This window comes from Anabrus simplex, chromosome 1 (assembly GCF_040414725.1).
Source record: "Anabrus simplex isolate iqAnaSimp1 chromosome 1, ASM4041472v1, whole genome shotgun sequence".
NCBI classification, from domain to species: Eukaryota; Metazoa; Arthropoda; class Insecta; order Orthoptera; family Tettigoniidae; genus Anabrus; species Anabrus simplex.
The window spans coordinates 1,498,210,050-1,499,054,929 of NC_090265.1; the positions used below are offsets into that span (position 1 = coordinate 1,498,210,050).

The 844,880-nt window shown below is 38.5% G+C and overlaps 3 protein-coding genes across 5 annotated transcripts; all 3 read right to left on the minus strand.

Annotated features, from left to right (window-relative positions):
- Positions 1-146,017: 146,017 nt before the first annotated feature.
- On the minus strand, positions 146,018-561,882 carry LOC136858445 (titin homolog). Of its 3 annotated transcripts, XM_067137992.2 has the most exons (13): positions 561,063-561,882; positions 542,274-542,368; positions 541,775-541,899; positions 461,299-461,436; positions 429,391-429,510; positions 323,251-323,339; positions 286,365-286,428; positions 274,318-274,375; positions 228,618-230,120; positions 216,967-217,028; positions 183,308-183,468; positions 147,971-148,146; positions 146,018-147,541 (listed from the first exon to the last, which is right to left on the minus strand). In XM_067137992.2, the coding sequence occupies exons 1-13, from the start codon at positions 561,699-561,701 to the stop codon at positions 147,280-147,282; spliced, it is 3,492 nt and encodes a 1,163-aa protein (XP_066994093.2). In that variant the 5' UTR covers positions 561,702-561,882; the 3' UTR covers positions 146,018-147,279. The 3 variants fall into 3 exon arrangements, with proteins under 3 accessions (XP_066994093.2, XP_066994094.2, XP_068081657.1); XM_067137993.2 differs by lacking the exon at positions 429,391-429,510; XM_068225556.1 differs by lacking the exons at positions 146,018-147,541; positions 147,971-148,146; positions 183,308-183,468 and adding an exon at positions 183,775-183,905.
- LOC136879761 (PRL-1 phosphatase-like) lies at positions 266,673-268,305 on the minus strand. The gene has a single exon (XM_067153255.2). It carries the CDS (start codon positions 267,937-267,939, stop codon positions 267,400-267,402), a length of 540 nt encoding a protein of 179 aa, XP_067009356.2. The 5' UTR covers positions 267,940-268,305; the 3' UTR covers positions 266,673-267,399.
- Positions 561,883-561,888: 6 nt separating the features above from the next.
- Positions 561,889-828,642, minus strand: LOC136861351 (uncharacterized). The gene is made up of 8 exons (XM_068226128.1): positions 828,549-828,642; positions 774,996-775,110; positions 696,352-696,488; positions 659,531-659,625; positions 647,994-648,097; positions 595,338-595,430; positions 562,082-562,669; positions 561,889-561,896 (listed from the first exon to the last, which is right to left on the minus strand). The coding sequence occupies exons 2-8, from the start codon at positions 775,096-775,098 to the stop codon at positions 561,889-561,891; spliced, it is 1,128 nt and encodes a 375-aa protein (XP_068082229.1). The 5' UTR covers positions 775,099-775,110; positions 828,549-828,642.
- Between the last annotated feature and the right edge of the window lie 16,238 nt (positions 828,643-844,880).

The window sequence follows — 844,880 nt, forward strand, 5'->3', positions numbered from 1 at the left end:
CTCATCTACTAAGACGCATGGCTAGTGCATGTAATGGAGGCCGCTGCACAGGCTACTTGGAGCCTCAGGCAGCACCAGTGCACTATGAGAGACTTTGTCTCTTTTACAAAAATTGATGCCTGCTAAGCCATCAGATAAATAACATCTCAACTGCAATAGAAAAAAACATCAACATTATCCACGTAATTTTCAAGACCATACACTACCCCCCCCCCCCCTCCTCCCTCTTTTTTCAATCTCAATGTCATATCAACCAACACTCCCAACATATTACAAGCTCGCCCCTCCACTCTACCTCCCACCTTTCCATGAACTCTCCTCTGCGCATGAACTTCGCCCATGCTCCACCCCTCCCAAATGCTCCCCCCCCCCCCTACGCCAAACACACTAACACATGCGCGGAATACCGGCTGAGCTTCCTTCATAGTAAGTCAACACTTACGAACAACTAGCTTTTCAGTGGCACATCAGGCATGTAACACTAACATTTACTCTTCTGTACTTACCTAGATCTTATCTTTAAACACCAATTTAATAATATCTCGATTACAGATAACTTCCACTCCATCCACCACAGCTTTTAACAACACGCTAGAATCCAGCACGCACAGACACCAACATGGTGTGCCACTACAGCTCCACTTCACAAACAGAAATGAAGATGTCTCATCCTAGCCATGACGCTCCGACTCTGTAGTAGTGTACTTTCTCATTTAATCCCTCCACTGGATTGTGCCAAAAACAACTCCATCTATTTCACTAGGCCAGCATCAAAAAAAAACAAAAACTTCGTCCTGACGTTCTTCATGTTTTCATGTACGACAATACCTCCGTTTAGAGTCTCAACAACCATTCTCACGCTGGTATTTTTCACATAGCATTCATAGTTATCAAGAAGTTAACAAAATTCATTAAGTGAAGGATTCTAACACTGCAACATGTTCCCTGAAAACACAATTATCAACAAATAACTGCCGTCATTGTTGCCATTCGCAATGCACCGTGTATTCACAATTAAGTATTTATTTTCCACCTAGTCGATACAATGATTGCTTAAGGCAATTTTTAATGGTCAAAAGTGGTACATGTTTCGTATATTATCAACATCTTCAGCCACATAACACTGTTTAGATTAATCTTGTCAATCTTATGTTAATTTTAAGGACACTTCCTCTAAAGCATTACTTTGTCAATTTTATACATTTTTCATCTAAACAGTGTTATGTGGCTGAAGATGTTGATAATATACGAAACATGTACCACTTTTGACCATTAAAAATTGCCTTAAGCAATCATTGTATCGACTAGGTGGAAAATAAATACTTAATTGTGAATCTATTGAAGTGCGATACGGACCATGAAGCTGATTTTATGTAATGCACCGTGTACTTGACGACCTTTCACTTCGACTACACCAAAATTATGCCTAAACATTACGACACCTAAACAGTTTCCTTCCACGCCAACCAAATTCACCGTTGCTTATGGAGCCACATTCACGAACCCGGGAATTCAACCAGACAGCTTCCAGTATGACTATCACCTAATAGAACCTCATTTGGCAATCTTGAAAAACGTTGGAATATTTTTCCTAGCATCCCAATAGTTATGAACTGAGGTCAAACCACACTGCATATTTTTGTATAGTTGCCTTATCAATACTGCAATCATCAACCAGCGGCAGAAATAATGTGAGGCATATTGGTGCCAGACATTTTGTATCCTTTCTCCCCAAACTACTCCCTTGTAAATATGTATTATAAACTTGTAATTTCCTAAGTGTTCAATAGAATAACATCAATATTACTGTGTAGTTGCCCTGTCAAACTGTGGTTGTCAACCAACGGCAGTAATCATTGTTATGAACATTGGTGCCAGATACTTTGTCCCTTTCTCCCCAAACTGCTTCCATGTAAATATATATTGCACCCTACGGGTCAGGGTAACCACAGTAATTCCCAACTAGTCAGTTATATATATCTCAGGGTATTCATGCTCTACCGAAAAATGGTTAATTTTTCTATGTTTGGTTTAACGTGTGTTCGAAGAGAAAGTAACGGTATCATACGCGGTTCAGAATTACGTAATTCAACGCTCAGTAGTAGTTCTTGTGAACGTGAACTTCAGTCAACCTTTAAAAAAAATATATCCGCACAACAAGAACCTTACTCACTAAGTACAACTATTAATTACCAGTATGAATGAAAACTCATTGCATAATATATAAAACTAATCAAGAAACACATTTATTAAATTGTCAAGATTCGCAAAAGAAATGGTTAATGTCAAATATGGCTCATAAGCTTTCAATTATCAATCTAATAAATAAATATTTTAATTACTGAATTAAATATTTAAGGTCAGCGCTGCCTAATTCGTAAACTAAGTTTACATCTTAATATTCTAGGTTACGTATTCCTGAAATGAATTATCTTCCCATTAAAATTTACATCTGGTCACTTAAGTGTATTACATCACAGTCTTCAGACCACAATCAAAATTCGGTTTATCAATAAATTATTCCATCACTCACGGTGTTAATTATATACCTTCATCGAAAAATACAATCATAACACTGTTCAAGTTACCGCGGGAATGACCTGAATTTGAATAATGTGTCCTGAATATAAATATCAGTGACCTAATTTACATTGAAAATTATCTGAGTTCGTTGGTGGAGACTACAGTGAAGTAAATGAAATATTGAATGACGCACTAAGTTCCTCGGTCCGATTGCCATTTAAATTACGGCTCCTAACTAAGTATTCGCTCTAATAATATTTCATATTAACAAAACATCGATGATATCCTACGAAAGTGTTAAATAATTTCTTATGTATCGTATTCCAGCTCAATATACATGTAGCCAGTAAGCATTTTTCATATATAGGTGTGCTAATGCCTATACAAAGATATTTCAACACTACATTATCAAACTACTTGCATACAAGCTTGTTCTTCCATGCAATAACCAATCATTCAGAATATGATATAATCATGTATTCATTTACCCATCACCGGTTGTTATTATTGTCAAACCACTTTCACACTTCATTAAAATATGCGTAATTTTATTGTCCATACCTTGCTATGGTTCCTCCCTGGGGCATACTTATATTCTGTAGTCACTTTACATGTGCTCCAAGATCGCACATAAAATATATCATATATGTTTTACTTCCTGTTAATCTGCGCAATATATCAATTAAAATACTATATACACTTCCATTATCTCATTATTATCCTTCAATTCAACCCATATTTAATTCATTTAACATTCACAACTACCGCGTTTAACCTCCAATATTAATTAATCACAACGATACGTATCTCATCAATAGCGCAGAATTCGTTCCTCAAAACGCATTTTGTTATACAATTCCATATATAACCCCAAATTCAGTATCTATCCTTTCAATATTGTCATACAGCAAAGAGTATGGTAACTTAACCAATTCAACATGCGTCCCTCTGTGACGTAACTGGGTTTGACTAGTACTACATCACTCATGGATCTTTCTAACTAACCGGAATTCTTTGAAAACAGCTGTTACACTATGTCGCATTTCTAACTCGTATACCTTCATCCTTGGATAAAATAATGTAGTAAATACGTTACCATTCTGTAACAAGGTATCGTCTTAAATATTTCATACTGCACTTTCTTATATTCACAGCACACTTAATTATCTCACGCTTAGGCTATTCAGATCTATTGTATATACTGGTAATACTCTACATAAGAAATTATACTACTTAATACTATTACTTAGCTCGCCATTCAATATCTCGGGCCTTAGTTGCTCCTCGGTCTGGTCGTAGTCCTTGGATCGGGAACGGGGCAGGATCTCCACCACTGGTATTTCAGGTAGAGTGACCTCCTCCACACGGGTAGGGTGGTTTTAACGGCCAGGATGACATCTCTCTCCAGGTTGGCCTATGCCGATTTAGCAAGCCATCATCTGTTCAGCAACACAGTAGACAATATACGTTGATTCTGGAAAATATAAATTCGTCATGGTTCTGCGTAGAATATTTATATTTTATGGTGATTGCTTCTTATTTTAGGTTTTCCTTGCGATTATTTTCACTAAATGTGGCTCAATCTCGAGCTCTCACGTCTCAATCAAGTTCTAGTTTTCAAACGACTTTGCGTCTAAATATCTGGACGTATTTTTCAAAGCTTCAGGATTTTATTCCTTCTTTACAGTATTTCGACGTTTATCTATTCGACTCGCTCAATATTTTCGTCCTCTCAGCTTAATACTTCTCGCTAAATATTGCCAATCTCGCTTATTTTTGAGAGCGATGTTCGGAACGTCTTGTCCTCACCACGTCAATTTTTTAAGTCCGTTTTTATAATAATCTGTTTGATCCTTCTTATTTTTTAAAAACAATTCTATCGATTCTACACCATTGTACACCGCCTTCATAGTGGTAGGTTTAAGTTAGTCATGGCCTTCTAGCATGCATCAATATCGATATCCTATTATACATTTCTTTGCCTTGGCTGGCCTCTACCTTCCGTAGGCGCCATTTTTAATACGTCCAGTAAATGCATCGGGTACAATATATAATTTATAATTTCCTAAGATTTTCTAATAGAGTAGCATCAATGATTCTTCGGACCACCACTGCTGGACACTGCTAAAATACCCTGTGCTTTTACGCATTGGTGCCGACTACTGTATCTGTAAGTAAGTTAATATAAGTCCTTTTAACTCCATATATTAATGAAAATAGTTTTCTCAATGAACATTGTTTCTTAATGAAATTTTAGTAACAGTTAACAACATTTCTGATAATGTAACATCAATACTTCAAACGGACCACTGCTGCTGGACACTGTCAAATACCCTGTGGTCTTACCTATTAGTGCAGTCACGTATCTTTCCCTTAGACTGCCCCATGTTAATATGTTAAGTCATTATATGTAGGACATAACCTAACATTTTGACGCTGTTATCCTTCACAACTGGTAATTTACAGCCAACGGCTTATATATTGGTATCCATATCATCAATGAACATTGTTTTTCTCTTGACTATCCCTACTGTAATATGTCAATATTATATCTTAATATTTACAATTTAATTACAAATTAGGTACCTGATTTATGCCTTGAGGTAGTACTATGACTGAAGATGCCTTCAAAGAAGGGCGAAACATGTCTCATATGGAAATAAAGATAAATTCCTAAATGTTTAAAATTTCTAATGAATTGAATAGGTGACATAACTATTTTATCCTACATATAGTATCTTCAATACAGATCAATAATGATATTTATCACTTGCTATTGCCAACAAAGTCGCTCACCATTAAGGGACAAAAGTGTGTCGCGGATAAAAGGTCTAAGGAATGACTTTACAGTGCCTTTAGAAATGCACTCTTAAAATTATTCCATTTCTGTTCAACATGACTAATATCTGTCCCTGGTATCAGTTTTTTTTGTAATTCTGTCCTAAACTCTTTCTGAAGCTCCTTTTCCTTCAGTCTACAGACCTTAATTTTTTTTTCTTTTTTCTTGTAGTTTTGTAACTTTGCTTACTTTCAACTTTGCTATCACGGCTCTTTGGTCACCCCCAAAGGTATCCTCAAGCATAGCTGTGACACCCATAAGATCTTTCCGATGCCTTTTTCCACTAATATGTAATCAGTCAACGTTTTCATTCTTCCGTACATGTACATGCAGTGTTGTGAAATTGTGTAATATAGTGTTGTTATAATGTCAGAATGATATACTATGTATCATACTGCATGTAATAATGAAGTACAGTAATAATAATAATAATAATAATTAACATATCAGTGTACAACAGTACTATGTGTATCAGTCTGAATAGCCGAGCTTCATGTGTAGGCAGATACAGGTAAGCTCTAAATAATATTAAAAAATACTGTATATCATTGGTATTTTAAGTCACAAAAACCACAGTGTTTTGTGTATTGTGGAATCTTGCCTAATTTGGAAAAAAAATGGTCCCTTGCGATTCCACTTTGAGCAAGTTTTACTGTATTATATTGCCAGTGAATATCTGAAACCTGTAGGAGTTGCTGAGATAAAGTAAGGGGATAGGGGCCGATGGCCTTAGATTTTAGGCCCCTTTAAACAACAAGCATCATCATCATCATCAAAGTAAGGGGAGCTTATCCATTGAGTTCTTGATTCAAAAACTTGTAATGGAATTGTTGAATGACAACCTTGAATCTGAATCATAGTTTATCACAGTGACACCATCTTTAATGACATTATGAAGCATGAAATATATGCTCCAGAAACTTTAAATAAAGGAATTATTCAAGGAATTATTCTGTACTCTCTTCTTCCGTCTCACCATTCATACCACGTAATCTTCTGGCTACTTTTCTTTCTGAACCATGTTTTTCCTATTATTAACTGGTTCCTCTGGCAAAAGTCCATTATCACTTGCCTTTCTTGACTCTTGTTGCCATATCCACATGGCCCTAGAACCTCTTCTCTTCCCAGTCTCTCTCTTTCCACTTGTGTTCAGATTTCCCATTATTATATTCAGTGGTGTGCACTGAACCCCATCTAGCGCAGCCGAAGAAAATTTTGGAAATATTCACCCGGGAAGTAAAGGAAGATTTGAACTGTGAATAATACGAGTATTATTGTTTGGAATTAGGTATAAGAAATAGCAGGAATGAAACAGTGGACATAGGATTTGTGAGGAATTAAGGAGTAGTACTGAAGAAACCAGAAGAGGTAATGAACAGATGGAAAGAATATTTCAGTGAACTGCTGAACATGAGAACCCAGACATGTGCAGAAGGTATCCAGGCAGTGGGAATAGAAGAAGAAACAGGGAAAGAATTGGGCATTACAATGACAGTGGTGGTATGGGCAGTTAAAAAGATGAAGATAAAAAGAAAGCTGTGGGAATAGATGAAGTAGCCATAGAAATTATTAAGGCTGCAGGCCAGCGCTCCAGGGGATTTAAAGAATAATGAAGTGGGAATGGAGAGAGGAAAAAGTGCCCAAGGATTGGGAAAAGGGAATTATAATACTGATATTCAAGAAAGGAGATATGCAGTAACTACAGAGGAATCGCCATCCTCTCCCATGTTGCCATGATAATGGAAAGGATATTGGAAAGAAGCATTAGAAACAAGGTAGAAAGTCGGTTACAAGAGGAACAATTTGGATTCAGAAGTGGAAGGTCAACAGTGGAACCCATTTTCACTCTGAGACAGATCATGGGAAAAAAGCTGGGAATATGGGAAGGATATAGTAATGACTTTTATAGACTTAGAAAAGGCATATGACAGCATCTCCAGGACAAAAGTTTGGGAAAGCCTGACACACACAGTAGCACTTGCAAGGAGCTAATATCAATGATAAAAGCAATAATATAATAACTGTTGCAGCTGAGTAAAGACAACACTGGGTAGATCAGAATGGTTTGGAATTGACAATGGACTAAAACTAGGGAGTGTGCTGTCACTTTTACTGTTCATAATGTTGATGGATGACATCGTAAAGGCAGCAAGGGAAGATTATAGAGGGGAAGAATGAATGTAATGATGTTTGCTGATGGTGTGATCTGAGGAATAGATCAGGAGGAAGTACAACAGCTGAATTTCTGAATAGGAGGATTGAACAATGGGGATTTCAGATAAACGTGGAGTAGAGCAAGACAATGATAAGTAGAGGAAGTAAAAAAAGAAAAGAGGCCATCAGAATTGGAGACAAGGAACCGGAAATGGTAGAACACTTCAAATACTTGGGAAGTGAAATGATAGTAAATGGAAGAATGGATATGGAAATTAGTAGAAGGATACAACTGGGGAGTGCCTTTTACTGCCACCTACACAGTGGCTCAGAGAGATGAGGGTAGAGTACAGGCAGCTGAAATGAAATTCCTAAGGAGCATGATACAGAAGATAGGGTGAGAAATGAAGACATACAAAAAGAGCTAAATGTGCAAAAACTAAATGATAAACTGGAACAGAACAGATTGAAGTGGTTTGGATATGTCGGGCAGATGAAAGGCAACAGACTGCCAAGACAAACACGTGAAAGACCGGGACAAAGTGGAGAGGAGTCCGACTTGGCTGAATGGTCAGCGTTTTGGCCTTCGGTTCAGAGGGTCCCGGGTTCGATTCCTGGCCGAGACGGGGATTTTAACCTTAATTGGTTAATTCCAATGGCCCGGGGGCTGGGTGTTTGTTCTGTTCCCAACATGCCTGCAACTCACACACCGCACATAACACTATCCTCCACCACAATAACACGCAGTTACCTACAAATGGCAGATGCCGCCCACCCTCATCAGAGGGTCTGCCTTACAAGGGCTGCACTCGGCTAGAAATAGCCACACGAAATTAAAAATTAAGTGGAGAGGAACTATATTTGCACCCACTCTGTGTTTGCTGGAAAAGGGGAAATGATGAAGCACGCTAGAACTTTCACAGGCTGGAATATTTCAACTGACCAAGTTGGCCGTGTGGTTAGGGGCACATAGCTGTGAGCTTGCATTTGGGAGATAGTGGGTTCAAACCCCAGTGACAACAGCCCTGAAGATGGTTTTCTATGATTTTCCATTTTCACACCAGGCAAATGCTGGGGCTGAATCATAATTAAGGCCATAGCTGATTCATTTCACTCCTAGACCTTTGCTATCCCAACATCGCCAAAAGACCTGTCTGTGTCGGTGTGACTTAAAAGTAACTCTCATCCCTGATGAACAATATACTCAGAATGGTTACATTTCCCTTTTTTCATTTTTTTCATGGTCTTACAGTAACTCTTGACCAGAAAGAATCTTCAGCATTGTTAGAAAAAACAAACTAATATTATTTTCAGGCTTTTCTGGACATGAACTCACTTCCATTCCTCTTTTTACACAAAGTGAAGAGCACTTTAATATAGGGTTGTGTTCATTACAAAAATATTCTCTGGTAAATCGCTACAAGATGCGAAGCATGCTCTCAAACAATGTACATCTTAACAAGATTGGTATAGGTCATTGTGCAAATGAATCATTAATATTTCGATACATTTTAAAACAGCGGATAGATTATTTCCTGGTTAAACAACACAGCAGGAATTAAAGGAAGAAATGCATGGTACATGCTGAGGCCGATGTAAACACAGACCACATTCTTTTGAAAATGCAAATGTGGGTCAGATGGAATATACAAAAAAATCCACTAGAACATCAAAGCAGTATGTTTGAGCACTGAAAAAAAAAGAGAGAGAGGATTTTAGAGAAGCAGTACACAGAAGAATCATTGAATAAGCCCCATGGCACTACAGTCCTTGAAGGGCCTTGGCCTACCAAGCGACCGCTGCTCAGCCCGAAGGCCTGCAGATTACGGGGTGTCATGTAGGACGATGAATCCTCTCGGCCGTTATTCTTGGCTTTCTAGACCAGGGCCGCTATCTCACCGTAAGATAGCTCCTCAATTATAATCACGTAGGCTAAGTGGACCTCGAACCAGCCCTCAGGTCCAGGTAAAAATCCCTGACCTGGCCGGGAATCGAACCCGGGGCCTCCGGGTAAGAGGCAGGCACGCTACCCCTACACCACGGGGCCGGCTAACTGAACAAGCACAGATGAAAATACCCCAAATAACAAATCTATAATATATATATATAAACCAGAATGTATGTCTGTTCTGTATATAAATCCATACCATCCATTTTATGTTTACAATTGGCTTTACGTCCTAGTGGTGGCTGTCTCTTCTCAGCAGGGGAAGAGGCCCCGTCGTGGTGACCGTGGGGTAGTGAGTGACCCTGCTGCAGTGCCGGTTTCTCCCTCCTCCTGGTTGGTGGCAGTGGCGTTGGTTGTTGCTGACATCTTAGTGCATTTCCTGCGCTGTGGGGCGCAGAGAGTGATTTCAGGCGCTAGCAGGCCGGGTCTGTGTAACAGCCTCTGAACACCCGGGGGCCTCCGTCTTCATGCCGTGTTCCTCTGTCTGGGGCGCCTTTCTGATATTGATAGTAGACGAATCATATCGTCCCTGCTCTAGCAAACTAATGAATCTGCAAATTGTCAAAAGACTGGGAGAACTGAAAGAAGTTGTGATTACTCATGTCAAATCAATTTTTATATTTAATGATTGGTTTTATGTGTTAGCCATACAAAATGAGCTGCAGATGAGAGAATTTGTCAAAAAGTAGACATTATATAAATAATAAAATCTAGACCAAAACTTTAGAACTACAGGTTCCCTAGTTTGTCACTTTCGCTATTTTGCCATAGTGGGGATGATATTAGAGAGGGAATCTAACATACAAAGATACATTGCATCATTGCAAGCTGAGCTCATCATTTGATTCATGCAAAAAATCACTGCACATGACGATAGCTTGTAAAATTAAGTAATTGGGTTAATCAAATAATCTATACTGATCTGCATTTAGGGCAGTCGCCCAGCTGGCAGATTCCCTATCTGTTGTTTTCCTAGCCTTTTCTTAAATGTTTTCTTAGAAATTGGAAATATATTGAACATCTCCCTTGGTAAGTTATTACAATCCCTAACTCCCCTTCCTGTAAATGAATATTTGCCCCAATTTGTCCACTTAAATTCCAACTTTATCTTCATATTGTGATCTTTCCTACTTTTAAAGACGCCACTCAGCCTTATTCGTCTACTAATGTCATTCCACGCCATCCCTCCACTGACAGCTCGGAACATACCATTTAAAGTCAAATAAATATGAAAGTTTATTTGTTCCACCTTTTCAATAAATAAAAAGAATTTTAAAAAAAGAATTAAAACTGTAGGGACATGTTTCACTCTTTAATTAAGAGCATCATCAGCCTATATCTCAAGCTGAAAGGTAAATAATCAGGTACCTGATTGTCATTAAATATAAATATGAAGATGATGTTACAAATGGTGAGCGAAATGGTTGACAATAGTTTAAAGATTAAAATATGGATAGTCGTAAAATTTATACACCCTCCTGAAAGTCCTTGTTTAAATATAGCAAATAGGTGTCCTGTGGAGGTTGAGGGCGTAATGGAAAACCAATAGATCCTAAACAGATTGATTAACACATTAATGAATAAAATGTAGCTGACAATTCCAAATGGTGCATTAATACATTGCTCACTTCAAGTGAGGTCTAAGGTAAATTGCTAAGTTGAAACAAGAAGAGTAGTAGAGAAAATTTATCAGTGTTAAATATTTTGAACGTTGGGAATAAATCAGAGTGGAGTTCAGATCCAATTCTTAAAATTTATAGCATAGAGACGCTTCTGTGGTCCATTTTAAGTGAGGTTTATAATATTATATGGAGAATTAAAATTTTAGTCCTCCAGAAGTCCGAGAGAAGAAGGGTGCTTGATGGTAAGTGGCTTGTCAAATGGTAGTTGGAAGGAGTAACTTTCTCTTCAACTCTTCTTTAAGCCAACCTATTTCAACATTACTAAAAAAACTTCAATCCTAATTTCTCTTTCAGGCATCTATTTTTGGAAATGAGACAAAGCTCTCATAGCGCATTGGCACTGCTGGTGGCTTCAAATAGCCTATGCAATGGCCTCCATGGTATGCACTAGCCTTGCGTCTTGGGTGGTGTGCTAAGTCCCAACTGATGAGCCTAACTTAGCACACGAGGGCGAAACGCAGGCAACCAAGAATGAGTTAGCTGGAAAATTTATAATGTCCAATAATGGACCATTATATTGGTATTATAAATTTATTCATTCAAGACAAATATTTTAGGTTCCCTATGGGAATCAACATCTACATCAAACTACTTCTGATTTGTACCATCACGTGCGGAACACCATGGGTCGCTTTTACTTGCGAATAGTACCATTCTGTTAGGTACTAAATAGTTTTGTGATTCATAGCACTCAAGCAGGGTTCAGTGTGGTTTTCCAGTACCCGTGAGTCGTATCCATGTGAGCAACACCACGGGTCTGGGCGTTGCCTGTGAGTTGTACCACTATATGAGCGACACCGTGGGTCTGCGTTGCCAGTGATTAGTACCCACTATGTGAGGAACACCACGGGAATGCCGGCGCCTGTGATTAGTACACCTAGGTGAGGAACCTCATCGGTTTGCGTTGGCTATGAGTGGCGCCATTGTGTGAGAAACACCATAGGTCTGCGTTACCTTTACGACGTACAATACTTGTGAGTAGTACCTTAAATTTTGGAACACCGTGAGTTTACGCTACCTTTGATTAGTACCGCAGCTTGAGAAATATCATGGTTCTACTTTACTCGCGACATGTACCATACTGAGGGGCCTTAGACCTGGTTTTTGGACCCCTTTAGACATCAAGCATAATCGATTCAGGACTGTGCTTTATAAGTGGTCCTTTGGTCAGTAATACTATTATTTATGACCGTTTTTGAGTCGGATCCACTGTTTTTTTGTTTGTTTGCTTGTTTCTTTTTTGTTTTTTTGGGTTCATGTCCATCCATTCATTTTTCATGACATTTTTATTTATTTTGGTCAGTGGATTTTTTTAACTTTTTGTTGTCATTTCATTTCGTACCATTTGGGGCCGATGACCTCAATGTTAGGCCCCTTTAAATAACAAGCATCATCATCACCAAACTATTGTCAACCATTTCGCTCACCATTTGTAACATCATTTTCACATTTATATTTAATTTAATTACAATCAGGTACCTGATTATTTACCTTTCAGTTTGAGATATAGGCTGATGATGCTCTTAATTAAAGAGCAAAAATGTCCCTACAGTTTTAATTATTTTTTAAAATTCTTTTTATGTATTGAAAAGGTGGAACAAATAAACTTTCATATTTATTTGACATTATTGTACATTTCAATATGGACCAAAATATGAGAATCATAACATGTAACATACCATTTAGTCGAGCAGCTCGTCTTCTTTCTCCAAATTCTTCCCAGCTCGAACTTTGCAACATTTTTGTAACGCTACTCTTTTTTCGGAAATCACCCAGAACAAATTGAGCTGCTTTTCTTTGGATTTTTTCCAGTTCTTGAATCAGGTAATTGTGGTAAGGGTCCCATACACTGGAACCATACACTAGTTGGGGTCTTACCAGGGACTTATATGCCCTCTCCCTTACATCCTTACTACAACCCCTAAACACCCTCATAACCATGTGCAGAGATCTGTACCCTTTATTTACAATACCATTTATGTGATTACCCCAATGAAGATCTTTCATATTAACACCTAGATACTTACAATGATCCCCAAAAGGACTTTCACCTCATCAACGCAGTAATTAAAACTGAGAGGACTTTTCCTATTTGTGAAATTCATAACCTAACTTTTAACCCCGTTTATCAAGGTCACGTTGCAGTTGCTCACAATCTTGTAACTTATTTATTACTCTATACAGAATAACATCATCTGCATAAAGCCTTACCTCCGATTCCACTCCTTTACATATATCATTTATATATATAAGAAAATATAAAGGTCTGATAATACTGCCTTGAGGAATTCCCCTCTTAATTATTACAGGGTCAGATAAAGCTTCACCTACTCTAATTCTCTGAGATCTATTTTCTAGAAATATAGCAACCCATTCAGTCACACTTTTGTCTAATCCAATTGCACTCATTTTGGCCAGTAGTCTCCCATGATCCACCCTATCAAATGCTTTAGACAGGTCAATCGTGATACAGTCCATTTGACCTCCTGAATCCAAGATATCTGCTATATCTTGCTGGAATCCTACAAGTTGAGCTTCAGTGGAATAACTTTTCCTAAAACCGAAATGCCTTCTATCGAACCAGTTATTAATTTCACAAACATGTCTAATATAATCAGAAAGAATGCCTTCCCAAAGCTTACATGCAACGCATGTCAAACTTACTGGCCTGTAATTTTCAGCTTCATGTCTATCACCCTTTCCTTTATACACAGGGACTACTATAGCAACTCGCCATTCATTTGGTATAGCTCCTTCAAGCAAACAATAATCAAATAAGTACTTCAGATATGGTACTATATCCCAAACCATTGTTTTTAGTATATCCCCAGAAATCTTATCAATTCCAGCCACTTTTCTAGTTTTCAACTTCTGTATCTTATTGTAAATATCATTGTTATCATATGTAAATTTTAATACTTTTTGAGCATTAGTCTCCTCTATCTGGACATTATCCTTGTAACCAACAATCTTTGCATACTGCTGACTGAATACTTCTGCCATTTGAAGATCCTCACATATACACTTCCCTTGTTCATTAATTATTCCTGGAATGTCCTTCTTGGAACCTGTTTCTGCCTTAAAATACCTATACATACCCTTCCATTTTTCACTAAAATTTGTATGACTGCCTATTATGTTTGCCACCATGTTATTCTTAGCTGCCTTCTTTGCTAGATTCAATTTCCTTGTAAGTTCCTTCAATTTCTCCTTACTTCCACAGCCATTTCTGAATCTTTCTTTCCAATCTGCACCTCCTTCTTAGTCTCTTTATTTTTTTATTATAATAAGGTGGGTCTTTACCATTTCTTAGCACCTTTAAAGGTACAAACCTGTTTTCACATTCCTCAACAATTGCTTTAAACCCACGCCAGAGACTGTGTACATTTTTATTTACCGTTTTCCACCAATCATAGTTACTTTTTAAAAACTGCCTCATGCCTGCATTATCAGCCATATGGTACTGCCAAGTAGTCCTACTTTTAAGACCTTCCTTTCTAACACATTTATTTTTAACTACGACAAAAACAGCTTCATGATCACTAATGCTATCTATTACTTCGGTTTCTCTATAGAGCTCATCAGGTTTATCAGCACCACGTCCAGGATATTTTTCGCATCAGTTGGTTCCATCACTGTCTGAATTAGCTTTCCTTCCCATATTAGCTTATTTACCATTTGTTGGTCATGCTTCCTGTCGTTTGCATTTCCTTCCCAACTGACATTTGGTAAATTCAGATCCCCCGCTACAATCACATTCCTTTCCATGTCGTTTCCCACATACCTGATTATCTTATCAAATAATTCTGAATCCGTTTCAGCGCTACCCTTTCCCGATCTGTACACTCCAAAGACATCAAGTTACCCATTACCTTTAGAAATGAGCCTTACACCTAGAATTTCATGTTCTCATCTTTAACTTTTTCATAGCTTACAAATTCTTCTTTCACCAGAATGAATACTCCCCCTCCCACCATTCCTATCCTGTCTCTACGATACACTCTCCAGTTCCGTGAGAAAATTTCTGCATCCATTATATCATTTCTCAGCCGTGATTCAACTCCTATTACAATATCTGGTAAATATATATCTATTAAATTACTTAATTCTATTCCTTTCTTTACAATACTTCTACAGTTCAACACTAACATTTTTATGTCATCCTTGACTTCCAGATCTCTGCACCCTTATCACCGCTCCCTAGACAACCCCATTTCCCTAAATGTACCCCCCTATTACCATTATAAGCAAGTCGGTCTGGAGCAATGTACATATAAATATTTAAAAATGAAAATAAACGTGAATTAATGAGGCACTTCCAGAAATTTGAAACTTGGTACGAGAGAAGCTGATGACTTCAGGATCCGTAGAAAAATTGAAAATTCTCAAATTCCCTGAAGGGGGCACGCTGGGAGCCCGAATTTTGGGCTCAGCATAAGAACACAGTCGTATAATTTATCCAAAGCGACTACCTATAGAATTCGTGAGGATAAAAAATTTTCAGGAATTTCCTAATTTTTATCTTCCGTCGTCCCAAATCAAGATGGTGGCACAACCTGCCAGACGAGGTAGAAAATTGAAATTTGACGAAATCATAGCTTTTAGCCTGTAACCGACGAAAAAATTCCAAGATGTTCAAATTTTTCACTTTTTACCCCCCCCCCCCCCCCTCCAAAAAAGTATCGAAATATGGAGGCAATTTTAATGAATGCCCAGACATTCTTTTTAAGGTATTTGTTGGCTAAACGGTAAGTCGTATCACAAAACAGATGGCACAATCTGCATTCAATTTGGCGTGATCTACAACCTTGGTCCTATTAATTTTTGTCGTATCTCTCTCCCTTATACGTTAGATTTGGCCGTTTTTCTGGATTGTTCGTAAATTTGGTGATTTTTACAAGTATATTTCATTGTTTGACACACTTATAGGAAAGATAAGATCATAAAGTTTTTGTGCTCACATTGGCACGCTCAAAGGCCGTATGTGGACCAAATTTCATGATTCTAGTTTATGTATAAGTATGCAAAAAATAATGTGAGGCGTTAAAAATCTAACCAAATTTCACCCTATTCATTTATTCAAACTCAATTTCCCCCCTAAATATGGGAGATACGAGGAAGTACTGTAGAAACAAACATGTAGAGCGATAAAAGAGGCGTTTGATAGCGCAAACCATCATGTACCATTTAGGAGTATTGAATCTCGAAGTGGAGGTCTGCACTTTTAAACGTGCTCATGCTTATCCATAATCTATATAAATAAAGTCGTAGGGGGTCCGCTGTCTGTAATTTCATATGTTTTGCCAATTTTTTAGATATTTATCCGTTTTAGGTCAACTCAAGACCGAATCGGTGTTTTTTTGTGTGTGTGTGTGTGTGTCTGTCTGTCTGTCCACCATCACGGGGGTACGGCTGGATATATCTCAACCAAACTTCATATTTAGAGTACACTCATCCTAAGGAGGGTTTCGATATGCATATCATTTTAAAATCTTTCTATAGACGGGGTGGTTCATAGAAAAACTTATACTATTGATTTTTCTGTAAATTCCGTGGACCGTATGTGAAACGTCTCTTCATTATAAACAACTTTCGTTATGTTCATAATTTACCTTACTCTTCAAATGACAGAGAAATTTAATATTTTCTGCGGGTATCATGCTCTGCATTGAGTGACGGACAGACGACAACGAACCTACAGGTTACCATGGCAACGTCTCTGACTGCTTGCTAGCAGGGAAGTAACGTAACGTATTGCCATTTTCCTCATCATTCCTTTAAATTCGTGGTTGTTCCTTGGGTTGAAAGCGGGATATTGGCGGAATATCGTTGGAGGTTATAACCGTCCTCGAATAGCTTAAGCAAATACTTTAATACTATACAAATGTTTAACTTGGCCCCGGAAAATATCGAAATATGGATGCAATTTTAACGACAGTGCAAACCTTCGTTTCGGGATAATTGGTGGTAATCGGTAAGTCGTATCACGAATCAGAAAGCACAATCGCCTTTCATTTTGGAGAGATCTACAAGTTTGGTCCTATGACTTTTTGTCGTATTTCTATCCCTTATACGTTATAGAGTTGTATTTCAGATTTCAAGTTAATTTTGTACTTTTACACGTATATGTTATCATTTGGCACACTTAGGAAAGATAGAATCATGACATTCAGCACGCACTTGACATGACCAGTGGCCATGTGATAGCCAAATTGTATGATTCTAGTTGTCACATGAGTATCAAAAATATAAAGTAGTGTGTGAAAACAGTAGAAACTTCACCCCATTCAATGACTCTTACTCAATCTAACCCATACATATAGGAGATACTAGAGGATGCCATAGGGTCAACCATGTAGAGCACTGAACAAGGCGTCTGATGGTGAAGTCCGTTTGTAGATATGTCATACAGTTTCAAAGTAGTTACTCTCGAAATAAAGGTCTGCACTTCTAGAGTGTGTCTGTACATTGATTATTTTGGCGAAATTTCCGTACAGTTATCCGTTTCAGTTGTAATAATGACCATCTGTATATTTTTAGCTTTGGTGTCTGTTTGTCTATAACTTGGAAACTACTAGATATATTTCCACCTAACTTCATATTTATAATCGACCTGTCCTTGGGTAGGTTTTAGGGCAAATATTGTTTCTAAATCCCTGAACTGACTGGGGGTTTATACGAAACCGTGATTTTGCACTCCCACAAAATATACACAATCAAACTTAATGGAAATCTACCTGCCTTAATGGAAATTAATTTCTAACCTTTTTTTCTTGTGTGCATTATTTCGTTACGAGGATTAATAAGGGAGATATCATTAACGGACCGTTTTTCGTTACAAGTCCAACCGGACTGTAAGAGCGGGTGCGTATAAAGCGTATTTTATACAACTTGACATCTTCTGAAGATATTTGAACCAAACTTTATATTTAGCACCCACCTGTCCAAAGGTAGGTTTTAAAGGTCAATAACATTTCATGTTCCCGTAATGGACTGGCGGTTTATAGGGAATCGAAATGGTGATTTTACTCTTCCACAATATATACAGTACAAGACCAACCTAATTGGAAATCGGCCAGACTTAATGGAAATCCATTTCTAAAACTTTTTTTTTCATGTGCATTCTTTCGACAGGAGGATTAATAAGGGAGATATCATGAACGGTCGGTTTTGCAGGTTAAGTCCAGCGGACATAACCCAAAAGGTGTGGCACATGGAGCAGATTCCTTATCTATCTAAATAAATAAAATCGTAACGACTGTGTGCCTGTACATTGACTATTTTGGCAAAATTTTCGTACAACTACTCATTTAAGGGGTAATAATGATTATTTGCATATTTTTTTGGTTTATTTTCCCGAAAGTCCTAATTTTTACCCTCCTTGCCTAAAATCCAGATTCGGCATAATCTGCCAGACGAGCAAGAAAATTGAAAATGGCAAAATTATACGTTTTAGCCTGTAATGGACGGAAAATTTCCAAGATTGTTAAATTTTCACTTTTTATCCCCCAGGAATATCGAAATATGGAGGTAATTTTAATGATGCTGCAGACCTTCGGGAAGTCTTATCACATGACGGATGGCACAATCTCCGTTCAATTTTGAATGATCTACAACCTTGGTCTTATGACATTTGGTCATATCTGTATCCCCTTTACGTTTGATTTTTCTCTATTTCTCGATGTTAAGTCAATTTGGAGTTTTCACATGCATAATTCATACTTTCAATCACTTATAGGAAAGATAGAATCATCAAACTCTACACGAAAATTGGCCCACCCAGTAGCCATACGTGAGCCAAATGCTGTGTATGTAGCTGTCACATATTTATCCGAAAAGTAATGCAATGCGAGATAATCTTAAACAAATTTTACCCTATTCAACGTTTCTAACTCAATCTAACCCATGAATAAATATCATAGGACCAGCCATTTAGGCCGCTAAATCCGGCGCTTTATGGTACAATCCTTTGTCGATGTGACGTACCGTTTAGCAGTAGTTAATTTGTAAATGAAGGTCTGCAATATTTTAAACATGCATATACTTTCTTATGTCGATCTATATATATTCACTGATGTCGATTTGTAGCGATCGAGAAAAGGTGTGTCTGCTATTGTAATCAGTACTCTCCACACCGACTTTGACTGGCAGTAGGAATGGGGTCCCTCTCCAACTCCTGTGTAACTGGCATTAGTAAGGAAAGCCTACCATTGCAATGAATAATTCACTTCTTGAACTGACTTGCAGAAGGCAAGGGAGCATGCAATGTTGTTCAAAACTCCCCTACCCGATTGTGTTTGGCTGTAGGTAAGGGTGTTCGCCATTATAAACAACTGTACCCATCTAAAATGTGACTAGCATTAGGCATAGTGGCCTGCTATTTTGATGGAAACTCTGTGTGACTGACAGTAAGCTGGCTGGCAGACGAAAAAGGCCTTGTCATTATAATGATAACTGTACAACTAATTTTGACTGGTCGTAGGGAAGTTGCCTGCCATTGTAATAAAAACTCCTCAACAGTTATCTGTCTGGAAGTAGAAAAGGGGGCCTGCCATTGTAACGAAAACTCCCCAAATCGATTTTGACCGCACAGTAGGCAATGGGGCCTGCATTATAGTGTAAACTTCCCAACTCGATTATGAATGGCAGTAGGCAAGTTAGCTTGCCGTTATCATCACAAATTACATTGGAAACAACGTATGGGGACCTCCCAATGCTGTTTCTCGGATAACGCTAAGAGACATGCAATTTTTTTAAACAATCTTATTTAATGCATGTACAGCATTTACTTCGATATTCGAATACAATGTAGAATACCATAGCGAAGCACGGGTACATTTGCTAGTAATGAATAATTACCGAGCTCGATAGCTGCAGTCGCTTAAGTGCGGTTAGTATCCAGTATTCGGGAGATAGCAGGTTCGAACCCCACTGTCGGCAGCCCTGGTTTTCCGTGGTTTCCCATTTTCACACCAGGCAAATGCTAGGGCTGTACCTTAATTAAGGCCACGGCCGCTTCCTTCCCACTCCTAGCCCTTTCCTGTCCCATCGTCGCCATAAGACCTATCTGTGTCGGTGCGACGTAAAGCAACTAGCAAAAAAAAGTAATGAATAATTACTTCAATAACTTTTACACTTGGCATGGGTAGTATACAATAAAAAGGATGCCACCACATTGGCATGGATTAATGTGTGGGATTTTCTTTAACCTGCAATATTTAAGCATTAGGTACCATTCCTGATAATGTGTAAACTGACTCCCATCTACTTTAACCAATTAATTGTCACTGTTTTCTTGTCGCCCCTCTTTTACCTGAGCCGATCGTTGATATCATAGCACGACTACGACTGCACGTGCCACTCACTCCATTCTCCTCCTTCCTTAGATAAGTCAGAGTTGCACAAGTAGAGGTGGGAACGGAGCGAGTAATACCGATGAGTAATCCGGTTGTAACGGTAGAACGCACCACCAATCCCCTCTGCTTACAACTGCAAGTACTCGCGGAGGACCAGAGCATAGTGTAGCGCACGGCACGTGTTTAACAAGGAGAGACCACGACGTTGAGATCACGGATCATCTTCAAATTTTGTACACCTTTAGTAGTCTATTAGGACAAGATAATGTGCAAATAGTAAGGCGTTTTCAAGAAAATCGCAAGAGAATTTTCGCGTCGAATGTGTACCGGTGCGTTGCGGTCATGAGCACGAGGTGGCGACGGTAGAGTGGTTAGCGTTCAAGCTCCAAAATCACTGGATCGAGTCTCGCTTTTCACTTTTTGTTTTTCAACACTGGTCATATTCTTTCATATATATTGCAGGTCAGAGCGTCCAGGTGCAAAGCAGTTCCGGGTACCTTACTCGATTTCACTGTCGGGTATGAGGGATTTCACAAATCACGACAGGCATACATTTTTAGTAATACTTTATACATTGTCCAACGGCCGTAGCCGTGTTGAAACACCGGATCACATGAAATCTCCGAAGTTAAGCAACATTGGGCGTGGTCAGGAGTTGGATGGGTTGCCACGCGCTGTTTGTGGGGGTAAGGGAATGGAGGAGCGGAAATGAACTGGCCACCCTACCGCACGTAAACTCCGGCTCAGGACACCTCTGCGGAGGTTCGGACCTGCCTTCGGGCAGAATAACCCTTACCTTACCTTATGCATTGGGCCGTTTACTTGTTGATAATTATAAATGATACATTTTTTGTAGTCCACCTCTGTCGTGGAATGGTTAGTGTGATTGGCTGCCACCCCCAGATGCCCGAGTTTGATTCCCGGCTCTGCCACGGAATTTGAAAAGTGGTACAAGGGCAGGAACGGGGTCCACTCAGCCTCGGGAGGTCGACTGAGTAGATGGGGGTTCGATTCCCTCCTCAGCCATCCTCGAAGTACACCTTTGTACACCTTTAGTAGTCTATTAGGACAAGATAATGTGCAAATAGTAAGGCGTTTTCAAGAAAATCGCAAGAGAATTCCCATTTCTTTCTCCTCCGGGTAAATGCCGGGATGTAGGCCCGTACCTAATGTAAGGTCACGGCCACTTCCTTCCCTCTTCCTTTCCTGTCCCTTCCAATCTTCCCATCTCTCCACAAGGCTCCTGTTCAGCATAGCAGTGAGGTCACCTGGGCGAGGTACTGGTCATCCTACCCAGTTGTATACCCGACTCAAACTCTCACGCTCAAGGACACCGCCCTTGAGGCGGTAGAGGTGGGATTCCTCGCTGAGTCCGAGGGAAAAACCGACCCTGGAGGGTAAACAGATTAAGAAAGAAAGATATTTTTGTAATGATAAACATTAGTAAAGAGCCAAATAACATTGGAAAACAAATAAAAGTCCATGCAAATATACCATTTTTCACTATATTACCTTTGAATTGTAATGTTCATGAAAGAATTTGACCAGTGTTGAAAAACAAAACGACGAGCGGGACTCGATCCAGCGAGCCAGCGATTACGGAGCTTGAATGCTAACCATTCGACCACCACCGTTTTGCGCTAATGATCGCAACGCATCGGTACATATTCGACGCGAAAACTTCTCTTGAGATTTTCTCGAGAACGCCTCAGTAGTACACCTTACTACTTGCACAGTATCTTGTCCTTATGGACTACTAAATGTGTACAAAGTTTGAAGGCACTCCGTGATCCGAACGTCGTGGCCTCCCCTTGTAAGAGTATTATGCCTGTATTCAGTCTGTGTTTCTTAATTTGCGCCCGCCTATATTTCCTCCGCTTGTTGTGTTTTGTAGATAATGCAAAGCATAGTAGATAATCATTGTGACATTAGTTTGATATTTAATCCCATTTTGAGATGCTATTCATGTTTTAGAAAATTTAAGGAATTGCATAAATTTTTACAGAAATTTGTACCACAAATGCCACGAAAACCGTCGGATGCATGGCAGTTCTTTGAAATTACTGGTGATAAAAATAAGCCAAATGCAAATTTTGCGGCCGCATTTACGCGACGGGTGGTGGCGTATCAAATTTTGTGGGATTATATCGAGGCATCACAAGGATGAAATGAGCAGGTCGGCTTCTCCAGTAGAAAGCAACATTGATGTATTCAGCAAAAAGATTATGTTGTGAGAAAAGGGTATTGAATTTACGTTGCCATACCAATAACGTATATAAACGTGCCGCCACATTACATTCACTCGGTAGTTTACTCGGTACTACCGGGTGATGACGTCACAACAACTGCTCCGCTCCGTCCCCTACACTATGCACAAGTGTCGCCGAGGCTGGTAGGACAGTCAGATAGTGAGTTGACTAGTACAAACGCACCCGCACTGAGCATGCATGGACTTGCTAGCCAGCAGCAATATCGCTTGCGTAGCATTCAGTTTGTTGATGAGTTGTTTTTTTTTTTTTTTTTTTTTTTTTTTTTTGCTAGGGGCTTTACGTCGCGCCGACACAGATAGGTCTTATGGCGACGATGGGATAGGAAAGGCCTAAGAGTTGGAAGAAAGCGGCCGTGGCCTTAATTAAGGTACAGCCCCAGCATTTGCCTGGTGTGAAAATGGGAAACCACGGAAAACCATCTTCAGGGCTGCCGATAGTGGGATTCGAACCTACTATCTCCCGGATGCAAGCTCACAGTCGCGCGCCTCTACGCGCACGGCCAACTCGCCCGGTTTGATGAGTTGTAGGGCGATTGTTGATGTCACTGATTACACTTGTTTTATAGTTTTGTTTCACATCATTTCATGTATAAGCTGAAATTGCTTTGGTTGTCAGTTGTTGTCATTGCAGGTGTTAGTGATTATTCCTTCTTTTTTTAAAAAAAACTGGAGTCTATCAAACATGATGAGCGGTGTGAAGAAGTTAAGTGATGCACAAAATAGAAAATAATCTATTGAATGAAAAACGGAAGGGTGCAGATCATGCTAAAAGGTTAGGCAAATCATTTTCAAAACGTGAACATGCAAATTTGAACTATCTCAATAATGGCAGTATCACTAATAGTCAACACACCAGGCAAATGCTGGGGCTGTACCTTAATTAAGGCCATGGCCGCTTCCTTCCAACTCCTAGGCCTTTCCTATCCCATCGTCGCCATAAGACCTATCTGTGTCGGTGCGACGTAAAGCCCCTAGCAAGAAAAAACTAATAGTCAAGGTGAAATTTTAACATTTGGTGTGGCTGTGAAAGCAGTGATGGGTGGTGAAAAGTGTGGCAACAGTGGTGATGGGGTTGGGAGTGAAAGTGACACTATTGTTGGTCTTGATGCTGAAGAAGAATTAAAAACAGGGACTTGGGTGGTAGCACGGAGCTTCCAACATTACGAAATGAGGACATACAAGAGGGTGGTTCCGGCTACAATAAAAGTCGAGAAAAGAGTGAGGAGCAGTGGCGGCTCGTGGATATCAGCAGTGGGGGGCGCACCTTAGTTTCATAATTCCACAAATATCTCAAGTTCTTCAAAACATGTTATCAAGATACACAATTCGAACACTATACGGTGCAATGAATACGCAATTGTTTTGATTATTATTATTATTATTATTATTATTATTTATTATTATTATTATTATTATTATTATTATTATTATTATTATTATTATTATTATTATTATTATTATTATTATATGTCTTTACTGGCAGGACCTAGTGTTTACAGTGCACTATGTCTTCTGGTATGGGCTAGAGCAATTTTGTTACTTTCATTGATCTGTCTCTGTCATATCCTTGGCTTTGACAATATGAAAGTGACTGAGGTATGAGCGATGCTAGTAATTCCATTCCTTCTGCAGCCAGTCCCTGCTATGAATGGTGTGAAAATGTTGCTCATAGGGTCGGTTGGTGCGTGCATTTCAGTGGGCTTCGCAGACTGATATGTAACAGCAACTTCTGGCTCAGTGAGGAAAGCAACGGGAAACTACCTCACTCCTCATTTCCCTAGTATGCCTCTTCAGTGATGCCTAGGCCATCTATGACAGCTGATGGCAGAGCTGTTGAGGATCCAACCAGCCTTAGGGCTGAAGACTGAACATACATAATAATAATAATAATAATAATAATAATAATAATAATAATAATAATAATAATAATAATATTTGCCTGTTCTTGTCCACCATCGAGTTATGTTTACGAATAGTTTCATTGTAGTGATCACTTACACAAGACACGACATTGACTTCACCAAGCATTTCAAAGTCCATGGTACTATTGATATCACCCCTGTGGTGATCCATTTATCTCCTTTCCTAGAACGGGAGAATAGCGGGCAAGGAAAGCAGTAAAAGGTTTCTGAGATATCACTTCCACATATCCGCGAGTTCTTGTTATATACGTCAGGAGAACTAATTTGTCTTTGGAAAGCCCTATTTTCATTTTTCTTTGTCTCCGGTTTTTTTCAACAAGAAGTCTGGTGTCGGCCTAAAACACTCCTTCAGTTCGACTTTCTTCTCGGTAGAAAGAGAAGAAAACGTTAGTTCTTTAATATGTTCGACGGTAATCATACTGTACGAAGTGCATACATAACACTACGCCTACATATAAATCACAACCTTTCTCCTAATTTCACCTTGTCACAGTCACATCACGGTCATTCACCAACACAAAGTTAAACATCGCGCTCTCCAGTGAGTATGGCCAACATGAGTCAAGTGCGAGGAGCCAGTAGTTACAGTCGTTACTCGTTTCGTTAGTTAATAATCCTAAAAATTACAAGACTATTTTAAATGTATACCGGCACATTTAACTCAGGTAAGTGCCTCATTAAAATAGTTCCTAGTTTTAGGAGAGAAATGGCATAAACTGACCCCTGTTAAATAGAAATCAGATCACCAATGTTTCGGGTAGGTTGGTTGCAACGATGGGCCGCGGCAGAAACGCGCCGGAATATCCGTAGAACAGCACATCTCTACTGCGCCTCTGATTGGCTCCCTCAAGGCCAGTCAAGCGAGACTCGGGAGTATTTGGTCCGCTGTGAGAGAGCGCCCTCCTGCGTAGGGCCAGCAGCGCATCGCGCCGCAGCACAGTACAACTCGCGCCCTTGATAATAATCTTATAGTAAAATATTTCCCTTGTTAACATATAAGATTAAAATTCCCGAATTTAATGGAACCTCGTGGGGGGCGCGCGCCTTAGCGCCTCCCAAACGAGCCGCCACTGGTGAGGAGGAAAAGGAACAAATGACGTATGCATTTGTGTGTTATAAAGATGTGTACAATGAGAACTGAACATTCAAATGACCTGGCAAATAGGATTAATGACCCGGCAAATTGAACTGTTAATAATAATGCTACCCAAAAGTTTATTGCTGCCCACGGTGCTGGGCAAAACATCAATTGTGATATTTGGGAAATCAAAACGAGAATATTCAGACCGCATTTTCCACTTATCAAAAACTATTGTACCATCTACCGCAAACTAGGAAATGGGGGAGAGAAGCTGAGACAATGATATGTAAGTAAAACAAAGCCTTTTAATATTATTTAGAAAACTATTATTTATTTGTTTCAGCCTTAATATGGCCTTTTCCTCTTTTCTCCACACTATATTATAAACTTTGCCATCTCTTTTTCACTATGAAATAAAAATGTGTTTAGTTTATATTATCTTTGAATATGTGATTATATTGACATTTTCTTATTTATTTTTTGAAAGGAATTCCACTTTCTGAGAAAATGTTTATGGCGTCAGGAAAAATGCTGCATAATGTTTTGCTGAGTGCAGAAGTTTGGTACAACACAGAAATGCTGTGAGGGGCACAATGAAGGTCCAAGATGGCAGAGTGGATTGACAACAAACTGCAGGAAGAGCTTGAGAAGGAAAAACAGTATTTGTGGGATATCCTTAAGCACATTGTCACTGTGGTCAAGTCATTGGATTGTTGCAGTTTACTGTTGCAAGGTTCTATTGAACATTTCGGTCCATCTTGTGGGGCCTTTGTAAGTTCGCTGGAGCTCATAGCAAAATTCGATCTCTACATTTCCAAGCACACACAGCTGTACAGGTCGAATGGAAGTGGTGGTACATAGTATTTATCAACTAAAATATGTAAGGAGTTTATTTTCATTATCACTGATCGAGTACAAAAGGAGATTGTAAAGGAAATCAAGAGTACAAAGTATTTTTCTATAACCTTTGATTTTATGATAGGAATCAGTCGAGGGATGTTCCACCATTCAATACTTTATATAATGTGTAGTGTTTGTACTGTACCTTATCCTGTCTGCTGTGGGATCCGGCTAGACAGCTGTAAGATTGCTGTTTGTTTGGTAATAAAAATGGGTTCCAAAAATATAATTGGCAGGACAGGGATCAAAGTACATAACTGTGAATAAGAACTCAGCGAAATAAAGTTCGGGAAATTTAATGAGAAAAACATAAAATCTGGAATAAATTTCCTCTAAAAGCTGTACAAAATACTGTACATAAAACTCTAGCACATAATTATATGAGTGATGGGTTCACTGCCCATATTAATTACATCATCGTCTTTATTTTGTTGATACGTGACATAGCTTCTTGTTCATGAAAATTTTATGATTGTTTTAGTCTGAACAGATGGATATTAACACATAATGAGCATCTATGTAACATTGGAAAAGCTAGATAGGTTTGCATATTCACATTCATTAACATTTAAAACACATACACAATACCATTTGTCCAGGACCACCCTAAACACCTCCAAAATAATCACCGACTGCAGATATGGACATGCTTCCATATTTCAATTGGACGAGCACAGAAGCTCACTTCCCTTTGTAACCTTATGAGCTCATTCCCAGTAATATCAAGGAGAAAACAATAAAATGACACTAAACACTGTACAAAAATTAAAGAAAACACTCACAAATAAATATCTCTGCACCTGAAACAAAATTAGATACAGGCAATATATTCATCATGGGGGTTAGCGTATAGTAAATCTCGTGGCTAGAGGCAATCCCAGGTCATCACCTTGGAGCTAGCAAAAACTGAGACACTGTTGTTTAGGCTGCTCCCCTTTTCTATGTAGCACGTGCCTTTAAATACTCACAATAAACAACCTTCTCCGAGGCAAAATGGGAGGAACATAGCACAGACAGATATGTGTTCCATGGCCTTCAACACTCTTTCAAAGGATAGTCTAGACGCTATTGACATTCATTTCTCGCCTTGTGATCATTCATTCTTTCTCTTCAAATTTACCCTTGTTCATAAACCATCATTTTTATCGTATGCTTCCTATATCATGGGCCTTGGTTCATATATCTCTTAATATTTCCTATCTCAGAACTCTTGTTTCATATTTCTCGTAGCATTCTCATCGTAGAACCCTTGGTTCATATTTTGCATATTATTTATTATCTCAGAACCCTTGTTTCATGTTTCTGGTAGTATATCTTATCTTAGAGCGCTTAGTTCATATTCCTTGCATGGATTTTAACACAATGTTCCCTAGATCACATCTCTCGTCGTAATATTTCTTATTTAGTTGACCCTTGTCCATGTCTGTCATGCTACAATGAGTCACCCTTGTCCGAATATCTTTGAGGACTCTACTTTGTCAATGTTATGAAGAGACTTTTAATTTTTGTAAATGTCATTCATTAATTGAAGTTGGCACTTTCCAAGCCTATTTCCGATTGGTCGGATGATTTTGTATTGTTGGAAATGGTAACGCATGCAACATTCATGTCCGTAATCAAGTTGTGATATCGCATCATTAAGACTTATCAAATGCAATAAAGTATTGAAGGCACCAAGTTCCTTTACTTCAAAATCAAAAACAAACATTGGCGCCCAACAGCATGGCTCTCAATAACCTGAGATGTTCAATACAAGCAAGATCATGAAAAGTGAAATGCAGAAGTGAAAACAATGCGTCGCAATTATGGTTAAGCAACGGAGTAAAAATACAACACATCTCGAATTCGCAGAATCATTAATGGATATTGCATTCTCGTTCATAACGAATATCAGACCGCTCAGGCCAACTACTTCAACGGAGTGCAGCATAAATCAGTAATCAGCAAGTACGATTCGATGTTACGTACATACAAAGAAGTAAAGACAAGATTTCAAGATTTACATTCTTCTCACCGCTCAATGCAAGACTCTCCGTGGGACCTTGAATCTCTTTGACATATACACCATCCTTGCTATACGTACGGTACTCTTAGGACTCTGAGATTCTAGACTCTTTCCCTTAGCGCGTTTTTGTAACATAAACAGGCATAATAATAAGAAGAAGAAAATAATAATTGAAGTCCATTGATCCTCCTGTTGTTATAAATATAAAGATCCAATTTCCTTTGTCACATAACCTCAATTCAGTAAAAAGATTCCTTTGAACTTTTACATAACCATCACGCAATCACTTCGAACTTTCACAGCATAACCTTAATTTTAATATGTCGCAACTAACGAAATTGAAACAATCGCGTGGTCGAGTAAAAGGCACGTTAACAAGAATAATAAAGTCAATTAGAGCTGACATGTCAAAATCAGAGGCGAAGGTTAGAATTAAAAAATGTGAAGAGCTATGGAATGATTTTGAATAAGTACAAATTAAAATAGAGGAAACAAAGATCACTGATGAAATAGCTGCACTACAGTTTGAAGAGGAATGTGAGGGAGAGCGAGAGCTATTTGAATCTCTTTATTTCAGAGCAGTTGCACAACTACAAACGACAATAGATGAAGCAGAGGTTGTTCAAAATAATTTGCTAGCTGAAATGAACACGGCAGTATGCAACGCCATTCATCAACAGGAAGTTCCACAAAATCATAACAGAAGAATACAGAAATTAAATTACCGGAATTTAACGGCGAATTCACAAAATGTTTGCTTTTTAGGAATAGTTTTGAGTCAACCATTCATAATGATACTCAACTAAGAAATATTAAAAAATATCAGTATCTGATCGGTCTTCTGCAGGGCGAGGCACGCAAAATAACTCAAGGTTTTACCATTTCAGAAGAAAACTACACAAGTGCTTGGAACTTGCTTGTAGATACATATGCTAATCAAATGATGATAATCGAGACACATCTAGATCTTTTCAAGTTTCCTGCAGTTTTTAAAGAGAACAAATCTGTATCACTCAGGCAAATACAATTTCATATTCAAACTCACGTGGCTTCATTAAAACCAATGAAGCAACCAGTACAATATTGGGATACATTGGTTATTCATCTAGCAAAGAAGCAGCTGGATTTCATTGAGCAAAGAGAATGGCAGGAAAGGGTGAAAGGCAACACTCCAGAAAAGATGCCAACATTGGTTGATTTCTTGAAATTTTTAACTGAGCGTTCCCAATCATATATGCTATTACATCACAACAAAACCAAGCCATTGAACATGAAGGAAAATGAAGGACAAACAACCTAGCAAGAAAGTTGTTATGACGACAACTCAGGCAAGCTGTAATATGTGTGGTGGAAGTCACCCCATTTTTACATTGAAGAATTAATTAAGCGATCAGTTGAAGACAGAAGAAGACTGTTCCGAGAAAAAGGAATGTGTCATAACTGTTTGAAACCAGGACATATGTAACAAAGGCTTTTCAGTCTGTCAAACACACAGCAAATACAATGTAAATTAAAACACTATAAACATATCTGTAAAACACACACTCACATACAAAGAATGACATGTTTCGTTCTACAAGAACATCCTCAGATTCTATCACATCACTTAAAAACAAGCTTATATATGTACAGTATTGTTTACGTAGCGTAAACTTGTCAATGATAGAGAAATTAGTGATAACATGAAACAGTAATGACAAAAAATAAAATATATACAATTATTAATATAATGACAAACTTACGTATTTATCTAGACTGCCGATGTTAAGTCCGCTGTCACCAAACACTATTTCAGGACTGTGGCCATGGAAAGTTTGTGGTGATCCACGCTGCTCGTGGAGAGGAGAGGGCAAGAAAGGGAGGGGCCTTGTAGAGCGATGTGGATCTCTCCTATTGGATGATTAAATCGAGTCGACTATAGAGTGGAGAGGGGAGGGAGATGTAGGGCGGAGCGGCTGGAGCGCTGTGGAACCTTCCATCAACATTGGAGAGGGGAAAGATGTTATTGACCTATTTCATGTTAATTGTACCTTTATATAATATGGATGAATGCAAATTAGTAATTTTTTATAGGTGAATAAAGTAAGGAACGGACGGTATTATTATTATTATTATTATTATTATTATTATTATTATTATTAAAAAATCAATTTACCTTCCATCAACATTGGAGAGGGGTGAGATGTTATTGACCTTTTCCATGTTAAATGTACCTTTATGTAATATGGATGGAAGCAAATAATAATTTTTAGGTGATTAAAGTAAGGGACGTTATTATTATTATTATTATTATTATTATTATTATTATTATTATTATTATTATTATTATTATTACGATAGAAGCAATTTAATGAGTAGGTGTTGTCAGATATTATGTGAGTAGAGCGAATATGGGGGAATTATTTAAATGTGTATGCTCATTCAGGTTACTGGCATTAGCATTTTTTGCGACATAAATTTCTATTGCTTCTTTTATATTCAAAGATTTACTTTTATTTTCGAAGTGTAAAATTTTTAGATCAGTGTTGATGTCTGTGAAATGGTGTGAACAGTCGTAGATGTGCTCCCCGAAGGCTGAATGCCGATTAAATCTGATCGCGTTTTTGTGTTCTTTGTATCTTGTATGGAAATTACGTTTTGTTTGACCTATGTATGTGGCATTGCAGTTAGGTTCTTGGCACTTGATTTCATACACTCCTGACTTTGAGAAAGGGTCCGTTTTGTTTAGGTTACATGTGCTGAAGTGTCTCTGTAGTGTGTTATTCGTTCGAAAAGCTACTTTTAAACCTTGTTTCTTAAAAATGTTAGCTACTTTGTATGTGTTATTGTTAACATAGTTGAGAACCACGTAGTTTTCTTTGTCGTGTGTGGTGCTTTCCCGGCGAATTTTCTTATGCTTATTTAATAGTTTATCCACTGTGCCTGGAGGATGGTTGAAGTGTCTGAAGTGCTTTTGTTACCATCCTACAGTTCCGGAGGTACGCATGGCAGATTTACCAAAAGAAAGGGTTAGGTTAGTTGTTCGGCCCGTTGTTACCACAGGAATGGACTATGCAGGTCCAATATCTGTAAGAGAAAGCCACAGAAGAGGCCGCATTCATACTTACAAGGGTTACGTAGCTGTATTTACATGCTTCATTACCAAGGCAGTGCATTTGGAGTTGGTGTCGGAGCTAACGACCGAAGCTTTCTTAGCTGGCCTGCATCGCTTTACGCCGAGAAGAGGTTTGTGCAAGCAGCTTTTCTCTGATAATGGGAAGAATTTCATTGAGTAGCCAACGCACTACAAGATATCCAGACCTTTTTTGGAAAAGGGGTCAACGACCATTACCTCCCCACACTCTCAGCAGCAGATACAGTAGAGTTTAATTCCTCCCCGGTCACCCCACTTTGGGGATTGTGGGAAGCAGCTGTAAAGATGATGAAAAGACATTTGCCGACTGAAACATAGGGACGCATGCTAACTTTGGAAGAAACCTACACTATTCTTTGCGATATAGAGGTTATATTAAATTCACGTCCCCTTACTCCTTTGCCAAATGATCCAAATGATTTAGAAGTCCTAACACCAGCGCATTTTCTTCTAAGTGACTCGATCGTGCAACCTGTGCACAGGGATTTGTTGAGAGAACCCGATAACCGCTTGTCACGTTGGCAGCATTTGCAGAAAATTCGGCAGCGGTTGTGGCAGGGATGGCAGCGAGAATACTTGCAGGAATTGCAAAAACGCGTCAAGTGGCATGATACCAATTGACGTATTGATGTTGATTCTTTGGTGCTATTAATTGAGGATAACATCCCTCCTCCAGAGTGGCCCAGAGCTGGATAATTCAAGTTCACCCTGGACGAGATGGTGAGGTGAGGGTTGTCACCGTTCGGAGGCTGATGGAACTTTCACCCGAAGCATCAAGAAAATATGCCCTCTTCCCATTGAGGGGGATGACAAGGAGAACTGAATGAAAGATTTCCTGTGATATTTCTAACTTTGTATTATTTTTCATCAAAGATATAATTTCAATATTATTTTCTTTTAATAAAAAATATGATGTATAGAGTTTTGTATTAATGCAAATGTTAATAATAAGTATTTTCACAATAGGCATAAGATTACAATAGTTAGTTGAATGAACTCCTTTCAAGGAGGCAAGATGTTATGAAGAGACTTTTAACTTTTGTAAATGTATTTCATTAATTGAAGTTGGCACTTTCCGATTAGTCGGATGATTTTATATTGTTGGAAATGGTAACGCATGCAACAGTCATGTCCGTTATCAAGTTGTGATATCGCATCATTAAGACATATCAAATGCAAAAAAGTATTGAAGGCGCCAAGTTCCTTTACTTCAAAATCAAAAACAAACAGTCAACTTTGGTCCGTCCTGCTCTCCTATCTCTTTAAAGCACTGTAAATTTATGCACATAGTATAATTCATGCAATTTCTATCGTTAGGTTGTCTATGCCTCATATTTATCTATTTCCAGATACTAATAGCTACAAGGTTCTCTTGTCCTTGGTCTGTTTAAGGACCCTAACTCTCATATCTCATGTCACTAAACATGATACAACTAACCAGTGAACAAACTACAAACATGCAAACTAGTCTAAAACATTTCCCTCAAAACCAATAACCTAATCACACATACAAAACTATACACACCACTAAGACATGCTTTGGTCCTAAACCTGCCTAATTTACTATTCATTTGCCTTGAAGCTTAATTAAACAATTATTTACAAACAAATAAGCGAACCCTACTAGTCTAACCCATGCTAATATCTGTTCAGACTTAACTTATTCATGTGACGTCCGGTTCAATCGCTTTTGATCTTGGCGATACTTAGCGCATCATTGCACCCTGGGAGTCCATGGTTCGAATCTCTCTGGTACGTTCTCCACTGCAATCCATGGCAATGTCATCTGCTCGGCCGGAAAGAAGTTGAATGGATTCGTTTTTCTCAGTCGATGCTGCTATCACTCGTACACCACATTCAACTCGTTCTCCCGGTTCAAATAGTTCTAATGATTGATCACTGTATTTTTTTGCTATTTGCTTTACGTCGCTCCGACACAGGTCTTATGGCGAGAATGGAATAGGAAAGGCCTAGGGATGGGAAGGAAGTGGCCGTGGCCTTAATTAAAGTACAACCCCAGCATTTACATGGTGTGCAAATGGGAAACCACGGAAAACCATCTTCAGGGCTGCCGTCAGTGGGGTTCGAACCCACTATCTCCCGGATGCAAGCTCACACCTGCGCGCCCCTAACCATGCGGCCAACTTGCCCGGTGTCATTGTAATCAGCCTAGAAGCATTTGCTGTCACCTGGGCGTTATGATACTGTCATTGACTTCACTATCACATAATAAGTCCCTGTTATTGTAATCGAACTAGCCCCTCTTTTGTCCTCTAATACATAGTTTATAGGTTCTCTCCCAATTCATTTTTATGCCCCGTGCCACCAGTACTAATGTCTTTGAATCTATTCCTTCAATTCTAAAATTATTCTGGATTCTCACAGTCTTTTCAGAAAGCCTAAATGATTTTTTCCCACTCGAGCGCACTACCTTACACTTTAATTGTCTCTTGATTCACGTACTTTTATATAGATACAACCACTCTCTTCCTCAACTACTTCAGAATGCTATCGCGTCTCTTGGTTTTCTAACCTTATATAAACCTCTGGGAAGACGCGGTACTCTGGGGAATCACCACCAAACACACGCTAACTCTTTGTGTCGAGTCCGCGATGTATTTGTAATTATGGACGAAAAGTCAATTAACGCTTCCACCATCCTCCTAAGATTCAACAGTATTGATCCTCATATCAAATTCACACTAGAAACTGAAATCAAATCAAAAAATTAACTTTCTAGATTTAACTATTACTAGACACTCAGATTCTTTAAGTTATAAAATGTTCAGGAAACCTACTCAAACAGATTCCACCATTCGCCAAGGTTCAATGCATCACCAGTCCCACAAACGAGCTACATACAATAACCCAGTTCATCGAGCTTTCAGCATATCTATGAACAAGAAGGATCCCACGAATTAACTAAACACAATCCGCGGAATTGCAAAATCCAACGGCTTCAGCAATCATTTTGGAGCAAGGTTAATCAATAAACACAAACATCGCCCTAAAACTACCATCAAAAAAGAAAAAGCTAAACCTCTAACATTTTCCACTTTCGTGTTCAACAATGATATTTACAAGATAACAACTATCTTTAAGAAACAAGGCATAAAAATAGCTTTCAAAACCAACAATAAGAACATGAACATTTTATACAATACGTCACATATCAACAGATCAGCAGCTTTTAAAAATCAGGAGTTATATAGTATCAAATCTAATACCTGTGACAAGTCGTACAACGGACAGACCAGAAGAAACTTCAATATAAGATACCACGAGCACACTAATGAAATAAAATATAAGAAGTTTTCAGCTATCGGCCAACACATGCAAGATTACAACCATCGTTTCACCAATATCAAACAAGATATGGACATTCCTGAATTAGCAAATAAGGGTCCTTTACTTAATGGAAAATTACTACATGCACCTAGACCAATATTTTAACGCCAGTTACAATCTTAATGAAATCTCAGAGAAACCCAACAGCCTTTTTGATTAATTTATCACTTTTCTCAGATACAAAATTCAGCCAACCAGAATTCGATCCTAAGTTTAATTAAAGGTACTTTTCCGAAACAATTACTCTTTCTCCCACACCCTTCAGCTCCGCCTCAAATTCCCCCTCCTCCCCCATCCCCTCCCAAGCCAGTACCGCTCTGCCAGCCCACATGCGCCTGCCCCTCACCTTCCTCCCCTCCCATATATCTCCTTCCGCCACCAGTCGTACACTACCAGCTAAGCTGCACATACTGCCGCGCAAGGTGAGTGTCCATTCGCTTTTTGTTATTTGTTCTTCTTTCCGCGTACTTTGCGTTTCTACTGGCTTTTTTTATCAATTTCAATAGGTCCCATGTGTTTCCGCTATGAATTGAGAGTTTGGCCCATTCATATCACCACGCGCAGTGTCTGCTTACAACTCCAGAAGAATTATAAAACTTCATATTCTGTCTGCACGGTTCCAACAATCAACCCCGCAGTCATATCAACATATCCTGGTTACCTAATACACCAAGTATCAAAATTTCTGCTTAAGCTGACTTCACACTCTTCCCAGAAGTGCAGATGAAACTGAAAGGGCGGCGTTTTGCATCCGACGAGGAGCTTCTGGCAGCATAGGATCAAGTGTGTGAAAATGTAACCGAAGAAAGGTTGCAGAGTTGGTTCAGTGACTAGTTTCGACGTGTGGAGAAGTGTATTGAGTGTGGTGAAAATCATTTTGAAAAAGTCTAAAGCGTTCACTCGCATTGCAAATCTTTCCTAGTGACCTTTGTATTTCCGTTCCACCACTGTATGTTCCCGCCTATTGTGGTGGAGTGGTGGCAACTCGATGACTCGTTAGACTAAACTGTAGTTTCCAGCAAAATGCTGGGGTCCTGCATGTCGTGGGTGGGCCGCCATCGTGTATCGTGTTGCTGTCTAGCTCTCCTAACTTCAATCCCTAGCGCTAATAATTTATGGGTGGCATGCATCATCTTGGAGTAAATTACTACGGAAGTAGCGTTTACTAAAGAAGTCCATACTACAGAAGTAAATTACTACGGGAGTTACTTACTCCGGAAATAACGTCGGAGAGTTGAAGTACAATTTACACTTTTAGTTACTGCTACAGAAGTAGCGTTCGCTACTCGCGGAGTAGTGCTGTGTTCGTGTATCTTCTTTAAAGAAATCTAAATAGATAAGGTTATGTGCGATAGGAAACGGGGAAAAATGTAAGCGAAAAAGATAAATGCTTGTTAATAGAGATAATGACGATCTATGCAAAGGATATAAGGTGTAAGAAACACAACATAAACATGCTGGATAAGAAAATAAATTCATGGAAAGTCGTGACGAAAGAATCCAATGCTTCGAGTGACGGAAAACACAGTGAAAAGCAAGTTAAGATTCTGTAGAAGGACTTAAAAGTGAAGACGGAAGCAAAGCAGAAAGTCATGGGCACGCGGGAAAAATTAAAACTGATGGCGGTTTCTTCATACAGATGGCCTACGTCCACAGCGAAATTTTCCCATTTTCACACCAGGCAAATGCTGGGTCTGTAGACCCTACCTTAAGGCCACGGCCGCTTCCCAATCCCTATTCCTTTCCTGCCCTATCGTTGCCATAAGACCTATCTGTGCCGGTGCGACGTTAAGCAAATTGAAAAAAATACCTCTTCCGATTTCTGAAAAGTTCACCGTTGTCACCGAGAGGGCAATAAATGGGAATATGCGCGCAGTCACAGTCAGTCGTACCCACGATGTGTGGAAACCTGCCAACGTGAAGAATATCCTTTTATTTTCCGAACGATCATCATCACTTGCAGGCGTACCTCCCACTTAGCCACAACTAATGCTTTATCCACGCGATGAAAGATACGGCTAGCAGTTGTGCGGTAAACGTTAATTAGATCACCGGCAACTGCACTGAGATGTTCCGGTACGAAACACTCGTAGGGCATACAGCAACTGTAATTTGAGAGATACAAGAAAATTAAGACAAGAATTCAACTGTAAGTGATCTCCAAGTAGATTTAGAAGGAAAGTAAAGGATTCCTTCCTAAGAACAAAAACGTTCCTGAAACTCGCCGTGTTAACATTACAGGGCTCTCGCCTTTCACGCACTGTAGGCCTACGCACTATTACATTTCCCATCGTTTTCTGCGTCGAAATCGTCAATATAATCTAAGCAATCCATAAACACGTTTGAAACGTCTTTGCTCTCATATACGGCACGATATTATCATTAGTCAACAAGTCTAAGCTTACTCCATACACTACGTGAGAGTAAATTCTAACAAATATTCGTACGTTATTTACTTCTTTAGTAATATACTACAAGATGGTGCTCTTCAACATTTTACTCTTCTAGTAATTTAGTCCAGGAGTATCTGAAAGGACTAAAATACTTCGGAAGTAGTTTACTCTCGTATGGAAGTCGCCGAATGCTGACTTCAAGAGTACTTTACTACAGAAGTAGAACTTACTCTTGGTTGGTGCACGCCACCCTATGAGTAAGTTTTTTTTTTTGCTAGGGGCTTTACGTCGCACCGACTCAGATAGGTCTTATGGCGACGATGGGATAGGAAAGGCCTAGGAGTTGGAAGGAAGCGGCCGTGGCCTTAATTAAGGTACAGCCCCAGCATTTGCCTGGTGTGAAAATGGGAAACCACGGAAAACCATTTTCAGGGCTGCCGATAGCGGGATTCGAACCTATTATCTCCCGGATGCAAGCTCACAGCCGCGCGCCTCTACGCGCACGGCCAACTCGCCCGGTCCTATGAGTAAGAGGCGTTCATAAATAATAGTATCTTCCTATCATATAAGTCAAGCATCAACACGGAAATGAAAGTTATAAATTATGATATGTTGATTTTTCGGTGGATGTATCCTACGTGAACCAATTAGCTCGTATGATTAAGTATATTTCACAGGAGAATTAAAATATCTCCCCCCGTAGAGCAATTTCTTCGGTTTCTGCCAAACACTGGCCACAAAACCTTCGAAATTGATATTGTCAATTGCAGAGGACAGCTGAACGACAATGCATCTAAATATATTAGGAAAGAATACAGGACTACAAGCTATAATTAAGGGAATCAATCCTTTGGCTGAGTGGATACCATGTTCCGGATATTCCCTAAATCTTGTTAGCAAAAATACTGAAAACAGGTCTGTTTATCAGTGTGTTTATTTATTTTAAATTCACATTACTATTTATTTGTAATGTCACTTTCTTGGAAGACAAGATTGCTGTTTTGCTGTGCTCGTAGACTGTTCGGTGATGGTACGTAAGTTCAAAAATACTTAAATAAAACAAAGACTTCAAACATTCCAGCAGGCAGTTTTTGTTTTCCATGTCTCTGCAAGCGCTCTGAATTTTTTCTTCAAGTACTGAATGGTGGAAATATGTGAGAGAAAGCTTGAACTAGGACAGGGATAGAGGGAATACTGTCGTTAAGAGTTTGTCAGCAACGAGATAGTCACCTTGTCACAAATATAGTCATGCTCTTCAGTATTCCTGGTAACCAATAAAAGCAGCTCCTACTGCATTTTAAGAAGATGTTTGCCAAAATCCAATGGGAAAATATGAAGGTATCTCTCTGTTGAGCAAGCTGGAGCAACTGGAAACATGGATTATGACTGCGCTTTGGTCCAAAATTCTTTGAAAATTTCACTCTGGTAATATTCTTTAAATCACTGTTACAATGATTTATTGTTGAACAGTATCCTCCTCATTCAATACATAATGGTTAATGTGAATTTAAAAACTTAAATTTCACATTTGTCACATCTATCAATTTTTTTATCCTAATTGGATCATCTTCAGTAGATTCCGAAATTGACATTACATTTTGTAGTTAAAAACATTTGAAACTGAAGCAACCTGCATATCGGTTTGAAATAAACATCAATTATTCGTCCGTGCCGTCTCTGTTTTTTCCCCAACTTTCATCCCTTTCGAACCACTCCTTCTTGGTGTTGCATTTGCTCTGTCAGTCAGTGTATATTCAAGTTCAGTTTTAAAACTCCTGTTTGCAAATGTTGTAACAGTTGATTTGCTTCCATTAACCTTCATATTATTTTCTTCCATCCATTTTTGGATACTCTCAAGGGCCCTTTGTAATTCTGAACAACCCTTAATGTTATTTATTTCCCTATAAACAATTATATCATCTGCATACAATCTTATTTTTATATTATAGTGTTCCCTAAATCATATGTGTATATTAAGAAAGTAACGGACCGATTATACTACCCTGCACAATTCGCTTCCAAACTTTCTCTTCCTGTGATATATTATTTCCTACTTTGACTTTCTGAACCCTTAAATTTAGAAATGTGCTTATCCAATGTATAACCCTTAAGTCCAATCCTATTCCCTCCTATTTTTAAAATAATATTCCATGTTCCACTCTATCAAAGTCTTTGGAAAGATCTATGGCTATGCAATCTAACTGGCCTCCTGAATCCAACTGATCTGATATGTCCTGCTGAAATCCCACCAGTTGTGCCTCACAAGAATATTTCTTTCTAAATCCATACTGTCTCCTCATGAACCAATTTTTATCGTCACATATCCCTCTGACGTACTTTGCTATTAAACTCTCCAGTATTTTACAAACTATACTGGTCAGGCTGATTGGTCTGTAGTTCACTGGCTTCTTTTTATCACACTTTCCCTTATAAATTGGTATTATTATAGATTCTTTCCATTCTTTTGGTGTTACACTATTAATTATGACATAGTCAAAGAGAAATTTTAAATAAGGCACTGTGTACCACCCCATTGTCTTTAATACCTCCCCAGTAATTTGATCACTTCCTGCTGCTTTTCCTTGCTGAAGCAGTTGGATTTCTCTGAAAATATCTTAATTTGTGAATGAGATGCTTCTTGTTTCCCTATGTGTCTCTCCCTCTCTCCCTTCTGTTACTGTTTCCAACTCCTGACAATCTTCTACTGAATCTCTGAATTCCCTACTAAATAGATTTGCTTTCTCAGTATCTGTTAAATAGTGTTCAACCCCTTATCCCACCATTGTAGGAATTTGGATTCCTTTTCCTTTTTGATTCCTAATATATGAATACAGCTTTTTCCATTTCCCTTTGTGGTCACTACCCTCTTGAAGTATGCCATTCGTATATTTCTCTTTTGCTTCCTTTTTCACTCTATTCAGTTCCCTCATTAGCTGTTTTCTAGTTTTTCTATTCTCCCTACCCTCTTTGATTTTCCTGTTTACTATTCTACTTTTTCTTTTTAATTTTCTTATTTTCTTTGTATATTAAACAGGGTCTGAGGTCATTTTACCCTTCTTAACAGGTACAAATCTCTTCTCTCCTTCCAAAATGATTCCTTTAAATTTAGTCCAAGTATATCCACATTACTCCCTTCACTTATCCAACAACTGAATTGTGATTTAAGGTAAGTCCAAATTCATCAATTTTAGTTTTTCTGTATAATTTCTTGTCTTGTGTAGCCCTCGTATTGAGCATTTTTGGTACGAGCCCTACATCCATTATTACAGCCTTATGGTCACCTATTCCTTCTATTACCTCATTTTTGTCAACAATTTCCCATGATTTAACCAATAATACATCCAGCAAGTTATTGAGACGAGTCGGTTCTTGTACTACTTGTGTAAATCCTCCGTCTGAAATTAACTTATTTGCCAGTTTCTGTTCACGGGCCTCACTTGCAGCTCCATTCCATTCAACCCCACGGAAGTTTAGATCTCCCCCAATTATTACCATATCATCTTTATTGTTTTTATGAGTATAATCTATTATTTTCTCAAATATTTCCATGTCCATTTACTCTCGTCCAGGCCTATATGTTCCTATAATTCTCATCACCTTCATATTATCACAAACTAATTTTATCCCTAATATTTCATCCCTTTCATCGGTAAACCATTCATGTGAACAATAAGTTTCCTTCACCAGAATAAACACCCCCCTCCCTTTTTATCTCCTCGGTCTCTACGATAGACAGTATATCCTTCTGGAAATACTTCTCTATTACTCACCCCTTCTCTCAACCACGATTACACTCCTATCACCACATCAGTCTCATAAGATTCCATCAATGTACCGAATTTTAATTGTTTTAATTGCTGACAGTTTACCAAGAGCAATCTCAGACCTCCTTCCAGCACAAAACTTGACTGTTGCAATTGGATAACATTCGACTCATTAGTTGAGAACGTTCCTGGAACCCAGATCTTTGTACATAGATCTTGATTTAAGGATCTGTGTTTTCTGGCAAGTTTCCCTGTATATGCCAATTTAGTGGTATGGGTTTTCTTAAGTACAGATTAGTTTGCAAATCTCTATTGATAATAGTAGCAATTTGTCTACAGAGATTTGCTTTTCCATTACCATTCAGATGTAACCCATGCCTAGTGAACATTTGCCTGACAAGACCTAAAGTATCTACTACATAGACATTTCTAAATCTCTTAAATAATCTCTTGATTTTTATATTTACATCATGTACAGCTTTGTTCACACACGAGTCCTCTATAAGGTCATATCTGGGTGGCACAGTAACTACAATTACTTTTGAGTCAGCAATTTGGAAATCTTACACCTGAGGGTCGTAATTAGTTCCTCACCTTCATTTGCAGCAATGTCATTTTTTCCACTCACAATCACCACATAATTGTCATTCTCTAACATAGGATCACAACTTGAAAGGACGTCTTCAGTTTTGGCACCTGGTTTTATTAGTCCTCAAACCTCAGTTTCTGGACTATGCAGCTCATCCTTGACCCCACCCTTGACTGTCTGCGTAGAGATGAATTTTTGGCGATATTGACTTTCGGTTGGTTTTTTTCTTCTGTAGGTTATCTCCACTGGATTTACAAATTATTCGGAAAACTTGATGTGTCTTCTTCTGGAACTTGTTGCAATGACTGAAATCTATTTTTGCACTGCAAATAGTTTTTTCCCGGTTTTAAGTTGTACGTAGTTTCTCCCATAGGTTTATCATTAAGGTAAGGTAAGGGTGTATTCTGCCCGAAGGCAGGTCCGAACCTCTGAAGATGTGCTCCTGAGCCGGAGTTTACGTGCGGTAGGGTGGCCAGTTCCTTTCCGCACCTCCATTCCCTTACCCCCACCAACAGCGCGTGGCAACCCATCCAATTCCTGATCACGTCCAATGTTGCTTAACTTCGGAGATCTCACGGGATCCGGTGTTTCAACACGGCTACGGCCGTTGGCTGTTTAACATTAGGCCTAAAACTGCTACGCGCCACTTCCGTCCACGGCGATCTTTCTTCTCTACTGTCTTCTTTATCTTCCAGTTTTTTTATTCTGTCCTTTAAGCTTTCATTTTCAAGTTTCAGAGCACATAAGTCTTCTTGTAGCACTCCTAAAATATTAAGCATAGATTCGTCTCTCTTTCTTGTTGTTGTGCCTTACTATCAGTTTGTTTACACTCGGGACACAGCCACACACTGTCTTCAATATCAGTCCTATTTACAATATTTGCACAACGAAAATTGTACCATTCACCACACTTACGACACAGAATCCCATTTTTAACTACTCTTCTGTATTTGCCACATTTTTCACTGCATCTTACACCATTATCCACCACGGATATCACAGATTCACACACAGTAGTCGCCATCTTGTCCATTCCCTATTTTCGTTGGAAGGCGGTACTTCTAAATATAAAAAGTCAATAAATAATGAATATGACGTTTAGGCTTACATATAAAGTAAATATAGTCAGATTTAGTTATTCATATCATATCACTCTTTCATCTCATTATTCCTCTGATTAAGTTGATGTCAGGAAGGGCATACGGTCGTAAAACTCGCTATGATGATTAGGCTCGCTTCATACTCGACCCCGTAGAGAAAAAGGATAAGGGTATCGTATTATCATATTATGAAATAGTGACACAAAATAGCATAATGGCGAGTCATTTGTCTCTATCAGTTGAGCAGTAGACCTATCACACAGTAAACTTGAGTAAACGTAACGTATCCACACAAACACGTACAGGATGCTGTCAGTTGCTACAATGTATTTTATTCACATATATTCACAAATTATACACTCCCATAACCTTAATCACAGTATCACAGAACAGAAAAACACATCACTTGTAGAATATCTTCTTCTTGTTGTTAATATTTGATTGGGCTCGGTATTTAACTAACACCCAGTTCCAATACTGTATGAATGAAACACTTCACTACACTCAGAAACATATATTTATGATTAGTAATAGACACTTTATCTCACAGATTTTATAGCTGTTAACAATGGAAACTTCTTGGTTATTACCATTTAGGGATCGTACCTTAGTATGTGCAAGTAATGCAGCTATTCAGAAAGTACTTTAGGACAATGATCACTAGCAGGATTGAAAATCTACATCATGTTGTTGTAAGGGGAATAGACCTAGGAGTAAGCACGAGGACACAAAGTACCATATCTTCACGCCGAAGTGACTCATCTTGCCGTCTTGCTACTTTGACATACTGGAACGGGTCTACAATTGGGAAGGAGATAGAATATAACTCAACTACTAAAGGATTTAGTATTGAGGATGGGATAACACAAATCGGAGGGTTTAATATAGATATTGCTCAATGTGTATGTGAAAAGTAACAAGAACGTGTGCTATTACTAACGACGTGTTACCCTAAACCTCACCTACTGAATCTGGATCTTTCTAGCAAGGGAACAACGCACCATGACACATGTGAGTCGACAAATGACAGTAGCAGTGCGAACAAGGGTCACAATATCTGTTGGAGTTGTATATTAAACAAAACCGAATCAAATCGTAACTAGGCATAGTCAGCAGTGTGCAGTACGACTTTTTAAAATGACACAACTATTAATGAAAACGTTAACCGGATAGAATTTCTTATAGTATGATTTTCGTATCATCTAAAGTCATTTTACAATGTATATTACCTCCGGTGTCGGATTGTAAACAAGACAATCGACACTTGTTGGAAGCGGTAGTCGTAAACGTATTAGACTTGTAAGTAACCGTGTTCGAGGCTGAATATATAACGGACACTGTAGGATGAGGTGATTTTCATCCGCCTCATTAGAACCACACGGACAAATCGGTTGGTTGACAATGTTGAAACGATACTTATACATGGGCGTAAGCGAATGGTTGAAACGTAGCCTAATAATATCTATTATATGACGCCGTGTGTAGGTTGTTCGTTGATACCAGTGTTGGATTGGCAGAGAGGGTTGGATTGTGTGATAAAATTTCTCTCTTATTCTTGCAGTTTCATTCGAGAACTGTTGCCATGTGTTTTTTGTTTCTTTAGTATTGGAATTAGATCAGTTACTGGAGTCATGAACGTCATTGGAGGGGTGTTGAGCAGTGATGCTTCTTTGGCAGCTTTATTCTTACCGGGAATATTTTTATGCGCTGTAATCCATATAATCGTAATCTGTATACCAGTATTATTTAGGTCATATTGTGGCTGCTTAACATTATATACATACCAGTTAAGCGCAAATTTAGAGGACCTGATCGATTGTAATGCTGATAGTTAATCTGTGAAGATATTGGCGTTCGGAATCGATTCGTTTTTTATATCCAGGAGTGCTTGTCTTATCGCTATAAGTTCTGCTGTGAATATAGAGAAACCGGGTGAAGTTTACATAGTTCAATGTGTTGTATTCTTTCATAATAAAACGCTGCGCCTACTCCTCAGGAATTCTTAGATCCATCGGTATAGAAATTATGACCAATATTAGAGTATGATAAACGAAGTTTTTTCGAGGATGATGAAAACGTAGAGGTTTTATACTGCATCAATGTAAAACTAGCAGATGTAGCTTTTAAGTATCTGGGTAGTATTGGACTACTTCATACGATACCGTATAATGGGGGAGTTTTGCGCTCCTTATGATATTGGTTTTTAATATCGATACATGTTGGAATACGCTTATTATAGCAGGGGTTCTTTTATCTCTTATATTATACGAATTGTATCTTTCATACAGTAGTTGGAGTTTCGGTTGTTACGATTTTATGTTTTTAGCATAGATCAGTTCTAAAACACGTTTTCTCAAATCAAACGACAGAGCACAATGTTTACGTGTCAGGCCAAGCAGAGTAACTGGAAACGTGCACGAGGCAGTGCGCAGTTAGTCGCGCAGAACACAAATCAATGCCCTTCCCCAGAGGTATTCCGTAGTAGGAGCATAGGAATGAAAAGGGGACACCAAACAAATAATAAGCCCAAGGGATCAGGTTTTAAGAATCATGACATATATTGTAACAACATCAAAAGAAAGCTTATAAACACGATACATAGCAATTAAAACTCATAATTTTTGGTATAGGTCAGGTACTGGAATAGAAGACATGTTAGAAGATTAAGTTAAGAAAATAATGCGTATGTACAAGTGCTTTGTGAGAATTATAAACAGATGACAAGATTCAAATAGTTACAATGGTGTCAATATCGTAGCAAGGACGTACCCTGAATATACTTCAAAAAATATTACTAGTAGAATGATACATTCAGTAAACATTGGGATAGCAATGCGAAGAAACCACCGCATCGATATTTCACAATATTTAATCCCCCGAAAACGAATTTCATTTATCTAGAAGAACAAGTTGATATTAATTTTAAAACCATTAAATAGGAGAACAGTTATGAAAATTCGCATACCATTACTAATCTTTTAGTGCATTATTAATTTCTCATAGAAGAAGAAGAATAGAAAGCAACAAGGGCATACACCGGTAGAAGGAGAGGTAGGGAAAATGGATAAAGTAAAAACAAACACAGGTAAGTTCATTAAGGGAACAGGCAGGGATCAGGATGCAAAACCCCGTTGAAGGTTAAGTTCATTTCAACACACGATGTAAGTTTCGAGCTGGCTTATTGGTCCGCCAAGGAAAACTCCCCAATCACAGTTGTCAATGTTCACAGAAATGAAGGAAGTGTTCCATAGTGTAAGTAAAGTCCAAAAGGGACCGAAATTTTAAAAGCTTGATATTTGTAAAAACGTCTGTGAGGAGCTAGAAAGAATAATCAACATGAATATGTAAAATAAAACATGAGTCTGCTCACCCAGCGAGACGTAGAAGGTTCCCACACAGGTTAAATAAGTCAGCACGGACCAGCCGCGGACGATAGAAAACTCCCACTGTGCTTACAATAGCATAATGCACACACCTGATCGTCGATCAAGGCGAAACGGCAAGTTTATATAGGCCGGAGAGCCAGGCGTGGAATGTGCGGGAACAATGATGACGTCAGGGTGTGGCGGGGAGAGGAAAGCGAGCACACACACAGTCGTTAGGTAGACAAGGCAACAGATGGATGGTAAACGTAGCAGTCCAATGTCACTAGCGATGCATATGCACGAGGTAAGAAAACATATATATCGGGAGCACGTTACACGGTACAATATGATTAGACACTGTCACTAAACGTCGTAGTAGGTACTTGGAAGCAAGGTACTGCCGGCGAATATGGAGTGGTGTTTCTCCCGTTTCCACTTGCAAAGCATTCGTCGGTGTAGATTTTAATGCACCAAAACAAATACGTAATGCTTGGTGTTGTACAGTATTTAGCTTATTCAGTGTTGCAGGATTAGCGATATCAATGATATGTGCGCAATAATCTAATCTTGAACGAATTGTAGCGCAGTACACTGACTTGTCTGTTGTAGGGTCTGTCCCCCATGATCGTCTCGTTATAGCTTTGAGGAGTTTTATATAATTAGCCGCCATATTTCTAAGGTAGTGGACATGTCTAGCAAAATTTAGTTTGTTATCTAGGATGATGCCTAGATATTTATGATGTGTATTTATCGGTATCTCAAACGAAGCCACTGTTAGTGGTTCAGTGTTGTAGATCCGTTTCTGCGTAAAATGAGTGTTGAACACTTAGCGGGAGATAGTGATAAACCATGGGCACGTAGCCAGTTCTGTACTTCAAGCATTACTTTAGTAATAGTATTAGGGGCACTATCAATATCTCTCTCTGATGTGTAAATGACTATATCATCTGCATAGAGTAAGATACAGGAATATTGTAGTACAAGTTGTTCTATGTTTGATAGGTACAAGGCAAATAATATGCCACTAAAATATCGCCCTGTGAAATTCCATCCGTAGCCTGACGTGAAATAGGTGGAGAATCAGGGTGTTTTATTATAAGCGTTCTATGTGTAAGGAGGTTTCGGAGTAGTGTGATGAACGAAGTAGGAATGCCTTTGGATGATAATGAGGCCCACGACATATGCAATGGGACGGAATCAAACGCCCCCCGTACATCCAGAAAGATTGCAATTGTGTGGTATTTGCGTGTTTTAGAAAGCAATATATCAGTTATTAGTATATTAATGGCGTCTTGTGAACTGCGACCATTAAAATATGCATATTGGTATTTGGGAATTCATCATAATCCAAGTACCATAAAACGTTGTAGTATTACTTTTAAAAATGTTTTGCGTATACAAGATGCTAATCCTATTCCACGAATATTCTTGTGATCATTCAACGGTAGCCGTGATTTGGGAATAGGTATTAAGAAAAATTTATGCCAGTCGTCTGGAGGTGTAGAGGTTTGTAGGTTTTGGTTGTAGTGATTAACAAATGCTTGTAAGGCCTGATTGGGGAGTGCTTTTATCACCGTGTAATTAATGTAATCCGGACCAGGTGTGGATGTTTTACATTTTTGTAACGTAGCTGTAAGTACACGTAGGATGATGGTCTGTAACAAAACTGAAGATGATCGTGTAGAATCGTTGTTTTAGGGATAAGCTGTAGGACTACCATATTTGGAGTTAATGAGTAAAGGAACTGATCCAATATATCGGGCTGAATTAAATGTCTAGTAATTTGCGTGGAGACACGAGTCAGTGCTCTGAGCGCGTTCCATAAACAAGTTACTGATATATATTTATGGAAAGAATTGATAAATCTTTGCCAAGCTTTGCGTCTTTTTTGGTGGAATATGTGGCGTAGTGTAGCAGTATGGTGTTGCAGCCGAATAGAATTTGCTAAGTTTAATGTTTTCCGATAGATTTTAAAAAGGCGTTTCCGTTTAAAAATTAAGTGGTGGCATTCATCATCCCACCATCTGAGGCCACAAATATTGAGGGAGTGTGCGTTATGTGTTGGTTTAAACGGGTGATATCATTCCATATATTGATATTTTTCGTATAATTTGCTAGAGAGTATTGTAATTAAACTCATCGTCTGTATGTTTTTCAATCCGTTTGAGTATAAATATCGTGAACGCCTCGGGATCAAACTTATGTAAAGATCGTGTTGTACTCGTTACTTTATGGGACCATGGGGGTTTTACTATTGATCCGGAACCATGAGTGATAAATATTGGAAAGTGATCACTGCTATGGGTATCACTTAATGTACGCCAGGTAGCTGTGGATGCTATATTATAACTGCATATCGAAATATCCACTGCACTGGGAGGTGCTCCAGGGAGCGAGGTTTATTCTGGTCGGTGACCCATCATTGAGAATTACTAGGTTACTTTGATGTAGTGCATTCAAGAAGTTAATTCCCCTAGGTGTATCTAATTGGGAACCCCATTGAGTATGGTGAATATTCATGTCCCCTACAGTAAGTAGCTGGTTGGTGTCGGGGAATTGCTGAAAAAATTGCTGCCATTGCATATATGATATATATTGTTCAGGTGGGCAATATATATTTATGACATGTATATTGTTAGATATTATACCAAGTACATACGTGTTAGATATTTGGTATTGGGGATGAAATAGCTGATATGTGAATGACTGATGTATTAGAAAAGCTACTCCATCATACCCCGGGCCGTCTTTGCGTTCAATTTGGAAAGAAGGTATAGAAAAAACATTATCGGGCGCAAGCCAAGATTCTTGGGGTACTACTATAGCCGGTGTTGTTTCTTTTATCAATATTCGCAATTCATGATATTTATTCCGAATACTTCTAGCATTCCATTGAATTATTTTTATTGTCTTGATTGAATAGGAGCTGGAGGCTGTCGCAGAATTGTCCAATCATGGATAACATATTAGGTTGATCCTTAAGTAATGGTGGTAGTAGCAACATGAGCGTCTGTAGGCAATGTAGGACTTGGTCCTTTTGCGTATCACGTTGAAAGGGCAAAGCAGCTGGGTTTACCGCTTGCTGTGATAAGTGTTGTCTCGAAGTAGATGGGATCGGCTGAGGATGTCAAGGGTGGTTTTGCTGAGCCGGCATTGATGCGCGCCGAAGAAGTTGATAGTGTTGCAGAATTTGCATGTGCCCCATACGATCATATCCGGGAGTTGGTTTGGGTGGCAAATCTTGAAAAATAACCTGTGTAAACTTACGCTTACGCGGAGCTTCAACTACAGTTGGAGTCGCATGAGTATGTATGGGGGGGGGAATTTTGAAGAATATCATGTGGAGCTATTGTCTGTGGGTATAGACGCGAAGCATCCTCAGAAAAGGATACATTCTGTAGGCACATCAAGTTTTTATTTCGACTTGGCGTTTGTGTACCTCACATTCAGTCGATCCCGATACGTGTTGCTTATTACAATGCAAACATTGTATTACGCAAGGGCGGTGCGTGGTACTGTTGCACGGTTGCACAACTCCCAATAATTTTGCACTTCATTTGTAGCCTTTTCTTCTAATGTTTTAATTTAATAACCTAACATGTATTCGGAAATATGTTAAAATCAACCATCTTCGGTTGTTCGCTGTACTAATGCTTCGTAATGGACCAACAAAGGCTGCTGGCTTTGAATCAAACTCAGGGGGTTTGCTTTCCTATGGCAACTCCCTAGCGGACAGCGCGGCGCAATGTACCTCAGCAAGGACGAGCCTAAGCCTGCATAGCATCAGGTAGCATGCTCGCAAGTATCGGTCTCAGGGAGTTGCACGAGACTAGCAAGTCCCCTACCGACAAACAGTTCCAAATATTTCCATTAGATTGCGCCACTCTGCGGAGATTAATTCATTCCTACAATCCTCTCACAAAGGTAATCCATTTCCATTTTTTAAATTTACAGATTTCATTTACTTTGCACCGACGCAGATAGGTCTTACAGCGACGATGGAATAAGAAATGGCTAGGAGTTGGAAGGAAACGACCGTGGATGTAATTAAGGCACAGCCACAGCATTTTCCTGGTGTAAAAATGGGAAACCGCGGAAAACCATCTTCAGGGCTTCCGACAGTGGTGTTCGAACCCACTATACCCCTAATTCAAGCTCAGAGCTACGCGACCATAACGGCAACTTGATGGGTAGTTTCTTTTCCACGCCATACCAGATCACCCACAATATTACCAACATCTTGCTTCAATGAAAAACAGGACGGCAAATGTTCAATTCAAGTGAGGCAAAAGTAACTGCGCCAGGCTCAGACGGTTGAGGCGCTGGCCCGCTGACCCCAATGTGGCAGATTCGACCCTGGCTCAGTCCGGTAGTATTTGAAGGTGCTGAAATACATCAGCCTCGTGTCGGTAGATTTACTGGCATGTAAAAGAACTCCGGCACCTCGGCGTCTCCGAAAACCGTATAAAGTCGTTAGTGGGACGTAAAGCCAACAACATTATTATTTAGAGTAACTGTAGTTACAGTGTATAATTAGCCTCTTATTTCCTAGGTTGTAATTGCCAGATATATTTCAGTTTTAGTAGGAATGTAGATCATTAATTAACGAAAATAGAGTTTCTTGCTATTTCTGTAAGCTATAAAAATGTGACGCTGAAAATGTTTGTCCAACACCCAGCTTCAGATACCACCAGCCGCCACTGGTATTACGTTAGATAGACAATCAGCTGTCGCGTGATTTAATGCGCAATTCCTGCATCTAAAGGTGGAAGATTGACAATTTCGTAGAGTGTGGCCATATCTTTGGCATTTCGCACAAATAATTGGATAAAAAATAAATGGATAACTTCTAACACAACTTGAAAAATAGATACATATTTGGGAAGATGTTTCGCACAAAAGACAACTTTGACTGAGCCAGTCGGTACATATAGTTCCTTCCCCTCTTCTATAGTCTTACGATTTAGCCTTTGTACAGAATGTATCTTTACATCACTTTTAATTAAGGCTAATATGTCATATTCTGTAAAAATTTTATCAACCCCTGTAATTATACCAATCTGAAATAGGTTTGAATGTGGAATAAATGCATGTAAATTGTGTGAGGCAAGAAAATTAATCTGTAAAAATGAGTTAGCATGTAAGGCAGATAGAAAAGTGATCTGAATCCTGTTCCTCCATTTTGTTTGAATGGAGTGAACATGGAAAATATTTTCATGTAGAAGTCTTCCGATTGCCATTGGGTACAGGATGCCAATGTTATTCGTAATTTTACCGGACACAAATACGGTATATGGTCCTTGGTGATTAGTTGGACAGCTGTATGAAGCAAACTTATTGTTAGTGGTTTTAGTAGGTGAATCATGAGCATTATTAGGCGTAGGAATATTCGTCACAGAGATATTCTTAAAGTTATTTGCTGAATTTTGATTCGTCTTCACTATTTCTTCATGATCTACATTGTCGTTAGCTGAAGGATCAGGTTCTTCACCTCCGCCACTGTCACTATCCATGTTGTCCCACTCTGTACACTCTACCACTCTTCAAGCACTAAGTAGAAAAATCTAGAACCGACTCGATACCACCGCACGCGCTATACAACCGCACCACTCAAAAGAGTGAACGAGACTGATTGTAGAATATCAACAAAGCCACCACCATTAAAATAGTTGACAACTGACATCGAATACCACAGAGGTTACACTTTGAAACACAGTTGAAAACAGATGACTACCAATCAATTCAACATGGAGACTGTCGTAACTCGGCATGTCAGCCACTCTCTTCCAATAACTTCCAAAACACAACTTCAGTAACTCAACAGTAACTCATTCCACAACTCACTCGTAGCCGTCATGATCGCCTCCTTTTATATGTGCCTGGCCAGGCGTCTAGAAAGCTACCATACAAAAAATACGACCTTCTTGAATATTCCAGAGTTTCCAATACATAGAATATAATGTGCAGAGTATTCTCAATTGTTCTAGTGTCTATACCATTCTGGAAGTTACAGTGTGTTTCACAATTATGGACTACAATTTATATATACAGGTAAGAATAAATTACAATATTAATTTACATTAACTGAACTGATATAAATGTCTATGTACATGACATAACCTCACGCACAATACGATTATCATAATAATACAAATACTTTCATGATGTAACACTTCACAACCATACATACAAGTAATAATAATAATAATAATAATAATAATAATAATAATAATAATAATAATAATAATAATAATAATAATTGTACCGGTTGGTACAACTCTACGCCGCACATTTGAATTTTCCGCCTTAAAGTACCTCTCTACTGGAGAAACCCTACACTTTAACAACTGAACTAATTCCACTGTTTATCAGAAAATGTAACTGTGTGTTTTTGATTTGCTTAATGCGCTCTGGTGTGAAGGAATGAACTTTCTTGGAGAAATTTTGTTTTCATAAGTTCTGTCTTTACTAAATTTTGTTCTGTCATTTGTGAGTTGGCAATATTAATCCTTTATTTCCGCCTGTTTTGAATGTAGCCAATCAGGAATTTCTGTAATTAATTTTCGGCCAATCGGGGCTTTCTTCTTCAATTTTGTGTGTAACTGTGTACTGTAGCCAATAAAAGTTTGAGGGCGGGTTGTTATCATTCATGAAAGGTCTCGAACTTTCCACGAGGGTATAAAAACTGCTGATTTTCTTGTCTCCGGGCCATTCGTGTAACATCTTTCTCAGTGTGTGAATATGTAGCAGAGGGCGGGAAGCGCCTCGTTCTTCAGGGAGCAGCTCTTCAACAAGGTAATGGCCTTTTAACATCTTTATTTCTTGCTAGCTCAGCAGTTTAACTCGCGGGGAAGGTTCGAAACCTTTAATATGTAACCTATATCTTTAAATATGTAAGACTTTTCAATCCTTGTAAAAACTTCACATAACTTGAACTGTAATTCGGGGATAGAGAGTGCTTTACCCTCTCGAGCTCCCCTTCATTTTGAAATTGAGGTGACTACGTTTTCGTGACCGTTTCTACTCCTCCTTAATGTGTTAAAGTTTTCTCATACGAGTCACCTCCCTAGCTTGGGATTAGCCCCTGTGTAATCGGCCTAGCGCCACTTAGGTTTTAAAGGTGTCTTTAGGAGTGCATGTAAACGCCTCCAGTCCTTACTGTATTTTGGACCAGAAACTTAACCTGTTGTTTTCCTTCATGCGAAGGCCCTGTAGGTTGGGTACATGATACCCCTGTTTCTTTGTAAGTGTGCCTTGAGGGCAGTTAGAAGTAAAGTTTGTTGTGGCCTTTGATAGGCTTGTAAAATCGAGAGCGGGTCTGCTCTTTCTTGTATTTTGATGGGGCCTCTAGGAGGCTTAACATGGTAATTAGGAGCAAGTGATCCTTGGTATGATGGGGTTTTCTGCCCTTAAATCAAATGATTTCCTTGGCAAGGCTGGGCTGGTAGCTCAAGGAATGTAAAGTGGGGCTTGGAGCCCAGGGCTTGTAACGAATATTGAACTTGTTCTTTCATTTGTAAAATTATTCTTGTACCTGATTTTTCCATTGTTATTTCATCTAGTGAAAATGTTAAATTGCCTCTAAATCTTGTTAAGTTTTGATATTTTTGAAAATATAACCTTGATTGAAATTTTAGCTTAATCTTTTGGCCTTATAGTTAGACCCATTCCAACCCGCACCTTCTTTCACCTCTGCTGTTCCACAGATACCTCGGAACAAGTGGTAGCAGAGCGTGGTTGAATGGGTCTTATTTAAGCCCCTTTTGATGGCTGAACCTTGCTTTTGTTTTGAACTCTAACAATTTTCTCAGTCGCTGGAATTTTTTGACTTTTCTAAATTTTTCTGTCATCTTGTCAGGCCCTCGCGACGTCCTCCGTCCCGGCTATTTGCGCAAGGAGGAACTGATCTATCAATTAACGATTAGAAATGTTCAATCTGGAGGCACGGTTGCGGTAGACACCAATAAGCTTAAAGATTCCCTTGTTTTGCCTATTACCATCCCAACTTTGGGAGAGAAAGAGATTGTCGACGCTCTCTCCACGATCACTCTCAATACTACTGAGCTAGCATCCGTAGTTAGTTTTTTGAAGGAGGGGATCCATCCCCAAATCGACTCAAAAGAGTACAGGCCAGATTGTACCATTTTCTGATAGAGTTAACGATCTATTGCCTCTAAAGTTGAATGACATTCAGGGGAAGGAGGCTAGTGCTATTCTCGAAAACCTTTCTAAACTGTCCAGTAAGGTTAGCCTATTGTTAACTGGAGCAGTACCCCCCAAAACCGACCAACCCCCTCTGGTAAACGTAGTTAGCGAGGAAGGGTCTTCTAAAAGAGAAGAAAATAGGAAATCTGTAGGATCTCAACAAACTTCTGCCCCATTAGACAATGAATCTGAACGTCGTACCTCCTTGAATAATACACCTTCTGAATCTGCTTCTCCGCCACTTAGGCCTCTACCTACTATGTCACCTGGCTTCAGCAGTTTGCCCCATCCTTTAGCAATGTTGCTCAGAGGTATTTCTAAATTCTCAGTCAATTCCACCAGTGATGTTATTGCCTTTCTAAGATTTTTCGTTGAATTTCAGGATCATGCTCTTGTTTTTCTCTTTCTCCGTGTCAAATCCTTCAAATTATTTACCCTTATTCCATTGGTGTCCTCTCAGACGAAATAGTAAGAGCCATTGCTGACCAATAATGTATAGAAAACTTCCACGCCCATTTATTAGCAAACTTCATTCCGGCTAGGGCAAGGTCATCTCTAATACAGAAGTACTATTACCGTGTACAGGGTCTGGATGAAAACCTTGCCGACTTCATCCAAGATATTAAATTCTACACTAGGGTGTTTGCTCTTCACTTCCCTGAAGATCAGATTGTACAGGCCAATGTGAAAGGCATTTCCCCATCGTACTGACTAACAGAGCAAATGCAACACCAAGAAAGAGTGGTCAGAACTTTATGCCAATTGCAGGGTAGACGGACGTCACTGAGGTATGCTCATGATGTGAAATGCGCCGCTGTGCTGCGCACGTAGCGAATGATAAATGGGACACGGCGTTGGCGAATGCCCCACTTCGTACCGTGATTTCTCAGCCGACAGTCATTGTAGAACGTGTTGTCGTGTTTATCAGGACACGTGTATAGCTCAGAATGCCAGGCCGCCGTCAACGGAGGCATTTCCAGCAGACAGACGACTTTACGAGGGGTATGGTGATCGGGCTGAGAAAGGCAGGTTGGTCGCTTCGTCAAATCGCAGCCGATACCCATAGGGATGTGTCCACGGTGCAGCGCCTGTGGCGAAGATGGTTGGCGCAGGGACATGTGGCACGTGAGAGGGGTCCAGGCGCAGCCCGAGTGACGTCAGCACGCGAGGATCGGCGCATCCGCCGCCAAGCGGTGGCAGCCCCGCACGCCACGTCAACCGCCATTTTTCAGCATGTGCAAGACACCCTGGCTGTTCCAATATCGACCAGAACAATTTCCCGTCGATTGGTTGAAGGAGGCCTGCACTCCCGGCGTCCGCTCAGAAGACTACCATTGACTCCACAGCATAGACGTGCACGCCTGGCATGGTGCCGGGCTAGAGCGACTTGGATGAGGGAATGGCGGAACGTCGTGTTCTCCGATGAGTCACGCTTCTGTTCTGTCAGTGATAGTCACCGCAGACGAGTGTGGCGTCGGCGTGGACAAAGGTCAAATCCGGCAGTAACTGTGGAGCGCCCTACCGCTAGACATCGCGGCATCATGGTTTGGGGCGCTATTGCGTATGATTCCACGTCACCTCTAGTGCGTATTCAAGGCACGTTAAATGCCCACCACTACGTGCAGCATGTGCTGCGGCCGGTGGCACTCCCGTACCTTCAGGGGCTGCCCAATGCTCTGTTTCAGCAGGATAATGCCCGCCCACACACTGCTCGCATCTCCCAACAGGCTCTACGAGGTGTACAGATGCTTCCGTGGCCAGCGTACTCTCCGGATCTCTCACCAATCGAACACGTGTGGGATCTCATTGGACGCCGTTTGTAAACTCTGCCCCAGCCTCGTATGGACGACCAACTGTGGCAAATGGTTGACAGAGAATGGAGAACCATCCCTCAGGACACCATCCGCACTCTTATTGACTCTGTACCTCGACGTGTTTCTGCGTGCATCGCCGCTCGCGGTGGTTCTACATCCTACTGAGTCGATGCCGTGCGCATTGTGTAACCTGCATATCGGTTTGAAATAAACATCAATTATTCGTCCGTGCCGTCTCTGTTTTTCCCCAACTTTCATCCCTTTCGAACCACTCCTTCTTGGTGTTGCATTTGCTCTGTCAGTCAGTGTATGTGCTTTGCGTCGCGTCCTCAAACTTTTGCCGAATTAGAGGCTATGGCTGTCTCAGCGGAAGGAGTTAGATACGCCGACACCTTACGTGTCGCGAAAGATCCCTCTCCATCCTCTAGTAATTTTCGGCCTTCACCTCGCCGAACCGTCACACCCCGCAAATGTTATGCTTGTGGGTCACCTGACCATCTTCGGAACAAGTGCCCCTTGATTAAATCCAATGAGACCAGGACTGGAGCAGGGTCATCCCAAGGTTGTTTTAAATGCGGCTCTTTTTCCCGTATTGCCAAGAATTGCCCGAATTCTAATAGCACTCCCTCCTGCTCAACTTCGGTTGTAACTTCCACCCATACTCAAAAGTGACTAGTGGCGTCGGCTGAGACGGCTAACTCATCTTTCCGAGGCTCAGCCCCAAGCAAACCAGCCGAAATCTCAGGCTCGGAACATGGTATAAAGTCTTCCAAACCCACATTTGAATGTCCCAAAGAATGTCTTAGGATTGCGGTGGATACCCGCGCACCTGTACCTGTTCTCAAAATTGAACTGAATAATGAGCCTGTAACTGCTCTATTAAATTCTGACAGTGTGTGTTCCATTATTTCGGCCGAGTGGTACTCCAAATTAAAGTCCGCTTGTAAACTTGCTGGTTTTTGTTCGACTTCGGTTCAATATGTTTCGGCTAACTCATCTCCATTAGAAATTTTAGGTTTTCTATATGCCAAAATTAGACTTGCTAAATTTACTTGGAAAATTAAACTGTTGGTGGCTAAGCACTTGTCTTGCCCCATTATATTGGGAGCGGACTTCATGTCTCACACTGGTCTAGTGCTCGACATTCAGAGCAAGTCGTGCACTTTCAAGTTTGCTAGTAATTTCAAAATCCCCTTGTTAAAATGTAATTCTGTGTCATGTTCATCTGTTTCGCCTACCCAGGATGAGATGTTGTTAGACCTTAGACATCTACCTGAGGACCAGGCTGAATGTATTCGTAAGTTGTGTCAGTCGTTTCCGGATGTTTTCTCCAATACTCTTGGTGTTACTGGCCTTATAGAATACAAGATTGAGGTTACGGATTCGATTCCAGTCCGTTTTCCACCTTATAGGCTATCTCCACCTAAAATGAAAGCTCTGAAGGAGATTGTCGATCAGATGTTGAAGGATGGTATAATTCGACCCTCTAAGTCGGCGTATTCCTCGCCTATTTTTCTAGTTCCAAAACCCCAAGGTGGCTTCAGGCCTGTGATTGACTACCGGGCTTTAAATCGGAAGGTGGTGTTACAATCTGTGCCCCTTCCCGACCTTCACTCTTGTTTTTCATGGTTTTGTAAAGCCAAGTTCTTCACCATCTTAGATCTTAATCAGGCTTATAATCTGATACGGCTACCAGAGGAATCTAAACACCTGACAACGTTTGCCACGGATTGGAACTTGTACGAATACAACCGCGTGCCTTTCGTGCTCCCCACAGGAGCAGCTGTGCTTACGAGACTGTTGGATAGGGTCTTCTCCGACATCAAATTCGAGTACTTATATCATTATCTGGATGATGTAGTCGTATTTTCGGAGACCTTTGAAGAACATCTAGATCATCTGAAAGAGGTCCTGAGTCGCCTTCGTAAGGCAGGGTTAACGGTGAAGTTGTCCACGGTTGCCTTCGCTGAGCCTTCCATGTCATTTCTAGGGCATATTGTGTCGCCCGACCGTGACGCTGTAGATCATTCTAGAACACAGGCCATCCGTGATTGCAAAGCTCCTAAGGGCATCAAATGTATTGCCAGATTCATTGGCATGGTGAACTTCTTCAGGAAATTTATTCCAAATTTCGCTAGTAGAGCGGCGCCCTTGAACTTAGTCCGCAGGAAAGGCGTCAAATTTGAGTGGGGGCCTTCTCAACAAGCCGCTTTCGAAGACCTCGAATTAGCCCTTTGTAATGCCCCTGTCCTAGCTATGCCCGATTTCACTAAGAAATTCATCGTCCAAACCGACGCGTCGTCGTCGGCGGTAGCTGCAGTCCCTCTTCAAGAGACTGAACTAGGGAGGCGACGCATCGCCTATGCCTCTAGGACATTATCGGCCTAAGAATCCAAGTATTCCATCTATGAACTTGAGGGTTTGGCTGTCTTATTTGCGTTAGAAAAGTTCCGCCTCTATCTGGAACATGTCACAAGTTCGACTTGGAAACGGATAACCAAGCCTTAAGCTGGGTCTTAGCTAGGCCGCGTCGTACTGGTGGCATAGCCCGCTGGGCCATCAGAATTTCTGCCTTCCTATTTGATGTCAGGCATATAAGAGGAACGGAAAATGTTGTGGCAGATGGACTAAGCCGTATGTTTGCCAACGTCGTAGAGACCCCTGAACAGGTTGATAGTTCTTCACCTCCCTAGTCCATACTACCTGGTTAATGCCATTCTAACTGATGCTCCCATGCTCTTTAGGGATATTGAAAAATATCAACGTGAAGATCCGACGCTGGCTTCGATCATGGAAACCCTTTCTTCTGGGGAACAGGTAGTCCCTTATGCATTGAGGAATGGTGTTTTATGTTGCCCGTCGGGGCATGATAAGATGATGAAAGTAGTGGTTCCAGCTGTTCTTGTGCCTATGATCTTCAATTACTATCATGAGACCCCATTAGGGGGGCATTTAGGCAACTTCAAAACTCGAGAAAAGATGTTCATTTGGAAGGGTATGGACGGAGACATCCGTGTATTCGTAAAGGCTTGTAAATCTTGTTGGCTTAGTAAACCCACAATGTCCAATAATCTAGGTCTATTGTCTTCTCACCAAGCGTCGCGCCCCATGGAACGTCTTTACATCGACTACGTAGGACCCTTCCCCCTATCCAAGGGGAACGCCAATAAATTCGTTTTTGTGTGTGTAGATGGTTTCACACGATTTTCCTGGTTATTTCCGACTAAGCTGGCTACGCTCAGTCCACCATTTCTTGTTTAAATTCCATCTTGCTTCTTTTGGTCCTTGTCAATACATTGTGTCTGATAATGCTAAAGTTTTACCTCCAATCTCTTCCGTAAATTCTGTTTTGATCTGTCCATCTCTCATGTGACTACTTCTGCATACTATCCTCAACCATCTCTAGCTGAAAGGGTCAATCGTAATCTGAGGTCGGCTCTAATTACCTATCATCATGAAGATCATTCTAGGTGAGACACGTCCTTGCATTGGTTAGCCTTTGCTTTGAATTCGGCGGTTCATGAATCTCATAAGTTCACTCCAGCTTCCTTGATGTTTAAGTTTGTACCCAACACGCCGCTCTCTAATCTCTGGTCTCTTAGTGATATTCTACCAGAGACAATAGATCCAGACAATATTAAAGATCTTTGGAAGAAGGCTAAGGCCAATCTTAAAGTTTCTCATGAAAAGGTTAGAGAAAGATATGATCGTGGACGGAGGCCCACCAATCTAAAAATAGGAGACCAGGTGATGGTCAAGAACTTTGCTCCCGCTGGCAAGCTTGCCCCCAGATTTTATGAGCCGTGCACAATTTTGGATTTCCTAACCCCAGTAACATTGTTAGTAAGCAATCCAGCCACCGAGAGGATCTTTAGGGTTCACCTGTCTCAGGTGAAACCTGTGTAAATTACTTGCTCATTGGATCTTTAACTCCTTGTAAGGACTCCAAAGGTTATATTTTTGGGTTTTATTTTTAAGGCCTTCTGCCCCGTGTTTGTCCATCTACCTTGTATAACTATGTAAAACTTTCCCCACGGTTACTCTGCTGTCCTTGCCCAACGGCCATTACCACGCTCCCGTCTCCTGCTAAACCACACCATTGGCATTAAAAATAAAATACAAATTTCCACGCCGCTGGCCCCTTAGCCTCACCACCAAGACAGTACCCTAAAACATTAATTTCCAACAAAAATTCTGCCGCCGAGATCTTACTGTTGCAGTGAAACCGCAGCCGTGCAGCGCCGTACCGCCTCTGAGGTGGGGTACGGGCCCACTCCACACCAGTGATGTCAACTGGTGTACGGCGCGCCGGAGCCCTCCTTCTGGCCAAGGCTGATGTGTGGCGCACCAACCGCAAGCTACTCCAGGACTGTAAACAAACTTCGCATCTGCGGCGAGCTTCACTACAACTACCCCTCTCATAGTAGCGGGAGAGGTGTATCTCAGCGTACGTGAGGGGTCCGGGCGACCTCGGCTGGACACTGGCAGCGGCGGATGGTCTGGCAGTCAGAATTACCACCGTGTACATTGCTGGTTACGGCAACAAATGAACCCTGAAGTTGGTGTTTAAATAATTTCTACAAATCTACTTAAAAAAACTGTGAAAATTTTCCTTTTGGTAACGTCTCCAAAATTCTTCTGCAAATCAATTTCAAGCATTAATACTTCTTCCAAAAACTTTTAACAAAGCTATTGGCAAGGAATTGGGGAATGTTGATTAATTCTTGATCAAACACAAAAGACCTGAAATTTTTTTCTTCTTCAAAATTCATCTGCTATTAAAAAAAACCTTTTCATCGATTAATGTGCCGTCAATATTTTTTTTCACACATCTAATTGCAAGGAAGCTGGAATCCAATTGATTTCTCAATCACTAAATATAAAAAAAGTTTTTTAACCTTGTTAAAGAACTTCTTCTGTGTCACCTCTTGGAAGGACTTTTGGGGGATAGGTCTGTACCGGTTGGTACACCTCTACGCCGCACATTTGTATTTTCCGCCTTAAAGTACCTCTCTACTGGAGAAACCCTGAACTTTAACAACTGAACTAACTCCACTGTTTATCAGAAGATGTCACTGTGTGTTTTGATTCTCTTTTGTTTTTCATTGATCAAGGAGTGTGGGCATTCTCTAACAGATGTCTCTACCAAAAACTATGAAAATGCGCTCTGGTGTGAAGGAATGAACTCTCTTGGAGAAATTTTGTATTCATAAGTTTTTCTTTACTAAATTTTGTTCTGTCATTTGTGGGTTGGCAATATTAATCCTTTATTTCCGCCTGTTTTGAATGTAGCCAATCAGGAATTTCTGTAATTAATTTTCGGCCAATCGGGGCTTTCTTCTTCAATTTTGTGTGTAACTGTGTACTGTAGCCAATAAAAGTTTGAGGGCGGGTTGTTATCATTCATGAAAGGTCTCGAACTTTCCACGAGGGTATAAAAACTGCTGATTTTCTGTCTGCGGGCCATCCGTTAACATCTTTCTCAGTGTGTGAATATGTAGCAGGGGGCGGGAAGCTCCTCGTTCTTCAGGCAGCAGCTCTTCAACAAGGTAATGGCCTTTTAACATCTTTATTTCTTGCTAGCTCAGCAGTTTAACTCGCGGGGAAGGTTCGAAACCTTTAATATGTAACCTATATCTTTAAATATGTAAGACTTTTCAATCCTTGTAAAAACTTCACATAACTTGAACTGTAATTCGGGGATAGAGAGTGCTTTACCCTCTCGAGCTCCCCTTCATTTTGAAATTGAGGTGACTACGTTTTCGTGACCGTTTCTACTCCTCCTTAATGTGTTAAAGTTTTCTCATACGAGTCACCTCCCTAGCTTGGGATTAGCCCCTGTGTAATCGGCCTAGCGCCACTTAGGTTTTAAAGGTGTCTTTAGGAGTGCATGTAAACGCCTCCAGTCCTTACTGTATTTTGGGCCAGTAACTTAACCTGTTGTTTTCCTTCATGCGAAGGCCCTGTAGGTTGGGTACATGATACCCCTGTTTCTTTGTAAGTGTGCCTTGAGGGCAGTTAGAAGTAAAGTTTGTTGTGGCCTTTGATAGGCTTGTAAAATCGAGAGCGGGTCTGCTCTTTCTTGTATTTTAATGGGGCCTCTAGGAGGCTTAACATAGTAATTAGGAGCAAGTGCTCCTTGGTATGAAGGGGTTTTCTGCCCTTAAATCAAATGATTTCCTTGGCAAGGCTGGACTGGTAGCTCAAGGAATGTAAAGTGGGGCTTGGAGCCCAGGGCTTGTAACGAATATTGAACTTGTTCTTTCATTTGTAAAATTATTCTTGTACCTGATTTTTCCATTGTTATTTCACCTAGTGAAAAATGTTAAATTGCCTCTAAATCTTGTTAAGTTTTGATATTTTTGAAAATATAACCTTGATTGAAATTTTAGGTTAATCTTTTGAACTTGTAATTAGACCCATTCCAACCCGCACCTTCTTTCACCTCTGCTGTTCCACAGATACCTCGGAACAACAACAACAACAACAACAACAACAACAACAACAATAATAATAATAATAATAATAATAATAATAATAATAATAATAATAATAATAATAATAATAATAATTATCGAATAATAATGATATTCGAGCTCGATATCTACATTAGTCACCTATGGGTGACAGAACATTGTTTTCAAGTTATACCTATTATCGCACTTGCGTCTATATCCCCCCTATAACTTGAAACAATTTCCACACTGAGTCACACTCTTCGACTTTGCCTTTGTCCTCACTATTTAACCACACACAGGCTACCTCACTCACACAGCCCTCCTGTTGGTGTTGTCGAAGTCCACAGTTCGCAGTCCGGCGGTTCCATCGGGGACCACCACTTTCCGATGGTGGATCCGATGGGTACGGTCGACGGTGTCTTCGTTCCTGTTGATCCGCAGGTCCTCGTGTGGCATTCGAAGCCCCACTGGCTTTCCCCTCGTTCGTACCTTGGTCTTCTGTCAGGCGGCACCTTAGTTTGGTGTTTGTCGGTTCGGACCCCCTTAGTTCTTCGCCTTGTAGAGGTGGTTCCACTGGCTGTGTTCTTGCCATCGCTGCCTCCATCTGCTGGGACATCGTCTGTGCCTCCCCATGGTTCTGCTCCACGCTGAACATCCTCCCTGGACAGTTCACGGTGCTATGAGCTTACTGCGGCTGTCGAGCGCCTTGCTCTTGGTTTCATGCTGGTACGGCCCGTTCACCGTCGCGTCGTCTGTTTGTTTGATCTCAGCGTCGATCACCCACGGCGCTCCATCGATGCGCTTCGTCCCCTCCCGCAGCCGGGCTTGGCAGTCGGCTCCCGGCCGTTGGACATCGCCTCGCCCGCCGAAGTCTCCCACAGCTTCTTCGCAGGTCGAACAAGACTGCGGGCTGCGTCGTACTTCCATCTCCTGCCCAGTGATCGGGTATTTGGCTCCCTCTTCTGATGTCAATCCGGTCTTGAACTGGGCCCCGATTTTCTCCTCGAGTTTTCCCAACTGGGCCCCGACATCCTTCTCGAGTTTTCCGATATTATTCTCGAGTTCTCCCAACTGGGCCCCGATGTCCTTAGCCTGGCATGAATGAAGGAAAATAACTGTTTGAGCATCACCACGGTCCGCTGGTTATTCAGTTTCGAGTCCAATAGATTCAATAGTCCTGCCCACGGTCGCCAGTTCACGTATCCACACAGGTACACACAAGATGCTGTCAGTTGGTACAATGAATTTTATTCACATATATTCACAAATTACAGACTCACATAACCTTAATCACAGTATCGCAGAACAAAAACACTTCACTTGTAGAATATCCACAAAGCCGCCATCATTAAAACAGTTGACAACTGACATCGAATACCACAGAGGTTACACTTTGAAACACAGTTTAAAACAGATGACTACCAATCAATTCAACATGGAGACTGCCTTAACTCGGCATGTCAGCCACTCTCTTCCAATAACTTCCAAACCACAACTTCAGTAATTCAACAGTAACTCGTTCCACAACTCACTCCTCGCCGTCAAGTTCGCCTCCTTATATATGTGCCTGGCCAGGCGTCTAGAAAGTTACCTTACAAAAAATACCACCTTTTTGAATATTCCAGAGTGTGCAATACAGAGAATAATTTCAATTGTTCTAGTGTCTCTACCATTCTGGGAGTTACAGTGTGTTTCATAATTATGGATTACAATTTATATATACGGGTAAGAATAAATTATAATATTAATGTACAGGTATTTACATTAACTGAACTGATATAAAAGACTATATATACATGACAGAACCTCATGCACAATACTAAACCGTTTGTTGAGGAAATATTTTCCTTGCGCCATGTTGGGCGACCAACTTTATGTCCCTGTAGCTACTGTTTTTTCTCTAGCCCGACCTAAAATATTCTCACGCCGACATGCTTCTGACTGGAGTGTCAGTCTTCTTCGCAAGCCCCACAGTTGGATAATTTAAGCTTATTCGAGAAATCTTTCCAAAACAAGCACGTTTTCTTTGCGTGTTAATTTCCTCATACAATTTCGTCTTGATACTCAACGTAATATTCGATTGTTTGCCTTGCTGGTTTTAACAATTAAGGCCCGGTTTCATCAACACATGTTAGTACTTATCAAGGTGTTAAATCATTTTAACATACGATTTAAGAAAATTTGCGTTTCATCAACAAATGTTAACATTAACAAATGTTAAACTGCGTATTAAAGTTAACATCAGCCATTTCCAATGTTAAATGGCTAACATTAGCATTTAGCAACCTGTTCCAAAATGGCTGCTGTGAATCTCGCTTTCGAGGCGGAATTGCTCTATTTAGATCTTTTACAAAACAGTCCTGATCGAAGAAGAGTTCAGCGACGTAATGACTTTGAAATTTTGACGGATCCGAAATTTCTTCATAGATACAGGTTATCGAAAACAGTCGTTGCTAAGGTTGTTGACGAAATTCAAGTGAGGTTAGAATATCCTACGAAGAGAAACCTACCTCTTTCTCCAATGTTGCAGGTACTGATAATATTACGAGTTTTTGCTACTGGTTATTTTCACATAATGGCCGGAGACAATGCTGGAATTTCTAAAGACACTGTTAATAGAGTTGTTTGTCGTGTGTCTGCAGCCATAGCATCCATGAGAAGGAGGTATATAACATTCCCTTCAGTAGAAGAGCGTCAGTAAATTATCCGCGACTTCTATGAAATAAGAAGTTTTCCTGGTGTTTGTTCTACATCCAATAGATTGCACACATGTAAGAATCCAATCACCTGGACGCAATTGGGCCGAAATATATCGTAATCGAAAGGGATATTTCTCTGTTAATGTTAATGTTCAGGCGATTAGTGAGCCTAACCTCCAAATCAGGGATATACTTGCTAGGTAGTCTGGTTCTGCACACGACAATACAATATTTAATAACTCCCATATCGGAGCACAGTTTGAAGTGGGACAATTAACGAATTGATTTTGTTAGGTGACAGCGGATACCCGCTAAAAAAGTATCTGTTTACCCCATTGAAAACCTCGCGGACTTTTCCCGCGCCTCGTCCTTTTCTTTTATCGTCAAGCCATATGTGCGCTTGCACTCAATAACTTATATATATATTTACTAACTAATTCAATTAACAACTCTTCTTCGAAGGAGGAAAAATTAGAACTACGATTCCGTTTCACTTCACGCGCCATATTTTACAGCTGTGCTCAAACAAAAGCGCATCGGAGCGCGCTGTAAAACAGCATGTTCGTACCACTGCCTCCATGATTCGCACCAGTTCGCAATATTAGGAGAGTTAACAGTCGATTAGTTAACATTTCACAAGAAAAGTTTGATGAAACGCAAGAAACCTAACAAGATGTTAAATTTCTAACTCCGTATTAACTAACTACTTGTTAGTATATATTTAACATGTGTTGATGAAACCGGGCCTAAAAGTTCTGCATTTATCTTAATCACGGCCATTTGGATTTCTTTGGTCTGAACATTCTTACTTCCTGTTCATGGCCTATTTGATTCGACATGTCTGTACTTCCTTTCAACATATTCACGGCCTATGTAATTCTATATGTCTGTATTTTCTTGTAACATATTCACAGCGTATTTAATTCCACTTGTCTGTATTTTCTTGTAACATATTTTACTGCTGCATGATTTCTGACATTTTATCGCAATTCACGGCAAAAGTTAAGATTCTAACACCTCGTTTCGCCGTAATCAGGGTACAATACGATCGTATCGTAATAATAATACAAGTACTTTCATGATGTAACACTTCACAACCATACATACAAGTAATAATAGCAATAATAATAATAATCATAAAATAATATAATAATAATAACTGAAAAATAATATTATTCGAGCTCGATATCTACATTAGTATCCATGGGTGAGAGAACATTGTTTTAAAGTTATACCTATTATCACACTTGCGTCAAACCTAATCACTGCTTTCATTTGAATTATCGTCTTATGGTGCCAACTTCTCTGCTACCGGAATGTCGTCATTCCAAATGACGTCATATTCACTGCCATCTTGTCAGCCACGCATCAAGAGCATTCGAGGACCAGTCTTTTTTTGGAACTTTTAAAATTAGTTTGGTTCCCGACTATAGAATCTAAACAGTGAGAATCTATTCCCAAATTGTTTTTGAAGATCTGGAGATGGTCTCTGATATTCCCAATTGGTATATGTGTAGCAGAAGCCACTCCTTATGAATGAAGCCGTTCTATAGGAAACATGCCAAACCACCAGCTGATAACTAGCGCATGTTACGAGTTGTAATTTAGAATATAATACATAGTGACTGGAAGTGTTCTTTGGATAACTGCAGCTATTCAAAGCCAAACCCTTACTTTTAAATATATTTCATGCTTGGTATCCACATTTATCACATCAGGATTTACCTCAACATCTGCAAACAAGATAAGAGAGTCCACACTGTTTAGGTTAGATATGCTATCAAGAAGTTTCATGATGGGAAGATTAAAAATAAATAACAGGAAAGTTTGTCGCCTTTATGGATATCAACAGGTGTGGCGGTAATGCGTTTTATCATCATAATGTTTAATTTCGCATGATCATTGTCTCCATTCTTTTATCAACAAATAGTATGTTTGTTTGGCGTCTACAAAAATCGTAAATTGGGATGTAAAATTATTATTATTATTATTTGTGAGTTACCTGTAATATGTTGGCGAGTAAAACAATCGTTATGATTGGAATGTTTTTATCATGTTTTAAATTTACGTCTTTTAAAAAACCTATATTATCCCGGGTTACGAGATATTAAACGATCACTTTGTTAACGATCTCACCTGCTATATTAATAGCAACAACCATGAATATTTCTTAACTGAAGTAATCTCGTTTCTTCATCCCGAGTTGGTGTAGCTCTTTTTAGACAGGCCTCTTGTGGAAGGGAGTGCCATGTACCATTTTTACCGCATATCAACATTCCTGCCATTCGTGTATTTCTGGCAGTACGATGCCGGGAATCGTACTCAAGCTCCCGAGAACGACAGCTAATTGTGCTAACCATTACGCCGGCGGACATTCTTAAATAAAAAACGCAGACATATATACGTAGCTGATGCGTGCTTGCGAGGCGCGGGTCGGACACAAAACTATTCACAGGTTTCTGCGACGTCATCAGAGCTGCAGTAGGCCTACGCTACGGAGGCGGACATTTATTAACTATGAAACACAGATGTACCACATGACTAGGACGTGTTTTCATTGTATGGGTCATATGGACGAAACTGTTCACAAATTTGTGTGATGTCATCAGAGCTGCAGTAAGGCTTGTACCCGCTTCGAAGCGGAATCATTGTTTTTCTCTGACGAATTACGTTGGGGGGACTCTTGTATGTGTGATTTATTTTTTCATTTTCTTCGCCTCGAAAAGCCAGGGGGGTCTAATGCATGAGTAAATACGGTATGTATGTTATCAAGGGGATATCACGACAAGTGCATAACAGTGCACACTGAAGATTTTAACATGACCTTACAAGAGCATGAACTTTTCCTTAATAACATTTAAACATTCATAACATCATTCTTGCTTCAATTTTTAATGTTTTAACTAGAATATGTAATGTGAATTTTAGCAATCAACTGACCCTAATCCAATAGGGATGTAGGCAGAGAAAGTTCGCACCAGATAGCGCTCGTGTATTACCGGGTAAGCGCAAGGCGATCGTCTTTTCTCCCAGTCAGCTGCGAGAAATGTAGAGATTGTGACCGAGTTTTCTAAGCTAAAGCCTATTATATATTCTCTAATTTTACTCCAAGGCTGTATTAATTAATCGTACAGGTATATCCCCTAGTATATAATGGACGATTTTCAGCCCTTAAACGTTAAACGGCTGAAAAATGAGCTACGGACCAGAGGCGCTAAAACTAGCGGGAGGAAGGAAGAATTAGTACAGCGGTAATTACAAAATTCTAACACGCTTTATTATCTAAATAATCAATAGGAGTCAGCACGCCTTTTGCTAAAGATTGTAATTACTTGATTATTGTATAGTGAGAAATATATAAATATACTTCCACAAGGCTTAAATCATAAAAAGATTTAAATACGCACTTGCTCTACTTGGTTATAGACTTCAATTCACGTACTTTTTTAGGTTGATGGCTTACATGAAACTGCAGATACAGCCTTGTCCACCACCAAAGGCATGTGAATTTCTTGAGTTTCCTAGTAGCCTATCGGTTCCTTTGAAGAACTGACCATCAACCATAAGGTGAAGATCATTATCACAAATGTGCATTTGATCGATTATTTTGTATTTAGAAAATCGGAAATAGATGGAGCACCTGTTTCCAACTACAAATCATTGTGTGATGCTGGATACAGACTTTTCAGTGAAAAGTTTGTTTTGTTTATAAAATGTTTATTTCAATCGGTTGAAATTCTAATATGCAGTGCAGTGAAATCCGAGTACACAAAACATAAGACCTATAATGTGAAGCTTATTTTAGGAGTACCTGGTGACATTATAGGAGGGGAATGTGAATGTGTTGCTGGAGCAGGCCACAAGGCATGTTGTAAGCATATTGCTGCTGTAAGCTATGCATTAGAGCACTTCTCCAAAACTGATATTATTCAGTGTTCAGAAACATGCAACCAAAATTTACAAACTTTTCACCACCCCCCTTCGAAACGGTTGAGGCCAGTTAGCCCTATGAAAGTGGAATGTTTGCCCTTCAAACAAGTTTTCCAGGAACCCTGCCATTATGTTAGGCCATTGTCAGGAGTTAATCAGCTTGGATATCAGCAATTTGTTGAAGGTATTGTGAAGAGTTCCCAACATAATCTTGCTTTTTCTTTTGCTCTAAAAAAGAACAGGCCAGCTGCTTTGATGTCATTCATGACCACCATTATGGTGTGGATCCATGTGTGACACAAGCTGAAAATCTTGTAAGAGTCAATGATGAGGAAAGGAGGGAAATTGAGGAAAATACTAGACAACAATCCCAGCAAAGTCTATGGTTCAAAGAGAGGAAATATCGTTTGACAGCAAGTAATTTTGTGGAAATCTGTCACTCAAAAACTCCTAAAGCCCTAGCAAAATCCTTATTCAAGGGAAGTTTGTTTTCCTCCAGTTATATGAAATGGGGACTTCAAATGGAAGACTCTGCAAGAGACAGATATTCTCAGCTAACAGGCCATGTATTCGAAAAGTGTGGCCTCATTATTCATCCTACCAGACATTATCTGGCAGCATCTTTTGATGGATTAATTGGACAGTATACAGTCTTGGAACTTAAAGGGTTGGCAAGTAATAAGAATGAAGCTATTTCAATCAAATGTGTTCCATACTTGGGAGAGAGCAGTGGTGCAGTGATACTCAAGAAAAATAACAACCATTACCTCCAAGTGCAAGGCCAGCTGTTTGTTACAGGCAGACAAAATTGTAGCTTTGTTGTGTACACTGCTGTTGACATGCTAGTGTTGGAAATAGAGAGAGATGACATTTTCATTCATGAAATGGTGGCAAAATTAGACAAGTTTTACCATGAATATTTTGTTCCAGTCATCCTATCCAGACATAATGGTTTTCCTGAAATTGCATAATATAAAACATACAAATATTATCCTCCCTGAAAGACGAATTTTTCTGACATGCAATTTTGATTGCAGTATTTTGTATGTTTTAGCAAGTCCTATAGCCCGTTCTATGTGTATTCTTTTAGAGGCTATCCTCCTTGTTTCAATGTTTTCTGATGGAGTAAACTGCATTTTGCCTTTCAGAAATGGTGGGATATTTAATGTTACAACTGTAATGCATAACAGATCCTGAATGTTGAACCCCCTATCTGCCATAACTGAATCTCCTTCTTCCAAGAGATCCAACATTCCTGATCTGATAAATAACTGCCTATCTGATATTGCCCCACCATATGCATCAGATATGAAACTTATGAAACCAGATGGATTTATATCTATTAATACCTTTGTTGTGTTTGCATTTTTGTATGTAGAAAATGTAACCTGCTGTGCTGCAGGGTTCTTAGGTTTTGCTATTATAATCTCAGTTGCATCAATTATTACTCTAGTAAGGGATATTTCTGTCTAAATGCAAGGGGGCTGTTTTCAAGGACAGTTTCTAGACACCGACCATATGTTCAACAAACCCCGTATAAAGCAATACGGCATCAGGATTATTCATTATTTGTTCAACAACCAGATTACCTGTAGTATTTGTCTGAGTACTGATGTCTTTGAAAATGGGAGTCATAGATGTTACACTCACTTCTTCGGGTATATTCACGATTTCTTCCCGTACTTCAATGGGGATGATTTTTGCAGATTCCAATATTGTAGGATTATCGTGGTAATTCGGCAGTTTTCTGGTGTATGGCCTCTTCCTTCTTTTTGTTGTGTTCGTGGTCCACAGACAAAGCGATGGAACAGCGCCCGGTTTTAATCTTGCTCTCTCACCTTTAAAATAATACAAACACATAAATTCTGTGGTTGTTATCGAAATGCCTAATCACTTTATAGGTAGAAAATGCGAATTATTTCCGTTCGTAAGTCACACTTACCCAACAAAGTTTTCGTCAAGTCTCCGGGTTGAAAATGATGGGAACACACTTTAATATTTTCAGTCAGATTCTTCTCACCGAAATGTTTCCTTCTAATAGCATGGAACCATTTCTTCCTCATTTCTTTATTTTGTGGAAACTGATTGCTTCCCTGATTTTTACAATGAGGAACACTGCAATAGCTCGGCATAGTCACGAAAATAACAATTTAAACAACTTAAATTCGTGAATATTAGCGGCATGAGTACACAGGAGTCAAATGAAGAGCGCCTTGCGCTTACCCAGTACAACAGCAGTGCGCTCTATCGGTACTAGTTCTATACATCCCTATTAGGATCAAAACATGTGTACATGTGACAAATGTGAAATTTAAGTTCTTAAATTCACATTAACCATAATGTACTGAATAAGGAAGATACTGTTTAACAACAAATCATTGTAATAGTGATTTAAAGCACATCAGTTTAGGTGTCTATACGAAAACATTAAATTTATATTTTGTGGTATTTCACTCTGTTTCAAAGCTCATTCAATCAGTCAACATTTCCCTTGAGACTATCATGGAAACTTTTCGCTCACTGTATTCTGTGCAAGACACGTGTGTATGTGTGTGTACTTACTACTATAGTAAATGCGAATAGATTTAACTACACACATTAGTTATTGAATGAAACGTATGTAAAAGAAAAGGTAACATTGTAAGTCAAAATTAATATTGAGCTTCATTCTGTTAAAATACAGCATGGAATACAGAATAACTTTCCTCATATCTTTTCACAGATTTGACTTCTATGAGAAAACTGGAATTGAGTTGACTGGCCACATTGAGTACCACAATGCTGTCGCTTGTGAGAGGTGTAGAAAGATCTCAAGAGCGTTGTCTGTGCATATTTTTTTAAAAATCTGCTTTATGTCGCACCAACACAGATAGGTCTTATTGCGATGATGGGATAGGAAAAGGCTAGGAGTGGGAAGGAAGCGGCCGTGGCTTTAATTAACGTACACAAAAATTGTAAACCACAGAAAATCATCTTCAGTGCTGCTAACAGTGTGGTTCGAATCCACTATCTCCCAAATACAAGCTCATAGCTCAGGATGCATCTTGTCGTAAGCCTTCTTCTAGACGGAGTTGAATATTACAGCCAAGTATGCAAGTAGTCAACCGTGGGCCTTCTCCATTCTGTAAATATGTGGCTATGCGTGACTATTGTTGGATTCAAAGTTATGTAAGACCAGGGTTTAAATCTTTATAAATAGGGCCGACCTTAAAATTATACCAAAATTTATCTCCTTTTCTCCTACATTAGGAGTGGTTAAGAATACGTTTTCTTACTTTTAATGCTTCAGATATTTTGACAGGATTGGAAAAAGAACATGTTTTTTGACCATCTATGGAGGAACCTCCAATTTAAAAACACATACAATAAAAAATGTCACCCAACTGTAATAAATTTTTAACCCAATATAACCTTTTTGTTAAAATATAGGGGTCAGTTAAGTAAAGAAATGTTTTATCAATACAGAGGTCTCGGATTAAGTCATAACATGAGCACCAATTAGTGTTTTCTATACAGCGAAATCTTGGACCGATGCATTGATTTTATATTTATTGATTATTTAGTGCATGACACTACACAATGAAGAAAAACACCTATACATACAAACTCATGTAAGTACAAATAATAAAATATAAACATATATAACTGATATAAACTAATAATAAACAAATAATAATCAATGGAATGACACAAAACAAAATAATGTGAGAGACTAACGTCCAGTCTAGCGATCCACTCAAGGCTCATTTATGTAACACTGGTAGAGTCCCTTGGATCACCTGTTTAGGCGTTCAAATTTCACTCCTCATTGATATCCTGGATGGTTTGGTATGGTACTCCATAATCACAGGTTGGGATTGACTGCTTACCCCACTTGTGTAGGTTGTACGCACATATTTCGTGCTGTATGAATGCGGTTGAGGCTTTTCCACATATATTCTGGAAGTTCGAAACCCTTGGCTTTTTGTATGGAGTCGATGAGTTCACATACTCTCAGTCCAGATGTCATGCCACTTACATGAATGTTGAAGTTACTATCAGAAAGCAGTTGGGCTAGTCATAGGGGTAGATTTCTGGAGCAAAGCCGGTTTATTGTCAAATGTGGAATGTCATCTTCGGAAGTTTGGGATTGTTAATTATTTTCAAATATTCCTTTAGTAGTACGCCTTGTATTCTTAATGCAGATGGGGCTATATGGCTGAGTGTTCGGAGCCAACGTAATGGAGTATTTCTTATGCAACCAGAGATGGTTTTCATTGCTATATTGAGCTGAGTGTCGATCTTCTTCATGTGAGAGTTATTCATCCACATTGGAGCACAATTTTCAGCTGCAGAGAACACTAAACTGATCACAGAAATTCGAAATGTAACTGCTGTTGCTCGCTAGTTAGTGCTGCATGTAATTGATCAGTCTCACAGTGGTTCGGCAAGGGATGACTATGAACAATGTACACAGAAGCCCTTCTTCCCATACTATATTGTAAGCAGTGGTCAGGTCGATGAAAACTACAGATATCTTTACTTGTCTTTGAAACCCTGATTCAATGTGTATAGTTAGACTTAACACCTATTCTGTACAGTTCCTCTTAGGCCTGAAACCAGCCTTTTCTACTGGGACGTTTTACAGGATTCTTGGGCCTATCCTATTCAATCGAAGTCTTTCCAGAAGTTTATAGCAGCGATTGAGTAATGCTATTGGACGATAACTCTCTACTGTACTTTATCTGGAGGCTTGTTTATTTGATAGATAAAGCTTGCTGTTTCTAGCGAAGATGCAGTATTCCATAATCTATAAGGGATACCATACACATTATAGCAGTGTTTGCTGTGGTAATACTCTTATTCAAGGCTTCCCCGTAAACTAGTGATTTACGCCTTAAAACGCTTGGGCTATAGACATCGTAGATACTAATTACGTTATGACTAAAGCCTGTGTTTGGTGTATGTACAGTATCTGTGATTTGATTGTATTTAAAACTGTGCATGGTACTTAGTTTGGCTCAGTTTGGCCTCAGTTCTTTTTATGGGTTCATTGATGCCGCAAAATAGGACATAAACAAGGCACTTCGTGAAGTACTGTACATAACAATATTAACAATGTAATGGTAAAAAACAGCCGTTCTCAAATGTTTGTTGATTCCTTTTTCTGAAACTTTTACATGAAGAGATGGTAGAGAATTTGTTTGGTTCGTCGCCATAAGACTTATCTGCGTCGGTGCGACGTTAAGCAAAATAGCAAAAAAAATGTTTGGTTTAGATGTTTTGTTTCAAGTAACATATCCAGGTACTGGTACTCTATTTTACATGTTTTGTTATATTTAGTCAGCAGTTATAAATATTTTTCATGGTTGTATATCACTGAATAACTACTCAGGACTCAGGCAGTATGTTCTTGACAACATTTATCGGCATACACATTTTTATGGCGTTTCCATACGAGGATGTTATTTCATGCAATAACCGCTTATGATATATCAACCACCAAGGTTTGGGCATCGCCTACACTCTTAGTTACTGGGATGTCACACAAATTGCAACACAGGGAAATCATTTTCGAGAACTTCTTGAAACCATGTAATTTGTCTTGAGCAAGATATTTGCTCATCCCTACATTACATGAGGTCTCTTAGAGGTATAATAAATTATTTTTCCGTGCTGAAAAGAAAGAAAGAAAGAAAGAAAGAAAGAAAGAAAGAAAGAAAGAAAGAAAGAAAGAAAGAAAGAAAGAAAGAAAGAATGATTACAGAAAAAGGAACATCTTGAAGAAGTATGGAAATGTCAACAAAATTAAAAAAAAGATTTCAACCAAGATCGAGTATTATGAGAGATAAGTCTGGAAATGTAATTGCTGATCAGGACAAATTATTAAATTATTGTAAGGAATACTTTGATTTCTTGCTGAATTGTGCAGATCTAGGAATCTATATTGGTAAACCATCTAGTTCCCCACCAGAAGAACAAATATCACAGCTATCATATCAAGAGGTATTACGAAGTGTAATTAGTTTAAAAACAAATAAAGCTTCAGGCAGTGACAACATTCCTGCTGAGCTTATTAAATATGGTGGAGAAAGATTACATAAATACATATATAAGATCATTCTAACGATGCGGCATGATGAAATTATTCCAAAAAATGGCAGGAGTCATTTATTGTCCCATTTCATAAAAGAAGGGAAAAGGAGGAACTTCAAAATGATCGTGGTATGTGTCTCGTAAACACAGTCTACAAAATACTGTCTCATATTCTTTTACAGTGTTTAAAACCATTTGCTGAAAATGTTATTGGGGACTATCGGAACGGTTTTCATTGTAACAGATCCACTACAGACAATAGATTTGCAAATAAGACTGTTAGGTAAATTTAATCCCTATAGTAGACTTCGTCTTGTAGGTTGGCAGCTGTATAAAATGTGTACATTATTAAAAATACAAGATGTCGGAAAGCTTATTTCACATTATTTCATGGTCCTCACAGCCCGGATGAACTTGCCTCAAACTCCTACAATCCACCGTCCTATATAAGGTAATTAACGCAATCATTGGATTACAGTCACTTAAGTATAAAAATTCATGATTCTGATCGAATTCAAACGAATATTATATGTTTGAGCAATTTAACCTAGTCACAACTTCTCAAGGAACTCACAGCTAGGTTATGGTACAACTAACGCTACCTTTTGCCCAAAGTCATAACTTCTTGCAAGGTACACAACCGTCCACTGCTACAACTACCCTGGCCAGTACCATTTACTGACAAATTCACGAACTTTATAAAATCTAGTTATTAGTTCCCACTTACTCTTCCGTTCATCCAGAAAGTTACGTGTTTCCTCAGAATAATTATTATCCAAATATTATTCATTTTATAGCACCACGATATTCTAAAATATGGAAGAGTCCAACAAACGAACATTAACCTTGAAGGCTTGTGTAACTCGCATTCAACACTTCGTTGAGTCGGAAATAAATTCTGCCGATATCAATCTCATTCAGGTTAAATTAAAGAGATTGCTCTCCACCAACGAAGAATTCAACAAATTCAAAGCCAACTAGAGTCGTATGAAGAAAAGGAGGAATCTAACACGATCTACCGAGAAGAATTCGAAGACACAATCGACTTGCTGGAGGCTAAATTAAGGAAGGCCATCAATCTACAAAACATGTCAGGTAATGTTGAAGTGTTCACTCAGTCATCACATTACACCTAGAAATATCAAATTACCGAAAATAAATCTCCCTACCTTTGGTGGGTCTCTAATTACTTGGCTGCATTTCAAAGACACGTTTGAAGGCCTGGTGGTCAACAATAATGACCTATTAAACATAGAGAAGTTCCACTATTTGCTCTCCTCTCTGAAAGGCGAAGCCAAGGACACCATAAGAAATATTAGCATTTCTGACGCCAACTTTCAAGTAGCCTACAACATTCTGGTCAATCGTTATCATTCACCCAAATTAATTGCAGCTGAACATGTTAGGAAAATTACGGAAACTTCACATAAAATAGGTTCAACGGAGAGTGAAATACGCAAGGTGGTCAATATATTCAAGGGCAGTATAGAGATGCTCTTAATGCCCTAAACGCTCAACCAAGTACACTAGATTTACTTCTTAATAAACTCCTCCTCTCTCGACTAAACAAAAAACCAAGGTTAGAATTTGAAAAGGAGCATTCTCTTTCCGTTGCAGTTAAATTCAAGGAGCTCATTAGCTTCTTGGAGAGACGCTGTCAGACACTACAACTCTGCTCTTCTACCCACCTGCAGTCAGTCTTAACAATTATCCAAATTCAGCGCCACGCTTGATAACACAACAACAATCATACATCTCGACAGCAGAGAGATGTTACATCTGCTCAGAAGAGCACAGGCTGTATAAATGCCCTGATTTCCTCAATTTGAGTTCTGATGAAAGGTTCAAATTGATCAAAGATGGCAAGCACTGCAGTAACTGCCCTAGTCCATCACACACTTGGAAAGCATGCAGATCCAGTACCGCATGTAAGGTATGCAAGAAATACCACCACACGTTACTACACCAAAACGATCAGAATGAGGAAAAAATAACATAAACAACACAATGGCACAAAGCCCACAGGGTAACGACACACATCAATCGTCGTATCAATCTCTCAGAAGTACTCCAAACACTCAGGTTCTTCTAAGCATAGTCATGGTTAAAATCAAGGACTCAAACGGAAGATATCATCGCATGCGAGGCGTATTAGATAGCGGCTCCCAAAGCAACTTCATATCCGAGCAGGCAGTACAACAACTTAAACTTAAGAAGAAAAGAACGACCGTTAAATCCCTGAAAGCATTCGGTGAACTGACATCCGAAGCTGACTCATCAGTAAACGTAGAAGTGCACTCGACGATCAGTGACTTTCATTTCAATATGGAATGTATATGATCCAGATTTCCACCTCCCTCAGGGTACTCACTTACTAATCGGAGCTCAGTTCTTTTTGCATCTCATGAAGGAAGGGAGGACATTTCGCTCAGGATATCCAACACTGCAGAACACTCAGTTAGGATGTATTCTAAGCGGGGAGTATCCACAGCAAATGAATGAAGGAAAAGACAATGGGCAAAGATATAATTCATCCTTCATTAGGTCTGACCTCAGTCTTAAAAATCAAATACAACGATTCTGGTCCATAGAGGAAATAAGTCGTGAAATTCATTCACCAGAGCATGCGGAGTGTGAGAAAAAATTAATCGATACTACCTTAAGGGATGAGCGTGGAAGATATGTAGTAGAACTACCCACGAGAAAGGAAATTAACCTAGGAAGTTCAAAGGAGATTGCAAGACAACGCTTTCATTTCCTGGAAAGAAAATTGCAAGTGCAGAGCGACCTTCGTCAAGATTATATCCAGTTCATGAGAGAATATGAAGCACTTGGACACATGGTCGAACTGCAATCAAATTCCTCACTAAGGCAAACAGAATATTACATTCCTCATCACGCGGTTCACAAGTATTCGAGCAGTACTACCAGGACAAGGGTGGTTTTTGATGCCTCTACAAGAACCGACAATGGCGTGGCACTAAATGACATTTTAATGGTAGGACCAACAGTACAAGACGACTTATGCTCGTTGGTTATGAGGTTTCGTATGCATAGAGTAGCCTTTACAGCTGACGTAGGTAAAATATACCGACAAGTAAGAGTGCATCCAAAACATCAACCCCTGCAATGCGTATTATGGCGAAAAAGCCCTCAGGACGAACTAAAATCCTACGCCATCACTACCGTCACATACGGCACATCATCAGCAGCTTACTTAGCTACAACATGCCTGGTACAGCTGGCTACGGATGAAGCAACCAGATTCCCTCGAGCGGCTTCAGTCCTCCACCACGATTTTTATGTGGATGATTGCATCTCAGGAACAGAGACTTTGTATGATGCTCTAAGACTGCGAATCGAACTTCAAGACCTTCTTCAGCTCGGAGGATTTCCGCTGAGAAAGTGGTGCACAAATAACCCAGAACTCCTTGAATCAATCCCAGAGAACTTACGAGAATATAAACATTCATTGACTGACGGTGAGAGCAGCGTAGTAAAAACGTTGGGTTTAACTTGGCACCCTTCAACGGACCAATTTCAAATCAACTGTAGCCTGAAGCCACATCAATCGATCTCAAGGGAATCCAAGTGCTCAAAACGTATGGTGCTGCCCATAATATCATTAATATTCGACCCACTATAGCTGATAACTCCCGTAGTTGTTCTCTTCAAAGTCTTCATGCAACGCCTGTGGCAAGAAGGTTCAGGATGGGATGATAAACTGCTCGGGAATTTGCTCGATACCTGGACTGACCTATGTCAACAAATATCACTGGCCCTCAGTGTAGGAATAGGGAAGAATATCGAGATACATGGCTTCTGCGATGCTTCAAAGACTGATTACGGAGCTGCCGTATACATAAGATCTGTCAACCACAAAGCCGAGATTCTCACGAGACTTCTTTGTGCAAAATCAAGGGTTACACCTCTAAAACAGATTTCAATCCCCCGTCTCGAATTATGTGGTGCCTTAATTTTAGCTCGCCTCGTCAAGAAAACGCTTGAAACTCTACGCACTACCCCCGATGGTGTACTACTTTGGACTGATTCAGCAATCGTATTAGCTTGGCTACACGCATCTCCTACAAAATGGAAAACATTCGTGGCAAACAGGCTGGCAGAAATTCAAGACACTGTACCAGCCTCCCATTGGCGTCATGTTGGATCGCTGGACAATCCTGCAGATCTTGCATCACGAGGAGTACAGCCACTGCTTCTTCAAGACAGTGCACTATGGTGGGAAGGCTCCAGCTGGCTGCGTCTAGATCCTGCATCATGGCCGTCACAATCAGGATGCGACACCTCGAAGATCCCTGACCAAAGAATTATAACATCACTTCTTGTCATACAACACGATGATATATTCCTGAATACATTTTCATCCTTAAACAGATTACTCAGAACAGTTGGTCAGTGTCTCAGATTCTCTTCCAACTGCAAGAAAACTCGCAGTGAGCGCGATACACCACCACTGAAACCACAAGAGGTAAATAAGGCCTTTAGGGTCTGTACCAAAATCGTACAATCGGTCTCTTACCAAAGAGAAATACACTGCCTCAAACAATATAAAGCTGTTGATACGTTCTATCAACAAGTTGTGTATATTACCAGAAACGAGCTGGGACTGATCATCAAACTACAAAACGGTTGAACATTATCAACGTTATAAAAATCGTGTTTGCCCTATTTTTGACTAGTGCATTTTTGTGTGTATATGTTGCATTTTATTATTTTTCTGCAAAAGGCCAATGCCTTTTGGTGGGGCGGTATGTTAGGTAAATTTAATCCCTATAGTAGACTTTGTCTTGTAGGTTGGCAGCTGTATAAAATGTGTACATTATTAAAAATACAAGATGTCGGAAAGCTTAGTTCACATTTATTTCAAAGACTATTAATGATAAGTTGTGGGAACACAAGCAGTTGGTCCATTATCTCTTTATAGATTTCTTCAAGAAAAAAGGCATATGATTCAATCCATAGAGAAGGGCTATGGAACATCATGATGGAGTTTGGCTTTCCCATAAAATGTTAATTAACATGTGGATGGTAATGTTAGCTGTGTTTTGCTCAAGGTTAGAAAATCAAGTTCATTCCAGAATAAAACTGGATTGAGACAAGGGGATGCACTATTTCCTCTTCTATTCAACATTGCACGGGAGAAGATTATCAGAAAATTAGCTCTTGCACCTGCTGGCATCATATTTTGGAGACAACATAGTCTTGCATATGCAGATGGTATTGTTCTTACTGGCTGCAATGAATTAGAAATTAGGCAGTTATTTGTGGAACTAGACGAAATGGCAGCAAAGATTCGCTCACGGGTGAATGATAAAAAGACACTTTACATGGTTGTACAGAGACCGACTCACGAGGAGGTTGACACATTGCCTTTGAAGATTGGGAAATACATATTTAAAAGAGTAGAGGAGTTTAAATTCCTTGGTGTATTAATCGATGAGCAAAACTGAAGGCAACAGGAAAACCAAGCTAGAATTAAGAATGCGAATGAGGCATTTTACTCTATGAACCCTATATTAGGCTCCAAGTTTTTAACAAGGAATGCAAAGTTATTATCTACAGTACAATCATTCGACCCGTAATTCTGTATGGTTCTGAGACATGGAGTATAACCAAGAAAGAGCAGCAGCAGTAAAGTCTTTGAGAATAAAGGTTATAGAAAAAATGGGCCAATGGTTCGATCCTCTCTCTCAAAGCTGGCAGAAAAGATCTAATTATGAGATTTACACGCTCTCGCAAAAACAAACTATAATGGATGTGATAGAATTCAACCGACTGCGCTGGGCTGGACATATACTGAAGATGCAGGATAACACAGCACCAGTAGATCTATACAAGGGATCTCTTAATGGGACTGAGTGTGACTGACTGGCTACGAATTCGGCCTTGGGGCGGGGGTTTGCGAGTTAGGTATTTTTATTACAACAGCTAGCCCCAATCGTTCTGCAGGTAGAAAGAAATGCAGCTTCTTCTTCTTCTACTGTCACGTACAAAGTACCATTACAGCAACTGGTACAGTCCCGATATTTAATGTAGGCGCATCCACGGAATTCACAAACTTTATTTTGAGTATATACAGTTTGCCTTTATACATCAGAAATGAATGCGAGTTATGTGCGGGGAAATTCTTCCTGCAATTTTAAATGTTAAAAATGGGGTGCGAGTTATACGTGGTGGCATGTTATAAGCGGTATATTTCATTATTTGATTGAATGTCAGCCTTGTTAAGCCTTGGCAAAATAAATATTCATCTCCGAATCACAGTGGATAGAAAATATCAGCCCGCCCCACCGGTTCAGCACATAACCTACATTTATATAGCAGAATTTTGTTAATTCAAGCATTCATCTGACTGAGTGTATGTACAACATTCAGCATTGTTTGCCTCAATGCTTGCAACAATGGCCAGTTTAGAAGAAATGAAACAATTATTGTTTGATTCAATATGTATACAGTCTTGTGTACAGAGGATAGTTTTCCAATGAGAATAGTGAATTAGAACGTGTTGGGAATGACAAAAGTGGAGAGGAAAGAGAAGAAGATGATAATTTTATGAGGAGGCCATGGAAGAAGTGGACCACGCAGGTGCTTTTGATGAGACTGACTTTGATCCTGACTAACACGATGGTGAAACTGAAAATGAGACTGAGTCTACAGAAGGCAGTGATGAAGATCTGTCTGTTGAAGTGAGGTCTGTGAAATATACATCCAAAATCTAACACAGTCATTGATGAAATGCTTTCATTTTTCTGCGGTAGATGTCCATTTAAGGTGTTTATTAAGGAAAAGCCTGGGAAATGTGGAATACTTATTAGCCTTTTGTATGATTGGTAGAGGCTATATTTTCTGAACATGGAAGTGTATAGACAAGAAATATGTTCCACCGATCAATACTTATTTATTGTAAATGGATTTACATTAGTACCGGTTTCGGCCTTTCATGGCCATCAGCTAGTACATAATTATATTATAGCCATTAGACAAAATCACTAAGATGTTGTTATGTTAGATCATCCGGATGTCTAATGGGGATGGAAATAAAATATATTGCAGTAGTGTGAGGTTAAAATATCTGTGATCAAAAGTGGTAGTGATGGTTACAATAAACTAAAATCTATTGAATGTACATTGGACATGAGTACATTAAACATTAAAATACATAGGCCGCAGTATAAAACACTTAAAAACTTAAACACATTAAAATATGGTATACATATATGAGGCGTCTAGTATCAAAACCGGCCAAGTCACTCAAGGCATATTTTTCAATATGGACGAAAAACCTGTAGAGACACAGCAATGATGGTCAGAAAATATTTTTTTCACAGTTATATCCTTAATGGTTTCATATTTAAGTTCCGCTGTTTTGAGAAATCTAACTCATAATTAACCCATCTTTTTGTTAATTTAAATGTTGACTTGGCCGTTTTTGTTGCAATTTTGTACAACTTTACAAGGTATGGAAGTAAATCTTTCAGTTCACCACTCGGAACAATATCCACGTTACAGCACACAATAATGACCAAATACGAGCACACCGGAAATAGGATTGCTTTGGCGCCAATGACGGTAAGAAGCCCGCGAATACGTAAATCAGTGTTGCAAACGAACAAAAACAAAATATTATGACTTCAAAGAATATACATTACAAGGAACGATTTTGCCTACTGATATTATCACATTGTTGCTTAATGTAACAACACAAGATTCCAGACAATAACGCTGCATCATAAAGATTGTCGCCTGTTCCTTGACTTGGCCGGTTTTGAATTCACTGGCTGCATGACTTGGCCGATTCTGTTGCACGACCGAGAATTTAGTGCTCTATAACATGAAGACATGGACGATTTTAAAGCATATTCTTATTTCACCTGATAGTACTATACTTCTACTTCAAATTGATAACCTTAACTCATTTTCGTAAATTTTGTGACTTGGCCGGTTTTTATACTAGACGCCTCATATGTTAAAAAACTAATTAAAATTTGAGTTCGTGCTGCGTGGATTTCATTCTTCAATCTTTTTTGTGGTTCTTGTGCTTCTGTATCATGTTGATTTAGTGTGCGTATGAAGGTGTGCCCGTTGTATGTATGGAAATGAAAAGAGTACTTACTATTGTTGTTGTGGAGGTCGTGTATCGATATGTTTGGAGGCTTGCTGTGTACTACTACGAGTGCGTCTGGGTGGAGGGGATGGAGTGACTATTGTGGAGGTAGGGGCGGGGTCAGGCTTGTGATTCGTCGGTTATTGGGGCGTGTGTTTACTATTTTGAGATAGTCATTCTTTTAATCCAGGAATGGCTTTATCAAAGATGGAAGCTGGTTTTCTCTGTAATGTCGTTAATGTTATGGTTGGGATTAAGGTATTGGTGCAGAGAAATAAAGAAATCTTCGGTATGTTGAGCAGGGGGCCCTTGGAGTTTATGTTTCATATCGTCATATCGTTATTGATGTCTGTGAAACTATGCTTAGATTCTTCTATATGTTGGCCTATTGATGATAAATGGTTGTGTTTTACTGCATTTGTATGTTTATTGTAGCGCATGGTGAAGTTTCTGCCTGTACGTCCAATATAACGTGTGTCACAATTGTTACATTTGATATGGTAGACACTTGATTGGTTATATTTATTGTTAATGTTGGCTGTTTTGGTGTTGTGTATAGTGTTGGTACTGTTGTGTGTGGTTTAGAATGCTATTTTCAGGTTGCGCTTCTTGAAAATATTAGTTATAGTGTAGATATGGGTGTTGAAGGTGAATAGGGCATAATCTTTTTAGGGTTTGGCTGTTTTAGTTAATTTGGTTTTAGGTTGGGATTTTATTTTGTGAATGATTTTGTCGAACATTTCTTTGCTATATCCGTTATGTTTGGCTATGTCGTGGATGAATTTCAATTAATTATTTCGATCTTCAATTGTCATTGGGATATTAAAAGCTCTATATATCATGCTATAATAGGCTGCTCTTTTGTGTGTGTTAGGATGAATGGAGTCATTTTTATCGTATTTAAGGTGTGTGTGGGTTTCCTGTAGATCTTGTGAGATAAGAGGTTATCGTGTCTGGTTATTGTTAAGTCTAAGTAATTTAAGATACGGTTATTTTCGGTTTCTTTAGTGAATTTAATTTGGGGGTCTAAAGTGTTAAATTTGTCTAGTGTAGTATTTGCGTCAGTGGATCTATTATCTATAATTACGAAGATGTCGTCAACAAATCTGCACCAAAATATATATTATCTATTTTATTGATTGACGTGTGTTCTAAGTGGTCTATATATATTTCAGCTAATATTCCGGAGACAGGAGATCCCATAGATTGCTGATATATGGTATCACGAAATCTGAAGTAGTTATTGCTTATGGCGAATTCAAGTAGATTCATGAATTCATCTATTTCTAAGGTGCTCAGTTGCTGTGTTTCTTTAAATTAGATTCTATTATTTTGATTGTTTGTTTAATAGGAACATTAGGGTACATGTTTGTTATGTCAAACGAAGCAAGGGTACGGTAACGTTCGATCTTTAGTTCTTTGGTTCTGTTGCAAAAATCTATTGAGTTTTTTATTGTTTGCTAAAAGTGAATAATGCTTTTTATTGTTATAAGTTTAGGAGATTCTGTTTCGGTGAGAAGAAAGTGTGGGTTCTTGAGTAGATTTTTAGATTCCTCTGTATGTTATTGGTTGGATCTCGGCGTTTAATTGAAAAAGTGTTGTCTCGGAAACATTCTTTAGTCTTTGTTATGTGTTCATTCTTATCCATAATGACCGTAGTGTTGCATTTGTCGGCTTTTGTTATTAGTAGATTGTTCTGTTTTATTTTGTTTTTGAGTTTGTTTATGTTTGATTTATTGGTGGTATTCATGTTTAAGTTATTATTGTGAATGTTATTGATGTATTGCGGGATCTTTCTACCGATTTCGTGTCTAACTTCGTATCGTATATCGTATGGGGTTTTCTGTGAAGCGAGTTCTGTTTCGGTAACGGGAGTTATGATATTCTGATAGGATGATGCATTACCCCAGTTATGTTCGGGTGCCTTGCTCAACATAGCCGTCTCTACATCGTCAAATGCGGTTGGTGTGAGATTTTGTATGGGTGGGTGGAATTTATGTCGGGAATTCGTTAGGATAAGAAGGATCTTTGTTTTGGATTATGGTTGGTGGTTTTGGTTTGCTTTGTTGTTTAGTGTGTTTTGTTTCTTTATGGCTAAATCTTCTATTTTATCTTTAGAAATTTGTTGAAAGTAATTCCAATAGCTATGCGGGAGTTCATGGGATGATTTGAGATGTGTTGAATAAAGTTCATTATTGAGGTGTTCTTTCTTGCGATATAGGAATTTTATTTCTTCTTTGAACCAAATTTCATTAGTCCTGTTTTGTGTTTTGCGTGTCGGAGCAGTTCGTCTATGTTTCTTATTGTATTTCTGGAGAAATTTCGGTGTTAAGTTGTTCGAAGGCATTCCTTCAAAAAGGCAATGCTTTTGGTTGCGTTCATTAGTTCAATTTTCAGGTTTTGGTATTTGAATGCGTTACGTTTGGCCTGATTGGCTTCCGAAATATGTTATCTGGCCATTACCTTGTTGATGTACTGGTGCTTGATGAAAGAGGCCGCCTGCCACCTGCTTTGACACACACTTAGTAAGATGACGATCAATTGGCCCAGAAGCAAGAAAATCCGCAGTTTATAAACCCTCGGGGAAAATTCGAGACCATTCAAGATTAAATTAGCCACACCCTCTCACGATTATTGGTCAATTTAAAAGTTACACTCAAAATCGAAGAAGAAGAAGACAGTGATTGGTAGGAAATTCATTACAGAAATTAGGGATTGGCTAGATTCAAAACTGGCGGAAATAAAAAGGAAATATTGCCAACCCAAAATAAATGAACATCAATCAGTAAAACTTATGAATACAAAGCTTCTTTGAATTATAAGTCCTTATACCTCGCACCTGGTTGTATGATCATAGTTTTTAGTAGTGACATCTGTGGAAGAATGTCCAAACTTCCTGATGGATAGCAAACAAAACTAGTAGAAATACAGTCAGTTCAGGAAAGTTCACAATAACAAAATTACATCATATTTTAGTGGTGACATCTTCTGAGTAAATTTCTAAGTTGGTGTAGTTTCAGCTTCACTGTTTCACGAATAGAGGAGTTCATTTAGGCGCTAGATTTAAATGCGCGGCGTTGGGGTGTACTTCCCGGTACAAAAATCAATAGTAATTCGTAACATTCTACATTTAAGTCAGCGCTGGCGTACTAACAAAATAATATGATATAATGAATTCACTCTTTCTGAAATGAACTCAAGTTTCAATATTCATAATCATCTTTGAAAAATTAAGTCAATCATTCACATCTATCACTGTATCACAATTACATCGTAGTTAAAAAAATTGGAATTCCTCCTTATAATTTATAAAGTCTGAAATCATGAAATCTGAATTCGTTAATGCAATATATCATTGGCGAAGAAATGTATTATGTTGACTGACGTGCTAAAGTTTCCATCCCTTTTGCCTCTTAAATCACGGCTCCTAATTTACCATCTTCTCATTTTAAATTATAACATGAATTATAAATCAACACTCAAAATATAAAATAATCTATTTCACTATTCTATCTAAATAATTCTTAATTTACTGCTATACGGCTCAATAAGCATCCATTCGTTAAAATTATCTTTAATATATCATATTTGTAAGTAATTCAACAAGTATCTACGTTATGATATCTCGGTACTATTTATATGCGTCGCTTCTACTATCTATATTGGCTTAACACACCTTCCACTTCACATATGTTATGAGAATACGTCATAAGATACCTCCTTCATAAAAATGCAATTACTAAGACGTAACATTCTTCTTTACTTAAATACTCCTTTAAATAGATCAATGCTCTTCCAAAATTACGATGCTTAACCTTAAATATTGCGTTCGTGCATTGAACATTACTTAACAAGGAATAACTCGACTATATCTTTCACTTCCTCTCATGCGATCCACCTGTGACGTAATTGTTGACTGAATGGTTTCGCAAGATCCGTAGATATTATTCACCATATGATAATCTTTGCATTCAGCTGTTAGATAACTTTTCTTCCCACTCGTATTCTCAATTGCCTTGATAATTCACTTATTTCATACACAGCCATACTCCACGAGATTTCAATCTAATTATACACTAATTTAATATAGTATTAGGAACTTAAATGTAACGCACTTCACTTCATTGTTTCACTTGCACTCTTAAATATTTCACACTTAGAATACTCTATTCTAATGCATATGCCTAGCTAAATTAAGAATTATAATACTTATGGCAAACATTTAGCTCGTCTTTCATCATATCAGCCATCAGTTGCTCTCCTCCTGCTCGTCACATCGCTGGTTCATTGGCCATGGTTCGAGGTTCGGTTGGATTCCTCATTTCATCTTAGGTAGGTTCAGCTGGTCATGATTCGAGGTTCGGTTGGATTCCTCATCTCGTCTTAGGTAGGTTCAGCTGGTTGGATGATATCTCCCTCCAGGTTGGTCCATCTGGATGCCTAGCAAGTCATCTTCTCGGAATAACTGCCAATATAATCAAATAATATCGACAAGTAAATGTTCATTTTAAGTTTTTCTTAGAGTAATATTTCTTTTTAAATTATTCTATTAGTCTTCCCTTGTGTTCTAGTTAACCAGTTCTCTAAACCTGCGTAAGATCTTCCGTCTTGTCTTACGAAAATTTTCAATTTTAATATTATTTGTTCTCTAAAAGTATTATTCCTTCCTTAATTCTTTTTCTGACGGAATAATCCTCTGCTATCCTTTTCTTTTCTCACGGCTTCCAATTAATAGAACGTAGAACATTTATTGAACATAACAGGCGACTTCGCCCCTATACATGTCCGCATACAGAGTAAAATAAATAATAGAGAATAATAAAGTGAAGCAATACAAATTTAGCTGACTGCTGCTATCGTCCGACCGTGTCATCCCCCTGGTGAGAAGAAGGCCGCCTTCCCCATGATGACACGGCCTGCCCTAACTGTGGGGCCCTAAGGAAAATCTCAACCATCCTACCAGATGACAGTGTGTTTTCTTCTCACCATTCCATTACGACAGTCCACATCTAACTGGATCCTCTCTCCTCCCCTATCCAACCTATCGTATTCTTCCCTTCCTTCGCTTATTTGGAGTGGGCCTTACCCACCCCGTCTTTCTGACTTGCCCATCCTCCCTTACTCCCCCTAATATGCATGAATGGTGAGAAAAAGCACCTGCCCTAATATAATAATAATAATAATAATAATAATAATAATAATAACATAATGGACAACTCATATCACAAAAAAGGGTAAGGAAAGAAATTACCGCATCCCTTGAGGTTCGTTGGATACTCCGGAAATGTAAAACCCCCAAAATAGAGTCATCACAGCAGTCATCCTCAGAACCTCGTGCCATGCCCCTCATTCCGTTGAATTAAAACCCCAGAATCAAGAGATAAATAATGATAAAGATAATAATAATAATATATATATGATCGTATTATTCCTAGCAGTCATTAGCTGTAGCAGTCACTTCCTCAATGTTCAAACATGCTCATCAAGTGTCCTTATTGCGCTCTGCACTTGCGTCACATTATTGTTCCTGACCTACACCTATTCAATACTCCAAACAACAACACTCAGCATTTCAGCACTTGCATTCCAACCAACACTAACACAAACAGAAAGACCTTGCCTTCATGCAATCCCATATCATTACCAAACTCCACATACTTAACTAAGTACTCGACTCCTATATTCTCTAACCCATTCGAATTTTATCATACTATCCCCTTCCCTTATATACACAATCTTCCCATATACATACATAACTATTCCACCCCCCTACCCCCTTGTCCACCCTCTAACTCACCCTCCTTCATTTTACTCTCGCAGGCCTTTTTTGCCGCACATAAATACCTGTTCAATTCATCCCCCTTTTCCCACTGTTTAATAATCCATCTCTAGATTGCTTTCTCATACCCTCTCCCCAATATTTTTCGATGCTCGGCACTCAATAATCCATGTCTTAACTCCCTCGTTTCCTCACAGTCTCTTAGCAAATGAAATTCATCATTCACAGCTCCACAAAGTATACACCTTGTCTTATCCTTCCCCTGCAGCCACCCTGTATTCCTTTGCAATCCTAACAGCCACCACATCATCCCATACCGTTTTGACCCATCAACGTATCAAATATTCAACCCTGCTTTCTCCTCTATTTTCGTCAAAACATTCAGCGAGTTTCTCAGTCTGCTTTCCCCCAATAATTTCTGCCTATGGATATCTCTAATTCTCCTTTCAAGTATCTTCATCCCTCTCACTTCTGTCTTCGACCAGAACTCCCCCACAGGTGTCCTAATCCTATCCTCTCCAAATATCCCTTTATTTTTTCTAGCCATCCACCCCTATACATGCTCTTACATTGCTGTTCATACGCTGCCTGTAATACCCTCCCACCTTCCTGTCTTTTTAAATTCATCCAGTATCTAACTATTCTTTTCACACCCTCTGATTCCAAATCCTCCCCACACATTAATTCCGCCCCTGCATTTGCTGTGCACCTCGGTAAGCCCATTACTAACTTAGCAAAACTACTAACAATCCTTCTTAGTTCCTCTCTTTTCTCATCCAGCCCCCAAACTTCTCTGCGCCGTACAATACCCTCCCAAAAATTACCGACCTTAACAGAAGCCTCAGTGTTTTATAACTGATACCCGGGCATTTGGCTAGCAAATTTCTTACTGAGGCTAGGGCTGCCAATCCTCTGTTTATCACCCTTTTGATCTGGTCGTTCCACGTTCCTTTATCATTAAAAATAACTCCTAGATATTCCAACTTCCTTACCTGTTCCAATCTTTCTCCCTGAATTACCCATTTACTTTCTATCTTTCTTCTTTTGTCAACCTGGACTACTAATATTTTAGACTTATTTCCATTAATTCTCAATCCCCATTTCCTCGCAAATAGCGTCACTGAATTTAACGCTCTATTCATCCCCCCTGAAGTTAGCGTCATCAATAACACATCATCCGCAAATTTCAATTCTAGTACCTCTAAACCATTAATTACCGGCACAGCCCGATTTTCTGCCGCAAACCCCTCTAAAATATCGTTCATAAATAAAATAAACAGTATTGGCGATAACTTGCACCCTTGTTTTAAACCCACCTTGGACTCTAAGGGTCCACTCAGTCTCCTTTCTCCCAATTTTACACAAAACCTGACAACCCTATATATTCCTTCCACTGCCCTCAACATCTTTTACGAAATCCCTAGTCTGCCTAATTTCTCTAATAGGGCCTCTCTATTCACCTTGTCAAGAGCTTTCTCAAAATCTATTGCTGCTACATAAACTGTACTTCTAGCCACACTCTTATACTTTTCTAGAACAGCCTTTACTATCATTATATTTTCCACTGTTTTCTTTTTCCTAAATCCCCCTTGGTAATCTGGCAAAATTTCATTTTCTTCCGCCCACTCGCTTATTCTGTTCGCTAACACCCCAGTGTATATTTTACTCAAGGAATCCAACAGATATACCTCTATAACTGTTCACACTGTTCCTACTACCCTTCCCTTTGTATATAGGGCATATAATTCCTGTTTCCCATTCCTTCGGGTACTTACCTCCCTCAAATATCTTATTGAATAGTTTAACTATGCCCTCTATCATTATCTCATTTTTGCTAATTTCCTTCCAAAACTTGTTATTTATACCATTACATCCCCCGGCCGACTTCGCTCTGACTCTGCTTATCACTCGCAGGATTTCCTCCCTTGTGATTTCTTTATCCAGATCATAAATTGCCACTCTCCTATTCCTCCAAATTACCTCTTTCCCCATCCCTCTCCATCCTTCTTCCCCCTTTTCCCCTAGTAATTCATCAAAGTGTCTCACCCATTGCACTTCCACAATACTCGTTTTCTCTATATTCCTCCCACCCTTAATAATTTTATTAATCTTGTCCCAAACTCTCTCAAAATTATTTGTCTTGCAATCATTATTTATGGCTTCAATTTGTTCCTCTAACCACGCCTTTTTTGTCTCACAAATTTTCTTTTTATACTCCTTGCTCAATTTACAGAAAATCTCCCTTTGTTGGCCCCCCCCTTCCTTCTATATTCTCCTAACGCGTCCATCACTTTCCTCCGCATTCCTTCACACTCCCTATTAAACCATTCTTCTCCCTCTTTCTTTCTCTTTCTAGCTTTCGCCTTCTGCGCTATTATCTTTATTGGATGTAGCAGCAATTCCAAGGCTTTATCAGTATTATTCTCTTCTAACGCCCCTTCCCACCCATATTTCATAAGTTGTAACTCCTCTTTTACTACCCTATTCCAACCCCGGCCCACCTTCTCTGACCATTTATACTTATTATATCCACTCCCTCGTTTATCATTCGTCTCATCCTCCTTCCTTGTACACTTCTCTTCCCTCTTTTCAGCATAACCCTCACCGGGAAATGGTGTGATTCAATCCAGTCTCCTATTTCCATCCTTACAATCCTCAATCACCCCTTCCGAACTTAAAACCATATCTATCACACTACCACCCTTCTCAGTAACATACGTCAATTTCCCCATCCTGTCACCCTCTATCCACCCATCCAGAATATACAAATTTCCCACAGCACACATCTCTAGGAGCTTCTCTCCATAACTGTTTATAATTTTGTCCTCACTCCTTCTACTTTTCAACATACACATTCCATCCTCCCTACTATATACTGGGCTGTTCCCCCATTCTCGCGTTCGAATCCCCGAATAACAACATATCCTCTTCCCCTGGAAACATTCCTCTTATCCTACCAATAACTCTTCAAAAAATATTTATTTGCATATGCTGAATTACTAGGATGGCAGTAAACAAAGGCTAGATTTATTTTCTTCCTCCTTCCCTCAACCCCTCCCATATTCAATCTCAACCATATGGTTTCTTTCATATCGGTCTCTATATCCTCTACCATTTCACTAATTTCTTCTCTTATTAGAACTATCATCCCTCCTGGTGCGCGACCCCTAATCCTCTCTTTTCTTCTATATTTATATTTTATCCCAAACCCCTTCCTTGCGATCTCCTTCCCTGTTTCTAGCCACGTCTCCAAGAGTGCCACCACATCGAAACTTTCAATTTCTTCCCGCACTTTCTTATTTCCTAATTTGTTCATTAATCCCTCTATATTTACACATCCTATTTTCCAATATAATTATAACTTTCCCTCACTCCCTTGTGAGTCTCCCCCCTCTGATCTTGCTCCTAGTCGTTATCGACCTCTCATCCCTTGTCTCCCTTCCGTCTCTTTTAACCGATCTATTCCTTTCCCCATCCTCCCTATCCTTCCCATTCCGACTTTTTCCCCATATGTCTTTCAAACTGATACTTCTTTTTTTACTCATAATTGCTTTACCTTCCTGTTGATTCGTCTTCCCTTGTTCTTTCTTGCTCACTGCAACACTACACTCTGCTCTCACAGTTCCTTGCTGCTCACTCTCCACTTCACTATCTTGATCTTCTGTATCCCGACTGCACTTCTGAGATGATCTCCTCTCCTTCCACGTCTCTCCTCTTCTCCTTTTCATCTTTCTTCTTCCCATCTTGCCTTGTCATCTCACCACCCTCAACACTCTCGTTTTCGTCCATCTCCTTTAGCTTCGCCACTGAGTGCACTCTAACCCATCGCCCGTTTGTCACCTCCAACCTCAGACCTCTTATTCGGGCCTTTAGCCCCTGGTTCCTCGCTCTCCATAGGTGCCTATTCAAGATCCTCATATTTTCACTTCCTTCTCTTCCCATGTCTCTTTTCACCCTTATTATCTGTCCCTGTACATTATTACTGTTACATAACACAATTTCTGCCATTAAGGTTGAGAAAAATTTTACCCTAATTGGCCCCCGACCTTTAGTTTTACCAACTCTCTCTACATCGTCTATGTCTACCTGACTAAAGTTTATCTTCATTGTATCACGTATGACTTCGACCACCTTGGCTATCAGTTCAATCTTGCCCTCCCTCAACTCCATATATAAATATGGCTTTCTTCAATCTCTCCTGCTTGTACTCCTCCGCTTCTTTCTTCATCATCTCCTCTATCAGATGTTTCACTTCCCCTCTCAATAACTCGATTTCTTTCTCATTATTATCCACTCTCTTGCTCGATTCCTCCGTCCTCGTTTCCAGCCATTTCTTCATGTTCCCTATCTCCTTTCTCTGCTCCTCCATCATGTCCTTTATTTCCTGCACCTTCTCCCACTGGCATTTTTCCTGCATTACTTCACTCACAACCACCCTGAGTGCGGCCAAATCCTCCGTGCTATATTTTCCACTGGTATTTGGGCCTGGGTTTAATTCCACCCCCCCCCCCCAATAACCAGTAGCACCGCTTCACTCATTTTTAATCCGTCCTTACTTATCACTAATCCATTCCTGTTCTCCTTCTTCTGCTTCGCGTATATCCCGCTGTATCTATATTTTCCACAGTGTTTCTGCAGGTATTTTGCCGTCTTCTCTTAAATTATAATAGTTATTCTTCTTAAACTTCTGCCGTAATTTTTACAATTTTCTTTCTTCAACGCAGCAACAGCAATTTACTTCCTCTCTTCTAGAGTTCAATTTTTCAAGTAAGTTTTTTCAATAATCTCTAATATTTTACTTGTTTCTTTGAAACAATTCCCCTGACATTGCTCTGTTCTGCACCGCCTTTGAAAGGCAGTCGTTCCAAGTTAATCATGGCCTCGTATTGCATTCAGATGTCCAGACTTTCTTGTATATTCTCTTGGGTCTGAATGGTCTATACCTTTCTTAGGCACCATTTTGGAACTTGTCCGAAAATGCAACGGGCACACATGTAATTGACACAACCTAACCTCTTCTTGATGTCGTCCAAATACTTCATCCTAGGTCTTCCTCTGTCTTTCGTTCCCAGCACTTTCCCTTCAAGTATGTTAATGATGAAAGTATTGTGTCTGATGACATGTCCAATAAATTTTAATTTCTTGTTTTCCATTTCGTTTAAAAATCTTCTCTCTTCTTTAACTTCCCTTAAGACTTCCACGTTGGTTTTTCTTTCCGTCCAGATCGTTCTGGCCATTTTCCGCCATATCCACATTTCAGCAGCTTCAAGTCGATTCCTTTCTAGTTTACCCAGAGTCCAACTCTCACTTCCATACTGAAGTATACTCCATACAAATGATTTTGCAAAGGATTTTCTGACATCTATATTCATATGTGTGCTGGTTAAAATGTTTTTCTTGCTCATAAATGCCTGTTTTGCCAATGTTATTCTTCTCTTTACTTCCAGGAAGCATCTATTATCCTCTGTTATCATACAACCAAGATAACAGAATTGTTTGACCTGATCAATTCTGACGTCATCAATTTTGATATTGGTTTTAATTTCTTCCATATTTTTCCGTACTACCATTAGTTTCGTTTTCCGTTTGTTTACTTTTAATTTCCATAGTTTAAGAGTGCCTGAGAGGACTTTCAGCATTCTATTAATCTCTTTTTCTGAGTCACCAATTAATACGATGTCATCTGCAAATCTGATACAATGTATCCTTTCACCATTGATATTTATTCCATGCCTTCTCCTTCATGATCTGAATAGCTTCCTCAATGAACATTTTACCGGTAAATAAATACTGTGATAGGAGAAAACCTTGTCTAACTCATTTCCTAATCCTGCCTTTTCTTCTACCTGACTGATGATTATTTTTGTGCTTTGGTTCAGATACAGTTGATTAATCATTCTTCTATTCTTCCAGTCCAGTCATATTTTCCTCATAGTTCTAAACAGTAGCAAATAGCTTAATATGATAATAGTGGAAACTCCCGCGAGAAACTCGCGACACCGCTTCTGCGTGCCATCTAGCGGTTCGAGAGGCTAACTACTCTTGCTACTGCTGTCAGCTGTGTATGCCAGAAGTGTCTTATTCGTATTTCAGATAGTTTTGTGCTTGTTATGTATCACGATTTTGGAAATGCATAGAGGAGTTATTTTTGTTATGTATGGGTGTTTTAATTACAGAAGACAAAGTGATCGCAAGTCATTTTACAGATTTCCTAACAACAAATTGCTGCGAGTATAGGCCTACCTGTTAATGGTTTTACGTGTCTGTATTTTTTTTTTCTATTTATGAGAACATACTTTCTTTAAAGTATTGTTATGATTAAATCTATGCATTTAATCGATTTTTAGGTGTACTCAGTGGGTTGTGAAGAGCAGAAGAGCAGATTTAGACGAAATTCTGAGGACCAAAGGACCAGAACATTTAAATAAAAGCTACCGGTATGTAGTGTGCTCGGACCACTTCTCAGAAAAGTATTTCAGAAACAAAAATCTCTTAAGCCAAGGGTAGGTATATAATATTATATTTTCTTCTGGTTTTGCGTATGAACTTACTTGAAGTACAAACATTGCATTTTTCCATCATTATAACTTTTATCACTAGTGAATGCCTGATTATTAAATCTTTATGTTTGTTACAGAATCTGGCCACATGCAGTGCTATCACTGTTATGCCACAGTGTCAAACAGGCAAACCTGCGGAGTAGCCCGAAGAAAAGGAAACGAGAGCTTGAATCTAACCCAGACATTTCAGATGAGTTACCGGTACCAACAGAAAGTGCAGTCCAGGAAGATGATAAAATGCCCGCAGAAGAGAGACTGGGTAAATGCTGTTCAAACTTAATGTTAAAATATAGGAATTCTCAGAAGTTGCTATCCAAGTACAGATCAGTGAATACAAGTTTGAGAAGAAAATTGTGTGTGATGCAGAAAAATCAGTCAAAGTGTAACTGTGAGAAAAGTGTTGTGGATAACAGTGTTGCTCAGAAGTTTATAAATTTTCAACTAAATCAAGGGAACCGTAATGCTCAGGGTCGAAGATATTCGAGTACTGCCAAAAGTTTTGCCTTAGTTTTGCATTACTGTTCACCAATGTCATACAAGTTCATGCAAAAGCATTTTTCTTTGCCAAGTACCAGGTCATTACGAAGCTGGTTACAAAATGCTCAAGTGGAACCTGGAGTAAATAAAATGGTTCTAAGCTTGCTGGAAATAAAAACTAAGAAAATGAGAAGGGCGGAGAGGGTTATTTCACTGGTATTTGATGAAATTTCCATCAAGTCGTCACTGTTATATGATCCTCAGAAGGATCAGCTGGAGGGCTATGAAGATTTTGGTGTTGATACTCCTGTACAGCCAATCACTGCTCCCATGCGCCAACAATGTAACCAGGCTATGGTATTCATGATTAAAGGTTTGTACCTCAATTACAAGCAAATAATTGGGTACTTGCTAACAAACAATGCTATGGCAGGACACTACATCAAAGAGCTGGTGCTTCAGGCAATAGGGTTGGTCCCTAAAGCAGTTGTGTTGTGTTCAAGGGAGTAATAATATGAATGTGAGGAAACTGTTAGGTGTTACTGCAGATAAGCCATTCATTGAGGTAAATGATGAGAAAATTAATTTTTTTCATGATCCACCTCACTTAATCAAGTCAGTGAGAAACAATCTGAAAAAAGTATGACTTTGTTTCTAGTGGTAAAATATGTAGTTGGTCTCACATAAGAGAATTTTACAACAAGGACTCAAAAATGATTCCAAGGTTAGCCCCAAAGTTAACAAAGAAATGTATCACACTTCCCCCCCTTTTCAAATATGAGGGTATGTTTAGCCACCACAGTCCTCAGCCATTCTGTAGCTTCTGGAATGCTAGTTCATGTGTCATTCAATTTTTTTGCAATCAAGTGCTGCAAACACTGCAGAGTTTATAGAAATGTGTGATACTTTGTCTGAAAGTCTCAGTAGCCCCAAAGAGAACAGAAGACCCTTAAGCAATGACTCGGGGCATATGAAAAAGCTGGATGAAATTTGTGATTGTCTAAAACAACTCAAAGTTTTGAATAACCGCAAAGGCAACCCTCTCTGTATTCAGGGTTGGATAGACAATATTTCTGCACTGAAACTATTGTGGTCTGAATTATATAGTGATTGTGGTTTTCATTATTTGCTAACAAGGAGGCTCACACAGGACTGCATTGAAAACATTTTTTTCATCATCAGAGCAAGAGGAGGTAACAATGTAACCCCAGATGCAACAAAATTTTGCAGTGCCATAAGGAGTGTTATGATAAATCAATTGCTCTGTGCTTATGATGACAGCAATTGTGAATCTGATGGTGCAGACTTTCTACTGACTCATAATGATGTGATGAAGTGCAATTTTGATGCTAATGTCACTCAACAGTGTGAGTTAAGTGATCAGGTAACTGATTATGACCATGATATAGGCCTAATACAGGAAAATGCAGACCATTATGTCATGGGCTGGGCATCTAGCAAATTTCCCCATGCTGAGTGTAGGGATGTACTGTCATCTTATGATAATGATTATAGCATGGGAAACTTGCACATAGAAATGAAAAAGTATGACAATTTTAAAATGATGTTTCCGAATATTTGTGGGGGAAAATTAGCTGCTAAAATATCAAGAGCATTTGAAGATAGTTTTTGTAAGTTTTTGTTAGAAAGCACAGATGGATTAGAAGAAAATTAACTGACACGTTTTTGTCATTGAATGAATGTAGTGTAGGCATATGTGAATAGAACCAATGACTCAACAGTGAAAAATATGCCTGTAAAAATACCAAGTTTAAAAAGATAATGCATATGAAATTTGCTCTTGAAGACTGTAGGCCCTAGTCATAACATGACGATCTAATGTTTTAATTTGATAATACATTTGTTTTATTCTTATCACTGGTTCATTCAGATCAACATCAACCTTTTTCCTTCCCCATATTATGTTACAAGAACGACGCAAACGTCTTAAAATCTGTATTTCGTTGGGTTGGAAGTCGAAATGTGTAGTGCTTGAATAGCGCGTTATGTTAGTGTTCCCTGCGAGCCGCTAGATGGCAGCACTATGTGCTGTCGCCGCTGCTCTGCGTGCTAAGTGAGGAGAGTTTCCACTATTATCATATTAAGCTATTTGACAGTAGTTCCCAGTTCACATTGTCAACAGCTTTTTCTAAGTCAATGAAGATAAGATAAGTCGTTCTATTCATTTCATCCTTCTCTCCAATAACATGTATAAGGCCAGAATTGCTTCTCTTGTTCCTCTGCCTTCTCTAAATCCAAATTGGTCTTTTCCAACATAGTTATCTACTTTTCCTTTTATTCTGTTCTTAACTATGTTAAGGAGTATCTTGGAGGCATGTGTTAATATTGATAGTGTTCTATAATTGCTGCACTCAACTGCCCTTCCTATTTTACGTATGGTAATGGTTCTGCATTGTATGAAGTCTTCTGGCACGATTCCTCTTTCGTAGCATTCTTTTTTTACTCTGAATAACTGGTCTTTCATGTTGATACCTACATTTTTCAGTAATTCTGCTGGGATGTCATCTACACCGATTGCTTTTCCTTCTTTCAGACTCTGAAGGGCATGTTCAAATTCATGTCTCATGATTGGAGGACCTTGAATTTCTCTTCCACACTCATTGATGTCTTCAATTAGCTTATTGTCATTCTTGAAGTCCTTATCATCGTACAGCTCTTCCATGTATTCTTTCCATCGAGCACATACTTATCATTGTGTATCAGTGACATTCCTTCTTTGTTTTTTACTACTGCATATTTGGTTCTATTTTTGTACTGAAGGGAACTGATTTTCTTATAAACTTGATCCTGTTTTCCCTTTTTTATATCTTGTTCTATCTCTTCAGCAATGCTTTTGGTCCATTTCTCTTTTTCTTCTCTGCATTTGGTTGTGATCTGATTTTTAATCCTTTTGTAGTCATCTACATTGTTTTCCTTCCTGAGCTTATTCCTTTCTTGAATTAGGTTTAGTATTTCTTCTGTCATCCAAAGTTTTCTGGGCTCCAGTTTCCTTTTTCCTAAAAGTTCATTTGTTGCTTCAATTATCCTTATCTTGATGTTATTCCACTGCATTGGCTCATCACTTCCATTATCTACTTTATTGGTTTGTTCTTCAAAAGCCACCTTTGTTGCTGCTTCTTTCAGTCCTTCTAGTCTCCACTTTGATAGATCTTTTGGTTCTTTTATATCTAATGTTGCACTTGGCTAATACAAGTATATGGTCACTATCTATATCAGGACCTGGGTAGCTGTGGCATGATTTTATCTGATTCCTGTATCTTTGCTTCATTAGTATATAATCTAACTGAAGTCGTCTTTTGTCTGGAGCCTCCCACGTGTACCTTCTTCTAAGAGGAACTTCAAATAATGTGTTTGTAATAACCATATCATTTTGACTGCAGAAATCTACCAAAGTTTCACCTCTTTCATTTGTTTCCCCCAGACCAAAATTTCCTACTGTCTTATTGCCTCCATGGGATCCCACTATTGCATTAAAATCGCCCATTATTGCGACATTATCTTTTTCTTTAGTTAGTTTTAATAGTTCTTCAATATTTTCATACATAGTCTCCACTTCTTCCAAGTCATGAGCCGATGTTGGGAAATATGTCTGAATTATTACTAAGTCCACAGGTGTAATATTAATTTTCACCATCTTTAACCGGTCGCTGACATGGTAGGTACTGCAAACATTATTTGACCATTTTCCTCTTATTATAACTGCCACTCCATGCTTTCCTCTTTTCCCTCCACCACTATAAATTACTCTAAACTCATCACTGTAGAAGTCTCCATTTCCTTCCCATCTTGTCTCACACATACCTAATATATCTCTCTCATTCTTCATCTGGTCTTTCACTTCATCCAGTTTTCCCACTTTCAATAGCGTTCGTACATTCCATGTTCCCATCTTCATGGTGGTTTTAGAGGGATTTTGCTTGCTAATGACCTGAGAAGCCCTCTTACCTCTCCTACCAGATCTTGGGTTCCGAAATCCATGATCAGTAATTAACGTTTCCTCATTAATATCAGCTTCCATGGTTGCATTCTACTTGGGATATCCTTAGGATCTTTAATGGAGTGGCTTCCCGTTGCCTTCTCCATTCTATGCCGTTGACTAATATGTATAGGTTTATCCGCCTTTAGGGGCAATTTCTCACCCCAAGGACAAGAGAGTGCCCTGACCTCAATTCGTTCATCCACCCTCGGAGGAGGCTGTTGACGACATTGAGGGGGGCCACTTATACCGGTGGCCATTCAGTCCCCTTTAAGTCGTCTTTTACGACAGGCAGAGGTTACCGTGGGTGAATTCTAACCCGCAGCCCACACCTTCCAAAAATGAACTGTAGAGTAGACACAATCAATAAAATATTCTACAATATGTATTTTTGATGAGTAGAATCACTTCATGTGAGATGACAATTAAAATTCCTTGAAATTATGTTTAATACTGATTACAAGAGATGGAACTTTATAATTCAGGGATTTATCCAGGACCCAAAGAGCAATATAAGCGAAAAGCACTAGACTTCTCCAGCAGTCCTCAGTATTATCTTAAATGCAACGCTCTATTAGGTGACATAAATTTTTGGCGACGAAATACCTGGCACATCTGGGAATACGACGTAACATATGTATATTATTCTTACATGAAGCCAGTTCCTCATAAAAAGAATTCCGTGATGTCGTTGTCGTACCATCTCCTTTAATAGGCTTATCGGAATGATTTTGGGACCAATGAATACAAAGACCTCTCGTACCTTTAATAAATTTATCGTAGAAGTCAGTTTCATTAACTCAGTGCCAACTTCGGAAGAAGGTAGTAAGATGAGAATAAGTAAGCCAACTGATTTTAATCACTCAAATCATCACATCCTGGCATGTCCATAAAATTTTCATTTTAGTTGCATGTAGCTTGAGGATGGACAATTCCCTTTCTGTCATCTTGTATTTTCAGGACTTTTTTTTATCAACGCAGGCATGCATTCTATGTCTCCCATATCAGTATAAAAATACAGTAAAAATTATTTACATGGCTACTGATATCGTGATCACTGTTATGGCATCTTCAGTTTTACATGGAATTGAACAACGGCAATGTGACTTTTTATTAAAAAATCCTACATGCATTGGTCAGTCAGGATTTGAAGTATGATTGCCTCGAACAGAAGCCAGCGGCAATGTCACTCACCTATCATGCCTTTCCATTTATTGACAAATTTGTTTTACTATGTTTTGTATTTCATTGAAAAAGTATGTGGTTGATGGTACCAACTTCATTACCACATGGCAGTGGCAAATATAGAATATTTTTTTTTTTTTGGGGGGGGGGGGGAAGATTAATGTAAGGTTAGGTTAAGTAATTTTAAGAGATCAGACGATTTCAAACACTTTTGAAAGGAAAAAGGAAACATTGATTTGGGCTGATTCATACATACATACAGTACACCAATGGTTACAAAACGAAGTCCAGGTTTCTTGGTACACTTGCAAACTTATCAAGAACTTCCTCATCACTAACTATAATGTCTCTGTAGATAGAGGGTTAAGCAAGCCCGTTAAGCCTACATTCAGATGTGCTGTTCCTTAAGTAAGTCTTCAGTCTCCTTAGGCTAAAGGAAGTTCTTTCTACGGTTGCGATAGAAACAGGAAGAACTGCGAGTAATTTGAGAAGGGTATAAATGTTGGGGAAGAAATTCTTGTCACATTTTTCTAGAGAACTTAACAGCCGTTTTTGGAAGATTTGAAGGATTTTCCTGAATCGACTTTTCTTTCTACAACATAAACTCACTTTGCACAATCTCTTTATGTAACAGATCTTCGTAGAAGCTAAAAGCAGCCTCCAGTGAACCGAAATCTGTTATGATACACAATTGCGGAAGGATGTTTTGTAAGGATGCAACTGTTTGCTTGTAAGATTAAAAGCGTTCTTTTAGTGAGTTACAAAAATCGTCCAGGTATGGCACATAAACAGCTACTCAATAGTATTCTTCTTTTGTGGTGTAAGGGACATTTCTACGTGCTGTTTGAAGGAAGCAAATTCTTGGAATTTCTCTAATGTCAAATTTGGCAGCGAATTACTTTGCTTGATTATACAAGGCTTTAAATGAGTCATCAGCATTTGCCCTCTCCTTCGACAGAAGGTGGAAGACACCCATGACATTAGTCAAGGCCTGTGGAAGATCTATATTTTTGTTTTGAAACTGCTCAGATAAGTTATGCATGGTTGATAGCATCCAGCTCAAAACAAAAAGATTACTAAGAAATGCAAATTGACTAATAGCACTATTTAGAGTGTGAGCCTTAGATGCTGAATCACTTAATTCCTCTTCTATATTGCAAAGGGAGAGAAAGATAGGCTCCAAAAAGTCTTTAAATAAAATTACTGAGTCGTGCCTTTCTACCCATTGGGTTTCGCACAATGAAATAAGTTTCTGTTTCTTTTGTTTGATATATGAAAGAATCCACAGACTTCTTTTATGACACCCATACAGGTTCTTATTGGGGGTACTTTTTTCGCATCTGACAAAAATAAATTTAGAGTGTGTGACGAACAATGTATATACAGGGCCAACGGTAGCTTTTCTCTGATGGAAGCTTGTACACCTCTGAATTGCCCACTCATCGTGGCAGCACCATCGTACCCTTGGCCTCTTATTTTGTTTAGGTCAAACCCTAATGTTGACAAGGTGTCCAATATTGTGTTGGCCAAACCTGTTCCAGTGACATCATACACAGGGACGAATGTCAGAAAATCTTCTCTGATTTTGAAAGTTTGGTCCCCTACATAACGTACACAGAGAGAAAAACTGTTTGATTTGGGTGATGTCAGTGGTTTCATCTGTTAAATCGAATAAAAAACAGACTTTCTGACATTTTCTACAATTTTTGATTGCATTAAGTGACCGAATGTGTTAATAAGTTCATTTTGAATGAAAGAACTTGTGTACATCGTCTTCCCACCACTGGTCGTTAATTGGTCTTTAAGAATATTATCTCCACTGTTGGCTCGGTATCTCAACAACGATCGAAAATTCCCATCATTTTGGTCCGGTTCTTCAAGGCTTATTCATTATTTCGGAGGGGGGGGGGCAGGCCCCCTTTGCCCCCCACCCTTATATATGCCCCTGCCACATGGACATACGTTGTTTTCTGTTATATTAAACCTAAATAAGTGGTCAAGTGTACAAGCGTGATCATTATTTTTACCTTGGATTAGTTAGGTCCGGCTAGTGAGAAGACCGTTGGGGTAGGGTAAAGAAACGTTAGAGATGCAAAGCGGCCCACAGACATCTAATATCGTGTGATAAAAAGCAACACAACACAAAAGTTATATAAAAAAAAAATGAAAAACCTATGGCACAACAGCCCCGAAGGGCCTTGGCCTACCAAGCGACCGCTGGTCAGCCCGAAGGTATCCATATTATGAGGTGTCATGTGAGCAGCACGACGAGTTATCTTGGCCATCATTTTTGGCTTTTTAGACCGGGGCCGCCATCTCACCGTCAGATAGTTCCTCAATGGTAATCACGTAGGTTGAGGAAACTTCGAACCAGCCTTCAGAATCAGGTAAAAATTCCTGACCTGGCCGGGAATCGAAACCTGGGCCTCCGGGTAAGAGGCAGGCATGCTTCCCCTACACCGCGAGGCCGACTTGCAAAGGTTATAAAAAGTGACGGAATGTAATCATGTTGTGGATAGAGCACTTGCATCCCACATGCCATAATTTCCAAATTCGTGGCTCTCTTACTTTTACCAAATGTGGCAGGACTGTGCTTGGGCATGATGCGAGCTCTGTTGGAGACAATATGAAACTTGCCTGGCCAAAGAGGAACATAGTAAATGGTCGCATTACTGTTGAACTGATCAGCTGAGTCAGAAGACAAAGCTGGTACTGGAAATATTGGCAGAAGGAGGTAGTGAATAGGAAAGAGGAGAAGATGTACTTTGCTTACAATGGTTCTAGTACAAATGATCTAGTTTTTTATATACAAAATGGGATCATCGTACAGAAGCAGGAAGACCTCTGGACCTCAGGTGCAGCAACAATCAGGAAACACATTCCAGTGGCATTTGATATGATGATAACCCAACCAACATTCAGCTCAAAGTATTCAAGCAGAGGAAGAAAAATTTCTACAAGGATGCAATCAGCAAAAATCCAGAAAAAAAAGAAACAATTAAAAATGTTGATTGACTTACACATGAAGGACAAATAAATGAAGCAATTAGAATGGTTACAGATTGGTAAAGGGAACCAACCATGGTTTGATAAAGAGTGCTACTTTACTCCATTGTTGCTACACAAGGCGAGCAACCTGGGTAGAGACAGGAATTTACGAGAATACGCCAAACACAAAAGCGAGTCCCGTCTAAATCTCATCATCATCATCATTTCCCTTTATCCAGCTGTAGCCGGGTAGGGGCAAATATGGTTCCCCTCCACTTCCTTCGGTCTTTCCACCACTCCTCCTTCAACACTGTGTCCCAGTCCAGGTTTCTTTCTATAATGCTGCGTTGGATGGTATCCTCCCATCTCAATCGTGGTCGTCCACGGCCTCTCCTTCCTTGAATTTGCATTTCCATCACCTTTTTTGGCATTCTTTCGTCGCTCATTCGCTTTATGTGTCCAAACCATCTTAGTCGGCTCTTCTCTATTCTATCATTCATTTTTTCCACTCCAATTTCTTCCCGGATTTTCTCATTCCTTATTTTGTCTCTTCTACTCTTCTGTAGCATACTCCTCAAGAACTTCCTTTCGGCTGCCTGTATTCGACTCTCATCCTTCTTTGTCATCGACCAAGTTTCTGCTCTGTAAGTTGTTATGGGTACGTAATACATCTTGTACATAGTATCCTTTGCTTCCATTGGCACATCTTTGTCCCATAACATGTTTCTTACACTATGATAGAAACAACTTCCAGCTTGAATCCTTTTACTAATCTCAGCATCCAGTCGAGCATTCTCCATTAATTCACTCCCCAGGTATTTAAACGTTTCCACTACTTCCAGGGGCTTGTCTGCAAGTCTAATCTGACCTTTCCCTTCTTTCTCCCCTCTAGTCATAACAAGAGTTTTACTCTTTTCTATACTTATTTTCAATCCACATTCTTCGATCTTCCCATTCACCACATTCAATTGTTCTTGAACCTTCCTGTCGTCTTCTCCACAAATCACAATATCATCTGCAAATAACATCATGTTCATTTCTCCTTCTCCATATGCTGCTTTTGCTGTTCTCATGATGTCATCCATTACAGCCATACCATGTTGAATACACTGGTTCTCGTCCATCTAAATCTATAAATATAAAATAAGACTTTTGTCTGTACATTGCTCAGAATTTTAAAAGATTGATATTTCTATATTGGTCATGAGCACAGTAACAAGGAAATGCACCTTTTAATTTTCCGTATTTTCTGTGTGCCTGTCTGTCTGTAGGCAAGTATGTAGATACGCGCATCATGAGAAAACGGTTGAAGAGAATTTAATGAAAATCGGTATATAAAGTCGAGGAATAAGTCACTATAATCTAGGGCATAAATAATTTTATTCATGTTCTGTGAAATGGTAGTTTAGAGGAAGGCCTAAAATATATTTCTCAAATATATATGTTATTATTGGTCCTATCGATAAATACTACATGAAGTTATATAGTATTAAATTTCCGATCATTTATGTGTTATACATTTTTACTGTACCGGCTATGATAGCAGAGATATTTATGAATTTGGATTGTTATTGCTAAGTCCATTTCAGCATCGAGCCATGAGAAACTGGGTAAACAGAATTTAATGAAAATCGGTATGTAAAGTCGGGGAATAAGGAACTACAGTCTATGCTATAAATAATTTTATTCGCCCTGGTTGAAAAGGTAGTTTAGGGGAAGGTGCCTAGAATGTAATTTTTAATCACCTAATAATTAATTTAATTACATAATTTAATTTACCTAATTTTATTACATACTAAAAAGTACTACATAACAAAAGTTATAGAGAATACAATTTCCGATCATTTCTTATACAGTTTTACCGTACCGACTATAATAAGATTGGTGGTGATGGTGATTAAATTGTAAAGATGATTATAAAAATGAGAAAAAAGTCATGAAGGAACGATCAATTGAATAATATTACAAGAGGGAGTCATGAAAGAAAAGTGGTCACACTTTACATTAGATGCCCTAATATCACAGAGTCTGAAGAAAACTGAATGTGAAGGCCTACAATATAGAGAGTTCATAAAATAGATCAACAATAACATTACATTGAGCATTGTTTGTTGTGATGTGCTTTGTGTCTTCTGCTGCCATTCATCTCTGATAGATGAGATTACTGTTGCATACAGAGTATAACAGCCTGCTGAATATTGGCAGGAAGTAGCTGGGGAGTTAGATCTCTCTCCTTTAGCATGCCATTCCTCTGATTAATACATTTTCTTATACTACTGGAACGTAACACCCTGGTTCATAGTATTCCAGCTATTCGATCCCTACTCTGAGGCACTGATTGGAATGAGTAGTGTGAACATTTAATGGAATTATGGCAGAGGAGTGTTCTACTACTACGGCTACTTTGAAATTAGTTGAGGATTGTTCGTGGCTGTCTGCGGCCTGTTAGATTGCTAGATCAGTTGCGTAATACTGATACAGACGTTGATTCCCATGGGGAACCTGGAATATTCATTCCGAATGAGTAAATTTATAATACCACTATAGTTGGTCCGTTATTGGACATTATAAATATTCCACCTAACTCATTCCTGGTTGCCAGCATTTCGCCCCAGTGTGGTAAGTTGGGCTCATCAGTTGGTAAATAGCATACCTACCAAGACGCATGGCTAGTGCATACCATGGAGGCAGGCTACTTGGGGCCACAGGCAGTGCCAATGCACTATGAGAGACTTTGTCCCTTTTTCAAAAATTGATGCCTGCCTGGCCATCAGATGATACAAATGTTGATTCACATGGTGAACCTGAAATATTTGTTCCGAATGAGTAAATGTATAATACCAATATACTTGATCTGTTATTGGACATTATAATTATTCCAGCTAACTCATTCCTGGTTGCCAGCGTTTTACCCCAGTGTGCGAAGTTGGGCTCATCAGTTGGTAAATAGTACACCTACCAAGACGCATGGCTAGTACATACCGTGGAGGCCAATGTGCACGCTACTTGGAGCCATAGGCAGTGCCAATGCACTATGAAAGACTTTGTCCCATTTTCAAAAATTGATGCCTGCCTGGTCATGCTTCTTGGTAGGTGTGCTATTTACCAACTGATGAGCCCAACTTCACAAACTGGGGCGAGACACTGGCAATCAGGAATGAGTTAGCTGGAAAATTTATAATGCCCAATAATGGACCAACTATATTGGTATTATAAATTGACTCATTCGGGACAAATATTTCAAGTTCCCTATGGGAATCAACATCTGTATCATCTGATGGCCTGGCAGGCATCAATTTTTGAAAATGAGACAAAGTCTCTCATAGTACATTGGCACTGTCTGTGGCTCCAAGTAGCCTGCCTCCACGGTATGCACTAGCCATGCATCTTGGTAGGTGTGCTATATACCAACTGATGAGCCCAGCTTAGCACACTGGGGTAAAACGCTGGCATCCAGGAATGAGTTAGCTGGAGTATTTATAATGTCCAATTACGGACCAACTATATTGGTATTATATTAGCATAATACTGTTCATTAAAAATGAGTATGTGTGTTTTTTCATTTGATAGAGTACTTCATATGATAGCATTGCTTTTTATCATGACATTCCTACTGACGTCATTATAATGACCTATATTAAATTCATTCAAGGTTATGAATTTCAGTATTGGTTCCGTATTGAATTAAGATTACATACAGTTTTACAAAGTTTATTCCACCTACTCAATACTGTACAATAATTGCAATGTCTATAAATACATTACAATGTTAACAAGTAATAAGGGACAAGTTTCGACCCTATGTGAGTCATGATCAGCCTAAATAAGATACTCTTTTGATTTGCCGATGTCCTAAAACAAAATTTACATTGTGGAAATAAAAAAATTAAAAGAGTGAACTGTGTATGTGATGCGGTAATATACACATGAAATGGTTGAGTGGATGAAATGTTGATAGATACAATTATGTTGTTCTGATCAATGACAAATAAAATTTCAAGTTTACATATGTTGCAATTAGACTGTAAGAGTAGTATCACAACAATTTTCTATGATGATGATTAAAATATTGCCCCCCTTTTTTTTTAGTGAACACTCTAAAATTGCACATTAAAAGTATAAAAAGCTGGTCTGAATATAAAGTCCAGATGCTTCTATATTTAAAGTGAATCTTCAGGTAGAAAATTGAATGTTGAACATTGGCACAGAGGGTGTCTGTCTTGCTTAAGGTCCAATATTTCTGATACAGAAGTTAAATGTAGGCAAAACCATCCGACTTCTTATAATATAATGGATTCTTCCTGTGATATGAGGAGAATTCCCAATCCAAGTTCGAACCAATAGAACCTTGCATGCAAAGTGAACGACTTGACTGGTAGTGTGCAACTAGAGACACCAACTTGGATTGGGAATTCTCCTCATATCACAGGAAGAATCCATTATATTATAAGAAATTGCATGGTTTTGCCTACATTTAATTTCTGTATCAGAAATATTGGATCTTAAGCAAGGCAGACACCCTCTGCACCAATGTTCAACATTCAATATTCTACCTGAAGATGCACTTTAAATATAGAACTCAATAGAAGCATCTGGACTTTGTATTCAGACCGGCTTCTTATACTTTTAATGTGCAATTTTAGAATATTAACTAGAAAAAAGGGCAATATTTTAATCATCATTGTAGAAAATCGTTGTGATACTACTCTTACAGTCTAAATGCAACATATGTAAACTTGAAATTTTATTTGTCATTGATCAGTGCAACATAATTTTATCTATCAACATTTCATCCACTCCACCATTTCATATGTATATTAGCGCGTCACATACACAGTTCACTCTTTTAATTTTTATTTCCATAATGTAAATTTTGTTTTAGGACATCGGCAAATCAAAAGTATATCTTATTTAGGCTGATGATGACCCACATAGGGTCGAAACTAGTCCCTTGTTAACATATTGTAATGTATTTATAGTCATTGCAATTATTGTACAGTATTGAGTAGGTAGAATAAATTTTGTAAAATTATATGCTATATTAAATTCAGTTGGGAAAAACCATAGACAGTTTTTCTGAGAATTCCGTAGTGAAGCATGGGTACATCAGCTAGTCTTATATAAACCCTGTATTTAAAAAATAGCTTAGTTACAACATTGCTTATTATGACATATCGTACAAAACTATGTACACAGTAGAAGTCCGCTAAAGCGAGTATGGTATATAACGAGAACCCCACTATAATGACAGTTTTTGTCTGTCCCTTCAAAATTAAACTGTGTATTATATTTCAGTTACAGCGAGAGCCGTATCACTGGCGAATCTGTTATTACGAGCGATTAAGTGTGCACGAATTTTTCCGTTACTGATATTTATGCACCCCAGCGATTAGGATGCATGTGATCGATCATCTTCAGTATCGTTTCCTCGCCATGTCCACTAGCAAGCTTTCTCGTCGACATTCAAAGGCTATGTCAGAGTCAAATAGTAATACCCATCGACTGCTGTTCAATAAAGAAAATTAGAAATGAAAGAGGAGAACACGTTTTCATAATAGATGTGTAAATAACGTGTCCGATAGCAGTTATTAACTAGTTAAAAATAAAGGCTAAATAAACAATTGCTTAATTTTAATGCTAAATTCTGCAGTTAAGTAAGAATGGGATACACCTCAAAATATGGCAGAGTTACATCAATGATTTCAAAGAGGTTAGTTTATATTTTCTCGTGTCTGGTTAAATTTCAGCAAGGTTATTATCATGTAAATTTACAATGAGAAGGTCATCATTTATCTACTGGTGCTTGAAGAATGTTTTCATCATACTTATACTACGGTTAAGTTAGGTTAGGCGACACTGTTTGAATAAGAAAACTGAAACGCTTGCCACAAAATACTATCGAACATCTTTGGTATCGTTTTCTCGCTATGTACACTTGCGAGCTCCCTCATTGACATTCAAAGGCGATGTTGGATTCAATCAGTAATACCCGTTGACTGCTTTTCTTTAAAGAAAATATGAAATGAAAGAGGATAACACGTTTTTGTAATACTGTATTTAGAATTGATTATCTTCACCATGTTGGTTAATCCTGTCCGTATTGACTTATATTCAAATTTCTATAGAACACTTCCCCGCCTTGTCAATACTTTACATATTTTATTATACTTCAAATCAAATCAAATCAAATCAAATCAAATCAAATCAAAATCTCTTTATTTGCAAATGAGGTGTCTACCTCGGTGGCAAATGGTACACTAAAATACATTATTGTCAAGCACTAAATATTAAATTAACAAGAGAAGAAAATTTTTCCTATAATACAATATTATACAATTTACGCTAACAATGTTTTCTATTAAACACACAGCTCATCCTTAATAAATTTATATTGTTTACAAAATTCTACTTATAATATCTCCTGTACTACTTACAAATATAATCAACTGATATACAGTATGTGGAATTACTTCAAATGATACTATACAACTGGTATAACATTAATATTTACATTGCATTTATTTATTTACATTTTTTTTTTTTACCCGTTCTGGATCCTAAGTAGCATAACGACATGCTGCGTCTTAACCAGAGCCCCTTTTGCCACCACTTTTCAGAGTTCCTGAAGGGCCTTCACAGCTATCGTAGCGGTCCCAGGGCCCTCGAAGTCCCCACTGTACTTCACCCCTACAGGCAGTCCCCTACTTTGGCTGTCCAAACTCCTTAGACCAGGGGATGGAATTAATTTATTCACACACATTTTTTTATTTACAATAACCTGCACTGGTCGAATGCCCTCTAACACTTCATTTATTTTCTCTGTTGCTGTTTGTTCTCTTCTTGAATATCTGTACAGATTTTGGAAAAGGATCAAACACTACCCCTGGTAAACTGTTCCACTCCTTCACACCCTTCCCAATGAATGAAAATTTACCCCAATCGCTTCTGCTAAAATTCCTTCTAATTTTATATTTGTGGTCAGTCCTGCCGATATAATTATTTTCCAACTGAAGCCTCTCACGGATATCTCCCCATGCTTCTTCTCCTGTATAGGCTCTATATAATCCTGTAAGTCTAGTTTTCTCCCTTCTCTTACTTAAAGTTTCCCACCCAAGTTCCTTTAACATTTCTGATACACTACTCTTTCTCCTGAAATCCCCTGTTACAAATCTTGCTGCTTTCCTCTGCACACTATCTATTTCTTTTATTAGGTATTCTTGGTGAGGATCCCAAACACTGTTTGCATATTCCAATAATGGACGAACCATACTCAAGTAACTTTTTTCTTTTAATTCTTTGTTGCATCCTTTAAGTAGCCTCATTATGACATGTAATGATCTGTATGCTTTCCCAACAATGTCATCAATATGACCTTTCCAGTGCAAATTACTTTCAAATCTAACACCTAAGTATTTGCACTTGCCATCTTTTGGGATAACTACCTCATCCAAAGTATATTCAAATTCAGTTTTAAAGCTCCTGTTTGTAAAAGTTGTAACAGTTGATTTGCCTCCATTAACCTTCATATTATTTTTTTCAGCCCATTGTTGGATACTTTCAAGGTCCCTTTGTAATTCTGAACAATCCTTAATGTTGATTATTTCTCTATAAACAATTATGTCATCTGCATACAATCTTATTTTTGATGTTATATTGTTCCCTAAATCATTTGCGTATATTAAGAAAAGTAACGGACCGATTATACTACCCTGTGCAATTCCCTTCCAAACTTTCTCTTCCTGAGATACATTATTTCCTACTTTGACTTTCTGAACCCTTGAATTTAGAAATGTTTTTATCCAACGTGTAACCCTTACGTCCAATCCTATTCCCTCCAATTTCTTTAATAATATTCCATGTTCCACTCTATCAAAGGCTTTGGAAAGATCTATGGCTATGCAATCTAACTGACCTCCTGAATCCAACTGATCTGCTATGTCCTGCTGAAATCCCACCAGTTGTGCCTCACAAGAAAATTTCTTTCTAAATCCATACTGGCTCCTCATGAACCAATTTTTATCATCACATATCCCTCTGATGTACTTTGATATTAAACTCTCCAGAATTTTACAAACTATACTGGTCAGGCTGATTGGTCTGTAGTTCTCTGGTTTCCTTTTATCACCCTTTCCTTTATAAATTGGTATTATTATAGATTCCTTCCATTCCTTTGGTATTACACTATTATTTATGACATAGTCAAAGAGAAATTTTAAATAAGGCACTATGTACCACCCCATTGTCTTTAATACCTCCCCAGTAATTTGATCACTTCCTGCTGCTTTTCCTTGCTGAAGCAGTTGGATTTCTCTGAAAATATCTTTGTTTGTGAATGAGAAGCTTCTTGTTTCCCTCTGTCTCTCCCCCTCTCTATCTTCTGTTTCGGTTTCCAACTCTTGCCAATCATCTACTGAATCTCTAAATTCCCTACTAAATAGGTTTGCTTTCTCAGTATCTGTTAAATAGTGTTCACCCCCTTCTCCCACCATTGTAGGAATTTGGATTCCTTTTCCTTTTTGATTCCTGATATATGAATACAGCTTTTTCCATTTCCCTTTGTGGTCATTACCCTCTTGAAGTATGCCATTCATATAATTCTCTTTTGCTTCCTTTTTCACTCTATTCAGTTCCCTCATTAGCTGTTTTCTAGTTTCTCTACTCTCCCTACCCTCTTTGATTTTCCTGTTTACTATTCTACATTTTCTTTTTAATTTTCTTATTTCCCTTGTATAATAAACAGGGTCTGAGGTCATTTTACCCTTCTTAACAGGTACAAATCTCTTCTCTCCTTCCCAAATAATTCCTTTAAATTTAGCCCAAAGTGTATCCACGTTACTTCCTTCACTTATCCAACAACTGAATTGTGATTTAAGGTAAGTCCCAAATTCATCAACTTTAGTTTTTCTGTACAATTTCTTGTCTTGTGTAGCCCTCTTATTAAGCCTTTTTGGTACGAGTCCTACATCCATTATTACAGCCTTATGGTCTCCTATTCCTTCAATTACCTCAGTTTTATCAACAATTTCCCATGGTTTAACCAAGAATACATCTAGTAAGTTATTGAGACGAGTCGGTTCTTGTACTACTTGTGTAAATCCTCCCTCCCAAATTAACTTACTTGCCAGTTTCTGTTCATGGGCTTCACTTGCAGCTCCTTTCCATTCAACTTCAGGCAAATTTAGATCTCCCCCAATTATTACCATATCATTATTATTGTTTTTACGAGTATAATCTATTATTTTTTCAAAGATTTCCATGTCTCTTTCCTCTCTTCCAGGCCTGTATGTTCCTATAATTCCCACCTCCTTCATATTATCACAAACTAATTTTATCCCTAATATTTCATCCCTTTCATCGGTAAACCATTCATGTGAACAGTAAGTTTCCTTCACCAGAATAAACACCCCCCCTCCCTTTTTATCTCCTCGGTCTCTACGATAGACTGTGTACCCTTCTGGAAATACTTCACTATTACCCACCCCTTCTTTCAACCACGATTCCACTCCTATCACCACATCAGTCTCATAAGATTCCATCAATGTACCGAATTTTAATTGTTTATTTACTACACTTTGACAGTTTACCAAGAGCAATCTCAGACCCCCTTCCTCCCTAAAACTTGACTGTTGCAATTGGGTAACTTGAAATTCCTTACTATCCTGAGTTTCTTTTTCTAGTTGACGGAGCCAGCTTGAAGTACAGCTGGCTCTTTCTACTAGTTTTCCTGGTCAGTATTATAACTCAAGGGAGTTGCCTGTTTTACAGTACATATCTTAAGATTAATAAAATCTAGAACAATATTTGCTATCTTTCGTTTACCTGAATTGTTTAGATGGAGGCCATGTTTTGTATAACAGTATCTCTCAAAACTGCTGCATTCAATAACCTGAGTATTCCGAAAATGTTTACAAATTTTAACAATATCTGTATTGACCTTGTCCACTTCAATGTTCACACACGAGTCTCTACTCAAATCATGCCTGTGGGGCACGTTCACTACAAAAACGTTAGTGTGGGTCAGCTTCCCTAGTGTATGTTTAAGTTGTGATCTTACATTCCTGGCGTCGTCGCGAGCTACGTCGTTCGTCCCACCGATGATAAGCACTGCATCGCCGCTCCCGAAGTTACTAGTTGCTGCTTCTACGTTTTCCACAACACTGCTGATAGAAGCTCCTGGATATATTTCTCCGGTTGCTGCTATATTCTCGTCGTTAATCAATCCCGCAATTCCCCTTCCTTGGCTATCACCAAACACAGCTACCTTCGCTGATTTAGGCCTAACTGGGTCTTGAATCTGAATGCTAGGCCTAAATTTTAAACTCGGCACGGCAACGGATCGCGATGATTTGGTTTCACGCGCGCGATCACTTTCTTCCAGGATTAAATTATTTAGGGCAGAAAACCTATTTCTAATGTTTATTTCCGGAAATTCAGTTGTAGATTTCTTCTTAGCCGGCCATCCACGAACTACTTGACACCACGTGCTCGAGTTTGTTACTTGTACCGGTATATCACTCGAAGAATGGTCAGTCCCAAATTCTAGCGATCGCAGTCTTTCTTTTAATTCTTGATTTTCAACTTTAAGAGTCTCATTGTCCTTTTTTAGAATGTTTATAATTTCTAATGCACTTTTATATTCCTCATCGACTGTTTTCGGTGCTTCGTCAACGCCGTCCCCAAACAACAACATTCCGAACACACTGCTCACAAATCCAGTCAACATTTTCATTAGTTTTTACGTCTCTAGGGCAATTTCCGCATTTATAATGCCACCATCGATCACATGAATCACACAACATTCCATTTTTCACTAATTTTCGACATTTTCCGCACTTTTCGTCACATTTTACGGTTAATTTACTCGGAGAATAAAACACTACGTCGTCATTACCGGGCGCCATTTTGAAAAAAAATTACCGTACATGTTTCGAGAGCTAACTACTCTCTTCCTCAGCGGTGCCAAAACATCAATAATCTTTGGACTTGGTACATATATACTTATCAACAGAACAATTATATACAAGTCTTGAAATTGTTTAAATATTCCTTTGTGTTTAAACTTTTACTTACTTTGTCATTTATTACAGACTATAAAATAGAAATTTTCAAATCATAAATGAATAAAATCTATTAAATTAGACACTATGCTAAAATTTTAAATATGCTCCATCTAAAAAGAAATAAAATGTTTCTTTATGTCTAAATTTACATTTAATAAAAAACTTGAAATAGAATAATTTTCAATTCGTAAATAAATAAATAACACCTATTAAGTTAGTCACTATGTTGAACTTAAAATATATTCTGTTCTCTTCTAGAAAATTTTCTCCCTTCTTTAAATCCTAAAAAAAAGAAGAACATTATACTGTATTTAAATTTGTAATCTGTAATTCCATTACCTTATTTATTCCAATAATTGTCCCTTAACTTACTACTATATTTCTGAGACCTCTCATATAAAGAATTTCCTCCTGTTTTAACTGTTCAATTACTTTAAAATAACCAACCAACAAGCCAACTTTAGAGACATTTTTTGCGAAAAAGACAACAATTTAGATGACTGGAGAATTTTATTTTACTTACTGTACTTCAGTTTCAACTAAATTTATCCACAAATTCAAATGACATAACACTGGTTTGAACCAAACAATATGTCCTCACTTGCTGTCAATGACCTTACGGGGTGAGCTGCTACTATGCTGCCGGTTACGTAATGACCTTGCTAGTCCTCAATTCCTTTAAATAAACAAACAACAAACCAACTTTAGCGACTTATTTTACGAAAGGACAACATCTCAGTTGATTAGAGAAATTTATTTACTTACTTCAGTTTCAACTGGTTACCAAATTTATCCACGACCAAAATATTATTACACTAGTCTGAATCAAACAAACATGTTCTTGCTCTTTGCTTGCTGTCAATGGCCTTACGAGACGTGCTGCTACTTGTCGCTGTGCTGCCGGTCACGTAATGTAGGGGAGGGAGAGGGAGCGTGTCAACGACCGGAACTATTTCTTTCGCTCTCTCTTTTCCTCCTTCCTTTTATGATTGTATGCTAATCTGTATATCGCATTTTCTTCATTCAGTGGTTCATTTAAATTATTTTCATTATTGCTTCTCTGTCAGTATATATACTTATTTTCTCTAGAGCGTCCATTAATTTTCCTTTCGCTGTCGTGTGCAGTATTTCCTTATCTTTATCTATTTCTGTAAAATTATGATTGTATTCTTCCATGTGTTCACCCATTGCTGAAAACCTTTTGTGTCTTAGTGCATTCACGTGCTCCTTGTATCTCGTCTCCAAACTCCTCCCTGATTGTCCAATATATTTCTTTCCAGAACTTTGGCACTTGATGCAATGTACTCCTCATTTATTGAACCTACTAGACCTATTTACCTTATGTGAATGGAATAAAATTCTCTTATTGTTGTTTGTCTTAAACACAATGTCAATGCCCTTTTTTTAAAGATCTTTTTTATTCCGTATGAGTGTCTGTTGTGGAATGTTATTACCGCTACATTCTTCCTTTCATTTCTTTTTCCAAAGTTGATCTCTGTTTATTTATTAACTTGCTCTTTATTTTATCTACATATTTCTTTGTATATCCATTTCTCTTCGCTATCATATATAGTAATCATCTCTTTTTTGAAAGCTTGTCCTTTTAAGGGAAATTTAAGGGCCCTACTGATCATACTGTAAAATGTTGCTTTCTTAGGCTGCCCTGGATGGTTGGAGTCCTTCCTAATAATAGTGCTAGTGGTCGTTTCTTTTCTAAAAATCTGGTACTCTAATTCCCTACCATTTCTCGTTATTTTAATGTCTAAGTAGTTCAGCGATCCTCCTTCCTCTGACTCCATTGTAAATTTGACATCTTTGCGTATTTTGTTCACCCTTCTTAATACTTTTACTGGACCTATTTCTTTTTCATCTATAATAATGAAAACTTCGTCCACATATTTTAACCATTTGGTTTGATAGTTTGATAGAAGGCAGTTTGGGTTTAGGAAAGGTTATTCCACTAAAGCTCAACTTGTAGGATTCCAGCAAGATATAGCAGATATCCTGGATTCAGGAGGTCAGTTGGACTGTATTGCGATTGACTTATCTAAGGCATTTGATAGGGTAGATCATGGGAAACTACTGGCCAAAATGAGTGCAATTGGACTTGACAAAAGAGTGACTGAATGGGTGGCTCTTTTTCTAGAAAATAGAACTCAGAGAATTAGAGTAGGTGAAGCTTTATCTGACCCTGTAATAATTAAGAGGGGAATTCCTCAAGGCAGTATTATTGGACCTTTATGTTTTATTATATATATCAGTGATATGTGTAAAGAAGTGGAATCAGAGATAAGGCTTTTCGCAGATGATGTTATTCTGTACAGAGTAATAAATAAGTTACAAGATTGTGAGCAACTGCAAAATGACCTCGATAATGTTGCGAGATGGACAGTAGGCAATGGTATGATGATAAATGGGAATAAAAGTCAGGTTGTGAGTTTCACAAATAGGAAAAGTCCTCTCAGTTTTAATTACTGCGTTGATGGGGTGAAAGTTCCCTTTGGGGATCATTGTAAATGCCTAGGTATAAATATAAGGAAAGATCTTCATTGGGGTAATCACATAAATATGATTGTAAATAACAAAAGAGTAGCATTATAAAAATATTGCAAAATTCTGGCTGGGAAGACATGGGAGAAAGGAGACGAGCTGCTCGACTAAGTAGTATGTTATAATATGCTTACAATTTTGTATTTTATATTTTTTATTCCACCTTTTCAATACAATTAATAATAATATAAAGACACAAAAGGTTCTCAGAATGGGTGAACACATGGGAGAATACAATCATAATTTTACGGAAAAAAATAAAGATATGGAAATACTGCACACGACAACGACAGGAAAATTTATGTACGCTCTAGAGAAAAATTGTATTGAAAAGGTGGAATAAAACATATAAAATACAAAATTGTAAGCATATTATAGCAAATTTCAATACTGGTCTAAACATGAGATTAGTTACATGTAAGTGGTATGATCCGAGCTGTCAGTGATGAGATGGCATGGAATGACATCAGTAGACAAATAAGTTTGAGTGCTGTCTTTAAAAGTAGGAAAGATCACAATATGAAGATAAAGTTGGAATTCAAGAGGATAAATTGGGGCAAATATTCGTTTATAGGCAGGGGAGTTAGGAATTGGAATAACCTACCAAGGGAGATGTTCAATAAATTACCAATTTCTTTGCATTCATTTAAGAAAAGGCTAGGAAAACAACAGATAGAGAATCTGCCATCTGGGCGACTGCCCTAAATGCAGATCAATAGTGGTTGGTTGATTGATTGGATTAATCCTTTAATTTTCTCAATCATTTTATTTGATTCCAAGTAGTCCATGTAAATATTCGCCAGAATACCCAGCGCCAGGGAACCCATAGCCAACCCCTTTTCCTGTTTGTATATTTTGTTGTTAAATCCGAAATAATTGTTCTCTAACATGTATGCTAACAACTTGGTAAATTTTTCAATCTCTATTTTACTTAAACCACTATGAAGTGTGTAAATTTCTTTCCTTTCAATACACCTTGTTCTATTACAGAAATTGCTTGTATTGCTGACTATTGTCTCCGTTGTGAATTTAAAATGCTTTCTTAAGAATACCTGTATAAATTTTGCTAACCTGTACGACGGACTATTTCTGTAGTTTACTATCGGTCATGTGGAAAGAAATATATTAGACAATCAGGGAGGAGTTTGGAGACGAGATACAAGGAGCATGTGAATGCACTAAGCACCAAGACACAAAAGGTTCTCAGCAATGGGTGAATACATGGAAGAATACAATCATAATTTTACAGAAATAGATAAAGATAAGGAAATACTACACACGACAGCGAAAGGAAAATTAATGGATGCTCTAGAGAAAATAAGTATATATACTGACAGAGAAGCAATAATGAAAATAATTTAAATGAACCACTGAATGAAGAAAATGCGATGTACAGATTAGCAATCAATCATAAAAGGAAGGAGAGAAAGAGAGAGCGAAAGAAATAGTTCCGGTCGTTGACACGCTCCCACTCTCTCCCCTACATTACGTAACCGGCAGCATAGCGACAAGTAGCAGCGCACCTCGTTAGGTCATTGACAGCAAGCAAAGAGCAAGAACATGTTTGTTTGATTCAGACTAGTGTAATAATATTTCGTTCGTGGATAAATTTCGTAACCAGTTAAAACTGAAGCAAGTAAATAAATTTCTCTAATGATCTGAGATGTCATCCTTTTGTAATATAAGTCGCTAAAGTTGGTTTGTTGTTTGTTTATTTAAAGGACTTTGAGGGCTAGCAAGGTAATTACATAACCGGCAGCATAGTAGTAGCTCGCCCTGTAAGGTCATTGACAGCAAGCGAGGACATATTGTTTGGTTCAGACCAGTGTTATGCCATTTGAATTTGTGGATAAATTTATTTGAAACTGAACTAAAATTCTCCAGTAAACAGAGTTGTCGCCTTTTTCGCAAAAAAAGTCTCTAAAGTTGGTTTGTTGGTTGGTTATTTTAAAGGAATTGGACGGTTAAAATGGCTAGCATGGTTGGATGGGATTAAGAGGAGGAAATTCCGAGTTATATGAGAGGTCTCAGAAATATAGCAGTAAGTTAAGGGACAATAATTGGAATAAATAAGGTAATGGAATCACAGATTAGATATTTAAATATATTTTTCTTTTTTTAAGACTTAAGGAATGGAGAAAATTTTTCATTTTAAGTTCAAAGTAGTGACTAACTTAATAGGCATAGAAATTTAAGAATGGCAGGAGGGCTGGTATGTGATTGAAATGGTACATGCAGCTCACCTCCAATGGGGGTGTGCCTGAAAAGAGCTGCACTACCTCGGGATGAGGACACGTGTTTTTTTTACTTAATAGGCATTATTTATTTATTTATTTACAAATTGAAAATTATTCTATTTTAAGTGTTTTATTAAATGACAAAGTAAATGTAAATTGAGACACAAAGAAACATTTTATTTCTTTTTAGATGGAAATAAGGATGTGAGTTCCAAAAGCAGAGCAGATTTAAAATTTTAGCATACGAGTGAGTGAGTGAGTGAGTGAGTGAGTAAAAGTTGAAAAACAAAGAAATATTTTAACAATTTCAGGATTTGTATATAATTGTTCTGTTGATAAGTATATATGTACCAATGTACCAAGTCCAAAGATTATTGATGTATTGGCACTGCTGAAGAAGAAAGTAGTTAGCTCTCAATACATGTACAGTAATTAAGTATAATAAAATATGTAAAAGTATTGACAAGGCGGGAAAGTGTTCACTAGAAATTTGGATACCGTATTTAGTCGGGTATTAGACACAGACCCCACCCCCCTGCCCCCTTGGCTTTTCGAGATGAAGAGAATGAAAAAATAATAATCTTGATATATGTTTTCATGGTACATATATGATTAAGTTAGGTTCTATGATGCTGTTTGAATAAGAAAACTGAAGCGTTTGCCACAATATGTGACCTTTAGTATAGTTTTTTTTTTTTGCGCTATGTGCACTTGCGAACTCTCTCGTCGACATTCAAAGGCGATCATAGATAATAAATTCCACATTATTCCGCATTGAAGAGCAATATAATGAAAAACGAGAGCTAAAAAGTTTCCACCTATTCAATACTATTTACTGTAACATAAAAATAAATCACATATATTTGAAACTAGTTAAAGTTAAGGCAAGACATGAATTATAACAGATAAAATTTAAAATTTATGAAACAAGTGTGTGTTGACGATATTCGGTGCGATGTCGGAGACGATTAGTAATAACCATGAACTGCTGTTTAGTAAAGAAAATTAGAAATGAAAGAGGAGACCATGTTTGTAAATAACGTGGTTGCTAGCAGATGTCAACTTGTTAGAAATCAAGGTTAAGTAAACAATATCTTAATTTTAATACTATACACTGAAATTAAGTAAAAATGTGATACACCTCAAGATATGGCAGAGGTTGGTTTATATTTTCTCGCGTCTGGTTAAATTTTGGAAAGGCTAATCCCATGTAAATTTATATTGAGAAGCGTTTTTGTAATACCGTATTTACTCGTGTATCACACACAGCCCCCCCTTGGCATTTTGAGACGAAGAAAATGAAAAAAATAATTCTCGCATACAAGACCATCCAGTGTAATTCGTCGGAGAAGAACAAAGATTCCACTTTGAAGCAGGTACAAGCCTTACTGCAGCTTTGATGACATCACACTACTTTGTGAATAGTTTCATCCGTACGACCCGCGCATTGAAAGCGTGTCAAAGTCCTGCGGTACATCTGTGTTTCGTAGTTAAGAAATGTCCGCCTCTGTAGTGTAGGCCTACGGCAGCTCTGATGACGTTGCACAAATAGGTGAATAGTTTCGTGTCCGACCTGCGCGACCTGACACGACCAAGCCTATTTCATTGTATATGGTCAATGGCAAATAAAGATTCTTGATTTCTGATTAGTCATGCTATATGTCTGTTTTGTAGTTAAGAATGTCCATCAGCGCAATGGTTAGTGCAATTAGCTGCTGTTCTTTGGAGCGTGAGTTCGATTCCCGGTACCATACTGCCAGACATTTAAGAATGGCAGGAAGGATGATATGCAGTAAAATTGGTACATGCAACTCCCCTCCACTGAGGGCGTGTCCAAAAAGAGCTGCAATACCTCGGGGTGAAGAAATGAGTTTACTTTAATTAAGAAATATTCACAGTTGTTGCTATTAATATAGAAGGTGAGATCATTAACAAAGTGATAGTTTAATATCTAGTAACTTGTGTTAATATTACTTTTTTGGAGAGAAGCAGGTTTAACACATAATAAAAACAATCCAATCATAACGACTGTTTTACTTGCCAACGTACCTAACAAATAATAATTCCAATTTTACGTCTGCACTTACTTTAAATGATTTTCGGAGACCCCAAACAAAACATATTATGTGTTAATAGAAAATGGAGACAACGAAAGTATGAAATTACACATTATGATAATAAAATTAATTACCGTCACACCTGAAGTTATCCATACAAGCTGCTAAATTTTCCTGTTATTTATTTTTAATCTTTACATCATGGAACTACTGGCACTATCCGGGCACTTGATAGCATACGTAACCTAAACAATGCGGTCTCTCTTATCACAATTACAGCTGTTTAGGTAAATCCTGATGTGATATATGTAGGTAACAAGCATGAAACTTACTTAAAAATAAGGGTCTGACTTTCAACAGCCACAGTTATCCAAAGAATGCTTCCAGTCACTATGTTTTACATTCGGAAGTACAACTCGTAACATACACTAATAGTTATCAGCTGGTGGTTTGGCACGCTTTCTACAGCATGGCTTTATTTGGAAAGGGTGGCTTCTGCTACACAAACATCAACTAGTAATATCAGAGACCATCTCCAGAAACTATTTGGGAATAGATTTTCACTGTTTGAACTCTATAGCCGGGAACAAAACTATTTTAAAAAGTTTCAAAAACACAGGACATTGAATGCTCTCAATTGCAGTGCATGGCTGACGAGATGGCAGTGAGAATGATGTAATTTGAAATGACAACATGCCGGTAGCAGGAAAGTTGGCGGCACAAGACAACAATTTAAATGAAAGCAGCGATCAGGTTTATTCAGGTTTAGTGTGTGGTAGGCCTACTGCTCAAATGACAGAGGCAAATGACTGGCCATTAACTTCTTTTGTATTAATATTGCATAAAATGATAATACCATATCCATATCCCTTTTCTTTATGGGGTCGAGTATGAAGCGAGACGAATCTTCATAGTGAGGTTTTACGACTGTATGCCCTTCCTGACGTCAACCTCATCAGAGGAATTAATGAGATGAAACGAGTGACGTGATAGGAGTAACTAAAACTGACTATATTTACCTTATATGTAAGCCTAAAAGTCGTGTTAAACATTTATCGTCATTTTACATTTTGAAGTACTGTCCGGCTCCATGGCTAAATGGTTAGCGTGCTGGCCTTTGGTCACAGGGGTCCTGGGTTCGATTCCTGGCAGGGTCAGGAATTTTAACCATCATTCGTTAAGCACACAAGTATGAAGGATGAGTTCTCCACCTAATCAATACTTTATTTTACATAGGGTCAATATTATTTACATAAAAGGACAGTACCAGTTTCGACCTGTAAATAGGTCATCTTCGTCTGTTGAAGAACCTGCTTAATAGTGACTGTACAGAATAAATACTACTAAAATTTAAACACGAATGCAATTAAAATAAACATGAATGCCACTATCCTAAAAAATACTTAAGTTTAAGATATATACATATGGTACAGTTTTGGGAGTTTAGAGGACTTTTTGCCTGGCCCCATGATTTCTACATATTTCAAAAATTATACTTGCTGAGGTTGGATACAATTTTAAGGGTTTATCAAGAATCGCTTGCTGCTTGTTGTTTTAAGGGGCCTAACATTGAAGGTCATCGGCCCATTTTCAAGAATCACCGACATTCTGGTGTCAAGTTCGAATATCTATGTTAAATGCAAATACTATGTCCAGCGGTTTTATGAGATGTTTCAAGGTGCATTGTTGGGCAGCAAATATGCGGGGATGTCGTATTCATTAGAATAAGACGTTCAGTAACCTGTTTACAGATACATACCTTATTCTCAGTTTATATCAATGCTGAAAAACATGCTAGTTCATGCCACTACACTAAAAATACTTAACGTTAAGATATATACATATGGTACAGTTTTGGGGGTTAAAGGGCTTTTATCCTGACCCCATGATTTCTACATATTTCAAAAATTATATTTGTTGAGGTTGAAATTTGATACGATTCTTAGAGTTTATGAAGGATCACTGACATTTTTTTTTTTTGCTTTACGTCGCACCGACACAGATAGGTCTTATGGCGAAGATCACTGACATTCTGATGTCAGGCTCGGATATCTAATGTTAAATTCCAATACTATGTCCAACGGTTTTATGAGATGATTCAAAGTGCATTGTTGGGCCGCAAATATGCGGGGACATCATGTTTTTGTAGTATTTATTCTGTACAGTCGCTACTAAACAGGTTCTTCAACAGCTGAAGATGACCTATTTACAGGTCGAAACCGGTACTGTTCTTTTATGTAAATAATATTGACACTATGTAAAATAAAGTATTGATTAGGTGGAGAACTCATCCTTCATACTTGTGTGCTTGAACTATCAATACGGACTATAAAGCTAATAGATTATAGTATCATTGGTTAAATTCCCTGGCATGGGGGCTGGGTGTATGTGTTGTCTTCATCATCATTTCATCATCACGATGTGCAGGTCGCCTACGGGTGTCAAATCAAAAGACCTGCACCTGGCGAGCCGAACTCATCCTGGGATCTCCTGGCACTAAAAGCCATACACCATTTCATTTCATTTCATTTCATTTAGAAATACTGCCTTCCAATGAAAATAGCCAGTATAACTCAAATACATTCATAAGTTCAAGAATAATGTACAATATTTATATGTACAATTTATAGCCTAGATGTCATGTGTTCACTGCACAAAATTTGAGGTTATTGCATATTGCATCCCCTCCCCCCCTACTTTTCTTTGGATGTAAAAGTGAAGGAAAAAAAAAGCGGGGTCTAATACACGAGTAAATACGGTAAATGCATAAATAATGTGGCAGATAGCAGTTGCTAGCTCATTAGAAATAATAGCTGAAGTAAACGATCACTTAATTTTTATGTTATCTACTGAAATGAAGTAACAATGTAATACTTCTCAAGATATAGCAGAGTACATCACTGATTTCAGAGGATAGTTTATATTTTCTCACATCTAGTTACAATTTGGAAAGGCTATTCAATATAAATTTATAGCGAGTATGTTATCAGTTCTCAACATGCGTTTGAAATATGTTTTAATGATACATATACACAGGGCTGGAACTAGCAGATTTGTCAGGGGGGGGGGGGAGGGGCAAAGATCAGTTTGCTGCCCCCCATCCCCCTCCCCCCTATCTCTGAAATATAATATCTTCGTAAGCTATTTTTTTAGATGTGGCCGTTGAAAGTACACACCATATGTATACTATTAAGAAGTTTTATTTATGAAAAACTCATTAATACACTTATACATATTAATACATACATTACACTTGTATTGAAAACACTTATATTAATACACTTACACGACATGACTAATACAAATAAATTGTTTGTAGTGTAACTCAGTTGTAACTACGCAAACATTTCTTATGTATTGTACCTCAAAATTGAATTCTTCAAGCTTTCTTAGCTGCAAATGTACTGATGATGTCTTCAAAGTTGATAAGGATGCTTGTTTGTGTTCAGTTGATATTATACTTAGATTAGACAATCTCTCCTGTCCCATTGTACTTCTCATGTAGTTTTTGATGATTTTGAGTTTGCTAAAACTTTGTTCTCCAGATGACACTGTAACTGGCAACATGAGAAACATTCTCAGTGCAGTTGTAACGTTAGGGTAGCCTTCCTCTAGTTTATTTTTATAAATAAAACTTAACATTTCTCTTGATGTGGTTCCTTTAAATTTTCGTCAAATGATAAAGCGTGGTGCTTGAAACTTTCTATTTCAAATTTAAATTCTCAATGTTGAGATCAGCAGTGTAGATATTTTCCAATTCTTTTGCTTTCATTTCTTAAATTCGAACTCCATTCAAAAATCCAAACTTGCTGTTCATGTTGTACAAAGCCTTAAACCTGTCACTGAGTTACATAATCATCTGGACAATAACCTCTAATATACCTAATTGGTACACATTCTCAGTACTTGTAGGAGCTTCATCGCCACACAGTTCATCGGACATTTTTCTTTTTTCTTTGTCTTTTTTCTGAGAACTCTGATGGTAGATCACTCATGCTTGCTAAGAATTTACCCTCAGTAATGGCCTCAGATGGAGCAAACTCTCTGCAAGACTTCAAGAGCGTTAAAAGAACTTGAAGTTTCCGGGCCACCAAATCTACTGTTACATCTTTTCTTTGCAAAAACTCATTGACATGATTGATCTTTTTGAATAAAGCATGCCAAAAACATGTGAAAACGATGAATTCAATTTTCCCAATATTTTTCAAAAGGGGCTGGCCTCACTCTAAGTTTGAGGTGTTGAGAGCATGGTTTTTAAGATCCTCTAGAGCCTGCACAACTTTACCGTAATGTTTATACACAGCTTCGACCGCATTTAATCTTGCAGACCATCTTGTATTGCTTTCAGGTTTCAATGTCAGTGGCACATATTTTCGGAAAACTTCCCTTGGTTAGCTTTGTCATTATAAGTAAAGAACTTCATTTTCCCGTATTGAACTGAGATTCACAATTAGAATTAAAAAGGTTCAACGTATTCAATACAAAATGTGTTGTACAAGGCGTTCACAACATATTATTTATTATTACTAGTACCGGTTTCGACGCTTCATGGCGTCATCATCAGCTAGAAATCACAAAGTGGGCAGAGTACATGTCATAAAAGTTGTTGAATAAGGTTGATTTTTAAGGCTGTCTCAGCTCAACGTGGGTGGTGAAGCTTAAAAGGAAGAAAAAACTAAGTTAATGAAATGGATAGCTAAAAATGGGATCGCGGCCGAGTATGATAGGATATGAGACTCACCTTGTTTAGCGTGCTGGTTGTATGTTGTGAGAAGAGTTGTGGACGAGTGAGATGGGTGTGAGTAAGTTGAGTGAGTGTGAAGGTAGGGTGGGAGGAGCGGGAAGAGGAGGGGGAGGGGGACAAGGAGAGAGGAATGGAATGGAAAGGATGGGAAGGCGGAGTTCAAGGTGGGTCAGGGGGGCGGAGTGGCGGTGGTGTAGGACATAGAAGAGTGTTTTGGAGAGTGTAAAAGATCGATTTCTTCTCCGTGATTTTAATACCTCTAAAGATTTCGATTAGAAAATCGAAAAGGATATTAGGTTTTTCTGAAATTCCATTAAGGTTTAGATTAGGATTGAAAAATTGATCTAAGTGAATAAAACAGTTTTCCGTAACATCGAGTAAAGGGCCTTTGTTATGTTTTTGAGAATTTCTAGGTCTTGTTCTATGGTAGTGAAATTATGCTTTGAGTCATGTATGTGTTGGCCTATTGCAGAAAACCTATTATACTTAATGGCATTGACATGTTCTAAGTATCTAACTTTGAAGCTTCTCCCGGTCTGTCCAATGTATGAGGAAAAACAGTTATTGCATTGGAAACGGTAAACACCTGATTTTGCGTGAATGTCGGATTTGTTTATTTACTTGGTATTGTGAACTATATCCATATTTCTATTGTTGGTTCTGTACGATATTTTAATATTATGTTTCTTGAAGATGTTAGTTACACAGTGTATGTTTTCATTAAAAGTGAAGGTGGCGTATAGGGCAGGGTTAAATCTTTCTTTGGTTAATGTTGTCTTTAGTCTATGTTTACATTTGTTGATAATGCGTTCTATGAATGAAGAATTATAACCGTTATATTTAGCGATGGCACGTATGGTATTCAGTTCTTTCTTTAGGTTTTCCTTGGATAACGGTATTTTTAGTGCACGGTCTACCATTCTATAGTAAGTGGCGCACTTGTGTGCGTGTGGGTGTGTGGAGCCTTTTCTGATAGTTGTCGCCGTTTGTGTTGGTTTTCTGTAGATATTATATTCTAGTGAAGGTCTAAAATATTAATTGAGTTATTGGTCTCGGATTCCAATGTAAATTTTATATTAGGATCTATCTTGTTTAAATTGTTAAGGGTGATAGCTGCATTAACCAGAGTGTCATCGACAAATCTGGACCAGAAAAGTATGTTTGAGAAAATATTATTGCTATTAATTGCCGTGTCTTCTAGGAAATCTATGTATATCTCCGCCAAAATTCCTGAGGCCGGCGACCCCATAGCCAGTCCATCTTGTTGTATATACATTTGTTAAATGTGAAATAGTTGTTGTGTATCACTCTTATTCTCATTCATCAGACCAATTTTATTGTACAATACTCACCTGCCTCATTAGACTGTAACGCCTCTATGTGTTATATTATATCACCATATTTTACACATCATTCTTCTAGCTTTTAATGAGAAAACAGCCTATCATTTGTACTTTGCAATGTATGTATTATCTATACAACTTTTATGACATGTATTCTGCACACTTTGTGATTTCTAGCTGATGATGACGCCATGAAGTGTCGAAACCGGTACTAGTAATAATACATAATAAGTTGTGAACACCTTGTACAACACATTTTGTATTGAATACGTTGAACCTTTTAAATTCTAATTGTGGAAAACTTCCCAGCGTGAAGTGAAGTTCCGAAAACAATTCTGAGCCTCAATAGTAGCACTGGCCGCATTAGCACCAACTAAATTGAGGGAGTGAGCAGCACGTGGGACAAAATATGCTAGCTCGTTCTCCCGAAGTAGTCTGGACTGAACTCCTTTATACTTCCCGGCCATATTTGCCCCATTGCCGTAGGATTGGCCTCTAGAGTTATCTAAGTTTAGTCTATCTTTGTCTAATTTTTTTAGGATTTCTTGGCTGAGACCTTCATCTGGGAAAAAATCAATAAAACTTTCTTCTACCTCGGATGTATTTGTTTTGACGTAACAAACTACTATGCTCACTGTGGCTGATATTCGGAGTGCAGTCAAATATTAAGGAATAATATTTCGCATCCAAAATGTCTTGTATTAGCTTTTGCCTTATATTATTGGCAATAATTTCTGGGAATTCATCTTGTATTTTATGTGAGAAATACGAGATTTGCCCTTTCTTATGCCGCTCAATATGTTGTAGAAGAGGGACATTGTAATGAAGTTCTACTGTGTTCAAGAACTTTCCACTGGATGGGTCGCTGAAATCACAGTCTTTTTTTAGTTCCTTGGAATGGACTCCCTTGCTTTGCTAGGAATAGAATAGCATCGATAATGCAGCGCAATACCGCCTTCCAGTGAGACTCTTCTTGATGGATCTGGTTTTGGAGTTCGGCATCAATACCTCCCTTTCATAAACAAGATTCTAAAGCTTTCCACGAACAAAAGCAAAGTTTGTGGTTGGATGAATTTTCATGTTCAGGCAATTTTTCACTGAGTTTTCTCCAATTAGTAAGTCCTTTTTCTTTAGTTAAGAAAGGCACTTGATTTGATGCCAAGTGTGAAAACAGCCTGCAGGGAACACAATGTAACGGTTCAAATCCTGTTACAAGATGATATCTGTATTTTTATTATTGTATGATTTTATCTGTATTTTATTATTATTATTATTATTATTATTATTATTATTATTATTATGTCAGTATTATTATTATTATGTTATCTGTGATATTGTACTATTATTGTAATTATCCGTTTTATTCAATTTTGCAATTGCCTGTTGCTTGCAAGATTGCACTTAGATGTATACATATATACGTATGTGTAGTATAACACTCAATACCTGTACAGTGAGAATTGTTGTATATATCAGAGATCGGATGTGACGTTGGTGCATTGTGCAATATTGTTGGCGATTCTGCCAAGTCATCGCCACTCCATGGCTATGTCATCGTATTTATTTAGATATGCGCGCACGGAGTCGATCGCCGCGGGGCTATTTCACCACTGTGTGTAATATCTGTCGCGTAGGTGGGAGTATGTCATTGTTATTTCTGGAGATTACGTAGTTGTGTCAACCAACGCCTATATAAGGTAGCTCCATATTGTAGCGTCAGTCATTACTTATACGGATGCAGTACAGTGAAGTAGTCTACTAGATCAAGAGGCCAGAACCAGTGTGAACGAGAGATGGTGAAGACTCAGTGAGCCATTATTGGTCATTGAGAGAGTGAGACCAAATGGTTGGTCCGTCACTTAGTGGAAGACGCGGACGCAAGGCTTACCAAGGAGTCAGAGAGGGCAACCCTGGACCTACCAAGAGGTCATACCATATTGACTTACAAAGAAGTCAGATGATATGGAGAAGAAGCAGTCTCAAGGATGTATCACCACGTTAGGCGTGACACATCTACAGTAAACACCAGAGCAATGGATTACGTCGTAATTACACTCAAAGTGTTAAAGGTACAGTCAAGTGAATCAGTGAGGGAAATATTTCGTATAAATTGTTAAATGTCCGGTCAAGAAGAATTCAAATTCATGCCTAGTTTCTTTCAGTTGCAATGTCATAATTTCATATTTTCATCTGTTTTATCGCAACAAGACTCACTATTTTTTGATATATTATTTAAAGAATATATATTGTTCTATCAAACGAATTTATAGTTTCATTTCATTGACAGTAAAATATCTTAACCTCAAAATTAATGGGGAAACCGAACGCCAATCTCCTTTTCCCAGAACTTATATGGTATGTTGTCAAAAGTAAGCTTATTACCCCACACCCTAGAGATGGTCAAGAGTCTCATTCTATTATTGCTGTACTGAGTGACAGCTGGCGCCCTTCAAATAACGTATGTGTAAGTAAGCAGGTAACAAGTAAGTGTGAGTACAAGGTTCGACGAGTGTGTAATTTATATAGTGAATATTAATTTTCATAATTTTCATGTTAAACGCAGATATTCAGATTTTCAAGTAAAATCCAGTTTTATATATGTTTGTAAATTTATTAAGAGAGTTAGGAAGTTCTCAATGTGTCGACGCAACGTGGGACTCGAATAAATTCAGAATTTGTTCTGAATGACAGCATATCATAGGTTCATTTTGGGAGGAGTGTGCGCATTTAAGCCAACGGAAATTATTACCGGTAAATTTCAGGACTATAATTTTGTGATATTTATTTGTATTTTGGGGATATGTCAAGGGATTTGAAGAGGGAAATTAATTTGAGATCGCGTACTATCACTAGTGAACCAAAGATGGACAAGGAAGACAATAACAAGTCATGTGACGACGAGATCATTTTTTCTGCGGACATCCAAGGTGAAATTCAGAGTAGGGAGCAGGTGAATACGATGGAACCTTCTGAGGAAATTCAGGAAAGTGCAGAAATTGAGAAGCACACTGAAACTCAAAAAGAAATCGCGGGGGGAATGAACCAAGATATTCTAAGTTTGCTGCTGGCCAGATTTACAGCGATGGAAGAAAAGATTGATACTAATAGTGGAAATATTCAGAAACGAATGGAGGAAAAGATTGATACTAGTAGTGAAAATAATAATAAAGAGATGAAAGAAATGATTAAGAGTAGTATCGAAAATAGGAATAGACAGATGGAAGAATTAATTGGCAGTTATAAAGAAAATTTTAATGTGACCATTAACAAAATAGATTCTAAGATATTAGAGATAAACAATCAAACATCTAAGTCAGAATATAAGTTAGAAAGTAAGTCAAATGAAGAGAGTGTTGAAATGGGAGATAAAATGATGTTGAATCGGAGCAATATTCATATTCAGATTGAGCATGTCAAAGGAGCATTTACAGAGAATATCGTAGAATTAAGTGATAAAAGTTCTAGTAATCGGGAAGAAATTCATGAGGTAGTCGAGAAGAGATTGGACAGGATTTGCAATGCAGTTGGGGAAGATACGAGGGAACAGATTAGTAGAATTGAACAAATTGAAAGCAAACTTGTGGAAGTCAGTGAACTACGGAACGGACAGGAAATGCTATCACAGCAGGTGAGAGAGAGAGAGAGGAAGAATTGCAGGAAGACGTGAGAATAGTGGAAGAGAATTCTGAGAAAGCAGCGGAAGAAGAAGAAGAAGAAGAAGTTGTGAACTGCCAGGGATTGATTCGGCAGGAATTTGAATTTGCAGGTGAGATGACGGGAGAAATGATAGTGGTGAGTGGTTTGTTCAGTAGGGATCGTGATTTAACCAGGTTTTCTGGAAAACAGTTTAATTCTATAGAATTTGTAAAAGTAGTTGAGAAAAGATTTGCAAGTAAGTTGAGGAATAATGTTATTGAATGGGAATACGTACTGGAAATCTTGTCGAATGTTTTTATCGGTGAAAGTAGAATATGGTTTCGAGTGTACTGGGATAATATGTCTAATTTAGGAGAATTGAAAGACAAGTTCATTGATAGGATGTGGAAGGAATGTGTGCAAGGGCGCGCGCGAGAGAGAGAGCGCATGATGTCTAGGGAAAGTAATATAGTAGAGAGAGGGGGAAAAATGTTAGCCGTGTATCAGAGAAGAGGTAGTGATCATGATCCGCAGAGGATTAATAGTTGTGTTGATGGTGATAGTGGTCAGAAGGGTAACGAGAGAGAATCGGAAGATGGGAGGCGTATGAATTTAAGTCATGAGAGAGAGGGTCAGAGGAGTAACAAGAGTGAATCGGAAGATGGGAGGCGTATGTGTTTGAGTAATGAGAGAGAAGGTCAGAAGAGTAATCAGAGAGAATCGGAAGATGGGAGGCGTACGGATTTGAGTTATCAGAGGGATTATAATAGTCATAATATGAAGGTTATCAAGGTGTCGTTATCGAGCCAGAGTATTTCAGATTCACAGGGAATCGGGTAAGTTAAGTGGACAGGCCGAAGGTAGAAGATGAACTGGTATTTATTATAAGTAGTTATGTAGTGAAAGTAAATTTAAGAGTAGTGTGATTGTGACCTAAGTAATGTTAAGTGAGGTATTTAAGTAATGACGTAGTCGTAGATAATGATGTAATTAATGGTAGCAGTAAGTTAGACGTAAGAAGTGTTCTGGTAAGTGATGTAAGTACTTGTAATGCCGAGAATGTGATGTAAGTAGTGAGGGAATAACTCCGATGATGGAAATTGTGATATGAAGAAGGTAAGTGAAGGTACTACCAGATCTTATAACAGCCGTTGGGTAAGTCACAGTGAGTAAATAAGATGATAGCGGTACCAGTTAATTGAAGATAATTGTAAGTTTCAGCCACGCCTTGTTGTACCAGATCTTGTGTATTCAGTTGTTATGGGAGCTGACTTGGTTGCAAATCATGGAAGTAGAGTAGACTTTAATTTAGGTAGTGTGTGTTTGTTCTGGGAGAAAAACTAGCAAAGAAGTACGTGTTAATTATAATGGTCTGAGGTAAGTGTGTTGGTGACGTGTGTTCTTTGAAATAGGTGAGAGGTAAGTGAAGTTGTTCCTAGTGAGAGGAAATGTTTTGTTGGGTGTGTTACGTGCCTGTACGACCAGTATCCGAGGGATAGTCGGTATGAGGCAGTGACGTGAGGTAATTTGAGTGAATTACCGGAGGAGTAATTTTGTTCGATGTTAGGTAAGCATCGAGATGTATTTAGTGGTAAGTGAGGAAGAACACGTATATGAACATAACTTTGTAGTATATGACCATTCATTATTTGTGGGAGGTAAGTACCCTATTCAACTTAAAAATGCTAGTGAAGTCTAAGAACAAATAAACATTATGCTGGATTACGGAATAATTGAACCATCTTGTAGCCATAGTGTTGATTCTTTAATTATTGTTGCCAAGGAGGATGTGATCTATTGAAAGATGTAAGTTAATGAGGGCAAAATTGATTCAGTTTGCGTGACAGAGTGCTACTCAGAGTTCCATTTCATCATCTGCAGAGGCGGGAAATATGTTGAAGTTATTATTTTGTATCAGGGGTATTTCACTATTGTGAACCGTATCGGGAAGTGTGCATATTCCTTAAAAGATCAGGAAGGGGATATTGTCGGTATTTGTAGTATTATATATGTAAAGGAGTATTTCACGTGAGATTTGTTGAAATAAGAGTAAGATGATTAAATTTTTGTAAGAAACTGGCAAAATAAAATTAACATACATGAATTAGCGTGTGAACCAAGTGTCGTATTGGTGCATTGGAAGAATAAGTGCTACATTGTCATGTTCTGTGTGACAAAACTGAGAACAGGACATTGGACAGTTATCTGCGATAACCATATGCGAGAAAAGTTCTCATATAAGTGATATTTCACAAAATATTTTGATATGTTAAAAAAAAAAAAAAAGGAGAAGAATGTTGTATATTGATTGAAAATTATTTGTGTGTGTTAAATCAAGTGCTATACTCTTGTGATTTGTATGAGAGAAAGAGAGAGAATGGGACACTGGACAGTTATCTACGATGGCAATGTGCGAGAAGAATTCTCATATTTGTGATATTTTATAAAATGTATGGATGTTGAAAAAGAAAATTATTGTTGTATACTCATTTAAAGTGTTTATCTGTGTCAGTGTTATATATATAATTTTGTTCATAAATCAATCGATTCTTTGTTCTTCGATTTATTTATGAGGGAGGCGAATTGTAACGGTTCAAATCCCGTTACAAGATGATATCTGTATTTTTATTATTGTATGATTTTATCTGTATTTTATTATTATTATTATTATTATTATTATTATTATTATTATTATGTCAGTATTATTATTATGTTATCTGTGATATTGTACTATTATTGTAATTATCCGTTTTATTCAATTTTGCAATTGCCTGTTGCTTGCAAGATTGCACTTAGATGTATACATATATACGTATGTGTAGTATAACACTCAATACCTGTACAGTGAGAATTGTTGTATATATCAGAGATCGGATGTGACGTTGGTGCATTGTGCAATATTGTTGGCGATTCTGCCAAGTCATCGCCACTCCATGGCTATGTCATCGTATTTATTTAGATATGCGCGCACGGAGTCGATCGCCGCGGGGCTATTTCACCACTGTGTGTAATATCTGTCGCGTAGGTGGGAGTATGTCATTGTTATTTCTGGAGATTACGTACTTGTGTCAACCAACGTCTATATAAGGTAGCTTCATATTATAGCGTCAGTCATTACTTATACGGATGCAGTACAGTGAAGTAGTCTACTAGATCAAGAGGCCAGAACCAGTGTGAACGAGAGATGGTGAAGACTCAGTGAGCCATTATTGGTCATTGAGAGAGTGAGACCAAATGGTTGGTCCGTCACTTAGTGGAAGACGCGGACGCAAGGCTTACCAAGGAGTCAGAGAGGGCAACCCTGGACCTACCAAGAGGTCATACCATATTGACTTACAAAGAAGTCAGATGATATGGAGAAGAAGCAGTCTCAAGGATGTATCACCACGTTAGGCGTGACACATCTACAGTAAACACCAGAGCAATGGATTACGTCGTAATTACACTCAAAGTGTTAAAGGTACAGTCAAGTGAATCAGTGAGGGAAATATTTCGTATAAATTGTTAAATGTCCGGTCAAGAAGAATTCAAATTCATGCCTAGTTTCTTTCAGTTGCAATGTCATAATTTCATATTTTCATCTGTTTTATCGCAACAAGACTCACTATTTTTTGATATATTATTTAAAGAATATATATTGTTCTATCAAACGAATTTATAGTTTCATTTCATTGACAGTAAAATATCTTAACCTCAAAATTAATGGGGAAACCGAACGCCAATCTCCTTTTCCCAGAATTTATATGGTATGTTGTCAAAAGTAAGCTTATTACCCCACACCCTAGAGATGGTCAAGAGTCTCATTCTATTATTACTGTACTGAGTGACAGCTGGCGCCCTTCAAATAACGTATGTGTAAGTAAGCAGGTAACAAGTAAGTGTGAGTACAAGGTTCGACGAGTGTGTATTTTATATAGTGAATATTAATTTTCATAATTTTCATGTTAAACGCAGATATTCAGATTTTCAAGTAAAATCCAGTTTTATATATGTTTGTAAATTTATTAAGAGAGTTAGGAAGTTCTCAACAATATAGAGCTTTCTTACTTTCACTATAGCCTAACCATGATCTCTTTACTTTTTCTCAATTTTTGAGAACTTTATAAAACCAATCTTTGGTTAAGTTACACCCTTCTCTGCTTCTATTACTTAAATTTGGTTCGATCCGATTTTCAAAGCTCATTTTTGTTATGTAACACCTTTCAGAATCTGAAAAACTCTGTGGCCATGAACCAAGATCCCTAAAATCAAAGGAAAACTCGGACGTTTCTTGAAGACCAGTTGTAGGTCTGGACGAGATAATAATTAATCTTCATTCGCTTCATCAGTAGGACTGAGTTTCTTGCAAATTTCGACATGTTGCGTGCCTTCCTCTCCAGCTTCAACGTCATCTAAAATATTAAAAGCCGGGATTAAAATTCAATCATTAATATGATATACTATAAAATGAAGTATTAAAATATTGTCGTAAAGTCCTATAAGGTACAATTAATTCATCTCTTCCCTAATGTGCTATAATTTAATTATTGATATAAAAATATTTACTTACCTGATTTTTCTTTTGAGCCTTCATCTTCATTAACATTAGGTTTTCAAGAAATGCTACTAATTTTGGTGTTTGTGACAGCACATCGCTTTCTTTCTTCCTTTTCTCTTTGGCAAGTTTTCTATAATACCAATATAAATGGTCCGTTATTGGACATTATAAATTTTCCAGCTAACTCATTCCTGGTTGCCAGCGTTTCGCCCCCGTGTGCCAGGCTGGGCTCATCAGTTGGTACCTAGCACACCTACCAAGACGCATGGCTAGTGCATACGTTAGCTGGAAAATTTATAATGTCCAATAACGGACCATTTATATTGGTATTATAAATTTACTCATTCGGAACAAGTATTACAAATTCCCTATGGGAATCAACATCCGTATCACATGATGGCCAAGCAGGCATCAATTTTTAGTAGTGAGACACACTCTCATAGTGCATTGGCACTGCTGGTGGCTACAATTAGCCTACACAGTGGCCTCCACGGTATGCATTAGCCATGCGTCTTGGTAGGTGTGCTAGGTACCAACTGATGAGCCCAGCCTGGCACACGGGGGCGAAACGCTGGCAACCAGGAATTTATTCATTTATTCATTCAGAACAAATATTACAAATTCCCTATGGGAATCAACATCTGTATCACAAGTTTTCTATACTCTGCTCCACTGAGTCGTTTCCTGCCATCCATAATTTGAAAACTGATAAAAACGAAGCTCAGAGTATACTAAACAATTCCGTTTTCCAAACACTGATAAAGGGTAACACGAATAACTAACCAAAACTCCGAACACTAATAACTAAATACTAAATGCAAATAAAATAAAACATCTGTCGGTTCGTATCAACACACGCAGACAACAGTGTACGCAGGCTACATGTGTAGCCGTCGATAACGACAACGACAACGATGACTGCAGGTGTCTGTTTAGTTTACTGTTTATTGGAAGCAGAAAGGGGGTGAGATAGATGAGATGCTCGTGCATCTCGTCTAGGTCAGACTGTTTTCGAACCCGACCCCGCTGTCGAGCACTCAGGCTACTAATTATTCATATTAGTAGTAGGCATAACAGTATAAGACTCACTACAGACCCATGAATTACGTTAATTCTTGTGTCGTGTCTTACAATGAAGAAAATAACTTGGTATACAGTCTCAGTGTAATAAAGTTGATGAATTGGGCAACAAAATTAAAAAAAATTAAACAATGTTAATTGTGCTATTATTATTTTGAAAAAATTAAATACTTTACTATTATTTTTTAATAAACTTTTCAAATTTTGCCGCCCCCTGAAATCTGCCGCCCTGGGCACGTGCTCCCCCCTGCCCCGCCCTAGTTCCGGGCCTGCATATACAGTACTGTAACCGTACAAAATTGTAACCCCACGTCAAGTGAGTTTTTGTATTTACGGCAATATTTACACCAAGTTATAGGTTAGGTATTTATTTTGTACTGTAGAAATACCATATGTATTTATTGATGTATAATAATCATTATTTATGCATTGTAAGAACTCTGTAATGAATTGGTGGCATTCTGGAGCTGAAAGTGGGAAAACTTGGTTAAGCAAGAAAACTAAGTATAGACGAAGTTGTGCAAGAAGTTAGTTTGCCCAACATGACGTGTGTCTCCCAACAGTTTTCTAGGCGTCAGTACGCCAATGTTGAGCGTTACAATTTCAAAAACGGTGTGCCACTTGTAACAGATATGGAAGATTGTGATTAGCTAGGACAGAGAAAATCATGCAACTTGAAGAAGTTTATTTTATGGCTGGTATGGCAGAAGGTTGGTCTTCTTGGTGTTGAGTAGTGGAAATGTGGTGATTGGATGGTTGTCCTACTTGAAGTGTGCGACGTTTAGTCCTACTGAATGCTGCTTGTGTCTGTCTCTTGGAGATTTGTCTTGTTGATGGATGTCTGGTTGGGACACACTACAGGGTTAGAGATAATCATATCTTATATACACTAGAAGTCTGCTCTGAAGTGCTAAGCCAATGCACTTGGCTGAATATAACGAGAGTATGGTTTCAATATAAAATAATAAACCATGAACTTGTCACCAAAGTTATAGGTGAGATTGGTGAGGTATGGTGGCATCAACTTTCAACTTCAATCAATCAACCAGTACAAATCAATTCGAGATGGTGCAGTGGGTTATACAGCTGAAGTTCATGATCCCGTTATTTAGATTAACCAGATTACATATAAATTCAAGCTAAGAAGGTTTTGTATTTATAGGTACAGTTGAGTTTAGCCTGTGGGAAAAGGGCGGAGAAAGTCCGAATATGTTTGATAGCAAGGTCGTCGTACAAAGGTAATTTATTAAATCTGTTATGACATGTAAATTCAGTGCAGATTGTGAATAAGAAGATATAAACAGTGTATTTCTGATGTAATTTGTGTTATGTGTTCTGGAGGTGGTATGCTATACATGTATCAATGTGGTCAAATTTTTAGTATTAATTTCTTGCATTGTCGTTTTGTCATCTTTTGTGAAGAATATTGAGGTGGTTAAGTTTGGAAGTATATTTATATATTTTAATGGATAGTGTGTCATTTCACAAAAGAATATAACCTAGCAAGTATATCCTAATGCCGTTTTCAGTTCAACAAGTCATCAGGTTAGGTAAGCAAGTTGGGATATCGTCAGCCTATGATCCCACTCTGGATAATAATTTATAATAATAGTAAATTTTATTGCGCACAATGTGCAAAACTGATTCAGAGAGACTGTTCTCTTCTTACACTTCATAACGTGATATGTATCACACTGTTCATTGCACAATACACATACACACTCCTGGCTGGCCCGGTGGTAGGACTTCTTGGCACAGATGCAGTGGTGAAAGCCGTGTATTGCAAAGCGTGTCACGAAATGTCTCAACTCGTATTCCTCTTTCATCCAATCCTTATTTATCAGTGCGTCTGTACTGTAAAAGCTTTCCTTGATCGAGTCCCTTTTCTCTCGTAGTGCTCGTAATAGTTCCTCGTATGCCGGAGTTTGCTGTAGAGGCATTTGTAGTCTTAAATCCTCTATCAAGAAGGTTTCCTGGGCTAAAACATATACGTACCGGGATCGGGAAAATTTAGATACCCCTAGGACCCTCTTAAGGTATCTCGGTTTCATGCTTTCAAGTTCTCGTAGCTGTTTACGTGATAGGTACTCCCATATTACTTCTAATCCGTATGTGAGCGTTGGTAGCACTTTGACTTGGAAAAGTTTCATGGCCGTCTCCAGTGACATTCTTTGAAGATGTTCGATTTCACTTATGCTTCTAACTGCAGCAGCTAGTCTCTTCTTTATGTGTACTGAGAAGGTTATTCTCATGCTTATATCATATCGTGTATCATCAAGTACACCGGCGCCCAATCAGTTTCCTTCTGTTAGATAATAATAATAATAATAATAATAATAATAATAATAATAATAATAATAATAATAATAATAATAATAATGTGGTTCATGTTTGTGGGTTACTGTAGTCACGTCCTAGTTCGTGAACCATGGGCAACGGCTGAGTGACCTAGTAAGTAGTCCTGAGAGTCGGGATACAAGTTGCTATGGAATGGGAGTAGGCATCTCAGACATATCCCGAGTCATGGCCCTCCTTGTGCTCAAGCAGCAAGGACTATACAATTCAACGGTGGTCCATAACCCGTTAGAGGAGACATCCTCACTTGGACTAAGTGCAAGTAGGGTAGCATCCTGCTTCATGAATTTACCAAGCTCAGAACATTTTAAGGAAGCCTCGGACCTATGGGAGTAATGGAGTCCCACTCCCATTTGACAGGCGAGGGACTCCTTGGAAACAATGTGGTGAACGAAATTGAATTTGATGGGGAGCTATCAATATTAATGGGGCTTATGGAAGAAAGAATGTAGAATTGGCTGAGTCAGCAAAGAGGATGCATCTGGACATGCTAGGAATAAGTGATATTCGGGTAAAGAGAGATGAGGAAGAGATAGGAGATTATAAAGTGTACTTGACGGGTGTTAGAAAGGGAAGGGCAGAGTCTGCAGTAGGGCTCTTTATCAGGAATACCATTGCACGCAACACAGTTTCTGTTAGGCATGTAAATGAGTGAATGATGTGGATAGATTTGTCAGTTGGAGGAATTAGGACAAGAATTGTGTCCGTGCACTCACCATGTGAGGGTGCAGATGAGGATGAAGTTGACAAGTTTTATGGTCAGGGTCAACAGCAAGGATAGAATACTGCTAATGGGCGATTTCAATGCGAGAGTTGGAATAGAACTGAAGGATACGAAAGGGTGGTTGGTAAATGTGGGGAAGATATGGAAGCTAATGGGAATGGGAAGCGTTTACTGGACTTCTGTGCTAGTATGGGTTTAGCTATTACGAACACATTCTTCAAGCATAAGGCTAGTCACCGCTACACATGAGAGGCTAGGGGTACCAGATCCATAATAGACTATATCTTAAAAGACTTCGAATTCAGGAAATCTGTTAGGAATGTATGAGTTTTTCGCGGATTATTCGATGATAGAGACCACTATCTGATCGGTAGTGAGCTAAGATTCTCTAGGCCTAGGGTAGAGAAAGTGAAAACTGTCTGCAAATGTATAAAGATAGAAAATCTCCAGGACGAGGAAATTAGACAGAAGTACATGGATATGATTAGTGAGAAGTTTCGAACACTAGACAGTAAGCAGGTTCAGGATATAGAAAGTGAATGGGTGGCATACAGGGATGCTGTAGTAGAAACAGCAAGGGAATGCCTAGGAACAACTGTGTGTAAAGATGGGAAAAGGCGAACAGCTTGGTGGAATGATGAAGTGAGAGCAGCCTGTAAACGTAAAAGGAAGGCTTATCAGAAATGGCTCCAAACAAGGGCCGAGGCAGACAGGGATTTGCACGTAGATGAAAGAAACAGAGTGAAACAAATAGTTGTTGAATCCAAAAAGAAGTCATGGGAAGATTTTGGTAATAACTTGGAAAGGCTAGGTCAAGCAGCAGGGAAACCTTTCTGGACAGTAATAAAGAATCTTAGGAAGGAAGGGAAAAAGGAAATGAACAGTGTTTTGAGTAATTCAGGTGAACTCATAGGAAGTTGGATGAAAACCAGTGTGGTTTCAGACCACAGAGAGGCTGTCAGGATCAGATTTTCAGTATGCGCCAGGTAATTGAAAAATGCAACGAGAGGAATAGGCAGTTGTGTTTATGTTTTGTAGATCTAGAGAAAGCATATGACAGCGTACCAAGGGAAAAGATGTTCACTATACTGGGGGACTATGGAATTAAAGGTAGATTATTAAAATCAATCAAAGGCATTTATGCAGACAATTGGGCTTCAGTGAGAATTGATGGTAGAATGAGTTCTTGGTTCAGGGTACTTACAGGGGTTAGACAAGGCTGTAATCTTTCACCTTTGCTGTTCGTAGTTTACATGGATCATCTGCTGAAAGGTATAAAATGGCAGGGAGGGATTCATTTAGGTGGAAATGGAGTAAGCAGTTTGGCCTATGCTGACGACTTGGTCTTAATGGCAGACTGTGCCGAAAGCCTGCAGTCTAATATCTTAGAACTTGAAAATAGGTGCAGTGAGTATAGCATGAAAATTAGCCTCTCTAAGACTAAACTGATATCAGTAGGTAAGAAATTCAACAGAATTAAATGTCAGATTGTGATACAAAGCTAGAACAGGTCGATAATTTCAAGTATTTAGGTTGTGTGTTCTCCATGGATGGTAATATAGTAAGTGAGATTGAATCAAGGTGTAGTAAAGCTAATGCAGTGAGCTTGCAGTTGCGATCAGCAGTATTCTGTAAGAAGGAAGTCAGCTCCCAGACAAAATTATCTGTACATCGGTCTGTTTTCAGACCAACTTTGTTTTACGGGAGCGAAAGCTGGGTGGACTCAGGATATCTTATTCATAAGTTAGAAGTAACAGACATGAAAGTAGGAAGAATGATTGCTGGTACAAACAGGTGGGAACAATGGCAGGAGGGTACTCGGAATGAGGAGATAAAGGCTAATTTAGGAATGAACTCGATGGATGAAGCTGTACGCATAAACCAGCTTCGGTAGTGGGGTCATGTGAGGCAAATGGAGGAGGATAGGTTACCTAGGAGAATAATGGACTCTTATGGAGAGTAAGAGAAGTAGAGGTAGACCATGACAATGATGGTTAGACTCTGTTTCTAATGATTTATAATAAGAGGTATAGAACTAAATGAGGCCAGAACACTAGTTGCAAATTGAGGATTGTGGCGACGTTTAGTAAATTCTCAGAGGCTTGCAGACTGAAAGCTGAAAGGCATAACAGCCTATAATGATAATGTATGTATAATAATAATAATAATAATAATAATAATAATAATAATAATAATAATAATAATGGCGGTATGTATGAGGATTACTCTGTGTAGTGCAGGGTTAAAAGTGAACGTTATCAGTTTGAGTTCTAGTAAGCTTGTGATCACACTGTGGTGCTTGTGTTTAGTTGGTTCCAGCGCAATGCGGTTAGGTTAAGCGACGCCATTTGAAGAAGAAAACTGAAACGTTTGCCTATAATTTCTACAGAATGAAATTAAACATACACTTTCATGTAGTGTCAGATTTTGGAAAATAACATCAAGTAAGCCATAGTGTGGATATCATCTACAAAACGCAAGTTTTGAACAAATTGATTGGTGTTTCATACTGATTTTAATGAGAATGGGATTTTTCCCAACTTTTAAGAAAAATCAGATATAAGGGCAATCCGCTTTAGCGAGTACATTTTTCGCCGTTATGAATTCTCGCTATAACAGATTTCTAATGTATTTTTATCGCACTTTTGAAGAAATGTGTCGACTATAACATCCAATGATATTTTTATTACATATTTGGGGATTGCTGACAACAACGCAACGCTTATTACTGTAGATTTCCAGTAAGTCTGAGTGTTAAATAGTCAAGGCAAACATCGCTGTGAAGATGTCGCAAAATGTAAGTGTTTAATATTGAATAAAATTCATACATAATTTGGTGACTGGAAAATGGAGAAACAAACTGTAACCGTACAAGAGTAGAATTCCTGATTTTAGGTTAGGAAATTTTCGTATAATAATTTGTAATATAAAGTAGTGTATATCATGTGAGTTTGTTGAATTAAGATGTAAGAACATAATATTGTAAGAACAATTTGTAGTTAGGGAATATTGCATATGTGCATCATTATATTTAGTATAAATTTCTGTTCGGGTAAGAGCCTGTGTACATGGTCTAGCAGTGAAGATTCTGGAAAACAGTGACTATATCGGGAAAGGCGGTTGAAGTTGATTAAAAGTGCTGCAGCAAGTGATTCAGAAACCTGGGGTACGGCTGGGAAGTGTATGCTGAAGATGGTAATTCATCAATGTGGATGAACATGCAAGATCGCTATTTGCGGATTGGCAGCTCAGTAACCAATCTGGAAGCTTTGAGTTTGAACGAGCTTGCGTTGACCGAAAGATGCTTGAAGATGTGGCAGTTGCGAGCGTTGCTTTCAGTGGACTTTGGCCGACACTACGCCACATGTAGCAAGCGTATATACATGTGTGCGCGTGTGATGGGGGTATTATTTATTATGGAGTGCTGGAGGAAGCACTTGTATGTGCATGTGCAACGAGTTGATTACTATTACTGTTCATAACCATTGCGGTTGCTGTTCATGATGAATACAATTATAAAGTCTATGCTGTACAAGTTTTTTACAGTTGCATTACTGTACCATTACTGAGTGAAGACGAGTGCATTATTCTGTAATTACAAGTTCCTGGTGAGCAGTCGGTGGAAGATGCTACATAATGTTCTTTTGTAAGTCAGACTCTGGATTATTCCTCTTCGAGGAAATGCACACTGTGAGGTAGTTTATATGTGTAATTTGGAGGTAATGTGTTGTGCACAGAACTGATTGTGGCTAGACGAAACAGTAGGCCAAGTTTTTATTACTTGTTCATTCTTTGAATAATACAACATGGTTGTCATTATTTATTAATCCCACAGCAGTCATTTTACATTGTAGATGTGTATGGCTTAATTAACAGAGTATAGTGATATGATTGGATTTCTTTTTGTGTACAGTTATAACACATGATATTTGATTCTATGGTGATGGTGCTAATTTTGTTCAAATAAATGAGGTTAAGTATGGACAGACGTCTTACTTGTATGAAATAATCAATTTGAAGCATGGCCTTCAAAACTATGTATAGTTGTATTGCTTGTTCATAGGTGTAAAGCTTGTACATGTTGTTTGTGGATGTTTATACTGGTCTCATCATGCTCCAGACAGTCAATTATTCCTGTATATCTTTTGCAGGTGACACCCAATTTTGTTATTTATATTTTATTCTGGTTACCATTTATCCATTCTGGGTTTCTATTGACCTAAATTCTTAGAAAATATCAATATTGCAAAGGAATTGGGTGTATCACATTGAATGATTTCTACAATTTGGAAGAACAGAGAGAAAATACAGTCTCTTTTCTTAATATTTTTTTTAAAAAATCAAGAGGGCCAGATAATCTGAGCACAAAGATAGTAAAGAATCTTTACTTAGATCATTTAAGCAGCAAAGAACAAAGAATGTGCCGATCAATGGAGTTCTTCTTCAAGTGAAAGCCAATGAAATTCTTCTCAGTACCAATCCACAAATACTGTACTGTAAATGCAGCACTTATTTGTAATTTTAAACTAAACATTACGTTAATTAACCATGTAAGTGTACAGCCTAAAAATTACGGACATTGCATTTTTAGCAACAAAAGAATAAAACCGGTTTGTGCGACTATATCGGCTATAAGAAATTCTTTCAAGAATAAAATTTACTGTATCCACCTATTCAATACAATTCACAGTTTATAGTGACTGAATTTTACATGAATATCGGCTATAACGACCGCTGACTGGTGGTCCCTTCAGTCGTTATTACAGAATTCGACTGTATCTACTTGACAGCTTTTGATTATCAAGACCATACTCCTCAAAACTTTGGTCATTACTGATGCAACTCCAAACTCTGGAAGGAAGTACTCCAGTATGAGTCAAGTCCAGAAGTTATTTACCCATTTTACTTACAAGAACCTGCTCCATGACTGATGGAAAAAATGAACAATGAAGAAAAGTTGCTTCCAAATTGGAGGCAGCCTTTGCTCATACCACTAAGACTAAATACTCCAGAACATGTAACAGAAAGTGATTAATTTATAAGTGATTAATTTATTTCATTCATATGATCCATGATTTAAATATAAAACCTTATGATAACAAAACGTAAAGAGAATACACTGAAATATATTCTTGAAGATAATCTGAATAAAAGCAATGTACAAGCTTAGATTGTTTTTCGGCATGTTAAACCGTACAGACAACTTCCCTCTCTTGTATTATTGTTTGGCCTGCTCAGTGAGCCTCAGAGCATTCAAACTTCTGTCATCTGGCAGCGAGTAATGGTTTCCAAAACTCTGCTAATCTGTAGGCCCTCTTTTCCTCTTCAAACAATTGTCATGCTTCATTATCTCTGCACTTCTCGATAAATCCATAATCACTGGGGTGGTATGGAAGGAATGCCTTTCTCTCATGTGCTTCTTCTTGTTTCTCCTCAGATCATGGAGAAGACTCAACAGTCCACTTCGTCTCAGTTTTGCTGTTTCCATTAGCTTGTAAAGCTGAGAAGAGATACTCTGTCTCCCAATGATTATGGATAGAACTGGCAAAGCTTTAAAGTGTCATAATATCAGGACCACCTTTACAACCATAAAGAAGATATCTCGGTAGTTATGCTCAGTTAAGGACCTTTGGATCCCTCTCTCCAGTGTAGACATGTACTGCATTCCCTGTTCATGCAGGAAAGTTTAAATTGGTACTGCCAAACACAGCATTAACACCAGACTAAATGAACATAAGCTTCATTGTCATTTCATTCAACCTGAAAAATCTGCAGCGGAGGAGCAGTTCTCTCTTTCCCTGATCATGAGGAAAAATTTGAAGACTCTGCGGTTATGACTACCGCCTGTCACGAAAATTCTCGTTTTTACCAAGAAACTGTGGGGATAATGTAGCATTACAACTGTTTCAACAGTGAAGGAGAGGGCCCACAGATTAATAGAATTTGGAGACTGTAACTCGCTGCCATATGACAGAAGTCTGAACACACTGCACAGCTTTAGTAACAATGATACAAGAAAGAGGGAAGTCAATTTTGGAACCACAGTCTTACTTTCATAGTTATAAACCATGGGTACACACCAGCCTGTGTCATTTTGAGGGGCTACCACAGTGTAGCTTCAACATTGACACTTTTAAAATGTCCACACGCCCGAACATTCCGAAAAACTATCTAAACCTGTGAACTGTCATCAGCCATGAAAGCTAGCCCTAGTATAATAACAATGTGATTACATTCTTGATAGAGAGTACAATGGATGTTTGATTTTTTGTTACTTAAAGGAAATAGTCTTATTATGGCCCAGAATAATGGCTCTCATTGAATGATGAGCTTCTGTCGTCATATTCATCGTCATCATCATCTGAAACATTTTCATTCGTATAACTAACTTTAATATCATATCCTGGTATAATATATTCTTTCCTCTTTTTCTTCTCCATGTCCATTCTTAACTGCATATTATCTTCACATGGCTGCTGATATGTCTTCACTTCCATTTGATATGTTTTCATGGGAGCTTGAACCTGCTGTTGAATACGGCTAAGCACATCTTTTCTGTAAAAGCAAATTTTACAATTAAATCTTTATATAATATTAGTTTACTTCTAAAACTAAGCAAACATTATTCAATACTGATTTCTATAATTATATTTTGTTTCTAGAATGGAGCTGCAACTGCCAGTATTGAGAAAAGATAAACGGTAAACAAGATCTCCATCAAAGCATATGAAAACTGTTCTGGACACACCTCATATTTTCTTGATGATCCCTGCTTCCATTCCAATATTGTCCCATTATTACTGACTTTAAAACTTTTGTACAAATATAGCTATGATTCAAATATATCACTTGAAAAATTATTTTTAAGATATAAATTACAGATACAATTAAATGCTTATCTCAGACTAATAAACAACAAAATAACAAACCATCACATAGGTTCCACATGGCATAATCAAATAGGTGATGCATTTCAAAACATACCTATTGTAAATAGGTGGCTCGATGGGAGGACTCCGACATGGAGTCAAAGGAACAGCATGATGCAAGATTTTCTCATAATACTTTGCAGGTGGAGTTATTGCACTGCAAGAACTTGCATTACTTTTGTCACATCTGTCCCTCTTAGCTTCATTAAGTATGTCAGTATAGGAGAGGATCTGCAACAAAATTCCATTACATTACTATCCACCTAATTTAAACTAAAATCTATTAGGTAGGTAAAAAGCAGTTTCAGACAGTATTGTTAAGACAAAGACTGGTTTGGTTGTCCAGTTGTAGAGGAAGGTAATTCTTATCATTTGAACCTTTATTTCCTTTGAATATATATTTCACTGTGATCTTTAAATTGCTTCATAATATTACATACAAGTATTTGGAGTATACGTAGTAGGAGTCTGATGAAAATCTTGATTTAACAGTCTTTTCCATTTCTTAAAGAGGGTTATTACAAATGATTCATTGGATTTACTTGTACTAAAACTCCAAAAGTAAGAGTTGCAATTGTTTGTGCAAATCACATAATGAAACAGCACATTGCAAATATCACGACAATGATTATGACAGAAACCATCCATTTACAGGTCGTTATAGTGTTACATCTCATGTTTTCGACAAACTGAAAAACTAGAATGTTTATATTGTTCTCCCACCTATCACGTGTAAACTGAAAAACTGTACCGTCTACTACTGCTGCTGCAAGAAATATGATGGGGGCAAGGTAAAGTGGTATGAATTTTGGAAGTAATGCATCAGAAGGGGTCATCCCCACTATGGTAATGGAGTAGACTGTACAGGCAGTTACTCGGTGCCAAGTGTTGAGCGGCAGTACATTAACAAGGAGCCAACGGCTTTGGGCGGCTGAGCCCCCTTAGGTGATGGTCCCTTGCGTGGATGAAATGCCATTAGAACCTATCACTCAGCATCTGTTCTCCATGTTAGGGACAGCTGCAAAAGCTGCCTTGTTCTCCATGTCAGAAGTGCCTCAGCTTAACCCTAAGCAGTGTATGCGGCGCAACGGTGCGCTCACTGGTCTGCTATGATTACAGTGTTACACCGTGACATTTGAAATACCCATTATGTGAATTTCGTAATAGCTATTTGCTTTATTGTAAGGCGTTAGGAAGAGGCAATTTTCGGCTATACTCCGAGCTATCTACTATGGCCAAAAGATGTAGCATATCTTCAAAGTCATTAATTTAAAAAAATAATGACTGCAGTTAACTCTGCACGCATTTCACGTTTGTTTGCAAACATGGCGGGTTCTGGCAGAGTTGTTGTTGATGAAGAAATAGTTAATTTTCTTGTTAATGATGGCAGTTAAAATAATTCAAGAGTGTGGAAATAATACAAGAACTGATGATGTAATTCATGATAATATGCCAAGAAATGCAAATCCATGGAGTGACTAATACATGTAGTCCCAGTATTGACATGCAGCTGTCCAGGGATAATCAGGTCAGTATATGTTAATATGTTATTGTGCATATTTTGATCATATTTTGCCTGCCCATTTGGAAATTAAAGCAAAATTCATACGATACTGCAATCAGCCTTAGGACTACACTAGAAATAAAGCTTGCTGCGAGTGCAGCTCAGAGTTTTACAATGTCACGCTTGAAGGGTAGTAGGTATAAAATGGCTTTGCGAGTGGTGACCCCATTCTAATCTGGTCCTGTCTCGGAAAATGTTAGATGTCCGCTGTAAGTGGCCATGTAGTACTATAGGTGCTGAGAAAGTGGACTACCAGCACCAAACTATGAGTATATGAAAATTGGAACTGTTAATATCGTAAGATTGATAGGTAAAAGACCACAGAATAGGTCAATTTTATGAAAGATATAGCAGTCCAAGGATTGTGTGAGAGGACATCGAACGATGGACACAACTGTTACAGCGGAGAAAAGGAAGTGAGAAATGGTGTTGGATGGATTGCAAAATGATATGTTCAAGAATATGAGGAAGGAATGAACTGTATAAGTGACACAAATATGCCAGTGAGAGTGCATTTTAAGAATGGAACAAAGGATTTATTTCACTTGTATGCCTCCACAAACTGGAAATAAGGAAGTTAACACAGAGGAATTCCTACAGGAAGTGGAAAAACATATCAGGGAGAAAGAAATAATATTGATGGGGGATCTGAATGCAGAAGTGGGAAGAGACACACAAGGGGGAGAAGAGATCCTGGAACCTTATGGATATGGCTGTAAGAATCATGAAGGGGATATTTTAATTAAATTCTATGAGAGAAACCAGTTGATAATAAGAAAAATTTGGTTTAAGAAAAACAACCAGAAGATTACAAGATATGGACAGAGAGAGAGAGAGAGAGAACAACAAAGAACTTAACTGATTATTAAGGCCCGGATTCGTATGCACTAAAAATAAAACAAAATACACTTACCAAAGGCATTATTCAATTTTAACTCAGTGTTAAATTGATAAAAATGTTTCATTCCTTGCAAAATGATGCATGGCGGTAGGTTATCGACAGTTTTCAATGTTTTCAGGGGTCAGTGCCTTTCTGTTGTGAGACAGAATTAATTCATATGCCGAAAATGATCGTTCTACGTCGACGAACATAACTGGGCAATACTTGTACACTGGCACTGACTGGTTAGAAAATTCTTCTGGCAAAGACTACCTGATTCTACTTATGTAGTTGCTTATGGATTGAATGTCAGAAAGAAGAAAATAGTTGTTGTGAAAAGAGTCATTATCCACCTGCGACACTGAAAGCATTTTCCTTGACCAGGGAAGGCTTCTCGTGTTGCCAAGGGATGTATAATATATAGAGTTCATTACATTTTTCATTTTGTTCAGAAATCTTTGATAATCGATCACGCTTCTTCTTCTTCCACCGCTTTTTCTAGATTGTGGGTTCGTGGGTGCAAACTGTGTTGCACATGTGGATTTGGCACTGTTTTAAGCTGGATGCCCTTCCTGATGCCAACCCTATATGGAGGGATTAACTACTGCGTGTTTCTGTGGTGGTTGGTAGTGTAGTGTGTTGTCTGAATATGAAGAGACGAGTATTGGGACAAACACAAACACCCAGTCCCCAAGCCAGAAGAATTAATCATACGTGATTAAAATCCCCAACCCGGCCGGGAACTGAACCTGCGACCCTCTGAACCGAAGGCCTCAATGCTGACCATTCAGCCAATGAGTAGGACCGATCCCACATCATAAGAGAAAAATATATATATGCACTAATGTTAAAAATATGCGCTATCGTTCAAAATATGCGTTTGAATATTCATTTTTTTTTTTAAATCCGGGCCCTGTTGGTTATATATTGATAGAGAAAGAATACTGTAGAAACCTGGTAGATGTGGCAACTATGCTTGAGGAAGCCTTTGGAGAAGATCATAGAGCAGAGATAATAAAACTGAGAGCTGCCACAATTGCACAGCCCCAAGGAAAAAGAGAAGAATAGAAAGTATGGAAACTGAAAGACAAGCAGGCGCAAAAGAAGTTTATGGAGTAATTAAAACCACTAGTATCCAGGTCAAAAGTGAGGAATGCTGAAGAAGAATGGAACTTTTTTTTTAGATTGCATTGGTTCACACTGCAGAAAAAGTATGTGGTAAAACAACTGAAGAGTTTAGAGAAAAGGAGGCCTACTGGTGGAATGAGAATGAGAGAAATAGTAGAGGAAAAGAAGAAAACATGGAAAGAATGGAGAATACCTAAGACCAAAGAAAGTAGAATAGGGTTTGTAGAAGCAAATACAGCATCCACAAGGGTCATAAATGAAGAAGAAAAGAAGGGCGCACATGAGTTCACTGTGGAACTAAAGTATGGGAGGTTCAGGAGAATAACTGTTATATGGAGTGTTATGAATAGCAAACCCCAACTTGGCAGGTTCGATCCTGGCTCAGTCCGGTGGTATTTGAAGGTGCTCAAATACGTCAGCCTCGTGTCGGTAGATTTACTGGCACATAAAAGAACTCCTGCGGGACTAAATTCTGGCACCTCGGCATCTCCAAAAACCGTAAAAGTAGTTAGTGGGACGTAAAGCAAATAACATTATTAAGAATGGCAAAAAGGAGTCATAATACCAATATTCAAAGAAGGGGAGAGGTCTGAATTAACTATAGAGGAATCACAATTATGTCTCAGGGTTGCCACAATCATGGGAAGGATAGGAAAAGGAAAGTTTAGAGAAAAAAATACAGTCCCAAATTCCAAAGGAATAATTCTGATTTAGATTCAGAAGATGAACAATAGAACCAATGTTTATCGCGAGATAAATTAAGGAAAAGAACTGAGAATATGGGGTAGGATCTGGTGATGACTTTCACTGATGAAGAAAAGACTATGATAGTGTACCAAGACAAAAGGGTTGGCAAACCTTGATACAGAAAAATATGGGTACAGATATAACAGATATGATTAGAGCACTGTATTAAAAATGTTGGAGGTGTGAGAAAATGAAAACTAGAAAATAAGGTAGTTTAAACCAGAAACAGGGCTGATACAAGGAAGTGTTCTGACACCACTGCTATTTGTATTGGTAAAGGATAAGATTATGAAGGAAAAAATAAAAGCTGTGTAGAAATGAAAACGAATTTAATGCTGTTTACAGTTGATACTGTGATCTGGGAAACAGTAGAGTCTGCAGTGTAGGAATAGATGGACATCATAAGAGGAAATATTGAACAATGGGGAATGAAGAACAGCAAGGAGAAGAGTAAAACCATGGTAATGATAAGACGAGGGAAGGAAGAGGAGGAATAAAACTTGGAATAGTAGAACACTTTAAGTACTTAAGAAGTGTCATTGGCCCTTGACAAGAATAGATGAAAGCCATATGCAGGCAGCTGAGATTAAGTTACTGAGCAGATTGTTCAAAAGATAAAAAACCTGAGTTAAAAATGAGGACATTGGGAATGCTGTTAAAGTGAAGAAGTATGAAGGTATTTAGAGGCTGTAGTATGGATGTAAAAGGGAGTCCGACTCATTGGCTGAATGGTCAGGGTACTGGCCTTCGGTTCAGAGGGTTCCAGGTTTGATTCCTGGCCAAGTCGGGGATTTTAATCGCTTCTGATTCTTCTGGCTCGGGAACTGGGTGTTTGTGTCCGCCCCAACACTCTTCTCTTCATACTCATGCAACACACTACACTACCAACCAGCACAGAAACACGCAATAGTGATTACATCCCTCCATATAAGGTTGGCGTCAGGAAGGCAGATCCTGTGCAAACTGATTATTCACACACAGAAAATTCTCATACCTCTCCATCGGCCCTACAAACTGCATCAATCCCGACTTGAACCCGTAAAATACAAAATAAGTCTCGACCGCAATCCTCACTGCTCTTTATGTGCTTTAACTGTCTACAGCTGAACTACTCTGCTGCAGACTGTACAAACCCTACTCGCTGTAACCGATGTGGTGACCATCACCACCACTCCACCTGCCCAGTCCCCCGAGACCAACCCAAGTGTGCAAACTCCAATTGCAAACATGCCACATCTTATCCAGGCTGTACATTCTTCAAAAAACCAACCAACCAACCAACCAACCAACCAACCAACCAACCAACCAACCAACCAACCTACATATTCCCCCCTACTGGATCTCAACCACAAACCCCTCCTACGCACAACCTGGGACGCACATTACAAACCATCCCCACTACAGAACTTCTCAGAAATCTCCTCTTTCCACTCCCCAGCACCACCTAACCCAAGCAACCCCTCCCCTCCCTGCCAACCCAAGACCTTCCCCACCCAAAAACACTGCATGCCCCAACACCCCACATTGCCTCCCTCATCGTTAGCATGTTCCTAAGAGAAAACAAGTCTCCTTATCTAAGTCGCAAACTATTGCCACCGCCACCACATTTCAACTGCTCCACTTTAGTCATATACTACCCTTCTGAAATACTGGAATTTAAATATCAAAATTAAACCAACAGTCAATGCTCTTACGAGCCCCATGTCAAGCTGAGGTAAAAGACCAAATGAGGTCGGCAATGTTAATCAAATCCACAGCTGCCGCTTGCGCTCCGCGAGGCTCAGGCTCAAGGCATCCGGCTGTAAAACAGGGCCAAATCCACATGTGCGACGCAGTTCGCACCCGCGATCCCACAGGTGGCGGAAAAGTGGTAGGAAAAGAAGAAGAAGAGTACGGATGTAAAGGGGAGGACATATAAATGACTGGTAAGAGCCCCATTAGAGTGAGGTTATAGTGTATGTGACTCTCACCAGGATTACTGGATTCAAGAACTAAGCAAAAGCACAGGAAAGCAGCACGGTTGGTTCAGAGCGATTTATGGCAAAAAGGGTAGTGTTATTAAAATGCTGCAAACTCTGGGCTGGGAAGACTTACAAGTAAGGAGATGAGCTCGATTCTGAACTGTCAGGGGAGATGTGTCAAGTAATGACATAAGTAGACCAATAAGCTTCAATGAAGATTTAAGAGTATGAAAAATCACAATACGAAGATAAAACAGAAAATTTAAAGAAATTGATAAACATAAGATTTAAACAAATAGACAAATGACATACCGTACAATGAAAAGTGTGTTTACAGATGAGGAACGACAGAAAAGATCAGAATAAATGAAAAGCTATTGGGCAATTTGGAAAGTAAACCTATCTAAGATGATGACAAGAAAATGATTAACTGGAGTGGTCCAACAAGGCAATAAAATAATAATAAAAATAATAAAAACAGGATAAAGTTGGAACACAAGAGAACAAATTGGGAAAATCAAGATGGCAGGAAACACACCAGTTGTTACAAGTGTTCTCCTTACTTTAATAAATACAGTAGAACCTTGATAATTAGAAATCGGTTGATTCAAAATCCCACCTAATTTGAAGAAGCTCTCGTTTCCGGAAACATGAGATACGGTTTTGCATGCTATTTAAATTGTTTAATTCGAAATACGGATAATTCGTAATTCGAAGTACATTGTCGGCCCCATTACCGAAATTAAGACTTTTAATTCAAAACTGCCTTTACATTTTTAAACAATAGTATGTTACAGAGTAATTTAAATTCAAAATTTATCCGCCTCATGATAGAACGTGTGTTCCGGAACGTGGAGGGGTAGCTTTCCGCACTTACACTCACTTCGGTGTGTCCTTTTCTTTTTGGTCTACAATGTGCTTCATAATTGCTAAGTTGAACGAAATCGGAATTCTGTTGTATTCAACCTTTTAAGGAACGCCGTAATATCACGCAGCAGGCAGTGTGCGGAAAAACAGAATCTGCAAACACTGACGATGCCGACAGTTGAGGAAAAAGCATGGCTCATGTAATCAATTCGCAGGCACCGAACAATATTGTCATTGCCGATGAAACTGCATTGCTTTCTTTTAATGCTGAGCCCAAAAGGTCTTATGGTTTTAAAGGAGAAGTGCCAGCTGGGGAATCGTACAAGGGTGGGGCTCATTGTACTGTGTTGCAATGCACACGGAAGTGAGAAACTTTATCCCCTCGTCATAGGAAAGCCACAAGTTTTAAGGTCGTCTGGCACTTTCCGTATAAGTACGAGGAATCTGAAAATGCAAACATTACAGTGATCCAATAAATACTGCATTTGCACAGGGGAACCAGCGTAATTTATCCTCGTCTTTGAGTTGTATGTTCTTTTCATGGCATTTGAAAGGTTTAAACTGTGAATCAAGGTTAACTGCATGCAGTAACGGGCCTTAGAACATTTTGTAACGCGGCAAGGGTTGGCACTTTTGAATTTCGAATTGGCGGTTAATTCAAAATCACGTAATTTGAAGTCCGATTTTTGAGTCCCAACAGCTTCGAATTAACGAGGTTTTACTGTAATAGTTTCTTCCGTACAATGTGTAGTGGCGTTCTCGAAAGACATAACAGTTCATTCGGATAAGTCTGCTGATGAGAAACTCCTGGAGAAACTCTTGGTAAGTATGAAATGTTCTGTTAAGTGTCTCACTTGATGAGGCAGGGAGTCTCGGGCTGCTGGCAGCCACACCGCATTGTGGAGTGCAGGGTTGTTAGACTGACAATCGCTGGGCAGCCACTGTGGTGCTTAACTCTTGCATGAATTGGAAACAATGAACTGAACCTGGGCCTTAGCAGTGTTCAATATGTGAAAGCTGTAGATGTTATAACCAACTATTTGTAAACTGTAGCAGTTGTTTGTCAATTAGTCATAGAATACATGCAAAAATTTCAACTTCTAAGTACAGGAAATTAAAGAAAGGGGGACACAAACATGGACTATTTGGCATTGTGAAATGCTGCCATTACCTAACTTTCTTCTCCACAGCAACTCTGTAAATAGCTACAAATGTAAATATGCTAATATCAATCAGACTCATTTTGCATTTAATGCATGCAGCATTTAGTGCCCAGGCAGAAAAGAAAATATCCTCACTTTTCTTGCAAGCATCAATCCTGCTATAGTGTGTATCAGTGAAAGACGGCTGTAAGACACCCTCGGAAGTGCTACCATTCTCCTTGCTGCAAAACCAGAGTGTAATCCGACAAGGTGCCCCGACCTGGAAAGGACCACCAAAATTCTGTGGGTAGAAATTACGAGTGGTAGCAATAAATTCCTCATCGGGTCAGTGTATCGTGCACCGAAGTCTCACAGGTAATGAACGATGCCTTGCTCTCCTCTCTGGATCATGCGCAACAAGTACAGCAAAATTATGACATAATTAATATTGCTGGAAACTTCAACCTTGAAATTACATGGTCGAGCAATGCCCCCTCAGTGCCAAATAATCCACTTTCTGACAGCTTTCTCACCACTTTCTGGGACATTTTTCTCCACTAGCTGGTGTTTGAAGCTACCCACATTACTCAAAATTTCTGTTCTTCACTAGACCTGTTCCTTACTTTCCTTACTAACTTCACATAATCTGTTAAGTTCCTAGACGAAATTCCTGGATTTTGTGATCGAGCTATTTTACACCTATGATCTACAGAAAACCCTCCCCAAAATTACACTCTGGAACAATATATAATTTCATTTTTCCCGTACGAACTGGGACAATCTTTCCTCACTTCTATTACTGAAACATCTTTCTGTTCCCTTCATCTCCTTCACCAGCAATTTAAAATATCAATGAGATCTGGCAAAATTGGGGAAAAAAATAAATAAATTTGAATGTGTTGATCAAGTGGTGCTGAAAGTTTCCATCTTTAATAAACAAAAAACGCAATGGGTGACGAGAGATCATATGGTGTCCAAAAGAGGAATAATTTATACAGAAAATGGAAGGGAAATCCAAGTGACAGAAAGTTGGAGAATAAAACCACATCACTAATCTGTGATGCCTGCAGTTCATATATCCAATGACTTGGTTCCAATACTAGAGAGCTATGGGCTTTCATCATTTAAAAAATGGCAAGTGTCCCACTTGTCTTCAGGTACAATGATCTCAGTTTTCTTTTCTCAAGAAATAGCTAACACATTTAACTGTAAATTTAAAAATAACTTTAGTATAGCTGACAAGGATGAAGACATACTTATTATAACGACACCCCTTCCTCTCACTCCCTTAATCAGGCTCTACTTTACAACCAATGAGGTCCGAGAAACGCTTTGGAGAATGAGATTCCATGCAGCGAAAAGCCCTATTAACGTGCCAGAAAAAATCCTCCACTGCTGTGGAGATGCATTGGTACCTTCCTTTCGTGCAATATTTAACATCTCAATGAACAATAGGACTATTTCAGATGAATGGAAGAAAGCTAATGTCGTTCCCGTATTCAAAGATAGTGATAGGGAAAATGCAGACAACTACTGCCCGGGCTCTATAACATCTGGTATAGTATGAAGAGATAGAAGATTTAATACAATATGTAAAAGGTGATGAGAATCTAATTATGATGTGAGACTGGAATGCAGTGGTAGGCCAAGGAAGAGAAGGTAATACAGTAGGAGAATTTGGATTGGGACAAAGGAACGAAAGAGGAAGTCGGCTGGTTGAATTCTGCACTGATCATAATTTAGTCCTTGCCAATATTTGGTTCAAACACCACAAATGATGGCTTTATACGTGGAGGAGACCTAGAGACACTGGAAGGTATCAAATAGACTTCATTATGATTAGGCAGAAATTCAGAAACCCAGTGTTGGATTGCAAAACTTTCCCAGGAGCAGACGTGGACTCTGACCACAACTTGTCGGTCATGAAATGCCATCTGAAGTTGAAGAAATTGAAGAAAGGAAAGAATGCAAACAGATGGGATCTAGACAAGTTCAAAGAAAAGAGTGTGAGGGATTGTTTCAAGGAACATGTTGCAAAAGGACTAAATGAAAAGGCTGAAGGAAACACAATAGAGGAAGAGTGGATAGTCATGAAAAATGAAGTCAGCAGGGCTGCTGAAGAAATGTTAGGAAAGAAGAAAAGATAAACTAAGAATCAGTGGATAACTCAGCAGATACTAGACCTGATTGATGAACGACAAAAATACAAGAATGCTAGAAATGAAGAGGGCAGAAAAGAATACAAGCGATTAAAGAATGAAATGGACAGAAAGTGCAAGGTAGCTAAGGAAGACTGGCTGAAGGAGAAGTGCAAGGATGTCGAAGGTTGTATGGTCCTAGGAAAGGTAGATGCTGCATACAGGAAAATCAAGGAAACCTTTGGAGAAAGGAAATCTAGGTGTATGAACATTAAGAGCTCAGAAGGAAAGCCACTTCTAGGGAAAGAAGACAAAGCAGAAAGATGGCAGGAACATATCCAACAGTTGTATCAAGGTGAAGATGTAGATAATTTGGTTCTGGAACAAGAAGAGGCTGTTGATGCTGATGAAATGGGAGACCCAATTTTGAGGTCAGAGTTTGACAGAGCTGTGAGCGACATAAATAGGAACAAGGCACCTGGAATTGATGATATTCCCTCTGAATTACTGACTGCCTTAGGAGAAACCAGCTTGGCAAGGTTATTCCATTTAGTGTGTAAGATGTATGAGACAGGAGAAGTCCCATCCGATTTTCGGCAGAATGTTTTTTTTTTGTATTAAGATAATTTAGAGTCACTTTAACCCTAAGGTCTTATCGTGACTTCTAACTGCAGAATTTACATTAAATTACAGTAGGGTGAAGAATGAAAAAAATATAAAAGTGGTATTTTAGACTGAACAGTTAAATTTTTGAATACATACCAGTGTCTTTGAAAAACTTGATAATTTGTTTGCACAGTGAAGGAGATGAGTGTGTCCCCTTAATATCCTTAGGTATACAGTGGTACTGGTGCCATTTGTCATACAGTGAACAGTCTGTTATGATGTGCTTCACAGTCAACATACTATTGCATGTTGTACAGATGGGAGGCAGTTTCTTCTCAAGGAGGTAGCTGTGACTTATCTTGGAGTGGCCAATCCGTATTCTAGTTATTAGGACTTGATCTTGCCTGTGAAGATTGTGAAGATAGTGTTGTACTGTGGATTCCGTTGTTACTTCGTGGAGTTTGCTGTTCGAAGTTTGCAGCCATTTTATCTTCCACTGTTGGTATAATTTTGTTTTAGCATAGGCAATAATGTCAGTGTGAGGGGTAGCTATTGTTAGATCGCCTAGCGGGAGGTAAGTAGCGTCTTTAGCTGCCTGATCAGCAGATTCATTGCCTTGAATACCTCTATGAGAAGGTATCCACACAAGGATGACTTGTTTGCCTTCTTTCATGATGTTGTTAAACAACAGTTGTATTTCTTGTACAAGGATGTGTTTCGATGATGGACTTTCTATTGCGTTTAATGCACTTTTTGAATCAGAAAAAATGATGGAGTTATTACAGGTGCTGGTTTTCAAAATATATAGCATAGCCTGCTTTATTGCGTACAGCTCATTAGAGAAGACTGTATAGTAGTCAGGCAATCGGTATAGCATGGTACGTTCAGGATATATAATCCCACATCCATTTCTTTCCTCACATTTTGATCCATCAGTATAGATTGCAGTGTGCCTTGGGTATTTATTAGAAATTTCAAGAAATAACTGATGGTAGTGAGATCTGTCAGTTTCATCTTTGACACTGTAATTTATTTCAAAGTTAATTTTTGGAAGGGTAACAGTCCATGGTGGGACATTAAGAGACTTGTCTGTGAGGAGTATTTGAGGGATATTTAAATTTAGTTCTTCAAGAAACTTGGCTATTCTGACATTGAAAGGCTGTGGTTGTGATCCTGATTTAATGAGTGTACTTTGATGCTTGTTAGGAAAAGCATACAACTTAATTCTTGATTCACTCATAGTTGCTACCTTGAGCGCGTAAGTCAAACTGAGTTGTCTACGTCTAATTGTGAGTGGTGGTTCATTTGCTTCTATTTGAATGCTGGCTACTGGACTGGTACGGAAGGCTCCTAGAGCAATTCGAAGAGCTGAGGACTGGATGGAATCGAGGATTTTGAGTGAAGACATTCTTGCGGAATTGTATACAATGCTGCCATAGTCTAATTTAGCCCTAATAATGGCTTTGTACGTGTTCATTAGCACCTGGTAGTCTGCCCCCCAGTTCTTTGCTGCCAGGATCTTCATTATGTTCAGCCTTCGCAAGCAGTCATCTTTAAGGTTTTTCAGCTGAGGTATCCAACTTAACGTAGTATCAAATAAAACTCCTAAGATTTTCATAGTTGTTACTGTTTCAATTTTGTGATTGTCCATGTACAGCTCAGGGTCTTGTACAGTATGTTTACATTTGGAGAAGAGCATGCATTTGGTTTTAGTTTTGGAAAACTTGAACCCTGTAACTTTAGCCCATTTTTGGATATTATCAATTGATTCTTGAAGTAACTGTTGAGTAGTTAATTTATTTCTTGCACTTAGTATAGTCAAATCATCGGCAAAAAGACAAGCCTTTACTGGTAGGTGAATGTTGGAGACAATGCCATTTATTGCAACGAGGAATAATGTGACACTGATGACTGATCCTTGGGGAACTCCATTGTCAATGGTTACTTCATGTGAAAGAGTTCCATTTGTCCTGACTTGAATTCGGCGATCTTTAAGGAAATTATAAATGAAGTGAAGCATGTTTCCTGAAATATTATGTTTCATCAGTGTTTCAATTAGATAGTCTTTCCACACCATGTCATATGCCTTCTCAATGTCTAAACTAACAGCTATGAGGTGCTGATTATTTAGGAAAGTTTCTCGGATTTCTGATTCTAAACATATCAGAGTATCTGTTGTTGAACGTGCTTGAAGAAAACCATTTTGTGCATCACTAAAAAAGTGTATATGTTCCAAATACCAGCGTAATCTCTTGTTAACAATTTTCTCCAGTAGCTTACACATTGTATTTGTCAAGGCGATGGGACGATAATTATCTGGGATCAAAATGTCCTTTCCTGGTTTGAGTATAGGCACTACAATAGCACAACGCCATTGATCTGGAAATAGTTTGGAACTCCATATATAGTTGAAAATAGCAAGTAGATAATTGAGTGCACTATGTGGAAGCTGTTTTAAAAATGCATATGGAATGGTGTCTGGGCCAGGACTAGATCTGCCGCATTTGTTGAGTTCTGTAACCATTTCTTGTAACTGTAAAGTATCATTATAAGCATAGTTCGGTGAAGGTACAGTTTCACTTAAGTCTATTGGATCTCGAGTTGTTTTCATGCGAAGAAATTCAGGTTCATAATTGTTATCGCTAGAGATTTTTGAAAATGATTTAGCCAGTTGATCAGCTATTTGTTGAGGTTTATTTACAATTGACCCAGCGACTGGATCTCTTAGAGAGGTAATACAGAATTTATTGTATTTGCCACTTATTCTTTGGATTTTATTCCACATAACTTTTTGTGAAGTTTGGCAGGTTAAGGAGGAGACGAATGTTAACCAGGAGGTTTTCTTACTTAATTTTATTTTATTTCGTGCTATTGCTCGGTGTTTTTGAAAATTGATTTTATTTTCAGGCGTAGGATTTCTTTTGTATAGGTAGTAAGCACGGTTTTTATTTTTGATAGCCTCTTTACAGGAGTCATTCCACCAGGGAACCGTTTTCTTGAAGGGCATAGGAGCTGTTTTTGGGATGCTCTGGTCAGCAGATTTAATTATTACTTCAGTGAAGTCTTGAACAATATCATTGATGTGCTTAGAAGGAAATTTATTTGTTGGAGTTAGATCATTTAAATACTTATTTACAATCTTTCTAAATGATTGCCAATTTGCCTTATTTAAATTCCATTTACAGTATTGGAGTTTTGATGTGTTGTCTGGAGAATTTTGATCATCATTAATTATGATGGGGAAGTGGTCACTTCCTTGTAGAGTTGAATAAATGGACCAGTTAAATAGTGCAGCTATGTCTGGTGTGCATATAGTTAAATCTATGCTACTGTATGTTCCATGTGCTATATCAAAACGAGTTGGAGCAGTTGAGTTCAATAATACTAGAGTAAATTCATCCAGTATCTTCTCTATTTCTTTCCCCCTTGCATCAGTATTGCGACTACCCCATAAACTGTTGTGGCTATTAAAATCACCCATCAAAATGAAGGGTTTGGGGAGTTGGTGTATTAGGTTCCTTAAATCATCAGCGTGAGATGTACTATTCGTAGGAAAATAAACATTACATACACATATAGCTTGTGGTAGGTATAATAAAACTGCGACTGCTTCTAAATCAGTAGTTAAAGGAACCTACTGATGGTGTAAATTATTTTTAACATAGGTGGCTACGCCTCCACTTGCATGATTTGGATTAATTCGGTTTTTATAATGTACGTTGAACTGTCTTAAATGGGAAACAAAGTTGTCTCTAAAGTTAGTTTATTGTACACAGACAACTGAAGGCTGATGTTTATTTAGTAGAAGTTGTAAATACTCTTGCTGTGATCGAAAACTGTTGAGGTTCCATTGAAGTAATGATATAGTCATAAGAATGACAAAAAAGTGTAGAGGGAATTTTATCATCATTATGTGACGGAAGTAGAGTCATCGCTGGAGTAATCTGGAACTAAACTGTTAATTGCTTCACCTCGGTTTTCACTGCTAGCCTTAAGCAGTTTCTTGACTATTCGAGTACTCCTGTTCTTAATGGATTTTTCAGTGTAGTATGGATATAGTTTTTGAAGGGCTTGGGCTAAACCCTCTAGATCTTGGGTGTAATTGGAAGCTATTGCTGCAATGTCATAAACTCCAATACTGTTTTCAAAAAAGGATTGAGGGGAAAGGACTGAGGGTTGGCTTCTAGAACTTGTTTAATTGGCTTAAGCATAACACTAATAGTTGTGCTTTCTTTTTCTGTCTTTGGTTTCTTGTAAGTTTGTTTTGTCTTGTGTTTCCCTGTCTGTTCACTTGTCTTAGGTTCAGTTGTTAGGGGAGGTTCCTTAAAATCAAGGTCTTTTCTGTCTGTAGTTTCACTGCTAGATAGTGATATTGGTCTCTTCGATCCAGCAAGATGAACACATGAGGGGTTTTGAGGGCATTCCAAATGAGAGGTTAGAGTCGTTTCGACTGAGGGTAAAGGCCCACAGTTTTGATTTTGAGAACACTGAAGAGATGTAGATGTAGCAGTTGTCTGAACAGTAGTTTGTGAGGGAGTACAGGTAATATTTTCTTGAGAGTTTGTTTTAATTTTTTGCGTATCCTCTACTAGTTGGGGAAAATCTGTTAGATTGATCTTGCCACGAGAATGACTGTTTTGATTAAATGAGGAGCCTTCATTTATTATTTCATCATTATCAGGACAGTTTCTAGCTAAGTGCCCCTCAGTTTTACAAAGAAAGAAGGTGGGTGTGTCAGAGGATAAATAAATCCAGTAATTGGTACCCTCATATTCGATTTGGAGTGAGTCTGGAAGTTTGTTAAAGTCTTCATTTTGAATATAAATCTGTCTCCGAAAACTGAGAATGTGAGAAAATCCGGGGATTGTTAAACCTGCTCTAATAGGTGATATCTTTGACATTGGTTTAATGCCGAGTTTGAGAAATTCTTCTTCAATAACAATATTAGGAATCACAGGGCAAACATTGGATAGAATAACTCGTTTGTTTTTAGTTAGGAGAGGTCTTATTTCCAAGGAGACATTATTTATGAGAATCTTAGGATGTTTTGAAATTAATTCTTCAACACACTTTTGACTTGCAAGGAAGATACATATTCTTCCATTAGATACCCGTGAGACAAATCGGATGTTACTAGGGCTAGTGACTTTTCCAATTGCTAGTATATAATCTCGGATACTAATACCATCGCAAGATTCAATAACAATAGCTTGATCTTTGGTAGGGTAGGATTGCATTGCTGCAGAGTAACTTAACCTTGGATTGTTAGGAGATTGATTAAGTGTGTTAGGAACAGTAATAGAGGTTGTCATGGGGTTACCTGGTTCACCGGTACGGGTGGGAATTATGCTTTCTTTATTCTGTCGATTCATGAGGTTACTTGAGACTTGCTGATTTTCATTATTTAGATTCAGTGAGTTAGAAAAAACTTGCTGACCTCCATCAACAGAGGCGGCCATTATCGGTTAGCTAACAAGATGAGGTTATAGGTATGAGATTGATCCTTTAATGAACACTAATCTCCACGACGCAGATTTAAAACCACACTCACTACAAAAGTACTTAGCAGCTTCACTCTGGTGCTTCAGACGGTAAATTTTAGCTTAGAATGACCGATTATTCAATAGTTCCAAGCAACAATATTACATGCGAACATCATGTAAGTCACTGCCATCTTGACTGGCAAAATGTTGTTATACCTATTCCCAAGAAAGCCGGTGCTGACAGGTGTGAAAACTATTGCACCATTAGTTTAGTATCTCATGTCTGCAAACTTTTAACACGTATTGTTTACAGAAGAATGGAAAAACAATTTGATGCTGAGTTGGGAGAAGATCAGTTTGGCTTCAGAAGATATGTAGGAACACGTGAAGCAATCCTGGCTTTACGTCTGATATTACAGGATCGAATCAAGGACAAGCCCACATACATGGCATTCATAGATCTAGAAAAGGCATTCGATAATGTCGATTGGACCAAGCTATTTAAGATTCTGAAGGTGATTGGGATCAGATACCGAGAACGAAGAATTATCTACAATCTGTATAAAAATCAGTCTGCATTGATAAGAATTGAGGGCTTTGAAAAAGAAGCAGCAATCCAGAAAGGAGTGAGACAAGACTGCAGTTTGTCCCCCCTCCTTTTCAACGTTTACATAGAACAGGCAGTAAAGGAAATCAAAGAGAAATTTGGAAAGGGAATCACAATCCAAGGAGAGGAAATCAAAACCTTGCAATTTGCCAATGATATTGTTATTTTACCCGAGACTGCAGAAGATCTCGATAAGCTGCTAAATGATATAGATGTTGAATCCCATAGGGAATCTGAAATATTTGTTCCGAATGAGTAAATTTATAATACCAATATAAATGGTCCGTTATTGGACATTATAAATTTTCCAGCTAACTCATTCCTGGTTGCCAGCGTTTCGCCCTCGTGTGCTAGGCTGGGCTCATCAGTTGGTACCTAGCACACCTACCAAGACGCTGGCTAGTGCATACCGTGGAGGCCACTACGTAGGCTAATTGTAGCCACCGGCAGTGCCAGTGCACTATGAGACACTTTGTCCCATTATCAAAAATTGATGCCTACCTGGCCATCAGATGATATAGATGTTGAATCCCATAGGGAATCTGAAATATTTGTTCCGAATGAGTAAATTTATAATACCAATATAAATGGTCCGTTATTGGACATTATAAATTTTCCAGCTAACTCATTCCTGGTTGCCAGCGTTTCGCCCTCGTGTGCTAGGCTGGGCTCATCAGTTGGTACCTAGCACACCTACCAAGACGCTGGCTAGTGGCCTCCACGGTATGCACTAGCCAGCGTCTTGGTAGGTGTGCTAGGTACCAACTGATGAGCCCAGCCTAGCACACGAGGGCGAAACGCTGGCAACCAGGAATGAGTTAGCTGGAAAATTTATAATGTCCAATAACGGACCATTTATATTGGTATTATAAATTTACTCATTCGGAACAAATATTTCAGATTCCCTATGGGATTCAACATCTATATCATCTGATGGCCAGGCAGGCATCAATTTTTGATAATGGGACAAAGTGTCTCATAGTGCACTGGCACTGCCGGTGGCTACAATTAGCCTACGTAGTGGCCTCCACGGTATGCACTAGCCAGCGTCTTGGTAGGTGTGCTAGGTACCAACTGATGAGCCCAGCCTAGCACACGAGGGCGAAACGCTGGCAACCAGGAATGAGTTAGCTGGAAAATTTATAATGTCCAATAACGGACCATTTATATTGGTATTATAAATTTACTCATTCGGAACAAATATTTCAGATTCCCTATGGGATTCAACATCTATATCATCTGATGGCCAGGCAGGCATCAATTTTTGATAATGGGACAAAGTGTCTTATAGTGCACTGGCACTGCCGGTGGCTACAATTAGCCTACGTAGTGGCCTCCACGGTATGCACTAGCCAGCGTCTTGGTAGGTGTGCTAGGTACCAACTGATGAGCCCAGCCTAGCACACGAGGGCGAAACGCTGGCAACCAGGAATGAGTTAGCTGGAAAATTTATAATGTCCAATAACGGACCATTTATATTGGTATTATAAATTTACTCATTCGGAACAAATATTTCAGATTCCCTATGGGATTCAACATCTATATCATCTGATGGCCAGGCAGGCATCAATTTTTGATAATGGGACAAAGTGTCTCATAGTGCACTGGCACTGCCGGTGGCTACAATTAGCCTACGTAGTGGCCTCCACGGTATGCACTAGCCAGCGTCTTGGTAGGTGTGCTAGGTACCAACTGATGAGCCCAGCCTAGCACACGAGGGCGAAACGCTGGCAACCAGGAATGAGTTAGCTGGAAAATTTATGTCCAATAACGGACCATTTATATTGGTATTATAAATTTACTCATTCGGAACAAATATTTCAGATTCCCTATGGGATTCAACATCTATATCATCTGATGGCCAGGCAGGCATCAATTTTTGATAATGGGACAAAGTGTCTCATAGTGCACTGGCACTGCCGGTGGCTACAATTAGCCTACGTAGTGGCCTCCACGGTATGCACTAGCCAGCGTCTTGGTAGGTGTGCTAGGTACCAACTGATGAGCCCAGCCTAGCACACGAGGGCGAAACGCTGGCAACCAGGAATGAGTTAGCTGGAAAATTTATAATGTCCAATAACGGACCATTTATATTGGTATTATAAATTTACTCATTCGGAACAAATATTTCAGATTCCCTATGGGATTCAACATCTATATCATCTGATGGCCAGGCAGGCATCAATTTTTGATAATGGGACAAAGTGTCTCATAGTGCACTGGCACTGCCGGTGGCTACAATTAGCCTACGTAGTGGCCTCCACGGTATGCACTAGCCAGCGTCTTGGTAGGTGTGCTAGGTACCAACTGATGAGCCCAGCCTAGCACACGAGGGCGAAACGCTGGCAACCAGGAATGAGTTAGCTGAAAAAAAAAAATTTATAATGTCCAATAACGGACCATTTATATTGGTATTATAAGCTGCTAAATGGTATGGATGAAGTCTTGGGTAAGGAGTACAAGATGAAAATAAATAAGTCCAAAACAAAAGTAATGGAGTGCAGTCGAACGAATGCAGGTGATGCAGGAAATATTAAGTTAGAAGGTGAAGTCTTAAGGGAAGTAGATGAATATTGTTACTTGGGTAGTAAAATAACTAACGATGACAGAAGTAAGGAGGACATAAAATGCAGATTAGCACAAGCAAGGAAGAGCTTTCTTAAGAAAAGAAATTTGCTCACTTCAAACATTGATATAGGAATTAGAAAGATGTTTTTGAAGACTTTCGTGTGGAGCGTGGCATTGTATGGAAGTGAAACATGGACGATAACTAGCTCAGAAAGAAAGAGAATAGAAGGTTTTGAAATGTGGTGTTACAGAAGAATGCTGAAGGTGAGATGGATAGATCGGATCACAAATGAAGAGATAATGAATCGAAGAAGAGAGAGAATGATAGGACACATCTTAAGACACCCAGGACTTGTTCAGTTGGTTTTTGAAGGAAGTGTAGGTGGTAAGAACGGTAGGGGTAGACCACGGTATGAATATGACAAGCAGATTAGAGCAGATGTAAGATGCAGTCGTTACGTAGAAATGAAAAGGTTAGCACAGTATAGGGTGGCATGGAAAGCTGCATCAAATCAGTCTATGGACTGATGACTGAAATAACAACATAGTATCTCTAAACTGTATGAGGCACAGAACTGGTGAACAAGTGCTGGCTTTTCTTACTGAGTGAGACATGTTAAATAACCAATATGGATTCCTCCCTGGAAAATCCTGTATTAACTGAACTAACTGATGAGTCGCAGCATTCCTTGGACCAAACTAGTATCACCCAAGTGGACTGTGTAGCTCTCAACTGGGTAAGGCCTTTGACCAAATACCTCATCAATGACTATTGTTAAAACTTAGCAAGTATGGCATTCAAGGCAAGCTGGTTGAGATCATTCCTGGTAGGTCAAATGAATGTGTTGTATTCAGCGGGGCCAGGTCAAATCAAACTTTGGGCACTTTGGGTGTGATTCAGGGTCGTATGACAGGGCCACTTCTGTTTACGATTTTTATGCTGGATCTAACAGGTTGTGCATTGTCTGCTATGGTGCAATATATTGGTGACACGATCATTTATAGAGCCATTAGAAATGAGAACGATGTGGATAGGTTTCTGTGGTGAAGTGTAAATACTGTAACCATCTAAAATGGTCTTAATTAATTGGGAATAATCATTATTTTATTTCACTACGTGAGAACTGACCTACATCAGTAAAAACTAGGTTAAACAGCTAAGGCAATAACCTTCAGCCAGGAGCAGCGAACAGCACGTGTGAAAGTTTGAAGGAGGACTTAATTCTCTATTTGGTTTACAGCCAGTGCAAGTCACCAAAGTTAACCACGTGATGACAGAAGGCAACACTCCATGTGCACCCTGCTATATTAAGAACAGGAACTCCATAAATTTCCATAGCGAGGAGATTTGAACAAATGGATGTCTAGAAGTGATATACTAGCCAATAAGAACTGGAAATAAATTTACACATCTACCATGTGCAGTTTATATGAGCTATGTAAAATACTGTACAAACACTGTTCTTCTTTTCTTCATTTTTCTCAGATACAGCTACTTCTACATTTACTGTTATGAGTAACATTATTGTACTGCTATATTCTGAACAGTTCAACGAAGTACAAGTATTATATATTTCCGCTACATTTCCTCTTTCAGTATGTTAAGGAAAGGCTAGTTGGCTAAAATTGAATAGTGGGAACCAAGTTATGTTTAACTCGTAAGCCGCAGCGAGGATAGCAAGGCAGGGAACATTGCAGAGAAGCAATTCGTTCTTTACTTTAGAATAGGAAATTAAAAGTTTTAGTTTAACAGTTCCACCTTTCAATACAATATTTTTGCAATGAGGTTTACATTACAAATGAAACATTTATTTGGTACTAGTTTTGACCTAAGGTCAAGGTCATCACCAGCCAATAACACAAATTGCACAAAATATGAAAGTCATTGTATAGCAGTTTATTATATAAGAGAGTACAGATGGAGCATTTCTTGTGGGAACATAGCAGCAGTATCATTATGAAAATTCCAGAGACTCATAAAAGGAATTTATTACTTCTTTATTAATAGTGTTGGACGCGCACCACTTCATGAATCTCGCGGGCTGAGTGTGCTTTGGAGGGAAGAAGAAATTAATTTAATATCTCTGGCTACAGAAGAGATGCACTGGATTTGATAAGAGAATTGCAACCTGCATAATTTCCGGTAAGTTTTGATATGCGACACGGCTATAATTATAAGTGCATACGTTAAGTGAGGTACTTGTCACTCTTTGTGCGGGAGAAGCTTCCAGTCGCGGGCGCGGGTTATACAGACCTCCCGCATACAAGCGTGGTAACGCCATCACCAGCCTGATTATAAATACACGACTGCTGAGCGCGTCAGATTCATTCATTGACTGTACGGCTGCTAGAACGAGGTCGTCACGCTGCGAGTCGGCATACAGAAGAGCGTCTTTATCTTCGAGCTGCATACACCTAGCACGATTGAATCTGGGGAAAGGTACGTAATCAACATTGATAATTAAGCTGAATTATTGCTATTACATGTGCTGATCTGCTGTCATGAGAGGATGTGCTGCTAATAATTAGACTGTTTGACTGGTAGCTTCATGTTACTTGAGGTCCACAATGTAACAAACGTAATACACTGATTAGTGTAGGCTCAGGTTATCTATTGTGTCAGGAAGTTCGGTCAGTGTGATAGTCTAACATGAAACTGTTATCATGTCTTGTAAAGAGAACGTTTATGTATCAAGTCTATACTCTGAAAGTGACTTGGTCAAACAACCGCATGAGGTATGGTGGTGGTGGGAATAGGCAGGCATCGAATACGGACTGTGTGTAATAGATATTTCTTTACAGTTTTCCATACATCAACCCAGTACGAGATACTGCCCATTTATATTGAGGAAGCGGTAATGGGAGATGAAGAAGACAAGGAGTCCTCACGGCATCGGGAGTCGACCCAGGAACATCAGGCGCACCTGCTCATCACGACACCGAATGGGACATCCTCTAACCACCTGAGAAGCTGCAGGAAATGTTCTCGCCAGCCAGAATGTCTCCAGTCATCAGCCCGTATATGCCACCAGTAATACCAATATAAATGGTCCGTTATTGGACATTATAAATTTTCCAGCTAACTCATTCTTGGTTGCCTGCGTTTCGCCCTCGTGTGCTAAGTTAGGCTCGTCAGTTGGGACTTAGCACACCACCCAAGACGCAAGGCTAGTGCATACCGTAGAGGCCACTGCATAGGCTACTTGAAGCCACCAGCAGTGCCAATGCACTATGAGAGCTATGTTTCATTTTCAAAAATTGATGCCTGCCTGGCTATCAAATGATGTTGATGTTGATTCCCATAGGGAACCTAAAATATTTGTCCCGAATGAGTAAATTTATAATACCAATATAAATGGTCGTTTACTGGACATTATAAATTTTTCAGCTAACTCATTCTTGGTTGCCTGCGTTTTGCCCTCGTGTGCTAAGTTAGGCTCGTCAGTTGGGACTTAGCACACCACCCAAGACGCAAGGCTAGTGCATACCGTGGAGGCCACTGCATAGGCTACTTGAAGCCACCAGCAGTGCCAATGCACTATGAGAGCTATGTCTCATTTTCAAAAATTCCCTGTGGGAATCAACATCTACATCATTTGATAGCCAGGCAGGCATCAATTTTTGAAAATGAGACATAGCTCTCATAGTGCATTGGCACTGCTGGTGGCTTCAAGTAGCCTATGCAGTGGCCTCCACGGTATGCACTAGCCTTGCGTCTTGGGTGGTGTGCTAAGTCCCAACTGACGAGCCTAACTTAGCACACGAGGGCGAAACGCAGGCAACCAAGAATGAGTTAGCTGGAAAATTTATAATGTCCAATAACGGACCATTTATATTGGTATTATAAATTTACTCATTCGGGACAAATATTTTAGGTTCCCTATGGGAATCAACATCTACATCATATGCCACCAGTGTCGAAGCCTGTCATGATGTAGTAACTCCATCTGTCCAATGAGGGGCCGTTCCGATATGTCCACCGATCATTTCAGGTCTGAGCTTTCCAATTTGTAAGAAGCATGCAATGTTAAACTCCACAGGATAGGAACAAGGTTGGCCGTCAGCCAACATGTGAATTACGTTAGGGTAGATCGTTGTGCACAGTATAGCTATGCCCAGGACTCAAACTCAGTTAATTTAATTGTAGGTTGCATGTCGTTTATTCCTTGTTTGTGTGATAACTTTTCCATTTGGTATTATTATGATTGAGTACTTGTGGTCTCCACTTCTCATATCGGACCATTATGGTCATGACGGCGGTATCAAGCAGACAGATATGGTTGATAGAGCAGCGTCAGGTACATATCTTTGAGGTCTTATGTAATTTATTGGAGATCGTGACCTATCCCTTAAACTTACTCAGGCTAACGTGTCAGGGGGTGTGTGTGATCATGTTTGAGATACATGAGCATTATGTAATTAGCTGACTGTGCAAAGTGAAGTAGAGAAAGCCTTAGTGCAGATTAATAATGTGTTATATGAGTTTGATATGCCTGGTAATGGCCAAGTAATGATAGCGCAGTGGATTGCGCCTTTGTACAATGGATAAGCCCATTGGAGGCAGCAGCGAGATTATGTTATTGATAATGAAATAGATACGATTGCATGTAGCCCATGCATGATTATGAGAGCGCTATGTGGGCCAGTTTCCGAGAGGGACAGTGAAAGTAAAATTCACCCTGCAGTCAGTTTCCCAGTCGTCAGCTGGAGGCTATTTATAGAAATAAAGTATGGCCGGCTCCTATCACGTGCTGAGTGGGAGTGAGGGAAGGAAGGTGTGTGACGTCACGACACAGGAATGCGGCAGTAAAAGCAGACTGCTGTCTGTCCAGTGTTTTAGGGAGACAACGACCTTATTGTTATGGTACTAGTAGAGATTTCATTTCCATTTGTATTTGTCATTTTATACGACTAGCCCTTTATGTGGTGAGCATAGGATGATGTAGTTGAGTTCCTGTTATTTTAATGTTTATGTTAGGTGCCTTGCTCTTAGCTGGCCTAGGGATCGATGCACTGTATAATGTATGTTTATATTAGTCAGGTGTAGAGTTCTGAGTACTGTGGCATAGAATAGAGATGAGTAGGATGATGCTGTTAGACTAGTATTTGTACAGATATCCGTTAAATACTCCATTACTTACCCTATTGTTACATGCTTGTTACAGCAATGAGGTTTCGTGAAGGTGTTTTCTCGACCGCTAAGTTGAACTGGCTATCGACGGCTCCATATTTTATTAATCCCATGTATATTTGGACAGCTCTTATATTTGTATTTCATCAATATTGATTTTACTGTAATAAACCCCTTATTGTAAAACTTTGAATGCAGCAAAGTTTTCAGTTATTTTTAGTAGGATCTATTCTTACCTTGCACTTTTTGGTATCCTCTTTATTTATCTAATTAGGCCTTTGTTTATACCCTGATCCCCTGAATCATGCACTCCTGAGCTGCTGAGAGTGGATACGCATCGCAAGGTAAGCTATGTGCCAAGCATACCCACTTTGGTGGACGTATTGATCACTATGATGCACTTGGTTCGATCTTGGCGTTTGCCTGATGGGAACCAATGCATTATAGGGCACAATATGGTAGCAGTGGCATTTAGAAATTAAGTTATGCACATGCAGTGAATAATGTAGAAACATGTTACATTGATGCCGTTGAATGAGCTTCTGGTTTGATGTCCTTAAAAACTGAAGGCGAAAGTTGCTCATGAAGGTCAAATAATTTCTATCAAGTAAGTGGTGAAGATTTGCAGTTCAATGTGGAAATAAGTGGACCGATAAATAATAATTGGAAAAAGAAGCCAAATTAGTACAAGGGCTGTTGAAAAAGGGGGCCGATCAAAAAGCAAAAAGTAATAAAAAATGTGATTTAAAATATAATATGTGACTCACCTTGTGCCGTGGTGTGTTGGACGTATTGCGTAACTGATACAAAGGGAAGCATGAGTAGGTAAGGGAGCGGAAGAACGGGGTAGGGTAGATCGGAGAGAATGGGGAAGGGAAGAGGGACTATTTTTTGGCGGGGCTGAGGGGTGTGGGAATAGGGGTAATTGCTGCAGAAAGGTACCATGAATTGAATGAAAAATCGATTTATGATTTGTTAAATTAACATTTCTAAAAGTAATAATGAGAAGATCAAATAGAATATTGGATTTCTCCAAAATGTCATTAAGGTTGTAGTTTGAATTGAAATACTTATCTAAATGTATAAAACAGCTTTCTGTTATATCATGTAGGGGGCCTTTGTTTAATATCTTAAGGATTTCCATATCTTACTCTATGTCGGTAAAATTATGATTGTAATCTTGCATGTGCTGACCTACTGCGGAGAATTTGTAATATCTTAGGGCATTAATATGTTCTGAATATCTTGTGTTGAAACTCCTCCCAGTCTGTGCAACATACAAAAAATTGCAATTATTACACTTGAATCTGTAAACTCCTGATTTTCAGGAACTATTAATCCTGTTAACTCATGTGGAACTATATAGAATATCTGCATTTTTATTGTTAGTTTTAAAGGCTATTTTTACATTGTGTTTCTTAAAAATGGTTAGTGATTTTATAGATCTCTTTATTAAACGTGAAGGTAGAAATTAAGGGGACATTGGGTTTATCTTTCTTTAATGTGGTCAAAGGATGATGTCTGTATTTGTTTGTTATTCTTTCAATTAAAAAATTATTGTAACCGTTGGATTTAGTGATACCTTAAATGGTGTTCAGTTTGTTTTTTTAGATCTATTTTAGACATGGTTACATTAAAGGCTTGGTGAACTAAGCTATTGTAAGTTACTCGTTTTTGAGTGTGTGGATGTATTGAGTCTTGGCAGATTGTGAAGCAGTTTGAGTGGGTTTTCTGAATATTTTATAATTTAAAAAGGTAAACTGGTGATGGTTAAAGATACATAGGCTAGTTTATTTTTTTATTATTTTTGGATTCAGGTGTGAATTTAATGTGTGAATCAACGTTATTAAGACTGAGAAGAGTGGTAGCAGCGTCGACTGCTTTTTCATCCATAATTACTAAGATATCGTCTACATATCTAGCCCAAAGGAGATTATTGTCCAAGTTTTTGTAGTTGTCAATTTTAGTATGTTCTAGAAAATCGAGGTAGATTTCTGCTAAGATACCTGAGGCAGCCGAGCCCATTGCCAAACCTTCCTGTTGACAGATGATATCAAAAGTGAAGAAATTGTTATATATAACTAACTTTAAAATGGACATGAAATTCTGGATTTCTAATTTACTTAAATGACTGTATTTAAATTATGTTCGATAATAATTTTGATACTTGTATGCTGGGATACGTATTCAGGATATCAAAAGAATGGAGTGAAGGGGTTGGATATTAGTTCTGTAGTGTTCTTAATGGATTTTTTGGAGATAGTTTAAGTTGGTAATTGCTCCTCAAAAACTTTTGGATAAACTGAGATATTCTGTATAAAGGGCTTTTGCAGTGGGAAGACCTTGATTCTTGATTATTAATTTTGTTTTTTCTTGATCTGTAAATAGGTATCGGGTGTTTTTTAGGGTGTGTTTGAGTAATCGTTGATTTCTCTATGTGGGGTCCTTTTTAACTATGGAAAATGAACTTTCCGTAAAGAATTTCTTTGTTTTGCTAATGTACTCATTTTCGTCCAATACAACGGTTGTATTACCCTTGTCGGCTTTAGTGACGATAAGATCGTCGTCGCTGATCTTTTTAAGTGCATATAAGCGTTTTTGTTGGGCAATTATATCCTCCTTATTGTTATAATTAGTGGGGTTGATCGAATTATTTGGAAAGAAAATGTTGTTCAGTTTTCTTTTCTATACAGATTCTTAATTCATCTTGTTTATCTATTGGCATTTTGTTAATGGTCAGCTCAGATTCTGTGATCATGGTAGTGGCTGTGTTAAGTGCGTTAAGGTTAAGGTTAGGCCAATTATATTTGAGGCCTTTAGCTAAAATCAAATTTTTGTCTTCATTCAAAGGCACCCCAGATAAATTCATAACTGGTGGATGAAATTGTTCAGTCCCGTTGATGGTTATTCTGGTTACTTTAAACTGGTTGTTGTAAGGATTAGAGTTTTTTAGTGTATCCAATTTTTTCTCTAAGATTCGCTTTCTTAGTTAACTTGGTAAATAATTTATTATTGACTTGGGTCTGAAAAAGATTCCAATGAGCACCTGAGAGTAACTTAGCGGCTACAAGGTGAATCTCGTATAACCTATGATTTAAGAAGGATTTTTTCTTATATAAGAATCTGATTTCTTAACCAAATTTTATTAGTTTTATTGTGATTTTTAATGGTTTGAGGCGAAAAACGATGTTTCTTAATACTGCCTTTGAGGAAATTAGGTGTTAAATTCAGCAAGATACACTGTTTAAGGAATTCAATATCCTTGCCCAATTGGGCTATTTTGATTCTTAAGCGTAAGTATAGAAAGGCTTTTAGTTTTGCCTGGTAGGCTGTATCATTAAGAGATATAAATTTCATTACAGATCACTCAACATGAAATTCGGTCTAGACAACAAAACAAACCTCATCAGGGAAACTCTCACTAATACATTTTCCAAAGTCAAATTTATGGGAGAATTATTTCCTCCTTTTGAGATCAAAACTGGTGTCCGACATGGTGACGGACTGTCCCCCATACTGTTCATTTGTGCCTTGGAGAAGGTAGTCAGAGAATGGGACAAGACAACTAGTGGTGGAATTTGATTGGGATCGGTAAACAAGGGTATCAAGATAAAATGTTCAGCTTTCGCAGACGACATGGCCTTACTATGATATAGATGTTGATTCCCATAGGGAACCTAAAATATTTGTCCTGAATGAGTAAATTTTTAATACCAATATAATGGTCCGTTATTGGACATTATAAATTTTCCAGCTAACTCATTCTTGGTTGCCTGCGTTTCGCCCTCGTGTGCTAAGTTAGGCTCGTCAGTTGGGGCTTAGCACACCACCCAAGACACAAGGCTAGTGCATACCGTGGAGGCCACTGCATAGGCTATTTGAAGCCACCAGCAGTGCCAATGCACTATGAGAGCTATGTCTCATTTCCAAAAATAGATGCCTGCCTGGCCATCAAATGATATAGATGTTGATTCCCATAGGGAACCTAAAATATTTGTCCTGAATGAGTAAATTTATAATACCAATATAATGGTCCTTTATTGGACATTATAAATTTTCCAGCTAACTCATTCTTGGTTGCCTGCGTTTCGCCCTCGTGTGCGAAGTTAGGCTCGTCAGTTGGGGCTTAGCACACCACCCAAGACGCAAGGCTAGTGCATACCGTGGAGGCCACTGCATAGGCTATTTGAAGCCACCACCAGTGCCAATGCACTATGAGAGCTATGTCTCATTTCCAAAAATAGATGCCTGCCTGGCCATCAAATGATATAGATGTTGATTCCCTAACTTAGCACACGAGGGCAAAACGCAGGCAACCAAGAATGAGTTAGCTGGAAAATTTATAATGTCCAATAACGGACCATTATATTGGTATTATAAATTTACTCATTCAGGACAAATATTTTAGGTTCCCTATGGGAATCAACATCTATATCATTTGATGGCCAGGCAGGCATCTATTTTTGGAAATGAGACATAGCTCTCATAGTGCATTGGCACTGGTGGTGGCTTCAAATAGCCTATGCAGTGGCCTCCACGGTATGCACTAGCCTTGCGTCTTGGGTGGTGTGCTAAGCCCCAACTGACGAGCCTAACTTAGCACACGAGGGCGAAACGCAGGCAACCAAGAATGAGTTAGCTGGAAAATTTATAATGTCCAATAACGGACCATTATATTGGTATTATGGCCTTACTAGCCGAGATGTGGGAGGAAGCCAAGGAGCAGTTCTTTGAACTGCTGAAGAGCAGAGAAGATAGGTCTCAAAATCGCCTTTGGAAAGACCAAAATAATAAGCAACATTAAGAATCCTCCACAACATTTGAAAGGGGTAGGGGGGGGGGGGGAGGAAACAAAAAATAGATATCATCACGGATTTCAAATACCATGGTGAATGGATCAGATGGAATGGTCTTGAGAAGAAAGCAACGGAATCTCGACGAACCAAAATAGAAACAGCCATCCAGCTTACAAAAGACACCTATAACAAAAAATCCCTCTCCTGAAATTCCAAGATCCGACATTATAATACAGTAGTCAAGCCTGAAGCCCTTCATGTTGCAGAAATACTGTCTATAACTACATATGGTCCAATGGAAAAGTTGGAGATATAGGAAAGGAAAATACTACGAAAAATTCTGGGCCCCCAATTCCATAATAACGAACTTTCACACATCAGCAATGAACTCCTGTATAGGAAAACAGAAAGGATTTCTTACACAATAAGGAAAAGAAGAATTGACTTGGACCCGAAAAGGATAACTAAAAGAAACTTAGACTACTTCCGCAATAAGAAAACCAAGCCGAACTGGTTTAAGGAAACTGAGAAGGACCTACGAGAGCTCCAAATTACAGAAGAGATGCTCGTAGATGGATCCGCGAAGAAAATAACCAAAGATAAAATAAAGAGGTTTCAGAACAGGGTGAAGCCCAAATGACAATACAGAATTTCTGAAGAAGAGAGGAAGGCAAGATCTGAAAGGATGAAAAAGTACTGGGAAGACAGGAAAAGACAACTCACTAACCAATGATTGATCTATCATACCCCAAAGTGGGTGAAACGGACTAGAGAGAGAGAGAGAGAGAGAGAGAGAAAGAGAGAATGAGAGAGAATAATAATAATAATAATAATAATAATAATAATAATAATAATAATAATAATAATAATAAACATGATATAGGCTTTTTGGGCTTATACCGTGTCAAAAAAAAAATCTCAAGATTTTCTTCTGAAGACGCGAGGAAAAGTTCTCTGCGAAACGTAAAGAATTTCACCTTATTTTCTTGACATGGCATAAGCCCTATAAAGCCTATATCATGTTTATAAGTACGGGCCATGAAAGCATTAGGGCCTAATGGTAACAACAACAATAATAATATTACTTGATTTTATGTCCCACTAACTGTGGTTTTCAGAGATGCTGCAGTGCTGGAACTTAGTCCCATGGGAGTTCTTTCACGTACCAGTAAATCTACCAACACAAGGCTGACGTATTTGAGCACCTTCAAATACCACTGGACTGAGCCAGAATCAAACCCGCCAAGTTGGGGTAAGAAGACTAGTGCCTCAACCGTCTGAGCCACTCAGCCCGGCAATAAATTCTAACTTCTTTGCAGTTATTTAAGACTAGGTAAACAATTGATAGGGAATATGCCAACTGGGTGAGAACCCTAAATGCAGATCAGTTGTAACTGATTCATTGATTGACTGATTAATGACTGAATGATAAGAGAGGAACAGGTTGAGATGCTTCAGACACACCAAATGAACGAGCAGTGAAATGATGACAAAACTGAATTTGGAACTGCAGCTGGAGGGGAAGAGAGGTCGAGAAAGACCAAGAATGAGATCAGTCAATTTATTGAAGAAGAGCCTTAGAAAACACAAAGTGATTAGACCGCAGTAGTGAATGAGGAGTGAAGGAACGACTGAGAAAAGTAGACAGGAACCCCATTAGCTTCAAAATGGAATGAACCGGGCAAGGGGAAAATGATGATGAATGCAGGATGCATTGGAAGGCAACAATTTTGCCACCCATTTGATGTTCACTGATGAAGCAAGATACTGTTTAAATGGAAAGGTGAATCACCACAATGTCTGGATATGGGGAAAGGAAAATCCTCATGCTGTAGTGGAACATGAACAGGATTCCCCCAAACTGAAGGTCTTCTGTGAAATCCCAAAAATGACGGTGTATGGACCGGTTTTTTAATCTTACTGTTAGTGATTTTTTCCTTCGGGGAGGAGGGTGGCATGTTAAATATACAGTTTATGTACAACCATAGCCAACAACATTGGATGAGCTTCAGGACTGCACTGCTGCTTCAATGGACATAGGGTATGCTACAGCCAGTGTGGACCGAACTGGAGTACCAGATTGATGTGTCATGTGGCAACAGGAGGACATGCTGAACATTTGTAATTTTTGGACTAGAACTCTGTGAATTATCATATATCGATCATTATTTTAAGTACAATACTTTGTGAGATTCAGGTTTTTAAAACCCAATGAATAATCTGTAATAACCCTGTAGAGCAAATCAGAACACCAAAGCACAAAATTTAATTGCTTGTAAAATAATATAAACATTTAGCAATGATTGATACAAATAGATGTTAGAAATTTGAAGCAACCACAACACTGGATCACAAGAAATTTCAGAAACAGTTTCTTGAACTCTAACAATACTTCAAGAATTATTTTCAGCCTTCATAAAATATAATTACAAGGGTAAATCAAAAAGTAAGCTCCCTAATGTTAATTTTCAATGAATGGGAAAAGACAGGTCAGAACACTGCTTTGTTTTAGCATCACTCCTTTATTTTTCAACATAATCACCAAAGTTGGCATAGCCTAAAAATGAGGGGGTTTTTCTTTGACAATAATGACATACTGTTTGACATCTCTAATTACGCATTACCCATTTTCAGGGTATTGAAGAGGTGTTGCCTTGCAGGTGGGAGGGGACTACCACAGGTAAAGGGATCCAACCCCAAAAGAAAATCCTCTTTTGTGATAGGCCTAGCAAGTCAACAGAAGAGTAATAGGAAATTGCTTTCAAAACAAAAAAGAGTCTCGGAAAGAAAAGAATGATAAATGCAGACCCTACTTCCAGTGCCCCCCAAACATAATGACAACTTTCAGAGTCTGATGCTAGTCCAGCATACACAGGAAGAACACTCAAAGTTAGACAGAATAAAATCAAGAACAATAAGGTAAGAATTGGTACCCTGAATATATTAACTCTGACCAGGAAGTGTATTGAAATAACTGATATGATGAAGAGGCATATAGAAATCTTGGGCCAAAGTGAGACAAAATGGAAAGGATGCCACAGCAAAGATGGCTATAAACTGTACTGGAGTGGAACAAGTGAGAAGCTGAAAATGGAGTTGGATTAGTCCTCCACAGAGATGTTGACAGCATTTCAGATGTTATTACCTTCATCAATGACAGGATAATTAAGAAATGATCCACCTGAAAGGAGAAGACATTACAGTTATACAGGTTTATGCTGCTCAACGAGGTTGTAATGATAAAGAGAAGCAGAGCTTCCTTACAAGAACAAGACAATAGGTTTGATGAGGAGAACATCCTGATATTAGGTGACTGCAGTGCTCAGGTGGGAATGGAAAGAGCAAGTTATGAAGAAATCGTTGGAGCTTTTGGCTATGGAAATATGAACGTGGAAGGAGAATGCTTACTTGATTTACACATGCAACATTAGCTCTTCTTAATAAAAGATGCATTGTTCAAAAAAAAAAAAAAAAAGTTGGATGGCCAATTCAAGTCTTTAATCGTCTACATAATAACCAACACAGTATGTGGAGATAAGGTACATGATGTAAATACAATGCTAGGTGAAGATCGAAGTCCAAGAAGTGTGGTCTAAGTAGGTCCATTCAAAAGAAGAGTAAGAAGAAGGAAAGCGTGATCTCAGCTACAGTGTTGCAGACAATTTTATACCGGGTGTCTCACATAAGAATCGTCAAGCACCTTTTCTATTGTGTTTTAGAAGATATTTTCAATTTTGTTTTTGTAGGAAAGATCTTAACATGACGATAAAGATGGAATTAAAGAGAGGACAAATTGCAACAAATGTTCTTTTATAAGATGAGGAATAAGGGATTGGAATAATTTATCAAGGGGAATGTTTTGATAAATTTCTAGTTCTTTTAAAACATTTAAGAAGAGGCTACGTAAACAATTAATAGTTCTTAGTGACTTAGTGACTAGTTCTTTTAAAACATTTCAGACATTTAAAACATTTAAGAAGAGGCTAAGTAAAATATTAATAGGGAATCTGCGACCTGGGTGACAGCCCAAAATGAAAATCATTGATGACTGATTGATTGACTAACTGATGAAGATGACAACATAACCTTAGCTGACTACACAGAATGTGACAACAGTGTCGTGGATTGGCACACATCTGAGACGCTGCAAAAGGAAAGTGATGATAGAGAGGATGAAATGGGACCTACACACGTGCCCATCCTGAAAAATGCCACAGAAGCAACAGATGCTGTTTGACTATTTGTGTTGAGCTCTGTTGTTGGTAATGATATAAATGTATTAAAAAAGACAGATTTAGTCATATGTAAGTTGTGACAAAAAATAAACAGCGGTCCTCTCTATATTTGTATTTCAATCTGAAGTGTAGTTACACTTGTGAATGTTTTCTTAAAAATCACATTGCCAGCCTAAACTCACAAGAAATAGTAAATTTTGCTTTTTTCACTAGTATGTTTTCTATTTTTATGACTTATGTAGTCCCTTCAACAATGAACTAACAAGATTCCATTGTATTATATACCATTTTAATATTCCCTGTACAAATACCACAGGCAAAAAGATACTGCAGATTGCAGCTAAGTAAACCACCATTTCAGAAGTTGATTCTATGGGTCGCTATCTCATCCGCAAACAGGTTGATGCTGCACAAGTAAACAAAATAATGTAAGCACTGAGGCAGAATATATCCATGTCATGATTACAGTACTTTATAATTTGTCCTCACAGGGTAGATGAGCCGCACAGAGCTGAGACGTGACATCTGTGACCATAACCCAACTTAAAAAAATACAGTCTGATAAAAAATATCCATATACCCCTCAGTACACATAAACTAAAGCCTGGATGTCACTGAGACCGTAGCTGCTGCTATTAAAAGCAGCTGAGGGCTTGATATTGTTGAGTGCTATGAGATATTGGCAGAATGGGTGGAGCAAGGCAGCTTAGTGACTTTGAATGTGGAATAGTTATTGATTACCTATGTTAGTAAGCAATTAGTCAGAAATATTTCTATCCTTCTCAAGATGCCAAATCGACTGATAAGGCGTGTGGGACGTGGACATGGAAAGACACCACCAGAATAAAACTATGATGGGGTAGGCTACTTGTGTTGACCAGCAGGGACTGCTGAGCATTGAAGAAGGTAGAACAGGAAAAAGCGTATGATATTGTGTGATATCATTACTTATGCGTTCTGCATAGCCACTAATTGTGCAGCTAGCATAATGTATGTGTGATGGGAGGTATGAGGACTGGGATTCAAGGCTGAAGATAACCACCTATAAACTGCATATTTTACTGTTGAATGCCAAGGACTGCATTAGGTAAGATCGTGTTAAGAGTACTGCCACAAGTTAATGGATGATTAGAGAAGTGTGATTTGGAGTGATGAATCATGTTTTACCATGAAGCAGTCAGATGGGAGGGTTTGGATGTGGCAAATGCCACTTATAACACTGCTTCTGACAATCCAGAGCTTAGTTACCTAAATAATCTATGCTCACAGCCGTGGAGAGATTTGTAACACATATCTCATTTTAGTAGCCAACAGCTATGTTCATGTGTTACCTAGTGTGAATGAATGGCTACAGCGCAAAAGACGAATCAATTATGCAGTCACTGGGAGAGTGACTTCTTGTCTAGTAACAATTGAGATGAAAAAGCTGCCAACCTAGTAAATTAAAACCTTAGGACCATGTGCTATATTAATACGAATCTTGTCCTATTATGCAGTATTACAAAATGATCAAATAATATTACATCCATCTAAACTTACCTTCCCATTACTATCTTCTCCAATATTGTAAGGACACTCGGGATCACCAAAATAGTCAGTGTTAACAGCAACAGCTTTCTGCATTTTTAAAAGCTTGTCATTAGCCAACTGCCGTTGCTTCATAGTACGAAGTGGTTTTACCTCGAATGGCAATTCAAATACTAAAAATAAAATAAAAAACTAAATAAGTATTTTAAAATTCTTCAGGTTTTAATAGTAATGATGATGTTTCCTAATATGTCAACATGTTAAAATGGATGCACAACTATTTTAAATGTTATAAATGGAAATGAATAAGCAAGTAACAAATTAAGTCATGAATAGAAAGGAAAATGAATAGGAACCCGTAATAAGATAAACACGACAAGTCTGCATCAGAAGATGGGGCAATTAAAAAGGAAAAAGGGAAAAATATAAAAACACAAAAGGACAAGGATAATCACCACATCTTCATACACTATTTTCTCCAAAGAGACAGACTCTCCCCACATCAAACCAAGTTCTTCTACATCCATTTAATCTCAGTCCCCAATGAGCTCATTTTTGCTTCCCAGTTTCATCAGGAGGGCAGGCTTCAACATTTTGTCAGATCTTCAACCTTGAAATACCAAGGAAAAAAAAAAAAAAAAGTTACAATTGACTTTATGTCGCACTGACACAGATAGGTCTTATTGTGATGATGGGATAGTAAAGGACTGGGAGCGGGAAGGAAATGGCAGTGGCCTTAATTAAGGTACAGCCCCAGCATTTGCCAGGTGTGAAAATAGCAAACCATGGAAAACCATCTTCCGTACTGCCGAGAGTGGGGTTTGAACCCACTATCTTCCGAATGCAAGGTCACAGCTGAGCCCCACCTAATCGCATGGCCAACTTGCTCGGTAAGTACCAAGTGTGGGGTAAAAAGAATACAGAATAAACACAGGAAAATGGCAGAGAGAAAAGAGAGTGTCTTCATCCTCTTGTGTTTTCATGTTGATGTAATTCTGTATTGCTCCCTATTGTGATGATAACCTACCATATTTATTCTATTGCATGTTCCTGTTTTTCTATACTTGGTTGTTTTTTTCCCTTTTTACTATTTGCTTTACGTTGCACCAACACAGATACGTCTTATGGCGACGATGGAATAGGAAAGGTCTAGGAGTGGGAAGGAAGCGGCCGTACTGCAGGTTTATCAGTTCCGCTCTGGATCTGCCTTGGCCTCTCTTTCCTTTCATCTGGAACTCCATTCCTTAGGCAATGTTTCTTCATACTTCTCTTTAATAAGGTACAAATATCTTCATTTCATCACTCAACCATTCTACATTTATTTCCACATATGTGCAGAGATATGCCAATTACTATAGATTTTACATCGTTTCTACGGGTTTTTCACATATACTACATCAATACGAAGGCAGCACTGATTATTACAGATTTTACGAATTCAAAATGCTCTTTATAAATTCTCTATTTCTTCTAAAAACGGGGAAAAAACAGTCCCATATGTTGTAGATTCACTGTTAGAATATAGTTCTCGAAAGGTTATGAGATAGTGACGTTTTTCTACTAATTTTGACCTTGAGTGCAGCATTCTTTGCTGAATAAAAATTCCCAGTATATGTGCTAAATTTCTGTTCTGTTACCTCTGATTTAATGAGTTGCTCCCAGTGATTTTTACTTCCGCTGTCTGCTTTTGTTGTGAATTGATGCCAGGCAGTGCAAGAGCTTACTTCAGTGAAGTGAACAATGACATTAAAATGACAAGAAACCAGGTGAGTTGGCCATGTGGTCAGAAGAGTGCAGCTGTGATCTCGCATCCGGGAGATAGTGGGTACGAACCCCACTGTTGGCAGTCCTGAGGATGGTTTTCCATGGTTTCCCATTTTCACACCAGGCAAATGCTGGGGCTGTACCTTAATTAAGGCCACGGCCACTTCCTTCCCATTCCTAGGCCTTTCCTGTCCCATTGTCGCCATAAGACCTATCTGTGTCGGTGCAACGTAAAGCAAATAGCAAAAATGACAAGAAGATATAAAGCAATGTACAGGAGAGTTTTCATGCCTAAGACTATCGAAAATTTCACATGCAAGCGTCATTTTCAGTTAAACATGGAGGACGCAATGTCTAGCATCACCATGTGGGAAAAACCCTCCCATGAAGAGTATGGATGCATTAACAGGCAATATTAGACACTCTTGTCTTTTCTTTACTACAAGAGTGATTATCCTAGTGCTACACAGTCTGAATATTATTTCACACATTGTTTCATTGCATATATCCTTCCCTCATTGATAGCGGGCCATGCCACTATGAAAATCTCTGTGTGCATTCACTTTTTACTCTTATCATTATCCTCTGTCATTATCGAGTAGCCTAGTTACAAACATGGCCAACTCCATTTTTTAAAAAATCGGGGTTATTGCTGATTCATACAGTAAAGAATATGGGGAATCTCATTACGAGATTATTTAGTATCAAAATCGGCCATAACAGTGTTAATTAAGCATTATAAAATCAACCTAAGTTACATAAACGTCCAACTCCTTAAGGCATTGGTAACAAAATCGACCAATTCCACGTCGACCAATCATAAGTCTCAATTTAATCATGTGACTGGCACAGATTTTTGTGGGAACTGGAAGTAAACAGTGGTTGTTGATATTGTGTGATATGAATGATTGCTGTACTAGAAATTTTTAGCTGTTGTTAATAGTTTTATTGTACCGTAAAAGAAATTAGGTAATTATACATCAAAAGGCTACTTTGTGATATGGAGAAAAATATCACTGGCCATTCTTACATGCCGAGCGATAGAGTTTTCGGAACAATTGTAAGAGATTTAAAGAAAGTGGGTACAATAGTTCAACTAGAAGACTACCACGATGTTTTTAGGAAACATGGAATGGTAAAGCTCCTGAAAACCCACTGGAATAATCTTGATTGGAAAGCTGAAGCTAAAACGTGTGTGAAAGATTCTGGAGCACTTCACTTTAAAATTTCACAAATTAAAAGACTTGTGCTTACAAGGATGTCAAACTTGATTACTGTTAGTGGGGAACTCAACTATAATTTTGAGATTGCGCAGTCTTTGTCAGTTACGAAAAAAGATAAACGGTAAAGGTAAAAGGTAAACGACCGAAAGATATAAATCCTACAGAACTAGTTCCTGGCATCAGAGTAAAGCCATTGAAGATACAAGATGTGAGAAATTTGCTTCAGAAACACTATGGAGAGGAGTGGAACAAACATGAGAAACTGAAATGGTTTCAAAAGATTATTGACGAAAATGACACCAAGCCAGAGGTACCTGCAGAGGCTGATTGTTGTGAATGTCTCATTTTGAAGTTGTTGAAGTGATTGTGAAGTTTCAAAAAACTGAAAACTATCATAAAATGTATGAAAGATCAACTTTCTTATATTTGTCTCATTTATAAAATAATCGCATTTTCTTCATTCAAATTGACAATTTTACATATTACATGTTTGTTGAATGCATCTGTCATAAATTTTAGAATTACTGACCATTTTACTATGTTAAATCAGTGCATTAGGCGTGGAGTTCAGTTACAAAGGTGGCCAGCTCCATTCGTTACTTACAAACTTAGCCAACTCCATATTTCAACAGTGATTTTCTACTTAACTATGGAATATCGTATACAAATATTTATGTAAATATGTTTCTGATATTGCTGAGAATCTGCATTCAAAAAATTAACTCAAAAGGTAAGTAGGAAATGTATTAAACAGTTTTTTGCCTCTCCTGAAAAATTTTAAGAAATGGAGGTGGCCATGTTTGTAACTGGACTACTCCATCAGAAATCTAATTTCTGCTGTTTGAATTAAATTTTCAACCTTGTTTGCCACCGGCTAGATTTAAAGTTGCGTTATTTCATAATAAGCATGTAATATTACTCCTACATTATTTCTTTAGTTCTCATCAGTAAAAATTTATTACAAATTAGATTCTATACTCTGCGATGAAACACACAAAATTATATCCTTAAGCTGATAATAGCCATTCTCTAATTCATCAATATTAATTTCCTCCCTAATACTTCAAATTTCAATATCTTTATCTCTGATTTCTTGTGACACTCTCCTCTTATTCCCTCGATTCTTCTGCTTTTCACCACACTATACAGACAAAGACGCCAACCTTCAAAAGGGGTAATCAGTAGTGTGAATCTCAGGAGAGACAGTAGGGAATGCAACATCTTGGCACAATTATATATACAATTTCAAACAATATCAAAATGTTTTTCTATTCCTACAAATTAAGAAACAAAAGAATTATTGTACATATGCAAACATAGCTAACAAGGAAACTCTTCCATGAGTAAGTCTCCAATCTGATTGAGATCTGATATGGAGACTTTACTAGGAATGTTTTATTCAGTTATATCACAATTAGATGCCCAATGATATATTTAGCACCTGTTTTGGGGTGTTAACATTTGCTCACTTGAGCACCACATAGACAGGAGTGACCCAGTGAAAAGCAGGTAGAGGCGGTGCAGTCAGCCAGTTCATCTGCCATACTCTCACTCTTTCTCTCCCTCGCATACATATTACTTTCCCATCCTTGGCGAAACAAACAGGACTGTGTGGCCCTCAATGCAAAATTTTGCAGTATTAGTGGAAATACTCCTTCTTTATGACTGTGTGACGTGAACTGGATGTGTTAAATGGCAATGAGTGGTAGAATGTTATATGTATGTTATATATGCAATGTATACGTGAATAATTACATGCTGTTACTATTCACTAGTGAGCTCTTATAGTTGTTTTTAATTATGAACAGATAACACAACAAATTACTGCACCCTGCTATCTATTAATCACTGGAATGTTGTTCAAAGCCTAATGGAATTATTTGCTGAAGAAGACCGTCAAGAAACTGCAATAAACAAAGAGGAGGTTGAGCTGGCTTTTGAAATATATAGTAGGTTATGAGTGCGTATTCCTTTAACAAAAACAACTGCATGTTAATTAATTAATTTATTGTTTTTATTTGTTATCAGGACTTATACAACATGCTAAGGACAACGTGGCTGTTGATAAAATTACAGAGGATTCTTTACAACTTTTTGATCCTGATCGTACTACTGATGATGACACCAGATATGAAAGTGATTTTCTAAATGCTGCAGGGAGTGATGGTGATGATGTTAAAGACAGTATGACTAAAAATAAAAATAAATTGAATTCTATGGTGGTAAACAGAGAAATCTGAAGTCTGTTATGCATACTTATCGATGGCTAAAACATCCATCAGATATTTATAGATGGGAAAAACAGGTGCAGGAAGAAGGGAAAAAATGTGACAAAATTAATGTTAAAATGGCAGCAGATGGAGTTTAATGTGGTCTGTGGCAAAAATGTGAAAACGATAGATAAAGATGTACCTTGTGATGATGATTGTGACAGATGGTTCCACAATCTCTGCACCAAAGTTGCAAATAACCAATTTGAAAAGTTATAATTCTGATGTAAAATGGTTGTGTAAATCAGCAGACTATAAACAAAAAGTTAACCTAAAAAACATCATTGACGAATTGAAAGACAACGTTTGCAAGCAGGTGAGTGAAGTTAAAGAACCTTTATTGAGTGAGGTGCAGAAAGTGCGCGAGTCAGCTGATTTCATGAATGAACACTTTGAATGTTTTAAGAAAATAAGAGAAGAAATCCAATCTGAAATGGCTAGCCAGCTTAGTGAAATCACTTGCAGGTTGTAAACAAGTCAATAATATTCTGGATAACGAAATTGAAGATCTTCAATCTTATTCGATGAGAAATAATATTGAAGTCAATGGCATTCCAGAAATAGATGGGCAAGATGTATACAAAATTCTGGAAAATTTCCTTAGGGAACTCTGAGTTGAAGTGTGCAACCAGTAAGTAGATATTGCACCTTCTCGTCATGCTGACATGCCCAAACTTATAATGGTTTGGTTTATAAACAGATGGAAGAGGGATGAGATTAATGCAAGCTAAGAAGGTTAGAAGAGATCTTAACTCCTCAACGTCGGGTTTGCGTCCATCTTGTCCTGTCTTCACTAATGAACATCTGACACTCAGGGCTAAGAATCTCTTCAAGAGAACAAGAGATATGAGGAATCAAGGCTAGATTCGCTTGGGCAAAGGAGGGCAAGAATTTTACTAGGAAATCTGAGTCCGATCCAGTAATAAGAATTAATAACACTGATGATATCCTTGAGCTTGAAAGGAGAAACTAAGATAAGTTAGAATTTTGAAATTTAAGTTAGATCTAAAATAGAATTTAAGTTTAAGAATGGAAAGTCTGTTATTGCAGAAGACTGACACTAAATTAAACAGTATTAGTGATTTTGTTAATTGCAATTTGGCAAATATCAGATTACCTAAATGCTAAGAGTATCACAAATAAATTGAGTGACAATGCCATTCTTAATCAAATCATTCCTGATGTAGATATATTAGTATGCTCCAAGTCTCGGTTTAAGAAGAATGATGATAAATTTTCTAATCTGAATGAATATACACTACAAATAATAATAATAATAATAATAATAATAATAATAATAATAATAATAATAATCATATGGCCTCAGCTATAGTGTGCAGACATTTTACTTTGACGCCATCTGGCTGTCTGCTCATCAGTGTTGATGTTCCATTTTACTCTAGGCCTACTAGATGGTAAAATAAACTGAATCCCTCTCGGGCGTCTATGGCTGCGTTTTAACACATTGATGTTGAAGACTGTAAGCTATAAAGGCTGTGTCATTTATTGCGGAGAATGAAAAACTTTGGTTTTCATTGTTGTTACTATCAAACAAACATACTATGTGCGTTGATCAGTACTGTAGTACAAGATTTGATTCATATAGTTCTCAAAAAATATATATAGATGGCAGCAAACTATAGTTCTTCTTCTTTTCAAATCATGTCAGAGCTGTGTCAACTGGGTAGCAGTGTGCATATAATGGCGGCGGCGTGTGAGCATAGACTGAACGAGAGTAATTTATACCAACTGAACAGACCAAACAGATCATACATTGTGTTTATACAGTATACTAATAATTATGTAGATATATCTCTTGTACAATCAGTTCTGAACAGCCTGAAAACAAAATAAACTCAATACCAGCCATATTTTATTAGTCAAGGGTAGACCCTATACATTAAAAAATAAATAAATGAGAAACCTAGTAAATACAATCCACTATTTCCATGGTAAGGGATCTGTCAATTGTATTACAGTTCTTACAAATATGAAGTAGAAAGTATAAACTCAAATATATAGTGAATTAAAAAAACATCTAAGTACAAAACTATTTAATTTAAAAATTCAAAATTAGTGAAACATGGCAAGTCCGGAGGATTAAAATGTATGAAAGTTTTTTACTTATTTATTTGTCTTTAATAGCGGTGAAGTTAGGACTTATAGTCCTCTCTTACACTTAACCACGTCACTGTACAGAAAAAACGGTGGAGAATATTAAATATTTTACAAGAAACTAATTTGTATCATAAATTCAAAATAAATACATCATCATAATTATACCAATTTAAAGAAAAATCAACTAAATTATACACACATCCATACACCACCATTCACTCACCAAGATTCACACCATGGGCTTATGCATCTAAGAGATAACAATCAATCAATCAATCAATACTGATCTGCATTTAGGGCAGTCGCCCAGGTGGCAGATTCCCTATCTGTTGCTTTCCTAGCCTTTTCCGAAATGATTTCAAAGAAATTGGAAATTTATTGAACATCTCCCTTGGTAAGTTATTCCAATCCCTAACTCCCCTTCCTATAAATGAATATTTGCCCCAGTTTGTCCTCTTGAATTCCAACTTTATCTTCATATTGTGATCTTTCCTACTTTTATAGATGCCATTCAAACCTATTCGTCTACTAATGTCATTCCACGCCATCTCTCCGCTGACAGCTCGGAACATACCACTTAGTCGAGCAGCTCTTCTTCTTTCTCTCAATTCTTCCCAACCCAAACATTGCAACATTTTTGTAACGCTACTCTTTTGTCGGAAATCACCCAGAACAAATCGAGCTGCTTTTCTTTGGATTTTTTCCAGTTCTTGAATCAGGTAATCCTGGTGAGGGTCCCATACACTGGAACCATACTCTAGTTGGGGTCTTACCAGAGACTTATATGCACTCTCCTTTACATCCTTACTACATCCTTACTACAACCCCTAAACACCCTCATAACCATGTGCAGAGATCGGTACCCTTTATTTACAATCCCATTTATGTGATTACCCCAGTGAAGATCTTTCCTTATATTAACACCTAGAGGAACTTTCACCCCATCAACGCAGTAATTAAAACTGAGAGGACTTTTCCTATTTGTGAAACTCACAACCTGACTTTTAGCCCCGTTTATCAACATACCATTGCCTGCTGTCCATCTCACAATATTTTCGAGGTCGCGTTGCAGTTGCTCACAATCTTGTAACTTACTTATCACTCTATAGAGAATAACATCATCCGCAAAAAGCCTTACCTCCGATTCCACTCCTTTACTCATATCATTTATACATATAAGAAAACATAAAGGTCCGATAACACTGCCTTGAGGAACTCCCCTCTCAATTATTACAGGGTCAGACAAAGCTTCACCTACTCTAACTCTCTGAGATCTATTTTCTAGAAATATAGCAACCCATTCAGTCACTCTTTTGTCTAGTCCAATTTCACTCATTTTTGCCAGTAGTCTCCCATGATCCACCCTATCAAATGCTTTAGACATGTCAATCGCGATACAGTCCATTTGACCTCCAGAATCCAAGATATCTGCTATATCTTGCTGGAATCCTACAAGTTGAGCTTCAGTGGAATAACCTTTCCTAAAACCGAATTGCCTTCTATCGAACCAGTTATTAATTTCACAAACATGTCTAATGTAATCAGAAAGAATGCTTTCCCAAAGCTTACATACAATGCATGTCAAACTTACTGGCCTGTAATTTTCAGCTTTATGTCTATCACCCTTTCCTTTATACACAGGGGCTACTATAGCAACTCTCTATTCATCTGGTATAGCTCCTTCGGCCAAACAATAATCAAATAAGTACTTCAGATATGGTACTATATCCCAACCCATTGTCTTTAGTATATCCCCAGAAATCTGATCAATTCCAGCCTCTTTTCTAGTTTTCAACTTTTGTATCTTATTGTAAATGTCATTGTTATTATATGTAAATTTTATTACTTCTTTGGCCTTAGTCTCTTCCTCTATCTCGACATTATCCTTGTAACCAACAATCTTTACATACTGCTGACTGAATACTTCTGCCTTTTGAAGATCCTCACATACACACTCCCCTTGTTCATTAATTATTCCTGGAATGTCCTTCTTGGAACCTGTTTCTGCCTTAAAATACCTATACATACCCTTCCATTTTTCACTAAAATTTGTATGACTGCCAATTATGCTTGCCATCATGTTATCCTTAGCTGCCTTCTTTGCTAGATTCAATTTTCTAGTAAGTTCCTTCAATTTCTCCTTACTTCCACAGCCATTTCTAACTCTATTTCTTTCCAGTCTGCACCTCCTTCTTAATCTCTTTATTTCTCTATTATAATAAGGTGGGTCTTTACCATTTCTTACCACCCTTAAAGGTACAAACCTGTTTTCGCATTCCTCAACAATTTCTTTAAACCCATCCCAGAGTCTGTTTACATTTTTATTTACCGTTTTCCACCGATCATAGTTACTTTTTAGAAACTGCCTCATACCTGCTTTATCAGCCATATGGTACTGCCTAACAGTCCTACTTTTAAGACCTTCCTTTCTATCACATTTATTTTTAACTACCACAAAAACAGCTTCATGATCACTAATACCATCTATTACTTCAGTTTCCCTATAGAGCTCATCTGGTTTTATCAGCACCACATCCAAAATATTTTTCCCTCTGGTTGGTTCCATCACTTTCTGAATCAGCTGTCCTTCCCATATTAACTTATTTGCCATTTGTTGGTCATGCTTCCTGTCGTTCGCATTTCCTTCCCAATTGACATCCGGCAAATTCAGATCTCCCGCTACAATCACATTTTTTTCCATGTCGTTTCCCACATAGCTGACTATCCTATCAAATAATTCCGAATCCGCATCAGTGCTACCCTTTCCCGATCTGTACACTCCAAATATATCAAGTTGCCTATTATCTTTAGAAATGAGCCTTACACCTAGAATTGCATGTGTCTCATCTTTAACTTTTTCGTAGCTTACAAATTCTTCTTTCACCAGAATGAAAACTCCCCCTCCCACCTTTCCTATCCTATCTCAACGATACACACTCCAGTGCCGTGAGAAAATTTCTGCATCCATTATATCATTTCTCAGCCATGATTCAACTCCTATTACAATATCTGGTAAATATATATCTATTAAATTACTTAATTCTATTCCTTTCTTTACAATACTTCTACAGTTCAACACTAACAATTTTATGTCATCCCTACTTGATTTCCAGTTCCCTGTACCCTTATCACCGCTCCCTAGGCCATCCTGTAGGAAGACTTGAAAGACTCTAGCGAGTTATTACTTCGGATGTTATTTAGAACAGAGTTCCATAATCTACTTTCTGTCACAATAAATGAGCGATTATAGGCAGATGACCTTCTAAAAGAGAATGGCAAGTGTAGTAACAGAGCGTGTATTATGCTGGTGAAAAGAGGAAAGGTATGTAAGGTACAGGGGAGTTCTCTCAGTTAGTGATCTGAGCACCAACAGGGCTACACAAAGATTTCTGAGTTCTTCAATTTTCGGGAGGGAAAGTTGCTTGTAATAAGGCGTGACATGGGTGTCGTAGCATAACAAAAACATAAATCTGATGCAGGAATTCAGGGTGCTTTGTATTTTTCTAATTTGTTCTTTCGGTGCATCTATGAATACAGCATCACAATAGTAAAATAAAGGGAGAACTAATGTTTTTATAAGCCTGACTTTCATATTTAACGGTAAAATATTAAGGTGGTATTTCAGAGGATGGAGTGGGGCATGTACCCTGTTACAGATATGGGTGACGTGTTCATTCCAATTTAGGTTTTCATTTATAACAACACCTAGATTATTTACCGAGCTTTCATATGGAATTTTGGTGCCAGATAGTGTGAGTGAAGGGATGTCTAAAGACTTTGTCATGTTTATTAATTTCGATTGTCCAACTATAATAGCTTTTGTCTTGGAGGGGTTTATTAATAGAGTTTTTACAAGCATATGATGATATATTTTGTAAGTCAGCATTCATTCTATCAGTTGCTAGACAAATATCTCCCAAATCTGTGTGATAATATATTTGGAAGTCATCCATATATATATGATAATTACAATATTTCAGTCGAGATGCTCTGTTATTTATGGATAAAATAAAAAGCAATGACCGACTATTGAACGGATGCACAAAGACTATATATTGGAGAACCTTATTTTATTCTTTGAATAGTGAGAGACTATATGCTTACTTCAATGTTTCACTGCGCCAGATTTAATTATTATGCCGTTGCTCTTCTGTTATGGCGATTATCTTAACACATGGCGTGAATGGACAGTTATAGTTTTTTAATGAACATAGTTTTGATTATTATGTCCTTGCTTATATATTTGTGATTCATTTTATGGCTGATGATGACATTATATATGTCGAAACCGGTCCCCAGGTTGAATAAAAGGTATCTGTAACGTCAACACGTAATTAGTAGTGAAAAGGTTGAACCTAATAGATATCTTATCGTTGATCTCAGTTCAATACGGAAACATTAATGAAGTTCATATCTTTGAACATACCATCATGCCTATGGAGTACCCACATACGTCCGGAATGATATAGGAAATGCCCATCTGCTATGAAGTTCTATGAATGACAATATTCACTCAGTGACAATCAAAATTGGGGAACTAATCATATGTAATATCTACAAACTACCAAGATCCCCTTGGCCAATTCACGTTCTTCAGACGTACCAACATCCTGCAGTCTTTGTAGGGGACTTTAACAGTCACAACACGCAATGACAATATAGAATATCTGATACCAATGGTGAGGCCTTAGTAAACTGGGCAGATGAAAATAATATCCATCTTATTTTTGATGCTAAAGACCATAGTTCCTTCTGGTCAGGACGTTGGAAACAGGAATATGACCCAGACTTATGCTTTGTCACAGCTGATGATAAACATCACCTAGTCAGAACTATTATTACAAGTAATGAAAATCAATTAGATATGCAGAACATTTCAATGCCCAAAAAAACAATAAACACTTAGCCATGAGCATCCATATGAAAAACAACGGACATAGTTTTACCACAATCGAACAGGACCTCCAAATTTTAAAATGACTAGATAAAGGCAGGCTCATGACAGAGTTCGAAAATTTATACATTTTTTTGTACCAAAAATATAATAATAAAAATTTAAATGATCCAATAGACAACCGAAGCCCTCTTTACGAACAATTAATATTTTTGCTCAATAGTTTAAATCTGAAAGACAAAAGACTTGTTAACGTCCTCAAAACAAGCTCTCCTAACACCCCCACTAAGCTGCTCAACTCATCACGCCCCTATTCTCCCTCCAATACACACAACTCCTCCCCAAGCGCCAATCACATACCCACAGCTTCTCACGAGGAGCAGGACATCAGCGATAGCCAGTGCTTCACAAACCTCCTAGCATTAGGTAACAGCTCAACAGCTTTCAAGGTAAGCTTTAACTTTCACATTTTCATTTCTCAATGATTTCCCCCCTTTTCATCTCTTTTTTCTGTCATTTCACTTAACTAATTAAGACAAATCCTCCATTTTCAGATTCTCTCATACGTAGGACAGCTCAAACACTGATTGCACTGCACAACATTTTCGACCGTTGCCCATTCAACCAACAACTGACTTTTCCACACTTCAACAACAAAAATATACGCAAACCTCTAATCAACTAGGAAGAATCTAATTGATATTTTAACTGTCTTCATTTGAAGCCAGTGTTGTTTTTAATTCTGTCTTAGCACAGCCTCATTTTATAATCAACAAAAGCTGTTCACTTGCACTGTGCACTCCATTCATATAGAGAGTGACCAACGTAGTTGACTACCTCATGAAACCTAGGGCGAATTATTTTGGTTAGAGTCAAAATCACAAAGAGACAAAAATTGGAATGTTTCACCTCATCAATTTTAACAATTATAAATAAGTGTACAGTAATTGTAAATTGTATTTTACTTTGCCAACATTTGTATATACTGCGTAGAACTACGTTCGAACTCAATATCAGATAGACTTTAATTACTTTCATTATTATACTGTACATATGATGGCCTTATTTTAATATTAAGAAAGCACTAGCGTATTTTACTAATGTGTAACTAGTCTATTGTTATTTCGTCTAAGATAGGACCTTGTAAGTGTTTCTTAATGTACTCTTTCTTACATATTATTATGTTCATAATTTCCAACCAGACGTCTGGTTTAACCCTTTCCGGCCCTTAGCGCCCGGCTGCATTATCTGCATTTGTCTGCGATCTGTGCGATAGTTTTTTATTTTTCTCATCAGTGAAGTGTTTATATGGCATTTATGAACACGCAGTGCAATATACAAGACTTAGGAAATAAAGGAAGAGAGATAATCTGTCTTGACGTTGCCTAGGCAACGATCTTGAACTTCCGCAAGCGCGGGTCAGCTGTTTCGTTGGTAAACATGGCGGGATTGAATATCGGGTATATTGAAACTGAGCTGAATATGGGCGAAAAAAGTGACACAGAATCCTTGAGTAGGGGTGCAGGAGAATTTTTAAGAGTGAATAATATATCAACGAAGATAATTTTAGTGATAACAGTGGTATGAATGAAAACGAATATCGATAAATCGGACCTGATGGCAATGCCACGGCAATTCAGGTAACACAAATATTACGTTTCGTGACTCCGAATGATTAAATGGATGATGCTGAACCTGCGCATAATTCGGAAAGAGTATTAGGGGAAAGAGATTATTTTTTACGTATGTTAGGAGGAGAAAAATTATTCAGTGACAGCCTATTGCGCATATAACAATGCAGCCTTCAAACAGTCGCATTCCGGTAAGATAAAAACAGAATGGGAAGACACTTGCCCGGATGAAATAAAATCTTATATACATGGGCATCATTCCACTTCCAAAATCACGTTATTATTGGTTTTGAGGGATTCAGACAACATGGGAATGTGACAAATGCAGACTGTCTCTGTGTCGAGTATCGCGAGGAAGGGAGGGGGTGGGGGTGAAAAACACATTATGACTCAATAAACAGAGAAATGGATGTGATGGTATATTTTCTAATGTTATTGAAAATTTGAATTCATTGCGATCAATAGTTTTTCCGTATTTTTCTGAAACAATACGGTCTGTTTCAGTTTTTGCTAAATAACAGGTTGAAACCTGGGGATAAGCGGAGTGAAAATGCGGGCGGGAAAGGGTTAATTTTGAGGTGCTTTGATATGACTGATGATGCCTCACATGGGGGGCGAAACATGTCTCCATTTTCACGATGTTTAACTAAAAATGTTAACATCCTGTAATGTATTGAATAGGTTGAAGTCCAATAAATTCTCTTATATTATTATTGAGATTCTTTCAATATGGAAAATAAAATGATTTTCATTACTTGTAATGATAAGGCCAACCAGGCTAATAAAAATAAAAATAGATATCAAAACCTCAAAATCAAAATCAGTAAAATTTCGAAAGATATTTTATTCTTAAAAGAATGTTTAAGATTAGGTCTGGTACCTAATTTCTTAAAATCAACTCAAAGGAAAAACATTCCAACACTCAAATCTAAAGACGTCCAAAATAAAGTCAACACCATCTGGCTCAAAAATGAAATTAAACTAATGTATAGAAAAAAATCCCTACTAAACCTGCAGCTTTACCGGGAACATTTGATCACTGCTCAAACATTATCACCTCTCGAATGGAGCTCATACCAAAGACACATTGCACACAAATTGCAGAACATATTAGACAAAAAGCAAAAAACCTTAGACCACAAGTTGACATGTCTATTAGAAGAGAAAGCTAAATCCTTAAACCAAAACAAAAATAGAAAAACTTTCACCCCCTCATGGAAAAACACTCCAACCACTATCAACTTATCTAACACCACATTTTTGGACAATGAAATTCATTTGTTTGACCAAGGCCTAAAATATAATTGGCCTAGTCCACATAAAGCCGAGGACATAATTACCACAATAGCCAAAGTTGAATCCAACATAAATAAACAAATTCCCTTCGACAGACAAAATGACGTGAGATATGAGATAAAAAAAATAAATTACCCACCCTTGTAAAAGAAGTTTCCAACATCAATAATTTCACCGTACTCAAACAAACCCACGAATTAAGAAAAAAGGTAGACACCAATAATGTTATAGTAACGAAAGTCGACAAAGGCAATACCGTAGTCCTAATGAATAAACATGACTACATCCAAAAAATGGAGGATTTCTTTTCTGACAATTCTTACTCAATAATTTCAAAAGATCCTATCTTAAAAACTCAGCGTAATTTAAAAACACTCCTAAAAAATTCACCCTTTTTATTTAATGAACACGAACATCAAAAACTCATCAACATGAATCCCAAATTACCCACCGTCAGATCACTGCCAAAAATACATAAAAATGACGTTCCCATTCGACCCATCATAAATATTACATAAAATCAGTTTCATGGTCCGTATCGCACTTCAATAGATTCAGAATTAAGTATTTATTACTTTCCACCTAGTCGATACAATGATTGCTTAAGGCAATTTAATGGTTAAAAGTGGAACATGTTCGTATTTTATCAACATCTTCAGCCACATAACACTGTTTAGATGAAAAATATATAAAATTGACAAAGTAATGCTTAAGAGGAAGTGTCCTTAAAATTAACATAAGATTGTCAATCTTACGCTGTGGCTGAAGATGTTGATAAAATACGAAACATGTTCCACTTTTAACCATTAAATTGCCTTAAGCAATCATTGTATCGACTAGGTGGAAAATAATAAATACTTAATTCTAAACCATCATAAATAGCCGAAACAGCCCAACGTACAAAACTTCACAGTTCCTCCAAAAATTCAAGAAACATTTTACATTTCACAATAAACACCCTATAAAAAACTCAAGAGAAATATGCGAAACTTTAAATAAATTTAATTTGCAGCCTAACCACATAATGTGCTCATTTGACATTACCAACATGTTCTCGAACATTCCCGCTAAGAAAACTATTGAAATTATACGAACTAATCTTTCTAAACAGAGCACCTTAAGTCGGTTAGAAATAGAAGAATGCTTAAAATTACTAACCTTCGTCCTTCATAACAATTATTTTACGTTCAATAATAAGATATACAAACAAGAAGGTCTAGCCATGGGTGATCCCATTTCGGGAATACTCGCCGAAATTTATATGGACAACCTCAAAAATAGTAAAATAACAAACAGCATTGCACCCGCTCATGCAGCGGTCAGTGCCAAGTTATCCCGGTAGCTCTTGATTTCATCTCAGGGTATTCCATTTTCCGCTCATAAAATCTGTGATTTTATATATAATTATTTTACGTGGTTTCGAATGAGAATTTTGTCCGCTGGAATACGCACCACGGGAGTATCTACACGCACAAGTACGAACCTGTGACCAATAACTTCAAAGGGATCTCTTTTCGCTTGTAGAGCTAATCAATTGCTTATTTCTATGAAACTTATTAACTAACTTAAAACTAGACGTTACCCGAACAGAAATTAAAACACAGTCACTTACTAAGAAAAAAAATATAAGATTATTTATTGACTAAATAATGTTCGATATTAGATGAAGTGAAATCTGGGTAGTATAAATTGAGTAATATTTAATCATTGAAAGACTAGAGTCAGCGCTGGCTTAAAAAAAAAAAAAAAAAGCTTAAAATGTTTACATTCTCTCATAATTAATGTTCAAATTCATATTAATACAAGTCTCAATATTCGTAGCCATGTTCCGAAAAGTATTACATTTCCACCAATTATATTCGAGATCACTGAGCAAACATGGAATCAAATAAAAATACACATTGCGAATACTGTCCCGTTAATTATTAAAATTATCCTCACAACATATAAGTCGTCATGCAGAGATAAAATGAATGATTTGTTAACTTGAAAACGTAATAAAATTACATGGGAAACAGTTAGATTGTAAACGCAAATCTGCTCATATTTTCACGTAATTATTTCCCAAATATACTCTTGTGTGAGTATTAAATTGTAAAAGTGTTCTCCAACTTTCCATTCATAAATTATAATCATTCATAGATCTGAACTCTGATTATTTGGTCACATATTTCGAGTACGCACAAGTAACAAACTTACGGGCTAAGACAATACCCCCCTAAAGCCTACGACATATGGCTCCTAACTAACCGTTATAATATTCTTCATATTTAAAATACTTGAATCGAAATCATTATTGCATGAAGAGAAAGAAACATCTAACTAACTATTCAAGTAGTTTCAAATCCACACACTCCTCTATTAATGGCTCAATGTGCTCTAGCATTCTGCTCTATCTCAATATTTCATATGTATACGAGCTACTCAACTTGTATGAATAGTATAGAATGAAATTATTGCGTATTATCCTGTAACGTCACTGCACCACGAAATATTAGATGTATACTAAGTCATGAGTCTAGTGAACTGTACATTAAAGTACTCTCTTATTCACAGTACCTGTTATTTACCAATGTCAGACATAAATATAACTGTCACGATACACAATTCTACCTTAATACATGTCTATCTTACCTTAAAATGGTCATCTGCGCGATGTTCTCTCCTTGTCATATACTTTCAAATATGGCACAGAAACTCACCTTGTAATTCTAATATAACGTTATCTCGTCGAATGGCAATTCTTACACTTCCCGTAGAACATAAGCAAACCTCTATACCTTAATTATTCATCAATATACTCCATTAAATAATCACATTTCAACACTATTCCAAAGACACTTTAACGTAACACTGGCTTTCATATAGCCGTATGCATATAGCCATTACTCCCAAAACTATATGCTAAATACTCTAGAATTGCCTTGCAAAATATGCAGTTAATAACCTTTATCTTAACAACAGTAGTACGAGTTCAATGCCCTCTTTCTATGAAGAAAGGAATACTTAATTTGACAATAATCATCGTATCGCGCAGGTACTTCGTGACGTAATCTATATTCAGGTAAGCGAGATTAATCGAAATTTCACTAGTAAATTAGACTCATTGCTACTAGGTCTTCACAAGTAACACTTCTATCTTTTATCCAAACTAGTTTCCACTGTAAGTATTCAAGTGCGGTAACCTGTATATGTCATATTAGCATTCTAATTCTACACTTCCATCTTATCTTAAAGCCTTAGATATCTCACACTTCACTTTATATTACTCACGCGTTCTTAAATACTTCAAAAATATCACCAAATATTCAGCACATGCCGAGTTAGATTGAGGGTGCAGATTACAAGAAACTACTCTACTAAAGAAATGTATGGACTTAGCTCGTCAGTTGCTACGTTTGGTCTGGTTGATGCTCCATCCCTCGGTTGCAGCTAGACCCTCCGATCGGATCTGGATCTCTGGTTGGATTGCACGTTCATGGTCATCAGCTGGTCACATGGCTCGCCGGTCCACTCCTTATCGTCCGGTCTTTTGGCTGGCCGGTGCTCATCCACGTCATCATGTCCACTGGTTGGCCGGTCCAATCATCCACAGCTGGTCCTCTGGCTCGACGGCGCATATCCCCAGTTCAGTCCATCTTGTTAATTTAGCAGACAGTCATCATTTTGAATCTGTAGACAACGAAGATAATTCCATTTCCGCAGTAATTAGTCATGATATATTCCATATTTCAATTATTTATAGTAATCGTCGAAGCTTTTCTTTGCTCTGAAAATTTCTCCGTAAATAGTTATTAGGTTTACTGCTACGGTAGTTACTATCTTCTCGTATGAAGTTATCAATATTGTAAAATGGTGAATTCCTATTCCTTCGATCGTAGAGTGACTGTTCACTAATCCAAGTCAATCATATATCACCAAAAATTATTTATTTATATAATTTTTTCGCTTCTCTTTTTAGCATACACCGATGAATAATTTAATCGTATGCTATCGCCGATTATAAATAGTTAATATTCTCCACAGTAGCCAAGAATATTCTTCAAATCTGTTGCTCCGCTCGTTTCTGCGTCTTGCTTCTACGAATGTTATTTCTTGAGTTTTTTTCTTAAACAATCCTTCCGCTGCTATATTTTTTTAAAACAATTCAAAATGAACCTCTACTGTTCTGCAGTGACTTCGAAAATTATCCGTTCCGTGACGTACATAGCCTCCTATACGCTGCATGAATATGAAGTTCATTGCCTTAGTAGATCGCATGGGCCATACCTTCCTACGCCGCCATTTTGTAGTTGGTCTTCGAGATGCGAACGGGCACAGCATTAATGGTCTGTGTCTTTGGCTACGCTATGTCGATGACACATTAGCAATAATAGACAAAAGCTACAACAATAGTGACGACATACTAACTTACTTAAACAGCCTTGATAATTGCATCAAGTTTACTAAAGAAGATGAGGACAATAATTTCATCAATTTTTTAGCCATTACAATCACCAGGACTTTAAACAATTTCGATTTCCAGATTCACAGAAAACCTTCATTCACTCCCACAACCAAAAAACAAAATTCTCTTCACCCACAAGCGCACAAACAAGCCTCGTTTTACAGTTTAGTGTACAGAGCGTTAAAAATTCCCATGTCAACCATCAATTTAAAAAAAGAAATAAATACCATAAAAGAAATAGCTGTTTTCAATGGATACAATCCCTCAATCATACAGAAAATAATCAATAAAGTGAAACTGAAATTGGCCACGAACCTCTCCCCAATAAAAATAAATAAGCCTAAATACGCATCTTTCACCTACATTAACCCCATCATACATCAAAACGCTACCCCTTAAAAAAAAAAAACATGATATTAAGATAGCCTATAAGACCCGTAACTCTAATCAAAAGCTATTCTTCAACCACAATAAGATAAACTCGGACAACAATAAATTTTCGGGCTCTGGCATTTATAGACTGAAATGTGCTGAATGTAATAGTTCATATATCGGTCAAACTGGCAGAAGCTTTGCAATTAGATATGCAGAACATTTCAATGCCCAAAAGCACAATAAACACTCAGCCATGAGCATCCATATGAAAGACACCGGACATAGTTCTACCACAATCGAACAGGACCTCCAAATTTTAAAAAGACTAGATAAAGGCAGGCTCATGACTGAGTTTGAAAATTTATACATTTTTTTGGACCAAAAATATAATAAGAATAAATATTTAACAGATCCAATAGACAACCGAAGCCCTCTTTACGAACAATTAATATTTTCGCTCAATAGTTTAAATCTGAAAGACAAAAGACTTGTTAACATCCTTAAAACAAGCTCTCCAAACACCCCCACTAAGCCGCTCAACTCATCGCGCCCCTATCCTCCCTCCAATACACACAACTCCTCCCCAAGCGCCAATCACATACCCACAGCTCCGCCTTCTCAAATCCACTCCCCTCCTCTAAGACGTCACACGTACAACATGAGGAGCAGGACATCAGCGGTAGCCAATGCTTCACAAACCTCCTAGCAATTAGGTAACAGCTCAACAGCTTTTAAGGTAAGCTTTAACTTTCACATTTTCATTTCTCAATGATTTCCCCCCTTTTCATCTCTTTTTTCCGTCATTTCACTTAACTAATTAAGACAAATCCTCCATTTTCAGATTCTCTCATACGTAGGACAGCCCAAACACCGATTGCACTGCACAACATTTTCGACCGTTGCCCATTCAACCAACAACTGACTTTTCCACACTTCAACAACAGAAATATATGCAAACCTCTAGTCAACTAGGAAGAATCTAATTGATATTTTAACTGTCTTCATTTGAAGCCAGTGTTGTTTTTAATTCTGTCTTAGGACAGCCTCATTTTATAATCAACAAAAGCTATTCACTTGCACTGTGCCCTCCATTCATATAGAGAGTGACCAACGTAGTTGACTACCTCATGAATCCTAGGGCGAATTATTTTGGCTAGAGCCAAAATCACAAATAGACAAAAATTGGAATGTTTCACCTCATCAATTTTAACAATTATAAATTGTATTTTACTTTGCCAACATTTGTATATACTGCGTAGAACTACCTTCGAACTCAATATCAGATAGACTTTAATTACTTTCATTATTATACTGTACATATGATGGCCTCATTTTAATATTAAGAAACCACTAGCGTATTTTACTATGTGTAACTAGTCTATTGTTATTTCGTCTAAGATAGGACCTTATAAGTGTTTCTTAATGTACTCTCCCTTCTTACATATTATGTTCATAATTTCCAACCAGACGTCTGGTTTAATTTTGAGGTGCTTTGATATGACTGATGATGCCCCACAGGGGGGGGGGGGGCGAAACATATCTCCATTTTAACGATGTTTAACTAAAAATGTTAATATCCTGTAATGTATTGAATAGGTTGGAGTCCAATAAATTCTCTTATATTATTAGTCAGAACTACCCACAAAATTCTACCAGATTTCCCTCATAGCCAACACTGCCAAGCTATAGTAGAAATTGGTACAAATATCCCATTGATAACCCCAATCCCTCGACCCAGATGGAATTTACAGAAAGCTGATTGGAACGCCTTCTCTGAAAACTTCGATAAATGTCTGGGCTGGATCCCACCATCTGTTGATGATCATAACAGATTTGTTGAAGCCGTTATCAGTACAGCAAAAAAGCATATACCCAGAGGATATCGTAAAGAATATATTCCAGGCAGGGGCGAGAAATGCGAAGAATTCTATAACGATTTTCAAAGTAGTGGTGACGGAGAAATAGCAGATGAACTGATACATCATCGTGTGACTACAACCAATATTAAACAGGAATTCAAAAAGCTAAAAGCAACAGCTGGCTCTATGGCAGAATATTCACACGACATCACCCCCAAAGAGGTTGCAGCAGCAATAAAGGATATAAAACCTGGTAAAGCTCCTGGCATTGATGGCATACTGCCCGAGTTTCTCATCAAATCTGGAAAATATATGAGGACATGGTTAGCAAAGTTCTTCACCTCAATGCTAAAAACAGCATATATACCTCAAGAGTGAAACACGCCATTTAATTGCTCTATTTAAACCCGGAAAACGTGCAGATCTTGTGCAAAGCTACCGTCCAATTGCATTGCTTAGTGTGATATATAAACTCTTGGAATGAGTATTGTTTAATAGGACTGGCCAAACAATACTTTTGGTGATCCCTGTAGAACAAGCTGGCTTTTGTCCCAATCGAATTTGCGCAGATCAAGTTTTGGCACTCACGTCACATACTGAAGCAGGTTTTCAGAAGAAGATGCAAACAACTGTGGCTTTCATTGATTTATCAGCAGCCTATGACACCGTCTGGCAGCAAGGCCTACTCTACAAGCTGATGAAGATCATTCCATGCCAACAAGTTACAAAGTTTACTGATAATATGATTGGAAACAGAGGATTTCAGGTCATTATGGGAAACAAAACCAGTAGCCAGAAATTCCTCCAAAATGGCCTCCCTCAAGGTTCTGTTCTAGCCCCACTGCTCTTCAGCCTTTACATTGCTGATATGCCAGAAACTGTCAGCAGAAAATTTTCACTTTGAACCCATGGAAGAAACTCTTAACATCTGATTTGTCTGTGCTTGCAGAGTATTTTAAAAAATGGAGGTCAAATTCATCAAAAACAGAGGTGACTTGCTTCTATCTCAACAACAGACAATCCAATAGGACTCTGGAAGTCTACATTGATGGTCCACAACTTACCCACAGTAAGGAACCGACACATCTGGGAGTCACACTAGACAGGACCCTGTTGTTTAAATCTCACCTCACAAAAACTGCTGCGAAACTGAGAACAAGAAACAACATCATACAAAAGCTTTGTGGAACCACATGAGGATCATCCACCACAACTCTGCGGACCTTTGCGTTGAGCTTGGTATACTGTGCACCAGTATGGTTGAACAGCGCCCATACTAACAAAGTTGATGTCCAACTTAATAGTACTATGAGCATTATTACAGGAACAATCAGGTCTACTCCCACCATCTGGCTGCCTGTCCTAAGTAACATACCACCCCCTAACCTGCGAAGGAAAGTAGCTTTGATCAGAGAATACAACAAGATCCTAGTGAAATCTGGACTACCGGTACACTCTGAAATCTCAGACCTCAGAATCAACCGACTCCGTTCGAGACATCCACCTCTTGCAACTGACGTCAATCACATTGGGTTCAACATCACCGATTCCTGGAGGGGAGAATGGATGCAAAATGCTCCACCTACATGCCAGGCAATGCCATGCATCAATAAGATAGTTCCAGGGTATAATCAACCTCGCAAGGTATGGTCAATGCTCAACGGCCTCAGGACGGGAAACGGGAGATGTGGGGATTCACTTTTTAAATGGCGAATGCTGTCCTCACTGGTATGCGACTGTGGTGCACCGCGACAAACTATTGAACACATTAGGGAGGACTGCAGCATCAGAGCAGATTTCTTGTTAGCAATCCCAAAATGTATTGAGTACATACACGGTCTAGATGTTTGTTTGTAGTTTAATTCATTGATTATTGTTGTTCATTTTTAATAACATACGTCATACGCTAAATAAATAAATAAATAAATATACAACCAACAGTTACGACTGCTACAAATAATGTTACTCCAGTAAAAAGTAAAAGTTGATCACTCAGGGAAAATTCACGCGGCTAAACTTTCAGCCACTGACCTATAAAGGGTTAAAAGTGCATTTATTCTATATCACTATATAGTTTTTACCCCAAGAGATAATTTAATTTACATTCTGTCTATTATACAAGAATAAAAATACATAGTATATATATTTCAACAATTGCAACAGCAAGCAAAATATAAGAAATTGAATTACATAAACAGAAGGAACATAATTTACTATTTTATTTCGTTGTACAGAGTTCTAATTCATATATATTTTATCCGAATGTATTGATTAAAATGACAATTATATTTAAAGTTGTTTACAAGATAAAAATTACCAATTTAATTTTCACTGATTCAGTGTCTGTAATACGAAGATGGCACTGGCAATAAATTATAAGTAATAAAAAGACAAGTCAGGGCAAACGTAAATGGTACGGCATTATTTTATCGTTTTCTAATAAAATTTCAAATGATTGCCTGTTGTTTCCAGTGATTCTCCTTCTCGCGAGCATAGTTCGCTCATCAACATAGTTCCAAGTGCTCTCCGCTCGGGGGGGGGGGGGAAACCCGCTCGAGTCAAGAACCTTCGAACGAATACGAGCGAGTGAAAAATATAAATTGCAGTGCTCTATTCCATTCTAAAATGCTAGCCAGATAACTTTGATCCACTATGAACGCCGTGCCAAACATAAACGGTTGTTTGTTTACCTTGAATCCTGGTCTCCATTTTAGTATCACATACCCTTCTGATTCCGATGTACTCTCATCCCTGAATCTCGTTTTCTGTAATGCCAGTATGCCGATGTTATATTCTTTCATGGCATCTAGAACTTGCTGTTTTGTTTAGCCACTTTGACCAGGGTCTGTATGTTAATGGTGCCCAATTTTTGGTTTGATCTTTTGTGACTAAATTATTATGGATGTTGAGGTATTGGAGAGCTCCGCCTCTCCCTTCGCACATGTTGCAGGCTCCCCAAAACCCGACAGCTTGCTTGCGTCAACCAAAGTCAATGGGGGATCTGCTTCCTGGGGTATAGTAGTGATTAACACATACTCCATGGTTACTTCACAAGCTGAAGTACTGCGTTGGGTTACTGCACTGCCAGTAGCGGGATTACAACTGAGGCAGTGAGCCCCACAGGATATATTTAGACCACCCCACTCGGATCAGACACCTTTTGCAGCTGCTCCGCTGGAGTACAGATGCTGCAGTTGTGCCTTTTCCAATACCTGCGCTGTACCGAAGCCCATCTTCTCCGCCGTAATGCCACTGAGGTCTTCTATTCAGTTTATGTGTCATTCCCTATACAAACGTTTCAACGGACCTCCTAAGAGAGAATTCGTCTGCCTGCAGGCATTGGTTCTCCCTTAATATGTTGAGTTTGGTACTGGCCGCCCAACACTCAGCCAGCCAGTCGCAGGCAGTACCGTGTACTGTCACATAAGGTAGCAGGATATCCCTAACCAGACTAACTTCTTAATACCATTAATCAATTCAAAATATAAAAAAGTGTGATTTGACAGAATCTGATGATGCTCGTTCCAGAACATATCATTCTATTTTAATTAAGTTGTTTCTTTTTTAGGTATAATCCATTGTGAAATATTTTATTTCTCATGTATTTTCTGAAGTTTATTAAATCCTCAATTAATTTTGACAGAGTGAAGAATGTAACAGTTATAGATTATATTCCTGATGACATTTAACAGGTTTATCATGATTTTTCATCACTTCTCAACTCTGTGATGCAAGTGAAAATGTGATACAGGAAATGGCAAACATAATATCGGACTAGCATTTGGTGACTGTAATGATAAAATAGATTATTTTTGTTGCTGTAGTACACAAGATATGATCAGAAATGTATATACATTTTAATTTAGTACTAAAAAGCAATTTGCAAAACATCATCATCTTCTTCTAAGCATTTATCCTAGTAGTGTCGGGTCTATTTGATGGATCAAGGAATGTTATTTCCCATGATTGGAATCATCATTACACTGTACTGTACTGTACGTGGAGTGGAGCCGGCGTTAATAATTGTTTTGGCCTTCCAATTGGTCAAGTTCTACTGACTTTAAGGTGGTAGGCAGTATTGGAGATGGTGTGAGGTGCTGCGTGCATGATGTGGCATTATCACATTTTCTCATTTATTGGGGGGATGCCAATATTCCTCAGAATAGTGATGTTTGTAATGTGGTCATGGCAAGAGATTTTCTCAATTTCCTGTCTTATTATTACTCTTTATTTCCATTACTGTCCTTATAACCAGATCCAGATTTCTTCAATACCATATTAAATATAGTTTCTATTAGATAAACATTAGACCGACTCAGATTTTTAGAGTTTGTCACACTTTCTCTTCCATTTTTTCTCTTTATATGCATTTATATTAATTTCCTGTCAATAAAACAACAAATTTATGAAAATTATTTTAATATCATACACTGACATACTCCTAAAGTACCGGTATTCTTGTTTACAAGAATTAAAACGTAGACAGCATAAAACTCAAATTTGCCACCATTTTCTGTGTTGATATACACTAGATAGGGTTGCCAACTTCGTTGAAAATAAGAGAAAATCGTGCAGTGTGCCAGATGTGTTTTGATTAGTCACAGGGTGATTAATTGCATTGCACCTTGTGGAGTGCGAGGGATGCTAGAGGCCTGTTGACTGCTTTGCTGCCCTCTGCCCGTAGGCTCATTACAAGCCGGGCCTAACCAAGCCAGACCAATAATCTTTTCTCAAAGCCTAGTTCTGTAACTAGTTAGCTTCGCACAAGCCACTGTGACATCGTTCGAGACGCTCCACGTTGAATTTCTAACCTATTGTTCACAAAGGGTCTACAGAATCTTTTCCTAAATACAGGTTATCGCCTTGATATCCAAGTATTACTTTAATTTGCAATAAAAGAACTGAATTTAAAGGTTTTCAATTACGAGGGCTATGCCGAAACTTTTTAGCAGAGTGTGAGAAAAACATTTTATTTGTGAAACAACAATTACAACTTTTCAAAATACTCTCCATTAGCACATATACATTTTTCTATTCTCTGAAAACACTTAGAAAACATTTCAGTTCAAGCTTCTTTCGGGGTGTCACTTAGTGCACTCTCGTATGCTGCAATGGCCTCTTCATCTGACGAAAACCGCTGCCCACGTATTTCTTCCTTGGTCTTAGGGAACAGAAAGAGGTCACATGGGGCCAGGTCAGGTGAATACGGGGGATGAGGTAACACTTGCACTTTTTCCCTTTCCAAAACGTCCATTGTTCTGGCAGCCCTGTGTGCAGATCCATTGTCGTGATGCAGCAGAAGGTGCCCACTCTTGCATTTTGGGTGCTGTGACCTCCAAGTGGTGAGGAATTTGGGAAGACAGTCATTCACATACCATTCAGCATTGACTGTACGACGTGTGTCCAAGGTCACAGAGGCGAGATGGCCAATTTTCTTAAAAAAAAAAAAAAAAAAAAAAAAAAAAAGCCACCATCTTCTTTCCAGAGTTCCGACTTCGTCGAACTTATGTGGGTGGTTCCTCCCCTGGAAAGCACCACACAGAAGACTGTCTCTTTGTTTCAGGGTCATAATGGTAGACCCATGTTTCATCACCTGTGACGATCTTGTAGGTGTCTTCGGACTGCCCTCCAGTGAATTTTTCTAGCATGAAATGACACCAGTCCACTCTCTCCTCCTTTTGGCTTTCTGTCAGGGAATGTGGCACCCAACGGCCACATCTCTTGGTAAGGCCTAAATAATCGTGAACGATGGTCTGCGCAGCTCTTGACCCAATATTTAACGTCCCTTCAATGTCACAAAATGCAAGATGTGGATCTGCTTTGATCATTTCCCTCACAGCATCAATGTTTTCTTGAGTCACAGCTGTTGCTGGGCGACTGGGATGAGGTTCATATTCAAGTGATTGCAGACCCCTTGAAAACTCGCGAAACCAATTTCCAACTGTGGCTCTAGAAGGGGCAGCCTCACCAAAAACGCGCAGCAAAGAATAATGGCATTCTTTGGCACTTAATTTCTTTTTATAATCATAAAAAATCCTTGCTTGAAAATCGCGGCGCGACAGATCCATCTTGCACAGTGCCTGAATCAGCACTACCTGTGCCTTCTTCTCCCGCTGTGGAGAAACTACCGCTAGGAGGGGTTGCGTGCGCATGTTCCAAGGTCACAAAACATCGCTCTTTCAAATGAAAATAATCCCATTGTCCTCAGAATTACGGTTTACGCGCTGCTAAAAACTTTTGGCATAACCTTCGTATTACGAAATGTGAAATGAAACGGCGTAAAAGTCAAATTTTTATTTTCATCTCGTAACCCTACAGCATGGTTGCAACATTTTAATACCGGTATGTATTGTATGAGCTACTGTATATGGTTAGCACGTGCTGGCCTTTGGTTCAAGGGGTCTCGATTGGGTCGAGGATTTTAAATTTCTTTGGTTAATTCCAATGGTTCGGGAGCTGTCTGCCGAATTAAACATTCCAATTCATCTTAGGTAGGGCCGCATTTTCAAATGCGCATAGATCGCCTATCACACGTCAACTCGAAAGATCAGCAACCTCCTCCGGAAGCAATGCGCCATTATTGTTTTTATAATAATAATAATAATAATAATAATAATAATAATAATAATAATAATAATAATAATAATAATAAAATATGGCAAAATAAATCGGGTCCAGCAATTCAAATATCTCGGTGAAATAATTCAGGAAAATGGAATAGAAACAAAAGCCAACGAAGTTAGATGCCAAAAAATGGAAACTGCATATAGACTCACCCAAAATATCTATAACAAAAAGTGTCTCTCCAAGCATGCAAAACTAAGACACTATAATACAGTAATAAAACCAGAATGCCTCTATGGATCAGAGACACTAATTTTGAACAGGAAAACTGATCTAGAAAATATTCAGAAAAAGGAACGCAAGATCATTAGAAAAATTTTAGGCCCAAAACTCGTAGATGAACAGTACCGCCTTAAGAGGGAAACAGGAAATCAAACAATTTTCTAACATTCACAGTGACATCAGAAAACGCAGATTAAGATTCTTTGGACATATAAAAAGGATGAACCCAGATAGACTTACCAAGCAAATAGTTGAATTTTATGAAAACCGAAGTAAAGCCAAAACGGACACAATAAAATGGATTGGCGAAATTAAAACAGATCTCAAACTGGCAGGAATTACACCTGAAGACATCCAAAGCCGGGTTATCTTCAGAGCCAAAGTTCATAAGTGGCAAGTTGACCAAGAGGAGGAACCAAGGAAGAAAACCGGAACAACATGGTCTCAAGAGAGAAAAGAAGCACACAGCAAACGAATGAAGGAAGTGTGGGCACAAAGAAAGGCAAATGCCTGTCTCTAAGTACTTTGCGTAGTCCTAATGGGCTCATTCACAAATAATAATAATAATAATAATAATAATAATAATAATAATAATAATAATAATAATAATAATAATAATAATAATATTTACATAACAAAAAAAACGTTCCAATACAGTACCCGTATTTTATTATTTTGCTTTCCCCCTATTTTTTATGTTGCCCGCATTTAGTTTTCCCGCATCCGTTGTCATTTCCCCCCTGCCCCCTGAAAAACGATACATCAAGGTTTTACTGTATATGTTATGATCACCCCTGAAATTAAATACACAAAGTTACATCTTGATGAGTGCTCATTTTTTTCACTTAACAATGGGAACACTTTTCGTGATTGTATAAAATAAGGAATTTAAGCAGAATATGCCTCCCGAAAAGACTGATAATATAGTTTCTTAGTTGAAATCATTACGAACACCACAATTCCACGAGTTTCAGAACTACCGCCAATGTTACACACACACACAAACAAAGCCTTTCAGCTGCTACGAAGCATGACGCAGTTACTAAAGTTGTTTTATATAAATTCACAGCCTGCTACTTTTCACGGATTTTTGTTCAAAATCGCGGCCTGCTACATGTTTGGGAACATCTCACTGAATGAAGTAGCAGTTGAGGTAGAATAGATGACAAAAGCATGGTGATAATCGATAATGTGATTATCGATACATTTACCGGTCGAATTTCAAACACTGCATCTCGTCAACATCAACTACAATCAGAAAGTGAAACCAAGCGCGGATATTCAAAATCCGTACAATAATGTTGTTCATCCGTACAACTGCAAAACACACTCAAAATCTGTACATTTCATGGAAAAACCGGAATACTTGATAGTGATGCCATCCGTTTAATAAGCCATGGCATACCTAACTTGTTCGTATCGATTGTGTTGCAGCTATACCAAACTGAGGATACATGACTGGAATTTCATTGTTATTTGTGAGAATTGTTGTGTTTGTTTATAGGTTGCATTACATTATTATTACTATTATTATTTTACTAGTGGCTTTACGTCGCACCGACACAGATAAGTCTTGTGACAACGATGGAAGAGGAAAGGCCTAGGAGTTGGAAGGAAGCGGCCGTGGCCTTAATTAAGGTACAGCCCCAGCATTTGCCTGATGTGAAAATGGGAAACCACAGAAAACCATATTCAGGGCTGCCAACGCTGGAATTCGAACCCACTATATCCCGGATGCAAGCTCACAGCCGTGCGTCCCTAACCGCCCGGTGGTACATTACATTAAAAACAATGTTGACTCGGACTGTGATGTGAGCAATGGTGAATATATGGACTAGCTTGGGTCACTAAAGTTAAATTCCTTTCATGAATCTATATCTGTGATATGCTCAATAATCAGATCTGTCAGATTTCAATCACTGCTAAAGGAGGTGTGCTAAGAAGGAGTACTTGAGCAATAGCAAAATCACTCCCAGAAATAAGTCACTGTAGCTTTTCCAGACATATTAGGAAGTAAAGTATCTTCAAATAGAATATTTTGAGTGTTGCAATTGATGCTTTCACGGCCCATACTTATAGACATGATACTATATAGGCTTTTGTGCTTGTGCCGTGTCAAGAAAATAAGGTGCTTAGGAAGTCTTTCTCGTGGACAGTCGAGATTTCCTTCTGATGACGCAGAGCACAGTTCTCTGCGAAACGTAAAGAATTTCACCTTATTTTCTTGATACGGCATAAGCCCAAAAGCCTATACATTATCATGTCTAGAATATTTTGAGCTTTGCATAGGCAAATATTAGTTCTCTTTGCTATCCTGATTTTACATTATTCTATACTAATGTTCAGCAAAAACAAAATTACTTTTGAAAAGTAAGAGGATCTAATGAGTCATAACCAGGGACTGGAAAAATGAGCATTTAATAAAAATACATCAAAATAAGCACTTATAGCATTTTTTATTCTAAAATTTAAGATTTAAGGACATGACACAATACTACTCAAATCTACAAGAAAATTAACTGTTCAAGTGATCTCTCTTCGAAAACTCTGTAACTCTTGGTTTTTGAGCTTTTCCAATTGGACGTTTGCTTTTGCAAATACTTCAATTGTTCTTTATGAGGAGTGGTCTTTGGAAATTTTCTAGCATTTGCAGCTGTCCAATCGTTCCATAACAGAAGTCCATTTTGTTTGAGATTGACTTGGACCAGTGCCAGCGGTAGAATTTTCGCATTGCTTCGTCACGTGCTTCTGAATCTTAAAGCAGGTTTTGCAATACTGTCCTCCTTTTCCCACGCAGCTCTATAATTACAAAATTTGCAAAACACATCAATGAATCTGTGGCATGTAATCTTTCATCTGAATGATGCAGAGCCCTCTCACGGGCATTTATAGCCATGTGCCCCATAACCTCAGCATTTAATGTACATTTATTTGTTTCATTTTGCACACGATGAAGTTCAAACAGGAATGAAGGGAAAAGGAAACAAACATTTTGCGTCTTGCCTCATGTAGACCTTGTTTACAGAAATAATCAATAAAAATATGTGTATGAAAACAGAAATGAAGGAACTTCTTCCTAGCACACCTCCTGAGGAAGTGATTGAAATCTGACAGAACTGATTATTGAGCATATCACAAATATAGAGAGCTGTTTTCATAGAAGACTTTGCAGAAACTTCATGAAAGGAATTTAACTTTAGTGACCTAAGCTAATCCTTATACTCACCATCACTCGTATCACAGCTAGAGTCAACATTGTTTTTAATGTAATGTACCTGTGAACAAATACAACAATTCTCACAAATAACAATAAAATTCCAGTCATGTATCCTCAGCTTGGTATAACTGCAACACAACTGATACAAACAAGTAAGACATGTCATGGCTTATTAATGGATGGTATAATATGTGTGTGATCATTGCAGGATAGCATGCTAATTGTAGCAATGTAAATTAATACAATGCATGACTTTAACTAAAATAGATATCACAGAAACTGATGAAGATAAAGACAGGTGACTGGTTAAACTTTGGTGAGAATATGAATTAGCTCAGCAATCTCCAGAAATTTACTTACGTTGCAAGAGGCTGTGTGATTTTACCGTGCACTTGCGTTTTGATATTCTGATGGAACAACATCATTAATTTTTAGGGCAAGTTAAATGGTTCATTGGGTAAAGGAATGTCAGTGTATGATATTTAAATACACTTCATAAAAATTATCTTGTTTTATTGACAGGAAATTAATAAACACATATCAAGAGGAAAAAAATGGAACAGAAAGTGCACCAAACTCTAAAAATCTGAGTCAGTCTAATGTTTATCTAATAGAAACTAAATTTAATATGGTATTGAAGAAATCTGGATCTGGTCATAAGGACAGTAATGGAAATAAAGAGTAATAATAAAAGTAACCCCATTTCAGGACCTATTTTTTTAAGATAAAGCCCTCAAATTCTGTGAGGAATTTCAAGAAGGGAAGCCTGGATTTAATGCTAGTGTTGGCTGGCTTGACAGGTGGAAGACGCGCTATGGAATCAGTTCTTAAAATATTTACGGCAAAAAAACAAAAAAAAAAAAAAAACAAAAAAAACTATCTGCTGATTTGAAAATGTTAATAAATTCAACAAAAATTTCCACAGAATAATTGAAAAGGAGGGTCTATCTAAGGATCAAGTTTACAACTAGGATGAATCTGGTCTGAATTTTGGAATGCTGCCTTCCAAAATGTTTGCATCCAGGGAAAAAAAAATTGGCCCCAGGCTGTAAAAGAAATACAGAGACAGTTACAATTTTGGCATGCAGCAATGCAACCATAAGCTCAAACCAGCGCCCGTTGGCAAATCGAAAAATCCTCAAGCATTTTAAAAACATTAAAAAAGTTGACTAATGGGATCGACACCTTTTATGACCTGCCTGTTGGTACAGGAATTAGTCAAATGCACGGATGAATGGAGCTATTTTTAAGGACTGGCTTTATAAGGGGTTTGTTCTTTCAGTAGAAAAGTTTCTAAAAGAGAAAAACCCTACCAAGAAAAGCACTTTTCATTCTCGACAATACCTTGTCCCATCCTGATGCAGAAAAGTTACGAACCAAAGATACAAGAGCCATGTTTTCTCCTCCTAATGAGACATTGGTGTGTTCATTAGAGTAATATGCAGTAAAATATTATGAGTTGTGAATAGCCAAAAAACTCAACATTCTCTAAGTGTACATTAGGTGGAGTTTTCGGGACTCTACTGTAGATGCTAAATTCACATTCTGATTCAAAATTTGCATGTTGTCACATTTTTATTTTAGTGACAGAGTTTCTCCACACCTTACAACTACATATATATATATTTTAAAAAAACTGCAGTTATCACAAATGCTAAATTATCCCGTCCCTAGTCATGCCTAAACCTTAAATGATAAATTAACAATATTTTCACATGTGAATATACATACAGGCCTTTTTAGTTGGTTTATTCTTCTGAGATGCGTCAGGAGTAGAAAGTACAGTCCTCTGTCTGAAATGGACAGTAATATAAGACATTACATTTTTACAGAATACATTTAGAGAAAAATATGAGTGATTTCTTCCAATTTGATATGATTTAGCCAATAAAGTGGAATAACATAAGAGATCACATAAAAATAATATATATTTATATATAGTAGAACACATGCATGAGAGGAATGTTCAAATGATTATATTCTAAAGTTTGAAAAAAAAAAAAACAATTAACATTTCCCTTTTCAATGTTTAATCACCATTATTTCATTTGTTTTACCAGTTTCAAAGGCACAGGGTATTAGTTGTTGTCCTTTTATTAATAAGATAGACTGAAGCGAGGAGGGAACAGCATAGGATTCGAATGCAGGAATACTGGGCGAAAGTTAAAGCTCAAGCACAAGGAAAAGGACAGCTGAAAAAACATGGTCTGTAGATGGCTGAAACAACAGCAAGAAGAAGAAGAAGAAGACGACATATTCGAGTCCAGTTGAGGTCACTGGCTCTTGAGAGCCTCTGAATGGGGCAACTCCATTTTTTTTTCCTATTGGTTTTACATCACACCGACACAGAGAGGTCTTATGGCGACAATGGGACAGGAAAGGCCTAGGAATGGGAAGGAAGCGGCCATAGCCTTAATTAAGGTACAGCCCCAGCATTTGCCTGGTGTGAAAATGGGAAACCACGGAAAACCATTTTCAGAGCTGCCGACAGTAGGGTTCGAACCCACTATCTCCCGGATGCAAGCTCACAGCTGCGCGCTCCTAACCGCACAGCCAACTCGCCCGGTACTCCATTTGTTGGCTTCCAGCACCTTACAGATTTCCTGAAGGACAAAATTACAATAACTCAGTGTGTCTTTAAAATCTATAGCAATTGAATGTATGTAAAATATATATACAGTAGAACCCCGCTCAACCGAAACCCGGCTTAACAAAAATGCTCTGGCAAAATTGTATTTTAATATTTTGTTTTTACCCTCTCGTTCTTAGCCGTCAATACTAGTAATTCTCTTGCTATATGTGCTGAGAGCTACTTGGCAAACCGTATTTTTATATTATGACTTATGCCAGAATGCACGTGTAGCATAAAACAAAACAGTTTCTTACCCTCTAGTTAGTTCCATAATACATTTTTCTTGAACAAGCAGGAATTATTATTACTGTATTATTATAATAATAATATTACTGTATTATTAGTCATGAAGATTATGCAGACGACTCCGACCTTGACAATAGCATGTCTGAGAATTGAGTTACAGCAGATGATTGCAGATAAGATTGATTTTGAATTTTTATTAAAATACAGTACCACATGCTTTAATTACAGTACTGTAATAAAATTACTCTATACAGTATTCAGTTCAGTAGTAACAAAAAAAATGTTTAATTATTTCAGGTTGCTTTGCGCTTTGTTGAACAAAGTAATGAATCTACACCAGCTGATGTATTGTTGATTAAACGGTGGCGCGACAGTGCTGCACCAAGAAAATTCAGAAAAAAATCGCTGATTTTATACAATGAGTAACATTATGAAAATATTTTAATGTTAATGTACAGTATGTACCTTTGTTTAACAGAGTTTATACATTTTTATTTCAATATTTAACTTCCGAAAATATTTACCACGTGTCATCTGAAAAAACGCGTCAACCAAAGTGGCTCCGCCCCCTTTATTTAGGATAAACGGGGTTTTACTGTATATATACACACATTTTGTCATTAAAAAAATTATATCATTAAGCTTTCATTCTTTTTCATCATCATTAGCGATAGCCAATTCATTAAGTTGGTTACTTTTGAAAAAAAAAGTTATTAAGAGGTTAATGTAAAAAAAATGGAGTTCAATGGAGTTCACAAAGAGGTACAGTAACTGAAGAACTCAGCACTCACAGTGAAATCGACTTGTTTCTCAGGACTTTCTGATTAGAACTTTCAGTTAACCCGTCGGGTGCCATGTGCCACCATATGCTGTCACGCTGGTCTTCAAATTTGAGACGGCGACATCATATGGCGGCACACAGGTCTTGAAATCAGAGTTGGCATGATGCCACATGGCGGCACAGCAGAGTTTCAGCGATGCGCTATAGAAAATAAGCTGCGACATCTATGCGCGTAAAATTAGTACCAATATAAATGGTCCGTTATTGGACATTACAAATTTTCCAGCTAACTGAAGCGAGGAGGGAACAGCATAGGATTTGAATGTGGGAATACTGGGCAAAAGTTAAAGCTCAAGCACAAGGTAAAGGAAAAGGACAGCTGAAAAAACGTGGTCTGTAGATGGCCGAAAAGACAGCAAGAAGGAGAAGAAGAAGAAGAAGAAGGCAGATTCAAGTCTAGCTGAGGTCACTGGCTCTTGAGAGCCTTTGAATGGGACAACTATATTTGTTGGCTTCCAACACCTTATTAATAAAGTTGCTTAGTTTCAAAAAATGGTTATTAAGAGGTTATTAAAACTTTAATGAAAAAAAAAAAAAAAAAAAAGTGATGTTCAATGGAGGTCACAAAGAGGTACGGTAGCTGAAGAACTCAACACTCACAGCTAACTGGAAAATTTATAATGTCCAATAACGGACCATTTATATTGGTATTATAAATTTACTCATTCGGGACAAATGTTTCAGGTTTCCTATGGGAATCAACATCTGTATCATAAAATTAGTACTACGAGAAGAGTGAACTACAGGGTCTATTCCAGTTGTGTATTGCTACTGTGTGCCACTGTATGGAGCCACAGTATTCTTCCAAAATCATTGACTGGCCAGTGGTCATTCTCACAAGTGAAAGCGCGCCAGGCATTGTTTATTCCTCATTTACGTGCAAATTATCATTCAGTTTGTATAGTTGTGCAAAAATATAAAGAAATGGAAGATATTGGTAATATTCTTGTTGGAAATGGTACGCGACTTACCAAGAAGAGAATTAGTGAAGTGGATAATTGTGAATTACTGATGGAATCTGATGGAGAGGGAGATGCAAGTGTTGATGACAGTGAATATAACGCTAGTGATGATGAGTGCAGTGGCAGCATGACGGATGTATCGAGTGATGCAGAATACGATATCTATTAGCTTGATCATGATGGCACTAATGGTCCGTATTGACTTAATTACAATGCAATAATTACTATATATGCATTTGATGGTTAGTATATCCTGTATACTAGATTTTGAATTGTACTGACAAGGCGGTCCCTGACGTAATTAATAACAGCGGAAGATGATGGTGGTACTGATAGTGATATTATATGTATTTGCTGGTGCAAATGGTGTACACAATCATGTGAATAATGTTGACTGGGGTCCTTGTGTAGGGGCACACAAAGGTATTCCATTTACAAGCCAGGAGCATCTAAAACTTCAAACTGATACTTCTTCAGCCACACTGTATGAATTTTACTGATTGTTTCCTAACAGATGGAATTCTTGATTTGATGGTACTACAAACCAATCTCAATGAAAATAAAACACTAGTATCTATGCATATTAAAGCGGTCTAGTCATTTCAAAGAGTGGGCCGATACTACAAAGGAGGAAAATAAAGTTTTTATAGGTTTGAGATTGTGGATGGGTCACGTAAGAATGCTTTCATTATCATATTAATGGAGCCAGTTTTGTGTATTAGCAATTAGCGTAGCCAGTAAGGCAATGCCAAGAAATTATTTTCAGTTACTTCTTCGATTCTGCCACTTTGCTCCTAACGAAGCTTTACCCAGGTGTTGATTTTAAAAAAGATTGTCATTGGGAAAATCACAGTAATGATGTTGTAAATAAAGGTTACAGATCTCTTCATATGGTTATGTGGGTATTTATGGGTTGAAGTAAGGATGTAAGCCGGCCCCGTGTTGTAGGGGTAGCGTGCCTGCCTCTTTCTTACCCGCAGGCCCCGGGTTCGATTCCCAGCCAGGTCAGGGATTTTTACCTGGATGAGGGTTGGTTCGAGGTCCACTCAGCCTACGTGATTAGAATTGAGGAGCTATCTGATGGTGAGATAGTGGCCCCGGAGTAGAAAGCCAAGAATAACGGCCAAGAGGATTCATTGTGCTGACCACACGGCACCTCGTAATTTGCAGACCTTCGGGCTGAGCAGTGGTTGCTTGGTAGGCCAAGGCCCTTTAGAGCTGTAGTGCTATGGGGTTAGGTTCGTGAGAATGTAAAGAGGAGGACATACAGGGTGCGGCAGAAATACTTGACAAATTTCAAATGTAAATAACTCGGCAACGCAACAAGCCATTCAAAGATTTATTGCACAGTTGGAAAGAGTAGTGCTTGCAATTTGCGTCACAAACACACTAGGTTTTGAAAATAATGTCATCTAAATGCCGACCGTCTTGTTCAATGCACCTCTGAAGCCTCTCCTTGAAGTTCCGCATGACTCGCTTGTTCATTTCTTTTGGTATTGCCTCAATTTCTTCACAGATGGCAGCTTTCAGGTCATGTAGTGTTCGTGGCTTACATCGGAAGACGCGATCCTTCAAATATCTCCAGAGATAGAAATCGCACGGGGTGAGGTCAGGGGAACGGGGTGGACATGGAATGTCACCCCGTAAGGAGATGAGACGTCCTGGAAACATTTCTCGGAGGAGACCCATCGGCGCCCTGGCTGTGTGTGAAGTGGCATCATCTTGTTGAAACCACACAGCAGGATTCCCTAAGTCAGTGAGTGTCGGCTGCAGGAAGTTGCGTAACACTCGAACCACTTTTTCTCAAACAGTTCACCCATAACAGAATGGTGTTCCTGCTAGGAACTTTCTCATGTCGACCTAAGCCAAAGTGTCTGCAAAACAAATCTCAATCACGAAACCTCGGTGTTCACCACTCCACACCATGCTAACGACTGGCTGGCTGACTGCCTAGCCTGGACAAGACGATGTATGTGTTCTCCAAGGCCGAGGCCAAGACCGCGCGCACCATGACAATAACACCCATTTGAAAGCTGTGGTCAGTACAACCTTTAGTTCGCTCCAATCTACTGTATGTGACATAAATGGCAAACCCTGCTCTTTTAAACTGCGCAACAAGATTATGAATGGCTTATTGCATTGCTGAGTTATGTCCGAAATTTGTCAGGTATTTCTGCCACACCCTGTATAAATCACCGGTAAGACCCCAACAGTATGGTTTCAGTGTATGGGGCCCTCATCAGGATTACTTGATTCAAGAACAAGAAGAGAGCAACGGAAAAGTGCACGGTTTATTCTGGGTGATTTCTGACAAAAATAGTAAAGTGTTGCAAACTTTGGGTTGGGGTGTCTTAGGAGTAAGGAAACAAGCTGTTCGAATGAGCAGTATATTCTGAGCTGTAGGTGGAGAGATGTTGGGAAATGGCAGTAGACAAACTGTCTCAGACTGGGCCTCAAGATGAATATGGCAGCTCATGTGGTGTCCCCAGGAAGTACATCTATCATCGTAAATTTCTCAGGTGCTATGAACAAGCAATTCTAAGTACATAACTGCACTGGAGCTGTACACATCACTTCACTGCATGCATATTCATTCATACACACATACATCAATGAATTGCAGGTGTAATGATCAATTCACTGCAGTCTTGAGATGTACGCATGAGTGATGTGTAAGAAGCAATTCTAAGTACATCACTGTACTGCCACTGTACACATAACTTCACTGTGGCTTCCAGAATACTTATGCGTGACGCACAAGAAACAATTCTAAGTACATCATTGCAGCTTCGGAAAGTTTGCATGCTATAAGTTGTATAAAGAAGTTCTACATACAAGAAAAGAAACTTTTCACACTGGAAAATATTGTAATGTATGTTAGCAAAGACCTAAATCGTTGATCATTAAATACTACCTGAGCTACAAACATAAAATTTTCAACTTCATATTTTTATTTTTGAAATAGGATATTATTTTGACATCATAAGTATTCGGGGCCCTACCAATAACCAGTAGTAAAGGATATTTGTACTTATCTCCCAAACACCCTGCATTACAGGAAACAAGGTGTCATTAAATAATAACAGGTCATTTCTTCAACCTACCTTCATGCAAGGAGATAGATATCCATAAATTTTATACTTTGAAACAGCAACATTAGAGTAAAACGGCCCTTAACAGACACGAATAGTAGACACTTCTTAACAGCGGACAGTATTCAAATCCCCAGCAGAATAACCTGGACTCTTATTGGGAAAATAACTTCCTATCGGACATTCCCAAGAACGGACGCAGACACCTGTTAAATGTCACTAAATAAAAATGTAACAGCTTTAAAAGTGTGAACAGTGCTTAGAAGCTTACAACAGCGAAACAAATAATCTACTGGACAGCCCCCTGAGAGTGTGCTATAAGTAATCACGTGGCTGCCTGCCTTTCCCCAGGCCACCATGCGTCAATTGTCTGCCTGGCAGAGATAAGATTTCTTATTGCTACTGTACTGGCGAATGAGTACCTACAGTGAGTGCATTGTTATTTTTGTCTTTACTGCACTTTGTACTGCAGTAAATTGCAAAAGATGTTTCAAAACTGCAAGTGCCTGAAAATCCAGGAAAAGTGTAGTACAGGTCCATAAACAAGAAAAATTAAGTGTTCGTTACCTAGCAGCCAAGTTCAATGTGGGGAAAACCCAAATCGGGGACATTATTAAAGGTACGAAGGATATCTTCAAGGCTTGGATGGATTACGATTGCATTTCCGGTAGTAAGCAACATACATACATACATACATACATACATACATACATACATACATACATACATACATACATACATACATACATATTCATTATAGACTCTTACGCCTTTCAGCGTTCAACCTGAAGTGTTTCCAAAAACGGAAGGCCTTGTTATTGATAGTCTGACCTACAGTTGGTTTAGTCATGCTATGGTCAACAACACTTCAATGTCTAGGCCTCTAATAAGGGAAGAGGCACTCTAAATAGTTAAGGAGTAGGTGTAACTAACTTTAAAACTTCTGTGGGATGGTTAGACAAGTTCCGTGCGAGACATAGCATTTCATACAAAACTGTATGTGACAAAGCTGGTGCGCTAGACAAAGTTGTAGTTGACGGTCAGAAAGGAAAACTGAGTGACATGGGTGGGAGCTATCTCGAAAAAGATGTTTTCAATAATTGTGACAAGTCAGGAATCTTTTTTCATGCGCTACCGGATTTTTAATTGTCAGGCTGAATGGCTCAGACGGTTGAGGCGCTGGCCTTCTGACTCCAACTTGGCAGGTTTGATCCCGATTCTGGTGGTATTTGAAGGTACTCAAATACGTCAGCCTCGTGTCAGTAGATTTACATAAAAGAACTCCTGTGGGACTAAATTCCTGTACCTCGGCATCTCCAAGAACCATAAAAGTAGTTAGTGGGAAGTGAAGCAAATAAAATTATTATTCGATTTTAAATTTTTCCTTTTACAATTTGCTTTACGTCACACCGACACAGATATGTCTTATGGCGATAAACTTGTGCCCTCATACCGAGGTGGTGCAGGTCTTATCAGGCACACCCCAATGGATGTGAGCAGCGTGTACCATTTGAACCATGTACCAGCCATCCTGCCATTCTTAAACGCCTGGCAATATTGGGAATCGAACCCGGGTCCTCGAGGACAGCAGCTAATAACATTAACCATTATGCTACTCTAATGGCAATGATGGGATAGAGAAGAGCTAGGAGGGAAGCGGCAATGGCCTTCGTTAAGATACAGCATCAGCATTTGCCTGGTGTGAAAATGGGAAACCATGGAAAACAATGTTTGGTACTGCAGACAGTGGGATATGAACCCACCATCTCCCAAATGCAAGTTCACAGCTAAGCGACCCTAACCGCATGGCCAACTCACTTGTTGCACTACCAGATAAGACAATGTGTTAATGAGAAAGAAATGTACGTGAGGGAAAATATGGAAAGAAAGACTGACAGGTTTATTGTGTGTTAATATGTTAGATGAGTTTGACAATCTCTTCATTATCACGAAGGGGAAGCAGCCATACAGCTTTAAGGGAATAGACATAAATTCACTTGGCATTGTGTGGCGGGCAAATCAGCATGCCTAGATATCATGACTGGCCGCCTTGTCAATTTTAACATCAAAATGCACAAGCAGAAGAGGAATGTGATTTTGTTTGTGGATAATCTAGCTTCACACCCAGATATCAAACTGGCGAACATTAATGCGCTTTTTCTCGCAATGAACACGACCTCAGCCGGACAACCACAGGAACAGGGCATAATTACTAACTTTAAGATGCTGTACAGGAGGAAGATTCTTAGGCACATTCTATCCAAAATGAATGATGCAGGACTGGCAGGTGAGCTGGCAAAAACAATTAGTGTGCTGGATACAGTGATGTAAGCAAAATCATCACTGAGGCACATCACGCCACAAACAGTGCGACACGGTTTTATGAAAGCCAAAGTTACACCGGGAGTAGATTTCGTTGTCAAAGTCACAAGTGATGATGGTGGGGAAGGGCTATTCGCTCAATTCGTGATAATGATTTGGCAGTCTGCACCGCGACTATGCACTCATTGATGAAATGTTGCAAACCAAAGACCCATCAACTAAAGTATGAGACCTCGTTGCTGCCACATTTGAGGAGAGGAAACTGTGGCAGGTGATGAAATAGGGCCCGGATTTTTAGGTTTTAACCTATTTTTTTCCTCGCTATTTAATTCACAGATTTTGATATATTTGTTCATTTCACACTTTCTGGAGCAGAATACGTGAATTTCATTGCACCTAAAAAAACCTAAATGAGGGGATGACACCTAAAATAACCTAAATAGCTGTTTTACCTTGTTCAAATAAAGAATGTTATTTTCACTGCATTGTAAAATCATTCCCACCGCAATTACAAGCAGTAGGACGGAGGTAGTTCATGTTACTACCCTTAAGTGCAGGACATCCCATGCTTCCCACTACATATGTGACATGTGGTGGCTCCTTGATGCATCTGATAGGTCAGGAGGAAAGTAAACAGTTTCGCCTCAAGTCGTCCATAGAGTACTGCTGGCAGAGTGTGTGCTGCCTGGTTCTTGCAGTATTTCTAACTGTAATTGCTGTATAGCGAAACAATGCCTAAATCACAGTTATTGAGAAAATGGATTGCTACAGATTGACACTTCACTACAGACGGTCGAGTAGTCTTCTGTCAGGTATGCTCCAAAGAAGTAAGTTTCCCGTAACTGATCTAAAACCTGCATTGCAATACCCTAGCTCGCTTACTGAAGAGTACTTAGGATTTGGATTCTTCATTTCAGGTTAAATGTGAGCAGAAATCCCATCTTGAGCAGCATAAATCTGCAGCTGCTCACATGGCTAGTGTCGCGAGGAGAAATAAGTCCAGCAACAACAGTAAGCAAATGTTTATTTCTTCCACAGTTGGCAAGCCTGAAGATACTTTAACTTTCGCCTATGTCAGGCGTTGGTGTCAGCAAACGTCCCATGGAATGTGCTAAGTAACCTGACCATGAAAACATTCTTAGGAGACATCGGCGGCCGCAGTATACCTAATGAATCCACTTTAAGGAAGAATTATTTGCATCCTGTTTACCAGAAGACATTAGATTAAATAAGAGAACATATAGGCAATCACTATATTTGGTGTTCTGTCGATGAAACATCTGACAGTTGCGGTCGCTTCATTGTGAATGTGGTAGTAGGTAAACTGGATCAAAATGAACCAGGTAACATTCATCTAATTCTTTGTAAAGAAATAAAACAAACTAACAACAGCACAATAGCCTGCACTGTGAGGGATGCTTTACGCATATTGTGGCCAGCAGAGAATCAAGATAGTAAGTTCGTTTTGTTAGTGACAGACAGTGCTGCCTACATGTTGAAGGCAGGGCAGGTTCTACAGTCCTTCTACCCGAGCATGCTACACGTTATGTGCTTGGCCCACGGCCTGCACCGCCTTGCGGAGGAGATTAGAAGCAACTTCTGTGACGTCAACAGCGTGGTTTCTTCAGGCAAGAAAGTTTTCCTCAAAGCCCCAACATGTATACAGGTGTTCAAAGAGAAACTACCAACAACACCTCTTCCACCTGAGCCGATACTTACCCGCTGGGGAACTTGGCTGTCTGCTGCCATTTGCTATGCTGAGCACCAAGAAGAAATTAAAAATGTTGTCAATGACTTGGATGAAAGAGAAGCTTCCTGCATCACAAAGGCCAAGAAATCGCTCGAGTGCCCGACCCTCGTCGCTTCCCTAGCATATATTAAGATACATTTTTGTTTTATACCAGAAGCTATTCTCCAGTTGGATGGTGCAACCTTACCACTCAAAGATTCCCTGGATATCACTGGCAGTGTTTTCAGAAGAGAAATACCTGGGCCATTGGGAGTAGCATGTTCTTCGAAGCTGCAGAAGATTCTTCAACGCAATCCTGGTTTTGAAGATATGAAAGTCATCAATTCAGTATTACAGGGTGAAAAGTATTCAGGAAAATTACCCCTACAACCTAACTCATTAGCATCTATGTACTACGCTCCAATGACGTCATGTCCTGTTGAAAGAAATTTTTCGTTATATAAGAATGTGTTGCGTGACAACAGGAAATAATTTACGCCAGACAATTTGGGTATGTACGTTGTTATTTACTGCAATGCCAAAAAATAACTTACAAAGGAAACAGTACAGTGTATTTTTATGAATATGACAATGTAAACTTTTGTGAAATAAGTACATAAATAAATTTTACAGAACTACGAAAACCAAAAAAACCTAAAATAACCTATTTTAAGAATTCAAAAAACCTAAAGTGAATGTTTATGCCACCTAAAAATCCGGGCCCTAGTGATGATATCAAAGATATTGGCAATCCCAAAGATGCAGAACAACAAACGACGAGACAGCCCCGGCATTTCAAAATGAGAAACAAGCTACTGAAAGAGTAAGAGATCTGAAGCGCTATATTTTGAATGAAGGTGATGCAGATGGATTACGAATTTCAAATGACCTTGAAATGAACACGTAGAAAGTAATTAAAATTGTCAGTGTCCAACACACCAAAACTGGAAAATTTCTTAAGTTAGCCTAGAGATTTTTATGGACATTATTTACTGTACTGCACATATTTGCACTATTGCAGAAGGCCTAGTGTTATAGTGAAATTTCCCTGTTTTGTATGTATGAACATTTAAAATAAGTGAGTGTAAATCCTGTGCAGTAAGTGGCTGTCAGCCTGCCCTCCCATTCCTGATCTGATAACATAAAAGAAAGCCATGCGAGTTGAAGCTGATTATGTGACTAGGTGGATTCAGGTCCAAAAACATTTTTGACTACAGGACTTTTTTTGGGGGAGGGAAGACTTCCAAAAATTTGAATTTTTCTTAATGACAGACACTTCTAAAAATGGACACCTTTTTGTCCACAAAGCCATTGGGAAGTTTGTTGTACATGCCACATGAGCAATTCTACAGTTTCCACCAAGATCCTGTACCTGTACACAAAGTGATGTTCATGCAGTAATAGATTTACAGACAGGTTGGTAATTCTCCAGCCATATCATCTAAGTGTTTGTAGAAAATATATACAGTAAGACATACAATGGTTGTAAGAACAAGTTCAGGATAAATTCTGAAAGACACTGTGATAGGCTTACAATAAGTGGTAAGTAATAACTTACCTCTTTTCATCTGAAGTTTTCTCATCCTCAAATTCCTCAGCATTCAAATGTCTACTTTTTGCAGTTTTTGCTGGTTTCTCTCTGGAAGAACATTTCTGTTTCTGTTTAAGATTTTCTTGGCTGCTGTCCAACCTTATTTGTGCACCACCTTCTTTATAATGTGTTGTATGGTTCTGCACCTTGTGATTTTGTATATCTTTTTCCTGAGTACTCACATTTTTCTCTTTACATATTGAGCTTTTTGTACTTTTGTCTCTCTTTCCAAGTAACTCTCCAGATTCACTTAACTTGTTTATAGATCGGCTTCTACTTCGAAGTCGTTCTTGAAGTTTTTCACAATGATCATCATCTTTACGAACAGAACTTTCTCCATGCTCAAAATTCTTATTCTGTGCTACAAACGTTTTTTGAGAATGGCTCCTGCTACTCAAGATTTTCTCATAATGCTGATTTTTCGCTTTTAGAACTAAGCTTTTTCTGCTTTCATGTCTCTTTCTACAACACTTCTGCTCATACTGTGAGCGACTTTCATTACGTTCCGTTCCTTCAACATTCTCCTGGCTCAACTCTATATCATCAGAATCCAAACTTTTACTATGCTCTTGTTCAGAAATCTGACCTTGCTTCGCCAAACTGCTGTTAGAATTACTTCTATTTCTAATGCTTTTCTCATAACCTTGCTTTATCTTTTTAGTTGTATTGGAATTTTCAGACGGCTCTTCATCCAATTTCATCTTTTGTTGTGAACGACTTCGACTCCTACACCTTATTTTAGAACTGTTATCAATTGGTTCCATGTTTTCATACCCTGAGCTTTTGCCAACATCCGTATCCATACTCTTCCCACTAACTTTTCTACGAGAACTGTTCATGATTTCAGAATTTTCCACAGCTCTTTCAGTATGTTGTACCACATTTGAGTTCTTCAAACTCTTATGAGCCTTGTCAGATTGTTTTTCTCCCTCTTTTGATTTACTTTCTGAATGGGTTCTACTTCTGTTTCTTCTTTCAGATTTTTTGACACCCACTTCCCTATCTGTACGACTTACATTTCTTTTGATTCTTTGGTCAGAACTATCTGCTCTACTTTCTTGTTTTCCTTCCCCGCTTAAATTTTCCCCCCTAGAATTTTCAACTACCTGTTCCATTTTTTCACTCATTGAGTTGGTCTTACTTTTACACTTTTCTTGTTCAGAATTGTCTCCCTCCAACTGTCTCTGTAAGATCTTTCCACTCTTTTTTCTTCTTTCTACATTTCTACTAGGCCCTTCCTTTTCTTTAGATACAATCCCCTTCCTATTTTCTTGAGTTGAAGTTTCTGAAATGCTTCTTGTCTTGTTAAGAGTCAACTTTTGCTTGGTATGTTCTTTGCTAGCAGATATGTCCAGAAGTTTCTTTGAGATTTCATCTCTGGCAGCACCCATAGATCTAGTAACTGGAAAAGTATTTTGACTTTCATTTGGTACACCTTTGTCTTCTTCATGGCCCTTGACTCCAACCTTCCTGAAAATAAAAAAAAAATAATTAAAAAATCCTATTAGAAATTCAGTTTTCTTATAGTGCTTTATGCTATTATCAAGACTAAGAGCAAACAAACTATATTTTAATAATGTATAGGATTTATTCTTGAGAGGAATGGGGAGATGTTCTGCCGATAGATGGGTAGTAGTCTGGTTCGGCAAACATTAATTCCTTCTTTAAAAGGAGATACAGTATGTGGTACAGACGAGACAAACAGCAAGAGGAGCAAATGGTGAGATGATACCTACTGTATATGTAACGTCAGCTTCTTTCTCAATTCTAGCCAAAACTAATTATCATATACCGAGACAAAGGTACAGAAATCAGGTAAAAAAAGTGCCTAGCATTTCCTGGAGCAAATGTAGCATCAGATCACTCGCTGGTTGCAATGTGTGCCAGAGTAAAATTTAAAAGGCCTCTCAGAGGGAAGTAAGTTAAGAAATGGAATCTAACAGCACTTTGTGAAGAGAAGACTAAGAAGGCATTTGAACTGGCAACTGACAGGGAAATAATTCCAAATGAGACTAAATAACTGTGGACAATGACTAAGATTGCCATGTAAAAGGCTGCAAAAGAAGTCGTTGGATAAGCATGAAAGGTTACCCATAAGCCATGGATTACTGAAGAAGTACTTCAAAAAATGAATGAAAGGAGGTTCAAGAATGATACATCAGAATAGGGAACAAAGAGATATCGGGTAATGAATCGACAGATTACATAGAGAATTGAGAACAAAGTGGTGGAACTTGGAAGTGTCAAGAAATAGAGCAGCTTCAACAGGTGGTAAGATTAGATATAGCCTACAAACAAATCAAAGAACCCTCAAAGAAATAAAATGGATTTCACACAAAATTGATGAGGCATAAACACGACACAGTGTTACTGGATAAGAAAGAATTTTGGGAGAAGTATGTGGAAGATTTGAACAGTGTAAACTGTTCCATTTTCTTGGGTACCATCAGAACTCTGGGGAGGTGGGATAACCAGGGAAAAATTTGAAGATGCCCTTTAACACGAGCAGGACCATAAGATGCCAAGTGGTGAAAACATTCCTGCTGAGCTTACCAACAACAGTGGTGAGATGACTAAGGAGGGGATCTTTAAGCTCACTACAATTTATTTTAACAAGGTGATTGGCTAGAAATATTCTAGGCCTACTCTTCAATCATTGTACTGATCTAAAAGAATAGAAATCCTGTAGGATGTAAAGAATTCCAGACAATAAGAATAATCACTCGCATATCTAAGATCCTCCCGCACATTCTAAATTGGTAAGCTATACTGAACAGTATTTAGATGACACACAGTTTGGTTTCTGTGGAAATATGCCTATATGCAATGCAATTGTTACACTGCACTGTTTGGGGGAAAGGATGGTTAGTTGTGGCAGAGACCTGTATGTTTGCTTTACTGATTATGAGAGAGCATCATTTCCTGGCAATAGTTGTTCCCACTTCTTAAGGACGTTGAACACAGCATGTGATACATTTGACTTACAATTTATACAAACACCATGTACAGTTATCAGGTTTGGCAATAAAGTAACATCCCCAGTGAATACACACAAAGGAGTAAGAAAGGCTGCTTGCTCTCACCAGTGCTGTTTTAAGTCCTTGAGGAACGGAATGTTAACAAATCCCTAACTAACTAACACCTAACAACTAAAGTGGATTAAAGTCGCAAGAAGTCAGGTCACACTATCAAAAATGCTGTCACAGATAAAGAACATAAGGGAATATAGGATGAAAATTAACACTGGAGATGTTAAGCAGGAATCTATGTCCACTGCATATGAAAGTAGATGATAAGCCAATCCAATAAGTAGCTTGATTTTAATATCTCTACCAAAGCATAATGGAATATCTCCAATGAGCAGGAATCTAAAATCTAGGCGGCTATGGCAAAGCAAGTCTTTTGTGATTAACAGGCCCTGTTATGTCAAAGTACTTTGTTCCTCAGCTTCAGGAAAGGAATTTTGAAATCAAATATTTGATATGTTGCTTTGTACTGTGCCGAGACCTGGACACTAAACAAGAGGCATTGTGAACTTGGAAGCTTTTCGGGATATGGTGTTGGTGTAGAAAGCAGAGAATAAGAAGGGTAAAGAAGAAAACCAGTACTAATGTATTACACGATGTGCAAGAAAAGGGAAATTTGCTCCGCTAAATCAGGATGATACAATTTGCATGGATGGGTCACAGATTCAGGAGTTGATTATACACTGTATCAGCTTAAGCAGATACTCCTCACAGATTCTTCTAAAGAGGATCTCAAACATTAGTACATACTTGTATAATTTTATTATATGTGTCACATTATATTGTCCAGTCTTAGTACCACAGCACTCGGTCCACAACCGTAATATATTACCTGTTGATGATGATGCTTGTTGTTTAAAGGGGCCTAACATCGAGGTCATCGGCCCCTAATGGTACGAAATGGAAGAACAAAAATGTCAAATTCATCCACTGACCAAATAAAATAATAATGTCATGAAGAATGAATGGATGGACATGAACCCAACAAAAAAAGAAAAAAAAAGAAAAAGAAAAAGGAAACAAACAAAATACAGTGGATCAGACTCAAACAAAGATAATACATAATTGATTACTGACCAAGGGACCACTCATAAAGCACGATGATGCTTGATGTTTAAAGGGGTGCAAAATCCATGTCTAAGGCCCCACAGAATGGTACATGTCGCGAGTAAAGTAGAACCATGGTATTTGTCATGTTGGGGTACTAATCAAAAGTAGCAAAACTCACGGTGTTCCACACAAGACGCTACTACTCACAAGTATTGTACTTCGTACAGGTAACGCAGACCTATGGTGTTTCTCACACAATGGCACCACTCATAGCCAATGCAAACCAATGAGTTTCCTCACCTAGGTGTACTAGGCACGGATGCCGGTCCCACGGGCTCCGTGGTGTTCCTCACATAGTGGATACTAGTCAAAGGCAACGCAGACCCATAGTGTCGCTCATATAGTGGTACAACTCACAGGCTACACCCAGACCCACGGTGGTGCTCACATGGGTACGATGCACGGATACTGGAAACCCCTAGGCCAAGCTCATGAGTACTACTAAACACAAACCCATTTCGTACCGAACATAGTGGTACAACTCACAAGTACAGGCAACCCATGATGTTCCCCGCGTGATGGTACGAATCAAAAGTAGGTTCATGGTTCTAATTCAATCATCCCTTGGTCGCCCCTTTTAGTCGCCTCTCACGACAGGCAGGGGATACCATGGGTGTATTATTCGTGAGCCTCCCCCACCCACAGAGGGTGTGTGTTTGGTCCGCGAGAGGTATTTTATTTCCCTCAAGTCCGCCGCAAGCCGGTTAGGACCCCCCTATCCGCCACCTGGGACACGCCAAGTGGGAGTATCACCTCTCCCCCTGCTACGCTAACGTAGCAGGTTCGTGGAATATATTACCAGGACCTACTGAATTCTATCTGAAACACCATGTGTCTAAAATTTTACTCAAGTTAATCTACAACATAGAACATCTATACCCAGATTTTTCAACGTTTTTAGTGTACTTTGAATTATATATTGCTCACCTACGTCACTCGTAATATTTCACTTTCATTTGCAACATTCTGAGCAAAATAGCACTTTGCCTAATTCAACCACACATCATAGTGTTAATTACATATTCATAATGTTCTTACTGCTTAGAAATATGTTTTAGGATTTCATCAAATATTCTGTATTGATCATGTTTGTGGGTTACGGTAGTCACGTCCTAGTTCGTGAACTATGAGCAATGGCTGAGTGACCTAGTAAGTGGTCCTGAGAGTCGGGATACCAGTTGGTATGGAATGGGAGTGGGCATCTTGGACATATTCATTGAACCATGGGCAATGGCTGAGTGACCTAGTAAGTGGTCCTGAGAGTCGGGATACCAGTTGGTATGGAATGGGAGTGGGCATCTTGGACATATTCAGAGTCATGGCCCTCCTTGTGCTCAGGCGGCTAGGACTATACAATTCACCGGTGGTCCATAACCCGTTAGAGGAGAGATCCTCACTTGGACTATGTGCAAGTAGGGTAGCATCCTGCTTCATGAATTTACCGAGCTCAGAACATTTCAAGCAAGCCTCGAACCTATGGGAGTAGTGGAGTCCCACTCCCATTTGACAGGCGAGGGACTCCTTGGAAACAACTTGGCGAACGAAATGGAATTTGATGGGGAGCTATCAATATTAATGGGGCTTATGGAAGAAAGAAGGTAGAACTGGCTGAGTCAGCAAAGAGGATGCATCTGGATGTGCTAGGAGTAAGTGATATTCGGGTAAGAGGAGATAATGAGGAAGAGATAGGAGATTATAAAGTGCACTTGATGGGTGTTAGAAAGGGAAGGGCAGAGTCTGCGGTAGGGCTTTTTATCAGGAATACCATTGCACGCAACAAAGTTTCTGTTAGGCATGTAAATGAGCGAATGATGTGGGTAGATTGGTCAGTTGGAAGAATTAGGACAAGAATTGTGTCCGTATATTCACCATGTGAGGGTGCAGATGAGGATGAAGTTGACAAGTTTTATGAAGCATTGAGTGACATCCTGGTCAGGGTCAATGACAAGGATATAATAGTGCTAATGGGCGATTCCAATGCGAGAGTCGGGAATAGAACTGAAGGATACGAAAGGGTGATTGATAAATGTGGGGAAGATATGGAAGCTAATGGGAATGGGAATGAGAAGCGTTTGCTGGACTTCTGTGCTAGTATGGGTTTAGCTGTTACGAATACATTCTTCACGCATAAGGCTATTCACCGCTACACATATAATAGACTATATCTTAACAGATTTTGAATTCAGGAAATCTGTTAGGAATGTACGAGCTTTTCGCAGATTTTTCGATGATACAGACCACTATCTGATCTGTAGTGAACTAAGTATCTCTAGGCCTAGGGTAGAGAAAGTGAAATCTGTCTGCAAACGAATAAGGGTAGAAAATCTCCAGGACGAGGAAATTAGAAGTACATGGATTTGATTAGTGAGAAGTTTCGAACAGTAGACAGTAAGCAGGTTCGGGATATAGAAAGTGAATGGGTGGCATACAGGGATGCTGTAGTAGAAACAGCAAGGGAATGCCTAGGAACAACTGTGTGTAAAGATGGGAAAAGGCGAACATCTTGGTGGAATGATGAAGTGAGAGCAGCCTGTAAACGTAAAAAGAAGGCTTATCAGAAATGGCTCCAAACAATGGCCGAGGCAGGCAGAGATTAGTACGTAGATGAAAGAAACAGAGCAAAACAAATAGTTGTTGAATCCAAAACGAAGTCATGGGTAGATTTTGGTAATAACCTGGAAAGGCTAGGTCAAGCAGCAGGGAAACCTTTCTGGATAGTAATAAAGAATCTTAGGAAGGGAGGGAAAAAGGAAATGAACAGTGTTTTGAGTAATACAGATGAACTCATAATAGATCCCAGGGAATCACTGGAGAGGTGGAGGGAATATTTTGAACGTCTTGGTGGTGTTGCAAACAGCGAAGCTCATGGGGAGGAGGAAAATGATGTTGGTGAAATTATGCTTGAGGAAGTGGAATGGATTGTCATAAGGCAGCAGGAATAGATGAAATTAGACCTGAAATGGTGAAATATAGTGGGAAGTCAGGGATGAAATAGCTTCATAGAGTAGTAAAATTAGTGTGGAGTATTGGTAAGGTACCTTCAGATTGGACAAAAGCAGTAATTGCACCTATCTATAAGCAAGGGAACAGGAAGGATTGCAACAACTATCAAGGTATCTCATTGATTAGTATACCAGGCAAAGTATTCACTGGTATCTTGGAAGGGAGGGTGCGATCAGTCGTTGAGAGGAAATGGATGAAAACCAATGTGGTTTCAGACCACAGAGAGGCTGTCAGGATCAGATTTTCAGTATGCGCCAGGTAATTGAAAAATGCTACGAGAGGAATAGGCAGTTGTGTTTATGTTTCGTAGATCTAGACAAAGCATATGACAGGGTACCGAGGGAAAAGATGTTCACTATACTGGGGGACTATGGAATTACAAGTAGATTATTAAAATCAATCAAAGGCATTTATGTTGACAATAGGGCTTCAGTGAGAATTGATGGTAGAATGAGTTTTTGGTTCAGGGTACTTACAGGGGTTAGACAAGGCTGTAATCTTTCACCTTTGCTGTTCGTAGTTTACATGGATCATCTGCTGAAAGGTATAAAATGGCAGGGAGGGATTCAGTTAGATGGAAATGTAGTAAGCAGTTTGGTCTATGCCAAGCGATTCCAACTGAGGTGCTCCCATGGCCCCGGCAGCAGCCGCGGTGCTGTGCTATTGCACCGTTGAGGTGGTGGGGGAAGGAGGAGAAGTGACAGAGTCAGAACCACAGGTCGTCAAGTCAGCGTGCAGCTTATGAAAACAATATTATTTATGACAGTTCTGTGAACACATAAACACACAATTAATTCTGTACATACATTGCGTTTGCCTTAATGTATTTTAGCGTTTAAGTCGATTGCTGACATCGTTTTGCGGCAACTATTTTCCAATAATGGGTACAATCGATTTGGCAGTAGAAATTCCAAGTACAGAATCTTAAGTCCGCATCAGACAGAGAAGTCCTAGTTCTCCATTTATTTAAATTCAGAATTGAAAACATCTGTTTTTTGCAATTTTTCAGAGCAACAATAGCCCATAACGTGCTCGAACTGCGCCTTCTAAAGTACTGGGTTCAAGTATCTACGGGACAGGGAGATAAAATAATTAAAATAATTATCTTTGTGGGTTCTTTTTTTGCAATAGGTCTTATGGCGATGATGGGATAGGAAAAGGCTATGAATGGGAAGGAAGCGGCCGTAGCCTCAATTAAGGAACAGCTTCAGCATTTTCTTGCTTTGAAAATGGGAAACCACGGAAAATCATCTTCAGCGCTGCTGACAGTGGGGTTCGAACCCACTATCTCCCAGATGCAAGCTCACAGCTGAACGCCCCTAACCGCACCGCCAACTCGCCCAATTTTTTTTCTTAGCAGCACATCTAAGTCTAATTCTAAACAGTTCTTAATAATACAAAACCAAAAAGAAATCTCCTAAATTGCATGTAAAACGATTACGTATCACTGAAGAACTTAGCAATTCCGATTTTAACTTAGCAATTTGTTAGTTCTTGCTGCGCCAACAATGTTATCATAGGTGGAAACATGTTTATTGTGGTAGTGTCGTCGCACGGTTGAAGACTTTACGCTTAAAATGGCATGAAAAATTAAACACTGAGCTTTCCCTTCGGTATTGAGAACAAAATATGAATCCACCCATGAAGGATTAAACAACATGTTTAACGAAGGAGAAACAAACTGCTCCACTGTCTGTTCTATCGAATAGATTCTACTGAGAATGAAACACACACACCGAGAGAATGAGAATGAATGTACTGTCTTTTACGCACACATGCACCGACCACTACGCGGGGTAGGTGGGGAAGTCGGGGAACGGTGCTGCTGAGTGCAGCGCTGGTGCATCCCAGCACTAAGTGCTCGAGTTGGAAAGGCCTGGTCTATGCTGACGACTTGGTGTTAATGGCGGACTGTGCCGGAAGCCTGCAGTCTAATATCTTGGAACTTGAAAATAGGTGCGAATAGTATGGTATGAAAATTAGCCTCTCGAAGACTAAATTGATGTCAGTAGGTAAGAAATTCAACAGAAATGAATGTCAGATTGGTGATACAAAGCTAGAACAGGTCGATAATTTCAAGTATTTAGGTTGTGTGTTCTCCCAAGATGGTAATATACAGTAGTGAGATTGAATCAAGGTGTAGTAAAGCTAATGCAGTGAGCTCGCAGTTGCGATCAGCAGTATTCTGTAAGAAGGAAGTCAGCTTCCAGATGAAACTATCTTTACATCGGTCTGTTTTCAGACTAACTTTGCTTTACGGGAGCGCAAGCTGGGTGGACTCAGGATATCTTATTCATAAGTTAGAAGTAACAGACATGAAAGTAGCAAGAATGATTGCTGGTACAAACAGGTGGGAACAATGGCAGGAGGGTATTCGGAATGAGGAGATAAAGGCTAATTTAGGAATGAACTCGACGGATGAAGCTGTACGCATAAACTGGCTTCGGTAGTGGGGTCATGTAAGGCAAATGGAGGAGGATAGGTTACCTAGGAGGATAATGGACTCTGCTATGCAGAGTAAGATAAGTAGAGGGAGACCAAGACGACGATGGTTAGGCTCAGTTTCGAACGATTTAAGGATAAGAGGTATAGTACTAAATGAGGCCACAACACTAGTTGCAAATCGAGGATTGTGGCAACGTATAGTAAATTCTCACAGGCTTGCAGACTGAACGCTGAACGGCATAACAGTCTACAATGATAATGTATGTATGTATGTATGTATGTATGTATGTATGTATGTATGTATGTATGTATGTATGTATGTATGTATGTATGTATGCTGTATTGTTTAAATATGGCTGATGATGATCCCGAGTAGGGTTGAAACTAGTCCCATGTAATGTAAATACATGCATTGTAAATATAATTATGTACTGAACAGGTGGAAAACTTTTCTGTTTATAATTTATATGTAACCTCAGTTCAATACGGACCAACAACATGAAGTTCATAACCCTTGATCAGGATTCACAAGCCGACGTAGACAGAAGTGTACAACTAAGGTTTTCGCCGCTGAAAACTGAAAATTATGTTGTAGAGCCCATCTGTCGACTCGGTTAATAGCTTGCTGTAGCTGTCTCTCAGCAAACGCCACCCTTCCGGAACTGTAATGTAGAGCCAAGTCGTCTACATACAGCGAGGAACGACTGCGGGTCCAGCAGCGGCAACTACGCTGTTGATGGCGATTGCGAACAGCATGACACTCAGTACAGATCCCTGAAGTACTCCATTTTCCTGAACATAATATTGAGAAAATGCATTCCCTACTTGGACTCGAAAGAGCCGGAGGGACATGAAGTTCTCAATCAATGTTGGCAAATTTCCCCAAAATCCCCACTGGTGTAGATTGGAGAGAATTCCACATCGTCAGGTAGTCAGCTTTCTCCAGGTCAAAAAAACACGGCGACTAATTGTTCCTTCTGGAGAAAGGCCTCCAGAATGGTGCTCTGCAGTCTCACCAGATGTCCAGCGGCAGACCGATGAGAGCAGAAACCACACTGGTAGTTAAACAAGAGACCTTCCTCTTCCATGGCCCACAGAAGATGCCAGTTAACCATCCTTTCAAACAGCTGACAAAGGCCATTTGTAAGGCATATTGGCCTATAACTATCCAGGAGTTTTGGATCTTTACCTGGCCTGGGAATTGGTATCACAATTCCCTCATGCCACTGAGATGGAAACACTCCCTCACACCATATTCTGTTAAATAGGGTGAGGATATCCTTCAGACCCCTGTCACTCAAATGCTTAAGCATTTGATTATGGATTTTGTCTGGTCCAGAAGCTGTATCTCTGCATAGCGCGAAACTCCCACTCCATGAAAGGCACGTGGTAGAGATGTGAAGTACTAGAGGCAAAAGAGAGATGGTGTACCTCTGCTTCGCACTTAACGGGTAGAAATGCAGGGTCGTATCTCCCAGAGCTGGACATATCTGCGAAATGTGACGTGATGTGGTCTGCAATGACTGAAAGAATCGTAACAATATGTCCATTAATGGAGATAACGGGGACTGAGGGCATATTCTGTACTCCGACAGTACAGCGGAGTTTTATCCACACTTGTGATGACGGAGTATGTGCCATCATGGAAGACACATTCTTTTCTCACGTAGCTTTCTTACTTTCTCGAATAAAAAAACGGGCCTTCGCGCGCAGACGCTTAAATGTGATATGATTGGCCATCGTAGGATTCTGACGATAGTGCTTCAAAGCCTGTCGGCGATCACGTATGGCTGCTGCAGTTTTGTCCGTCCACCATGGGACCTGCTTCCGGCGATGAATACCGGACGAGGAAGGAATTGTTTCCTCTGAAGCAGCCAAAATTCCAGTAGTAATGGAAGAAACGTGGTCGTCAAGAGACTCCACCACATCATCGGCCATCACTGCGCATTTGCAAAATTCTGGCCAATTTGCCCGCCAAAGTAACCAGCGCTTGGGTACTTTAGACTGTCTTTGATTCAAGATAGATAGAATTATCGGGAAGTTATCACTATCACAGAGGTCGTCGTGTACTTGCCACCGTAGCAGGGGAACTAGCGCACTGCTGCACAAAGTGACATCCAGGTGTGAGAATATGCCATGTGCGCTGCTGAAATGTATCGGTTCCCCTGTATTAAGCACGCAAAGATCAAACAGGTTTATCAATCGCCCGAGCATCCTCCCCCTACCACAGGAAGACAGAGAACCTCAACATGTGTGACAGACGTTCACGTCTCCCAGCATGAGGGAAGGAGGAGGTAACTGAGCGATCAAATCTTGTACTGCACACATTTCAATGTCGTAGTCCGGTGGAATGTACACGTTGCACACCATTGTCATTACTGGCAATGGACTGGAAACTGCAACTGCATCTAGCTGAGTACGGAGTGGAAGTTCGTCGCTAAAGATGTCGGAGCGAACTAGGGTACAAAGGCCCCCAGTAGCCGCGCCATCCACAGCTACTCTGTCTTTAGAATAAAGATGATATCCTCTCATGGCCGTGTTGTGTCCGGGTCTCAAACGAGATTCCTGTAGACAGACTATGGAGGCCGCATAGATGGATATAAATTGACATAACTCAGCTAGGCGACAGTGATGACTACTGCAGTTCCACTGTAATAATGTCACTGTGTGGATTGGTAGTGTTGCAAAATTAGGACAATTGCTTGCCCTTCTTTCGGTCAGCTATCTGCCAGTTTCCGCCGTTCTTGTCAGTATTGTCGTCATTGTCCACGATAATGAGTGGTTCAGTCTCCTTAGTTTCCTTAGAAGAGGAAGACGCGGTGGCTGGCCACTTCGCAGACGGTGATCTCATTGATCGCGAGCAGTGGACCTTCTTCCTGGGAGAGCTTCGTTCCCCAGAAAGTGATCAAGTAGAGGGACATCGTGTTCCCTAACTCCTGCCCACCATTTCCGAACACTTTAGAGGAGAGCTGGCAGATGACTTGCCAGGCTTTTTTGGGGATCCCGGGACCCCCAGTCTTGTTGGAGAAGGTTCTTCTTCCAACGTGTAGGGGAGCGTTTAAGCTTCCCTTTCTCCTCCTTTTTCGGGCCAGTTGAAGGATGGCTGGAAGGTGATTTTCCAGCCTTTGTTGAGGAAGTCTTTTCCCCGCCCTTGTGAGGGAGGACTTCCCAGCCGAATGTGTCTGGGAAGAGTTCTTCCCGGACGTCTTCAGTAATGACGTGCTTGCTGACGTTTGAACCTGCGGTTTGATGATTACTTGCTGGGAACTTTATGTTTGCGGAGTTGATGGTGGGACAGATGGTACACGGGAGATATGCGTACACTGGCGGCCTTCTCTGCAAAGGAGTCAGAGAATTCTGGAGGAGCCATTGATTTATACTTCTTCCGTGCCTCTGGATAAGAAAGTTTATCCAGAGTCTTAACCTCCTGGATCTTTTTCTTCTGTTTAAATGTAGGGCATTCTTTGGACCAAGGGGTGTGCACCCCAGTGCAGTTAACACACACTGGTGGTGGTATTTATCTCTGCAAAGGAGACGGAGCACCTCATAGCAAAAGGGAAATATGGCCAAAAAGTAAGTGTGTACATGGATACCTTAATATGTTCCAGCATTTTCTCAAGATTGAAAGTTAAGATGTAAGCCCCCATGTCGTAGAGGTTGTGACCAACACGCCTCTTACGACGTTTAACGTCTGACACACCTCTAAGAGCAAGGCCCCGGATAAAGTCATCATCGGAGGCCTTAATCAAGACCCTATGAAAGATAACTCCTTTGCAGGAGTTAAGGGAGTTGCGGCTCTCAATCTTAACCTCTCAAGCTGGGAGCATGTGAATGTCACGCGCGCGGTAGTCATATCTATCGGCGGATGCATGTGACATTCACGCTGAGCGCATCACTTGTTCCAAAACATTGTTCCAAAACAGTCTCGTTTTGCCATCCCTTGACATTTCTCTGTACTACACGACATATGAAACCTTGAGACTCGGTTCTCCCCCCTTATGTGTTTTCTTTAGCCTAGAACTGTAACTTTGTAATAAAATACGTCTTGGTTTCACGTTGCCAACTGCTGTGGTTTAGGTGAAAGCATGGCAGGTCCGAGTACATCGTATAATCTCACATCTGAACAAATTGTAGAATGTTTAGATGAACCAAGTGATAGTGATATTATAGTATTTAATAATGGTAGTGAGTTTGACAGTGATGAAAGCGATCAAGATTTTTTGCCAGAAAAAAGCTGTGAAATAACGATATAAGTGTACACTGTGATGACGATAGTGATGGTGAAAATGAAAGTGTCTTGCCAGTGAAGCGTCTATGTACACAAGAAGACTGGAAATGGGACAAAGTGGATGATTCATACACCCCACAAAAAATTCCTTTTACTGAAACAGTAATGTAAACCAGGTACAATGCGTTTCAGAAGCATATAAACTAGGTACAATGCGTTTCAGAAACATTTAAACTATTTTTCGATAATGATATATTGTGTATAATTAAGGACGAGATAAATCGCTATGAAAATGACTTTTTGAATTCTAAGAAAGATGAGTTCATGACTGGAAAAACATGGATATTGATGAATTGTATGCAAAAAAACTGGAAAGCGGAAGGAAACACCATTCTGGTGAGAGGTATGCGAAGTTGGGCTCTGCGCAGATGGGTGTTTCAAAGTTAATCACACTGAAGCCAACTTTTAGGCGAGTTAAAATTCTTTTTTAAATATTTTTGTAATAATAATAATAATAATAATAATAATAATAATAATAATAATAATAATAATAATGTTATTTGCTTTACGTCCCACTAACTACTTTTTAAGGTCTTCGGAGACGCCGAGGTGCCAGAATTTAGTCCCGCAGGAGTTCTTTAACGTGCCAGTAAATCTACCGACACGGGGCTGTCGTATTTGAGCACCTTCAAATACCACCGGACTGAGCCAGGATCGAACCTGCCAAGTTGGGGTTAAAAGGCCAGCTCCTTAACCGTCTGAGCCACTCAGCCCGGCTAATATTTTTGTTACGAAGTGTCTATTGTGGTATGTATCTCCTCAAAATTTGGGTAATTGTATACAAACGTTGTTGAGTTATAAATGTTTATCTGAAGTACTGTAACATAGCTGCTACTTGGCCATTTAAATTACCGCCAGTAGGCTCCGGCGAGAGAAGTTTATTCCTGGCTCGAGGGGTTAACTGGCACTGGTCTGAACATTGTGGCTTCCAATAACTTCTTACTCTGCATGAGCGTACTAGTCTTAACGAGTACGCTACCATACCGCAATTTCCTCACTTCAACTACTTCACCAAAAGAACTTCGACAGCATTGCTTATTAGGAACGGGTTCTCTTGAAGAAAGCTCTGTCCATCGATTCTGGTCGCAACTAGAAATCGTGGCAGACGCTCTTCAGAAACTTCCTTACTAGACAGGTTAACACGATTGAAACACTTGCATTTCCTAACTGAACAATTAAAGGCCGCAGTTTTAAGGCCACCAGCCTTCGATGAATCAAAACCAAACTCTAAAACCATGCATAGTGCCATGAGTACCCAGGACATAAAAATTCAACCTTCGGCAGAGACCTGACGTACTAAAGACAAGGCTATATACTACAGAGGGCGCCCGGTATGTGGAGGGAGCAGGCTAAGAACTACTCTCCCAGAAGCCATGCATCACCTCGCCACGACCCGAAACTTGCGGTTGGGGGAGATAAAACCTCCGTACTAACCTAATCTACCCAAGGCAGAGAGGGTGGCTAGAAGAAGCTGAGAACAGAAGGGCAGAAATAGTTATGAAAAACAAAGAGCACAGACACCTCTCAGGCAACTCGGGGGACACCTTGTTAGTCCGGCCCTACACCGAGGCCAATCCAGCATGAGTAACCCTGAGCTGGCACAGCCCTCGGGATCAACAAGCACACAGCCCCCACACGGACGTCAAGGTCTTCGTGTCCCTAGAGGGGTGTTAAGAGGATGTCAGCTTCTTAGTATGTAATAGCATTTCTACCTCTTACTCGGAGGCCTTGGGTTACTTCTGTTATTCATAATTAATATGCTAAAAGTGTTGTTGTTGTTGTCGTTTGAGTCATCAGTCCATAGACTGGTTTGATGCAGCTCTCCATGCCACCCTATCCTGTGCTAATCTTTTCATTTCTACGTAACTATTGCATCCTACACCTGCTCTAATCTGCCTGTCATATTCATACCTTGGTCTACCCCTACCGTTCTTACACCTACACTTCCTTCAAAAACCAAAAGTCCTGGGTGTCTTAAGAAGTGTCCTATCATTCTATCTCTTCTTCTCATCAAATTTAGCCAAATCGATCTCCTCTCGCCAATTCGATTCAGTATCTCTTCATTCGTGATCCGATCTATCCATCCGACCTTCAGCATTCTTCTGTAACACCACATTTCAAAAGCTTCTATTCTCTTTCTTTCTAAGCTACTTATCGTCCATGTTTCACTTCCATACAATGCCACGCTCCACACAAAAGTCTTCTAAAATATCTTTCTAATTCCTGTATCAATGTTTGAAGAGGGCAAATTTTTCTTACAAAAGTTCTTCCTTGCTTGTGCTAATCTGCATTTTATGTCCTCCTTACTTCTGCCATCGTTAGTTATTTTACTACCCAAGTAACAATATTCATTTACTTCCTTTACGACTTCATTTCCTTGGAAGGATACCATCCAACGTAGCATTATAGAAAGAAACCTGGACTGGGACACAGTGTTGGAGGAGGAGTGGTGGAAAGACCGAAGAAAAAGGAGAGGAACCATATTTGCCCCTACCCGGCTACAGCTGGATAAAGGGAAATGATGATGATGATGATGATGATGATGATGAAGGCTTCATTTCCTAATTTAATATTTCCTGCATCACCTGCCTTCATGTGACTGCACTCCGTTACTTTTGTTTTGGACTTATTTATTTTCATCTTGTACTCCTTACCCAAGACGTCATCCATACCATTTAGCAGCTTCTTGAGATCTTCTGCAGTCTCAGATAAAATAACAATATCATCGGCAAATTTCAAGGTCTTGATTTCCTCTCCTTGGATTGTGATTCCCTTTCCAAATTTCTCTTTGATTTCCTTCACTGCCTGTTCTATGTAAACAATGAAAAGGAGGGGGGGACAAACTGCAGCTTTGCCTTCTGTATTACTGCTTCTTTTTCAAAGCCCTCGATTCTTATTACTGCAGACTGATTTTTACACAGATTGTAGATAATTCTTTGTTCTTGGTATCTGATCCCAGTCACCTTCAGAATCTTAAATAGCTTGGTCCAATCAACATTATCGAATGCCTTTTCTAAATCTACGAATGCCATGTACGTGGGCTTGTCCTTCTTGGTTTGATCCTCTAAGATCAGACATAAAGTCAAGATTGCTTCACGTGTCCCTGCATTTCTTCTGCAGCCAAATTGATCTCCCAACTCAGCTTCAACTTGCCTTTCCATTCTTCTGTAAATAATACGTGTTAACATTTTGCAGGCATGAGATACTAAACTAATGGTGCGGTAGTTTTTACACCTGTCAACACCGGCTTTCTTGGGAATAGGTATAACAACATTCTGCCGAAAATCGGATGGGACTTCTCCTGCCTCATACATCTTACACACTAAATGGAATGACCTTGCCATGCTGGTTTCTCCTAAGGAAGTCCGTAATTCAGAGGGAATGTCATCAATTCAAGGTGCTTTGTTCCTATTGAGGTCACTCACAGCTCTGTCAAACTCTGACCTCAAACTTAGGTCTCCCATTTCATCAGCATCAACAGCCTCTTCTTGTTCCAGAACCAAATTATCTACATCTTTACCTTGATACAACTGTTGGATATGTTTCTGCCATCTTTCTGCTTTGTGTTCTTTCCCTAGAAGTGGCTTTCCATCTGAGCTCTTAATATTCAAACACCTAGAATTCCTTTCTCCAAAGGTTTCCTTGATTTTCCTGTATGCAGCATCTACCTTTCCTAGAACCATACAACCTTCGACATCCTTGCACTTCTCCTTCAGCCATTCTTCCTTAGCTACCTTTCTGCCCTCTTTATTTCTAGCATTCTTGTATTTTCATCATTCATCAATCAGGTCTAGTATCATCTGATTTATCCACTGATTCTTAGTTGATCTTTTCTTTCTTCCTAACATTTCTTCAGCAGCCCAACTGACTTCATTTTTCATGACTATCCACTCTTCCTCTATTGTATTTCCTTCAGCCTTTTTAGTCTTGTGTAACATGTTCCTTGAAACAATCCCTCACACTCTTTACTTTCAACTTGTCTAGATCCCATCTTTTTGCATTCTTTCCTTTCTTTAATTTCTTCACTTTCAGATGACATTTCATGACCAACAAGTTGTGGACAGAGTCCACGTCTGCTCCTGGGAAAGTTTTGCAATCCAACACCTGGTTTCTGAATCTTTGCCTAATCATAATGAAGTCTATTTGATACCTTCCAGTGTCTCCAGGTCTCCTCCACGTATACAGCCGTCATTTGTGGTGTTTGAACCAAGTATTGTCCATTTCATGACCGTATCGATGTTTAATCAAGAAGTAAGTATAAATAACCACCTAATCGATACTTTATTAATGCCTCAGGCAAAATTGAATAAAATTAAAACTTATTACAAGTTGTCCATTTCATGACCGTATCGATGTTTAATCAAGAAGTAAGTATAAATAACCACCTAATCGATACTTTATTAATGCCTTGTATTTTCATCATTCATCAATCAGGTCTAGTATCATCTGATTTATCCACTGATTCTTAGTTGATCTTTTCTTTCTTCCTAACATTTCTTCAGCAGCCCAACTGACTTCATTTTTCATGACTATCCACTCTTCCAATAAACAACTGTTTTAATTTTATTCAATTTTGCCTGAGGCATTAATAAAGTATCGATTAGGTGGTTATTTATACTTACTTCTTGATTAAACATCGATACGGTCATGAAATGGACAACTTGTAATAAGTTTTAATTTTATTCAATTTTGCCTGAGGCATTAATAAAGTATCGATTAGGTGGTTATTTATACTTACTTCTTGAACCAAGTATTGGCAAGGACTAAATTATGATCAGTGCAGAATTCAACCAGCCGTCTTCCTCTTTTGTTCCTTTGTCCCAATCCGAATTCTCCTACTGTATTACCTTCTCTTCCTTGGCCTACCACTGCATTCCAGTCTCCCATCACAATTAGATTCTCGTCACCATTTACATATTGTATTAAATCTTCTATCTCTTAATCTTTCGACTTCCTCATCATCCGCTCAGCTAGTAGGCATATAGACCTGCACTACTGTGGTGGGCATTGGTTTGGTGTCTATCTTGACGACAATAATTCTTTCACTATGCTGGTTGTAGTAGCTTACTTGCTGCCCTATTTTCTTATTCATTATTAAACCAACTCCTGCATTTCCCCTGTTTGATTTTGTGTTGATAATTTGGTAGTCGCCTGACCAAAAATCCTGTTCTTCCTGCCAACGTACAGTACTTCACTTATACCAACTACATCTAACTTTAGTCTATCCATCTCCCTTTGCAGATTCTCTAATCTACCACAACGATTAAACTTCTAACATTCCACGCTCCGACTCGCAGGATGTCAGCATCCATCTTCCTGAAGATCACCCCCTCTCGTGTAGTCCCCACCCGGAGATCCGAATGGGGGACTGGTTTACCTCCGGAATATTTTACTCGGGAGGAAGCCATCATCAGCACATCATTTTACAAAGAGAGCTGCATGTCCTCGGAAGTTAGTTACGGCTGTAGTTTCCCCGTTGCTTTCAGCCGTGTAGAACTATCAACACAGCTAAGCCATTCTGAGTATTATTACAAGGCCATATCAGTCAATCATCTAGGCTGCCGCCCTTGCAACTTCCGAAAGGCTGCTACCCACCTTTCGATGAACCATTCGTTAGTCTGGTCTCTCAACAGATACCCATCCAATATGGTTGCAGCTGCGGCTCGGCTATCTGCTTCATTGGGACGCGCAAGTCTCCCCACCGTGGCAAGGTCACATGGTTCGCAGGGTATAAGTACAATCTAAATAATATTGGTTCCGATTTTGCTGTTGCTTCACATAAAGAGCTTGGGGCACTGCTAACATCAGTCCCATTTACTGTATTTTTATTCACTGAAAGAGAAGGCTATAGGATAGTTTAAAACTGTGTAACAAAATCAGACAGATTAGCTCAGAAAGCAGAGTGCTGTCTTTCAAGCTCAAGTTGGCAGGCTCGATCCCAGCTCAGTTTGGCAGTATTTCAAGGTGCGCAAATATATCACCCTCATGTCAATAGGTTTACCAGCATGAAAAAGAATTTCCAAAGGACAAAATTTGGGCACCTCAGTATTTCCAACAACTATATTAGTAGTACATGGTACGTAAATTATTTAAAGAAACTTGTACGGCATATAATGCAAGGCATACAGTTTAGTAAATGCTGTCAATTTTTAGATGGTAAGAAGTATTAGAAACTTAAAGCACAGTGAACATCAAACAATACTACCTTTGATAAGACAATTTCTAACTTGGATCCCAAAATCACATGTCAAACCCAGCAGAGTTAGTCAAATTTCTGAAGAACAGAAAAGTCCGTTTGGCACTCCATGTCATATATCGGCATGAAAAAGATCTCTGGTGACATATATGATGTTTACCTGACAAAATTAATTACCCAAAATTAGCCATTAGTCACCCAAAGGAGTTACAATTTCTCTGCCATCGGGTAGAGAACAATAGAAGATCAAAATTCACACACAGGCAGTCTAAATGGAATCAATCACAATGCCTGCATATGGAAGCTGAGGCTGCTCCTCCTTGTTTCAAGCAGTTATGAACCACACCATTCAAACTGTTTTATTCCCCAAGCTTAATATTTCCTCAGTAGTGGCACATTCATTCTCGACATTGTTACTTCCTTTTGTCAATACAATTTGTTACAATTATTATCATATTCAAATTGAAGAGTTTAAAATTATTTCATATTTTAACACTATACTAGCAGCCAATGTTGTATTATCAGATGAAGCAGAAAAAAAGTATTTTCCTTCCAATGGACAATGTTAAGAGGATATTTTAGCAGGCTTATTAGTTTCTTTGAGTAAAATGTTGGACATTCATTATATTTATTATTATTATTGTACTGGAAGGTATACCCAGCCCGTACATTTAAATGAAGCGCCTTGGAGAACACTATCTACTATCTAAAATTCACAACAATTAATACAAGAAGTTTTGACATTTCCTATAGATGTCTCTACTACAAGTTTATGTTATGCCCTCTGGTGTGAAGATTGACTACTAAAATTATGAAGTAATTTTGTATTCCAAGGTTGAGTAAACTAAGTTGATTATTCTTTGTTTTTGGTGTGTTAAAGTTTATAACACTTATATCTCTTCCTGCCAGCTTAGGATGATGGCCAATAGAAAATTTCGTATATTTATTCTTCAGGCAATCAAACTTTGTCTAGTATTTATTTAATTACCCACTCAAAACTAAGGGTGTGTTGGACCTTAGAACAAAGTTTTCTGGAACTCTCCTCCCAGGTATAAAAGCTGGCACATTTTGGACCAGATGGTCTTATTCATCGCTCCAGTCTAGTGTATGTGTTTGTGGAGGGAGGTGGAGGTGCTTCGTCCATCGTCGAGTAGTCCATCAGCTCAAGGTAATGGCAGTCCCGATTTAACTAAATGATAGTCTTTGAAAGCTAGCTCGAGGGGAAGGTTTCCAATTTTTAATCATGTAATTTTAATTTTCAAAAATGTAAATTTAAACTTCTAATGTAAATTTCAAACAAGCCACAGGAACTGTAATCAGGAAATAGAGAGCGAGTGACCCTCTTGTGTTCCCTATCAACTTAATTTTGAGGTGACTATGATTTTGTAGCCCTTTTCACTTTGTAATCTTTGTAACCCAAATAGGGTTTTATACTTCAATTTTCAAGGAGCGCAAGTGCCCACCTCCTCACCTCTTTGATTTTTGGGCCTGTAACTTTAACCTGTTGTTTTTCACAAAGGCCTAGTAGAATGGGTATTCGATACCCTGTGAAATACTGTTTCATTCCTTTTATGTAAAGATGTTAGACTGTTGAGCATATTGCATGAATTTGTAAAATGTAGATTGTGCCTTTGATAGGGCTGGAAATTCCTGGAAATGGATGCCTAAGTATCAATTTTATAGAGCAATGTAATGGTGCCTTTGGAAAGCTGTAATGTCACAAGGTTCGGGGAGTAGTCTCCTAGATAAACTTGTAGAACAAAGATGCTCTCACTATGGTGTACAAGAAATTGGGAGATCCGTCTCCTTGATTATGGAGTGAATGGAGCAGTAGTGCTCAAGTCACATTTGTAAATTGGGAGCTTTAAGCTGAGATTGTTAATAGGCAATTTGTTGATTATTCTGATTTTTCCTACATTGTACCTAAACTAACGATCCCACCGAGCTCGATAGCTACAGTCGCTTAAGTGCGGCCAGTATCCAGTATTCGGGAGATAGTAGGTTCGAACCCCACTGTCGGCAGCCCTGAAAATGGTTTTCCGTGGTTTCCCATCTTCACACCAGGCAAATACTGGGGCTGTACTTTAATTAAGGCCACGGCCGCTTCCTTCCCACTCCTAGCCCTTTCTTGTCCCATCGTGGCCATAAGACCTATCTGTGTCGGTGCGACGTAAAGCAAAAAACACTAACGATCTAGTTCTGTACTTGAAAGCTCCAAATTGTTTGTTCAAATTTAATATCTGAAAAGAAACCAAAAAATAGCAGATAAAGAAATATAGCTCTAATTTTAAAGTTTTAAATTAATCTTCTAATTGTCTTATATTGACCCTTTCATGCCCATACCTTCTTTCACCTCTTCACTCCATGAAAACACGGTAGCAATTATTATTATTAGCCTATTATTATTATTTGACATTTCCATCACCACAAAATTTTTGGTTCAGACCCATTTTTCAGACTCTAAAGTCCATTATCAGTGATTTAAAGTTATTTAAAGTTAATCCACTTAGGTGTGTCATAGAGATAAAATGCGGCCAAGATGAAATAAACTGTAAAATAAATAAAAGAAATGAATGGCGGAGACTAAGAATCAAATGGCTGACTTAAACATTCGTATTATGATGTAACACAAGAGAAGGGCTGGCTATGTCACTTAAGTTTCAAGCTGGAGTGTGCTAGTAGCATGTGATATTACATCATGTCAAGGCTGAAACCAATATTCTGTATTACTAATAGCGGTTTTATTAAAAACTCTTTATCAAGTTCTTTCTTCTTCGCCAGTAATATTTCACTCTTTTCAAGGGTATTTAATTCTAAACCGCAAATAGTCCGGCCCCGCGGTGTAGGGGCCAACATGACCGCCTGTCACCCGGTGGCCCCGGGTTCGATTCCTAGCTGGGTCAGGGTTTTTTCAATTATTAATATCCCTGGCCTGGGGACTGGGTTTTTGTGTCATCCTTAACATTCCTTTCCTCACATTTAACACTCTACACTTCCGCAATTACACTCACATGCAGGTTCCTATCATATGGTGAAAGTAGTGGCACGAACAAATATCATTAAAAAAAAATTATATATTTTTTTAAAAACAACGTAGATACCTTTAAAAATCAACGTAATTTTATTTTTTTTTACCTTAAAAATAATGACTGTTATTGCAAACATGTTCTGCAATATCTGTTGCAGCTGTTGTATAGTATAGCCTTAAAGTGTTCTTGGTATCTTTGTATTAGTGTTGTAATGTGATTAAGCCTAGTCTCATTACACTCCCACCTTATTTATTATTTTTGAGTTGCTTTTAAGCATAATTTGAAATTCATGTCACCATTTAATTATTTAATTAACTAAATATTCACCTAATGACATTTTGTAGCTTTCCCAATGATATTGTAATTAGCGATACATGCGAGAGTTAACTTGGTTATTTAAGTCCCTACTGATCGCTCTTGCGTCATACAATTTATTTTCTTTACTGTACGCTGGTGCGCTCTGCTGTTGGTCATAGTACAATCATGGCTGGGAGTTATGTGACATATTATTGTGGAGAATGTAATAATTAGTCGACCGCCACTTGAGACTGGCTCATCTTACGAGCAAGATGTCTCGTTATCTTGTCGAGGGGGAAGTTTCCATAATGAAGAGAATGACGGAATGGGCAACTAATTTTGACCCTGGATAGGAGGACAGTTGTACGATCTGTGTATCAGGTCAGCAGTTCAAGCGTTTCTTAAATATTTTGGTGTTTATTTATTACATCAAGTTCACGATGCATTCTGGAGGTAATACATGTTTATCTAATTACTAGTTCACTGGCTATCTTCGAGGCCTACTACGTACTCAGAAAGTGATCATTTCCTTTTTTAAAAATGTTGTTAATGACAGCATTTTCAAATTCCTCGAGTATGAACATTTTTTGATGTGCATAATCTCCTAGAACTTGGTGAAGAACGGCAATACCGGGTTGCAAGGGATGCCGTAGCCTTCAATCAAACCCTCTTCACATTTATTCTAATTGCTTTATTATAGTCCCTGATTTAATTGTGTTGTCCAAATGATTCTCTATTATCGTTATTTTAGGGGAGGTTCATTGGACTTTCTATCCATATGTATTGTGGGTAACACTACGAACATTATTCACATGATGTAGCCTGACGATGTGTTTACATGACATTATTTATGTCATTCCAATTTATTATTTATTAGTCTTTTATTCTTTCTAATGACCTTTTAGCTTTTACTTACATTATTAGGTGTTATTTGAGTATGAGTGTACTCAAATGTCATTCTCATTTATTATGCAGAATTAGGAATTATTTTCAAACTTATTTTTTTATTTGAGTGTAGTGTGAGAGAAAATAGTATTCCCTTTAACTTTTAGTTGCTTATCCTTTTTCCTAATGATGTATCCCTAGTTATCCATGGCTTTAAGTAGTATATGTTGTACTGATTTGAAGGATGGGTTATCCGCGAAGTTTGTTTCCTAGTGTATTCTCAGTTTAACCGATTCTAGGAATATTAAATTTTATTTCTGATGATATAAAATACTTTTTTACTAATATAAATCAAGTAAGTTAAAGACCACTTCTGGTTACTTACATATTACTTCAGGTTTATTTATCTTTACGTTGATTTACCATCAGCGGATTTATATTAGTGTCTCGGTGTGGTAATTAGCGAAACGTTTTCATTCGGTTAATTAAGTAGTTCTCATCTTTGACACAGATAGTTTCATTACCTTGTAGTGCTGAGAACTGTATCTGTTGGCCTTCTTATTCATCAGTAATTTACTTCCCAATCTGATTTAATTAACAACAGTGTGCTCTTCAAATTCCCATTTGGGGAAGGTAACTGAATATCGTACTCTAAAATGATTTTGATATTACTTGATGTCACTATGAAAGTATGATGAGATGTTGATTTCCAAAGGGAACCTGAAATATTTGTCCCAAATGAATAAATTAATAATATATATATAAATGATCCGTCATTGGACATTATAAATTTTCCAGCTAACTCATTCCTGGTTGCCAGCGTTTCGCCCCAGTGTGCTAAGTTGGGCTCATCAGTTGGCAAATAGCACACCCACCAAGACGCATGGCTAGTGCATACCGTGGAGGCCACTGCGTACGTCACTTGGAGCTACCGGCAGTGCCAATGCACTATGAGAGACTTTGTCACAATACCAAAAATTGATGCCTGCCTGGCCATCAGATGAGATGTTGATTCCCAAAGGGAACCTGAAATATTTGTCCTGAATGAGTAAATTTATAATACCAATATAAATGATCCGTTATTAGATATTATGAACTTTCCAGCTAACTAATTCCTGGTTGCTCTTGTGCTGTATATGAAAGACCAAAGTGAGAAGATGACACTCCCATAAATGCAGATCTGTGGTGACTGATTGGTTTGATCAAGCACAAGAGATTTGTTGCAGAGGCAAACCAGTCACAAGACTGAGCCACCAGACAACGATGACACCAAGATAGGCAGGGCATCAACACAGCTTATTAACACGTTCACTGCGTATTAGCAGAGTGTGACATACCCGCCAACCTGAGCAAAATATTTGTGTGGGACTCTTTAAAAGTTGTAATTATCGAAGTTTTGTACGTTGGTAAGACGAGTTCTATCGAACTCGTGGATTTATCCCACTCACGTGCCTGGTGCATGACCCGCATGGTGGTTGAAATCGAGAAGTAATACTGGTCACCAGACGGATCACGCGCCATGCGCGTTGGTGGATTACTGTGCATTATTTACCGCGGATAGCAAACAAATGCTTTTTTGCTAGTTGCTTTACGTCGTACCGACACAGATAGATCATATGGCGACGATGGGACAGGAAAGGGCTAGGAGTGGGAAAGGAAGCGGCCATGGCCTTAATTAAGGTACAGCCCTAGCATTTGCCTGGTGTGAAAATGGGAAACTACGGAAAACCATTTTCAGGGCTGCCGACAGTGGGGTTCGAACCTACTATCTCCCGAATACTGGATACTGGCCGCACTTAAGCGACTGCAGCTATCAAGCTCGGTACAAACAAATGCATAAAGAATGTTACAGACATAAATATATTCATATTTACACTTCTCTATTACAGAATTTGACAAACAAAATTGTAATACTTTGGGAAATTGGGTGGGTCTCATGATGTTGAAGGAACCACATTGTCGGCTATCTGAAAAAAATATAAATAAAATGATAACATAAGCATCACGACGCAGTCAAAAATGACTACTGCATGTTCTTTTGAATTACTTATAAATGTGATGCAGGAATAACTGACAAATAGAAGTTCTTTCAGGTTATACAAATATATGATGCAAGAATAAATGACAATTACAAGTTCAGTTCTTTTACTGAACATATTGCAGTACTAGAATTTATTTATTTCAAAAGCGGAATCTCTCATAATTCTCTTGAAGAATTAATAAACAGAAAAGGGTCTTAAATTGCACTGAAGGGGTTTACTGCTCGAAGATCCCATAAATGAACAATGACGTATGACAACTCTGGAGAGGAAATACACGGGAAAAGGAATACGCATGCGCAAATATGGCTGCGGATGAATCTGCTAGTAGACTGGACTTGCACGATGTGCGGGATGACAATTAGAGCCTTTCTTACCATGCGGGAAACCTGTGATTCACATTTCCTAGCAACCGTCCCATGACGCGCTAGGCACGTGCTTAGTGTCATGCACCCAGCGCGTGATGCGCACTGAAGTGTTAAAATACAAGCAGTAAGTACACAGACCTGTTGATCACGATATTGCACACCTGTGTTATAACAACATAAAAGGGTAGAAGATATTTTGCAATACATAGGGTCCCCTCCCCTGCGAACCATGTAACCTTGCTGCGGAGGGGAGGCTTGCGTGTCCCAATGAAGCAGATAGCTGAGCCATAGGTGCAACCATACCAGATGGGTGTCTGTTGAGAGACCAGATTAATTAATGGTTCATCGAAATAGGGGTAGCAGCCTTTCAAAAGTTGCAAGGGTGGAAGCCTAGATGACTGACTGATATGGCCTTGTAATAATACGCAACATGGCTTAGATGTGCTGATACCGCTGTACGGCTGAAAGAAACGGAAAACTACAGCCGTGATTAACTCTTGAGGACATGCAGCTCTCTCTGTATTAACGATCTCCTAATGAGGACTTCCTTCCAGGCAAAATATTCCAGAGGTAAAATAGTCCCCCATTCAGATCTCCAGGTGGGGACTACACGAGAGGGGACAATCATCGAGAAGATGGATACTGAGATTCTGTAAGTCGGAGCGCGGAATGTTAGAAGTTTGAATCAGTGTGGTAGGTTAAAGAATCTGAAAAGGAAGATTGATAGACTAAAGTTAGATGTCGTTGCTTTAAGCGAAATATGTTGGCAGGAAGAACAGGACTTTTGGTCAGGCGACTACAGAATTATTGACACAAAATCAAACAGGGGAAATGCAGGACTAGGTTTAATAATGAATAAGAAAACAGGGTAGTGGGTAAGGTACTACGACCAGGATAGTGAAAGGATTATTGTTGTCAAGATAGACCCCAAGCCAATGCCCACCACTGTGCCTAATAGTTCAGCAGATAATGAAGAAAGCGAAAGAATATAAAAAGAGATAAGACGATTTAATACAATGTGTAAAAGGTTGACCAGAATGTAATTGTGATGGGAGACTGGAATGTTGTGGTAGGCCAAAGAAGAGAAGGTAATACAGTAGGAGAATTCGGATTGGGACAAACGAACAACAGAGGAAGTGGGCTGGTTGAATTCTGCACCAATCATAATTTAGTAGATCCTGTCAAAGAAATTAGGATTTAAAATTTAGGAAAATCTAGATGTACAATGTGTGCCAATTGCTCCAAATCTTCGAGTCTCACAGAAAATACCTTGTTTTTCATTATTCCCCAAATGAAGAAATCACAAGGAGTTAAGTTGGGTGATCTCACTGATCAATCAATGTTTCCCTTCTCCCAACCCAATTATTGAAGTGCCTATTTTAAAAACTCTCTTGTACAGTAGGTGTTGTCAGGTAAGTGTGTTTCATGGCTGAAAAAAAGGACTACTTCAATGAAAAATTACTTGTGCAATTCCAAGGTCACAATTACATCAGATGTGCCCATTTTTATCACTACTACATATTCCTGCCCAAACTGAACCCCCAGATACATTGTTCAACTACTGTATTTCAATTTGCAGATGTCCAGCAAACACAATTATGCCAATTAGTGCATTGCTTAAATTTGAATGAAGCACTATCGCTCCATAAGTTCAGTTCATAGAATGTAGGGTAAGCTCCATTCCAAATTGCGTACTCTCCACATACCTGAAGGCGCCTCTTGGGATCAACTTCACACAGAATTTGAACTAGCATAGGTCTGTATAGATTCATTTCCAAAAACTTAAGCATTCTACTTACACTTCTATCTGATATGCCTGTCTCTCTCAACGCTTTTACAGCTGATTTCTTTGGCAAATTATAGAACATTTCAGCAAGATCCATCACTGAACCCACTGTCTAAAACTTATTAAGGTTAACCATTCCTTGATGACTTGGTATTTCACAATTAGGAAATTGTTGTTCAAAAGCTACTTTCACGTCAGAAATTTCAGAGAAGTTGGAAATTTACGTAACATCTCTCTGTTCAAACCCCACTATCGGCAGCACTGAAGAGGGTTTTCCGCGGTTTCCCATTTTCACACCAGGCAAATGCTGGGGCTGTACCTTAATTAAGGCCACAGCCACTTCCTTATCACGTTAAGCCCTTTCCTATCCCATTGTTGCCATAAGACCTAGATGTGTCAGTGCAACGTAAAAAAAAAAAAAAATCCCCCATCTCTCTTGATAACTTATTCCAACCCCTTACTCCTTTTGCTATACACGAATATTTGCCACAATTGAATTTCAAATTTTTCTTCATATTGAGATAAAAAATGAAATGTCGTATGGCTTTTAGTGCCGGGATATCCCAGGACGGGTTCGGTTCGCCAGGTGCAGGTCTTTCTATTTGACTCCCGTAGGCGACCTGCACGTCGTGATGAGGATGAAATGATGATGAAGACAACACATACACCCAGCCCCCGTGCCATTGGAATTAACCAATTGAGGTTAAAATCCCCGAACCAGTCAGGAATCAAACCCGGGACCCTCTGAACCGAAGGCCAGTATGCTGACCGTTCAGCCAACGAGTCAGACTTCATATTGTGATCATTCCTAGTATTAAAAATTCCACTCATCCTTACTTGTCAACTAATGTCATTCTATGCTATCTCTCAACTGACAGCTCGGAACATACTGCTTATTTAAGATGATCGTCTCTTTACTCGCAAGTCTTCCTAGCCCAAACATCGCAACATTTTCAAAACACTACTTCATGTAGATTACTGTAATCACGTCCTAGTTTGTGATTCATGGGCAACAGCCGAGCGGTCTAGTAAGTGGCCCTGAGAGTCGGGATACTAGCTGCTATGGAATAGGAGTGGGCATTTCAGACATAGTCTGAGTCATGGCACTCATTGTGTTCAAGTGGCTAGGACTATATAATCTACCATAGTCCCCAACCCATTACATGAGAGATATTTACTGAGACTATGTGTAAGTAAGGTACCAGGCTGCTTCACAGAATTTTCAGTGAGCACAGTCAGAACATTGCGAGCAAGCCCCGGACCTATGGGAGTAATGGTATCACACTTCCATTTGACAAGCATGAGGCTCTTAGGAAACAACATTGCAAACTAAATGCAAATACAGTAGAGACAATACACGACACTTATGGATTTCGCCTTGCTAAAATGGGAGACAATTCGACGGTGGCGCTCCTAGTGACTTGACCTGAACAAATCGCGCTAAATTCAAATATCAATGGAAATGTATATACGGAAATGGATAAATAAATTACGTCTAGAAAGAAAGTGGTATTGAGATATTAACTTCGAAGTTGCTAAAGCCATTCTGGATAAATGAATGAAGAATTATTTAAAAGGTTATTATTCAAAGACTGAAATTAGACATATAAACAAGGTGTGAAATGGACTTGATCTTTCATTTATGCATTACTTTTTTTAGCTTTAGCATACCTGCCTGAAATCTTATGGTTGGATTTGTCTTTTTTCCTCATTTAAAACAATGTATCATCACATTAAGACATTTGTCAATAAAAATATCGGCACATTCCTTACACATATGATGCAATGAATTAACATTTAATAGCTGGACAATTTTCCTCTTAACATGAAGCCTACTAACAGAAAGAAAATCTATAAAATCCCGGCTTTAATCTGAGAAGAGGGATAAAAGAAAGAAAAGTTTGAAAATGTTGTCGATAGTGATGCTTTGAGGAATATTTTCGCACAATTAGAGTAAAAATGTAACATACCCTTGGCTGTATAGTCGAGGATTTTTAAAGTCGCTGGCCTGGAAATGATCTGAACAGATCTTATAATTCTTATACAAGCGTAACGTCCCTTCTTTCTTGTACACTTTATCCAAATCGCTTCTATGACATTTCAAAACCCACAGATCACACCTACAACAACACATTGGTATTGAAGGTTAACTGCTGCACTATACAATAAAATATGCGTATTATATTTTAAGTGTAGGATGTTAAAAGGTTTGTTTTTTTCCACCTATTCAATACATATAAGTTTTATAAATTAGGAATTTATTGTAGATTCCACTTGAGACATGTTTCGCCCTTCATTGAGGGCATCATCAGTCAAAATATCACCTCAAGGTAAAAAATCAGGTAACTGGTTGGTAGTAGACATGTACAAATTATTACATATTATTAACAACATATAAAAATTAAGTATGGGAAAAAATTTTTGCACAAAAGTGATGGTTGAACATGTAGGTTTAGATGAAAAGTCAGCACCAATGCCTAAAAATAACAAAGTAGAGTTCTGCAGTGGTGCTCTGGAGAAACAGTTGACGCAATCATATGAAAATAAAAAGTTTAAAAAATATTTACAATAAAACAATTAAGGGAGAAAAGGTGTAGTGTTTGGCATCAATGTTAGTAACCAAAAATTGATGTCAAAGGTTGGTAACTATACAGTATTTACATAGTTCAATTGAACAGTTGAGATAAAGTTTTTTAAAAATATTACATTTATCATTCAGCGTAAATGTTTGTAATAAAAACTAATGTTAATGATTGGTAACTATATAGTAATTACATTATCTAATTGAAAGTTGAGAATTTACAATTATATACATGTTTACACAAGAGCAGCTGGTGCGCAAGGATAAAAAATTTTAGTACTAAGTGCGTCCTGATGTTTTAGAGGTTGGAAGAAAGAATTAGCATTGACATTTCAGAAATATGTAGAGCAGATTATTTTAGTTAAAAATCACCGGGGGTAGGGGAAATTTTTATAGCCAAATGAGGTTTTATAGGCATCAAGCTGAAAGTTTTCCAGTTGAAGCGCCGAGATCGGGACGGAGACTGGTCAGTGTGGCTGGAGATTCATGGGTAATCCGTGCGTTTGAACGACAACATGGTGACAGTTAAAGTGGGTAATTGCTAATTAGGAAAAATGTTGTGGGTTGAAACTTCTGCTTATTCTTTTAGTTGACTTCTGTAGCATCGATTGTGATGTAGAGACATCGGTGTGAAATGCCGGTGAGACACACTGCCAGCCACAATGCCAGCCACACTGACCAGTCTCCGTCCCGATCTCGGCGCTTCAACTGGAAAACTTTCAGCTTGATGCCTATAAAACCTCATTTGGCTATAAAAATTTCCCCTACCCCCGGTGATTTTTAACTAAAATAATCTGCTCTACATATTTCTGAAATGTCAATGCTAATTCTTTCTTCCAACCTCTAAAACATCAGGACGCACTTAGTACTAAAATTTTTTATCCTTGCGCACCAGCTGCTCTTGTGTAAATATGTATATAATTGTAAATTCTCAACTTTCAATTAGATAATGTAATTACTATATAGTTACCAATCATTAACATTAGTTTTTATTACAAACATTTACGCTGAATGATAAATGTAATATTTTTAAAAAACTTTATCTCAACTGTTCAATTGAACTATGTAAATACTGTATAGTTACCAACCTTTGACATCAATTTTTGGTTACTAACATTGATGCCAAACACTACACCTTTTCTCCCTTAATTGTTTTATTGTAAATATTTTTTAAACTTTTTATTTTCATATGATTGCGTCAACTGTTTCTCCAGAGCACCACTGCAGAACTCTACTTTGTTATTTTTAGGCATTGGTGCTGACTTTTCATCTAAACCTACATGTTCAACCATCACTTTTGTGCAAAAATTTTTTCCCATACTTAATTTTTATATGTTGTTAATAATATGTAATAATTTGTACATGTCTACTACCAACCAGTTACCTGATTTTTTACCTTGAGGTGATATTTTGACTGATGATGCCCTCAATGAAGGGCGAAACATGTCTCAAGTGGAATCTACAATAAATTCCTAATTTATAAAACTTATATGTATTGAATAGGTGGAAAAAAACAAACCTTTTAACATCCTACATTCAGTATCTTCAATACGGATAACAATGATTTTTATCACTTATATTTTAAGCCCGTTAAAACATGGGTCGAGCAGGTCAAAATATTATGAAGTACTATAAAAATCTCTGTCACTGGAAGAATATATATGCAAACACAATATTACTTACATGTTCTTGTCACGAGGGAACTTGAAGAACGACCGCGCATTTTTCTCTACTTCGTAATTACTGCAGCCAAACACAGCACATACCTTTCCCCTCATGCTGAGAGGAGATATCAAGGTATGACACACGCTACTATTTAATTATGTCAACTCACTGAAAACGCATAAATAACACCAAAAACTTCACACAAAAATACACGTGCTCTTATGACAGAATCAGTACCGTTCAGGTCTATCCGCTAGAGTGTGCTCCAATAGCTGTCCCTCGATATCTCGCTCAGTGTCGTGTATTGTCTCTACTGTATTTGCTAAATGCAATTCTTTTTTTATTTAATTTATTTTCCGGGTTGAACCGTAGGGAGACTGATTACCTCGGATCGAGTAGGGGTATTTCAGTCGCCTTGACAAAGAATACTGCAATGTATTCGAAACGTCGGCAAACTGTACGTGATATGCGTACAAATACAACACGGTTCAACCCGGAAAATAAATTAAATAATTCTTCACACCGTGGAAGCTTCACTTCTAAGATAAATGCAATTCGGTGGGGAGCTATTAATATTACTGGAATTATGGAAGAAAGAAAGTAGAACTGGTTGAATAAGCACAGAGGATGCACCTCGATGACTCAGGAGTTAATGATATTCGGGTAGGGTAATTATGAGGAAGATACAGGAGGTATTAAAGTGTTCTTAATAGGTGTTAAAAAGGGAAGGTCAGAGGGTGGGGGTAGGACTTTCATCAAGAATACTACTGCATGCAACAGTTTCTGTTAGGCACATAAATGAGCGAATGATGTGGGTCGACTTACCAGTTCGAGGAATTAGGATGAGAATTGTCTCAGTCTATTCACCACGTGAGGATGCAGATATGGATGTTCCAAGTTTTATGAAGCACTGAGTGACATCATAGTCAGGGTCAACAGCAACATAGGGTAGTGCTAATGGATGGTTTCAATGTGAGAATGGAAAATTCTAAACTCCCATGGAGGGAATTAGATATTTTTCACCAGTAGAGTATGTCAAAAATGTTCTGATATGTTTTTTGACATTTTTGACATGCTCTATTGGTGAAAAATATCTAATTCCCTCCATGGGAGTTTAGAATTTTCCATTTGGAATTGCTAGGCGGGCAATAATTCCATTGTGGAGATTTATCTCCCGTATGCAGTTATCAGACTGTGGCTCTTATAAGGGCTTCTGATAAGTTCACCTGCATACACCCCGGCATCAGTAGTAGGGTCTGACACATCCCACTCTGATGAGTCTAGTGTCAGACCTAAGACAAAACGCTGGTTAATAGAGCAAACGCCTAAAAAGCCTTACATCTGATATGTTTTTTGACATTCAATGTGAGATTCGGGAATGCAAATGAAGGATATGAGAAGGTGATGGGTAAATATGGTAAAGATATGGAAGCTAATAGGCATGGGAAGTTTTACCAGACATCTGTGCTAGAATGAAATTAGCAGTAATACATTCTTCAAGCATAGGGATATTCATTGCTACACATGGGAGGGTAGGGGTACTAGATCCACAATAGACAAATATTATAACAGACTTTGAATTCGGGAAATATTACGAATGTGCGTGTATTCTATGGGTTTCTCAATGATAGAGTCAGCGGACAAAGAACTGTTGAACGACCAAGAAAACGGTGGCTGGACCAACTGAAGACAGACGTCGAGAGTAGAGGAAGGGACTCGAAAGTGATCATGGAGGGAGAGATCTACATGGACAGACAACACTGGCGAGAGGTCGTACAACAACACCCTATCCAGCAAGCCAGAAGGGTTACATGATAATGATGATGCAGACAGACCACTATCTGATCTATAGTGAACTAAGATTTTCTAACCCTAGGATAGAGAACATGAAATCTACCTGTAGATGAATAAAGGTAGTAAATCTCCAGGATGAGAAAATGATAGAGAAGTACATGGATAGGATTAGTGAAAAGTTCCAAACAAGAGACAGTAAACAGTTTCACGATATAGAAAGAGAATGATGGCGTAAGGTATGGTATAAAAGAAACAGCAAGGAAATATCTAGGAAAAACAGTATGTAAAGATAGGAATCAGCTAACATCTTGGTGGAATGATGAAGTGCAGGTAGTAAACATTAACAGATAGGCATAGTAGAAAAGGCTCTAAACAAGGACAGATGCAGACAGGGGATTGTACGTAGATGAAACAGAGCATTGAAACATTGAATCCAAGAAGAGGTCATGGAAAGATTTCAGTAATAAGCTGGAATGACTAGGTGAAGCGGCAGGGAAACCTTTTTGGAAAGTAATAAAGAATCTTGGAAGAAGAAAAAAGGAAATGAATAGTGTTTTGGGTCAATCAGATGAACTCATAATAGATCTCAGGCAATCACTGGACAGGTGAGAGGAATATTTTGAAAATCTTCTCAACATCAAAGAAAATAATTCTGACATTGCGAATAACTGACCTCATGGGGAGGAGGACAAAGATGTAGCGGAGATACACTTGAGGAAGTTTTTTTTTCTAGTTGCTTTACGTCGCACCGACACAGATTGGTCTTATGGCGACGATGGGACAGGAAAGGGCTAGGAGTGGGAAGGCAGCGGCCGTGGCCTTAATTAAGGTACAGCCCCAGCAGTTGCCTGGTGTGAAAATGGGAAACCACGGAAAACCATCTTCAGGGCTGCCGACAGTGGGGTTCGAACCTACTGTCTCCCGAATACTGGATACTGGCCGCACTTAAGCGACTGCAGCTATCGAGCTCAGTCTTGAGGAAGTAGAAATGGTGGTAAATAAACTCAATTGTCATAAAGCACCAGGAATAGATGAAATCAGACCTGAAGTTGTGAAATATAGTGGGAAGGTAGGGATGAAATAGCTTTTTTTCTCTCTCTCTCTTTTTAAAAATTTACTTTACATTGCACCGACACAGATAAGCCTTACGGCAACAATGGGACAGGAAAGGGCTAGGAGTGAGAAGGAGGCGGCCATGGCCTTAATTAAGGTATAGCCTTTCCAGGAGTAAAGTGATGTCAGTAGGGAAGAAACCTGTGAGAACTGATGTTGGAATACACAACTGGAACAGGTAGGCAATTTTAAGTACTGGTATTTAGGTTGTGTATTCTCCCAGGATAGTAGTATAGTAAGTGATGTTGACTCGAGGTGCAGCAATGCTAATGCAGCGACTTCACAGATGCGGTCAACAATATTCTGTAAGAAAGAAGTCAGCCCCCGGATGAAACTATCTGTACACCAGTCTGTTTTCAGACTAACTTCGCTTTACGGAAGTGAAAGCTCGGTGGACTCAGAATATCTTATTCATAAGTTAGAAGTCACAAGACATGAAAGTAGTGAGTATTGATGGCAGAATGAGCTCTTGGTTCAAGGTACTTACAGGGGAAGCTACATGTCAAATTTATCATAATGGGTAAATACTGCAACATTTCAGCTAGAGCTATTAAATTTAAAGAATGGTTATCTATAACATAAAAAAGTTCAAATGCAGTGATAACAAATAAGGGATATTCAACAGAAGCAAAAATACAGATGAGAATGATGCAGGATAGCAATATTTGCCTCCTTTTGTTTAATTTTTATAAAGAAGAAACAGTAAATCAAAAAGTGATTTGGAAAAAAAAAAGTCACAGCAAAAGGAAATGAATTCAAAACTCATAACTCTAAAACAAAAGCAATGGAATTTGGCTGAAGAAGTCACATAATGCAGGCAATATCAATTATGAAAAGAAACAGATGAATGTTGTTATTGGGTTGGTAGAATAATATATGATGACACAAGCAAGGAAGATGTCACAGGTGAACAATGTAGTGGAAGTGGAAAATGCTTATTGAAGCCTTTATTTGTAAAGTGTGGTAATGTTTTATTTGAAACATCCTAACCTGTACAGTGTAATATTTGTAACATATGTATTTGTAAAAAGTAGATTTCAGTTCTGTACTTAATGGAAGTATCCAGAAAGTTATATGAATTTTTGAACAGGGTGTGTTGCCTTTTGTTGGTTATGTGTTCTAGAAGGCATTTTCTAACTATTCTGGAAATGGAAGATTCACGAACTTGCGTATTCGAGAAGTTTAGTTAAAGTTCGCGACTGAAAGTAGGAATTGTGATTGGTGAAACTAGGTGGGGATGGGCGGACTCATGCATTCTGATTGGCTATTCCAAGGCCAGGGTTTACCTATATATAGTGAGCGAGGCAGCGTTAGTAATAATTCGGCCTTGTTTTGGCCTGGTCTGCCTTAGTCTGTCTTGGTCTGTCTGAAGTTTTACGTCGTGTGCAACGCTTCACTACCGGGATAGGCCACCTTCGGGTAAGCACTCTTGAATTCCGTTCCGGCTAAAATTTCCGTAAATGCTCGGTTGCTATTTCGTATAGGAGTCTGCCCTAGCCTAACCTAGATTCGCCAAATTAATTATTTATGACGCCTTAGCTTTTCACCTGGGCTTGCCTGTTTGTTTTCGAGGCATTCCCATTTCTTATTTCACTAAATATGTAGATTGTAATTTAATATATTTACCCTGGGGGTTGCCTCTCCCATTCTTCCAATACTATCACACAAACTCGAGAAAAAAAAAAAGGAATCTACAGATTCTGAAGTAGGTAATCACACCTCTCATACAGTAAAACAATTGTACTTGAAGGGTAAATTTCATTTATTCATTAAAAAACAGACCTACCCTCAAAACCTTGACAGTGAATGTCACACACGCCATCCTGATGTCTTAACCGTGAACAAACTTGTGGTCAATGGTGGAGTAGACAAAAGAAAGACTAAACAAAAAGTCAGGATGAGAATGTCTATCCATCGACGTCACTCGCCTGAGGATACCGTGACCCAATCCATAGTTCCATGATTTATCAGGAAAGCTGGCAGGAACGAACACATTCACTCACTCAGAATAATAAGTCCTTGCCACACTCTTCTCATTATGCATCATCATCATCATCATCATCATCCTGTTCCCCCTCCCCCTCTCCTTCCCCTTCATCATCTTCTTCCTCTTCCCCTTCATCAATATCCTCCTCGCCTTCCGGTAGCTCTTCCTCCTCCTCTTCTTCCTCTCCTACATCTTCTTCATTCTCTACATCTTCCTCTTCTCCATTTTCCTCTCTTTTCTGTTTCTTTACATCTTCGCTTTTGGTCTCTGCTGGCCTTTTCGTGCCTTTAACTTCTGCTTTCGCATCTCCACCACTTTATCTACAGCGACTTCGGAGTTATTTTCCTTGGAACTCATCTTTTCTGTAGAGTTTCGAAGTGAACTACTCGTAACGCACTTCCAACTGGCTTTCACAGAATGATACCAACAAGGGATTTTGCTGCTATTCCATTCACTGTTTTTCAATGGAAAAGTCACCTGCATCCCAGGAAGATTACACATTTTTTCAACTATCTTTTATTCATGGTCAAATAACAATATAAAATTATGAATTTTGATCATTCCATTCCCATAATTTAAAAAAAAAAAGCAAGACAAAATTTGAGGAAATTATACTGATATTAACCTTAGTCCCCCCACTCCAATTAAAATCATTTTGCTTATTTCCCAAATCTTGCCTTCCTTCCAATACATATTGGCACAAAAAGTCTATATATTTTAATAAAATTCACTTTAAACATTTAAATGTCATTATCACTCAACTATTACAATGTTTCGATGTTGAAACAGGATTTTAGGTAACTATTCACATTTATTAAACTTTTACCATCTCTTCTACACAACTCAAATAGTTACACAAACTTAAAATACATGAATAATTCAGAAATATCAGCCAATAAAGAATGAAAATCTGTTTTGCTTTAATAACCAAAAGATTACAAAATTAAACCTAACTACAATGAAAAAGCAAATCCTCCAGCAAAAGAAATGTTTGTTTTAACAGTTCTCCCAAGCAATGGGATCAAGCTACAAAAAGAGAATGGAAAGGTTGATGTGTTTTCTTTATCCAAGTCGATTCCATTTCAAACAATGATGCCATCAAACTGGTTTGCTGGCCATGCATAATTGATTGGATGCCTATTGAAGACAGCATGCATTCTTATGGCCATTCTTCAGCTTAAGACGTGACTTAGGACGGTATTTCTCAAGATAAGCAAGCTGTTTGGAATTTATAGCTCCACGCTGTTTCCTCTTGATAAAATCAACAGCATCCTCGTATTTCATGCCTAGCTCCATAAGAGCCAACGCAACCATGACAGGCACTCGCACCAGACCCGCGACGCAATGCACAGCTACACACGAGTCCGGCGACTCCCTGAATCTCTTCTTCAGCAGTTCGAACCATTCCTCCACAATCAGTGAGGGTGGTGGAGTTCCATCATCAAACTCTAGATCAAATACATTAATTCCTTCATTCTGGAGTTCTTCGGTTTGGTAGGTTGGTTCGCACACCCTCACCGCATCACGAACCCTGTGTTTCTTCAGTTCCTGAATATAGTTGTGAATAGTCTGTTCTGTGGGTCGATCTGTAATGAGGAATTTCATATTCTTGTATTCTATTTCACAGGGAGCAGGCCGAATATCCTTGAGCTGCATGTTGCTAGGAGTCATTGACATTTCACAACAAAAACCAAGGAATGATGAACTCAATTGAACACACGTTGACGAGGAGAAATGGATTTATCTTTCTTCACCTCTGAATAAAAGAAGGCAAGTCGATATGTTTATAAAATAATGTCTTCTAGGTCCACTTCAGTAGTTTTTCTTTTTAAAAAAAGGTTGGAAGATACACGTTTACACTTTTGGTAGCTTGCATGAACTGGAGGGAAATGATACCAAGCGAATCGAAATATTAACACAAAATTAACGTCAACAAAACTGCAATGTTTTCTCGTAGGTAAAAAAATATCAGATCTAATGCCTTAAAAGTTCAAGTTTAATCGTTCTGAAGTTCCTTGATATGCAAGAATGTGGGTGGGCCAAATAAACTAGCAGAGAAAAAAAGAGAAACAAAAGAAAATTAGAGTTTTCACAAAAAAGTTCACTCACACTTTAACAACAATATATGGAACTGATATCTTCTTTCAATGCCTTGGACATTACCAGTAAATAAAAAATTTCTCCCCAGTGAAACTATGCTAATGGTCGAGCGTGGCTCGACTTTTGGGGGGGGGGGGGGAGGAAGATGTCACAGGTGAACAATGTAGTGGAAGTGGAAAATGCTTATTGAAGCCTTTATTTGTAAAGTGTGGTAATGTTTTATTTGAAACGTCCTAACCTGTACAGTGTAATATTTGTAACATATGTATTTGTAAAAAGTAGATTTCAGTTCTGTACTTAATGGAAATATCCAGAAAGTTACATGAATTTTTGAACAGGGTGTGTTGCCTTTTGTTGGTTACGTGTTCTAGAAGGCATTTTCTAACTATTCTGGAAATGGAAGATTCGCGAACGTGCGCATTCGAGAAGTTTAGTTAAAGTTCGCGACTGAAAGTAGGAATTGTGATTGGTGAAACTAGGTGGGGATGGGCGGACTCATGCATTCTGATTGGCTACTCCAAGGCCAGGGTTTACCTATATATAGTGAGCGAGGCAGCGTTAGTAATAATTCGGTCTTGTCTTGGCCTGGTCTGCCTTGGTCTGTCTGAAGTTTTACGTCGTATGCGACGCTTCGCTACCGGGATGGGCCACCTTCGGGTAAGCACTCTTGAATTCCGTTCCGGCTAAAATTTCTGTAAATGTTCGGTTGCTATTTCGTATAGGAGTCTGCCCTAGCCTAACCTAGATTCGCCAAATTAATTATTTATGACACCTTAGCTTTTCACCTGGGCTTGCCTGTTTGTTTTTGAGGCATTCCCATTTCTTATTTCACTAAATATGTATATTGTAATTTAATATATTCACCTTGGGGTTTGCCTCTGGTAGTTCAGTGTCACTTGATGTACGCTAGAGTTTAGGAGAGCACGTTCACTTCACTGTAAATTGTAATTGCCTTTTACGTTGCTTTTAACCTACTAAATTGCATTGTACAACTGGATTTGTAACTAGATGTATAGTTGGTTTGAAGTTTGAAACTTGTAGTGAAGCCATTATCAAAGAAGCTCTAAGTTATGTGTATCACGGAGAATATAGTTCGTAAGCTGCAAGTTGGCGGATTTTGTTCGGAATGTATTTGTAAAATCCTTTGGTAAATAACATTTTTTAAACTTAAGGATCACGGTTGATTTATTTTGGAATCTGCAATCTAAGCCATGTCCATACCCTCGGTAGGTCCTGCCTGTTTCCACTTTCCTGGTTTATTGTCCACTAGTTGGCCCTACTGATATTTACGTATGTTTTGGTCGGCGGAGATCTGCGTAATTTCAGCTAATGTTTCTCTGAGTGTGTAGTGGTTTCTGATAGTGTGTTGTTGCTCTTACCTTCCCCCCTTTATTGTGTTTAGTGCTTTGTTTTCTGTAACCACTGTAGTAAAGGTTACAGAAGACATAAAAAATCAATTAACTCAAGCAATGCTTTCCTTAAGAACATAGATGCTAAGATGCCAGAATTTTGTCCTGCAGGAGATCTTTTATGTGCCAGTAAATCTAGTAATAATGGTGTATGGCCTCCAGAGAGGTCTGGTGCGGGTCTTTTTCTCGTAGATGGCCTATTAGACGACCTGCATGTCTGTGAAGATGAAGGCTCTACCTTAATAATAATGTTATTTGCTTTACGTCCCACTAACTACTATTTTAAGGTCTTCGGAGACGCCGAGGTGCCGGAATTTAGTCCCGCAGGAGTTATTTTACGTGCCAGTAAATCTACCGACACGGGGCTGTCGTATTTGAGCACCTTCAAATACCACCGGACTGAGCCAGGATCGAACCTGCCAAGTTGGGGTTAGAAGGCCAGCGCCTTAACCGTCTGAGCCACTCAGCCCGGCCAAGGCTCTGCCTAGGATGACTTCTAATGCTATAATAATAATTTCGTGTGGCTATTTCTAGCCAGGTGCAGCCCTTGTACGGCAGACCCTCCGATAAGGGAGGGTGGTATCTGCCATGTGTAGGAAACTGCGTGTTATTGTGGTGTAGGATAATGTTATGTGAGGTGTGCGAGTTGCAGGGATGTTGGCGACACCACAAACACCCAGCCCCCGAGCCATTGGAATTAACCAATGAAGGTTAAAATCCCTGACCCGGCTGGGAATCGAACCCGGGACCCTCTGAACCGAAGGCCGTACGCTGACCATTCAGCCAACGAGTTGGACAGTAAATCTAATGCTTGTTGTTTAAAGGGGGCCTAAGGTCATCACCCCCGCTGGTAAATCTACTGACACATTTAAGCACCTTCTAATAACACCAGATTGAGCCAGAATTGAACCTGCCGACTTGAGCTCAGACAGCTAGAGCTCTACCAACTAAACTACTCTGATGTCAATTCGAGTATGTATTTTGAGCTTAACGGCTCTGAGTGTCCAAGCTGATAAAAAATAAATAAAACAAAAGCATATTTTACAAATGAGATCCAGTATTAACGCTAATTTATGACAAACCCTCTCAATATGAACAAAAAACAATCTTCGTGACAAAAATGAAACATTATGAAATAAATCATATCAAATGAAACCAAATTAAATCAAATCTGCTCTCTAATGGCTAGTCACAATACAAGTGCTATTTCTACCGATCGTAGTGACCTTGATGTCAGTGACCCGCTCCCACCCCCTCCCCAGTCGCCCCCTTCACCCTACCCTTCAACAGCGTCAGTGGGAAGCATTCTCAGGGAAAGTCTTTCAAGATATCAGCGAGCCCTACAGTGTTGTCATATTAACGCGCAATCGTTAATGGCTCACATTGACAAAATACAATCCCTCTTTCATGATAGTAATACCTTGCACTGCATATGTGTAACTGAGACTTGGTTACAACCTTCACTAAACTCAGGCCTGGTTGAATTAAATAACATGACTTTACACCGTCTAGACCGAAGAAAACGTATAGGGGGAGGGTGTGCTATATACTGTCGTAATGACCTCAAAAGTAAAATAGTGGCTACTTCAGACCAGACAATTCCCAGCCGACCTGAGTTTATGTTTATAGAAGTTTTGGCTAACAATCAAAAAGTACTGATCGGAGTAGTTTATAAACCCCCAGACGTAAGACATATATCGGACCCTGAAATTTGCTTAGCCAAGTTAATTCCACTGTACGAAAATATAATTATACTTGGAGATTTTAATACAAATCTGCTGACTGCGACAAACGACTCGTTGCATTTACAAAATATGTTCTTTAGCTTAGACCTGAACATCCTACCTCTAAATGCTACTAACCATCTACATACAGTAAACCGGACGACTCATACTTTGATTGACTTGATCATAACTAACAATACTCAGAAAGTTTTAAATCACGGACAGCTTGCAGTGCCAGGTATTTCTACCCATGATCTAATATACTGTATGTCTGCTATTCATAAAGATGCCAAAATATGAAACTAAATATATAACACGCAGGGATATAAAAAATCTGGACAAGGAAAGAATACGACACGAAGCATATTATCTGCCGTGGAACGATATTTTACACATGGATGATATTGACGTAAAAAAAAATAAACTATGTGATCTGGTGTTAGAACTGTATGACAGATTTGCTCCCAAGAAAGAGATCCGGGTGACTCAACCACCTTCTCCGTGGTTGACTAGTGAGATTAAATCCGAAATGGCAAAGCGTGACTCATTGTACAGAAGGTTTAAATGAACGGGTAATGCTAATGACTTTGAAAATTACCGCGTTCTCCGCAACAGGGTTAACCAGTTAATCAGAAACAGTAAATATAAACACATATGTCAAGTATAGAAATGCAAGAACTCGACAGAAATATGGAAACAATTACGAACGATGGGTATAGGTCGAAAGTTACTAAAGCAGCGCCGAATGTACCCCTTGATGACTTAAATTTACACTTCACGTCGGCCGAATTCACTGTAAGAGCAAATAATAATAATAATAATAATAATAATAATAATAATAATAATAATAATAATAATAATAATAATAATAATTTTTATAATAATAATAATCATAACTGTACAAGTAATAATAATAATAATTTTTATAATAATAATAATAATAATAATATTATTATTATTATTATTATTATTATTATTATTATTCATTTTATGCCAATTCAAGATACATTTGTGTTTAAAGAGGTTGGTATAAATGACGTAAAACGAGTTATGTATTCTCTCAGATCAAATGCTGCTGGACACGATGGCATACCTCTGTCTTTCTACAAATACATCATTGGCGCCATTCTGCCGATCGTAACACACATTATTAACTACTGTTTAACCCAAGGAATTTTCCCTATAGCGTGGAAGGATGCCCTCGTCATCCCAATCCCAAAAAAGGATGGACCCAGTATTCCTTCAGATTACCGACCAGTTTCTATCCTACCACCCTTGTCCAAAGTGCTGGAACGCCTGGTACATGAACAAATCCTTACGTACTTACATAAATATGCTTTACTCGACTCTTACCAATCAGGCTTTAAGAAAAAACATAGTACCATGACAGCTCTGCTGAAAGTGACAGATGACATTAGATATGCAATGGACAACAAACAAGTGACAATACTTACTCTTTTAGATTTCAGTAGCGCATTTGATACTGTCGATCCTAGGTTGCTTCTTTCCAAATTACAGTCCTTAAACTTTAGCCAGAAAGTGCTGGAATTTTTCTATTCTTACCTCACAAACCGCCGGCAGTGTGTGGTTGCAAATAATAATAAATCAACGTGGCGAACAAAAAATATTGGTGTTCCACAAGGGTCAGTCCTAGGCCCTCTCCTATTCACTTTATATATAAATGATATCACCAGATCAATTAAGCACTGCAAGTACCATCTTTATGCTGATGATCTGCAAATTTATTACCACACTAGAACTAATAATATACAACAAGCAATATGTAATGTAAACGCTGACCTTGAGCAAATTAATAGCTATGCAATTAAAAACAACCTTAAATTAAACCCCCATAAAACACAAGCCATTATCATCGGTACATCAAAGAATCTTCACATTTTAAAACAAAATTGCATTCCTCCCGTAACTTTAAATAATACTGTTATACCTTATTGTGAATCAGTTTCTAACCTTGGTGTTATTATAACGGAAACTCTAAACTGGACAGCGCAAGTTAAGAATATCTGCAAAAAGGTTTATTGTGGCTTGCACCCCTTAAAACGTTTCCGAAATATATTCCCTCGATCACTAAAAATTCAACTTGTTCGGTCATTATTATTTCCCATTTTTGACTACTGTGATGTAATTCTTACGGATATAACAAAAGAATTAAGCTTGAAACTACAACGCACTCAAAATGCTTGTCTTAGATATGCTATGGATTTACGGTATGACGCTCGAGTTTCTCCCTACTATAAACAATTATCTTGGTTACGACTACATGACAGGCGTAAACTACATGCTAATACTCTTGTGTACCAGGTACTTTCGGAAGACATCCCTGCTTATCTCTCCAGCAATTTTCGTCACCTTGGTTCTTTACATCATCATGATACTCGCTCAGTGTCCCTCCTAGAAATACCTGTCCACCGAACAACCACATACCATCGATCATTTACTATCACCGCTTCGGGATGGTGGAATGTTCTTCCCAAAGACATCAAGGATGCTGCATCAAAAAGTATATTTAAAACCTCCTACCAGCAGTTCCTCGTTAAGTGCTTCCAGCAAGGTACAGTACCTGTATGAGTGGAACGAGTGATTGTGTGTGAAAATGATATATTATTGCACAATAAATTAAATACTGGTTTAATATGATTATGGAATAATAACAATATGTGTGTGGTTAAGTGTAAGAAAGGGCCAACAGCCCTAACTTCGCCACAGAAAATAAAGGCTTTATCTATCTATCTACCTATCTAAGTATATAAAGATAGTTATGACAAATACTGTATCTACTGATGAAGAGAATGCTTGCTTACCCTTCATTTCCTCTAGTACAAAAGATAGGAATATTTGTTGGTCCACGATTTTCAGAATCTGAAATGCACAAAAATACAGCACATTTAACACGTGATATCAGCAGATACCTAAATTTATAACAGAATACAGTTTCAACAGATGGAATCACTGAGGTAAGCTGGTTTAATCTTGCAATGATAATGCTACAGAGTTCAATTAATCAAAATGAAACCATGAGATTTATTCCCTGGAATATACAATCAATCAATCAATCAATCAATCAATCAATCAATCAATCAATCAATCAATCAATCAATCAATCAATCAATCAATCAATCAATCAATCAATCAATCAATCAATCACCACTGATCTGCATTTAGGGCAGTTGCCCAGATGACAGATTCTGTATCTGTTGTTCACCTAGTCTTTTCTTAAAAAATTGCAAAGAATTTGGAAATTTATTGAACATCTTTTTTAGTAAATTATTCCAATCCCTAACTCCTCTTCCTATAGAAGAATATTTGCCCCAATTTGCCCTCTTGAATTAAAATTATATCTTCATATTGTGATCTTTCCTACTTTTAAAGACACCATACAAACTTATTTGTCTACTAATGTCATTGCACACCATCTCTCCACTGACAGCTCAGAACATACTGCTTAATCAAGCAGCTCGTCTAATTTCTGCCAAGTCTTCCCAGCCCAAAGTTTGCAATATTTTCTTAACACTACATTTTTTGTTGGAAATCACCCAGAAAAAATCAACCTGCCTTTGTGTAGAATCTTTCCGGTTCTCAAATCAAGTAATGCTGGTGAGGGTCCTGTACACTGGAACCATACTGTAACTGGGGTCTTACCAGACACTTATATGCCCTCTCCTTTACATCTTTACTACTTCATCATTTCCCATTTCCAGTCTTCTGGGCCGGGTTCTAAAACAAGGACCTCCACAGTTGTCTATCTCTCCACCACTCCCTTTCTTCCTCCAATAAATCTTCTACAATTATTCCTCTCTTCTCTGTACTCCCCCTCCTTCACCGTATCCATCCACAACTTTCTAGGCTTATGTAGTTGTCTTCTTTGTATTATTTTTGCTGTACATACTCACTTTGGAACTCTCTCTTCTTGCATTCTCACCATGTGTCCATACCATTTCAGCTTACTGCTCTGTGTCTTGTTTAGCAGTTAAGGGATTACAATTGTCTCTTATCCCTTCGTGTCATCCCAAACATTAGTCTGAGGAATTTCATCTCAGCTGCCTGGATTCTGCTTTCATCATGTTTTGTTGTTGTCCATGTGCCCACTGTGTATGTCAAAATTGGTGTGTAATACACTGCGTATAGAATGTTGTTGGATTTCCCTGGGATGCCCCCATCCTACACTATACCTCTCACACATTGGTAAAACCCGTTGGCTTGTTGGATTCTCTTTCCAATTTCTTTGTTTATTTTCTCATCTTCTGCAAGTATATTCCCCAAATATTTCAAGCTTTTCACAAGTTCCAATGGTCCTCCATTTACTTCAATACTTTCTCTTCCTTCTCTATTACCTCTCGTCATCACTACTGCCTTACTTTTCTCCACACTCATTTTCATTCCATATTCCTCTATTACCTGATTCCATACAGTAACTTAGATGGTTTAGATAGTTTATCGCTTCCACCATCAAGTACAGGAAATGTACACTAGGTATTGTCAGTATTAATAAAAATAATCTAGACAATATCTCAGCCATAATGCCCGAGTCATTAGAAAAATTATTTTAGCTACCTATATTAGGTCAGTTTTTGAAATACACATTCTAGATACTCTTCTACACTATAAAATGCCTTTTTTCCTTAAAAATTGTGACAGTACCTAGTTAAATGCACTTTTATCTAATGTTTGAATTGGTAGTGGAAGCTTATTGTACATCTTAAGCTATTGATAACAGCGGCTGTTTGTGCTTTTACTAAGCCTGGAGTGAGAAGAATCCAGATCATTCTTGTATCTTGTGTCGTGCATGTGAACTGTAGATCTTTCTTTAAATTCGGAAAGATTCTCTTTCACATACATAATATTTGTAAGAATATATAAACAGGGAACTGTCATATTTTTTAGGCTCACGAAAGAAGTTTTACAGGAGTCTCTAAATTCTAATCCAGCCCTTTTCTGCCAAATAAATACATTATTTGATGTAGGACAATTGCCCCATAACCTGATTCCATACAGTATATCAGGGTGAAAGAAAGCATGAAAGGATGCAAGTAGCATATCCCAACTGATGCAGGTTTTCAGTTTCTGCAACAGATACCACACCCTGGCGAATCTCTTACAGAGTTCTGATGTATGTATTTCCCATGTAAGTCTTGTATCTGCACGTAGTCCTAATAACTTAACAGAATTATGGCAGTCATTCTTTACAGTGTGATCCAAGGTAAATAGGATATTTTCTGTTTTAGTGACATTAATAGTTAATTTCTTGTAATGAAACAAGTTTTCAGCAATTTTAACAGATGTGTTGACTTGGTTTCGTGGTGTTGTAACATCAACATTACTAATTAGGAAAGTTATATCATCAGCATCAGCAGGGAACATTACATGCTACGTCATCGATATAGACCAAAAACAGGGAAGGTCCCAAAACAGACCCAGGTGGGACACCTGCTTTAACAGTTTCCATACCAGATTTTTTATTACTTATTACCACCATCTGTTTCCTTTGATGAAGATAGGATGCCACCCATTTCAGTCCATGGCTCCTTACTCCATAATAACTGAGCTTATGAATTAAGATTTCATGTGAGACACAATCAAGAGCTTTTGTCAGGTCAATTAATGTAGCACCTGTGACTGTTTTATTCTCAACTTATTTAATATGTCTTTGATGACACATTCAACTGCTTCTATCGTTGAATGACTCTTTCTAAATCCAAACTGTTTGTTGTACAGCAAATTACTTTTGAAAAAGTACTTGTCGAGTTGTATAAATATACAGGATTCAATAATTTTGCTCAGAATAAGTACTATTGTTATAGGGTGGTAATTTGATGGGCACATTCTATTCCCCTTTTTAAAGATAGGTATCACTTTAGACATCTTTAAACACTCAGGAAAATCACCTTGTCTAAGCATAAAATTTATTAAAAATTTTAATGGCATCAATATCATGTCAATAACTGCTTTGGTTGTATTGTTGGAGAGACCATAAATGTCTTGGGTACCCGACATATTCATATTTGTAACAATACTTCTGACTGTTTGCTGATTTATTTCCACCCAGCTAAAATCATTATTCAATACATTTGAGGGAAGATCGAAGTTATGCAAACAGTCTAAGAAATTATGTTTACTTACATCCCTATCTGATGAAATGCTATAACCACACGTGCTTTCATGTGCATTGATAAAATACGTATTATACTGATCAGGTTCTAGAGGAATCACATCTTTGTTATTTAAAGCACTTCTTATGCCAGACCATGCAGCTTTGCATTTATTGTTCGAACTTTGGATATACCTGTCATTTGCTGCAAGTTTAGCCTCATGTATATGTTTCTTATATTTTCTGTAGTTTTTGAATATTTCTTTATCCTCTAAATTATTATTCAGTTTATACTGATTATAATAAGCTAAAATAATGCTACGTATTTTACCCAAATCAGGCGTAAACCAGTTTTCAACTCTATATCTTGGTTTAGAGCTGCTGGCCGTAATAGTTACAACTTTTTCAGGGAAAGCTGAATTAAAATATATAATTATCAAGTTAATGAAATAAGAAAATGCAAAGTTGACATCACTCATGGCATAAAGGCTAGTCCAGTCTGTTCTTATTAATTTGTCTTGTAATTCATTAACCCCTTTAACTGATATGACACGTCTGATGCATTTTAATTCTTTCGATGTTCTTGTACTTCCATTTCAACTTCTCCCCATATTACTATATCATCTGCAAAGAGTAAGGTCTCTGTCTCTGCTTTCCATTTTTTGTTGTACACTCTTGTAGATTTCATCCATGACTGAGATGAAGAGTAGAGGGGATAATACACTTCCTTGCTGAGATCCTGTTTCTACATTGAACCAGTTTGTTTGTCCTATCGTAGTCTTCACACCACTTACACATTTTTCATACATGGCGTACGGCCAGGGCCAGGGACAACATTGTTTATGATGTGGTGAGCAATGACGTTTGTGTATTGAGTGTCAAAGAACGCTTTTGATTTCAATTACTCCAGGGAAGGTTTGTTTTCATTTCAATACATATGTGCAACATGGAGGGATGAACATATGTTTTAGAGAAGTGTAGATGAGGTAATTAGTATTATGATGGTGCATATCGATCAGAGATATAAAAAATAAAATAAACACACACTAACTTGAGCTATGCTACCGATACACTGGTCAAAGACATTCTTGACCACCTCGACATGCTGCACAAGATTACTATTAAAAGTTAGGTGGTGTCTGGAAACTGACTGGGAAAAAGTTTCAACAAAACTGCTGTTATAAATAAAGGTCATGGCGTTGAATAGTGAGAGTTGATGCATGATTTTTATCTACGAAGGATCATCAGTTTTAACCAGGAGAGCTAAGAAACAGAAATCAGAAGATGGATAGCAATTATTCTCAATTGCAGTTACTAATCATGTGAAGGTACACTGTGATTACTAGGAAACTAAAAGAAGAGGCTTATGGCAACTACAGTGTTCCCTTTATTCCTGTATGGTGCAGAATTCTGGACATTTACAGTCATCATCATCATCATCATCATCATCATCATTTTCCCATTTTCAGCTGACACTGGGAGCAAATATGATTCCTCTCCACTCTGTTCCGTCGTTCCACCATTCTTTTTCTGACACGATGTTCCAATCCATGTTTCGTTTTCTAATGCTACTCTTCACCAAGCCCATCCATTGCATTCTTGGTCTTCCTCATCCTCTCTTCCCTGTCATCCGTCCTTCCAGTGCTCGTCTTGGTAGTCTTACTTCATTCATCCATTTGACACGACCAAACCATTTCAATCTGTTTTGCTCCAGTTTGTCCTTTAATTTATGTAAATAACCTTACTCCTTGTGGGTGGGGTTAACTTCCAATAAGTAACCAGGGGAACCTGACCCCTACAGAGTGCGTCCCCAGGTGGCGGATAGAGGGCCCCTACAGTATGTAGGGCTGGTTGAAATAACCAATACAACCCGCGGACCAACAGGTAGCCCAATTCCTGGGGGTTTTAAAATACTGGGACACCCTCTCTCCAGGGGTCATAAATATGGAGGGCCCTTGCCCTGGGTTAAGGGTGAAGACCTCAACGGCATCTACGGCGGAGAAGATGGACTTCGGTACGGCGGAGATGGCGGAAGAGGCAACCCATCCTTCTGGGGTGTACAGATGGAACCTACTGCCTTGTAGGACGAGGAAGGCATCCTCAAAGGCTAAGGGAGTAAACCCTGAAAGAAAATCCTCTTATGCGTTAGGCCTAGCAAGTCAGCAGGAGAGTATTGAGTATAGTTGCTTCCAATAAGAAAAAGAGCCTCGGAAAGAATATTATAGACCGGACTGACACGTCCTCTCAGACAATTGTAAAGTATGATGACCGTAAGGCTGATGATATACAATGTTCTGAAAGGAAACCCCAAATAAAAAAGAGACCCAAATACCGAATTGGAACTATGAACATTCTATCATTAACTGGAAAGTTAGAAGAACTCCTAGACATGATGGATAGAAGAAAAATATCAATATTGGGATTAAGTGAGACCAAATGGAAAGGGATTGGAAGTAAGACACTTCGTGGAGGTTATAAATTATACTGGAGTGGACAGGAGAAGGTAGCAAAAAATGGTGTTGGATTCTTAATTAACGAAAGGACTGATGCTACAGCTGAAGTTATCTGCAAAAGTGATAGAATCATTAAAATGTCCATGAAACTGGAGAACACTAAGTACACCATCATACAAGTGTATGCCCCACAGACAGGCTGCAGTGAGGAAGACAAAGAGAAATTTCGGCAAGACCTGGAAGATACAGTTAATGAGGAAAATGTTATTATTATTGGAGATCTAAATGCGCAAGTTGGGGTAGACAGACTTGGGTACGAGAACATCATTGGTCCACATGGATTTGGACAAAGGAACCCAGAAGGAGAACAACTATTAGATCTGTACAGAAGAAATGATCTTATAATCAAAAATACATTCTTCAAAAAAAGAGACAGTCACAGAATAACAAGGTACAGTTGGGATGGCCAGTATAGAACATTGATTGACTACGTAATCACAAATAAAGATGGTGGCAGGTACATCACAGATGTAAAGGTCATCCCTAGTGAAAGCATGGACAGTGACCACAGATTGTTGGTAGTAGACTTCAAACATAAGACAAATGAAACGCAGAAACTTATTACGAAAAAAACAAGGATTAAAACTTGGAAGTTGCAAGAAGTCCAAATAAAGGAAGAATACAAACTAAGGATTCAACAGAGTTTGCCGAAGTGTGAAGTAACCAGCGTTAATGAAGAATGGAAGGCCTTCAAAGACACCTTTGTGGGAGAAGCCAAAAACCTATGTGGAGTTACAAGTTCAATCAAAAGAAAAAAGGAGACACCATGGTGGAATGATAGAGTGAAAACAGCGGTGAAAGAAAGAAACCAAATAAAGAAGGCACTGGACAAGGAGAAACAAAAACAGGGACAAGAACGAAATGAACAAGAAATACAAAGACTTCAAGGAGTATACAGGAACAAGAAACTTGCTGTAAAGAACATTGTAAGGGGAGAAAAAGAGAAGAAATGGAATGAGTTTGCAGACAAACTGGAAGAGGACAGTAGAGGAAATATGAAATTGCTATACAGAGTAGTGAAAAACAAGCGAAGGGATCAAGAGACCATAAAAGCAATAGAACGTTATGATGGAACTCTGGCACAAGAAGAGGGAGAAATTAAACAAGAACTCAAGATCTATTTCGAAAAGCTGCTGAATGGAGATACAGAAAACATAACAACGGATAGAGGAGAGCCAAGTCGAGGAACCACAACTGAACCACCAATTACATGGCTTGAGGTTGAAAATGCGCTCAAGAGCATGAAGAAAGGAAAGGCAGTGGGCGTAGATGAACTAAGTGCAGATATGCTGAAAGCAGCGGGAGTTCCAGGAATCCAATGGCTCTATAGACTGCTCAACAAGATATGGGAGGAAAATACTGTTCCTGAGGACTGGAAGATGGGCATCATTGTACCTCTGTTCAAGAAAGGAAGCCGACGAAAATGTACTAATTACCATGGTATCACACTACTGTCTCATGTCCTGAAAATATTGGAAAAAATAATAGAGACCAGAATCAGAGATATTGTTGAACCAATTTTGGAAGAAGAGCAGTATGGTTTCAGACCAGGAAGGTCAACTACAGACCTTATATTTGCAATTAGGATGCTAATGGAAAAATACTGGGAGAAGAACAAGCCTTTATTCCTAATATTTTTGGACATTGAGAAAGCATACGATAGTGTACCAAGGGAAAGAATTTGGCAATGCATGAAAGAACTTCAAGTGCGAGACAGCCTCATAGACAAAGTGAAAATGTTGTATAGTGGGAACAGAAGCTGTATTCAAGTAGGATGTGGTTTGTCGGACTGGTTTGAAACAAAGAGAGGAGTGCAGCAGGGCAGCTCATTGTCACCACTTCTATTTATTATTGTAATGGATGTAATAATGAAATCTATTAAAAGGAAAGAACACGGAGATATCAAAGCCTTCACATTTGCAGATGATGTTGCGATCTGGAGTGACTCAGAAGATGAATTGGGAGAGAGAATACAAAGCTGGAATGAGGAGTTTAAGAAATATGGTTTAAACATCAGCAAGACCAAGACGGTGGTGATGAAAGTGTATGGGGAAGGAGCAGAACCAATAGTCATGTTAAATGAAGCTCAACTGGACAGCGTTCCAGTTTTCAAATACTTGGGTAGCGTTATATCAAATGACAACCTAGCAAAACATGAGGTGAACAATCGAATCAATAAGGCAGCACAATTTTACCACCAGGTAAGACACCTGCTGTGGGATGAGCAAATACCCATGAAAACAAAAATGACATTGTACAAGTCCTATTATACACCAATTCTTACATACAGTCTCAAAACCACAACACTGACCAATAGAGATAATTCCAAACTTCAGGCAGCTGAATGAAATTCCTACGCACTATGATCCAGAAAACCAGGAAAGACAAGATTAGGAATGAGAAAATTAGAGAAGAAGTAGGAATAGACAATTCTCTCCTAAATAAGATTCAGATATCAAGACTGAAGTGGTTTGGTCACATGAAGAGGATGCCAGTAAACAGAACTGCAAGGAAGGAATTTGACAGAAAGGTAGAAGGAAGACGACCCGTGGGAAGGCCACGAAGGAAATGGATAGATTTAGTTAAGAGCGATGTAATGCTGAGAGGTCATGATTGGGACAAGTTGGTGGAGGAAGAATGGTACAAGGACAGGATGAGATGGAGGAGGCTCATATACCACACCCGGGAAACTGGAGATGGTTTAGGATGATGATGACGACTCCCAGTTCTTCCCGCATATCTTTGTTTTTTAATCTGTCTCTCCTCATTTCTTGTACCAAAAGTCTCAGGAATTTCATTTCAGCTGTTTGTACTCTGTTCTCATCCCTCTGAGTCATTATCCAAGTTTCTGCTGCATGTCATTATAGGAACACAATAAGTTTTATACATAGCTTCTTTAGCCTTCATTGGTATATCCTTGTTCCATACTAGCCCTCTCACCTGTTGATAAGAAGCACTCCTCAGTTGTATTCTTCTGTTAATTTCCAAATCTATTCTTCCATCTTCCGACAGTACACCTCCCAAGTATTTGGAGTGTTTTACTACTTCCAATTCCTTATTTCCCACTTCAATAATTCCTTTTCCTTCTTTCTCGCCTCTACTCATCACCAATGTTTTACTCTTCTCCACATTTATCTTCAATCCCCATTTTTCAATATTTTTATTTATTGCATCCAACTGTTCTTGAACCTCCACTTCATCCTCACCCTAAATCACCACATCATCTGCAAACAACATCACCTTCATCTTCTTCCTACTGTAATCTTTCATTGCTGCCTTCATGATGTCATCCATCATCACTAAGAATAGTAAGGGTGACAACACATTTCCTTGTTTTAGTCCATTCTCAATTCTAAACCATTCTGATGCCCCGACTGTAGTCTTCACACTACTGTAGCAATCTTTGTACATTGCATTTATCATGTTTCTCAATTCCTTGTCAATCCCTCTGTTTATTAGGCATTCCCAAACTTTTGTTCTAGGGATGCTATCATAAGCCTTCTCCAAATTGATAAAGTCATTATCATACCCTTTCCATATTCCCAACTTTTTTCCATATTTTGTCTCAGGATGAAAATGGGTTCCACTGTTGACCTGCCTCCTCTAAATCCAAATTGTTCTTCTTTTATTTGGCTTTCTACTCTTACTCTAATTCTTTTTTCTAGTATTCTTTCCATTACCTGGGCAATATGTGGGATGATGGTGATTCCTCGGTAGTTACCACATATCTTCCTATCTCCTTTCTTGAATACTGGTAATATTATTCCCTTTTTCCAGTCTTCAGGAACTTCCTTCTCTCTCCACACACATCTGAGAAGTCTGTATGTCCATTGCAACCCCACTGGTCCTGCTGCTTTGATCATGTCTATTGACACTTCATCTATTCCCACAGCTTTTCCCATCTTCATTTTACTAACTGCCCATTCCACTTCAGCCGTAGTAATGTCCGATTCTTCTTTTTTCCTCCTCAATTTTATTTGCTTGTGTAATTTCTCCACTTATCTGATGTCTCACCTTTAGTAGCTCGCTGAAATATTCTTTCCATCTGTCCGTTATCTCTTCTGGTTTAGTCAATATTTCTCCTTCTGTGTCTTTTACGAATCCAGTGTTCACCTTCTCATTCCATCTACTTTTTACAACTCCAAATAATAATTTTTTCCCCATAATTTAAATCCTCCCTGATTTCCTGGGTGAATTCTTTCCAGCTTTTCTTCTTTTCCTCTGCAATTACTTTCTTGGAATTTCTTTTTTGCTTCTATATATTTTGTTTTACTTTCTTCAGTCTTTTTTGTTTTCCATTCTTTCCAAGTTTTCTTCTTCTTTTTTACCTTTTCCTTCAATCTATCATTCCACCATTTTGTTGCATTTTCCCTTACTTTTCCTGATGTTCCTCCACATGTTTTCTCTGCACTACTTACAAATGCCCTCTTAAAATTTTCCCTTTCTTGTTCCACCTCACTGATATCTGTCCATGGTACCTGTACTCTCAAATCTTTCTTAAACTCTTCTCCAACCTCCTTTTCCTTTAATCTCCAGACCTTAATCTTTCTTTCTCTTTTAACTGACAGTTTAATGTCCTTTTCCACTCTTAATTTTGCCACCACTGCTCTATGATCACCCCCAAAAGTTTCTTCTGGCATGGCTGTAACATTCATTAGCTCTTTCCGATGTCCTTTTTCCACTAGTATAAAGTCTATCAGATTTTTCGTTCTTCTATCTCCCCATTCATACCTCGTTATTTTCTGACAATATTCTTCCTGAACCACATATTCCCTATAATTAATTGATTCCACTGACAGAAGTCCATTGAAACATTCCTTCCGGGTTCTTACTTCCATACGCATATGATCCCAAGATCACCTCTCTTTCTTGTCTGTCTCTTCCCATTTGAGCATTTAGGTCAGTATCAGAAGGCATCACATTTGAAAAGTGGAGCTGGCAGCAATTATTGCACCTCCCATTGAGAGTAAGAAGAACAAATGCAGCAATGTTACATGAAATCGTGACAGGTTCTTGATTATTTACCGAGACTATATTGTAAAATACTTTAGTCAAGTGATATAGTATGATGGCAAAAGTCTTGAAAAATTGGATGTCCAGGGAAATGTAGAGGGAAACTGGTTCACAGAAAGAACATCAGTCTAGATCAAATCCAACACTTCACCGCAAAACATTTACAGATTTCTCCAGGTGCAGGAGAGTAAACTAGTAAAAATTTTATAGAACAAGTATTAAAACACTATGCAAGTAAATTATAATTCACACAAAGAATGTCATTGCTTCATGTCATGATTCCTGATGAATGAGGAAAATGAGTTACCAGGGAAAAAAAAAATAATGTAAATGCAAACAACTATCATACCCATTATCTTTCGAGTCATGTAGTTTTAATATTACTGTATGCAGCAATAGTAATCAGAACCTGCAAATCAGAAAAACCTGTACGGAATTATTCATTATTAGTATAAAAATTAAACAGCTATATCAGCAAAAGAGTGATTCAACTGTGCTGTTACGACTGTTTAATTTTAATAATACAACCATCAGCACTGCTTTAATATAATAGTCAGAAGGGTAGGACTACGGATTGCCTGACTCTGAACACCATCGGTGACTGGAAAACACCTGAAGGCACAGTGCAGAATGTAGAAAAGTGTAAATACTGTACCTTGCAGAATATGTAACAGGAAGGAACAAGAGCAGCAATGGGACAAAACAGAGGGTGAAAAAGATGAGAACTATCTACCTTGCGACCAGAGAATTGTACAATAAAAGCAACATATCAACAAACACAAGGCTCAGGCACTACAAGGCAACAGTGAGGAATGCGGTACTGTACGCGGCCGAGACGATGATACTAGGAAGGCATGGGGCAGAGCAATTGGAGAAAGATTAAAAAAAAAAATTCTGAGAAAGATACTGGGACCAAAAAAAGGGAGGTGGATGGGAAAGAAGATTAAGGGACGAACTGTACTGAAACATAAGGGCGATCTATGCAGAAATATGACACAAAAGAGCAAGATTATGTGATCAGAATGGACATGGAGAGAATGACTGGAAGGGTATGGGAGACAGTGGGTAGGACAAGAGGAAAGACCATGACAAAGCTGTCTGTGGCTCTACAGAGGCTGTAATAAAAGAAGAAGAAGAATGGTTTTGATATCTTATAATGATTATAAAGGAATTATTTGAGTCAATTATGATAAAAAATATTAAAAAATGAAAGAAGCTGAATGTAGTTTCCTCTTACCGATTCCTTGTCGTGTTGGAGGCAATCTTTTGGAGCATTTTCTTTTCCTTCCCTGATATGAAACCTATAATAAAGAGAACATATTAAAAAAAATTGTTTACCTTATCATAAAAATGGTATTATACACGAAGCGGCCATAAGTCATAGGAAGACACTGAATGTGATGTTAATAACGAGTTGCTCCTCTGCGAGCCCTCAAAATGGCAGGAACATGGCGAGGCCTCGACTCTACAAGATGTTGGAATTGTTCTGGGGGGATTTGAACCCACGCATCTTGCACTGCTACCCACAATTGGTTTGTGTTGTTGGTGCGGGGTTCATCGAGCATACACCAGCATCAACAGCATCCCATAAATACTCGACTGGATTAAGATCGGGGGATCTGAAGGGTCAATCTATGGTCGTAACTTCACTGGAGTGCTCCTCCAGCCATATGCGTGCCACCACAGAGCGGTGATATGGTGCATTGTGCTGTTGAAACAGAGAATCTCCATCAGGGACTCTAGGGTCAGAAAGGAATGCAGATGGTCTGAAAGAATGCCCACATAACGTGCACCTGTCAGCGTTTCCTGCAGCCGAACAATGGGGCCTAATTGCGACCATGAGAACGCCACCCAGACCAGAACTGCGCCGCCTTCCGCGTGGACACAACCTTGTTGATATGCAGGATCCATAGCTTCATAGGGCATACGCCACACTCTGACGTGCCCATCAGCTCGATACAAATGGAACCGGGATTCATCAGACCACACCACACGCCGCCAGTGTTTCATGCCCGATGTTTGTGGGCCCATGCATGTCAATGAGCTCGGTGTTGAGGTGTCCGCAAAAAGATACGAGTTGGTCATCGCTGGTGAAGCCTATGCGGTGCAATTGCCTCCTTACAGTCCTGGTAGAAATGGGTTCCTAACTCCCAACATTCAACTGGGTGGTGAGCTGACTCACAGTAGCCTATCGAGCATCCAGTATGGTTTTCTGCGGCGGTGACATGATGTCTGTTTGGTAAACACTGGTGGTCTTCCTATGTGGCGGTTTACGCGTGTGGTAACAATCTCTCTGCGATATTGAAGATTCACCCTCGACACTGTTGACCTCGGAAACCCGAATTCGCATGTAATCTCTGCAATGCTATGACCAATGCACTGATAAACATTCCGTGTTCAAAGTCGGTTAACTCGCGATGTGTTGCCATCTTCACGACACTGGTGTGTCCGTGATAGACTGCTCAGCTACGCTGCAACTAGCCACAATGCTCAGGGGTCATACACGCCACATTTTCTAATGGGGTACCCCTTCGCGTGACTTTTGGCCACTCAGTGTACATTGCCCCATCTGTTCAATTTGAAAGGGAGAAAAGTATTATTAACATCAACTCTATTAGTTTACATAGTCAATGAGAAATTTCACAAGACAGGTATTTAACACGTTACATAAGTAAATGATAATTCACATTAAGAGTGTCATAGAAGGACTAACATTTGCCTACTATAAATATTATTTAGGACACAAAACTGAAAATTGCCTGGAACCTGACTTCTAAGTGGTATTGTCACTATTAAAGGAATATAATATGATAGGTTTAATTTTAAAATGTTATCAAGAACAAAGACAATGATTCTTCATGAAATGTGCCTTTTCTTCCTCTAGCATTGATTACAGTAATTTTTCCTGCCAATCAGGAACCATGGTTGTAGTTTCATAATATGGTTGATATTGTGACTACAACAGTGGGAGTCCTTGGTCTTTTTCTGTCATGGAATCTCTACTGGATTTTGGACCATATTTCACAACAGGAATTTACCTTAATTTTGAACTATATTGGAGCTTATACTTTTATGACATACTCTAACAAAATAATAATTTTTCTGATATTTGTAGAAGATAGGTACAATCTGTATATTCAGTTGGCAGCTATAAGTTATCTAGAGCATGCCATTTTTCCTAGTTCTCCATTTACTAGATTTGTTCCTACTTTACCTTCTGAAACTGCATGTATATTTCATAAAGGTATTTTTGATTGGAGTTCCAAGTCACTGTGATTGAAATCAGGAGGTATGATAGGAAATCTATTAAAACTGGTCGCAAAAAGTTATTCACACACTTCTAGATCTGCACCAATAACCACGGAAAAACTTTTTGGACCAGAAGTAGGACCATCCAATTTTTGAAATACAGGACAAAGCAGCAATTTGTTTGTACAAAGTTAACACACAAACCAATGCAGAAGCCAACCTACATGTTGCTCCAACTTTTAAATGACACCATTTTTCACTTTCATATTGACAACAGTACCATGTAAACCTACAGAGATGCGCTGAGAAAGATTTAATTCACTAGTTGTAACGAAATCTCCTACACTTTATAAAATATTTTTTGCTGAACCACTTAGCCAATCAAATACTTGAAAATGTTTGAGAGTATGTATCGGTACACCTGGGGTACAGCATTAAAGGAGGGAGAGAGAATCAGACAACAGAGATTTGGCCTGACCTGGGCAGCTTTCTGGAGGCTTGGCTACATCCTTCACATGTGCTGATGAACCTCAAGAGGAAAGTGTACAACATATGCATGCTACCTGTTGGAAGATATGGGCATGAAACTGTTATTTTACAGTGAACAGCGGGAACTGCCTCAGAATCTGTTAGAAAGCAACTCTATACTTGAGTTAGCCTGAGAGATCAAGTCTGAAGATCAGGTGGATGACTTGTGTCGCTGAGTGGTAAGACTGAAATGGAGGTGGCAGGCCATAAAATGAGGAGCACCAAGGCTCTAATCGAGTAGAGAGCATGGAATTCCAAAAGAAGTGTTGGCAGATCACTCATCAAATGGAAGGATGTCGTCCAACACCACAGAAGTAACTGGATGCTCACCGCCCAGCAGAGCAAAATCTGGAAGGAAAACAAATGGGCCTATGTTCAGGAGAGGACATCAACAGGCTGGAGGAGGAGGAAGAGAGAACCACTTAGTGCCTTCACATACCATAAACAGAACAGCGTCTTCTAGGAGTACTATATGCTCAATCAATCAATCAATCAATCAATCAATCAATCAATCAATCAATCAATCAATCAATCAATCAATCAATCAATCAATCAATACTGATCTGCGTTTAGGGTAGTCGCCCAGGTGGCAGAATTCCCTATCTGTTGCTTTCCTAGCCTTTTCCTAAATGATTTCGAAGAAATTGGAAATTTATTGAACATCTCCCTTGGTAAGTTATTCCAATCCCTAACTCCCCTTTCTATAAATGAATATTTGCCCCAGTTTGTCCTCTTGAATTCCAACTTTATCTTCATATTGTGATCTTTCCTACTTTTATAAACGCCATTCAAACTTATTCGTCTACTAATGTCATTCCACGCCATCTCTCCGCTGACAGCTCGGAACATACCACTTACTAACAATTTGTTGGTTATTTTGATCCACCTTTTCAATACAAATTACAGTTTTTGTTGCTAAGTTGTAATGTTACAACACTAATTTACCGGGACATGTTTCGCTTTTATTCACAAGTATCATCAGCCTATACAATTGCCTCAAGGTTTGTCATATTTGGATTGTTGTTACAAATTTCATTACACTGAATGTAAATCTAATTTCAGTGATAACAATATTTAAAACATAAGAATAATATACACATTAAAAATTATGACAATATGATTTGCAATGTTAAAATGGAGTAAATCTTAATTCTAAAACACACTGACGTCCAAAACACAGTTTTTACAATTTGAAAATTTGGCTAAAAATTGTTTGCAATGTTAAAATAAAATTGATTCAACTATAATTTGGCATTAAAATTTGAGTCATAAATATAAATATTGGATGTTAATATATAGGAGCCATAGTTTCTGAAGTGCATTGGTTTCTAGAATACAGTAACATTTCAGTATTGAGAATTTTAGTTAAGAATTGTGCTCTCTAAATAATGTTATTTAAAAAGACTGTAATTTTGCATTATGCGTGATTAGTCATGATGATAATCTAGAATTGAAGTCTTGGGTTCGTTGGAAAATGGCTTCTAGATTTGATGAGGCTTGCTGCTGCAGTTTGGCAATTCGATCAGAGGAAGTATTGACACATTTAATTCTTGTTTGTAGCGACCAGACTCTCCGTTGGAAGTTGATTGTTTTGATGTAAGTTATGGTTAAAAGGGGCTTCAATCCAAATTTTGAGTATCTGATTATGTTTCTTTCGATTTATAGAATGGAAGAAGCATCCCTTTGTCTGCTGCTATAGAATCTTATGGACCTTATTGCGTTACTGTGACTATTGTCTGTTGTAGCTCAATTCTAGATTATCATCATGACTAATCACGCATAATGCAAAATTACAGTCTTTTTAAATAACATTATTTAGAGAGCACAATTCTTAACTAAAATTCTCAATACTGAAATGTTACTGTATTCTAGAAACCAATGCACTTCAGAAACTATGGCTCCTATATATTAACATCCAATATTTATATTTATGACTCAAATTTTAACCACTACACTGCCCTACACGTGTCGCCCGGCTGGTGCTAAGAAAGCAACAGTGATAAGATGAGACCGAACTGTTGGAAACGACCTCTCGGTCAAAGAGCGAACAAGAAGGAGATGTGTGGTCCTTTTCAGGACGTTCAAGTTCGTAGAATTGGACCATCGCTGTGCATTTGTCAATTGAATATTGAAGGGATTAGTCGAGCGAAATGCGAGTATCTTTCCAGGATTGCACTGAAACATGCGGTTGATATCATCGTGCTTCAAGAAACACACACAGCAGACGAACTACAGTTACAGAGTAGGGGGAAAATTCCAGGCTTTAAATTGGTAGCGTCTATCATCAAAATTATGGCCTTGCAACTTATATCAGGAATGATATAACAAATTACCAATTACTATCTGTAAATTCTGAAAATGACATTTTTACTACTACAGTTAACATTGAAAACTTGACAATAGTTAATGTGTACAAGCCACCAGATATTACTTGGCCTAATCCTCCGATACCTTATCTGCAGTATCCTACTATATATCTCGGAGATTTCAATAGTCATCATCATTTTTGGGGATATAACAAGGATGACTCTAATGGTGAAGTTCTTGTGGACTGGATGGAAACTGAAAATTTGAATCTGATTTTTGATGCTAAGGACCTGCCTACCTATCAATCAGCTTGCTGGTCTCGAGGCTACACCCCAGATCTTTGTTTCACAAATCGGCTTCATAATTCACACAGTCAAGTTCGACGTACAGTGCTCAACGGTTTCCCACATAGTCAACACAGGCCTGTTCTCTTGGAGGTTGGGATGTCTTTACCTGTTGTTCGTTCACATCCTAAACCAAGATGGAACTTCACGAAAGCCAATTGGACTGAATTTGCAAAGCAAACAGACTCCAATATAAGATGGATCAAACCAACATACAACAACTACAGCAGATTTGTAGGGGTTATAAAAGGTGCAGCGAGACGATGCATCCCTAGAGAATATCGTAAGGAGTATATCCCTGGCTGGAGTTCAGAGAGTGAGGAATTACTACGAGAATATGAAGAACATCCTAATTCCGACAATGCAGCTGGTCTCCTCCAATCCTTGGATGAGAGTCGAAGAAGGATCTGGCAAGAAACAGTGGAATCCCTAGATTACACCCATTCTAGCAGAAAGGCCTGGTCTATAATTAGGAAACTGGATTCTTCAAACCCTGCAACTAAGAGATCAAAAACAGCCATCAATCTGAATGATTTTGCTAATCATCTAATATCAGTTTCTAAAAAAACAAAAGACAAGTGAACCAAAAAGGATATCAAATTAAAGTTGAACATCAAGAAAAGGGCAGCGCTGCAGTTTTCTGAATTCTCTACTCCATTCAAAGAAGGGGAAACTGAAGCTGCAATAAAAAGTATGAAACTTGGAAAAGCTGCAGGATTTGATGGAATTTATTCTGAATGTTTGGCTCATTGCGGACCAGCCACAATAAAATGGTTAACCAACTTCTTCACTAATATTCTGCAAACTGGAAACATATCACCTCTGATGAAGAAAACAAAAATAATAGCCATACTGAAACCAAATAAAGATCCGTCTAAAGTGGAAAGCGACCGTCCAATAGCACTTCTAAGTGTTACATATAAACTCCTTGAGCGACTGATCTACAATAGAATTTATGAAACAATCAACAGCTACATTCCTATAGAGCAAGCAGGATTTAGACCTGGAAGTTGTAATGATCAAGTACTGTCTCTCACCATGTATATTGAAAATGGATATGAGAGGAAATCAGTAAGCGTGGCTGCCTTTTTTGATCTATCAGCTGCCTATGATACTGTCTGGCGAGAAGGACTCCTTCTAAAATTTTTGAGTGTGATCCCATGTCGTAAACTTACGGCCTTACTTAGCAATATGCTCAGTAATAGGTACTTCCAGATCTACGCTGATAATGACAGAAGTAGCGTGTTTAAAATAAATGATGGTTTACCTCAAGGATCAGTCCTTTCCCCCCTTCTTTTCAGTCTGTACATATATGACCTCCCAGACACATCATCAAGAAAATTCATTTATGCTGATGACATTTGATTGGTGACTCAGTGCTCCAACTTTTGTGATGCTGAAACTACTTAGCCACTGATCTGGAAACCTTGGATGTATACTTCAAGAAATGGTGCCTTCTCCTAAATCCTCAAAAAACAGTTATATCTACATTCCACTTACGCAACAGATAGTCTAATTACAAACCAACAGTCAGATTCCGAGGTGAAGTGTTGCCGTTCTGCAGTACACCAAAATACTTGGGAATAACACTTGATAGAACTTTGACTTTCAAGCAACATCTTTCAAGTGTAGCTGCTAAAGTAAAAACTAGAAATAATATTCTTCAGAAACTTGCTGGTACATCATGGGGAGCCAATACTCATGTTCTAAGATCAACAGCATTAGCCTTGTCATATTCTGTTGCTGAATACTGCTGCCCCTCTTGGATCAATAGTGTTCACACAAAGAAGATCGATGTACAACTCAATCAGGTAATGCGCATAATCTCGGGTTGCATTCGGAGCACGAACACACTATGGCTTCCTGTTCTCAGCAATATTGCACCTCCAGCCCTAAGACGATCAGAAGCTCTCCTAAAGGTTTGGAAGAACATTCAGCAGAACCCCCAACTACCCATCCATCAAGATATTATGCACACTGAACATCAACGACTGAAATCAAGGAAACCACCCTGGCGTACAGCAATGGATCTTGAAAGAACCTCTTTTCATGTTAACACTTCATGGAAAGCCCAGTGGGATCAGTCTTCGGTAGTGAACAAACATCTGGTTGAGAATCCTTCTAAACGAGTACAAGGATTTGATCTCCCAAGACGACAGTGGAGAATCATCAATCGGATAAGAACTGGACAAGGCAGATGTGGTTATCTGTTGTGCAAATGGGGTTGGACTAGGTCTGCATATTGTGATTGTGGTGCATCTTCTCAGTCAATCCACCACATTGTTGCTGACTGCCCAATTAGAGCTTTCAAAGGAACGCTGATGGACATTCACCGCACATCGGATGAAGCAGTTGATTGGGTCAAAATGCTAGACCTAGAGTTATAGTATTGTACGGACTTGTGACTACACACATTTACCCTGAACTATATACATGTGTTTACATAGATTCATCATACGATAAATAAATAAATAAATTTTATTTTAAAATTGCAAACAATTTTTAGCCAAATTTTCAAATTGTAAAAACTGTGTTTTGGACGTCAATGTGTTTTAGAATTAAGAGTTACTCCACTTTAACATTGCAAATCATATTGCCATAATTTTTAATGTGTATATTATTCTTGTGTTTTAAATATTGTTATCACTGAAATTAGATTTACATTCAATGTAATGAAATTTGTAACAACAATCCAAATATGACAAACCTTGAGGCAATTGTATAGGCTGATGATGCTTGTGAATAAAAGCGAAACATGTCCCGGTAAATTAAATCAAAATCTCTTTATTTGCAAATGAGGTGCTTACCTCGGTGGCAAATGGTACACTAAAATACATTATTGTCAAGCACTAAATATTAAATTAACAAGAGAACAAAATTTTCCTATAATACAATATTATACAATTTACGCTAACAATTTTTTCTATTAAACACACAGCTCATCCTTAGTAAATTTATATTGTTTACAAAATTCTACTAATAATATCTCCTGTACTACTTACAAATATAGTCAACTGATATACTTTATGTGGAATTACTTCAAATGATACTGTACAACTGGTATAAGATTAAAATTTACATTGCATTTATTTACTTTTTTCTGTTTTTCTTTACCCATTCTGGAACCTAAGTAGTATAACGACCTGCTGCGTCTTAACCAGAGCCCCTTTTGCCACCACTTTTCAGAATTCCTGAAGGGCCTTCACAGCTACCGTAGCGGTACCAGGGCCCTCGAAGTCCCCACTGTACTTCACCCCTACAGGCAGTCCCCTACTTTGGCTGTCCAAACTCCTTAGACTAGGGGATGGAATTAATTTATTCACACACATTTTTTTATTTACATTAACCTGCACTGGTCGAATGCCCTCTAACATTTCATTTATTTTCTCTGTTGCTGTTTATTCTCTTCTTGAATATCTGTACAGATTTTGGAAAAGGATCAAACACTACCCCTGGTAAACTGTTCCACTCCTTTACACCCTTCCAAATGAATGAAAATTTACCCCAATCGCTTCTACTAAAATTTCTTCTAATTTTACATTTGTGGTCAGTCCTGCCGATATAATTATTTTCCAACTGAAGCCTCTCACGGATATCTCCCCATGCTGCTTCTCCTGTATAGGCTCTATATAACCCTATAAGTCTAGTTTTCTCCCTTCTCTTACTTAAAGTTTCCCACCCTAGTTCCTTTAACATTTCTGATACACTACTATTTCTCCTGAAATCCCCTGTTACAAACCTTGCTGCTTTCCTCTGCACACTGTCTATTTCTTTTATTAGGTATTCTTGGTGAGGATCCCAAACACTGTTTGCATATTCCAATAATGGACGAACCATACTTAAGTAACTTTATTCTTTTGATTCTTTTGGCATCCTTTAAGTAGCCTCATTATGACATGTAATGATCTGTATGCTTTGCCAAAAATGTCATCAACATGACCCTTCCAGTGCAAATTACTTTCAAATTTTACACCTAAGTATTTGCACTTGCCATCTTTTGGGATAACTACCCCATCCAAAGTATATTCAAATTCAGTTTTAAAACTCCTGTTTGTAAATGTTGTAACAGTTAATTTGCCTCCATTAACCTTCATATTATTCTCTTCAACCCATTCTTGGATACTCTCAAGGTCCCTTTGTAATTCTGAACAATCCTCAATGGTATTTATTTCCCTATAAACAATTATGTCATCTGCATACAACCTTATTTTTGATGTTATATTATTCCCTAAATCATTTACGTATATTAAGAAAAGTAACGGACCCATTATACTACCCTGTGCAATTCCCTTCCAAACTTTCTCTTCCTGAGATACATTATTTCCTACTTTGACTTTCTGAACCCTTAAACTTATAAATGTTCTTATCCAACGTATAACCCTTACGTCCAATCCTATTCCCTCCAATTTCTTTAATAATATTCCATGTTCCACTCTATCAAAGGCTTTGGAAAGATCTATGGCTATGCAATCTAACTGGCCTCCTGAATCCAATTGATCTGATATGTCCTGCTGAAATCCCACCAGTTGTGCCTCACAAGAAAATTTCTTTCTAAATCCATACTGGCTCCTCATAAACCAATTTTTATCATCACATATCCCTCTGATGTACTTCGATATTAAACTCTGCAGTATTTTACAAACTATACTGGTCAGGCTGATTGGTCTGTAGTTTTCTGGTTTCCTTTTATCACCCTTTCCTTTATACATTGGTATTATTATAGATTCCTTCCATTCCTTTGGTATTACGCTATTATTTATGACACAGTCAAAGAGAAATTTTAAATAAGGCACTATGTACCACCCCATTGTCTTTAACACCTCCCCAGTAATTTGATCACTTCCTGCTGCTTTTCCTTGCTGAAGCAGTTGGATTTCTCTGAAAATATCTTCATTTGTGAATGAGAAGCTTCTTGTTTCCCTCTGTGTCTCTCCTTATGTATCTTCATTTGTGAATGAGAAGCTTCTTGTTTCCCTCTGTGTCTCTCCTTCTGTATCTTCTGTTTCGGTTTCCAACTCCTGACAATCATCTACTGTATAACTGAATTCCTTACTAAAGAGGTTTGCTTTCTCAGTATCTGTTAAATAGTGTTCACCCGCTTCTCCCACCATTGTAGGAATTTGGATTCCTTTTCCTTTTTGATTCCTGATATATGAATACAGCTTTTAACATTTCCCTTTGTGGTCATTACGTTCTTGAAGAATGCCATTCATATAATTCTCTTTTGCTTCCTTTTTCACTCTATTCAGTTCCCTCATTAGCTGTTTTCTAGTTTCTCTACTCTCCCTACCTTCTTTGATTTTCCTGTTTACTATTCTACATATTTTTTTTAATTTTCTTATTTCCTTTGTATAATAAACAGGGTCTGAGGTCATTTTACCCTTCTTAACAGGTACAAATTTCTTCTCTCCTTCCCAAATGATTCCTTTGAATTTAGCCCAAAGTGTATCCACGTTACTCCCTTCACTTATCCAACAACTGAATTGTGATTTAAGGTAAGTCCCAAATTCATCAACTTTAGTTTTTCTGTACAATTTCTTGTCTTGTGTGACCCTCTTATTAAGCCTTTTTGGTATCAGTCCTACATCCATTATTACAGCCTTATGGTCACATATTCCTTCAATTACCTCAGTTTTATCAACAATTTCCCATGGTTTAATCAAGAATACATCTAGTAATTTATTGAGACGAGTTGGTTCTTGTACTACTTGTGTAAATCCTCCCTCCCAGATTAACTTATTTGCCATTTTCTGTTCATGGGCTTCACTTGTAGCTCCATTCCATTCAACTTCAGGCAAGTTTAGATCTCCCCCAATTATTATCACATCATTATTATTGTTTTTATGAGTATAATCTATTATTTTCTCAAATATTTCCACGCCCCTTTCCTCTCTTCCTGGCCTGTATGTTCCTATAATTCCCACCTCCATCATATTATCACAAATTAATTTTATCCCTAATATTTCATCCCTTTCATCAGTAAACCATTCATGTGAACAATAAGTTTCCTTCACCAGAATAAACACCCCCCCCTCCCTTTTTATCTCCTCGGTCTCTACGATAGACTGTGTACCCTTCTGGAAATACTTCTCTGTTACCCACCCCTTCTCTCAACCACGATTCCACTCCTATCACCACATCAGTCTTATAAGATTCCATCAATGTACCGAATTTTAATTGTTGTAACATTACAACTTAGCAACACAAACTGTAATTTGTATTGAAAAGGTGGATCAAAATAACCAACAAATTGTTAGTATATCATAGCATAGTTCAATACGGGTCTAATAATGAGATTAGTTACATGTAACATACCACTTAGTCGAGCAGCTCTTCTTCTTTCTCCCAAACCCAAACATTGCAACATTTTTGTAACGCTACTCTTTTGTCGGAAATCACCCAGAACAAATTGAGCTGCTTTTCTGGGGATTTTTTCCAGTTCTTGAATCAGGTAATCCTGGTGAGGGTCCCATATACTGGAACCATACTCTAGTTGGGGTCTTACCAGAGACTTATATGCCCTCTCCTTTACATCCTTACTACAACCCCTAAACACCCTCATAACCATGTGCAGAGATCTGTACCCTTTATTTACAATCCCATTTATGTGATTACCCCAATTAAGATCTTTCCTTATATTAACACCTAGATACTTACAATGATCCCCAAAAGGAACTTTCACCCCATCAACGCAGTAATTAAAACTGAGAGGACTTTTCCTATTTGTGAAACTTATAACCTGACTTTTAACCCCGTTTATTAACATACCATTGCCTGCTGTCCATCTCACAACATTTTCGAGGTCACGTTGCAGTTGCTCACAATCTTTTAACTTATTTATCACTCTATAGAGAATAACATCATCCGCAAAAAGCCTTACCTCCGATTCCACTCCTTTACTCATATCATTTATATATATAAGAAAACATAAAGGTCCGATAATACTGCCTTGAGGAATTCCCCTCTTAATTATTACAGGGTCAGATAAAGCTTCACCTACTCTAATTATCTGAGATCTATTTTCTAGAAATATAGCAACCCATTCAGTCACTCTTTTGTCTAGTCCAATTGCACTCATTTTTGCCAGTAGTCGCATATGATCCACCCTATCAAATGCTTTAGACAGGTCAATCGCGATACAGTCCATTTGACCTCCAGAATCCAAGATATCTGCTATATCTTGCTGGAATCCTACAAGTTGAGCTTCAGTGGAATAACTTTTCCTAAAACCGAATTGCCTTCTATCGAACCAGTTATTAATTTCACAAACATGTCTAATATAATCAGAAAGAATGCCTTCCCAAAGCTTACATACAATGCATGTCAAACTTACTGGCCTGTAATTTTCAGCTTTATGTCTATCACCCTTTCCTTTATACACAGGGGCTACAAGAGCAACTCTCCATTCATCTGGTATAGCTCCTCCGACCAAACAATAATCAAATAAGTACCTCAGGTAAGGTACTATATCCCAACCCATTGTCTTTAGTATATCCCCAGAAATCTGATCAATTCCAGCCACTTTTCTAGTTTTCAAATTTTGTATCTTATTGTAAATGTCATTGTTATCATATGTAAATTTTATTACTTCTTTGGCCTTAGTCTCCTCCTCTATCTCGACATCATCCTTGTAACCAATAATCTTTACATACTGCTGACTGAATACTTCTGCCTTTTGAAGATCCTCACATACACACTCCCCTTGTTCATTAATTATTCCTGGAATGTCCTTCTTGGAACCTGTTTCTGCCTTAAAATACCTATACATACCCTTCCATTTTTCACTAAAATTTGTATGACTGCCAATTATGCTTGCCATCATGTTATCCTTAGCTGCCTTCTTTGCTAGATTCAATTTTCTAGTAAGTTCCTTCAATTTCTCCTTACTTCCACAGCCATTTCTAACTCTATTTCTTTCCAGTCTACACCTCCTTCTTCGTCTCTTTATTTCTCTATTATAATAAGGTGGGTCTTTACCATTCCTTACCACCCTTACAGGTACAAACCAGTTTTTGCATTCCTCAACAATTTCTTTAAACCCATCCCAGAGTCTGTTTACATTTTTATTTACCGTTTTCCACCAATCATAGTTACTTTTTAGAAACTGCCTCATGCCTGCTTTATCTGCCATATGGTAGTGCCTAACAGTCCTACTTTTAAGACCTTCCTTTCTATCACATTTATTTTTAACTACCACAAAAACAGCTTCATGATCACTAATACCATCTATTACTTCAGTTTCCCTATAGAGCTCATCTGGTTTTATCAGCACCACATCCAGGATATTTTACCCTCTGGTTGGTTCCATCACTTTCTGAATCAGCTGTCTTTCCCATATTAACTTATTTGCCATTTGATGAATCTTCCTGTGTTCGCATTTCCTTCCCAATTGACATCTGGCAATTTCAGATCTCCCGCTACAATCACATTTCTTTCCATGTCGTTTCCCACATAGCTGACTATCCTATCAAATAATTCCGAATCCGCGTCAGTGTTACCCTTTCCCGATCTGTACACTTCAAATATATCAAGTTGCCTATTATCTTTAGAAATGAGCCTTACACCTAGAATTTCATGTGTGACATCTTTAACTTTTTCGTAGCTTACAAATTCTTCTTTCACCAGAATGAACACTCCCCTTCCCACCATTCCTATCCTATCTCTACGATACACACTCCAGTATCGTAATCTATAATCTTCATTTCCGTATTGACGAATTACACAATTAAAAATAGGAAAGAATTTCCACCAATCAATACTTGTTTATTGCTTATATTAAGCTACAGGACCGGTTTCGACCCCACATACAAGGTCATCTTCAGCTGAACCATGAATACATATTTATATGATGAAGCTTTGATTAAACTGCATTGTCAAGGGAATGTCATATGATGATGTGCATTTAGTCACATACAAATGGGACATGTCTTAACGTGAATTGGCATATGTCAGTATGTACAATATTGCAACTGTATGTCTAAAATATTATGTTGATAGATAGATAGATAGATAGATAGATAGATAGATAGATAGATAATGCCTTTATTGGTGGCGAAGTTAGGGCTCAAGGCCCTCTCTTACACTTAACCACTAGATGAGTATACATATACATAACTTATAATTTCGAATACAAATAAAACAAATAATACTAATAGCAATAATAATAATAATAATAATAATAATAATAATAATAATAATGAAAGAATCCTTAATTTTAAAATACACAAAATAACGTACACTTAAATTATTTAACTGCAGTAATCCATTCATTCATCCCATTCATTCCTTCATTCACTCAACAATTATCCAGCAAGTCAGCGGGATCTACCCAGCAAATGCTCCCGGCAAGCCACTTTAAACTTGCGATGAGAAGGATTTTCTCTAATGTTCGCAGGTAGCGCATTCCATGACCTAGACACAGAGATTATGAAGGAGCGGTTGTACACAGCAGTACGGTTTATAGGTATGGCAAGAGAGGAACCAGATCTTGTATTGTGTTCATGATAGGACGAGAGGTAAGAAAAAGATGAAGACAGATAGTGGGGAGTATTAGTGGAAAGAACTTTGTGCAGAAGCGATAGCATGTGAAGTTCATGGCGCTGGTGCACTCGAAGCCACGACAGCTCCTTATAATAAGGTGATGTATGAGCATCATATCGCAGATTAAAGATATATCTTATGCAGCTGTTCAGGCTCCGGTCCAGTTTCTTGTTACTGTCCCAGGTTATTCCAGTCAACACAGTGTCACAGTAGTCAAATATAGATAGTATAAGAGAGCGAATTATTTGTACTTTAAGTCGAACAGAGAATATATTAGCGAACCGTTTCAGGGGATATAAGCTTTTATGTACTTTATTGCATGTGCTTATCACCTGTTGAGTCCAGTTTAGAGTCTCAGTCATGATAATTCCTAAGTTGGTCACTGAAGTAGAGTAGGGTATGATTTTATTGTTTAAAATTATTGGGGGGATGTTCTGTTGCTTGAGGGAATAAAGGTTTTTACTGGTACCGATAATAATAACTTGAGTCTTATTTGGATTCATTAATAAACTGTTTTTATTTGCATAGTCACTAAGATGTTGAAGGTCAGAATTTATTTTAGTAATTGCAGTATCAATATCACTCGGTTTTGAATGATAGTAAATCTGTATATCATCCGCGTACACTTGCAATTTGCAGAATTTAAGAGCTTTTGATATATCATTAATTTGGATGATAAATAGCAGTGGTCCAAGAACCGACCCCTGAGGGACGCCGAGAGTCTTCCTTTGCCATCCTGAACTCAAATTTCCAACTGTTACACGTTGCCGGCGATTTTCAAGATAAGATAAAAAGAAACGAAGTGATACACTGTTAAAATTTAGCTCTCGAAGTTTCTGCAGTAGTAACTGAGGATTAACAGTGTCGAAGGCACTACTGAGATCTAATAATGTCAATACAGTCACGTCCCGTTGGTCCATTGCACGTCTGATATCATCTGTCACTCGTAGTAAAGCTGTCGTAGTGCTATGTCCTTTCCTGAAGCCGGATTGAAAGGGATTCAAGAGGGAATGCTTGGTAAGGTATTCAGTAACTTGTGTATGAACCAGACGTTCAAGCACCTTGGATAAGGGTGGTAGAATGGATACTGGACGATAATCTGAAGGAGAATCCAACTTGGAGCTCTTCGGGATGGGTCTAATTAGTGCATCTTTCCAAACATCTGGGAAAACTCCGTTTGTCAGGCAGTAGTTAAATATATGAGTTAGTATTGGCAGAACAGCTCCTAAAATATCCTTAATAAGCGATATAGGAATGTCATCATTACCTGTGGCATTAGATGTTATAGCGTATATCACACGTTTAACTTCATTCGAGCTGACATTTCTAAAAGAGAATTGCTCATACACAGGCTGCTCTTGTAACAAGGGTAGTGAATTTTCTGGGAAGGAGGTAGAGGCTATTCTTGGCCGTGCGAAATGATCATTTAAAACATCTAGCGATATGCTTGGCACATGTTGCTCTACGGCTTTACCTATACCTAACGTGCGTAATTTATTCCATTTTTGTCTCGGGCTGTTATTGTTCATCAGTTCCTGAAAGTATTTATATTTAGCATTCCTAATTAACTGCTTTGTTCTGTTTCTCAGAATCTTGTATTGCTGGAAATCATCTGTATCATGCGTCTGTCTGTATTGTCTGTACAGTTTGTCACGACTGGTCATAGCAGATCTTATATCGGCCGTTAGTCAAGCGGAAGAATGGCGGGTGATTCTTACCTGTTTCTTTGGTGCGTGCTTGTCAAATATTTCCAGTACCAGTGAATTGAATTTGTTTACTTTAGAGTTAATGTTCTGAAAATTACGTATACTATCCCAAGGTAAGTTATATGCATCGTAGCGTAGTTTATTCCGGTCCATATTTCGTAAGTCCCGTATTGTAATGTAGCGTGGTTTGTACTTAGGTATTCGAGTAGAATAACACACGTACAGTAGGTCATGTGAAGAGATGCCAGGAGCAGGGATCTGTCCGTGCTTAATTACTTTTTGAGGTTGATTTGTCACAAGAAGATCAATTAAGGTATGACTTGTGCGGTCAGAGTAATGAACATGATTAGTAGCGTTGAGGGGTAAAATTGTCATGTTTGTAGCGATAAATAAATTCAGTAGATTGTTCGCGTCACTAGTCTGCTTCAAAAGGTCAGTGTTAAAGTCGCCCATGATTATAATGTCATCGTATGCCGAGATAAGATTTGCTAATGCCTCTTCAAAATCATCAGTCTGTCTTATTTTAGGCGGCTTGTATACAATCCCTATCAATATATTTTTATGGCAGTCTAATTCTACAAACATAAATGCCGGTCGCAGTGTAAGTCGTGGGTCAGAAGTGGAAATTATCTTACATTTCAGGTCATTTCTGTAATAAAGTAGAAGTCCACCGCCTATTTTGTCAGTGCGGTCATGGTGTAATATTGAGTATCTGTCAAGGTTAGCTGCCGATGACGGCATGTCTGTATGCATCCAGCTTTCACTGATTCCAATAATATGTACATTGATCACTTCAAAAATAGCCTGTACCTCCTCCATATGAGCTAATAATGACTGGCCATTTAGGTGGCAACAATGTAACGATCGCGGGTGGCTACTGAGCTGCTCTTGCAACACAAGTCCTGTTGAAGGTGGTAGGGACGAAAGAGAAGGGGAGGGTGAGGGCTGTGGAGAGGAATGCAGGTCAATAGTATTACCGTTATACTGGTCAACAATCATATGAAAGTAAGCAGTATGAAAAACAAAAGTTAAGTAAGATGTAAAATAAGCTTACCCCAGCAACCTGGTGAGTAGATTCACTGACTTTCACAAGCACACACATACACACACACACAAATATAAATTAATTATCGGTATTACACACACAATTTCTTTCTCTTAATTTCACGAGTTCATCCTACTCCCTGCAATGTTTTTTAACTGTGCCATCGTGGATATCTGAGATTTGGTTCCATCTTCTCTTAATACACAAATGCGTCCATCTTGAGTCCAGCATTTCTGCAGTCCCCATAAATCCCTTGCCTGATTAAGTATATGTTTTCTCGCACTTGTGAGGGACTCAGTTAGCATGAGCCCACTGCCCTTCAAAGCTCGCTTTGCACGCCACACTCGATCACGATCATGGTATCGTAGGAACTTTATAATGATAGGCCAATTTCCCTGTGAGACCACTTCAGCAGACGTTCTATTTCGGCAGCCTAGCCTGTGGCAGCGATCCACATCAAGAATTGAAAGTTCAACCGAAAGTTTATTTTTCAGTGTGTCCAGCATTTTAATGTAGACGTCCTCGGACGGCTGTTCCGGGACACCATGCAATAATAGCAGTTCCGGCGACTGTACTGTTCGGCCTCGTCCAACGCGTCGTCTTGTTTCTGGAGCCGATCTTCAAGAGCCTTCAACTCCCCTTTAAGCATGGAGATGTCCTCGCTGGCCTGTTTCTTGAATTCCTGGAACTCGGCACCAAGCGCTTGAAGCACGTTCGGTGGGTTAGCGGCACTGACTGCTGAGTCTAGGCGAGCTTGAAAGTCTTTCATGCTATCTTCGAAAGCCGATATCTTCTTAGCTACTTCCTTTACCGACATGATGATTATTTTTTAAAGAAGAAGGCACTTAAATATATCACTTTTTTAACACGGATTAGCACTTTCAGCTGATTAACTTGCAATTTAAACAGGGTATAGCAAGAGCAACTTTACTCTACCGTCTCATTCGGCGCCATCTTACCTAAAATTAGTGTATAAATTAGTGTATAAAACATATCTTAATTTCACGAGTTCATCCTACTCCCTGCAATGTTTTTTAACTGTGCCATCATGGATATCTGAGATTTGGTTAAATCTTCTCTTAATACACAAATGCGTCCATCTTGAGTCCAGCATTTCTGCAGTCCCCATAAATCCCTTCCCTTAAACTAACTCATATATATATATGTACAGGATAAAATACAATATATAAAAAAACATTTCGTGCACATGAACATTCGTATCTTGCTTGTTGGTCAATTCATCAACTCTCGTATTTAAGTCCTATTTTCAGTTGTACACCCAGCTGCTGTTCTTGGAGTTTAAAAGATATGGTTGTAAAATTGCATGAGTGAAGGATTTAGTCTTCATGTGGGATAAAACACTTTCCAATTTTTAAAAAGTTGCCAGATGTATGGATAAAAATCGGCTAAAATATGTTCAGCTCTGCTATGTATGTTGCCTTATGTTAGAATCAAATCTTGTTGTCCTGTGGTGTCCGTAAAATTGGGTTCAAAGTAATGGCTCCCTTCCCATTTGTAGTTGTGCAATGGTGTTATGTTTATTATTGTTGGTGTAGCCGAGTTGCGTTTGACGTGCGAGCTTGTAGTGCCGTGAGAAAATTTCTGCATCCATTATATCATTTCTCAGCCATCAACTCCTATTACAATATCTGGTAAATATATATTTATGAAATTACTTAATTCTATTCCTTTCTTTACAGTACTTCTACAGTTCAACACTAACAATTTTATGTCATCCCTATTTGATTTCCAGTTCCCTGTTCCCTTATCACCGCTCCCTAGGCCATCCCGTTTCCCTGAATGTACCTCCCTATTACCCTTCCAAACAAATTTCCTAACTTATACATACCACTGCGGTTTAAATGAAGGCCATCCGAGTGCAGATCCCTATCTCCTACCCACCCATTAGGATCTAGAAATTTCACTCCCAGTTTCCCACATACCCACTCCATAGTCTCATTTAAATCCCCAATCATCCTCCAGTCAGTATCCCTCCTACACAGTATTCCACTAATAACAATCCCCGCTTTCTTAAACTTCACCCGTGCTGCATTTACCAGATCCCACACATCTCCAACTATGTTGGTACTTATATCAGCTTGCCTTACGTTGTTTGTACCAACGTGAAACACTACCACCTTCTCCTTCCCCTCCTCCCTCTCTTCTACTTTCCTCAACATCTGCCTCAACCTAATTCCTGGATAACATTCTACCCTGGTTCCCTTTCCTCCACACACTTTCCCCACGTGTCTAACGATGGAATCCCCCATGACCAGAGCCTCAACCCTACCCACCTCATTTGATCCCCTCCCCTCCTGGTCAGCCCTATATTTCCTGATAGCTGCAGAAGCTACTTCCTCCTCCCTTTTCTCCTTCCCATGACCCTGTTCCACCTGTCTTTTCCTATCCTCTACTCTACATTTCCCTTTCCTACCTTTTCCCTTCCTCCTACTTCCACACATCTGAGCAACAGTTCCCTGTCACTCATCTTCCCTCTGTTGTTCTACCTGGAGTGACTCGTACCGATTTCGCACAGATACCTGTCCTGAATTCTGATCCTGAATATAGTCCTTAGCCTGCAATCTCCTTCCCCTTAGAACATTAGACCACCTGTCTTCTACAACTCCTCCCTTTCCTTCCCCTCCCTCTTGTACACCTACTGTAACCTGTACATTGTTTGAGGGAGTCCTATCTTCCTTCCTGTCTTCTGTGAGAATCCTAATTATCTCCCTCAAACTTTCCAACTCCCCCCTCATACCCTTCAATCCCTCGCCACACCCACAGTAAGTACACTCGCGCTCCTTAGCCATTCTTTACGGGAAAAAAATGAAATTAAAAATAAAATAACGTATTTGCAAAAAATAAATGAACGGAGGAATATATTGTCTGGGATAGTACACAACAATAAGGTAATTAATATATGACTACACTACAATACTACTTAGTCGTGCTCTATTTGTTTAAATCCTACAACCCCTAACAGGATAAAAACGGCTGTTAATTACTGAATATCGAAAGTAATACACAAGAACTACACAATTCCAAACTGCAATTAAGCCTATCCTAATTACAACAGTATTTTAGTAAGAGTTTCTACAGATATCTCTACTACACCAGTACTACACAAATATTTTACAATAATAAATTAAGCACACTAAATTCTAATACGATATTACTCTTATACTAATGTACAGTACATTACAGTAATTTTAAACTACTTTCAGACGTATCCTAATTACGATACCGGTACCGTACCGTATGTCACTACTAAGCACAACAGAAATGAAATTTGCAAGAACTACTGTACTCAAAGATTACCAACGAAGCTAAATGCTTAGACAAATTATTATTAGTATTACGGTCTAATAGATACACACGAAAGATAACACACACGAATATAGCAGGCAAGATACGGCACTATCTAAATGTACTGTATCTATACTACAATGAATCTACACTACACTACACTGCGTTTGGTTAAATGCTTAAGTATCGAAAGGATTGCCGTACACGAAGAAAAACACGAATATAACTGGCAAGATACTATCTAATATATTATACCTTATCTTCACTACAATTCTACTGAAATGTGGTTATGTGATTATTACAGCTGGTGGATTACTATTATTTTCCCTACTCCACGGGACGGAGAATAAAAGTGTCCTTAATTAGGCCTACTGAAAAATACGAGGTTGTCTACAATAATTTCTCAAATATTTGTATCAAAACTACTACTACTACTACTACTACTACTACTAATCCAGGGACTTGAACTGCAATTACTGGGATATATGAACTTTATTAATATTAGCTAACCGCTCATAAATACTGAAAGATCGAGGGAGCGAAATATAAATTACAGATACTTTAACTACCTACTCAGAAGTACAAATGAATGGAATACAAGGTCAGCTGATTTTTATTTATATTTACTTGACTACGAGGAGCGACAATAATCAATAACAATACAACGACTGTTAACTATTACCGTGTAATCCCTTTAACTTATTTTTAAATAGAAGTTTACAGGCGTATCGTGTTTTTTAATGTAGTAAATTATTACCTTCGCGATAGTTTGAACGGATATCTATACGAAATACCGGAGAAGTTGCTGCAGAAGTTACGGTACTATTCCTTATGGTAATCTGCCTTTGTAAGTATAACCAACGAACCTACAGATATTTACAAATATTTTTAAAGTTAATATTATCACCTAAAGTACTTCCTAAACCTAAATTCGAAACAAGGTACACCTAACTAGCCTACTTAACCTAGAAAACGTAATTTACTGCAGACCAATTGAATTACTTGTTACAAAATTTAAATAAATATCACTACTCCCAATTTCTATTCTTCTATTTTTTCAAGAATTTGCTTTATGTCGCACCAACACAGATAGGTCTTATGGCGACGATGGGATAGGAAAGGCCTAAGAGTGGGAAGGAAGTAGCCGTGGCTGTGGCCTTAATTAAGGTACAGCCCCAGCATTTGCCTGGTGTGTAAATGGGAAACCACAGAAAACCATCTTCAGGGCTGCCAACAGTGCGGTTCGAACCCACTATCTTGCTGATGCAAGCTCACAGCTGCGCGCCCCTAACCGCACAGCCAACTCGCCCAATAAATTTACTTCTATCTACAACTTGTGATTGAGTTGCCAATCTCCAAAGGGGGTTGCCCGTAGTGCCAGGGTCTGCTGCAAGTAAGGAAGGTCAGGTTCAACCAAAAAAATGTGTGAAATAACATTCAGCCACAATAATATTGGTAGTAGAAAGAGATGGCAGCTTCTTGTATTGGCCTTCCGATGCATTCATACTTATCAGTTTTCTTAGATCTCACATTGCATCGTGGACTGTTATCATGTCCTCCATATTTAGATGGAAAAAAATTCACTTGCATGTTTCACAAAAGAAAGTGCTTCAGTGAAATTTTTGATGAACAGGCAACATGACAGGCATTAAAATTCTCAAACTCCTCCATAAACTGCTTACTGCAGATCGATTTTTGTTCATGCTCACTCAGCTCTTTATTGTTTCTACGTTTACACAATATTTTATTCAATGCATGCATAAACTATACACATCAATTCGAAAAAAAGAAAAAAGGCAGCTAATTGAAGTACACAGTTCAAAAAAATTAGAACATGTTTTTGAACATATGCCATGCTCCACAAAACAATACCTCACACCCAGGTATATTACCAACTAAACGTTTTTTTCTTTACCGTTGAAGTATACAATAGAACATCAATGGATTCGCGTTCATTTTCAGAACACAAATGGAAATGTCAAAATAGGGGCGAAAACAAAGTGATAACAGTCCTCCAGGGTTGATTTTTATCACAGTTGGAGAGCTTTAGTATGGTATATGTCCTCCATGAGCATTTATGACAGCTTGGCACCTACGTGGCATGCTCCGTATAAGTCGACGGAGGTCACGTTGCGGTATCAGATCCTATTCTTCAATGAGAGCCTGTTCGAGGTCTTCGAGAGTCGGTGGTGGAACAGGATGCCCATGAACACTTCTGTCAAGTCTATCCCACACATACTCGATGGGATTAAGGTCGGGACTCGCTGCTGGCCATTCCACTTCTTGAATGTCCAGTTCTCACAAGACAGCTCTGGTGATGAGCGCTACAGGAGCCATGGGATTGTTGTGCATGAGTACGAATTGAGGGCCAACAACGCATGCAGCAACCAACACATGCTGCAGCAGTATCTGCTCGATGTATCCCGCAGCGGTAAGATTACCATGGACGACGATAAGATCCGTATGGCCGTCAATACTGATGCCACCTCATACCCTCACAGAACCTTGTCCGAATCGGTCGCCTTCCTGGACAACATTTGGCATGTACTGCTCACCATGGCGTCTCCATACATGTTGACGTTCATCACGCTGTGTCACGCAAAATCTGGACCCGTCTATGAAAAACACAGGTCTGTACTGGCAGAGTTGCCAGTTGATGTGGGTACGGGCAAATAGAAGGCAAGCTGCGCGATGTTGCTGTGTTAAACGGGGCACTCGAACAGCACGTCTGGGTCATGAGGGCACTTCTCTTAACCTGTTCCTTACTGTCTGGTCAGAAACCATGACTCCAGTAACCCTCCTGAGGTCTTGTTGCAGTTCTCTGGCAGTTGATGAATGATGCCGCAACGCACAAATGATCAGATATCGGTCATCCTGTGGTGTTGTCATGCGTCCATGACCTTGTCCAACTCTTCTTGCGAACTGGCCTGTCTCACTGTACTGATTCCACAAGCGGTGAATAACTGACGGAGAGACATTGATATCCACAGCAACACGACGAAAGTCCATCCTTCCTGGATCAATGTGATGGCCCTTGCGACTTGAGCCTCGTTATGATGTCTCATGGGATGTGCTGGTTTATGTACAACGTGCTCAAATGACCGCAGTAGTCTATGTACATCACAATGACATACGGACGCACCGCTATTCACTTTGTTTTAGGGGTCACCTGACAGTTTTATGCATGACTACGCCTACAGATGGAGTATAACTTCGATTTGAAATACCCTGAGTAGCTAAGATCTCATGGTATGCTGTACAACCATTGGAACCCCATCTGTCAAATTAACCTTCACATACCACACGTTACAAAACATGTTCCTCTAATATTTTGAACTGTGTATTAATGTGTACAGGCAATTCATTACTAACTTAGAGGTTAATTTATTTATTTGTATCAGAAGCATTAATACTATAAATACATATATACTCTTACTGAATTATATACATTATAGACAAAGTCACACTTAGGGGGGGGGGGGAAAGTCTATACTACTTTTGCCCAGAAATTGGCGACATCCAGTGCACTTTTCTGTTGCTTGAAGTAGATCTTGCACTGTGCATGTTTTAGGGAACCTACTACACTGCAACAAATGAGACGTCATCTGGACTGCACCACACTCACACAATGAGGACTCGATGTTGAAACCCCACTTCTGCAGGTTGCTTTTACATCTTGTCACGCCTGCCCGTAATCTGTTCAGTGATCTCCAAGTACTCCATTTCTCCATGTGACCAGGTGGTAGTTCTTCACTTGGTGTCAGCCATTCTTCGGAGCGAGTGCAACTTGTGCACCACATATCAATTTGGGATTGCTGAGTTGTCCCGTTAAGAGCCTCCGTTGTTCTGAGGAAGCTTTTCCTTGATTTGAGTCTTGGAGTAACTGGCCTGTATCCATACAGAGGGTGAGCTTCAGATGTTTCCGCCTTCTTCCTCTCGTTTCTTTGCTGCAACCTCTCGACGGATATCAGGAGGGGCGATACCAGCAAGACTATACAATTTGTCCAAAGGAGTAGGTTTTAGACAGCCGGTAATGATGTGACAGGTATCGTTTAGAGCAACATCTACCTTCCTGGCGTGACTTGACTTGGATTAAACTAAATTAGAGGTAATAGAAAATAAACTTAACGCGTATGCTGGGAATTGACATTCATCTTAAAGAATGTTACACTCATACTTTCAGATGGTAGACAACTGTTATCTTGACATTTCTCCTTATTCACCAAATATTTTGTAAAAACAGGGTCTCCACTGGTAAAATTTTTTTTTTCAAGTTTGCAACAGAAATAGAGAATTTTTATAATTTCCATTTTGTGATATGTCTGCTTCTGTATTGCAGTAGAATATGAGAAAAACCCATAGGAATTATGGAAAATCCATAGTAATGGGCATCTTAGTGCGATTGGTCTTCCTGAGAAATGACTCCATCATCCTGAAGTATGGTACAAGCAGTAATAGCAGCTGATCTGTCACACATACACCAGTTCTGTGACAAGCAATAGCTGTTACAAATGGGATATGCCTAGTGATGGGAAGAGTACAAGAAAAAAGTAATTGGACTGAATTACAGTAACTTGAGAAATATTTTACTCAATTACAATTAGAGATTACTTTTTCAATGAGTAATCAGTAAAATTGCTATCACAATTATTTTACAGAATGCTAGTCTTAAGGAAATAACTCTTTTTCTTTTCTTTTCTTTTCTTGCATGGGGCTGGAGAGTTTGCAAGTTAAATATGTTACTTGATTTTGTGTTCTTTATTTTTAGCACAGACACATTAAGTGGCTAACAACCCCTATGTGAGACTAACTTCTGAAATTACGAGTATCTTTTCTCATCATTTTTATTTTAATTAAAAACTTTTATATAATTTGCCATTTACTTTCCAAAATCAATTGACTGCTGCTTAAGATTCTCACTGCTAAGTCTCGATGTTTTGGGGGAAAGTATATCTTTGCATTTACTGAAAGGATACTCTTCAGGGGCACTTTGAGAAATGCCTGTATTTAATTTTAGAAATATCGTTGTAGAAAAAAATACCTCATCCAGAATTGGTAAAGTTACTGGTTCCCTTGTAGTAGAACTGAAAAAGTTACCTTCAGCATAATTTATTTCTTTCCATTTATGTTTCCATGCAGTGTACATTGATTACTAGAATGTAACAATTACAATTTTACTTCAAGAAGTAAATTACAAGTAAAAATTACATTTTGTTACGAGTAAAGACTACAAAGGAAAATTACCAAGATTGTCACAGTAATTCAATTACTTCCAACTCTGGATATGCAGATTAGAACTGTAGTATGGTTTTGGATAATATCTTGTTTGCTATACTGTAGAACCTCTGTTATCCAGAACACTTGTAACCGAAATGACAAGGAAATTGTTTGTTATGTTATGACAAAGGGGATGAGTAATGGAATGCGTGAACTCCAAACTTGACTGACTCCTTCCTTTCTCTGTTACCAGCTCAGTTTGTGATGTGTGACAAATCAAAGCCTTCTGAAGTTCTGCTAATGAAATGGTGGTGTGACACAGCAGCAAGAAAAAGAAGTGAAAAAAAAAAAAAAAGTAGTAGAGTTTAAAAAAAAAAACAACGCAATATATACAGTATAAGTATATGCAGTATGGAACATGGTTTGTTCTATACAAGTATGGTAGTTTCAGTTTATTAAAATCCTTTGTTAGCATTGCATATGTATTGTCTTCATTTACTTATTTCTACAATCTGCTTTATGTTGCACCAACACAGATAGGTCTTATGGTGACAATGGGAAAGGAAAGGGCTAGGAGTGGAAAGGAAGCGGCCGTGGCCTTAATTAAGGTACAGCCCAAGCATTTGCTTGATGTGAAAATGGGAAAGCACGGAACCCCTTTCAGGGCTGCCGACAGTGGGGTTTATCTCCCAGATACAAGCTCACAGCTGTGCACCCCAACCCGCTTGGTTAACTTGCCCGGTTTCAGATAAAAATGATTTTAATAAAGAGATAAAAATCATCCACAATATTGCCCGAAGAAATGGTTAACCTATGAGCTATGTCGATAGGATAAAGAATAAGGTCGTGAACAGAACTAACACTCTACTGGTAAATAAGAAAACAAGAAATTTGCTACATTCACTTATATTAATAAACAATCATACGGCTTGGTTAAACTCTTCAGGAAACATAATATCCATGTATCCTTTAGGACAGATAATAATAATCATAAAATTTTGTTTAATTCGAATAGCGTAAACACCAACAGTAGGTTCAGTAAGTCAGGAGTATACAAACTGTCTTGCCAAGACTGTGAAAAAAGTATGTTGGACAGTCGGGTAGAAATGTGTTGGTACGGTATAAAGAGCATGTGAATGCACGAAGACATTCTAGATACTCTGCAATGTGCGAACACATGCACGAAAACAATCATCATTTCACTAATATTGAACGGGACATGGTTTTATTACATTCGTTAAACAAAGGTAAACAAATGAATGCCCTTGAGAAGTTAGAAATTTACAAGTTACAAAAATTTGATAGTGAAAATAGCCTTAATGAGCACATGGCAGATGACAACCAGTTGTTTAAATTTGTGACTCAATATCCTAGAAAGTGGGCAAAAGAGAATGAGGAAAAGCGCGTAAGGGGGGAAGTATGACGATAGCATCAGGGGCGGTACTCTCCACCCCTCTTTCCATTCACCGCGGATCCCACGTCAATTCCGTAACTAGTCGCCGTACAACACCAGTTACTTTTATATCTCCTCAATAGATGCACGCCACACGCAATACTTATATCATCATATTTCTATTTCCTTTCCTTCTTTCATACCATTTTAACTTTATTTCAACCTGGCTGCATAACACACCCATTAACGGAGGGTATCGGCAGGACTACAAGTTTTAGTGCAATCTCATTTTATTCTTAATACCACTCCATTTGAACTTTACAAGATAGCATTGCAACATCAAGGATACTATGAACTCACATCACATTAAGACGCTGTGCTCAACATTTTAATTCATACAGACATTATCATATTGTACATGACAAGAGTATGGTTCGTCCATTATTGGAATATGCAACCAGTGTTTGGGATCCTCACCAAGAATACCAAATAAAAGAAATAGATAGTGTGCAGAGGAAAGCAGCAAGATTTGTAACAGGGGATTTCAGGAGAAAGAGTAGTGTATCAGAAATGTTAAAGGAACTTGGGTGGGAAACTTTAAGTAAGAGAAGGGAGAAAACTAGACTTATAGGATTATATAGAGCCTATACAGGAGAAGAAGCATGGGGAGATATCCGTGAGAGGCTGCAGTTGGAAAATAATTATATCGGCAGGACTGACCACAAATATAAAATTAGAAGGAATTTTAGCAGAAGCGATTGGGGTAAATTTTCATTCATTGGGAAGGGTGTGAAGGAGTGGAACAGTTTACCAGGGGTAGTGTTTGATCCTTTTCCAAAATCTGTACAGATATTCAAGAAGAGAATAAACAGCAACAGAGAAAATAAATGAAGTGTTAGAGGGCATTCGACCAGTGCAGGTTATTGTAAATAAAAAAAAAATGTGTGTGAATAAATTAATTCCATCCCCTGGTCTAAGGAGTTTGGACAGCCAAAGTAGGGGACTGCCTGTAGGGGTGAAGTACAGTGGGGACTTCGAGGGCCCTGGGACCGCTACGGTAGCTGTGAAGGCCCTTCAGGAACTCTGAAAAGTGGTGGCAAAAGTGGCTCTGGTTAAGACGCAGCAGGTCGTTATGCTACTTAGGATCCAGAACGGGTAAAAAAAAAAAAAGTAAATAAATAAATGCAATGTAAATATTAATGTTATACCAGTTGTATAGTATCATTTGAAGTAATTCCACATACTGTATATCAGTTGACTATATTTGTAAGTAGTACAGGAGATATTGTAAGTAGAATTTTGTAAACAATATAAATTTATTAAGGATGAGCTGTGTGCTTAATAGAAAAAATTGTTAGCGTAAATTGTATAATGTTGTATTATAGGAAAAATTTTCTTCTCTTGTTAATTTATTATTTAGTGCTTGACAATAATGTATTTTAGTGTACCATTTGCCACCGAGGTGGACACCTCATTTGCAAATAAACAGATTTTGATTTGATTTGAATTTAAGTCCATATCTTTATCCTTCAAATTTTTTAAATGTTACATTGTAATGGTCATAGTTTTAGATTTTTTAATGGGGAGGACCCCCTCTTTTACTACGTCTTATTGTATACTGGAATTTTAATCCACTCACTGAAGAAGAGAATGTATATATATTCTCGAAACATGTACTAGATATAATGTTCAGGTGAAAGGTAAATAAAAATCAATATATAGTATTGACTAGGCGGATCATTTACCAATATATTTGTTGTGATTAAGTCAATACGGATCCAATACTGGCCACTATTGTCAAGGATATTAATAGTTATGCAAGCAATCAGACAAAGTGAACATAACACTAACAACATTACAGCAATATATGTGGAAGGACTTACACCTACAACTGTTCTAACTATCTTTTGGGAACGATTTGAGTGATCAAGACTTGCAGTAGACGTCATCATCTTGCTGCTCCAGGGACAAGTCATTACTTGCTCTGCTCGGGATGGCTGGCTGCTGTGTGAGAAGAGAGTAGTAACCCACCTATCCACTTATGACACCGTACCAGTGAATAAGATAACTTATCACCATTCTATGTGACTAGCTTGTACTGCAATTGGAATGTTTGGGACTTATGGTAAGATCTGAAATCATGGAAGGTAATGTGTGTGTCCTGTGTGCGGGGAGGATACAGCGGGGAAGTGAGCAACATATTTCGAACTTATCCGTAAATGACCTTATTTTTATCCACACAATAGTTATACATCATATTCTTTTGCCAAATTAAAACACGTTCCACAAAAAAATGCAATTGTCATCCGTAGGAATTTGCCCTTCAACATTTTACACATTTTAAAGAACATTTTAAACACCATAGTCAATTCCTAAACTTGAATTGCTATAAAAAATAATTTTAATGGTATCCAACTGCATTATATTTGATATGATTTTAACTCCGAGTGTGTGTTTATGTAGACTTTAAGCTTCGAGCTCAACATATAACTTAACGACTTTATTATCCATATAATTTTAACGTTAACCTTACAATACTGAACTTTATTCTCTACATTAGATTGCAAGCTGATACTCAACCTACAGACATTATATTTTAAAAGACCAAATACGTAATTACAGTAGTACTAAAATTGTCCTTGTAATAAATAATAAGCTTACATTTAAGAAACTGAGGGTGGCTCGATAAGAGTTGAAACATCTATTCCTACTGATGTTGTTGTTGTTGTTAAGTCATCAGTCCATAGACTGGTTTGATGCAGCACTCCATGCCACCCTATCCTGTGCTAAACTTATCATTTCTACGTAACTACTGCATCCTACATCTGCTCTAATTTGCTTGTCATATTCATACCTTGGTCTACCCCTACCATTCTTACCACCTACACTTCCTTCAAAAACCAACTGAACAAGTCCTGGGTGTCTTAAGATGTGTCCTATCATTCTATCTCTTCTTCTCATCAAATTTTGCCAAATCGATCTCCCCTCGCCAATTCGATTCAGTATCTCTTCATTCGTGCTTCGACCTATCCATCTCACCTTCAGCATTCTTCTGTAACACCACGTTTCAAAAGCTTCTATTCTCTTTCCTTCTGAGCTAGTTATCGTCCATGTTTCACTTCCATACAATGCCATGCTCCACACAAAAGTCTTCAAAAGCATCTTTCTAATTCCGATATCAATGTTTGAAGTGAGCAAACTTCTTTCCTTAAGAAAGCTCTTCCTTGCTTGTGCTAATCTGCATTATATGTCCTCCTTACTTCTGCCATCCTTAGTTATTTTACTACCCAAGTAACAATATTCATGTACTTCCTTTAAGACTTAATTTCCTAATTTAATATTTCCTGCATCACCTGCCTTCGTTCGTCCGCACTCCATTACTTTAGTTTTGGACTTATTTATTTTCAACTTGTAGTCCTTAACCAAGACTTCGTCCATACCATTCAGCAACTTCTCAAGATCTTCTGCAGTCTCAGGTAAAACAACAATATCATCGGCAAATCACAACGTTTTGATTTCCTCTCCTTGGATTGTGATTCCCTTTCAAAGTTCCTCTTTGATTTCCTTTACTGCCTGTTCTATGTAAACATTGAAAAGGTAGGGGGGGGGGGGGGGATAAACTGCAGCATTGCCTCACACCTTTCTGGATTGCTGCTCCTTTTTCAAAGCTCTCGTTTCTTATCACTGCAGACTGATTTTTATACAGATTGTAGATAATTCTTCGTTCTTGGTATCTGATCCCAATCACCTTCAGAATCTTAAATAGCTTGGTCCAATCAACAATATCAAATGCCTTTTCTGGATCTACGAATGCCATGTATGTGTGCTTGTCCTTCTTGATTCGATCCTCTATGATCAGACGTAAAGTCAGGATTGCTTCATGTGTTCCTACATTTCTTCTGAAGCCAAACTGATCTTCTCCCAACTCAGCTTCAACTTGTTTTTCCATTCTTCTGTAAATATTACGTGTTAAAATTTTGCAGGCATGAGATACTAAACTAATGGTGCGATAGTTTTTTACACCTGTAAGCACCGGTTTTCTTGGGAATAGGTATAACAACATTCTGACGAAAATTGGATGGGACTTCTCCTGCCTCATACATCTTATACACTAAATGGAATAACCTTGCCATGCTGGTTTCTCCTAAGGCAGTCAGTAGTTCAGAGGGAATGTCATCAATTCCAGGTGCCTTGTTCCTATTTAGGTCACTCACAGCTCTGTCAAACTCTCCCATTTCATCAGCTTCAACAGCCTCTTCTTGTTCCAGAACCAAATTATCTAGATCTTCACCTTGACACAACTGTTGGATATGTTCCTGCCATCTTTCTGCTTTGTCTTCTACCTCTAGAAGTGGCTTTCCATCTGAGCTCTTAATATTCATACACCTACATTTCCTTTCTTCAAAGGTTTCCTTTTTTTTTTTTTTCTGTATGCAGCATCTACCTTTCCTGGGACCATACAACCTTCGACATCCTTGCAATTCTCCCTCAGCCAGTCTTCCTTAGCTACCTTGCACTTTCTATCCACTTCATTCTTTAATCAGCCGTATTCTTTTCTGCCCTCTTCATTTCTAGCATTCTTGTATTTTCGTCATTCATCAATCAGGTCTAGTATCTCCTGAGTTATCCACTGATTCTTAGTTTATCTCTTTTTCCTTCCTAACATTTCTTCAGCAGCCCTACTGACTTCATTTTTCATGACTATCCACTCTTCCTCTATTGTATTTCCTTCAGCCTTTCCATTTAGTCCTTTTTATTTATTTATTTATTTATTTATTTATTTATTTATTTATTTATTTATTTATTCAGGATCAGCAACAGCATAACGCCGAATCCCTCACTTTCAACTTGTCTAGATCCCATCTTTTTGCATTCTTTCCTTTCTTCAATTTCTTCAGTTTCAGATGGAATTTCATGACCAACAAGTTGTGGTCAGAGTCCACATCTGCTCCTGGGAAACATTTCTGCAATCCAACACTTGGTTTCTGAATCTCTGCCTAATCATAATGAAGTCAATTTGATACCTTCCAGTGTCTCCAAGTCTCCTCCACATATACAGCCGTCGTTTGTGGTGTTTGAACCAAGTATTGGCAAGGACTAAATTATGATCAGTGCAAAATTCAACCAGCCGACTTCCTCTTTTGTTCCTTTGTCCCAATTCGAATTCTCCTACTATATTACCTTCTCTTCCTTGGCCTACCACTGCATTCCAGTCTCCCATCACAATTAGATTCTCGTCACCTTTTACATATTGTATTAAATCTTCTATCTCTTCATATGTTCTTTCAATTTCCTCATCATCCGCTGAGCTAGTAGGCATATAGACCTGCACTAGTGTGGTGGGTATTGGTTTGGGGTCTATCTTGACGACAATAATTCTTTCACTATGCTGGTCGTAGTAGCTTACCCGCTGCCCTATTCTCTTATTCATTATTAAACCAACTCCTGCATTTCTTCTCTTTGATTTTGTGTTGATAATTCGGTAGTCGCCTGACCAAAAATCCTGTTCTTCCTGCCAACGTACTTCACTTATACCAACTACATCTAACTTTAGTTTATCCATCTCCCTTTTAACATTCTCTAATCTACCACAACGATTCAAACTTCTAACATTCCACGCTCCGACTCGCAGAATGTCGGTATCCATCTTCCTGATGATCGCCCCCTCTCGTGTAGTCCCCACCCGGAGATCCAAATGGGGGACTAGTTTACCTCCGGAATATTTTACCCGGGAGGAAGCCATCATCAGAACATCATTCATACAGAGAGAGCTGCATGTCCTCGAGAGGTAGTTACAGCTGTAGTTTCCTGCTGCTTTCAGCCGTGTAGCAGTATCAACACAGCTAAGCCATGTTGAGTATTATTACAAGGCCATATCAGTCAATCATCTAGACTGCCACCCTTGCAACTTCCGAAAGGCTGCCACCCCCCTTTCGATGAACCATTCGTTAGTCTGGTCTCTCAACAGATACCCATCCGATATGGTTGCACCTGCGGCTCGGCTATCTGCTTCATTGGGACACGCAAGCCTCCTTACCGTGGCAAGGTCACATGGTTCGCAGGGGAGGATTTCTACCGATATGAAACACAATATATAAGATAAAGTGTTGAACAGTGGACCCTTTCATGTGAGAATTGGATAGTGTCAACAAGGATATGGAAAAGATGAAATTGTTGTAGGCTAGCCAACTACTGTCGGATTTTTTATTATGGACACTCGAGTTTAGGTTTTAATTACAAATGAACCAATAGGCCTATTGCAATGCGATTTATACCATAATTTTCCTTGTTTAATTCTACATTAGTGTATATAAGACACATTGTTTTCAATGTGCATTAAATATTTTTTATTTGTGATTGTAATAAATATTGCCCTGGTTTTTGGCTTCTTCTCTAGGAAGCGCTCACTTAGGAATATATACAAGGAAGACTACTTGTCTGACGGTAATGAAATTTTTATATCTCGTAACCACATGTATTTGTAGTGTAATATTCAAGTTACAATTTTTTTTTTCAACCATCCCGAAAAAGGTTCTTATTATTTTTCTAACGCAACTCTTTCTCAGCCCAGGATAAATGCACAGCAGCAAACTTGGGCTTGCTTTAAAGCACTCGGTCATGGTTATCAGAAACTATAACAATTGTAACTGTACAGTGTGGTCCTGAATTTATGAAAAGTAATATTGAAGGGAAGTTTTGTGCACGCCGGACCGTGCAATTAACAGCAGGCCGGGTGGTGAAATCGGGCGCAGTGTTGCCGCGTTCAGTAGTAATTACACACGCAACGAACACAGCTTTTCGTTTATTTTCAACCTTTAACTTTATTTCCTGTTATAAATTTGGATCTTCAATTGCAGGTTTAAAATGGTTGACTTCCTAATTTAGAATTATCACACTGTACAATTTCTACAAGAGTTATTTATATATATTTCTTTCTTTCTTAATCTGCTCCAGGTTCGGTTTTTCCCTCAGACCCAGCGAGGGATTCCACCTCTACCGCCTCAAGGGCAGTGTCCTGGAGCTTCAGACTCTGGGTCGTGGGATACAACTGGGGAGGATGACCAGTACCTCACCCAGGCGGCCTCATCTGCTATGGGAAGATTGGAAGGGATAAACAAGGAAGAGGGAAGGAAGTGGCCGTGGCCTTAAGTTAGGTACCAGCTCGGCATTTGCCTGGAGGAGAAGTGGGAAACCATGGAAAACCACTTCCAGGATGGCTGACATGGGAATCAAACCCACCTCTACTCAGTTGACCTCCCGAGGCTGAGTGGACCCCGTTCCAGCCCTCGTACCACTTTTCAAATTTCGTGGCAGAGCCGGGAATTGAACCCGGGCCTCCGGGGGTGGCAGCTAATCACACTGACCACTACACCACAGAGGCGGACATTTACATATATTTACAATATTTAATTCTATCCATTTTCTTCGTCTGTGTTCTGTGTTGCGATGAATCAGTGCTGCTGTCATTCATGTTGATTATGACTGGCTCGAAATAAGGGACATTTTCAGACAGTCCATCTTTTTCCCAGTGGTGGTCTTCAGTTTTCTTAGCGTGTTTAATACATTATTTCCAGAGTTCAGGGGTAAAATTATGATGCATTTCCCACCTCCAGACGGTGTATTGAACCCTCCACGCCATACATAAATTTGCTGAATGTACCCTCTGTACACATTATAGTTGCCAAAGTTATCTTCTAAAGCTTCAACCACGTTTTCTTGCCACCCATATTTCATAGTATGGTTCTGTCTGCACCAGGTCACGCCTGTAAAAATCTTGTAGCCCTGTGCTCTCAAGTCTCTAATTCGTGTAAAGTAGGTATGTCAGGATGCAGCAACCATCACAGATTCCATTAGCACTGGTTTCCTGTTTAGTTTTTGGAATTGGAATCCCAAGCTTTGAACTACTTTCAAAAGCGTAGAAATTGACATATCAGGAAAATCCGCCATATTTTCTAACAGTTTCGTGGAGTCTTTTAATTGTGGGAAATATCTTATTCATATATTCAAATAAAGTAAAATCATCGAGATGGATTTTCGGACGCCACGGTCTCACACACTGCTTTCTTGACCCGGATGACGTATTTCCATCATTCTCCTTTAAAGCGGCTCCTATTCTCTTCACTGACAACATCGCACCGACACAAATAGGTCTTATGGTGACGATGGGACAGGAAAGGCCTAGGAATAGTAAGGAAGCAGCCGTGGCCTTAATTAAGCTACAGCCCCAGCATTTTCCTGGTGTGAAAATGGGAAACCACAGAAAACCATCTTCAGGCTGCCGACAGTGGGGTTCGAACCCACTATCTCCCGGATGCAAGCTCACACCTGGGCACTCCTAACTGCACAGCCAACTCGCCCGGTTTTAAACAGTTTCAGTGACACAATGTAAACGATGAGTAATTTAGGTAAAGACCTTTTAATTCAGCTCCTGCGTTAACAACACATCACTGAGAAAAAACAAAACATTATCATACCGTACACTTTCTGGCCATTTATCATTGAAAATTTGTGCTATAACTGAAGTATTTTTATAATAAAAGGATATGATATGCTACTTGCCTTCATAGGACCAACTACAGCAGTACACACACACTGCCCTTATCTATCTGTTGTTTCATCAATATAATCTATGTTTTCATGCCTCAGTTCATCCTGAATATTTCAAATTACATCCTGAAAACATCTAAAGATAGTTTTTGCACAATGTAGATTTATCTGGCACCCTTCTGCTGTGTATTTTTCTAAATAATTCCCAAAGCTGCCCATTATTCAATTTCCACGATGGAATGTCGGAATTAGAGGATGGTTAACACTAATTCTTTCACAGACCATACTTGTAAATGGTTGTCCAGTTGTACTTTCTCTTAAAATAACAATCACCATCAGCACCAATGTAGTAATTCACTAATGTTAAGCACAAATCTTTGAAAAATGTATCAACTGAACTAGATGTTCACCTACACCGCAAGTAATTAGTTGCTGATTTAACTTAAGATTTATTCTTAACCCTCCCATTATGCCGTGTTCTACTAATATGGTGCATAATGTCATCATTTTTCTTTACAGAAACATACTCTTCACACATCAAACAAAATAAGACTTCCCTGAGCAAGAGGAAATAATCGATTACAGATATAATTTCCGACCCAGCCAGGAATCGAACCTTGGACACCTTGGACCAAAAGCCAGCAAGCTAATAAGTTAGCCATAAAGCAACAATACAGTAATTAAAAAGAATAAATAACAAGTAAGATAACTGTGAGGTAAGTGTCATGTAGCTGTAAGCTTCCATTTGTAAGCTGGTGGATATGAACCTTCATGTTGATGGTCCTAAAGATGGCTTTTGCAAGCAAAACATGGTAATATTTATGGAGAGATGATGGTAGTGGGTAGAGCTAATGTTACAATATAAATGATGGACCTCAAGAAGAAAACAAATATTTCCAAAATAATATGAATATCAATACAATATGCAAGCATTATCTTACCAGTGAAGTGGAAGTTGAGTCGCTCAGGACGGACACAGATGAATTACACTCGTATATGGGACCTTGACTCCCCGTTTTCACACGCTCTCCTGATGAAAAAATGGAACACTCTTAAATTAATTAAAAATATACAAAGAAACAAAAATGAGATAAAAATGAAAGAACTCAACAAAGACTGCCAGGGGGGGGTCTTCTTTTGACTTTCTAATTGAAAAAATATGTTCATTCAAATTTTGTACAAAACTCTGTCAATCGAAAGTTTAAGTGGAATGGTAAACTTAAAGAAAAGAACATATAAACCATCATTAGGAAAATGGAGACAGCTTGAGCAGGATCTTCCTATTTACCTATAAAGATCTTCCTCAGTCCTGTAAGAGTGATTACCTTAAGGCGACACTCGTGAGATATACAGATTTTTTTTTTACCTAATGTATGGATTTTCACAAAGCTTTGTGGGAACATCACCTATATAAGTACATTTCTTTCATATATAATTAATAGTTTTTCCAAAATAATTCTTTTGGAATTTTTTGAAATTTTTAATTTTTATTCCATTTTTACATGAAATTTAATTAAGATGTTAATGAAAATTTGTTATTAGGTAGATAATACATCTTTAAAAAGCATTACTTATCGATTTTTCTGTACATAATTTATAAAAAGAGATATATCGTACTAAAATTTATGTAATTTTTATGTTCTAAAATTTTGGACTTAAAAATCCCTACTACTTGAAACAATTCTGCAATAAAAAATTCCATATGCAGGTTTCCTAATATAGCTGTGATACATATACCATCCATACAAATTTTGTTACATGTGGCAGGTTATCCTGCTACGGTATGGAGTAGACCGTACAGCCAGCGACTCAACGCCGGGTGTTGGGCGGCGGGAAATAACCTGACACCCTAAAGGAGCCAACGGCTTATGGCGGAGGAGCTCCCTTAGGAGGGTGATGATCCCTTAGTGGAGGAAATGCCACTAGAATCCATCAGGTAGCGTCTGTACTTCATGTTAGGAGCGGCTACCAACAGCGTCTGTTCTCCATGTTAGGGGTGGCTGAGTCAACACCAGTGAAGGCAAGGGGAAACCACACTGGTATAAATTCCCAGGAAATCACTATGGCGAGGAATCAGAAAGAAACGGCCCCTAGTCCCGGGCAGCCCTTAAGTGGGCGAGGGGTGCTAAGAATCTCCCGGCTCAAATTAGTGAATTCCGCAATAAGAATGGGGACTTGGAACGTCAGAAGTCTCTATGCAGCTGGCAAGCTTGACAATCTTATCAAGGAAATGGTTAGATTAAGAACACCATTAATGGGAATTAGTGAAGTTCGCTGGCCGGGTGCAGGTAAATGTCATCGTGATGATGGTACATTCTATTACTCTGGTAGCGAAGATAATGATAAAGATCATAGAAATGGAGTCGGAATCTTTATAAATTCTGAACTTATGAAGTATGTCAGCAACTTTGTACCAGTCTCTGATCGAATCATGTTATTACAGCTTTCATGCTCACCTTTTAACGTAAACATCTTGCAGATATATGCACCAACAGCGGACAAAAAGTACGATGACGAAGTAGAAACATTCTATGAACAACTTGGAACTGTTCTTAAAGACTTGAAGAAGGATGAAATAACTGTCATAATGGGCGATTTCAACGCAAAAATTGGTCAAGGGCGTCGTTCCGACTTGGTAGGCGAATTTGGGCTTGGTAAATGCAATGACCGGGGAGAAAAGCTGTACGAATTTTGTGTAGAACATCAAATGGTTCTCACCAATACATGGTTCAAACTTCCAAAACGTCGTTTATACACATGGAAAGCTCCTAAAAATGATCCTCAGAATCCTGACTCAACAAGGAACCAAACTGATTACATTCTGATAAATAAGCGTTTCAGAAATTCCATCAAAAGAGTCGCAGCATATCCAGGTGCAGATATTTCCTCGGATCATAATCCATTGATAGCTAACGTAAGAGTTCGTCCGAAAATCATGAAGAATAAGCCTAGAAGAAAGGTACTAAATACACCTAATCTACAAAATTGTGAAGCTCGGCAGAAAATTGCTCAGGATTTGAATAGGCATTTAAAAGAAATCAATACCAATAACTGTGAAACAGCAAAGGATTTATGGAATCAGTTTAAAAGTCAGGTAGAGATACTTCTTCAAAACAAAGATCAAAAGATACATCCAATGAAGAAAACGAAATGGATGACAGATGATATTCTTGAACTAATGGAACAACAAAGATTAGTAAAAAATGATGCAGAGGAATACAAAAAATTACAGCGCCACATAAGGAAAGAAATACGTGGTGCGAAAGAGAACTGGATGAAAGAACAATGTGTGGAAATGGAAATCTTTCAGTCTAAACATGATCTGTTCAATATACATCGAAAATTAAAGGAAATAGCTGGCATGTACAGAAAACGTAACCTTTCTGTACTGGTTGATGTTACAAACAGGCCTATTATTAATGAAGAAGAAGTTTTAAATACTTGGGAAAATTATCTGATAGAACTTTTCTGTGATCAGAGAGGTGAGGAATCTAACCAATGAGCTAATTGTGAAGGCCCTGACATTCTTAAATCAGAAGTGCTATATGCTGTGAAAGTTTCAAAAAGCAAGAAATCACCAGGTCCAGATAACATCCCTGTAGAACTTCTTAAAATGATTGACGAAGACAATATCCAATTCTTGGTAAAGTTGTTCAATACTATATATAATACTGGAGACATCTCATCTGACTGGCTGTTATCTACATTCATCACGTTGCCAAAGAAGCAAAAGGCATGCAAGTGTAATGATTATAGGCTAATAAGCCTCAAGAGCCACACACTTGAAGTATTCCTTCGTGTAATACATAACAGAATCAAGACTAAGTGTGAACAAGACCTCGACGAAACACAGTTTGGGTTCAGAAATTCGTTTGGTACAAGGGAAGCATTGTTTGCGCTAAATATCCTAATTCAGAACAGTCTAGATCAACAGCAAGAAGTGTTTGCTTGTTTCATTGATTTTGAAAAGGCATTTGACACAGTACAACATCCAAAACTTGTAGAACTCCTGAAGGATATAGGAGTTGACAGCAAAGATATCCGCATTATTGAAAACCTTTACTGGAGACAAAAGGCCGTTGTCCGAATCGGAAATCAAACTACAAACGAGATAGCCATCCAAAGAGGAGTTAGACAAGGTGGTGTTTTGTCTCCATTGTTATTCAACCTTTACTCGGATAAAATTTTCAAAACAGCTTTAGAAAATCAACAATATGGAATAAAAGTAAATGGCGGCATAATTAACAACATAAGATATGCGGATGACACAGTCATCCTGTGTGACAATTTTGAAGGTCTCCAGCTCCTGCTCAATAATATCAGTGCAGTAAGTGAGGACATGGGACTAAAAATAAATGTAAACAAGACCAAGTTCATGATCTTCAGCAGACGTGCCACTGCTGAGGCAATCTTACAACTAAACAACCGACAGATTGAGAGAGTAACCACTTTTAAATATCTGGGTGCCATTGTCACTGAACAACTTGATCCCGAGAAAGAAGTGAAACAGAGGATAGCAATAGCACGAAAAATATTTACAAAAATGAAATCTTTCTTTTGCAATGACTACTTAAATTTAAAACTAAGACAGAGGATGGTCAAGTGCTATATATGGTCAGTCTTGCTATATGGTGTGGAAACATGGACTCTCAAGAACATATCAGTGAAACGCTTGGAAGCCTTTGAAATGTGGATCCACCGTAGGATGCTCAGGATTTCGTGGGTTGCACGACTAACGAACCAAGAAGTACTCAGAAGGGCAAGAGCAAGTCGGGAACTCATTCAAACAATAAAACTCCGGAAGATCTCTTACCTTGGCCACATTCTTAGAAATGACCGTTACCTCATCTTACAGCGGATTGTACAAGGCAAAATACAGGGTCGAAGAGGTGGCGGGAGGAGGCGAACATCATGGCTTGGAAACATCAAAGAATGGACTGGAATTCACAGTGTTGAAAGACTTTTCCACCTAGCTAGAGATCGTTCTGCATTCGCCACAGTGATCGCCAACGTCAGGGGGACCTGATACGGTACTATGAAGAAGAAGAAGTGGCAGAATATTATGGGAGAAAAATGCAATTTAAGTGTAAAATTACGATAAGTGGGAAAAATAAAGCAAAGTTCAAGTGACGTTTTCTTCCCGATTCATTACTTAAAAGTCACCAGAACCAGCACAATATGTTTTTCCTTCCTTTTCTTTCTTGAAAGCTTCTGTACGAATACTGGTAACTCTGGAAGCTTGTCTTTTCTTCTTCTCCTTCTCCAAAGAACAGAAAATGATTCGTTTCCATTTTTTTTTCACCATGCAACTTTTCCTGAGTCGAAATTATGGGGATTGTAGTTTCTGTCAAGTCATGATTGTTGGCTATAGGTGCAGGACTAACATGACTTGAAGTTGATGCAACACTTTCCTGATGAGAACAATGTGATTCCGATAACATTTCACGACCTTTCGTCCCGGGTTTCTTCAATGGAGACTCTTGTTCGGTAATAGCTGATCCCCATCTTCTTCCTATCAAAAGTTCAGCAATTCGTCGCTTAGCTAAGGCTGATTTATGTTTGTGCATATTGTTTATTCCCTTGGATACAAGCTATCAATTATTATAGTACACTATTTTCAATAATTATAGTATCTTGATACGCAACTACAAGAGGTTACTTGCGCGCGTACTTCACAAAAGTCAACAGACTGGCTACCAACACAGAACTCACAAAAAAAAGATTAAACATACAAGAATAAAAAAACTTGCAGTTGTCGGCACTATTGTAGTACCATCAGGAATACCAATAAAAGCATACAATGTTGCTCAATGACAGTCGAGTTCTGAAATATTACTCCGTATCAGGCTTTACAAATTCATTCAAAAATATGGCAGATCTTGCAGCTGGATGCTGCATAAATATATTGGGAGAGGGGGGGCTGTTGGCAAATCCCATGGATGTGTAATTACAAAGAACAGGCATATTTGATTGAATGGAAGCATGACAATGACATCATTACCTAACAAAGCAGTTCAGCAGATGCTACACGAATTTTTGCTGTGTACAGACTGGCATACAAAGCATTATCAAAGTGATAAATTGTTTGAATTCAACGGAATAACTTTGTGACAAGAAAGAAGAAACTCAATCCTTTCAATTCCAGTCATAAATTTTTTTTGCCAAAATGACCAAAAAGGCAATTTTTATCTCTGGAGTGTCGCCTTAACTAGGTATTTCTTGCATCAAACTAATTGTTTAATATACTATGTGATCAAAAGTATCCGGACACCTGGCTGAACATGACGTACACGTTCGTGGCGCCCTCCACTGGTAATGCTGGAATTCAATATGGTGTTGGCCCACCCTTAGCCTTGATGACAGCTTCCACTCTTACAGGCATACGTTCAATCAGGTACCAGAAGGTTGCTTTGGGGAATGGCAGCCCATTCCTCATGGAGCGCTGCATTGAGGAGAGGTAATGATGTCGGTCGGTGAGGCCTGGCAAGAAGTCGGCGTTCCAAAACATCCCAAAGGTGTTCTATAGGATTCAGGTCGGGACTCTGTGCATGCAAGTCCATTACAGGGATGTTATTGTCGTGTAACCACTCCGCCACAGGCCGTGCATTATGAACAGGTGCTTGATCGTGTTGAAAGATGCAATCGCCATACCCAAAGTGCTCTTCAACAGTGGGAAGCAAGAAGGTGCTTAAAACATCAATGTAGGCCTGTACTGTGATAGTGATAGTGCCATGCAAAACAACAAGGGGTGCAAGCCCCCTCCATGAAAAGCACGACCACACAATAACCAAACTGCCTCCGAATTTTACTGTTGGCACTACACGCTGGCAGATGACGTTCACCGGGCATTCACCATACCCACACCCTGCCATTGGATCGCCACATTGTGTACTGTGATTTGTCACTCCACAAAACGTTTTTCCACTGTTCAATCGTCCAATGTTTACACTCTTTACACCAAGCGAGGCGTCGTTTGGCACTGACATGCGTGATATGTGGCTTATGAGCAGCCGCTCGACCATAAAATCCAAGTTTTCTCACCTCCCGCCGAACTGTCATTGTTTCTGGAGTGGATCCTGGTGCAGTTTGGAATTCCTGTGTGATGGTCTGGATAGATGCCTGCCTGTTACTCTTGACGAACCTCTTCAACAGTCGGCTGTCTCTTGTTAGTCAACAGACAAGGTCAGCCTGTACGCTTTCGTGCTGTACGTGTCCCTTCACGTCTTTACTTCACTATCACATCAGAAACAGTGGACCTAGGGATGTTTAGGAGTGTGGAAATCTCGCGTACAGACTTCTGACACAAGTGACACCCAATCACCTGACCATGTTCGAAGTCCGTGAGTTCCGCACAGCACCCCATTCTGGTCTCTCGCGATGTCGAATGACTACTGATGTCGCTGCTATGGAGTACCTGGCAGTATGTGGCAGCAGAGTGCACCTAAGATGAAAAACATACGTTTTTAGGGGTGTCCGGATTATTTTGACCACAGTGTATCGCAAGAAACCTTTTCAGGGCAAAATGTGTAACGTGGTAACCATATTATGGTAAAAGTAAAATAATGAGCCCACAATACTGAACCCATAATTCTACGATGAGAAAAGTATTTTTTTTATTTTATCAATATTTATTTCAAATAAAAGTTACTTGTATGAGAGCGACCATTTCATGAGTCTGGCTGTCTCGTGGGAGAGCGCCCTGCGTCAAGCAAGCTACGAACTCGTGAAATACCGTGACACTTCGGTGGACTTCGAATATTCAACAATTTTTCAAATTCAAGGAATTCTTCATAACGAGAGATTTTGGCAACACAGTAAATCCAGAAAGAAAGAATCAAAATTATTCTTAAACCCTATGGGAAGACAGAACCCCCAGGGTATATATAAATGCAGTTAAGCCTAGAGACGAATCCGCGTCCGATCCGCGGACTAGTGACACGTGCCAAAGTTGATGAATGAAGAAAACCCGCGAAACGCCCGGGCAGAAACAATTTATTTCGCCTGCTGCGAGTATGGGAAAATTATGAAATTAACACAAATAAATCGTAAGTCTGTCCGAAGTCACGGAACAAATTTCAAGAAAATCGGTCTATTGGATGCGGAATGAGCATATTGTACAACCAAGCTTCATGATGTGAGTGGCGTAATCCCATAGAGAGACGAATCCGTGTCCGATTCGCGGACTAGTGACACGTGCCAAGGTCGATGAATGAAGAAAACCTGCGAAACGCCCGGGCAGAAATAATTTATTTCACCTGTTGTGAGTATGGGAAAATTATGAAATTAACAGAGAAATAAATTCTTTAATTAACTTCAGTGTTTGGCATTTCTTCTAAATGCGTGATGAATAAGTGTTCCCTGCATTTCGCAGTTTAGTTCCTTCAGAACGACGTAACATAAGATCCTCGCAGATAGTGTTGTTGTTGGTTCCTTCTGAACAGCAGTTTGGGTGATGCTCGTTTAGCATCGGGATTAGTTTATAACTTAAGGGTGTCATGAAATGATAACTTGGTGGAATTTTGTTTTCAATTGTGAATGCTGCTATTAACTTCTAGTGAACACCATGCTTTCCAATAATATTTTGCAACCCATCCAAAGCAACTGATATTCAATTTGGTTCGATTAAGGGTCCATTCGGCGGGTGTTCCGTATCCGAAAGGGTATTTGACTGGCGGATAACCTTAATTAAGAGTAAATCAGGAAATCTACTTGTTGAAGGTCATATTTTCCATGGATCGTGTGGATTAATTCTCAGGTATCGTTTGGATTAATAGGTTCCCGAATTTTCAAGTTTTCTTTTCACTTTTTTCAGTTTCGCAGTCCACTTATTTATGAGATTCCTACTTTCTCCGAAGAAATATCTCCCATATTGTAAGAAATGAATTAACGCTACGCAATGTGACTGCGTTTGAAACATTTTATAATTAATAAATAATTTTTTTGTCAAGAATTTATATAAATAAAAAAATTTTTTTGTGCCATTAAGAATTTAATAAAAGTTAGTAAGCACATATTTGCTCCTCATTTCAAGTAGTTAGGCTCTCTTCTGAACCCCATCGTTTGGTTAAGATCGTGACCGAAACATTCCCGCAACGACCCCAAGATTTAAGAGTTCAATATTGCACTACTGTAGCAGCTGTGGCCGACCAACGATGGAATGGTAAGTCAAGGGTTCAGTAAGAATGCCGCTCCAACGTGGTGTCTTAAGTCACTTAAGAGAGGACCTAAGTGCATCAAAGGAAGAACTATGAGTCATGTTGGTTGACATCAGTAAAATGATGGTAGGATATATTACACGTTGGGGCTCAGTAAGATTGGTGCCAAACATAAGGGCCTAAGTCAAGATAACGATGAGGAGCCTTAAGTCACGATAACGATACGATGCCATGATAATGATAACAGAATTATATATTGAAAAAATGTGTTAGGAAAATATGAAATAACTAGCTGATGTACCTGTGCTTTGCTACGGGATTCTCAGAAAGACTGACTTGGTGGTTTTCCTAACTGAATTCAACATTGGTCATTACAAAAACGTCAGTAGGAATGTAGCGATTGAAAGCAATGTTATCATATAAAATACTCGATCAAATGAAAAACCCGCACACTTTCTCACTTTCGACGAACAGTACTACGGTGCCGATCTAAGTGTCCAAAGTTCCTGAGCTGGAATAACCAGGTCGCAGACTGCCGTGTACACTCCTCTGACATTATTCCATTAAATATGCACACTACTCATTCCAATCAGTGCCTCAGAGTAGGGATTGAATAGCTCGAATACTATGATGAACCAGTGTGTTACATACCAGATATATCAGAAAATGTATGAACCAGAGGAATGGCATGCTAAAGAAGAAAGTTAACTTACTCCCTAGCTACTTTCCGCCAATACACAGGCAGGCTGTTACAGTCGGTACGATCAGGCGAGTTGCCCATGTGGTTAGGGGTGCGCCGCTGTGAGCTTGCATCCGGGAGATAGTAGAATCGAACCCCACTGCCGGCTACCCTGAAGATGGTATTCTGTGGTTTCCCATTTTCACACCAGTCACACCAGGCTGTACCTTAAAGCCAAGGCCACTTCCTTCACACCACTATTCATTTCCTATCCCATCGTCGCCATAAGACCTACCTGTGTCGGTGCGACGTCAAGCAAATTAAAAAAACCTCGGTACGCTGCAGTAATCCTATCTATCGGGGATGAAAGGAAACAGAAGACAAAAAGCACATCACAACAAACAATGGTCAATGTAATGTTATTGTTGATAAAGTTTATGGGCTTTCTATATTGCAGGCATTCACATTAGTTTTCTTTCGACTCTGTGATATTAGGGTGTCTTACAAAATTATTTATACGGTATCATAGACTGTAGTTCCTTATTCTCAGACTTTACATACCAATTTTCACTAAATTCTGTTTACCCATTTTCTCGTGACTCGGCGCTGATATGGACTTAGTAACAAAAATCCACATTCATGAATATCTGTGATTATATGCGGTACGGTAACAATGTATAAGACGTAAGTGATCGGAAAAATAATAACTCACATAACTACTACTAACTTACAACATAACTAAAGTTATGTTAGTTATGTAGTATTTATCAATACGACCACTAATAACATAAATAACTTATTTGAGAATTACATTTCAGGCCTTCCCCTAAACTACCATTTCACTCAGTGCGAATAACATTATTGATAGCCTAGATTATAGCGACCTATTCCCCGACTTAGCATACCAATTTTCGTGAAGATACGACCACTAATAATATAAATATTTGACAATTAAATTTTAGGCCTTCCCCTAAACTACCATTTTTCTCAGCGTGTATAGCCTATATTGTAGCGAATTATTTCCCATCTTTGTCAAGCGATTTTCATTAAGACACGACCACTGACAACATAAATATTTGAGAATAAAATTTCAGGCCTTCCCCTACACTACCATTTCACTCAGCGTGATTAAAATCATTTACAGCCTAGATTGTAGCAGTTCATCACCCGACTTTACATTCCGATTTTCATTAAATTCTCTTCAGCCGTGTTCTCATGATGCATGTACATACATACATACATACATACATAGATACAGACAGACAGACAGACAGACAGACAGACAGACAGACAGACAGACAGACAGACAGACAGACAGACAGACAGAAATTACGGAAAAGTAAAAAATGCATTTTCTTGTTACTGTGGACATGACCGATACAGAAATACCATTCTTTTCAAATTCTGAGCAATGTACAGACAAAACTCTTTATTTTATATATATAGATGTTGAGGCCTAAGCCACAGTTAAACGAATTATGCCCAATGAGAGTGCTAGATATTATCACGTTTAACGAGGAGCTTAACTACTTGGTAGATAATAATAATAATAATAATAATAATAATAATAATAATAATAATAATAACAGTCACAATGCATTTTAGGAAACCAGTACTTAAAGCTTTATTGAAGCTCAAGTCATGTTACAAAAATACATTTTGGAAGTGGTAAAGCTGAATTACATTCAAAGTTTATGCGTTAACATGTTCTTTAATTAATTAACTTATGGAAGCAAAACTATTTAGGATATTTATCCAGACTAACTTATTAACTTCAGAATTGCTTTTTATTAAACAATTTGTGATACAAGCCACATAAATAAAATTTTTATAAGGCAATTGTTGGAATGTTGTCAGTTTGGTATTAAATTATAATAGCGTTTGTATGCGAAAACGCAGTAGGTAGTGAATTCTTTCCTTAGTAGTCTGGAGTATTCTGGTTGCATTACTGGCCAGCGTACTCATTCTTGTATTTTTGTGGTATTGTGAGATGGAGGATCAGGCGATGATGGATGGGCTAAGGCAGATGATGGAAGAAATGAGTAATAAGTTGAGAGAGGACATAAGCCATGAATGATAGTTTGAATAGTAAGATGGAGGATACGAAAGTGCAGAATGAGAGTTTAAATAGTAAGACAAATGAGAACTTAAATAATAAGATGGAGGACGCGAAAGTCCAGAATGAGAATTTGAGGGAGGACATGAAAGTCCGGAATGATAGCTTGGATAGTAAGATGGAGGATATGAAAATTCGTAGTGAATGTTTCGCAGCTAGTTTGAAAGACACTAGTGATGAGTTAAAGAGTAGGATCGATGATACCCAGGCTAGGTGTAAAGAGTCTAGTGATGAGTTGAAGGTTGGATTAAAGGACGTGGTTCATGAGACACACACTATTTTCACCAAAATTAAAGAGGAACTTAGGGGTGAAATAGGTAGACTCAACCAGCATTATGAGGATAGCCAAGTGGAGATTAGGAATGAAATTGATAAACAATTTGCGGAAGTGCAGGTCAATTTAAAGGACGATTTTGATAGGCAGTTTTCCAAAATCCATGACAGTTTGAAAACCGATATGGACAAGCGTTTCCACCAAAGCCATGACATGTACAGTAGATTATGCGATAGTCAGGAGGAGATGAGGAAGGAACTTGACAAGCATTTATTGGAAAGCCAGGCAGCGCACAAACAGCTGATCGACAGCCAGCTCGAATTTAAGGAGGACATTACACAACAGGTTGTAGAGATACGGAATTCCATTGATCAGGAAAAGGGGAAAACATTAACCATAGTAGAAGAACAACGTGAAATCTTATCAGCGGACATTAAGTCACTGGATAACAAGGTAGACAAAATTAGTGTGGAATTGGATAGCAAATTATTATCAAAAACCGAAACCATGGAGAAGAAACTATTGCAAATTAATGAAGAATCAATTAGTAAACTCCAAATTGCTAATGAGGATTCTGAAATTTTAATTAAGGAAATCCAAGAGGAGTTAGTTGAAATCAAAAATGAACATACCCGGGAACTCAACAATAGGAGCAATAGCATGGAACAGGACCTAAGAGAAATTACGTTAGCCCAGGAGGAAACGGATAAGAAGGTCGGGTTCATTAAGAGCGAGGTAAGCAGTTGGATTAGCAGCGTGGTAGATATGCAGTCCAAGGTGGACAAAGTATTGAACCAAACCTCGACAGCTCTTAACTCTGATTTCAGTGGTCAATTGCCAAATGTCAGTCACGTAAATAACAACGGTCAGAGCTCGAATTTTGAGACCAGTCGATCTCAAGGCTCAGGGGTCACGAATGGTATCAACATGATTAGACTACATGACGACCAGCCTAAGAAATTTAATGGAGGTCCACATACCAGGCCAAAAGGATTTCTTAAGGATCTTAGGGAGAACATCCGAGATGCCCAGATTCCTGAAGAGCGACAGTTAAGGGTAGCTGAAAGATACTTAGAGGGGGCACCGCTCTTATGGTTCAAAGGCTTCCAGTATCACTTTGACACCTCTGATGAGTTCCAAAGGGCGTTTTTAAATACGTTTTGGAGCACGGAGATTCAGCAAAGTCTAAGACTAGAGCTATACTCACGCCGTTACACTGCAATAGGCCCTACAAAGTTCAGCGAGTACTTCACAGCACAGTTAGTGAAATTTAGAGAGCTTGAGGCGCCACCCTCGGAGCAGGAGTTGGTCCAGGCCATCCAAAAACAGCTCAAAAACAGTGCAAAGGATGATCATTGCATCGAAGGTAGAGACGCCCATACAAGCAGAAATGATCCTTAGACAGCTGGATCACACCCACAATCAATTACCACCAAGAGGGGGACGATCTCACGAACAGCATGTGAATACCGTTAGCCAGGCTCCCGAGGGAGGTCAAGAGGCACCTGAGCAGGGAAAGCCGCAGGCGACCAAGAGAAGGCGCGAGTTCCGAAATAACTGGGAACCCTCGCATCCACGAAATGAGGATTGGAAAAGGCGCAGGGGTAATTGGAATTATCTGCAGAGGAGGAACCCTTACCGGAGGCGATACGATGGGGGCGGAGAAGACCGCAGGAATTTTAGAAATGGTTACAGTAATCGCAGGGACTGGGGAAGTAATCGAACTCAGAACTTCCGCCGTGATGACGATGAAAGATACCGCGAACGTGCTCAATACACTGATGGGTTAAGGAAAGACCACGAAAGAGAGAAATGGAAGGGAGGCATACAGAGCCAGGAAGTTAACACCGATTATTTTGGGGCTGAAAGTCTGGAATTCCAGAAGGTACATCGACAAGACCAGCGGAATTCTGGTTTAAATCCATTTGCACCAAATTTTGAGCAAGAGTCAACATCAGCCCTTGATAGGAAAAAAAACCTTCAAAATCCCAGTAGGAAAATTTTTCAGAGTCTTTAATCCCAGGTTCTGAAGGGGAGACATCAGATGAATGGGTGGTCGCACAGATAGATTCTTGGATCATTACCTCTGATGACTTGGTGGAAGACCACCTGAAACAGGAGAGCAATCAAGTAAAGAAACTGCCTTTAATAAATGTCCTATCTGCAATTTCCAGATCAAAAGTTTGGTGGATACAGGAGCCAGTATCAGTATCATTTCCCAAGCCCTTCTTGACGATTTGCGACAACGGAATAAATTGCTATTTGTAAGGTACAAAGATATTTAGATGTACAAATTGGAAATTCCACATTCGCTCACACATTTGTAGTCATGACCAAGATGCACTACAATGTAATCTTAGGGGCTTAGTCATTGATTTAAGCAGGAACGAAATAAAGATCAGGAAAGAAGACTGAGCAGAAGTCGTTACACTAAATGAGGAATTGGGAGAAGACAGAACATTAGAATATGGCGAAGAGGATGCCCAATATGTAAACTTCGTAAATTCAATGGAGGGAGCCCCTGGTGAAAGTGACAGTATAGAGGACGAAGGGATTCATCATGAGGAGTTACATGACGTTTTGGAGGCTGAGCTTGACACCGATTACGAGGCCTTAATAGGGTTAAAGGTCGCTAAATGTCCTGGTACTGTAGAAGAGAAGGAAAAACTTAGAGCTCTCCTAATGGAATTTATATCTGTGTTCGATTCCAAACCGGGTCTAATTCCTAGCTCTAGCTGTTACGGATTGGACACCTTTTAAGAGGAGACCGTACCCTATACCAGACAAATATTATGCTCAAGCTGCAAAGATTATTAAGGAAATGGAGGAGAATGGACTAATTTCAAAGTATCCCACTCCATATTTAAATCCGCTGGTTGGGGTTCAAAAACCGGACGGGTCTCTGCGCGTCTGTTTGGACGCGCGTGCTCTCAATGAATGCTTAATCGCCGAGCCTGACCAAGCAACTCCTATTAAAGAGGTTATCAAACGTTTCAGAGGAAAATCACACTTCATTAGCATAGATCTGACATCCTCATATCATCACATCGGTTTGGAAAACAAGTCTAAATTATTTACTGGCTTCATTTTCGATCAGCAGATGTATGTCTTCAATCGGCTCCCTTTTGGATTGAAGAATGCCGGTGCAGGACTCATACGCGCCCTAGATCGATGTCTCACTGATGAAGTTAAGGCCACTACTACTCGTTATGTCGATGACATTCTGCTAGCTTCAGCAATTTTCGAGGAAAATATCAGGGATTTGAGGAAACTACTGGAGAATTTAAGGACATCAGGCTTCAAAATCAATCTAAAGAAATCGCATTTTTGTCAAAAAGACGTCCTGTTTCTCGGCCATGTCATTGATGGCGAGGGAGTTCGCCCAAATCCGGTGAAACTCCAAGCCATAGACAAGTAAGTAAGTGCCGAGTTACCAGTTGACTGTTTGGTACCTCAGTGCTGAGTTTTTTCATTCGTAAAATTTGTAGAAGTCTCAATTTTTAACTTATTAGTGGGGTGATTAGCTTAAAATGTTTATAAATGGTTGTTGTTTATAAATCTAAATGCAAATGGAAAATCCTACACTTATGTTCAATATTATTTTGAGAGAAAACAAAATTATACTTATGTGCCCATGCGTGCATTATCTTTGTACAAAGTAAAGAGCCCAAAATAATAATATTCCCTAAAATCTGTACACCATTAATACATGTAACTTCGTAGAAGTATATAAGTTGATATTTTAAAATACTTTCCAAACCTGGAATGTGGTGATAGTTAAATGTTTTCTACTGGTTGTTTGTGATGCCGATTTGTTCAACTATCTGCACCAACTCCACTGACACAGTTTACAAAAAATCGATGATTATCGTGCTGTCATCAAACACTACTTGGCCCTCAGAGCCTTTCAAAGTTACCTGATACTGCGGAGAACATTTCCTGGCGCCCATTATTATATCAAACAGAATATAGTATTAGGTTTTTCACTGACTGCATAAATATTATAGTTATGGTTAAAGTACTGTAGTAAATGATTGAAACAGTTCTCCAATATGTTGACCATGGTGCCCTTCTTATCCACTTTCAATATTCTTAAATATTAGTTAATTGATGTAAAATTATGTTTTAAGTCTGTCATGTGTTGTGCCATGGCAGAGAAACGATTGTATCTCGAAGCATTGACATGTTCCATGTATCTTATTGAAAAACTACATGCTGTTTGTTCTACATATGTAATTTTACAAGTGCTGCATTGTAGTTTGTAGACACCTGATTGAGAAAATTTATTAGTTTGATTGATAGTATATGTATTATAGAAATTGGAAAAATTGTTATTATTAGTTTTAAAAGCAATTTGTTGGTTACTTTTCTTGAAAATATTAGTAATTAGGTATATACGAGGGTAATCCCAAACATAAGGTCCCCTACTTTTCTTTTAAATACAGAACTCTGTTCGTGTGGCTGTTGGTCACAATACTGAAGAGTGTTTCCTGCGCTAGCATATAAACATGTGCACGCCGCACTGAGGCACTCAACTGTCTTGGCTTGGCAGCCGTTGAGAATGGAGGTCCCGTTGGATGTTACCGCCAAGTGCGAAGTGCGCGCAGTTATTCCGTTTATGAGCGCAAAAGGTACTGAACCGACTGAATCCATCGCCAATTGACGAAAGTGTATGGTGAGTCATGCATGATGTCAAAAATGTTCGTAAGTGTTGAAGAGAGTTTACAGTCAGTCAGACGGAAATTCACTACAAACAAAGGAGTGGGAGACCTCAATTTCCGTTGAGACAGTCGTGAAGGTTGAGCAAATCATGCGTGAAGATCGGCGGATCATCCTGGACTTTGGTTCCTGAGATTTCCTAAGCGCCGCTCACAGAATTTTAACGGAAAAATTGAAATAGCGGAAGGTGTGCGCAAGATGGGTGCCACGCATGCTGACCGAAGACCACATGCGGCAAACAGTCGATTCTTCCTGCGCATTTCTTCAATGCTGTGCAGCCAAACAGGACAACTTTTTGGACTCAATTGTCATGGGTGACGAAACCTGGGCGTTCCACTTTACACCTGAGACCAAGCGACAATCACGCCAGTGATGGCATCCCTCTTCGCCAAAGCCGCAGAAATTCAAGCAAACACACTCTGCCGGTAAAGTCATGACAACTGTGTTTTGGGAGCAAAAAGATGTATCGTTGGTCAACTTTATGCCCACTGGGACCACAATTAATGCTGACAAGTACTGTGAGACCCTGAAAAAACTCAGACGAGCGATTCAGAGCCGGAGAAGAGGAATGTTGAGCAAGGGCGTAAACATTCTCCATGACAACGCTCGCCTGCATGTCGCCCAGCAAACCGTTGCTCTCCTGAAACAGTTTCAGTGGAACACCATCACTCACCCACCCTACAGTCCAGACCTGGCGCCCAGTGACTATCACTTGTTCCCTAACTTGAAAGAACATTTGGCTGGAAAGCGATTCAGCACCGATGACGAGATGAAAGATGAGGTTCACAACTTCCTGAACAGCATGGCGGCAAGCTGGTATGACATGGGCACACGAAAACTGTCACAGCATCTACAAAATTGCATTGACTGAAATGGCGATAATGTAGAAAAATAGCTAAATGTTCAAGCTGTAAAATGATGTGAACCATTGTAGAAATAAACAGGTGTATTTAAAAAAAAATTGGACTCTTATTTTTGGGATTACCTTCATATTTACACTACTGAACGTGAAGGAATAATACGTTTTTTTGTGTATTGATTCTCTGGTTAAAGTAGAAATTTGATGTCTTTTAGTTGTGTTGATGATCTTATTGATAAATTGTGCATTATACCAGTTTGATTTAGATACTGATCGTGTAACAGTTAGTTCATTTTAAAGGTCTCTTTTTGCTATTTGCTTTACGTCTCACTGACACAGATAGGTCTTATGGCGATGATGGGACAGGAAAGGTCTAGGAATGGGAAGGAAGTGGTCATGGCCTTAATTAAGGTACAGCCCCAGCATTTGCCTGGTGTGAAAATGGGAAACATCAGAAAATTATCTTCAGGGCTGCCGACAGTGGGGTTTGAACCCACTATCTCCCGGATGCAAGCACACAGCTGCGTACTCCTAACCGCACGGCCAACTCGCTGGGTAGTCTCTTTTTGATAAGGGGATGGTGAAGGCTCTATTTACCATACTATAGTATGCCACTTTTTTATGGAATTGGGCATGGAGGGAATCATTTTGGATTGTACTAACTGTTTGAGTTGGTTTTCTAAAGATACAACAAGACAGCTGGGTGGGGTGTCTAAATAATTTAGATTCTGTTGTGATTCAGATTAAAGTGTAAAATCGATATGTGGATCTAGGGTGTTTAAATTGGATAGGGTACAGGCTGCATTTACAAGGTCTTATATTAATATAGCCAGAACATCATCCACATAGCGAGCCCAGTAGCAGATATGATTGAATACAGGTTTGTTGAAGATCTTTGTGTATTCTAAATTATCTACATATATATCTGCCACTATCCTTGAGGCTGGTGATCCCACCGCCAAACCATTCTGTTGGTAAATAACATTATTAAAACTGAAAAAAAATGAAATGTCGTATGGCTTTTAGTGCCGGGATATCCCAGGACGGGTTCGGCTCGCCAGGTGCAGGTCTTTATATTTGACTCCCGTAGGCGACCTGTGCGTCATGAGGAGGATGAAATGATGATGAAGACAACACCTACACCCAGCCCCCTTGCCACTGGAATTAACCAATTAAGGTTAAAATCCCCGACCCGGCCGGGAATCAAACCCGAGGCCCTCTGAACCGAAGGCCAGTACGCTGACCGTTCAGCCAACGAGTCGGACATTAAAACTGAAGTAGTATAATTTGGTATTTACCCGACAAAATTAATTAAATCTCAGCCATAGACGCCCAAGAGAGATCCGGTTTACTCTGTCTGCCATCTAGCGGACCTAGAGTAAAACAGAACGTCGAAATTGACGAGCAGACAGCCAGATGGCGTCAAATCGAAATGTCTGCACACGGTAGCTGAGGCCATACGATTATTATTATTATTATTATTAGTTTTTGTATATTATATCTATCATTTCTTTTATAGGGATATTTGGATACATGTTTTTAATATCAAAAGAGTGGATTGTATGGTTAGGTTAAACTTCAAAATTTTTAAGATTGTCAACTAGTTCTGACGTGTTTTTAATGGACTTGTTGGCTAGAAACCTGTAATTTTTCTTTAAAAACTGTTGTATGAACCGTGAGGTTTCATATAAAGGGCTCAGCCTAGAATTAATGATAGGTCTCATGGGGATGTCAGCCTTGTGGATCTTGGGTTGTGCTCTATTTTTGGGGAGTCCTGGGTTCATATCAATTAGTACAGTGGTTTCTTTGTCATTTAAGAGGAAAGTTACGACTTTTAAGCAATTTTTTCAAGTTCTTTTGAATTTTAGTTGTATAATCTTTTTTGATAATTGTAAACGTTTTGTTGGAAACACAGTTGTTCATTTTATTGATTATTCATCTTTACTCATGGCAACGGCCACATTACCTTTGTCGGCTTTCGTTACAATGAAGTTGTTTTCTTTAATTTTATTTTTAAGCTTCGAAACTCAATGAACAGTAATGGCCTGATTTGTTTGAGAATTGGTATTACTTAGTTTAATAATATAATTTAATTTCTTCCTCACTTCGAACCGAACCTCCTATTGTTGATCGGGAGGAAGTTTGGTAATGGCTAATTCTGATTCTGTTACTGTTGTAATGACGTTAAGATGGGATGCATTTGGCCAGTTGTGTTTTGGGTTCCTGCTCAACATTTTGGATTCCTCCTCATTCAGTGTTACGTCAATTAATTTAATGTTAGGTGGGTGGAAATTATGTATGGTGTCAGTGTTTGAATGTTGCACTTTGAAAACACCTGTTAGATTGTGGGCTGTATTTTTCAGTCTATGCAATTTATCATCTAAAACTTGTTGCTTATGTTTCAGAATAATTTCCAGTTTCTGGTTAACCATTGTTTGAAAGAAATCCCATTGGAGTTTCCTACTTCTAGGCAAGTCTGATAATATCTATCATTCAGATGTGTTTTATTTCTATGTAAAAATTTTCTCTCTTTACCGATCCATATTTTATTTGTTTTAAGTTGAATTTTATTTATCTGATTCGTGTTTTTTACAGTAAATTTCAGAAAATTGGAAGTTAGATTACACTAGCCAACATGATTTTGCGGTAAAGTAGAAAATATGTAATTCTTATGGAAATCGCTGCCCTGATTCCGAAAATGATGCTACTTTTTTTCCTATCACGTCTAGTTTTGACGCAATACAGTGTTTTAGTATCTGCATGAATTCGTAAGATATAATGTTGAGAGATGTTCTCGCGCAACTTTTTTTAGAATACAATTATGTGATTCGATTTGTTATTGTTTGCATTGCAATCTGACGATGAAGAAATAGATAAGAAATGTGTTTTTCCACTATTCAATACACAATTTATTTTAATAGATTAAGCTAGTACCGGTTTCGGCTCTTTAATGGCCATCATCAGCTAGTACATGTTTTGTTTTAGCCATTAGACAATACACAAGTTGTTATTGTATTAGGCATCCGGATGTCTAATGGGGGATGGAATAATAGCATATAATTAAAATATCAGTGGTCAGGTTAAAAAGTTATAAATAGAGCATGAGTATGTAAAACATATTAAAAACACACAGGTCACAATATATAACATTTAAAAGGTTTCAACACATTAAAATTGTACGTATAGGTAGACACTTGTTAAAATTTTCAATTTATGTTATATGGATTCCATTCTTCTGTCCTCTGTGCAGATCCTTCTAAGTAATGTTGATTTTAGTTGTGTAGGGTAATCTTCGAGGACATTTTGAAACTAGTGTACGTCTTATTGATGTGGGCCTTTGTCATGATGAAATTTCGTTATGTTATATATCCCAACTTGTGATATACTATGGCAAGTTTCAATACAGCAAACAGCAGGTCTCGAGCATGTATTTAGAAGTAGTCGGTGGTAACACTTCTCTCGTCTATGTTTGTTCTTGTAGTCTGTAAAGATAAAGTGATATAAGTATGCCGGTAGTGTATGCATGAAGGAATGCCTAGTGTGTGTATGGAAAGAGTACTTACTATAGTTGTTGTGGAAGTCTTGTGCTGATGTGTTTGAAGGCTTGTTGTGTTCTACTGCGAGTGAGTCTGGGGCTCATATTAGCTGTGGAGGGGAATGTAGGTGGAGGGGAAGAAGGAGTGGCCGTTGGAGAAGTAGGGGCGGGGTCAGGCTTGTGATTCGTTGGTTTGTTAGAGCGTGTGTTTACTATTTTGAGATAATCATTCTTTAATATCGGAATGGCTTTGTCAAAAATAATGCTGGTTTTTTCATTAATATCATTAATGTTATGATTGGGGTTGGCGTATTGGTCTAAAGAAATGTAGAAATCTTCGGTTATGTTGAGCAGGGGGCCCTTGGAGTTTATATTTAGTATCGTCATGTCGTTATTGATGTTTGTGAAACTATGCTTGGATTCTTCTACATGTTGGCCTATTGATGAGAAATGGTTATGTTTTACTGCATTTATATGTTCATTGTAGCGGATGGTGAAGTTTCTGCTTGTACGTCCTATGTAACTTATGTCACAGTTGTTACATTTGATACGGTAGACACCTGATTGGTTGTATTTATTGTTATTATTGACTGTTTTAGTGTTATGTATAATGTTGGTACTATTGTGTGTGGTTTTGAATACTGTTTTTATGTTGTGCTTCTTGAAAATATTAGTTATAGTATATATGTGGGTGTTGTTGAAGGTAAATAGAGCATAGTCTTTTTTGGGTTTGGCTGTTTTTGCTAATTTAGTTTTAGGTTGTGATTTTATTTTGTGAATGATTTTGTTGACCATTTCTTTGCTGTATCCGTTGTGTTTAGCTATGTCGTGGATTAACTTCAATTCATTATTTTGGTCTTCTGTTGTCATTGGGATGTTAAAGGCTCTATAAATCATACTATAGTAGGCTGCTCTTTTATGTGTATTGGGATGAATGGAGTCATTTTTTATGGTATTTGAGGTATGTGTGGGTTTCCTGTAGATCTTGTAAGATAAGTGGTTGTCGTGTCTGGTTATTGTTAAGTCTAGGTAATTTAGTGCACGGTTATTTTCGGTTTCTTTGGTGAATTTAATTTGGGGATCTAGAGTGTTAAGCTTATCTAGTATAGTTTGTGCGTCAGTGGATCTATTATCTAAAACTACGAAGACATTGTCAACAAATCTGCACCAAAAATGTATATTCTCTATTTCTTTGATTGACGTGTATTCTAGGTTATCTATGTATATTTCTGCTAATATTCCGGAGGCAGGAGACCCCATAGGTAGGCCTTGTTGCTGATAAATGGTATCGTGAAATCTGAAATAGTTATTGTTTATGGCGAATTCAAGTAAGTTTATGAATTCGTTTATTTCTAAGGTGCTCAAGTTGCTATTGTTTTTTAGGTTAGATTCTATTATTTTGATTGTTTGTTTAACAGGAATGTTAGGGTACATATTTATTATGTCAAATGAAGCAAGAGTATGGTGTTGTTCGATCTTTAGCTCTTTGGTTCTGTTGCAAAAATCTATTGAGTTTAGTATTGTTTTGTTTGCTAAAAATGTATAGTGCTTTTTTAAAATTTTTTGGATGAATTGCGATAATTTGTAGGTTGGACTGGCTCTATAGTTTATAATAGGTCTCATAGGTACGTCTTCTTTATGTATTTTTGGGTAGGCTTTCGCGGTCGGTAATTGGGGGTTCATTGTTATGAGTTTAGCAGATTCAGTTTCGGTGAGAAGAAAATATGTGTTTTTAAGTAAAATTTTTAAATTCCTTTGTATGTTATTGGTTGGATCTCGGCGTTTAATAGAAAAAGTATTGTCTTGGAAACATTTTTTAGTCTTTGTTATGTATTCATTTTTATCCATAATGACCGTAGTGTTGCCTTTGTCGGCCTTCGTTACTAGTAGATTGTTCTGTTTTATTTTATTTTTAAGTTTGTTTAAGTTCGATCTATTGGTGGTATTCATGTTTGGGTTATTATTGTGGACGCTATTGATGTATTGCGGGATCTTTCTGCTGATTTCGTGTCTTGCTTCGTCTCGTATGTCATATGGGATCTTTTGTAAAGCAAGTTCTGTTTCGGTAATGGTAGTTATAATATTCTGGTAGGATGATGCATTACCCCAGTTGTGTTTGGGTCCCCTGTTCAATATATCCGTTTCTACGTCGTCAAATACGGTTTGCGTAAGATTTTTTATAGGCGGATGGAATTTATGTTGGGAATTCTTGTTAGGAAGAGAGAGATCTTTGTTTTGGATTATGGTTAGTGGCTTTGGTTTACTTTGTTGTTGTTTCAGTGTTTCCAGTTTTTTGTTTAGTGTGTTTTGTTTCTTTATGGCTAAGTCTTCTATTTTTTCTCTGGAAATTCGTTGAAAGTAATTCCAATAGCTGTGTGGGAGTTCATGGGATGCTTTCAGGTGTGTTGAGTAAAGTTCATTATTAAGGTGTTGTTTCTTCCGATATAGGAATTTTATTTCTTCTTTTAACCAAATTTCATTAGTCCTGTTTTGTGTTTTGCGTGTCTGAGCGGTTCGTCTGTGTTTATTATTGTATTTCTGGAGAAATTTCGGTGTTAAGTTGTTTGAAAGGCATTCCTTCAAAAAGGCAATGCTTTTGGTTGTGTTCATTAGTTTAATTTTCAAGTTCTGATATTTAAATGCATTACGTTTTGCCTGGTTGGCTTCCGTATTATTATTTATAAATTTCATTTTCCGTATTGACAGACTCAAAGTATAGATAAGAAATGTGTTTTTCCACCATTCAATACACAATTTATTTTAATAGATTAAGCTAGTACCGGTTTCGGCTCTTTAACGGCCATCATCAGCTAGTACATGTTTTGTTTTAGCCATTAGACAATACACAAGTTGTTATTGTATTAGGCATCCGGATGTCTAATGGGGGATGGAATAATAGCATATAATTAAAATATCAGTGGTCAGGTTAAAAAGTTATAAATAGAGCATGAGCATGAAATTTATAAATAATAATAAAGAAGAAATAGATTTCGAGCCACATCAATATGACATACCTTCAAACAAATTCACGCAATCCGAATTAAATGATCAGATAAGGGACTTAGAGCTAACCAAAGAAAAATGTGAATTACTTGGTTCAAGATTGTGCGAAAATAATATGTTGGCACACGGTGTTACATTTTCCTGGTACCGAAATTGTGACGAAGAATTCCGAAAGTATTACATTCAAGAAGATGAACTTGTATTTTGTACGGATGTTTCAAATTTTCTACATTAATTGGGAGAGAAAGAGTATGATCCTAGTAACTGGCGTTTTTTTTATTTCATTGACTCTTCCAAAAGAGGTTTAAAGGCTATTTTGCTTTATAACACAAATGTTCTGGCATCCGTACCTCTTGCACACTCCACAAAAATGTCTGAAACATACGAGACCTTAAAATTGGTGCTTGAAAATATTAAATATCATGAGCATGGGTGGCAAATTTGCGGCGATTTGAAGATCATTGGATTGTTGCTGGAACAACAAAAAGGCTATACAAAATGTCCCTGTTTCCTATGTGAATGGATTAGCAGGACACGGGATAAACATTGAGATAAGGTGAACTGGCCAGAAAGGAAACAACTACAACCAGGATCCAAAAATGTCTTTAATGTAAGTCTTATTGACCGTGAAAAAATTCTACTTCCACCCTTGCACATCAAATTGGCATTGATGAAAGAGTATGTCAAGGCATTAGATAAAAGTAGCCTATGCTTCCAATATTTATCCTCTAAATTTCCCTCATTATCAGATGCAAAAATCAAAGAAGGCGTATTTGATGGACCACAGATTCGTAAACTGGTGAAGGATAAAAATTTCACAGATACAATGACCAAATTGAGAAAGAGGCATGGAACGCATTCAAAGATGTAGTGACTAAATTCCTTGGCAACATTAAGGACCCTCAATACATTGTAAGGAAAATGTTGGCAAAGTTTAAGGAACTCGGTTGTAATGTGAGCCTTAAGCTTCTTTTCTTAGCTTCGCATCTGGATTATTTCCCTCCAAATTTAGAAGCTGTCAGTGAAGAACAAAGTGAAAGGTTTCATTAGGGTCTCAGAGATGCAGAACGACGCTATCAGGGACGTTGGGATGTGAATATGATAGCCGATTACTGTTGGTCGATTGCACGAGACTACCCTTCTAGAGATCATTCAAGAACTTAAAAAACCAGGAAATTCGACGGAAAATGGAAAAAGACCGAGGTGTGAATCTAACCTGCACATAATGTAAGTAACAAAACTACGTATATTTAACCATGTAATTTTTATTCAAGGTACGGTTATATTAATTTAAAAGCAACTGTACAGCCAAAACTAAATAGGCGCTTTATGCTTCAGTTTCACGAATTTCAGTATATATTAAAAATATAATACAAACCATTTACTTGCTTACAAGGCAGCATTTATGTGTATTTAATGCATGCAAAATATGATTATGTTTTGCAAGCTGAAATTTACATTAATATATCAAATTTAATCAATACTAAGTATCAACAATTTTACGCAAGAACAAAATAACATTTTGTAAAATTGCCACTAAACCAGACGTGATACGCCAAAACTATTTTTTTCCTCGAATTCTGCGTTAAGAAATACATAAAACCCACCTACTTTCGTTTTTACCGCATAAAATGAGGTTTTCTTTTGCAGGCTAGTGTTATTGGTTATGCAATGTTTGAGAAAGTTACCATATTTTCCAATTTTGGCAATCTTAGTTTTTACACCTAAAAAAAATAAGCCTTTTTTTCTTGCCTGGTTGACTTTCAACTCATAAGTTATGAATTTTATTATGGTCCGTATTGACAATTAATCACTATCAAAGGGTAGGTCCACCTATTCAATAGCATTAGCTTAATACAGTGTTCTATATAATTGGTACTAGTTTAGACCCAACATACATTGGGTCACCGTCAGCCATGATCTAATAGGAAACATTTTTACACACAAACAATAATAAAGAATACAATTTGGTATGTCTTAATTTAAAATCATTGATGAAATCGGACTACACATTTTTCCTGCACATCCAATCAATGCTTCCAGATAATTTTCCATACCTGTTCCACATTCCCAATAATGTTCTGGGTATTAAATGTGTTATTTCACTAAAGAACTTTTCTCGCACATCCTTTGTTTTCAGCTTCCACGTTGTGATACTTCTCTGTCATTTTTACTTGCGACTGTACTTCCAACTTAGCTATTATTGTCCTATGACCCCCACAAAAGATTTCTTCTGGCATCGCCGTAACATCCAGCAGGTTCTTGCGATAGGCCTTTTCCTCTTTTATGTAGTCTATCTAAGTTTTCATTTTTGTATCTCTCCATCAACATATGGTAATTTTCTTGTTTTTTCTTCCTAAACCTTGTATTTCCAACTATCAGCTGGTACATCAATCAGTACTACTTCTCAATTCACACTTCATATCCATAAGGTCCTATATATATATATTTTTTTTTTTTCATTTCCTTGTTTCACTCTTTTCCACATGTGCATTAAAATCTCTCATTAATAATAATGTATCTCTTTATGTCCTGTATGGTTTTCAAGAAGTTCTCAATGTCTACATCATTATTCCTCGTTTGAGGACTATACACTGAAAGATATCTTTTGTACCAATGGAGGCTTGTCAGGTGAAGGGAGTGAAGTACCCCATCACCTTACTTTCAATTCTAAAAATTAATATTACTGATGATTAGGTGGAGGATGTTGTTGAAATGTCATCTTTTTCTTTCTCATTGTATTAGGACATTGCTCAGAAGTACAGAAATTAATTCTGCGATATAATAAATATAATATATAATAATATATAATAAATGACAATAACACATTTTTATTTTGCATTCTTTTGCAGATTCGGAATGATTAGTCAATATTTTAACTTTCAAGAAGGTTTAAGGTTAATATATGGTATTTTGAAGAATTTTTAGATCATTTAAAAATGTTTTTATTTATGCATGTATTCCTTATTGTCAGACTGATAAAAGTCCACAATGACAACAAAAAGTTATTCATTTTTCTAACATATTTAAATTTTCTAAATATATTTCATGACCAAGCAAACTGACCACAGTTTATTTATTCATTTACTGAAGATAGTCTACAACAGCAATGCTTCAATTACAGTAGACTACAGTAAACATTACGTGATAAAACTAATAGTAAAACTAAACTATAAACTAAAGAATAAACTAATAGTGACTAAGATTGGTGACTAAGAAAGGGTAAGGAAAGGGTTTATACCTGTGAGTTTTGTGTTTCCATGATATGAGCTGGAACACTATACAGAACTCTGATAATTAGGAGAAAGTATTTCGTAATGTGTCTCAAGCACAAGGAATGCACCAGCCTTCTCACCTGCACCTACAGCCATTCACCCCTGCATACCTGAAGGCCAAGAACAAATAGACAAGAGAAGGTATTGGAAATAACAGTTACATAACTTTCCACTTCAGTAGAAAATTATCCTCCAAATGCAAGGAAAATGCCAAACGTGAGACCACCACAAAATGTATTTTTAATTCAGCTAGAGAATGAATTAGGAAAAGACCTGTTTACAACAGATGGGCGTATTTTATTTTGTAAATTGTGCAGTCTTACAGTGAGTGTGGAAAGGAAGTTGTTGTTCAACAGCAAATTAAACTAGAAAAACATCAGAAAGCTGCAACGAGTGTGAAGAACAAATGTTCCCACGTTCTTCGGGGGCAAAGTACTAGTACCACATCCAGCAAATCATTGTCCATAATAAAACACACTTTCAATTAAATTAGGGGATAATTACTTCTGTTAAAACAAAAGCAGTGCAGTGAATAGAATAGGGATATATTTCTTGTAAAACCATTGTTACACAGTAACCACAAATCGATTTGATCAAATATTTTAAAATCATTTGTTATTTATTTTATAGCATTTTCCCATAAATTTAAAGGCATTTTATTGATAATTTTCAGTGATTTTTTTAGGTCATCAACATTTGTCCCCTACTGATGATATACTCTAGCATATATTTCGATTTTTGATTTGCAAGTTCATCCCTAATGTTTATGTACATAATCACATTGCCTCTGAAGTCACTGACCAATGTCTGGCTTTTCAGGTAAAGGAACTTCTGGTATGAAGAAACGAATCAGCCAGTCAGGAGCTTGGCCTGCCCTTACCCAGCCCCCCTATACTGCTGAGTACAGAGTAAGCAACAGACACACTGTGAGAACACAAATTTGTTTATGCCCAGAAAATGTTATGAAGCTTGAAGGTAGGAAATAGGACAGTCAGAGAGTCCATTTTATTCTTAACATGACAAGCCAAGATGTTGGTGAGTTATATTTTATAAATTTTGCTTTCAGAAGGTTGCTTGATAAGGAAAAAAAAAAAATGTTATATTATCTCCTGTTCCTTCTGTTTTTTTCTTTCATATTTTTTCTCTCCACTGTTCACTCTCAGATCAGCTGTCTTTAAGACATTTCCTTCTACTCTAACATATCATTTAAGTGCTGCTAGATAGGATAAACAGATACCGTGATCCAGGCTTCAGTGTTTTAAAAAATGCAGTCATCACATCAGTTTTGTGTTGTCTTTCATTGCAGCCTTTGGGCTATTGTACTGTGCTTGTGAATTTATTACCTGCGATTTATAGGAATTATTTTATTATTATTATTATTATTATTATTATCATTACCATCACCAAGAAGCTTGTGCACCACCACATACTGTTGATAAGCAGACGTGACTTTGGATGAATCAGTTAAAATAAAAGGTGTGGGAGAAGAAGTTTGCACAGAAGACAGATGAGAACTGGCATAAGTATACAAACATTCAGGGGGAAGCTAAGAATACTGTAGTGGTTGCACGTGATGAACATTACCGCAGCCTTCTCAAGCAACTGGGCACGAACGAGGGTAAGGTGGTTATCTACAGACTGGTAAGAGTTTGAAGCAAAGCAGCTAAGGACACTGAACAATACAAGTGTGAAAAGGACCAAGGATGGGCATAGGCTAGATGACAGAAGTGCAATTCTGAAACAGTGATAGGAGCACTTCAGTGAGATTTCATATATCAGTTCCCTCACCAGCCTATCTCCGAAGGTCAGAAAACTGCAGGTCCCATTAATCAAAGTGCCCTAAAACATGCACAGTACAAGATCTACTTCAGGCAACAGAAAATGCACTGGATGTCGCTAATTTCTGGGCAAAAGTAGTGTAGACATTTTCTTATAAGTGTGACTTTGTATATAAAGTATATAATTCAGTAAGAGTACATATGTATTTATAGTATTAATGCTTCTGATATGAATAAATAAATAAATAAATAAATAAATAAATAAATAAATAAATAAATAAATAAATAAATTAATTAATTAATTAATTAATCAAAGTGAAGGAATGAAAAAGCATAGTTGCTTCACAAATTAAGTTCTTGAGGGCAATACATAATTCAAGATTTTGAGGAGATGAACACCCTATATTTGACCTAGATGAAAGATGGGTCAACCAGAACCACACAAAATATATTTAGCAGGAACCATCAGGGAAGAGCGGTGTGGAAACGCCTCCAGGGAAAGGAAGCAGGTACAGCTACTTAGAGAAATTAGAGTTCGCCAATTTATTTTAAGTTTGCGTCAAAACAGAAAGTATTTTAAGTACCGTTTTAATATTGTCTTTTAGAAGAATAATTTGCTAGAGAGATAGAATATAGACACAAGATAATATATTTTGTGATTGAATAATGCAACTAATGTCATTCTTCAATATGTTTTCATCGCACGTAAACGACGGCGCTATCATGACTGAGTAAATCAAGACCATGGGGTTGACTTCTGGCGGAGACCTTACCAGCTGATTCTGCACATCCGAGACTGGAGACCATTGCCCAGTGATGACGCATTCTTAAACTCGAGCCAATGACCAAGGAAGAGCCATAATGAAACCCAACCCAGCTGAATAGCGAGAGCAAAGATAAGTCAAGTTCCATGTATTTTTAGATAGTTAAATTATTCATATTTGAGTGAATCATAGTATGTGTTTAATTTAAAATGTGGTTATAGCAAGGTCAATATTTAATTCTTCGAGATCTAAGTTCAATGTATAGTGTCTTCGAAAAGGAATCCATATAATTGCTTTAAAAACACGCACCCAGGTAGTCTTCGACAAGTTTATATTCAATGTGTAGGAATGTTTATTTTCATTTGTGGAAAGCTTTGAAAACGGCATCTTCGACTTAGTGCTAGAGAAATGTGTCTTTCATAATGTAAATCAATCCAAATACGATGTGAAATGAAATAAGATCGTCTTCTAGAACAGTAAAACATGATACAACGTTAAATCGTCACCAAACATATGTAGATAAGAGCCTGTATATTAACACATGCTTTCTTTCACAGGAAATGTGTAATTGCTTGTGTTACGAATTATAACAAACCCATAATGTTCCATTATATTATGATAGTGGATTATTCGTACATTGCGCTGCTAGGAAAGCAACGATTTCCTTATATAGAATTGATGACATGAACAACAGAATAATGAGATTATAGGCATGAATATTATGTTGGATATGTGGAATGATATGATTAATGAGGAATCATGTTAGTTATGGAGTGTATACGATGAAATATGAATATGTTTGAGTAATTGGTGGTATTTATGCAACATAATGCTAATGATAGGTTATAGTTATTGTAATTGCGACGTGAATTATATAGTAGCGTACGATGTCGGGTTAACTGACATGCATACGATGGGGTATGGTTATTGAGTTAACAGGCTATTATTGGTGTACGGTCATCAAAAGATTATCCTAGAATAATTTATTTACGATTGAAACTTGATATTTTTCTAGAAGAATTTCGCATGTTAAGTCCAAGTTAATTTATGTCGAAGATATGATTTATTGAAGGAAGCATCTTCATAATTTAAATGACTAATGTTCGCAAATAAATTATGATCTACGATTTTTTTTGGCAAATTTTGCAAATAGGTGATTGTATTTGAATGAAAATTTGACACTGCCAGATGGTTGACCTGCTTATGAACATACGTACGTTACGTTAGGTTACTCCCACATATTTTCAGGAGATATTACAGCTTTATTTTTCCAATTGATAGAGATAATTGATATTTTATTTTTAATTTGATTTTTGTTGGTATGTTATAGTATGGCCATTATAAGCCATGTTATGTGGAACTTACTGATACTGCTCACGTTATAATGGAAATTTGAGAAAGCAAGATAGAGAAAGATGATACGTGCAAGTTACAAAGGACATTCTTGATATTTCATATATCTTCATGTACATTTCAAATATATTTCACTTATATTTTATTTATGTCAATACTTAACACGATTCATAAAATATATTAACTGACTTTCCATTACTGTGACTTTACAATTTTTATGATTATTTCATTTTCTTTCTACGAGGTAAAGACTTAATCTCAATCAATAACTAGTTCAACTATATTTTATTTTGAATCGGAATACAATGAATATGATTGAAGATGTTAATTATAATATTATATTTTGTTCCAAGTACAATGATATTTTGAATAAACTAGGAGTTACGGATTTAAATTGGAATTTTTGCTATTTATTCATTCCATTATCAGAAGAGATATTAAGTGGAATTCTTATAAGATGATCAATGGATGAATTTAAGGTTTTATTTATTTCTCGGCAACAGTTAAGTGGAAATGGATATGCGGATGAATTTAAAAAAGGCTGTGCACTTCTTCAGTTGATTCCATGTAAAAAAAATATTTTTTTTAGTTACAGTAATTATCTCTGAAGGTATCGTGCGGTGAATTAAAACTTATTTGACATCAATAATATAATGTGGAAAGGGAATTTACAATTTATTAAAATTCGTATCTACCTTATTCAATACATTAAAATGTTGTTAAGATGAAATTACAACATATATTTTATCAGAACTAGTTTCAATGCCTTATTTTGCGTCATTATCAGCTGAAATACATTCTAGGAAATATTTGGCAAACATATAAGTTTATCTACGTCACATAAAACAAATTTTAAAAACATATTGATGATTTAAAAATATGTTGTAATTAAACTATTTCAAGTCCATATTATCTAAGACTGCAAGTATTAAACTTTGAATTGATAAAATCCGATGTAAGATAGTTTATACTATCGTGGGTTTAATAAAAACAACCACTGAAAACACAATCTTCTTAAAAACATTAGCTCTGTTTGACACTTTATAAAAAAAAATTTCATGTAGAACTGTATTAAAACTAATTCAATAAAATCTTCAAGCTGTTATATTGTAGCAATCGTAGTGAGGTGGAAAATGAGAAGCTGGTGCTTTCAGATGTTAACAATTATCTCATTCCCAGTTCAATGCGGACCTGAAATAACAGGAAACCAGTAAACTATCGCTTGACCGAAAACGTAAAATTTACGTCTTATAGCAAACATTTATGTCACTCACCTCATATGATCGCTGTCCTTGCGAAGCACCGAGTAGCTAAGCGAGCCTTGTTGTGTTAGCAATCAAGTGTCCAAGGTTAGTTTGGGTCAAAAGAGGGGAACTAGGGGAACTAGGGGAAGAAGGGAGGATCAAATGAAGGACGGCAACCTGCTGGAGCTCCGGAGGGCGTGATTATGAAAGGTAACACGTAAAGCTATTGCGCATAATCTGAAATACTATCCTATATTGTCCGGTATATGTACATTTTTAAAAAACTCAACAAGAAAATCAAAAAGAATATTTGATTTTTCGGAAATTTCATTTAAATTAAAGTTTGGATTAAAATACTGAACCAAGTGTATATAACAGCCCTCCGTAACATCCAGCAAACTACCTTTCCCTAAGCTCTCCAAAATCTCAATGTCCTGTTCTATGGATGTGAATTTATGTTTTAGATCATGTACATGTTGGCCAACCGCTGAAAATCTGTTATATTTTATTGCATTAATATGTTCAGTGTATCTAATTTTAAAACTTCGTCCTGTTTGGCCTAGATATGTGCAACTACAGTCATTGCATTTAAATCTATATACTCCCGATTTGGTATAAGGGTTCGATCTATTAACTGAAGTTGCATTGGGCAACACAACTGTATTATTATTATCAGTACAAAATGAAACCTTCATGTTATGTTTCTTGAAAAAATTAGTAAACTTATAAATATCCTTGTTATAAGTAAAAGTTGCGAATGACTTATGATTGTCCTTGACCAAAGTGGTTTGTAAGCGAAATCTAAACTTGTTAATAATACATTCAATAAAGCATTCACTAAAACCATTAGCCCTAGCTATTGAACGTATTATATTGAGTTCTTTTTTCAAATTAGCTTTTGTCATGGGAATCTTAAAAGCTCGTTCTACCAAACTATTGTATGTAGATCTTTTTTTGACTCTGTGGGTGTTCTGAGTCCTGTCTAATAGTGACTGCCGTTTGTGTAGGCTTTCTAAAAATGCTATACTCAAAAGCAGAACCCAATCTGTTAATTTTCAGGTCAAGGAAATTAATTGATTTATTACTTTCTGACTCCAACGTAAACTTACTCTGTAGAGTAGCCTTTGCATCTCTAACCCTTTCGTCCATAATTACTAAAGCATCATCAACAAATCTAGCCCAAAACAGAATATTATCAAAAACTTTGTCGTTCTCCATCATGTATGTTTCCAATGAATCCAGATAAATCTCCGCCAAGATACCCGAGGCCGGATATCCCATTGCCAAACCATCCTGTTTCATCTTAACATCATTTTAATGTATTGAATAAGGTGGATACAAATTTTAATAAATTGTAATCTTGGTTCAATAGAGACGAATTATGAAATTTATCTACTTAACTGAAGAAGCCCACCAGGCAAAGATAGTAGCCCATCGGTATTTGGGCTTAAGAATCAAGGTAGGAAAGATAGGCAAGGATATAAAGTTTATAAAAAAATGTATAGATTTTAATTTGAGTCCGAAGTTTTTAAAGAGGGTATTTAGAACGAACCAAGTAATTTCGCATCAACGTAACGTACAACAGAAATGTAAAAAAAATTATCTTAAAAATGAGTTAAAATTTCTATATAAGAAAAAAACCTTTTTGAATCAGCAGTTATATGAGACTCACCTCAGGGCAGCTACCTTGCTTACTAAAGCGCAATGGAACATTTTTCAAGATTCAGTTCAGAATAAATTAGATTACCTTCTTCCTGCTAAACAGAAAGTTTTGGATAAAAAACTAGAAATGCTAAAGAAAGAATCGCTTTCAAACAAACCAGTCACAGAAGCTAAACAGTATCATAATAAAGATTTACTCAGGAGTTTTCATACTCCGGTTATTAACATTTCCAAGACCATTTTGAATGAGAGGGAAATCCAAATTATTTCTAAAGGCCCAAAACATAACTGGCCTAATTTCAACTTTGCTAAAAAGACCACAAAACTTGTGGTGGAAGCGGAAGTTGCGATTGGTAAACTACCGCATGAGGTACAGGAGGAGGTTAGAATAGATCTGAAAAGAAAGCTGCATAATATTCTAGCTACAGGTAATAAAAATGATGCTGTTTCCAAGGACACCAGTATTGATAAAAAGGGTATTATAGAAAAAAAGAAAATTAAAGATGAGGAGCTCATTATCACAAAAGCAGATAAGGGGAATGTAACGATTATCATGCATAAAGATGATTATATTCATAAGACTAAACCATTTTTCAATAATGAAAACTTTTCATTGATCAAGAAAGACCCAACGCAAGCTTTACAACGCCAATTAAAGCAAACATTAAAGAATACGTCTTTCCACTTCACTGAAGAGGAGAAATAAAAACTAGTAAATATGAACCCAGGCCTTCCTACAGCAAGAGCACTCCCCAAGATTCACAAGGCCGGGGTTCCCATTCGACCCATAATAAACTATAGACCTAGTTCTCTTTATAAAATGGCTAAGTTCATTCAGAAATTCCTTAAAAATCACTATAAATTTACGGCAAACAAATCCACTAAGAACTCCATAGAACTGGTTAATAAATTAAGCAATTTCAAATTACAAGATCACCATACCTTACATTCATTTGATATTGTCAACATGTTTCCGAGTATTAGTACTAATAAGCTGCTTCCTATGGTTTCTAAAAATCTAAGCTCCTACAGTCAGCTAAGTGAAATTGAAATACAAGATTTTGTGAAATTGGTCAAGTTGCTTGTAAACAATAATTACTTCGTCTTTGACAAGGTCATTTATAATAGGATGATTTGGCAATGGGATCTCCGGCCTCGGATATCTTGGCGGAGATTTATCTGGATTCATTGGAAACATACATGATGGAGAACGACAAAGTTTTTGATAATATTCTGTTTCAGGCTAGATTTGTTGATGATACTTTAGTAATTATGGACGAAAGGGTTAGAGATGCAAAGGCTTCTCTAGAGATACTTAATAATATTGACCCGCAGATTAAGTTTACGTTGGAGTCAGAAAGTAATAAATCAATTAATTTCCTTGACCTGAAAATTAACAGATTGGGTTCTGCTTTTGAGTATAGCATTTTTAAGAAGCCTACACAAACAGCAGTCACTATTAGACAGGACTCAGAACACGCACACAGTCAAAAAAGATCTACATACAATAGTTTAGTAGAACGAGCTTTTAAGATTCCCATGACAAAAGCTAATTTGAAAAAAGAACTCAATATAATACGTTCAATAGCTAGGGCTAATGGTTTTAGTGAATGCTTTATTGAATGTATTATTAACAAGTTTAGATTTCGCTTACAAACCACTTTGGTCAAGGACAATCATAAGTCATTCGCAACTTTTACTTATAACAAGGATATTTATAAGTTTACTAATTTTTTTCAAGAAACATAACATGAAGGTTTCATTTTGTACTGATAATAATAATACAGTTGTATTGCACAATGCAACTTCAGTTAATAGATCGAACCCTTATACCAAATCGGGAGTATATAGATTTAAATGCAATGACTGTAGTTGCACATATCTAGGCCAAACAGGACGAAGTTTTAAAATTAGATACACTGAACATATTAATGCAATAAAATATAACAGATTTTCAGCGGTTGGCCAACATGTACATGATCTAAACATAAATTCACATCCACAGAACAGGACATTGAGATTTTGGAGAGCTTAGGGAAAGGTAGTTTGCTGGATGTAACGGAGGGCTGTATGTACACTTGGTTCAGTATTTTAATCCAAACTTTAATTTAAAAGAAATTTCCGAAAAATCAAATATTCTTTTTGATTTTCTTGTTGAGTTTTTTTAAAAATGTACATATACCAGACAATAGGACAGTATTTCAGATTATGCGCAATAGTTTTACATGTTACCTTTCATAATCACGCCCTCCGGAGCTCCAACAGGTTGCCGCCCCTCATTTGCTCCTCCCTTCTTGCCCTAGTTCGCCTAGCTCCCCTCTTTTGACCCAAACTAACCTTGGACACTTGATTGCTAACACAACAAGGCTCGCTTAGCTACTCGGTGCTTTGCAAGGACAGCGATCATATGAGGTGAGTGACATAAATGTTTGCTATAAGACGTAAATTTTACATTTTCAGTCAAGCGATAGCTTACTGGTTCCCTATTATTTCAGGTCCGCATTGAACTGGGAATGAGATAATTGTTAACATCTAAAAGCACCAGCTTCTCATTTTCCACCTCACTACGATTGCTACAATATAACAGCTTGAAGATTTTATTGAATTAGTTTTAATACAGTTCTACATGAATTTTTTTTTTATAAAGTGTCAAACAGAGCTAATGTTTTTAAGAAGATTGTGTTTTCAGTGGTTGTTTTTGTTAAACCCACGATAGTATAAACTATCGTACATCGGATTTTATCAATTCAAAGTTTAATACTTGCAAGTCTTAGATAATATGGACTTGAAATAGTTTAATTACAACATGTTTTTAAATCATCAATATGTTTTTAAAATTTGTTTTATGTGACGTAGATAAACTTATATGTTTGCCAAATATTTCCTAGAATGTATTTCAGCTGATGATGACACAAAATAAGGCATTGAAACTAGTTCTGATAAAATATATGTTGTAATTTCATCTTAACAACATTTTAATGTATTGAATAAGGTAGATACGAATTTTAATAAATTGTAATCTTGGTTCAATACGGACGAATTATGAAATTTATCTACTTAACGAAAGGGAATTTATCAGAATATGCAAAAATATGTGTTGGCGAAAGAGTACTTATCTTTGACAGGATGAAATATACAAATGAAGCGGCAAACATAGGTGTTAATATTAATGTGAGGTCGCAGATTTAAGTTGACACATTTATTTTTGATCCCCATAAGCGTGACGTCTTGGAGATTGCGGAAAATCGATGTATTTATTTGATTGCCCAATGCAGCGAACTGAATTATTGGCCGGTGTGAATGAAGAAGATTGATTGAACGTGCACAATACGTAAATGTACCCTGGTGGTGCAGGAAATAGGAAGAAATGTGAAAATTATAGAGGTATAACCCTATTATCACATATGCTAAAAATAATGTAGTAATTCATAGACAAAGGACTGAGGGATATAATAGAAACACAGTTAGAGGAAGAACGATATAGCTTTAGACCGAATAGATCAACAATAGGCTTGATGATATTTACAGTGCGAACGATAATGGAAAAACATCTGGAAAGGAACAAGGAAATCATATTCATATTTTTGGATATGGAAAAAGCTTATGATACAGTTAAGAGAAAACATGTATGGGAATGCCTACTGAAAAGGAATGTACTAAAATCATTAATTAACAAGATAGAGTAAAAGCAGTGTACAAGTGGACCTCATTTCATCACGTAGAAAGTCACCCCGGATAACACTGAATCTTGAAATACATAGTGATGATGTCCAATCTGAATTAAGGTCTCAAAAATTCAATGAGTACTTTCACTCCACCTTTACCCCTTCTGTATCTCTCACAGAACTACCACAGATCAATAGTGTTAGCAGTTACTCTCTGTCGTAAATATCAACGACCCCTAACAAATTTCAAAATATTCTCAGTAGTCTCCCAACAAACCACTCCACCAGGCCCAATGACATTAGCCCCATATTCCTAAAAAATACTCCTGCATCTCTCTGTGCACCGTTGTCTACAATTTTAAACCTGTGTATAGCTACTGGTACATTCCCCGACAGCTGGAAACAAGCTGATACCACACTTATTTTCAAATCTGGCAACAAACATGATATCTCATCATACCGCCCAATATCTATCGTTCCAATACTATCCCCTGCCCTTGAAAGAGTAATCCACTGCCGACTCCTCTTTTTCACACAGCCGTACCTCTCTGAAGAACAACACAGATTCACTCCCGGAAAATCATGCCTCACTAAACTCACTGTTCTCAATCACCACATCAATACAGCAATGGAAAATAAATCTCAGTTAGATGTAATCTATATAGATCTGGCCAAGGCATTCGACTCAGTGGATCATGCACTTTTTCTTCATAAGCTCGCTACCAGATTTGTCATTGATAACAAGTTTCCTCTCCGGCAGAAAACAAAGAGTGGTACTCCCTGAATCTGCCTCATCATGGTTATCTGTGTTATCAGGTGTATCTCAGGGCAGTATTCAGGAACCCCTACCCTTTGTTCTCTATATCGACGACATAATTCTTTGCACCCAAAATAGTCAGTGTTCCCGCCTCTTGTAGGCTGACGACCTGAAAATCCTAAGAGATGTGTCTACGCCTGATGACTGTGATGAATTACAGACTGTTCTCAATTCGTGTGGTGAGTGGTTTAAGAAATGGAATCTTTCTCCCAATGTTAAGAAGTGCAATACAATCTCCTTTTCATTGCTAAAGCAAAGAATGAACACTGCATATACCATCCAGGGAAATACACTGCAATCGGCTTCTCAGGTAAGAGACCTAGGAGTTATAATAGACTGTAAACTAACCTTCTCTGCTCACATTCACTCTATAAAATCCCGTGCTATGCGTACTCTAGGCATTCTTTACAGGTTTACTGAAATTAATGATATTAACGCCTTAAAATTATATTTTGTCTTGTATGTTCTCCCCATTATTGACTTTTGTTCCCCTATTTGGTCCTCATCTGCTATCAGAAACATATATCAACTAAATAGTATTTTTAACTTTTTCACTTTCATTGTTAAGACTCGCAATCCTGTTTTTAAGAACAAAACTAAATCTTAAATTATGAACTATCTGGGTATACTTGACCTGAGAAGCCGTTAACAGTTCTCTGATCTATGTTACCTTCACAAAATAATCAATGGTTACACCAAATGTAATATTCTTTCGGGCGTACTTCCCTATACACGTTCCTCCCCACCCTACACGCAACCGGCGCACTCATCATGGATCCCATCCGCGCCTAACTTTACAACAACGCTCTATCTTCCACCGTCTCCCTACTCTTGGTAACTCACTACCCGATATTGAGATATTCACACCTTTCGCATCCTTCAAACAAAAAATTACAAGATTCCTCTAAGTCCTCCCCAGGTTTTCACTTTCTTCCGTCCCTCCAACCCCAGACCTTTCTTCTTCCTAATTTCAGTAACCGACACTTGCCAGTTACCGTTGTCATTGTTGTTATATTGTTACTGTTAAAAATGTTAATTTATTGTTGTTACTTAATATTGTTGTTTATACCTTTGTTATCTTTCATACGTATTTAAACTTATTATTATTATTAGTGTAAATGACCCTCCATAGGCTGTATCTAATAATTAATTAAATAAATAAATAAAAATACAAAAAAAGGTCTCAAGCAAGGAAGTGCGCTGTCGCTATTATTGTTTATTATATTGATGGATGAAATCATAAAACGTGTTAAACAGAGTATCAGTAGTGATGAAGTGAATGCTTTGGTATTTGCAGAGGATGTGGTGATTTGGGGAAAGGGAGAAAAGGAAGTACAAAGGAGATTGGACATTTGGAACGAAAATCTGATGGAGTTTGGAATGGTAATAAGCAAGAAGAAAACTGGAGTCATGCACTGTGGAAAAGAGAAAATGAGAAGCCAAGTGAACATAGACGGAGAATGGTTAGAGAATGTAGAACAGTTTACATATCTGGGTAACATTATTAATGGAAGTAATGAAATCAACCCTGAAATTAATAAGTCTAAGTAAAGGTACAACATTTTATCATCAAGTCGGAGAGCTTTTACGGGATGACAAAGTAACCAAGGAAACGAAATTAACATTATATAAACAGTATTTCATACCAATTGTAACATACAGACTAGAAACGCTGGTAACTAATAAGAGACAAGATAGCGAGATCCAAGCAGTAAAAGTGAAATTTTTAAGAACATCGGTTAAAAAGACAGGAAGAGATAGAATTCAAAATATTAAAATCAGAGAAGAGCTAAATACAGAACCATTAGTACAGAACATACAGAATACAAGACTGAGATGGTTCGGACATGTAAAAAGAATGAGAATAGAATGAGTAGCAAGAAGGGAATTTGAAAGAGAAGTTAAGGGAAAGAGACCAGTTGGAAGGCCAAGAAGAAGGTGGATGGATCAGATTTGGAAGGACATTAGAAAAGCTGGATTGGATGTGGGGGGAGTAATGGAGCAGGAAATGTGGAAGGGCAGAAAGGAGAGTGGAGGAGGCTTGTTAACCACACCTGGGCACCTGGAGTGGGACATTGATGATGATGATGATGATGATGTAGACTGAAATAGAGCTATTTTCTCCTTGTCCTCTTTCTCTGTAGCTTTGTATCTGGACTATCTTAAATTGTAGATAGGAAGGGACAAACTGGTCTCAATGAGCGTCGTCGTCTGTCCCCCAACCTGAAGATGATTTTAACCAGTCAGTCATAATCCCTCAAGCATCTTTTTCTTCTAAAGCCATATAACTGAAGAAACAGTTTCACAAACCACTTGTTGCATCCTTCCCTTCTCAGAGGCTGAGTCTTAATCCTTTACACTACTTCTAGGTGAATTTTTCCATCTTATTCTTGGCTCAACTGCTGGCTGTTCCACTGAACTTGCTGTGTTGCGTGGGTGCTTTTGAGAGACTATAATGAGTCATCATTGCAATGTGCTGCACAGAATTCGCATGTAATATGTAATAGAATATTAAGAACTCAGTTAATGGCAAAATGTGTATTTCATACACAAGAAACGCAACACTGTAAGAAGGGCATGCAGCGTTTGCTAATACACTAGAGTCTCGTTAATCCGAACTAATTGGGACCGGAGTCTATTTGGATTACGAAAATTTCGGATTTACTGGAAAATATTTTCTAATAATAATGTTGTTTTTACGCCACTAACTAATTTTATGGTTTCCGGAGACACCTAGGTGCTGGGATTTTCTCCCGCAGGAATTCTTTTATGTGCCAGTAAATCTACTTACACGAGGCTGATGTATTTGAGCACCTTCAAATACCACCGGACCGTCAAGCAACACTCCGCTGCTACGCACACTGATGTGATGTTTATGAGACGCTGGTTTAACACTGCATCTTCGAGTAGGTTCCGATCACTATGGCGAAAGAAACTAACAGACTTCGTAATGATGAGCGACCAGTGACTGATGGTTTATGACGTGTAATTATGTTTACATTAAGTTATTCTAGTAAAATATGACTAAGAAAATGCAAGTAAATCATTCTATAATATATTCTTTCATTTCAATAAGGAGAATATTTTTTAAAAATTTAATATTTCTGATCAAATTAACCGGACTTTCAGACTAACGGGGTTTGGATTAAAGGGACTCTAGTGTATCACCATCCAGAGATAACTTCTTTGTGAACCGATCAAGGAACAACCATTTTATGAGGACTTTAAGGATGAGGCAGGGGGGGATTCATTCTGTGTATACAAAACAGATGAATCATGCATGCTGGAAAATGTATTGGCATGTGTAGTCTGAGGGATGATTTGGTTGTTTAACTATAGTAGAAGAAGTGTTTTTGCACGTTTGATCCTGGCTGGAATCTAGGAGAGCGTATCAGCTTTCATTTACAGTTAAGAGTGGTCATGTATTTGATTCTGACAAAGTTGTATTTTCCTTAGTTTTACTGGAATGGAATGGCATTCATTCAGTGTTGTTGCATCAACCAAGATGATATCGAAAGGTAGCATTCTTGGAAAGCTGACATAGGTGGCATTAGGTGCTGTTAGGCTGCTACTGCCCAATAATTACGTATGGTTATTGCTAGCCTGATGCAGCCTTTGTAAGACAAACTCCCCTCCTTCGAGGGTGGGTGGCATCTGCCGTGTATGGGAAACTGCATATTATTATGGTAGAGAATAATGTTGTGTATAGTGTACGAGTTGCATGGGTATACGGGACAACACAAGCACCCTGTCGCTGAGCTGATGGATTTAAAGATTAAAATTCCCAACCTGGTCAGAAACAGAATCTGGGCCCCTCTGAACCGAAGGCCTCCACGCTGACCATTCAGCCAAGGAAGAGTAATTGACAACAACAACAGCAAGTGAAACAATTTAGCTTCCTAGGAATTACATTATCTTTGGTTACAGTCAAGTTATTTACTTTAAGACATGCATTCATCAACTGTCAAGACAGGAGCTGCCACTGTTCCATACCCTTTTCAAACTCAGTCATATGGCCTCAGCTATTGTGTGTAAGTACTGTAATTCAACGCCATCTGGCTTCTTGCTCATCAATTTCAAGGTTCTGTTTTGAGCTAGGCCTACTAGATGGCAGAGTAAACCAAATCTCTATTGGGCGGCATCTACGGCTGAGTTTTAATGAATTTTGTTGCATAAATACCAAATGTGTTCACTGAGATCTTTACATGGTGACACCATACGACATGAAGCGCCGAATGTACTTTTCTCCACCCTTCAAAATCTGGCTACCTCTGCCAAGTTTGAACCCACTATCTTGGGATCTAGGACCATTTTGTTGATTGATGGCAGTATTCCAGTCGTTTTAGGAACATTTGCAATTACCATCTGAGCCTCCATGGTCCCGCGACAAATGTTTGAACCCGCAAACAACATTTGCAAAGTGTTCCAGGAAAGATGCTGAAAGAAACAGAAATGATGACTATGTACAATTTTTGTTTCCTATTTTGCAGGATTATATGTTTACATTATTTAGTTCATACTAAGCATACTCTTTCTATCTCAAATTTGTTTAAATTTAAGCATTCATGTTCCTAAATAAATTGTTTGTCTACCCATTTCTTGACATGGGGTCGGAAATGAGACGAGATGAATTTATATCGCTTGTTTTATGGCTGGATGCCCTTTCTGATGCCAACTGCTGTTGAGGAGCTAATGAAGATGAAATGAATGATGGGGAGTGAAATTGAGCGAGCAGATGGAAAGAATAGGCTGTGGCCTATGAATAGAAACTGTCCCTGCATTTGCCTGGAAGCTAAAACAGGAACCCATACAAAACCTTCCTCAAGACAGCCACCGGTGGAGTTCGAGCTCATGCCTCTCCCGAATACAGAGGTTGGCTCTTTAGCACTCCACTCGTCCGTGTTCCTAAATAAATAAATACCTTAAACTGACGTATAAAAAAATACCTCAATCTTTATATGGGCATATTATATGGCCTTTAAACCTAAAGGTAAGCGCTGTGCTCACTAGCAAGTAATGGCACACATAAAGACCTAGCGAGTAATGCTGGGTTAATACACTACCAAGATAACAGAAATTATGTTATATATCATATATTTGGATGAATAATACAGTCAACTAAAATCACATTCATGAAGAAACAGTCAGAATACTAAGACAAAAGCATATACATCACAAACCAAACCACCACCATCATTATTAATATTGCCCTTGTGTCTCCTTACATTCCTCTATCTTTTTTACCACTACCAACATGAACACTACAACTAGGCCATTCCTTGCTGGTACCTCATGGTATTCCTCTTTGATGACATCATCAGTGTCATTGCCCTTTACTATGACAGTTCTGTACAGTCCAAGATATTTAGGTTTCAGCTGGTCCTATCTGCATCCTCTTTATTTCTACAAACTTGTCAAACTCATACTACAATGGTTAACACCTATTAGAATTGAAACTCTTCGTAATCTCTCGCTGTATTTTGAGAATATTCTGCTTTGTGTGACAATGTAGATCATCATATGAAGTGTTGAGTCGCAGCCTCATTTCTACAACCTACACCTCTCAGATTTTCGTCCCTATTAAAAGTTCAAAAAGGGTAGTGTCGGTGCTTCTTTGGTACTTGGAATTCAAGATCTGCTGTAATTTACCAACAAGTTTATATCACTGGGCTGGGTTAGAGGCTGATCGTTTTTGACAGAACCGGACAAATTACCGGGTTTATAATTTCCACTTTCCCATTTGCTCTAGGTACTTCTGCCATTAGTTTTACAGTCCCTATCATCCCTATTTTATCTTGGCAAAATTGTCCAATTTCCTGGAGGTGAATGCAGTTCACTTATGATGACAGTGGGATTTCCAAATATGTCTTGTTGTTTTGGAGTCTTTAAATAACCTCTCTTGAAATGCTTGTTGTATCGAGCCGGGTGAACCATCTAATAGTGTCTACAACAAGAAGAATGCATTTTCAGTTCTTAGAAATACTCTCCAGAGAGCCCAAATTGCTATGTGGTATGTATTTAGTAGAGTATATTTTTCTCTAGTGGATAGAGGTAACTTCCTTTCTTGCCTCATTTTCTGTTAATACCAATATAGTTGGTCCGTTATTGGACATTATAAATTTTCCAGCTAACTCATTCCTGCTTGCCAGCGTTAACCCCCAGTGTGCTAAATTGGGCTCATCAGTTGGTAAATAGCACACCCACCAAGACGCATGGCTAGTGCATACCGTGGAGGCCACTGCATAGGCTATTTGGAGCCACCGGCAGTACCAATGCACTGTGAGAGACTCTCATTTCCAAAAATCGATGCCTGCCTGGCTATCAGATGATAAACACGTTGATTACCAAACGGAACCTGAAATATGAGCCCAACTTAGCACACTGGGGCGAAACGCTGGCAAACCAGAAATGAGTTAGCTGGAAAATTTATAATGCCCAATAACAGACCAACTATAGTGGCATTATAAATTTACTCATTTGGGACAAATATTTCAGGTTCCCGATGGGAATCAACATCTACATCATAATTTTCTGTTAACGAGGATGGAGGGCACGTGGTTTTGTGTACATCTTTCAATTTTGCTCCTTGTATGTGGAATGCAGTAGTCTCTCTTGAGCAATTCTTCTGTCTTCTTCACTGTAGTGTCCTCGTTCATGGGCACGTCTAATTATTTGCCCTTGCATTACACTCAGAATAACCGAAAGCTCCTGGTTGTCATCTAGCTTATAAAGTATATAATTCTTAAACAGATAATTTTTATAAGGATTCCTTTTCAATAACTCCATAACTGCTGCTAATTTTCCATCCTCATGTTGAGCATTCTTTACCTGCCGATTCATTCCACTGGTGGTGACAATTATCACAGGATACCTGCTCAGCACATCTACAGAGTCCATCATGGGACGCTAGCATTTAAATCCTTTTCCTGCATTGTATTCTGGGAAGCCTGGCAGTCTGTGATGGAGTTTGCTACCCGTAACATCGACATGAAATGTTTGGGGTGCCTCGACTATTCCAGTACCTCTAGTTCATAACCTGTACACATTTTCTCTGCATCAGAGGTTTACCAGCTGGGATAGTAGATAGGATGTACGTGATTACCCTCACTTGAGCTTTGTAGTAGCACAGCTCCACACGCCTCTAGGCTGCATTTGATCTCTTTGTCTGTATATGTTAAGAACTGGATCTACTGACAATGCTTGTCTTAATTTCATGAAGGGATTATTTTCTGCTGCTTCATACTTGATATTTCTTCCATCTTTCCACAGATCACTCAACGGCTTTGCTAAAAGTGGAGAGACGTTGCCATAAGACCTATCTGTGTCTGTGCGACGTACAACTAGGGGAGAAAAAAAAAAACCCCACAAGTGGATAGAAAGGAATTTATTTTCTGAAATACCCAACTAGTCCTGTTTCTTGTTTGCTGGGTCAGGACAATCAAGAACTGCCTTTGTTTCTTCCTCAGAAGGATATCTCTTCCTATTTTCTATGACATGATCCAGAAATTCTACTCTTCTTATCAAGAACTGAAATTGTTTGAAGTTTATTTCTACTCTGCAGTCCTTAGCCATTTGCAGTATAAGCTTCAGTCTTTCAATAACCTTTTCTTTGCGTCTTGCTGGGATGCTATTTTGCTTTAAACGTCGCACCGACACAGATAGGTCTTATGGCGACGATGGGACAGGAAAGGTCTGGGAATGGGAAGGAAGTGGCCGTGACTTTAATTAAGGTACAGCCCCAGCATTTGCCTGGTGTGAAAATGGTAAACCACAGAAAACCATCTTCAGGGCTGCCGACAGTGGCGTTCGAACCCACTATCTCCCGGATGCGAGCTCACAGCCGCGCACTCCTAACCGCACAGCCAACTCGCCCGGTCTTGCTGGGATGATTATGTTGTCCATATAAAGTAAAGCACCACCATCTTTTATCAACAATCAGCAGACACAATTGATAAAAACGCTATAATACACCCATGGCATGGTATAATCTGAATGGGACTTCCTTCCCTATGGGAATCAACATCTATATCATCTGATGGCCAGGAAGGCTTGAATTTTTGGTTAATGAGACATAGTCTCTCATAGCGCATTGGCACTGCCGGTGGCTCCAAGTAGCCTATGCAGTGGCCTCCACAGTATGCACTAGCCAGGCATCTTGTAGGTGTGCTACTTACCAACTGATGAGCCCAATTTAGCACACTGGGGTGAAACGCTGGCAACCAGGAATGAGTTAGCTGGAAAATTTATTATGTCCAATTATGGACCAACTAAATTGTTATTATAAATTTACTCACTCTGGACAAATATTTCAGGTTCCCTATGGGAATCAACATCTATATCAAATGAACTGGAACTGTCCACTGTGAACTCTAAGGGTTTCCATAATCCACTAGTAGATATATTCTTTAGTTATTAATTTGATATTTTTCTGTTATTGTCTACTCCCTATTGATCTTTTTTTTTTTCATCAATAGTAATTTTAATTAAATGTACTGTACTACTGTTACTCCTTATTTGATTTACTCAGCATACCTCATTTACTGAACTTGATCATCATCATATTTGAAATTAACGCTGTAAAAATCTACAAACTGTATGTGTGGAAGTGTGAGAGAGGGCCAAGGGCTCTAACTTCACCGCTTAATAAATAAATAAATAAATAAATAAATAAATAAATAAATAAATAATAAATAATAAATAAATAAATAAATAATTAAATAAATAAATAAATAAATGAAGAGGTTTTGGGAAAGGAAGAAGATGATGCAAGCTAAATCTTCAGTTAATTCTTTGTTAATGTAAATGTATTTGGGTTTGATTTAACTGCTCCAATGTGGGTGTAAACTATGTAAATTAAATAAATAAATAAATAAATAAATAAATAAATAAATAAATAAATAAATAAATAAATAAATAAATAAATAAAATAAATAAATAAACAAACAAACAAACAAACAAACAAAAAAATTCCAATAGGGCTATCCAGGATTCTAACATTATAACCTTGGCAACATTCACATTATGGTAGAGGTAGCAGAACATGAAAGTGCAATAGAAATAATTGTGTTTCTCCTCAGCAGCAACCAATGACCATTTTATCATCCCAATTAGCTGATATCATTAGTAAATTGACATTCTCCAACTTAAAGTATATAAAATTGATGCAATATCAACTAATCTAAATATAACTAAATCTGATTTCCATTTATTAACACCAAGATATCATGCCATTGATGCTTTCACAGCCCATACATATAGACATGATACAGTATAGGCTTTTGCCGTGTGAAGAAATTAAGGTGAAATTCTTCATGTTTCGCAGAGAACTGTGCTCTGCGTCATCAGAAGAAAATCTTGACTGTCCACAAGAAAGGCTTCTTAAACAATGACTCATTAAATTTAGATGTTATAACAGAAGTGGAAATGGTACATTCATTCGTCACCAGATGGCTCCCAGGATATGGCACAGCACTAGCGTTCGAAGCGGAAGCTCACCGAACCATCAGAATCACAATTAAGTATTTATTTATTTTCCACCTAGTCGATACAATGATTGTTTAAGGCAATTTTAAAGGTCAATGCATTACTTTGTCAATTTTATATATTTTTCATCTAAACAGTGTTATGTGGCTGAAGATGTTGATAATATACGAAACATGTACCACTTTTGACCTTTAAAATTGCCTTAAGCAATCATTGTATCGACTAGGTGGAAAATAAATAAATACTTAATTGTGAATCTATTGAAGTGCGATATGGACCATGAAACTGATTTTATGTAATCCATCAGAATCAGTCTAAGAGGTTCACATAACATGTGTACGTAACATATGACATTGACAAGCCTGAAATGAAACATCTGGCGATGAGGAACGTACGAATTTGGAAAACACAGAGATGAAATAACAATAGTGAAGGTACAGGGAAGGAAACTACCTTCGTAAATTCTTAACGGCTGGCAACCACGTATTACTTAATTGATAGCCAGTGTCCCTGTTGAAATTGTTAGGATTTCTAAGTATTTCCACAGCTTCCCGTATAATCCTGGACCTGTAGTGTCTAATGTGGGTAAGAGCTTGAGCATCTTGGAACATGACATCATGACCCAACGATAGAGCGTGCTCAGCTATTGCCGATTTGTCTGGTTGGTTGAGACGAATATTACGTTCATGTTCCTTGATACGAGTACCAATGGACCGGCATGTTTGGCCGATGAATACCTAACCGCAAGTACAGGAAATTTTGTATACCCCGGGATGTAAAAGTGGGGACAATTTGTCCTTGGTTTTACTCAGACTGTGAGCAATTTTAGTGGCGGTGCTGAACACGGTTTTTATATTGTGTTTGTGGAGGACCTTGGCAATTCGATCTGTGGTGTTGTGAATGTAAGGCAAGTAGGCAGTTCCCTTCACTTCTTCCTTCTGTGAGCTTTGCTTGGTCATTTCTCTGGGATGCAGGGCTCTATGAATCTGCAAATCGCTGTAACCATTACCCTTGAACGCGACTTTGAGCGTGTCCATCTCCACCTGGATATTTGATGGCTCACAAATTCATCTCGCCCTCTTAGCGAGTGTCGTGAGAATGCCTTGCTTTTGTGCTGGATGCTGGTGAGAATCTGCATGAAGATAGCGATTTGTGTGGGTAGGCTTACGATAGATGGTATGTCCTAAGGAGCCATCCGGTTTCTGTCTTACTGGAACATCCTAGAAAGGAAGGCATCCATCCGACTCCATCTCCATAGTGAATTTTATTGAAGGATGTTGCTGATTTAGGTGGTTTAGGGCCAAATTCATAGTCAGCACTAATACGTAAGTGGAACCCTTAAGTAATAAGGGATCACTTATAATAAGTATTCACTTATATGAGTTTACATTTCGTAGACAGCACTTGAAAGAGCACATTCATTGATACAGTAAGTATTCGCTGGAGATGTGGCAATGCTGTATATTATGCCCTGTATCATGTAGTTCTGGCTACCGATTAGTGGGACGATCCATTATGTTATGTTTATCGAAGGGCATCGCAAAATTTTTGAGGTTAAAAGATCGTCTATATTATATTTGGTTATCAAAATGGATAACAAAACAGCGAGCTGAAATGGCACTTGTAAGAACTTGTGTTGAAGTACAAGCACATAATATAGAACAAGCAGACCGACGCAGTTTCTCATCAGAATAGAATGACTGGGAAAACTTGTTATGGACAATACAAACTAGGAAAGTGCGCAGTCTAATTTTCTTCTTAATATAATATGTTTATAGTTATCCAGGTACTCAAACCTATACAAATATTCATCCAAATGTAGAATATCTAGCCTTACAATGCTTTTAGTGGTTTGACAAATATATCTGTAGCCGTTATGTTGTAATAGGCCTAATTACCTCCCCAATAAAATGTAAATAGTATGTTCTGATGTGCGATGCCATAATTTCAGTAACTTCTGATATAATCCGGCAAATGATTACTTGACTATCCTGATATAATTAGCACAAATAAACCTTAAAATAAATGGTGGTAGTGCAGCACGTTCATTTTTCTTATAACTCAGTATAGTTCTTTACTATTTCATAGGCCTACAGTCTTGATAACTTATCAACTTGTACCACGTTTCAAATTAATTAAGCGAAATACCAGTAATGATGATGGTGATGATAATAACAATAACCTGAAATTTAGAGGTGGCATAAAATCTCAAAACAATATTTCATTAATGGTGAGATAGTGATTCCTTGCGAGGTTATAATTGAAGTGGAAATGGTACGTTCATTCGCCACCAGATGGCTCTCAGGATGTGGCACAGCGCTAGCGTTCGAAGCGGAAGCTGACCGAACCATCAGAATCAGTCTAAGAGGTTCACATAACAATCACAATCAAAGGAACAAGAATGTTCATAACTCTCACTTTACTAAAACGAAACCTTCTTTAAATTGTTGGTCACATTACATTTTGACAAGATTTTCTAATCTCTACTGTGTGCACAGAAAGTATTCTGTGAATGAAATGCAACATACTCAGCAAAATCATTATCCTCCATCTTGCTGCAACATAAGCGCGTCACTTAAGTGCGTGTGGGAGGTCCATTATAACAATAAGTGGGACACTTAAGTAGGTAATATGAAATGAAATCTGGCTTATAAGGGGCACTTACGTGTAAGTACTGTCTATGAATTCAGCCCTTAGAAATAGATGAAGTTTCTCAGGGCCTTCTGTCCAGACCACAAATGCATCATCAACATACCTCCACCATATCATAGGTTTGACAGGCGCCGAAGCAATAGCCTCCTCCTCAAAAGGCTCCATAAAGAAATTAGCCACTACGGGCGAAAGTGGACTTCCCATACCCATAAAAATTCCAACCCCACAAGAAACAGCTGGAAGTCATGCAGTGGTAAAATAGCTTAGTAATGTCCTCAAGGAACAGGTGTTCAATAAGAGACATGACCGAGTCAATCAGCACTTTAGTGAACAAGGACTCCACATCACACAATAAGAAGTCACCAAGATGACGAGAAAATCACATGTGATAAAAACATGTGACAAATCACCGCAATAATAGAGGTGGTTTCATTTTTCTCATTACATACTAGTACTTCATTACAATTAATGATTACCACCACAAGGTGAATTATGTAAAAGGTTAGCTTACAGAACAGCTGGATATAATAAGTGAAACACCTTCGGTATTTAACATCAAGGTGAAATAATACAATCCAAGGAATCGGCTGAAAGTGTCCACTAAACATAATATTATACAAATAGTATCTGACATAAGAAGAATTAAAAACAGTGTAATAAAAGATAGAGAGTTAACAATGGAATGGTACAAGTTTGAATGCCTCCTAAACATAAGGACGTAATGGAAATTACTGACCATAGAAAATACTTACAACCACGAACCAGAAGAATAATAAGTTTTAGAAAAAGGGTCAGTAATGAAATTAAGAAACAGAAACAGCTTACAATATAATATAAACTAACCGGAATGCTGGAAATTCATAGGAGGTTGGAAGAGAATGCAGTTGAAATGATAAATTTACATACCAATCGGATAAATAGCAGGTAAAATAAATAAACCTTATAAAATTCCCACCCCAAAAGAGGCTGGAAACTGGGATAAACCCCGGAAATATAACAAGGTCTACATCACACGTCTGACTCGTAGAAAGATCAGGCAACGACTGGCAAAATGGCTACCCCTCAATACTTACCAAGGTCATCCGTATCCCGTTAATAATACCAAGAAGGGGAGGAGATAGACCAATCACATGCAGAGCACATTATAGGACTACATGGACAAATGATCCATAAAGTTCTGTTTACATTTTAAGAGGGACATGATTAAAGAAATTATAATGTTAAAATATCCTTATAGGAGTTAATGATATTAGGATAATGGGAGGTATCGAGGAAGAGAGAGGAGATTATGAAGTATTCTTAACAGGTGCTGAAAAGGGAAGGACAGAGTGTAGGGTATGACTATCAGGAAAACTATGCATGCATCATAGTTTCTGTTAGGCATGTAAATGGTGAATGATATGGGTGGAACTAGCTGTTGGGAGGAATTAGTACAAGTATGGCCTCACTCTATTCACTGTGTGAGAGTGCAGATGAGGATGAAGTTTACAAGTTTTATGAAGCAGACCACCCTTGCTTTATGGCAGTGAAAGCTGAGTAGACTCAAGATATCTTATTCATAAGTAAGAAGTAACAGACATGAAATTAGCAAGAATAATCACTGGTGCAAACAGGTGTGAACAATGGCAGGAGGGGTACATGGAATGAGGAAATAAAAGCTAAGTTAGGAATTAACTCTATTGATGAAGCTGTACGCATACATTTGTAATGAATGAATCATATAGGCTATTAGTACAATGGGGTCGCCACTCCCAAAGTGATTTATTAATGACCGACAGATGCTACGAAATGAGAATGGAGAGTGTTGCTGGAATGAAAGATGACAGGGAAAACCAGAGTACCCGGAGAAAAACCTGTCCCGCCTCCGCTTTGTCCTGCACAAATCTCACATGGAGTGACCAGGATTTAAACCATGGTATCCTGAAAGAAAATCCTCTTATGCAAGTCAGCAGGAGAGTATCGAGTACAGTTGCTTTCAATAAGAAAAAGAGCCTCGGAAAGAATATTATAGACCGGACTGACACGTCCTCTCAGACAATTGTAAAGTATGATGACCGTAAGGCTGATGATATACAATGTTCTGAAAGGAAACCCCAAATAAAAAAGAGACCCAAATACCGAATTCGAACTATGAACATTCTATCATTAACTCGAAAGTTAGAAGAACTCCTAGACATGATGGGTAGAAGAAAAATATCAATACTGGGATTAAGTGAGACTAAATGGAAAGGGATTGAAAGTAAGACACTTCGTGGAGGTTATAAATTATACTGGAGTGGACAGGAGAAGGTAGCGAAAAATGGTGTTGGATTCTTAATTAACGAAAGGACTGATGCTACAGCTCAAGTTATCTGTAAAAGTGATAGAATCATTAAAATGTTCATGAAACTGGAGAACACTAAGTACACCATCATACAAGTGTATGCCCCACAGACAGGCTGCAGTGAGGAAGACAAAGAGAAATTTCGGCAAGACCTGGAAGATACAGTTAATGAGGAAAATGTTATTATTATTATTATTATTATTGGAGATCTAAATGCGCAAGTTGGGGTAGACAGACTTGGGTACGAGAACATCATTGGTCCACATGGATTTGGACAAAGGAACCCAGAAGGAGAACAACTATTAGATCTGTGCAGAAGAAATGATCTTATAATCAAAAATACATTCTTCAAAAAAAGAGACAGTCACAGAATAACAAGGTACAGTTGGGATGGCCAGTATAGAACATTGATTGACTATGTAATCACAAATAAAGATGGTGGCAGGGTTAAAACTTGGAAGTTGCAAGAAGTCCAAATAAAGGAAGAATACGAACTAAGGATTCAACAGAGTTTGCCAAAGTGTGAAGTAACCAACGTTAATGAAGAATGGAAAGCCTTCAAAGACACCTTTGTGGGAGAAGCCAAAAACCTATGTGGAGTTACAAGTTCTATCAAAAGAAAAAAGGAGACACCATGGTGGAATGATAGAGTGAAAACAGCAGTGAAAGAAAGAAACCAAATAAAGAAGGCACTGGACAAGGAAAAACAAAAACAGGGACAAGAACGAAATGAACAAGAAATACAAAGACTTCAAGGAGTATACAGGAACAAGAAACTTGCTGTAAAGAACATTGTAAGGGAAGAAAAAGAGAAGAAATGGAATGAGTTTGCAGACAAACTGGAAGAGGACAGTAGAGGAAATATGAAATTGCTATACAGAGTAGTGAGAAACAAGCAAAGGGATCAAGAGACCATAAAAGCAATAGAACGTGATGATGAAACTCTGGCACAAGAAGAGGGAGAAATTAAACAAGAACTCAAGATCTATTTCGAAAAGCTGCTGAATGGAGATACAGAAAACATAACAATGGATAGAGGAGAGCCAAGTCGAGGAACCACAACTGAATCACCAATTACATGGCTTGAGGTTGAAAATGCGCTCAAGAGCATGAAGAAAGGAAAGGCAGTGGACATAGATGAACTAAGTGCAGATATGCTGAAAGCAGTGTGAATTCCTGGAATCCAATGGCTCTACAGACTGCTCAACAAGATATGGGAGGATAATACTATTCCTGAGGACTGGAAGATGGGCATCATTGTACCCCTGTTGAAGAAAGGAAGCCGACGAAAATGTACTAATTACCGTGGTATCACACTACTGTCTCATGTCCTGAAAATATTGGAAAAAATAATAGAGACCAGAATCAGAGATATTGTTGAACCAATTTTGGAAGAAGAGCAGTATGGTTTCAGACCAGGAAGGTCAACTACAGACCTTATATTTGCAATTAGGATGCTAATGGAAAAATACTGGGAAAAGAACAAGCCTTTATTTCTAATATTTTTGGACATTGAGAAAGCACAGGATAGTGTACCAAGGAAAATAATTTGGCAATGCATGAAAGAACTTCAAGTGCGAGACAGCCTCATATGCAAGTATGAAGAATGAGATTTCCACCTAATCAATACTTTATTACAAAATGTTTAAAGTTATCTACACTGAAACAGTACCGGTTTTGACCTGTAAAAAGGTCATCATCAGCTGTTGGTGAACCTACTTAATAGCGATTGTACATAAAACATTACTAAAACTAATTTAACAAGAATGCCTTATTCTAATATGATATTACTATTAAGATATATACATATGGTGCAATATGGGGCTTAGACTCGGAGTTCCATTCAAAAATCTGTGCTGTTGCCAACATTATGTCAAACAATATACATATATACATATGGTGCAATAAAGGGCTTTGGCTTGCTGGAGTCCTTTGAATGCCACACACTCCAAAAATTGTATAACAGAGGTTGAAAATACAGTTCCTATAGAATAGAGGATCACTGAGGTTTTGGTGTCAAGTTGAAACGTCTATGCAGCATGTCGGCACTGAGACCAACCGTTGTGAATACACAATCAAGGTGCTTTGTTGGGCCGCAATTTTGCGGGGAGCGTAATCGACTGAGGTTCTGTAGCTTGTTCATTCTTAGTGTATGATGTTGCTGATAAATACTAGTTTCCAGGTTCCTTGTTGAGGCATGTCATGCTATGGATGAAGTTTTGAAATTAAAGAAAGGTTGATAGAGTTCCCCTCTTCACAGTTGCATTTGTGCTCAGGTAAATTCAAAAATCTGAGAAAGAAAAAGGAAGTGGAATTAGAATAACTGATAGAGAGTGCCTGCTAAATGGAAGTAGGAATTAGAATAACTGATAGAGTGATCCTCTATTCTATAGGAACTGTATTTTCAACCTCTGTTATACAATTTTTGGAGTGTGTGGCATTCAAGGGACTCCAGCAAGCCAAAGCCCTTTATTGCACCATATGTATATATGTATATTGTTTGACATAATGTTGGCAACAGCACAGATTTTTGAATGGAACTCCAACGAGTCTAAGCCCCATATTGTACCATATGTATATATCTTAATAGTAATATTATATTAGAATAAGGCATTCTTGTTAAATTAGTTTTAGTAATGTTTTATGTACAATCGCTATTAAGCAGGTTCACCAACAGCTGATGATGACCTTTTTACAGGTCGAAACCGGTACTGTTTCAATGTAGATAACTTTAAACATTTTGTAATAAAGTATTGATTAGGTGGAAATCTCATTCTTCATACTTGCATTCTTAATTCATCAATATGGACAAAGAAGCTGATAGATTACAGCCTCATAGACAAAGTGAAAATGTTGTATAGTGGGAACAGAAGCTGATTCAAGTAGGATGTGGTTTGTCGGACTGGTTTGAAACAAAGAGGGGAGTGCAGCAGGGCAGCTCATTGTCACCACTTCTATTTATTATTGTAATGGATGTAGTAATGAAATCTATTAAAAGGAAAGAACATGGAGATATCATGCAGATGATGTTGCGATCTGGAGTGACTCAGAAGAGGAATTGGGAGAGAGAATACAAAGCTGGAATGAGGAGTTTAAGAAATATGGTTTAAACATCAGCAAGACCAAGATGGTGGTGATTAAAGTATATGGGGAAGGAGCAGAACCAATAGTCATGTTAAATAAAGCTCAACTGGACAGCGTTCCAGTTTTCAAATACAACCTAGCAAAACATGAGGTGAACAATCGAATCAATAAGGCAACACAATTTTACCACCAGGTAAGACACCTGCTGTGGGATGAGCAAATACCCATGAAAACAAAAATGACATTGTACAAGTCCTATTATACACCAATTCTTACATACAGTCTCAAAACCACAACACTGACCAATAGAGATAATTCCAAACTTCAGGCAGCTGAAATGAAATTCCTACGCACTATGATCCAGAAAACCAGGAAAGACAAGATTAGGAATGAGAAAATTAGAGAAGAAGTAGGAATAGATGACTCTCCTCAATAAGATTCAGATATCAAGACTGAGGTGGTTTGGTCACAGGAAGAGGATGCCAGTAAACAGAACTGCAAGGAAGGAATTTGACAGAAAGGTAGAAGGAAGACGACCCGTGGGAAGGCCACAAAGGAAATGGACAGATTTAGTTAAGAGCGATGTACTGCTGAGAGGTCATGATTGGGACAAGTTGGTGGAGGAAGAATGGTACAAGGACAGGATGAGATGGAGGAGGCTCATATACCACACCCGGGAAACTGGAGACGGTTTAGGATGATGATGATGATGATGATAATATCCAGCAGTGAGAGACCGATGCGCTGCCGTCTGAGTCACGGAGGCTCAGGTAAGATAATATTTACCTAAATTAATCTGTGGTTTCTTAAACCATTACAAACTATGATGATATATATGAAGTCTTAAATCATGTACAATTTTTCTTCTTTCTTTTTAACCAAGAAATGACTCTAGGCGTAGGGATGTGGTGACCCCATCGCCCAGTGGGCAACCACTGCAATCAGCCTCCCGAGTATTGGCGGGTAAACCATAGACTTAAAAGAGACCAGAAATAGTGTAGCTTTCCTAATAACAAAAGACATGGACGCCATTACTGAAGTATTTTATAAATGACAGGATCATTAAATTATCTATGCAGCTAGAGTCCACAAATTACACGGTAGTGCAGGTATATGCACCACAGGTTGGATGTAGTGCTCAAGAGAAGGAACAATTCTGTCAAGATGTAATTGATGAAGAAAATGTCATCATCATTGGGGTCTTAAATGCACATGTTGGGACAGACAGACTTGGTTATGAGGAAATCATTGGACCACATGGGTTTGGGAATAGAAATGCAGAAGGTGAACAACTGCTTGATTTGTGCAGAAGAAATGGATTGATCATCAAAAATACCTTCTTCCAAAAATAAGACAGCCACAAGATAACAAGATATAGCTGGGATGGAAAACATAAGTCTCCCATCGACTATATCATCACTAACAAAGGAGGAGGGAAATGTTGTAACCGTTCAGCACCATGCCATTGGCATGTTAGGAGGTTTAGTTAATTATATAAATATGTTGTTTTCCACGACATTCTGTGCCATATAATGTAGTAATTAGCAGTCTACATGGCGAACCGGGATGTGATTTGCGATATCCCAGCCTGAAGGGAGCAGTTTTCTGCGCTGTAATGAGAAAGGAATAGCGTAGTACTGCTGAACCTTGAAATTGCGCTCTCTTTTCATGTGAGCGAGATGGAAGGATGACGCTATGCGTGGAAATGCAGGTTGTCAGAGAGTGGGCTGAGTTAAGGTGTGTTAACCCCTGAGAAATAAATATCCTTTACTAATTCAACACTGCATTCACTGGTGCCACTTCACCATAATTTACTAAAAAGAGGAAGAAGAACACCTTCATCTAAGATAATTTTTGGAAATTTATGAGTCAGGTCTCATTCGAACCGATGTATTTAATGCTAATTGTTGATGCATATAAATGCAATACTTTAATGGTGGATCAGTAATGCCGCTCGTCATATAGTAGTACGCAGATTAAAGATGACTGCTGAAATCTGACAACGTGTGGAAAAAAGTGGGAGATCTTGCGTGATGAACCATGACGCGTGATATTCTAGAAGGATGCTTTTGAGATTGTGAATGACCCACTGATCGCTTTAGTTTTATATGCGATCAGTAGAAAGTAGAGGTCACAAGCTATAATTTGAGTGTTTTCACGTCGCTGAAAGATTCCAATTACCGGACCTTCAATTTCAGAAGGGGCATAATTTACCTCCCCCCTGATCATTTTGTCCGGAGGCTATAAGTAGAGCCAGGACCTAGGTACAGTATCCCATTGTCATTTGTGTAGCTGCAGTACCAACACGTTAGGAGTGAACTTGGATATCAGTTTATGAAGTGTTGTGTCATAGAAGAAAAACACATCAGTGCGATGTAAAATATCGTGAAATAAGCCGTGTGGTACAAGTCAATGTACAGTATTGATGAATAGAAGCCTTATCTCAACATTTAACATTTAATTGTTAACGACAGTCAGTTGCGGCTCATGGTGCAATCATCAATGAAAGGGCAAATGCATCAGGTTGTTTAGAAGTAGTGAGAGAGCTAATTACCTTCAGTAATTAACAGTGACCGATCCAAAGCATTTTCAGAGTGAGTGACGTTCAGTAAAATTAAAGAACTATTCCTGACAAAATTAGCGTTTGCATACTCCATGGACACTCGTGGTGATAGACTGTGTGATTAATGGGGAAATGAACAGTGATTTCTACAAACTTGCCATTATTTGCATTCATCTATTTAAAGCCAGTAGTGGATTTTATCATCAGTAGATTCCTTTGAAAGTACATAAACAGTGCTTAATAACTGATTTCCCATTTTTGCCTGTATGTTCGTGAGTGGTCGTCGAACCCGAGATCTGGAGCCTACAAGAATCGCGCCTAAGTGCCTGCAGTCATTTCTACAGGGACCATCCAGAGACTCAACTAAGAAGACCACAGTTCAAGACATGGATCGTGGTAGTACAATGAGGAACCAAGGACTATCAAAGAGAAGACCGCTCATCATGACGGAGTAAAAATCTAAGATGTACCTCGAGATGACGGCAAACCGTACCCAATATTTGATAAGTACAACTTATTTTGTATATATTAAACCGCGAGATTTGCATGCCAGTAGCAATTTTCATTTTGTAAATATTAAAATGTATGATTAACTATTAAATGTAGGGAACACTATACACGTGTGGCTGGGAAGAGTTTTATTATTTTAGTTAGGATTTTCAAGTGATTTAAGAATAATCATTGATATTTAGCAGGCTTATTTGCATGAATGTGATTTAGCTAAACTTATATTTCTTCGATGTTACTATCTGGTAAAGATTTTCATAGTAGTTTGAATATAAACTATATGTTTGCTTCAAGGTGATTCAGGCATTTATAAATCCCGTATGATAATAGATGATCATTGGAGATGTCCCAAACCGGGGTATTTTGTGAATTATATAGATATGCGAGAAGAATTAAATAACCTGTAAGAATGGAGTCTTCTCTGTAAATTAATGGAATGGATTTGAGATGCGGTGGTATGATATGGAAGGGTGAAGCTGTAACATGTTATGTTGTTGGAATGATAAAGGATAATAATAATTATGGCTGTTGTGATATATTGAACTGGGCTGAATATATAGCCAAATAATGAATAATAAGAAGTAATGGATCTCAAATGAATGCGTACTTGAGAACAAGCCAAGATGATATATAAAAGAAAGAAAGAAAGAAAAAAACGACGAGTTCAATGTGTTTTTGTAGCCACGGAGCTGGATACACAGCTGTTGTCATGATTGACAGTTTTACTACATGCAACTTAGGGTCGACGAAGATTCCGTAGTCCCCAGCAAAGCTTAAGGTTTACTTGCGAGATCCTTTTCATTCGCCAAAGCAGTCTCAATTCCATTCTAATGATACGTTATAAGTAATGCGGATAATTTTCTGATTTTGCGAAGGATAGATCCCTTCCCATGTTTATGCATTAAATTAGCTCGTGATTGGAGTTTTAAATGTTTTACCTTGGAAGCTGGAGTACTTGAGTTCGACCCATGTTGGAGCGAAGAATTTAACCAGATACTATGGCTTGGTTAAGCCATAATCTTCGAGATGTATTGTGTGATATATGTTTGATTTTTTTTTTTTGTAATGTGTTTATGTGTTTTATTATTTCCCAAAGTGTTCTGTGGTGATGGGTTCGATTCCAGCATTGGCTGATTTTTCTTTGAATATAATTTGTTAGGTAAACCCAGGATACACGTATGTGTTCAGTGTAAATATATAATTGTTGTGGTCAAATGGACCATGTGTTTGATATACGGCGATGCAATCTCGTGTTTTAAAGGAAAAGTACTTATGGGAATATATACTTTCTACAACCATGATAATTAACCAAATGATTTGAGGTATGCCGAGGACCAACTACAACTATGAATAAACTACAAGGACACGAAAGCATACTATATATATATATAATTTTTGCATTATTCTTGATTGCTTCTGGTTCATGTGTTGTAGTATGGCACCATCTCGTGTGATTTTATCAGTATAATAAAATATTTAGCAAATAATATTTTCACGAAGATTCTTCTCATTTAATAATATTAGTGTATTCCTCTCACATTATAGAGAATCCTACTTTTGTTATATTTTATGTAGTGCCTATTTTTCTTTTTAGAACATTCCATTGCCCGTATGCTTTATGAGCTCAGCCGGTGACGAAATGAACGTAGGGAGGACGAGACTTCAAACCTGGTAAGTGACTTCTGGAGGTTCTCATCCAACTATTCTATCTATACATATGTTTGTGAAACCAAATTATGTAATAGCTGCCCTAAATTACCCAGTATGGGTACAATATGTAACTGATGTCAAAGTTATCCCCAGTGAGAGTATGGACAGTGATCATAGATTATTGATTGCAGACCTAAAACATGTGGCTAACACAACCCCAAAGAAAAAGAAAACGTAAAGTGAAGACTTGGAAATTAGAAGAAGCCAAGCTGAAGGAAGAATATAAAATAAGGATACAGAGGCACTTACCAAAAGGAGAAGTGAATACAGTAAAAGAAGAATGGCAAATTTTTAAGGATTCTTTGGTGGGTGAAGATAAAGACCTGTGTGGAGTAACACGATCGACCATGAAAGAAAAAGACACACCTTGGTGGAATGACAGTCAGATTGGCTATAAAAGAGAGAAATTGGACAAAAAAGATGCTAGACAAAGAAAAGAAAAGAGTTATACAAGATCCAGGTGGCCAAGAAATAACTAAACTACAGGAACTCTACAGGGCAAAAAAATTTACAGCTAAGAGGATAGTAAGAGAAGAGAAAGAGAAAAAAATGGAATGAGTTTGTGGAAAAGTTGGAAGAGGACAGCAGAGGAAACAAGAAACTCCTTTACAGAGTAATTAAAAACAAGCGAAATAACCTAGAAGACATCAAGGTAATAGAGCAGGACAGTGGATCAGTAGTACGAGAGGAAGATGGAATCAGGAGAGAATTCAAGACTTTCTTTGACAAGCTCCTGAATGGAGAGGCATCAAATGTAATTAAAAATAGAGAAGAATCTGGAAAAAGTGAAGAGCCCAGTAAAAATAAGGAGCAACCAATCACATGGCTGGAGATAGAGAAGAGCCTTAAAAGTATGACGAAAGGGAAAGCTGCAGGAATAGGTGAGTTAAGTGTGGACATGTTAAGAGCAGGAGGAACCCCAGCAATCCAATGGCTATATAGACTCCTAAATGTAGTATGGCAGAAAAATACCATCCCAGAAGACTGGAAGAAAGGTATAACTGTACCTATATTTAAGAAAGGCAGCAGGCGGAATTGTACCAACTACCATGGCATCACTCTACTCTCTTGTGGACTAAAAATTCTGGAAAAAATTATAGAGAATAGACGAGAAATTGTAGAACCACTTTTAAAAGAGGGAAAATATGGCTTTAGGCCTGGAAGATCAACAACAGATCTTATATTTGCTGTCAGGATGCTGATGGAAAAACATTGGGAAAAAGAGAAGCCTTGATATCTACTGTTCCTTGACATCGAAAAGGCCTATGACAGCATACCAAGGGAGCTTATTTGGGAGTGCCTGAGAAAGCTCGAAGTTCGAGACAGTCTAATTTCAAAAGTTGCTCAAGTTCGAGACAAAAGTTCAAAAGTTAAGGTGCTTTACAAGAAAACCAGAAGCTGTGTACAAGTCGGTTTTGGACTGTCAGACTGGTTTGAGACAAAAAGGGGAGTACAACAAGGTAGTGCTTTGTCGCCCCTATTATTTATCATTGTAATGGATACCATATTACAGGTGCTAAAAGAAAAGGGGCAACAAGACTTAAAAGCATTTGCATTTGCAGATGATGTAGTAATTTGGGGTAACTCAGAGAAAGATATAGAAGAGAGACTGCAGGGGTGGAGTCAGGAGTTTGAGAGATATGGATTAAACATCAAGGCTAAAATGGTGGTGTCGAAGGTACAGAAGGGTGACAATCAGCCAGAAACCATGCTAAATGGCACTAAGCTGGACAGTGTCACAGAATTTAAGTACTTGGGTAGAATAATGTCCAAGGATAACTTAGCTAAATATGAAGTAAACAGTTAAATCAGCAAAGCAATACATTTTTGCCTCCAGGTAAGACAGCTACTATGGGATATATATATCGTATGGCTTTACAAGTACACAAAAAAAACAAAATCAAATGGAAATGTCCAAATTTGACAACCAGTCCAGAGCACTCGGAGTCACTTGATGTGGAAGCCTCAGATCACCGTTAAATGCTCGAAGTGGGCACTCCTTAACGATGTGTTCCATTGTCTGCTCCTCCGCTCCACAGTCGCAGTCAGCAGACGAACGGAAACCCCATTTCTTCAACATGTAGCCACACCTCCCTTGACCCATCCTAATTCGGTTCAGCTTCGACCAGGTTTGACGCGGCAGTTGGAATCCTTCAACCTTCTTTGTTGGATCCTGAACCAAGTGAGCGTTGTTGGGTGGATGTTCATGCCAACGCTGTCGCCACTCAGAGGTCATGTCGAAAGAACTGATACTTTTAAAATCAGTCCAGGGTGGTTTGCGTGATTTCAGACGAGTTGTTGGTGGGTGTTGTAGGGCATCGTACAAGGGAGAGTTCTTATGAGAAGAGATCTTCTTGAGCAAGTTTACCCTAGCTGCTTTCCTCCTTAGATCTGGCGGGGCAATATTAGCTAAGACAGGTGACCACTGAATGGGAGTAGATCTGACAGTACCAGTGATCACTCTCATGGCTTCATTAAGCTGGACATCAATCTTTGTTGTGTGAATGCTGTTTTGCCATACAGGAGCACAGTATTCACCAGCAGAATACACAAGAGCGAGTGCCGCAGTGCGTAGGATATTGGCGTCCGCACCCCAGCTACTTCCGGCAATCTTGCGGAGTAGATTCACTCTGGAGCCAAGTTTCTTAGATAACATGATGCATTGTCGTTTGAATGTCAAGGACCGATCCAGAGTGATTCCTAGATATTTGGGATTGTAGTTATGCGGTACTTTGGTTCTGTCGAAAGTCACATGTAGCTTCCTATGGGCTTCCTTATTATTTAGATGGAATGCAGTAACCTCAGTTTTATTTGGGTTAGGTTGAAGTCTCCATTTATGGAAGTAGTCATTCAATTTCGTCAGATCACTTGTCAGTACATTCTCACAGTGCATAACACCTTTACTCTGGAAGACTAACGCTAGGTCATCTGCATACTGGATTTTCAATGAGTCAGTGTCTGGCATATCGTGAATATACAAGTTAATGGGGGCCAGAACTGATCCCTGAGGTAGGCCATTGTTTAGAGTCCTCCATCTGCTAGATTGTCCTTTCAGAAACACCTTAAAGCGTCTGTCAGAGAGCATGTTGTTCACTAGAAACGCCAGCTATTGACATGGGATGATTTCAATAAACTTCGACATCAAGCCATCCCTCCACACAGTGTCATAAGCTGCTGTAAGGTCCACAAAAACTGCAGCTGATCGGAGACCTGGTTGAAATCCAGCTTCAACTAGAGTTGCCAATATTAAAACCTGGTCGCAGCAGCTCCGATGTTTCCTAAAGCCACCTTGTTCAACAGGGATGGTTTGATCAATGGCCTCTTGAATGCGATTTAGAATAAGCCTTTCTAGTAGCTTATAGGTCATGCTGAGTAGCGATACTGGCCAGTAGTGAGAAGCATCAGTTCCGTCTTTGCCTAGTTTCAGGATGGCAATTATCTTAGCCTGCTTGAAAAGCTTTGGTAATCTTCCAGTTTGTAGAATTTCATTGAAGAATTCAACGAGCCACAATTTTGTTTTAGGTCCTATGGCTTTAAGAAACTCTGGATATACACCATCAAAGCCGACAGCTTTATTTACCTTTAGCATATTCAAGGCTATGTCAAGTTCCTCAATGCTGAAGTCACCTGAGTAGTCAGGATGTGGTGTTAGATTGGATCTCTTTATGTACAATTCATTTCTCACGATTCGTGTATGTGCCTTGTCAATTTTAGCTTTCGAATTCTTCATTAGTCTGGATGCAACAGCATTGGCATTCACACGTGGGACTGTGCTTGACAGCCTTGGATCTGTACCAAGTTTTCTTATAAGGTTCCAGGCTTTGCGACTAGAATGTGTAAACTTAAGTTCTGCCACTGTTTTATGCCATTTTTCTCTTCTGTTCTTATTGAGAGCTCTCAAAAGGTCATCAGCTGTTGTATCATCGTGAGATTCTTGATATTTAACATACAAATCATTGCATTCTTGAGACCATCCGGGGATGTATTCCTTCCGAAACCCACGTGGAATATAGTTTTTGGCATTAACTTTAATAGCACGCACAAATCGTTCATAATAGGATGGAATTGGGGGAATCCACTGAACGGTGTTATGGGATAAACAAGTACCACTCAAAACCAAGATGACTCTGTATAAATCATACTACACCCCTATCCTCACATACAGCCTGGAAACCGCTACATTAACAAGAAAGGACAACTCGAATCTCCCAGCAGCAGAAATGAAGTTCCTACGCACAATGATCCAGAAGACCAGGAGGGATAAAATCAGGAATGAAAAAGTCAGAGAAGACATAGGACTAGAAGACTCCTTACTCCAGAAGATCCAAAAGGCAAGACTGAAGTGGTTTGGTCATGTGAAAAGAATGAGTGCCAACAGGTCTGCAAGAAAGGAGTATGAAAGAGAAATCAGGGGAAAGAGACCAGTGGGCAGACCTAGAGAAAAATGGACAGACTTAGTGAAGAAGGATGTAGAGGAGAGAGGTCAGGATTGGGAGCAGATTGTGAACTAAGAATGGTTCATGGACAGAACAAAATGGAAGGGGCTCGTATACCACACCCGGGAACTGGAGTTGGTCAACGATGATGAAATGACTCTCCAGTTGTATTTTCCCTTGGTCAGATTTTAAAACCTTTTAAAATCAAAGGATCACTTAATGAATATATACAATCTCTACAGGAGGCAGGTGGTGGTGGTGGTGTTTGTCTACAAAAACTGGTTTCATTAAAACCTGTCTTAGGAGGCTGTAACTTGATTTTGAACATTTCATACTGAAGATTCACTTTCTGCTCACTTATAACTTAGTCAGGTTCACTGGAAGTATTTTTTTAATGCCATTAGAGTCGTTGTGACCTTATGAACCATTACACAGCTAGGCCGTTTTAGCAGCACTTGCTTCATATACACACAGGTACTACAACCAGTGCCAACTGCTCTGCAGTTGACCCTACTGTAACTGTGAATTGAATAGACCATACTCGGATAAGTAGTGACCCTGCTTCTCTGTTTTGATTTCATTGTTTTAACTTTTGACAATTTAGCTTTCAACATTAATCCTTGTATTTGCTGTCATGTGTTTTATATTTCAACTAGTCATAGTTTAACATTTGTCTTGTAGGTGTTATCATGTGTTATATATTGCTATTCAATAAGTTGCATTTTGCTTAATTGATTTGTTGGCTGATGATGACGCGCAATGAGCATCAAAACTAGTACCAACCTTCTCTAGACGTTATGTGATATATATTCACACCAATAAACATTCATGGTATTGAAAAGGTGGACCTTTAACATTTTCATTTTACTGTAATCCCAGTTCAATACGGAACAAAATGAAGTTTCTAACTTTCAACAGGAAACATGGCGGACATTCGTTCTATTAGCTTCACCCACACAGCGCTTCCACCTCTCTATGTTATTTTAGCTTGTGCGAGGCTGCCAACTTATGAACTAGTTACAAGGCTAGACTATGAGAACAGATTAGGCTTGGTTAGGTCCGGCTCCGGCTTGTAACAAGACTATTAGGTAGAGGGCAACAAAGCGGTCAATAGGCCTCCAGCATCCCACACACTCCACATGATACAATGCGATTAATCACCCTGTGACTAATTAAAATGTATTTGGCGCACTGCACGATTTTCTCACTTTCAACGAAGTTGGCAGCCCTAGCCAGCCTATACCAACACAGTAAATGGTGGCAAATTTGAGTTTTACACTGTCTACGTTTTAATTCTTGTAAATAAGAATACTTCTAGGGGTCGCTCAGTGGGGCGAGGAGAAGCGTTGGCACCAAGAGGCTCCTAGTGAGGTTGCGCATGAATAACCTGCGCACAGCACTCCAGCCTACAAGAGCCTTGCTCAAGAATCGCTCGTATATTCTCGCGTAACCTGTTGTCCTTATTTTATGCTAAGAGTATTGAGCAGCCACTCTAAATTCCTATAACTTTTGCGTATATTTTTCTTATGTACGGTCGATTAATGCAGGAAAATTGTGGCCGTGGAAAAATAATTTTTTGACGATCGGTGATATAAAACGATATTTTGAGGAACAATAGATGCGGGGAAATTTAGCACTGGTTTATATGTAACATTTTTGTGACCAAATAAATTGAACGATGAATACGGGAAAACGACAGTTCCGGGAACGATGCATCAAGGTTCTACTGTATAACCAATAGTCTTGGCAATATTATGAATAGTATTGTACTGTTTCATTGCCCTGATTATATTGAAACGAGATGTTAAAATCGTCATCTTTGTCGTGAATAGCGATAAAGTGTCAGAAATTATGCAGTAGAAAAATACAAATTACAAAGTACAGACGTATGGAATTAAATAGGCCGTGAATATCTTGTGAGAAAGTACAGACGTATGGAGTTAAATAGGCCGTGAATATGTTGTGAGAAAGTACAGACATATGGAATCAAATAGGCCATGAACGAGAAGTAAAAATGTACAGACCACCGGAATCTAAACAGCCGTGATTGAGATAAATGCAGTACTTTTTAATTGTTAAACCAGCAAGGTGAACAATCGAACACTGAATTGTGTAACAAGACGAAGTTGTACGAGAGAAATATACACAAGGAAAATTAGCTTGTTTGGAAGGAAGATTTCTAAAATGATTGAGGAAACAAGTCGAGGTATAAAAACATTTCACTTGCAGTAATCTTTGTATACGAAGCAAGATTCCTAAGCGCAATATCTGATAGGACAAAGAAAAGAATAGCTGACTGTAGAATAGGACTGAATTGAAGATTATTAAGGATTAAGTAGAGCAGACATTGAAAATCGTTAATTTGAACTATTTACTCATAAAAAAAGGAGACATTTAAAACACCTTTTATATAGTTCAATCTGAAATTATTGACATTTGTGGCATCACAATCTACCTTGTCCAGCATAAATACAATTCAAGAAAATTCTGTAGATATTGAAATTATGAAATTAACGATATTTTTTAATATGTTTCTGATGCATGTATTCGAGAACATCATAATGGTCAAGTAAGCTGAGGATGGGATTGGCATCTGGCGGAAACCAAGCGGCTATTCCTGCGAAGCCGAGACTCGTGGCGACAACCCGGACATGACACAGCCATAACCCGGAGATGGGTGTTACTTAGAAGAACGAAGTAACATCTGTCCCAGTCCAGAAACGCAGGCAGAATAAGCTAAGTTCCATGATCTTTGTTGTAAATTTATTCATGTCTATTCTAGTTTGTAGTTAGTTTTTTTTTTTTTTTTTTTGCTATTTGTTTTACGTCGCACCGACACAGATAGGTCTTATGGTGACGATGGGACAGCAAAGGGCTAGGACTGGGCAGGAAGCGGCCATGGCCTTAATTAAGGTACAGCCTTGCCTGGTGTGAAAATGGGAAACCACGGAAAACCATCTTCAGGGCTGCCAACAATGGGGTTCAAACCCACTATCTCCCGAATACTGGAAACTGGCCGCACTTAAGTGACTGCAGCTATCGAGCTCGGTTGTAGTTAGTTAATGTCTGTGTTATTATAAAAGGAAGGTCGATATATATCTTCGAGAGATAATTCCAATGTGTAGTTTTATCGCGAATGAACTCGTAGTGTTGTTTTTAATGATGGATTTACGTAGTCGTCCATTATATATAATAACACTCATATATAGCGAAGATAGTGTTCGCCAATTAAGAGCTTTGATAACAATTTTTCGACTTATTTCCAAATAATTATACCATGCATAAAGTGATATGATATAACTGAAACCTGAAATGGAAACAGATGGAATTGTAGGTTATTGAGATCGTATTCATCACCAACCTGTTATCAGATGTAAGTAAATATAGAATTTATATGTTCATTCCATGATAAGAGAAGTGCATCATTTATGTGAATGGTAATTAGTCACCCATAAAATGTTATTTTTGTTAAGATACGAAGTTTTATGAATTGTGCGTTGCTTAGAAAGGATTAATTGATATTTTTATTTATGGAAAAATCAAATACGACAGAACTATAAGGTAAGAGATGTGAATATTGTGAATGATATACATTTGTTGGTATATTTGCGGTGGAATTATGGTAAATACGACGTGGTATGAGGAAAGATTTTTACTTGAGGTTAATTGATGTTAATTTATGCGACGCAATTCTAATTCAAGGCTATATTTGCCATGATAGTGATGTGTTATATGGGTTGACATCTAATATGGGTTGACGTAATAGATATATATGTTGATGATGTTTAATGAATGAATTTACAGGGTAATAAATGTGTACGATCATCAAAAGAATATTTCCAAATAACCTATATTATAGTATAATGATGGTATTTTCAAGAAAAATTTCTCATGTTGCTTAGTATTTTAACTGGTATGAGTCGAAACAACAGAATATTGGCGATAATGTCTTCATAACCTTATATTACTGCCATTAACAAGTTAAGAAATGTCATCTATGGTATTCCTTGAATATTCATGACCATATGATAGAATTTTAGAAATGATTCGACTTTGATATTTAGCCTATTGACAAAATTGATGAGGCTAGATTAGAGATTTCTTACATATTTCCCAGAGAATATCTGAATATATCCAATTATGATTAATATATATTATTTTTGTTTATTTATTGATATATTGTCATGTGTAGCCATTGCAAGCTACGGGTCTGGAACATTACTTATTCTGCATACGTTACTGATGAAGCTAGAAGTGAAGAGCATATATTTAAAAAAAAAAAAAAAAAATAAATAAATCTGATGTTTAATTTGCCTGGAGTGAAAATGGGGAAACCACAGAAAACCATATTCAGGGCTGCCAAGAGTGGGATTCAAAACCACTATCTCTCAAATGCAAGCTGGCAGCTATGTGCCAAGTGGATAGTTCATCAAGCTGTTTCACTCTAATCAAATACAAAACAGTCAAATACCCTAAGTCTTGTGTTATGACATAACTTTTTAATTGTATGATTTTTGCCAACTATTTTAAAACAGAAACCAAGATTGTGAAAAGTATATTTCATGTTTCTAAAATGGAAATTTGATGTAATTTCTCAACTCGTTTGTAATAATCAAGATTGTGAATTTTAATCCAGCTTTTTACTAAAGAACTCAAATTTTAACACTCATTTACTGTATATATTCATGTCTTTGACTAGTCAATTTTATTTTTTTTACTAAAGAACTCAAGATCTCAACATCTCTTAACACTAATTTACTGTCTAATTTCATGTCTTTGACCAGTCAATTTTATGGTTTATGGTTTTATGGTTCCTATGACCTCCATTTAGGTCATCTCCTATGACTGAAGATAACCTAAATGGAGGTTGAAGCTAGTTTTAAGCATTTACATTATTAATAAAATTGCATTGAATAGGTGGAAACCTTTCTTTACTCTATTTCAATTCTAATTGTCTTTCAGTATGGATCATTATGAAAATTGTAGCTTACAAGGCATTGCAATAGTTGTATTCACAGAAGAAAAAGCTAGAAGGCTGCTGGGGAAGATGTGGTTCATAGTGAAGAAGAATGTTTTACAGGTTTGGAGGGTCACAGATTCTGACTGGCTCTTTCTTCTGTGAATATAACCTGCTACCTACACACTGTATATGCAGCATCATTTTCACTAGTAGCACCACCAACACATCTCTTACCTCATACAAGCTCGTCATAACTTGACTTTCATCTAACACCTTCATAGCAGACTCTGCCTAACTTTTCACACTGGCATGCTCATGGAAGCACGCAAGTAAATCGGCTCTCCATGAAAGCGGATTTTGTAGATGAACAGAAGCAGTTTGTGGTGTGGAAATGTGCAGATCTGCAAAACTACTGCCAGGTTAGGGTTGCGACCCTTTTTGAAACTGTATCGCTGTTTATGTCAGTATAATAATAAAAATGGGCTGTTGTCCTGTGTGCAGTGGCAAGACACGTAACCGAGACTGTGGTGAAGGAACTTGAGCATAGTCTCCAGTTTAATGCCAATTTGGTGAACGACTGAATGTAAAACTCGAGTGCTGTGAAAAAAGAAATAACACATCTGGAAGAAGAAGTTGAAGCGAAGTGAGACTCCCGTGGGGCGCCAATTGCAACAACTGCAAGCTATTGAAATACTGAACTGAACAGACAAGGATAATGGGCGCCACCTAGCATATCTGTTCAATCACGACATCCCCAATACCCATTTTAACAAGGACTTGGCTCCTGATTCTTTGCGACAGCATCTTCATTTAGGGACAAGTCGCCTGACCTATCTCGCCCGCGCCTTAAGCGTTTAAATTTCTTCTTGGTGGCTGATCATCTTGATTTGGATTATGATTCCCATTCGAACCTTGTTCATCCCTGTCCCGATCTTCCACATATCTGCGGGACTCAGAACCTCTGCCATAACCACGGTTATTCCTCCCTGGGTCTTGCCCTCTGTGGTTGCCACCTCGATTGTTTTGGTCAGGGTACCGATGGTACTCTCCTGGACCATTCTGTCTCTGTCCACCATTCTGGCGGATATTGGAATGACTGTCACTATTCCTAGCAGAACTTAAGGAATCGAACCTCTCTAACAGCTGTTCCATGTCCTTAATAGTTTCAATCCTCTGCATGCATGCTGCCAACTGAACCTCTTCAGAAAAATGTCCCAACATCCTTCTCACTATATCCTGTTCTGATGAATTTAAGTTCAGGCTCTGATTTTAGTAACACATGCTCCAAGAAGTACTGAGTCATGCTACCCCCTCCCTGAGTCCTATATCTGCCAAAATTAATTTTGTCTTTAGCTTTCCCTTGAATACCATTGTTCCAAAATTTGGCCTTAAAGGCTACCTCAAATTCACTCAAGCAAGTAATCGTTTCCATGTATACATCATACCAGAGTTTAGCCTCCCCCATAAGAGCCTCAGAAATCTTAACCTCTACGGTATCCCACTGGGTGATACCATCTGACAGCCCTTTCCCAAATCTTTGTTTAACTACCTTGAGAAATTCCATAGGACCTAATTGCCTATTATTGAACCGTGGTAACACTACTTCCTTGAGCACTTCAATCTGCTGTGCTACCTCAGTCATGTTTAACCCCTTCGACTTTAAATTAGTAAATTCCCACTCTAACTTTTCAGTTTTCTCTTTCGTTTCCTTAATTCTAGTGTCCACATTAATTCTCATTCCTCGAATTTCTTCTGTCACACTAGACTTCAAGCTCTCCACTTTCTCCTCAAGAATAGATCTAAGTTCACTTTTGTCCTTCTCCATCTGAACATGTTGGTTTTGAAATTGAGTGATTTGGCCTTCAACTTTACTCTCTATAACATCCTGCCTCATTTTAATCTCATCCACCTTCATAAACTTCTCTTCCACCAGTTCAAACCTCCTTTCTGTATTAACCTTAACACTCTGCAGTTCTCTGTTAATGCTTGAAAATTTCTCTTCCATTTTCTCTGTAAGCATCTTGCCAAAACTATGCAACTCCTTCTGTTGACTCTCAATTTTATCACTTAATTCCTTCCCCTGATTACTAATTTTACTACTCAAATTATCCCCTTGATCACTTAATTTAGCCAACTGCTCTAATACTAACTTCATAAACTCATTATTACCCCCCCATGTTACTTTGATTTTGCTCACTAACTTCCCCTTCACCCCCCATTACAATTCCATACACTTTTTCCATAGACATATTTTCACTCAGACAACTACTTTCATCAAAACTTTGTATGCTTGTGTCAGAGCTGCTCTCCTGATCATTAACAGACATGCTTCCTTTATGCACTACACTTCTTCTCAAAATTATTCTCACTAATATTCATGGTCCACTGATAAACATAGCACTCCAAACACGACAACACCGATACATAACTCCTAACACAAGCTCACTAAAACACTGGACCAAATGTGCCTACCAAGGTCATATAGCAAGTCTGGATATCATTCTGCCTCACGTTGGCGGCGCCAATTGCAACTACTGCAAGCTATTGAAATACTGAACAGATAAACGTTGACTCAACTAAGTGTAAATAACAAGGATAATGGGCGCCACCTGCAAAACAATTGCAGGAATATTTAATTATGTAGAGCAACGAGCCACTCCCTCTCCCAAGGCGACGGTCATCAGGCTGACGAGGCTCCAGACTTGCTTTATAACCTTACCTGTTGCTATATAACCCCTGAAATTAAATTTGGGTAACATGCCAGGTTCACCCTTACTCCACTGACAAAAGACTCACTCTAAGTTTGATTCTACGACTTTACTCCCAGAATAAGAACTAATATGTGACAAACACCAACAAAATCAACACTTATGCAACCCACTTAGTGCTGGCCGTTTACATAGAGCTAATATACACAATACTACCCAACAAAATCATCTCTTCACGAGATTTACTCGTTTGCCATCTACAAAGGCAAATTACAAATCATTAAAATCACCAATAAAAAATAGAACATCATTATACTTTTAACATACCTCCAGGTAAGAGCCCCACTGCACTCCACTGTTACCGTGAATCCTAATCTGGTAGAGAAAAGTATGACGACTATTTCTCTACATTTGGAAGCAACCTTCTTTACTAACAGCATCCATAACCTTATTTACACTTCTTCGTCGACGTCTTTAATCCTTTCCAATTGCCGGCTGGACAGAAAGTGTTACATGTCCGGAGACAAGCAAACAGCAAAATTCTCTATCAACTGAAGCTGCATACCAGGTTGCACAATCCTTTCGGCTAGGCCATATTTACAGACTCTTACCCAAACGGAAATTTATACAAAATATAATGATGAACATATGCAATATTCCCTAACTATACATTCTTCTTACAATATTACGTTTTTACATGGTAAATAAACAAAATTACACAATTTTAACATTACAAACTATATACGAAAATTTCCTCACCTAAAAACTCGGGGATCGTACATACGTACGGTTACAACCTGGCATTACATCTGATGTTCAAAATGTTGTACCTCAGCTGTCAAACACGCCCGACACCTCGTAAATAGGTTTGCAGACACTCTGCGAATCTCAGCCCGTGTGATGTTTGAAATAACTTGTGTAATATTCTCTTGTAGTTCTTCTCTTGTGTGAGGGTTATTCACATACACTTTTCCCTTCAGCATCTCCCACAGGAAATAATCACAGGGACTTAAATCAGGAGATCTAGGGGGATAATTAACCACATGATCTTCGAAAAGTTCCCGTATTACTTCCGTAGACCGATTAGACGTGTGTGCCTTTGCATTATCTTGCATGAAGTAACCATTACTCCCTTCTTCTTCCGTCAGCTCTTGTGAGAATGGTCTGAGAATGAGGTCTATATATCAATCAGCATTTATTGTTTCACAGAAAAATATAGGCCCTATATTTCTGAGAGCACTTATTGTGCACCAAACTCCTATCTTTACATCATGAAGTGGATGGACATGCAGCTGGTGAGGATTTTCTGCACACCAGTAGCGACTGTTTTGACTATTTACATAGCCACTTACTGTTTTAACTATTTACATAGCCACTTAAGTGTACCCATACTTCATCACTATGAAATAAAAGTTCTGGGTCAACATACCCTTCTTGAACTGATTGAAACCACCAGTTACAATACCGAACCCTAGCGAAACTGTCAGGTCCTGTTAAATATTGGGCAGGGGTGGGTTTGTACGGTTTTGCTTATAACAGTTTTGTTGCTTTGTGGGCAGAATATAATGACACATTAGCTTGTATGGGGAGACGCGACAGGGATTTTGTTGGAGTTCTTTCCAAGAGAGCTCCTATTTCGTCAAGCTTTTCATCTGTTAAAACGGTTCGTCTCCTGCGTGATTTCTTGTTAAGAATGGACCCGGTGGTGTGGAACTTCATTACTAACTTACGTACCACACTCCTATGGGGAGGGAGGATGCCAGGAAATTTGCGAATGAATCGAAAATGGCACTCTGTTTAAGAAGAATAGCACAACACAATGAATACACGCTGTGCCGTATGTTTTAGGCAATTCTCCTACCCCCTTTGGGCTTTGTTCGCTGCCTGGTTGTGCCTTTAAGATTGATGTTTGTTTTTTCCATTTATTATTATTATTACTATTAATAGCTATGTTCGGCCTTTTATGTGTTAATATTTAAGTTCTTTCGACGTATTTCTAAAGGTTGATTTTCTCCCTTCATCCTGCCGCCGCGCTGCTATGGCAACATGCCTTCCCCGCTTTTCCAGCCAATTGGGCTGGCCTTCCTCCCCTCCCTCCCGTCCGCCGCTCGCTTGTCGAGCTACAGACAGAGGTGAGGGACTTGACTTGCCTGATAGCCAGCAGCGGCAGATGTACTCGGTGCCTTGAGTTACGGCGGCTAGTCCGTTTGGGTTTCGAACCTTGTCTTGTCCTCGGTGTGGAGGTAAGCTCTTCTACAAGATAAAACTGATGTACTAGCGCGGGGTAGAACGAAGGGAGGATCTCACTATTGGGATTCCGAAATATTCGGTCCTACGATATGAGTGTAACCCAGTGCCTTTTAATGTTATTGTATACGGGCAGGCACCTTCAAAATTAGCTGCCACCTCCATCGTCATTGGTTAAGGATAATAGATTCTCTGCTATTGTATGTACTGAGTGTTTTGAACGGAGGGCAGTTGAATGGTTAAATTTTGTTTTTAATGTTCTGGCTCAATGCCCAGTATGAATGTACTTAGTTCAAAGCCTGAGGCTGTTTTGAGATTTAAACTATATTGTACGTGTTAACACGCTAAAAGGAAAACCCACTAAGGGGATTTGTATTGAAAATAAATGTGGTTATTTGCTAAAAGGACTGTTAGCTTGAAACAGGCCCAGGCCCGTGCGCTTTTTCCTTCATTCCTTCCCCTGTGGGGATGTTTGTAAACCTACGCAGGGGTACACAAGCTATTCTACTGTATACATCACTTGTTAAACACACGATTACTTGAATATTCCTACAGAAACAATGCTATTTTAAAGCGAGCACAATGAATACGCTACCAATACAACAGATGTTAAACTAAACTATTGCTGTGAAGCAATACCGTACTGTATTAGATCATCTTAGCCGGTCATGAAGCAATATATCTCTCAGCAAATGAGTCACCTGGTTGCGCTATCACCTTCCGTGCATCTTCCCCTGTATAATGAAGGAAACAGTGAAACAATTTCCTAGAGCACTTAATGTTTGTCAGTGTAATGTGCAGTCATTGCTGTCCCAAATGTGCATGGATGAAATGCATAGACTTTCGTATGTCCGAAATGTGGTTGACCAGCAAGTGTCCCGGCTCAACTGTTGACATGGATGGGTACGTCCTTCTACAAAATGAATGTGAGGGAAAAGGCAGTGGAGAGGTGGCCGCTTATGTTGTCAGAGACCTTAACCCTCAATTACCCATTCACCTTCACAGTATGAATGAAAGCCAAAGTTTTTATTCGTGGAGATAGCTCTGTCTATAGTGAACTGCTTGTTACAAGTGGTTTACAAACCACCGAAGCTATGCTATTTGACTGACCTTGAGACAGAAATACTAAACCTTCTGCCAGGCTATGAACATGTTATAACAGAAGACTTCAGTACAAATTTATTAGACAGTACTGCAGCATCTACTTGACAGTTTTGTCATACTTCTGAAGTATGTAACATGACAATTTTAGCCCTTGGAACAACCCACCCAACTAATAGCAGTCACACTTTTCTTGATCTAATGATAACAAACAATTCAGGAAAAGTTTTGCAACATGGACAAACATTAGCCTCAGAACAATCTGGACGTGACATAATCTACTTGTCCTACAAATTACAAAGCCCAAAACTGAAGATTGTTATAATTTAAGGACCTCAAATGAATCAACACACAGAAATTAGAAGAAGATGCGTTTTCTGTGCCATGGATGGAGATAAATCCCGCCAATAATAGATCACGTGAAAAATGATGAGATCCGATCTAACCTAGGTCTAAATGAATCGATGGAGGAAAGAGTTATACCATCTAGACTTAAATGGTTTGGGCATGATAAACGAATGAATAGCACAAGGTTACCATGTGCTTATTTGGAAAAGAGAATAACAGGTAGAAGACCAGCTGAAAGACCAAGAAGACGTCAGTGACTATTAGCCGATTAGAATATTACGTATACTGTCAAAAGATTAGGATTCATAGCTTACAAGCAGATTACCAACTATCTTACTCAACACAATCTCTTCGGTATCCTCCAGTCCAGCTTTAGATCAAGACACAGTATTTACAGTGCAGTAACACATGTGACTGATGACATAAGGCAAGCTATGGACAATAAACAACTGATGGTTCTGGCATTACTGGACTCCAGGAAAGCTTTCAATTTAAATTTCTCCACGAGTGTACTCCCGTGGATCAGTTCCTATATCACTGGTCGTGGCAGTGTACAGTATACTTAATAGTAACAACGAATATACAAATTGGTGTACAGTTGTAGTGAGAATACAACAAAGGTCTGTACTGGGCCCCCTATTTTTCTCTTTGTATATAAATGGCATAGCTTCCACTTTAAAACTCTGTAAATACCACTTATATGCAGATGACTTGCAGATTTACATACAGTAGCAAACCTAACACCCTACACTGAGAAACCCTTCACCTGAATGAAGACTTATCACGGATAAGTGATAACCACGGATTAAAATAAAACACATCAAAATTCCAGGCAATAATTATTGGTTACCCTAAATTACTTAGCAAACTAAATCAAACAGGGTAACCACAGTTGTCCACAAATTGCACTCCTATGCAGAATAGCCAAAATGTAAGGAATCTTGGTATAATATTTGATGAACATCTGTCCTGGTCTGCCGAAATTATATCTGGGTGTAGAAAAATGTATGAAATCCTACATTGTCTCAGTAAATTTAAATTCACTTTCCCTTTTAAACTAAAGACATTTTTTGTTGAATCACTTGCATTACCTCATTTTGGTTATTGCAACATAGTTTACAACAACCTAAGTGAAGAATGGGGAAGGAAATTACAGTGTGCTCAGAATGTCTGTGTGAGAATTATCTGTGGGCTTTGTTGTGCTGACCATGCCACACCACCATACATGTGGCTTGGATAGCTTCGCTTACAAGAGTGCTGCACACTTTATACTCTCTGCTTTTTTGCATAATATTCTTCAAATTACTCCACCAACCTATATCTGTGATTGAATCAAACTCTTCTCCACAAACAAGAATAAAAATACCCAATTCTGCAGCACCATGTGTCTATCACTTCCTGTATAAAGAACAAAAGTCTCTGCAAAATCATTCACCGTTACCACAGCCTGACAATGAAATCTCCTAATCGTGAACATCAGAAGCACGCCCAGAAACTTAATTTTTAAACATGCCTGTGTTGAAATACCGTATTTCCCGGCATAATCGTTGCACTTTTTATACCAAAATTTTCGAAAAAATAGTAGGGTGCGACCATTATACGAAGAATTTTTAATACCAGTATTTGTATTACTCAAAACATTTATTTATAACTAAATTGTATATTATACAAATTTAAGATGCATGTAATGCGTTAAAATAGTCTAAAACAAAATTCACAATTATTCGCAACAATTCGGCGAATGTTTTTCCAACCTGAAAATAAATGAACGTATTAAGTTAATTATCATTAATTTGAGTATTAAAGTTAAAATATTACACTTGCAAAAAATTATCACTTTGTTGTGAAATACAGACTTACCGGTACACAATTTATTCCAAATCTTCTGTGTCGCTATCGCAGGTTTCGGTATCTGATGCGCCGTCCTTGCCGCTGTTAATACCAGTATCAGATTCTTCGTCTCTCTGCCTCACTGCGTCATCTTCGGATCCGTCTAGTGCATTCGAAATCCCAGTCCTTTTGAAGCTCTTGGAGACTAGTTCAGGTGGTATAAGATCCCAACTCTTCATCACCCATGAACATAACAAGTCCAAGGGTGGACGCCTGATATTTCCAGCGGGCGTCAATTGCTGATCGCCGCTCATCATCCACTCGTTGTAAAATCGACGTAAGTGGTCTTTAAAGGGTTTATTAATACATACGTCTAGTGGCTGCAAAGCAGATGTTAGGCCACCAGGAATGACTATCTGTCGTGTCTTATTAGTACTGAGAAGTTGCTTCACTTCGTTCATGAGGTGACCTCGGAAACTATCTAAAACAAGCAGAGCTGGTTGTTTTAGTAGTGCACAGGGTCTTCTATCCCGCACAGTTTTAACCCAGTAGAGCATGAGTGCTACGTCCATCCAACCCTTTGGTTGCACTCGTACATGAATTCCACGGGGAAACTGTATATTCTTAGGCATCCATTTCCTCTTGAAAATGATGTAAGGCGGCAAATTTCTTCCGTCAGCTGTAATGGCTAGCATTGCCGTGCATTGCAACTTCTCACTACCGCTGGTTTTCATTAATACACTCAATGATCCTTTTAGCGCAATGGTGCTGTTGCGAGGCATATCTAGAAGGATTGAAGACTGATCGGCATTACTGATTTGAGAAAGCAAGTACGAAGTTTCCTTGCGCAAACGTATGACAAATCGGTGAAAATTTACAATCTTGTCCGTGTAATCAGCAGGCAACTTTTGGCTTAGTGCTGTTCTCCTTCGCACTGACAGATTGTGTCGTCGCATGAACCCCTTAATCCATCCACGACTCGCCTTAAACCGAGTTATGTTTGTGCGCTACCTCTCGTCCCTTAATTTGTAACATTTCATATGATACACTGCAGCCATTGCTATGCATTTCATTGACGTACATAAACACTTCTTCGTCAATTACAGGAAACTTCCCTGTTTTAGGACCTCTAAACACACGTCTAGAAGGGTTTGTGCTTTTTAGCTTGTTTTTTAATTTCCACCAGTCACGCACCAACTTTTCACTCACTGAAAATTTTCTTTCTACAGCTCTGTTCCTGTGCTGTTCAGTGAAGGCAATTACGCTTAGCTTGAAGCCCGCAGAATAGTTTCTATATTTACCCATAATTGTTTATAAATGCTTCACACGTTAATGTTTAGCAATATAAATGACTTTCCGTAACTGTTCATTATTAAAACAAATTATTTCTACAAACACCCCAAACACAAATTAAAACTTAAATTCTCACGCACACATGTCTACAGTAATCACGTCAGTCACAAACAAATAAATGCATCTGTGATCTGTCCATTCCAGAGCAGCCAATACTGTTAGGCAGCAAGGAATCATGCAGCAATTTGTTATCAGTTGAGCTCGTTGGTTGCAACACACTAGTGCGCTTGCGCAAAGCTCGCAAACCGGAGCACGGACGTCTTCATACATCGTTCTAGCTAGCGCGGTGTAGATCTACTGTAGTTGACCGTGTTCCGAGATGTCAGTAACAAACATTCATTTTTTCAATTTCTTTTAAACATATGGTAATTAGGTTAATATTTCTTCCCAGTTATTGATGATTTTACATTACATTACTGACGAGTTTATAAAATAAAACTTTAATACCATTGGATAATAATTATCTTGACTGCTTGGGTAAAAGTTTTCAACTCATGCCTCGACACTTATGATGTAGTAGTAAGATAAGAGTCTGGCAATGACAACTGAGACATCGTAAATAATTCGGTTGACCGTGAGCTGAATAATTCCGTGGAAATTTGCGTTATCATCTTGGATTTCACTTTGTGCGCAATAACGCAGGAGCCGGCCCCCTGTTGTAGGGGTAGCGTGCCTGCTTCTTACACGGAGGCCCCGGGTTCAATTCACGGCTGAGTCAGGGAATTTTACCTGTATCTGAGGGTTGGTTCGAGGTCCACTCAACCTACGTGAATACAATTGAGGAGCTATCTGACGGTGAGATGGCAGCCCCGGTCTAGAGAGCCAAGAATAACGGCCGTGAGGATTCATCGTGCTGATCACACGACACCTCATAATTTGCAGGCCTTCAGGCTGAGCAGCGGTCCCTTGCTAGGCCAAGGGACTTCGCGACTGTTGCGCCGGGGGGTGGGTGGTTGTAATAATGCAGAATTCTATCAGACCTCCTGTCTACTAGAAGACAAGTGTGTGTTGGTACCGGTATTTCCTGGCGACATTGCCGGATAACTTACAGCCTTATGTATTTCAAATAAGAACTCATAATATGTAGGTGGTGAATAAATTGTACACTGTCTCGCGACCACGTTGTGAAACAGCCGATAGCCTACAGGTAAGCCATGCGTCGTACATATACTGGTATTATTTATTTATACGTTGTGCAACATGTCGCAAATGTGACTGTGTTGCCAAATTGTCCATAAACCATACACATATTTAAACAGCGCATTCATGTGCAACTTACATTGCAGTTCCATTTACCTTTTAACCAGATTGGTGAACAAAATTTTGACGTGTGACGATTATGCGATTAAATGTTTAAAGTCCGATTTTTGTATTGAAAATAAAAGATGCGATGATTACGCGGTGGCGACGATTATGCCGGGAAATATGGTACTAGATAAACATGAATGAAATCATCTAGTTGTGACCTCAAAATACCATCTCTTACTACTTCCTCTTAATTGTTTCCTTTCTTCACCCTCCACCCTCACAGATCACTTTCTTCTTCTTATTCCTCCTCCTTCTCTTCACTTCTCAATTGAAGGCGATATTTCAGTATCTTCTTGAAATATATACATTTTTGAAACGTTTATGTAGTATATATAATACTTAACATTCATCTGCTTTTCTGTATGTACAAGGTAATTTTTGTATACATATGATATGATTCTTCCTTAATATAACTAGGTTTGATAATTTTGTCACAGGGGTAGAATATATTGGAAGTGGAGTGTGTTTATTGAAGACTTTATTTGTAAACCTTCTGTAGTACTTACTGTATGATCTGAAGTGTGGTGATAGAATATTTTATTTGTATTCAATTCAGGTACCTAACCTGTACAGTATAAGAAATATTGTTGTACATAGGTTGGTTGTAAATAATAGATTTCAGTTCTATATTTACTGGAAGTAACCAGAAAGTTATCATGAATTTTTGAACAGGGTGTGTTGCCTTTTGTTGGTTATGTATTCTAGAAAGTATTTTCTGACTGTTCTGGAAAGGGAAGATTTGCGATCGTGTGTATTTGAGAAAGTACTTAAAGTTCGCGACTGAAGTAAGAGTTGTGATTGGTGAATCTGGGTGGCGATAGGCGGACTCGGGATTGGTTACTCCAAGGCCGGGGTTTCCCTTATAAAGAGAGCGAGGCAGCATTCGTGGTCTGTCTTGGTCTGTCTGGAGTCTATCTGGTTGTCCGAAGTTTTGACGTCGTCTTGCTACCGGGACGGGCCACCTTGTGGGTAAGCACCCTTGATTTCCGTTCCAGCTTAAATTTCCTGTAATGTTCGTCTGCTTTTTCATATAGGAGTCTGCCCTAACCTCACCTATATTCACCACTTAATTATTTATGATGCCTTAGCTTTTCAGCTGGGCTTGCCCCTTTGTTTTCGAGGCATTCCCCGTTCCTTGTTTCCCTAAATATGTAAATTATAGTTTAATATATTTACCTTGGGGTTTTGCTTCTGGTAGTTCCATGTCACTTGATGTACGCTAGTGTTTTGAAAGGTACGTTAAACTTCGCTGTAAATTGTAATAGCGTATTACGTTTCTTCTTACCTACTAAATTGCATTGTACAACTGGATTTGTAACTAGATGTATAGTTTGTTTGAATCTTTTAACTTATAGGAAACTATTGTCAAAGAACGTATATTAATAGATGGTGTGTGTCAGCAGAACATGCAGATTTTACTATCGTCATGTGTCGGTACCTTCTGCACGGCGGAATTTGTTCGGAATTTATTTGTAAAGTCCATTTGTAAATAATATTTTGAAAATGAAGGATCACGGTTGATTATTTCTGAAACTGCAACCTAAGCCGTATCCATGCCCTCGGTTGGTTCCCAGCTCCGTCCCACCTTCCTGGTTTATTGTCATCTAGTTGGCCCTATGGATACAAACAAATGTTGTTATCGGTGGAGCTCCATGTAATTTCAGCCAATGTTTCACTGAGTGTGTAGTGGTTTCTGGTACTGTGCAATTACACTTTCTTTCCTCCCTTTACTGTGTTTAGGGTTTTTTTTTTTATTGTAACCGCTGTAGTGTTGTTTAGTGTAGCCGCTGAAGTAACGGTTACAAATTTTATTAATACGGTTACTGTTATTATTGTTATTTTTTCATCTTATTGTCATTATTTTCTTTTTTGTATCAGTGAAAAGTAGAAGTAATTATTAAGCAAGTACTAAGTTAACACTGATTAAGTGTACAAAAGGGAGTACATCCCTAACTTTACCAGGATAAATAAAATATATTATCTTATCTAACCAACACTCTAGCCAAACCAGTAATGCATGTGGCCACGGCAATACCTGCACACCTAAGGACAGATCCCCTTTGGAAACTCGACTCCATCAAACTACATTCAATGAAAATTTCACCGCCTAAGTCCTTCAACATATAATCTCACCTTCCCACCTCCTTGCCCTTAGAGATTCTGACAATGGACATACACTAGCGTTCAAATCTAGGGAGAACACAGTTTTAACCCGCTAGTGGTGATATGGGGTATTTTGTGACCTGCCAGAAATTTATTTTGTCAGATTGAGCAAAATTTTAACTTGGAGCCCTTGGCTTTCACATACCTCTCTTCGCATTCCTTGCCTTTTGTCTGGGATCAGTGGCATTGTAGTGAAGGGAGTTCATTTTTAGAAAGAGGGATTAATGACAAGTGCTGCAGTAAAGTGTCTTGTTAGAACCCACGCCACCAGTTCCGTTTGTAGTAGAACAATAGCAACAGTTTTGAGTGTACCCTGTAAGGTACTCGTGTGATCGTGTTAGGAATTCATTCAGTCAATCCTTTATCGCTAAAATGAGTTATGAAGAATATGAGGCAAGGGTGTTATCTCTTTTACAGTCTGTGGAAGAGGAAGAAGTGTTAGGTGGGGACAGCAGTGAGAGTGAGGATGAACTAGAAGTGGTGGACTAACAGTAATACAGAAGAGAGCACTAGTCAATAAGAAGTAAATATTAGTGATGTTGATTTACCTCTTTCTCAATGAGCTTGCACCACAACTGGAGAGAATGGTGTTACAAAATGGACAACAATTCCGCCTTCTAGAAACTTACGTATTCGAATACACAACTTTGTCACTCATTTACTGGGAATAAAACTCATAGCAAGAAGTGCGTCTTCACCTGAGGAAGCTTGGAATATTTTCTTCACAAATGATATGTTGCAACTCATTGTAAATTGTATGAACCTGGAAACTGAAAGAGAAGAAGGAATTATAGTAGGGAGAGGAATGCAAACATGACCAACATATCCGAAATAAGAGCCGTCATAAGATTACTTTTTCTAGCTGGTGTACTGATATCATCTCATTTGAACACTGAGAATTTGTGGGCTAAGAATGGAACAGGGGTTGAAATATTTCCATGCCTGAAGGTGGAACAAAGGTCCAAGTTCCTTCTACAATGTCTCTGGTTCAATGACAAGAATACTGGAGAGGAGAGGAAGAAAACTGATCGCCTCGCTCCGATCCCAGAACTATTCGAAAAGTGTGTAAGCAATTGGATGGTCAAGTCCTAAATCGAACCTAATGCCAAAATCGGATATTTTCGTAAACTGGTATAAAACGAACATGGATAGTAATATCTTTCTTGAGTGAAAGCTGTCTAAAGTTACCATTAACCAGGAGAAAGTGAAATCACAAAGTTGTTGTGGCATAAGGTTGGTTTATACTGATTTCATTCTGTCACAGTGAACCAAACACCGAAAGAAGATCCCTTTGGATGGATATGGTCCACGAGCTAGGCATTTAATTTCATCCACAAACATCGCAGAAATAACAGCAGATATCCAGAGTGACTTCAGTTCTGGCTTCTCAGAACTGTTTGACCCCGAGGAATGGGAAGAATCTATGAGTGAAGGCAAGTTTTGCAATATATTTTACAGTAAATATGTTTAGTTTATTTTGAGGTTGGTAAGAACAGCTTTTCTTTTGCCAAAATGGACCATGCTTTTCTCACATTTATACTCTAGATTCATAGCTACTCTTTTGTTCTGAGAGCCAGTGTTCCTATACTTGATTTATTGTATCCAAAGAATAAATAATTTAGTTTCATTAGTTACGCGAGGTCACAAATATAGGTGATAGTGGTACTGTCTTTGGAGTTAGTTCACTGTGGCATATGTTTCCAATGGTTGCTGTGATGTATTTGGAATGTGTCCACTTTGGAAAATATTTCCAATGCAAAATTGTATCACGTATAGATATTTTTCTACAACTATTTCAGAATCAAACACAGATGCAGAATAACAATTTAGCACAAACAAGAAAAAGAAATTAACCAGCAGAAATACAGAAAATCAAACAGAAAATGTAGGACAAAAGGGAAAAGAGAATGGAGCACACGCATCCAGTTCCATTAAAACGAAGACACGGGACCCTACAAAGTGGGGGAAAAAAAAAAAAGATAGGAAGGTCAACAGAACCAGAGGAAAGGCAACACAACTGTGAAAGGAAGGCTAGTTACTGAAAAACACTTCATAGATTATGAGTCTAAATGTTTAAAGACCGAGCTCGATAGCTGCAGTAGCTTAAGTGCGACCAGTATCCAATAATACCAATATCATGGTCCATTATTGGACATTATAAATTTTCCAGCTAACTCATTCTTGGTTACCTGCGTTTCGTCCTCGTGTGCTAAGTTGGGCTCATCAGTTGGTCCTTAGCACACCTACCAAGACGCAAAGCTAGTGCATACCGTGGAGGCCACTGCATAGGCTACTTGAAGCCACCAGCAGTGCCAATGTACTATGAGAGACTCTGGCCATCAGATGATATAGACGTTGATTCCCATAGGGAACATGTAATATTTGTCCTGAATGAGTAAATTTCTAATACCAATATCATGGCCCGTTATTGGACATTATAAATTTTCCAGCTAACTCATTCTTGGTTACCTGCGTTTCGTCCTCATGTGCTAAGTTGGGCTCATCGGTTGGTCCTTAGCACACCTACCAAGACGCAAGGCTAGTGCATACCGTGGAGGCCACTGCATAGGCTACTTGAAGCTACTTGCACTGGCACTGCTGGTGGCCTCAAGTAGCCTATGCAGTGGCCTCCACGGTGTACCGTTTTCATCTTCCTGATAACGGAATAAATGATGTCATACGGCGTTAAAATTTGCCATGCACGGTAATGAGTTCACAGAGATTATGTAATTGAGCCATACATCTAAAAAGAACGAATGTATTAAGTTAAATAGGCCGTGATTTCAGAATATATATAATACGGACGCATAAAATCAAGGAGGCCATGAAGGTGACGGCAAAGATGTTCATTTGGCGAATCAAGTATGCCTAGGTCACGAAATTAGACATAAAGATATAAAGGATCCATGCGGCTGTGATAAAAGAATAATAGAAAGTTTTTAAAAATTGTTAAAAAAAGAAGTGAGTGAACAATAAAAAATTTTTACGCAAGACTTCGAAGCAAGTTCATCCACGAAGAAAATAGTCCTCGCGGGAAGAAGAAGGGAGATATATAAAAGAGCAAGAGCTAAAGATCCAGCACAATGAAGAATTTTTAAAGTTACGCCGATATCTGACCTAAAATCGAGGCGGAAAAGCAGAAGAAATTAAATAATATTTGGACAGTAGTCGGAATACAAACTGAAGGTCGTCGCGAAATACCAAAACAAATTAGACTTCTCATATGCTGATTGTCTGAATGAAAAATTAAGAGCTAATTCGATAATTTACTTGTTAAAGTCTGTTACAGGAAATTGACATTGAATTTCTGCTATAATAACCTGATACAAAACTATAATATAGCTTCTTTGTAGTACATTTTGAAGGCTATGGTCGTGACATTAATTACGATGCTGGAAATGTTTCTTTCACATATGACTAATGGCTAGAACATGAGAGGCTAAATTGGAGATGAGTCCGACTTTCCGACGTAGAACGCCCAGCTGTTCCTGCTAGCCCGAGTCTTGAGACTACTGCCTGATGATGACGTAACGGATGTTGGAGACTATCTATGCAGCCCTAAGATGACAACATCGGAGCCTAACCCAGTCATCTAACATCGGCAGTCGCAAGTTAAGTTCCAAAGAATTATTTTATAATCTTAAAATTTATGTGTCGTAGACGTAGTTTATAGATATTTGCAGTAAACATTGGTATGTAGCTTGTTATGAAGTTCTTCGTGATGAAATCTCAATCGATACTATCTTTGCAACGAGGTTATCCTAGTTGATTTATCATTATGGGAGTAGGTATTCTTCGAGTGTATATAATCAATGTCATGATATAGGAATGCTTAAAGTTAAACAAGGAGAGATTTCAAATGATGTTTTCAACCATTATGGAAATGAAACGAGGTACACAATGTGATATATTCCAGACGTAACGTTTTAAAGAAGATAATTAATTTCTGAGTTGCTTAGACTTGGTTACTATTACGACACGACTACATGTGAGTAAATATTAACTTATTTTGTTTATACATGTGTTTCTTTTACAGAATAACGTGATCATGTGTATTACAAGTGAAACTTAACCCAGAAATGCACCGCTGTAGAATATTAACAATATGTTAAGATGATTTGCCGCCTAGATGGGAATGATTAATGTTTATGTAGGGAAGTAAGGATTTGAGCGACTTGTTGATGTGGTTATACGTATAATTATTCATTGAGATATATTTATGGTAATGAATGACGCGGTATTATAATATTTAATATTGGTATATGGAGAGATAAATATACTTATGAATTTTTGGTAGTGTACCGGGTGGTACACCTCCACGTCGCTAATTCAAACTTTGCGCCAGTTGAAACTCCCCTACTGGAGGAAGTCTGAACTTTATCTAATGTGTTAATTTTCAAGTTTCTCAGAAGATGTCACTACTTGGAAATTTCGAAGTTTCTGAACTGGGTCGTTTTCGATGTATTTTTGTCTTGCCTGTAGTAAGCAGTGTGAACATTCTCTTCTAGAGGACACTACTGAAGAACTACAATGGTGCACCCTAGTGCGAAGTGAAAGAACTGTTTTTTGGAGAAATTTTTATTTCAAAAGTTTGTTCCTTGTTAAATTTCTTTCTGTTATTGTTTAAGTTGGCTGTATAACCCTTTCTTTCCCCTTGTTTTGAATTTAGCCAATCCCGAATTTCTTTAATTAATTTATGACCAATCAGGTGTATCTTCCTCAACGGGGATATGTTGCTTAACCCTAACCAATAAAATTCTTGTGGGAGGGTGTTCTCATTCCTGAAACGCCTCGAACCTTCCGCGAGAGTATATAAACTGCTGATTTTCGGGTCTCCGCGCCACTTCAGTAACATCTTTCAGTGTGTAAAGTACGTAGCAGGGGGCGGGAAGCGCCTCTTTCTTCGGGCAGCAGTTCATCCACAAGGTAATGGCCTTTTAATAACTTTTTTTCTTGCTAGCTCAGCAGTTTAACTCTCGGGGCAGGTCCGAAGCCTTTTCCATGTAACTTTCCTTCAAAAATGTAAAGACACTCGGTGTCAATTCTTTCTGTTTTAACTACATATTGGGATAGAGAGTGCTTAACCCTTTCGAGCTCCCACTCATTTTGCTACGAGGTGAACTTATTTTCTCAACCGTTTCTTCCTGTCTAGCGTAATGTAAATTGTCTTCTCATATAAGTCACATCTTTAGTGTGGGATTAGCCCTTGCATTAATGGCCTAGTGCCAAGTAGGTTTTAAACAAATGTATTAGGAGTGCAGATCGCCTCCTCTCAATTTGGTATTTTAGAGGCCATGTAATTAACCTTTCCTCACTTAATAGGCCTCAGTAGGTTGGGTATTTTTACCCCTGTGTTTATGTCCTTAGAGGACAACTTGAAAGTTGAGTTTGGTGTGGCCTTTTATAGGCTTGAACGTTGAGAGCGGTTTGCTCTTTTTGAAATTTGGTTCTGCGTGCCTCGAGGAGGCTTTACTGTGTAATTTGGAGCAAGTGCTCCTGGGCATGAATGGGGTTTTCTGCCCCTCTGTGTTGAAACTTGTTTTGGGGTAAAGCTGGGCTAATTGCTCAAGAAATGTGAGTTCGGGGCTCGAAGCCCAAATCCTGTAAATACTGTAATTGTACTTTTGTTGCCTTGCTACTCTGTACCTGCCATGCTTGTTATTTCTTGATTTTGAAAAGAAAATATAACCTTGTTACATTTTATCTTAACTTTAATTTCGTATTTTGAGGCCCGTTCACCACCGCACCTTCTTTCACCTCTGCTGTTCCACAGAAACCTCGGAACAGGTAGTAAATACGATGTGTTACTAACCAATAATATTATTTAACGTAAGCGGCATAACTTTAAAATAGTAATGCAAGGTATATTGGGTTAATGATACATATATACAATGAAATACGTCGCAGATTTCGTATGTTGGTTAACGTAAATTGTCTTCAGATTAAATTTCCGAAATAAGGAATAAATAAGGGTAAACTTGTTGTCTTCACGGAGAATATGTCAACGTTGTAATGAATGTTAATTGATGTTTGGTCTCAAGGATATATTTTAATGGATAAAGCGAATTAATAATTTGAATCTCTACCACAATTAAATAAATAATGTTACTAAATACATTCCTACGAATTTAATGGTACTTGATTGGACATAGGTGCAACCATAAATCAAGATAGGTATAATTTCTGATAGAACTACGATAATAACATCATTATACGATACCTACATTTAATTTTAGGATGTGATATGATTATTTTTACCAAATGACATGGTCAAACTGACCAATATTTTTCTTTTAATGATCGATATATGTTCGAAATGGCCATTTTGAGCTAATATATACTTGGAACTTACTTGCAACTGCTGACGTTACAATTTTGGAAGATATGCCTTTGTTTAGTGACAAAATATGAATTCAATATCAACGAAAATAAGCATTTTTTTTTTTTTTACAAAACAAGAGCCGAGGAACTCCAATTAAGCATATTTATCATACATTTTTCTAAGGCTTAGGGACTTAATTTTTTTTTACCAATATTAATTTATCTGCTTACCAATTGATTGTCGTTATTAATATGAGATACTCAATTTCAAAGAATATATTTGACTACATCCTCATCAAATATGACTGATACCTACGATTTATGTGATTAAGAGAATTTTTCTTTGTTTTTATGATGCGGATAACAAGTAATTGGCAAGAGGATTAATTGAATCAGATTGTAGATAGTTTAGGTTTATATTTTTCAACAGAAAGAAGAGAAAGGTGATTGATGTAAATGACTGTTATTATATTTTCTTTTATGATTCTAGAATCATGAATAAAATTGTAGATTTATACAATTTAGAGGTTATTATTGAAAATAGGCTGATATAATTATGGTAGATAAGACGATTTTGAATTAATTAAAAAAATATATACATATATTTTTTTCTTTCCTTTCTCGAAGGAATGGACATGGACAACTTAACATCGATTCCGACGGATGGATGGTATCGCTGGTAATTTATTAAAAGGAAATGCGGTTTCCCAGTTGACCTCACGTAAAAAATACTATTCACAGATGCATTTTTAATAATCCCTCAGAGGAGTCGCGTGGCAATTTAGGAACTATTTTGATGACAAATCTGACATGTGAAATGAAGATTGCGGCATTGCTTAATTTTTTTTTTAATGGCGTGGTCACTGATTTATTCACTGATTGATAGAAGCAAGTATAACTACCGACACTAAGCATCGTTTTCATAAATGCATTGATCCATTCTAAAGATCCGAAGAGATGATAGTCGGAGGAGGGGAAAATAGCCGGAGCACTTGATAGGTCGCCCATGATGGTGCAAGAAAATTATTCCCCGCAGGATGGTGCAACGGTATGCACTAGCCCTGCGTCTTGGTAGGTGTGCTAAGGACCAACTGATGAGCACATGAGGGCGAAACGCAGGCAACCAAGAATGAGTTAGCTGGAAAATTTATAATATTCAATAATGGACCATGATTTTGGTATTATTAATTTACTCATTCAGGACAAATATTACATGTTCCCTATGGGAATCAACATCTATATCATCAGTATCCAGTATTCGGGAGATAGTGGGTTCGAATCCCACTGTCGGCAGCCCTAAAGATGGTTTTCCGTGGTTTCCCATTTTCACACCAGGCAAATGCTGGGGCTGTACCTTAATTAAGGACACGGCCGCTTCCTTTCCAGTTCTAGCCCTTTCCTGTACCATCGTCGCCATAAGACCCATCTGTGTCGATGTGACGTAAAGGCAACAGCAATAAATAAAAATAAAAAAAATTAAAGAAATGTCATACTAAAGTGTCAAAAAATGATAGTAGATAATTGTTTGGTCAGTTTTACAACTGGGATTCTTAGGCTACACAAACAGCCCTGATTATTGGCTATATAAAGTGCTACGATGTCTGCTGCAGGTGAGTGAAAAATGTAGGCATTTCTTCAAGAAATCTCAGCAGAAAATACTTCATACATTCATCTAGAGATGGGAAAACAGAGGTATGCAAAGGCATGTTTATGAAGACATTGCAAGTAAGCAGAGCTAAAATTCATACGGCACTGCTGAAGGCTAAGACAGGTACAATAAAAGACCAACGAAGGGTGCATGAACCACATAATGAAAGTTCCCCCCAGTAATGTAGACCTTATTAGAGAGCACACTGAAAGCTTCCCTGCAGTTTATAGCCATTATACCATTATACAAGAAAAGATTCAAATAAAAAGTAGGTACTTGAATACCGATCTCAATTTGAGTTTAATGTACAAGCTATTTGTTGAGAAATTTAAACAAGAAGGTTGTGTTCACAAGATGCCTTGTCAGTTGCTGTATGAGAGAGTCTTCAGGCGTGACTTCAATGTAAGCTTCCGTCCCCTCAAAAAAGGACACATGCCACACATGTGATTCTGTGAAAATTCACAGCTGAAGCCAGTATTCTTCTTCATGATAGGAGACAGTTGGAGGCAAAGCTAGAACTTCATCACCGTAAAGCAGAGTGTGCGAGAGATGCTATGAAGAACGATGAATTGAAGAGCAAATCTGAGGATGGACCCAGCGTGACATCATTCAACCTGTACCTCACTTAACCACTGATGAAGTCTACTAAAAAAGACAGGTTTCTTGTTTCAATGTAGGAATCCATGATTTTTGCTCTAATAAAGACACTATGCATCTTTGGAATGAGAGTGTTGCATCCAGAGGTGCACAAGATACAAGATCTTCCATTGTAACCAGGATCTGCCCAAGATATTATTTTTTAAGAATCAACTTGTAATTTCTAGCGTTGGATAATGTGCCTATGATCACAGAAAAGCTTTAATTTTATTAATTTGGCATGTAACTTCCGAGAAAAGGCTCGTGTCATATATGGTACGCTGGGCGGTAGTGCCATCTTCTGTTTCATATACGGGAATTTGGATGTTATTCCACACCTGGCTTATAGATATGCTTTCATCCAATACTTTCTTTTGTAAATCATCAATACACTTAACCACAACATACAGTAGTCCGGCTCCATGGCTAAATGGTTAGCGTGCTGGCCTTGGTCGCAGGAGTCCCGGGTTCGATTCACGGCGGGGTCGGGAATTTTAACCATAATTGGTTAATTTTACTGACACGGGGGCTGGGTGTATGTGTCGTCTTCATCATCATTTCATCCTCATCACGACGCGCAGGTCACCGATATGGCGTCAAATCAAAAGACCGGCACCTGGCGAGCCAAACTTGTCCTTGGACACTCCTGGCACTTAAAAGCCATATGCCATTTCTACATACAGTACATAGTCACATGAATTAGATAAATAGCATTCTTCAATATATACATACATACATACATACATACATACATAATCATTATAGACTGTTATGCCTTTCAGCGTTCAGTCTGCAAGCCTCTGAGAATTTACTAAACGTCGCTACAATCCTCGATTTGCAACTAGTGTTGTGGCCTCATTTAGTTATATACCTCTTATCTTTAAATCGTTAGAAACCGAGTCTAACCATCATCGTCTTGGTCTCCCTCTACTTCTCTTACCCTCCATAGCAGAGCCCATTATTCTCCTACGTAACCTATCCTCCTCCATTCGCCTCACATGACGCCACCACCGAAGCCGGTTTATGCGTGCAGCTTCATCCATCGAGTTCATTCCTAAATTAGCCTTTATCTCCTCATTCCGAGTACCCTCCTGCCATTGTTCCCACCTGTTTGTACTGGCAATCATTCTTGCTACTTTCATGTCTGTTACTTCTAACTTATGAATAAGATATCCTGAGTCCACCCAGCTTTCGCTCCCATAAAGCAAAGTTGGTCTGAAAACAGACCGATGTAAAGATAGTTTCGTCTGGGAGCTGACTTCCTTCTTACGGAATACTGCTGATCGCAACTGTGAGCTCACTGCATTAGCTTTACTACACCTTGATTCAATCTCACTTACTATATTACCATCCTGGGAGAACACACAACCTAAATACTTGAAATTATCAACCTGTTCTAGCTTTGTATCATCAATCTGACATTCAATTCTGTTGAATTTCTCACCTACTGACATCAATTTAGTCTTCGAGAGGCTAATTTTCATACCATACTCATTGCATCTATTTTCAAGTTCCAAGATATTAGACTGCAGGCTTTCGGCACAGTCTGCCATTAAGACCAAGTCGTCAGCATAGGCCAAAGTGCTTCCTACATTTCCACCTAACCGAATCCCTCCCTGCCATTTTATGCCTTTCAGCAGATGATTCATGTAAACTACGAACAGCAAAGGTGAAAGATTACAGCCTTGTCTAACCCCTGTAAGTACCCTGAACCAAGAACTCATTCTACCATCAATTCTCACTGAAGCCCAATTGTCTGCATAAATGCCTTTGATTGATTTTAATAATCTTAATTCCATAGTCCCCCAGTATAGTGAACATCTTTTCCCTCGGTACCCTGTCATATGCTTTCTCTAGATCTACGAAACATAAACACAACTGCCTATTCCTCTCATAGCATTTTTCAATTACCTGGCGCATACTGAAAATCTGATCATGACAGCCTCTCTGTGGTCCGAAACCACACTGGTTTTCATCCAACTTCCTCTCAACGACTGATCGCACCCTCCCTTCCAAGATGCCAGTGAATACTTTGCCTGGTATACTAATCAATGAGATACCTCGATAGTTGTTGCAATCCTTCCTGTTCCCTTGCTTATAGATAGGTGCAATTACTGCTTTTGTCCAATCTGAAGGTACCTTACCAACACTCCACGCTTATTTTACTATTCTATAAAGCCATTTCATCCCTGCCTTCCCACTATACTTCACCATTTCAGGTCTAATTTCATCTATTCCTGCTGCCTTATGACAATGGAGTTTATTTACCATCCTTTCCACTTCCTCAAGCATAATTTCACCAACATCATTTTCCTCCTTCCCATGAGCTTGGCTGTTTGCAACACCACCAGGATGATTTCCTTTTACATTGAGAAGATGTTCAAAATATTCCCTCCACCTCTCCAGTGATTCCATGGGATCTATTATGAGTTCACCTGAATTACTCAAAACACTGTTCATTTCCTTTTTCCCTCCCTTCCTAAGATTCTTTATTACTGTCCAGAAAGGTTTACCTGCTGCTTGACCTAGCCTTTCCAGGTTATACCCAAAATCTTCCCATGACTTCTTTTTGCATTCAACAACTATTTGTTTCGCCCTGTTTCTTTCATCTATTACAAATCCCTGTTTGCCTCGGCCCTCGTTTGGAGGCATTTTTGATAAGCCTTCTTTTTACGTTTACAGGCTGCTCTCACTTCATCATTCCACTAAGATGTTCGCCTTTTCCCATCTTTACACACAGTTGTTCCTAGGCATTCCCTTGCTGTTTCTACTACAGCATCCCTGTATGCCACCCATTCGCTTTCTATATCCTGAACCTGCTTACTGTCTACTGTTCGATACTTCTCACTAATCATCCATGTACTTCTGTCTAATTCCCTCGTCCTGGAGATTTTCTACCCTTATTCGTTTGCAGACAGATTTCACTTTCTCTACCCTAGGCCTAGAGATACTCAGTTCACTACAGATCAAATAGTGGTCTGTATCATCGAAAAATCTGCGGAAAACTTTTACATTCATAACAGATTTCCTGAATTCAAAGTCTGTTAAGATATAGTCTATTATAGATCTGGTACCCCTAGCCTCCCATGTGTAGCGGTGAATAGCCTTATGCTTGAAGAATGTATTCGTAACTGCTAAACCCATACCAGCACAGAAGTCCAGCAAACACTTCCCATTCCCATTAGCTTCCATTTCTTCCCCACATTTACCAATCACCCTTTCGTATCCTTCAGTTCTATTCCCAACTCTTGCATTGAAATCGCCCATTAGCACTATTCTATCCTTGCTGTTGACCCTGACCACAATGTCACTCAATGCTTCATAAAACTTGTCAACTTCATCTTCATCTGCACCCTCACAAGGTGAATACACGAACACAATTCTTGTCCTAATTCCTCCAACTGACAAATCTACCCACATCATTCGCTCATTTACGTGCCTAACAATGTAGCGTGCAATGGTATTCCTGATAAAGAGACCTACCCCAGACTCTGCCCTTCCCTTTCTAACACCTGTCAAGTACACTTTATAATCTCCTATCTCTTCCTCGTTATCTCTCCTTACCCGAATATCACTTACTCCTAGCACATCCAGATGCATCCTCTTTGCTGACTCAGCCAGTTCTACCTTCTTTCTTCCATAAGCCCCATTAATATTGATAGCTCCCCATCGAATTCCATTTCGTTCGCCAAGGAGTCCCTCGCCTGTCAAATGGGAGTGGGACTCCGTTACTCCCATAGGTCCGACGCTTGCTTAAAATGTTCTGAGCTCGGTAAATTCATGAAGCAGGATGCTACCCTACTTGCACATATCCAAGTGAGGATCTCTCCTCTAACGGGTTATGGACCACTGGTGAATTGTATAGCACATGGAGGGCCACGACTCAGAATATGTCCGAGATGTCCACTCCCATTCCATAGTAACTGGTATCCCGACTCTCAGGACCACTTACTAGGCCACTCAGCCGTTGCCCATGGTTCATGAACTAGGACGTGACTACAGTAACCTACATGCATATATTACAAAAAAAAAAAAAAAAGTTGTTTCAGAACTATTAAAATATCTAGATGTTTGATTTTTGGTGCTAGGGATGATTTTATAGGGGTTGTAAATGACCTGAGTAGTTAATTGAATGAGGAACTGAATTTATATTTTAAGTAACAATGCTAAAATCTCACAAGCTACCTAAATTGCGTATTACATCGTGAGGCAATCAGACAGTTTGTATGAGGAATTATAGCAGCGGTATATACAAAGATAAGTCACCTGTTCATAAGAGTACTGCACTAATGGTAATGTTCTGAAAGGCAAGCACACACTGCTTATTACCTTTGCGCATATGCTAATCAGTTAAAACAGTCCACACATAAACCTACATTGCACTTTGTACACTGAGGTTTAGGCCTAGGAAGGCAATTTTCTGACGCACATCATCTTCTCTTCGCTCCTGAAATTGTAGAAGGCCAGTGACGCATTCCAACGTACCGAAGTTCCTGCAATGCATTATGTCCAAAACAATGAGATCTGCTGAACAAGGGTGTGAAATAAGTCTGGACAATTGCTCGTAGAAAATCAAGATGAGAAATGCCTTGACATGTGTTTCAGCTGCCATGCATTATACATTCCTACATTGACGAGCCAGGCAAATATTGCCCACAACCTCTTTTTTCCTCGTATTCTGACTCGCACATCTGTCAAGTTAGGATCCATATGATCAGTACCTCCCATATCCATGTCATGACAAATAGAATAACAAGTGCGATGACTAAGCCGTTATAGCATGTTAGTTTGTCGACCCGCCACTGCAAGCACTGCATGCGACGGTGTCCAACACATGCTCCAATAGTGCCGGGAAGCCTGTGTAGGAAAGTGCAGGAGACGTTATTGTACATGATATTTAAAGTCAATAATTGAATTTTCTTTGCTTTCAGTTCCTAAACTCAGTTCATTGTGTGTTGTGCACTTAAAGCACATGCGTTATGTGGCGTGATTAAATTAATAGTTCAACATGCCGTACTGTATTGTGCCTGGCTGTAAGTCAGGCTATTGTAGAGTAGTTAATGGTAGTGTATTAAGATTCTTTTTACCATCGAAGGATACAAATAAATTTGAAAAATGGGCCAGAGCTATTCCACGAAACGATACTGTGTTAACGCGCAATAGTAGAATCTGTCAAGTTCATTTCACTGATGATTCGATAGTAAAATCAGATAATTTTATAGTGAATGGTGAAAAAGTGGTTATGTCACGTGTGGGATGGAAATTACATCCAGGAGCAGTGTCTCACATTTTCTCTAATTTGCTGAAATACCTTTCAAGGGAGATTAAGTCCCGTGAAACTCCCAACAGGAAAAATAATCCAGACACCACTAGGAAAAGAAGAAACAAGATTGAAGACGGGAGTGCATCAGTGAATGGAGAATTAAAAGGTCAGTCAAATGTTGATCAAAATTTGGGTTATTATTCTAGTGTGCTTTCTGATGCCAAAAAAGACCTTTTCATCACCATTCATTTTAGATTCTAGTCGATACGTTTTGAAGTTTTAATTTGCATTTCGTTGCACCTCGTACCATTACAGGCCTATGACCTAGCTGTTAGGCCCCTTTAAACAACAATCATCATCTTTATAATGCCTATATCAGTGTTCGAAGTGAGAAAATTTCTTTTCATAAGAAAGCTCTTCCTTGCTCGTGCTAGTCTGCATGTTATTTTGTCCTTACTTCTGCCATCGTTAGTTGTTATTTTACTACCCAAGTAACAATATTCATCTACTTCCTTCAAGGCTTCATTTCCTAATCAAATATCACCTACATCACCTAACTAGGTTTTGAACTTTGTAAAAATCTTGTACTCCTTACCCAAGAATCCATCCATACCATTCAGCAATTTCTCCAGACCTTGGCTGGGTACATTATTAATCACTCTTCTAAATTTATTAAGTGTTCGCACTGTGCCCATTCTCTACGTGACAATAATCAAAGTACATTTTCAGTTCTCTCCGAAATAACAGACTACGGTTCAAGCAATAATGACGTGTTTTTAACACGCTCTTCAAAAAGTATATGTGAAATTCTTTTCCAGGCCGAGAAAGTAATTTGTGAAAACTGAACTCAAAATCGATGTGGGGCAAAATATATTTTGATTGTATCGATTCTATACACAAAATTTCAGTTGATCCTTCAGGAGCTGGCTGTTGTCTTCGACATCTTATGGATATAATCCCCAGACTTGTTTATCATAATCTGAAGTGCAGATTTTTTTTCAGAATGAAAGAAATCCGGCGAGATTTACAATCTCGAACATCTGTCAAATCTTCATGCAAGCTCTCGAAAGTCTAGTAACTGACAAAATGAGTTGGTAAGTAGATTATTACCTTTAAATAGTTCATGGGTGTTTGTTTCAATACGCTGGGAGTTATGTGTTATTAATGTATATGTACTCTCGAGTAACTTGTGCTTTTCACAACATGTGATGAAGGTCGTAGCTCTTATTTCCATGTATGATATTTTTCCATTGTTCTCTGCCATGGTATTTTAATCGTAATCTCTCATAAAAATAAAAATAAAAAGACAGTGTATATAGTTATCAGTTACGGAGTAATATGTTTCCTGTGTCACCATTCCTAATACCAGCTGATCGGTACTGTGGACCTATCACACTCTAGCGCTGCCTGGCAGGGTCGTTTGAACTTGATGAGTCATCACACTTGGTTTTTGTATTCCTCATGCCCATATTGTAGTTGCCTGTGTGGATCAGCGGTAGAGTGTCGGCCTCTGGATCCCAAGATAGCGGGTTCAAACCCAGCAGAAGTAGACGGATTTTTTGAAGGGCAGAAAAAAGTCCATTCGACACTCCATGTCGTGTGATGTCGGCATGTAAAAAATCTCTGGTGACACATTTGACACATTCATTAAAATCTTCGCCATAGACACCCAAGAGAGTTTTGGTTTACTCGGTCTGCCATCTAGTAGGCCTAGAGTAAAACAGAACGTCGAAATTGACGAGCAGACAGCCAGATGGCGTCAAAATGAAATGTCTGCACACAGTAGCTGAGGCCATACGATTATTATTGTTATTACCCATGCTGTACTGAGAAATCCTGTATGGCTGAGACATTCGGACATTTCCACCTCTAGCCTGTCCTTTTTCTTTCACATAACGAGATACATGTTTTACAGCGTGCACTCCATAATATGTAGAAGCTACGGTTACTACCGAATTATCCACCCAACGGCAAACCTGAACACCCTCCTCCAAGCTCTTTAGGTAATTATATGTATCCCGTTTTTCTTTCTTCATGGTAGCAGTAGATTTCAGATTACAATCATTAGGAATGAGATTTTCTCGACGTGAGCCTGTAGCACCATATCCCTGTGCACCATGATGCGTTAGCAATCCCATTCCAGTGAAGAGATTGTTGAAGCATAATTTGAAGGAACGGTATTGTATCCAGACAAAATCAAAATTGCAATGAAAACTTTCATTTCTTGCAGGGTATTATTCAGGAGAGGACAGTTCAAAAAGCTGGCATATTTGTTAGATTCAGATTCAGGTAATCATATGTATCCCGTTTTTCTTTCTTCATGGTAGCAGTAGATTTCAGATTACAATCATTAGGAATGAGATTTTCTCGACGTGAGCCTGTAGCACCATATCCCCGTGCACCATGGTGCGTTAGCAATCCCATTCCAGTGAAGATATTGTCGAAGCATAATTTGACGGGCAAATTTTTCAGATCAGGTCGAAGGTTATCCAGCTTTGTTACCAGGGGGGATGTGCACTTCCCAAATTCTGCTTCAAACTGGGCATTCGCGTTAGAATTTTTTCCTTGGTACACTTCAAAATTTACAAGATATCCATGATGAGTGTTTAGACACCATATGTTGAAACCAAAATGAATTGGTTTTCCTCTTATAAATTGTTTGCAGGATTGCCTCCCGAAATATGACACCATACACTCATCATATGACAAGTACTCCTCAGCTCAAAAGTTTTCCATGAAGCGAGCACGTAGAAGTTCAATCAGATGTTTTAACTTCCACATTTTGTTGTTGAAATTTGGGTTCGTGTTATCAGCACAGTGAATGAAATGGCAAATTTCAAGAAACCTGTTTCGCTGCATAGCACTTTCCACCACAGAATGGTGCACATCACATGCACCCTCCCCCCATATGATCTCTTCGAAGGAACGGTATTATATCCAGACAAAATCAAAATTGCAATGAAAACTTTCATTTCTTGCAGGGTAGTATTCAGGAGAGGACAGTTCAAAAAGCTCGCATATTTGTTAGATTCAGAAATTAAGTGATCAAAAATGTCATCTGTAAAAATTGACTCAAACAGTCCAACCCACGATTTTTCTCGAAGTTCGGTGAAGTCACTGTTGGGAAATATTCCTGAACGTGAGCTAAGATTTTGCTTTTCCCAGTTTGCAGAAATTCGAGGTACCTTTCTGGGTCTTACTTGTACCAACTCAGTTTGATCCACTTCAACAGGCACATCTTCAAAGTCTTGATAGTCAGTTGGAGTTTCACGGGTCACAAATTCTGCGTTCACTCGAAGCTGGCTGCCACGTAAATTGTCGGTGAAGCCACCTCCATCTTCATCCCTGCTGTCTTTGTTCAACAAAACTGCAGCATCTGGAGGCTCGATGAATACTTTTTATACTACCAATATAAATTTACTCATTCAAAACAAATATTTCAAGTTCCTTTACTTTTGTATCCATCTCTTGGCACAGGCCAGAGTAAAGTGTAGCTTTCACCAAAGTCCCAGTCTTTTTTTTTTTTTTTTTTTTTTGCTAGGGGCTTTACGTCGCACCGACACAGACAGGTCTTATGGCGACGATGGGATAGGATAGGCCTAGGAGGTGGAAGGAAGCGGCCGTGGCCTTAATTAAGGTACAGCCCCAGCATTTGCCTGGTGTGAAAATGGGAAACCACGGAAAACCATCTTCAGGGCTGCCGATAGTGGGATTCGAACCTACTATCTCCCGAATGCAAGCTCACAGCCGCGCGCCTCTACGTGCACGGCCAACTCGCCCGGTGTGTCCCAGTCTCATCCATGGCTGTGACAATATGGAAGCTGCTGGGGTATGGGTGGTGCTGAGTAATGGCAAGCACGACTAGTGCATCTGAGTGTTATGAAAGGTGTTGCTCATAAGGTCAGTCGTGCTGCAATAGCACTTTCTGACCCAGTGAGGAAAGCAATGGCAAACTACCTCACTCCTCGTCTTGCCTAGTATGCCTCATTTTGGTGCTGCCATTGGTTTTTGCAGTTTCCTGATAACGGCATAACCTTTGGTGGTGCTATAGAGGATCCAACCAGCCTTTGGGCTGATGACCTAACAGACAGACATAGGAATCAACATCTTTACCTTTCATACGTCGGAAAATTCATCATTTTCCAACAAGTCGAGTACTTCTCGTAATTAAATTCTCCAAGAAAAATGTATGAACCCATAAATATGACATGTGAAAAGACAGGATGAAAAGCTGCATAAAAGATACATTTCAACATGAAAACCGCAATGAAGTGTCAATTTTATGTGGAAAAACTTACTCTGTGTGATTAAAAATGATTAAATTAAAACATATAGCTTATAGCCTATACTATTATGCATTGCTAGGTTGATAAAGAAGAACGAAATGAACGGAAAGGAACATCAAAACTATAACATTTATAGGCTGAGTTGTGCCGGGCAGAAAGTCAGCACTTCGCCCAGCGTGCCAGATAAGTACCATCAAAATTCTACTTCAAATGAAAGGACACCAATCATCACCAAGACATATCCTTGATAGTGGTTTTACGTCGCACCGACAGATAGGTCTTATTGCGATGATGGGATAGCAAAGGCCTAGAAGCTGGAAGGAAGCGGCCGTGGCCTTAATTAAGGTACTGCCCCAGCATTTGCCTGGTGTGAAAATGGGAAACCACGGAAAACCATCTTCAGGGCTGTCGACAGTGGGATTCAAACACACTATCTTCGGGATGCAAGTTCACAGCTGCGCGCCTCTAACCGCATGGCCAACTCGCCCGGTCAAAACATATCTTAGCTAATCCCCATACCTATAAGCACCTTAAAGAAAAATATAGCACAACAGGATCCATATAAATAACTACAGAAGTAAAAATAGGAATTACTTCAAACATGCAGCCATTACTGGCACTCGTGAAAACAAGACTTCTTTTTATGTAGCTATACTGTACCAATGAGCATGATATACTAAAACAAACCAAGTAAGATGTTAGGTGCGACTTCTCTGAACACAACAATACCGCAGTAAACAATACAGTGCGTACAGTTTCATTAATAAGAGTCCAAGAAAACGGTGTAGTTTGCCATGCAATATATGGCACACTGGGCGAATCAAGGTTAAAACACCTGAAGAGTCGTGGAACTAAAACAGATAGCATGATCAGACAGCTGTGGTGGTCAGAATAGAAATTTCAAGAAGGCATGTTTCTGGATGTTTGTGGTCCAGTCTTCAGAGATAAGCATTAAAGAAGTTCTCTCCGCAAGTTCGCTGAACCAGGATATTCTTACCTACCTAACAACAGTGTGTTTGGAAATATAGAGAGAAAGCTTAAATATTACCCAGAGGTCTGTGCACCATCACAGTGGCATGACATAATTTCACGTGCAAGAGTACAGAAAAATACTTTTTTTTAATCCACTGAAATTCTACAGCAACATCTTGTTTGCCGTAAAAAGAATGCCTCAGATGACAAAGTTGAATGGCTTAAGATCAAAGAAATGACATTTACGAAAGGAAAGCCCGGCATAATGCATTATAAATACCGCACACTCACAACGAGGACTACGAATACTTTTCAGTTAACTTCAATAAAAGACTAAATGGCAGACCAACAACCTTGGTGAACATGATCTTCCAGAACTCTACTCAAAGGATAGACCTCTCAGTGAAGACAAGCTTAAAGACGTGAAAATTCTACTGAAATACATCCCTCCAGTATACCATTGATTTTATGAAAGGATCACAGTTGTTAGTGTACAAAACATCACTACTTTTGAACATGACTGCTCTGACAATACGTGTGAGGAAATCAGTACTGAATGTGCATGAAGTATGATTTTCAAGGGTATTCATATGCAACATAGTTTGAAAGAGTACTGGTACATGAATTTTATTTTACCAGGCATATCAGTTGTTGTATTTTTCATTTTTAATTGTTCATTCATCCTTCTTTGTAATGACTAAATGTTAATTAAGAATAAACCAAAGTACTTCTCATATCAAGATACCAAGTCAATTCCATTTCCATTTTTAAACTTCCATCCGAGGCTTGCATTATAGTTGAAAGCAAGTACAAATTTACTCATCTGCTGACCTGCTAAGCCTAATGCATCTGAGGATTTTCTTTCGGGGTTAACTCCCTTAGCCTTTGAGGATCCCTCTTCTCCACAAGGCAGTGGTTTCCTCTTCTCATTTTCCCCAGAGAGGATGGGTTGCCTCATCCACCATCTTCGCCATTCGGAAGGTCTCCTTCTCTGCCTAAGATGCTGTTACGGTCTTCACCCGTAACGCTGGGCATGGGTTCCACGTTATACCCCGTGAGACTGGGCCCCTGCCTGAACTTAGCTCTCCTTCACACCGGCCTACTGATGTGGAGGATACCCACCCCTGCAACGTGGATGCACCAGACAAGAATTACTCAAGTGAAGGATATGGAGCAGATTTTTAACTTTAAGCCTTAATTTCTCAGAATGTTTCTTTTGGCACTTATATTGATTTGGCATATGACCATCTATTTGTAGGAACAACTGAGGGCATTGGTGCAAAAACCAGATAAGTTCACTTTTGGTCATAAACAAGGTAGAACATGCATAATATATAATATGATGATGTCCATGTTTTGGTGCATGAACCAGACTTCTATGAACTTATGTGAAGGAAAAACACCTATTTACAGTACAAACATAGCTGTAGTTGTGTTTGGGACAAGAATCTTTAAAGTCCAGGACTTGTCATGTTTTGTTCATTTCCTTAATGTGTGTTCATTTTTTCTAAACTGTTCGTTTTTATGTGCCTTATACACTAGAGCACCATACTGAAAATATCTTGTGAAGTGAGTGATTGTTTATTTAATTCAATAAGACTATGGTCAGCATGAATTTTTATTTTGCTGTTCACACACTATGCTCCCAGTCACTATTGACTCCGCTTGAATCTTACGGATATAAAACAAATTTTAGATTATGGGTACAAAAAACGGATAAGTCCAACTATAGATATAATATATCTCTTATACAAAATACATACTTATTTCTGGTTCCTTTCCTAGTATAGTGCACAAGACATATAGAAATCAATCAGTTTTCAAGAATTCCAATAAGTTAATTTAATTTTCTCAAGAAGTGTTATTTTCGACTTGCCTTGTTTTTGCACTAATGCCCTCAATTATACAGTCAGTGAATGTGGTACGATTGATGAAAGTCTGGTAACTTACAGAGGACAGTGTTCCTTTCGACAACGTAACATCACCTTTGATAACTGGTATGCCAGTATACCTTTGGCAGAAGATTTTCGGACAAACTATAAGCTTACTGTAGTGGGTACATTACAGGAAAAAAAAAAAAGAGAGAGAGAGAGAGAGAGAAATTTAGTTCAAATCCATACCCGCAAAAACATTGATATATTCCTGACACAGATAACGGAACCTGATAAAATTTTACATGAAACAGTCGCATGCAACATATTGTTCACAACCTTGAGGTAATGTATTATCATGTGCTTCCAGCGTGCCCCATATTTAAAGCTGAACGTTTGTCTGATACTAGATCAATAGTCTGAGCACGGAGACAAGCCAGCTCTTCTTATGGTATGACATATATATTTTTTACAATATCATTATTAAGTATTATATGTATTGTATGCATACTTTTACACATGTTTTTTCTTTTTCTTATTTTACAGTTGATCTCAACAGGGCTCTATTTTAGCCGTTAATAAATAATAATCATATGGCCTCAGCTACCGTGTGCAGACATTTCAATTTGACGCCATCTGGCTGTCTGCTCGTCAATTTCGATGTTCCGTTTTACTCTATATGTCTTTTCACGAGAGTTTAATCCTGATGTAAACATGGTATGTCCACGCCTCCGCCAAACGAAGAGCTGTGATTCGCTGAGCGTGTAGTACCAACTTCCACCCCGTCAACGTCTCATGTTCGGGTGTACAGGGCTGCACATCACATACGACAACAGTGCGAAGACCTGAACTTCTGAATAAACGACTAAATCTGTATTATATTCTCTTAGTTTATTGAACACATTCAGAATGCACTGCCTATGGTCAATTCTGAGCGGTTTTCCTCCTTTGTGCTTCACTACACGCGATGGTCCTGCCTCTTGCTCCATTTCTCTCACTATGAATACTGACACTGACTGCTGCTGCAAGATGCAACACCTTATCTCCATGCTGTACAGCTTGGGACTATCCCTCACTACGTGAAGACTTCCTGTATTACACCACGCCTTGTGCCTTCATTTCTCGTTATTTAATCACTATTTTATTAAAGCAAAACCATATATATATATATCGGTACATATGACAACCATATTTTAATTTGATTACGTACTCTTCCAAACTCTCTAAATGTAATAAAATAAAATTCATGTGACGTACTATTCTGTAACGATTGTGAAAAGCAGGGTAACTGTCAATGTACCTCCTAACCATTATTTTCCTTAAGACTGGTCACGCCTCTCAGCCACGTACGGATATGCAGTCCATGAGAACAATTGTCCTTGTGTTCATATTCCTATGTCTGCGAGTATAGGAAAATGAACATTACATGCATTATACTGTAGGAGGGAATCATGCACACATTTCTGCAGCAGGCCTGTGCTACAAGGTATGTAAGGTTCATTTTCCTGTACACTTCAGCATATGAAAATGAACACAACGACAGTTGTTCTGATGGACTGCATATCCGTATGTGGCCGAGAGCCGTGACCAGTCTTAAGGGAAATAATGGTTAGGAAGTGCATCGTCAGTTACCCGGTTTTTCACAATCGTTACAGTATTTTCCTTCAAGCTCACATACAGTCGATTGAGTGCGACGGTTGCTTCTCCAATCAACTACGTCTATGACCACGTGCATAGGCAAGGTGCTCCGCCTATTTGTTTACATCAGGATTAAACTCTCGTGAAATGCGGTATAGGCCCTCTAGATGGCAGACTGGTATAAACCGAAACACTCTTGGGCGTCTATGGCTGAGATTTTAATGAATTTTGTCGGGTAAACACCAAATGTGTCACCAGAGATCTTTAACATGCCGACATCGTACGACATGGAGTGTCGAATGGACTTTTTTTTTCCGCCCTTCAAAAATCCGACTACCTCTGCCGGGTTTGAACCCGCTATCTTGGGATCCGGAGGCTGACACTCTACTACTGATCCACAAAGGCAGCTATTTTAGCCATTTAAAACTGATTTGTCACAACACACTCCTGTGAAATCAAATGTTTTAAAATAATTTCAACCTTCAAAAAACCGGATTTGAAATAAAATTTATCATCATATTATGAATAATTATGATTAATGATTAATTATGATTATTATCATATGATTAATTATAGTAATAAGTATTACCATCAGCATTGTTAATAAGATGGTTTTGATATTTTATAATTATTATAATGAGTATAATAAGTTATAACAACTACAAAGGACCTGTAATATTTGGTGACTCTTCTATAATATACATACATGTTTAAGCTCTTAGTAAATTAAAAAAAAAAGAAGGAAAAGCAAAATATATAACAAAATACTTGCCTAGCCAATAGGACAGTTTTGGGACAATAATGCGACCCCTTTTACTCCTAGATAGACCAGCAATATCTCGTAGATTATCCAGGGACGTAGAGGACACAACACTGCTAGAAAAGCTGGATCCTATAGACGGGAAGAGACTTTTTAGACTTTTTATCTTCGGAATATTAGAAATTTGGTCAATGAATGTAATTCTGATCACATAACCATGAAATTTAATTGCTGTGTATTATCACAGCATGTATTCAGGAATAAGGGAGGATATAGGTGAAATTTTCACAAAATGACATTTTTTTTCTTTGGCTCTAAAATTAGTATGTAGTTTTAACTTTATAATTCCAAAGTTTCATTTCCGTATTCGAGTTCTAAGTGCATAAAAAATGAAAAACAATAAGATGGTGCCACGCCCCTACTTTGCTGTCAACTGTACAGCTTGACATAAATTTCTAAGAATCTTGTTACTCTGACAGACATTTCTTGGAAATTTCAATGTTATTGTTCATAAGGCTGTGGACAATATGGCTGCACTTCCAGTTCCCTTTCAATGTAAACAAAGCATGGATACCATTTGTTTAGTAAAATTGTTTGCTTGTGAGAAGTGCTTCTACCAAATATATTTTATTCTAGTTGTGGTTTTGTGTCTTTTAGTGGTTTTTCTTATGAAAAAATTGGGAGAATACTGGTTGAGTGTTTAAGAGAGTGAAAAGGAATAGGATTCAATGTGTAAATATAGTGAAAGTCGTCCCACGAATTTTAGATAGCAGTGCATCTTAAAAAAAAAAAAAATCAGTGAAGGTATTTTATCAGACAATACTTTGAAGGAAACATATAATGGCTTCAGAGTGAGAGACATCAAACTACTTAGTGATGCAATTCTAGTGCATTTAAAAGTGTTCTAGACAGCCAGCCCTAAGGCAAAAGATACAGTATTAAAATACTTGAATGTGTAGGGCACATACAGAACAGAATTGGAGGGCAGACTCTTATGGAGGGCAGACTCTTAAAACTGAAAAAGGAAATGGGTAAGAAAAGACTTGCAGGTGGCAAACCTATAGGGGTCAAGGCAGACTAACTGCCAAAGAACTACATAAACTTCAGATCTACTATGGGAGTGCTATAAGAAATAACATTTCTCTGTGATATTTCATGGTGTGGCTATAAAATGGCACAGGCTGATGGGTCAAATTTTCACCACAAGAGCCTGCCAGAAGTAGTTTCAGATGTTGTGAAACCGACTTACCAGTTCTTGGCACATCCAGACCTTTTGAAGAAACGTGTACATGGGAAGACAAAATCCTAATGAGAGTTTCAATTGATTGATATTTATTTATTTATTTATTTATTTATTTATTTATTTATTTATTTATTTATTTATTTGGGAAAACCAAACAGCAAGAAGCTGAATTACAGAGTTCCGCAATGAAAAATATATTTACAATAGAGTAGCACAAGGCAAACATAAAAAAAAATTAGTGTATGCACAATGAAGGAAAAACATCTAATGATAAAAATAGAGAAAAATTAAAAACTAACAAAATAACAGTAGAGACACAACAATTAACAACAAAACATAAAGGCAAAAGAAACAACGAGGAAAACTGAAGACTGAACTTAAAACGAAGAGAAGAACTTATAGCTAGGCACAGTAAGATAAATACAGATGTAACACATAAGTAACGGTATAGTACAGTAAAAAATAAATAAATATTACATAATGTACAAAAGTGGGAACAGCAATGAGAAGGGGAAAAAAAAAGGAATATGAAGAAAACGTACTAGGTTAAGTTAAGGAAGAATTGATTAAAGGAGGTACACGAAGAAAAAACGTCCAAGTTCCTGTCAGAAGATAAAGAGTTAAGGAGGGTTGGTATGCGGATAAATAAACTTCTCTGAACGAGAGAGAGAGAGGCGGGAATACGGAATATGAAGGGGTGGCTTAATCCTGGTTTTGCGAGTTGGAACATGTAAGGAAAAGAACGATGCAGGTTCAGGAGAACGAAATAAACCATTAACAGCGTTATATAGGAATCTAAGGTCAGCTACTTTCCTGCGATCAGATAACGGGCGAAGGTTTAACTTATCCAGTATCTGATTACTGCTCAAGTTTCGACAATCACACACTCTGGCTCTAACAATAGCACAGAAGAATGACTGCACGCGGTCAATGTGATTCAGATTAGTGGGTGAAGAGGTAGACCAAAAGGGAGACGTAAATTCAATAATCGGTAGGATCCAAGATACATAGTAGGTAGGCTCGGAGGGCGTGGATATCTGTGATGTCAGAAAATCCATACAACAAATTGAGAAGTGACATTGCTCGTGCGGTTATCTTTTGTATACGGGGGCAAATAACAATTTACTGTCAAACAACACTCCTAAGTAATTTTGTTCTGTTAGAGTTGGGAACGGGTTACCGAGGAGGGAGTACTTACTAAGAATAGGGGAGTTATGAAGTGTGATCGAAATAGAGGAACACTTGGTAGGATCAGGTTTATGACGCCATGTGGAGCACCATTCAGAGAGTGAGTTAAGCCCACTCTGTAAGGAGTTTACGTCTGATAAGGAATCTATCTGTTTGAATATTTTACAGTCATCTGCAAATAGTAGAATTACACAAGAAACAGAGGATATAGAATTAATGCGATCGTCAATAAATAAGACAAAGAGAAGCGGACCCAGGACACTGCCCTGTGGGACGCCAGAATGTACCGTAACAAGAGTCAAATTGAACCCATCAAGAACCACACGCTGAGTTCTGGCATTGAGGAAGCTCTGCAGGAGAGTTAGGAAGCGACCATGGATATTAAAATGTTGAGAGTTTATAGGAAAGAAGTGCGTGATCTGTGGTATCAAAGGCCTTTGCAATATCAATGTAGCACACGTCAAGCTGAGAACCAGCATTAAGAGCAGATGTTGCACGGTGGAGAAGAACAGCCAGATTAGTTAGGCAGGAGCTACCAGGAAGAAAACCATGCTGCTGGGATGATATATAAGGGTGTGAAAGAAAGAAGACACTGGTGGATAATATTTTCACATATGAGTGCCAGTGTGGGTAATATAAAATCGGATGATAGTTTCTGACATCAGACCTCTTTCCACTTTTAAAAACCGGAGTGATGTTAGCAATTTTCCAGTCGTCAGGAAAGTAGCCGGCTAAGAAGCAACGGTTAAATATAACAGCAATAGGATGGGCAAGAGTCGTAGCGGTATTCTTAAGGAAGACAGGACTGAGACCATCCAGACCAGTAGGTTTATTTTCTGGCAGGGAGGAAAGTAAAGAATAGACTTCTGACTTAGAGGTGGAAAGATTACTGAGAGTATGAGAAGGAACAGAATCAATACACGGAAAATCTGAGAACTGAACAGGTACAACAAAATTAGACGCAAAGTAATTGTTGAAAATTTCCGGTCTATTACTACCACTGGCTAAATTATCACCCCAAGTCACTGTGTCTGGCACACGCTTTGTATTTTTCCTGCTGTTTATCAGAGACCAGAATCTTTTGCTATTACTTCTCATTTCTAGGCAGGCAGAGTTTATGTAGTCCTGGCAATCCCATTTTAGAAGCTGTTTATGGTGTTTGAGAAGGTCAGACAAAGTTTTATAGCTGGCTTCAGAAGGTGACCTTTTCCAGTCTTTCCAGGCTTTCGTTTTATTAATTTCTGCAATTTTGGTGTCACTTTTCTTCTAGGGTGGGCATCTGGCAGATGTTATACAAGTGGGAACAAGGTCATGGATCACAGCATGAGTCCAGTCATAGAACAGGTCCACTACTTCTCTGACTTCACCCACTTGCAGCAAGTGCCAGGGTAGAAGAGAGAGCGTGTGATTGACAGCCTGCCATTCAACCTTTCGCCACATGGGTACGTTGCCCCAAAACATCATTTCATCAAATGTACTGAAAATTGGGGCTTATGATACCCATCTTGTATTCAATAGTAGAAATATTGGCAGGATTCAAGTATTAGAAGACCTTGGGGTTACACCAGGTGAATTTACAACAAATATTCTGAACGGCATCAATGAGACGAGAATAGCCAAGGCAGACTCTGCAGTGGATGTTTTGAAGATATATCCCCGTCATAACAAACAAATAAGGGAAAAGGAAATGATAGATGCAGAAGATGAGGAGTATGGGTATGGCAAGCACTGAAAACTTTAGTACCAGGCATTACACTGTAATTTCAAATTAAAACTTAAAACAAAGAATCCTGTAACTTACTTTTTTTTTTTTTTTTTACACATTTGGTGCATTTTCTCAGAAACTACTGCATATAAAACAATGAAACTTGGTAGTCTCCCTTAGAAGGGTACTGTATACAATCCTGTCCACCAGAATTTTAATAAAAAATTTAGTTTAGAAATTATGCTGTGAAGATTGCCATTTTTATGCAGATTATTCCAGAAAAAATAGTTTTTTATTTTTATTTCAAGTAATTTAAAAGATATAAAAAATTTGTTGCACAGGCTTTTAATTTGATGCTATCTAAAGCTGTGGGTACAATTTTAGAAAGAAATATTCAGTAGTTCTGTAGACAATGCACCATAAAATTTTTAAGATGGGTAATTAAAAAAAAATAAAAAAAAAAAAAAAAAAAAAAAATCAATTTTCAACATGTAGTTATTGAAACTATCATTTAATTATAAATAATTTACACTATTAGTAAGAGTGTTTAAAGTGACAGTACAAGAGTTCAGCTACATATCTTCTAAAATGTAGAACTTATGGGCATTTTCCTTGGACCATGTATTTTCACCTACATCCTTAAATTTATATTCATGTGGTACGGATCGCATCAACCGTGTCCTGTCCTTGTACCACTCTTCTTTCACTAACTTGTCCCAATCATGTCCCCTCTGCAGTACATCCTCTTCACTCAATCCACTTTCTTCTTGATGTTCCCGCAGGTAAACTTCTTTCCACCTCTCTTTAAAATTCCCTCCTTACAGTACTTTTTGCTGGCATCCATTTCATGTGTTCAAACCACTTCAGTCTCAATTCCTGGTGAATCTTACTGACGAGAGTATCTCCTATGCCAACTTCTTCTCTAATCTTCTAATTCCTGATCTTGTCCTTCCTGGTCTTACCGTGGTGCGAAAGAATTTCATTTCACGTGCTTGGAGTTTATAATGATCCTTATTGGTTATTGTGGTGGTGCCATGGCTGTATGTAAGCATCAATGTATGATAAGACTTGTAGAGTGTCATCTTTTCATTCTGAACCACCATCAGCATTGTCTTTGTCTTGCTGATGTTTAGGCCATAACTCTAAAATTCGCTACTCCAGCTTTGTAATCTCTCTTCCAATTTCTCTTCTGATTCACTCCAGATAGCAACATCATCTGACTCCAGATGGCAACGTCATCTCTGAATATGAAGGTTTGTAGGTCAGCATGTCTTTATCTTATAAGTGATGCTATTATGATATCCATGACAATGATGATGAATAGAATAGGTGATAATGAACTGCCCTGCTGCATTTCACTCTTCATTTCAAACGTCCAGAAAATCACCACTTACTTGAATACAGTAGACACCGCACAACATGCCGCTACGAAAGTTTAACTTCATGGACACCGCAATAAACTGCGAATTTCTACCAGCTGAAGTCTAAGAATGTGCCAGTTATTTAAACATATCTTCGTGCGCTGTCCTTGACTAAACCATTTGACAACTTCCAATAGAGGAACTTTTTCAGCGTTTTCAAGATATTTTAACAGGAAGCACTAATGAAACGTTTTACATGATGCAACGCATCTAAGGATTTTAGATCTCACCAAGAGCCTTATTTTAATTTCATCTTATATTTTACGTGTTGTGCATATGGTTCATTCTAGGATCTCCAGATGCTTTTAATACGTTTTAACCCATTAGTGCATAGCGTCCAAATTGTGTAATATTTATACATGGTTTTAAGCCCGCATTCAGAAAGGCTGTAGCTAACAAGAACCAAGGATACATCATTCTTTATCCTTACCATTCATTGTTCAATCACACTTATTGCAAGCATGGCGGTAAGATAGTACAGAGTTTTGTGCAACAGTCAAGCTTTTTATTTATGAATTAACAAATATTTCCAATAATTGTAAACTTTGGTATGGACCATATTGTTGACACTCCTATGAATCTACTGACACACAAAGATGTCAATTATTTCTTATTACTGACGTGACAGAGGCTTGTATATATACCTGTCCTGAAAATCGGACGCTATGCACAGGGAGTCCTACTGTCTCAGACATTTTCATTCCTTTACTAGTTTGATGGTGAATGAAATATTGGAAGTTTTGGAGGAAAAACCGAAATCTGGAGAGGAGCAGCATATCAAACCTCCTGATAACGGGTGTGAAACGGTTAATGATAATGACAGATGAGTATGAGGGTAATCTAAATTACATTGGTAGAAACCTACTTCTGAGTAAATGTGAAGGGCAAATAGCTTGAATAAAATATGAAAAAGGGAAGGCTAGGTCCAGTGGTAGTCAAAATATTACTGAAAGTTTACAGATGGAACTGAAAAACCAGAAAACCATGCAAAAGGAATATGTCATATGAACATAAAGAACAATACTTAAGATCGGGCCAGTATCGGTATCCCTGTTTCCGATATCGCTGATAGAAAATTCAAAAGCATTAGTAAGTCACATTGCAACATAAAAGAAGCAACTCCAAAGTGGACAAGTTCACAATCTACATCTCATTTGGTGACTGACTGTTTTCAAAGGCTGTCCAGCAGTTTTTATCATTCCCAGAACATTGATGGCAGTCTGAGCAACAGGGTTCTTTATGGCTGAACAATTACTGTCCATTCTGGATGTTCCCTTTTCTGCCTTTACAAGGATTTTCTGTTTACTGCTTCTTTAAACGCCTCTGTTTTTGTTTCATCATTATAGGCATGCACATCCCACCTCGGCCTTCTCATGGATTTACTTTGTTTCTGTCATTTTAGCCACATAGCCATTTTCAAAAGGTTGTGGTCTGTGTTTGCATCTGCCCCAGAACGTGCCTATCGCACACGCCTTTGTTTAGTTCCTGTACCATTATTTTACCAGGATAAAGTCTATCTTATGTCTATGGTGATCACTCCAATTGATCCACGTTTTGGTGCTTGAGAAAAGGTACTTGTTATCACTACAGATGGGAATTTGCTGATTTGCCTATTTTATTCCTGTGTTCATAAACATAGGCTTTTGAGATATAAATCCATTAGGGTCTTTTTATCTATATTTTGTTGGTTTTATTGTGCCTATAAATGTCTATTTCAGGGGTTTGTGCATATTTGGAGTATAATTGCCTATTTGATGCCTTTTGACTGTATTTTAAAAAAGCCTATTTTCTTCCAGTGCATCATATTGTAGCTAGTGTGCTCAACAGAATTATCTTCTCTATTGTCAATATCTGTTTACCCCACGAACAAAATAGAAGTCACCAGAAATAGTTCTAGGGAGATTTCCATCAGGAGAAACGAGTAACAATTTGACCTCAAAGCCTCCAACCCCCTAAGGCATATGCGAGAACCAGTCAACTATGTTGCACAACCCATATACCCTGTACCTCCCTTCCGATGTGAACTGTTGTACGCGTATGATTTATGTTTAGAGCGTGTTGTGATTAATTGTGAAATGGAAGAAGAAGTAGTGTGTTTTTGGCAATGCCCAAAGAAAAATCGTCGAAGTCCTACTGGCTGAAACAGTAGATCACACAGGATCCCAATTTCATAACGGATGGAAGGGTAGTCTGTTAAGCTTGCTGTAAGGAGGTAAGTTTGTTTGTTCCTTTTATCTTTCCTGTGATTGAGAACTATGATCACATTTCATTGTAGCATATATAGACCTATTAATTTATGTACTGTGGCAAGTTGTTTTGTTGCAGTGCTTTATTTTTTTATTTTTTTTTTGCTAGGGGCTTTACGTCGCACCGACACAGATAGGTCTTATGGCGACGATCAGTGCTTTATTAGTTGTGAACTTTCAATAATTCATATTGCTAAAATGTAAATAGTCATTAAATTACTAATAAATAATGTTATTTGCTTTACGTCCCACTAACTACTTTTACGGTCTTCAGAGACGCCAAGGTGCCGGAATTTAGTCCCGCAGGAGTTCTTTTACGTGCCAGTAAATCTACCAACACGAGGCTGTCGTATTTGAGCACCTTCAAATACCACCGGACTGAGCCGGGATCGAACCTGCCAAGTTGGGGTTAGAAGGCCAGCGCCTTAACCGTCTGAGCCACTCAGCCCGGCCATTAAATTACTGATCGAGGTGTTAGAATGCCAGTGGTCTCTTGTCACAGCATGGATGAAAATTAAATCGGTATTTTGCACTGTGATTCATTTCCAGTGAAAATAGAGATTTACAACTTAGATGTAATTTTTAAAACTCCCTATAAAAAATTGTGAATACTATTACACTTCCGCTAAGCCTTCGCAAAACACAGGTTACAAATCCAATGTAGCCCGACTAGGACAATGCCACAGCCTCTAGAGTCTTGCTAAATTGTGACAAAAATAAGGTTATGGGCGCATATCACGACAATTTCAAATTACACGGTTCTTAATTTTCAATGAAGGTAGCGGCGGCCTAGTGGGCACATATGATGCAGGATCTATTGCAGCCAACAGAAAATAGTCTTCATGACAGCTGACCCGGCTGACCAAAGCCGGCGAATAGAAACAAATAAAATGTTCAAAATTCTGAGATTTATAGTGCCTCCATTTTCATTCTTCTATATAAGTAAGAAAAACTGCTAGGGCCCGCTTGGTGGGTCCTTGGCAAGCATAAAGGACGGATCTCTCTTCTACACTACTCCGGTATCATTTCACGTCTATTATATTTTTCACCCGGTGAACTTGACACGATACTGCCAAATTATAATTGAAAATCCTTGAGAACATATTTCCATGTAAATTACTAATTCCCTTCTTTCTATTTGAAAGTTTTGTACTTCTAGAAATATCATTTATAATAGTATTTTTTTAAAGAAACAAAAGCATGATATATACAGTACTAAACATTAGTGCCAATTAGCCCAACTGTAGAAATTAAAGATATAGGGACAATGTAATTTATGCCAATTTTATTATTTTTCAGATCAAATGTGAGAAAAATACCACATAGTTCAACTCATAAATACTGCGATGCATCTGATATGAGTACAGAAATATGTATCAACGCAGCCTTTCTACCAGTCCAATTTGGGCAGCGACCAACAACCATTTTCTTCAGACCTATGCACTGCAATGTTGGGAGCTAATATGCCCCTGCATAAACCAGAGCATCTTCAAATTTCAACAAGCTGCTAGGAGCAATCACCAAGTTGGAGAAGAGTGGCATGCCGCTGGTGGAGTCATTTAGGATTGTGGACTTAGGGGGAAGTTTTGACTGATCCTCTGGGAAGGCAACCGCTGTCAGTGAAATAAAACCAGATGAAGTGACTTCACTTAAGTTTAGTCCAATCACTTCATGTGATGTTGAGAGATCTTTCTCTCAGTACTAAAACATTACGAATGAGAGGAGAACAAGACTGTTTCCGGAAAACACTGAAACGTTGCTTGTAAATTCCTTTTATAGTACCGAGTGTGTTATTAAATTATAAGTACATTTTTCATGCCTATTTTGTTGCCTATTTTACATGTTAGTGCCTATTTAAATGCCTATTTTGGCTAATTTAAGAGCCTATATGCCTGTCTATTTTAACTGCTTTTAGTGCCTATAATTCTCGTCTCTAGTTATCACACACCCACATTGTTTACAGAATACCACCAACCTTTGACCTCTTTCATTTCTTATTCCTAAATCAATCTTAGAAGCACAGATACTGGAGGCATTTTCACCCACAATGGCATTTCAGTTACCCTTAATGACGATGTTATCCCTGTGTCCCGTGTGCTCTACAAGAGCTCTACAGTTTCGTCATATATGCCTTGCTGAAACCTGGTAAAGAAGGGAATGATCCAAAGAATTTTAGACCAATTGCGCTACTATGTCACCTTTACAAACTGCTGGAAAGATTGATCTTAAATCGCCTATTACCTGTAATTGACCCATTACTTATACCTCAGCAATCTGGATTTCGTCCTGGTAAAAGCTGTACTGGACAGTTATTAAACCTTACACAGTTTATAGAAGATGGGTTTGAGGCTCGTAAGGTGACAGGAGTGGTATTTGTTGACTTATCAGCAGCGTATGACACTGTCAACCACCAGCTACTATTAGTGAAGGTCTACAATCTAACCAAGGACTTTAACCTAACAAGACTCATCGCCACTCTTTTGCAGAATCGCAGGTTCTTTGTTGATTTCCAAGAACAGCGTAGTCGATGGAGACTACAGAAAAACGGTCTTCCGCAAGGAAGTGTGCTGGCTCCAATTCTGTTCAATATATACACAAACGACCAACCCATAGCCCCCAATTGCAGTAGCTTCTTGTATGCTGATGACCTCGCCCTAGCCACTCAGAGAAGAGATTTTGAAACAGTGGAGATCACCCTCACGGATGCCCTTAATGATCTTTCTAGATATTACAGCACAAACCAGCTTAAACCGAACCCCTCAAAGACACAAGTGTGTGCTTTTCAACTGAGAAACAGGGAAGCCACTCGCAAGTTAAAGATAGTATGGTCAGGAGTCGAACTGGAACACTGCGAGTCTCCAAAATATCTAGGAGTGACACTTGATAGATCTCTTACTTTCAAGAAGCACTGCATGAACTGCAAATCAAAAGTCTCCACCAGGAACAATCTTTTACGGAAACTGGCCGGATCACAGTGGGGTAGCCAACCTGAAACCATCCGAACTTCTGCAATGGCACTATGCTATTCTGCAGCAGAGTATGCGTGTCCTGTCTGGTATAATTCAACATATGCCAAACAGGTGGATATAGCTCTCAATGAAACTTGCAGAATTATAACAGGTTGTTTGAAATCCACTCCAGTTGAATGGCTCTACCACCTTGCAGGAATAGCACCTCCTTCTGTTCGAAGAGAAATAGCTGCGAACAAGGAAAGAAAGACAGTGGAACAGGAAAGGACCCACCCTCTATATGGGCATGCACCGCATCTGCAACGTTTAAAGTCAAGGAAGAGTTTTCTCAGAACTTCAAAGGAACTTAGAACCACTACTGAAAAAGCCAGGTTGCAATTATGGAGGGCTACATCCTACCTTCCTCCTGGCTGGATAAGATTTTCTGAAACTCTACCTCCTGGCTACAATGAAGAATGGATGACCTGGAAGTCCCTGAATAGACTGAGATCTGGAGTTGGCAGATCCAAAGTTAATTTGGCAAGATGGGGCTATATAGATCAAGAAAAAATCCAATGTGACTGCGGAGAAGACCAGACAGTCCAACATATGCTCCAGTGTCGTCTATGTCCAGCCTCCTGCACAGAAGATGAACTATATCAAGCATCAAAAAATGCTTTGGAAGTGGCCAAGTTTTGGGCAAATGTAATATAGTAATTATAACTGTGTACAACATGTATGTTTCTGATACGAGAATAATAATAACTTCACTTTCATCACAGATCAATGGTGGCATGTATATTTTTTGGATTATGACTGTGTCCACTGGTGGTGAACTTACTTGCACCATTAACATCCAGTATCTTATAATTCTGACATGGACTGTAGCAGTTCTGCTGTCTAGTAGTAGTGCTACACCTCCTTTTTTATTCTAGTTTCCAGAATGCACTATTCAATTCATCATTCTGGAACTCTCCTTGATCACACCAATTGGTCTCACATAGACCTAAAACATTCAGCTCATCTCTTCCTTCTCCTAATTTAATGTTCTCTGATTTACCAGTTCTCCCTATTATGTGATCATCCCATGTAGCAATGTTTGTTTATGTAAGGTTTTGCTTAATGACGATCTGAGAAGTCTCGCATCATCCCCTGCCGGGTCCAACTACCAGCATATGTTGATCTCCACAGATGCCAGCTACAACATTATATTCACTCATTTCTTGACACTGACAATGGAAAGTAGTGACGTGGTTTCCTGTTGCCTTCCACAACAACCCTCTACTGGAGCTCTATGTGCTGGTCATTGTCATCTAGTAGATACTTCCATACAACCACCTTCGAGAAGCCAAATAAATCGTCACTTATTCTACTCCTAAATAATAAATCATTTAGAGTGTCCTTTCTGTACAATAATTTTAATATTATCGTCTAAATTGTAAAAATTCAGGATCTTTAAGGTCATTCATGGTTTGTGAACTGGTGTCTCTTGAGAATACTACCTAATGTTGTTTGCTTACAGCCTCTACATCAGACATTGCTGACACATCCCTTTGATTTGTAGAGTTTTCCTTCTCAGCATATTAGCCACCCCAAATATGGAAACAGAAGCTTTTTGCAACTGCTCCAAACATGGAGAATAGACACTGTACAATGGATTCCAGTGTCATTTCCTCCACTAAGCACCATCACCCTACCTTAAGGGAGTCAGGTTATTTCATGCCATCTGATAATCAGCATTAGCAATTTGACAGCTGGTTGCCTACCCAGCTAACCAGACTCCTCCTTACTCTTGGTTTCGGATACAAAAAATAATAATATTAAAAATACTTCAACCTTAGAGGTAGTTGATAGGCGACATTAATGCCAGTTCTATCACACCAGACAACTTCTGTGGATATTGTAAATATTTATGGATATTGTAAATATTTAACTATACAATGGACAGATCTGTTAACATGAGTTATACAACACGCCTGATACCTGGTAGCAGAACGCCAACAGTCACGAGCTGATGAAGGATTTTCTCTTGCGACAACTACCGATGTATTGACCTTCGTTCGTTCCTACCATTAACTGCGGGCAGGAGCCAGTAAGGTTTAGGTCAGAGTTACGGCTTTATGGTCTCAAGGCTCATTATATACTTCCAATCTCCCATACCACTGTTAAAACCCGGCATTACTCGCTAGGTCCTTACGTGCGCCGTTACTCGCTGGTAAGCGCAGCGCTCACCTTTAGGTTTGAAGGCTATAATATGCCCTTGTAAAGATGCAGGTATTCTTAATATGTTAATTTGAGATAGTTATTTATTTAGGAACACCGCCGACTGGAGTGGCTATGGAGAAGAGCTGTACATTCGGGAGACACGCGAGTTCGATCCCCACCGTTAGCTGTCCTGAGAGTGGTTTTCTGTTTACGCTTCCAGGCAAATGGTGGGGCAGTTTCTGTTCATAGACTACAGCCGATTCCTTCCACCTATTTAGCCAACTTTGTTCACCATCATTTATTTCATCTTTATTAGCTCTTCAATTGAGGTTGGCGTCAGGAAGGGCATCCCGCCGTGAAAAAAGCTATGTACATTGATATCACAGTTTGCTATAAACGAAAGTTCCTCTCCTTCCCCAGAACGTGCAGACACTCTGAAACAGAGTTATGATTACTTTCGTAAACCTCAAATGTTTCATTACCATCAGTCTCGATGTTCAAGACCTTTCTTCCTTCATTTCACACAACCACGAAAGTATCTGATCACTGAATGCGACAATAACTTGTAAATATTGTCTAACAACAGCCACAGTATAAATATTTCGCATTAAACACAAGCATAAAACAAACCCTGACTTATTACAGTGAGCGAAATATAAGTAGCACAGTTCCTCGCTACTGAGCGCACTGCTCACCAAACATACACTGCCGTGCCTAATAATGAATTGTGGGCGTTTGTTTTCAAAGATAATGAAAATGACTGACACATTCCCTTCATAATAATCTGGTACAAAGGTACAGGGACTTTCAAAGGCGGATGTCTTGTAACATTCCAACAAGAAGCAATATAGTACGAAGGTGAGCGCCGCGCTCACCATGCGAGTAACCACGGGTTAAGGGTCGCCTAACCACAAGCAAAAATCAGAGTATACCTCAGTGAAAATCAATAAACCACATTATTCAGAAATTATTAGCAAAATGATCTGCATCTGTGCAGGGCTTTAGTTATAACATCTCTCTTGCTGTATATCCATTCACTTATTACACAAAGATGATGGAAGTAAAGCCAAAGTTTCACACATAATCTCTAAGATGAGCGTATTTCAATACAGGGTTTTCTGAGATTAAAACTGCATATATCCCTGTATAAAAATGAAAAACATGTAGAAATTAGCAGAAGATGTCCAAAATAAAGAACAGAACAACTATAAATTCAAAAGATAAAAATTATCTGATAGGCAAGATCCTTCAGCAATGATGTAAACAAATTAGTCTTTGTGTAGGAGAAATACTAAATGTCACAACACTATGAAAAAAATACTAAAACTGAAGGTAATTTGTTATAAGAATGGTGCGCACAATGATCAGAAGAACCAGAAAAAGAAGTAGCAAACAAGTAAAGACACAAATATACACCACATAAAAATTCAGAGCTGATCTTCCAGTGAACTTAATAGTCATTGCCTTCTATTATTTGATGTATACATTTCCAAATTCATTACATACATCTCTGATGGATATTTATATTTTTACTAATTGCCCTTCTTTATTTATAAAGGCAGCTGCGTGTAGAATTGTAGTGTTTTCTAACAGTAAATAGAAACAGCAGTATTAATGCCATCCTTTAAGGAAAGTAACACAGAAGTCAATATTTCAGGATCCTTGTGGTCATTCATGGTTTGTGAACTGATGCTGCATGGTGGTAGATTGTGCTTACATACGGGCACATGCAAGTTTCCTATGAAGTAATAGTCATTTTCAGGTAAAACAACCAAACCCATATAAATTAGAAAACCTATATATGCACTTATTTCCTCAGTGTTAGTGTCTTGTCAGGTAGTATCAACAGTGCCAGGTTTTCTTTGTAAATATTTGGCACAAATATTCATCCGCTTTGTTACTAGCTCATAAAATCCCCATCCCACAAATAACTTTTCTTTTAAAGATCTTTTTCTGAACTCACAGAAGGCAAATTATGATTTTGATAAACATTGTTTTCTCACATTTCCAGTTCATCAAAACAAATACAGTAAAACCTGTCTTAACGGACACCTCTCACCGGCGGACACCCCTCATTGGCGGACGATTTTCTAGGTCCATAATTAAATGCCATGTTGTGTATGAGTAATTTACCCCTCTTATACGGACACCCTTTATTACGGACACGGACACACCACAGCCACGAGAAACTCCAATTAAACCTCTCCTAACGGACACTTTCTTTTTCAAAAAATTCTGTATTTGTGTCCTGTACAGTATGTATTCGCTTACTTTTTGCACAGCCAGTACTTCCAAGAATCACAGACACCGTAACTTTTGATCCTGGCTGTACACATTCTTGGAAGGCAACACTAAGCTACGCTATCACTTCCGGAAGTTGTGTGATCTGACATGCTCGACAGCCCGGAATTCGTACCTTCACTGTCAGATTACTCGTGGGCTTTTGATGTGTTCAATTTTACGTTAGTAAGTGTGTGTAAACATGGCTCCGAGGAAGTTTTTAACTTTAAAAGAAAAGGTAGGCATAATAGACTATCATAAACGTGAGAAGTGTGGTGTGCGTAAACTGTCCAAAGTGTTTAAGATTGGGAGAACACAGGCAGCTGAAATTGTGAAAAAGCAAGAGGCACTAGTGAACGAATGGCATTTAAATGGCAACGAACAGCGCATTAAACTGTTTCAAAGTGGTAGTGGAGCTCTCATTGACAAGGCAACGCTAGAACGGTTCGCTAAAAGTCAGAATGTCCCTGTCTCAGGACCAATGATACAAGCAAAAGCATTAGAATTCGCGACAGAATTAGGTATTGGAGATTTCAAAGCCTCGAATGGCTGGCTAGAAAGATTCAGAAAGCGACATGGTATCAACTTCAGAGTGATTTGCGGAGAATCATCCAGAGATTGTTGACCACTGGCAAGAAAAAATACCTTCAATCATAGACGGGTATGCTCCGGAAAATATTTTGAATGTCGATGAAACTGGATTATTTTTCCGTGCTTTACCTGACAAAACTTTGTGTTTCAAAGGAAGTCGTTGTACTGGTAGAAAAGTTGCGAAAGAAGGTCTTACGGTCTTGTTATGTGCAAGTATGAGTGGAGAACGGGAGGAGCCCCTTGTGATAGGAAAAGCTGCAAAACCAAGGTGTTTTAAAAATATGGACGTTACGAAGTTTGGCATTGAATGGAAAGCAAATAGGAAAGCATGGATGACCAGAGAAATAATGACAGAGTGGCTAGGACAATTGGACAGAAAAATGATACGCCAGGAGCGAAAAGTGTTATTATTCCTCGATAATGCAGCATCGCATCAGGATACAATTAAGTTGCAAAATGTGAAGATCGTCTCTCTCCCATCAAATATAACATCAGTTTCTCAGCCGCTTGACCAAGGAGTGATCCAGAACTTCAAGGTTATGTACAGTCAGTTAGTGATGAAGCACACAGTATCAGAACTTAACGGGAATGAAGTAACCCTTCAAACACTGACAAAGGGGCTGAATGTTCTCCAAGCAATTTCATGGATAACCAATGCATGGAAAAACGTCACGGCCTCAACAATTCGTAACTGCTTTCTGAAAGCTGGGTTTCCCGCTAGTGGTGGACATCCCGAAATAGAATCGGATACCCTTCCTGACAGCATGGAAACAACACAACAGTTGATTAATGCAGCAGGTTACAGTGTACAAGTGAACACCTATATCGAAATTGATTCAGATATTCCAACAGTGTGAGAGTGGAGACACGAAAACGATTCTTCAGTCAATCCAAGGGAAGAAGGACAAAAATGAAGATTCTGACGAAAGCGGGAGTGCAGGTGATGCTAATGACGACTTTGAAGAAAATACGGAAATTAATGTGCTGCCAATAACCTCGTACAGTGAGGCTCTCGGCATTGTTAAGCGACTGAAAGAATTTTATTATAAACAAAATGATGAAAAAGGTGCAAATTTGACCCAGGATTTTATTGCACATAGTGAAAACATCATTACTACACCGAAATGGACAAAACAAACGAACATTAAGTATTTTTTCAAGTGCTAATATTTTACTGTACTGTCCTAGATATTGCTACATCTACATACTGATTTGAAGTTTCAAAAACTCATACATTCTTTTTAATTTTAACATGGTGAATGGTAATAGTGTACAGTGTGCTCAATAGAGGTTTCCATAGAAGTGTTTTTGTCTCTTTAATACAGTGCATCGCAGCTGCAGCAGCCCATCTACAACTTTCTCATGTGAGTACAGTGCAGTATATTGTACAATACTGTATACAGTATACATTTGAGAGAATTGTTAACACATACAATACATGGGTTATTGTGTTCCAACTTATGTTTAATGGTACCGGTTTCATAACCTCTCGCGGGCGGACACCTCTTCATAACGGACATTTTTTTCGGTCCCGAAGGTGTCCGTTATAGGGAGGTTTTACTGTATCACGATTCCAGATATCACTAGTAACTTGTCATATACTAAGGATATGGCAAGCTGGGGACTGGAAAGGGTTCTAAATTGCACTCCAATTCTACAATAATAACACCAAGTTAGGTGGCTTAATGCCAAGAATTACTATATTGAATTGCCCAGATTATTTCACTATACAATTATATACAATTATATACAACTCTTGGATGTTACTTGATTCTTGAGTTTAGGGAACGTCCTAGTCTACACAATATTCTGTCTAGCTAATAAGTCCTTGGTTCCCTAACTAGTCCAGTTATTACTACATTATACTTATCTTCCGAGCGGATGAAGTCTTCCACGACGTCTTCTTTCTTGAAGCCTACTTTCACTTTCACAGGTTAACACATGCTGATTCACTAGTTCCCAAGAGATACAGTTCTGATATTTCTTTATGTTGCTATCCTTGTGACTCCCTAAGTGTTGACCACACGGTGTATACTGGAACCTGCCGCTCTGTGGTTACCTCTTCCCAACTATCCGGTCCAAATCTCGTACAGTTCGTTTTCCTGATCAACTCTGTGGTAGGATACTCTGAGCCTTTAAAATTATGACTTCCCTTGAGTTCTTCCGTGTAGTTTAGCGATTATTAAGTGGGCTCCTCCAGAGACCTTCACTCGCAATAATGAACAGTCAAAGTCTTTTACCGTTCTCCCTGCAATTTAAGTACTTGCTAGCAGTAACAATTATGTGTTCCTACTGCTGATCTGGATGCCTGTACGTTTCCCTGGTCGCGTGCTGTCTTTAATGACTTCCCGTTTATTCTAGTTGAGTCACAAGTCCGCTGATGCGTGCTCTTTTACCCTAACACTCTATTAATTGAGTGTATAGACTTCCTGGCACTATGCCTGAGAGTATTTATTACCAATGCTGGTAAATTCTGACTTTGAACTTCACTTAAGTTCTGTTCGCGACCTAACCGGCTTATTGTCCCCACCAGACTTCCAGCCTAACTTTCCAACTACCTCTTCTGACTGTGAGCTATGAAGTGACTGATCACCTCTCCATGCTCTCCCGTAAGTTAATTTCGTATATTCGCTGTTGCTATGCCCTGTCGAACTTTGAACCCTGAATACTTCTGATTTGTCTTATTCTCATTGGTTAGCAGCATCCCCTTCCCTGAGGAATTTTTAAAGCTTCTCCAATTTTCTAGAAGGACGAACATCGGAAATTTCCTTGGCTACGTGCGCTTTAAGCCGCACTCTGTCATCCTTTGACCGTGTACATACTGTGATAAGGAATGACCAATATCCTGTGTTTGTTCAAACATTTCACTACTGCCTGAAAGCTTCTACTGCTCAGAACTGCATCTCCTTAATAATTCCCAATGTATATTTCAATCTCATTTTCTTACACATATAATTATTTCATCTTGATGCCTTAAGTTCTATTTCATTTTCTGACTCGAAATTTCTTATATCTACTTTTATTTCTGCATTGTGAGGTCGCGGTTCGAATTTATTTTCGAACCGCTCACTCACGAATTATGACATGTGGGAGTGACTGATCAGCGATACGACAAACTAGTAGGATATACTATAGGGTCTAAGGATAAAATAGTACTAGTCTACGCATTTAGTGTTGTTGGTAATCTTTGAGAATTTCAAACTTTAATTGTAATTTCCATTTCTGTTTGTGCTTAGTAATAACCTATTGTAATTAGGATACGTCTGAACGTAGTTTAAAATTATTGTAGTGTATTGTAGTACCTCATTAGAATCAGTGTGCTTATTCTATTACTGTGAAATATTTGTGTACTATAGCAGAAGAATCTGTAGTAGCTCTCTTACTAGAATACTGTTGTAGTAATTAGGGCAGACTTAACTGCAGTTCAGAATTGTGTAATTCTTTTATATTCCTTTCAGTTCTCAGTAATTAATAGCAGTTTTCATCCTGTTAGGGTGTTGTAGGAAAGAATTTAGTACAACTAAGTAGCATTGTGGTGCAATAGTAGCCTATATTAATTACCTTATTGTCGTGTGATCTTTGTGTACTACCCTACACAATATTTCTTCCCTTTCATTTTTATTTTGCAGGGAATAAATTATTTTATTTTTCCTTTCCTTTTCATTATCCCGTAAAGAATGGCTAAGGAGTGCAAGTGTAGGAACTGTGGGTGTGGCCAGACGTTAAAGAGTATGAACGGGAGTTGGAGAGTTTGAGGGAGATAATTAGGATTCTCTTAGACGACAGGAAGGAAAGTAGTCTTCAAGAAACATTGTACAGGATACAGTAGGTGTAAAAGAGGGATTGGAAGGAAAGGGAGGAATTGTAGAAGATAGATGGTCTAATGTTTTAAGGGGAAGAAGATTGCAGGCTAAGGGCTCTATTCAGGATCACAATTCAAGGCAGGTGTCTGTGAGAAATCTGTACAAGTCACTGCAGGTAGAACAACAGAGGGAAGATAAACAGGGAACAGTTGCTGAGAAGTGTGGAAGTAGGAGGAAACGAAAAGATAGGAAAAGGAAATGTAGAACACAGGATAGGAACAATTAGGTGGAACAGAGTCATGGGTGGGAGAAAAGAGAGGAGGAAATAGCTTCTGTAACAGTGAGGGAAGATAGGGCTGAATATAAGGGGTGGGGAACAAACGAGGTTGGTATTGTTGAGGCTCTGGTCATGAGAGATTCCATTGTCAGACTGTGAGGAAAGTGTGTGGAGGAAAGGGAAGCAGGGTAGAGTGTTATCCAGGAATTAGGTTAAGGTAGATGTTGAGGAAAGTAGAAGAGAAGGACGAGGAAAAGGAGAAGGAGGTAGTGTTTCACGTTGGTACCAACAATGTAAGGCAAGCAGGTATAAGTAGCGACAAAGCTGGAGATGTGCAGGATCTGATAAATGCAGCACGGGCAGATTTAAGGAAGCGGAAGATTATCAGTGGAATGCTGTGTAGGAGCGATACTGACTGGAAGGTGATTGGGGATTTAAATGAGACTATGGAGTGGATATGTAGGAAACTGGGAGTGAGATTTCTAGATTTTTTTGCTAGTGGTTTTACGTCGCACTGACACAGATAGGTCTTATGGCGACGATGGGATAGGAAAGGCCTAGGAGTTGGAAGGAAGCAGCCGTGGCCTTAAATTAAGGTACAGCCCTAGCATTTGCCTGGTGTGAAAATGGGAGACCACGGAAAAACACCTTCAGGGCTGCTGACAGCGGGATTCAAACCCACTATCTCCTGGATGTAAGCTCACAGCCACACGCCTCTAGCTGCACGGCCAACTTGCCCGGTTTCTAGATTCTAATGGGTGGGTAGGAGACAGGGATCTGCGCTCAAATGGCCTTCACTTTAAACTGCAGTGGTACATATAAGTTAGGAAATTTGTTTAGAAGGGTTATAGCGAGGTACATTCAGGGAAACGGGGTGACCTAGGTAGCCGTGATAATGGTACAGGGAAATGGAAGTCAAGTAGGGATGACATAAAAATGTTAGTGCTCAACTGTAGAAGTATTGTAAAGAAAGGAATCGAATTAAGTAATTTTAATAGATATATACATACCAGATATTGTAATAGGAGTTTAATCATGGCTGAGAAATGATACAATAGATGCAGAAATATTCTTACGGAACTGGAGTGTGTAACGTAGAGATAGGATAGGAATGGTAGGAGGGGGAGTATTCATTCTGGTGAAAAAAGAAATTGTAAGCTACGAAAAAGTTAAAGATAACAAACATTAAATTCTAGGTGTAAGGATCATCTCTAAAGATAATAAGCAACGTGACGTCTTTGGAGTGTACAGACCGGGAAAGGGTAACGCTGACGCTAATTCAGAATTATTTGATAAGATAATCAGCTATGTTGGAAACGATATGGAAAGGAATGTGATATTAGAAGTTATCTCAATTTACCAAATGTCAATTGGGAACGTAATGTGAACAACAGGACGCATGACGAACAAATGGCAAATGAGTTAAAATGGGAAGGGCAGCTGAGTCAGAAAGTGATGGAACAAACTATAGGGAAGAATATTCTGGATGGGGTGCTGGTAAAACCAGACAGGCCGGGCTGGGTGGCTCAGACGGTTAAGGCCTGGCCTTCTGACTCCAACTTGGCAGGTTCGATCCTGGTTCACTCCGGTGGTATTTGAAGGTACTCAAATATGTCAGCCTCGTGTCGGTAGATTTACTCGCACGTAAAAGAACTCCTGCGGGACTAAATTCCGGCACTTGGCATCTCCGAAAACCGTAAAAGAGTAGTTAGTGGGACGTAAAACAAATAACATTATTATTATTATTTAAAACCAGATGAGCTCTATAGAGAAACCGAAGTAATAGATGGTATTAGTGATCACAAAGCTGTTTTTGTGGTAGTTAAAAATGAATGTGATAGAAAGGAAGGTATTGAAATTAAGAGTATTAGGCAGCACCATATGGCTGAAGAAAAAGGCATGAGGAAGTTTTTGAAAAGCAACTATGATCGGTGGAAAATGGTAAAAAAATTTAAACACACTTTGGGATGGGTTTAAAGCAATTGTTGAGGAATGTGAAAAAATGTTTGTGCCTTTAAAGGTGGTAAGGAATGGTAAACACCCACTATATTACAACAAAGAAGTAAAGAGACTGAGAAGGAGGTGCAAGTTGGAAAGAAATAAGAGTTAAAAATGGCTGTGGAAGTAAGGAGAAATTGAAGGAACTTACTAGGAAATTGAATCTATCAAAGAAGTCAGCTAAGCATAACATGATGACAAGCGTAATTGGCAGTCATAAAAATTTTAGCGAAGAAGGGAAGGGTATGTATAGGTACTTTAAGGCCGGAACAGGTTCAAAGGAGAACATTCCAGGTATCCTTAATGAACAAGGGGAGTGTGTATGCGAGGATCTTCAAAAGGTAGAAGTATTCAGTCAGCAATATGTAAAGATTCTTGGTTACAAGGATAATGTCCAGATAGAGGATCTGACTAATGCTAAAGAAGTATTCAAATTTACCTGTGATAACAATGACACAGTAAGATACGTAAGTTAAAAACTAGAAAAGCAGCTGGAATTGATAAGGTTTCGGGGAATATACTAAAGACAATGGGATGGGGTATAGTACCATATCTGAAGTACTTATTTGATTATTGTTTCCATGAAGGAGGTATACCAAATGAATGGAGAGTTGCTATAGTAGCCCCCCGTATAAAGGAAAGGGTGATAGACAGAAAGCTGAAGATTACAGGACAATTAGTTTGACATGCATTGCATGTAAGCTTTGGGGAAAGCATTCTTTCTGATTATATTAGGCATGTTTGCAAAATGAATAACTGGTTCGATAGAAGGCAGTTTGGGTTTAGGAAAGGTTATTCAGTTGAAGCTCAACTTGCAGGATTCCAACAAGATACAGCAGATATCCTGGATTGAGGAGGTCAAATGGACATGTTGGAGGCAATTGATAGGGTAGATCATAGGAGACTACTGGCAAAAATGAGTGCAACTGGACTAGACAGAAGAGTGACTGAATGGGTGGCTATATTTCTAGAAAATAGATCTCAGAGACTTAAAGTAGGCAAATCTTTATCTGACTCTGTAATAATTAAGAGTGCATTGGCACCGCCGGTGGCTCCAAGTAGCCTACACAGAGCCTCCACTGTATGTACCAGCCATGCATCTTGGTGGGTGTGCTATTTACCAACTGATGAGCTCAACTTGGCACACTGAGGCGAAACGCTGGCAACCAGGAATGAGTTACCTGGAAAATTTATAATGTCCAATAACGGACCATTTTATTGGTATTAAGTGGTATGTTCCAAGGTGTCAGTGGAGAGATGGCGTGGAATGACATCAGTAAATGAATACATTTGAGTGTTGTCTTTAAAAGTAGGAAAGATCACAATATGAAGATAAAGCTGGAATTCAAGAGGACAAATCGGGGCGAATATTCGGTTTTAGGAAGGGGAGTTAGGGATTGGCATAACTTACCAAGGGAGATGTTCAATAAACTTCCAATATCTTTCCAATCACTTAATAAAAGGCTAGAAAAACTACAGATAAGGAATATGCCACCTGGGCAACTGCCCTAAATGCGGATCAGTAGTGATTGATTGAACATTTCTCCATAGCCCTATCCTTTGATCTTCACATAGTATTTGTTCATGATTTTCATGATTCTTGGAATCATTTTCACTATTACGTTCATCAGAATACTATTCTGAACCACTACTAGAAACTTCTAACGTATCTCCAATGTTGCATTCTTTCAAACCTTTCTAACACTACCCCACAATAACAGACGACATGATGTGAACACGAACACAAATAATCTCTAACTGGGAGATAATTTTTATAAACTACAGTAGATGTGCTTGTGAAATACACAAAAGATAGACTAACACCAAGGTGCTGAGAGCTTGCGGAGTTATGGGAATGCAGTGTTGTTTCACAAGACCCTTCAATATTTCTGTCATTACACTTGCTTTGAACAACTGCTTAGGAATGTTCAGCACGGCAGGCGAGACATAAAACTTGAGTGCTCAAGAGCATTATGAGCGCAAATGCATGAACTATTTAACATTCTTAAGGCCTTTCCAATCATCAGTGGTTTATCCAGCAAAGGAGGCTTGGAGTGCTATTTCAACACCACTACTATGGGAATCTAACTGACATGCTCATTGCCACACTGGGGCGAAATGCTGGTAATTTTTGAATGGAAAGGCTGAAAGAGAATATTATCAGAATTGTTTACAATCTTACAACAACTAATTCAGCATCTCCATGATCATGTATTCATTCCAAAGAAACTGAAGTAGCTTCTATTATACTCCATTACTTTATTCATATCTTTCAATGTTGCATACAATAATAGTGTGTCAAAAAGTATTACACAAAGATAATTCATTAAATACTCTCTGACATTTTTTTCAACCAGAAAAAAAAATTTAGTTGAGGATCATTCAAGCTGTTTCAAGAAAGATCTAAATAATATAGCATCAATGTGTGCTAATGCCCTGACCAAAAGTTAGTTAATTTATATAGTCTGTGAATCACCTGAAATCAGAAATACTTCCTAAACTAGATTTGACATTGCGTGCTGCTTCACAGAATGGATGTAAAGGCAGAGGCCCACATATGTAGCTTCCAACATTAATCAGGAAATTATTTTCACGCACAATGGAATTATGCCTACTGAGACATATGATGATTATGATGATGGTGACAGAAGGCAGTTTGGGTTTAGGAAAGGTTATTCGACTGAAGCTCAGCTTGTAGGATTTCAGCAATATATAGCAGATATCCTGGATTCAGGAGGCAAAATGGACTGTATTGCGATTGACCTATCTAAGGCATTTGATAGGGTAGATCATGGAAGACTACTGGCAAAAATGAGTGCAACTGGACTAGTAAAAAGAGTGACTGAATGGGTGGCTATATTTCTAGATAACAGAACTCAGAGAATTAGAGTAGGCGAAGCTTTATCTGACCCTGTAATAATTATGAGGGGAATTCCTCAATGCAGTATTATTGGACCTGTATGTTTTCTTATATATATCAATGATATGTGTAAAGAAGTGGAATCAGAGATAAGGCTGTTTGCAGATGATGTTATTCTGTACAGAGTAATAAATAAGTTTGTGAGCGGCTGCAGGGTGACCTTGATAGTGTTGTGAGATGGACGGTGGACAATCGTATGATGATAAACGGGGTTAAAAGTCAGGTTGTGAGTTTCACAAATAGGAAAAGTCCTCTCACTTTTAATTACTGCATTGATGGGGTGAAAGTTCCTTTTGGGGATCATTGTAAGTACCTAGGTGTTAATATAGGAAAAGACCTTCATTGGGGTAATCACATAAATATGATTGTTAATAAAGGGTACAGATCTCTGCACATGGTTATGAGGGTATTTAGGAGTAGTAGTAAGGATGTAAAGGAGGTGGCATATAGGTCTCCGGTAAGACCCCAACTAGAGTATGGTTCCAGTGTATGGGACCCTCACCAGGATTACTTGATTCAAGAACCCTAAACAAAAAAAACAAAAAAAACCACCTCGATTTGTTCTGGGTGATTTCTGACAAAACAGTAGCGTTACAAAAATGTTGCAAAGTTTGGGCTGGGCAGATTTGGGAGAAAGGAGACGAGCTGCTCGATTAAAGGGTATGTTCCGAACTATCAGAGGAGAGATGGCGTGGGAGGACATCAGTAGACGAATAAGTTTGAGTGGTGTCTTTAAAAGTAGGAAAGATCACAATATGAAGATAAAGTTGGAATTCAAGAGGACAAATTGGGGCAAATATTCGTTTATAGGAAGGGGAGTTAGGGATTGGAATAACTTACCAAGGGAAATGTTATAATTTTCCAATTTCTTTGCGATCATTTAAGAAAAGGTTAGGAAAACAACAGATAGGGAATCTGCCACCTGGGCGACTGCCCTAAATGCAGATCAGTAGTGACTGATTGATTGATTGACTGATTGATTGTGATGATGATGCTTGTTGTTTAAAGGTGGTGCGTTGTATGTAGCTCTTCCGCAACCAGAGGAAGAGGTCCCGAACTGTGTGCGTCAAGTGTGATAACGGCCAGCACACTAAATGCACAGCTCTTCATAAGTGCCCTAAATAAACAAAATATATTTAAAGTTCTATTTCAACAAAAAACACAGATTTTTTTTATAAACTTGCATTAGGCTTAAATATTTTAATTGTCTTTACTGTTCCTATTAGTGTTAGCAACAAGTGATTAAGTGTTAGTGTAAAAATACAACTATACCCCTAAGTGCTTCAACAGTGGTCTCAAACTTTGAACAACATTATATATCTGGTGACAAGTCTTCATGTCAACAATTTTCAGTGAGTAAATTTATTTTGTCATTTTCATTCTTTTATTAGTTACATACTATATTTGAATTTGAATTTTTAATATTTTTCTTTTTCTTGTTCAGAATAATTATTGTATAGAATTCTGTTCAGAAAGAAATTCTCTATCATTACGTAAATACCGGTCCCAGTGGGCCAAGTGTAGCATGCCTGCCTCTCACCCGCAGGTCATGGGTTCGATTCCTGGCCAGGTCAAAGATTTTACCTGGACCTGATGGTTGGTTCTAGGTCCACTACAAATAAGTGACCCTAAGTGATTACAAATGAGGAGATATCTGAGGGTGAGAGGGCGACCTCAGTCTACAAAATCAAGAATAATGACCGAGAGAATATGTCTCACTGACCATGCATCACCTCGTAAACTGCAGGTCTTCGGACTGAGCAGCGGTCACTTGGTAGACCAAGGCCCATCAGGGCTTTAGCACCACAGATTTTTAAATAATACCAATATAATTGGTCCGTTAGTGGACATTATAAATTTTCCAGTTAACTCATTCATGGTTGCCAGCGTTTCACCCCAGTGTGCTAAATTGGGCTCATCAGTTGGTAAATAGCACACCTACCAAGTTGCATGGCTAAAGCATACCGTGGACGCCACTGCGTAGGCTACTTGGAGCCACCGGCAGTGCCAATGCACTATAAGAGACTTTGCCTCATTTTCAAAAATTGATGCCTGCCTGCCATCAGATTGTATAGATGTGGATTACCATAGGGAACGTGAAATATTTGTCCACAATGAGTAAATTCATAATACCAATATAATTGGTCCGTTATTGGACATTATAAATTTTCCAGCAAACTCATTCATGGTTGCCAGCATTTCACCTCAAGCGTGTTAACTGGTCTCATCGGTTGGTAAATAGCATACCTACCAAGACGCATGGCTAGTGCATACCGTGGATGCCACTGCGTAGGCTACCAATTACATTGGTTATTATGAATTTACTCATTCGGGACAAATATTTCAGGTTTCCTATGGGAATAAACATCTATATCATAGATTTTTTAATCACTCATATACTGATGCATTGTAAAATGTTTAAAAAAAATAGATACTGGAACCGAAAACGAGAAAAGTTTTTCTGTGAAAATAAAAACTATAAACTATTATTTTTGTATTTTTTAATAACTGAGGATTATTTTTTATGCCATTTAGTTCGCATGCTTTGTATCGTAAATGTTTTTTTTTTTTTTTTTTCAAAGTAGTTATTGAGAGATAAGGTGCGAAAATGTTTTCCTCTTCCTAAAAATAAACATAATCAACAACCATAATATCAACAATAAAATGTTTTTGATTCTTTATATCACTCCGAATCAGTTATTTATTTTATGAAGTCAACATGTAGAAAATTTCTTCCCGGTATTTGCCATAGACCGGTAGATATGAGCAAATTTTAAAATACATATATTTCTACTAAAAACAGCCTGGCACTTTACAGCAGTAGAGTGGAGGCGGTGCTCTGGGCTCTTCCAGCTGATGGTGAGCGGCCAACCAGATCGGCTCCCGGCTCCAAGATGGTTAATGCTGGTTGTGGATGACAATGGAGATGTTCTATACGTGCTCGATTGGGGACAAATTGGGGGATCGAGCAGGCCAATGCAACACGTCTACACAATGTAGAGCACAAGAACATTGGGTTACGACAGTGGCTTGGGGGTGTGCATTATCCCGTTGGAAAACACCCCCGGGAATGCTGTTCATGAATGGCAGCACAGCAAGTCGAATCACCAGATGGAGATACACATCTGCAGTCAGGGTGCATGGGATAACGACGAGTGCTCCTGCTGTCATAGGAAACTGCTCCCCAGATCAGAACCCAATGACCATAAGGCATAATAATCTTACCCACAGTGCTCAAAAAAGTTTTTAAAATTCATGACTTATAAAACAACAAGATATGATCCAACCTTCATAAATTATTCACTATACTAAAAAAACATGGCGTGAATAGCTTGCGCCACAGACGAAATAAAACATTTGACTTTCCTCTAAAAATTACAAGGTTGATGACTCAAATATGTTGCAGTCAACAACTTTCTATGCACCACAGAAACTAATTCGTCCCAGAAATATCTTCTTTCTATCAAAGGCTAAGACTGAAATTCATAAGAATTCCCCAATTAACAGAGCAATGAGACTACAATAATAATCATCAATACATTGACATTTTTAGTATTTTTAGTATGACCGAAGCTACATTCACTTTGTCATGAAAAACTGCACTTCTGAGAATAACTTAACAGATTATGAAGAAATTTAAAAAAAAGGAAAATAGTTTAAATGTTGTAAACCATATTTTTTATACTAAGTCTTAATCAGTATTAGTTAGTACTCTAATGTAATGGGTTCATTCCGTGACCGTCCATCGTATGCGCAGTTGAGAGAAAGCGTTCCAACATACACCACATTCATCCTGGACTGAATCCCGTACTCGAATTGCATTCCAACACACCTCAAACTGCAGTCACCGACCTACAAAACAGGTCCGGTAATATGAGACGTGCAATGCAATACATGCCCGAGAGAGGAAACTCACTGGAAAGACCACATGATTTTTCCGCTCCTATTCTGTTCCTTGTCCTTGTCACATGTGATTTGCTGTTTACATTGCTGTAAGCTGTAAAGAGTTCAATCAAGGTACAGTAAAGCTAATGCAGTGAGCTCGCAGTTGCGATCACCAGTATTCTATAAGAAGGAAGTCAGCTCCCAGGCGAAACTATGTTTACATCAGTCTGTTTTCAGACCAACTTTGCTTTACGGGAGCGAGAGCTGGCTGTAAGCCAATGTCACGTTGAAACAGAACACTATAAGTAAAATAGCTGAATTGATAAAATTGCTAAAATCTGTCATAAACAACAACTTCTTTATATTTAATAACAAAATATACCAACACAAGGGACTGGCGATGGGCGACCCGATATCTGGAATTTTTTCCTATCTGGAATTCTAGCGAACATTTTTATGGATCACCCGGAGACTAATAAGATAATCAATAAAATCAATGGTTTACAGCTTTGGCTAAGATACGTCGATAACACATTTGCTATCATCGACACACACCATAATAATAGTGATAACATATTAATGACCCTTAATGACCTTTACTGCAACATTAGGATCACTAAGGAGGACGAAATCAACAAGTCTTTAAACTTCCTGGGCCTAAACTTGACCAGAGCCAATTATATTTTTATTTTTCAAATTAACAGCAAGCCCTCTGCTGCTCCTTTGACAATAAAGAACGAGTCCTTACATCCCCAATCTCAAAAACATGCAACATTCTACAGTTTAGTTTGTCTGTTTGTTAGGTCATCAGCCCAGAGGCTGCTTAGATTCTCAAATAGCACCATCAAAGGCTATGCAGTTATAGGGAAAGAGCAAAAACCAATGGCAGAGCCCAAATGAGACGTACTAAGCAAGATGAGGAGTGAGGTAGTTTGCCATTGCTTTCCCACTGTGCCAGAATGTGCCAATGCAGCACGACCAACCCTATGAGTAACACTTTTCATAACACTCAGACACTATTTGTGATCTGAATATCATTCAGCACCACCCATAACCCAGCAACTTCTATATTATCACAGCCATGGATGAGACTGGGACTTCTGTGGAAGCGACACTTTGCTCTGACCTGTGCCAAGAGGCAGATACAGAAGTACTGCATCCATCAAGAAATGGCAACAGGCAGCAGTTTAGTTTATCGAGCATTAAATGTTCCACTATCTCTTTCTAACTGGAAAAAATAATTTGATTATATACATGAACTTGGGAGCCTCTGTGGCTCAGACGGCAGCGCATCGGCCTCTCACCACTGGATACCGTGGTTCAAATCCCGGTCACTCCATTTGAGATTTGTGCTGGACAAAGCGGAGGCGGAACAGGTTTTTCTCCGGGTACTCCAGTTTTCCCTGACATCTTTCATTCCAGCAACACTCTCCATTCGGAGTGGCGACCCCATTGTAATAACACCCTATATATGTTTCATTCATTACATCCCTGACCCAGTCAAAGACTGGAAAACAGGTTGTAGGTTTTCATTTTCACAAGAACTTGCAAAACTTAAAGGCTTTAAACCTAACCTGATCAATAAGATTATTGGTAAAGTAAAAACAAAAAATGCCACAAATTTAAGTTCTGATAAGCCCAAAAGAATAAATACTGCCACCATCACCTTCACTAAACCGGCTATATTCAGCATTACTAACCTGTTAAAGAAGCATAATATCAGAATTGCATACCAAACTCGCAACACAAATTGGAATATATTCTTTAATTCAAACTCGGTAAATGCTTCTAAGGACAAATTTTCGAAATATGGTATTACTTCGAACATCTTCTCAATGTAAAATGAAATCTTCCTGGTGGTGTTGTGAACAGGCAAGCTCATGGGGAGGAGGAAAACGATGTTGGTGAAATTACGCTTGAGGAAGTGGAAATGATGGTAAATAAACTCCATTATCATAAAACAGCAGGATTAGATGAAATTAGACCTGAAATGGTGAAGTATAGTGGGAAGGCAGGGATGAAATGGTTTCATAGAGTAGTAAGATTAACATGGAGTGTTAGTAAAGTACCTTCAGACTGAACAAAAGGAGAAAATGCACCTAACTATAAGCAAGGGAACAGGAAGGATTGCAACAACTATCGAGGTATCTCATTGATTAGTATACCAGGCAAAGAATTCACTGGCATCTTGGAAGAGAGGGTGCGATCAGTCGTTGAGAGGAAATTGGATGAAAACCAGTGTGGTTTCAGACCACAGAGTAGCTGCCAGGATCAGATTTTCAGTATGCGCCAGGTAATTGAAAAATGCTACGAGAGTAATAGGCAGTTGTGTTTACGTTTCGTAGATCTAGAGAAAGCATATGACAGGGTACCGAGGGAAAAGATGTTCGCCATACTGGGGGAATAAGGAATTAAAGGTAGATTATTAAAATCAAAGCCATTTATGTTGACAATTAGGCTTCAGTGAAAATTGATGGTAGAATGAGTTCTTGGTTCAGGGTACTTACAGGGGTTAGACAAGGCTGTAATCTTTCACCTTTGCTGTTCATAGTTTACATGGATCATCTGCTGAAAGGCATAAAATGGCAGGGAGGGATTCAGTTAGGTGGAAATGTAGTAAGCAGTCTGGCCTATGCTGACGACTTGATCTTAATGGCAGACTGTGGCCAAAAGCCTGCAGTCTAGTATCTTGGAAGTTGAAAATAGGTGCAATGAGTATGGTATGAAAATTAGCATCTCGAAGACTAAACTGATGTCAGTAGGTAAGAAATTAAACAGAATTGAATGTCAGACTGGTGATACAAAGTTAGAACAGGTCAATAATTTCAAGTATTTAGGTTGTGTGTTCTTCCAGGATGGTAATATAGTAAGTGAGATTGAATCAAGGTGTAGTAAAACTAATGCCGTGAGCTTGCAGTTGCAATCAACAGTATTCTGTAAGAAGGAAGTCAGCTCCCAGATGAAACTATCTTTACATCGGTCAGTTTTCAGACCAACTTTGCTTTACGGGAGTGAAAGCTCGGTGGATTCAGGATATCTTATTCATAAGTTAGAAGTAACAGACATGAAAGTAGCGAGAATGACTGCTGGTACAGATGTGAAAGCACAGTAAGAAATATTGCTGAATATTAGACGGGCAGAAGAGCATCTTGAAATAATTTCCTTTCATCTAAATACTGTCACAGTTCAATAAAGTAAGGAGATACTTACGTGACCAATCTGTCACAGCTTCTTGGCTTTTCCTTCGAGGTACAGGTACTTCACCTTCCCTTATCCACTGTTGTAGTACATGTCCCCAGTTCTTCGGTATTCCATTAGCAAACTGGGAGAGAATATTTTCTGGTATATCTGTCAAGAAAACATTGAAAATTTCAGTTGGCAGAACTTGTATGGTCATGACAACGTAACTTCTCAGAACGGAGTTCTGAAATTCTATGTTTCATTCATCCCCCATGTAAACATTTGAAGTAAATTATATATTTTCATGAATAATGAAAGAAGTGAAATATTAATTTATAGACAAGACACGAATTGTTAATCTACATAAAGGACATTTTAAAAGTACTGCACCGCCTCTGAAAGCATTGTCAGCGGTCTCCAATGTGGAGCAAATATGTTTCATCCATAGATTCTGTAACCGATTGTAAATGTTCGCAAACTTTCATGACCTTTCAAAGGAGAGCCAGCATACTAAAGGCGCCAGCCAGGAAGGGAGCACTGTCATTCTGTTATGGACTATGGAAGTTCTTCCACCATACTGGATGGGTAATTTTCATCTATCCATATATATATATATATATATATAAAATTTTGTCTGTACATTGCTCGGAATTAAAAAAGAATGGTATTTTGGTATCGGTCGTGACCACAGAAAACAGGAAATGCCCTTTTTACTTTTCCATAAATTCTGTCTGTATGTATATATGTACACACATCACGAGAAAACGGCTGAAGATAACTTAATAAAATCGGTATGTAAAGTCGGGGAATGAGCCACCAGCACCAGCATCTAGGCTGTAAAGCATTTTATTTACACTGTGCGAAATAGCAGTTTAGGGGAAGGCCTAAAAAATAATTCTCAAATATTTATCTTATTATTGGTCCTATCGATAAATACTGCATAACTAAAGTTATATAGAATTAAATTTCCAATCATTTATGTCTTACACATTTTTGCTGTATCGGCTATAACAGAGATATTCATGGCTATGATAACAGAGATATTCATGAATTTGTATTTTTGTTGCTAAGCCCATATTAACGCCGAGCCACAAGAAAATGGGAAAACAGAATTTAATGAAAATCGGTATATAGAGTTGGAGAATAAGAAACTACAGTTTCAGCTATAAACAATTTCATTCACCCTGGATGAAATGGTAGTTTAGGGGGAGGAACCTAAATTTACTTCTTAAATACCTATGTTATTGGTTCTATCGAAAAGTGTCCACTACATAACAGAAATTATAGAGAATACAATTTCCGATCATATTTTAATACAGTTTTACCGTAGCCTCCATGGCACTGGCGGCAGTGCGCCGGCCTCTCACCGCTGGGTTCCATAGTTCAAATCGCGGTCATTCCATGTGAAATTTGTGCTAGACAAAGGGGAGGCGGGACAGGTTTCTCTCCGGGTACTCCGGTTTTGCCCATCATATTTAATTCCAGCAACACTCTCCAATATCATTCCATATTTCATTCAATAATCATTGCCCCAGAGGAGTACGACAGGCTTCAGCAGCCGGCACAATTCCTATCCTCGCCGCTAGATGGTGGCTTCACTAATTCCATTCCTGACCCGGTCGAATGACTGGAAACAGGCTGTGGATTTTCACAGTTTTACGTACAGACTATGGTAAGAGTGGCATTTGGGAGTCACAAGAAAAGTAAATATGAAGGCTTACAATATCGAAAGCTCATAAAATTAATCAACAATACATTACGTTGACCATTGTTTTTTGTGATGTTCTTTGTTACTTATGTTACTTATCTCCAATAGATGGGAATACTGCTGCGTACCAAGTAAAACAGCCACCCTGAATATTGGCAAGAAATATCACATTCAAAAATCAAAATCTCTTTATTTGCAAATGAGGTGTCTACCTCGGTGGCAAATGGTACACTAAAATACATTATTGTCAAGCACTAAATATTAAATTAACAAGAGAAGGAAATTTTCCTATAATACAATATTATACAATTTACGCTAACAATTTTTTCTATTAAACACACAGCTCATCATTAATAAATTTATATTGTTTACAAAATTCTACTAATATCTCCTGTACTACTTACAAATATAGTCAACTGATATACGGTATTTGGAATTACTTCAAATGATACTATACAACTGGTATAAGATTAAACTTTACATTGCATTTATTTACTTATTTATTTATTTATTTAATTTTTTTTTTTTACCCATTCTGGAATCTAAGTAGCATAACGACCTGCTGCATCTTAACCAGAGCCCCTTTTGTCGCCACTTTTCAGAGTTCCTGAAGGGCCTTCACAGCTACTGTAGCGGTCCCAGGGCCCTCGAAGACCGCACTGTACTTCACCCCTACAGGCAGTCCTCTACATTGGCTGTCTAAACTCCTTAGACTAGGGGATGGAATTAATTTATTCATGCACATTTCTTTTATTTACAATAACCTGCACAGGTCGAATGCCCTCTAACACTTCCATTTATTTTCTCTGTTGCTGTTTATTCTCTTCTTGAATATCTGTACAGATTTTGGAAAAGGATCAAACACTACCCCTGGCAAACTGTTCCAGTCCCTCACACCCTTCCCAATGAATGAAAATTTACCCCAATCGCTTCTGCTAAAATTCCTTCCTTCTAATTTTATATTTGTGGTCTGGTCTGTCCTGCCGATATAATTATTTTCCAACTGAAGCCTCTCACGGATATCTCTCCATGCTTCTTCTCCTGTATAGGCTCTATATAATCCTATAAGTCTAGTTTTCTCCCTTCTCTTACTTAAAGTTTCCCACCCAAGTTCCTTTAACATTTCTGATACACTACTCTTTCTCCTGAAATCCCCTGTTACAAATCTTGCTGCTTTCCTCTGCACACTATTTCTTTTATTAGGTATTCTTGGTGAGGATCCCAAACACTGTTTGCATATTCCAATAATGGACGAACCATACTTAAGTAACTTTATTCTTTTGATTCTTTTGGCATCCTTTAAGTAGCCTCATTATGACATGTAACGATCTGTATGCTTTCCCAAAAATGTCATCAACATGACCCTTCCACTGCAAATTACTTTCAAATCTCACACCTAAGTATTTGCACTTGCCATCTTTTGGGATAACTACCTCATCCAAAGTATATTCAAATTCAGTTTTAAAACTCCTGTTAGTAAAAGTTGTAACAGTTGATTTGCCTCCATTAACCTTCATATTATTTTCTTCAACCCATTGTTGGATACTTTCAAGGTCCCTTGTAATTCTGAACAATCCTCAATGTTATTTATTTTGATATAAACAATTATGTCATCTGCATACAATCTATCTTTGATTGATATTGTTCCCTAAATCATTTGCGTATATTAAGAAAAGTAATGGACCGATTATACTACCCTGTGCAATTCCCTTCCAAACTTTCTCTTCCCGCGATACATTATTTCCTACTTTGACTTTCTGAAACCTTGAATTTAGAAATGTTTTTATCCAACGTGTAACCCTTACGTCCAATCCTATTCCCTCCAATTTCTTTAATAATATTCCATGTTCCACTCTATCAAAGGCTCTGGAAAGGTCTATGGCTATGCAATCTAACTGACCTCCTGAATCCAATTGATCTGATATGTCCTGCTGAAATCCCACCAGTTGTGCCTCACAAGAAAATTTCTTTCTAAATCCATACTGGCTCCTCATGAACCAATTTTTATCATCACATATCCCTCTGATGTACTTTGATATTAAACTCTCCAGTATTTTACAAACTATACTGGTCAGGCTGATTGGTCTGTAGTTCTCTGGTTTCTGTTTATCACCCTTTCCTTTATAAATTGGTATTATTATAGATTCCTTCCATTCCTTTGGTATTACACTATTATTTATGACATAGTCAAAGAGAAATTTTAAATAAGGCACTATGTACCACCCCATTGTCTTTAATACCTCCCCAGTAATTTGATCACTTCCTGCTGCTTTTCCTTACGGAAGCAGTTGGATCTCTCTGAAAATATCTTCATTTGTGAATGAGAAGCTTCTTGTTTCCCTCTGTGTCTCTCCCTCTCTATCTTCTGTTTCGGTTTCCAACTCCTGACAATCACCTCCTGAATCTCTGAATTCCCTACTAAATAGGTTTGCTTTCTCAGTATCTGTTAAATAGTGTTCATCCCCTTCTCCCACCATTGTAGGAATTTGCATTCCTTTTCCTTTCTGATTCCTGATACTGTATATGAATACAGCTTTTTCCATTTCCCTTTGTGGTCATTACCCTCTTGAAGTATGCCATTCATATAATTCCCTTTTGCTTCCTTTTTCACTCTATTCAGTTTCCTCGTTAGCTGTTTTCTAGTTTCTCTACTCTCCCTACCCTCTTTGATTTTCCTGTTTACTATTCTACATTTTCTTTTTAATTTTCTTATTTCCCTTGTATAATAAACAGGGTCTGAGGTCATTTTACCCTTCTTAACAGGTACAAATCTCTTCTCTCCTTCCCAAATGATTCCTTTAAATTTAGCCCCAAGTGTATCCACATTACTCCCTTCACTTATCCAACAACTGAATTGTGATTTAAGGTAAGTCCCAAATTCATCAACTTTAGTTTTTCTGTACAATTTCTTGTCTTGTGTAACCCTCTTATTAAGCCTTTTTGGTACAAGTCCTACATCCATTATTACAGCCTTATGGTCTCCTATTCCTTCAATTACCTCAGTTTTATCAACAATTTCCCATGGTTTAACCAAGAATAGATCTAGTAAATTATTGAGACGAGTCGGTTCTTGTACTACTTGTGTAAATCCTCCCTCCCAAATTAACTTATTTGCCAGTTTCTGTTCATGGGCTTCACTTGCAGCTCCATTCCATTCAACTTCAAGCAAATTTAGATCTCCGCCAATTATTACCATATCATTATTATTGTTTTTATGAGTATAATCTATTATTTTCTGAAATATTTCCATGTCTCTTTCCTCTCTTCCAGGCCTGTATGTTCCTATAATTCCCACCTCCTTCATATTATCACAAACTAATTTTATCCCTAATATTTCATCCCTTTCATCAGTAAACCATTCATGTGAACAATAAGTTTCCTTCACCGGAATAAACACCCCCCCTCCCTTTTTATCTCCTCGGTCTCTACGGTAGACTGTGTACCCTTCTGGAAATACTTCTCTAATACCCACCCCATCTCTCAACCACGATTCCACTCCTATCACCACATAAGTCTCATAAGATTCCATCAATGTACTGAATTTTAATTGTTTATTTACTACACTTCGACAGTTTATCAAGAGCAATCTCAGACCCCCTTTCTCCCTAAAACTTGACTGTTGCAATTATGTAACTTGAAATTCCTTACTTCCCTGAGTTCCATTTTCTAGTTGACTGAGCCAGCTTCAAGTACAGCTGGCTCTTTCTACTAGTTTTCCTGGTCATTATTATAACTCAAGAGAGTTGCCTGTTTTACAGTACATATCTTAAGATTAATAAAATCTAGAACAATATTTGCTATCTTTCGTTTACCTGAATTGTTTAGATGGAGGCCATGTTTTGTATAACAGTATCTCTCAAAACTGCTGCATTCAATAACCTGAGTATTCTGAAAATGTTTACAAATTTTAACAATATCTGTATTGACCTTGTCCACTTCAATGTTCACACACGAGTCTCTACTCAAATCAAGCCTGTGGGGCACGTTCACTACAAAGACGTTAGTGTGGGTCAAGCTTCCCTAGTGTGTGTTTAAATTGTGATCTTACATTCTTGGTGTCGTGGTGAGCTACGTCGTTCGTCCCACCGATGATAAGCAGTGCATCGCCGCTCCCGAAGTTCCTAGTTGCTTCTACGTTTTCCTGGACACTGCTGATAGAAGCTCCTGGATATATTTCTCCGGTTGCTGCTATATTCTCGTCGTTTATCACTCCCGCAATTCCCCTTCCTTGGCTATCACCAAACACAGCTACGTTTGCTGATTTAGGCCTAACTGGATCTTGAATCTGAAATGTAGGCCTAAATTTTAACCTCAGCACGGCAACGGCAGCGGATCGCGATGATTTGGTTTCACGTGCACGATCACTTTCTTCCAGAATTAAATTACTTAGGGCAGAAAACCTATTTCTGATGTTTATATCCGGAAATTCAGTTGTAGATTTCTTCTTAGCCGGCCATCCATGAACTACTTGAAACCACGTGCTCGAGTTTGTTATTGGTACCGGTATATCACTCGAAGCAGGGGATTTAGATAACTTTCTTCTCTAGCATACCATTCCTCTGGTTTATACATTTTCTAATACTGCTGGTACGTTACACGCTGGTTCATCATAGTATTCCACCTATTCAATTCCTACCCTGACGCTATGATTGGATTGATCAGTGTGCACAATGGCAGTGGCTCACTTATGACCTGGTCTAGAATTATAATTTTGGCCTATTCCAAACTACAACACTACACTTCACTAAATAACTCAAAATTCAACCCTGAAATGAGCCGTTTCTTAAGAAAAGCTTTTCTCTCTTCACTCTTATTAAATTTTTATTCACTTTATTCCAAACTAGCTGTTACCCATGGCTTTGCTCGTGAGGATTTCGTATTTTGATAAAAATTACTTGTTCCTCGGTACTGCACTAAACCATTATCTCTAAATCCCTCAAGTATAAATACTCACCGAAAAATGCATTTAATTTACTCCAGAACCTCTTTGTAAACCACGTTTGTGGCATTTCCTTCTGGGGCTAAGATGACCAGGCTACTGGCACACCTAAATTTGGAACACGGGACATGGAACTCTATGTGTGAGAAACAGTCCTCTTTTATCTCTAAAAAGGGAAAGTTTTCTTTATTTCTAAAGGAGATTCCAAATACCAAATTCTATCGGCAGCCCTGAAAATGGTTTTCCGTGGTTTCCCATTTTCACACCAGGCAAATGCTGGGGCTGTACCTTAATTAAGGCCACGGCCGCTTCCTTCCAACTCCTAGGCCTTTCCTATCCCATCGTCGCCATAAGACCTATCTGTGTCGGTGCGACGTAAAGCCCTTAGCAAAAAAAAAAAAAAAAAAAAAAAAAAAAAAAATACCAAATTCCACGTCTGTAATATCTTAGTTTTTGAGATATAAGTATCCTCATACAGAGAATTCAACTCCATTTTTTTCGATCTCCAGCTTAAGCTGATTTTCCGAAAACAAAAAGTACGTATTTCTTTATTTTTAAAGGAGACTACAAATACTAATGTTCATGTCTGTAACATGTTACATTTATGAGATATAATATAGATATACAGTAGAAGTCCGATATAGCGAGTACGGCATATAACGAGAACTCCTTTATAGCGACGACTTTTTCCTGTCCCTTCAAAATTCCTATATTAAACTGTGTATCGTCCTTCGGTTACAGCGAGCACCCTGTCACTGGCGTATCCGTTATCACGAGCAATCAAGCGTGCGCGATTTTTTCCGTTACCGACATTTATGCACCCCAGCGATGATACTACATGCGATCGATTACCTTTGGCATCGTTTCCTCGCTATGTGCACTAGCTATTTCTCTCGTCGACATTCAAAGGCGATTCACAATTAAGTATTTATTTTCCACCTAGTCGATACAATGATTGCTTAAGGCAATTTTTAATGGTCAAAAGTGGTACATGTTTCGTATATTATCAACATCTTCAGCCACATAACACATAACACAAATGTCAATCTTATGTTAATTTTAAGGACACTTCCTCTAAAGCATTACTTTGTCAATTTTATACATTTTTCATCTAAACAGTGTTATGTGGCTGAAGATGTTGATAATATACGAAACATGTACCACTTTTGACCATTAAAAATTGCCTTAAGCAATCACTGTATCGACTAGGTGGAAAATAAATACTTAATTGTGAATCTATTGAAGTGCGATACGGACCATGAAGCTGATTTTATGTAATTCAAAGGCGATGTCGGAGTCGATTAGTAATATCCGTAGACAGCTGTTCGGTAAAGAAAATTCGAAATGAAAGAGAACATATTTTCGTAATAAACGCGTAAATAAAGTGTCCGATAACGGTTGTTAACTCGTTAATAAGTAAGGCTGACTAAATGACCGCTTAAGCTAGCCGCGACAACCGTTGTATAGTGCCTGTGTGTTTCTCAAAACTGCAGAATGGTATCAAGACATGAGAGCCTTCAAATTCTTAGAAAAGCCACGGCTACTCAGTGGCAGAGTCATAATGCGTCTATTGTACTTTACGCTTAGTAAAATTAAGGTTTATAGACAGCAGGAATATTTTCGTGATGGATAGTCGTATTGTAAAGATACGTGGAAAAGGTATTGCCGGCAAATTTTCAACGGGTTCTAGTCGATATTATGATGCTAATTTTAACTTAATGTTTATTAAACACTCAGAAATGTAGAATAATTGTGCAGCCGCAAGAAAATACGGCATAGGCCTAACTAAAGCCAATATTTGGCGTTAGCGTGAAGACAAAGAGCTAAAACAATGCGTACTATACAAAAAAAATCCATTCAGTGGTCCACAACAAGGACGCTTTAAAGAAGTAGAAGATGAAATTGTGAGGTATGTGCACGAAAAACGCAAGGGCGGAATGCCCATAACGTGGCGCAATAAACTTGTTCGTTGACTTTCAACGTTCGCGATTAGGCCTATACATTGCTAGCCGCTGAATTTGGCCGAACCCGACAAGCGAAACGTGCATGTAGCGGTAGCCGGTTATATCTGATGCTGCGTAAAAGTAACAGTTTTATAGACAGCACAAATAATTTCCTGATGGATCGTTGTATTATAGAGGCGCATGGAATAGATATTGCCGGAAAATTTTCAACGAGTTCTCTTCGGTATTAAGATGCCAATGTTAAGTTAATGGTCCTTAAACCCGCGGAAATAAAGAACAATTGTGCAGCCGCAAAAAAGAAATACGGCATGACGAAAGTCAATGTTCGGCGTCTAAAAATAGTCGAAAATGCGTTAGGCCTATTGTACAACAAGGCATTCATATGATTTTACAAACTTCTTTTTGAGGCTGATTTAAATTTTTTGAAGGAAAAAGTGGGGTTCATCTTCGATTCGGAGAAATACGGTATTATATTTTTTTCAGATGAAATTAAACATAGACTTTCACGTAGTATCGGATTACGAAAAATAACAAACAAGTAAGCCGTAGTGTGGATATCATCAGCGGAAACACAAGTTTTGAACAAACTGATTGCCGTTTCATACCGATTTCAAAGTGCATGAAGGGATTTCCAACTTTTATTAAAAAATGGGATATAACGACAATCCGCTATAGCGAGTAAATTTTTCGCTGATATGAATTCTCGCTATAACGGACTACTACTGTACTCATTATCAGGGACGAATGCTGGTCATGAAAGTCAGGCTTGCTCTTCCATTCATGAAAGTTGGTGGGGTGGGACATGCATAGTTCTGTATGAATAAAATTTATAAACCCAATAATCGCTAAATCACATGAACATTTTAATCATTGGGTACATGAACATTCTTTCAAACTGGTTACGTCACACTTTCAAGAATGGCCAAAAGAATAACAGACACATTTTATAATTATTAACAAATCATGACAAGCCAGTGATTATATAATTTAAAGAAGTAAACGTCAAACCATGTACACAGAAAAATTGCAACTATTTATTAGATCTTCCCACTTGAAAACAAACTCTACTCTGCGGCTTCTCTTTACAAAACCGTCAATAACTGTATCATAGAAAGAGGACTGTAATCTTATTTTTGCAAGCAATCCTTTTTCAATCGACAACATAGCTAATGATGATAGCCTCTCCTGACCTGAAGTTGATCTGCAATATGTATTAATGCATCTCAGTGTTGAAAAAGAACGTTTTGCAGAGGATGTAGTAGCAGGTATTGTTGCTACAGGTTTGATGAGCTTGAAAACTTCTGGCATACCCATGTACAATCTATTAGTATGCATAAACTGCATTAAGTCTGAAACACTTTTCTCTTTAAAATCAGAAGATGAATACATCACACTTATTCGGTTTTTAGGCGAACAATGTCGAAAAATGACCCAGAGCATCTTTTCTAGGGAAGTAACATCACTGTCTGGAAACCTACTTTTGTGCTTCTCAAACAAATCACAATCCAACAGCGAGAAGAACACGAATTTCTTTATGCATTTCAAACGCTCTCCTATTTGGACAAGTACATTGTCAATAATTTCATTGAATAGACGTTTGTATTTTGATTTTTCTGGTTCATCACTAATTCTTCGATTTTTAGAGCACGGCTGTCCTCCATAAACATCAATTTCAGTATCAACATGTCCATACAAACTATCAAAATCTTCATCTCTCATAGACTTGATGTTTAAAAAGAGCTCCTCAACCTTCTTGCCACAGTACTGAATATCCAGACCTATTTGTTTGTAAAATATTGAAACACAGTATCGGAGAATGAAAAAAATCTTGGAGAACACTACCAGCAGAAATCTAGTGTTGAACTTAAGTAAGAAGAACAAAAATCCTTGTGCTTTCAATGTAGTGTCTTCATCCCAGTCGTCTGAAGCATCCTGTACATGTTGAAAGAATTTCACCAGCATATCATAATATTCCTTCACAGTATTAATAAGACGTGAAGCAAAATTCCATCTCGTTGGTGCTACTGTTGGCAACTTCTCCTGAACAAAATCTCGAAGAGCAGCTGTTCTCTTTGTAGACTTTGAAAATAAAAGCAGCAGGTCCTGACATTGTTTGGAAGAAAATTGTACATTCTTTGATTTTTGAAGCAGACTGCTGTAGTGTTAAATTCAATAGGTGGCTATAACAATGCACTAATGTCGCATATGGATACTGGTCTTGAAGTAGCCCATTTACATGATCGGCTAAGATAGTAGCACCGTCATATGTTGGAGCCACAACTTTTTCCTCACAAATGAACTCTGTTAAAATAGCACGAACATGATTTAAGAGGACTCCAGCAGTGCGATCCTTATTAACGTCAGCAAAACCAAGAAACTCTCTTGAATTTCACCACTTTCATCTACAAAATGGAGTAAAGTAGACAGTTGTGACTTAATAATATCGGACGTTTCGTCTAACATTATTGCCACAAAAGTTGCTCGTTTAAGCTCCTCCTTTATTCTTTTCACAATTACTGAACCTATTTCTGCTATTAAATCATTTTGGATTGCAGATGACGTCCCTCTAAAAATGGTGGAGTCTTTCAGATGAGCTGCCAGAAGAGGATCATATTCACTTGTAATTTGTAGAAGTTTGATGTAATTCCCTCTGTTTACGGAAGCTGCAGACTCGTCATGTCCGCAAAATGGTAGTTCCTGTTTTGTTAAAAGAACACACTGCATCTATCAGTCGTTTAAGTATGTCACGATTTTTCTTTACCTTTTCATTATGGTCACTGATGCGTTTCTGTTCATCCAGCTGGTGATCGATCCTTATACGCCCAGAGCTATTTAACTGCAAGAAACACTTCATATGGTTTGCAGATTTCTCATGTCTTGTAATAGACAGTGTCAGGGTGTTCAAATTGTCAAAGCCACTTTTACACCATACACCGTTATCAGCAGAAAATAGTTAACACGGCCAGCAAAACAGTCTATTCAGTTTCTTGGACCCTGTCAACCAGTGTGTATTATTATATTGAGATACAGAGAACGAATGTGCATATTCTCTATTTTTCTCCCAGTGCTGTGTCTTTAAATCTGGCAGCACCGGACAGGGCCTGCCATTCTTAATAATGTCTGTTTTCTCTTGGATAGTCCTCCGAGAAAATGGATTTGATAACAAGCTGTCAATAATTCATGGTTTGGAACCCACTGCAGCACATCAAATCATTCAGAATAGATGATCAGGAACTTACAGTACACTACTCACTGACACAACACACTAGATCTGTAGCTCTCAGACCAGAGCTTCCAATTACAAATTACAAGCGAGACAGCTTGCAACCAGCCTTGGAGAGAAGAAACCTGCACGCGCATACATTTCTCGCTGTGTTGACAGCTCCGCTGAAGCTCCTAAGACACGAGCAGGCCTTGCTGGACTCGCCAAGATATATGCAACGTGTGATTTGTATAATGCAAATCTATTACAGATATGGTACATATTGTAATTTTTTTAATTCGCCTGCTTTAGAAAAATATTGCGCTTGCTCAGCAAGCGTAGCATGCTCGGAGAAATTGCCCGTGCTCATTATAAAAACTGCCCCACTCCTTGGCTAAGTGGTCAACATTGAGGTCTTCGGTTCACAGGGTTCTGGCTTCGATTCCGGGCTAAGTCGGGATTTTTAATCGCATGCGATTAATTCCTCTGGCTCGGGGGCAGGTTGTTTGTGTTTGTCCCAACATTCTCCTCTTCATATTCACTCAACACACCACATTACCAACCACAACAAGAAAAAGCAATAGTAGTTACATCCCTACACATACGGTTGCCGTCACAAACGGCATCCTGCTGTAAAACAGGGACAAATCCACATATCCGACACAATTCGCACCCGCAACCCCACAGGTGTGGGTAAAGCAGTAGAAGAAGAAGATGCTCTTTAAAAATTCACTCGCTTTTTTGATTCTTTTCTCCCCCTTTAGTGGATTTTCAAAAAAAAAGTGTGTTCATTTTTAAAGGAGATTCCAAGTACCAATTTTAACGTCAGTAACATCTTCATTTTCTGAGATATATGTATCCTCATATAAATGATTCAACTCCTTTGTCACTAATTTTCATCTTCCCCCCTCCCCCTTAAGTGTATTTTCAGAAAACGAACATTTGTGTTCTTTTATTTTTGAAGGGGATTCCAAATACCAATTTTCATGTCTGTAACATGTTAGGTTTTTGTGATACATCGTCGACAATTTCCCTGCTGTAGAATCCTGACGTTGCCATGGTTATGGCAGTTCCTTACTTTATCAGATTCCTAAAGCAGGGGTTGTGTGGTGCCAATATCTCTGTAACGGTTGGTTTTAGGGCCATAAAACATGGGGTTTTCAGAAAAACCCTACATCTAATTTTTGATCTGATCTTTTTTATGCTCTATTGGTGGAAATATATCTAGTTCCCTCTATGGGAACTTAGAATTTCCATTTGGAATTGCTAGGCGGGCATTAATTCCATTGTGGAGTTTTATCTCCTGTATGCAGTTATCAGACTGTGCCTCTTAAATAGGCTTTTGATAAGTTCACCTGCATGCACCTCAGCGTCAGTGTCTAGTGTCAGACCTGAGACGAAGCGCTGGTTAATAGAGCAAATGCTGTAAAAACCCTACATCTAATTTATGATCTGATTTTTTATATGCTCTATTGGTGGAAATATATCTAGTTCCCTATATGGGAACTTAGAATTTTCATTTCCCGTAGGACTTATCGAGTTTTGTTCTTTGCATCAAGGGGATTAAATTGAGCTTTGCTTCATCCCTGTATGACAAATTCGTTTTGCCTATATTAGCATATTATTTTTATACACACACACACACCCCCCCTCGGTGCCACCCACCTCGAATTGTTTTGAAAATAAAATACAGCCTATGTTACTCACTGATAATGTAGCTTCCTATAGGTGAAGTCATTTTTAAAATCGGTTCAGTAGTTTTTCAGTTTATCTGTTATCAACAAATACAAATTTTTCCTCTTTATAATATTAGTATATATTAGCAGCCAAGAGGGGTTTTCTCCTCTCACTTGGAGGAAAAATTTACCTCCAAGTCAGATAGATTTCCCCCCGTCAGTGTAGTGAATTGAGATTTTTCCAACTCATCGGGTACTCCTAGGAAACAGATCAGTACACGGGCATAGTTTTTGCCCTCGGACTCTCCACTATTCGATCCCCCGGCCGAAGAAAGACTAAGAGTGTTCACGGATCACAGCTGTCTGTGGCCTGGTCATTCCAGCTCTGGAACTTTGGACTGTTAGATCGGCAGCATATTACTGTTCGTTAAAAGCGAGAAAATGTGTGGTTTTTCATTTGATTGAGTATTTCATATGATAGCATTGTTTTTAATCACAACATTCCTTCTGGCATTATTGTAATGCCCTATGTTGATTTCAGTTTGGAAAACCATCATATCATATCGTCTTTATTTTCCTCCAGACCTACAGCATTGCTACCTTAAGGATCTATTAATGGAGAAAAATAATAATGCCCAACCTAGACAGCTTTTATACTGACATACACATAGAATAGATTCTCATAAAATAAATAAAAATAACATGAAATGAATTACAAAGAATCGGTACCGTCCACCTAATCAATACTTTATTATATCTTGTTACTAAGCAGTACCGGTTTCGACCTTCACAGAGGTCATCCTCAGCTGGTCATAAGATCTGAAGTAAACTTAACATATAATTTTAAAACATTACTAAATCTAATGAAGAATGTCACATGATGTGAGTGATAATATTAAAATATGCAATATATAAAATATACAATTATATGATGTGTCTTCTGGTTTAGAAACAAGCGTCAATATTCTATGACATGTATATGTTACATAAAATTCTAGTGTACTGTTCGTGAGTAGTAGATAATTTGGTGAAATACAATTTCAACAAGTAAAATGTTTATGGCATTCTTGAGGTACACTTTGAAGTTCAGTTCATATTGGTGATTCGTTGTATACATTCATTGGTATGTTTATACTAAACATTCTGGACATTCTATGATATGGATATAATAAAATTTATCAAATAATACATTAAAATACGATAAAATGTTCACAGTATTCTAGCGGTACACTTTGGAATTATATTAATTTTGTACATTCACAGGCATGTTTGTACCAAGCATTCTAGAATATTCAACTATGTATATTGTTTTTCTTTTTAAGTTCATATGATTAAGAATGTTGGATGACGAACATCAAAATATTATGGTGTGTCATTAGTTTTCTTGGTACTAATCTCGTTAAAAGATATTGAGTAGGTGCAGATGCTCCCTCTTTGTAGTTTTGTTGTCGGATATTCAGTAATCTGCGAGAACAGAGAAGAATGAAGTATAAGAATTTTGTCAGTGGAATGTCTAATGAACGTGTGGAATAAGTGTTTACTTACATAATGCTGTTGACTGGTCGAATGTGTACAGTTAGGGAGCACGTTGTGTACTACTCCGTGTACGTGTAGGGCTAGTACTTGCGGTAACGGAGAGGGGAAGTAGAGGGGCATGAGGGGTATTGATTGGGGAAGGTGAAGTAGAGGTGGTAGAGAGGGGAAGTGGAGGTTCAATAGGGGTAGTGATTGGGGAAAGGTGGAGTATGGCTGGGCGTGTCTTCGGGAGGTTCCTTGATATATATTGGATTCTGTTTTTTTAACTATTTTTATGCAGGTGCCTTTTAAAATTGGGATGAGTGTATTAAAGAGGATATTAACATCTATAATTTCGTTCAAGTTATAATTTGGGTTTGCGTATTGATCTATAGTAATGTAAAATTCTTCCGTTATATTGAGCAGAGGGCCCTTGGGGATCATACTTAAAATCTGCATGTCGTTTTTTATTTGTAAAATTATGCTTATCATCCTCGTTATGTTGAGCTATAGACTAAAAGTGATTATGTTTAAGGCGTTAATGTGTTCTTTGTAATGAATAAAGAAGCTTCTGCCAGTACATCCGACATAGCTAGCCTCACAATTGTCGCATTTCATTCGATACACTCTTGAACAACTGTACCTATTATTATAATTGACAGATTTGGTGTTATGTAAGATTTTAGCACTGTTGTGTGTGGTTTTGTATGCTATTTTTAGATTGTGTTTTTTGAAAATATTGGTTATGGAATGAACATGGGTATTATTAACTGTGAAAAGTAAGTAATCCTTCTTGGAATCATTAGCTCTGGTTAGTCTTGATTTGGGTTGATATTCTATCTTTTGAATGATTCTATTGACCATTTCTCTATTAAATCCATTTTGAAGGGCTATATTGTAAATCGTGCTTAATTCTTTTTTCAGCTCTTGCTGGGATAGAGGTATATTGAAAGCTCTGTGTATCATACTGTGATAAACTGCTTTTTTGTGAGCATTAGGGTGGATAAAATCTTTCCTTATTGTATTGGAGGTTTGAGTGGGTTTTCAATACTTCATATGTCAGGTGATCGTGGTGTCTAGTGACAGATGTATGTTCAGTCTTCAGCCCTAAGGCTGGTTGGATCCTCAACAGCTCTGCCATCAGCTGTCATAATGGCCTAGGCATCACTGAAGAGGCGTACTAGGGAAATGAGGAGTGAGGTAGTTTCCCGTTGCTTTCCTCACCGAGCCAGAAGTTGCTCTTACATATCAGTCTGCCAAGCCCTCTGAAATGCATGCATCAACCGACCCTATGAGCAACGTTTTCACACCATTCATTGCAGGGACTGGCTGCATAAGGAATGGCATTACTAGCATCGCTCATACCTTAGTCACTTTCATATTGTCAAAGCCAAGGATAAGACAGAGACAGATCAATGAAAGTAACAAAATTGCTCTAGCCCATACCAGAAGACATAGTGCACTGTAAGCACTAGGTCCTGCCAGCAAAGGCATTAGTGACAGATATATCTAAATAATTCAAGGTGCAATCATTTTCTTTTTCTATTGTGAATTTTATATTACGGTCTATTTTATTTAACTGTTCTAAAATATTTGTCTCATTGGTGAATCTATTGTCTATAACAACAAAAACGTCATCTACAAATCTGCACCACACGTTCATTACACATTCCACTGACAAAATTCTTACACTTCATTCTTCTCTGTTCTCGCAGATTACGGAATGTCCAACAACAAAACTACAAAGAGGGAGCATCTGCACCTACTCAGTATCTTTTAACGAGATTAATACCAAGAATACCACAATATTTTGATGTTCGTCATCCAACATTCTTAATCATATGAACTTAAAAGAAAAACAATATACATAGTTGAATATTCTAGAATGCTTGGTACAAACATGCCTGTGAACGTACAAAATTAATATAATTCCAAAGCGTACTGCTAGAATACTGTGAACATTTTATCGTATTTTAATGTATTATTTGATAATTATTTGATAAATGTTCCAGAATGTTTAGTATAAACATACCAATGAATGTATACATCGATTCACCAATATGAACTGAACTTCAAAGTGTACCTCAAGAATGCCATAAACATTTTACTTGTTGAAATTGTATTTCACCAAATTATCTACTACTCACGAACAGTACACTAGTATTTTATGTAACATATACATATCATAGAATATTGATGCTTGTTTTTAAAACAGAAGACACATCATATCATTGTATATTTTATATATTGCATATTTTAATATTATCACTCACATCATGTGACATTCTTCATTAGATTTAGTGATGTTTTAAAATTATATGTTAAGTTAACTTTAGATCTTATGACCAGCTGAGGATGACCTCTATGAAGGTCGAAACCGGTACTGCTTAGTAACAAGATATAATAAAGTATTGATTAGGTGGACGGTATCCATTCTTTGTGATTGTAGATACCAAGTATCAATACGGACATGAAACATAGATTACAATGAAATGAATTAATCGGTACCTGCTGCCAATTGGCCCACAGACATCTCCCTCGTGGAGAACCGATAGCCATGTTAGTACAGCAATTAAATGAACACAAGGCAAAAAAGCAAAATTACAAAGGCAAAATTGGCAAATAAAATGAATAATGCAGAACGGCACATCGGCCTCTTGTTACAAGGCCACCCATACGGGGGACAATGTCCTCCCTCACCTCTTCTGACTGACACAGCAAGACATTACATTCAGCTCCAACCTCTCCTCGCACACACTATCATCGCTTGCTGAAGAGTCATCATGTTGCTTCACTGATGAGTTGTGACCTACATTACCTTCCTGTTTCTACTTGGTGCTTATTCTGCTTTCGTGTCACTTCTCATCACTTACTAACCACACATACTCTAACTTCCTGCCATGTTGCCAAACCTGTAGTTTATCCACTATGCATTCCTACCTCCCTTTTCCTCTCTCTTTCATACACACACTGCCTATTCTAACCACCATCACATATTAATTGTATCCACAACCAACCTAAGGCCAACAAATTGAATTACTCAAATTTGGCCTCCCAAATTTACCCACTAAACATGTACCAGCCCTAATCTCACATTGGTTTTGCCTCTTCAACTCACTTACTATATACCATCAACTCACTCACATTCAATTAACCATTCAACTTAGCTCTTCTCGCTCTTATCAACAACCATTTGAGATGCCAACACCTGTAATCCCAGACTCTCTCTCCTTAATCACACCCATCACAATCACATTTGACCATTATGTCAACTCATATAATTCAAGTCCAATTAAGATGAAAAACGAGTCGTAGCGGCGTATTAACGAAATCTGAACTTAAGGAAACAAAAGAAAAATTGAATGAAATTAACTCGAAGAAAATGAACTGTTGCGCAACTTGAATTATGTGAGTTGACGTAATGGACAAATGTGATTGTGATGGGTGCGCGAAGACTTGCAGTAACTTATGCCATTAGCTCACCATTTGTAGACTCTTATCTTGAAACTGATGATGGATGGATCTCTCGTACTGGCTGCGTCATCTGTTGTTGGATTCCAGACCTACTTCTGCTTTGTGCATAATACACTAGCTGTAATATGACTTTCCTGCCTTAACACCTCCTACTGTACTCCTTACATAAAGTCGTAATGAGTCCTAATTTTAAATGCAAAACCACCATGGGTTTTGTTCATGGAGAAAATACACTTGTATTCTTCCGTATTACGGAACAGTAGCGTAACTAAATTCATAATAATAGCTCTCCTTCGCTGTACTAGTCAAAACCGGTCTCCCATTGACTATCTCAAGTCACTGAGATAACAGGTCCCAATGAGATTAACTTTTGAGTAGTAGGCCTATATACTCAAATGCGAAGTGAACTAAGTTAAAATCTTTTCCAATGTGCAGACGTAGAATCGTAGTAAGAGTGTCTTCGAAGAGTGCCTCTGAGTCTCCGAGTAAGAAAAAGAATGTCCTCTCCAGCTCTTGTCTTCGAAGTATATACGTTCAAAAGTCTCCCTCCATCAGCCATATCACATGGTCCAGTAAGATTCGAGGTCTCATCCCTTCTCCTATATATTGCTATGAATCCATCACGATGCTTCATTACGTCCATTCATATAGGCTGAACTTTCCCACAAAATCAAAGCGTCAGGTAGCGAACTTCAAAAAGTCGGCGTTCATAATGTTTCAACTGTCTCTTCATGAGCGGAGAGGGTAAGGTCTCTTGTAATCTTGATGATGTACTTTTCCTGGAAATGGGCTGAAATTAGCCTGCTGACTCTGGTCACCTCACAAGGGCTATTGGAAAATTTACTGCAAGCTATTAATATGAATGATGTTGAAATACTTTACCCAATATGTGGTTCGTTCAGAATACGTTATAGCCATGATACAAAGAAATGAAATGATGTGAAATGGATGATTAAAACCCTATATATACATATTAATTTAAAAATGACCTATCAGTGATTAAATATATACATATTTTCAATTAATTAGACAGTTCAATAATTTATCACATGCTGTGATGTTCCAAACATTACATTCGCCCCTCTGAGCCTGAAACAAGTAGCACTTCCGTTGAGGGCTCTCACCTACACTTTGCCACTTACGTTTCACTTGTTTTTAAAGCAGCTTTACATTCACACATTTTACAACATAACAATATTTTACAAAATTACATCTTGATGATTCCACCTACAACTTAATTACAATAGATAGTATTTAACACCGCAAAATTTTCTTTAAAAAACCACATTATTATAACTTGGCGAATTTCTGATGTCTCACTTTCTCAAATGTTCGTCATCTCTTGCTAATTTTATGAATCCAGTGTATGCAACACTTGACAATTCAATTTAGATCTGTACAAAATTTACACAAACAAAATGTATCGTATTACTCTTTCAAGTGTTTTATACGTTCTTGCTGTATGACTATCACTTTACACACGCTAACACACTCACGTGGTTTTAGCTTAGGGTAAAATTATTGCAAGTGTTTATGATGACTTCTTATAGTCTACGGGGAATCTACAAATCTTAATCTGCAATATTAATGATCCTCATTATATTAAAGCAAATACTAGATTACCCATACAAGGCATTACATAAAGAGAACAGGCGTAACCTTGGTAATGTACTCGTGTCAATCGTATACACACACATCGTATAGCAAGCAAAACAAAACTTGGGAAGCTCCACCTTCCAGAGAGCGGTCACTCCACGCTGCGACAGGTGTATCTTATATAAGAGATAAGCGTGGCCTGGCCCACTGACCTATATTCCAGCTCTACGGAAAGTCCACCGGACTCGTAATATATTTACGTAAACTCCTAATGTTGTACGATCCCAGTAAAATGCAATCACCGTCAGATAATTTACGAGCACAAGGTCCTAGTTTCTTATGTATACGATAAGGGCCTTGATATAAAACTCCAGCCACATCAATAAAAACCATGGTGAAATCCCCTGTATCATCACCTAATGCAATATTTAATGCTCTAATTAAGGCTGCAGAACTTGTCTTCGTCCCATAGGGAACACGCTGAAACTGATACAAGCTGTACTTGTGACTAAATGCTGTCAGGGGCCTGACCTCTACACTCAAAGGAATCTGCCAAAAACTACTTAAATCAAAAGATGAAACCCATTTTTTACCCTGAACACCCTGAATTAACTCTTCAATTGTCCGTGATTTTAACTGGTCAGCACAAACCCGTCTATTCATATTTCTCACGTCAATGCAAAGACTGACGCTCCCATCAGTCTTAGGCACAACGATTAAAGAATTTAAATACTGGCTATTAGACACTTCAATAATCCCATCGGGTAACATAGCTTGTATTTGATCGTCAACTGCCTTGGCATATTAGTGTGGGATAGCATACCGTGGTCCGCTGAAAGGACTGTCATCCAGCACTGAAAAAGAATGTTCATAAACATGTGTTTTACCGGGTCTCTTAGAATAAATCTCAGAGTGTTCACATAACACTGCCAACAATTCGTCCCTCTGGACTTCCTCTAATGTACTGTTACACGCAGCTTCAAATAAGGCATCCTTCTAATCCTCTTTCAACCACAACTGGCATAAATTAAACCCCTCACTGGGTTTCTCCTCATATCTAGAAACCTCAATTACACTCCACATAGCACAAACATTCGTTTTCCTCTGAATTTCATTTTTCAGTTCGAGTTTAACATACTCATTATCCCACTTCAGATTTACCATTGATTCTTTGTAATCTAACTGAGCCGATTTCGAAGTCAACCAGTCACAACCCAAGATGAGATCAAAAACCAGGTGAGGAATAACCAAACATACCTGCACTGAAATTAAACCCTCTATACAAATCGGCACTGCAACCTGCTTGCAGATTTGTTTTGACTTTTTACCAACAGCTGTAATAATGAATGTTGACTTAACAGGCATCTCTTCCATCATAATACCATGTTCCACTAAAGTGTCATACCATTCTGAGCTAATACATGATTTCTGACCTCCTGTATCAAATAACGCATTAACATACGCCCACCCCCATACTTCTTATTGAACCACAGGATTAACAACTTCATCACCTGAATCTAAATAATTATGATCTGCTTCACAATCTTTCTTAACATCTAGGTCATATGGCAATAGTTTCATAACACAATTTCTAACTACTTCCTGGTAAGGCTGGAATTCTGACCCATCATTACAGCATGCATTTAGTTTAAAGGTTGCAATCGTGTACCTACACTTGGCTCGTTAGTAACTTGTGCTCTGACTTGTTGGGCATTTCCCGTTCTCTTTTCAGGTGCTCCACCCCTACTGTTAATCCTTGGCTGAACTGATTACGGTTCTCGTAGTTTTGCTGTCTCCTATTGTCCCTAGGTTCACTATGAACAAAATTATGTGAGTTTCCTGTTCTATGCCCAATGTTTCCTAGTGCATCAAAACTCCCTAATAACTGCTCCATTTCCTGAATAGTTTTAATACTTTGCATACACGCTGGTTCGCATACCCTGTCCGGAAAATGTTGTAACAGTAATCTGACTACATCTGAATCAGCCGTGATTCCGTCTAAATTCTGGCAAATCATAACATGTGACAAGAAATACTCAGTCATAGAGACACCTTCATTATGTTTGAATTTCCCAAATACTACCCTTTCTCTTTCACGGCTTTGAACGTTTTCGTTCCAATATTTGTCTGTGAACTTCGTCTTAAATTCCTTCAGACTTTTCATGTTACTTTTATAGACTGAAAACCAGGAATGCGTCAAAAGTTGATGATAATAATAATAATAATAATAATAATAATAATAATAATAATAATAATCATAATAATAATACGTAATGAGACTCAAAAACTTCCAGGGGTGAGGTGACGGAACACAAATCATTAAGTACACTAACTTGGAATTTAAGGACATTAATAATAATTTCAGAAAATACAAATTAAAACAGCTATTTATTAAGAGGTAAAACGTGACGTAGCGGTGTATTAACGAAATCTGAACTTACGGAAGAAAAATAAAAATAAATGAAATTAACTCTAAGGAAATCAACTGTTGCGTGAAGACTTGCAGTAACTTATGCCATTAGCTCACCATTTGTAGACTCTTATCTTGAAACTGATGATGGATGGATCTCTCGTACCAGCTGCGTCATCTGTTGTTGGATTCCAGTCCTACTTCTGCTTTGTGCATAATACACTAGCTGTAATATGACTTTCCTGCCTTAACACTTCCTACTGTACTCCTTACATAAAGTCGTAATGAGTCCTAATTTTAAATGCAAAACCACCATGGGTTTTGTTCATGGAGAGAATACACTTGTATTCTTCCGTATTACGGAACAGTAGCATAACTAAATTCATAATAATAGCTCTCCTTCCCTGTACTAGTCATAACTGGTCTCCTGTTGACTATCTCTCGTCACTGAGATAACAGGTACCAATGAGAGTAACTTTTGAGTAGTAGGCCTATATACTCAAATGCGAAGTGAACTAAGTTAAAATCTTCTCCACTGTGTAGACGTAGAATCATAGCAAGAGTGTCTTCCAAGAGTGTCTCTGTGTCTCCGAGTAAGAAAAAGAATGTCCTCTCCAGCTCTTGTCTTCGAAGTATATAGGTTCAAAAGTCTCCCTCCATCAGCCATATCACATGGTCCAGTAAGATTCGAGGTCTCATCCCTTCTCCTATATATTGCTATGAATCCATCACGATGCTTCATTACGTCCATTCATATAGGCTGAACTTTCCCACAAAATCAAAGCGTCAGGTAGCGAACTTCAAAAAGTCGGCGTTCATAATGTTTCAACTGTCTCTTCATGAGCGGAGAGGGTAAGGTCTCTCGTAACTTTGATGACGTACTTTTCCTGGAAATGGGCTGAAATTAACCTACTGACTCTGGTCACCTCACAAGGGCTATTGGAAAATTTACTGCAAGCTATTAATATGAATGATGTTGAAATACTTTACCTAATATGTGGTTCGTTCAGAATACATTTTAGCAGCGATACAAAGAAATGAAATTATGTGAAATGGATGATTAAAACCCTATATATACATATTAATTTAGAAATGACCTATCAGTTATCTATATATATATATATATATATATATATATAAAGTAACTTGTCCTGACTGACTGACTGATTCATCATCGCCGAGCCAAAACTACTTGACATAAAGAAATGAAATTTTGAGGACACATTCATAATAAGATGTAGGTGCTCACTAAGAGAGGATTTTTGGATATTACGTCTCTAAGGGGGTGAAATTTTAAAATGAGTGTATCTATATCTCAACACTTTAAAGGTTTACAGAATTGGTATTTAGAATCTCCTTTAAAAATAAGGAAACACGTATTTTTTTGTTTTCGGAAAATTCCAATGGGAGGGGTGAAAAAGGGTGAAATATTGGTTGAATGCCTTTAATGAGGATACCGGTACTTACATCTCAGAAACTGAACATATTACAGACCTGAAAATTGGTACTTTTGATCTCTTTTTAAAATAAAGTAACACGTATTTTTTTTTTATTTTTGGAAAATCCAAATAATGGGAGGGTGAAATGGGGGGGTGAATTTTAAAATTAGTGTATCTATATCTCAAAACTTTGAAAGTTTACAGATGTAAAAATTGGTATTTAGAATCTTCATTGAAAATAAAGGAACACGTATTTTTTTTGTTTTCCGTAAATCGCAATAGGCAGGGTGAAAAGGGGTGCAAAATTGTTTGAGTGAATTTAATGAGGAGACTTATATCTCAGAAAATGAAGATATTACAGACCTAAAAATTGGTGTCTGGGAGCTCCTTTAAAAATAAAGAAACGTGTATCTTTTTGTTTTTGGAAAATCCAATTAATGGGGGTGAAAAGGGGGGTGAATTTTTTAAATGAGTGTATCTATATCTCAAAACTTTTAAAGTTTATAGATGTAAAAATTCGTTTTTAGCATATCCTTTAAAAATAAGGAAACACGTATTATTTTGTTTTCGGAAAATCCCAATAGGAAGGGTGGAAAAGGGTGAAAAAGGGGTTGAATGCCTTAAATGAGGCTACTTATATTTCAGAACATGAAGATATTACAGACCTCAAAATTTGCGTTTGAGATCTCCTTTAAAAATAAAGAAACACGTATTTTTTGGTTTTTGGAATATCCAATTAACAGGGGGTGAAAAGGGGGTGAATTTTTAAAATGAGTATATCTATATATCAAAAGTTCTAAAGTTTATAGATGTAATAATTTGTACTTAGAATCTCCTTTAAAAATAAAGAAACATGTATTTTTTTGTTTTCGGAAATGCCACTTGGGTGGAGGGGGTAGTTAATAATGACTGAAAATGGTGTTGAATTCTTTTAATTAGGCTACTGATATCTCAAAAATGAAGATGTTACAGACGTGAAATGTGATATTTGGAATCTGCTTTGAAAGTAAAGAAACACGTATTCTCGGAAAATCCAATGAGGGGGGGGGGGGTTAAAGAATAGAAAAATTAATTGACTTATTTGTATGAGAATACATAAGCTAATAAAAACTAAAATTGTTACAGACGTGAAAATTGGTATTTGGATCTCCTTTTAAAACAAAGGAAAACGCGTTTTGGGGGGGAAACCATCTTGGGGGTGTGTGTGGGGTGGGGGGAGTGAAAAGGAATTTAATTCCTTTCGTGAGGACACATAAATCTAAAACTGAAGAAGTTAGAGTCGTGATATTTGGTATTTAGAAGACCCTTTACTATTAAAGAAACAAGTATATTTTGCCGGAAAATTCACTTAGGGGGGAGGGGGAGGAGTTTGAAAGGAAGTGAAAAAAGTTAATTATTTTTATGGGTATACTTATATCTCAAAACTGAAGGTAATAGACGTGACCACATTGGTGTTTGGAATCTCCTTTAAACATAAAGCACGCCATCTTTTCATTCTTTTTGGGAGGGGGGGGGGTAAATAAACTTAACGGCGGTGGGGTGTAAAAGGAGGGGAGGCCAATTGATTTTACTGTTCGCAATGTGCTTACAAGGAGCCTCCGTTGCTCAGGCAGCAGCGCGCCGGCCTCTCACAGCTGGGTTCCGTGGTTTAAATCCCGGTCACTCCATGTGACATTCGTGCTGGACAAAAAGGAGGCGGGACAGGTTTTTCTCCGGATACTCCGGTTTTCCCTATCATCATTCACTCCAGCAACACTGTCCAATATCAGTTCATTTCATTTGTCATTTATTAATCGTTGCCCCAGAGAAGTGCGACAGGCTTCGGCAGCCGGAACAATTCCTATTGTCGCCGCTAGACGGGGGCTTTATTCATTCCATTCCTGACCCTGTCGAATGACTGGAAACAGGCTGTAGATTTTCGATGTACCGTATTTCACGGCATAATCGTCGCACTTTTTAAATTTTCGAAAAAAAATTGTAGTGTGCGACCATTATACGATGAATATTTAATACCAGTATTTGTATTACTCAAAAAATGTATTTATAACTAAATTGTATTTGATACAAATTTAAGATGCACGTAATACTCGCGTTTATACATCAAAATAATTAAAATAGTCTAAAACAAAATTCATAATTTTTCGCAACAATTCGGCGAACGTTTTTCCAACCTGAAAATAAAAATGAACGTATTAAGTTAATTTGTCAAAGTTAAAATATTACACTTGCAAAAAATTATCGCTTTGTTGTGAAATACAGACTTACCGGTACGCAATTTATTCCAAATCTTCGGTGTCGCTATCGCAGGTTTCGCTATCTGATGCGCCGTCCTCGCCTCTGTTAATACCAGTATCAGATTCTTCGTCTCCCTGCCACACTGCGTCATCTTCGGAACCGTCTAGTGCATTCGAAATCCCAGTCCTTTTGAAGCTCTTGGAGACTAGTTCAGGTGGTATAAGATCCCAACTCTTCTTCACCCACGAGCATAACAAGTCCAAGGGTGGACGCCTGATATTTCCGGCGGGCGTCAATTGCTGATCGCCGCTCATCATCCACTCGTTGTAAAATCGACGTAAGTGGTCTTTAAAGGGTTTATTAACACATGCGTCTAGTGGCTGCAAAGCAGATGTTAGGCCACCAGGAATGACTATCTGTCGTGTCTTATTTGTAGTGAGAATTTGCTTCACTTCGTTCACGAGGTGACCTCGGAAACTATCTAAAACAAGCAGAGCTGGTTGTTTTAGTAGTGCACCAGGTCTTCTATTCCACACAGTTTTAACCCAGTCCAGCATGAGTTCTACGTCCATCCAACCCTTTGGTTGCACTCGTACATGAATTCCACAGGGAAACTGTATATTCTTAGGCAACGTTTTCCTCTTGAAAATGATGTAAGGCGGCAACTTTCTCCCGTCAGCTGTAATGGCTAGCATTGCCGTGCATCGCAACTTCTCACTACCGCTGGTTTTCATTAATACACTCCGTGATCCTTTTAGCGCAATAGTGCTGTTGCGAGGCATATCAAAAAAGATTGGAGTCTGATCGGCATTACCGATTTGAGAAAGCAAGTACGACGTTTCCTTGCGCAAACGTATGACAAATCGGTGAAAATTTGCAATCTTGTCCGTGTAATCAGCAGGCAACTTTTGGCTTAGTGTTGTTCTCCTTCGCACTGACAGATTGTGTCGTGCATGAACCCCTTAATCCACCCACGAGTCGCCTTAAACTGAGTTACCGGTATGTTGTGTTTGCGCGCTACCTCCTGTCCCTTAATTTGTAACATTTCATATGATACACTGCAGCCATTGTTACGTACCTAAACACTTCTTCGTCAATTATAGGAAACTTCCCTGTTTTAGGACCTCTAAACGCGCGTCTAGAAGGGTTTGTGCTTTTTAGCTTGTTTTTTTACTTTCCGCCAGTCACGCACCAACTTTTCACTCACAGAAAATTTTCTTTCTGCAGCTCTGTTCCCGTGCTGTTCAGCGAAGGCAATTACGCTTAGCTTGAAGCCCGCAGAATAGTTTCTATGTTTACCCATAATCGCTTATAAATGCTTCACACGTTAATGTTTTGCGATATAAATGACTTCCCGTAATTGTTCACTATTAAAACAAATTATTTCTGCAAACACCCAAAACACAAATTAAAAACTTAAATTCTCACGCACACATGTCTACAGTAATCACGTAAATCTGAAACAAATAAATGCATCTGTGATCTGTCCATTCCAGAGCAGCCAATACTGTTAGGCAGCAAGGAAGCATGCAACAATTTATCAGTTTAGCTCGCTGGTTGCGACACACTACTGCGCTTGCGCAAAGCTCGCAAACCGGAGCTCTAGCTAGCGCGGTGTAAATCTACTGTATAGTTGACTGTATTCCGAGACGTCAGTAACAAACATTCATTTTTTTTCAATTTCTTTTAAACATACGGTAATTAGGTTAATATTTCTTCCCAGTTATTGATGATTTTACATTACATTACTGACGAGTTTATAAAATAAAACTTTAATAGCATTGGATAATAATTATCTTGACTGCTTGGATAAAAGTTTTCATCCCATGCCCGGACACTTATGACGTAGTAGTAAGATAAGAGTCTAGCGATGACAACCGAGACATCGTAAATAATTCGGCTGAATAATTCCGTGGAAATCTGCGTTATCGTCTTGGATTTCACTTCGTGCGCAATAACAGAGGAGCCGGCCCCATGGTGTAGGGGTAGCGTGCTTGCCTCTTACACGGAAGCCTCGGGTTCAATTCACGGCCGTGTCAGGGAATTTTACCTGTATCTGAGGGCTGGTTCGAGGTCCATTTAACCTACCTAGCCGGTATTTCCTGGCGACGTTGCCGATAAGCGATAACTTACAGCCTTACGTATTTCAAATGGGAACTCATAATATGTAGGTGGTGAATAAATAGTACACTGTCTCGCGACCACGTTGTCAAACTGCCGATGGTCTACCGGTAAGCCATGCGTCGTACATATACCGGTATTATTTATTTATACGTTGTGCAACATGTCGCAAACGTGACTGTGTTGCCAAATTGCCCATAAACCATACACGTATTTAAATTGCGCATTCATGTGCAACTTACGTTGCAGTTCCATTTACCTTTTAACCAGATTAGTGAACAAAATTTGGACGTGCGACGATTATGTAATTAAAGGTTTAAAGTCCGATTTTTGTATTGAAAATAAAGGATGCGACGATTACGCGGTGGCGACGATTATGCCGTGAAATACGGTACTTATTCTGATCATAAACCGATCATTTCTAACCTTTCCTGGATTCATTTTCAAGAACCATCTTTTCCTTCGGAGAACGTTCTTAGATTACAGTAGATTCTGCTGGCATATAAATAAAAATTTAAACTAATTTGAAATAAACGATAGGAAAGAGATTGGCCGTCCGTTCACCTCTATAATAAGGTCAACAATGCACGGAAGTATGTCATTCGTATCGCCAGAAATCCCGCACATTTGCCTACGCGCGACGATGGTGCTGGTCATATTGTCAACAATGACAATGGCAGCGGATGTAAGTTACCGCCAAGTAGCGGTCTTGCATCTTGCTGTGGGGTCCAGAACATCTATAATAATAATAATAATAATAATAATAATAATAATAATAATAATAATAATAATAATAATAATAATAATAATAATAATGTTGTGGACCGTCGTCAAATGTGCGGACCGCGCTGGAAACGGGTCCTGGACTGCTAATGACTAAGAATGCAGTCCGGCCGCGGGTTCAGTACCGCCAAGGCATCCAAGACAACACCACGCCGGATCTCCTGAAGGATTTGATCCATATTTAAAATGCTTATAGGAAAAGATGGCAGAGATTTAGGGACCCAACTGACCGGGTAGAATATCTGGACCAAGCCCGGGAAGTACGAAACTGATTGCTGGAAAGAAAGATTGAAAAATGGGAGGAAACTTGCCGTAATCTATTAGAAAACGAGTCAGATCTCGAATTTTGGTGGATTCTCGCAGAAAACGAGTCAGATCGCAAATTTCGGCATTCAACAATAAGCATTCAATTACAAATTTCAGTATAATACCGTAGCGAAGCACGGGTATATTGCTAGTTAAATATATACATATTATCAATTAATTAGACAGTTCAATAATTTATCACATGCTGTGATGTTCCAACATCACACTTATTTGATTATTGTTTGCATGAAGGAGCTATACCAAATGAATGTGAGAGTTGCTATAGTAGATAAAGGAAAGGGTAACATATAAAGCTAAAAATTACAGGCCAGTCAGTTTGACATCCATTGCAAGTAAGCTTTGGGAAAGCATTCTTTCTGATTATATTAGACACGTTTGCAAAATTAATAAATGGTAGTCAATACAGAACCGGAAGTTCATTACTTATATTAATAACTGGATCGATAAAAGGCAGTTTGGGTTTTGGAAAGGTTATTCCACCGAAGCTCAACTAGTAGGATTCCAGCAAGGTATAGCAGATATCCCGAATGCAGGAGGTCAAATGGACTGTATCGCGACTGACCTATCTAAGGCATTCGATAGGGTAGAACATGTGAGACTACTGGCAAAAGTGAGTGCAACTGGACTAGACAAGAGTGACTGAATGGGTGGCTATATTTCTAGAAAATAGAACTCAGAGAACTAGAACTGACCCTATGTTTTCTTATAAATGATATGAGTAAAGAAGTGGAATCACCGGTAAAGCTTTAGTGGATGATGTTATTCTGTGTAGAGTAAGAAATAAGTTACAGGATTGTGAGCAACTAAAAAAATGACCTCAATGATGATGTGAGATGGACAGCAGGCAATCACATGATGATAAGTGAGGTTGGAAGTCAGGTAGTGAGTTTCACAAATAGGAAACGTTCTCTCAGTTTTAATTACTGTGTTGATGGTGTGAAAGTTGCTTTTGGGGTTTATTGTAAGTACCTAGGTGTTACCGTCTTCATTGGGGTAATCACATAAATGGGATTGTAAAAAAAAAGGGTACAGATCTCTGCACATGGTTATGAGGGTGTTTAGGGGTTGTAGTAAGGATGTAAAGGAGAGGGCATATAAGTCTTTGGTAAGACCCCAACTAGAGTATGGAACCAGCGTATGTGACCCTGACTAGGATTACTTGATTAAAAAATACAAAGAAAGGCAGATCGATTTGTTCTGCGTGATTTCTGACAAAAGAGTAGCGTTACAAAAATATTGCAAAGTTTGGTCTGGGAAGACTTGGGAGAAGGGAGACAAGCTGCTAACTAAGTGGTATGTACTGAGCTATCAGTGAAGAGATGGCGTGGAATGACTAGACAAATAGGTTTGAGTGAGGTCTTTAGAAGTAAGAAAGATCACAATCTATACCTAGGGTATATACAAAAATGTATGTATGTATGTATGTCTCAAATGGACTCAAACTACTGGACCGATTTCACTGAAAATTTCACAATTTGTTCTTATTACCCCTGGGAAGGTTTAGGAAGTGGTTTGAACGAAATCTGATGGGTAGTTCAGCATAGGGGGTGAGAAGGTTGGGGGGAAAAAATAGGGGAAGGTAAGTAAACTGCATGACAAGACTGGTCAGCAGGTTGCCTAGCCAACAGTATGTAAAGATTATGGTGTGTTTCTCAAAACTCTCTTCTTCTCCACCTATAAACGGTATATAAAAATGAAAAGTCCAAGTTTAGTCCCCATGGCATACGGTGTGAGGAGTGAAGAAAGAAAATGTCTATAAATGACAGAGATTACAGGTGAATGTGCGTGTATGCTTCAACATAGCTCTCAACCAAACTAGGTGCACATACAACTTGCAGTAATATCTGGAAAAATTACTCTAGGGGCTAGAAACTCCCAGTTCCCCTAAAGGAAGGGGTGAAATGTAAAAATAAAAAAATGCCCGATATTAGTGGCGAGTTCGTAGTCTTTGGGGTAGCTGAGATGAACCATGACACTCTGGATGAGGTTTGAGCCAAAGTTCATTCCCAATCGGGATGGGGTTAGAAGGGGTGAAAGGAATGTCCAAAATGCCTGAGATCATGGATGAATGCGTGCGTATGCCCTCAACCAAACATGACACTCATATGACTTACTGTTTCGGAAAGAAAATATAAGGTATGTTGGGCGGGGGTTGAAAAGGGGTGAAATATTTAAATAGTAGAAAATGACCATTATTAATGGTAAAACAATATATGTTAATAAATATAGTTTTTCTTTTGCATTTAATTAAACAGTTTAGAAAAATCTAACATGGTGGAATTTCTTTAAACAAGGTGTTTTTTGTTTTACTATTCAAAGAGAAATAAAAATGTTTTAGGAGTCTAAAATTTAGCAAACTGTATGTGTGTCCACAAAATGCAATCCTCCGTTTTCTCATTATGTCAATAATTGATTCACTTCAATTGTAAATTACTGAATTGGGTAAAAGTCCCCCATTGGCCATCAACCTGATGTTTTTTATTAATAATTGTCCAGCGAATTCTTCTATCCACTTTCTGCAGTTTGTCTGTTGTTGACTGGGTATTTATTTTGATTAATGTTTCACTTGCATACGCTGCTTCTGGTTTGATGATGGAGTTATAACAGCAAAATTTAGGATTAATTGAGACTGTTTATTGTAACTCGGCCATGTAATTTGTTGTGCTTGTCTCAATTTTAGAGTTCTATTATCTATGGATGTTTTTTCATTAGCATTCCAAGTGGCAATTTCACCAAGATATTTAAATTTATTTCAACTTTATGGTAATTTTCTGAGTATTATTTAATATAAGCTCAATGATAAATTATAATATTTTTGGAGGCTACAGGACATTTTTGTCGTGTCAAACAGGTTGCACAACGCCCGATCTTCACTTCTGAGAATTATAATGAGGCCTAACATATGTTTTGAGAATGGTACCACATGTGTTCAGTACAAGCACAAGGCTGCACCATACTGAAATACATACCCACTGTTGAACCTAATTCTCGCAGCAGAGAAAGGAATATTTTTAACAACACCAACAACACCCACATCCACCCCATAACTAATATTTTCAAAAGACACAATTTAAGAATAGCTTACAAAACTACACGTAATAATGCTTCCATTTTAAATAATACTAAATCCACCAATGAAAACAATAAATACGGCCACTCAGGAGTATACCGCATAAAATACAATGATTGTGAAGCCAGCTACATCAGTAGTACCGGTAGAAGTTTTTCTATTCGCTACAACGAACATATCAATGCTATAAAACATAACAATTTGTCATCCATAGGGCAACATGTCGAGGATTATAAGCATAAATTCACTAATATCGAGAATGACATGGAAATTTTAAATATGAACCCCACAGGCCCATTGCTCAATATAATTGAAGATTTCTACATCAGTACGGACCAGTATGCTAATCCTAACTTCAACCTAAATGAAATCACAGATAAAACAAACATTCTTTTTAACACAGCCATTCCTATTCTGAAAGATACATATCTAAAAAGAATCAGCAAACACAAATCCACACACACACAAACAAACCCCAAAAGACACACCCCACTCCACCCCATCCCATACCCTCCACAAGCTCCTTCCCCTTCCCCACTACCCCTCCGTCTTAATGCTACAATAGCCACACGACGTACACGGAACAGTGTGCAGTACACTCCCAACCATGCTCGGTGAGATATCAAGTTCGTACGTAAATAACACACTCATGATAGTTCACAACACATTCAGCAGGCACACTCTAATAGTTAATCTAATTTCTACCTACCTTTTCTTCTTCGTTTATAGATCATTTGAATTTACCCGAGAACAGAAGTATGAAGAGGGGAGCACTCACACTTACTTTTATTGATATCAATACTTCATATACAGCAACTTATATCTCAACAAGAAACTTAGCAAAAACAAGCTTGATTATCAACAAAATAATGGACTGATGATGAGCATAAGTACTTATAAAACAAGAACAGAACCCCACATACTATTGAACATAACGTTCTTCCGCATATTTGCGGCCCAACAATGCACTTTTGAATATACCTTGTACAACCATTGGATATAATGTTGGCATTACAGCACAAGATATTAACACTTGACACAAGGACGCCAGAGACTCTTTAGACTTTAAGAACAGTACCCTCATTTTAGCATTATAGCATAATATAATAATGGAACGTGTGGCATTCACGTGACACAAGGATGTCAAAGCCTTTTTAGACTTCAAGAACTGTACCCTGTTGTAGGCACATAGCATTATATTTTATATTTTATTGGAATATGTGACATTCATGTTTAGTCTAAGTAATGTTTTAGATTGTACAATCATTATTGAATAAGCAGGTTCATCAGCAGCTGACGATGACCTAATTAACAGGTCAAAACCGGTACTGTGTTTTAATGTGATTGAAATATTTTAGACACTTTATATAATAACGTATTGATAAGGTGGAAGAAACTCATTCTTTATACTTGTGTGCTCAAACTATCAATACGGAGAATGAAGCTGATAGATTATAGGGTTCAACCCATTCACCGAGATACTTAAATTTCTCAATCCTCCTTACTTTCCCCACTGTAGTAGTATCTCTCTGCTAACTTCTTTATTTTACAACTTGCTTTTACATCGCACCAACCCAGATACGACATATGGTGAAGATGGGATGGGAAAGGGATTAGAGAGGGAAGGAAACGAACGTGGCCTTAACTAAGGTACAGCCGCAGCAATTACCTGGTATGAAAATAGGAAGCCACAGGAAATGATCTTCAGGGCTGACGAAAGTGGAGTTTGAACCCACTATCTCCCGAATGCAAGTTCACAGCTTCGTGGCCCTAACTGTGCGGCCAACTCACTCGCATGGCATCATCTATGTCTCTTCTCCCAATGCTAATACTGCTCAAATGGAGTGGTTTCCTGGTTGCTCAGATATAAATCTCTCTGAACATGCCTAGAATTGATACAGGGTATTAAAGGATGCCCTGAGAGATGCAAACTGTAAGTCCTATGCAGTAATGCCATTGAAGACTAGGACAAGTACCAATAACGTACGATGGTTTGCAAAGTATCTCAGCATCCTTCACTGGATGAGGTAAGAGTAACTAGATATTAAAGGTATTACGGTTGGCGTATGTTCAGATACTTAGAAACCAATGCTCTGTTCTTCAACAAATAATCGTTACACGACAATACCTCGCATCCACTTCCGTTCAGTGCTGACGTGATGCTAAACTCTTCCTGATATGTGTATGAAATAAGCATCCCATTAGAAAATATTTTTGCTTCCTTCTTGGTGAAATGAGGCAAATTTGCTATGTATATGGAGAATTTTAAGCTATCAAAATGACATCTATCATACCTTACAATGTGGAATTGCAAACGACAACTTCAGAAGAAATTATTTATGAAATTAGTTCTAAATGCAATTAAAGACTATATTAAAATTTTTAAAACACTGCCGTTTACCATAGACCATTCCAATTGAGCTAGAGCTTGATAGAAATTTTTATTTACTAGATGGATGACTTCGCACCAACTCGGGTAGGTTTTTTGGTGACCATAAGAAGGAAAGGGTGGGAAGGAAGCTGGTATGGCCTTATGTGAAGTACAGCATCAGCATTTGCCAGGTGTTAATATGAGAAACCAAACTATAATCTATGAGCTGCTGATAGTGAGGTTCAGATCATCCACAGCCTGAATACAAGTTAACATCTAAACTGTCCAAACCACACAGCCAACTCGCTGGGTGATAGAAAAATAATTCATTTATTGTCTACGTAGTGTACCAGGAAGGCATAGGCCCTGGCACATATAAATTATAAATTTTATTTCCTAGCATACAATTCAGTTCCGCTGCATGAACAGATGTGTGAGAGAATGTTCTCGTACCTACTGCACGACACGAGGGAGAAGGCGAGTCAAGCAAGGTCAAGTGACGTCACCGCTGCCTGAAGGTTACTTCCCCTACCAAAGTTTCTTGATTATATTTTTACGAACTTTTTAAAGCCTGGACCGATTAACACGAGACCAACGCCGAATTATAGGTAATGTTCTGGAAGTACAACCCTGCAAATGTGAAGTAAATCCGTCCAGTGGTTTCCGAGATATGCCAATTTAAAGTTTGGGAGAAATACTCGCGCCTCATCACCTGATTCCAAGTGCTGCCCACCAGACGTGTAATACATAGGCCACTGGGCCAAGGCCATAGTCAGTGCAGTTCCGTGTACAGAGTCATGTGTACTCCGTCGCGATTTGCGAGGACATAATAGTGGCCATACTCAAACGCTGTTGTAATAGTAAAAGGACGTCGTACCGTACGTGAAGTTTTCGCCGCACCATGACGACTGTAAGATTCTAGACGTTTTTCAAGGTGAATTAGCGTGATATAATACCTGCAAATTTATTATAAAGGTGAAGCTATAATAGGAAGTAACAATTGAAGTGTCTAATATTTCACTGACTAAAATACGACACTATGAACTGTAATAATTCCACATAATTCTAAACTGTGCTAATATCATAAATCATTGCGTGTAGTAAACTGAAATCGTAATCTAAATCCACTTCTAAGACATATTTCCCTTACAGTTAACTGTGTGGGACTACATTTACTCAACATTTGTCCCATAACAGGGTAAAAATTAACTATTTTCATTGTGCACTATCTCGATCTTTCGATCACTACGGTGAGAAATCCAGTGAACATTAAGGACATTTTTCAATAATATTAAGTAGTACGGACTAGCGTGGTGTGAATACAACCATAAAGCCGCCTTAATCTGTTAATAATATTTGTTCAGAGACTGTGATAGAAACTGTGATAGATCATGTTTTCAAGTGCTTATGAAATGAGTATATAAAAACTGTGTTTTCTACAGCATGGACTGTGAATGTTAATTCAACGCCGTTAAATCAATATAAAAATAGAACTGTGTATTACGACGGTGTGTAATATTAATATCCACAATATTTGTGAATTCAATAGTGCCAATTGAACTTTCTGTGTTCCGACATTACTCCCAAGAACAACGGAAATCTTGGCAAAAGTGCTACGAGATCCTGCTACATTAAACGTCGCTTCTAACGAGGGATTTACATGGTTTATTCAGTTATGGTACCCATCGAGGGATGTCGACGAGGGAGATTGACATGGTATCTTCACTGAACATCGCCAGTGCTGAGTTCGAGTCTTCGTCCGCACTCCGCGGAATGTTCCAGACACCGTACAGCACAACTCCAACATTAGTAAGCAGATCTTCTTGTAATCTGAGTGAGTAATCACAACTGACTGACTTTTTACCAAGCTCTTTGTTCAGTACAGTGTTCTTACAAGTGCTGCGTGTGGATATTAATTCATAATTTCATCGTCAGTTAAAAGTTCATATTTTGCTGTAAATTTCTTTCTAAGTCATTAATTAATTTTAGTGCTTTATTCGTTTCATTTTTTTCAATTTAAACAAACTGAAAGACATACTGCAAGAGTTCAAATATTTAATTTATCAAACTTTCCATGACAAGTGTGTGTTTATTTGGTGTTTCAATATTTAGAAAGACAGTAGGTCAGCACCATAAATGATGAACTGACAATTTCCAAGGTGCTAAGTAATATGTGTGTGGTTTAACATTTAGAAAGATTGTAGGCTATTCATGATCATTCTATAGAAGAACAATAATTATTTTTGGAATTCTCAAGCAAACAGACATTAAGAAAATCATAACATAAATCTTTTCTTTTACATTTTGGCAAATATTAACTACCAAATTGAGTTGCAAGTGCAGGGTGATATATCCGTGGCTATTATTAATAAATTTTATAGAAAAAAGAATTACCATCTATTATTCGCCCTGCGATACTATCCGTCTCTGTACCTGCTCCAAAAAAACACCGGACACTACCTGAAATCCTTCCCATGCTCAAATCCCAATATCATTTTCCGGTACAGAGACATAATAGATGGCGCCCAGAACCTGAAGGGCTCGGTTGGAGCCACGATATGAGACATAATAAATACCGATTGGAGCCACAATGGACTCAGAGCAACCTATTTGAACACCATAACCATAATAGATAGTACACCGCACGATACAAGGTGTAATAAATTTCAATTAAAGTACAGGGATTGACTGGAGCTACTGCGAATGCGAAGTGCTTGTCATATCTTACATTTGACATCATCAAATATTCTGGGAGCATGGATAATTTACTTGCAGCAATCGAAGCTCTTAGACTTAGCATTAATGATCAGAATGCCAAGATCGATCGATCTAACAACCAGATTGCACAAATTACCATGCCAATGAACGCGTTAAATACGCAAATGGTAGAGTCAAACACGCAATTACAGGCGCAGATAGTAGATTCTAATTCTCAGCTTAACACTCAAATAAAGTCGCTTAATACCAAACTAGCTGAGTCAAATACTCAGTTGCAGGCGCAGTTAACCAAGCCAAACAACAAGGTGAAGGATTAACCTCTAAAATCGACAGGACCTTGGAAACTAAATTTGCAGAGGCCGATAAGGTTGTTAATAAAAGGCTCACTGAATCCAGTGCCCTTATGGAGCAACAATTCCGTGAAGCTGGAAATCGAGAAACTAACGGACTCCAGCGCACAAGTTGAAGCCACATTAAAAAACATGCGGGACCAGTTCGTTGAAAACTTAGAGTCCATCAAGGAAGAGATAAAGACAGAGGTCATCAAGTCTTTAGACAAAGATCTTAGAAATGTTCTTCCTTCTGTACAAGCATTTTCCACCAAACTTAGAGACGAATGGAATTTCAAGAAACCCATGGTAACATCTCGCAAGCTCAAGTAAAGCTAGCTCAGGTTCAGGAAAACCTTCGAGATGCATTTGAATGATATGGGCAAATTACGAAGTGAGATAGGGTTAATTAAAAGTACTCAAGGAGAGCTTGACAAGCGTATTACAGGACAGCTAGACAGCACCCGTACACAGATAGCTGCTTTCTGTAAAGACGTGCAAGTTATTAAAGCTGACTTGAAAAATGAAATTAAAGACTTAGATGCCTCAATTAATTCTAAAATTGAGAATTTGCCTGAAGAGGTCAATCAAATTAAATTAAGAGACCCTCCAACTGACATCACAATTCCTGGTTCATTGAGCGAAATACATAGCACAACAACCCTCATCAAAATACAGGATGACAAACAACTAAAATTTTCAGGACATGACGAATACACCGCCCGAGAATTCCTGTTGAATGTCGAAGATTACCTGCAAGAAAATAGGATAGATAACGACCGAAAACTTAGAGTCGTATCTAAGCTTCTAGAAGGACGAGCCTTATCATGGTTCATAGCTTTTAAGAGCAACTTTATAAACTATGAAGACTTCAAACAGGCTCTTCTTAAAAGGTTTTGGGACACAGAGACACAACATCTCGTCAAGATGCAATTATACGCTAGGAAATACAACACTTCGGTCAATACTTCTCAGTATTAAGATTATTTTCTAATGCAATTAAAGAAATTACAATTCTTGGATTCGCCTTTGCCAGATATTGAACTCATTCAGCTTCTGACTCTTCAATATCCGCCTCGTGTTCAGGAGATATTAGTACCGAGCTCGATAGCTGCAGTCGCTTAAGTGCGGCCAGTATCCAGTATTCGGGAGATAGTAGGTTCGAACCCCACTGTCGGCAGCCCTGAAAATGGTTTTCCGTGGTTTCCCATTTTCACACCAGGCAAATGCTGGGGCTGTACCTTAATTAAGGCCACGGCCGCTTCCTTCCCACTCCTAGCCCTTTCCTGTCCCATCGTCGCCATAAGACATATGTGTCGGTGCGACGTAAAGCAACTAGCAAAAAAAAAAAAAAAAAGAGAGAGATATTAGTCGCTGCCAATATTAAAATATTAGAGCATTTTGATGCTACTTTGTGCAGACTAGACACGGCTAATACCCAATCTACTCCGAAGAGCAGCAGAAGCAGAGAAATAAGTACAAACTCTACGGAGATAAAACTGCCGGAGAGAGAGGAACCCCGGCCACGGGAAGAAGGCAGAACAAGCCCTACCAACCCAACACAATTCCGAAATTTTAGACGTCAGAGGAATCAGGACAGACATCCTTACCGAACAAGGAATTCATCGAGACAGCGTGAGAGCACTCTTGAAGGAAATCGTGAGTCCAGAAGACGGAACTTAGAAAGAAGATGGAGGGATACACAGGAATACGTCAGGGAAAGAAACCGCAATCCTGATGAACCTGGAGCCAGGTCCCTGGAATACAAACGTCAATTCGGACCGAGAGAGCAACGATCACATGACGCCGAATCAACAGGCGCGATTAAAAAAAAAAACCGCCGATCACACAGTAAGGAGATTGACTGTAAATCACGATAAGGACGAGATGTCGGATTATTGTATTGCTGTCATCAATTACTGGCACACTGATGATTCTGAATTGCTGTTTGAAGACGCACAGACACCAAGGCCAATAATTACTTGATCATTACCCGTTATTACTGTACCCACAGGCAACTTACATGTGATTACGCTCATTGACTCTGGAGCGCAAGCCTCTTTAATTTCTGATAGACTTGTGGACTCACTTAAAAATCAGAGTACCATTTTATTATTACCTGCAGCTCAGATTAAAGTAAGAGGGATAGTTCCTGATAAAGCAGTTAAATGCAAGTCATAGGCATTTTTGGAATTCGAAATAAACAGCCAGTCATTCGAACACATATTTCTGGTAGTTTCACGCCTTAACTTCAACCTGATTCTTGGATCAGATTTTATGATCAAATATAAGGGAACCATTAATTATGATGCCAACCTCGTGAAATTGAAGAATGATTCTGTAGAACTACAGCTGGTAGGACGAAGCGACCTGGAAGTTCCAAGAATGGAGCCCGTTTCGAAGAAGCCGGTGGTGACCACAGAGAGCCCGCTGCAAGCGAGGAGCGCCAGCTGCAGCAGATAGTAGAAGGGGTGACCAGATTGAGGACAGTGTAGAATCCCTATTTGAGGAGAACTCCATAATAGGTCCGGATTATGTAATGTCAATAGCCAGTGTGGTTGAAGACCTGGAAATCAAATTGAAACTAGAGGAGGCTAAGAATGAAGTTTTTCAGAAATATTCATGTGTGTTCGATGATAAGCCTGGAGAGATAGCTGGTTATGAGTATCATCTCAATGTAACTGACTTATCCCCTTACCAGAAGAAGCCATATCCCATTCCAGAAAATAATAGGGAAGAAGTTTGTGATCTAATCCATAAAATGACTGATGATGAGATAATTTCGCCTTGCGTAACTAAATATTTGAATCCATTGGCTATAGTGCGTAAGCCTAACGGCAATATCAAGATTTGCCTCGACGCTCGTGCCCTCAACGATCGACTGACATTACAATATGACCGTCCTCCACTACTTAAGGATATCATCAGAAGATTCCATGGCATGAAATTCTTCAGTTGCCTTGACGGAACTTCCTCATATTATCACATAAAACTGGACGCTGTAAGTAGACTTTTTACAGGCTTCTTGTTCGAGAATAGGACCTATGTTTTTAACAAAATGCCTTTCAGAATTAAGAACTCTGGAGCTGTGCTGATAAAAGCCTTAGAAAAACACTTATCAGATGCAGTGAAGGAAATAAATAAATACAATTATGTTGATGACATTTTAATTGCATCGAAAACTTTCAAAGAGCACGTGAGACATGTCAGCTTAGTCTTACAGGAATTGGAAAAGAAGAATTTCAAAATAAATGCCCAGAAAAGCCAGCTTTTCCAAACATCAATGTTTATCCTAGGACATGTAATTAGTGATGAAGGAATTCAACCCAACCCTGCCAAGATTAAGAGCATCATTGACTTTCCTAGACCTCAGCGCATTAGAAATGTGAGACAGTTCCTAAGACTGTCAATTTTTCTCTGAACATTGTCCAGATTACACTGAAACTGTAGCTCCTCTTCAGCAACTTCTTTTTAAGAATAATAGATGGAAATGGACTGAAGAATGTGAAAGAGCTTTCCTTGCCACCAACGACATGTTGAAAAATTCTGTCAGATTAGTTTATCCGGACTTTTCCCTTCCATTCTTCATAGAGTGTGATGCCAGCTCTGTAGGAATAGGTGCTGTGCTGTATCACCTAAAACCTGAAAATCCAGATCACAGACTTTTCGTCTCATTTCTAAGTAGGAAACTGCGACCTCACGAAAAGTCCTACACTATAACAGAACTCGAAGCTTTGGCTGTTGTTTATTCTCTCCAGTATTGGAAGAAAATCATTTATGGATATCCTATTACGATTTTTGCGGACCATAAAGCTCTGACATTCATACTGTCGTCAGACATGACAAATGAAAGAGTTACCCGATGGGCTCTCTTCAACCAGCAGTTCGACCTTACAGTAATACACAAGCCTAGTCGTAAGAATGCCTTAGGAGATGCGCTTAGCCGCAACCCTGCTGACGTCATCGAAATTCATCAAGTTAACACCATGAATAATGATGACGAAGAATTTCTTTGCAAACTACGTTACCTTGCCCAGATACAATGAAGAGACGCTAATTGTAGGGAATTAATTCAATTTTTATCGGGTTCGATCCCCGTTGATGACGATGACTTTCCACGTCTTCAACGGCGGTCTTCTAACTACTGCCTACATGATGGAATCCTTATGAAATACATTGATTTAGCTAAGACACCATGCAGGATTTATGCACCTGTGAAAATTAGGAAGGCCATCATACGGCATTGTCATTCAATTTCCGGTCATGCTGGTACTGACAAAGTTGTCAACCTTGTTAAGGAGAGATTTACATGGGAATACCTTAGGCGAGATACTAGGAGAATTTTGCGGTCTTGTGACCTGTGCCAGCGGATCAAGCAGAATAATTATCTACTCAAGGAATTTCCCAAACTGCTGATTCCGGAAAAGCCCGGAGAAATTGTGGCAATCGATCTATACGGTCCGTTACCAAAGGCGACCAGGGGGAACAGATATGTCATTGTTGTTGTAGATGTCTTTTCCAAGTATACAATGCTGTTGCCTATCCAGAAGGCTAATGCCGATAACATCTTAAGGAGGCTGAAAAGAAACATCATCCCCGAGATGGGAAAGCCTGAATACTTATTGACAGATCATGGAACTCAGTTCACTTCCGTGGAATTCCAACAGGCTTTAGAAGAACTCAACATCCGTCATATCATGAATTCTATCAGGCACCCGGAAGCTAACCCAGCTGAAAAAATGAGAGAACTCACTAAATTCTGCCGAATTTACTGTAGTGAACATCATTGGAAGTGGATCGAGGTATTGCCAGTAATGCAAAGAATGGTCAATTCTACTGTGCATGAATCCACGAACGACATTCCTCTCAACCTGCATCGCAGGATAAAACCAGAATGACCGTGGGATCGAATTCCACCAGCTCCACATGATGTGATTGTGCCACAGCAAGTTAAGATCAACAACGCGCTGACCTGGCTAAGACATGCAGCCGCCATCAGAGAACGACACCAACGCAACAGGAAGTTCAGGAGACCATTAAATCTTGGGGATCTAATTTTAATACGCAGACCAGCTACTTCCAACCCTGAGAGAAGAATTTACGCCAAGTTTTGTCCACTATTTGTAGGTCCCTACTGCGTCCGCACTGTATTGAGGAACAGAGCTTACGAAATTGTAAGATTGGATGGCACTTTTGAGGATATTTATAACTCGCCTAACCTAAAGCAGTACGTACCACACGAAGAGTAAAGCCTGGAAAAGAAAATCCTGCGAATTTTCTTTTCGTCAGACCAGGAGGAAGATGTACCAGAAAGGCATAGGCCCAGGCACATATAAATTTTCTAGCATACAATTCAGTCCCGCTGCATGAACAGCTGTGTGAGAGAATGTTCTCGTACCTACCGCACGACACGAGGGAGAAGGCGAGTCAAGCAAGGTCAAGTGACGTAGCCGCCGTCTGAAGCTTACTTCCTCTACCGAAGTTTCTCGGTTATATTTTTACGAACTTTTTAACGCCTGGACCGATTAACAAGAGACCAACGACGAATTATAGCTAATGTTCTGGAAGTAAAACCCTGCAAATATGAAGTAAATCCGTCCAGTGGTTTCCGAGATATGCCAATTTAAAGTTTGGGAGAAATACTCGCCCCTCATCACCTGATTCCAAGCGCTGCCCACCAGACGTGTATATATAGGCCACTGGGCCAAGGCCATAGTCAGTGCAGTCCCGTGTACAGAGTCATGTGTGCACAGTGTGTGTAGAAAGTATGCTCCGTCACAATTCGCGAGGACATAATAGTGGCCGTACTCAAACCCTGTTGTAATAGTAAAAGGACGTTGTACTGTATGTGAAGTTTCCGCCGCACCGCGACGACTGTAAGATTCTAGACGTTTTTCAAGGTGAAATAGCATGATATAATACTTGCAAACTTATTATAAAGGTGAAGCTATAATAGGAAGTAACAATTGAAGTGTCTAATATTTCACTGACTAAAAAATACAACACCGTGAACTGAAGTAATTCCACATAATTCTAAACTGTGCTAATATCATAAATCATTGCGTGTAGTGGGGGAACTGAAATCGTCATTTAAAACCACTTCTAAGACATATTTCCCTTACAGTTAACTGTGTGAGACTGCATTTACTCAACATTCGTCCCATAACAGGGTAAAAATTAACTATTTTCATTGTGCACTGTCTCGATCTTTCGATCACTACGGTGAGAAATCCAGTGAACATTAAGGACATTTTTCAATAATATTAAGTAGTACGGACTAGTGTGGTGTGAATACAACCATAAAACTGCCTTAATCTGTTAATAATATTTGTTCAGAGACTGTGATAGATCACGTTTTCAAGTGCTTATGAACTGTGTATATAAAAACTGTGTTTTCTACAGCATGGACTGTGAATGTTAATTCAACGCCGTTAAATCAATATAAAAATAGAACTGTGTATTACGACGGTGTGTAATATTAATATCCACAATATTTGTGAATTCAATAGTGCCAATTGAACTTTCTGTGTTCCGACATTACTCCCAAGAACAACGGAAATCTTGGCAAAAGTGCTACGAGATCCTGCTACATTAAACGTCGCTTCTAACGAGGGATTTACATGGTTTCTTCAATTATGCTACCCATCGAGGGACGTCGACGAGGGAGATTGACATGGTATCTTCACTGAACATCGCCGGTGCTGAGTTCGAGTCTTCGTCCGCACTCCGCGGAATTTTCCAGACACCGTACAGCACAACTCCAACATTAGTAAGCAGATCTTCTTGTAATCTGAGTGAGTAATCACAACTGACTGACTTTACCAAGCACTTTGTTCAGTACAGTGTTCTTACAAGTGCTGCGTGTGGATATTAATTCATAATTTCATCGTCAGTTAAAAGTTCATATTTTGCTGTAAATTTCTTTCTAAGTCATTAATTAATTTTAGTGCTTTATTAATTTCATTTTTTTCAATTTAAACAAACTGAAAAACATACTGTAAGAGTTCAAATACTTAATTTATCAAACTTTCCATGACAAGTGTGTGTTTATTTTGTGTTTCAAAATTTAGAAAGACAGTAGGTCAGCACCATAAATAATGAACTGACAATTTCCAAGGTGCTAAGTAATATGTGTATGGTTTAACATTTAGAAAGACTGTAGGCTATTCATGATCATTCTATAGAAGAACAACAATTATTTTTGAAATTCTCAAGCAAACAGACGTCAAGAAAATCATAACATAAATCTTTTCTTTTTCATTTTGGCAAGTATTAACTACCAAATTGAGTTGCAAGTGCAGGGTGATATATCCGTGGCTATTATTAATAAATTTTATAGAAAAAAGAATTACCATCTATTTTTCTCCCTGCGATACTATCCGTCTCTGTACCTGCTCCAAAAAAAAAAAAAAAAAAAAAAACACCGAACACTACCCGAGATCCTTCCCATGCTCAAACCCCAAAATCATTTCCCGGTACAGTAGGTATTCTAAAGTAGTTCTTCTTTTCAGATTTTTATAATTCACCTAATCTTCAAAAGAGGTTTTAATACAGAGGACAGTTAATTGAAAAATGGAAAAATCTCTTCCTTTAATGGAGTTTCTCAAATACAGTGGGAAGTTAATTGAAAAACTGAAAAACCTCTTCCTCTCTCAGTGACCACCTGTTAAGTAGCTTTCAATTACCCTGATTGCTGATGTAACAGCAATGTACACACACCTCTCAGAGGTCAATTTTTCTTGGATACTCTTTGCAACTGCTTAAATCCACTGTCTCAAATAAGCAAAATTCCCTATATAAAAATTAAATGATGTATGTATGCCTGTCCTGCAAACCGGCAATACCTTCCAAAATGGCGTTACATCTAAACCACTGCATGAAATTTCATGCAATTTTTCACAAGCAAGGCTCTATTACTTAACTATGTGTGTTTTATTTCAAAATATAAACTTTTATTTCAAAATATAGACCTGAATATATATAATCTGCAAAATTGTTAGGAAAAAAATTGTGTAAGAACTTACTCCTAGACCAGCTACCATGCTTATGTAAGCATAGCAATGACATGAACAGCTAATAGGTAGGCGATTACTGACAGAACAATAGTCTGCAATTTGCTGAACATGGTGAACGTGCATTTCCCTGGGTAAAGGTCTCCTAACAAGAAATATTCCTAAGCAAATGATCTCATATAATTTACGTCAGATTGTCACTGCACAACTCCAACAAAGCTAAAAGCTCCAAAACTTCTCAAAGGTCTGGGAGAAATCTAACATTTTTGACTTCCATTATTTTTTTTTAGTTTATCATTTAAAATGCAACAGGAATTTGAAATTTGGTCTGAAATTTGGTAAATTAAAAAATAATTATGCTCATACCAGTAGTATTTAAAATCGCCTTAATTTAAGGTATTACAATAAAATGTTACAAATTTTTGTTCAATGGGGGAGTTGGCCATGCGGTTAGGAGCAAATGCTGGAGCTGCACCTTAATTAAGGCAACGGCCGCTTCCTTCCAACTCCTAGGCCTTTCCTATCCCATCGTCACCATAAGACCTATCTGTGTCGGTGCGACATGAAGCCACTAGAAAAATTTTTTTTTTTTCCTATTTATATAGTAGCAGAAATATGAAAGTGTTGCTAATGATCAGACTATTCAAAACCTACATAAATACATCATTGATATTTGGAACACGGAGAAGCTTCCCGAGAAATGGAATACAGCGATAATCCACCCGCTGCATAAGAAAGGTGATCGTTCCGATCCAAATAATTATCGGGGTATATCCTTGCTTGATATTACGTACAAGATTTTATCCAAGATTATATACACAAGAATCCAAGAACAACTCGACCAAGAACTTGGAGAATATCAGGGAGGATTTCGACCAGATAGAAGCTGTCCAGATCAAATCATTAGTTTAAAATGGATAATGAAGCACCAAAGAGTTCGAAGTAAGGGTCTAGTCATCACGTTTGTAGATTTAAAAAAAGCATACGGCAGTATTCATCGTGAATCATTATTAAAAAGCCTTAAAGAATTTGGATTACACCAAAAAATTGTTAACCTCATTAGCATGCCTTTTAAAAATACGAAGGTTAAAGTTAAATTTAGAGGTGAATCATCAGAATCATTCACTATAAGAACTGGACTTTGACAAGGAGACGGACTCTCACCATTGTTATTTCATTGTGCATTGGAGAAGATTATGCGTGAATGGAACAAGAAATGCCAACCAACTATCAAGATTGGTAGATAGGTAGATTTAGCATTACTTGCGAATACAATAGAAGAGGCTAAATTTCAAATTGAACAACTAGAAATTATGGCCAAAAATATGGGATTACAAATTTCATTTGAAAAAACAGAAATGATGCCAACTTTTAAAGTTGATTTACCTGTTATTCAACTGAACAGTAATAAAGAGATTAAAATTGTTCAGAAATTCAAATATCTTGGGGAAATAATAACATGGAATACAAATGAAAAAGAAGCAATAGAACACAGAACAACTAAATTTAAACAAGCACAAAGACTTACCTGGCCAACCTATTTAAAAAAATCTCTTTCCAAAAACGCTAAGCTGAAATACTATAATTCCATAGTTAAACCAGAGGCAGGTGTGATTGAGAAGCAAGAAATTATGCCAGGGGTGTACATATCAAGCTGTATAACGAAGGCTTGTAAGCATAAAGCTTTAAATAGTATGTTAAATATGAGAGAGACTGAAGTTAAATTTGAGATCCAGTTGCTTAGTATTCAAGAATTCAACCCATTGAACAGAGGGTAATAGTACAATTAAGAGTAGATCATTTAGCGTCCAAGGACAAGGAGCAGTTGTATGCTATATGTGCTGTATACAATGACATATTTAATTTAGAGGGTGACAAGTTACCATGCACAGATTTATTGCAGCATGAAATTCGAATTAGGAAAAATCGGCCTCCGATTAACGTGAGACCTTATAGGTTACCCGAAGCTCAGAAGGAGGAAGTTCAAAGGCAAATAGACAAAATGCTGGAAGACGAGATTATTACTCCTAGTACCTCAGCTTGGAACACTCCACTGTCCTTGTGCCAAAGCAAATGGATGCTTCAGGGAAACAGAAGTACCATGTATGTATAGATTATAGAGCATTGAACTCTGTTTCTATAGGTTCTGCTTATCAAATTCCGTTAATTTCGGGGTTGTTAGATGCACTAGGGAAGGCCCGTTACTTTTCAGCGATGGATTTAGCATCAGGCTACCATCAAGTTGAGGCCCAAAGACCATGAGAAGACGGCATTCTCCGTTCTAGGTAAGCATTACGAGTACCTCCGAATGCAGATGGGTTTGAAAGATGCCCCTAGTATTTTCGTTAAGTTGATGAATGTAGCAATGTCAGGATTAATTGGTGTAAAATGCGTGATTTACCTTGATGATATTTTAATTTATGCCAATTCTATTGAGGAACACAATCAGAGACTGAGGGAACATCGGCTGAAGTTGCAGCCAGATAAATGTGAATTCCTTCAAACGGAAGTTGCATTTCTAGATCACATAATCATACTAATGGGGCATAGCCAGACGAGCGACAGGTTGAGGCAGTGAGAAATTTTCTCAGACCTACAACTACTAAACAACTGAAAGGATTTGTAGGTTTGATTGGGTATTATCATAAGTTCATATCGGAAAACTCGACTGTCCACGAGAAAGGCTTCCTAAACAATAGCTCTTTAAAATTTTGATGTTATAATAGAAGTGGAAATGGTACGTTCATTCACCACCAGATGGCTCCCAGGTCGTGACACAATGCTAGCGTTCAAAGCGGAAGCTGACCGAACCATCAGACTAAGCGGTTCACATAACGTGTGTACGTAACATATGAACTTGACAGGTGTAAGATATAGACACAAGCCTGGAATGAAATATCTGACGCCGAGGAACGTACGAATTTGGAAAACACAGAGACGAAATAACAATAGTGAAAGGACAGGGAAGGGAAATACCTACGTAAATTCTTAATGGCTGGCAACCAGGTATAACTTAATTGATAGCCGGTGTCCCTGTTAAAATTGTTTTTTCTTCTGAGGACGCAGGGCACAATTCCCTGCGAAACGTAAAGAATTTCACCTTATTTTCTTGACATGGCATAAGCCCAAAAGCCTATACAGCGTCATGTCTATAAGTACGGGCCGTGAAAGCATCAATGACAACATTAAAGAAGAGAAGTTACCTATCTTACAAGATGCGCATAATTCTCTTGTTTGTGGTCATCAGAACTCTAGTACGAATCAAAGATGATTACCAGTGTCCGAACATGAAGAAGGATGTAGAAGGTCTTGTACACTCATGTCCTTCATGTCAAAAGAATAAAATTGCAGGTTCAGAAATTAAAGCGCCAATGGCAATTATTGATGCACCTAGTACAGTATTCGAGAAGGTGGCGATAGACGTGATGGGTCCTCTTCCTGTAACCGAAAGAAAGCACAGATGCACACTTACCTGTCAAGATCAGCTGTCTAAATATGTAATAGCAAGTCCAATGGTTAATCAAGAAGCAGACACCATAGCAAGGACTTTAGTAATGAATGTGATTAGTATTTTTGGAATTCTGGGTTTTGTTTTGACTGATATGGGTAGTAACTTTATGAGTCAAACTGTTATAAATTGTGTAAAATTTTGAGAATAGAAAAAGTACACATGATAGCTTTCAGGCCACAATCTAATAGAAGCATAGAACGAGTGCATAGAGCGCTTACTGAATATTTGAGACATTCTATATGTAAAGATCAGAAAGATTGGGATGAATATTTATCCACCGTCACTTTTGTATATAATACATCACGTCACACTAACACAGATTTCACTCTGTACGAGTTAATATTCAGGCAGAAGGCGAACATACCGGGTATATTGCAGAAATGACCCGAGGTAACCTACAATGAGTACCAAAATGTGGTAGAAAATTTAACCCATAGGTTACAAGAAAATTGTGAAATTGCATGGAAAACCTTAATCCAAAATAAAGAGAAAGAGAAGTAGCAGTATGACAGACCACAGCATGAAGTAACCTTTCAAGTAGGCGATAAGGTAACTGCTTAGGGATGAGACATTACGGCAAGGACGGAGGTCCAAATTTTCTCAACCGTACATTGGTCCGTATGTGGTAGAGAAAGTTGAAGGCGTGAAAGATCTCTTGGGAATTAATTAAAAGGGGAAGATAATTAAAGTCAATAAAAATAGATTGAAATTATACATTTGAGTCAAGAAATTGAGAATAGGTTGGGTCCTATTTTGATTGCAGTGGATTTCACACCCCCATCCTCTCCTTTGATTATTTGGAAGTATCGATGGTTGCTGGTAGCGTTAGCTGAAATACCCAGCCAAACCACGTAACCAAATCTAGGGGAAAATAAAAATTTTAACCTGATACCAGAAGGAGCCTAGGTATTTTAGTACGCAGCGCACATTGTGTGTATCTGTATGTACTCGTCAGAAGGGGCTGTGTGATGCGAGGCCAGAGTCCAGATGTAACCTTGCAACATTAGGGGATTATGGTTCAATCCCAGTTTTCCTGTTATAGCCACTAGAAATTAGAAGGTGATTAAAGTCACATAGTTAAAAGCTATAACTTGAATAAGAAACTTGTCACTACAGTACATCCATCACTTGCAGAATTTCAAATTATCCAAAGGGGTTATGTCTGTAACTGAAAGAATACATGTTATGAATAAGCAATAATGAAAGCTTACAGAAGTTTGTGGGGAGAGAAGTGGACTAGAGAAAGTGAGAGAGAATACCGTTCACCCTCGTGAGTTCAGTCCAGACAATGGAACACATCCATTATCCTATGGCTAGATATTTCGATGAATGAGCCCATTCCCTACATCGGTAGTAGACAAGGTGTGATTCTACCTGCCCGCGTGGCATCGGGCAGGCACAAACAACACAAACACTTGGAGATCAAAAGACAAATACACATGCAGAATAGTGCCACGGCTCATTCTGTCTCGTAGCAAGCAACAAAATAATTCTTTTCTTCCATCTTGTTCTTATGCTATCTAGGCAGATACAAGATATCTTATTCTTATTCTTTTTCATTTCCAAAAGAGCATGGGTGGCTCAATTGATTAGTTGAAAGGAGGTGCAGTACTATTGGTTGCAGTAGCCACAAGGACAGCAAACCCTATCTGCCCTACGTCCAAAGGAGTGCGAGCTTCACTATGACCCTCCGGTCGGGGCTTCACTTTTTCTATCACAATTGATTAATTGAAGGGAAATACAATACCATTGACTACAGTAACCACAAGGTTAGCAAATCCTACCTACCTTAAGTCCAAACGAGTGCGTGCTCACTACCCTCTTCTGGTGAGGACCTCACTTTTTGAATAGAAACAGTGATGATGTACGATGATTTGAGAAAAAGATTATTTCTATAGTAAACCACAGAAGATCTTAACCATTTTTTGATTTATAAGTGAACATGACAAACTCTCTAGTGCATAGATTTAATGCAAGGATTGATTGCCCAATCTCATTAATCTCGCATGTGGAGAACTTGTATCGCTATTGTAATGTTCATATTTTTGGGGTGATATGACTCTACCATCAGAGTGACTGCTGAATAATTAACTGATGCACTATTGCAGAAGTCACAGTTGAGTAAAGATATGGGAACGCAAACTCCCAGAGTATAGGAGGATATTCTTTCAATTGCAGGTCATTTCCTTGGCGGTGAAAGATGGAGACTTCTGCAGGGAAAGTACTTTGGGTCATAACAGTCATTCACCTAATGACATACGGAATTATCATGGGAGAAGCGTTAGATTTTCAAGTGTTTCCATATGAGAAAACCCCAGGGATATATTTTAAAGATCAAGGAGATGTGGCTATATCTATGGTAGTTTGGAAACTAGTTACTTATGTGGATGTAAGTAAATTAAATGATGCATATCAAGTTGTTAAACAAAACATACAGAAAACACAAACACTGTATTATCAATTATCATCAAGAATTAAACCACACACGTCAACACGACATACAATTAAAAATTAATTTTTTACAGAAAACACAAGAATTAAAAGATGCAATTAAGCAGTTTACTCAGAGTCCAGAGAAACGTAAGAAAAGTGGGATATTTAGCTTCATTGGCACTGTGTCAAAATCAATATTCGGTATTTTAGATCAGTATGACGTCAATTTTTATCAAGGGAAGATATCTGAATTAGAAAGAGAACAGACAGTGTTAACGATAGCTAGGGAACAGATGACAGTAGTTAAGTCTACATTACAATTTATGAATAGTATTACTTGCACACTTTTTAGTGATTGATTTGTATACTGGGGTGAGGAATAAGGAGGGAGCTCTCCCAGTTCCGGTAATACTGCCAACTGAATGGAAATGAAATCTAAATTGAATCGATCATATGATCGATTGATATGAATTTTTTAAACCTTTATTATCTTAAGCCAACAACAGTGCCACACACACATTATATAACATTTCACGATACGAATCTTGTTCCTAGCATGAATTCTATAGTTTGGCTTTGCTATGTAAACAACAGTACTAGTACTAAAAGTATACGCCAGATGTCGCACAGCTGTGCATAGATGATTCATAGTTTGTGTTTCAAAGGTTGCCAATACTAATCTTGAACATAACCGAGGTCGACAGATTCAGCACTAGGATGTCCACCTATCACCAGTAATACTTTTTATGATGTAACAGCCAACAAATTAAAATTGAATCAGAATTTAGAATATACTCAAAATTTCCTTCAGAATGAGACAAGACAGTTAACACAGTAATTTACACTGTTAGAAATTGAGATAGCTGTCAGCAGACACTTAATCGAGATACAGAATCTTGCATCACAACTACATGAGCAGTATCAAGTGGTTGTTGCTGGAATTATGTATACTCAAGTAGGAGTAATACATATGCACATTTTGAGCCCTGTTGAGATAGTAAAAGCATATAAGAAGTCACAAGAACAGTTTCCATTTGGAATGACCCTGCCATTTGAGCTGGGTACATTCAAGTGCATTTGATTCATAAAATTGTAGATATCACAGCATTTATTGGCAACAACATTCATTCATTCATTCATTATTTATTTACCATAAACCTTTACAGTATCTATGGAAGGCCAGGGGAAAAGGACAAGCCGCCTACACGTGGTGCCCCCTGACCTTTGAAATAATTACCTAAATCCTAAAGTAAAACAGTCATATACACTATTTACAGGTAAAGTAACAAAGTATAGCATAATATATACATATTTCTCATTTATACAACCGTTCACTCCCTCGTTCATTCTTCCACATATTCAAATGCATTTTTTCACCGTATGTGCTTCCTAACATAACATTTAACTATATTTACATTTCTACATTTAATGTTGGAGAGTAGATCGCTCCAAAGCCGCGTTGAACGAGCAAAGAAACCTAGTTTGTAGGACTCACTTCGCGCAAAGGGGGGTATAACACACACCCCTTTGCCTCTATGGATGGAGCTGTAAGATAAGGAGAGTCGAGGGAATGGTGAAAGGTGAATGGCCCCTGTGAGGGACTTGGGTAAGAAGGTGATGTCGCTTTGTTTACACAAGGAGGCGATTGACGGGAGGGAAGACGGGCAGCTGTTCTTGTTAATTAGTCGTTCAGCGCGACGTTGGATTCCTTCTAGTTTGTGAAGGTTAGCTGCAGTGGTAGGGTGTCAAGCAGGTAGACCATACGTTAGTATAGGTCTTACTAGTGTCACGTAAGCCGTCCGTATAGCATTCGATTTGCACCCACGGAGGCTTCTGTGCATAAAAACGAGCACCTTGGCAGCTTTGCATCTCACTTCCTCTGTTTGCGCGTTCCATTTTAGTTGTTCAGAAATGGTTATTCCTAACAAATGCATAGTTTTAATTCGCTCAATATGTACATTATTAATGTTATACAGTAGAGTCTCGCTCATCCGACCTTCGCTTATCCGACATTCCGTGTTATCCGACACTGTTAGACTTAATTTCAACTTTTGATGGAGACTAAATTCAGACACACCCGCTGTGGAGGATGCGACCATGGGACAAGCACTGGCCTGAACGCTGGCGGTAGGATTGGGTTTTTCTCAAGGAGAGGTGCAGTGAGTCTTCAGTCGTAGTATTGGTTGGGTGCGGATGTTATAGCTTTTATATCCTCTGTGAGTATGGCGAGTAAATGGAAAAAAGTGACTGTTTCTATGGAACACAAATTGAGTGCATTAAAGAGACTGGACAAAGGGGAAATTCTTCAAAATGTGGCTTCAGATTATGGTGTTGGACGTGTTACAGTGGGAGACTGGAAAAAACAGAGGGAAGAAATTGAAAGGTTGTGCTCTACCAGAGCAGAGAAAAACAATGAAAAATGTCAGTACGAAAAAGTATGTGAAGCACTATTTCTTTGGTATCTCAACACCGGGAAAAGGGCCTGCCAATATCTGGCACCATTCTGCAGGAAAAGGCTGTGTATTTCCAGAAGTAGTTTAATGAAGGGGACCCTAATTTTCCTGCCAGTACTGGGTGGCGTGATCGGTGGCAAAAACGGTACGGTATTAGGTAGCTTAATATATGTGGAGAAAAGGTTTTTTTGCAAGACATCTGGAATGTTTTTGTTTAATACTGCATGTACTGTACAATTGAATTGGTAATTCAATAAGTAGAGCACCATAAAACATGTCATTATTTTAGCCTTCCTGTTTGTTTCAGTTCATTTTCAAAGTTATTCTGTATTATCCGACATTTTCGGTGATCCGACGTACTCCAGGTCCCGTTTACGTCGGATAATCGAGACTCTACTGTATATACATTCTACTGGGTATCGAGACCTACTTAACCTAATGTATTTACGTTTACCAGCATTAATGCTGAGACCGTTGACATAACACCACACCGCTATAGTGTCCAAGTCCGACTGTAACTTCAGGCAATCATCTGCACATTGTATATCCCTGTACATTACAGTGTCATCAGCGTACTGAGCTATGGTTAAGGTCACACATTTAGGTAAATCAGAGACAAATGCATTAAATAATAAAGGTCCGAGGACGGTGCCTTGACATACTCCTGAGGTTACTTTAATGGTCGATGATCGAACGCCATCAAACACAACACGTTGTGTTCGACCCTCGAGAAATGACCGCAACCATGCCAGTACACTTCCCCTAACATTCATCTGTCTTAATTTTAACAAAAGTCGTTCACGCGGGATTTGATCAAAAGCTTTAGCCCAGTCCAAAGCCACGCAGTCAACCTGAACAATTTTAGATTTCTCCAGAGAGAACTGCCACTCATCAATAACCTTTGTTAATAAAGTAATACAAGATCTTCCTGGAAGAAAACCGTGCTGGCTTTCACTTAGCAGATTACCTTCCCGGAAGTATTCCCGTATATTAGAGGTTACCAGTCATTCCATACATTTACATACGTGGGATGTGAGAGACACTGGCCGATAGTTGTCAATGAGTGCTTTGTCCCCTTTCTTGAAAATCGGAACTACATCAGCACACTTCCAATCTTGGGGCAGTGATCCACAGTGAAGCGACAGGTTGAATAGTTCGCAGAGAGATGGTGCCAGTGACTCAGCGCAGTCACGGAGTATACGGCTGGGTATTTCATCAGGGCCGCTCGCTGCATGGGGTCGAATCCTCCTCAAACTTGCTAGTACCTCAAGTCCCGAGAAGTAGAGGCTGGTGATAGGGAGGGGTGGTACGATAATAATAATAATAATAATAATAATAATAATAATAATAATAATAATAATAATAATAATAATAATATTTGTTTTACGTCCCACTAACTACTTTTTAAGGTCTTCGGAGACGCCGAGGTGCCGGAATTTAGTCCCGCAGGAGTTCTTCTACGTGCCAGTAAATCTACCGACACGGGGCTGTCGTATTTGAGCACCTTCAAATACCACCGAACTGAGCCAGGATTGAACCTGCTAAGTTGGGGTTAGAAGGCCAGCGCCTTAACCGTCTGAGCCACTCTGCCCGGCAGGGGTGGTACGGGTGTGTTGGTTATATACATGTCCCCAGCTGATTGTGCCTGGGAGAGATTCTCTTTAAATTTGTCACTGAAGGCTGAGGCAATGTCTGCGGGCGTGGAGATGGATTTCCCGTTAGCTTGAAAGGTGCTTGGTGCAGCGCTGCCACAGTTCCTTTTTAGTAGCTTCCACAGCTCTTTGGTATCTGAGCAAGCCTTGTGAATGTACTGATCGTAAGCCTCCTTGATCCTATTCTTAGTGTCTTTGCGTGAGGATTTGTACTTTTCCCACGCTTGTTCCGTTCGGCACTGTTTCCACTTTTTGTATAGATTGTTCCATTTCCTTATTAACTTCAAAAGTTCTTTCTTAATCCACGGGGCTTTCTTCTCTCTTTTTAAAGTGCATTTCGGTACAGTTTGGTCAACGCACCAGAAAAATGTATTTTTCCAGGCGAGCCACAAAGAGTCTACGTCACAGGTTGATAAGGAGGTTGGAGTGGGTAGGTGATTCAGTAGTAAGGTGGGGAGGGATTTCCAGTCAGCTTTCCTGAAGTTATATTGAGGCCTGGATTTGTTTCTGACAGGTTTTCTGCAATCTAGGGTAGCCAGAGTCGCTTGAATGGCATGGTGATCACTGAAGCCGGATATGACTTCAACTCGAGATACTGAGGAGGGATGATTGGTGAGAAATAGATGTAATATAGAACGGGATGTTTTGGTGATATGTGTTGCTTCTAAAACAAGCTGTTCTAGAAAGAGATCGTAGAACGCGGTTAGGAATGTGTCTGCCAATGGATTTCCAGGGATGGGAGCGGAATCACGGGTCCATATTATTTTCAGATTAAAGTCGCCTCTGAGGTAGACGGCATTGTACTTGCGCAGAATGAGTTGCATTCGTCTTAGAGATTCCAGTAATCCTTCATTTATACAGGGCTTGGATTTCGGAGCCCGATATATGCTACCTATCAAGAATTTGTTGCCCCTACATGTTACCTCCACCCATAGAGCTTCACTGTCAGTTTCCAAGTATCCAAGTCGGATTGGTTGTAATTCCGGTCGTATAGCCAGGAGAACACCCCCTCCAGATGTCCAGGTTCTATACTTCCTGAATAACAAGTATGGTTGTGGAAATACTTCACCGTCATAAGTAGCACTGCTCAACCACGTTTCACAGACACTTACGATTGATGGTTCAATACTTGCCAGTGATGTTCTTATCTCCTGCTGTCTCCTATAACCCATTATACTATGGGCATTAAATGAGAGAATAGTGATGTTTCGGGAGCCCTGTACACTGGTAACTGAGTCATTACTATGTACAGAATTATTTACATAATTTACTTTGTCTGGAACTTCGAAGAACAAGTCCGATGGTACCGGGAGACAACCTTTCCAGCACTGCCAAGACGAAAAGCCACGTTTAATTTTATGGTAATCGGATGGAGAGATTTTCGCGCGGGTCTTATGCGTCGACATTTCACATGACACACACTTCACGTACAGCTGATTGATGCGGCTCTTAGAACAGCAAATATGACATTCTATGTTACTCACATTTCTGTTCGGAGGTCCTGGATTTGTTTCTGCATCTCCACACGCAGCTATGGTAAGGAGAATGAGGTGAAATGTTGAAGAGGGTGGTCTGGCAACCCTGCGCCTCACCTGAAGAGCACTGCCAGTACCAGCGGTCACGTACACATTTTCACTGGCGCACCATGTTAAGCACGATATTTTACAATTTTTCACAATTAGCAAGTTCTCTTGGAGGATTGAACCGCTAGGACACTCACTGAACACCACACCATTAAAGATCACTTTGTTATTTCCACACGTGACGCGTTTAACCACTATAAGCAACAAGAAAATACGGAGCACTTGGAACACTACATGTCGACCCGCCGCCATCTTGCCAAGGAATATGCTAGAGAACGTTGTGTTAATGCCACTCAGTGATAAGAAAAACTTTAAATTGTATGAAATATTTCCTTTTCCTACTAGAGTCAGAGATAAAATGATCAATTTGTACGTGTACGAATAGAGAAAGAATTTATACTTACAGACACTGAACAACAATTTTATACTTATCCAAACAGAGACCAAATAAACAATTCCAAACGTGTAACTAAAATGTCTAGTGTGTAAATCAGAGTTCATAATGAAAATGGTTCATGGAACAAAGGAATGTGTAATAATGTTGCTAAAAGGTGTTAATTTCATATCAGAAAGTTGTAAAAAAGATAATACATATAAGAGAGTTAATGTGGTTATCCATAGACACAGGTAAGTATTTGTATTTAGCCCCTGAACCAGGAAAAGCAACTATTGTCTGTAAGGAGACAAGTGATGTATTACTAAATGTTCCAGGTATATTGATACTAGCAAGATACCCATGCTTCGCTACGGTATTATACTGAAATTTATAATTGAGTGCTTAACATTTTATATACAACCCACCAAAATTCGCGATCTGACGGCAAAGTTCCTCCCATTTTTAAAATCTTTCTTTCCAGCAATCAATTTCATACCTCCTGGGCTAGCTCCAGGTATTCCGCCCGGTCGGTTGGGTACTTAAATCTTTGCCGTCTTTTCCTATAAACATTTTTAATATGGATCAAATCCTCGAGGAAATCTGGCATGGTGTCGTCTTGGGTGCCTTGGCGGTACTAAACCTGCGGCCGGACTGCATTTGTAGTCATAACCCGGCCAGAACCCCGTTTTCAGCGCGGTCCGCACATTTTGACGACGGTCCAGAATATTATTATCATTATTAGGATGAGTGATATTAGTTGAACTTAGGTTGTTGTTGTTATTATTATTATTATTATTATTACCATATCGGATGGGTATCTGTTGAGAGACCAGACTAACAAATGGTTCATCGAAAGGAGGGTAGCAGCCTTTCGGTAGTTGCAAGGGCGGCAGTCTAGATGATTGACTGATACGGCCTTGTAATAATACTCAACATGGCTTAGCTGTGTTGATACTGCTACACGGCTGAAAGCAACGGGAAACTACAGCCGTAACCACCTCCCGAGGACATGCAGCTCTCTCTGTATGAATGATGTACTGATGATAGCTTCCTCCCGGGTAAAATATTCCGGAGGTAAACTAGTCCCCCATTCAGATCTCCGGGTGGGGACTACACGAGAGGGGGCGATCATCAGGAAGATGGATACCGACATTCTGCGAGTCGGAGCGTGGAATGTTAGAAGTTTGAATCGTTGTGGTAGATTAGAGAATGTGAAAAGGGAGATGGATAAACTAAAGTTAGATGTAGTTGGTATAAGTGAAGTATGTTGGCAGGAAGAACAGGATTTTTGGTCAGGCGACTACCGAATTATCAACACAAAATCAAACAGGGGTAATGCAGGAGTTGGTTTAATAATGAATAACAAAATTGGGCAGCGGATAAGCTACTATGACCAGCATAGTGAAAGAATTATTGTCGCCAAGATAGACACCAAACCAATGCCCACCACAATAGTGCAGGTCTATATGCCTACTAGTTCAGCGGATGATGAAGAAATTGAAAGAATATATGAGGAGATAGAAGATTTAATACAATATGTCAAAGGTGACAAGAATCTAATTGTGATGGGAGACTGGAACGCAGTGGTAGGCAAAGGAAGAGAAGGTAGCACAGTAGGAGAATTTGGATTGGGACAAAGGAACGAAAGAGGAAGTCGGCTGGTTGAATTCTGCACTGACCATAATTTAGTCCTCGCCAATACTTGGTTCAAACACCACAAACGACGGTTGTATACGTGGACGAGACCTGGAGACACTGGAAGGTATCAAATAGACTTCATTATGATTAGGCAGAGATTCAGAAACCAGGTGTTGGATTGCAAAACTTTCCCAGGAGCAGACGTGGACTCTGACCACAACTTGTTGGTCATGAAATGCCATCTGAAGTTGAAGAAATTGAAGAAAGGAAAGAATGAAAAAAGATGGGATCTAGACAAGTTGAAAGAAAAGAGTGTGATGGATTGTTTCAAGGAACATGTTGCACAAGGACTAAATGAAAAGGCCGAAGGAAACACACTAGAGGAAGAGTGGAGAGTCATGAAAAATGAAGTCAGTAGGGCTGCTGAAGAAATGTTAGGAAGGAAGAAAAGATCAACTAAGAATCAGTGGATAACTCAGGAGATACTAGACCTGATTGATGAACGACGAAAATACAAGAATGCTAGAAATGAAGAGGGCAGAAAAGAATACAGGCCATTAAAGAATCAAGTGGATAGAAAGTGCAAGGTAGCTAAGGAAGAATGGCTGAAGGAGAAGTGCAAGGATGTCGAAGGCTGTATGGTCCTGGGAAAGGTAGATGCTGCATACAGGAAAATCAAGGAAACCTTTGGAGAAAGGAAATCTAGGTGCATGAATATTAAGAGCTCAGATGGAAAGCCACTTCTAGGGAAAGAAGACAAAGCAGAAAGATGGCAGGAGCATATCCAACAGTTGTATGAAGGTAACGATGTAGATAATTTTGTTCTGGAACATGAAGAGGTTGTTGATGCTGATGAAATGGGAGACCCAATTTTGAGGTCAGAGTTTGACAGAGCTGTGAGTGACCTAAATAGTAACAAGGCACCTGGAATTGATGATATTCCCTCTGAATTACTGACTGCCTTAGGAGAAACCAGCATGGTAAGGTTATTTCATTTAGTGTGCAAGATGTATGAGACAGGAGAAGTCCCATCCGATTTTCGGCAGAATGTTGTTATACCTATTCCCAAGAAAGCCGGTGCTGACAGGTGTGAAAACTACCGCACTATTAGTTTAGTATCTCATGCCTGCAAAATTTTAACACGTATTATTTACAGAAGAATGGAAAAACAAGTTGAAGCTGAGTTGGGGGAAGATCAATTTGGCTTCAGAAGAAATGTAGGAACACGTGAAGCAATCCTGACTTTACGTCTGATCTTAGAAGATTGAATCAAGAAGGACAAGCCCACGTACATGGCATTCGTAGATCTAGAAAAGGCATTCGATAATGTTGATTGGACCAGGCTATTTATGATTCTGAAGATGATAGGAATCAGATACCGAGAACGAAGAATTATCTACAACCTGTATAGAAATCAGTCTGCTGTGAAAAGAATCGAGGGCTTTGAAAAAGAAGCAGCAATCCAGAAAGGCGTGAGGCAAGGTTGCAGTTTGTCCCCTCTCCTTTTCAATCTTTACATAGAACAGGCAGTAAAGAAAATCAAAGAGAAATTTGGAAAGGGAATCACAGTCCAAGGAGAGGAAATCAAAACCTTGAGATTTGCCGATGATATTGTTATTTTATCTGAGACTGCAGAAGATCTCAAGAAGTTGCTGAATGGTATGAATGAAGTCTTAGGTAAAGAGTACAAGATGAAAATAAATAAGTCCAAAACAAAAGTAATGGAGTGCAGTCGAACGAAGGCAGGTGATGTAGGAAATATTAGATTAGGAAACGAAGTCTTAAAGGAAGTAGATGAATATTGTTACTTGGGTAGTAAAATAACCAACGATGGCAGAAGTAAGGAGGACATAAAATGCAGACTAGCACAAGCAAGGAAGAGCTTTCTTAAGAAAAGAAATTTGCTCACTTCAAACATTGATATCAGAATTAGAAAGATGTTTTTGAAGACTTTTGTGTGGAGCGTGGCATTGTATGGAAGTGAAACATGGAAGATAACTAGCTCAGAAAGAAAGAGAGTAGAAGCTTTTGAAATGTGGTGTTACAGAAGAATGCTGAAGGTGAGATGGATAGATCGAATCACGAATGAAGAGATACTGAATCGAATTGGTGAGAGGAGATCGATTTGGCTACATTTGACGAGAAGAAGAGATAGAATGATAGGACACATCTTAAGACACCCAGGACTTGTTCAGTTGGTTTTTGAAGGAAGTGTAGGTGGCAAGAATGGTAGGGGTAGACCAAGGTATGAATATGACAAACAGATTAGAGCAGATGTAGGATGCAATAGTTACGTAGAAATGAAAAGGTTAGCACAGGATAGGGTGGCATGGAGAGCTGCATCAAACCAGTCTATGGACTGATGACTCAACAACAACATTATTATTATTATTATTGATGTTCTGGACCCTGCAGTAAGATGCAAGACCGCTACTAGGCGGTAAATTACATCTGCTGCCATTGTCATTGCTGACAATGTGACCAGCACCATTGTCACGCGTAGGCAAGTGCGCAGGATTTCTGGCGATATGAATGATATACTTCCGTGCATTCTTGACCTTATTATAGATGTGAACAATTGCATAGTCAATTTTATTCCTATCGTTTATTTTAAAATGGGTTTAAATTTTATTTCTATGCTGGGAGAATCTATTGTAATCTAACTTTAAGTTCTCTAAAGGAAAAGATGGCTCTTGAAAACGAACCCATGAAAGATTTAAAATGTTATTATTTATAAGTTTCGATGATGGCCAAGATAGGTCGAAACCGGTACTAGTGTAATAATTCATCCACAATAAATGTATTGATCGGTGGAACATTTTTCTCATCTATTACATAGATTAAAAATGATCAGTTTATGATCAGAATCAAGTACATTAAGAACAGTAAAATCAATTGGTCTCAACTCCTTTTTCACCCCACTGCCATTAAGTTGATTCCACCCCCCCACAAAAGAAGGCATGTTTCTTTATGTTCACGTCTGTTACCTTCAGTTTTGAGATATAAGTACTGTATCCCCATCAAAAGAATTCACTTTTTTTTCACTTCCTTTCATACTCCCCCCCCCTTAAGAATATCATGTGAATTATCTGGGGAAAAAATACTTGTTTGTTCATTAGTAAAGGATCTTCTAAATACAAATTATCACGACTGTAACATCATGACCTCAGACCCTGTTTATTATACAAGGGAAATAAGAAAATTAAAAAGAAAATATAGAATAGTAAACAGGAAAATCAAAGAGGGTAGGGAGAATAGAGAAACTAGAAAACAGCTAATGAGGGAACTGAATAGAGTGAAAAAGGAAGCAAAAGAGAATTATATGAATGGCATTCTTCAAGAGGGTAATGACCACAAAGGGAAATGGAAAAAGCTGTATTCATATACAGTATCAGGAATCAGAAAGGAAAAGGAATCAAAATTCTTACAATGGTGGGAGAAGGGGGTGAACACTATTTAACAGATACTGAGAAAGCAAACCTATTTAGTAGGGAATTCAGAGATTCAGTAGATGATTGTCAGGAGTTGGAAACCGAAACAGAAGATAGAGAGGGAGAGACACAGAGGGAAACAAGAAGCTTCTCATTCACAAATGAAGATATTTTCAGAGAGATCCAACTGCTTCAGCAAGGAAAAGCAGCAGGAAGTGATCAAATTACTGGGGAGGTATTAAAGACAATGGGGTGGTACATAGTGCCTTATTTAAAATTTCTCTTTGACTATGTCATAAATAGTGTAATACCAAAGGAATGGAAGGAATCTATAATAATACCAATTTATAAAGGAAAGGGTGATAAAAGGAAACCAGAGAACTACAGACCAATCAGCCTGACCAGTATAGTTTGTAAAATACTGGAGAGTTTAATAGCAAAGTACATCAGAGGGATATGTGATGATAAAAATTGGTTCATGAGGAGCCAGTATGGATTTAGAAAGAAATTTTCTTGCGAGGCACAACTGGTGGGATTTCAGCAGGACATATCAGATCAGTTGGATTCAGGAGGCCAGTTAGATTGCATAGCCATAGATCTTTCCAAAGCCTTTGACACGAGTGGAACATGGAATATTATTAAAGAAATTGGAGGGAATAGGATTGGACGTAAGGGTTACACGTTGGATAAAAGCATTTCTAAATTCAAGGTTTCAGAAAGTCAAAGTAGGAATTAACGTATCGCAGGAAGAGAAAGTTTGGAAGGGAATTGCACAGGGTAGTATAATCGGTCCGTTACTTTTCTTAATATACGCAAATGATTTAGGGAACAACATAACATCGAAAATAAGATTGTATGCAGATGACATAATTGTTTATAGGGAAATAAATAACATTGAGGATTGTTCAGAATTACAAAGGGACCTTGAGAGTATCCAACAATCGGTTGAAGAAAATAATATGAAGATTAATGGAGGCAAATCAACTGTTACAACATTTAAAACAGGAGCTTTAAAACTGAATTTGAATATACTTTGGATGAGGTAGTTATCCCTGAAGATGGCAAGTGCAAATACTTAGGTGTGAGATTTGAAAGTAATTTGCACTGGAAGGGTAATGTTGATGACATTGTTGGGAAAGCATACAGATCGTTACATGTCATAATGACGCTACTTAAAGGATGCAACAAAGAATTTAAAAAGTTACTTAAGTATGGTTCGTCCATTATTGGAATATGCAAACAGTGTTTGGGATCCTTACCAAGAATACCTAATAAAAGAACTAGATGGTGTGCAGAGGAAAGCAGCAAGGTTTGTAACAGGGGATTTCAGGAGAAAGAGTAGTGTATCAGAAATGTTAAAGGCACTTGTTTGGGAACTTTAAGTAAGAGAAGGGAGAAAACTAGACTTATAGGATTATATAGAGCCTATACAGGAGAAGAAGCATGGAGAGATATCCGTGAGAGGCTTCAGTTGGAAAATAATTATATTGGTAGAACTGACCACAAGTACAAAATTAGAAGGAATTTTAGCAGAAGCGATTGGGGTAAATTTTCATTCATTGGGAAGGGCGTGAAGGAGTGGAACAGTTTACCAGGGGTAGTGTTTGATCCTTTTCCAAAATCTGTACAGATATTCAAGAAGAGAATAAACAACAGAGAAAATAAATGAAACGTTAGAGGGCATTCGACCAGTGCAGGATATTGTAAATAAAAAATGTGTGTGATTAAATTAATTCCATCCCCTGGTCTATGGAGTTTGGACAGCCCAAGTAGGGGACTGCCTGTAGGGGTGAAGTACAGTGGGGACTTCGAGGGCCCTGGGACCGCTACGGTAGCTGTGAAGGCCCTTCAGGAACTCTGAAAAGTGGTGGCAAATGGGGCTCTGGTTAAGACGCAGCAGGTCGTTATGCTACTTAGGTTCCAAAATGGGTAAAATATAAATATGTAAATAAATTCAATGTTAATTTTAATCTTATACCAGTTGTATATTATTATTAGAAGTAATTTCACATACTGTATATGAGTTGACTACGTTTGTAAGATATTATAAGTAGAATTTTGTAAACAATATAAATTTATTAAGGATGATGTGTGTGTTTAATAGAACAAATTATTAGCGTAAATTGTACAATATTGTATTCTAGGAAAATTTTCTTCGTCTCTTGTTAATTCAAAATTTAGTGCTTGACAATAATGTATTTTAGTGTACCATTTGCCACCGAGGTAGACACCTCATTTGCAAACAAAGAGATTTTGATTTGTTTTTGATTTGATCAGTTTTTGAGATATGTGTCCTCATAAAAGGAATTCAATTCCTTTTCACCCCTGCCCCCAAGATGATTTCCCCCCACAAAATGCATTTTTGTTTGTTTTTAAAGGAGATCCAAATACGAATTTTCACGTCTTCAACAATTTTAGTTTTTATTAGATGTAAGTATCCTCATACAATTATTCAATTAATTTTTTCAAGTCTTTCACACACCCCAACCCACTATCCCTCATTGGATTTTCCAAAATCAAAGAAATACTTGTTTCTTTACTTTTAAAGCAGATTCCAAATACCAATTTACACGTCTGCAACATCTTTCATTTTTGAGATAATAGTATCTTCATACAAATAATTCAACTAATTTTCAATTTCCCCACCTCTGTAACTCTTACCGGTCTAACTGCGGGCACGGCTGAAATTACGCTCAGGCCACGCTGCGGGCATTCATAGTAAGGTTTGACAATTCACTCAAAATCAAGAACGAGCTATGCACGCACTCTGGTGGTTACATCGTGTTCTTCATGTATTAGTTACAAGAGTATTTAAGCAGATGGCAGTATTATATGTCTAAGTCAGAGAATTTACAATATTTTCGACCAGCATGCATCAGTAGATGTTGTCACTCAGTCAGCTCTAAGACATGGCTTCTCGCGGCAAACATGTGCTCGACGAAAGTGATATTTTCGATATTTTATTTTATGTGACGATAGTGGCTCGGAGGTCGATGCTTGTGAAGATACTCAGAGTGAAGATGATAATGAAGGTATGTAATTATAAGTTCATGCGCAAATGAACATATTATTGACATATGAACTCGAAATAACTTCTTACATTTCATTATGATTTCAGTTCGTTTTACGGCCTACCGCATGTTCCCGCGTATTTCATATTTGCGTGAATACGTAAGATTGTCTACATATTAGTAAAATTGTCTTTCTTTTTCTAGATATGAGGGATTATAATGTTGGAGGTGACTTTGAATACAACGCTGTGAATAATGACTGCAGTCCCAGCGATGGAGGTAAGCATAACCTAAATATGTCAAGTGACAGCAATATTTTTGCCATAAATTTTGTTTATGTTATGAACTGTGACAACCTTCACTATTATAACTCCTTTTTATGCTTCAGAAAATTCACCTGCCTGTGAAATAACCCCAGAACCAGAACAATCTAAGAAAAGAAGGCATTGTAAAGCACCAATGACACAATGCTGATATGGAATGGGATGATGTAAGAGTTGACTCACCTCCAAGAAGAAACAAGATTTATGCAGAGATTCCGAGAGTTGCTGTTGACCTGCATAATTTTTCCAGTGAGTACGACTGCTTCCAGTATAATTTCACTAAGGCTATGATTAAGAATATAAAGCAAGAAACCAACAGGTATGCTGCAAACACAATCTCAAAACTCAGACGGGCCAATAAACTGAAAGAACATAGTATGTTGCAGCGATGGGTTCCAGTTACATTATCTGAACTGTAGAAATTCTTTGCCATAATCCTGCATATGTGCTTAGTTGTAAAAAGTAATCTGAAGGATTATTGGTCGACATCCCCTATTTTGCAGACAACATTTGCTGGCAAGCTACTGTCACGTGACAGATTCAAAATGATCATGTCTAAGCTGCATTTGAACAACGACACTTACACACCTCGTGATCAACCAGGTCATGACCCTCTCCACGAAGTCAGGCCATATTTCGATTCTCTGGTCAAACAGTTTAGTGGTGGAACTGTCCCATCCGAAAATCTGACCGTCGATGAGGGAATTTGTGCCTTTCATGGTAGAATACACTTTCGTGTGTACATGAAGAACAAACCAGAGAAGTATGGAATAAAGTTGTTTCTTGTGTGTGAATCTAATTTAGGTTATGCTTTGAATATTGAAGTGTACTCTGGTTGTGGAAATGACTATTCAATTGTTTCTCTGTTCAAAAGGTTGTTGTCCGATTATTTTCGCAAAGGCATGTACATGGACAGATTTTACACTAGTCCAACTGTAGTACAATATTTATGGGATTGAGATACCTTAGGTATAGGGACTATAATGCTCAACAGGAAAGAGATGCCTAAAGCTTTAGCCACTGCTAAATTGAAGAGGGGAGAGTTGACTTTCCGTCATAGATCCAACGTTATCGTCTGCAAATGGAAAGACGCAAGGGATGTCACTTCTATCTTCAAGTATGTACAGCTTCTGAAGTGACAGTGAGGGCAAAGGGCTATAAAGGTAAGGTTATGGTGAAGCCAGTTGCTATATTGGACCATAATGCAAATAAACCTGGAGTGGACTATAATACCAGCTTGTAGCCTAGTATCCATTCAAGAGGAAAACGATAAAGTGGTGGAAGAAACTGTTTTTTCATCTCTTTTTATTCAAGGCGTAGTGAATAGCTACATACTATTCAAGAAAATTGAAAAAAAAATGACCATACACTTCCCTTCAGAAATTAATGTGTGTCGTTGGTGAGACACTGCCTTTGGTAGCATAGGAAAAATTTGTTGCCATGGACGTTGGAACAACAATAGACCGACTCACCGGAAGGCATTTTGGGAGAAAAATCCCACCAACTGAGAACAAGGCCAAACCATGTAAAAGCTGCAAAGCGTGTGGGGACAGAAGCAAGAAAGCAAATGGTAAATGGGCCAGGAAGGAGACAGCGCATTATTGCCCACTGTGTGATGTCGGACTTTCAATGCCAGATTGTTTTGAAATTTACCACACAAAGGCAAATTATGTTTAGAATACTGTATTTTCTCTTGCTCAGAAGTCTTTTGTGGTAAATGGAACAATCATTTTACATTTGAGTAACTTTTGAAAAAATTTATTAATTAAAATAAATTCCATAAGAGCTCCCATTTTCGTTATTGTAATTATTACTTTTTTTTTATATCATACTCAATATTATTGTTGTTTTATAATAGCAATGCACATTTTATATTATCAAAATAGAGTAAATATAACAGTATTTCAGAAAACTGTACTTGCTTAGCTATCCGTCAGACTTTTTTTCCATTCGCAAAACGTATAATATATAAACAATTTTAAAATCTCAAGTGATAGTTGACATGATACAAACAGTGTTTTTCAAAACTAGATGCTCAAACAAGCAAAAAGAAAAAAGAATCATGCAAATATATCCTATAGGTATAGAGATATAATGTTTTAAAAATCCTTAAAAATGCCCAGTCCAGAACGTTTGTTAGGGATATTAAAGCCCAGACTGGAATGGGTTAAGTGGATTTCTGAAAACAAAAGATACGTAATTCTTTATTTTTAAAGGAGATTCCAAATACCAAATTTCACATCTGTAATATATTTGGTTTGTGAGATATCACTATCCTAATAAAAATAATTCAATTCCAAAATAAAAGGTAACAATGTCACAAAAATAAAAGTTTTCTACCCAACCAGCAAAAATATAATCTTTGATGTCAGAGGTGGATTGAAGACTTGTGCGGATCACCACACCAATAAATGCTTTCATGCCTGAAACACTTCACTTCAAGGAGACCACAATACAGTTCTTGCCTTTTCACTGCGAGATGTTGCTTTCTTATATGTATTTCTCAGAATACAGGTTTCGTCTGTAATTATGTAGGATGCTAAAGGGTTTAATGTGTCACCTATTCAATACATATAAATTATTAAACATTAGGAATTTATTATTAATTCCATTTGAGAAATGTTTTGCCCTTCATTGAGGGCATCATCAGTCAAATAACCTCCTCAGGGCAAAAATCAGGTATCTGATTAGTAATTAAATTATAAACATTAAGATAAATTACAATGGGAAAAATTAAGCAACCAAGAAAAATTTTGTTCACTGGTGATACAGTTAAACAATATAAGTTTATAGAATGGGTATTTTAGCAGAGTCCAGCAGTGGTGTTCCAAAGAATAATTGATGCACTCATTAGAAAATTATAGGAAATTATAAAGTTTATACAAATATTTACATTGAAACAGTTGGGGGAGAAAGTGTATAAGTATCTGGCGTCAATGTTCGTAACATTAATTACTGCCGTTAGTTGAATGATTACAGGTTGACAGGGTAACTAAAGAGTATTTACAATATCCAATTGAACAGTTGAGAAATTACAGCTTATATACATATTTACAAGAGAGCAGCTTGGTGAAAAAGGGTATAAAGATGTCTAGCATCTTGTGCGTCCCGTTGTTTTAGTCGTTGGATGACGATTGCACCATTAACACAACAGTAATATGCAGAGCGGTCCAACCTTAGTTTATATCACAGGGGACAGAGAAAAATATTCCATAGTTTTATTTTTTATTTCTAGAATGTCAAACGAGGTTCTGTAGGCGTAGTCAAATTGAAAGTTGTCTGGTTGAAGACCCCGGTTCAGTGCGGTGAAATTGGTCGGCGTGGACGGAGACTCATTGGATGTCACTGAGTACACGGTGCATTTGAATGGCAACAATGTACTAAGGGGAAGGAGATTGCAGGCTAAGGGCTCTATTCAGGATCAGAATTCAGGACAGATGTCTGCGCGAAATCAGTACGAGTCACTCCAGGTAGAACAACAGAGGGAAGATGAGGGACAGGGAACTGTTGATGAGATGTGTGGAAGTAGGAGGAAGGGAAAACTTAGGAAAGGGAAATGTAGAGTAGAGGGTAGGAAAAGACAGGTGGAACAGGGTCATGGGAAGGAGAAAGGGAGGAGGAAGTAGCTTCTGCAGCTATCAGGAAAGATAGAGCTGACCAGGAAGGGAGGGGATCAAATGAGGTGGGTAGGGTTGAGGCTCTGGTCATGGGGGATTCCATCGTTAGACACGTGGTGAAAGTGTGTGGAGGAAAGGGAACCAGGGTAGAATGTTATGCAGGAATTAGGTTGAGGCAGATGTTGAGGAAAGTAGAAGAGAGGGAGGAGGGGAAGGAGAAGGTAATAGTGTTTCACGTTGGTACCAACAACGTAAGGCAAGCTGATATAAGTACCAACATAGTTGGAGATGTGTAGGACCTCGTAAATGCAGCACGGGTGAAGTTTAAGACAGCGGAGACTGTTATTAGTGGAATACTGTGTAGGAGGGATACTGACTGGAGGGTGATTGGGGATTTAAATGAGACCATGGAGAGGGTATGTGGGAAACTGGGAGTGAAATTTCTAGATCCTAATGGGTGGGTAGGAGGTAGGGATCTGCGCTCGGATGGCCTTCATTTAAACCGCAGTGGTACATATAAGTTAGGAAATTTGTTTAGAAGCGTTCTAGGGAGGTACATTCACGGAAACAAGGTGCGCTAGGCAGCAGTGTTAAGGGAACAGGGAACTGGAAATCAAGTAGGGATGACATAAAATTGTTGAGTGTTGAACTGTAGAAGTATTGTAAAGAAAGGCATACAATTAAGTAATTTAATAGATATATATTTACCAGATATTGTAATAGGAGTTGAATCATGGCTGAGAAATGATATAATGGATGCAGAAATTTTCTCACGGCCCTGGAGTGTGTATCGTAGAGATAGGATAGGAATGGTGGTAGGGGGAGTGTTCATTCTGGTGAAGAATTTGTAAGCTACGAAAAAGTTAAAGATGATACACATGAAATTCTAGGTGTAAGGCTCATTTCTAAAGATAATAGGCAACTTGATATATTTGGAGTGTACAGATCGGGAAAGGGTAGCACTGACGCGGATTCGGAATTATTTGATAGGATAGTCGGCTATGTGGGAAACGACATGGAAAGAAATGTGACTGTAGCGGGAGATCTGAATTTGCCAGATGTCAATAAGGAAGGAAATGTGAACGACAGGAAGCATGACCAACAAATGGCAAATAAGTTAATATGGGAAGGACAGCTGATTCAGAAAGTGATGGAACCAACCAGAGGGAAAAATATCCTGGATGCCGTGCTGATAAAATCAGATGAGCTCTATAGGGAAACTGAAGTAATAGATGGTAGTAGTGATCATGAAGCTGTTTTTGTGGTAGTTAAAAATAAATGTGATAGAAAGGAAGGTCTTAAAAGTAGGACTATTAGGCATTACCATATGGCAGATAAAGCAGGAATGAGGCAGTTTCTAAAAAGTAACTATGATCGGTGGAAAGCGGTAAATAAGAATGTAAACAGACTCTGGGATGGGTTTAAAGAAATAGTTGAGGAATGCAAAAACAGGTTTGTACCTTTAAGGGTGGTAAGGAATGGTAAAGACCCACCTTATTATAATAGAGAAATAAAGAGACTAAGAAGGAGGTGCAGAATGGAAAGAAATAGAGTTAGAAATGGCTGTGGAAGTAAGGAGAAATTGAAGGAACTTACTAGGAAATTGAATCTAGCAAAGAAGGCAGCTAAGGATAACATGATGGCAAGCATAATTGGCAGTCATACAAATTTTAATGAAAAATGGAAGGGTATGTATAGGTATTTTAAGGCAGAAACAGGTTCCAAGAAGGACATTCCAGGAATAATTAATGAACAAGGGGAGTGTGTATGTGAGGATCTTTAAAAGGCAGAAGTATTCAGTCAGCAGTATGTAAAGATTGTTGGTTACAAGGATAATGTCAAGATAGAGGAGGAGACTAAGGCCAAAGAAGTATTAAAATTTACATATGATAACAATGACATTTACAATAAGTTACAAAAGTTGAAAACTAGAAAAGCGGCTGGAATTGATCAGATTTTTTTTTTTTTTTTTGCTTTACGTCGCACCGGCACAGATATGTCTTATGGCGACGATGGGATAGGAAAGGCCTAGGAATTGGGAGGAAGCGGCCGTGGCCTTAATTAAGGTACAGCCCCGGCATTTGCCTGGTGTGAAAATGGGAAACCACGGACAACCATCTTCAGGGCTGTCGACAGTGGGGCTCGAACCCACTATCTCCCGATTACTGGATACTGACCGCACTTAAGAGACTGCAGCTATCGAGCTCGGTGATTAGATTTCTGGAGATAATCTAAAGACAATGGGTTGGGATATAGTACCATATCTCAAGTACTAATTTTATCATTGTTTGGTCAGAGGAGCAATACCAGATGAATGGAGAGTTGCTATAGTAGCCCCTGTGTATAAAGGAAAGGGTGATAGACATAAAGCTGAAAATTACAGGCCAGTAAGTTTGACATGCATTGTATGTGAGCTTTGGGAAGGCATTCTTTCTGATTATATTAGACATGTTTGTGAAATTAATAACTGGTTCGATAGAAGGCAATTCGGTTTTAGGAAAGGTTATTCCACTGAAGCTCAACTTGTAGGATTCCAGCAAGATATAGCAGATATCTTGGATTCTGGAGGTCAAATGGACTGTATCGCGATTGACCTGTCTAAAGCATTTGATAAGGTGGATCATGGGAAACTACTGGCAAAAATGAGTGCAATTGGACTAGACAAAAGAGTGACTGAATGGGTTGCTATATTTCTAGAAAATAGATCTCATAGAATTAGAGTAGGTGAAGCTTTATCTGACCCTGTAATAATTAAGAGGGGAATTCCTCAAGGCAGTATTATCGGACCTTTATGTTTTCTTATATATATAAATGATATGAGTAAAGGAGTGGAATCGGAGGTAAGGCTTTTTGCGGATGATGTTATTCTCTATAGAGTGATAAATAAGTTACAAGATTGTGAGCAACTGCAATGTGACCTCGAAAATGTTGTGAGATGGACAGCAGGCAATGGTATGTTGATAAACAGGGTTAAAAGTCAGGTTGTGAGTTTCACAAATAGGAAAAGTCCTCTCAGTTTTAATTACTGCGTTGATGGGGTGAAAGTTCCTTTTGGGGATAATCCTAAGTATCTAGGTGTTGATATAAGGAAATATCTTCATTGGGTTAATCACATAAATGGGATTGTAAATACCGGCCACAGATCTCTGCACAAGGTTATGAGGCTGTTTAGGGGTTGTAGTAAGGATGTACAGGAGAGGGCATGTAAGTCTCTGGTAATACCCCAACTAGAGTATGGTTCCAGTGTATGGGACCCTCACCAGGATTACCTGATTCAAGAAATGGAAAAAATCCAAAGAAAAGCAGCTCGATTTGTTCAGGGTGATTTCTGACAAAAGAGTAGCGTTACAAAAATGTTGCAAAGTTTGGGTTGGGAAGAATTGAGAGAAAGAAGAAGAGCTACTCGACTAAGTGGTATGTTCCCAGCTGTCAGCGGATGCCGTGGAATGACATCAGTAGACGAATAAGTTTGAATGGCGTTTATAAAAGTAGGAAAGATCACAATGTGCCCGTTCCCATCTCGTAGACCATTTACAAAATGGCGGCGTAGGAAGATATGGCCCATGCGATCTATTAAGGCAATGAACTTCTTATTAATACGGCATATAGGAGACCATGCACGTCACGGAACGGACTGATTTGGAAGACACTGCAGGACAGTAGAGGCTCATTTTGAATTGTTTTTTAAAAAATATAGCAGCGGAATGATTGTTTAAAAATATACTCTAAAAATTTCAACTGCAGAAGTAAGACACAAATAGAAGCAAAATTTTACATTTGAAGATTATCTTAAACTCCTGAGGAAGATATTGACTGTTTTACAATCGGCGATAACATCCGATAAAATAATTCACCTGCGTATGTTATAAAAGAAGACGAGATATTATAGAAATAAATAATTTGTGGTGAGATACGTCTGACTTGGATCCGGTGAGCAACCACTCTGCGATTGAAGAAAAAGGACTCACCATATTGGAGAACTGATAATTTCGTATGAGAAGAAAGTTACCCCTGTGGTTATAAACTTAATATCTATATACGGAAAACTTATTCCAACCGAAGAAAACTTCGTCGTTTAGAATAGCAGTAGAACTATGGAATATATCATGACTGATTGCTCCGCAAAAGGAATTTTCTACGCTGTCTGCAGATTTGGAATGATGACTGTTTGCTAAATCTACATGATGGACTGAACTCGGGATAGGCACCGGCCAGCCAGATGACCAGCTGATGATGATTGGACCGGCCAGCCAGAGGACCGGATGATGAGGATGAGCACCGGCCAGCCAGAGGACTGGACGATGAGGATTGGACTGGCGAGCCATGTGACCAGCTGATGACCGGGAAGACGTTATCCAACCGGAGATCCAGATCCTAACAGAGGGTCTAACAACAACCAAGGAATGGAGCGACAACCAGACCAAACGTAGCATCTGACGAGCTAAGTCCATACATTTTTTTTTTAGTAGAGTAGTTTCTTGCAATCTACACCCTCAATCTAACTTCGGCATGTGCTGATTAATTGGTGATATTTATGAATTAATTAAGAACGTGTGTGAAACATAAAGTGAAGTGTGAGATGTTTAAGGCTATAAGATAAGATGGCAGTATAGAATTAGAATTCTATTATATCATATACAGGCTACCGCACTTGCATACATACAGTTGAAACTAGCATGAGTAAATGAAAGAAGTGTTACTTGTGAAGACCTAAAAGGAATGAGTCGATGTAACTAGTGAAATTTCGATTAATCTCGTTTACCTGAACAAAGATTACGTCACAAATTTACCTGCGCGACACAGATGAATATAGTTAAGTTACGTATTCCTTTCTTCATAGAAAGAGGGCATTGAACTCAAACTGCCGTTTTTAAGATAAAAGGTTATTAAAATGCGTTTATTACAAGGCAATTCTAAAATGTTTGGCATATAGTTTTGGGTGTATTCGGCTATATGCGTATAGCAATATGTATGCCGGTGGTATGATAATGTATATTTGAATGATGTTGAAAGGTGGTTATTTCATGGAGCATATTAAGGAATACTTGAAATATAGATGTTTGTTTATATTCTGCGGTAAGAGAAAGAATTGCTATTCGCCGAGGAAACGTTGTGTTAGATTTACATAAGGTGAGTTTCTGTGTCAAATGGAAAGAATATGTCAAAGTGTGAATATCGCGCAGATGACCATTTTAAGGTAAGATTGACATGTATTATGGTAGAATTGTGAATCGTGACAGTTTTTATCTGACATTGGTAAATGGCATGTACCGAGTACAAGAGTGTTCTTTAACATACGGTTTACTAGGCTCATGACTAAGTATACATGTGATATTCTTTGGTGCGGTGACGTTTCAGTATAATACGTATTAATTTCATTCTGTACTGTACATACCGAGTTGTGTAGCTCGTACACATGAGAGATATTGAGTAAGAGCAGTTAGCTAAAGCACATTGAGCCGTTGATGGAGGAGTGTGTGGATCGGAAACTACTTGAACAGTCAGATAGATATTCATTTCTTTTCACGCAGATATGATTTCAGTTGAAGTGTTTTAAATATAAAGAATATGATAATGGTTAGTTAGGAGCCATAGGTTGTAGGCTCTAGGGAGGTATTGTCTTAGCCCGTAAGTTGTTATTTATGCGTATTCAAGATAAGTGACCAAATAATCAGAGTTTAGATTTATGAATGGAAAATTTGGAGAGCAGTTTTACGATTTCACACTCACGCAAGAGTTTGTTTGGGCAATACATACGTAAAGATATGATCAGATTTATATTCGCGATCTGACTTTATCCCATTTAATTTTTATTACGTTTCAATTTAGCAAACCATCCATTTTTATCACAGTGAGATGACTTAAATGTGGTGAAAATAATTTATATAATTAGCGTGACAGTATTCACAACGAGTATTTATATGGAGACCGTGATTGCTCAGTGATCTCTTGAATATAATTGGAGAAAATCAATTACATTTCGGAACATGGCTACGAATATAGAAGTAAATAACCAATATGAGTTTGAACATTAAATGAGAAAGAACGTAAATAATTTAAAGCTTAATTATTTTACTTTTATTTGAGCCAGCGCTGACTCTAATCCTTTATGCTTAAATATTATTAAGAGAATACTAGCCAGAATTCAGATTAACTTACATTGAACATGATTTATTCAATAAATTTTCTTATATTTTTCTTTTAGAAAGTGCCTGTGTTTTGAATTCCTTTTGGGTAACGCCTAGTTTGTAAGTTAGCTAATAAGTTTTGTAGATATAAGTAATTGATAAGTTCGACAAAAAGAAAGAGATTCCTAGTGAGGTTATCGGCCACAGGTCCTTACTTGAGCGTATAGGTATTCCCATGATGTGCATCTCAACAGACCGAGTCTCTTGAGAAACCACGTAAAAAACTAACCATATAAAATCACAGATTTTATGAGCGATAGATGGAATACCCTGAGAAGAAATTGAGTTACCGGGATAACTTGGCACTGACCGCTCGATAGCCGGGTGCAATAATATGAAGATAAAGTTGGAATTCAAGAGGACAAACTGGGGCAAATATTAATTTATAGGAAGGGGAGTTATCTGTAATTGATGTTAATATTATTAATTGATGTGTAAAGAAAAGATCATGGTTAGTAATGAAGAGTAAATGCTGTGTTATATACCTGATGTGTCATTGAGAAGCTATTTGTTGGTGAGTGTTGGTTGACTATGAAGGAGGCTCAGACGTTCAATAAATTTCCAATTTCTTTAAAATCATTTAGGAAAAGGCTAGGAAAGCAACAGATAGGGAATCTGCCACCTGGGCGACTGCCCTAAATGGAGATCAGTATTATTTGATTGATTGATTGATTGATATTGATTGATTGATGACGGCCGTTATTTGTTGATAATTGTATTTATTGGGAATATGTTGCAGGTTAGAATCTTTTGCTTTTTAGTTTAGTTAACTGAATTTTATGTGAAAACATCAGTGTGAGATGCTAGTGAGACTTTAAATTGATATTATTCTGTAAATGAAATCATGAAGGACCTCGGGACGAAGTTATTGTTTTGTGCTGCTGGCCTGGTGAAATAGAAAGGAGTTGCTTACGGTATAAACCGCAGTGGAGAGATTAGAATGTATTAATACAGAGTCAGAGCGTCGTAGCTGGGACGAGGGATCTTCTTTTTCTGTCTGTGAAGATGTGCCATAGTGGCGCACCATGTTCGTGCCGGTGTGTACTGCATTCTAGCGTGTTGTCAAAAGTTGTGTTGTATTAAGTGGAAGTTATCTGTAATTGAGATGTTAATATTATTAATTGATGTGTAAAGAAAAGATCATGGTAAGTAATGAAGAGTAAATGCTGTGTTACATACCTGATGTGTCACTGAGAAGCTATTTGTTGGTGAGTGTTGGTTGACTATGAAGGAGGCTCAGTTGGTAATACGCACATATGTTTGGCGTTTGGCACCGGGGGATGGGAGGCTTTGGGAGGGAGCAGCCTGGGCGGAGTTCATGCGCAGAGAAGAGCTGACGGAATGGAGGGAGGTAGAGTGGAGGGGTGACCTTGTAATGTGTTCGGAATGTTGGTTGAAAAAAGGAGGGGGGGGGGGAAGATGCATGGCTCGAAAATTACGTGGATAGTGTTGATGTCTTTTTACTAATGCATTTGAAATGTTATTTTCTTGTGTTGGGTGTTGTGTTTTTGATGGTCGAGTGGTATTTATTTCTCGTATTGTATCGTAGTGGAGGGGGAAGTGCTTGGGTGGGAGGAGGTATGGGCTTGCTGTCATTGCGTGTGGGGGAATTGGTGGGAATGGGGGAGGTAGGGAGGAGGGGGGAGACTGTCGACGTGCTGGGTGAGTTAGTTGATGTGGTATTAAAGAGTTTAGAAAAGTTGTTGCCTTGAAAATTCATTTTTTGTAGCAAGGTGGGAATTTGGTCATAAAGGGGGCTTTTTATATCTATTATCTCATTGAGGTTTTTGTCTTTATTGAAGTGTTGGTCTAGAAAGATGTATAGGTTCTCAAATTCAGTCATTAGTTTGCCTTTCTCAACTCTTTAGGATTTTTAAGTCTTGTTCTATTGTGGTGAAGTGGTGGCAAGTGTCGCTCATGTGGGTGCTTATTGCGCAAAATTTATTATGTTTTTGGGCATTATAGTGTTCTAAATAATGGGTTTGGAAGCTTCCGCCAGTCTGTCCGATGTACGAGCAATTGCATTGTGAACAGGTGAGTCTGTAAATACCTGAGCCCGCGTAGCAATTTTTTCTTAGGTTGACAGAGTTCTGGTTGCAAACTATGTTCTGGTTCGTGTTCTGTGTTTTGAAAGCAATGTTGACTTCGTGCTTTATTAGGGGGTTGGCTATCTGGTGGATAACTGGATTAGTGTATGTGAAAGTTGCGTATTTGGGTTTATTGGGTTTTATTGGGGAGAGCTGCGAAGTTGATTTTAGTTTTACTTTGATGATGATCCTGTTGATCGTGTTGGTGTTGAAGCCGTTGAATTTGGCTATTTCTTTTACGTAATCAAGTTCTTTTTTTAGATTGTTAGGTGAAAGGGGAATTTTTAAAGCTCTATATATTAAACTAGTAAGAGGCTTGTTTATGAGAGTTGGGGTGTAAAGATTTATTGTTTATTGTTAGCGGAGTGAAGGAGGGTTTTCTGTGTATCTGAAACTCAAATGTGTTGTCTGCCCAGGCTCCTCCCTCCCAAAGCTCCCCCCCCCCCCCCCCCCCCCGCCGCCAAACGCCAAACACATCAATCGTCATCCAACGACTAAAACAACGGGACGCACTTGATGCTAGACATCTTTATACCCTTTCTCACCAAGCTGCTCTCTTGTAAATATGTATATAAGCTGTAATTTCTCAACTGTTCAATTGGATATTGTAAATACTGTTCAGTTACCCTGTCAACCTGTAATCGTTCAACTAACGGCAGTAATTAATGTTACAAACATTGACGCCAGACACTTAATACTCTTTCTCCCCTGACTGTTTCAATGTAAATATTTGTATAAACTTTATAATTTCCTATAATTTTCTAACGAGTGCGTCAATTATTCTTCGGAACACCACTGCTGGACTCTGCTAAAATACCCAGTGATTTTACGCAGTGGTGCTGCCTACTATGTCTATAAACGTATATTGTTTAACTGTATCACCGGTGAACAAAATTTTTCTTGGTTGCTTAATTTTTTCCCATTGTAATGTATCTTAATGTTTATAATTTAATTACTAATCAGATACCTGATTTTTGCCTTAGGGAGGTAATTTGACTGATGATGCCCTCAATGAAGGGTGAAACATGTCTCAAATGGAATTAATAATAAATTCCTTATGTTTAAAAATTTATATGTATTGAATAGGTGACACATTAAACCCTTTAGCATCCTACATTCAGTATGGACAACAATGATTTTTATCTGTAATTATGTCGAAAATATCATTGTCGAAGAAAAGATAGAAATGCTCTCGTGGATCAGAATCTCAACAAAAGTGAGATGGCAACAGAGGTCACTGCTGAATTATTAAATATTGAAATCGTAGATGGGCCAGGATTAAAATTACTCACACTTGTCCAGGCAGAGCCAGGTGCATGTGTATCGCCTGTACGGACACTTGTGCTGTTTTCACTTTCACAACTGCTGCTGAAAGAAATCTCACGAGGCTAAACTTCTCTGTCACTAGCTAAATGACAATTCTGAGATTTTACTGACACTTTCATTCAATAATCCCTCTACCTCATCACTAGTATATTTGTTTCCATTTAGCCATATTGTTGAAAATGTGGGGGGAAATGTAAAAATAAACCATAATATGCAGTCAACAAAACTCAGTTGGTAACACAAAGGGAAACCTGTTTAACAAAGATGTAATGGCAATATCTCACTTTAATATTTTGCAGAACAGCTTATGCCATGTGATGACTATTTGTGTAACTACTTAAACTCAGAGGGCAGGTAACATTTCCAAGTATTGTGTAAGCTCATATATGGGTTTTTGCACGCAAAGGTATGGACAAGTAACCGCTATATGGGTTACGCCTGGGTAAAGTTAATGTGTATTTTTTAAATCAAACTCCGAATGGTATTACTTACACGTAACTAATCTCATTTTTAGGCCCGTATTGAACTATGCTATGATATATTAACAACTTGTTGGTTATTTTGATCCACCTTTTCAATACAAATTTGTATTATTGAAAAGGTGGATCAAAATAACCAACAAATTGTTAATATATCATGGTATTACTTAGTTGTGAATCTGGTATTACCCACATGACAGACAAATACTGATACCTAAACAAAATAAACAAATGATTGAAATTACCTCACACTATGAGGTAAAACCTATCACTGAGATTGTTCATCATTTTCAAAATAAAATGAACTTCTTAACTCAGTTATTATGTTAAATAAGTAGTAAGGAGTAACATATCTTATCACCAGATTTTGTAAGTACAACTTAGATAACATAAAAAATATATAAGACAGAATCCTTTAAAAAGTTATCAATATTACCCCCATTTAACGATTCCTTAGCAAGACAACTATTACCAACAATTTCAGAAAACAAAAAAAAAGTCCTTATTACCTGAAGATTCTACTGCAGGCCCAATAAGCTGGTATCTTTGGCCATCAGTTGTACTTACAATGTCATTTTTAAGTACCTTCCTTACAGGCTTTGTTATATGTAGTATACATGTTCTTCCACTGAACCTAAAAACAAGCAGTAAATAATAGTAACAGTTTTTAATTAAGGCTTTGGTTCCATTAAAATACACTGATTTAAAGAAGGAAAGAAAGAAAGAAAGAAAGAAAGAAAGAAAGAATTTAAATCAAAAGACTGTCAAGAAATTTCCCTTCGGGAACATCTAATGATCATGAATATGTCTTTCAATAAAATGTGTGACTCAATATTACCTAGCAAGCATACAGGCTGTGACATGAAGTATTGATGGATGACCACGAAATACAGTTTCATGGCCTGAGCAGTTTGCAAGGTACTGTTGCTAGGTAACATATCATCACACATTTTATTACACGACAGCTCTAAATATTTTTGTCAAAAAAATAATAATAATAATAATTACCTTTTCAAAAGACCTTGCAATCTAAATCTTGGTTTTGCCCATGGTAATAGTAAAGGAGTCCAATTGTGCATCATTTGTAGTTTTGATCTAGCCCTCTGGAAAAGAAATAACCAGTCACTGAGAAAATAAATTCCAAGGTCTTTACAGTTTCAGACAGCAAAAAACCTGCACTGAGATCCAGCCATTTCACAAATCAAAAATTTGGATTTGAGCATTATGCCTGTTGCTCACGGTAAAATTTTCTGTCAAATTTATTGCACAATAATTTAATTTTATAAAATTTCTGTTGCTCACGGTCAAATTCAAGTTTTATAAAACCTATGATCAAATTTTTGTAAAATAGGACATGTTCTATTCCGTAAAATTAATTTTACGAAACGAACCAATCAGCGAAGCTGACATCACGATGATGCTGGCGTTACGTCGTAAGAAGATTGTGAAGCTCGATTGTAAACAAACAAAATGCATGATCCGGGTGGACTAAGGAAGCTGTTAGTGTTTCACTGGATGAATACCAGAAATATCCTTGTTTGTACGAAGTTAAAACGTCACTTTACCACAACAGAAATGCAAGGAGAGAGGCAGAAAAACAACCGCCTAATTCCTATATGAATGCTGGTCATCTAACCTCAACTAATTTTCAACCAAGGACAACAATCCTCTACCTTCTTCTCTTCTTTTGATTCAATCCCGAGTCCAGCATTTCCTGGCATTTCTTTTCTTCCATTTTACCACTGTAGGTCTACAACATATAACTGCAGGTAAAGCAGCAAGTGTTGCTTTGTTTGTTGGAGTCATACTCTCAAACACACTATAAGTTGAAGAGCTGATTCTTGGTTTGAAAGTTTATCGATAGTTGGCAACACATACATCACTTTAGAAGTGAGTTCATAGATGGCCATCCTGATGCTTCCACCGCTTCCACAGATTTTATAAAATAATTTTACCATGAGCAAAACAACTTGCTTTCACCAAATTTTTATAAAATTCATTGTACAACAAATTTTACGAAACATTTTACCGTGAGCAACAGGCATTAGTTTGCATTAAGCTGTTAGTGTCAAGAGATCTATTTATAAATCATTGTATATATTGTACTGTATCACCATATTAAGGTCCATATATCTTCATTTTACGTTAATAAAATATTCAAATATAGCACCATGCAGAGCCCGAACACCATGCTTTGGGGAGGGGGGGGGGGGGGGGGGAAATGACCCATAGCACAAGCTGCAGTCCTTACATAAAATCAGCTTCATGGTCCATATTACACTTTAACAGATTCACAACTATTTTTTATTTCCCACCTTGTCGATACATTAGTTGCTTAAGGCAACTTATTGGTTAAGAGTGGTACATGTTTCATATATCATTAACATCTTCAGCCACATAACACTGTTTATATGAATATTTCATATATAGGCTCCGTGCACTGCTGGGAAAAATGCACCTCTGTGCTGAGAGTGGAGAACATTGTAAGTTAATGCGATCACCGCGCACATATCTCTGTCGTTTCACAGCGTGTTGCCATGCCCGACTAAATCATAACACTGGGATTTCAGAGTGTTTTCTGCAACAACAATCGGCCAAATTATTCCAAACTTCCAGCATACCTGCCAACTTCACAAGACAAAACATCAGGAGATTTTGATATGAAAATCAAGAAAAATCCAGAGATAGAATTGGTCAAAACTGCTTAATCTACAGTACATGTCTTGCGCAATAAAATACTATGATATATTTATCCTCCCCTGCGAACCACGTGACCTTGCCGCGGTGGGGAGACTTGCGTGTCCCAATGAAGCAGATAGCCGAGCCGCAGGTGCAACCATATCGGATGGGTATCTGTTGAGAGACCATACTAAGGAATGGTTCATCAAAAGGGGGGTAGCAGACTTTCGGAAGTTGCAAGGGCGGCAGTATGGATGATTGACTGATATGGCCTTGTAATAATACTCAACATGGCTTAGCTGTGTTGATACTGCTACACAGCTGAAAGCAACGGGAAACTTCAGCCGTAAGTAACTCCCGAGGACATGCAGCTCTCTCTGTATGAATGATGTACTGATGATGGCATCCTCCCGGGTAAAATATTCCGGAGGTAAACTAGTCCTCCATTCAGATCTCCGGGTGGGGACTATACGAGAGGGGGCGATCATCAGGAAGATGGATACTGACATTTTGCGAGTCGGAGCGTGGAATGTTAGAAGTTTGAATCATTGAGGTAGATTAGAGAATCTGAAAAGGGAGATGGATAGACTAAAGTTAGATGTAGTTGGTATAAGTAAAGTACGTTGGCAGGAAGAACAGGACTTTTGGTCAGGCGATTACCGAATTATCAACACAAAATCAAACAGGGGAAATGCAGGAGTTGGTTTAATAATGAATAACAAAATTGGGCAGCGGGTAAGCTACTACGACCAGTATAGTGAAAGAATTATTGACGTCAAGATAGACACCAAACCAATGCCCACCACAATAGTGCAGGTCTATATGCCTACTACCTCAGCAGATGAGGAAATCAAAAGAACATATGAAGAGATAGAAGATTTAATACAATATGTAAACGGTGACGAGAATCTAATTGTGATGGGAGACTGGAATGCAGAGGTAGGCCAAGGAAGAGAAGGTAATACAGTAGGAGAATTCGGATTGGGACAAAGGAAAGAAAGAGGAAGTCGGCTGGTTGAATTCTGCACTGATCATAATTTAGTCCTTGCCAATATTTGGTTTAAACACCACAAACGACGGCTTTATATGTGGACGAGACCTGGAGACACTGGAAGGTATAAATAGACTTCATTATGATTAGGCACAGATTCAGAAACCAGGTGTTGGATTGCAAAACATTCCCAGGAGTAGACATGGACTATAACCACAACTTGTTGGTCATGAAATGCCATCTGAAGTTGAAGAAATTGAAGCAAGGTAAGAATGCAAAAAGATGGAATCTAGATAAATTGAAAGAAAAGAGTGTGAGGGATTGTTTCAAGGAACATGTTGCAGAAGGACTAAATGAAAAGGCTGAAGGGAACACAATAGAGAAAGAGTGGATGGTCATGAAAAATGAAGTCAGCAGGGCTGCTGAAGAAATGTTAAAAAGGAAGAAAAGATCAACTAAGAATCAGTGGATAACTCAGGAGATACTAGACCTGATTGATGAACAACGAAAATACAAGAATCCTAGAAATGAAGAAGACAGAAAAGAATACAGGCAATTAAAGAATCAAGTGGATAGAAAGTGCAAGGTAGCTAAGGAAGACTGGCTGAAGGAGAAATCTAGGTGTATGAATATTAAGAGCTCAGATGTAAAGCCACTTCTAGCAGATGGCAGGAACATATCCAACAGTTGTATCAAGCAAGATGTAGATAATTTAGTTCTGGAATAAGAAAAGGCTGTTGATACTGATGAAATGGGAGACCCAATTTTGAGGTCAGAGTTTGACAGAGCTGTGAGCGACCTAAATAGAAACAAGGCACCCTGGAACGCCTCATTTTCATGTAAATATTTGTTATAGAATACTTTGCAGACCGAATCCAGCCACAATTTTCTTAAGTTAGAGAAGACATGCATTTTACTATGAAAAACAGAGTTTGAAGCTCCTTCATGTTCTCTTTAGTTCTATAATTTGTTACGTCTTAAGACTGGTTAAGATATTTTAATGACTGACCTTCTTTAACCTATGGTAAACAGTTTTCTTAATATTTTCACCATTTACTTCAAGACTCGGTGAATGTTCATCAAGAAGACTCTCATACAAATATTCTTATGAAAAAGGAAATATGGTTTTGGACTTTTAAGATAGTGATATATAAATTATTGTCCTTGGCTCATTGTTAATCTGGTCACATGTCATTCAATGTTTTTAGATTCAGAGAACTCTTGTCAAGAGGACGTTTACACAAAGCTTTAAGATAATTGGTGCTATATTTTTAGGTCAATGTTAAAAGTTAATGTTCACGGCTCATGTTTTTAACCAAGTCATTCCTCATTTGTAAGATTTGTGTACATTTTTATGCATTGTTTTTGTAACATTGTCATTGTATGTTTTTCTATTTTGGTGGCTGAAAATGATGCACACCAGCATCGAAACCGGTCCTAAGAATAATAAAATGTTATAATACATTTTATAACATTGTATGGTACTGAATAGTTGGACCTTTCTCGTTCCCATTAGATTCTCTGTTCAATACGGAATTAATATGAAGTTTTTAAACTTGGAAAAAACTTATGCAGTCAGAACAGCAAGGCCAAACAGGATGTTCATGCCTAAGGAACTTGGTGACACAAAACTGAGAAGGGGCGAGCTTACATTTTTATCCAGTAATGGGGTTAGCAGTGAAATGGTCAGAGAAGAACGCAGTTCATACGCTTTTTACACTTCACGATAGGCCAGATTTTGTTGAGGTGAAAAGGCATGATGGTAGAAAGAAGCTAAAAACCCAATCTTGTCACTATATACAAGTGTGGAATGGGTAGGGTAGATTCTCACGATAAGTACAAGAAACTGAATTTTTATATGTTGGATATGGCCCTATTGAACGCTAGTGTTATTCATCACCTTCTCAATGCTGGTAGGAAGCAAGAAGGTTTTTTTTTTTTTTTTTTTTTTTTTGCTAGCTGCTTGGTAGGTGTGCTAGGTACCAACTGATGAACCCACCCTAGCACACGAGGGCGAAACGCTGGCAACCAACAATGAGTTAGCTGGAAAATTTATAATGTCCAATAACGGACCATTTATATTGGTATTATAAATTTACTCATTCAGGACAAATATTTCAGATTCCCTATGGTAATCAACATCTATATCATCTGATGGCCAAGCAGGTATCAATTTTTGGTAATGAGACAAAGTCTCTCAGTGCATTGGCACTGCCGGTGGCTCCAGTTAGCCTACGCAGTGGCCTCCATGGTATGCACTAGCCAGCGTATTGGTAGGTGTGCTAGGTACCAACTGATGAGCCCACCCTAGCACACGAGGGAGAAACGCTGGCAACCAACAATGAGTTAGTTGGAAAATTTATAATGTCCAATAACGGACCATTTATATTGGTATTGTATATTGGTATTAGTTGCTTTACGTTGCACCGACACAGATAGGTCTTATGGCGACGATGGGACAGGAAAGTGCTAGGAGTGGGAAGGAAGCGGCCGTGGCCTTAAGGTACAGCCCCAGCATTTGCCTGGTGTGAAAATGGGAAACCACGGAAAACCATTTTCAGGGCTGCCAACAGTGGGGTTCGAACCTACTATCTCCCAAATACTGGATACTGACCGCACTTAAGCAACTGCAGCTTTCGAGCTCGGTAAGAAGGGTTTATAACCCTCAGAATCAACATAGCTGAGCAGCTGTTGGCAAGTGTTGAGTTGCCCTCTAACACAATTAGAGGATGTCCAAGTCCTGGGGAAACACTACTGAGACTTCAGGGTAAGCAGTGGGGACATTTTCCATCCAAAATACCACCAACATCAATTTTTAAAAAAATCCATTGAGGAAATTCAAAGTCTGCACTACGGCCCTACATGTGGAGAACTGTTTATGGTATTTCATACAGCTGAGGACTTCTCAAAGTAAACCTGAGAACGGGGTACCTATTTCCTGTTGTTATTTTGTTGTAAATAGAAGTGTTTCAGTTCACTGTATATAGCTGCTGGAATTGCATTTTTAAAATGGTATTCTAGGTCACATATTTATTCCAACAAAAAATGGTACTTAAATTATATCTTGTATTTTAACTTGATATTTTTGGCATCCTGAAAAGTATTTTAATGTGTATCAATTTGTGACCTTGTCTATTTTACTTATAAGAATTTTTTGCCGATGATGTCCAAAGAGAAGGATGAAACATGTCATGAAACTTGTTAATGTCATTTTAATTAAACACAACTTTTTAGTACTGTAAAAGTGTAATTTTTGATTGTGCCCTTAAAAAGTATAATATCGACAATACAGGCTTTGCATTTAAATTCATTTTATGCAATCAAAGAAGTTGCAACAAAAACTTTAATAAAATGAACTGCTAAAAGTGTTCCATTGTACAATAACCTCCCCATGTATGTATGTATGTATGTATGTATGTATGTATGTATGTATGTATGTATGTATGTATGTATGCCTGACAAATACTGAGGCACCCATGGTCGCATGTCAATGTAACTTCGTACACATACACACCATCGGCGGATATATAAATGATTACAGTTGCAATTCTCTGTGACAGGTAGAACAGCAACTAGAGCTGATTTGTGTTGTTATCAGGCCTGTTAGGATATATAACGGGTGTGACTAGTGTCAGATCACTGTTGAGGATACACAAATTCTGTGTACTCATGTGAGACAGCATTGTCAGCACCTGTCAGAGTTTGAAATAAGCCTTATTGTGGGACTTCATTTGACTGGCTAGTCGAATCGTGCAATATCAAGATTTGTATGGGATTTGGATGTGATAGTGGCCTGTGTTGGACTACATGGGAACGAGAGGGCAGGCATACCCATTGTCAAGGTTCCGATCAACCATGTCTGACCACCGTAAGGGAGGATTGCCATACTATGCATCAAGCACATCATACCCTCTTCACATCTGTGCCTGCCATCCGAGAAAAGTAATGGACTCCCTGCAACATTCTGTGTCATCCCATACTATTGGTCTGAGACTAGCGCCAGCCACACTAGGGAATTACCATCCCATGCGCAGGCTGCCGTTAACACCAAAACACAAATGACTGCATTTGGAGCGGTGCCATGACCAGGAAGCACGGACTGCTGATGAATGGTGTCGCATTGTGTTCAGCAATGTCGCGGTTCTGTACTACCCCGGATGACTATCGTCTGCAAGTATGGCAGCGACCTGGGAAGAGGTCCTATTCTTCCAATGTTTTGGAGGACAGGGGTGTTACTCCTGGCACCACGGTGTGGCGAGGCATCGGCTATGACTTCAGGTCACAACTGGTAGTGTTGAGGGAACTCCGATGACACAACAGTACATCACGGACATCCTGCGTCCTCATGTGTTACTTCTAATATGACTTATTTTTTTTTTTAGCTTATCAGGCACTACTGATCTGCATTTAGGGCAGTCGCCCAGGTGGCAGATTCCCTGTTGTTTTCCTAGCCTTTTTTTAAATGATCGCAAAGAAATTGGAAAATTATTGAACAGTATCACGGTGCCAATTTTTAACAGGACAACGCTCGTTCACACACACACAGCATGTATCTCTATGAACTGTCTGTGTGATGTTGAAGTACTCCCATGGCTATCAAGATCCCCAGATATGTCCCAGATGGAATATATGTGGGACCAGCTCGGACATCAACTCAGTCCCAAGGCCAGTATCCAGGATATCAAGGACTACTTACAATATTTGTGAGCCAACTTGCCTCAACAGAGGATGCAACGGCTTTATGACACCCTTCCCAGCAGAATCAGTGAATGCATCTCATGCTAGAGAGGGTGCAATGTCATACTGATAAATGGGCTCGTACTGTCAAGTTCTTTGTAAATTTGACTCAGTTTTCTAATCACTGAAATAACATCGCATACCCTCTCAACATGCCTTTGCTGGCAGGATGTAGTGTTTCCAGTGCACTATGTCTTCTGGTATGGGCTAGAATAAATTTTTTCCTTTCATTGACCTGTCTCAGTGTCATCTTTGGCTTTGACGATATGAAGGTGATCGAGGTATGAGCGATTCTAGTAACACCGTTCCTTAGCAGCTAGTCCCTGTAATGAATGGTGTGAAATATCACTCATAGGGTTGGTTGGTGCAAGCATTTCAGTGGGCTTTGCAGACTGATATGTAATAGCAACTTCTGGCTGAGTGAGGAAAACAATAGTAAACTACCTCACTCCTCATTTCCCTGGTATGCCTCTTCAGCGACACCTAGGCTATCTATGACAGCTGTTTGTGGAGCTGTAGAGGATCAAACCAGCCTTTGGACTGAATACCCAACATGTGAAGTTTCATTCTGGTTTCTTCCCCCCCCCCTTCTGGGTGCTTCAATTTTTTTTGTGAGGCAATGCATGTACTATACGTACAAAACAAATTTGTTCAACTAAATGAAAAATATATTCACAGTCTAACTTCAAATGCATAAAAGATGTGTCCTTTCTTATGTTGTAATTGTTATGGTCAGCAGTTTCAAACTGTCTACAATAATTCTCATCACATTTCCCACATTACTAATCACATTACCAAAAAAAAAAAAAAAAAAAAAATCTGCCCCTTCTTATTCCATCATCTATCTCTATAAAATGAAAAGTACCGGGCGAGTTGGCCGTGCACGTAGAGGCGCGCGGCTGTGAGCTTGCATCCGGGAGATAGTAGGTTCGAATCCCACTATCGGCAGCCCTGAAAATGGTTTTCCGTGGTTTCCCATTTTCACACCAGGCAAATGCTGGGGCTGTACCTTAATTAAGGCCACGGCCGCTTTCTTCCACCTCCTAGGCCTTTCCTATCCCATCGTCGCCATAAGACCTATCTGTGTCGGCGCGACGTAAAGCCCCTAGCAAAAAAAAAAAAAAAAAATGAAAAATAAGTTTGTTTGTTCGTCATGCAAATCCACAAGCCTCCACTGATCAGTATCATAATTTACACCAAAGCGCGTGAGCCACTCGGACAATTTGAACTCCATGTTGTGAGGGAGAAAAATCATCCCTCTCCTCCTTTCCCCTTATCCAGCTCCTGCCAGATTGGGGCATTTATGGCATTTCTCGACCTTCCTCTCTCCTTCCACCATTCCTTTTCATCATTTTGTCCCAGTCCAGGTTTCTCCTCCTAGCACTCCCTTTATAGAATCGATCCACCTTGTTCCAGGTCTCCCTCTCACTCTCTTTCCCTTGAACTTCATCTCCATCATTTCTTTAGGTATTCTTTCCTCCTTCGGTATGTAAGGGTTAGGTTCTCCTACTCAATGTCGACCACACCTGCATGTGGTGCACCCTGCTTTCGACTGACAAGGCTCTGGCGACCGAGCAACTCCCGGGATAAGGAGTACCCCACTGCTATGCCAACGGCTCCCTATGAAAGTGGATGAGCTGGCAGGGACTGGGGCACTCTCTTGCCCTTGAGGTGGAAAATAACCTCTAAAGGCAGAAGAACCATATATGGTCAATGGCATAGAAAGTCCTCAATGGCGGAGCAAGCGTAGGGACAACTAAAGCTTCCCTGGCAGTTGGGAAGGCGGAAGAAGGCTGGAGCAGTCTCATAGCCTCCAGTTGTAACTCTTATGCCACTGGGGACAGGTTCTGAGCCTGTCAAGAAATGTGTGATTGTTGATGTGTAGCAGCATTCCCACACTAAAATATGCCATTAACAGGCATCTTCTGAAGTACTCAGCACATACACAACAAGTCCTGCGGCGATCAGGGAGTTGTGACAGGAGCAGGATTGTGTAGTCTAGGAGCTCCTAGTGACAAACGGGCACGTAGGCGACGAATGTGTGATCGGCTACCAAATTATAAGTAACAACTCTCATGTGTGATCACTGTTTTACTTGAGGAAAGGCTGTAAAGCAAATCCTGTGCTGCATTAGTGAGTGAGCAGGCCTATTCAGGAACCACTCTGCTCACCCTGAATGGGGAGGGGACTATAAAGTGCCCTAAAACATAGTCAATCTCAACACAACCTGACTGGGAAACCGCGCCCAGAGGGTACTCTATAAGCGGGCAGAAGAAAATAACGATGAATTTTGCAACCTGGAACACCCGTACTCTAATGGACAATAATACAGCTAATCAGCTAGAAAGGAGACCAGCTATCGTGGCTTGTGAACTAAAGTGATTTATCATTGATATTGCAGCACTGAGTGAAACTAGAAGGCCCGATTAAGGTCAAATTAAAGAACAAGGATGTGGATACACTTTCTTTTGGAAGGGTAAAAACATTCATGAGTCCTGCATTGATGGTGTTGGTTTTGCCATAGCAAATGAACTTGTTCCTCTCCTTGATGAACTTTCTTCCGGCATAAATGAAAGACTCGTGAGCTTACCCTCAAGCTCACCAACAATCAATGAGTTACAGTAATTAGTGCATATGTTCCGACCCTCACTTGTGAAGTAGATGAAAAGGTAGCATTCTATTGCCAACTCGACATACTTCTAACAAGAATACCTCAAGCTGACAAAATCATTTTCTTGCACAAGTTGGTAGAGACTCAAAACTATGGCCTAAGGTAACTGAAAAAGAGGGAGTAAGGAAGCAACTCTAATGGAACCCTCCTGCTCATGAAGTGCTCAAAGCACAATGTAGTTATCACTAATACCCTCTTCAGACCGAAGGATAAATTTTGAATATCATGGCAACATCCACGGTCAAAACACTGACATCTAATTGATTACATAATTGTATGATAAAGATGTTGATTCCCAAACGGAACTTGATATATTTGTTCCGAATGAGTAAATTTATAATACCAATATAGTTGCCCCATTATTGGACATAATAAATTATCCACCTAACGCATTCCTGGTTGCCAGCGTTTCATCCCAGTGTGCTAAGTTGGGCTCATCAGCTGGTCAATAGCACACCTACGAAGATGCATGGCTAGTGCATACTGTGGAGGCCACTGCATAGGCTACTTCGAGCCACTGACAGTGCCAATGCACTATGAGAGACTTTGTCTCATTTTCAAAATTTGATGCCTGCCTGGCCATCAGATGATTTATTCATTCGGAACAAATATTTCAGATTCCCTATGGAAATCAACATCATTTTTTAAAACACAGTTCATGGAAGTCTTAAACCAATTATCTCGATAGTAATCACTGCTGAACTTTCAACTATATGACACGCACCTGAGTGCTGCTTTTACGCTAATCCCGCTAGAATTGGACTCCTTCCAAAGATATACTAATATCAGAATCCAGAACATCCTTCCCAAAAAACAAGATACACCAGACAAGAAACTAGAACAACTCTTACACAGTAAAAAATCCAACAGTAACTACTTTCAAAAAGTTAATGACTATAAAGTTTTGGGTAACGAACATGAGTTTCATCCACCTGTCAAAGATTTAACAGAATTGCATTTTGATAACTTTGAAACTAATATATTGGAAAGAGGTCTGAAGTTTAACTGGCCCCATTCAAACAAATCAAAGAATTTAATAACCACAGTAGCAGAAATTGAGCATGCTATTTCTAAATTACCTCTAGAAAAACAAGAAGAGACTAGATATGAAATACATAAAAAATTACCCAACCTAACCACTTCTCATAATTCATATAACCCAAACACTCCCCAGATTTAAAAAATAATAAATAAATAAAAAGCTATACAGAACCCTAAACCAAAAATTAAAGAAAAATAATCTAATAGTTACTAAAGCTGACAAAGGGAATACCACGATCATTATGCACAAAAAACACTACATTGAAAAAAAATGGAAAACTTTTTCTCAGACACCTCATTCCTTTAGATCAAAAAAGATCCTACTAAAAAAGGCCAAAGGGACTTTAAAAAATCCTAAAATACATCTCTTATCTTGAGGGAACACGAAACTCGGAAGCCAATTAGCATGAATCCAAGTATCCCACTAGCGAGAGCCTCGCCCAAAATCCACAAAAATGGTATTCCTATCAGACCTACTATTAATACAGAAATAGTCCCACCTACAAAACATCCAAATTTATACATGATTTTTTGAAGAAACACTATAGATTTTTTTATAAGAATCCAATCAAAAACGCAGCTGATTTTTGCCAAATTCCTCAGATCTCATACTACAACCCCATTACACAATACATTGCTATGACATAACTAATATGTATTCTAATATACCTGTCAACAAAACTATTAACATAATTAAGAACAACTTATACAATCACAGCTCTTTAAGCAGATATGAAATAGATGAATTTGTTTATATCTTGAAATTTGTCCTTGCCAATAATTATTTCTCATTTAATAATATAATTTATCAACAGGAAGACCTCCCTATGGGAGCACCCTCTTCGGGCATCTTGACCATCTTGAAGAAAATAAGATCTTGAATAAAATAGAGGGAATTGTCTTTTGGACGTGCTATGTAGACGATGCTTTTACTATAATTGATCAGAAAGCATCTAATAGCCAAACAATTCTTAATTACTTGAACCAAATAGATCCTTCTATAAAATTTACAATAGAATCAGAATTTGACAAGTCATTGGATATCCTAGATTTAACTGTCACTAGAACTAACGAGTATCTTACCTACGACATCTTCAGAAAACCCACACAAACAGATATCACCAGAGAACGGGCAACTTTCTTTAGTTTGATTCATAGAGCTTTCAGTATCCCCTTATCGGCTAGCAATCTAAAGAAGGAAATGAAATGGTGTATGGCTATCAGTGCCGAGAGTGTCCGAGGACATGTTCGGCTCGCCAAGTGCAGGTCTTTTGATTTGACGTCCGTAGGCGACCTGCGCGTTGTGATGAGGATGAAATGATGATGAAGACAACACTTCACCCAGCCCCCGTATAACCGTCCAGGCTTCTCCAGCCATATTAATTGTAATTGTACAGTCCTATTACGTGATATCACTCAATATCAAAATTATCCGCCATCGGCAATTAATCATTGAGACCTGTTAATTTAACTACAGTCAATTGTAAATAAGAACGCTTTTGAAACCATAATATTACATGTATATTAGAACATCATTTATTATTTAAATTATAGATAGGTATTCATTATGTAATGTAAATATGGTAAATATGTTGAGACAGAGTTTGTGTCATTTCATCTCATACTTGTGTATACAGAAAAGTTATTCTTGACGCTGGAAATTTCGGATGACTCACTGGGGTTTAACTCATGAGCGAAGTATTATACAGCTATCCGCGCGCGAGGGTAGCCCAAGATACAGGCCTATATCATCGACACGCCTACTGGTTATCGCGAAGAATGAAGAGAGGGAAGATATGATATGAGACCTACGAATCAGATGCTTCGTTGTAAAGAGACTGGCCATAGAGCAGTTATCAAGAGTGGGGAGAGCTCCTCTATATTATCTTGCGTGAGCAATCCTCAACACACAACTACTTTATTATTTTGGAACAGTGAGTGGTCGTTTTGAGACAATTATTTTCAGGACAGTGAGTTGTCGCTTCGAGATACAGTACGTAGCTGCTCTGATGTTGTCGGATCAGGGTGAGATATTCTATAATTATTCTGGACGTAAAACTACGTTAGTTCAAGTCCACGGTACTTGGTACAAGTCTGTATTATATGAGGAGAATAACTAAGTTGGATTAAGATTTCTGATAACGTGGAAAAATTCACAACACTGAATTTTCTCCTCATACGATCAACGGTGATCAATTTTCACAAGCATAAGGCCAATGTCTAATTTAAAGACTAGGCAATTAGGGAGGGCTAGTCCAGATAGCCCAAACCATATCGCAGAAGGAAGGAATGAAGGATGTCCATGGAGCCAGTCTAAAATGAGGAAAAGGGAACAAGTAACCACGGAATACAGATGACCTCAACGGAAGCTACAATTGGTGAGCCACAATTAGACAATGCAAGCAACAGTAAATTACAGTAACGTTAAATTATTAATTCCCTCTAAGCTAAAAGGTACTTTTCTGACTCATCTCATTACTTTTTTTGTTTAATAAATTCATTTGACCAGATATTGCGTTAATTTTCCTTCTCAAAGCGATTCTTAATAGTTAATTATTTAAAATCCTACCCCTGTGATTTAAGTATAAGTCTCTATGCCACTGTCCGGCTCCATGGCTAAATGGTTAGCGTGCTGGCCTTTGGTCACAGGGGTCCCGGGTTCGATTCCCGGCAGGGTCGGGAATTTTAACCTTAATTGGTTAATTTCGCTGGCACGGCGGCTGGGTGTATGTGTCGTCTTCATCATCATTTCATCCTCATCACGACGCACAGGTCACCTACGGGTGTCAAATCAAAAGACCTGCATCTGGCGAGCCGAACATCTCCCCGGACACTCCCGGCACTAAAAGCCATACGCCATTTCGTTTCGTTTCGTTTCATTTCATTTCTATGCCATTAAATATAAGTTTTGCTGTACAGTTTTGTTTAAACCTGTAACGCTGGCGCCCAAACATTACATAGAGAAATGGGAAACCATGGAGTGATAATTGATTCTATTTGCGTGGCAATTTGCGGGCAAGCCACATATAGTTTATATTTATAGTCATGTGTCCCCAGCTATTAACTTTCGTCTCCTCAAGTGTGAAGCATATAAGAGCGAACAGTAACACCCGTGCCAGCAAAATTAACCAATGATGGTTAAAATTCCCGACCCTGCCGGGAATCGAACCTGGGACCCCTGTGACCAAAGGCCAGCATGCTAACCATTTTGCCATGGGCCGGACAAAAAGGAAACAAACATAATCTATAGTTTAGCTGGTTTCAATGGTTTCAATAAATAATTTATTGACAAAATTGTCAATAAAATAAAAAATAAGCCTGTGGCCATGCTTACAAGAGAGCAAAAAACGAAAAAAGAGAGAGAGAGAGAGAGAGAATCACATCACATTTACCTACAATAATGATAAGATATATCAAATTACAAATTTCTTTAAAAGACAGAACTTTAACATAGCTTTTAAAACCGTTAATAATACAGTAATTCTACTTTGTTTTTCAATCATCACAAAATCAATACCAGGTCTAAATTCTCTAATTCAGGAGTCTATAACTTGAATTGTAGCCACTATACTGCCAGCTATATTCTAATGGAAACAAGCTATATTGGGCAAACAGGACGCAGCTTTCTATTCCTTATTCAGAACACATCAATGCCAAAAATACAGTAAATTCTCAGCCATGAGTAGTCACATTTGACTACAATCATTCTTTTTCCGACACTGAACAAGATCTTTCCATCATAAAAAATAACCAATAAAGGTGCTCTTCTCAATATATACGAAAATATTTTTATTAACATTGATCAAAGAATTAACCCCAACAATAATCAAAACAAAATTATCCAAACTCACAACATCCTTCTTGAAGAAATTATAAAGAACTTTTTTTTTTTTAATACGAACAATTCTAACGCTTTTAATTTATCTGTACCCCTCTACTGACTCCCCCTACTACCACTCCCCTCACACCTGCTCTGGAACATGCTGCTCTTAGCTCACAATTAACAGCAGACAACAGTCCCATACGGAGCCATACACGAGCCGGCCGGACAAGGGAGAGAGACAAATAGGGTGGAGAAGTAAGTACTCGGACGCCGTAAAAACACTTTGTTTATTTCAATATTTCATGCAAGTCTCTTACCTTTTTCTTCTTTTTAGTGTTTTTTTGTTTGCTAGTTGCTTAACGTGGCACCGATACAGATATGTCTTATGGCGACGATAGGACAGGAAAGGCCTAGGAATGGGAAGGAAGCGGCTGTGGCCTTAATTAAGGTACAGCCTCAGCATTTGCCTGGTGTGAAAATGGGAAACCATGGAAAACCATCTTCAGGGCTGCCAACAGTGGAGTTTGAACCCACTATCTCCCGGATGCGAGCTCACAGCGTCGCGCTCCTAACCGCACGGCCAACTCGCCCGGTCTTTTTAGATTTACCAAATAATATATGGTTTGCAAGATTTATCCGGTCATATAATACAATTCAACTGAGTTATTCCACCTACAAACGAGCCCTGTTCGATCAGATATTCACGTACTCAAGCCTTCCAACATGAGATCACATCGACATTTTTCAGGTTTGAACTCTGATTTTAGCATGACATGACCCTCTTTTCAACTCATTTTGTATATTACAACTCAATGGTACTTTTATTATACAAATAATTGGTTTGAAGACTTACACTAACTGTGGTTTTTAAAAATCCGTGTTTAAATGTGACAGATTTAGTCACCTTGACTCTTCAATATTTTAATATATGTCATTGTTCTTAGTATTAAGATTATCATGTGTTTCTACCATAATAGCTTGGGCTGAATATGTGTCACAATAGAAGAAACGAAACATGTCCCTTTTCTTAAAATAAAATAAAAAGAGAATACAGTAAAACCTCATTAATTTGAAGTCGGGACAAAAAATCAACTTTGAATTACATGGTTTCAAATTAACCGCCAACACATAATTAAGAAATGCCAACCCTTGTGGCGTCACAATATATTCTAAGACCCGTTACTGCATGCAATTAACATTGATTTACAGTATTAAAACAATGCACTTGGATAGTTCACCGGCAAACATAACCTCACGGAATGAAATCAACAGAAAGAAAACCTGATTCAAAGACGAGGAGAAATCTATACTGGCTCCCCTGTGCAAGTGAAGTGCTTTATCATTGGATTACTGTACTGTATGCATTTTAGATGCCTTGTGCTTGCACGGAAAGTACCCAATGCCCTTAAAACATTGCGGCTTATCAAACTTTCCTATGACGAGGGCAGAATGCCTCTGGCTTCCGTCCACATTACAACAGCAAATTAATGCATTAACCCATTAATGCATGCAATCACCTTGATTATCAGTTTAAACTTTTCAAATGCCATGAAAAACACTATTTCAGAAATGTATCCAACAAGGTACATTTACATTATTCAAATAATGCACTTCAATAAAACAATGGCTAACATAACCTCACGCATTGAAAGGAAGAAAAACACAATTCAAAGAGGAAAAATGATGCTGGCTCCCCTCTGCAAATGCTTTATCTTATGGATTACTCTACTGTTTGCATTTTTAGATACCTTCTACTTGCATAGAAAGTGCCCGACGCCCTCAAAACATCGTGGCTTTTCAAACTTTCCTATGACAGGGGAAGGAAGTCTCTCGCTCCCGTGTGCACTGCATAGCAACACAATACATTTCCCAGCTGGCAATTCTCTCCTTTAAAACCATAAATCCGTTTGGCCTAGGCATTTAAAAAAATAAAAGAAACAAACAGTACAGTTTCATCGTCATTGACAATATTGTTTGGTGCATATGAATTGATTATAGGCTATAAGCCACGCTTTTTTTGCCAACTGTCGGCATCGCCAGTGTTCACGCACACTGCCTGCTACGTGATATTGTGGCGTTCCTTAAAACGCCGAATACAAAATAATTACAATTCCGCTCGAACAATAGAAGATATGAAGCACACTGTAGACACGCCAAAGTGGGTAAAAGTGCGCAAAGTTACCCCCGCACGTTCCGGAAGAAACGTTCTTTCATGACGCACAGAAATTTTGAATTTAAATTACTTTAAAAAAATACTATTCTTTTCAAAATGTAAAGGCAGTTTCGAATTAAAAGTCTGAATTTTGGTCAAGGGACCGTCATTGTTCTTTGAATTACGAATTATCCGTCTTTCGAACTAACGATTTAAATAACATGCAAAACTGTACCTCATGTTTCCGGGACCGAGAGCTGCTTCGAATTAGGCAAGATTTTGAATTAACTGATCTATCGAGGTATCTCATTGATTAGTATACCAGGCAAAGTATTCACTGGCATTTTGGAACGGAGGGTGCAATCAGTTGTTGAGAGGAAGTTGGATGAAAACCAGTGTGGTTTCAGACCACAGATTTTCAGTATGCGCCAGGTAATTGAAAAATGCTACGAGAGGAATAGGCAGTTGTGTTTATGTTTCGTAGATCTAGAGAAAGCATATGACAGGGTACCGAGGGAAAAGATGTTTGCCATACTGGGGGACTAGGGAATTAAAGACAGATTATTAAAATCAATCAAAGGATAATTTGTGTTGACAATTGGGCTTCAGTGAGAATTGATGGTAGAGTGAGTTCTTGGTTCAGGGTACTTACAGGAGTTAGACAAGGCTGTAAACTTTCACCTTTGCTGTTCGTAGTTTACATGGATTATCTGCTGGAAGGTATAAAATGGCAGGGAGGGATTCAGTTAGGTGGAAATGTAGTAAGCAGTCTAGCCTATGCTGACGACTTGGTCTTAATGGCAGATTGTGCAGAAAGGCTGCAGTCTAATATCTTGGAACTTGAAAATAGGTGCAATGAGTATGGCACGAAAATTAGCCTTTCGAAGACTAAATTGATGTCAGTAGGTAATGTATGTATGTATGTATGTATGTATGTATGTATGTATGTATGTATGTATGTATGTATGTATGTATGTATGTAGGCATAGATATCAAGGATAATTTAATAAAAAACCACCTACTCAATACTTTCCACGTTTAATGTGGTTATTCTCTACATGATTTTATGTAGACTTATTTGGTCAGGTACATGTTTCACCCAGTATTTTGGGCATCTTCAGCCTGTAAACAACCTTTAGGTTACTTGTATGTATGTATGTATGTATGTATGTATGTATGTATGTATGAAACATCCTAATCCAACCTCCTTGCTGCTTCAGTATTTCTAATTTCCTCCTTCAGTTTCAGTGATATTAACAATTTACTATTAAATATCAAGTTTTCTCCTGTGTCATTTTTTCAAGAAGGTCCAGAAGGTCCAGAGCTGTCAGATCAAAGTGGGAAACTGCCATCTTCATATATGTGCATCTTGTAAAGAATATCTGTGAAGCAGGTACCAGTGAATAGAGCAATTGATAAAATGAGTGATCGAACTCTACAATACCTATAATACCTACAATATATACCAGTACTGATAAAAGAATAACTGCGCCATTGAGCTCCATTTTATTCATTGGTTTGAAATCTATCACATGGACATGATCATTTCTGCATTATTTATGAAAATTAATACACACTATTAGGTGCATAAACTTTAAAATTTCAAAATTCAAAACAAAAATTAGAAAAAAATAGGTATGAAATGATTTGCTGTGTATCCATACTAACAGAAAAGAAAAACAAAACTGATTCATTTTTATTACCTGAGTTTGCAAACGACCTTCATATTTCTCAACCATCACTAACGGACTAAGTGCTTGAGGAATTTTGAATTCAGCTTCAGGTATTTTCACTGCAGGGTAACGACCTCCATCATTTGTGTTCAAATTCTTCAGGCATTCACTTATATGAGTAACATCTTCTAAATTAATAATTGATTCTTCTCTACAAGAGTCAACCACGTAGTGTTTACCAGTAGTGTCTTTTATATTTGATGTATTTACTTTTGGTGTATTTATACTTAAATGTGCCAACTTTGACTCCACTTCTTGTTGATTTGATGAAAGTACTGACTGATGAGATTCTTCATTATGATTTAAACTACCAGGATTAGATTTCCTTGGTGAACAAGAAACTGCATTACAGGGTTGATCACCAGGATTCTTGGAGACATCACTTCCAGTAGCAAGTATCTCACCTACTTTTTCTTTATGAAATGATTTTTGCATCTTTTCACCGGCTGATTGAGAAATCTGTGGTATTTGCAAGTCTCTGGAGCTTTGGGTCACGCTGGGGTGTGACACAAATGAATTCTCTTTCTTTGACCTGTTTTGAACATTTTGAGATGGCACTAAGGTTGAAGATTGTTTCTGGAAGATTTCTGCATTATCCACACTGTCCATTTCACCGCAAGACACGAACTGATCACTACTTTCCAAGCTACAATCTACCTTTTCTCTAAACTTAGAACGCAGCGTATAGTTGTGGATACTTCGATTATGCTTTACAGCATTGATTAGACTATGTTTTGAACCATGGGTAAGACGACTATTATTATTACTACGTAACTTTTCTGAGATGTTACTTTTGTTAGCTTGCTGTGAAAGAGAGTCAGATATTTTCTGAACACTGTATTCATGTGAAGTATGTAATGGTGTTGCAAAAGATAAATCAATCTCTCTCTGTGACTGAGCAGCGCACCTTGAATTTTTATTTTGTGACTCTGGATGATTCTCTTTCAGAGAAATTTCCATGAGATCTGATGTTTCTGCAGTAACTATACCATGGGTGGGAGATATAATATGTCCTTGTGTTTGTTTATCGTTAGATGTTGGGTGAATATTCTCAAGTGCCACAAACGGAGTAGAACAGCAATTCACTCCACTTCTAAAGCATCCATCAGTACAAATGTCTGGTGTCTGATGTGGTGAAGCATCCAGTAACTTGCTTCTCTGTTCAATAGGCTGAGAAAGTGAGGCATAAAAAGACAAATTTCTATAATATCGTCTTCTACTAAAACTTTTAGGAGTTTCTTCAAGGTTTGTCATATTTTTGCTGTCATTTGTTAAAGGCTTATTTTTCTGACTTGCAAGTTTCCTTTTACGAACACTTGAAAGTTCATCAGATGATGGGCTGTCATATATTAATGGATTACGACCAGTATGGGATACAGACAGCTGAGGCATTTTTGATCTTGGCAAAGGTGAATGGAAAACACTCTGATCAGTATCTGATTGTGTTTTATTTCCAATAATACTTTCTTCACCATCAGTTTCAGCATCAGCAGAATATACCCTTTCACCATCAGTATCTGGAGACATATTGATGCTATTCCAAAGCATTTCCTGCCAGGTGAAGCTCTCTGGTTCTCCTACAACACAACAAAACATAACACAATAAATGAAATTGTAAAGAAGTATCTTTTTTTGCTACTGGCTTTACGTCGCATCGACACAGATAGGTCTTGTGCCGACGATGGGATAAGAAAGGCCTAGGAGTTGGAAGGAAGCGGTCATGGCCTTAAATAAGGTATAGTCCCAGCATTTGCCTGGTGTGAAAATGGGAAACCACGAAAAACCATCTTCAGGGCTGCCAACAGTGGGATTCGAATCCACTATCTCCCGGATGCAAGCTCACAGCCGTGCGCCCCTAACTGCGCGGTTAAAGAAATCTCCACTACTAAAATATAAACACTTAATATAATGGGTAAAAAGATATATACTACTATTCATAGCAGATTTGTAGATTTACAAATAGTTGTTTCCAATAGTAATGTGTCTGGATTGAGATTGTAGCACTGCTGTGTGAATGCCAAGGTCAGGGTTCCCGGAGGCAAACAAAACTTCTGTTTGGTCTTCACAGCAGTTGCAGCTATGTTGCTTACATAATGCCTAAGAAAACTGAATCGTTTTGGGACGGCTACTTTACTGAACTTACGGATGCAAAGTGTAGTTATTCTGCTATTACTGAAATGTGCAAGAAGCGGAATTTTGTTGTGTCAATGAAAGGAATCAACTCAGTGTTGAATAAAATGGGAAAGACTCACATGGTATGAATTCCAAAAAGAAAGACTAAATAAATCCAAGACCTACTACTCCAGACCTAACACGCAAGGTCAAGTCCTTAGTCTCAGGCAGGTTAAAATCCATCCTAAGTACTGCAGTATACCAGAGAAGTTGATCAGCAGGTATGTAACACTTGCCCACACAATAACAGAAAGGGAAATGTAAGCAGTTAGCTAAAATCATACACAGGGTGCAATGACTTAAATCACGATTTAAATCAGTTGATTTTATAATAAACATCTATGATTAAAATCAGTTTGCTTACTCATTCTCACCCTATTAAATGCTGTCCATTGTTCAAATTCATATAAAAATCAACTACTTAAAATCAGTTTACAACTTGTTTGGAATTGTAGAAAAATGTTTTAGGATACTTGAAGTAGCAGAGAATAGTGATCCTTACTTTATATTTGCCAGGGACCCAGCAACCCATACCAAGAAGTTTTCTTTCTTATGTACAAGAATTAAAACTAAGATAGTGTACAATATTGTTGAAATAAGTAATTATCAAATGTTTCCCCTTCACCGAAGGACTCTTTAATATTATTAAATATTCTGTGTGGTAATGAGATTGAACTAACGTGGATGTAAATTCAGGTTTAAGTGCAAGCAGTTATTAAGTCGGTGGCAACGACACTAGTTTGAAAGGCCTAATTATAGCATGCCTTTATGCAACTCGGGTAAAAATAATTGGACGATTTGTGAATGAACATTCAGGCTAAGCAGTATAAGCAGTGATCATAGCTCTGGATATAAAGCGATAACAATAGTGTTAGGCCTAATTATTTAAATGTTATCAAACATGGAAAAGCTTTTTTATGATAAGATTGGGCAAACTGTGAATGAAAGTTGAAGTTTCGTAGTTAAACCCCCAAGTGGTGAGTGAAGTAAATATCAATTTTGCACTGGTTGGTAACTACAAGACATAAACTTGAAATTTTAAGTAAAAGCATATGAAAAATTTCATTTAAAAGACACAACTAAATTCTGAACATGAAAACAAAGACAGACTACCAACTGAATAATGCTAAATTACTAAATATTAATGAGAAAGAAACTTGTAATAAGCAATTTCACTAGCATGGTAAGAACACTATCACACTTAAATAGAGTAGAAGTCTGTTATAGCGAGAATTCATAAGAGCGAAAAAATTACTCGCTATAACGAATTGTCGTTATATCCGATTTTTTAATAAAAGTCGGAAAACCCACCATGCACATTAAAATCGGCATGAAACGGCAATAAGTTTGTTCAAAACTTGCGTTTCCGCAGATGATATCCACACTATGGCTTACTTGTTTGCTATTTTTCGAAATCCGATACGACGTGAAAGTGTATTCTTAATTTCATTCTAAAAGAATATAGTACCGTATTTCTCCGAAACCAAGATGAACCCCACTTTTTCCTTCAAAAATTTAAATCAGGCTCAAAAAGTACTTTGTAAAATCACATGAATGCCTTTGTTGTACAGTAGGCCTACGCATTTTTAGACTATTTTTAGACGCCGAATATTAACTTTCGTCATGCCATATTTTTTTGCGGCTGCACAATTATTATTTATTTCCGCGGGTTTAAGGACCATTAACTTAAAATTCGCATCATAATACCGACGCGAACCCCTTGAAAATTTGCTGGCAATACCTATCCCATGCATCTCTACAATACGACGATCCACCAGAAATTTATTCTTGCTGTCTATAAACCTGTTACTTTTACTCAGCGTCAGATATAACCGGCTACCGCTACACACTGTTACGACCTCCCGATCTCAACATTTTTCTTACCTTGAGCATACTTCTCCGCTCCGTTCTGCTACACATTATACTGCTCTGCCTGCTTGCTAGTCTGCCTCACTACTGCTTGCGCTGTCGCTTCTCCCCACGCCACCACCTGACGTCACCTGTCTCCAGCATTTTCTAGACTTTCCTTCCCTGGCGTATATATACTCGCCGCTTTCCTTCGACCTCTGATCAGGTGTGCTTCGTGTTTGTAATAGGCAGTGGGAGCTCCTGCATTCCGCACGGCTGGACCGTGTGCTGTTAACCTTCTTCTTCTTCCTCTTCAGACCGGGTGAGCAGACTAGTGTTTTACATTGTGTTTTCAATACTTGCTTTTTCCTTGCCTTGAGAGGCATTACTACTATTTGATTCTGAACTCTAGTCCCTTCAGGACTCAACGTCAAAATACTATTATGGTGCACAAATTTTCGTTCTGAGACTTCTTCTCCGAGTGTGTAAGAGGGGAGTGGTGGACTGCCAACCTTATCAGTGACTTTGAACTTTGCGTGTGGTGTAATCAACGTTATTATTTTCAACTGGGACTATGCAGCCTGATCCCTACTTATATTTTCATCCTCCTTGTTTCGCTTCCTAACATATTTTTCTCTTTCTCGTGTTTTCCCTTGTCCTTTCCCCTTTTCTTTATTTCTACCTTTTATTATGAAGATTTTAAAACTAAACACTGTGAAATTGTGGTCTGTGAATCGAATAGTGTGTTTTCTCTGGTCTTCGAAATATTCTGTCATCTTTCTTATTTGAAGCAAGCCTGGTTGACCTTGGGGGATTAGACATTGTTTTTACTGGCACTTATATTAATTTCCGGAATGTTCCATTCTATTTGTGAAAGGCTTTATGTCCCATTAACTACTTATTTATGGTGTTCGGAGAAGCCGAAGTACCGGAATGTAGTCCCGCAGGAGTTCTTTTACATGCCAGAAAATCTACCGACACAAGACTGACGTATTTGAGCACCTTCAAATACCACTGGCCTGAGCCAGGATCGAACCTGACAAGTTGTGGTCAGAAGGCCACCGCCTTAACCGTCTGAGCCACTCAGTCCGAGTACATCCAAAATGATTATGTAACCCAATGAATAGCCCTGGTAATGCTAACATAATGTTGACCAAAAAAAAAAATGAAATGGCGTATGGCTTTTAGTGCCGGGAGTGTCCGAGGACAAGTTCGGCTCGCCAGATGCAGGTCTTTCGATTTTACGCCCATAGGCGACCTGCGCGTCGTAATGAGGATAAAATGATGATGAAGACGACACATACACCCAGCCCCCGTGCCAGCGAAATTAACCAATTAAGGTTCAAAATTCCTGACCCTGCCGGGAATCGAACCCGGAACCCGTGTGACCAAAGGCCAGCACACTAACCATTTAGCCATGGAGCCGGACATAATGTTGACATATGGCATAGCAGCACTTCTCACAATGATGGTAAATTTCAAACACTAAAGATACCGTATAATAGGTTTTTACCCATTAAAGAGCATAAGTCAAAAACTCTCTTGACCAGAGTCCTGTAGTGCGGCCCACCGCGCAGCACTCGAAAACCCCTGGACTCCGGCATGCCCAGCCCGCGCAGTTTTGTCCTCTGAGCTTACTGGCCCACAGCACTGGTCCCACTCACCCCAGCGCACTAGGCGGGCTGTGTAGTCAGTCTACATTGACTACTTTCTCGCAGTAATGCGTGCACAGCTTACAACGAAATGTTCATTTCACACTTCTATTCGGATCATTCGCTATATGAATTCCTGTATGCTAATGACAAATTTTAATGTTCACTTATCGCAGTTTGTAATAAAATGATAAAGATCTCCCCTGCGCTGAAATAATAATAATAAATAAACACTTCATTAGAAACTCTAATATTCGTCTGCAATTGGCATCAACTTAACTGCAAATTAATCTAAATAACACAAAGCATATTTGAGGTGGTGGTGGTGATAGTTTTAAGGGTACATACAATTGGACAACCATTCTTTATTAACGCTAATCAGAGAGAAAAAATGGAAGGGATAGAGAAATGAAGATATCGGCCAAAGAAAGGCAAGGGCAAAGAAGAGCATGAAAATGAAAGACTTCCTAGGCCTCGGATGCCCTAATACCATCGGGGTCCGTAACGAACAAGTGTTGACTAAGGGAGGTCGGACAGGATAGATAAAAGTGAGGAGCCTGGCACAAGTAAGTGGGAGCAATGCCAGGACTCAGCTACGCGCCCCATGGTAGACAATTCACACTCCGAATTTAAGAGTCAATTGGGCCCCTTTTAGTCGCCTCCTACAATACTCAGGGGATACCATGGCTGTTAATCTACTGCCACCACACACAGGGGTTGCATATTCAAGAGGCCTTTCTCACGTTTAACTCAAAATGAATTAAAATACAAACTAAAATGATATAAGAAAACCACCACGGCTTTTACATACTTGATGTGGGTAGTTTATTGGTCATCGATTAATGAAAGTGGAGTTACTATAATAAAAAGAAAAGCATCAACATTGTCTGGGTGCAGAAGAGACCACCATGTGTTGAGAATGAAGCCCACCGAACTGAAATTTCTCTCTGAAAGCGAACTTGGCGCTTCACACACAGCACTTTCTTGGTGATCTGGTGAAGTTTTGGATCGTTTTGTCCATTTATGCTCCAATAGGATGCTATATATTCTTCCACTGCCCAATATTGGTTTAAATATCTTTCCAGGTCATCTGTTGGGATAGAACCTTCTTTAACGTCAGCCCATGAAGCAAACTTCGTTACTTTGGCAGACTGTGCCATAGTTGCGAAGTTTGATGACCCGGAAAGAATAGAACGTTCATCGTTCATACACGCCTTGTTTAAATTGTTCAGTACACAAAATGAACTTCTTTCCCATCACTGTCAACTAATGGCTTGAACACCAACCCAGTACGGCTTTTGATGTTCAGACCCGGTTCAGGAGTCTTGTATTGTCCGATTTCTAGTTTTCCTTTAATTCACGTTTCTTTTGAAACCACAGTCTGCATTCATTTCCGAAAATGGGATAGACGAGGAAGTCAAATAGAAAACCGCAGCAAATATGATCGTCTTCACTTGATCATAATGCAACGCACTGTAACCGTACGTATGTACGATCCCCGAATTTTTAGGTTAGGAAATTTTCGTATATAGTTTGTAATGTTAAAATCATGTAATTTTGTTTATTGAGAATGTAAAAACGTAATATTATAAGAAGAATGTGCAGTTAGGGAATATTGCATATGTGCATCATTATATTTTGTATAAATTTCCGTTTGGGTAAGAGTCTGTAAATATGGCCTAGCCGTAAGGATTGTGCAACCGGAAAAACTGCGACTATATCGGGAAGGACGGTTGAGGTCTGTTGAATGTGTTGCGACAAGTGGCTTGGAAACAAGGGGTACGGCAGGTTTTATAGGCTGAAGAACTGGAGTGGATCAATGTGGATGTACGTGAGTGGACGTTCGTAGTCACATCAGACGCACGATAGCCAATACGAGGGCTTTGTTTTAAGCGAGGTTGGGTTGACTGAGTGATGCGTCAAGAAGTGCCTATGAGAGCGTTGCTAGCAGTAAACTTCCCAGGACGCTTTAGCCACGTGTAGCAAGCCTATATAAGCAGGTACGCGTGTGCGGCAAGTCATTCAATGCTGTTTCCGATTGTGTTTCTGTCTCTGATCCTGTGTGTTTCTCACTCGGACCGGCGCGCGGGAGTTACTTTGCGCATAGTCCAAGGCAATATTGTATTGTTCTTGAGTATCGTTTTCGGAGTAAGCACGCTATATGTTGCTGATGCTAATGAGTTTCTGGTGGCTGTTAGGTCAAAGACGCTACCAACTCTGTATAATAGTTGGACTACAATTCTTCGACGAGATTATGTACAGTGGATGTGGTGATGCGTACAGAATCAAGATTCGGTAGTGGATGTGTGTTTGAGCACAGAGCTGATTCTTGGTAGAGGAAATCGTTGGCCGAGTATCCACTTTCAGTTGCAGAAACCTGAGGCGTTACACCAACCTGTGCGGCACTCGAGAATAACTCAAGACGTTGATGAAGTGTAGAGAAAGTCGTCGTACTTTTCTCTACCAGATTAGGCTTTTCTTCTGCAACAGCAGAGTGCAGTGCGACTCTTACCTGAAGGTATGATAAATGTAAATAGTGAAAATAATTTTATGGTGGTTTGAAGATGTTTGTACTTTGCCTTTATAAGCGGCAAACACGAGTTGGTCTCGTTATGTGATTTTTTTTAAATTGGTGTTTTTAGTGGTTTGTAATTTGCCTTGTAAACGGCAAACACGAGTTGATCTCGTAACGTGATGTTTCTTTCTTCATGTTGGTGGTTTGTAGATGTTTGTAATTAGACCTTGTAAGCGGCAAACACGAGTTGGTCTCGTTAAGTGATTTTTTAAATTGGTGTTTTTTTATATAATTTTTTTATGTTTTTAAATTTTTTTTTTAATGTGCCTTGTAAACGGCAAACACGAGTTGGTCTCGTAAAGTGATGTTTCTTTCTTCATGTTGGTGGTTTGTAGACGTTTGTAATTTGCCTTCATAAACGGCAAACACGAGTTGGTCTCGTAAAGTGATGTTTCTTTCTTCATGTTGGTGGTTTGTAGATGTTTGTAATTAGACCGTGTAAGCGGCAAACACGAGTTGGTCTCGTCAAATCATTTATTTTTGTATGTGGTTTTTAGTGGTCTGTAAAGTTTCCCTGTGTTAACGGCGAACAGGTGTTGGTCTCATTGAGGTAATTTATATATTTTATTTATTTTGGGAGTAAAGTCATGGAAGGAAACTTGCAGTGAATCTTTTATCAGTAGAGTATGGATGAACCTGGCTTGCTACCCAAATCTAATTTCAGGGGTAAACAGGTAAGGTTATAAAGTAAGTCTGGAGCTTCGTCAGCCTGATAACCGTCGCCTTGGGAGAGGGAGTTACTCATTGCTCTACATAGTTATATATTCCTGTAATTGTTTTACAGGTGGCGCCCACTGTCTTGTCATTTACACTTATTTCAGTCACCGTTTATTCAATTTATATATTATTTATTGGTAGTCGTCAAATTGTTACAGCACTCCGCTGACACGCAACACATTGCACACATTGAAGCAGTCAGCCCATAACACTAACACAGCGCTGTCCTTGGCTCACCATATACGCTGCCCAGCTCAACCCGTGCGATGACGTCGCGGGCTTCTTATGTTCAAGCCTTTCAAAGCCCATTGCCGTCTACTGCCGAAGCAGCTCATGGGCTGGGCCACCGTGCACGACTCTGCTACTGACTCTAAACATTGATATTTAACCACATAGATGAGCTTCAGTTCGTGTAGTATGCTTGATAACAGATAACCGCAGCATGAATCGGAACTTGTTGGTAGTGTAAAACCCTGCGTTACAAACCCAGCTAATCCTTCCAAGTCACTATTTCTTGTGTGTAACAGTGCACAGATTGCTCCGTTTGTTGCACTTGTAAGTTTTGTTATACTCTTAACATCCGCAGGCAAGCACAGATTATTGTAAAATACACTTGCATCTACAGATAGTCGGAAAAGTATCCGTCCACCAGCTAGTTTGATAAACACTTTGGTAAAACGGGATCCAGTATCTAGCAAAGTAACATGAAGGTAGAATATAATGGTATTCATAATATATAGTAGAAGTCTGTTATTGCGAGAATGCATAACAGCGAAAAATTTACTCGCTATAACGGATTGTAGTTATATCCGATTTTTGTCTAAAAGTCGGAAAACCCTTCATGCACTTTGAAATCGGTATGAAACGGCAATCAGTTTGTTCAAAATTTGCGTTTCCGCAGATGATATCCAGACTACGGCTTACTTGTTCGTTATTTTTCGTAATCTGATACTACGTGAAAGTGTATGTTTAATTTCATCCGAAAAAATTATAGTACCGTATTTCTCCGAATCTAAGATGAACCCCACTTTTTCCTTCAAAAAATTTAATTCATGCTCAAAAAGAAGTTTGTAAAATCATATGAATGCCTTGCTGTACAGTACGCCTACGCATTTTTAGACTATTTTTAGACGCCAAACATTGACTTTCGTCATGCCGTATTTCTTTTTCTTTTTTGCGGCTGCACAATTGTTCTTTATTCCCACGGGTTTAAGGACCATTAACTTAACATTGGCATCATAATACCGAAGAGAACACGTTGAAAATTTTCCGGCAATATCTATTCCATGCACCTCTATAATACCACGATCCATCAGGAAATTATTCTTGCTGCTATAAAACTGTTACTTTTACGCAGCATCAGATATAACCGGCTACCGCTACATGCACGTCTCGCTTGTCAGGTTCGGCCAAAATCAGCGGCTAGCGATGTATAGACCTAATCGCGAACGTTGAAAGTCAACGAACGAGTTTATTGCGCCACAGTATGGGCATTCCGCCCTTGTGTTTTTCATGCACATACCTCACAATTTCATCTTCGACTTCTTTAAAGCGTCCTTGTTGCGTACCACTGAATGCATTTTTGTACAGTACAAATTTTTTTAAAGCTTTTTGTCTTCACACTAACGCCAAATATTGGCTTTAGTTAGGCCTAAGCCGTATTTTCTTGCGGCTGCACAATTATTCTACATTTCCGAGTGTTTAATAAACATTAACTTAAAATTAGCATCATAATATCGACTAGAACCTGTTGAAAATTTTCGGGCAATACCTTTTCCACGTATCTTTAAAATACGACTATCCATCACGAAAATATTCCTGCTCTCTTTAAAAATTAATTTTACTAAGCATCAAGTACAATAGACGCGTTATGACTCTGCCACTGAGTAGCCATGTCTTTTCTAAGAATTCGAAGGGTCGCATGTTTTGATACCATTCTGCAGATTTGAGAAACACACAGGCACTTTACAACCGGTTGTCGCGGCTAGCGATGTGTAGTAAAGAGGCGGTTGTTTATTGTCAACGAGTTCTGTGCGCGGGTGAAAGAAACAGCGTGGTTACCACAGTACTTGCCAGTGGGATCCATGTTAGGCCGCAAATGCAACAACCCTTGAGCTTTCGCATGAGATTCTGAGGAAAAAACGTCTTGGATTTGGAGAAATACGGCATCACTCCAGAGATTTCTGTGGCAAACACCTCAGCTTTCTTCTACAAATAGCGTCACCTAACCTAACCGTATATGTAGCCTATCAAGAAGTAAGTATAAATAACCACCTAATCGATACTTTATTAATGCCTCAGGCAAAATTGAATAAAATTAAAACTTACAGGACATGTTTCGACCACTTAGTGGTCCTCTTCAGCTGTATAAATAAAGAACTGAAAAGAAAAACATTGACATTTATTTGTGCTTATTGTCAATGTTTTTCTTTTCAGTTCTTTATTTATACAGCTGAAGAGGACCACTAAGTGGTCGAAACATGTCCTGTAAGTTTTAATTTTATTCAATTTTGCCTGAGGCATTAATAAAGTATCGATTAGGTGGTTATTTATACTTACTTCTTGATTAAACATCGATACGGTCATGAAATGGACAACTTGTAATATGTAGCCTATCATGAAAACATATTTGAAATGCATGTAAATAACCGTAACTAGACGCGAGAAGATATGAAATATCCTCTGAAATCAGTGATGTACTCTGCCATATCTTGAGGTGTATCACATTCTTACTTAATTTCCATAAATAACATTAAAATTAAGATATCGTTTACTTCAGTCTTTATTTTTAATGAGTTAACAACTGCTATCGACCAGGTTATTTACGCATTTATTACAAAAACGTGTTATCCTCTTTCATTTTGAATTTTCTTTAGAGAACAGCAGTTGATGTGTATTACTAATCAACTCCAACATCGCCTTTGAATGTCAACAAGAGAGCTCGCAAATGTACAAAGTGAGAAAACTATCCCGTACCAAAGATGGTCGATCGCATTTTGTTGCAAACGTTTCAGTTTTCATATTCAAACAGCATCACGTATCCTAACTTAACCGTACTATACGTATGATGAAAACACACTTCAAGCGCCAGTAGAGAAATTATACCTTTCGCTATAAATTTTCATAATAGCCTTTCCATAATTTAACCAGACGTGACAAAATATACACTAACCTCTGAAATCAATTAAGCACTCTGCCATATCTCTAGGTGTATCCCATTCTACTTAATTGCAGTATGTTGCCTCAAAATCAAGCGGTCGTTTAGTCAGCCTTAATTTTTAACGAGTTAACAACCGTTATCGGACACGTTATTCACGCATTTATTACGAAAATATGTTCTCTTTGATTTTGAATTTTCTTTACAGAACAGCTGTTGACGGATATTACTAATCAACTCCGACATCGCCTTCGAATGTCGACGAGAGAAATCGCTAGTGAACATAGCGAGGAAACTATGCCGAAGGTAATCGATCGCATGCAGTATCATCGCTGGGGTGCATAAATATCGGTAACGGAAAAAATCACTCGTAATAACGGATGCGCCAGTGATAGGGCGCTCGCTGTAACCAAAGGACAATACACAGTTTAATATAGGAATTTCGAAGGGACAGAAAAAAGTCGTCGCTATAATAGAGTTCTCGTTATATGCCGTACTCACTATAGAGGACTTCTACTGTACTATGTATAACTCAATTTCTGTTAATAATCCGTTAATGTACAAACGTAGTGTAACAAAGGGTACTGCAAAAGTATTCGTCCGCTGTTATCTGTGATGTCTAACATCATAACATGGGAAAATACATGAGTCAGGGTTCTTGCGAGCAGTATATGCTGATCATGCAATACGTAAACATTACGTTCAGAGCTAGAATGGGTAAGACAAGGGAAAACACTCGTTGAACGGGAGCGATTTGTTGAACTCTATAAAGGACATTTGCAACGAAAAATTGCTGAGAAGACAGGAATACCAAGGTCAACAATAGAAGGTATTATTCACAGGTTCAAAAACACTTCAACTGTGATAAATAAACGATGAACAGGATGCCCTAGTAAGTTTAACACAACGTGAAGGGAGATGCAGCCTACGCACCATGCCCCACAATTCTCATGTTTCTGGTCCTGTACTTTGAACAGATGTAGAATTGTGAAGTGGGACGAACATTAGTACCGATACCATAAGACGAGTGTAATACAAAGCTGGTATGAAACATCATATAAACAAAAAAGGAAACCCTGGATAAGTAAGGTAAACAGATGGAAGAGGTAGGAGTTTCCAAAACAATCTATTTGTAATCGTTACTTCGGCGGCTACACAGTTAAAGGGAGGAAAAGAAAAAGCAATTACACGGTACCTTAAACACTACACACAAAATAAACTTCAATGAACTACACTGCACAGCGCCAAATACAATTCAAGTAAATATCAGTGAGGGCAACTTGACAAAAAAAGGAACGTGGAAACGGGACTGAGAAAACTTACCGAAGGTCATGGAGAAGCTTAGGTTGCAGTTTTCGGAAAAATCAACGGTGATCTCTGGTTTTCAAAAATATTATTTACAAAATTGACTTTACAAAGTAAATTCCGAACAAATTCAGGTATGCGGAAAATCTCGGTACACAAATTGTAAAATACAAATTTTCTTTGAGAAACACATATTAGATGTTCCATGACAAGAGCTTTCTATAGTTTCAAAGAGTCAAGTAAACACGGTACATGTTATTACAAATCAAGTTGTACGATTCGATCTTGAAGGTAAGAGGAAACACAATATGCTATACAATTTAGAATGAAGTTAAACATACCTTTCAAAATATCTGATCAATAGAGTGGTGATCAGGACAATCTCCTGTATGATACACTGACGAAAATTACATGCAAATTAAAACCGGACAGAAAACAACAGCACTTACCCTAAGGCAGCCCATTCTGGTAGCGAGGAGCTCAAAGACTTAAGACCAGACGAAATGCTGTCTAGCTCCCTTTTAAATGGAAATGTGGCCTTGGAGTAGCCAATCAGAACGCAGGAGCTTGCCCAGATTCACCAATCACAACTCTCTCTGTGGTCGCGATCTTTGAACCACTTTCTCGAACACATGTACAGACCCCGATCGCGAACCTTCCATATTCCAAAATAGAAAGGACATATTTCTAGAATGCATACTTAACAAGGTCGACACACCCTGTTCCAAAAATCTGCGTCACAACCTTTCTGGACTGTTCCAGTTAATATAGAAATATAATCTAGTACTATTAGCAAGCTACTTAAATTCTGGAAATGCATGTTATTCACAGATGAAGGTACATTCGGCTTGTTTGATACGTCTGCAGAGCATCGCGAGTAAGAAAAATGAGGAAATCTGCAGTAAAAACCTTCAGACTACAATTAAACATAGAGATGACCCATCATGATAGCGGGGTGTATGTCGGAGGCTGGTGTATGCAACTTCTGCATAACGCCTACAACAATGGATAGGATGGCATATTTGGACAATTGAATGTAGTATCTGAATCTCAGTGTCGAAAAATTAGGGACTACTGCTGACTACCATGTTCAACAAGAAAATGACCCAAAACATACTGCCTGGGTCGTTAAGCACTGGTCGTTTACAATACACCGTATGTGCTGCAAACACCCCTCCAGTCGCCAGATTTAAACCCCATAGAGCATTTATTGGCGGAACTAAAACAGAGACGACAGCAAAAGAGGAGAAAGTAAGGAAATATGGAAGGTAACATTTCTTGAAGAGTAGCAGAAGATAGATCCAGAAGTCACGGCAAAACTAGTCCAGTCCATGCCGAAAATGTTTCAATCTGTCATTGCTGCCAAAGTTCGACTGGTTACTTAAGTTGCTACACTCCTTGTTGGAACAGACAGCTATAAAAGCCACTATTTTTAAACATGTTGTATTGTTATTATTTTGATGTTTGTATATTTTGTGTATTATGCGTTCTCATTCTCAAATGAAAGGTAACTGAGTATTACAACAAGGATTTCCTTGCTATCTTTCCACTAATTACAGTTATTTTTGGTTATGCCAGTGACTGGACGGATACTTTTGCAGCTACCTGTAAATCACTTGACACTTTGAAGCACACAGACACTGACGGAATATCGCAACATCAATTATGTTCTATTTTATTCTACAATGTTCACCATTGTCTCTTTACATTTAGAAATACTGCCTTCTGCCGAAAATAGCCAGTATAATTCAAATACATTCATAAGTTTGTTCCTTAAAGAATTAGAATGTTTACATGTATAATTTATAGCTCTTTATAGCCTCGAAGTCATGTGATCACTGCACAAAATTTGGGTCTATTGCATATTGGACAACCCCCCCTACTAATCTAGGCTGTACAAGTAGGGGAAAAAAGGGGTCTAAAAGAGTCTAATAACCTAGTAAATACAGTATATACTGAATACAGATAAGCGCAGGCACATTTATGAGCGCAGACCTTCATTTCGAGATTTACTGCTCCTAAAAGGTACGTCATATCGACAAATGGATAGTGCCATCAGACGCCATTTTTAGTGTTGTTAGTCCTATGACATTTATCATATCTCTCATATTTAGTATGACATCTGACCGCAGTATTAACACATTGCTTTATTTTAAGGATATTTATGTGGCAGGTAGAATCATAAAATTTGGTTCGAATGTGGCCACTTGTCGAGCCAATGTGCGTACCGAATTTGACGCTTCTCTCATTGGTATAAGTGTGTCAAAGTATAAAATATACGTGTAAACCGTACAAAAATTTACCTAAAATCGAGATATACAGCTCTACCTGATGTATAAGGAATTAAGATACGACAAAAAGCCATAGGACCTAAGTTATAGATCTCTTAATGCTGGGTGCAACTGTATTATCTGTATTGTTATACGCCTTACCGTTTAGCCTCCAAATACCTCTAAAAGGTCGGCACAGCTGGGTACAGTATTACAGCTGGGTGGCAGCTAGAATCATAAAATTTGGCTGGAATATGGCCACTGGTCGTTCCAATGTGTGTGCCGAATTTGCCTCAATATTTCAATATTTTTCGGGGGTAAAAAGTTAATCATATGAACATTTTTAATTTTTCCATCGGTTACAGGTTAGAATGGAAGATAGGACACTTAAAAGGGTCCACCTTTTCAATACAAATAAATGTTATAGTTTATTTACAACATATATTTACACTTGGAACTAGTTTTGACGCTGTTTGGCGTCATCTTCAGCCAAAATGTGGGAAATAGGCATAGCATGTAGACATTTATATTATACAAGGTGTTACATCAGTGTGATTAAATGAGAGAATATGAAGACGTGAAGTACAATGTCAGTTTCAAAATGGTCATGAAGGACGAGTCAAAATTGTATAAACATGAGATAACATAAACACATAAACAAAAAACATATATACATATAAACTGTAACAAGACCATGCGAAAGTACGAGATGATTGGCATTCTTCTTCTTAATTCTCAATCCTAAGATTGGTTGGCAGCAATTCGTCTTCTCCACTCTTCTCTGTAATCCGCTAATCTCTTCATTTCCACATATGAGCCTGTTCCTACGTCATCTCTGATCTGTCTTGAATATTGCAATCTAGGTCTTCCTCTTCCTCTTTTACCTTGAATCTTTCCTTCTATGACATTAACTATGAATCCATTGTGCCTATAGAGATGGCCAATTCACTGGCCTCTTCTTTTTCTTATTGTTGCTAAAAAGGTTCTTTTTTCACTTATTCATCGAAGAACTTCTTCATTGGTGAGTTTTTCTGTCCATGAGATCTTTTCCATCCTCCTCCAGCACCACATCTCAAATGCTTCCAAACGTTTCTTATCACGTGCACTAATAGTCCACGTTTCTGAACCATACAAGGCCACACTCCAGACATAGCACTTAATAAAACTCTTCTTGGTCTCCACATTTAAATTCCTTGATGTAAGTAGTATCCTTTTCTTGTAAAAAGCAATTTTTGCTTGGGAAATTCTGCTCTTTATGTCGACTGAACTTTTGCCATCTGGAGTGATTTTACTTCCTAAGTAGGTAAAGGCATTTACTTGCCTGAGTGGTATATCACTAATTCTGATGTCGACTGCAATATGCTGGCGGTTGCATACCATAATTTTGGTCTTTTTTGTATTAATTTTCATGTTATACTTATCTCTCAATATCGTATTCATTCTTATTAATGCACTTTGTAGTTTCTCTTCGTTCTCCTCTATGGGAGCTATGTCATCAGCAAATCTTATCATTTTGATTTCTACTCCATTTATCTTTATCCCTTCCATTTCCTCTTTGCATTCTTCAATTCCTTTCTCAATATACAGGTTGAACAGCACTGGTGACAAATTACATCCCTGTCGTACTCCTTTCTTTATATAAGCTTCCCGTACTTCACCATTTATGTTTATGATGCCTCATTGGTTGTTATAGAGTTCGTATACTATTCGTCTATCTCTAAAATCTAAACCAACACTAGTCATAATCTTCATTAACATATTCCAGTTCACATTATCAAAAGCTTTTTCTAAATCCACGAATGCAATAAACAAAGGTTTCCTTACGTCTAGCATTTTGTCTATAACCTGTCGTAGTGTTAGAATAGCTTCTCGTGTGCCTCTATTCCGCCTAAATCCAAACTGATCTTCAGCCAAGTGTGGTTCAATTTTATTGCTTATTCGGTTATATATTATTCTTGTCAATATTTTTGACATGTGCGACAACAGACTCAAGGTGCGATGTTCTTCACATTTTAGAGTTCCAGGTTTCTTTGGTATAGGGATAATGACAGACTTTTTAAAATCTTCTGGAATTTCTCCGGTTTCATATATTTCCGTGATCAGTTTTAAAATATAGCCGTGTGTTTCATCATCTAGTCTCTGTATCATTTCTCCAGTTATTTCATCGCATTCTGGTGCTTTATTAGGTTTCAATTCTTTCACAGCCTTGAGGTATTCTTCTTTTGTTAAAGAGGGTCCCATTTGGTCACTTGCTATGTTGTCTTCATTTTCAAGTTCATTTATGTCAGTAGGATCTTCATATAATGTTTCTATGTATCGCTTCCATCTTTCTCCCACTTCTTTGCTCTCAGACAACAGTTTCCCATTTTCACCTAATATGCTGTTACTACGGCCACTGACTGTCCTGAATTGTTTCTTAATTCATAAGCAGTTTCCATGTTTCCTTTCTCCATTCTTTCTTCTATTTCTTTGCATTGTCTCATTATTGGTATTGGAGATTCAAATTATTTCAGACACTCTTCCATTGAATGTTGCCTGCCGCGAGTGTAGTACAAAACATAGGTTAGATTTCAATAAACACAATCGTCTCAAAAATACACATAACATTTTAAAAAATATTTGGGTTGAGATGAAATTTGGCAGTTAGGGATTGAAATCACTTATTCAATAAGCATCAATTCAAAAAACAGCTGTGAAGGGTGAGACAAAAAATTGCACAAGCGTGAGTTTGGACTCGATAAATGCAAAAAACACATGTAACACACTCGGAAATGTAGGTTCTTGATGGATTTGGCACAAAAGGTCTGCGTTCAATCATTCATTGAATGGCACTGGTGCGAGTGTAGTTCAAATGTGCGTGAGGATTTAACAGCCTCTTAGAATTGCACGTGACATCTGAACTCATGGTGCGAGATGAACTTGGCAGTGAAGGTTCGAATTGTAGATATTCAGTAATGCCATTTCGAAACAGTCCATGAAGGGTGAAACAAAAGCTGTAATTCATACGAGTTAGGACTCATTAAATAATACTTTCAAATACAAATAACATATTCAAATTTTCGTAGCACAGGGTGAAATTGGCAGTTAAAGAATTAAAATTTGTAGATATTTCTTCGTCAGGTGCCGTATAGGTCAAGCGCAGTGTAAGTATGAGACAGGGCTCAACATATCCAAACTTGTACAAATGCATATAACATATCTGAATCCAAGTGTGAGATGAACATGGTACGTAAAGAATCACTTTGTTGAGGGTGTAGTAAACATATTCAGCTCGACAAGAATACAAAATTCGAATTAAGGAAGACGTTCCTCTGAAAGCTTAGAGGTTGACTGCGCTAATATTTGTGGTGTATTGTTGCAACGTTACGTGTAGGGTGGGGGCAGATTTCTATGATGTTTATTGCGGGACCTAAGGCGATAAAGCTATGGCGTGAGATGAAGAGGAACAGAGCACATTGGATAGTTTAGGTCCGGGGAGCGGCCATTGTGGGATTAGGAGGGGAGAGGGAAGGAGCGGTAAGGGAGGAGGAGTGGAGGGAGGGGGGATATGGAGGGTGATGCGGTGAAAGTGTGTGGCATGACAAAGTATTATGCATAATGTGAAAGACAGATCTGTTTTTCGGAATATTAATATTTTTGAAAAATTCAATGATGAAGTCGAATAGGATCTTTGGTTTCTCTGAGATATCATTTAAGTTAAGGTTTGGATTGAAATATTGGTCTAAGTGAATATAGAGGTTTTCAGTGACGGCTAGGAAAGAACCTTTGTTTAGAATTTCTAATACCTCAAAATCTTGATTTATTTCAGTAAAGTTGTGCTTAAATTCTTTTATATGTAGGCCGACCGCGGAAAAACAATTGTGTTTTATGGCATTGACATGTTCTGTATATCTGATTTTAAAAGAGTGTCCTGTTTGCCCTAACTGCTAAATTTCATCTCGACTCAAATATTTTTTAAAATGTTATGTGCATTTTTGAGACGATTGTGTTTATTGAAATCTAACCTATGTTTTGTACCACACTCGCGGCAGGCAACATTCAATGGAAGAGTGTCTGAAATAATTTGAATCTCCAATGCCAATCATCTTGTACTTTTGCATGGTCTTGTTACAGTTTATATGTATATATGTTTTTTGTTTATGTGTTTATGTTATCTCATGTTTATACAATTTTGACTCGCCCTTCATGACCATTTTGAAACTGACATTGTACTTCACATCTTCATATTCTCTCATTTAATCACACTGATGTAACACCTTGTATAATATAAATGTCTACATGCTATGCCTGTTTCCCACATTTTGGCTGAAGATGACGCCAAACAGCGTCGGAACTAGTTCCAAGTGTAAATATATGTTGTAAATAAACTATAACATTTATTTGTATTGAAAAGGTGGACCCTTTTAAGTTTCCTAATCTTCCATTCTCAGTTCAATACGGACAAAAATGAAATTCTTAGATTTAAACACAGGTTAGAAGTTATAATTCCGCCAAATTTCAGTTTACTACCTCGACAGCAGATTGCGTCGCCATCTAGTTTTGAGAGGTAAAAATGAGGACATTCAGGATATTTTATACCCATTGAAACTATAGGCAATCGCTTTGAAAAATATACACCACTTGGTAAAAGAAATGCTTACACATAGACTTGCGTGGTTATACTGTGCCCCAAATTTCAAAACCCCCAGCCTGCACCCCCTCGGGGACTTTAGGTATTTTTGATTTTTTAAAATGGGAATTCTGATGTCACCAACTAATCTGGTGGCAAGTTTTATTTTCCTAAGGTGGCCTCGAAGTGCCTCATTAATTCACATTGATTTTCATTTTTATACCTTCATAGATCACTCTAAAGTGACTTCCACTTATGTATATAGACTAGCTGCAGCACCTGTCGTTCAGGGGGGCTAATTCCCGATTCCCGCGATTTTATTCCCGCGTAACAGCGCCTCATGCTGACATCATGTGGAGGGCTCCTGTCGGCAGCTGTTGCAGTGAACGATAAGGAACTCTTTTTCAGTTTAGGTTTACTTTGCAGTACGCAGAGTCTTGTAATATTTTCCTTATTTTGTTTTTTGTTGTTGTGTTAAACATGAGTAAGGATTCTAAATATAAAGTTAATTGTGCTGTCGCACAATGTACCAATTAGGGATTGAAAAAAACTGGTATCTTGTATCACAGATTTCCAAAACGTGAGGAAATTAGGCAAGTCTGGGTGTTGCGCCATAAGCGAAGTGGCAAATTTAATCCTGATAATGCCAGAGTATGTTCCATACATTTTTGTCCAGAGGATTAAGAACGAGATTTAAAAAATGAACTATTGAGATTACCACAGAGAAAAATCTTGCGGGCAGATGCTGTTCCACATCTGTCCATTGCAAATTGGCATGGTGATGAAGTTCGTGTTCAACCAGTAGCACCGTTCCCAGCCGAACAGCAGAGGAGGTAGGCCTTTTTGCCTACTACTTTTAATACAATATATAATAAGTAGTAACAAATTTGACCAGCTACGTGCATGTATGGTTGTAACTCAATGAATAAACTGTTTCTGCCATGTTACGGTATTGTATACTGCTACGGAAATGGGATATCAAACTGGCAGACAATAAAATATCCAATATCCGCTGTTTGTAGGTACAACCACTGGAGTATACCATCATTGTGTGCGTTACGGGATTTTCGTGATTTGCAGAGGTGAAAGAAGGTGCAGGCATAAATGGGTCAAGATAGGACAATCAGAAGATTGATTTAAAACTTTGAATTTATGGTTATATTTATCTTTTTTTTTCCTTTTCTTTTCCAGAAATAAAACTTTACAAAATCCAGGTACCAGGTCAAAGAATACCATCCCTTTAACAACTGCTCAATGATTTGCATAAGAGCCTTCATTTTAGGTGGGGACAGCCTATAAGGAGGAAACCTATCTGGGATACAATCGGTTAGCTCAGTCTTATATTCAATAAGGTCAGTGACGCCCAGGGTTTCTGAAAATACTTCAGGAAAAGACTGACACAACCTTCTAATACTTTCAGCCTGGTCCTCAGGTAGATGCCTAAGATCTAACGACATCTCACTCTGGCTAGGCAAAATAGATTAAAATGATACAGAATTACATTTCAAAAGGAGAATATTACAGTTAATAGCAAACTTGAATATGCACGACTTGCTCTGAAGATTGAGCACAAGACCCGAATGAGACATAAAATTGGCCCCCAATATTACAGGGCAAGACAATTATTTAGCTACAAATAACTTAATTTTCCAAGTAAATTCTGAAATGCAAGCTTTAGCAAAAATGAAGGCTAAAATTTTCAATTGTGACAAATTTGCCGAAACACATTTAACGAAAGACAAACAACAGTCCGGAATGGTCCATTATTGAGTTAGCTGGAAAATTTATAATGTCCAATAACGTACCTTTTATATTGGTATTATAAATTTACTCATTTGGGACAGATATTTCGGTTTCCCAATGGGAATCAACATCTATATCATCTGATGGCCAGGCAGGCACCAATTTCTGGTAATGAGACAAAGTCTCTCATAGTGCATTGGCACTGCCGGTGGCTCGAAGTAGCCCCTGCAGTGGCCTCCATGGTATGCACTAGCCATGCGTCTTGGTGGGTGTGCTATTTACCAACTGATGTGCCCAACTTAGCACACAGGGGCAAAGCACTGGGAACTAGGAATGAGTTAGCTGAAAAATTTATAATTTCCAATAATGGACCTTTTATACTGGTATTAGAGACATATGTAGAGAAAAGTCCAAATTTCTTGCACTAGTTGTTGCAACCTTCATATATCAGATGGTATTCTTCAAGGCACTTCATTTGAATGAACGGGGCAGTTGTACCTCGCGGTACAGTGTGTATACTATTTATCTCTTTAGTCTGGATGATAGCTACAACTGTCACTTCGAAGCATTAGACCAAACAAGAATTCGTGGTGCCGTAACTTCAGTACATCAAGGTCCTTGGATTGAGGAACTAAGTAGTCAGGACATTGTTTTGTGACATCAAATCTTATGGACCAATAGAAATATTGACTGGAGCTGATGTTGCAGACAAATTGTTTATAGGAGACCACAAGATACTAAGTACGGGACTAGTGGCAGATACTAAGTACTGGACTAGTGGCCACGGAAATTCGTTTGGGATGGATTTAATGGGCAAAGTACCTTCAGAACATAGTGTGCCATTTCACTGTTATAAGAAGTTCCATTCGTAAGAAGGGCAAAGATGGACTACAGGTCTCCGAGAATAATTAACGTCAAAATGTCTGACGATACCGCGAGTGAAAGCCACAGTATTCACCTCAGGCGCTAGAAATGGGAGTTTAGATCCACAAGGCAGTGAAAAAGAACGAATGTGAAGATTGTTACTAACAATTATTGAAAAAAAAAAAAAGAAAACGAGATTAAATTGCTACTTATAAAAATCAGAGTCGAAGACGGAAAGCAACTACGTCAGAATTAAAGAAGATATCGACAAGAGATAATTTCAGCAGAAACAAGGAGCAGATTTATTGGAAGCTGCGTCGCAGATCAAGCAGAAGATTTTTAATTTCGTTCCGCGAACTTTGAAATACATGGAAATTCAAGCATAAACTACAACGAGCTTATGTCACGGCAGTCTCTGCTGACGTATTACTCGATATCACCCAAGTTAAAGAACTACAGAAGTGCGAATCCTATAATAACTCCTGGAAAGATAAAGGAGAAAAATCTGTTCATTTCAAGTCATAGAATTATACTACCCAAGATTATTATTTGTCAAGTAGATCAACTCTTTCAAAAGAAACAATCTTTCGCGTTAAACAGATTATCACAGCTGTTCATGATGGCAATGCTAATTGATTCTGTTTGCTATTCTATTCCAATTAGTCCAGAGATGAGCAAGATGTTCTAAGAAGATGATAGGCCAGACTGCCCAAATGGGTGCCGTCGGATGACGTTGCCTGCCGAGAGATGACTAAGTCCACAGGAGAATTATGGCAGTATTTCCCATTCACCTAGGGAAGTAAAAGGAGGCATGTCCCTATGTCCTGTCAGCTGGACATATGCCGACGACTGGAGCTGCTGAATTCAGATAAGTCTTTTTTTTAAATTAATGTAGTAATGTTTATATGTTCATATGTAGGTATAATATAATTTGTTAAGTTATTCCGTGCGAAATAATGAAGCGACGAAAGTGGTGTGTTGAATTAGATCAAAGGTGGTTAGGTAATCTTCGTATATGAATGACAAATCCATAGATAGGTAGTCAATCAGTGATGAAAGCCTACGTTCGAGCTGTGATCCATGTAGTGTGAAATACTGAGTTCGTTACGGTGACAGTGAATTGTATACTATGTCAAAGAGAGACTTAGGTACGCGTGTACGTTGGTTTTGATCAAAAAATGTCAAGTTAGGAACCAGCAGTAGGATATGCTTGCTAAATAGACAGATATGTTTACAATAATTTAAGGTTATGACGGAATTAAGGTCATAATGTCGTGAAATATGTCCATGAACCGTGATTAAAATAATAAATGCCACGATTAAATGGAGTGGATGCGTATTTAGTAAAGGAGACGGGATATATGTTTGGAAGTATAATAATGATTATTTTAAGAGAAGTTGATATGAGATTGATAATTTAGAATGGTGGTAGTTATTGATTCTTCGCGAATATGAGCACAGTGATGTAGTAGTGGACTTAATGGTTCCAAGTTGAATTTGTACTAAGTGGAAATGAATATGTAGCATTTATATGTACTATTTATATTACGAGCAAGCACGAGAAAGTTCAAGTATGATCGAAGTGACACCTGTTGGTTAGTGTGCATACTTGGTAGTACCAATGAAGTCTCAGTTAGGAGGATGAACCAAACACATGCACTATGTCACAGATGTTTTCTAATTATAATCTATTCTCAAGCAAAAGGACGTGTAGTAATTTCTTAGGCAACACCCTATCACTGATGACTGACTGTAGGTGTATAAATTGTATCTTATGGTCGAGTCTTCGCACAATGCAGACCACATTAGCTAGTATACTTCAGATGAAACTAGTAGAGTAGTCGTTAGAATATATAAAGTCGCACGTATGTTCAATTAAAGAAATGATGAGAAGATTCAGATTTTAGAATAGTATATGGAACTTACTAGTACTTGTTGAACCATTTATTAAAAATACATTAATTTAGAAGAAGACTTATCAATATTCACGCAGAAGAGGAAAAAGCATGAATATTCAGAATTGTAAATCAGTTGTTTATAGAAATATTAGGGAACTATCCTCCCAGGTTGATATTTATAGGTATCTATTGATGTGTTGTGAGAGATAGGAATAACTATATGTCAGCAGATTAATATGAACTCCGAGTGAGAGCCAGCAATTAACTCAAAAAATTTCATAGGCAACAGAGGAGAATTCCAATTCATGAGATATGGTTTTAAGCCTGAAATGCGTCCTGAATACCTTGAAACCGCCCTCAATCTACACTTTAGCCTGTAAGGTATCATATTGTAAATATTATACTTTGCTAGGGTGCACCCGAATATTTTAATTACCCATACAAGTTTTAATTATCCACACATTGTAATTACCCAAACATGTTTTAATAAGTTATTTCAGTCTATTAATTTTTAACTTTATTTTGATTTAATCATTTCTTTTAAAACCTAAGATGGTGAGTTCGACATCTTTGGACTTATAATTTTTTTATTTGTTAATTACGAGCTGAATAATTGGTTATACGGACTTCAATAATTTGCCGTATATTCCATTCTGTCCTTGATTTTTGGGTCAGTCAAGACTTAAGCACCTAGTGCAAGAGATTTCAATAGATTCATTTTTAAAATGACTAACTGAAATAGCATTTCTTATAATGCACAGTGGGTGCCGGACGTATCAATTACCGGTAAATTCAAGGTGAACGTCGTTTGCATGTATTTTTACCCGATACTGACATTTCTTCGATTTCTCCTTACGCCAGAAATGAGGATGCGGTAACTGAAATATTGGTATGGAGACATGTCAAGAGAGGAGGTAAAATGATTGATTATGCATTCGGGTAGAAGAAATAGATAGATTTAACAAATTAAGGCCATGCTCGCCAGAAATGGACGAGATAATCAAGTGATCGTGCAGTTTCCTCTATTAGAAATTCTTTAGGGAGGATAGCATAATGTTCGACCTTTGGATTGAAACAAGTATGTAATAAATAAGACTTGTAAAACTTAAACCATTCTTTCAATGTGTATCGTAGCGTAGAAACTTAGATTTAAGTGGATGGATGCTGCAACATCTTGGCAGCGTAAGAAATTCAATAAGTAACGTATGAGAGTTGTTTCTATGTGTAATTTAAGATTTCTTTGGCTCCGTATGGCATGTCTTTCTCATATTCGGAACTCATAGCCCAAATGATAGTTTATGTTAGTCAAAAGGATCGTAATTAAGCTAGCCTGGATCTTATGCGTCCTCTCAGGGAGCCGGAACGGCGCAATAGTAATGAGGAAAGTATGGCCATGGTGGTAACAGGTACGCTAACAAGAGAAGCCCGTGTATCAGATTTGTGGACAATAGATGCCCTTGGCATAATGGACCCTGCTGAGAAAAAGAGTAAATTAGAACTTCAAGATGCTGCTAATCAATATTTCTTGGATACAGTAAGGATTAATGTTTTGCAGATTTGAGTGCTGCCTACCCTGGATAGAAAATCACCCTTCACTACCTAACAACTACAATATGGCTTAAAAGAGAGTCCATTCTCCAGTTAAAAGATTAAAATCTGAAGGCTACTATGATACATATCAGTCTGTACTGGATGAGTGGATACAGGAAGGTGTAACACAAGAGGCACCTGAAGAAACAATGGAGTCTCCCTGTCATTATTTACCGCATTGTCACATCGTGAAACAGAATAGTACCACACCTGTCCGTCCTGTGTTTGATGCATTGGCAAGTGAAAACAAGAATCCCAGTGTTAACAGTTGTATTGAAAAGGGAACGAATCTCATAAAACTACTTCCTTCATTATTGGCTTGTTTCCGGTTGAAGAGAATTGGGAGTAATGGCCGCCATCCAGCGTGCTTTCCTGCAGATCAGCATCTCTAAAGGGGACTGGCCATTTTTGAGATTCTTGTGGATTGACCTTGAAGATTTTTTTTTTTTGCTAGCTGCTTTACGTCACACCGACACGATAGGTCTTATGGCGACGATGTGTCAGGAAAGGCCTAGGAATGGGAAGAAAGTGACCATGGCCTTAATTAAGGTACAGCCTCAACATTTACTTGGTGTGAAAATGGGAAACCACGGAAAACCATCTTCAGGGCTGCCGAGAGTGGGGTTCAAACCCAATATCTCCCAGATGCGAGCTCACAACTGAGCGCTTCTAACCGCATGGCCAACTCGCCCGGTGTACCTTGAAGATCTATCAACATCGTCGTGTAGTGTTTGGAGTGACATGTAGCCCATATCTTCTTGGAGCAGTAATCAAGTCCCACCTGCAGACTGTACTAGACTAGTGTAAAGAAGGTAGATCATCTTAATCTCAAGGTTACCATAGAGTTTTTACGTTGACAACTGTTTGACCAGTGTAGATGACATAAACCAGTTGCAGCAGTTCATTGACAAAGGTTCGAGCTTCAAGGGTGCGAGTTCACAAACCCTTCTTTGCCATCAGCCTACTAATGTCTTAGGGTTGCTGTGGGTTAAGTCAGAAGATACCCTATACATAAATGAAGAAAAGGTAAATTCCCTTTGTCTGGAGAAAATCACCAAGAAGATTATTCTCTCAGCAGCACATCGGATTTTTTACCCCATTGGAGCAGCTTGTAGCGTCACCTTGCTTCCCAAACTTCTCTTGCAGCAGGCATGGGATTCAGGTATAGGTTGGGATCAGGAAGTGAATGAGGACCTTAAATCACAATTCATGAGCTAATTGCCATACTTAGAAGAAATCAAAATTCCCTGATTTCTACCGGGGTCCGATTTGCAAGAAAACTGGACACTTCATATATTCTGCAACGCAAGTCAACTCTCGTATGCACCTGTGGCTTACCTCCATGCTGAACATCAGGATCAGGTTCACGTCCAGCTCATCCTAGCTAAAGCAAGTCTCGCCAATTAGTAAGCCTAACAAGAAAATGACAATCCTGAGGTTGGAGTTGTTAGCTGCAATAGCTTCTAGGATGTACTCCAACACTGTTCATTATTTCAACATCCCTGGTGTTAAGACAATATTTTGGAGTGACGCAACTATGGTCTTAGCATCCATTCAAAGAGATCAATGGGATGCATTTGTATCCAACCGAGTTAAAGAAATCAGGGAACTGACTGAAGGACAGGAATGGTGGCACGTTCCAGGCACCATGAATTCTATAGACCTGCTGTCCCTGGTGCTACTGCTAAGAAGTTGTTAGAATCAAGATGGAGGGAGGGACCTAACTGGCTAAGAGAACAACCAAGTACATGGCCCAACGTAGAAGTTCAGTTTGATGAAGAAGAGATTACCCGTGCCGAGAAGAAAAGTGTTGTTTCCTCCATGCTCTCAGCTACAGTTGAATCTATTGGTTTTTTGCCTGCTCTTCTACTTTTAGGCAAAGCATACATTTAATTGGTTGGTTACATCGCTTTGTGAAGAACTGTCGAACGAAAGAACATGACAGATTCTATGGTAACTTGACAACAGAAGAATTAGTTGTGGCTGAGCTTAAAGTTATAAATATGGTTCAGAAACAGGCTTTCTCTCGAGTGAATAGCCCGAAGTTGTCAAATTTAGTCCCATTCATTGATAGTAATGGAATTCTACGCCTAATGACAAAAGCCTCGCATAAGAAGGATCTAAACGATTTTTGTCAACCAGCTGTTCTGCCTAGTTCCAAGCATCCTGTTGTATTTAGCCTGATAATGGATTTACATAAAGAATCGTGTCATGCAGGTCCATAGATGATGATGACTCTCCTTAGAGAAAAATGTTGGATCCTTCGTGGAAGACTAACTGTTCGATCAGTTCTAGATAAATGTCTTCAATGTAAGAAGCAAGCAGTCAAGCATTTAGAAGTTAATCCAGCACCTCTTCCTGAAGATAGAGTGGAAAATACTAAGATATTTGAAGTTACTGCTGTTGATTTAGCAGGTCCACTATACCTCAAGGTGGAGAGGAGCAGTAATAAAACGGCATGGGTGTGTTTGTATACTTGTGGAGTGTATCAATCAGTACATTTGGAGCTTGTATCTGCCCTCTCAATAGACAGCTTCACTCAGTGTTTTAGGAGATTCCTTAGTAGAAGAGGCCGATCATCTGTTGTCTATAGTGACAATGGTGCTAACTTTTCTGGCACTGATAATGCACGTAAGAAATTGGACTGGGATGCTATTAACTTTTACAGCACTGCCAGAAGAATTAAATGGAAGTTTAATCCTACAACTGCATCCTGGTGGGGTGGTTGGTGGGAGCGGCTTATTGGAATAATGCAGGATGCTAAAAGGTTTGTTTTATCACCTATTCAATACATATAAATTATACAATTTAGGAATTTATTATTGATTCCACTTGAAACATGTTTGACCCTTCATTGAGGGCATCATCAGTCAAATTATCTCCTCAAGGCAAAAATCAGGTAAGTGGTTAGTAGTTGACATGCACAAATTAACACATATTATTAATACACATTACAAAAATTAAGTATGAGAAACAGTTGTACAATAGTAATGGTTGAACATATAGGTTTATAGAATAAGAAGTCAGCACCAATGCATAAAATTAAAATAGTAGAGTTCGGCAGTGGTGCTCTGGAGAACAGTTGACGCAATCATAGGAAAATATAAAGTTTTAAAAATATATACATTATAACAATCAAGGGAGAAAGGGTGTAGTGCTCGGCGTCAATGTTTGTAACCAAAAATTAATGTCAATGGTTGGTAACTATACAGTATTTACATTGTCCAATTGAACGGTTGAGAATAAGGTTTTAAAATATTTACATTATAAAAATCAGGGGAGAAAGGGTGTAGTGCTCGGCGTCAATGTTTGTAACCAAAAATTAATGTCAGTGGTTGGTAACCATACAGTATTTACATTGTCCAATTGAACAGTTGAGAATTTTACAATTTATATACATATTTACACAAGAGCAGCTTGGAGAGCAAGGATATAAAAAAATCTAGTACCAAGTGCGTCTTGTTGTTTTAAAGGTTGGAAGAAGAATGTAGCATTGACATTTCAGAAAAATGCAGAGTGGTTTATCTTAGTTAAAATCACCGGGGGTAGGGAAATATTCCATAGCCAAATGAGGTTTTATATGCATCAAGCTGAAAGTTTGAATGGCATTCAAACGCACTGAATACCCACGAGTCTCCATCCACACTGACCAGTCTCCGTACAGATCTCGGTGCTGCAACCAGACAACTTTCAGCTTGATGCATATAAAACCTCATTTGGCTATGGAATATTTCCCTAACCCTGGTGATTTTAACTAAGATAAACCACTCTGCATTTTTCTGAAATGTCAATGCTACATTCTTCTTCCAACCTTTAAAACAACAAGACGCACTTGGTACTAGATTTTTTTATATCCTTGCTCTCCAAGCTGCTCTTGTGTAAATATGTATATAAATTGTAAAATTCTCAACTGTTCAATTGGACAATGTAAATACTGTATAGTTACCAACCATTGACATTAATTTTTGGTTACAAACATTGACGCCGAGCACTACACCCTTTCTCCCCTGATTGTTATAATGTAACTATTTTAAAACCTTATTCTCAACAGTTCAATTGGACAATGTAATTACTGTATAGTTACCAACCACTGTCATTAATTTTTGGTTACAAACATTGACGCCGAGCACTACACCCTTTCTCCCTTGATTGTTATAATTGGTACCTCTACTACAGTGGTAACACCAAACAAGGCACAAACACAGTTAAAAGGGGAAGGTAAGAGTACAATACACAATATAAGAAAACACTACACACTCGGAAAAAGAGTAGCTAGCATTACGCGGGTCTCCAACAAAACAAGTACGTAACTATCAGTAGGGCCAACTAGTGAACGACAAAACGGGAGGATGGAAGGGCTGGGAACCTACCAAAGGCATGGACATGGCTTAGATAGCGGATTCCAAAATAAATGCCCGTGATCCTTAGATCTGAAAAATATTATTTACAAAATAATCTTACAAATACATTCTAAGTTCAGTGGTATCCATAGCTTATTTCGTATCAGTGTAATTTCAAATTTGAAAACAACTATACATCTAGTTACCAATGCAGTAGTACAATGCAATTTACAGGTTGTCCAAAGTCTAGCGTACCTCAAGTGATACAGAACTACCAGAGGCAAACCCCAAGGGAAATAATATTAAACTACAATATACATATTTTAGTGAAACAAGAAATGGGAATGCCTCGGAAACAAACAGGTAAGTCCAGCTGAAAAACTAAGGCGTCATAAGTAACTAATTTGGTGAATCTAGGCGAGGTTAGGGCAGACTCCTGTATGAAAAGCAAATCGGAACATTACGGAAATTTTAGCAGGAACGGAATTCAAGAGTGCTTACTCGAGGAGAGTGCCATCCCGGAAGCCGGGGGACATCAACCAGGTAGGCTGCTCGCAGACAGATAAACCGAGACCGACAGAATTCAGGATACAGAATTAATTCGAACACTGCCTCGCTCACTATATATAGGAATTACTGGCCTTGGAGGCAGCCAATCAGCGTGCACGTGTTCCCTATCGCCACCTAGACTCACCAATCACAATCTTACTTTCGATCGCGAACTTTGACTAACATTCTAGAATACGCATGATCGCGAAAGTCGTATTTTTCCAGAATAGACAGAACACACTTTCTAGAATACATACCAACAAAGCAACACACCCTGTACAAAAGTTATGTAACTTTCTGGATCTTTCCAGGAACTATAGACAGAATTCTACTATTTACAAATGCCTATGTTACAACATTATACAGTACAGGTTAGGTCAATAAAAATAAAACATCATATCATATTTTACAAACAAAGTCTTAAAAAAAATACATTCCACTCGCTTTACATAGTTCACTTGTAACAGGATCTATTATTAGTTCACCTGAATTACTCAAAACACTGTTCATTTCCTTTTTCCCTTCCTTCCTAAGATTCTTTATTACTGTCCAGAAAGGCATTCCACTCGCTTTACATAGTTCACTTGTAACAATAATGTATATATTTTTAAAACTTTATATTTTCCTATGATTGCGTCAACTGTTCTCCAGAGCACCACTGCCGAACTCTACTATTTTAATTTTACGCATTGGTGCTGACTTCTTATTCTATAAACCTATATGTTCAACCATCACTATTGTACAACTGTTTCTCATACTTAATTTTTGTAATGTGTATTAATAATATGTGTGAATTTGTGCATGTCAACTACTAACCAGGTACCTGATTTTTGCCTCGAGGAGATAATTTGACTGATGATGCCCTCAAAGAAGGGCGAAACATGTTTCAAGTGGAATCAATAATAAATTCCTAAATTGTATAATTTATATGTATTGAATAGGTGCCAAAACAAACCTTTTAGCATCCTACATTCAGTATCTTCAATACGGATAACAATGATTTTTATCACTTATTGGAATAATGAAGAGATTACTGCGTCTTGTCCTAGGACGAACATCAGTCGACTTCGAGGAGATAAAGACAATTTTGTGGCCGTCATCAATGCTCATCCCCTAACTTATGTGTCTCAAAATCCCAGTGATTTGACTCCTCTAACACCCAGTATGTTTCTACAGGAACTTGAAGAGATAGGAGTTACAGATTTTGATTTAGTTGAATCCACTGATCTAAACATGAGACTTTGCTACCGGCAAAAGCTGTGAGAAGACCTCCGATGGAGATTTCATTCTGAATACTTGGGACAGTTAATGTTGTTAGCCAATAAACAGCAGCATAGACAAATTTCAGTTGGTGAAATAGTGTTGGTGGGAAATGACAACACAAAACATATAGAGTGGCCTTTGGCACGAGTTGTTGAACTCCTCACCTCAAGTGGCTTGCTTCTGAGACCAGTGCAGAGAATCTACCCGTTGGAACTGGAACTTGGCCAACAGAGTGACAGTGCAGTCATCGGCAGAAGGCTTCGAGAGGAAGTTGCTCAACTACCCCAAGAGAAAACCATGACCATCACCGAAGAGACTCCCAGTGAACTGGTGGAAACAAGATCTGGCAGGACAGTTCATAAGCCTCTAAAACTGAACCTTTGATTGTGTTGTATAAGTTATCGTTGGACTGACCACCATTAACTTAGGTGGGAGAAGATGAAGGAGTAAACCTAAGACTTGAATAATATCAATTATTTTCAACTGTGTTGTGTGTGTAGAATTTCTTTGGATCGAGTGTTTTGTTGTTGTTGTTTGCAAGATGTCTTCCATGTGTGTGTTAAAATAAATGTGTTTGATTATTGAGGAATTATACCCGTGTTTTACCATTTTTGAAGTGCATTCCCAATAATACATAGGGGTGTTGTAAAACTATTTTTACTAGAATAATTTGTACATCTCAGCTATATCCTTGGCTTTCATATGCACAGAAAATACATAGTTTTCATTTAAATTTTCCAGTTCCTTGCAACATACATGACTGTTTTGATTTGCTTTATGAACATTTGCAATTTTCTATATTCCAGAACATCCTTTCTTTTAAGTCATCTTCACTCCGTAAGATCTAGAATTTTGTCTGTCATTCAACCCTGTGGTTTTCAATACGTGTTACATACTGCATTTGTTAGTTTTTTATACACTTCTGCCACTTAATAGAATGGTCTATAATACTAATTTCTAGTCCTTTGTTCAGCTCAGTGCTGACATACCTTGATGATTGGATCATAAAATTTCTCAGAATCTACAAAACGTTCATGTTGGTTTCTGTGTATTAGTTTCAATATAGTTTTACATCTGTAATCAATGTATTATAATTAAAACCTATATGTCAGTACCTGGAAACATTGTGACACTGCTTAGAATGTTATAGATTTATTTTCTGATGGGTTCAGCTTTGCTGTGTTGAAGTGGAAATATCCATGTTTGTAGTCTGTATATAGGAAGCTTAAACTCTGTATTAGTAAAACCATGCTGTTCTCCTATAAAATTTAAAGAGTCTCTCTCCTCCTCCATTGTATATTCCTAGGCCTAAATTTCCTAGTAAGTCTGAGCATCATTCCTGAACAATTTTGGTATTAAAGTCACCCAGAAATATCGTATTATCAGTGCTTTTGAGTTCATCTAGAACTTTATTGAGCTTCATAGAATTCTTCATCATCATTATTGTCACATATTTTGACACGCCAGTAGGGACATACATCTTTAAGAATAAATGTATAAATTCATGTGGAGCATACCACCAAACTAAGAGAGCTCCATAAGCCAATTAAAGCTAAGTTATACAGTGAGCACCAAAGGAGCAATATACTATAATATTAATACTATACTAATTTCATACTAACCACAAATGTTAGTTAACTGCCTCTTGACATTGTAATAGGAAAAGTATGGATTACATTCTGTAGTACTGTACCTTGTTGCTTAAAATTAAACCAAGTTCTACCGAGAGCTGACCAGTCTCGTGGGAATCCATTCTTAAACTCCTCTGCAATAAATGAAGGAAGCCCTGTAAACAAAACAAAAAAAGACACATGAAATAGAGGTTGTTTTATTATAAGGAAGTAGAGAGTATGAAATAATTTATCACAAACTGGTATTATAATTAAAAGAATACAAGAAAGAATTAAAGAAGAGGTGGAAAAGCAATCAGAACGAAAATTATGGCTTTGACAAGTACTTCAACAGAGAAGCATATTTTTTATTACAAGATTTAAAAAAAAGGAGAAAGCACTGGGAATATGGAAGAATAAATCCCCATGACCAGAAAATGTTTATCTCAGCATATAGTCCATGTATCTTTGATCTTAAGGAAGCAGTTCAGATAAATTATGTATCCTTAACATACTCGCTTTAGGTTTAATGGTCCCGCACGCTCGCTCAGAAATCAGATTTAAATTGCCCTCAACTCAAATAAGCCAACCAGTCAGAACTACTGTGCACCACCATGAAACAAATACCATAAATAGAACAGCAGCCAAAATTTTCATGCACAGTTGTCAGTGGCGTCAAAAAAAAGATTTTGTGTGGTAAATCTTGAAACATTCAGGTATATGTAGAGGCAATTCACACTTTTAGGGGTCACAATACATTTATCTTTGCTTCAATATAACTGAATGCGAGGCTTACGAACCTGGGATATCAGAATGCAGAGGGCAATGTAGGCCTTAATTTCATCCTTATTAGTGTCAAACCAGCTATCATCGTCTGTTCTTTCTTATCTGGGTCAATAATTGTTCGTAGCGTAAATATTTGTTTCTTGCCTAATGCAGTATTCTCCCGAGGACATTCCTAATGGACCCCGCCCAGCCGTTTTCACTAACTGCCCGACTATCATAACCCAGATATGTGCTAGTTACATAATATTTCAAGTTGCTTTATGTCGCACCAACACGCATACGTCTTTTGGCGACGATGCAATAGGAAAGGGCTAGGAGTGGGAAGGAAGTGGCCGTGGTCTTAATTAAGGTACAGCCCAAACATTTACCTGGTGTGAAAATGGGAAACCATGGAAAACCATCTTCAGGGCTGCCAACAGTGGGGTTCGAACCAACTATCTCATGAATGCAAGCTCACAGCTGCGCGCTCCTAACCGCACGGCCAACTCGCACGGTTTATGTAATATTAATACATATTGAGTCACTGTGTGTTCCAAATTAAAATATAAATACCGTTAAATTATTTAAATGAAAAATGTTCATTATTGTCAGCTTAACTGCACGAGTTACATCAGTGTTCAAATGTTAGCTTGACTACCACGTAGTGTCGTGCACGAGCTGTGCCTGGGTTAGCATGGAATCACATGTGAGCACTCAATTCCATGAGACGTAACAACCGTCTGGCACTCCACAGCAACTGAGTGATTATGAATGAGCAGTAGAACACTTATGTTCAAAATATTCCGTTATATCTTCCTCGTGATAACACTAAAATAGTTCAATTATGCAGTTAATGTTTACCGTCTAATATTATTGTTAATGCCCCGAGGGGAATAAATTGAAATTTTATCATATTCATTTTTTACGTAGTATTCCCCACTCGGCGACTCATTCCTGCCACCCAGCTGTCTAAAATTTCTGGGCAGAACACTGCAAGGGGGGGAAAACAATGGATCTATAAACTCCTCAAATACAGGCAACTACGATACAGAATTATCTAAATATTTGTATCTCAGTTTTCTCGACACCTCTGGAGAACCTGTAAAATGATTACTAACCCACACCCAGTCACTATGTTTTGCATTCGCACGTGGGGCTTTATGCACAATTTCACGGTCATTTGTATCAGATGAACTGTCACTTTCACTTAAAATCTCTTCTTCGGTATTATCATAATCACCATCACTGTCCTCTGAATCATTGTCTAAAACAATTTCAATTAACTCAGCAATAGGATTGCTCTGTCAATGGCCTTTAGCATGCATGGTGCCATGGCTAGGAGACTGACTGACACCTGATGAAATGTTTGTGCTTTCAGTAGCTACAATTGGACAATATATTACAGTACAATTGGACAATAAATTTCAGTACTAGTTCTTAGAAGGTAACTGTAAACAAGCCATATTCCTGTTCTATCCATACAAGTTTGCAAAAGGGAAACCCTTGCAGGGGTGGTGAAAATATAAGCTAGTACATACAATTTGGTGCGGTGCGTAAATGTCTCATCATTTTAATTGAAAGCCTAGCCAACACTGGAGTGAACGTACATCAAATGAGTCAAGTGGGTTAAATGACATGAGGAATAAAAGCAAAAATATTTAGAAATGAAATTTACAGAATGAAAAAAAGTGATCACCAGAAAATAAAATTAACATAAAACTAAGACTTGAAATTAATGCATGCCTCTTCTTGCACTAATTAATAAATTAATAAAAAGAAGAAATAAAATCCCAGAAAATGAAACTTACAATAAACAAAAAAATAAAAAAAACACACAAAATCCAGGAGATAAATTGCCCACAACAACTGAACAGTACGTCCTTTTACATCATGAGGGGGATAAAAAACCACTACTAACCACCAAACAAATGCAAATCAGTCTACAACATTGAAAACCTAGACCTCAAAAGTAAAGATGAGATCCACTTCTTTAACACGTTGAGTGCCAGACCGAAATTCATAGGATTGCCAACTAGTGCCGTGAGCTAATAAGATCGAGTTACTCCCTGGTGCCAAAACGTTCAGAGGCTTAACCAAGCAAATGATCGCTGAAATTAGGATATATTTATGATATATTAGGTTAACTTATTATGTATGTTAGGTCAAATATTGCGACCCCGTATGGAGTCATATTGGTCATTACGAATTGTACACATACACGCGCCCCCATTTGGGGTCACACTTACACAGTAGTTACTGTGGCCTGACGCTCGGTCATGCTTACCTTTTTCTTTGCAAGGACGCATTATATGACACTAATTTTGAGAGACATGTAAGTATGTTCATACTGGAGCCGTAAAAAAATACGATGCCCGATTTTAGGTCAGGAGATGTTTGTAAATGACGATATTTCGATTTTAGATTAGTAAATTTTCGTATAAAATGTTATTGTATAAAGTAGTAAAATCATGCGAGTGTGGTAAATTAGGATGCAAGAGAATAATATTATAAAAATAATTTGTAGTTAGAGAATATTGAATATGTATATAATTAAGTCTGTATAACTTTTAATTTGCGACGATTGTACAAAATGGGAAACAGTCACTATATCATTGAAGATGGTCGTAAGTGTTGTAACAGCCGGCTTGGAAACCTGGAGTACAGTGGGGAACTGTATGCTGAAGAATGTAATTCATCAATGTGGATGAACGTGCAAGATCGCTATTTGCTCTATACAGGGTTCAAAATCACTCTAACTATATACTTCGTCTAGATCATCATTGTCCCACTTGTTCAATATATTGCCCATAATATCTGCACTCAGTCCTTTACAGCTCGATTTACTCATAGTGACTTAAAGGAAAAGGAGCACTGCACACTTACATAAACAATCCGTGTGTGAGATAGACGACGACTTTGTCACCCTAAAAAGCACTCTTAACGTACCCATATGGCTTTGTGCCGAAACAAGAATTGACAAACGGAAGGTGGACTATGCACGTACTTAAACAGACGGCCAACAGATGGCAGGAAGAGTCTTTGCACAGCTTTGAAACACACACTTACTGCGCACCCAAATAGGTTCGCACAGTTCTCGATTTCAATACAGCAAACGATTACAAACCATTATTCTCGTCATTATTCCGTATTGAAAAATAGCTAATCACAAAGTTTATACCAGGAGTAATTTTAATACCACCTATTCAATACAAATTTATTCCACTATAGTGTAGTTAAATACACATGGAAATTATCAGAAATTTGAAGGGTACATGTTTCGCCCACTATTTATTGGGCATCATCAGCCTCAATCAATCTTAAAACACATATGGTCTAAGGAGTCATAATAACTTACATAAAATGTATTGATGAATATTTACAAGTGATAATACTGTGGATGCAAAATGTTTACAGTACAAAAATATTGAATAAAACAGAACTATACTCACTTTGAAAAACTGAAATATTCACCTAAAAGTAATAGTCACACATTGTTTTTAAAAAGTAATCCATGTCTGACTCTGAAATTGATCTTTTTGATGAAAAGCTTGAACAATATATAATACATTAGGAAAACAGAATATCAAAAATAAGGCGTCAACAGGATAAGAACAAGACGGTTAAAAGAGACAGTATATGCTCATGTTTGAGGCCAATATTTAAAATAAGGATGGAAATAAGTAGTTGTAGAAGTAGGAACTTCAAACAGACTAACGCTGCAGATACATTTCTCTGCTATGGGCTTTACGTCGCACCGACACAGATAGGTCTTATTGCGACGATGGGATAGGAAAGGCCTAGGAGTTGGAAGGAAGCGGCCGTGGCCTTAATTAAGGTACAGCCCCAGCATTTGCCTGGTGTGAAAATGGGAAACCACGGAAAACCATTTTCAGGGCTGCCGATAGTGGGATTCGAACCTACTATCTCCCGGATGCAAGCTTCACAGCCGCGCGCCTCTACGCGCACGGCCAACTCGCCCGGTCAGGCAGATACATTAGGACATACATTACATCTTGGGAATAAATTGACAACATTGTTTACTACGGACATCCACATCTACAGGAGGCATTTTCTGGTTACACGAAATTGTCGACCAGCCTACCTTCTTTTATTTTATATTTTAGCAGCATTTTACGGCAAATTCTTCAATGTTTTTTAGCACTTCACGACATACCACGATTTTTATCCAACTTTTCAAGACGTCTTAAACTATACCGCCTTCAATTCAACTACTTATTTCCTTCCATATTTTAAATATTGGCCTCAAACATGAGCATATACTGTCTCTTTTAACCGTCTTGTTCTTATCCTGTTGACGCCTTATTTTTGATATTCTGTTTTCCTAATGTATTATATATTGTTCAAGCTTTTCATCAAAAAGATCCATTTCAGTATCAGACATGGATTACTTTAAAAACAATGTGTGACTATTACTTTTAGATGAATATTTCAATTTTTTGAAGTGATTTTAGTATAGTTCTGTTTTATTCAATATTTTTGTACTGTTAAACCTTTTGTATCCACAGTATTTGTAAATATTCATCAATACATTTTACGTAAGTTATTATGACTCCTTAGACCATGTGTGTTTTAAGATTGATTGAGGCTGATGATGCCCAATAAATAGTGGGCAAAACATGTACCCTTCAAATTTCTGATAATTTCCATGTGTATTTAACCACACTATAGTGGAATAAATTTGTAATGAATAGGTGGTATTAAAATTACTCCTTGTATAAACGTTGTGAACAGCAAACGATGGTAAGATCACATTAAATTATAAGTCTGATATGTGCATTTGAGAGTGTAAGAACTTTCAAATAAAAATATAATACCAATGACATTATTTCAACAATCTAGTTGAAATACGAATACAGTAAAACCTCGTTAAAACGTTTTTGCAAGAGGACAACAAAAAAGAATGTGTTATGCAAGAAATATGAATACAGTAGAAGTCCGTTATAGCGAGAATTCATAACAGCGAAAATTTTACTCGCTATAGCGGATTCTCGTTATACCCGATTTCTGTATAAAAGTCGGAAGAACCCCCATGCACATTAAAATCGGTATGAAAAGGCAATCATATTGTTTAAAACTTGCATTTCCGTAGATGGTTTCCACACTACGGTTTACTTGTTTGTTATTTCTCGTGAAAGTGTGAGTTTCATTCTGAAAAGAATTATAGTACCGTATTTCTTCGAATCCAAGGTGAACCCCAGTTTTTCCTTCAAAAATGTAAATCAGGATCAAAAAGTACTTTGTAAAATCATATGAAAGCCTTTGTTGTACAGTACGCATTTTAGACGCCGAACACTGGTTTTCGTTATGCTGTATTTTTATGCGGCTGCACTATTTTTTTATTTATGCAGTTTTAATGACCATTAACTTAAAATTGGCATCGTAATACCGAAGAGAACCCGTTGAGAATTTGCTGGCAATACCTATTACATGAGTCTCTACAATACGACGATCCACCAGGAAAATATTCTTGCTGCCTATAAAACTGTTTTACTTTTACTCAACGTCAGATATAACCGGCAACCACTTCGCGCACGTCTCGCTTGCCAGGTTCGGTCAACTTCAGCGGCTAGCGATGTATAGGCCTAATCGCGTATGTTGAAGGTCAAGGAAAGAGTTTATTGTGCCATGGTATGGCCATTCTGCCCTTGAGTTTTTCGTGCACATACGGTACCTCACAATTTCATCTTCGACTTCTTTAAAGCGCCCTTGTCGCATTTTTTATACAGTACGCATTTTTAAAGCTATATTTGTATTCACGCTAACGTCAAATATTGGCTTTAGTTAGACCTATGCACAATTATTCTACATTTCCGAATGTTTAATAACCATTAACTTAAAAATTGGCATCGTACTATCGAGGAGAACCCGTTGTTAATTTGCCGGCAATACCTGTTCCGCGTATCTTTACAAAACAACTATCCATCACGAAAATGTTCCTATTGTCTATAAAACTTTATTTTACTAAGCATCAAGTACAGTAGATGTGTTATAACTCAGCCACTGAATAGCTGTGGCCTTTCTAAGAATTCGAAGGCTCGCATGTTCTGATGCCATTCTGCAGATTTGAGAAACGATTTTGTAGAGGCTAATAGAACGCCATTCCCTCTTCACTATTTCCCAAGATTCATTGACGTTACACACAGGCACTGTACAACCAGTTCGCGGCTAGCGATGTATAATAAAGAGGCGGTCGTTTATTGTCAGCCACAGACATATAGATGGTTGTCAACGAGTTTTGTGTATACGTGCGCCTGCGGGAGTGAAAAGAAGCAGCGTGGTTACCACAGCAGTTGCCAGTGGTATTTGTTACTGTTAGGCCGGGAATGCAAGTCAACCCTTGATTTTTTCGCATGAAGTTCTGAGAAAAAAACGTCTTGGATTTGGAGAAATACGGTATCACTCAGAGGCTTCTGTGGCAAACATTTCAGATTTCTTCTTCAAACGGCGTTGCCCAACCTAACCATATATGTATCATGAAAACATATTTGTAATGCTTGTAGAAAAATGATAACCTCCTAACTAGATGCGAGAAAATATGAACTATCCCTTGAAATCAGTGATGTACTCTGCCATATCTTGAGGTGTATCAGATTCTTACTTAACTTCAGCCTTTATTTTTAATGAGTTAACAACTGCTATCAGTCATGTTATTTACGCATTTATTACGAAAACGTGTTAGGTATCCCCTTTCATTTCGAATTTTCTTTAGATTAAAGCAGTCGACGGGTATTACCTACTAAAATACAAAGTATGTTACAAGTGTTCATTTATATATCCACCTATTCAATACAAAGAGATCTTTTTAGAAATTAAATATTATTATAAAATGTTAAGGGACATGTTTCGCCCATATTAAGGGCATCATCAGCCTCAAATTCAAACCTGTATGGTGAAAAATCAGGATCCTGATTGCTCTTACAAGCCATAAAAAGAGGATATCATTATAGGTGTCAGTCTTAAACATACAAAATATTAGAATGTCCTTGGCTAAAATTGCAGTATCAGGTTGCATGTCGTAAGTTCACATGAATATACTTTCCGGAGCGTTGAAAAACTTGTTGGGGTAGGGCAGTAAACAGCTCAGTCTTTATAATGAAACAGAAATGTGCCTCCTTGAAGATGATAAGAAAAAGCAAAGCTGATACACTGTTACAGATGTCAATATCGTATGTTGTGATAAGACAACAGATCTCTTAAATGGCCATTCAGCTGCCTATAGTCTATTTAACTGGCTGAAGGAGTGAAAGTCGAATGTGTTATGATAAGATAACAGTCTTCCTTACGTAATTGTGGGAGCAAGGAAAAAGCATTCGGTTGTCTATAGATGTATTCTAATGTACCAACAAAGGAAACTGTAAATATTATCAAAGACAACCTCGTAAAACACAGCAACCTCAGCAAGCTTGAGTTACAATAATTCATAAAAATCCTAAATTTTGTGCTAAAAAACAACTATTTCACCTTTAATGGTAAAATTTACCACCAAGATGGCCTAGCTATGGGTGATCCCTTATCAGGCATCTTAGCTGACATCTATTTAGATTCTTTAGAACATCATAAAATAATAAATAAAATAAAAGGCCTTAGCTTATGGCTTAGGTATGTAGACGACACATTCGTAATAATCAATAAAGATCTCAATAACAGTACCGATATTTTAAATTATTTAAACAACCTAGACCAAAATATTAAATTCACCAAGGAAGATGAAGTCAGTGGATCCTTAAATTTCCTAGATCTCACAGTAACTCATATTATGGCAACTTCGATTTTAAAATTTACAGAAAACCTACTCACACCCCATTAACAATCAAAAATACTTCTTTACATCCTAACTCCCATAAATTGGCCACATTTCACAGTTTAATTTACAGAGCTTTAAAAATCCCTCTAACACCCAAGAACCTTCAAACAGAACTAAATTATATAAAGGATTTAGCAAAAATCAATGGATATAAACCTGAAATGATTAACCGTTTAATAAATAAGGTCAAATTCAAATTAACAACAAACCTCATCCCTGACAAACCCAAAAAATCCAAATTCGTTACCTTCACCTACAACAATCCAAACCTTCACCAGATCTTGAACCCAATAAAAAACAAAAATACCAGTATAGCTTTTAGCACAACAAACACTAACCAAAAATTATTTTTTAATCACAACACAGTCAATTCAAGCAAAAACATTTACTCAGGATCAGGCATATACAGGCTCACATGCACGCAATGCAACGCCTCTTATATTGGTCAAACAGGCCGGAGTTTTCAAACTAGGTACTTAGAACACTATAATGCCATTAAGCACAATAAATTTTCAGCAATGAGCTCCCATATGAAAGAAACAGGACATCACTTCACAACAACAGAAAGAGACCTCACAATTATTAAAAGAGTAGACAAAGGAAAGTTGATGAATGAACTTGAAACCATCTATATATTTCTGGACCAACACTACACCAAAAATCTAAACCTCAATGATTTAATTGAAGTCAAGAATCCATTATACGAAAGTTTACCCAAATTATTGCAAACTCTACATTCCAAACATAACTACATTCTTAAAAATCTTAAAGTTAACATCTTCTAGAACCTCCACTACTTTAACTAACTTGACTCCCTTCATGCCCGCCCCCACAATTCTCCCGCAACCCAACACGACTCCCTCCCTGTCCGACCATGTAAATCTCTCGCAACCAACAACACATAAACTTAACGCTCCGCCTACCCCCTCCCCTCAACCACACCCTCCTCCGCCAATCTCACATCGATACAATACCAGAAGTACAAGTGTCAGTCATTCAACGCTACCATAGCAACTGCATTAACAGTCAAAGAAATAAATGAACCTACACATAACGTTATTTTTCTTCAACTAACCTTTCCATAACTGATTTACATCTTCACAGACGAAAGGGTAAGTGTTTTTATACATTTTCCATGTTTTACCTTTCTTTAAACCCACATTCTCTTCAAAAATACCTTCCTAAGCATTCACTCTCCTCTTGTTACAGACTTCACACCAAAGAGCTCTATCAACGTTGATAAACCTTCGACTTTCGTCCTTCAAATAAGATAAATACATCTATAGACAACCGAATTCTTTTTCCTTGCTCCCACAATTACGTAAGGAAGACTGTTATCTTATCATAACACATTCGACTTTCACTCCTTCAGCCAGTTAAATAGACTATAGGCAGCTGAACAGCCATTTAAGAGATCTGTTGTCTTATCACAACATACGATATTGACATCTGTAACAGTGTATCAGCTTTGCTTTTTCTTATCATCTTCAAGGAGGCACATTTCTGTTTCATTATAAAGACTGAGCTGTTTACTGCCCTACCCCAACAAGTTTTTCAGCGCTCCGGAAAGTATATTCATGTGAACTTATGACATGCAGCTTGATACTGTAATTTTAGCCAAGGACATTCTAATATTTTGTATGTTTAGACTGACACCTATAATGATATCCTCTTTTTATGGCTTGTAAGAGCAATCAGGATCCTGATTTTTCACCATACAGGTTTGAATTTGAGGCTGATGATGCCCTTAATATGGGCGAAACATGTCCCTTAACATTTTATAATAATATTTAATTTCTAAAAAGATTTCTTTGTATTGAATAGGTGGATATATAAATGAACACTTGTAACATACTTTGTATTTACGTACATTTCAATACGGACCTAACATGAGAATTATAACATGTAATATTACCTACTAATCGACACCAACACCGCCTTCGAATTTCGACGAGAGAGATCGCAAATGCACATAGTGAGAAAACTATACCACACCAAAGATGATCGATTGCATTTTATGGCAAACGTTTCAGTTTTCTTATTCAAACAGCGTCGCCTATTCTAACTTAACTGTACTAGACGAATGATGAAAACACGCTTCAAGCGCCAGTAGAGAAATTACAACCTTCTCGCTATAAATTTACATGATAATAGCCTTTCCATAATTTAACCAGATGGGAGAAAATATAAACTAACTTCTGAAATCAATTATGCACTCCGCCATATTTCGAGGTTATCCCATTCTTACTTAATTGCAGTATTTAGCATTAAAATTAAGCGATCATTTAGTCAGCGTTTATTTTGAATGAGTTAACAACAGTTATCGGACACGTTATTTACGTATTTATTACGAAAATGTCCTCTTTCATTTAGAATTTTCTTTACGGAACAGCAGTCGACGGGTGTTACTAATCGACTCTGACATCGCCTTTGAATGTCAATGAGAGAACTCGCTAGTGAAAATAGCGAGGAAACGATACCGAAGGTAATCGAACGCATGCAACATGCAATCGCTGGGATGCATAAATATTGGTAACGGGAAAAATCGTGCACGCTTAAGCGCTCGTAATAACGGATGTGTCAATGATAGGACTCTCGCTGTAACCGAAGGATAATACACACTTTAGTATAAGTATTTTGAAGGGACAGCAAACAATTGGCGTTATAACAGGATTCTCGTTATATGCGGCACTCGCTATAGCAGACTTCTACTGTATATACAAAAATTATCCAACAGGGATATAGAAACACTAGATACATTTTTTTTTTTCAATGAGGGCATTTTACGTCTTGTATCTGCGGGTACAGTGAAAACTACTTCTACTATTTCTAAAGATGAGAGGAAAGTATTAAAAAGTGTGAAAAACACAAGAGAACAAATATGGAATATGAATAAAAACTATCCAACAGGGATATGGAAACACTAGATACGATTTATTTTTCAATGAGCGCATTTTACATCTTGTATCCGCGTGTACAGTGGAAACTATATCTACCATTTCTAAAGATGAGAGGAAAGTATTAAAACGTGTGAACACAAGAGAACAAATATGAAATATATGAACAAAAACTATCCAACAGGAATATGGAAACACTAGATACAATTATTTTTTCTTGAGGGCATTTTTAGTTGTGTATCTGCAGGTACATCGAAAACTATATCTACCACTTCTAAAGACGAGAGAAAAGTATTAAAACGTGTGAAAAACACGACAGAACAAATATGAAAATCTTTTCCGCTGGGGCTTATAAAATAACAAGTGCACTGAAAGGTGTGAAAAAACAGCAAATATCACACTCTTTCTAAAACAAATGTTAGTAGAAGCCTTTCAATTTGGACCTGTGGGTTATTAAACATTACTTTCTGGTCACAATCTTAGACAATGAATTGGAGATTACACTACCATGTGTGACCAGAAGGAATGACTTTGGCAGCCATTTAGAATAAACTTCGACCAACTCGAGTGATAGAGTCAAAACTTGAAGGTGCATTGAGTTCAACATTCATGACTTCTGCATGCTTTAAGATGCGGACGCCAGTCTACTTTCCGAGAGATTTTAATTTTGTCTTCAGTAGTAAGGAATTTCACGACTTTTTTCTCATCCATAACTACATTATCATAAGAAAAAATATGCACCACACTAATCAATTTCACTTGATTATGTTCCTATTTCAGATAAAGGCTACAGTATCATGCACCAAAAATTTCCTGCAGTTCACTGTACCACTCAACACAAAATAAATTTCTAACTTCTGAATGGAATGCAAAACACAAACTATAGGCTCACTGTGTTACTCAGCAAACTCTACGCTAACCGGCAAGCTAAACTGAACATTCCTGAGGCTAACGGCTTGCTTCCCAAAGGCGCAACTTAGCCCGTGAAGTTCAGGAATTTAACACATTGGAAACGGCCATATTTGAATGTGCTAACCTCCAGAAATCGCGGGATTTTTAATGGTTTTTGAAATTTTTTTCAATGCTAGGGTAAGCCATGATTTTAACAACTTTTGGAATATTTAGAAAGATCACAATTTCTTCTACAAAAAGATGAATTTTAATTACCATAATAGTGCAGCAATTTTAAAATATAAATTTATGAAGATATTAAGTTTTACAAAAAAAAAAATCTGATGCAGTTATGGATGCAGGTTTGGATAATATTTCAAAAACTGTCTAATATTGTAGACACATCTACTGAAACACACTAACACAGATTCTAAATTAATTGGTCAATTGGTACCGGTATCCTTGTTTACAACCAGTAATTTGCTTTCCCACTGTTCGTTGTTTGACGACGGAGTTGCATTGAGTTGCTGCAGGTGCACAGAAAACACCCACATTTTTAGGAAGTGGTATAAAGCTACGTTACACTTCACGCCAATTTGAAATTAGCTCATTATCCACATTTACTTGCCTGAAGTGCCAGAATCATCATGTTTACTTAGTGTGTAATTGTTATCCTCATACTCAATTTCAGAACTTGTGTCTTCCGTAAGAACATCCATTATGGATTCGTTGTCGAAATTTCGTACACCTGAATTACACATGCTAAACATTCACAAGAATTGCACAAACAAGCCTGCCTCTCGAACACATACTCTTCCTGTCCGCATGTACCGTACGTCCTTTCCCGCCCATTTCACCGCTGAGTCAATAATGACGCAGCCCCAGGTTATGTAGGAACGTGGCTGTGTTATCAACGCCTTGAAAGAAGAGCTCCCGACTTATGCTCATAACTAGTACATTGTATGCTTATAGAAGCATTCAACAAACCTCCGTGGCTCAGGCGGTGGTGTGCCGGCCTGTCATCGCTGGGTTCCGTGGTTCAAATCCCGGTCACTCCATGTGAGATTTGTGCTGGACAAGCAGAGGCGGGACAGGTTTTTCTCCGGGTACTCCGGTTTTCATTGTTATATTTCATTCCAGCAACACACTCCAATATCATTTATCAGTCATTCATAAATCGTTGCCCAGAGGAGTACGACAGGCTTCGGCAGCCGGCACAATTCCTATCCTTGTCGCTAGATGGAAGCTTAATTCATTCTATTCCTGACCGGGTCACATGACTGGAAACAGGCTGCGGATTTTTAGAAGCATTCAACAGTATCCTAGTTAAGTCACAGCTCGTTGAAATGGCAGCTACTATTTTTTAGCTACCGTGAAAACGTGTCGTAGATTCTTCGAGCTCCGTCAGCAGCAATGAAATAACGCGCCCGTAGTTTCCACGAGCGGCGTCTGCAATGTGTTAAGGCCTTTTCCCACAACCACATAACTGTGGCAACGGCTCTTACTAGAGTTGGAAATCACACTTCTTTCACAAGGGATGACAAATAACATTTTCAGGGCTGGGAAAAAATGTAATCGCGCTAAGCGGTAATAGCAAAAATTCATGATGCAATAAGTGAGGTATTTTTATATAGATTTAATATGATGAGAATCAGGACTTCGAATTTATGATGTGCTAAGTGGGAAAACTTGTTAATGAGGAACGCACTAACGAGGTTTCACTGTATATTAATTAAAGCACCAAATTTCTGATGCAAGAATTACAACTATTAAGAAAATATTTAACTATATCCCCAAGGATCTTTGATATTAAGACAATCAATCAATCAATCAATCAATCAATCAATCAATCAATACTGATCTGCATTTAGGGCGGTCGCCCAGGTGGCAGATTCCCTATCTGTTGCTTTCCTAGACTTTTCCTAAATGATTTCAAAGAAATTGGAAATTTATTGAACGTCTCCCTTGGTAAGTTATTCCAATCCCTAACTCCCCTTCCTATAAATGAATATTTGCCCCAGTTTGTCCTCTTGAATTCCAGCTTTATCTTCATATTGTGATCTTTCCTACTTTTATAAACGCCATTCAAACTTATTCGTCTACTAATGTCATTCCACGGCATCTCTCCGCTGACAGCTCGGAACATACCACTTATGATACAATTCCTATAGTTTTGCCAATTGCCACCTTTTCAATACAATAAAAAAATGTTACAAACTTACATATTTATTATGATTTTTACATGGTACATGTTTCGCCCCTTGTCGTGAGCATCATCAGCCAAACTATCATTAATCTAAGATTGTGTAAGATCATAAAACAATTCTTTGGTTCAAAATTACTCTTATAAAACTAATTGACAATCTTATAATATTTTAAAAGTCACACTATAATAAAATTATGTCTTAAGTTAACACTTTTTGTCTAAAATCTTCTTCAGTCTAAACATTTTATCGCCGAAACTTATCCGGTGAACATCTTTTAAAAATTGTTTAAAATGAGAATAAAATAAAAATTAAAAATAAAAAACTTTGAAATCTGGCTAGTTTTGTTGATTCCCGTTGCTTAAAACTTCATAACAGTATTGAATATCATCTGCAGTTGATAATTGTCATTATGGATAATCGACTTGTTCTCGTTGCTGGAGTAACATTTATAAAATTTATTGGTATTAAATTTGATTATCAATGGGGTAAAATTGTTCGTGAACAAACTTGTTGATAAAACACTTTTGATGTGATATTGGATTCAAAATGTTCTCGAACGTTCCATAATGACTCGTTGGTGTATCTGTAATGAAAGATAAAAATTATATGTTTATGGTTTTGATTGTATTTCTGCATAACATCTTATTGGAAGAATTGTCACTTACTTTCCTTTCTGCTGCTTGATTGTTTGGTGTTACTCCTAGCTTCTTGAGAACTATTTGTTATCCTGTTTGCACTTCTTGTGTTGTATGTGTGAGTGTGGATGATTTTATGTTTTGGCGGGGAGGGGGAAGGGGAAGTTAAGGTAGGCGGCGCATTGGTAGCTGCAGTAGACTGTGGAGGGGATAGTCTAGGGGAAGTGAGGGGAGGAGTTGAGTTTGTTTGTGTCAATAAGCTATTAACGTTTCTTTTTTTTTTTTTAACTCAGACCTTAAAAACATCCCAACCACTGTAAATTTATCAGATGTCACCTTCACGGATAGTGAAATGAGCTTATTGAATAAAGGATCAAAATTTAATTGGCCTAACCATCATCAAATAGAAGACGTAATAACCACTGTAGCTGAAGTAGAATCTAATATAGGGAAATTGCCTTTAGAATCGCAAAGCGATACAAGATTCGAAGTTAAAAAGAAACTTCCAACCTTAATAAAAGAAATAAATAACAACTTAAATCCCGACCTCACGAAACAAATCAAAGAATTAAAAACTAAAATCAACGAAAGCAACATAATAGTAACCAAAGCCGATACAGGAGAAACTACAGTTATTTTAAATAAGCAAGATTACATTAAGAAAACAGAAGAATTTTTCTCAAATGGAGCCTATTCGATAACACAGAAAGATCCTACAATTCAAAATTCAACGAAACCTAAAGAAATTACTTAAAAATTCGTCTTTTCTCTTTCATGATCTGGAATGTCAGAAGCTGGTAAATATGAATCCCAAAATACCAACAGCCAGAGCCATGCCTAAAATCCATAAAGCTAACATACCTGTGCGACCTATAATTAACTGCATGAATAGCCCAACATACAAGACCTCTAAATTTATACATCATTTTTTGAAAAATCATTATAAATTTTACAATAATTCTACAATTAATAATTCAATAGAATTATGTGATAAACTACATAAATTCAAACTGCAACCACATCATAAAATGTGTTCATATGATATAACTAATATGTACCCTTGCATACTGATCAACGAAACCATTAATATAATCAAAATAAATTTATTCAATCATAGTAAATTAAGTAAGTGTGAAAAGAAGAATTCATAAATATATTAAGATTTACTTTAAATAATAATTACTTCACATTTAATCAAAAGATATATCAGCAAATGTGCTTAGGAATGGGTGACCCTGCATCAGGTATACTAGCTAACATTTATATGGATCATTTAGAACACGTAAAAATTTTAAATAACATACATGGACTAAACCTTTGGCTGAGATACGTTGATGACACGTTTGTTATAATAGACAGTAAACTGAACAATAGTAATAATATTTTGGATTTCTTAAATAAATTAGACAATAATATAAAATTCACTAAGGAAGATGAAAGGAACAATTCATTAAGTTTCCTAGATATAAATGTAAAGAGAGCAGGAAACAAATTTGAATTCCAGATTTATAGAAAACCGACGTTTACTCCAGTAACGATCAAAAACGAGTCACTCCACCCCAACTCTCACAAACAGGTAGCATTTTTGAGTTTAGTTTACAGAGCCCTAAAAATTTCACTAACAAACAAGAATTTAAAGAAAGAACTTTATTTCATAAAAGATCTAGCGCTCAATAACGGTTACAAAATAGAAATGATTAACAAAATCATTAATAAGGTGAAAATAAAATTGGCCACTAATCTTGTACCAGATAAAAATAAAAAATAAAAATTTGCAACTTTCACATTTACTAACCCAGCGATATACCAAATCACTAATACAATCAAAAAACAAAATATTAACATTGCCTTCAAGACCCAAAACACGAACAGAAACGTTTTCTTCAACCACAATAAAGTTAATACTAATAGTAATCAATATCAAGGATCTGGAATATACAGACTCACGTGCGCAGAGTGCAATTTTTCATACCTTGGCCAGACTGGCCGAAACTTTATAATAAGATATCTTGAACATGTAAATGCAGCCAAACATAGGAAACATTCTGCAATGAGTACACACGTGCAAGAAACTGGACACAGTTTTACAACTATTGAAAGGGATTTAAAAATCGTAAGAAGAGTAGAAAAAGGAAAAGAAATGACGGAATTGGAAAACATATACATTCATTTAGATCAACAATACAATAAAAATAAAAACCTAAATGACGAAATAGAAATAAAGAATCCCATCTTATTACAATTACCGGAACTAATACAAATACTCAAATCAGATATAAATAAATTCTATAAACATTTTAATCTGATAAAAGTTAATAACTTATTGACACAAACAAACTCAACTCCTCCCCTCACTTCCCCTAGACTATCCCCTCCACAGTCTACTGCAGCTACCAATGCGCCGCCTACCTTAACTTCCCCTTCCCACCCCGCCAAAACGTAAAATCATCCACACTCACACATACAACACAAGAAGTGCAAACAGGATAACAAATAGTTCTCAAGAAGCTAGGAGTAACACCAAACAATCAAGCAGCAGAAAGGAAAGTAAGTGACAATTCTTCCAATAAGATGTTATGCAGAAATACAATCAAAACCATAAACATATAATTTTTATCTTTCATTACAGATACACCAACGAGTCATTATGGAACGTTCGAGAACATTTTGAATCCAATATCACATCAAAAGTGTTTTATCAACAAGTTTGTTCACGAACAATTTTACCCCATTGATAATCAAATTTAATACCAATAAATTTTATAAATGTTACTCCAGCAACGAGAACAAGTCGATTATCCATAATGACAATTATCAACTGCAGATGATATTCAATACTGTTATGAAGTTTTAAGCAACGGGAATCAACATAACTAGCCAGATTTCAAAGTTTTTTATTTTTAATTTTTATTTTATTCTCATTTTAAACAATTTTTAAAAGATGTTCACTGGATAAGTTTCGGCGATAAAATGTTTAGACTGAAGAAGATTTTAGACAAAAAGTGTTAACTTAAGACATAATTTTATTATAGTGTGACTTTTAAAATATTATAAGATTGTCAATTAGTTTTATAAGAGTAATTTTGAACCAAAGAATTGTTTTATGATCTTACACAATCTTAGATTAATGATAGTTTGGCTGATGATGTTCACGACAAGGAGCGAAACATGTACCTTGTAAACATCATAATAAATATGTAAGTTTGTAACATATTTTTATTGTATTGAAAAGGTGGCAATTGGCAAAACTATAGGAATTGTATCACAAGTAGATCTTCAATACGGACGAGGGAAATGACGTTTATAACCTGCAACATACCACTTAGTCGAGCAGCTCTTCTTCTTTCTCTCAATTCTTCCCAACCCAAACATTGCAACATTTTTGTAATGCTACTCTTTTGTCGGAAATCACCCAGAACAAATTGAGCTGCTTTTCTTTGGATTTTTCCAGTTCTTGAATCAGGTAATCCTGGTGAGGGTCCCATACACTGGAACCATACTCTAGTTGGGGTCTTACCAGAGAATTATATGCCCTCTCCTTTACATCCTTACTACAACCCCTAAACACCCTCATAACAATGTGCAGAGATCTGTACCCTTCATTTACAATCATATTTATGTGATTACCCCAATGAAGATCTTTCCTTATATTAACACCTAGATACTTACAATGATCCCCAAAAGGAACTTTCAACCCATCAACGCAGTAATTAAAACTCAAGAGGACTTTTCCTATTTGTAAAACTCACAACCTGACTTTTAACCCCGTTTATCAACATACCATTGCCTGCTGTCCATCTCACAACATTTTCGAGGTCACGTTGCAGTTGCTCACAATCTTGTAACTTATTAATCACTCTATAGAGAATAACATCATCCGCAAAAAGCCTTACCTCCGATTCCATTCCTTTACTCATATCATTTATATATATATAAGAAAACATAAAGGTCCGACAATACTGCCTTGAGAAATTCCCCTCTTAATTATTACAGGGTCAGATAAAGCTTCACCTACTCTAATTCTCTGAGATCTATTTTCTAGAAATATAGCAACCCATTCAGTCACTCTTCTGTCTAGTCCAATTGCACTCATTTTTGCCAGTAGTCTCCCATGATCCACCCTATCAAATGCTTTAGACAGGTCAATCGCGATACAGTCCATTTGACCTCCAGAATCCAAGATATCTGCTATATCTTGCTGGAATCCTACAAGTTGAGCTTCAGTGGAATAACCTTTCCTAAAACCGAATTGCCTTCTATCGAACCAGTTATTAATTTCACAAACATGTCTAATATGATCAGAAAGAATGCCTTCCCAAAGCTTACATACAATGCATGTCAAACTTACTGACCTGTAATTTTCAGCTTTATGTCTATCACCCTTTCCTTTATACACAGGGGCTACTAAAGCAACTCTCCATTCATCTGGTATAGCTCCTCCGACCAAACAATAATCAAATAAGTACTTCAGATATGGTACTATATCCCAACCCATTGTCTTTAGTATATCCCCAGAAATCTGATCAATTCCAGCCGCTTTTCTAGTTTTCAACTTTTCTATCTTATTGTAAATGTCATTGTTATTATATGTAAATTTTATTACTTCTTTGGCCTTAGTCTCCTCCTCTATCTCGACATTATCCTTGTAACCAACAATCTTTACATACTGCTGACTGAAAACTTCTGCTTTTTGAAGATCCTCACATACACACTCCCCTTGTTCATTAATTATTCCTGGAATGCCCTTCTTGGAACCTGTTTCTGCCTTAATATACCTATACATATCCTTCCATTTTTCACTAAAATTTGTATGACTGCCAATTATGCTTGCCACCATGTTATCCTTAGCTGCCTTCTTTGCTAGATTCAATTTTCTAGTAAGTTCCTTCAATTTCTCCTTACTTCCACAGCCATTTCTAACTCTATTTCTTTCCAGTCTGCACCTCCTTCTTAGTCTCTTTATTTCTCTATTATAATAAGGTGGGTCTTTACCATTCCTTACCACCCTTAAAGGTACAAACCTGTTTTCGCATTCCTCAACAATTTCTTTAAACCCATCCCAGACTTGTCCAGTCAAATGCACTTTCAAAAATTGATGAAAAATAATGTAATATAATTGAATTGACATGAAAACAGGGAAATAATATCTCAAAAATGTAGCTGAAATTAAAATATTGTTGAAGTTAAACTGGAAGCACTACCTGAGCCAGTTTTACCATGTCTGCCTCAAAGAGAAATCAATAAGACTCATGATTACTACTGATTCAAATAAAAATAAAATAAACACATGAAAGAAATGGAAAATTAAATTGACATAAAAACAGGGAAATAATATCTCAAAAACGTAGCTGAAATTAAAATATTGTTGAAGTTAAACTGGAAGCACTACCTGAGCCAGTGTTACAATGTCTGCCTCAAAGAGAAATCAATAAGACTCATGATTACTACTGATTCAAATAAAAATAAAATAAACACATGAAAGAAATGGAAGTAAAAACTAATGAAAATGTTGACTGGATTTGTGAGCAGTGTGTTCGGAATGATGTTGTTGGGGACGGCGTTGACGAAGCACCGAAAACAGTCGATGAGGAATATAAAAGTGCATTAGAAATTATAAACATTCTAAAAAAGGACAATGAGACTCTTAAAGTTGAAAGTTGAAAATCAAGAATTAAAAGAAAGACTGCGATCGCTAGAATTTGGGACTGACCATTCTTCGAGTGATATACCGGTACAAGTAACAAACTCGAGCACGTGGTGTCAAGTAGTTCGTGGATGGCCGGCTAAGAAGAAATCTACAACTGAATTTCCGGAAATAAACATTAGAAATAGGTTTTCTGCCCTAAATAATTTAATCCTGGAAGAAAGTGATCGCGCGCGTGAAACAAAATCATCGCGATCCGTTGCCCTGCCGAGTTTAAAATTTAGGCCTAGAATTCAGACTCAAGACCCAATTAGGCCTAAATCAGCGAAGGTAGCTGTGTTTGGTGATAGCCAAGAAAGGGGAATTGCGGGAGTGATTAACGACGAGAATATAGCAGCAACCAGAGAAATATATCCAGGAGCTTCTATCAGCAGTGTTGTGGAAAACGTAGAAGCAACAACTAGGAACTTCGGGAGCGGCAATGCAGTGCTTATCATCGGTGGGACGAACGACGTAGCTCGCGACGACGCCAAGAATGTAAGATCCCAACTTAAACATACACTAGGGAAGCTGACCCACACTAACGTTTTTGTAGTGAACGTGCCCCACAGGCATGATTTGAGTAGAGACTCGTGTGTGAACATTGAAGTGGACAAGGTCAATACAGATATTGTTAAAATTTGTAAACATTTTCGGAATACTCAGGTTATAGAATGCAGCAGTTTTGAGAGATACTGTTATACAAAACATGGCCTCCATCTAAACAATTCAGGTAAACGAAAGATAGCAAATATTGTTCTAGATTTTATTAATCTTAAGATATGTACTGTAAAACAGGCAACTCCCTTGAGTTATAATACTGACCAGGAAAACTAGTAGAAAGAGCCAGCTGTACTTCAAGCTGGCTCAGTCAACTAGAAAAAGAAACTCAGGATAGTAAGGAATTTCAAGTTACCCAATTGCAACAGTCAAGTTTTAGGGAGGAAGGGGGTCTGAGATTGCTCTTGGTAAACTGTCAAAGTGTAGTAAATAAACAATTAAAATTCGGTACATTGATGGAATCTTATGAGACTGATGTGGTGATAGGAGTGGAATCGTGGTTGAAAGAAGGGGTGGGTAATAGAGAAGTATTTCCAGAAGGGTACACAGTCTATCGTAGAGACCGAGGAGATAAAAAGGGAGGGGGTGTGTTTATTCTGGTGAAGGAAACTTACTGTTCACATGAATGGTTTACCGATGAAAGGGATGAAATATTAGGGATAAAATTAGTTTGTGATAATATGAAGGAGATGGGAATTATAGGAACATACAGGCCTGGAAGAGAGGAAAGAGACATGGAAATCTTTGAAAAAATAATAGATTATACTCGTAAAAACAATAATAATGATATGGTAATAATTGGGGGAGATCTAAATTTGCCTGAAGTTGAATGGAAAGGAGCTGCAAGTGAAGCCCATGAACAGAAACTGGCAAATAAGTTAATTTGGGAGGGAGGATTTACACAAGTAGTACAAGAACCGACTCGTCTCAATAACTTACTAGATGTATTCTTGGTTAAACCATGGGAAATTGTTGATAAAACTGAGGTAATTGAAGGAATAGGAGACCATAAGGCTGTAATAATGGATGTAGGACTCGTACCAAAAAGGCTTAATAAGAGGGTTACACAAGACAAGAAATTGTACAGAAAAACTAAAGTTGATGAATTTGGGACTTACATTAAATCACAATTCAGTTGTTGGATAAGTGAAGGGAGTAACGTGGATACACTTTGGGCTAAATTTAAAGGAATTATTTGGGAAGGAGAGAAGAGATTTGTACCTGTTAGGAAGGGTAAAATGACCTCAGACCCTGTTTATTATACAAGGGAAATAAGAAAATTAAAAAGAAAATGTAGAATAGTAAACAGGAAAATCAAAGAGGGTAGGGAGAGTAGAGAAACTAGAAAACAGCTAATGAGGGAACTGAATAGAGTGAAAAAGGAAGCAAAAGAGAATTATATGAATGGCATACTTCAAGAGGGTAATGACCACAAAGGGAAATGGAAAAAGCTGTATTCATATATCAGGAATCAAAAAGGAAAAGGAATCCAAATTCCTACAATAGTGGGAGAAGGGGGTGAACACTATTTAACAGATACTGAGAAAGCAAACCTATTTAGTAGGGAATTTAGAGATTCAGTAGATGATTGTCAAGAGTTGGAAACCGAAACAGAAGATAGAGAGGGAGAGAGACAGAGGGAAACAAGAAGCTTCTCAATCACAAACGAAGATATTTTCAGAGAAATCCAACTGCTTCAGCAAGGAAAAGCAGCAGGAAGTGATCAAATTACTGGGGAGGTATTAAAGACAATGGGGTGGTACATAGTGCCTTATTTAAAATTTCTCTTTGACTATGTCATAAATAATAGTGTAATACCAAAGGAATGGAAGGAATCTATAATAATACCAATTTATAAAGGAAAGGGTGATAAAAGGAAACCAGAGAACTACAGACCAATCAGCCTGACCAGTATAGTTTGTAAAATTCTGGAGAGTTTAATATCGAAGTACATCAGAGGGATATGTGATGATAAAAATTGGTTCATGAGGAGCCAGTATGGATTTAGAAAGAAATTTTCTTGTGAGGCACAACTGGTGGGATTTCAGCAGGACATATCAGATCAGTTGGATTCAGGAGGTCAGTTAGATTGCATAGCCATAGATCTTTCCAAAGCCTTTGATAGAGTGGAACATGGAATATTATTAAAGAAATTGGAGGGAATAGGATTGGACGTAAGGGTTACACGTTGGATAAAAGCATTTCTAAATTCAAGGGTTCAGAAAGTCAAAGTAGGAAATAATGTATCTCAGGAAGAGAAAGTTTGGAAGGGAATTGCACAGGGTAGTATAATCGGTCCGTTACTTTTCTTAATATACGCAAATGATTTAGGGAACAATATAACATCAAAAATAAGATTGTATGCAGATGACATAATTGTTTATAGAGAAATAAATAACATTGAGGATTGTTCAGAATTGCAAAGGGACCTTGAAAGTATCCAACAATGGGTTGAAGAAAATAATATGAAGGTTAATGGAGGCAAATCAACTGTTACAACTTTTACAAACAGGAGCTTTAAAACTGAATTTGAATATACTTTGGATGAGGTAGTTATCCCAAAAGATGGCAAGTGCAAATACTTAGGTGTGAGATTTGAAAGTAATTTGCACTGGAAGGATCATATTGATGACATTGTTGGGAAAGCATACAGATCATTACATGTCATAATGAGGCTACTTAAAGGATGCCAAAAGAATCAAAAGAATAAAGTTACTTGAGTATGGTTCGTCCATTATTGGAATATGCAAACAGTGTTTGGGATCCTCACCATGAATACCTAATAAAAGAAATAGATAGTGTGCAGAGGAAAGCAGCAAGATTTGTAACAGGGGATTTCAGGAGAAAGAGTAGTGTATCAGAAATGTTAAAGGAACTTGGGTGGGAAACTTTAAGTAAGAGAAGGGAGAAAACTAGACTTACAGGATTATATAGAGCCTATACAGGAGAAGAAGTATGGGGAGATATCCGTGAGAGGCTTCAGTTGGAAAATAATTATATCGGCAGGACTGACCACAAATATAAAATTAGAAGGAACTTTAGCAGAAGCGATTGGGGTAAATTTTCATTCATTGGGAAGGGTGTGAAGGAGTGGAACAGTTTACCAGGGGTAGTGTTTGATCCTTTTCCAAAATCTGTACAGATATTCAAGAAGAGAATAAACAGCAACAGAGAAAATAAATGAAGTGTTAGAGGGCATTCGACCAGTACAGGTTATTGTAAATAAAAAAAATGTGTGTGAATAAATTAATTCCATCCCCTGGTCTAAGGAGTTTGGACAGCCAAAGTAGGGGACTGCCTGTAGGGGTGAAGTACAGTGGGGACTTCGAGGGCCCTGGGACCGCTACGGTAGCTGTGAAGGCCCTTCAGGAACTCTGAAAAGTGGTGGCAAAAGGGGCTCTGGTTAAGACGCAGCTGGTCGTTATGCTACTTAGGATCCAGAACGGGTAAAAAAAAAAAAAAAAAAGTAAATAAATAAATGCAATGTAAATATTAATCTTATACCAGTTGTATAGTATCATTTGAAGAAGTAATTCCACATACTGTATATCAGTTGACTATATTTGTAAGTAGTACAGGAGATATTATAAGTAGAATTTTGTAAACAATATAAATTTATTAAGGACGAGCTGTGTGTTTAATAGAAAACATTGTTAGCGTAAATTGTATAATATTGTATTATAGGAAAAATTTTCTTCTCTTGTTAATTTAATATTTAGTGCTTGACAATAATGTATTTTAGTGTACCATTTGCCACCGAGGTAGACACCTCATTTGCAAATAAAGAGATTTTGATTTGATTTGAAGTACTGCAGCACATCACCTTTTAAGAAAGGTGCTTAACCACCATTATCTGCAATATTTAAAGACAACACTCACTTAATTACTAGAGCCATAACAACACTGAAAAAAAAAATCACTGGCAATGTTATACGTCTGCCTTGTCAATACTAATCAAAAGCTATTTAATCCTTATTCATTAAAATGTTTATATGTTTTGAGTACCTTATATCAAATATGTTATAAATTAAGATATTGGGGCTGCCTCAACAACCTGGCTAAAACCCATTTTGGAGGCGTTTTCAACAGACAAAGAGTACAGAAGGAGCTGCAATATAAATTGTAAGTTTTAAATTTTTGATGTACTTTTTTTTAGAGACATGATCAGAATAGTTTAAGCAGAGATGTTTTCAAGATTTTATTTACATGACAATTCTTGTACAAATATGCCTGCAGAAACTATTAACTACACAACCTTAATCCATCCCAGGCAACTGGTAGTTTAAATTACTATTTTTTAAATGCTTGCTGGCAATTGGAACCTCAATACTCTCGAGCACTGTCCACTATTGCATCTCTGATCACACTCCTGCCAAACAACCTATTGCGAGGCTTCACAAACAGTGGACAGTTCCCAGCATATACAATACCTGTTCCTGGTCTGTGTATGCACCTCATGTTGTAAGGTTTGTGTTCTTTGTATGTGTGCTCATTTTATGGATTAATTCGGGGTACCAATAATGAATTGATAGTGGCGTACACAATGCCTGCTGTCTTCTAGCCCGTAACCACACGTCTTCCTACATTGCCCCAGTTAGGGAGAATACAGTTGTAATAACATGGCAGGTTGCATACAGCTAGACTGCAAGGGGTGGGTGAATTCCCCAGTATAAAGCCATATGGCTAACTCAATGACATTAACCCTGACAGTAACATGTCTATAAATATCGCTTTAGTTACACCACACGTCTCGAAGACGTGCCTCTCAAAGCCTATTATTTAAAGTTACGTTTTGGTAGGCGCTGTGCTCTAGAAATAGTTTGCACCAATTGAAGGGCTGAGAACCTTAGTGGGCCAAGTGCCATTTTGTTCAAATGGAGAAAATTAAGGTTAAAATGTAGTCACTGCTATAATTCACAGACACAGATTACAGAGACTACAACATTTGCATATTATAGTTAATAGATCCATTAATCACTACAAAGCAAAATACAAAGATCTGGCTTTTTAATACAAATAAAAAGTAAATGAATACCATCATTTTCCACTGGAGTGGATTTGGCCCACTTTGGCTCTAAACAGAAAGGATGACTTTTAACAATATGCCAGTGGGCCAACTCCACATGGCATTGTAAGGTACTTCATTTTGCCGTAGTTACATCACAATATTGCAAATCCTTTAAAAACTTGTGATTAACTGGTGGAATGAATGGAAGCATGACAATTAAATCATCATATTTAGCTTTTGTCAGCTTAATGGGTGCTGCGTAAGCAGGACTCAGTTCCCATGGTGAAGGTACTGAAGTTGTTACGTTTACAGATGGCCTGCCCTTACGAGAAGGTGAAATATTAAGGATTTTCCATTCTTCCATTTCATTGAAGGTGTACCTGAACTTAATCTTAAGAGGTTCATTAGACTGGAAATGAAACCACCTAATTTTGAGCCACTCAACCTTCTTCCCATCTACTGTTCCCTTACGAATCACAAAGTTTTTTGAGAGCTCCTTAATGTTCACAAATTCTTTCTGTTCCATTTTCTTCACACTAAAGGACTTATTTCTCCTACATTCCGTAACTAAGGTCACATAATCTTCTACCGAAAACAGTGATTTTGCCTTACATTTTGAAGTTTCGATGGTACTAAAATCTCTGTCATTAGGCAAATATGAATGGCCAGGTTCTAGGAACTTATGATCAATAGTTTTAAATTGGGAATAATGAACTGATGTGGCCCACAAAGATGCAATATACTGATTCCTATTCTGACCACCACAAATGTCTGAATAGGCTATTAAATGATTTGCTGCTGTGCTGACATTCCTCAGGTAATACAGAATACATGAACCTACTTCTGTTGGGCCCCTTTGTGCTGTATCCTCACCCCACAAGTACATGTAACCCTTTCTCATCCTCACAGTTATGTATTCCTACATTATACACCCAAAACTTCCTCTTGTAAAAATAAACGCTACTTGTTATTAAGGGAAGGAGGAGGGTCTGATGCATGTCAAATCACTGCTTCTATTTTCCTCGTGGCCGATGTCCGCCATGATACTACGCATATCACGTGACTCAGAGCAAGAGAGGGATTGGTCATGTGGATTTGGCCCACTATGACATTACCTCCAGCGGCTAGTTCAATTTGGTTGATATTTTGTGACCCTGTAGCACATAAATGGGAAGACGTAGAGATTGCCCAGTTGGAGAGATAATACCAAAGTCAGAAATGAACTGCTAGATGGCATTAACTCAATTTCGACGGTTGGTGGATTTGGCCCACTATGGTTCTCAGCCCTTCAATTGCAAGTTTTTATTGAATTTGATCATTTTATTTTACAAGGAAATGGAACGACAGAAAAAGTAAAAGAATTGTTTCAGCTAGCATATCTATATTACCATTTGATATTGAACAACTTAAAAACTTTCGTTGTAAGAAGTGACTACAATAAAAAGTCTGAATTTGATATAGGCAAGCGAGGAAAAACGCGCTACATGGCGTTCATTCGCACAACACGTCAGAAAGTCGTATGGTGTAATTGTCAGGGTTAATGCTTACCCACTTCCAAATGAGCTAGAAACTTGAAATTTGGGATACTGATAGCTTTTAGCCAGTAACTGAGGGAATTTTTACCCCCTAGAAAATCAAAATTGTGGACACAATCTTACAGATCAGCTAGAAAAAGAGTAATTAGGCAAACTTACACCTTTTGTCCTGTAACCAACTTATGGAAAAATTCCAAAAAGTTCATATGTCTCATTTTTTACCCCCTAAAAAATATCAAAATGCATATGCAGTTTTTAAGACGATGCAGACGTTTCTTTGGAGGTTTTTGTGGTAAAATGGTAAGTCAGATCACCGAACGAATTGCACAATCTGATTTTGAGAGATCTACAAGATTGGTCCTATGACTTTCAGTCATATCTCCATCGGTTATACCTTAAAAGGAAGTGCACTTCTTTTTTTTCCTTTTCTTTTTTTTTTTCTTCGGTCAATTTTGAGCTTTTCCCACACATTATGTCATTGTTTAGCACCCTCATAGGACAGATCAAATCATCAAATTTGCCAGGCATACTGACAACACATCCTCAGGACATATGCGTACCAAATTTGATGATTCTAGCTGCCATGTAAGTATGGAAAAACTGAAAGAATGTGTGAAAAATTTAGTGAAACAATACTAAATATAAGTTTCTAGCTAAATCTAAGATACACCCAACAGAAATACTACATAATTTCGCGGGACCAAAAGTATTAGGTCATTTTATTTTTGATATGCCTGCCAAGTCTGAAGACTGTAGATGTAGATGTACATTAGTTGGGGAAAATAACTTAAGAATCTGTGAAAAAGTACAAAATTTGCCCTATACGTAAAAATCCAGCTCAATCTAAGGTATAAAAGAAGAAGATACAATAAAACATCATAGGACCAAAGGTGTATATCTTTTCATCTTCCATAGGCCTGCCAAATTTGAAGACTAGCTGTCCATTAGGTGTGCAAAATAATTCAAAAACTTGTGAAAAATGTACAAAACCAATGCTGCAATGACATAAGTTTACACTCACTTCCAATGAAGGGTGACCACGAGTTTATGGGAAGGACTCTCAAAGAACAAAAGAGAATTAATTATTTATAACCAGAATGTTATTTTTTTATGGAAAAGAACATCATTCATTACAAGAAATTCAATAACATTATTCAATTACATATTGGAAAAAACCCCAAATTTCAAAACAGTACAATGAACACATCAGAGCACTGAAGAATCTAACACAGAATCTGCTTTCGCCAGTCAGTTACTGAACACATTATATAAATATACACACACATCAAAACAAGCTTGAAAATTCTCCACATCAGCCATGAAGAAGTAACAAACATTATCTCCCTCAAAGCACGAGAAGTAGACACAACTGAATTCACAACACAAAATCAATCCAAATAAAAGTTTATAGGTTTCCAAAAGAAATCCTGTTTGTGTCGCCCATATAATACTGTGCTAGGAGAATTTCATAAGTGACTAGGAGAATTTGTTAACCATGGCACCTAAACAAGGAGCTCAGCCACCTCAATATGGCCCTACTCGCTAACGGATACAGCCATAAAGAGATATCCAGCAAGCACTCCATCGCAGACGTCCAACAACCAGGGACAAATCAAGAGGAGCGGCCGGCAGCCAAAGCCTTTCTGCTGTATATTGGGGAAGCAACTGACAGAATAGGGAGGCTACTGGAGTCCCATGGGGTTAATACCATACATAGGCCAAGGAAGAAAATCCAGGAACTACTTAGGTCTGCCAAAGACAAGCGCCATCCTCTCTCCACAGCAGGTGTCTACAAGATCCCATGCAGCTGCGGCCAGATGTTCATAGGCACTACAAAACACAGCATCGCCACATGATTGAAGGAGCACAACAGACATAGCAGACTGGGACAAGCAGACATATCATCCATCAGTCCCTGAACATTCGCTGCTAACAGACAATGACATACAGTACAGCAACACCAAAGTACTGTCAACTACTGTGCCTATCACGCCCGGCTACAGAGGGAAGCCAATGAAATCCTAAAGCACACTAACAGCTTCAGCCGTAAGGAGGAATCTGAATGGGTAAACAAAGCCTGGTTTCCAGTCCTGAAAGCTTTAAATCCTGAAGGACATGATAGCCGCGGCAGATCAGAAAAAAGCAACGGGTGATCAGTTGCCTGTCTCCGCCACGGCAGGTGGATAAACATCGAGCTCCTTAATGCGTCAATCATTGGCCAAAGAAAAGCCAATCAGCGACCAGCTCCCAGCATGGCGGACCAATAGACGAGCAGCGTACCGTAGCCTGCACTATATAACGAGGTGGAATTACAACACCATTTCATTCCACTGAGAGCTTCGTTGCTACCGTAGTCGGTCGGAACCCTTGACAATACTGAATGCAGTATTTGGTGAAACGTCGCGTTCATCACATGCTCCTGGACCACGGCCTACAAGCCCCGAAAACGCTGATATGATTTTTGTTACGGTTAGAGAAATGGATATATGTTGTAGTTCCAGGAGAAGGTGAAAAGTCGAGAAAAAGAAACAGTAAACTCATATCAGATACTCAGCTTTGACTCATACTGTTAGTACTGTACTAATTGAGTATTTATTAACTGTGTTCAATTTCAAATAAGTGTTTCTAGGTAAATTTCAGACAAATGATTTGGAGGCTAGGATTGGACAGTATCGCTAAATGAGTGGAGCTTGTTATAATATTTCACCTGCGCAAGTGATCGAATCAAAGAAAAAGCTCAAAACAATTAGTATTATTAAGGTATTTTCTGCTAAATATTCTAACGTAGAAATAAGGGATTTTAGTGCAAATGAAAATAGCGACTTTGACAAAGATGTTGAAACTTGTGATATGTCCGAGTTTGAAGGATTTATTCATTATCTCAATAATGTACACATAAACAAAAATGATACCATCGGCATTACATTCATAGCACGCTATGTTTGTCATAAATTACTGAAGTACATTAAGTGTGAAGGATTATTTAATTTTTTGAATTACTTCGTAATACACCAGTTCTTAGCTCCGATGCTCTTTCCTGTTATTTTAAGGTCACAGGAAAAAGGAGACTGAAATGTCCATCAGATGTGATAAATATTTTAGTTACTGGTTTGAAGGTGTTCAAAATTATGATTAGCGAAAGGTAAATTTCAGAAACCAGTATTAGTATCTATGATGAACAGTGTCCTTGACAGTTTGGACTCTGATGTACTATGAGTCTCTTGTTAAATCCGTACTGACGGTTGAACTTCTTACAAAATTGTACAAAACTATTTTAATCCTCCTAGTCAATTTTTACGCCCAATTAAGAGGAAACTTCACATTTAAATAAACATGTTTCGACCCAACATTGGGTCATCCTCAGTAAGACATGTATAATGAATTTTAAAAAAAAAAGGAACACACAAAATGAAATGTTAGTTAAAAAGTTTTTTAAAGAAACATTATGAAAGTTAAAGAACTGTGAAATGTTGATCGTCAGAACAGTCCTGAGCTGGAGGTCTTTCTGTTTCAATGTTTTTGTTGTCCTTTGGTGTGGTTCAACTGGTATAACGTTGGCTTAGTTGGAGTGTTCCAACATGGGCTGATATACATAAGCATTATTGAAGTTGAACCGTTTAGTGTTATGTGGCCCAAAGTCGAGGGCTGGACTCCGTATTCAGAGAACACGGGTGATACAAGCCCAAAACTACTTTAATGAAAGAGTCAAAACTAAAGAAAAAGATGCCACATTAACATTTAGCAATAATAATATACACATAATGTCCTAAGAAAACAGATGTAATGTTGAATCCAATCAATACGGAATATGAAACTTATAAATAATAATACTAAGAAAACAGAACCTAAAAATTGCATTTAAAACCAGCAACACTAATGAAAGAATATTACTTAACTCTACCACAGTAAAATCATCATCATCATCATCATCATCATCATCATCATCATCACTAGCACGACAGCCCTTTGTGAGCCATGGCCATCTCAAGTAGTTTTTCCCATTCTTCCCTGTTAAGTGCAGAGCTCCTCAAAAAGGTCAAGTCGGCATTTCTTCAGATTTTGTAACGAGAGTTTTTTACAAATTGGGTTGTCCGCCCAATGCCAACCCCCAGCAATGCTGAAGGGCCAATGTTTTCTTTCAGGGATGTCTCCCTTATCTGGTGGATCTCCATTTTGAAGTGTCGGGAACTCGCTTGCCAAGGGGCCACGGCGTCACACAGTAAATACTAGCAATAAATACACAAATTCTAAGATATATAAACTGGAATGTCAGGAATGCGGGTCAAGTTACGTCAAACTGGTAGGAACTTCCTCATAAGGTATACAGAACATCGCAATGCTTTAAAATATAATTGTTTCTCTGCCATGAGTAACCATCACAAAGACTACAATCACAATTATACTACAATAGATCAAGATCTAAAAATTCTACATGAACAAAAGGGTCCACGACTCAATATTTTAGGGAATTTTTACATCAGTATGGATTAATATAAAAACCCAGCCCTCAACTTAAATGAGATAAATGAAAAAAAGAACGTAATATGGGAAACTTTTATTCCAATCATTTGTAATAAAAAACAGGAACATCAGAACTCACAATTATTACACAGTTTCAGTCATCACCCCCATTATTCCGCACACTCCCATTCTTTTAAATTTAAGAATTTCATTTTTAAGTCCTATTGAACCGAGAAGAATAGGTAAGTAAAATTTAAAATCCACCTTTTCAATACTAATATTAAACTAAATAAGTTATAACGTTTACATGGAGCTACTTTCAACGCTAGTAAGCATCATCTTCAGCCAAATGTGAGAACAGACAATCGTAAATATACATATCATCATTATATCAATGCACATGTAAACATTCTTAATATGGGACTTATCATGATGCCCATAAAAGTATCTGGAGAATAAAACTTCAAATAATCACAATTTCAAAATCTTGAAGTCACGATTAGAACGATACTTAACACAACATGCGGGACACGGAAAGAGCCTCCCCGAAGAGTGTATAATTTACATTCGGGCGTTCCCTGGGCAACGGTGAGGTGTTAACACCGGCTGATCTTTCCAATCCAGAAGTAACATCAACTATTATATAACGACATTCATAAGTCAGGAAAGGTTCTTTTCAGAACCGAAAATGACCACCATATCTATAAACATAGAAGGTATGTCAACTTGTAAACAACAGCTCTTATAAGAACTTTGCCAAACAACAAAATGTGATGTAATATGTGTACAAGAAACTCACAGGGATGTACACCAACCACGTCCTAGAATACCAGGTATGAAATGGGCAGCAGAGAAACCACATGGACGATATGGTAGTGCAGTCTTCATCAAGCCAGATCTCCAGATACTTTCCACATCAGTTACAGAAGAAAATGATATAGAATTGATCGCAGTGGAATTGAGCAATTCGGTTATAGTTTCCATCTATAAACCTCCTAATGTAACATTCTCATTCATGCAACCTAACAATCTCGATGAGTGGAAGGTATCTTTCTTCATTGGTGACTTCAACAGCCACAGCAGTATTTGGGGTTACGAACAAGACAACGAGAGTGGTGAGAATGTTTTAGAATGGGCTGAGGAACACCATCTGTCTCTTATCCATGATAGCAAGCTCCCTTCTTCTTTTAACAGTGGTAGATGGAAGCAGGGTTATAATCCAGACTTAATATTTGTGAGCGAAAAGATAGCACATCAGTGTGTTAAATCTGTATGTGCTCCTATTCCGAATACACAGCATCGCCCAATAATGTGTCAACTGGTAGCTGCCATTAGACCTCAACTAGGAGATATAATTTTAAGAAAGCTAACTGGGAAAGATTCACCAACTTACTGGATGAAAAGATCAAACCACTCAATCCAATTCCAGAAGCATATGAACAGTTTAATAATATCATCAGGGAGTGTTCTAGAGCTACAATCCCTAGAGGATGTAGAACAAACTACATACAAGGTCTAACTCAAGAAACCTCTGCCCTCTTAACAGAGTATCATAAACTCTTCGAAGAAAACCCTTTCAGCAATGACACCATCACAATGGGACAACAAGTAATCTCTTCTATTTGTGAAGTAAAATGGGCACAGTGGTTAAGGTTGATGGAAGAGATTGACATGGGTAGAAATAGTCAAAAAGCTTGGCGATTACTTAGACGACTCAGTAGTGATCCTAATAAAACTTCAACACATTCCACTGTCACAGCAAACCAAATAGCACATCAACTTCTAGGAAATGGACAACCATCAAATCCATGTCGGCTTCAGAATAAAGGAGAGGGATATGAGCAGGAGACAGATACACTCACTAAATCTTTTACTTTATCTGAGCTGAACAGAGCAATAAATCAGTGTAAGAATGGTAAGGCTGCCGGCCTAGATGAAATATGTGTTGAGCAAATTAAGCAATTTGGACCTGTTGCTAAACAATGGTTACTAGAACTGTACAACAATTGTATAAACACCTGCAAATTACCACGTGTGTGGAGGAAAGCCAGAGTAATCGCAATTCTCAAACCAGGAAAAGACCCAAATGACCCAAAAAATTACAGACCTATCTCACTGTTGTGTCATCTGTACAAGATCTTAGAACGGATGATCCTGGAAAGACTTACTGTGATCATTGAACCACTTCTTATTCCAGAGCAAGCAGGATTCCATAAAGGAAAAAGTTGTACTTCACAGGTCCTCCATCTGACACAGTATATCAAAGATGGATATGAAAATCATAAAATCACAGGGGTGGCTTTTATCGACTTATCTGTTGCATAAGATACAGTTAATCATTGTATACTGTTGCGAAAATTATACATGACAAAAGATTACAAGATGACTCAAGTAATTTGCAATTTTCTCCAAAATCGTAGGTTCTTCGTTGAATTTCAGGATCAGAAAAGTCGATGGAGGAAACAAAAGAATGGTTTGCCACAAGGCAGTGTTCTCGCCCCTATGCTCTTTAATATCTATACGAATGACCAACCTCTTCCAGTTGGCACCAGAAGTTTCATATATGCAGATGATCGAGCTATTGCTACTCAAAAAACTGCTTTGAGGTTGTAGAAGAAAAGTTATCAGAGGCTCTTTCTGAACTATCCTACTACTACAGAGGAAACCAATTGAAGCCTAACCCATCTAAAACTCAGGTATGTGCCTTCCATTTAAAGAACAGACAGGCGTCAAGAAAATTGCAGGTAGTATGGGAAGATACTCAACTAGATCATTGCCGAACACCTAAATATCTAGGTGTAACATTGGATCGTGCTCTCACCTACAAACAACACTGCATGAATATCAAGCAGAAAGTGTCGGCTAGAAATAACATCCTTCGCAAGTTGTCTGGAACCAATTGGGGTACACATCCGAAGACGTTGAGAACTACAGCCCTGGCTCTGTGTTACTCCGCTGCAGAGTACGCTTGCCCTGTTTGGTACAGATCAAGTCATGCTAAACAAGTTGACATTTCTCTAAATGAAACACGTCGACTCATTACTGGCTGCTTGAGACCAACTCCACGAGATAGAATCTACTGTTTGGCTGGAATCACCCCACCAGATATAAGAAGAGAAGTTGCATCCATGAATGAGAGAACTAAAGCACTTGCCTCATGTGCACACCCACTGAATGGATATGAACCTGCCCACCGAAGATTGAGGTCTAGGAGGAGTTCCCTGAATACAACCGAAGATTTAAACGAATCTGCTCAATCCACAAGGTTGAGATTATGGAGAACTAGAAATCCTCAACTTGCTGGTTGGATGCTACCAACTGAACATCTCCCCCCACGACACGAGGAACATTGGTCTACGTGGAAATCGTTGAACAGGCTTTGCACTGGGGTTGGTAGATCAAGAATCAATATGGTAAAGTGGGGCTTTCCTGGCACATCCAGACAATGTGAATGTGGTGAAGACCAAACCACAGCCCATTTCATGAACTGTAGTAAATGTCCTTTAAGTTGCACAATAGAGGACTTGATGGCTGCGTCACCTAATGCCCATGATTTGGCAAAATTCTGGGCTGACACTATTTGATATGTATGTCATTAAGTACCATTATTCTATGTAAAATGTATGCTTCTGATACGAATAAATAAATAAATAAATAAATAAATAAATAAATAAATAAACACAACATAATTCTTTTCACTCAAGTTAGAACTTTGAAAGTATTGAGTTTGACTTAGAACTGTAAGATTCTCAAATAAATAAAAGTCTTCTCATAAATGAAATGATACACAAAGGTCGAACCACATATAAAGTTTTTCTGTAAATATGACAGTCACAATTAGAACGACACTTAATTATTTTACTCAAGATGGAATCTTGAAAGTCCTGAGTTCTACTTAGAGTATGAAGATTCTCAATTTAAGTAAAAGGTCTTGTCACAATTGATCAGAAGCAGAAATAATGAAACATGTAAAAAGTTTCTTTATAAACATTAAAATTATTCTTGAAAAACTGTGAACAGTTTGTTTTCTGCAGAAAGAATAACTGATTTGCGAGGTTGGTTTATTAAGTAAAACCTTGGTTGGACATTTCTGCAGGGGAGGTGTTAAGCGAGAAAACATATGCTACTAATGAATACACGAATCAGAACTATCCAACAGCGATAAGGTTTTATTTTTTTCCGACGTGAGTACATTTTATGTCGTATATGTACGGGGACAGTGAAAGAGATGGGCTATCTACTGCTTCTAAAGATGAGAGTATTAAAAGGTGTTAAAGAGACGAGAGAACAAATACAGAAATCTTTTCCACTGGGGAGTATTAAATAACGACGGAATATAAAGTGTGTAAGACTGATGGTAACAGGAGAAGAGGGCGACAACGGATGAGGTGGATTGATGACATCAAGGAAGCCACGGCTCTCAATTTAGAAAGACTTCGGAAAATTGTATACGACAGGAAGAAATGGCGCACTTTGGTCTATGGGGTCACGGAGAGTCGAAAGCGACTAAACGACTAACAACAACAACAACAACAACAAGACACCAGACAACAAATATAAAAAGTTTGCACTGCGGTCCATAAAAGTATGAGCGTGTTATTTGCAGATTACCAAACCAAACCCCATGACGCAACAGCCCCGAAGGGCAATGGCCTACAAAGCGACCACTGCTCAGCCCGAAGTCTTGCAGATTACAAGGTGTCGTGTGGTCAGCACGACGGACCCTCTCTGTCGGTATTCTTGGCTTTCGAGACCGTGGCCGCTATCTCATCGTTAGACAGCTCCTCAATTGTAATCACATAGGCTGAGTGGACCTCGAACCAGCCCTCAAGATGCAGGTAAAATCCCTGACCTGGCCGGGAATCGAACCTGGGGCTTCTGGTAAGAGGCAGGCATGCTACCCCTACACCGTGGGGCCGGCATTTGCAGATTACATTCTTTCTAAAACAAATGTCAACGGAAGTCTTATATTTAGGACCAGTAGGTTATTAAACATTGTTTTCCGGTCACATTCTTCGATCATAAATTATCTGGAGGTTAAACTCGGCCATGTGTGAGAGGATTCCTTTGACGGCCATGTCATGTGTTTCAATAACTTCATTAATCTAACTTACGTAACTTTTGGAAGCACAGTGCCAATCTACTCTTCAAGAACATGCTCCGTACTTCAAGTACATATTTGATCTACGACTTTAACATAATTTTTGGATCTATCAACATCCAGTGCTAATTTCTAAAATTATACAGTGCCTCATAAACTACAACTGAACTCTTCAAGAACTTACAATGTACTTTTAAATACGTATTTGACATATTGGATCTAAGACTTCATTATATTTGGATGTATTGATGATACACAGTGCTAATCTCTTGCATTATAAATTGTAACTGAACTCTTCAAGTACTTACTCCGTACTACATTTAAGTGCGTATTTGGTTCTTCTTCCCACAGAGTGCTCTCTAACATACATGTCTTAATAACGCATTTGATCGATGACTTCTTCATAGACATGCATTACTGATACTTAAAATTATAGTGCCTCATAAACTACAATTAAAAATACGTATTTGATTCTAGACTTCTACATAACTTAGAAATCTCAACGCATAGTGCTCCCTTATATGTTATAGTGCTCCATAAACTGCATCTGACAACATCATCTAAACTTCATTTATACCTGTGCATCTTATTTGTGTTTTGTGTTTTTTGGCTATATTTCAATGCACCAGCAGAAAACAAACAGAAATATTTAAACTGTGCAATATTTTTCTATGCATTGTTTTAAACTTATTTGTAATTGGCTAATGATTACCATGAATACTTCCTGGTTAGATGGAAGAGAAGGCCTGAAGGCCTTAATCTTGCCAGGTAAAATAAAACATTACTAAACTAAACTAAACTAATACTGGTCAAAACCAGAACCAATTTTAATTAAATAAGAATGTAAACTTACATTTCTTATTTTAATAGTATTGAAATGTGGAACCATTATATACCTTCTTTTAACTAAATATTGAACTCACTTCAATACGGAGTTATATGAAATTCTTATCGCTTAAATGTGTTTTATTTCAACTTGTCCATATGTTTTCAAGTTGATTGAAACAAAACCGACAAGTCTGTTCCACATTCTACAAACACATGGCAGTATTTTTAACGCAGATCCAAGAACTTTCTAGAATGCCAAGCGTATCATGTCATTGTATATTGTACCAGGAAAAACTGATTTCAAAGAGCATAAGGTTGTTCTGAGGGGTGCCTAGTCCTTAGAAGCTACAGAGAAAGAGGATCGCAAGGCGAAATAATAGATGTTATAACCTTCTTCCATTATTCAATCTATGAAAAGTTACCCTATTATATCACTGATTTGTAGTGATCATAGATATTTATTGGAAAATAAACCCCAATTCCAACAATAAAATATTAAAAAATTATGCTGATCATGTAAAATTCAACTGAATAATGTCCTTTAAAATCAGTTATGTCCATCATGACTTTCTTGGTATAAATTTATAAAGCATGTTGTAATAAGTTCACATTTCACGTCAGCGAAATCCTAAAGTCATTTCTATTATCACTTGTGATTTCAGAGTATGTTTTCTACGTAAATTAAATAAAGTAAATTTTATGATTCCTTCTCGTGAACATCTCAAACTATTTATACTCAAATATAGAACACTTGAAATTAAATCCGATCTTCTGGTATAAATTTCTAAGTACCGTATTGTCCTATTTTACGTAATTTTATTATACACTTTATGTGAATATTGCAAATTAAGAGTTTATAGTACGCTTTCATTATAAATGAAGCACTGCAATGTAATTCTAAAGTTCCAACAAGTGAGAACATACGATATTACGAGAGCACACTGTCTTCTAAAAGTCTGTCTTTACTTTTAAGTATTGTAAAGAGCTAATTTTCCAAGTTTATGAAAATATTAAGTAACTGAGCTTTTGAATTGAGTTAATATTCTTTGTCGGAAATGACACTGTCTATAAGAGTCTTATTGAAAGTCAGAATTATGTTTCTGAATGAAAAGACACATATCACCTGACATATGTCTTCTTGTTGAGCTCAAACCGTTGAATACTGCTCTGCAAGCAGCAATCTGAAACTCAGCTAACAGCAAGCACCACAATGTTCCATAGCACCACGTCTCAGGAACTGTCCCTCGTAGTACCAAGTCCACGTTCCGCGTTGATTTGCATCAAATCTCCGTCAATCTACGTCGTTGATCTCAGTCGTCTCGAGTCAGGATTTCTCGCGTTAATAAAAGAGTAGCTTTAACGCAAGAAAGTCCATCTGACTAGGCCACAGATAGAGTGTCCTATGTCAAAATGTGCACCATTTGATTTGTGCTGTTAGAACTGATTATAACTGTCTCAGAAATAATCACAATTCACTGGATGAGAAATATGTCAAAGTTGAGATAATTGGAAAATGAGAAAACACATTTCTATGCATAGTTCATCTTCACACTCGCTGCACACTGTTCGTCTTGTCAGAAATAACTCTCATTCGAAGCACAGTTTATCATGACTCACTTTCACAGCAAAGAAATAAATAAATAGCTCTCTCTCATAATATATCGTAATGTTCCTTCTCACTGTCACAGTTTCTGAAATATTCGTATACGAACCCTATAATTCACAATGTCACAGAATTACGAAGTATGCGTAATGTATTACGACGTATTTACAGTTCATTAGACAGTCTATCCACACGAGTCGTTTCAAATGGTATAGTCTGTTACGATGATTAGCGAAGAGTCTTTATGCATAAGTTAAAGTGTTTTAGGCTTTGATAATACTCAAAATAGTCAATGTGTTGCAAACCTACACTCACGATGTTCTAGGCTGAAATAGTACAGGACCATTACAATTTAAAGTAGTCATGCTAACTTCAGGTTTGGTTAAAGTTATTCACACGAAAATCGAGATATTTGGTAAGTTCAAATATTGGCGAAATATTACAAGTCTTATGACTTCGATGTTATACACATGTTAATTTCTGAAGTTCAAATGTACCTGACAAATGTAAGTCCAAAAATTTATAAGTTACTCACTGGTGTTAACATAAACTAAGTTTCAACTTGCTGTCGAAATTTATATAAGTATTACGACATTCCGGCAGAACGAACACTGAGTTCGACTTCACTCGTCGCGATCAGCATGACAGGCGAGCTAGCTGTGAAGGATTTGAACTGGTTTGTTACGCTCTGGTTCGCTGCTTATATTCCGTAAGGCCAAGGTTACTCGCCACGTCACTAGGAGAAAGGTGGTTCCTTTCTCGCTTATATCTCTTGAACGCCTTGATGGAATTTATTGAGATTGACATATGTTTGCCTTCAGAACACTAGCTACACGATGAAGTATGTCTCATTTCTGTATCTTCATCGCTTAAAAAGTTAGAAAATTTTCTTTCCAGTACATTCAAGAGAAAGGCATACAACATGTGGCATTGACGTCACCCACAGGTTTATCACTCGTGACGAGTCCAGCTTGCCACGAGGAACTTTGCATCGAACTTGCATAAGATGTTGGGTACATGAACACATATTACTGCCGTCCTTTTCCAAATATTCTGGCAATTTTAAAATAATGTACCTGGCAAAAATAGTTCCTGGTACAGTACATAATTTGAAATTATGTTTTATGTCAAAATATTGGTATGTATTCAGGCAATTGTCATTGTGTATACAATTTTGTCATTATGTTTTATGTCAACCTATTGAGATGTATGTAGGCAATTCTCATGTTGATTGTTATCAGATTCCCTTTGATTTAATTATTCTGCAAGAACTGATGATGACTCCGAGGGAGTCGAAACTGCTCCTTGCTTAATAAATTTCAAATATTTTACATTTTGTTGAAAGGTGGAACATCCCTCAAAGCCTATTATATACGTAATACTGTCCGGATCAGAAAAGGCCAAGACCTATCCAAAGTAGGTCAGATAGGATAGATGAAAGCGAGGGGCTTGGCACAAGTGGAACCAATGCCAAGACTCAGCTAAGCACCCCGTGTTTGCCAACCCACCCTCCCAAGTTCAGAGCCTGTGGGGCCACATTTAGTCGCCTCTTACAACAGGCAACGGTAATGTGGTTTCTTTTTCTTTTTTTTGCTTTATGTCGCACCGATACAGATAGGTCTTATGGTGACGATGGGATAGGAAAAGCCTAGGAATGGGAAAGAAGCGGTCGTGGCCTTAATAAAGGTACAGCCCCAGAATTTGCCTGTTGTGTAAATGGGAAACGACGGAAAACCATCTTCAGGGCTGCCGACAGTGGGATTCGAACCCACTATCTCCCGGATGCAAGCTCACAGCTGCGTGCCCCAAACCGCGGGGCCAACTCGCCAGGTAGTATTCATTTACCACCTCCGACTATAATAAGAGAATTCATGAATTTGGATGAATTTACACTGGTTGCTTAGTCCATATCAATGCTTACATGGAAATAATTTTTAATCATGTTAACTGGCGATGGATTTTGTCATGATTGTCTTAAGGTGTGAGAATCACGGTCATGTGTGAAGATCGTTATAAAAATGAGGACAAATCATTAAGGAACCATAGTTTGAATAAGATAAGGGGGAATCATGAAAGAAAGGAGAACTCACTTTACATTAGCTGACGTAATATCACAGAGCCTGAAGAAAGCTAAATGTGAAGGACTACAATATAGAAAGCTCATAAAATTGATCAAAAATAACATTACATTAAAAATTTATTTTTTGTGATGTGCTTTGTGACTTCAGCTGCCACTCATCTCCGATATATGGGATTACTGCAGCGTACCGAGTATAACAGCCAGCTTGAATATCGGCGGGAAGTAGCTGGGCAGTTAGATCTCTCACTTCTTAGCATGCCATTCCTCTGGCTCATAGATTTTCTGATACTACTCGTACGTAACACACTGGTTCATCATAGCATTCCAGCTATACAATCCCTACTCTGAGGTACACCGGGCAAGTTGGCCATGCAGTTAGGGGCACGCAGCTGTGAGCTTGCATCCGGGAGATAGTGGGTTCGAACCTCACTGTCAGCAGCCCTGAAGATGGTTTTCTGTAGTTTCCTATTTTCACACCAGGCAAATGCTGGGGTTGTACCTTAATTAAGGCCATGGCCACTTCCTTCCCAATCCTAGGCCTTTCCTATCCCATCGTCGCCATAAGACCTATCTGGGTCGGTGCAACGTAAAGCCCCTAGCAAAAAAAAAAGAAAAAAGAAAAGGGAAACCACGGAAAACCATCTTTAGGGCTGCCGGCAGTGGGATTCGAACCCACTATCTCCCGGATGCGAGCTCACAGCTGCGCGCTCCTAACCGCATGGCCAACTCGCCCAGTGAACTTTCAACTGTTAAATAGGCAGCGAAGTACTGTTTGTTAAAAAATGAGAAAATGTGCAGTTTTTCCATTTGATTGAGTATTTTATGATAGCATTGCTTTTAACTGCAACATTCCTACTGGTGTCATTGTAATGACCTATGTTGAATTCAGTTGGGAAAACCACAAAGACAGTCTTTCTGATATTTACATAGTGAAGCACGGGTACATCAGCTAGTCTACTAATATTTATACCTTTAGTTTAATTCTGCCATATCCTAATCATTTTTTCCAGTACTAAATTAAACAGTATGGGAGATAATCCATTATCTTGTCTGATTCCTGTTTTGATTTCAAATGGTCCAAAATATCTCCTGAAAATCTTACTTTCGATGTTGTGTCGTTCAATGTTTGCTTGATCAATTCTCTTGTTTTCTTGTCAACTTGGAATTCTATAATCTATTAGTTTCATGGTCCATATTGATAGTTCAAGTACAAGTATGAAGGATGAGTTCTCCGCCTAATCAATACTTCATTTTACATAGTGTCAATTAATGTAAATAAATATAAATAATTGTAAATAATTGACACTATGTAAAATAAAGTATTGATAAGGTGGAGAACTCATCCTTCATACTGTTAACTTGGAATTCCTCTAGCAAAGCTGCCAACTTTCAGAAATCAACACTAGGAAGATTTTTTAATTCTTGGATTTCATCACATATACTGGACTACGGTCTAAGTGAAAAAAGGACAGGATAAAAGGCATACATATCTACAGTTACAATGTGAATTGACCATTACATTGAAAATCTTAAACTAAAAAACATAAAAATGGTTACAAGAAAGAGTACCTAATCACTAATTTATGACACATACATAGGTGGTTTGAAACGTTCTCGGAATGTACTAGAATTAAGTATCTTACCTCGGTGGAACTGCTTTTATTTTTCAACATAGTCTCCCTGTAGACTAATGCATTCGGTTCAGCAATGTTCCAATGCCTTGATCCCATCTTGAAAATGAGATTCCTCCAGGGCTGCAAAATACCTCTCCAATTCGGCTGTCAGTTCTTCCCTTGTAGAAAATCTCCGTCCACCGAGGAAAATTTTCAGCTTGGGGAATAGATGAAAGTCTGATGGTGCCAAATCAGGTGAATAAGGTGGATGTGGCAACAATTTGTACCCCAGTTCATGAAGTTTTGCCATGGCAGTAACACTTGTGTGCGGCGGATCGTTGTCCTGATGAAAGATGACACTTTTCCTTGCCAAACCAGGCCTTGTTTCGCATATCTTTTCCTGTAGTTGATGTAGGAGGTTTGCATAGTATTGCCCCATAATTGTTTGGCCAGTAGGAAGATAATCTATCAGCAGAATGCCTTTTGCATCCCAGAAAACTGAGACCATGACCTTTCTGGCGGAACACACTGCCTTTGCTTTCTTTGGTGGTGGTGGTGAATCAGCATGTTTCCACTGCTTTGACTACTGTTTTGTCTCTGGGGTATAGTAGTGGACCCAAGTTTCATCTGTAGTCACAAACCGGCGTGAAAAATCTTGTTGTTTGCACTGAAAACGGGCCAGACTTTGTTCGGACATTTCCAATCTGGTGCGTTTATTGTCCAATGTCAAGACCCGCGGCACCCATCTTGCAGGTAATTTTTTCATACCCAATTCTTCAGTTAAAATATAATATACCCGTTCAGAAGACATCCCTACAGCTTCAGCAATCTCCCGCACTTTCAGTCAACGATCCTCCATGACCATTTTATGCACTTTTGCGATAAATTCTGGGGTCGTAACACTTTTTGGCCGTCCATTACGCGGATCATCATCCAAGCTCTTCCAACCAAATTTAAACTCGCTGGTCCACTTGGCAACAGTTGAAAATGAAGGAGCAGAGTCCCCCCTCTGTGTTCTGAAAGTCGGCATGAATTTCCTTTGCTTTCATACCTTTCATTACAAAGTATTTAATCACTGCTCGAATCTCAGTTTTTTCCATTGTCACAAATCACTACGCGAGAACAACAACAAAGAGTCGTCACTACCACACTCCTACAGCTAGAGCACTGACGCGCCAAGTGTTCACTCACAAAGGATGTGTGATTATTGCGCGGGAACCTCGCTGATCTAGCACTGACATCCAGCGGTGATTCCGAGAACTTTTCAAACCGTCCTCGTACATACGAATAATAATACAGTCGAACTTCGATATCTTGAACCTCCATTACTCGAATTTTTAGTATCTCAAAGTAACAATTTTTCCGGCTGTTTGTCCTATTCTTTATGTGTATTTATTTCTCTATTACTCGAAAATTTGGTTACAGGAATTTCTCGATTTCTCGAAGCAAAAATTAATCGGGACAAAAGAATGAGTTTATGTAATTATGTAATGCAACCTACAAAATACCATGTCCCATCTATGGAAAAATACATGTCTCAAACACCATTAACTATAAATGAAGAGGATAGCTCGGATATCATAACAAATAAATTAACGACATATTTAAAAGAAAGTACTGCTTTAGTTAAAACTAAAAGTCCTAATCTAAATAAGAAAGACCCTTAGACCATGGTTTACTTCAGAGCTGTTAAATTTAATCAAACAAAAAAATAATTTATATTATAAAATTAAAAGACAACAGATGAGATTTAGTATGGGTTGTGGCTATATTTTACAGCAGTTAATACAAGACTATAAACTATAAAGACATATGTAACAGGGTTACTAGAATGAAAAGAGATCTAGAAAATAATTATTATATCAATAAGTTAAACAGCACAAATAATCAGAGGAAAGTTATTATTTATTATTATTTATCTACATAGTTTACGCCCACATTGGAGCACTTAAATCAAACCCAAATACATTTATATTAACAAAGAATTAACTGAAGATTTAGCTTGCATCATCTGGAAAGTTATTAATAACATTCTAACAACTAATAACAGTAACAATGAAGAAATACAACTGAAAGTAAATGATAAGTTGGTGACTGATTCTAGTCAAATTTCTACTATATTTAATGACTACCGTATTTCACGGCATAATCGTCGCACTTTTTATACCAAAATTTTCGAAAAAAAATTGTAGGGTGCGACCATTATACGATGAATATTTAATACCAGTATTTGTATTACTCAAAAAATGTATTTATAACTAAATTGTGTTTGATACAAATTTAAGATGCACGTAATACTCGCGTTTATACATCAAAATAATTAAAATAGTCTAAAACAAGATTCATAATTTTTCGCAACAATTCGGCGAACGATTTTCCAACCTGAAAATAAAAATGAACGTATTAAGTTAATTTGTCATTAATTTGAGTATTAAAGTTAAAATATTACACTTGCAAAAAATTATCGCTTTGTTGTGAAATGCGGACTTACCGGTACGCAATTTATTCCAAATCTTCGGTGTCGCTATTGCAGGTTTCGCTATCTGATGCGCCGTCCTCGCCTCTGTTAATACCAGTATCAGATTCTTCGTCTCCCTGCCACACTGCGTCATCTTCGGAACCGTCTAGTGCATTCGAAATCCCAGTCCTTTTGAAGCTCTTGGAGACTAGTTCAGGTGGTATAAGATCCCAACTCTTCTTCACCCACGAGCATAACAAGTCCAAGGGTGGACGCCTGATATTTCCGGCGGGCGTCAATTGCTGATCGCCGCTCATCATCCACTCGTTGTAAAATCGACGTAAGTGGTCTTTAAAGGGTTTATTAACACATGCGTCTAGTGGCTGCAAAGCAGATGTCAGGCCACCAGGAATGACTATCTGTCGTGTCTTATTTGTAGTGAGAATTTGCTTCACTTCGTTCACGAGGTGACCTCGGAAACTATCTAAAACAAGCAGAGCTGGTTGTTTTAGTAGTGCACCAGGTCTTCTATTCCACACAGTTTTAACCCAGTCCAGCATGAGTTCTACGTCCATCCAACCCTTTGGTTGCACTCGTACATGAATTCCACGGGGAAACTGTATATTCTTAGGCATCGTTTTCCTCTTGAAAATGATGTAAGGCGGCAACTTTCTCCCGTCAGCTGTAATGGCTAGCATTGCCGTGCATCGCAACTTCTCACTACCGCTGGTTTTCATTAATACACTCTGTGATCCTTTTAGCGCAATAGTGCTGTTGCGAGGCATATCAAAAAAGATTGGAGTTTGATCGGCATTACCGATTTGAGAAAGCAAGTACGAAGTTTCCTTGCGCAAACGTATGACAAATCGGTGAAGATTTGCAATCTTGTCCGTGTAATCAGCAGGCAACTTTTGGCTTAGTGTTGTTCTCCTTCGCACTGACAGATTGTGTCGTCGCATGAACCCCTTAATCCACCCACGAGTCGCCTTAAACTGAGTTACCGGTATGTTGTGTTTGCGCGCTACCTCCTGTCCCTTAATTTGTAACATTTCATATGATACACTGCAGCCATTCTTACGTACCTAAAAACTTCTTCGTCAATTATAGGAAACTTCCCTGTTTTAGGACCTCTAAACGCGCGTCTAGAAGGGTTTGTGCTTTTTAGCTTGTTTTTTACTTTCCGCCAGTCACGCACCAACTTTTCACTCACAGAAAATTTTCTTTCTGCTGCTCTGTTCCCGTGCTGTTCAGCGAAGGCAATTACGCTTAGCTTGAAGTCCGCAGAATAGTTTCTATATTTACCCATAATCGCTTATAAATGCTTCACACGTTAATGTTTTGCGATATAAATGACTTTCCGTAATTGTTCACTATTAAAACAAATTATTTCTGCAAACACCCAAAACACAAATTAAAAACAAATTCTCACGCACACATGTCTACAGTAATCACGTAAATCTGAAACAAATAAATGCATCTGTGATCTGTCCATTCCAGAGCAGCCAATACTGTTAGGCAGCAAGGAAGCATGCAACAATTTATCAGTTTAGCTCGCTGGTTGCGACACACTACTGCGCTTGCGCAAAGCTCGCAAACCGGAGCTCTAGCTAGCGCGGTGTAGATCTACTGTATAGTTGACTGTATTCCGAGACGTCAGTAACAAACATTCATTTTTTTCAATTTCTTTTAAACATACGGTAATTAGGTTAATATTTCTTCCCAGTTATTGATGATTTTACATTACATTACTGATGAGTTTATAAAATAAAACTTTAATAGCATTGGATAATAATTATCTTGACTGCTTGGATAAAAGTTTTCATCCCATGCCCGGACACTTATGACGTAGTAGTAAGATAAGAGTCTAGCGATGACAACTGAGACATCGTAAATAATTCGGCTGAATAATTCCGTGGAAATCTGCGTTATCGTCTTGGATTTCACTTCGTGTGCAATAACACAGGAGCCGGCCCCATGATGTAGGGGTAGCGTGCTTGCCTCTTACACGGAGGCCTCGGGTTCAATTCACGGCCGGATCAGGGAATTTTACCTGTATCTGAGGGCTGGTTTGAGGTCCATTCAACCTACCTAGCCGGTATTTCCTGGCGACATTGCCGATAAGCGATAACTTACAGCCTTACGTATTTCAAATGGGAACTCATAATATGTAGGTGGTGTATAAATAGTACACTGTCTCGCGACCACGTTGTCAAACTGCCGATAGCCTACCGGTAAGCATAATATGTAGGTGGTGAATAAATAGTACACTGTCTCGCGACCACGTTGTCAAACTGCCGACAGTCTACCGGTAAGCCATGCATCGTACATATACCGGTATTATTTATTTATACGTTGTGCAACATGTCGGAAATGTGACTGTGTTGAAAAATTGCCCATAAACCATACACGTATTTAAATTGCGCATTCATGTGCAAGTTACGTTGCAGTTCCATTTCCCTTTTAACCAGATTAATGAACAAAATTTGGACGTGCGACGATTATGTAATTAAAGGTTTAAAGTCCGATTTTTGTATTGAAAATAAAGGATGCGACGATTACGCGGTGGCGACGATTATGCCGTGAAATACGGTATTTCACTTATATGGGTCTGTCTTTAGCTAAGAACATTCCTCAGTGTAAATACCCTCACCTTGAACCTGGCCCATCTAATTCCTTATTTGTAACCCCTACTAATGAAAATGAAATTGAACAAATAATTAATAATCTTAGAAACAGTTGTAGTGTTGACTGTTTTGGTATTAGTAATATTCTTGTAAAGAGACTCTCTAAATTTATTATACCTCACATCACAAAATTAGTTAACAAATCTCTATCAGAGGGTAAAGTACCAGCCAAACTTAAAATCGCCAGAGTTGTACCAATCTATAAAGGCATGGATAAATTTGATGTAAGTAATTACAGACCAATCTCGGTACTACCTCCTTTATCTAAGATTTTAGAACAAGTAGTTAAAAAACGATTATTAGATTTTTTGTTAAATAATAAATATTTTTATTAATTTCAGTATGGTTTCCTACCTCACTCGAGTACCAGTAATGCTACTGAGGACATTATTATTAAACTACAACAAGCTTTAGACTCGGGTATGTTAGCAGCTGGTTTATTTATAGATCTTAAACAGGATTTTGACACAGTTGATCATAAAATTTTATTACATAAATTAGAAGTAGCAGGCATTAGAAGTATTGCATTGGATCGGTTTGTTGATTATCTCTCTAATAGGGAGCAGTTTGTTACATGTAATAATAATCAGAGTAATGTGATCTCAATTGGTGTGCCTCAGGGTTCTGTGCTTGGGCCTTTATTGTTTCTTATCTTCATTAATGATATTGGTCACCTTAAATTAAATGGAAGACTATCCATTTTTGCTGATGACACTAATATTTTTTATACAGGCTCTAGCAATCATGAACTTAAACAAAATATGCAGCAGGATATTCGATTACTTGAAACATGGCTTAATTCCAACCGATTAACTATCAATCTAACAAAAACAAACTACATAAATTTTCACAAACCTTTATATGTATTAAATTTGGATAAAAATCTGCTTTTCATCAATCAAAGAGTAATGAAAGTGCACAGTACTAAATTCTTAGGACTGATTATAGATGAAAATCTGTCGTGGAGTAATCACGTGGAGACTATTTGTAATAAAATTATCCCTGTGATTGGTATCTTCAGTAGATTGCGATATAAGTTTTCCTGTGAGTTGTTGAAGGGTATTTACTATGCTCTTATTGAAAGCCACATCTCTTATATGATACATGTCTGGGCATGCTTTAATAAAGAATTATTTGGAAAGGTAGAGGTCCTTAGGAAGAGAGCACTAAAAATAATTTTCAAACTGCCCATTCTGACACCGACTAAAGATCTGTATAAATATTGTACTATATTATCACTTCCAAACCTCCGCGTAAAGGCTTCTATAATTATGATCTATAAAATTCAAAATAAATTAGTCCACTCAAACACATCAGTAATTACCAATTCACAGATTCGTAATTATGAAACAAGAATTATTTATAATATTCACTACAATCAGATTCATTCCACTAGTTATGGTCAAAATTTTCTTTGGCATTTTTCTATAACTATGTATAACTTGCTTCCAAAAAGTATAAAAATGTTACCAACTGTATCTATCTTCAAGAGTAATGTAACTAAATACTTGAAGTAGTATGGTAATTATGGTTAGGAAGCTTTGTCCTATCTTATCTATTACATCATGTTAAATTATATACTCAATGTATTTTATTTTGTAATCACATTGTGAATATAGCTGCCATTGTCATTTATTTGTATTGCACCAAGAACAGCCTTGGCTCAGGTGCCTATATTGAAATGAAATTTTTTTAAAGAGGTATAGAACTAAATGAGGCCACAGCACTAGTTGCAAATAGAGGATTGTGGCAATATACAGTAAATTCACAGAGGCTTCCAGACTGAATGCTGAAAGGCATAACGGTCTATAATTTGATGTATTACTATTTATTTATTTTTTTCATCGTTATGCCCTACTCAGGAGCACGGCTGAACTTGCTTAGCTGATGTGTTGACCTTCTTTTCCTCCCAAAATCTCTTCATCCTCTCGCTGAGCTTCTTTCTTCGTTCTTCTGTCCAAGTTATAGTAGCTCTGGTGTTGGGTTTGTCTTCAAAGTGGTGATTGTCGATTTTGGTTCTGAATTTACACCTGTCCTGTACAATGTCTTCTGAGATGTTGATTTCCTGGAGATCTGTTTCAATTTCACGAAGCCAGCTGTTCTTGGTGTTAAACGAAAGGGCCAGGTTGAAAATTCTTTTAGTTAGCCTGTTAGTGTTCATTCTGATAATGTGTCCATAAAATTTCAATCGTCTTTTCCGAAAAGTGTGAGGAATTTTTTCAGAATGACAATATATCTCCTGGGACAATTTTTTCTCCATATTCCATCTATACAAACTGGGCCAAAAAAATTTCGTAAAATTTTCCTTTCTTGTTTCTCAATGTCTTTGGTTAAAGATCCACCAATGATTAAGGTTTCTGCGGCATATAACGCTTCAGGTTTGATCACTGTATTATAGTGTTTAAGTTTTGCATTCCGAGATATTGATTTTTTTTATTATACCTGTTCCAAGTGATTCTGTATGCTTTCTGTAATTTAGAAATTATTTCTTTATTTGCTTTGCGGTTTAAACCAGAGGGCTGAATAATTTCTCCCAAATATTTAAATTGGTTCACTTGAACAATTTTGCCAAATTTAGTTATAATAGGTTGTCCATCTAAGTATTGTGAGGCTCCTTCCACGTACTGAGTTTTCTCATATGAAATTTGAAGTCCCGTTTTGATGGCAATTTCATGCAGTTTTTCAATGGAATGAATTGCTTCATGCCTATTATTGGAAAGGATTGCTATGTCATCAGCAAAGGCCAGACATTGCACGTGAATTCTGTCTTTACGTAGTCTTCCAAGGGTTATTCCTTTAGTTTCCTTTTCCCAGGTCCTGATTACTTTCTCAAGTACCAAGTTAAACAGTAACGGCAATAAACCATCCCCTTGACGAACCCCAGTGTTAACAGGAAAAGGCTCAGATATTTTGCCTAGGAATTATTATTATTATTATTATTATTATTATTATTACCTACGATATTATCTCTCTTCTAATGTTTTTTTTTTTTCTTATACAAATTTTTTTACTTCTCACGTCTTATGGTGACCATGGGATAGGAAAATTGTAGCAGTGGGAAAGAAGGAACTGAGGTCTTCATTGAGGGGTACAGCCCCAGCATTTGCCCGATAAAAATATGGGAAACCACAGGAAAATATCTTCTGGGCTGCTGACAGTAGAGTTCGAAACCACAAACCCACTCTCCCGAATGCAAATTGACAGTTAAGTGACCCAAACCACACAGCCACTCACTCTGTTAAATTTTATTTAAATAAGCCAAAGAAAGGGCAAGAGAGATTTTAAATTGTACCCATATTATTTAAGAGTACTATATCATTTATGTAATATGTTTTTGACAATAAACAGGAAAGGGAGGAGGGTTAAATATGGTGGGCGCAGGTCTCTCCTCGTGCAGATCCCCATGGGGTTGAGGTTGTCCCTGCACCACAAATCCAAAATATTTGCTCCCATGTATGAGCTAACATACTTCTCAGTACCTACAATCGATCTCCCAAAAACTCCTAATTTAGAGTAGGAGTTGAAATAGCTTCTTTTGCTTTTTTTTTTTTTTTTTTTTTTTTCCCCCTTATACAACTGTCTTTCTAACCACAACATCGACAACAGGCACCAGCATTGATTGTTCCTGGTCTGGGGTGACAGTTGCCAGGGACAAACAAGCAGATGAATGTGTTGCAGTGAGGTATTAAGTACCATTATAAGAGAGTCATAGAATCAGTATAATTCCCCATGACTAATTTTGTCGATTAAAACAGCATTGTACAATGTTACTAAAAAAGAAAATTATTTCATAAAAGAAAAACAATTTTAGTGGTACCATAACCTCTCCTATTACAAGCTTCGAAACACAGCACAAAATACAGAACAGGATAACATATAATAAAATATAAAAACGATTACCAACCTGCACTGATAAATGCTCCAAGGCGAAATATTCCCTCATGTCCAGCAACCACGCAGTTATTGAATCGGTGTACAACTGGTTCTGTGATCAACAATGAATTGGTTCTACAAAAAGAAATTTGATGTTACAAGAAGTACCATTATAAGAGAGTCATAGAATCAGTATAATTCCCCATGACTAATTTTGTCGATTAAAACAGCATTGTACAATGTTACTCAAAAAGAACCTCTAAACTGAAAAGGTCAATTCTAAGACAATTTTAAGGGGTGTTCTAAGTTTGAACCAATATCCCCACCTTAAAATTCACATATTAATAATGTAATAAAAAGAAGAGAAAATGTAAACAAGCACTGATAATGTCTCTAATTGCTGGCCTGCTTACAACAAATTCCAAACTGGCATCCTGTCTTTTCCTGCATTATCCTCACACGACATTGATGCTGCTTTATCGTTGTTTCTAACGCTTTGTCACCTTCTGTTACATTTCAAATTTTTGGTCCCTGAGAGGATGTAAAATAGTAATTTTTTTCATCTTGGAAATTAACACTCACAAATAATAATAACAACCTTGTTGCCATAGATGCTTTCACGGCCCGTACTTATAAAAATAATATAGACTGCTGGGCTTATGCCGTGTCAAGAAAATAAGGTGAAATTCTTTACGTTTCGCAGAGAATTTGCTCTGCGTCACCATAAGAAACTCTCGACTGTCCATGAGAAAGGCTTCTAAAACAATGAGGTTTGAATTTAGACATTACCTAACAGAAGTAGAATCACCAGATGGCTCCCCGGATGCAGTACAGCGCTAGCGTTCGAAGCGGAAGCTGACGGAAACATCAGAATCAGTCTGAGAGGGTCACATAACATAACAGGTGTACACACATATGAAGGTATGACATTGACACAAGCCTGTAATTAAACATCTGGCGATGAGGAACGTACGCATTTGGAAAACACCGAAATGAAAAAACAATAGTGAAGGGACAGGGAAGGGAACTACCTACGTAAATCCTTAATGGCTGGCAACCAGGTATTACTTAATTGATAGCCAAGTGTCCCTGTTGAAATTGTATAATTGTATAATCCTGGACCTGTAGTGTCTAGTGTGAGTACGAGGTTGAGCATCTTGGAACATGACATCATGACCTGACCTGGCTGGTTGAGACGAATATTAAGTTCATGTTCCTTGATACGAGTACCAATGGACCAGCATCTTTGGATAATGTATACCTTGCCCCAACTACAGGGAATTTTTAATACCCCAGGATGTAAAAGTGGGGACAATTGTCCTTGGTTTTACCCAGACTGTGAGCAATTTTAGTGACGGTGCCAAACATTAATTTTATATTGTGTTTGCGGAGAACCTGTGCAATTCAATCTGTGGTGTTATGAATGTAAGGCAGGTAGGCAGTCCCCTTCACTTCTTCCTTCTGTGAGCTTTGCTTGGTCGTTTCTCTAGGATGCAGGGCTCTATGAATCTGCAAATCACTGTAACCATTACCCTTGAATGTGACTTTGAGTGTGTCCATTTTATGTCCACCTTATATTCTTGACACAGCATCAGCCCAAAAGCCTGTATCATGTCAATAACAACCTTGCTACTAAGTGTAATATACAGGGTACAGGACCTTTTCCCTTTCGATGACTTTGTTTATGGCCATGCCAGCTTCTGCTATCGGTGCATCTGGGATACAATGTGAAGTTTTAAAAACATCTTATTTCTAATTAAAATGGTACTTTGTTTTGATAAAACTTGCATCAGTAGGAAATCTATGTTTTCTAAAAGTTTATTATTAAAGTAGCACATGCCTTGATGTTTTTGACTTCAAAACACACAATTAGCACCTGTTTCACTGTAGAAGTCAAAGTATGTACACCATTAGTTTTGTGCGAATTGTAATCCTGAAGACTCTGTGTGATAGTCGGCTAAAGGCCACATGGGCAGCACGAATCCTGTTTTTCACAAGCTGTTCTGAAATACAGCTCTTTGACAAGGTACTCACAAGGTATGTGAAGGAGTCTACTTGTTCTAGTTAGGTGTATGAGATGGTAATGTTAAATTTGAGGATGTTAGCCCCTGGTGCAGTCTGAGCAAGTACTTTGGTTTTTTTGGCATTGGTGAGGCCAAAATGGTCATACACCCTCCTTGAAATTGTTGACTGTTACCAGTTCCTCAGGTGTAAAAGCTGGTGATGGGGTACTATCAGCATACTGCATTTTAGTTACTCTTGTAACACTGGTATGTCTTTGCGAGTGAAGTCTGGCCAAATTGAAAATCTCTACGCCTGGGCTGTCTGTTGTTTCATAAAGCATGGTCGCCAGATACAAGGCAAACAGAGTTGGAGCACGCAACCCTACTTCAATCCATGTGTGATTGGGAATGGTTCAGAGAAGTTGTTTTGAAGGAGAAACTGTGCAGTCATACTGCCACAGGTATAGAATCTCTTGAAGGTGGAAAGTGTTTATAGAAGATTTTATTTGTAAATCTTTTTAAGTAGTACTTACTCTATGATCTGGAGCATTGTGCTAGAATATTTTATTTGTATTCCATTCAGCTACCTAACCTGTACAGTGTAAAAAATATTTTTCTAACATATGTCGGTTGTAACTAGTAGATTACGTTTCTATAGTAACTGGAACAGTCCAGAAAGTTTGTGACGCGCACTTTCTAAACAGAGAGTGTTGGCCCTTGGTAGTTATGCATTCTAGAAGTATGTTCTTACTATTCTGGAAATGGAAGATTCGCGATCGCATGTGTTCGAGAAAGTGGTTTAAACATCGCGACCGCTGAAGTAGAGTTGTGATTGGTGAATCCGGGCAAGCTCCTGCGTTCTGATTGGCTACTCCAAGGCCAGGGTTCCCTTTTTAAAGGGAGCCAGACAGCATTTCGTGGTCTGTCTTTGGTGTGCCATCTGCCAGAGTTTTGACGTCGTTAGCGACGCCTCGCTTTCAAGATGGGTGGCCTTAGGGTAAACACGGTTGTTTTCAGTCCCGTTTTAATTTGCATCTAATTTTCGTTAAGGTATCACACAGGAGAAACATGTTAATTGACAATTTTGTTCCAATTATTTGAAAACAAAATTCAAACATATCCCACCTGCAACACTGAAGACCAGCGACCCCTTAAACAAACGAAGACCCTCCCAGTCCTACTCCCCTCCTACCTCCCCAACACACTCCGCTACCCACTACAATATCAACCCGCAAGAATGCTAACAACAGATCGCCTGTCATAACACGCTTCACATCGGGAAGATTAGGTACACGTCAAACTAAAGACAGCTAATGCTTTTTTTCTTTTCTTTTTTTCTTTACGTCGCACCGACACAGATAGGTCTTATGGTGACGATGGGACAGGAAAGTCCTAGGAATGGGTAAGAAGCGGCCGTGGCCTTAATTAAGGTACAGCCCCAGCATTTGCCTGGTGTGAAAATGGGAAACCACGGAAAACCATCTTCAGGCCTGCCGACAGTGGGGTTCGAACTCACTATCCCAGATGCAAGCTCACAGCTGCGCGCCCTTAACTGCACGTCTAATTTGCCCGGTAAATTTTTAAAAATGCAACCATGCTGTCAAGATGAGCTTCTGGCAAGACAAATGAATAAAAGAATGGTCTCACAGAACAAGCAGAAACATTGACCAGAAGAGAAGACAGCAGAATTCCCCATTTCACAAAGAGAATGTCAAGAACATTCTGCAGCTTACGACAAAGCATGGAAGTCTAAAGATGGTAAACTGCTGATTACCCAAACTGAACAGCTGGAACAATGGTGAAAACACTCCTCTGAAGTCCAGAACTCACCTTTGCAGAAGTGGGAGTGTAGGATGAACCACTGAAAGACTAAGATAATGTTATTAGCTCAGAACCACCATCAAGACCAGAGATTGTAAAGACTATCAAACAACTTCGAAATGGCAAAGCCCTGGGTTTAGAAAACATGACCACTAAAGCAAAAAAAACTGATGTAGAAGTTCCCATAGATCTTCTGCTTCAGTTGTTCACAGAAGATCTGACTGACTGTAACAGCAGGGGTGGCATCACTCTCCACTGAATATGAGGTAAGGTCCTCTCGCAACTGTAGCTGAGAAGGCCACTCATGTATGGACCAGATTAACATCTTGTTTACCGTCATGATTCGATCCACAGAATCCCAGTCCCTGCTTTACGTAATATCCATCAATTTTGATAAGGCCTTTGACAGCAGTGCAAGATGAAAATGAGGAAAGCTATGGAAATGTTTATGGTCCTGCAGAAAAATACTAACACGATAATGAACATGTATACCAACAGCAGTCAACGCTGGTGTAAAACAAAGATATTTTTTGTCTCTGGTTCTGCTCCTAATGGTGCTAGATCTTGTGATGAAAAAGACAATGAACAAAAACAAAGGTATTGAATGGGAACCAACATATCAGCTGGAGGATTTAGACTTTACTAATGAGTCATGTCTGCTAACTAACAGCTTCAAAGACAGGAAAATGAAGGTGCATGATCTGAAAGCCAGTGCAGTACATTCTGGGCTCAAGATCAACATTCAGAAGAACAAAAGCTATATGATGCAGGACCCAGAACAACAGGTTCATCTTTGACAATGAAGAGTTCTGCTCTTTGCGGAGCATTGTTACCCCTGATGGGGGAACTATCAAAGATGTTAGAAACAGAATCAATAAGGCAAAAGGTGCTTTTGCAATGCTGCAACCAATATGGTGAATTGAGAGAGCTCCATATCTAAACAAAGAAAAACATAAATAAAACCAATATCAAGTCTGTCACACTGTATGATTGTAATACAGTAAAACCTGCCCTTAGTGGAACATTTATGAACTGAAAAACTGTCCATATTGGAAAATTTTGCTGGTCCCGTAAATTATGTTTTAATATTCATATAAGTTTACCTCTATTTAGCGGAACCTGTCTGATGTGGCAATAGAAGGAAATTTTGAGACTATAACGAAAAAAAAAATGTAAATTTCCTTCCTAACCCTTTTCAGTACATGTGTATTCCAAATGGATCTAAGATGGCCGAGACACTGATTGCTACAACAAAATCTCGAACAGTATAATTATGGTAATGTCAGTGCAGAAGATTGCATGGCCATTGATCTAGAAGTTGAGACACAGGCAGCGTTAGAAAACACCGAAGAGTTCATCGTTCATCACCTCCAAGAAATGAAACACAAATTGATGGTGATGAAGATGAGAACAAAGGCGATGAAGTAGATGGTTTATGTAATGTGAAATCCTACCAACATGCCCCATTAGCCATAAAGAACATTCAGTCTATTTCACCAACGAAAAACGACACGGAATTGTTCGACACTATTTGGCGTGACTGTATTTTAATTCACAATTGTGCTACCAGGGATAGTTGAGTCCAGCATACAATTCTGGATTACTGGAAGTAAGAAAGTATTGTAGGAGGCTGTGGATTTGCCCAATGATTTTAGTCAAGCAATATCTCTACTGAAATTAAGCAAATTATGTTTCAGGGGTTCATCGACTGATTGTGTGGTTTGTTGATATGTTTTGTGTGTCTGTTGTGGCTGAGCTTTATTATGATAATGATGTTTCAACTAAGTTCTTAAGTTTAGCAGTGAACAAGACAGCAGACATCTTGATGATTGTGTAATTTCTCGTTGATGCTTTCCAAAAAAATATTTTGTTAGTTAATACCACTTAGGTAATATTTGCTTCAACTAGGGAACGGTTTCCAATTTTTTTTTTTTTTTTTTTTTTTTTTTTTTTCCATGTGTTATGCATTTCCATCCTTCAGTTATAAGCTCTGAGAAAGATGGCTGCACAGATGATGATGATGATGATGATGATGTGTCTGGCCCACCACAGCCAGAAAACGAGACTACTTGCCCACACTCTGGAAAATATTTCAAAAGAATAAGTACACATAATACGGCACATCCAGACGTGCATAGAAATGGATTGGTTCGGAAATATATAAGCTCAAATAATAAGACAGATGCAACTATGGAAGATGAAAGTAGTAAAAATTTACAAAGTATACCTGCAAACATTACTGATGAGTAGAGATGGGAATTTGCCCATTTTATTCCTGCCAAAAGAAATGTGAGGTATAAATCTGTCTTAGGGTCTTTTAGCTAGATTTTGTTGGTTTTATTGTGCCTATATATGCCTGTTTCAGGGGGTTTGTGCCTATTTCAAGTATAATTGCCTATTTGATGCCTTTTGACTGTATTTTAAAGAAGCCAGTTTTCTTCTGATGCATTATATTGTAGCTGGTGTGCTCGAAAGAATTATCCTCTCAATTCTCAATATCTGTTTACCCCACAAACAAAAACGAGAATCCTCGGAAGGCACCAGAAATAATATTGGGAAATTTCCATCAGGAGAAACAAGGAACAATTTTCCCTTGAAGCCTTCAATCCCTCCAACCTCCTAAGACATATATGCAAGAACCAATCAACGTCGAACTCTGTTGCACAAGCTATATTCCCTAACTCCCTCTCGATGCAAACTGTTGTACACATATACTTCATCTTCAGAATGTGTTGCGATTTATAATGAAGAAGAAGTGTGTACGCGGTAATGCCCAAAAGAAAAATCATCGAATTCCTACTGGCTGAAGTAGTGGATCAAAGAGGATCCCAATTTCACTACAGGTGTAAAGGTAGTCTTCTGCCAAGCTTGATGTAAGGAGGTAAGTTTGTTTGTTCCTTTTACCTTTTTTGTGATTGAGAACTACAATCACATTTTTTGTAGCATTTATAGGCGTATTAATTTATGCATCGTGGTAAGTTGTTCTGTTGCAATGCTTTATTAGTCGTGAACTTTGAATCATTTATATTGCTAAAATGTAAATAATAATTTAATTATTGGATGAGGAGTTAGAACTTCGGTGGTCTCTTGTCACCGAGTCGATGAAAATTAAAAATTAGTATTTTGAACTGCGATTCATTTGCAGTTAAAATAGAAATTTACAACTGAAAGGCAATTTTTAAAACTCCCTTTAAAAAAAACAAATCTGGAGTAACTATCACCAGACTTATTACGCTTCACTAAACATAGGTTGCAAATCCAGTGTGGCACGGCTAGGACGATACAGAGGCTAGACATACAATATGGCACAGCTCGGACAATGTCACAGCGTGTTATATAAGGTTGCCAAGACTATCTTTACAAGACCAGGCCAGTGAAGAGACCGTTGGTCTGGATTGGTGAGGTCCGGTTAGCAACCGTTGTGCTAGGGGGTAAGCAAAGAGAGTCTAGGGGGTGGAAGCTCCTAGGTTACAGCCGCGAAGTGGCCAAGCCTCTAGCATCCCCTATAATCTTCCTAAATTGTGACAAAAAGTAAGGTTATGGTCACATGCCACAACAATTTCAAATTAGATTCACAACTAAGCATTTTTTATTTTTCACCTTGTCGATACATTAGTTGCTTAAGGCGACTTATTGGTTAAAAGTGGTACATGTTTTGTATATTATTAACATCTTCAGCCACATAACACTGTTTACATGAAAAATTCATATATTGACAAAGTATCAATGCTTTGAGAAAGTGTCCTTAAAATTACCATAACAAGATTAAATGAGAACATTAAAAACGAAATACTCAAGAGAAAATATATACAGTAAATTCTTTCTACAATTAAAAGCAATTGTCAAGGAAACACTTGTACAATAGTCCATAGAGAATATGTTCTGATAAATATTCTTTTAAGTAGTCCATGTAAAAAAAAAAAATTATATTATTATTATTATTATTATTATTATTATTATTATTATTATTATTATTATTATTATTACTACGTGGTTTTCTAATTTTCAACAAGGGTGGGTGGCAGCCTTGTAGGCACACATGATGCAGGATCTATTGCAGGCAACAGAAAACAGTCTTCATGGCAGCTGACCAAAGCCAGCGAATAGCAACAAATGGCAATGGGTAGGACACGTAGCTCGACAAGACTACAACAGGTGGACCTCTAGGATTGTTCACTGGAGACCATGGGAACACAAGAGAGGCATTGGAAGACCCCTGAAGAGATGGCTCGACGACATAAAGCTGTTGGCTGGAACACGCTGGTTCCAAGTGGCTCAAGACCAAAGACGATGGAAGCACATGGAAGAGGCCTATATCCAGCAGTGGATTGAAATAGGCTAGAAAAGAAGAAGAAGAAGAAGAAGAAGAAGAAGAAGAAGAAGAAGAAGAAGAAGAAGAAGAAGAAGAAGAAGAAGAAGAAGAAGAAGAAGAAGAAGAAGAAGTTCACAAATCTGAGATTTATAGTGCCTCGGTTTTAATTTTTGTATAGAAGCAAGAATACTATTAGGGGCAGCTTGGTGGCTCCCTGGCAAATGTAAAGAAAGGATCTCTCCTCTACTCTACTCAGATATTGTTTCATGTCAAATTAAAACTGAAAAATTTAGGAGTACATATTTCCATGTAAATTACACATTCCCTTGTTCCTATTTCAAAATGTTATACTTCTGGAAACATCATCTCTAATTGTTTCTTTTTTTTCTTTCTTTACGAAACAAATCCATCATATATACTAAGCATTATTGCCAATTAGCCCAACTATGGAAATTTCAGGTATAGGAACACCGTAATTTAAGTCAATTTCATTATTTTTCAGATCAAATGTGGAAAAAAAAAAAAAAAAATCCCAACATATAGATCAACATAGAAATATCATGATGCATCTGACACGAGTACAGAAAGCTATATCAATGCAGCATTTCTACCAGTCCACTTAGAACAGTGACGAACAACAATTTTCTTCAGACCTATGCACGGCAATGATGGGAGCAAATATTTCCCCTGCATAAATTGGAGCATCCAAAATTCAAAGAGTTTTTAGGAAAATACACAAGCAAAGTAATACTATGTTCCTCAATGATACAGAAATTACTTGCAGTCATCGCACTTATTGGTAAGTATAAAAAGGTCATTTTATAGCAGTAAAAATCAACCTATGTTTCAATCTTCTCTGTGAATGAAAATAGGGTACACTACTGTTCAAATTTTGAGGAATTTATTGAACAACTGTTATGAAGCATAAGATCAGATACTTCCCCTGGACTTGACCAAGTATTAGTAAGAACTTTAAAACCGGCTTAATGTTCTGAGGCTCCTTGATGCAGATTACGCTCAAATGGAATATTTTTCCAGAAGCTTTCACAGAAGCACGCACTGTTCTTATATACAAGGGAAAAGGAGATCCAAATGACCCAATGAACTGGAGGCCTATCTCAATATGTTTGGCTATTCGTCGCCTTGTAGAAAGGGTGATCGATTCAAAATTAAGGCAATATATTTTACTCAGCAAAAATCAAAGAAATTTGTAAGTAAAGCTGGAACATATTTAAATGTGTCATCAACTGATGGATGTTTGAAGAAAGCAAAAGTGGGAGGTAGAAACCTTACAGTAGTGATGTTAGATGTATCACAAGCATATGACAATGTGAGGCACAACCATCTAGATAAGTCTCTAGATAAGTGCTCAGCCTCTACCTATATGGCTTTGTGAACTTACTAAGAATCTAGCAAAAAGTAATCCAACCAGTATCCACATAAACATCCACATCTACATCTATTAACCTTAGTAAAGGAGTTTTCTAGGGATCACTTTATCCCCAATCCTGTTCAATTTGTCAATATGTATCTTGCACAATCGCCCCCTAGGCCATCTCATAAGAGCTCATGTATAGCCGCCATCTTGTGCAATCGCCCGTGGCCGGCATCTCTAACAGCATCTTGGTTTAAAAACTAAGTCCTCTAAGATAATAGTATGTTGAGAAGGGTAGCTCGGTAAGTATGTTGAGAAGTGCAGCTTGCTTTATAGTTATGATCGTAGTAAGTTGAGAAGGGCAGCTTGCTTGCTTGCTTGCGGCGCGGCTAGGTCCCATTAAGTCTGCGCTATAAAGTTTACTTCCGTCAAGATAGCAGCACTCAAGTAAGCCATGTGCATGTAGTTAAAGATAGCGGCTGACAGCTGTCAAAAAGCACGGGGAATTTTTCAAATTGCCCGCCACTACATGCCTAAGGTTGCAGGAATGTGGATTTAGCCCCTGCCAGCACTGAAGTTGCAATCTCCTGTTGTTTAAAGATGGTCGCTGACAGCTGTCAAAAATGCACGCGGAATTTCAAATTTTCCACCACCACGTGCCTAAGGTGGCAACTATGGGGTTTAGTGCCGCAAGATGACAGCACTGAAGTTAGCGATGCTCTGTTGTTTAAAGATGGCCTCTGACAGCTGTCAAAAAGCACATGGCTGTCAAAAAAGCACGTGGCTTTGTTTACAAAATCAAATTTCACACCAAAATTCAAATTTCCTGCCAAAATTCAAATTTCCCGCTAAAATTCAAATTTCATGCGCCATGACGTTAGCATCACGTGACCCGCTCCGCGGCCTCTGGCTGGCCCGCTCTAGGAGCTCCACAGTCTCTCTATTACATTAAATTCATTTTTGGATCCTACAATCTGGTTGGTTTTCTTTCAACTAGTCCTAATTAGATTAATACCGTACCAGCTTTGTTTTTCTGTATCTAGGGCTACTCCTAGTGTACTCAAGGTAAGTGTCTCTTGCCTTTGTCTTTATTTGTGTGGGGTATGTGCCCAGTGCTTCCGTTCACCTTTTGGATTTGTTTAATCTTGTCTTGTTCTTGTATCAGCTAAATGCATGGTACCGGCTGGTGCATGTTGTGCTCATGAGGTTGATCATGATTGAGGTGTATATATTAGTAATATGTTTTACAACTCAGTGTAGTTTTAAATTGTACAGTTAGATTAGTCATTGTCTCCCCTACGCGCATTAAGACGTCTTTTCCTAAGGTTAGGGACCCCAACAGCAATGTCAAGTGTGCAGGAAAGGAGAAATATACTCATCTACAATCGAAAGAATTAACAAAAACTAAGCCAGGAGTGTGGTGCGAGCACGCTAGCCAAAGTGTTAAAGTAATAAAATTCCAGTATTTTCCTTTGCAACGTTAAGTATGTGTGTCATCGGCATACTCTTGTAAATTTGTACTGTATTCTGATTCTCAAGATGGACTCTATTAAGCTGACAGAACGATCCGAGTCATATAATTCTGATCACTTTGATATTATTTTTTCTATTTTTTTAATTTTCTTTATTTTTAATAAACATATTGTTCCTCTAAACTGACGCCTTGCTTTATGCACAGCTTTTAGTTGACCTCACGTTGTCCATATTACTGTAGTTATATGTTCCTCATCAAAATCCTGGGTGTAAATATTTTTAAGGTATTATTTTTCATAGTTCGAACTGAGCACACCTGGGAGCAGCTGACTAGACTGGAGCAAGTTACCTTGATGGTAGAAATGGGAACAACACATTCTATTTAAGACAATACCAGTAAGCTAATGTTCTTAGATCACAAATCGATACCCCGCTGTCCTAATGAGCAGTCCGTAACATTACGAACCAAACTTCAGCACTACGGTGTACATATAAGGCACAAGGAAATATGGTAACATCCACACCTTCATAACTATTCATAAAAGACTAATCACAGCTTTGAAGTTATAACAGAAATTACTTACATTCCTTTTACTTTGCCTTTGACGCAAAGCCTGCCACTCACAGTTAGAGCAGGCATCCACTTGTCAAACTTGCAAGAAAAATCCTTGTGGATTACCTTAAAAGTAAAAGTATGTCAATTAGAACTTCTACTACCACTCATCTCCACTACATGGTATTAGTGTTGCAGTTATGCAAAAACACTGTAGATAAAAATAATTGCTAATCTGACACAATACTACAGTTCTAATGTATAATATTTCACCTTGAATCATAAAATCCAAGCTTCTATAATATTGTGATATATAGTCAAACATAACATCTTGGCATTATCATCAAACTGGAATAAGAAATAAGCATTTACAAGTTATTTTTGTCAGTGATGATTTAATAAGAATATACACAGTAGATTTATAAGATCAAGATATCACGATTGTCATTTGCTATAGTTTTATATATATGTTATACAGTATTGCACCAACACAGACAGGTCTTATGGTGACGACAGGATATGAAAGAATTACAAGTGGGAAGGAAATGGCCTGCCGTAATTAACGTACAGCCTGGTATGAAAATGGGAAACCACAGAAAACCATCTTCAGAGCTCTTGACAGTGGGGTTCGAACACACTATATCCCAAATGCAAGCTGATAACTATGTCACCAAAATCATGCAGCCACTTGTTTGGTTGTTTGTATTCTTTTTCTCAGGTAATTTCTAAATGCATTTTATCCTGAATTAGTTTTGCAGACTCAAGAATCGAACAGGTTTTTTTTAACGCTATTTGTTCGGGGCATCGACCCATGTGGATCTATTGCCCTTACTGACACCATATTGTATGAACCTGCGTGTAATTGGAATGGTGGTAGTGTGGAATGTTGTGTGTGAGGAAAGGAAGATTAAGGATATCACAAACATCCAGTCCCCAGGCCAGGGATATTAATCATTACAATTTAAAACCTCTGAGCCGGGCTGGGAATCAAACCCGGGGCGCCGGGTGACAGGCGGATGCGTTGCCCCCTACACCGCGGGGCCGGACAACCGAACAGTTACATATGACTTCATCAGTCAAAGTAGAGGAAACTAGAGAGAGAGATGATACTGTATAGGCTTTTGGGCTTATGCCGTGTCAAGAAAATAAGGTGAAATTCTTTACGTTTCGCAGAGAACTGTGCTCTGCGTCCTCAGAAGAAATCTCGACTGTGCACGGGAAAGGCTTCTTAAACAATGACTCTTTGAATTTAGACGTTATAATAGAAGTGGAAATGGTACGTTCATTCGCCACCAGATGACTCCCAGGACGAGGCAGAACGCTAGCATTCGAAGTGGAAGCTGACCAAACCCTGAAACCCTGGCAACCAGGTATTACTTAATTGACAGGCGGTGTCCCTGTTGAAATTGTTAGGATTTCTACGTATTTCCACAGCTTGCCATATAATCCTGGACCTGCAGTGTCTAGTGTGGGGAGCCATCTGGTGGCGAATGAATGTACCATTTCCACTTCTATTATAACGTCTAAATTCAAAGAGTCATTGTTTAAGAAGCCTTTCCCGTGCACAGTCGAGATTTCTTCTGAGGATGCAGAGCACAGTTCTCTGCAAAACGTAAAGAGTTTCACCTTATTTTCTTGACATGGCATAAGCCCAAAAGCCTATACAGTAGCATGTCTAAGTACGGGCTGTGAAAGCATCAATGGCAACATTAGAGAGAGATGAGTCATAGGAATGCGTTCCTGAATTAAAATATGATGCAAAGAAAGTGGAATGCTAAGTGAGAGCAGATTTAAGTCATCAAAAGGAGAAAAGGGAAGCTGGGAAGGAGTGTCAGGGTGTTAAATGGCTCCGCCATTTCTAGAAATATGAAAGGTAAACAGAAGTGAATCGGACGCCAGTATAAAAAGCAATGAATAGGTTAACAACATCCACATTTGAAAAAAGGCACTTGATAGCTGTTATAAAAATTTAAAAAAAGCTGTAGGTAGACAAGTCTAACAGAGGAACAGTCACCAAGGTCAAAGGTATTTAACGAAGGATATGTTAATATTGATAGGCGACGTGAAAAATCAGTTGTTGCGGAGAAGTTAAATGGGATGGAGAGTTAATGAGTTTGTGACCTTCAGATAGGGAAGATACAAGTACTCGCAAGTTAGAGTGACATGGAGATCTGTGCATGTGCATGCTCGCTCTCTTTCTCTCTCTCTCTCTCTCTCTCTCTCTCTCTCTCTCTCTCGCCGGGCTGAGTGGCTCAGACGGTTAAGGCGCTGGCCTTCTAACCCCAACTTGGCAGGTTCGATCCTGGCTCAGTCCGGTGGTATTGGAAGGTGCTCAAATACAACAGCCCCGTGTCGGTAGATTTACTGGCATATAAAAGAACTCCTGCAGGACTAAATTCCGGCACCTCAGCATCTCCGAAGACCTTAAATAGTAGTTAGTGGGACGTAAAGCAAATAACATTATTATTATTATTATTATTATTATTATTATTCTCATTATTCTCTCTCTCTCTCTCTCTCTCTCTCTCTCTCTCTCTCTCTCTCTCTCTCTCTCTTACTCTTAACCATTCATCATTATCTTTCTGATTTCTCTTTCTTCCTATGTTAATCCAGTTTTATTTATATACTATGCTTCCCACATCAAGACTTCCTAGATGGCCCTCAATGAGTGCTGAGCTTAAATGACAAATACACAAAAATGTACAAAAGTAGCTACATTTAGCAAGGAAGTAAGGTTGTGCAGTGAAGACTATCAACACAAATACAATAGTGGCTTGACCACCAGGGTGAAAGTTTAATGGGGCTTATGGTTCCAATCTCTAGCTGGCTTCAGGTAGTTCCCATCCTAAATTTTAGATGGCGCTGGAGGTCAATCATAACGTGTAAATAGTTGTAGACAGGTTCTGTAGATGGCAAGCAGGCAGTCATGATATGAGCGACATTAATAATTAACGCAGTTTGCCTCGAAGTGAAGTACAGCAGAAGCCCGTTATAGCGAGAATTCATAACAGCGAAAAATTTACTTGCTACAACGGATTGTCAATCAGTTTGTTCAAAACTTGCGTTTCCGCAGATGATATCCACACTATGACTTACTTGTTTGCTATTTTTCGTAATCCGATACTATGTGAAAGTGTATGTTTAATTTCATTCTGAAAAAAAATACAGTTCCGTATTCCTCCGAATCCAAGATTAACCCCACATTTTCCTTCAAAAAATTTAAATCAGGCTCAAAAAGAAGTTTGTAAAATCATACAAGCCTATGCATTTTTAGACTATTTTTAGACGCCGAACATTGACTTTCGTCACGCCGTATTTCAATTTTCTGCGACTGCACAATTATTCTTTATTTCCGCTGGTTTAAAGACCTTAACATTGGCATCATAATACCGAAGATAACTCGTTGAAAATTTTCCGGCAATACCTATTCAATGCGTCTCTACAATACAACGAACCATCAGGAAATTATTCTTGCTGTCTATAAAAATGCCTATAAAAATACTTTTATGCAGCGTCAGATATAACCGGCTTCCGCTACACGCACGTCTCGCTTGTAGGATGCGGCCAAATTCAACGGCTAGCGATGTATAGGCCTAATCGCGAACGCTGAAGGTCAACGAACGAGTTTACTGCGCCACGGTATGGCCAATCGCCCTTGCGTTTTTCATGCACATACCTCACAATTTCATCATCGACTTCTTTAAAGCGTCCTTGTTGCGGACCACTGAATGCATTTTTTGTACAGTACCGGTACGCATTTTTTTCTTCATTTTTTTTCTTCACGCTAACGCTAAATATTGGCTTTAGTTAGGCCTATGACGTATTTTCTTGCGGCTGCACAATTATTCTACATTTCCGAGTGTTTAATAAACATCAACTTAAACTTGGCATCATAATATCGACTAGAACACGTTGAAAATTTGCCTTTTCCACGTATCTTTACAATACGACTATCCGTCACGAAAATATTCCTGCTGTCTATAAACCGCAATTTTACTAAGCGTCAAGTGCAATAGACGCGTTATAACTCTGCCACTGAGTAGCCATGGCTTTTCTAAGAATTCGAAGGGTCGCATGTTTTGATGCCATTCTGCAGATTTGAAACACTCAGGCACTGTACAACCGGTTGTCGCGGCTAGCGATGTATAGTAAAGAGGCGGTCGTTTATTGTCAACGAGTTCTGTGCGCGTGCAGCATGGATACCGCGGTAGTTGTCAGTGGTATTAATTAACTTACTGTTAGACCGCGAATGCAACAACCCTTGAGTTTCCGCATGAGATTCTGAGTCTTGGAATCGGAGAAATACGGTATCACTCCACAGATTTCTGTAGCAAACACCTCAGCTTTCTTCTTCAAACAGCGTCACCTTACCTAACCGTATATGTATCATGAAAACATACCGTATTTGAAACGCATGTATAGAAATAACCTCCTCGCGAAAAATTTACATGGAAATAGCCGTAACTAGACGCGAGAAGATATGAAATATCCTCTGAAAACAGTGATGTACACTGCCATATCTTGAGGTGTACCGGTATGACATTCTTACGTAATTTTCGTATATAACATTAAAATAAAGATATCGTTTATTCAGTCTTTAATTTTACGAGTTATCAACTGCTATCGGCCACGTCATTTACGTATTTATTACGGAAACGTGTTATCCTCTTTTTCATTTCGAATTTTCTTTAGAGAACAGCAGTCGATGGGTATTACTAATCAACTCCAACATCGCCTTTGAATGTCAACGAGAGAGCTCGCAAATGCACAAAGTGAGAAAACTATACCGTCCCGAAGATGATCGATCGCATTTTGTTGCAAACGTTTCAGTTTTCTTATTCAAACAGCGTTACGTATCCTAACTTAACCGTACTAAACGTATGATGAAAACACACTTCAAGTGCCGGTAGAGAAATTATACCTTTCTCGCTATAAATTTTCATAATGGCCTTTCCGTAATTTAACCAGACGCGACAAAATACAAAGTAAGGTATGAAATCAATTAAGCACTCTGCCATATCCCATTCTTACTTAATTGCAGTATTTAGCCTCAAAATTAAGCGGTCGTTTAGTCAGCCCTAATTATTAACGAGTTAACAACCGTTATCGGACACGTTATTTACGCACTTATTACGAAAATATGTTCTCTTTCATTTCGAATTTTCTTTACGGAACAGCTGTGACGGATATTACTAATCGAATCCGACATCGCCTTCGAATGTCGACGAGAGAAATCGCTAGTGCACATAGCAAGGAAACGATGCCGAAGGTAATCGATCGCATGCAATGTCATCGCTGGGGTGCATAAATATCGGTAACGGAAAAAATCGGGCGCGCTTAATCGGTCGTAATAACGGACGCGCCAGCGATAGGGTTCTCGCTGTAACCGAAGGACGATACACAGTTTAATATAGGAATTTTGAAGGGACAGAAAAAGTCGTCGCTATAAAGGAGTTCTCGTTATAAGTCGTACTCGCTATAGCGGACTTCTACTGTATTTCAAATCTAACCTCAATCAGTCGGCCCTTCTAACAAAGAATTAAGGATTATGGAGATAATATTGCTGAACTGCATCGAATTCAATTACACCCAATCGATTAACCTTGTTCGAACCCCTATTGATTTTAAGCGAAAGTTCCCATGCTGCAATTGTGTTGTTTGAATTGGTTTGAATTCTACGCCCATGGTTCATGGTGTGGGGTACTGTAGTCACGTCCTAGTTTGTGAACCATGGGCAACGGTTGAGTGGCCTAGTAAGTGGTCCTGAGAGTTGGGATACCAGTTGCTATGGAAAGGGTGTGGGCATCTCAGACATATTCTGAGTCATGGCCCTCCTTGTGCTCAGGCGGCTAGGACTATACAATCCACCGGTGGTCCATAACCCATTAGAGGAGAGATCCTCACTTGGACTATGTGTAAGTAGGGTAGCATCCTGCTTCATGAATTTACCGAGCTCAGAACACTTTAAGCAAGCCTCGGACCTACGGGAGTAATGGAGTCCCACTCCCATTTGACAGACGAGGAACTCCTTGGAAACAACTTGGCGAACGAAATGGAATTCGATGGGGAGCTATCAATCTTAATGGGGCTTATGGAAGAAAGAAAGTAGAACTGGCTGAGTCAGCAAAGAGGATGCATCTAGATGTGCTAGGAGTAAGTGATATTTGGGTAAGGGGAGATAACGAGGAAGAGATAGGAGATTATGAAGTGTACTTGACGGGTGTTAGAAAGGGAAGAGCAGAGTATGGGGTAGGGCTGTATATCGGGAGTACCATTGCATGCAACATAGTTTCTTTTAGGCACATAAATGAGCGAATGATGTGGGTAGATTTGGTAGTTGGAGGAATTAGGACGAGAACTGTGTCCGTGTATTCACCATGTGAAGGTGCAGATGAGGATGAAGTTGACAAGTTTTACGAAGCATACAGTGACATCGTGGTCAGGGTCAACAGCAAAGATAGAATAGTACTAACGGGCAATTTCAATGCGAGAGTTGGAAATAGACTTGAAGGATACGAAAGGGTGATTGGTAAATGTGGAGAAGATATGGAAGCTAAAGTGAATGGGAAGCGTTTGCTGGCCTTTTGTGCTAGTATGGGTTTAGCTGTTATGAATACATTCTTCAAGCATAAGGCTATTCACTGTTACACATGGGAGGCTAGGGGTACCAGATCCATAATAAAATATATCTTAACCGACTTCGAATTCAGGAAATCTGTTAGGAATGTACGAGTTTTCCGGGGATTTTTGATGATACAGACCACTATCCGATCTGTAGTGAACTAAGTATCTCTAGGTCTAGGGTAGAGAAAGTGAAACCTGTCTGCAAACGAATAAGGGTAGAAAATCACCAGGAGGAGGAAATTAGAGAGAAGTACATAGATATGATTAGTGAGAAGTTTCAAAAAGTAAACAGGTTCAGGATACAGGGATGCATACAGGGATGCTGTAGTAGAAACAGCAAGGGAATGCCTAGGAACAACTGTGTGTAAAGATGGGAAAAGGCGAACATCTTGGTGGAATGATGAAGTGAGAGCAGCTTGTAAACGTAAAAAAAAGGCTTATAAAAAATAATTCCAAACAATGGCCAAGGCAAACAGGGATTTGTACGCAGATGAAAGAAACAGAGCGAAACAAATAGCTGTTGAATCCAAAAAGAAGTCGTGGGAAGATTTTGGTAATAAATCAGAAGTTGCTGTTGAAGATGAAATGGACCAGAATAATTTGGGGAGGCAAGTTCACGAGAAATTTGGTGGCAATAAGGGTCAAGCTGCTGATGTTGTACACACGATTGGAAAGAAAGGGGAAAATTGGTTAACGAGGAAACAGAAATGACAGAGTTGACGGGGAGGGAATCGAGCTCGGAGACTTGAAGCTGATGGTCTACAAATAAACGAGAGAGGGCATCGGCGACGGAATTATTGTACCCAGAAATGAAATTAAGAGAGAACTTTAAACGTGATAAGCGGAGTAACCAGCGACCCGTGCGACCAATTTTGGGGGCATTATGGAGAAGCCAAGAAAGAGCCTGGTTATCGGTACTAACAATGAATTCGCGATGGTCGAGGTAATCCGCGAAATGTTCGATAGAAAGAATAAGAGCAAGAGCTTCTTTTTCGTAGGTGGAATATTTACGTTCTACGGGAGATAAGAGGCAACTAAAATATGCAATGGGGAGTGTACAATCATTAACGGTTTGTTGGAGGACGGCGCCAATAGCAATATCAGAAGCATCGGTGGACAATTCAAAGGCGACATTAAAGTCGGAAAGCTGTAGAAGAGGGGCATGAGATAATTTAGCTTTTAAGAGATTAAATGCCCTTTGTTGATGAGAGGACCAATGGAATTTAACATCTTTGCGTTTGAGAGCATTCAATGGTTCCGCAATAGAAGAAAAATTAGGGATATACTTGGCGTAAAACCCAACCATTCCCAACAAAGATCGTAAGTGTTTTAAATTAGAGGGACGTGGAATTTTATTAATAGCAGAGACTCGCTCAGGGTCAACGGAAATACCTTCAGAACTTAAAGTTGTGTCCAAGAAATTTAATGGAAGTTTGAGCTATTAAAACTTTAGAGGGATTAACAGTTAAACCGACGTTGCGAAGGCGAGTAAGGACTTCGCGAACGTGGGATAAATGAGATTCAAAATCAGGTGAAAAAATCAAAATGTCATCAATAAAAGGAAAAAGATACTTGTACTTGATATCAGAGAAGAGGGAGTCCACAAAACGATACATGAGCTGGGAACCTAAATTCAAACCAAAGGGGACTTTTTTTAATTGGTAGAGGCCATTAGGAGTAATAAATGCAGTATACCAAGAGCTAATGTCGTCCAACAGAAGGTGATTATAGGCAGAATTAAGGTCGAAAATAGAAAAAAAATTTGAACCAGAAAAATGTTGAAATGCCGAGTTTAATTTAGGCATAGGGTACGCATCATAAACAATTTTCTCATTGAGCTTACGAAAGTCTACAATAAACCTCGCCGAACCATCAGGCTTATCAACTACAAAAGCGGGAGAAACATAATCCGAAGATGACGGAATAATAGTATTATCTTGCAACATTTTTTGAATTAACTGATTCAAAACCTTCATCCGGGGCGGACTTAGAAAATAAGGGGAAGAGCGAACAGGAGTGGAATCGGTAAGATCGATATGAGCAAAAAAATCCTTGACGGTACCTAAGTTAGGAGTGATGACGTCAGAAAATTCAGTGAGCAAAGCTTGAATCTGATCAGAATGAGTAGAGTTAATAGTAGGAAAAGTGGAATGTAAAATAGAAGGGTAATCATGGGTACTTATTAATGGAACAGACTTCTCAGAAAAGGGAAAAGAAATTTTAGAATGTGCCGAATCAAGAAGAAGACCAGTATAAGCAAAAAAATCAAAACCCAAAATGATAGGGCAAGATAGGTGCTTTGCAATCTGAAAAGAGAAAGGCCAAGAGAAGTGTTGCATTTTAATATGCAAGGAGACAGTACCAATTATATTCAAAGGTTGGTTGGAAACAGAAAGACAGCGAGTGGAGGATGGAAGATAATGCAGATGAGAATCAAGTTGGGTTAATGATTTATAAAATTGGAAACTAATAAGGGAAACAGCTGCCCCGGAGTCAAGGAGAGCGACAGAGGGAGAATTATTAGCAGTTACCAAAACATGACAAGTAGGAGGTAAAAACGAGCCCAAATCCGGACTGGATTGGGAAGATGCTGTCACAGAAGTAGGGTGAGTATTACGAGGCAGATTTTCCCCACATGAACGTCTACTGCCTAACGACACGGGTGGAAGGCGTTTCCCAAAAGCTGAGTAGTGCATTGGCGAGCCAAGTGACCAGGCAGTTTGCAAAGGGAACAAGTTATGCGAGGGCGAACAGTAGGGGCGGGAAGTGTGGGCAAAGAAGAATGTGAAAAGGTAGAAGTAATAGTTGGGGGAAGAACAGATGCATAAAACGAACGATCACCTAAAGAATTTATAGTGTGTTGATGGGCTAAATTGTAAAGTTGCAAAAGAGAAAAAGGGGGAGCCAGGACATTAAAAAGCATGCGAAATGAAGGAGCAGCATAAAACTGTATAATAGAAAATTCAGGAGTGTTATGTGAAATATTTAAGACATCACTATAAGTAATGATAGAATCAAGATAATCATGGGCAGGTTCATTTGGTAACTGATGACATCTGATAAATTTGGTACTTAATTTATATCGTACTTCCAAGGGTAGAAAATAATTATGTACGGCGTGCCTCAATTCATACCAGTTGGAAAAGTTGGACATATTGTCAAGCCAAAAGGTAGAAAAAAAAAACAATGGTCTTAGTGGAAAGAAGACCAATTAATTGAGGAAAAGAAGCTACTTTAATATTCAAAAATTTCCGGACTGAAAATAACCAAATAGTAAGACTACGAGGATCTGTTGCTGATAATTGGGGGACTTGAAGTAATGATTGTTTTATAATCAGTACATTTAAGGAACTATCCACAGAAGTAATAGGAGGAACAGGGGGATGAGAGTAGGGGGGAGGGGGGGAGCCATAGGATGTTGTAAATAAGCAGGTTTACTATCATCAGATGATAAATCAGGAGTATGATCAGTGGAGGGGGGTATACAGAAGAGGAAGAAGAAAACTAAATTAAATTGGGTACAGAGGGATCGGGTAGAGATAAATTTTGCGGTATCGGAGAAGGTAGCAAAGAGGAGTCTTCCCCTAGGGGGAAGTTATCGGAAAAGCAAGCCATTATACAAAGAATAATAGAAAAAAAACGAAATAAGGGGACTTAAAATAGAGAGGAATCTGCTACCATATGTGACGGTCGGCAGGTATAAGTTATGTCTCAATAATCAGAGTTCGACAGAATAGTGTTATTGTTAAGTACTAGCGATTCTTGGCGAAAGATAAACAACAGCACTTCAACAAGCAGGAAGCGAATGACTCAACCTTGATGGAGCACCGAGCAGCAGAACGCAGGGAAACGTGTAGTATAAGAATTCTGCTCAGTTCAAGTTTCCGCAAACAGCGCAAACCAGTTCCCTAAACACTAGCGATGCATCGTACAAATAGTTTCGGGCCATAACCCAAGAGAATTCCGCGGTAGGTACAGAAAGAATACGATAAGGAAGGGAACATATATAGAGAACTGCCCAAAGAACAGGTTTCAATAACAGATATATTGTAACAATTCAAAGGAGATGACAAAGTATTTACATAAAAATGGATAAATAAAACCTCTTGAGGTTTAATGCAAATCATGCAAGCAATTATATCTATCGCAGATACATCCAGGTACGAGAAAAAGCAGAATTACACAGTTGCTTCCTATTATCTTTGGTGTAAGCATCTAATATCTATTAACATCTATCATCAACATACATCAAAATGAGAACAAAGGGAACCATGGAAGTTACAGTTAGATTCTTTTTTTTTTTTTTTTTTTTTTTTTTTGACTCAAGATATTTACAGATACAATAAAGGAGGACCTACTCTTGGTATCACCCTTATCTTTGGTAAACACAGATCGTGAAAGGAACCACGCGAATTCTTCTTCTTCTTCTTCTTATTATTATTATTATTATTATTATTATTATTATTATTATTATTATTATTATTATTATTATTATTATTATTATTATTATTATTATTATTATTATTATTGTAATAGACTTGGACATGAAACTTACAACCTCGACACACCTAGAAAAAATTTTAAAATAGATAATCAATCTCTTATAAGTAGTACGAAACATTCCATAGACTAACAAGCGAACAGGTAGCATAACATCTTGTCCTGCAAAGCATTAGCACACGCGTTGGGAAGGGGTAATTACTAGAAAGTTCGAAATGTAAACAAGAGACATACAACAATTTTAGCAGACCAGAAAATACCAGTGTTTCTCATACAATCTGATTAAGTTGTACTAACAAGGGAAAGGGGAAAGGGGGGTGGAGGAAAGCAAGAAGTAAGGACAAAAGCAAGAAAAGAAAAATAAGGAAGTAACAACAAAGGGATGGGTAATCGAACAGGAATCAGGCTGCCGAGTCCCCAACACGAAATGACGCGAAACAAAGTTCACCACACCACACGTGAAGTTCAGGGAGCACTATTATATTGCCAGTCCAGAGCACTTTGGCCACCACCTTCCAAATAAAAATGTCTTAATTGCAAAGTTAAGTGCACCAAGGCTATGTTAAGTCCTGAAGGGACTAAAATTCAAATGCACACCTGTGGCAAAGCACAAGGCAAGAAAATAAGGCCTTTTATGAAAGTGAGATAGTAATAAAAGGTATCTGCTCACCCAGTCAGTTTTGAAGTATGAAGTAAGTTAAAATTGACACGGTCCAGCCGTGTCCAGAGATCCAGCTCCCACTGCCTATTACAAAGTTGAATGACAACTGATCGGCGAAAGAAGTAAACGGGGAGTATATATATGGCAGGGGAGCGCTATCTAGAACTTACTAGAGGCCGATGACATCACGGTGGATGCGCAAGGAGAGGCTCCAGTCTCAGCAGTAGTAAGACATGTTGGCAAGCAGACAGTTCGTATCGCCGCGTAGTATAAGGAGCACCAAATCGGAGGGGAGAAAATATCATCAGATAAGAGAAAAAGATCTCGTTACACCTCACACAGCCCAATTATTCGAGCCCTCTCAAACGGCGACAGTTGTTGATAGCGTGCTCTTCTCTGTCGTCGAGGCATGTTTGACAGGGAACACTTCACTGCACAGACTGCAAGTCAACTACGCTACACCAAAGTCTGTATACTGGAGTCGATTCCTCCGCGACAAATCACGTGGGGAGGCCTGTAGCAACAATCCAATGAGTCTGAAACTTTGATCGTTTACATAACTACATGGCATCGTTGCATATCTTGAAAATCAACATAAACTACCAATGCCTTTTCCATTTTCTTAAGTGTATAATATATGTATTTCACCATGGGATGCTACTGAAGGTTCTTTATACTAGGAATTCATATTTTGGTATGTTCAATTCCAGAGAAGAACACTTCCCTTGCAGTTCCGCACCCTGTTCTAGTGGTTAGGTGAGTGTATGAAGAGGGGAGCACTCACACTTACTTTTATGATCAATACTTCATATACAGCGACTTACATCTCAACAAGAAGCTTAGTAAAAACAAGCTTGTTTATCAGCAGAATAATGGACTGAAGATGAGCGTAAGTACCTATGAAACAAGAACAGGACTCCATATACTACTGGACGTAACGTTCTTCAAGAGCTGTACCCTGTTTTATATTTTAACATTATAGCATTATATTTTATTGGAATATGTGGCATTCATGTTTAGTCTAAGTAATGTTTTACAATGTACAATCATCATTGAATAAGCAGGTTCATCAGCAGCTGACGATGACCTAATTAACAGGTTGAAACCGGTACTGTGTTTTAATGTGATTGAAGTATTTTAGACACCTTATATAATAAAGTATTGATTAGGTAGAAAACTCTCAATCTTTATACTTGTGTGTTATGTCTGGTGATTTTAATATGTAACTACGCAGGTTGGCAACAGTGATTAGCCATTACAAAAAAGAGTAAAAAAGATAATCGGGCGGCGAAATTTACTTTCTAGTGTATGGCCTTACGTGGCAATTACTATACACACAGTTGTTCCTAGGCATTCCCTTGGTGTTTCTACTACAGCATCCCTGTATGCCACCCATTCTCTTTCTATATCCTGAACCTGCTTTCTGTCTACTGTTCGAAACTTCTCACTAATCATATCCATGTACTTCTGTCTAATTTCCTCATCCTGGAGATTTTCTACTCTTATTAGTTTGCAGACAGATTTCACTTTATCTATCCTAGGATTGGAGATAGTTTACTACAATCAGATAGCAGTCTGTATCATAGAAAAATCCTCGGAAAACTTGTACTTTCCTAATAGACTTCCTGAATTCGAAGTCGGTTAAGATATAGTATATTATGGATCTGGTACCCCTAGCCTCCCTTGTGTAATGGTGTATAGCCTTATGCTTGAAGACTGTATTCATAACTGCTAAACTCATACTAGCACAAAAGGCCAGCAAACACTTCCCATTCCCATTAGCTTCCATATCTTCCCCACATTTACCAATCACCCTTTCATATCCTTCAGTTCTATTTCCAACTCTCGCACTGAAATCGCCCATTACCACTATCCTATCTTTGCTATTGACATGCCACTCAATGCTTCATAAAACTTGTCAACTTTGTCCTCATCTGCAACCTCACAGGGTGAATACACCGAGACAATTCTCGCCCTAATTCCTCCAACTGCACAATCTACACATCATTCGCTCATTTACATGCCTGATAGAAACTATGTTGCGTGCAATGGTATTCCTGATAAACAACCCTACCCCAGACTCTGCCCTTCCCTTTCTAACACCCGTCAAGTACACTTTATAATCTCCTATCTCTTCCTCATTATATCCCCTTACCCGAATATCACTTACTCCTAGCACATTCAGATGCACCCTCTTTGCTGACTCAGCCAGTTCTACTTTCTTTCTTCCATAAGCCCCATTAATATTGATAGCTCCCCACCCAATTCCATTTTGTTCACCAAGTTGTTTCCAAGGAGTCCCTCGCCTGTCAAATGGGAGTGGGCCTCCGTTACTCCCATAGGTCCAAGGCTTCCTTAAAATGTTCTGAGCTTGGTTAATTCGTGAAGCAGGATGCTACCCTACTTGCACATAATCCAAGTCAGGATCTCTCCTCTAGCAGGTTAGGGACCACAGTGGATTGTATAGTCCTAGCCGTCTGAGCACAAAGAGGGCCATGACTCAGAATATGTCCGAGATGCTCTCTCCCATTCCATAGCAACCGGTATCCCGACTCTCAGGACCTCTTACTAGGCCACTCATCATTGCCCATTGTTTTCGAACTAGGGCATGATTTCAGTAACCCACACCTTGAACCATTATAAGTAAATGAATGAATGAATAAATAAATGTATTTCTCTCTACAGAATTACATATTTCGGGAATAAATTTAGAATGAATGCAGGGAAAAATGACCATAATTATGTAAAACATTATTATACTAATGTAATTGCAGAAATCTTTAGAATATTAGAAACAGGAAGGACTGCAACAATGAAAAACATTATGTAACAACTTCACCAGCAGATAAGCAAAATGGCTTATGTCCATTTTGTTAATTTTACAGTATAAGCTAAAAACAAGTAACTGACTGCACACTTATGCCAATTGCTCATTGTACAAATGCAGTAGAATTGTAAATGTGTTATACATATTTATTCTGCATAACATATAATTATGTAGATGTGAAATAAATTCATATTCATATATTACAATCTATATTTTTGTGGGAGAACCGTGATAACGGACATACGCCTTTTTTCTTAATTCCCTCTGGATGCTGTTAAAGTAAGTTAAAACATAATTAACAGTGTAGAATGTCAATTTATGCCTCTTCTGTAGCTAAACAAACAAGAAAAATAATATAGCACACACAAAACGTTATAATTATCACATTAAGACTTTTTTTTTTTTTTTTTTTTTTTTTACACATTAATTTTGTCACTGAAATTCTGCATAAGATAATTACTTGTTAATTACTTTTTTCCGAATGAAATGTTCTCCAGAGAATTTCAATTTATATCTATATCACTCATCGGTAGGATATTCGTCGTCTTCTCCATGAGGGAGGTCACAGTAAGATGCACTGTACTGCCATGGAATCCACTGAGTTAATGTTTGCAGGTCCCTGTATTTTGCTGAACTAATGGGTTTGGGTCTGCTTTGTAAGGTTGGAATTTCCTTTCGTAAAAGGAGAGCATTTCTATGATGTCTTCTGATATCAATTACTTGAAAACACGTGTCGTTGACGAAAGTCTTGTAGGCAATAATTCCAGGTTTGTCAGCTGATACTTTAAGCCATACAACTTTTGAGATAAGGAACATTTCACCAGTAGTAGATTTCTTGCGATTTGTGAAAGGGGAGCCAGATGTTTCAGTTAAAGATGCAAGATTTTTTAAATCACTACATTTCATTTCATGGAGTACTAGCGGCTTCTTTACCAGGCATGTTCTAATGAACTGAGCCCAATCACGTAGTACAGTTGGTGAAATTCGAATTTTTCCTCTCAATGGTTGAATGAATATTGTCCACTTCCATGTGTGTGTGGCCTTTCAAGTGTGTAGTTTTGTCATCTTTCTTCTCTCTGTAGAACTAACCATTTCTTTAAGAGTTCTGTGTCTATTTTTTGGAACTTCCTTCGCCAAGGTTCCTATCATCTCACATTTCTGGTCCCAAGAACTACTCACATTCCAAAAGGCATCATATAAATTTTTCCGTTCCTCTTCAGTTAATTTCTCAGCACATTTCAATCTACACTTACATGGAGACATTAGTGTGCACGCTGGGATTTCCTTCGCACCCTTCACTGATTTATAAGGTGCCTCAATCAACCTGCTTCTTTTAGCACTATTTCTTTTACCAACTTGAAGGGTCTCAGATAATTTTTCTCCCACAATATACTACTCCTTCTTTTACTTTTCCGTTATTTGCAGGTAACTCACATGTCTCTGTTGAGTTATTTTGACATTCTGAAATTAAACTTTATAATAACAATTACTATAATTATTATAATTACATTATATTATAATACAGCATACTTTAATGGGATCTAATTATTATTATTATTATTATTATTATTATTAAATTTATAATTGGCATAATATTGTGGTACAACAAATCAAACTGACTGTCTACAGAAAGCCCACTACTTTTACTGCCTTCAGGTTCGTAATTTGGGTCCAAGTCAGAGAAGTCTGATGCAATGTCATCCTGCAAGTCTTCCATATGCTCTTTATCCACAGATTTCTCATGTGAACGTTTGCCATCCAGTTACTCTTCACCTGAGAATATATATATATTTTACGTTAGCAAAATGCGATATTTTTAGTGGAAGTTTAGGAGTTAAGTTAAATGTTAATAAATAGCACTAAAACTAATAATAACGATGATTAAGATATTATTAAGAATACAGCATACTTTAATGGAATCTAATTCTAATCAGCTGAAGTTAGTATTACTTCATTCTATACATCGAAGCTGGTGATTAGGGCGTAACTCCACAAAGCATAGTCAGTAACAAAATGCAGGCTAATACGGGACTCTTCAGTAAGTATCATAATATTCACCTCTCACTTCACGTGCGTGCTTGCAATATCATCTTCCCTCTTGAAAGATTTAAATTTAAGAATTTCATCTTATATCCGTATTGAACTGGAAACGTACGAGAGTTAACTTCAAGGGTCCACCTTTACAATACAAACGTATGTTATAATGGTTAAGTTACAACACGTTTATTGGGACAAGCTTCAACGCTATTTAGCGTCATCTTTGGCCAAAATGTGAAAAATAAGCATAGGTACATATATACAAACATATACATTACACAATATATTATAACATTATGCTTATAGGACATTGCTCAGTAGTACAGAAATTCATTCTGTGATAAAACAAACGATAACACAATTTTTATTTTGCATTTTTTGCTGATTTGGGATGGTTAGTCATTATTTAAACTTTCAAGAAGATTTTAGGTCAATGAATTTTACAATTTTTTTTAAAATTGATGCATGTATTCTTTATTATCAGACTGATAAAAGTCCGCATAATTTAAGCATAATGTTATAATATTTTGTGTAATGTACATGTTTGTATATATGCTTATTTCTTACATTTTGGCTGAAGACGCTAAATAGCGTTGAAACTGGTCCCAAGTAAACATGTTGTAACTTAACCATTATAACATTTACAGTAGAAGTCCACTATAGCGAGTACTACATATAACGAGAACTTCGTTATACCGACAATATTTTGCTGTCCGTACAAAATTCCTATACAGTAGAAGTCCGCTATAGCGAGTACGTTGTATAACGAGAACTCCGTTATAGCGACGACTTTTTTCTGTCCCTTCGAAATTCCTATATTAAACCGTGTATCGCCCTTCGGTTACAGCGAGAAACCTGTAACTGACGCATCCGTAGTAACGAGCGATAAAGCGCGCGCGATTTTTGCCGTTACCGATATTTATGCACACCAGCGATGATATTGCATGCGATCGATTACCTTCGGCATCGTTTCCTCACTATGTGCACTAGCGATTTCCCTCGTCGACATTCGAAGGCGATGTCGGAGTCGATTGGTAATACCCATCGACAGCTGTTCCGTAAAAAAAATTCGAAATGAAAGAGAACATATTTTCGTAATAAATGCGTAAATAACGTGTCCGATAACGGTTGTTAACTCGTTAATAATTAGGGCTGACTAAACGACCGCTTGATTTTGAGGCCAAATACTGCAATTAAGTAAGAATGGGATACACCTCGAGATATGGCAGAGTGCTTGATTTCAGAGGTTAGTTTATATTTTGTCGCGTCTGGTCAAATCACGGAAAGGCTATTATGCAAATTTATAGCGAGAAAGTTATCATTTCTCTACTGGCGCTTGAAGTGTGTTTTAATCATACGTTTAGTACGGTTAAGTTAGGATACGTGACGCTGTTTGAATAAGAAAACTGAAACGTTTGCAACAAAATGCGATCATCTTCGGTACGGTATAGTTTTCTCACTTTGTGCATTTGAGAGCTCTCTCGTTGACATTCAAAGGTGATGTTGGAGTTGATTAATAATACCCATCGACTGCTGTTCTCTAAAGAAAATTCGAAATGAAAAAGGATAACACGTTTTCGTAATAAATGCGTAAATAACGTGGCCGATAGCAGCTGTTAACTCTTTAAAAGTAAAGACTGAAGTAAACGATATCTTAATTTTAATGTTATTACGGAAATTAAGTTAGAATGTGACACACCTCAAGATATGGCAGAGTACATCACTGATTTCAGAGGATATTTCATATCTTCTCGCGTCTAGTTACGGCTATTTCCATGTAAATTTTTCGCGAGGAGGTTATTTCTATACATGCGTTTCAAATACGGTATGTTTTCATGATACATATACGGTTAGGTAAGGTGACGCTGTTTGAAGAAGAAAGCTGAGGTGTTTGCTACAGAAATCTGTGGAGTGATACCGTATTTCTCCGAATCCAAGACTCAGAATCTCATGCGGAAACTCAAGGGTTGTTGCATTCGCGGTCTAACAGTAAGTTAATTGATACCACTGACAACTACCGCGGTATCCATGCTGCACGCGCACAGAACTCGTTGACAATAAACGACCGCCTCTTTACTATACATCGCTAGCCGCGACAACCGGTTGTACAGTGCCTGAGTGTTTCAAATCTGCAGAATGGCATCAAAACATGCGATACTTCGAATTCTTAGAAAAGCCATGGCTACTCAGTGGCAGAGTTATAACGCGTCTATTGTACTCGACGCATAGTAAAATTAATGTTTATAGACAGCAGGAATATTTTCGTGATGGATAGTCGTATTGTGAAGATACGTGAAAAAGGTATTGCCGGCAAATTTTCAACGTGTTCTAGTCGATATTATGATGCCAATTTTAAGTTAATGATTATTAAACACTCGGAAATGTAGAATAATTGTGCAGCCGCAAGAAAATGTGGCATATGCCTAACTGAAGCCAATATTTGATGTTAGTGTGCATACAAAGAGCTAAAAACAAATGCGCATTGTACAAAAAAATGCATACAGTTGTCCGCAACAAGGACGCTTTAAAGAAGTCGAAGATAAAATTGTGAGGTGTGTGCACGAAAAATGCAAGGGCGAAATAGCCATACCGTGGCGATATAAAATCGCTCGGAGACTTTCAACGTCCGCGATTACGCCTATATATCGCTAGCCGCTGAATTTGACCGAACCCGGCAAGCGAGACGTGCGTTAGGCCTATATCTGACGCTGCGTTAAAGTAACAGTTTTATAGACAGCAAGAATAATATCCTGATGGATCATTCTATTGTAGAGACGCACGGAATAGGTACTGCCGGAAAATTTTCAGCGGGTTGTCTTCGGTATTATGATGCCAATGGTCCTTAAACCCGCGGAAATGAAGAATAATTGTGCACCCGCAACAAAAAAAAAAGATACGGCGTGACGAAAGTCAATGCTCGGCGTCTAAAATTGCGTAGGCCTACTGTACAACAAGGCATTCATATGATTTAACAAAGTTCTTTTTGAGCCTGATTTAAATTTCTTGAAGGAAAAAGTGGGGTTCATCTTGGATTCGGAGAAATACGGTACTATATTTTTTTTCAGAATGAAATTAAACATACTTTCACGTAGTATCGGATTACGAAAAATAACAAACAAGTAAGCCGCAGTGTGGATATCATCTGTGGAAACGCAAGTTTTGAACAAAGTGATTGCCGTTTCATACCGATTTTAATGTGCTTGGGGGTTTTCCGAATTTAATACAAAATCGGATATAACGGCAATCCGTTATAGCGAGCAAATTCGATATTATGAATTCTCGCTATAACGGACTTGTACTGTATTAAACTGTGTAGTGTCCCTCCGTTATAGCGAGAGCCATATAATTGACGCATCCGTTATTACGAGTGATTAAGCGCGCAGTTTTTTCCGTTATCGATAATTATGCACCCCAGCTATTATGTTGCACGCAATCGATTATCTTCGATACAGTTTCCTCCCTATGTTCACTAGCGAGTTCTCTCTTCGACATTCGAAGGCGATGTTGGAGTCTGTTAGTAATACCCGTCGACCACTGTTCCGTAAAGAAAATTCTAAATGGAAGAGAACATATTTTCCTAATAAATGCATAAATAACGTGTGCGATAACAGTTCTTTTCACAGGTTAGTTTGTATTTGCTCATGTCTGGTTAAAATACAGAAAGGTTATTATGTAAATTTATAGCGAGAACATTATAATTTCTCTACTGGCGCTTGAAGTATGTTGTCATCACATGTATAGTACGGTTAAGTTAGGATAGGTCTGTTTGAATAAGGAAACAAACGTTTGCCACAAAATGCAATCGATCATCTTTGGTACGGTTTAGTTTTCTCACTATGTGCATTTGCGAGCTCTCTCGTCGACATTCGAAGGCGATGTTGGAGTCGATTAGTAATACCTAACGACTGCTATTCTCTAAAGAAAATTCAAAATGAAAGAGGATAACAAGTTTTCGTAATCACTGCGTAAATAACGTGGCCGATAGCAGTTGTTAACTCGTTCAAAATAAAGGCTGAAGTAAACGATCTCTTAATTTTAATGTTATATACTGAAATAAGAATGTGATACACCTCAAGATACGGCAGAATACATCACTGATTTCAGAGGGTAGTTCATATTTTCTTGCGTCTAGTTAAATTTCGGAAAGGCTATTCACACGTAAATTTTAGCGAGGATAACTCATTTCTCTACATGCGTTTCAATTATGTTTTCATGACACATATATGGATAAGTTAGGTGACGCCATTTGAAGAAGAAAACTCTGGAGTGATACCGTATTTCTCGGAATCCAAGACGACGTTTTTTCCCCTCGGAATCTCATGCGAAAAATCAAGGGTAGTCTTGCATTCGCGGCCTAACAGTAATGAATACCACTAACAACTCTCGCGGTAACCACGCTGCTTCTTTTCAACCCCGCACGCGCACGCACACACAAAAATAATTGACATTAAACGAACGACTCTTTATTATACATCGCTAGCCGTGACAACCGGTTGTACAGTGCCTGTGTGTAACGTCACTGGATCTCGGGAAATAGTGAAGAGAGAATCACATTCTATTAGCCTCTACAAAAACATTTCTCAAATCTGCAGAATGACATCAAAATATGTGAGACTTCGAATTATTAGAAAGGCCGCGACTACACAGTGGCAGAGTTATAACGCGTCTACTGTACCTGACTCTTAGTAAAATTAAATTTTATAGACAGCAAGAATATTTTCGTGATGGATAGTCGTAAACATACGTGGAACAGGTATTGCCGGCAAATTTTCAATGGGTTCTCGTCGATATTAAGATGCCAATTTTAAGTTATTAGTTATTAAACACTCGGAAATGTAGAATAATTGTGCAGCCGCAAGAAAATACGGCATAGGCCTAACTAAAGCCAATGTTTGGCGTCAGCGTGAAGACAAAAATACAAAAAATGCATTCAGTGGTCCGCAACATGGACGCTATAAAGAAGTCGAAAATGAAATTGTGAGGTACCGGTATGAGCACGATAAAATTCAAAGGTGAAAAGGCCATACCGTGGCGCAATAAACTCGTTCGTTGACCTTTAACGTCCGCGATTAGGCCTATACATCGCTAGCCGCTGAAGTTGGCCGAACCCGGGAAGCAATACTGAGAGCCAACTTAAGACCTTAGCGGTCCCTTTGATGTTAGTCAGACTTCTGGTCGGTGAAAAGGCTTCCGCAGCGCCAAATAGTTCCCTAGGTTTGTTACTTGTTCCTGAAGTCAGGAGCTTCCTTCAGTTTGGTTAGATATTCTGGTGAACTGACTTGATGAATTAAAATTTTTGCCCTGTATAAATATAGAAAATATATTACAGGTTGTATGTTATTCGGGTTCGTTACCAACTCTTATATTTCATACGTAGATGGCTGTGAATAGTTATTGTTCTCAGTGGTGTATGTAGCAAAATAATAATAATTTAATATGATATTGATATCTTATTGCACTGTGTACTTAGTTTGTTCGAGTTCATTCCACTGTTGATAAGTTCGCATAATAGGTGGGACGTTGAAGATGGATCCAAGAAAATTGTTGGCAATACTGGCTGCAACAGCGTGTTCACTTTTTCAGTCGTTGCCTACGCTATAATACAAGGCCTGGAAATAGAGCCCGTAAAACGCTATAGAAGTGGTCACACTGCAGTTCATTGGCGGGCCGCTAGGATCGCTACCTTGCCCCCTGTTTACCAGGTTCGCGCCTTTAAACGTGTGTATTGAGTTGGCTGTGAATGTGTATATTCTTGTGATAATAAGCACTCGCAGGTTCAATCATGGTTTATTGCTGTGTTCCTTATTGTCATTCACGACAAATTAAAGGTAGTGGAATTTCATTTCACAAGTTTCCAGTGAATAGTGCTTTAAAAGAACGGTGGCTTGTTGCGAAAGGTTGATTGGCAGGCTGTCAATCACACCCTCTCTCTTCTACCCTGGCACTTGCTGCAAGTGGGTGAAGTGCAAGAAGCAGTGGACCTGTTCTATGACTGGACTCGTGCTGTGATCCGTGACCTTGTTCCCACTCGTAAAACATCCGCCAGATGCCCACCTTGGAAGAAAAGTGACACCAAAATTGCAGAAATTAATAAAACGAAAGCCTGGAAAGACTGGAAAAGGTCACCTTCTGAAGCCAGCTATAAAACTTTTTCTGACCTTCGCAAACACCATAAACAGCTTCTAAAACGGGATTACCAGGACTACATAAACTCTGCCTGCCTAGAAGTGAGAAGTAATAGTAAAAGATTCTGGTCTCTGATAAACAGCAGGAAAAATACAAAGCGTGTGCCAGACACAGTGACTTGGGGTGATAATTTAGCCAGTGGTAGTAATAGACCAGAAATTTTTAACGATTACTTTGCGTCTAATTTTGTTGCACCTGTTCAGTTCCCAGATTTTCCGTCTATTGATTCTGTTCCTTCTCATAGTCTCAGTAATCTTTCCACCTCTGAGTCAGAAGTCTATTCGTTACTTTCCTCCCTCCCAGAAAATAAACCTACTGGTCCGGATTGTCTCAGTCCTGTCTTCCTTAAGAATACCGCTACGACTCTTGCCCATCCTATTGCTGTTATATTTAACCGTTGCTTCTTAGCCGGCTACTTTCCTGACGACTGGAAAATCGCTAACATCACTCCGGTTTTTAAAAGTGGAAAGAGGTCTGATGTCAGAAACTATCGTCCGATTTCTATATTACCCACTCTGTCGCTCATCTGTGAAAAGATTATCCACCAGCGCCTTCTTTCTTTCACACTTCCTTATATTTCGTCCCAGCAGCATGGTTTTCTTCCTGGTAGTTCCTGCCTAACTAATCTGGCTGTTCTTCTCCATCGTGCAACATCTGCTCTTAACGCCGGTTCTCAACTGGACGTGTGCTACATTGATATTGCTAAGGCTTTTGATACCGTAGACCACGCACTTCTTTCCTATAAACTCTCAGAACGTTTTAATATCCATGGTCGCTTGCTAACTCTCCTGCATAGCTTCCTCAATACCAGAACTCAGCGTGTGGTTCTTGATGGGTTCAGTTCGACTCTTGTTATGGTACATTCTGGCGTCCCACAGGGCAGTGTCCTAGGTCCGCTTCTTTTTGTCTTATTTATTGACAATCTCATTAATTCTGTATCCTCCGTTTCTTGTGAAATTCTACTATTTGCAGATGACTGTAAAATATTCAAACAAATCGATTCTTTATCTGACGTAAACTCCTTACAGAGTGGGCTTAATTCACTCTCTGAATGGTGCTCCACATGGCGTCTTAAGCCTAATCCTGCCAAGTGTTCCTCTATTTCGATCACGCTTCGTAAATCCCCTATTCTCAGTAAATACTCCCTCCACGGTAACCCGTTCCCAACTCTAGCAGAACAAAATGACTTAGGAGTGATGTTTGACAGTAAATTGTTATTTGTCCCCCATATACAAAAGATAACCGCGCGAGCAATATCACTTCTCGGTTTGTTGTACAGATTTTCTGACATCACCGATATCCACGCCCTCCGAGCCTACTATGTATCTTGCATCCTACCGATTATTGAATTCGCGTCTCCCATTTGGTCTACCTCTTCACCCACTAATCTGAATCATATTGACCGCGTGCAGTCATTCTTCTGTGCCATTGTTAGAGCCAGAGTATCTGATTGTCGAAACTTGAGCAGTAATCAGATACTAGACAAGTTAAACCTTCACCCGTTATCTAGTCGCAGGAAAGTAGCCGACCTTAGATTCCTATATAACGCTGTTAATGGTTTATTTCGTTCTCCTGAACCTGCATCTTTCTTTTCCATACATGTTCCAACTCGCAAAACCAGGATTAATACGCCCCTTCATATTCCGTATTCCCGCCTCTCTCGTTCAAAGAAGTTTATTTATCCGCATACCAACCCTCCTTAACTCTTTATCTTCTGACAGGAACTTGGACGTTTTTTCTTCGTATGCCTCCTTTAATCGATTCTTCCTTAACTTAAACTAGTTCATTTTCTTCATATTCCTTTTTTCTCTTCTCATTGCTGTCCTCTCTTTTGTACATAATATAATATTTATTTTTTACTGTGCTATACCATTACTTAAGTGTTATGTCTGTATTTATCTTACTGTGCCTAGCTATAAGTTCTTCTCTTCGTTTTACGTTCAACAATTTTTCTCGTTTCTTTAGCCTTTATTTTTTGTTTTTGTTATGTTGTGTCTCTAATTATGTTAGTTTTTAATTTTTTCCTCTATATTTATCGTTAGATGTTTTTTCGTCATTATTCTTCCACTTTTCTTTATGCTTGCCTTGTGCTACTCTATTGTAAATATGTATTTCATTGCGGAACTCTGTAATTCGGCTTCTCGCTGTTTTGGTTTCCCAAATAAATAAATAAATAAATAAATATCTCGCAGAGGAGACAAGCCGGGATCTCTCTGGGTTCCTACAGAAAAATCGAGGATGTGCAGTAAACACTTCAGAGAAGAAGACTTTAGTATAAGTACATCTAAAAAGACGCTCCTGCCTAATAAAGTCCCTTCAGTTTTTACAGAGTTCCCCAAACACAAACAAGTCACTTTAAAATGTAGGAAAGCTCCTAAGAAAAGACAGCTTGAAAAAACGGACAGTGAAAATGAGTATATAAGAAATAAGAGAAAATGTGTGGAACAATCGGATTCTCCTGTGCCTGATAATACTGGAGAATCTGACCTGATAAATGTAGGCACCACAACAGTAGGTACACAGTTTTCTCCCGTCCTAAAATCAACAGTACCAAAATACATTACCAGGAAATTAAAGAAGGAGATCAGAAGAAATAGAAAGCACGTGACAATTATTAAGAAGTTGCGCGTAAAAATTCGTGACTTGGAAGCAGAACTTAGTAAGGTAAAGAAGGATCCCGGAAATCTTGCAAGTCGAGTTTCTAAAATTCAGAAGGAAGCTGAGGGAGGTAATATGAAAGCAAACTTTTTGTTAGAACAACTTCAGAGCTTTGGAAAAAAGAAATGCAAATATCAGGAGACTACAGTTAAAATTTGTGTGCTATTATCTTCAAGGTCGCCAACTGGTTATCGGCTTCTCAGAACACTCGATATTTTGCATCTTCCTCATCCAAGAACGTTGAAATCGTATGTTGGATACTCAAAAGGGGAGACCGGCATAACTTCGCTAACTAAAGGCCGATTACTGATAGAAAAACTGTAGTTAGTGAACGATAACGAAAAGGTTGGTTCCCTTATAATAGATGAAATGTCCATAAAGCCGAAACTTATGTATGACAGGAAATTAGATATGTTTATTGGACTGAATGACATTGACATTGACGCTCATGGAATTGAAGATAGGTTGGCCAATAAACTACTCTGCATTTTGTTCAAGGGACTCTCTACATATTACAGAATACCGGTGTTTTCTATTTCACTTCATCAATTACGGGCTCACAACTTGCAAAATTAACCTTGGATGCGTTAAATGCTGTTGAAGAGTGTGGTTTCAGAGTGATCAGAATTGTGACCGACAATTCTCAGGTAAATGTTTCGATGTTCGAAACATTATGTGGAGGAAGCATTACGCATGAGATACAACATCCAGCTGATAAAACTAGGCCTCTGTTTCTAAGTTTCGATCCCAGTCACGTCATAAAAAACGTGCGATCCCAACATTTGTCACGAGACTTTTTTGTGAACAATGCTATCGTGACCGGCGATCATTTGAGAGGTCGTTTCAAACTCCAGAAATCTTCAATTATGAAGCCGGTGAGGAAACTAACCAGAAAAGTAGTTTACCCTACAAATTTGGAGAAAATGAATGTAGCAAGACACAAAATTGTATTTTCCCCTGAAACAATCGCTGGTTTGAAGAGTATGGAGGTGGTTTGTCCCGAGAGCATTAAAGACAGGAACAGTTTAAAAGAAACAATTTCTTTCATGGAGCATTTTATGAAGTGGTTCGATGCCCATGATGTCTGCAACACCTCGTATGGGACATATTCCAGGAATGAGAACAAACTGGCATTTTTCAGCATTGAAGATGAACGCCTCAGTTGGTTAATAAATGATTTCCTGTCATATATCAAGAACATTCAAATGCATGCAGAGAAAGAGAAAAGATTCACGAGGGAAACGTATCAGGCGTTGGTCTTGACTACCCAATCCACTGTGGCCTGCGTAAAATACCTCGTAAGTATAAATTTTCATTATGTCTTGACGAGGAATCTAACATTTAAAGATAAAAATTTTATTGTTCCGTATTGAAATTATTGATGTTAAAAATTAAATAACTGGAAAGGAGGTTCAACCTATTCAATACTCAAAAGAAAGAAACGTAGCAATCACATTTCTATTTAAATGGGACCGGTTTCGACCTTAGTCTAGGTCATCATCAGCCATAAAAAACATGTAAAATGTTTATGAATGTTGGAGGTCAGTTTTTCACTCTGTTAGGCACAAAGACACGACATCACATTCTGTTCTGCACAAAGTCACAACATTAATAATCAACTTGCGAAGATCAAAAAGGCTTGAATTCGCAGACGAACAGATCTGTAGAAGAAAGCCGCCAGCTCCCGGTGACTACGCGGCACACTCAAGGTCACGCGCTGCGGCCAAACACCAAAGTAGAGTGGAGAACGTTTCGAAGGTCCAGAACCTGTCACGGCTGCGGGAAGCCAAGTACGTATATAAAAATATACGATGCCAATTAGTATAACCGAATGAGCACCCGTACTCCAGCTAAGATCTTGGTAAACAGTTGACTTGAAAAAACAATTGTAGAGAGAAGAAAAAAATGTAGTAAAAAGCGCAATATCGGAAAACAAATGAAAACTTATATGCACAGTGCGCTATTTTAAAAAAAAAAAAAAATTTTTAGGTTATGATTGAAGTAGTCGAAGTTGGCGCAAGACAAATTTTTTTTTTTTTTTTTTTTTTTTTGAAAGAGGAGAATAAATTAAACGAGGAAGAGTGATAGTGAAATAAGAGAAAGAATAAAAGAAATTGAAGTTAGATGGTAATGAGGAAAGATAAGATAGGGAAATGAAGGAGGGGTAGTTTAAGGTGGGTTAGGAGGGTGGGTTATTGGAGGTAGAAAATGTGGGTGGGAACTATGTAAGACATGGAAAATAGAATTGGGGTTTTGGAATTTGGAATTTTTGAGAAGAAGAATTAGGAAATCAAAAAGGATATTGGGTTTTTCAGAAATGTCGTTTAAATTGAAATTAGGGTTGAAGTACTGGTCAAGGTGGATAAAGCAATTTTCAGTAATGTTTAAGAGGGGGCCTTTGTTAATGATTTTAAGTATGTTTATGTCATTGTCAATACTGGTGAAACTATGTTTGGAGTCTTGTATGTGCTGTCCTATGGCAGAGAATCTGTTGTATTTAATGGCGTTGACATGTTCAGAGTACCTGATATTGAAGTTGCGGCCAGTTTGTCCGACGTAGGAGGAACTGCAGTTGTTGCATTTAAATCTGTATACACCAGATTTAGAAAAGGCATTAGACTTATTTAGAGATTTAGAGTTGTGTAAGATATCAAGACTTCTATTGTTAGTTCTAAAAGAAATTTTCATATTATGTTTTTTAAAGATATTAGTTATTTTATAAGCATCCTGAGTAAAAGTGACATTGACATTGTCAACATGTACCCTAGTATTCCAATTCCAAAATTATTCCCCATTATAAACAACAACCTAAACAAATTCAGTAACCTAAGTAAACTTGAAATTCAAGACTTCATGTCTATTTTAAAATTAGTTCTCAACAATAATTATTTTACCTTTGACAACACCATTTATCAACAAGATGGCTTGGCTATGGGCTCACCTGCTTCTGGCATTCTTGCTGAAATTTACCTCGACTTCTTAGAAAACACAAGAATTAATAATAATAATAATTTCTCCAACATCCTCTTTTGGGCGAGATATGTCGACGACACATTGGTAATATTAAATGAGGAATCAACCAACGCAGCCTCTACACTTCTTCATCTCAACAACTTAGACTCTAACATTAAATTCACCCTCGAATCAGAACACAACCAAACTCTTAATTTTCTAGACCTAACTATTACTAGACATCCTTCTTCTTTATCTTACAAAATTTTCAGAAAACAAACCCAAACAGCAACTACAATAAGACAAGATTCTTCGCACCCCCAAGCTCATAAACGTGCTACTTATAACAGCTTAATTTTTCGTGCCTTCAACACCCCTATGTCCAAAAAAGATTTAAATAATGAATTAAACACCATCCGCAACATTGCTAAATTTAATGGCTTTAACAACTCCTTCATTAACCGCATCATCAACAAATTCAAACACCGTCCAAAAACCACTTTATCTAAAGACACAACAAAACCAACTGCTTTTTCCACCTTCACTTTTACTCAGGATGCTTATAAAATAACTAATATCTTTAAAAAACATAATATGAAAATTTCTTTTAGAACTAACAATAGAAGTCTTGATATCTTACACAACTCTAAATCTCTAAATAAGTCTAATGCCTTTTCTAAATCTGGTGTATACAGATTTAAATGCAACAACTGCAGTTCCTCCTACGTCGGACAAACTGGCCGCAACTTCAATATCAGGTACTCTGAACATGTCAACGCCATTAAATACAACAGATTCTCTGCCATAGGACAGCACATACAAGACTCCAAACATAGTTTCACCAGTATTGACAATGACATAAACATACTTAAAATCATTAACAAAGGCCCCCTCTTAAACATTACTGAAAATTGCTTTATCCACCTTGACCAGTACTTCAACCCTAATTTCAATTTAAACGACATTTCTGAAAAACCCAATATCCTTTTTGATTTCCTAATTCTTCTTCTCAAAAATTCCAAATTCCAAAACCCCAATTCTATTTTCCATGTCTTACATAGTTCCCACCCACATTTTCTACCTCCAATAACCCACCCTCCTAACCCACCTTAAACTACCCCTCCTTCATTTCCCTATCTTATCTTTCCTCATTACCATCTAACTTCAATTTCTTTTATTCTTTCTCTTATTTCACTATCACTCTTCCTCGTTTAATTTATTCTCCTCTTTCAAAAAAAAAAAAAAAAAAAAAAAAAAAAAAAAAAAAAAATTTGTCTTGCGCCAACTTCGACTACTTCAATCATAACCTAAAAATTTTTTTAAAATAGCGCACTGTGCATATAAGTTTTCATTTGTTTTCCGATATTGCGCTTTTTACTACATTTTTTTCTTCTCTCTACAATTGTTTTTTCAAGTCAACTGTTTACCAAGATCTTAGCTGGAGTACGGGTGCTCATTCGGTTATACTAATTGGCATCGTATATTTTTATATACGTACTTGGCTTCCCGCAGCCGTGACAGGTTCTGGACCTTCGAAACGTTCTCCACTCTACTTTGGTGTTTGGCCGCAGCGCGTGACCTTGAGTGTGCCGCGTAGTCACCGGGAGCTGGCGGCTTTCTTCTACAGATCTGTTCGTCTGCGAATTCAAGCCTTTTTGATCTTCGCAAGTTGATTATTAATGTTGTGACTTTGTGCAGAACAGAATGTGATGTCGTGTCTTTGTGCCTAACAGAGTGAAAAACTGACCTCCAACATTCATAAACATTTTACATGTTTTTTATGGCTGATGATGACCTAGACTAAGGTCGAAACCGGTCCCATTTAAATAGAAATGTGATTGCTACGTTTCTTTCTTTTGAGTATTGAATAGGTTGAACCTCCTTTCCAGAGGAATCTAACAAGCGATGATATCGAGCTTTTCTTTAGCCACCTACGACGCAAAGCAGGATACAATGACACAATGGACGCTAGGTCATGCCTTAACGCAATCGAAACAACGCTCCATACAGGAATTATAGCGGCATCAAAACATGGCAATGTTGAGCTGAGGGATGAAAATAAGATCCGCAATGTACGAACCAGTTTACTACAACCAAGAATGTGCCAGATGGATGAAAGATATAGAAGGAATGAAAGTCGCGATGATGTGCAAATTCCGCAGCTTCCTGAACACGTAATGTCTATCATTGCGAAACCCTTGCAAGGTAAATTACATCAGATCTGTGTGAACAATACTTTTTTATTTAAGTGTTCGCTAGTACATAAATATGATTAATTTGTCTCAGATTCAACAACTACAATACCTGGTATTTCTCTAGCTATGGTAGTAGGATACTTAGTACGTGTGGCAGAAGAACAAACAGACTGTGAAGGCTGTTTAGAACATATCACTTCTCCAGCTAGTGAAAGTCCAACATTGTGTCTTATTCGCTTTGAAGATCGAGGAGCCCTCAGATACCCGAAATCATCGTTTGTGGCTCTTCTGCAGCGCATGACGGAATTTGTTACCTCTGCTGTGCAGTATTTACCCCGACGACAGTTACTAAAAATGTGTACGTTTTTTCTGAAAACCAGGTTCATCAGTGAAATTAAGTGTAGAGAGTGTAAAGACGACAAACTACCTCTTTTTCTACTCCAAAAATTTCTGAGACCTCTATTAGACAACATTGCTTCGAGCCACTCAAGTAGAAGTGAGAAAGTTTTGAAACTCAAAAAGAAGCCCCTGAGTAGGAAAGTTTTAAAACTGTAGACACCTACAACATTCAGCTCTCTTTATTTAGGATATAATTTACTTATAGACATACACGGCCATGCGAGCACAAGGGGGCAACAGCGCGATCCTAGTGGCTGAACGGTGAACTAAGGTGGCACCCGTTTTCATTAGTGCATTTCAAGGCCTTGTATTATGGCGTAGGCAACGGTTTCAGTATTCATAATGGCTGCCAGCTGTGAGCAAGACGTGTGTGATGCTGTGACGCTTGAGTTCCCTGTGAAATACTTCAAAGCTAACAAAAGTAGAGGAAAATAAAATAGAAAATCTAAACCAAATTGTTTTAAACGTTTACAGTAGCCTGGACTGTGGAAGACCTGAAAAAGTCCGCGCAGCTGATGGGCATTTCTGTGTACAGTGTTTACGCCATTCGCTTGGAATGGAAAATCCAAGTCTCCAGGGAAAGAACGATGTGTCAGCTCAGCACTCACCGTAAATAAAACAGAAAGGGCCTTAACACAGTATGGGAATAGGATCTTTGGCGTATTTGATGATGATGATAGTAATAATAATAATAATAATAATAATAATAATAATAATAATAATAATAATGTGTACTTTATATTCGTAACCGCAATCTACCTACAGAAATGTTGTCATGAGAGGATCATGAGTTCGTTTTTACCTTCCGAATGACGAGACTACAATATTTACAACATTCCTGGAAGCATTGTATTTTGCAATCCCACTCACCGGTGGGTTTTTCAGCTTTTTTAACTATGAGAAACTGCCACTGACAGTCGTTGCACGAGAGCGGAATCGTATACGTATGTTGTAAGTCTCCATGTACCTCACACAAATCGCATTATGAAACAAAAATAATTCTTGCTTCTCTTGCCTCGGAATTCGTCAGTAATCTGTAGGTTTTACATGGTCAATAAAGGAATAAATAGGTATGGTACGTAATCAAAGTACAGCTATGTGAAAGGCAGTGATTTCGTTTGATGCTTCACTATTTCAGAATGAAGTACTGTACTTGTCAGATGGACGCACGGCGTTAATGATAAGCTGGTTGTGGCGGAGATGGAGAACCAAGACGAGACGGGAAGGGGGAACAGGGGACGTGCTCACATGCGGAAGGATACTTTTCCTAAGCTCTTAACTTTAATTTCAGTATAGACGTACGTGCAGCGGTAGCCAGTTATATCTGACGCTGAGTAAAAGTACCGTAACAGTTTTATAAACAGCAAGAATATTTTCCTGGTGGATCGCTGTATTATAGAGACGCATGAAATAGGTATTGCCGGCAAATTTTCAACCAATTCTCTTCAGTATTATGATGCCAATTTTAAGTTAATGCTCATCAAACCCGCGGATATAAAGAATAATTGTGCAGCCACAAAAAATGCGGCATAATGAAAGCCAATGTTCGGTGTCTAAAGTAGTATTAAAATGCATACTGTACAACAAAGGCATTCATATGATTTCAGAAAGCACTTTTTGAGCCTGATTTAAATTTTTGAAGGAAAAAGTGGGGATCGTCTTGGATTGGAAGAAATCCGGAACTGTAATTTTTCAGAATGAAATTAAACATACCCTTTCACGTAGTATCGCATTTCGAAAAATAACAAACAAGTCGTAGTGTGGATATCAACCGCGGAAACACGATTCTGAACAATCTGATTGCCGTTTCATACCGATTTTAATGTGTATGGGGAGTTTTCCGACTTTTATACAAAAATAGGATTTAACGACAATCCGTTATAGCGAGTAAATTTTCCGCTGTTGAGAATTCTCGCTATAACAGACTTCTACTGTATTTGGATTGAAAAGGTGGACCCTTTAAGTTACTTCTCTTAATTTATTCTTATTTATAACCCTTGATTCATTCCGCATACGTTCAAATACTGAAGTCTCATGTTACTTTTAACTTCTTGTGGCTTACAATATTTCACTGTTGTTGTTTTCATGCTAATTTGCATGCAATAATGCAGGTCCTATTCCAGTAACACAGGAAACTATAATAACATTCCCAATAATAAGCACACTTCATTATCGCACTCCAATAATGTAAGCAAAAGGCGAATGTCTATTGAAGCTTACTACCCACGAAGAAATTACTTAAAAGGAAAAAGGCGATGTCCCACATGCGACCTTGCAGCACTAAAAGTTTTCTGCAAAAAGTGGATGTCCCACATGTGCCCTTTCCATCCTAAAAGCACTCTGGACTACCGCCTTTATGCCACACTCTAAATCTACAGGGAATGGCAACAGGACAACCGCCTTTATTCTAGAGAAGCGGTCGATTATACCGAACACAAAAATGGCCGTAACTCAGAATCACAAAAATGGACATATGCCATTTTGCCGGTAAGGTACGGATTTAAATATACAAAACACAATGCAAGAACAGGGTGCAGATGTTGTTGAAATGTCATCTTTTTTCCCTTTGCATTAGGACATTGCTCAGTAGTACAGAAATTCATTCTGTGATAAAACAAATGATAATAACACATTTTTATTTTGCATTTTTTGCTGATTTGGGATGATTAGTCATTTTTTAAACTTTTAAGAAGATTTAGGTCAATGTATTTTAAATACTATTTTAAAATTTATGCATGTATTTTTTATTATCAGACTAATAAAAGTCCACAAGTGGCAACATAAACAATTAAACATTTTCTTACATATGGTTGAATGTGATAATTATCTTTCATGACCAAGCAAACTGACCAGTAATTGTTGGTGACTAAAAAAGAGTAAGGCAAAGATTTATACCTGTGAGTCTTGCGTTTCCAAGATATGTGCAGGAACACAATATAGAATGAGAGGAGAAAGTATTTCTTAACGTGTCCCAAGCACAAGGAATGCACCAGCCTTTGCACCTGCATCTACAGCCATTCATTCACCCCAGCATACATCAAGGTCAAGACAAATTGAAACGAGAAGGGATTACAAACAAGTTATATAACTTCCTGCTTCAGTACAGCATTTCTATATCCTCCCAAGTAGTTCTGCACAAGAAAAATGCCAAAAAGTGAAATGTTGTGAAGTGTATTTTTAATTCAGCTAGTGAGTGAATTTGGGAAAGATGTGTTTACAACAGATAGGCATGTTTTATTTTCTAACTGTACAGTGTTAAAGTAGAGTTATAGAGTGAATGTCAGGTCAAGGTGCAGCTTATAATAAAGTAAGAGATGGATTACAATAAAAAAAATTAAATGGATCTTGCATTGAAAGAGTAGTGCATTTGAAGGTGGATTTGAAAGTAATATTGTTATATTATGATAATGTGATTTTAGCTCTAAAACATGTACACATCGCCCGTCGCTCTCATTATAAGGTGAGATAAGTCGTAACATAGTAGATGTACTGGAAAGTGTATCTAGAATGCAAAATAAAGCTTAAAATGAAGCATCTCATTTACACTGAGAGGATGTTCGTGCAATTTGAATTATTTTGAAAGTACCAATTTAAAATTTAGTGAATAGGAAAGCTTCTTTAATTGAAATAACATTAATTATGTATGTTTTAGTATAGGAATAGAACAAATTTATTTATTTATAGTGGAGTAGTACTGTGAAGGGAAATCGAAAAAGTTGAAAATAAATTTTTAGAAAAGTAAATTGATATTGTACCTTGTGTTAAAGTGAGTGTGGAAAGGAAGTTTGTTGTACAAAAGCACATTAAAAGAGAAAAACATCCGAAAGCTGTAATGAGTGTGAAGAATAAGAAGTATTCCAAGATATTTGGGGGGGCATGCAACAAATCATTATATCCATATTTATACACACTTCCAAGTAAATTAGGCGATGATTATTTTTGTAAAAACAAGAGCTGTGCAGTGAAGAGAACAGGGATATATTACCTGTAAAACCATTGTTGCAGTCACCAGAATTCCGTTTGGTCAAATATTTTAGTCTTTACTAATTTTATAGCATTTTTTATAAATTTGGGGACATTTTATTAATCATTTTCAGTGATTTGTACATCATCATCATCATCATCATCATCATCATCATCATCCGTCCCATAGCAATGAAAATTTTGGGAATACTTACCAAAATCATTATCAATGTTTTTCAGTAACATAATTATCTGATGATTGTAGTTGAGGTCCATAACCACCCGCAATATTTGCAAAAATATATAATTTGGAAAAGTTCCACATTTGGTAGGTACTTATTTATTTCAGGCATATTTACAATATAAGCAAGCAATATTTTTGTTGGAAATGTAGGCAGTCTGAAAATTTTCATGCATATTTTCCAGGAAAGGCTGAATTTTAAAAATGTTTCGGCCCTGTATATGTATCCTGTGTAGAATTGTCAATAAACTGTAAATATTGCAAGATCAGTTCAAACATGTGCCTTGTCATTGTTTGATAAAATGCAGGGGGTTCTAAAAATCCATCCCTGGTGAAATTGTTCTTCAGCATGGAATTTTGCATAATCTCCATCAACATTACAAGCCACAAGAACATATATATTTCCTCCTGTCACTGGCTCCCACTTCCTGGCACGTGACCTAGGTTTCAAAGGGGCGCCAAGTATACATTCTGCTGCGTACCTATTTGTCTCTCAAATCACTTTGTTGCCAAAAAAAACAGCAGAAAAGTACCTAAAACAGACTCAAAATGCTTTTTGGTACCCAGCACACCCATGAGGGTGATATTTTGTGTGCTTGTGACAACCTCTCACCACAACCAGTGAACAGTGGATGAAGTATTACAGCTGAAGCTGTTTCTTCTTCATTGGTGCTGTCTGCCTCTTCTGCAGTAACCTCTTGCTTTGCATAGTCACTGTAGTATCACTACCAAAAATAACGCTTCCCGATACATCACTTCCACTAATGTCATCTATCAAAGGAGAAACCTCTGTGCCCTTAAGAGAATGAGTCGACCCAGCCATTCTTCTGCGAAGTATTTGCTTTTACTACCTTCACTTTTATAAGTGGCAAAAATTTCCAAGTTTAGTTGAGACAACTGAGAGACTCTTCTGACTAGCAGAAGACAGAAAAACTTTCTCCAGAGCAATCGCCGACGTCTGGGCAACCGGATATGGCACTTGAAGAAGAAGATAGTTCACAAAGCATTCTCAAGATAAGAGAAAGGATGTAATACCTTCTAAAGCAACTTCTTTGAAACTCAACAGAGCAAGTTTCATATTCTCTCCCTGATCAATATGAGCAAAAAGCAACATATTTCGATTAATTTTGTATTAGTTCTAATTATAAAACAAAGATGGCAGGAAAGTACAGAACTTCTGAATTCTTAAGGTGAAAAAAGATCCTGGAAAACAGCAGTGAAGTGTGTGTAATAAGCGTTCACACTTCCGCCTGCACCGGCCGTTTGTAGTACGTCGAACCAGCTGAATGAGTATAGACTACCGGTTAAGTCCGTCACCTTGGCTGAATAGTCTGAGTACTGGCTTTTAGTTCAGAGGGCCCCAGGTCCAATTCCTGGCTGGGCCAGAGACCTTAATTTTCAATGGTTATTTCCTCTGGCTCTGGGACTGGGTGTTCGTACCATCTCCAACATCAAATTTCACAGATGCAGACAAGGGCCATGGGCGTCAACTCGTAACACCTGTACTAGGCCTCTCCACAGGTCACACAACATTATTATTATTATTATTATTATTATTATTATTATTGTTGTATTTTTTATAATAAGTTTATTGGAATAAAATACTAACCTTGTTAATACGCTGTATTTTACTTTTCTCACCAGCAGGAGGAGGTTTCTTGAAAAAAGTAGAGTTCTGTTCTTTGTCAACTGGTACCATCTCGTTATCCATTCCACTCCAGGATCTGGCTATTGCAGATTCAGCCCCTAAAAAATATATATATATATGTTTTCCTATATTGTCTTGCATATACAACCAAAAGGAAGACAGTCTTTTCAAAATTAAATTTTAATTCTAAAGGATCAACAGCACACATTTTCAAAGGAACTCACTGATCTGGAAAACAATTCACTCATGTGCCTTTAAAACTTCAAGAGTAAAACCTTGAGGTGTTTCCTTCTCAGGTTTACGACAATATTTCAATATTTTTAGCTGTTTGTATCCAAGGCTTCTTTCCCCCCCATCATATAGCCTTCTTTCTCGACGTTATTGTACTGAATAATACCTTACAGTATCCCATCTAGTCTGAAACTGTACATCTTTAAAATGTTAGTGAGTAATATCATTATGAATTAGAAGATGAATTGTAATTAAAAAGATCAACCTGTGAACCAAAGGTTTATTACAATAAAGAATCTCTGAATTGATTAAAACCATAAACCTTCATTTCATAAAGCTTGATATTCCTGATGTCCACCTGGAAGGATAGAATGAATAGCCTAAGAAATAACAACATACATTATTAACCTGTCACATGCCCACTGAATGACCATTGTTGGCAACTCTACTCCAGTTGTTAGTTTACCACCAATTAGGAGAAATACAGGTGTGAATATTTGTCTTAAGCAGTGATGGATGATTAATTTGTCCCAATGAGTATATAACGTCAGGTGGGTAATTTAAATGAGCTTGATGAGTTTTCACTTTTACTTTAGGTAGTTACTATGTAAGTTAATAATTGGTGAATTTTGGATGTCTTATATCAATCAATCAATCAATCAATCAATCAATCAATCAATCAATCAAAGCAGATCTACATTTAGGACAGTCGACTACATGTCAGATCTCCTATCAGTTGTTTACCTAGTATTTTCTTAAATAATTTCAAATAAGTCAGAAATTTATCAAACATTTCTCTTGGTAAATTATACCAATCCCTCACTCCTCTTCCTGTATCCGAATATTTGCCCCAACTTGTCCTATTGAATTCCAACTTCTTCTTCATATTATGATCTTTTCTACTTACTCAATCTTATTCGTCTATTTATATCATTCCACATCATCTCTCCATTGACAGCTTGGAACATCCTTAGTCAAGAAGCTTGTCTCCTTAGTCCCAAGTCTTCCCAACCCAAACTTTGCAACGTTTTCGAAGCACTACTCTTTTGTCGGAAATCACACAGACCAAACTGTGCTGCCTTCCTTTGAATTTTTTCCAGTTCTCACATCAAGCAATCTTGACGAGGGTTCCATACACGGGAACCATCCTCTAATTGAACCAATGACTTAATAGGCTCTCTCCTTTATATCCCCACCACAACTCCTGAATACCCTAACCATATGAAGAGATCTGTAACCTTTATTTACAATCATGTTTGTGTGATTACCCCAATGAAGATCTTTCCTTACTTACAGCGATCCCCATAAAATACTTTTACACTGTCAATGCAGCAATTAAAACTTAGAAGACTACTCCTCTTAGGGTGAAATTCACAACCTCCCTTTTCACCCCGTATATCAAAATACCGTTGCCTGTTGTCCATCTCACAACATTATCGAGATCTATTTGCAGTTGCTTACAATCCTGTAATTTATTTATTACACCATACAGTACTTCTGATACCAATTTTTTACTCAAATAACAGAAAACATACAGGTTAAGAAAAACTGCCTTGAGAAATTCCCTTCTTAATCATTATAGGATCAGATAATGCTTCACTTACTCAAATTCTCAGTTCTATTTTCCAGAAATATTGCCACCCATTTGGTCACATTTTTGTTGAGTCCAATTGCCCTCATTCTTGTCAGTAGTGTCCCATGATTTACCCTATCAAAGGCCTTACATACGTCAACAGCAATACAATTCATCTCACTTCCTGAACCTAAAATATCTGCTGTACCTGAACCTAAAATATCTGCTGTATCTTGCTGAAATTCTAGAAGTTGAGCTTCAGTCGAATAACTTCGCTAAACACAAAATGCCTTCTAATAAAACCAGTCAGCAATTCTGCAAACATGCCTAATATAATCAGTAAGGTTTGGACGTTAAAGAAAAGCCATACTTGTTTCCTAATATCATTTTAACTGAAATCTGAAAAATAACTGAATGATGGGTCCCTGTCCTCATTTAAAGCAATTTCATGTTGCATACAAATGCATATTTTGGTTATTTTTATTGCTTTGGTCACAATTTGCTCATTTCAATGATACAAGGTCATATTTAGTTATATTTTGAGCATTTCTATTTATTTTGTTAAGAATGAAGTCATACTTTCCAGTGTCAACTTAGTAAAATGTAACAAAAAACTTTCCAGTCTGTCAAACACACAACAATTTCAATATAAATTATAACACTATAAACATACCTGTAAAAAAAAAAAAAAAATACACACTATTATACAAAGAATGACATGTTTCGTTCTACAAGAACATCCTCAGATTCTATCAAATCAATTAAAACATGCGTATATATGTACAGTATTGTTTACGTTGCATAAAATTGTCAATGATACAGAGTTAGGTGATAATATGAACAAGTATTGACAAATAATGAATTTACAAGTATTAACATAACGAAAAAACTCCTGTACTTATCTAGACTGCTAAGTCCGTTGTTACCAAACACTAATTCAGGACTGTGGTCATGGAGAGGCAAATGGAAAGTTTCTGCGAAACTTGAGTTTCAAACAGAGGATTTCAAAATTCTGTAGTAGGTTATTTTTCTTTCTTTTCTTGAAACACACAGTATAGGCAGCACGTTTCAAAGACATGATTACGAGAAAGAGATGCTGTAAAAACAATCACCAACAGATACTAACTGCATCTTATAAATTTCATTCCGTATTGATGGTTACACTTTACAAATAAACAGTATTTATATGATCCTCCTTTTCGATACAAAACAACCATCAATATTAGATGGGATATATCTATACATGTTTCAGCCTAATCTAAAGGCCAATCAATCAATCAATCAATCAATCAATCAATCAATCAATCAATCAATCAATCAATCAATCAATCAATCAATACTGATCTGCATTTAGGGCAGTCGCCCAGGTGGCAGATTCCCTATCTGTTGCTTTCCTAGCCTTTTCCTAAATGATTTCAAAGAAATTGGAAATTTATTGAACGTCTCCCTTGGTAAGTTATTCCAAACCCTAACTCCCCTTCCTATAAATGAATATTTGCCCCAGTTTGTCCTCTTGTATTCCAACTTTATCTTCATATTGTGATCTTTCCTACTTTTATAAACGCCATTCAAACTTATTCGTCTACTAATGTCATTCCACGCCATCTCTCCGCTGACAGCTCGGAACATACCACTTACAAGTAACTATTCTCATTTTGGTTCCATATTGAAGTTGACGTATGTCTCAAATATTATTACAATATTATAAGTCCACCTGTTCAATACAATACAATATGATCCACTATTTCAAATGGTAAAAAATGTTTTTAACATAATACATAAAAGTCAATGGTACATGTTTCACCCTCCTTACGGGCATCATCAGCCTATATCAATCTTAAAAATAATACATATAGAGTCATTCTAATCTTATAAATTATAGGTTAAAATGTTGAAAAATGATTTCGTAAAACATTATACAATAACATCTAAAACAACGATAATGCACCAAAATATGTTTAAAAAAAAAAAAAGTAAATTAACTGTTTTTGAAGATTAAAACGTGGTTAAACATGAATTTTGAGAGTTCAAAACTAAAATGGATCTTTTTTTATAATATCATTAAGACTGTGATGGCGTTGAATGTAAACACAATCATCAAAGGGGGATGTTACTTCAATTCCCGTAGTTTGAATCCAAGATGGTAAAAAAATCATAGTCAGTTATTTAAAACGGAAGTGTGAATGTATTAAACATGTTAAAATGTATACGGTTGAGATATCTGAAAGTAGAAAAGAAAATGGAACTTCTTGTAAAGGCGTTGCTAATGATAAAACGTATGTCAAAGCTAGCGGATGTCAGTAATTATGTTGGTAGTCGATTGGATTTAAAAGACAGTCAAATTGATGTTAGAATTCCGTTGAAACATAAGTTGGAAGAAATGATCAAGTATTTCTGAAACAAAAAGTAGAAGAAAGTTGGTTAAATAATACCGTACTGTACAAGAGACTTCCCGTACGTCAAAAATGCCTAAGGCGGTACTTAATCGTACGGAGCGTATTAAGTACGTCGGGTTGTTTCAGCAACGCTAGCTTGACTGAGCTTTCTACTTCTAGTATTATAACGGTGTGGCTAAGGCAGTGAAGGACATGGAGGGGGGGTAATGGTGGGTAGATCCTTGCGCGCATGTGTTGTTATTGGAGGGCTGTTAGGAGCAAGATGGGCAGGCCTAACATTTGACGAGGTGGTGGAAGCTTTAGAACAAGAAGTTCTAAAAGTTTGCGGGATTGTATTATGTTTTGAATTCACCATGCTCAATAACTTTGGAGTTAGCTCATGTAAAGGATTTTTTGCTTCCGTGGCATCGTTAAGATTATGGTCTTTGTTATAGGCTTGGTCTAAAAAGATGTAAAGATTTTCTAATTCATTCATAAGTTTTCCTTTGCCTATACATTTTAGAATAGTGAGATCTTTATCAATTGATGTAAACTGATGTCCTGTTTCACTCATGTGTGAGCTCATCGCTGAATATTTGTTGTGTTTTAAGGCATTGTAATGCTCCATATATCTCGTATAAAAGCTGCGCCCAGTCTGTTCAACATAACTAAATCCACACTGAGCACAAGTTAGTCTGTAAATACCAGATCTCGAAAAACGGCTGTTTTTATAATTGACTTTATTATGATTAAAAAATATACTTTGATTTGTATTTACTGTTCTGAAAGCAATATTAGTGTCGTATTTCTTCAGTGTGTTGGCGATCTGGTGGATGGCTGGGTTATTGTATGTAAACGTAGCGAAACTAGTTTTTTTAGGTTTATCAGGAATGAGATTCGTGGATAGTTTATATTTAACTTTATTGATTAACTGGTTAATCATTTCAACTTTGAACCCATTAAGCTTAGCCAAGTTCCTTATATAGTTTAATTCTATATTTAAGTTGTTAGGGGAAAGTGGGATTTTTAAGGCTCTGTGTATTAAATTATAGAATGACGCTTGTTTTTGAGATTTAGGATGTAAAGAGGAACTATTTATGGTTATAGGAGATTGTGTGGGTTTTCTGTAGATTTGAAAATCGAAAGTATTATTGGCGCGGGTGATCGTTATATCTAAAAAATTTAAGGACTGTTTAACTTCGTCTTCTTTAGTGAATTTTACATTAGGGTCAATTTTATTTATATTCTCTAAAACTTCGTCGCTGTTAGTAACATTTTTGTCAATAACTACAAAAGTGTCGTCCACAAATCTTAGCCATAAACATATACCTTTTATATGTTCTTTGATTTTTGTGTTTTCTATTGAGTCCATGTAAATGTCAGCCAAGATGCCGGACAAAGGGTCACCCATGGCTAAGCCAGTCTGTTGATAAATCTTACCATTAAAGGAGAAAAAGTTGTTATTCAATACAAAATTCAGGATCTTCATAAATTCATCAATTTCCAGCTTACTCAGGCTGCTATGTTTTGAAATATTGTCATAGATAATTTTGACTGTTTCTTTATTAGGTATATTTGGGTACATGTTTATGACATCATAGGAACACATTATATGGTTAGGTTGTAAGTCAAATTTACTTAAAATATCGCAAAATTTGATTGAATTCTTTAAAGGAAGTTTATTATTAAACTTATAATGTTGTTTTAGAAAACCGTGGATATATTTGGAAACTTTATAGGTAGGGCTATTACGGCAATTGATAATCGGACGTACGGGAATGTTGTTTTTATGGATTTTAGGTCGGGCTCTGGCTATTGGAATGCTGGGGTTCATGTTGATCAGTCTCTGTTGTTCCTGTTCATTGAGAAGGAATGTGGAGTTCTTAATTATAGATTTTAAATTACGTTGTATTCTTACGATAGGATCTTTGCTAACTATTGTATAAATCTTATCCTTAAAAAATTCTTCAGTTTTATTTATGTAATTGTCCTTATCCATTAACACCATAGATCCTCCCTTGTCAGCTATTGTGACTATGATGTTATTATCTTCTATTTTCGATCTCAAATTACGTATTAAAGATTTTTGATTAGAGTCGGATTTAGCATTAAGTTCTTTAGCTAGTATAGGTAATTTCTTTTTTATGTCAAATCTAATGTCATTTTGAACTTCAAAGGGGAGTTTAGAGATATTAGCTTCTACCTCAGCCACTGTGGTAATAATATCTAAGTCCTTTTTTTCACTAGGCCAGTTATACTTTGGACCTTTATTCAGGAGTTCCGTTTCTGTTCCAGAAAACTGCACGTTGGTTAAATTAACGATTGTGGGTGTGTGGACATCTGAAGTACTTGTTCTTTGTTTATCTGTATTCTGTACAATGTACACTAATATTGCTTTCAGAACAGTAAATACAAATCAAAGAATATTTTTTAATCATAATAAAGTCAAATATAAAAACAGCCGTTTTTCGAGATCTGGTATTTACAGACTAACTTGTGCTCAGTGTGGATTTAGTTATGTTGGACAGGCTGGGCGCAGCTTTTATACGAGATATATGGAGCATTACAATGCCTTAAAACACAACAAATATTCAGCGATGAGCTCACACATGAGTGAAACAGGACATCAGTTTACATCAATTGATAAAGATCTCACTATTCTAAAATGTATAGGCAAAGGAAAACTTATGAATGAATTAGAAAATCTTTACATCTTTTTAGACCAAGCCTATAACAAAGACCATAATCTTAACGATGCCACAGAAGCAAAAAATCCTTTACATGAGCTAACTCCAAAGTTATTGAGCATGGTGAATTCAAAACATAATACAATCCCGCAAACTTTTAGAACTTCTTGTTCTAAAGCTTCCACCACCTCGTCAAATGTTAGGCCCGCCCCATCTTGCTCCTAACAGCCCTCCAATAACAACACATGCGCGCAAGAATCTACCCACCATTACCCCCCCTCCATGTCCTTCAATGCCTTAGCCACACCGTTATAATACTAGAAGTAGAAAGCTCAGTCAAGCTAGCGTTGCTGAAACAACCCGACGTACTTAATACGCTCCATACGATTAAGTACCGCCTTAGGCGTTTTTGACGTACGGGAAGTCTCTTGTACAGTACGGTATTATTTAACCAACTTTCTTCTACTTTTTGTTTCAGAAATACTTGATCATTTCTTCCAACTTATGTTTCAACGGAATTCTAACATCAATTTGACTGTCTTTTAAATCCAATCGACTACCAACATAATTACTGACATCCGCTAGCTTTGACATACATTTTATCATTAGCAACGCCTTTACAAGAAGTTCCATTTTCTTTTCTACTTTCAGATATCCCAACCGTATACATTTTAACATGTTTATTACATTCACACTTCCGTTTTAAATAACTGACTATGATTTTACCATCTTGGATTCAAACTACGGGAATTGAAGTAACATCCCCCTTTGATGATTGTGTTTACATTCAACGCCATCACAGTCTTAATGATATTATAAAAAAAGATCCATTATAGTTTTGAACTCTCAAAATTCATGTTTAACCACATTTTAATCTTCAAAAACAGTTAATTTACTTTTTTTTTTTTTTTAAACATATTTTGGTGCATTATCGTTGTTTTAGTTGTTATTGTATAATGTTTTACGAAATCATTTTTCAACATTTTAACCTATAATTTATAAGATTAGAATGACTCCATGTGTATTATTTTTAAGATTGATATAGGCTGATGATGCCCGTAAGGAGGGTGAAACATGTACCATTGACTTTTATGTATTATGTTAAAAAAAAATTTGACCATTTGAAATAGTGGATCATATTGTATTGTATTGAACAGGTGGACTTATAATATTGTAATAATATTTGAGACACATACCACTTAGTCGAGCAGCTCTTCTTCTTTCTCTCAATTCTTCCCAACCCAAACATTGCAACATTTTTGTAACGCTACTCTTTTGTCGGCAATCACCCAGAATAAATCGAGCTGCTTTTCTTTGAATTTTTTCCAGTTCTTGAATCAGGTAATCCTGGTGAGGGTCCCATCCTCAGTAGAAGCTCAATATTACATTTATACAAACAAATTAAAAAATACTGATGAAGTGTGTGGATCTAAAATACAATGATCATGATTGACAAAGTAAAAAATTGTTGAGGTAAAAAAATCCTGTCGTCTGAAAACTTGCTTGATTGGCATGAAACTTGCTGATTCTTTTTTTTAAAAGAAACACTGTGTGTTGCGCAGTGTAGTGAGACTGTCAATAAACAGAATAATAAGTGTGTATCATCTGTAATGGGAAAGAAGAGAATGAATGAAACAAAAATCAAAAATATTACATGAAAAGAAAAGGCTCAATCAACTGACTTGTTAAATGACTGTCACCTCAAATGGTACGACCTTGTCGGTCTCATGTCACACTGACACTAGGCTTGTGTGTAGCTTACAGCGTCTCAGAGCTGATGTATTACAAGTTGTCCATTTCATGACCGTATCGATGTTTAATCAAGAAGTAAGTATAAATAACCACCTAATCGATACTTTATTAATGCCTCAGGCAAAATTGAATAAAATTAAAACTTACAGGACATGTTTCGACCACTTAGTGGTCCTCTTCAGCTGTATAAATAAAGAACTGAAAAGAAAAACGTTGACAATAAGCACAAATAAAAGTTCTTTGGAGACTCCTTTGATAAAAATGGAGGTCGTCAAAATAGAAAGATACAAAAGATTCTCTGCCATGGGATCCCATATGAAAGAGTCCAACCACAAATTCACCAATATAAAACAGGACCTTCAAATTATCTGTATGATTAATAAAGGTAATCTTATGAACAACCTGGAAAACATCCACATCGTTCTTGATAAATTGGAAAACGGTGAAGAGAATCTCAACGAAAACAACGAGCATAAAAACATCTTATATGAGAATATTAGCAAATACTTAGAATGGGTAGACATGAAACAGACTAGACGAACAAGAGATATAATCAAACACGACATCGCAGAAGCACAGCCCAATCTCCCTCCTCCCTCACATGTTATTTTAGATGACGATGAAACTCTACTTCCCTTCTCTCCAGAGCTTTCCATGAACTGTCAAACTGTATCACATCGTTACTTCACCAGGTCGCGCTCAAAAACAGACCCTCTAGACAGCGCAGAATAAACATCTTTTCCAAACAAGAACGAAAGGCAAGATGACCTATTTTGACGACCTCCATTTTTATCAAAGGAGTCTCCAAAGAACTTTTATTTGTGCTTATTGTCAATGTTTTTCTTTTCAGTTCTTTATTTATACAGCTGAAGAGGACCACTAAGTGGTCGAAACATGTCCTGTAAGTTTTAATTTTATTCAATTTTGCCTGAGGCATTAATAAAGTATCGATTAGGTGGTTATTTATACTTACTTCTTCAGAGCTGATGTGACGAGTTTGTTCAGATCCTCAAATTTACATTAAATAATTTCTTCACTTTTAATATTACTGTATACCAAAAAAACAGAAGGGTCTTCCTACAGGGTCACCGGCCTCGGGAATCCTTGCTGACATTTATGTTGATTTTCTTGAACACACTCATATCACAGGCAAAATTAACGGTATCAAACACTGGACACGCTAAGTTGATAACACTTTTATTACCCTAGATTCTCATACTATAGATAGCAATAAAATACTTGAATTAATAGCTTTGACCGCCATATAACGTTCATGATAGAATGCGAAAACAAAAACTCTCTTAATTATCTTGATCTGACCATCACTTGCAATCATAATAAAACCCTTTCATATTTACAGGAAGCCCACTCACACAGTTAACAAAATTCACCCGACTTCTCTACACCCGGGGATGCAGAAGAAGGCAGCTTTTAATAGTATGATTCGTATCTCGTAACAATTTTAGGAAAGAAATCAACACCATTTATACAACTGCTGAATGTAATGGTTTCAATAAAGCCTTCGTGAAGAAAATTTATATATATAAAATAAAAGTTTTGTCCGTACATTGCTCAGAATTTGAAAAGAATGGTATTTTTGTATCGGTCATGTCCGTAGTAACAACTTTTTACTTTTCCGTAATTTCTGTCCGTCTGTATGTGCCTGCCCCATGGTGTAGGGGTAGCGTGCCTGCCTCTCGCCCATTGGCCCTGGGTTCGATTCCCAGGTCAGGGATTTTTCTCTCGACCCAAGGGCTGGTTCGAGGTCCACTCAGCCTACGTGATTAGAACTGAGGAGCTATCTGACTGTGAGATGGCGGCCCCAGTCTCAAAATCCCAGAATAACAGCCGAGAGGATGTGTCGTGTTCACCACACGGCCCCTCGTAATCTTCAGGCCTTCGGGCTGAGCAGGCCAAAGCCCTTTCAAGGGCGTTAAGTGCCGTGGGAGGTGTCTGTATGTATGTACACGCATCACGAGAAAACGGCTAAAGAGAATTTAATGAAAATCAGTATGTAAAGTCGGGGGATGGGCCACTACAATCCAGGCTATAAATCATTTTAATCACGCTGAGTGAAATGGTAGTCTAGGGGAAGGCCTAATATTTTATTCTCAAATATTTATGTTATTAGTGGTCCTATCGATAAATACTACATAACTTAAGTTCTATAAAATTTAATTTCCTCATTTTTACCGTATCGGCTGTGATAACACAGAATTTCATGAAAATCGGTATGTAGAGTCGGCAAATAAGAAACTACAGTCTAAATTTAATTTTTAAATACCTATGTTATTGGTCCTATCAAAAAGTACTACGTAACAAAAGTTATAGAGAATACAATTTCCGATCATTTATGTTTTACTCAGTTTTACCATACCGGCTATTATAAGAGTGGTATTTCAGAGTCGGAAGAAAACTAAATGTGAAAGCCAACAATATCGAAAGCTCATAAAATTGATCAACAATAACATTACATTGACCATTGTTTGCTGTGATGTTCTTTGTCTCTTATAGCACCACTCATCTCCGATAATATGGAATTACTGCTGCGTATTGAGCATAATAACCTGCCTATATATTGGCGGGAAATAGGTGGGGAATTAAATAACTTTCTTCTTTAGCATGGCATTACACTGGTTTATCCATTTTCTGATACTGCTGGATACGTAACACACTGGTTCATCATAGTAGCCTATTCCAGCTGTTTGATCCATACTCTGAGGCGCTGATTGGAATGACCACTGTGCACAATTAATGAAATAATGGCAGGGAGGAATGAAAACATGTAGTAGTAGTAGTAGTAGTAGCAGTAGTAGCAGCAGCAGCAGCAGCAGCAGCAGTAGTAGTGTTCACAGCAGTCTGTGGCCTGGTCATTCCAGCTCTGGAACTGTAGACCATTAGATCGGCAGCATAGTACTACAAGTTACAAGTAACAACTCTCATTGTTCCGTATTGAAGATGACGTTAGGCATAAAATCTCAAGGATAATTTAATAAAACCACCTATTCAGTATTTTCTACGTTAAATGTGGTTTGAATCAACATGAATTTATGTGGACTTACCAGGTACAGGTTTCACCCATTATTTGGGCATCTTCAGCCTGTAGACAACGTTTAAGTCAAGGTTCAGGAGCATTTTAACCATATATAGTATAATACAAGGTGTCCGGGTTAAAGGTATAACAATATAAAACTTAATAACTTGAGAAGTAGCTGAGATATTTACTTGCGGTTTGTTTCTACAAGTAGGGTAACTCAAAATGTTTGTTTACATACCTAATAAACCTCGATATGTGCACCATTAGTGGCGCGATAGACATCTAATCAGTATCCCACTTCTCTCCAAGTGTTCTGCAGCATTGTAGGCGTAACATTTGCGATAGCTGCACGAATGCAATGACACAGATCTGGTACATCACAAACTGGTGTCCGGTACACTTGATTCTTGACAAACCCCCACAGGAAAAAATCAAGTGGCATAATGTCGGGGCTTCTAGGGAGCCAAGCAACTGATGGTCTACCTCTCCCAATACAGAGATTTGGAAACTCACAAATCAAGAAATCCCTCACAACTTCTGCATAACGGCATGGTGCACCATCTTGCTGAAAGATCATGTCAAGAGGAAGTTGTGGCACAACATACTGCTCCAACATGTCTAGGTAACGTGTTCCATTAACTGTACGCTCCACGATGAAGAATGGGCCAATAACCCTGTCCTTCAACAATCCACACCACACATTCACTTTCGGAGAGTCACATTCCAACTCTATCACTATGTGGGGGAGGGGGGGTTTCAGATCTCCATATGCGACAATTGTGCTTGTTTACCGTGCCGGAAATATGAAATCTAGCCTCGCCCAAGAAACAGACTGAATCGAGGAATGCCTCGTTTCCATCAATTTTTGCCAGAATTGTCTCCGCGAATGCCTTCCGTAGTGGCCTGTCACGTGGTTTGATTTTCTGACAAAGCTGCAGTTTGTACGCCCGTAGGCGCAACCTTTTGTGGACGACATCGTGTACTGTCAAACGAGGTAACTGTAAGTGCCTACTTGCTTGTTGCATTGACTTACGAGGGCTCTGCTTAAAAGACTCACGGATTAAATCAACAATAGCCTCTGAAACTACGTGCTTGGCGTGGCGGTCCGACATCGACAGCAAGGTCCCAGATTCTTGAAGGCACCTGTCCCATTTCATGATGTGGGAACATCATCAGTTGGTAACAATCCATACTCATGCCGAAATCTACGTTGTACTAGTGTAACGGATTTTATCTCTGCGAGCGAAAGCACACAGAACACCTTCTGCTGTGGAGTCCACACGGTTACTGGCGTGCTTCTTGTGAACAATGCAGTTACGCGCATGCGCATGTGGTACCACCGCCACCGCAAGTGAACACAGAAAACATTTTGAGTTACCCTAGTTGTAGAAACAAACTGCTAATAAATATCTGCATTATTTCTCAAGTTATTAAAATTTATATTATTATACCTTTAACCCAGACACCTTGTATATGAACGTTAATAATCTCTTAAGACCAACATGCCAGGAATAATAATTTTTAAAATGTGAACAATACATAAATGTAACATAAATTAATGGTGTTTCAACACAATTAAAACTTGTCAGACCTATTCTATCTAACTTAAAAATGTGTCCAAAACTAAAATGGATCTTCTTCCTCTAACATAAGTTTTGGGTAAAGAGGATATTCATACCGGGGCTCATTTGACTCACCTATATAATTTTCATGTTCTTGACGTAACTTATTTGAAATGTGTTGTCAACCACAAGTGGAGATTTAGAACTGATTATTATGTGTAGACTGGTCAAGATTGTTGTGAATGAAAATATAAATTAACGGTGTTTTTACACAGTTAAAACTTGTCAGTCCTATTCTATCTAACTTAAAAATATGTCCAAAACTAAAATGGATCTTCTTCCTCTAACATAAGTCTTGGGTAAAGAGGATATTTATAACGGGGGCTTATTTGACCCACATATATCATATATCATTTTCATGTTCTTGACGTAACTAATTGACAACACATTTCAACATTAGTTAAAGAACATAAAAATCATATATGTGGGTCAAATAAGCCCCCGTATGAATATCCTCTTCACCCAAGATTTATGTTACAGGAAGAAGATCCATTTTAGTTTTGGACATATTTTTAAGTTAGATAGAATAGGACTGACAAGTTTTAACTGTGTAAAAACACCATTAATTTACATTTTCATTCACAACAAACTTGACCAGTCTACATGTAACAATCAGTTCTAAATCTCCACTTGTGGTTGACAACACATTTCAACGTGAGTTGCGTCAAGAACATGAAAATGATATAGGTGGGTCAAATGAGCCCCGGTATGAATATCCTCTTTACCCAAGACTTACGTTAGAGGAAGCAGATCCATTTTAGTTTTGGACATATTTTTAAGTTACATAGAATAGGACTGACAAGTTTTAATTGTGTTAAAACACCATTAATTTATGTTACTCACATTTAAGTATTGTTCACATTTTTAAAATTATTATCCTGACATGTTAGTCTTAAGAGATTATTAATGTTCATATATTATATATATGGTTAAAAAGGTCCCAAACCTTGACCTAAAGGATGTCTACAGGCTGCAGATGCCGAAATAATGGGTGAAACATGTACCTGATAAGTGTACATAAATTCATGTAGATTCAAGCCACATTAAACATGGAAAGTATTGAATAGGTGGTTTTATTAAATTATCATTGAGATTTTATGCCTAGCGTAGTACTATTCATTAAAAGTGAGAAAATGTGTGGTTTTTCATTTGATGGAGTATTTTATATGATGGCATTGCTTTTAATCGCGACATACCTACTGACATCGTTTGTAATGACCTATGATGATTTCAGTTGGGAAACCACTGAGACGGTCTTTCTGAGGATGTACAAACGCAGGTGGAGAGTGAGTGTCTGCCGTAATAATGAAAACTCCCCAACTTGATTGCGACCGATGGTAGGCAAGAGGGCCTACCATTACAATGAAAATTCCCTAACCCGGTCTTTGCATGAAAAAAGATGTGTGGTGACTTCTCCATTCGTTTCTGGGGTAATGTTAAGAGCTACACAATTTAGTACAATGTTGCTCACAATGTGTACACTACCTAACCTAGGATTCTGTATACAATGTAGAATTCTGTAGCGAAGCACAGGTGTATCAGCTAGTTCTTAATAAATTTAGAAGTAAACCCAAGACCACCTAGGAAAAAGAACCTCCCTCTAAAGAGAAGTTTACCACATTTACCTTTAATAATAATAATAATAATAATAATAACAACAACAACATATCATTTCTAATATTTTTAAAAATCATAAGTTAAAAATAGCTTTCAAGACCACTCACAGCAATGCTAAAATAGGTTTTGATTCCCGTACCGTCAATGGCAACAGCAAATTTACCAACTCTGGGGTATACAAATTAAAGTGCCAGTCTTGTTTTTCAATGTACCTAGGACAAACAAGCCGTAGTTTCAATTTGAGATACACCGAACATCTTAAGATGAAAGTTTACATTAAATGTCTGTTGACAGTACAAGTAAAATTTGTTCAGTTTAGCTGTATCTTGAAAATAAAATAAAATTAAAATTAAATATAATATAATATAATATAATATAATATAATATAATATAATATAATATAATATAATATAATATAATATAATATTAAATTAAATTAAATAAAATTAAATAAATAAATAAATAAATAAATAAATAAATAAATAAATAAATAAATAAATAAATAAATAAACAAACAAACAAATAAATAAATAAATAAATAAATCATTGGGAGGGCATAGTCTAGGAGAACAAAAATGAGAATGGTCAGCTCTTTGTGGTCTTCTATTTCAGCCACGATCTGGCTGTTGGTGGTATGGTATTTCCACATAAAGATTGCTATAAAGTGACCTGGGTATCACAGGATTACATGACAGAGAATCAGATAAATCATGTGGTGATTGGACAAAGGTGGAGGTGTTCACTGCTGGCTGTGAGGAATAAGAGAGGTGCAGACATCAGTAGTGATCATCATCTTTAGAATGAAGATCCAGCACAGAAAAGGACAGAACAGGCGAGGAAGCGGTATGATGTTCGAAAGCTAAAGGACGTCAGAAAGGTGAAGGAAGTCTTGAGGACAGAACTAAAGAATCGACTTCAAGCTTTCACTGATGTGGAGGATGAAACTGTTGAGGAAAAATGGGTGAAGGTTAAATCTGTCTTTATGGAAGTAAGTGAAAATATCCGGGGTTTTAAGGATAGGAGGGAAAAAAACTGGATGACTGAAGAGACACGGGAAATTATTAGAGAGAGGAGAGAGATAAAAGAAGCAATGAACTCAAGTAAGACACGAGCAAGGAAGGCAGAACTGCAATCAAAATATGCTGCAAAGGATAGGGAAGTCAAAAGAAGTATGAGGAGGGATAAAAGGAACGTGACAGATGACCTGTCTCAACAGGCAGAAAAGGTAGCCAACAAGGGCAATTTCAAAGAACTCATATACCATCACCAGAATTCCGGCAAGGAAGCAGATGCAGAAAAACTGTCCAGTCAGGAACAAAGATGGAACCCTCTTAACTGACCCTGAGGATCAACTGAAGCGATGGCAGGAACATTTTTCTGCTGTTCTAAAATGCTCCATGGAAGATCAGTAAGATGTGGGGGGGGAAAGAAGAAGAATAAGAAGAAGATGATGACATTCGGTCTGACCTAAGGATTAAAACCTGCGCTTCAAAAGTAGAGGAAATCAAGAGAAGGCATTGAGAGAGTTGCATATTGGGAAGGCAGCAGGAGTTGACAACATTCCATCAGAAGTCATGAAGATTGATATGGACACTGCAGACAGTATACTGCAGCCTCTATTCGAGAAGGTATGGGTTATTGGAGAAATGCCGACAGGCTGGAGATGTGGGTTGTTGGTGAAGTTGCCAAAAAGAGGGATACGTCAAATTGTAACACCTGGACAGGCATAACGCTTCTCTCAATCCCTAGCAAAGTCTTCAGAAGGATTCTGCTGAACAGAATTAAAGAGTATGTCAACTTGAGGCTCCAACAAGAACAGGCAGGCTTTTGCCCGAATCACTTGTGCATCGACCAAATAAACGGCTTGAGGATAAATTCTGAAGCAGTGTGTCGAATAGTCATCTTGCCTCTACGCAGTGTTCATTGCCGTCAAGAAAGTTTTTGATTCGATCAACAGAAAAACCATGTGGAAGAAAGTGAAGCGTTATGGAGTGCCAGCACAAGTCGTCGATCTCATTCAAGAAACGTACTATGATTATACATGAAGTCATTCATTGGGGCTGTATATGTGAGCCTATATCTGTACGTTCAGGAGTCTGTCAATGGTGTATCCTGTCACCAACTAGGAGTGTATGTTCTTGGTTGTGACTGACGCGGTAAAGCACAACAACGTGACTCAAAATGTAAAACGTGATGTCCAATGGGGATTACTTAACAGGCTTGAAGATCTGGAATTTGCTGACGATTTGTCTCTCCTGTCTGAGGCACATGGGGAAATGCAAGCAAAGCTCAAAGACTTGGTAGAGGAAAGGAAAAAAGGTGGGACTAATGATCAACTCAAAAAACACCAAGGCATACCTGCCAACTTTACAAAATCAAAAATCAGGAGATTTAGATATGAAAATCAGGAAAAATTGGGATGAGTCAGGAGATACTATTGGTCAAAACTGCTTATTCTGCATGTCTTACTATGGCATATTATAACACTTATTGACTGAAAACCCGACTGTTGCTATACAAGGCTAAAAATTACACATCTCTATTCCCTCATAGGAAGTATATGAGTGAGATGATCGGCCTCTGATAAGTCTTCCTAAAATAGTATGAACTCATGCTCAACACGTGTGAATCAGTCATGCACTTAGATGCCATTACTTAGCAAATGCATAGATTAATATATCGCATCACACGCCCGCACAATTATGCGAGCACAATACTATTTTTATCAAGTAAGAAATTAAAACTTGCCAGAATTGTCTTCAAATGGCTCCTAAAATCTCTAGAAAAGTCACTAGTCACTATCTTTGAAATTGTGTCACTAAATTACTAAAAAGGACTGAAAATCTAGCGACTAGAATTGACTAGACTACTGTGAATGAACACAAACATAACACGCGAGAACAAGAGAATGACAATCGATATACAGGTTTCAATAAATATCGCACATTCCCGAGTATATCTGGTATGAATAGATGTCGATATTTTATTTGAAAGCGGCCAATGAGCATAGGACTCCCGCCACTTACGTATAAAGCTGAAATGACAGAATTTGAAAACAAATGTTTGAAGTTCATCAAAAAATAAGCTAAAATCGGGAGAAATAATAGAATAATCGGGAGGCGGGAAAACTGTTGGAGGTCGGAAGTCTCCCGCCTAAATCGGGAAAGTTGGCAGGTATGCCAAGGTCCTAAGGATTAACACCAACAAATTAGACCCATTTGTCTTCAATGGTGAATCTATCAAGGATGTGGACAGCTTCACTTACTTGGGCAGTGTAGTTGCCAAAGATGGGGAAGCTGCACAAGATGTCTCACAGCGCATTCAAAAAGCAAATGGTGCTTTTGTAAATAGACCAAATTCTGCATCTTCCGAAGTAATGTCAAGCCTGTTTTATTATATGGGTCCGAGACTTAGAAAGTGACTGGAGTAATTACATCCAAGTTGCAGACCCTTGTTAACCGCTGTTTGCGAAGGATTCTTTAACACCTACTGGCCGGAAGTAATCTCCAACTATGAACTCTAGAGTAGGACGGGAAAGAATGAAATGGCCATACAGATAAAGCGATGGAAATGGAAACAAATCGGGAATACAATGAGGAAGGAGAACAAAGCAATTGAGAGAGAGGCACTGGCCTGGAACCCGCAGGGTAAAAGGAAGAGAGGGAGACCCTAGCAAACATGGCGAGGATCTGTTCAAAGGTAAGTGATGGAAAAAGGCAAGACCTCAAGTGAGGTAAAGAGGCTGGCTGTCAATAGGACCAGATGGAGATGCTTTCTTGATAACCTATGTTTCACAAGGAACAACAGGAATTAAGTAAGTATGTCCGTTTTGCCCATTTGCCTTCTTGACACATTTGCATCTTAATTTCATTCTGGACACTTTTTAATACAAGTTTTCAGTATTTTCCAACACCTGCAATAACATAAATATAACTTAATAGCTTTCCATTCTGTCAAACACACAAGTTCAATATAAATATTAGACTACAACATAGCTGGAAAAAAAAACTACTAAACAAGGATTAAATAATACACACTATTAAATTTTTATTCCTTGTTTAATAGTGTGTTTTTTACAGGTATGCTACAGTGTAATATTAATACTGAAATTGTGTGTTCGACAGACCTTGAAGTTATATTTAACAGAGTCAACATTAGAAAGTATGGCTTACTTCTTAACAAAAAAAATGCAATAATATAATGATATTTATTATTTGGTGTGTTTATATTTTCAAATTCTGTTTCCAAGTACCCCATTTTCCAATCTTCCAGTGGGGAATGTAAACTAACCCTGATCCACATCCAACATGAAATGAAGTAAATTTACTTCCAGTTGCAAAAAAATTAACAAACAATAATAGGTGTTCAATTTACAAAGCAATGAAGGCAAGAAGCAAGTATTCTCTCTTGTGAAAACTTCTCTTTCCAAACTTCCACACAACATACATACATAATCATTATAGACTGTTATGCCTTTCAGCATTCAGTCTGCAAGCCTCTGTGAATTTACTAAACGTCGCCACAATCCTCTATCTGCAACTATCGCTGTGGCCTCATTTAGTTCAATACCTTTTATCCTTAAATCATTAGAAACCGAGTCTAACCATCGTTGTCTTGCTCTCCCTCTACTTCTCTTACCCTCCATAGCAGAGTCCATTATTCTCCTAGGTAACCTATCCTCCTCCATTCGCCTCACATGACCCCACCACCGAAGCCGGTTTATGCGTACAGCTTCATCCATCAAGTTCATTCCTAAATTAGCCTTTATCTCCTCATCCCAAGTACCTTCCTGCCATTGTTTCCACCTGTTTGTACCAGCAATCATTCTCGTTACTTTCATGTCTGTTACTTCTAACTTATGAAAAAGATATCCTGAATCAACCTAGCTTTCGCTCCTGTAAAGCAAATTTGGTCTGAAAACAGACCAATGTAAAGATAGTTTCAACCGGGAGCTGCCTTCCTTCTTACAGAATACCGTTGACTGCAAATGTAAGCTCACTGCATTAGCTTTACTGCACCTTGATTCAATCTCAATTAATATATTGCCATCCTGGGAGAACACACATCCTAAATACTTGAAATTATCTACCTGTTCCAGCTTTGTATCACCAATCTGACATCCAATTCTGTTGAATTTCTCACCTACTGACATCAATTTAGTCTTCAAAAGGCTAATTCTCATACCATACTCTTTGCACCTATTTTCAAGTTCCAAGATATAAGACTGCAGGCTTTAGGCACAATCTGCCATTAAGACCAAGTCGTCAGCATAGGCCATACCGCTTACTACATTTCCACCTAACTGAATCACTCCAAGCCACTTTATACCTTTCAACAAATGATACATGTAAACTACAAACAACACAGGTGAAAGATTACAGCCTTGGCTAACACCTGTAAGTACCCTGAACCAAGAACTCATTCTACCATTAATTCTAATTGAAGCCCAATTGTCAACATAAATGCCTTTGATATATTTTAATAATCTACACTTAATCCCATAGTCCACCAGTATGGTGAACATCTTTTCCCTCACTATCCTGTCATATGCTTTCTCTAGATCTACGAAACATAAACACAACTGCCTATTCCTCTCGTAGCATTTTTCAATTACCTGGCGCATACTGAAAATCTGATCCTGACAGCCTCTCTGTGGTCTGAAACCACACTGGTTTTCATCCAACTTCCTCTCAACGACTCATCGCACCCTCCCTTCCAAGATGCCAGTGAATACTTTGCCTAGTATACTAATCAATGAGATACCTCGATAATTATTGCGATCCTTCCTGTTCCCTTGCTTATAGATAGGTGCAATTACTGCTTTTGTCCAATCTGAATGTACCTTACCAACACTCCACGCTAATTTTACTACTCTATGAAGCCATTTCATCCCTGCAATCCCACTATACTTCACCATTTCAGGTCTAATTTCATCTATTCCTGCTGCCTTATGACAATGGAGTTTTCTTACCATCCTTTCCACTTCCTCAAGCATAATTTCACCAACATCATTTTCCTCCTCCCCATGAGCATGGCTGTTTGCAACACCACCAGGATGATTTCCTTTTACATTGTTCAAAATATTCCCTCCACCTCTTCAGTGATTCCCTGGGATTTATTATGAGTTCACCTGAATTACTCAAAACACTGTTCATTTCCTTTTTCCCTCCCTTCCTAAGATTCTTTATTACTGTCCAGAAAAGTTTCCCTGCTGCATGATCTAGCCTTTCAAGGTTATTACCAAAATCTTCCCATGACTTCTTTTTGGATTCAACAACGATTTGTTTCGCTCTGTTTCTTTCATCTATGTACACATCTCTGTCTGCCTCGGCCCTTGTTTGGAGCCATTTCTGATAAGCCTTCTTTTTACGTTTACAGGCTGCTCTCACTTCATCATTCCACCAAGATGTTCGCCTTTTCCCATCTTTACACACCGTTCTTCCAAGGCATTCCTTTGCTGTTTCTACTACAGCATCCCTGTATGCCACCCATTCACTTTCTATATCCTGCTTACTGTCTACTGTTCGAAACTTCTCACTAATCATATCCATGTACTTCTGTCTAACTTCCTCGTCCTGGAGATTTTCTACCCTTATTCGTTTGCAGACAGATTTCACTTTCTCTACCCTAGGCCTAGAGATACTTAATTCACTACAGATCAGATAGTGATCTGTATCATTGAAAAATCTGCGAAAAACTCGTACATTCCTAACAGATTTCCTGAATTCAAAATCTGTTAAGATATAGTCTATAATGGATCTGGTACCCCTAGCCTCCCATGTGTAGCGGTGAATAGCCTTATGCTTGAAGAATGTATTCGTAACTACTAAACCCATACTAGCCCAGAAGTCCAGCAAATGCTTCCCATTCCCATTAGCTTCCATATCTTCTCCACATTTACCAATCACCCTTTCGTATCCTTCAGTTCTATTCCCAACTCTCGCATTGAAATCGCCCATTAGCACTATTATATCCTTGCTGTTGACCCTGACCAGGATGTCACTTAATGCTTCATAAAACTTGTCAACTCCATCCTCATCTGCACCCTCACATGGTGAATACACGGACACAATTCTTGTCCTAATTCCTCCAACTGACAAATCTACCCACATCATTCGCTCATTTACATGCCTAACAGAAACTATGTTGCGTGCAATGGTATTCCTGATAAAGAGCTCTACCCCAGACTCTGCACTTCCCTTTCTAACACCAGTCAAGTACACTTTATAATTTCCTATCTCTTCCGCATTACCTCCCGTTACCCGAATATCACTTACTCCTAGCACATCCAGATGCATCCTCTTTGCTGACTCAGCCAGTTCTACCTTCTTTCTTCCATAAGCCCCATTAATACTGATAGCTCCCCATCGAATTCCATTTTGTTCGCCAAGTTGTTTCCAAGGAGTCCCTCGCCTGTCAAATGGGAGTGGGACTCCATTACTCCCATAGGTCCGAGTCTTGCTTAAAATGTTCTGAGATCGGTAAATTCATGAAGCAGGATGTTACCCTACTTGCACATAGTCCAAGTGAGGATCTCTCCTCTAACGGGTATGGACCACCGGTGAATTGTATAGTCTTAGCCGCCTGAGCACAAGGAGGGCCACAACTCAGAATGTGTCCGAAATGCCCACTCCCATTCCATAGCAACTGGTATCCCGACTCTCAGGACCACTTACTAGGCCACTCAACCGTTGCCCATGGTTCACGAACTAGGACGTGACTACAGTAACCCACAAACATGAACCATACTTTCACACAAAGCAAGAAAAAAAATCTACATTGAACAAAGTACAGTACAGTGCAAAAAAGAGAGTGAACGTAATACCGTAAAAAAAGAAAAAAAGATGGCTGGATACTAAGGTGTGAAACATGACACCAAATTTCTCTCCATTCAAGTCTGATACCAACTGTTTGCAAATACCCCTAGTTTAAAATTATAATTCTGGGTGATTTCCAACAAAAGAGTAGGGTTATGAAAATGTTGCAAACTTTGGGCTGGGAATACATGAGAGTAAAGAGACAAATAACTTGATTAAGGGCAACAGACCGAATAGTCAGAGAGATAACGCGGAATGACATTAGTAGACGAAACGCTTGAGTGGAGTTTTTAAAATGCCAGCCCCGCAGTGTAGGTGTAGTGTGACTGCCTCTTACCCGGAGGCCCCGGGTTCGATTCCCGGCCAGGTCAGGGATTTTTACCTGCATGAGGGCTGGTTCGAGGTCCACTCAGCCTGCGTAATTACAACTGAAGAGCTATCTGACAGTGAGATAGCCCCGGTCTAGAAAGCCAAGAATAACTACTGAGAGGATCCGTCGGGCTGACCACACGACACCTCGTAATCTGTAAGCAATCGGGTTGAGCAGCGGTCGCTAGGTACGCCATGGTCTTTCAGGGCTGTTGCACCATGGGGTTTTTGGTTTTTTGGAGTTTTTAAAATCAGGAAAAATCATGTCAGAACTCGGGAGAACAAATTGGGGAACACAATTGCTTACAACAGGAGAGGAATTCGGGATTGGAATAATTTACATAGGGAGATGTTTGATAAATTTCCAACTTCTTAGATATCATTCAAGAAAACACTAGGTAAACAAATGATAGGAAACCTGCTATGTAGGTGCTTGCCCTAAATGCCGATCAGTGGTGAATGACTGACCCAACTAGGACCAGTATTATGATGAATTTTCCTTTTTCTGGTAACAGAGAAACATAGCTGCTAAGAGTATTTACACACTTTATGACTAACTAGCTGATGTACCCGTGCTTCGCTACGGGATTCTCAGAAAGACTGACTGTGGTTTTCCTAACTGAAATAAACATAGGTCATTACAAAAACGTAAGTATGAATGTAGCGATTAAAAGCAATGCTATCATATAAAATACTCGATCAAATGGAAAGCCGCACGTTTTATCACTTTTAACGAACAGTGCTGCGGTTAGATTGCGGTGACAATCTAATAGTCCAAATTTCCAGAGCTGGGATGACCAGGTCGCAGATTGCCATGAACACTCATCTGCCATTATTCCGCTAAATATGCACACTGTTCATTCCAATCAGTGCCTCATAGTAGGGATTGAATAGCCCAAATGCTATGATGATCCAGTGTGTTACGTACCAGTAGTATCAGAAAATGTATAAACCAGGGGAATGGCATGCTAAAGAAGAACGTTATCTAACTCCCCAGTTACTTCCCATCAATATTCAGGCAGGCTGTTTACACTCTGCACGACTGGGCGAGTTGACCGTGTGGTTATCGGTGCGCAGCTGTGAGCTTGCATCCGAGAGATAGTGCATTCGAACCCCTTGTCGGCAGCGCTGAAGATGGTATTCAGTGGTTTCCCACTTTCACACCAGTCAAATGCTGGGCCTATACCTTAATTAAGGCCTAAGGCACTCCTAGTCCTTTCCTATCCCATCGTCGCCATAAAACCAATCTATGTCGGTGCGACGTAAATCAAATAAAAAATACTCTGTACGCAGCACTAATCCTATCTACCGGAGATAAGGGGCAACAGAAGACACAAAGCACATCACGACAATGATCAATGTAATGTTATTGTTGATCAATGTTATGAGCTTTCTATATTGTAGGCCTACACATTTAGTTTTCTTTCGACTCTGTGATTTGTAAAATATTTTATACCGTAAACTGTAGTTTCTTATTCTCCGACTTTACATACCGATTTTCATTAAATACGGTTTACCCATTTTCTCGTTACTCGACGCTGATATGGACTTACTGTAGTAACAAAACTCCAAATTCATGAATATCTTTGTGATCATAGCCAGTACGGTAACACTGTATGAGACATGAATAATAGGAAATTTAATACTGTATAACCTTAGTTATGTAGCATTCATCGATTACACCTCTAATAAGAAATATTTGAGAATTACATTTTAGGCCTTCCCCTAAATTACCATTACACTCAGCGTGAATAAAATAATTTACAGCCTAGACTATAGCGACTTATTTCCTGACTTTGCATACCGATTTTCGTCACGATAGGACTACTAATAACAACAATATTTGAGAATTAAATTTTAGGCCTTCCCCTAAACTACCATTTTTCTAAGCGTGAATACAATCATTGACAGCCTAGATTGTAGCAATTTAGTCCCCAACTTTGCATACCCATTTTCTTTAAAATACGACCACTAATAGCATAAATAGTTGAGAATTCAATTTTAGGCCTTCCCCTAAACTACCATTTCAGTCAGCGTGAGTAAAATGTTTTACAGCCTAGATTGTAGAGGCTCATCCCCCGACTTCACATACCGATTTTCATTAGACCACTAATAGCATAAATAGTTGAGAATTCAATTTTAGGCCTTCCCCTAAACTACCATTTCACTCAGCGCGAGTAAAATGATTTATAGCCTAGATTGTAGAGGCTCATACCCTGACTTCACATACCGATTTTCATTAAATTCTCTTCAACCGTTTTCTCGTGATGCGTGTACATACATACATACAGACAGACAGACAGACAGACAGACAGACAGACAGACAGACAGAAATTACGGAAAAGTAAAAAGTGCATTTTCTTGTTACTATGGACATGACTGATACAGAAATACCGTTATTTTCAAATTCTGAGCAATGTACAGACAAAACTCTTATTTTATATATATAGATAGAGTATTTTCTTTAATTTTTAATTTTGGGGAATTATATTTTTATTCAGAAATCACCTTTAATGTCACTTTTTTTAAATTTTCATAGATATTTCATATTTGTTCTTCACATATTTTCATTAATATCCATGATCTTCCTCATCAATCTTCTGGTTTTTTTTCTACACATTCAGTATGTAATGGACCATGCCAACCATCCCTTCATTAATGATTCATGCAGCTACACTTATTAGTTGGGACAAATAATCATGAGTGACTGGCTGCACAGTTTAGGTTCGTAGTTGTCAGCTTGCATTCGGGAGACGGTGGCTTCAAACCTCACTATCGACAGCCTTGAAAATAGTTTTCCATAGTTTCCCATTTTCACGACTCGGCAAATGCTGAGGCTGTATCTTAATCACGGCCATGGTTGATCTCTCACCATCACTGTTGACAGTAGTAAAATGTGAACAGCAAACATCTATGCTACCTGTCGCAACGCAGATTTTATAACAAACAGCTGTTACGTGTCACATCAGGCAGAATAAATGGTTGACTCTCGATAAAAACTAGAATATATCTAAACCTAAAGGAATTTCAATTGTAATGCTGCCAAAATCACCAAGACCATTGCGAAACACACACAAATCACAGAACACCGAAGGTGCGCAGAATACAGTTTGGGAAATGCTTATCTACCTAATGCGGATGTTCTCCTTTCGGCAATAACTTCCTTGGAGAAATGTAGTTAAGGTGGTCAAACAGTTGTAATTAGATAAAAACAACTTACAGTATACTCCATGCCCAAGATTCTGTTTGGGTAACAATTCTCATTTGAGGCACGAGACGAGAGTCAAATAGTGACAAGCAATACTGTACATTTTAATAGATTTTACTCTAATTTTAGCCTAATGGTATGAAATGAGACGAAATGCAATGACAATTTAAAAGTACAAATTTCATCCACCGACCAGAATTCAAAACGTGATGATGAAGAATGAATGAATGTGAATTTAAAACAATCAGTGGATCCAACCTGCAATGCCTCACCTGACTAGAAACAATATTACGGACCAAGGGACTGCTTCCAAAGCACAATCCTGAATCGATGATGCTTGTTGTCTAAAGGAGTTCAATATCCATGTCAACGGACCCTCATAATGGCACTTATCGCTAGTAAAGGAGAACCATGGTATTTCTCAGGTTGCAGTACTAATCAAAGGTAGCGTAAACTCACGGTGTTCCAAACATTATGGTACTACTTATAAGTATTGTACGTCGTATAGGTAACGCAGGCCTATGGTGTTTGTTACAAGTGAACTATGTAGGATGAGTGGAATGTAATTTTTTTTTTTAAGACTTTATTGGCGAAGTATCATATAATGTTTTATTTATCATGACCTAACCTGTACTGTTATTTGTAGAGCATAAGATAATTTAATGACCTAACCTGTACTGTATAATGTTGTAACATAGGCATTTGTAAATAGTAGAATTCTTTCTATAGTTCCTGGAAAGATCTAGAAAGTTACATAACTTTTGTACTGGGTGTGTTACTTTGTTGGTATGTGTTCTAGAAAGTGTGTTTTGTTTATTCTGGAAAAATACGACTTTCGCGATCGTGCGTATTCTAGAATGTTAGGCAAAGTTCTCGATCAAAAGTAAGATTGTGATTGGTGAGTCTAGGTGGCGATAGGGAACACGTGCATGCTGATTGGTTGCCTCCAAGGCCAGTAATTCCTATATATAGTGAGCGAGGTAGTGTTCGAATCAATTCTGTATCCTGAATTCTGTCAGTCTCGGTTTATCTGTCTGCGAGCAGCCTATCTGGTTGACGTCCCCCGGCTTCGGGGATGGCACTCTGCTCGGGTAAGCACTCTTGAATTCCGTTCCTGCTAAAATTTCCGTAATGTTCCGATTTGCTTTTCATACAGGAGTCTGCCCTAACCTCGCCTAGATTCACCAAATTAGTTACTTATGACACCTTAGTTTTTCTGCTGGACTTACCTGTTCGTTTCCGAGGCATTCCCGTTTTGTTTCACTAAAATATGTATATTGTAGTTTAATAGTATTTCCCTTGGGGTTTGCCTCTTATAGTTCTGTATCACTTTAGGTACGCTAGATTTTGGATAACCTGTAAATTGCATTGTACTACTGCATTGGTAACTAGATGTACAGGTGATTTGTAATTTGAATTTACACTGCTACGAATAACCTATGTATATCACTGAACTTATAGTTCATATCTTGGAATGTATTTGTAGAATTAACTTGTAAATAATATTTTTAAAAACTAAGGATCACGGTGATTCATTTCGGAATCCGCTATCTAAGCCATGTCCATGCCTTTGGTAGGTTCCCAGCCCTTCCATCTTCCCGTTTTGTCATTCACTAGTTGGCCCTACTGATAGTTACGTACTTGTTTTGTTGGAGATCCGCATAATGCTAGTTACTGTTTTTCCGAGTGTGTAGTGTTTTCTTATATTGTGTATTGTATTCTTACCTTCCCCTTTTAACTGTGTTTGTGACTTGTTTGGTGTTACCACTGTAGTAGAGGTAACAGTGTTTCTCACATAATGGCGAATCTCATAGGCAACGCAAACTCATCATGTTCCTCACCTAGGTGTACTAATCATGGGCGCCGGTATTCCCATGGTATTCCGCATATAGTGGGTACGAATCATAGGCAACGAAGTCCCACGGTGTCGCTCATATTGTGTTACTAACCGCAGGCAACGTCCAGACTCGTGGTGTGTCTCATTTAATGGTACTAATCACGGGCAACGTAAGACCGTGGTGTTCTGCATTTAGTGGTACTAATCACGGGCAACATAAGACCGTGGTGTTCCGCATTTAGTAGTACTAATCACAGGTACTGGAAACCCACAGTGAACCCTGCTCTACTGCTACAAATCACAAAACTATTAAGTACCTAACAGAGTGGTACTACTCGCAAGTAAAGGCGACTCATGGTGTTCCCTGCACGATGGTACTAATCACAAGTAGTTTCATGGTTCTGATGCACCCATCCCTTGGTCGCCCCTTTTAATCTCCTCTTATGACAGGCAGGGGATAGCGTGGGTGTATTCTTCACTTGCGGCCACCACCCACAGGGGGTAGACAAGGAGAAAACAATCAAAAAGTATGGATCCGTCAATTTTAAAAATTGAAGTAATGCACGAAGAAAGACAAGGGCCATGAAGGGCGGGAAAATTAAGGACTCCCTAGGCCGCAAATGGTCTAATACCGTCGGGGTCAGAAAAGAACAAGAGTTGACCAAGGGATGTCGGACGGGATAGATGAAAGCGAGGAGCCTGGCACAAATAAGTGGAAGCAATGCCAGGACTAAGCTCAGGGCCCCATGGTTGCCAACCCACGCTCCCAAGTTGAGAATCCCTGGGGCCCCTTTTAGTCGCCTCTTATGACAGGCAGGGGATACCTGGGTGTATTCTTCATTTGCGCCCCCCACCCACAGGGGGTGATGGATTTGAATAAACCTTGGGTAAACCTTCTCGGAGATAATACTTTCAATGCTGACTAATGTTATTGTAGGTGTTTGTCATTCAGCAATGAATTATTATATATCCTAAAACACAGGTGCAGAAATCCTAGGTGTCTGGTAACTGTGACGAAAGTTGTTGCTACTGGCGCCTAGTTTCGGCCCAAAAAGAAACCAATCACTTTTCTGTTTTTGTTTTTTTGTTTGTTTTTTGTTTTTTTCATACTTTCTACTTCTGCCCATCAATTTGCAACAAAAGCCCCACGACATATGGCATCAATGAACAAGCTTAAAATGATGCCACGATCTTCTTGAAAATAAACAACACAAGGACATTATAAATTTTCCAGCTAACTCATTCCTGGTTGCCAGCATTTCGTCCCAGTGCGCTAAGTTGGGCTCATTAGTTGGTAAATAGCACACCTACTAAGACGCATTGCAAGTGCATACCATGGAGGCCACTGGGTAGGCTACCTGGAGCCATCGGCAGTGCCAATGCACTGTGAGAGAGTTTATCTCATTTTCCAAACTTGGTGCCTGCCTGGCCATCAGATGGTATCTGTATCATCCAGGTAGCCTACACAGTGGCCTCCAAGGCATGCACTAGCCATGCGTCTTGGTACGTGTGCTATTTACAAAATGATGAGCCCAACATCATGGTTTTGATCCGTATTGAATTGTGATCACAATAATAATTATTATATTAATGTCATATGGTCCACCTTTGCATAATATAGTATTGACAAAGGTGGACCATACAACATCAATTTAATTATTATTGTGAGCTCAACTAAGCACACTGGGGCAAAATGCTGGACCAACTATATTGATATTATAAATTTACTAATTTGGGACAAATATTTCAGGTTCCCTAAGGAAATCAATATCTATATCAACAGCAGCAAGCCCAAAGAGAACACAGATAATTTTCTTTGCACGGGACCATCAATGGTTTTCGAAATTTAAAAAATAAGATATCAAACTGTATTTTCATATTTATTTCTTCATTGGAAAGAAACATTGTTGCAATTTAATAATGACCAGGAAGAAATCCCTTGGAACAACAATTAAGTTTTGAAAATAACACTCGCCAAATGATGTCGATTGTTTCTCAGGCACTCCTCGAGCCTAGTTCTGAAGTTCCTCATGGCATACTGTATATTCCAGTATCACCAAATTTCTTGACGAACTGCTACCTTGAGATAATTCGTTCTACAGGATTTGACCTTATGCAAATGCAGCTGTTCTGAAATTGCTAACTAACAGTAACGCCGTGTTGTGGCTGAGAACTCTGCCATGTCGACCCACACTGAAATGTTGTTGGAATCTTCACTACGAAACCGAATCGCCTGGTATAAACAAATGTCTCAAAAGCAAATGTCTGATGCGTAACATTCCGCAGCTCTATCACATATAAAATGGCATGGGGAGTGGAGTTCATCCCCTTTTTTCCTGTCTGTGCATGCGCCTTTCTTAGCCAAAGATACAGGCAGTCTAAAAAAGACATCTTTTTGCCGGACCCTGTATATCCGTGAGCGGGAGACTTAGCACTACCGATAGTGGATAGCCAATGAATGTAATGTAGATGGCCCTCATTTGTAATGGCACACTTGAAACGCAATCAGAAACCCCAGTGTGATGACCAATCAAAGCAGGCTTAATCTGACTCAGTTCTTCACAACTCTCATATATATTAAGCAGGTTTAAGAGAAAACAAAGAAGCAAAAGAAATACCTTTAGAAGTATAAAGTGCAGCTGCATACATGGAAGCACTTGAAAGGGAAACTGAAAATTGGCATTTCAGAATAATTGTCTGGTTCAAAGCTAGTTGGCATTAGAACAGATGGTGCTGCTTGGTGCATAAAATGGATGAATTCATAACATCAAACAAAAAGTCAAACATATTGTTGCTGTTCACCGCATAGCACACAAGCTTCAAATAAGTGTATAAAGTTCTGTAAAAGATGTAGATGAACTTGATTCACTGCAGAAGTTCCTCCACAAATTCTCCCAGCAGTCTCCCAGGAGACTAATGTGAACTAAAAATTGTTGCTGAAAGCCTAGAGAAAAGAAATTGGATATTTCAGTATTTGTAAGATAGGTAGCCAACGAGGTTGGCTGTGTATCAGCTCTAATGACAGGCCGGAAATGTGTCATTGTGCACGTGGAAGATATTACTGTAAGTAGAGATAAAACACTCCAGTGGCAAAAGGTCTACTGAAAACTCACGGATTTTTAAGATTTGTACACATGCTGCTCTTTTTATAAGTTATGAATTTCATTATGGTCCGTATTGACAATTGATCACTATCAAAGATATACGGTATAAACTGTTACTCACATATAAGGCATAATTTGTAGATCAAATGGGTCCACTATACAAACCATGAATATCAGCTCCATGATCAATAATTATTCAAGACCCAAGAATACTTGTTTATTGCATAATGACATTGCTATAGTCCAACATCATTCACAACAGTTTTATTGTGTTACTTTAATTCAAATTTTAAATGTGTAGTATGACATTACATCACAGTTTTAGATTAAGACTTTACTTAACACATACCAATTCGTAATGTTTTTTTTTTTTTTTTTTTTTTTTTTTTTTTTTTTTTTTTTTTTTTTTTTTTTGCTAGGGGCTTTACGCCGCATCGACACAGATAGGTCTTATGGCGACGATGGGATAGGAAAGGCCTAGGAGTTGGAAGGAAGCGGCCGTGGCCTTAATTAAGGTACAACCCCAGCATTTGCCTGGTGTGAAAATGGGAAACCACGGAAAACCATCTTCAGGGCTGCCGATAGTGGGATTCAAACCTACTATCTCCCGGATGCAAGCTCACAGCCGCGCGCCTCTACGCGCACGGCCAACTCGCCCGGTATTTGTAATGTTTATTGTTGGTTGTGTATATATATATATATCCATGTATCTCCAATTTGACCATGGCTGAAGATGACGTAATGTAGCAAGATCGAACCTAGTACCAGTAATATCTATATATATAAAATAAGAGTTTTGTCTGTACATTGCTCAGAATTTTAAAAGAATGGTATTTCTGTATCGGTCATGTCTACAGTAACAAGGAAATGCAATTTTTACTTTTCCGTAATTTCTGTCTGTCTGTCTGTCTGTCTGTCTGTCTGTCTGTCTGTCTGTCTGTCTGTCTGTCTGTCTGTCTGTCTGTCTGTCTGTCTGTCTGTCTGTACATGCATCACAAGAAAACGGCTGAAGAGAATTTTATGAAAATCGGTATGCAAAGTCGGGGAATAAGTCGCTATAATCTAGGCCATAAATAATTTTATTCACGCTGAGTGAAATGGTAGTTTACGGGAAGGCCTAAAGTTTAATTTTCAAATATTTCTGCTATTATTGGTCTATGTTAATGAAAATAGGTATGCAAAGTCGGTGTAATAAGTCGATATAATCTAGGCCATAAATAATTGTATTCACGGTGAGTGAAATGGTAGTTTAGGGGAAAGCCTAAAATTTAACTCTCAGATATTTGTCTTATCACTGGTCGTATTTTAATGATAATCGGTAGGGAAAGTCGCGAAATAAGTCGCTACAATCTGGACTATAAATGATTGTGTTCACGCAGAGACAAATGGTAGTTTAGGGGAAGGCCTAAAATTTAATTCTAACATTTTTGTGTTATTAGTGGTCGCACTGATAAATACTACATAACTAAAGTTACATAGCATTAAATTTCCGATCATTTGTCTTATGCATTGTTACCGTACCGGCTAAGACCACAGAGATATTCAAGGATTTGGATTATTGTTACTGAGTCCGTACTACCGCCGAATGACGAGAAAATGGGTAAACAGAATTTAATGAAAATCGGTATGTAAAGTCGAAGAATAAGGAACTACAGTCTACACTATAAATAATTTTATAAGACGCCCTAATATCACAGAGTCGAAAGAAAACTAAATGTGAAGGCCTACAATATAGAATGCTCATAAAACTGATCAGCAATAACATTACATTGACCATTGTTTGTTGTGATGTGCTTTGTGTCTTCTGTTACCACTCATCAATGATAAATAGGATTACTGCTGCGTAACCAGTATTTTTAAATTTTGCTTTACATTGAACCGACACAGATAGGTCTTACGGCGACGAGGAGTGTGAAGGATGCGGCCTTGGCCTTCCTTAAGGTACATAGCAGCATTTGCCTGGTGTGAAAATGGGAAACCACTGAATACCATCTTCAGGGCTGCTGACAATGGGGTTTGATTCTATTATTTCCCGGATGCAAGCTCACAGCTGTGCGCCCCTAACTACACGGCCAACTTGCCCGGGCGTACCGAGAGTAACAGCATGCCTGAATATCGGCGGGAAGTAACTCTGGAGTTGGATAACTTTTTTATTTAGTGTGCCATTCCTCTGATACATACATTTTCTGATATTACTGGTACGTAACACACTGGTTCATCCTGGTCATTCCAGCTGTGAAACTCTGGACTGTTACATCGGCACCGTAGTACTGTTCGTTAAAAGTGACAAAATGTGAGGTTTTTCATTTGATCGAGTATTTTATATGTTAACATTGCTTTTAATTGCTACATTCCTACTGACGTTTTTGTAATGATCTATGTTGATTTTAGTTAGGGAAGCCACACAAAGTCGGTCTTTCTGAGAATCCAGTAGCGAAGCACGGGTACATCAGCTAGTAAGATATAATATTAATCTAATGGTAATGAATAGGTGGACCTTTATCTACCCTTTGACAGTGCTTTCCTTTTTTCTTTTTTTCTGGATTATTTTAGAAATCGTGAAGAATATTTATCTCTCCTATTTAAGAGTGAACAGCTATTTCTCACTACTATTGAACTACATGCAAAATGTACAGTCTTTAGCATTACTTGAATTAGTCATAGGTACTTCAAGGAAAGATTTTTGGTTCAGGGAACTGTAGAGAAGTGCTCCACCATGTTTGATACCTTTTCATGACCAACTGAAACTGATCTGTAAAATTAGGGTTGTTGGCGAGATCACAATGTTGGCAGAATATTCCAGGGAACCTGCAAAATGTGAAAATGGTGGGAACTTTATACAATGCATACAAAATAAGTGGTAAGAGTTCAAAAATTCTTTGAACTTTTGGGGTTGGCAAGCAGTGACATATCCTATTCTCAGACAGCTAATATCTACTATGTGGGTTCTACCAGTCTCTACAGCATTGTGTGAGATTTTAGTCAGATGAACCTTTTAGAGGACAGATTCAATCTGTCATTAGAAACCAGCATCATGATGATGATGATGATGATGATGCTTGAAAGGACCTAACAACTAGATCACAGAGCAAGTTGGGCATGCGGTTAGGGGTGCACAGTTGTGAGCTTGCATTCGGGAGATAGTGGGTTCGAACCCCCCTGTCGGCAGCCCTGAAGATGTTTTCTGTAGTTTCCCATTTTCACACCAGGCAAATTCTGGGGCTGTACCTTAATAAAGGCCACGGCTGCTTCCTTCCCATTCCTAGCCTTTTCCTATCCCATCTTCGCCGTACGACCCATCTGTGTCGGTGGGATGTAAAGCAACTTGTACAAAAATGTAAAAAAAGAACCTACGTTATTGGCCCCTAATGGTACAAGATGAAAGGAAAAGTAATAATAATTTTTAAAATGTAATAAAAGTTACAATTTTTAAATTTACCTACTGACTAGGATTTTTAAAAATGATGATTAAAACAATGATGAATTTAAAATAAATCATTTAAAATAAATAATTGCAATGCCTTCTTTTCTTATAAAATGATTTTAAAATAGATTAAAATGTACTAAAATGGAAGTTGGCATTGCCTTAGAAATAAAATCCTATATATCATTCAAACTGAAAGTTTAGAAAAAACATTAAAAATACAGACTAAAATAGAGCTAATAGAACAAAAAAGCAGGTAACAATAGAATTAAAAATACAAAATTTACTTTTAAGCAGGTAGCAGGAAGGGAGCCTCTTCGGATGCAGCCCTGCCCAGGGAGTGGTGACCCTACCTATGTGAGTTCCAAAGCATACCTACCCGCTGTGTGGCATCTGGTAAGGGTCTCAGCTAAAGGTTACGAGCGAAGACCTCAACGGAATCCCCAGTGGAGAAGATGGACTGTGGCACGGTAGAGACAACGGAAGAGGCAACCCAGAACTCAGGGAATAATATGAGTACACTATTCATCAGCAGTGTTTGTTTCCCATGTTAGGAGCAGCTGCAAGAGCACCTGTTCCCCGTGTAAGGGGCGGCCTGAATAATTGCTGGCAGTAGCTCTAAAATGCCCTTGGGAGTGGCGATCCCATCGTAACAATAGCCTAAAATGAGTGGTGGTAATTATGAGTATCAGAAAAGGTTAGGGCGTACCCTGATAAAAGCAACACAGTTCTTGTGGTGCAGGGAGCTGTGATAAGTGGGCAACAAGCATTTTATATTATGAAGGTGGGAATAATACATGACATGACCCTGACAGGAAAATCAGCAGAGTTGATTGATTTTATGGAGAGGGAGAATGTTGCAATAATTGGACTCAGTGAGGTCAAGTAGAGGGGAAAGGGAGTGAAGAGGATGAGTAGAAAGTACACCCTATACTGGAGTGGAGGAGGTGAGACGAAGAATGGAGTAGGAGATTGTTAACAAAATCCTGGATGAAAATGTGGATAGGGTAGACTATGTCAGGGATAGAACAATCAGAGTACGACTGAGGACAGAAGGAGCGACAGACTTCATGCAAGAGTATGCACCACAAACTGGTAACAGTAACAAAAACACAGAGGAAGTAATCACCAATGTAAAAATTATAGCCATGGGAAACCCGAATGCACAGTTTGGAAATGACAGAAATGGTCAAGAAGAAGTGAGTGTTACATACTATAAACATAATGCTTCCGTTTTGTCACTATAAAGCTTATAAAAGAATTTAGAAAGTCCCACCTCTCAATTCAAATATCAATTTAATTAAAATCAACTAGTACACATTTCGTCCTTGTATCGTGAACATTGTCAATTATAGCTTAAATGCCATTTAAAAGTAAAAGATAAAGGTATCACATAACTAGAAATGTGTAAAATTATATAAAGGGTAAAATATCAACTCCTTGTTATTTAAAAGTCTTTCGGTGACTCTAAAATAAGGCATAAACATGGGCTCTTCTTAAAATAGCTCAAGATGATTAAACGTTATACCATTTTGAGTTTGGAGAAAATCTTGACTTGTGCTATGTGGGACATTGTGTGAAATCATGCTCAAGCCAGGTTGTTAAAAGTTAAGGTATTGAAAGAACATATCTAACAATGCCTGCAGAACACTGAATTTGGCACAACAGACCCTTTACATCAAGACGTGGATAAACCAACTTAAGCCAGCAAGGATGTAAGTTGCTTTTCTGTCACTTTTCATCCCACTTTTCTCTTATCTCCCATCCTTTTTTGTGGCTATCAATGCTTACAGCTTTTTCCTGTTTGTTACAGATATATTCTTTCAAGAACAGTGTAAGAGAAAGAAGACTGGACTGGAATACAAGAATACAATTACTGAAGAGGAATGGTGAGGAAGGAGAGGCAATGGTGGAGTGGTGGAGAAGTACCATCAATACCCTGACCTGGCAGGAGCTGGAAGAGGGAAAATGAAAATGATGATAAAAAGGTTCAAGGCCTGACAATAAACAATGGTTCCATCCGCGGTGATTCTTGCGAACTAAGGTGCTGCTGAGAAGTTTCAAATTGGTAGTGCAATCGTGCTTTAGTTACGCATTTACAGTAAGTACTGCATAACGAACAGTTTAATAATGAACACGCATCTCTTTCAGAGAGCTCGCACTGTTTCTCACGACTAATGTTTGTAGCTTAGTGTAGTATCTGTTACTCATGCCATACCTACAAGCTGCCACGACTTCTCATGAGACGCAGATGCTACTGGGTCAATGCATAAGTTCGTGCGGTTCTTATAATTTATTTTACTGTCACTGTCACGCACTGTAACTCACAATCACAATGACTCTGTGATGTATTCACCTTCACTCTTTAGACCTTCTGCCAACATTCAGGTGGCAATTGAATGCCTCACCTGTACAACTGTTTTGGTTTTGACTGGAAGAAATCTGTTAGCCATTGGTCAAGAGAAGCTTCGACAGGAAACATTTGCCCCTGATGCGGTTAAAAAGAAAGTGGAAAAGATGGACATCTGAGGGGGCAAGGTCAGGGTAACATGGAGGATGAGGAAGAGGTTCCCAGCCAAGTTCAACAATCATACCTTTGGTCAATTGTGCTGTATGCAGATGAGCGTTATCATGAAGCAATAATGGAAAATTCTAAATTCCCATAAAGGGAATTAGATATTTTCCAATAGAGCATGTCAAAAACATATCAGATGTAAGGCTTTTCAGGCGTTTGCTCTATTAACCAGCGTTTCGTCTTAGGTCTGACACTAGACTCGTCAGAGTGGGATGTGTCAGACCCTACCCACTGATGCTGGGTGTATGCAGGTGAGCTTATCAGAAGCCTATTTATGAGGCACAGTCTGATAACTGCATACGGGAGATAAATCTCCACAATGGAATTATTGCCCGCCTAGCAATTCCGAATGGAAAATTCTAAATTCCCATAAAGGGAATTAGATATTTTCCATAGAGCATGTCAAAAACATATCAGATGCAAGGCTTTTCAGGCGTTTGCTCTATTAACCAGCATTTCGTCTTAGGTTTGACACTAGACTCGTCAGAGTGGGATGTGTCAGACCCTACCCACTGACGCTGGGTGTATGCAGGTGAGCTTATCAGAAGCCTATTTATGAGGCACAGTCTGATAACTGCATACGGAAGATAACACTATTCAACAGATACTGAGAAAGCAAATCTATTTAGTAGGGAATTCAAAGATTCAGTAGAAGATTGTCAGGAGTTGGAAACAGTAACAGAAGATAGAGAGGGAGAGACACATAGGGAAACAAGAAGCTTCTCATTCACAAATGAAGATATTTTCAGAGAAATCCAACTGCTTCAGCAAGGAAAAGCAGCAGGATTGATCAAATTACTGGGGAGGTATTAAAGACAATGGGGTGGTGCATAGTGCCTTATTTAAAATTTCTCTTTGACTATGTCATAAATAATAGTGTAATACCAAAAGAATGGAAGGAATCTATAATAATACCAATTTACTAAGGAAAGGGTGACAAAAGGAAACCAGAGAACTACAGACCAATCAGCCTGACCAGTATAGTTTGTAAAATACTGGAGAGTTTAATAGCAAAGTACATCAGAGGGATATGTGATGATAAAAATTGGTTATTGAGGAGCCAGTATGGATTTATAAAGAAATTTTCTTGTGAGGCACAACTGGTGGGATTTCAGCAGGACATATCAGATCAGTTGGATTCAGGAGGCCAGTTAGATTGCATAGCCATAGATCTTTCCAAAGCCTTTGATAGAGTGGAACATGGAATATTATTAAAGAAATTGGAGGGAATAGGATTGGACGTAAGGGTTATACATTGGACAAAAACATTTCTAAATTCAAGGGTTCAGAAAGTCAAAGTAGGAAATAATATATCACAGGAAGAGAAAATTTGGAAGGGAATCGCACAGGGTAGTATAATTGGACCGTTACTTTTCTTAATATACACAAATGATTTAGGGAACAATATAACATCAAAAATAAGATTGTATGCAGATGATATAATTGTTTATAGGGAAATAAATAACATTGAGGATTGTTCAGAATTACAAAGGGACACTGAAAGTATCCAACAGTGGGTTGAAGAAAATAATATTGTGCCATTTCACTGTTATAAGAAGTTCCGTCCGTTAGAAGGACAAAGATGGAGTCCAGGTCTCCGAGAATAATGAACGTCAAAATGTCTGATGATACCGCGAGCGAAAGCAAAAGTATTTACCCTAGGCGCTAAAGAAAATAATTTAGATCCAGAAGGCAGTGAAAAAGAATGAATGGGAAGATTGTTACTAACAATTATTGAAGAAAAATTAAGAAAACGAGATTGAATTGCTACTTCTAAATCAGAGTCGAAGACGGAAAGCAACTACGTCAGAGTTTAAAGAGGGTATCGACAAAAGATCATTTCAGCGGAAACAAAGAACAGATTTATTGGAAGTTGCGTCGCAAATCAAGCAGAAGATTATTAATTTCGTTCTGCGAACTTTAAGATACGTGGAAAGTCGAGCATAAACTACGACAAGCTTATGTCACGGCAGTCTCTGCTGACGTATTACTCGATATCACCCAAGTTAAAGAACTACAGAAGTGGGGATCCTATAGTAACTCCTGGACAGATAAAGGAGAAAATTCTGTTCATTTCAAGTCATATAATTATACTACCCCAAGATTATTATTTGTCAAGTAGATCAACTCTTTCAAAGGAAGCAATCTTTCGCGTTAAACAAATTATCACAGCTGTTCATGATGGCAATGCTTCTGTTTGCTATTTTATTCCAACTAGTCCAGAGATGAGCAAAATGTTCTAAGAAGATGATAGGCCAGACTGCCCAAATGGGTGCCGTCGGATGACGTTGCCTGCCGAGAAATGACTAAGCCCAGAGGAGAATTATGCCAGTATTTCCCATTCACCTAGGGAAATAAAAGGAGGCGTATCCGTATGTCCTGTCAGCTGGACATATGCCGACGACTGGAGCTGCTGAATGCAGATAAGTCTTACTTTTAAATTAGTGTAGTAATGTTTTATATTCATATGTAAGTGTAATATGATTTGTTAATTTGTTCCGTGCGAAATAATGAAGCGACGAAAGTGGTGTATTGAATTAGAGCAAAAGTGGATAGGTAATCTTCGTATATGAATGACAAATCCATAGATAGGTAGTCAATCAGTGATGAAAGCCTACGTTCGAGATGTGATCCATGTAGTGTGAAATACTGAGTTTGTTAAGGTGACAGTGAATTGTATGCTATGTCAAAGAGAGATTTAGGTACGCGTGTACGTTGGTTATGACCAAAGACTGTCAAGTTAGGAACCAGCAGTAGGATATGCGTGCTAAATAGACAGATGTGTTTACAATAATTTAAGGTTATGACGGAATTAAGGTCATAATGTCGTGAAATATGTCCATGAACCGTGATTAAAATAATTGATGCCACGATTAAATGAAGTGGACACGTATTTAGTAAAGGAGACGGAATATATGTTTGGAAGTATAATAATGATTATTTTAAGAGAAGTTAATATGAGATTGATAATTTAGAATGGTGGTAGTTATTGATTCTTCGCGAATATGAGCACGGTGATGTAGTAGTGGACTTGATGGTTTCAAGTTGAGTTTTTACTAAGTGGAAATGAATATGTAGCATTTATATGTACTATTTCTCTTACGAGCAAGCATGAAAAAGTTCAAGTAAGATTGGAGTGACACCTGTTGGTTAGCGTGCACACTTGGTAGTGCCAACGAAGTCTCAGTTAGGAGGATGAACTAAACGCATGCACTGTGTCACAGATGTTTTCTAATTCTGATCTATTCTCAGGCGAAACGAAATGTAGTAACTTCTTAGGTAACATCCTATCACTGATGACTGACTGAAAATGTATGAATTGTATTGTATGGTCGAGTCTTCGCACAATGCAGACCACATTAGCTAGTATACTTCAGATGAAACTAGTAGAGTAGTCATTAGAATATATAATATCGCACGTATGTTCAACTTAAAATGATGAGAAGATTCAGATCTTAGAATGGTATGTGGAACTTACTGGTACTTATTGAACCATTTATAAAAATTACATTAATTTAAGAGAAGACTTATCAATATTCACGCAGAAGAAGAAGAGAAATAAGAAGCATGAATATTCAGAATTGTAAACCAGTTATTTGTAGAAATATTAGGGAACTATCCTCCCAAGTTGATATTTATAGGTATCTATTGGTATGTTGTGAGAGATAGGAATAATTATAGGTCAGCAGATTAATATGAGCTCCAAGTAAGAGCCAGTGATTAACTCAAACACTTCATAGGTAACAGAGGAGAATTCCAATTCATGAGATATGGTTCTAGGCCTAAAATGCGTCCTGAATATCTTGAAACTGCCCTCAGTCTACACTTTAGCTTGTAAGGTATCATAGTGTAAATATTTTTCTTTGCTAGGGTGCACCCAAATAAGTTTTAATTATCCCAATATGTTTTAATTACCCATACAAGTTTAAGTTACCCAGATATGTACTAACTATCCACACAAGTTTTAATTATCCAAACATATTTAACTTAATTGTTTCAGTCTATTAATTTTTTTTCATTTTAGTTCGATTTAATCATTTCTTTAAAAGTCTAAGATGGTGAGTTCGACATCTTTGGACTCATAATTTTTAATTTGGTAATTACGAGCTGAATTATAGTAATGTTCAGTTAAATAATTGGTTATATGGACTTCAATAATTTGCTGTATATTACATTCTGTCATTGATTTTTGGTTCAGTCAGGATTTAAGCACTTAGTGCAATAGATTTCAACAGATTCATTTTAAAAGATGACTAACTCAAGACTAACTCAAGATGAACGTCGCTTGGTTGTATTTTTACCCGATACTGACATTTCTTCGATTTCTCCTTACGCCAGAAATGTGGAAGTGTTAATGGAAAGGTTGATATGGAGAGAGGCTAAAAGAGGAAATAGAATGATTGATTATGCATTCGGGTAGAAGAAATAGATAGATGTAAGAAATTAAGGCCATGTTCGCTAGAGATGGGCGAAATAATCAGATGATCATGCAGTTTCCTCTATTAGAAATTCTTTAGGGAGGATAGCATAACGTTCGACCTTTGGATTGAAAAAAGTATATAATAAATAAGATATGTAAAAATTTAAACAGTTCTTTCAATGTGTTTCGTAGCGTAGAGACTTAGATTTAAGTGGATGAATGCTGCAACATCTTGGTAGCGTAAGAAATTCAATAAGCAACGTATGAGAGTTGTTTCTGTGTGTAATTTAAGATTTCTTTGGCTCCGTATGGTATGTCTTTCTCATATTCGGAACTCATAGCCCAAATGATAGAATTATGTTAGTCAGAAGGATCGTAGTTAAGCTAGCCTGGATCTTATGCGTCCTCTCAGGGAGCCGGGAACGGCGCAATATGAAGGTTAATGGAGGCAAATCAACTGTTACAACATTTACAAACAAGAGCTTTAAAACTGAAGCATACAGATCGTTACATGTCATAATGAGGCTACTTAAAGGATACAACAAAGAATTAAAAGAAAAAAGTTACTTAAGTATGGTTTGTCCATTATTGGAATATGCAAACAGTGTTTGGGATCCTCACCAAGAATACCTAATAAAAGAAATAGATAGTGTGCAGAGGAAAGCAGCAAGATTTGTAACAGGGGATTTCAGGAGAAACAGTAGTGTATCAGAAATGTTAGAGGAACTTGGGTGGGAAACTTTAAGTAAGACAAGGGAGAAAACTAGACTTATAGGATTATATAGAGCCTATACATGAGAAGAAGCATGGGGAGAAATCCGTGAGAGGCTTCAGTTGGAAAATAATTATATTGTCAGAACTGACCACAAGTATAAAATTAGAAGGAATTTTAGCAGAAGCGACTGGGGTAAATTTTCATTCATTGGGAAGGGCGTGAAGGAGTGGAACAGTTTACCAGGGGTAATGTTTGATCCTTTTCCAAAATCTGTGCAGGTATTCAAGAAGAGAATAAACAGCAACAGGGAAAATAAATGAAATGTTAGAGGGCATTCGACCAGTGCAGGCTATTGTAAATAAAAAATGTGAGTTAAAAAAAAAATTAATTCCATCCCCTGGTCCATGGAGTGTAGGGGTGAAGTACAGTAGGGACTTCGAGGGCCCTGGGACCGCTACGGTAGCTGTGAAGGCCCTTCAGGAACTCTGAAAAGTGGTGGCAAAAGGGGGCTCTGGTTAAGACGCAGCAGGTCGTTATGCTACTTAGGTTCCAAAATGGGTAAAAAAAAAAAGTACATAAATGCAATATAAATTTTAATCTTATACCAGTTGCATAGTATTATTTGAAGTAATTCCACATACTGTATATGAGTTGACTATGTTTGTAAGTATAGGAGATATTATAAGTAGAATTTTGTAAACAATATGAATTTATTAAGGATGATCTGTTTGTTTAATAGAAAAAAATTGTTAGCATAAATTGTATATTATTGTATTCTAGAAATTTTTTTTTCTTCTCTTGTTAATTTAAAATTTAGTGCTTGACAATAATGTATTTTAGTGTACCATTTGCCACCGAGGTAGACACCTCATTTGCAAATAAAGAGATTTTGATTTGATTTGAAATCTCCACAATGGAATTATTGCCCGCCTAGCAATTCCGAATGGAAAATTCTAAATTCCCATAAAGGGAATTAGATATTTTCCAATAGAGCATGTCAGAAACATATCAGATGTAAGGCTTTTCAGGCGTTTGCTCTATTAACCAGCGTTTTGTCTTAGGTCTGACACTAGACTCGTCAGAGTGGGATGTGTCAGACCCTACCCACTGACGCTGGGTGTATGCAGGTGAGCTTATCAGAAGCCTATTTATGAGGCACAGTCTGATAACTGCATACGGGAGATAAATCTGTTTTTATGGAGCAATAAGACTGGTTGTTATCTTTGTCTTTTTTTGTCAATAGCAATGGCAAGTCATCTTAGCTGGTCACTATACACAGCAGAGGTAATTGTTACATTTTTCAGAAGTTCATGGTGAAGAATGCAATCTTTGTTCCACCAAACACACAATATGATTTTCTGTGGATGGGCACTATCCTTGGCACGGAGAGTTGCTTTTTTTGATGGGCTGAGCCACTCTTTCCTCTTCTTCATGTTGACATATAAGTACCATTTCTCATCACCAGTGACAATGTTTGAAAGGAATGCTTCGTGCCTATCACAAGCCAACCGGTGCTGGGCAACCAATGACGAACAGATGTTTACTCGATTTTTGTTACTGTAACTTAGCACATTAAAAAAAAAAAAAAAAAAATTCTATAGCCTCAGCTACCGTGTGCAGACATTTCAATTTGACGCCATCTAGCCGTCTGCTCGTCAAATTCGATGTTCCGTTTTACTCTAGGCCTACTAGATGGCAGACCATGTAAACCGAAACTCTCTTGGGTGTCTATGGCTGAGATTTAATGAATTTTGTTGGGTAAACACCAGATATGCCACCAGAGATCTTTAACATGCCAACATCGTACGACATGGAGTGTCGAATGGACTTTATTCCGCCCTTCAAAATTCAGACTACCTCTGCCGGGTTTGAACCCGCACGCTAACACTCCACCACTGATCCACAAAGGCAGCTACCTGGCACCCATATACCCAATTTCTGTACCTTACCCATGGAATGCAAATGGCGTACAATAGTTGACTGATCACATTCAAAAACTAGTATCATTTCCCGCGTTGTTTGAAGAGGACTCTCATGAAGCAACTCATTCAAGCGATTTTCATCAAAATTTGAAGGTCTTCCAGAACATGGATCATCAAACAAGTCGAACCGTCTGCTCAAAAGCGGGAAAACCATTTTTGTGCTTTTTCACCAATTGCTTCATTCCCATACACTTCACAAATTGTTCACGCAGCTCCTGTTGCACTGGATCCTCCGTTAAACTCAAAGAGTAAAACTTGTCAGAAATGCTCACTTTTCTCAACTTGACATTCCATACCCATTTGAAATATACACAAATAATATGATCACAATCAAGAAAACCTGTGTTTCACAACACACAAACTCCAAACTCAGTTAAAACAACGGAATAACGATAAGCAGTCCCTTCACGCTGCATTGTTGCCAACTCAAAAGAATACCGCACAAACTTATGCACCGACCCTATAATTTTTTAATAGAAAAAAATGAAATGTGGAAGTAAATTCACAGTTTACATTGGATATACATGATAGGAAAATCTCAGAACTGTGTGGTTAGTCAGAATTACTGCAGACAGTGAATTAAGCAATTTAAGAAATACTCAAAGTTCTCAGATAATTATAAATACAGTAGAGTCTCGATTATCCGACCTAAACGGGACCTGGAGTACGTCGGATCACCGAAAATGTCGGATAATACAGAATAACTTTGAAAATGAACTAAAATAAACAGGAAGGCTATACTCTAGTACTAAAACAATGACATGTTTTACAGTACTCTGTTTATTGAATTATCAGTTCAATGGTACAGTACATCCAGTATTGAACGAAAACATTCGAGATGTCTTACGAAAAGAAACTTTTCTATTAAGCTGCCTAATGCCTACCGTTTCTTCCACCAATCAAGCCACCCAGCACTGGCAGGAAAATTAGGGTCCCCTTCATTAAACTCCTTCTGGAAATACACAGCCTTTTCCTGCAGAATGGGGCCAGATATTGGCAGGTCCTTCTCCCGGTGTTGAGATAACCAAAGAAATAGTGCTTCACTTACTTTTTCGTACTCACATTTTTCATTTTTTCTCTGCTCTGGTAGAGCACCACTTTTAAATTTCTTCCCTCTCTTTTTTTCCAGTCTCCCACTGTAACACATCCAACATCCATAATCTGAAGCCACATTTTGAAGAATTTCCCCTTTGTCCAGTCTCTTTAATGCACTCAACTTGTCTTCCATAGAAACAATCACTTTCTTCCATTTACTCGCTATACTCACAGAGGATATGAAAACTACAACATCCGCAACCAACCAATACTACAATGAACAATGACTGAAGACTCACTGCACCTATCCTTGAGAAAAAAACTGTCCTACCGCCAGCGGTCAGGCCAGTGCTTGTCCCATGGTCGCACCCTCCACAGCGGGTGTGCCTGAATTTAGTCTCCACCAAAAGTTCAAATTAAGTCTACCAGTGTCGGATAACACGGAATGTCGGATAAGCGAAGGTCGGATGAGCGAGACTCTACTGTAATAACTGTCCGAGCTGGAGCAAAGCACTAAGGACAACAGCAGGAAACCGTGTTCGAATTATCTCATTTTGTAAATAAATTAATTTCATAAAAAATAAAGAAGGATAGGACCAAATGTTTCACGTTCAGACAGAATCATTTTGAAGACTTTAAGAACATTTAAACTCCATTAGGTGGATATTTAAACCAATTTACCTTTCTTAATCAATTTTGCGTCATGACAGGACAGATTCAATTTTGTTGTGAGAATATTTCCAAGATTGGAATTAATGAGAGTTATTTCTGGTTAACTTTCAGTTATTCTTAACCTTTCATGTGGTAACCCGAGAAGAAGAAACCCGTGGCTTACCTAAAAATGAGTTGATTAATTTTGTTAAAAGGTCACAGAAGCGAGATTTCTAATGTTGTAATGAATTCAAGCCAGATAGAACTGCAAGAAGAAAACTGTTTTGTTAATGATTTTGTCAATGAAGTCCACCATTGCTTTGTAGTTTTTAAATGATTTTTCCACAAGCCTACCAGTCACAATCCCTTTTCTTATAAATTTTAATTAAATGCCTCAAAAATGTGAAGTCATCTACACCAGACCAACTTTCAAAAGTAAAAAATTAGGAGAACTTTGGCAGCGAATCGTGACGTATTATGACACATCACTGATGGCAGAACATGTACTAATTCATTATAATTCAATACATTAACAATTCTATCTGGCCTACATATATATTTTTCATTATTTATACGTGAATAATAAATACTGGAGATACCTGAACTGTAGGAACATGTGACTTCTCATCCTTCAACATGGTGATCACATTAAGACTAATTCTTGTTCATCACACCGGTAGCTGACTTAGCCCTCTTCAGAAACTCTGAACTAAATTTTTGCTCAAAGCACTTGCCTTGCTGAATTGATTTAAACGTTTCTCCAAAGTTTGCTCAGACAGCAAGGATCTAAACTGTGTTTTTATCTTTGTGAATTTGCTAAAAATCCTTTCACGTTCTTCATTGCCATGTGGAATTGATAAGATAGCAAGCATCACCTTAGAGAGTCTGTCATATTTAAGTACACCATCAGCTGATTTCATCTGACCGACCAATGCCCATTGAACATCACTTCTTCCTTTTGCCAGCTCTGTTTCTTCAAGCTGAAAGTTACAGAACTGGGAGTGCAGAATATCAGTTTATTTATCTAAATGTTCTGTTTCACTAGTCACAATGTTCGGAAAATTGTTAATGAAAAATCTATGGCTAGAAAATGATGCCTTACTTATAGCAAAAATATTTGCAACTTCTGCATTAATTTAAACATCTTTGAAAGGAAATTTGTGTACCATGTAGTCACATGATGAAGAGAAACACATTCTAACAGACTTAAAGAATATGCACTTTTCCTCAGACTTCAAAGTGTTCACTAAAGCAAACGCAGAGTATCCTATCATCAGATCACAATCATCCTGTTGATTTGCTGGAGTATAATAATCTACATCACGGAGAGAGAAGCAGCTTTTAATAATGTGTGGTTTCACAAACTTCAATTCACATTCTTCAATAGTTCCTCCAAAACTGACCTCAATAAGTGGATGTGCGGCATACTTAACTGAAGAGCTATGTTTGGATTCTCAAAGATATCCATAAAACTTGAGAGAAAAAGGCAAAAAGATTTATGTAAATTTGATGAAAGGAACATGAACAGTCATTCTTCACCTGACAATGCATGGCTCTTAGCATCATCAGTAGGTTTTTTCTTTTTGTGTGAGAAACTAATAACTGGGTTTTCCTTTTAACTGAGGAGTTTGGAGAAATGTTATGTCAATCCTTCACCTGTGTAAATGTTGATCCTTCACCTTTTCAGACAAACAAGAAACATCTGCACTTAAACTGTTCTTATGTTGTAAGTCTTCCAAGTTCCCATCTGAGAATCCTTACTCACAATTTCGCTCCTGAATAAAGTAACCAGAGGGTCCCACTGCAGCAAAATCCTATCTAAACACCTTCTTAGTGATAACCATCGAGTAGGCACATACTTCAGAATTTTCCTGATCTCTGTGTTGTGTAAAGTCTAAAATTCTCTGAACATTTCTTTCCTCTTTGCACTCCTTTCCAGATAATAAAATATATCAATTATACATTATGTTACTATTTTCCTGCTTCAAACATCCTGCCACACCATTCTTTAAGCCTACCATTACTGGAGCATTATCAGCACCAACAGCCAGGCAGTTTTTTAATGAAATGCGGAATTCCCAAAAAGTTGAGAGCAAAAGATTGGCAATGTTAGCTCCAGTAGTATCCCCTTCTAAATTACGCACAGAAGAGTAGACAACTCTGAATTTCATTGAGTTCAGTCCTAAAAAATTTTGCAACAATGGAATATATTTTCAAGTCACTTTTATTGCTACCATCAGTAGCAACAGAAAATGCATTCACCTGCAAATGTGATACAATTTTTGCCCTTTCTTCCATGCACATTTCTGTAATGATAGCTGCGGTTTTCGTTCTAGCACACCCATATCGTTTAGCGATTTCCAAATCAGGAAACATTTTGCGAAACAAAGGTTCAGTGTGATCGGCACAATTACAGACAGGTTAAGTTCTACAATAAATGGCGCAAATAATGCCTCGGCATTCGTCACAGAATTAACATCTTAGTTTTTACATGAAAAGTTCAGTTTCTGGTTTCTTTCTACACACTGGACTCTCTCCATATGTTTCTTCGTTTGCATATTGGACCAGTTACGACCTGTACATAAATATTTTTTGAGAGTTGATCGTATTTTATCACCACGCGTATTACTCCGTGCAAGCCCAGTTTGTTTACATTCAGCAGGACGAGCGAGCAAGCTGAGAACAGCTGTATGCATGACGTAGCCGCAGGGGCTAGTTAGATCACCCGCCTGTCTCACCACGTGCAGCTAGCCTGAACTCGTATGTTCCAGATTCAAGCGTCACACCTTCTGGAACATTCGATGGAGAAAAAAATTAAAACTCCCATAATAATTGGGGTAGCGACTTGATCAACATGTCATTTTAAAGGGAATTACATAAATGTCGCAATGCTTGAATTTCAAGAAAATCCGTCGAAGGATTCAGGAGATAACCAGCTTTACGCCACATGTGACGTAGATGTCCCAAACCAAATATAAGGAGGGCTCAATATAGCCTGATATCTCAGTCAGTCAGTGACAGTCGAGTAGTCAGCGTGGCTCTACTCGCTGCCATAATCATCGGAAGCTATCTCCGTGTGGTTATAGTCTCACTGGGGAACTCTGAATTTCCTCAAAGTCTTTATTTACAAGTGCTGAATTCTTCTAAGTCTTTATAAATGGGACTTGTAATATTTACGAGTGTTGAAGAACTCTGAATTCTTTTAAGTCTTTATAAATAAGACTTGTAATATTTACCAGTGATGGACTTTAAATCTTCGCCAGTAATTATTCAAAGACTTGTGATATTTACGAGTGATGAACTCTAACATTATTCAAAATTTTCATGACCGCAGACTTGTGATTTTCACCAGTGATTATTCAAAGACATGTCATATTTAGCAGTGATGGACTTAACTTTTCGCCAGTGATTATTCAAGGACTTGAAATATTCACGAGTGATGAACTCTAAATTTGTTCGAAGTTTCCATGAGCATAAACTTGTGATTCTTGCCAGTGATTACTTAAAGACTTGTAAATTTTGCCATTGATGAACTATAACATCATTGAAAGTCTTCATGAACACGGACTTGTCATTTCCATGAGTGTTAAAGAGTGAATTCTTGAAAGTCTTTATAAACATTGCCTAGTGATTTTACTAATAATGAAAACTAATTATTTAAGATTTTCATGAACTTTGACTTATCAATTCTGCGAGTGACGAAGAACCCATTTTCGGAGTTTTGTGGGCAACAACCTCATTGTACTTGGGTAATGTGATTACCCTCAACATCGTCAGGAACCAGCAGAGGTCATCACGAGCATCGGGAATTTGAGGCGTATTCCATGCAACCAACCTGGATGGTCCGTCCGCATCTTGACGGAGTACTTGGGCATCTTCTGGAACGTGTTCCAGCCGGTGCGGCCTGGTGAGCTGGAGACCCGGGCCATTTAAAGGACAATGTGGAAGACAACCCCTATCTACCATGAGGTGATGTGCAATTTAATATGCATTACATGAATAAAATCTTATCCAATCAGATTCAAACTTCTCTTGTAGATAGGACCCTGCCTCCTGTACCAAGCCCTAGCTCATATTCATCCAGTTTAGCCCTGAGAACTATTCCATGCTTACGTTGAAAATAAATCTTAAAGTCGGGCTCTCTTACTGGTACAGAGAGGAGGGTAATATACGTGGCACCCTACACACTGGGGCACGATAGCTAGGTTAACAGTGCTATCAAGTAATAGACAATCACAACACCCTGGACGTGGTGTTTCTTTTACAAAGTGAAACTTATGCACTGGATGTGGCAAACAATTTGTGTTTTATGTGTTCTTGTCATATGGTTGATTTTCTATGTGTTGATATATGCTGAACTGAGTGCTTTTGAACTTTTAAAGTCACTGGTATTTCAATTTATGATTGAAAATTTCTAAGTGTCATATTTTTGAGGTATTAAAATTGCCATAAAAATGGATAATATACTTGCAGCAATTGAAGCCCTTAGGCTTAATATGAATGAGGTTAACGCCAACTTAGAGACTAGGCTTACTGCGACATGTGCTAGCTTAGAGAGACGTATTACAGAAAGTAATACTAATCTTTCTAGTATCGCTGAGGCTAATGTTCAAACTAATGCTAATCTTGCCAATGTTGACCAACGTTTGAATAACTTAGCCCAGGCAAATGCCGAAGAAAATGCCGAAGAAAATGCCGAAGCTAAAGCCAATTTTACCAACTTGGATAAGCGTTTAAACAATATAGCGGAATCTAACATCAACTTAGACAGGCAGTTAGCTGAAGCTGACGCCAGGTTAGATAAGCGCTTTACTGAAATGAATGCGAACTTAGAATCTCGTTTTGATCAAGCAAGTGTTAGGATAGAAGAAAGATTCACAGAGTCCCATAAGAAAATTGATGATCGATTCACTGAAATCAACTCTCAGCTTACTCGTAATGTCGAAGAAATGAAAAACACTGTTAAAAACCAAGTCATAGAAATCGTTAAGGAGGATTTGAAGAAGGTTCTTCCTTCAGTCCAACAGCTTTCGCAGGACATTGAGGATTTTAAGGCCAAATTTCAGGAGTCACATGGTCAGCTCTCGCAAATGCAGGCTAAAATTGTTTCTGTCCAAGATACTCTTAGGGACACGGTTAAGAATGATATTTCCAGAGTTGGAAACCAAGTTGCTTTATTAAAAGCTAAGCAGGGCGAGTTTGACAAACGGTTCACTCAGCAAGCCGATAATACGACCACACAAATTAGTCGTATTTGTAAAGATGTTGGTGAACTTAAAACTGAATTAAAGAACGATGTCAAACAAGTCGAAGAAATAGTCCAACTCCAGTTGGGGGATGTCAAAAGTAATCTCGAACAACTAGCCACTAAGGTCGTTAATCTTGAATCTCGAGATACGTCCAGACCTATTCATAGTTCGATAGAGGGAGTCAGAGAGACATCATACCAGACAACTATCGTTAAAATTCAAGAGGAAAAACCTCCTAAATTTTCCGGTAAAGAAGATTACACGGCTAAAGAGTTTCTGATCAATGAGCAGAATATTTTCAAGAGCACAAGATTAGTGAGGATAGAAAGCTAAGAACAGTGGCCCGATTATTAGAAGCCAAGGCTCTTTCCTGGTACTCCATTTCAAATCTAATTTCAAGACATACTCTGACTTTGAGAAAGCTTTACTTGACCGTTTTTGGAACGCAGAAACTCAGCACCTTATCAAACTTCAACTCTATTCGAGAAGGTATAACACCTCCATTAACACCTCTCGATACGCAGATTTTTTTATTATCTCAGTTGAAGACGATACAGTACTTAGACCCTCCTTTGCCTGAGAAGGAACTCATACAGGTCATTACGTTACAATATCCTTCTCACATTCAAGAGATCTTAGTAGCAGCGAACATTCAGAACTTAGATTAATTTGATGCTGTATTGCGACGTCTTGATACTGCTCATGCGCAGGCAACTTTGAAACCGAGCAAGAGTAAGGACGTAGCCGCCCATCCAGTTCAGGTTAATACTTCTGAACAACCACGACAAAGTCCCGAACGAGCGGATAGAAGGGAAGAGAGAGATACTCTATCTTCACCTACGCGGTATAGAGGGTTTAGGAGACACCCATACCGTGGCCAGACGCCCATACCGTGGCCAGACGCCCTACCAAACCAAACCTACTTGGTTAAAACAAGAGGAAAAACAAAAGAGTAGAGACTCAAACAATTCTGACTTGCACCAACAATGGAAGGAAACGCAGGACTACCTCCATCAGAAGAAACAAGAGGGTCATCAACCTGGAACAACTTCTCTTGAATACCAAGAATACCATAAAAGAAACAACACCTTTGGTCAAAATCCAGAGTCCACAGGTGCTGTTGCCAAAAAGAAAACTTAAATTTTTCAGAAATAAGATTGCCTGAAAATGAGGAGGTCGGGTCATTTCATGTAGACATAATAAATTATTGGCACATTGATGACGACTTAGTATTTGAAGACGAATTACCCATTCATCAACATCTTCAACGAAATTTACCCATCATCAATATTACCATTGGGGAATTCCAAGTATCATCGCTATTGGACTCTGAATTCTTTTTTAAGTCTTTATAAATAAGACTTGTAATATTTACCAGTGATGGACTTTAAATTTTCGCCAGTAATTATTCAAAGACTTGTGATATTTACGAGTGATGAACTCTAACATTATTCAAAATTTTCATGAGCGTAGACTTGTGATTTTCACCAGTTATTATTCAAAGACTTGTAATATTTACCAGTGTTGGACTCTAATTTTTCGTCAGTGATTATTCAACGACTTGAAATATTCACGAGTGATGAACTCTAAATTTGTTCGAAGTTTCCATGAGCATAAACTTGTGATTCTTGCCAGTGATTACTTAAAGAGTTGTAAATTTTGCCATTGATGAACTATAACATCATTAAAAGTCTTCATGAACACGGACTTGTCATTTCCATGAGCGTTAAAGAGTGAATTCTTGAAAGTTTTTATAAACACTGACTAGTGATTTTACTAATGGTGAAAACTAATTATTTAAGGTTTTCATGAACTTTGACTTATCAATTCTGCGAGTGACGAAGAACGCATTTTCGGAGTTTTGTGAGCAACAACCTCATTGTACTTGGGTAATGTGATTACCCTCAACATCGTCAGGAACCAGCGGAGGTCATCACGAGCATCGGGAATTTGAGGCGTATTCCATGCAACCAACCTGGATGGTCCGTCCGCAGCTTGACGGAGTACTTGGGCATCTTCTGGAACGTGTTCCAGCCGGTGCGGCCTGGTGAGCTGGAGACCCGGGCCATTTAAAGGACAATGTGGAAGACAACCCCTATCTACCATGAGGTGATGTGCAATTTAATATGCATTACATGAATAAACTCTTATCAAATCAGATTCAAACTTTTCTTGTAGATAGGACCCTGCCTCCTGTACCAAGCCCTAGATAATATTCATCCAGTTTAGCCCTGAGAACTACTCCATGCTTACGTTGAAAATAAATCTTAAAGTCGGGCTCTTTTATTGGTACAATATGCTTGAGTATATCACACTTCCCGCCATGCGTAACTGAAAATTCACACCTACACATAGTACAGAATGTGAACGTTGGTCACTTCCTGGATTCACTCAAACACGGAAACTCTTCCCTATAAGCACTTTTAACACTAGAACAGCGGAAGGGGTCAAAATGACACGCACCTTCAATTTTTCTTTAATAACTTGCACACTTTTATAGTATTTCTCTTCAAATATCTTGACTTTTCATCGTTTTTTGTCCTGTTCACGGTGACATAACGCACACTGTAAAATATTCACACTTTCATTGATTTCTGATATGCATACCTTGTACAGCGGGAGGGGTCATTTTGGCACTCGTACAATATTCTTTATTACAGCAGTTTGCATTGTCAGACAACAGTGTGTACCTGGCCATTATTATTAGTATTGTTGAGCTCTTACTGTCAGATGAGCTGGGCCGAGTGGCTCAGACGGTTGAGGCGCTGGCCTCCTCACCCCCAACTTGGCAGGTTCGATCCTGGCTCAGTCCGGTGGTGTTTGAAGGTGCTCAGATACATCAGCCTCATGTCTGTAGATTTACTGGCACGTAAAGGAACTCCTGCGAGGGAAAAATCCGGCACCTCGGCGTCTCCAAAAACCGTAAAAGAGTAGTTATTGGGACGTAAAGCAAATAACATTATTACTGTTACATGAGTGTTCCAGTTAGCAGGATTATTGTATTCATCTCATCATTTAGAAAGTGTTCTTCTTACAGGCATGTCGTGCTAAAATCGTCTTTCTGCTGACGAGGCTTCTCGCATGCTAGAAAATTCAGACGTTGAGTCTGAAAGTGAACTATCCGATTCACACGGTGATTTTTTGCTTGAGACAAGAGAGACAAGTGAGGACGAAGATCACAACAAGACAGAGGATGAATCATCCACAGGAGAAGTTGAAAATGCTAATCTATTTCTGAACTCGCCCCAAATGTCTCACTCTCAGTTAGGTGCTTCAGCAGTGAAGATGGTTGCCCGAGATGGAACCGAGTGGTAGGTCTTGGATTCAAACTCTTCATCTGGAAGGCAGGCTTCAGTGAACGTCCTGAGGGAGTAGGGAGGTCCCACAACATATTCTTACCACGGAGTTTATGACTCTGTCATTAGTACCTTTCGTTTCCTATTTGATGAATCGATGCTTCATCTAATGAAACGACACAGAGAATCAAATGCCCAGAAAGAACTTCATGGACTGGGCCGTGTCGCTCGAGGAGCTGGAGGCTATGATTGCCATCGTGTATACCCGTGTTGTCCTGTGTTCGAAAGGTGTGTCTGTGGATGAACTATGGTCGCGTTCTTGTGGACAGCAATTCATGAAGGACACAATGTCAAGAGATAGATTTCAAGAGCTTCTCAGATTCCTCCGTTTTGATGAGAAATCAACCTGAGCTGAGTGCCTGCCAGCTAACAAGTTCCCTCTTGTCTCTGAAATCTGGGACAAATTCGTGGAAAATTGCCTTCACTGTCACCGCCCAAGCGAAAATGAACAATTACTTCACAGCAAAACCAGGTGCAGATTTACCCAACTTATGACAAACAAGCCCGAGTGGTCGACTAAATGTTCTGTAAGTATACCACCGAGTGTGCATTCAGGAGGTGGCCAATGGATGTCTTTCACAATATCCTGGACCAAACAGCTATCAATGCTTGAATAATTTACAAGCAAGTAACGGGTAGGAAGATAAAGCAGAAGTGCCAAGTTGGTCTGTGTAAAGGCAACAAGTCTAGTGATGCCTGCAGCATGTGCCTCAAAGCAGTGCACGGAAAATGTGCACAAAAAGTAGAAATATGTGTGTGCAAATGTGTAATTGTTGCAATACAGACAACTGACTAAGAAAAGGAGTTTAACTGATTAATTTTGTGAAAACTCCTTAGAGAAACAGAAACATGGTGCAATTGTTTGTGATTATTTATGTGTCCATCAGTAATATAAATTGACCATACACTAATGTCATGTCTTTATGTGTAAAATAAAGTTGTGGAAACCCAGTAGAAGAAAAACACGTTTTACTGTGTTCTATTTTGAACGTTTCCAAGCATTTCTTATGATGTGTCAAAATGACCCCTTACCGCTGTTCCAGGAATGTCAGATTCTCCGCCGTTCTGGTGTTAAACACTGCATCGTATTTCTTTTTTGACATTTTGGCCAAAACAAATATTAAGACACAACACAAGAACTTCTTCACGTCCTGGCCTGGGTAGAAGACTATGGCGTGCTACTTCTGAGGTTAGGTTACTCGCTTGCAAAGAGAATGACTTTATTATAGATCAAAGAGGAGCACGACTGGCCACCGTGCCCTGTACTGCCATCTGGTATCATTATTATAACTACTATCGACCAGCTATACTCATACATTTATCGTAGAACGAGGAAATCCGCGGGAGTTTAAAATAATATGAAAGTTACTGATACTGCTCTGAAAATCGGGAAATCGGTCCCGGCAATTGGGAGATCTTGAAGAACGATGAAAAATCGAGAGTCTCTCGCTTAAATCGGAAGACTTGGCACGTCTGCTACATGAACATTCTATAATACCAATATAATGGTCCGTTATTGGACATTATAAATTTTCCAGCTAACTCATTCTTGGTTGCCTGTGTTTCGCCCTCGTGTGCTAAGTTAGGCTCGTCAGTTGGGACTTAGCACACCACCCAAGACGCAAGGCTAGTGCATACCGTGGAGGCCACTGCATAGGCTACTTGAAGCCACCAGCAGTGCCAATGCACTATGAGAGCTATGTCTCATTTTCAAAAAATGATGCCTGCCTGGCCATCAAATGATGTAGATGTTGATTCCCATGAGGAACCTAAATTATTTGTCCCGAATGAGTAAATTTATAATAAATTTATAATAAATTTATAAAATAATATAATATAATAATATAATAAATTTACTCATTCGGGACAAATAATTTAGGTTCCTCATGGGAATCAGCATCTACATCACATGAACATTCCACGTTGAGGTATCTTGTGTTCACTGGCTGAGCAACCCGGAAAGGGAGACGCTATCCAGATTCATTGAACACCCCAAGGAGATAAGAGACTATCCTCGCTGATGTGTTTCAACATCCGGTTATGAACATAATCTGGTCCGGGAGCTTTGTCCTTGCAAAGCACCAAGGTGCTGTGGAGTTCCCACTCCATAAAGGGCACCTTATAGTCCTCTGAAGTTTGAGTGGCAAAACTAAGATGAAGACATTCTGCCACCCACTTCAGAGGCAGGAAATCAAGATGGCAATTCTCGGAATAAGACACATCTGCGAAATTACTTGCTAGACCGTGGCTGGATCAGTAACAACACTACCTGCAATGGAAATTGCTGGTATTGAGGATGGTCCTTGTACCCCACAAATACATCAAAGTTTAGTCCACGCTTGAGATGATGGTGTATGCGACATCATAGACGACACATATCTTTCCCATGAATCATTTTTATTCTGTCGAATAAGAACTTGCAAATTAGTGCAAAGTTTTCTAAATGCTACCAAGTTGGCCCCAGTAAGCTGCTTACGATAGCGTTTATGAACATGACGTTCTTTTATAGCTGCTGCAAAATCTTTGTTCCACCAAGGAACGAATTTTCGGCAAGGAGTCCCAGAAAAAGATGGTTTGAACTCCTCAACAAGGTAAAAATCACTTGTATGATGTAAGTTCTATAGTCGCACTCTGGTTATTAGCGTAGTTAAAAACAGCTGGTGATGTGAACATTGGCTAATCAGCACATTTAAAAATTAATCGGGGAGGAACCTGGAAGGATTTCTGTTTCAACAAAGTAAGAATAACAGAGAAATTGTCGTTGTTGCAGAGGTCATAGTGTTCACCCACCAAAGCAGGGGAACGAGCAGTTGGCTGCACAGATAACGTCAATGCATGAGACGGTGCCAGTGGTACGCTGAAATGTGTTGATTCCCTAGTATTCAAAATGCATAAATCCAGCTCCCTTATTAACTGTTTCAACTCCCTTCCTCTGCAGCATGGCATTTCAGAGCCCCATAATAGATGATGGGCATTTTAAAATTACCCAATAAGAGGAAAGGAGATGGGAGCAGATCTACAGTATAAGAACAATCGAATTAAGAGGCTGTCATGGTGGGAAATAAAAATTACAAACCACAGATATGACAGACAACAAAACACGTAATGCTACTGCCTCTGCCTCCAGTTGGGTTCTTAGTGAAACCTCTTCACTGTAGATATCAGTAAAAACACCAATGTCACCGGAAGCCCGTTTAACATAATCCTGTTCTCAACAAGTATAAAGAACCCCCAATCGATACTTTATTTTTTGCGTTGGGCAAAATTAAATATACATTATCACTCACAGAACATGTTTCGACTACTTAGTGGTCATCATCAGCTGTACAAGGAAAACTTAGATGAAAAATATTGGACAATAAGAACAAGCGTTAATCTTTAGGTTATGGAAAAAAATATATGCTGTGTTGATTGTTTGATGGGTAAAAGTTCTTTGGTATCTTCACTGTTATAAAATGGCGGTCATCTGGTTAGGGCAGCTTGCCTCACGTTATCATATCTTGGAAAGATGTTTATTCCGCGCTGCCTTGGGAGTCTGTTTTTGTGCACGACCTAGTGTAGTAGCGATGTGACATGGTTTGATTGTTCGTGCAATCCACAGAAGAAAAGGGAAGTGGAGTTGTGTCATCATCTAGTACGTCATTTGAGGGAGGAGGGAGACTTAGCAGTGATTCTGCGACGTCATGCTTGATTATTTCATTTTTTCATCTTATTTGTTGTCTGTCAACCCATTCCATGTATTTACTGATGTGCTCATATAAGAGGTCTTTTTGCTCATTCATTTCATTAAGATTCCGTTCCCCATTTTCTAATTTATCAAGAATAATGTAGATGTTTCCTAGGTTGTTCATTAGTGTTCCTTTATTGATCTTTACATCCCATTTCACAAAAGAAATCTGCTTACTATAGTTTTGTCAACAGGGCCTTTGAAATACCGTTAACAGAAACTGACAGAAAGAAGGAACTATCTTACATTCGTCAACAAGCCTTGCATAATGGTTTCAGTCTGAAATTCATCAACAAAATTATCTCTAAATACAAATTTCAGCAACAAATTAAACTTAAACAGCAATCGGAGAAGACTAAGAGATACGTCAAATTCACCTTTATTAACCTGAGGATTTATGAAATCACAAATTTGTTTAAGAAATACAACGCCAAAGTAGCTTTTTCAACCAAAAACAATACGAAACATAGATCCTTTAATCACAATAGAGCCAATAAACTTCAAGATGATGAATTCCAAGAATCTGGCATTTATAAGTTGACTTTTACTCAGTGTAAGAAAACATATGTGGGACATTCAGGAAGGAGCTTCATAATTAGATATCAGGAACACGTCAATGCAGGGAAACACGAAAGAAGCGAACCACAAATTCACTAATATCAAACAGGACCTTCAAATCATAAGTAAGATCAACAAAGGAACACTAATGAACAACCTAGAAAACATCTACATTATTCTTGATAAATTAGAAAATGGGGAATGGAATCTTAAAGAAATGAATGAGAAAAAAGACCTCTCATACAAGCACATTAGTAAATACATGGAATGGGTTGACAGACAACAAATAAGACGAAAAAATGAAATAATCAAGCATGACGTCACGGAATCACTGCTAAGTCTCCCTCCTCCCTCAAATGACATACTAGACGATGACACAACTCCACTTCCCTTTTCTTCTGTGGATTGCACGAACAATCAAACCGTGTCACATCGCTACTACACTAGGTCGTGCACAAAGACAGACCCCCAAGGCACCGCGGAATAAACATCTTTTCAATATATGATAACGTGAGGCAAGCTGCCCTAACCAGATGACCGCCATTTTATAACAGTGAAGATAACCAAAGAACTTTTACCCATCAAACAACCAACACAGCAAATATTTTTTCCATAACCTAAAGATTAACGCTTGTTCTTATTGTCCAATATTTTTCATCTAAGTTTTCCTTATACAGCTGATGATGACCACTAAGTAGTCGAAACATGTTCTGTGAGTGATAATGTATATTTAATTTTGCCCAAAGCAAAAAATAAAGTATCGATTAGGTGGTTCTTTAATTATACTTGTTGATTATACTCATCGATACAGTCATGAAGTGAACAACTTGCAATAATCCTGTTCTGTCGGCGAGATGCTACTTAACCTACACTTACATCCCCATCCGAGGATCGAGATAAATGCTCGACGTGCATACCCTGATCACCAGACGAGATGATGTACACCTTCAGCTTCTTCAACTTTCCCTGGCGGCGGAGTTTCCTCCAACTGCATTGTTCAAAGAAGCAACTGCTGCGTTGGATGCAGCAGTCTTCGCAGAAGGTGTTGCTAGAAGGAATGACAACCTGGTAAGCTCTGGGCTATCATGCTGTAATCTAATGTCTTGGCAGAGGTGCATTCATGGAATTAAACTTATGGTGCGCTTCCTGGTATGAAAGACCATCCAATGCCTTTATCTCCTGGATCTTCTTCTCACTTAGATAGACTGGACAATTTCTATCTCGAAGAGAGTGAAGACCAGGGCAGTTAGTGCACTGTTACGTTTAGAGTATGTTGGACAGAATATGTATCACTGTACACCAATTTGTAACAAGTTTGAGTATATACCCAACTGCGACTATTTAAAGATATAACAAAGGGCAATCCAATTGGAAGCAAATTGGCATTACTGAGATGTCCGTGGAGGGAACAAGGAAAAGTGTAACATTTAACTAAAATAGTATATTCTTTCCACTAGAAACATAACCAAATAAACTCAATATTTCACAGTGTTGAAAATACAGCAACAACATTTGAATGAAAATGACGTAATTACAACAGAGTCCTAGACCATTTACAAAGGATTTACGTAAGAAAACAAAAACAGATCTTGCGAACTTCAAAGCCTAACAAGGAGAGAGAACAAACAAGGAGAGAGAACATCATTTCAACAGAATAAAATGGGAATGTGTGTAACAAAGAAGCAACTTTTATTATAATTTGGATCCACCTTATTCAATACATAAAAACTGTTGTTTAGATGAAATTACAACATATATTTCAATCAGAACTAGTTTCGACGCCCTTTTTGCGTCATCATCAGCCTGATAAAGGTTCTTGGAAAAATTGGCAATCACATAAGTTTATCTACGTCAAATTGAACACAATTTAAAACCATATTAACAACCTAAAACTGTGTTACAATTAAACTGTTTCAGAGTCCATATTTTCTACAAGTCCGAGACTTGCGAGTCTTAAACCTTAAATTGATGAAAACATATGCAAACCGGTTTGCTTACTAATAAACTAACGTGGATTTAAAAGAACAACAACTTAAAAATAAAATAGTCTTGAAGAAACATTAGCTTAATTTAACACACTTCTTAAAACGTGACATAGAATCGTATTAAAATAATTCAATAAAATCTTCAGAATCGCTTTAATGGAGCAATCCTAGTGAGGTGGAAACGAGCAATCGGTCCTTTAAGATGTTAACAAGTACAACGTTCCCAGTTCAATGCGGACCTCAAAAGATCGCTGTCCATGCGAAGCACAATGAAGCCAATGAAGACACTGCTCATTGGAAACAATGAGAAAAAGGAACACAAAATCATAAGAAAAATTCTAAGTCCAAAACTCACTGATGGACAATACCAACTTAAAGGCAGACAGGAAACCAAACAATACACAAATGTTCATGGAGACATTAAAAAATGCAGGCTAAGATTCTATGGATATGATAAAAGAATGCATCCAGACAGATTTACAATCAAATACTAGTTGAATTCTGTGAAAACAGGAGTAAAGCTAAAACAGACATAATGAAATGGATTGGCAAAATCAAAACCCATTTGAAACAGGCAGGAATTACACCAGAAGATGCCAAAAACAGGGTTATCTTCAGAACCAAAATTCACAAACGGCAAGTTGACCACAAGGAGCGACCAAAGAAAACTGGAACAACCTGGTCTGAAAACAGAATGGAAGTCTACAGTAAAAGAATGAAAGAAATATATTTCATAGAATCTGAAGTTCTTTCAAGAACGAAACATGCCTTTCTGTTGTTAATTAAATGGTATCTTTTCAGGTATTTTCTGAAAGTATTTCATCTGGAATTATTGACAGACTGAAGAACCTCACAGTTAATAGATTAACGATATTGAAACTTGAATGAAATGGCTTTCACTATAACAAAAAAGAAGTATGAACTACAAAAAGTAGCAATGCAATTTCTCCAATGCTTGAGAATAACTAATGATCTTAGCAGGACTTTTTGATGTTTATCCTTAATGTGTATATCAGCAATGCCTCAGAAACACTACCACAACAAGATCAAGCTAACCTATATACATCCTGGGCTCACTCCGGCCTGTCTAGTCACTGGTAGAACTTGGGGTAACGCTGAAATTTTGCAGCTGGAACGGCCCATTTGGCTGCAGATATGAGCTCTCAATAACAGGCTCAGTATCAGCATTAGATTGATGACAATTCCTAAAGGTGATTTTCTAGATCTTTACTGTGAGCTGAACCTCCTTGTTCCATCACCATATCTCTTTATTAATCATCTTCCTGGTTTTCTTATGCCTACAATGTCTCGCACTTGACAAAAATTTTCACTGGCTCAGTTCCATGTTAGGTACTCGGGGTAAAGCTGATTCCTTATCATGGTCCCCCTGCATAGGTACTTGAATTCGAATACCAGTACTGAACCAAACATCAGCACTTGGCTGCCAGATTATCTCTTGAGATCTCCTGGCATACAAGGACGGTTTGAAAAGTTCTCGGAATCACCGCTAGATACTCAGTGCTAGAGCAACGAGGTTCCCGCGCAATAATCACACATCCTTTGTGAGTGAACACGTGGCGCGTCAGTGCTCTAGCTACAGGAGTGTGGTAGTGACGACTCTTTGTTGTTGTTCCCGCATAGTGATTTGTGACAGTGGAAAAAACTGAGATTTGAGCAGTGATTAAATACTTTGTAAAGAAAGGTATGAAAGCAAAGGAAATTCATGCCGACTTTCAGAACACACTGAGGGACTCTGCTCCTTCATTTTCAACTGTTGCCAAGTGGACCAGCGAGTTTAAATTTGGTCGGGAGAGCTTGAATGATGATCCGCGTAGTGGACGGCCCAAAATTGTTACAACCCCAGAATTTATTGCAAAAGTGCATAAAATGGTCATGGAGGAACGTCGACTGAAAGTGCGGGAGATTGCTGAAGCTGTAGGGATGTCTTCTGAACGGGTATATTATATTTTATACCAAAGAATTGGGTATGAAAAAATCATCCGCAAGATGGGTGCTGCGGTTCTTGACATTGGACAATAAACGCACCAGACTGGAAATGTCCGAACAAAGTCTGGCCCGTTTTCAGTGCAACCAACAAGATTTTTCACGCCGGTTTGTGACTACAGATGAAACTTGGGTCCGCTACTATACCCCAGAGACAAAACAGCAGTCAAAGCAGTGGAAACATGCTGATTCACCACCACCAAAGAAAGCAAAGGCAGTGCGTTCGGCCGGAAAGGTCATGGCCTCAGTTTTCTGGGATGCAAAAGGCATTCTGCTGATAGATTATCTTCCTACTAGCCAAACAATTATGGGGCAATACTATGCAAACCTCCTACACCAACTACAGGAAAAGATATGCGAAACAAGGCCTGGTTTGGCAAGGAAAAGGGTCATCTTTCATCAGGACAACGCTCCGCCGCACACAAGTGTTATTGCCATGGCAAAACGTCATGAACTGGGGTACGAACTGTTGCCACATCCACCTTATTCACCTGATTTAGCACCATCAGACTTTCATCTATTCCCCAAGCTGAAAATTTTCCTCGGTGGACGTAGATTTTCTACAAGGGGAAAACTGACAGCCGAATTGGAGAGGTATTTTGCAGCCCTGGAGGAATCTCATTTTCGAGATGGGATCAAGGCATTGGAATATTGCTGGACCAAATGCATTAGTCTACAGGGAGACTATGTTGAAAAATAAAAGCAGTTCCACCGAGGTAAGATACTTAATTCTAGTACATTCCGAGAATTTTTCAAACCACCTACGTATAACACTAAAAACAGATGATGACACAAGGTAACAGCTCTTTTCAGAGCCAATTGACAAAGCCCTTGGGACCAATTCTGAGAATCCACCAAGTCAACATTGAGGGGATGAGTAAATACAAGAGTCATTTTCTGTCCAAACTGTTGCTAGAAAATGGTACTGATGTAGCATGTATTCAAGAAACGCACACTTCCAACGATTTACAACTACACACAAGGTGGAAATGTATGTTTATAGGTTAGTTGGAGCCACATTCCATCAGTCTTATGATACTGCTCATTCTGGGATATATGTGGGTGACTTCAATAGAGACTTAAATGGAGATATGGAGATATCAAAAGAATGATTGGGATTATAAATAAATGTTACAGATCTCCACATGGTTATGATAGTATTTAGGGGTTGTAAGAAAACTGTAAAGGAGTGGGCATTTAAGTCTCTGGTAAGATCACAATTAGAGTATGGTTCCAGAGTATGGGATCCTCACCAAGATTACTTGATTCAATCTGAAGAAAAGAAGCTCAATTGGTCCTGGGTGATTTCCAACATTACAAATATGTTGCAAAGTTTGGGGTGGGAAGATTTGAGAGAAAGGCTCAATTATGCAGTATGTAGATGTTGATTCCCATAGGGAACCTGAAATATTTGTCCCGAATGAGTAAATTTATAATACCAATAATAATACAGTCCGGCTTTATGGCTAAGTGGTTAGCGTGCTGACCTTTGATCACAGGGATCCCGAGTTCGACTCCTGGCAGGGTTGGGGATTTTAACCATCCTTGGTTAATTCCGCTGGTATGGGGGCAGGGTATATGAATCGTCTTCATCATCATTTCATCCTCATCACGATGCGCAGGTCGCCTACGGAGTCAAATCAAAAGACCTGCACCTGGCGAGCAGAACATGTCCTTGGACACTCCCAGCACTAAAAGACATATGCCATTTCATTTCATTCACCAATAATAATAATAATAATAATAATAATAATAATAATAATAATAATAATAATAATAATAATAATAATATTTGTCCTGAATGAGTAAATTTACAGGACAAATATTTCAGGTTCCCTATGGGAATCAACATCTATATCATCTGATGGCCAGGCAGGCATCAATTTTTGATGAGACAAAGTCTCTCATAGTGCATTGGCACTGTCAGTGGCTCCAAGTAGTCTACGCAGTGGCCTCCTAGCCATGTGTCTTGGTGGATGTGCTATTTACCAACTGATGAGCCCAACTTAGCACACTGGGGTGAAACGCTGGCAACCAGGAATGAGTTAGCTAGAAAATTTATAATGTCCAATAACGGACCATTTATATTGGTAATATAAGCAGTATGTTCCAAGATGTTAATGGACAGATGGCATGGAATGATAGACAAGTAAGTTTCAGTGGTGTTTATCAAAGTAGGAAAGATCACAGTTTGAAGATAAAGTTGGATTTCAAGAGGACCAATTGGGGCAAATATTCACTTATAGGAAGAGGGTTTAGGAATTGGAATAATTTTCCAAGGAAGACATTCAATAAATTTCCAAATTCTTTGAAATAATTCAAGAAAAGACTATGTAAACCACCTGGTCGACTGCCCTAAACGCAGATCATTGGTGACTGAAGAAGACCGATGTGGGAAAAGACTCATAGAATGGGCAGAGCTAAACAACATGCAGCTCTATCCCGAAGATGTACATTCAAATCAGGGAGATGGAACTCTGAAAACACTCCTGATTCGTGCTTTATATCTAGTGATCATTTGGAACATAATTTACCAGTTTTTCTATAAAGTGCTCATTAACTCCCCATACAGTCAGCACAGACCTATTCTCCTTGAAGCAGGCATCCAGATAACGCTTGTTATAGATCTTCAGTTCTCCCACGCCAGAACTTTGATAAGGCCACCCGTGGAAAATATTCAAGTAATCTTGACAGTAATATAAGGACCCCACAATATACTAACAAAATTACTGTAGGCTTATGAAGGCTATGCTTGCAACAGCTAAGAAGCGTATTCCCAGAGGAGTGCGAAATAATATATACCAGGTTGGAATGAAGCTTGTGACAAGCTCTACACTGAATATCAGAACAACGAAGGAAATGACGCTGCTGATGATCTCCTTTGTGCTTTAGATTAAGACAGGTGGTATAGGTGGATTAAAACCATGCACTTCATGGACTTTGAACATTCCAGTACAAGCTTTTTGAAGAAGTTGGATAGAAGCTCGTACTTCTCAACCCAAACCGGCAGTTTCACCCAATGAAGTCACCACTCGTACTGGTGGATTGTCAAAAGTGGAACCTGATGTTCACCATAAGAGATTTATAAGACGAGAATTATCCTTTATGAAAAGACATTGTACTTCAACATCCTTCACTCCTTTCACGGAAGATGATGTTCTGGTAGCCCTGAAGGGGATGAGAAATGAAAAGACTCAAGTCAAGGTATGGATGGATTTCTTACACAATGAAGCCTTCCTTATGCTAGGGAAGCCTGCTGATCGCACTGAAAGTTATAAGAAATTTGCTCTATTGAGTATTTGTTATAAACTACTGGAGCGACTCATTTTATAAAGTTGTAGGAGGTCTGCTGTCTGTAATTTCCTTTGATTCCCATATTTTTATCTGTTTTAAGTCAACTGAAGAGCATAACAGTTTTTAGCTTTCTTGTCTGTCTGTCTGTTTGTTTGTTTGTTTGTTTGTTTGTTCCATCATCGCGGGTACAGGGTCGAATAGATCTCAACCAAACTTCATATTTAGAGTCTGCTCAACCAAAAATAGGGTTTGATATGCTTATGATTTAAAACTCACAGAACAAACTGGAGGTTTATAGGTCAACCAGAAGAGGATTTTTAAATTTTCTCCCGCACTACTGCTTTTCTCTAAAATCTGTTGACTATATGTGAACTGTCCCTTCGTTTTAAATCATTTTTGTTATGTACATCATTTCACTTACTCTTCAAATAACAGACAATTACTATTTTCTATTGTTGCCACTGATGCTTTCACGGCCCGAACTTATAGACATGATACTGTATAGGCTTTTGGGCTTATGCTGTGTCAAGAAAATAAGGTTAAATTCTTTACGTTTCACAGAGAGCTGTGCTCTGCGTCCTCAGAAGAAATCTTGACTGTCCACGAGAAAGGCTTCTTAAACAATGACTCTTTGAATTTAGATGTTATAATAGAAGTGGAAATGGTACGTTCATACAGCACCAGATGGTACTTCATATTTAGAGTCTACTCAACCAAGAATAAGTTTTGATATGCTTATGATTTAAATCTCACAGAACAGACTGGAGGTTTATAGGTCAACCAGAAGAGGATTTTTTAGTTTTCTCTCGCACTATTGCGAGTGGGTGTATTCTTCATCTGCGTCCCCCAACCACAGGGGGATCTTCAATTATTATAGACTTTCTTAACTGCCTTAATTACTCCATATGTAGCCTATAAGAGTGTTAATTCCAAAACCTGGTCTCTCCTCATTTGAGTGACATTATGCACTATTTCTTTCCTAGGAGCCATCTGGTGGCGAATGAACATACCATTTCCACTTCTATTATAACGTCTAAATACAAAGAGTCATTGTTTAAGAAGCCTTTCTCGTGGACAGTCGAGGTTTCTTCTGAGGACACAGAGCACAGTTCTCTGCGAAACGTAAAGAATTTAACCTTATTTTCTTGACACGGCATAAGCCCAAAAGCCTATACAGTATCATGTATATTTTCTATTGGTTTATTGCTCTGCAGCCATTGACAGACACCCTCACACACCGACTGTGAATCTACCGGTTGTCATGACAAAGTCTACTTGCCAACAGGGAAATAACATAATGCCATTTTCGTCATCATTCCTGCAAACTCATTGTTAATTGGGTAGAATGCAAGAGAGGTGTCAAGCTGCCATTCTGAGGGATATTAGCAGAATACTGTTCAAGGTTACAATCGTACTGGAATAGTGCTAAGTGTGGTTGTTAATATTTGAACAGTACCGCAGAGTGTAAGCCATTATCTCACATTGTAAGGTGTTTTTTGGGATTTGCTATAATAATTACCGTATTTAACCTCTACTTCAGTTTTCTGCTTTAATTTCTTATTCTGCCCTGCCCTTTTAGACTTACGAAATAACACAATAAGTCATAAGGGGATGAATATTTAACATCCCCTCAAGCTAAGTTTCTCTTTTGTTACTGCTCTCAAAAATCCATAAAAAATATGATCAGAATTTAGTGAGAGATATTTCATTTTTCCAGATGGTATTTACTTACATATTTGTCTTATCTGACTGTCCTCAGATATTATCATATCTTCAATTATTGATGGTGATGATTATGCTTGTTGTTTAAAAGGGCCTAACATCTAGGTCATCGGCCCCTAATGGTACAAAATGTAATGACAAATTAAAAGTTCAAAATCATCCACTGACTAAAATAAAAATGGCATGAAGAATGAATGGAGGGATATGAATTTAAAACAATCAGTGGATCCGACCCAAAAACTAATATAAAAATAGTATTACTGACCAAGGGACCACTTCTAATGCACAATCCTGGATCAAGGAGGCTTGTTGGCTAAAGGCATCCAAAATCCAGGTCAACAGCCCCTCATAATAGTACTTTTTGCTAGTAAAGTAGAACCATGGTATTTGTCATGTTGGGGTACTAATCAAAAGTAAAAGATGTGGTGCTGATAAAACCAGATGAGCTCTGTAGAGAAACCGAAGTAATAGATGGTTTTAGTGATCACGAAGCTGTTTTTGTCGTAGTTAAAAATAAATGTGAAAGAAAGGAAGGTATTAAAATTAGGACTATTAGGCAGTACCATATGGCTGATAAAACAGGCATGAGGGAGTTTTTAAAAAGTAACTATGATCGCTGAAAAATGGTAAATAAATATGTAAACAGGCTCTGGGATGGGTTTAAAGCAATTGTTGAGGAATGTGAAAATAGGTTTGTTCCTTTAAAGGTGGTAAGGAATGGTAAGGATCCACTATATTATAAGAGAGAAGTAAAGAGACTAAGAAGGAGGTGCAGACTGGAAAGAAATAGAGTTAGAAATGGTTATGGAAGTAAGGACAAATTGAAGGAACTTACTAGGAAATTGAATCTAGCAAAGTCAGCTAAGGATAACATGATGGCAAGCATAATTGGTGGTCATACAAATTTTAGTGAAAAATGGAAGAGTATGTATAGGTATTTTAAGGCAGAAACAGGTTCAAAGAAGGACATTCCAGGAATAATTAATGAACAAAGGGAGTGTGCATGTGAGGATCTTCAAAAGGCAGAAGTATTCAGTCAGCAGTATGTAAAGATTGTTGGTTACAAGGATAATGTCCAGATAGGGGATGTGAGTAACACTAAAGAAGTATTAAAATTTACCTATGATAACAATGACATTTACAGTAAGATACAAAAGTTTAAAACTAGAAAAGCAGCTGGAATTGATAAAGATTTCTGGGGATATACTAAAGGCAATGGGTTGGGATATAGTACCATACTTGAAATACTTATTTGATTATTGTTTGGTCGGAGGAGCTATACCAAATGAATGGAGAGTTGCCATAGTAGCCCCTGTGTATAAAGGAAAGGGTGATAGACATAAAGCTGAAAATTACAGGCCAGTCATTTTGACATGCATTGTATGTAAGCTATGGGAAAGCATTCTTTCTGATTATATTAGACATGTTTGCAAAATTAATAACTTTTTTGCCAGAAGGCAGTTTGGGTTTACGAAAGGTTTTTTGACTGAAGCTCAGCTTGTAGGATTTCAGCAAGATATAGCAGATATCCTGGATTCAGGAGGCCAAATGGACTGTATTGCGATTGACCTATCTAAGGCATTTGATAGGGTAGATCATGGAAGACTACTGGCAAAAATGAGTGCAATTGGACTAGAAAGAAGAGTGAATGGGTGGCTATATTTCTAGAAAACAGAACTCAAGAGAATTAGAATAGGCGAAGCTTTATCTGACCCTGCAATAATTAAGAGGGGAATTTCTCAAGGCAGTATTATTGGACCTTTATGTTTTCTTATATATACCAATGATATGTGTAAAGAAGTGGAATCAGAGATAAGACTGTTTGCAGATGATGTTATTCTGTACAGAGTAATAAATAAGTTACAAGATTGTGAGCGGCTGCAGGATGACCTCGATAGTGTTGTGAGATGGACGATGGACAATGGTATGATGATAAACGGGATTAAAAGTCAGGTTGCGAGTTTCACAAATAGGAAAAGTCCTCTCAGTTTTAATTACTCCGTTGATGGGGTGAAAGTTCCTTTTGGGGATCATTGTAAGTACCTAGGTGTTAATATAAGAAAAGACCTTCATTGGGGTAATCACATAAATATGATTGTTAATAAAGGGTACAGATCTCTGCACATGGTTATGAGGGTATTTAGGAGTAGTAGTAAGGATGTAAAGGAGGTGGCATATAGGTCTCCGGTAAGACCCCAACTAGAGTATGGTTCCAGTGTATAGGACCCTCACCAGGATTACTTGATTCAAGAACAGGGAAAAATCCAAAGAAAAGCAGCTCGATTTGTTCTGGGTGATTTCCGACAAAAGTGTAGCGTTACAAAAATGTTGCAAAGTTTGGGCTGGGAAAATTTGGGAGAAAGGAGACGAGCTGATTGATTAAATGGTATGTTCCAAGCTGTCAGAGGAGAGATGGTGTGGGAGGACATCAGTAGACGAATAAGTTTGAGTGGTGTCTTTAAAAGTAGGAAAGATCACAATATGAAGATAAAGTTGGAATTCAAGAGGACAAATTGGGGCAAATACTCGTTTATAGGAAGGGGAGTTAGGGATTGGAATAACTTACCAAGGAAATGTTCAATAATTTTCCAATTTCTTTGCGATCATTTAAGAAAAGGCTAGGAAAACAACAGATAGGGAATCTGCCACCTGGGCGACTGCCCTAAATGCAGATCAGTAGTGATTGAATTAGCATAGACTCATGGTATTCCACACATGGTGGTACAACTCACAAGTATTGTACATCGCACAGGTAACACAGACCCATGGGGTTTCTCACATAATGGAGACACTCATACGCAACGCAAACTGATGGTGTTCCTCACCTACGTGTACTAATCACGGACACCGGTATTCCTGAGGTGTTCCTCATATAGTGGGTACTAATCACAGGCAAGTCAGACCTACGGTGTCGCTCATATAGTGGTACTAATCACAGGCAACGCCCAGACCCGTGGTGTTTATCACAATGATACTAATCACGGGTACTGGAAACCCACAGTGAACCACTCTCTGCTACTACTAACCACAAATCTCTGGTGTACCTAATATAGTGGTACTGCCCGCAAGTAAAGACGACTCTAGCTGTTCCCCATGTGATGGTACTAATCAAAAGTAGTTTCATGGTTCTAATACAATGATCACTTGGTCGCCCCTTCTAAATCGCCTCTCACGACAGGCAGCGGATACCGTGGGTGTATTTTTCGTTTGCATCCCCCACCCACAGGGGGTAGAGAGAGAGAATACGAAGAAAAAGAAAGGATCCATCACTTCGAAAAATGAAGTAACGGACAATGAAAGGCGAGGGCCGCGAAGGGCGTGAAAATGAAAGATTCCTTAGGCCTCAAATGCTCTAATACCGTCGGGGTCGGAAAAGAACAACAGTTGAATAAGGGAGGTCGGACAGGATAGACGAAAGTGAGGAGCCTGGCACAAGTAAGTGGAAGCAATGCCAGGACTCAGCTAAGGGCCCTGTGGTCGTCAACCCACCCTCCCAAGCTGAAAGTCCCTTGGGCCCCTTTTAGTCGCCTCTTACAACAGGCAGGGGATACCGTGGGTGTATACTTCATTTGTGTCCCCCACCCACAGGGGGATCTTCAATTATTGTCGAGTTTTTTAACTGCCTTAATTACTCCATATGTATAGGAGTGTTAATTTCAAAACCTGGTCTCTCCTCGTTTGAGTGATATTATGCACTATTTCTTTTGTGCATTTGCTCTTTTCCAGTCTATAATTTCCCTAATTAAGTCACATCAACTGTAATACAGAAATTCAGAAGAAATAGGAAGGACCGCCAGCTTACTAACACAGATCAATTGTCTGTGTTCCTAAAATTGGAAAACTGCTGGACATATTTCAACCAAACTACGTATTTATAATCTACTCAATCAGGATTATGTTTTCAGGTGCATATGATGTCAAGGTCATCACATGGAGTTAGGGTTTATAGGAAGATTATTCTCAAATATATTCTTTAACGTTACATCTATCAAAAGACTGTGTATAACAATCATTTAAGAATATGTTATTTACATTCATTTATGCCATATATATTTATTTATTTATTTATTGTACAATGTTTAATAACCAAGATGCTTCGAAAACTAGGATTTTTATTATTATTACTGCAAACTGCTTTACGTCGCACCGACACAGATAAGTTTTATGGTGACGATGGGATAGGAAAGGGCTAGGAGTGGGAAGGAAGTGGTCATGGCCTTAATTAAGGTACAGCCCCAGAATTTACCTGGTGTGAAAATGGGAAACCACGAAAAACTATTTTCAGGGCTGCCAACAGTGGGGTTCGAACCCACTATCTCCCGGACACTTGGATTTTTAGTCCAAGCCCATGGGACACTTGGTGCATGTCACTAGAGGGTGGGTAAACGGAAAGAACAAAACAGCCATTTTACTCTCATAAAACAGATAATAAGAGAGGTATTCGAAGTGTTCTACTACTCACAATTCCTTATCCCCAATTTTGATAGCTCCTTTTTCTTTCTCTACTCATCACCATTGTCTTGTTCTTCTCAACGTTGATCCTCAATCCCCATATTCAACACATTTATCTGTTGTTGTACTCCTCCTTCTCCCAAGATCACAACATCATCTGCAAACATTCATTCATTCGTTCCCCTCTAAATCTTCCCCTGCTGCCTTGACGATGTCATCCATTACCATTACGAACAGTCAAGATGCAGCACACTCTCTTGTTTTAGACCATTGTCAATTCCAAATCATTCTGATCTACCCACTGTTATCTTCACATAGCTGCGACAGTTATCAAATTCTGCTTTTATCATTGTTATTAGTTCCTTGCCAATGCCCCTGTGTGTCCGGACTTCCCAAACTTTTGTTCTGGGGATGCTGTCGTATGCCTTTAAGTCTATAAATTCCTTCCCACATTCTCAGCTCTTTTCCATGATCCATCTCAGAATGGAAATGGATTCTAAAGTTGACCTTACACTTCTGAATACAAATGGTTCCTCTCGTAACTGACTTTTCAACTTTTCTCTCATTCTCCTTTCCAATATCCTTTCCATTATCTTGGCAACATGGGACATGATAGCAATTCCTTGGTAGTTAACATACATCTTATTCCTTTCTTGAATATTGGTATTATAAACCCCTTTTCCCAATCTTCGGGCACTTTTTCCCTCTCTCCATACACACTTGGTATTCTATTAGTCCACTGGAGTCCTGCAACCTTGATCATTTCTAGGACTTCTTCCCCCATTCCCACAGCTTATTCCATCTACATCTTTTTAACAGCCCATTCCACCTCTGTCATTGTAATGTCTGATTCCTTCTCTGTTACTTCCTCTATTCCTGCTGCCTGGACACCTTTCCCACATGTCTGGTTTCTCATGTTCTGGGGATACTGTCATATTCTGTCCATCTGTTCAATATCTCATCACGTTTTGTCGGTATTCTTTATTCTTCACAAACTCTGTGTTCACCGGTTCATTCCTACAGTTTCTTATAATTTGAAATAACTTTTTCCCCACAGTTCAAATCTTCCTTTACTTCCTGGTTGAATATTTCCCAATTTTTCTTTTTTTCTTCAGCTACTACTTTTTTTGTACACTCTTTTTGTTTCTATGTAACTCGCTCTACTCTCTTCAGTCTTGTGTGTTTTCCATTCCTTCCAACTTTTCATCTTTTCCCTTAGAGTAGGATCTCATTAATCTGGATCCCATTAGTCTGAACTTCACTTAATCCAGACAGCCGTTTAACAATAATAATAATAATAATAATAATAATAATAATAATTTCGGAGATGCCGATTGCCCGAAATTTAGTCCCGCTGGAGTTCTTTTACGTGCCAGTAAATCTACCGACACGAGGCTAACGTATTTGAGCAACTTCAAATACCCCCAAACTGAGCCAGGATCAAACGTGCCAAGTTGGGTTCAGAAGGCCAGTACCTCAACCGTCTGAGCCACTCAGCCTGGTATACATCATTAACCTCTTCGCTGTTAATACTGTGAGCGACTATTAGAACCCTCCGTGCTGAATTATTTTTTAAAAACATGCCACAAAATACATGAAATATATGAAATGTGTGCAAAAATGATAAGTTACTTCATATGAACTGGCAAAATAATTCCTGAACAGCTTTCAGCTATATTTTTTTCCATAAAATTTAAGATCAGAGAAAATCGGGGTTGTCCACAGGAGCTAAAAATACTCTTTCCTATATGTCATTTCACGAGAGTTTAATCCTGATGTGAACATGGTATGTCCAAACCTCCGCCAAAGAAAGAGTTGTGATTCGCTGAGCATGTAGTACAGACCTCCACCACGTCAACGTCTCGTGTTCGGACGTACAGGAATATGCATCACATATGACAAAAGTGCGAAGATCTGAACTTCTGAATAAACTACTAAACCTGGATTCTGTTCACTTAGTTTATGAACACATTCACAATGCACTGCCTATGGTCACTTCTGAACGGTTTTCCTCTTTTGTGCTTCACTACAGGCGATGGACGTACCTCTTGCTCCATTTCTCTCACTATGAATACCCACACTAACTGCTGCTGCAAGATGCAACAAATTCTCTCCACGCTGTACAGCTTGGGACTTTCCCCGACTACGAGGAGACTTCCCGTATTACACCACGCCTTGTGCCTTTCTCGTTATTTAATCACTATTTTATCAACAAAAAAACATATGACAACCATATTTTAATTTGATTACGTATTCTTCCAAACTCTCTAAATGTAATAAACTAAAATAAAATAAAATTAATGCGATGTACTACTTTTCTGACTTAAAAATCAATGAAGGTATTTATTAATCCACCTATTCACTTTGTAACCACATATAAGTGGACAAAAAGTATTGAATCAGTGGATTAATAAATACCTTCATTGATTTGTAAGTCATAACAACTTTCAATACGGATTAATCATGAGATTTGTAACATGTAGTACTACTTTTCTTCGAGCTCGCATACAGTCGAGTGAGTGCAACGGTTGCTCCTCCAATCAACTACGTCTATGTTCACATGAAAGGGAGGGTGCTCTGCCCATTTGTTTACATCAGGATTAAACTCTCATGAAAAGCAGTATATAAAAAGTTTGATATTCCTCTTTCAGAAGTGCTAATTTCTCACCAAATTTCACAACGCTCTTTCAACAATTACGAATGTGAGACATTTTAGCTATTTTACAAATCAGGGTTGTCCATAATAGCCAAAATACTCACTGATCATTACCTTGAATAGATCGGATAAGACTAATTATTTCCTAATAAAAAGAAATCAAAGAACATTTCATTACTTAATAATGTAACAAAAATTAAATTTAAGTTATAGTCTTCAAAACTTCACTAATGTGTGCTATATTTCGAAGCAGGAGTGAACACAGAGAGCCACATCACATGTACCGGGTTTCTCACCTTTTCTTTTCGCCAGTTGTGTTGGAGCAGACATGGCAGCATCTTGTTGGAAATTTCTTCTTTAGAGTAGATTGTACAGGGAATAGGAAATGTCTCTCTGTCAGTCTGAGTGGTTGGTCGCGAAATGTAGGATGTCCTCTTTTACTGGTTTGTCTAGAAACGTGGTACTTCTGGATGAGTTTCCTTATAAGCTGTAGCGGGAAATCTGCTAGAGATATATTCTGTCCAGTTTTTACATTGAAGAGGGCATGAGAATTTAGAACAGTTATATCAAGCTGGTGGAAAAAGAACTTTCGGTATCATTTCATTGACTTTCGCACACACTCGACAGAACTAATCATCATGAGTGACCGGTCAACACGACCAATGTACTTGTTATAGTCAATAATGAAAAGGGGTTTCTCTACAGGCAGTCTTGTCTGTCTCTCCATCTTCCCTGTAGGTCTCATATTGTCAGTATGTCGTGTGTTCAGCATACAAACTTCCCTATGATCGAACCACCTGATGGCAATCACGTTATCTGTCGCTTTTGATTCACTTTGTACTTTCTTCAATTTTGTAGTGAATTTTGGCATTTCTCTCCTGTTCTTTTGACGATACCACATGTATTTGTTTATTTTTCGTGTAGGTGAAAATGAAATGGCGTATGGCTTTTAGTGCCGGGAGTGTCCGAGGACAAGTTCGGCTCGCCAGGTGTAGATCTTTGGAACTGACTCCCGTGGGCGACCTGCGCATCGTGATGAGGATGAAATGATGATGAAGACGACACATACACCCAGATCCCGTGCCAGTGAAATTAACCAATTATGGTGAAAATTCCCGACCCTACCAGGAATCAAACCCGGGACCCCTGAGACCAAAGGCCAGCACCCTAACCATTTAGCCATGGAGCCAGACTTTCGTGTAGGTGATCGTACAGTTGTGGACTTTGATACCAGTTATGTATCCACAATGTATGTCCTTTCTGCAAGTACCTCTCAATTAGCATCCAGACAACTGCACCTGATACCCCAAAATTCACGTTCAGGAATTATTTCTGTAGGTGACCCTGTGTAAACAATAAAATCCAGCATATATCTGGTCTCACAATCGCAGCTCACAAATGTCTTTATTCCAAATCTGTGTCTCTTTGATGGGATAGACTGTATGAGTGAAAGCCTGCCTTTGAAAAGCATCAAATTTTCATCAATGCAAATGTTTTCAAACGAGGTGAACGTTTCTCTGAACTTGTTTCTGAGATAGTCAATTAGAGGCTTTATTTTATACAGCCGGTCACCTTCAGACTGACTGTTGTCATTGAAATGTAACAACCACAATAATAAGAGATACCTGTCTCCAGACATGAAATCCAAGAACTATATGTCATTATTAGAGAATCAGTTGACCAGTATTCAAGAATTGTATGTTTCTTCATTCTTGCCATAAGCACTGTCACGGCAAAAAAAAAGTACAGTTCTTCAGGTGTGGTTTCCCTCCATTTCTGTAGCCTTGAACTTTGAGACGGTGGCATTGTTTCCGTAACAAAAAACTTATTTGTTTCAACTGCTGTATGCTCCATAATTTCTCGTGAGAAGAACCACTGAAATAAAAGCCGTTGGTTCAATCATGAAAAACACCGAATAATATACCCGATGAACTGTCATCAAAACTGGGTATCACAGGACTAAACATATTACCTGTGCGTTATTGAAATAAATCAGTCTCAGAACAAATTCTTTTTCTGTTTTGTGGAGTTGGTACTTGAAGCTCAGCACTATCACTGTCACCACTGTCACTCGGATAATGATCACTACCCAAATCACTGATATCCCAGTATTCATCTTCCAATTCAAGAGTATTCACAGCTTCTATAAGTTTGAAATCAAAAAGAATGTGCCATCCGTTACTTGAAGCCATTTTTACAAACCCTGGACACAGCTGCCTTGCAGGATTGCCAATCTAGATTGCACACTAAGATGAGTTCATTATTTCAGATATTTGACCACAAATAGCATTAAAATGCAGTCCCCATTTTCACTGATGGTCCATTATGCTGCAAAAAGATGTAGCTTGTTGCCACTCAAGTTTGGAAAACAAAGGAAACTCCAAAGGTATCTATTTCCTTTTCAGAAATTTAGCTAAAGTTACCAACGTGATATCTCGGACACAGCAAGGACATGACGTATTACCACGCCCAAGATATCTTGGTCGTAACAGTGTACGGGTTAACAGTAGGTAGAGCCCTGTGCAGATATACAAAATATATCCGCACTTCCTTCATCCGCACCCGCGAATGGTTATCCGCGTATAATGTAAATATTTAACTACAGTATATTACACCTAAGGTATTGAAATGGATAGATCTGTTTACATAATACAATAGGCCTGATACCTGGCACCAGACCCCTCAAAGTCATAGGTTTATGAGGGATTTTCTCGTGCAACAACTACCATAGTTGTTACCTTTATTCCTTCCATTAATGAGGGCAGGATCCAGTTAGACTTAGGCAAGAATTACTGCTTAAAAATCTTAAGGCTCTTTATATATCACCATTCATCCATACCAATATCAAGGGTCGCCTAACCACAAGCACAAAATGACAGTATACCTGAGTGAAAATTAATAAATTTTATTATTTAGAAATGACCAGCTAAATTATACGCACAGCCAAACAGTTTGCATCCGCCAAGACACTAAATTCGCGGATATCCGTGGATTTGCATCCGTGCAGGGCTCTAACAGTAGGCAGCAGCATTAAACTCAATTTTCACAAATTTGATGGTCAGCCCATTTTTGCGTGCATCCATTCAATTAGTGAATTAGTAAGATTATGTAAAGATGCCCCATAACATTCACAAACATACAGGAGTTAAAATATCAAACATAATAATATCTGTAATGAACATGGCAAAATATACTAGCAAATATTTACCACCTGCAGTGTTTACGAAACAGATAAAGAACTTATAGGTAATATTGTGGTCATCTTTCATAACACTTTTTCACTTCTATAAATTAAGCAGCAGGTTCGATATAATTTCTTCATGAATATCAAGCTTTTATTATCCATCATTACACCAAAAGAAAACCTTTGTATTCTTTATACGAGTTTTTACTTGAACAAAAGTAAAATATAGTTTGTTACTTACATCCACTAGCTATATGATATTTAAAACAATGTAACTAATGTATTGATTTTATTTCTGTACTACTATCACTGATTTCATTACTGCTTTAGAAGATGAGGATTGAGGAAGAACAACAAGAACTCATTAATTTAGCAAATATAACTCACCGTTATCTTCACAGTGGAGTCTGTCATTATAAGACGCAACCGAATTATCCAGTCTATGTCGAGGAGTGAACACATCTTCCTTTTCGTTAGTCTTAGTTCCCATTCTTCACAATAACTAGAATAACACGAAAATATATAAATATACTTCTTGGGTTAAGGCTTTTACAATGTATAATATTAAACAACAACAACAAGAAAACCCAAGCTGCTCCACAGCATTTGTTATAAAAAGGTCAGATAACGTGTCTTGATATAAAATTGCCCCATACGCCGTCCAGGTACTTTTTTTGAACAATTACTTTTAGGGAAAGGAATCTCTTGCAGAAAGAAAGAGATCGGGAGAAAAATAAAACTGATCTTACTAGAGATGAGGCAAAGATCAGAAACCTCAAACAATTACACCGAAACAAGAAATGAAAAAAATGAAATGGCGTATGGATTTTAGTGCTGGGAGTGTCTGAGGACATGTTCGGCTCGCCAGGTGCAGGTCTTTTGATTCGACACCCATAGGCGACCTGCGCGTCGTGATGAGGATGAAATGATGATGAAGCAAAATTATGGTTAAAATTCCCGACCCCGCTGGGAATCGAACCTTGGACCCCTGTAACCAAAGGCCAGCACGCTAACCATTTAGCCATGGAGCCGGACACCAAAACAAGAAACTGAACATTAAAAGAACAGTTACAGATGAAAAGACCAAGACTCAGTTTACGGCTCCGTTATGTTGACGATACATTAGCAATTATTGACAAACAACTTAACAATATTGATAACATCCTAACGTTCCTAAATAGTTTAGACAAAAACATAAAGTTCACAAAACAAAATGAGATCAACAATTCAATAAATTTTCTAGACATCAAAGCCTTCCTTTACTCCAATAACTATAAAAAACAAATTATTAAACCCAAATTCCCATTAGCAAGCCACATATTACTGTTTAGTATACAGGTTGTTAAAAATCCCTCTTTCAAAAAATAATTTTAAAAAGAATTAGATTTCCTAAAAGAAATAGCCAGATTCAACAGGTTTAATCCAGACATGATCAATAAAACCATTAATAAGGTAAAACTAAAATTAGCCACAAACCTTTCTCCAATAAAACCCAACAAACCAAAGTACGCAAAGTTCATATTTAACAACCCAAGTATCCATCAAATTACCAATCCTTTAAAAAAGCATGAGGTAAAAATTCCTTACACTATGCAGAACACTAATTACAATTTATTTTTTAATCATAACTCAATCAATTTAACCAATAATCAATATTCAGGCTGATGTAAATACAGACTAACATGCTCAGTATGCAATTTTTCTTATGTTGGTCAAACTTGCCGCAGTTTTTTAAATAGATACGCAGAACATTTCAACGCCCAAAAACACTATTTCTCTGCGATGAGTAACCACATGAAGGATACAAGTCACCCATTTACTACAATAGAACGTGATTTACAAATCTTAAAAAGAATCAAAAAAGGTAAACACATGATGGAATGTGAAAACGTATACATCTTTCTGGATCAGTAATTTAACAAAGACAAAAATTTAAACGATGTAATAGATTTAAAAAAAGCTCTCTCTACAAACAAATTTCAATACTATTGCAAAAATCAATTCTTCAGGACAGTTATTTCCATAAAATCTTTAGTACTAAATCAGTAAACACTCCTATCAATTCAACATACACCCTGCTCCCCTCCCACTGCCAGCAACTCCCCCTCATGCGCAATGAATAAGTCCGTGATGATTATGATGATGCTTGTTGTTTCAAGGGGCCTAACATCGATGTCATCGGCCCCTAATGGTACGAAATGAAATGAAAAATTAAATGTTCAAAATCATCCACTGACCAAAATTTTAAAAAAATTTCATGAAGAATGAATGGATGTGAATTTAAAACAATCGGTGGATCCGACAAAAAAACTATCATAAATAATAGCATTACTGACCAAGGGACCACTTCTAAAGCACAATCCTGAATCGAGGATGCTTGATGTCTAAAGGGGTCGAAAATCCAGGTCAAAGGCCCCTCAGAATGGTACTTATCGCTAGGAAAGTAGAACCGTGGTATATGTCATGTTGGGGTACTAATCAAAAGGAGCAAAGACTCACGGTATTCCACACATGATGGTACTACTCACAAGTATTGTACGTCGTACAGGTAGCGCTGACCTATGGTGTTTCCCACACAATGGCACCACTCATAGCCAACGCAAACCTATGGGGTTCCTCACCTAGGTGTACTAATCACGGGCGCCGGTATTCCCGTGGTGTTCCTCACATAGTGGGTACTAATCACAGGCAACGCAGACCCACGGTGTCCCTCATATAGTGGTACTAATCAAAGGCAATGCCCAGACCCATGGTGTTGCTCACATGGGTACGACTCACAGGTACTGGAAACCCACAGTGATTCACCCTCTGCTGCTACAAAGCACAAACCTATTTCGTACCTATTTCGGTCCCAAGTCCGGAATGAGAAAGGAGGAGGGTTTGCTGGTCTGGCACCCAGCTGTAAAACTGCCAACGCCGAGTGTTGGGCAGCGGGAAATAACCTGACTCCCTAAGGGGGCCAACAGCTTCGGGCGAATGAGCCCCTTTGGGTGGGGTGATGGTCCCCACAGTGGAGGAAATGCCACTGGAATCCATTATGCAGCGTCTGTTCTCCAGGTTAGGGGCGGCTGCACAAGGCGTCTGTACTCCAGAGGAACGGCCTCATTATCACCTCACTGGATCACATCCAGAGTTGTAATTCGGGACCTAGTCCCACACAGGTGACACCTTGACAGTCAACCATGGAAGGTCTTTTAAGGAATACTCCACCGGCTGAACCAAGAGTACAGAGAAAGCAGCATTCGAATACGGTGGGCTACCACCTGAAAGATACCGTGAAGTCGGAGGCACGGAAATACCCCAGTACCACATACACGAACAAGACAAAACAAGAATCAAACCAAAGCAGATAACATACTTCTCTACACACAATATAAACTCACTCATGCAAACCGGTAAACTAAAAGTGATCACCGACATAATGGACCAACACAAAATTCTTATCATGGGATTACAGGAAATTAGAAACACTGACCAGGATGCCTTAGAATCTCAAGGGTACAGACTTTATAAAGGTAAACCCGGGAAGAGAGTGATGAAGAAAGTCCCACAATTTGGAACAGGATTTTTGGTCAGCCTTAAAATAATAAACTCAGTTCAAGAATTCAGATCACAGTCTCCATGACTCTCAACGCTCACCTTAAAGGCATCTAATAAAATCTATACTATAACAAATGCCCATGCTCGCACTAATGATAAAAACGACTCCTCAAAAGACCAGGAAGAAACAGGAGAATTTTGGGACCTATTGGACCAGTCCATAGATAACATCCCCAAACACCATATAAAATTATTAATAGGCGACTTCAACACTCAACTAGGCAGAGAAAGAAAATACCGCGACATCATCGGAAAATGGCCAGCACACAAGAAAACAAATAAAAATGGAGAGAGACTTGTTGACCTGTGTAGAAACCATAATTTAATCTCAAAATCTACATGTTTTAAGAGGAAACCTCAAAAACTTAAAACATGGAAACACCCTGACTACACTAAAGGAGAATGCAACTGGATCACGTCTGCATGGACAAATACCACCACAAAGAGATCTATAACGTCAAAGTCCCCCGAGGAATAGACACAGGTTCAGATCACTACGTATTTAAAATTAAAATTAAACTCACTCCCCAGAGGAGGCAACAAAAGCAAGCCCTTAAAACTAAAAGAAAAATAGATCCTACCCACCTAATCAACAACAAAAATTACCAGAAAGCAACTGAAAAAATAAAAATCACAGATAAACTTGAAGACTTAGTACACAACCTTAAACAAATTGCAGAAGACCTGGCTCCAATTAAACCACGTAAAAAATACCAATGGTGGAACAGTAATGTGATGAAACAGTGGAGAAAAGACATCAGGCATGGCTATTACATCAGTCCCAAAAAAACAGAAATATCCTATCAAAAGCTAGTAAAACAGAGAAAAGAAACTATGCAAGTCTTAAGAAGAATAAAAAGACAACATCATAAGGACACCCTGCAGTTAATTGAAGAACAATTCAATAAAACTCAATCAAGGGACTACTACAAAACCTTCAGAAAGCAGCTCCAAAAATATGAACCCCCGACCCTACTGATGAAGGATGAAGGTAAGCTGGCCCATAACAATAAAGACAATGCAGAAATTCTGGCTAAACATTTCAACAAGCTTTTAAATTGTGAGGAACCTACAGAACTCCTTCATTTGGACACCAACACCCCGATAAAGACATCACCAGAGAACATCAATCCCCCCCCACAATAAAGGAAGTCTACCAAGCTCTGAATAAATTAAAAAACTACAAAGCGCCAGGAGAAGATCAGAACTTTGCGGAAATCTGGAAATATGCAGGAACATCAGCAAAAGTTGCCCTCCATCAACAACTTGTCACTATGTGGATTAAAGAAGAACTACCAGAACACTGGACAACAGCCCTCATCATCCACTACACAAAAAAGAAGATAAAACCGACCCTAATAACTACAGGGGAATCTCGCTCCTAGACATAACATACAAAATATTTTCAATAATCATCCTTAATAGGATAAGTTTACAACTTGAGAAAGAACTAGGAGAATATCAAGGAGGTTTCAGACCCTGGAGGAGCTGTTCTGATCAGATCATGAGTCTTAAGTTGATAATGGACTATAACAGGAGAAGAAACAGAGATATGGTGATGACATTTGTAGATTTCAAGAAAGCTTATGATTGCATCCACAGAGAATCTCTGTTTAAAATTTTAAGACACCTTGGACTACACCCCAAATTAATAAACATGATAAAATTGACTCTCACCAACACCAAATCAAAAGTGAAGTTTAGGGGTGAAACATCAGAGACATTTGAAATTGGGCTACGGCAGGGAGATGGGCTCTCACCACTATTATTTAACTGTGCTCTAGAAATGGTAATGAGGGAATGGTTTAGGAAATGTCCCCCCAAAATAAAGATTTGCCGAAAAATCAAATCAAATTGCCTGGGTTTTGCTGACGATTTAGCATTACTAGCAGTGGTCATGAAAGAAGCAAAAACCCAGATAACAGAACTTCAAAACATTGCAAATAAAATTGGCCTCAAAATATCATTTGAAAAAACAGAAATTATGCCGCAAAAACCAACACAGCTAAAAGAAGTCACCATAAATGGTAATAAAATCAAAATAGTAACTCAATTTAAATATCCTGGAGAAGTAATAACACATAACCTAAATGAAAAAATCTCAGTCCAAATAAGAACAAACAGATTAGCTAAAACACAGAAGTTAACATGGGATATCTACAAAAAGAAATGTCTATCAATAAATACAAAAATAAAACACTACAACACAGTTATAAAACCACAAGCTACATATGCAGCAGAAACACTCTTTCACCTGAATAAACAATCAAAGACTGACAGACTTCAGAACATTGAAAGGAGGATTGGAAGAACTTGCATCAACAAAAAATACCAGAAAGATGGACAGTGGCGGTTAATACCTAACAAAGTCGTGTACAAAGAGCTAGAACCCATTACAGATACTATGCGTAAGAGGAGACTGGGATTCTTTGGACATATCATGAGGATGCAGGATTCAAGACTTCTGAAACAACTAGTACAACACAATCTCGTCTCAAAAAATACCACAACAGGATGTAAATGGATCAGAGAAGAAAGAGAGGATCTGAAGGAAATAGGCCTTACAACAGAAGACACCACAAATAAGATAAAATTGAATACAAAACTCAAGAATACAAACCTCCACTTTACCCTTACACAAAACAAACCAACAACACGCACATTTTCAACTGAGGAAAGGGCACGAAGATCGGAGCGTCTGAAGAAGTACTGGGAGGACCACAAAGCCCGAACAATCCCTTCAAAGAGACCTGAACGACGGACTGACTAAAGTGATCCTATGTGGTCATAAAAGGAGAAGAAGAAGAAGAAGAGGTACTACTTGCAAGTAAAGGCAACCCATGGTGTTCCCTGCGTGATGGAACTAATCAAAAGTAGTTTCATGCTTCTAAGACAAACATCCCTTGGTTGCCCCTTTTAGCCGCCTCTCACGACAGGCAGGGGATACCGTGGGTGTATTTTTCATCTGCGTCCCCCACCCACATGGGGAAGAGAGAGAGAGAAAAAAAAATCAGTCACTTCGACAAATGAAGTAACGGACGAAGAAAGGCAAGGGCCACGAAGGACGTGAAATGAAAGACTCCCTAGGCCTCGAATGCTCTAATACCATCGGGTCGGAAAAGAACAAGAGTTGGCCAAGGGAGGTCGGACAGGATAGACGAAAGTGAGGAGCATGGCACAAGTAAGTGGAAGTAATGCCAGGACTCAGCTAAGGGGCCCGTGGTCGCCAATCCACACTCCCACGTCGAGAGCCCATTGGGCCCCTTTTAGCCGCCTCTTACGACAGGCAGGGGATAGCGCGGGTGTATTCTACATGTGCGTTTCCCTCCCGCAGGGGGTGAATAAGCCCTTAGCCACACCTTCTCAAGCTCAACCCCCTCCACCAAAACCCCACAGCTACAACACGCGAAGTAAGAGTTCGGTGGCTGCCAGTAGCTCTAAAGATCTCAACATAATAAGTTAACATCTCAGTGGTCGAAGGGTAAGTGTCAATACTTTTTATTTAACTTCCACTCCTAGTCCCCTCCTTTCAATCCCAGGTCAATAAAAATTCCACAAAAACTTATTTAATTACAGACTTTCATCACACATTGGGCTATTACTGTTTGACAATAACTATTACAACATCGTTCCCTTTTGACCACCACACTTACTTCAACACATCCAACAACAAAGAGCTACACCAATTCAAAACTTTTCCTACAAATACCACATCAAAGAAGATGGCCCAATGAGGTCTACAACAAACTTTAATAATGGCCAACAGCATCCAGTATTCAAACTAGTAATATCTCAAAAGAACCGTGCCGTATGTGAATTCTTCAACTTTATATGTACAAAAAGCTAATGCAGTACATATTAACTCCTTGAACCAAGGACTATTACCAGATGAAATTTTAATGTTCAACATTGTTCAAGTGTTTAACAATACACCATTTTATAATTAATAATCAAATATACCACCTTATGTCATAATTTCTCATATAATTGTTATGTTTTTCGACTCAGCTATTGCTATAATTATTGTCAATCCAATAATATACTACATCTTATTTTTTTTTTCTATTTGCTTTACATCGCACCGACGCGGATAGGTCTAATGGCAACGATGGGACAGGAAAGGCCTTGGAATGGGAAGGAAGCGGCCGTAGCCTTAATTGAGGTACAGCCTGGTGTGAAAATGGGAAACCACGGAAAACCATCTTCAGGGCTGCCGACAGTGGGGTTCGAACCCACTATCTCCCGGATGCAAGCTTATAGCTGCGCGCCCCTAACCGCGCGGCCAACTCGCCTGGTCACCTGACTCACAAAACATAGTTATAAATCAACAGTATTTCATGAGACAATTCCAATCAGGTACCTGATTTATTCTTAAGGTGAAACTATGGATGATGATAAATACAATGAGAGGCAAAACATGTACCACCTAATTTAATAATTTGTTATATTGACAATTTGATAAGGACAAAGCCCTAATTTTTAAGATTTTATTGTATTGAATAGGTGGGTAAACAATAAAAACTTACTAGTTTTATTTAATATAACCCGCTAAGTAATGTACACATTGTGGGCTAGGGTAAGCCATTGCCTGCAATTACTGGAGTGATCATTTAATGATTTGATTTTATGATTTCTCGAAGTTGACTGAACTGAAGACCTATCAATGCCTCATGATTCCTCCGCAGATAATTCCAGAGAGAATAATACAACAAATGAAACAAATCCGTCTAGTAGAACGGACAGACGGACTGAACAAAGCCGTTTTTAGTAAACTTTATTAGTATATATAGATAACAACTACTTCCCCTGTAAACCATGTGATCTTACCACACCAGAGAGGCTTGCGTGTACCAACGGAGCAGGTAGCCAAGCCGTAAGTGCAACCATATCAGACGAACTAACTAATAGTTCATTGGAAGACGGGGGATAGCAGCCTTTCAGAAGTTGAAAGGGCAGCTGATTGAGAAAGACATGACCTTGTAATAATAATTAACATGGCTTAGCTATGTTGACACTGCGACACGGTTGAAAGCAATGGGAAACTACAGTCAGAACTAAGTCCCGAGGACATGCAGCTCTCACTCTATGAACGAATGAATGAATGATGTATTGATGATAGCTTCCTGCCAGGTAAATTATTCCAGAGGTAAAATAGTCCCCCATTTGGTTCTCCAGGTGGGGACTACACGAGAGAGAACAATCATCAGGAAGATCAATGCCGGCATCCTATGAGTCGAAGCAGGGGAATGTAAGAAGTTGGAATCATTGTGGTAGGTTACAGGATCTGAAAAGGGAAACAGATAGACTAAAATTACATGTAATACGAAGGTTATGCCGAAAGTTTTTAGCAGCGTGTAAACCATAATTCTGAGGACAATGGGATTATTTTCATTTGAAAGAGCGATGCTTTTTGACCTTGGAACATGTGTGCGCAACCCCTCCTAGCGGTAATTCCTCCACAGTGAGGGAAGTAAGCACAGGCAGTGCTGAGTCAGACACGGTGCAAGATAGATCTGTCGCGCCACAATTTTCGAGCAATGACTTTTTATGATTATAAAAAGAAATTAAGTGCCGAAGAATGTCATTCTTCTTTGCTGCGCGTTTTTGGTGAGGCTACCCCTTCTAGAACCACAGTTGGAAATTAGTTTCGGGAGTTTTCAAGGGGTCAGCAGTCAACTGAAGATGAACCTCGTCCCGATCACCCAGCAACAGCTGTGACTCAAGAAAACATTGATGCTGTGAGGGAAATGATCAAAGCAGATTCACATCTTACATTTTATGACATTGAAGGGACCTTAAATATTGGGTCAAGAGCAGCGCAGACCATCGTTCACGATTATTTAGGCCTTACCAAGAGATGTGGCCTTTGGGTGCCACATTCCCTGACAGAAAGCTAAAAGGAGGAGAGAGTGAACTGGTGTCATTTCATGCTAGAAAAATTCAATGGAGGACAGTCCAAAGACACCTACAATATCGTCACAGGTGATGAAATATGGGTCTACCATTATGTCCCTGAAATGAAGAGACAGTCTTCTGTGTGGTGCTTTCCAGGGGAGGAACCACCCACAAAAGTTTGACGAAGTTGGTGCTCCGGAAAGAAGATGGTGGCATTTTATTTATTTTTATTTTTTTTTTACGAAAATGGGGCATCTCACCTCTGTGACCTTGGACACACGTCGTACAGTCAATGCTGAATGGTATGCGAATGACTGTCTGCCCAAAGTCCTCGCCACTTGGAGGTCACAGCACCCAAAGTCAAAGAGTGGGCACCTTCTGCTGCATCACAACAATGCATCTGCATACAGGGCTGCCAGAACAATGGACTTCTTGGAAAGGGAAAAAGTGAGAGTGTTACCTCATCCCCCCTATTCACCTGACCTGGCCCCATGTGACTTCTTTCTGTTCCCTAAGACCAAGGAAAAAATACGTGGACAGCGGTTTTCGTCAGATGAAGAGGCCATTGCAGCGTACGAGAGTGCACTAAGTTACATCCTGAAAGAATCTTGGACTGAAACGTTTTTTAAGTGGTTTCAGAGAATGGAAAAATGTATACGTGCCAATGGAGAGTATTTTGAAAAGTTGTAATTGTTGTTTCGCAAATGAAATTTTTTTCTCACACTCTGCTAAAAACTTTCGGCATAGCCCTCATTATTAAATTAATGTTGTAATGGTCCACCTTTCAATACTATATATGCAATATTTTGATTTACATTAACTAGGGACTAGTTTCGGGATGGGCTAGCCATCTTCAGCCTTAATATAAAACATCTAATAACTAAACAAACGTAATTTAGTTAATGTAAATTAAAATATTGCATATATAGTATTGAAACGTGGACCATTAAAAACATTAATTTAATAATTATTATTGTGATTACAATTCAATACGGATCAGAACCATGAAGTTTATATCCTATAAAATTACATGTATGTAGTTCACATAAGTGAAGTACGCTGACAGGAAGAGCATAATTTTTGGTTAGGCGACTACAGAATTATCAACACAGAATCAAACAGGGGAAAGGCAGGAGTTGGTTTAACAATGAATAAGAAAATAAGGCAGCAGGTAAGCTACTATGAACAGAAGAGCAAACGGATTGTTGTTGTCGATATAAGACACCATGCCAGCACCCACTACAATAGTGAAAGGTCTATATGCCTACTGGCTCAGCAGATGATGAAAAATATCAAAAGAATATACAAAGAGAAAGATGATTTAATACAACACAAAAAGGAGAAATGACCGGGCGAGTTGGCCGTGCGCGTAGAGGCGCGCGGCTGTGAGCTTGCATCCGGGAGATAGTAGGTTCGAATCCCACTATCGGCAGCCCTGAAGGGGCTGTACCTTAATTAAGGCCACAGCCACTTCCTTCCAACTCCTAGGCCTTTCCTATCCCATCATCGCCATAAGACCTATCTGAGTCGGTGCGACGTAAAGCCCCTAGCAAAAAAAAAAAAAAAGAAAAAAAAGGAGAAATGAAACTGTGATGGGAAAATGGAATGCAGTGGTAGACCAAGAAAGAGAAGATAATGTAGCAGAAGAATTCAGACTGGAACAAAGGAATGAAAGAGGAAGTTGGCTGATAGAATTCTGCACCAATCGTAATTTAGTCCTTGCTAATACTTGGTTCAAACACCACAAACGACGACTTTATATGTAGCTAAGACCTCGACACACTAAACGGTGTCAACAGAATTTATTTTGATTTGGAGGAGAAATTCATAAACAAGGTGTTAGATTGCAAGACCTTCCCAGGAGCAGACATGGACTGTGACCACAGCTTGGAGGTCATGACATACCGTGTGAAGCTGAAGATATTAAAGAAAGGACGAATATAAGGAGATGGGATATGAAGAGATCTGTAACCTTTATTTACTGTACAATCCTGTTTACGTGATTATCCCAATGAAGATCTTTCCTTATATTAACACTTAGATACTTACAACGATCCCAGCGAGGAACTTTTGCCCCATCAATCCGGTAATTACAACTGAGAGGACTTCTCTTTGTGAAACTCTCAACCTGACTTTTCGCCCGAATTACTATCATACCATTGTCTGCCGCCAATCTCAAAACATTGTTGAGGTATTGTTGGAATTGCTCACAATCTAGTAACTTATTTATTACTCTATACAGTACAATGTCAAAGTCCTAAGGGAGGAAGACTCAGGGTCAGATCACTATGTTGTTAAGATCAACATAAAATTAAATCCAAGGGTTAAGAAAAGACCTCCAAATAAAAATAATAAAAAATTTGACCCTACCACCTTAATAAATAATAGGGAGTACTATAGGAAAACAGGAGAAGGATCTGTCAACACTAACACATAAGAAGAACTGACCACCAAACTGAAATCGACAGCAGAAGAGTTAGCTCCAACAAATCCTAGGAAAAAACATGAATGGTGGGATAAAGAATGTGACTAGGCAATTGAGAGAAGACACCAAGCTTGGATAAATCATCAAGCTAAAAAATCAGACAAATCAAATTTAGAACTAATAAAACAAAGAAAGTCAACCTATAAAATCATCAGACAAACCAAACGCAAACATCTTAAAAATACCTTATGAAAGGAAAGAGGAGAGTTAAAAAAAAAAAAATCAATCACAAGATGATTATAAAACCTTTGGCAAATACCTTAAAAAATATGAGCCCCCAATAATGCTGAGAGATAAATCAGGAAGGTTAGCCCATATTAATCAAGAAAATGCAGAGATCCTCGCAGAGACATTCAACAAACTTTTAAATTGTGGTGACCCACTGGAAACGTTGGAAGTAAATACCGACACACCCATTTTAACCAACCCAGATCTAATAAATCCTCCAACTATCAATGAGGTAGAATTCGCAATTAAGGAGCTAAAAAATTATAAGTCATGTGGTGAAAACCTAGTCTTTGCAGAAATCTGGAAAAATGCAGGGAAACCAGCAATTATAAATCTACATCAGCATCTAGTCAAAATGTTGATCACAGAGAAAATCCCAGAACATTGGACCTCAGGTGTAATCCATCCATTATTCAAAAAAGGAGATAATACTAATCCAGACAATTACAGAGGAATAACCCTTTTGGACGGCACTTACAAAATGTTCTCCCATACAATTTACAATAGGATAAAAAATATTCTTGAACCACAACTTGGAGAATAGCAAGGAGGATTTCGCCCATACAGAAGTTGCCCAGACCAAATTCTCAGCCTGAAACTAATAATGGAATATTACAAATACAGAAATAAACAGCTGTTTATTTCATTCATAGATTTCAAAAAGGCTTATGATAGTATACACAGACCTACTCTTTTAAAAATCCTCAGATCATATGGCCATCCTAAATTAACAAAAATTATTGAACTAACTTTAACCAACACAGTTTCAAAGGTAAAGTTCAGGGGAGAAATGTCAAATGCTTTTACAATAAATACAGGCCTGAGACAAGGTGACGGATTATCCCCACTGCTCGTCAATGTGGCTCTAGATTACATCATGAAAATCTGGCAAAAAGAAAACCCACCTAAAATCAAAAAGGACAAACTGCCTAGGGTTTGCAGATGATTTAGCTCTTTTAGCCCTTGACATGGAAGAACTCTGTGCTCAGATCACCAGTCTCCAAAAAATTGCATTAAAAACAGGATTACAAATATCCTTTGAGAAAACTGAGATCATGCCAATGAAACCCCTTGACATAAATTAAGTCATCATAAATGATCAAAAAATGAACACAGTCCTACAATTTAAATGCCTTGGAGAAATCATTGTGCACAACTGAAGTGAGAAAGCAACATGGATAAATAGAACCAACAAAATGAAAAAAGCACAATTTCTAACCTGTTCAACTTATAACCAAAAATGCTTGTCAATAGACACTAAGATCCAACACTACAAAATTGTAACTCTGCCCAAAGCCATTTATGCTTGTGAAACCTTGTTCCAAATTAAAAATGAAAGAAGAACTAATCAGCTCCTCAAAACTGAAAGCAGAATTATTAGAACTTGCATAAATAAAAAGTACCAGGTTGAAGGAGTCTGGAGAATCCTCCCCAATGAAACTGTCTATCGAGAGATTGACCCAGTTACTAGCACAATGAACAAGAAAAGAATCTCTTATTTCTTTCACATCTTACAATTACCAGAAAACAAAATTTTACGACAACTAGTGATGATAAATCTGGGAAAGAAGACAGGAGGGCAGTGGATCAAAGAAATTCAAGAGGATCTCCGGACAGTTGGACTTAAAATTACAGACGCCGAGAACAAGAATAAAAATACCACCCTTCTTAAGAATCACAAATTTTCAACTGAAGACCTGTAGAGATTTCAGACGAATTAAGAACACTGTGATCAGAACAAATGAAAAAGTACTGGGCAGATAAGAAGAATCAAACACTACAACCTTCAAAGAAAAAGTGCACATGGATGACTCAAGTGGTCCAATGTGGCCAATGAAGTTAATAATATTAATAATAATAATAATAATAATAATAATAATAATAATAATAATAATAATAATAATAAAATCATTCTCAAAAGGCCTTATCTCAGATTCCAATTCTTTACTCATGTCCTTTACAAACTTATATACAAGAAAACATAAGGATACAATACTACTGCCTTGCGAAACCCCATCTCTTTATCATTGCAGTATCAGATAATGCTTCACCTGCTCTAATTCTCTGAGTTCTATTTTCTAAAGATATAGCCACCCATTCAGTCACTCTTTTGCAGGGTGTCTACCGAGTTCCATTTTCAAAATTCCAGTATATTTCCAGTATATCTATATACTGTATATAAAATTGGATGTTGGAACTACTGGACCGGTTTTGCTGAAAATTTCACAGCTTCTGAAAGGGATTATGAAGTTGTTTGAACGAAACCCGATGGGTATTTTTATTTTTATAATGAGTAATTTTACATAATTTTATTGAATTGCAAAGCTGCACCAAGATTGAATCGACCTGATGGACAGATTGTCGCTAGGCGACAGCAGCTTACGCTATATCAGAGTGTCCAGTAATAAATGCTAGGTGATCGCCATGTTTCATAAAGTACCTTCCTTGATAAGGGGTTCATTCTTATGCCATGTTACTTGGAAACATAAAGCCAACATGCCGTGATCGAGATGCACTTTCATGTCATAGGACCAACTTTGCTAGGTCTGCCCAATTTGAAGTATGTAGCTGTGTATAACATATGTAAACCATTTAAGAAACTGTGAAAATTATAGAACATCAACAGTGGAATGACACGAGTTATCACCCACTCCTAACGAAGAGAAACGGGGAATTTCCAACCAGCAAAAGCGAGTCTATGTAATCTACAGGTCTAGGCTATAGGAAGCGTGCACGGCCACTCTTAGCGCCTCTAGCGGAAGAAATCGGTAACGTTTAGGTGATCATGTCTTGAGCGGTCAATCCAGGCTGTGTAACAGTAGGTGTGAAACTGTGGTTGTAGTAGTGTATCAAAATGCCTAAATCAAATAGAAACTGTTGTGCAGTGAACTGCCACAACACAGAAAGAAACACGCATGGAAAAGGAATTACATTTCACACATTTCCTGGTCGTCCATGGGAATCGGACAGACGCAGGAAATGGATTTTGGCTGTAGGAAGAATAAAGTAAGTACAGTACCTTATTTCATTTGTGATGTAAATCACACATTTCAAACATACCAGGTATGCCCAGTCAAGAATGCGTTCATTTAATTACACTTTGAAATAGTACATTTCAAGTATGCATTGCAGCAGGTTCGTATGTTTATATTCATGTCCTTCCACGTGCACGTGTCTTGACTATGCCGAATATTATTATTATTATTATTATTATTATTATTAGCATATTCTCCCAATAATGGAAGACGTTAAGCAAACAACTCAATCAAGCTTTCTTTGGGTTCTTCTTGTTCTTCCAATAGGCTTTCATTCTCTCTGAGAAGGCTTGTTTACGTTCTTCCGACCATTTCGGTCTGCACTGTTTTTGCTTTGGTTGCTCTGATGTAACTTCCCACTTGTTGACTTTGTGTCTGAAGATGTCTCATTCTAAAATGTCTGTTGCACATGTTTGCGTTTTTGAGGTCCTTTCGAAGTTCGTCCAGCCAAGGTGTTAAATTCTTAAGTGAGCTAACATAATTTAATATTCTTTTTGACAGTCTATTTTCTGGTAATCTTGTGAGGTGTCCAAAGAATTTCATTCGTCTTTTCTTAATGTCAATTTCAATGTTTGAAACTTTTTCTGTTGTTTTGATTGATTGTAGCCTGTAACCATCTTGGGTATATCTTGCTCCTAGGATTTTCCTGATGATCTTCCTCTCTTGCTTTTTTATTTCTTCTAATTCTTGTTTACTGTTAAGTGACAATGTTTCACTTGCGTAAAGGACTGTTGGTTTTATGACTGTGTTGTAATGCCGAATTTTTGTCTGGCTTGACATGCATTTTTTGTTGTAGATGTCTTGAACTAACCCTAATGCCTTCTTGACTTTTTGGAGACGGTTTTGCTGTGAGATCTTCTCAAGGCCTGTCGGTTCGATGAATTCTCCGAGGTATTTAAAGTACGAGACCCGGTCGATTTTACCGTATTTTGTTCTCAGGCTCGTGATATCTGTCTTTGAACAGAAGAGTTTAGTTTTCTCAAATGAAATCTATAGTCCCACTTTTTCTGCAGATTCCTTAAGTATCTCAAGCTGCTTGATGGCAGTCTCCTCATCCTCTGTTAAAATCGCCAGATCGTCCGCAAATGCAAGGTATGGTACGTAGAGGCTGTTTTTGGGATAGCCCAATCGGATCGGTTTCCAAAATTCAAGATTCTTGAGTTCCTTCTCCCATTCTTCCATAACCTTGTCTAGGACGACGTTGAACAGAATAGGAGAGAGTCCATCACCTTGTCTCACACCTGTTTGAATGTCGAAGGGTTCTGAAATTTCTCCCATAAATTTCACTTTAGATTTTGTGCCCGTTAGTGTTTGTCTTATGAGTTCTAGGGTTTTGGGATCTAGTCCTCTCTCTTCTAGAATTTGGAATAGTGAGGGTCTGTCTATTGAATCATATGCCTTTTTGAAATCTACAAATGTGCATACCGTAGGCTTTTGTCTGAGGGCTCGTAGTTTAAGTATGGTTTTGAGGTTGAAAATTTGTTCTGGGTATGACCTGTTTGGTCTGAATCCTGCTTGAAAATCCAATAATTTGGGTTCTAATTGTTGTTGTTTTCTATGCAAGAGACAGGCTGATAGTATTTTGTATGTGACTGATACAAGTGAGATTCCTCTGTAATTGTTTACGTCTAACTTGCTGCCTTTTTTATGTAGTGGATGGATTAGAGCAATCTTCCAGTCATCCGGGAGCTTTTCGGTTTGCCAAATGTTTTGGATTATTTGTGTAATTTCTCTGAGTGAATTTGGGCCTAAAGTTTTCAGAAGTTCAGCTACAATTCCGTCTTCCCCTGATGCTTTGTTGTCTTTAAGTTTCTTGATATGTCAAATTTCTTCTTGAGTTGGTGGTGACGAATTTTCCGGTATAATTTCTGGCTGTACTTTCGGGAATCTCTTTTTGGGTTCTGGACAATTTAAAAGCTGTGAAAAATATGTAGCTAATTCTTGGCAGTTTTCCTTATTTGTTAAGGCTAGTTTACCATCGTGCTTCCGAAAGCAAAGGTTCTGTGGGGAATATCCTTTAATTTGGTTCGCAAAGGTCTTGTAGAAATCGTGTGTGTTGTCATTTTTGAAGTTGTCTTCGATTGACTTCAGTTGGACATTGACGTATTTCCGTTTATTTTGTCTTAAAATCTTGGATACATGCTTGCGAACTTCGAAGAATTTCTTCTGTGTTTCTTCTGATTTGTTACAATTGTAGTTTTGAAATGCCTTTTTCCTTTCTTCTAGTGCGGTCTCACATTCTTGATTCCACCAAGGATGTTTTGGTTTCTTGCGAAGAGGGATTAGGTCCTTCGCCGTTTCGATGATTTTAGTCTGGAAATTCTCCCAGCTCTCTGCAGGTCGTTTTTCCCATTCTTCTGAAATTTTGTAGTCCTTGATTTCGTGCAGATCAAATTTTGGAATCACCGATGTTTTCCTGTTGAATTTCCCTTTGGGTGTGAATTTAATTTTGATTCTGCTTAAATAATGATCCGAATCGATGTTAGCACCTCTGCGCACTTGCACATCATGAATTTCCTTTTGGTAATCATATGATATTGCCACATGATCAATCTGAAATTCTCCTAAATGATGGATGGGTGATCGCCAAGTTTTTTGCTTTTTGGGATTCTTCCGGAGTGATGTTGACATAATTTTGAGGTTATTTTGTTGGCATAACTCAAATGAGGCGTGTGCCATTTTTATTGGTGAATCTGTGGGCTGGATAGTCTCCCACTGTCCTCCTGTATTTGTATTCCCTGCCAAGCTGTGCATTGAAATCACCGAGTAGAATTTTCACATCATTTTTAGGGATTTTGGCCATGTCTGTTTCAAGTTCTTCCCAGAATCTTTCTGTTTTTTCAGGCTCCTTTTTATTGTCTCCATTTGTTGGTGCATGCACATTAATAAAGGTGTATTTTTTGTTTGTATGCCTGATTCTTAAGGTCATAAGCCTATTGTTGATGGGTTTCACCTCTATTACTGAATCCAAAACTGTTTTGTCTACACAGAAGGCCATTCCTAACAATGCTGCTCCTTTACCAATTTTCTTGTTTGTTCCACTTTTGAAGATCCTATAATTATTGCAATCCATCGTTTCTGAATCGGTGAAGCGTGTTTCTTGTAGGGCCAGAATTTGGATTTTCTGCTTTGTAAGTTCTGTTGTGAGATTGTGCAGTTTTCTTGTTTGAATCAGTCTCTGAATGTTGAATGTGCCAATGAAAGTGTGAGTCTTTCGTGGAAGTTTATCAGAGCACTCCGACTTGCTCTCTCGTATTCGCCCAAGCTCCCCAGAATCCGAATGCTTGGTTGCCACTTTAGAGTGGGTGGATTGTCCACCTGGGGTAATTTTGTCTTTACTTGTACGAGTCATGTCTGCTTGTAAGCAATTTTCTAGCTTTCGCTTGTGGTGTAGAACCAGGGATTGTTAGTTCCTGGAGCATATTTACAGTCGCACCTCTGGTGATCAGACGCTGACCACTTGCCGCTTGCTACAAGTCAGACGCGAAGTGGATTTGATTCGGTTCTTCCGCCCTCTCTGCCATTGGGATATGTCCTCTTCTGCCGTCGAGGCCGTTGACCATTTCTATGTTTACCTCAGTTGATCCGCGGGTGCTTATTTGGCTAAGCCTTATTCACACCTGTCCTGCATATCTACAGGAGCTTCCCCTATCAGCCATATGGGACGCGCCGTGTCGGGGTTGAGGGCCCCCACCCCAGTGTCTTACGCAGGGTTATGCCTAGCTCCTACTCATTTCAGAACCAGACCCCCACGTAAGCTGTTATTATTATTATTATTATTATTATTATTATTATTATTAACAATAGTAGTAATAATAAATGTTTTCCTGCATTTCAGTGCAGATGGAACTCCATGGGAACCCACCAAATGCTCCGTCATTTGCAATGAACATTTCGTTGGAGGAAAGCCAAGTAATACTGAAAATCATCCATCATATATACCATCCGTGTTTCATGTGAGCTATAAGAAAAAACTGAAAAGAGAATGTGATGTATCCCGGTTTGAAAGAGCGAGTAAACGAATGAAATGCTCAAATATACATATGTCTTCTAAACAGGAAACTGATGCATTTATTGTGAAAACCTACATAACTCAGTGATATCAGCATTTCAGATTGAAGCAACGACTTTCGAATTCACTTGTGATTTTAGTCGGAATGACGTAGGCACACAGTGCAACTCAAGCACAGTACCTCAACTCAAGCACAGTACCTCCAAGTATTTCGGAGAAGGTGGATGAAATTTGTATCCCAACACCCCCTGGACATATGCAGAGGATTTCATGGATACCAGAACATAAAAAGTGAGGCACAGTTGAAGAATTTAACAAGTGTTTCATTTAAAACATTCAATTTTTTTATTTTCTTTCTTTGGTTCTAAAGTGTCTATAAATATAAGCAATAACGATGTTGTTTACTCTTTTTAAATAAAATAAAATTGGGTATAACCTTTGCTGCCTTGGCAGTCGTATTTGGTGTACATAGGACTACTGCTGTACGAATATTTTTTACTGCTCTCGGAGTAGTCAAGAAACGCACTTGTAATTTTAGTTTTTGGCCTAGCAAACTATCTGTGCAAAATACTTTGCTTCGGCTTTTAAAACATTTTATCCTGACGCACGAGTTATAACAGATTGCACAGAAATGAAATGAGAAATGCCTGCAATAACAGATGAGAGATGTTAAATGTATTCATTGTAAAGTTATGTTATACATTTAAATTATACCTTCAACCATTCATCACCTTCACTTGGAAACCGAGTTTTAAATGCTATATCAAGTATTTTTTTTTCTTTTTCTGTTGTTAGTGTAATATTAGAAGTATAAAAATCGTCACTTAAAACAAACTCTCCCGAAATGAACACTGGAATCTTCTTGAAGTTGAAGCAACTCCTTCATGAGTTTATTAAAATTTGTGCCAATTTTTATGCCAATACTGACACTATTGTTGCATAACTCTTCGTACAAACTTTTAGCTACCGATTCAGACTCTGTTTTCAGCTCCGCTCTAATCATTTCAGTCCAAGGCGAATTATCTATATCTGTTTTTCCTAGTTCATAAATGGTAATAACAGCACCCTTGTCAGTTCTCTCCCTCTTCTTGGGAAATAGATCTTCAGCCTTCTCCCTTTCGCATATTTTACGGACCCTAGAAGATATAAAATCTACACTGTATTAATCATATTGTGAGCACTTAAATTTATTACATAATTAACAGCGATAATATTACATACCAGCAGTTTTCAAATTTGGTTTCCTCCATTCTTGCGGCAATTTTGTCTTACTAAATCCTGAATCAGAATTGCAGTAGGTATTGTATAATGGCACATATGTGTTTACAGTGCCCTCCTGCACCAGCCACACAGTCACATTTTGATTCAACACCGTTTTGTTGATTGTCAAGTTGTAATAGAAACTCGAAGTATTACATACTTCACTGAATCACATAAAATTAAAATGTAAAATATAATACTGTATGTTTAACAATAATGAGCTCACGTAATGACCTCAATTGTAACCTTGTACGGGCTTCTGCTAACACTCGTCTGTATTATGACGAAGCTGGTAAGTGTACTACTGGAAACAGTTCGTCTTTCTTCAACTTGTAACACATGGCCACTGTCAACTAGTTTCTGCGCTTTATTCACTGTTGACTTGCGACTACTGTATTTTGGAAGTGTATGTACTCAAACCCATATTGTATGACAACTTCCATAGCAATACTTCATATCTTCACGTCAAGATGCAACGATATTTTTTGCCGTAACTAAGACGCAAGTCTTCACTTCAGCGGAACGCACTCTTATCGTATTAATTCTCGGAACTCCGCCAGAGCGCTCTGTTACTAGTACCATGCACACTCCCTATATATAAATGTCATTGTGTGGGTATGTATGTATTACATCTCCTCCTAAACCACTGGAGCGATTTACACCAAACTTTGTACACTTACGACTTAGTATCAGGAGGCAAACCGTGTGGGGTAAGACCCTTAGGGGCGAGGGGGTGACATATAAAAATATTAGAAAATAGTGTCGAATCCATACTTTTCGAGGTCACTGGGATGAACAGTGACACTCCGGAATGTATTAAAGTCCAAGTTCAGCCCCCTGAGGGATGCGAGGCAAGGGGAAGTGATATATCAAAATCATCAAAAATAGTGTCGAAACTACACTTTTCGGGGTTGTTGAGATTAATAATGACACTCCGGATTTTTTTAAATGTCCAAGTTCATCCCCCTTTTGGAGTGGGGGCTGAAGGGGGGAGTCATCATCATCATTTCTTCGCTCCAGCAAGCCGGGTGCAGTTGTGTACGAGCCTCCTCCAGTTTGTTCTATCCATCCACAGATGCTGCTCATATATGCGACACCAGTTCACATCTCTAATTTCAAGGTCCTTCATTATCTGTTTCTCCCAAACATCACAAGGTCTTCCTTCCTCTTGGTCTCTTCCCAGGAACATTGTGGTCAAAGTATGTTCGAGGAGTCCTGTATGGGTTCATTCTTTTCATGTGACCATACCATTACAATCTCTTCACTTCTAGAATTTCCAGCAAGCTTCTTTCCAATCCAAGCTGTTGTCGGATATCCACATTCCTTATTTTATCCATTTTTGTTTTTTGTAGACAAGAACGGAGGAACTTCATTTCTGTTGCCTTAAGACTACTCTTCGTTGGTCCAGTAAGTCTTGCTGCTTCCAGGCCATACGTCAATATAGGTACTAGATATTTGTACAAGCTGATCTTGGAAACCAATGGAAATGTTTCATCCCAAAGTATTTGACGTACAGCGTGATAGAATTTGGAAGCTTTCTGTATTCTGTTAGTAAGCTCTTGATGTATGGTATTATCTGATGACAGAACACTACCTAAATACTGGAAGTTGTCTACAATATCCATCTCCTCATCTCCAATTGTTAGATGAACAGTTGGAGAGTTTCTACACATCACCAAGCCAACTGTCTTCGGTTTACTGATTTTGAGACCTACAGTTGTAAAAGCATAATGCCAGAGATCTAGTCTAGTTTGTACTTCTACTCTGTCTCACCCCATACCATTACATCAGCAAAAACCAGGGCATTAGTCGTTGGATCCTTTCTCTTAACCGCTTTTAAAACTTCATCCATTATGATTATGAAGAGAAGTTGCTAAAGACAACTTCCTTGCTGGACTCCACTCTTCGTTTCAAACCAACCTGACCTTCCATCCTGGATCTGGACACAACACTTGGTTTCAACATATAATCATTGTACTTGTGCTATGATGTCATCGGGCACTTTCTTATGTCTCAGACATTCCCATACATGCCTGCGTGGTACATAGTCACATGCTTTCTCATGTCCACGAAAACAGTTATAAGTGTTTTTCTGGTGGCCAAAATGAGGTCTATAGTTGATCTATGAGGTCTAAATCCATGTTGTTCCTCCTCAAGTGTAGGTTCAACATATTTTCTAATCCTGCTCTCAAGGATGGATTCGTAGATTTTGAGGCCATGTGACAGCAGAGTTATACTTCTGTAGTTGGTACATTTCTTTCTATCACCTTTTTTCAACAATGGAATGATGACTCCTTGCTTCCAGTCAATGGGTATTACATTCTCTTTCCAGATTCTATTTAGTACCCTGTACATCCACTGTTGTTCTACCTCTCCTAGTGCTTTGATCATCTCAACACTTAATTCATCTGATCCAGTTGATGTGTTGTTCTTCAGCTTGGATATTACTGTCACTACTTCCAACCATGTCAGACTAGTGGTATTTGTGCTGCCCAAATCATAAGGTTCGTCATCTAATGGAGTGACATTTTCATAACAGTTCAGCAAAGTTTCAAAGTGCCTTTGGAACTCCTGTAATATTTTGGTCTTATCCCTAGTCACCTCACCATCAGGAAGATCTACAGATTGGATAGATTCATTTTGAGTTCTTCTATTCTTAACAATATTGTATAACAGTTTTTTTATTTATTTCCATCCTGCATTATTTTGGTAGCCAGATCTTCCTTGCATTTCTGATTTTCAGCTACAACCAACTGTTTGACCTGTAATTTTTTCTTTCTGTAAAGTGACAGCTTCTCCTTTCATGTTGAACTCCCCACGTTCTTGCTTGATATAAGGATCTTCTTGCACAGTTTCTGTCATTGATAGCCTTTTTAATATCATCATTCCATCAGGCAGTTTCTTTAGGTTTTCTTATTTGACTCTCTCGACCACATACTTTTTCTGCTGTACCAACCACAACCTTCTTTAGAGTATCCCATTCTTCATCTATCAATTTCAGTTCTTCTCTCGGCAACAACCTATGGACACCTTCCCTGAATTCTTCCTTTGCAAAGTTGATATGAAAACAGACCGATGTAGAGATAATTTGGTCTGGGAGCTGACTTCCTTCTTACAGAATACTGTTGATCACAACTGCGATCACACAGCATTAGCTTTACTGCACCTTGATTCAATCTCGCTTACTATACTACCATCCTGAGAAAACACATATCCTAAATACTTGAAATTATCTACCTGTTGCAGCTTTGTATCACCAATTTGACATTCAATTCTCTCAGATTTCTTACCTACTGACATTAATTTAGTCTTTGAAAGGCTAATATTCATACAATACTCACCGCCTGTTGCCATTTCTTGATGGATACAGTATTTTTGTATCCATCTCTTGGCACAGGCCAGAGCAAAGTGTAGCTTCCACTGAAGTCCCAGTCTCATCCATGGCTGTGACAATATGGAAGCTGCTGGGGTATGGGTGGTGCTGAGTAATGACATTTGGGGCACAACTAGTGTCTGAGTGTTATGAAAGGTGTTGCTCATAGGATCAGCCGTGCTGCAGTGGCACCTTCTGGTCCAGTGAGGAAAGCAATGGCAAACTACCTCACTCCTCATCTTGCCTAGTACGCCTCATTTGGGCTCTGCCATTGGTTTTTGCAGTTTCCGTATAACTGCATAGCCTTTGGTGGTGCTATTTGAGGATCCAACCAGCCTCTGGGCTGATGACCTAACAGACAGACACTCATTCCACCTATTTTCAAGTTAGACTGCAGGCTTTTGGCACAATCTGCCATTAAGACCAAGTCGTCAGCATAAGCCAGACTGCTTATTACATTTCCACCTAACTAAATCCCTCCCTGCAACTTTACACCTTTCAGCAGATGATCCATGTAAACTACAAACAGCAAAGGTGAAAGATTACAGCCTTGTCTAACTCCAGTAAGTGCCCTGAACCAAGAACTCATTCTACCATCAATTCTCACTGCAGCCCAATTGTCAACATAACTGCTTTGATTGATTTTAATAATCTACCCTTAATCCCATAGTCCCCCAGTATGGTGAACATCTTTTCCCCTCGGTATCCTATCATGTGCTTTCTCTAGATCTCCGAAACATAAACACAACTGTCACACTGGGGCAAAACACTGACAACCAGGAACAAGTTACCTGGAAAAAGGATGAAGAACTATTGGAAGTCAAGAAAAGGAGGATTAAGATGAATGCACAGGGTTACTTTCCGTGGTCCTCAGATGGCCAAAATCGAAGAAAGAAGAAGAAAATCGGTATGTAAAGTCGGGGAATAAGGAACTACAGTCTATGCTATAAAAAAGTTTACAAGTAACTATTACTTATTATTTACTTACTGATAGGTTTCATTTTGCTCTCCCAGAAACCTGTAGTGTGTACACAGCAGAGCTCTATGCTATCTGTGAAGCTCTGCGCTACGCACTGTCCAGTGAGCGCCGACACTTTCTTGTGTGTACTAACTCCTTGAGTTCGCTACAGTTCGCTGTTTCCCTCAGCACCTTCTGGTGCAGCGGATCCAGGACCTGCTGATTGGGTGTTCGGATGCCGGCACTACAATCACGTTTTTATGGCTGCCAAGGAGGCAGTAACACTGCCCCCATTGCCTTACAAGGTTCCAGCAAGTGATATTCGCTCTCAGGTGAGACATCTGGTTATGTCTCATTGGGAGATGGAGTGGCAGCCATTTATTAAAAGGAGAACCCCCTCCGGTGTGTACTTGCGGCGATCATCTTACCGTGGTACACATCCTTACGGAGTGTGTGGACCTGGTCGATCTGCGCCGTAGTCTAAAACTCCCGTGTACCATCTCCCTCATCCTGCGCGATGACGAGCAGTCCGCAGACCTCGTCATCCGTTTTATGAGGGACAGTGGTCTTTTCCTCGTGTTTATTATTGTTCTTGTCTTGGTATATTTTTTTCAACTGCGCTTTTATCCCATTGACTCTATTTTAGTTTGTGCTGCGTATTTTAAAGTGTTATTTTAACTCATAACATGAATTATATGTATATATATCTGACTGTCCAGGCAATGTCTTATTCCATTATCACCTCTGTTTTCTATCCTTTTATTAGAAATAAAGCATTGCGAATTAGATCCACTGATTGTTTTAATCTCATAATCTTTTTTTTCATCACCCTTTCTTTTAAACTCTAGTCAATGGATGTATTTTAATCTTTTAAAATTTTTATTTTTTATTTATCATCTCATGTCGTCCATCTCGTACCATAGGGGCCGATGACCTTCGATGTTAGGCCCCTTTAAACAACAAACATCATCATTATCATTCCCAGATTTTACATACCAATTTTCATTAAGATGGGAGCACTAATAGCATAAATATGTGAGAATTAAATTTTAGGCCTTCCCCTAAACTATCATTTCTCTCAGCGTGAATATATTTATGGCCTAGATTGTAGCGGCCTATTCTCGCTTTACATACCGGTTTTCATTAAATTCTCTTCAGTCGTTTTCTCGTGATGCATGTACAGACAGACAGACAGAAATCACGGAAAGTTAAAAGGTGCATTTCCTTGTTACTGTGGACACGACCGATACAGAAATACCATCCCTTTTAATTTCTGAGCAATGTACAGACAAAACTCTTATTTTATATACATATAGATTATAAATGTACTCATTCGGGACAAATATTTCAGGTTCCGTATGGGAATCGATGTTCAATAATGGACCATTTATATTGGTATTATAAATTTCCTCATTCGGGACAAATATTTCAGATTCCCTATGGGAATCAACATCTATATCATCTGATGGCCAGACAGGTATCAATTTTTGGTAACGAGACAAAGTCTCTCATAGTGCATTGGCACTGCCGGTGGCTCCAAGTAGCCTGCGCAGTGGCCTCCACGGTATGCACTAACCATGCGTCTTGGTGGGTGTGTTATTTACCAACTGATGAGCCCAACTTAGCACACTGGGGCGAAACATTGGCAACCAGGAATGAGTTAGCTAGAAAATTTATAATGTCCAATAATGGACCATTTATATTGGCAGTTTAAATTTTGTCGCTTAGAAGTGTCAAATAGATATGACTGTTAGATTTTAGGGTGGAAACTTAGTTCAAACAAAATATCTTACATCTACATTTTTAGGTCATGCTACTGCTGAGGACCTGATGACATTTTTGCAAAACTTGAAAGGCACTGGTTTGGATGCAAAAAAAGATGCTGCAAGTATCAATGGACCGGCCAAATGTAAACTTGATTCACCTTCAGATCCGGAGCTGTTGGATTTTGGTACCTGTTCCTTGCATACTATTCATGGTGCATATTAAACGGCACACAACAACTCTAAGTGGAACATTCACAGATTTTTGCGCCCTCTATATTACTTCTTCAAGGACTTTCCAAGTATACGTGCAGATTACAAACGCATAACAGGATCACATCTCTTTCCCCTGAAGTGCTGCTCTATCAGATGAGTCAAAAACTCAAAAGTTATTGGAAGAGCTGTGGAATTGCTGCCACATGTTAAGAAGTACAGTCGTGTTTTGTAAGACGTCCCAATATCAGAGTCGAAAGAAAACTAAATGTGAAGGCCTACAACACAGAAAGCTCACAACATTGATCAACAATAACATTACATTGACCACCGTTTGTTGTGATGTGTTTCGTGTGTCTGTTGTCGATCATCTCTGAGAGATACGATTACTGCTGTATACAGAGTATTTTTTTTCTTAATTTTCTTTACGTCGCACCGACACAGATAGGTCTTATGGCGACGATGGGATAGGAAAGAGCTAAGAGTGGGAAGAAAGTGGCCCTGGCCTTAATTACGGTACAGCCCCAGCATTTACCTGCTGTGAAAATGGAAGACCACGGAAAACCATCTTCAGGGCTGTCAATAGTGGGGTTCGAACCCATTAACTCCCGGATGCAAGCTCACAGCTGCGCGCCCCTAACTGCAGGGCCAACTCGAACAGTCGACAGAGTATAACAGCCCATCTGAATACTGGCGGGAAGTAGCTGGGGAGTTACTTTCTTCTTTAGCATGCCATTCCAAGGTTCGTAAATTTTCTGATACTACTGGTACGTAATAAACTGGTTCATCATAGCATGCGAACTATTCAATCCCTACTCTGAGGCACTAATTGGAATGAGCAGTGTGCATATTTAACGGAATAATGGCAGAGGAGTGTTCACGGCTGTCTGCGGCCTGGTCAATCCAGCACTGGAACTTTGGGCTATTATATCGGCACCGTAGTACTGTTCGTTAAAAGTGAGAAAAAGTGCGGTTTTTCATTTGATTGAGTATTTAATATGACAACATTGCTTTTAATCGCTACATTCCTACTAACGTTTTTGTAACAGCCTGAGTTTACTTCAGTTAGGAAAGCCACAAAGACAGTCTTTCTGAGAATCCCGTAGCGAAGCACGGGTACATCAACTAGTACCAACATAAATGGTCCATTATTGGACATTATAAATTTTCCAGCTAACTCATTCCTGGTTGCTATTTACCAACTTATGAGCTCAACTTAGCACACTGGGGCGAAACGCTGGCAACCAGGAATGAGTTAGCTGGAAAATGTATCTTGTCCAATAACGGACCATTTATATTGCTATTATAAATTTACCCATTCGGGACAAATATTTCAGGTTCCCTATGGGAATCAATATCTATATCAGAATTTAAACTTTCGTCAAAAGAAATACAGGTAGCCTCCATGGCTCAGGTGGCAGCACACCGGCCTCTCACTGCTGGGTTCCGTGATTCAAATCCCGGTCACTCCATGTGAGATTTGTGCTTGACAAAGGGGAGGCGGGACAGGTTTTTCTCTGGGTACTCCAGTTTTCCCTGTCATCTTTCATTCCAGCAACACTCTCCACTATAATTTCATTTCATCTGTCATTCATTAATAATTACCCCAGAGGAGTGTGACAGGCTTCGGCAGCCAGCACAATTCCTATCCTCGCCGCTAGATGAGGGCTTCATTCATTCCATTCCTGCCCCAGTCGAATGACTGGAAACAGGATGTGGATTTTCATCAAAAGAAATACAAAAACAAGGACACTCTTTAACCAAGTTCGTCAATTCTTTTCGGAAGTATGCACCCAGACCAAACTAGATATCCAAGTTTATCTCCCACGCTGCTATCTTCATCTTGCCGCGATGTGGGAGCTTGCATTCCTAAGTGATCCTGAGAGCTATGCCGGCGAGAGCATAAACTCCTGGTAGGGCCACCGAAGCCGGACTGGTCAAAGGTGATAAGCCAGACTAAGAGGCATACCCTGGTCCTCCAGGTTGGGGATTGAGCATGGGGCTAACAATCCTATATCGGAAAAAACAACTCGTTACGAAACTCACAGACAAGAATAGCTGGACTGATGACAATGGTAAACAAGCCACACGAGGAAATGGAAGATGCAAACGGAAATATGATATGTATATAGCAACCTGGAATGTACGAACCCTGAATAAACCAGGAGCCCTAAACAGTCTGAAACAAGAAATGGAGAAATATAATATTGGAATAGTAGCAATTCAGGTAGTCAGATGGAAAGGAAATGATGTTTTTAGAAGTGGTAGATATATAATTCTGCATAGTGGTGGAGCTAGAGGTACAATAGGTGGCACAGGCTTCCTAGTGGATGACAGATATAAGTCAGCACTTTTGAATTTTAAACATATAAATGAAAGAATATGCACTCTAAGGATGAAGGCCCATTTTTTCAATATCACCTTTGTGTGTGTGTATGCACCTACAGAAGAGCCTGAGGATGAAGAGAAAGATATGTTCTATGGACAATTGGAACAAGAAATAGAATGTATCCCAAGACAAGATGTAAAAATCATACTCAGAGATTTCAATGCTAAAGTGGGTAAAGAAGAAGCCTATAGGGAAACAATTTGGAAGGAAAGTTTGCATGAGTCAAATGATAATGGACAGAGGATAACTGATTTTGCCATGGGAAACTCCATGGTGATAAGAGTACATGGTTTCAGAGAACGAATATACGGAAAGCCACATGGTGTTCACCAAACCTTGTCACCTTTAATCAAATAGACCCTGTAGTAATCGATAGGAGACATGCATCTGATATACTACAAGTTGACAGTTGTAGGGGAGCTGATTGTGATTCGGACCATTACTTGGTACAGGTAAAATACAGGCAATGTTTTGAAACTTACAGATCTGCTAAGAAAGAGAAAGCTCCAAGGAGATATATGGTCTCAAAATTGAAAGATAAAGAAAGTGCGCAGCTATATGAATCCAGGATGGAGAAGAAATTGATGGCTAAACAACAAAGCTGGGTAGTGAAAAACATTGAAGGAAAGTGGACTTTATTAAGGGATGCATTGCAGGAAACTGCAGATGAAGTACTAGGAGTGGAAGTAAAGACTGAAAGGCAAGGATGGTTTGATGATGACTGCAGAAGAGCAATTGAGGAGAGAAATGAAGCAAGGAAGAAAATGTTTAGTAGGAAAACAAGAACACGTGTAGAAGAATTTAGGAAGAAGAGGAAAGCGGCAGACGGAATTTGTAGAAGAAAGAAGAGAGAGGCAGAGAGGAAATGGATTACAGATTTGGAGGAACAATACGATATGCAAGAAGTACGGTCTATGGGATAATAAAGGACTTACAGAAAGGTTATCAACCACATGCTGTATTCTGTAAAGATAAAGAAGGAAACATGATTGGGGGAAGAGACCGGATTCTTGACCGATGGGCTGAATATTTTAGTGAACTGTTGAATGTGGCTTCAGATATGGTGAGATTGGAAGAAGACGAAGGGCAGCCTTGGCAGGATCCTAGCCTAGATTTAAAACCAGAGTCTGTACCATCTATAGAAGTGAGGACGGCAATTAAGTACTTGAAGAATAATAAGGCTCCACGAAGTGATAACATTTCAGCTGAAAATGAAATGAAATGGCATATGCAGAGGTGCCAACTATTACGGATTGTCCGTAATGATTACGGATTTCACTTCGCGATTACGGCATTACGGTCGAAGGGGAAATTATTATGGAAAAGCAACATTGTCACGATAAAAATTAATTTCTGTGAAAAAAGGAAATAAATAAAAAATGTTTAATCCCTTAGAGCATTGCTGGTCAACCCTCCTCGTTTCAATGTTTGTAAGTTGGAAACTAAACATATTTGGCAGTTGTTTGGTCATCATTTCCTTTTGTTTCCACGAGTGTTGTGAAATCACGGCCAGCTACATAGATATGCGTTGCTCTCTTAGCTAGAATGACGCGGGAATGACGTATCAAGTCGGCCGTGGGGTAGGCTCTACCCATTCTCTTTGGGCTCTACTTGCTCTGCTGTTCTGGAGTGCGAGGTTTGTTGTGTGCTTAGAACGAGTGGTATATTTAGCGCATTTCAATTCTATGCTCTATTGGTGGAAAAATATCTAATTCCCTCCATGGGAACTTAGAATTTCCATTCGGAATTGCTAGGCGGGCATTAATTCCATTGTGGAGTTTTATCTCCCGTATGCAGTTATCAGACTGTGCCTCTTAAATAGGCTTCTGATAAGTTCACCTGCATACACCCCAGCGTCAGTGGGTAGGGTCTGACACATCCCACTCTGAAGAGTCTAGTGTCAGACCTAAGACGAAACGCTGGTTAACAGAGCAAACACCTGAAAAGCCATACATCTAATTTATTTATCTGATTTTTTATATACTCTATTGGTGGGAAAATATCTAATTCCCTCCATGGGAACTTAGAATTTCCATTGTGAAATGAAGCAGAGAAATATCGAGACTGTTACACAAAGGAATGGCCATGCTTACTTGTCTCACGTGTTAGTGAAAACCACGTGTTCTGCAGTGTGTGTTCGTGTAATTTTTCTGTGGCTTACGGTGGACTAGATTGCAGAAGACGCATAGAATCCAAGAAACATCACACACATCGTGAAACAAAATTACAAAACCAGTCTGTTTCGTCGCTCTTCGTAAAAAGTAATGAAACTGCGGTGACAAATGCAGAATTGCTGTTCAGATCATTTCTTTTGGAGCATAATATTCCGTTATCAGTAGAGACGAGATTTATAGGCACTAAAAACACTTAAAATAGGCAGGCATATAGGCTCTTAAATTAGCCAAAATAGGCATTTAAATAGGCACTAACGTGTAAAATAGGCATGAAAAAGTGACATAATTTAATAACACACTCAGTTACTATAAAAGGAATTTAGAAGCAACGTTTCAATGTTTTTCGGTAACAATCTTGTTCTCCTCTCATGCATAATGCTTTGTACTGAGAGAAAGATCTCTCAACATCACATGAAGTGATTGAACAAAACTTCAATGAAGTCACTTCATCTGGTTTTATTTCACTGACAGTGGCTGCATTCCCAGAGGTTCGGTCAAAACTTCCCCCGACTTCTTCCACAATCCTAAATGACTCCACCAGGGGCATGTCACTCTTCTCCAACTTGGTGTTGGCTCCCGGCAACTAGTTGAATTTTGAAGACGCTCCGGTTTATGCAGGAGTATATTAGTTCCCAACATCGCAGTGCATAGGTCTGAAGAAAATGGTTGTTGGTCGCTTCCCAAAGTGGATTGGTAGAAAGGCTGTGTTGATACAAATTTATGTACGGCTGTACGCGTATCAGATGCATCGCAGTATTTATAAGTTAATCTATGTGGTATTTTTCTCACATTTGATCTGAAAAATAGCTCACAGAAATTATTTTGTCCCTATCTTAAATTTCTATAGTTGGGCTAATTGGCAATAATGCTTAGTATATATCATGCTCTTGTTTCATAGAAAGAGACGATTAGAGATGATGTTTCTAGAAGTACAAAACTTTAAAGTAGGAACAAGGGAATTAGTAATTTACATGGAAATATCTCCTCAAGGATTTTCAGTTATAATTTGGCAGTATCGTATCGAGTTCACCGGGTGAAAAATATAATTAAAAAGACGTGAAACGATACCGGAGTAGAGTAGAGGAGAGATCCGTTCTTTACGCTTGCCAAGGACCCACCATGCTGGCCCTAGCAGTATTCTTACTTGTATAAAAGAATGAAAATGGAGGCACTATAAATCTCAGATTTGTGAACATTTTATTTGTTTCTGTTCGATGGCTTTGATCAGCCGGGTCAGCTGTCATGAAGACTATTTTCTGTTGCCTGCAATAGATTCTGCATCATGTGTGCCCACAAGGCCGCCACCCTCGTTGAAGATTAAAAACCGCGTAATTTGAAAGTGTTGTAACATGCGCCCATAACCTTATTTTTGTCACAATTTAGCAAAACTCTAGAGGGGATGCTAGAAGCTTGTTAACCTGGGAGCTTACGCCCCTCAGACACTCTTTGCTTCTCTCCCCCACAAGCACAACGATTACTAACCGGACCTCGCCAATCAAGACCAACGGTCTTTCCGCTGGCCTGGTCTTGTAAAGATAGTCTTGGCAACCTTGTAAAACACACTGTGGCATCGTCATAGCCGGGCTACAATGGATCTGCAACCTGTGTTTCGCGAAGGCTTAGTGGAAGTGTAATAGAATTCATGACTTTTTTAAGGGAGTTTTAAAAATTGCATTTCAGTTGTATATCTCTATTTTCACAGGATATGAATCACAGTTCAAAATACCATTTTAATTTTCATCCATTCTGTGACAAGAGACCACCAGCGTTCTAACTCCTTGTTCAGTAATGTAATGATTATTTACAATTTAGCAATATAAATTATTGAAAGTTCACGACTAATACAGCATTGCAACAAAACAACTTGCCACAATACATAAATTAATAGGCCTATATATGCTGCAATGAAATGCGATCATAGTTCTCAATCACAAAAAAGATAGAAGGAACAAACAAACAAACATACCTCCTTACAGCAAGCTTGACAGATCCGTAGTGAAATTGGGATCCCTTGTAATCCACTGCTTCAGCCACTAGGACTTCGACAATTTTTCTTTGGGCATTGTCGCAAACACACTTCTTATTCTTCTTATTCTCCCACTTCACAATAAATCACAATACGTTCTGAACATAAAATGTATACGTACAACAGTTCGCATCGAAAGGGAGGTACAGGGCATATGGGTTGTGCAACATAGTTCGCCGCTGACTGGTTCTCACTCAAGTCTTAGGAGGTTGGAGGGGTTGAAGGCTTCGAGGTCAAATTGTTCCTTGTTTCTCCTGATGAAAATTTCCCTAGAACTATTTCTGGTGACTTCTGAGAATTGTAATTTTTGTTCGTGGGGTAAACAGATACTGAGAAGAGAGAAGATAATTCTGTCGAGCACACTAGCTACAATATAATGCACTGGAAGAAAATTGGCTGTTTTAAAATCCAGTCAAAAGGCATCAAATAGGCAGTTATACTCCAAATAGACACAAACCCCTGAAATAGGCATTTATAGGCACAATAAAACCAACGAAATACAGCTAAAAAGACCTTAAAATGAATTTATATCTTAAAAGCCTACGTTTCTGAACACAGGAGTAAAATAGGCAAATTGGCAAATTCTTGTCTCTAGTTATCAGTTTCAGACCACGCTGGAAATTTGTTCAGATCAATATTCAATGTTCCCCGACTCTAAAACATCTCAGAAATATTGTTGTGCAAGAACTACAATCTCTGCTTTAGTTCAATACACGACATCTGAGGCAAAAAAGGAAATAAGTGAACTTTTGCAAATAACGCCTTTTTCTGGCTACTGATAGTAGTACGGATTCAAATGCAGTTAAACTTTATCCTATAGTTGTCTCTTTCTTTATGCTCAGAGAGGTCAAATATCAATTCTTTTATTGTTATTGTTAGACAGTACTGACAATACAGGTGAGGGAATTTTCTCTGTTATTAATAGTGAATTGTCTTCTTTAGCCATTCCATGGGAAAATTGCATTTCTTTTTTCATCTGACAATGCATACACGATGATAGGGGCAAGCAAAGGTGTTGCCAAATTTGTGAAGGACAGGCATTCTTCTGTTTATGTCCTGGGTTGTTCATGTCATCTCATACACATCTGTGCACAAAAAGCAGCAGCCCAATTGCCAGTCAATGTAGAGAACTTTTTGGTTCAGTTATCTTGATAAGAGTTCTAAAAGGCAAAACATGTTGAAAGTTTATCAGGCTGTTTGTGGCACAGAGGGTCACAACATTTTGAAATATGTTAGTACCCATTGGCTCTCGCTTCTTCAGTCTATTGATAGAGTTCTTGAGCAGTGGGAAGCTTTGACACTCATGTTTTGTAGTGAGACCCACCATAAAAATGAGACTACCAAGCAGTTTGAAACTGTGAAATCTTTTATACAAGATCCACACACAAAACTGTTTTGCTACTTTCTTCAGAGTTCACTTCCTGTTTTTAACTCTGTGAATATATTTCTGCAACAAGATGCTCCAGCCATACATCTTCTCAGGAGGAAACTTACTGGTCTTTTAACTGACCTACTGGTCAGATTTGTTCAGCCATGTTCTCTTAAGTCAGAATCTACCTCCCTTTTGAGTGTTGATTTCAAGAGGAGGAAATACCAGAAAGCCAATGAGGACTTGGTAATTGGAGCAAAAGCTAGGGCATACTTGAAAGATAATGACTGTGATGAAGAGATGTTTTATAATTCTGTAAGAGAGTTTTATATGGCAACTTGCAGTTACATTACCAGGAAATTTCCCCTTGATGATGAATTTCTTCATCATGCTGAAGTAGTAGACATCTCTCTCAGAATGAAGGTTTCCTATTCATCTCTTGAATATTTTGTTCGAAGATTCCTAACTTTGGTCAAGGAAAGTGAACATGACAAACTTGAAGAGGAATTTGCAGTTTACCAGTGTGATACTTTCCCTGAATATATTGTACATGGACCTAACTCTGATGTGAATTGGGGCAACATTGCAGAGCTTAAAAATGAAAGTGGACAAATTAAGTATAAAAAATTAAGTAATGTTGTATTTGCAGTACTAAGTGTACCTCATAGTAACTCTTCCAAAGAAAGAGTTTTCGGTGTTGTTAGGAAAAATCAGACAGAATTCAGGCTTACATTAAGTACACCTACACTGGAATCGCTTATGGTTCTGAAGACGAAAATGTCATCTCAGGTGGAAGTATGTTTCAAGAAAACCTACACCGAAAAACAGCTGCTGGGTGCGAAACAAGCTACAAATAATTTTTTATTGCAGAACTAACAGGTAATGAGCAAATTTTATTGTGTGATATGATATACTTTAGAATAGATTGCTGTAGGAAAGGGCAAATGGGGTGCTTTGTATTTGACTCGTAAACGTTTTGTCGGGGGGGGGGGGAGTTAAAAATGGGATTACTGATAACCCACTTCAAAGGTTGGCACCTCTGCATATGGCTTTTAGTGCCGGGAGTGTCCAAGGACATGTTCGGCTCACCAGGTGCATGTCTTTTGATTTGACGCCCGTAGGCGACCTACGCGTCGTGATGAAGATGAAATGATGATGAAGACCAACACATACACCCAGCCCTCATACCAGCGAAATTAACCAATGATGGTTAAAACTCCCGATCTTACCGGGAATTGAACCCAGGACCCCTGTGGCCAAAGGCCAGCACGCTAACCATTTAGCCATGAAGCCGGACAACATTTCAGCTGAGATGATTAAATACGGGGGTGAACAGTTGACGCAGCTTGTTCACCAACTAATTGTGGAAGTTTGGAAAACTGTACAAAATGCCATAGCACTGGAGCTTAGCGATTATTTGTCCAATTCATAAGAAGAAAGATACAGCAAATTGTGAAAATTATGGATGTATATCTTTGCTTAGTGTGGTTTATAACATCTCAGCGAAGGTTTTGTCTATGATACTCACTCCACTGGTTGAGCAGATACTAGGAGACTTTTTTTTTTTGCTAGGGGCTTTACGTCGCACCGACACAGATATGTCTTATGGCGACGATGGGATAGGAAAGGACTAGGAGTTGGAAGGAAGCGGCCGTGGCCTTAATTAAGGTACAGCCCCAGCATTTGCCTGGTGTGAAAATGGGAAACCACGGCAAACCATTTTCAGGGCTGCCGATAGTGGGATTCGAACCTACTATCTCCCGGATGCAAGCTCACAGCCGCGTGCCTCTACACGCACGGCCAACTCGCACTAGGAGACTACCAAAGTGGCTTTCGACAGGGTAGGTCAACAACAGATCACATCTTCACTGTCAGGCAAATAATGGAGAAATGCTATGAATATAATGTGAATGTGCATCAGCTGTTTGTGGCTTTTCGGCAGGCTTATGATAGTGTGAAAAGGAGGAAAATGTGTCAAACAATGATGGACATGGAGTTCCCAACTAAATTGATAAGACTGGTACAAATGACCCTAATGGGTACTAAATGCATGGTTAAAATAGAAGGAAATCTTACTAAAGAATTTGAAGTAAACCAAGGTTTGCAGCATGGGGATGTGTTATCTATCCTGCTCTTCAATGTGGTTTTGAAGCATGTGAAGAAAAACGTGGAGGTCAGTAATCCACGCGGTACGCTGTTCAACTGTGTAACACAGAATCTGGCTTATGCTGAATATGTTGATATGCTTTCTAGAAGACTGAAAGACCTAGAAGGACTGGATAGATTAGGAAAGAAAGCAAGAGAAATGGGCCTAAGAGTGAATAATGCAAAAACTAATTACCTGTCTGCATCTAGGACCATAGTTAGGAAAGATAAATGCATCTAATTAAATGGGATTAACGAGAGAAGTATTTAGGAGTGCTGGTGACAAAAAATGACATGAAAGAGGAAATAAAAGCGAGGATTGCTGCAGGCAATAGGGCTTATTTAGCTTTACTGACAGTGTTTAGATCATGCAGCCTTGGTAAAAGATTAAAGTTGACAGTCTATCGAACAGTATCACGACCAGTGGTAACTTATGGTTCTGAAACATGGACAATGACCAAAGTAGATGAAGAACTGTTGAACAGATGGGAGAGTAAAATACTGAGAAAGATTTTTGGCCCAATGAAGGAAAGGGAATTGTGGACAATAAGGAAAAGCAAGGAATTGGAAGAACTCTATGGACATCCAAGTACCGTAACCAAAATAAAAAGCAACAGATTAAGATGGTTGGAACACGTGAAGAGAATGCCAGATAATAGGGCAGTCAAGAAGATCTACAAAGAAAATCCAGGTGGTAGAAGATGGAAAGGAAGACCCTGGAAAAGATGGCTGGATGATTTGGAGGAGGATTTAAGAAAGATGGAAATAAGAACATGGAGGCGGCGTGCAGAAGATCATGAAGATTGAGCTTCAATCGTCAGAGAAGCCAAGGCCCTAAAAAGATCTGTAGCACCAAGGAGTGAGTGAGTATCCAAGTTTATCCTTGTGCAACTTGAACTTCTTTGCAATTTTGCTGTCAGGAAACATGATTAAAATGCCAAAACTTCTAGCAGAAGAATGGGTCACAAGCTGAGTAATAGTCCATAATATTTCTGCAGTAACAGCTTCATCCTTGATGATAAAATTGTTAAAAGCACTTCTAGGCACAACACAAGTATGCTTATCATTAACAACTGAAGTTAGCACTTCACAAAGTTCAGCTTTCATTGGAACACAGTTTGTAGTTGATGAAGCAGTATTCATATGAAGAGAATCTCTAGTTGCTACCTTGGCAGATATCATGTGAAACAGTTTTCTTGCTCAAACTTGAAGTGTTTACTCTTTCGATGTGCATTTTGCCTTTGGCCAACACAGAGACCTAGAAGGACTGGATAGATTAGGAAAGAAAGCAGGAGAAATGGGCCTAATAGTGAATAATGCCAAAACTAATTACCTGTCTGCATCTAGGACCATAGTTAGGAAAGATAAACGCATCAAATTAAATGGGATTAACTACGAGAGATGTGAAAAGTTTAAGTATTTAGGAGTGCTGTGGCCATGGCCTTAATTAAAGTGCAGCACCACATTTATTTGGTGTGAAAATGGGAAACTACGGAAAACCGTCTTCAGGACTGCCGACAGTGGGGTTCAAACCCACTATCTTCCGAATACTGGATACTGGTTGCACTTAAGCGACTGCAGCTATCGAGCTCAGTAATAAGTAAATAGATAAATAAATAAATAACAATGGATGCATTATATATAATATGCATAATATAGGCTACTTGAACTATATCATATAATGCATCCATTGTTATTATACTTTAAGTATTGCAAAAAAAGAACGAAGGAAAAGAGAACGGAAACTGAAAACAGTATTAGTAGAAAAGGGGAAGTTACCGACTGTCAAAAACACTCAGAGAGATGCTGGGCGATGAGGGCATCACGTCCCAACGTTGGGTTATTAGAGAATATCACAAGTTATTATTCTAGTAACTGTACTGCCTCTGTGGATCCGTGGTAGAGTGTCGGCCTCCAGATCCCAAGATAGCGGGTTCAAACCCGGCAGAGGTAGTCGGATTTTTGAAGGGCGGAAAAAAGTCCATTCGACACTCCATGTCGTACGATGTCGGCATGTAAAAGAACTCTGGTGATACATTTGGTATTTACCCGACAAAATTAATTAAATCTCAGCCATAGACGCCCAAGAGAGATCCGGTTTACTCTAGGTCCGCTAGATGGCAGACAGAGTAAACCGGAACGTCGAAATTGACGAGCAGACAGCCAGATGGCGTCAAATCAAAATGTCTGCAAATGGTAGCTGAGGCCATACGATTATTATTATTTATTACTGTACTACGTATTACTTTTCAATAAAATCACTTTGAGTTATAATACCAACCTAAACAATTGTTCTTATTACCTGGACTTTGGGAGTGCAAATATCCATGGTAGATTATAAAGAATGATAATATTTGTTCCGGTACATTTTATCACTTGGCCAGTATATCGTTCAAAATTCCAGTATATTTCCAGTACCTATATTAAATTCCAGTACTTCCAGTATCAGTATACACCCTGTTTTGTCTAGTCCAATTGCACTCACTTTTGTCAGTATTCTCACATGTTCTACTCTATCAAAAGCCTTAGATAGGTCCATCATACAGTCCATTTGACCTCCTGAATCTAACACATCTGCTATATCTTGATGGAATCTTACAGTTGAGCTTCAGTGGAATAACTTTTAAACCCAAACTGTCTTCCATCAAACCAGTTAGTAATTTTCCAACAAGTCTACTGTAATATAATCAGAAATAATGCTTTTCGAAGGCTTCAGGGACCAACACTCTGCCCAAAGCAATTGGGGCCTCTAGATAGTTGATTGTTACTGGTGCCTGACATTTGGCATGGAGATGATGGCTGTATAGTCTACTCCATTACTGCAGCCAGACTGCCGCTATAAGTTTCAGGTACAAGCTCAATTCTTTTTACAATTAAATTCCACAATTTCTGAACAGGATGGTGCATACATACATAATTCTACAATACATTTTCATTGTAGCCTTTAAGTGTCCAGTCTCAAAAGCTTTGCAAAATAACCAAATATATCTCCATACCCATACATTAACAGCTAATACCTTAAAATAACTGAAAACGGAATCTAATCATCTTCTATAACCCGCTCTGCTTCTGTTGTCCTCCATGATCTCCTGGGTATATCCGCTCATCTCACCTAATAGTTGGTGTTTAAAGCAGTCATCATCATATCGTTGCTCCATGAATGTGAAACCTGGACCCTGTATCACCGTAACATCAAGAACCTGGAACACTTTCATCAGCAGAAACTTTGTTCAATCTTAAATATCAAATGAGAGAAACTTTTCCAATATTGCAGTTCTTGAGAAAGTGTGCATGAACAGTATAGAAGCTTCTTATCATTGGCCAATGGCTTCAGTGGACAGGGCACGTATACCGTATGAGCAACACCAAGCTTCCTCGCCAACTCCTTTCCTCACACACAAGACCCCATGATGCCCCTTTGAAGCGTTATAGAGAAAGTCACAAATAGCAACCCTCAAACCTAGGACACACTTGCCAAGGATCACTCACTTTGGCGTCAAACCACTCTACTGCTACTGAACTGTTTGAGGAAGAGCATTCCAGGTATGGAGAGGTCAAACGACAGTTACACATACTCTGTCAGATGCAGCCTCGTACTCCCCCATCCATCAAGTGCAATCTATGTAGATGCATATTTCACGCTAGAATTGACTTGTTCAATCATCAAAAGTACAAGCACAAACAGCACTGAGTGGTAGTGGATTGTAATCGGGAGAATTTGTATGCACAGAAACGAGTCAGCTACTGCGGCCAATGCATGTATGTAAATAATAATATACGTTACATCTCTGTTTTCTGTAACTCAGGTTTAGAAATCCCCCGTTCACTGGAGCCACATGATACTATCACCAAAAAATCTGTTCAATATTACAACACAGTTTTCAGATCTCCCAAATTCAAAATAGTCATCACACAGGCTATCTAGAAAGTGCAATACCTAACCTCCTAAAGGTACTGGTGAAAAGCCTTATGTCTGTGCAAAAATTTGCAACCAGTAATTGTAATTAAGTAATATTTTTGACAATTTAAAAATGATTTCTGCTTGAAGATGCTAATGCAGATCTAGTGCTGAGGGAGTGAACTGTTCTCAGCATGTCACTGCTTCATGAGAAAGAGCCAAAACCCACTGACTGCTAACTACTGACTAAAAATCCTTGTTAGTATTCATCAAAGATGCAGAGCTGAGTTGGCGTTAATCATCTCAGTAAGTTCCTTTTCACCATGTCAAGCAACAGTACAGATTTTCTGAACTTTTTCCCATTCCTGATAACTATCTTACGTTTCCCACACTATCTCAAATCGTGCGAAGTCTTTTAAAGTAATTGTTTTCAATTTCTTACGCTTTATCTCCCTAGTCTTCTTAGCCCAAAGTGTGCAACATTTTCGTAACACAACTCTGTTTTGTTTCTCGAAATACCCCAAAACAAAGTGTGCAACTTTCCTTTGGATCGTTTCAGGTTCTCCAATCAGGTAACCCTGGTGAGGTCCCATGAACAGACACCACCATACTCTAATTGGGATCTCGCCAGCAACATATATGCCCTCTCCTTTACATCCTCACTACAACCCCTTAATACTTCCATTAACAACTAAGTAGTTACAGTAGTCCCCATGAGGTACATTCACTCCACCAATTCACAGTAATTAAAAATGAACAGGAAGTTTCCTCTTGGTGAAACTTACAACCTGACTTTTCACCCTGTTTACTATCACATCACTGTCTGCTGTCCATCTCACAACTTTGTCAAGCTATTTTTGCATTTGTTCACAATCCTGTAACTAATCTTTTACTCCATACAATATAACACCATCCACAGAAGGTCTCATCTCTGATGCCAGTTCTTTACTCGTATCATTCAGATATATAAGAAAACATCTAGGTCCAGTAATACTGCTACGCAGAACCCCTCGTTTAATCATTACAGGATCAGATAAAATACTGGAAAGGATATTAGAGGGGGAGATGAGAAGAAATGTAGGAGAGTTGCAAGAGGAAGTATGGCTTTAGAAATGGAAGAACTTACAGCGGACTCAACTTTCAGCACGAGGCAATTAATGGAAAAGAATTGGGAATATGGAAAGGATCTTATCAGGACATTCAAAGATCTAACAAAGGCATACGATAGTGTTCCCAGGGAGAAGGTTTGGGAAACCATCAGGGTGCAACGATTTAAATCAGAGTGATTCAAATCATCACTTAAATCAGTTGATTTTAATAATAATAATAATAATAATAATAATTAAAATCAGTTGGCTTACTTATTCTCATTATTACCTGCTGTCCATTGTTCAAAATTAATATAAACTCAAGTACTTAAAATCAGTTTGCTTTCTTATTGTTGTCTTATTGCTTGTGGTCGACTGTGTGGCGCTTGCTTGTGGTCGACTGTGTGGCGCTTTGGTACCCATCCTACAGGTTTGGAATCATAGAAAAAATTATGTTTTACGATACATGAAGTAGCAGAGAGGAGAAATCCTTACTTTATGCTTGCCAAGGATTCAGCACCGCATCCCAAGAAGTTTTTCTACTTATTGCAAAATGGAATTATTTTAGTGTTATCATGAACCAAATAGAACAAAGTTTTTTGAACTTCTAATGTTCTACGGCTCGTTCATAATCATGTAACACCGGACCTTACCACTCGGTTGCCGTGGAGTGCCATACAGGCTTTTGACTTCCGCGCTAATTCAGACACCACTCACGCACAACACTACATGATATTCAAGCTAAACATTAAACTCTGATGTAATTGATGCAATTATGCTGACAATAATGAAGACTTATCATTTAAATAAACAGTTTTAGAGTACTTACATTTTAATTTGGAGCACCCCATGACTCAAATATGTATTAATATTATGTACCTAGCACATATCTATGTTATGTCAGGCAGGTCCTAGAGATAACACTGATGTTGAAACTGCAACATATGGCAATGATGATCAAACTTCAGAGACAGATCCAGTAGTTTCATCTTCAGCAACAAAACATAAGAGCTCATTAGTTACAGTTCAGCCATCCACTGATGGTAATAGATAAGAAAAATGTTCCACCGATCAATACATTTATTGTGGATTAAACAAAGTGAGATTGGTCACTTCCTTGTCCAAACTAGCGAAAAACAAGAAAGGACTTAGATAAACTGGTTGCAATATTCTGTTAAGCTACAAACAGTTCCTTCTGCTCCATTAATCATTCAGAAGACTCGTAAGTATGTTGCGACCTGGCTATACTGCTCTATCATCTGCTGCAGTAGCAGGACCACGCCGTGAAGAAATTTATCAAAGTGACAGATAAGTGTTTCAAGGATTTATTTCAGAATACAGTTTGTATGAGCATAGATGGAGGGTCAAATGTGCATTATACGCTCACTGTGTGTGTTACAGTGACCAGTGAAAATGGGAATGTACACCTGTTCAACACAGTTGATACATATTGGCATGTGCGCGCGCACACACACACACACACACACACACACACACACACACACACACACACACACAAGACTACTTAATTGAACTTGCAATCAATTCAGTGAAAAGTTGTGAGACAAAATGAAAGTATAATGTGAGAAGCTGCATTATAGATGTAAGAAATGTGCCAAAAATGAGGAATGGTCTGAAAGAAAGAGAAGATATTGATGTAATAACATATAGCTATTCTGCTCAAATTTTGAATCTTCTCTCCCAGAATCATACCAAAGGACACTGCAAACATAAGGGAACATGTAATAGAAATTGTGAAATACTTCTGCAATAATCATTTTGCCAATATAAAATTTAGGAGTGAAGGAGGACAATCATTAAACCTGCTTCAAGAAGTTTGATGGAATGTGTTGTATGACTGCCTTCAATCTTACATTAAAAACTGACCAATACTTGTGAAGATTTGTCACAAAAGAGACAATATTACCCTCTTTTTTTTTTCATGCCACTGACACAGATAGGTCTTAGAGCGACAATGGGATACGAAAGGCCTAGGAGTGGAAAGGAAGTGGCCGTAGCCTTAATTAAGGTACAGCCCCAGCATTCGCCTGGTGTGAAAATGGGAAACCACGGAAAACGATCTTCAGGACTGCCGACAGTGGGGTTCAAACCCACTATCTCCCGGACGCAAGAACACAGCTGCAGCCCCTAACCGCACGGCCAACTTACCCGGTAAGATTCCGTTAAGAGAAAAATTGGTGACCTTGAAATAAAGTGAAATGCTGAAGAAATTTTACATGTGTTAAAATCAATAGCACTGGCTCTCAATGAAATCCAAAGAAGTGACTGTACCACTGGACAAGCAGTGAAAGTGCAGAAAAATACTAAAGTATGACTTGGAGGAATTACAAATGTTAAGGAAATCTGAAATTAATGACTTAAAAACTAAGATGTTTAAAAAATGTTATCAAGCATTAGCTGCACCACATTTTCTGGCTTTCATTGTTCATGCAGTATTTATCAACTCGGAATATGTTTTACATCCATCCGAGCACGAATGTGCATTTCTATTTGGCCAGGAAAAATATCAGGGAGATTTCTATCAATATTTGTGAAGTAGTGCACGGTGTGTCTGCTTTGCAGTGGTGGAAATTTCAAGAATACATCACTGGCATGTTGGTGATGGACAAAGTTACACAGCTCTTAACAGCTACAGCATCATCCACTGTAGAAGGTGTTTTCTACCTTTGGTATTCTTCATTCAAAGTTAAGAAACAGACTTGGTGTAGACATAGCTTCCAAGCTTGTGTTTTTGTATACCAGTAAGCATCTAAATAAGGAAACTATAAATGTGACTGAAGATGAACTAGTTTAGAAATGGGCTTGGTGTACCATAAAGAATAGTTTCAAGTTTGTGTTTTTTAATTTAAGGAGCTAGTCCCAAGACAGAAAAGCTGGTCTAAAATACAATGCCTGAAAAAAAAGAGTTAAGCAAGGCGAAGAAGTGGTCCAATATTATCCCATTCGGTATGCACTCATATCACTGATGTGCAAGTAAATGATTAGATTTACAAGGATCTGTACCGTAATGTGTAGAATACCCACCAGATTGCATTCGTGATGGCACCATCCTGTTGATAAGTTGTTACCAGTCAATTGCTGAGAGTCAGACAGTTAAGCAAGACGTGCAGAGAGGACTACGTAAGGTACAAAACACCAGCAATGCCTCACAAACATGTTAGACAGCCTATCCACCAACCGACAGCATTTGACCGAGGCTGCATTGTGGGACTGCATGAGGCTGGTTGGTCATATCGTACAATTCTCAGGCATGTGGACCATTCAGATGTCACCGTGGCCCGACATTGGATTCAATGGGTACATGGGGGCACCCAATCACGTCGGTGCAGGTTCAGGTCGACCAAGAAACACCACCCCAAGGGAAGACAGTCGTATGGTGCGCCAAGCATTGTGGAATCCCATAACTTTGGCACCTGCCATCCGCAAACTTCTACTGGAGGCTCTACAACATCCTGCGAGTTCCTGCACAGTGTCCTGATGACTCGCATCCGCCGGATTGGTGTCCTACCACCCCATACGTCGGTTGCCATTGACACCAGAACACTAACGCCTGTGTTTGGAGTGGTGCCTTGCCCGGAGGCATGGACACAGGACGATTGGCATCCCATCATGTTCAGTGATGAGTCCCGCTTCTTCATAACCTCCTATGACCATCATGTTTGGGTTTGGTGACGTCGAGGGCAGGTCCTACCCATACTGTGGAAAGAGACACAGGCGTAATCCCTGGCATTATGGTGTGGGGAGCCATGGGATATGCATCCATATCACCTCTAATAGTGCTTCAGAAGATTTCGACGGCACGGCGATACGTCTCAGACATTCTGCATCCGCACATCCTATAGATCGGGCCAGCTAGGAAGACATCTGGGAGCACATGCGCACTTTGGACTGTCTCGCGTAGCGTATCCCCTCCTAACAGAGCTCCTGCTACAAGGACAGTTCAGTGCATAAGTTTACACTCAGCTGCCGCGCTCTGCTTTCTAATTTCCTGTTGAGTAGTAACTGTGGTTAGTGGTGGTGTACGTTAGGCCTATCTGTGACAGTATGGAAGGCGTTAAAAGTAGCGTGCATCATAAGGTGATAGAAAGTCAGACTCGTGCAGCAATCTTGAACGTTATAGGCTTTATGGAAAGGGAGACAATGGAAGAAAAGTTCGTTATAGATTGTAAAAAAGTGCAGGAAAGAGTAGCAGCAGCTGTTGCGAGTGTCAGAAAGTTCTTTGGTACGGATTAAGAGCAAAAAACGAAAGAATTAGGAAAACCTATGGATAGTCTGTTTGAAATACCAAACAAAAACAGAATGCGCACAAAGAATATTACTGGATTGTACGACTTTGACGATGGTGCTGTACGTCGTAGTGTTAGCAATTTTTATTTAGATGAAAAATGTTTACCTACAGTTTCAAAAATTTGTGCAAAGTTAGGTAAAGTCTTCAAGTTCAAAGGATCCAATACTAGTGTCAAGCGAATTCTTCGATCATTAGGATATCATCAGAAAAAAACTAACACTAACAAGCGCATCCTAATGGAAAAACATGACATAAAATAAGAAAGGTTTGTTTATTAAAAAAACGCCCAGCATCGGGCGGAGGATAGTTGTACATGCTGGCGGTGAAATGGGTTTCATCGAGAACTGTCTGCTAATCTGGAAGTCTAGCAGCAAGAGTGGCGACTACCACGATGACAAGAATAATGACATTTTTTTAAAGAGAAATGAAAGATATGAAAGATAACTTCCACCTTGCAGTTTTCTCGTGATTGACTACGCGTCATATCACAAAAAGGAAGCAGATCGTGCTCCAACCTCCAGCTCACGTAAAGTGACGATGATCTCCTGGCTAGTGAATAGGAACATTCCACACCGTGAGACGATGTACAAACACGAGCTTTATGAGCTTATCAAATTGCACAAGCCGGCACACAAAACAAACCTATGTCCTAAATGAACTCATGGAACAGTACGGACACTCGGTAATTCGACTGCCCCCATATCACCCTGAATTAAACAGTACTGAAATAATGTGGGCAAAAGTGAAGAACTGGGTAGCTTCTCACATAACCTTCATTATTGACGACGTAGATAAACTCACTAGACAGAAATTCGCGTCAATATCCGCCGAAGACTGGAACATAAGGGATGGGATGGGGAACATTTTCAAGACACTGTGGAGTCCTTTGCGATCCAGCTGGGAGCCGACGACACGTCATCCGGTGAGGACGACAGAAGTGATGACGGAGGACTCAGTCGAATTGAAGAGATGTAGTGGACATAATAAAACAAGAATGTGCTCATTTTGTGAATAATTATAGTGTCATTATTTTATTACTTATTATTTCTAGTGCCATTTAAGTTACCTTCATATACATACGTTGTTACTCAGCATATGTAGAACTTTTATGGTGTTTCCTTTTATGAATTATATTTTGTTTCTGTACCTGAGAACAATTATATATGTCATATCATTAAGTCACATATCTTATTTTACAAGAAAGCAACAAAATATTGGCATTAAGGAGCTAGGGACAAACGATCATATAGTCTAACACTGCTTTCTCGCCTTAAAGCAAAAGTAGGTACTTATTATTATTTATTTCTTTCTTTCTTAATCTTCTTACCCTCCAGGGTCGGTTTTTCCCTCGGACTCAGCGAGGCCTCTACCGCCTCAAGGATAGTGTTCTGGAGCGTGAGACATTGGGTCGGGGGATACAACTGGGGAGTATGACCAGTACCTCGCCCAGGCGGCCTCACGTGCTATGCTGAACAGGGGCCTTGGTGGGGGATGGGAAGATTGGAAGGGATAGACAAGGAAGAGGAAAGGAACCAGCCGTGGCCTTAAGTTAGATACCATCCCGGCATTTGCCTGGAGGAGAAGTGGGAAACCATGGAAAACCACTTCCAGGATGGCTGAGGTGGGAATCGAACCCACCTCTACTGAGTTGACCTCCCGAGGCTGAGTGGACCCCGTTCCACCCCTCATACCACTTTTCAAATTTTGTGGCAGAGCCGGGAATCGAACCCGGGCCTCCGGGGGTGGTAGCTAATCACGCTAACCACTACACCACAGAGGCGGACATTATTATTATTATTATTATTATTATTTCGTTTCACCCTCTTTGGGGTATGTTGAATCAACTCTTTCTCTGTGTGTTGTTCTTTTTTTAGTGCCCAGTGTTTCTTCATTCTTTCCGATCTTTGTTTCTTCTCGTCTTCCGAGATAATAGATTTGGCTTTTAATGTAGATTTGTTTTGGAACGTTATGTTTTCTTCTTTAGTTATTACTTTAGCTGTTCAACCAAATAGTGAATTTTCTGTAATTTTTAATCCTACCATATCTTTTTCAGTTTCTTTAAACCAGTTCGGTTTTGTTTTGGGTTACGGAAGAAGTCAAGATTTGAGAGTTCATTCTGAGGAGAAGATGACCATAAAAGTTTATCCTCCTTCTTCGCATAGTTTCTGAGAGTTTTTCAATTTTCTTGTAGCGTATTATTATTATTATTATTATTATTATTATTATTATTATTATTATTATTATTATCGAGCTGTTTTACATGACGTGGCTCAGGTTATGAAGCCTGGTGTTATAGCAAACCATATTCTACACTGTACATCTACAGCGTCGTAAAGTTAATTTTACATCAAATTATAATTTTAAAATAAGGACTACACAAATTGATACATGGAAACGATTTTGACAGCTACTGTAATAAGAGGTTAAATTATGTTCTAACTCTGTCAATCTATCTGTCATCTATAACACTTCTAAATGCATTCATTTCGGCTAGGTATGTCTGTAATTTACAGCCGGAAGGGAATTCCACTAACTGAAAATCTGCGGAGTGTTACATGTCAGTTATAACAAATATTTCAGGTCAACTGTACGTTGCCACAACACTGAGCGAGAAGGGGAAGTCAGCGTTCTCGCTTCCACGGCTCTGCTTTCTCACTCGCACACTTCCCCTCACCGGATGTCTTCCTAGCTACCCCTTATGACACAACAACCTGGAACACCCCCTGTGGGTGGGGGCGGTAGAATAACACCCACGGTATCCCCTGCCTGTCGTAAGAGGGGCCCCAGGGGCTCTGAACTTTCGAGCGTGGTTTGGCGACCACAGGGCCCTTAGCTGAATCCTGGCATTGCTTCCACTTACTTGTGCCTGGTTCCTCACTTTCATCTATCCTTATCGACCTCCCTTGGTCAACTCTTGTTCTTTACCGACCCCGATGGTATTACGTGTGGAGGCCTAGGGAGTCTTTCATTTTCACGCCCTTCGTGACCCTTGTCTTCCTTTGGCCGATACCTTCATTTTTCGAAGTGTCGGACGCCTTCCATTTTTTTCTCTCTGATTAATGTTATATAGAGGGTGGTTACCCAGTTGTACTTCCTCTTAAAACAATAATCACTACCACCAACACTCTGGGACAGTGAACAAGATAACACACATCCACACACAGCAAGTGTGTCTAAGGACTGCTTAGAGCATGTTGAGGTCCTACTGTGGCCAGCAAGATCACCGGACCTCTCCATCATTGAACTCATGTGGGATGACATAGGAAGGGGACTCTGTCCCAGTAACAACCTGAGGGATCTGGACGTTCAGCTACAACAACTGTGGACGAACTTGCCTCAGGAGAGGATCTAAAGGCTGTCCGACACCATTCCAAGCCACATAAGGGCATGCACTGCGGCCGGGGGGTGCGACACTCTGCTGACCTGGTGCCAACATTCCACCTGTAACTGCCAACAGCCTTGTCTCTTTCAACCCATATTGTAATCAGTTCAATAAAAGCACATGGTCTTTCAGCATTTGTAGTTTCATTCACTTTCAACCAGTCGTGGATGCTTAACTTCTTGTGTCAGGCAGTGTATATATATTTTAATATATCAAATCCCAATTCAAAATATTGTTAAAACACAGAATTTAGATTGATTCTTCATTATTCATCTTAGGTACTTAATAAACAATGACGCAGACATGAATCTGAAAATATAAAATGATTAGTAAGAATATAAACTTAACAAAAATCTGATTTAAATCAAATAAATCTGATTTACATCACAAAATTATAGATTTTGATCTTTTCATCAAAATCATGATTTTTTTACACTCTGAAAACCATGGTCAGAAAGAGACTGGGTACATAGACTGTAGTAATGATGCAAACAATGTACAGTAACTGCGTACAAAGAAAGCATAGGGAATAGGGATATGGAGTTATTATTATTTGTAGACAATATTGTGGTGTGGAGAACAAACAGCAAAGAAGTACAAGAACAGCTCGATGCACTGAACGAGAAAATTGAAACTTATGGTACAGAAGTGCAGAGAAAAGCAAGAAGATGCTGATATCAGGAGGAGGTACACAAGGGAAAGGTATTGTGAAAATTGGTAGTTGAGCGAATTAATGCAGAATACAAGCCTGAACATGGAGATTAGCAAGAGGGTGCAATAAGGCAATGCATTCTACCAGAGTGTAATAAAACCTTGTCTGGAATAAAGACGTGTTATGGAAGTGTGAAGAGATAGTGCACAAAATCCATTACGCACCCATATTAACTTATGCAGCTGAGACTCTGATAATGGCAAGTAGGGAGGAGAGTAGAATTCAAGCCAGGGAAATGAAATACCTAAGAAGTATGATAGGAAAGACATATTGAAAAATGAAGATGTGAGAAGGAGGGCAGAATGCAAAATCTAAATGAGATAATTGAGAGGAATAAATTAAGATGGTTTGGACATGCAAAAAGAATGAAAGAGAAAAGATAACCAAAACAGATGATTGAGAGCGAGACCTAGAACAAGGTGGAGGAGTGCAAGAAGAAGAAATAACCTGGGCTGGGGACAAAATTATGAAAAAGGAATTACGGAAGGAGATGATAATAATAATTCCGTGTGGCTATTTCTAGCCGAGTGCAGCCCTTGTAAGGCAGACCCTCCGATGAGGGTGGGCGGCATCTGCCATGTATAGGTAACTGCGTGTTAGTGTGGTGGAGGACAGTGTTGCGTGTGGTGTGCGAGTTGCAGGGGCAGCACAAACACCCAACCCCCAGGCCAATGGAATTAACCAATGAAAGTTAAAATCCCCGACCTGGCCGGGAATTGAACCCGGGGCCCTCTGAACCGAAGGCCAGTACGCTGGCCATTCAGCCAACGAGTCGGACATGGAAGGAGTGAAGAAAGTGGAGAAGTGCCATGAATGCCCTGACTCGGCAGGAGCTGGATAAGGGGAAAGGAGGAGGAGGAGAAGGATGATGATGATGCTTCACACCAAACCCCATGACGCAACAGCCCCAAAGGGCCATGACCTACCAAGCGACCGCCGCTCAGCCCAAAGGCCTGCAGATTACGAGGTGCCGTGTGGTCAGCATAACGGACCCTCTCGGCCATTATCTTGGCTTTCTAGACTGGGGCCACCATCTCACCGGCAGATATCTTCTCAATTGTAAATACGTGGGCTGAGTGAACCTAGAACCAGCCCTCAGATGCAGGTAAAAATCCCTGACCTGGTCGGGAATCAAATCCGGGGCCCCCGGGTGAGAGGCAGGCACGCTACCTCTACAACGCAGGGCCGGCTGATGATGCTTCACCTACTCTAATTCTCTGAATTCTAGAAATTTAGCCACCATGCAATCACTCCTCTGTCTTGCCCAATAGCCCTCATTTTTGTCAGCAGTCTCATAGGATCTATCCTATCAAAAGCTTAGAGCAGGTCAACAATAGTACAGTCCATTTAACCCCCTGCATCTAAAATCTGTGGCTTGGTTCTAAAAAGGCCAATGTCATTTTTTATCGAAATTGAGATATCAACTGATACAAGCGTGTTTTATCCTAGCTCGCAACATGTTAAAAGGGCCAATGTCTCTGTTAAGTACTAAACGAACAGTTAACGTTTAATTAAATAAGCCCTTGCCAATAATGATAAGATTACCAATAAAGATTAGAGACCTGGCAATTTTTAAAGAATACGACAGAAAAAATTAGCGTTTAATAAGGTGACTTCCACAAAGAAAGTATAAAAATATTTGAAGTTAGTTATTGAAAAAAATAATTGGAAAACTATAAGCAAAACTTCAAATGCTCATAGCTCGAAAACAGGTTTTTTGACATTGGCCCTTTTAGAACTAAGCCACAGAAATATCTTCTTTACCTTGCTGGAATCCTACAAGTTGAGCATCACTGGATTAACCTTTCCGAAACCCGAATTACCTTCTATCAAACCAGTGAGCAATTTCGAAAAAATATCTATTAACTTATAATCAGAATGTTTTCCCAAAACTTACATGCAACACATGTCAAGCTGACTAGCCTGTAATTATCCACTCTACATTTATCACCCTTTCCTTTGTACAACAGGGTTACTACCCATTCACTTGGTACAGCTCTTTCATATTAAAAATAATCAAAAGGCCTCATAAAATTTGTCTACCTCATCCTCAGATGGTGCATATAAAAGAAAATCCTTGTCAAATTCCCTAAATCATTCATTTGCATGTCTAACACAAAATCTGTTGCTTACTATGGCTTTCCTCTTCAATTTCTTCTCTGCAATCTTTTTTCCTCTTTGACATCTGTTAAATAATATTTTATCCTGTCTTTCCCTTATTTTCATTCCTTATCCAGATCATTAACCTCCAGCACATCCAGTTGCATCATCTTCCCCAACACATTCAATCCTTCTGCATTCCTTTCTATTAGCCACAGTGATACTGATAGCACCTATCAAGAAAGTTATCAAGTAGCCCCCGAGCTATGAATCTGAAGCAGAACACTGAAACTCCAAAAAGACATAGGCCTATGCAGTACTGAAGCAAGGCACATAATCTCAGGCAAGTTTTAATTCCCATGCTCTACAGCCCACCGACAGAATGGATGGCAATGTATATCAAAGAACGAGGACTAAGACTCAGAATATGTAGCTTACAAAGGCTCCTACTGTATTGTACTCACTTGCACTCAGAACAACGTCATCCATCGCCCATTGTTAAAATACATGGATGTGCGCACAAAAACGTACAACATAAACCCAAAACTTAAATACGATTCTACATTGAAATGTAAGTTTCTAGTCAGTCTGAAGAACAAAATGAAAACTGTAGCCCTATTATTATTAAGTGACCTGGTGTTACTTCAACACTGACCCTATTGAATTTTCATTTTGATTAATATTTAACAGCCTAAAATCTAAATACATGCAAATTAATGTCATAAACGACGAGCAAAAGCAAAATACGTTGGAGACATTCCGCTGAAATGGTAAGTGGTTTAACGTCAATCACACACAAAAACACAGCAAGGTTTTTGGCAATGTAAGGATTGAGAAGGTATCGGCCGTGGCCTTATTAAGGTGCAGACCCAGCATTTGCCCGGTGTGAAGGAGGGGAAACCAAGGAAAACCATCTCCAACGCTGCCGCCGATAGGATTCGAACCCACCACCTCCCGAATGCAAGCTCGCGACAACGCCTACAATCTCATGTATGTTACACCGACACAGATAGGTCTTACGGCGACGATGGGATAGGAAATGAATGGGATGAAAGCGACCGTGGCCTTAATTACGGTATGATCCAAGCATTTGCCTGGCGTGAAAATGAGAAACCACGAAAATTCACCTTCAAGGCTGCCGAAATTGGGGGCGCGAATCTAAAAGGGCGGCTAACTCACTCTGTCAATTAAACACAACCCAATAGTATTTCCTCCCAATGCATATGACGAACAGTATAATATCCCGCTCCTATCGTAGGACTTTATACTGAGGACTTTGACATGGCATGTTTCTTTCATGCCAAAATTTAAGTCCATGTTACAACTTGTTGACATAACATTAATCAGGACCCAACAGTAGCATATTCTCACATTGTAACTGAATAATAAGCTTGGCTATGAACATGATATGTAATAACCTTCCTCAAAATTATATACTACAACAATATATACAAATAAACACTCTGACGGTTTACAATATATTAATTACAGTAGAGTATAATTTAAATATGTAAAAACACTGACACCATTAATGCAGAGTTTTGTTCTATATTATTATCACTCGCACAAACCCTCGATCACAACACCTGAAAATAGACAAAACCTTTTAATTCACATACCACACGTTGACGTTTAACACCCGTTATTCCCGCCCTTTCCTTTAGTTTAACCACTGCCGTCTCGATCCTCCTACACTGCCTGCTCTATGCGAGCCTTTTTTGCGACTACGCTGCGACAAAATTTCTCCGCTAGATGGCAGACATAGACGCACAATGTTCTAAACTTATTCTAATGACGACAACCTACAAAACACTATGCAGTACGGTCATATGTTCACTGAAACTCGTAAATCACATCAGTAATATTAAAAATCGGCAATATTACCTGTATGAAGTCGCAGTTGACCTCTTAATGCACAATTTAAAGATTTTCCTGGAAGAAGGCTTGGAGTGGTACCGTACTTTTTGTGTTCTTGCCAACGCAATATCAAATAATAGAGGTCTTACGAACTTGGTTAAGATAATATCACTAACAGCTTGCTGGTGTTCGTTGACCTCAAACTGTAACAAAACACATTCTGGAAGGGTCTTTTTCTATTTGTTTTACGACGCACCGACACAGATAGGTCTTATGGCAACGATGGAATAGGAAAGGCCTCGGAATGGGAAGGAAGCGGCCATGGCCTTAATTAACGTACAGCCCCAGCATTTTCCTTGTGTGAAAATGGTAAACTACGCAAAACCATCTTCAGGGCTGGTGACAGAGGGGTTCGAACCCACTGTCTCCCTGATGCAAGCTCACAGCTTCGCTCTCCTAACCGCATGGCCAACTCGCCCGGTATTCTGAAAGGGAAGACGTCGCGAGTCCTCGTATTACGCTCGTACGTTTGAAGGACTTCGACAATAGGGCACAGCAGCTTAAACGAACTCCTGCAGATGCTTCACCAGAGCAACAAAACAACGTTTTGGGTATCGAATTGCTCCTCTGTCTTCATGCATAATCAGTTCCATTTAGCGGTGTCGAAGCTCTAGGCAGTGAGATGTTGCTGACACAAATGTCACACTCCATCCTCTCTTCAACAACACGAACCTAGTACCAGCAAATTAGGATTTGATTTACTGTTTCTAGTTTGACTGGAATATTATCGTCCGGATATCTGAGGTTGTCCAAAATTTCTAAACATGAAGACGTTTGTTTTGTGATTGTCTGTCACAATTCTTGTCATAAGGAATCCACTATCCACCACGGTTCAATCACCTTCTGTAAAAAAATCCGCAGCCTGTTTCCAGTCATTCGACCCGGTCAGGAATGGAATGAATGAAGCCCCATCTAACAGCGAGGATAGGAATTGTGCCGGCTGCCGAAGCCTGTCGCACTCCTCCGGGGCAATGATTAATGAATGACAGATGAAATGAAATGATATTCGAGAGTGTTGCTGGACTGAAATATGATAGGGAAAACCGGAGTATCCGAAGAAAAACCTGTCCCACCTCCGCTTTCTCCAGCACAAATCTTACATGGAGTGACCGGGATTTGAACCACAGAACCCAGCGGTGAGAGGCCGGCGAGCTGCCGCTTGAGACGCGGAGGCTCCATCACCTTCTGAAATAAGGTGTAAAAGGCACAGATGCGAGAGTAATCTGAGGATATCCAATTACATCCTTTATTAGTTCTTGCCTAGATAAAGCCGACAGCCGCTTTTCTCTTAATTCCCTTCTAGACGGTATTTCATGGAGTCGTATCTTTTCTGGTTGCGAACCACCTTGCGAGATTCGAAAAATCGGTAAAATGGTACACAGCAGTTGAATATTTCGGGGAAAGAATTTGAAGTTTCAGTTCTACGAAAAATATACCTTGCGCGAAGAGAAAGAAAATAGTACCAACAACTTAACATCACTTTTGAAATATCTATAAGCATAACATGATTAATTCATTTCACAGTTCTATACAAAATATCTCTTGTACGAACGGAAGTGATTGTACGAAATAACTCAGATTTTCATATACATCCATGCTCCAATAACACAGTGCTACACCCACACTGACAGCGAAGATTGTGCATCTACTGCTGCACTCTTACGGCGACTTAGAGAAATATTGGTAGTCGCGACTTCCTGTGTTAAACTAGTGGCATAGAGCAGGCAGTATAAGAGGATCGAGACGGCGGTGTCTTTAAGAGATGGCTGAAAAATAAGGTAGCAGTTACTTTATCACAACTACATGCCTGTCACTGTTACTAATGTAGCGAGGACAAAAATAATAGATTTTATTTATTATTTGGCGTATGATGTATAATGACAACCTATAAACTATTTACACAACCAGTGAAAGATGAGTACAAAGTAAATACAAATTATCATATATATACAGTCAAAGAAAGCAATATACAAAGTTTGAAATAGTGAGGGGTAGCTCGTGAATGAGTCGTTCAAAATGAACGCTTCACTCCTATGAAGTGTGAACTAACCACTCAATTTCAGTGAACTGGTAGTTCAAACACTTCACAGTTCTCACACTTCATTTCGTTCACAGTTCTCAAACTTCAAATCATTCACAACTCATTCGATTTGTCGGTCGCTCGCTCGCTCACTCTCTCTCTCTCTTCTCTCCTCTGACTAGCTACGTCATTCATTTCGTCCTTTACTCCCAGTACCATCCTACATGTCAACTGTGTTATTACACCATTAAAAATATATATACGAAGACACTGAAAATCCGACAGTGTGAGCACAGCAGACATGCAAATAAAATGTCTGCCTTGTGAATCTGGAAGAAAAAAATGCGCCGAATCCACAGCCAAAAGAGAGTATCTTCCTTGCAGGAATGTTCATCTCATACACAGCATTTAATTAATTTAAAAAACTGCACTTGGGGAATAGACTACTTAAATAACAAATCAAAAATGAATGGACTTTATATAACTTTAAAATACCTGAAGCTGGAACCGTCTCTCCTAGAGTGCTTTAAGTACGACGATATAGCTCTTCCACTAGCTTCTCGGCCATCTGTTTGACATCACCACGAATTTCAGAGTTATTGGCAAATCTACAACACCATCTTTTGCCGGGCTGAGTGGCTCAGACGGTTAAGGCGCTGGCCTTCTAACCCCAACTTGGCAGGTTCGATCCTGGCTCCGTCCGGTGGTATTTGAAGGTGCTCAAATACGACAGCCCCGTGTCGGTAGATTTACTGGCACGTTAAAGAACTCCTGCGGGACTAAATTCCGGCACCTCGGCGTCTCCGAAGACCTTAAAAAGTAGTTAGTGGGACGTAAAACAAATAACATTAATTACACCATCTTTTCAATGACCGAATGAGGAGTGTAACTTTTGACGCAGTGACCAGTCTTTCACTGCTCATTTTCTCAGTACGGTACAATCTTTGAAAACTTTTTAACACTTCACAGGCTTGTATTATGCTTGCAATGTCGTCTGCAGAAGCGGTTGTATTAACAATGGATGGGTGGACTTCAATTAAAACTGAGAGCTACTTGTTAGTGACAGCACACTACATGAAAGGTGGTGGTGGTGATTATTATTGTTTAAAGAGGAAGTACAACTAGGCACCATCCTCTATTAAAACTAATCAGAGAGAAAAAACTGAAGGAATCCGACACTTTGGAAAATGAAGGTATCGGCCAAAGGAAGACAAAGGACACGAAGGGCGTAAAAATGAAGGACTCCCTAGGCCTCGAGTGCTCTAATAACGTCGGGTTCGGAAAAGAACACGAATAGACCCAGGGAGGTCGGATAGGATAGATGAAGTGAGAAGCCTGGCACAAGTAAGTGGAAGCAATGCCAGGACTCAGCTAAGGGCCCAGCAGTCGCCAACCCACAATACAAAGTTCAGAGCCCCTAGGTCCCCTTCTAGTCGCCTCTTACGACAGGCAGGGGGCTACCGTGTGTGTTTCTCTACCGTCACCGCCTACAGGAGGATAACTATATGAAAGATTCATCAAAGTAGATAAATAGATATTTACGGCAGTGGTAGTCATATTCATTCTATTTCGGATTGAATTTTAGGAGGAAAAAATATTATGATATGATGAATAGCGTTGATAACCCTGGTGTTTTCTGCCAGAGTACAGCTAAAACAGATATCACGTGGCAGATAAAGACACTGTTGAGTGCATCACGCGAATAAGATGACACTAGATTAAATGTATTTCCTTCGTTGTATCTTTATCATTTCCTTGTCCCTATCAACCATCATCTAGATGTTGTAAGCAAGCAAGCTATTTGGTCCATAATTACATAGCTCTACCATCTGTTGGGTATTATGAAGCTTTATTGAGTGAGTGAGATACTGTGAACGAAGTCGCTGCTGAACGACATACTCAGCAGTTTCATCAGGCTTGATTACTTCATGAACTACTTCATGAACGAACTACTTCATTTGAACGGTTCACAGTAAAGAGCGTAAATGAGTGAAGTAGTTCGTAGGAATGAACTGGTTCGAACCATCGCTAGTTTGAAAGAACAAGCCGAAAACACAATATATTTACATTGTGGCTGCATCGGGAAGAATGAACTCGCCCCACATACAGAACGCACCCTTGTGCACGATGCAACATTGCATCAGGGTATGCCTGCCTAAACTAGCGTCATTCGGCGGCGTGGAGTGAGCATGATCATCACGTCTCTCTGTGTCTCGCTGGTGTAATCAGTGTAACCTATCTCACATGCAAAGGTGTACTAAAACTGTATGTGGTGTAAATAAATCTATCATCCATGAGGGCTGATTTATTTATGGATGATGCGGAGCCGCCTACAACCAAGAGACCATAAATGGTGACCTATCTTGAACCACGTGCTTCACCACAGATCAAGGTATGTTATCACACTTTATTTCAAAGAGATATTAGACTGCTTACTTCATTGGAACTACCACGTCTTCCGAGTATGAAACCAATTCGGCAAACGACAAAAACAGTCGCCAGGATCCTAACGGTCGTCGGCGATACTCATCACTATCGACATTTTCATACTTTTCTTTCTTTATCGCTCTTCTCAGATTAAAGCCGGGATTTTATAGATTTTTTTCTGTTAGTAGGCTTCATGTTAAGAGGAAAATTGTCCAGCTTTTAAATGTTAATTCATTGCATCATGTGTGTAACGAATGTGCCGATATTTTTATTGACAAGTGACTTAAAGTGATGATACAATGTTTTTAAGTGAGAAAAAAGACAAATCTAACCGTAAAAGTTCAGGCAGGAATGCTAAAGCAAAAGAAGTAATGCGTAAATGAAAGACCAAGCCATTTCACAGCAGTCCATTTCACATCTTGTTTATATGTCTAATTTCAGTCTTTAAATAATAACCTTTTAAATAATTCTTCATTCATTTATCCAGAATTGCTTTAGCAACTTCGAAGTTAATATCTCAATAATATTTTCTTTCTAGACGTAATTTATTTATCCATTTTCGTATATGCATTTCCATTGATATTTGAATTTAGCGCGACTTTTCAGGTCAAGTCACTAGGAGCGCCACCGTCGAATTGTCTCCCATTTTAACAAGGCTAAATCCGTAAGTGTCGCGTATTCTCTCTACTGTATTTGGCTTCAGTCCGCACGCGGCAACTGCACGCCGCATCTGCAACTCTTCGAGAACGCAACATTTCATTTAAAAACTTGTATGTATATAACCTACGTTGTACTTGTTCCGGAATATTGCAAAATTAAGCACAACATAAATTCGTTGTGAAGTTGTACGAACATTACAAAGAAATCTATACAAAGGACAGTAGCCTACCTAGTTTTCTAACCACAATTACAATCTTGGTGTTAAATTGATGTACGCAATCCAGCAATCTTTTGTGCAATTTTCTTTTCTTTCTATTTTTGCTAATTAAGGCCTAAGATACAGACTACTCTACAATATAGGGCTACCTTATTTACTGTTCAAACAAGTAAAATTACTACAGAATAGCGTACTCATGCATTACAAATGATTGAATTGTTGTAATTTTATTATATACTTGTATATATATATATCGTAATCGTACCTTTCAGCGATTTCTAAGTTGTTACATTACAGGTATAACATACAATTGTATTATATGGGCATTTCTCAAGACTTAAAATGGACATTGAAACCCATGGTTTGTGCTTAATATTTTCATATATAACCAAAATCAATGTATAATATCTGCAAGGTTATTTTGTTAACTTATCATAGTTTATATGTTCGTGAATCTCTTATCATATGCTAGGCCTACCTGCATAATATTTAGTTTCCAGTTAACCTATAAGATTGTTTCAAGCTATTTGTAAATTTGTGCTTGTGTTACGTATCCTCACACATCTTCATTCTCTTACAAACACAACTACACATCGTACCTCTGACTACTTCTTTGCCATCTTGTCCGGTATTTTCAGAATTCTTTTTCTCTTTACCCCTGTGTTGTGTACCCATCTTGATTATGGCGGAGAATCGATTAAAAGCCTTAGAGGAACAAAATAACAACTTACAGAACCAACTCCAACAACTTATTGCTTTGACGAAGCCTTTGCAGGAGCAGAACTAAGCATTACTAGCCCGGCTCCAGGAGCATGAGTCTGCTGGTACCGTTGCTACATCTAGCAATGCTGGCCAAGTTGCCAAAATCTCTGCAAAGCTACCACCGTTTTGGTATGACAGACCAACTGTTTGGTTCGCCCAGGTTGAGACTCAATTCAGGCTCGCAGACATCACGACCGACCAGACTAAATTTGATAATGTAATTTTACAGCTTGACACCAAGGTCATAGCCGTGGTAGAAGACATTGCCATTAACCCACCTGCCACAGGACGTTACGAAAAACTAAAATCTGAACTAGTCTGTCGCCTTTCCGTATCTGAAGAGCAACGAGTCCGTCAACTTCTTGGTGACGAAGAACTCAATAATAGGAAACCATCAGTGGCGGCTCGTGAAAAAATCGTCCTACGTGCTACAAAAAACAAGCTAAATACGCTGTTTTAAATCTGCATATTGCCATGATGAACAACGCATACTTCAAACTTGGTAATAATAATAATAATAATAATAATAATAATAATAATAATAATAATAATAATAATAATAATAATAATAATAATAATAATAATAATACGACTTTTCTCACAATTTATAACTCAGAACAAACAAAAACAAGATTAATTTGGAAGCAGATGAATTATACGACAACTGTCTACGAGATAAATAATTCATACGAGAAATATTGTTTCTACTAACCTAATGGCGCAACTTACATCAGTGCAAATAGAATCGTGGGAATATAGATCCCCACTAAGAACACTAATTTAATTTCACTTTATATACACTACAGTGGATAAATAATTTGATAAATCTCCGTATAAACTTTAGCAATAACACAATGACAAAAAACACGCACCAGTAATATAACCGCGAGATTAAAAACCGCACAAAGCATCTGAAAGAGCTGTCAACTGATTCATGAGACCTCCCCTATTACCAGAGTAAATGTCCGGCTCCATGACTAAATGGTTAGCGCGCTGGCCTTTGGTCACAGGGATCCCGGGTTCGATTCCCGGCAGGGTCTGGAATTTTAACCATCATTGGGTGTATGTGTTGTCTTCATCATCATTTCATCCTCATCAAGAATCGCAGGTCGCCTACGGGAGTCAAATCAAAAGACCTGCATCTGGCGAGTCGAACATGTCCTCGGATACTTCCGGCACTAAAAGCCATACGCTATTTCATTTCACCAGAGTAAATTACATTGTAATGCGGGATAACATTTAGGGTCAGTCAAAGATTCTTTGACTCACCTACGAATTCCTTATTTTTGACACAAAAGGCAGATGGATATTTTAATAAGCATGTGTGAGATAGATTGCCTCCACTTACGCTTTACTTTCGAGCCCAGACGATGCTACTCTCTAGTGGCAGACTCGCTTACCACGTTCAACATCAAGGTAGCAGGAGACATCGAGTACTTCTACCCCCTTGCGGGAGTGGAAGTAACTATAGACGGGATCAGTAAAAGTTGATCCCGGTTTATGGTATACTTCGCCGGCTAGGGGGAGTGTTGCAAGCTTGGCTGCGCCTGCGTATTGCTTCCTTCAGGCTACAGGCAAAGGCTCACTTCACATGAGCACGAGCCTTGTTCCCCGGGAGAACGGCGCTAGGTGTTCGGCAGATCTCGTCCTGATTTTCACAAAACACAAATTCATATCGTACTCAAAACAACGAAAAGGCACCAGGATAATTGTACTGTACATAAATAATATTCCTTACAGTTCCAGGCTACGTGCTGGAGCCCGGTAGCACGTACTGACCGGCCGCCACTGGAAACCATCACAATTTTTACGACACTTAAAGACATTAGCCGGTAGCTCACTTCATGGCGAAGGTATATTAAAACAACTTTTCATGCGTCGACTACCACAGCACTTACAGGCTGTATTAGCGGCCCAGTTAATGTCTCTAGCTGATATAGCAGAGCTCGCAGACAATATCTTGGAACTTTCACCTGCTGCCACACCACCATATAGCCACTTAGCTGTACATGCTACAGCTGCGCCGAACACTTTAGCTGCCCAGATGGAGGAATTGACACGTAAAGTCGATGCCCTGGCCCGTAACCAGCCCCGAGGCAGGATTCAGAGTAACAGGAGATCTAAAAGCCGTGACCGTTCCCTTACGCCACAGAGCCGGCTGTGTTGGTACCACAAAAAGTTCCGAGATAAAGCTGTAGAATGTACTAGTCCCTGTTCCTGGCAGGCGGAAATCAGAACGAACAGCCAGTGAAGAGGGCAACTCTCTGTTCTACATTAGGGTTTGTAGTAAGGATGTAAAGGAGAGTGCATATAAGTCTCTGGTAAGACCCCAACTAAAGTATGGTTCCAGTGTATGGGACCCTCACCAGGATTACCTGATTCAAGAACTGGAAAAAATCCAAAGAAAAGCAGCTCGATTTGTTCTGGGTGATTTCCGACAAAAGAGTAGCGTTACAAAAATGTTGCTAAGTTTGGGTTGGGAAGAACTGAGAGAAAGAAGAAGAGCTGCTCGACTAAGTGGTATGTTCCGAGCTGTCAGCGGGGAGATGGCGTGGAATGACATTAGTAGACGAATAAGTTTGAATGGCGTTTATAAAAGTAGGAAAGACCACAATATGAAATTAAAGTTGGAATTCAAGAAGACAAACTGGGGCAAATATTAATTTATAGGAAGGGGAGTTAGGGATTGGAATAATTTACCAAGGGGATGTTCAATAAATTTCCAATTTCTTTGAAATCATTTAGGAAAAGGCTAGGAAAGCAACAGATAGGGAATCTGCCACCTGGGCGACTGCCCTAAATGCAGATCGGTATTGATTGATTGATTGATCGGGCCGCCGACTCTTTACTTTTGATCAGAATACCAAAGCAAAATTTCTGATTGACACTGGATCTGACCTTTGCTGTTTCCCGCGTAAGCTTCAGCGAAGCACTTGCAAATCTCCTGGGTATGAGCTGAGCGCTGCAAACGGTAGTGCAATCAGGACGTATGTTTACGTCGTGACTTTCGCTGGCAATTTGTCATTGCTGATGTTAGCACAGCCATCATTGGTTCTGTTTTTCTGGCTTACTATAACTTACTCCCTGACTGCCGTAACAGATGCCTCCTCGACGGCACCACCGGCCTACGCGTTAAGGCATCTGTAGCCTCTATCGAACAGGCCAGCGTAAAAACTGCTGCAGTATCCACCGACTCACCTTTCAGCATGTTGCTCGCTGAGTTTCAGTCCATTGCTCGCCCACCTGGGTTCCAACGTGATATTAAACACAATAGTGTACATCACATTAGGACAACCGAAAGCCCATCGGTTTCTTGTCGACCTCGTCGTCTAGGACCTGAAAAATTGCAGATAGCGAAGAAAGAATTCGAGGACATGGTAAGGTGCAGCACAGCGAGACCTTCTAATAGTCCCTGGTCCTCACCCTTGCATCTTGCACCTTGCACCTAAGCGGGACAACTCATGGCGTCCATGTGGCGATTACCGGGCATTGAATGCAAGGACAATACCCGACCGCTACCCGGTACGACACATAGGTGATTTTTGCCATAACATTGCTGGGTCAACCATTTTCAGTACGTTTGACCTTGTCAAGGCCTACCAACAGATCCCAGTTCACCCCAGTGACATTTGCAAAACAGACACAACAACACCTTTTGGGCTGTTTGAATTTCCGTATATGTCATTTGGGTTACGAAATGCTGGACAAACCTTCCAGCGTTTTATGGATGAGGTCACTAGGGATCTAAACTTGTGCTTCCCGTATATTGACGATAACCTGGTGTTTTCACGGGATGCTGAAGAGCATATGCATCATCTCCGCGTACTTTTCCAGAGATTTGCTGATTATGGTGTAGTCATAAATCCGTCCAAGTGCGCCTTAGGTGCAAGTGAGGTAACCTTCTTAGGCTATCGACTCGTAAAGGACGGTACAAAACCTCCACCAGAGAGAATTCAGTCTCTCCTGGAATACCCTCTACCGAAGACTGTCCAGGGCCTCCGCCTTTTCCTGGGCATGGTCAACTTCTACAGACGCTTCCTACCACATGCGGCTGAATTGCAGGCGACGTTGGTGAACGTCCTAGCCAATTCTAAGCTTAAGGGTTCTAAACCTGTCCCCTGGACTCCAGAATTGCAACGTGCCTTCCACAAATGCAAAGAAAGCCTAGCGCAAACCACTCAACTTGCTCATCCTTTGCCAGATGCGCCTCTAGGTCTCTTTACCGATGCACCAAATACTCAAGTTGGAGCATGTTTGCAACAGAAAGTTGTACACCATTGGCAGCCCCTAGCATTTTTCAGTAAGAAGCTTTCAGCGCGTCAAACAACATGGCGGGCCTATTACAGGGAACTGTTAGCTGTGTACGAGGCTGTCCAGCATTTCCGCTATATACTGGAAGCACAACACTGCACCATTTATACGGACCGCAAGCCTCTGATTTATGCATTTTCTCAAGGCAGAGAAAAACTACCCCCAGCCCAACTTAATCAGCTGTCCTCCATATCCCAGTTCACAACTGATATTCAGCATATAAAGGGAGCAGATAACGTTGTCGCCGATACAATGTCTCGTGATGAAGCCATCTCACTAGAAGATGACTACGCTGCGCTGGCTCGATCCCAAGCGGACGATGACGAACTCAAAGCCTCATTGCATGGTGGTACGTCGCTGACATTAGAAAAAGTAACCCTCCCGGGCACCACGACTACCATTGTATGCGATACATCAACAGAAAAAACCCGTCCGTTCCTGACACTTCCTTTTCGACGCAAGTTCTTTGACAAGCTCCATAACTTAAGCCACACAGGCATTCGAGCCACCTCTCGTCTAGTCTCAGATAGATTTGTTTGGCCATCTTTTCAGAAAGACACTCGTACTTGTTTGCTGTGTCAACGCAGTAAAGTGACGAGTCATAATGTATTTCCTTTGGTGAATTTCGGAGCACCCACAGGCCGTTTCAGCCACATTCACTTGGATATTGTTGGCCCACTGCCTGTCTGCGAAGGCTATAATTACCTCCTCACTGCTGTTGAGAGATTTACTCGCTGGCCAGAGGCATAGCCCATGCGCAGCATCACTGCCAAAGAAACAGCCGATAGTATAATAAGCGGTTGGACCTCCCGATTTGGTCTCCCAACTTGTATAAATACTGACCAAGGAAGACAATTCGGGTCTACACTGTTTCGCAGACTTATGACACAATTTGGTATAACGAAAATCCGTACAACCAGTTACCACCCATCCGCTAACGGTATGGTGGGGCGTCTTCATAGACAGTTAAAAGCTTCGCTGATGTGTCACAGTGCAACGTGGATTAAAGCCTTACCCCTAGTGTTACTTGGCATGCGTGCGGTTCTTAAGGAAGATTTGGAAGCTTCCCCCGCCGAACTAGTTTTTGAGGAGCCTCTACGCCTCCCTGGAGAAATGATTACTTCTTCGCCCAGTCCTTCTACTCCAGTTGACCCTTCTGATTTTGTAAATCAACTAAGGAAGGTAATGACCGAACTAAGACCTGTTCCTGCCTCCCGCGATAGTCAAGAGAAAGTATTCGTCTTCAAAGACTTGGCAACTGCCTCCCATGTTTTCCTGAGAGTTGACCACATGAAGCCTCCTTTGCAACCCCCCATACTCTGGTCCTTACCCTGTAGTCGGCCGTAGAGAGAAGACTTTGACACTAATGATTGGAAACAAGGAAGTAGTAGTGAGTACAGACCGTGTGATACCTGCATACATAGAAACAAACCTTGCTGTTACTACCCGCACCAACACACCTGACACATCTGCTACCCCCATTTCATCCAGTCAACCTAGCACTTCTTTTACACCTGTCTTACCTGATGCGTCATCACCACCCAGAAAGTACACAACACGATCAGCACGAAGAGTTCGCTTCGCCCGTCCATTCGACTTGTGAACTTTCCTTCTCCGTGCGGGGGGGGGGATGAGGCGGCATCGGGAAGAATGAACTCGCCCCACATACAGAACGCACCCTTGTGCACGATGAAACACTGCATCAGGGTATAGCTGGCTAAACTAGCGTCATTCGGCGACGTGGAGTGAGCATGGGCATCACGTCTCTTTGTGTCTCGTTGGTGTAATCAGTGTAACCTCACATGCAAAGGTGTACTAAAACTGTATGTGGTGTAAATAAATCTATTATCCATGAGGGCTGATTTATTTATGGACGATGCGGAGCCGCCTACAACCAAGAGACCATAATATCACTATCCACCTATCAACTCTGACAGTTCATATTGTAACGTGCTGGCGGGATAAATAAGTAAATAAATGAGTACAGAACCTGGTAGCGTCCTATTTCTAAGATTTATTAACTTTTAACTACAATTACATATTTACACATACATACGATAGCCAAGATTACAACTTACACAAGTACACGGTTACACACTTACACGGTTCGCGCTCTCTCTCTCTCTCTCTCTCTCTCTCTCTCTCTCTCTCTCTCTTAGTTTCTCATGTTCCGTCTACAATGATACACACACACCTACACAGAGTCATCGATTATTTACACTACACTCACTCAGCCGCTCAGTCACATTCGTTAGCGCTGTCACGGTCCACAGCCTACACGTCAGTCTCGCAGCTCCGGATAGTATCCGCTGTTCACTCAAACCGTCGAACTCTGCAGTCTTCACACGTCGGCACCCAGTGTTCCTTTCGCACTACTCCAGAACACCCAAGGTTCTTCTCCAGCAGCAGGCCCCAAGAGATTCACACGCACGACGTCAAGGAAACAGGAACGAGTCCTCGGCTCCAACAGACAGATACCTACTCCATCAGGCTGACACTTCAGCCCAGGCTATCACTGACTGCGCTCACTCCTCACACACTCACTCCGTCTAACTCTCCCTAACTTACTGCAGACAGGTCGTTCCTCTCTTATAGACCTGCGCTGGCCCTTCTAGAATCGTCCGGATGTTCGATGGATCCAGGAACCTCGCGAGATGGAACACTCCAGATTAATCTTCCAGTAATTTCCATAGTCCTCTGCTGTGGGACCGCGGCCGGTGGTGAGAGGGGCGGCCTAGCACCAAGTGTTGCTCGTGATTGGCGTGCTCGAGCGTAAGGGGGTTGGGGCCGATACGATGACGCCCCCGGCGCGTAGCGAGTTGGCATGGCGGACGCTATAACCATTACATTGCCCCCTCCTTAAGGCTGCTCGTCCTGAGCTGCTCCACGATACGCTGCAATACGGTTTGTTCGGTTGGCCACCACCTTCCCATGGAGGATCCGCTGGGTCCGGTCGACGGTGTCCTCGTCCCCGTTGATAACGATCAGCAAGTCCTCGCGTGGCAGCAGGAACTTCTGTGGTTTTCCTTCCGTCCACACCCGCGCATACTTTCAGGGCTTGAGCGCCTTCGTAGTCCTCTGGTGCGATGCTCGGGACTGGTTTGCTCGCCCCAGATCTAGCCCTGCTGAATTTCCTTATTGTAATCAAGATGAAGCGCAGCTCCCTCAAAGCAACATGGGTGAACAAACCAAATCCCCCACTTCCCAAGTACCAATGCACGGTAAGCCACAATTACAGGAAATAGCTGATAACATGAAAATCGGCGTAGCAGAGACAACGGTAACAAGACAAGAGCGCAGGGGCCAGCAAGAACGACCCAACGACGTTGAAATACATATAATAGAAGATGAAGAGTGGAAGCAGACAACAGGACAGCCTAGAACACCAGTGAATGATGAAACTAAACTAGAGAACCAGGATAGGGAGTGGACAAACGCGGTGAAAGGCGGGAACAGACAACGGGGAAACGAGGCAGGAAAAGAAATTAACGGAAGAAAAATGGGAATGAGACAAGGGGAAAGTAAAATAAAGGCAGCGGAACGATACGCCTGGTTGTACGTGGGAAAACTGGACAAAGATACGACAGAGGAAGCTATCATAAAATACCTGAAGGAAAACGGAGTAAAAGGGAAAACTTACTGTGACCTAGTGAATGACAAAATAGGAAGCAGAGCTTCAAAATAGGCATTCCAATGCAAGACCTAGAAACAGTCTACGATGGAAACTTCTGGCCAGAAGATGTAATATGTCGGCCCCTTCGGCAACCCTGGAAGTTCAGAGGTCCGGCAACCAGGGATTAATATTAATATAATAACATGGAATGTAGAGGGCCTGAGGGGAATCTTGAGCCTGCTCCCGAGAAATATCATAGCTGATTATGACATTGGAGTACTCACAGAAACAATGGTAAAAGAGGACACAGAACTGAACATCCCAGAATTTTACAATATGCGATACAGTGTATGAGAAGAGGAAGACCAGCGGGAGGTGTGCTATGCATACTCAAACCACATCTGGCCCCCTTCAAACTACTATTAAGAGAAGAAAACATGCTGGTTGTCAGGACAAGAATTGGTGTTATAGTAGCAGTCTACATCAACCCAGATCACACTGCCACAGACATAATAGACAAACTAGGGATGACCTTGGATCACAGTAGAAGTATGGATAAGATAATCATTGCGGGAGATCTGAATTGTGCAATAAATAGGCAAGATAGAAAATGCAAAGAAATAATGGAGTATCTAACAAACGAAGGCTTTACAATACACAACAGACAGGAGGACTGGACATACATAGGGCATAACGGAGCTAGCACAATAGATCTAATAATCACAAAGGACTTTAGAACAAAACACCCTGCTACCACAGAGAAAAAAGAAGAAGCAGTCATCCGTAAACACATTCCAGTACAATTAAATATAGAAAACGTCAGAACTAGCAAATTAGAACAAAGACAAAATATAACGTTTGGCAAGATCCTGGACATGGAAAAAATTAAAGAGAAAATGAAAGAAAAAGATAACGTTGAAAGAGCAATAAGAGCAGGAAATATTGATGAGGCCGCTATATGGCTGAATTTTTTTATTTTGTTAGTTGCTTTACGTCGCACCGACACAGATAGATTTTATGGCGACGATGGAACAGGAAAGGCCTAGGAGTGGGAAGGAAGCGGCCGTGGCCTTAATTAAGGTACAGCCCCAGCATTTGCCTGGTGTGAAAATGGGAAACCACGGAAAACCATTTTCAGGGCTGCCGATGGTTGGGTTCGAACCTACTATCTCCCGAATACTGGATACTGGCCGCACTTAAACGACTGCAGCTATCGAGCTCGGTATGGCTGAAATCAACTATAATAAATGGGGCTACCACACAAGATACAAATAGGATGGCGAGGCCATGGTTCGACAGAGAATGTTATGAATAAAGAAAATTGACACTGAAAACACTACATAAAACTAGAGAACAAATGGCAAGCGCAACCACCGAAGAATACCAACGAGAACGAAAGAAATACAAAAACCTAATAAGAAAGAAAAAAAGCAACACCTGGAAGAAGAGCATAAGAAAATGGTACAGGAGGCAGAAGAAGACCCTTACCGAGCTTTGAGACCGAAAAGGCAGAAAATACAGCCCAACATACCCATGGAATCATGGATAGATCATATAAGAATAGTAATCTGTTCAAAAGAAACAAGACCCATGATTAAGACACCTAGGACTCCACAAGCTGATGAAATCTTCACGACGGATGAATATGCGAGAGCGATACAGAAAATGAAGAATAACAGAGTTCCAGGAATAGATCGAATAAGAAGTGAAAACTTAAAGGAAACATCACAAGAATACCTACCAATATGGACCTCCCTTCTAAATAAATGTTTAGAGCTAGGAAGCACACCAGACGAATGGCGAAAGTCAGCAATCAAATTATTATACAAGGGTAATGGAGACCCAGAAAACCCAATCGCGTATATAGGAATAGTGTTGGAATCTACATCACTGAAACTCTTAACAGGAATCCTTGCTAATAGGCTGGCAGA

Excerpts from the sequence above, each read along its gene's own strand:
- LOC136879761 (XM_067153255.2), bottom strand. The coding sequence starts at position 267,939 with ATGTCAATGACTCCTAGCAACATGCAGCTCAAGGATATTCGGCCTGCT.
- LOC136861351 (XM_068226128.1), bottom strand. The coding sequence starts at position 775,098 with ATGGGAACTAAGACTAACGAAAAGGAAGATGTGTTCACTCCTCGACAT. Across the intron at positions 659,626-696,351 it reads AAATACAGCGTATTAACAAG|GTAATCCACAAGGATTTTTC; the intron begins GTTAGTATTTTA and ends TTTACTTTTAAG. Across the intron at positions 648,098-659,530 it reads AAAGGCAAAGTAAAAGGAAT|AACCAATTCATTGTTGATCA; the intron begins GTAAGTAATTTC and ends TTCTTTTTGTAG.
- LOC136858445 (XM_067137992.2), bottom strand. The coding sequence starts at position 561,701 with ATGGACAGTGTGGATAATGCAGAAATCTTCCAGAAACAATCTTCAACC. Across the intron at positions 230,121-274,317 it reads TGTACTAGAGGAAATGAAGG|GAAGGTTGGAGTCAAGGGCC; the intron begins GTAAGCAAGCAT and ends TTTTATTTTCAG. Across the intron at positions 183,469-216,966 it reads TAAACCAACTAAAAAGGCCT|TATTTGAATTGCCATTCGAG; the intron begins GTATGTATATTC and ends TTTTATTTTTAG.